This window comes from Microcebus murinus, chromosome 18 (genome assembly GCF_040939455.1).
Source record: "Microcebus murinus isolate Inina chromosome 18, M.murinus_Inina_mat1.0, whole genome shotgun sequence".
In the NCBI taxonomy this organism is placed as follows: Eukaryota; Metazoa; Chordata; class Mammalia; order Primates; family Cheirogaleidae; genus Microcebus; species Microcebus murinus.
In genome coordinates, this window is record NC_134121.1 from 36,773,016 (window position 1) to 37,926,448 (window position 1,153,433).

General features: G+C 42.1%; 9 protein-coding genes, 1 long non-coding RNA gene and 3 other non-coding genes across 26 annotated transcripts in view; 7 read left to right on the top strand and 6 right to left on the bottom strand.

Annotated features, from left to right (window-relative positions):
• Positions 1-28,231: 28,231 nt before the first annotated feature.
• Positions 28,232-492,916, top strand: CA10 (carbonic anhydrase 10). The gene is made up of 10 exons (XM_020280899.2): positions 28,232-28,612; positions 29,540-30,173; positions 104,613-104,687; positions 226,367-226,509; positions 392,741-392,926; positions 469,330-469,425; positions 473,596-473,668; positions 486,139-486,293; positions 488,154-488,328; positions 490,364-492,916. The coding sequence occupies exons 2-10, from the start codon at positions 30,113-30,115 to the stop codon at positions 490,384-490,386; spliced, it is 987 nt and encodes a 328-aa protein (XP_020136488.1). The 5' UTR covers positions 28,232-28,612; positions 29,540-30,112; the 3' UTR covers positions 490,387-492,916.
• A 242,093-nt stretch (positions 492,917-735,009) lies between these two features.
• LOC142862224 (U4 spliceosomal RNA) lies at positions 735,010-735,148 on the top strand. The gene has a single exon (XR_012913307.1). It is a non-coding gene; the product is annotated as a U4 spliceosomal RNA (small nuclear RNA).
• Positions 735,149-758,201: 23,053 nt separating this feature from the next.
• UTP18 (UTP18 small subunit processome component) lies at positions 758,202-797,726 on the bottom strand. The gene is made up of 14 exons (XM_075994455.1): positions 797,334-797,726; positions 795,150-795,262; positions 793,797-793,895; positions 788,771-788,838; positions 784,041-784,129; positions 782,396-782,521; positions 782,128-782,302; positions 777,557-777,657; positions 777,187-777,277; positions 772,053-772,176; positions 765,752-765,926; positions 760,383-760,525; positions 759,120-759,156; positions 758,202-758,354 (listed from the first exon to the last, which is right to left on the bottom strand). Exons 1-13 carry the CDS (start codon positions 797,724-797,726, stop codon positions 759,132-759,134), a joined length of 1,722 nt encoding a protein of 573 aa, XP_075850570.1. The 3' UTR covers positions 758,202-758,354; positions 759,120-759,131.
• Positions 796,115-796,226, top strand: LOC142862244 (U6 spliceosomal RNA). Its single transcript, XR_012913320.1, has one exon. It is a non-coding gene; the product is annotated as a U6 spliceosomal RNA (small nuclear RNA).
• Positions 797,727-797,795: 69 nt separating the features above from the next.
• On the top strand, positions 797,796-864,508 carry MBTD1 (mbt domain containing 1). Of its 6 annotated transcripts, XM_020280973.2 has the most exons (19): positions 798,195-798,423; positions 799,055-799,118; positions 802,896-802,989; positions 810,082-810,221; positions 821,539-821,740; positions 826,000-826,139; positions 827,460-827,574; positions 828,242-828,324; positions 838,550-838,667; positions 841,411-841,545; positions 841,776-841,864; positions 842,071-842,305; positions 842,929-842,984; positions 843,308-843,412; positions 847,617-847,764; positions 849,529-849,611; positions 850,140-850,374; positions 850,867-850,944; positions 861,268-864,508. In XM_020280973.2, exons 5-19 carry the CDS (start codon positions 821,587-821,589, stop codon positions 861,384-861,386), a joined length of 1,893 nt encoding a protein of 630 aa, XP_020136562.1. In that variant the 5' UTR covers positions 798,195-798,423; positions 799,055-799,118; positions 802,896-802,989; positions 810,082-810,221; positions 821,539-821,586; the 3' UTR covers positions 861,387-864,508. The 6 variants fall into 6 exon arrangements, with proteins under 6 accessions (XP_075850568.1, XP_020136562.1, XP_075850566.1 ...); XM_075994451.1 differs by lacking the exon at positions 810,082-810,221; XM_075994453.1 differs by lacking the exons at positions 798,195-798,423; positions 802,896-802,989; positions 810,082-810,221 and adding an exon at positions 797,796-798,138.
• A 4,669-nt stretch (positions 864,509-869,177) lies between these two features.
• Positions 869,178-874,077, bottom strand: LOC142861949 (nucleoside diphosphate kinase B). The gene is made up of 5 exons (XM_075994456.1): positions 873,933-874,077; positions 873,441-873,570; positions 871,571-871,672; positions 870,543-870,655; positions 869,178-869,433 (listed from the first exon to the last, which is right to left on the bottom strand). Exons 2-5 carry the CDS (start codon positions 873,564-873,566, stop codon positions 869,316-869,318), a joined length of 459 nt encoding a protein of 152 aa, XP_075850571.1. The 5' UTR covers positions 873,567-873,570; positions 873,933-874,077; the 3' UTR covers positions 869,178-869,315.
• Positions 874,078-877,313: 3,236 nt separating this feature from the next.
• LOC105885136 (nucleoside diphosphate kinase A) lies at positions 877,314-885,431 on the bottom strand. The gene is made up of 5 exons (XM_012789825.3): positions 885,297-885,431; positions 883,706-883,835; positions 880,580-880,681; positions 878,782-878,894; positions 877,314-878,290 (listed from the first exon to the last, which is right to left on the bottom strand). The coding sequence occupies exons 1-5, from the start codon at positions 885,350-885,352 to the stop codon at positions 878,173-878,175; spliced, it is 519 nt and encodes a 172-aa protein (XP_012645279.1). The 5' UTR covers positions 885,353-885,431; the 3' UTR covers positions 877,314-878,172.
• A 3,141-nt stretch (positions 885,432-888,572) lies between these two features.
• LOC142862226 (U4 spliceosomal RNA) lies at positions 888,573-888,713 on the top strand. Its single transcript, XR_012913309.1, has one exon. It is a non-coding gene; the product is annotated as a U4 spliceosomal RNA (small nuclear RNA).
• Positions 888,714-898,721: 10,008 nt separating this feature from the next.
• LOC105885076 (small ribosomal subunit protein uS2-like) lies at positions 898,722-899,686 on the bottom strand. The gene has a single exon (XM_075994457.1). The coding sequence runs from the start codon at positions 899,607-899,609 to the stop codon at positions 898,722-898,724; it is 888 nt and encodes a 295-aa protein (XP_075850572.1). The 5' UTR covers positions 899,610-899,686.
• A 6,352-nt stretch (positions 899,687-906,038) lies between these two features.
• SPAG9 (sperm associated antigen 9) lies at positions 906,039-1,046,844 on the top strand. Of its 9 annotated transcripts, XM_075994459.1 has the most exons (31): positions 906,039-906,517; positions 936,274-936,394; positions 953,718-953,788; positions 961,235-961,329; positions 967,610-967,760; positions 990,251-990,458; positions 991,440-991,539; positions 997,627-997,748; positions 1,005,879-1,005,893; positions 1,006,366-1,006,423; positions 1,007,499-1,007,651; positions 1,008,158-1,008,209; positions 1,011,125-1,011,255; positions 1,012,959-1,013,015; positions 1,014,031-1,014,204; positions 1,015,622-1,015,751; positions 1,016,445-1,016,534; positions 1,016,778-1,016,945; positions 1,017,398-1,017,569; positions 1,018,982-1,019,200; positions 1,019,474-1,019,669; positions 1,021,604-1,021,729; positions 1,023,117-1,023,197; positions 1,023,891-1,023,958; positions 1,027,413-1,027,561; positions 1,029,042-1,029,213; positions 1,031,755-1,031,868; positions 1,032,978-1,033,016; positions 1,033,933-1,034,109; positions 1,037,206-1,037,355; positions 1,042,797-1,046,844. In XM_075994459.1, the coding sequence occupies exons 1-31, from the start codon at positions 906,215-906,217 to the stop codon at positions 1,042,910-1,042,912; spliced, it is 3,978 nt and encodes a 1,325-aa protein (XP_075850574.1). In that variant the 5' UTR covers positions 906,039-906,214; the 3' UTR covers positions 1,042,913-1,046,844. The 9 variants fall into 9 exon arrangements, with proteins under 9 accessions (XP_075850574.1, XP_075850575.1, XP_012645255.1 ...); XM_075994460.1 differs by lacking the exon at positions 1,032,978-1,033,016 and having other exon boundaries at positions 906,040-906,517; XM_012789801.2 differs by lacking the exon at positions 1,005,879-1,005,893 and having other exon boundaries at positions 906,040-906,517.
• An 80,200-nt stretch (positions 1,046,845-1,127,044) lies between these two features.
• TOB1 (transducer of ERBB2, 1) lies at positions 1,127,045-1,130,646 on the top strand. Its single transcript, XM_012789798.3, has 2 exons — positions 1,127,045-1,127,352; positions 1,129,200-1,130,646. Exon 2 carries the CDS (start codon positions 1,129,355-1,129,357, stop codon positions 1,130,387-1,130,389), a length of 1,035 nt encoding a protein of 344 aa, XP_012645252.1. The 5' UTR covers positions 1,127,045-1,127,352; positions 1,129,200-1,129,354; the 3' UTR covers positions 1,130,390-1,130,646.
• A 12,622-nt stretch (positions 1,130,647-1,143,268) lies between these two features.
• LOC142861869 (uncharacterized) lies at positions 1,143,269-1,148,103 on the bottom strand. Its single transcript, XR_012912973.1, has 3 exons — positions 1,148,082-1,148,103; positions 1,143,824-1,144,000; positions 1,143,269-1,143,600 (listed from the first exon to the last, which is right to left on the bottom strand). It is a non-coding gene; the product is annotated as an uncharacterized LOC142861869 (long non-coding RNA).
• A 399-nt stretch (positions 1,148,104-1,148,502) lies between these two features.
• Positions 1,148,503-1,153,433, bottom strand: part of WFIKKN2 (WAP, follistatin/kazal, immunoglobulin, kunitz and netrin domain containing 2) — a 6,071-nt gene continuing 1,140 nt past the window's right edge. The window contains exon 2 of the mRNA XM_012789796.2: positions 1,148,503-1,151,264. Coding sequence (XP_012645250.1) covers positions 1,149,744-1,151,264 — 1,521 coding nt within the window. The 3' untranslated portion in view covers positions 1,148,503-1,149,743. The remainder of the gene's footprint in view (positions 1,151,265-1,153,433) is intronic.

Here is a 1,153,433-nt window from a genome sequence, read left to right on the forward strand (position 1 = left end):
AGTACACACACACACACACACACACACACACACACACACACACACACACTGAGGCTACCCAGAAAATCAGGGTGTAAAATAATCTGAAATTATACACAATTGTGTTTAAAATGAGTACCAATAAAAAGAAGAAATTAGGATATAAAAGTAATCTATGAAAAAAGAACAGATATATTTGAGACAGAGCCACTTAGCACTTCTAGAAATAAAACTTTATCATTTAAATTAAAACTCAACAAATGAGTTAAAGGGCAAGTTGGATACAAAGAGAGTTGAAAAATACCTAGGAGAAAATTACCCATTATAAATCATAGAGAAAATGAAAAACAAAAAAATATGAAAGGAAGGTTAAGAGGGTAAAGGAGAGGTTCACTATATACCTGGCAGGATTTCCAGAGAATAAGAAGACAGAAGAGAGAAAATGGAATGTTTGAAAAGATAATGGCTGAGAATTTTGTACAACTAATGAAAGATAAAAGTCATCAGATTTGCAAGACTCAGTCTTACTAATGATCTTAAAAGTTAATGACAATAATCCACATCTAGACACATTGTAGCAAAACTGTAGCACACTAACGACTATTAAAAGATCCAGAAAGCAACTGGTGGGAGGAAGGTTTCAGCAAGAGTAGCCAGAACACAATGTTATTTCTATATACTAGCAATGAAAAATCCAAAAAGGAAATTAAGAAAACAATTCCATTTGCAATAGCATTAAAATAGGAATGAAATTAAAAGAAGTGTAATATTTGCACATTGAAAAAAAGCAAAACACCCTTAAAATAAATTAAAGAAGAGCTAAATAAATGAAAACACATCTGTTTTTATAGACTGGAAAGCTTTCTATTGCTAAGATGGTAATGCTCTCCAAACTAATCTACAGATTCAAGGCAGTTTCTACCAAAATCACAGCTCACTTTGCTGCTGAAATTGACAAGCTGAACCTAAAATTCATATTAAAATGCAGCATTATTCATTGCGGAAATGCATATCAAAACTGCAGTGAAATACTGCTTTATACCCTCTAAGATAGTTACCATAAAAAATGGAAAATAACAAGTGTTGGTGAGGATGTAGAGAAATTGTAACTATTATATACTACTGGTGGAAATGTAAAATTGATTAGCCACTTTGGAAAAAAGTTTGGAAGTTTCTCAAAAAGTTAAACATAGAGTTAGCCTATTATGCAGCAATTCTACCTCTGGGTATACCCCCAAAGAATGAACACAGAATGCTCAGAGAAGCATTATTCATTCTAGCCAAAAAGTGGAAACAATCCAAATGTCTATCAATTGATGGATGGATAAACAAAATATAAACATATTCATATAATGAAATATTATTAATCCATAGAAAAGAATGAAGTACTTGTTCATACTGCAGTATGGATGAAACCTGGAAATATATTAAGTAAAAGAAACCAGAAAGAAAAAGTTACATATTGTGTCATTTATATGAAATGTCTACAATAGGAAAATCCATTGAGATAGGAAATAAATTTGTATTTTCCAGATGCTAGTGGAAGGGGGTACTGAAGAGTTACTGCTAATGAACATGGGGTTTCTATCAGGATGATAAGAATGTTCTGTAATTAAGTAGTGGTAATAATTGCACAAGTTTGTGAATGTATTAAAAACCACTGACTTGCATACTTTAAAAGGATAAATTTAATTGCAGCTGAATTACATCTCAATAACAAAAAGAAAATGAAAGGTAGGAGGAGTCCCTGAGAGCAAACTGCACTGCACAAACACATCAAGTCCCTGCTCATATCACATTTATGAATATGTTGTTGGCCAAAGCAAGCCCACATGGTCTAGCTTGGAGTCAAGAGACAGGGAAGAGCACTTCTCCACCCGCAGAGATGGAGATGCATGAACATTTATTGTGCAATAATTTAATATGTCATAAATCGTAATAATCTATAACCGAGTATATACAATTATGGAGGAATAAAAATACTGGACAGAATCAACATGTAGGGTAAGTGACTTAAAATATTTTAAGGTTATTGTATTGATTAGATGGCAGATAAAAATATTGCTTTTAGACTTAGTCAAGTATACTTCACATTTAAGAATAACATAAAAATGAGAAATTTTATACATAGAAACATATACATTTATATGTGTTTATACCTATACATAGATATCTTCTAAAACAATAGAAAAATAAAATGAGAATAAATACTACTTAATTGATCCAACAAGATGAAAAAGGAGGGGGAAAAAAGAGTTAGAAGCCTGGGGAATAGAAAACACAAAGTAAAATGACAGCAATAATCCCAAATATATGAGTAGTCACAATAAATGTAAAATTCTCCAAAGTAATCAAGTAAAAGACAGAAATTCTGAGTTTAGCATTTTAAAGTAATAAATACATTTATATGCCATACACAAATGAGAAGAAAGAAGATTTTTTCTTACCTTATTGCTAACAGAATACAAATATCCACTTTTCCCTCTTAAAGTCTGGTTCTAATGAAAACATATTCAATGAGTATTTTAAGATGTATATGAACAGTTCGCTTCAAATCAAGGACATTTAAGCTCTCTGTAGAATTATTTTACATTCATCTTCATATTCAGCCCATACTGTGGGTGACAAGTAGTAAGGGCCAAATTCTTCAAGCAGAAAAAATGGACAAGCCCACAGGAATTTGCAAGTGATCTCCCAAGTTTATGTTGGGGGAAGCTGGAACATACAACATATTGAACGTCCATGGGAGGGTAACGCTGAGATGTAGTCTGTGGCAATGAGCAGATCAAAGGTCTCTCCCAGTGCAGCCTAATGTTTTGAATTGCTCAAAAGCACAGTCCAATGTGGAAGCTATTGAAGTGAGGGCTAGAAAAGTAGACAGAAAACTGTCACAGGGAGTTGCTACAAACCACAATTCCCATATTGGGTTCTGGACTCAAACGTTATAGCTCACCAAGCTCTCTGATTTGAAAGAAGCAAATAGACAAATAGCCTACTAAGCATTTAAGATACCTGTATTTAAAAAATGAAACAAAACAAAACGTAAGCTTGTCTGTTGTCTGATTGCTTAACCCCTAAGGAGATCACAAGTCCCTGAAGCTCACACTGTGTTGTCCAGGATGCTAAGGAGGGGCAACCCACACACAGAAAGGGAACTCTAGCCAGTGTCCTTCTTAAATATGGTCACAGAAGCCAAGGTAGAAAGAAGAACCTGTTAGAGAATACCAGGGGCTAATAATACCAGACTAACTGACCAAGAAATTTCCTCTTCTATCAGAAATCAAAATTCCTACATTTCTGCAGGATATGATGACTACCATGGATATATGACCACTGTGTGTTATTCACCAATATTTACTTCTCCAAAGAGGAGTTTTACACCATATATACACCACAGTGCATTGGTGAACTAGGTGTGGATAAATTTGTAATTGAGACATATATTGAAAGACACAAAGGTGCTACATCTTGAAGTGAACAATACAGTTACACAGCAGTTTAAGAAGGGATCCTGGACTTGAGCTTTCTCTTATTGAGTTTTCTGTATGAAAAAGTAGGTATACAGGTATATGTTGAACAGCAATGGGTATACTTCCTTGAATATCTATTGTTTCAGCCCATCATCTATTTATCCTCTTTCTGGGGACAAGATCATGAATTCCCTTTGGAAAACTAAGCCACACCTATTCTCAGCCACATGGATTGGGGTAGATTAACCCCATATCTACTCAATGGACCCTGAATAGCTAAAAACCAATCAGTGAATCCTATCCCATCTAGATAAAATGAAATTAATTCTATCATGGGAGGAAGGGGAGAATAATTCCCTCTTTTCCTCCTAACTCTAAAAAATCAACAGAGCATGTATCTGTTTGTATGAAAATTACTTGTTTTCCTTGTGTTTATTTGTTTGATAGTGCTATAATTTGACAAAATTATTTTGGTCAATTTTTATTCAAAGATAAATACTGACATTAAGCTCAATCTGTGGTTTTATCTGAAATATAGATATCATCAAAGGAGACCTATCTGTGAAATGCATATTGGGTAGAAGAGCAGTTATTCTGTGGGAAATAAGGAAGGCATGTTGGTCTGAATAAATTCTCTTCTCTTTCTGAAAATCACTGAAAACTTGGAAATAAGGTTTTCTTCAAATAAGAGATGTATTAGTTTTCTATTCTGTCGTAACAAATACCCACAAACTTAATGATTTAAGACAATACAAATTTATCTTTCAGTTCCATAGGTCAGAAGTCTGACATTTGGTCTCATCAGGCTATAAGCAAGGTGTTGAAAGGGCTACATTCTTTCTGGAAGCTCTCAGAAAGATTCCAATTCCTTATTCATTCAAGTTGTTGGCAGAATTTGTTTCCTTGTGCTCAAAATACTAAGGTCCTGATTTCTTTACTGTCAACTGAGGGCCATTCCCAGCTTCTAGAGGCTGCCCCCATTCCTTGTTCATGGCCCCTTCCTCCATTATTAAAGCCATCAATAGGAGGTTGAGTCTCTCTCATACTTGCAATGTCCCCTCTTTCTTCTTCCATCATATCTCTTAGACTCACTTTTCTGCTTTCCTCTTCCACCTTTTTTGAAAGTGGAAGATTGGGCCCACCTGGGTAATCCAAGATAAACTCATCTCAAACTCCCTTTTACCGTGTAAGGTACCATCACAGATTCCAGAGATTAGGGTGTGGACATCTTTGGGGGAGCCACTATTCTGCCTACCACAGCATTGCTACTGTAATTTTTAGCAAGACTTCAATGGAATCACCACAGTGAATGTTAATAAGAAGCAACTCAGTTCACTATCTTAAAATCAACTAAGCATTTTATTTGTAACATTTGTGCAGAGTCCTCATTACCCAGATTTGCTGCTGTGTGAATGCACCACTTTATCTCTGAGTGCCATCTACAACGTAACTCATGTAGGAGAGAGGTCTAAGGTCCTTTCTTCCTGTAATGCAAGGGCAATAGTTTGGTAATAATGAAGTGCTTTCACACTTGGTCCCTGCAGAAGATAATCATAGATTATCCTCCTCTGCCTAACAGACCATCATTTCCCCATCTCTAACTTTTATTTATTTGTATGACAGGCTCAATGTAGCTTCTTAAGGTAGATATGAAAACCATCATCTTCATATTAAGGTTTGTCCTAATTTTGTTTATTTGGTCTGTATCAAAGCCACATGCATTATTGCTTGATTTATTAAAATTAACACCTACCTATAAAGTGAATAAGAAAAGACAAAAGCACCAGGGACCAAAGGAGCAGGGTTCTAGTCTCTACTTTGCCACAAGCAGCCAGTGTCCTTGCATATGCCACTTTACGCCTTGGGTTTTCTTATTTGCAAAATGGCAGGGGTAGGAGAAGTATTTTCTTAGGCTATTCCAGTTTTGTAAGTCTCTGTGATTAGCTATGTCAGGTATTGAACCCAAACAATCCTTTCAAAGTCTCTCATTTTTATTGAAATTTAAAATTTAATCAAGGCCCTATGGAATACCTATACTTTAATATTTGAAAACATATACTAATTTATTCTACTAGCTATTAGAAGTTGCATTTTGGCTTTTTATCAACTCATCTTTTGAGAGGTTATTTCTGTGACCCCCTACTGAAAAGATAATGCATATTTCTTCTGCATGGAAGAGGCAGTGTGGTATAGTTGTTAGACACACAGGATCTATCTGCAGCAGACTATCTGGGTTAGATGCCCCAACTCTTACAGAGAAGCTGTATAATTGTGAAAAGGTTACTTAACCTCCTCATGCTTCAGTTTCCTCATCTGTAAAATAAGAAGAATGGCAATAGCTGTCTCACAAGTAAAAGAGATGAGTAAATAAGTTCATACAAAGTTCTTACTATACAGCCTGACAGATAGCAAATGTTGAATAAATGTGACCTAATATTACAAGACTAATATTTTTCTTTTGTAACTGAAAGGTATACCTTGAAACAAGTCACAAGACTCATTCTCAGATTTGAATCTATTCCAATACACCTGGGTTTCTCCAGCCTGTGACAAATATTCACCTGAAATAATAGCAGAGAAGACAAGGAAAGGACTTACAAAGAGGTCCTCCTTGTAATAGTGGTGGTAAAACATAACTGAGCTCAAGTTGTTGTTGTTCGTATGCACTTTAAGCACATATGTGATTTTAAGCAAGACTTGGATCTGTCAAAACAAAATCCTCTAGTTCCCAAATCAAGGCCTGGGATTCTATACTCAAAAACTGAAAGCGGGATGTGAGGGTCATAGTTCAGCAGGCTCTGACATGTGCTGAGAGTCCTTAGACATTAGTATTGGTGATATTTAGGGCAGGGTAGCGCTTCTGATGTAAACTCTGGAGTTTAACTGCAGCTTCTGAAAAGGCACCATTTTTCCTTCTCTCCAAACATCCAACCTTCACCCCTATTTGTCAGCCTGCGGCATGGGCAAACTGAAAGTGCACCCTTTTCTTCAAGGTTGACTCTCAGCGGCTAGGCCTTCTCCGCCGAGACAGGACAGCACCAGATGTGACAATCAGTTCAAATTGCAGTTTCTTCTGGGTCTTCCCAAAGCGGAGAAAGGCACATAATAAGCAAAACTTGGTAATGAGAGATAAAGATGAAGAAGTTGATACAGATAAGAGGAAACATCTCTATGCTAAATATCAGCACTTTATCTAACTAGCACATTAGGTAGCTCAATCCCTATAATAAACCATTGAGATGGGAGGATTTTGGCCAGTCTGTGGTTCTGTGGGAGAAAAGCAAAGTGCATGGAGGATAAGAAACTGGCCCAAGGTCACAACGTTATTTAAACCTGTGTCTGTCTGAATGTAGAGACCCTGACATTGACCGCTGTACGCTATTGCCCCCTTAGAGACTGCGGGCAGGGCTCCCCTCCCCCCTCCTCCCCTCACCCCTGAAGATGTCTTCCCCTCATCTCATTTTTCTTTAGCATCCAGGCTCACATTCACTGTTTGTGTTTACTTACGAAGGGCTTTGCTCCAGTGATTAAGGACCTAAAGCGGATAATTACCCTGTGATTTGCAAGCAGTGCAGTGGCTGGTATTTCTCGAAGTAGTATTGCCGTATAAATATTACCTGTGTGCTGTGTCAGCTTATTGCCCACCTTGAGAGCAATCTTCCTGTTAGTTTTATGGCACATTAAGTCTCCTTTTTGGAATGAATTGGGTTTGTACGAGTCGGATTGGTTACATCAGAATAAAAGAGTAAACAGCAGGGATGACTGGAAAGCTATAAAACAGAAGCATTAGAGAAAGAGAAAGGAAATGGAAAGGGGAGGCATTTAAAGGAGATATTTAAAGTGATAAAGTAATAGAAATGGGGTGTCAGTCTGAGAGGGTCATACTAACTGCAGTCATACTAACTGCAGAGCGAGTGGCTGTTACAACAAAGGTGTCAGTCAGAGAATGAAATGACACTTAGTGCTACAGGAAGGAAATTATCTGGGAGGGGTTGGGGAGGAGAGAAACATTGATATTTATCAACTGTCTACCCTCCCATGTGTTTCTCCCTGTACCTTTAAGCCAGCTGCCAATACACACTTACTGATCTTTAGAGCCCAAACTGACACCCCTTGGAGTCCCCCGACTTGCCACCGTGCCCCCTGACCATCACCAGTGCAATTGAGGGGGCCAGCAAAGAGAGAGGGATGAAGAGAGGCTTCAGCAGCCTGTGCCAAACACTTACCAAATGCTACAAGGTGCTGGTTGGTATGTTTCCTCTGCTGACATTTTAACTACTTGAAGCCAGAAAGCATCTTGCGTATCTTGGTATGCCTGAAACTGACAGGAAGCTCTTGATACACATGTATTAATTCGAAAAATAAAGAAGATGTACTGAGCAGGAAAATCCATCCATGAAAGTGCCAACAGAACAGGATTTCTTGGTGTGAATTTGGGTACAAGACTTGAGCCTTTCAAATGCAATTTCATTTACTAATTACGAAATACTGGGGGCCTGGAATTTGGTCAGAGTCCCTATCTTTAAAAAAAATGTGTTGATTTTGAGATTGATTTGTTTTACAGGTAGGAATTCATAATATTCAATATGCAAAATACAGTATTTTCTCTATATATTTCTGTGATGGGGAGGAGGTTCTATGATGTATCATTAGAAAAAAGCAAGGTGAAGAAAACTGTTTTTAAAAAAGGATGCAAAGATGTGTGCGTTTGGGTTGCTCATTTCACAAAGTAACACATAAATTTTAAAAATCAAAATGGTAATCTATGGGAGAAAAAATGAAAAAGGGTATAGAGGACAGAGATAGAAGTTAGAAATTTTTAAAATATATCTTGTTTTATATATTTGTTCTTGGAGTTAAATAGTTAATGTAATAAGAAAATAAAAATAAAATGTAAAAAGCAGTTCCAAAAAATTGAAATCATAATGAAATAAATGAACCTGTGTATTGAGTTGGTGGTGTACCCATACATAGATGGATTATTTCAAGTGCTTTAAAACATGTTTATTATACTGACTATCTCTACTGAATAGCCCAAGAACAGTAGACTGTATTTTTAAAATCTTAGTAACAATACATTTGTGGCAGTCTTGTACTGTTATTCTGATACTGTTATAAATTTTGGAATTTTAAAAATTAGTACCTATGTTGATGACATTAGAAACCAAAATTTTTTATGAGAGAATGAAATATAGATCTATGATTGAAGAGATTAAGTTAAAACACAGTAGTCCTAAGCTTTAATTTGAAGTATCATGAAAAGTTATAATGTGTTTTATCTTTAAATATAAATATATTTGAATAAATATACATTTATTTGTGTGTGTATATATACATATATGCACATAAATACATACATATATGCACACATTTCCTCCTCTAATTCTGTCTACTGAAAAGACCTCAAAACTATGGCCAATCTAGGAGCAATGAACACCCCTACCATATAGATTCTGGTCTCAAATATCAGGGCTTTTTGAAAAATTGTTGATCTTAGGCAGGATTGTATAAGATAAGCTTATAACATCTCATCAGAATGGAAAGCAAGGAAGTTATCAAAGGCTATGTTGCTTTTTCACTTATCAACATATTCTGCAGGTAAATAAAAATGAATTTTTATTAATCATTGTTTAGTGTTTATACTAGTTTCTTCCTCCATTTAAGGTAGTGCGTATATACATACACACACACACAGGCTTTGTGAATTTATAGTGGATAAATACTAATATAAATAGGGTTACATTTGAAGGAAGGAAAAAGGCAAAACCTCTAAAAGCCCATTTAGACAATAAAAACTACTCTTTACATTTAGCATATAATCTGCTGAAAACTACTCTCCCTTAAAGTCACTGTTACATGCAAGACTTGAAGTCTTGGCTATTCATTGACTTTTCGTTTTTGCTTTTGTTTCAAATAAATATTATTTTCAGCTACTCTTTTGTTTTGCTCACATTCTATGCTCTGCTTTTCAATACTAAATTAACTAGGCATAGAGTAATTTTTATATTTTTACTAAAATCAATAAAAGATTTATGTTGCCTTTAATAGAATAAATATGGAGGAAAATGGATGAAACTAACTGCTAGAATATTTCAGTTATACAATTTATAAGATATACTAAAACTTCCCATTTTGTTTATTTTCTCTCATTTTAAAAGTTAGATTTTCAAAATGTATTTGATGATTTATTAATTGGTGCATAAATGTTCACAATTGTTACCTCTTTGTTGGAGACTATTCTTTTAGTAGTATGAAATGGCCACCTTTTTTTTTTTCCATTTAATGTTTCTTGCCCTGAATTCTACAGAGCTGGGATAAAAAATTTCACCTATGCCCTCATTTTCTTCATGCATTTCTCTAAAGTGGCATAGGATTGAACTTTGCATTCTGCCAAATCAGCAAGTTTGATGATACAGTTTCAGATATAGTTCCCTCTGTCTACGAAATTTCTGCAAGGATAAATGTCCCTAAACCATAAAAAGTGTCCTTTTCAGCTCAAGTACAGTATAATACAATAAAAGGGAAAGAACCAGATTACATACTCTGTTGCCTCTTAAAATATGGATAATTAACTGTGGTCTGTGGACCACCTGCATCAGAGTTACCGGGATGCTTGTGAAAAAGGTAAGGTGGAGGACCCCATCTAAGACATGCTAGGTCTGAATCTTTGGGGGATGGAGTCCTGGAACCTGCCTTTACAGCAAGCTCCACAGGTGATTCCTATGGTCATTGCAGCTTAAGAATCAGCTGACCAAATGAATAATTAAAAATGTATCACTGAAATAAATTCATTTTTTGTGTATTTGGATGATTTTAAATGGAAAGCTTCCAAATTAACATTTTCTCTGTGCAGAAAGAGTTAAAGAGTTAATAAAAGGCATTTGACAATATACATGGATTTTTTTTTTCTCTTCTGTCTCACTAGCTCATAATAGTGAAAGAACAAGAGGTGGCATCGTATTCAAATTTTCCCTCTCTCCTCTGGATTTTTCTTCTATTTTGTGCAAAATTTTTCCCATTTTCTACCTTCACTCTATCTTTAGCTATTGCTGCTTTCCTATTTATATTTCATAATCCTCACCCATAGGATCTTTTATATAAATAAACCAAGGCTCTTTTTCAGATTTTTTTTTTTTTGCAAAAGGGAGAAAACACACATTTGAAATGATAACAGTGTGTTAACATGCTCTGATTACACAATGAAGGTTTCCTCTTCGTTTTTTTTATTCCAATGCAACAGAGTTTCAATTTACCAGGCCAAATATCTCAGTACTTTTGCTGTCAGTCAATGAAGCTATAATATGTAATTCAATCATCATGCATTTCTTTCCCCACTGAACAAACATTTACTGACTTTCTAGATTAATCTTTTGGCTGAGGGAACTCAAAACATTGTCAAACACACAGAGGTGTATAATAACTAGATTGAGCCTCTTCTCTCTGCCCAGGCATTAGTGAGGCAAATTTTTGTTTATTCACTCTGTTTTATTAGGTCAGGTCATCAAAATGAGACTCTTGGTAAGCTGTAAGTGACATTTAAATTCACTGGGTACAATCCTAATGGAATTCTTTATACTTTTCCCCTGGGAAATATTTATCCTACAGGTCCCTATGAAGCAAAGTCTGCTCCAATGTCATTAATGAGTTCAAACTATTACCAAATAAAGGTTTTGTTTAGTCTTTAGAAACATGATACAAATGAAATGAATGGATCTTTAGAGAGAATCTAATTTATTTAGGTCATTAAATATGAAATGTCTAAGATCAAAAGTTTAGTTTATTATATCTCAAGCAAAAAGCAGTACAATGAATCAAAGTATGTGCTTAAACTATTGACACAGTTTTGCCATCTTCATAGTAGCTTGCTTATGCCAGCAGCCAAGAAGCCTGGAGAATGAGTGCCAATGAAATTGTGAAAGGTGTTTTTCACGGCTTGTTGAGAATTGAATATTTTTCCTTACAAGAAGGGATCCAAAGCCAGGAAGAAGTGGTAGTCAGTTGGTGCAAGGTCTGATGAATACAGTGGATGACAGAGAGCTTCCAATTCCAGCTTCTGTAGTTTGAGCAGCGTTGTTTGTGTGACATGTGGTCTTACAAGAGAATTGGCCTGTCTCTAGTGACCAATCTTGGCTGCTTAATCACAAGTATCCTCATCATTTCATCCAATGGGTGGCGGTAATGGATTGACCAGGTTTCATGAAGCTGTAGTGGATAATACGATTGCTAGACCACACAAAAGACACCGTTAGCTTTTTTTGATGACTATTTGGTTTTGAACTGTGTTTCAGCATTTCATTTTTATTCAACCATTGTGCCAAATGCTTGTGATTGTTGAAAAGAATCCATTTTTCATCACATGTAATAATATGGTATATTAATCGTTGGCCTTTATGTCATGACTGCAAAGAAAGGCAAGCTTCCAGATGAATTCTCTTTTGATGCTCATTTAATTCATGCAGTACCCACCTATCCAGCTTCTTTACCTTGCCTATTTGTTTCCAATCGTCCAATATTGTTGGAACAGTAATGTCAAACCTTGCTGCTAATTCATGCATGGGTTGAGATGGATTTGCTTCCACTACAGCTTTCAGCTCATCATTATCCACCTTGGTCTCAGGTTGCCTACCTGGCTCATTTTAAAGATTAAAATCACCAGAATGGAACTTCTCAAACCATTGATGTACTGTGTGTTCATTAGCCACATGCTTCTCAAACACTTGGTTGATATTTTGATCTCTCTGAAACGTCAGAGATAGCAACTGTCATATTTGGTACTTAAGGAAATCGGACATTCCATACTTAATAACCTATAACTCTTTCATTTTTATATGTAAGAAAACTTCGATGCCCAGAGATGGAAAATGTGTTACTGAAGGTCAAATTATAAGTGCAAAGCTCAGAAAAGTATCTGAGTTCTAGCCCAGTGCTACACTAGGTGCACCATGCTGTCAATGGGAAGTGTCAGGATATTATTTTTCACATCTCAATAAAAGTTGTCCTCGGACTGCTGATTTTCTGCCTGTTTGAAGACCATTGTGTGTGATGTGTGTTCCACAGTAAAATCCTAACTCTTCTCTTTTCTCCATCCCCTACCTTTATCCACAAGTCCAGTAGACACTACCCTTGAAATAGATCCCAAATGCAACCACTTTCTCTCCCCCAAGACCCCAACATTTCTTCCTAGTATGCAGCTGTTGCTTCTCCCTGGTGATCTCTCTGCTTCCACCTTTGTGGCCTCCCCTCCACTGTCACTTGGGTCAATTGTCTACACTGGAGTCAAAGCTAGTGACTTTCTCAAAATAACAAAGCCCTTGATCAAAACACACAAATGGATTCTGCATCCCTGTTAGAATAGAATCCAAACACATTACCATAGTCTACAAGGTTTGATAGCATCTGATTTGAGCCCATCTTTCTGATCTCATCTCCTGTTACCCTTCCTGTGTATTTAAGTAGAGCTGCACAGGTCTCTTGTGGTTTCTCTCATATAGCAAATTCATTTGTTTCTTGATATTTGCACATGCTACCAGCCCTGCCAGAAATGCTCTTCCTTCAGATCCTACTGGTTCACCCCTTGCTTTGGTCACAACCCTATTTAAATGTCACCCCCTTAGCCAAGCTTTTGAGATTACCCCCTCCTCACCGTCCTGTGACACTCTGTTATCTTATTTTCCTTTAATAGTTTCATTTATCTATCATATATAATTCTATAGTGGTACATTTATCGCTCCCCAGCTAGAATGTAAGCTTCATAAAAACAAACAAACAAAAAAAAGTGTCTATTGAGTTAATCTCCAGTGTCCTACTATCTATACCAGTACTTGTCACATAGCAAGGCCTTAATCAATATTTATTGAATAAATAAGCCTCATTGTTTCTTTCACTGTCTATAAAAAGCAAGAGCACATGTATACACACTCACACACACATGCACATCCACACCCAACCTGCTCTGATCAGACCACATATGAAGTATTGCACTTAATTCTGAGTATACTTTAATATTTTGAATAAACCAGGCTATTTATCCTTTTTAAAATGAGTGATTCCAGGGAGAGTATAATAAAAGAAATTCTTTGAAAACCTAAAAAAAAAAAAAAAACCCTGCTACTTGAGAAAGGAGTATGTAGAGCATGAATAGAGCCAAAATAGACAGAAATTTTGGAATAAAAGTTACAGAAAAATAGATTCTAGGTTCATTGTAATAAAAGACTTCAACAGTCATAAATAACCAAAGATAGAATGAGCTACAATGTGGAATAGTGAATCCCCCATCACTCAAGATGTGCAAGTACAGCCTGGACAAACATTGACAGGCATAGCTGTACAAAGTATTATAGCACTAAATAGATAGCCACAGGAAGTGGTCTGATTGGTCTGTTCCAGCCACAAGATACTCTAATACAGGAATTTTACCCATGTTATTGTGATGCAGAGCATTTATGACATATTTACTTAGAAGTTGTTTTCAAAGTCTGTGGTTCATTCCTTAGAATATAGTTATTACAGACAAATTCAAGTTCACTGAAGAAAGTGAATGATAAAGCTTGTTGATACATTTTCCATTTCTTGAAAAATGGTTGTGATGGTAATATAGCAGTTTTATTTTGGAGTAACATTTTTAAATCCCCACTTTTTCAAATAAGAATTCTTATATTATTTTGAGAAATATAGGACTTTTGAAAAACTCCTTTTATGAGGCTCTTCCTTAGAAGAACAAAATTATTTGACTTCTGATTTGTGTGAATAAAATCATAAACATACAAAAATCATCAAATTATAATCTTGCCTCTTGTATAACATTCATTAATTCCTTTAATATATGCAAAGTTACTTAACTGAACATTTACCTTTAACTCTCAGAACACATTTCTTAACAATGAATATCATGATATGTAATTGAAGATCAGAAATGTTAAGTTACTTGGTCCATACTTTAATAGCAAATTGAAAATTAAGCGTAAACCAAGTCTCAAATCCTGATTCCAGATTCATGGTCATATAATTCAGCTCACTCTATTCACCCTGGTCTAGAGTAAAGACTTTCACCAATCCTGCAGAATCCCAAGCCCTACCAAAGGTACATAGAAACAGTGATTCTGAAAGGTTTACTTTGCTGTTTTTTCTCAAGCCATGCTGTATAGGAAGCTTTCTATTCAACCCCCTTGTTGGAATGTTCCAGCTATAAAGCACAATAAAAATGTCAAAAATTATTCTCTCCTGTAATGTGGGCCTTTTCTTGCCAGCATGTAGAGAAGGCAATGATGGATTTTCAATACACTTTATAAATTGTCACACCCTTGTTATTTTGTTTTCCAAAATCTATTTACATTCCACGGCTTTATGTTAAGCTTGGGTTAATAACTCACACATTTATTCTAAACTTAATTGAATTTTTATTACTCATGATAAAATTGGTGTTTTGCATTTTGCACAGTATTTCTCTGCTGTGGACCTACATGGTAAAATTATATGAGAATCAGAGCCTGGATCAATTAATTAATAATGAATGGAATAAAGATATTAACGTTTATTTGTAATAAATGAGAGACTGCATTTGCTTCCCTCAATTGTCACAGCAGACCTTAGATTTTGATGCACTTTCTTTGCCTTAATCAGTAAATTCCAATCCCAGGATTACAATAGTTAGATTATCTAATATTAAGATACTGGCTGGGCACGGTGGCACATGCCTATAATCCTAGCACTCTGGGTGGCCAAGGCAGGAGGATCACTTGAACTCAGGAGTTCCAAGACCAGCCTGAGCAAGAGTGAAACCCCATCTCTACTAAAAATAAAAATGTTAGCTGAGTGTCATGGTGCATACCTGTCGTCCCAGCTACTAGGGAGGCTGAGGCAGGAGGATCACTTGAGCCCAGGAGTTTGAAGTTGCTGTGAGCTAGGCTGATTCCACGCACTCTACTCAGGGCAACAGAGTGAGACTCTGTCTAAAAAAAAAAGATACTATCTAAAATAAGGTCTGTGTTTATGCATGTGTCTACATATAGATACATGCACATACAGATATACATATACATATGACAATATACATATAAGTATAAATACACATGCACACATATACATACAAGCATACATATATACATTCATATATATGTATATACAAACACATATAAAGTATTTTGCACTGATTTTTTTCCATCAGATCCACTACCCAGTAACCCCATAAGGTAGGGAGACTCAGTATTACTGTCTGTGTTCTAAAGATGAAGAAATTAAGACCTGGAGATTTTAAGTGACTTACCCAATACCACACAGCTAGTAAGTAACAAAACCAGGATTCAAACCCTGAACCTTTGGAATCTTACTGATTCCAAATTCCATAAACACTGAGCACTCAGGAGCTAACAATAACGACCCCCAAGTTTTTAGGGTTTACTCTGTGCCAGGCACATTGTATGCATTATTTCATTTATGGCTCAAAACAGGGCAGTGGGGTAAATACTAGTCCGCCTATTATAGAGGCAAAACACAACACAACAGCAACAGAGACTCAGCTGGGAAAAGTTAAGTAACTTGCCCACCTAACTTTAAATGCCAGGACAGTTACTTCAATGCATGTCTTCTTATTTCTATTTCAGTTCTTCTTTGAATCTCATTTTCCTGGTATTTTTCCTCTCTGATAAGAATAAGGGGAAAAAGCTTAATAGTGAATGCCAAATAAATATTTGCTTAAAGTGTAAATATTGCTTGAAAAATTGTTTACTCCATTTTTCTTCACCTTCACTAATCCCCCTCCCCATCCAGATAATCAAAGATCATTGCATCCTATTGGCTATAATATAAGGGAAAGGATGTAGAACAGGATGCATGAGAACCACAACTTGGTATACGTAAGTGTCTGGCAAATCATGTGCTTTTTAAATTCCTGGTTGGCATGTTTCATGAACCACATAATGCATTCTCCAATTACAGTTCCGTATAGACTTAGATTAATTAATAATTATTGGGTATCTACGATGTATTAGATGTTTTTTATGTATACTATTCCATGTCATTGTCTCAAGAATCTATTGTATAGTTGTTTTTATTCTGCTTTTTCAAAAGAAATTGTAGCTCAAGCACTTAAAGTGCCTTTTGAAATCCCATAGCTGGTAAATGGTAAACTTCAAACGCCAGCCTTCTGATTCAGCATGCAGTGCCCCTTTATCCACTGTGTTTGCCATAGATCCTGAAGTTGACACATCTTTTAGTTCAAGGTGACTCACCTCTTTCATCAGCCTTTGCCCAACTGTTATGGTTGATGTTGGGCATTCCTTTTCTCGGTTTCTAAAAGGGTCTCTAAAATTGTAGGTGAGCAGCAGTATTGCTTCCTTAACTCAGATGAGCCCAGCGTCAATTCTCTGCACCAGAAAACCTGTCTCTTCTTTTAGCATTGACATGGTTATCTGGCAGGTTATAGAGACATGGAAGTGAGGCAACATCTGTGGTGCCATCAGCTGTTCGAGGGCTGGTCCCTGTTGTGATTATAAGGAGGGCTCAGCCATTGACTATGAAGGGACCAAGCCAAGGCTGTGAGATACCAAATTTGAAGGTAGGAAAGAGACTGTACAGTTAGCTGCTTAGTTGCACAGGGCAGCAAGAGCTTAACATGAAAGCAGATTTTGGAATGTCAAATACATATGACATAATGGATTAGATATCAGAACTGCTGGTGAATGAGAGAGAAAAGCACTGCTCCAGCATAAAGCCCTGTGAAAAGCATCTGAGGAGCAACACTTCATCCCTGAAACCTTGCATGATCACAGCTGCTATAACTCTACACCATTAGAGGCTATTTTTTCCTGTATCCAAGTCTTGTCATTGTTGGAGTGAATGGCTGTGATGCTTATAAACGTACCATCTTTTAATTCCCAGTTCTTCCATATTCTGTGATGATGTCCCTCGGTGTCTACCAAATACATTTCTCAGTTGTGAACTTGCTCTCTATCTGGCTTTTGCCAACAGAGGGTGCTAGAGAAAGATTAGAGCACTGGAGGTGGGGGAAAGGGTTTGATCCGTTCAGGTTTGCATCCAGTTTTTGCAAGTGTCTCCTAGCCACAGCTCTCCACTTGAGCAAGCAGCAGTTGCTTCCACTTTCCAGGTTCTTGCAGTAGTCTCAGAACCAGCCTGCAGCACGCATTGGCACCAGTGGAAAGGCATGCTGTCTTTAGAAGACGTTACAGCTCTTCCTCTGAGCTTCTAAGGTACCAGCACCAATGGGATGTGCCCTCTCTTGAGAGATGCAGGACCTAACTCACACAGAGGACCACTCCTCTAGGCTTCTAGGTTCTGACGATCCTAACATCTTTATGTTCTCTCCCCAGCCACTATAGTGGTAGCTGTTTCCTAGAGTTATTTTCTCTGTATTAATGCAGTGTTTCCTGGTGGCTTTTTAGTCCTTCAATGCCAGTTCAACCAATTCTCTACATTAAATTCTCTCTGAAAAATAGCTATGGGCCTTTGTGTTCCTTAACAGGACCCTGGTTGGTCCTTTGGGTCTGCATTAACTAGTTTGGCTTTCCACCAGCCTAACCAGAAATGTCTCCCCCTCCCTGTGAATAGTTAGGTTGAGGTTCTTAAGTTCCATTACCTCCAGGTACCTTCATTTTAAGTTTGGCCATTGCTTCTCCACATGGATAAGGCATAGCCAGGCTGGCTCAAGGTCGCACTCTGCTGGTTTAAAGCAAATAGCTGGAGACAGGTGGTGAGAAGAGGCTGTCCAAACAGGGTTCAGTTGCCAAACAGTTTGGACAAGAGTCGATCTCTGAATCATTATAGACCCTGCTTCCTTATATACCAATGAGTCTTATCCAAACTTTTTGTCATTTGATTTTTTGTGACACTTTCACCCTACACCTCCTTAAGAATCATTATAATTAGAGTATATTAAAATCAATTTTTCTTTGAAAATTTTATAAAACTTCTAAAGGTAAATAAGAAGTCTTTGTGAGTAGTGCCCACTTTCTACTTGATAAGAAGCCCTATTCCCTTTCTGAGAACTATTCCCTACTGAGAACTATTCAGCAAGCTAACTCAAGTAGTTACTGATTTAACTGAATCCAAGAATCCAAAAATTATTATGACAACATCTCCAAAATTACCACAACTTCCTTCTGAAATGTACTTCTACAAAAGGAGAAAATAGAGCTTAGTCTGCTTATTTTCTTTACAACAGAAAAATAACCAAAGTGAAAAGGGTAGGATGCCAGTCTGTTTCCCATTTCATGGGGAGGAAAGTGAGAAACAGCCATTATTTTTTATGGGAAAAAGTTGGGTGACCTCAAATGAAAAGAATACAATTTTTATTATAATAGTTGATCATTTAAAATATATTTAAGATTTCATCCACATTCATTTAAAATCTACTTTCCTAAAGAAATAATAATTTAAGAGATATTAAAATGAAATATATTTTCATAAGTAATATTTATGTATTTCTTCATCCCAAGAAGAAATTCAGCATCAGACATTATCAACTCATAAAAGTCTTAAAAGATTCATTAAGAGAAAGTATTTGAACTACTGAGATAAGAACGATCATTTAGTTATAAGTTTATGTGACATTTGCAACAACCTTGATATTTTGCAATATCTAAAAACGGCATGTTCATATTTTTGTAAGAAAAACTCTACTCTTACCACTTCCTTTGGTTTCAGCTGTTGTTAACTCTGTCATAGGGTTAAGGCTACTCATCTCTCCTGTCCTGCACGGCAGGAGGTTCTTTTTATTTTAATGAGTTTTCTCCTTGGTCTACTGGCAACCAGAGAACAGATTCAGAACTTTGAGGGCTTCCTGCTATGGTAACTCAGTTGTTGCTTTAAGTCCACAGAGTCGAATCAGGGGGGAAAAAAATCTGTTGCTGAAGCTTGATACAAATGTGGAAATCCATTTGCAGGAGAAGATAAGCGATATCTCTATAGCAGGGTCACATCCTCTGTGTTGATTCAGAAATGGAATTCCTTTTATTAAATAGAACCTCCCAGTTGCAGCATTCCTCTCTTATTGAACAGCTTCAATGCTTTAAATAAAAGGAATGTTATTTCACACAAACATTAGACATTTAATTCTGTTAGATGTGTGTGATGGGGAGATCTCTTTCCCCAAAAGTAGACTGCAATGCTAGTGACTACACACCTAGGAATGAAGGTGCGGCCAAAGAATAGCTGTTTAAGTAGATGTGTGTAGAAGCATGATGGTCTTCAGGCACTTGAGCTTGAGACATCTCATACAAGGGTGAAAGACCCCAGATGAGGCCCTTGGCAACCAGGATAGCCAGGAATGGGAAGCAAAGGGGGAAGGGCGATGGGCTTGGGGGAGGGGAGACTCTTGCCCCAGGCCTCCAAATGTTCACATTGGGTCTGTCTGCTATAATCATCATTTGTAGATTTTCCTAATAAATAAATGGGACACATGCCTCTGTAATCTAGCCTGTAAAAATTGCTGAGTAGATAACGGGAAGGTGTCTTTCAAGTGCAAAATGAAAAGTGCAACTTAATACTTGTAAATTTAATTCTAATCATTGAGGATATAATGTAAACATAAATCTTAGCAAATAATTTCAAACCATAATGCACTAGTTGCTAACTCCAAAATTATGTAAGTTGAGATGGGAGCAGACTGTTGTCCTAATTAAAGTCTTTAAAGCTGAGAACCATTATGAAACTAACATCCTCTATACTGATCTGTAACTGCTACCTGATGGTACTGCAGCTGACTCATGGAGAAGAAGTAAGTGTTCCTATGGGTGTAAAACTTCAGTGGAAAGTGTTTGATGTAAAAGAAACACATACCCCCCTCCCCCATACAGTTGGGTAGAGTTGAAAGTACACTGGGCAGAAAGAGAAAATCTTGGAAAAGCATCTTCCACTAAGATGCATGGTTTGGGATAAAACATTTAGCCTCTATGTTTCAGCTGTTGCACATGTCACTTGGTAACAAAAGAAAGGATAATGGGGATGGAAGGTTTAAGAAATGAATTAATCATTAGGAAGGCTGAATTCAAGTTCTACCTCTTCCTCTGTTTCTGCTTCTGTTTAAATTTGGACACATCATTTGACTTCACCTTAAGCCCCCATCTTTTCACCTAAAAATTAAAGAAGTTGGACTAGATTAGAAATTAAGGTGTATTAATGTGTACTTGCAATGCATTGGGAAACATCTGCCATCCAATCCATGACAAAAATACGGGAAAATGGATTTATTTGAATAAGCAAACAAACTTATTCCATTTTTCAGCAATCAGTTACAGAGTGCCTGCCATTTTTTATTGCAAATAAATCTTCCATCTGTATGATCTTGAGTTCAGGCAGCTGGATGTTTGAGAGAGATTAACTGTCTTAAAAAGAAGAAAGATGCAGCATGGGTTTCATTCACTTCCAAAATGGAGCCCAAAATATTGGCCATAATGCCTTGATCCTAGTGTGTCCCATTTATTTAATAGTCATCTGCCAAAATTTAAATGGAAAATAAGGCAGAGAATTTTAATTCCTCTATGTTGGTCACAGATTATAGTATGCATGAAAAGAAAGACTATTTTTAATGAATGAACACTGGTGGTAGCTAACCTATTATCCATTTTGATGTCAAAGAGAGGAAAATAATATTCTCCTGGTGGTATATGCCATTTCAGCATCCTGCCACTCTTTTTCCAGAGAAATGAATGGCATCCACTCAAATACCTTAACATCTCCTCTTGATAGACTCTTTTATAGAGAACAAGGTCTCATACCAGTGCTTCAAATAACCCACATGAACTCACTATTGAAAAATATAAGGTACATTACTGTACAGATTGAAAAGTGGCAAGCATTTCTCTTTTCAATGACTTCATGAGATGCTCCATTGATGTACACTTGGCATTTTTAATGTGACCTAAATCTACCTGCTTGTGGTAGGCAGAATAATCCCCCCCCCAAAGATGTTCACATCCTGTTTCCTGGAACATGGGAATATGACACTTTACATGGCAAAAGGCATTTTACAGGTGTGATTAAATTAAGGACCTTGAGATGGGGAGGCTATCCCAGATTATCCAGTTGGGCCAAATCACAAGGATCCTCATAAGGGGAAGATGGAGTCAGAGACTCAGAGAAGGAGATATAAGGATAGAGGTAGATGTTGGAGCAAAACCATTGCTGAAAGAGAGCCATGAACCAAGGAATATGAAAAGTCTCTGGAAGTTAGAGAAGATGAAGAACAAAGAAATTCTCCCCTAGAGCAACACCAAAGAATGTTGCTCTGCAGATCCACTTAAGATTTCTGACCTTTAGAAGTCTAAGATAATAAATTTGTGTTAAGTCACTAAGTTTGTAATAATTTATTACAGCAGAAATAGGAAACTAATAGGCAGCTTGACAGCCTCAAGCTGCATGTTGAATAGTAGATTTCTAATCCTGTTTTTGAGGTTCTTTCCTTCCTACTAACTCTTGCGCAGTCCCTGCTGGGTGGCTCATCTGTTCATAATCCGTGTTATTTCCAGCATCTTCACCATCTCCTATCTCTGTTCTGCCACAGGTCTGCTCCCTGTCCATCCCATGCTGCAGTTTGGGTTTGAGGTACCCCCAAGAGTTCACTCTTGCTTCTGCTACCATCTCCACATTGGTTTTGGAACTATGGCAATACTTTTTATTCTTTTAGCCCAAGGGTTGGCATGGAAATTTTCCCACAGTAGGATACAATGTTTATCCTGGTCATCTAAAGAGAAAGCAGAAAGGAATACCATTCAGAAATTAACTTTTAACTGGTTAGTAGATATGATTACTCTCAGATCACAGAATTACTTGCCAATTTTACTAGATCACTTCAGTATACCTGCCTGTCTTACTAAAGGCTTCCTCCTTGCCTAGCTCACAGCCCACAGCTCAATAGCAGAATTCAGCTTCCCCATCACCACTACACATACCCTCAAGTGTCCACAGACTCCACCTGCCATCCTTGCTCAATGTAAATGGAACATTCCTTGCTCATCCCCGGCTGAGGCTTGTCCTTCTAGTCTTCACTTCTGTCCCAAGATCTGCCTTTCTCCAAGATGGACTGACCTGGGTCATTTCCACTACTTTCCAGGGAAACATCCCCAGTTAGTAATAGGAGATCTTACCCTATGGTCCCAAGAGGATAATTACATTGTAACTTAATAATCCAATACCTGTAAAACAGATGAAGATACAAATATAGCATCAGAGCTACCTCTTTACACCAGACCCTGAAAATTATGGAAAAAACAAGCAGTTTAATTTTTTAATATTTCTAAAAGTCTGAGTAATTTAGTAGGTAGCAACATTTTACATAGAACAATGACAGTGTGGTAAGGTTGAGTTTCTCTAAGCCTAGTCCAGACACTCAGTTTATTAATATATGTATTTATAATTATAGTCTCTGCCTTACATTTTTAAAAACTAATTCTCTTATTTGGATGCATTTTCTTGAAGAATAATTGATATAAACTGCACATGTTTAAAGTGAATAATTTGATAATTTTTGATCTATGTATATATACATAAACCATTAACACAATTAAGATAATGAATATAGCCATTACTGGTAAAAGTTTCTTTTACCAGTAGTCTTTGCAATCTCTCTCTCTTGTCCCTACCCACTTCCTGGCAACCACTATTCTGTCTTCTGTCACTATAGATTAGCATATATTTTCTAGAATCTCATGTAAATGAAATCATAATATATATATATTAATAGTCCATTTTGCCTGACTCCTTTCACTCGTGTAATGATTTTGAGATTAATCCATGTTGTTCCATGTTCATCACTTTTTTATTGCTACAGAATTCTTCCACAATTCATTAATCTGTTGAGGGGCATCTGGGTTGTTTTTAGTTATAACTATTACAAATAAAAGACAATAAACATTTGAGTAGAAGTATTTATGTGAAAATAAGCTTTTATTTTTCTAGGGTAAATACCTAGGATTGGAATGGCTAGTTCCTATGGTTTATATATGTTTAATTTTTAAGAAACTGCCAAACTTTTTCTAAAGTGGTTGTACTATTTTCATTGGCAATATATGAGTTCTAATTTTCCCACATTCTTACCATCACTTGGTATCCTCATTCTTTTTAAAATCTTATCCAAACTAATATATGTTTGCTGGCATCCCATTGTAATTTTCATTTTCATTTCCCTAATGACTAATGATATTGATAACTTTTTTATATTCATATTTGCCCACAATATATCTTTTTGGTAAATTGTCTATTCAAATCATTTGCCCTTTATAAATTCTTTTGTAAATTGAGTTTTGAGAATTATTATTATTTTACTTTTTTTTTTCTTTTTTGAGACAGAGTCTTGCTCTGTTGCTTGGACTAGAGTGCTGTGACATCAGCCTTGCTCACAACAGCCTCAAACTCCCAGGCTCAAGCAATCCTTCTGCCTCAGCCTCCCAAGTAGCTGAGACTACAAGCGTGTACCACCATGCCCAGCTAATTTTTTCTATATATTTTTAGTTGTCCAGATAATTTCTTTCTATTTTTAATAGAGACAGAGATGGGGTCTCACTCTTGCTCAGGCTGGTCTTGAACTCCTGACCTTGAGCAATCCTCCCGCCTCGGTCTCCCAGAGTGGTAGGATTACAGTCGTGAACCACCACGCTTGGCTGAGTTTTGAGAATTATTTATATGTTTTGCTTACAAGTTATTTGTGACATATATAATTTTCCAATATTTTCCTCCCAGACTGTGACTTTTTTTATTCTCTTAATATTGTATGTGAAGAGCATAAGTTCTTAATTTTTATAATTTTTTTCAAACTTTTGGCCTCAAGCAATCCTCCCACCTTGGCCTCCCAAAGCATGTGATTACAGGTGTGAGCCACCACTCCTGGCCAAAATATTTTTTTAAAAAAAATGAATCATGCTGTTCATATCATAGGTAAGAAATCTTTGCATAACTGAAATGACTGTAAATTTACTCCCTTTTCAAAATAGTTTTAAAAGCTTATGTTTAGCCTGTAATCCATTTTGAGTTAATTTTTAATATAGTGCAAAATGTGAATTTTAGTTCATCTTTCTTTTTTCTTGAAAATGGATATCCAAATGTTGAGAAAGTAATTTGTTAAAAAGGCTATTCTTCCTGCAAGGAAATACCTTTAGACTTTTGTTGAAAATCAGCTTAATCAAACACATGTCAGTCTATTTCTATATTCTCTATTCTGTTCCATTGATTCATTTGTCTACCTTGTTGCTAGTACTACATTTTCTTGATTACTATAGTTTTATAAGTCTTGAAATCAGATAGTTTAAATTTTTCAACTTTGTTTTTCTTTTTCAAAAATGTGTTGGCTATTTTAGGTCCTTTGTATTTTTATATGGATTTTAGAAACAGCTTGTCAATCTTTAAGAAAAAGTTTTCTGGGATTTTCATTGGGATTATATTGAATCTATAGACAAGTTTGGGGAAAATTGGTAGTTTAACAATATTGAGATTTCTCATCCATAAACATGGTATATCTTTACATTTATTTGGGCAATTTCAGCTTTTTGATAGAGGTTAGGGGTAGTTGAATCACTAACTTATTTTTCCCTCTAGCATCAAAGCAATTAAAAATAGATACATTTCCTAAAATAGGGATGGAACATTCATTAAATTGGGCTTGATATGTTCCAAAATGCTCTACTATATAGTTATATGGGATAAAATGGTTTGGACATAAGTTATAATGGCATTTTCCAATTACTCTCCCCAAATCTAGAACTAGGAAATCACTTGTAATGATAGTTGGGTCTACAAAGTAGGCTCTCAATATGCTTTCCCAGCCACATGAATGATAGGATTACTGGCAATTACTGCAAGAAAGCAGAGACTTTACTGACGCTGTTCTTTGAGAGTTGTATAAAAAACAGATACACATAGATATGCATACTAAGCTCATTAATCCCGAATGCACGTTTACCAAGAGAGTAGAGGAATAGGGGAGAAAGATGGATCTTCTTTTTCTTCTAATACAGTTTGCTCAGCTTCTGAGAAATGTGTCCTAATGAATGTCAAGATCTTACAAAATTCACCATCAAATGAGTCACTATTTCTTCTATGGGGTTGAGTGAAAGAGAAGGTACAGAAAGAACTCAAAATATTTCAGTATTATCTTCTCCTGGGAATTGGAACTGTAATCCCATATGCCCTACAGGGCAGCTGGAGTTGTCTGTCATACTTAGGCTTGGTCAACACTCTCTGTTAAATGTATAAGACACTCGCACTGAATTTGTAGTGGAGAAATGTAGAGAAGTAGAAAAGAGACAAAAGTTGAAGGCAGGTATTGTGGAAAGAGATTTTTTATAGTTATTGAGGTATGGATATAAGCTCATTAAAATATGAAAAAAGACTAAGAATAAATATTTTCTAGCTTCATGGGTTTTTTTTCCATTTTTTGTTTGTTTTATTAAGAAAATACCTTAATAAGGGAAGACAGAATTTATTTCAGTTTGAATGTTTCTACTTAGTACATTCTTTACTGAGTTGCTTTCTGTACTAAGATGGAGGATTTCTCACAAAAACATATAGGTTAAGCCTAGAAATGACTTAAGAAAGTGTTATTCTTTCTTCTAGTAAATGCTAATACGTAATTAAAATGTTGGGGGATGGTTGTGTTCATTGCTGTATTCCAAGTGCCAAGAACAGCATGTGCTTCTAGGAGTCACTCAGATTATTCCTTAGAAAATGCTTTTGAGGCTGGCTCAGTGGCTCATGACTGTAATCCTAGCACTCTGGGAGGCCAAGTGGGGGGGATTGCTCAAGGTCAGGAGTTTGAAACCAGCCTGAGCAAGAGGGAGACCCCATCTCTACTATAAATAGAAAGAAATTAATTGGCCAACTAATATAGAGAGAAAATATTAGCCAGGCATGGTAGCACATGCCTGTAGTCCTCAGGAGGCTGAGGCAGTAGGATTGCCTGAGCCCAGGAGTTTGAGGTTGCTGTGAGCTAGGCTGACGCCATGGTACTCACTCTAGCCTGGGCAAAAAAGCAAGACTCTGTCTCAAAAAAAAAAAAAGAAAGAAAGAAAGAAAGAAAAGCAATGCTTTTGATTACTCCTAATCACTGGTGATCTTTTCTTTCTTCTCTTAATTCTAAGGTAGTTAAATTCTAATATGCATAATCTGCCATTACAATTTCATCCTGGTTTTGATTAACTTCTAGCTATGTTCTTCTGCTCTTACAGAGCATGTAGGGAGGTGGTTTGGCATGGCTTCTGAGTTTGGACTGCCCAGCTATGGTTTCTACACTACCAATTAGTAGCTAAGTGACCTTGGGCAAATAACCATTCTGAACTTGTTTTATCATAAGTAAAATGGGAATAAAAATGATATTTATTTCATAAAGATGTTATGATGATTAAATGAGATAATTCATATAAGGAATTTGGCAATTCCTGGCACATAGCAAACAATCAATACATTCAAGCCATAATTTTTACTAACAAATACTCTCATGTTCAATGATTTAAAAAAAAAATAAAACAACTTAGTATCAGAGAATGGATTAAATAATTTGGGGGAGTGCCAAAGGTGAGTATGCGGGCTGAAAAGATGGAAATGAAGTTAATTTTACTGACATTGGCTTTGAAAGCAAAATGTAGAGGGATATGTGGTCTGTAAGGTTTTTGAAAGCAAGGGTTATGCATTTTCAATTACAAAACTCTTCACGCAGTCTACTTTCATGGTACCGAAACAAACAAAACACCCCTGTATGTTTTTCAAACACCCCCTATATTTCTCAAGTGGGCTAATTCTCGGATTCTTTTAATGTTCTGAAGTTTCAATGCTTTCCCTGCTCAGCCTGGAAGCCCTGCATAAGAATCCTGGATTTATTTTATGTGGGCCTAGATTTTTAATGTGATGACCACCTGGAGTTCGTGGCCTTTATCTCAGAGAACGCTCAGCGACCTCGTCTCCTTACAGAGTAGGCAAGTCTGCCAGCGGTTCCTTTTTCGAATCCCTGGAGGCGGCGGGACCACGCAGCTCTGGCTCCGCGGTCGGCCCAGCCCAGACAGCCTGGAGAGCCGCTTCTCCTGTCTGCTCTCTCTCTTGTCCCTCCCTCTATTTCCGCCACTCAGCAAAAAGACTCCTGGGCAGCTGGAGTCCGTTCAAGAATCCTGGGAGCAGTGTAGTGTAACTCCTTTGGCTCCCTCCCCGCACCCTCCTATGTCACGCAGTCTGCGTGCTGGGATCTCTACGGGAAGACTCACTAGATGGACTCTGTGCTGAACGGCACTGTGCCCTTCGCTTCCTGCGTCTCCACTTATGCACCCTTTATACAGTTATTACACAGAGGCTTAAACTGAAATGACTTCTAAACATCAAAAATTTAAAAGTACAAAAAGAAAAAAAAAATCCCAACGGGTTATGGGTGTTTGTTTGGTGTGTGTGTCCATCCGCGCTTGTGCAAAACCTCCTAACGTCACAGTTCGCAATCGGGACAAGCGCATCGAGAAATCCGAGATCTTTCCAGGGATTCCCTGTACCCTGCCCTCCTCGTCTCCAGCACCCCCCAAAAGAGGTAGGTTTGGGCTTTTGCAAGCCACTACTGCAGCAATAGAAGGACACGAATCTGCCGCGATTTTTTTTTCTTTCCCCTTTCGTTCCCAGCCCTCTTGGGCGAACGGTCCCGAGCGCAGGGTTTCCTTCCAGGTGCCCCGCACCCGCACTGCAACCGAGCGCAGGTCCTTCCCCGGCTCCAGACAGCCTGCCTCTCCGCCAGCCCTTCCGCGGACCGCCTGGCTCCGGCCTCCGCCTGGGTGGTGGGTGGTGCTCGCGCCGCCCCTACCTTCCCCCGGGGCCCTTGGAGAGCCGGCGCTGGGCAGTGCGTGCGCGCGCGCGCCAGTTTGGTGGGGAAACCTCCTTCAGTGGAAGCTGCTGAGTGTCGTTGGCAGAGAGTATTCCGGAGCCCAGCAAAAGCCTCCAAAGCACCAGAGCTTCCCTAAAGAGAAACAGAGTAAAAGACAGACAAGAAGGGAAGCCTGTTCCCCTAAAGCCCAGGTTTCCAATACTCTTGGATCCTGCTGGAGCTGAGCAAAGGCGCAGTTAGCAGTAGCTGCTGCTATCACCCCGACTTGGGAAGAAGATTCCCGCCCCCCCCTTTTCGGGAGGAGGGAGGTCGGGATTTGCAGGCAAGAGTTGCACCTGGTCTAGAAACCTGCAGAGAAGAGAACTCTGGGGTAAGTAGTGTTCTGGCACTGGAGCAGAAAGGGAGAAGGAGGAGGGGGCATGAGAGGGACGAAAGGAAGAGGGCAGGGAATGCATTATGCAAAAAAAAAAAAAAAAAAAATCCCCAATATTTCGCAGCAGAGGGAAGCACTGCACAGCACTCCCAGGATGAGTCCCGCCGGGGTCTCCTGCGCCGGACTGGCAGGCGCGAAGTTCTTTTTAAGGAGAAGAAAAACTCAAAAATCTTGGAGGGTATCAGAGGCAGACGGAGCGGGGCGGAGCGGGGAGGCGGCTTCTGGGGACTGGGGCCGACGCAGCGGGCGAGGTGGCCTGAAGCTCTGTCGCCCAGCCTTCTCCGCCTCCTCATGGCCGCGTTCAGCCTCGGCTCCCCACCCTGGCCTCCTGCCTCCGCCCCGGGGCGCCGGGCTCCTGGGCTGACTTTGGGACACCCAGCGGCGGCGAGGACGCTCACCTGGCCGAGCCTCCTTCTCCTCCTCCTCCTCCCATCCTCCTCCTCCCGCCCCCACCTGCCCTCCTCTCCGAATCGGGAAGAGTCGGGATCCGTAGGCGAGGAAATAACGACCCCTGCAGTTGCATTGCGGAAAATCTCGGCGGCGGCGCTAGTTGCGGGCGATGGAAGCAAGGCACCTGGGGGTTCTGGGGAGTCCAGGAACATAGGAAAGGAGCAGAAAGCGCGCTCGCGACTTGGGGAGCCCGTGGGCCCCACCGCGCCCCAGTCCCCGGCGCCCAGACGTTCCACTTGGCGCCCTGGACGCGCGGCCCAAACCCGGCTCGGAGGCGGCAGGCTGCGCGCGGACTTGGGGAGCAGGGAGGGTCGGCGGAGGCTGCCGGCGGCTGGCGGTTTCGGGCAATAATCCCTGCCTCTCTTTCTCTGTCTGTCTGCTGTGTCTGCTCCTCCCCCCGCCCCCCGGAAGCAGGAGAAGAAAGGCCCCGGAGCGGAGCAGCCACCCTCTGACCATGCCCCGGTGAGGGGGGCGGACTTCGAGGGCAACTTGTCGCGGACTGCCGGGGCTTAGCCAGCGAGCTAGGAGCTGTCTGGAGCCCGGAACTGCACGGCGCGGCCCGGCGGGGGGCTATCGTCTATGTCTTCTTGGGGCGCCAGGCGGATCGGGGTCTGGTTTTTCCAGGAAGAGCCCAGCGCTGGTGGCTTCAGGTGGCTGCCGCCGCCGCCGCTGCTAGTGCTGTTTCCGCCACTGGTGCGAGGAGCAGAGACGCGCGAGCGGGGAGACCTCCGAGGCGGCGAGGCATCGGACATGTGTCAGCACATCTGGGGCGCACATCCGTCGAGCCCGAGGGGAGATTTGCAGGAACAATTCAAACTGCGATATTGATCTTGGGGGTGACTGTCCCCGGCCGGCTGTCGGGTGGGAGTGCGAGTGTGCGCTCGCTCGGGAGTGTGTGCGTGTGTGTATGTGTGTGCGCCGTGTCGGGCTCCCCCTTTCCCCCCCTGTTTTCCCGTCGAGTGATGCACTTGGAATGAGAATCAGAGGATGGAAATAGTCTGGGAGGTGCTTTTTCTTCTTCAAGCCAATTTCATCGTCTGCATATCAGGTATGGGGCGCGCTGGAGTCACGGGCGGGCTTGGGTTGTGTCGTGGTGTTTGGATTGTACAGGGTTTTATTGTGTGTAGACGTGCGGCGCGAGGGGAGGGGGTGGCGGAGACCCTTTCAGCTCTTAGGGTTTGCCGCTCTCAGAATCAAAACCCTTGTGGGTTGTGTGTCTTCGTGTGTTGTGCGTCTGTGTGTGTCTAGTGGGAATTAGGATTTGTGTAGAGTCTTGAAGGGTGGGGGGAGCGGTGAGAAAGAAGAAGCAGATGGGTGTTGATTTTCAACTGCTTTCCTGGCTGAGAACTCTGGCGCCCAAACCCGAGCCTTGGCAACCCCCGCCCCCATCCCCGGGCTTTCAAAGTTCCCAAACTCGGTGGTTCCTAGCTGGCAAAATGGATGCAGGGCTGTGCTCTGGTATCTAGGCACTTTAGAGAGACTGCAGGAGGATGCGGGACTGGAGAGTGCCAGCAGGGACCAGAGAGATGTCCTCCATGGCTTCCCCAAGCACATCAGGACTGACTGTGATGGCTTGAAACCTGCTGGCACACACCCCCTCTACCCCCAAATAAAAGGGGGGAAAACCTTTCTGAAACGACACAATGTCACAAATACCACTTTAGATTATGGTGTTTCTTAATTCCCAATGGCAAGGATATGCTGGCTCAGACTCACTGATTTCAAGCAACTTGTGCTGATCTGTGGTTTTAGGAACAAATGGGAACCCAGGATGTTGAGGTGAATGAGGCAGGGCTTGTGCATACCTGCGCCTGAGTGTGTATGGGGACAAATTCTGATTTTTGAGCCCTGTCTTTGTTGGTGCAGGGAATTGGGAACGCGAGGGCGCTGCGGGAGGGCCCTGCCAGGGAAAGCCCCAAGACCAGCCGTATTCCCCAGTTCAGTGGCTCCTCCCCTCAACAGCGCCCACCCACGTTTCCCTTCACACCTGCCACTTAAACACCCAAGGCAAAGCCCATTTGTAGTGCTCCTTTCTGCCTGCATTCCCTCTGCAGAATTGGGGACTCAGCCGACTTCCCAGCAAGTCACCAGAAGAGGAAAGCAGGGACCTTGCCCCTGTGAGCAAACACATTTGAGCAGCATTGGGGTAGGGGGGACTATGTGTCTTGTCTCTTCCTTCAGCCCTGTCAGTCCCCTCCCCCTAAGCCAGACCTGATTCTGGATATTAAAAACCCTTGTTCTGCCCTCAGCCTGGGCCCGGTTCCAAATACCACAATCCAGTTTCAATTTTCTCCCCATAGGGCAGGAATGGGAATCTGTTATCAGAAATCATTCTGTTTTGGACTCAGCCACCTTACTAAGAAATTTGCCTCTATAATATTTTAATGAGATACGTTGTATACCTGGGAGACAGGAAACAGTGCCCTGTGGTCACGCTAACTCCTCTAGTGGGACCTTTTTTACTCCATCCTGCATGGAGTAAAAATTCTAAGAGTAAAAATTCTCAGGTGACTCGTGAGTGTTTATATCACTCCTACGACCAGGGGTGGACTGGGCGGTATCTCACAAGGCCACATTTTACATCTTTCTCTTTTATGTGTCTATTTCAAACTCTCTCCTTTGTTCCAGGATATTTCGCCAGTTATAAAATAGCCTTTCTCTACTTGTCTCCAGCATCATAAATAATTTTCAAATCAGACAAGCCATCTGAGCGCCTTTAAGATTTGCAAAGGGTTAACATTGATTGAGACTCTGGACCCCCTCCAGCATCTTCTTAGTCCCCAGCCCTTACCCTGAATTTGGCCAGGAAATCACAGAGGGGAACAAGCTGAGAAAGGGTCTGTTCTCGGCCTCCAGAAGAGGCATTAGTGGGATACCTGTCACAGCTATATTTGATTTGGTATATCAGCAACTAAATTATTCAAATAGAAGCATTAGGAAGGGGTTATTTCCAACCTAGGCGGAGTGCTATGGAGTACATGGCCTTTCACATGTATTTACTAAATAATCATTATTGCTATGTAATGAGAGGATAAAAGTGTAAGCAAAATTGCTAGCTATTAGCTAAACAGAAAACTAGGTTAGCGTTCCAAATGCCTACTTAGTATCTGCATTAATTTGCACTTTATGAAGACATTTAGGCAGAGACGCAACGTTATATACTCTATATTTCACACACTCATAAACTTAACTTTAAAAGGCCATTCTTTCTCATGGCCAAGGTGGACTCCTCCTCCTATAAGCAGAACTACTCATTCAGTGATGCCCATGTATGTCAGGATTATTAGTAATATAATTATGGCTCACAATGGCTACAGTTTGGGAGACTCAGACTCCTTTCTTTCCCCCATCTAACAGCCTTGGGATGTGTAAGAATGCAATGCACTAAGACTGAATAATTGTGGCTCAGGGAGACTTTAGTGGGTCTTTCATTTCTGTTTCCATGATTTGCAGTTTTAATTTACTCAGGACTGAGTTCTACCGAAAGGAACATAACCCTGTGATCATAGAACCGACTAAATCTTACGTTTAAAAAAAATTAATAAACAAAGCGCCTCTTCACCATCGTGGGATGAATTGTCCTGACCTGTAAATGGGTGCTAATTCTTACAGAGTTACCAGGCACCAGTGATTGATGCATTGGTGGGGTTGGCTTTATCACTGAGGAATACCAGACTGGAGAAGGCCAGCAAAAGTCTGCAGTATAAACAGTTTGCAGAGGAAAATGTTGCTAGTAGCTTTGGCCTATGGAAGGTATACTGACTGAGTTTCATTTGGTGACATTTGCTTTCAGGAACACACTGGTGCTTTGTAGCTTAGTATATTGTTAACCAAAGGTTCCAACCCCCCTCCATCCCACCTGCAAAATTAAAAGTGTACCCATGGAGTTTTCTCCCCGGGTTTGTTTAAACGCATTGCTTAAAGTACAGACACCTGGGCTTACTATAGTTGATGATTCTACACTAATAATTTGGTTGTGATGCGGCTGTTGGTAAATGGGACTGAGGATCCATTTGGCCAGGCTTAGCTAGATGCTGGGTAAGTAGCATGCATGCCTTTTATTTGGGAGACCATATCTATTTTGGCTACTTAATGCAACATAGCTAGGCTGAAGGGAGAATGCCACGATCTGGGAGTACTTCTGGCTTTACATTAAACTCAGATCTCACTTTACTAGCAATGCAAGGTAGCCAGGGTCTGTGAAGAGAATAGAGAAAGAGAGAAAGGAAGAGAGAGAGAGAGAGAGAGAGAGAGAGAGAGAGAGAGAGAGAGAGAGAGAGAGAGAAAACAGGATGATTTTTCTCTGTGCTGCAAGAACACCATTCCCTTCCTACAAAAGCAGCTCAGATCAGCGAGAATGTATGCTTAGCAGCACGAGGAGAAAATTCCCTGGTCAAAAGAGAGCTGCCTGATTTAATTTATACAAGGCGTGCTACTTCCCTCTTATGTAACTTTACTTCTTTGCCAGTTTATTCATAATACTAACAATAATAATTTGAATTATGTGGTGCTTTCACATATTTTACATATATTGCATATATTTTAACTAATCTATTCATAGAATTTGTGGGTTAATTTCATAGATGAGGCAACCAAAGCCCCCAGAGGTTCAACTGGAGTAGTCACACTCAGGTCTAACTGAGTCAAAATTCAGTATATCATTTATGTTAAGGCTCAAGATTCCTTTCAAATGTTTTTACTCAATAATTTTTTTATTTTGATGTCTCCAACTGAAGTAATAAATTGGGTTAAATAGATGGAAATCTTAGAGAACTTGGAAGTGAAAGTTTAAGGTAATTACAGTTTAGAGCTAGAATTAAGGTAGCATTTGAGCTGCACCTAACTGGCAATCAAACAGATGAGACTATTACCCAAGTACTCCTCAGCATTTAATGATCAACAGTCACTACAAGCAAGGGATATTTAGTGCATTCTTTTCTTAATCTGAAAATTAAAATGGATTGACTTTAGTTTCTTTGTGTGTAGAAAGAGAATTATAGTGCGCATGTTTGTTATATGGATTAAATGAGATTGTATGTTCAATGATTTTCATTTAGTGTCTGACACATAGTAAGCACACAATAATATCATTACTTATTTCCTACAAATCTGACATTATATAGGTTTGGTTCATGGTAGAGTAGAGCTTTTACCTCCGTCCAAGTCAACTGATTTAAAAGCAAAAAGGAAATAATCTTCAGCAAGCACATTTTATAACATTGAGCATGATTTCCATTTTCAAGGAGGCCTCGGCTAAATAATTTTGAAATGTCTAATTTTTCTTCTCATATTGGTACGATACCGGTAGCAGTTAGCTTTGGTGCATAGTCATAAGTGTAACCCATTTTACCTCTGTGAGCTTGGAATATTGAGGTGAAGCTTGGAAAGTTTAATAAATTACCTGGGAACCATATAATGCTTATTACCCAGGGATCAACAGAATTTTTCTCCTTCTGCTGGCATGTTGGAATTCGGTATCAACCCAATTTTAAGGTGCTTCCAAGATGGCCAACTACATGGGCTTTCAATATGGTTTGATATAGGACACCCCATTAAATAAAAAAGAGCCCCAGCCAAACAAAGACTACTCATCTGATTATTTCATTAGCAATACAGTTTCTTTAAATCCAGTTTCTCACATGATGTCATATATCTCAATCAGTGCCACACAACTATCATCATAGATGAAACTCTTCAGATAGTCAAGAAAGTCTTTCTGAGTTATATAAAATCCCAAGGGGAAAAAGAAATGTCAATGTGGAGAAACTTTCCCTTGGGTGGGGAGAGGAGTTTGATTGCTATCCTAAGTCAGTAGCTAACATCTCAACTTATCACTTTAATTAAGCATTACATGTTTAGACCTAGGGTTTAGGTCCAAAAGAGGTCCAGGTACCCTAAATGTGTATGGTAGCGAGCCATTGTGTATAGAAAGAGTATGAAATCAGAAGACTCACATTGAAATAGAACCCTGTTTTAATTACCTCTGTGACTTTGGGCAATTCTCTTGACCTCTCAGAGTCTCAATTTCCTCATCTGTAAAATGAAAATTATGTTTGCTTTGCCTGTTTCAAAGAATTGTTGAGGGAAACATGATAGAGCAGTGATAGAGCAATCCTAACCATTTTTTATGTTATGCAAATGTAAAGTATCTGTGTCTTTACTATACTATGGAGTGATCTCTGCTTAAGATACAGTCATAAAAGCAAAATAGAGATACATGCACATAGTCTAGAGTGATATAAAATAATATGAATGATGCTTAATTTTAAAGATATAAAAACAAAGTTGTAATGCCAAAATGTATTATGGTATAAAACAATAAGAATAATTAATGCCTGTTTAATAAGAGACGTAAAGTCTATAGAAGGAAGCAGTCCAGACAGAAAATAAAAGGAGGATATTAGATTAATGTTGGAGTCCGGGATAAAAGACACAGAAGGGTCCACGTCATCAAAGGGGGAGGAATAGAAATGAGTGGCTGTACAGAGAAGACTGTCTCAACTGAAATAAAAGGTTCACTTTGGGAAATATTAGAAATTTGGGGTGAGGCCACTGAGAAAGCTATTAAATTAAGAGAATATGAAGTGTCCCAATATAGTTATTCTTTTTGTGATTTTGTTTTGTTTTTTATTATAAATCTTTGTATTGATTCAATATATTGAACTTGGTTAAAATTTGTTTGATATTCTAGTGTTTATTTGGATTTTAAATTTGTGGTGCATGTCTACAACTACTGCTGTACTTCATATACTTTGTAGCCTATTTGGGATTGTTGACAGTTGAGTTGGGTTTTTTTGTGGGGCAGGGGCAGGGAGAGCTGAGGAGAGGTTCCAGCTTTCTAATCTGTACAATGCTTGATGGGAATCTCTCAAGGTTGTTGATACTATGGGATAATTATAAAAATAACAAAATATTATTTTTTAAAATATCTAACATGTTATCTGGAATATAGTAACCACTGGCCAAATTGTACATATCATTGGAGAGCAAGTGTGGGCTTTGGAACCAAGACCTGCCTACATGTGAATTCTGACTTTGGCGTTTACTCTCTGTGTGGTCTTCGAGAAGGAATTTAAGTCCTCTGAGCCTCAGCTTCCTCATCTGTAAAATAAGCACTGGGGAAAATGTACATGAGATCCTGCCATAGTACCTGGCATGTAGTAGTCACTCAGTAAATGGAAGCTGTTCCCATAAAGTCATCATCATCACCAGTAACAAAATAATTGCTTTAACACTGTAGACCTGTTCTTGTAAATGCCAGATCATTATTTAGTAATTTAAGTCATAAGTTCAATGAAAAAGTATTGACAGTGTACTATAAGCCAGGCACTGGAATCACAGTGAACAATACTTGACCATTAGCATTTGCAAGATAGTACACGTTATATGACAGAATGTGTACAAAATGTAATGGGAATATAAAGCAGGAGCAATTAACTCTTGTTGGTAGATGAAAGTGGGAAAGGGGAATGATTTATTGAGGAGAAAACATATGAACTAGGTCTGAAGAATGCATGATATTTCAAAAGAATAGGGGAGAAAAAATATATTATGAAGCAAGAACAGTGTGTTCACAGAATAAAACAAAATATCAGAAATATGGTAAAATGGGCATATGGAGTAGATGGGCTGGAATAAGTGACAGGAGACAGGATTACAAAAATAACCAGGGGCCAATGTGAAAGAGCTTGCAAACTAAGATAAGTAGTTTAGATTTTCTCTTTAGTTATGAGTAGCTAACTGAGAGGAAGCTAAGAAAAATGACATAATCAGGTTCATATACTTTTGTACTTTGATTGTAATAAGAACTAACTCAGAAACCCAACTCTTTGTCTTCTTTTCTTGTCAGCCTTTATTTTTGATCACAAAACCCATTAAAAAATATCCTGGCTTAATAGCTCAATTAGGCCATTATGGGACATTCTGAGTGACAGATTTAAAAAAAAAAAAAAAAGAGTCCATTTTCCTATCTTTTGTGGCCCTGATTTACCCTGATCTTTGAGATTTGGTATTTTCATGTTAAGCAAATGCAAATGTCTGCAATTTTGTGCTTGAATAATAATAATGATGTCTTTAGCATTAGATGAAGACTAAGAGAAATGAATCATCCGTACATTTATCATGTCATGAAGATTAATTGTGAGCCAAGCAATAGATTCACTATTTGACATGAAACAGATGCTTGAAGCACTATGAAGGGTCTTGCAGAAGTTTTACCTCATAACACTCTGCACAACTCTTATTTCCAATAGACTACATGTTTACTTGGGAGAATATACACATGGTCAACTAAATGATATACCCATTTTATCTTCTCCATGATCTAGTTACTATGGAGCGAGTGTAGAGACCTAAAATGAAATGGTTTCCTTTGTCCACTTAATCAATCAACATTTATCGAGGGTGCAATTATACATCAGGAACTGGGATCCAACAAGAATAAGTAAGACACTGACCTTTCCCTCAAAAAACTCAGTCTAGTAAGAGATTTATTTTTAAAATATTAGTAGTTACAACAGAATGCGATAAATATTATAATAGAAAGAGATAGAGAAAGTGTTGGTAGTAAAAGGAGATACAGAGAAGGGACATCTATTCATCCTAGAGGTAAGAGGGGGAAAAGAAAGAGACTAAGTAGTGTTAGTTAGAGAATGCTTGGGCTGCATCTTGAAGGATGCTGAAGAGTTGGCATGGAAGATTTGGGCTTGTTAACCAGGAAAAGTGTGATGGGGGAGGGATGATGATAGGAAGTAGTTATTTACAAATGCATGTGATAAATTCAGGGGACTGTCAAGAAGTCAATATGGCAGCAACTAAAGAATGGTGTGGGATTGATGAGATTGAGATGGAAGGAGTGTTTCGAATATATGATTTCAATACCGGTAATGCCTTGCAAATAATAATGCCAGTAGTAAAAATCAGCCAGTGACCCTCTGTGCAGGAAAGCCATACTTTAAGACGCAAGAGGATACATGGTTTGCATCTTCTCTTTATGAGGAACAAACCAGTCAGGGTTAAAGCTGTTGGCTCTGGTCTCGCTGTGCTCCATGTGGTCGAAATCATTAGTCATTTTCCAGTGTGGTCTCTGGTTCCAGGTGGCTTCTCAAAAGCTTTTGAGGTAACCCAGACATGTATTACAGAGTTTATCTTCCTAGGAAGAAGATCCAGAACTCTATTGGCTGATCTTGGATTTTGCCATGTGTCAATTATCATCTTATTCTCTTTAATTAGTGAACCTTTTCTATAGCTGTTTTTCTTTTTGCACTTTTCATTCTATGTAACCTTAAACAGAACTTAAAAGAATTTTGAGCATTCAGGGGTTGGGGTAGGGGGCTTTGGATGATGAGAAATGATCTAGGATGGTGTTTATAGCAAAGCCATAATTGCTCTTTATTAGCACGATTGGGCTGGTAATGGGGATTGCCAGTGTTTAGATTTGATTACATTTGCATTAAGGTGCCATCGGGATGGCAGCGGGAACATTATCAGCCGTTAGGAAGGAGACAGCCTACAAATGCCTTTGCTTCCCGATCTGGGAGACGTGGTACTTTTGTCACAGCAAATGAAGAATTAATCTTTAACTTTGTCCAATATTTCATGCCCAGCGGCTGAAGGGGCTGGCAGTAGGAAATGAGGCCTGTGACTTTCAGGTGGGTTTTCCAGAGCCAAGTCTTGCTGGCTTTGCAGCACATTTGGCAGCAATGCCAGAGTTGGAATAAACACATTTACTGAAGGATATGAGTCAACATATTCCCTTTCCGCTCCCCCTCTCTCCGCTACACACACAGCTACCTTTTACCCTCAAGGAAAACAATTCTGGTAGCAGCGCTTATTGAATGAGCACAGACAGACCTTTCCTCCACTGAGAGGTTAGGATAATAATACATACCTCATAGGATTCTTGAAATGAACAAATAAGGTAACATATCGAGGAAAGGGTTGTTTTTCCCTCAGTGCTTAATGTGTTTGTTTATTCCTGAAATGCTAATGAATGCCTCCTATGAGATGGGTACTGGGCCAGGCACAAAATAAAATGTAGCAAACTAAACAGCCATGATCTCTGCCCTTACAGAATGTGTATGCAGTGATACACAAATATTGTGGGGTTTTAATTTCCCATTGCCCAACCCAGCGCCTGGCATTTAGAAGATACTCAATAATGAGTGACTGAATGAATACATAAGTGAATAATAAGGAATGACTTAAAATGGCTTTCCATCCCTCACAGGAGGCTTGGGGAGAAGATCTGAGGCCAGGAGGGGGGACAGATGAAGAAGATGTCTCTATCAGCTGCTCTCTTGCCTCTGCAGCTGGTAGGGGTTTGAAGGTGAAAAGAATCGAAGAGGAAGGGAACATATTTGATAGCTTTCTATTTCCTTTTCAGACTCAATGTGTATCTCCTTTTGAGGAACCATCCTTATTTGGGGCACTTAACAGTTCTTTAAGATGTAATTCAGCTTCTTTGTGTCCTATGACACCATACTCAAGACTTGAAGTGGGTAACTAAGGATTAGTGGGTGTGTTGCTGCTGTGTTCTCTGTGTCATCTCTGTTCCTATTAGAGGAGATTGCTTAGGGTATGGTGTTTTCTTACTGGGTTCCAGCTTGGGAGAAACCAACACTTTAGAAAGCTCACTGTTCTGTAGTTAATATTGAACTAGAGTGCTTTAGGAGAATAGCCTACACCACGTTTTAGCCTTGATGCAGAGCAATACAGGAGATGCCTCTGGTCTCTTTGGTGTTTTCAGCCCTGTGTCAGAAAACATTACTTCTCCTCTGGCATTTTGCAACAGAATTGTGATATAGCTGACTCTTTCTTGAGAAGAGTCAGGAGCCTAGGAATTGAGAGAAGAGAGTGGATTTGCTGTCTTTGGCTGTGAATTCTGCCTATACAGTTAATCTTTACACCTGTAAGGAAATGGTCAGTGGATAATTTGTGATTGTTTGTTTGCTAAAGGGATGTTCTAGAAAAAAAAAAGGCCCTACGCCAACTTCTCAGTAGATGTTTAGAGATCATAGAAAGCAAGGCATCTGTGGGTATTAAATTTCTATTGTATGGCCTGGGTGTGATTAGAAGTGTGTCACTTGCTGTCTAAATCTTCTTGTAATGCACTGTAATGATACCAGCTCTAAGTTGCAGTGACTCACATCTCTGTAGAATGGATTATAAAGTAGTGAAATCATTATTTTTTATATCTGTAACAACTTCCATTCCTGATTTTCCACCATGGTGAAGTTCTCTGTGGCCTTTTAGTTTGTTTTAGTGTTGTGTTGTAGTGGCTAAATGAGAGCTGAATACAATTTAAAGTTCGTGAGTTGGTGCAGCCTTTTTTTTTTTTCCTCCTGCATTTAGAACTGTAGAAATTAGAGCTTGACTAAGCCAGGTAAAGTCTTGTAATGTGCCACATCAAAAGGTAAGATGTATGGAACAAATTAATGAATGAGAGTTTTGTTTATGCATTGGCTGTTTAGGCTAATTATGTACTCGAGTAAGATGCTCCTTCTTGATCAGCGCTCCCTACAAGACAGGGACTTGTCTATGTAAAAGTAGTTTAATGTCACAAATATAAGTGATGCTGAGACTCAGAGTTTATTTTAGTGCAAAAAATAATACAAGAATATCGAAGAAAATTAAGGGAAAAATGATGCCTCATAGACCAAATTTTTATTTGCCAGATTTTGAAATTATGGCTTTCCAACTTGTACATTTTTTTAAAAACTTTACATTATATCTTTACATTATATCTTAAACTTTACATTATATCTTAAGTATTTCCCCATGTTGCTTCCTAGTTGGGTCAGTTCAGGATATCCTGGACTCTGTGACAGATAAATCCCATAATCTCAGTGACATGACATAATAGAAGCTTACTTCTTATTCACATTAATTGTCCAATTGGTCTCATGTGTATGTGTGTGTGTCTGTGTGTGTTTGTGTGTGCAGGTACTTGGTGAGGGGGAAGAAATAAAAGAGAGAAAATCTTGTCTTTTGTAGTGACTTGAGAGTCTCAAGGCTGATGTGAGATCTGCTATCTCTAAGACATGATTTCCAAAGTTGTCCTGGGCAACAGCATCAACAGATGGAGGAAAAAGTGTGGAGGAAGATCATGGGGGAGGCTTTTATGGGCCAAGAAGGAAAACTGTGTGCATGATTTCTGGTCGGCCACATGGTCACATTTTCTTGCAGAGGAGCTTGGGAGTTGTAGGCAAGCCTTGTGCCCGTGAGCAAAGGGAAAATGGTTTGGTGAACAATTAGCAGGTATCTGCCACTTTAATATTCATGATTTTCTTGTTATATTTCCATAATAGTTTATTCACCTAAAATAGCATTATTTATATTTATCTTTCCTTCTGTTTTCGAGCATCTATGTTGTTTCTAGTTTATGACATTTTTTGGCATTTGTTTTCATGACTGTAATTACTTATTTTTATTGAATTAGTTGTTTAAAATAATCCCAATATTGTGATTATTGGGTTAAACAGTATGAATTTTTTTATGCTTTTACCATATTATATCGATAATGGATATAATATATATCCAACATAATATAATGGTTATAATATATGCCTAAAATGTAGGCATACATAATGATATACTATAGTAATAATTATACATAATGTATAATCTGTTTATAAAGCTCCAGAAATACATTTGAATTCTTTGAGAGAGTAAGCAAGTTGTAGAATAGTGATTAAACTTTCAGCGATATTTTCAACAATGATCCACCCCAAAAACTATTATACAAAAGCTAAATAGCCATGTTGTGATGAAAGATGGTATTTTGCTTCACAAGTTAGATCAGAGATAGGAAACTGGTTGAGAATAAACAAATACCTTTTCTAGGTCTAGAATTTTGAGACTTCTTAAAAATATTTTTATAAATTATAGGAAAGAGAGAATTAGGTGGTTCACTGAAAAGATTATTAGGATGGAAGTTAGGACATGTTGTATTTGGTGTTATCTTGTTGCATGGAGGTATTAATTTGACTGCTCTGGGCTCCAGTTTCTCCTTGTAAACAGGGATATTGCACAAAGTAATTTCTAGGTCACGTTCCAACTTGGGAACTTTATGGTATTAAGAGACTTCCACAGAAAATTATCCAAGTTTCCTGTTGATGCTAAACTTTTCTAGGTTTTGAAATGTCAAGGCAACAAGATTGTTGTACAAGAACTTTCAAGAAAGACTGTGAGTGAACAGAAAAATGACAAATGACTTTCTAGATGAGCAAGCATAAGATAAGGCATTATGAGAATAATCCCAATATTTGTAGAATGATGACCTTGTTCTAGCCCTCTACTAAGACCCTGGGAAAGAGTGTAGAGGTCATCATTGACTGCTACATAAAAGCATTTATTGAAAACATTGTATATTACATCTTATTTAATCTCAACTCTGCTGTTATTCATTGGTGACCTCAGGAAGTTACTTCATATCCCTAACTAAGCTTCAGTATCTTTATTTGTAAACTGGAGGTATCTTTATTTGTAAACTGTATCTTTATTTGTAAACTGATAGGTGTTATACCTATCTTTGGATTGAAATTTTTAAAAAATGAGCCTGGTGCTTAGCACATGAAATACACATGAAACATGGTGGTTTTTGCTTTTGTTATTGCTGAAGCTAAAAGAACAAAAGACATGATGAGCAAAATTAGGAAGGAATTTGGCAATATCGTGTAAAACATGGGATTAAATGAGCCAATGCATGTGAAAGTGTTTAGCACAATGTCTGCACATAGAACATAATCAGTTAAGGTTGGTTGAATTTGATTCACTAGGAGAAAGTAGAGTGTTTGGGGAATATTTTAAAGGTAATAAGAAGGAAGACAATCATGCCTTTTCAGAGAATGATTTTCAGGGACAATTTATTGGGTCTGGCTCACATTTTCCTTTAATAATTTTTTAAAAAAAATTTAGTACCCCATATTTTCATTTTATAACTGTGGTTTAAAATTTTCTAGGCCTCTAATGTAGGTGTTAGGTCTCTAATAATCCAGTAAATATTAGGCCTTGACAGCAGTGGCATAAACAGAACCCTGATTTAGGAATTTGCTTGTTGTTTTTCCTGCCTAATGCATTAGTAAATGTTGGGTCATTGGCCAGAGCAATAAAGAAGCGAGGTATCATGGTTCAATCCATTTATAATAAAAGATACAATATTTACCCTGCATGTTTTGGAACTGGTCACTCATTTTTATTAGAATTTGGCTACTCTATTTCCTTTGCATTGTTCAGTCTTGCCAGCTTCCCCAAGCACTAATTTGTGCACATTGTAACCTTAATCATGTTTTTTTCAACCCATTTGCAACATGAAAACATGGCTTTGATTTATGTTTCGTATCCACTCTAGAGAAGGATTTTTTAAATGATAATTAAATGCTGAGCTATTCCTAGGATTGCAGCATGGTTCCTTTTCAAATATATCCGATCTGAGTATTTTACCAAAAGGCATAAAAGAAAAACCAGCAAGAAGTAGGAGAGATGATAAATGCTGTATTGATGTTAAGTAAAGATAAGCAAACTGTGACCTGAGTATGTCGGTCTCTAGGGAGCCTGCTTTAGAGATTTTTCGAGTGTTTGGGTTTTGTGTGGGATTGCCCCCCACCGCCAATCACGTTGGTAGAGGCTGGATTATAAGGGAGAATGCAGAGATTAATGGCCTGTTGTGACTAATCCACTAAACCCCTACTCCTGTTTCTCTTACGTTGATTGAACTGGGAGAAGCTGCAGATAGACCCACACCAGATAGCCTGATATTCTATCCCGGTGATTTAACGAGGACAAGTATCTTTATATACATGTGACCAAGAATCATGAAAATTTCATGGAACACAGTCACTTTTTGCATTTGGAGATTCTTTTATTAGTTGGTTATTAGATACCAAAGTATTATTTTATAAGCTCCCTTTTTCAAAGAGAATGTTTTTTGTATGATTGCATTTTAAAATTACAACACTAATATAACCCAATTTTAAATAATTTAGAAAAAAGAGAAAGGGAAACAAATCACCTCTAATCATATAACTGTAATACAGCTATTGTTAATATCCTGGCTTGTTTCCTTCTAGACTTTTGTTTATATGAGTATTTTTGCTTATTTGAAATTACATCACATTATTTGACCAAAATATTCATGAGATAAATATATGGTTTGTGTGTATTAAAGCAATGCACACCTAAAATGTAGGCAAAATAATGTGAACATAATTATATACATAGGTAGATATGACACTGATAAAAATTGCAATTTTATGCTAAATCAGTGAGCTCAAATTGGATAAAATTTGGACAAATTCTTATATCTTTTAAATTTATAATTCTTTCATTATTAATCCAGTGCTCTTAAAAAATAATTAGTAGGAAGATAAAAAGTTGAGAAATGTAATCATAACATTGGGTTTTTTTGAGTAGCAGAAACTCTGAGAGAGACAATTTAGAAATGAGGTTTTAAAAATGTTTTCTTTAACTATTAAAATGCAGAAATATGTGTAACTACACTGATAAGCACTATAGCTTGCATTGAGAATGATTAAGAGCCAGGTTTAAATCCATAGTTGCCTCTTGCATGCTGGTTGGCTTTAGGTAAGTTAACTACTTCTGTATCTCAGTATTCTAATCTGTAAAATAGGGATACATAACCCCTTCAGTGATTTTTGATGTGTTAAAATACATATGAAAATAAAGCACTTAGTATGTTAATATCAGGCAGATAATGATGGCTTAATAAATGTGACTCCTGAGTAGTATCACATTTATAGTACAGGAAATGCAGCCAGCCACAGCTTGTTATTATAAAGGAGGAGTATTCTTTGAGTAGCCTGCTTTGTAGGAAATATTTTACTAGAAGCTCAGAAACCCTCAGAACCTCCTACTGACTGTAAAAAAAAAAAAAAAAAAAAAAAAAGATTTCATACTGTTAAAAGTGATGTTTAAAAGTCTTCCATGATATGTTATAACCTGAGCTTCCAACTTTGCTACAATTTGCAAACTCACTGTCCTACAAAGACACCTTGCACACTCTTACCTGTGCCTTTGCTCCTGCTGTGTTTTTCCACCTTATTTTGACCCACCTGAACCCTGTGTGGCTCTCAGTCTCACGTTTAACAGAGATTAATGGCTTGTTGTGACCAATCCACTAACCTCCTACCCCTGTTTAGCCAGAAGCTCCTTCTCTGTGAATGCTGCTGTGATCAGTCTGTCAACAGAAAAAAAAAACAAAATCTGTAAAATAATTTTAGAGAGATTTATTCTGAGCCAAATTTGAGGACCATGACCCAGAGCCACTCCCAAGTAGCCTTGAGCAAGTGAACTCACTGTGGCAGGGTTCCAGGGGTTACAGGTAAAGTCATAAATCAATATGTGGGAGGCATATATTGGTTTGGCCCAAAAAGGTGGGCCATCTTGAAGCCGGGGCTTACAGGTTATATAGGTGGGTTTAAAGATTCTTTGGCTAGTAATTGGTTAAAGACAGGAAGCTTTGTCTAAAGGCTTGGAATGTTTCAATTTAAGGAGCTGTTATCAGAGATAAGCCAGGGTACATAGATTTGTTGTGTAAATTGAGGACCTGCAGCTTTGTCTTGCATACCCTTAGGCCTGTTAACGGATTACAAAGGATGTCCCCATGAAGAGAGGGGGGCATTATAAGGCATGTCTGACCTCCTTCCTCCAGGCAGGCAATTTAGTTTTAGGATATTCCTTTGGCCATGTGGGGGTCCAGTTAGTCAACTGGTGTGTGTGTGGGGTGAGCCTTAATAGTTCACAAGTCCAACCAGTAGGTCTCTCACCCCTGTATCCCGTTGGCTCTCACTGTCTCCAGTACTGCAGACCCACTAGCCTGTCTTTCTTTTGTGGTTATTTTTATTTTATTTTTTTCAGATTACTACAGGGGTACAAACATTTAGGTTACATGTATTTGCCTTTGCCCCAGAGCTACAAGTGTGCCCATCCCCCAGACAGTGAGCACTGCACCCATTTGCTGTGAATATACCCATCCCCCCCCACCTCTCTTTCTGCTTTGATCAAAAGGAAATTCACCATAGCCGGGGTCATCTAGTCACCTAGTGTATCACCTCTCTTAGTACAACATGCTCATAGGTTGGGTTTTACTCCCCAGTTTGTAATGGTAAGTTTTATCACATCCTCACAAGTAGTATCTGCTGATTCAAGTTTTATTTCCTCTTCCTTGATCCACCTAGTTCCTTCTAGATAGAACTAGCTCAGACCAGGTCTCAGCAAAAAACAGCCTGTGGGACAAATCCAACCCACTGCCTGATTTTGTTAACAAAGTTGTACTGGAACCCAGTCATGCTCATTCACTGATGTATGGTCTCGGGCTTCTTTTACACCACCACAGCAGTTTGGGGTAGTTATGGCAGAGACCATATTGCCTGCCTAAGTACTATTTATGTATTGTCTAATATCTAATGGCTACTTTTACACTCACTGGTTCTTTATAGAAAAACTTGGTAACAAACAATGGACTCAAATGCTCTCAATAGGTATAAGAATAAACTGGGTGTCTGGATATTTTTTTTAGTAAAGGATTGGTTCAATTTTAGCAGAAATATTCAAATTTTAAAGAGCCTTGAAGCTGTAGGAACCTCAGAACTATCTTGACTTTTATGGATACCTTCTTGGCAGTTTTTCCACCACCCCAAAGTGACTCCGTAAGCACCTTCCACCATCAAAAACCAAAAAGAGGAAATCTCGATTTGTGCTGGTTTGGATTTATGATGCTCCCTTTGCTTTCAGAGGAGCTTGGAGCTGGAGTAGCTCTGGCCCTTATGCAGCCAAACGTTCTAGGGGAAAGCCACCGCCCCCAGGGGTGGCTTCTGTTGGGAATGGCAGCTTGGCAGGGAAGGAGCAGGCTCTCTGAGAGTACTGTTCTGCTGCCAGCTCTTTGAGGAAATAACCCTCCTCTTTGGGGAATGAAGGTCAGACTGTATTCAGAAATAAGAACATCACCTGGAGAACAGGCAATTTTAGGAATGACAACCTGAAAAATCAAACCTTTCCCCCCTGATGATTGAGACGGGCCAGACTCATAACCCAGGCCATGATCAGCTTCTGTGCTTGGATAGAGCATTTTCTCTCAAATAACAAGCCGAATAAGCTTTCCAGGATTCTGAGAGATGATTGTTGTCCTCTCTGCACAGATGGGGAAATTGAAGTCAAGAAGCGGCGGCTTAGGCTGGCCGCAGAGGGAATGGGCTCTGGCAAGGACCCTGCAGGACTCAAAGGTGCTCGATCCCCAGCCCCTTAGACATGGCATTTGCACTAAGTCCCCAGAGCAGATTTTGTCATGCCACTCACCAAAGGCTCTTTCCAACTCTGGAGCCGTGGCTGACAAGCAAGGGTCTGCGGGCCAAATCCAGACTACTGCTTGTTTTTGTAAGGCCCAGATGATAAGAACAATTTTTACATTTTCAAATGGTTAGGGAAAAAAAATTAAAAGAAGAAATATATTTCCTGGCCCACAAAAAATTATAGGAAACCAAATTTGGGTCCATAAATAATGTATGATTAAAATGCAGCTGCACCCATTAATTTAGGTATTATCTATTATCTCTGGCTACTTTCACACTGCAATGGCAGAGTTGAGTACTTATCACAGAGCCTTTAACTGGCAAAGCATGAATTATTTATTATCGGGCCCTTTCAACAGAGAAAAGTTCGCTAACCCCTGCTGTAGAGTATGCATAATATAATCATTAAAATCAATTTTGTTGAAGTATAATATACAAATAATAAAATGCACCCATTTTCAGTCTACTGTTTGATGAGTTTTGGGGGAAAATTCCAGTCCTCTCACTGCCACAATGATCAAGATATAGAACATTTCCATCACTCCCCAAATTTCCCTATGTCCCTTCATAGTCAATCCCTCTCCCATCCTTGAATGCAGACAACCAGGAATCTGATCTCTGTCACTAGCAAAAGCTACTAAGTTTATTTAGAGAGCATTTCAGATCACTAAAGACCATGCTGATGGAAGATTAGGGAGGGGGTGTGGGAAAGCATGAAGTTGATTTTATTTTTTCATTTGATAATTCCTTAATTCATTCCAAACACCCCCTCAGACAGCCACTTGACTGTTCATAATATTAGAAACTAATAGGCACTGTGCAAAGGGCTTTCCATCTATTGTCTCATTTTATAGAAGAAGGAAGCTCAAAGAGGTAAAGTGACTAGTCCAAGTCACCTAGCTACTAACTGCCAAAGTTAGGGTTTGAACCAATCAGTCCAAACCACAAGCAGAATACACAGAATGGAAAGGGATTGAAATATATTATTTTTTTAAAAAAATAAATCACCCTGACTTACAAATGGTTGAACTAAGAGCCATGAGTGAGCAAGTTCTAGATAATGGCAGAGGTGAGTGTGGCAGTAGGCAAAAGGCAATCTTAAGCCATATGTACTTTTGCTTTCTAAACTAATGGATATTCTAAGACTATTTAATTAAATATAAACAACTAATGGCTGTAAAGTGCTTCAAAAATCACTGAGGTGTATGCTCATGCTGACCAGCATCAGTAATCAAAATCTCTCTTCCTGTCCCTTCAGAAAGGGCATTACTGTCTGCATTAGTTTGTTTAGATTGAGAAGGGGATGAAAATTAAAGTCTCACAGAATGCCCCACAGAATTTTCCGTTTCTCCCCTCCACCATTAGTAGGTGTAATAGCACCTACTATTACAAAGGGAGGAGCAGTTTACCAACCCCTAGTTTGAATGATTGCATTGCAATTCTTCAGAGCCTTTGAATATGTACTTGGCACCTAAATAGTGTCACAAATCATTGTTTATTATTCCAGTTTTCTGGGAGCATTCCAGCAGCCTCCCTGCAGGCCCTTCTTTCTTACAAGCCAGTGCAGGAGGCTTTGTCCATTGGAGCCCTTAGTTGGAAATAACAAGTCCTTTTCAAGCCAATATAAGTAGAAAAGAAATTCATTAAAGCATTTGAGGTGTTCACAGAATCCAAGGGTGGGCCAAAGAATAAGAATTAGAAACTCTACTTAAAGAATATGCCATGGTACTGCTCTAGGAAAGACTCCTGCTCCTGCCACTACTGGGCAGGAACAACCAGATCCCATCCCTGATGTGGACTGGACACTATACACCCCTGGTATACAGAAAGCGGGGCACTTCTCCTGCCAACTTCACCAGGAAATGGATTCCATATCAGACCTGCTTCCTTGCGTTATTCACTTCAGATCTAAAGTCTCAGGAATCTGAATGGCCAAATTGCGTCACTTGCTTGTGTCCTGTCAAAAGTAAAGTTCAGGATTCTACTTGGGTGGGAATTGAACATAAAAGGTGGTAAATACTCCAGACATAATGGGTTGGCTTAATAGTGGCCTCCCAAAGAGAGTCCACGTCCTGACCCCAGGAATCTGTGACTATGTTAATGCCACATGGTAAAAGGGATTTTGCAGACGTAAGTGAAGGATCTTGAGATGGGGAGATTATCCTAGATGATCCTGGTGGACCAAGGGTCCTTATAGGAGGGAAGCAGCATGATCAGCCAGAAAAAGATGTGAGGACAGAAGCTGAGGTTGGATTGGTGTGCTTTGAACATGAAGGAAGAGGGTTATGAGCTAAACAAAATAAAAGGTCACTAGTAGCTGGAAAAGGCAAGAAAACAGCCTCTTCCCTGGAGCCTTGAGGAAGAATACAGGACTGCTCACACCTTGGTTTTAGCTCCCTAAGACTCGTTTCAGACTTCTGAGCTCCAGAATTGTAAGATAATAAATTTGTGTTGTTTTAAGCCACTAAATTTGTAGTAATTTGTTACAGCAGCAAAAGGAAACCAATATATGTAGGACAGGTATTAAAATGTGATGGGAATCCAGAGAGCATGACGAATACCCAGCATGGCAGCAGTGAAGGAAAGCCGAAAAAATTGTTTCCCTCGTCTGGTTTATAGGGGTATATCTGTCCACCCTTTGAGAACGTTCTAACAGAGTCCTGCAGCTGAGGTGCGTGAACCAGCTAAGTAAAATCACTTGTGATTATTCAGTTTGTTCACCCACTTTATTCATCCCATGTTTTATTCAACCAATGCTCTATCATTAAATAAATATTTACTGGGGCTGGGTAACAAGCACTGTGAGAGATATCATAGTTGCAAAGGAGAGTAAGACTTAAAGCTAACAGTCAAGAACAGGTGTCCTCAAACTGCGGCCTGCAGGCCACATGCGGCCCGCTGAGGACATTTATCTGGCCCAACGGGTGTTTTTGCCGCCGCTGCCTGTCCTGCTTAGCAGCCGACTCGTCCCGGGCCCACAGTGTGCACGTGTGAAATGTGTGCCGCACTCTCCAACGGCCCTCCAACAGTCTGAGGGACAGTGAATTGGCCCCCTGTTTAAAAAGTTTGAGGACCCCTGGTCAAGACACCAGCTTTCGATGTAACTGATTTTCTGTTGTCTCTACATATCGAATTCCACCCAAAATTCTTATTACGTTTGTTTTCAAAAATGGAAGTTAGAATTTCCAGGTGATTCCAGGAAGAGGAACCTCAACAATTTATGAATAAAGGTATTACACCAGAATGAATGTTTGTAAAAAAATTGAATATCTATTGTAACAGTAGTCAATATTTCTTGAGTGCTTCCTGTGTGTTAAAGAGAATGACGAGTATTTTATGTGGTTTATTTCCTTTAGTTGGCATGTCAACCCTAGGAGGAATGCACAGTTATTCTCCCCATTTTAAAGATGAGGAAACTGATGCCTAGGAAATATAACCAAATGCTCACTGCTGGGTCAAATACACAGCTGGGATTTAAAGCTGAGGTTGTCTGGCTGCTGGGGCCACACTCTGTGCCACCCTACCTGCCTGTGTGCCAAGAAGTCCCAAAAGATTAGGGACTCATATGCCATTGAGAAAAAAAAGCCCCACATAAGTGAACTTCAAATTTTGGTAGATATGAGCTTTGGAAATACAAATGAAGAATTATATTACTTTCCAAGTTGAGTTACTTTTCAAAAGGGGAAAACCATCATTTGGATATTAATTTCCAGTTCATTTGGCAGAAGATCATCTTGTTTCACAACCAAGGTAGGAGCAACCCTTCTGTTGTTTTCAACAGTCTAGTTACCAAGTTCATTCTCCTAGGTTATTTCTATTTTAAAATCATATTTCATAAAGAATAGGTATGAATTACACTCCTTCCCTGCATCCATAACAGGGGGATTGCTTTGGCCAATGGTATTATTGACATTAATACTCCCTGCAGCCTCTTGCCAGAAATCAGAAGGATCAGAAAGAGGAACAGAGGCAGCCTCCAGGTCCCTATTCCTAGCTGGGTGCCTCCCCTCTGCAATCAAACATCCACGCAGAAAAAGCCCAAACTGGCTGAACCGTGAGCCAGACACAGATATCACTTCTCACTCCTAGCTTCAGTAGTTAGAGGATGTACAATTTCTTGACCACAGCGCCAGGGGCCCTGTCTTACACAAAAGGCACCCAAGCGTTCTGCTCCTCGGGTTCTGGGAGCTGCTGTTTGCTGAATTACCTCTCAGCAGTCCTGTTGACAGATGGTGTAACTTGCTCATTAAATCAGGATCCTCCCCATTCTGAGGGCCCCAGGCATGTTAGGAGACAGACTTGGTGTTTTCTAATGCTAATGGTCTGCAGCTCAAGAGCATGAAGATAAATATTCTGCTTCATCGTGCATCCACTAACTTAAGCCATGCTGGGTCTGTTCTCTTCCCGTTGACAGAATGCATTTAGAAAAGTGAAATGGAGTGCTTTTAGGTACCCAGCTCCTCCATCCGTCACTTTCCGTTGTACTCTGCCTGCCTGGCCCTTTTCTCTGAGACTTGTCTTCACAGTGTTTTATATCAGCAGCATGCAATATCCTGAACCCAAAAGAGACCTTCCAGCGCTTAATTTTGGTTTTGCTGCAGAACTGTGCAAGGCTTGTTTTTTGGGGAGCTGACTGGAGGGAAAGACAGAAGCCTATGCAAAGAGGGGGCTGATATAAGCCAGTGTTGCGCCAGCACAGTAACAAGCATGATTATAGAATAACCATGTTCAACAAGTTGCATTTTCGCTAAGGGCAATGATAAGGACCTCAGGCCAGGGGTTTCACATGATCACGTTTGCATTTTAAGAAGACCCCTCTGACTGCAGAGTGGAGAATTGACTGGGAGTGAGGGACACAGGTGACCTTGAGAGGGGCAGTCTGAGGGCTCTGGTGGCCGTCTGGGTTAGAAACGGAAGTCACCTGATGAAGGTGATGGCATATCTGGAGAGCAAGGGCCAGGATCAGGAGCTGTTCAGGTGTGGATAACAGAGCCTGATGAACTGTTTATGGTGGGGGTGAAGGAGGATCGTGGGTCAGAAAGAGGCCCAAGGCTCTGGCTCATGAACTGGGTGGATGGCAGTGGCGTTCACAGACAGGGGGCGCAGTGGAACAGGAAGCTGTCGTGCATAGCATGCACTCTGCATTGAATCACGCAGAGAATTATTAATACAAGACACCTTGAAGGGGAAAAGCAGAAGTGGCATTGGGAGAGGAAAGAGAAAAAGAAATAATAACAAAAGAAAGAGAAGACAGCCCTCTCTCCCAGATTATATGCCAGGGCATAAGCACAAACAAACCTGCCATTAATACCACTTTTAACTAATATTGGCAATGCTACTGTTACTAGCTGCTATTCATTGTTTAGTATATGTCTAAACCTTATAATAGCCTTCAATTCTTACAAAACCCAGGTAGATAGATATCATTTATCATGCTATGGAGCTAAACAGACTGAGTTAAATAATTTAGCTAATGTTAGAAAACTTAAGAGTAGATAAGCTAGGACTCAAACTCAAGTTTGTCTGGCTCTAAAGAATATATTCATATCTCCTATGGAAAATTATTACCCTCCAAGGGACAAATAAACCGGTATAAAGTTAGAATGATTTAATTTAAGAATAAAGTACTGAATAACAAAGAAGCTTATGGGAGGTTATTTTAGGAACGTTTCTTGGAGAAGTTGAGGTATGTTGGTTTTGAATGAGGCTATAAATGCCAAATATTTGAGTGTAAGCACATGAGTTTGAAGTAGGGAGCAAATAAATGAGATTAATAACATGTAGAGTGAAGAAAGCACTGGAGGGATGTCATTGGAGGTGGCTATTTGAAACATCATTGTTTTACAACCTTTAATTATGCTACTTTGCCAAAAGTAGCATACTTTAGACAAAGCTGAAGGAATTTCCCTCCTTCCCTCCCTTCCTCCCTTCTTTCCTTCTTCCTTTCCTTTCTTCCCTTAATCATTCTTTTGTCTGCTATTCATTCAGTGATCACAAATTGAGCATCTGTTATGTGCCAGGAACTATACTGTAAGTCCTGGAGATAGAAAGAAGAATCCTCAAGGAAATGGTGGGTGGCTATTGTACATGGACCCTGCAATTCATTGCATTATATTTTGAAATACACTATTATATTTGTATCTAATAAAAACTGAGGCCAGAATAGGGTGTGACTTTGTCTAAAGGAGGTGAACTTTGAGTTAGGGTTACAAACAAGTAGATATTTGTCAAATGGGTAGAAGAGTTAGAAGAATGGAAAATAGTGTTCTGTAAGTGTCCACTTGAGCAGTTTCTGATATGTGACAGGTTTTTTTCCCCCCTCATTACTATCTTTTGCTTTTCTCTTCCAAAATCCCGAAGCCTCTTCATGTATAGACTCCTATTTTCTGCTTCCTTCCACCTTTTTGCTGACTTTCTGGATTAAGCTCTTCATTATGGATCTCTGACAGTTTCTCTCCTGCTTTGCTAACCACTTTAAAAAACAGGCATTTAAAAGCCTTCTGTGGGTCTCCTGCTATGTTATGGCTCTCCTGCTGTGGGAATCTACTGCTCCCTGCCCAGAGGACGGTGCCCCACTGCTGGGCCCTGGAGGCTGCAAGGCTTGCTCTAGAGGTTTGCACCATGAGCTTTGCTGAATGACAGCTTGGCCTCAGTTTCGTGGGGTTAGTCACCTGCTGTGTGGCTGCCTTCAGCAAAGGGCAGGGCACCAGATTGCTTGCTCACCAACAGGGTGAGGCCCCAGCAGGGCAGGGCAGTGAGGCAGCCCTTTGCAACATGGATCAGGTCCAGCCTGACTCCCTGCTTTTCTTTTTCCTCCGTGTCACATGGTCCTTACCTGCATGCTCAGCTTGTTCATGGTGCTCTGGGCTACTCCTGAGCTGATTTAAGCCACCCCACCCCGTCCATATATTGGGCCCTGCCCCAAGGCAGCCTTACTGTTCTCTCACTGTGATCCTGTGTCTCAGTTGAGCCATGGGATTTCCCTGTGTCTGGAACCAAGTCCACAGTTGGTGCCCCAGTCCTAATGAGGGCCCTCTCTCTCAGTACCTAGTGTGTACATTTCTGGTGTAGTAAACCATACAGGGACCTTGGAATCTCTAGATTAGGGCCCAATGTCATTTTTCAATTTACTTCTGCAACCCATGGGCTATCCTCACTAAAACTGAGTGGACTCAGATAGCCAGAGCCCTAGAAAAAGATGGTGATTTCTGAATATCTGCTGTACCTTCATTTTCTGTTGCTGTGTTCCACGTCATGAATCCAGACATCAGATATTGTTTTTCATTCTAATTATTATGAACAATATAGCAGTTAACGCATATAGTGCACTTTCTCTGCTGGTTACTGTGCTAAACACTTTAGAAAAACTGGGTCACATAGCCTCATGAGATTTTCTTGAGAAATGCACTCCATGGCACTGGGATTCCAGTTCAGGCAACCTTCCATCCAAGTCCACTTCTTAGCCACCATGAACTTTACTGTCCACTTCATCTGGACCATGTCCTCTTGTTGTGATCCTCAGTGCCTTTCCAGCCTAATCAACTTTTCTGTAGCATCTTTCTCTGAGTCTGCCTCTCCATTGTTTCCATAGCTCTTATGCATATTTGTTGTGTGCAACAGGATGTTTTGATATATATATACACGATGGAATAGCTAAATCTAATTAACATATTCACTACCTCACATATTTATTTTTTTGTGGTGAGAACACTTAAAATCTACTTTCTTAGCAATTTTCAAGTATGCAGTATATTTTTATTAACTGTAGTCACCATGATGTGCAATAGATCTCTTGAACTTATTCCTCTGGTCTAACTAAAATTTTATGTCCTTTGACCAACATCTCCCCAAGCCCCCACCATTCAGTTTCTGTAACCACCATTCTATTCTCTGCTTCTATGAATTCAACTTTTTCAGGTTCTACAAACAAGTGAGATCATGTGATATTTGTTTTTCTGTGCCACTTATTTCACTTAACATAATATCCTTCAGGTTCATTAATATTATTACAAATGATGAATTTCCTTCTTTTTTAAGGCTAGATAGTATTCTATTATGTATACAAACCACATCTTCTTTATCCATTCATTTGTTGATGGGCACTTAGGTTGATTCCATATTTTAGCTACTGTGAAGAGTGCTTCAATGAACATGGGATTGCAGATATTTCTTCAATATACTGATTCTGTACACTATACTTTGGATATATACCCAAAAGTAGGATTGCTGGATCATATGATAATTCTATCTTTATTTTTTTGTGGAGCCCCCATACCATATTCCTTAGTGGCTATACTAATTTATAATCTCACCAACGGTGCACAAGGATTCCCTTTTCTCCACATTCTTGCTAACACTTGTTATCTTTTGTCTTTTTGATAATAAGCATTATAACAGATGTAAGGTGATATCTCATTTTGGTTTTAATTTCCATTTCTCTGATTATATCCTTACTGATATTCAGCATTTTTTTTCATATACCTGTTGGCCATTTGTATGCCTTCTTTAAAAAATATCTGTTCAGGTCCTTTGCCCATTTTTCAGTTGGGTTATTTGTTTTCTTACTATTGAGTTGTTTGAGTCCTTTATATATTTTGGATAGTAACCTCTTATAAAATGTGTAGCTTAAAAATATTTTCTCCCATTCCATTTTCTCCCATTCCATATGTTTTCTCTTCACTTTGTTGATTGTTTGCTTTGCTGTACAGAATTGTGGGCAAATCTTGTTCCATTCTAGCCCCTTCCCCATGCCAAAGCCTATGTTAAGTAACTGGAACATGTACAGTTGAGCCTTGAGATGATTGCAGAGTGGACTTAAGGACACTGAAAAGACCACTAGTGTCAAATTGTATATCAAACAGCCAATTAGCCCTTATTGTATAATAGTTATGTGCTCAGCTGTTTTCAGTACTATTAAGGGATCTCATGGAAAAAGAGGTGTTAGTGGTTAAGCTGATAGGTTCTAGAACCAGACTGCCCAGCTTTGAGTACCTATTTTACCACATAGTATCCATGTAAACTTGAGCAAGTTACCTAGTTTCTCTATGCCTCAGTTTTTCATCTGCAAAATGGGGATAATAAAAACATCTACATTGTAGGGTTCTTGTGAAGACCAAATGAATTAATTCAGATAAAGCATTCTGTATTCAGTAAGCTAAGCAAATATTTGCAGAAGTGATGATGATGATAATAATAAAGGAGAATATGGCAATATGTTCCCTGCTTCAATGAGCTTTTAGCCTAAAAAGGGAGACAATAAATCACATAAAGCAAAATGAAACCATATATATTTAATAATTAAATACTGCCTTGAGTAATGAATGTCAGAAGTTTAATAAGATTCCTAATAATCATTGGAGACAATTGAGGAAGGCAACATAGACTATGGCTTTCAGGATGAGTAAGCTGGAGAGAGGCAGAGGGGAAAGTGATGGCTTAATCTTCTTGACATAAGGGCTACTTCATTCGATAGAACACTCATGGTCCTTGTTACAGTGTTTATTATATGTTATCTAAATTGCCATCCAAATAAATAGAGCCCAAGTTTCTGGGCCTAAGCTGAAACATTGGGGGCTTGCACTAATTATGGGTAGGATGAGATTCATTCCCGAGAAGTAGAGCAGGGATTGGAAGGTGATTCAAGAGATGGTGTCCAGAGATAGAGCTGGTGTGGAAGCCAGACAATCAAGTCAGGCTTCCACTCAGCTGCTGAGTTGGAAGGCAGAATAAAGGCATACCCAAAAGACTGGAAACTGGGAGTAAATGCTAGAACAAGAGGACTTGGAATGAATGATAGAAAACAGCATAAAAGGAGTGAGCAGCAGGCTTCAAAGGGCTTCAATCGATAAATTAAGGCAAATTAATTCTAATTATGGTATCAGATAAATTAACTCACATTACAAATCAGGTCTTGCATCAGTGGAGTAGTATGGGAATGGGCCATAAGGCAAATGGTTCTTTATAGTAGAGATGGGATTAGAAACCATTCATGTCTGGAGGTTCTGTTATAAGAATTTTGTCCAGGAAAGATGACCCATGAAGGCCATTGTCAGATTCAGCATGCAGACACTTAGTGATCTTGGATTGTATTGGAGACATTTTTATGAGGTTGACTGGTGAGTATGTTTTTCTTTCAAAATTTATTTATCAAGTTCCTACTGAGTTTGAAGTACTGTATCTTTAGAAACAGTGGTGGAGACGGAGGGTACTCAGCCGTACATCTTTCAGTTGAGAAGTGAACAGTCTAAAAGATAAGATAAACCCTATTCACAAGTAACTAATAAGAAGTATAATAGAAAACAGTGCCAGATTCAAGGGAGGCAGAGATAAGGACTCTTTGGTGGGTGGAGGCGGGAGTGATTACTTACAGTGGAGCCTGGTGGCTCACAACTCCAGAACTGACGTTGGAACATTGGAATCACCCAGCCCAGGTTCATATTTCTGCTCTGACACTTAATAGTTGTTATGACCCTGGATAGATTCACATCTCTCTTTGAATATATCCTCATCTGCAAAGTATAGATCAAAAGAATGCTAACCTCACAGAGTTATTTTAAGGATTAACTGAAATAATGCATGCAAAGTGTTTGGTATTCAATATTAATTCCAATAGACTATGTTATTAGGGTCAAAGGAAATATAGGTCCAGAGGATATCTGTTATCAGAGATCTATGGCAGCTAAAACCTGAAACATGAAAGGGCAAAAACACATAAAAAAAAAATTAGCTCTAGAGAAATGAAAAGTGGAGAATTGTTGCCAGATGATCTCCTTCTATTCCTTTGGGATTTACATACTGACTGTATGTTCATAACCCCCAGAAAGCTAGAGCACACCAGCTTCTCCTTCCCTGCCCACTTTCTCCCTACAATAGCACAAAGATGTGCCTTAACTGGAATGGATCCTGTTGGTGAAAGTGTAAATTGGTACTCCATTCCTGGAGGGAAAGTCTGCAGTGTCTATTAAAATTTAAATGTGAAAAAAGAATTGAATGCCCCTGAAGCCACAATTATACCTCTCAGTGTATACCCAGGAGAAATATGTATACATGTGCACAAGGAAGCATATACAATATAATAGTATCAGAAACAGCCCACATGTCCATTCACCGGGAATGGAGTCAGTCAACTATGGTGGACTCATATCATACCATACTACGCAAAAGCAAAAAAGAATGTGGTAGAACTCTATGTCCCTGCATTGTGAGGTCTCCAGGACATACGTTAAGAAACAAAACTTATATATATTGTACTATTTTAAAAATGAATAATTTATGTCTGTGATTACCTAGTTAAAAGTATAGAAGAATACACACCAAATTGATATCAATAATTCATGGTTGGGATGAGGTTATGATGGTGACAGGGAATAGGCAAAAGGAACTCGAGCCTTTTAAGTTCTTACTTTCTGAATTACTGTGAACATGTGTTGGGATTTTATTGTATAATTACAAATACTAATACATAAATAAAATAAAGAGGCCTGTGCTCACTTCCATTCACTACATTTTCACCTCATTCCTGGATACCATTTTGATATCAAACTCTTCTTTAGCATGTGTAATATAGAAAAGGCATTGTTTATTCTCATCTACTAAGCCTTTATAAAGCTAGTAAAAAAAAAAGAGATGTTGCCATTTTTTAAAAAATTTTGCAAACAGTTGCAAAATTAAATTTAGTCCCTCAGTTTTGTGGGAAATGATTTAATGTTCTCCCACACATTGCTGGCATTCACATATGCCCCAAATAAAAATGAGCTACATAAAAATATAAATAACATTTATGTGAGATGGACAGTCCTGCCTAGCTTGCTTTCCAAAGTGGGCATGAAAATGTCCATTTAAAATTTACATTTAGACAGGAAAATTACCATTATCTCAATGGTATAAGAAAAAAATAATAATCCTAGAGATTGATGCTTTCAAGTGCACTGCAGTAAACTCATGACTTTTCCTACCACGCAAATAGGTTAACAAAACACTCAGATAAAAACTGAAGCCATCAGCTAGACATTTGCTTATTTTCAAATATCTAAGTGACTGATGGATTTTTAAAATTCAGGTGTTGGCTCTTGGAGAAGGTAAACAGAGATTGTGTTACATCAAAGTTAAAATAATAACCATAAAGACATACACTTGATATGTTTTCAAAAAATGCATTCATATTCCTTTATACCTGAGCTTCATAGCAACTCTGCCAGTTATTTAGAGCAGATATTAGTGCCATTTTACAATGTCAGCTTATGACATTGAGTTTGAGAGAGATTTAATAGGTTTGTCCAGGATAGTATGGGCAACATCATAGCCACGTTTATCCTCACAGCACTTATCACTAACGTACATTACACTGTATGTTTATCTTTTTTTATTCTGGTCCAACTCCCTCACTGGAATGAAAACTTTATGGGGCAAAGGCTTTGCCAGTTCTCTTCATTGCTTAGAATAGTACCTTACTAGAGCAGCTCCATGAATAGCTGTTGAAAGAATGAGTGAGTGAGTGAGTGAGTGAGTGAGTGAGTGAGTGAGTTAATGAATGGATAGGACTGAGCCTGAGCTAGCCTCTAGTCCTGCATCTTTCCACATCTGTCACCACAAAACCTTTTATAGAGGGGTGATTGAAAAGATACACAGAAATCTCCAATAGGGAAAATCAAGGAGAATCTGATCACAGACTCTCTTGTGGGACAGGCAGGGAATGTATCAAAGAAGAAATGAGGGTCACAGCGGGAGAGTCAGTCACTAAGTACTGATCAATGAGGCACCAGTGAAGAGGTGCACGATGGCAGAGGCACTGAGGCACCGAGGAAGACTGGCACCACCCCGGACTCAGGGGGACTTCCTGAAGAAAGTGACATCTCAGCTGAGACCTCATGGAAGACTGAGTTGGAGTTTTCCTAGCAAAGGGGATGAGGGAGGCAGAGGGAGCTGTGTGTGCAAAAGCTGAGAGGAGAGAGAGACTGCAATGTGTATAGGAAAACTGAAAGCCCTTCCGTATGCACAGAGAATAGTGCGGGAGGGCGTGGTAGGTACGGGAAAAGGTGAGACTGAAGATGTCAGTCTGAGCCAGATCATGAAGGGCTTTGACTGCCCCGTAGAAAGACCTGGATTTTATCCTGAGAGCTGTGGGAAGCTACAGAAGGAGCAGCATTGTGGGCACAGAGGAGAGCAAGCCTTGCTCAGAGAGAAAGTTTTATAAGTCATGCTTTAGCAGGTTCTATAAGTATGAGTAGGATTTTTCCAGGTGAACAGGGTGGGAGGGACATTGCCAAGGAAACTGCAGTTGCACAGGCTTAGAAGCACGAAGTTGGAGGGCAAGGGATCCCACCAGGTTGTGAATAAGGGGGAGTGGTAGGGAAGAAGCTGGAAAGTCAGACAAGCCCAATTATGAGGGTTATATATATATATATATATATATATATATATATATATCATGCTAAAAAATTATAATTTTATTCCATAGGCACAGAAAGATATGGCTCTCTAGTATAATCCAAACCTTTTTATATGACTCATGTCACTTCTTAGGTCGGGCTTTAAGCAACTGCATGCTATATACCAGGCTGAGGTCTCTGGTAATGTAACAGAATTCTGTACACAGACAAAGGTGTGGGAAAGTACTCATCTTGAAGGAAGGAGACCTGATTCTGAATACCAGATCTATAACTTGCTGAGACCTGGGGTCAACACATGTAAATTCTCCGACCCTTGGTTTCTCCATCCATAGAATGGGACCAATGTTAACTTTTGCTTTGCCTAACTTCATAAGATTATTGTGAGAACCAGTTGAAAAAAGTATGTGAGAAATTATCCACGCTGGACCAAATTGGGAGGTGGGAGGTGGGATGAAGGGGATAAAAGCAGAACTAGAGAGGGTAGATTAGGCAGGGTCCTCAAACTTTTTAAACAGGGGGCCAGTTCACTGTCCCTCAGACCGTTGGAGGGCCAGACTATAGTTTTTTAAAAAAAACTATGAACAAATTCCTATGCACACTGCACATACCTTATTTTGAAATAAAAAAACCAAATGGGCAAAAACACCTGCGTGTGGCCCACGGGCCGCAGTTTGAGGACGCCTGGACTAGAGTGTTGGAGGGGCAGGAAATACAGGATGGAGCACTGCAGGGAAAATGAAGAAAAAATGAGAGTGCGTTCAGGGCGGGATACTATCTCAAAGAAGAAATTGGAGTGTTCAAGTGGAACAAATGCAAGAGGAAGGATCTGTGAAACGTATTAACTGATTTGTTAGTCAATAGGCGTGAGTGAGTGACGATGTTTTATAATGTCTCCTAATCATTGTTCTTGACAAGATGCCTTTTTAAAGAAAGGACCCAAGGCTCTGCTCCTATTGAATGCCTATATCTGTCATAAAGGTACACTTCTCTCCTGATGCTGTTTAAAATTTATACTCATGTTAAAACAATAGTGATGAAATAAAGAATTCATTCATTCCTTTATTTGTTCAATAAATATTTATTGAGTCTGTCTTGGGAGGACAGCCTGCAGGATATGGGGACACAGAGCTGGCTCCTGCAACTCAGGGAGCTTACATTCTAGTAGGTAACCTTAAGAGCCATCTGTAAATGTTGTTTTCTTAATGAATTATGTCAAGCTTTGGTCAATGGCCTTTGGTCCCCTGGCCTACTTGTAATGTGTTTATAAGTCTTCTCTTCATGAGTACTTGCTCAGAAACTCATTGTGTTACCAGTTCTCTTTCAGTTTTTCCCCATAGCTGATTCATATGTGTGCGTGTGTGTGTGTGTGTGTGTATAGCAAAATATCAAACTATTTTTCATCAAACTATCTTTTTTATTTTAATACATCAAACTATTTTTCTTTTTACATAATACATACTTTTATATACATACCTATTTTTATATACCTATGTGAAAACCATTCTACCATTTCTTTTATGTCAGTCCCTTTAATTACTATCTCTGAGAACTTCTCAAAGTTTCAAAATATCTAACAAAACTGTGACAGTTTTGATGAAGCTGGGCAGGCTGACCCGAAGGCCAAGCATCTCTACCTTTGGTCATAATTGTATCTGCTCAGTCCAGCAATCACAGGTGATCTTCCACTGATCAGAAAATATAATTGGCAAATGCAGATATCTTGGCCTATTAAATGCAGACAAGATTTATTAATAAATATATGAATAAATATTTGGCAAAAAAAACCCCCACATTTCCAAAACTCATGGCCTGGTTAGAGGTAGGGGTAATAATTAGAGTCTTTGATCATACAAAGGCTGGGGATTACTCATTTAAAAGGACCTTGCTTGCAAAACAAGATGCAATACATAGCAAAAATGGAGAAATTAATGTTAAATTTGGGACCCTCCCATGAGAGTCTCTCCAGAATAAAAACTATGGCATTTGAACCTGAGAGGAATGTTCAACCTATGTAAGAATGATTAAGTAAGAACTGGCTTCCATTCCACTTGCACTAATTCTGGGGCCCCTGTGTTTTTTTTTTTTTTTTTTTAATTTATTTAATAAGATAGGTAGCAGTATTCTGGAAGGCTACATCAGAAGGCAATACCCTTGTTCTTTCTAGTGATATAAGGATTGTCAGTAATTTGGAGCAGGGGAGGAACAAGTGCGAGATAAGCAAGGTGCTTGCCTTGGGTGCAAATTTAAGGGGGTGCCAAAAAACTCAGAAATCAAGATAAGTAATATTTTAATGAAATGCTTTTTTTCAAAATTGAAATTCATGCCAAAAAATTCATAATGAATGAAACCTCCACATTTTTAATAAAAATAGGATCAGCATTACTGATTTTTCCTTTTGCCTTAGGCTTTGAAATGGCTCCTCATGGCACTGTTGAATTCTGTTGTTCAAAACACAGAATTCACAATGGATTTTATTTGTATTCACTTTTTAAAATATTGCATTACAATATTATTTATCTCAGTTATGGAGCTTTTTGATGCACCCTGAATTTCGCTTCACCTGCCTAACTCCCACGACCCGGTCCCCAGCATCGGTGGGTTCTTTATACAAATTTGACTTTGTAGCTCATTGATCTGGCTTTTGAAATCTTTCTGACTCTTCTTCCTCTGCAAACTGTGTAGTTCTGATGGAGGTGTGCATAAAAGGATATTTGCTACAGAATGAAAGACAGTAAGAAGTGTACTTTGGGTGAGATTTTGGTTTGCTGCTCCTGGTGCTAGGCTAAGAATTGTTTTACATTCTGAGAGCTGCTCCAGCAGTCGAGGAGGAGAGAATACGTCCAGTTTCCTGATGATCAGCTTCTTGCCTACAGATTTCTGGAAGCCACAGGAGGGGAGGGCAGCACGGGTGTGCAGCTGGGCAGGATCGTTGTCCAGGAGACGGGCTTTCTTTTCTAACACAACCTGCACTGCGTGTTCTGAGCTGCACATTGTTGTGATTGACCTAGTGCCTTCTTAACAGTGATTGGAAGTTAATGTTTCGCATTTTGCCCTTATGTGTTTTGTGTTTATTTGTGCACAGATATAGCCAAGGATTTCTTCCATTTTTTTTTTTTTTTTCCATTTTATGTGATTGCTGGAGGTGGTCTACTGAGAGGCTGCGATTCTCTTTACTTTTCAATGAAGGTCTCTTTCTAGTGAAAATTATGGGATGGGTTCATGGCTCCCCATACCTAGGCTTTATAGAGTGATTTATGGCAGAGCTATTCACAACTCAGTTCTGCAGTACATACTAAGCATCAGGCTGTAGTTTGTGTGCTAAGCAGCAGTTTGTTTTTTTTTTTAAAGCAGTGTCCACTTTCACTTAGGTCTTCTCCCTATTTTAATGCTAATGAGACAGTTTTGCCAATAATAGCAGAATCAAGGAGTTCTGAATGTCATCCTTGTCTTCTCCTTTTGTCAAACCAACTGACCAAGAGACAATGCAGAGAAGGTGAATCCTTTGAGAATGCCTGGAAGGAAGGCCTAGTGCATTCCCCACGCCACCTGTGGGAGAGGAGGTGATTCAGCCTTTTGAGCCTACCTGTCATATGGAAAACTCTGACAGCACTGAGTGGATTGAGATGCCAAACCACAAATGGCAAAGATGTGGAAACCAGTCACATTCTTGCAGGAATAGGATATGAAGAGAGAAAGTTTCAACAGACAATGGAAGGTATCCAGGGAGACATACAGTCATCGTTTGAGCAGGCCTGACACAGGCAAAATATCAGGAGGTGGCAGAGGATAGCATTAGAGGGACTCAGCAGGTAGAAGTGGTCTGGGATGCAGTGGTTGAGTTCTTAGAATGAGTGACATGCGTCAGCACTGAGGGATCCCTCCAGAAAAACACTGGGCTATTCTGAAACCAGGACCTGATACGTAGAAGGAGAAGTTTAGAATTAAGGTATTACAATTATGTCCTATTGGTGGAACCAGGGTTGGGTAAGAGACACACAAGGCCAGAAACCAAGACTACCACATAGATGAATACCGACATCCGGTATCTCCTTTTGTAGGGACAGTGTTGGTCCCAGAGAAGGATGCAGACTGCCCCTGGAGCTGGCATGTTAAGTAATTAGAAGAATGCAGTGAACAGGGTATGACAGCTTATATTTATTAGCTGCTTACGATATACCAAGATGGTTCTAAAAGCCTCACATGTATTAACTCATTGGGCCCTAGTGACAACGCTATGAATTTAGTAATAGTACCTGCCCTGTTGACAACTGGGCAAACAGGCTCAGTGGATGAATGAGCAATTTGTTCAACATCACAGTGGTGGGACTGGGATTTGAATCCAAGTGATTTATTTTTGGAGCCACATTCTTTACCACTATGCTACAGGGTTTTTGCAAGCAGATCACTGAAAATAACAACTCCAGTGGTCCAAAAGGAACAGAAATCTGGGTGTGAGCTTAAATTTGAATTTGGTGGCATATCTGGGAATAAGCCCCTTCCCCAAATATCTCAGAAGTAAGGATAGCAGCAGTGGATTAGTGAATAAGATAAAGAAGTGTCATTCAGGAGACTCACTTGCAGTTATTTCAGCTTGGTCTTTCTAGATAGAACATTGTACAATTCAGTCACCCCTGCCCATTCATCTGACTCTGGGGAGGCTATTCTTTGAGTTCGTCTGTGTTCTGTCAACTCTTGGGTTTTTCATGCAGTTTAGGACCCCTGCTTGTCTTGGCTATGGAAGCATATCTTATTCTCAAGACTTCACCATCCCAACTGTCCCGATTCCCATCTTACTAACCTACACATTTTGGTCTAACCTACACATTCCCTCCGAAAACATTACAACTGAAGTTGTTAGGAAACAAGGTTCATTGGCCAATTAGCACACATGGTTAGCCTGGTAATTTAGTTGATTAATGTTCATTTTAAACTAAAACACCTTAAATCACTCACTTGAAATGTAAATACATATTTAACTTTTGCGTTTTTATCTTCCTTCAGTAGGAGAAAAGTAGGAAGGCTATTTTCTTGTGTTTTAATTAATGAATTCTCATGACATGTGAATCTTATTCTCCCCTGAAATTTCTATCATGCTATCTGGAGAAAGCATTTAGCAACTAATTACTTACTACGTGGCAGTATCTTTTCCATTGTTGTCTTGTACTGTCATTGAACTCATTAATTGCTATTTAACTTTTCATGGGCTTGTCTTGTTTTTCCAAGTGGATTATTAACTCCCTAGGATGGGAATTTTACCTCATTGATTTTCTCCATGGTGCCCAGGGCAGTTCCTTTACATATGGGTATCAGCCTGACTTTTTTTTTTTACTCAGAACACTGACCTGTTATTATTGAACACTAGTCATAAAGAAAAGGGAAAACGAAAGAGAGACAGAGAGAGACAAAAAGAGAGAGAGAAAGAGAAAGAGAGAAACATAATCTATTCATCCATCTGTATTTCTTCTCAAGGAGGTGGGTTATTCACAGCTTCTACTAATTTCTCCCCCTACTTTATATTCCTACCCTCTGTGTATTTTGAGCCTCTAATCTGCATGAACTAATAAACTCTCTTAGTAATTCAAGGTTAATGTTCTAAGCCAGTCTCTGGATCACACAGACTCTTCAAAACACCTCCCTGATTTTAAAGGTGATAAAACACTATTAGTTGGGAAAATAAAACTGTTATTTTATTAGGGTTGTGAGGCTGACTATTGACTATTTTAGTAAGAGAAGAATGAGGTTGAAATCCTTGCATGAACTTTTTACTGAAGCTATCTTCTAGGAATAATGTGAGGAAAAGAAAAAAAGTGGTTTCCTCTCTGCATGGCTGCTGAAGAATAAGTAGAAAGTGATCTGTTGGCATTCACAGTAAGTCGGAAAGACATTCCAGACTTATGCATGGGAATGGGCAGAAGGGAGACTAGTCTGTTGGAACAAGGGCTGATGACATATATGGGCAGAGGGAGGAGACATGTTCCTGCTGTTTGTAATGGTCATGGCTAACAGCTAATGAATCATGAACACATGCTGGACTCTCATCTAGGCACTTTGAATATTTAAACTCATTCTATCTTCACATCAACCCTAAGTGGTAGGTAGTTTTAGTTTCCTTGTGATGATGATACTGAAAAACTTTCTCAAGGTAAAACAACTAATAACCCCAAGAAGTTTAACAGTAGAGTAGGAGTCAACAAAATATTTTCTGTAAAGGAACAAATAGTAAATACTTTTGGCTTTGTGTGCCAGCATAATCTTTGTCTCACCTACTGAACTCTACTGTTGTATCATAAAAGCAGCCATAGACAATATGTAAATGAATGGGCACGGGTGTGTTCCAAAAAAACTTTATTTATAAAAACAGGCAGAGGGAGAGATTTGGCCCATAGTTTGTTGGCCCCTACTCTAGAGCTCAACTATATATTCCTTTTGAAAATTAGAGTCTTTTATTTTTTTTTTTTGCCATTACTATGGATTTACATGTGAGAGCTTACTTTGTGGATTATCCATACCAAATAATGAGGTTTGTTTTTGACTTCCCTCTTCCCTTTCTCAAATACCTCGTGGTCCTGATAGAACTAAAATGAAATTTGGTGAATTGGGGCAATAGATCCACTTGTTTCACACACATGAATCTTCCCAAATTCAGCAACATTCATTTCCTTGAATGCATGATAGTGATGATTATGTGTAAGATCCCCATACCCTTTTTATATGCTATCTTTTGGCTGTTCACTATTAAGGCTCTCCTACCACCTGCTAAAAGTTGTTTTCTGGATTCAATTGAGTCCCTACCAGTAGAGAGAGTATCAGATAAAAGTACAAGAAAAGAACTGGTCCTGCAACCAGTTTAGGCACCTTTTTTTATCTGTCCCCAGTCATTAGAACAGATGTAAAATCTCCAGAAGGGGCTGATTAATTCAGAAGGTGATGTGAAACCAGGGGCATTGAACATAAAGTTGATGGTGAAGAATTAATATTAATACTAATAATTGACCTTTATAAAACACCTTATGATTTACATAATGCTTTCCCCCTTTCCTACCAATGACCAACCCAGCTCCCCCTTCCCCTCCCTGGGTGCCTGGGGATTTGTCCTAATGGTGTTTCAGAGTGTGAAGCTGCTGATACAATCTAATCTGAGCAGGTGCTAGGACCTCAGCACATGACTTATTCATGCGTTTGTGATGGAGATGGAAACGCAAGCATGACATCAGTAGATACAGAAGGCGATCCTTTACATCTTCTGTCTCTTTAAGTCTGGGTCCTTGCTTGTCAAGGAGAAGAAAAAGTACATCATTTAAAAATGCATCTGTCACTTACGTGCTTGGAAACATGTCACAGCAAGTGGTGAAACATTATTAATTTCTTTTGCCTTCGAAGAATAATTCATGCACTTACAAGTATAATCTGCATCACAATGAAATATTTGGATGTAAGCGTAGGTGTAATTAGTGCCAGAAAAAAATCTCTGAAACAAGAGAAGCGAGGAAATTTATAGTTAAGTCAGCCTGAGACATAATCAGTGTGCCAAGGAATTTAGGGACCTGCTACAACCTTGTGTAATCTTGGTAATTCTGAGGGCCAGCGAAGGGGAGAAATGAGAGAGCTGCCTCCAAAGCTTTTGGACCTGTGAATGAGCCATGAGCTACTTATTCTGGTTTTGCATACTCCCTGCAATTTGGATCTTCAATTTAGTCGATGTAGCAATGATGTATTGAGTTCCTATCATATCAAAAGCTCCTATCTGCATAGAATGATACAAATATAATAATAATAGAGTAGTGGGTGCTGTTGGTTCCCTGCCCAGATCTCCCCAGCATGATTGCTGTGAATATAGGCTTTTATCAGCTCACAGCTGCCCTGTTCTTTAGTGAATTGTCCTTGGCCAAACCAGAGCTGCTTGATCACGGAGGATATATCCTTCCCTGCCCACCAAGGGGGGCAGCTCATAGCCAGTGACTGACTGACATGGAGGGTTTGGATGAGTGTGGGGAGAATATAACAGACAGGACCCATTCCAAGGTGAACCAACTCTCTGGTGCAATTTATGCTCCAGACCTCCCCATGGGATCAGGATCCACTTAGCTTCCCCTCCTACTCTATCTTGCTTCCCTCATTCCCTTATTCCTGAGAACTCTCCTTCAGTTAAATCACAGATATCCAAATCTCCATCTGAGATATTGCCTCTGGAGAGCTCAACCCAAGACAGTGCTAAGACTTATTGCATCAATTGTTAGGGGCAAGGCATTGGCTGAGCAATTTACATATATTATCTCATTGGATAATTACACTAACTTTTGCTCTTGGAACTGAGGCCCAGAGACATTCTGTGCTCAAAGTCCTATAGTTAGTAGCACTGGCTTTCTGGGATAGGTCTGTCCAACTCCAGAGGTCTCGTTCTATCCTGCTGTCTGAGTTGAGTAAGAGACATAATCATACCTGACCCCTACCCATAGGAGCTTACAGTTTGATAGGCAGAAAAATTAAATGAAAAGCTATAATTGGAGAGATGCAAGAAAGGTTATGGGGATTCAAGGAGGGCAAGCAACACCCAGTTGAAAAACATGACTGTCTGTAGAAATTTTATCACATGCGTACACAGACACTGTGCTGATCTCTCAGTTTTTTCCAGCTGGACTCACACTGGTGTCTAGTGTGGGGGGTTTTATGCCTGGTATTTGCAGAGTAGTCATGTAGATGAGATTGAAGGGTTATGAGCACACACATTATATCATAAAGCTCTGCATACACCTCTTGCAGATAAAACTTCGGTGAGCATGATACCAAAGGAGGCATAGGGTGTGTTGCCTCTTGATTCCAGAGACAAAAGGAACAGGGTCTCAAATCCTTTAATAGTCAGAAGGGAAGAGGACTCTTCTTTGATGATGCCTTCTCTGTAACTGGCCACCTGAAAGTCATGAAGCACACCTTCACGGGTCCTCTTCCTACCTTTTGGGCCATTAATCTAGGATAGTAATAGTAGAGATGGAGAGAGTGATGGGATTTGGGACACATGTTTAAACTAGATCTGATAGATTTTTAAGAACTTGCTCATGGGATTGGATGTGCCCTGCATTAAACTACCTGGCGATTACTTTCCAACCCCTAGAAACTGTTGTAAGGGCTACTATCTTGTCCACAGTCGTTATAGAGAACACAGTGTAGTGTGCATTAACCTGCAATAGCTGGTTCCCCAACCAGGAAATGAACTGGGGATGGATTGTGGCCTCTGGTGATGTCTCCCACACAGTGCCTTCTTCTGGATAATCTTCACGTTGAATAGAACTCTTGCTTTGGAAAATGTAGTACACAATCAAACTCGAGCATTTCTTCTCCCAGCTCAATTGCTTTGGTTTTTTCCCCCCTGAGAATCCATGGATTATTTCATTTTTTGCTTTCCTTGGAAAAGAAGACACATGCACACATGCATACATATAACCCTAACATCCTTAGAATGACTCGCATGTTTGCTCAGAAAATCCTTTAGAGCAAGATTTTAAATCTCAGAAAATATTAATAATACTTAATATTCATATGTGTGCTTTGGTCTTTGAGGGCAAAGTATATAATCCCCTCGGTTTCATCTACAAAATGAGCCTCATCATTGCTCCTATCACCCCCTCCCCAGTGTGGTTTCAAGAAGCCAATAAAATGATGCCTTTGAAAGTGCCTGGTAGAACAAATGGCTAATTAAATATAAGGCAGTTGTTATACTCTTTTATTCTGGAAACTTGGTGAATTTTCACTGAGCCAGATCATGGCTAGGTCAATCAATTTTATGTTGATTTATGTGACATTTTCTGCTCTCCCTCATGGTAGAAATAGATGTTCTTGCAGCACTGCCTTGCTCGGACTTTCTTAAATGCTCTTAGCGTTTGTTTCAAGGATGGGGCATTACACTGTGCTCACCTCGCCAGAGCAAATGTCTCCTTTGAACCGGGACTGGGACCAGGGAATCCAGTGCAAACTGATGGAAGCAAAAGGTTGCCAACCACACTGTAGGTCTGCTTTGTAGAGGGAAGGAGTCCAGCTTTTTAAAAAATGTTTCTGCTTAGGTACTCAGAGGCAGCTGTTCTCCCTCGAGGGCCTCATCATTTTTCAAATTGTGAACCTGCAATAAGTCTAGAATCCCACGTTAGATTTTTCCCTCCCCTGCTTTCTACATAATAAAAAAACTTAAGAGTTTATTCAAACTCTTCACGTGGAGACAGTAGTTTCAGTTAACAAGTATGAAGGGCTATGTAAGGGATAAATCCTGTGTTTTCTAGGGATTGTCCTAAAACCAAAAAACAAAACAAACTAAAAACTAGAAGAGTTTTTGGGAATTATCCTTCTGAAAATTTCTCCGTGTGTGTGTGCTCGAGCTTAGTATGACTTAGTCATAACATGGCAGAATTCAGAGGAGGCTTGGAGATTCCATCTCCTTTGCTCACCTTACAGCAAGAGTAAAAGGAAATTAGGACTAGACCTCAGGGCACCCGGGATTCTAACCTGGGCGGATTCCCTATTTGCATCAGCTTGAGAGATTGAAAGGGGCTTTGTGTCTGCCTTGCCTCAACCTCCTTCATTCCCAGATGAGAAGACAGGTCCATACAAACTCTGGTCTCCTGGCTCCCAGCCATGTTTCTTCATAAATCACCAAACACATGAAATGGAACAATCTTTCAGGAAGCAAAATATTGAAAAATAAAGCAGAAAGTTTGGGGTTTAGTATAGATGGGTCTCTCTACCATACTCATAATTGACCTTGAGAAAGTGTGTTTGAGTTGAAAAGCCGAGTACTTTCCAAAAATAGCAGTCGTTTTTGTGAGACGTGGTCAAAAACAGGGATGTCCTCTAGCTTATGGCCAGTAGAGGGCGGTCAAGTTAATACAATCTTTTTACGCCTTTGGGCTCTCAATTAATGCAAGGATGTGAATAAATAAAACAAAGATCCAAGTTAGCCTAAATGTTTTAAAACAAACCCTTTAATCAATATCCACTAAATAGGGGAAACACATTGTTTTATCTACTGTAGTCATTCACCAAGGAGTGTCACAGAGTCATAGTATAGCCTGTAACAGTTCATTAATTAAGCTCCAGAAATCAAGGCAGCCTGCTATTCCATCACTGTTGGGGCTCTGGTGGCCGTCAGGCATGAGACTTGCCATTTGTATTTGTAACGTTTGTAGAATTTTCATATTAACATCAACAAAAAGCTGTACCCAGCCAAAGTGAAAGGACCTCATATCAAATGCGATGGGGAGTAGCTCTTAACTCATTTCTCACACCTCCTCCTTCCTCCCTATTCAATTTTCAAGGACTCAGCAATAAACAAATCAGCGGTGGAGGATCCCACCTCCCTGGCTCACTCCACAGGCAGCATAAATCAGTTCTGCTCTTGATTAGAGCCCTGGGCAGGCAGGTTTGCAGCATTTGGAAACAGAATGAATGGTCTCGTGGTCAGGGAGATTTTCACAATCTTGAGCCATGAGCAATATCAGTGTGGAGAGTGAAGGCAAATATAAATTTCCTGATCATCCATTCATTTGTGCCTTCGGGAAACACCCCTTAAACTTGGGAAACATCCCTTAAACTCCTCATGCGTACCAGCACTCAGCAACAAAAGCTGAGAAACAAGTACGAGTAAGACATTTGGCCTCACGTAAAGGGCCAAGTTGGACCATATTCTTGGATAAGAAGTGTATTAGAAATACTCAAAGATTATCAACCTTTACAGAAAAATCTACCATTATGTGTAGTTATTATAGTTGGCATTTATTGAGCATTTACTATGCACCAGACCTCTGCTAAACACTTAATATGCAATAGTGCTACTTTACATGTAACATTTCATTGAATCCTAATGGCATGCATCTTTTATGCTTTTTATACTCTGATGCACAAGGGGTTAAGTAAACAACCCAAGGTCACAGAACTGGAGATCAGACGCTATGCCTCATACACACACACAATGCTCACCCATAGTAAAAGGCTCAATAAATTCTTTAACATGCTAATAATAGTAATAATAGCTATCACTTAATGAGACTTGCTGTGTGTCACACATTGAGCTAAGTTGATTTCCACCTTATAATCCCCACACATACTTAGACTGCAGATAATGTTAATTTGTCATTTTATAGGTGAGGACCTGGTTCAATATTTTGCTTAAAGTCATATGGCAGCGAGTGCAAGAGTAAGGGTGTGAACACCTGAGCTCAGATCCGACTCCCGAGCTGAGAGTTTAATAGGAAGCCGGTGGATCTTTAAGCTTTAGTGTGGATAAGAATCATCTGGGAGCTTGAAGGCAGATTCCTTGATCCCACGCTAGTGATTGGACCTGAAACATCTATACAAATCATCTGGGAAGTTTTTTTTTAAGTATGGCCCCACCCCACCGCAGATCTTGAACCAGAATCCGTAGAGGTTGGTGTCTAGGCTTTGGATGAGTCTAAGGTACAGCTAGGTGGTAAACTTTCTACGGTCTTGGGGAGTGGGGGGGCCGACTCAGGAACCTGTAATTTTTCCAAGCACCTCACTGAGAAAAGTTGCTTAAGCTCTACTGATAATTAATCTGAACTATATCTAAACTACTGGGAGAAAGGAAATGGTGGTTACCAGCGCAGCAAACGATGTATTGACAGAATGCAATCCCCAGCAGGGCCAAGGCCATAGTGGGGTGCCCTGGGCATGCAATTTAAGGGGTTAGTGCTCTCTGGACTGTGGCAGTGAGTGAGCAGCTCCCTGGGGCTTCACCTGAGTCCCCCCACCCTACAGACATTCAGGGAAGGCACTGAGAGGGAGGTGAAGTTGGCGTTTGCGAAAAGGGGATTGAAGGGGAGAGGGGACATGGATGTTTTGACAAAGCTGCCCCAGTAGTTATTTGTGCCCTTGTTGGATTAAGAAAGATAAAAAGGAGGCTGGGGGGGTGATGTCAGACTCCACCCTCCTTTGCAAGGGGAGCCAAAGGAGGAATGAGCATGTACTGATTGCTTAACATATGTGCCTAATATCGTCTTGTTAAATTCCATTAGACTCTTGAGGCAGATTTTATTATTTTATTATTACCCTCATTTTATGGACAGCAAATGGAGTCTCAGTCAAGTGCAGTCCTTGGCCCAAGGCCACAGGACTTCAAGTGGCAGAGCTGGGATTTGAACCCAGATCAGTCTGGCTCCAAAGCCTCAGCTTTCGCCACCGCGTCAGGCTGGCCCCAGCACGCGTGGAAACCTCTAGGGTGGGGATGGTGTCGTTGTGTCGTCAGACTGACCATCCAAGTGCTGAGGGGACTGCCTTGTGCTGTAAGGAGGAACTTGGGCTGTGTACCTGGAAAGAATGAGACAGCCTTGGAAGATGAAATGAGATGAACTGTGTTTTTCATTGTGTGCATGTGAATCACTCACCAAACAGCAGTTCTCAGGTCTGTGGTTGAAGACAAACTTCAAAGCTGAAGTCACCATGGTTCATATGGGCAGCACCTCGCTTCCCAGCCACGGTGCGTTGTTCCACATTATTCCACTTAATTATCCAGGGGAGCTAGGAAAGGTTGAGTTCCTCTAAAGCAAGCGTCAGCAGTCTCGGGCACAGGTACAGGACCACTGAGTCGCTCTGAGTAGGAAGGGGCTTACCTGGTCCCACTCTGGAGCAAGCTTGACCAGCTCCCTCAGAGGGAGCAAGAAAGAGATCAGGGTGATATCCAAAGCTATAAAAACGGAACGTGCAGACAAGCACAAGCCTTAGAAGTCCCTGTGGATTATGCTGTGGACAATTTAAGCCTAAAGTCTGTACTTGACCACAGGAGTTGGTGTATTGGCACCCAAATAAAAAAAAAAAAATCATAAAGCTACCCTCCTGTGCTGAACAGCAAGGGAATCTCTCTCTGAGTTGGGTACAAAATTTACCAGGGGAGAAGCTTTTACAAAATGCAAATTCTTAGTGTTACCCCTCTGAGTCTGATTTAGAAGGTCTGGGGAGGTTTTTGGTAGTTTAAAAATCTGTTATTCTGATAATCGCCTTAGGCTGAGCCCTGCAATTCTAAAAGCTTAAAGTCAAGGACAACAAAAAGAAGTAAAAAGCACACGTAGATAACAGGGAAAAAATCTGATATGTGAACGTCCTTGAGTATTTATATTCATGGCAAGAGTAAATGATTTTCCATAGAATGTGGAGGGGAAATGAGTCTGTATCTGGGATTAGATGCATTTTGGATTTTGTGTGAGCTTTAATCATTAAAAATAATTCTCATTCTTAGATCTGTAATGAGATTGAGAAAATTTTCCTTACCAAGATTCTTGAGAAGAATACTGTTAAAAGATAAACTGAGGCACGATAAAATTTTCAGGAGTTTCTTTCAGCAAACAGTGACTCCTGAATCAAGCAGCAAGTGGTTTGGGGTTCCATTAAGGAAGCCCAAAGGGAAGGTTTTCACAGGACGAATGCAGAAGAAAGGCAAAGAAAATAATTTATGGTTATGTACTTGCCTTATTCTATCCTACTGCAAAGTCCCTAGTTACATAACTCTACGTTAGATGGCAGCTTTGGATTGGTTAAGCTTAAGTTTCATCTTTCTTTAATATAGGCATTTACAAGAAATAGCTCAAGTTATGTTTCGCTTACGTTTGCAATCAAACAAGGTTAAGGTCACTTTCGAGGCTTAACTGGCTATGTCTGCTTGGGATTTTTCATGCCTGGGCTCCATTTATTTTAACAACACTGAATTTGCTTGGGAGAAATGCTCAGCAAAGTTGCTTAGTAAGAGGGTGGGAAAAGGTAGAGACCTCAAGGACATGGTTAAGTCACCAAAGATGTTCCCCCAAAGAACCTTCCAGGGAAGTCAGTCTGTATTCCCTGGAGGAGCCTTTGTTTTCCTGAGAATTTGGGTGTTTGGGTTTACAAGTTAGGAGCTGAGAGGGTGCTATGTTTGGAGGCAGAATACCTAGGAAAGAAATTCTACAAGGAAGGGAACAGGATCCAGAAAAAGAGAGCTGCAGGTGTTAGAGTGGCTAAGGACGAATTTTTAGAGAACAGAATTGTCTGCGCATTTTAATTTTTAGTGGATCTGCTGTGCACTCCCACATATAATCCTTTCCCATGATTCCATCATTCTTCAGACTAATCAAAAAAAAGTGCAGAAAAGAGAGAAAAGGAGAAAAGAGAGGGAGAGAGGAAGGAATCTATTAATTTGTGGGTGCATTATTTTCCGTAGAATATTCCTATTTAAACACTATGCTATATATGTTTAAGTTAATTTTCCCTGTACCCTAAGAACAGCTAACATTTGAAATGCCCTTGAAAAGAATACACGCTCCAGAGGGGAGCATTTGAAAGACACTAATTAGTAGTCAACAGTTCAATGACAGCCAGCTGAAGCAGTCAATTCCCCATATCTAAATTTCCACCTAGAGACTTTGTTGGTGAGCACAAGAGATATTAGAAATAATTTTTATGGGTGAAATCAATGCTATGCAAGACGTGTGGATTGGTTAGAATTATCATACAGGCACCCCTGCCCTTGAATAAATGAGGTATGAGGATCTAGAAAGCCTGAAAGCTATATACCCCTTGCCAGTGGTGCCCCCAGCATAGGGCTCCATTTAACTCCTGTGTCCTGCCACTTAAAAGAGAATTTGTTTGTTTGATTCTGCTGGAAGATCAGCTGAATTCAGCTGCTGACATGATGTCACATTTGCCTTAAGTAACCTTTTCATACAAGGGTCCTTTTGAAAGTGCACACAGAGATGGTGCTTCGCCAGCTCATCAAAAAAGTATGGAATTTTGTGGACATGCTCATGATAAAAGTGTGCACGTGTTGTGGAAATCAGGCACCTTTTCATTGCAGCATTCCACCTAGGTTGTGGGGGAGGGAAACCTAGCTGTCACCTGGATCTTGTTATTGGAGGCCATCAATATGCAGCCAAAATACCCTGCTGATTGTAAACGGCAGCATCAGCTTACATTATTCTCAGGCTTGTTGAGACTAGACTTCTTGTGAGAATATGTTAAGAGTCCGAGTTTTGCAAACTGTATTGACTTAGAACCAAAAGAAGTAAGCCTGTATAGGCAAGGGATCAGCTGATATCTGGACAAGGATTCAGAATAGCAAAAAGAAACATTTAGAAGGCATCATAGGCAATCAAGATACCATTATTTCCTTCGAAGAGCCTACCAAAACTATAATACAGTACAAGAAAGACTTTTCTAGGTGATGTAATAAAGCTGTGAGAAATCAAAGGAGGGTAAGACAGGTGCCAATGGTGGGACACATTGGTGGATATCAGGAAAGGCTTTATCTAGGCAATATATTTGAGGTATCCCTTGAAGCATGAGTGGGATTCTCAACATACCAGTTTAAGAAGCAGAGTATTATCCTGGAGAGAAGACTGTCAGGAAGGCACCGCTTTAGGTGTCAGGAACAGTGGTGAAGAAGTGCAACAAAAGGGGACCTATTTCAAGAATTGTGAGGGATTTATATGCTATTGATGATATCACATTTCTTCTCTCTGATGTCTCTGTTTAGAAGTTGCTTACCTCTCGCCCACTTTCATGTAGAATATCATATATGTTTTTTCAGTTGTAGTTCTGGTGTTGGCTTGTCTGTTTTTCTTGAGAGTGCTGTTGCACTTGAGAATGGGTTATACCTTTTTAATCTGAAACATAAAGAAAAATAGAGGCAGACAAGAAACTCACGCATCATTTCACTGCCCTAACAACCTCTCTGTACCTTGTCTTTTGTTCACTCCTGTTTGTATGGAGATGATGTCTCTGCACCTATCAGAGACCAGCCTGAAGGCTTTTGGTCTGGATCCCAGTCTCTTTCACCTTCTCAAGGTCTTTACTCCTGCAATTTTATCTTCCTTTATTCCCGAATCATCACATTATCCCCCTCTACTGGTTCATTTCTATTACCATACAAATATGCTCTTGGATCTCCTATAAAAGAAATTGATCTCCTGTTTCCTTCCAGCTACCACTCTCCTCACTCCCTTCACATAAACTCTTGAGCTTGCTGTCTGCAGTCACTTTTCTCAGTTCTCACTGGCATTCTCTTCTCAGCCTGTCTGATCAGGCTTTCTTGCACACCATTTCACTAGTGTAGCTATAACCAAGGTCACCAGTGGTCTATTGCCAAATGTGGTGGGTATTGCTGTGTTCTTATCTGCCATAACCTTACAGAGGCACCAGGTGTAGCCACCACCTCCTAGAGCTCACAAGACTCCAAGTCTATATTCTTCCTCTTTCTTAACTGGCCCCTTCTCACATTCCTTAGCTGGCCTTTCCTCCCCTGATCAGTCTTTACATATCTGTACGGATATGGCTTAGGAACCATCTGCTGAATATGCCGGGTCTTCTGCTCTAGCCCTGACAGCTTGTGGATTCTCTAGGACTCTTATTTCCAACAGCCAACTTGGCATCAACGCGTGGATGTCTGTCTAGCAGCCATCTCAGACTTGCCATGGTCAGATGAAACTCTTGGGTTTTCCCCTCGGACATCACCCACACTACAACTCTCCCCAACCAAGTACACAGCCCCAACAGCCAACTAATTGCTAAAGCCAGAAACAAACAAGAAAACAAACAAAAATTAGATGTCCAGTAATTCTATCTGAAGCCTTATGGACTCTACCTCTGAGACAAATCCGAAAACCTCTATGATCTGTACAGCTGCACGTCATGTTTAGAAGAAAATCTAAACTCCTTGACCCTGACTAATGGAGGTCAACAGGGTCTAACCCCTTCCCACCTTTCCAATATCAATGTCCTCTACCCCAACACCTACAAATCATGCTTCAGGCAGCTTACTGGCTTTCTTGTCTGTGTATACATTAAGTTCTTTCCTGCTTCAAATTCTAGTACCATCTATTTTCCTTTCTGTAGTGTTTTTTCTTATATCTATACATGGTTTCTTCCTGCTAGTCATTCATATCTCAGCCTAAATGATGTCATCTCAGAGAGGCCTTTCCTGACCACTCAATCCATCGTAAGTACCTGCCACTCTCACTTCTTGCTGTTATGCTCGGCATAAGACTTAACACCAGATGAAATTCTTCTTGTTTGTTTATTCATATATTTTTGTAGCATATCTGACCCCAGTAGCATGTAAATTCTATGAGAAAAGGCACTTTGTCTCAGTACCTTAAACAGTGACCTCCAGGGATGAGTGCTCAAGCACTACTTGTTGAAGGAATGAATTAAAGATTGCAAAGAATGTGTCGCAGAGCCTTAGCTTGCTGGAAGATTGCTTTAATTTAGCAGTGGACTGTTACACAGACTAATGGAAGCACAGGTGCATCGTCAGATGTACATGAAGTATACTTCTCTATGAACTGACCTGGTTGAGTAAAAGTTAGGTTTTATAGCCACAAACCACCATCACTAGCCTCCAAAGTAGTGTGGCTGCAAATATGTGTGTTTGTACAAAGACATACTTTCACAAAGGAAAGATGAAGATGTGTTAAATTTAACCTTAGCCCTTCCTAAAAAGATCTAGAGGACTTAGAACAGTATGTGCCCATAGTGTGACCCTGTTGTCAAAGAACTGATATGACATTGGGCTGGGTTGTCAGCAGTGTTGGGCTGGGATTAGTGGGAGGTTAGTCCAACTATATTCTGAGCTGATGAAGCCCTTGCTACTCAAAATATGGTCCTCAGACCAGCGGCATCTGCAGGAAAGTTGTCAGAAACACAGAATCTCAGGCCCCAGCCCAGACCTTCTGAATCATAATTTGCAGTTTAACAAGATCTTTAGATGGTTCATGAACACATTAAAGTTTGATAAGCACTGTGCTTAGACTGTTTCCTCATAAACCTAAGTATTGTTTTGAGCACTGTAGTTTATGAGGGATAAAGACAGACCTGAAAGAGAAGAACTGGGATGGTGAGAATACCTGAGACCAGGTCTCAAGTGAAGTTAGCCCCTCCTGAAGGAGAGAGTCAAAATATATAACAGCAGTTCTGGGCACCTGCCAATCTGAACAGGGACCAGATGCAGCACAGGTGCGGGGTCCTTGGGCACCCCCACACTGTGCCACCCCTTTAATGTAGATATATTAGGGGCTCTCCCTACAAGAGTGTCTAGGTGATAAGGGGAGGAGATATACAAGATGTTTGTGACAATGGCTACTTATCACAGATAAATTTTATTATAGAATTGTCTAACCATTTTAATGGTGTGGCAAAATGGTAAATAGCTGTTAAAATCATCCTCATTCTGTCTTACCTTTGTTTCTTGTGCATATCATTACAATTGGGCTTATCATGTTGTGCTGTTTGTTGATTTGAGGTCTGCCTCCCCTACTAAACTGTATCTCATCAGTAACTTGAACTTTGTCTTACTGAAATTAATAAATGAATGAATGGATGAATAAAGGAATGAACAAATGGAGGTGTAAGGCAGTCATATGAAAGAAAGTTCAGACTTATTTTCTGTTATTCCAGAATGTAAAACCAGTATACTAGATGGAAATACCAACAAAGCAGATTTGGGTTCAATCTTAAAGAAACTTCTGAAAATTAGAGGTGTGAAAAAATAGATTGAGATTTGCTAGGAGGAGTGAAATTTCCTGGAACCAGAATTGCTCAAACAATCTAATAAACCATTTGACATTCGAACCATAAAAACAAGACTGTTTATAGATGAAGAAATTCCAACAGCCATAAATATATGAAAAATTTGCTCAGCCTTGCTGAGATTCAGGGGAAATTAAAACTGCAGTAGCATACCATTCCAAACTCATCATATCAACACACATTTAAAAATCTGATTATACCAACTGTGGGCAAAGGATATGGTGGTTTAAATTGTTATAACCACTTTAGAAAGAACTAATTTATTTCAAGATAGGCATAATCTACAATTGAGCAATTCTTCTCAGCATCCAGAGTTTTTTTTAAAATGGGATATCCTAGTGCATAAACAATGAGATCTATGCAAAGGATGTTCATTGCAACCCAACTTAAAATGGCTAAAAACAGAGGTGGGGGCATCCAACTATTTATTAGCAGAATGGACAAATCAATGGTCATTTATGCAATGGTGTACTACACAGCAGTGAAAGTGAATAAATTGAATCCGTATTATGATAAATGAGAAAGGCAAGTTACAAAGTACATAAACAAGGCTAGATGCATGTTATATAACGTTAATGAGGATTGAAGACAGAAAACCGAGAGCATGTATGCAGATTATTTACACCAACTTCAGAAGTACCTTACCTCCAGGGAAAGGAAAGATAAGGAAAAAGGATGGGGAGTGGAACATCAGCCCTACCCATCATATTATTTTTTTCAGGAAAGAGATCTTGGTATTTAGCAAAATGTCAACATCTCTTCCAGAAGGGTGTTGAAGACATCGGTGTCTATTATATTATTGCCTGAACTTTTTAGTATCTGACAATATGTAATAATTCTTAAAAATTAAGGGTAACCAGTTGTCATGGAAGTTGATGGGACTGGACACACAAGATTGCACACTCTGTCCTTGGAGCCAGTTCCTATCTCTTTCTTTCACAATCAGCTGTTCCAGGGTGGCCAGAAACTTTTTCTCTAAGGATGGAGAGAAGAAGGCAGACCAGAGGTTCTGAGTTTCCTGGTCATTATCCAACCAAGCCTTTTGAGACACTCTCACAGGTTTCTCGTTGAGTCCCCCTTCCTGACAGCAGAAGGCCTGTGTTCATTAGTGGGAACACCCATCAAGCTCCAGAAAGGAAATGTAGGTCAGAGAAAATGTGACAGATGGAGAGTAATGAGATCCCCAAGCTGTGGTGGGGACACTCAGCCTGCTTCCTCACTGACGTCAGCCCATGCACCCCCATACGGGCAGCCAGGTGAACCCTACTACCTTGCTTTCTGGCGCTCACTGTGCTATTCACCTGCATTATTATCTCTGAGATATTTACAACACCTGTGAGGTAAATAGGGCATCCTGATTTTTTTAAGAAGTGAAGGGGCAAAGGTTCAATAAATTTGAGTGGTTTACCCAGGATCACACAGATAATAAAAGGATGTCTAGACTCAAACTGAAGTTTTCTGATGCTGAATATTATGTTAATATATTATAGGCAATATTATATTACCTTTCAACTTCTGTCCTTAGAACCTTGTTCATTTACTACATTGTGTTATGCCCTTCCCTGCATCCAAACAACATGGCTTTGAGATCCTGAAAGGCATACATAAAAGATTTTCATCAGGATGGAAATGGGGCTGGAGTTTGGGAAGTGGGCAGCAAAAAGAGGGAATGGAGGTAAATATACCAAAACCCAGGCCAGAGTGATTAATTTAATATTGAATTAGTATGTGCTTCCAGGCACAGGAAGACATGGCAGGATATATGGTTTAATTGTCTGATAAAGGGAAGCTTGTCAGGGTGTCAGGAGAGACAAATGTTTTCCTTGGACCTTAATTTAAAAAGGAGAGATCACATAAATTCTTCTACAGAAAGCTGGTATAGTTATATTTCCACTCACCATGATCTCCTCATTGAGAGACAAAGTATTATGTGATTGATTGATTGCATTTTATTGAGATTAACATATAAAATGCACAAGTAAATGTGCACATTTGATTAATTTTACATATATGTATACCCATGTAACCATCAGCCAGGTCAAAATATAGAACACTTTTAGCACTCAAGGAGGTTTTCCCTAGCCAATTTCCTGGTCAATTACCAACCTACTACCCTCACCCAACAGAGGTAAAACCTATTCTGACTTTTATAATCAACCTTGTTTTGCCTGTTCTTAAACTAAATATACATATCGTCATGCAGGATGTGTTCTTTGTGTCTGGCTTTTTTTACTCAGCAACCTACCTGTGAGATTCACCTGCATTGTTGCGGGTAGCAATTGTTTATTCTTCATTGATGTGTGGTATGCCATTGTATGAAAATACAAAAATGTATTTACTCATTCTGCTGTCAGTAGGTGTGTGGCTTGTGTACAGTTTTTGGCTATAATGGATAAAGCTGATGAAAACATTCTTGTACATGTCTTTTCATAGACATATGCATGGATTTCTTTTGCACATATACCCAGGAGTGAAATTATTATCAGAGTATGTGGATTCTGTAGTTTTTATTAACTTTAGAACATAATGTCAAACAGGTTTCCAAAGTGACTGTATAAATTTATGAGAATTCCAGTTGTACCATATTCTTGCCAATACTTGGTATTGTCAGCTGTGTTAATTTTAGCCATTCTGGTGGTGAAAGTGGTATTTCGTTGTGGTTTTAATTTGTTTGATGAGTAATGACGTTGAGCAATTTTCATATGCTTACTGGCCATTTGGATATCCTCTTTTGTGCAGAATCTATTAAAGTCTCTTACCCATTTTAGAATATTGGGTTATTTGTCCTTTTTCTATTAATTTGTTGGAGTATTTCTGGTATAAGAGTATATTCTGGATACAATATATTCTAAATTCAAGTCTTCTGCCTGGATGTATCGTCTCTCAGGTCATGAGTTACCTTTTCACTCCTTTAATGATATCTTTGGGTAAACAGAGGTTCTTAACCATAATGAAGTTGAATTTATCAGTCTTTTCCCTTAGTGGTTAGTGCCATTTGTGTCCTATTATAGGAGCTTTTGCCTACCCGAGGTTTCTGAAGATATCTTCCTATGTATTCTTCTAGAAGCTTTATTGTTTAGTATAATAATTTTAAAGATATAAACTTAAGAGTTACATCTTGGTTTCAGGTTCCAACTTCTCTACTATCAGATGAATGACCCTGATCAAGTAATTTTGAGCTTTGGTTTCCTCCTGTGGAAATAAGATAAAATCTACCTAATAAATTTGTTATGAGAATTAAAGAATATATGCTTGTAAAGTATCTAGTGCAGAGCAGACGCTCAGAAAATTTAGTTATTATCCTTTCCCCCATTCTTTCACATAAAAGTTCACAACACTTAGGAGTATTTATCTCTTACACTCAAAATATTAATAAATTAAACATTTATTTAGCAAAATATTAATAAATTAAACATTTATTTAGCATCTACTCTTAGAGCGTCCCAGTGAAGAAACAAAACTGAGGTTCTCTCTGTTGAAGAGGCAGTGATGACAAGGGAAGAGTGAAATAACAATACAAAAGTTAATGATAAAAAAAACACCACTTAAAGAGTATTCACAGAAGAGTGCAAGATAAATTGCCAAATCGATGAAAACTGTCATAAACATTTTTTAAAGAGGAGCCTCTGTTCCAATCTGCAGTAGCAAAGGAGGCTTTCCATGGGTTGGCGATGGTTTCAGCCAGGGTGTAAATAGCATTTGTAAAGGCTGGGGAGATATCTCAGATGGAATCTACTAACGGAGCAAGAAAACAAGTTGCATTTATAGGTGGCATTTTTCTAGTTGGCTGGAGTGAAAGACTTGTTTATATAAGGATTGGGAGATTACTAGCAGTTGGTTAATTCATTAATATATTAAGCAACCACTGTTTGCCCATTTATGTGATGCTTAGTTTTCTAACTTAATTCCCTGATATGTGTGTACATATGTACATATACATATCTATGCACCTATATGTATGTATACATACACACATGGACAGTATGTCCTCACTTAATCTTATCCAGAGGTTCTTAGAAGCTGACTTTAAGAGGAACAATGTGTAATAAAACCATTTTCTCATCATCATTATAAAAAAACATTGAAGGAGATGACATTATTCTCCTTCTGTACTGTACATTGCTGTTTCCAAGAACCTATCGATGACATTAGTGAGGACTTATTCTGTGTATATATGTGTGTATATACATAATTATTTTACCTATTATTTTTTAATGAGAATAAATAAAAGTTGAATGCAGTATGTTACAGAAACTAAGGAAAAAGTAAATTGAGTTTCCATGGTGCTCAATCCTCAGAGAGAATAAGTACAGTAAGGACTGAGTAATGAGCATTGGGTCTAGGACATTTGAAGTCCCTTGAAAGGATAAGTTCACATTGTCTAGGGAATGAAAATCAGGTTGCAGGAAGTTAAAAAACAAGCTGGGAGAAGGGAGTGGAAGTGGGAAGGATGGAGGGCTTATTGCTCTGTGCTCTGCTGTCTTTATACCTGTGGGTTAAGTCAGCTCACCTCTTAGGCCATGGAATTCCCAGCCTGTAGATTGGGAAGAATAGTCCTTGTACTACAGAGAGAATGCTTTCTGCAAGCGTGTCCACACACCAAGAAAGGTGTTACTCCAGAGGATGACCACAGCAATTCACTACCAAACAGCCATCTTCTGTGAATAGACAGCCTTGGGACAAAATCATTCTGTGAGCATCAGTTTCCTGAATTCATAAGAAATGATTTTTTTCCTCCTCTTAGGGTTGTTAAATGGCTTGAATTAAATAATGTATGTAAAGTAACAAACATAGTGCCAGGAAAATTAAATGTTATATAAGTCATTTTCCCTTATTTTTTTTTAATTCCATGAACAAGAAAGAAGGGATGTTGTACAGAGAATTAGAGACAGACACCAAGAAAAAGACTAAAAGAAACACACAGAGGCAGACACACACACACACACACACACACACACACACACACAGACAGAGAGAGACAAAAAGAGGAGACAGAGATGTCAGCATGTGGAAGTTTATGTGTGATTTAGAAGCACAGGTGTAGAAACAGTATAGGCAGTGCTCACCTTTCACAGGTACCATTTATGGCATTCCACACCTGGCTCCCGAAACCCCATTAGCCGTGCAGAGAGCAGGTCTTCCCTGGGCACGCTTCATTGTGCAGCTGATGTCCTATTAGGAAGACGCAGTGTCACGGAATTGGTCTTGGGTTCCCTAACAGTATCTGAGATTTCCTGGTAAATTGGAAGTTGGCATATACAATGAGGCCTCCTGCAGTGTGATGTCCATTGTCATTTTCTGCAGCAAATCAAAATTGAATCTAAAGGATTATCCAGTTTCTTGAGCTTAGAGTAACACTCCAGGCTCCCTTCATTAATAATCACCCTTAAGGAGATTTCTCTGATTTGACATGTATCTTTTATGCATGAGTCAAAATGAGTAACGAAGAATGAGGGGACATTGTTTCGCCAGCAGCAGAGTGGCCAGTGTGTGAGTGAGAAATTATGCTCTGGAAACAGTCAGTGTCCTTTAGAGTTTCTGGCTCCCATCTATAGGACTGAAAATTAAATATTAATGTTGAGAAAACTCATTATTTTTACTACTAAGAAGAGAAATTGTTAGGGTCTTCACTGAAATCCAGGTTGCTGGTTCTGGGGAGCTCAAACACAGTGGAAGGTTTTACCTCTTTAAAATTTTTATAACATTTTTATCCTAATCATAAAAAATAAATACACATTTCAAAAAAAGTTGGAAAATATAGAAAAATAAAGGTTAGAAAGTTGGCTTCACAATCTAACCACCTGGAAATAATCTTGTTTAACATTTGGTTGCATTTCTTTTCATAATATTTTTTCCTTCTCAAAATTAGGGTCATATTTTATGTATATTTTTTATCTTAATTTTTTTCATGTAGTATTTTTTGGTGAGGATTTTTCTGTGTCTTTAAGTAATTTTTTAAAAACCATGATTTAATATTTCCTTATATGGATGCTCCATGATATATTTAGCTAATATTCTATTGCTCAATGTTCTGTTACCTATAAATTTATTAATAAGAGTATAGTCGTCAACCATTTATATAAGTCTGTCTTCCTAGGCTCACAGTAATTTCCCCTAAGGGGTGCTGTAGGGTATCCAAGATCATCAGACAATCTATGCAAACCTATAACCTAGTTTTACATTAGGTTCCAGCTCATCTCCCATAGGGATGTGGCCAGGATTTGTTTAAGTTTCTCTGAATGTTCTGTGAAAGGTAGGCTGCTGGTCTACCTAAAATACACAACCCCTAGGTTTAGGTTTTGCTTTATTTCTGACCCAGAACAAATGTTATATGTTATTTATTTATTTATTAAATTTATATTTAACTCAATCCATCTAGAATTTATATTGTGACAGATTTAATAATTTTTGTTACATTGAGTCAATTTTCTTAGTAATTGTTAAAGAGCCCACTTCTTTGCCATAGATTTTGATATTTTCATTATTATATCTTATTTTTAAAATGCTAGGAAATATTTCAGCATCAGTGCTATTTCATTGATCTGTCTGCCAATCACTTGTGAATAATTCATTATAATAGTTATTATAACTTTATGAAGTTTTGATATCTGCACATGTAATTCTCTACCAATATTCTTTTTTAAAGGTCTGATTGGTTTATTCTTCCATATAAACTTTGGAAAGAGTTTAAGTTTCTGAAGATTCTCTTGATGATATTGAAATAGAATTTCATTAAAACTATATTTAAGAATTGACATCTATTCAGTCTGTCATTTCTGAAACATGAATGATCTTACTGATCTCTATTGTACTGACTTGTCTATCTTACTCATCTCTTCTAATGTTGTTTTTCCCCAGTTAAATCACGTTTACGTTTATCTAATAACATGTTTATTTACAATCATACCTCTTTCTCTTTCTATTTCAAAATCATGATTTGTTTAAGCATACTGGAAAAACTACCAAAAACATGTCAATGGTACCCATCATTATGAAATAGCAAATAACATTTTGCCATATTCGCTTCAGATATTTTTAAACAAGAATTGTAGTAATTGGTATACCCCTTTCCAGTTCCATCCCCCACTCTCTCCACTGCTCTCACGATAGAGAACCAATTTCTTGAAGTTAATATGTATCCAAATTTTTATAAACTTACTGTACATGCATGCATAAAATTTATAGTTGTGAGTTTTAAAATATGCATATTATAATATATACATTTCATATTTTCATTGTCAATTCATGTTTTACTTAATTCTGTTTTATCCTTAGTTATTAATCTCTTATTATGCCCAATTTATAAATTAAATTTTTTCATATGTATGTATGTATAAGAAAAAAATAGTGTATATATAAGGTTTTGTACTACCCATGGTTTCGGGCATGCCCTGGGGGGTCTTAGAATGTAACCCCTGCAGATAAGGGGGGCTACTATAACACTGAAGAGGGTGGACGTGAGTTTAGTGAGTCAATGTATGTGAAGTGCTTCGAACAATCCCTACCTATCAAAGCTATTTAAATGTTAGCTATGATCATTTCTTCTCTTGGCTGGCTGTTGGCTGCTAAGAACATCTCTGAATGCAGCTCAAATCCAAAACCTGATGCCGGCTCACCCTGGGCCCCTCTGGTGTCACCTTCGCACATCGCATATTCACCAAGACCAGCATCTTCTCATTTAACACCATAGTACACTAGTGACGCAAAAACTCAATTAAGGTCAATTTGGTTTATTTCATGCAAACTTCTTCAATCTTCCTATTCTATCTTTTTGACCTTGAAAATTAGAGCACAGCATTTGCATCGGCAGCACACAGTATTTTCTGTGCGTGGTTTTGCCTACCTTTTGAAATTTATGATCGCATGATCCTGCATGTTCCAAATAAAGTGAACTTGTAGAATTGCAGAGCATTAACTTAATGATGAAAGAGCATTTACTTACTTTCTAAACAGAATATGGTCCAGGAAATCTGGCCAGGACGGTGAAAGCATTTTATTGACTGAGCTCTCTATATGATTCATGGTGTATTTTTCCATGTTTGTGCTTAGTGATTGTTTTTTTTGTTTTGTTTTTTTTCCTGAAAGTCGAGGGTGCTGTGGCTCCCAGGAATGGCATCTGCCTGGCCTCTGTCATTAGGCAGTATTTGTTTGTAAGAGTTTTTTTCTTTCTTTCTTATTTCTCGGTTTTGTAATCATATGCCCATGTACAATATTTATAGCAGAAATAGAATGCTCTTGGCATTCCCAGAAATTTGAGAAAACCTATTATTGGAGGGAAAAAAATGGTAATTTAAAAGTGCATTTACCTTTGTTCCTTTAGAAATTAACTTTTGGATGGGGACTCAAGGGAAGCAGGCTCCTATAGATTCTCTTTTCATTTGCAAGGATATTTGATTTATAAGTGGATAGACCTTGAGGGTACATGGGAGAGTTCTGTAGGTGGATGATGGAAGAACAAAAGGCACTTACTATAACATAACTCTGGAACTTGTCAAACTGTTCTTCTGCTCCATTTTCCCAGATGGAGAGGCACATCCTGTTCCCTCTGTATGTTCCTTTCCCAGGATCCTTTTTCCACATGCCTATGAGACTGAATCTAGTCATTACAATAGTTTCCTCTGGTGGATTAGTGCATGTGCTGTTAGAAAAGTTTAGACTTTGCTGTCTTACTGAACTAATTTTCTGAAATAGCTAAATTCAGATGTTCTGTTTAACCTGACAACTAATCTTTCCTTTTACAATTCTTACTTAAAATCCTCTTATATGTAGTCACAAGAGCAACGTGTTCAGTCCCCAGAAGCCCCGAGTCACAGTATTGCCTCTTGCTGTTAATACCTCTGAAGATTTTCACTCTTCCAGGTCTCGGTTTCCCCTTAATAAACAAGGGGGCAGAAAACAGTATTTCAAAGCTTCCTGCCACATCTATAATTCTATGTCATATTTTCCTTTTTCTGAACATGCTGGCCCATATTTAGCAAAAAATTTAAATACAACTGAATTTCTTTATAAAATAATTTTAAGTCATTATATTCAATAGCTTGTAGTTCAACTCATTCCAACAGCCATTCTTACTGTACAGAACAGGAGCTGAAGAAAGCATGTGGTCTGTGTTGAATCTTTGCTAAAGTCTCAGAGAAATGGGAGCTCCTTCATCCCACCTCCTACCACTGAGCCTTTATACCTTCAATAAGCTTACACTCTTGACATGTGCCTCTTCTCTTCTAACTTTAATATGCAACGAAAAGTACCTGCGTCATTACCTTTCTGATTGTAATTGTGTGTTTTCTGTAGTCAATTGAATTGGCTTTATTGATTTATTGGCTACAGGTGGTGATGAGGAAAGCAGGAGAAAGGGTATAGGAGGAGAGGGAGGAGGAGCACATTCTTTTTAAAAAAAAAATTGATACAAATATTTATACATATTCATAGGGTACGTGTGATCCTTTGTTACCTGCACAGACTGTGTAATGATCCAGTCAGGGTATTTGGGGTGTCCATCACCTTGAGTATTTTTCATTTCTATAGGTTGGGGACATTTCAAGTCTTCTCTTCTAGATATTTTGAAATATACAAGGCATTGTTATTAACTATAGTCACCCTATTGTGCTATCAAATATTAGAATGTATTCCTTCTATTTATATATTTATATCCATTAACTAACTCTCTTCATCTGCCTCCCTACCCACTCACACACCCTTCTCTACCTTTAGTATCTGTCATTCTATTCTTTACCTCAATGATATCAACTTTTTTAGCTCCTACATGTGAATGATAACATGTGATATTTGTCTTTCTATGCTTGACTAATTTCACTTAACATAATCTCTAGTTCCATCCATGTCACTGCAAATGATGTGATTTTATTCCTTTTTTAATGGTTGAATAGTATTCATTTGTATATGTATACACCACATTTTCTTTACACATTCTTGATGTAGGTTAGACAACACACATACAAAATAAAGTATGGAGGGAATGGGTATATACAAACATAATGAGTGAGATATGCAACATTTGGGGGATGGTCATGCTTAAAGCTCTGACTCAAGGGGGTCGGGGGGCATGGGCAATATATGTAACCTTAACACTTATACCCCCATAATATGCTGAAATAAAAATAATATACACAGGAAAAAAATATTATAGGGCACCTGCATACACTATTGGTACACATGGAAATCATTCCCTTCTCTCTGAAAAGAAGCATGACACAGCATATGAAAGACCTTTATTTTTTTTCCTTTTTTAAAAATTTTATTTTAGAATATTACAGTCTCATACAAATGTAAAAAAAAAAATGGGTTAATATGTGGAGGATCTGAAACAAATTTAAATGTCCTATGGACAGAGTCTTCAAAATGACTAAAGCTGCATGTGGCCAAAGACTGCTGTGTGTAGAGATGATCATGTAACTTATCTAAACTGGGACATCTCTGAGAGCAAAAGAGGACCCTATTTATAATGCTATCAGAACAAGTATAAACTTGGAATCTCCTAAGCAAATGAGAAGTTGTATTTATTCTGACTCTGTGTTCTCCAAAACATATTTCCCACTCCTCTATGTTCATCTCAAGGGAATGGAAAGCTTTCAACTACTTTTGTATCATCGTAGGGTGTGAGGGATTCTACAAGACTTACTTCAGTTCTATCCAGTCAGACACCACTGTGTAGTCCACAGCAAGACTGTGTTTTCCTAGCCTCCTTTACTTTTAGGTGTATTCATGAAACTAAGTTTTAGTCAGTGAAAGGTGGGAAGAAGTAGTGAGTATCATCTGTAGGTTTATGCCAGGAAATCAACTTATGAGAGACTTTTCCATGCTCTTTTCCCTTCTGGCTTAATGTACACAGCATGGTGGACTTATAAGTCAAATGTTGCAAGTAGCAGAGCTACAAGATGGAAGGAGTCTGGGCCCTCACTTGGAGAGTTGGACGCTTATCAAGAAAACCACATTGAGATTTTACCTGTGTAAGAAACAAACTTGTACTATGCCATTGAGATTTTAGAGTTTGTTTGTTTAGCAGGTAAACTAGCATTATCAGCATTAGCATTATCTTAATTTATATATTACATAAATATTAGCCTGCAACACATCCATTTAAACACATGGATATTAAACACATCCATTTCTTTCTCAGTGAACTATAAACCTCTCCAAAATAGAGACCCAGCATAGGTATTCAAATACAATGAGTATATTCTAAATATTTTCTGGATTGGATTGAATTGAATCATACTGAATTAGATTAAAATGAAATAAATTTTGTATAAAATGGTAAAAAAAAAACTTCAGAGATAATAAAGCTTTCTTTCCACTGGAGAGATCATGGAAGGTTTCAAGAAGGTGGTGTTTGAGCTGATACTTAAAGAATTGGTTACCTTTGGATATGCAGTGAAGAAAATGATATTCCAGGAAAAACCAATAACATAAGCATATGACAAACATAAACAAGAGCAGATAGTTCACTCTGAGTAGGACACGGAGTCAATAAGAAACAAATGTCGAAATCTACTTCAGTTTAAACATACTTATTGGGTACTTATTCTAGCAAGAGGACAAACCCATGAGTAGGTAATTTAAGAAAATAGTATGTGTGATCATGTAAAATATATGTTACGAGAACACAGAGAAAAGATACCCAAAGGAGACTAGAGTGAGTTTTGAAAAACAGGTAAATTAACCACACCATACAGATTATTAAAAGCCTCATTGGAGCACTTACACATTATTGCATAACCAACAGGAAGCCACTGGAAGGTTATTGTGGAGAGCCTTGAAAAATGGTCGGTGAGTTCGGATATTGCTTTGTAAATAATTGGTAAAAAAGACTCTGCTCATGTCATTCACTGTTCCTTCGAATGTGAATGATATGAGCAGAATGATGCTTTAGGCAGAGGAATCTTTTTTTTTTTAAGACAGAGTCTTGCTTTATTGCCCAGGCTAGAGTGAGTACCATGGCATCAGCCTAGTTCACAGCAACCTCAAATTCCTGGGCTCAAGCAATCCTCCTGCCTCAGCCTCCTGAGTAGCTGGAACTACAGGCATGCACTACCATGCCCAGCTAATTTTTTCTATATATATATATATTAATTGGCCAATTAAAAATTTCTTTCTATTTATAGTAGAGATGGGGTCTTGCTCTTGCTCAGGCTGGTTTCGAACTTCTGACCTCGAGCTATCCACCCGCCTCGGCCTCCCAGAGTGCTAGGATTACAGGTGTGAGCCACCGCGCCCGGCCAGAGGAATGTTATTAGTAGGGTAGGCATGGAGACAGCAACAGGCACATGGAGAAGACAAGGAGTACAGTTATTAGGGCCTGTGTCTAGGATCTGTGACTAGGCAGTGTAAATGTATTGGAAGGAATGAGAGCTATAACAGGAGTAGAATCAATGTTTTAACTCCATGCATGTTGGAGGTAAGTATATTATCAGTTAGGAGTAGTTTCAACTCTGAGTGACAGGCAATTCTAAATAAGATGGAGGTTTATTTCTCCCTTGTAAATGTATGACTCTAGGGATCCTAGCTCCTTCTGTTTTGTTGCTGGAAATAAGGCTTTTGCTTCCTGGTTCAAGATGGCAACTTGAGGTCTAGCCATCATGTCCACATTCCAGCTTGCTGGAAGGGATGAAGAGAGGCATAGCATCTCCCCTTAACACTTCCTGGAAGTCTACGCACTTCCCTGACATCTCATTCACTAGAACTTAGTCACACATCCACACTAAGCTACAAGGGAGGTAGGGAAATGTAGTCTTTATTCTGAGATGGCATGTCCCCACCTAAAAAACCAGGGCTTCTCTCTTTAAGCAAGAAGGGGGAAATAGATACATAGATACAAATAGATACTAATAGATGCATTAGTAGCATTGTTTTACCACAGGGGCAGAAGACACCTGTGACCACAAGGTCCTGGAAAATAGTGATAATTTATCTAGTGGGCTGCTGAAAATGTTGGAAGGAACTAGAGTTTTAAAAACCCAGTGAGGAATATAAGTTTGTGTTATCCTCATTGAAGTGGTAGCTGAGATAGAATAGAATGAGCACATCATCATCCCGGTTACAACTCTCCAGATAATTCAAGTTCCAAATTTTACTCTGGTCTTGATTATTTATATCATGGAACACTAGTCTGGCCTGTCTGGACAGCCTGGATATGCTCATAATTCACAGGCTCCACTTAGAAGTACGTGACAGCACCTGTCATGTCGTGCACGCTCAGCAAATACTGAGTAAATCAGAATCTGAATGAAGGACAAAAAGATGTTAAGCTATGGAATATGAAAAAATAAACGACTAAAACTTCCCTGGCCTTTTCCTAAGGTTTGCATGTGGCCTTAAGTCCCACCGTGGCCGATTGATTCCAGCTGGTTATTTTGTCCACTCTCCTGCTGGGCATTGGAGTCTTCCTGCGCTTTGTCCCAGCAAATAGATTCCTGCATGAGTTCCCTGAATCAGTTTTGCTCCTGCTTCAAGTCTCACGCTCTGTTCCCAAAGTTTCCTCAGCGACTGTGTTTGGACTCACAAATGTCCTGAGTGTCCTCAGAGATTCCTGAGCTCTCCCTCAGTCCAGTAGAGCTTTTTACTCTCACAAGTTGGCTCAGAATTTAGAGGATGGAGTGTGCATAGTGTTTCTTCAGGCCACGGTATAGGTGTGTGCATATATATTCAATTTTAACCAAATTCAAGTAAAATCATGCCACAGCTTCCAGTTTCTTTTTCTGAGCAATTGTTTACTCACTGTGCCCCCAGTACCACCGCCACTAACATCAAATCATGCAGGTAGCGAATGCCATTTATTGAGCCCAAACTATCGTCTCATGTACATTAACATATTTAGTCCTTTTGACAGTCCTTCAGGTATTTTAGCTCCCAATTGTCAGATAAGGACACTGAAGTGTTTTGGGGTTTTTGTTGTTGTTTTTGTTTTGCTTGTTTGTTTTAACCGAGCATTTAAAAGATGGAATAATTTGTTCAAATTGACACAATTGGGATTCAACTGTAGGCTGCTGTGTAGTTTCCATTATTTTACACTGTCTCTCAGTAGAGCAACAAGCTTAAAGAGATATATAAGGAGATTTTAGTCTCATTCAGAGATACTAGTTGTGGTGGAAAGTGTCCTATGACGTGATGTTAATTACAAAATTGACTGACCCATGGATTTTAGGAATCATCAGTAATTCTTTGCAATTATAGTTCCTTTTTAGTATTTTGAATACAGCACACACATATTCTCAGCATTGCTGTGATTTATGGGAGGGTGGGTGAACCTGAGAATGGGCTTGAACTCTTTGGGTCCCTAATTTCTTCCATCTACTTAAAACAGTGAATATACCCTCCTTCAAAATTGAGCTACAATATTTATGAGTAACACACCAATACTTCATTCTAAGATCATAAATAATAGCAAAAAAGATAAAATATGAACTATGTCCTGACTCCAAAATGTTTATCTCATGAATTTGTGACAAAAGAGAATTGCACATTAGACAGAATAGTAACATTTCTTGATTAGAAATAAAAAAAATGTTTAAATGGATAGCATTATTCCATTATTTGTCTTGAGGATACTCCAGTATTTTTTTTTTACAAAAATAATGACTTAAATCACTGTGGCAATGCAGATTATTATAGTATTTTTTACAAAGTAAGCTAACATATACAGTTATGCCTCTCCTCCCTGATTTTGGCATGCTGTGTTTACAGAGAAGTTCTAAAAGAGAAAAGCAAGGGAAGCCCCATCCTTGAAAGGGTTAACTGCAGCATCCAAACAACCAAAGGGTGACTAGGAAAGGAATCATTGTTACATTATGGCATGGCATATCTATGAAAAGGACTATTATCTGCACATTAAAAATAATGGGAAAACAACTCAAGTAACATTTGGTAAAAGACACAGAAAACAAAATTATAGCTATAGTTTATAATTGAGGTTAGAGATAATCTCTTTGTCCCTTTTATTTTGTGTTCCACTATTGTTATTTGAATTACACCATTCTTGGATTTTAAGGACCAGTTATCATTAAGTTTATTTCAAGGAAAACGTGGAGAGTAGTCTGAAGAGTGGCTATTCCTACAAAGCTTACGAATAACATTTGTAAATGGAGCTTTATGTGTTTCTCCCTTTCCTGTATTTATTAAACAAATATTTATTAGACACTAAGCCAGTGTATCTATAGCATATGCTGCATTATGGTAGACAGGGCACAACATTCTTTCCCCTTGAGATAGCTTTAATTTAGTCAGGGAGACAGGGATAATAGGAAAACATAAATTAAAAATATATGAAAAATCGATGTATCCCTGAGGATACACTGAAGACATGGCCATTCAGTGTAGTGTGGAAGGCTGCATGGGATCCTAGAAAAAAGACATTAGGTTAAAAATGTAGGAAATCTGAATAAGATGTGGACTTTAGTTAATAATCATCAACATGGACTCATTGTGACAGATGTACTATGCTTAACATAGGATGTTAATAACGGGAGCCCGAGTATGGAATATAGATGGAATTGTCCATACTATCATAATTTTTCTATAAACATTAAACTATTCTAAAATAAAAAGTCTCTCTCTCTCTCTCTCTATATATATATATATATATATACACACACACACACACACGCAGAGAGAGACAAATAAAGATACAAGAAATGGCACTGGACTGCTATTTTCTCTCCTGTTTCTTTTCTTTTCCCCAAATTAAGGACCTCTCACTCTAGTCTCATTTGGGATATTCATCCTTTATTTAATCTCTAAATATCAAGCGTCCTGGAACCTCTTCTGGGTACCTTTTCATCTCTTTCTACACATTTTCATATTCTTTTTAGGGACCTCTTCTAGACTCATGGCTTTTAAATACCATCTAAATGTCAAAGAGCCATAAACATACATCTCCTCTTGACCTCTCCTTACAGCACAACTCACTTTGCATTCATGGATATGATGAACATCTCCCCATAAATGCTCATTAGCCATCTCCAGTGAAACTCTGACTTCCCTCTACACTCCAGAGCTGCTCCTCCCTCAGCCTCCCCAGTCATCTCAGTAACTGTCAACATCTAGTCACTCAGGCCTAAAAAGGGGAGAGTTATCCTGGACTTAGGGCCTTCAATTTCCCTCATCTGATTCAGTAGCAAATCCTATCCACTCTTCCTCTAAAACATAGTGTTGGATCTTTGCCAACACTGCCCTAGTTGAAGCCACCATCATCTTCCTCCCGGACTCCTACCTACACCATCGGAGCCTCGTCTGGAACCTACCCCTGCATCTGCAGAGGTCACACATAATGGCCACTTTTGTATTTCTAGAAAAAGCCCAGCTGCTTCCCACCTACTTAGAGTCTTTGAGTCCCCCTGAAGTACTATCACTGTTGGTATTCCTGAGGCCAGATCTCTTTTGTTATTTAAATCTCTCATTCTGTGCCTTAATCTCAAAGACCATTCCTGCCAGAGGATCTAATGCTATCTTCCAGTCACTCTATTACCATCCTCTTTAATTATACTACAGAGTACTTTTCTCTATCTGACATTGTTCTTATATTTTAATTCATTTGTTTCCTTTATTCTGTCTCTCACCAGTAGAATGGAACTTCTTGGAAAAGAGGAACTTTGAATCCTCAATGCCTGACAATCATAGGTACCCAATAAATGTCTGTTGAGTTAATGAGAGTAGGGAATGAGGAGTAGACACTAATGTTTTGAAATTTGGGGATTACAGTAGACTTGAATGATCAGTAGAGATTTCTTGAAAGGAGTGGTATTTGGAGAGGCTTTGAGGATTGAATAAAGTAAGTGAAGAAATAAAGAGGGAATTCTGGGGGATAAAAGGGTAGAGAGAAGGTGTGGAAAAAGTAATAAACATGGTGTACTTGGATGTAGCAGGTAGAACAAATTGTGTAAAGGTTATGAGAAATGAGATCAGAATGTGTGGTCAATCCAAAGTGCAGAAATTCTAGAATACCAGGCTGAGAATCACCCATGTTGGGGACTTTTCTCTTGTTGATTTTTCAGTTCCAGTTACGTCTGAGCCTCTTAACCATGATCCATGCTAGGCTTATTAGGAGAAAGTAATGCAGGCTGCCCCACCTCCATTTTTTTCTTTTCTCATCTCCCAACAGAAATAGAATTTTGATGTCCACTTACTTAGATCTGGTGCCATGTACAAGGTGATTCTAGGTCATGTCCATCTTCTCTGCTTGGAACAGTCACTGTGTCACCCAGTTATTCAGCGCTGCTCTTGATGATCTGAGTGTTCTGTCTAGTTTCTATGGTCAGTGGGGGTGTCTCATAGGATGGACAGATAGAAATGAGTTTCATTCTGTCTCACAAATACAGGGAAAGTAAAGAATGGCAGAGATGTAAATAGTCTCAGGTACGGCGATTTTCCCCTTTGCTTTTAAATGAAACATATTGTGCTAAAGAAAAGTGGGTTTGCTATGACTTTGATTTCCCCAGGCAGGATGTCACCTCCTGGTGTTCTTCCATCTGTCAAGCAAGTATGGAGCTGTCAACCAACATGAAAACACTTTTGTCTACATTCCCACTGACCACAAATACAGGCGTCACTCCCACAAGTCCTTGAATATAGACTGAAACCTGCCAAGGATTAGTGTGAGCTGGACTGCAAGTTTGTATGATATACAGCTTCACTACAACATTTGCCATGCATTCACCCAATTTTTACTGGGTACCTATGTACTAAGCTTTGCATAAATGAAATTTTAAAGGAAGATATATTCTCTGACCTCAGGAAAGTTACAGTTTGGTGGGAAAGAATGGCATGGACACAGACAGTGTAGGGCACTCCCTAAATGTTAAAATGCGGGCTGGCACATACTATTGGGAATGCACAGAGAAGGGAAATACCTAACGGGTGGTGTCAAAGTCAAGTACTTGAGAATGGGTATTATCCCTCTCAGTCCACTGGGTGCCATGCAGTGCACTGGGGCGGTTATTTATATTTCCTCTGGTGATCCATGTTCTTTTCAACATTCCTGCTGCCCACTTGGGAGGCAGAATTAGCCAGTAAGAGGAAGACAGTGCCATACTGAGGATATGGTGCTTTCCTTGCATCATTCATCCAATGTTAGAAGACTTTTTTTTTTTTTTTTTTTTTTTTTTTGCCTTCCAACATCTGGTGTTCTCCTGGTTAACAGATTCAGTGCCTCCTTCCTTAAGTTACTTCCTCCAGCAAAGGAAAACAGTTTCTTAGAGAAACATTTCAGGGATTCTGCCATCGCATTGAAACCAGTAACCACAGCAGCATATGCACTCTGACTGCCTCTCCCACGTATTTGGCTCCATCTTTGCTAGTCAGAGACCACCCAGCACACGTATGGTTTGTGTGCTCTTGGAAGTACATTTTTGCAACATGCGTGCTTAAGATTTGGTGTGTAAGCAGATGTGGTGGAGTTGTGTTAAGCAAACTCCCTTCCTCTACTGGAACCCTGTGTAAAGGCTCTTCTGTTCCTGCTGCACCATTTACTTCCCCACCTCAACTGTGCACACTCAGGTGTTGCTCTCGAGTCTTGTTCCTGCCAGGTAAAGAGACCACTAGAATTTCTACATGGAGGTACTTTGCAGTTGTGTTTTCTCTGAACCTAAGTTAGTTCAGTTACTTAGATTGAATCAGTAAACTGTCTCCCAACTAATGATAGGGGTTGACGTGTATCCCTGCTCACACGATCCTTAAGAGGTTTTAATCTATATCTGAAGACTTGTGGGTGAGGTGCCTATGTTTCTGGTCAGTGGGGATGTGAACATAAGTGTTTTCAAGTTGGTGGACAGGCCCACACTTGCTTGACAGATGGAGAAGCATCCGATTTTATGAACTTGTGGGGAAAATAAAAGGAGGTTTGGGGAATCCTTCACATCTCTTTTGACTGGTTAGGAAAACTCAGCATGGGGTTGTGGGTTTTGTTTATATGAGGCTCCTCTAACTTCAGTGGTTTAACCCACAATGGAACTTGAATGAGAAGGGGGACGTATTCAATTTTATGTAGACTCTGGTGACCAACTTCAGAAAATCTGCAAAAGATTTTGTATTACAATACTTTCTGCAGTGCATATTGATCAAATGCCATATACATGGAATTAGAAACCTTTAGGTTTCAAAATTTTAATTTTGTCTTTAAAGTAGCTTGCTTCTAATCATTAAGTAAGAAGCAGAACTAGATAACAAAAATCCTTTCTAGCTCTAAGACAGGAGTCTTAGCTATGGCCTGCAGACCAAATCCAGTTCTCTATCTGTTTTTATAAATAAAATTTTATTAGCACACAGAGACATTCCTTCATATTGTGTATGGGTGTTTTTGAGCTACAATGGCAAAGTTGGGATTTGGCACAGAGACAGTATGGCCTTCAAAGCCTAAAATATTATGTGGCCATTTATAGAAAAAAAAAAATTGCTGACTCCTATTCTAATACCCTGTCCTTTAATAAATGTCATCCCTTCTCTGTGCCTACGTTTCCTCATCTGTACTAGAAGCAATTGGAGCAATGAACTTGGTGCCTCTTCCAAAATGCTGAGATTCTGAGTTCTCTTTTAAAACTCATAAGTTCTCCAACTGCCAGTGTGGGAAAAGGAGAATAAAATCGACAGAGATTTTTCCTTGCTATGTATATCTCCCGATCTGGCAGGGATGGCAGCTTTTATTGTCAACACAATTTTTTTTGATTAGACACCTGGATTTTTCCCAGGGGCTGGTTGCACGTTAAATAAAGAAATTCTGAACTATAGGCAAAGAGAAACAGAGAATGCTGCGGAAGCTAAGCGTGCTCTCTGCTCACCTGTTTGCTCTGAGGAATTCTCATCAGCTCTGCACTCACTTCAGGTCAGATGTAAACAACAACAAGGTGACAGCTGAGGATCTGGTGGGAGGGGTTAAAATCGCAATCCTGCATTTCTCTAGGTTCTCCATCTAAAATAACCTGCTTGTAGTACTGTAGCAGAACTTTAAATGGGGGAAATGAGGAACCTTTTAAATATGCCACCCTGTCTTTCTAAATTGCCAAACAGTACGAGGCCAGACTGAACATCCAAAGGCAATCGAAAATGTATTACAGAGAACACCTTCATTTTCTTCAATTCTAGCCTGCAGCTATCATACTTTGTAATTGATAGACATCGAATGGGCTCTACTCAGGCTGATTGATTTTTGCAGGGTGAATTGGGTTCTTCACAATGCATGTCAAAGAAAGCTCACAGGAACTCTGCAGCCCTCCCATTACAATAGGCTTTACTCAGATGGTCTGATTGTCTGATTGTCACCTACCTGTTGCCGAAATCTTACATCATTCTACTGCTGAATGGATGGGGTAGCTGAAGAAGCAGTGATTGGAGCTGAAGAGAGAGTAGAGTGTTTTGCAACTTCCTGGGTGGAACAGAGGCTTTCATGATAATTTTGTCCGTTGTAATGCTCTTACTTATCCAGAGACTTCTTTATCTTCTTCCTTTCAAATGATGCTTCTTAAATTGATGTTTCCCTCGGACTGATAGTCTTCCTTATAGGGGGATGTGTGTGAGGGGAGAGGGGTGCGTGCACGTGTGAGAAAAGAAAGGGGGAAACTATGAATAGATCTAAAAATCTGAAAACCTAGTCATCTTACTCAGGCTTTATTAGAGTTAGCTTTTCCTTTTTTGCCATCTTGATGACAAACATCTTTGCGTTCTCTCTTTTCCTCACTGCCTTAGCCTTTGTAGAAATAACAGTTTTTAAGGATATGGTCAAATGGCAGGGAAAAGTAGAAAAAAATACTTGAATGTGCGATGGGATGGCAAATGTGCTCAACGTGACACTACAATTCAGATATATAGGGGAAGATGTATATTTCACCTAGATAAAACACTATCCTCTGATTAGTGTTCAATGTAATGTTTTACTGTATCTCATTTAGCACATATAAATAGTACTGTAAATAAGTCCCATTAGGTCAGCAGCTGTCAACAGGGATGTTACTGTTTCTGGAGGAATATTTTGGAAATGGGTGAGGGCAGTTGAGATTGTTAGTAAAATGAAGAGGTTGCAATTAGCATCAACAGAGGGGAGGCAAAGATGCTATATGCTCAGCAATATATTACATAGTTCCAAACAGTGATAAATCATCCTGTGTCCCAGCAGACATTCAAGTGAGTGAAAAACTTTTTAATTTTTCTGAGCCTGCAGTCAAACTCCATTTTACATGTGGGCACAAAGTTTTATTATACCCTGTTCTTCAGCAGTGCAAATACCATGTAAATCAAGAGAAGGCTTACTTTATTTTGTTCTGAACTTCGCCACGAGTCGTTTGCTATTTCAGAAAATCAGACTGCTGAAACCAGTGACACTTTTGCATTCTGGAATCTCCAATACAACACAAGGGTATTACCTGTCCCTGTTTCAGTCAAGCATCCGGCTTCTCCATTTTATCTTTTAGTGCATAATGCTCAAGTGTTTACGTGGTGAAATACATATTTTATTATAAATTATGTTCCCTGTATTTCTCTTATATTACAATTAAATCACGACATTGATTATATTGATTGGTTTTCTTTGTGAAATTATGTATGTAAATTAGCAGTCAACAACCTTTTCCAATAAAGAGCCACAGAGGGAACATTTTAGGCTTTGCCGGCCAAATGGTATCTTTTACAATTATTCTGCTCTGCGACTGTAGTGAGAAAGTAGCAATAGACCATATGTGCATAAATGGGCATGGCTCTATTCCAATAAAACTTCATTTATGGACCCTGAAATTTAAATTTAATACAATTTTCACATGTCACAAGATATTATTCTTTTATTTTTTTCAACCATTTAAAAATGTAAAACCATTATTTTTAGCTCTTGGGCTAAACATGCAGTGGGCCATACTTACCTAGCAAAAACCAGTTTGCCAAGCTCTGTTCTGGTATATCACGCTCAAGCATTCACACATTGAAATATGTATTATTGTAAGTTATAATGTGTCTTTTATTTCTCCTTTATATTACGATTAAAACACTTTTGTTGAATTTTTAAAATATGTGTAAATACTGCAAAAAAATTATATAATTATTAAGTAAACATTTTAATGTAAAATAAAAACTTGAGTGCTGAGTGGATCCTTACTTGGAATAATGAAATATATGCAAGAGAATGCAGCTTCCACACTAAGCCTTGAGAGTAAAGGGAGGAGGTTGTATTTATGGTTTAAGTTGTTCAATGACTGGCATCAATCCTGACTGGATAAAACTTAGTTTTGATAAAACCCAGAAGTTTATGTCTGTGATAAGGAAAACCAGTCCTGGCTTATCTCTGATGCAAAGCTGTTTGATGGTGATTGCAGTTCATTGCTTTTGAGCTCTTAGAAATGTATATCTTTTCCAGGCTTAAGACATGTTCCATGTCTTTCTGAGATAGGCTGATGTTTAGTGAAATATCAGGGTTGGGAATTTGTTTATAGTAGGCTGTACTGTCTATGAATTTTATGTAATTAAGGGCCATTAAGCCTGAGTGCATTAGGTCATATCTGATTTTATGGATTCTAAGCCTTTGGGATTCCCCTCTCATTCCTATGATGACCCTCCAGTGAACCAGGGAGGGGGAGAATGGATCACGCAGTGCCAAGGCCCAAAGGAAGAATCGGAACCCTTGTGAACTCTAGAGAAATGTTCCTTGACTACTCACTTGGTGGATTTCTGCAGCCATGTAACTCTTGATCCTGTTTCTCAACTTGGTCAGACCCAAAGCCCTCCTGGTTGACCTCCAATCTCCGTCTTTCCCTGGTGTCACAAATTCCAGGAATTCCACAAATTCTTGATTGGATCTTCCTCTTGGCCCTATGGCTGGATTGAGCCTTTGCAGCCCCTGCTTTGATTCCACTTCCCCTTTGACCTGCTGCCCCAGAGCAGATCACTGGCTTTCAACCTAGCCACCTTCAGGATCTTTAAGGTCTGTGGAAACACTGGAACTCAATCCACACCATGTAGGAAGTCAGAATACCATGAAGTTCATGTACATTGATGCAGCCATACCCTAGATTTGTGCTGGGCTATGTGAAAGGTGTTATCTTCCTGGAGCCTTAAATAGGCTCTCTGTCCCTCCTATTTGTTTCTAACTCCCTCTAACCCCACCGTCAGTTTCAGAAGGAGTGGGCTTCACTTTTCCATACTGTATCATAAATTCTTCTTCAACCACAGAGCAACAAGCCTCAGGGGACTTAACATCACAGGCAGAAAAAGTATCTTCTCTATGCTTTGAGAAGACCACTTGGAGATAAGCAACACAATCCCATCTGGAAGCTACAGGAATTTGGCAAGTCCTTTCTCTACACAAAACCTTGCTTCCAAACCCATTGTTTTGTATGCATTTTTCCTAACCCAGAAGGATGTGTCTCATAACTAGGACTTTGAAGGCAGAGGCTGAAAAACAAAACAAAACAAAAACAAGATTTAAAGAAGGAAATTAAAGCAAAGGATTATCATTTGTTATATACTTAATCAAATTACAAATATGGTTGAATTTGCCCAACTTTCCTCCCATGTGACTGAGAACTGAAATATGAATGAAATTTAATTAGTAAAGGGATAGACACAAGTTTATATGTCACCTGTAGTTGGAAGTATACAAGGATGTGCCATGGAATTGCCCCAATTCACCTACCAACTGTCATAAATACAATGATTATTCTGAGATCATGTCAGTATGAGCTCATAGATTTCTGCGGTATTTCCCAAATCTTAAGTCCTCCACCATTTCTTGCTGTGATGTCAAAAGCCCCCACCATGGTTATTTATACTCTTGTTTTCATTTCCCTGGGACCTGAGGGAGGCTGGCTGGTTGCCCTTGAGACTTCTAGCCCAGCTCCTTTAGCAAATTCCCAACCTCTTCAAATACGATGGTTCCATGCATGTACCAAGTTCTTGCTGTGGATGGGCTCTGCCTCTTTGCTTCAACTCCAGCACAGGGGTATGTATGTGTGTGTGTGTGTGTGTGTGTGTGTGTGTGTGTGTGTGTGTGTATGTGTTTGTAGGGGACAGATGAGGACTTAAATACACAATTACTGTCTTTTACTTAAATCAAAATATTGGAGCATTTTTTATAAAAATCTATGACAGTATATTTACATGTTAATAATTTGGGAAAAAAAAGAGTAGAGGGGGTTGCTGTTTTACTATGACTTTTGGATAGAAAAGGGTTATTTTATGGATATTCACTCTTGTTTTGACAGCCAGGACACAGTAGTACTTCTCCACCGTCATCTTAGTCTCTCTTCCTTGCTTTTCCTTTAGCTCAACAGAATTCACCAAAAATCCATGAAGGCTGGTGGGCATACAAGGAGGTGGTCCAGGGAAGCTTTGTTCCAGGTAAGTACACATTCTTATCTTATTCTTATCTATTTTGTTAGAAAAAATTTATATTAAAGCTAATATTATTACCAGGATTTTACATTTGCTACATGGCATAGAATGTATTGCAAAAGGCACTGTTGTCTAACTGATGTGTCAGATGAATATTCCCTCAAGAGAAAGTTTAAGTGAGTGGCAAGTTAACTAGAAAACGTTTTTCTGAGCTGATAATCCCAAGGTCCTTCCACCTGTACGATGCCGTGTCAGGGAGAAAGGGGTGGATGACTGAGGGTCAAAGCTCTATTTGCTGACATTTGACTAAGTGAGGAAGAGCCATTTCTTGACATTAATGAAATAGAAAAAATGAAAAGGCTGACTATGGCAACAAAGCTTGCTGGAATGCATGTCACTGGTGTCACTTCAGTAGCGTCCATGGCCAAGACTTAGCAGATCAGGCCAAGCACTAGCTGAAAATAACAGGCAAAGTGGATGCTGTCAGCATGGGGGCAGAAGACAGAGAACTGAAGACAGGTTAGAGCCAGAAGCATGCCATGACTTTAGTTCAGAAGCAGGGTGGAGGGTCCTTGTCTTCTCCTCCTCCTCCTACCCTTCTTATGGTTCTCATCCTTCTGCTGCTTCAAGGCTTTAATCGGGGATGGGAGGAGGGAAAGAATAAGAATAGTAGAGGGAAGGGTGGAAGGGAAGGCAGGTGAGATACTACAAAATATTTTTAACTGCTTAGATGTAGAGAGTAAGAAAGAAAGCCCTCAACAGGAGCCAATGTGCATTTTCTTTCAGGGCACTGAATACAGAGTGTCAGAGGTGTCCATTGATGTCTCTGTAGTTGGTGGCCGGTAGAAAGGGCAGTGTCCCAGGTCACCTGGTTTATTCTTGGCTGCTATGTCATCTTTTCCTGTTCTTTTGTGGAGCCCATTATATCCGATGTGCAGAGCTAAGAAAGCTACCTAATTGCTCTGAGCATGTCTTTTCTCATTTTTATTATGGGGCAATAATAAGTACTCTTGGAGCTTTCCAATTGGAGTAAAGCAGGCATGGTGAGGAGAGTGGGTGACGCAGGCAAAAGCAAGCCTCCTGTTAAATACCCTCATAAATTTACATGAACTTGATGAATTTACTCTAGCACATCTCTTCTGTGGCCCAGGGAGCATAAAAACTGAACCTGATTAATTCATCTAGAAATGACCGAGGTTTCTATGGGTAATATAATAATTTAATTGACACAAGATGTGTTTGTATGTATAGATACATGGTATTTGATATTTAACATTAGGAGTGTCCCTTTACAAACAAATAGAATGTTGATATATTTGGGGGCAAGGAATCTGCTTCTCATATTCCAGATATCCCATAAATTACATCTATAATTGTATTCTTGTACTTTGTAAGTATGGAATTGGAGTAACACAGGGGGTTCCCTTCAGGTTATAATAAGTCTTGCTAAGTTGGTACTACCCTGCAAAGAACATCCTCTGTAGTGACAGAAACGCCCATCAAGAGCACGGGATGGTCACTGCAAAATTTTGCTTTTCTGCCCCACATCTTTTTCTTTGATCTTTTCTCCTCTTCTGTCACGTTCTTTCTCTGTGTGTGTTCAAGGCCCTGTTTTGGGTTGGCTGTTGCTTCTAACATAACCATGGGAAAGAATTTTTATCTTTTCTTTATATGTTGATTGAAAAGAATTTAACTTTTCCTCATTCCCAACTTTAAGACAATATGTGTCAACCCTACTACATGGGAAGCAGTAAGATGTGGTCTTTGATTGTGGACTTTGAAGTCAGACATGCGTGGGCTTGAGTCTGGGTTCTCTGGTTTCCTATTGGGAAGACTGTCAGCAAGTTACCCACCCACTCTCAGCCCCCTCCCTGGGTTGTTCATCCCTAAAATGGAGATAAGAACCAAATTGGTCCCATGAGGTTTTGTGAGGACTAAGTTACATAATGGAGGTAATGACTGGTGCGTGGTGGGAGTCAGTACATGACAGTGGTTGGTACCTGCTTCAGAAGAGGCAGGAGCTACACTGGGAGAGTATGATAATGTAAGAGAGGGTCTCTCAAAATGCCTGGCACACAGAGGATGCTTAGTAAATGTCCCTCAAATTCATAAGCTCAAGGGTCTCTACACAGGGGCCAACTGAGAGATTGACTTCATCATTCTCAGAATTTAACCATCCCAAAGCCTTCTGCAAAAAGGCTGGAATCTGTTCATTTTCTAAACTTTTGGGAACTCTAACTCTGTTAAAAAAAATAAATAAGAGTCATGAGAGTTTATGCATTAAGTAGTTGAACCTGGGGCTATACCGCTAGACAGACTCCATATGACCTTCTTTATCTGATTTGGTGCTTGGGGCAAACAGTGGACCCTCCCTCTTACCTTGACTTGACTAAAAGGTTAGACGAGGTCTTCAACTTGCTACAGAGAATTTTTTCAGGTCTTGGATGTGTGAAAGAGGAAACAAGTTGACATGACTGCTTGAACTAGTTTTACTGTTCCATGAATTTCTTACTTAAAGTGTCTGGAAATAATTGGCACTTAGCATGACAGTTGTGAATCTGTGACTACAACAAAGCTGTGGCAGATAAGAATATATGAGCTCTATAGTACCGGTGAATGCAGGTTAATTTAGCACCCAAATACCCTACTTTGGTCAGTTCAATAGCATTTATGTGGACTACCTACCTGGTGCTAGCGTCATGTTTGGAGCTGTTAATAAAGAGGTAACTGATCCATGATTCTTTTTCAAGGGTGAGCCCACAGTCAAAAGCCATAAACCCATGATTTAGGATAACAGTTGTCCCGAAAGGGTTTATATAACATATAAAGGAGGCTATTCAGCATTATGATTCTGTCTGCCTGGTAGTTAACAGACCTTGTAGTTTACCTGCTCAAATCTACACCTTCATCTGACCCCACCCACGGCCAGAGTGCAGCTTGCAGGCAGAGCCCTGTGTTCAGGGAAGGAGCCCCACCAACAACAACCAGGGTTACTTTTACCTAATATCTGCCCAGTCATGGTTACTTGTATCAGTGATACAAGTTACTTTCTTATCAGTGATTGGCTTTAGACATTGTGATAGCTAAGTTTTGGGTCCCTTTGGTGAGACATAGTACCTTGATATTTGGTCAAACACATCTGGATGTTGCTAGGAACGTACTTTTCAGATTAGATTAACATTGAAATCAGCAGACTTTGAGTAAAGCAGATCATCCTATGTAATGTGGGTAGGTCTCATTCGATTAGCTGAAGACCTTAAGAGAAAAAAATGGAGGTCCCCTGAGGAGGAAGAAATTCTGCCTCCAGAAGCTTTTGTCCTACAGCTGCGACATCAACATTTTCCTGGGCCTGCAGTCTATCTGACCTACCCTGTAGATACCATATTTGCCAACCCTTACCATCATGTGAGCCAATTTCTTAAGTCAATCTTCACCCTTCCAACCCCCCTACTTCTATTGGTTCTGTTTCTCAGGATAAACGTGACTCATACACTAATACAGACATGAACGCGTGAACGGTTCTATCCATGGCATGTGACGGGAAGGCTGCTGAGTAAGCTTGGGTACAGAAGCCACACTAAAATGGCAATGTGGAAAGTTGGGAAGAACTCATGTCTTTTAGGGCCCACTCGAAAGTGGAATTTGCCGAGGAATCACCTCACTGACTGCGCTGAATGAGATAACAGACTTCTTATTGTGGAGCCACTTTGAGTCAGGCTTTCTGTCATTTGCATCCCAAAGCATTCTTCCAGATCCAGGTGTCTGAGCACAAGGTAGGTGGAAGGAAGGAAGTTGGAAGTGGGTCTTGACGAAATTTATGATTGCTCAAAGTGGAGGAGGAGGGGAGGGTGGTACTGCTAAGTACCCACAAGGCAGAGTACAGGGTGGAGATGACACATTAGAAAGCCAGCAAGCTTGGAGGGTTCCAGTGATAAAAAACTCTTTGTATTCTGTGTGCAAGAGTGTGGACACAGTTCTTTAAAGATAGAGGAATTATAAGACATTTCTAAGCTCTGGAGAGACACAGTCAAATATATATTTTAGAAAGCCAGCTATGGCCACAGGAATGGAGATGCTCTGTATCCCAATGAGGGTATCAGAATCAGAAAGATCAATGAGGTATTTTGTTTGTTTTCTTTTAATATAGTCAAGGTGAGAGAGGATAAGCATGTAAACTAAGACTGTAAAACCAAAAATATAATGTTAATCGTGTTACTGAAGGCTGGGCATGGAGCTTGTTGGATAGCATTTAAAGTGTGTGTGTGTATATATATTTATGAAATATATAAATGAAGTATGTATATATGTAATATATATCACAAGTAAAAATATATTTATAATTTAGCATAGATATTCACATCTACATTTAACACATTTCAGGAAAATTTGTGCCAAATACTGTCTATTCAAACTCTATCTAATACAGTAGGGAAATTGGGCATTTTCATTAGAGGAGGCTCTATGCCAGGAACTGGGATTGCAAGAAGAGATGACCCCTAGCATTTTGGAGTTATGGTCTAGTGGGAGAAGCACACATTAAAAATAGTAAGCAACCCCTCACCCCTAGCACCTACTTCACATGGTAGTGTTTGAAAGGAATGTTTTGTCCTCCTTTTAAGATTGAGATGCCAGAATCTTGGGCCTGTTTTCCATTTTAAAGCATTAAGTCATGACCCTTAGGGTATGTATTTTTCCAACTTTATGGAATCTGGGAGGACTATACACATTCTGAAGGCTCTGAGGATAATCTCTTTCTTTGCCTTTTCTACCTCCTGGAGGCACCTTTATTGCTTAGCTCATGGTTTCTTCCTTGCATGACTCCAGCCTCTACCCTTGTGATCACATCTCATTCTCTGACCCTGACCTTTTCCTCTCACTTATAACAACCATTGTGATTGCATTTGGCACATCTGGATAATCCAGGATGATCTCCCCATCTCTCAAGACCCTTAAATCATATCTACAGAGTCTTTTGCCATGTAAGGTAACCTGCCATTCACAGGTTTTAAGGATTAGGAGTTGGACATTTGGGAAAGACCACTGATTCCAAAGCTTGTGGCAGCACAATAACTCATCACATGTGTATATTAATTTGTAGTTGTTAAAACATCTTCACTTATATTCATTCCACACTTCCTACATTTGCACTATTATTCCACTTTTTTTAAGATGAGAAAACAAAGCAAATGAGGTGACATCATTGTCTAAGTTTCCAATACAGCCAGATCAACATAGAAATCGCTCTGGAAATCAGTAAACTTTGCTTCTGATCGAGCGCTTTTCTCATTAGAGATATGTTCAAGTGTGATGAACAGAAGATACCACTTCTTGGATAGAATTTAGTTCTGTTCAGCTCACCTTCTAGTAAAAAGCAAACTAAGCAAGAGGCAAAAGTCAAAAAAAATGCCAGATTAACCACTCAAATCTCTTCAACACAAATTTATTTTCTCTCTAGACATGATCTAGCATTTGAATATAATTTGTTATATTTTAGAAAGCCTATCCAGTTATCTTTTAAAACTATTTATTTTGGAATGATTTTAGATTTATAGAAAAGCTGCAAAGATAATACAGGGAGTTCCTATATACTCTTTATCTAACTTCCCCTAATGTTAACATCTTACATGAGCATGAATATTTATTAAAACTAAGAAACCAACCTAGATACATTATTATTAGTTTTTTGGGGGGTATTCCAGTTTTTCCATGAAGGTCCTTTTTGTGTTCTATGATCTAAGTTATGATATCATATCACATTTAATCGTCGTGTCTCCTTAATTTCCTCTGGGCTGTGGCAGTTTCTCAATCTTTTTGCATTTATTATGACTTTGACAGTTTTGAGGAATAATGGTCAGCTGTTTTGTAGACCGACCCTCAATTTGTGTGCTGTTTGATGCTTTTCTCATGATTAAACTGAGATTGTGAATTGGGCCGTATTTGGTGTCATTTTCATTACATCGTATTAAGGAGTACAGTATTTCAAAATGTGTTATGTCTCGTTTGTGACAATTTATAGAGGAAAACTTATAGGTATTTCTGTCACCAATAAGTAGATGTGGAAGACTCATTAAGGCTATCGATTTATCCATGACGTAGAACTGACGAATGGTGGTGGTGGATCTTGAACCCAGAAATTTGCACTGACAGGCAGTATTTCTCAGACTAGACCATACCCCAAAACCCCTCCTAAAGTCACTTTATGACATCAATTTCTTTGTGGCAACAGTATATGCAAAGCTTTTTACTTAAAAGTAGAATTTTGTTTCAGTTTCTCTCAAGGATAAGACTTGCATCTTGAAGAGCCCTGTGGTATATTCTTTGGTCAAGGAAATAACCCTCTCTGTTGGAGGCAGTTGGTCCTTACTGTGTGAGTTCTTGTTTTCAACATTTTTTCTTGAGCAGGAAATTGCTCACTAGCTCTTCTGCTAACCAAACATGAAATCTTGGGCAAGTCACTGAGTATCTCAGGATCTTTATTTCTTCACATACAAAATCAAAGTATTGAGCTGTATTGTTTTTCAAAGACTCATTCCAGCTTCTATATTCTCTGGAAGTTTGCTAATGTGATAGAAGATTGGTTTGGAAGATCTATTTAGCAGCATTAAGAAATAGAATATTGATCTTTATTCACAGGATCATTTTATTATATTCTCAAGATCAGTGTTTGGAAGTAGAGTCAGTGATGTAAATATCTCTCTAGATTTCTGATCTCTCATCTCTAAGAGGAAGCAAGTAGAATTTAACGATAATCTCGATATGGGAGGGAGATGTTACACGGACTCATTTTCTGTTATAGATACTTGCAGCTATGTTTTATTTTCCCAGGAATTTGGATGCATAGTGTTTAAAATTTACCGTGAGCCTGATGTTCTAGACACCCTGCTAGACATTGGGGATACAAAGAGGAGTAAGCTACGGCTTCTGATCTTAGGAGCTCACTGTTGAGTTTAGAGACAGACATGCAAATCGGGGGTTATAGTTTAGCCTAATTAAGGATGTGAGACCTGTCTGGTGAGAGCCATTGGCTACACAAAAGAAAAAGCAACTAACCGTACCTTTTGGAATCAGAAGTCTTCACAGATTCTCTTGAGTTAAAACTAAAAAGGTACATAGGCATCCGCCAGGTAGACAAGATAAAAAAAGAACATCCCTGACGGATGAAACATAATGGAATCTGAACTACTGTTGCTAAATAACAGATTTTAAACTTCTTGAAAGTGTAAATCTCTCCTACTTATCATTACATCTATGACAGTCCTTATTATTACTGTACTTCAGGACTGTACTGTACTCCCACAAAACTTAACTACTTATAGCCTACTGTTGACCAGAAGCCATGCTGATAACATAAACAATTGATTAACACATATTTTGTATGTTATATATATTATATACTATATTCTTACAATAAAATAAAGAAAAGAAAAATGTTATTAAGAAAGTTATAAAGAAGAGAAAATATATTTACTATTCATTATGTGAGAGTTGATCATCATAAAGGTCTTCATCCTTATAGTCTATATATTGAGTAGACTGAAGAGGAGGGGGAAGAGGAAGAGTTGGTCTTGCTGTCTCAGGGTGGCAGAGGAGGAAGAGGCAGAAGAGGCAGGCACACTTGGTGTGATTTTTATAAAAAATAAATCTATGTGTAAGTGGACCCATGCAGTTCAAACCGATGTTCCTAAAGGGTCAACTGTGTGTGTATAATCTTCCCATTAGCACACATTTTTGTTACTGTTCCTTTAATAAACACTATGTTCTACACAGAAATTAATTGGGAGAACTCTGCATTATTCAGTTATGCTCCAACATAACTCAGCTACCAACAGGGCGTTTCTAAGTGTTCCAGATTGGTGGAGATCACTGTACACTGTACAGCAGTTTCTGTCTCCAATTCCTGTAGTACTACACATTCCTGAATTTAAATAGTTTATTTAAAATAAGCAACAGTAGCACTGTGATTATAAACACAAGAACAGACCTTGAATTAGTCCAATTATGTCATTCTGTGTGACTATCTGGAGTTTTCATTTGTACTTAAAATTTAAAACACCGAAGCAGAATGTGCGCTGTAAGGTGTAATACTTCTGTTTAGTAAGTGCAACTTTCACCTCAGACATGAAGCATTTTATTGAATTTGAGTAATACTTTGTTTACCCAAATAAGTGACTGAGGCAAAAATCTCAACCAATGGAGGTTTATTAAGCCAAAGTTGAGGATGTGTCTGGGAAAAACATGAACCACAGACAGAGCTGTGGTTGTTTTTCTGAAGCAAAACTTGGAAGCTCGAGCATTTAAAAGCTTACCAGAGGGAAGGGAAAGAGCAGGGGGCCAAAAGTAAAGCAAAAGGGCTACATTTTTGTGAGGCCCAGGAAATCTACATTTTATGTATGATAAAGCCAACTGTTAGAAGAAAAAAAAAAAGTGAAGGAAGCATCAATTGGGTAGATATCCCTGGGTAGGTGGAAGAATGTCTGATCCTGTCGTGTCTCCTGTTCTGCACCTGTCAAGATAAACTTGTAATTCATTATTAGTGTGGAATTGAACAAACATTAGTTTTAGGAACTAGACATAGTCTGTGGAACTAAAGTTACAGTTTGCATGTCCTTGCTTATGGGAGGTCAGCAAGGAATTTCCTTTATGAATGATCTGTGGGGCCAATAATGCACAGGTCCCCAAAGCCTTTACCTTCCCTTTTGCGTAAGGAGTTGGGGGCAGGAGTGGCCCTGAGATTTTGATTTTCTTTTGCCAACTTTTAACATTTAAATTTCTTTTTAAATTGTTGTTTGTTTTAAAACTAAAGAAACATCACTCAAAATGATCATTTTATTATGATTGATTATTATGTGATTATTACAGAAAATAATTGTGTTGTTTGGTGTGGACATTAAAAAATTTACTCCTTTCGGGTCAGACACTTTAGGTGTGTCATCATAAATAGCCCTAGTCTCAGTAACTGTCCATTCACTGAAGACCCATTCAAGGAACCAGGTAACCCAAAAGCAGAGCTCATGACTGTCTTCTGGAAACTGGGTTAACATCCACAATGTTGGTCTCATATCCCCCTGATTTCCTAGCTAGGTGAAAATTCACTTTTCCCTTCTCCTGGCAAAGCCTCTCTGAAAGACAAGCTTGGTTGCCTTCCTGAGCCACAGACACAGTTTTATTGAAGAGCAGCTTGGTTAGTTGTTGGTGATGCTTTGTAAGGGTCAACAGTGCTCACTGAGTTGTTGTGTGATACTGCAGTTGTTTACAGTATACACAACAGGATGCTTTAACCTCAGGTTATGCCTTTTGTCAGGTAGAATATAATCAAAGACAGGAAGGCTATCCCAACTAGGGATCCTACTACTTTTACCTTCAAAAGCATGACAGGGAAGTACCTGTGGACTCTGTTATAGAATATAGCATTCTATACCAGTCTCAAAAAGACACACTGTATCGCAAAAGCTTTTATGCAGCAAGTATCCAGCATGGGATTCTCTTACTTTGGAAATTTGACAATACTGAGCAAACTAATTCCCCTTCCCCAACCCAGCCCCAGTCACAAGATCCCAGCATGATGATAAGGGCTAGGATTGTGGGGCTCCTCTCTCCCCACCAACCCACTCTATGCCTTCTTATGAATAGACCGCATGGTGATTGTGATGCCTTTTGCATTCTAACTCCAAATTGTCCTGCAAGCTGTCTTCTCCCCTCCTTGAACAGAATCAGGTCATCAGTTCCTGCCAAGTGTCAATTGACTCTCTTTCAGCCCCCACTCCAATCATCAGTGACTCTCCTTTAGAACACTTCCTCTTCCTTTCTGAAGAGTGCACATTTCTAGATCTGAGGACTATTTTGCAGCCTTCTGTTCCTGCTCTTCATGTCAGTTCCTAAAAGATGGACTTCCAGAGCCTCTTCCTTTGCTCTTCCTTGCCTCTTCTCAGCTCTTCTCACAGGCTTAGTTGGTGATCACCTGCTTTATGTGAACAACTACCAAATCTCCAACACTAGTTCTGGTCTATTCCCAGTTACAACCTCATATTCCAAGTATTTGGTTAGCTCCGTCTCCCCACCCAAGCACTTGAACTTCACAGGGTGTAGTTGATGTCAATTATAAACTCGATTATGCATCATTGGAGGCTATCTGCCTTATGCCTGGAGATATGACTTTTTTTTTTTCACAGAATGATCTTTCTCACACTGCATCAATTATCCAGAATTATGCCTCATTTTAAAGTGTTTTATATTTAGACCATGCATTTCTTGCATTTATTTTTCCTGGGAAAAAAATCACTTTTTTGTATGGTTAATCAGGAGAAAATATGCCTTCATCTCAACAGTATGAAACTATATCAGTAATATATTATTATAATACTTGTTGAAATATGTCACACTATAATGTATCATTATCACAATAGATTTATACTCATGATTTTTAATCATGCATTTTGTAATGTGGCAGCCACTTTTTCTTAGACATTCTTTTTGGAGCCTCTAATATTCTGTTCTAATGTAGACTGATTGCTTTCTAAGCTTGTTGCTCAGCTATCACACTGCCTTTTTGTCTTTGTTTTACTACCTGGGTTATTTCTATTCCTTCTCATTTATGATGGTATACTTCTGGATTCACTTTCTGGTTTTCTAAAGTACAGAGTTAAGTTTTCCTTTTTTGTCTTTTTACAGGAAGGTGTATGGGAGAACAATTTTGGGGGTTCTCAGGTGTCCAATTAAAGGTCTTTCTTTTGCCCTCATACTTGAGTGATAGTTCATCTGGTAATAGAATTCTAGTTTTAAAATTACCTTCCTTCATATTTTTCTAGGCATTATTCTACTGTCATCTTGCAAACAGTGTCGCAGATGAGAAGTCTGATGTTTTTATAGATAAATGTTCCCCACCAGCCGAGGCCCTTACTAGCTTTTAAGACATTATCTTTATCCTTGAAGTTCAGAAATGTCATTGAGATGTACCTAAATGAATATGTCCTTTTTTGTTATTTGTGTGCAGCATGCTGAAATGCAAGTTCCAAAAGATTTTTCCCCCTTATTTGGTTCCCTCATCTATAAATGCTCAAAAAACAATGCCTGGCAAAAAGTAAGAGCTCATTAAATCTTACTGACTAAATGAACTAATTTTCTTATTTATTTATTTCAGGATATTTTGGCTAATTTTCAAGTCACTTCTTCTCCTTTCTTTTTTATTTATTTATTTTTTTGTAATGACATGATCTTGCTATATTTCTCAGGCTAATGTCGAACTCCTGACCTCAATCGATCTTCCCACCTCCGCCTCCCAAAGTGCTGGTATTACAGACATGAGTCCCCCATGCCTGGCACAAGTCATTGCTTAGAGAAATTTTCTTCTAGTATTCCTTTGATGATTTTCTACCATCTGTTCCCTCTGCTCTGTCATAGGAATATAAGACTTCTATTAACTTTTTAAATTTGACGATTTTAATTTTTTAGACTATTTTTTTATTTATCTTTTTATGAGCATTTTCTTGTTTTATAGACATATTATCCTATGTCCCTACAAGGGCTCCCCTTTACATCTTTGCCAGCATTCATTATGCCTGTCTTTTTGATAAAAGCCATTTTAACTGGAGTGACATGATATCTCACTGCAGTTTTGATTTGCATTTCTCTGAGGACTAATGACATTGAGCATTTTTTCATATACCTGTTGGCAATTTGTCATCTTTTGAGAAATGTCTATTCTAATCCTTTGCCTATTTTAAAATTGCATTGTTTGATTTTTTCCTATTGAATTGTTGGAGCTCCTTAAATATTCTGGTTACTAATCCCTTGTCAGATGGGTATTTTGCAAATATTTCCTCCCATTCTGTGGGGTGTCTCTTCACTTTTTTGTTTCCTTTGCTGTGCAGAAGCTTTTTAGTTTGATGGGATCCCATTTATCCAATTTTGCTGTGTTTCCCTGTGCTTTGGGAATGTTACTCAAGAAATCCTTGCCCAGACCAATGTCCTGAAGCATTTCTCCAATGTTTCTTTTAGTAGTTTTTGGATATTGGATTTAAGTCTTTAATACATTTTGATTTGATTTTTGTATATGGCAAGAGATAAGGTTTGGTTTCATTCTTCTGCATATGTATATCCAGTTTTCCCAGTGTCATTTATTGAAGAGACTACCCTTTCCCCACTGTATATTCTTGGCATCTTTGTCAAAGATAAGTTCACTATAGATATATGGATTTATTTCTAGGTTCTATTTTCTGTTCCATTGGTCTATGTATCTGTTTTTATGCCAGTACCATGCTGTTTTAGTTACTACAGCTCTGTAGTATAATTTTAAGTCAGGTAATGTAATTCTTCCAGTTTTGTTCTTTTGCTCAGGATGGGTTTGGCTTTTCTGAACCTTTTGCGGTTACATATAAATTTTAGGATTATTTTTCTATTTCCATGAAGAATGTCATTGATATTTTAATGGGGATTGCATTAAATCTGTAGATTGCTTTGGGCAGTATGGACATTTTAATAATGTTGATCTTCCAATCCATGGAATATCTTTCCATTTTTTGTGTGTCCTCTTCAATTTCTTTCATCCATGCTTTGTTTTCATTGTAGAGATCTTTCACTTCTTTAAGTTTATTTTTAGGTCTTTCATTTTATTTGAAGCTATTGTAAATGGGATTAATTCCTTGGTTTCTTTTTCAAACTGTTTGCTGTTGACATTAGAAATGCTACTGATTTTTGTATGTTGATTTTGTATCCTGAAATTGTACTGAATTTGTTTATTCTAATAGATTTTGGGGGAGTGTTTAGGTTTCTCTAGATATAAGATATTATCTGAAAACAAGGATAATTTGACTTCTTCCTTTCCAATTTGGATGTTCTTTATTTCTTCCTCTTGTCTGATTACTCTAGCTAGAACTTCCAGTACTATGTTGAATCATAGTTTTCTCATAGTTCTCTAGCTAGATCTTCCAGTTTGTTTTTTTTAATTCAGGTTTGTTTATGTTTTAAACAAAGAATTCAGTTGCTTGATATTGGAAGCTGGTCTGGTTTCCTCTGCAGTTATGTCTGTTCTATGATAAGCCTCTACCTTGAATGGGTGGGTTAAAAATGGAGGTGTTGCTGAATATAGATTGCTTTCCTTCAAGGTATATGAGAAGAGGATAAAAAGGGGCAAGATGGTAAATCCCAGTCTCTAAGGAAAACTTCAAGAGTGATTTGTGTGGTTACATTTCATTCCTCTGAAGAATTGTTCTTCTTATTTTTCATTTCTGTGTAAGCTATGTGGTTCTAAAGTTATTTTAGTTTGATCTGCATCTCTGGCTCTAAGCACATGCTAGTGAGCCACACACACACACACACACACACACACACACAGTTGATCTCTGCTTTATTGGAAGGACCTTTTCATGGTTTTAGCATGAGAGCAGATTCCATATCCAGCCTTAGCATTAATGTGCCAAGAGGAGAAGGAAAAGCAGCCAAGGCTCACCTTGGTTGTATGCTAATCATTGCCCTAGGCTTAGGCCTGCTTCTGCCCCATGTACCTTTGCCTGCAGGTTGGGCCTTTTTCTAGGGACCCAGTGAAAAGTTAGGAAGAAAAGCTATTACCACTGTAAGGGATTTATTCTCTTATTTATTTATTATCTTATTAAATCTGATCCTATTTACTTTCTTCTGGAAATTTCTCAACATTCCTGGCCTTGCAAATGGTACTTGTTTATATTTATTGGAGTTGTTATGTATGCATTCCTTTTATACTATCTGTTCTGTAATTATATTTAGGAAGTGTGAATGGGAGGGAGAGTAAATATATATGCCCTGAATGATGATGAGCCAAAACCAGAGGGATTCTTCTTATCCCACCAAACAATTTTTTTCTTCCCAACTCTCCACTGTTTTAACGCCCCACCAGGTCTCAGAGGCAAAAATTAATGGCTATTGATTAGGGTTGGTAAAGGCCTGTCTTTCCTTCTTTCCTTTCTCCCTTCCTCCCTTTGTTCCTTCCTTGTCAAAATATATATTTCAATCCAGGCACTGGGTGGACTAGGTGTATAGTGTTGAACAAAACAAATATGTTCTTGTCCTCTCAGAGCTTTAATGGGGGAGACAAATGTCAATCAAAATAAGCCCATAATTAAATACATATTTACAAAGTATGGTACATTCCAAGACAGAAATATGAGTGGAAAGGCCTTGCTGGGAAAATGTCATTCGAAGTGAGCTATGAAGGGTAAGTAGAATATAACCAGCAAACCAGCAATGTAGGAAGGTTGCAACAAGGTGGAGCACAAACATTGGAAGTCCTTGAGGTGGGAAGGAGCTTGACATGTTGGAGGATGGTAGAGAAAGCCAGGGAAGGGATTGAAGGACATGAAAAGAGAATGAGAAATTAGGAACAAGGAGTCTTGTAGGCCATGTTATGGTATTGAGGTTCAATTCTTTATCCAGTAGTAAGCAATTAAAGAGTGTTAACCAGTGGAGTGGCATGCATGACACACATTCTTAAATAATCAGTTCAGTCATTGTTGGGAGAATTGACTAGAAGAGGATCGGAGTGGAGCTGGGGAAATAAGTTAGAAGACTATTACAGAAGTGATGTGAGAAATAATGGTAGCTAGAGCTGAAGAGGGAAGAATAAAGATCAAGATAAGTGGACTGATACTGGAAATGTTTTGGAGGCAGTGCCTGTAGGACATGCTGATGTATTGAATGGGAAAGAGTAATGCAGGATGAATCTCAAGTTTGGGGTTTCGACAACTTGGTGAAGGATGATGCCATTATCTGAGTTGTAGAACTGTAGGAGATACAGGCTTGGAGTGAGGAGAGTCAAATATAGTCATGAATCACTTACAATCAGGGATATGTTCTGAGAAAAGTGTTGTTAGGCAGTTTCATCCTTGTGCAATCATAGAGTATACTTATACAAACCTAGATGGCATCGCCTACGGGATAACTAGGCTATTGTTCTGAGGCTGCAAACTTGTACAGCATGTTATTGTACTGAATACTGTAGGCAATTGTGACACAGTAGAAAGTATTTGTGTATCTAAACATATCTAAATGCAGAAAAGGCCCAGTAACAATAGTGTGTTATAATCTTACAGGATCACCATCATCTTTGCAGTCCATTGTTGGACTGAAATGCCATTATGTGGCATATAAGCTATATTCTACTTAAGTCATGTTAATTTTGACACACTTGTGAAATTTTCAAAAGGAGGCCTCATTTTGGGAAGAGAAGTCTGAGGGGACATACACATTTGCTTCCTGACAACATACAAATGGTATTTACATCCACTGAGTAAATGAGATTGCCTAAAGAGAAAATACAGCTCTAAAACAGATTAGGAACTAAAAAAAAAAGTCAATATTTTAGGAGATGGGCAAAGATGGGAAAAGTTTCACCAACTCTGACAACTCACATTCACATAGGGCTGCATGAACATAGTGAGGTTCTGTTTCTTTTAACAAACATTTATGCAACACTTTGCAAATGTTAAGTCATTTATTCCCTGTGACCATCCCATAAAGTATGGGATGATTATTGGCTGTGTTTCACAAACGGAGGCATGTGGAGTTTTAGTAACTTACTCAAGGTCACACAGCTAGTAAGTGGCAAAATTAGGACTCACACTCAGGCAGCCCAGCCTCAGAATTCACACTTTTAGGTACTCTGCCACCACTTAAAGTCAACATTGCCGAAACTCATTTTAACCACAAAATCAGTCTCATCTGTGTCATTCCATTATATTCCTTCTGCCACCATCCTAATTCTAGACTTTCAGAATATTGTGATAAACTCCTAGTTGGTTTTTATTTTCTCCATGTTCCAATTATCTTTTTTTTACCCATTGTAACCAGATTAATCAAAGCACAATAGCATCCTATTATATCCTTGATCAAAAACCTTCAGTGACCTCACATTTCTTACAGGGAAATGTCTACACTCCTCTCCTGATATCCAAAGCCATCTGTAATTTGGCCTTAACTTCCACACTCATCAGTCACAATTCCCCAGCATGTGGCTACTGCTGTCAACCTGGACTAATTAACCATTCCCTGGGTATGTCCTTGGGATTCTGAGCTCAGCAGCTTTGTCATGACTCGCAGGACATTTAGGTTCTTCTTCTACTCTGCCCCACCACAAGGGCTCCTACCCCTGCCTGTCGGAATCCAACTCATTCCTCGCAACCCAGCTTTTTAGGGTCCTCCCTTTCATGATTCCTTGATTTTTCAGCTGGAAATGATCAAATTCTATTCTGCAATCTTTAACTTTCTTTGTAGTCTCTGCAACAGTCATTGCATCACAGGAATTTGTGTGTGCAGATTGTCAAGTCCTAGAGGGCAAGTCGTCTGTGTCTTCCCACCCCCCTATCATGCCTGCACTGTGCCTGGCTAACAGTAGGTGCTCAAAGTATTTATGTGCCCCATAAACAGATGCAGGCATTCTCTCCCAGCTGCTGCTTCCTGCCTGATTAGTACCTGCAGAGTACTGGCCCCTTTGTCTTGCTTTCCAGTGGAATGAGTCTGCTTCCCAAATGCATTCACATCATAGAGTGATTTATTACATCTGTTCCAGAAACATAAACTAAAACCAAGGCTGCTAAGTGACTCCAAAGTTGAGCCTTTTGCAGATAAGATGAACTTACAAACAAGATGCTTTTTCCCCCCAGTTTGGCTGTCAGCAAACTGCTTCAGATGTTTCAGGAAAAGAAATAAAACAAACCAAAAAAAAAAAAAGTGTTTTTTGGGAGGTGGAATGGGAAGAGCTATCAGTTTATAGATGGGAAGCAAGTCCTGAAAACTCATTTGTGTTCATCTGAATAAGAACAAATGGAACTTTTTCAGGCTTTCATTTTACTAATATGATATTTCAATATAAAACATATTTCCTAATGGGAATTTATCTTTGAGTTGGAGAGTTATTTTGCAATGCTTATGAACTAGATATTTTGAGTATTTTGGCTAGAAAAATAAACCCCATATATTAAGTTTTAACTTTGTAGGTTTAGTAATAAAAGCAAGATATGAAATCAAATATACAGTATGATTCAATTTTGTTTTATATTCTCTCATAACTATGTAAGAATAACCCTGGAAGGAAAACTGAAAAATATAAAAAGTGTTTATCTCTAGGTGATAGGGTTTTTTTCTTTTTTATACATTTCTGCATTTTCTAATTTTTTTGGTAATTAGCATGTATTACCTTTATGTGAAAATTTTATTAAAATCTATCTTTCATTTAAAAAGAATTGTGAAAAACGGAGGTATTGTTGAGAGTCTTTATAGTCTATATAAAATCTAGGAATTGTGGAACTCTCAGTCTGTTTTAAAAATCTATTTTATTGAGATATACTTTACTTGCAGTAAAATTCTTTAATTTCAAGTTTATAATTCCATGAGTTTTTACAAGTATATACAGTACTGTGACTAACACCACAATAATGATAAAAACCATTTTTATCATCCCCCAAATTTCCCTTGGGCCCCATTGTGGTTGATCAACTCTCCCTACCCTTTGGCCTCTGCAATCGATGGTATGCTTTCTATCAGCATAATTCTCCATTTTCTAGCAGTTCATACCAACAGACTCCTATATATATAATGATCTGTGGCATTTCTTTCCCTAGCATGGTGCTTTTAAGGTTCATCCATGTTATGTTCTTGGCAGTATTAGTAGTTAATTCCTTTATATTTCTGAATAATGATTTATTCTATGTGTATATGACAAACACTTTTTTTATTTCAGAATATTACAGGGATACAAATGTTTTGGTTACATGAATTACTTTTGTACAATTTGCGTCAAAGTTATAAGTGTGTCCATCCCCCATATAGTGTGCATTGTACCCTTAGATGTGAATTGTCCAACACCCTCCTCCCCTCTCCCACCTGCTTGATTTCCATTGAATTTTACTATCATGTGCACATGAGTATTGATCTATCAGTTTCAAGTTAGTAGTGAGTACATATGGGTTTTTTTTTTGTTCTACTCTTGTGATACTTCATTTAAGAGGATGGTCTCCAGTTCCATCCAGGTTGTTGCAAAAGGTATTAGTTCACCTTTTTTAAATGGCTGAGCAATACTCCATGGTATACATATGACATTTTATTGATCCACTCATGTATTAATGGACATTTGAGTTGTTTCCAGAGTTTTCCTACCTGGATTAAAGCTTCTGTGAATATTCATCTGTAAAGTCCATGTGTGAACATATGTTTTCATTTCTTTCAATTAAATACCTAGGAGAGGGATTGCTGCATCTATTGAAATGATTGTGTGGTCTTTTACTTTTAGTTTGTTGATATGGTGAATTACACTGATTTATTTTTGGAGATTGCATCAACCCTATATTTCTGGGATAAACCATATCTGGTCAAGATATATTATCCTTTAATATATAGTTGGATTCCATTTGCTAATATTTTGTTAAGAATGTTCGCATTTGTGTTTAAGAGGTATATTGGTCTTTTTAAAATATATAATGTATTTTTCTGGTTTTGGTATGAAAGTAATTTTATGTCTGGTCTCATGGAATGAGATTAGAAGTATTCCATCTTCTCTTTTCTGAAAGGCTAAATATTTGATAAAATTCATCAGTGAAATCATCTAGGTCTAAGCAATTTCTATTGCAAGATTTTTAACTACTACTTTAATGTCTTGAATAGTTATATGACAATTCCGATTATATATTTCTCTTTAGAGCAAGTGGTGGTAGAAAATGTATGCAGGGAATTGGTCCTTTTTATCTAAGTTGTCAAATTTATTACTATAATGTCATTCATTATATTCCTTTATTATACTTCTGTTTCTGTAGTATCTTAGTGATGGTCTTTCTTCTATTGGTGCTATTGATAATTTGTGCCTTTCCTTTTTGTCTTTTCATTTTCCTTTTTTATTTCTTTCCTGACTGGAAGCTTATCAATTTTATTCATTTCTGAAAGAACCAGTTCTTCTTATCATTGATTGCTTTCTGTTTTCTATTACATTGGTTTCTCTTCCAATCTTTATTCTGCCCTTTCTTCTTTTTGAGTTCAGTTTCTCTCCTCTTTCTAGGTTTTTAAGGTTACAGCTAGACATCTTTCTTGCATTCTTTAATACAAGAATTGAATCCTAAAAATTCCCCTCCAGATACTTATGTTAACAGCATGCTGGAAGTTTTAATATGTTGTGATTTAACGTTTATTCAGTTCAAACTATTGTCTTTTTTGTAATTTTTTTTTCACCCATGGATTATTTAAAATATGCTGATTAAATTCCAAATATTTCAAAATTTTCTGAGATATTCATATATTCTTGTTGTTGATTTCCAGTTCATTTCTGATGTGACCAGAAATACTTCTTTGTGTATTTTTAAACTTCTTAAATTTATTAAGACTTGTTTTATGTCTTAGAATATGATCTAATTGGAAAGCAGACCATGAGCATTTGAAAAGAATGTGTAGTCTGCTGTTGTTTAGTAGAGTGTTTTATAAATGTTATTTAGGTTCCATTGTTTGAAAGTGGTGCTCAGGTCTTACTGATTTTTGTCATTAATTATGTCAATCATTGAAAGAGGTGTGTTGAAATCTCCAGTCATCTTTGTGGACTTGCATAGATCTTCTGTCAGTTCTACCCATTTTTTTTTCATGTATTTTGAAGCTCTCTTATTAGTATGTTGGAAACATATAACAGTATACATCTATTTCCTTCCTGGCTTCGTGGGATTAATATCATGTATTTTACTCCTGTTTATGTTATAAATCCTATTATGTTAAATACATTGCTATTTTCACTTTAAACCATGAATTATCTTTTACAAATTAAAAATGAGTAAAAATGTCTTACATATTTAACTTTTCTGATGTTCTTTATTCCCTTGTGTAGATCCAAATTTCCACCTACACAGCTATCATTTTCCGTTTGATGGAAGTAGTTCCTTTAATATTTCTTTTAGTGCAGATCTCTTGGCAGTCAGTAATTTCATATCTTGTTTTTCTGAAAAATATTTAACATTTATTTAGAAAATGTATTTGGGTAACAAAATCTAGGCTGGTAAATTTGTTTTTCTTTCGGTATTTGATGTTACTTTGACTCTAGCTTGCATAGTTTTAAATATGTTTACTGTCATTCTTATCTTTGTATCTCTCTATATAATGTATCATTTTTCTTTGATAGCTTCCAAGAGTTTTTTTTTCTGATTTTTTTTTTTTTATCAATTCAGTTATAATGCATCTTATAATGCATCGTTTTCTTTGTCCAATTGCTGTGGTTCATTGAGCTTCTTGGATTTGTAGGTCTTTATCAAATTCCAAAAGTTTTTGGCCATGACTTCTTCACAGTTTTTCACTACCACCCCCTCTCCCACCTCAACTCCTTCTGGGATTCTAGTTATATGTATCTTAGACTGTTTGATACTGTTTCTCAAGTAATTGGGGTTCTCGTTAGTTTTTAATTTTTTTTTTTTTTTGAGACAGAGTCTCGCTTTGTTGCCCAGGCTAGAGTGAGTGCCGTGGCGTCAGCCTAGCTCACAGCAACCTCAAACTCCTGGGCTCGAGTGATCCTTCTGCCTCAGCCTCCCGGGTAGCTGGGACTACAGGCATGTGCCACCATGCCCGGCTAATTTTTTATATATATATCAGTTGGCCAATTAATTTCTTTCTATTTATAGTAGAGACGGGGTCTCGCTCTTGCTCAGGCTGGTTTTGAACTCCTGACCTTGAGCAATCCGCCCGCCTCGGCCTCCCAAGAGCTAGGATTACAGGCGTGAGCCACAGCGCCCGGCCTTAATTTTTTTTTGTAATTAAAATTTGATGGTTTCTAGTGCTATTTCTTCAAGTTAATGGATCTTCTGCATTGTTTAATCTATTAATCTCATCAAGTATATTTTTCATATTGGATATTTTCCCTTTTTATGTCTAGAAGATCTTTGTGTATTTTTTTAAAGCTTCCATTTCTCTAAATAAATTCCCAGAAACATACACCCTACCAAGACTGGATCATAAAGAAATAGAAAATGTGAATAGACCAATAATGAGTAAGGAGATGGACCAGTAATGAAAAACCTCCCAACAAAGAAAACCTAGGACCAGGTGTATCATGAGTGAATTCTACAAAACATTTAAAGAGTTAACACCAATCCTTTCAAACTATTCTAAAAAATTAAAGAGGATGGAATTCTTCCAAGCTCATTTTACAAGGCCAGCATTACCCTCACACCAGAGCCAGATAAAGACACTAAAAGAAAAGACTATTGTAGATGAATATTTCTGATGAACATACATGCAAAAATCTTCAACAAAATACTAGTTAATGGAATTCAATAGCACATCAAAAATATCATACACCATGCTTAAGGATGTATCCATGAAAAGCAAGGATGGCTTAACATACACAAATTAATAAAAATGATACACCACATTAAGAGAATCATAAAAAATATATGATCATCTCAATAGATGCAGAAAAAACATAACAGTCAACTTTTCTTTCGTGATAAAACATCTCAAAAAATCAGGTATAGAAGAAATGTAACTCAACATAATAAAGGCCATACGTGACAAGCCCACAGCTAACATCATACTCTACAGTAAAAAGCTGAAAATGTTTCCTCTAAGATAGATCAGGAACATGATAGCAGTGCCTACTCTTGTAACTTCTATTCAGATAGTACTGGAAGTTCTAGCCAGAACAATTAGACAAGAGAAAGAAAAGGCATCCAAATCAGAAAGGAAGAAGTTAAATTGTCTCTGTTTGCAGATGACGTAATCTTATATAGAGAAAACGCTTAAAACACCAAAAAGCCTTAGGAACTAATAAATTCAGTAATATTGCAGGATATAAAATCAACGTAAAACAGTTTTGTTTCTATACACTAACAACAAACTATCCAAAAAAATGAAGGAAACATAATTTACAAAAGCATTAAAAAGAATAAAATACTTAGGAGTAAATGGAAGCAAGGAGATGAAAGATCTCTACACTGAAAACTATATAAGACATTGATGAAAGAAATTGAATAAGACACAAATAAATGGATATGCTGCATTCATGAATCGGAAGCATTAATATTGTCAAAATGTTCACACTACTGAAAGTGGCCTACAGATTCAATGCAATCCCTACCAAAATTCCAATGGCATTTTTCACAGAAATAGAAAAAAAAATCTTAAAATTCATATGGAACCACAAAAGACCTGAATAACCAATGCAATCTTGAGTAAAATGAACAAAACTGGAAACATCGCATTTCCAGATTTCAATCTGTATTACAAAGGCATATTAATCAAAATGGTATTAATCAAAAACAGACACATAGACCAATGGAACAAACTAGAGTGTCCAGAAATAAACTCATGTAATACAGTCAACTAATTGTTGACAAAAGGGCATCAATAATACACAATGGGAGAAGCATAGTCTCTTCAATAAATGGTGTTGGGAAAACTATATTCATATGCCAGAGAATGAAATTAGATTCTTACATCATATGCAAACATTAACTCAAAATAGATTAAGACTTAAATGTAAGACCTGGAACAGTAATATTCTTAGACAAAAACACAGGAGAAAATCTCCTTGACATTAGTCTTGCTAATGATGTTTTTGGATATTACACAAAAAAATGGGCAAAACAAAAAATAAACAAATTGGACTACATCAAACAAACTTCTGCACAGCAAAGAAAAACCAACATGATGAAAAGACAATCTACTACAAAATAAGGGAAAATGTTTACAAACTGTATATCTGATATAGTTAATATCCAAAATATGTAAGAAACTCATATAATTCAATTGCAAACAAAACCAAACAATAAATCAAATAACCTGATTTTAAAACATACAAATGATCTGAATATATATTTTTTCCAAAGAAGACATATAGTCGATCAGCAGGTAGATGGAAAGGTGCTTAAACATCATTAATCATCAGAGAATGCAAATTAAAATCATTATGAGATATTACTTCACACTTTTTGGGTTGCTATTATCAAAAAGACAAAGATAATGGATGTTGATAAGGATGTGGAGAAAAGAGGACCCTTATATACTGTTGATAAGGATGTAAATTGGTATAGCCATTGTGGAAACAGTAAAAAATTAAAAATAGAACTATATGATTCTGCCCTCTCACTTCTGGGTGTATATCCATAGGAAATGAGAGAGATTTGCACTGTCATGTTCATTGACATTATTCAACATGGAAACAATCTAAATGTCCATCAATGGATGAACGGATGAAGAAAATGTGATTCACACATATGCAATGTAATATTATTTAAACATGAAAAGGAGAAAATTCTACCATTTGCAACAACATGGATAAACCTGGAGGACATTATGCTAAGTGAAATAAGCCATACACCGAAAGACAAATACTGCACGATCTTACTTGCGTCTGAAATCTAAAAAGTTGAACTCATAGAAGTAGAGAGTATAATGGTGGTTGCCAGGGGCTGAGATCAGGGGGAAAGGGTCGGGCACAGGGAAAATGGGGAGATGTTGGTCAAAAAGTACAAACTTTCATTATAAGATGAGGAGTAAGTTCTCATATCTAACTTACAGCACGGTGACTATAATAAATAATGTATATGTGAAATTCACTAATAGTAGATCTTAAGTGTTCTCACCACACACACACAGAAAGTAATAATGTGAGGTGATGTGTTAATTAGCTTGATTGTGATAATCATTTCACAATGTACACATAAATCATGTTGTGTACCTTAAATATATACAATTTGGTCAATTATACCTTAATATAGCTGGGGGAAAACACTTCCGTTTATCACATTCATGCTTTCCTCTACCTCCTGAACATATGGTAAATAATGATAATAGCTGTTTTAATGTGTCTGTCTGTTAATTGCATCATTTATGTTATTTCTATGTTTTTTTCCATTGATTGATTTTTCTCCTGGGTACAGATTGTCTTTCCTTGCTTCTTTGTATGACTTGCCATTTTGAATTGATGGCAGATAGTGTGAATATTACTTTTTTGGTTGCTAGAGTTTGTTATATTTCCTTCTTGGAGTTGGATTTTATTCTAGTATGTACTTAAATTAACTGGAATGTTTTGGATTCTCTGAAGCCTTGCTTCATTAGGGTAGATGCAGAGACCATTCTAAGGCTAATTTAGTTCCTCTACCAAAACCATACCCTTCTATGGATTCTACCTGCTGCCATGTATGTTATACACCTATGTATTTAGACTTTGCTTACTGGAAACACAAACTACTACTAGCCTTTTGTGACCTTCAAAAATTTGATTATCTTTTTTGGTATTTTTCCCCTGGCCTTTGGGCATTCTTCTCTCAAGCATGCTAGCATTTGTACTCAGCCAAGAACTTTGAAGGATGCATCTGCACATCTCCGGAACTTCATCTTGATGTAGTTCCCTTCTCTTCAGTAACTTGTACCACAATTTCTTTTTTTTTTTTTAATTTCAGAATATTACAGGGGTACAAATGTTTTGGTTACATGGATTGCTTTTGTACTGCTGGAGACAAAGTTAGAACTATGCCCATCTCTCAGTGTACAATGTATCTGTTAGATGTGATTTCACCCATCCCTTCCTTCCCCCTCCCATGTGCCTGATTTTGATCGAGTTTTACTTTCATCTGTACTCATGAATGTTTTTGGGTTAGTTCCAATTTAATAGTGAGTACACATGGTATTTATTTTTCCATTCTTGTGATACTTCACTAAGGAGAATGGTCTCCAGTTCCATCCAGATTGTTCCAAAAGGAATTAATTCATTTTTTATGTCTGAGTAGAACTCCATGGTATGCATATACCACATCTTATTAATCTACTCATGAATTGATGTACACTTGTGTTGATTCCACATCTTTGCAATTGTGAATTATGCTGCAATAAACATTCGAGTTCAAATGTCTTTCTGATAAATGACTTTTTTTCCTTTGGGCAAATACCCAGTAGTGAAATTGCTGGATCAAATGGTAGGTATACTTCTAGTTCTTTGAGGACTCTCCATACTACTTTCCATAGAAGTTGTGCCAGTTTCCTGTCCCACCAACAGTGTATAAGTGTTCCTTTCTCTCTGCATCCACACCAGCATCTGTTGTTTTGGGAATTTTTTTTTTTTTTGAGACAGAGTCTCACTTTGTTGTCCAGGCTAGAGTGAGTGCCGTGGCATCAGCCTAGCTCACAGCAACCTCAAACTCCTGGGCTTGAGTGATCCTTCTGCCTCAGCCTCCCGAGTAGCTGGGACTACAGGCATGCGCCACCATGCCCGGCTAATTTTTTATATATATATCAGTTGGCCAATTAATTTCTTTCTATTTATAGTAGAGATGGGGTCTCGCTCTTGCTCAGGCTGGTTTTGAACTCCTGACTTTGAGCAATCCGCCCACCTCGGCCTCCCAAGAGCTAGGATTACAGGCGTGAGCCACAGCGCCCGGCCTGGGAATTTTTGATACAAGCCATTATCACTGGGGTTAGATGATATCTCAGTATGGTTTTTGATTTGCATTTCCTGATAATTAGTGACTTCTACTACAATTTTTAGTTGCCTTGGCCTCTCCAAACTCTGAATTCTGTCTTCTCAACTGAGTGAGATCATTGGATTCTCTTTCTCTACTTTGAAATGCTGGAAAAATTTTTCAGGTGGTGGTCTTGGTCACTCCTAGGGGTCATCATCTTGTTTATTTTACTGCTTTCCAATGTCTGAAAACCATTTTTCACATATCTATTCCAGCTATCTAATTGTTTAAGGCATAAAGGTGATCTTATCCATGTCATGTCCATGGTGGTCTGAAATGAAAATTTCTTCATCCATTCCCTATTGGAGATCTACAATAAACATCTGTAGAATGTAGATAGGCTTTTAAGGCAAAACAGGAAGCAAATTACTATCACAGAAGATGATCTGAGGGTCTGAGTACCAGTAATAGAAAAGATATCATTAGTGGAAAACAAACATAAACACTTTTATAAATAGAGCCAGTACTTGACATTGGTTTGCTATTAGAGTTCCATGTTTACAGGTGAGGAATGAAAGCCATTATCTTCCCTCCAGTGGTTTTTCTAAGTTACTGATTTTGAAGATGACTTGAGAATGACTCTAAGAAGAAGAAAAAGATAATTTTAATTCTACAAAGAACCTTTGTTATTTCCCAGCCATATCATCTCTGACAGATGGCCACTGTCCCTCTCTTTCCACACATTCTGTGTCCAGTTAGTGTCGCCTTCTGGGAAGACCTTTTCTAATGTAACAGGGCTTGATCATTTGGAATTTTCTCTGTACCATTCAACCAGATACCTCTTCCTCCTACTTATCTGTCTGTCCTCCTGAATAACATAGAATATATTGTGTTAAATAATTGATAACAATTATGAGGTCTCCCTTAAGTCTTTTTTATATTAATAATAAATACATTTAATTTTAATATTGATCAATTAATAACAATAATATTTAATATTAATTATTAATATTAAATAATTAATTCAATGTAATTAATAATAAATTAATATATATTTTTATATTAATTACAATCCTCTGTCTTATAGAGAACAGACTCTCTCACTGTACTAGCCATTATTCTTTGGACAAACTGTTACATTTAGCATGTGATTACAAGAAGTGAATACTCTAATTTAAATATAGAGTGAAAGGGTTGATTATTTCCCATGGCAAGGAAACTGGACTTTTAGTAACACAGCTTAAGGTGGTATTAACTTTTTTTCAAATATGTAGAGATTTAATTTCTAGGTATATCTGGAACCACAGGTAATTTAAAACACATTTATTTCCTACCCTATTGATATATGGGTAGCAGAGATGATCACAGGGAAGCCATTGGTTCATCCATCTGTCTGGGCTTTGGATGGAGATTCATGCTGGTTTCAGATCACTTTTTAAAAAACCAATGTAACTTTCATTCCCTGAATTAAAGCCGGTGCCTGCTGTTTAAGATGAGCACCTCTCCCCTGAAATTCTCTATCAGCTGCCAGCTGACAAAAGGTGCTGTGTAGAATGGAAGTATTTTTTTTTTAAATCCCTGTCAACGGTGAGAATGTGAACTCAATCTAATATTTAGAGGAGAAAGTTATTCATCCTGGATTTCAGTGCTATAATAAGAATACTCATAGACGCAGGAATTTGTCTAATATGTATTTTGTCCCCCAGAATCATCTCAGAAACAGGGAATAAAGACATCTCCAGATCCCTAAGAACCAAGTTGGAAAGGAGGGGGGTAATTAAACTGTGTTTCCCTTATTATAGGGATTTCAGAAGAGTCAATAATCATAAATACATGAGTTGGGAAAGATTTTAGAGATCATATAATTTCGCTCTCATTTTACAGGTAAAGAAAGTGAGGGAAGGCCAAGAGAAATAAAATTATTTCCATGTGGTCACACAGCTGGTTTGTGGCAGAACAGGCCTTCTGACTCCACTCCAGTCAAAACTTCTACTACACTATTTGACATGTTTCTTGAAAGAGACCATCTTTTCTACTAAATTAATTCTAAACAGTATTTAATTGCAATCACAGTATTATGGTCATGGCAAAAACAGGAAAGGTAAGCAAAAATTTTTTGAGAGAAATAGTTCGAAGAGTACAGGATGGGAGGAAGTCAGGGGGCCTACTTTATTCGTGTCTTAAGTACATATGGCTTGTTACAGTTTTTCAAAATGCTTGCAAAATGTATTATTTGCTTCTCATCACAACTCTATGAGGCAAGTAGACAGATCTGATTTCTCTATGAATGAGAAACCTCAAGGCTCAAAATAGGTGAGTGACTTGAACAAGGAAACTCAACTATAAGTAGCAGAGTCATTACCAAAGTCTAGGTTATTAAAGCTTGTTCAGGGTTGTTTTCAACACATAATACTATCCACACAATAATTAATTTTGATCCATCCTTTTAATTATACGCTTACCTGCTCTTGCATCAGCAGTATGGATGCCTTACTCTCTCCTTCTTTTCCCCAAACTTCAGTTCTCTTTATCTCACTCAACTCTCCAGTGTATGTGCATATTTCTTAACTTTCTTATATTTGTCCTAAATTATTTTAAAATGCATTTTAAGCATGATACCATGTTTTTTCCATCCTTTCAATAACGATCGAGTGACTTCGATATACCAGGCACATGGATACAATAATTGAATTGAATAGAATACAGGTTGACCAAGACAGGTATGTTTTGCCACTTTCACAAATGAAGTATAGGTTGTAAAAAAAAAAAAAAAAATGCTAAAAAGAGTGTAGGGACAGAGGGTGGTAGAAGGGGTGGGCAAAGTAAGAGGGTCTGATATGGCATAAGAATCAAGCTCTTTAAGTGTGAGTAGAATTTTTCCTCATTTTAGGAGAAGATTAGGGAATTCTACACTGAGGGAACAATGGCCAAGAGGGATGGAGGCTCAAAAAGTCATGGTGTGTGTGGGAAAAATACAGACTCTCCACGTGGCTAAGACAGTCTTCACAAAAGGATGTCCGGCAAGGTGAGGCTGGGCTAGTGTCATCTGGGGCAGGTCAGAGGGCCTGGAATGTCACACAGGCCCTTGGGCAGAGGAAGGAAGCAAAGCATTCAAATCTTTATTCTTCTTGAGGTTTTCAAAATGAGGGGTTTGTTTGTTTGTTCTGGAGAAAACTTTGCTCTTCAACCTAATTTATGTCTATTTTCTTTACCTTTACCTTCTTATATGCAAATCTGTGTTTATGAAATGTATATGATATATTCCATATAATATAAATCAGAATTTTAAATTGTATCTCCTGGTTCTAAGTCCACTGATCCTTATTTTGTTCAGTTTCTGGAGTACTCTGTGTTATTGACTGCATCTCTTTCTTAAAATTCTTCTTTTAGCTATTGGAATAATCTCATGAGCCTTCTCTTTCACTCCTCCATATACTGACTTTTTAAGCATTGGTGGGAATTCTCTTCTCTCTACACAATATCACTGAGTGATTTATTTCACTTCCATCTATTCTCTGCCAACTGAGGGATCCCATATTTGTTTAGCAAAGATCTTTCTTTTAAGTTTTAAACATTTCCATTTAGATAATCTACTTATTTCCAAAATTGACCTCAATCTCTCTTCTTGAAAATCTGTCCCTAGTTTCTGGATTATACATCACTCATCTTAATCATTCTCCCTTTCTTCAGTTATAAGGCAGACTTTTAGCATGCCACTCCTCTGCCTAAATTCCTCATTGGCTGTCCATTGCCTTCACATAAAAAGACACTGTATTAGACAGAGTCCTTCATTGACTGTCCTTGCCTGCCTCAGTCGCTCCACCTGCACCTCATACTCCAGCTCATTGATGACTATGAATGTATCATGCTCTGATACATCACTGGCTATGATAAAGTGCTAATAATAATTGGTTAATTGTGTCTTAGGCCTGTGCTAAAACACTGTACATTCATCATTTTACCTAATCCATACATCAACCCTATGTGGTAGGTTCTTTTAATGTCCTGATTTTTGGAAGAAGACACTAAGGTTTTGAGGTTAAGTAATGTACCCAGGCTTGTAGCTCGTAAGTGGCAGAGCCAGGATTCCTACTGTTAAGCATGATGCTATGTTGCTTCCCTCATGCCTTGCACAATCTGTTCCCCCTGCGTGGAATTTCCTCCTGTCACCTGCTTATTTTGACTGGTTGATTACTATTTATCTTTCAAGATACCCCAGGTGTCACCTCCTTCAATATGCCAAGTAATCCTCTGTGGTCCTGCTGTTTCCTGGGATCCCAGGAGTCTTGCATACTATGTCATCTATCATGCCATTCCTTCCACTAGACTGCAAGCCCCTGGAAATCAAGGACCATGCCACATTTATCTTCTCATCCCCAAAACCTAACACAGCACCCAGGATACAGCTGGAATTCACATGTATTTTTAGAATAAATAAGATTTTGGATGAATCCTCAAACCTCTCACTTGCTTGCTCACATGAGAAATTGAATTAGTGTTTCTGATCTTGTTCTCTTTATGTACAAAATAATAAAATTAGATCATGGCAGTGGTCCACCAAATGCGGTCCCTGGCCTAGCAGCACATCAGCATCACCTGAGAACTGGTTAGAAATGCAAATTCTCAGCATCCACCTCAGAGCTACTGAATCAAAAACTCTGGGAGCGGGACCCGGCAACCTGTGTTTAACAAGCTCTCCAGGTTAATTCTGGTTCATGGCAATAACTGAGACCCACTGGACGAGGGGTTGGCAAACTATAGCCTAAAGAGCCCATGAGCCAAATTCTACCCAAGGCCTGTTTTTGTATGGAAAAGTTTTGCCAGCTTTCCTCACTAAGTGACAGGATCACAGAGGAAACTTCCAGTTCTTGATTCCTTTGTTATGAGCCCCGTGTGATTTCTCTGACTGATAGTGGATTGCCAGTCATGAGACAGATATCTCTTGCTTTGTCCACTAAGGGATTTCAGACACTAACTTGTTCAGTCCTCATAGCACTGTTATGAGCCATGTTTTGCAAGTAAGGCATTGAGCCTTGGACAGGCAAGGTCATTCTCCCAAGGTCACGCACTGGTGAAGTGGTAGAACCAGGACTGGACCGGATTCAAGCAATCTGGCTTCAGACCCCACTACTCACCCCACTAACATATCGTGGACTCCCATGTACCCATCACCCAGCTCTCTCAGACCTGAAAATGCTGCCTTATTTGTTTCACATTTCTCTCTTTCATAGAAATAAAGGTGCCAATAAGTTACAGGTATCTGTGTACTTCTTAATCCTCTTCCTTTTCTTTCTTGCCTAGAACAAACCACTGTTCAAACTTTTGTATTCACGTTCCTGTGCAAGCTTTTAAAAAAACATTTTAGTAGGGTGCCGATGACATAGGAAAGACTATACATATTTGACATATACAACTCGATGAGTTCGGAGAGAAGAATGCACCCGTGAAACATCACCACAATCTATGTCATAAACCTATCCATCAGCCCCAGAAGTTTCTTTCTGATCTCTTTATGATTATTATTATTTTGTGTGTGTGATAAGAACACTTGACATAAGATCTACCCTCTTGGCAAATATTTAAGTATATAACACAGTATCATCAATTATAGGCTCTATGCAGTACAGTAGATTTCTGGGACTTATTCATGTTATATGTCTTAAAGTTCATATGCTTGGAATAATACCTCTCCATTTGCTCCTCCTCCAGCCCCGAGCAACCACCATTCCACTGTCTGTGTCTATGAGTTTGGCTCTTTTAGATTTCATATGTAAGTGAGATCCTACGATATTTCTCTTTCAGTGTCATACAGTGTTTGCGTTCCTGTACTTATTTCACTTAGCGTAATGTCCTCAAGGCTCATCTGTGTTGCGGCAAATGGTGGGCTTTCCTTCCTTTTTAAAGCTGAATAATTCACTGTATGTGTATGATCTAGAAGAGATATCTTCACTCCCATGTTCATGGCAGCATTATTTCCAATAGCCATGCAAGCTTTTTATCATGTAATTTTCCTATTCTCATATATACATATTCATTAAACAGTTTACAGTACTATTTTCATGTCATTAATCTTTATTGATATGGTGTCCTATAGCACATATCTTTCTGCAGCTTGTTTTTTTTTTCCTACTTAATATGTTTGTGAGATTTATTTGTTTTGATAGACACATTGGGTTTTAGTTCATTTAACTGCTGAATAGTAGTCCATTAAATAGATTTACTACATTTTATTTTTCTATTGTGCTGCTTATGAGCACTTAAGTTATTTCTAATTTTTCACTATGATAAACAATACATAATGAACATTCCTTCTGTATTAACTCTTGGATACACATGTGGGTTTATAGCAGGAATTTTGTTTCTAAATTATAAGGTATAAACTTATCCAATTTTATTAGATAGTTCTGTAGTACTCTCCCAACTAGCTGTACCCAAACATTGGGTATTAATCCATATCCTGATCAGGACTTGCTATTATCAGGCTTTTGTGTTTTTTCAGTGTGATGGAGCTTAAATTGAATCTTCTAGTTGTTTTCTCTGAGTTCCGCAATAAAGTAGTTTTGTCTGAGTTCATATTGGAGTAAGCTACACTGTGCAATTTTACAACTTCACATCTTTGTGCTTGCTGTTTCATTCTGCATGATATGTTCTTCTGTTTCTCCACTTAACACCTATATTTTTTTCATAATTCAAATCAAAACTTCCTCTGAACCCCCTGGGGGCCTGCCTTCCTCCAAATGCACAATGCTGCTTTCTGCTTTGTGTTCCAAATCACTTTGAACTAACCAGGGTAGTGTTTATGTGAGTTGTCCTTGCATAATTAACACTGTCCCTTTCATTCTGAAAGATAACCCTATTTGGATAATGAATCAGTGTTGACCCTGATGCTAACTCCATTATGGGCTTTTTTAGAGTTCATTGACATCCCATATTTGCCTATTTTTCCCCCCTTGCAAATCTGAGATCTCCTAGACCAACGATCTCTTCATCCAATGTGCCTGACTTCTAGTGGTTGCTCAACAAAGGTTTGTTTCAAGCCAGCCACTCTTTTGACATCCAGAATGAATGTTTTCAGTCATATTTTGTCTTCTTTTCATAAGTCCCGACTTGGCCCAAACTCCTGGCCAGGGAGAAGTGTAAAGAACCCTTTCTCTGCAGCGGCATATCCCAGGTCCTTAGGAGTACTCAGCCAAGAGGAAGACACCATGAAGTCAGTAACAGAAAGAAAATAAAGAGTGATCTTTCTGTTTTTACCTCAAGTTTTATTTAACAGTTGAGTTTCATGAGATAATTAGAATAAGTCAGTGTGTCCAGCATGCAAAAAGAGGTACAAAGCCTTATGGACTAGAATTATTCAGAAAGCTATCAGGTAGATCTATGCATAAAAGGAATTGCTCTTCAAAGAAGGTTCCTTGCAAAATGAAAATAATAAAAATAAAGTGATATTGGTAGCCTTTGGTTGCCATGGAAATACCAGTTCACTTGCTCCTATTAGATTGTGGTTCATTTCACTATATTAGGTTTAATAGAAAATCACATACCCAGCTATATGTTTTTAAAATGTCTGGGATTTAAAAACGTTCACTGGGCTGTAGTGGTAGTGAGTAAGCATAGAATCGTGCATTTTAGTTTGGGCCTTGATAGGGACCTCCCTGTTGGGTTTCAAAGGAAGAACAGTCAGTGCTTGTAACTTAATCCATGTTTATTTGTGTGTATAAAATTAGAAATGTTTACCATGTGCGTGGCAGCTCCTATATTTTTTTTAGAGTGCTTTCAATTTCAAATTCCTATTCCTCTGTTAAAAGTCTGCATTACACTGAAAATGTGGGCATGGTAAAACTAAATCTCAAAGATTGCAAGGGAGCTGGACATTCTCAATTTCTAATGTTTATCAACTTTATTAGTTTTCTTCCACATTTGTGGATTAAGCAAGTTAGTGCAAAGGGTGGGAAGGTTGAGGAATGGTGGGTGGGGGGAGAGAAGATACTAGCACTTATTTGAACACATGATAGGACCAAGGAACTGTGTGAAAAACTTCATAATTATGATCATCTTTAATCATTAAGATGTTAAAAATCCTTGATTTTTTTGATATTTTGGGAAACTCTAGAACTAGAGAATGGAGTAGGTTTGTATGAAATCCTTCTTATGATTAGTGACAGAATCCCCTGCCATTCCCAGTATATGATGATGGATTGATCAACATTACATATACTTTAAAAGTGTAGAAATTTACATTACCAGATGCAGGTAAGTGCATGTGTTTGTGCTTTACTTGTTCAAAAGTTGGAGTCATTGTCAGCCATTTAATAAGACAAATATGTTATTTCTCTTGACTCATGCCTTGATGTGTTCCCATATTAGTCAGGGTTCTCCAGAGAGACAGAATCAATAGGATGGATGGATGGATGGATGGATAGATAGATATATGAGATACCATTTATTAGGGCATTGGTACATGTGCTTATGGAGGCTGAGAAATCCCACAACAGGCCGTCTGCAAGCTGAAGACCTTGGGATGCTTGGAGTGTGGCTCAGTCCAAGTCTAAAGCCCTCAAAACCAGGGAAGCTGATGGTGAACCTCTGAGTCTTAAGCCAAAGTCCTGAAAACCTAGAAGGAGGAAGGGTCCTGTTGTAAGCCCTGGAGTCCAAAAGCTGTGGGGAACCTGGAGTTGTGTTGTCTAAGGACAGGAGAGGAAGAGTATACCCCAGTTCCAGTAGGCAGACCAACTCATTTGCCTTTACTCTGTGTTTTCTTCTCTCTAAACCTTCAGTAGGTTGTATGGTGTCTGTCCACATTAATGGTGTATCTTCCCCACCTAGTCCACTTGAACTCACATGCTAATTTCCTCTGGAAACACCCTTACAGACACACCTCAAAACAATGCTTTCCAGGCTTCTAGGTATTCCTTAATCCAGTCAAGTTAACACCTGAAATTAACAATCATAGGACCCAGGGACCACATATTTGGAGCAGAGATGGAAGTGGAATCTAGTTTGTACTGTCTTTGCTTCCATTTATGTGAGATTCCTCAATTCACATAGGAATAAGGCAAGTTTCCTTTGTCATCCTAAACATCCCTTTCCCACTCCGCCCCTACACAGGGGCTGCTGCTGTGTACACATTCTTTCACACTCCCTTCCATTAACGTTATCCCACTGTTTTGCAACTCACCATTAAGACAGAAAGGTCAACAGGCCCTACTGCATGATCTTTAAAAGGCTGATAATGTCAAGATAAATGCATCCTCTTAAATCTGTTTTTAAAGGCCAGAATCATTCATGCATTTCCAGGAGCAGATAATGACATAAAAATTATGACCAGGAGCCAGTCCCTGTGATTATCAGGGGCAGCCAGAATTTATTGCCCAGCTGGACAGAAGCCTTTGCTACTGAGAGCCTGTGTTTCATCCCTGGTGGACTCAATTTTAGGGTGTGAAGGAGCAAGTCATTCCTCTGCTCTCTGCAGCAAAGCAGTGTGTCCTCCATACAAATGAGCAGATATCCTCATTTGACATAAAAATTCTTAACTTATAAAAAAGTCTTTCTTCCTAGAAGTATAAATATATAGTTGAGAGATACATACACACATGTATTATGATACAATAAATTATAGAATAAACCCACATTTTAGTTCAGTTACATGGCTTTTTTGATACTTGGACTTGAAATGCAACATATGGCTGAGAAGTTATAAATTTCTTAGAATATTTGGGATCAGAATTCAATGGCTCATACTTCTCCATCCAGAAATTCAAGTTCAAGGTGACTGTGAGGTAGCACTGTTGGCCAGACACCAGGATAGGCACTTTGTATCTTGCTGATTTTCCATAATAATAGTGGGGGATGGGAATCTTTGGCATTTTACAGATGAGAAACAGTTGGGGCCTTGGGAGCTTGAGCACCTTACCCGAGGCTGCATGATTGGGGCTCATGACTTCAGTCCTGTGTCCTGTTAACTTCTCCTCTGCCACAATCTGCCACAGATATTGTTACATAGGATCTTTGTCAAGGTTAGGCAACGGGATGCTCTCGGTCAATGTTCATTCTGGAATCAGGAAGAGCACTCAGAAGTTGTGGGAATATAGTTAGATTTGTGGACCAAAGGATGTTTTGACATCTCAAGGTCTTGAATTTGAGATGATCTTAAATTTTGGGATATCTTGAGAACCTAACTTTGAAATTTAGTCATTGGTCATCTCTAATGTTGTTTAGGCATGAAGGGGGATCCAGGGTCTAACTGGGTCCTTTCTGTTTATTGGAACATTATAGAGAAATGAGAGAAGGGTAAGACCTGAGAGATAATCTAGCAACCAATAAGCATAAAATGGTTCAATTAAGTTATAGGATTAATTTTCAATCTAAAAGGGAAGATGTTCAATGTTTACTAATACAAAACCTTAGACCTTGACATAGTAGGGCTATAATAGCGCCCTCGGGAAGAATTATCCAGTCATTTTAAATAGGACTACTGAACAGGTTGGGGGGCAGGGAGTAAATAGGGTTTGGGGAAAATGTGATACCAGGAAAATAGTTCTCCAGGCCACAAGCTGGGAAGAGTTTTAGTGATAAACTCCGCAGAGAAAGGTAAAAATTGAGATGTAAAAAAGATAGTCTTACCCTCTTCATGACCCTAAAAGGCCGAGCATCAGATAGAAACTTTGTGGGCACCTAAAGAGCTGGCAATTCTGAGGATTCACATGAGAGATGTGGACAGTCTAATTCAGGATTCTGCTCCCACCTCTCTTGACAAGCACCTCCCCTTTGCAGCACGGTGGCTCTGAGCCAAGCGTGGTCCCCTCCTTATTTTATTCACACCCAGGTGGTATTCTTAGTTGCTTTACCAGGGCAACAGCCTCCAACATTTGCAAGTGATGCAGCTGGTTGGTAGAATCTTATCCTGGGTGGGCAGCACTGCCGAAGCCTCAAATGGTATCCTAGAAACTCCACTTGCACTTCCCTTCCTGCCAGAGCTGCGCCCTTGAAACCCTTTGAGCAAATCGCTGTTTCACAATTCCAATTTTGCTGAAACGCCACAAAGCCCCAAATATGCTGAAGAAGTCTTTTTTTCTTTTTTAAATAAAATCTATCTCTATGGAAAGTATGTATAAATATAGGTCCCTGATTGGTATACTTTTCCTATTAATTGGGTTTGCATATGACTAGTTTGTTTGAAAGCGAAAGCACACTCGTTGTCAGTTCCATTATTAGGAAGTACAGATTTCATATCTGTGTTTGCTTCCTAAGAAAATGAGATTATAAGAATTTGGCCAAAGGTAACCCTGCAGCCACTGCATGTTGTTACTAACATCGTAGTTACCCCATGGGGATTTTGGAGGTTCGTTTTGTTTTGTTTTGGTTTCAGAATATTACAGAGGGACAAATGTTTTGGTTACAATTATCGTTTTTGTACTGCTTGAGACAAAGTTATAAGTGTGCCCATCACCCAGATAAAGGACACTGTACCTGTTAGGTATGATTTCACCTATCCCCTATTCCCCCCTTCTACCTGCTTGATTTCCATTGAGTTTTACTTTGTTTTGTGCACATGAGTGCCATTCAGTTAGTTGCAATTTAATAGTATCACCCTGAACGTGCTCCATCTCATCTGATCTTGGAAGCTAAGCAGGGTCAGGCCTGGTTAGTACTTGGATGGGTTTTTCACACTATCATTAAGAGAAGCTCATCTGGCTCTCACCTTTATCATCTCATTTATCTTGCTATCCCTGGGAGGCATGGGCTCAGATATTGTTACTTGCATTTACAGAGGGGAAACTCTGAGAAGTCAGCCAATATTAAGAAATGGTCAGCTAGAAGGCTCCAGGGGAAACTCAAGTGGGCCAGAATAGTCCAGTCCATGAATGTTTATTGGAAGTAGGATCCCAGAAGCTCTTGGCACAGGGACCCAAGGAAAGTGAGATCCTATCAGATGATTGCTCTTATCTCCTACTTGTCCCTCTCTGCCACTTATTAGAGACACCATGTGACTTTGGGCAAACTACTCGACTTCTCTGACTCACAACTTTCTCATCTGCAAAGTGCAGAGAATATTATCTGTCTCACTTCTGGGAAGAGACTCTTTCCCAAGAGAGATCAGCACTGATTCTGAGTAGGGGTGAGGGAAAGAAAAAGGGATGTGGTGATCTGTGTTCTGCTTTTCCTGCTGAACTGGCTTCTGCAAGATGGGCAACAAGGTCACTGCTTCATACCCTGAGGCTCCGTCCTGCCTGCACTACATAGATTTTTAAAAGTTGCCTTGTATGTGCATGTCTCTTCTCCCCAATTTTATTGTGCTTTTCAACTTTCTCATCATCCCATCCTAGAACCTAGAACAATAGGATTCTGAAAATCTGTGCTGGTTTGAGAAGGTTGGGATCATTTTCAGTCCCTGTACTTACTGGGAAGAGCCAGAGGAAACACGGGATCATAGATTCCAAGATCTCCCAGTGTGGGGTAGAATTCAGAGAATTGCAGTTCAAACCCCTCCTGTTACAGATGAGAAAACTAAGATCCAATGAAAGGATTCCAAGAAGAAAGCTAGTCCATTGCGTTTTATTTTCCTAGGAGGTTTTCTCCTGTCACTTGACTTTCTTTTTGAAAACTTGAGGTCACCAGGGGGAGTTAGTTAGAGAAAAGGGACACTGGTAGGGTGCCTTTGAGTAGAGAACTATGGAAGTTGCGTGGGAGAGGAGAACATGACTCCCCACGTCTGGAAAGACAGTGGGGGCTCAGAGGAGACTCAGGAACTGATTTAATCATACTTAAGTGCACATTTATTGCACATGTCACTCTGTTAAGCAGGATGCTCACCTGCATGGGGCCCCTAACCTATGTCACTCTGCTCTACCTCGATAGGAGGCCTTCGGATTTCCGAGATTATTTTCTCTATGTTCATTCATTAATGGGAGCCCATATTTGCCAGAATATTAACCTCAGCTAGGTCAGAGAAAAACTGCTATTCTTCCCTCAATTTAAAAGATATTTTTCCTGTACTTTGTGTGTGTGTGTGTGTGTGTATAATATATATATTTATTCATGGTATATATTATGTATTTTTTCTTTCTACATGAAAAAAGAGCATAAAAGTGCACCCGGTTAAGTTAGTGGTTTTTCCTTTTATTGTTTGCCAGCCATCCCTGTGTGGTCTCACCCGCTCCTGTTATGATTATTTCCCTCCATATATCCACAGTTTGAAAAGCATTCATCAGATTCATTTGTATCAACAAAGTTGCCTATCCCATGCTGAAAAGGCTGGTATTTGATGCATGTCTACTTCTCTATAATCAAAAATATCTTAAGCTGAGAACAAGAAAGTATTCATGAATAGAAATGGCAATGTCTTGATTTTTATGTTCCTATCTACATGTCTTGCCCATTTGGTTTAAGTGGTAGTTAGATGTTTTGTGTTTTCTTTAAATTATCCCCTTTGAAAAATGTAGTGTATTCTAAGCAAAAATCCATCTAGTTCTAAGTGAATGAGCCTTAGGAAAATTGCTTTGTATTATCAATATTTTCCAGCAAAAGCCACAATGAGGAATGTGCCCCTTATGAAATATGTGCTGTTTCTCCTTGGAGACCTTGCTTGTTAATCATCCTGAAATTCCAAGCCATATAAACTAGTAGGGAGTGCTTCTCTGAGTCCTATGACAATGAGTGAGTCAGCTTCATTGGCTCTCTGGCACTACTGGCATGAGGGACATGGTGGTAGCATGTCTTGTGTCACAAAGAGGCTGTTTAGGGTGCTGGCTCACCAGATTTGGAACATCAATCAGATAGAAGCTCAGGAACATGATCACTTTAAAGTAGAACAAACAATTTAAACACATTAAATGCTAGACTTTCTCTTTTGCCTTAATGTGCAGTATATGTATACATACCTCCAGAAAGTCAGCTATGGTATGTCAGGACCATGCACTGATATCCTCTGTCTTCTTCCTGATGATAATGACAATTGTTTTCATTCCATGATTATCACCACAATCATCAGTATCTCCAGCACAGTCACCATCATGATCACCATCACCATTATCATAGCTCCAACTTATTAAGCAATTACTATGAACGAGACACTATTCTAAGCAATTTGCATATTTATTATTTGCAATCACTACAAGCCTGTAAGATAATGAATGATTCATGATTATCGTCATTTTAGGAAACCTGAAGCTTGGAGACAGGAAGTTGTCTGTTTTTAGAAGGATGCCTGAGCATCATCTGTGCATGAGGAAGTAGCTTGTACCCCATAGTGTTTTGGGGTATCTTCTAATATGCTACTCTGCCTCTCCCTCTACCTGCTTCCCTTCCTCTGCCTCTTTTTGGCTTGGATTTCTGGCAGTGGCTTTGCCTCACCTGACCCAAGCCTATGACTTGGCAGTCCTTCCTGGACCCATGGGTTTACAGTGAGGGTCACATTGCCCTGGCACTCCCACGTAGGGCACCTGGTGACTAGGACTGCAGAAGATCTAAATTTTACTTAATAGGCTTGAAATATTGCTTTCTTATCTACCTTAAAGTTGGCCCACATTACACATTTGCGACTGCGTGTAAGTAAAAATAAGTACATTGTGTGTTCAGTCTATGACTGTGATTATTATGGTATAAAAAGTATCACCTCACAAGGGAATGTTCTCCTTCTGGCTATGGAAGATTAGCTTATATCAGATTGATCCTTTTGCTAAGAACTAGATAATGTGCATAAAATATTTTTTGAATATCCCAGAAGGGATCATAGAGTACTAAGGTTGCCAAGCCATAAGCAGCCAAGAGCCCAGACAGCAGGGAAGTACAGAACAAGGTACAGGAGTCATGTTTGGTGAGATGAGACCTGAGAATTTTCTAAAACTGATAAACACACCAACCCACCAATTCAACAAACTGGACAAACCCCAAGCAGAATAAAATTAAATAAAAACACACCTAGGGATAACATAGTAAAATTGTTAATAAAGACAGTGAAAACTTTAAATGCAGACAGAAGGAAAAAGAGATAACTTTCAAAGAAGAAAAAATAAACAGATTTCTCCATCTCAAAAGAAGTTATGGGAGGAAGAATAAATGGAGGGACATTTTAAATTAAAGAAAAATCACAAAAATCCTGAAATTGTATACCAAGGGAAAATATCTTTTCAACACAAAGGCAAAATAAAGACATTTTAGGCAAAAACTGAATGATTTTGAGAAAAGTAAATACAAGAGAATTCTTCAGGCAGAAGAAAAATGATCCCAAATGGGAGCAAGAAAATTCAGACAGAAATGAAAAAAAAATCTGCAAATTAATTTTTACCCTATAAATCAATAATAAAAATAAAATATGCATAATACTGTTTTTAGTTCAGAATGCATGCAGAATTAAATGTCCCCAAAATAATGGCATCAAATGAGGTAAGGACATTATTGAAATTGAAACTTCAAAGAACCTTGAATTGTTCAAGAAATGGCAAAAAAATTTATATTAGACTTTAATAAGTGAAGTATTGATGTTATAATACCAACAACTAAAAGAACAGTAAGATTATATATCCAACAAGGGATATACCTTTCACATGAAGTGAAGATAACAAAGATTTAATATATTATAGAAGAATATAAAAAATATATACCTTCCGAATAGTTTAATACCGGAGTAATAAGACTTTAAGGCAAGAAATATTACTAGGGATAAAGAGGACATTTTGTAATAATAAAAGGGTCAATCCACTAGAAAGATATAATAATTCTAAATTTTCACTCACCTAAAACATAGCCTTAAACTCGATAAAGCAAATCCTGACAGAACTAAAGAGTAGAGGAACTTACAATTACAATGAGAGTCTTTAACAATAATTTTCAATAACCTATATAACAAACATCAAAACACAGGCAACATATAGAAGGTTAAATATGTATTCTTTTCACAGTGATATTACATTGTAAGTAAATAACATAAATGTAACTAGAAAATCCCCAAATACTGGAGAATTAAGTGACATGTTCTAAATAAATCTGTGGATCGAAGAAGAAATTACAATGAAAATTATAAAAGATTTCTTGCATATGCCTGCTTCCATTTGGAGCTTCTGGGATGCTAGAGGGTAGTCATATATTTCTTGGTGTAGGACCTAGATTTTAGGTGGCAAACACATACAGGAATTCACTCTGTGAGCATTAATCAGCCAATACATTCATCACTGGTGCACTTTTCTGCATGTATGGTATACATCAACTTAAAGTTAAAAAATTTTATAGTGTAGACTCCAATTCATTCTTGCAAAAAAAATAAATCCCCAGATTGCTTTTACTGCTGAAAGCTGCTTGTTGGGATAAAACTAAAGAAAAGTAACCCTTTTCTCCCAGTAATCAAAGTGGCTGAAACTATAAAAGATAACCTTTTTTGGCATGAGAGTCAATTCAGGAAAAAATTAAACCATTTATAAGCTACAACACTAAAACAAATGGCGATACTGAATTCCATTAAAAAATTCATAATTTCAAAACTAAGATTACATTCTTTATTAAAGAGAGTAACGGCAGTGAGAAAGCTGACTCTAATTTTAAAACTCTAAAATACCCGGATATTGTTGTTTGTGAAAAGAAGCTAGAATTAACTTTTTTCCAATCAATACAACACTTACTGAGGGGTGATTGAAATCCCAGGCCTCTGCTATGCACTGGGAATACAGAGTCAATAAAATGATGAAAGCGGGCCTTTTCCAAAATGGTTGTCCCTCTCCTTTTCTTTGTTTGCCCTAATTTCTTAGAACAAATTGCACAAGTCAGAGCAGAAAGAGTTACCTGGATTTGGGGAAGGGCAAGCTACAGGGTGCTCTGCGTGCTTTGCATGGAGATGCTCTGAGCTGCTTTGGACCCTGGTGTCTGAAAGCCCCAGCCTGCTATAGCTCTCCAGCTCAACCATGTCAGGACACCATGATGCCTCTCGCAAAGGATTCTCCTCCTTCATCCACCCCAACCCCAGGACGTCCACTCCAAGGCCATGCCCACCCACCTGGAATGTGCCTTCTCTGAGGAGCCCCTATTCTAAAAATTCCTCTCCACATCCCAAGTTGGTTGCTCTAAAAGGATCTCTGCTTTGTTTCAGTAAAGAGCAGCATTCAAAATGAGGTCACATGCCAGTGACGTGTGGCCCAGGATCGGTGTGGTTCGTTATCAGTCCACAACAGAAGTTCTTAATAATGGATTTCCTTGGATTAGGTTTCAGATCCTAGGCTTTAGAAATTGTAGGCATATTTTGCATATACGTGCCTATTTCTGGGAGTAAAGCTTTAAGCTTCCTTCAGACTCTCAAAGGTGTCTCTGACACAGGAATTTTAGGTAACACTGGCTTAGAAGAAATAGCTGTTGACCTGTGACTTTCAAAACCTTACATCTGAGGAGTCTTTTGGCCTCCGGAAATTACCTTCCTCAGTGAGACTTAGTTTTCACTTTGCATCACTTCCTCACAAGTTGTTTGATCTGTCCATTGACTTTCTTAGGATTTGTTCATGTCTTAAGTGTTCTCTCCGTCATGCTCCTTGTGGTCAACCCACATTTTATGAACATATCAGTGACTGAAAAATATTTGTTTTAATCTTGCTGAGTTGTTTGAGATCCTTATAGATTCTGGATATTAGCCCTTTGTCAGATGCATAGTTTGCAAATATTTTCTCCCATTCTGTAGATTGTATACTATGTTGATTATTTCTTTTGCTGTGTAGAAGCTTTTTAGTTTAAATGAATCCCATTTCTCCATTTTTGTTTTTTGTTGTGTTTGCTTTTGAGGACTTAGTCATAAATTCTTTGCTTAGGCAAATGGCCAGAAGAGGTTTTTGCTAGGTTTTCTTCTAGGATTTTTATAGTTTCAGGTCTTACATATAGGTCTTTAATACATCTTGAGTTAATTTTTGTGTATGTTAAGAGATAGGGATGCAGTTTCATTCTTCTGCATAGAAGTATTCACCATTTATTGAATAGAACGTCCTTTTCCCAGTGTATATTTTTGTTGACTTTGTTGAAGATCAGTTGGTTGTTAGTATGTGGTTTTATTTCTGGGCTCTCTATTCTGTTTTATTGATCTATGTGACTATTTTTGTACCCGTCCCATGTTGTTTTGGTTACTATAGCCTTGTAATTTGAAGTTGGGTAACATGATGCCTCCAGCTTTCTTCTTTTTGCTTAGGATTGCTTGGGCTATGTGCACTCTTTTTTGGTTCCATATGAATTTTTCAATTATTTTTCTAATTCTTTAAATAATAATAGAAATTATGTTGAATCTATAGATTGCTTTAGGCAATATGGTCATTTTAACAATATTGATTGTTCCAATCAATGAGAATGGGATGTTTTTCCATTTGTGTCATCTATGGCTTCTTTTGTCAGTGTTTTGTAGTTATCCTTGTAGAGATCTTTTACCTTCTTGGTTAAAAGTATCCCTAGGTATTTTTATTTATTTTTATAGCTATTATAAATAAGATTGAGTTCTTGATTTGGTTCTTAGCTTGATCATTATTGGTGTATAGACATGCAATTGATTTTTATATGTTGATTTTGTACCCTGAAACCTTACTGAAGTTATTCATCAAACCTAGGAGTCTTTTGCAGGAGTCTTTGGGGTTTTCTATGTATTAGATCACATCATCAGTGAACAGAGATAATTTGAGTTCCTCATTTTCCAATATGGATGCCTTTTATTTCTTTCTCTTCTCCGATTGCTCTAGGTAGGACTTTCAGTACTATACTGCATAGGAGTGGTGAAAGTAGTCATCTTTGTCTTGTTCTAGTCCTTAGGAGAAATGATTTCAACTTTTCCCTGTTCAGTATGATGTTGGTTGTGGGTTTGTCCTATATAGCTTTTATTATTTTGAGTTATATCCCTTTGATACCTAATTTGTTGAGGGCTTTTATCATGAAGGGGTGCTGAATTTTATCAAATGCTTTTTCTGCATCTATTGAGATCATATGGTTTTTGTTTTTTAATTCGGTTTATGTGTTGACTCAAAACACATGTGTTTGAACCATCCTTGTATTTGGAATAAAACCCACTTGACTGTGGTGTATTATCTTTTTGATGTGCTGTTGGATTTGATTTGCTATACTTTGTTGAGAATTTTTGCATCTATATTCATATGTAGTTTTCTTTTTGTGTGTCCTTGCCTATTTTGGTTAATTTTAAAATCTGTTTTTTTTTTTTTCTTTTTCCTACATGGAAAATTCTTTCATTATGGTTGCTATCTCTTCTTTTCTTTTATTATAAACATGTTATTGTCTTTATCCTGATTGCATATTATTTTTGGTTCTTACAGCACACATTCTCATTTTGATTTTAGAATTTGATTCTTCTGCATATTGACTTTATTTCCTTCTGTTTCTAATTTTAGTTAGGAATTTTTTTGTTCAATGGGTATTATTTTTTCTGCGGGAGTTTCTTGTGGGGATGGTTGTAAAAGTGTTTCTATAGAATGATTTTCTTTTTCCTTTTCCCAGTTCTCAGAGGTTTTTTACTTTTTGAGTGTAGGATTTTCTTATCATGTCCAGTGCAAGATTTAAGTTAAAATTCCTCACATAGCCCTGATGTCTATATATACTACTTGGCCAACAAGTAAGCTACATTTATCTTTTTCAGTAAATATGTATTGTTTCCCTAATTCTCTGTCTATAGAAGAAGAAGCCCTTTCAGGGTCAATCCTGGGCAGAAAAAGCACTAAGAGCTGCCTAACTTCAAAACAAGACACATTGAATGATTGACATATTTCCATTCTTTCTTTTGTGTTTAAACTTGCCATTCTCCAATCTTTCAGTTTTACAAAGAGAATTAATATAGTATAGAAGAATCATAGGCTATTAATCATTAATCAAAAAGCATTAATTTTGGTATCATAAAACTACACATGTAGGTAGGGTAAATTAGTCTTCTGTGTGTGTATGACTTTCATCCTTCATCTTAATAATTATTGAATATAATGAACACAGTTTAATTTTGAAGTATTTATTTCCCTTGGAGTATTTCCTCATGTATAAAATAAGCATATTGGAATAAAAGATATCTAAGGACCTTTCCATCTCTATAATTCTATACAGCTTTGGCCTTTGCACACGATACTCAGTAACCATTTGAGCTAGACATCCACTACTATCTACGATAGTAGGAAACAATGTGGTATCCCGAGTCCTAATGTATACATGTATGTGATTCTGCATTTTCTCACAGACCTATTATTCAAATTTTGATTCTTCTGTCAGCTATGTGACCATTGTTAAGTTACTCAAATTTTAGTTTCCTTGTATGAAAATAAGATTAATAATGCTAAACTAAGGTTGTTGTGAGAATTAGGGATTTTGAAAGAATCTGTGAAAGTTACTTAACCTCTTTGTTCCTCAATTTCCTCATCTGGTCATGAGTTTCCTCACCACAGAATCATTATAAGGATTATAAGAAAAATTGTAATAAATTGCTTAGTGTTATTCCTAATAAATGACATGCTACCATAACTAACTCAGTTCATGGCATATTGGGGCGGAAAGGTGAAAGGTCTCCCTGGCCAGGCTTCTTCCTCACCTCTGTACCCCACCCCCCCTTCAGCCTAGATATGGGCTCATCCTCACTCCTTTCTGACCTCACAGAAAGTTCTGCCTCCTTGTCCATGGATAACATTAAAACATAACTGTCTTCACAGCTATACCATTGGGGCTAGTTACCTGGGGAAACAATGCTCATTTCTTTTTGAGTTTTCACTGTTTTCTTTTATGATGCTGAAGTCATTTCTGCATCAGCATGTACTTCTGGTCTTTGCCTCCTTAACGATTCTCTCTTCTCCACAAATCTGTAGACCCTAGTCAATATCGTGATCTCTTACAGTTCTTCTCAGGTCATGTCACTTATAACACATGTAGTCTTTGTTGTGTTGCATGTGTATGTAGTTCACATACATATAAAGTGAGAAAACAGTTATCCCCTATTACAGCTCATTGATTTATAGTAAAGAAGAAGAAAAAAATATCCAAATATACTTTCATCAATTTAGACATTTTTTTTCCTCATTTGTTTTAATAAAGCATCTCATGTTTTATATATTGGTTAATATAACTGAATAAAATTATTTAGCATTATCTTCATTTTATGATAGACTGTTCCACTTTATTATGATCACCTATAAAAGATTAATGCTCAAGCCATTGAGAATGTAATTTTTAAAATTTCCCAAAGTATTTGCACCAGAATATACTGTCATACTCATGACCCTGAGGACAAACTACTTCTACCTCGTCAAAGCAGAGACTCAAGATCCGATTTATAGGGCTCAACCTAGGGCCTTTGCACCCAGGATGCATTGCTTGCTTTGTGGAAAATTTTCTTCATCATCGTCATCATGCTAAATGACCATAAATTATAAATGATAGTCTCCTAATATGGTATTAAATGCTTTCATACTTTTCAGTAGTCTTCACAAACATACTGCAAGGTCAGGATTATAATTCGCAGCTTTCAGGCACAGAAAGCAAGGCTTGGGGGAGGGCTAAGTGACTTTCCCAGGTTGGTAGCTGGCTGACTCAGGACAGGAACCTTGGTCTCTGTGACTCCACTGTTTATGCATCTGTAGCATTTCAGTCTGTACACTGCTGCTCAACATTCTCTACAGTAAACTACTGAAACTTCATTCTCTGATCTTAGAACTTACACCTCAATCACATACCTACAGGGCTTTGATGTGCTTACATCAGCTTTTCTAAGTCTAATTGAAACAGGGCTAACATGCATTTTTCTGAAACAAAAATATGTTAATACACCTTAAATAAAACATAAAAATCCTCCAGGTGTTTTAACATTTTGATTTGCAGTATGAGATTTGAATCATAAATTTTTCTTACCCCTCTAAAATTAAACATCTCACAATTATAAATTCAGAAGAGAAATGCTCTTACAGATTTACAGATTACAGTTGACCTTTGCTTTAGAGATCCTCTAAAAGCCTGGGAATTGTATGTAGCCTTGCAATGAAACCAGCGTTGAGGGGTTGATTCTTCTTTGAAGGGAAGGAAAACAACATGTAATGCCCATAGGACATCATCTCTCCAGATGACATGACATCACCATAGTTCAGGAATCTTCATAAAGGCCTGATGAACATAATGATTAAGGAGTGAACAAGTAAAAAAATCCAAAAATGTTCATTTATCTTTGTTATAAATTATTCAGCAAATATTTATAATTTGCTTTGCTATGTATAGAACCAAAATTAGACATATCCTACTCTAAGAAAGTTTATAGTCCTATAAAAAAAGAGAGTCTGTATCCATAAGTCACTAGCCTATATTATAGAAAATAATAAGTGGCATAAAAGAGATCTGTTAAAATATTTTTCAAATTAAAAAAGGAAATAAATTATTTCCAGTTAGGATTATAAAGAAAGGCTCTGTAACAGAGAGTAGCTGATTCTTGAAGGAGTATAATTTAGACTTGTAGTGTCTTCAAGGTCTAGTATTAGTATTCTTATTTGTAGAGATGAGCTAGAATGATATCAATGGCAGAAGAAAGCACTTATATCTGTCCAAGAAATAATTGTTGATCACTCTGTGCCAGGCACTGTACTAGGCAATAAGGTCAAACCTATAAAAAGTACTTTCCGTCTTCTAGGAGCTCATAGTCTAGTGCTCAAGGAAGGGACAGAGGAAAGGTGAAAGAGTGGACAAAGGTAGAAAGGCAGCAAAACAGCCAGACCTTCAACAGGGGCCCTGGTTATTCTGACTGGGATGAGGAAAGTGTTATGCAAAAGTAGGAACAAGAGATAAGCTCAGATAGGAAGCCCATTGCATATGTGTTTGAATTCAATTTTTTATATTTTAGCAAGTTCAAAGAGCTTTATGTATCTAAGGCCTGCATGACACTTGAGACTGAGGTTATCTTTCAAAATTTCCTGAAATGAGAGGGAGGTGCTGGAGTATCTGTAACTTCCCACAATGTCTGCCATTGACTTCTAACCCTTCCTAGGGAAAGGCAAAGATACACAATGTAACCCAAAGGTCAAAAAAAAGAAGGAAAAAAAAAAAACCCAAAAAAACTTTTATCGGGTGGTGGGCAGATGGGAGGGGGGAGGAGGAGAAGGATATATACTTACAAAATAGGTGCGATGTGCATCACCTGGGGGTAGGACTCGCTTGATGTTTTGGTAAGGTGGGGGATGGGGGCAAGAATGGCAGGGGCAATATATGTAACCCTAACAAGATTTGTACCCCCATAATATGATAAAATAAAAGTAAAAAAAAAGATAACATTGTAGGTTTGTATTTCAAGCCCCTCTTTTGCTCCAAACACAGAGCAGTGATAGAAAAAATCTTAAAAGAGACATTAGAAAGGCTTAGGCTGAGTACTCCGTGAAGTTATTAACATACTTAACCAATGTGTAAATTAGTTTCTCTACATGGTTTCTGCCAGAAAACAATTATGCATTAAATACTTTTTGTACTCCCAACTCCCTAGTAGGTATTGTCTAAAGCCTTATCTCTTCAATAAAAAGCAGTTCTTGTCATATTTTAATCTACTTGTAGATTTTGAATCTTCTCATTTTAAATTTACTTTGTTTCCTCTGTTTTCTTTCTATCTGGAGCATATTCCCATCTTAATTGTTGATTTTATTGGCTCTTTGCAATAGTTATCCTCAAGTATTTTAGAACTTTATTTGCAAAGGAATCTTCTGAAAAGAAGTAATGATGAAATAGGAAGCAAACAAGATGATCAACAAAACCAAAGTCGGCCCTTTGAAAAATAAACAAACATGATTGTATTAAAAAATAAATAAGATTGATTTAACAAAAAAAGAGTAACTGAATGAGTAAGGAAAAAATGTTATAATGAAGGGATAAAAGAAATGATAGTATTTTATTCTTTATTTACTTTATTGTATTTATTTTTGAGACAAGGTCTCACTCTGTTGCCTGGGCTAGAGTTCAGTGGTGTCATCATAGCTCACTGCAATCTCAAACTTTGGGGCCAAGCGATCCTTCTGCCTCACCCTCCCGAGTAGCTGGGACTACATGCCCATGCCACCAGGCCCGGGTAACATTTAAAAATTTTTTGTAGAGATAAGGTCTTGCTGTATTGCTTGGGCTGATCTTGAACTCTTGGCTTCAAGTGATCCTCCCACCTCGGCCTCCCAAAGTGCTAGGCTTATAGGCATGAGCCACCATGCCCAGGCAATGATACTATTTTAATCAGTTATTCTATTACGACAAATATTTAAAATTGTAAGGGATGAGTAATTTTCTAGAAAAACACAAATGATTAAGCTTGCTTGAAAAAAAGGTTTGAAAATTTAAATGAACCAGTAATCATTACAAAAACGTTCCTCTTAGGAAACTCTAGCTATAAATTCACTTATGGGTAACAGTCCATATTTAAAACAAACTATTTCATAGAATAGGAAAAGAGAAATGCTGCCCAATTAATTTTATGAGCCTCATATAATCTTGAACCAAAATCAGATAAAAACAGAAGAGAAAGTATAAGCTATTCTCATATGTGATCAGATATGCAAAATCTTAAAACATCAGCAAAGGAAATCCAACAAAGTATTAAAGATACAATGTATTATTTTTAAAAAGCCATTTTTTCCAGGAAATTTATAATGGACTACCATCATAAAATTCCCTCACTATAGGTTAGGTACAGTGGTACACATCTGTAACCCCAGCTACTGGGGAGGTTGAGGCAAGAGGACCACTTTAGCCCAGGAGCTCAAGGCTGCAGTGACCTATGTTCGTGCCACTTGCACTCCAGCCTGGACAACAGAGCGAGACCCCTGTTTCTAAGAAAAAAAATATCCTCAATGTAATTTGCTATGTTGATTAAAGAAAAAAATTCTATGATCATCTCATGAGAAGCTGAAAAATATTTCTAAATTTTAGCATTATTTATAACAATTGTTATCTATGTAAGGCTCAAATAAAGCTTCCTTAATCTATTGAAGGATATATACCAACATCCTCTCTCAGACCCTTACTTAAGGATGAAAGGTAGGAAGTATTCTCATTAAAGACAGGTATTTGGTAAGATATTTAGTGCCATTGCTAGCATGTAAATTTGTTACTGGAAGTCTCAGCCATGGAAAAACCAGAAAAAGAAATAAACTGTACAATGACTGGAAAAGAAGAAAAAAATAATGGTCACTATTTGAATATGATATGATTATCTATATAGAAATTTCAAAGGATTTACAGCCAAATTGTTAGAGTACGTAACGGGTTTGTTGCATATAAGATCAATGTGAAAAATTGAGAGTACTTTTATGCGTCAGCCATAACAAAATAGGGACTATAATAGTAAAAATGATTGTTCATAATCATGAATACAATGAACCTATAACTATGGATATGACATGAGTGAAAGGCCTTTAACAAGAACTAACAAACAAGAGATGATCGACAAAACCAAAACTGGCCCTTTGAAAAATACACAAAGGAGATTGCATTAAAAAATAAGCAAGATTGATTTTAAAAAGAGACTCAATGAGTAATAAAAGAAGGAATGTAAATATAATTATGCATAGAGAAGAGAAAGGAAAACTATGATACTATTTTAATCATATTTTCTGCACATCAAATTCTGGCATTTGAAAGATCTAAAAGATTGGATGAAAGGGAAAGAATCACAATGTACATGAATGGCAAGAGGTAATAAAGATGTTAATTTTTTCAGATTAATTTTTTTATTTCAGCATATTATGGAGGTACAAATGTTTAGGTGACATATATTGCCTTTGCCACACCGAAGTCAGAGCTTCAAGTGTGTCCATCCCCCAGATGGTGCGCACTGCACCCATTAGATGTGTATGTACCCAGATTAATTGATTCAGCAATATTTTAATTGAAAGCCCAAGAGGGTCCAAGAATCACAATGACATTTTTAAAAAACAGCTATTTATGCAGTAATACATTGATATATCTCAAGCAATCATGTGTGAAAAAGTATATGATTGCATTTATGCAAAACTGAAAAATTCAACAAACATGTTGTGTGGAGGTTCATGTATGTAGTAAAAATATATGAGCAATGGTCATAAAAGATAAGCAGCTTTAGGACATTGATTATCTCTAGTGATAGAGGGGGAAAGGGGCTTAAAAATGATGAAAATGACTCTTCTCCATTTTCATTTTTTTCACAAAGAGATATCTATTGAAAGAATGGCCAGTGTTAACATTTGGCAAATCTGAGTGGGGGGCACATGACATTTTCATATTTTCTGCATTTTGTGAAATATTTTTATCAAAATATTTCATAATTTTAGCCACATGTCTGCCCTATTTTATGTTTTGGTATAGCTGGTTGGAAACTGGAACAAAGAATAGGGTAAGTTGCACATCATGACTTCATCCTTTCCTCTGTAGCGATTTCTGGTCTAATGATGGATCATTCAGTAGAATTTATATGAGGTGCTGCTTCCTTCTATAGACAGAGACCAGAATCTTTGGTCATTTTGCTGTTGATCAGGGATTTTGAAGTATGTGCCTTCTGTACCACCTCCGCTCTGGCCCTCTCATTACTTCTTCATAGGCTACATCAGATGAAAGTTGCAGTCTAACATCATCTCTAAGAACCAAGGAAGCTCTGGATGGGATAAAAAGGTTTATACATAAAGGCAATGTTTTTCCATTCTCTTTTCTCCTTGAACCCTTAAACCATTTTACCCTCACCTGTCTCTTCATTTGTCACTCTACTCTTTGTATGTCCCGATGTTGAATGTTAATCTGGCTTATGGCCTACCACTGCAGCCCCTGGTTGCTTCTCATGCGACTAATTAGTATGAGTCAATGGAGCCAAAAGATCACTGTATTTTAGAGAAAGTTCTCTGAAACTGAAAATTTTTGAGGATATAAAAGGATCTTTTGGTGGGGTGGGTGGAGTTTATCATTACATCAACGTAGGGGACCACAATCCCAACAGTCTTCACTATAGCTCCCTGCGTCATGAAAGTCTGGTGGAGAATCATCTATCCATGAAATGGCTTTGACAACTGCTTTCCAGACCAATGAAATGGAGCAATCATGGTGCTTACTGTTGACAGGTGTCCTAAAGAGTCATAGTGTTCAATGAGTATCATGCCACTGAGCTGTAGACTGGAAGCACACAACCTGAGTTTGTGGTGGAGCAATCCCTTGGGTAGGGAGCAGCCCTTTAGCCTGTTTATCTCAATACACTTCAGAAATTATCTATTACTCATTGCTTGGAGAATTACTCTCAAGTGGTCAATATCTAATGGAGAAAAAAACTTTCTTTTAAGATTCCGATAGGTTTACAATTAATGTTACAACAGTAATGTGGAAGTATAATGGGGTGTAGTGTTTATTTTAGAAGTAGAATTTATTTTTGTGGTTTAAATGATTTTATTAGTACATTTATAGAATTATTAAGGTTCTGAAGTATTCACTGAATTACTATTTTGTACTTTACTACATTTTATGGAAGAAATGTGCTATAGATGTATTCATAACTTTGGGGATTTATGAAAATCCAGATTCTAATGTTTCTTAGTTACATACTTCACAAAAACTTGCTAATATACCACAGAAGTTCAAAAGCATTTTGGTATTTGAGAGTCTTAGTTGTTAAGTCTTTGTTTTGTTTTTTAAGATCTGAATAAGGAAAAATAAGAGTCTCGGTCTTGACCTGGCTTTGAGATGTCTGAGAACAATAACAATTAGCAAATTTCTTCAGAGGCTTAAACTAAATTGGGATTTTAACAATTTTATACTAAAAAAAAATAGAAAGTTTTTCATTATAGTAGGTGATTTACATGTTATAAAACAAGAAGTAGACTTGATGATAAACATTGTTTCATTCTCTCATTTTTTGAGGCATTCACTGAACTTTTGATGCCTCTCTAAAATATTGAAAAAACTTACTGAAACACCTAGATCTTTTTTATAGAAATTGTGTGAAAATAATTGGCGACATGTATATTAATGCAAAATTCATAAATATATTACAGGTTTTAAGATGTTGCATCATTTCACTAACTTACTAAACTATAAAATGACTGTGCTAAGAATTTCTACTGTCAACTTCTAAAAAAAATATAAAAAAATACAGGCCAGGCACAGTGGCTCACGACTATAATCCTAGCATTCTGAGAGGCTGAGGTGGGAGGATTGCTTGAGCTCAGGAGTTCAAGATCAGCCTGAGCAACAGAAAGACCCCCATCTCTACAAAAAATAGAAAAATTAGCTGGGCATAATGAGGCACACCTGTAGACCCAGCTTCTCAGGAGGCTAAGGCAAGCTGATCATTTGAGCCCAGGAGTCTGATGTTGCAGTGAGCTATGATGATGCTACTGCACTCTATCCAGGACAACAGAGCAAGACTCTGTTTCAAAAAAAAAAAAAAAAAACATATATACTTACATACATATACATATGTCTTTATCTGGGCAATTTTGTTCTTATTCCTAAATAAGTTAAATGCTTTTTTCTGTATCTTTTGGTTTGGGTTCCAGTTAAAAAATAAGGTGAAAGATTTGTTTCATTAACTCTTAAAATACTTGTCTGTATATAAGGCATTGTTTGTGATTGACTGCTAAAGGGTAACATAGGGAAATTATATACTTATCACGGGGATTTATTCTGGTGCTGAAAAACAAGATATTAAATTATACCATAAGAAGAAACATAATTCAATGAATTTTTATTATCTGTAGAGATGGGCAAATTGCATTGCAAATGACAAATGAGTTTGCAGCATCAAGATCTATAAATAAATCATCATAAGTAGATGTTTTGATTTATTAATATAACTAGGAAGTGTAGCACCCTTGGGATATGCATGTTATTTTCGGTGGTTGTCCTGGTAAGAGACAGCTAACTTATTTATGTGTTGTGTTTTTTTTAACTGCAAGTAACTACTCTGAATATTTTTAGGAAATGGTTTATTCCCTTAGAAATAAGCTTCCTTGTACTTGTAGGTGGGAATAGATGCTAATTCGATTAGCTTAGTACCAAAACACACTAAAAGCTGATAAAACTCAACAGAACAATTGGGAGGTCTCTTTCTCTGACTTTTTCTTTGAAAAGCCATTGCAACCAAGTGTACCAAATTCCCTTCTGAGTAAACTCTGCGTGTCTTCTTTTCTACCTAAGTTGCAAGTTCCATTATCAAATCCCTCTGTTAAGCTTCTCCTACTTCAGTATCATTGGAAAACTAAGAGAATAAGTGGCACTCTTGTATGTATTTCCTTCATCAGCTACTATCCAAAACTGTAGCCTAAAACTATTAAATAGAAGAAAAGAGGTTTTGTTTACTTATTCCTTTGGCAGATGCTAACTGACCATTTGTAGGTCAGTGACTATGCTGGAGCCTAGGGAAATAAGGTACGAACAAAATACAGCCCCTGCCTTCAAGGAGTTTACCTTAAAGCAAAAGAAATAAATGTGCAAACTGGCTACTACAACGTATTGTGGTACATGCTTGAGAGGGGGGAGAAGGTAAGGTACCATGAGAACCCAGAGGACAGGCATCTAAACTGGACCGACATCCTTGTGGGGCTAGGATGGTTGCCACAGTGAAAGGGTAGTGAGGGGAACCTTCCAGTAGGAACTGAGGCTTAAGCTCAACTTGAAAGATATGAAGATCAGGTAAGGATATCCCAGCAAGGGGAATGGCAGGTGCCATGATCCATGGGTTAAGGGGAATATATTCAGGAACCAACAAGAAGATCAGTCTCTTGGCAGGTCCAGAGTTGCAACCTGAGGAGCAAAGTGGAAGCAACATGGTTTCTAGAAAGAACAAGAGATTTGGAGACAGCAAACCTAGTTCAGGTGCAAACCTTGCTCTCCTTATTTCTGAAAGAAGGATAATCTTACATAGAGAAGGAAGGGTTGTATAATGGAAAGTGGCCAGGTTTATAGCCAGTCATAGAGTTCAAATTCCAGCTTTAGAACTTGCTGCTTATGAGTTCTTACCCAAACATCTCAGTCTTGACCTTCTCATGGGTTAAAAGACAACAATTGCAATAACTAAATACATGATAATAAGCATACCAGATTCTTGTGATGCTTGCATAAGGGAATGTGGAAGTATCTACAGAGTGCCTGAAATACCAAAGGGAATCAATGGATGTGTTTCATTTCCTTTTTTTCCCTCCTAATTTCAGAAATGGAGGACTTGATTCTTCCTCCATAGATGGATTTTATTTATTTATTTATTTAATTTGAGACAGAGTCTCTCTTTATTGCCCAGGCTAGAGTGAGTGCCGTGGCGTCAGCCTAGCTCACAGCAACCTCAAACTCGTGGGCTCAAGCAATCCTCCTGCCTCAGCCTCCCGAGTAGCTGGGACTACAGGCATGCGCCACCATGTCCGGCTAATTTTTTCTATATATATTAGTTGGCCAATTAATTTCTTCCTATTTTTAGTAGAGACGGGGTCTCGCTTTTGCTCAGGCTGGTTTCGAACTCCTGACCTCGAGCAATCCGGCTGCCTCGGCCTCCCAGAGTGCTAGGATTACAGGCGTGAGCCACCGTGCCCGGCCCATAGATGGATTTTAGTGATCAAATAAAATTATACATGGAAAATAACCAGTAAATGTACTTAGATATGTTATATATTCGTTATTTATTTGTGTGTGGGGATAAATTTAGAGACCTCCCCTGAAGCCTCACCATTTTTTAAAAATATTAGCTATTCTCTGTTTGAGTGAGTCCATATATGTCCATCTCTGTTCCATGACCTCAGACTGGTCACTTCTTTGCAGCAGCACCTGCAGTTTGTAGCCCCAGAGAGTTCAGTCTTTTTATGGCCCTGAGTGGATCTGTAGGCTCGTTTCACAAGCCCTCTAGCCTCCTCTTTCTCCCTAATGCAGATCCACTGCTTTTCTCTCACACACCTTACCTCTGCAGGAAACAAACCTAGAAAAATTTCCAGGAGATTCATGTTTTTAATTAAAGTTGCAAGGCAGCCTTGGAAGCACATACTTGTTTTAATATGTAGCCTTTTTACTCTCTTCCTAGCAGGTCTCTGGCAAAACCAGGGTAAAATCCCGACTGACTATCAAGTTGTCTGTCTCAAGTGCTTCTTACTCCTTCTGCTGCTCTTTTATCTAGAAACTGGGCCAGTAGCCTTGAACCTCAGGGTAGCTGTTGCTTTTGGGGTCACCCAACTGGAAGAGTGCCCAGTCTTCCAGCACAGTGACCCTTCTTCTGTTTTACTGTGTTTTTCACAAAGAAACATCTTCTAAACTCCCGTTTTCATCATAGAAAGGTGTTAATAATAGAACCTGAAAACCTGCTACAGACAGGATAGTTTTGAGAAGATGCATATGTAACCCTAATATAGTTGGGCCACCTCATGGCCGATTTCCGTACAGTGGGACATTCTAGAGAAAATACAAATCTTCCTTCCCAAAGTTATATGAATCTTTACTAGAGTGTATTAAAAAATGATAAGAGCTTATATGAGATGAGAAGTAGCAGTATCCTCCAAAAATAACCTACTGCCCTGTAGTTATTTAGCCTTCAATCGCTTATAGCAATGGAAGCAGCAGTGGCAGAGAGAAGATCTGGTATTTCATTCATTTTTATTCACTTTACTAAAAAATACCCAACACAGCTTTCTTCTACCTCTTTCACCCACTCCTTCTATCTTCTGAGAGCTATTCATTCTCTAGGTTGAGAGAGTAAATCTGTCTTTTTAGAGTAAATCAATGTAGCTGTTACGGCTCTTTCAGTTCCACACCTCAGGGTCAAAGAAGCTGCATGAATAGACCATGGGTTGCTGAACTCTTTCTGTTAAGGGCCAGATAGTAAATATTTTAGGGTTTTCAGGCCACATAGGCCTCTGTGTCATAGTTGTCTTTGTTTCCTGCAATTCTTTGAAAATGTGAAAACTATTCTTATAGGCCATTCAGAAACGAGCCTCAGGCTGGACTTGGGCCACAGACCACAGTGTCCCAACCCCTGGCATAAGCAGTAAAGGCACCAGCTCTTCTTAGACTGACTAGGCCCTAGCAGATGAGGCAGCTGACCAAAACAGGAGTGCTCAGTACATGTCAGGTATGGTATCAGCAGCTTGCTTCTATTACCTTGGTTAGTCCTCAGAACAGCAGTATAGGACAAGCGCTATACTGGTCCACTGATAATAAGAGGAGGCTTGGAACACTGTCCCCACCCCACCTACAGCCCCTTGATCATCTATAGTCTAGATTTTAATCCCCAGTTACCATTTACCTGCTAATGTAACATAAAGAGGTAATTTAACCTCGCTTAATCTTTGAACCTCAGTTTCCTAATCTGTAAAAGAGTGATACTGTTATTGCCCTCGTAGGTTTGTTGGCTGGCTGGCTGGTGAGGCTGAAATAAGCTGATGTGTGCAGGCAATGTCTGGCACAGGCGACACACTCCGTACATATCAGCTTGATCACCGTTATTTCAGTGGATCAGGTTATTGGTCCTTGTCGCACCACTTGTCAGCCACATGACCTTCAAACAGGTCATTTATATACTCTGTGATCATTTCCTCTTAAGTGGGTTTTAACAGTGTTTCGAGATTCCTTTGAGGATTCACTGAAGAATGCTGGCAAAAGTCAAAGAAACATATACATGTAAGAAATGTTAATTACAATTAATTCACTCCTGTGCACCTAGCTTCATCCTGAGGTCTCCGCATCTATTATCAATGTGTTTTTCACAGCAACTCTGTATAAAGCAGGCGTTTTGCCAAGTGCGGGCACTAGCTGTGAAAGCCCTTGAAGGAAGCAAGGTGTTAAACACATATGTGAATTTATTACTCTGATGGAACTACACTCGGCAACCGGAGATCTTGCTCTTAATCTTCGTCTTCATCACAGGCTTCTTCACATCGGTGGCTCGGGGTGTGGGGACTCCCTTGAAATGTTGCTCACATCATGAAGTCCAAGACCAGTGGTGACTCTTACCTTCACACCAGCCTCACCAGTTAACATAGCTCATGAATATTAATGTGCAAATTACCTATGTTGTGAACTATCTGTGAACAAAAAGAAAAACCCTGTGGCACAATTCTAGGCCACCCTTCACTTTCACTATAGAACCAGAGGGACTAATTCAGGGGTCCTCAAACTTTTTAAACGGGGGGCCAGTTCGCTGTCCCTCAGACCGTTGGAGGGCCGTTGGAGAGTGCAGTGCACATTCCACACGTGCGCACTGTGGGCCTGGGAGGAGTTGGCTGCTAAGCAGGACAGGCAGCCTGTGGCAAAAACACCCTGAATGTCCTTGGTGGGCCGCAGGTGGCCCTCGGGCTGTAGTTTGAGGATGCCTAGACTAATTACTGATTAAGAAATAATTATCTGCAGAGAAGAATGATTTCATAGGATTTTTCTCATTGTCAAAGTTTGATCAGAGAAGCAGATCTAATAGGAGCTATAAAGAAGAAAGGATTATTACAGGGCCCTCACCTTATGTAGTTATGGGCATTGGATAAACAGTCTATGCGAGGCTACTCTTTCTGGATCTTGGTGCTGGAGCCTGAATCCACAGGGAAGGCAGTGGAGTAGGAAAGATGAACACGAAGTTGGGGAGGCAAGGACAAAATGGGTGGTCTGGGACCCATGAGGACAGCCCAAACCCACATCAGTCTCCCACCACCCCCACGCCTTCAGCTTTCGTGATGGAATGATGTGCAGACAAGGCTGGCGCCTTCTGGGCAGAGCTGGACACCAGCAGGAACTGAAGGTGCTGCAGACGCAGCCGCTGCCCCACACTAGCAACACAGGCTGGCAGAACAGTGCCCACGAGTGTGTGCTACAGTGGCGCCCGATGCCCCCTGCTGGCGTGGCTGCTGCTTTACTTCCACCTTCTAAACCCACACAAAATGTTTCCCGTGGTCCACACACTAAGTCAAACACGGCAGCAAAACGAATTTCATAAACCAAAATTCCAACTTAGCTACCATGGCACAATATGTATCTTCCATTTTCTTTTCTTTCTTTTTTTTTTTTTTTTTGAGTCAGAGTCTCGCTTTGTTGCCCAGGCTAGAGTGAGTGCCGTGGCGTCAGCCTAGCTCACAGCAACCTCAAACTCCTGGGCTCAAGCAATCCTCCTGCCTCAGCCTCCCGAGTAGCTGGGACTACAGGCATGCGCCACCATGCCTGGCTGATTTTTTCTATATATATTAGTTGGCCAATTAATTTCTTTCTATTTAGAGTAGAGACGGGGTCTCGCTCTTGCTCAGGCTGGTTTCGAACTCCTGACCTTGAGCAATCCACCCACCTCGGCCTCCCAGAGTGCTAGGATTACAGGCGTGAGCCACCGCGCCTGGCCCGTATCTTCCATTTTCAGTACATGTGTGGTGATCCAGAACTTGAACTCTGTTTTCCCTAACTCTTAGCCCTGAGATTTTCCCACAATCCTCTGCTGCCTCTGAATTTCCTTCTCTGTAAACTGTGCCTTCCTCATAAAATGGTGGCATAAGGTAATGTTTACAAAGTACCCCAGACAATGCTTGACACTAAAAAGTACTGTTTTCTTTTTCTACTTTTCTACTTAGGGATCAAGAAAACATAATTAACAAGAAAGGCAAGTCTTTGTGAGGGTTGGGGTTAGGGATTAGGGTTAGGGGAAGGGGGCAAACACATATTGTATTCCTCAAGATGAGTATCATTGATTCAGAACCAGCCATTAGTTTAAATTATTCACTCCACTGATCCCCATTGCTAGTAGGGATAATGGAGAGTCAGTTATAATTCCACCAGACCAATTTGGAAGCTGGTGGAGTTCTTGCGGAGTGGAAGAAGTGTGCTATTCCATATGGAAGAAAGAGGACAGGGTTAGAGAGACTCGCTTGATTACTCTCAGTTTATGGCCTTTCTGACACCACTGGATGATTACTAAAAATTATTCTGTGAGCAAAATAAGTTGATTAAAACCAGAGTCCTACCGCTGAAGTGAAATTAAACTACATAGTATGCTTTTAATACCAGGCTCTTTCCCCATGGTGTGTTGCATAATAGAAACCAATTGAAAAAATATATATTAGGGCAAATAAATATAAATAAATGGATGTGCTGTGCAGAAAGTGTGCCCAGGGGATCCCACAGTGAAAGGAGGTTCTGTCAGAGTTGAGAGCAGTATCTTTTAATTAATAAAAGGGAAATGGGAAGGAAGAGAAATCTATCAGAAGATGATGGGATGGTAGTGTAATTTTATAAGGTTGGTGTTTTATGGAATAAGGAATTCCCAGGGACAGGCATTAAAAGAAAGTAAAGTTAAATTTATTCCTGGCTGACTACACTCAATGAAGAATCGCAGGGGAGCAAATACTTATATCCCATCCTTTTCTGGATGCTCTTTCTCTCGTCTCTAAATATCTATAGCACCTGTAGTCTGAACGTGTAATAGAGCACAAAATTATTACAATGTTTTTATTGTTCTTTCATTTTCTTACATGTCTCTTTTGTCCTTGTTCCCCAGGATGTAGCAGTCTAGGGTGGGTGAACAAAGGACACGGGCAGCCACAGCTTCTGTAAAGAACATAGGCTTTGACCTGGGCATCCAGCCTGGGGAAAAACTGAACCCCCAGCACCTCCTGTGTCTGTCTTCCCTGGGCTGGGTCCGGGCAGCCTATCTTTTACCTTGGCAGATATTACAGTTACTATTGTGCTCTCCAGTTAGTCACTTGGTGGCCTTAATACCCAGATACTCCCTGTGGTTCCTGCTAGGAAAGTGCCCTTGGTGTTGTCACTGGAGGCTGACATTTTTCGGGAAGTTTACGTTGACTTCCTTCTGTTACTCCGAATGCTTCTCTCACTGGGAACACGTGGTGATATGATTCCTCATGGGTGTCAATTTTGTCTGGTGATCCCCCAAAATATTGCCCTGCTCTTTTAGTTTCTCAGCACATGCTATTTTAACTATGGTAATTTTCCCAGGCTGAGTCAGATAATACTTAATTGTCCCCACATTATGTTACACCTAAAATTCTTTTTTTCCTCACCCCCACACACACAAATCAACATGTTTCATGGAAGGAGCTTGGACAGCCTGACTCTATTCTTCCTTAGGATGAATTTTCCATCCCCCAGAGAGTTTGGTGAGCATCATTGAAAATGTTTACAGTTTTTCTTTTGTTTATCTCAGGGCATCTGTGGGTTCTTCATATACATGAAACTCTTGGAAACCATTTAGCTACTCTGTTAGGAGTAGATCTTCATAATCGATTTATCCAGCAATCAAACTGTAACGCCTGAGGGCATGCTATCTACTACTATCTTATACTTCTATATCACCTAGCATGATGCAAAATTGAATTGTATTTATTCAACACGTATTTATTGAGACTTACTCTGTGCTAAGCTAGTTCTTGGGTATGCATGAAGTTTATGAAGTAGTGCAGAAAAGGACAGTAACCAATACATTTATAGTGGTAAATTAGGGTAAGTACTATAAAAGAAAAGAACCAGATTTTATAAGAAAGACAATAGCAGGGACCAATCTGAGTCCAACCTCTAGGAAGATCTCTTGAGGAGGCTGAATATAAGCCAAACTTTAGAGGATGAGAAAGGGACCAACCATACAGAGAGATTGGAAGTCAGGAAGTTTAAGGTACAATCCAGTCTCTATCACCCAGAGGCCTTGAAACCCTAGGCTGTACCTGTTGGCTGTGAGAAAATTGGATATTCCAATAAATGCGTCAGTATCTTTAAACCCCTGGAAAATAGTTGAGCATATTACAGAAGTGCTCGTTTTTACGGCATGGAATTGTTTTGTGCTAGCCTGGAGTGGGGTCTTCAGCTGTTATTTAAAAGTCAAGTTTTTGATGTCATCTGGAGCAGCCTTCAGTTGTCGGGTAAGTGGCTATCTGGTAGTCCTTTGCAAATTGGGTGCCAAAAAGGCCAAACGGGCAGGATTTTTGATCTACTGAATAAGAATTTTTATGAGGAAGATAGAATCAGGAAGAAAGTTACACCAGGCAGAGAAAAGGGCATGCTCTGAGTATAGATGATGTAAAGAACATGGCATGTTTAGGGAATCAAAAAAAAGTTTAGTGTGGCTTAGAGAATGAGATGGGAAATGAGGCTGAACAAGTGAAAGCCAGACTCTGAAGAGTTCTATAGACCACGTCAAGGAGATTCAACTTGTTCTTGTGGACAGTTCAGACCCAATGGCAATTTTTGAATCAGTGCTGCTTGAAAAATAACAATTTGGGGAGTGAAGACCCTAGTGGCAAAGAGGTTATGGTAGTTGTCCAGGCAGAGATGTTGAGGACCCAGTTCATTGGCAGTGAGAAGAGATATCAGAGATATTCCCAAAGGAGAAGTCACCATTTGATGTGAAAGAGGAGCGGGGTATGACTTCACAGTTTTGGGCGCAGGGTGGATGAGGACACCGTGAATTGGGGTGTCATCCCTATGACACTCTCGTTTGAAGGAGCTGTATCTTCATTTGCGTGCTTCCCCTGACGTGTCCATCTGCTTATATATTTGCTTTTCTTGGTTGTCTGGGAACTCCTTGAGGACAAAGATGCATTATTTATGACTGAGGTCCCCAACATAGCTAGCAAGGCACATTTAAGGAATTTAGCAAATAGTAACTACTATTCTTATTAGGCTTTCCATAGTCGTGTTTAGTGAATGCATGGAGGACATGCTTTTGACAGTGCAAGAGTGAGTTCTGAAGGCTCCAGAGAGAGTGATGAGAAGTTGATTGAAAGAAATTCTCTTTAGGTGAATTTATTTCAAGGAGAAGAAAAGTGACAGCTCCTAAGGGAAGAAGAAATGTAATATGTGAGGGGAGACAATAGCTGACCCAGTTTGGTTCCACTGCTAAAAGGCAGCCACGGGAAAGGTTTGAAAGCAAGAATAACACAGGAAATGAGTTCTGAAAATCCAGCCATCTCAGTTGAGTCATCCTTAGGCCTATAGACAGAATAGACAGGGGACCTTTGCACAAAGAACACGTGACTTTTTCAGATATTATAGAAATTTGGGAATTAATCTCAGCTACACTTCTCTCCATTTATATCCTTTTTTTGTTAGACCCAATTCCCTTTATTTAAGGAACATCATAGAATGTAAGGATTTAATATAACTTTCATCAAAATGTTAATTTGGCCTGCTGGGTTTTTTTGTTTAATTTTTGCAATGGTCGAATGATGTTTTATCCTAATGACCAAATTTCAATTATTTGGTTAAATCATTATTTGCTTAAGTTTTTTTTTTTTAAACAGAGCTAATAAACACATAAACAGAATTCTCAGTTGAAAATTCAGCATTTGTGTTTTGAGCATTTTATTGTCTGATTTTTTTTTACCTATTTGTAATAAATGAAGCACAACATAAAAGCAATTAACAATTTTAATTAAAGAATGACATGTTTCTAATAATCCAAATAATGGGTGTTAGGCTCTATATGCTTTTTTTGGTTGTTTTGTTTGTATTAAGTATTTTATGAACTTGAGATTTGACAAGTAAAACGTATTACATGGTTTTACTCCTCCATGATAACTTTGTGTGTCAGTCACGATCCTGACTTATTATAGCTTTATTTCCTTTCTTCTTATCTGACTATGCTTAGTTGTTGACTTCTGGGTTACCATCACATTCGGTTCTATTCAGGCATCTTCTGTAGTTCTAACATTTTGCAAGCCACGAGACAATAATTTATCATATGGCTTAGAATTCTGAAGTTGGAAGATGTAGGTGGGTCAGTATTAAGAAGGAACCTCTAAGAACTTAGCTTTAAGAAAAATAAGATTGCCCTCTCCAAGTCAAATTTTCAAACCAACTCAGGGACCATTTGGAATAAGCAGTCATCTTAAGAAGGAATTTCCCTTAAAGGACTCAAGACTTTCTTGAGGGAATCAATGGTTGTAAGCAATATATCTTTATCATAATAATTTTATAGGAAAGAAAAAAGATATACAGAAAAGGAAAATTGGTGAGTAATAAATGTTTAGAAGAAAAGTTAGTTTGGGAGGGGGACTATTTAATACTCTCGTTAGAAAAGAGTTCCTGGCCCATCTTATTAAAGGACCATCCCCCTGGATAGATAAAACTCTACCATGGAGACAGATATATTGAGGAAGGTGTTTTGGGGACCTGATGTCATAAAATATTTAAAACATTCACTTCCCTTTGCTTTGGGTCTATGCTTAAGTAACTTTTGACTAAAATACAACTTCCCCTATAGTTTCTCTGTAAGAAGAAAATTTCAGGGCAGGCTGACAGGAACATTAGTGATTAATTAAGAAGTTGATTTACATACTTCAATCTCTTAAAAATTCAGCCTGTGTAAATCAGGTGCTGAAGTTCAGATGTTTATAGCACTGACAAGAGGAAGTTTCCGGACTTGCAAAGTTAGAAGCCAGACCCTGAGCTATACACAGTAAATTCACTTAAAGTAGTCTTTCAGCCTACCTATCGTGAAGGCAGACCAGCCTCATTCCCTACTGTCCGCCAGAAACTCTGCAAACCTTCGGGAGGGTGTGTCCTGCCCCAACTCCTTACCTTAGAGTTGGAGAAATTAAAGCCTAGGAAAGGAACGTGACTTGACGAAGGTCACGTACAAATTTGGTGTCTTGGCAGATCTGTTGTTTCTTCCATTGTACCACATGGCTTCTCAATACACCATTATCTTTGGAAACCTAAGGAGACAATTCAAGAAATCTTATCCAAGTCACAGGGAGAAACAAAATTTCTGGATTATTTACCAGTCTAATCCCTACTCTTGTACTTCAGTGGGCAATGGGGTCGAAAATGCAATTCAATACACCCTGTGCTGTTTTTCTTCTTTCTAATGAGGTAAGTAAGTAATTTCTACTTACTTTTCAATATTCACCATTTGTGACTTCCAATTTCAAAGTGTTCCCAATTTCTCCAGGTAGGGTTAGTCACCCACTCCTCTGCCTGTTTGTATCTCTGTTATGAACTTGCTACATATTAATTATCTGTATACCTATTTTATCGCTTATTAAGATGTGAGCTCCTCTAAAAAAGTAGCTACAGGTTGTTTATCTCTGCATGGCAGCACCATGGCATCTGGCACTTGGCAATTGGCATCTGGCACTTGGCAATCTCTTAATAAAAGAAAAGAGAGAAGAAAGGGAGGCAGGGAGGGTAAGAGAGAATGCATCCTTCACTGGGAGAGACTTCTGTTTTCTCAACAGCAGACATTAGGATTGCATGAGAAGAGGCAGGTGCAAAAATGTAGGCAAAACCATATATGTGGCTCAAAACAATACTTTGCTTTTTAAGACTAATTTGGAAGACCCTGAGTTATTTTCTCTTCCTATTGCCTTAAGCAGAATATAATTATATATTATTAGAATTTTTCTTTGCATTCCACAGTGAATTTAAATAATAATACCCTTAGAATACTGGAGGCGCTGGGGAGGATTTTTGCTCACAGATACACAGATGCTAATAAATATATCAGTTCTCTGAAGTGACCTCATGTCAGAGCTGAAGGATAGTTGGTTTCGGTAGCAACTGAGATGTTGCATTGGTTGAACAGATGGGAAAGAATCAAAGTGTATGGTTGAGAAGAGGTCTTTATGACATTCAATTTCAGAGACAACAGTGGATGTTAATCCAGCAGAGCTAATTCTATAGTGGGGAGTGAAATATTATTTAATCAGCAGTGCTTCATACATAATTCAATTAACTGCCTTCACTCATCAGTATTAACGAGAACAGGAGGCTGGATTAATGGGCAAGAGCCTCATAAAGGAGCTCCCAGCCTACCTGAGTGCTGCCAAAACTTAATAAAGTCCTGCCAATCACATTCTGGTATCTGGACCCAATGCATCAGTGCACTGATACTACAAATTATTCCGAGCACTTCTCATTGTTTCTAATTCTTTAATTATGCTGATATCTGCACTAAAATGTTTAATTAGTGTATGGGGGAAAACAGGTAAGATTACCTGCCATTTCCTTGACTATCAGTATTTAGCATCAAGTAAACAAAATCAAATTTTATTGCAAATAATGTTAAATGGCAAGTTCAGCTTTTTTTATTCTGTAAATCTCAATAATTGAATAGGAGACAGCAAGTTGAGTTATAGCAATCTAAAAGGCTGCTTTTATCTTGAGAGGTTATTGAGGATGCAGAAAACTGGGTGCTTATCTGCCCATTATCTTTTAGTTTAGCCTCTGAACTTTAGGAGCCTTAATTTTGTCCTGTTTTCTGGAGTCAAATACTGGAGAAGAATAAGTGATAGCAGCAAACAGGGGATCAGGGCCACTTTAAGGAATGCAGAGATTGTCATTACTCTGGGTTTTTCAGGATGAATGACTATTAGCTTGCATGCTCTGGCCAAGTTCCTATCTTAGGGAACTGATACAGAACTATGCCTGATGTGTTTTAAGCCCTATGCCTGAAACCAGAGAATAGAAGATAGTCTAGCCTTTATATTCATAGCATTTATTAACCTTACAAGTTTTGTGTGCTACCTGTGTATCAGGAACTGAGCTAAGCTATAGGTGTACAGAAAATAAATACAGTTCCATATCTCAAGAAAAGCAAAAGCCTACCAGAGAAGACAGATAAATGTGCCAAGAAAAATAATAATGACAATGATGATGATGATGGTGATGATGAAGATGATAGATTCAACTATTGTTTTAACTCTTTGTCAGCCACATTATAAAATTTATTTTACTTAAGTCCTATAAACCTTTAAAGAATACACTTTAACTCCATTTTTTATAGAAAGCAAAAATGAAACTTACAGATATAACAGGACAGTAGTTTCCTGTGAGGAGAGACAAAGAGAATAGGATTGAAATGTTCACAACTATATCTGAAATATTTATAGATCTTTAGAAACCAGAATGTGAATAATAGGACAAAATGTCAACATGCATGAAATATGAGTAGTAGAGATATGGGATGTTTTAATTCTCTGTACTTTTGAAATGTTTTATAATAAAAATAAAAGAACAGCAGGAAGCAAGGGAAGGTCTATGATGGGCCCTGGGGTAATATGAGAGGAGAGGGACTCACAGAAAGTTTCCAAAGACTTTTGGGGTGCCTTCATCAACAAAAGGTATTTATTAAGCACATGTTTGTTCCTGGCATTGTATTAGATGTCTAAGAAGGAAAATGAAAATGACCCGGAACCTGTCGTTGGGAATGTCCATGATATAATTGTGAGGAAGTAAATATAGTACAGTATTGCATACAAATATTATTCAGTATGAAATTCATCTGAGAGATAAATATATTTTGGAGGGGATAGGCCTGGACACATTTGTGTTTGGCCACTAGAAGTTCTAAAATAGTGATAACATCAAATCAAGGCCTCAAAATTCCTGTGCTTCAGAAGAAAAAACTGCAGAAAAGTACTAATGGGATTTTGTTTTTCAAGTACCAGGCTCGGCACTATATTTTTTCATATCTTTTTTCCTCAATGCTATCAGAAACCCTAGGGGGGTAGGTAAAAATGGCACAGTATTACAGGTGGAACTTGAGGTTCATAGTGGTTAACTAGTCCAAGTTTCCCTCCTCCCAACTACCAGGAACATCTTAGCCACTTAAGTGCAGTCAAGTGCAAAACAGGAAGTTGGGAGTTCCAAAGGAAGAATGGGACCATTTCCAAAGAATAGGCATGTTCACTGAGAAAATGTAAATGGAATTAGACTGATTAGGTTAGAATAAAAGGCAAGAAAATTCAAAACAAGGATAACTAATAGATGTGCAATAAAAGTTATTGTTACCTGGATGTTAATAAGGTAGCTATTTGGATTTAGAATTAGCTCAGCTTCTTTCTTTCTCCCATCCTGCTTCTTTTGTGGCCCTCCCATTAGTTTAAACAACTTCCATTTGTAGAACTCAGACCTATTAGATTATCAGTTAGATAAAAATTATTTCTAAAAAATTTAGGAAGAAACATTTTTAGCAAACATTAGATTTGGCTATTATAAAATTTTATAAATATTTGCTTAATATTATTGTGAAATAATAGACAAAAGACTGGTACCTGGGAGGTGTTTTGACCACCACCTGCCACACAATAATAATGTGTCAACCAGCATCTGTAAAACAAGAGTTATGAGTGTTAGAAGCATACATTATACTACAGGCATTTGGTCCTGGAAGGGAAGTCCTCCTAGGAGAACAGATAGGAAGCTCCCCCTCCCTTTTTTCCAAAAGCATTTACTATGTTATATAGGTTTTATGGAGTGAAGTTGTATAAGATATATATCCTTGAAGGGCTGAATATATCTCAACTAGAATAGACAGATATATAGACAAATAATAGTTGGTTAAGACATAGGACTCTATAAGAAGGCTGGTATCAAATCCCAGCTCCAACAATTAATAGCTGGGTGATCATGGACAAATTGTATAATCTATCAGTGCCTCTGTTTCCTTTTTTGTAAAATGGGCTGATAGGATTTGTAAAACAGTAGCACACAGTGACCAGAACATAATAAGTGCAATTTGAAGGAATGATGGAGATAAACAGAGAGAAAATTGTGCCAGGAAATAGGTTAGGGAACTGCTGCAGAATTTCTAGAAGATTGGGTTGGATATATACAGTCTTGCTACTCAAAGTGTGGTCTGTGGACCCAACAGTGTTGGTATCATTTGCCCACTGGTTAGAAACAGAGATTCTGATTCAGTAGGTCCAGGGTAGGGCCTGAGATTCAGCATTTCTTAGGAGTGCCTGAGTAATGCCAATACTGCTGATCTGTGGACTAGATTTTGAGTAACAAGGGTCTAGAACTACACTGTCCATTATGGTAGCCACGGACCCCATGTGGCTACTGAGCCCTTGAAATGAGTATGAAATCAGATGTGCTATAAGTGTGAAATACAAACTAGATTGCAAAGATTTCATATAACCAATATAAAAATATTAATGAGCTATTTTTATATTGGGTTTTATGTTGAAATTATAATATTTTGAGTATATTAAGTTAAATAGAATGTGTTATTAAAACTAATTTTACCTCCTCTTAACATTTCCCAATGTGCCTACTAGGAAATTTTAAATTATATGTGCAGCTCCTATTGTATTTCTTTTAAACAGTGTTTCCCTAGGACATTTTTGCCAACAGATTTCCTAATAACATTGCATCTCCTGAAGTAATTTACGTAGGAGCTGAAACTAGTAGAAAGGTAGAAATAAAGAATGTATATTCTTGAATAACTATAAAGGACTCAATACTCTAAAATAATTTTCATTTCATATTACAACAATGTTGCATAGTTACTGCAAAGCAGTTTTGGAAGGTAGGAACAGAAAGAAAAAAAAAAAACCACACACAAAACCACTACATTGAAACAACCACTGTTTAAATTTTGTTTTATGTGTATTCAACATTTTAATACACTTTTAAATATACTTTTTAATCTCCTTATATGAGAATTTTTCTTCACTGGCATTCTAGAAACCATCCTCTCTTTTGTATCCTATCTCACTTCTACATTTTATTTTCTTACCTGATTTATCTTCATCCCCACCTACTGATTTGTGTGTTTAAAAGGTTTCTCAGAGTTAGTGGCTAAAACCCAACTCTTGATATCTGTTTGTTAACTAGACATTTTTTTTTTCTCCTTTTCTTAGTGGTTGCCATAGAGTTTGCAAAATACACTTGCAACTAACCCAAGTCCGTCTTCAAATAACACTATACCACTTCACAGGTAGTGCAAATACCTTAAAGTACTTGCACTTCCTCTCTCCCACCCCTTGTAACATTACTATTCACTTATCTGTGAATTGTAATTATTGAATACATTATTATGAACAAATTGTTATCCATCAAGGTACTTAAGAGTAAGAAAAAGAAGAGTTTATCTTACCTTCATTTATTCATTCTCTAGTGCTCTTCCTTTCCTTATGTGGATCTCAGTTTCTGACCACTTTTTTTTTTTTCTGAACTTATTTTAATATTTCTTACAAGGCAGGCCTGCTGACAACAAATTCCCCAGTTTTTGTTTTCCTGTTAAATTTCAATTTTTATGTATTTGTGCTTTACTACTTTCTTCCTTAATTGGCTTGGTGGATAGTTCATCTATTTTTGTGGCATTATTGTTGTTACTTTTTACTATAGAACAAAGTTATCAGTTTTAATATTCAAATCTGCAATTTTTCTTCTTTTTTATGTTCTCTTTTTATCTGGCAAATAGAAAATTCTAAATAAACATTTGTTGAATGGAGTTTTAAGTAAATCTTTCCATGTGCAATCTATTTTTTGTTCTATTTGGGGTTTTTTTTGTTCTTCTATTTTATTCAGTTATGATTTATTAATTTTCTGAACTTTTCTCCAAGTGGAGCTTAAATCATATTTCACAGGTCAAATAAGTGATATAGTAGTTATTTTATAGTCTTTAATTAATTAATTTCCTCTAGGATATAAGAGCTAGTAGAGGAAATCTAAGTCTGAGTAGCTTGTTTTCATTGTTTATATTTTATCCAGTTCTATATTTCTTAATTTATTGAAGGTATTTGTAGCCTAAAAACATACCGTTAAGTTTTGCAAATGTTCCATGAGTACTCAAATAGTTGGTATTCATAGGGTATAGAATGATATATATACGCAAACACATACAGTTATTAGATCAACTTCATTAATTCTGTTGTTTAGATGCTACATTTTCTTCCTTTGATTTGTCATTATATCAGTTAAAAACCAAGCAAGATTATGAAATCATCCTCTGCCACACTGTTTCCTTCACTTTCTCCCTAAGGTGTCCCTGTAGGTATTTAAATGCTATATGACTCAGTACATAAAAATTCAGAATAATTCCAATTTTAATTTTACCCATGAAATTATTTTCTCAATTCGTTTAATGTTTTTGTGGCTTGAATTTAACTTGTTTTGATTTTCATACTGTGACATTGACACTCTTTTTGTTTTCATTTGTTTTGTATGTTTTTGCCCATCATACTATTCCATGAAATTGTAGACAGAATTATAGGTGAGTAGGTGGGCATGTTTTTGGTGAAAGAGTACAGTGCCTTTCATTACATTAGTAGCCTAATAGAGCCAAAATTCATTAAATGTTGAAAAATACCAGAATAGGAATTATTTGGGAAGACTAATTGAAAGGCAACAGTTAGGATAGTCATACTATGCAAAATCAACTCTCACGTACAGATTTCACACTGGGAATATTTGCCCAAAAGAATAGATGTTAAGGCATTCTTATCAAAGCAGTTGAGGCAGTTCTTCCACCTTGCTTTGTAGCAAATTTCCCCTGCCACCCAAGCAGTGACACTGCCATTCTTGATTTGTTGTCATAACATTTTTGAAGTTATATCTTCAATTTTGAAAGTGTAACAAAGTCATTGACTTATTTTATTACCATTGTTCAGTAACTAGACCATCTTGTTGCTGGAGCTTTGCTGAAATTTTATCTAATTATGGTATTTTCATGCTTGGTGTACAGCCACAGGCAGTGTCTTACTTCGTTTTGCTTTTGCATAAGGCCTTAAATCAATAAAAAGTAAACAAATACAAGGTGAAATGCATGTGTAGTCATGTGGCAAAAAAAAAAAAAAAAAAAACTAGATTAACTGGGATCCATGAAAGCAAATAAGGCCTGCTATCCATTCTCAGAGTTATTTAAGTAGAGTGTATTATTGCATTCAAGACACAGAGAAGAGGCACTCTAGGTACAGGCAATTCATTGAGATTTCCATGGTACTTTTTACATTGCACAGTACACTGGAAGAAATCAATCAAACAATCCAGAAAGCCTGATGTGAGAGAGATTGTGTACGTTAATCCCCAATTTGTTTTTAGGAGAGAAAGAAAAGTTATTCATGATAGCAGAAAGCACTCTGTTATGAATGCCCTAGATAGAAACATAGCTTGAAAAGTGCTCAGGTTTACTGATGCCCAGAAAACTGACAGGGAACATTAAATGATGAGTAATCTTGACAGAGTTTGTTTCATGGTGGATAAAATATCATACTGTATTGAGGGTAACCAAATATAAAACACAAAAGAGTTTGGAATGAAGAAAATAGAAAAAAATATATCATTTCCTATAGCAAAATTGAAAGCAGACTCAAAGATGTGAGACCAGATTAGGCTGGAGATTAGCAGCAATGTTGTAGAGGAAGACTCAAGTGAAAAAAAAAAAATCCAAAACAAAACTGAGTATCTTGAGTTGAAATTATCCTCATGAAGTGTTGACACCTAATAAAATTATAGAGGTTATAGTGTTCCAAAATATCTCCTTCATATAGGTCATTTGCCCTTCATCAAGCAGTTATTTAGCACTTGCTATAGGATCGGCCACAGGGAAAGGAAAATTAATATTACAAAGTGCCTGTCCCCACTGAGCTCCCAGTCATCTTGAAAAGACAGAGATGCGAGCAAATATATTTAAAATACCTAAAGTTGGGGAAGTAATTTATGGGGCAAAGGTGGTGGTATTTGCACTGTCTTGAGTGAAGAGTAGATCTTGAACCAGCAGGGAAAAGGAGAGAGAACATTCCAAATAGAGAAACAGACATAAAGGAGCAAGAGGAGTCTTGAGCCCTTGACATAGTTTGGAATGGACTTTGCAGTTTAAGTCAGTTTAAGCAAAGTTTGAACATATGAAACTGGGAAACTAGGATATTCTTTATTATTTTCTCTACTTAATGTTTTATCCTTGAAGGTTAAAATGAATCAGACTTAAATTTCCTTCCCTTTAACTCATAGACACTAAAGGCTCCATAATGGATGACAGAATATAGCTGAGTATCTGGATAAATTGTGATTGCACAATTTAAGTCAACCAAGAAACTGAACACATTGTGATTATTGATAGTAGTGATGAGAATCTTCCCTACTTGGCTGCCTTCATTGCCACCCCAGCTAAATCCTCAGGGTAGGGGGTTGTATACAGTAGACACACTGGCAAATGTTAAATACCAGGGAAAACACTCTGTGAAAGACACAGTGACTGTATTATTCATGCAAGATTTTCCCCTTGCTGTGTACCTAGCCAGCTCACCTCTAAATGTTTGCAGTAACAGGGAGAAAAGATTCTAAGGAAATTTTATAGTCTGATAGTAAATTATAAGTTAAAATTCATGACTAGGAATCTACTTCCACATCTGGTATTTGTTTAATCTCCTGTGAGCCTGAATGGCAATTTTCCAAGTGTGCCTTAAGTTCTTAATACCTTTACCTATTTTGTTCTGCTTACCTGTGTAATATGTTAGGGAAAAAAGACAATAGATGAATTCAGCTGATTTTCTGATTTCAGCTCATTCCTTCTCAATATTTAAATGAGTTATTTTGTCTTAAGTGGTATCATCCTTAGTAGATCAATTTCAGTATTGTCAAAATCTTCTATTTTGCTTATTACTTGATGTACATATCAGAAACAAGGGGAAAAACTAAATGGCAGGCAGAAGCAAATATCAGCTCTTATTACTAATCATGTGGGCAGTCTTACAAAAATGAACATGTAATTTATGTACAGTGAAATGCATATAACTTAACTGTAAAATTCAGTGAATTTTGACAATTGCAAACACCGATTTAACCCACCTCTTTGAGAGAGAAAACATTTTCAAAGAGTTTCTTTGGGTCACTCCAATCAATCATTCCCTCAAGAGGGAATCAACGCTATGATTCTTTTCATCAGAGATCAGTTTTGTCTATTCTAGAACTTCATACAATGGGCTCATTTAATATACGCTCTTTTCTGTTTGACATTCTTGTTCAACATAATGTTTTAGAGATTCATCCATGTTGTGGCATGTGTCAGTAGTTCTTTCACTTTTACTCCTGGACAGTATTCTATTGTATGACTATCACAGATTATCTATCCTCCTGTGGATGGTTATTTGGTGGGTTTCAGTTTGGGGTCACTATGAATAGAGCTGTTATGAAAATTTATATACAAATCTTTATTTAGATGGGCACTTGGGTTGTTTCCACATCTTTACAATTGTGAATTGTGCTGCGATAAGTATTCTTGGAGATGGACACACTTGTAGCTCTGGCTTGGGCAGGGCAAAGGCAATATATGTAACCCAAACATTTGTACCCCCATAATATTCTGAAATTGTGTGTGTGTGTGTATATCTGAAGAAACTTGAAAAACAATGTTTATTTAGATATATACTTTCATTTTTCTTAAGTTAATACCTAAGAATAAAAAGGCTGGATCCTATGATGAGTATATTTTTAACCTTTTGAGAAACTGCCAATACTTCTTCCAAAATGGTTGTACCGTTTTATACTTGCAACAACAATGTATGGGTATTGGATGGAGTTGTTCAACTTTTTCACCAGTATTTGGTGTTGCCACTGTTTTTCATTTTTCCTAGTCCATTGAATGTGTAGTGATAAACCTTTTGTGTTTGTAATTTGCAGTTTTTCATTGATGATGAATGATGTTGAATCCTTTTCCATGTGCTTATTGTCCATTTGCATATCAGCTTTCGTGAAGTAACTGCTCAAGACTTTTGCTTATGTTTTTAAATTGGGATGTTTGCTTTCATAGTAAACATTAAGATACTTATTCTGGGTATAAATCCTTTGTCAGATATGACAAAAAAGAATTTTTACAAATTCTTTTAAGTCTGTCATTGCCCTATTTATTTTCTCAACAAGGCTATGTGTCATAAATAGAGGAGCAAGTCCCCCTTGCAGAGTTTTTAAGGATCACTCACTGCAACTTGGCTGTAGAAATTGTAGTAGGAGAGGCATATGAAATCAAAGGATTGATTATACCCACAGGTCCTGGAGAGAGAGGCACCATGTGCTCAGAGGTCCATGCAAAGTCACCCCAAAGCCAGAAGTTTGCTCTTGGATGACAGGAAACAGAGCAAGGACCAGTGAGCAAGTGGCTTTACTGAGAGTTACAGAGCAGTAGCTCTGGTATGTGGGAAGTTCTTGGGGGTGATTTAAATGTAGCTGAGTTAACTTGGAAAGGACGGAAGGCGTAAAATGGTGAAGACATCATGAGACATCACTTGAACACACATGCTGGGGATGAGTACCCAGAGATGGACATGAGTAGGTAAAATTTCAAAACAAACAATGTGGGTGCCAGTGCTCAGAGAGCCATTGAGGCAACAAATAGCTTTATATTGCAAAGGCCTTTTGATGAGCAGAAGAGTTTTCATTTAGATGAAATATAATATTTTTCTTTTAATAATTAATGCCTATTGTGTGCTAAGAAATATTTACCTTAGATCAAAAAGATATTCTTCTAGATTTTTATAATTTTTATAGTTTTAGGTCGTCTGATTCATCAGAAATTAGTATGGATATAAAGTAGAGGTTGAAGTTTGCTTATTTTTTCCCATATGGCTATCTAGTTGGGCTAGCACCATAGGTTGAAAAGAGATTCTTTTCTCCATTGTATTGCTTTGGTACCTTTGCAAAACAATAGAAACCAACTAAATATATGAGTGTGGGTCTATATCTGGGATCTCAATTCTGTTCCATTGATCTATTTGTTTATATTTATGTCAGTACCTCAGTATTTTCATTATTGCACTTTTGAACTAAGTTTTTAAATTCTCCAACTTTGTTCTTTTTCAAGATTGTTTTGGCTATTTTAGATTCTTAGGATTTTTATATAAGCTTTAGAATCAATTTGTTTCTATTAAAAATACAAGGCTGCTGGGACTTTAATTAGATTTTCATTGAATTTTTAGATCTATTTGGAGAGAAAAGACTTAATAATACTGAGCCTTCCAATCCTACAGTATGGTATATCTTTCCATTTAGGCCTTCAGTTTCTCTCAACAATGTTTCAGTAGTGTCAGTGCAGGGCTCTTGCTCAGCTCCCATTAATTTAACTCTAAATATGTTATGATGGGATGATATTTTTAATGGTGTTTTTGTTTTTATTTTTCAAATGATTATTGCCAGTATGAAGGAATCTAATTGTTTTTCTATATTGGCTTGTATCCTATAGTATTGGTGAGTTCACTTTTTAGTTTGGCAGGAATTTTTCTTTTGTATATTTCTTAGGATTTTATATGTATGCAATCATAATATCTACAAACAATGACAGCTTTACTTTTTTTTTTTTTTCTTAGCATCTTGAAGTCTGGAAACTTGTTTTACAATCTGTATGCCATTTATTTTTCTTACTTTATTGCAATATCCAATAGACTTCTAGTAAAATATTACATAGAAGTGATGTCAATGTACATCTATGCCTTTTTCTAGATCTTAGAGGAAGAGTTGAATATATCATAATTATTAATAAGTATGATATTAGCTATAGGTTTTTAGCAGATACATTTTATTAGGTTGAAGACTTATCCTCTATTCCTAGGTTGGTAAGAATTTTTCTGATTCAGTGTTGAATTTTGTAAAAATTTTTGTGTATATGGCAATCAAAATGATTATATGCTTTTACTCTTCAATCTTTTCATGTGGAAAATTATATACATTTAATTTTGTATATTTAACCATCTTTGAATTTCTGTACTAAACCTCACTTAGTCATTACATGTAACCTTTTTATAATATGTTACTGATTTTGTTTGCTAATATTTTAAGGACTTTTGTATTTAGGTCTATAAGAGGTATTAGTCTATATATTTTTTCTTATAATTTTCCTTTCTGGATTTGGTATCAAAGATATGCTAGCTTTGTAAAATGAATGCAAAGTATTCCATCTCCTTTATTTTCCAAAAATATATGTAAAATTGAGATATATTTCTTAACTATGTAGTAGTAGTAGATATTTCTTAAATATTGGGTAGTATTCCCATGGAAATACTCTATTTTATGGAAATTTTTAATTAAAATTAACTGTTTCTAATGTATACAACATTGGTCACACTTTCTATTTCTTGTATCAGTTTTGCTAAGTTTTGTTTCATGGAATCTGCCCATTTTATCTAAGTTGTAAAATTAATTGACATAAAGTTGTATGTAACCTTAATTTATTATCTTTATAATGCCTATAGAAAGGTCCCCTCATTCATTTCTGATACTGCTAATTTTATTTTTCTTAAATTGATCAGTTTTATTAATTTTATTAACCTTTTCAAAGAAGCAACTTTTGATCTTACTGATTTCCTGTATTATCTTTTCCACACTCTTATTTTTATCATTCCCTTTTATTTACTTTGAATTGAATTTGTTCTTTCTTCAATATTCTTAAGGTGAAAGGAAATCTTAGATCACTGATCTTTATCAATGATCTAATGTAGGTGTATAACACTATAAATTTCCCCATAAGAACTACTTTAACTGCATCTTACAAATTTTAATATACAGTGTTATTTTCCTCTGTTCAAGGATTTTTAAAAAATTTTCCTTGGGATTTCTTCTTTGACACATAGGCATTTTAGGACTGTGTTGTTTAATTTTGAAATATGTGTATCATTGTGGTCAGAAAACACAACCAATATGATTGTGATATTTTGAAGTTTATTAAGATTTGTTTTATAAGCCAGTATATGATCTATATTGAAAAGAATGTTTATCCTGCTGTTTGTTAGGTGTAATGTTTTATAAAAAAGCTAATTAGGTCAAGTTGATTTACAATGTTATTTAAATCTTCTGTGTCATACTGACTATTGTTCATTTGATCCAACAATTACTGAATGTGCCCTCTGGCAAAAATTCAGGATAAATATGGGGCTCACCTCCTGTGCTTTCTTGTCTCAAAGATGACAGCCTTGGTTTTTCCTTACTAATGCCTAAAAATAGTTAACTTCTAGTTGTATCATTGTTCATGGCAAAAAGGTTGGTCTGGTATTCATTACTCCATTGTATCAGAAACTAAAAATCCTCGTGCTTTATTAGGTTTAGACCCTGTAGAAAGCTGCCTCATCCATTGGCTCATATCCTGTAGGCCTATTTTGCGTTTCCTAACCTGTCTGACCAGGCAATGAAAGGCCACATCAGCCTGAAGTGATGTGAGAGTCTGTCCCTGAGCTTCTCCATAGAGATGCTTGTTTTTTGTCCTCATCTGTATTTAGGTAGTATTTGGATGGTCCCTTGATTTAAACAATCGCACGTTATAGACGATATTACACAAAAGAGGATAAGCTGGTCTTTTGACTCTTTTTTGGTACTACATACTACGATTTTGGTTTTTGTTTTCTAGTTTGGGTTTGTTTTTTTTTTTCCTTCTTCTTCATTACTTCTTACCTGTACTTCCTCATTTAATCTTTTCTGTTGTCTTTAGAAGTGAAAAGAATAGCACGCCATGCTAGATATTTGGGTTTTGGCTCCCTGTTTGAAGACATAGTTTACAGGAGTACATGGTATTTTCAAACAAGAGCCTTCTTTGGCTCCCCTATATTTGGTGCTCCTCATAGTATATTAAATTTATCTGTTCATGAATCTGTTTCCTTTAATGGCTGGATGTCCGCTAAGACAGAAGTCTTATCAATATCCATACCAATTGTTTTATCCTTCCCTAGAGCAATTATCTGATCAATCTCTACAACAGTAGTGAACAGTAGTGAAAAGTGAACTACTGTTCTTTAGATATCTTAGATGTTTAGAAAAGTGCATTATACACAACTTAGAATACCATTTATAATCTTGAATATTAAGAGTTATGAAATCTAAAATAAAGATTGAGGATTCATGAATATCAGTGAACATAAAAAGTAAAACATTGTTTTTCAGTTGGTCTCCAAAATGTTTTATAGTGTACAGTATGAGCCTTTTTAAGACTAGGAAAAAATGGAGGCATACTGAGTAATTTAGTGTTTCTTCTATAACTTGTTCCTTTACTTTACATATGAGGTCTGTCCAGAAAGTATCCAGCCATTGTTAACATAAAGAGAATGGTTTGTGCCACATCAATGTCACCTGGCAGCCAAGGAGAGTGGACTGTAATGCACATCCGTGATCAATAACAATGCCACTGTACTAGTCAGTGGGGCGCTAGATGCCATTGAATGAGTTGTGAACTGTGTGGCTGTCACATTCAAAATGACTGAGCTAATAGGGCCACGAATCTCCATCAAACTTTGCATTCAGCTTGAACATTCCTCCACGGGAACTACTAGGGTGATTCAGAAGGCTTTCAGGGATGATGCAATGAGTGCAGCGCAAATAAAAGTGGGGCACAAACGACTCAAAGATGGTTGAGAATCTTTCGAAAGTGATCCACGTTCTAGAAGGCCTGCAACAAGCAGAACACCTGAGAATGTTGAACATGTATGGGCTAGGTTAGGAGAAGCTGGGAGAACTGAATGAGGTCCCAAGGTGCCTACTTTCAAGGGAACTGAAGCATCATTGTCCCATGTACAATGTTTCTTTCACCTCGTATCGTCTTCAGTTAATGTCTCTATTTTTCATGTTACATGACTGGATAATTTCTAGACCTCATATAAGCAAATAATTCATATATTACATTTTTCATAATTTTCTGGTTCTGTTTGGTTTTATAATCACATATGCCTATATCTTTTTCGTCCTCCAAAATGACAAGGTATTTGAAAGAAACAAATTGTGCTTAGACTTTTTTTATTCATCCACCTCTAATTTGATCAAATACCTAGTCTGAGAAACCAATAGAAACTAAATCAGTGTTAGTTGGTAGAATCAGGGAATAAATCATATAAAGACTTCTCAAGACTGAGAAGTCTTAATTAATGGAATTTTCAATTATAAAGTAATTTTTTTTTTTTTTTTTTTTTGAGACAGAGTCTCACTTTGTTGCCCGGGCTAGAGTGAGTGCCGTGGCGTCAGCCTCGCTCACAGCAACCTCAAACTCCTGGGCTCGAATGATCCTTCTGCCTCAGTCTCCCGGGTAGCTGGGACTCCAGACATGCGCCACCATGCCCGGCTAATTTTTTATATATATATATCAGTTGGCCAATTAATTTCTTTCTATTTATAGTAGAGACGGGGTCTCGCTCAGGCTGGTTTTGAACTCCTGACCTTGAGCAATCCGCCCGCCTCGGCCTCCCAAGAGCTAGGATTACAGGCGTGAGCCACAGCGCCCGGCCTATAAAGTAATTTTTATAATTTCTCAGAAAAATATTTAGAATAACTTTTAACATCTGTACTATTAATGACAATTAGTAAATAAGATTAACTTTCACGCATCAGTGTTATCTGAAATAACACAAGTTCCTATAAGCAAATAATAATTTTTTGTAGTGGTTGCTGTCCAACTAGATTATCCAAAAAAAGTTGACTAAGCTTTCTCTTGCAACAGGAAAAGGCTCGCCTTTCTAAAGATTGCTTTTATAATAAGGGATCCATATCTTACACACAGATATATTTTTGATTCATCATGCCCAAGGACAGATTTAAACACAATCTTACTAAGTATTTTGTGCTGCTTAGGGAAAAAATTATTTGGTAGAAGTGTGATATGATTTTTTTGCTCCTAATCCTATGCAGATAATAAGCATGATGTTTCCCTTTGTGGATAAAAAGCTCACAGCCGCCTGTCAAAATGCACATGTCATATTCTAGGTTCATTTCTAGAGTCTATACTCTAAAATTATTGGTCTGAGGCTAATGAAAAGGTCCTTAGTTACTAGGTCCTTAGTTACTAAATCATGAACAGAAATTTTTCAACCAAGTTGAAGTCTGATTTAGAACTTCTTTTATGGTGTATTTTGAAATCCATATTTATTTATTTTTTTAATTATTATTATTATTTTTTTTTTGAGACTGAATCTCACTCTCTCACCTGGGCTAGAGTGCCGTGGCATCAGCCTAGCTCACAGCAACCTCAAACTCCTGGGCTCAAGTGATCCTCCTGCCTCAGCTTCCCGAGTAGCTGGAACTACAGGCATGCACCACCACACCTGGCTGATTTTTCTGTTTTTCATAAAGTTGTGTCTCACTCTTGCTCAGGCTGGTCTCAAACTCATGACCTCAAGTGATCCTCCCACCTCAGCCTCCCAGAGTGCTAGGATTACAGCTGTGAGCCACTGCGCCCAGATGAAATCCATATTTAGATCACATCCATTAACAGATCAACTCTGATTAGCATATATCTACTCAAATAGGGAATAATCCTAGGTAATATTTCCTATGCAGGTCCACGGTGTAGTCAAATAAACGTTCATCACTTCTTGCTCACTTTCTCTCTTGCTTCCCTCCCCAGTCTCTCTATTACTATTGCTGGTTACTTCTTGGCTCCTCTCTGCCTCTGTCTTATACCTGGAATACAGAGTATTTTACCTTTCAATGTAAATGTTACTTTATTTTTAAGAGGAAATAGTTAGGGGAGCAAATGAAACTTATCTGTGACTTGTATTAAGTAAATAAACAAAACAATGAATCCTTTCAGAATAAAATTTGAAAGACTCCTCAAAGAACTGGCCTTCCTAACGTTGGAAAGGCCGATGAATTAGATCACGAAAGGATTAATGCTTATCATGCTTATCCTATATGAGCTAATAGCTCAAGTAATTCTGAATAAGACAAATAGTCATTTTAGCATGAGATTAGCAACACATCTATGCCTTACTCTACAAAATGTATGTCGTGTGATAATAGAATCCGTTTTCCACTGTGAAAGCCAGGAAGGATAAAACTTAAAGTAAGCTGCAGTAGTCGCTTTTAATTCAGATTTTAGACTTCACATTTCCTATTTATTCCTCATGTATAAGAGGAAAACATAATAAAAACTAAAGTATTCCTTTTACTTTGAGGAGGACTTTTGTTTTTCTTTCCTGAAGGAAAAAATGCCTTTTGGGATACTTTCTTCTGTTTTTCATATGTATTTTTTTAATCCACACTCCCATAAAATTAAATTGAAGAATAAGACTTTCTAGATATCCTAAAAGAATACTTGAGAAGATTGTGCTTTAATAGGATTTAAATGAAGTAAAGACTTAGCCTGGGTAGCTTGGAATTGGACAAGCTCTCACCCAGCCTTGCATAGTATCTTTTTAATTAAACAGGCTATAAAAATTCTATTTGGGGTATGAAATCTGCATTGGCCTGAGGTGTGTGTTCTATCTCTTCCCTTTCCCCTCCTTGGGGCTAGCTACTCCGTGAACTTCTTTTACTCTAGAAATTCCATCTGCTTTGGCTGCTTCTCTGCAGTTAGTGCATTCAGTCCCTACTCTCAGAGACCTGTGAAAAGAAACAAAGAGTATTTAAGGGCCAGAAAAAAATAGTTTCCCAGAGCTTAATTGCTTCCCTCTGCCTGGAGTGGACTTTTCTGCTTATTTCTCAGTTATAAGATCCACATGAAAGTTCCTTAAGGTTTCTTTAATTTATAAAATTTTTGATCTGATCATCTTTGCTTAATACCTGGCAGACAGGGGTACTCAATAAATATTCATTAGGGTGGAAGAATAAACACATAGTTGAGTTCAAATAAGAGCTAGGCTGTTTCTTATGATTCACAGCGATTCTTTCATCTGTTCACAGCGGATTAGGGAAAGCGTTTTGGAGGGGACGCTGTTCTCTAAGACTGTAAGTTTGCTAGAAATGAGGAGAAAAGAGGCATAAAGTTTGAAGGAATATTATAAGGAAAATACAAAGGTATGAGTGTGGTGAGTAGAAAAGGCACAGTTTCCGGGGTTAGACACACTGAAATCCCAGCTCTGCCCACTCAATGGATACATGAACTTGAGCAAGTTGTTTAACCTAGATGAGTGTCAATTTTCTCATTGTGAATAGGAATAATATCTTCTGCGTGGAATATGATGGCATATGTAAATCACCTAGCAAAAGGGTCCATCATCACATAGAGGATGGCCAGTATTGGTAGCCATATTATTATTGTTAATTAGTTCATTGTGGCTGAAGTGTTGAGTGCAGAAGCAGGCAGAGAATGGCAGGAGAGGAAACTCAAAAGGCACACTTATTTAGATTTGGAAGGTCTTTTAAATGATATTTGAAACAGATTGTTGCCTTTTATCCAAACATATGCAACAACATGGATGGAACTGGAGAACATTATGTTAAGTGAAATAAGCCAAGCACAGAAAGACAAATCTCACATGTTCTCTCTCGTACGTGGGAGCTAAATATCTAAAACAATTGCTCTCATGGAGACAGAGAGTAGAATGACAGTTACCAGAGGTTGAGAAGGGTAGCAGGAGAAGGGGATAAAGTGGGCATGGATAATATAAAATACTATAAAAATATAGTTAGATAGTTACATGGTTATATAGAATGAACAACATATGATAGCACCACAAAGTGACTATAATCAATACTAAGTTAGGGTATACTTTAAAATAACTAAAAGAGTGAATTGAAATGTTTCTAACATAAAGAAATGATAAACACCCGAGGTGCTAGATACCTCAATTACCCTGATCTAGTTAATTCACATTGTGTGCCTATATCAAAACATTACAGGTATCCTATAAAGATATATAATTATTATATACCCATAATAATTTAAAAAAAATTTTTGAAAGTAAAGGAGGAGAAAGTATGCCCTAATAAATGTTGAATTTTCTCAAATAAGTACATGTAGGTTTTTGTTTTCTCTCTTAACAAAACTGGATGGAAAAGAAAAACAAAACAAAAAAAAACACATGCTTAGATGATCCTTTAAGACTTGAGCAATGTCTGTTAGATCAAAACAGCTTGGAAAAAAAGATATTCAATTTAGTCCAAGTTAAAAACAAAAGAAAACTAATATTTAAGAGGGTTTAAAGTGAGATTGTATTTGCCTTACGGATTTGTTTTCATGTTAAATATTTTGCTGGAGTAAATCATTTATGTTCTAAAACTATTTGATGAGTGTAACCAAGCCCTTCATTGCCACACAGATATCAATTTGCATTTAAATCATTAGATTACAACATAGATGCTACCTTATCAAAGCAGTTCATTTTTATTTTTCATTTACATTCAATAAAATTCACTTTTTTGTGGTGTATAGTTCTATAGATTTTGATAAGTGTATAGTTATGTAACCACTGCACATTCAAGATACAGTTCATTCACACGTCCCCCAAATTCCCCTGTGGCGTTCTTTTGTGGTCCATATTAACCCCCACTCCCTAACCTTTGGCAACTACCTATATGTCTCTATAGTGTTGCATTTTCCAAAAGCTCATGTAAATGGACCTACACAATATGCAACCTTTGAATCTGGCTTTTTGCATTCAGTGCAAAAATATATCTGAGATTTATCCTTGGTGTTACACGTGTCAACAGTTAATTTCTTCATAGTGCTGAAAAGTATTTTATTATAGAGATGTACTACAGTTTGGTTATCCATTCACCAGTTTGGAGGACATTTGGGGACCATGTAGAATGCTGCTTATAAGTATTTACATACAAGTTTTTGCATGAACATAGTGTTCATTTCTCTAGGGTAGATGCTGTGGAGTGGCCTAAGTGAGTTATAAAAGGTATGTGTTAACTTCATGACAAGCTATTAAATTGTTTTCTAGAGTGGCTATACCATTTTATGTTGACACTAGCAATGTGTTAGTGTTTCTGTTCCATATCCTCACCTTGCTTGGAATTTCCTGTCTGCTCCCAGCTGAGGAAAACTCTATGCTTTTAAAAGGCTCATGTGATGAGATTACACCCTCCTGGATAATCTCCCTTTGCAATATAGAGTAACATAAGGGCACAATATCTTGTCATAGTCACAGTCCCAAATACTATGGTTGAAACAAGAATTCTACTTCTACATTTCTTAAATGAGTTCGGGTAGTTTTTGTCTTTCAGGAAATTGATTCATTTCATCTGAGTTGTCAAATTTTGGGGAATGGAGTTGTCCATAATTTTTCCTTATTATGTTTTAATGTGCATGTGGTCTGAAAAGCTACAGCCTCTTTCATTCCTAATGTTTGTAATTTGTAACTTCTCTCTTTAGTCAGCCTTATTAGAAGTTTATTAATTTTATTTATTTTTCAAAGAAACCCCTTTTGGTTGCATTGACTCCCTCTATTATTTTTCTATTTTAAATTTCATTGATTTTCTTTTCTTGTCCTTAATTTTCTTCTTTCTGTTTGATTTTGGCTTAATTTGGGTTTTATTTTCTAGTACCTTAAATGTGGAAGCCAGGTTATTGATTTGAATTTTCTTTGTTTCTAATTAAGTGTTTGATTCTCTCTTTTCCTCTAAAGTTTTACTGCATTGCAGAAATTTTTATATACCATGGGTTCCACAAGAGAAATAGAATGTGGGTGTGTGTGTAGAAAGAGATTGCAAGAAATTGTCTATGCAATTCCCATCTACAAAATACCTCACAGCAACATGTAGACTCATGTTTGATTAAATAACAAGGACTATCACTTAACAAAGTGGACAACATAAAACTGACCATCACTTGTGATATTTTCATTTTTACTTAGTTCAAATTTTTTACTAATGTTTCTTAAGATTTCCTTTTTGACCTATGGATTTTTCAGAAGTGTGTTATTTAATTTTCAAATATTTAGAATTCTTTCTGTTAGTGATTTTTGTTTACCTCTATATTGGTCAGAGAACATACTTTGTATCATTCCAATCACTTAAAATTTGTTAGTTTTATAACCCATGATATGTATCTTAATGAATTTTTTATTTATACTTGAAAATAATGTATGTTATATTAAATGTTCTATATATGTCAAGTTGGCTGAGTGTTAAGACTTTTATATCCTTGCTGACTTTGTTTATTTTTTTATTAACACTAAGAGGAATATTTATAATCTAAGTATAATTTTTATTTGAATGTTTCTTCCAACTCTATCAGTTTGTGTTCTGTGCATTCCAAAGCTCTGTTGTTTGATGCATACACATATAAGGTTGTTATGTCTTCTTATTGAAATTACTCTTACAGCATCATGTAATGTCCTTCTTTATCCCTTATAATTTTCCTTGTTGTGAAATATTTGTCTAGTATTATTATAGCTCCTTTAGTTTTCTTTTGATTAGTGTTTGCATGGCATATTGTTTTCATTTTTTTCACTTTTAACCTACCTATATTATTATGTTTAAAGTGGTTTTCTTGTTGACAACACATAGTTTGATCTTAATTTTTTAATGCGAAAATCTTTCAATTTGCCTAGGACATTTACATTTAAAGTAATAATTGATATGGTTGGATTTAGGTCTATTACTTTATTGTCTTTGTTCACTCTATTTTTCATTCTGTTTACCCTATGCAGCCTTCTTTTGATGATTTTTAGTATACAATTTTAATTTACCTATTTGCTTTTTGACTATGTATGTCTTTATAGCTTTGTTAGTAGTTGCTCCAATAATTAAAATGTATATCTACATAGAGTTCAAATTTTACTACTTAAATAAAAATGTAGAAACATAACTATATAGGTACTTTTATGCTCCTTCCTTTATGCTATAGTTATCAAATGTATTACACACATAAAAAATTGAAAACCCCATTGGACAATGTTATAATTTTAGCCTTCATGAATCATAACATATTTTAAAGAACTTAAGAGGGGAAAAATACAACTTTATTTACTTGAGTAATTATCATTTCCATTTCATTCCTGAAGCTCCAAGTTTCCCTTTGATATCATTTCTCTTTTGCTGAAGAACTTCATATACCATTTCTTTTATAGCAGGTCTGCTACTATGAATTCCAGCTTTTATATTTTATGTAAATGTTTTTTTATTTCACCTTTTCTCTGAAGGATATTTTGAGTAACTGTGGAATTCTGAATTAGAAGTTGTTTACTTTTCAGCACTTTAAGTAGATTATTATATTGTCTTCTGGCTTCTGTGATTTCCACTGAAATACACTGTCATTTGAATCATTGTTCTCCTGTATGTGAAGTGTTGGTTTTACTTGCTGCTTTCAAGATTTTTTTCTTTATTTTTGGATTCCAACAGTTTTATTATGAGGCTCTACGTGAGTTTTTCCTTTTGGAGGTTTTCTCAGCCTCCTAAAGGTGTAAATTTTTGGCTTTCCTTAAATTTGAGAAGTTCTGTTATATTTTTTCTATTAAAAACTCTTTTCTCCTTCTGGGATTCTAGTAATACAAGTAAAAGACCTGAGGTTCTGCTTGGAATTTTTTCTTGGCTGTTTTATTTTTATTTTTTTATTTTAGAATTTTATGGAGTATACACATTTTGGTTACATAATTTTCTTTTGTACAGTTTGAGTCAAAGTTATAAATTTGCCCTTCAGCCAGTTAGTGTGCATTGTACCTGCTAGTGTGACTTTACCCATCACTTCCTCCCTATTCCACTTGATTTTCCTTGAGTTTACTTCCATATGTACACATAAGTGTTGATCAATTAGTTCCAATTTAGTATTGAATACATGTGATGTTTGTTTTTCCATTCTTATGATACTACACTAAAAAAAATGGCCTCCAGCTCCATCCATGTTGTTACAAAAGATACTAGACCACCTTTTTTTATCGCTGATAAATGCCCCATGGTATACATACACCACATTTTATTAATCCACTGATGTATTAATGGGCATTTGAGTTGATTCCACATCTTTGCAATTGTGAATTGTGCTGCTGTAAACATTCAAGTGCAAGTGTCTTTTTTCTAAAATGTCTTTTTTTTTTTCTTTTGGGTAAATAGTAATGGGATTGCTAGATCAAATGGTAGCTCTACTTTTAGTATTTTGAGGTATCTCCATACTACTTTCCTTAGAGGTTGTACTAGTTAGCAGTCCCACCAGCAGTGTATGAGTGTTCCTATCTCTCCACATCCTTACCAGCATCTGTTGTTTAGAGACTTTTTGATAAAAGCTATTCTCACTGGAGTTAGGTGGTATCTCATTGTGATTTTGATTTGCATTTCCTTGATGATTAGCTACGTTGAGCATTTTTCCATGTGTTTGTTGGCCATTAGTCTATTTTCATTTGAAAAGTTTCTGTTCGTGTCCTTTGCCTACTTTTTAATGGGGTCGTTTGAATTTTTTCTTGCTGATTTGCTTATTCGTAGATTCTGATTATCAGCCCTTATCGGATATGTAGCTTGCAAATATTTTCTCCCATTCTGTAGGCTGTCTATTTGCTTTGTTGATTGTGTTCTTGGCTATGCAGAAGCTTTTTAATTTGATCAGGTCCCATTTATTTATTTTTGTTGTTGCTCTGATTGTTTTTAGAGCCTTCTTGATAAATTCTTTGCCTAGGCTGATACCTATGAGTTTTACAACATTTTTTTCTAGAATTCTTATAGGTTCATGCCTTAGGTTTAAGTCTGTTATCCATTGTGAATTAATTTTTGTGAGAGGTGAAAGGTGTGGATCCTGTTTCAGCCTTCTACATGTGGCTACCCAATTTTCCCAGAACCATTTATCAAATAGGGATTATTTACCCCAGTGTATGTTTTTGTCAGCTTTGTCAAAGATCAAATGGCAATATGAGAATGGATTCATATCTGTGTTCTCTGTTCTGATCCATAGATCTATGTCTTTGTTTTTATGTTAATACCATGCTGTTTTGGTTACTATAGCCTTATAATATAGTTCTAAGTCTGGTAATGTGACGCGTCCTGATTTATTTTTATTATGTAGGATTGCATTAGCTATTCAGGGTCTTTTCTGGTTCCACATGAACCATAGAATTATTTTTTCAAGGTCTGCAAAAAATAATGTCAGTATTTTAATGGGGATTGCATTAAATATGTAAATCATTTTCTATAGTATAAACATTTTAACAATGCTGATTCTCCGAATCCATGAGCATGATATGTTTTTCCATCTGCTTACATCCTATGCAGTTTCTTTTCTCAGTGTTTCATAGTTCTCCCTTTTAAATAGATTTTTGTCTCTTATTTAGAAAGTATCATTTCTGTTGATGTATTTTATAGCTTAGTGACTTGTTTTTGTCATCTCCCTTCTGCTATTGTACTCATCCAGTACAATTTTTATAGCTATTATATTTTTATTTCTAAAATTTTTATTTAGTTCTTTCTATTTTCTATTTTTTTCTTAGAACATCTATATTTCCATTTATTTCAAAAGATATTTTTTTCTTATTCCATGAAGCCTAGTTATAATAACTACTTTAAAAGTTTTGTCCAATAGTTTCAACATACAGCTCACCTCAGGAGTTGATGTCAGTTGATTGTCTTTTCTCTTGTGAGCTGTTGAGATTTTCCTTGTAATTTTCATGTCTAGTAATTTTAGACTGGATTATGGACATTTGAGCATTATGTTTGAGCCCTGGTCCTTTAAAAATCCTCTAGAGAATGTTTTCATTTTGTTTCTGTTTTATGTTTGCCTTTAGCAGGTAATCAACCTGCTATGGTTCTAGCCACAAGTCCCAACCTGCCTTCTGTAGGCTTTGGTTCCTATATCAGTTTATTTTTCACACCCTTTGTAGTGCTGTTTTGTCTGCTCCACGTAGACACTATCAAGTGGCTAACCTCTGCTATGCTGCCTTGGGTGATTTGAATACATGTGTCACTCAGAGGTGAGCCTGGGACTTCATACACAAATTTAGGGGCTCTTTTTCTCTACCATCTTCCTCTCCATGGTTTATCTTCACTCTCCAGTCCCCAAGGGCTCCTTTCCCTGGTCTTCTATTGTGAAAGTCAGGGTTTTAGGTTTTCCATGCTATTTCACACTTCCCATGATGACTTGGTTCATTTTGAGGGCAAAGCAATGAGAGAAGGAAAGGAAAAATTAATGAGGATTCTCTCTCAAACACACACACACAGACACACACACACACACAGAGACCACAAGGACCCATTTTTCCAGTTTCTCTGCTCAGAAAAAGAAAAAAAAAGTTTTTCAGACTTTCAGTTGTATGCCAGGCTTTGCGAATGGGGCTTATCTAGAAGGAGCCAATTGAGCAAAACAAACAAATAATTTCCCTCTACAATCTCCATCCTACAGACTCTTTCTTTCTGGTCCTCTGGATAGAAAAGGAGGGAGTAATATACCCTTGAAGCATTTTCTGTCTGTGCCTGATGTGCAGTTCTGGGATTTGGGCTGTCTTGGAAGATTAGGAAGAAAGTGAAAATAGCAATAAACTCACTACCATATTGGTAATACTTTCAATTTTGATTTCTCTCCCCAATTCACCTGTTATTTACTTTTCTGAATTTTCAGATAGACTCTTTACATTTATTTCTTTGTAGTTGATAGGAGGTAGAGGGTGGCATGTGCTTACTTTATCATAGCCCAACTGGGATGGAACTAAGTTACAAATTACTTTTCCTTCTCTTGGTATTCTCATTTCTTTCTTCTTATTTTGTTTTTGCTTATCTATTTATTTGCTTTGCTTTGTTTTTGCATCATGAACATATCGGCCTGATTTGAGTTTTAAAATAATAATTTTTAGCTTGCCTTGCTAAGATATGTTTCTCTTTTCCTATAAATTATCTAGAAAAAAATAGGGAGAAAAAAGCAGACATTACCTAGAGGAATGCCATTCAAAACTGTTTCAAGAAATATAATGAACCATAAATCTAAGAGAAAAGTAATACTTCTAAATTCTGTGTCTAGCTTTTTTCTTCTTGTCTTCTAAGTTTTCTTTTCCAGGAGCAAATTTGAACTATTTATTTACGTTAGCAAAAACAAACATTTCACCATATGCTATCTAGGAAAGGTGAGGAATCTATTAGGAAATGGCCTACTTTGAACATAATTTGTAAAAGAGATTGAGGAGGATTACCTTCACACACACCCACTCAAATGTACATAATTTGGTTTTTTTGCCCAGGGAATTGAACCTAAGACCTCTTGGTAGAGCCAAGGAACTGATGCCAATTATCAAAAGAAAATAAAAACCCTCACAGTTATTTTAAATTTTCAATAGACTCTTACTTATATGGAGTTAGAGGCAATTACACCACCAGGATCTGTCGTCTACTACTAATTTTTTTTTCCAGCTATGCGCATTATTTAATGAACTTCACATTGAACACTTACTATATGTTGGCATTGTGCCAGGTACTGAGGTGACTACAAAGATGAATTACACGAGTCCCTGTCTTCTAAGAGTAGAGGACACGGAGGCACATACAATTTATGAGGCTGTTGGTCAGACTGTGCTGAGTGCTTTATTTTACAGAGGCAGAAACAGCCCTCTCTGGGAATGCACACGGGCATGATTCACCCCTCGAGGGGGGCGAGGAAGGTTTCCTGGAGAGACAATGCTTAGAATGAGCTTTAAGGATGTATTACGCCACAGAGCAGTGGAGAAAACAGGGAGTGTTACTCAAAGAAGGGGGTCTAAGCAAAAGCTTGGAGGCTCGCAAATGCATGGCACTCTTGGGGAATGGAAAATAGTTCGGCATAGCTGGTACATCGCATGTTCCAATTTGTTTTTATTCTCTTGAGCTGAGTGATATCACTTCTCTTCCATCATGATTTGAGCAGTGATGGAATTGAATTATGGAAACCAAGACTGGGGTTCCAAGTAGATGTGCTGTTGCAGGTGTTCCTGGGAGACTGTGATAGTTTGTTACTACTTGATGCCTTTGCTTGCCTTGCTCCCTAGATGGGGAACATATTTCTACTCAATCGCCAGCCTCCTGCAGTGAATTACGCCACCTCTCTCTCTTTTTTCAAAAAATTATATTTTCACATATTTGGGGAGTAGCAAGTAGATTCTTAAGAGCAGAAACCATCTTATTTATCCCTGTGTTCCACCACTGTCCCTGTGAGATTAGATACTCTCATAATAAACCGAAATAAAAAAGTGATAAATGCAAACGTCCCAGGGGAACCAAAGTAAATTGAGTCGGTACAACGCCTGTCTTGAATACCTTGTAATAACATTTCTTGCCTTCCTTTCAATTTGTAGAAAATCATTAAGAAATAAAATCCAAGTTCTACTTTAATTAGCTTACAAAATAGTTGGGCTGGTGGATGCACTTCTACTCTGTAAAATTATTTATAGGCATATCTAGAGAAAAAAAACAACCATATCTTGTGTAGCCTGGGTTTGTTTTTGAAAGGAGTTTATTATTTCAAGGGGAGATTAAAGCAATCTGGGCCAGTGCTGAATAGAGAAAACTAGGATTTAGAGAGATAAGACTCTGGGTACCCTTTGGACTTAATTCTACCCTTTTGGATAATAACATGAACAACATTTCCTACCTCCATTTTTGAGATTTGGAAGAGTTTGGCCGAGGCATAAGGGGCCCCGTGTAATGTGTAGTCCCCTGAAAAATGCTAGTTGATTCCCCTATGCTTTTAGTGTGGTCTTAAAAAAAAAAAAAAGCCTCTGCATTTTTGTAGATCTAAAGAATAAAAAGGTTTTTGCTGAACCAAAAGGAACAGGAAACCTCTCACCACTGCCAAATATATTATTTTGATGTTCTTATAATTTTTTTCCTACCCTGAAGGCTTAAATGATGTTTAAGGGTGGAAAAGCTTAAACAGTTTAGCAATCCAGATGCAATTCCTGTTTTTGCTAATATAAGCAGTGCTGAAATGTGCATTGTTGTATGTTTCTCTTCGTCCACATTTAAAAACAAAGTGAGAAGCTAAAATGTCTATGAATCTAAGAGAATAAATTTTTATGTTTTCACATGATAAAATACTATACGGAAGATTAAATGAATGAACTAGATTTATAAAATCACAAAGACAATGTTAAGTGAAAATCAAAATATGTACACCTGAATGATATATATATATATATATATACACACACACAGAATGATGCCATATGTATAAAATTTTGACAACATACAAAACAATCATATATAACTTCTGGGATACATACATGTGTAGTGAACATATAAAAATATGTCAATTAACCATAAATGCCAAATCAGGAGAGTTAGTAATTCTGAAGAGGAAGAGAGATTAGGCTCAATGAGATATAAACTGAGGACTTAAAAGATAACGGTAATGTTTTATATCTTTAAATAAATCTGAAGCAAAAATGACAAAATGTTGAGATTTGATAAAGATGGGAAGTGAGTATATAGTTGTTTGTAATATCATTCTTTATACCTTCCTGTAAGATATTTCTTGATTCTAGAGTTATTAGATGGGTACTTTCTTGTTTTTATAAATCTAAAGTTAATCCAAAATAAAACGTTTTCTCACTAAGTTATTAGATCTGACATTGGCCTACAAATGGCTTATCTTTTACATTTAATCAGAAGAAGCAGAGCTTAAAGTCAAAGGCTCTGAGTCCAGTAGCAAACTTCAGGTAAAGGAGCGAATCATTTTAACTGGAGATTTCTCACAGATGTGAGCTTCCGACCTGAGCCTTGATTCATGGGGAGAATGTTTCCGTGAAGGAAAGAGAAAAGGGCATGTCCGAGAGAGTGGGCAGCAAGTGGCGTGTTTGAGGAAGGCAAGTCCCAGGTGTGGCTAAGACATGAGTTACCTGGAGTAGTGGCGCAGGAGACCAAGCTGGGGTGGAGGCTGGGTTTCTTAGGGCTGGGACTGCCATGCTGTGGAATCACAATGTGCAGATAACAGAGGTCTCCGTGGGCAATGCTTAGCAGGACGGAGAATGGCCAGAGTGAGTTAAGACCCTCAAGAAAGCCACTCAGAGGTGATGAGGCTTTGAGGTCAAAGAGATGCCCAGTTTAAGATCCAGAAAGATCCAGGAGGAACAGCAGTAAGACCAATTTCTCTCTCCGCCTTTTTCGCCTCTTGCTTTCCTAGCTCTCTTTTTTCACTCTTTATTCCTTTCAAGACTTCTCCCGAAGCTTTCAGTTCTTTATGAAGGCCATCAAATACTCCACCCAGAAGCTAGGCTATTTTTAAAAATGAGATGCAGTGTGTTCTATGGGAAGGTCACCCGTAATAGAGCCTCAAACTCCCTATCTCTTTTGTGAATCTTGACAGCCTGAAAAGAAGCATACATTATCTTTTACACAGACTCCCTGGAACGAATTGATGTTCTTTCCTCGGGAGCTGTAATGGGGTCTCTATAGAAAGAAGCCTCATTCCGCGACACACGACCTCTTTTCATTCCTTTACGGAGGAGCTGCTTTGTGCCTGCAAAGGGCACCGGGGCTTCCAATTTAATAATTTTGAATATCACTGTTGCACAGTATTGCACTCTTTTGCAGTCCCTTCTCTGCATCTTTAACGACCTTTCTTGCCTTCAGAGAAAGTGGGATAAAAGCAATCTGATCAGGACTTTATTTCAGCCGGTCATTCTATGATTGAGTCAGTGCCAGATCCTACATGTGTCGGAACACTAGGTTGGGAGCCAGGATGTCTGGGTTCTTCACTTGCTAGGACTAGGGCCTTAGCTTTCTTATTTATAAAAGTGGTGAGAAATTGCTGAATCCTGCATCTGGGAGGAAACATTCTGTAAACACAATAACTTCTATGTGCATGAAGGCACTATTCAGAAATCCTCTAAGCCCATTCAAATCCTAAGCTTATGTGACTCTGTGACTCCCTGGGGTCTGAAGATGAACTGTCATCATTTGTTCATATTTTATGACCATCTGCTGAGTGCACAGCAATGCATGCCTCAAGTACCTGGAGAAGCTTAGAGAGAGATCGTTGGCCTGCGAGATATTCTCCCAAATTTACATTCCAGTGGAAGCATAGAAAATACATGGAAGGTAAATGAACTTTTTAAATATTTCATTTAGTTTTGCTCAGAACAATAAAAATGCAGGAAAAAGGAGCACTGGAATATGAATCCGAACTTGAGATTGAGATAGTATACAAGCTTCATCAAGCAAGGCTGTAACGCTTTAATTAAAAAATTACTTATGTTTGGACCTCAGTTTCCCTCTCTATCAAATCAAAATAATGCTTGTCTTTCAGAATTGACAGGGAACAAATGAGATTTAATGGATTTGGAAATATTTTGTATAATGGAAACTCTAAATACGTATGAGTAATTCCTTATCACTGTTAAAATTCAACTTATCAATGTAAACTTTCTTGGAGCACAGAGTAAGGGCCAGGTACCGTGTCTGGCACTCAGATTTTATTTTTCAGCACACAAACCTACTTTTCCCTTTCTTAATTCTCCTATTTTGGTAGACCTCCACAAAACAGGCAGGTGTAGCTGTGCCATATCAATCTTTGGGTGGCTTTTCCATATAGGACAGGCCACTGCTTCTACTCACCCCTCCACAAATACATGTGAGTCTCAGCTTCAGGAAGAATGAAATAAAGGTGGTGTATACTTAGGAAGGCACCAGGGCAGTGCTTAAGCCCTGTGTTCTGCATCTCTAACTGACAGGTAGCCCTAGATGAGTGAACTTACCTTTCTATTTCTCACTAAAAAACAAAAGAATTGGGCCAGGTGGTCTGTTAGCATCTTCTTAAGGCCTTTTTAATTTTTACCATTTGTTCTGGGTTAAATTGTGTCCCCCCTTCCCCAAATTTCCATGTTGAAATCCTAACTCCTGGTACCTCAGAATGTATGTGACCTTATTTGGAAATAGGGTGGTTGGCAGATGTAATTAGTTAAGTTAAATGAGGTCATACTGGAAAATGGTGTGCCCTTAATCCAATATGACCAGTGTCATAAATGTGTCATAATGTGTCATAAATGTGGACACAGACATGCACACAGTTGAAAGATATCATGGGAAGTTGATAGCAGAGACAAGGGTGATGCACAGAAATTATGAAACACCAAAGATGGCAAGCAAAGCACTAGAAGCCAGGAAAGAGACATGTAACAGATTTTTCTTCATAGTCCTCAGAAAGAACCAACTCGGTCAACACCTTGACCTTAGACTTCTAACCTCCAGAACTGTGAGACAGTAAATTCCTGTTGTTCAAGCCACCCAAGTGCAGTACTTGTTACAGCAGCTCTAGCAAACTAATACAGCATCGGAGAGTCATACGTACACTGCTACCAGTGGGAAAACATAAATGCTGTTCAAGTCAAAGAAAATTATATCTTATTTTTCATGTATCTATTTGTGCAAGAGATTCCATTCTGGCTGTAATAGAAAGCAGAGTTCCATTTTAATAACATCGGCAGTTAATTTCCTCCTCTTCCCAAAGACTGAACATCACAATGTTTTGACTTACAGCTCAAGAAACTTAAAACCACATGAGAAAACTCTTACTCATGCCACTATATTTAGCTAGAGATGAGCACAGCATTTAAAAAATGTAGTCACATGCACATAGAAGTTACTGTGTTTACAGAATGTTTCCTCCTGGATGCAGGATTCAGCAGTTTCTCGCCACTTAACGTTCTCCCTCCCAAGGCAACCTCAGCAGGTTCCATGAGGTTGTCTTGAAGATCAGATTTTGTTCAGTACAGTAGGAGCTCTTGGAATCCAGCTGCAGTTATTGATTAATGCAGAGAAAAGAAAACTCAGGCATGTGCAAAATGATCTGGTTTATCCAAAAGTAAAGTGCTGGGCATGTTTAATAGGCACAAAGTAATTAATCAAAAAGCAATCACCCGAATTGTCACAAGAAGGACAAAAAAGTATTTGTATGTGTCTCTGATTTTTTTTTAAATCATTTTTTTTGAATCAGCTCTTCTGTTCCAAGGGATGTTGTTACTAAAGACAATTGGTAAGTCTGATCTGGGCAACAAAGCCCTAGAAGTTATAAGTTAATTAAATAATGGAGCATTGTATGCTCCATTATGTATTAAATAGCTGAGCTGGGGAACAGGATTTTTGATTGATTTTTCTCCTGTTTCGGATAGGGACAAAGTGAACCAAGTCTTTACTTTCTTGAGCAGTTTTTATATTCCTTATTGGAAGAAAAGAAAAGCTCTTAGAACAGAAATCAGGAGGGAGAAGGACAATCTGTTCACTCAAAGATAGCTTGGAAAGGTGAACTAAAAAGGTCCTGCCCAGGATAGGAATCTTATGGGAGGCAAGTACAATGTTCCAGGAGGGTTTGATTCTAAATTACATTTCTTGTGATTTAAAAATAATCAGAGTGCTGTACTAGATGGGAATTGGGCTAAATTAGTTCAACATTTAGTAAAAGCTGGTGAAGAATGGTATATACGTGTCCTTTAAGCCGGTGATTTCCAAAACAATGCACAAGGCAATCCCTAAGGGCCCAGGAGGAAAATAATCTTGGTCACTTTATTTGGTGACTACAAGGGACTATCCTAGGAAACTTTTTCACCTGTTTCACAAACAGGTGGAAAAACTCTGCCCTCAGGGATTTTACATTCCAATGGGATGGAAAAGACTATATAAATATGTGGGATGTTTGATGTTGATAAGTGTTGTATCCATCAGAGAACTGGACAGAAGCAGATGATATGCTCAAGGTAAGTATCTGAGGAGAGTTTACGAAGAGCTATTTATATAATAGAAAGCTAGGCAGGGTTTAAGGAGAAGCCAACAAGGAGTGGTGAAGCACCCAGGGGCTCCCAGTAGTGAGGATCTATCTCCCCAGGGGGCAGTGACCCAAACTCAACTAGAAGCCAGAGTTCAAGAGAGTCCAGTTTCTCTCATCCATGCAAGTCACCCTCTCAGGGCACAGAAAAGGGCAGAGAAAGGGGTAAGAGGTATGTTCAGGACAGAGAAACCCAGCACAAGTGTTCGGGAGAAAGGAGGTGACAGAGGGCACCGGGAGGTCAGGAGAGGCCTTCCGAGAGTGACATTTGAGCAAAGTGGCTAGCTAATGGGGAAGCATCAAGTGCAGAGACAGAGAGGTGTGGGGCATTGGCAAGGTCAAGCATCAGTAAGAAGGTCATTGTGGCCGCAACTGAATGGGGAGAGGGTGCTGGCTGAGATTCAGTGTCAGAGGGTACCCAATACTAATTGTTAATAATTGTACTAATAACTAGCACAACAGCATCCAAACATATACAAGAGGGTTGCATACTAAACTTATTTTTCACCGATAGGGCTATACTATCCAAAATGTTTGCAACCACCGCCTTAGGCTGAGTTGCTTTAAGACACTGTAGTTGCTGGGCACGGTGGCTCATGCCTGTAGTCCTAGCACTCTGGGAGGCTGAGGCGGGCGGATTGCTTGAAGTCAGGAGTTTGAAACCAGCCTGAGCAAGATCGAGACCCCGTCTCTACTATAAATAGAAAGAAATTAATTGGCCAACTAATATATATAGAAAAAATTAGCCAGGCATGGCGGCGCATGCCTGTCATCCCAGCTACTCGGGAGGCTGAGGAAGGAGGATCGCTTGAGCCCAGGAGTCTGAGGTTGCTGTGAGCTAGGCTGACGCCAAGGCACTCATTCTAGCCTGGACAACAAAGCGAGACTCTGTCTCAAAAAAAAAAAAAAAAAAAGACGCTGCAGTTAAGTGACCTTATATGATGGCAGACTACGGAGGGGCAACGAAGCTCTGCTAGCCCAATGCCCATCTTCACGAATTAAGATTAGCCCATGGCCATGCTATAGAACATCGACCTGAACTCAGACCTCCTGGAGTTGCTGTTCAGTGCTCGCTTCCCTGCCTCATACTTCCCTCCAGCTTTTTAAAATCTGAAGGCCAACTGTCTTATTAAGGAGTTGTATTTTGTCTTACCTGCTAAATGAAGAGTCTCTGGCTGTGGAATCTTGGTCACAGTCAGAATGTAGCCTGACTGCCTTACGGCCCCACCCACACGGCTCTAAGTGTAAATTTTGACAAAGGAATCAAAGTGTGGAAATTTCAAACATATGTGTAGATATTCAAACACTGTCAATTTCTGACAGGTACTTATGGCTTGATTGAAGGTAGAGGCACAGAGTTAAAATTAATTCATGAATGGGCTTGAAAAGAGAAGTGTAAATGAGACCATAATTAAAGCGTTTGCTAATTTTTCTTCCCAGCTGTGGACTTTAATATGAGTTGGTTTTAGCTATATTTAGCTAAAAGTGTTAAATTTTAGATGCAGTAGCATGTGTGCCTTTGAATTACACATTTTATGACTGTTTTGGGTTTCAAATTATGACAAAAGAATCAAAAATTGCATCTTAATTGTTTGATAGTTATTGCAATCCCAGCTAAATATTGGGGGGAAAAAAAACCTTGCTGTTCTGATTACATATGTTAAAGATATTTGAAGAGTTGTTTTAACAGGGATAATAAAGTCCTGTCATAGAGATCATAATATCCTGACATTTTATATTCCTTAACAATTTTCTTTATTTTTCTCTCATTATAAAACAAATGTTTCCTGTTTATAAAAAGCACTGCTTTTATTCCTCAATACATTATGGACATCTTTCAGGACAGTAATATGGATCTATCATGCCTTTTTTAATAAATGCAGAGTGACCATACATTTTTAGTGCTTGAGTACCTCTTCCAAAATATAAACACACTAACAATGTAGTAAAAGTCTGTGTAACTCTATTACAAGTAATAAGTTATATCAATTAAGGCTCAGTCAAGAAAATAGAAACCATGCAATTATTTCAACTGAGATAATTTAATATAAAATAATTGTTTAATTGGATGTTAGAGGGCTGCTAGAAAGGCAAAAAAAAAAAAAAAAAAAAAGAGCCTGGTGTACCATAAGAGTCTTAATATAAAGGAACCAGCTACCACCCAGGGGCGGCAGAACAGGGAGAAAAGACTAGGATGAGAATTTGGAAGCTGAGCACTGGGGACCACAGACCTGGAGACTCAGACAGAACAGGGCTTCCCCTGCTGCTATTGAGGACTCTGGATCTTGGAGGAGGCCCTGGCAGAACTTGGCCCCAGCCCTCTAGGAAGTGTTGCCAGCTGGTGTGTGTTGGGTCTCCAAGGGGATGTCATGAGGCTGGTTCTGAGAGGATGGGAGGGAACATCGGCAAAGTGGAACCAAGTGCTACTGCCAGGTGACAGCCCCTCGCTGGAGTCCCGGACAGGAGCAGCAAACAGGAAGGAGCCAGTCCTTTACCTCAAGCCTGTCGGGGTCCCTCTAGGTCTCCCCATAGGCAGGGCCTGCAGGAATGAGCTGACGTTGCAGAGTTGTGGCTTGTGCAGGCCCAGGCCCAGTGTTGCAAGGTAGAGTGGAGAAGGGCGGATTGAAAGCTGAGAGAACCTCATAGGGGTGGGAATCTTGTTGCTAAGTCCCAGCAGTAAAAGAAATTCCACTGTGCTAAATTTGGGCCAAGCTCAGCTCCCTGGGCCTCCTTTACTTAAAGTCCTAAAGGACAATTATCCATTACAACATTGAGCATATTGATGATAGATCTATGCCCAAGCCCCTAAGAATGAATCTAGATATGTGGGTTTGGTCTAACCCCACCCACCTTTTTCTTTTTCCTTGAATTTCTAAATCCTTCCTAATATCCCTGAAATAGATATGTTTCATATTCTCCTAGGAGCAGAACCTCAAAATAGGACATAAGTCACTCCATGTTATTCTGTAGGGATTTGCCAGTAGAAGCATTTGAAGTTCTCAAAGAGACTGATAAATGTCATCACAGCCACCTTCTGCACCATCTCAGGATTGCCAAGGTGTGCGAAGTGCACCGTGGCCCCTGCAGGCGACATTGTGGAGAGGGGCTTGAAAGAAAACAGAGTTTTTAGTCAGAGGTAATGGCTTAATCTATGCTACAAAGTGCTACGTCGTTAAAACTTGGCATGCACAGTTTTACCCTCACTCCAAAAGGACCCCTGTCTCACATTAAGAATTCAGATTATAGTGTCATATTAGCTGAAGTTAAACATCTGTCTGTTTGCTGGGAGAATAATTTCCCCGAGTATAATGTGCCTTTACAATTGAGTAGAAATATTTGCACAGCACTGATACAGTCTGCAAAGAGACTGGCAAGGTCACGTCTACACCGAGGGGAACATATGCTCTGTTTACAAGCCTCAGGTAGGTGAACCTCAGTCAGATTTTATGAGGCCCACCCATTTACTATTCCACAGTGGTTTGGGCTGCTGCTTGCAGACTTTAACACCGCACAAATAGAGGTGGCTCAGAAAGTCTAGACAAAGTCTTTGCTTTTTTTTTTTTTTTCTTTCCACATGCAGATGCATCCTAACATCAAGACTTTGCATTATAAAAACTGCCTGGAGGTTTCTGCAAAATAAGGTAGATTCTACATACAGAAATAATTATATTCTAAAGGCCAAGTAGAAAAAGATCTGTCATTTTGGAGACAATAGAAGCATTAATTATTATTTTTGTTTTACTCCTATTTTCTGTCCACTTAACCATTTATTTTTCAACTGAGATAGTTGAATCGTCCTCACTGACAGTGTTGTGCAAGTATATGAGAGCAAGGGGGAGGAAGCAATAAGAGAAAAAACCATCAATGTGGTGTGGTGGTATTCACTCAGTTTGTGCTCAGGACACCTCAACAATTCATTCCTCATTCATTCATCATTTGAGATTTTGTTCTCATACTGTAAGCTATAAGGAAAATGAAGACATAAAAACATGGTCTGTGCTATTATTATAAGACATTTTATTAAAAGGGGCATAAGAGAGACATGGATACAACAGAATTTTAGAGGAAAGAGAGGGTGCCACTTAATGAAAGGAACACTGAGGAAAATTCTCAAAGGAAGCAATACTCAGTCCAGCCTTGGAGAATGAGTGGTGGTTTTTTATTTTTTGTTTTTGATTTTTTTTTTTATTTCAAGAAAATAGAGTACAAACATTTTGGTTGCATTTTATATCTTTGCCTCTCTAGTAAAGGTTAGAGGTTTGCCCTTCCCCTTCACAATGCTCACCACATCCCTCAGATGTGGGTCTACCCCCAACCCCCGAATCCCTGGTGAGCACTACCACCATTTGAGCCACCAGAGTGTTAGTCAGTACCAATTTGATGGCGAGTCCATGTGGAGCCCGTTCTTCTGATCTTGTGTCACCTCACTTTGGATAATGGGCTTAAGCTCAATCCAGGATAATATAAGCGGTGCTAGCTCACTGTCGTTTCTTAGAATTGAGTAATATTCCATTGTAAACATATATCAAATTTTAATAATCCACTCATGAATTGACGGGCACTTGGGTTGTTTCCACGTCCTTGCAATAGTGAATTGTGCTGCCATAAACATTCAGGTGCAGATGTCTTTATTATAGAATGTCTTGTGCTCTTTTGGGTAAATGCCTAATAATGCTATTGCTGGATTGAATGGTATTTCTATTTTTAGCTCTTTGAGGTATCTCCAAATTCTTTTCCACAAAGGTTGCACTAATTTGCAGTCCCACCAGCAGTGTAAGAGTGTTCCTGTCTCTCCACAACCTCGCCAGCATTTGTTGTTTTGGGATTTTTTGATAGAGGCCAATTTCACTGGGGTTAGGTGATATCTCATTGTGGTTTTGGTTTGCATTTCTCTAATGATTAGAGATGTTGAGCATTTTTTTTTTATGTTTGCTGGCTCTACACTTCCGATAAAGGTCTGATAACAAGAATCTATCTAGAAAGAATTAATAGAATTCTATCAAATAAAATTCTATCAAAAGAATTAATAAGAAAAAATCAACCCCATCAAGAAATGAGCAGTGGAAATGAAAAGAAACTTTTCCAAAGATGAGTGGTGTTTTAATGAATAGGTGTGTTTAGGGGAGGCTATAGTACAAAGAAGAAGGGAAAGCTGTGGGACACAGGGGAATGGCAGAGGTCCCAGTGAGATGGAGGCCAAGGTGCATGGTGACAAGCCCCAAGGGTAGATTGCTGCCAGGCAGGGGAGGGTCTGGAAGGCCAGCTTGAGGAGGCCCAGTACCAGCGGCAATGAGAAGCCACTGAATGTCCTTGATCCCCAGATGTTACAAGTATCTGATCAGCAGGTGGAAATAGATCCCATGCAGAGACGGGGAAGCAGGCAAAAACTGAAACTTGTCGTACCTCTGAGTACATTATTGTTTTAGATTAGAAGAGACATTAAAAAGGCATATACAAGGAATGGAAAGGGAAAGACATGGAAGAGACTTCATTCTTCATGTTTTGGTAAGTTATGGGTTCTGCCCCCTGCCTTCCTGAGAGCCCTTTCACTTGCTAAAATGGCAGATGTCCTGTGCCTGGGGACCTTTGTCAGCCAGTCTAGGGTCTGTGTTGGTGGCGTGTTGGCTCTTCTCGCTGTATGTTCTCTTTCCTTATTCCTGCCCACTTTGTCAATTTTGATTTCTTCATTTTTTACTTTTCCAGCCATTTAGTATTATTATTTTTAATTGAAAAATAAAATCATATATATTCATGATGTGCAACAATGTTTTAATATGTGTCTACATCATGGAATGGTTAGATCAAGCTAATTAATACAAGTGTTACCTCACATGCTTATATTTTGTGGTAAGGACACTTAAAATCTACTCAAAGCAATTTTCAAGTAGACAATATATTGTTTTTAACTATGATCATCACGTTGTACAATAGATCTCTGGGACTTATTCTTCCTATTGAAATAAAATTTTATATCCTTTGACAATATTTCCCCAATCCCACTCTCATGCCAGCCCCTAGTACCGCCATTCTACTCTCTGCCTCTGTGAGTTCAGCTATTGTAGATTCCACGTGTGAGATTATGTGGTATTTGCTTTCTGGGCCTGACTTACTACACTTAAAATAACGTCTTCTAGGTCCATCCATGTCACAAATGACAGGATTTCCTGCCATCTTGTTAGGATGGTTGGGGGTGGTCCTCATCTGGCCCGAATTTCTGATCTAGCACAAATTTCAAGCATTTTGCTTCCCTCACAACCTGCTACCAAGAGCATGTTTGCATATGTATGGTCCTAAGTACCAATTAGTGGTTCAGTCTGTGCTTGTGAGATGTGCAATCTTGTGTGGGGAGCAGAAGAGGAAGACTGAAAGGAGTAAGAAAGGGAAACACAGATCACCTGGTAAGGGAATCAAGGAGAAGGTGGTTTAAAAGGCAGGTAAAAAGGCACAGAAAACCAGTTTAGTGTACCTCAACATTCTGCAGAAGCCTACCTCCACTGAGTGGGTTTCTTCTGATTCTTTGATGACAGTCCCAGGAGATGAGATTGCTAATCCCTGTGTTAAATGGCAGAACTAGCTGGTGTGGGACAAGAAGGCACAAACTCAACTGAGATGGGCTTAACTGGCAACTTCAGAAGGCCCCAGTGCCCACATGGTGCAAGAGCCTCAGCCCCTCCAAGCTGAGTCTTCTGTCGCTAGCTCAGGACAACTCCATACTTGCTTAATCTGAAGTCAGTCTTAGATGGCAAAATCAAATGTGTGCCATCAGTTTCATTTTTTCCTCAAAGAGACAGGAAGGCCTGTGGTGTCCCAGCAGGGACACTCACCCCTCCATTGATGGAGCCCCTACACTCCAGGAAAGCTCGGACCTCTGAACCTTAGAACCTCAGACCTTCAGACACATTAAATGCAGTCTTTTCAAACATCAATCAGCAGATGAGCCCTCCTGTTACTTGTTTCCTCCTCTTCAGTTTTTCTTGAGATTGGAATAGATCCGTCAGGCAATTAGGATGAAAACCAGCCAATTAACTAAATCCCTATTAACTTCTCATGTCCAAGGGCAGGGATGAAAGGGAAGAATTCTTGCTCGATATATTGAAGTTTCCCATGTCTTCTCTTTGTCAATTGCCAAGTGTGACTACCATTTCTCCTTTCTTACAAGGGGAGGTCCTGTCACACCTGCATTTTATTCCTGGGTCCTCCCGGATCATCCAGTTGGCCCAGAAATTTGGAAAGTGGGTGCAGGGAAGTAGACAGTCTTTATCATTTCCCTGCTAATGAAAAGAAGTTGTGATAAGAAAATTAATCTCAGTTTAACAGAATATAATTCTCTAGAGGGTTAAAATTTGGCCCAAATAAGCAGTCTTTTTAAATATTTTTTAATTGTGAAAGTACTACCTGCTCAGTGTAAAAAAGCTTGGAATATATGAACACACTTGCATATACATTAATATTCACCTATAATTTTACTATCCAGAGATAACATCTACCTACATTTTGGTTTTTTTCTTCCAGTGTACACTGTTTTATATATTTGAGGCAATATCCTACATAAAAATTTGCTGTATAGTTAAAATTGATGTTAATAACTACACCAATGTTCTTTATGTGGGTGTACCCAATTTACTAAACCATTCTGCTGTTATCGTTGCACATTTAGATTGTTTTCAGTGCTTCATTATTATAAATTATGTTCTGGTTAATGTCTTGGTGCACAAATCATTTTTTGTTTTTCAATGCAGTTCATTGTTTCTAAAGTAATGATGAGGGCAGCCTAGCCTGTCTTTCAGTGAGGTGTGGAGTAGCCTATTGCAGAAGCAGGTCATTGAGAAGTGGGGTCTGACAGTGCCTGTTGGGGGCTGAATACTGGTTAAAACCCCATGGCCCTGCCTGTGTCTGATAGGCAGATTCTTAAATCCAGAGGCAGGATATTCTTGACATATCCACTGCTGGTCAGATGGTCCTCGGGGCTGATCGGTGCTCATTAAAATAGCACGCCATGAAGAATAAACCATCAGGACGATTCACTTAATAATGTGGACATCGGGAAATCCCCTCCCTTTAGCAGAACTATTCGTGCCTACTACCCAAGACAACTTTTTTCTTTCTTGGGATTAGAAACCTGGGAACCTTTATCTAAAGGTTGCTTAGTGAACAAGGAATTAGAACAAAAGGTGGGCAAAATTGAGGGCTAAGGTGAGTCCCAGTGAAATATTACCTCCCTCACCAAGAAATACCTTTCTGAGCCTCTCACATGGCAGGACAGGAAGCAAAATTTGGATGTTTGTTTCTCTTTCTCTTCTCCATAGTCTCTTATGGACCCTTTAGTCGATATGTTTTTCTCTTTAGATCTATCATTGTTAAGGTCACATTGCTGACCTTGTGATCCTGGGAGACCTGCTCTCTTCCCATAGATGTTAATTTCATCAGCTTGTTTTTCCCATTATTATGGTCTAGGAACAACCTGCATTAGAAGCACCTGGGCTGCTTGTTAACTAATGCAAATCCCTGGATCCCACCATAGACTTATTTAATCAGAATAATTTAATCAGGATCTTTAATATGACTCCCAGATAGTTCTTGTGACAAGTGCACCATTTGATTGTTGTGCGCCCTTAAAGATGAGGAATTGAAGCAATAATATAGGGTTACATGGTGCTTAAGGTGTGCAGGCTCTGGAGCCAGACTGCCTGGCTTCAAATCCTGCCTCAACTACTTACTAGCTGCAATACTTTGGGCATTGTGCTTCAGATCTCCCTGTGTCTCAGTTTCCACAACTGTAAAATGGACATAATAACTATACCTGCCCCATAGGATTGTTGTTAGGATTAGATGACTTAATACATATGTAAAACACTTAGAACAGGGCCTAGAATGGGTTTAGCGTTCAGTAAATGTTAACCATTCCACCATGGCATTAGACCAACTCTATTTATGGCATCCTACAAAGATGTTTGACTCTTTAATCATCTTTTGTTTTCCTTTCTTTTCAGGCAGTAATCTACCCACTTATTTCTTTACTGAACCAATGCTAATACGTCTATGCTTACAGCTTCTTGCTATATACTGAAATTAATGCTTTATTACTACACTGAGGCTCCACTGGATTATGTTTAGAGCTGTCAGAGATCCATCACCTCTGATTGCTTCTGCATTTGGAGTTTCGCTTCCTGCTTTCTAGATCAAAGAGAAATTTTTAAAGTTGCCTGCTTCTGAGAGAAGAAGGCATGCAGTCTCACTTTTGGTAACTTAGACTTTATACAAGGGTTTTTTGTTGAACTGCCAAATGAAATCATGTGCCACTGTATCAGGTCGTGGTGAAAACTGAATATTTTAAGAACATACTTTATAAAGTATTATGAAAATTAGGGATCTGCTGATTTAGCCAGATTTCCCAATGCAATAAAATGGAAAGAGGCAAAGGGCGGAACAGGGCAGCTTTGTGATGAACCAGGAGCTGAGACTGAGGCCACTTACAGAGGAAACTTTTCAGAATGTGTTCACTGCTGATTAAATTTCTGAGCAGTCCTTGACTCTCTTAGGCATCCCGGCCTTTAAAACTCAAATGCTCTTTTGATCTCTTGTCACCATGAACTGCCGTTTCCTCAGAGCAGTTTGAGTTCTTCTCAGTGAAGACCAGGCTACCATCTGACTAGAATGAGAAACTTCAGATTCTCACCATTTCAAAAAGGAGATGTTGGACTTTAATGTCTCGAGCCCTTGATTTGAGAGTCTTCTGAGCTTGATCAGTGTCTAAAAGGAAGCTCAGCTCAGATCAGCATGATTTTCTTTTGCTGGATTGTTGGGAATCTCCTAGGGAGGTTGAAAGTTAGAGTATTATGGTTTGTTAAGCACCTCACTGTTTTCCCTAGGAAGCAACACTAAAGGAAAAGGCCATCATCCATGTCTTCTGTTTGAGCAAGCATTACAACAAAGATGTATTCCTTGTGTTCACTACATGAACTTGAGTTGTTTTCCTGCCTGAGAGCAAAATTGTACTGAAATGCAAAGACCATAGTGACCAAGAGAGAGCTGGTCATTTATATGCATATTTCAACAAAAATATGAATAATTAAGAAACCAAGAATGTATAACAGTTTGCAAAGCACTTCTACATTCTTTTAGCATTGAATCTTTGTACAGTTCTGTGTGGAAATGAGAAGTATCTTTAAAAAATGGAAACCTGAGTAACCAGAACAGGTAGGCATTCTTTGTATCCTAAAGTCTGATCAACCAATGTCAGGGTCTCCTGAAGTGGTGCCATTTTACTTCTTCTTTTTCAATCTGATTGTCTGATGTCTTTCAGGATAGGTAAAAGGATGGATCAAATGTCTGCCACAGGGCTATACTTCTGAAAGCTCAGAGCACACCAGGCTTGTGGATATACAAGTGGATACAATACTTCTTTGCTTACAATCTAACTCATAAAATTCTTCTATTTCCTTTGCTACTGCCCATCACAAATCTCCTCACTCATTCACTTTCTTCCCTTGGTTTTGCATCTTGAATCACTTTTTTCTCTGTTCCATTTGGCATTGCAACTTTGGACTTTTGCCTTGCTAAGAATACCATTAGATCCCCACTGTGCCTGGTTTTCATACTTTACAACGTGGACAGATAACACCATGTCTCTGGGAGCAGGCTCATTTGCCACTTCATCTGGGAGGGTGATCAGGCATTAAATAGACATCCTGAGTAATGCCTAACACTGGGGCTATCACAAAACACATGCTCAGTAAAATAATAACCCTCCCCTTTCTCCACCCTTTGCCTCCTCTTTTACTAGTGTATATCAGGTTTTGAATAATGTCTATCCCTTTTTAAATTTAAACAACATTGCCTGTGGATCTGCTAATACTGGGCACTGTGCTTAAGAATGGTAATTTAGAAATGGAGCTTGCTGTTTTCAAGAAATGTCCATTCTAGTTGGGGAGACAGGCATGTACAAAATTACAGCACAGTGTGAGTATTAGAGTAAAGGAATCGCTGCAGCCTTGCCAGGTTCATTGCCTGCTGTTCAAGAGGAAGCCAATACACTGAGGCAGCAGGGGTTACAGCAGAGAAAGAATTCAATGTCACAGGCGCCATGTGAGGAGATGGGAGGAAGTTTCTCAAATCCATCTGCCTGAGAATTTGGGAGAAATTGTTTTTAAAGATAGTTTGGTGGGCAGAGGGCTATGCAGCTGGATACGCTGATCGGCTGAGTTCGGATGGAAACCACAAGGGTGTACAAATTGTCTTCTTTTCCTGAGTCAGTTCCATTGTCTGGGTGGGTCAGCCCTTCCACTAAAATGCAGAACCTGGAAGATGTCTCAAAAACTAGGCTTAGGGTTCACAAGGGTGATGTTATCTATGGGAGCAATGAAGAAAGCTAAGAATCTTTATGACCATCAGCTATGTGACTCATGAGTAGTAAGCAATTATAGGAAAGTGCGCTAGGAAACAATGACTGTTTACATGTATATTTCCCCTACCACCATTCCTACCTTGTGCCCCTCTACTAATTTTGTAAAGGGTGGTTTCAGAAAGCCCAAAGATGTCACTGGTGGGGTATGTGACTCCACTGGACAGAGTGGGGAGTAGAGGAAGTGGCAGATGGGGAAATCTTCCTAGAGGGCTTGCTTGCCCTGCATCTTGAAGGATGAGAATATACTCTCTGCATAGGCAGGTGGGGAACGGCGCTCCAGACAGTGGAACCAACGCAGACACAGGCATGTTTGCAGAACTGCAAGGAGCCCATAAGGCTGGACATACATTTGGGTACTGGGTGGTGAGGAGTGTCAAAAAACCACTAAATCCATTTCCCTGCTAGTGTCTTTTTAAATACAAAAACTTTTCTTTAAAAGCCCCTTAAAGAGATTTGGTCAACTAAATCACAAGTCATCTTTTACAGCCCCAGGCATAGTAATCAGGTCTTATACTAACTGGAGTTCCTGATCTTGAGGAGCTTGCTTCTACTTAGGAAATGATACTAAAGCATTTGCAAAACAATGAACAATATAGCCACATATAATTAAGTGCACATTGTCTAGCACCTAACCAGCTTCTCTAAAATTCAGAGGGATGACTTGAATAGTAAAGGATGACATAATGGAGGGGTTGGAATTTAAATTAGGGGTTGTAAGGTGTGTAGAAAGGGGTGTTGAAAGTGTAAAGAAGAATCAAAGCAAAAGCACAAAACTAGGCATGAGTGCATTATATTGTTGATGGTACTGAAATGAAGTAGAATGATGATCTTCCATTCATTTTGCAAGTTTCGAAGGACTGTAGTATGACAAGCACTGGGGAGAGACTGGCATGCAAAGCAGGCAGCATGGTCCTGCTCTCTCTCATCCATCCCATTCACTCATCATCTATTCAAAAAATAGTTGTTGAGCACTCACTTTGCTTCAAGCATTGGAGTGGGAACTGGCAACTTAATGGTGGTATCAAATCAGAGCTCTAGGGCTAGATTAAGTCTACAGTGACCTTATCCTGACATTTGCTGTGCTCTAAATTCTGCTGTGGACCATAGGTCTAGCCCGATTTACAGTCCTGGCTCTTTCTTGTCTGCCTACCTCTCCTGTCATTTGTGATTTGAAACTGCCCCTGGAGCTGAGGAATTTATCTAAGTAATTGTTGCAAAAACTAAGGGACATAGCAATGGGAACCTGAATTAGGCTAGTGGAAACTGGGTTAGACAAGGAGTGTGTCAAAGCAAAGCAATTACTCAGATTTGACCATTGATGAGTTTGGGGATGGTAGACATGTACAATAAATGCCTGCAAGTTTTCCACCTGGCTAATAGGAAGTATGATTATGCAAGTCAAAGTATGATTATGAAAAGTCGAAAAGGAAAGGTAAGGGGACAAGTTAAATGTACTGGTGAAGGCATTATATCATAGAATCTAAATCTGGCATCTTAACAAAAAACACATTGCAAGCTTATTGGATAATCCATTCTAGTGCAAAATTGGTAAAAGAGCAACAGATCATTTGTCTGTTTTTCTTCCCAGTTTAGTGACTGATTGTGTTGTGTTGGGCTCCAAGACTCAGTGAAGGCATAAAGATGATTTCTCCTGATCTCTCATGAAGATAACTAAGCCCCGTTATTTTTGTAAATGATAAAGAAAATGCCTTAAACATATGTCAATATCAAGACAGAATGGAACAGCTGGAGGTTTCTGTAGGATTACACAAATGTGAACACAGTGGGAAATTGCCAAAGGAAAAAAAGACTGAGGTATCTATTGCTGGAATGGGTTGTAAGGACAAGTTCAGCTGATCTCCACATACAATTCAGTAGTAGAGTGGTAGGGCTTGCATTACTATTTTACCCTTCCTTATTTGCCTACCTTTGCCATTTGTGGAAGGGTATAATTTCGTAAGCACATACAGAGAGTGACAGTTAAAAGGAGAGGGAAATGTTTACATATTAAAATAAAGGACCCTGTATTCCAAGATATCCAGATGTTTTGCAGGATTTAAAAAATGTTTTATCAGATGTTGGAATTTGTAGGAAATCATTGCTTAATACTGTCTTGGTGAACTTTCAGAATTTCTAAAGGCTGAAGAAGATCACTTACTTTCAGTGGCTATATTATTTTTACCTGGTGTTTAATTATCATATCCCAGCTGGCCTCAGCATTACTGGTACATGCTGCTTGAAGCCAAGAGGATTTGCTTTTGTAAACTTCAAGTAGGTCATGTGGTTACCCAGAGGCATCAGCCTGGTCATTTTCTTCAGAGATGAGTAGGTAGAAATAATTAATGGGCTGGTTTATTGACATGCACTGAGACATTCTTCTCTTTGTGGTTTCAATTCCCAGCTTCAATAAACTAATTTCAGATTTTATCTGAAGCACCAGTAATTACATGGGACAAGAAGAATTGCCACCCAAATGTAATCTGATAATGCTTAATCCCACTGTTAGGCCAAATCTTAAATCTGAGACAGGCATACAGAAGCTTAGTGCCTACATAAACCAGACTGTGTTTTATGCCTTCTTGTGGATTCTCAAGAACCAGCCATCAGACTCACCAGCCTTCATTCTCAGAAAGCAAAATATTGAGGAGAAAATAATAATGGCAGCTTAGTTTGGCTTTGTTCTGTGCTGGGTCTGAGGAATGAATGAGAACAGAATGGGATGGGAGTTAGACCCAGGTTCAAATCACCAGCTCAGCTGTGCACTAGCTGAATGTCCTTGGATAAGTTATTCAACTCCCTGAGCCTCAGTTCCTCATCTATAAAATGGGACAACTAGTACTCATCTTGAGGGACTACAGTTATGAATAATTCCATGTTAACCTACCCTCTATCCAATCTACCACCAGTGGCGTACTTCGTGGTGTATGGTGTACACCATGACTCAATCCGTAAATGGAACTGGCTGTGAGATGATTGTTGCTAATTTTGTTGTTTGGATTTTCACTATCACTTTGGTGGACACACGCGTTTAACCAACTGTATCTTCGCACAGTTCTCATTTTGCAAATTAGAGGACTGAGGCTTTATAGGCAATGTGTTTGGCTCAGTCAGGGCTCCAGGACAGGAAAGAAGTACAGAACAGTAGTTAAGAACAAGGGATCTTGAGCTGGACAAGCCTGAGCTTTGAATCCTCATTTTACTACTTGCTGGGTTGTTTCCTGTATCTTGAGTAAGTTGCTTAACATCTCTATGCCTCAGATTCCTAAAATGCCTGTAAGAATCAGGGAAAAAACAAAGTCTACCCCCTAGGCGATTAAATGAGGAAATGCATGGAAAGTACTTAGGATGGTGCCCAACACATGGTCATGCTCAGTAGATGTGACTGTTCACAAGAGAATCAGGGTCTGAACCCAAGTCTGCAGTCTGTTTGCATCACATTGCACTGCTTCCCGGTGAGTCACTCTCAGTTTCTCTGGGTGTGCTTTTTATACTACAAAGTCTTCAAGAGTAAAATTTCCCTTTGAGGGCTGTTCAAGGACAGGAGCAGACACTGTCCTCTCTATCAAATATGATTCAAGAACATAACTACCTGAAGGCAGGAGGGACCGGATAACTCTAATAGTCATGTGCCCCCAAGAAGGTGACAACTATATAGGGTTTCTAGAATCACTAATCCCAACAGATTTCCCTGGATCTCAGATTTCCTGGTCCCAGAGTGGTTGGCAGGGGAAGAGCGTGGGCTTTTTGATCAGGAGGTTTGATCTTGTAAATTACCATAAATGTTACTATACTCAAAACATCATGGCACTGACACTGGAATATATAAATAGGTGGAACAATCTAGAAAAATCAGGAGCAAATCCAATATATGGAGAAACTTAATGTGCAATAAAAGTGGCATTGGCATTCAGTTTAATGGGGAAATGTAGTTTTTTTAATGAATAATGCTGGCATTACTCACTTTTTATCTGGGAAAAAGCTCAGACCCCTATCTCATAGCATAGACAAATATTAATCCACAGTATATTTTTAAAATTATAAAAAGTATAACAAAAAATTTTTTAAACATTTAAGGAAAATATTTATATAACCTGTAGTTGGAAAGATCGTCTTAAATAAGAGAGAAGACACAGAAACCTTATGAAGAAAAAGATGAACAAAACCAACCATAAAATGTTGAAATCCCTATATAGCAAAATACCAAAAACAAGGCTAAGAGCTAGATAATAGGCTAAGAGAAAAATATTTACAGCACATGACACAAAGAGTTAAATATCTCTAAAATTCAAATGGCAGCTAAAATTGATACCAAAATAACATAACCCAGAGAAAAATACATGAATATGATCAGAAGAGAAATGCAAATAACCGATGAGCATATGAGAATATATTCAACCTCAGCCATGGTTAGGAAATGCAAATTAAATCAATGAGATACCATTTTTTTTCTGTTAGATTGCCAAAAGTAAATAAATAATAAATAACATCCAATGCTATGGAGATTGTGGGGAAATGGACACATCACACACAGCTGATAGGAGTGTAAATATTCATAGATACCACCAGTATCTTTTAAATGCATCTGACAGCATCTAATAAAATAAAGCATGTGCATACCTTGACAGAAAAATGCTACCTTTAGGAATCTTTCCTACTGAGATGAAAGCGCTGATACAAAAAAAAGACCATCTTTGGGACTCTTTACTACAGCATTGATTTTAATGGTAAAATAAGGTGAAAATAAACTTGTCTTTCATTTAGGGAATGGTTGGGAAAAGTAAGATACATTCAAAGTATAGAAGTTCCGTACTCTTACACAGGAATGAGTAGCTCTATTAGTATTGACATGGAGGGACCTCCATGGCATAATATTACTGAAACAAAAAGTAGTTTTATAAAAAGAACTCCTCAAAATGTGAGTCTGTATTTGGGTGTGTTTGTTTGAGCGTAACAAATGATACTGAATGATGCTTAATACACTGTCCACACTGGCTACTTCAAAGGTGTCACTGGAGGAAAGGAGAGATGATTACCTCTTGCTCTGTATACCTGTGTGTTGTTTGACATAGTCCAACACAGGCACTGCTTTGTTTTAAAGAAAAAAACTGATCTCAAATTCTAGTCCCTTTACTTACTGGCCAAATGACCTTGGAAAGTCATTGAACCTCTTTGAATCTTATTTTTCTCATCTATAGGAAAATGGTAATGTTATCTCCCAGAATTTTGAAGAAGATTAAGCAAGATATGTCAAGTTCCCAGCCCAGAGCTTATTAAATGATGAGTGATCAGAAAAAGAAAACCACCTTCCTTCCTTTCCCTTCACTCACAAGCAATGTGCTTTCAGGGATGCAAGCCAGGTACCACGTGGGAACCAAGCACAAACGAGGAGGAGGATGAAGCCGCTGCTATACAAGCAAATAACCTGACAACCTCCAAAAGCTAAATTAAAATCATCTTTCCTTGGAGTTCAAACCCTGGATGACCCACAGTATTGCTCACTACCCCCATTCATCCAGTCACTGAGAGCTATGGATCTAAGAAATAATTGCACGTGGCTCATTAAAAGTATGAAATTAAGCAGCTAACCCTATGACCTAGACTCTCTTCAGAGCTCCCTGCTCTGAAAGCAGGCTGGGTTGTGTGGGCATCTGAAAGCTGCCTCTCCTCACCTTCCTGCCTGGATCCTTCACCCTCTCTTCTCTCTGCCCTGAGGACACTGCAGTGACAGAATCACAGTGTGGCCCATGCTGTTCCCTGGTGTGGTGTCACCCCACTCAACCCCTTCTCCAACATCATTAAATATCTATTATAGAACCAATATTATGCTAGATCTTTGATAAATATGTTCTCACTTAATCTTCCCACTGACTCTGAAGTAGCTATCATCCCCATTTTACAGATAGAAAAACTAAGGCTATAGAAATTTAGCCACCTGCTCCTGGTTCTATGGTGAGGACGTGGTAGCTCACAATCTTCCTCCTATACTCTCCCAATTGGAGAAGTCAGAAGATGTAGTGGCTTAAATTTTCCCTGTGTGATAGTAATTCATATTCCAGGGATAATTCATCTCCGTTGTTAGAACTGCATGTCTCTTGGTATGAGGAAATGCTTCACTGTTTTAACAAGTTACAAGACTTTTATGCCTGGCAGCAATGCCCACCTCTGCCAGCAAGGCTTACCCTGGCACTTGAGAAAAAGGTCTGGGGCACCTTGCTCCTTTCTCTGCATTTAAGCTTTAATGTGCACATACCTTTATGAGAACACATATCATGTTTTGTTATAACTGTTTGTTAGCTTACTCATCTTCTCACCATACTGAGTGTCCTTAAGTGTGTGGGGCATTTCATTTATCTTTCTATCCCTGGTTCATTAGTGACAGTCTATTAATTTTTTAGATGAATGCACACATTAATGATGATGTGTTAAATAGGATATATACAACTCCTTAAAGGTCCCAAATGAAAGAATGGGAAGCACTCGTTGAGGACCCTCCCTGTACTGTGAATCAGGGTTCCCAGCAGCAAATTGAGGAAGAATCCAGCAACGAAAGGGTTAGTTTCAAGGCTGATTCCCTCTGTGAAATAAATCTGAAATCAGAAAGGGACCACAAGCCTGCAGCAGTGGGTATTTTAAACATGCTCATTAATAATGGCTCAAAGTGGAGATTTATTACAGTTGAGAATAGAGGAAGGGACAGTAAATCAGCATCAGTGAGGGAAAGAGCAGGGCAAAGATATGAGTTCTTATTTAAAATGTATTCATATGTTTTATAACCCCAAAGTAGAGATGGCTATATTGAAGTGGAAGGCTTTATTTGTAGGATTGAATTCACTTTAGGTATGTTTTATGCCAATATTCATTTTCCCAACTTTCATTTGCTTTCCTTTGACCAAAAAGTTGGGGGACTTAGTTTATGGCTTGAAGACGAGAGAAGATTGCCTTCTCTGAGTCTCTTCATGAAAATATTTCTTGCTTCACATGACTTGTAAAGCACTAGCTGGATCCTAGGATGGTGCTATTTTGTTGGCACATATGCTGAAGAGAATAGTTTTTAAAACATTCAATTAGTTCTGCTTTTGATATAAAATTCGAACACACCCAAAGCAATAGGATTAAATTCACATAAAAACCTGTGTCCCCAACTGTTGCTTGGAAACCAATTCTTTTCCCATTCAAACTACTCCGAGGGTAATCAAGCTCACTCTTGGCTGTTTTCCAGCCAAGACAGATACTTGCTTTTAATTCACAAATCAGACAAAACTCTCCGCAGGTTTCTATTACAGTGGAATAAAACACAAACCCCTTCTTGTGGTCTGCGGTGCCCTGAACCATCTGTTCCTGGTCTACCTGGCCGGCCCCATCTCATCTCACTTTTCTCATGTGGTCCATCAGGCTCAAGTCAACTGGCTTCCCTTCAGTTTCCTTGAATACACCAACGTCTTCTCCTCTGTTGTGGACACCTTTCCTCTGCTGCCATTCAGAAGCAACTTCTCCAAGTGCTTCTAAGGGTCTTTTAGGTGTTACTTCCAGAGAGATCATCCCTGACCATTCTACCTCGGCGCTGACTCCATCCGTGCCTTATGCTATATGCGTCCCTGTCTTAATCATCCCTGCAGCATGCTTACCCAAAGTTTTAATTACATAGGTAGGCATGTATAAACTTTTCATCTCCCATATTTCCCACTAGACAGCAAGATTCATGAGAACGGGAGCCGTATCTGTTTCATTCATTACCGACTACCCGGGAGTGAGGGCAGTGCCTTGGCACGTAGTAGGTCCTCAGCAGACATTGGCTGTATGGATTCCCAGTGCCAAGCCTAATGCCTGGCACATCCCAGGCTGTCAGGAAATGCTTTTGAATTGAATTTATCTTCTCATAGGATTTAGAAAATTCACATAAGGTGTATAAATTAATTCCTAACATCCTGCCCACAAAAGCAAATTCTGCTGGCTCAGGACAAATGGACAGGAGGATGCCTGAAAGCATGATGTGTGTCTTTGGAGCACCTTCGCTAGGACAAAAACGTCATCAAGGCAAATTTTAACTCTCACTCTTGGACTTGACTCCTCTGGTTCCTGGCTCTCCTGACCTGTTTCTTGTTTTGGTGGCAGCTTTTGTTGTTTTTGTCTGGGAGTTGCCAAGGTGTGTTAATAAACTAAACTGGAACTTTTTTTGTTTCACTGGTTGGAACAAGCAGCTGATAGATTTTGCTTTCAGTTTGCCAACGCTCACGATTTAAGCAGTTGAAATCACAGAGTCACTGAGCATCTTTTTTTCATAACTCGCTGGACCCAGAGCCAAGAGACTGTTTGGGATTTATTTGTAGTTGATGGTAAGAATGGCAGTACTGCTATGGGGAAATATTTTGGCAAGATAACACATAGCCGTGATGCAGCAGTTAAGTTCCATGGTTTAGGCTCTGTGAAAATTAACTTGCAAAAATATTCAGGTCTGTTGTGTGTTCTAGTTTATATGTAAATTAGAAGATTGTGTAAAAAGGATGCCAGGGATGATGAAATTCAAACATTTTCATACCAGTTGTCCATTAATTAGAGTAATTCTCCCTTAATTTTGCTCTATTTACATCTTTTCAACAATAAGTGGTATCGATCAAGCTAGAAAAAGACAACAGCCTTAGCTAATAAGCCATAATAACTGATGCTTTAAAAAATAAAAGCTTAAAAAAATCTGATTTATTGGGATAGCCATGGAAACTAAGAGGCAAAAGAATTTAACACTGATTCTCTGAATTTGGAAATAGAAGCAGTGCCACAGTATTTTATAACTTTACCTCTGTTCCCAGAGGTGACACTGGGTGTCTATAAACCTGGAGGACAACACTATGGAGGATGGTAAAGTACTAGAACCTTGGGGGTAACTGAGGGTTCTGCACAAGCCCAGAGGGTGAGTTTCTCACTCTAAATCTTGAAGCCTCAGTTCATACGTCCATCCTTGCACGGCATGGAAAGTCAGCCCACTCGATCCCATACCAGGATAAACATGGACACTTAATATGCTCCTATTTTCACAGCCTTTATCCTAAAGCTTTTTCATGGCGTCTAGATGACACCACATGGGCAGACCTATCTCTGGTCCGTTTGGCACTTGAGGTCCCTGGACTAGCTTCAGCTTTAAGTATTGCCCCCAACACCTAACACTGCTCCTAACAGCAGTGACGTCTCCTTTATCTAGACTAAAACCTGCCCCGTCCAGCTGGCCCCAGGACACTATCCCTGGAGCAGCTCTTCCAGAAGACCTATCCTAATCAGGTCTCTTTGGGACCCCACACATGGGACACACACACATCCTCCCTCTCCTGGACTGAAGGCCTTTCACCACCTAGACCATTGTGTCTACTTTACCCCATGGTTGTATGGCTCTTCTAAAATCCTCACTCTGCTTGGGACAGTTGACTTTCAAAGCAGTTTGATTTGAACCTTTGGACTTGAAATGTACTTTAACTGGAAAACAGGCACTAATGTTACTCTTGATTTTACCAAAAGAGAAAGGGTAGGAAAAGTCTTGCAAGGGCATGGCAGTAATTAATTCTGAAATTTCCTGGCTACAATAATCTGCTCATGCATGGAGCTGGGGAGGAAGGGGTTTAGAGCAGCGGAGGCTCCATCACACCAGAAACCTCAAGAACTGGAGTCCTGGACTTTCCTCTGTCCTTCCTTGCCTCTACCTGGCTGTGTGGCCTTGGGTTGAGAACTTTACCCTCTGCCTCTGTGGTCTTAATTTCATGTATGTGTTTAGATCAGGTGAGCTCCATGGTGGCTTCTCTTTCTGAAAGGCTATTAATTTATGGCTGACTTAAATCAGCAATCCAGCAGCAAATGTACTTAGACACCCCTTTAGGAGTAGAGCAAATGAGAGGCACAGCTGAACACGGGAGCCTGTTTTTCAGTTATTCCTCAATTGGCTGAGCATGCGGCTAGAATCAGAGACATAGGCCTTGATAGTGAAGTGGGACTATAAAACCCCCCAACTGTGTGTCATAAAGAATTCCATGTCCAATAAAAGGGAAGGCAGATGTTCGCATAAAGTTTTTGCTGTTTGTGTTTTTGTTGGAGGGGGGGACTTTTGGGGTATGACGTTTATTAGTCAGGCACGGCGGCAGCTGCCCACCCATCTTGCCACATAACAGCAGTCTTACAATCCAGTTACGGGCTTGGGATTAGTTTTGTTAGTGATTTTCATGGGAGTAGATGAAATGCAGCGTGCACCAGCTGTGTAACTACGTTTGTTACACAGCTGTCTTCCAGGGAAGGCACTGCCCCCGCCAGACATCATGGATGTCTTGATTGTCAAAGACATTATTGTCACACACAGTTTTAAGGGTAAAAGTCATTAGTTTCCTATTACTGCTGTAACAAATGATCTCAGATGAGTGGTTTAAAATAACATTTATTATTTACGTTTCTGGAGGTCAGTAGTCCAAAATGACTCTCATGGGGTTAAAATCATGGTATCAGAAGGCCAGTATTTCTTCTGGAGGCTCTAGGTGGGGAACCCGTTGTCTTAAGTCTTCCAGCTTGCAGAGACCACCTGCATTCCTTGGTTTGTGCCCCTTTCTCCATTTTCAGAGTTAGCAGTTATGTTCTCTGCTCTCTGACCTCTGTTTCCATGTTTGTCTTTTCTCTGTGTCTCTGACCCTCCTACCTTTTCTCGTATAAAGACTCTTATAATTACATCGGCCCACCCAGATAATCCTGGATAATCTCCCCATCTCAAGATGCTTCGCTTAATCACATCTGCAAAACACCTTTTCCCATGTAAAATAGGATATTCCCAGGTTCAGAGGATGAGGATGTGGACATCTTTGTCAGGGAGCCATTATTCAGCCTGCCACAGGGGCCATAGAGACCGACCAAGGTCCAGAGGGTATGTGACTTATTTAAGGTCACATGGCTCACTTGTGGCAGTGCCATGACCATAACCCTGGCACCCTCACATTTGCCACTTTTATGTGCATCACTGACAAAGAGCATTCCCCAAATCAGGCTTTATTTTTTATAATACATTTGACATGACTAAAGAATAAGTATATATATTAAGTCAGTGTTTTTTTTAAAAAAAAAGCAATTTAAAGAAGACAGAAGTTTATACTTTTTAATGTACATTCATTATGCAAAAACTTTCTTAAATATTATAGTTTTGCTAGGACAGGGTACCTTCTAAACATGTTAAATAACTTATAGAGATAACATATTCTGAGCAAGGATAAGAAATGAGTGTCAAAAGAGCACATGTACAAGTGTAAATGTTCTATATTTTTTCCTACTCATCATTGTCCTCTTCCTCCCTCTGTAACTCTGGCCATTGCTGCCACCTTGAAAATCATTAATGGCTAGAAAGCCAATTCAAACTTCTTAAAGGGAAGAGAGCCACCGAAGGTTTATGGCATAGATTAAACCAGATTAGGTATTTGTCATATTTTACAATGAGGCTCATCTTATTTTGATGTGGAAGTGTTTGTCTTGGAATTCAAGAAACTCGTTTTTAGTTCTCCTCCCACTTACGCTACAGTTGCCCGTGACAAATAAGAAGGTCATAGAATTTTCTATTTAGATGAGACTTGATGTACCATCTAGCCCAATTCTTCTCCTGAATTACGGGTGTCTTACAGTGTATCTTTGACAAGTATCTGCCAAACCCCTCTCTTGCCTCAGTTTTCTCCATCTATGTTATGGGCACAGGGATGATGGCTGCTGTAAATTAAAGGTTGCATTAAATTTGAGTTTAATTAAATTTGAATTCCAGAGAGGACATTTAAGAGAGCTGTGACTTGATCACTAGGCTTATCTTCTCCAGGAATGACTCCCTGACTCCACGCTACTAGAACAGAGTTGGGTGCCCCTCATGTCTCATGACATATATATAGTCTTCTAACATGCTCGACTTCATCTCACCTTCCTGGTGTGTGAGTTGTTCTTGTGCTTTTCTGCTTTCCTCGAGATCTAACCTAACCCAGGCCAGGACACAAGACAGGAGTCACTGCATGTACTGTGGGTGGATGAATGAATGAATGACCATATAGTCTCAAGGTCATATGAAAGACACATGGATTCAGGGCCTCAGTGAAAATACTGCAAAGGGCAGGAAGATTGAAGGTATAGTTTCTGGTCTTCACGGACATAAAATCTGGAGGTTGGTTCTCCCCCAGCTTGCCTTGATAACTTGCTTAAATAGAAGGAAATAGGACCGGAAATTGCCAGAGAAATTTCCTCTAATAGATGTTTTAATGTGACACTGAAAATGAGTAGACAGTTTCCTCTGGATGTTTGCACTCAGCACTCGATGTCATTTTTTCTGCCTATCCAGTGAGCACATTCCTCAGCTGCTGGTACATCAGGTTAACGACACAGTGCTGCACTAAACAAAGACAAATCAAGTTGCTAAGCTCCTGTCTGGCATTGATTGGTGGTCATAAAAATAATTCCCTCAGTTTGGTCTTGACAACCCACAGAAAAACACCTTGAATATGTTGAATGATACCGTATTTGAATAGCTTCGAGTCCCTTCTAAGTAGGACAAGGTTGGTTTTCACATCATTCTTGCCAGATAGGAGAGCAGCAGAACATCAACTCAGGAATTGCTAAATATGAGTATTTGGTGTATCTCAGACGTACTGCAAAGATGATGAGGCTTAAAAGATGATGTTAGCATTAAAGCAGTAATGCCGACAGCACTCAGCAAAGAGGCCACAGGGCCTGAAACAAGAAAATCTGACCATAGACGATCATGAATGCAGGACTTAGAGAAATTGACCAGGATGTAGGCCAGGAAAGCACCATAGCAACACACCCAAGGATCTCCACGGGTAGAAACGTGGTGGTTCTCTTTGATTTTACCACTTTTGTACGTGGCTCTTTTTACTTTGCTTCCCCAACTTCTACCCAGCCTAATTCTACAATTTTTTTTTTTTGTTTCTAGTTCCTTCTTTCTGGGGATTGGTGAACTCAGCCTGGAACCTTTGCTCTGTGGGGAAGCGGCAGTCGCCAGTCAACATAGAGACCAGCCACATGATCTTCGACCCCTTTCTGACGCCCCTTCGCATCAACACCGGGGGAAGGAAGGTAAGCCACTGTGTCGCGTCCATCCTGAGTTGGGGACCGGGCAGTGCTGCTTCTGAATCTTCAGCCTCAAGGCTGAAGCTCTGTGATGAGTTTGTCTTTCTACCTAGTATTCCCACAGACCTCAGACCTACTGGCAACAAATATATGTCTAAATTGTGCTTTTTCTCCCTAGCTCGTCAAATTCTCATGCTTCTTAATTACTCTGTACCCTCTGAGGGTTGCCTGGGTTCCTAAGCCTTGGTATCCCAGGAAGGATAATAGAAAACATAGCTGCCACCCCTGTATATCATGCTGGGAAAATCCTTCCTCCCAGACACTGTTTTGCTAGGCCTTCTTTTAACCTCAACAAAGTGAGAGAAAATAATTAACAAAAGTAAAATCAGACCTTTATCATCCTAGGAGGAAAAACAAACAAAAATCACCTTACATGATATATAACAAAATCAATAATTAATCTTCCTAGAGGTGTCTTGCTGGTTAAGAATCCTAGCTGCTGCCCAGAAATGCTGAGCTGTGCATTGGGATTTCCCCTCTAAATCCCTCCTTCCCTCTCCACCCCCCCCCCTCCAGGATGAGCTCCTCCTTAATTTGTGGAAGGGCATCATGCCCATAGGGTCTCCTCATCACTGGAATCTAGCAATTTCTTTTGCTGGTTCATGTCTATTTGGCTACATTTTACTGTTGAGTAGGTTGTCAAAGGGAGAAAAAAAATTGCACATGCAGAAAATTGTGTTTGAAGGTGATTTAGCTGTTGTGAACTCAAGAGAAATGGAAAATCATTTGTGTGCAAAAAATTGGGGTTAAAACTATAGCAACTTTTGTTACTGCTGGCAGCTGATTCTCCAGGGCTGGGCTCATTGGGCTTTGCTCTCTCTTTATGTGGTCTGTTCACCATACGTAGCACAAAGATTATAAGTTAATTTTTCCCCTTTTGATATATTAGAATATATTTTCTCCTACCATGTAACTGTCACAAATTAAAAACAACTAATGATCAACAAAAAATTGTTAGTGACTTTGACTCAGGTCCCAAGGTGGGATTCAAGAGGCATTGCATGTGATTGCAGTCATTTCGTTCTTATAGTATTTGTGTGCTATTTTAAATATGACTTAAGAAGCATTATTGTGGAAAGGTCCTATGTAGGTCATTTGTTTTATTGTTCTGGTTCTATAGAAAACTAAGCTGCCCTAATTACCATTTGTAGTTTTACTTTTATAAATCCTAAGAGGAACTTGCCGTGGCTTCCATGCACACCTCTCTCTAGAAAGGTGAATCATGTATTTAAAGGCATGAACACTTGTGAGTTCACTGGTCAGTATTTAAGAAGGAATCTTGGAGTTTTGACTTAGTATTCCATCATCCTTTCTTTCTTGGAGAGGGTACTGGAGGGGATAATTGCATTCTAAGCAAAGGAAAAAGCACTGGAGAAGAAAAAAAAAGGAAAAACCTAAAAGCCCAAGACAGAATGAGGTTTGGTACCTGAGTCCCAGAAATCACCTGAAAGGTGGCCAGCAGGGCTAAAGCACCGAGGCTGAAGATGGGGTGGCAGGGGCAGGAGGGTGGCAAGGACAGCAGAGGACAGATCCTGAGGCAGTGTTACGGAACTGGATCTTTCCCCAAGAATTAGAGCAAGCGTTTGAAGGGTCTTACAAGTGGAATGGAAAAGGTGGCAAACCACTAACACAACAGTGGATATATACATTTCACTTTCCATTCTTTAACCTTTTAATGGAAAATGTTGATGTGAAAGAAAAAAAAAAGTCAAAACAGCTTCTCCCTAAAAAGTTATTGAAAAAGAAGGGGCTACGAGATAGTCTGGTGTTAAAAGTCACTCATATGTTATGATTTTGGGTTTCTTGTTTGGGCTTTTTGATTTTTATTTTTTGGACAAGTGATCTTTCCAATTCAGTAAAATATACCTGATCCAAATCAATTTTCAGATGCATTGGAGTTTAGAATTTTAGAAACATTTACTTTTGATGATGTAAATATTTATATCTGGCTTGATTTCTGCTGTCAGCAGTTTGAAGAGCTAAAATCTGTCTGATGGTTCACTCTTTGTGTTTGTGAAAAATGGAAAATAAGATATGGATGGTAGTAAGATAAACTAACCTGTGATGAAATGCCCAAACTTGACAGATAATAGCTAAGTCATGTTTGCAGTCTTTTTGAAGGTGATGTTCAATGAGTTGGAGACTTGTTTTATAAGTGAAGATTCAAATCACTACTCTGGATTTAGTTTTACCTTAAAGAAATATCCTACAAAAGGTTTAAAAAAACTACCTTGTAAGACTAGGAGGTTTTGTAGAATTTGGGAAAGCTGCCACATTTTGAAGTCTGAGATCAGCTGGATATTAGTAAGTTAAATGCACCCAGTAACTATATGTTTTATGTCACATTTTTATCCATGAGCATTATTCCTTCTGGCATTTAAATGTGTCTTATACACAAAATGACGACACTCTGCTGCAGCTCCTGACTGGTGTTACTGCTTTTGTTTTAACATATTTGATCTGACATTGTGCTCAGATGATGGAACAAGGACTTTCCTTAGCACAAACTAGGGCTAAAATTCAACCTCAGCACAAGAATAACACGGGATACTAACAGTTAGATGAGAATCAAATGCATTGTGTCTTGGATATAATAGAGAATATTTATTTTTATTTAAAAATGACATTTATCTTCTAAATTGCTTGTTTTCAATGGTAGTTTTTAAAGTAATATTTGTTATTTGTTTTCTTGGCTAGAAAAACAAACAAATATTTACCTAACTATCCATTTGTGACATATAGGACTACCTGAGGACAAAATCCAAAATACATGTTGATTGCCCCTAATCCAAAAATCTGAAATCCAAAATGCTCCAAAATCTAAAACTTTTTAAGTACCAACATGATGCCACGACTAGAAAATTTCACACTCAAGTGACATGTGAAAGTTAAAATGCAGTCAAAACTTTGTTTCATGCACAGAAGTATTAAAAATATTATATAAAATTACCCTCAGGCTATGTATATAAGGTATATATGAAACAAATGAATGTTATGTTTAAACTTGGGTCTACTCTGCAAGATATTTTATTATATATATGCAAATATCAAAATATGATAAAATCCCAAATCTGAAATGCTTCTGGTCCCAAACATTTTGAATAAGGGATACTCAACCTGTGATACTCAACCTATAGTTGTGTTTTTACAGATTATACTTCCTTAAGGTTGGGTTGCATGTAGATATAAGAATACTAACTTGGAACCCATTTCCCACCCATGCCCCCATTAAACTTAACTTCCAATTGCTAAATAGTTTGGAGCTAATTAATCCATTCTAGGTAAAGCTACTAAATCAACTCAAGAATAAAAAGGGGGCAGGGAGATAATTCTTTCTTCATAGCTTCAGATTAAAGTCTCTCTATATATGGGAAGTTGAGTTATGATTTAAATGGAGTTTTACACCGAGTTAAATCTCACTCTTTTTAAAATTGAGATTCTTGTTAGTCATTGAACTTGCACAAATTCACAAACATTTTGACTTCCCTTGTCTTTTTACTGAGACCAAAGTGAGTATGTGCAATGTGTTTGTGTCTTAATTTGAATGTGCTGTTTACATAAGTAAGCTGCTTGGTAATTTGAAAATAAAAATATAAAGTGAGAAGGTTACCCTAGAATGAAATACAGGTAACCTCACTTGATCATTCTGGGGTATAGATATTTGGCTGGAACATTTGATACAGATTGGTGCTAGAAGACTGAGTTAAGAATGAGTTTAACTTTCACAGAGGAGATACAGCTCTCTAGAATCCCTAGAACCTGTAGATGTACTTTTTGACATGATCTTACATGTCAAAAAGTAACCTAAAGATGTGAATAAATATGGGATCTTAAAATGGGAAGGTTATCCTGGATTAGCCAGCTAGATCCACTGTTAATCATAAAGTCCTTAAAAGATGAAGACAGAAGCCAAAGAGTTAGAGTCAGAGAAAGGAGACACGAGGATGGAAACAGAAGTCAGAGACATGCCAGGCCATATGCCCACAAGGCAAAGAAACACATTCTACCCTATAGCCTCCAGAAGGAACGCAGCCCTGCTGAAATCTAGACTTTAGCCCAACAAAACTGATGTAGGATTTCTGACTTGCTAAATGTAAGATAATAAACTTGAGTTGACTTGAGCTACTAACTTGGTGGTCATTTGTTGCGGTAGCAAAAGGAAACTAATATAATAGATGTGAACTTAAATATGTCAGTGGCTTACTAACCACCCTCAACCAACAAATTATTGTTAACATTTTTTGGTGTCTTCATAAAATTATAGCCTAAAATATCCTTTTTCTTGTACAATGAGGGGAAAAATCAAAATGAATCTAACCACAAATTCATAGCAGCTTATATTTGTGACAATCCCTCTGACCTCAGCTCCCGGCACTTCCTGTCCTGTGCCTCAGTCTAAGTTCCTCCACCACTCCCTTGGTGTTCTCTCATTGTTTCTAGGAATTCTAAACTACTAATATTTCCTTTAGATGGGTCTTGTGTTTGGTCTCTGCTGCATAATATTTAACAGACTTTTTCTTTCTTTTACCATTTTAAAGTTTAGGATTCAGTGACATTAAGAACATTTACAATCTTGCACAACAACCACCACAATCCATTTTTGTAACTTTTTTATCATCCCCAAATAGAAATTTTATATCCATTAAACACTAACTCCCCATTTCCACTTAGCCTAGCCTCTGGTAACCTCTGTCCTGCATTCTTTATCAATTTGCTGTCTCCAGTAACTCATAGAAATGGAATCATATATTTGTCCTTTTTTGTCTGGCTTATTTTACTTAGCATAATGTTTTCAAGGTCCATTCATAGTGTAGCAGGTGTTAGAATTTCATTCTTTTTAAGGCTGAATGTACATACCACATTTTGGGTTGTTTCTACCTTTGGCTATTGTGTATAATGCCACTATGAACATTGATGTGCAATTATCTGTTTGAGTCCCTGCTTTTAATTCTTCTGAGTATATAGGAGTGGAATTGCTGGGTCCTGTGATAATTCTATGTTTAACTTTTTGAGGAACTGCCATACAGTTTTTCCACAGTGGCTACACCATGTTACATTCCCCCCAGCAATACCCAAAGATCCTAATTTCTCCACATCTTCACCAGCACTTGTTTTTTTATGTATTTTTATTTTTTTTTATAACAGCCATCCTAATGGTTTTGAAGTGGTATCTCATTATAGTTTGAATTTGCATTTCTCGAATGACTGGACAGACTTTTAAAGACATTCATTATAAGTTTTGGGGATACAGCCAGTCCCTGGCACAGAGAGGATGGAAGCTCTACAGGCGTCCTCAAACTACGTACAGCCCGCGGGCCACATGCGGGTGTTTTTGCCCGTTTGTGTTTTTACTTCAAAATAAGATATGTGCAGTGTGCATAGGAATTTGTTCATGGTTTTTTTTAAAACTATAGTCTGGCCCTCCAATGGTCTGAGGGACAGTGAACTGGCCCCCTGTTTATAAAGTTTGAGGACCCCTGATCTAGGATCTGAAACCTCCTAGGAGGTAGCAGGTGATAGAAATAGTTGACCTCAGGCTAGTGACTTAGTCAGGGATAGAAGAAGTAAAAATGAGAGAAGACTGAACTTCAGCAGACCATGGACTCACCTCAATTGTTTTAAAGAAGCAGTCTTTCTCCTATCTCTTCAGGTTTCTTTTTTGAAATTTTACTTAGTAGAGGGCAAGAGTACAGGTTCTCAGGAAAAGGCCCTGGTGTCCCTACCTACTGTGGTCCTCAGTTTCCTTTTGGCTTCTAAATACCTGGAGCTTGTTATCAGGGAGTCTCAGCAGGAGACATGGAACACTTGTGAGTTGTCAGGAATTTAATAGATAATTTGTAACCACCCCAGTCCTGAAGGGGGATGGGGGGCTGGGGTGGCTACCAGAGCCCAGAGCCGAAGAGCTGTGCAGAGGATCACCTCACCTCCAGTGAGGGAAGCAGCACATGCAGTGCACAGACAGGGGATGGAACAAAGAGCCCTCGCCCCCTTCTGCCAGGCTTCCGTTGGAAAGAAGTCAGTTACCAAGGGAGCCTGTTGATTCAGTCTACATAAGCCAGCCTCCCAGCCACTAAGCAAGGTAAAGATGGACCTGAAGGGACTAACGGAAGACATCCAACACAAAGGAATGGGTGTGTCTCCATGACCATTTCCACATTCCCCATGAATAAATACAAGGTAATAAAGCTCATCATGACCTACACAATCAAGCACCAACGCTTCAGCCTGGCATTCCCAACCCTTGCAATACAGCCCCAAACTCCTTGCCAGAGACTTATCCCTTTTATACTTTGTGTACACCTTTTGCTCTCAGTGAGATTATAAATTTTTTATACGACTTTTTCTTTTTTTAACTGAATGTATCTCATCTTTCCCTGTGGTCTGTGCTTTGGCCAGAATATACCTTTTACCCCATATGCCTTGGGACTCCCGATCCTCGCCTTTCTATTATTCAACGTCTGTGGCACCAATGCTATCTCTTCCATGAAACTAGTAGTGATCTCTTTAGCTGACTGTGAAATCTCTCCTTATTTGGCTTCTTAAGTACCTTACTTACATTTCTTTTAGGACCTGAAGTTTGGCCTATAATATTACTTTCTTTGTAAGGAGGAGTAAGACTACTATACCACAGATATTACCCCGTAGATTAAGAGCTCCTTATGCTAAATATGCATTCATATTCTCATTTTATATCGCTGTGGAGTTACCTCTGATAGTGCTGGTTGATTTGAATTGAACCAAGATTATCTTTGGTTACCAAGCAAAGGGTTTATGAGGAATTCATCAAAAGTTGCAATGACTCAAGGTGTGGGAAAAATGTGAGAAGCCCCATGGTGAAAAATAACTTTGCTATCAATAGAATCTGTCACGAAAACTAATCTTCCGCTATTGTACTTTTTCTGAGATATTAAAATAAGTTTAAAAAATAAGGAATATGAATTAGTTTGGTATTTAAAATCTTATCACGTCTCTATTTTTAGATTTTCCCCATAAACCTGATTGTGACATCTAATTGACCATAATTAATCATTCACAGTATGTCTACATTGCTGTGTTCTGAAACCTTTTATGTTGGAGGCATTTATGTTCCTTCAGAAAAATTTATGATATATTTGGGGAGAAAATATAGATACACAGAAGTTAAATGGTAGTAACTGATTTAAATAATAATTTGAGATAATAGTGGAATAGATATTAGGGAAGCAGTGAAATGATTAATTAGCAAATCGATCATTTTGGCATTAATTGTTAATAGGGGTAAGAAGTTGGGTTGGTCAAACCAGACTTTATGGAGGTGCTTGAATATGAACTAGCATGAAAAGGGTAGTAGAATGAAATATAGTTTGCAGAGTCTTTAAATGTCAGATGACTGGCTCCATGTGTGGAAGGTTGAAATAAAGGTAAGGATAGATCCATTTTGTCATCTAAATATGTTGCATGGTGCTGATTTTTATTGGATAACTGATGTTAAGTTTTCATAGATAAGTATTCTTACCCATTAAAAACTCATTAGCTGTCTTTAAGCACCATGAGTCTTTTTACACTGAAACTCTGATATGGAAATGGTATGTATAATTTTATGTATACTTGTGGGGTATAGTAGATCTTTAAGAGGTGCTTAAGAAGTAGTTGCAATTCTTACTCATCTGTATTTCGTAATTCGATAAATGTCTTGATGTGCCATATTGATAGTATCTTTCTCAAAAGAAAGCAATGGGGTCTGTTTATTTGGCTCTAATTCTAACCAACAAGGAACAGCTTAGTGATGTTGAATGGGCAGTAACTCTGGGAAAAAGTAGATGTGTTATCTTAAAAATTATGGTAGTCAAGGTAAAAAAATATATATATACTAGGCATTGTCAGGCATGGATATGAACATTTCAAAAGCAGCTCTTTACCCTAGTTAAAATAGGTATGATCTCATTGCCTCATTAAAGATGACTCCAGTGGATTGGGAAGCTCTTAAAAATGAAATTATGCTAATACAATTACAAATGATGAGACCAAAAAAGGAACTGGTTGGAGCTAAAGATCTGGATGTGGCTGCACTGGGAGTTTTGCGAAAAATAATGTTGTCAAATGCCAGGTAGAGAAAGGGCTCACAGCCAAGGAGGACAAAAGGAGAAATGACTTGTAAATGGTTTCAGAGAGAATTAGGTTCAGAACAAGTTGAGACTTCCAGAAAATGAGAAGGGCTTTTAAAAGTTATGGTTAGAGGGAGTAGAATGAGTAAGACAATGTAGACCTCTACTTAGGGAGGATAGATGTCCCCAAGTGACCTGGGGACATGGTAGAACTGGGGACAAGTAAGAACTGGGTTTGAACTTTAGATTCTCCACCTGCCAGCCATATCCGAGAGGCTTAACCTCTTTAAGCTCCGGTTGCCTCCTTTGTAAAGGGGACATCATCATACTACCTACCTTGTAGGGTGGTTGTGGAAGGAATGATATAAGAAAATGCACTTATTGGATAGATTATAAGTTATCAGGCCCATGACTGGCAGAGAAGCACACATTCAATAATTGTTAGATACCATTGCAGGTGTTGTTTTTGCTGTTGGCAAGAAAACACGACTTAACTCCCACTTGAATTTCTCTGTCAAAGAAACTAATGTTCACATTAGAATTGATAGCACATGTGCCTGTAGGTGAAGTTATTTCACTTCTTTGGATGACATAATCAGAGTTCAGAGCCACCCTGCAGTACCCCTAACCCAAGAGGTTGAAATTCAGTAGGCACAAAGTAAAGCTGTCCTCTCAAACATATATGTATACAAAATTTCACACATTCAGGTTGGGCAAGATGTGCTGTAAGAACACTATATGTCAGAAAGTAGAGGAAGTTAATGGATAATGTGCTCGGTATGAGTAAATAGCGCAGGGGAGATGCTGAGAGATGAATTCAGCCTAATTACATAGCACATAAGGTACTATATCCATGACAAGTGAGACCATTGGCGTGGAATATCCTTCACTGGGAAGACTGTGTCTGGCATAATGAGTCAGTTCCCTTAAGACTGACTGTAATATTAACTAATGGAAAGACATTAACAAAAATAAAGTACAGAAGAAGAAGGACAAAATAATGGCAAGAATATAAATGTCCTATATTCAATATCTATCTATATGAAAGGAAAATATTTTAAGGAGTCATTACAGCTGCCTTCTAACTGGACCTTTCCTGTGCAGCCTTAGACACAGAGAACTGGCCCTGGTGTTTGGAAGTGGCTTAGACCAGACTTCAATTCAGAATAGAAATTTGAACTATGTGAAAATTGAATGACCTTCCTCTGTTTCATCGAGACCGCCTGGCACAAAAAGAGCTCTGGTGAGCACTGAGGGCTATTTGTGATTTGATAACACACTCAGGTATCAGATGAGAGCTTTTTCTTAACCTGTGAACTCTCTTCCAACCTGGAAATCCTTTGATTCTGCACAAGCAATGGTCAGAGAGGACACGTGGAGTATACTTGCTTGAGGCTGACTCCAGGATGAGGATTTAAACCCTTCTGCAGGAAAACACCCTTGAAAGCACCAGTATTGGCTTGGGAGAAACTTGCATTGTCCTCTCCTCCACAACCTCTATCAAAATTAGTCCTTAAAGTTTTGGATCCAGCACTCTTTCTACTTTAGGATATTATATTTTGCTCTGAGTAGCTAGAGTAGAGGATTCAGGTGAAAATGAATGTTGTAAGAAAGGATTTTGATTAAAGATAAAGAAATGAGGCCAAGGTAATTGTATCCATACTCAGAGCAGATCTTTTTATAGGGGGTGGAAGGGTTCAGTGCATAGCGATAAAAAGTGATGAAAAAATAAAATGCAAAAGACTAAGATGCTGAATTCTAAGTCGGGCAATATTAATAGATTCAGCGCAAGTCATTCCGTTATGGGTATCAGGTTCTCACGCAGCCTTGGCCAGCTCAGATCTGGGCTGAGGGTTGCCCCCAACTGTCTTGGCAGTTCCTTGTAATGTTTTCTTCTTGACATCATCCAGAAGATCAATGTAGAGTCATTAGGCAAGTCTCCTAAGGAAACACCTGGTTGTTGGCTTTAGCATTAATATTTCGTGAATGTATCTAATTCATTCTCGTTCTGCACTCCTGTGGTATTAGAAAAGACTTTGCTTTCCTTTCCTGCTTCTTGTTCCTTTATTTCTCTATCCTTCTCCTCTTTTTCCTCCATTTCTCCATCTCTCTTACCTACTTTCTCAGCCTTTTCTCCCCTCCTCAGTCTTCCTCTGCAATCTCCTCCCTCCCTTTCATCTTTTCCCCACACCTCTTTCATCCCCTTTTCCTCCCGCCCTCCTTTCTCCCAGTCCTGTGTATGTAGGGCCAGGGAACTCTGTATCAGACTAGAACATTTTAACTAAACATAGAAAGATTGACAGTTGTGTCAACCTAGTGATAATACTTAAATGAGAGAAAATTCAAGTTATCCCAGAACCGAACATAATTTATATAAGAAAATATGGAAGGATTAACTTGAGATGCTTTAATAACTTTACAGGCAGATGAGCTCCTAAAAAGGAAGAATGTCCTCCAGGAATCTCCTGAGTTACAAATCCATCACATTGTACCACTTTAGTCTTCTGGCTACATGATCCCGCAGATAAAACTAATAGGCACTTTACAAATTAACTATCATCTTAAAAATTGACAACAAAATGGGTTATTCACACACACTGCTTCCAGCTCAGTTCTCTTACTGTCCATCTGGACATGAGGGAGAAGAGGAGAAGGAGAAAAGGAAAACCCATGACATAATTTTTATGGACTTCTTTCCAGCAAGCTTCATTTCTCATGCAGTCTAGGACAAGTGGTTACATCACAGTCAAGAAGATAAGATTGGTGGAGCAGCACCTAGGCAACACACAGTCACATTCCCAGGAGAAGTTTTTGATTGCTATATTAAAAAGCTGGTATCAGTTGTGTGTTCTCTCCAAGAAGGCTCTGAAATTGGCACTCTACTCGTTGTAAGCCTGATCATTTGACTGGATAAACCAGCCAAACTGCCATACATGAACTCTAGAGACTTTGAATCCTTAAAGAGATATTAGTGACATTATTCACAATATTCCCTAGAAACCAGGTATCTTTGGTCTGAAAATAAAAATAATAGTTTCTCTGCCACCTCAGAAAAAAAAAACAATGAGCTAGATTCTGTTTGAAGCAATTAAGAAAATGCTCACTCTCTTCTAAGCTCTCTTTCTGAAACAAAAGAATTAGCTTAAAACTGAAAAACTGGAATAAAAAATACATTTTGGGGAATATATACAGCATAAACAGTTGAACATCTGAGCATCTGTCAGACTTAATTTTTCCTATGAAAATTTAATGTCATATAGATACAACTCTATTAATGCTACATGAAAGTTAGATAACTAAACTAATCTATCCCTTTCTAGTATCTCATATTTTTAACATCTTAAAATATAGTTCTAATCCCTTGCTCTGTAATATGCTAGAGCCAAGATCCAAACTGCAAATAATGTTAAGATTAGCTGTTCAACCTAATACTGTTTCTCTTGTGCAGTAAACCCAGTGTCTATTTGTAAGGTAAAGGTTATTTTGTTAATGTTATCCTTGCCCACCTAATATTCTAAACAGATTCATTTCCTGTTTTTACTTAGATCTTTATTAGAGATACTTAATATGATGTTATTCCCCTCTGGCCCTTACTCCTGAAACTCACATGCTCTAGCCCATATACAAGATATTTACATATGATATCATATGATGAATCATGAGCTCATTTTCACCAACAGGTGAAAATATACATACCCAGTCAGTTTGGTGTGTCATATTCAATGGAAATCTATCAAACCAGCATCATCTCACTTGCCTGAAAATGTTTTCTGCCACTTTTCTATCAAAAGTAGTCTCCACCTCTAAGGAGCAGAAATTTTTCTTCATTTGCATTTCCCTCTGAAATGTTCTGAAAATATTTTTTTTTTTATTTGAGAAAAAGCCACTCTTCTTTCCTTTTTTAGCCAAGTAGCTATTTTCACTAATTTCTCAATATAAGCGAAATGCATCACTTGGGCTATGATGAAGAAAATGAATACACATTGTGTGTAGTATGTTGCTATTTCATGCTTAGTTACTAGTTAGCTTTGAATATAGAAGTCTTTGCTGACTCTTGAGTTATTTATTCTGAGTTTGGAAAATTCAGATAGGAGAAGATTTTGGCAAAATTATCAGTTCAAAATAAGTGTTACATCACCCTTCCATAGTCTGATGCTCTCTAAGAGCAGATTTAGAGTCTGAGATGGGAAGTCTTATATATACACAGTTTCCTGAAGAAGTATTCTCAGATAAAAGCTGCAAGAAAATTGGGAAGTAAACTAAGGAGAGAAGTTTGGCAAAGATGAGTTCACCCGGAGTCCAGCCATAGGGACCTCTTGAGCATGAGTCATCCCACAGTGCTGTCATCCTCCCCTGGTGACTAGGGAGCCAGCCTTTAGTACCTTCTAAAGGGGTATAACCTCCTCGGCATTCCCAGGCAAGGTGTCTCTTGTACAGTGGGGTCCTGAAGAAGTCCACTTACAGTGGTCTTCAAGAGTCTATCGTACATCTCTCTGCCCACCTCTGCATTGGGTGCCACAAGTTGGTGACTTGAAATTCACCGTGGTAAAAGTGTTTATACAGCAGAAATCTGCAAATGCTACACATCAGGGCATTCGTGCATCCCCACCCCCCAGAGAGCTGGATGATACAGATTTACCAGCACACCACTGCTCTTAGAGGTCAAGGGCAGTTCCCAGAAGAAGGGTGAGTTGATTGCAGCCAACACCCATAGAAGCTGGGGGACCTGTCCACTGGCCTAGAGGAGGGGATCCAGGCGGATTACCAACAACTATTGTAGCTGGTATTGAAAAGAAAGTTATAAATTTGTTACAAATATTCATATTGGGAATGACTCCAGTGACCACTGTTTAGCCTCCTAAAGAATGATCTGACTGAACTGCCCATGCCCTGTATTTTACCCTCCCCAAGCCCAGTTGCCACGACCTGCTTCCCAAAGTTGGGGCAGCATAATTATATGGAACTCTGACTTTTCTTACCTTAATCCTGATTCCTCTTTTAATACATCCTCTCTCCTTGCCTCCTACAACACTGTATTCCTTCTAATGACACCTTTGCGACAGCAAGATTGGCACCTAGGTATGGCTTTTGCCCAATGCCTTGGCAGTCACAAAGCAATGTCTTCAACTTTTTTATCCGTTTACGTTTCCACTACTCCAGAACCTGGGTGGTCCTGAACTTATTTCAAAACCTCAGTACCACCATTCATCCCCAGCTTCTTGTAAACAATACTACATTTCCAGCAGCATAGCATGAAACATTGTAAATACATGCTGTCAACATGTTCAAAAGTCCAAAGAGAGGAAATAGAGAAGAGCTTTTAGGTTTTTCCAAGTAAGTGATCCTGATTTTACACATTGCTTTTTCATTTTAAAAAATCTGAAAAGGAGAACAGTTTTGGAGTCAGCTTTTTTATTATTGCACAGTTTCTGAATCTAAAAGGTAAGACTTTTAAAAAAAACAATCTGAATAGGAGTGGGGATATAGCCCTGTGCCAGGCAGTTTTGAGTCCATGCTGTTTAATCAATTCGACGTATTACTAGCATATTCCTCAAGAGTGTAATATACGACAACTGCCAAGCTTTCCTTTTGCGATTACAAAAAGGACAGATACTGGAGTGAGCTGTATTTCTGCACTGCAGGGATATAAAAAATGAACTGCTGAAAACGGCCCAGGAGGAATGAATAGCAGTAAGACATCAATGTCATCTGTAAACTGATTTGTGATGAATTTCCAAAAGGCTTAATGGTATGATGCTATGATATATAGGGGCTTCCTGAAAGTTAATAACTGTACGTTATCCACTTGGAAGAATGTAATGGGGAAAAGTGAGTGGTCACAGATAATATATAAATAAGTGACTTTAATAATATTGTCAGACTGTTCTGTGTGTTCTGTGTCATTGCCCCCATGCTTAGAAATATAGAATTAAAAGGATTCTGAAGACATGAGAAATTCACATGTTACCTATTACACATTTAGGGAGGTCTTTTATTTGCTTTTCAATAGATTGGGACCAATATAACGGAAGGGGAGAGAATTAATATATATGCAAGTGTTGATCACCTTTCAGAGGTGAATTAATAACAGAGTTCTCTGATGGAGACATTTCAGTGGAAGCAACAAAATCCATTTGGACAAATTGTCCATGCCAGTTACCATGTGGTCTGATATTTCCTATGTGGATTGTGTTCCTGAAACACCAGCAGATATGAGGCATAGGATCTTGCATACGGATGTCCCCTTTCAATCTCCAGCCTGGGTTACTTTTGGCCACTAAGTTTTATGCCTGTGTCAGATAGCATCTGGTTAGGAGATGCATGATGTACAGAAAGCAGTCAATAAATGTTTCTTGGATAAAATAACAAACAGATGAATAAAAAACTGCCCCAAGATCTTAGAATTATAAATAGATGAGAAAAGAGAAAGGAACTAAATATACTGAGTACCTACTATATCCATTGGTACATACATATTTTATCTCATTTAACTCCCCAAACAACCTGAGATGTCAGTTTTACAGACCAGGAAACAGAAATGTACAGTTGTTAAATAATTTACCCAGAGTTGTAGAGATAACAAGAAAGAGAGCTGAAATTTAACCTTAGGTTGTCTGATTCCAAAACTGCTTTCCTTTCCAGAATCTTGCACAGAATTTTGAAGCCAAAGACAGGGGAGAGATATTTTCTGTCTATATCAAGGACTTAGGAAGAAGAAAGAGTGGGGTTAGAGGAATCTTGACCTTCAGCCAATTTCCTTCTCTCTGCCATGTTTTGAGAGAATGAGGGAAGGCGGACGCCCTGATCTCACCATGTTTCAACCTGTTAATTGCATCTCTGCAGCTTGTTTGTTTTGGCTCTAGCACCACACATATTTTATTCTTGTGGGTGGTGCTTTAGGTCTGCTTTGTTATCTGGCTGTCTCGCTTGTCCCTGGCAAGGTGGCGGAGCATGTACTAAATGTCATTTCTGAATGGGTAGTTAATTTTTTTATACCCTTCATCAAAAAAGTGCTACATAAAATGCCCAAGATAGTTACTATCATCACTGCACCAGTGCTGACAGCTACAGAGTCCAGGGAAAACACACAGTCTTAATTTCGAGGACACGGTAGGTAAGCTTTCTCTCCGTATGGAGGGTGGTGGTACTTTCTTTGTCCCCTCTGTGATCTCTGTTTTCTGCTCTGTCTCTCTTACTATGTGATGAGGATGGATCCTGGTGTTTTTTGCAGCTGGGATATTCCCCCAACCCCCAAGAACATGAACTGTACTTTGGAAACTCCAGTAGGCACATTTCCAATTTCTGCAGGACTCAGAGTGGATGAGGAATAATGTTTAAAGTCATGTGCCTCAAAGGACTGGCCCATGCAAATGGCCTATCCCTGTTTCTCCTAGGCAGTCATCCTTTAAGTCGTTTCATATTATGTGCATAATTTAACAGGGACAGAGCTGACACATCCCTGCCATTCATTTCTCAGTCTGCCTTCAGTTCTCTGTGGATAATCACGATAATGGATGGAAATTTTAGATTTGTTCTTCTCCTAGTCAAGTATTAAGACTGACAGAAATTCAAGGGTGACCCCCAGTTCCCAAGTCACAACAGGAATAGAACAAGTAGAATCAGAAGCTTGCAATAGCGATGGTATTTGGCTCAACATCCCCACCAAAGACCACTGCTGCCAGCTTGGTCCAGCCTCCCAGGCTCCTCCCTTCTGCACAGTCTTGGGTGGCACATGTTTCCTTGGAGGCTGGTACCTGGGGAAGTGGGTTACTCTGGCTTCTCTCACTCAGCAGCACTCGACTCTTGCAAGCAGGACCAAACATGACACTGTCACTCCCATCTCGGCAGTGGTATATCTCCAAAGCAGGTAAAGACCTTTATACCAAGCCTGAGAGGTCTGACCTTGAAGGTCCATCTGTCTTGAGTTTCTCAGAAGATAGCATGGCTTTCCCAATGTCATGGGAGCCTATGACACAAAGTTTACAACAAGATTCCTAGGGACTTTCTTGGAAGCCATTGAGCGACTGCACCGGTGGGACTCAGAAGTTCTCAGTTGCCAATAAAAGGATTCCTCATGCTGGGGATATGTCTGTAGACTTCTACATCACAAGTACTTCTCTCTGCCCCCAGTTCCTCTACTGGTGTGTTTCCTCTTCCTGCTTTTCTAGAGATTCTCACTGTCAGTTGGAAAGTTTCTTTTGCTGTTTTCTGAGAGTGCCCTGAAAACTGTATGTAAATGTGTTTCAGAGGCTAGAATCAATACTCTTGTGATTCTAGAGGATATGCAAATTAAGCTCATACATAACTCCCTGTGCATAGGAAAGAAATTCCACTCCCACTATCCTGCCTGTTGGGAGGAAGCCTTTGTAAATAGATGTCTACCACTGTGCCCCTTAGCTTGCACCTTTCCTCAGCTATAAAGAGTGAGCAAGGCCATTGGGTTGGGATTTTCCTCCCTCAACTGAGGGGCAGATTCCTAGCACAGATGGGTGAGCTGCCTACAGAAATTTTTTTTTCTAATGCCATTAACGTGAATGCAGCATTATTAGAATGGACTTTGAGTTTTAGATGGCTATTTTATCCTTTTGTTACCAAGGCTTTTCAAAAGATAAAATATACATTATACTGCATGGAGTATATGAAAGTTCAGTAAAATATGATAATGTTGCTTCACATGCTGTTCTCTTGGGTATGATATCAGGAAAATGTTTTCCTCCGACAGCTTCTTATAATGGATGAAAATATTCCCTTTCATTGCATACATAGTGCAAGGTTTGAGGCATATTATTGGAGTCAGGTAATCTGCCTCTGAAATACTGGTATTTGAAAAGCAAATTTAAGGCTTAGGACATTTTCACTTTATGATCATTGACACTGATGTTAGTAAACTCTTTCTCTAGCTATGAAGAAGAGAAATGGCAGGCAAGGTTGTTTTTGTTTTTTTTTACACTTGCCATTTGCTTTGTAGTGACTGCACCATATGGAGGAGAGTAAATAAACTATGAAGGTGGCAGGATGCATGGAATAAATGAATGCACTTGGACTCCATTGGTCCTTCAAGCTAGTTACTTCACCTCCTTGGGCCTGCTTCCTAATCCATTAATATAAACTTCAGTTAATATTTAAAAATTGTAATAAAGATCACAGCTTATTGGAATGCTCCCATTTCTGTGCCTAGCACATAGCGTTTCCACAATTTAATTTTAATTTAGTAAGGAAATAGCTGACCCTGGAAATTATGTCAACAGAGGCTGCCCAGGTAATAATATGCTTGTGATTTGAAGTTAATGTTATTTATGCCATCAGTATAACTGTGCTTTTTAGTCTACAAAAGAGGTAACTGTGCTATAATACATATAACATGGTGAAATACATGCTAGACTTAGAGGCTTTATAAGGTATATGCTTTGTAATATCTGTACTTCTTAGTCTCATGAACTACAGTAATTTATGTAAATTACTCATGTAATTTACTCCTGTGATTATAATCTGGCATATATTTAACCACATCTAATGGTATAGCTAGATTATCCCTGAAGCCACAGATTATTTGGCACATAGTAGGTACCCAATCAACATGCGCTGAAATTGTTGGTCAGTGTTTGATAAAAGTGTATTGTACATATTTGGACTAGGATGACCAAGTCCAAGGTTAACACATATCTACAAATGTGGGTATTTTGATTATAACTCCTATTGGTGTTCCCCAGAAACTGAGAAAGTGATAATTCAGAATTTTGCAGATTGAACAAAGGAATCATATCGGATGATTAGTGCCTAACTGCAGACCAGTCAGACTTCCACTCTGGTTTTCAAACTCCTGTTGGTAGCTCATTACTCTTTTGTCTTGGTCCTTAGAGCTTCCTTTTATATCATTCTAACCGCCAGTCTCAACTCAACCCTTCATCCCCGCACAATGGACCAAATGTACACAGTACCTATTGTAATACAGAGGACTCCACAAAACATGTCAATTAATGGGACTGGTAATGTTGTACAGAGCAAACCACTTATTCCAACTCTGCTCTGCTCTCAGTGTTTGTTTACAGTACTTCCCTGGGTCTCTCCTATTGCCCCAGGATCAGTTCATTTGCCAGCAAGAAGCAGGCAGGTCTACTATAAACTCTATAGGCCATATATTGGACTGAACATCAGAAAAATGAACAGTTATAAATCACTCATTAGATTTGGATATGCAGGTAACATCCATGATCATCCTCTCACTTAATCTGCACAACAACTTTGTGAAGTAGTCAAGGCAGGGTACTGGTAAATTATTGCCATAATAATGCTATTTAACAACCACAAAAAATCTCATTGGTATAAAACATAAGCATGTATTTCTTGCTTATGCATCTTCAGGTCTGCTGGGGCAGGTTTGATTCAAGCTTCAAGTCAAGGTCAGATGTATTCTGACCTTGACTTGTTAGCCAGAATGGGTAACAGCTACCCCTAGAGTATGTCCTCTTGGCTTAGGTCAAAGTCTTCCAGAGAGGCAAGTGGAAGCCACATAAAAGTCTTAGGTTCAAAATTGGCCCACTGTCACATCCACTCCTATTCCATTGGCTAAGGTGCATGGCCATGTGTGACTTCAACCCCCATTTTTCCCCTACCCAGATTGGCCTAGTATGAGGAAATTAATATAAAATAATTCAAAGTTAAATAAAGTGATAAATTGAAAAGTGATAACTTACAAAATTTGTCCCCTCCCCCCATGACAAACACCTTTTAGATTCATTTTGCTTTACAAAACTCAAATTTATGAGCAGTTTGGGGGAATTGCTGCTGACATTTTGTAAAGGACAATGTGTCATTGGGTCTTCCTGAAGGAAGCCCCAGGTAAGACATTTCTTTAAACCTTAAGTGCTAGGAAAAACCTTACTTGCTCCAAACAATGGACGTGCTTTTCCCCCTCCATAAGAACTGTATAACTGTGTTGTCTGTTTCCCTTTGAGTGTCAAGACCCTCAGGGCCAAATTTTCACTTGTAATAAAATTAGAGGGACTTTATAACCTGCTGAATTACTCTTCGGATCCCACCATTCCTATTTTGTCTTTCATCTGATTTGATTTGTTGTTGTAGTTGTTGTCTATAATGTTAGATACAATGTTTTCATTTTTATGTAAGACATAACAAGTCTTTTGTGGAATGAGGCAAGAAAGAAGGAAGAACAAAACAAATAATTAAGCAAACCTGTGCATTATCAGGAGCACCTGATTAAGAAGAGGGACATCAGCTCCACTGTTGCTCTTTAGTTTTATCAATTATAATTGGTAGAAGGATATTCTGTTTATAATCAAAATTAAACTAAATCTTTGGAGATTAAGTTTTCTGAAAGAGGTTAAGGGCAGGATCAAAGGGGTTTGTACACACAATCTGTAATGCACCCCTCTCACCATCCCTGTCTCTAAGCCTCTCCTTCCTCCCTCCGCTAATTAAAAGGACAAGAGCTTCCCCTTCTGCTATTCGTATCACTCTGCTGCTCATGATGGCTCTGGCTTCAAGAGCATCACTCACCAGGATTTTAAAAGAAAAGACAACAGATATAAACAGGAGCAGATAGATGAACGAGGCAGTACAAGGCAACAGCTTATTACATCCACAATTTGAAAAGTTAAAGTGGAAAATATTTCCAGTTGTAGACACAGTGGAAGAAGTTGCAGTGGTTTGAAAAAGTCTGTGCAGCAGAAAGGAAGGAGGGGCTGTAAGTCGGTCTGCAGGCTGTTGAGAAGGGTCTTTCTTGACATTCTTAATTCCTTCTGTGGTTAACATCGATGAGATGAGAACATTGCAGAAGAGTGAATCCCACAAATCTCAGAGGTACTGAATGAGCTAAGAGAATAGGATGCCTTTTCTGGGAAACCAAATTATAAAAAGCTGAACCTCTCGTTGACTATTAAATAAAAAGCTATCAAAAGAACATCTGTAGGAGATTCTCTGAAATGGGGTCTTTGTCCTCTGAATGGATGATTGGAAATTGACAGGTTCATTTTCATCTCAACACTGTAATTTTGCTCTTATGAAAAGGGGTTGCTTTTCATTTCTAATATTTGCCATGTTTCTTTAGTGCCTTCTCATGGCTCAAAATAATTCTCGATAGAAAGAGCAGAGAATGCCAAGTTTCCCTCTTTCAACCTGCAGCGTTCACCTCTGAATTTCACCTGACTTGTGCCATCCTCATTTCCTTGAAATCATGGTAGGAATCTTGTGTGCTTGGTCTTCAGATAAGTAGTGGCTAATTCTGCAAACCTGACCTCCAGTTCTGGAGAAGCCTGAACACCCCCTCAGTGTGATTGTGCAGACACAGAGATGGCATCCGGTCTTATTTGATACTGCCGTAGCTGGGAAAATGAGTTTTTTTTATCTTTAACAGAGGCCAGGAAAAAGATATCTCAGTACACCTTTTACCTTCCGTCTCACCTGTGATGAGGAAATGCCAGCACATTTATACTAACTATAGTAGACAGCATGGCTGCTGGGAACATCATGAGGACTGGTACATGTGTTCACCTGAGTGACAATCTTCCCTGAAATGCAAAGGCAGCTGTAGTTCTGGCTTTTACAGAAAAGCAGATGAAATCAAGTCAAGAAATTAGTTATGAAAGCCAAGGACATCTTATTCAGTGAGAGTGGCCTATTTTCCTAATGTCTTTGCGTTGATATCAGATTAGCGTAATCAGAGTTTGAGTCTCTCTGCATTTGGACAGATGTTACAGTACACAGATTTCCTAGTGATTTGGTAAAGTAGCGTTCTAAACACATCACTGAAATATAAGCTGTGACGCTGTGGGTTAATCCAGTGACTGCAACAGGAGTTATTTGGAAGATACAGCAGCATTCCTCCACTGAACTGGCTTTTTATTTAGTAACTGGATTTATGTTTCCCCAGTAGTCAAGAATGAAGGTGGTCAATATACTTAACTATTCCTATTGCCTGCCTCCCATTTTATTTTGGTGTGGAGCTAGCTAATACCAAAAGTGTCTAAGCTGCAATTCAAGAATAAGAAGATATGGAGTCGAATGCTCTCAGGGGAAAACTCTGCTTCCTAACAAAATCTAATCTAGCAGGCAGGAGCTGTCAACATGATAAATATTCTAGTTTTTAATACTGGTTTACATACCAGGGCAGAAGAAAAGGGGAAATTATTCATATGCTCAAAATTTGTTAAAATTACGTTGTTTGACTTGGAGTGACAGAGGGCCAAGGAAATTCAAAGTTAAGATGGAAACCTTGGGCTGAGCCTGGCTCTGGGCTCTCCAGGGGCCTTCTGATGTGTCAATGCCACCAAAGTAATTACACCACCATGCATGAGCTCTCTCAGGTTCACCATTTGTGGGAACGAGTTCTTTCAATTAATCTCTATGCCTTAGCTAACTTCAAGTTTCATCTGGTACCAGGTGCATGCAGAAGCAAGAGCAGAATTTCAAATAGCACTGGATCTCAAATTATAAGTTGGAATTTGCCTAGATGGTAGTGTTTGTTGGGCAGAAAGCACAGCAACCTTGAACTTGTACTACTTTGTTCATTTACCAGCTATTTACTGAACACTTACTATGTGCCAGGCACCATCCTAGGCTCTTGATAGATAGTTGAAAACCAGACAGATGAGGTCCCAGCACTGGTGGAGCTTACATTTTAATGAAGGTTTCACTTGGCAGGTTCCTCAGGAAGCAGTCTCTGAGATGGACATGTATATGCAGGAAGTTGATTGGAAAGGACCCTCGGGCTTAACTTCTGTAGGGGAAAGGAAGGAAGAAAGATTGGACTATGATGTCAGCAACCAATGTTAAATAGAAAATACACACACACACAAATATATACACACACACACATATATATGTAAAATATTTTTCAATGCAGTATTTAAAATAAAAAACACAGAAAATCAAGTGTCAGGGTTGCTATTTTAGATGGATACGGTATCTGGGAAGACCCCACTGAAGGAAAAGGTGACATTTGACCCAACCCAAGTGGAGTAGGGAAGTGTGAGCCACATGAAGACCAGGAAGTAGATTATTCAGCCAAAGGGAACAGCTGCAGGAAGACCATGAAGTGGTACTGACTTGACACATTTGAGAAACAGGAAAATGGTCACTATGAAGAGAGGGAAGTGAGCAGAGGGTGAATTTGAGTGACTAAAGAGTGACTGAGGCTCTGATGGTCCAGGGCCACATGGACCATGGAAAAAAGTTTGGTTTTAATGCTGATGTTATAGGAAGCCATTGGAGAGCTTTCAATACAAAAGTGGAAGGACATGGTTTAAGTTTGTAAAACATCACTCCAGGTGCTGTGTGTGAAGTTGACTATACAAAGTAAGAATGGAAATAGAAAGAACAATAGGAAGCCACCATGTGCTCTGGAAGAGACATGATAAGAGTTGATAGATGAAAGGTGTGAAGAAGTGGTTTAGGGTGGAGTCTGTTTCAAGGGTAGGGCAAGCAGGGTTTATGGATATATTGGACCTGGGTTATGAGACAGCAGTCAGTTGAGTGAATGAATGGTCCTTTAATAAACTGAGAAGACTGGGGGAGGAGTGGGTTTTGTTGGGGGTGGGGAGATGAGAAATTCTGATTTAGACTTATTGAGTTTGAGGTGCCTTTTAAACATGCAGACAGATGTCAAGTAGGGAAAGATACATAAGTCTGGAATCCATGAGAAAGAGTGGTACTGGAGATAGAAATTTTGGAGTCCTTGGCATATAACAGATCTGGAAAACATAATTCTATGCTTCATTTGGAACCAGAAAAGAACCTGAATAGTCAAAGCAATATTAAGCAAAAAGAACAAATCTGGAGGCATCACATTACCAGATTTCCAACTATACTACAAGGCTATAGTAACCAAAACAGCATGATATTGGCACATAGACCAGTGGAACAGAACTGAGAACCCAGATATAAAACCATCCACATACAGCCAACTGATCTTTTACAAAGCAGACAACAATATACACCGGGGAAAAGAAGCCCTGTTCAATAAATGGTGTTGGGAAAACTGGATAGCCACATGTAGAAGAATGAAACAGGAACACTATCTCTGACCACTCACAAAATTAATTCAAGATGGATGAAAGACTTAAATGTAAGGCATGAAACCATAAGAATTCTACAAGAAAATGTAGAAAAACTGTTCTATGACTAAGACTCCAGTGGCAATTACAGCAACAAAAATAAATAAATGAGACTTGATTAAATTAAAAGGCTCCTGCACAGTTAAGGAAATAATCAACAGTGCAAATACTAATAGACAAGCTACAGAATGGGAAAAAATATTCACAAGCTATACATTTGATAAGGAGCTAATACGTAGAATCTACAAAGAACTCAAGCAAATCAGAAAGAAAAGAACAAACAACCCCATTAAAAAGTGGACAAAAGACATGAATAGAAGCTTTTCAGAAGAAGAAAGACAAATAGCCAGTAAACATATGTAAAAATGCTCAGTGTTACTAATCTTCAGGGCAATGCAAATTAAAACCACAATGAGATAGCACCTTAACCCATTAAAATGTCTTTTATTAAAAAGTCAAAATATAATAGATGCCGGTGTGGATGCAGAGTGAAAGGAATGCTTCTACACTGTTAGTGGACTAAAAATTAGTAAAACCTCTAGGGAAAACAGTATGGAGATTTCTCAAAGAACTAAAAGTAGAACTACCATTCGATCCAGCAATCCCACTACTGGTCATTTACACAAAGGAAAAGACGTCATTTTACGAAAAAGACATTTGCACTGAAATGTTTATCACAGCAAAATTCACAATTGCAAAAATCTGAAATCAACCCAAGTGCCCATGAATTCATGAGTCGATTAACAAAATGTGGTATATGTGTACTATGGAGTACTACTCATCCACAAAAAAGTATGAATTGATGCCTTTTGCAACAATTTGGATGGAACAGGAGACCATTATCCTAAGTGAAGTATCCCAAGAATGGAAAAACAAACACCCACATGTACTCACTACTAATTTGGAAGTAACCAATGAGCACACATGTGCACAGAGGAAAGTAAGGCTTAGTGGAAATCAAGCAGGGGGAAGCGGGAAGGGAGAGGATGGGCAAAAACCTACCTAACTGGTACAGTGAACACTATCTGGGTGACAGACACACTTATAGGCCTGACTGCAGCATTACAAAAGCGATCCATGTTATCAAAATAAATTTGTACCCCCATAATACTTTGAAATTTTTTAAAAAGCCATAGACCTAGTTTAGACTATCTGAGGAGTGAGCATAGTTAGAGAAGATGGAAAAGGAGAGTGTGGTGTCCTGAAAACCAAATGAGCAGAGTTTTTTCTTGGAGCAATTCACTGATCATTGGGTTTAGCAAGACTGAAGTGATTGGTAAGAGCAGTTTTTAGTGGAAGAGGGAGGACGAAAACCTGCTTAGAATGGGGTGAGAAATGAGTGTAAAGTGAGATAGTGAAGACAGTGAGGATAGAAAGCTATTTAAAGGAATTTTGACATAGAAGGGAACAGAAAATGAAGGTAGGGTAACTAGAGAGAAATGGGGATCAAAAATATTTTTCCCATCCATACCAGATAAACAGGAACTGTACTTACTGTAAATATGCTAGCCCCTAGTCCCCCCACCCCCCAACACACACACCCTGCCATAGATTTCCCACATATACATCAGGTCATAGATTTCCCATTTTTGTATTGAAGATACGGCAACCCTAATGCATCCAGGGAACCAAGAAATTTTCTCACATTTCTGCTTATTCAAGAAAAAATTAAAGCCTTGGTAATATAAAATAGCTTACTACATTATTCTCATTCCTTTGTGTTGTAAGAATTCTTTGCCTGCCAGAATATTTTGAGCTATTTACTCTTGCTCTTGAAAGTGTAGTTTTCGACACAACGTGGATGGGATGCAAATATTGGCTAATTACATCTTGACACATCACCATATTCTATGAGGTGGCTATAGCATGCTTCATGTAGGAGAAAAAAATTAGAAAGAGGATAATCAGGTTTGCATTTCATCTAACATAGGAGTCCCAGTGCCATCTGTTACCCTCAGCAGAGGATGCTTTAGGTTGGAAGCTAATGCTTTTACTATGAATAATGTGGATATGATGGCAATTTTCTCTCCAGTAATGTATGCCTGGCTTGTTGGGAGAAGAGGAACAGTCAAACATTATACTTCATATATAAACCGAAAACAAGAAGATTAGCATATTTGATAAGCAAGGATGCCGAGGAAGATAGGAAGCAGCGGTATGGCAAGAAATGGTCTATCAGATTGTTTTAATAAGGGTTATAAGCATTACTGAGTAGGCCACTTCCAGTCAGCACCTGAAAGCTATCCTATGAATGGCCAAGCCTTGGAGGGAATACAAAGTTTCTCAGTTTCTGGTATAGGATTGCAAAGAAACTCTCCCTTCAATCAACAGGATGAATCGTATGCTTTTCCACCACTAGTTAGCCATTCTTTGCCACATTTATCACTTCTGATTTAATATAGGTCTCTACCATCATTTGGTTAATTCTGTATTCCCCACTATATGACAGTCCTTAAAGATCATGTGTTTTAATTCACTGCGGTTGCCCCCAGAATCCAACATAAAGTATGGCAACAAGAAGATCCTTGATTATTTGTTAAATGAATGAGTCAATGCATAAGGAACAGCATGTCCCTTTTCTGAGAGTCTGTGACACTTCATTAAGTCTTTTTCACATTCCTCGTCCCATCATATCATATTTCTAGATTTAATTGACTGCTTCCCCACTATAAGCTAACTGAAGGCACCCATCACTGAATCCTCAGCACTTTCATAGTTCTTGGCATGCAATCAATGAGTGTTGCACCAATGGCAAGGCAAAAGGTAGGTTGCCACTTATATTTCTTTGATTTTGCTGAGAGTTGCATTGAACTGAATTTACAGCAGGCATTGCACAGTACCTTCATCCATAAATATCTTAGATAGCTGATATCTCTAAAGGCTTATCTTTCCTACTAAGAGTAATCAGGACTTTGCATAGATAGCCATTGTCATTGAAGAGAACATAGTGAAGAGTTAAAATTGGGTTCCTTTCTCAAATTTTTATTAGCTCCTTGTATGGCCTTGGCAGGTAATTATTCTCACTGTCCCTCTGTAACGTGGGCATGGAAAATGTCTGATGTCCTGGTCTCATGGGGCTCTTGTGAGGACCAAATGGGTAAAAAAAAAAAAAGATGAAAATAAAGTTACTGAGAAAAGTAGAAATCACCATAGACACCTGAGGTGACTTATTTCCTTACCTTTGTGATTCATCAGAGGCTTCTTTCCATTTCTGAGAAGTCTATGACCATGTTCCTCTTTTGGTGCCTCCAAGAAAGAACAGCAGGAAATGCTTTTTTGCCTGATGAAGAGCAAAATCTAACCCAGCTTTCCTGGAGACCCCAAAAGATCCTTTGAGAGTAAATATTGCTTAGTCATCTCCAGAAAAGAAATTCCACATTATTTGTCTATTTCAAATAAATTTTCTTATATTTTTGCATTTCTTGTATTATGCATTTAACAAGGGCATGTGAGAGAAAAATAAGAAATAAAAGAAGAAAGGAAAAATTACATAGTTATACCTTTGAGAATCACCAGATATTGATATTATACTGTATTTCTTTCCAGTTTTTTTTCAATAAGTAGTTTTTCCCTTGCAAGTGATAAAATTTTATGTCTTTTTGTATTTCTCCATTTTATTGTAAAGTCTTAGTAACATTACCTCATACTAACTTTGTAATTCACCTTCGTAAGATTGCTGTAAAGATGACATGAGAAAGTGAATCTATTCCTAATGATTTCTATTGGGACTCAATAAATGTTAGCTGCTGCTATTATCAACAGCATCATCGTCATTAAGATTACCATAGTTTATTTAATGTTTTCTAATGTTAGACATGTAGAGTGTCTCTGAATATTGGATATTAGGAATGAGTTCTACACTGCTCTTCCTTAACAAACTTCTTTGGAATTTTTAAGGAATTGTCATTTGACTGTTGGTATGTCATGATTGTTTAAATCTTCCCTAGATGCAAGGAACATAGAAAATTTTAAAATTACATGTTGCTAATAATTCTTTTTCTCTTTAGTGTTTCTACACTGAACCCACAAGTAATGTATGTGGGTAGTATAGTTGGGATATCAGAAAGTCCATGAGACACATAGGTACTACAGTAATAGGGTATTGGGCAGGTGGGAGGGGGGAGGGGGGCGGGTATATACATACATAATGAGTGAGATGTGCACCATCTGGGGGATGGTCATGCTGGAGACTCAGACTTCTGGGGGGAGGGGGGGAAATGGGCATTTATTGAAACCTTAAAATCTGTACCCCCATAATATGCCGAAATAAAAAATAAATAAATAAATAAATAAATAAAAAGAAAGTCCATGAGAATTCAAGTTCTTTGTGTTCGTATTCACAACTGTGTTTGCTTACACTTGACACTTGTAGCTTAGAGCATTTCTACTTTTTTGTTTTATTTCAGCACATTATGGGGACAAAAATGTTTAGGTTACATATATTGCCTTTGCCCTACCCGAGTCAGAGCTTCAAGCATTTCCATCCCCCAGACGGAGTGCATTGCACCCATTAGGTGTGAATCTACCCCTCCCGTCCTCCCCGTCCCACTTACCCAATGCCAGATGTGTGTTACTACCATATGTGCACATAAGTGTTGATCAGTTAATACCAATTTGATAGTGAGTGCATGTGGTGGTTGTTTTTCTATTCTTGTGATTCTTCGTAGAATGGGCTCCAGCTCTATCCAGGATAATGCAAGAGGTGCTAGATCACCATTGTTTTTTGTGGCTGAGTAGAATGCCATAGTATATATATACCACATGTTATTAATCCACTCATGGATTGATGGACACTTGGGTTGTTTCCACATTGTTGCTTTTAGTGGACCTTTGCTGCCTCGTCATCATTACTTAACAGAAACAACACTAAATAGAAGCTGACTCTACGCTGGGCCCCCATTATACATATAGAACTGTATCTAGATGGTTTTGCCTCCTGGGTCCTGCAAGAGTAGAGTGGCCCCACAGGAGAGGATTTGGGGGCCCAGACTAATGCAGAAATGGTATTCACAGAGGGCATATACCAGTGGTTTAGCACATGGGCTCTGGGTTCAAATCTCATTCTGTTATTTTTTAGCTGTGTGGCCTTGAGTAAGCCGCTTAACCTTTTTAAGCTTCATTTGTTGGTGTCTGTGGTAGGGATAATACCAGCACTTCCCTCAGGGGATTGTGAGGCTTTGTAGCCGTAAGTGCCGTGGTGGGTGAAATGCCTGGGAAGGAGATGTGCTCAACAAGTGTTAGGCCCTGTTGTTGTCCAGAAATAGCGTGTTTTTCTTTCACGCATGATCCAGCCAGGTATAGCATATTCAGCATATAGGATAGGATATGTGTGAGCTGCCCAGGGGAGACATCTGATAGGAGAGACTTTGATCCAGATTGGCTGTGAAAAAGAGAGTAGTATGAAATGCTGAAAGAAAACCCACTAATAGTGTCTCATTTTTTTCTGGATGAGGAGCAGAAATTGTGTATTGTGTTTCTTTTTTGTATGTCAGAGAGAACCAAACTTCTCTCAACCATAAAGAAAGTCAATGTGAAGCTTGATTTTAACTGGAGCCACTTACAAGAAAAATTATATATAAAAAGTCACTCTGCATCCCATTATGTAAAGACTTTTTAAATACTTATTAAGCATGTTCAAAATTGATTAAGATTCAAATAGATGGATCAACTCCTGATCATAGTCAGAAGAAAGAAATCACATTTTGCTAAAAACACACTTTAGGCTTGATCTCATGGGAATGATTTGCCTTATGTGAAAGTCAATATTACCTCCTGTATGCCTCTAGAATCCATCCACTTCTCTATGTATTTCCAACTCTATCCTAATCCCGCCTATCCTCCCTTTCCAAGATAATTTAATATATGTTCTAATTGGTATACCCACCCCCCTCAGCTTCCAATTTATCCTCCATTTTCTCTATCCAAAGGTTTTGAAATTAGAATCTCCTCACGCCCAACATTAGCACTATTTAAACCCTTTCAGAAGTTTTCTGAAGTGTTGCGGATAAAGACATAATTCCTTACCATAAGGATAGTATAAATTCTTATTGAACCTCTTACCATTCCCTTGTAGCAACATTGACAGTGGAATTTTACCTTTATTTGTATCATTATTTAAATTTCACCTGCCTTCTCCACTATGTTATAAGCTCCATTGTGGCAGAGACTACACAATTTTACCCAACACACTACTTAGCAAATAGCAACTGCTAAAAAGAAAATGTATTGAATAAATGAGAGTTATTTTAGGGGCACCTTTCACCCTCAGTAGTCATTGGTTCTGGGCAAGGGCAATGGAAGGAAATACTTATAATCAGGGAATTGGGTTCCTAATTTTTGAGCTCTTGATTTCTCATCTATTATAAAAATCTATGGTCACAACTTGGTATTTTCTATGACTTTTTCCTCTAGGGTGGAAGAGGGGAAAAGGTGCGGACTATATACTCAGACCTTGGTTTAAATCTCAACTCTCCCATTTAATAATTCTGTGACCTTGGAGGAACTTCTTAACCTCTCTTGGTCCATTTAGGCTGCTATAACAAAGTGCTGTGGACCAGGTGGCTTATAAGCAACAAAAATTTATTTCCCACAGTTCTGGAGGCTGGAAGTCCAAGATCAAGGTGCCAGCATGGTCAGGTTCTGGTGAGAACCCTCTTTTGGGTCAAAGACTACAATCTTCTCACTGAATCTTCACATGGCAGAAAGAGGGCAAGAGAGCTCTCTGGGGTCCTTTTGTAAAGGCACTAATCCCATTCATAAGGGCTCTACACTCATGACATAATTATCTTCCAAAGTCTCCACCTCCTAATTCCATCACATTGGGGGTTAGGATTTCAACATATGAATTGTCATCTGTACCAACTAGGGTGGCTAGGAAGATTAAATAAAATAATACTAATAAAGCACTTCACCAAATTCCTGGCAAATAATAAGCACCCATTAAAGACTAGATATTATTTTTGTAATTAATATTACCATAATTACCATCATTACTTCTAGTATTTTCTATAATTATCATTCTGTCTAGAATTGTGTGATCTAATTGTAAGGGACTTATAACACTAAAAGCCTAAGCTCTTACTAGATAACAGCCACAAATCTCTCTGTTATATTTCTTTACAATATCTAATTCTTGCAGATGAATTTTTAAAGGTTTTTAAAAATAATAAAGGTGGGAGCACCATAAATTATTTCAATAGATTCAAGGATGCAGAAAGTGTCTAGTGGGGTTGGGATTCCAAATTTGGGGGATGTTCTTACATAGATTTGAAAATACTCATCACATCAGTTTCCTCCCTTCTGTGGCATAAGCAAAAAAAAGGCTATTCTTAGAAACTAGAAGGTGACAGAAACAGGAGTGGGGTTTGGGGGTGAGGGGATAGTATTCCTTATTTGGAAATAATAATTGCCCACAGTTTATTCAACATTATTATCGAATTAGTATTGAAAAGACAATTTCGTGCTTCATGAAGTGGCAAATTTGATTCATATGCTAGGAAGGCGAAAGAACAAATGTGACATTGACATTAATAATTATGTCCCACCCTAAAACAAGGCAAGGTAAACATTTCACATAACTTTGGCATGAAGTACCCTTTTCCTTACCACCTTCCTTTTGAGTAAGGACAGGACATCATAAGATAACAGAAGTCCTTCTCTTGGAATCTCCTGGCGTGATCTGTTTCTGTGTAATTACTGCATTTTGTTTGTTTTACTCAGGAACATATTTGTCCCTGCTAACATGAAACAAATGAATTACCCATATTACATATGAATAAGCTAGAAACATTCTCTGTATCCCCAAGTTATCGGTCATAGTCTTTATCCAGTTCCGGTCATGGCCTTGATTTGAAAAGAGCTTCAATCCTTGAGGAGGGGGGTTGTTGGGAGCACAGGCTTGCTTCGTCTCAAATTGCCCCCTGGCCATTCATTCCTTCATTCTTCACTTTGTATAAGTGGGTAGCGATTTTTTTAAAATGATGCTGCTGCTATGGTTGTTTCTGTCTGAAGTACTTAACTCTGACTCACTATTGTCTTCCCCAAAAAGAAGGACTTTGTTCTTCCTCGGGACAAATCTAATAAATGATCATGTGGTCAGTTTAAGAAACAGCCTTACAAATTAATTGTGGTATTTATTGTGGGTAAGATTGTTGAGGTCACTTGTATCAGTGCTTCATAGGAAGCTCCAGGAGAAATTTCTGTTAGAGTACCTAGAAAAATGGTACTTCTGGAGACTATGGCTACTGTTTCACAAGGTGATTATGTTTTCTGTAATCATTATACTGGTGGTTTTCCTTCTTGGTTTGATCACTGGGATGCTCATTACTGGACTTTTGACTCACCTACCCCCTAGCAAATGCCCTAGGTTTATGTGAACTTACCACCTACCCACAGGCACTGCTTTCTGTCCTAACCTTAACTTGCTTCCAGTTTGATTCATTCATTTATTAATATTTTTGTTTAAATTATAAAAATAATACGTGTTCAGGTTTAAAGACAGTAGTATAAAGTTAAGTCTTAAGGATCACTGTGTGGAGAAAGTCATTGTTAACAATTCAGCACTGTGTATCCTTTTAGACTTTTCTCTAAACATAGTCTATGTAACATACATACATATATACATACATGCATATGTATATTTATGGGGATGTGTGTGTGTGTGCATGTGCTTTTCCTTGCTCAGCAATATATGGACATTCTCCCATGGCAGCACATAAAAATTTACTACATTATTTTCAAGAGTTGCTTAGTATTCTATGGTATAGCAGGGCTATACTTTGTCTAGCCATTCTGTTGTCGGAATTGAAGTTATCTTCAGTTTTTCAGTCTTCAAATAATCGTACATTGAGTATCATTGCAATATACTTCATAGAAGTAGTCTTGCTATTTCAAAGGATCTATATTTCAGCATTTTTGGTAAGTACTGCTAGATTGCCCTCTGTAAGTCTGAACCAATTCAAACACGAGCCAAGAAGGTGTAAGAGTGCTTGCTTCTCCACACCCTAACCACACTGGTTATTAGCAGACTTTAAAAATGTTTTCCAATCTAATGGACAAAAATTGTATCTTGTTTCAATTTGCATTTCTCTCGTCACCAGCGTGAGCAACTGTTGCTATGTTTATTAGCCATTTCTGTTTCTTCCTGGATCAGCTGCCAGTTTATATAATTTGCCAATTTTTCTAGTGGATAAATTTTTCATTTCTTTTCCTTAATTTGTAGGTTTTCTTTGTAGGTTATTGGTGCTAAATCTTTATTAAACAGACTGTGAGTGTTTTTCTCCTTCATCTTTTAACCAGTGGCTTTTTCTACATAAAAGGTTTAATTTTTATTACCAAACCTGACCCTCTTTAGGACTTCTGTTTCTCGGGTTCTTATTCTGTTCTTATTTTCTCTCATTTCTAAGGAGTCTGGAAGGTCAGTTTTGATTTTCTCTTTGCCCAAAATGTTGTGTACATAAGTGCTTTAAAAATGTTCAAGGATTTTGATTTTCCTTTCACTTTTACTTTTTTTTGCTATGCTTTTGCTTTTAATATCCAACTTTATTGCACTGTATGTAGTCAGAGGATGTGATGTGTAGGATTTGAGCATTTGTACGTTTACTGAGATTATCTTTATAGCCTAATATATGACTGAGTTTTGTGAATGTTTTATAGGTATATAAAAGGAAGGTATATTCTCAGCATGTCTGGAATAAAATTCAGCTGTTCCCTTCCTTAATTCCTTTCTTTCTTCCCTCCCTTCTTTCATCTCTTCCTTCTTCCTTCCTTATCCTCTCCTTTCTTCTCCCTCTAATTCTTTCTAGATTGTTAATTATGTTGTTCAAACCTTCTATAGCCTCACTTTGGTGTCTGCAATATTTAAAAATCTCACATTATATTTTAACTAAAATTCTTCTATTATCCTTTTTTAATAGATTGTCCTGTGTATTAAGATTTGCCGCTATCATAACATACTAGAAAATATGTTTTTTAATCAATGTGAATTATGTTCTGTTTTGTATATGATATTTTTTGTCTTGAATTCTACTTTCTCTGTAACTCCTAAGTGGTTGTTGTACTGGCCCTGGCCTGATAAATCTTTGTCTATTCTTTTATTTTCAACTTCTTGGTTTTGTCTTAGGTATTTCTTCTTAAATAAATACAGTGATGTTGTTTTTTTTTTTGTTTTCTTCCCTCCAAACTGAGAGCCCTTAAAAACATTCAAGTAATGGCCATTCATGATAATGTCTTTTATGTTTGTTCTTATTTCATGTTTTCCATGCTTTATCATATTTTCTTATTTAATTTTTATTGACATGTTACCTTATAGTAGTTTAGAAGTTTCTATATTTGTTCTGCTAGTGGACATCCTTAAACTCTTCACAATTAGAAAATACTTGCCTGTCCCCATAGAAATATAGCGGTATCTGTAACCACTACACTGAAAGAAAATAAGAGTTGTATCACTAGGTATTTTATGACTTCCTTTTATTTCTTCCTTCCTACCTCCTCTGTACTATTAAAAATTATCTTGAATTTTGGTTACAGATTGTTAATTTTTTACTTGGTGCCTCTTCTGTTTTATGAATTCTACTTAACAATTCCATTAAATTTCACTGCCATGTTTTCAACAATTACTTAGTATTAGCCATAAGTTTTATTGATATCATTTCTCATTTTATTGGTATGCTATGTATTCCTATTTCTCTGCTTTAACTTGCTGAAATACAACCTGAAATTTTATCTTTTTTTTTTTTTTTTTGGTGTTTTGTTTTCAGAATGTGGGTCACAAACTTACTATGTTTTCGTATGTCTAAGAATCTTATTTTCCCCTTCCTCATACTTTAACAGTGAGACTTGGGAAGCCTCAAAACATTCTTCCTTAGCTCTTTATAGGCATTGGTCTTCACTGTTTTCCTATTTTCTGTGTTGTAGATGAGAAGTTTGTTGACAGCAGTGAAGGTCATAGGTTTCAGAAACTTGAGTTTTAATTCCATTTCTACCACTTACTGTGTAAGTGCCTAACTTCAGTGACCCTCTTCTTCTTCATCCGTTTATACATAAGTGTGGTTGGTATAGGGTGCTAGAGTGGTGAAGATTAAATATTTAACACAAATAAATCGCTGGACCCAGTGATGATAATAATAATTCCTTTATACCAACCTTACATTTTTCTTTCTGAAAGCTTGTAAGATTGTTCTTTATCCTTGGTGATTCCAATTTTTTAAAATAATTTTTCCATGAAGAACTCACTTGGCTTTTTCCTCTGTGACAACTCAAGTACCTTTTCAGCTCAGAGACATTCCTTCTGTGATTTATGTGATTGTATAACACCCTCTGTGGACATTTCTCCTTTCTGAATTCTCACTACACAGCTGTTGGGTCTCTTGAATCTCTTGTCCATGTGTATTAGTTTCCTATTGCTGCTGTGACAAATTACCACAAACCTAGTGGCTGAAAACACCACCACGTAATTATTTCACAGTTCTGAAGGTCAGAATCTGAAATGGATTTCACTGGGCTAGAATCAAGGTATCAACAGGGTGGTGTTCCTTTGGAGACTCCAGGGGAGAGGCCATTTCTGTACCTTCTTTAGATTTTGGGAGGCTGCCTGCATTCCTGGGCCCATGACATTGTCTTTTATCTTAAAGCTAGCAGCATGACATCTTTGGGTCTCTCTCTGACTCTGATACTTCTGCCTCCTTCTTTTACTTTTAAGGACCGTTTTGATTACATTGAGCCCAGCAGGATAATCCAGGATAATCTCCCCTCTCAAGATCTTTAACTTAGTCACATCTGCAAAGTCCCTTTTGCTGCGTAAGGAACCATACTCACAGTTTTCAGAGATTAGGACCTGTGGGCATCGTTGGAAGGGCCATCATTCTGGCTACCACACCAGTCCCTTTACTTTCTTCATAGAGTTTGTCTCTAGGGCTTTTTGCTCTGTTTTCTGAGAGTGTTCCTCCTCTTACTTTTCCAGATCTCTGATGTCTGTGTATATTTTATTTCCACAATAATATTTTTGATTTTCAAAAATGTGGATTCAGTTTTTTTTTAACTGGGAAGGAACTCACAATTACCCCTGGAAATACTAGTTTTACTTACCTTAAATTTTTTTCTGTTTTCTACATCAACTCTTTCTCCTAGGGAAATTATTGATTTATTCATCTTATGAATCACTTCCAGACTATTAATTTTCATTCAATAGTAGTGATTAGGTTACTTGCCCACACTTAAAAATCAGGATCTAAGTGAATAGAATTGGTACCTCAAGTTTATAGTATAATTTTGACTACATGCAGAAATCATTGTTTTCCAAATCATTGTTTTCCATTGTAGATTCTGATGACAAAAGCCTTTCAAGAGATGGAAGACTAGTGACTGGGAAGTCTTTTCTTTAGGAGGTATGGGAATCTAGCCTGTTGTGGATGATCGCATTAACCAAATTTACCTGGGAGCACAGCACTGCATCTTTTCTGACTTCAGCGCCCATCCGGGAACCCCTCATAGGTGATTCACCAGTCTACCTGGGGAGCCATCTTTCAGCCTTACTGAGGGAACAAATGCTGAGGGGACAGCTCTTTTAGGGCTCTATATTCAGTTACCCCTCACCCTTTCGCGGCACCCTGATCTTAGAATCCCTACAGAATTTTACTGGGAAAACATATTTTCTTGGCCCCTTTTTCCCCTCCATCTTGTGTTATGGGTTATTTAGCTTTTTAAGATTCTTAGTCAATATGTTACCATCTGTCTCACACCTTTCAGAAATTCCTCAATATTCTGGTCTGCCAAATACAAGCTGCCTATACTTTTCCAGTGATGTTATGGTTTTTGTCCTTAATTTGTATAGACCTTGTGTCATTTAGTGAGATGTGTGGTAGGAGACAGGCACAGTCCACTATCTTGAATTCCAAATTGTTTATTCTATCTATTGTTCATTCTGTAGCTATATATGTGTTTCTATAAACTGTAACAAATATTTTTGAAAATGTGTAAATAAATAAAAATTGTATAGATAATATATAGGTATATAAAAACGTTGGTATTGACATCATGAATATAGGATTTCTCATTTTATCTAAATAACACTATGTTATTTATTTGATCATTCACTTACTTAGCAAACATATCTAGCCTAGGGTATTAGAGTTACTTCGTATAAGAAAAGGAAAAGATAGATGTTTTATTCTTTATAGTGTCTATTGTTTGTAGGATTCAATTTTGCAGTTTAGGTTCATTTTGAGCATTTAACATACATTTTAGATTAACAGTTTATGTCATTCAGTAACTGGCTAGAGAATTCTGAAGGTCAGAGAATCCATTTCCATGGACCTTGGCTTCCCTGATTTCTCGATTCTTTACCAGAAACCAGTTTCTCTTTGCTAGTTTGATTTCTCTCTATCCCCATGAACACTAAATTTAAGTCAGAGCGACAGAATCCCTCTTCCAGAGTCTAAGCACTAATTTTGCAGTCATCACTCAGAATTCTCCAGTAGAAACGCTCCCCTCCCCCATGCCTGCCACGTGTGCTCTCTTTCTGCATCTGGACAGTGAGTTTTTTTTTTTACTGTAATCCCAGCTTTAGGCTTATAGCCTGGATTTTCCCAACATCTGTACAAACAGTTTTTCTACCCATGTAGCCCCAAAATGGTTTTATGTTACTCTCAATCCTTTGTGGTGACTTTGTTTTCATCTTTTCATGAGGACATCATATATTTGTTTATGTATTTTGATTATAGTCTTTTGCTCTGCAAGTTAACCTACAGCTTGATGTTGTATACCTCTTACAATAATAACAATAATATTGATTATGACAATAATAATAAGCATCATTTATTGAGTGTAAACTAGGTATGAAGTGTTTTTATTTACTATCTCAATTTTAAATGTTTTTAACTGAAAGTAATGGAAAATGAAACCAGAGTGGCTTAAACAAGTAATTTTTTTTCATCACATAATGAGAGATCTAAGGGTTGGCAACCGCTAGTGCTGGTCCAGTTCCATATTATGAAGCCTCTAGTATTCACATGGCCTTTTCCTCATTGTGCTAAGATGACTGTGTCAACTCCAGCCATCATGCCCACCAGCAGGAAGAAAAAAGTAGAAAAGGAAGGAACCCGTATCAGAGAAGTAAAAGCATTCCGGAGATTATGGCTGGCCCCACCTGTGTCTGATTGGCCAGAATAGGTAATATGCAATCACCCTGGCTGGAATCGGGTAAGGAGAAGAAATTTTGACAATGGAGTTTGGACCGACCAACCCTTATTGGCCATATGTTGGCCATGCCACATTATCTTATACATCTCTGCCATTGTTATTCACCTAGGGATATTGAAGGTCAAGAGAATTTGTGTGACTAACCCAAAATCACACCATTGGCAAGAAAAAAGTCTGAGGTTTGAACGTACCTCTGTCTTCGACCTCTCATTCTTTACATTTATTACACTCCCTCCCGGGATTGTTTACAACACATCAGCAGACATAATTAAAGCAGGATTAAAGAAATAAATGAATTATTAGCTTCCTAGCACTGATGTTTATGCACATGACTCTATATAAGAAAGTTCTATTAACAGTCCTATAAAGTCAGCTTTGAGAGATGGGTGGAAAGAGCTTGGGAGCCACCAGCTGGGTTAAAATCCCAATTCCACCACTTAATCATACGTGACTATGAATCTGTCACTTGATCTCTCTGCATCTTAGAGCTCTCATCTTTCTCTTTGCAACCATTCACTCCAACTCCATTATGTATTGCAGCCAAGTTAATTGTCCAGAAACATAGCTTTATTTCTGTCATTCTCCTGATCAGAAAACAGGGGAATGGTTCTACGGCAGTCATTGAACCACCACATGGTGGTCATAATAGTTCCACAGTGGACACTGTGGACTGCCTACTCAAAAGGAGACTCATAATTACCGTTTCCCTTAGCTTTCTTTACCACAGAGTCAGAAAATGTGAAATACTACATTTCTCAGCCTCCCGTGTGGCTAAGGATGGCGTGACATGCTCTTAGTGAGATGTAAGTGAAAGTCTTGGTAGGGGATTGTCCAGCTTATCCCTTTACCCTTAAGCCGCCTTCCTCCCTATAGCACAGACGTGGGGCTAGAAGTGGAGCAGGAGCATGAGGACAAAAGCCACATGTGGAGACTGACAGGGACGAGCAAATGGAAAGAGCCTGGGTCTCCTGTGGCATCTGGAGCCACCATACCAGCCCCGCACTACCTGCCTCCTGACTTCTGGTTGCATGAAATAAACCAATTCCTTTCTCACTTGGTCCACTGTCAGCTCTGTTTTCCCATCATCAGCAGCTAAATATGTTCTTATTTAATATTAATAATACTTTCCTATCAAGTAAAATGTAAATCTTTAGTTCAATATTGAAGATGCTCTAGTGTCTAGCCTCAACCTTCTTTCTAGACTTTTCTTCTACTTCCTCCATTCACAACTCTATGCTTCATTTAAACCAAATTGCTTACTGTTGCTGCCTCTATTTCAAGGCTAGGCTGAAGTCCGACCTCCCCCTGCGACAAGTGGTCCTCATTTTGCCTGACTGGTGCCATTTCTCATTCCTTAGAACTTTGGTCTTTTATAATATTTAGCACTTTCTCTCTTGAATTATAGTTACTTAGGTGTTAGGCTCATCTCCCCTTTTGTGAGTTTCTAAAGGCTTTGTTATTCACCACCAACAACTACACACACACACACAGCCCACCTCAACCCCCACCCTGTACCTGCGCACGTGGGTCCTCAGTACCTCTGTGGTAATGAATGGATGGGGCTATATGTGATTGTTCTGGGTCCTTCCCTTTTGTGTTAACTGTCAAAGGTAATCATTGTTATCTCTTACTTGTCCTTTCTGCTGTTTGCATCTTTGTCAATCAAAATAGTTTTCTTAGACATCTTTTCTGAACTTATTGTTGACCTACTTATGAAAACCTGGAAAGGACGAGAAATAGCCTTGTTTGGAGCGCTTGGTTTGTAGGACTCTTTCCGAGCCGTCTGCTGTGCACTGAGCAGAAGCAAGTTTTTAATTCTCTCCTTGACAGGCGGGCAGATTGGTCTGTTCTCCTGGCGTAACTGTCAACCGGCTCCAAATTCAGCCATCTCTGAATAAACAGAGGGAAAGCAGCTTTGAATACAGGGACCACATATGAATCTGGTCCTGTCTGCAAAGTCTAGCACATACGCTAGTGACCCAATAAATATTTTTGATTGCTTTGAAACAGTGGTTCAAGTCCAAATTTTCAAACAGGCTTGATTTGCTTTGAAATACTGCTTGCTCACTCATATCTTATTTATGTGTATTATTCACACCCTGACTACTTCTCAGAGAGATTTGTGGTAACTAAAAGCTACAGGTACACCATAACCACTAAGGCATTCAAGTGATGTTAAAAAGACAAAAACCAAATGACAAGAATGGCCCAGTGGTAGGAAGACCTAGGTATAGTGTCTTAAAGTTCAGCTCCTTTATTCTTCCCAACAAAACTGTGACTTTGGTATTATTTTACAAATGAGAAAACTGAAGATCAGAAAAATTGGGCAAATGGGACCAGATCTCACCCTCGTGAATTTCAGAGCCCAGGACTCAAACCCACTACCTGCTGAAGCCATGACTCTATGACCTTCACTCTGCTTCACACCATGACAGAAGTAGAATTCTACTCAGCCTCTCTACTCTATCCTCATGAGTGAATCAAAACACAGATGAAAGAGATTATTAAGTAAAATATGTTACAACAACTATAAATTAACCAAAATGTTCTATTCTGCCAAGTCCCCTATAAAAACCTAAGCCAGTGGCACTTCAATGGGATGTCAGGAGAGAAGCACCCCTAAAAATCATCCAGTTTGCTCCCTCCTTTTTTCCAGATGAAGCAACTAGGGCAATTGAGTTTCCCAAGATAATCAATGTAAGTGGTGCATCTGTGCCAGCCTACTTCCCCAGGACTTCTTAAAAGCTGGGAGACTACAACTGTCTTTCTATCTAGGAATTAGGGATCAGAGACTCACGATTGCATAATGTCTCCAGTGGGTTATCATCTGGTGAAAGAGTTTGCATAGACCTGTTAGCATGGAATGTTAGGTCGTGTGTTCTGTGACCTTTGATGTGACCCTTGTTTTCATCCATGCAGATGACTTCCATTTGAAATGTGTAGTTAAACGGTAAGTGCTCCCACTGTTGATCTTACAAAGATAGGAATACTCCTATGAGCAGGGAAGTTTAATTAGAAGGTTAGTAAGCACAGCAAAGTACCGCAACTAGTCTCCAAAGATGGGCTCCCAATAAACCATGCTTCCTGGTAGTCACCCCCTGTGTGCCCAACTACCTATATGTTTGCTTCTTGACCCTGTGTGATCAATAGAATGCAATAGAAGTGACACTGCATGACTTCCAAGCCTTGCAGTCTCCTCCTGGGTCTCCTGAAGTGCCCACTCTTGGGGCTTTTCCTTGCAGAATCCAGCCACCATGGCTAAGAAGGCGAAGTTCCCTGGAGAGGCCATGTGTGGGTATTCTGGTTGACAGTGCAGGCTAAGCTCCCAGCCTTCAGATAACTGTATCCCCATGACAGACTCCTAGTGACCGACACCCCGCTGATTGCACTCACTCCACAGAGCCACAAGTGGGAATAATCACTATTTTAAGCCACTGAGTTTTGAGGAGATTTGTTATATAGCCATAGATAATGAATAGCAGGACATACTAACAGATTATTTTTCTCTCCAATTTTCACAAAATATAGTGGCAAAACATAATATCTACCAAGATCTAGAAGATGGTAAACTTGAAATTTCCCACCTCTCTAAAGATTGTTCCATTTCCAGCTATTTCTTTCATTCCTAAGTGAGATGCAAGTGATAGAAGGATCTTGAAAGAGGAACTCAATTTAAAAATATCTATCGAGACAGGTGTTTTGACATTTGAAGGAAGAAAAAACAATTTAGGATGCTTTAAAAGCTTTCCAAGGTTTACTTTTGTATTATCTTACTCTGAGCTACAGAAAGGAGTCCTTATTCTGTTTAGTTATTTGGACCAATCTACAATGACATGATGTAATCTTTAAAGATCTTAATTTCAATGTTCAGTGAAACATTTTATTGCAGGTAGCTTATTATATCTGCCAAACTGGACCAAGCTAATTTGATTGTTTTCTTTTTGTGTCTTTTTCTTTTTCTTTTCTCTTTTGTCCCCTGCCTTCTTTTGTTACTTCCTTTTTCCCTTTCCCTTCCTTCCCTCTGTCCCTCCCTTCCTCTCTTTCTCCTTCCTTCCTCTCTTTCTCCTTCCTTCCTCTCTTTCTCCTTCCTTCCTCTCTTTCTCCTTCCTTCCTTCCTTCCTTCCTTCCTTCCTTCCTTCCTTCCTTCCTTCCTTCCTTCCTTCCTTCCTTCCTTCCTTCCTTATTATTTTTTATTCAATCAATGCCAACTTCTAATTATCCATTATTGGAGACAAGGGAAAGGAATCTGGAAGATGTCTTATTTCAGGGACCTCCCAAATGTGTCAAGTGCCATGCAACATGATCTCACACACTTTATGTCATTTAATCTTCACAGCAGGCAAGCCAAGTAGTAATATTGCCCCCATTGTGCCGGTGATAAAACTGAGGCTGAGATAAGTTAAATATCTTACCCAGATTCACTGAGCCAGAAATAACTGGTAGAGCAAGAACCCCAAACTGGTTCTTTCTTATTTCAAAGTCCTTGCCATTCCCATTATACAAGCCTCTATCTGAAATCTACATTTAGTTCAGTGTTGCTATAGAAGTATAAACATTGGCTGTGCAGAGTTTCTACTCATCTTGGAATCTCTGCCTGCCTTTGGGTTTGATTACTAACAAGCTCCCAAAAACTTCTGCTCTCCCCTCTTCTGTGTTTCAGCCCTTGGGTCTGCTTGCCTCAGCCTGCAGGTTTCTTTCTGGTTACCCACTTTCTAAGGATAGCTCTCTAGGGGGTGGGGGGAAACTATTTAGAAAGACCTCAACTTTCAAGGCAAATAAATCTATACAAAGACTTGCTTTATTTTCATTCCTTTTAATCCAGCTTTTTCAAGGATATGGTTGTATTAGTCATACTTCTCCACAGAAACAGAACCAATAGGAGATATATATATGTAGAGAGAGCGAGAGAGAGATCTATTATAGGAATTGGTTTATGTAATTATGGAGGTCAAGGTTCTCATGATCTGCAGTCTGCAAGCTGGAGACACTGGGATGCTGGTGGTATAATTCAATTCACATCCAAAGACTGGAGAATGGGAGAGGGGCCTCAGTGAGCAGATGGTGTGAGTTCAGGCCCTACTCTGAAGGCCACGGAACCAGGAGCACCAAAGTCCAAGGGCAGCAGAAGGTAGATGTTCCAGCTCAAAGAGAGAGAGAGTGAATTCCCCCTCCCTTTGCCTTTTTGTCCTATTTGGCCTTTCAACAGATTAGATAATGCTGGCTATTGGTGAGGATGATCTTCTTGGTCTCTGTGGTTCATATGGTAATCACTTCAGGAAACCTTCCCGGAAACACCCAGAAATAATGTTTCATCAGCTAACTGGGCATCCCTTAGCCCAGTCAAGTAGACACATAAAATTAACCATCACAGTGATTGGCCAAGATAAATCACATAGATGGATTTAAGAATGGATTCCCATAATGTAGAAATCCTTAACTGTTAATATGCATCACATTTTTTCTGGGAAATTATGGACAACGCAGATCCTAGGGTCCTACTGCAAAGACCTAGTCCAAGGTGATCTTAGATGGGACCCAGGAATTAGATTTTTAGAAAGCACTCACATTCTAACGGGGCTCTAAGACTTTGTGGAACACTGCTTGAAGATGAGATAAGATCAATTGCACTTTTCAGTTACGCTGAGGGAGGGAATCATTACTCCAGGAAGTTTTTATAGTTGGCAGCTGCAGTTTTCATAACCACTCGGTCTCGTCTATGTCTGAGACCACACTGCTAAATTCACCCACATGCACAAAATATCTCTAAAAATGGCTGTGGAATGGACCTTCCCAGGCGATGCAGCTGGCTGTGGGAGCCTCCTCTCCGCTAACTGGGCTGGGATTAGCTGTTAGGCAGCTCGGAGAGACAAAGTCTCTTTTTTGTCCTCCTGTCTATTTTGAGTGCTCCTATGCTAATCTCTGCACTGTCTAGCTATGACTGAGGACTTTCCTAGAAGACACTTGTTTATAATAACTTCAAAAAAAAAAACCTTGAAACCCTCATCATCTTTTCCACCCTACTCATTGGCTGACTCTGTAATATATGTTCTGGGAGTCCAGTGAACAAAGTTTTATTTGCTGTTACTTCAAAGCTTAAGAGGGCAAATCCACCTTCTTTTATTTTTTCACCATGTAGTTAGCATGTGGCTATTACAGCACAAGCACTGGATAGATGCTGGAGGTCAAGTGAAGGAGAGACAAGGAAGGTGTGGGCCCCTCTCTGAAAGATCTCCCAATTTAATGAGGAAGGTCAGGGTTGTCATGAGAACAAACCAACACATCCATTGGGATGGAAAAAACTTCCATTTTTAAGATATAAAATCTATAATTCTTTTCCTTTGTGGTTTCTGGATTTTGTCCTTGCTTGGTAAAGCTGTATTTAGTATAAGATTATTTTTTTAAATTATCCTGTAAATATGATCACGTGGGGTTTATTTTTTACATTTATGTCTATAATCATCTAAAAATTATTTGAGTCTATTATATGATAAAAATATCTATTGAACTTTTTTCCAGTTACCCAATTTATTGAATACATCACCTAATCCACCACTAATTTGAAATGCAATGAAGTTCCTACATGTACATGTAAAAACCTGTCCTATATTTTCTTTTAATTTCTCTCTTCATCTATTCCTGCACTATGAACATTATTCTTTTTTTCCATGCTTCTAACATAGATCTTTTATCTGTTTACCTATTTCTTGGTAATGAAACCTGTTGGATATACCCATAATCAGGGTTTCCTGTAGGAAGGAGGCTAGGCAAGGAGTTGATAGTTAAGTTGGAAACCCTGGGGGAGTAGCACAGTAAGGAAGACTTCTGTTCTAAAATATAGTGTAGTAATAAAAATGAAGTAAAATAAGGCCAACAGATCAGGAGATGGTTGCTATTGAAAGACAGTTTGTTACTCATAGTTCGCAAAGGAAGGAGCGTGCACAGGCCCCATGGGGAAGTGCAGGCTTGGTCGGGAAGCAGAGAGGAAAGGGAGGGAATTGTGAGCAAGAAACTTTATTGTGGTTTCTGCAGAAAGGGGCAAAGCTGGATAAACAGGCTTAGGATTGGGTAGTTTGGATAATTTCAGCAGTCTCTGGAGCATCGAGGCTGGTCCCTAGTTATCTAGTACCTTGCTCTGGAGTGATGAGGGCATGTGGACAGTGGCCTGAAGTATGAAAGCCCCATAAAGGAGGTGGTTGAGGTGTGGACTTGGGATTGCTTAGTTTGCATAGGAAAGGCCTGCTCAGAGGCAAGTCATTTATTATGTCCAGGCATCGGCTAACCCTGGGAAGGGCAGTCCCTCCTGGGTCAGCCAGGCCCTAGACGTCAACGCATCAGAATACAGAAAATAGAAGACATGGTCATTACACCTTCACTCAGGAGTGCCACCAGTCAGTGAATGTCACTCTGGGACATGTTTTACTGCATTTTTTTTTAATTCCCCTATCTGATATGGATTAGCAGAGTTTAATGGGAAGGTTTTTGCTTTGCATTCCTGCTCCTCACACTCACTGTTTCTCCAGGGTTCTGTAGGGAGCAATGGCTCTCCTTTGCAGTGAGCCTTTCTTCGGTCAGCTTTGGGATGCCCTGTTCCCTGGTCTTCACTTCCAGCCAAACCTATATCACATGTTCTCTTTATCATTCAGAAATTCCTCAATGTTTCTGTTTATTCTTGCTTTCTGTAGCTTCAATTGATTTAGTTCTTTATTCTATACCCTTTTGCTCATTTAAATAATATTGGGAAGTTGAGGAAAATTAAGTAAGTGTGCTCAGGTCTATCCTTTTGAACAGGAGGGGGGTCCCATCATTGATTTAATCAGGTGGGATGGGGGAATACAGTCTCTGGGTTAGAAAGATAACCTTGGCAGTAGTAAGGAAGATAAGTAGAGGAAGGAGAGAATGAAGATAGAACATTTTCAAGTCTCATGCGATGGTTCATAATATTTGACTCCCCAGTAACTTCAATTCTAGTAGTTTATCCTAAAGAAATAATCAGAGCTACACATAAAAATGTGTATTAAAAAAATCCACCATAACACAATATTCAGTGGAAAGTAATTGGAAACTATCTAAAATGTCTGACAGTAGAGAAATAGCCACATAAGTATAAAAACTAATAAAATACTTTGCAATTATTTGAGTTCCATTTTGAATAAATCGAATTGGGCAAAAATTTCTATGTTATCTTGGAAAATAAAAAGGAAGGTTATAGAGCTATATATTGTATATTTTGTTTTAAAAACATGAAGAAAATCTAAAATATTAGCAGTGGGTATTTTGGGAGGTTGGAATTATGAAATTTTATTGTTATATTTGCATTTGCTTTTCATCTTTTATATAATAATTATTATCTTTGGAGTGACAACAAATATTTTAAAAACAAAGAAAAGCTGAACTGATGAGACCCTTGGCAGAGCATTCTGTCAGTAAACGAATACTTATAAATTTGGAGAACATTTATTTGGCCCATAGCGTTAAAATCCTGGCAAAAGTAGAGTATTCCCTAACTCATGCAATAATCTAGTTGAGTAAAAAAAAATGCTTGGATTCTGGAAAATGATGGATCCAAGACTTCTATAGGGGGAACCCAACTCACATATTTGCAGGTATGGGCCCTGGTGCCCACAGAGCCAGGTTCTCTGCCTAAGTTCTCTCTGCTGGTTCAAGTGGAGCCAGGGATAAATTTCAGTCTTGGACAATAATATATGAAAAACAATTCTCTGGCAGGTTGTAACTTGGACAAGCAATTGGCACAAGCTATTGGTCTTCCTAACTAGCCGGGATGATCTCGGGAGTTTTTCTGAGTCTCATCAGAATTCACAGGGTTACGCTTTGCACCCTTCCATAACTAATGCAGGGGCTTCTGAACTTGTCTACTCATCTTACGTGGGGAACTTTTAAAAATATGCAAAGTCTTCAACTAATGGACGTGGTGAGCGTTGTAGGGGTGAGAAGGCACACCCCAAATCATGGTTTGGGTGTGGCAAAGTTATAACGTGTATCCAAATGTTTGTACCCCCATAATATCCTGAAATAAATAAATAAATAGATGGATCAATCGATAGACAGATAGGTGAAGTCCTAACCCTCGCTGTGGATCTGCTGTTTCAAAATCTCAGTGGAGTTACATGTTAGGATCTGAATCTTCAAACTTCTGCAGGTATTTCTCACATACCAGCAACTCTGAGAATCATCGTGTTTTTAGACCTCTTTACCTCTCTTTGTGTTCTTAGGAAAGGGACAAGGACACCCAAAATGTGAAAAGTTTGCTGACCAATGAAGGGCCTTCACAACATACAGTGCTCTATAGGAGACAGGTTTTTTTTTTTTTTTTTTTTTTTTTTTTTTTTTTGAGACAGAGTCTCACTTTGTTGCCCAGGCTAGAGTGAGTGCCATGGCGTCAGCCTAGCTCACAGCAACCTCAAACTCCTGGGCTCGAGTGATCCTTCTGCCTCAGCCTCCCGGGTAGCTGGGACTACAGGCATGCGCCACCATGCCCGGCTAATTTTTTATATATATATCAGTTGGCCAATTAATTTCTTTGTATTTATAGTAGAGACGGGGTCTCACTCTTGCTCAGGCTGGTTTTGAACTCCTGACCTTGAGCAATCCGCCCGCCTCGGCCTCCCAAGAGCTAGGATTACAGGCGTGAGCCACAGCGCCGGCCAGAGACAGGTTTTTTTAAATGACTTAATGTTAATTGTCATGCAAAAGAGTGTATTTGCACCTACATGGTGACACTGCCTCCTGGAAGCCTGGATGCTATATCGGCACACCTGAGGGCCAGGTGGCCAGTGAAATGTGTACTTCAGTCGTCTCTTTGAGACCAATCTATTCTCAGAGTGCATTAAAGAAGCACTCTGAGAGCACTCTGTTAATGCATTATAGAGAGTAAAAGCTGTGAGTTTATTAAAGATAGAACCACCATGGGGTTGAGATGTTCTGGGGAGAATAAATAGTTATAATGGTAGCAACCATTCGCTGAGAACTTATTTTAAGCCAAGAACTGTGTTAAATGCATTACCCACATATATCTTGTAAATGCTAACAATGAACCTATCACATAGGAATTTGGTTTAGTCAAGATAGGCTAGATATGATGAGGTAGCAAACAATCCCAAAAGATGGTGGCTTGTAACAACAAAGGTTTATTTCTCACTCATTCCTTGTGTCCGTTTGAGGTTTGGCAGGAGACTGTCCCACGTCCCTTCCACTCAGTGACATTGGCTGATGAAATCCCTGCCATCTGGAAGGTAGCTGGTTGCCAGAGCTTGGGGGAGGGAAGAATGAGCAGGTGTGCACCGGCTCTTACACATGTCCATTGGGAAGTGACCCACCTCGTCTTCATTCTGGCCAAGGCAATGCAGTCACATACAACTTAAAGGGAACAGGAAATAAAACTTTCCCAAGTGAGGAGAGTCGCAGAACTAGAAATATTAGTGAGCTGCACTAATACCTGCCATAGTATTGTTATCCCTGATTTTAAAATTAAGGAACTATTTAATATCTAATTATTAAAACTTGCTAACTACCAAGTGTGACATGCAGAGCAATTGGAACTCTCCGGCATTGCTGGTAGGAATGCAAAATATTAATAGTACAGATACCCTGAGAAATAGCTTGGCAGTTTCTTTCAAAGTTAAACATATGCTTACTACGTAGAGCAGAATCCTACCTCTAGGTTTTTTACCTGAGAGCATTGATTCTCCACTGAAGGCAATTTTGCCCCCCAGGGGACATTTGGCAACATGAGGAGACATTTTTGGTTGTCACAACTGGGTCAGAGGCTGTTTCTGATATCTAATGAGTAGATCCGAGGATGCTGCTGACCCCCCAGCAATGCACAGGACAGTGCCTCACAACAAAGAATTGTCCCACTTAAAAATCCAAGGTCAAGAAATTCTGCACTAAAGAAATGAAAACTTATGTTCAGGAAAAAAAATCTCTACATGAATGTGGATAGCTGCATTATCCATAATCACTGAAAACAGAAAGCAACTCTAATGTCGTTCCATAATTAAATAGGTAAACAAACCCCGGTACCCCATACAATGGAATACTACTCAGCAGAAAAAAGGAATGAACTATTGATAAATGCAACAACATAGACGAATCTCGAAGGCATTATGCTAAGTCAAGGAAACCAGTCTCAAAAAGTTACGTACTATATGATTCCATGTGTACAACATTCTGGAAAATACAATAGGAACGGAAAACAGCTCAATAGTTTCCAGGGGTAAAAAGCAGCAGAGGGTGATGCAGGGGAATTTGAATCAAAAGGAGCCGCACGAGGAGGGGGAATGTAGGGGGTGGTGGAACTGCTGTGTATCCTGATTTGGATGATGGCTACATGAATCCACATGTGGGTTAAAACTCATTGAACTATATATACATCTACCCTCCAAAAATATGAATTTTAGTGTAAATTTTTTTAAGTTGAAAAAATTAAAAATAAGTAAAAACATAAAGGAACAGGGGCTGAAAGACTTGTCTGTGAACACAGAGCCAGACCAAAATTAAAACCACCCTCTCTGCTCTGAGTACCTCTTCCTCCACCCCATACGGGATGCCCAAGGTCAAGTAAGCATGGGGACATGCCACCAAGGGGAGAGACCCAGTTCAAGATGCACTGTCCTTAAGTGAAGCAGAGGTTCTATAGGAGCAATAGAAGCAGACACTGAACTTGGTGTTGTAGTTATTTCAACTCATGTCTACATTTCATTTTTCCAGACCTTCATTTTGTAATAATCTTGCAGTGTTTAACACTAATAGTGAGCCGTTGCCTGGGGTGCCAGAAACAAAGCCAGGAAGAGCTGAGAATCAGTGTTTTCAGCACATTTTACATGTGGAACAATGTTACTATAATACACCATGTTAATAATGAGGTCACCTAGTGCTCTCTTTTATGGCTTTCTTGGTGCCTGTGGTCAGAGGCTATTCTAATCAGCTCTGCCCACCTCCTGACATTTTAATCACTGAAACAATTACTACTGCTTAGGAAACAACTTGAAAAGGGCTTGAATAAAAGAGCAGAGAAAGGAGTGCTGAGTTTTTGGGTTTTGTTTTTGTTCTTTTAATAATTACTCCAAGAGTAGATTCTCAGATGGCAATTTTTAAAAAAATGAAATTAATAAGATAATACCGGGGGTTGGATACTACCTCCACTAAGAATAGACATATATAGACAGAAACCTGATTCTTGGATCTCAGGGAAAATTTCTCCAAGCAATGCCCTCTCCTATCACATTTCCAAAAGGAATGATCTTACCTCCCAAGTTTGGCAACTACTTGTTGCCAAGTAGTTGGCAACAGTAGACTTGTCCATGAAGTCCATAGTATTATAATATTACTTAGCATCCTTTGAGTGTATAGATGTATAATAAAGGACTTAGAAAATACATCTGGATCTCCCAGGGAGCAAATATACAGTTCCCTTACACAGTACACAGAAAGGTCACAAGACAAATCATGCTGATTATAAGCCATGATGAACTAGGTCTTTTTCTTCCATATAGAAAGGAGGGCTGATGAGTATAGTAAGAAAAGGAAACTCACGTTTATTAAGAACCTGTTACATGGCAGGCACAATAATAGATGTTTTAGGTGCATTATCTTATATGCCTATGTGATCCTCCCAAACCCTGTTATCAATCAAGGTCTAATTGCAAAACATAAATACCTCTTTGATCATGCTAGGCATTGAACTGAGTATTTACAACATCATTGAGAGGGCTAAAGAGAAACTCTAGGATGAATGCTCAGAGGTGACTCCCAGAACAAAATTGTGGAAGCCAGGGGAGCTACTCCCACTGCCATAGTCAAAAGGCCCACCCCAGCCAGCACAATTGTCTCTCAGCACCCCCACAGCTAGTCATGGACACTGAAATTCTGCTGCAGAAAAGCCCAACATCTCCACACCATGCTTGCCAGTAAAGAATATGAAACTTGGCCTCAACCTTGCATTTGCATTGCAAACAAGTACATCTTATTGGTGGAACATAATTAGTTTATGATTGCTAGCTGCAGGGGAGCATGGGAAATGTAGTTTTTTGCTTTCCACATTCTGCAATAGAGAAATTGGAAAGAGGAAAAATAGATGCTGAGTACCAGCTACCTAATGCATTGCACCCTGTGACGGATTTCATGTTTTTCTAGTTCTTTATAGGAAGAAACTGAGACCCAGGGAATTTACAGAACTTTAACAAGATGATACAAGCCAGAAAGTGTCAGTACCAGCATTTGAACCTAGGTTGTCTGTCTTCAAAGTCATTATTTATTGGGTACTTACTCTGCTGTTTATATTTCTAAGTGTCTTCAAATATTACCTTATTTAATCATCATTGTAACTCTGTTACATAAGTACTATTATCCCCACTTTGCAGGTGGGAAAAACAAACTACAGAGACTTAAATAATTTGCTTAAAATCACACAGTCAATATGGACTAAAGCTAGCATGTGCAGAAACTCAACTCCAATGCTTCTCCTTTCCATGCAGCACGCCAAAGTCTTGACAGTGGGTGTTTGATCATTCTCATTGTTGATATACATCTCTCAACACTTCCTAGGACACCAACCTTCTATGTTTATGGTGTAAGGTGATAATCCTCTGAAAGCCACTTAGGTGCGCTTTGCTAACTGGTGTGGAATGGTTGAGGACTTTTATAGGCTAGATACTTAGTGTGGCACCAGTAACAATCGAATAGCAAGATCCCTAACATGTAGCCTTTGCTAGTTCCTACCATGGCCAATTTCAAGCAACCAATATGGTATCAACCAGCTTGCGAATTTTGCAAGTATTTCTTATTTGTTAAGGACCCAGGATAGCCTTACACGAAAACTTAAATCCTTTTCATGTTTGGAGTGCTGACATGTGCTGAGATGTCTGAACACCAGAGATCTTCTGACAAAATGAGACAACAGGGAGAGACAAAGGTTTCTCAGGTGGTGGGGGTGGGGGGCGGAATCATGTGTCCTAAGTGTGGCAGGATGGGCTTGATAATGTCTGAGGAAACAATGGTTTGGAGTGCTATTCTTGAACTTGCCTGGTCTCAGGCCCCATGAGCACTAGGAAGGAGAGAAAATTAAATTTTTAGGGGTTCAAGACACTTGGCTAGGGGAGTCCCCACCACACACACACGCAGAGGCAGGTGAATAATAAATATGAAAAAACCCTATGACTAAGGTTGCAAATCACTCTGTGGAATAGCCCCTATCCCTTTTACTATCACAAAGAGGGAAAGATATTTCCATTCTAGCCAGAGCCCCATGTAAGCATCAGCATTGCAGTGGTGCTTCATGGAGAAGACCAAATGTAACTGCTCCCTTTCTTTTCTCTAGGTCTTTAATATGCTGTTTTTGACACGGGAATGCTTTTTCCCATTTCTCTACTGATGAAAATCCTATTCCCCTGTCAAAGTTCAAAAGCCATCATGTATGGGACACTTTCCCAAAATCTTTACAGTTTGAATTATTCATTCTTCCCTTTGTTATGTTATCTTTAAGGCAGATGTTTCATTCTTATTGATGTTGTTATGGATTGCATACACGTGATTCTCTCGCAGTATAAGCTCTTTGAGAATGGGCGTGGTAGCACATTTGTGTCTGTGACTCTGCTGCTCTGGTACACAGCAAAGGGCCTGTCACAAGCAAATGCTTAATAAGTAACACTGGCATTGCTGACACCGTGTGCAGAGAAGCAACGGGCATTGGAGTGCATTTTACAAAAGGAAAAAGTGAGAGAAACGGTTAAAGGGGAAGGAAAGAAGAAAGTAAGAAGGGAAGGATATAGGGAAGGAAGAAGGAAAGAAATCTCTACCTCCTAACACATTCCTTATTTGGCCTTAAGGTTGGGGGCACATTTTTCCCCATGATCTGAGATTGAAAACATAAGAAGAAAGCAAAGGCTCCCTTTAGAACATCTTAGAGTTACCTGCCTAAGTCATGTCATAAGAGTAATCCCACCTGTATTTCCTATTTGTGATTCATTCTTTCTGGGGATACATGTGTTTCCCAAAAGAAGTGTTCGCCAGAGAGATTTTCCCTGGCAAATCCCCTGATCAGAGGCCAAAGCCTCATTTCAGTCTGTGTGCCAATGCTTCCTTGATAGCAAATGCTTCCATGATGCAAACACCTTAATCACTTTGTTTTTCTCCAAGCATGTCAATAAGTGCTCATATATAATAAATGTGTGCTAACAGCATATATAATATATATGGATGCGTGTGGCGTTTTGTATTCCATGCCTGAAAGAACAGCTGATTTATTTCATAGCTTTTATGGACTGTTTTATTATTCTCAACAACATCACATCCATTCTCTTTGCATGCATATTTTATATCACCTTGATGGACTTATTTGATTTGACCCTGTGTTTTGATGACAGCACAGCCATAGGAGGTGCACATTAACTTACACAAATCATTTGCTCAAATCACTGCAGAGTGTGATCCTGCCCCCAGGTGATTTGTGGACTGCCAGTTCTTTCATGATAGGCAAAATAGCATAACATGGCCCGTAAAGCCATGGCTTGAGAGAGGCTATTGGTGATTCTTGAATCAGTGGGACAATCTCCTAGGAGGAGCTGCCAACTGATAAGTGTAATCAGTCATTGCCAGAATTATATCATTGGCTTGGATTCTATGGGATTCTTTTCTTCAGGCTTCCACTTCCTTTTAGGGAGAAGGTAAGACAGTACTTCGTGATTATAAGTCAGATTCTTAAATTCCAAAAGGTTGTGCAGCAGTAGATTGGTCTTAATGAATCCTAATGAAAGAATAATTTGAGCAGGAAAGCCTAAGGCTTGGCTGTGATGACTCCTGACCTCTACCTCCCTCTCAGTCTTGGAGAACACAGACCTAAACTCTAAAAGTTTACATCCTCTTCTTTATGGTACTCTAGTTTTTACCTGGCTCAGGGGAATTATCTTGTACCCTATGGCAAAGATCACTTATTTGTAAGTGATCCTTCTCACTATGTTGGCACCCTACATGATCCCATCTGGCTTAGGTGGTGCTTCATTTAAAACCATCATTGGTGTAGTGATAATCTATGGGAATTTTTCTCATGTCCAGATGAACTTGTCCTAGAAAGGTCAGTGTTCCCACCAGATTGTAGGATTTGACACATTCTTTCATTTAGCACATGCAGTATATTAGCATGTGTTCTTGGCAGTCTAGTAGTTGCCAGGCACGCAATAAGACTCGACCCTGCCCTTAAAACCTCTCCAACACCAGATCATGTCAGAATCACCAGTGTAGGTGTGAAAAATACACATTCCTAGATATGGGGATCTCTAGATACGGAGCTCAGGTAAACAGTAAAACCCATGGCGCACTGCTTTAAGAAGCTTATAATCTTGCCAGGGATGTTAACATGATGTTCTAATAGACATCTTTATAAAGTGCTATATGAGCAAAAAGAGAATGCAGTGACAAACTCCATTTGGGATAATTGAGGCCAGTGTTAATGAAGATTTAACATGCCTTGATTTTTTTTTTTTCCACTCTGATAGACACCCTGCTTTCTGTTCTTGCCTTACCCTGTCAATATAGCTCTGTCCAGGGTCCTGAAACCTGCCTTCTACATGACCATCATATGAAATATTAATAATTTTAAGGATCTCAAAGAGAGTCTTCTGTTTAAGTTTCCTGGTGAGTTTTGACTTGTTTCATGGTGACCCCTTATATCAATCAGGAATTAGGGCCACATGAGTAAGTGTATGAGGAAACTGAGGACCAAAGAGGCCTAGTGATAGCGTGGATCACAAAGTGAGCTTACCGCAGGACCAAGACCAGATCTTAGGCTTCTGACCTTTAAGCAGCTACTCTTTCCATAACAGTGGGTTTGCTCTGATCTCCTCCTCTTGCCTTCAAATGTTCTCCCTGCACATCTGAAATGGCTTATAATTGGGTATGTGGCCATCGAAGAGGTATGCAAGAAAATTCAATACTCAAAGCTGAAATTTTTATAATTTAATTTCAATAGGGATGAACTTTATAGCCTTAAGATTATTTTCTTCTTTTGTATCTGGCCTTAATTGGCACACAATAGTCCTTTTCATTAGCATTTTTTTACTTGATTTCTATTTTTTTAAAACTATTATAAGCATTCAAATCATTCTATGTCACTACATTTTGAATGTCTTTTAAAGGTTCATAAATCTTTTGAAAAATAATGTTTCTATTAAAAATGATTAGCATAACTTAGACATCATCTTGATTTTTAATTCTTTTATGCATGTGTATGTATGTAACTTTTTATAATACCTGTTGTAAAAGCCCTGGGTTTCATGGCTAACTTGGAGTTCCTTCCTATCGGATTTATTTGAGAATGATCTTGAGTGTTCAACATCAACCGTCTTAGGCAAGAACTAAGGAGGGCAAGTGACTGTAAACACTGAGTGACGTCCAACAGATTTGCTCATGAATATTCTTTGTAAGGAACAATCATAAGGCCAAGCAGGAGATGTCAAAATACCAGGTGGTCAGTCTGAGCAGTGCTGGACTAGATGGGAAAAAGGAGGAATCAAATCTTTCAGTTGCAGAAACAGCTAACTCAAGGCCACAACTCTGTGGAATTTATTAACAGGGAGGCCAGAAGATCAGGGGACACATCAACAAAAGTCAGGCAGAGATTGGGCAGGGCTCATAGTGTAAAATTAGGTCAGTTCAGGGATAAATCTTGTGATCTTAGTCACTGAGTGCCTTTTACTGGAAATTTGACACCTTTACCTTGGGTAGGGCAGGAGACAGCATGCTGAGAGCAATAAGCAAGCACCTTCTGAATACTAGGTCAGTTTTTCCCAGAAGCAGTCCTACAATTATGCATTTCTAACCCATGGCAGTAAAAATAATTTGAGCATTATGAGAAAGAGTAGAAGAGACTCTGGTGCTTTGTGTAAAAACCTTTAAATTCCCATTTCATTAAAAATTCTTCTCTGCAGCTGGTAGCAGAGATTACCATGGTTCACCATCTGTGCGGATTAATGTTTACTAAAAGAGAGAGAGAGGGTGCAAGCACAGAAGATGAGATGAATGGTTTCCATATAGAAGAGAGAGCCAAAATGGAATATCTTTCCATGACTGTGTGTGTGGTGGGTGGGGTGGGGGAATATCTTATATCTGTTTTATTTGAATCTTGTGATAGAATTGTTTGAAGAAAACTCAGGCTTATTTATTTTTAAAGACTGAATAACATAAAAGCCATCAGTCACCATCAAGATGTTTAGATTTACATTTTATGCAAAATTTGCTTTGAGAGGGTTTTTTAAATCACTTAGAAATAATTAGGTACTTTTGGCACTCCCCTTTTACATTTCCCATTCTGGGAAGATTTTCTCTGATACTTTAGCTCAACTTCACAAGGCAGAACCCTAGATTCTGTCCTGGGCGACCATAGATTCCCAGTTGCCTGTAGGTCTGAATCTAATCAGTTAGAGAAGTGCACCTCATCTGTAGACTGACTTAGCTTTCAGCAGATCACTGATTAGTTGCATTTTGGTAACTGGAGTTGCTGGAGAACTAATAAAACAATATAGGTAGATTTTTGTCTTGATTTATTTTTTGTTAGCATTTAACTGTGTGACAAGCACAGTCTTTGCTTTACCTGTATTGTCTCTTTAATTCTCACAACTACCTAGAGAAGGTAAATACTGTTAGCATTCCCATTTCATTATAAAGGAGATTGAGACTTAGAACATTTAAAGAACTTGCTGCATTTCAAAAAACTAATGCATGTTAAAATTGATATTTGAATTCAGATCTGTCTCCCTCCAAAGCCTATGCTCTTAACCATTACACTCCTCCAGTCTCATTCAATAGTTAGGTTATTTCCAATTCTATTTGGGCACTTTTAGGCCCCATCTTAATATTGAGAATCTCATTTCCTTGAAAATCATGCTTTTTCCTCTCAATATGTCACAGGTCGTCATTACCATGAGCAGAGAGCATCTTATTTACTACAATTACACTTACTAATCAATTCTGCATCACTGCCCAGTGTTATAAATGTCTAGTTACCTATATTCTATTGACATGTGGCCTCATTTCTTACTGAAATGGGCAATAGTCTCAATTTAGAGACTTTTTTCTAATAGCACAGGGAAGCCAAGGAAATATGTCAATCTCATTGCCAACCAGACAGAAATAAACCATTGTAGTCATTCCTCATCCTGGGAATTCAACCGCTCAGTGCAATCCAGGTACTTCTAAGTTTTAACTTCTCAATTAAGGAGACTATTTCTGAGGAACTGTGCTTCCTACCATTATTTTCAAATTTCCCCTTCCATTTTTCTATTAATAATTATCTAACTTGCATTAAAAATATTTTCAGTATTTCTTCGTGGGGTTTAAAAGCCATTACACAGAGCTACATTTCTACTAAGCTTTAAAAAGTGAAACACCATAAACCATGTAACTGATTATGTTAGCAGACATCTGGGATTGATTCCATTGTTGTCCATGCCTTTAGGGTGGTATGATGGGGACTGAGGGAATCCCGTTGCCTCTAAAGGAGTGATCGCGAATCACAAAGTCCAGGGAGTATCTTGAGTTGACAGTGATGTCCAGAGTAAAGAAGGGGCAAGTGCTCTTAAGCAGAGATCTTATCATCAGCTAGTTGCTTAAGCTCTAGGTCCAGAGAAATCTATTGTCATAGCTGAGGAGTTGCCGGAAACATGATCAAGTGTTGAATAAAGACTTACAAGAGCCAGATGAAAACAACACAGGAAATAACTGGAGTAAAGTCTAGCTGCCAGGAGGAATAGCCTCAAAGTGGGTGGGGTCAGCGTGGTCCAGACAGGATGGTTACATGGAGAGGCTATTACGTGAACTCCTCCACCTTCAAGCAAGGCATGGAGACAGCATATTATTTTCAGGGCTCTCCTCCTGCTAGAGGGATAGAATGGTTCCTAATCTAGGTCTCTGTGAGGGCATTATTGGCTCAGACCTGGGTTCGGGGGTCTTTAACCAGAAGGAATCAGGTTAGGATTCAGGACAGTTGAAATGGACTTAGTGGAGCAGTCAAGAACTAAGAGGACATGATAGAAACTTTCATAACATTGCCTTTTGTTTATTTGGTAATAGCCTTTTCCTTTTGTCCTTTAATTTCTCTTAGAAGTAAGTCACCATGGGCATGGTCACCATGGAGATGAGGGGAGCCAATAGCTCATTCACTGAGTCATTTTTGGATCCACCCTGTCTAGCTTTTGGTGAATGGTTCAAAGGGATGAGTGGTCCCAACCTCATAGTCTTACAGACCTACATGGTTTCCTCTGTGCAGATTTGTCCATCACAGGCTATCAATGCTTCCAGTGGAGCAAATGCATCTTGCCCAAATTTTGTGTTCCCCAGGACTGCATATAGAGGCAGCATAACAACATAGATGGGAGCAGCATGGACCCCGGTGTCCCCCAGGCATGGGTTTAAATCTCCACTCTAGCACTGATGAACCACAGAACTATAGGCAAGCTAGTTTCATTCTCCTGCATTTCTTCATTTCTGAAATGAAGATAATGAATCCTATCTTGCAGGGATACAGTGAGAGTTAAATGAAACAACACATACAGAATGCATACTAAGTTGTCTGGCTTCGAATGCACATTGTGTCCCTCCTCTGGGGAACATGTCCAGCCTACTCTGGATGGATCATCTCACTATAAATACATTTTTAAAAATTTTTTCATTAGCAGAGAGGAGTGTTAGACAGTTGAGAGGAAAAGGCTCCTGTTTAATAGATTTATTCATTCAGCCATTTTTCTTGAGTACCTACTATGTTCCAGACACAGATTTAGGAAGTGGGGATACAGCCACAAATAAAACTAGACAAAAAGCCTTGGCTTCATGGTGCTTACATTCTAGTGGAAGGAGACAAGCAAATTGACAAATGGGCAAATTATACAGCATGTCAGATGTTGATAAGTACCATGGAGAAGAATTAAGCAGGGAAGTAAGACGAGGAGTGTCAAGGTGAGGTGGAATAATTGCAATCTGATATATACCAGTGATACCTGAGAAGGTGACACAGAGACTCGGGAGCATTTCTGTTAGTTAGAAGGAAACTCAAAGAGAAAGCCTATTCTGTCCCCATCCTCACTGCTCCTGAGACACCAGATTCCTCAGGAAGACATCGTCCCTTCTTAGTACCAGTATCCTCAGCCCCCAGCACAGCACCTCAAGCACTCAATAATTGTTTGTTGAACCAAATTGCACTCCTCAAACCTGTCTCTGGAGCCAGTGTGCCCTTTGACACCTGAAATATCCGTTTGCGTTAACATGCCGCCGTCTGACAGGCATTGAGTTCTGAGCCTGCAGGTTGCTTATTGATTTGACTAATAATAAGTAATGGAGCGACAACTCGAGTGACATTAATATAATGCGGAAATGAACACCAGGATTGAAGTGCTCTCATGCATTAAGGCACCTCTGCTACTGAGAGAGAAATTTGATTTTCTTGTACAGTGTTTTCTGTTTTACTTCCTCAGCTCTCAGAACTGTAAAATCCCATTGAAAAGGTGTGAAAGGCAAAGGCAGAGTTTTAAATAGGAACTCAAAGTCTGTTTTACAGTAGTTAGGAATGGTGACAGTGGGAAGAACGCAATGAAAATAGGAGAAAGTAGAAAAGGAAATAGAGCCAGGGATGTGAGAACTTCAAATGCCAGAAATAAATCTCTCCAAAAAAAAATAAAGACAATTGGCCAACTCTCTCTTTCCATGAGGTTGAGACAGTGGCTTTATCTTGACTTCTATTATTTATTCTGTTATTTTTCCAGCAAATATTTACTGACCACTCACCATATTTGGGGTCCTCTACTAAGCACTCAGGGTGCATGACCTCTGCCCCTATGTAATAAAAAATGGTGGCTGGCCTTTGTCCTGGGTTCCCAGGAGGTAACTACTAAATCTTTGGAATTTCCCAAGTGATAAGAGTGTCTTTGTTATTCATGGTGGACCCCTTGAAACATACCCCAGATGGTTTTTGCTAGTGAGATGACTCACTGTGGGCCCCCCAGGTAGTTTATGCTAATAAGATGACTCTGTGGTGACACCAGAAAGACCAACTGTGTAATTAGAGGGTTGGGTATTTTCAAGCCACCTAGTATCCCTTGAGGAGGGGAAAAGGACTAGAAATTGAGTTCAGCCACATGGTCAATGATTCATCCAATCATGTGGCCATGATGAGGCCTCAATAAAAACTCTGGATACCAAAGCTCAGGTGAGCTTTCCTGGTTGGCAGTACCCTGTGTATTGTCACATACTGTTGTGCCAAGAGGATAATATACCCAAGGGTGATGGAAAATTCACATTTGGAGTCTCAGACTTCACCCCATGCATCTCTTCCTTTGCTTATTTCTGATTTATATTCTAATCAAAAGTATAGCACTTTCCTGAGTTCTGAGAGTCATTCTAGTGAATTATCAAACATGAGAGAGTCCCCAGGAACCCTTGGATTTGTATTGAGCTGATCAGAGGGTGGCCCAGAAGATGCCCAAACTTGTGGCTAGTATCTGAAGTGAGGGCAGTCCTGCGGAGAACTATGCCCTCAACTGTGAAGCTTGGCTTAACTCCAGTAGTTCTTCAAGTAGCTCAGAGTCTAACCAGAGAGATGAAAGAAAAAGTCACACTCACAGTGCACTGAGAAGGCTCTTGGCACACAAAGAAATGTGTCTTGTGTGTCATGGAAGAGCAAGGTTGGTGCCATTGGGGATAATCAGAGGTGGCCTTCTAGACAAAGTGAAATGAGCTGAATTTAAGCACAGATAGTAATTTAAAAAACAAAGCAATGACTAGGTAATGGAGACAGAGACAGCAGCATATGCAATAACTTTCAGAGCCATCCTTGTCCCATCTGCACTGATGATAATAACAATAGCAGCAGCTAAAATTCCTTGGACTATTTTTATGTGGAATGTGCGTAATGTTCATTGATTCATGTAATTCCCAAAAACCCTTGTCAGGAAGGTATTGTTGTGGTTTCTATTTTCCAGTGAAGTATCTGAGATTTAGAGGGGTATATAAATTGTCTAAGTTATCCAACTAGTAGGTTGCAATACCTTTGCTTCACACTTTGGTTTATGTTATGGAGTAAATGTTTGTGTCCACCCCAAATTCACATGTTGAAGCCTTAATGCTCAATATATTGGAATTTAGAGATGGGGACTTTGGTAAGTAATGGGAGTTAGATGAGTTTGTGCTTGTGTTCTTTCTCTCTTTCCTCCCTTCCTCTCCCCCGTAACACACACACACACACACACACAAGAAAAGCCATGTGAGTTCAAGAAGAGAGCTCTCACCAGAATTCAACCATGATGATACCTTGATCTTGGACTTCCACCTCTATAACTGTGAGGAAATAAATTTCTGTTATTTAAACGACTCCACCTATGGTATTTTGCTATGGCAGCCCAAGCAGACTGAGATCGTTTCTGAACCCAGAACTGTTATACGTGATTACTACACTGCATTTCTTTTGGAAAGAGCACCTTTGCCTCTGACAAATATGGCCAATGTAGGGCATCCTGTCCTCTGTTGGGTATAATGGCACACCTGGGAGTAGGGTTTCTGAGGCCGAGACCAAAGAAACAGCCCCCAACCTTCTTGGCACCAGGGACCAGTTTCATGAAAGACAGTTTTCCCATGGACCAGGTCAGGGTGGGATAGTTTGGGGATGATTCAGGCACATTACATTTATTGCGCAGCCAAACCTCTCTGCTAATGATAACCTATATTTGCAGCTGCTCCCCAGCACTAGCATCACCACCTCAGCTCTGCCTCGGATCATCAGGCATTAGATTCTCATAAAGAGCACGCAACCTAGATGCCTCACATGCGCAGTTTACAGTAGGGTTTGCACTCCCATGAAAATCCAATACTACCACTGATCTGACAGGAGGTGGAGTTTATGCAGTGATGTGAGTGATGGGGAGCAGCTGTAAATACAGATGAAGCTTCCCTTGTTTGCCCACTGCTTACCTCCTGTGCAGCCTGGGTCCTAATAGGCCACGAATCGGTACTGGTCCATGTCCCAGGGGTTGGGGACCATTGTGTTAAGGGTTGTTTCTGTCTAAAATCTTTCTTATCTGAATGAATAAAGGCTGTACATATCTGTTGTAACACACTCTTACTCACTGAACAGGTCACCAAAGAATCCTAAGAATCTCAGAGCAAGAAGGAATCCCCCATCTGATTCTAGCTTCAAGCAATCCTTTAACAAGCTTGACTAATGCCAGTTGTAAGGAATTAACTACCTTTCTAGGTAGGTGATGCCTCTGTCATACAGATCAGATCATTAGAAAATTTTTTCATGGAGTTGAAATTTACCTCTCTATATTTTCCGCTCATTGATTCTGGCTCTGTCTGTGAGATAATTAAGGTAGGAATTAATAGCGATAGCAAGAGGGTAGCTGTTGTATATAACAGACCGTACGGGAAGTCTTACAGTTCTGTTGCAAATCATTTCTAGCCTTGCAGAGTCCATTACAGCTCATTTTAAGAAAGTCATGGTTTTGGAGTTCTTTTCAGATGTAGCCTTTGGTAATTCATCTTTCACTACAAGCCTTTGAAGTATCTAGTCATATACATAAGTAATCTTTTATTCAACTCTTATTTTCTGTGTATGCATTCATTGTTCACATTAGACTTCTTTTATGTAAATCAAGTCCCCCGATATGAGAGAAACAAAGCAAAGCCAGATTAATTGGCTAATTTTCAAAGACTCATTCTACATTGATTGCAGCTTTTTTTCCCATGAATTTTTTATTATGATCTCTCTCTGCTATGCCAAGTCGCCTTTGAAACAACAGTATGTAAAGTTGGTATATAGAAAGTTGACCCAAATCATCTCATTTAAAGAAAGAAAAGTCACACATCTGCAATCGTGACCTATTTCTCAGATTTCCAACTCAGCGGGTTTAAAATATAATAGCAAGGGGGAAAAGAGCGAGTTTTTCACAGGTGTAAGCTTTTCCTAATGCCTTTCTAATCTTACACTTTGTATATGTACATCTTTTTGTCTCTCTCTCTCCCACATCCTCATTTTTCTACCTTTGCAATTTTAACCCATGCATGTAGAAAACTTCTGCAGTGTTGGAGAAACTGCAAACTGGGTTAAATTGCCATGACAGGGACGAACTACTGCTACTGCCAGAGTGGAAAGGCGAGGCCAGCAACACATTGCCAGAAACACCAAGCAGATACTAAGGGCACAAAATCCCTCCTGGGTCCTCCAGCCTTTCAGTCTCCTCTAGCACCCCCTACTGGCAGAAACTGACAAGGATCCAGCCGGCAACGCAGAAATGTGCTTTGCATGGTGCTGGTCCCAGCACCACAGAACAAGATGTTTGGAAAGCTGGACTTAAAGCGGAGAAACGATAGCTTCATACATGGCATATTTATGTTAAAATTTCAAATAGTACAGTTTATGTCCTTGGTTTGTCCTGTCAGCTCAATTCAGCCCACAAGTCTCAGGGAGGAGGAATAAATCACTTAATGCAATATTGTCACCCTATTCTCAGTCTCTCTTTTTTGTTTTTCCCAAATCTCCGTCCATCAAGGTGGCTTCTATTGGGGCTTCTATTCTGAATACCCCCAAAGGCATTTTAATGAGGTAGAGAAATCAATAGGTTCTTTGCTGATTTATATATATATATATATATCACTTGTATATATATTTATAGTTATATTACCGGCATATATAAACACATCATTAAAATTCTATAGACTGTTTATGTTGCATGGAGAGGAGTCTAAGAGGAGCAGGAACCTACTTGTTGCCAATCCTCCAAAGTCAGGGACCCTGGGAACTATTTGGGTTAGCGAGCACCCTCTGGTCATTTCTTTCCTTCAATTATTCTTGGAGATCTGCAGCATGGAGTGGCAAGCCCACTTCCTCCCCCACAATGCAAATGCATAATCGCATATTTGGCCCATTCTCCTAACCGTCATTTGCAATCAGACTTCCAGCCACTCTGGCTGGTGTTTGAGAGACAGAAAACAAGAGAATGCTACAAATAAGGCCTTAGGACTCTGAGGCAAAGAGAATTGCAGACCTGGCTGTGCTTGACGCCTCTCCATCACTGGGTGATTCTAAATAGGAAGGGCTAATTTCACGGGGTCAGTACTGGGTCCCGTAAAAGCATCTACCATTTAAAAATGAATGTTTGATGAGTGATAAGTCCAAAGTGTCTCAAGAGGCCAGAGGAGAAATGGTTTCCAGGAACAGGATTTGGAAAGAATGTAAGAATGAAATGGGCTATGTCTGTAAGGAAGGACAAAAAAATGAAAAGAAGTTCAATTCTAATAAATCAGGAGTAAATGCACCTTGCTCTCTCCCTAGCACACTTTATTTTTTGTATCCCTGTCACCTGGTACAGCCCTGAATAGCCTCTTACTTCTCACTGTAGTATCCTATCTTCATCTAATCTCACCATGCAGACCTTTGAATGAGAAATGCAACATTTATTCTTATGCATCTTATGCCAATCTTCAGCCACATTGAAGATTCGGAATTCTTTTTTTTTTTTTTTCTTTTTTGAGACAGAGTCTCGCTCTGTTGCCTAGGCTAGAGTGAGTGCTGTGGTGTCAGCCTAGCTCACAGCAACCTCAAACTCCTGAGCTCAAGCAATCCTCCTGCCCAGCCTCCCAAGTAGCTGGGACTACAGGCATGCGCCACCATGCCCGGCTAATTTTTTCTATATATATTAGTTGGCCAATTAATTTATTTCTATTTATAGTAGAGACGGGGTCTCACTCTTGCTCAGGCTGGTTTCGAACTCCTGACCTCGAGCAATCCGCCCGCCTCGGCCTCCCAGAGAGCTAGGATTACAGGCGTGAGCCACCGCGCCCGGTCTCGGAATTCTTAATGTAAGCAATTGATCAGGCAATGATGGTCTTGCTTATCAGAAGTAATAATAACATTAATGTAGCTCTCTAGAGTTTACAATGCTCTTTTGTGTTACATCTTTTAGTCTTAACAAAAACCCTGTGAAATAAATAATATTATTTCCATTTTTTAGATGAGGAGACTGAGGCTCAGAGGGTTGATATAATGTACCCTAAATCACAGCATCAGTATGAGATGGATTCAGGACTTGAACTCAGCACTTTTGATGCCACTTATTTACAGCCCTTCAGTGGCCTATGTGAAATGTGGCACAAGAAATCATTTGCCTCCCTGGGAGGCTAGGTCTCCCAAGGTTATTTCCAAACCGAGCCAAGAGTACATTCCTGGCCACCCTTCCAGGCCAAATAATTTCTGTATGAGGGAAGAGGATAACAAACATGGGAACTGGGGAGTTACTCAAATACTAGTGCAGGGTGCTGACAGTTGTATTCCTGCCTTTACTCATTGACAGATAAGGCCAGGTAGGTGTACAAATCTTGCTAGAAGCTAGAACCCCTTGCTGAAGAAAGGACAAGGTAGACTTTGTCATTGTTCACCTTCAGTACTCAAACACTTTCTTGTTTGGATATGGTCATGAAATTTCATTCTGCCACAAATTCAAGAACCCTTCCCTGATGCAGAAGAGAACATTATATCAGTCCAACCACAATAATAATTGACTAACTTTTATTGGGTACTTTGTGCTTTGTATGACTTGTTTAATTCCCACAACATCCTATAGATGGAGGTACCATTATTGTTCCCATTTTGCAGATGGGAACACTGAGATTCCGAAAGGCTAAGTGACCTACTCACATAGGGGTTAAGAGGCAGCTCTAGAAGTCAAGCTTAATCCTACTCTGACTCCTCTCAATCACCACATCACATGGTCTAGATCTGAAGGCTGTCCTTGACTTCCCTTCACTAGCCACTGAAATCATTTCAGTATGACATTTCTTTCAGTGGATTTACACAAATGGGCTAGCCGTAACAATTTACAGTGCTCCAGCATGAGCAAGAACTGAGACACATAGAAACCAGGTGTTTTAATAACTTCCTGTGGTAGCAGTTATAAAAATGTAATTGTTGCTGCAGGTTCAAAGAATTAAAATATGGCAAGGTAGAAGGAGCTCTTAAAGCCAGCTTTCAGAACTATAGCTTTGCCCTTGTAAACAACTTTTATATACCCCTTTTGGAGCACGTATAATGAAATGACTAACATTTTCAGCTGTAACCAGAGCTATTACACAGCAGCTAAGTGTTTTGTAGCTTGAAATCTGTTCAGGAAAACAGTGAAAATTGGTGGAACGGGTAGGCTACAGGGACTCCTTGCGTGCGCATGGGTACATTTCCCCATCCTCCCGGTGGGAATAGCGAGTGAGTCACACCCACGGTCTCTTATCTGCCTGTCTTGCTTCCGCTGTTAATACTCATGTCCCTTCATTTTGATCACTAAAGTGGAACATATGGTTTCCTTTATTTTTAATCTTCTCCAAGGAAAACTGCAAGTTGAGGATTCCAGGTGCCCACCTAGAATCCAGAAACTCACATGCATTACATTTCTGATGGAGGTTGCCAGAGAGATATCTGATGAGTCATTTCTTTCCCCTTCTGTTTCTCAATTTACATGATAATATAGTCGCTGGTCACAGTTAGGAATATTCAGGAAAAAAGGCAATACACTATGCAGTCACTGAGCCCTCTTTCCTGTGAGTTTCAGAAGGCAAGCCACCAAAGATTGAGTGACAGGGGCTCAGGAAAAACCCCTGAGTTTCTCATCCAATCTCAGCCCTGACTGTGCTGGAAATGAGTATTTGCTAAGGGGAGACACTATCACAGAATCAGAAAGGTGGTTATTCTGCTTGCTCCTGCAGACTAGAAAAGAAATCATAAAATTATGAAAACAGCATATTGTACCTGTGTCGACCGCTGTCTCACGTCACTCAGATCATAAAGACAGACTCGGTTCTATTTCCAACCTTTTCCCTATGAGAATGGCTATGGGAACAGAACGTGCAAATGTTGCTCTTCCCCTAAAGCTAACGGTGGTTTGTCGCATGAAGCCGTGCGTGGCTCAGCCTCATCACAGCAGGTCAATTGGCCGGTATCATTACCTGAACCGGCTCACTGTACAAGGCTTCGTGGTGTGGTGCTTGGAATTCCTAAGAGCCAACCATAAAGAGCTAAGCTAATGATGGTGTTTTCACCCAAGCTCTCCCTGTTAAAATACAGGGGTCATGTTCTTGGCTGACAGAATCAGTAGCACACGGTAGAAGATGTATACGGCAGGCAGGAGAAAAGCAGCCTTTTGAGTCCGATACAGACTTTTCTCACTTTGCCACAATATACAGATTATATATGTCCCTTCCCAGAACGTCAGTGCCCTCATCTGTAAAATAGGGATAATAATGCATATTTGAGAGGGTTGTGGTGAAAAGGTCACAGTTGTAAAATGCCTAGCAATGGTAGACGCTCTGTAAATGGTGCTTATTAATAATATTGTCATGGAGCGTAGGGTTTTGCAAGGAAAAAGCAGTGGTTTCGATTTGTTTGGAGGGTATTTTTTAAATCCTTGATTTACCTAATTGTAAATCACATTGTATCACTTCTTTCCTCAAAACAAATGAATTGTTCTGCACTGCGTACAGACAAAATCAGTCTCTCCCTGTCTGTCTGTCTGTCCCTTGCAACAGACGTGCACACAAACACATGGGAAGTCCATACGCCAGCCACCACTCACTCTGGACCGTTGTCCCGAACCACGACTTTGCTTATGCTGTCTCAGTCACCTGGAGTGCCAGTTCCTTCCTTCTCTCCATGTTGAACCATCTTATCAACCTGTTCAACCCCGCTTAATCTTCCTCTTCATAGAACCTTCCATAAACCCAAATTCAGGTTGGAGTTCCTCAGATCTCCAGGGCACCTTTCACTGTAGCTGTATGCTGGCACTCTGCACGAGCAGCTTGTCTTAAAGCTTTCTCTCTGCCCCCTGAGAACGTGAGACCCACACCCAGTGGGAATCGGGGCACATTCAGCTTTGTATTCCTCCCAGTTGTGGACCAAGTCCATTTGAACAGAAGTACAGAGTTTATGCTGCTCCCATCACTGTTCTGAATTTTCTACTTGCTTATCTGTGATTTGTATGTCTTGTCATTATTTTCATGCTCCTTGGCGGCCACTTACTTTACAACTATCTGTCCTTTTATATTAAGTGTTTCTGGACTCGTTGTGCACTCATGTAAAGCATTCAGGGATTTGGGGAGTTGTTTCACTGAAATGTCTCTCTCACCTGTTTTCCTGTTTTCGTATGGGTGACCCCTTAAGTAACCAGAATTAACATTGCAAAACAAACTGCTGTGAGTTTGGAATGCAGATTTTCTGCCACTGCTACAGCGTGGAATGAAAGAAAAATCTAATACATTAGGATTGGATATGCTTTAGGAAGATGTTTTAATCTAGTATGTCAGTCCTTCTGCAGATAGAAAGCTCTGGCACCAAAAAGGCAGGATTGTGTGGGGGACAAGTTGGAAATGCTTAAAGCACTGGAAAGTCCGGTTTCCTACTATCCTCTTCAACCTAACCCTTGAGCCTTTGCCCTGGGCACAGGTGCTTGATTGCTCAGAGCCTGAAAAGCCTTGCTATTTTCTCCTTCAACCCTCATTAGTGGATAAGGTAAATTGGGTCCACAGGTGAATCCACCAGCCTAGATCATGTAGGCAATTAGGGAGGAAAGCAGGTTGGGAAAAAACTCTTCAGGCTGTAAGTCCACTGCTCTCTTTTCCCCTATACCCTGTGTTCTCTTCCTGTTCATTGATTACCTGTACAATTCAAATTTTGACATTTTAAGGATCCATTTAAGGAATTCATTGCAATTTTTGTCATTACCTTGTTTTACTTCAGGGTAGTGCAAAATTTCAACTTTATTAAACTCTGCAGCCCCATGAATGATAAAGAGACCAACCAGCACCTAACTGCCTCCATGCGCTACCTACCAGCAGAAAGCTGGCCCGGATGAACACCTGTGTGTAGGTGTTCCATTTCCTTACGGCCCAGGCTCTGGGCTCCTCATGAAACGGGCTCTGTTTGCTTGTTTGCATTTCTTTCCTTCTTTTCTAGGGTCAGAGTGGGAGGAGATCCCAAATGCTTTTGGGTTGTTTGCACATAGGTATACTACACTGTATTTCGCATTTAGCATCATTGAGAGTGAGATGTGTTTTACAGTCAAAGGTATGTGATAGTAGTTTACTTCTCAACTTTTTTTTTTTAAAAGCATGGTACATTTTACAATCTTGCCATTGTTAATTTTAAAAGTCTGTGTTCAAATTTTACAAAGTGCTTTTCCATACAATCAAAAGAGCTGACGTATATAGCAAGACCACTATGGATCAGGTGCTGTGGGCTTGGTGAGTTACACTAATTATCCCTTCCTCATAACTCATCAAGCTGGTATTATCCTCCACTGTATAGAAGGTAAAGCAATTTTGCCAAAGTCACAAAGCAGCAGGATGCTGAGCTATGTCCATACCCAGGGTGATTTTAATCTAAGGTTTTGCTCTTCGTCTGCCCCGGGGACTGAATGGGTGGGAAGAGGGACAGCATCGGAACACAGACTCTGGAGTCACCTGGGGTGACTGGTGACTCTTGGGGCCAGTCGCCCAACCTCTCTGTGCCTTGTTTCCTCATCTGTAAAATGGGGATGAAAAAGCCTAAGACGGTTGCAACAGTTCAGTTCACTGGGCTATGTAAAGCACTTAGAATGCTGACCCACATGCACCAAGGGTTAAGGACGTGTGAGAACCCCCTGTGGGCCCCATGGTAAGCTTCCAGTGGCCTGCAGCTCCTTCTATCACATCATAAACCACGTGCCCAGAAGCCTCTGGGGTGCCTTGTACCATAAACCCTCTTGTGCGAGAGCAGGATGGGAAGCACAGACTGGATGCCTCTGCCCTCCAGGGACCCTCCATAGTCCCCTGAACATGGCTTGAGCAGAGCTCGCCTTCCTCAGATGCTGCTGGCTTTAGGAAGTGACTCCCCAGCCCCCTCCTCTGTTCATCCAAGTCCCCCAGGCAAAAGGGGAGCTGCCCATGGGACTAAGCCCTGTAAACTACACAAGCCAGTAGTAATGAACTCAGATGGATTGCCTGCTGCCCGTTTTCAAGCCACATGGAAAGATGCATTCCACTCTTCCCTGGGGGAACATTTCCCAGCCATAACTCTGCACTTCTGCCCAATGCCTGGTACTCGTTGGTCCTGAGTGACCAAAGAGAGAGTCTGATCTCACTGAAAATTAACAGTGCCCGGCAGGGGTGGAGCTGCTGGCACCCCTGCTCTGTGAACTCATCTGCCTGGCCCCAGTTTCTTATTCTGGGCCACAGATTGGCCAGAGTAACCTCGTTAGGAGAGACGATGAAAGAAAATTCCTGTTGAGCAAGGCAACTGGCCGAACATTCCCTCAGATTCTGGGTGAGGAGAAGGGGCCTCTGACCCACAGTCACATGCAGGGGACCAGAGGCTAAACGTATGAAGTATGTCTAATGGCAGGGGCACAGACTGAGTCACAAAATGTGTCTGTATAATGGGTCACCAAAGCCGGGGAAGCCTGCACTGGACACAAAGAGCTAAGCATGGAAGACGTAGGGACCAAGAGAGGAGAGGGACACAGGTTGGAGTAAATGCACCAGGAGGGGACCTGGGCTAACTCCAGAACCATGGGCAAAGAGTCTCTGTTAGGGTTTTTTTTTTTTTTTGGGGGGGGGTGGTGGGGCGGGCTACCAGCATGGGACAGACTCTCCAAATAGCCAGAGCTCCCTGCACACAGAGCAGGGTCCCTGACCAGTGCAGGGACAGCAGCCAAGCTCCGAGTCGTGCCCCCTGAGCAGCCCTTGTCCAGCCGTGTGCAGAGCAGCCTGAGGAGGCGGGGTTCTGGGTGGCAGCATTATTAGCATACATGACATTTCATCTCCTACTCCCGATTAACCGTTTCTGTACATTTTATTATACAGTGGTATATCATCATCTGGGACCTTTTAAATATTCTCTTATTAAACAACTACTATAGTAGTCTTTAGGTTAATGTCTTGCGGCAAACTCAGCTCTGTTGCTACCCTCTTTCAGTTTTTCCAAGGACATATGCTAAGGCCCCCTTATTTCTAAAAGAATCCTGTTCATTTAAATAAAATGGATCAAACAGACTAGAGGTTCTAAATTATAAATCTATAAAACTATTGTTCTCTTAAGAATTAAGAGAATGGGAACTCTCTGAATTAAATAAGTAGCATGTCGTAGGAACCGTACATTTAAAAAGTAGTAATAAATAACTTGATGGAACATTTACTTTGGATCAGACATTGTGCTAAGTGAATCAGATGCCAAATCTCATTTAACCGTCACAATAATTCTAAAACAAGTAGAGTTATTATTCTTACTTTACTTGTGGCAGAATTGAGCTTTATGAAGTTTAAATAGGTTTGCTAATACAACACAGCTCTTTAGAGGCAGAACTAGAATTTAAATCTATTAATGGATCCTTCTGATTCCAGAGCCTCAGTATTTAACTCGGCACATGGCATTTAGATTCAGACTTGGATTTAAATTTTAGCTCTGTGACTTTGGGAAAATTACTTAACTTCTCTGAATCTATAATCTGAAGATTCATTATCTCTACTTTAATTGCCATGACTAAATTAAATAATAAGCAAGTGCCTAGTACTATAATAGTACTATAATTGACACATATTTACCACTTAAAAATTATTACCCAAATTTTAAGTAATTCAGAAAGTCAATGGAATTTTTTTTTTCTGTATTTCTCTGAAAATTGATCACCTCCATTTACCATTACACCGTGGAGAACACAGACAAACCCAATCTCCTCCCCTCTAACTCAGGGAACCTGCAGTCTTTTTGAGTGGGGCTAGTACCCACTCACCCCTACACTGTCTTGCAGACATGGACAAATGAATATTGCAGGTGACAGACACAGTGCTGTGTGACCCTGATTCTAGCTCTGGCACTGGAAGGTTTAAAGGCTGCATGAAACTGGGTCCTGGGTGGAGAATGTTGCCTTTACATTTCCTCTGCTTAATCGTAGGACCCAAAGAAGAGCAGCAGATTAAAAAAAAAAAAAAAAACTCACCTTTCAAATAGGCAGCTTTATTATGTGTGAATTTCTGGCTGACAGCCACATAGGAAGCTTTTCTTTAATTTCTCTCTGAAATAAGAGGATTTGGGATGGGACTAAGAGTAGGAAAGGAAAGTTGAGTGACATACGAAGTTTAGTGAAATCTAAACCTTTTAACTAAAACAAGTCAAGAGGTATTTGGCTTAAATTTCCTGATGTTTAAAACAGAAGAGGACAATTCACAATAAGACATGGTCAAACAGACTAAGGATTTTATTTACCCATAGCTAGTCCAGATTAGTCTGACAAATATTTATCAAGGACCCAGTATTTGCCCAGCACCAGCTGAAGGGTGATACATGGACAAGTAGACATAACCTTGACTTCTAGAAGCTTCCATTTTAGTCAACCCTAAAATAGGTTGTTTTAACACAGAATTAAAAAAATGGTAAAATTATATCATAAAATAAAATATTTCTTGAGCACTTACTACATGCCTTCTAACTGCTTTGCATGTATCCATTTCATCCTCACAACCACCCTGAAGGTACATATTTCTTTTATTTCCATTTAAAGGTGAGGAAATTGAGGCAAGATGGCACGGCCCGAGAGTGGTAGAGCTAAGATTTGAACTCGGGTTTGGCTGGCTCCATTTGTGGATCTTTCCCCTGTGCACCCCTTCCTCTCCTGCCCAGCAGCAGGGCTGCTGTGTTGCCCAACCCCAGAGGGCGCCATTCATATTGTAGGTTACAGGCTGTGGGGTCATGCACGATATTGGCTGTGAATCTGTGTCCACCTAGAAGATAGTAAGATGAGCATGAATGCACTGTTTCAGGAAGTTAGGGGACACTGCCAAGGCCATATAGCTAATAAGTGGCACTGCCAAGGCTTAGAACTAGGTCTGCTGCCTCTGCACTTCTGGCTCTTTCTAGACTCCACGCTGCCTCTACTTTGCTCCTCGGAGGCTACTGTGTGAGTACAGGAAGGGGAATTTAGTACAACCTAGTCTGGAGGCGTGGTCATAGCAGGTTCTGGGAAGAAGAGACAGCTTACTCCTTAAACTCTGGGGTTTCCCGAAGGATCTCTGTAACCGGCCCTTGCAGAGGCTACAGCTCTCCCTGCACCCCCATGAATCAATCCTGCCTTCTGCACAGAGGAGCTGCTTCATTCCTCTCATCACTGCAAAACTCCCAGGGGAAGAACACCAGAGAGTCAGCTGAACTCACTTCGAGTTTTCTGTCTTCATTCACTTTCTCAGTGAATATTTACTGAGCACTTACTACGTGAAAGGCACTGTTCTCGGAGCTGCGGATGCAATGGTGTGCAAGGCCCTTGCTTTCATGAGGCGTCTATGCCAGTGCAATAATCTGTTGCCTGTGTGTCCTTCCACATGTAACTCAACCTCTGAGTGTCAGTTCTCCCATCTGTGAGATGGGACAGTCGTACCTGCCGAGTTGTGGAGAGACTGGAGTGAGACAATAAATGCAATGTGCTTAGCGGAGACCTGGCGCATCGCAGGTGGTCAAGAACTCTTAGTCTGTTCTCCACCCACTGGCCACCCTATAAAATGAATGCAGCCAGACCTGCCTTTCCCTTGCCCGCCTCTAGGTGGTGATTGTACTTGCTTGAGGCTGTGTCAGTTCCATGGCTTATTCCAAGTCCGTTTGACCAGTGTGGGTTAAAGCAATGAACTGGCTCTCCGTGTTCCTCTACTTTATTTACATTATGACTCTGTATAGGAAACTATAAAACTCAGGACAGATTTATACATATGCTGTACTGCATATTTTCATAGAAATGTTTTGCCAGGCACCTGTAATACACTGATATATGTGAGCCGTTTTCTAAAGTTTATTTCTCATATATCTCTCTTAAGCTGCATGTGAAGTGACATTTTATGATTTAACTTTTCTTTTCATGACACAGCCCCAATTTGCATCTCTGCTGTAGCATTCAGGCTGCCCTGCTCACAGCGTGTGTTCCTCCTCTCCTTGCAGCGTTTCCTCAGGAAGCTGTTTCTTTTTTTCTCTTTTCTTTTCTTTCTTTCTTCCCTTTTCTTCTCTTCGTCCCCTTTTTCTTCCCTTTTCTTTCTTTCTTTCTTTCTTTTTTTTTTTTTGAGGCAAAGTCTCACTTCGTTGCCCAGGCTAGAGTGAGTGCCGTGACATCAGCCTAGTTCACAGCAACCTCAATCTCCTGGGCTCAAGCAATCCTTCTGCCTCAGCCTCCCGAGTAGCTGGGACTACAGGCATGCACCACCATGCCCGGCTAATTTTTTGTATATATATATTTTTAGTTGGTCAATTAATTTCTTTCTATTTTTGGTAGACACGAGGTCTCGCTCAGGCTGGTTTCGAACTCCTGACCTTGAGCAATCCGCCCGCCTCGGCCTCCCAAAGTGCTAGGATTACAGGCGTGAGCCACCGTGCCCAGCCTCTTTCTTTCTTTTTTTTTTATTTTGACAAGAATCTCACCCTGGTGCCCTGAGTAGAGTGTCATGGCATCAGCCTAGCTCACAGCAACCTCAAACTCCTGGGCTCAAGTGATCCTCCTGCCTCAGCCTCCCGAATAGCTGGGACTACAGGTGTATGTCACTACACCTGGCTAATTTTTCTATTTTATAGTAAAGACAGGATCTCACTCATGCTCAGGCTAGTCTTGAACTCTTGAGCTCAAGTGATCCTCCCACCTCAGCCTCCCTGAGTATTAGGAGTACAGGTGTGAGCCACTGTGCTCGACCCAGGGAGCTATTTCTAAAGACCCCAGTTTGACATCTTTCCTGGAGAAGCCAATCCATCGGTGACTATCTTGTGGAAATGGACTTGAATTATTCAAATCCCATATCCGACTTGCTCACGGGGTGTTGATGCAAAGACACAGAGTGGTCCCATTCTTTGTGTGGTCCGTCACAGCCCTTGACATGGCAGCAGCCATGAAAATCTCATTGCCCCTTTCCCAAATGGTTTCCTTTGCCAGGGGTTGACTCAGACTTTCTAACCTGTACTTCTATCAAGTCCTGAAACAAAATGGAAAGAAATGTAATGTTCACTCACTGAGTTACTTCTATGAGCCAGACTCTGTCTGAAGCACTTTGCAGATCCAAAATCTCACTAAAGACCTGTGCATTTGGTGGTATTGACCTTATTAAGGGAAATAGTTGCAGAAAGATTAGGTAAATTGACCATGTTCACACTGGTACTGAATGGTGAAACTACATTCCAAGTTCAGATCTGCTGACCACAAAGTCCTATTCTTCCCATTGCATCAGACCCACCCCCAGCACACAAAGGGGCTCCAGGTGGACACCATGTAATTTTGTCATTTCCATCTTACAGGAATTCATTTATTTGAACAGCCATTGCACAAACATTTATTTATTAAGTGTGTCTTATGTGTTAGCCAGGGGATGTGCTGGGGGATACATTTGAACAAGCCACAGCAATTTTTGAGTTCCAGAATTTCTCACTACTGTCCCTGGTGAGGCCACTGTAAATGAGTGTCTCATAAGGAGACACTGACTCACAAAGAAGTGACCTTTCTTTTCCTGCGGCCCTGGTTGTTTCTGGTGCATGTTGGGTACCGGACATACACACAAGGTGCTCCCCAAACATTTGGAATGATCCAATGAATGGATGCACTCAGGACACCCCTGAAGATTATATGCCATGTACTTGTTTGCAGATGTGAGTTCTCCATAGACCAGTGCTGTGTCTTGTCATCTGTGTGTCCCTCGTGCCTGGCACAGCACCTGGCACGGATTGGATACTCGCTGAATGAGTGTATAAGTGAAAAGATAGTTAACATTGGATCAATTTAGGCACAGATAGAAATGATCATTTTAGCATCAGAAATGTAACCAGAGTCAAGAGTAGGCACAAGCCTCAGGTACAAAAGTTAAAGGCGCACCAAAAACTTAGTAATCAAGATAAATAGTACTTTAATGTACTATTTTATTTTATTTTTTCTTCCTTTTATTTCACCATGTTATGGGGGTACAAATATTTAATGTAATATTTTAAATAATCAAGACAGGATCTAAGTACATCATCCAGGTCAAGAACTGGATCCTGTCTTTGTTTAAAATTTTGATTTTCTTCGCCTTTTTGTTTTTGCATTGATTTTGGCTTTTTAAAATATCACATGAAAATATTATCTCAATTACTGAGATTTTGATACCCCTTAAATTTTGTGCACAAGGCGAATGTCTCATTTCCCTTAGCCTAGCCCTGGCTCTGTAAAACTTACAGCAGTAACTAAAATTTTCTGAAATCGGATGGTATGAAAGGTACTTGGTATACCTAAACTCACAGAAGGTCCACAAAAACTCTCATCTGGAAAGTATGGTTATAATCTCTGTGTTACAGATTGGGTGGCTGAGACTTGAGGAGGCAAAGCTGCCCTCCTGGGGTGTCACAAATAAATCACAGATGTGCCTGCGAGATTGCATTTATCAGACCTCCAAGGGGTGCTGCCCAGAACCTTTGGCTTTAGATACCCCCGGGTGATGTACTTTCCCAGCATGCTGTGCATTGCCATATTCCACCGAATCCCGAGATTCTAGCCATTATAAAAAGCAGCATGATTTTATGTACTATGTCCCTGCGGCCAGCAAGATGACAGCAATGTAAGGTGCTAACAATTGTAAGATATATCCCAACTTAAAAGATTTTATAATTTAACAAAAAGGTACATTTTGCAATAGGATGAAATGCATTATTATCATATCCCATGTGGCCATGACATTGGAGAGAAAAAAACTGGAGAGACTCTACTCAAGGGTATTTGCAATGACAGTCATAAAAGGATTTTGGCATTCTCTCTCTCTCTCTCTCTCTCTCTCTCTCTCTCTCTCTCTCTCTCTCTCTCTCTCTCAATATCCAGAAGTCCATTCACCACCCCCAGCCTGTCAAAAGCTGATGTGATTCCTGCAATGAGACAAATTTTGACAGAAAGACAGAGGATGCTTTAAAGAGAGACTACTTCATTTACCTTCTGGGGAGATTTCCCTGAGAGAGGGAAGATTGCAGTATTAGTTGTCTGATTATATTATTCTTGGATGGGTTCAGAATTTTATCTACTTACAAAATTATCTGGAGCCACAGATTAAGGGCTGACACAGTACAGCTGACGTGAGCCGCAGAATCTCTTTTCCTACCAGCCTCTATTTAAAGTAAATCTGCGCTGAGCTCCAGAGACTCCCTAGCTGGCATCCAGAGTCCCACGGAATGGTCCCAGGTCTCTTGCATTACACTACACCGTCCATGTCGTCCCACAGTCAACGGATCTGCCTGCCCCACCAGGCAACAGTGAGCACACCTGATTAGTTTCATTTCAAAATATTACATTAAAGTTTACTTAGACTTGAAACATACACAGTGATGCAGATATCCAAGTTAGCCCTTGGCTTCCTAACCATTTTGAGGGCATGATTGCGAAACAGCTGAATCTGCGTCCCCATCATTTAATTTTTATAAAAACATACCTACCAAGCACAGACACAAATCGGCCCATGGTGGTAGAGCAAGCTCACTCACATTAGACCTGCATGATTTGCTTAAAAGGCTTAAAATTCTGTGCCATTTTTTTTATCAAAATTCCAAATCATCTGTGGTAAAGCATAAAACATCCTTTTTGCTGGCATCCAAGAATGTAGAGAGAGTAATACAGAGGGGAATGGCTTGAAGCCAGACTGTCTAGGTTTAAACTCAGCTTTGCCTCTTACCAGGCCTCAATTTCCTTATTTGTAAAATAGGGAGTGTTGTCCTACCGCCTAGGTTGTTAGGAGGATTTAACGAGCTGATATTTGTAAAGCACTTAGGACGTCGCATGGTATCTGCCATGTAAGATTAGCTGGCCTTTCTGACCACACGTGGTCCCAACTCAGGATTTCCAGAGTCAGAACAACCATCAGAGCTTGCCCACTCTCCCGAGAGGCATGAGGCTGTAGTTCTGGGCCTGCCATTTAAGCAGATTTGCTTGTCCTCTCCCCTGCTCTTCCTCTTCCTCCTTCAACATAGGATGGATGCAGTTATCGCCTTGATGGTTCTTCCCACACGAGTTCCAATGATGAACGAAACCAACGGGGCAAATAGATTCTAGAATTAAAAAGCATTTGGCAATTTATAACATCTCCTCTGGGTTCCCATTGAACTTGGTACGTATCTGTTATTGGCTTTACCATGTGGCATGTCATGATCTGTTCATGGGTTTGGATCCCCTGATGGATAATGATGGGCCCTTAACATTTTTTCTTCCTTGCACACTCAGGACCTAACATCCCGTGCCCAGAGCACAGCAGGTGCTTGATCAATTTGTCTTAAATCAGGCAATGATCATCGCCTGCCTCTGTAGACCTATGGCACGTCCATGTAGGGCTTCTTTCCTCTCTGCTCCGTTTCCAGGGCTCCTCTCCCTCCCTCGCACACCTACTGAGCAAGCTGCTCGAGCAGCAGACTGCCCTCATGGAGCAATCTGAGGAATGAGGGAGACTAGAGACCAGCTGTCCATATAGACGCACCCCTTGAATGTCCTCTAAGGCTTCCCAGGTAGAATTACCTTGGCATCCATATCCATGAGTGTTTTCCAAGGGGAGATGAGAATCTTCAGATCATTTTTGAAATATCTCGGGTAATAAAACTAATAAATCTCTTTCTTGAAAGGCAATCGCCCTTTATTGAGAATCTTCACCTCTCAGCGATGACGAGCCCGTGTGACAGAGTATTCGGTGGAAGAAAGAAGCCCACTTTTTATTCTGTCAGAAAAAGAGGCGGATAAGGAGTGGAAACAAAGTTATGAAAAGTTATCAGAGCCTTGGGAGGAGAAAGCTCTGTTCAATTAAAAGTGCATTTGGAATGTAGTTGGATTGTCAGGAACTTTGGAGTTGGGGAAATCAGATCTGAGGGACCTGTATTAGTTGTCTATGGCTGCAGAAAGCAAAATGTTTGAGAGATTTTATAATTGAAAAACTATAAAAAATAAGTATATTTTATTTATATTTGAAAAATATTTCAGTTGTAAACATAACTATCCACTAATTCCTTTTTTAAAAATTTTTTTATTTCAGCATATTATGGGTATACAAATATGAAGGTTACGTATATTGCCCATGCCCCACCTCCCCCCTCAAGTCAGAGCTTCAAGCGTGACCATCCCCCAAATGTTGCACATCTCACTCACTGTGTTTGAATTGTCATATTTTCTTTCCCCTTTGGATATAATTTTTCCAACAAAAATTATGTGATTTCAAAACATAACCTTCCCCTTAAGTTTGACTTTCACAACATAGTTATAAACAGGGTTATTTTGCAAAGTTTAAAGATTTTATCAATATTCCTTAATCCCTTTAGGATTCATGGAATTCTCTTCTATAATACCTAGACTGTCATTTTCCTTGAAAATTTCCTCTTCTTCAAATAATGTCTGGTAATGTTTCTGTCCCATCACCATTTATCAATAATTCTGCAGGTAATCCCAGCAGTTCTTCAGCATCACTTTTTTTTATAACTTCATAGAAGCTTCCATTTTGGTGGAGGGGGATTTGAAAATTTTCTTTATAATCAATTTATAAATCATTTGTAGAAGACTGTATTTTATAAGAGTTGATGAGAGATGGGTAATGATGTTGACTAAGATTCTGATGGTAAGTGGGGACTGATTTTGAATGGGGATTGATTTCATAAATGGTCAATTCAGGGATGACTATTTTCATGCTATTTTCAATTTACTTCTCTTTAAAACCTTACCACTGTGAAGACTCCCATCATGAAAATCCAAGTGACAAGGACTCCCTGACTTTTTTCTCTTTCTACAGCACCACCTCCATCATGCTAAAGAAATCATTCAAATCTTTCTATCTTCTCTGAAGCAATGCCATCAAAAAATACTAATATTAGACAAAGTTACTTCGAGGAAAAGTATATTGCTGTAGGGAAAGAATGGTATATATAATTAGAGACTTTTACTAGGATCTAATTGCATCATGAACTTCTTTGCTAAAGATGAGCCGACATTATTTCAGATAACCAGGGTGAAGGTCTAATAACTTGATTTCAAGAAAACCTTCATGTGGGGAAAAAAGCAACTAGAACCAGATGATCCCAGTTTCACCTGCCCTGTAGTAGTGGTCTGAAATTAGTTCTTCAAAAGTCCCATGAAGTCTTTTTATTTCTTCCAGATATTGTCTCTTTTTAATATATATTTCAGCATATTACAGGGGTACAAATGTTTAGGTTGTATACATTGCCTTTGTCCTGCCCAAGTCAGAGCTTCAAGTGTGTCCATCCCCCAGACGGTGCACACTGCACCCATTAGGTGTGAATATACCCATTCTCTCCTCTCCCCTCCCATCTACCTGACCCCCGATGAATGTTATTACTATATGTGCACTTAAGTGTTGATCAGTTAATATCAATTTGTTGGTGAGTACGTGTGGTGTTTGTTTTTCCATTCTTGTGATATTTCACTTAGTAGAATGCACTTCAGTTCTATCCAGGATAATACAAGAGGTGCTGTATCATCATTGTTTTTTGTGGCTGAGTAGAACTTCATGGTGTACATATACCACATTTTATTAATTCACTCATGTATTGATGGGCACTTGGGTTGTTTCCACATCTTTGCAATTGTGAATTGTGCTGCTATAAACATTAGAGTGCAGATGTCTTTCTTATACAGTGTCTTTTTTTCTTTTGGATAGATACCTAGTAATGGGATTGCTGGATCAAATGGTAGATCTACTTGTATCTTTTTAAGGTATCTCCATATTGCTTTCCACAGAGATCGCACTAGTTTGCAGTCCCACCAGCAGTGTATGAGTGTTCCTATCTCTTCTCATCCATACCAACATTTATTGTTTTGGGACTTTCTGATAAAAGCTATTCTCACTGGAGTTAAGTGATATCTTATTGTGGTTTTGATTTGGATATCCCTGATGATTAGAGATGTCGAGCATTTTTTCATATTTGTCTTGAATCAGTATGCAAGGCAAGAAGTAGTTTAAGAAAAATAAATGACAGGATGTCTTGTTTTACATATGCAATGGTTAATTCAAAGGCTGTGTGATTAGAGCATTGTCAACTAAAGAAATATTATGAGCCCGACATTATGGGCCCAGCCATCAGAAGCTGCCCACCTCTGTCAAGAGAATGATTCCTTCCCTCAGCAACCCACTCCAGTCCCAATATATACCCACTTGGAATGTTCTGGATGCTTGGAGTTCCTTCTGTCTTAAAAAAATGGACTGCCTCGGGTACTGCAGGTGTTTATTTCTTCTGCAGCTGTTTCCATACCTTCACTTTGACTTGCTTATGGGTGAATCTGGGCTGCTCTCTTCAGCATCCCCATCAATCCCAACTTCAGCACATGCATATAGATTTTTAGCAAGGGATGTAGTCGCTGTATTTGTCATTTGCAGGTAGCTCAACAAGGCTGCATATCAGCACTCCCCTTGTTCCACTTCTGGAAACAACTCATTTGCAGCCCTTGCTCTGCTCATTTTTCTGCAACAAAAATGAGATTTTGCTTGTCTTTCATAAGTTCATTTGTAAAAACTGAAAGCCAGCCGAAGATAAGGGGTCAGGTTGTATGGTTCCAAATACTGTTGCCTTCTCAGACTAAATGTTTCCATTTTAATTACTTATTGATTTATTGACATGACTTTTACTAAGAGCAAAAATTGTTTAATAAGTGTTAAAAAATAAATGATCATACATACATTTCTCTGTGTAAGAGCATATGCAGAAGAGAGTATCATGCCAGTGATATCTTCTATAGAGACATGTTTCTAACAAGTAAATGTAGTGACTGTGACTCTTTAAAACTGCACATAGTACAGTGATAGTGACTGTCAGCTCTAAAACTGCACATATCCCAATAGTGAGCACAGAGTTATCTGACCTGGCAGTGCTCAATCTCAGTAGCATTTAGTGGATACACAGGAGATGCATTTATAATGTATTTTTGTAGCTGCTGCTCCTGAGCAGGGAGTTCTATAGAACTCCAGATTTTCTTTATAATTGTATCATGCTGTCTGTAACCAGAGTCCTTTACCCCAGAATCAGTCTATGGTCTTGAGTTTGGTTCCATTCTGATAGCATGCTTTGTGGTTTTTTTGCTTTTTTTTTATTTTTTTTTTCTATTTTAAATATGAAAGGTATTATATGCAGAGAGTAGATGTAGGAGATCCTGTTGGCTATATACTGAAAATCTGGCCTCCCCTTCTTCCTTGTTGATGGAGTACTGATTTTGTTCAGGGGGACCCTCTCAGAAAACATGACCCTGTGCCACTTGGGGGACAAATTCCAAATAGTCTAAGACCATCACAGCCATCCCATACTACCTGTAAATTGCTAGTTTAGAGGCAGATACGCAATTTTCTTCAGCCCAGTGAGATGAGAAATTGTCAAGGTGCTTATGGAAACTGGTTTTTGTTTTTTGTTTTTTTGGGTTTTTTTGGTTTTAAAAAGAGATGCAAGGAAGAGACAGTCCCTTCTCTTCTTCTAGTCATTGCCATGCCTGAATGTGATGCCTAGAACTGCTAATGAAGCAAAACCTACAAAGGAGACAGGGTCACAGCAAAGTGGGGTCAGAGTCCTGGCATCCTCTGCCTGGTGACTTCACTACCTGTAGACAGCTTGCCCTAGGAGGCAGTGAATCTCCCTAAATTTAAGCCGGTTGAGTCCAGGTTTTCTGCTCCTTGTGCCAAAGCAGCTAAGTAGCCAAAGTAATGAATCAACCCTTGCTGTGTGCTAAGCTCAGAGGGAGCTTGTGCCCCTGTTTACTTGGTAATTTTGAAGACTAGCCAAGGTTTCTTCAGAGTGCAATGAACCACTCCCTAGTACAATTTCCCACGAAACCTTGTGCATACATCCTGCTATTAATATTTATCCTACTTACTGGAGCTTGTTTGTAGGTTTGTCTTTCCACACTCACGTGGGAAGTTCCCCTGTGGAAGAGTCAAACCCACACCAGAAAAAAAAAAAAAATGCCAGGAGTTCCATTAAGTAAAATGCCTACCAGCAAAGCAGATGTGTTCTTATGCTCACTGGTTTATTGGAAAAGATGCTGCCAGAGTTAGAGACGATACCAGTGTCATGGATATGCATGGAGGCCATGAAACCAGAAAGGGGGACTTCTAGAATCAACTCTCAGTACATACACGCAGATAAAGTCACATGGGATGGCAACTGTGAATGACACAGGGACTGAAGGCTCACTGTTGTTGTCAGAGGGTGAACCCCTGACTGCTGCAGGTAAAGGAGGGGAAGGAACCAAGTCTTTAAGGACAGGAAAGGGACTCTATGACATACCCCAACCTGGTCCTCTCCAGGAGAGCAGGACCCTGACTGTCAGGCTGATGAAGATGAAGGCCATTTTCCGTCTGCCCCTGCTCCCATCAGGTAGCCCTCCAGGATATTAATTCAACTCCATTTCCAAGCAGCCACATGGGTCTCATGAAATGAACTCAGCTCCATTTGTTTTCCTTTATTTTTTTAACTGATACACTATGAGTTTGTCCTCCCTGAGGTCTGCCTCTGCTGCTGCTTTGGTTTCAGTGGTGATCTGTTTTGTTTAGGATACCTGGAGTAATCGCCACACTTTGTTGACTGTGACTTTGATACTTTACTTCCATGCTCCAGACTTCCTGGCCTTCTCTCATGCAGTCGGTTTCCATGTGTGCTTTCCTCTGCGCTTGTGTAATCCATGGGAATCTCAGATCCAGTATATTCAAAGCTGAAATCATCAACCTTCCCATCCTCAGGCTAAGACCTATTCTCCAAAGTAAAAAACACAGGTAGCTTAACTTGATTTGTCTAAAGCCACACAGTTAAGCTATGGACCCAAGATTCCAAATCAGTTCTGCTAAACTTCAAAACTAGTATATTTAACCCCTATACTCTATTTACTGTATGTCCTTGATTCCAAGTTGGTGTCTTTTTTCTATAAAAGGAGTCAGGTATTTACTTTCCAGAGTTAAGTATAAAGAATAAATGTTACAATAGAAGTAAGACACCTACCCATACTATACTGTCTGACACTGAGTGACACTTTGTCTCAAAGTTAGGGACCTATTGCTCATTGACTGGCTGTGTGTTGTTCAGTCTGGAATTGATTTTCATGTGGATTCCTCTGACAGAGCTGTATTGATATCTCCTCTGAAGTTTTCTAATTCTTTTTATCTCAATCTTCTTTCCATTTAAGCCTTTGGTTTACTTTATTTTAGTTACCTGATTATAGGCTAACCTCTTCCTACCAAGTTATAAGCCCCTCCAAAGTCGTCCCTGTCAGTACTTTATATATCTAGTCAGCAGCTAGTGCCTGGACCAGAATGGGTACTTACCTAATATCTGATGAATCAATGAATTTTTATATCATTTACATTTTTAGTTACCGCTTCTACAAGGTACTACCTTTTCAACCACAACATTCTGCGTGCGGTAGGAAAACACTGTATATATTCAAAGCCTATTGCTGTTTTTGCTCAACAATAAAAGTGTAATCGTAATAACTAAGGACCGAAGCCAAGATTCTGTGCACTTGTGTATCTTCCAGCAAACATTTTTGAGCACCTTCTTTGTGCTCGGTACTGTATTAGACATCAGGACTACAAATGCGAATAAAACAAAATCTGTCACTGACTTTGGCAAGCTCACAGTTTTATAGGGGAAAAAATAAGAAATGAAAACAAAATAGCTTTATTATTCACAGAGGTCTATAAAGGGTACAACGGTGGGACATGGGGAGGAGTGAGCCAGTCTTTGAAGGGAGAAGAGAAGGGCAGGAACAGGGTCATGGGAGGTGCTGAGGAGCTCATCCACAGGCTCCCTTGAACAACAGTGTGGACCTTCCAGTCTTCTTCCTTGTGTCCAAGAAGTACAGAGTGCGTATGTGCAGATATTTGCTGTGTAAAGGGGAAGGGCACTTGCTCTGCTATGTCTCATTGAATCTCCGTGGAAGTTTCGATAACGCAGGAAGTCATTTCAGACAATAATTGCCAGTGTTCAAAGAAACTAAGAAACAAGGCTCTTTCCTTCTGAGTAATAACTACAATCAGCTCTCCCTGGCAATTAAGCACTCCCTTCCCTTATAATTGAGTTAACACACAAGCCACTCCGTGCCCTTTATTTCTCAGGATTTCTGAGGTTACAGCAATTCTAAGAGCCATGTTTCCATGGGGGTTTGGAGGAAAATGATTTAGAAGGCAGTGGTTGCATCAGGATCTTTCCTACAATAGAAATAAATCAGCTAAGACATCAAGAAAATATGTACAAAAGACATAGATTAGTACCGAGATTCAGGCAAGATGATTTGGTGAGAAATACCCTAAATTCAGAACCCAGGGCCAGGAGACCTGTTTCCATTCTGCCATTTGATGCTTACATTAAACTAGAGGTAAATCAACTATCTCTCCAGGGCCAAGATTTTTTAAATCTGCTAACATATATATTTGTAAAATGAATGGATTAATGGTTGAATGTAAGATGAAGATGATAATACCTGCACCACCTACTTCATAAGAGTTTTAAACAAGGTAATTAATTATACATTGGAAAGATAAAATGCTTCAAGACACTTGCCCTCCAATTTTTAAGTCAGTGGTGATAAATATCACTTTAAGGATTTCAGAGTCTGAGAATGTACGGATTTTTTTCATCATCCAAATTTGCCCTTGACCAGGAGAGAAGAAATGTTAACTTGAAGAGCAGGTGTTATATTGCATTTTTATTAGATAATGAGCTGGTTAGAAACTCCAAAAATCTAGCCTCCCATGGACCAGACTCAGAATTAAAATTTGAAGGTATAAAATAATGGAAATTTTTCAATAGCTCTGAAATAATAACAAATAATTACAATCCTCATATAGGTATAATACTTGACATATATAAAACATCTTACATTTTAACATTTGATCATGTACACATAAAAGGCACTATTTGATAAAATAATGGTGCCAGCTAATGCTTTCAGAGCAGAGATGTATATTGGGAAAGACATCTGCTCTGTGATAAAAGAGCCCTGGGTTCAAATCCTCACTTGTATCAGCCACGTGACCTTAGACCTTGTGAAACAATTGTTTCACAACTCGAAGTCACAATTTCCAGTCATCAGTGGAATGGATCTAGCCTTTCCTACCCAACGTTACAAGGTGGTCATGAGAATCCAACGAAACTATGTATTTATATCTGTATCTATCTACTAGATAGATGATAGTCCCTCAGAAATGTTACACCTCTTCCCCACTCTGATTGGTAGACAAAGGTTCTATTAAATACTTTTATATCAGGTACCATGATAATGCAAATAGAAGAGGTTCATATTTTATGGAAACTCAACTTGCAAGGAAAGCTCTGCAGAGGCTGCTAATCCTATTCTGCTTTGGGGGCCTCTTCCTCAGAGAATTTTCCTGAAGACTTGGAGCCTAAACAGCAGCACTGACCTGAATCTTTTCACTCACTTTCCCCCCAAGGAGTGTGTGTGTGTGTGTGTGTGTGTGTGTGTGTGTGTGGTCTGAACTCAAACCAGTGTATACATACTATCTCTATGGCATTGTAAATGTTCACAGAACATTCCACTCCCCAGTCCTTCTCCTCACCCTCACACCCCCTACCCTCCTTCATGGCTTTATGCTGGCCAAGTGCTTTAGTCCCTGGGTAAAACCTTCCAATGGGAGGAATAAGCATATATGAAAAGAATTAAAACCTAAGACAAGCTCTTCTCTCTCTCCCTCTCATCCTCAAGTATATTCAGCTTTGGGAAGTATTTTCTGTATCCACACACTCCCTTTCAAACCCCACCCGACCAATTGTCTCACTTCAGAGACACCACAGAGTTTCATAACATCCAGCATATGCTATATACAGTTATGTTTTTCATGTCTATTTTTTCATACACTGGGAGATCCTTGAACAAGTTGCCTGAAGCACTTGGCGTGATCATTCCACAAATGGTAAGCAGCGAGTAAATGCATGAACCCATGTCGTCTTCTCCGCTCGACTGTCTTACTGCCTGGCGGGGATGGGTGTGGGCAGGATGTTACAAGGGGCTCCCTGCAGGCTGGCGTGGAGAGACCTGGCTAACTAACCCCTGCGCCCTGTGCCTGCGCTGCCGGACCTCTGCCGCCAGCCTGCCTGGTCATGTTTGTCGTCGTCCTGGGAGCTCTGGCTGCACAGAAGGAGCCTGACTTCCTTATGGGAACAACTTTACCAGCACGTTGGGTCCTGCCACCTTTTTCAAAGTGCTTTTATGTAGGGCATCTCACTATATTTGCAAGGGAGTCATGGAATCTTGGGGTAGAAAGATCCCAAAAGCAGTGATAACAGTCTTCCTTGACAGTGTGTATATCTAGAATGGCAGGTGAGAAATAGAGAACCAACCGTCAGCCTACAGAAGGGATGTCTTGCTTTTTGGCCAAGTCACCAAAGGCTGTCGCAGTCCTATCCATGTTGGTTCTCGGGGCCCCTTCCAAGTCAACTGATGAAAAATTTGTGTTGAAACATAGGCCTGTGCCAAGAGGCGTGTTGATAGTAGCTAAGAGCGTAAATTCTTACATCCTATTTAATGGTTTTCCTTTCTCCACCTCCTCCCCTTTTCCCTCCACCCCATCATCATCATAATCATCATCAACACCATCATCGTGCTTTGTTCATGCTCTTCCTTCTATTCCTTTTCCACATGGCTAATTCTTACCCTGTTAGCTTAAACATCACCTCTCTGACCTTCCTCGAAGCCCTTCTCTGTGTTCCTGGCGTTGTCTCTTACACCCTGTGGCACTTAGCACCAGCACTGCCCACTCCGCTGGGGAAGTGGCTGACTCCCCACCTCATTCAAAGGCAGGTGTGTTACGTGTTGGGTATTTTTCACAAAACACATAACATACTTAGAGCACTGCCAGTAAGCCGCACATGGCACTGTCTGTTGTTGACCGTTAACTCTTCCAAAGGGAAGGTCTTAGAGTTGGAGCTGATATCAGCCCAGTAATAAATACTCCCCTGAGGAGCTGGTGTCCAGCTGCAAGATGTTTATCTACAACTTTTTTGAGCAGCTAAGGCACAAGATCAGATTGTTTTTGCCACTCTTCTGAGAATTCTCTCATACTCTTGCCATACAAAGCTAGAGTAGCAGGGGTGGGTTGGATGCCATTCGCAGAGCACAATCTCGCCCTGTGTGTCTGGCCAACTCAGCTACTTGGAAACCTCTTTAAGGCAGAGGAAAGAATGGGGAACTTGTACTGATCCTATGCTTATAAATTTGCCCCATAAAACCTGCTTTGGCATGACACATTACCTCCAGTCCCCATTAATAACCACTTATAATTCCCTTGACACCCATATGAAATGTTTCATCGACCCCTGTTAGCAGTTGAGGAATCTGGAGCTCAGCTAATTTAAGCAACTTGCTCAAGGACCCACAGCAAGTTGGAAACTTGAAGAAACAAGGATTCAAAGCCAAGCTTGTCTGACACCAAAGCCCTATTGCCTGTGCCACCTGCTACCAGCTCCCACTCCCCATGGACGTGGGAGATCATGTGCTGCTGGTGACAAAGATCCTTCTCACAGCCTCTCGCCAGCCCAGATGCGTAGATTCTGCTGGTCTCTCTGAACCTGCAGTTCAAGAGCAAGTGAACCCTCAGGGACTCGGCTTCATTGTGATCATTTGAACAGCAAGCGATTTCCCCTCTTCTAAGTAATTGCCATCGTGCAGATGAGGCTGTTCAGGGGCGTGCACAGAGAATCCAAGGAAGGAGGCAGCTCTACGAAGAGTCTCCATTCTCTTTCTGTTTTTCCATGAAAACCCAGTAAGTGCTACATGCAGTTTCACATTATGAATTAAAGTCTGGGTTAATCCCTAAATCATTCTCATGCATCGTATGCTACTTTTCAAAGAGAAAGAATGTGCATTGAAGAGATTTGCTCAATCTTAAACCTGCCTCTGAGCATCCAAGATCAATTTGGAGGCTGATTAAGTTGTGCTCTATAGATTTCTGTAGTCAAGTTCATCAAGGCACCCATTTCTCTTCCCCTAATGATGCTGAACCCCCAGTTCTCCTCTGAAGTGCTTTAATTTTCACTTGGTCATTGCAGGAAGACAGTGACTTAATGAGCTGCAAATAGGAGAAGAAAGTTACATAAATCATCTTCGTATCCTTGTCCGTGGTCTTACCGTGGTTGTTCTTCCCTCATTACTGTGCCTCCAGTGGCTTCTCTGTACTTGGCAGTGGAAATTAAATTACAAACCGCATTTTCAGCAATGTAACACACCAATAAAAACATGAAATCATCAGGATAAAAAACAAAGATAAATTAATGTCAGCACAGCACAATATTATTTCACCCCGTGTTACAATAACTTTCTCCCAGCTGATTCTTGTTAGATCTTCTAGAAGATGGTTGTGGTTGTCTTCTTTTTTATAAATACACACACACACACACACACACACACGTGCATTTCGGGACCACTGTCTATACATGCAAATTTTACAAAGCCAAAGAGACTACTACACGGCACTCTTTTTTTTTTTTTTAATCCTCTGGCAGACAGTCTTGCCTTTCAAAATGATAAGATAATGAGTTTGTGGTTTGAACACAGCTCTGTGTTTTAAGGGTGGCATTGAAAATTAAAGCGAAGTATTAATTAAAGATTAATCAAAAGTGCTAGACCTCTAGTAAGTTCAGTGCTTTTTTTTTTCTTTTCTTTTCTTGCTTAATTCTGAATGGCCCACTTTGAAAGAGTATTGCAACTTGACTGGAATTTTAATCAGCTGGCTAGAAGTTGGGAGAACAAGAGAAAGATAGAAAGAAAGAGAAGTAATCCTGAGGGTAAACACTTAAAAATGCATCAAAGGCTGTGCTGGAACATAAGCTCTTAATCTGTGTGATGTTGGAGGGGCAGGATGCCGACGAGAGAACAGGATGCGTCCGTTTCTCCAGCCTCCGGGGCCATGGCGGCATCGATGAGATCCGCCCGTGCCAGTGGTCAGTGGCTTTCCTTTCGGAGTAAGCTGCTGCTCCTGATGCTCAGGGCAGAACCTGGGTGCCTGAAAGACTTCAGAGCCATCTCCCAGCAGAGGCACTAAGGGAAGGGCAGAGGAATCTACATCTCTGTTTGGCTCCAGAGAACCTGTGTAAGTTCAGCACCTCTCCCTGCTAGAAGGGTCTGGAGACTGTCCATTCCAGAACCTCCTTTGATGCCCTGCCGCTCTTTGTCACAGAATCTTAGGGCTCGGAACCGAAAAGGTCCTCAGAGTCGTCCAGCCTTACTTCCCTGCCTCCACCTAAAGCATAAGCCACCTCTATAGGATACCAGTGCTGCTTGATTACCCCCAGTGACAGGAGGCTTACTTCTCACCAAGGCCACTCATTCCACTGCTGCCTAGCTCACACTGCACATCCTTCCTTCTGTGGCTCAGAATTTCTCTCCAGCAATACTATTCCTACCTTCAGTCTCAGGAGACTGTGTACATGTGAAATTGCTGTTACACAAGCCAGGCCTGCTAAGCTTGAAAGACAGCCAGAGAAATGCTCCCGGGTTCTCCCGGTACATACTCAATGGTCATCAGGCAATCTGCTACTGACCTTCCTGCTCAGTTCCCAGGTGCCGAGGTCAAATGGGAAGAGCCCAGGTAAGCCTGGGTGAGTAATTCTGCCTGGCACTTACCAGCCATGTTCCCTGACACCCACCGTGAGCGCCTCTAAGTCTCTGTGTCCTCACCTGTGAAAAAGTGTTATGTGAGATTAAATGAGATGATGCATGTTAACATTTTTTACGACACCCTTGCAAACACGTTTGATGAGTACCTCACTTTTGATGAGTACTTTCAAGCTGCCTCTATTCCCAAATCACCAGCTTGTATACGTGTATTGTCGAGTCACCCTCCCTGGGAGGATCGTGTGTCAGAACTCTCCATGCTAGTGCTCTTCCTCCTTCTACGGTAGAATAGTTACTGCTTATCACGTCCCAGGAATTGCGTGTTACTGGAGCGTTCAGTCTTCACCACAACCCATGAGGCAGCACTGTTGCCATCCCCAGTTTACATATGAAGAAGGAGAAGTGACAGATGCCTTGCCCAGGTCACACCAGGGCATGTGGCAGGGCCAGATCCAAACCCAGGTCTCGCTGACAATGGGTCCAGCTGAAGGTTGGAAGCACCTGGAAGTTGGCCGGTGGGGAATGGAAACACGAACGTGCTAGGAAAGCTCTTGCAGGAGTAGTTCCCATCCCGGGTCTGGGCAGGGGGAGAGCGAGCTTCAGGGTGTGGGTTTGGTGGACATCACTTGCCCACCCAGCGGCTGCCCTCCCTTCCTTAGTAACAGAACCTGAAGTTCCCGGCCCCTGAGAATAAAGCATGCTTGGTCTGAGTTCACCATGGCCATCATTTTCTGCTTTGCCAGACACTCCCTGTGCCACTAGGGGTGGCTTGTTAACCTAGTTCTGGACAACGAACAATAAGGGGGTGTATGGGGGAATGTCTTCAAAACATTTTACCTTTAATTGAAAAAAGGAAGCAAAGAAAGGAAGGAAGGAAAAAGAGAGAAAGGGAAAGAAGAAGGAGCACTTTTTCTGCCCATTCATTTCTTTTCTATAATACTTGGAACAACGAATTATGAAGGTCTGATACTTGCAGCCACTGACAGCTATCTTGGTCACTGACTGTTACCTTGGTCACTGACAGTGACCATTAGACAACCAACCTTAAGGAACAAAGTAAGCACACACAATGTGGGAGGATAGAGGCTGAATCCCTAATGATACTTTGAGCCACCCACTGACCCTGGAGTCACTTCTTCCTGCCCCTCTACTTCTTGTCAGTTGTCAGCGCCAGTCGGGAATCCGAGTTACAAACTACAGCATCCGCTGTGGCTGGTTCAAGTAAAAAATGATCATTTTAAAAGGATGTTGGCGGACTCACAGACTCTCCAGGGAGGCCAGAGAGCCAAGCTTTGTGAACCTACAGTGACAAGAACAACGTCCAACCATGCCATAAGAACTGTTCTGGTGAAAGCTTCGTGGTCACAGCCGTTGCCCCTCAGCCACGATGATATCAGGTGCCCAGATGCTAGAAGCTCTGCTCGGCTCCCTGGAGGAAGTAGAAGCATCTTGTAGCATAGCAAGTGCCCTGTGCATGGCCACTCTGTCACAGTGCTCAGTCTTGAATCCAAGTCTTACGTGGGTACCAGTATCAAGCCAGCAGTCTCTCTGCAAGGAAATCTATGAAGACCAGTTTTCTGGTCTCCCTATTTGAGCAGGGAGGACTTATAACAAGAGACAGAACAAAAAATACAGGGAGGGTGTGGGGCAACCACAAGTGGCAGATCTCCACTAGGGTGAGACAAACACGTGCCATCATTCCTTAAGCCAGTGTCAGTCCAGCGTTCTTGCCCCTTTCCTGTGTGCCAGGTGTGAGGCTGCATGCTGGCCTCTTCCCTGAAGCGGAGGTATCAGCTTTCTAGCCCTGGAACACTCAGGGCCCAACCCTGCAAGCTCAGAGTCCTGAAAAAGCCACCTAATAAGGTGAATTCCTGAAGTTATTCAAGAATTGCGACTTACTGGCATCAACTGGCCATAAACCCTTCATGAATAATAAAAATAATAGAAACTACAAAACATGGAAGCATAGAATTGTAAGGAATGGATCTCAGAAATGGTTTGTTAAAAGCGCAATACTTTCTCTAAATCAGGTGCATCAGAGAGAGAGGAAAGAAGACATAAGGCATCTCAGTTCTGTCATGCATGAATCCCATGATTCCTAAGTTCTGAGTCTGTTCTGTTCTGGAAACCCCAACCTTCTCCCCATGCTCAGTTAGCCAGGCGTAAATACTCTCTTGACGACTTTGTGTCTACACTGACCCTTTCTTTCTTTCTTTCTGTGGGTCCACTCCTGAATGTCATCATGGAGCCCCAATCATCACGTAGTCTAGGAAAGAGCAAAGGCTTAGAAATTAGCCCCGCCTGGCCTTTAATCCTGTCTGAGTGAGACCTTGAGCAAGCCACTTGCCTTTCTGAGCCAGAGTTTCCTGGTTTGTAACATTGGGATGATAATTCAAAGTGCCTCACAGGGTTGATAAGACAATTAAAATGTCGCCATGCTGTTGAAGGCATCTAGCGCAATGCCTGGCACATAGTAGGTACCTAAATACGTGCCAGTTTTCCTTCTTCCCTCCCTGTTTGTAGTCCTTCTGCTTAGAGGGCATGCACTGATTGTCAGTTGCATCCCTCCTTTATTACTCCTTTTCCCAAGTATTACCTGGAAACTTTTCACTGTAGCTCCTCACTGCCGCCTTTATTCACGTGGAGCTGTCTTTGCAAGATGTCAGAGGAGGAATCTTTTGAACCCCCATGGGACACAGCCTCGGCACCTCACTGCTCTGTTTTCTGTAACAGCTTGGACAATCCATATGTACAATGAATCTTTACATTCACCAAAGCTATAAACTTGCTAAAGATTTCAAGTGCTTTAAAAATTAAAGGAGGAAACTGCAGGGAAGCTTCAGTGAGCTGTTCATAGGAGTCCAAACACATCCATAGGGGGCAGTCTTGGAGCTGTTACCCTAAAGCAGAGATTGGCAAATGTTTTTTTGCAAACAGCCACATATTTTAGGCCCTGCAGGATGCATACGTCCTGTTACATATTCTTTTTTGTTGTTCTTTGTTTTCCTTTTAACCCTTAAAAATCTAACAGCCATTCTTAGCTTGCAGGGCCATACAAGTAGATCTTTGAAAGACTTAATTTATTTTGTGAACAAAATTCATTTAGCTATGAAACTGCTCTTTTGGAGAGTTTGAGGATAAAAGATATTTAGCTTTCAGTGTTTGTTTTTCTTGAAACTCTGATTCCTCTCATAGCATCTTAAGTTAGTTTTTTTTATATATATGTTTGTTTCAATGGTGGAATTTATTTGGAGGTAGTCTAAATGGGAAGTAAAGGTTCAGGATGCCTTACTTTGAGTATAAGAAATCCTAGGAACTCACTCATTCAATAAAAAAATGTTTTGATTGTCTACCCCATGCCAAGCCCCATGTGAAACATTAGGAGTAGGGGCATTAGCACAGTCAGGTCCCTGACCTCTATGAAACTCATGGTCAAAAGAAGAAGATCAACATGTACACAGAGAAATGAAATGCAAACTGTACAGGTGCTCTTGTAAAGCCATGTCCAAAGGAACAGGAAGATTGGGCAAGGGAACAGCACACTAGGTGGGACATGAGGGAGACTCCAGGCAAGAGAAGGCTGGGTGTGGAGGAAGTTCTGAGTTTAAAGAGGCCAAGGCTGGCCAGGTGTGGTGGCTCATTCCTGTGATCCCAGCACTTTGGAAGGCCAAGGCAGGCAGATGGCTTTAGGCCAGGAATTTGAGACCAGCATGGGCAACACAGCAAGACCCCATCTCTTTTTTTTTTATTTTTTTTATTTTCTTTTTTCTTTTTTTAGGATTGCATTTACATTGTGAGGACCCCATCTCTACAAAAAATAAAAAATAAAAAAAATGGCCAGGAAAGGTGACACATGCCTATAGTCCCAGCTACTTGGAAGTCTAAGGTGGGAGGATCACTTGATCCCAGGAGTGTGAGGTTGCCATGAGCTATCATGATGATGCCACTGCACTCTAGCCCAGGCAACAGAGCTAGACCTGTCTCAAAAAATCGAGGCCAAAGATCTGTGTAATACCCAGAGAAACCACTGGGTACTATGTTGAGCCATAGACCACACTCCTAAGTCTCCTAACTCCCAAGTCACAAGGGGCAGTGTACACTTATGCAACACCAAGACGCAGCAACAGTTGAATAGTAGGAATGTATTTCTTGCTCACTCAAAGTCCAAACAACAGTGATGAGAGTATGGGTGTAGGGGGAGTTCATGTGTTCAGAGATGTAGGTTGATGATGTTACTACCATTTTCAGTGCATGGCTTCTAAGTTTGCCCTGGGTGTTGATATCCTGCCAGCATATGGGAGAAGAGAACATAAAAGGGAGGGTTCAATGGGCCAGGCTTGCAAGGTGGTGTACATTACTTCTGACCATGTTCTATTAGCCAGAACTCACATGGCCACGCCTAAGTGTAAGGAAGGCTAGGAAATGCAGTGAGTTGTATGCACAGTAGGAAATAGAGCCAGGCTCGGTAAGCAGCTGACCAACCTCTCCCATGGAACCTGTTCAACCACCCAGTGATGGCACAGCCCAAACGACACATTAGCTGTATGTCTGAAGATGGGACTAGTAATGGTTACCTGCTGGCAAGAGAATAATCATGTATTTATAGCTAAACAGCAATGCAATAGTGAAAGAAATGCACAGGCATCGTGTATGTTGTTGGCTGGTAAAAGGTATAGGCCAGGGTTTACCAAAAATTTTCTACCCAAAGAGGGTTCCTTGAACAAGAAAATTTGGAATTTATACATGCTATCATATTTCGTCAATTTCTAAGACCAACATTTTTTTCATATTTTAACATTTTTGAAATAGTGACACATTTGTAGATAGCCACTTACAATTATATAGCTTGTGTATGTGTGTGTGTGTGTGTGTGTTTGTGTGTGTGTCACTGTCCTAGTGGTATATAATATGCCTAAGAGCAAATAAAATGCTCTGAAAAGTCCTGCATATTGAAAATAAAAAGGGGTGGTGGTGATAGAGTCTGTTTAACCTTGTGTCTCCCAAAGGTATTAAAGCATGAATTTCTTTAATGTCACTTTCTAATAGCCATTAGATTGAATGTTCCATGATATTCACTTTGACAAAACTGGTAAAAAAAAAAATAAAAATAAATAAAAATAACAGAGCTTTGAGTTCAGAGCCAGGTAGATTAGCTGTCTGCTGGGTTGAGGTTTGCTAGGGAGGTTTCAGGAACAGGTAAGACCTTGAAGAGGTGAATCAGTGAGCGTCCCTTAGGAAATGAGAACATAAATTAGGATAACTTGCAGAGGGATGGTAGAGGGACTGTCGGCAAAGGTGTGTGCAGAGTGTAGAGAAAGCACAGGGAGAGCGCAGTGCCCAGCACTGGCGGTCACTGTACTTAGACCTGGAGGAACACATGAAGGAGACAGCCAGGTAGAGAGGACTGCCTTGAGGGGAGCAATGACCTCAGTTGAGAGACACAGCCAGCCCAGTGAGACCCCGGGTGGAGAGAGAACAGGTGAGTGAGTGTCCTGGCTTCTAGCTCCTTCCTTGCTCCAGCCTCCCTCCAGGGCCCTCCCTGGGCAGACTCGACAGAGGCCGGAGAGTGAGGGGAGAACCAATGCTGGCCACAAAGGTCGGCTTCCCGGGGCAGACGCAGGTGGGGGAAGGTGGGGACGGAATCGAGGGGTAGCACTGGGTCTCTGCACGCTCAGGGCCCGGAAGGGCGTGTGAAATGGACGGAGCACGATTAAACCCACCCGGGCGAGATCTGATCACCTCCCGACTGCCCCACTGCTTCACAGCTTACGAGGCTCTTTCATACCATCTTTCATTTGCTGCCACGACAGCCGGGAGGTACGCAGAGCAGGAGTAATGACCCACATTTTACACAGGAAGCTGCCTTCGCACGTCAGAGCCGGAAAGGTCACGCTGGAACTTGAAGGCAGAATTTCCTGGAACCAATGGTGCAATTTCTACCATGTCAGTGACACACCTTGTTGACGGTGTCCCAGAAGGGTCATCTCTCATGAAAGGACGTCATCATTAGTCACTTGCTCCTTCACTTTTCAGGAGATAGTACACTTCACTTCCCCGTGTGTATGTTAACACTTTATACATCCCATCCACTGTATAGAAAGGTCATGGGCAATCCACAGAAACGTCAGATCTTCTAGGTGCTGAAAGGTCACATCTACTGGGTTGGACCCCATTCCTCTGATCCCTCTTCAGCAAGTACTTACTACTGTGCTGTCTTGCACAGTGCAAAGATGAAATCCACACAATTAAGAGAGATCATAAGAATGTAGAGTAAAAGAACAGTAAAGTAGGCTGGGCGTGGTGGCTCACACCTGTAATCCCAGCACTATGGGAGGCCGAGATGGGTGGATTGCTCTAGGTCAGGAGTTCGAAACCAGCCTGAGCAAGAGCGAGACCCTGTCTCTACTATAAATAGAAAGAAATTAATTGGTCAACTAATATATATAGAAAAAAAATTAGCCGGGCATGGTGGCACATGCCTGTAGTCCCAGCTGCTCGGGAGGCTGAGGCAGCAGGATGGCTTGAGCCCAGGAGTTTGAGGTTGCTGTGAGCTAGGCTGATGGCATGGCACTCACTCTAGCCTGGGCAACAAAGCGAGTCTCTGTCTCAAAAAAAAAAAAAGAACAGTAAAGTACTTTGAGAAATGAAGTGCCATAGGGCATTCTAGGAGTGATAGAGTTACTTCGTCTTGGAGTATCAAGGAAGGTGAGGCAGAAGAGGCTGCTTATCTGAGCAGCCAGAAAAGGCCAAGGCTAGGACAAGCAAAAATGGGAGAGTGACATGGGCAGGACACTACATCTCTATGTAATGCTTTACGCAATTGAGAACGAAATAAATTTGTGCAAAAATAAAAAAAAGGGAAGTCTAGTATACACACGTTATATGGGAGGTTTGGTAGCCTGGTTAAAAGTTGGGATTCTGGATTCATTTCCTCTGGGTTAAGTCCTGGCTCTGAGGCTCACTAGCTGTGTGGTCTTGGGCAAGTTGCTTCACCTCTCTGTGCCTCTGCTTCTTTATCTGTAATAGCTAATGTAGGTAAAATAGACAGTGTTTGCACATGCCTCCTACGGTTGTTATGAGGATTACATGAGTTCATATATGTGAGTACAGGGTGTGGCACAGAGGACATTTCTGGGTTAATAATTATAATATTATCAGGATGGTCCCAGAAGAGCTTTAAAAAAAGAAGAAACCATCAAAACCTTGTTAAACTTCATCTTTTGACACAAGCTTGGACAATATATCTTCATTTTTTATGCATTTCTTAATCCTGTTTTTCTCCCCCCCCCCCCAAATGTGGACGCACAGTCAATAGGCGAGTGCAGCCAGCCTCTGATTGAACTGACGAAGCTTTGCTTTCGGCATGCCTAATGGCTTCAATTTTCGTTTCAATTAGATTAGATTAGAAGACTTACGCTTCCTCTTGCTAGATTCAGCTCCTTCATTTTTCTGTTTTCCGCTCATGTTCACAAAATAATAAATGCAACAAAGCAGTCCAAAAGCTGAACACCAGGAAGCATTAGACAGTGGAGATGGCAAGCTGAACCACTCACTAGCTGGCGGGCAATGCAAATGGCCAGCGGTTAGGGAGGTGAGGAGGTTGGAATTTATGGAGTCGGGACTGAGCAACAGTGCATGAGAGATGTCGCGTGGTGGGATATGGTTAGCCACCGTGGTTTAGGAGTGTAGGTAAAACACACAAAAGTGCAAATGTTTCAAGAGGTCAGTATTCCAAAGTCCAGGAGCATTTGTGCAAAGGATTGGCGGGAAGAAATGCCTAAAGAATAAGAGATTCTTTCATATGTTTATTAGCCATTAGTCTATCTTCTTTTAAAAAGTTTCTGTTCATGTTCTTTGCCCACTTTTTTATAGGGTTGTTTGATTTTTTTTTTCTTGCTGATTTTCCTGAGTTCTATATAGATTCTAGTTATCAGCCCTTTATCAGATGTGTAGCATGCGAATATTTTCTCCCATTCTATAGGTTGTCTGTTTGCTCTCACGATAGTATTGACTGACTTAACTGACCAACACGTAAGTGCACATATGGTAGTAACATTCACTGGGTGTCAGGCAGGTGGGGGGCTGGAAGGAGGGAATGGGTATATTCACAGCTAGTGAGTGCGGTGCGTACCATCTGGAGAATGGACACACTTAAAACTCTGACTCGGGTGGGGCATATGTACCCTAAACATTTGTACCTCAATAATATGCTTAAATTAAAAAAAATAAAGAGATTCAACACAGAGCTAAGTGTGACTAGAGTGTGAGGTGGGGCAGGGTAATATCAACATTTTATATAAAGACGGGATTGGTGCTGGCCTGAGCCATATTGGGGCCTGAGGCAAAAGGAAAAATCAATAATACTGACCTTTATTTAAAATTTTGAAGTTTGGTTCATCCTGAGATTTTGGCATTAAAATTAATGATTTTTTTAAAAATGTATCAAAATACTATTTATTTAGATGATTGAATTTTTGGTACCCCTTTACATTTTGCATGGACATGAATGCCTCTCTTCTCTCACCCCATACCTGGCCCTGCTAATGTGTAGAGTACCGACAGGGACGTATTTAAAAAGATGTCTTTGCAGTCACCCAGCCTAAGCTCAAATCTTGGTCAGATCTGCTTTCAGCCACATCCCGGACACGTTACTATGGACAATTTACTTTCCCTCTAACACTTGGGTTCTTTCTCCGTATAAGAGTAATAAAACCTAACTCATTTGTTCGTTCATTACCAACAAATATTTATTGAACACTTATTATGTGCTTGAGGCATAGGGGATATAACAGTTAAAAAAAAAAAAAAGCAAAAAGTCTCTGCTCTTATGACATTTTCATTTTAGTTTAAAAGAACAATGACCAGTAAAAATAACATATGATAGTTAATACAGCATAGTTACAGTAAATGCTTAGAAGGAAAATAAAGCAGGGTACAGAGACGGAGCGATGGCAGCAGAGAGGGAAAAGAAGTGGGACTAGCTTAGAGAAAGGATATGGTGAAGCAACGAGATAATTTTCTCTAAAGTGTGCAGCACAATGCCTGAAGTATCATATGCCTTAATAAGCGGTTGCGGTTTATGTTGCTCTGAGTAGGGAAAGGTAAGTTTGGAAAGGCAGGCTGGGACTTATGGGCATGGCTATGCTGCCACCTATGAAGGTCAAACTCTGCAATTTTGGGCAAATCCACCTCTAAGTGCTCAGACACAGCATTAAAGTCTTAATAGCTGCCTCCTCCCCTCGGTCAGCTCTGGGAGCATGGAGATCGCTGGCCCTGAGGCCCAGAAAATGGAATAATCTGCAAAGTTCCACCCTATTCTCTTCCATCGCGAGCAAACTGGGGCTTCCGTCTAATCCTCAGAGACAGAGAGAGAGAGAGAGAGCAGGGGAGAAAGACCACATACGCAGAAGCGAATAAAAAGGGTGAGCAGAACTGGAAAGCAGCCCCTCGGTAATTGGTATCCCAAAGTGAACCTGATTCGTTTCCAGGGCAGCATCCAACTGTGGGCAGAAAACATCAGTGAAGCCGCTGCCCTTGGCCAGAACCGGAGGGGCTGACCCAGGCTCTGGACCGCGGCAGCCCCTGGTGCACGTCCACCCGCGGCTGCCTGTGGGCCGGCTGATCCCGCCTGGCCCGGCCCGCGTGGCGCTGTGCCAAGGCTCTGATGTGACCGTCTGGGCATTTCACCAGCTCATTTCATGGTGTTTGGATGCCAGCAAAGCAGCATGCAAAGAAAGAAAATCTTCCTCTTCTTCATCTGGACTTTTAATGCCTGTTAAAAACCCAGGAAAACAAAGCAAAACAAAAAGGAAAACAAAACTTACAGAAATAAAATGCTGCACAGGTTGGAAAGAGCAGGGCTTAGAAAAAGGTTTGAAAATCTCTCAAGGTTTATAAAACCTCCAGTGGATTATTAAGGAGCTAAAGAGTATGAGGGGACAATGGCTGAGTGTGGCTTTGTGTCCTCCTCAGACCATCGTGGGAGGATTCTGGCCGCCAGTCCATCTAGAACCACTTCAGGTTTTCCAAATGAATCAGTCTTTCATCCCTTTAGCTCTTTGCAGATGATATTTGGATCCTCCATCAAATGCAGTCTTCCCTCCTTTCTGCCTGCACTTTTCAGTTCTTCAAAACTCAGAGCAGGTCACACCTATTTCCAAGAAGGACTCATGATCAAGTCCTATTAGATTCCCCTTCTGTGGGTCGCTCGTGCACCACCTTTTGCTTCCATTCTACTTATATTTCTTGAGTACCTACTACGTGCCGGGCACTCTCTTAGATACTAGGAATACATCAGTGAACCAAACAAACCAGCTTTCATTCTATGGCATGGAAGTCAGTAAACACCTAAACAACTCGTATACACCCAGTGGCATTAAGTCTTTTGAAGAAAAGTTAAGAAAGTAGTGCTAATGGGAAAATATGAGTAGCAATAATAAGAGAGCACGGTCAAGGATGGAATTTTAATGTGAGATATATGCACAGAGGACTAAAGAAAGTGAGCGAGCGATCCATGTGAGTATCTGCAGGAGGGATATTGCAGGCCAGGACTGGTGCCACGCAGCTGTATGAACTCTGCAGTGGGCACGTGAGTGGTCGGGGCCAAGCTGGGAGGCCAGTGTGGGGGCTGAGCGAGGAAGAGAGTGACTATGGCTGAAAGCATAGATGACCTAGCGCCAGACTGTCCAGGACCTTATGAGGACTTCAGATTTACTCTGAGTGAGATGAGAAGCCACTGAGGGGTTCAGAGCAGAGGAGTGACATGTTCTGACTTATACTTTTATGGGTTCTTCCCAACCTCTAGGTGTAGACCAGACTGGATGGGATGAAGGTAAAAGCAAGAAAACCAGTTAGGAGGCTGTTCGAATAGTTCTGGGGAGAGATGGTAATGGTTTGGACTGAGGCAGTAGCTGGGGAGGGGAGAGGGATGAGCAGTGATCAGATTCATGATGTATTTGAGGGCAAAACCGACATCATTTGCTGATTGGCTGTGAGACGTAATAGAAATTGAGGGGTCAAGGATGATTCTAAGATTTAGCACATTTTCATTAGACACTGGCTCTCCCTCTATCCACCTGTTCATGGCCCTTGACCTACTGAATGGTGGTTGGGGATTCACCTGTCTCTATTTCCTATTTAACTATGGGCTTTGTAAGGGACAGGAGTTCTGTCTTGTTTGGTTTCATCTGTCCAGCATTTAGCACCTGAATATCCAGATGTTAGATGCACTTGGCATCTAGTACTTGGCTTACATTAAGTGCACAGTAAGTATTTGAAAGAGGAAGAGAGGGAGGGAAGGAGGAAAAAAGAAAGGAAGGGAAGAAAGGAAGTAGGGAGGGGAGATTTTAGAAGAAATTAATCAACCACGGTCTTTCTACTTAGGAGTTTGACCTAGGAAAACCATCCTCAAGGTTTCTGCTGGATTTGCTATCCAAAATGAATCACTTCTCAATTATTCTGCCAAAAGAAACATTTCTATCTCCAGTTTGTTGTCAGGAAGAATAATAATTGATATATACATTGTATACAATGTATTACCTAATTTAACCCTCACACTAACTCTGTGAGGTGGTCTGGGTGAGTAGGTACTACTATCCCCATTTTGCAGATGAGAAATTTGAGGCTGAAAAAAAGGTCACAGCTAATAGGCGACAGAACTGGGACTCAAATTTAGGTCTTCTGTCCCTGAACTCCATGATTTTTTTCCCTTACTAAAGTGGCTTGGTGTTAAGTAGACTTTTGAGTGTAGGGGGAAATTTTCAAATATGGTTCAGAATAAAGGAAATAAGTTTAAATTCCTGGGTCAGAGATTTCACCTAGATTTGAAAAAGAACTTTTCAAATAAGTTCTTTGAGAAAGAACTTTCCAAATAAGTTCTTTCCAAATAAGTCCAAGGTCAGAGATTTCACCTAGATTTGAGAAAGAACTTTCCAAATAAGTTCTTTGAGAAAGAACTTTCCATCTGATTTTCAGGATGAATGTAATAGGTTCAAACTACAAGCTCAGCTTTGTGCAAGGAACTTGGGGCTGGGGGAGAGGGGTCCCTAAGTGTCTAAAACAAGACCATTGCCCTCAAGATTATATCCCATGGAGTCATCCAACGAATGTTAACTGAATGCCCAGCACATGCCAATTGGGGAGGTCCATTGTACATACACAAGATAAATACACATTGAAGTGGGAAGTTATGTAGGTGCAAACAGAGATCATTCTAAGAACTCACAGTTGAAGGCAGTATGATGTGTGGGTTTCAGATTCAGGTCCTGAAGTCAGGCTTTCTGGGTTCAAATTCTAGTTCTGCCACTTGCAAGCTGTGGCACTTGGGACAAGTCACTTAACTTCTCTGTGCCTCACCTACACAAGTGGAACAAAGGCAGTAACCGCCTCCTAAGGTCTTTCTAATTATTAAATGAGAAGATGCGTATAAGAAGTCAGCACAGAGTAAATCCTCAAAACAAGGAAGGGTAAGGGACGAAGAGACAGATGGAGATAAACAAAAGGGACAGACAGAGAAACCAAGAACGAGAGGAGCTGAGAAAGGTAGAGACAGAGTATGCTTTCTGGTAGGGAGCAGGATTTGAACCAAGCTCCGGGGATGAGTCCAGAGGGAAGCTGAAGAGAGAGGAGAGAAGTCTGCTGGACGGGCCACCCAATATCAAAGAAAAGAAACCACAGAAGGGCGCCAGAAGCCCCTCCAGGTCCCAGGCTCCATCCTTGCTGGAGAGAAAACCACACCTGCACTACTTCCTCCTAGAAAAAGGGCTTTGGGGCCTTATGAAACTGCAGGAAAGTGCCTTTATTTTTAGGTTGCAAATCAGCTAAGTGACTTCGGAAGGTGACTACATTTCAGTTCCCTTAGCTCATCAGCAGTTTCTTAATGAGGCTAATTAGCCCCAAACAGCTCCCACCTCTGCAGGGCTCCGCTGAGAGCTTGGTCGTGCAAAAGGCAGCGAGCCTGTGACCTCCGTCCGTGGCCAAGAGGCCTGGCTCCTGGGCCTCAGCCTCATCAGCACGTAATGCTTAGAGACGCTTCATAGTTAGGAAGGGTTGGTGGTGGCAGCGGATCTCCAGAGCCACCAAGTGCCGAGAACCAGCTCTGTGGCCGGGAAGGTGCCCTGCATGAGGACTAAATCACGTGGCGGGTGCCAGCTCTTGGCTGGAAAGATGCAGTTAAACAGGAAGTTTAACTCAGGACGTTTAAGGTGTTTATGAGCGATTCCCTCAGTGCCCACATTCGCTGACGCCAGGACACAAAATAAATATATATTTAAACTCATGTTTATTGATACCAAGCAAGAGACCTAGACTAGCAGTGATTTTCTGGAATGCCATTTTTCTCAATTATAAAACTAGGCAGATAGCCAAGACTGCTAGTGCCTTATTTCGTCAGCATTCTGTTTTATGGACCTCAGAATGACATGTCACAGCCCCTTTCCTGCCCCACGAGTGGATTGTACGGGAGGTCCTTGGGGTAGGATCTTTACCTTGAATGGCTACAACGATAATCATAACAACACCTGGCATTTGTCACCAGGGAGTTTATCGTGTTCTTTATCTGCATCATCTCAGTTAACTTCTCAACACCCTGCGAGTAGTGAGCATTATTGTTCAATCCCTGGCTTGCAGGTGAGGACACTAGGGCTCTGTAGGGGGTAAGAAATGAATGGAAGGTCTCACAGTTTGTCAGTGGCAGGGCCACCATTGGAATCCAGGCCTTTCTGAAGCCAACGCTGGTGGGTTTCATGTTGCACACAAAGGAAAGGGACACATCGCTTGTCACTTCTGTGTCCAGAAAGCCATCATGGCAAGATCGAGTGCCCTGAGTGGGAACCAGTCCCTCCTTCAGGGGACAATGAAGAGTTCTAGTCTCAGCTCACTTCCCAAGTGACCCGCTGCAAATCACTCTGCCTCCCTGAGCCCTGTTTCTTCAACTGCTAAAAGAAGAGTTGGTTCAGAACGATTTCTTAACCTTCCTTCCAGCTCTCACATTACATCATTCTACGATGTGCTGAAATAATGAAAAGCAAATAAAATATATTTAACTAAAAGAAAAAGAGCCAGATGCTATTTTTGGCAGCTGTCAGTCTTTCAAAGAAAAACGATTTTTATTTTAGTGCTGAGACCTAAAAAGAAAAGTTCGTCTAATTTACTTCCTCCTTTGAATGAGCTTCTCAGTTCATGAGGGTAGGGTAAGGATTACAATTCTGTTTTGACAGGTGAATGAACTGAAGCTCAGAGAGGTTAAGTGACTTACCGAGGATCACATAGCAGTTCAACAGCGGAGGACTAACAAAAGCTGACACTGTATCACTTGCAGGACCATTCTGGACTAAGTTACAACAGAAGCCTGTCACAGTCACGCTTGGTAAACACGTACACGGCATAAAGTCTCTTGGGTGAGGATGCTAGTGGCAGTGAAAATGGGGGCAGAGGCAGTGCTGGGCGCTGGGCATGGAATCAAGTTGGGTTAAAATCCCAGCTCTGCCACTTACTAAATCCACCATCTTGGGCAAATCCCATGACTACATTTGTCTTTATACAGTAGTTCCCTTCCTACACTCCCTTGACTGCTCTCTGACTTGGTTTCCTCATCTGTAAACTGGGTGTGGGATAAATATTTTAGGCCTGTGATCTCCATCTCAACCACTCAAGCCTGCTGTGGAAGCAGCCACAGATACTATGTAAACCAGTGGGTGTGGCTGTGTTCAAATGGAACTTGATTTCAAAAACAGGTGGGTTACCATAGTTTGCTGACCTCTAGTTTAGGGAAAAGCAGCCCTACTTGGTAATTCCATGAAAACTCCCTCATCTGCGGTGCATTTCCATACATTCCTCCCATCCATCCTGTAAGCAGATAAGATTCTTTTCAAGAACAAGTTTGGAAGCCAAGGCTCAGAACAGTTAAAGAGCTTGGAAAGATTAATCAGTGTATCAGGATAAACTGGTGGCTGTAACATCTCCCGTATCTCAGTGGTTCAATACAGGAAAGATTTATTCCCTGCTCATACTGTAGCCCGATGTGGGGTGACAGAGGGAGGTTTCTGATCCATGCAGTCATTCAGGGACCAAGTTCCTTCCATCAAGAGTAGTGACTGGGTCTTTTTGTGCCATGAAACCCCCTTGACTGACAGTCTAGTGTGGCTTATGGACCTTTCTCTGAATAATGTATTTAAAGGAATAAAACAGAATACGTAGGATCACAAAGGAAACCAAATTTGAAATCATCAAAATATTAAAATACCATGAACACATTTGTAATACAATAATATGTGTGCTTTTTTGTTAGTGCATCATAAAACAAGATCTTCTAGCCACTCTGGTAGCAACCATAATTACAAAGTAGTGATGAGCAAAAATAATATTTTGAGAGAGTGATATAACAACTATAGGTGATGTGGAAACATCTCTGATTAGTCTTAGAAAAGAATTCACAGGTACCACTAAGACTACAGTAGTTGGTGCTTGCATTCGTAATTGAAAAAAAAAATGCTAACTTTCAGTTAGAACTTAGTGACAATAAAGAAGTCATTCCCCCCTCCCTCAAGTTCCAGCAGCCACAGACCTCTTGAGGATCCCAAGATCCTAAGACCTTGAACAGAACCCCTGCTGCATTATCTAGGCCCGGCCTCAGAACTCCCCACTGGATTCTCTAACAGTAGCAGGTGGTGATAGAAGCCCAGATGGAAGGTCTTGGGGGTGGCTTAGGGGCCCAACCTGGAAGAGGGTCACACGGCTTCACCTGCAGCCCACCCCCAGGTCCTAAGTCACAGGACTCTACCAATCCATGGTAAGGGGCAGGGAGGGGCCGCTGCATGAACTTTATCTGCATACCAGGAAGGAGAGGAGAACTACGTGACCATTAGCCCCAGAAGTCTTTCTCACACTGGTGGAGGCAGGATTTGAGCACTGACTTTCAGACAACTGATCAGTGCTTTTTTTTCACCAATCCAAGCTGTCTCAATAATTCGACACACAACCCAAACCATCTCATTTCCATTAGTCCAGGAGTTTACATCAGCACTTTTGACGCTTGGGCAGGATAATTCTTTGCCGTGGGGTGTTTTTCTTTGTACCATAAGATGTTCAGTAGCATCCCTGGCCGCTACTCACTAGATGCCAGTAGCCCCCACCAGTTACAACAGCCCAAAGTGTCTCCAGATACTGCCATTTGTCCCCAGGCAGGAGCCAGGGCTGGGATTGCCCCTCATGGAGAACCACTGGTTTAGTCTCTGGAATTCAGAGCAACTCAGAAAGAAGAGCCAACAAGATCTCAGAAGCTGTGTTTACAATACATGATCCTTTTAAAATGGAAAGACTAGGATGTTTCAATATATCTTTCCCTAAACTCCTACTCTTGTACCTTTGGCTGGATGTGTAAGAGAGTCATGAGAGAAGTGTGGGCCGGCCATGCAGTGATATGAAACTCACTCGGTCCAGGCAACTCAACATTTCATTAGCAACAAGTGGAAGTCAGTGGAGACTGGAGCGGTTTTCCAGCGCCGCTGTGCCAAAACAGACAAGAAACTGAACAATAAAGGTAGTTAAACTTACTATGAACAGAGGACTATAAGATATTTCTGCTATCACTGCAAGTCAACTGCATATTGACTCAGAAGACCCTAGTTCTTCCAGCCACATGACCTTCATTAAATTGCTTAGTCTAGATAATACTAAAGGTCAGTTCTGTCAAACATGAGAGCCAGAGAAACCTAGTTTCACAAAACATTACAAAGTGTTCAGAGAGAGGGGTTTCTCTTTGATGGTTATATGTTTTAGCAAACATACTTTAAACAAAAGCAAGCAGGGCTCCTTACTGCAGGACTTATCAGAGCCTTTAAGGTACCATATACTTTTTTCTAAGTAAGGGGCATAGCATGCAGCATTTCCCACCCTTCCCTTTCTTCATAGAGTATCTCTAGGGACTAATGTGCTCCCCAAATGCACTTTATATAAAATGCTACTAGAGTCTCTCTAGGCCTCAGTTTCTTCACTCTCACATTGGGGCAGTAATGTCTGCCTTGCAGACCTTCCCGAGCTATTGGGAGAAAAAATTAGACACTTGAGAAAGTGCTTTGTAAACTCTAAAGCATTATAAAAGTTTAAGAGGTCATTATTAATGCATACTTATTAATAATTTACCACTAATAAAATTTTCCCTGACTTACTTAGATGTTGAGTTGATGAATGTGATAATTGAAGTAACCGAGGTCCCGAGAGGTTAAGGTCTCGCCCAAGGTTGCACAGCTAGAAATGGAGTCACAGCACAGATTAATTAAGATGACAAATATGGAAGCACGCTGAGCTCCGAGAGAGCACTCCCTGCATTGTCAGCTGCTCTTGTCACTGGGATGGTTCTATTTCCGCTGCAGCAGGAAGCAAGGCAGTAGCAAGTCAAACGGTGGCACAAGCCACCCAAGAGCTCAGAAACATTGAGGAAAGAATGCTGGACTGAGGATCAGGGCTGGGCCTCAACACTTCTGCTAGCAGCTTGACCTCTGTACCTTTGTTCTCCTGCTTGCAAAATGGGGATTTTACGTCACACCTGTTTTCTAGAGTTGTTGGACAGATCGGCATATTCCATGGGATATGGGGATGACAGTGTGGGAGTGGAGGCCATTCGGAGGAGAAAGCAAGCATTCTCTGTCATTGTGCAATGGCACTCAGCTTTATGGAGAACCCGCTAAGCCTGCAACTCCCTGGTGGGCAAGTCCCTTTGCAGAGGGCGACAGAAGCAGGTGGAATGATCCCAGACCTCCAGGTGAAACATGCAAATCACTGTGCAAAATAACATTGACCTGACACTGCCTCAAAGGAGAGAGAGTTACTAGAGTTCTGAGTAGGGCCTGGTAACCTGGAAGGAGGAGGAGCATGCACTGACCCCCTCTCATTTCACATGTAAGTGTGGGCATGGCCCCTCACCTGCCTCTGACCCTCGCCACAGTAGCCTGGGCGAGTGTCTGGGTCTGGGCCAGGCCAGAGCCTGCTGGAAGCCAGTGGATTTATGCCAAGACTGCAGCACTAACATCTCCCATGTAAGAATGCCCACTGTGAGCGTGCAGCAACGGAGCTCCACGTTCTGATGTGATGGCACGATTAGGTCTCTGCATTGATGCGGTACTTTATGGTTTTGAAGTATTTTACGGCCATTAATGACCTGGACTGTGAATGTGCCAGACAGTGTCACTGGAGGAGGCAGCTTCCTTCAGAGCACGGTGCTCTGGTTCCTCTCCCAGTGGTGTCACTTTTAATCTGTGACTCTCTTCTATTACCCGATTTAGTTTAAGGGAAATATTAATGCTGATTGAATATTTTAAAATAAATAAACTATGCACGTTTGTTTCTAAATGGACCCCGAAGTGAATTTAAGGTGCACCTATTGTGATTGCTCTCTTAGTTGAGAATGGGGAGGTGGCTAAGCAGGGTCCCCAAGTCCCGACGGCCCTCACTGGTACTCTGAGAACACTGTCAGGAGGACTGCACTGAACCATCTTGCCCTGTACTCAAGCCACAGACAAGTGGTCAGTCTGGGAGCAGGTGGGACTCAGGACAGCACCAGGAAGGGGTATCCTGCCCAAAGACAGGCCTCTTTGGCAAAGGAGACCAGAGGCTTCTGACTCTTTATAGCAGAGGGCAGGCAAACAGTTCCGATGAGTAGTTCTCTTCTCTGTCAACTCTCTTACCACCTGAAAAACTCTTGAATCCAGCCATATCTCTGGCCTTGGTCTCAATGCCTTGTGCAAGACCTCAACATGTATGGATTAATGTAACCAATGCTGTGCTGGTAAGTGTTTACCAATCAACTGGAGGAAGAGGAGCAGAGGAAGCCTTGATTTGTAGTGTCTACCCATTTCGATAGTGTAAATATTCCCACTAGCCAATTTCGAGCTAGCAACATGACCACATCGAACCTGGAGTTGAGAAGAAATACACAGTAGTGTACCACTTTATACTATTTCCAGCTGTACAGATAAAACAGATGCTAATTATCTTTAAAGCAGAGATAATAGTAAAAGTAATAAAAGAATTAGAAAGTAATGAGTTTTGAGAACATATCATCATTGTTTTTAAGATCATTAAATTACTTCTATGTTTATATAATTTAATTTTTAGTGGTGGTGTGTCAAATAACCAGATTGCAAAATTCCTAAAAATGTAACAGTCAGCTCTCATGAGCTGGTACAAGTAGGCTCTCGTGTATTGGGGATTGCAGCCACCTTTTAGCAGGGCCAATGCCTTCCAGACAGAGACAGGAACATATCCGCAGTTGAAGAAGTGGAGTGTATTGTTCCTTCCGGTGTGGGAAAATGCATGCAGCAAGGTACTGTGAGGCGTTTCAGCATGAGTTGCTAGCAAGGACTTCTAGGACTGAGAGACATGTTAGATTTTGGAGGACAATTCGAGGAGCCAGGGCTTTGCTCTGGACTGCAAGCTGTCAGGAAACAGGGCTAGCTCTAAGATTGTGTATCCTAATAAATCTTTCTACATAGCTGGAAGAATGAAGCAGGCAGGGCTAAAACAATAATTGGTGAAGAAGCGACAGCCACTCCTAGCCAAGAAAGAGGAACATACAGTCACTTTTGGGATTCGGACAATTTTCATGCTTTTTGTTTGGGTTCAGAGATGATCATGAAATGATCTTGTTTTGACTTGACCCATCAGAATTGCAGCAGCTTTGTCTGGTGTGATTGGAGAAAGTGCTCGTGTTGCTCAGGAGAGCCCCAAGTCCCGGCTGCTTGTCCCAGCCCAGCTCCTGGGGGTCAGGGGCCACTTTTCTCTTTCTCAATAGGGTTCCTCACCCCCCAGTCTCACGTCACCCAAATGTGTCTTTCTGTACTACCAAACTTCTAAAATACAGATCTAATCATGTCATATCTCCACTTAAAATTCTCCAGTTGATGTCTTTTGTCCTTCAAATAAAGTGGAAGATTCCAGGCCTAGTGGGGTGTGGTCCTGCCCCATCTTGAGGCATGTCCTGCCTGACACTTCTCAGCTCTTCTGCATACCGCTGTCCACCACCACATCTCTGCGTGTGCTGCCCCCATGCCCTGGAGGCCCTTGCCCCTTCCTCCTACCCTTCCACTCCTACTCTGGCTCTGGAGAAACCTGCTCATCCTTTGAGGCCCATCTCAACTGCCGCCTCCTGCAGGAAGCCTTCCCTGACATCCACCCTTTTTTCTTGTCCAGGCTGGGAACCCTTCCTGATGCTCCCATAGAATCGATTAATTAATTCAACAAATATCCACCAAATGCTTTCTTTTCCAATCTCTTCTAGGGCTTTTAGAATTCAACTAGAAATAAAACAGACATCGTCTCCTCTCTCTTGGATTTTATATACTAATGAAAGGAAATAAGCAATATTTTTTTGTTCAAAAGCTACAAGATGAGAAACGAAACCAGTGTTGATAAATACTCTGTATAGATTTAAGATTGGGGTCTATGGACAGTGACCAGTTGACTACTTCAGACCAGGCCTCTCCGCAGAGGTAACAATTTGAGACTAAACTCTGAATGACGGGGGTGACCTTTCCTGTTCCATGGTGTGGCCCTGTTGTCTGATTCTGGACCCATTTCCCTTGTAAGATTCAGGGACGCTGGATGGTGCCTTGGCCGTGTCTTCATTCCTAGCCCCTATCTAGATATAGATGTTTAATATTTGAGGAATCAATGGCTAGCTCTTTATCATTCCTTATTGCAGCCACGCCATTCTACTTGCAGTAATTCACTGGACTAGATTGTAATGGCCTGAAAGAAATTAACTACCATCCTCAGCCCAGAGTCCCTCCGCTCTGCTGAACCCCAGCACTGTGATCACAGGGTCGTTCTCACCTCCTTGCCTTTCTGAGCTACTGAAATGTCTTCCCCATCATCTCTACATATCCAAATCTTATCCACTACAAGGCCTCCTGAAGTCCTCCCTTGTCTATGAAGGCTTTGCCAGCTATGGAAGAGTTGGTCAGTCCTGCGGCATCACGTCTGTATCCTGTGGTGGTCTTTGGTACAGGGTGTTGCAGAGAAGCAGTTGGTGCAAAGAGCATGTTAGTAAAGCCTAGAAGAGCTTAACATAGATCCTGACTCCAGCCCTGTCTCTCTGTGAGACATTGAACAACTCATTTAACCTTTCTGTTTTTCACATCTGTTTGGTAGGCAAACTTTCTTGAGATAAAGGACTAAAACTTTTATGGTTTTTTTAGGTATAATTTACATATAGCTATAAGGACTGTATCTTCTTCATTTTTGTAACTCCAGCATTGAACACAATGCCTGGAACACAATAGGTATTTAGAAATGTCTGTGGAATGAACAAATGGGAATGACCATATCCGCCTTCATCTGGAAATATTTATGAGAAAACTGATTTCAAGTATCTAATAGATAATGGGTCAAAACGAAATGCTAGCTTTTACTTTTAGATTAGCCTCTGTTTTTGCCCCATCTCTTTTGTCTCTTTTATTTGTATCATTACATTTTAATTTTATGCCACATACTACTATGAGAACTTCTAGAAACCAAGTTATGTTTAATGGTTTAAAAACATAATGTTGCTAGTAATAGAAGGGACTCGATAGCTCTGAAAAATGCAACACATTTAGAAAGGACGCCTTAAAAATACTGAAAACGAGTTTTGTCTTCAAAGATGTCATTTTTGAAATTATAAATATAGTGCACACTCATAAAGGAAAATTTAGAAAATATAGAAAAGTAGAAATAACAGCATCCCCCTAGTTCTCCTACCCAAACATAATCACTGTTGACATTTGAGTATATTTTATTTTTATATGTGTGTAATTTTGCTTAGTGGAGACACACTGTACATGCAATTCTGTTCACTTTTTCCACTTAACGTATCATAAGCACTTCCCAAGCCATTGTTTGATTTCAATGGCTGCATTATATTCCATCTAGCAGGTGCACCATAGTTCACTTAGGCAGTCCCTATCATTGACATTTGCTTCCTATTAGTTTCTATTATAAATAATGCTACAGTAAGCATTTGTATAGATAAAGGTTCTTCCCTCAAAGCAAAACCGAAAGTTCAAGAAACAGAGATGCAGATGTAAATCTGAAATCACTTCTAGAACTCTCAGCTGGTAAAGAAAGCTATACTTAGGGCTAAAAGAAAAAATAAAAATCCCTTAGATTCAAACTCCATTGGTATGGGTTGAAAAGTCAGAGAAAAAGGATTTCACAAGTTAATTAGGAAATAACAAGCAAGTTGAGTAAATTGCCTAATCTAAACCCATTAGATAAACGTTTATTGCAATACAAAATCTAGATGACTGTAATTAACACATTTATAAACTCTCTAAGAAACTTAAAACCTTCCTTCTATTGTCTGAAACCCAGCAGCTTTTTCAAGTGGAGCTTATGTCTGGGCTGACATGTCCCCGGGCTGGGGGGTGGGTCGGCAAATTCCCTGAGCCCAATATTCTTAAACCTGGTCTTACCTCTTACCTGTTGTGAGAAGAACAGAATATGACACATGGAAACTTTTCTTTTTCATTCACTAAATCTATTGAGATATAACTTGCATTCAGAAATATGCACAGATCTCAAGAGAATTGGGGAATTTTTAATACATGTTGATACCTCCACGTCACCTCCAGACAGAACATTCCCAGCACCCCAGAAGACGCTCTCAGCCAGCAGCTGCTGGCACTAGTAAGACCTCAATCACTATTTTCCTGGTTCTTAAACTTCACATAAGCAGTGAAGACCCATTCAGTATGGGTCTTTTTTTGCTCATCATTCTATCTATTAAGATTTCCCATGGCCAGATGTGGTGGCTCACGCTTGTAAGCCTAGCACTCTATGAGACCAAGGCGGGAGTATAGTTTGAGTTCAAGAGTTCGAGACCAGCCTGAGCAAGAGCAAGACCCTGTCTCTACTAAAAAAAAAAAAAAAAAAAAAAAATAGCAATTATCTGGACAACGATAGATAGATAGATAGATAGATAGATAGATAGATAGATAGATAGATAGATAGATAGATAGATTAGCCAGGCATACTGGCGCATGCCTTTAGTCCCAGCTACTCCGGAGGCTGAGGCAGAAGGATCACTGGAGCCCAGGAGTTTGAGGTTGCTGTGAGCTAGGCTGACGCCATGGCACTCTAGCCCAGGCAACAAAGTGAGACTCTGTCTCTAAATAAATAAGTAAATAAAACAATAAAATGAATGAGGATTTTTCACCCAACAAACAATGGCTTTCTGACTAAATACCTATATAACCTGAAAGAAAGTCATTTCATTTCTGTGGGTCTCAGTTTCCCTACCTAGAAAATGAAGCAGCTGAAGTCTCTTCCAGCTACAAATTCCAATATTTCCCAAAAGTTCAACAATGCATACATCCTAGAGACAGCTGTTTGTTTCCACAGAGAAAAGCCCAAGTGTCCCAGATGTGACAGTTCTTCCCAAGAGGCATTACCCAGCAAAAGAAGTCACAGGTGTGAACCTCAGCAGATACCTTAGACATGGACCTTAACATGCCTGGGTTTCCTCACCTGTAAAATGGGGATGATGCTATTTGACTTGCCCCCATCAAGCCTGTTATGCAACCTCCTTCTCCTTAGATTCCTCCAACAAGACCACAGCCCCTCTCAAGGAGAGTTTTACTATGTCTCCTTGAACCTGGTATCCACCAGCAACACCCAGCACCGTGCCTGGTATGTGATAGGTGCTCAGCAACTATTTCCTCAATGAACAAAAACTAGACATGGTTATACGAATATTAGCTTTCGTTTTTATCACACGTTATATCCCAGGTGCCAATGGAATCCAATCTCAAGGTAGATTCATGTATGCAACACAAAAGTATGCATTGCCTCTCTTGTGCATTAAGTTATGCTACTTCCTGAGAGGATTCAAAACATGAGGCATGGTCTCCATCCTTGAGGAAGTGCATTATTCAATCCAACACACATTTATTTCCTGAACACCTGTTACAGCACCAGGCACTGTGCCAGGTGCTAGGCATAGAAGGATAAATGACATATAATACTTTTTGCTTTCTCATTTGTATATTGTATTTTCCATTAACTGACTTGTCCAAGTGAGACTTTTTCCCCACCCCCATGCAATCCACCAAAGGAGTTGATAGCCTTCAGGGAAGACAGACACATAAATAGATTATTAACAGTCACGTATAATGGGTTGTTTTAATGGAAGCACGAATGACGCTGTATGGGAGCAAAAGCAGGGACACTGAGAAGGCCTCCCGAAGTAGGTCACATTTAATCAGGCCTTAAAGAATGAGTAGAATGAGCCACATAGAAGTAGCCTCCAAAGTGATCTTCCTGCTTCTCTTTTGTGTACTCGTCTAATCTAGTCTCTGCAAAGCTGCTGGGAAATCTTTTTAAAATGAGAATCAGAGCATGTCACACCACCACATAAACCCCTCAGTGATTTCTTATTGCTCCCAGAAGAAAACCCAAGCTCTTCCTCATGCCACAGAGCCTGAAGGTTCTGGATCCTACCTGCTGCTCAACTGTAACTCTTGCTCATCGTGCACAGTGGCTTCCTTTCTGCTCCTGGGCTATGCCGAGCTCTTTCCCTCCTCCAGGCTCTTGTCTTTGCTGTTGCCTCTGCCAGGAGGGCTCCTCTCTACACTGTGTGCGTGGCTGGCTTATTCTCATCCTTCACATCTAACTTAACCACTCCCTTCCTCAGTTACTCAGTCTTAGAGGTTCTCAATCTGGGCCGCACCATAAAACTCCCTGGGGAATGAAAGACCTAGAAAAGGCAAATCTACAGAAAGCAGATCAGTGGTTGCCCAGGGCTTGGGCAGAATGGGGAGTTACTATAAATGGGCAGGAGAAAAATCTTTCTGGGTGATAGAAATATTCTAAAACTGAACTGTGGCGATGGTTGCGCAACTCTATAATTTAGTAAAAATCATCGAATCATACACTTACAGTGGATGAATTTTATGATATGTGACCTATACATCAATAAAGCGATTTTAAAAAAATTCCTGGGGAGCTTTTACAAAACACTGAAACTTGGACCTCACTCCTAGAAATTCTGATTTAATTGATCTGAGGATGGGGCCCAGGCACGCATAAGTTTTAAATGTACAGCCACAACTAAGAACCAAGGCTTTATCTTCTCACCCTGTTTATTGCCTTCGTAGAGCTGTAATTATCTTATTTACTTGGCTGTTAGCTCGGTTATTGTCCTTCTCAGGAATTATAATAAAACTTCCCTTTAGGGAGAGACTTTTACTGGGTTGCCTTTGAATCTCTAGGATCTAGCACATAGTAGCTGCTTTTAATATGTGTTTATTAAGTACACAAATAGTGGGGGCTACCCTCTCAATCCCCCACTTTTCTAAGACCCAGAAACATGGAAGAATGTGGCTTGTTAACATAGCATGTTTGCCAAAGAGCTGCCCAGAGTGGTAAACATAGCTGAAACTAAGATGTTTCTATGAACATCGTTCAGGCAGTGGTGACAGCGACCACTGAGGCCACAGGTCCAGCAAGGTGATCGCACAACCCTGCAAAGCCATGTGGAAAGACTTCAGGCACAGGAAACACAGGTGTTCCGTAAAGGAGCCCAGCAAGGTGGAATGGAGAGTTGAGGGAAAGTACTGTGTCTCCCTTCACTACATCCCCACCCTCACCGTGGGAAAACTACTATTGAGGAACTTAAGACCTTATGGCAAAAAGATGGTTAAAGAAAGTGCTATAAATCTATGCAAGCTCTTATGTATGTTTTTGCATTCATGAAGATAAAACAACAAAGAAAAATTACTAAATAATAAACTCTAAATAGCATTGCATTCATATATTAGTAATTAGTAAAAATGGACTAGAAAGTTTTCAGGCTCTCCCTTCCCCATTTTTAATGAGATGTGTGGACCTTCAGTTCTCCTGGAAAAGCAAATATGTTTTTTCTCTTTGTTGCTCCATCCAAGCTGCAAGTGTGAAGATGGGAGCAAAAGCCAAGTCTGAGTGGAGACCAGGAGAATAAACAGAGGCTCATTTCAATAAGGAAAAAACAGAATCAGGGAGGGAATGCAGGGGTAAGTGTCAAAGGAGAGGACCCAGTAGGCAAAAATAAGAGTGTAGGGCTGGGAAAATCTCAGGGGGAAAGCACAGGGTAAACAAATGATGTGAAACTTGCCCAGAGCTCAGCGAGACATCAGCCGCCTTTCTTTCCTGCATGTGCGATTCCCACCGGGCATGTCTCACCGCAGTGCCCTGCCTTAAAGGGGTTGTTTGCGCTAGTTCATGCTACTGCAGACCACTTGGGCTGAAAGTTCAGGAGGAGGAATGCAAGAAGGGTAGCTAACAACAAACCAATCTTTTGAACAGAGTTCATGAATACAACTCAGTTATGTTTTGGAGAATGTAACGGCTATAACAGAAATTGTAACTTTTAGTATGGTTGATTGTTGAGAATCATCTGTGCTGAGTTATATAGCACAATCATTGGTCAGTTTTAGCAACTTCTAGTTTGTGATATCATGGAAGACAATTCTTTTATTCTCTGTGCCTGAGGAGTTAGCTTGCAGATTGTGGCAAAGCTATTTAAGACCATAAATAGGTCAGCTAAGAAGACGTTTCTGAGTATAGCCCTTTTTTATAATTATCTCAAAAGAGTATGCCCACTAACCCCAAGGATTCTAGTGGAATTGCAGTGTAGATTTTGTCTGATTGTCTGTAGCTAAGAATCTGCAGCTGCAACCCATACTGGGCCAAGTTAAAAACCAAGAAAAGGTCAATGAAAGCTGCAAAGATTTCACATGATTCTTGAAAAGTTGTTTACAAAGTGATAACAAGTGTAACAGCTGTCACTAGAAGGGGTAGCCTTGCCTAAATAAAGCCCATTTGCTCCTCAAGAAAGATATTAGCATAATAAATGCCAATCTGTGGTTTATTAAGAAGAAACTGACCAAGATTTTACATTTTATATATCCACGTTTTATGGTTATGTGATATCCAACCAAGTTGTTGTGGGAGTAAAAACACACCCTATTTGAAGCTGGGCAGATCATACATTGAACCTGTTCAAGTGTAATGATGGTATCATGGTTATTTATGAGGGTAAACAGTTTGGCAAGGGTCATGTTGGCCAATCAGAAAGAACTGGAACCTATTTGGGGGCCAGGGAGTCTTTATTAATTAGATAGTGATAAGTGAATTCCCAAGCAAGCCATATGCTCACATCGAATGCTGGAAGGATCCTTACCAGTGTCAAGACTACAGAAGGCAGCCAGGAATGTTGTGTGGTTCTGCTGAAGCCGCCTCCTCCCAGAGCAAGGTGGCCAAGGCTTTGGACCAACGGCATGTCCCCTGCCTCCCACCAACTTCACATCTCTCCGTATGTTGAACCATGTGAAAGAAACTGGTTCTGTTTTGGAAGTACCTCAAGCAGTTTAGATTTTAGTGTTTTGTCTTCTCCTGACCTCCGTAAGGCTTCCCAAGAAGGTACTGGCCTGACCCAAATCAAGAAATAAAGCAGCCACTCTGGGCGCTTGCAGAACTTCAGGTGTCAGAATGTGTGAAGGGGACAAAAGAGATGCATTGTAAGCAAAAAATGTAGACATCAGTAAGTTAAAACTTAAGAATGATTGGTTAAGTTTGTGTGGCAGATGTTATAGTCAATGACTTTAGGTTATTTTTCTCTTTTCTCTCTAGATCCATTTCTAGAAATTTGCATTGAAATTTGTTTGAATATGCTTGACATTGGAGGAGATAAGTTTAGAAAGCACAGGATTGTTTAAAAATCATCATAGATAAGACTAATTTAGCATTTAATGTGTGCCGGGCACCATTCTAAAAATTGTATAATAACTAATGCATTTATTCCTCTCAACAATTCTATGAGACATACACTAATTAATATGTATAAACTGGGGCACAGAGAGGTTTAGTCACTTGGTCAAGGTCACACAGCCAGTGACTATCCAAGTCAAGCTGTGAACCACACAGCCCAGCTGTTGGACCTATATACCTAACCAGTATATGATATATATAAAATACAATATGGGAGAAAGTCTCTTTTGTTATCATTGTTTTGCTTGCTTATTATTCTCTGACGAAAGGAAAGATGCTAGATTCCTTGCTGCTCAGCGACTCCCATGTCCATTTGTGCAAAAGTTGAAAACATTCAAAAGTAGATTTAATTAATTCACTGGTAATTATTGTTTGACCAAATTGTATTTTAAAATTTAATACACCAATCACAACTTAATTTGCAAACCGAGTTGTAGAGGCTGGCTGTACGCTCCTAAACTGACGACAACAGCAGGACCTGGAAATAAGCTTCGTGTAGCTTTCTACTTTTCCCAAAATGTGGTGGTTCTTCACTTGTTCCTTCACACCATCCTTCAACACAAACCAAAAAAAAAAAAAAAAAGTAGAAATAAACCAACAATTTTTCATGATTTCAGAATTGCGGGAAGTTTATTATTGCTCTATGAGACGGTAAAGCTGGTGGAGACGGAAACCAGGATGCGGGAGAGGAGGCCGTGGGGTCTGCAGCTGAGGCCTGGAGGACAGCAGCCCAGGGGAGGCAGGAACCACGGGGAGACCTGTCTGGTCCCAGCTGCCGTCTGGGGACGTGAAGGCCCAGGGAAGGGAAGCGCAGATCCGGAAGTGTGGAAGGCAGAGCCCTTTCCGCTGCAGGAGCCCTTGGGCACGGTTATCCCACCGTTCTCCATTCTTGGCCTCAAACCCCAAACCTAGCTTCCCAAACAGCCTTCCGGCCAGCCTCTCCTAGTTGCCTGCGAGTCAGAGAGCTGAACACCAGCCGTCTCCCGGGAGGGTTTCAAGTGATGTCAGGGAAAGTTAGGGTAAAAGTGGCTTGTACTGTGTTAGTCTAATTCCCCATTTAAACCGGGAGCAGCGTGTTAATCCCGGAGCCAGAGGGTGTCTGGGCACAGCTGGCAGCGTTCTGAGATTGTAGAACAGCAGTCTTGCTGTCTGTGCGCTGCACGTCATGTCAGGAAGGGGGCTGTCTTATTCCTATTGAACGGACGGGGCACTTAAATACGGGCAGACCCAGCAGCACCTGCGAGCAGACATAGCTTAGCTGCTTGCAAGGAGGCATAGGTTGCAGAGCTGAGTGTTGACTGTTCAGTATCATGTCCTAGTGAGCATGGAATGGACGTGGCAGGGTCCTCCCTCACCACAGCTGTCGGTGTCATCTGCACATGAGCTGGAGGTGGGGGACAGTGTGGGGACACCCCTAGCCATCTGCCCTGCAGGGTGAACCTAGACTCAGCATCCCTTCTACCGTTAGCATTAATCCCAGAGGCCCTTTGGCTCAGATGTAGGAAGTGTTTCTGTGTTTTTCAGATTTCAGGCACAAATCATCCAAGCAGGGCATGCAGAGAACATTAGACTTTTTCTGAAGGCAGTGGCCTGAGGAGAAAGAGTTTTCCCATGTGGGAAACTTCTACAAATTACAGGGATTGATTCTGGGGCATTTGCGAGGACCACATGACACAGAGTGAACTCTGTGTGAGAGATCACTTGTTATCATTATTCCTGTTTTGTAAATGAGAAAATGGAAGTTTAGGGAGATGAAACACATGGCCCCACTATCATGTGATGAAAGACAGAACCAAGATGGAAACCAGGAGTGCCTGATTCCAAATCTTTCCCCTCTAGGTTGAAATGACTGAGAGTATTATAACAAGCAGAACCCAACCCTGTCCCCAGCCCTAGCTAAAAGCGCAGACAGGTGTGATCAGTAAGTAATATTGCACTTTCCAACTGAAGTTCTGAAGCAGCCTTAGAATCCTTCTAGATGTGATAGGCCAAGCAGCCACTTCCCATCACTGGGATTCCAGATGAAGAATGAAACTGTTTATCATCTCTGAGTTGTGATACCCACCTGCGAGGCATCGAAACCCTGTGGGCCACACCTTCTCATGGAGCCCCATCAGTTGTGGTCTGTTGGGAACTGTGCATTGAGCAATGTCTCCACTAAGGCTGCGGTTGAGGCTCCAGAAAGAAAATCTTGCACATGTCAGATCCAAGCATTGCTTTGAGAACTGTACGCCTGATGCAGCATGATCAAAGCCTTCCTGGTCTCACCAGGTTAGATACCTCTCATAAAACATGGGTTGCCTTGTACTAGAATGCCTTCTTCTTACCTCACTGCAATTTTCACGAAGTTCTACTCTAAACCTGGAACCGTGCAGAAGAAAACACCAGCCCAGGAGAACTGCAGTGACGTAGACATGGCACGCACAGTGCTTCTTGCTTTAGGACACTGTTCTCGTCCTAAATTTGGTTTCTGAGAAAGATTGCTTCTGATCACTCTTTTTCCTCATTGCCTTTCCCCCCAAGAACAATTCCACAAAACACCTAAGGTTCACAAATATGGAAGATAGGACTCAAGAGCCTGTTTTCCTTTCCTTTTTTTTTTTCCTCTAGTGTGAAAATTAGAAAGCACATTCATGCTGTTAAGAAAGCACATGACAGCCTGCCAACAATGAAGCTATTCTCCTATCATTCCTAGATGAGACTGGTAAATTGCAAGAGGGAGAAAAGAATTCTCCTCTGTCCCTAAAGGGGACTAAAGATTTACTGACAACCAGAAGATGGATGGGTACTGCTTCTATTCATTCCATTGTCTGTCAGTCAGCAGCTCTGACTGCTCGTCACCCAAACAAAAGTGAACACGTGTGTGGTTTTTCAGTCTTTCCTCCGTGGAAGCTGCCACTGGGGACCAGACGTCTCTCGCCACAACAAAGCGCTCTCCTTGTTTATCCCAGTCACATCCCATCATGGGAGAGGAAAAAGATGCTTGAAGGGCTTGGGAGGCAGAAATGACCTCCAGCCCCCGAGGGAAAGACAGGCTCTTTCCACGCCGGGCGCTCTGTCCCTGTGAATAGACAAGAGACTCTCAGGCAGACCGGGGACTCCTAGGACAGGACTGGAGGGGGATGATGGGGCAGGTTGGGCTTGGGAGGGCAGGTACCTCACCTGTGCACACCTGCTGAACTTGATGGAGTGTGGGAGTGAAGAATGGAAAATCTAGGAAAAGTATGTGAGCCTAAAAATGGAATCTGAAGACAGAAAGATCCGCTCAGGTGAATAGATTTCACTATAGGTACTGCTCCCATTTCTTCAACATAAGCGATTTCATTGGCTCTAGAATACATTTTTCCACATTTTAATACCTTTGAATGTCTTATAATTAATGATATTTCATAGTTTACTCGGTAATTTTTTTTTCTTTCTTGGTGGTACAATCTACAGCATCGTGGATTTTATGAAGTATGGCTAACATAACCAAGGTTATAAGGTACTGTGCTGGGTACCTTCATAGAACTTATCACATTTAATTCTTTTTTTTTTTATTTTTTAAAAGGTTTTTTGAGATACTATAAAAATTCACCCATTTAAAGTATATAAAATTTAATTTTTTGTATATACACAGGGTTGTACAACCATCACCACTATCAATTTTAGTGCATTTTTATCTCCCCATAAAGAAATCCTACACCCATTAGAAGTTACTCCCACAACCTCTAAGCTACTTTCTAGCTCTGTAGATTTGTCTATTCTAGATATTTTATATGAATGGAATCATAGCATCTGTGGCCCTGTGTGTCTGGTTTCTTCCATTTAGCAAAATGTTTGCAAGGGTCATCCATGTGGTAGCATGTAGCAGTATTTCATTGCTTTCTATGGCTGAATAATATTCCATTGTATAGATATACTATTAATACAGTTTACTTATCTATTCATCATTTGATGGACATTTGAGTTGTTTTCACTCTTTGGCTATTATGAATAATTATGTTATGAACATTTATGTACAAGTTTTTGTGTGGACATGTGTTTTTTATTTCTCTTGGGTATATGTTAATACCTAGGAGTGGAATTTCTGGATCAAATGGTAACTATATATTTAACTTTTTTGAGGAACTGCCAGACTGTTTTCCAAAGTGGCTGCACCAGCATAGTTTTCTACAAGCAGTAGATGAGGGTTCCAATTTCTCCACATCCTCATCAGCGCTTGTAATTACCTGGCTTTATGTTGTTAGCCATCCGAGTGGGAATTAAATGGCACCTCATTGTGATTTTTGCTTTTCCCTGGTGACTATTGATGTTGACTGTCTTTTCATGTGCTTATGGGCCATTCGTATATATTCTTTGGAGAATATTCTTTTTATTGCAGCAAACTTATATTGAGCCTTTGCTATATCCTAGTCACGTGAGAGACTGATTGCATCAAAGGCCCCAACTCTTCACTCTTCTATTTATATTCTTTGCCAAGTAATCTGGTAGCACCTTCTCATTCTGACTCTGAACTTAGCCACATGATGATTTGCTTTGGCCAATGAGATGTCAGGAGGTCGTGTCCAAGGAGCCTGTAGGAGGATGAGATTCATGGTGCACGGCTAAGTTGCCCCCTCATCCCAATTAAGACCATCCTAGATCAGCCCACAGCTGTCAAACCCCCAGACAGGTGAGGGACCCTGGCAAGTGTGGCAGAGCTGTCTAGATGACATGCAGCTGACCACAGACACGTGAACAAACTCAGCTAAGATCGCCTGAACCGCGACGACTCATGAGCTAAATAAATGTTTATTGTTATCTGCCACTGAGAGTTTGTAGTTGTTCATTCTGCTGCATCATTATGGGACTAGAAAACTGACGCAAGACGGTATCTTAAGTACTGAGAACAGAAAGATGAAAGACACAGTTCCTGCCTTCAAAGGACCACTTTGGAGTGGGGATAGCAGAAAAGTATCAGAAAGTGGTACTTTGCTGTGAAAGACATTTGGCCACTCTTTTCACAAGGCAGCTAGGACTGACTGTCTTTTCAGAAGAAGGCAGCTTTGAGAGTTTGAGCGACAACCCTTCCTAGTTATGTCCCCCCAATTTCCTCACCTTGTGCATCTGACTGGCTCCCTTGATGTTCACTGCAGTGTGTCCCGTACCCACATCATGTTCTTCCTGGAACCATTAAAAATGTTTGGTGATGCATAGAGTTGGCATAAAATTTTAATTATGAATCTTGGTTGCCCAAATTAGTGTCCTAGCATAACTTTAATTAAAAGTTACTGCTTTATATTCCTCCCAAGTTTTGCCCTGATAAACTGGTTTATTATTCTTCCACGTCTGTGTCTTAAGCCTTCTCTGGCTTCTCTTGCATTTTCCTCGAGGCATTTTGGGTTGGCCAAACTTTTGCTTCACATTTGTGATGATGCAGCTTTAAGCCAATTAAAAAAAAATTCTCAGGCTGCACTGCTTGTACAATCATGTCTTCCATGCTGACATTTCATCAAACATTTTCACTATGCATGGCACAGCAAGATGTGCTAAAAAATTGTAACTTAAGCTGGGTCTCCCAAGTAGACTTATTTTCTCTTTCCTTTTTTCTAAGTGCTAAACTATCTCCTTCAAAATAATAGATGAGTAACCTCTTATCAGGGATATTATAAACCAGAGGTTTTAGCCATTTGGGGATAGAGATAAATGCCTTTGAGCATGTGATGAAAGCTATGAAACTTCTTGCCAAAAACAAGAATAGATGCATATGTACAACTGTATTCATACATTTTCAGAGGCTGATCTCTGAAGCCTTGGGTTGGCCTGGCTTTAACAACTTATGTTATAGAGGGAATTTGAGCTTCCAAAGGGGGAAGCAAGGTTAGATTAAATACTTTTGATCAAGAAATGTGCTTGCCTAGCCAAGTGTGCATGTGTGGTATCATGAACATAGAAAAATAGGAAAGAAGGTTTTGCCATCACTAAGGGACAGGGGGCGTGTCTTGTGGGAAGGAGCACCACTTAAGAAGCGAAGGGATTTACCTCCAGTCCCGTAGTCCCATCTGTGTCAGGGCTTTGCCATAGGCTCGAGGCAAGTCACTTCCTCTCCCAGGGCCATTGTGTCCTCTTCAATAAAAATTACAGGAAAAGGTGGGTATTTGAACTGTGATCAGTGGCCCCTAAATGCAAGTCTTTGCATGTGTGGTGAGCTAGCTACATCCCAATTATTTGGAAAGCTTGTCAAATATAGATTTCTTTCTTTTCTTTCTTTCTTGGGATTGGGAAGTTTTCCTAAAGATATTCTGATTCAGTGCAGTCCAGGAGTCTGAATTGTAAAAGCTCCCCAGGTGGGCAAGTTTAGGAACGACTAGATTAATGATCCTAAGGGGAGGTCACTTCATGGGTCAGTGATCACATGTGTGCACGCACACACGCACTGTGATTCAGGGGAGGATGGCATCTGAAGCTTGTGCCTGAGAAGTCCACAGAAACAGCAGCACTTTGCACAGTGTGGACAACTGCATAGCCATTTTCAAGCTGCCTGAATGCCCTCAGTATCTACTCCATGTCCAAGTTGGCTATGTTGGCCAACACTGTGACAAGCCTGCCTGCCTCTCTGATGCTGGGTATGTGCTCCGGAGCTGTGCAGAGCTCTCTGGGTTCATCTTCCTTCTGATGGGCAGCTGTTCTGGCAGAAACAGCTGGCAGGTGGCCTGTGGCTAGAAACCTCAGTGTGCCTAGCATGCTTCTGGGAGTCGGGGAGATATCTTTAAAGTTGAGGATAATGACTAAATAATTGCTAGTGAGGTCACCATCTGCATCTTTAAAAGCACCTATTCTATGGTTTACAGAGAAAAGTACCAACGTCTCTGACAGCTATAGGAGCTGGCATTGCAGGGACGTCCCCAGGCCTTGGTAGCTTTTGTGAAAGTAGCAGTACTCTTGGCGTGGATGCTAGGGGCCTTGGCAATGGATAAAACTTCCCTTTTTCCATTGGAGTTGGAGAGGAAAGGGATGAAATGACAGATGCTACACTGAAATTGGGAGAATAGCTTCCCTGATTTGAAGAGTTCCAGGTACCCCTACTGTAGGTAGGGAAAACACAGTTTTGTGACTATTGTGGTAAACAGCTTTAACCCCAAGCTAGAGTAGTCCAAGATTCTGAGTGTTACTGGTGTTACCTAAAAAAAAGATTATGACTAGGGAATAATAAGTCGTCTTGTCTATTTTGTTGACCCAGTCTCCTTCCAGTCTCCCTCATCCCATAGGATGTGGATTTCTCTGCATGAGGCCTTAGAATGGCCTCGGGACAGTGCAGGCACGGCACTTGAACTTGCAGTTCCTGGGAGTGAGGGGAGCATGTTAGTCTTCTTTTGAGTCTCTGCACGTTGCAGTGGAAATGGCATTGGGCCTGTGATGGGGAGTGAGCTGTGGTCAGCCTCTGTCACTAACTTCCGTGAGATCCTGGGCAAGACACTTTCCCTTTTCTGAATGTCAGAAAAGGGATTGTCCTCCTCTGTAAAAAAAACAGGATCGGAACAAGAAATCTGTTTGATGCCTTCCACCTGTAGCATCCGACTCCCTGTTCACAGTCCATGGATGGCCTTAGGAAAGAAAGCAAAGAGCCAGGTCATCAGGGAGATGTCAGCAAGAACACAGGATGAAAAATCGGCGCCCCCAGGTCTGGTCCCACTGCTGCCATTTGCCAGAAACTTCTGTCCTTTTCCAAACTGCTGGGAGGTCCCACTCTATAAAATAAAGCATCTAGGTAAATAACTCTGGCTTCTAGGACTTTTTTATGCCACAATTTTCTTGTGCTGTGAATTACCCCCAACTCCCATCATATCCCCAAAATCTGTTTTTGGAAAGCAGGGGGATTTGACACATTTGGAGGCATTAGTGCATGGATACACGTGTTCCTTCCTGTGGCTGCCAAGTGCTTGGCTGCCCAGCGATCCCCACGCATGGTGCTGAGAGCCAGCAGAAGTTACCTTGTACCTCCCCAGGGTCAGCCCTGAGCCCCATAAGCACCAGACAGATCCAGGAGAGACTATGTGTAGTAAGCACACTTGGCTCCTGTACCTCTTAGAAGAAGCTGATGCCAAAACACACAGACCTGCACCAAAGACACCTCAATTCTGTTAATACCAAACAAAACCTCAATCACCTACAATGTTCATAGTCACTGTGTTCTGGTTCATTAAATCTTCTGGTTGACTATGTGGGAAATGCTTTTCGTTTCTTTTTCTCCAGCTAAAAAGTCTTTCCGAAATGTTTAACTCCGTTGCTCTGCTTTGATAACTGGAAGATGCTGTTGAGAATGGAATCATTTTTAGGTGGCTATGGCTCTCCTGGGGCCCCACTGCCGTCATTTCCAATGTTGGTCCTCACTGTTTCATCTGATGATGTAAACGATGCCAGAAAAAGCTCTGAGTACGGCTCAAACCCAGAAAAGTCCTCAGGAAGTGCATTTTTAGAATACGAAAGTGAGCATTTACTGAGCAGGTGCTGTATGTCAGACTCTGGGCTGGGTACACTGCACATTTTCTAGCCTCCCACCCACATGATCAAGTCTCACATTGGCCTTTTTCAGGAAAGGAAACTGAGCCATAGAGAAGTTAAGACTTCTGGAAAATCTGGAGCTAAGCCCAGGCTTTCTCCAGATGCCATTCTGCCTGGATACCCCAGGTTCTTTGTGGTTCGTCTCTTTCTCCCAAAGCAGAACTAGCAAAACTACTTCTGATTAATTGAAGATCATTTCTTTCTAGTTAACTAAGATTTCACTAGAAACTCTATTTAAAGTGAGGATTTTTAGATGTTTATAAAAGTCTCAAGTATCTTACCTTGTAGATATGGAAATACCCTTGCTGAAGCTGCAATTAACTCATTTCCTGGGTTGCGCTCTCTCCTGTTTTCCTTCCATACTTTTTTCTCTATTTTTTCACTCAATTGTAAATTTCTTGTATTTATCTTTGAAATTCTGACAATCTCTATTCCAGTGCTTTGCACAAAGATCTTAAACAAATATTTGTTGAAAGAGTGAGGAAATTTATGACACTGCATGTTATATTTAGTTTGTGAGTGTATATATATATATATATATATGCAAATATATACATACACACACGAAAATACATGATACTTGTTTGGTTTTATTTCTTTGTAATTAATTATTAAACACCATACAATTGAATTTAAGATAAAGAATAGAAGAGGGTGTCTTAAAGCCCAATACACAGAAATTAAAATTAATGCAATATAGAGGGAGGACACTTGCCAACCCAGGAGTAAAATGACCTAGTCTCCACTTCCACCTCTGCCACCAATTAGCTATGTGACCTTGAGCCAAGCGCGTGACCTCTCTGACCTCTTTTTTCTACTGGTGGCATGAAGGGGCACTTCTAGCGCCTTTCCTTCCAGCTCCCACACCATGTCTGTACATGTGGAGCTCAGCCAGCACAACACCCTGTTTACAGGTTCATTTTTGTTGTTAACCATGGAAGTAGAAACAAACTAAAAACACACCTTTCCCTCTTGTGATATTCAAGAAACTCAAGGTGACTGGTGTAATTAACTTCTCTCCATGGGCTTTTCGAGGCTCAACAAAAACCCTGGCATTAAAGCAGTTGTTTTAATTTGCAAATATCTGTCCTGCCTAGTTCAATTCAGCCTTCTTTCACACAACTACCTGGCATCTGTTGACTTTGCAGAGGTTGGTCCCATGGTCACCATTTGTGGTTTGATGTATTGTGTACAAAGAGAAAAGGACTCTGAAAAGCAAATCCCTATCAGATTGCATCGGATGTCCGGAATCTGAGCGTGCTCAGGCACTCGCAGGCAGATGGAGGCACAGCAGGTAGATAAATGATAACCCTACAACGAATGAACAGTTGACAAAGAAAGGTCAGAAATGAGATGGTACGGAAAGAAAGCTCAAGGAACACCAAACATCTGTCTAAAAGACACAAGGGAAAAAGAAATTGTCTTTCCTCTACAGATACCATGTGGGTCTGTGTACTAATTTACCAATCAGCAGCTGTTCAGTATTTCCGCTGTCCATTGTATAGGAGACAAGTTTATTACCAAGCAACAATGAATCTCTCTATGCTCAGCCTCTAGCTAAACAAACCATTTGTTTGATCCTTCCATCATAGCCAATAGTTCCAACACAGGGAAAAACCTGATTTCTATGGGGTACCCAGCTTCCCAGGTGATAATGTTTAAGTTTTCAGTAAATTAAAGATTATAAAGGATCATGGTTCAAGCCTTGGTCCATTATACAATAATATTCATGATGCAACAGTTTCATTGCAATCCGTAGCCTTTCCTCCTCTTCAACCAACGATGACTTCCGAACTTTAATATATAGGTGTCATGTGGCCAACCTATAGGGGTGAGCAAAGAACCTTAGACCACTTCTATCACATGAAATCACAACCTCATGGTTTCCATTACAAGCACTTTGTTTTTGTTTCCTTGATTTTTTTTCCCAAATGGCCGCTGATCCAACAGAAGTTGTCAGGAAATTCAGGGACTGCAAGAGGTTCACGGTCCAGTATTCTCTCTACTCCCCTGCACCCCAAGTTTAGTTTAAACCATAAAGCAACAATTCCCACTGCTCCAAGTCAGATGCAAGGCATGCTGAGTCCTCAGCATTGGCGGTGGAGAAAGGAAAAATATGGAAGAGTGTAGGATAGGAGTAAAGTGGCTGGAGTCATCAGTACTCTCCATGGACCTCACTATAACCATCAAAATCCTTGGAAGAAAAGCAGTTCCTTAATCAAGAAGTGGGGACAGGAGAGGAGGGGAGGGACAAAAACCTACCTATCAGGTACAATGAACACTATTCAAGTGATGGGCACACTAATAGCTCTGACTTAAGCATCATAAAAGCTACCCATGTAACAAAAAGATTTGTATCCCCTTAGTATTTTGAAATTTAAAAAAAAAAAAAAGAAAGGCAGCTCCTTGAAGATCTGCATTCTTTTCTTTGCTTATCCATTAACTATGGGCAACCGTAGGCAAGTTGCTTGAACCCCTGAATCCCTGGCTTCCTTGCCGGTGAAATGGGGGCAATGATAATAGACCATAACTCATAACCATACTCATAACTCACAACTCAGACATACTCAAAACATTATGCTCTCAGGATTAAAATTCATGAGGATTTGAGATTGTGTCTAAACTACAAAGAGCTGTAGTTTAAACACGCAATATTGTTATAGTTGTAGTAATGGCAATTGGATGGGACATTGAGCAACTCTAAAGTTCACTCACACATGATTTATGACTCTAGCTCCATAATACAGACCAGCCTCTCCATGGGATCTGTTGGTATTGGTGTTTATTTTCCTGGTTTTCTTTTTCTTTTTCAGATGCATGAAAATATAATTAATAATCAAAAGTCAATTTACTTTTGATTTGATAATAATCAACAGAATGCTATGGTAATAGCTTTCCACAAATCCAGCAACTGAGGCTGGGCTTCTACATACACTAAGCTTATCTCATTAATTCAATCTCTGCTTCCTATCTAAAAGAACTGCCTTCTTATAACGTAGTTAGTCTGACAGATATATGTTGTCACTAATCTTCTGTTGCTCAAGTACTTTGAAGCTGTTAAATGATTTGATTATGCTTGGCTATGATCACTATACCTTCTCTTTCTTACTGGATTTATCAGATCTTGGTTTGACACTTACTAAGTCGCTAGTTTGTACAAAACATTGGGAGGAAGCAAGTAAAGCGAAAGAACAGATTTTTTAAACCAAATAGAACTGGGCTCTGTTTCCAGCTGTACCGTTAACGGTCTTCAATGCTTGCAGCAGAGCAAGTTGCTGAACCTCTCTGTAGCTGTTTGCTTTTTGGTAAAATTGAGAAGGTAACACCTGTCTCTCAGGTGAGAATTACCTGTGCTATCTATAGCGCACCTGGCGTAATACCTGAAATGAGAGTAGGTACCATGCAGCGTCTATTTCTCTTTCAGTTGCTTTCTCCTTCCTTCCCAGCCCCACCCGTCATGTATAATGTTTCTCTGTGTAGAGGTGAATAACTGTCTATTTTCAAGAGCTTGACATCTAGTAGAAAAGAGAGAAATGCACGTGAGTAATTTTCATACAAAACAGAATTAAATATAAAAGTTCAAACAAATTTCAATGACATCACAGAGATTAATCCCAAGAATGCAAATGGCTTTACAGGGTCTTCCAAGGCTTGCAGAATCCTAATAAGTGGAAAAAGAAGAATAGTCACTTTGTTAGTTAACCCAAAAGATCTGATTCCACCATAGCACCATGAGGAAATCGTTTGTGTCTGGACATCTGAGTTGGTAGAATCACAGTATTGATGATTTACCAGATATGGGGCTCCATCTCCTCATGAGCCACGGATGAGTTTCCTTAGGTTGATCCCAGACAGTTCCCCTAATGTGGGCCAGAAAGAATGGGCTTGGATCAGGCAATCCAAAATATGTCCATATGTTACAGCCAGTTAGAAACTCCAGTACCTTCAAGTAGGGGAGCGAAAAATCCATAGGGGACATTTCCTTTAACAAACATTAGTTGAACACCTACTGTGTGTCAGGCATGTGCATTTTAATCAAATGAATGTACAGATGGAATATTAATTGCCCCTTTGTAAATGAAAATAGAAATATGAGAATTCACTGTCATTGTCATTTGACCATATGAATTGGTTTTGAATAGGTATTTAAAATGGGAGACTAATAGACAACACTAGACTAACACAGGTAAGTCATGAAATTTGGAATGCCTAGATCTTAGTCTAGCTCCACCATTTGCTAGAGATGTGAGAAGAATAGTATTACCATTACCAGGCACAGAGAGAAAACTATAATCTGAGTAACATAATCTCACTTATCTTTTCAGAAGCTCTTTGAGGTACGTAACTTGGTTCTCATTTTATGAATGCAGGAACTAAGGCTAAAAGAAGTCAAATAACTTGCCCAAAGTCACACATCATGTAGCTGGGAAAGCCGGTCTGTTTAGCTCCAAATGTGTCCTCTTGACCAGTTTGCTAAGCTGCTTCTGTACAAGTTGTCCCCTGAATCAGTTTCCTTGCCCCCAAAGTGGAGATAATGTATTTGAAAGTGGAGATGTGTTGCAAAACACCATACAGATGTGAGTTATTGCTGTAAAGTGGCATTTAGTGTATTGCTAACAAACATTTCCGTGACTGAGATACACAGATAGTAGAACCTTTAAAATTGATCCGCCTACTCATCTTACCTTTTCACAGTAACAGTGATTTTGAGACCAAATTTATCTGGACGTACATTTAAGGCAACAAATACCTTTTGGTATTTTGAGCATTTACGTGTTCCCACAGTAAAGATGAATAGATGGAGCCTCTGCCCTCAAGATACTTTCAGCTTAATAGGGAAAACAGCTTACAAGCAAATAAACTGTAGTCCATTTTTGGTGAATTCAGGAGGAGAAACATGTTCAAGGTAGAGAAATAGCAGAGAAGAAAGAATGTTTCCCAGAACTAGGAAAGTGGCAGGTCAGGAGGGTGAATCGTTACGGGTTTGCCAAATGCAAGAGGTATAATCCCAACCACCTGTCACTTAAGCCAGAGATTTATGACTTGCAACTCAGAGGACAGTTGTTACAACAGGCACACCACCCTGCTCCGGACAGCTGCAGGCACGTTAGCCTGTCATGTCCTTGCTGAGCTCCCTTCTCTTCTTGTCCTTGAGGCACAGTTGTCCTGGGCCCAGCCCAGAGGGGGAAATCAGGGGCCAGGGCTAACAGCAGAGCAGCATGTTAAACCAGGGCCCCTGGCTCTGGCAAGTCTTGTTTTTGCAGATCTAGAAAGCCACCACCCAGAATGAGTCCTGGCTCCCCACCCCTCAGTCAGTCCAAGCATGGCTTCATAATGGCTCCTCAGCCCAGAAGGCCATGGAAGACAAGCCAGCCACTAGCCTGGCTCCACCCAGCAGAGCACAGCTGGGGCTGACTGTTGCTGGCACAGCCTGTGCATTGACAGGAGGGCCATTGAAGTGACAGGGGTGTGAGATACCTGGCTCATTCCCAGAAGAGTTGGGCCCAGGGGTGTCACTGATAATCCTGTAGTGAGCCATCTGCCCCCTATCTCCTAAGGCTAAGAACCAGAGTCATGGGCTAGGTGTCACTAGCCCATGGCAAGGGTAGAAGGTGAGGTCCACCTACTATCCTGGACATCTAAAATGGAAAATGGCAAACATGACTCTGTGTGTGAGTGTATGTGTGCCTGGCCGGGGACACTTGGCATGTCAAACAGGCTTGGGGAGCCATTCAAGGATGGGCATCAGAGAAGGCTTCCCTAAACAAGGAAAGGGACATTAGCCAGGTGGAATGGGGGCCAGGGTGGCCAGAGCAGCTGGTTTCCATGAGCACACACTCAGAGGCAGAGGGTGGCGAGCTCAGGGAGCCGTAAAACATACCACATACGTGTGCTGGAGTGTTGCGTGCAAGGGCAGAATCCTGGAGGTGGCCTCGGAGCGGAAGGTGCATGCCAGGCTTTGTCGATGGCAAATCGAGGAAACTAATGATCAATATACTGAACTTGTTTCTTTAAGCTGTAGGCTGTAATCTCTTAGTATAAAATGAATTACAAATAAATATAGCATCGTAGCAGTACCATAACGTAAATGTCTTTTATTAGAAAGCTATAATTGAGAACTAAATTGTATGACAAACGCTGAAAGTGTCCTTGAATTTCAGAGGAAAGGGGACCTAAAGGGGGTGTTATTTAGTTATTCTGCTGTTGTGTATTCTATCTAGGGGTAGAGTAAGTCAGGTAGGTTTTTAATCTCAATTTTTTAGAGGAGGAAACTGAGTCTGAGGGAGGTGAAATAAACGTGCCCAGAATCACACAGGTAATTAATAACAGAGCCAGGATTTGAACCTGGGTCTGTTCACTTCCAAAGCCACTGTTCTTGCCTCCAAGACCCGCTGAAGTAGTTGGTAGAAATCTCCCTGAAGGAGCAGAAATGGGGCTCCATGAAAATACGCCATAATAGTTTTTTGGGAGGGTTTGGTTTGTTTTTTTAATCATGAGTTTTACTGATGCAGAATAATTGTACACAGTTATGGGGTGCATGTGATATTTTGATACAAGCATACAATGTGCAGTGTAAACTAAGCCAGGCACAGAAAGATAAATATTGCATGTTCTCACTCGTATGTGTGAGCTAAAATAGTTGCTCTCCTGGAGTAGAACGGTGGTTACCAGAGTCTAGAAACCCTGCACCGGGCCTCCCTGGCCAGCCTTTCCTCTCTTGGGGGGCCCAGTGGACAGATGGGTTCTGGAGGCGGGGAGTGGGCCGGCTTCCCAGCCTCGCTCTGACACAGCTCCGAGAACGGCTGTGCTGTCAGCTCGGGGCCCTCCACACACGCTGTCTCTTGGGCAGCGGCAGCCCCAGGCTCCCGGCCACACTGCACAACCTCAGCACCAGCGGAGCCGCGCCCTGCCCGTCCATGCCCAGGGCGGGACAGCCTCAGCCTAGGGGAATCCTCAGTTATCCCAAGAAGGGGACCTGGCTTTAAACCAACCAGGCCATCGCCTCACCTCGCTGCCTTCTCTTTCCTTCTCTTCTCTTCTTTTCTCTTTCCTATTTCCTTCTTTTTTCAGTTCTTTTCTTCCTTTTCCTGTCTTTTCCCCCTTGCCTGCCTCAGCGTAGGGAATGGGAAAAGCATGCATTGGAGTTAGGTGGTCCTTACCGAGAATTTCAACTCCAGTACTAATCAGCTATGAGACCTTAGGAAAGGGACTTAACCTCACTGAATTTTGGTTTATCTGTATAACGACGATAATGGTAGCCAGTTTGTGTATTTCTTGTGAAGACTAAGTATGAAGATACCTGAGTGCTTATCTAGCCATTAATAGGTGCTATTTAATAATTCATTCATCAATCTTTGTACCCAGTGTGCACGAGGCACTGTTCCACATTTTGGGGGTACAGCAACAAGCCAAAGTCAACACAGGCGTTCATACTTGTCTAATGGGTCATCCCGTAAGTCTTCATTTCCAATTTAGTTCCTGATTTGGGGGCGTCTTCCTGCTTATCAGTCAGTGTCCCTGAAACATGGGGAAGGAAGAAAACAAGAGTTTCCCTTCAACCAGTGAAACAGCTCTGGGAAAAACAGGTTAAAATTTAGATAACGATTAGTTAGGAAATTACTGATAAGATCCTCTGTTCCATACTACGTCACTCAGGATTCTTAGATGAATGCAACACAAACCAACTCTAGCTTTCTTAGGCAAAAAGACTTCTTGGAAGGAGCTTGGAGGGAGGCTAGAGAGCTGGCTTGGAACAAGGGGTGCCAAGCGTCAGGGACAACCACGTGCTGGTCAGGAGGCCATCAGTGACACTGAGATGTCACTGCTGCCATCATCGCTTTCCTGATGCCAGGACGAGCTGACCTCGGCCAAGCTGCCACTTGCTATCACATACTCGAGATGCAATGCCCTGCCTCCTGGCTGTGCCAGGGAATGTTGGAACCCCAGGCTTCCAGAGTGGGAGGCAGGCGTTGGGAGCTGCTTTCCTGCCAAGACCATACACACCGGAGGAAGGAGATTTCCTCTTGGTCCATCACACTTTTGTTCATGTTTTCCTGTTTCCATGGAGAATGGAGAGATGAAGAGAGCAAGTTTGGTCTCTTCTTAACTGTAGGGAATAAACCAATGCTGGCTTCCACTTCTTGTTAAAAAGAAGATTCTAGTCCAATGGGCCTTGATTTTAATCTAAGAAAGTGTTTTCTACAGGAAGATCCCCAATATCAGGCCTGCTGTAAATAGAGACTACCTCGGATCCGGTTTGTCATCTGTGATTACAGCATCCAGGAGCCTGTGTGATGGATGGCAGGTCTATATTTCCAGGCAGCTATTATAATGCTGCTTAGCATATAAACAAAGAAAAACATTTCCATTTTTGCCATATGTCAAAAGAGCAGTAATTCCCAAAGGCCCGAACAAGTTAGTCATATATTCTATGGAATAATCCAGGTGACCATGGGACAAAGGTCTTTTCAAATTGTCTCCAAGCATTTAATAAATGCCAGCTTTTCCATATTAGATTGGTTATTGAGAGAAAAAAAAATATATATGTATTTTTTTTTTTCCAAAAGCACAGACCAGTTGGCAGAAGAGTCTAACTTAATATGGAATAACACGGAACATCAGAAGACTGTGCACAAATTCAGGCTGTAGAATCACACAAGCTTGGTTCAAATCCCAATCCTGGCACTAACTAGTTGTAAGATCTGGAGCAAGTCTTCTGAGCCTGGTTCATCTATAAAATAGGAGTAATGATAATTCCTATCTCATTATTATATATTAATTATACCTATCTCATTATGTAAGCTATGAAATGGTATACATAAATTGTTAAGGATAAAACCTAGCACATTATAAGCATTCCAAAACTGTTACATACCATGATTGTCATAAAAGTCTATGTGGCATAGTGATAAAAGTGGAATCTAAAGGGGAAAAGAGAAAGAAGGTGTCACACACAGAATGCCAGACACAAAGGCGTCTGCATCAGACATTCATTGAGTCCTATTGTTTCTGGTTCTGTGGATGCAGAGATGAATGGTCCACTTTCAAGCACCTCATGGCCCAGTGGAGGAAATGAACAAGTAGATTTCAATTAGGATTAATGTAAGTAAGGTCAGATCATAAGAGGCCTTTAGACCTAGAGCCTCCAAGAAGGTTTCCCATTAAAGATTTACCCTGTAGACTTACGGCCAAATAATGCCCTTCTATAACCTGCTGGAGGAAATGGGGCACCTTGCTTCTGGAGTCTACCTCTGAACTCATGATAATATCACATCCCCCATCTGTAAATGTGCTATCCGATGTATGGAGAAAGTGCCACCGATAGCAGCCAAGATTTTACAGTACTTACTAAATGTCAGGAATTGTGCTGGATTTATCTCAGATAATATCGACAACAGTCTTTCTGAAAAGTTACTTCTATTCCCATTTCACAGATGAGGAAATTGAGGCTCAGAGAAGAGAAGAAACTTGGCCAAGCATGTCTTTATATAAGTCCATTTTTTGGTCTGGTCTTTGCCAACCTGAGCAGATTCATCTTTTGCCACACCTTCGCTCCCAGCTCTTCCTCCTCCAGCTCTATGCTCCTACCATTCTGAACTACCTATGACAATATACTTTAGAGCAAGGGTCAACAAACTGCAGCCCACTGGCCGGATCAGGCTCACTGCCTGATTTTGTAAATAAAGTTTTATTAGCACACTGTCTTGCTCATTCGCTTACATATCGCCTGTGGCTGTTTTTATGCTACAACAGAGTTGAAACCATATGGCCCATGAAGCCTAAAATCTTTACTGCCTTACTCTTCACAGAAAATATTTGCTGACACCTGCTTTAAAGCTTCAAACCTCCAGGCTCTTGCTCATGCTGTTCTTTCTGCCAGTGTGCTGTTTCTTTCATCAGGATGTGAGGAGCTTTGACTTTTGACTCAAAACTCTCTGAAAAAAAAACTTCTCTAATTTTTTTTAGGAGGTAGTCACTTTCTCTTTTAAGTTGGCATTATTTCACACATACTCCTGCTTTTGCATTTGTCATATTACATCACAAGTGTTCATTTACATGCCTGTATGACCTAAAGGACAGGGACCTTATTGTATGTAATTTTATACCTCACCATGCCACTCAGTTCCTTGAACATACTGGGCTCTCACTTATACGTATTAAAACACATTGAAACACATCCTTACCGCCTTGCCTGCTTCTTAGCATAGTGTCGCTGTGTAGCGAGAGGATCTCAGAAACAGTGTAGTATATCGTATCAGAAAGAGGCACTGGGGCCTGGAAACCAGGATTCAGGAGATGTGGTGCCTCTCATGCCACTTTGGATCTGTCTTCTCGTCACCGAGTGGCCTTGGGCAAGTCCTTTCACCTGTCTGAGCATGCATGCCTTCATCTGAGCCGTGAAAGGGTTGGACTAGATTATCTCAAATGTCCCTTCCTGCCCTGAAAATTCTATGAGACTCTGACGTCTGAGACTGAGTTTCAGAAGTCAGAACAGTTAGCCAGGGAGATACCTACATCACACATTCTCCTCCCTTATCAAGGCAGGTTTTGCTATAAAGGATCCCAAGAATATTTCAGAAGTCCAGGTTGGGTGTCCATGATTACACACTCAAGGCTATTTAAATTAAAGTTTCTCTCTCTCTCTCTCTCTTTTGAGACAGGGTCTCGCTCTGTTGCCCAGGCTAGAGTGCAGTGGTGTGATCATAGCTCACAGCCACCTCAAACTCCTGGGCTCAAGCGATCCTCCTGCCTCAGCCTCCCAAGTAGCTGGGAGTATAGCCCCACACAAACATGCCAAGCTAATGTTTTTATTTGTCATGGAAATAGGGTCTTGCTATGTTGTCCAGGCTTGTCTGAAAAACTCCTGACCTCAAACAGTCCTCCATCCTTGGCCTCCCAAAGTGCTGGGATTATAGGCATGAGCCACTGTCAGCTGCACCTTCACCCCAAGCACATCCCCCAAACTTGTCTATGACAAGAGTCACATGAGTTACTTTCTGAGATACAGATTTCTGGATTCTTCCTTCATCACCTGAGTAGGGCCAAGGAATCTGTATGTTCCACAACTGCCCTAAGAGGTTCAACAGACAACTTTGGGAATCCTGACTTAGGAATCTGATTCCAAATATGAAGCTCTGCTGGCCCCTAAGCCAGAAAGGTTCATCACCACTGTTTGGTTGAAATGGCAAGTCCGTTTGTCACCCACACAAATGGTAATTGTAGGGAAGCATTCACTGGAGGGGAGGCATTTTTCAAGCCCTGCTACAGCACCTTCAGATTGGGCTCATTTGCACACCTGCATATTTTCTCCCAATTTTCCGGCGTAACCCTCTGTGAATAATTGCAGTTTTGCTAATTGAATCTGAGAGCACCTGTTTCTTAATCAATATTAATGTATCACATGGATGCAGAATTTGTAATGAATCATTCTAGGGGGAAAAATGATTAAATTAAAAAAATGAAAAGGAGAGTAAAGCATTCACGCTGCTCATCTGCAGCCTGATGCCTTGTGGCCGGAATCCTGTCTGGAAAGGTGTACAGTAGAATGGGGTTGTCAGGCCACGAGACACCAAGCCCCTCCCCAGGGCTGCCACTCAAGGTGCTTATCTCTGTCCCATTTTTGGAAAAGGTAAAACAGTGCCTGCAACCTACAAGCCCCCAGATACCCACCCCATTATGCCCCGGACTGCCCCTCCCTCGCTCTGAGCACCTGACTATTCGTTTTCTGTTTCCCCTCAATCCCCAGGCCCTGCACTTCCTGCCACAAACTCTCTCTTGATCTTTGCTGTAGATAAATAAGGTGCCAATTTAGTGGAGGGCAGGGCCTTTCGGGAGGAAGGAGCCTGGGTGCTATGACTCCCAGAAACCCCTGTCAATTTTTTGACCTGGGACCCTAAGACTTCAGTGTTCCTGTTCCCTCAACAGTTTCATCTCAGATTTGATTTCTTCTGGAAAACTTCCCGCTCTCCTCCTGCCCTTTGCACAGCCCAAACTACAGGTGTCATTTCTGTGATCCTGTCCATGCACGAACCCTCTGGCACACTCTGCTCTGATTGTCTCAGGAGCAGGAACGGTGCCCTACAAGTACCTGTGGGTCCCCATGCCTCACCCAAGGCCTAGGGAAACGTAGGTGCTTTCCAACTGTGAGTTGAGCAAATGACTGAGCACTGGATTATTTCCTCCGTGAAAAGGTATTAGATGTGATTTTACAGCTATCAGGACTATTACTATGAGGTCAAGGTGTGGTTTCTGCAATCCTGGCTAAACTGATGGAACAAAACCTCCTAACCAGTTGTGAAATCCTATAAGACCTCATCATCTGGGTCGCCTATCCGGTGGCCTTATCCTTAGAAAGCTGTCCTCGAAGTGCCCATGCGATGATTCGTACCCCTAAAGCAGCCCACAATCAAGGTCAGCTGGCCACGCTTGATGTCCACAAAGTGTGGGATCTGACGGGCTGTGGGCTGTGCCTTTGGCACTTCTCTGGTCCATCAGTAGAATCTGAAGGAGCCTCCTGTGTGCCTGACACCAGCCTCCTCCCACGACAGAACACTCAGAGTTGAGGGGTCCCAGAAAGACCAGCGAGGTGAGCAAGCACCCAGAGGAAGGCAGCACGAGTCTGGAGGCTGCTTTTATCACTTAGAACGGGGCTCCCTTTACAAAGGCTGTGTCCGTTACCCAAGACAGCTCTCCCTACCGTCACAACAGGTGGGCGAGGAGTCCAAGCTCAGAGCACGAGGGAGCATGTGTTCCTGAAGAGCTTTCCTATCAGCCACGGAGATGGGGAGCCTTCCCCTGCAACCACATTCTTTCTTTATAAGCGTTAATATCTACAACATGGCCACTGTTTCATGTCGTGCTTAGCCTGGAAACTATTCTATAATATTTAAGATGACTTTGCACATATCTGATCAGTCATTCATCACAGTCACCCCTCAGTCTGTGCAGAGGATACCCAACCTCATGCATATCCAAGCCCCTTTGCCCCAAAGAAACTGCGCTTAGGCAAAGTGGGCCCTCCGTATATGCGGGGTTTGCATCCCACACACGCTGTGATTTTGATCAACGTTTGGTTGAAAAAAAAATCCATGTGTAAGTGGACTTGTGCACTTAAAACCAGTGTCATTCGAAGGTCAACTGTATATGTTATTTTTATTACTCAAGCTCTACACTGTCCTGAAATCTTTCCTGATACCTCGGCCAATCGATCCCAAAGCCAACTCAACATCTCCCCTTGGAGATTTCACAGAAACTCCAAACTCAAAGGCGCGAAACCAAATTAATCCAAAACCAAGGCCTCCTTCCAGCTTCCCTATTTCAACAAATGCTGCTACTAGCCACACAATTTTAAGCCAGAAACCTACAAATCATACTGGATTTCTCTCTCTCTTTGTCTTTATTCCTCATTGCACACACATCCTATAAACCGTTTCCAACATGAATTCTCCCGCAGCAGGGTCAGCCCTGCCCTTTTCCTCTTGGGTTTCATCTGCGTTAGGTCCATGACCACCCCACTACAACTGCCCAGGGCCTCCTCTGTGGCCAGAGTCCACTCTGCCCAAGGCGGCAGGCCTGGAGCGCCAGCAGTGGTCCTCGTCCAGTGGCTGCAGTCGGTGTATAAATAACCCAACTCCCCTGCACCGCACACAGAGGGGACACCCTACGGCTAGGTTATCCAACACAGTAGGCGCCAGCCGCACGTGACTAGTGAGCACTTGATAATGGGGCTAGTGCAAATACCCAAACTTCTAATTTTATTTAACATTCATTAATTTCAATTTAAGATCTGATGCTAAATTCAGTCATTGGCAAACTTTTAAGTTTGTGAGTACAACTTAGGTATGTGACTACTTTTCTAACTATAAATGTTATGAAACCTAAACACGGAGCAAGTACATTTATGAGAAACTTCAGTGCTCAAGTTGAAATGTGCTGTACTAAACACACACTGGATTTGAGAGGCTTTGTATAAAAAAATGCATGTAAAATATCTCATTCATACTTTTGAGTTTGACTACCTGTTGAAATGCTCATCTTTGGGATATGTTGAGAGAAGCAATATATATTCTTAAAACTAATTTCACCTGTTTCCTTCTGCTCTTTTTAACGTGGCTACTATAATAAGTTAAATCGCCTATGTAGCCTGCGTTCTGTTTCTCCTGGTCGGTGTGCTGTAGGGCCTGCGCTCCAGCAAGATCAAGCTCCACTCGCCTGCCGTAGCTCAGTTGCCCAGGCTTTCACTGGCCTTGCTCTCTTTCCCATCTCACTCTCCCCTTCCCCCACTGGTATTTCCTGCTGTCACCTCCCAAGTGAATTACTGTACTGGAATCTCAGGGTTTGCTTTGGGCAGGGGGCAACCCAAAGTAAGACACCTAAACCCTCTGCATTGCAACAAGATGTGTTCCTACCACTGATGTCATATTTGCATTAGGGCAACAGCCTCCAGGCTAGGTGCCCAGCTTCTGTTTTTGCTCTACCCTGCTTCATTCTTCACACAACAGCTAGAGTAATCTCAGAGAAACCCAAATCTCAGCGTATCTCACCCTTGAGCTTTTCAAAAATCTGACCCACAGGGTCTTGCACAATTGGTCCACCTCACCAGCTCCATCTTGCAATAGGTCCCGTTCCTCTTCCATTTCTCTGTTTCAGCCGCAACTCCTCCTTTCAGGTTCCCAAGTGCTGGGATCATCCTTCACCCCTCTCCGCACTCATACTTTGCTCAGCCTCCTTCAGCTAATCCCTCAGGGCCCAGTTTAAATGTCACCTGCTCAGAGAAAACAACCTTCAACTTCCAGTCAAGACTATGTCAGGCCCCCTGTTACGCACTCTCCCAGCATCCTATATTTCTCTGCTTAGACCTTATTATTGTGTAATTGTGCGTTTAATTGTTGAATGCATTTCTCCATCATTAAAATACATGCTTGGTGAGGACCCTTTATTTAAAACCTATGCCCTGACACTTAGTAGATACCAAACAAATATGTGGAATAAATAAAAGAACAGCCTTGCTATTTACTATGTAATCTTGGATTTGATTCTTATTGGCATTGGAGAGGGCTAATAAATAACATTCCCTACCTGTCCTCTTGCACCCTGCATGGTTTAAATTAAGTAAGGGAGAGACCCAGGAGCCAGGCGGAAACTAACATGTCAGCTTTATTAATGATGAAAACTGTGTTGAAAGATGTGGCTAAGGTATACCGCAAAGTGAATTTGAGAATAAGGCCCACCCCATCACTTCAAATTGGACTTATCCTCCTGAATCATGGGCCTGACCTCAGAAGGGACAAGACTTTACCGCTGAAGTCCCAGCATGGCCAAGAAAACAAAAAAGAGTGTGCAGAGAGTATGGCACCGAGCTTCCTGGGCCCAGTTCTTCCTCTCAAAGTCACCAATCAGAGAAGTGAGCCCCGTCTTCCTTGGGGAGGAGTGAGACAAGAGCAAGGGGGCCAGAAGCATTTCTCTGGGAAGCGTCCCTCCTCATGAGCCAGGAGGCATGGGGGACAAGGGTCCCACCCGTCCCCAGGCCTGGGAACCTGCTTACTCATCTGTAAGACGATGGGAATAAATACCACTGTTGGGAGGGGCAAGTGATTTGGGTTACAGGTTAAGTGCTTGGAGAAGTACTGCAAAAATGTAAGGTGTATATACATTAAGAACCTTTACACCCACCTTGGCTGGCTGGCATCCTGCTTTCTTTCCTCATCTTTCTCTTTAGAAAAAAAAAATTATTCATCGTCTGAAAAAACTGGGCTCTGGCCCATGGCCTTGAGCCTAGAAGGTGGCCTTGAATGAAACAAGGTTTCCACCCACCCCTCCCACCAACCCAGCTTTATATTACCACCCCACTCTCGGAGTGGAAGAGCCAAACAGATTGGTTTGCAGGCTGGGGGAGGGGGGAAGACTCCAATTAAAAATGTGCTAAAGTCCTCTGCAAATTCATAAGTAACAGCGAAGGTTCTAGTTTCGTGCTTACATTCTGACAGCCTGACAGCTTCATTGGTTGAACTCTTTTGAAAAAGTAACTTTAAAACTTGCATAAATTGCACCTTTTGTATTTTCAGCCACACAGGCATGGCAACATGATTATTCATGACTTTGGAGAATGTTCCTGACAACGGGAGGACATTAATATCCCCAGCCCTGTACCAAATTAATAAGAAGCCCCGAGAATCAAAGACAGCAAACAAGGACAGCCCCTTCTCCATGGGAGAAGAGAAAAGTCCATGCTTTGAAATGTGCCGGAGCCTGGGGTGTCCCTTATTAGAAGGCAGGTGTGTGTTTCTGGCTAGTGGCTGATAAATATGCCCAGGCAGACGCTGCTGAAGAGACAGGTCTCTCTACCAGCAACGGAGCCAACTTTGATTTGCTTTGTGTTGCAAGTAGCAATTGGACCTCTGAGAGTTCTGAAATGAGGAAGGAAAAAGTGTCCAAGATGCCAGAAACATACAGATGGAAAACCCAGCAGAATCAAGTGGAGGCACAACCTTAAAATGATGATAGCTACGATTCTTTGAAGACTTTTTACACATCCAGCACTGTGCTGAAGTGCATGACATGGGGTCCTGAAGAAGGTACTATCATCTTCATTTTACATAGGGGGAAACTGAGGCATGGGCTGGGTAAACAATTTCCCCGTGTTCACATTGATTATAAGGAGAAACAAGATTTGGACCCAAGCAATCTTGCTCCGAAGACCCACTCAGTAGGCTCCTCCCATGATGTGCCACCTTGCAGAAATCTAGTGACTTCTCCACCAGGCTGTGAGGGTGTCTTATTTCTGAATGTGTGCTTCATCCTTCTCTCTGACAGCAGATGACCAGCCCACAGCTCCTACGTTTACATCCCTTGCACCTAAGAGACCAGCTAAGACTGAATCTCCTAGGCCTGGTCTCAGGACCAAATTAGATTTTCTGAGCAGCCCAGCTTCAGTAAGGGATGCATACTTGAGCAGATCACCTATGACCAGGGGTGGAAACATTTAGCTTATCTGGCTTCCAGAGGGTTCTACACACTGAGCAGCCTTTGCTTATTAAAAGTTCTTGCTTTCTCTCTGGTCTTGCACATTGCAGAATCTCTCCTGTCCACCAGGTCATCCAGTAGATACTCAACAGGTGCAAGGCAATAGGTTAGGCAGGTGGGAAATATAAAATCAACTAAGACACTGACCCTGCCTTCAAGGAACTTCTAGCCTGGTGGTAGGAATCACTCAGGTGTGCAAATAATGCAGTTACATGCTGTGTGCGTGAGTAGGTTACAGAGATGCTGAGTGCTCCAAGAGTTCAGACAGGTGAGAAATCGAAAGCTGCTCTCCCAAGGTAGAAAAAGCATAGGTCTTGGAGTAAAAGGTCAGTGTTAAAATTTCTTTCCATTCTGTGGACTTCAACAAGTTGCTTAAACTTGAGTCTCTATTTCCTCATTTGTAAAAATGGGGCTAACAGCACTTACTGCATGTGCCAGTTATGAGAATTAAATTACATGACTGTGTTAGCTGGCTCTCCTCCTCCTCCTGTCCCCATGGCAACTGCAGCCCCTGCCTCATTCTCACCTGACCACCTCCGTGTCTGTCTCTCCATCGTTCCCAGTTGGAAATTCCTTGAGGATTTAGTCCATATTCTAATTCCCCTGGTGGCCTTAACTACTAAGACATGAAATGTTAGGGATGTGTGTCAAAAATAGACAAGTTTGGGAAAAGTTGTTTTCTTTCACTTTCTGCCCCCTATCATTCAACACTTTTATTATAAAATAATAAGAAAATTCTTATGCTCATTTGCATATATTTGCATATTTTAATAATTGTTTTTATTTGCTGTGTAAGCATCATAGTAGTAGTAGTAACAGCAATGCCAGCAATTAACTATTGGTAGTAACCAACTGCTGGTATGTAATGTTTGTTAAGTAATTACTATGTGTCAAGTACTCTTCTAAGTATCTTTCCATGTATTAATTTATTTAATCTTCACGACAAAACAATAGCGCTATTATTCTCCCATCTTATAGATGGGGCGAGTGAGGCACAGAGAGGTTAAGTTGCATATGAGAATGAAATAGAGGGAAAAGAGCAGAAGGAGGGGTTGGACTAAAGCAGCGATGCCATGCTGGGTGCCCCCCAAGGCAGCCTGTGGGTGGTAATCAGGCCCTGATTCTGCAAGCCGTGTGACCATAGGCGAGGCGTTGAAACTTGGTGAGAGGCTTTGCCCTCATTTGTGAGATGGGATGCCTGTGCTCCTACTGCAGAGATTTCTGTCTGGGAACCTTAGGAGAAGGTGGGGGTGAATATGCTCTGTGAATGGTAAGCAGCCATCTTGGCACGAGCTACCTCAGTACTGATCAAATCTCAACTCACTGGCCACCTCCCCTTCTTGCCACACTCCACCACCCAGGACCTAGGAAAAGGTCGGTACACAGCACATGCTCCATCAGAGCTTGCTAAGTAAACCAGAGAAGTGCCAAGGCTGGGACCGTGGTGGGACAGCCACCCATGACAAAATGGGGAAACATGGAACTTCAGAGACTGCCACGTGTATGACTATTGAGTTTTATGAAACGTGAAGGGTCCCTAGATGCACCACATACATTACAGAGAGTGGGCTGCCAGGATGGCATGGGAAAACTCCCTTTTCTTACCTCTGGGAGGGCATAGGCTAGGGAGAAGGCTTTGCAGTGAGCAGGCCTGGGTTGGTGACCTACTTTCATCCCCTCCTAGTTCCATGATCTTGGTCAGGTCGGTCATCATCTCTGAGCCCCAGTGCTCACACCTGTAAAGTGCACGCAGCCTTAGTACCAGCTCGTGGGATTGCTGTGAGGATCCAGTGAGCTGTCGTGCTCAGTGCAGGGTCTGGCACACAGGAGGTGTTCCATACAGTTTAGCAAATATTAGTGTTAATGCTGGTGCTATTTTGTACCCCTCCAGGCTTGAGGGGAGGAGGGGGGCTTTGAGTATTCCTTGCTTTGATTGTTTTAGGATTCAGTGTTCCTCTGTAGTATGTGGAGAGAATCCAGGATGTTACAGCTGCACTTGGTAACTTGCTGCTCACCACAGATAACTATGATTTAGGGCATAACATGGAAGTCGTGCCTTGAAAGCTTTTTATTTCTAAGGGGAAAATGCATTTTACAATGTGCAGCTACTGTGCATTCTCATGCATTAAAAACAGACAGGTACTCCCAGATACTTGAAGGGGGAAATAAGCTACAAGGGCTATTCTATAAAGGTTTTAGGCTGAGTCCTGTAAGAAAACAATGGAGACTCTTAGATTTAGGAGGAAGCCTCCTAGATCTCCTGTCTAGACTTCCTGTGCCAGATCCCCTAGCAACTGGCCTAAAAAATGCCCAGAGTAGCAATTCATGGCCTCAGACTAACAGAGCTACATCTACTTCTTAAGTGCAAATGGACCCACATATTTTACACATTGCCATTTGGTCATTGCCTGTGGGTGAACTGCAGCTACCCTCCCATCATGGTACTTGTTGGCGTCTCTAATATCTCCATTTTACCTGGTTTGGGGCTGAGTGGTCAGTTCTTGTTGATCAACTGTTTTAGGATGCACCAGGGAATGCCCAGGAAGTAGTGGCACTGCCCCCTCCCCCCTTTTGCACATTGCTGATGTCTACAAATGCTGGTAAACTGAGGTCAGGTTCTATCTCCTTCCTGGAAATTTTCCTGAGCACCCCCTTCCCCCACCCCCATCACCCTCAAATACACACACGGGGGGGGGGGTCACAGACCTTATATATTGCACTAACATCCTTTGCAAAGTTGTCATAGCACTTAACACTTTGTATAGAAATACAGATTTACTGCTCAGTCCCTACCAGCCTATGGAAACGCTTTCATCTTGTTATTTCTGGTGCTAGCACACTGCCTAGCACATTGCGATTGCTTAGGAAACGTTAGGTGAATGACCCAATGTGCCTAGTGGTGGCGAAAACCCTTCCTTTAGCTCTCTCATCCCACTAGCTTGGCGTGGATCCTGGCGTGTTATCTCCAGGGAAGCTGTCCACCCATTTAAAAAAAAAAAAAAAAAACTATGAACAGGCTAAATATTAGTCATCCCAACACTGTTTTCTCATTGAGTTGCCTTAACAAATGGCAAGAACAGATGGCATTGAAGACATGTTGTCGTTATACAAGTATGAAAATGTTATTTGTTTTTAACATTTTTTAAAAAAGAACCTGCATATCACTGCAGACTATTTCAAGAGCAGCCCTGGAAAAACTGGTGTGGGGAAGAAATACTGTACTTTGACTTTTTCCTTTTCAGTCTTGCCGTGTCATCAGTTTTCATCATCGGCCCTTCCCTTTCTGGAAATGGGATGAACTCTCAAAATTGAGTTTTGAGACCATCATGAATTCTTTTTTTTTTTTTTTTTGTCCTAGCAGGAAAGAGAGCAGATTGCACAACCACTGCATGTCAAGTACTCATTTAAGTGACTTACGGTGTAGGCTCACTGGGTTCAATTCGTATTCCTTAATAAGGATAAACAAAATTTTGCTATAAAATTAAGTCATCAGTGATGGAGAGAAGGTAATTATCATCAGTTTGGATTTGATGTCGTGCCGGGAACTGAAATTTAGAGTCCGGGACCCTGGCCTCATAAATGTCTCTCCTTATGTAAGTACACAGCACCCTCCTTGCAGAAAAGCTCCAGCCAGCAATTCTGGCTGGCTTGCCTTATTGAAAGTTGAGCACTAAGATCAATAGAGCAATATTTTATGAAATTCAATTTATCAGAAGATTTGACGTCTTAAAGATGATGGAATGTCTTATTTATTGGCGATCGTGGAAACTTCAGGAATGTTTGGCGCAGTGAATGCGAAGGCCCAAAGTTGATTTGAAATTTCCTGTCCTTGAAAGAAGACAATGATAGAGAGTTGCTTCTGAAAGCAGAATCTCAATCCCAAACCTTTGCAGCCACTGTACAAGCAAGCCAAGATCCTGAGCTGAAATGAAAGTGTCATGAGCAATGAGTTTTAAAAAACTGCTTCTACCAGAAGCAAAATGAAAAACGAACAAACAAGCAAAAAAACTTGTACATCTTTACATGCGGCCAAGCTACAAAAAACTGTTAGCGTTAACCTCTACCCCAACCTTTTCCCAAATAAAGTTGCAGGAAAAAGAAAATCAGGTTAAAACTGAAAGTCACTAAATGCAATGTGGTCTCCCAGCCCGGATTCTGGGAGGACATAGGAAAATGACATAAGTTAGAAAAATAAAGTCATAAAGTCTATAATTTAGTTGATAGTGATGAAACAATGTTAATTTCTTAGCTGTGACAAATGTATGATGATTATGTAACATGTCAACATCAGGGGAAGCTGCCTGAGGGATATACAGAATTCTCTGCACTATCTTTGCAACTATTCTATAAACCTAAAATTATTCCAAAATATAAAGTTTATTTTAAAAAGTTAAAAGAATCAAATCCAGAAGTCACTGAGGATAAGACATGAAATACTAAAAAGAATGTGAAATACAGAATTCCCTCAAAGACCTGAGTGGGAAACTCCTCTTCTATTATTATTTGTCCCTATGATTAAGTTCTTAACCTCGCTGAGCCTCAGTTTTCTCATCTCTAAATTAAACAGGTGTAATGAAACCCTCTTCATACAATTATTAAAAAGATTAAATGATGCAACACATAAGATGAACTTGCAGTTTGTAAATATTCGGTGCACAATAGTTAGATTTAGTCAAAGGCCAAGACAAGGTAAACGCAAAAAGTCAAAGAAGGGATTTTTTAAAAAGTGGAAAATCCCTGCCAAGGTACCTCCTGCCGTTTCTGGACAACCAGGAGTTTATTTCAAGGACAGGGCAAGCTAATGAGCACTGCCAGTCATCGCCTTTCAGGGAGGTTGAACTGGCACAATCTATTTCTCACCTTAAGTAAACACTTCCTAATTAATGTATTATCATTTCGAGCCATATTATTCACAGAAAAAAAAAATGTTTTTTTCACCAGTTTATTTCCAAGTTACTCAAATTAACAGCAACGTTACTTACCTAGGTAAAGTCCATGATAGATAAGAATTGTTTCAAGGGAAAGAATCCTGATTCTGTTTGTAGCTTACTTTTTCTTACCTTTAGTGTTGGAGAAATAAATTTAAAAATAAGCAAACTGACATATTTATTGCCCCACCTCCCTGCAAATAAATTGCCCAGCAAATTAAATGTCAGTTAAGGGAACCACACAGCTCAGAGAAGGTAAGCAACCTGCCCAAAACCACACAGGTAGAACTCGAACCTGACTCCAAGGGTTGTCTTTCTCCTGCTATGTTGCCTGTCCACTCCACTGGAGTCAAGTTGAAAAATGCCCGTGGAACCATCTTTCCCACGTATCTCTTCCCTCCAGATCAGAGCTTCCCAGCATGGTTAGGTAACATGCTGGAGATTCAACTCCTGCATGGAGACGTGAAATTCATTTTCATCCGTTTGTTTCTTTAAAACCAAACAGGTACCTTATGACTTTTGGGCATAGATTATAGACTCAAGCAATTCTAGCAAGCCTGACTAGGGAGTCCTTGCTCTTAGGAACCCCTGCCTAGTTCTTCCTACACCACCTGGGCAACCCTGAAGCAGTATGAGTTCCCAGCACCATGCCTTGCCTCCGAGCCTGGGTCCTGAACCCTTTTGATGCCCAGAACTCCTATTTTTCTATTGCATCCTGTTTGCCTCACCTTAAGGACCACCTGCTTTTTCAGGCTGGATTTCACTCTTGGCACCGCTTAGCTAGTAGAGATCCCAGCTTCTCTTTTCAGCTGTAATTCACTCATGGCTCTCAGATTACCTTTTTCTGACTTTTCCAGATATCCGTCTGTCTATCTGCCCTGAGCCATCTTTACTCTCTGGACCCTACCCCTGTGCTCTTCCAGTTCCCGACATTCCTGCTGGATTGTCTGCACCCAAGCCACACACACACACACACACACACACACACACACACATACACACACACACACACACACACACACACACACACACACACAGCTGCCTGCCTTACCAACTCTCATTAGCATTAAATGCCAAGTTTCAGAAATAAGCAGCCTTCTTGGTTACAAGTAAATCAGAGATCACTGCATTAATGCAGTAAATGGAAATATAATGAAGGAATTTATTGTCCCTGAAAGACAATATCTGCCACACAAATCCCAAGGGGTATCTCCAGACAGTAAGTAAAGCTCCACGCCTCTAATTCCTCGGGCCCATAATTATCTCGGGAGGAGCGTGACCCTGCAGTTCTCCCTATTAAAAGTATACATCCTTACAAAATGAACTGTGCTTTATTGAATTGCATCATTTTGATCGCTGGAAATTGACATATTGGGCTCATTAGCCAGGAAGTTGGATAGTTAATTTATGAGGTTTCTCAGAGCCTGTCCCAGACCACTCGTTGAGAGAACTAGGCAGCCCACAATGAGGTGGAAGAAAGTGACTCCGGCAGAGGTGCTTTATTTTTCTCTCATTACAGAGATAATGAACAGAAAACTTCCCTGATGCAGATATTACTTTCCACCCCTCCCCCACACACACCCCAAAAAATGATTTTGCTTTAGTGCAACCAGATACCATTTGATCGGCAAACAGTCTTATTCTGCTCATTAGCACCATTTTTCGTTGAAAACGCTTCAACTGCTGAGATGAAAGATGATCCGAGCCTTTGCCTTTATCTTTAATATTTAAAACCGTTTCACGCAACCTTTTAAAAATCAAATATTGATGCTGCTACCTGTTGTTCTTCAAAGTGGAGCAATTATATTGCAGGCCCTTCCCAGCGAGCCTGCCTTTATTAGTAATGAGGATGGGGATGTTCAGGAGACACTTCTTTTCCTGTCTGTGGCCTCTGTCCCCTTTTGCCCAGGATGGAAAGATGGGAAGCGCTTTTGGCTCTTAATAAAGAAATGTGCTGAGGCAGCCACTCGAAAGCACCTAGTGGGCGGGCTGGCAAGAAATACAGAGATGCAGAGAGCTTTCTCAAAGTAGATTCTGCAGCGTGGTACTGGGCCCTTGGCGTCATATAGCCTCCTAGGCTCTCAGCCAGGCTGCCCACAGGAGGCCAGCTTCCTTCAGCGTCTCCAACCTGGACTCGCGGGAAACGGCGGCAGTTCTGGGCAATGGGACGGTTCCACACTGCCCTCTAGTGACCGTGCTCAGACACTACATGTACCGTGCAGCCCTTGACCACATGCAGCAATTCGCTGAGGACCTGCAGGCAGTGTGTCAGGGACAGGGGATATGGAGGTGAACAAGACATGCACAGAGCCTGTCCTCTACGGCTGCGGTCCCCAACCCCCATCCCCGCCATCTGCGGAAAAATGGTCTTCCATGAAGCTTAGGAGGGAGGTGGTGTGCACAGCAGGAGGTGAGCCGGGGCTAGTGAGCAAAGGCTTCATCTGTATTTACAGCCGTTCCCTCCCCATCGCTCGCATCACCGCCTGAGCTCCGCCTCCCGCACACACAACCCCAGTCCAGGGGAAAATTGTCTCCCATGAAACCGGTCCCTGGTGGCAAAACGGTTGGGGACCGCTGCTGTAAGGATGCCTCCTAGCCCACGGAGGGGAAAAACACCAAAGCAGATAATTACAAAGCAATGTTTATGTGCAGTTACACATGAGCAAGCTCAGAATGCCCTGAAACTCAGGAAAGCATCGTCACCAAGCCTGTGGGGTGTCGAGAACTTCTAGGCGGTGGTCTTGAAGGATGAGAAAAGTACAAGGAGATGCAGCTTGAGGCCTGACTGTGAAGGGTCTGTTGTTAACCACCACAAGACTGCAGGCGTGAGCACTTAGGAGACCATGATAAGAGTTTCGTTGAGATACTGTGTCCTGTCCGTTTTTAAGATGCACATTTTCTGTTCATGTTTGAGCATTCTTTGGGGGCACTTCCTACAAACGATGGTGTGTCATCATTTTATTTGTAGTGCTTTTCCTTTTCATGGTAGGACATAAAAATCAGGGTGCATTTTTATAACCTATGGCACCTGAGATTTGAGGAAATATGGTAAAAAAAAAAATAAGGGCTTAAATTGGGCTATGGCTGGGGGACAGAGAGGAGGGAACCGCATAAGATGAGGGGACAGAATAAGATAAGGTAGTGGCTGTGGAGACAGAACAGGGCAGGATATAGAGGGTTTTAGGTGGTAGAATTGTTTAAAATTATTGAATGATCATGTCAGAGGTGAAGGAGGAGGAGAGGTTTCCTCTTCAGATTGTGTGTGTGTATGTGTGTGTGTGTGTGTGTGTGTGTGTGTGTGTGTGTGTTGTAGCAACACTGGCATAAACTAGTAAAAACAGGTTTTGCTGTGAGCATTTGAAGTTCATTGTCAACAAAAGAGGTAGGGGAAATTGCATAATAGAAAGGCACCATGAAATCGCCTCATCAAATAGAAATCTGAGAGGTTTTTCAACGGACTAGAATGATGGACATGGGGCAGGAGGGGTGTTGAAATGGATTGGATGATTTCTTTTTGACCATTTGGGTTTATGACTGTCTTCTACGTATAAGACACAGGAGCACAGCGTTGCATTTGACTGGCTCTAATTCGTCTAGTGAACATGCTGTCCCGGTACCAGCTGGATCAATGGTGCAAAGAACTTCAGAGCCACTCAGTACTTTTATCATGGATGAGATGGAAGGCTACCATTTACTCTCCCACGCTGAATACCCAAAGAGCTGATTTGAGGATGGCTAGATAGTAACAAAGAACCCACACCCCTGCAGCGCCAGACCATTACCTTGCCTCCTAGGCATTCCACTGTATGAAAGGCACAGATTGGCTGATGTAACCATTACTTTGAAGCCATAAGATGGAATGTCAGCTACATAAAACTGTGCCACGTATTTCTGAGATGTTGGTTATTGAGGTATGTATTGTCTCACCCTTAAGGTAAAATTCTAGTTGGTGCTGTTAGCTACTTAATAGTGTCACTGGGCTTTTCTTGGTGGTTGAATTTTAGATTTTCTTCCTATTAACCAAACGCTGGAGAAGAGGGAGAAGAGGGTTGACAGGAGTGGGGTGGGGGCGAGCGTTACAGGGGAGGCACCCTTGATATAGAAATGTAGCAAATCTAGAGAATCAGTGTAGTGGGGCAGCGCATACCATCAGGACATTATTTCTTAGGAAAAATGCCCTTTTAAAACATGATTTATTTCACTTTGTAGTGGAAAGAGTACATTCAAAGCTATGCATTCAAATCCTCCCTCCCTTTCTTGCTGGCTGTTTATCGTAGGCAAGTTATTTAACGTCTCCAAGCCTGGTTTTCTTTATTTGTAGCACAAAGATAGAAGTATTTCCCACCTCACGGGTTTTGGTGGAAAGTAGACAAGATGACCTATGCGAAGCACTGGCAAAGATCTGTCATACACTGAGTGGGTGTCTGGTTACCTGCTGTCACAGATACTCCGTGCACACCTCCCCCAGGTTGCTTATGTTCCAGTCACTCCAGGAACACTGGACTCGCCCATGCTGCCATTTCCTTTGCATGCTTGTATTTTCCCATCCCCAGGCGTTACTCCCTGTTCTAGGTATCTCTGGATGCCCACATCCAACCCATTCTCCAAGGCCCATTTCAAATGCCTGCTCTTCTGGGAAATGCCCCTGGGGCTCCTGGACAGAAGTCATCTCTCCGCCTCAGTGCCATTATCACAGCTCAGCAGGCAGTCCGCGTGGGCTTTTCATGTATATTGTCTCCGACACTTACAGCTCTGTGACCTATTTGCCTTTGCTGAGCCTCAGTTTCTTCATCAAATGGTGATGATAAAAATATCCGCCTCCTGGGGTAGTGGCAAGGATCCAGTTGCTAATGCATGCACAGCGGCAGACATATAAAGCTTTATAGATGGTAGTGATATTGACGTCGTCGTAGTAGTAGTATATCTAGATGTGACCTCCAGCCAGAAAATGTAATTTCCTTGGTTGCTTGCTTCTAGAAAAGATGCATGCTGTTTCTAGAAATTGGTGCCTTTTCCCACGGTCACACCTCGCTTGTCAAGGGCTATGTAGTAAATGGCAGCAGTGGTGAATCCAATAACAAGTGCATCAGGGGTGGAGTCCTGTTTGGATTTTGGTTGTGGATGGTGTTTATTTATCAGCTTAAAACCCTAAGCCATGCTTCCAGGGCACAGGAAACATTCATTACACTTGCAGGGCCACTGAGAAATGCAAAGTACGTGCAAACGGGACAGCAAATGCACAATCAGTAACTGACAAGATTAAGTGCGTTGATGAATGTAGAATAAATGACTGACCTCCAGGATGGGAACAGGGGCTGGGTAGTCTTGGGAGGAGGAAGAAGCAGTGGGATTGGAGCGCCTGATAATTTCTCCATGATCTCCCAACATATACCTCTGTAAGCAAAGGTTTCCCATTTATATATGTCATCTATATTTTCACTTTCTTTAGTGATTTTCAGATTCCACCAGCTTCTTAGGAGGAATATTAAGAGGTTTGTCATTTAGATAATGAGATGCATTATGTATTCCTAGTAAATATCACCAGGCCATGCATTACTGAGTTTCAATGTCAGTAGATTCTGTTAACCAAGGTGACTGTCACTTGGCTGCTGCCATGCCTGGTTGCCACATAAGACTTGCCATATGAATCACACATGCACATACACACAAAAAAAATCCTTCAAGAGATAGAGGGCTTTCTGTCTACTTGGAGAGGAAAGACACGCAAGTTATTGGCACTCTATTTCTAATCTATTCCTAGAGGGTTTAAGACTCCTTGGAGTCTGCTATCCCTAGCAGCTGCATGACTGGTCACCCCTCAACATGCCCTCAGGAGGACAGATTGGAAAGGATGAGTGGCCGGGCCGCACTATCCAATATGGCAGCCACGAACCACACGTGACTATTGAGTCCTTCACGTGTGCTGAGTTCAAATTGGGATGTGCTTTGAGTGTAAAATACACATTGACTTTCCAAGACTTATTATAAAAAAGAATGTAATTTTTATATCGATTATATGTTAAAATAATATTTGGGATATATTGGGTTAAATGAAATATAGTCTCCATGTTTATTTCACTGTTTTGTTTTTCACGTGGCTACGAGAAGATTTGAAACTGCAGGTGTGGCTTGCCTTCTGTTTCTCCTGGACAAATGCCCTATCGGACAGGACTGCTGTGGTTCTGCCCAGGCTGCATAATCAGGTGTGATTGTCTACAGAGTCTCATTTTATTTTTAAAATCATTGCATTTACTTTTAAAATTTGAACAGCACAGAAGGGCACCAAATGGAAAGTGGGCGTGGCATCCTTGCGCCTCCTGTCAGTCTCTCTTGCGGGGCATCTCTTACTGCTCTGTATGCCGTTCCAGACATGGAGGTGAGAGATGGTGCTCCCCAGTGCCCCGACAGTGTCCTCCACTTCCTCGTGTCACCCACCTGGCCTGTCTCATTCATCTACGTCACCTGCTGACTACTGTGGGCGTCTAACTGTGTCCTAGAGCAAGGGAGCTCACGGTGAGCCAGGGTCCACGGGGCAGGGGCACCGTGGGAATAAAGGTTAACTAATTAACTTGCACACAACGAAGTGATGAACCAGCAAAGGGACTTGCTATCTAAATATCCCCCAAACATTTGTTAATTTCTAATTTCTTTGAAAAACTGTCATCAAGGATCCCAACACCTGACCGGTGGGCCCTGCGACACCCACGCGGGGAATGCCAAGAAGGTGGTCTGTGCACTCTGCCCGCACCTGCGCGCCGCTGTGTCCCACCGGCTCCCCTTAAAAGGCTTTTCCCTCTTTGGAGATGAAATAACTGGAGATGGGGAGTTATTTGCCTAAAGCCCTGAGAATCAGGGATTGAATTAAATGACATTAAACTAGAAATAACCTTCCTAAGTCGAGTTTTAGTATGTTAATTAAAGCAGGCTAACCTTGAGTTTGCATAGCTTAGGGAAAAATGGTGGCCGGTAGATGAATAAATGTATAGGCCACTGTGTGTATTTAGAAAGAGCTTTAGTACTCTATCTTTAAAACTATCAAAGCAATTCCTTAAGGCATGAAGGGAGGATGAAGAAAGGATAAAGAAAATTACTCTGTATTACTGTTCTCCCACAACCCTGCCCCTGCCCGCATCAAAGATCTGTCAACCTCGGTTCAAACAAACATCAAGGGAAGCTTAAAAGAGGAAGACGGCAGGTTCCAGAGTCCCACCTGAGACCTACTGAGTCAGACTGGGGCGGGTGCGGAGCTTGGGCCAGGCACCCAGATGATGCTCAAAGCAACATCTTGTTCATTTTCACTAAACAAATAAAAACAAGCATTGTTCAGGTGCTGGGGATACAGAAGGAATCAAAAAAGGTAAATCCAATCATGCCTGTATTATCCTTTAAAAAAAACTTTTTAGTATACGAAATATATATTATATATATTATATAGTATAAACATTAAATATCTTAAGGATATTTATATTTTAAATATTATATATAAAATAAATATATCATACAAATATATCATATAAATATATCATACAAATATATATACTACAATGATGTAGTATATATAAAATATAAATATATATTAAATATGTTATATATTTATATTTTATATGTTAAATATAAACACATAATATGTAAAAATATATACTGAATAAATATGTTTGCTATATTAAAAGATATTTTTAAAATACACACACACTGCAAAGGAGTGTTCTCAACCCAGGCTAGATTTGGGCCATCACAGGTGGGCCAAGGTGGGCTCCCAGCCCACAAAGGGAGCAGAGGAATACACATTCCCATTGCAGGAAATACTGTTGGTCAGTCACCTGGTACCATCTTGGTTCTGGTTGCTATATCCAATGGGCACAGGACTCTAGCTGCTCACTGGGGAGTCAAAAAAATTGAATCCAGGCAACCAACAATGAGGAGCTTGACAATAACTCTGTAGGCTTTCAACACACTTAGAGGGCTAAGGTTTTGGTCCAGGCAGGGCAATTGGAAAACTAAACCAGAAACCCAATCTGAACTGTGGCCATACAGACCAGGCCTGCTTGTTGAGGGTTAGGAGAAGCACAGTGAAACACGAGGAGACCCACTTTGTAATCAGACAGTCTTGTGTTCAATCTTTAGTTCTTGAACCCACCAGCCACATGGCCCTGGGAAAGTCACAGCACCCTCTCTGTGCCAGTTATTTCATCTGGAAAATGGGAATATCACACCTATTTTGTAGGCTTTGTGCAGAGATTTTAAATGTTCTTAATGCATCTAGGCAGACACAGAAGACAGACTTTCAAATTTAAATTTTACTTAAAATATTGAATGATTAAAATCAAAACATCAAACTAATAAAATCATTGGTTGGCAATGGTGGCTCAGTAGGAAAACAGTACGTGGGACTCACACCTAGAAACCCATATACCAGCACTGTAAGGGAAAAACTCATTCCAGATAATACTCTCTGAGGGCAGAGCCTGAGCAGGCTAAGGTATAGGGAAGAACTTTAGTGCCAACAACAACACGTGGCAAGAATACGTTCAACCTGATACCAACCACCAACCCGTGATCTCCTTGAAGAAAGATAGGGAACATTTTCCTCACTTGGCTCACACCATGGTGGGCCATGCAACATCTGTCACCCCTATTTCTGTTTTTCTTGTCATTACCACCAGCACCAGCCAAGTTCAAGAGAGACTTTGCTGTAATGGTACTACCAAGCATCCCTGTAGAGTCTCCAAACAATCGTCCACTATTTGCAGAATCAATATTACCATAAAAAGGTTCAATGTTTTTTAATAATAATGGGATTAATATAATAGTGAGCAGCACATGGGATCATTTCATATGGTTTTTCAATATTGATTCCAAAATCCTAGTCTTTTCACAGAGAAAAAGCAGACTGACTCTGGTGGGAAAGGGAAAGATTGGAGTAAACATAGCATTGCTAAGGAAGAAATCAGAATCCTCGATCTTTCCTACAGGGCTAAGAGCGGTGGGTTAGATCCTGGAAGCACGTCAACACTCTCCCACCCAACTCCATCAATGGCAACTCAAAGCAGATCACTCCAGTCTGGTTCTACTTTCTTCTAGATCCACAGCTCTGCCACTTACTTCCTGACAGCCCCAACCCACAAGCTCCAAATAGTTCTGTTCTGCTTTCTTCCAAAGCTGTGTTGAAAAAAGAAAAAAAATTTAAAAGCCTACTCCTAAAGCTCCACACCCTTTACCTCCATTCTCTCATCGAAACATCTAATCTTTTCCATTTCTAATCATTGCTATGAAATGTACGTAGCATAAGACATCCGGACAAACACTGAGAAGAGCTCACTCTCCAGAAGCATGGCATCACGTAAGTTGCAGGTCCAGATGTTATGTTGAATTTTTTTTTTCTATTTTTCTATAGGTTATAGCATTCATGTGTATACACACTAAGTATCCCCATATTTCTAACTCTGGGTCAGTATTCTTATGTACTCTCAGCATGAAATAATCTAAAGGAAGAACAAATGGATAAGAGGAAGGGGAGGTGTGCAAGGAACAGAGTCAGTGGGTTGATTTCTATTCTTGGGTCTGCTATTTACTTGTGCAATCTCGGACAGCTCACTCAACCTCTCTGTTCTCACTTTCCTGGTATATTGAATAATAGGTTGGGCTTGATTATCTTTGAAGTCCTTTAGCTCTAGAATCCGCACGACCCCAAGTTTGCCAATCCATGTGTATGCTGTGCTTCAGTGAAGCCAATGATTCAAAACCAGTTTTCTGTGCCACATTGTTTTTCCTTGTAATGATGAGCCCAGAGTACACACGTGAGCAAGTAGCACACTGGCTTCTTACATTCAGTCTTTACAAATCAGCCCTTTGATATCTCAAGCTGCTTTGTAGGAAACCAAACTAAGCAGTGTTCTCAAATCTCTTAGGCTCACTAATTACATTGCAAAGAAGACCTACTACATACCTCAGCAGAGTGGTCAAAGAAATATAGTAGGAAACCTCAGTTGCAAAGAAAGGACACCTAATTTATGATGTGACTAAGGAACTTTCTTCCCTAACACCTCCTGGCACTGAGCGGCCTTTCAACCATATGGGCTCAGCCACCCAGGTGCTCAGAAAACTCTACGAGAGTCAGATCTGACCCATTTCTCTACTCCCAGTAAGCAGGGACTACAATTGCCCCAGCTTTCCTGGGCTTAGAAACCCCCACTGTTACAGCAACGTGTACAGCTAGCGTTACAGCGCTTGACCTGGGAAAGAACCGGCACACGAAGAGTCGGAGAACAGCCTTTATTCAGCCAGCAAACTCAGCACAGCAAGTGTTACAGCTCTCTTCTCGTCTTGTGATCTTCTGACCCCCCCCTTGTTCTCCTCCTGCTTTTATACCTTTGGTAGGACTCAAAAAGCTGTCCAATCAGCAACAAGCTTCAACATCCAATCAGCAAGCTTTAATATCCAATCGGTAACAGTGGGATTTAAAAAGTACCCAATCAGGATTGCGCAGGCAGCTCCGTTGGAGGATGGGAGCAGGTAGCTGAGCATCGAGCGCAGGCCGGACACGGCGCCAGGCCCAGATGGCAAACGTCACCAGGCGGGCCGGTGCCAGCAGCATGCCCTCCAACTGGCCCCACACAGCGCTGGCCCACGGGGATGCAGAGCGGGGGCGGGGGAGGCAGCCAGCGGCTGTGTCCCAGCGCCTGACACTTTCTCATGTCACCACAGGTGTCCAGACCAGGTGTGGCCAAATGAAACCCAATCTGGCACATCCATGCAGGACACCATTTTTAAATTAAGACTTAATCCCTAACCCCAAAAGCTTTTTATAAACTACATGGTTTCCCCAACACTCTTCCTATCAGCTTCTGACTTCTCTTTCAAGAACTGTAGAATTTGGAGTCAAAGAAGCCTGGCTGGAATTCTGGCTCTGCCAATTTCTAATTGGGGAGCTTTAGGTGAAATCATTTAACCCCTTTAAGCCTCCGTTTCTTCGTGCATAGAATATAGATAACAATGCTTTCCTCAGCTGGGCAGTGTAAGGATTAAATGAGAAGATGTAAAGGTGCCAAGTACATGGCACAGAATACACCGTAGTCATGTCGCTGTTGTGGATGCCGTGGGACATCACCTGCCCCACGCGTTTATAGTTTTTACAGTTACAGCAAAAGACAATCTGCTGAATAAGACTATATCCTAAAGGCAAGAATGCCAGCACCCCTATGTCACCAGTGAACAGTGCCTGAGTGCCAGCTCCATGTAGAAAAATAAATAACACCATTATTCAGTTTCTGAAATCTAGAGGGTGGCTGTGAAATGGAGTGCAGCCTCATTGTGGTGGCTTAGAAGTTGCTCTCTGAAACCCTGGGAAGACCATGAGCTTGGGATCATAAAGTCTCCCTGCTCGTACCCCTTGAATCTTTGAGTAGAATTCGTAGTCTATCTTTAGCTGGTTTCCTAACCTAAAAAGGGGCACAACATCTGACACTCCATATTTGTAGATGTTCTCCCTTCCTTTCCTAACCACTGTGTTGGGAATGCAAGTAGCTTCTGTACACATCAGATGGCCATCACTTCCTTCTACGCAGTTGAAATTCTGTTTCCTCTCAGCTACTCCATTTGTAGTGCTACTACATTTCCATTTAAGCTGTAGGGAATTATTTTTCAGTATATTAGAGAAGATTTGGGTCAGGTAGTCTTCAGAGAGAATTAATGGAAACCTCACATAATCTCTGGGGTACATCAAACAAGTAACTACCTATTGAATCTTCTGGAATTTCTGAACATACGGTTTACTCTAGCTTAGCTCTCCGCGATAGACATGAGCCCTAATGAGTGCCATCTCCATTAAGCCAAAAGATCTTGGGCATATGTGTTTTGTGAACTGGGTCTTTTTAAAAAGACCCATCTGGAAATAGGAATTTATGCAACATCTAAGACTCAAGACAAGAAAGGATTTTATACCAAAACAGTCTCTGAGGGGCCATCAATACTCAAAGATAAACCTGCCTTGTTATACACATGGCTTTTGACAAGTTAATATGTTTCTTTACAATTGGTGTATCACTCAGATGTGCATTATTTCAAACCAGCTCTCCTTCCATATGTATGACCAAGGTGTGGAGAACAGTTTTTACATAGCTGACTTTTTAAATTAGATAGGAAATATAAAATACAGATTATATATTATATATGTATGTGTATATTATAATAGATGCAAGTGTATGTATATATTATATACATAATATATGTATACATATAGTTATATATACACATATATGTTTATATTTATATCACATATGTTACCCTGTTACATGTTGATAGGAGCACAACTAGTTGGATAAGAGCTATTTGAACAGATGTAATAAACAAACAAATGGGATTTGAAAGTAAGTGTGGTGGTTAATTTTATGTGTTAACTTGGCTGGGCAGTGGTGCCCAAATATTTGGTCAAACATTATTCTGGATGTTTCTGTGAGAGTGTTTTTGGATGAGGTCAACATTTAAATCAGTGGATTTTGAGTAAAGCAGTTTGACTGCATAACGTGGGTGGGCCTCCTCCGATCAGCTCAAGACCTGAAGAGAACAAAAAACTGACATCCAGTGAACAGGAAGGAGTTGTGCAGCAGACAGTCTTCAAACTCTACTCTGGGTCTCCAGCCCCCAGGCCAGCCCTGCAAATTTGAAGTTGCTAGCCTCCGTAATCACATGAGCCAATCCCTTAGAATAAATCTCTTTATGCTATATGTGTGTATATGCATATATAAATACAGACATCCTATTGGTTTTGTTTCTCTAGAGAACCCTGAATTACTATATATTAGAATTACTATATATAGAAATACTATATATAGAATATAGAATTACTATATGGTAATTCCAAACATCCTGAACTCCAAACTACTCTGAGGCCCCTAAACTATCAACCCACCTTTTGAAGAAAACGCTTTAATATTGTATTGTTAGGTAATCAGCTGTGTGATCTAATAATTTCCCGTGATTAAAAGCTCAGGTCAGAGATGGCTAAGGTCAAGTCCTGGCTCCCTGCTGGGGGCTGTTTGCCTCTGGGCATAGAATTCAGGTAAGGCAGGTTTGCCCTGTGAGCAGCCTTCACTCCACCTGTGGGGTTAGCCTAATGTATTATTGAGAAGAAGCAAATGGTAGGGCCCTAAGAACCACACTGTGTTTGTTGAAGGAGAAATGGTGAGGATTAACAGAGGAAGTTGAGGTTCAGGACTTAGCACCCCCTGACACGAAGTAAAGGTTCAAACCAAGATGCCATCTGTGATGAACAGGGTCATTGCTGACCTTCAAAGAATGAAAATTCTCCTTACCTGAAAAATGTACTGACCAAATTTATTTCCCTCTAATACAGTAGTGTCACCAGAATGAAAGAGAAGATGAGCCCATTCATAAGAGGCCCTGGTGCCTCTTAGACCACTGCAGTGCTCTGTGTTTGCTGACATCCATTTTTACAAAATGAATACACTGGGGATCATTGTTTTGCTCTGCAAAAGAATATATTGCTTTCAGACGGTCTCAAATTATCAAGAAACTGTTGATCGACATACAACCTTAACAGGCACATCTGTGCAGCACCTATTACCTGCGTCCCTCAATACATGTAGTTCCAGCCTGTCTCAAACCAGTATAAACATCTGCAAGTAAGGAAACTGAGGGACTTTCTTGACCTTCAGGTTTCTCCAGGCCGCCTTCTGCCATGAACTTCAGCAGCCTAATGTTCAATTCCAATCTTCTGTTTTCCTGAAAAAGAATCCTACTGCCTTTGGAGCTGCCTAAGACCTGCAACTACAGACTGAAGAAGAAATTAAAATCTCCAACCTATGTTTCATCTGAAATGAGCTAAGATACTTGCATTTGCTCACATCAAGATCTTTAGTCTCTTGGAATCAGAAAACCTGGGTTTGCCCCCTGCTGCCATGTGATTCTGGATAAGTTACTCAGCCATCACCAACCTACCCTCCTTACTTCCTTCATTGGCCAAGTGGGCATCACACACACACATCTCTAGCCTCATTTCATAGTGAATTAAGATAAAACAAAAAAAAGGAGAACTATGGGGACCCAGGGACAACCTGGATGTCCCCTGCAGCTTCAGCTTCTCCATTCAGCTCCATTTCCTGGTCTGCATAATACAACTTTTACCAACATGCCTTACACCAAAGTAGTTCCATGGAAACACAGTAATTAGCATTACAGATAAAATGACACTGCGGCAATGTTAATTACTATAGTGCAGATGTACCGTTAGATATCATACATAATGTTGTCAAGCCTTTATTTTTAAATTAAAGTGCAACAAACCATACCCTGGCGACACAGCTTTTTTTTTGATTAATACAAATTAATGTTATTTCGGTGTCTAGAAGGAGGAGGGTGGGGATCAGGGGTTGTTGCATCTAATTATAAGAACACACAGGAAAATGGTAGACGGTATGGATTCCCCATAACTTCGTGCCCCTACTCAGGTCTTCCCATGATGGAGTGTGAACTCCAAGAGGGCAGGGAGGGGCCTGGTTTTGCTCACCGTACCATCTGCAGCTCCTAGCCCACAGTCGAGGCATTGAATATTTTCTGAGTAAATGAATGAATGAATGAAGATGGAGCCATGTAAGCAGAAAGGCTCTGGAAGTAGAGGGAAGAACTGAAGGCACATTGTTTCATTCCTTTTTCTCCTAGTTTGGGATTTGCTTCATGGCCTTCAAAATGATCTTGGATGTTCCTCATGTCTAGGGCTTTAATATCCAAAATGAGAGGCCAGTGAATCCTCACAATACAGAAGTCAGCTCAAATTCGTCACTGTGATGTCTAGCAAACAACATTACATTCCACCAGGCTCTGGGAAGTGGGGAAGGAAGATCAATGAGAATCCTTCAACACCACCTAGGCACCCATGCAATACTAGCCAAAAGTAAGGGAAGGAAGAGAATGAAAATGTTAGACTATTACATATATTATTTAGTTAATTCTCACAACTACATCACGAGGAAATTTTTTTCCAATTTTTTTATTGTGGTAAAATACATATAACATGAAATTTATCTTAACCATTTTCAAGTGTACGGCTCTGTGGTATTAAGTACATGAACATTGTTGTACAAGCATTGCCATCATCCATTTCCAGAACTCTTTTCATCTTGTAAAACCGAAACTTCATACTCGGTAAACACTAACTTTCCATTCCTCCCTCCCCAGTCCCTGGCAATCACCATTCTACTCTGTGGATCTATGATTTTTGACTACTTTAGATACTGCGTACAAGTAGAGTCCGTTTACGTTTAAAGTAATTGCTGATGAGAAATTTACTTCTGTCATGTTGCTATTTGTTTTCAATATGCCATAGAGGTTTTTTTTCCCCTTCATTTTCACGGGGGGAATTTTCTTACCTCTATTTATAGTTAAGGAAACTGATGCTTCGGGAAATTAAGTAAACTACCCAAGGTCACACGGCTAACAGGAGGCAGACTGGGAATGTTTTGAACCCAGTGCCCTGGATTCTCCCTCCTGCCATGTGCCAGGGTGTTTTCCAAGTGCTGGGAAAATGCCGACAAGCATGTGACACGGTCCCTGCCTTGCTTCACTGAGCAGCGGTTTTCTTGTTGCCGTCAGACAAACACAGACGAAAGGATTTCTGAAAGTGCGGGGAAGCCCAAGATCCTCGCCCAACAATACAGGGCATGCGTGCTATGAGAATTCAGAGCGAGTCCTCGTGTGCTGCCTTGCATGCCACAGAGGTCCATGGACGTCACTGGATTGAATCCCTGGCCCTGTGTTTACTGTCATTTGCAAAGAATTATAGGGATCCGTCCCTTCTCTGTGAGATCTGCTCCCCATAGCACATGGTTGTGGCCACACATGGTAAATGCTGCAATGTGTACATAATTTGACTCAACATTTTGCCTAATGAAATATCCCTGTATTAGTAAAAAGTTTATCCATAAGGATGTTTATTACCGTTTTTTTAAACAATAGTGAAAAGAGTATAAAGATTAAACAATAAGGCCGGGTGAGGTGGCTCACACCTGTAATCCTAGCACTCTGGGAGGCCAGGCGGGCGGATTACTCAAGGTCAGGAGTTTGAAACCAGCCTGAGCAAGAGTGAGACCCCCCCCCGTCTCTACTATAAATAGAAAGAAATTAATTCTCCAACTAATGTATATATAAAAATTAGCCGGGCATGGTGGCACATGCCTGTAGTCCCAGCTACTCGGGAGGCTGAGGCAGAAGGATCGCTTGAGCCCAGGAGTTTGAGGTTGCTGTCAGCTAGGCTGACACCACCACACTCACTGTAGCCTGGGCAACAAAGCGAGACTCTGTCTCAAAAAAAAAAAAAAAAAATTAAACAATAAGGTATATATTTTTACAATGGAATATTATATAGCCATTTCAAAATGATATTGTAGAAGAGTAGTAAATGACAGAAATATTTATATGTTAGTGAAAATAACATATATAAAATCATATATAGGCATATGTCTATAAAAACATATTTATGCACACATATATATAAAATGATTTCATTAAAATATGGCTATACATATAGTTATAAGTGTGAAAACTATATATGCCAAAATATTAGTGGTGGTTACTGGTTTATTGTGGAATTGAGCTGCTCTGTGTCTTTTGAACAATATATAATGCCAGTATATTATCTTAACAATTATACATTTATACATTTGAGGCTGGAGAACAGGAATGGATTCTTTGACAGGGACCATTTGGTTGCAAGAAATACATACCAGGCACATGGTCTCCACCCTACAGTAAGGTTGCAGAAAAAAATGAGTCACTAGAATATTTGGTGAGCATTACTACCTCTGCCATGGTGAGAAATCCAAGAACCAAACTGACCGATCATTCTCAACTTCAGCGTCAGAAAGGTGGAGGATCCAGTAAAGGCCAGTGTTACGGGGGAAACATGTGAAAACCGGGTCTCATGAAAGTATCAGAAGTCACATGAAGCTTTTGAGGAATCCCCAGGGCAGAAGGCTGGGCACAAAGGAGGCAGAATAAGCAGGAAGAAAACCCAAGCAGCTCAGCAGGAAGTTTTTCATCCAGGCTCATTCAAAGTTTCCCTTAAGCTCCAGGTCCTACTCCCAGAACTTAGTCAACCCAGTAGAATAAGGAAGTAGAGTCCCAGGCGGGAACAAGTGCTCTAGATCAATTGTTGAGAAGTATAAGGCCATAATCAGGAAAATGAATCTGAGCATCCAATCCAAAAAGAAAAGAAATAAGGAAGAGGAGTGCCAAGCAGTCAGATTAGCAGTTTGGAGGGGCTGAAGCAAGATAGAATCAGGAATGAGCAGTAAGCCCAGAAACCCATGAAGTTGGAGCTTGCACAAATCTCCTTAGTTTAGCCCTGAGGCCACAAGCTGTAAAGAAGGCTCAGAGTTCTTATTCTTTGTGATGTCTGGTTACAGGGCCAGGAAAAGGACCTAACCAAGTCACACCAGACCGGATGCTTGACATGTCAGATGTGAGCCTTTAGTCTCCTTCTAGGGTCTGCTCCTAGTCACCTGTTTTGGCTTCCTTGTCTCATTTGGCCTTCTCAGCATCTCACCCCTGCTAACTGCTTTCTCCAGTTTCTCACACCCAATATGTTGAACTTTTTCAGTATTTCAACATTTCAAATACTTATGATAAGAGGGACAAGTTAACTTTGTGTAAGGTACAATGTACAAAACATTAGTCACAGTCTCTGAAAAGTCTCCTTTGAGGTCCTCCCTCAAATTCCTAAATGATAATGTGGTTTATACATCGCAGAAAGTACCACAGAAGCCAGGCAGGGATGGAATACCCTCTCGGGAGGCTGCTACTCCTGACTCCACCTGTGGACTTAGCCTAATATCTTCCCATCACGGGGAAGCAGAAGACATTGTATGCACCAACGTGGGTTTGGGGTGGAATGGAAGGAGAGCTTTGCTTGACCTGCTGCTATTGCCTTGCAGGTCAGTGGGACCATGTACAACACTGGAAGACACGTGTCCCTCCGCCTGGACAAGGAGCACTTGGTCAACATATCAGGCGGGCCCATGACATACAGCCACCGGCTGGAGGAGATCCGGCTACACTTTGGAAGTGAGGACAGCCAAGGGTCTGAGCACCTCCTCAATGGACAGGCCTTCTCTGGGGAGGTATGTGGCTTTGTCAAAGTTCTAAGGTTAAGTGTCAACTGATAAGATTTGGTGCCTGTTTATATCCAAAGATGGAGAGATTCTCTTGAATCTGTGAAACGGGAAGGTCCATGCCTACTGTCTCCATCTGTCTTTTATAGCTTGACATGGAAGTTGATAAGCTTCCAGTACCGACCAGGGAAGGCTGCAATGAAACTGGCTATTTCCTTCTGAGAGGTTGGCACAGGTCTCTTGGGACTCATGCCCTGTGAGCATTATTTCAACCTCAAACCCTCACCTTTCATGTACATCTTATATCTGTCTGGGTGATCAGACTCTCATGGGCCAGATATGATAGCATGGATTCCATCATTTTCCTTCTAGTAGAATGTGTCTTATTTGCACAAAAATATACTGTGAAGTAAAATGTCAGGCAGCCAAATAGTTTGCCTGAGTTTCCACAGAATGGAAATGTCATTGTGTGCCACCATTAATGGCGAGTGTCACTCTGTGCCACCATCAACCCAGACGAAGCTCAGGCCACAGTAGTGAGCCCAACTACAGTTTCAATTACAGGATGAGAGCTACAGTTTAAACAGTCGTCATCTGTGGTGTGACATTTGACAAGCAGGGTGCGGTTCATTTGACCTGTTTTACCTCCATTTCACTTGAGGGTGTTTATCAACTAGGGATCAGGGTCCTTATATGCTAAATACCCTGTAACCAGGTCTCTGCTTAAGAGTCCTAAATAATTGATGCCAGGGAGGCTTTGAAATTACCAAAGTATGTACCACATATGTTCTTTTTTATTTTTTTTAATCAAGATCACGTTTAAATCTGGCCTTGTTTTTAATATGGTAAGGCCATATGCTAAGAAATAGACCCACAACCTTAATGAGTCCAGTGGCCAGATTTTAATGTGTGTTCAAAATGCATCACTAAGAGCCTGCCTAGGCACTCAGCTAGTTACTAGGGATACAGAGATTAAAAAAAAAAAAAAAAACTACTACAGAGGAGTTCAAAGAATGCTATATTCAAATCATTAAAGTATAATGTCATGCTGTAATGGTGATGTACAAAGGCTCTGACAAACTCAAAGGAAGATGTGACAAATTTTGCTTAAAGGGGTCAAGAGAAGCTCCACAGAGGAGGTGGCCTTTGAACTGGGCTGTTAAGAGAAGCAATGGAGAACAATTTTAGGAGCATCAGCTTTGGAGTCAAAGGACCTGAGTTTGTAACTCTTGCTTTGATATATCGACTATATAAACTTGGAATGTTACAGTTTAGATACCTCACAAGGTTATTTTAAAAATTAAGTGGGATTCCAGTGTAAGCAACACTGGAGTACTCAATGATTAATAGATGATGAAGATAAAGCAGGAAATGGGAAATAGCATGAGCAAAGGTCCCGAGTACTGGGGAAGCTGCATGTAGATTTCATCTAGCATTTGATCTGTGATCTATTAGTAATGGCTGCATAGACAATGGGGTTGAGCAGTCCTATGAGTCTCCCTCCTAGATCCGTGGGGAAAAATGCTGGGATTGATTAGGGATGTCTGCCAAAGATGATGTAATGTAAAATTTCCAAGAGTTGCATATTCTGAACTAGAGTATAGCAAGAAATACAATGAATGCAGGGCAAAAACTTACAATTTAAAAGTAACTGGGTACTACCAGTCTGAATTAGAGAATATTCAAAATTGGATAAACTCTTCCTTTTAACAATATAGGTTATTTTAAAATTTGTAATTATTTTATCTGTTGACTTATTTGTTTGCTGTTATTTCTTTGCGACCCCCCCCAAATGGACTGTCATGTTCCAGTGTCTATCACAACACTACCTCAGAGTAGAAATATTTGTTAAATGAATGACTGAAAAAATATAGATGGTTACCAGGCAAAAATCTTTACATTGTAGATTTCTGTAGTGTCACTTGCTTCTTCGATATGTTTGATAAGGGTGCTTTGTAACTTGAACATGAACTACAACTTTGCAGTAAATGAGTTTTTCCAGAATCCTTATTGGAAACATAATAATTTGATCGCTTAATGTATTAATTTTCCTAGACCTCCCCCAGACCACAGGTATCAGGTGCTGCAAAGAATCTGCATTTTAAAAGTTGCTAGGGGAGTCTGATGATGAGGTTTGTGAAGTACTCCCCAACAGTACATTATTAAAGTGTTGTTAATGAAGAAAGCATTAAGTGAGGAAAGCATTTACACAGCGTGGCAAATCAGAATTAGCTGGGGAACACTGTCAAAACAGTTATACCCAAGTCCTTCCCCAAACCCACTGAACCCAAGTCTCGGGGAGTGCAGCCCAGGTATGTGCATTTGTACAACTTTCCCCAAGAGATTTTGTTTAGCAACCACTCTGCAACTTCAGGCCAAACTCTGACTGAAGTATCCCAGTTTTCTAAACAAAGAGGATTTAATCAACAAAACCACACTGCCCCCAAAATGGGGAGGGAGCACCCATTGGTAATTGTCCCCTGGAAATGGCAAGGCTGGGGTGCTATCTGGCGGTCTAGACTGATGGAACTTGGAGAACAGCTTTCCAAACAGGATATACACATACATACACACACACACACACACACCCCTACCTCTCCAACGCAGCCTTGAGCATTAGCCTCAGTATAAATACAATTATATCTTGCCCTGGGTAGACTGCATCAGTTGCATATCATTTCTTTCCAATCTCCTCAATATGAGTAGTTTATAGACAAACTGGTATGAGTGTAGGTGCAAGAGACCAGAGGCTCCAAACCAATGTTATATGGAAAGTAGTTGGATAAGCAGTTGGCCTCTGAGTTACTATTTAAAGGGCCATATTGGGCAAGAAGCATTTGGCATCTTCTATGTAGCACAAGGGAAGGGATAGAGGGCCAATGTGTGGAAGCTACAGAAAGACAGAATTCAGCTAAATATATGTTCTAACAATGAGAGATATCCATCGATGAAATGAGTTTGCCTCTGAAAATAGTGTATTCCCATAACTGGAATTATTAAGCATTGAACAGAATTTGGTGACTTCATAAAAATGACTCACATCCAAATGAGTGAGGTGTCAGGAGAGACTGTTAGCTTTAATGTACCTTCTGATACTGAAATTCTACACCATCCCATGATTTCCTTATAGAAATTTCCTCCAATTTGATTCCACTGAGGATTAGCCTCAGTAAAAGTAAATATATCTCCCCCCATAGGTTATTTAGATTTTGTGCTATCTTCAAAGCCACCTTTGGTCTCTATTTTTGGCTGTCCTTTGAGAGGACCCAAGTAGACACTTCTAGCAACAAAGCATGTGTTTATTTTGTTGACAGTGAATAATCACATTGCCATCTGCCCCATCTATCATTGCTGATCGCGATAAGTCAATTAATGCCAGGCATTTTCCTTGGCACAGTGCAACAGTCGTTATCTGAAGAGCTGTAGATTAATTGTAGTCTTGTCTAGTGAGGTTATTGTAATTGATGGTAATCATTTGCTTTGTTTTATAAAACTGCATGGATGTATGACACAGTCAGCAACTGCATTTTTATAAAAATTATTCATGTCCTACACAGAGAACTCCTGGATGCCTTGTTGGGGGTTGGTGATAAATGAGCATATTCAGGGACTCAAATGTTTCATTTTTTTTAAGAAGGGAAAATTAACTGTTTTTAATAAGACCCTTAGCTTGCTAATCATGTCGAAGTGGTTAGATTCACGTCCAGTAAAAAGTAGGGTATTTATGAAAAGAAACAAATACATTAGCCAGGCAGAAGATAATATGTGAAAAGAATCGTGCCTATGGATTGAGTTGCAGTAGTGCGGCTAGACAATTCTTATTTTAGAGAAATTGGACAAATTCACTTTTCAAATCCTTCCTTAAGTTCTTCTTTTCAAAGGGGGAAAGGGGTTGCACTGAGAATTGCAGCAGCCAGGCCATGAGCTATGTGTGGCCAGATCCTCCTCTTAATTTCATCCACTCTTCACATGCATATTAAGCGTCTGCTGTGTGCTGGGCTCTGAGCTAGACACCAGCCTGAGCCCAGCTTCTGCCCAGAGAAGCGTAAAGTCTGTTGAGGGATACGCACGTTGATAATACAGCGTAATGTGGATTAGATGGGAGGCTTATTCCGGAAGGGGATTATGAAATGGTTCTCTCTGGGTCGTATTAAGGAGAGAACGGGTGAACAGCTGTGCAGCCTGACGCGCTTGCTGCCCCCTCTGGAGGTGGTGTGGAAACACCTTGACCTTTCTAGATTTCAGCCTCGGGAGCCTCAGATCTGCTCAAAACACATCTGGGGGAGGGAAAAGCCCATGGCTGTTGCTATGGTAATGTAAAGAAGATTTGTTTAATTAAAAGGGGAGAAAAAAGTCATATGTAAAATACAGGGTTTTTTTTTTCTTTCTCTCTCTTTATTTATTTATTTTTTGATGGTTCTGAATCAAAAAAGAGAAAACAATTATCTCAGCACCAACAACTGAAACTAAACAACAGAAAATACAGGTCTCGTCCTCTTTCAGGAATCAATTATTTGCGTCCTTGAGAGACCAGTTTCGCTAAAGCAACACAAATTTGTAAGAATAAGCAACTAACGCCAAATTGTCCTGAAGTGTGCCAGGGTGTGAAAAGTGCTGAGGAGCACATCCCTGAGAACCAGGGCCCCATTAGGCACTGAATGGCTTGGGGGGAAATTCTCAGGCTCTCCAATTAGTGCTTTGCTGCTTGGCTGGGACCTCCTGGTGGTAGAGATGCTCCATTGGAGATTGAGAGGAAGTGAGGACTGAGATGTTTGAGAAGTGCGGGTACTCGGGCAATACATGTGGAAGTGCTACTCGTGTGCCATGATAAACTGTTGCCTGTCCTCTGAGTGCCAGTTCCATCTCCCTGACCCCCACCATAGCCCCCCCGTTATAGCTTCCCAAGCCCCTATCTCTCCTCCCAGCCAGAGAATCCTGTATATTCATTTATTATAGATGTCTGCAAACCATACTCTGTCAACCAAATCCAGCTAAGAATGGTTTACATTTTTAAATGAAAAAAAAAAAAAAAAGACCATATGTGATCTACAAAAGCCAAAATATTTACTGCCTGGCCTTTGGTGTTGACCTCAATTTATTATAATACCCATCACTGTGGCTTTTGTAACTGTTTACTCTCATTTCTGTCGTAACCTTAGTTCTTTATTGATGGGAATTTTATCTTGATCATCACTGCATTCGCAGTACCTCATACATTGTTTGGCACATGAGGGCAGTCACTAAATGCTTACTAAATGAAGGAATAAATGATCTCGGTAAACCTCTTAAGGACAAGAACTTACTCATCTTTGTACGCCAGGCACCTAGCGAAGTGCCGACACCCAGTAAGTGCTCAAGTGACGTTTGTGGACTGAGTTGTCCAGTCACTGAATCAACAACTCAGTCAGCCAGTAGTGTCCCGAGAACAAAAACCTTATAGGCTTCTTCCCTGGAATTCTGAAGTGTGTTGCATTCATTGATTATATAGGAAATATAGAGCCCCTTTTTAACTGAAGAGGGAATATTTCAGTAAAGGTTACTCAAAGCATCAAATTCCATTAGAAACTTAAAAAGAGGAAAAGTGGTTTTGTTCACAGTTACCATTAAGATATGTTCTGGGATTTCTCTGGGAAAGGAATATGCTTTGATAAATTCAAATGTATGTTTTATGAGGCATCAACCTTGCTTTATCCCAAATGTGGCAGAGGACACAAAAGGATTGAGCCATCAAGTGTTACCCTGCAGGGATTTCAGATCCATTGAAGGGACAAGGCACAGGCTTGAATCAATTACTGTGCAGCACAATCTGAGACTTGCTCAGTCACGCCCATGGGTGGCTGCAGAATCTTATCGCTAACCCCTAGCCACTGTTCACATGCTTTGTGATTTACCTCCATTCATTCATCCAGTTAACAAATATTGATTGCATGCCTTTCATGTGTTACAGTGAATAAAAAAGAGTTTTAAAATCCCCATTTGTAAGGTGCTTACAGCCTAGAGGGAGTAGACAGGTAATAAATAATAAACATAATAAATGAGTAAATGTATGGTAAGTCAGCATACGATCAATGCTTCTGGGACAGAAATAGAGCAGGGTAAGAGATATCAGAGCATGAGGAGCAGAAGGAGTGAGTTACAAGTTTAAATATTTGGCCCGTGCAGGCCTGGCTGAGAGGATGACATTTGTCAAGTTGCCAGTGGAATGTCTGGGGAAAGACATTCCAGGTAGAGGCAAAATAGCCAGTACTGAGGTTTTGAAGTGGGAGGGGGCTGTGAGCCTTCGAGGAAGAGTGGAAGTGCAAGTGATAGAGCATGAGGTCAGAGAGGTCAGAGCAAGGCCAACAGCTACCACCGACCATGCTCTCTGCATGGATTTCCTGTAGACTTTGGCTTTTACTCTGGATAAATTCCAAAGCACAATGACATAAATTCTTCCATTTATCACTAAACACTAGCTCGGTGAGGTTGTTCTTAATGTTATCTCTTACCTGGGGCCACTAAGGCCCAAGACCATCCAGACAACGAATGGCCAAGGTTGGACTTGGCTCAGGTCTTCTGATTCACAGCACTGCTTATTATAGGCCAAGGTTTACTCATGAGCACAATACTGATGATTATTCACCTAGTCTGGGACCCAGGCCAGTGGGGAAATTTGAAGTGTGTTAAAGCTCCAGGGCCTGCCTTTAAGGAGCCTATAGTCTGGCAGAGGATCCTGTCTTCCCAGAGTATTAATTCCCTGCAGTCACAGAGTAAGTTGTACTTTTTAGTACTCAAAAGTACAACTTACTCTTACCTCCCCCCCCCCCATATAGTGGGCACTGGGTAGATAGATACTGTTGAACAAAAAAAAAGGATTCAGTGAGTAAATTAAGATAATTTAAAAGACTGTACCTTCCAAAGTGCCGAAATTGCACCCATATATCCTGAATTAAATTCTGTAGTCATAATGGCAAACCTAATAAAGTTGAAGTCAATATTAACAGAAGTTCTAGGATTTTTCTTATGTTAAATTATTCACAAATACAAGGTAAGTGAATTCTTCAGGGTACCTGGGAGAAGTAATGGAACAATTTAGAGCCTGTGTGCTAGAAAAATTCATTTAGATTCTTCATTTCGGCCCTGAAATGACTCCCAGGATCAAACTAGAGAGAGCTTGTCTTTGCTAACGCTAGGAGCCAAAACTGGATTCCAGGATCCAGTCCCCATAGGGAGCAAACTGGCCTTTAAGAAGCAAGGCAAATGAAGATCAGGTGTGTGGTAGGACACATTATGATGATACCAGCAAACAGATGATGACTCTGACCTAAAGAAAGGAAGTTTTTTATAATTACTTCTTGTAAAGGACAGCCCAGTCATGTCAGCAGCTTTCTGAACTGCCAGTAATAGACAGACACAGCCACGCAGCCCAAGAGGGAAGACGTTGCATCTGAACCTGGTGAGGTCAACTCATCATCCTGCTGGCTCCGTCGTTAGGATGCTTCGTGTCTCTGGCCTGTTCCCACCAGGATGGCATTATGACAGCCACCAGCCTTCTCCACTTGACTCTCATCTCCCCCACCGATGTTTCATCTAAAGCAGGAAGTGGAGGTGTGACATTACAAGAGCAGTATTAATGATAGGCATATTATATTCCAAAGGCAATATTAAAGATGTGCATTAACTGGAACTTGATCAGGGTTCTGCCTCAGACCTAACTGTCACCATGGAGACAGTCACTGTTATCACTTTATAAGTATTAAATGAGGTCTTCCCATATTTAGTAACCGATGACACTGCAGTCGGAGGGATGAGTACTGCTCGCAACACTTCTGTAAGGTAGCTGTGTTTTTGAACTCATTTCCAAAGCCACAAGAATGGTCAAGTGAATAAGAAGGGGTTAAGTGAGAATGGGCTAGTCTCTGCTGCTCTGATCACTCTTAACAGTTCATGAAAATTACTAGAGGTTCCATGAAAAATCACATCTCCCACTCAAGACATTAACCTGGACTTGGAAAGAGCAAGTCTACTCAAAGCCATATAAAGTGATAGTGTTAGAGGTACTTTTGAGGTCATCTCTTCCAACGCACCTACTGTATATACAAAGGAAAAAAATCAACTGCCAGAAAGGGCAAGAGACCTGCCTGAGGTCACCGAGATTTAGTGGCAGAATTAGGACCAGAATGCAAAATGTCCTGCCTCTTCGTTTGGGATTTTACAATTTTTCGAATGAGATTTAAAATGCTATCAAATCCCAGGATTCAAAAGGCCTTTTTAGGTCATCTGGTTTAGTTGCCCAGTAGAGCAAGGATAGCCCAAGAATGGGATTTCCTGCACTCGTGAGCAAAGCCCCATCACAAAGGCCTTTGTAGAGTCAGCCTGAAAACAGCACACACGTCGGCAGATTACTTTACAAACATGAGCAACGATGAGTGACACTGAGGAAACAGATCTAAAAGTCACCAAGTCACCCCCCAAGAAAGACCATCAGTGTGAGAGCAAGCCATAATAGTGCCTGCTTGAGAGAAATGTGGACATTAAAGATTGGAACTATGGAAAGTGAAACAATGCTTTAAAGACCCTTCTTTGGTCTCAGTATGAAAAGGCAGCCATACTACTGCATCAAGAACCTAAGGACACAAACAATGCTTCTGTGTAATTGGAATCCTCCCCCACCCACATTCCCCAATAACCCTCCAGAATAGCTCAGTAATATTAAATACAAGTAATCTAGATAATAATATTGCAAAATTAAATCATTAGATGTCTAGCCGCTCCATGGATGTGCTGCTCTACAATTCAAAATAAAGCCGTTTAAAACCCCCGGATTCATTTGCTCTGACATATCGATAAACTTTTGCTGAAACAAAGCTAATCATCTCGATGGTGCCGACTTAATTGCTCACCAGTTGACAGATAATAAACAGACCTGAGGATTAAAATATGAACTAATTACTATACTCAATTCCATTTACTTGATTTCATGTTCCATTAAGTTTTTGCATCGTTTTGGGTAGAAGGCTTAGATTTATGGTCGCCCCAAGTGAATTATGCCACTTAGTTGCCTGTGGCATTCTCGTCTTCAGAATTGGTTGGAAAGGGCAGAATTCTGGGCAGTAAATATTTAGCTGAAGCAGCCTAGGATATAGTAAGTGGAGGTAATTATCAGCTCCCAAATACCAGCCAGAATCAGCCTCTATAAATCTATCCCCAACTCAGCAGTAAAAGGGCAACAGTAGGGCTACTCTTACAATTATTCATTGGATCTGCTTGTTAGAAGCAGTCTCCAAGAGAAGTGGTCGGCTTGGCCTGGAAGGGGGCAATAGGGAAACAGGGACAGGCACACCAAGGGGTAAGGGCACTGGCTTAAGAGTCAGACGCTTGGGCCACCAGACAGAGGGCAGCATTTTGCCCTAGGAGATCTCTGCCTCTCTGCTACTTACTGTAATAACTGTGTGATCTTGGTAAAGGCAGAAGTGGGTAAATCACTTAGCCTTTTTGAGCCTTTTTAATTGTGACATGAGCTAATAATGCTGGTTCTATATATGCTATAGGGTAATTGTGCAGTGCAAAAAGAAAAACTCAACTGTGATAGGGCTTTTTAAGCCATAAAGGGCTATACGAGTCAATTATTGGCCAGCCTAAGCCTTAGAACTCCTCTAGCTCAAACCCCTTGCACAGGGAGACATATTAGGTTAATGACAATGAACTAATAGGACTGCTCTACCAGCAGCTGTATGCCCCGGGCAATGTGCTTAGGGCCTCATCACACCTAATCCTCATGACAAACTTGTGAGCTAGCACTCATTAGCATCGTTTTATATAGGAGGAAAAGAAACTTGGAGACGGTAAAGAGCCTGCCTTCAGTCACATGGCAGGCACAGGGAAGAGAGCTCATGTCTGTGACTTCAGCTATGCGCTGGGTAACCTTAGACCAGTCACCTCACCTCTTTAGCTCAGCCACTAAGTAGCTGCTTGATCACAGGGAAGTCCGTTCTCTCTGATCATAAGTGTCGTCTTAGGTTGCCTGAGATGAGCTTTCGGCTCCTCCCTGTTCTACATCAGCTGTAAGAACAGTCTGCGCTTTTTCTGGCTGTAAAGTGAGACAAGAGTCTATTTCTCCAAGGGACAAAGTAGCAGCATGAAATACAACACAGCATCCTTCTGTGTGCCGGCCAAGAACCACAGCTTCGTTCACCTTCCCCTCCCAGACGGACAGCAACTGGGAAGGTCCATGCAGATATAGTTACATTTTTTTCTCTCTCCCCTCTTTCAAATATAATAAGCGAGGAATTATATATCTGTACATTTGTGTATAAACACATCTATTTGCCTCTGCAAAGCACGAAAAACCGTATTCCTTAGTCTCAGAGGTGGCTTGAGTAAATTCATTATCTTGCTTTGGATCTATTTGCTGAGCTAGAAATTTCTGGATTCAGCCTTGGAAATGAATCCTGCAGGAGCTATTTGGCAAAATAAGCTTAGCCAGGAGGTTTTAAATCACACTCCCCGCCAGGAGAAGGGGGGAGGCCCAGGGGCCACCAGATCTCTGCATCAGGACTCGGTGCCCCTGCACCAGTTTTTCAAAGCAAATAATTGTGTCTGCTTCGGGAAAGACTAATTGTGTGTGGACCCGAATGGCCACCCCGGAACAGCTGCCGTTTTTGTAAGGTCCTCTGTTGGGGTCAAGCTTTTCCTGCCTGTTGCACCTGCTTCGTTAGGGCTGATGTGGTCCCCTGACCGGGGTAAGGAGCCATGACCTACTTGCATGAGCAGCTGTTAATTGCAGAGGTGACAATTGGTGAAATTATTCACGCCTGTGTTGGAATCCTGGCTGCATCAGCTATGACCCTAGGCAAGTTGCTCACCTTCCTCCTGCCTCGGTTTCCTCATTAATGAGACAAATACAAGTGATGCCCTTGCTTACAGGGTGGTTCCCCTAGCATTATGGAGGTATGGTTTACATACAAAAAAAAAAAATTCAGCAATTTAAACTGTACAATTTGATGTGTTTTCACAAAAATACACACCATCACAATTATCTAGAACACTTCCGTCACCCCAAAACATTCCCATGTCCCTCTTCAATCAGAGGGCCCGTGGCAACTGCTGATCTGCTATTACTATAGTTTTGCATTTGTTGGATTTCAATCGATAGACTCATACAGTATATAGCATTTTTTTATTTTTATAGTTATCATACAGTAAAAATTAACTTTTTTTTTCTTTTGGCATATAATTCTCTGAAGTTTAACAGACATATAGATTTGTATAAACATCATTACAATCAGCATGCAGAACAGTTCCACCCTATATGGCTCCTTTAAGGATTAAGAGAATTAATATATGAAAAGTTCTTAAAATAGTGCCTTGCACAAAAGTGCTCAAAAAGTGGTAGTTTTTCTTAGCAATGACATTCTTCTTCGAGCTCCATCTTCCAGGGTCAGCATTTCTATCGTCCACGCACATCTAACAAGAATCCACATTGGCATCTGTACAGAAAGTACAATTCTTAAAAATTATATCAGCAGTTGTGTGTTGTCTCCAAATACCCTTATTCTAAGAAGGTGGGTCCAGGGCTACCTTCTGACTGCCATTTTCTTGTTGATGTCAATACTTCCTGCAGCAGAGGCTCCTCCTCCTTTGAAGGAGGTGCCATCCACTGGCTGGGGTGTCTGTCCTCCTCAAGACTGTACCTTTTCCTGGTATTTATTCACTGCTATGGTTTGGATGTGTTGCCTCCAAAATTCAGGTGTTGCCAAGGTGGGGCCTTTTAAGAGGTGATTAGGCCACGAGGGCCGTTCTCTCCTGAATGGGATTAAGGCCCTTACAGAAGGGGCTTTACATAGCCTTTGGCCATCTTGCCCTTCTGCCATCTACCATGTGAGGACACTACACCCCCTCCCAGCTGACACAGCCTTCACCAGACAACTGAACCTGCTGGTCCCTTGACCTTGGACTTGCTAGCCTCCAGAACTATGGAAAATGAATTTCTGTTCTTTATAGATACCCAGTCCCAAATATTCTGATATAGCAACACAAGAGGGCTAAGACACTCACTCAGGCCTGCACAAGACAGTCCAGCCCCTGCTAACCCCAGCTTAGAATTATGGGGAAAACTCATCAGCTTGAGGTCCTGCAAGGAAGTGCCCTCCTCATCCTGGCCTCCAGGTGGTACCCTTCCCAATCCCTAGATGACAGACCATTCTTGCAAAGACCACTAGCAAATTGAGTATTCCCCCATTCCCTGTGAGTTTGAGGCAAAGCCTCCAGCTGTCTAGATAGGATGGTCACCTGCCCTGGTTTGCCTGGACAGCCTAGGTTGGCACGTTAGTCCTTCAGTAATTGTAGTAGAACCTCCTTTCACTTTCAAAAGTGCCCTAGTTTGCGCAGTGAATCATATGATCTCCCTTGGTCTAGATGACCTTAGGCAAGCCACTAAATCTCTCTGGATCCTTTCCCTTATTCAGAAAATGAAAGGACTGGGGTAGTTCAGTCAGGGCCCTTGCAGCACCAAGAGGCCCATGGAAGTAAAATCTTCTTGCATAAATTTATCACATATAAAATCAATTGAGGGAACATGGTGCTATCTGGAGAGTCAGAAACACTGACATGTAATGAAATCTTTATGTGACATTGGAAAGGCTCCCCCAAGGGTTGAGTACACACTTTGTAAGTAGCCACTCTCATTCATACATCCTTTAAGGTGAAATCTTGGGAAATTAAGTCATTTGATGTGATATCAAAAATTCAAGCTGAGATTGTTCTCACTTGGGTATGTGATCTTTTCTTGTTATGGTACTTAAAATATTGAACCTCCTCCTCCTTCCCCTGCTGGCACCACCATGTCACACACAAAAACACACACACTATCATGCTTCAGTCATTCTGCCACCTCCCAGCTAAAACGCCCCTGTGGTTAATAAGGTATTTTACTAGAAGCTGTGGGTTCCCCTTGAACCATTTTTGCTTTGTATGTTTTAATTACAAGTTAAGTGATTTCTCTGCACTGAGCACCCCTAGGAAGAAACCCCAGGAATTATCATCATCATCCACTTAGGCTTTGTTTCAATTCTGGTCTTTAGAGAGCACAAACAGCAAGACGATTCTGTCACCTTCAGCTCCTCTGTGAGTCCCTATTGATGTCGGCATTTAGCCTCCTTTGCCATCAAACAAAAGGGAAAGAGTTTCTGCTCCAAAAAGCAGTTGCAGGCTTTGCTTTTAAAACCTCGAGGGCATCCAAACACTCCATCCCACAAAGCTCTAGTGCTGCTTCTAGAGTATTCGTTAAGCTTGATTTACATTACTTTAATTTTCTTAGGGGTGTCTTTACTAGCTAGAGGGCAATTTTTTCCCCCTTAATTAAAGAACAAGTTGATTCCAAAGCACTCACAACAAAACAAGCCCCTTTCATACTCTGTCTCACTTGTCACTTTTTCCTACTGTTCGCTTTCTTCTGAGTACACTTCAACTCATCACTGTACCTACTTTCTCAAACTGGAAATGAGATGCAAGGACAGCAAGGTGTGTCTTTCAGTGGAACCGACTAACCTTGGTTTCAATGTCTTTAATTTCCTGAAGCATATAGCAATTTGAGGAGGACCAGATAGTGTTATTTCTATCTGATAGGTAGAAAAGCTGTATCCACTCGGTGCAATTCGACAAAAATTCATGGAACTGGGCCCAGAATGGTGCTAGCCTAGGCAGGGCTGTCTGGATGAATGAACCCTGTCACTGTCCTCTGGAAGCTGAAGTTTCTGAGGACATCCTGGGTAAAGTGCTTTGGGGTGCAAATAATAGAAACCCACTCAAATGGGGTTAAGCTAGGAGGGAATTTACTGGCAGGTCTTCAGGTATGTTATGGGACTCAATGGTGACTGGGCCAGTGAAGGAACTGGAAACCAGAACTGAACTAGGTCACAAGCCCAGGAACTACTCCTACTCCATTTCTCATCTCTGTGTGGCTGCTTTTTCTCATGCTTTCCACGAGCTGTCATTTCTTGGATTCTCTGTACAGGTGGACAGAAATGGCCCCCCTTATTTAGCTCCCACATTTATGTCCCTTTAGATCAACACCTTCCTGGACATACTGGGTCTTCACCCAATTCCAACTTCTCCAAAGAAGAGATCTGACTTTCCCAGCCTAGATCCAATGTTCTGTCTGACCCATTCAGCTATACGTGTGAGATGAGGTCATGGAGGTGAGCAGGTCTTGCTTACCTGCCTGTATGATGGGAAGCACGGTTATCTGGAGAAGGCAGGCACTGTAAGCCTTGCAAACACCCCAAAAGACGTCCACCATGGTGGGGAAGGGAGACAGTCCTCTTGTGACCAGTTGGACAAAATCCACAAGCTCAAGTGCTATCAACACACCTGACTCAGATCTAGGGATCAGAGAAGGCTTTCTGACATCAGAATCATGAAAGAGAAGGATGAATGTGGCTGAAATAGAACAATAGCATCCCAGACAAATAGCAATATCACATATTAATAGAAATACTAACTGAAGAAAGACTAACTCAATACATAACATGCACTCGAAGAATTAATGTCTTGAAATTGAGTGTTACAATGATCTCACTAATCATAGGGACATCAGTGGCATGTCACAGCCTTGTCATTCAACATTGTTCTCCTTTTCCTCCTTTCTGCCAACCTATGCATAAATCACAGAGTGAGCTCAAAACAGTTTCCAAAGGATTAGCATTAAGTAAATGCACATTTGAATGCCAGCTCTTCCCACCTATTGTGTGCCCTTTAGTAAGTTATGTAGGATCTTCCCAAATGAGAAAAATGGTAATATCAACCTTAGAGGGCTATTGTTTGGATAAAATAAGATAGTGCAAGGTAAAGAACCTTAGCTCTGGGTCTAGCACAAATTTGGTTTCAAGAATGTTTTTCTCCAGCTTCTTCCCTCTCCATCTGTTTTCTTCTGCTGTAGTAGGCTGATGAGTTTTCGTGGATTAAAAAAATGCAGATAGACATGTGATAGAATGGTTAAAATTAGGACCTGCCCTCTCTGCCCCACCCCCACAAAAAAAAAAAAAAACAATGACTGACATAATCATTGCTCTCACCTCTTATCTCACTGTCAGTTTACAGAACTCAGGGGGGAAAAAAGAAAAGAATTACATTGTTCCCAATTACTCATTGACTAGGATCCATTTTCACTTTCTTAGTATTAAGTCTGTTAGGTGTGAGCCATCCTATGTAGCCAATATTCCTGGCTCCCTATTGTCCACCTTAGTCAGGGACCATCTGACGTAGGCCAGGTGATTAGTATCTAGTAATCTGTCCCTTCCATAGTACGAAAACACCCCAACGACTTATTTTGTCCCTTGTGTTGGCTTACCGTCTTAAGAGACCCAGATGTAAGACACTTTCCAAATACCTATTTAATATCTAAGTCCAAGATAGCCCCATTGGGATAGTTTTCCTATTATTAATGTTTTGAAAAATGTCAACAGGTTAGAAACACGCAGCTTTCTTGGGCAGAGGCTGAGCCCCATCAACATTGCAGGTTATGGTATTTCAGTTTTGTGCTCATTTTAATTAAAAGAAAAGTTCAGTTACAGTGGACCTTTAATGTTGAAGATGTATTTTTTTTAATACTGGCATGTATTTGATTTCTAAAGGGAAAAGAATTTGTGTTGTTTTTTTTTTAAGAGCTGGGGGTCAGGGTTAAATTTGCAAAAACCACTACCTCCTTAGCTATAGTATGAATAACTCACTTTATTGCAAACACACATTAATCCTTTTAATCTCCCTTAAGCTCCTGTTGATTGTCTGGCCAGATTTACAAGACATTTCTAACAGGGAAATCATGGGCAACAAGTTCGGAAAAATAATCCAACACAGGAAAATAGATTCCGATAACATAAGCTTTGACAAAGTCTGACTAGTGTCTCAAGGAAATAGAAGGACTAATCTAAAATAATAAATAGTACAAAAACTGCGTAATGAATTAAATGTGTCCTCATGGACACATATTTGAATTACTGCTGATGTTCCTAGCAACTGGGGTACCGACTCGCTCACTGGATCTGGGGTGTGTGTGTGTGCGTGTGTGCGCATGTGCGTGTGTGTGTGTGTGTGTGTGCGCGCGCACTGCAGGTTTAAGGTGATACAGAAAAAGAGAGCAAGTTAAGCAGCTTGGGGGTACCAGAGGTGAAGACATGCCACTATTTTTAATAAGAAGGTCAAAGAAGGCATCACTGAAAAGATGACATTTGAGTAAAACCTAAGGGAAGTGAGGGAGACGACCGTGAGATAGGGGGAAGAGCAGGCTCCCCACAGGGAGCAGCCATTGCCAAGGCCTCAGTGTGGAGTGTGCCTGGTCAGAGGTCAGATGAGGGGAGACTGCAGGTTGTGTGGATCAATGTCGGGACTGTGGTTTTCCCTCTGATGGGATGGAGTCCTTGGAAGGTTCTGAGCAGGGGAGGGGCATGGTCTTACAATGCCAAGCTCACTCCTGCATTGGAAGCTGTTCCCTCTCTCTAGAAAGTTCTACCCCTTCATCTTTTCATGGCAGACTCCTTGTTACTAAGATCTCAGCCAAAACTGTCCCTAACCACCCAGTCACTCACAATCACATCACCATGTTTTAATTCTCTGCTCAACACCCAACTGACAGTTTTTCTTTACCCATTTACTTGTGTTTTTTTCCTGTCTCCTGTCACCGAAAAGCAGGTTCCACTAATTCCAATCATCTTGAATGTGGGCAGGGCTCACTTCCAAAGAACAACAAATGGAAAGGGAAAATATAATAAAAACTTTACAGAGAGTCCGGGCGCTGTGGCTCACGCCTGTAATCCTAGCTCTTGGGAGGCCGAGGCGGGCGGATTGCTCAAGGTCAGGAGTTCAAAACCAGCCTGAGCAAGAGCGAGACCCCGTCTCTACTATAAATAGAAAGAAATTAATTGGCCAACTGATATATATAGAAAAAATTAGCCGGGCATGGTGGCGCATGCCTGTAGTCCCAGCTACCCGGGAGGCTGAGGCAGAAGGATCACTGGAGCCCAGGAGTTTGAGGTTGCTGTGAGCTAGGCTGACGCCACGGCACTCACTCTAGCCTGGACAACAAAGTGAGACTCTGTCTAAAAAAAAAAAAAAAACTTTACAGAGGAAGAACCTGGCAGATACCACCTGGGCCAAGTGATCAAAGTTAACATCACAAAGGGACATCATGTGGAGACCAGGTGTCCCGGATACTCTGTGATGAGAGAGGCACTTACCATTGTGATATGCATCCCAAAATCCATAAGCCCAATATAATCGTGAGAGAACGTCAAACATAAACTGAGGGACATTCTACAAAATATCTAATAAGTACCCTTCAAAAGTATTAAGGCCATGAAAAACAAGGAAAGAATGAGCAACTATCACAAATTGGAGGAAACTTAGGAGAGATGAAAATTAAATATATTTGAGATCCTGGAATGGATCCTGGAACAGAAAAAACAATAGTGAAAAAACTAGCAGAATCTGAACATAGTCTGTAGTTTCTTTCATAGTGTTGTGCCCATGTTTATTTCCTAGTTTCAGTAGAAGTACCACAGAGTTATGTAAGACGTTAACATTAAGGGAAGATGGGTGAAAGATACACACAGACTTCCTGTACAGTCTTAACAACTCTCTGTAAGTCTAGAGTTATTTCTTCAGTATTTTTTTTAAAAAAATAAGGCTGGGCGCGGTGGCTCACGCCTGTAATCCTAGCACTCTGGGAGGCCGACTTGGGCGGATTGCTTGAGGTCAGGAGTTCGAAACCAGCCTGAGCAAGAGTGAGACCCCCGTCTCTACTATAAATAGAAAGAAATTAATTGGCCAACTGATATATATATCGAAAAAATTAGCTGGGCATGGTGGCGCATGCCTGTAGTCCCAGCTACTGGGAAGGTTGAGGCACGAGTATCACTGGAGCCCAGGAGTTTGAGGTTGCTGTGAGCTAGGCTGACACCACGGCACTCACTCTAGCCTGGGCAACAAAGCGAGACTCTGCCTCAAAAAAAAAAAAAAAAAAAATCAAGTGGACATTTTCTGTCTTCTTTTTCACTACTGTGCTGCCCTCAATGTTTAGGATGATAATAGGTGCTCAGTAAATATTTCATAGATAAATGAAATGAACCCTCAGTAAACTCAATCACAACATCTTTAAAAAGTTAATGAAGCAATTAAGGTGCTTTGCCAAGTTCAAAGTACTTTGCAAGTAGCTATTCACAAATACAAGGAAATGTTATTATCCATATTGATGTTTAAAATAGGGAAAGACTGCCCACTTCCTAAGGCATAGCTGCAAAATGTGACAACTTAGCGGCACCAGTGTAAGCTGCTGCATATGATCATGCCACTTTTGGGTATCACGTGGCCATCTCTATTCATAAAGATGTTCTGAATCAAAAACTCGGAGGCAAGAAAAATTTCATTTACAAGTAAAAAAAATTATCTTGGTGACATTAATCTGGGTTCACTAAAAATGTGTGGGATACTGCTCCTACTCCATAGCTAATGATTACTCTGAAAACACTTGCCAAAGACAGGGAAGACCGTTAGTCCTGAATAATTGAAAATGAAAGCAAGAGAATCTCTGCTCTTCTCTTCCCCTCCCCTCTTCCCTCTAAATGCCAACTGCTCTGTGAAACCTGTCCTGAGAAGTCTCCGTAGGAGAAAGTCCATTGCTGAGGAGTCTCGGCTTCTAGGAATGCAAGCTCTCCTTCCCCAAGAAGGCGTGAAGGCACCAGGGAGAAGGGTGAAGGGGTTTAGCAAATGGCTGAAGAGTGAGTGGCATGGAGACAAGGCTGCGATTGACATGTGTCACACACCCATGACATCTGTCCATCCGCCCATCCATCTACCCATCTATTCAACTAATAGGGAGGCAGCTGATACAACAGGCAGATCACTACCTGAGAATCAGAAGACCCGGGTTCTGGTCCTACCTGTGCCACCAAGTGTTTCATCTAGTTCATTTCCCCTGTCTGAGCATCTCATCTATAAAATGAGGGTGGTTCTCTGGAAAATCTCTGTCTTTTTCTGGCTCTTTCTAGGTACATGTTGTATGTCTTTAAGTACTCTGTTCCATGCTTGTCATAGTTGGGGAACAGAATATATATATACACACACATAGGATATGGCCTGTGCTTTCCAAGGGCTACCAGTTTAGTCAGGGGAAAAAATAGATATACTTTGGCAAGTTAGGTAACAACACAAAGCACTGGATAATAATGTGCAAACAAATAATGCTACAGAATGATTTTAAAAGGAGACCAGAGTGTTTTCTAGAGTAGTCTAGGTCAACCTCTTAGAGAAAGTGGGACTTGTTCTGGACTTCAAGAATCCATCAGATTTACATACACAGAGAACTGAAGAGTTACTTCCCATCCTCCTCTCTGAAAACCGCATTTCCTTACACCTCCAGGCCTTTGCATAGGCAGTTCCTCTGCCCAGGTCACTTCTCCCTCCCGCCCTGCTTGTCTGCCTATCAAACCCCACTTCTCTTTCAAGATTCAGTGCAAATGTCCACCCCATCTATGAAGACTTCTCTGTGCTCCCTGACCCACCAGCACTGCCACTTCCACTCCCAGGCAGGGTTAATAGCTTTTGGGGGGCTCTCACAGAATGTGTACATGTGTTCTTACTGCACATCACATTTTTTTTACAGCCTAAAGGGTCTTCCCATCCCTGAGATTGTTTAGAGTTCCTGTCTTCCTTATCTCTCTGTCCCCAGCAAAGAGCACAATGTCTGGCAGAGAGTAGGCACTCTAGAAATAATAAATGAATGCACAAATGAACAAATAACATGCATAAGGACTGTGGTAACAAGCCCTGAATCAGCTATAGCTGGACATCAGCATCTGCCTTCTACTCAAGCCTGAGGGATAGGCATACAGGACGAATGGACAGCAAAGACAGAAATCTCAAGAGAAAAAGGCCTCTCAATGAGCAAACACACCCTTCTTGATGCTGTGAAAGGACAGTGAGGCCAAAAATGATCCTTCACCTAATATCCAGCAAGGAGCTATTGAGTACCTTCCATGTGCAAACTCCCATGTCCTAGGGATGTTTGGAGAAGGGCTGTACAACTGGCCCTGCCATGGAGGGGGCTGCTAGGAAAGCTGTCCCCAACCCTGGTGATATGCTAGGCAGTGGTGCACACTTCCCTCCCTGGGAATCATGGCTCATGCTGATGAAACCTTGGCATTTGCTGAAACTACAAAATAGGAAGATGTGCATTCTTTTAAAGTTTGAGCTGGAGCAATGGGAAACCCAACAAGCCAGGCTGACTAACTGGTCCTTTCTCACGTGGGTTATTCAAAGGCTATTTTCAAAGGGCCTCTGGCATGCTCGTGAATCTTTGGCCTGTCCAGGAGGGAATAAAGTGGAGCAGGGGCTTTGGGATCTAGGAATCCTGGAGTCAGTTCCCATCCTGCCACTTACTGTGTGGCCTTAGACGTCATCTCTTTGAGTCTCCGCCTGACCATTTGTAAGTTGGGATATAATTCCTTCCTTGCTGGTTCTTCATGAGGACTAGACATGACTGCAAAGCTGCTACTCCCAGAGCAGGAGCTGTTGGTAGACACTCCACAGTGAAAACTGTCATCACTGTTATTACTATCACTCTGTCCTTTATCTTCAGCAAGTATGAACTGAGTGACCAGTAAAATCGGACCAGTATGCGGGCCCTGAGGAGGCACAGAGATGTTTATGAGGGGAATTTCACGGAGGAGATGGAATATTCCCTGGGTCTTCAGGGACAGGCCTGGTTTACTTTCACTCTCAAGTCAGGAAGGGAAATATTCTATCTTACATTATATTTTCAATTGCAAACCTTCATTTCTTTAGAGAGTAGGTAATTGTTTTTCTGCACTGCACAGGCATCATAATAATCTGAGAAAACACAATCAAAGAAAGAAAAAAATATACACACAACTCTCTACCCCCCAAAAAAACCAAACTATTTTTTATTTCCCAAGTTCAGGGTGAATGTGGTTTCATTAGCAAAGACAGAAAGAAGAGATGGTGTTTTATTTAGAGGCCATTGGGCCTCTTTTACCACATCCAAAAAGTGGGAATGCTAGCTGATCCTATACTACAGAGAAAAACTCATTCCAAACATTCACATTATTTAAAAATGCATATCCCTACTGTACCCTCCTAAGCATATATATGGAAAAGAGTTTTCTTAAGTAGAAAATAGGCAGGCAGGCCCAAATAATCTCAACGTATCTCCCCTACTGCCCCCCAGGAATGTCATTTAGTATGACAATATTCTTTAATATATCAATTACAGGATTCATGAGAATGGGCATTCCTGTCCTCTGCAAGGACCGTATAAACCACACTTACTGGGAGGTTCTTTCTTTTGCTTAGAGTGACTGTTTACAAAATCTCTCACACTTTCAAATTCTATCCAAAACCTCATTCCTCTCCAGCCACCCTCACAATTCTAAACTCCCAAGCCGCCTCATGCTCCTGATTACGATTTGCCAGGCTTGTCCATCTGCCCCGCAGCACTGTTAGCAGCCAGGACTCAGGGCAGGGGATGGCGGAGCCGTTGCCTTCTGCAGGTGCCCAGGGCGATGCCGTGCCCCCCGTGGGCACCCAGGAAACCCGGGCTGGCTGGCTGCAGTGGTGCCAGCTAATGAGTGCCAGCCTTTTTATCTGTGCTCAGAAATGGGAGGACAGATGGGGAAGAGGGCAGAGGGGAAAACAGCCTCACACTGAGGCCCAGATAGCATTGCACCAGCACACGCGTCGGACATAAAGGATTCTGATTTCAGCAAAGATAAAAGCTCTGCAAACACTCTATATGAATGGCAAGTAGGTTAAAAAAGATTTCAGTCTGATTCTGCTTTTCTCACATCAAAGGAAAGATGAACTGACTGGGTTTCAAAAAACTTCCCCAGAGACCTAAAATATATATGTATGTAATTCTTTGAAATTATAAGATGTTACTTCCCTAAATTGTATGCTTTTCCCGTAGATGATACCCACAGGATCTTCAGTAGGTGACATGGTCCAGGACTGCATAGTACCACATCCCAGACACCCATCCCAGGCACCAGAGACACTTGCTCATACTGAATTTGTCCTAGTCTTGAACCTTTAGGCTTCAACTTCATGATTCATCCTCCAGTTTCATCCGTAGCCTCACCATTTGGACTTGGCATTCAGCCCTCATCATTTAGCTGCCAACCTTGGTCTTCCCTGTGACAGTTCATGTTCTCCCACCAGCCACATGTGCTAGACTAGCCTGAATAAGGACATGCCCAGGCTGGGCAGCACTCCCATTTGTCCCAGTCCCATGAGTGGGAACCAGGTGCCATCTTGAAAGGCTCATTAATTAAGCTGAGTATTGTTGATCTAGTTACATTTTCCCAATGATCTGGCCACTCTTTGTCCCAACAGGAGGGGAACTAACCTCATGGGGAGCTTATATTTCATAGATAGTGGGATTGGGATAGGGAGGGAGGGATGGAGGGAAGCCCTAGGTTTGTTATAAAGAAAATCTGCATTTGAGACCCAAAATGCAAAGGAGAAAGCACCAAATTATTAGAAAGTTAAAAAAAAAAAAAAAAAGACAGTTGGGTTTCAACCCCAGCTTCTGCCAATGGCCATGTGGCCTTGGGCAAGTCACTTTCTGATCCAGGCTTCATTTTTCATTCATAAAATGAAGAGGTTTAGCCACATGACCTCCAAAATGCCCTCCAGGTTTAATACACTTTGATTCTTTTGTTAGTAAGTCTGTCTTTCTGAGATTCCATATTCCCATTTGGAAAATAGTGATATTATAACCAGTCCAAACTTCCTCCCAGGGCTACTGTGAGTGTCAAATGTGTGCGAATCCATGAACGCTGTTAATTTTTGTAGGGTGCAGGAGGCAGGAAGCCCTGAGGCTATCACACTACAGTTCAGTAGAGTCACATATATGAGCTGTGACTGTGAAAATGCATGCCTCTTCTTCAGTTCTTCAATTTAAAAAAAAACTTTCAAAGCACATAAAATATACCTGGACAGTATACCCACATCTGTCCTGTTGAAAAGATGCTTATTGGGATAAAATGTCACACACACTCAAAATTGGAATGGACCTAGACGTTGGAGCAAAAAGCTGGACCATGGAATCAAAGATCATTGAAGGGGTTAGGGAGGCAGGAGTGAGAACAAACATTTGCACAGAATCTATTGCATTCTAGTTACTCTGGGTACATCATACAAGTTTAGCTATCTTTAAGCGATGCTGTAAAAGTGTAATTTATTATTGTATTATTATTGAGTGTTTTTCAACACCAACAAATTCTTCAGTTCTCCAGATGCCAGTTGGATGTCTTACAATTTAATTCAATTCTGGTACTGTCTACCTAAAGTTAGCATCAGATCCCATGAGTTGAAGGGTTCAGTCTTACAAGATTGCCCCTATTTCAGATGTCAATCACAAGTCTAGGCTTCCCATACTTCTGACTGAAGATCTATAGATCAAGGATTCCTACAACCCTCTCCTCATGTTCGATAATTTGCTAAAATGGCTCACAGAATGTAGGGAGATACTTTACTTACATTTACTGATTTATTATAAAGGATGCAACTCAGGCACAACCAGATGGAACAGATACATAGGACAAGGTTGCAGCAGGGCAGGGTGAGGGGAATATGCATGTAACTTCCATGTTTCTCTGGATACACCACTCTCCCAGCACCTGGATGGGTTCACCAATCCAGAAGCTCATCAAATCTCATTGTACACATTATGTACACATTATAGAAAGATCAAATCAAGCTAATTAACATATCCATCACCTCACTTATTTTTTGTGGTGAGAACATATAAAATCTATTCTTTTAGTCATTTTGAAATATATGATACATTAACTGAAACTTTGTACCCTTTGATTGACATCTTCCCTTTCTCCCTCCTCCTCCCCAGCAGCCTCATGTAACCACCTTTCTACTTGCTGTTTCTATGAGATTGACTTTTTTAGATTCTACATATAAGGCCGGTTATATGTCTGTCATTTGTCACTCTGTGTCTGGCTTATTTCACTTACCATAATGTCCTCTAGTTTCATCCATGTTGTTGCAAATGGCAGAATCTCCTTTTTAAAGGCTGTATAGTATTCCCTTGTGTATATATACAACCTTTTTCTTCATCCGTTCATCTGTTGATGGATGCCTAGATTGCTTCTTGTTGTTCATGCCTTTTTACAGAGCTTACGTCTCCAGCTCTGAGGTCAGTGTATGGGACTGAAAGTTTCAACCTTCTAATCAGCTCTTCTTTCTGGTGACCAGCCCCACCCTGAGACTATCTGGGGTCCCCACTCTGAGTCACCTCATTAGCATAAACTCAGATATGACCAAAAGGGTGTTATTGTGAATGGCAAAAGACACTCCTGTCACTCGGGAGCATTCATAGTTTCTAGTCTACAACACTGTGCTGTAAAGGGAAGTGCAGAAGACTTCCTTGCTGCGGCAGGTTTCCAAAGATGGCAGCAACCTCCTGCATAGATCACTCGAGTAACACTGTAATTCATTTCTCCACGTCTCATCCTGCCTAAGATCCCCTTGTCTACATATTCAAAGCTAGAAATTCCAAGGCTTTTAAGAGATCTATGCCAGGAACCAGAGAAAACCAAATATATTTCTTATCATCTCACAGTTATTATTACTCTTATTGTTATCATCTCAGTGGTGGAAAACCAGGGTTCAGAGATTGCGTGCCTATTATGTTCTGGGGCTGAGAACCAAACTCCAGCCTATCTGGTCTCAAAGCCCACTCCACTGCCTCCTGTAAAGGCTGGAAAACCAGGCTCCTCTCCATCTGCACATACTTAATCCCTTAAATCACCCAAATATAGGGCTAGGACATCACTAATGAAAGACATCTGATGGGTCTTAACTCCTCTTGGACAGAGGCAGCTCTCCTCTCCAAATGGAAACATACTGGAAACATTTCCTGAGACCTACTATATCCCAAGTCTATATTAGGTACTAGTATTGCAGGAGTCAATACACCATGGATCTTGCCTCCGATTCCCCAGTGACTCAACTTCCTAGTCTATTTTTCAGCAATAGGCTGAGTTCAAGTGTCACCAAAGTTCAGTGGTGAGTAATGTGGCTATTGCACAAGTTTTGTGAGGACACGTTGAAAAGAACAGAGGAGGAGCCATCTGGGAGTTTAAAATTTCATGTCTTCATGCTTCAATTTGCACGTGATGTCATGCAACATTTAATCTGGGGGTTTGGGTGGCATTTATTTTATTCAAAGCCCATTTATCCTGGACTTTTTCCACTGCTGTGTGAGATTTTATGAGTCATCATATCCCTCTTCTCTATAGTGTAGTTTTGCACACATGCTGATGGTGGTATGCTCAGATGAGCTCTCAGAAGGGAATACAGGACCAGAGTCAGGTCAGAGGAAAAGGTATGGCCATTTTTGGAAGTGCCCACTGCTTCCAGTCTACAATGCTGTGCTTTCAAAAGAGGTACGAGGACATCCTCACTGCATTCATATGAGCTAGAGAAAAGAAAAAGTGTTTTTTTCCTACTCTGTCACTCAACAACCTCTGTGACCTTTGATCACGAAAACATGTGGGGATTTCTTCCCACCATCGACCAAGCAGTCAATTCTGCAGCAGATACCAGCTGGGTTTCCTCTTATTTAATTTAATTCTGACACTGTCTACCCAGGGATAGCTTCAGATCCCACAGGTTGAGGACTCAGTCCCACATGAGTACCACCCCCCTGAGATGCCAGTTGCAAGCACAGGTTCTGACTTGTGTTTCTGACCAACTGGCTCTAAAGCAGGGTTTCCACGCCCCCTTCCTTGGGTTCAATTGATTTGCTAGAGCAGCTCACAGAAATCAATATAAAGGATTTTATAAAAGATAGAAATGAACAGCCAGATGGAAGAGATGCATAAGGCGAGGTATGGGGAAGGAGTTTCCATGCCCTCTCCAAGCACACCACCTTCCAGGAACCTCTATGTGTTCAGCTACCCAGAGGCTTCCTGAATTGAATCCTTTGGGGTTTTTATGGAGGCTCCACTACATAGGCATGATCAATTAAATCATCAGCCATTGGAGGTGGATTCAACCTTCAGCCCCTCTCCCCTCCCCAGAGCTTGGAGGGTGGGGCTGAAAGTTCCAACCCTCTAGTCACATGGTTGGTTCCCCTGGCAACCAGCCCCCATCCTGGTCTATCCAGGAGCCCACCAAGAGTTAGGTCATTAGAACAAAACATGCTCCTATTGCCCAGGAAACTCCAAGGGATTGAGGAGATCAGTGTCAGAAACTAGGTCAAAGACCAAATGTTAGAACAGAAAATTCTCCTAGCACCCCTATCTACAAGGGTATTAGGAGCTCTGTTTCAGGAACTGAGGCAGAGACCAAACATTAGAATGAAAGATTCTCGGCTGGGTGCGGTGGCTCATGCCTGTAATCCTAACACTCTGGGAGGCCAAGGCGGGAGGGTCGTTTGAGCTCAGGAGTTCAAGACCAGCCTGAGCAAAGTGAGACCCCCATCTCTACTAAAAAAAAAAATAGAAATTAGCTGGACAACATATATATACGTGTGTGTGTGTGTGTGTGTGTGTGTGTGTGTGTGTGTGTGTGTGTGTATACAATTAGCTGGGCATGGTGGTGCATGCCTGTAGTCCCAGCTACTCAGGAGGCTGAGGCAGGAGGATCCCTCGAGCCCAGGAGTTAAAGGTTGCTGTGAGCTAGGCTGACATCATGGCACTCTAGCCAGGGCAACAGAGTGAGACTCTATCTCAAAAAAAAAAAAAAAAAAATGAAAGATTCTCTTAATATCCCTATCACTTGGGAATTTAGATAACACCCATATCTACAAAGGTATTAGGAGCTCCGTTCCAGGAACTGGGGGCAGAGACCAAGATGTATATTTCTTATTATTTCACAAGTAGATTCCTAAAGATGGCAGCAACCTATTGCACAGCTTACTCAAGTAATACTATAATTCATTTCTCCATGTCCCGTCCTAGTTAAGATCCCCCTGCCTGCATTTTTAAAGCTAAAAAGGCCATAAACCTGATGAACCAATGTTAAACCTACCATGACCTTGGTGCACCTCATGCTTTCTTTTGAATGAAAAACCAATTCCCTATCATCGCAGGGCTTAAGGTTTGAAGGATGTATACGGGAAAGGATTGATACTTACTTGAACATTTATTAAGACCTATATTTCAGTGGGGTGGACAGCTACCCTACAAGATAATATAGAGGGAACTGTGGCTCAGTGAGGTCGCCAAGTTCATACATTAGTAAGTGGTGAGACGGTGTTTGAGCCATGCTGCTGATGTCACCTGAGGGGCAGCCCTGGTACCCACTCCAGCCGGAGTTCAAGCTGCTGGGTAGTGGGTGGAGAGACAAGAAAGGAGCCTAAGGATGGACTTCTTGGCATTTTTGTGTGTTTTCTTTTTTTTCTCTGAATAGATTTCACTTTTTGATGCAAAAGAGGGAACCATGAGCATTTCAGACATCCTTTCCTTTGAGCATAGTTTCTTGCCTCCTGATCCATTTCTTCTCCCACAAATACACTGATCCATTTCCCTAATCTAGTCTCTTCCAGGCCTGGGGCTCTCCCACTCCAACCAAGTTCCTGTGAAAATGCTTCTAGGACTATAACATGTCACTCAACCTCATTTGCTGGATCAAATCTGGAGGGAGAACCCTTCAGTGGGGTGGCCCAGGGGACCGTCCCCAGGTAGGGAGCAAGTGAGAGAAAACGATAGCCATCTTGACATTGTTTTGCATAGTATTTATTGATTCAGGAAAACAAACACAGAGTTCTGAATAAAATGACTTAAAAACTGCCCTTCCCCCAAAAATATTTTAACCTCCCATTGCTTTGTTCTTTTCACTACAATGAACATAGATTATGAGAATGTGAAGCTATAAGAACTATGATTCTTGAAAAGCTTGAATTCTTATAGTGATAATTTGATAATAGAGCTCTGTGCTGTCAGGCTCTGATGTTTTGGGCTTTTTTTTTTCTCTGAATAATGAGCACCTATTTACCCCAAATTGTAAATATGGAGAAGGACCCATGAGTTTTAATTCCGCCCTGCCCTCTCTCTTCCTAGGCTACTAATTGAAATAGTCCCATGTAAAAGAAGATAAAAATCTGCTTTCTGCAAACTTCTTCTGTCTGAAGACTCCTTCTCTCTCCATACGAGCACACTTGCTTACATCCAAACTGAGCTTTTCCCATCACTGTGTCTCATCGAGGGCACCCATCACCTTCTCAGTCATATCTCCCATGCTTGAAACCACAGAGCGTCTCTACTCATCCACCTGAATGTGGCCTCAGCACGTACCTAGAGAAGGTCCAACATTGTAAAATAACCATGACGATGAGGTTTCCAACCCACCTCTCAGGGCACTTGAAAGAACAGAGGGAAATTATTTTTCCTAGTGCAAGTCACAATACTTGGCCCTTTATATACATTGCCTTATTTAAATCTCACACACCCTTGTGAGAAGATAGTACTATTCCCATTTCACAGGAGAGGAAAGTAAAAGAATACATAACTTGCCCAAGGTCATGCAAATTACAAATGATAGAACTGGCAGTCAAACTCAGTTTTCTTTGATTGCAAAGTCTGTGCTTGTTCCATCTCTGCCTCTTTGAGACAGAGATGAATGGTAACTCATAGTAACATGCCTGCTTCTCAAACTGACAAGATGCCTAAGAAAATTTTGTGAAGGCCTCAGGGGCTAGTGTCAGTGCTTATACCAGCACAAGTGCACACATATGTGGAGTGGGGGAGAGAGAGCAATAGACTGGTCTTTCTCTCCTTAAATACATCATGGCCCCCTATACACAAGGACTCAGTGTTGGTTATAAGTTTGATTATAAGCAACAGAAAGCCACTCTAGCTAATGTAAGGATTAAATTAATTTTTTTGAGACAGCACTAGGTAAGTCAGAGTCAAGGGCCACAAGAAGATCAGGAACATCAGGTCAGCACCAGCAATCTCAGACTATCTCTGTCTTAAGCCATCTTCTATCCATGTTTCACTCCACTTATAATTCAGATTCCTGGGAGATCATAAGGTCATGGAGCCACCCTAGAGCAGCCACTGGAATTGACGGCTTCCCCAGGGCCATATTGAATGCAGCAGAAACAGTTCTTCAAAGGAGAGGGCTTGTGTTGCCACCAAGAGAAGAGGGAATAGATAGGTACTAGGTAAGATAACAACAGATACCCACTACTCTCTCTCTGCCCTTTGCTCTAGTAAGCAAGCCTAGTGGTCGGGACAGCTAACCTTTGGTCTTAGTTTTAAGTGACAGCTAGGGAGCCATAGTTAGCAAAAGATATAGAACTGAAATTTATGGGTTTTTTTTCAGACACTCTTAAATGACTTACCATCACTAATGTCCTCAGATGCTCTCCTTGACTCTTGACATTTTTGATGGGTTCAGTTAATACACATTTCTAATTATAACCTTATACCTGCCCTATACCTACTTCCATTCCCTTGCTGGGGTCATAACTAAGTCAAGAAATGACTAATCATAGGATCCTTTCTCTCTCTGACCATGTCTGAAGTCCAGCCATTAGTCTAATCCCATAATCAACGATGAGAAGAACAACATTGAAACCAATAAGTATAAGAGAAGGCTGTCTTGAGGAGTAGCTCCCAATTCTTCAGGAACTTTAAAATAGGAAAGCGCTTTCTTGAGAAAGTTACCCAGTTGGACAAGTGAAGTGTTCATGTTCCCAAACACTAAAAACCCAACCTCCAATTTATCGCTTGTCTCCGCAGTGACCTTCTGTTCTGAAACCAAGAACAGCTGCCCAGCAGGAGCAGGAAAGGTGAGTCTCTGCAAGGCAGGAAAGATCACCAGACAACCAGAACACAAAGGCAGAGAGCTGCTGGAGGCAAATCCATTCACTCTCCTTTTGCTTTTATAGCAAGTGGTGGGGAATGTTACTGTGTGTTTGGCAAACCCAAAAAATGGGGCAGTCTTCCCACGTTTGAGAGGGAGGGAGTATAGTAAGTGTTGTGCATGGAGACCTCATTAATGACCAACACATGTTTGTTTTATTTGCAACTGACAATTTCTCTAGTTAGGAGTTCAGAGCCTGACCTGCAAACTGTGTTGGGAGGTGACACAGTGCGATGATCACTCCGGGTGTGCCTTGCTTCTCACAGTAGCTTCATTCCTGAAAGCATGTTCTGCAAACCAGTATCAATCCATGGTGCCTGTTGGCTTTACAGTTCCGGTATTGCTTCATCTTTACAGAGTAAATTTTTATTATTGGGGTCTTTAGCTTTCATTGTCTCTATTCCTATACTTCAGCTTCTCTGCCAAAGAAAAGCATTTTATGAGACAAAGCTAAATTACTAAGCATTTTCATGTGCCGTTTCTTCTAATCCTCACAAGAGCCCTATGAGGTTGTCTTTTCCCTATGTTAAAGATTGTACAACTGAAGTACAAAGACTCCTTCCTATTGAGAAGCTGCACCAGGGCTCCAACCCATGTCTTCTGATGAGACTGAACCTCCAGTACCATGTTACTGTGTTATCTTCACTGGGTGTTTGTGAAATATTTAGAAAGGGCATGAAAACTGCTCCATGTCTGGAGGGCACTATAAGTCATCATCGATTTCATACACATTTGTTGACTGACTTGTTAGGATGTTCAGAGGTGAACAAGATAACGTCTGGAGACTGGAATAGCTTGCATTTCGAATAGGCTTTTTCATCAAAGGCGTTTTTCATCCTTGACCTTGACTGAGATTACCCAACCATCTCTATGGGGCACAGGTTCCTTGCTCCAGAAATGTGGACCTCCTGCCCAGACCCCATCTGGTTGCCACTGCAACCAGTACCTGCCCTGTGGCTGGGGAACACATTCCCAATAAATCACTTGAACTAGATGCCACATCTCAGGCTTTGTCCAAGGAAACCCAACTGAAGACATCTACTTTGACCTTATTTTGTAGCAGAAGAGTTATGTTATAAAATATAAGTCTTGGAAAAGAATCTGTCCGTCATGTTTTCACTCATTCAGATTGAACATTCTCCTAAAATTAAACAAAATCAGCAAGATCTGTTTGTATTCGCATGGTTTTGTTTGCATTGAGAGTAAGGAAACAGCGATCTCTTAAAATATTCAAGACTATTAAAACACCACATGGCGGTTGCCAATTTCCCAAAAGTGTATCTCTTAACCAGTTTTTTGTGAGAACATCACATCCATTGATAGGAGTCATGAATCTTTGCTTTTGAGTAATGGTGTTAACGTAAGTGTGAGTTGCATTGAAAATTAATGCACTGCCTGCATGATCATTTTCACAGAGCCTTTGGTGAAGTTGATGTTGAGCTTGGTGGATAATTATCTGTTTTTGAAAAATCTAAGCATCTTTTTATACATTGCCATTTCTGTTTGCAAGTTTAGCTTCAAGTTTACTGAACCATTTAATTAACTTAAGTGTTTAAACTTCTAGAGGTGTTGATTGATTCTAATCAGTATTTTCTGCTACTCTAATTGAAGGCTTCCTCTCTTGGACCATTGTCAGTGAAGCAAAAAATATTTTTTAAAAAATCAAAATGTTGTTTAGTCTTTGGCATAATCTAACACAAATTTAGTTGGGCCCATAATTGCATGAACTTCAGGAGGCCAGAAAGGAGCCAATTTCTTTGCCTTGAAGTTGCAGAGCCAGCCCCAGGAAAAGAGATTGTGCAGTGGGCACAAGGAACAGGCTCTTGCAACCTCTTGCCGGGACTTAGACTTCAAGCCAAACCACTTTCGGGTTTGGCAGTTTTCACTCTTCATAGAAACTCAGTGGTGGGGGGCAGGTGTTTTGCAGGGACATTTACCAGCCAGCCAAAGTGATCTTCTCTTTTAATATCTCTTCCTTTCTCAGAAAAAAAAAGTTACCCCCACCTCCCACCTCCTATGGTAATACCCCAGGCAAGTGCAAACCTAAACCCTAGAATAAGAGCTCCCCAACATTGAGCCGGTCTTCCGGCTGGTGATGAGGATGGAAGTGAGGCTTCTAAACTCCAGGTGTTCAGACACCCCAGGTGTGGTGTTTATCTGCCCTTTAGGATTCCATTGGAGAGAGAGAGGGGGGAGCCCATGTCAACACAGCCCAGGGAGCACCTCCACCCTGTAGGCACCGGTGACATGGCCCCAAGACTGCTCTCCAACTTCAGCTTTTGAAGACCAGATTTTCTGTTGCCTTCAAAAACATTTCCTGGCAAGCTGCCTTTGGTCTCTCCTGAGACACTTCTGTTCTAGTTGACTTCTGTTCGGCACAAAATAATGTATTATGGATATTGCATTTTTCTGCTAAGAAAATGTCGGCTGCTAAACTAGATCAAACTGCCTTCCAGTTCATCAGTGCTGACTCATTTTAATTATTGAACTTCTCTCCCTAGAAAGTACGCTCTGTGCTGTTTGTCGAGAAACTGGCAGTTTTAACACAATTTGGAAACTTTTCATAGATTGATCACCACAGGAAAACAGGCAGCTTTTCATCAGAGAAATTCTGCAGTTGAGATTAGTTTGCTATGGGATGACACCAAAGAAATGAAATGTGTGGGGTTTTCTCCCTACCTTTCACCCTGCCTCCCTGGCTGCCTGCAAAGACAATGCCATCTGCATGCAGCCTGGAGCCCTTGTTTTCTTTGTACTCCAGGGATCTGGTCCTAGACGCATGGCAAGTTTACCAGCTCACTTTGGAAATATAATCTCTGATTCCCTCTCCAAATCTGTCTGTTACCTCCCTCGAATTCAATCGCTTCCTTCTAGCCACACCGCTGTTCTTTACGCTTTGAGAATACTCCAAGCTTTTCCCTACCACAGGGACTTTGTGCATGCGATTCTATCTAGTAAGTTCTGCTTCTAGTCTAGGTAGTCTAATTCTGCTTCTGGTCTAGGTTGGTTTGTAATCCTGGCTACACTTTAGAACAGGGGTCCTCAAACTTTTTTTTTTCCGGCATATTATGGGGGTACAGATTTTAAGGTTTCAATAAATGCCCATTTCCCCCCCCCCAAAAGTCTGAGTCTCCATCATGACCATCCCCAAGATGGTGCACATCTCACTCATTATGTATGTATATACCCGCCCCCCTCCCCCCTCCCACCTGCCCAATACCCTATTATTGTAGCACCTATGTGTCCACTTAGGTGCTACTCAGTTAATACCAGTTTGCTGGAGAATATATCTGGTGCTTGTTTTTCCATTCTTGGGATATTTCACTTAGTAGTATGGGTTCCAGCTCTAACCAGGAAAATATAAGATGTGCTATATCACCATTGTTTCTTAGAGCTGAATAGTACTCCATGGTATACATATACCACATTTTATTAATCCATTCTTGGATTGATGGGCACTTGGGCTGTTTCCACAGCCTTGCAATTATGAATTGTGCTGCTATAAACATTCGAGTGCAGGTGTCTTTTTTGTAGAGTGTCATTGGATCATTTGGGTAGATGCCCAGCAATGGGATTGCTGGATCAAATGGTAGATTCACTTGTATCGCTTTAAGGTATCTCCATATTGCTTTCCACAGAGGTTGAACTAGTTTGCAGTCCCACCAGCAGTGTAGGAGTGTTCCTCTCTCTCCGCAACCACCCCAGCATTTATTGTTTGGAGATTTTTTGATAAAGGCCATTCTCACTGGGGTTAAGTGGTATCTCATTGTGGTTTTGATTTGCATTTCCTTGATGATTAGAGATGTTGAGCATTTTTTCATATGTTTGTTGGCCATTCTTCTGTCTTCTTTAGAAAAGTTTCTGTTCAAGTCCTTTGCCCACTTTTTAATGGGGTTATTTGATTTTTTTCTTCCTGATTTTCGTGAGTTCTAAGTATATTCTAGTTATCAGTCCCTTATCGGATGCATAGGATGCAAAAATTTTCTCCCATTCTGTAGATTGTCTGTTTACTTTCATGACTATTTCTTTGGCTGTGCAGAAGCTTTGTAGTTTGATCATGTCCCATTTATTTATTTTTGTTGCTGCTGTGATTGCCTTTGGGGACTTCTTCATAAACTCTTTGCCCAGGCCGATGTCTAGGAGAGTGTTTCCAAAATTTTCCTCTAGAGTTCTAATAGTTTCATACCTTAGGTTTAAGTCTGTTATCCAGCGTGAGTTGGTTTTTGTGAGAGGTGAAAGGTGTGGGTCCTGTTTTAGCCTTCTACAGGTGGCTATCCAGTTTTCCCAGCACCATTTATTGAAAAGGGATTCTTTTCCCCAGCGTATGTTTTTGTCTGCTTTGTCAAAGATTAGGTGGCTATATGAGGATGGTTTTATATCAGGATTCTCACATCTGTTCCACTGGTCAATATTCCTATTTTTGTGCCAATACCATATTGATTTAATTACTACAGCTTTGTAGTATAGTTTGATATCTGGCATATTAATGCCTCCCATTTTGTTTTTGTTGCCTAGAATTGCTCTTGATATTCGGGGCCTTCTTTGGTTCCATACGAAGCATAAAATTATTTTTTCTATATCTGTGAAGAATGCTGATGGGATTTTAATAGGTATTGCATTGAATCTGTAGATCAGTTTGGGTAGTATAGACATTTTGATGATATTGAGTCTGCCGATCCACGAGCATGGTATGGATTTCCATCTGTTTACATCCTCTGCTATTTCCTTCCTCAGTGTTTCATAGTTCTCCCGGTCCTCAAACTTTTTAAACAGGGGGCCAGTTCACTCTCCGTCAGACCATCAGAGGGCCCTTGGAGAGTGCAGTGCACATTCCACACGTGCGCACTGTGGGCCTAGGAGAAGTCAGCTGCTAAACAGGACAGACAGTGGCGGCAAAAACACCCTGCGGGCCCAATAAATCTCCTTGGCGGGCCACATGTGGCCTGCGGGCCATAGTTTGAGGACGCCTGCTTTAGAATAACCTCAAGCGTCATCTGGAGATCAATTAAATTACAACCTCTGGAGGTGAGGTCCACCATCAGTATTTTTTGGAAGCTTCCAGGATGGTTTTAATGTACTTCAAGGGTTGTGATTCGTCACTTTAAATCTTCATGTGGTTGGGTCCCCCCATCGTTCGGATCTGAGCGCCAACATCCCTGCCGGGACATGCATTCCCTGACCATCCTATCTGAAGTCACCTGAACTCTAACCCCCAGGACTCTGCGTCATTCGCTGATTTTTTTTCTTATCTCTATGATATTCATCACTCTCTAAAGTTATCTTTTCTATTTTTTGCTTATTCACTTTTTGCCTGTCTTCCCCACTATAATTCAAGTTTAAAGAGAGCAGAGATCTTGTTCATCTTGTTGACGTCTGTGTTAGGAGGTATGCCTGATACGTAGTAAGTGCTTAAACTGTATTTCCAAATAAATGAATGAATGGGTATATGAAGGATGGCTGGATGAGTAAATGAGTAAATGGATGAGCTTCTGTCCTTAGAGTCCCAGTTACTATTTTTGATGGCATGCTTCTCCTGATAGGCCACTCAGTATACCTGGGGAAAATATGTTTGCTTTATAGACATCATTTTCTACTTTGAGTTCCTCAACTTGAGGACGCAAAAATTTTTGATAAATTACAACAAATTTATTTAACCACAGCGTATCACAAGTTGCACATTGATAGTGAAGATTCTGTGAACCTCTAGGTGTCTGATGTCCTCTCCTTCCGAGTGTCGCATCAGCACGGCCATCAGAGCAGCAAGCCAGTGCACGACCAGCCTACACCTGTGCCCTCCCCACCTACTGCTAACCCATGGTGGAGGCATCAGAGCTCTTCTCTTTCCCTCTCTAGTCACTCTCCCTCCCTTCTGGGCTCCTCGGAGAAGCATTTAGACAATATCCTGGTCTTAAACAGAATCTCACTGGGAGAACTACCGGAGCGCACCTAGGATCAGCAACGCATATAGGACAGATCACGTCTCTCAGGATCCTCCACCACTGTTACTGCCACCTTCTGCTCCCCTTTACTCCAGGTCTTTCCTGGGCTGGGGTCCTGCTTTAAATGTTTCCATGAGTGTCTTATCCAGCAAGTGGCTTCGCCAGGAAGCCCCAGCAGCTCATCCTTTGACCTACATGTGTCCTGACAGGAAGAAGCCTGATGAGTTCTTCTGGCCGCCACCAACAGCCCCACTTCCCTTCTCAGAGCTGCCTCCAGTTTTTCTATAAAAACTAAACCACTAGTCTCCAAACCAGGAAAAAAAAAGGTACCGCCTCAAATTTGGCCATCCGGTCTTCCAGAAGGGATTCCATTTTTCTGCATAAGGAGGAGAACATGAGAAACATATATATATTTATCCACTTGCCTTCTCTGATCAGTAGGCATCATGCCTGGTATCCAAGATGGTAAGCGCCAGACTTCGCTGCTTCCTACCTGTCTTGGCTATTTATGCACATCAGCAAGTGTGCTCCTGCTTCAGGAAACTGAGAGATATTTCTAGTGACCTGCGAGAACTAATTCACCTTCAGGAGGTGAGTAGCTGAATATTTCTACCATATCAGAGTCTGACTCGGTATCAGGGATGTCCGAGGTCTAAGATTGACTCTGCAGCCCAGACAATTCAGATATTTGACCATAGAATCCCTCTATAAAGACAAGATTTCGGAAGCGTGGCTCACATCCACCTTATAATCCAGTTTCTGAATATACACAGAAAGCATCCATACCTCAAGAAGTGGGCTGACCACTCATTCATTCATGCATATTATGAATATTTATTAAGCACTTAGCACATTGTTTCTACAAGAACCCAGGCACTATAGTACAACAAGCAACAAAAACAAAAAGAACAAATGCTCCTTCCTAATGGAACTTAGCAAGGGGAGACAGACAATAGATAAGTAAAATATGTGTTAGATCAAATAGTGACAAGTGCTGCAGGGGAAAATAAAGTAAGAGATGGGTTATAGAAAAACGTGCCCAGTGTAAGATGGGGATTGAAGGTAAGACGTGCCCAGTGTAAGACGAGGCAGTCAGGGAAGGCCTCAGTTAGAATGTGACGTGTGAACAAAGACCTAAAAGAGACAGGAAGGCCGGCTTGCAGGTTTCTAGGTAGAGAGGCTTCCAGCCCTCAGGCAGGAATGTGCTAGAAGAGAGTGGATAAGATCAGAAAGGCTGGCCGGGGCGGATCCTGAAGGTTTTGGGGGACAGGATGTGGATTTGGGTTTCATTCTGAGCGTGCTGGGGACCGTCAGAGGTCTCCAAGCAAGGGAGTGGCATGATCCCAGGTTAGCTTTTAGCAGGCTTGTTCTGGCTGTTGTGCCAAGAGCAGACTGTCGGGGGCAAAGGCACAGGCAGGGAGGCCACTGCAGTCATCTGGGGAAGAGAGCTGGCAGCTTGGACCCGGGCAGTAGCAGTGGAAGGGGAGGGAAGTAATGGGATTCTGCATACACTTTGAAAGGAGGGCCAACTCGAGTTGCTATAATGGACCTGGTGTGCTGTGGAGAGAAACAGAACAGTCAAGGTTTGGGGCCAGGAAGAGGATTAGTGTCCATGAGAGCCCATTTCTGGCCAGTGGGTCCACTCAGGAAACAAATGCAGACCAGACAAACTGTTCAGTGAGCACAGCATTATGACAAAAAAAGGAATTCCTCTAACTGGTAACAGCTTTCATTTATGGAGCACCAGGTGCATGCCGGGCCCTGTGTCCATTTCCTCTTTTGACAGCCCAGTGGTAAACACACCACTGTCCTCATGAATGAGGAAACTGAGGCGTAGAGCAAAGCAACTTGCCCAGTGATGCGCAGCCCCTCGGGGCTGGAAGCACGGCTTCACAGGCCCTCACCCACTGCGCTGCCCAGACTCCTGCTCCAGATGCTCTTTAACCAAGCTCAGGAAAAATGATGACTTGTCCTTCCCCTGAGGCTTTTTAAAGTATTTAACCAATTTTCTAGATTGAGCTAGAACCCCCACTTTGCACAGTGGTAGAGACTCCTGGTCAAATGCTGACTCTCCAGCTTTCTTTCTGTTCACATCCTTTCCTGCCCATCACCTGAACCCTCCATCAGCACCTGCAGGCTTCTGAACCACCACTGTTGGGTTTTTGTTCATTTGTTTGTTTTTGAGACAGAGTCTCGCTCTGTCACCCAGGCTGGACTACAGCGGCACTATCATAGCTCACTGCAGCATTGAACTCCTGTGCTCAGGCGATCCTCCTGCCTCGGTCTCCCAAAGTGCTGTTGTTTTTATATCCTTTTTAGTTCAAAGGAGTCCCCCCACTTAAGATTTGAGAGACACCCTGGACCACTTGGTGGGAGTTAGAGAGCCCATTGTTCTTATTTTCAGCAAGTTTATAACATAGAGGTGTCTTTCTTTGGAGGCAATTCTATTTCAGGTGAATTAACCCAACAAGGATGCCATTTCCTGACCTCACCTCCAGGTATGAGGGAATTCGTATGTGTCAGCTTGTGGCCCTAGCCACATTCTCCACATTTGTTTAGAACAACGCTCGTGGAGCACCCCTGATACACCAGGCACTGTTTTCGAGAATGCAGCAGTGAGCAAACTAGACGCAGTTCCTGCTCTCAAGAGGTTCTGGGCTGGGGAGCAGCCAGACGTTAGACCACTGGACCTCCGAGTTAGGGTTTAGGGTTGGAGTTTGTGCTCTAAAGGGAAGAAACATGGATCTATGTGGGTATATAGCAAAGGAGCCAGGCCTCATCTGGGAGGTGAGAGAAAGGAGAGGGCGAGTAGGCTGCTGTCTGAAGGATAGTCATTGTCCCTGGGTAGAGCGCTGGGAAAGGCACAAGTGGTCCAGAGAGAGGCCTTGTGGTAGGTGGGATTTCAGCAAGTTTAAGGAGCAAAGACAGCAAGTCAAGGCTTAATGCAAAATGAGGCAGAGAGTTGGGAAGGGCCACAAAGAGCCCCTTAAGAATGTTGAGCTTTAGCCTGAGAGGAGTAAGAATCCACCATTACAGGGACAAAGGAAGAGAGAGAGGTGATGGATCCTTTGCTCTTGAAAGGATGACTCTGCTGGCACTGTAGAAGGTACAGAGGAGGGGCACCGTGGACAGAGGAGACCACTGACAAGATCGCTGCACCATCTGCTCTCACATCATGAGCTCACTTTACAGTGAATTTGCCTGCACATAGAGTCTTAGCATGTCTGACCTGGAAGAGATCTTAGCATTCCTCTAGTTCACCTGTAGTATTTTATGGATGAAAAACTTGGCCTAGAGACAAACTCACCCACGGGCCACTTAAATTTACAAAGTCAACATCCAAACTCAGGCCTTTTGACTTAAAGCCTTGTGCTTGCAACCATGTTTCATTTGTCTGCCTTTGCATGAAGATGGAGCTCTTTGAAAGTGTTAATTATGTCATATTTAGCGTTGTATCTCCAGCGTGTGGCGGGAATAGGCACTTAGTACACATTAGATGGATGGCTAGAGAGGGGTGGATGATGGGTAGATAGTGGATGATTGATAGATGGATGACGGGTGGATGATGGATGGATAGATGAAGGATGAACGGATGACGGATGGATGGATAGATCTGGAAGAATGTTTTTCTGTTTATGATCTACAACTTCCATAGCAACAGTTGAAAGAGAAATCACTTTTCCCTTACTGAGAATCATACTTCATGACCTTCCTTCCTAAAAAGCATGTCCTCTAGTCATGGCAATCACTCTTGGGCCACAACACCAGTGTGACCCCAGGGGACACCCTTCCTTTCCCAGGCCTGTGCCTAGGCAGCCTCAGGCCCTGAAAGAAGGTGATAAACCCGCTACCTTTGTTTGGGATGGCAAGCAGCCCAGGATCAGTTAGGTCACGCGCTGACTTCTTATTCCTCCTGGAAAGGAGCCTGGCTTGCTAACTGTCCAAATTGAATTTTAAAAACTTTAATTAGGTCACCATAAAGATTTGTCTCTTTTAATGGCAGAAAGCCCAGTTTGCTAAGTGTTTCCACAGGAGCTCCTTCCTTGCCCCCCCCACACTCCCATCCGCCCCACACCCCAATAAGGGAGGACCCTGAGTAAAATGCTGATGAAATACTGTCTCGAGTGACAGCCGTCATGGGGGCGCCTGGAAAATGGCCACAATGACCATTGCCAGTGTTCACCCTTGACAGATACCCTCTCACTTAATCCTCACCACGATATAGGGATGGGAGTGGGGAGGGAGGGAGGGAGTGGGGAGGAATGAGGACTTGTCTCGATTTTATAAACAAGGGGAGTAAGACCACAGAGTCTAAGGGGCCTGCCCACCACAGGGCTAATATTCAGACTCAGCTCTGCTAGGGACATTCCAATTTTTCTTTCATGTGATAATGATATTCCAAATGGAAAATGACTTCCTAGTTGTAGTCATTTAGAATGTAATCATTCTAATGAACAAAGAACTAATGAACAAAGAAAATGTGTTTGTCATACCCAACTTTTACCGTGTACAGGGTATATCTTACCAGAGGCTTATCTCAGGCCAATTGGACTTTCCTCTTTGCCCTTAGAACACTAAACTAGGGACCTCATTCAAGTCCCCACTCAGCCATTTTCTCCACTGTATCACCTGAAGAAAGACGCTTAACCTCCCTGAGCCTCAGTCTCCTCCTCTGCCAAATGGGCATAGTAATTTGTATACAACAAATTCTAAACAGGGCACACTCAAACTCAGATTATCCAAAGACAGTGTATTACAAAAGGACCACTGACAAAGGCATAGACATAAAGGAGCCACTGGAGATAATGCACTAATCCAGAGATGGCCTGGTGGTTACTACCGTGAGGTCCAGAGGGACAAAGGGAGGGAGAGGTTATGGAAACCGGAAGGAGAAAGATTCCTGTAGAACTGACATCGCTGAGAGGCAGTGACCTTTGGGACATAGCCAGCCTGAGACAACGTCACAGGGCAGGAACAGGGGCATAAGGGCTCTGATATCCCTGTCCTCCTCCCTCCGATTCCTTCTATAGTGGCCAGTGGCAGGACCCTGTGAGAGCCAGGGGCATGGGAGCCAGGCAGTGCAGTATGCACGGCTGGTCTCCCTAAGGCCCAGGCAGAGCAGGGATGGGAGGAGAGGGAGGCTGGGGTGCAGGTGGAAGCCACCGTCACACAGCTCCTGCTCTGCCTGCATGAGGTGACCTGATGAAGACGAAGTGAATCCATGGAGGTGGGACTGCACCGTTAAAGAAAGACTGTCAAGCTAGTGTGCAAAGCTATCTGCTAACCTGCGAGTGAGAATGACCTGTCATCGGCCCTCTGTTGGCTGTCCAGTGTGCACCAAGAAGGGGATGAGAGTGAACAAAAAAAACAAGAGGTTGATGAGTGGGCTCAGCTTTCCTCACCTTCAAGCTGAATGAGGAGGAGCTGGGGTCAAAGCAGGGTCCCTCAAAGGGCTCCTAACCCAAGCATGCCGCATCTGAATCCCGATCCACTGCCGGCTAGCTGCGTCATCACGTGAGGCAAGCGCCTCAACCTCTCTCTGACTCTGCGCCTCACCTGGAATGCAGGGACCATAATGCCCACCTCGCGCAGTGACGTGAGGTTGAAGCGGGACAGAAAGGGAAACTCGCAACGCCTGGCACATAATAGGTGCTCAAGAAGTACATTTTGGAATAAATGAATGATTTCTGGGATCCCTTCTGGCTCCCAGATGGTAGGGGTCTCACTCTCCAGTGGGACTGGCAGGTTCTGAGAAGGATCTGTGACACCTGGGCAGGGGACCAAGCCGAGGGCAAGATCCAGGGCAGCGTGGGTGGCCGGAGGGCGGCAGGGTGACTACACGGCCCACGGGAAGGAGAGGTTCTGAGTGGAGACGACGTATCTAAGAACTCTATCTCGAGTTATATAACCCCCTGCAGTCTGTGGCAGCCTCTTTGTAAATGGAATGTGAATACAAGCTAGAAACTTTGACAGAATGTCTAATTTGTCCAAATGGGATTTTTCTGGCAATACATTAGAAATGACTGTGAAATTACTTTCCTGGCCAGTTGCCACATATGGGTGAATAATTGAGAATTAACCATTGTGAGACTTTCGTTTTGGAATATAAATAATATTTAAAGGATTAAGAACTTGAGAGAAGGAAGCTGACATTTATTGAGTGTCTTAGGATTCAGCTGGCCCGTGTAACAAAGGTCCCAGCCTTCAAAGACATTATTCAGCAGAAGGAAACAAACAAGAAACAAGAAAAGTAAAAAAAAAAAAAAAAAAAAAAAAAAAAAAATCTAGTGTTGTGGGTTGAATTGTGTCTCCCAAAAAGACATGATCATGTCCTCACCCCCAATACCTGTGAACGTGACCTCGTTTGGAATCAGGGTCTTTGCAGATGTACTCAACCAAGTTAAGATGTAGTCACACTAAAGTAGGGTGGGCCCTAATCCAATTATTGGTGTCCTTTTAAGAAGAGGGGAAATTCGGACACAGACAGATGGAGGACAGCCATGGGAAGACAGAGATCAGAGGGCAGCCACCAGCCAAGGATCCCCAAGGGTTGCTGGCAACTGCCAGAGGCCAGGGGAGAGGCATGGAACAGTTTCTCTCTCAGAGCCTCCAGAAGGAAGCAACCCTACCGCCACCTTGATTTCAGACTTGTGGCCTCTGGAGCGGTGAGAGAATAAATTTCTATTGCTCTAAGCCACCCAGTTCGTGGTGTGGTCATTTGATATAGCCGTCCCGGGAACCTAATATTAGTACATGTCGAATGTCAGGAGACGGTAAGTGCTATACTGAAAAGAAATCCAAAGAGCAGGGGAGAAGGATCAGGAAGGAGGAGGCTGGGCAGACCAGGAGGCGTCGAGTCCCTGGGGCAGGCTCCGCGGAGAAGGTACCACGTGAACAGACTGGAGGCGGTGTGAGCTGAGCACGGGTGGGAAGAACGTGGCAGGCAGAAGAAGCAGGCGCGTGGAGGCCCTCGCAGAGGGATGTGCCATAAGCAAGGAGCACCAAGGAGACCAATGTGGCCGCAGTGTGAGTGAGGTGGGAGACGGGGCCAGGGCAATTCCAGGCCAGACCAGAGGGGCCTCGGCAGCCATTGCTAGGGTCCCACTCTCACGCTGTGCGGGGCAGGGGGCTTTGGGAGGGTTCTGAGCGGTGCAGCGACGTGATCTGAAAGGTGATTTAAAATGCTCTCTCTGGTTGCTGCAATGAGGGTAGATGGAAACAGGACAGGACAGAGCAGGGGGGCCTGTTAGGAGGCCACTATAGCAGCCCAGCGAGGAGTGCTTCATTGACAGGGATGTCCACCAGTTTTCCAAGGACACCGTGCTATTTGGGGGGCAGAGCTGGGACTCCCAGCCTGGTTTTCTCTGCAGCATCACACAGCTTGTGCAGGCCCACCACCCGAAGGCCAGGCTTCTATCCACAGCCATGGTGCAAACTTATTCCAAGACCTTGAAAAAGAGACAAGGGAAGTACCTTGCCTGCTTTCCTCGCTCTCAACTCTGATGTCTACCCCAGAGGGGTGTTGCAAGAATTATATGAAGGAACAGCTGTGGAAGTGTTTTCAAAAAGGCATAAAGCACTAGATAAATGCAAGGGATTGTAATTAATACTAATAACAGTCACCCCTCTCTTCACCCTGCAACTGTCTGCTTATAAATACCACCAAAACAATGTCTCATGAAGAAACTGATCCCCACGTGGGGATGAAACTGGTGTATACATCTGCTGGGGAGAATTTTTCATTTAAATAGATTTCATCGTGACAAGATCAACAATGCCCTGTGACCATGGGCCATCTGTCTGGATGCGCAAATAGCCTTGTCATACAGACCTGGGCCTTCGAAGGGAACAGCAGTCTACCAACATGCAATAAATGAAGCCATTGGATTCATCTATAATTCTTATTTTAAATGATGTCTGGTTTTGTTTTTCCATGCTCTAGAGGGATGTCTTGGCTGAAGCTAAGCAAATATGGGACATGGGGGACCAAGGACACCTGTTGGCAGACAGGCATGTGCATGAATTAGCAGGCCTCGGAGCTGTGTCTGTCTCTGGCTGAAAGAAGAGGAAGGAGGCTGGTTCATAAGAAGCTGGAAAATGTATGGAGATTCCTCAGAAAATTAAAAATAGACCCACCTTGTGGTCCAGCAAGCCCACTTCTGGATATTAATCCAAAGGAAATGAAATTCGTGTCTTTAACAGATATGTGCTCTCCCATGTTCATTGCAGGATCATTTACAATGGCCAAGATATGGAAACAATAAAACAGTGTTTCCCAAACTTTGGTCACGTATGTACCACCTTCAGTGCTTTTGCCATCTATGTTGCAATCTATGTTGTTATTTATTAAATATTATTTCTAACATCCACTTAAAAAAAGATAGGAAAACAACCTAAATGCCCATGGACAGATAAATACATGAAGAAAATATAGTGTGCATCTATACGTATTTAAATATATAATGGAATCGTATTCAGCTTTAAAAAATAAGGAAATCCTGCCATTTGTGACAACATAAATGAACCCAGAGAACATCTTGTGAAATAAGACAGGCACAGAAGACAAATACCACACGATCTCACTTGTATGTGGAATCTAAAATGGTCAAACTCATAGAAACAGAGAGTGAATTACAGAGTGGTCACCAGGGGTTGTGGGGATAGGAGGAAGTGAAGAGCTGTTGGTCAAAGGATATACAAAGTTTCATTATGCACCATGAATAAATTCTGGAAATGTAACATACAGCAACGTGACTACAGTTAACAGTACTGTGGTTGTGTATTTGAAATTTGTAATGGGGCAGCTCTTAAGTGTCCTCATTACAAAAAAGAAAAGAAAGAATGAAAAAAGAAAATGGTAACAACGTGAGGTGATAGATTGTTCGTTAGCTTAACAGTGACTATTTCACAACGCATACAAATGTCAAAACATCACACCGTACACTTAAATATATATAATTGCTATCTGTCAATTATATCTCGATAAAGCTGAATGGGAACAAAAACAAGGGAGACAGGAAAACAGAGGGCAGGATGGTGTCTGTCTGTCAGGTACTTGTCCTAAATAAAAAACGAAGAGGACTGTCCTGTCCAGCGACTTGAGAGGCTGGAGCAGTCGCTGCTTCACTTCAAGGTCCAGATGAGCCAGCCGGACGGAGGGTGGGGAGAGGAGCTGGGCCCTGGGGGCGCAGCGGCAGGCCCAGCAGGGCAGCAGGGAGACGGGAGAGCAGCACCCCACAGAGGGCAGCAGCCTCTGCGGCAGAGGGGGCCACTCCACATGACATCAAGTACCCGATGCCACTGCAAGTGCAGGTCCAGAGCTAAAGAACAGAAGCAGATGGGCTCCTGGGCCCCTGGCGAGTCTTATAAATGAGGAGGAAGACATGGTAGTAGTGGGGAAGGAGGGTGATGTCCTGCAGGTGCGTAGGTGTGGCAAGTAGTGAAATTGGGACATTGATATTATTCACAACCCCAAGATGAAGCAGCCTGGGGGTATCCAGGTTGCAGCAATAGTAGCTACATTCATTGGGCACCTACAGTATGCCAGGCACTGTACCGAGTGATTTCATTCATGCATTCATCCATTCTTTTCTTCATTCAGTAGACGTTTATGGGGTGCCTTCAGTGCGCCAGGCTTCATTCTGGTTGCTGAGGATACATCAGTGTGTAAAGCACGAAGATCCTGGCCCTCATGTGGCTTACATTCTAGCAGTAGGAGATAGATAATAAATAATCAATGAATATAATATCTCACTTGCAAGGTGGTGGTAATTGCTATGGAAGAAAGAAAAAGCAAAGGGTCTTGGGAGTGGCAGGAGTAGGTACAGAACTAATTAGGGGAGTCAGGACAAACCTCATGGAGGAGGGGATGGGGAGCAGGAGTTGAAGGGGTGAGCCATTGGGTACTGGAGGGGAGAATATCTGAAGCAAAGGGAAAAGCTGGTACAAAGGCCCCGTGGCGGGCACTTGCCTGGTGAATCTGCAGCATGTCTAGGAAACCACTGCAGCTGCAGAAGAGGGTGCAACATGGGGCGTATCATAGGATATAAGTGCAGAGAAGAATGAGAGGCCTGGGTCAGGTAGGATTTTAAGTACATTTAACACTCACAATGAAACTCAAATAGATGTTACTCTCCCTGGTTTACTGTTAAGACAAAGATGCTGAGAGTTTAAATAATTTGCCTACATGGATACAGCACTTAGTTGATGGGACACTCCAGCTCTGATGTGATGCTTTTTCCATTACATTGCATTATTACCTCTTAAGAGGCTCCTGTTAGACACCTAACCATGTGCATAGATTAAAATCAAGATCATGTGGTTTACTGAACTGTTTCCAGTGGCTGAAACACAGAGACAAGGACCTGTACACACACTGTTAGATCAGGTTTTGAGAGCCACATTTCACTTTTAAGCATTCCTGTTGGTTGGGATTTTTTTCCTGTCTTTTAGTGGTTAGACTAGTCAGTGGTGAAAAGCACAATTCAGAACAGATTAGAGTAATACAGAGGTCTTCAGACTCATGGATTTTTATGAATCGATGTTATTAGTTAGCTATTGCTGCATAATAAGTTATCCCAAAACTTTGTGGCTTAAAACATTAAGCATTTATTATTTCATACAGGTTCAGGAATCTGGGAGTGCCTGAGCTGGGTAATTCTGGGTAGGGGTCTTCTAAGAGGTTGCAGTCAGATGCCTGCTGGGCTGCAGTCATCTGAAGGCTTGACTGGGGTGGAGGACCCACTTCCTAGGTGGCTCACTCCTATGGATGGGGAGTTGGTGCTGGCTGATGGCTGGAAGCCTCAGGTCCTCACCACACACATGTCTCCATTGCTTGAGCATCCTCAGGACATTGCAGCTGTCTGTCCCCGGAGCGAGTGATCCAAGAGAGGATAAAGAGGAAGCAGCAATGTTTTATGACGTAGGCTTGGAAGTCGCACGCTGTCATTTACTCAATATCCAGTTGGTTTCGCAGTTCAGCTCTATTCACTATGAGAGGGAACTACACAGGAGCATGACTATCAAGAGGTGATGATCATTAAGGGTGTTCTTAGTGGCTGGATACCACAATCATAAAATTTTTTAAAAAATGAGAAACATTATTGTGTTGTCACAGTTCTATTTTTGTTGAGAAAGTTGAAATCCCCTGATAACTTGTCATATATTATCAACAGCATTTTATGAAGCAGGGACATTTTAACACCAAAAAAGCAAGAAGGGAATGATCTCAAAATATCAAATTGTTGCAAGTTGTTTATATTTTATAGAACCATAATGATCTGTTTGTTCTCATTTTACCTTGGATTGACAAAAACCTTGCTCTGGACAAGGCTCTAGAAACTACTGGTTTAAACCATAGAGGTTGGCCACCACAAACTATCAAATCTTAAGCCAGTTTCTCTGGGGCTTACTTTCTTCATTGATAGAATTCATTTGCTCATTCAACATATACTTATCGAGCACCTATTATGAGCTAAGCTCTATATTAGGCACTGGGAATTCAACGAATAAGACAGGCAAGGTCCCTGCTTCATGATATGTACATTCTAGTAGGGCTGATAGGTGACAAATAAATAAGAAAATACTACATAGTGATAAATGACAAATTGAAATTGTATAACTAAGGGCAAACTCTTTAAGAAAATGACATTTATGATGTGATCTATGTGTCAGGACCCAGTGAGCTCTGAGGTCACAGATGAAAAATGCAGAATTCCAAAGATTGGAATGAGCTTGATGAATTTGAGGCCAGGGTAGCTGTGCCTGTTGGAAAGAGAGAGAATGATATAAAATGAGGTCAGAAAGGAGAAGGTCATTGGAGGGCTTCAGAAATCAGGATAATGAGCTTAAATTTTATACAACATTGGATGGAAGCCATCAGAGGTTTTTAAGCAGGGATGTGATGTGAATAGGTTTTAATTTTAAGATCACTTTGGATACCAGAGGGAGAAGGGATTAGAGACAAGCTAAATGTACGCAAAGACTAATTAAGACTTGCAATGGTCCAGGTTGGAAATGATGACGGGATGAGGTCGGATGTTTTCAAGTTAGAGCTGAAGAATTTGCTGAGGGGTTGGATGTAGGCAGTGAGAGAAAGAAAAAATTCTAGAATCAAGCTTAAGAGTTGGGGCTTGACTGATCACTGGATAGGGAAGACTAGAGATGACCAGGTGTGGAGTAAGGGTCATAGTGAAGTTTGTTTGGCCATATTAAGTTTGAGACACTAATCATACATCCAAGGGGAGAAGTGAAGTAGGCAATTGGGTATAGAAGTCTAGAGCAATGGTTCTCAAACTTGGCTGCACCGTGGAATCATGGGAAGAGTTAAAACTGATGCCTGGGTCTCTACCCCAGAGAGTCTCAATTTGTCTAGGATATAGACAGTGAGATTTTTTAAAAAAATATTCTCCAGGTGATTCTTTAATGTAGAAAACTTTGAGACCCACTGCCTTAGAGATCTAGGAGAGGTCACCCAAAGATGTAATTTGGGGTATTATTCTGGTATAGATGTTACTTAAAGTCCAGGGACTGATTAAGATTCTCTGAAGAGAGAGTGAGGCTAGAGAAGGCTAAAGTCCAAGCCCTCGGGCACCTCAAATTTGGAGGTTGAGCAGTGGAGCGGGCAAGCAAGTCTGAGAAGCAATAGTCAATACTGAACTCAGAATAGACAACAGGCCATTTTCATTCTTCTGTGTGGAGCATCAGGCCCCTCTGAGGCAGGAGTTCGCCTGATCATTCTCCTCCCTCTGATTCTCTCTGTTTTTCTCCAACAATGGAGACTGGCCTCTTCAGCCTCCGCCACTATCAACTGTTTGGCTTCTGCTCAGAACCATTTCTGCTCCCCTGTCGGTAGAATGCAAACCGATTCATTCAGCAGCTGTTCCTCCTTCTGATTGTTTGTTCCAAGACATATTATTCCACATTTGTCCGCATTAAACTGCATTTTATCATCCATTATCCCAAGTCCTTCAATGATCCAGGCCCCTCTGCATTTGATTGCAAGGCTCAGTGATTTGAGGTGCCTGCAAAAGCCATCATTGGCAGGTTTGAAATCCTTCTTGCAGGGCCATTACCTGGGTCATTAGCATCAATAACACAGAGTGGCTGTACCTGGCAGCTTTGCAGAGGCAGGAAGGCATGCGAGGGACTGGACACGCATTGGTTTGTTTTCTTTACCAGGAGACACAGTGACACCCCAGCCCTCCCTTCTCCCCTATCACCCCCCCCCACCAGGGCTTCCCCTCCTGTCCCAACGATGACACTTTGAGGTTGTGTCTCAAATGATCTGCAGACTCCAAATCTGAGCCTTCACGCCATCTTCCCCAGCCTCTCTGTAGCCTTCAGAGATCTCTGTAATTTAATAGAGCGATCACACCAGCATGCCTCTAGCTGTCTCTAATCAAGCCGGGCGTGTTTCTCAACTATCTCTATCCTAACTGTAAGGGATGTTTCTGGAGATGAAATATACATTGCATTTTTAACACGAGAGTGCCCAAAAGGCCATATCGGACCCTTCGATTCGCCTCTGACCCACATGTGAGACCTAAGGGTGTGTGTAAGTGGCTGTTGCCTGCCTAACTTCTGCAGTCAGGAATTCAAGGCCAAGCTGGAGCTCAGATGCAAGAAAACCCCACCTTCACCTCCATCCCAGGTGCCTGGACATCTCCTTCTCCGTTCTTTTTAATGAGATTTTACTTCATTATTTTCAGCTTATACTTTTTTAATATTTAAAGGCATCATAACTTCTTCTTGGAAGCCTGGGAAGTAATTTGTCGAAGAATCAATTTATTTCCCTCACAAACACTTAGCACCTATTCCAGGCCAAGTGGTGGATCCTAACATACAGGGTTGTCATGTAGGCGTTTGTAGGAGTTTCTGGTCTCCTAGTAAGCAAATTAATACTAAAGAGGACTACTGAGCTGTACATGTGTGTTTTTAATTCTACTTTTCTGAAGCCCATTCCCACATGCTCTTTTACTCCCCAGATGTCCCAGCCATATAAGTTGTTCTTTTCCACCAAGGCAACATCAGCCCCCACGGGGCATTTGGGAATGCGTAGGCATGTTTGGGGTGGTCACAATGGCTTGGAGGGAGGCTGGCATTTAGTGCCTACAGGACATGCATGACCTGCAATGCCAGGGACGGGCCTCCACTCACAGGCCAACGGCACTCCACTGAGACACACCGACAGAGCAAGTGCACTGGTTTCCTGTGACTACTCTCACACATGACCACAAACTTAGTGGCTAAAAACAACACACCTTATCTTACAGTTCTAGAGGTCGGAAGTCCCAAATGGGTTTCACTGGGCTAAAATCAAGGTGATGGTAGGGGATCTAGGCAAGAATCCATCTTCAAAGCCAGCAGTGCCAGTTGAGACTTTCTCATGCTTAACACTCACTCCAACCTCCGCGGTGACATCACATCTTCTCTGTTTTCCTCTCTCCCCTCCCCCTTTCACTTATAAGGATCCTGTGATTCCATGGAGTTCACTCAGATAATCCACGATAATCTCCCCAACTCAAGATCCTTAACCACATCTGCAACATTCTTTTGTTCTTTTTTCCACGTAAGATAATATGATTACAGGGTGCAGGGGGATTAGAACATGAACATTTTTGAGGAGCTATTAGTCATCCTGAAGGCATTGACAGTCTCAGGCACTAGAGGGCGCCCTCACACACTATGCAGGAGACCCTCCATTACCCTTGCTAAAGTGGTGGCCTGGTTAATATTCAGTTATCCAGATTAATCCAGTGGATCATTTACTGTCACAGATCAGGAGAGTCACACGTGCAGATGCCTTTGGAGGGCGGCTTGTCCCTATTACATTGCTACAGTGAGTTGCAGCCTTTGATGGGAAGCACATTTCATACTTTATTTAATCCGTCAATAAATGTGAATTCCTTGTTCTCACGTTGTCCATGCGATGGGAAGTGATCCAAAGGTGAGAAGAAAAGTTGAGAGCTTTATGTATTGCACAAAAAAGAAACTGGTTACACAGATAATTGGGCATCGACCTCACTCGATAATATTAAGACCTCATAGGCCAGCTTTACCATTTGCAAACCGTTTTCACATCCGTTATCTCATTCGATCCACACAGTGAATCTGCAGACAGTCGGAGCAAGTATTATTCTTTATCACCATTTTACAGATGAAAAAACTGTGACCAGGAGAGCTTTGACTAAGTCACCCAAGGTCACAGAGCTGATAAATTGCACAGCTGTAACTCAAGTGCTTGGGCTCCGGTCACAGCTATTTGGTCGTCCTCACCACACTGACTCTGAAAGCTCCAAGGAGCTGATATGCAAAGCAGAGACACATTTTAAGCCCATCTTGTCTGAGCCTTAATTGGACCTGTCATTTCTAACAAGGCAGCATGAAGCCATGAAAAGGGTTTAGAATTAGGGGGTCAGGCAAAACCCAGTTTCCACATCTGTAAGTTGAGGAGGATGAATTACAGTTTAGGGAAGTGTTTTCCAAACTAGCCTGATCATTAGAAACCTCTGAAGTGATGGTTACAAATACATTTTTGTTTCCCCAGAGAATTGGATTGAGTAGGTCCAACGGTAGGACAAAGACCTCCGGATTTATAATAAGCATGCCTGGTGGTTCTTATAAGTTTGAGAAATAACCGTGCACAGGATTTTTGTGTGAGTTAAATGAGATGATGTATCTATCAAGCACCTGACACCATGCCTGCCACAGAACGGCCCTTCACGAACCTCCCCACCTTTATCAGCTGGGGTTTCTTTCCTTCCCCACCTTTGGTCAGTGCATGTTCTGTCTTTCCATTTTTTTGCATTTGATTATTAGTATTAAAAAGACAAGCTCTTGCCTGGAACATCCTAAGCATTTCATAAATAATTGTTCAATGTGCATGTGAATAAGTGCTGCAAAAAATGCATATACAAAGTTCCAGAACTTTCTCATAGAGAATACGGTTTGGGGAAGGATGGGATAGTGAGGGCAAAATGTTTCAGTGGTGGTAGTAAATGATCGTTTAGGAAAGAATCTGCTGTGTTTATTGAATTCCCTTCATTTTCTGCATTGAGTGACTATATGTCACCATCCCCTTTCACCTTTATCCAGGGAGCAGGAATATCTAGCCCAATGCATTTATTTTACTTATCTGCTGATTTATAAAACCCACCTTCTGCCTTGAGCTCTGAGTATATTACACTCATATAAACAATACACCCCATATAATCAGTCTTGTCAACCAGACCACATCCCTTGAGATAAATCCAGCCTCCTCGTGGTGGCAAGAGGAACTTTCATTTTGCCAGCGGGTTCAGCTTGTACCTTGGCCCAACTTTCAGAATAAACACCAGCATAAATCCACCCAGCCTCCCATCTTATCAGTTTGGCTGCCCAGCCGCATGTTTTCCAGAGGCCCGAGAACAGAGCCTGCCTGGAAAATGAATGGCTGCTGGACGGCCAGAGTTCTGAGGCAGGACTCGGCAAAAGAAGTTTGTCCCTGCCTGGAGAACAGGGGCCATGTCTTATTTCTATCTGTCCCCAGGACCCATTGCGGTACCTGGCATTAAGGGAAAACACGGTAGGTTGTAGTAGTTACAGGCCACAAAGTTTGGAGGTTTATGGTCAGAATTTTTGTTTAGACTAAAATCAAAGCCAGCCCACATTTCTCCTTTCATCCAAAACAGCCACAACTCTTGTTTCACTTTAAACCAATAGTTCTCAGTTGAGGACCATATTGCCCTACAGGGGACATTTGGTAATGTCTAGAGATGGTTTGAGTTGTCGTGACTTGGGGCCTGGGGGAATTGCTGCTAGCATCTCCAGTGGGTAGGGATATTAAACATCCTACAACGTACAGGACAGTCCCCACAACACAGAATTACCCAGCCCAAAATGTTAATAGTTAAGAAGCCGCCTTATACCAGTCAATGCTACACTTGGCTAAAACTAGTCCCCCTTTGATTTTCCCAGCTGGCCCATAACAGCAGCACTGTTGGCATCAGAAATCAATGAGTGCTCACTGAAGCAAAGAGAGAAAGAAACTCATTTACTGGGCACCACTATGTGCGCCAATGTTGTGCTAATCCTGTCCCATAGATTAACTCACTCAATCTACAACAAACCATCACCATACCCATTTTTCAGATCAGAAAACTAAAGCTCAGGAAATTTAAATAACTTGCCCAGGTTCCCCCAGCTAGGAAGAGAGAAGACTAAAGTCATACCCAGTTCTTCCTGATTCCAAAGCCAGCCATCTAGCTAATGGCTGATAAAGGTTGAAAGAGTGGTTGTGAATAAATGATAGTGATTGACCTTCACCGACCACACAAATCCTATCTTTCATAGGCACCATAAATAGACCCTAAAACATAGATGCTTTTTGGATCTGTGTATTACCCTGAAATTCTGGCTTTCCTTGAATTTGAGGGAAAAACTAGAAGTCTTTCAGTCTAACCACAAAGTATTAGCATCAATCGAAATGCCCTCTTGCTTGGTCTCCATTCATCAGTATCCAAGTGGGCTGCATTCCCTTCATCCAAGTCTTCTTATTCCTCAACTCATGGCCAGGCCTCACCACAGAAGAGTCCCCAGCCTGAGTTTGTTAGCGAGGATGCTGTTGGCATTTGGGACAGGCATTGGACCTTGCCCAGAACTGCAGTCTTCTGCATCTCACTGCAAATTCTTTAGCATCTCTGACCCCTGAGCAGTAAATGTCATGAGCTGTTCCCTAATTACTGTGACAACCCAAAACACCCTGACATAGTTCCAACCCCCACCCCCACCGGCCCCTGGGGGTGGGGGACAGTGTCACTCTGCAGCTTTGAGAAGTACTAGGTTCCAAACTCTCACGCAGAAAGCCGACGTTATGCCCGGGCTTCATTATTGTTCTCAGGGACACACATAGTCCACCGCACACTCGCCCAGTGGTTTCATGTTCCAGAGCTGGGGACAGGGATCCTTTGTGTCAGGCCTTTGCTCTTTTCCATTCAGAGAGAAGCTTTAAGGATGCTTCCAGGTTGGCAGCCTGGACAGCGCCTGACTTACTGATTGCGTTGACGCTGAGATCTCTAATCACATAACCTGCTTTCCCACCTCCACGTCTTTGTACCTCCTGGATTTCCTTCCTCCCCAAAGGCTGCCACTCGCATCCTACCCACTGGTCAAGACACTCAGACGCCTCTCCTCCTTGAAGGCTCCCCTGATTAATCCGGCCGGAAGTAGTCTCCCCCTCTCTCCTGAAATCCCTTACTATTCTTTACCAGGGATGACAAACTTTTTTCCTATAAAGGGTCAGACAGTAAATATTCTAGGCTTTGCAGTCCATACGGCTTCAGTTACAGCTACTCAACTGTGCCTTGGTGGTGAGAAAGCAGTCATAGATAACATGTACGTGAATGGGTGTGGCCATTCCAACAAAACATTGTTTACAGACGCCGAAATTTAAATTTTATATAATTTTCAGTTGTCATGAAATGGTAGTCTTTTGTTTTGTTTGGGATTTTTTTTTCCCCAACCATTTAAAAATGTCTAACCATGCTTGGTGCATGGGCCATATAAAAAGAGGATGCAGCCCCACAGGCTGTGTCATTTGCTGAACCTGTTTTATGTCATCACTTCTTTATTGTGGTTGTCACATTCTAGCTCTTCAGACCAGCAGCGTGGGCTTCACCTCATTATGTTTAGAAATACGGAATCTCAGGCCCTGCCCCAGACATCATGGATCAGAATCTACATTTTAACAAGGTTACCAAAGGATTTGTGTGCACAATGCCGTTTGACACACACTGCGCTAGTTTGTTTTATAATTGCTTGTGTCCATGTGTCCCCCTACCCAAGTCAAGTAAACTCTTTGAGGGCAGAGAACTGTGTTATATGTGTGTGTATGTGTGTGTACATACACATATATGCATACATATACATATGTATCTTTGATTTCTTACGCTATACAAATAAGAAATGCAATGGCATTTGAGAGTGAAGGAATTGGTGAATGAATGAATGAATGAATCAATGGAGAAAGCTTAATTCACCTGCCAACACATACCTCTTAGTCTATAGGAGGCCCTTTTCCCTCTACCTCTTCACCCTATTATTAGTCTCTCCCCAAAGGTTAGTTTCCTATTTTCCAGCTCATCCACTAGGGAAGGAAAGGGCTTTACTCTACCTAAGACTTTCTTTGCTAATTAAGATAAAGAGAGAGACAGGAACTTGGAGGAGACTTCAGATCATCCCAAATTGTTTAATGGAGAGGAACTGCCAATTTTATGCCCCTGAATCTGTCTCTCAGGAGGATGTGCCTGCATCCTTTTCCTTCACAGTTTTCTCCTGACTGCATTAAACCAGTCCTATGGCCCTGTCTTACATGTTCACCTGTCTTAGAAGCAGCTGAGTTATTAATAACCTTCATAGTTGCTGATTTTCTCTAAAAATCCCTGGACCAGCAAAGCCAAGTTTGCTGGAGGGCCCCTCATCCTTCACCTGAGTTCCCCACACAGACTTAGGGATTTTTGGTTATAGCAAGAAGCAATGGAAATGAAAGATCTTTTTAAATGGTTGTGCTTTTCAAGAATTCCTAAATCAGTCATTCAGGCTCAACCTTTAATCCTGTAGTGTTCTTTAACACATCAACTGCCACGTGAGTTTTATTTAACATAAAACTCAAGACACTCAGACACCTTTCCTCCTTGAAGGCTGCCCTGATTAATCCGGCCAGAAGTAGTCTCCCCCTCTCTCCTGAAATCACTTATTACTCTTTACCAGGGATGACAAACTTTTTTCCTATAAAGGGTCAGTAAATATTTTAGGCTTTGCAGGCCATACGGCTCATGCTAGTTTTGAGCCTGGGGCCTTGTGAAGCATACATAAATCACCCGTCTCTTCACCTTGGGAGCCCCAAGAACTATTTTGCAAGTTGCCTATAACTCATGCACAGAAAACAAAACAAAACAAATTTTTTATTAAGTTAGGAAGGATCGTTTTGTTTTTGAAGTTTTTATTCTATTTTCATAACAAAACACCATGGCCCCAAGGGAAAAAATTTTGTTTCTAGTGTGGCAGTCACTGTGTTAAACATATATGCATACATTTTTAATTACTTTAATTTTAATAACATCAAAGTGACCATTTTAAAGTGAATAATTCCGTGGCACTTAGTACATTCACAATGTTGTGCAAAGACCACCTTTATCTAGTAAAACCTTTCTTCACTCCAAAAGAAAACTTCATATCTCTTAAACAGTCACTCCCCATTTCTCCCTCCTCCCAGCCCCTGGCAACCACCAGTCTGCTTTCTGTCTCTGGAAATTGACCTATTCTGAATATTTCCCATAAATGGAATCATACACTATGTGAGGTTTTTTTGTCTGGCTTCTTTCACTTAGCATAATGTTTCCAAGGTTCATCCACATTGTAGCACGTATGGGTAATTGATTCCTTTTTATGGCTCAGTGATATTCCATTGTATGGGTATACCACCACTGATCTATTCACACATCCATCAATGGGCTCTTGGGTTGCTTCCACCCTTTAGCTATTGTGAATAACACTGCTATGAACATGGGTGTGCACGCTTTTGTTTGAGTACCGATTCTTAATTCTTTTGAGTATATTCCTAGGAGTAGAATTACTAGGTTATTTGGCAATTCTATGTTTAACTTTTTGAGGCACCACCAAATTACTCTCCTATATTTTTTAATTGAATACTAACCTATGCCAGGCTCTGAGTGGAAGAGTTAATGAGATAGTGCATTTGGATGACAAACATCTAGGGCTGAAGTAGTTCAAAAAGTCTTTAGGAATTTGTGACAGTTCTCCCTCTTTCTCTCTCTCCCCCCTCCCCACCTTAACTTTCTGCTTCCTTTCATGTACACACTTCCTTTTTTAATTGTTACAATGGGACAAGGGAAAGAGAGGAAGAAATACCATGAAGAGTTCCCCCACACATCATAACAATGATTAACAACAATAACCACTATTTATTGGACAGATACTATTCCTTTTAGTAGATATTAATCCATTTTTCAGGCAGAGTTCTAAAGACTTGGAGAATTAAGAAACTCAATATTCAGGTTCAAATGGCAGAACTAGCATTTGAACCCTGGTCTATTTGACAGCAAAATGCATGATCTTTCAACATACTATTACGTTGCCGCTTCTTGGCCAACAGAAACATGAAAGGCTTAAAACAAACACCAAACATCACCTACCAAGGCTGCCCTTGGCTCTCAAGGGGCCACTCCAGGGCAGTGGACTCTGCAGTAGACCAGTCATCACACTTGCAGGCTGGCAAGAGTGCTGAGGAAGAGCATGGTCTCAGGAATTACTAGGACAATCATGCATTACTTCTGCAGTGACAAGTTGAGAGCCCCTGACATGACCTGGAACCGAGCTGACTCTCCATGCAGTACTGCCTGGAAGGGTAGGGTATCGCTATTGCACGTGAAGCAGGGGGCACACAACTTGCTAAAAGTGGGGAGTGTTGCATATGATTCACTGTATTTAAATGAAACCAGATTCAAAGCTATCCTTAAAGCAGCATCTGTCTCTCACTTTGCAGCCAGATAAGTTTTCGATGCAAGAGGAAAGAGGGTGGCTGTGACACTGCACCTCCATCTATCTCAGAGCTCCTCGAACCCCAGTAATGATCAGAATCCCCTGGAGGGCTTCTTAAAAACAGATTCCTGGCCTCACCCAGGAGATGCTGATGCAGCAGGTCTGGGTGGGATCCTAGATCTGCATTTCGAATAAGCTCTCAGGTGATAGGCAAGCTTATGCTGTGGCTAATGGTTAAGGTGGGGCAGAGACAACTAGGACAGATTCCCAAGGACTTCTCGAACTACTTCAGCCCTCTGGTGTCCACCTGGCTTAGACGTTTACCATCCAAGTGCCTTATCTCAGGAACTCTCCAACTCAGCGCCTGGCAATTGGGTGAGTCCTCAAAAAGTTAAACCTAGAATTACCGTACAACCTGCCACTTCTACTCCTAGGTATCTACCTGAAAGAACTGAAGATGGGTACTCAGACAAAAACTTGTGCATGCATGTTCACAAGCTCCACTTTAAGTAGCACTGGCCGGTCTTATTTGTGCTGAAACCTCCCCAATAACCAGCCATTACTGACTTACCATAAATACCTAGGGCACTACAAATTATCGCAGCACTTTATGTCCCTATAAGATATTTGTGGGTCCTTCTCAAAAGCAGAGCGTCCCCACAGGAGTGTGTTTCTCATGTGGATGTCATGTGTGTGTCCAGGTCAGAGAAAATTTTAGAACTGCTGGTCCAGAGAACTGGGAGACTTAAAAAGTCACAGATCCCATTCACACGGCTCAGGCCACATAGAAATAATGACAATTATGCTAATTCCTCCTGCAAAGCCCGGGGCAGCTCAGGGGGCTTGTGCTGATAACACAGAAGTCAGCCAGGTATTCCCTCCTGCCAGCCCCCTCTGTGAGCAGCCTCTTCTCAAAGCTACCCTTTTTTTTTTTTTTTTTTTACCTCCTTGCCTCTTCAGAACTTATCTATTATGAAGGCACACACAGCCTGGTGGAGATGGTTCTCTGTGTATTTAAGGCAAACGGGGGCAACAGTCTGCGCGCCGAAGATGAAACGGGAGTCGTGTTAATTCCGTGTTAATGACAGCAGAGCAATTTTCTTACAGGAAATAACTAGTTACTTCAATCATTTTAAGTAGTTATTAGCAGCAGCCTAGAAAGGATGGCTGTGCTTATCACAATACATGCACAAAGGAAATGAAGACATGAATAACAGGACCTTAAACAGACTTCTGGCATCTTCCTTCTGGGTGGTATTAAATGGCATTAATCTTTTTAAGTGACTTCCATCGCGAGTTCGCAGCCCTGTGATAAAATGTTAAGTGAAGCGCTGGAAATAGAGGTGGTCCTGCCAGATTTACGGCGCCAATTTGCCCACGGCGGCGCCGCGCACCACTGCTGAGAGAGAGGCCGCAGAAAAGAAAGAATGACAAGTAGATGTATGGATTAATTAATAAAATGCAGATAATAGCAGCTTTCCCAATATTAATACTTCTTCAGAGGCTGCTCTAGATATGTCTCTGGGAAAGGAAAAAGCTGGAAAATGTCGTGTGTTGTTTGGTCCCATCCACCACCCGCCCCCAAGATAACGATCAGAGTTAGGAAATGAATAAAACTCGGGCAACTTTGCCCAGACCACAGCCACACGATAAAAAAGAAAAAGTAACCACACAAGAAGAATGCAGTGCTTGTTCAAGGGTTTTACAGTTTTAAGACATGTCAAGTAATTTTTTTCCTTAAGTAAGAGGACTATTTTTCTTTCCTGGGGTTGTTATGCTTTGTGAAAGGAATCGGCGTGATCAATTCGGGAAAATCATCTGTATCGACAGAGTATATTTAGTGCGTATGATGTGTCAGGAGCTGCGCTCAGTCCTGGGGAAATGATTTTTATAAGCCATAACCCAGCCCTCAAGCAGCTCTCATTCTCCTGGGGGGACGTTCCTACTCACAAATCGTTGTAGTATGGAGCAGTGGAGGCCCTAATAGAGTCATGTTGTAGGGATGATGTTGGCCCAGAAACACCCATGGGCCACTCTACATGGAAAGTGAAGCCTAAGCAGGGTTTTGAAGGATGAGTAAGAGTTTGCCAGATGAACATAGAGGGGAAGGACATTCTCGGTAGAGAGGAAGTCATGTTCAAAGACACAGATGTGCAAACAGCTGGATCTACCCAGAAGGCTGCAATAGCTCGTGTGTGCGATTAGGCAGGGAAGTGGGGCTGGAGGTCTTGGAAGGCCTTTCAGGCTGTGGACAAGAGCCTGGATGTTTCCCAGAGGTGCCCCCGCAGGGTTCCCTGAGCAGGGAAGGGAAATGTTTAGACTTAGAGCCATCACATTGGCTGTGGGGAGACTGGCCTGGGGGTACCCAAGGCTGGAAGCAGCAAGACCAGGTGGGAAGTGATGCAACGGTGCAGGTAAAATTAGTTGAAGCCCTGACCTGAAGCAGCAGCACAGGGAATAAAGAGGACAGGGATAGTTACAAGAACTGTTAAAAATATTACAGAAATCAACAGGACTTTGTGACTAATGGGCTCCCACGAATAAAGAAGACACGAGAGTCTCTGTGGGCGCCCAAGTCTATAAATGCCACACTGGGAGCACGATGGCTATATTAGAGGGGACGCAGGAGGAGCAGCAAATCCAGAGTGGAGTTCAGGGTGGCAGGATAATGAGGTTGACTTGGGACAGGCCAAGTATAAAATTCCCTCCGAGGGCTCATAAGTCTCCCTTCGCCTAGACACGGCGATTCGCCACAGCCACTTGACGCAGCTCAGTGGATGGCCCTGGGCTGGCCCTGCGTCTCTGCCACCTGGGGGCATCAGGGACCCTGCTTACCAAATGCCAGAGGACAGTGAACACGAGAGAGGCTCCAGGGCTGGGACTGGGCAGTCCATTTTCTCATCACTGCTCAACCCAGCTCTGAATTCAAGGACTAAGAAAGCAAAGAATGGTCTTTTCTTGCACCCGTCCACTTTGACAGGCCTTAAGGCCATGAGACTATTCAACTCAGAAAGCCCAACGAGAGAGGTGTGTGCTTTGTCTCAGCCCAAGACGGAGCTGAGAGTCTCTGTCAGTCCCCGGCGGGCCTTGAAATACCCTAAGTTGTTGTGGCATCCAGGTCTCCCCTTCTGCAAAGCTCACTGGAACTCCCCACCAGGAAGCAGCCAGACTCAGGGAACTCAGTGTGGCTGTTCAGGGAGAAGATGAGGAGGGTGAGGGGTCTGGCCTGGGGAATGCATTTCCATTCGATTCAGCTCCGCTGGGCAGAGCTGGGCAAACAGTCCTGGCACAGGAATCAAAAAAATAAATGAGCTTTTTCTGAATTTCTGCAGTCCTTCCTGGGACACTGGCAAGGACTCTGAAAATAATGCGGGATATCTGGGCTTCACTTTGATTTTGGCTTCTGGTTAAGAACCAGGCTCTGGCATCAGGCTCCCAGGATTCAAAGTCTAGCTCTTCAATGTATTGGAAAGATGAGATGCTGGGCAAACTACTTAGCCTCTTTAAGCCTTGGTTTCCCCCTCTGTAAAATAGGGATGATGAAGATGTTATTACCTAACCTCATATAGGGGATTGATTAGATCAAATAAGATAATTGCTTAGAAAACACCAACTACAATGCCCGACACATAGTAGGAACCCAGGAAGTGTTCGGTGACTTACTGCACTACCTTAGGGCAACAGATCCCTACCCAGGTGCTCATTACTCAATTGCAAAAACAGTGACTAAAACAATGGCTTGCTAATGAACCTTATAGCTCTCATAGGCTGTGATCCTTTGTACCCTTGGCATTGAGCCATCTCAGCAGCAGTGTTGGTGGCTGTAGTGATGGGGAGTGTGTGAGAGTCTGTGTGTATTTTGGGGAAGAGGTAATAAGACAAGTGGGGGAGAAGGGTAAATTAAGATTCTTGGGTGCCTGTTGCATGTCTGGTATATGCAGGGTGTTCTGCATGCATTAAACTTATATCATCCTGACAACTGGAAAAATAAAGAATATTATCCCCATCTTAAAGATGGAGAAACTCAAGTTCAGAGAGGTTAACTGAATGCCCTAAGTCACAGAGTTATTAAGTGGCAGGGCTGGGGTCAGATTTCTAACTGCTTTTACTAATCACAGGCTATGGGGGAATTGCTACAAACACACAAAGGTTATTTAAGGCAGAGTAAAGTTCACGTTTTAGTGTTACAAGAAGTCAAAAAGAGGAAGAGAGCACATTTGCACAGGGAAATCGAGAACAGCACAGAGAAGATGGCTATTTAGGAGGGGCTTTCAGTGGGCAGAAATCACAGCTAAAACGATGGCCATTCCAGGTAGAGACAGACAACCTGGGCAAAGGCCAGAATGTGGGAAACTGAGCCCCTTAAACTGTAGGTTGTATATTCTGGAGACGTAGGCATGAGAAGGCTGGGGAAGTCGGGCTCAGGCTGTGGAGGCCCCGGAGGGCCATCCCAGGCAGGCAGGATGGAGGTGGGAAGCGGGGACAGCCTTAGCAGTTGGGAAGAGGCAAGAGGCTGCCCCAAGGAGGACCCTGTAGGCACGTGGGAAACTCTCAGTGAACGGTAGCTACTGTTATTCTTTTAGAGTGAAGAGCAGGTAAGATAGTTTGGGTAGATAAAAGTAGGGAAGGTATACGCCACACAGAAGCAGCAGCTTGAATGAAAGTCAGATGGAAAATAGACTGCGGTTGGCAACAAGAGGCCTGGACTCAAGTCCAGGATCCCTGTCTTACCAGCTGCGTGACTTGGCTCCTCAGTTCCTCCTGTTTGAGAGATGGTTTCAAAGCTTCCTGTCCTAACTCGCTATTGTGTGGGTCCAAAGAGGAAAATCGATGTGAACTGCTTGAGGCCAAGACTGGGTCTCCATGTGAAATCCCCCATCCCTGGCACAGTGCCTGGCCCAGCTTGGGTGCCACCCCTCTGTGGATGTGAACCTCGCTGTCCCCTCCCACCCTTGGGACTGCCTCTGGTTCCGGCTGTACAAGGGAAGAAAACCTTCCCCGCTAGCTGACCCAGTTCTCTTGCAAACAACCTTTATGCTGGCAAATGGCGGAGGCCCCAGATGGAGCCGTGATATTTGGGGTAAACTCTTTGCTGAATGGCTGGGCCTGGGTTACAGGAATAGGAAGGAAAGAATGAAAAATGGCATCTGCTCCAGAAAGATTAGGCCCAGTGGTTTCCAAGTAAAGCCACGGTGCTCTCACACGCACACGGATACGCTTAGAATGGATGTCGAGATCTTAATATAGACTGCCCACACGCCTGTTCCCAAGTGCTGTCAGCAAAATGCAGTCTCTGTCTCCCTCCCAGAGTATATTTTGAAAGCCTGGGACAAGGGCACCATCTGGGCTCCCCTGCAGTACACTGAGGGTAATTTGGCTTTTCTTCCTTCTGTCTCCTTTCCCCACTGTCACCCTCAACTCACCTCTCAGTAACAGGATCCTTCTGTAAAACAAAATCCACTAGGAGAGGAAGGGACCTGCTACAGCCTGCAAGGGAATTGGCATTGAATGACCACACAGGGGTGCAACAGAAAGAATGTTGCAACCCAGGGTCATTCTTGTTGACCCCAGAGGCACTGCAGCCTGCATGAAGATGCATAGCCCAGACGTGCGGCATGAGAACCCTATTGTTCCTCCAATCTACAGAGGAGGAGACTGACTTTCCTAGCCCTCCATCTAGGCAGTACCACCAGGTTTCACTCACACACACACACAGCCCTTGGGGGCTGTTTTCAAATATATAGGAGGCCTTTAGGATTGTCATCAGGATGCAGGGGACTGCAACTAATTAGTTGGAGTGGTACAAAGGTTCTAAAGGCCCTACAAAGCGTGAGAGAGTCACACACAGTGAAGACGGGTCCAAACCCTACTGTCCACAGCTCCCTGGTTGGTAAGAACACCAGCTGGGGAGCAGAGGGAGGGCTGGATTCTGAAAGCACATTCATAATTCCTTCCTCCTCTAATGCGGTGTGTCTTTGTGGCTCTCCCCCTCCGATGTGGCATGGAAGAACCCTAAAGGCAGACCTCGTTGTCCTCTGGCATTTGGCTTCACTTTAAATTGCAGTAACAGGCCGGAATCCGTGTGGTTATCCCTGGATCGTTCAAATTAGTTCCTGAATTATTGCTTTTGTACTTTTCTACATAAGTCTGAGGCCTTTTCTTGGTATTTTCTGCCATTTATTTTCCAATAATTGGATGAAATAGATCTTATTTCTTGGAATAAGCTAATACTTTCCTGTTGTTGCCAAAAGTTGTTTTGGACTCATTACTCAACTTTCATAATCTTCTTTCTTTTCCCAATTTTTCAGAAGCCTGTTTGGGGGGTCTCCCATTCCCTTGAATCTGAATAGATACATAATTTTCTTGTTCGCTTTTTTATTAAGAAAAAAAAAATCACTAAATAATTTGTGGTGCCTTTTATGATTTAAATACTTAGGCAGATATTCAAATTACTTTTAACTTGTCAACGTGAGATATGTTATGAAATTTCGGTGATTTGATCACAGGATTAGGAATGCCTGGTTCACCAAGAACCTGGGCAGGGTCTGGAAGGGGAAAGTTGGCAGGCAGTCGGCAGTGAGGCTTCTCAAAGTCAAGACACCATGCAGAGAAGATGTGCTATTGTAAAGGGTCACTTTTCTCTATAGTTTTTGGTTGGGTGATCTGCGCCAAAAGCAACTGTGATGTCATCACCATCTCCTACCCCTCCACGAACACTCTCTTGTGTATCTTCAAACTTTTGATGACTTTCCATTCTTCTTAGGATAAAGGCAACATTATTACTAAGGTCTCCAAGACTGGGCGTGATCTGTTCCTACCTATTTCTTCCAGGTCAGTTTACCTTCAATCTCCTTACCTTCTGGGCTCCAGCCTTTTCCTCTTACACATGGGCTTCCAGATGTTGCAGGGCATCTGCTCATGTGCTTCCTTCTGCCTCCAAGATCTGCTCTCTTTTCATTCCTTCATGCCTGGCACATGGGAGGCACAAGTGTTTGTTGGAAGATTAAATGCATGAAGGTTTGGGTGACAATTTTTAGGTTTAGGATATTTTGTTTCGTTCAGGTTTGGTTTGATCTGGCCCAAACACTATCAAATGGAGAAAGCAGAGGTTACAAAGCGGCAGCTGGGAGGCCCCAGGACTGTTCTACCTGCACACTCATGTTCTTTGGCTGAGGCCCCCGCCCACCCTCCTTCTCTGCTGATACAACCAGCCTGGTCCCCTGGTCATCCATTCGCAGCCACAGGCATAAACATGCTGCCTACCGAATCTTTAGTTTAAATATTTGGTTTCGATTCAATGAACAATGATGCATTGCATAATGACATTTCAGCCAATGACAGACTGCATAAATGACAGTAGTCCCATAAGATTATAATGCCATATTTTTACTGCACCTTTTCTATGTTTAGATATGTCTAAATACACAAATACTTACCAGTGTGTTACAGCTGCCTACAGTATTCAGGACAGTCACATAGTCACATGCTGTGCAGGTTTATAGCCTGGGAGCCATAGGCCATACCATATATAAAGCCTGGGCGTGTAGTAAGCTATATTGTCTAGGTTTGTGTAAGTACAATCTATGGTGTTTGCACAATGACCGAAGAGCTTAATTATACATTTCTCCAAATGCATCCTAGTGGTTAAGTGACGCATGACAGCAACTGAATTGACTGATGGAAACTCAGGAGGCAACATTATTCTGTGCTTCCCCGCGGTGTTTTATTTTTTAAAAAGAATCACAAAACCCTGCTCTTAAAATCTTCATGTTTTCCAGACAAAGACCCCAAGGTCTAAAAGGGGCAGTGATTCACCGAGAACATCCAACTAGTGAGTGGCAGAACTGTCATTTAAAACCCAGCCCCCCCTGACTCCCTGCTCACCGCTCTTTCTACTCTTGCTGCCAGTCACGCCTCTGTGGGCGGTAGTCATGTATACCGAATGGCTTGTAACTTGTGCACTAGTGCGTACTTCTACTTATTAAGTATCCACTTTATGTAATTAACGTGTACAAAATCAAGCCTAGTTTTCTGAACGTTTTATCCAAATTGCTGTGCAGCTTGATTTACAAGAGAAATCACAGATGAAAACCCTCCTTTCTCATCTAATACATGTCTGTTTCTCTTTTCCATTAATATGGCAGTTGGGAGAGTAGTCACCTAAAGTGACTCTTCTAAATTAACACCAACTGAATAAGGGGCTTTGACAAGCAGTGTGTGAGGATTTGTGTGTGTGTGTGTGTTTTTAGCGTATTATGGGAGTACAAGTGTTAAGGTTACATATATTGCCCATGCCCCTCCTCCCCCCTCGAGTAAGAGCATCAAGTGTGTCCATCCCCCAAACGTTGCACATCTTACTCGTTGTGGTTGTGATACACCCATCCCCTCCTCCCCCCTCCTAACACCCGATAAATGTTACTCCTATATGTCCACTTGGGTGTTTATCTGTTAATACCAATATGCTGGTGAGTACATGTGGTGCTGGTTTTTCCATTCTTGAGATACTTCATTTAGTAGAAGTATGTTCCTGGATAGAGCTAGAACCTAAAGAGGTGCTATATCACTGTTGTTTCTTAAAGCTGAGTAGAATTTAATCATTCCATCCACGGTGGGGATGAACGGTGGAGTGTAGCTAGCAAGTCTTCTCAGGAAGGGCTTTGGTGTGCATCTGCTGCAGGGATTGATGGTCATCACCCTGGATGTGCGACACACCACGTTCCTCTTCAACTTAGCCATAAAGGCTTACGGTTTCACTAGTTTAGTTGTAACTAACTATAAGAGGCTAAAACCTTACATTGTGGTCCCCTGAAAAGTCATTCACATTTGCTCTGGGCCACGTTGCTGAGGCTTTCAGCACTCTTCTTGGCCTCCCAGGGACATGCTTTTGCTCAGATTGTCTTGTGGTCATGAGGAAACTGCCTGCCTTGTTCACTCCAGAGCTCGGTCCTGGGCAAAAGACATCCCAGGCATCAGGTTGAAGCATTGGAATTTTTTTTTTCAGTATAGTTCACCACTGAAGTCATTTTAACCTGAAAAACAAACAGATGTAACTTATTAATAGTTTCTACTGTGCCCAAGAGATGCAAGAACTACCTGTCACATCATTTAATTCAAAAGAGCGAACTATTAAAGCCAGGTTCTTCTAGTGATAAGAGAAATAATTCTACTAAAATGGGTGTTAATTTGGTAGTCCTATTGGGATGTTTTGTTTCCTTTTTTCTATGTCATTCAACTGATGTGCTAGATTACATTGGAAGATTTCTCTAATGCTCACTACACTTAATTGCTGAACCCTACTTGATTATAATAGATAGTTTTTAATATAATGTTTTCCATTAGCTAGTATTAATTTAGACTTTTTGCATATATGATTGTAGGAGACATTGGCCTATCTGCCCCTCAAAAATCTGCTGGAACATCCTTGTAAACCCATCAGGACTAAGGCTTTTTTGTGAGTAGAAGTTTTTGTGGATAGGAAAAGCAGAAAACTGATTCTTGGCTTAATTCAAAGGAATTACATAACATTACATCTCTATGATAATTAAAACAAAATGAGCCTTCATTAAAACTATGTGGGCTCTAGAATTACTTAGTCAATAAATATTTAACAAAAATGACCTGAACATACTGGTACAGTGGTTTTTATGAGACAAGGTCTTCCTCAGAGATGATAATGATTCCAAGAGAGGCAGTAAAAAGATAGTTTAAGACAATGTGCTCAATATATCTACTGTTTTCATGTTTTCATAATATAAACTACAGGAAGAAAAGACTGGCAAAATCTTCTTGGCAGTCAGATGACAATTAGATAAAGTAAGATATAAAAATGAATGATATGTGGACACTGCCCTCAAGAAATACAGTCCAAAAGTGTTAGTGACCTCACTCTATTGTTATCTATGGAACTTAACAAGTCACTCCATCATTCTGGACCTCTCACTTCCTTTATCTGAGCTCCAGTAGCCAGATATTTCTAATAATCATTGCAGCTCCCATTTAGTGAGTGCCTACTTTGAGCTTTTATCTCAGGCACACTGGAGCTCATTTACATAGTTTAGTTCACTTAATCAGCACAGTTCTTTCAGTGCTTATATTGTAATCACAATTTTGAATGTGAAGATGTTGAAGTTCAAAGAGACTAAATAACCCAGGAGTTGAACCCAGGATGTTTGACTTCAGAGCCAATGAACTCTCTTCATCCATGCCCTATGCTGGGATGAGTTTGAGGTCATGGAATATAGGGAGGAAATAGGTAAATGCAAAGAAAAAGAGGGCATGAGCAATGAAGTCTGGATTACAGGGTATCAGTGAGTTGGAGCTCTAAGGAAAATCAGCTCAGGTTCCAAAAGTACCCACAAACTCCATTTTCACATCCTGGATGGTGACAGCCACTTCCAAGAAGTCACTTCTGGGAGGATGTGGAGGGTGATCCTGCTCTGGCTTTCAGCAGCCCCTTTAATGAGAATTGGGAGGGATACGGATGCCTTGGGGAAAGGATTGTAGAAGTTGGTGTCCAGAGGCAGCTATTACAGAATGTCTCAGGGGAGGGAAAAGCATCAAGGAGCATGCTTAATTCTTTATATGTTTTATCTTAGCTATTTTTCTTGTTTGCTTATACCCTACCTAGTTCCTGAAAGACTGTGTAGTTGATTATCTTGTTTTATTCTCATGACAATTCTTAGATGCATCCCTATGTGTCAGATGAGGACACTAGGCACAGAGGAGCAAGTAAGTAGCCCAGAGTTATTTGGTCAGAAGAGGTACCTGCCTAGGCTCAAAGCCTTGCATTTCCCAGCATCATCCTGCACTCCAACACTCAACATTCGTGCAAACTGCCCTACGACTCAATGGAAAACACTGCACTTTAAAATCTAAGTTTTGTTATCTTCTAGTGGAAAAATAACATATTTCACTCTGGCTTTTTTAGGTTGCTATGATAGCCAGACCACATTTGGGGGTTTTCAGTCAATGAAAATTATGGGAAATTCTTTTCATTTTTAGCCACAAGTGCATTAAATGTCTTAAAATGCAGAAAATCATCACCACCAGGCAAACCAGTGATAATTGCCAAACCTTAGGGTGAGAATGTGGCGGTTGATAAATATCAGACCGTGTTCTTTTCTACAGACTATGTGTGCTTTTACACATAAAGACAAACTTGTTAATGACTGTCTATAAATAGACTCTAGCTTATAATTGTTGTTCCAGCAACAGCTGCTGGAATATGATCTCCCCTCACATATAAAGCATTTTTCTTTCTTTCTTTCTTGTGGAAAGAAAATGTTTGTACACTCAGAAGCAAAGCCAGACCAGGCTCACTGTCATTGTTAGGCTGTGTGACATCAGAATTGTTGCTTAACTTCTCTGTGCCTTTGTTTTTTCCTTTGCCTATTTTGGAAATGAATGGGGGGATATGGAATATATAGCATTCATCTCTGGACTCCTGGGCTCTGGCATAGGGTGGGTACTTGGGACTTAGGAGTTGACTGAACTTAAACTCATTTGAGTTGAATTTGTTTTGAAAAGCTAAAAGGACTACAGAATGGTGATCATTGTCATGAGAAGGGAAGGGTTAATGCTTAGATTTTGGGGGACATGTATTTTCTTCCTATCTATATAGAACACTTACTGGAAAATACATGCCCTGGAAGTTGTTTATTCACCTCTTAAATTTAAACCAGCAAGGCTCAGCAAACTGCAGCCACAACCAAATCTAGCTTGCAGCATGTTTTTATTAATAAAGTCTTATTGGAACCCAGCCACACCCATTTCCTTATATTTTGTCTATGGCTGCTTTCATACTATAAAAACAGAGTTAAATAGTTGTGACAAACTATATAGCCTCCATAGATAAAAAAATATTTACTATCTGACTCTTTACAGAAAAAGTCTGCTGACCTTTGAATTGTAGCATGAGCCACCGGGCATGCATTTCTCTTTAATATCTCTCACCTCCTGCAGTGTCTAGAACACAGTGGATAGATACTCTCCAATAAATAACATCATCCACAGACTCAAAGCCAGGATCTAGAAGAGGAGGCTGTACATACCTAACCCCTATTTCTGTGGGAGTCAAAGGCTCTTTAATCTATTGGTTATAGGATAAATATAGCATAACAACAATAGTAATAATAGCTGATTATGGAGTGCTTACTACATGCCACGCCCTGGGCTAAATGCTTCATATATTATTCTGTCTCATAAAATCATCACCACAGTTCTATGAGGTTGTCAGTATTATTATCCCTTTTTACAAATAAAAGGTTTGGCTTGCCCAAGGGTACCCAGTGGTGAGGCCAGGCTTTTCAATTCACATCGCCCAATGTGATATTGAATGTCTTGGTTCCCATTAGAGATACCCTTCAGGATTCCAGACTGTTCCTTAACCAGCTCAGCCAAGTACCTTGCTCTCCCTGTCCCTCAAGACATCCCATTTCACTGTATAATCACCAGCCTCTATTGCTCTTCATTCATTCATTTAACAGTTATTTCTGCCTTGCTACGTTAATATGTACCAGGTACAGTGCTGGGTATTAGGGATATCACAGGGACCAATGAGATACAGACCTTGCCCAGATGAAGCTTAAAGTCTAGCATAAGAAGTGGGCATCACTCAATCACAGGATAAATGTTGAAATAAAACCATGGTATGTGCTTCGAAAGGGAAAAGTACAGAGTGCCATGAGAGTGGGTGATGGGGATGTCTCTTAAGAGGTGCCCCCTGAGCTGAGATCAAAGGAGTTCATGCATGAGAGTCAGGCAGGGTGGAGGAAAAGGTATTGTAAGAAGACACAGAATGTGTTCAGGCTCTGGAAAAGGAAGCAGCACAGTGTGTAAGTGAGGCAGAAAGAGAGTCACTGTGGCCAGAGCACATAAAACAAGGAGACACGGTTGGCAAAGTCAGGGCCATGCAAGGACTGTGCCCAGAGGTGGGTCTTTATCTTACAGGCAGTAGGAAGCCACTGAGGCACTTAAGCAGGGATAAGGGGGTGGCACTATCACTCTGAATGCTGTGTGTGGTCTTCGGTTACAAGGCTGCTCTAAGGGCTTTCTGCTGATGGAGCATCACGGTGAGAAAGGTGAACCGAGATGTATACATCAGGTCTGAGCACACAGCTGGTGGCTCTCACCTCGCTACTGCAAAGGGAAAACTCCGTTTGAGACTGTGCAACCGAGGCTGATCCCAGCTTAACCAGTGACTAGGATGGCTCGCTATTGACTGGGAGCAGATCTGCTTATTTAGCAAAGATCGGTACTTGTGTTTTAGCTTGAAAGCTGAGTTACTTGTCACCAAAAAACCAATGATTTTCAGACTCCTCACTTCAATTATTGGGCAAAGTTTTACCTTTTGGTCTTAAGAGAATTCTTGGACATAAATGAAATTCTCCATTGTCCTTAGAATGGAATCCAGACCCCCTACTTGGGCCTGCCAGGCTCTCCTTGGTCTGTTCCTGCCTTCCACTCCACCTTCTCCTCTTACCACTCTCCCTCACTTAATAGCTCAGTGAACCCTTGTTGAGTGAATGGATAGATGCCTGAGCATATAATCATGGGCAAGACATAGACCTTCTCTGATCCTCAGTTTCATTATTTTTAAAAGAAGTGGGCTGGCCTCAGTTTTCTGTAAAGCCCCTTCCACGACTGACATTTCAGCAAATACTTGCCAATGTCTCCTCTGACCAGTTTCCATGACAGGCACCACCAGGATATGATGATGGAGATCCACATCTTTGAGATGTTTATGCAAAAGTAAAGACAGACACAAAGAGAACAGTTGCAGAGAGTAGCATGGTGCTTGATCGTGAGCTCTGAAGTCTTAGGAACTCGGCACAATCCCAGCTCTACCATTACCTTGAGCAAATAATCTCAGAGGCTTGGTGTCCCTGTGACTCCAATAAAGAAAATGGCCCTAACTCATGGGATGTTTTGAGAATTAAAACTCTCAAATGTTTCTTCTGCCATCATCTCTGGCACAAAAAAAGTGTTCAACCAACGTTGGTGATGATCATCAACAAGTGACGATGATGACTAACTTTGACAATGATATTCAGCACCCCTATGACTGTATCAGTTGTCTATTTGACATCTGTTCTGATCACCCAGTACCCATGCCGTTTTGGTTGTAAAATATTTTAGACTTTGATTAGTCAGGGTTCTCCAGGGAGACAGAGTCAATAATAGACATTGATACATAAGAGGAGATTTATTGTGGGAATTGGCTCACATGATTATAGAGGCCAAGAAGTCCCACAGTCTGCAAGCTGGAGAACAAGGGCAGCTGCTGGTATAATTCCAAGGCCAAAGGCCTGAGAACCATAAAGGTGGGAAAGTATTGTCTGGTATAAGTCCCAGAGTCCAAAGTCTGAAAGCAGGAAAAGACGGTTGTCCCAACTCAAGAAGAGAGGGAAAATTCCGCCTTCCTCCACCTGTCTGTGCTGTCCAGGCCCTCAGCAGGTTGGGTGGTGCCAGCCCACACTGCTAAGTCAAATGCTAATCTCTTCCCGAGGCACCCTCACTGACACGCCCAGAAATAACGTTTTACCAGCTAGCTTGGATCCCTTTGCCCAGTCAAGTTGACACATAAAATCAGCCATCACCAACTTGCCTCCTGGGTTAGAACAGATGAACTGCACCTGGCACTGAGAGTCAGTGGTTCATGGAACATGTCCTGGATAAGGTGAGGCCAGAGCTGAGCTGTGAGGTCAAGAAAGGTGGGAAAGGCCTCGTCTGTCTCTACTCTGCCCTCCTCAGCAGCCAGAGAGAGCTTCCAAACATGCAGATCAGATCAACTGATTTTTGCCCTTTAACACCAAGGGCTTCCTATTGCATTTGGAGTAAGATCTAAATTCCTTACCATGGTCCACAAAGCTCTGCATGAGCTATCCCATCTCGAGCCACCTGCATCCTTTTCCCAACCATTCTCAGCTGCTTGTCTCTCCCCACCTTGGGCTCTCTGCATGTGTCACGTAGGATTTTCGCATGCCTGGCCTGTCTTCGCCATTAGAACTCAGCTCAGATGTTTCCACTACTACCTTTCACTTTGAAAGCCAAAATCTTGTTGTGTTTCTTCAAAGCTCTCCTTGCCATATCCAAAACTATCTCTAGGAGAGCAAAAACTTTAATAGTTTTTAAACAAATGAATGCCAGCCCCATAGGACCATAAAGAATTGAAGTGAGGCAGGGTTTCTGGGATGAGAACACAAGGTTCAAGCTAGATGCCACACAAGGATAAGTCACCTCAGGTCCTGGAGAACTTAGAGAATGCTCTGGCATGTGGCACCTGCCGTGTTTGAGCATCATGAAAAGAACAACAAAATGTTTATTTATGAGACTGCCATTCGTCAGTCTTGCATTCAGAAAGCTTCTCTAGGAGACATTTGTCTAAAACTAATAAAAAGATTATAAAATAATTTTTAGTCATCCAGGTTTAGCTCTTTCACATGGTAATTCCAACTAACCTAGCAGAAGCCCTTGGGCATCTGCTTAATGAATAGTTAAACTTAGTGTTTAATTAACATGTCTTGATTAGCCTCCAAAGAGCTAGCTCTCATAAGCAGTTTCAACATTGTCCCTGTAGTTTTGGGCACACTTGGCTCAGACGGTTGAACGATCATGTATTGGTCACTGATTTCATGTCACACACTCTGATTACCCTGCATACGCCCCATAGTTGGGGCTCAGTTAAACTACAGCTTAGGGCCCATCCAAGTTATTCAAAGTTCTGACTTTATAGGTAACACTTTTAAACCAAAACCCCTACAAATGGCAAGAAGTAATCCATAGGCATCACTTTTGGAACCCACCTGCCAATCTGATACTCTCTCCCTAGCAGGATGCGATTTGCACATTGCAGCTCCCTGAGCCCAGATTCGTTGTAGGACAAGCAGTGAACCCCCTTCCCCCACCCCCACGCACGTGTGAGTGGTTAGCGGGTACTGGGTTGGCACCACTGAACCTGGCTGGGGAGAAACAAAGGCAACAGCTGCAGAAACTGTGATCACCATCAACAGGGACTTGGGGGGGATGGTGGCAGGGACGTGGCACTTTTTCATGGTTGAGCCGTGCTGTCAGTGCATGGACTAGTACAGACTCAGCCTGTCTTCCAACATGTGTGATGCACATGACCCTTAACCCAGCCAAACTGAAACAGAGAAGGGTGAACAGACAAAACAGGGCTCTGCTCACCAGCCCACAGTGTGTGCTAAAGCAGCGCTCCTCAAACTTTAATGTGCATTCAAATCACTGGGAAGTTGTTAGAATGCAGATCTCGAGTCAGGATGTCTGGGAAGGGACTCCATATTCTGCATGCCTAACGAGCGCCCAGGTGCTGTGGCTGCTGCTGGTCTCCAGACCACACATTGAGTAGGGAAGCATTGTTATCTCATTAGCATCTGACTGGGAGGGGGCCCAGGAAGACAATTCGGTCTTCAGAATAGCTTTATTTCAAGAATATATTAACAGTACAAAGTAACTATATTTGTGAGTCACAAGGTCAATTTCATATGGTTCAACCTAACACAACAGGCAGTTCATCAACCGGCATCAATAGGCAACTCCTAATAGAAACAAAAACTTGTGATATCAGAATCCTAGCCAATTCACCTTGGAACAAAGAGGAGGCAAGACTCTAGATCAAAATTCATTTATTGAAACCTTAAAATCTGTACCCCTATAATATGCCAAAATAAAAAAAAAAGAAAAGAAAGGAAAAAAATTCTAAATGTGATAATTTAAGCTTAAAGCAGAGCACAGGATCCCACCCTTGGGGGCAGCCCATGGCCCAAGAGGCTTCTTCCTGCCTCTTCCTGGCTTGCAAGGAAGGCTCCCACCCCCGGGTTGTGTTTCACACCCCTCCTCTGTTGTTCAGAACATGCTGCAACTTCAAGGCATGTCTTGAAGCACTGGCGTGTCCCCAGGTGGTTTTGTAGGTTACCTGGATCAGTGGGAAGATCTTGGCAGATGGCAGGATGTGTTTTGTTCTCATTGAGAAGCTTACTTGACAGTGGGAGGGAGGAGTATTGAATGCGTAAGGACTCCACAGCTCCTGGTTCTTCCACATGGCAACGCTTCTCCACTGCAAGAATTTCTGGCTGTGCGGAAGAACAAGGCAGAGGGGGTTGATAAGCAAAGGATTGATAGAGTCTTGCAGAGGCCCATGGTTGCCGCCCCACCCCCACCCCCCTGCCGACAGCACAGTCAATGATGGGTCCTCTCTCCCTGGGAAGCTCCCCTGACTCAGGATTCTCAGATCCAAGGTAGGGTCTGTCTGAGTGGCCCTGGTGGAATATTGATGCTCAGTGACTATTCCCAGGCCCAGCTTCCCTCTAGCTGCAGAGCTTTTATCAAATACCAGTGCCTGGTTCCCACCCCAAATGTATTAAATCAGAACTGGAGGGAGTATAGACAGGTATAGGTGGGCTTTAATAGCACCCAGGCAATTTGAAGGTTGCAAACCACTGTGTTAGAGATGGTTTTCTCAAAGTTCAGAGGAAAACACCTTTTTTAATCATTGCCTTTCTCAATTTCTAAAACCTCAACCTTCTTTTTTAAATGCAATCCAGGCTATTGGCAATAACGAATACTTTCACATACTTTCAGTCACAAATCACTTTTACATGTACTACATTATTAGATTCTCAAATCAGCTTGTGGAAAACACTAACACCATTCTAGAAAGACATATGATGCTTGCTGTGACATCGTTTATCAGAGACAAAAAAAAAATGGAAACAACTTGAAAGCCAGTGAGAGGATGGTTACATACGTTATAGGTGTTCGTGCAGCGGAGAATTCTATAGCTATTGATATTAAGACGACTTAGGGAGACTTATATGCGTTGACTTAGAAAGATAGAAACTATTCTTAAAAAAAACACATTTACAATATATCTTATATTCATCTTTTTTGTCTTATACACATTATAATGTTTAAGAAATGTTACACAGATTCTTATAACCCAATAATCTCATTTTAATATCAACAGCAAAAATATTTTTAAAGTCAAGATAGTTCTATGGAAAAAAATCAATTTCAGAATAATAATTAATGGTTCCTTTTCTATTTCCTAAACCGTATGTATGCATGTGTGATTTATAAGCATAAAAATATATATACTAAACTATTAATGGTTATACGCTTGGGCTAGAATTAGAAAAAGGTGGGGAAGGCTATCACTTTTTTTAACTTACCTATTTTTATTAGTATGGAAGTATAATTTTTTGTAACAAATTGAAGAAATCTATTTTAAAACCACAGTCCTGAGATAAATTCCAACGAGAGATCATCACACCCATTTTTCAGAAGAAGCAACTGATTCTCAGTGATGTGGGATAACTTGGTCATGTGGCTAAATACTGATGGAGCATTACTTGAATATGTGTGCTATGATTCACCATAAATAAAAAAAAGAAGTTTTAAAAATTAAGTAACAGAGGCAAAATCGAGCTCACTGGAGTCCAGGATGAGGGCTCAACAGATCTCTCACCGACCCTTGTAGAATGAGTAAGAAGTGAAGTCCTGTGCCACCAGATGCCCGGGGCAGGCTGGCACATGGGCGCCTGAGCCATCAGCTCCCTTTCCGTCAGAACTGCTGCATCTTGCAGGCTGGCCAGTCTGCTCTCAGAGTCACCGTGCTGACTCAGAACCTAAGAGCTCCCTGCTTGCCCCAAGGCTGCAGGGAAAATACGTCCACCCCTGCCGGGCAGTCCTGTTCCTAATAAGGAAAACTCACTATGCACACACTTTAGGGGAAACGTCCTGGGACGGAGCCAGAGCCAGATGGGCACTGAGCATGTTAGAAATATGCTTGTCACCAGAAAACATTTGCAAATATGTATGGGTATTTTTTATACATGTGTATAATCTATCTGTGCATGCGCATGCATTTTACACACACACACGCTTACATATCCCTTTGAAATCTCTTCCATGAAAAAATTGTCTTCCCAATCATTTTTCAACATACTTTGCAGTTCACCCTTAGGTAGGGGCTATGCTACGCCTCACAACTTTTACTGATGGATTGTTATTCTCATTCTTGTTTTTCCCTCCTGCCAGGTGCAGCTCATCCACTATAACCATGAGCTTTACACAAATGTCACAGAAGCTGCAAAGAGTCCAAATGGATTGGTGGTAGTTTCTATATTTATAAAAGTAAGTCTCTTGCATTCCTTCATTTTTCTCTTCCCACCATCCCCACCCCAATTAGAATATGAGTTTACAGTCTCTGTTATGGAAAGAGGTGATGTCAAATGCGTAAGAAAGGCTGCAGGATGGTGACTTTTATATAGATGAGAGTTATGGAAAATGAGGTCACCTGCAGTGAGATGCAAAAACAATGGGCTCCTCTTCAGAGCATCAGAGCCCGAGGGCTGGTGCAGCTTCTGTCCTGGAAAGAAAAAGGGACGCTGGATCCAGGTCCCACCTAATGCAATAGGACCGAAAGGATGTAGAAGGGGAAAGGTGGCCCACACATGCCCTGCAGAATTACAGTTCTGTTCATCACTCAGCTGCCCCATGGACAAAGGAAAGGTGAGATGTCCCTCCCCTCTAGGCACTAAAAATCTGCTTCCAGAGAGAAGGAGCTGTTCTGAGTAACTTCTCCCCTTGCTTCCTTGTAAGCATCCTGGGTAAAATAAGGCAGAGGTCACCCACACTGACTTTAAGAAGGTACAAGTGTTTTAGGTTACATGGATTGCTTCTGTAATGTTTGAGTCCCAGCTATAGGTGTGCCCACCCCCAAAATGGCAAACCCAATGGGTGCATTGGACCCATTATGTAGGTCTCTATGGAAAACAGTAGAGATTCCTCAAAGAACTAAAAGTAGACCTACCATTTGATCCAGCAATTCCACCATTAGGGATTTACCCAAAGGAAAAGACTACAGGGAGGCTGCACATCTCCTAACAGTCAACAGAGGTATAAAATCTCCAGCCAAACAAATTTCAATTTGTTAAAAAAATAATAATACTCATAATTGCCTTTGACATATATAGAGTGAAGAAGATATGTAATTATTTTTAAAAATAGAAAAAGAGAAGAAATTGCCTTTCCAATTGAGGGAGGGGAGGCAATGTGTGGCAGTTCCAAAAGTTGGCAGTCACTGTGCTAGCCCCAGGAGAAGTTTCAACCAAATCACTGGAGAAAGTGCCCCAACCAGAACCTGGAATCTGATGAAGGTTTCCAATAGAATCTGGCATTGGGCTCCAGGGAGTTCTAACAGAGCTCTCCTCATGGCATCATCCCTCAGGAGAATGTATCCGGGGTACCCCATGATCCTACTCCCTCTCCTTCCCTTGTGCAACAGGTGCTTGGCCCTGCCTGGACATCCTCTCCAGATCCCACGTCCCCTCCTAACTCTCATGTCGTCAGCTCAGGATAGAGGTGTCCATGACATGCTGCCCCAGGCCACCAACCCCAAACTCTTCTAATTTGTTATTGCCAGAGAAGCAGACTTTTAGGCTTTCATGCCTTCTTGGCACTTGGCATCCCAAAAGAAATTGGTCCTAGCACAGATCCTGCCATTCCCTACTCTGTATCTCTTGGCACCATAACAAACTCTGGAATAATAAACATTAGATTCCCGGATGCCAGGCACTGTGATATGTACTTGACATCTATTTTATCTTTTAGCCCTAATAGTAAATTCTGGGCTGGGGAGGAACATGGTCCAGAGGCGTTCCACCCAAGTGGATATGGCTCATCACAGCCCAGCCAGGAGAAGGATCCAGGTCCTGCCTGACATTAATATTCATGACCTTATTGCCCCTCTGTATGCCTCCCCACCAGAGCTGGGAGGAAGCAACTGAGAGCAAGAGGAGAGAAAACAGCATTTCAAAACTTCTTCCCACCCCAATGCTACCCACAAGCACAGGGCAAATTGGTGCCTTCAACCTGGCCCACCCTTATTGCTGTGAAGCGTGCAGATACGTCACAATGTTGTCACTAGTGTCCAGGAGTGCACCTCCCCCCTGCAACTTTCCCAGTGTGAATCCTTCCATGAGTAACTCCCACAGGCCAACTCAACAGTTCCTGACTTTGCTCCCGAGTCCGTGAATGCCATCCTGGGGGTGCAGGCACATTACAGCAGACAGAGTGGTGGATGCCCTGCTCCCTCAACAGCAAACTACCGGCATGTTTCCCAAGGTCTTGCAAAACATTCACTCCCACCACGATCACAACTAATAGCCAGAGTTAGGTCCTAGACCCTGAGGTCAGGCACAGGGATGACACCTAGCTCCTGCATCTTCTCGGGCCAGCTTGGCTCATAGGACTGCTTCTCTTCTTTCCGTGAGCAAACCTGAAGCTTCCTGGCTAGATTTCAAAATAAGCCACAGTATTTCTATCTTTGTTCCACAGATCACCTCCCAGATAATCAACTCTATAGTGTGTTGTCCAAGCTGTGACTTACCATTCCCCCACCTCGAAACGCTGAGCGTGGGATACAGGCCAGTCCTCTGCTGGGACTCAGAAGTGACATGAACACAGCCTCTTCGGCTGTCCTCCCCTCCTCTGATCTTCTGCCCCTTCCCAGCTTCCTGCAGGGACAACAAGCAGATGGAAAGTCCCACATCTAGGTGGCTTAGCCCGAAAGATAGCGCCCTGGCCAAAACTGAACCATAGAAAAGTTGGAGTTATTGGCTGAAAGAAGACACTTGATTATCTGTGGGTTTTATTTATCTCTGTCTTCCACTAATGCCCCTCCTTCCCATGACCACAGGGAACGAGGATTTGGCTGTAATCGCTGCTCAATCACACACCATTAACTTCCCACTTAAGCTCACTTATACCAAGTACATATTTTATCCTCTCACCCACGCAGCCAACACACTAGAGCCCACAAATCATCTGTGTGCACTTTGGAAATTTTTCAATTATTTTTAATCAGCTCAAAAGAGCCTGGTTCCAACGTTAGCGCTGCCCAGACTCACCAGGTACCAGGAGCCCAAGGCACCCAGCGATCAAGGCACACAGATTCCTTACCTGCCACGACAGTGTATTTTTGGCCATCCTTGTTTCATGGGGTGCATCGGCACAAACAGGAAGCTTCAAGCTGTCTTTTAAATGGCCAAAGAGGTTGTCAAGATAGAAGATGAATGAATTTTGCACTAAAGTTTCCAGAGAGCAACAGTGTTCAATTTGGAACTCTTGTCCATTTTGGGGTACACTCTTACCTCCGTGGGGCACTGTCAGTCCCCAAGCTCCCCTCTGTGTGTGTCTCACCACAGCACACCCAGGAAACTGTGCAAAAAGAGAGACAGATGGAGGGAAAATAAACAGTCTGTGCTTTCTCCAAGCTAAAATTACCTGTTGCTTATCTAATAATAATAATCATCTGCTGCAATTTTTCCAACCCTCAGAATAAATCAGATTTAAAATGTTGATGTGTCACAACATCCGATTAGCAGCTGAGGCATAAATTGCAGAGCAGAGCTAAGCAAGGTGGGAGAGAAATGACTAGAATAAAAATGGTACCTCGGAGAAGGCTGAGTTTTGAAAATAAGGGGGTTGTTAAGAAAATCCCCTTTCTTATGTGGGGCCAACATCACAATTTCATAAATGGTGGTTCCCCGGCCTAGGCCCCTTTTAAAGCTTGGCTGCTTCTCGTAAAGGGAGAATTTGGAGCTAGAAGGACATAGGCATGAAATGGGAACTGAGCCCTGAACATCTGGTACGGTTTTTGGCCTATAATGGGCACTCAGACAATATTTATTGGATGGATGGATGGTTGATCAAATGGTATGGCTCATGATATAGCCAACTCATGTAGTAATGGGCAGGGACATAAAAAGTTTCTATATGAATTGTTAGGCTTGCCCCTGCCTACCTCTCTCGGCTCACCTCCCTTCCCCATGCCCTGAGCTCCAACTAGGCTGAAATGTGTGTGTGAGCATGTGTACATCTCACTCCCTGTGTCTGTATGTACGGATCCTCTGCATGGAATGTTCTTCCTTGACCTTCCTCCACACTCTACCATCAAAATGCTTTGTTAACTTCTACCCAACCTCCCTGACCCAGCTCGTGCCTCAATTCCCAGATTCCCCAGGGGGTAGGTGGTCATCCTCTAATAGCATCACGCCCATGTATCTATTATGGCACTCTCCACACTATATTAGAACCATTTGTTTACTTACCTGTCTTCCTTCTCTATACTGGGGTTTCCTTGAGAGTTGCTGGGTCCGTGTCTTTGAATTTGCAGCCATCATGGTATCTGGCATGCGGTAGGCACTCAGTAAATACAAACACGTGAGCGAGTGCATGGGGATGATGTTTATCCTGGGAGAGGGATATGCCCAGTCATTAATATTTTCTTTTCTCCTCTAGGTTTCTGATTCATCAAACCCATTTCTTAATCGAATGCTCAACAGAGATACTATCACAAGAATAACATATAAAAGTAAGTTTGCTTCAATTTCTTGTACAGCAACTATTCTATCAAGGTTAGTCCTGCCTGAAGGCAGGAAGCCAAAACTGCTGATCTCGGTGGGCCCCTTTCGGCTTCATGATCCTGTAATTCTGTAGAAAGTCACTCTGGAGAGTCAGGGTTGGCTAAGAAGCAGCTCGTTTCAAACCAAAGTCCTGGGGGTGCCTTTGTCATCCCCGCCTGTCTAAGGTGATGGTGGTGGTGGTCGTCGTCCTTATCCCATGGATTGCTAATGAGCTGGGGGACTCTGGTGGCTGACAAACTCCATGTCAGCTGGGCACAGATGGGGCTTTGCCGATGATGTGATTGAAAAAGCACCCACCAGGTACTGTGGATCCGGCCTCAACTGGACCGGGTCTCTCTCTGTGTGTAGCCGAGTCTCCCTTCTAGGCGGAGACAGGATGGCATCTTTCTTCATCCACCTGTGTGGCCCACTGGTCTAGATGACCTCGTTACAGGGTGTCTTATCCCCAGACTCCTTCAGCAGAAAAGAGAGAACAGTGCGAAGTTGAAGGAAGAAGACTCTGCAATCCACGGCAATCCCAAAAGTTGTAAAAATTGTGAAAAGAGCGTGACGTGGCACAGCACACACCAAGAGAGGAAAGAAATCAGTGCAAGAAAGAAGTTTGTTTTTACCGAATTAGGATTGAGCAGGAAAGTGGGATTCAAGTGTTGACCTTGTCCTTCATCAGGCGCTTCCTCACCTTGACCCTGTGTTTCCTCCTCTGTAAAGTAACAAAGTTGAGCTTCAGGTTTCTAAAGGCCCTCTAGACCTAGGATTCTGAATGAGGCAATAGGTAAATAATGACGTTCACAAAGGTGAAGACCAGCGTGCGAACATTCCCACACTGCGCCCTTCATGGAGCTAGGAGCTCGCTATTTCTGCCACTTCTGTCTCCAGTGCTGCCGTGAAGACGACAGAGTGACTGGGGACAGGTCTTACCTTGGACTGCTAGAGGGAGAGTATGGACAGCCCTTCCCTCAATTATTCACTCAACAAACATTTCCTGCACACCTGCCCCAGGCAGGTACCAGGTGAGGCTCCAGCCCTACCCACAAGGTGCTCACAGCCAAGTCCCTCTCTTCTGAAGAGGTTTGGAGGCTGGAGGGGGTGAGGAACGAACCTGGAGCACCACACCCCACCCAGACAGGCATCTCCCAGAAGAATGAAGTCCGTGCCCTTCCTCGTCGATCAGGGTGCCGGCGGAGCGCTCTCTGCTCAGGCTGCTCCGCTAAGGGAGCTATTGCTTTCTTGTGTGTAAATAGCACATTTATAACTGCCCATAAAAGATTATTATTCTTTTAAGTTTTTTGATTAAAAAAGCGTGAAAATTAAATAAAATGTTTTCAAATAGTCTTAGATTTGCAGTTTAGAGACCATGAAAAGCCCTGAAATCATGTTAAGCCCCAACACGCAATCTAACAATCGCCAGGTGCAGAGTCAATCATCAGTGGGACTTTCTGCCCCCAGCGCTGGTCTGATTAATATTAAGTGATGTGGCCGCCACCCAGAGAAGAGGAGGGGAGGAAGGAAAACAAAGCATTCCAGGCAGGGGAAGCAGCATGCGCACAAGACAGTGAGGAGGCAAAGGGAGCAACTGTCTTCATGAGCTCTTCGTGCCAGTGCCTGGGAGCAAGCACACCCCATGAGCACTGGCTAGGGCCTGGGTGAATGGAGGGATAAATGACAGCCCGCAGGAGGAGTGGCAGAGCCAGATCTTGAGCCATGCCAAGGAGTGTTGCAGAAGGCAGGCACATTTGAAAAGACACCCTCACCACCTTTGCAGACACATTCCTGCAGATGGAAAGAGGAAGAACATCTCCCCTCTTCCTCTGACCCTCGCTCCCTCGGAGCCTGTCAGGGCCAAGAGAAAAGAACAGGGAACTAAGGAAAGATAAAGGGCCCCGGGCCTGCACGGGGAGAGGTAACTGCTTCAGGCCCCCTAATAACAGGAATTCTGTGCTCTTACAATTCAGTAAGGAATAATGGAGGTGTCCCCCGTGGTAACCTCTGTCACATACCTGAAGGGAGCAGCACCGCAGAGATAATGATGCCCCATCCGTGGGAATGGCCTCAGCACTGCTGTGCCCAGGACACTGTGTCAGAAAGGGACTGATTTGCTCCGCAGGAAGCCACAGCGCTCTTACAGCCAGCTAAACTGCGCTAAGGCAGTGAAGCTTGGCCAGGTAGCAAGGATAGGAGTCTCGTTCACTAGGACACAGCCAGTGGGTGAGGCAAACAAGCCTGGAAGTCCCTGCTGCAAGAGGCAGCAGGTTATGCTGGCATTAGTCCGTGAGTTCAAGTCCAGATGAAGACAATGCCACCTGCCCAGGGGCACCGATGAGGGTATGCTGCTTCCATGCTTCTAAGTGGAAAAGAGAGAAAACCCTCCTGCACCCACTGACACTTCAACCACACTACTCAGGGACACCTGACCTTCACCCCTACCCACTCCCCCAGCCAGCCCATGCTACTGCTGCCACCCAGAATGACACCCAAGCATAGCTTCAGTTTTCCCTGCTCACTTAGATGCAGTATCCACCCTGTGACACGCCGAGCATCAGGAATATGGAGGTGATGCAAACTAAGCATGTTCCATACTTTGTGCTCTTTTTGGGGTGCCTCACCTAGTGCAAACAAAATCCCTCAGAGCAGGGACAGTTGCTGTGTACAGATGAGAAAACCAAGGCTCCAAGAAGTGAAGTCATTTGACCAAGGACACACATCTAGTAAGCAGCTGTATAAGTCAGCAATTTCTGCATGATGAACAAGGATTCAACAATGAGCATTGGTTTCTCACTTCTGTATCTGTGGGTTGGTCGAAGTAGCTCTGCTTCCAGCTGCAGGTCTGGAAGATGACTCCAGCAGCTCGTCTTTCCATGGCTCTCATTTTTCTAGGATCAAGAGGATATTCAGGGCAACCACTTCTCATGGTGGAGGTCAGAAACATGTGACATGACTTAAGGCCTCGGTCATGCAACTCACACACACTCCTGTCCACTTTCCACTAGCCAAAGCAAGTCACATGGCCAACCCCATCATCAAAATCCTCCCAAGGGGAAAGTGTGGGTGGAGAGGGAATGGGCAGGTACTAAACAGTGGTCTGTTCATCCACTGTGGAAGAGCAAAGGATTCATACAGAGATCTTCCTGGGTCCTTTTCCCTATGTCTTTTCCTTCCTATCATGCTTTCTCCCTAAGGAGCAAGGAAAGCTTAGCTCTGAGGCCTTAAAACTAATTGTGACACTGATACTTTCACATGCCATGAAACCTGTCGGCATATTCTTCTCTAATTCCAACTTTGGTTCAGTTTGAAGAGCCATCTCTTTGCTTTTTGCATTTGCTTCCAATTGAGAGGGGAATATACTGACCACAGAACTTGTGGGAACATTGACAGTACAGGTTCATCCTGGCCTAAGCTCTCTGTGACTACTGCCTGGCTCTAGGTGTGGGACCTCCAGTAGATATCAGGGTCATCCAAAGGCACATAGTGATGTTGCCATGACTGGCAACATAGAGACCAGAGAAGGCACAGAAATTGGTTCTAGATGGAGTCAGTCTTCTCTAAGTCTTCCCCTTGGAGGACATGGTAATGAGAACCCAATCTAAGACTTTAAAGCAGAGTGACATGATCTGCTGATGAAGGAATCACTAGGTGCTGGCAGTTGTTGAGAATAGACTATAGAAGGGCAGAGCTGACGGTGGGAGAGGGTTGAAGCAATCCAAAGGATGAGATGACGGCATTGATCATGATGAGGCTGATGGGAAGAGGTGATAAATAATGACTGGGTATACTTTGATGGAAAAGCCAAGAGATTTCTTGATGGGTCTGATGTGCGACATGAGAGGAAGAGAGGAGTTAAGGATGACTGTAAGACATTTCCATCAGCTGAGATGGGGCAGACTGCGGATGAGGTGTGTTGGTGGTTGGAAAGGGGATCAGAAGTTTTGAACATGTTGAGCTTAAGATGTCTATCAGGCATCCAAAAAGAGGTGTGGAGTAGGCAGTTGGATGTATGAGTCTACATTTCAGGAGAGACAACTGAAGATATAAATGTGGAAGATACTGGCATCGAGATAGCATTTAAACTTGGGTGAAATCATGGAAATGAGAACAAATAGAGAGACGGGACACGTCCTCACTTTGGAAAGAGCAACTCAAATCTCCACAACTTAGGATTGAAAAGCACTTCTAACGATATCTTGAAAAGCCCACCCTGGAGGAAGCTCCTGCGTGGCTGTCTCATCTGCTAGCCAAGGCAGCGAGGGAGGACACTCCTGGAAGTGCAAGATGGCAGTACAAAATGGCAGCTGGGACAGACACAGTCCATTTGCCTGGCTTGTAAGACTGGGCCCAGAATGGATGATCAGGAAAAAAGGGAATTGTGCAAGATCATTCTTTTGAACCAGTTAAGAAAATCAATGCCAGAGAATCCATATAAGGAAGAAAGAAGGAGACTCTCACCAAGATGACTGGGAATTTTGGAAGCCAAACGCCCTGGTAGCGAAGGCCACCCTACTCACGAGAAGCAAGTGCATTCTAGCGAAGAGAGATGAAACAAAGCGGATCTACAAAGTAGAGCCGCTATCCCGGCCCTGCCACTCCTCTGTTGTGTGACTCCTGGCAAGCTTCTTCACAGCTCTAAGAGACAATCCCCTCGTCAGTAAGATGAGGATATTGAGACTGAGAGAGAGCTGTAGAGTGAATAAAGCAAGACAGTCTCCTGGACAATAACTGTTATAAATTAGGTGCCGAATAGACATGTGTATTCCTGAGTTGTCCTGAGGTGCATGGCTGTCAAATCCAGCATTCTGAAAGGCAGGAAGCAGGTCACCATGATGCCAAATAAAAATTATATCAAAGGTGAATACCATATAGAACACACAGACAACAGAATTTGCTTACTTAAGATGAAGCCCAGTCCTGTGCTTACATCCATGCAGTGGGTGATGATGACTTAATGAGATTCTGCTACTTTCCTTGGAAGCTTAGATATCACACGTCTGCAATCAGACTTACAGAACGCTCTCGCGAACCAGGACCAACAGTGGAAAAGACCAGCCTGAATTAATTTCAGGCTGAATTTAGAAAGTCTTCTAAAGAAAATCCATTTTATTAAATTCCCCTTCAACAGATTGAGGGTCAAGACTGCAATCACGACATTGAAGAATAGATTTTCTGAATGGATTTTCAGGAGGAGATATTGGTAGTTTACTTGCAGTGTTTTAATTTTTTAACACAGGATATTGGAATAATGCTAATACCTTTCTGTTTTCCTTGTGTTCATTAGTTCGCATTAATTAATTAACAAACCCCCGATTACATAAAAGGTAACAGTGTCATTTTAGTATCCATTTGATTTCATTGAGCTAGCATTATTTTTTAAAAAGAGATTTTATACTACTTTCAAGTGGCAAAACTAGTAACTAATGGAGTGCAAAGAGCACTTAAATGGGTAAGAGGGAGTAGTTATTAGGACATTGCATATAAATGAGCACTTTCTTCCAACATCCTGGGACAGCGCAGTATTTCAGTGGCTTCATTTCCCTTCCATTTCACATGCCCCATTCATGTCATGGACAGTAAATACGACAGGGAGCTACAGTCCAGTAAGAATCCAAAGGCTCACAAACTCCAAATTTAAAAAGGTGTGGCTGTTGTCTTCCTACATTTTTCTCCAAGCAAATAAAGGCCTTTGGGGGAGACCTTTTAAACATGGTGTTCTGACACATGGCCCAAGCCTCTGAAAGCACCTTTTTTCAGTCTCACCCGTTTATAACTTTGCTTTAGGCCCCTCCAACCTTTCCACTAAAAGATGAATGAGTAGGCAAAGACAGACCAACTTGGAACTGCCTGATACTTCTCAGTTCTTCGGGAAGTGTTTTCTGCGCCACTCCTCGGAGGGACATGGTGTTAAACGTGATGAAGTATCATCAAGGGGTTTAAGCACGTTGCTCCCGGTGCCTTTCTCTATGCTTAATTGAACTTGTGCTTTCACTTCAAAGGCACAGCTTTGGAAACGCAGCTCACTCCACGTCCCACGTGGCAATCTAAGCAGTTACTCACATCAGCGAGGAACGGAAAGGGAGCAGATTACCGCCACGAATCCCGTTCTCAGGGCCCCTTTATTCGTTTATTGTTTATGTAAAATGAAAAATCATATTACGCTATCCTTTAGCAATTGCCTTTTTTCATTTCGGTTGAATTTGCCTCAGATTACAAGTGGAAATGTCATTCTCTATGAGAAAATTGCCAAATAGTTCCATATCGATCAGGAACAAGTCCAGTATTGATCTCTGTAACTGCTGTGCCTTTTTCTCATTGGAATAGTTCTCTTCGAACCAAACTTTGTAAGCAAGAAGCAGGGCAATGTTCAGTCTCAGTGGTCTGCATGAGTAAGCATGATGCATTTAACAGAGCCTGCCATGGAAGCTCAGACTAAGGGAAAGATTCCCCATACCGTGCAGTCCTAGGCATTTCATCATAATGTGCTTCTCTTTAAAAAAAAGTCAACTTGGGAGTTGTAACCATGGCTAAGAACTCAGTATAAGATAAATCACAGCTTTGGCAAGAATACCTCATAAAATTAAAGGTACAGCTGTCAATTGCTGCAGTCATTTGAGAGAATAAAATTGGGCTATAAACTGTACACAAACATTCTACACTTATTGATTATCCAAGGGGTCTTCCTGTACTATAAAGATATAGCCAACACATAAAAATTACAACACTGTCATCTCAAAAAATTGCCCTAAGATAAATTTAGCTATATACGCTTGTTTTTATGGTGAAAGATGTTTTTGGATCTATAGGATTTTTTAATACCTGAAGATGTAAGAGGTTACAGGACTTATCCAGGAAAAAATAGTAAGTTACTGGCAAAGCCACAGCGAGGACTTAGACTGAATTAAGACTCTTAAATTGAAGACCAGGGCTTTGCCCTCCATAAGCTATTTTCTCATATGACAGGTAGATAGATGGGTGAGAAAGAGGGAGAGAACCTTCTTAGAAAAATATCCATGAAAATTTATTTGAACTTCTGCCATCACTTCCTCTTAATAAATATCCTTAAAGCAAGCAGAGACATGCATGATCACCCCATTGGCCTCTGAGCTGTACCCCAAATTTGTGTCTCTCTGTTCACAAATAACTATGAACTCCTCTAGATCTTTACCATTGTTACTAATGAATAAACTCACATGGCTGTAGAGAGGGGAATCTACCTCCCAGTGCATTTATTCTCAATTTCCTTTCTGTCTACAACACCCAGATGGTAGCACTGATATGCACACACACAAAAATGGTTATTTTGCTGGCCACTGCACGGACAAGATAGTTTGCGGGTAGTAATTAGTTTCAGGTTAACAATGGAAAACACCCCCATGTGCCTTGACACTGGAGCTGAAAATGTCTGGGTTTACCTGTATTCTTTTCTTGGGTTCCACTGCCCTCTGTCTTACCAAACATACCAACCAAGCTTCAATGGGGGAAAAAAGAAGATGCAAAAAAGTAGCCTGTGGTTCTCAAATCCCAATACCTAAAAAAAAAAACCTGACTTGATAGCCTTTGAAGCAACATGATGAACCACGAGGACAAATGTTACATGTTAAATGCACACTGACTTCAGCAATGTAAATATGAAGGTAGAGGTGTGTTTAGTGCAGAAGCATGCTAATGCCTCATGGTGATGGCAACAGGGCAAGCAGTCTCACCCTGATGTGTTGGGTGTGCTATGTATGGGGAAGATGGCAGGCAGCGTGTACTTAAGCTAATGGTACTGACTGGAGCGTCGGAGATGTTTCCACATCACCTCATAGATGATGTTGCCTCTTCCTCCCTGGGGGTCTGCCCATCACTGCCAACAGGTAGAGCTTCTGGGCAGACACCATTTCATTTATTCAACCAGTGTTTACTGAGTGCCCACTCTGTTGGGGCTTGGGGTTCAGAGATATAAGATGCAAAGCCTTACCGTGAACGCTCATAGCTTGGTGGCAACGGTCAAATAAGTAAATGATTATTGGCAAGCTAATTCAGTAAATGTAGTGAAAGCGGGGGACACTAACCCAGCTGGGAAAGCCAGGGAGTCCTCAGGAATAGCAGTGGCTCTCCCAGAAGGTGGGCAAGGACACCCCAAGTAGAGAGAAGGTGACCTCAAATACCACCCAGCACTGCGGAGTACTTACCTGGTCTGCACCTAGTGCTAGACACTTGAAAAGCATGATCCCATTTGTTCCTCAAACAACCCTGTGAGCCAAGTAGTCAGCCATCTGCATAGTACAGACGTGGAAACTGAGGCTCAGATGGGAACCTGTGGGTCCAAGGTCACGTGGACAGTGAGCCAAAGTCAGCACTCAAACCCAGGTCTAGTCCAAAGCTTGCACTCCTCACACTGGGTCTCTCCAAGTTCCATAGTGGAAGGTTACAAAAAGAGCAAAAGATAAAGTATGAGCACGAACAAGAACGGTGGGAAGAACACAGTGGGAAATGAGGAGCTCAGGAGGGCAAAAGGTGCTTGTGTCTTCAGGTGGCTGTACCATCATCCAGAGGAAGCAAAGAGGAATGTTCCGCGGGGCCACAGCGGATAGGGTCTGGGGTATCAGTGCTACAGCGTTTTGGAGACACCTTGTTATCCTGCTGTGCCGAATAAATCCATGAGCATACGCTTGCCCCTTTCCCCCGATCCTTTCCTCAAATGTGGCCACAACACAGAGGCTGGTTATAGTTTCAGAGCAACATAAATGTTCTTTTTCTTTACTCCAGTCATGCCTGGAAAGCCTCTCCTTCCACTGCCTCTTTCGTTCTCTCCTCCCCACCGCCCCAAATAAAATAAAGTACAATAATAACAGCACGCTAGAGTACCCACTGTGCTCTTCGTGCAAGCTTGGTTAAACAAATCACATTGACCTTTAATAAAAATGTGCCGAATGCTTCCTTCTCTCATTCCATATGTTAATCTTCAGGCCAAACCACCATCAGGGCAAGCCTCATTAAGTGCAAATCCGATCGTGCTACTCCCCGGCTTCAAACCCTTCAGTGGTTCCACATTGCCTCCAGGAGGAACCCCAAACTCCCAGCGATGCAGAGGAGGGCCTGCGGGCGTGGTCTGCGCTGACCCTGCCAGCCACATTCCTCACGATGTCCCTCCCCCTGCATCTCACACTCCCTCCCTCCCCAAGCACACGTTGGGCACCTGCCCTTTCTTCTGCTGTTTCCTTGACTCTTTCTCAAGCATGGCTCTGTCCACAGTGCCCTTGACGCCCCCTGCCAGCCACACATCCATCACCTCCTGTTGTTTAAGATGCAGTTCAGGGCCGCTCCTCCATTCCTCCTGCCCTGAGTCCTCCCCACCCCAAGCAGAACTGACAGTCTCTGTCTGGGCCCAGTGCAGATTTATGTCATTGTCTCTGTGACTCCTGTATTTTTTTAATTATGTCCTGTTCACCTATACCTGGCTTAGTACCTGAGAAATATGAGGGGCATAAGAAACAGTCAAATAGGAATACCTGATGTAAACATACTGTGTTGGCACCTGGTCCCCACGACAGTCTCCTTGGCATGCACTTGGGGCACTGTGGCTTTGTCATGGCAGCATCTGACCACACAGGCCATGTTCCAATTACTCCTCCTCGCTTGAGCTGAGTATGTCCTGGTTCCTTGGGGTTTTGATGGAAAGGAGAAACATTTCAATGGGAAGGGGAAGAAAGTCCTTCCTCTTAGGGTTGGTCTCCAAATCCAGTGCGACCAAGCTCTCTACCCCATTGGGCTTTGGAGGGACAGAGCCCTGGAGGGGAGAGGGAGGCCGGGAGGGTCAGTTTTGAATGGAGCAGGCAAAATAGTGGTTTTATTTACATCATTCCAAACCACTGGTCCAGTTGATTTGTTCATAATTTAATTGACAGGCAAAGGAATACTGAAGCTAAACCTCCCTTGACAAAGATAGCTCTTATGAGAGAAAGCTGAATGAGCAATTTCTAGAGGAAGAAACAGAGGGAGAGTGTCTTTGCCCAGGAAAATAGATTAGCAGCATTAATACATAAGTAAATACAGGCCAGTCAACGTGCACTTATCACCTGCCATCATAGCCTGCATGTATTTATTTTGCCATTTGCTCTCTCTCTCTCCCCAACTACACTGAAGGAAGGTACTGTACCCATCTTGTTTATTGCCCTATCCTCAGAGCTTAACCCTATGTCCAGCATAAAGGGGTGCTTAGTGAATATTTGTTGAACAAATGAATGACCTTGGTCTGGAGGTCAGGAGAGCTGAGTTCCCAGTTCCCACTCTGCAGTCACCAGCTAGCTCTGTGACCTTGGGCAGGTTACTTTGCCTCTCTGATCTCCAGTTTCTTGACAATGAGGATATTGCTATCTGCCTGACCCATCTCCCTGGGTCACTGTGAGATTGCACCTATATGAAAATGTCCTTCTTTACCATTACATATGTACAATGCTGACCTTGAGAGATCACATCAACCCCTGAAGAGTTAGTTGTTTCCCACTGGGAGTTAGACACAAGGATGAGAGAACATACGTGAATCTAGGGGCGCTGGGAAGCCAGTCTTATCACTCTGCCAGCCACGGGTTGGTTCCCTGCCATGCGTTCTCGAGGCCTCCTGGACTGGCTGTGGCGGTGGGTGCTCATGGCACACCAGGGGATGCAATACTTCTGGAGACATAGATCTGGACTCACTGGGGCACAGGGAGCGATCGAAGGCATGGATGTAGATGGGCTACCCTCGGATGAGCGCACGGAGTGAGAAAAGAAGAGACCTCTGGACTCATCCTTGGGGAACTGAATCACTGAAAGCAGCAGGTGGAAGATCAGGAGTCAACAACAGAACCTGGGAAGGAATGTGTAGAAAAATAGACATCCTAATTATGGTGTTTTGGAAGCCAGAAGCAGCAACTAGAAGAAAGGAAGAGAGATCATGGGGAGAGGAGGAGATTGAGAGATTCATGGCAATTTATCCAGTTTTTTAAAAAAAATTATTGAGATTTGAAAACTATTACTATTTTATAAAAATATAACCAATGTGTTGAATTAAACAAATTAAAAGGAAATATACCAAAATGCTAATAGTAATTATTTTAGATAATTCTAATTGTTATTTTTTCTCTTTTTTCCATAAAGTCTAATATATACTTTTGTCATTTTTATTATTGACAAACTCATATTTATATTTATATTTAAAATAAAAGATATGAGGCCAGGTGCAGTGGCTCATGCCTGTAATCCTAGCACTCTGGGAGGCTGAGGCAGGTGGATCGTCTGAGCTCAGGAGTTTGAGACCAGCCTGAGCAAGAGCAAGACCCCACCTCTACTAAAAATAGAAATTACTTGGACAGCTAAAAAATATTTAGAAAAAATTAGCCGGGCATGGTGGCGCATGCCTGCAGTCCCAGCTACTCAAGAGGCTGAGGCAGGAGGATCGCTTGAGCCCAGGAGTTTGAGGTTGCTGTGAGCTAGGCTGACGCCACAGCACTCTAGCCTGGGCAACACAGACAGACTCTGTCTCAAAAAAAAAAAAAAAAAAAACAAAGATGAGCATGAATACCTCAAACAGATGTAAGAGAAAAGGCTATACACATGGGTAGGAAATAGAAAAGATACACAAAAAATGAAATGAATTGTTAAACCAATCAATGTCATGGTAGGATTTGCCCCAACTTATATTTTGTTTTAGAAGTATTTTCTTAATGTTCTTTTAATAAAACAATGTTAACAAATGAGAACGGTGACCAGGTAACTTCAACAAGTCCTAAAGCCTTCAATTGCCCATTTCATCATACCCATAATGCCTAGGGGGGTCCAGGTCTCAGAGACCATACCAAGGACTCCCCAGACAGTCCCTATAGGAGACCATCACTCAGAGTTCCCCAATAGTCAGGGCCCCATCCTGCGGGAGGAAATCAGCCTTTACCACGTGCCTTCTTTGGCTACCAACATGTAAGCAGAAGTGACATGTGCCACGCCTGGGATGGAAGCTTGAAGAGCCAACATAGGTTTCACCATGCTTACTTTTCCTTTCTGTCACTGTGATTCACAAAGGCCCAGACAGTGGCTGCCTAAGAGCCTAGGTCCCCAAGTGTGGACAGCCAACTTGGAAGGGACACGGATGTGAGCAAGAAATAAACCTTTGTCATTTGACATGATTGATGAGATGCATGTGCTAATTGCCCAAATCTGATCACTAGACATTACATGTATCGAAACATCACTGTGTACCCACTGAATACGTACAATTGTTATTTGTCAATTAAAAATAAATAAAATGACTGATATCTGGGGGGATGGGAAGCTGTTTGTCACTGCAGCTTATCCTGACAGTACAATCTTCTAGGTACAGTCTTCTGGAATTAAAAAAGAAAAAATATATACATCAGCAATGCCAGCACTTTCTTAGGAAACCTAATTCTTAAGTCTTTCTTATTTTCTTCTCCAGATGATGCATATTTACTACAGGGACTTAATATAGAGGAACTATACCCAGAGACCTCTAGTTTCATTACTTACGATGGGTCGATGACTATCCCACCCTGCTATGAGACGGCAAGTTGGATAATAATGAACAAACCTGTCTATATAACCAGGATGCAGGTGAGTTGCTCTGTGGTCCTTTAGCTAATGGGGAGGAATGATGTGAAAAATCACTAGGTTATGGAGTGCATATTGTATAGGTTTCCCAGGACCACTCTAACAAAGTACCACAAACTGAATGGCTTAAACAACAGAAACTTACTGCCTCGTAGTTCCGGAGGCTAGAAGTCCAAAATCAAGGTGTCAGCAGGGTTGGTTCCTTCTGAGGGATGTGAGGAACACTCTGTTCCATTCATGCCTCTCTCCTAGCTTCTGCTGGCAATCTTTGGGGGTCCTTGGCTTGTAGAAGCATCATTCCAATCTCTACTTTTATCTTTATGTAGCATTCTCCCTGTGTCTGAGTCTCTGTGTCCAAATTTCCCCTTTTTATAAGGATACCAGATATATTGGATTAGAGCTCACCCCAGTATTCTTAACTTCACCAATCACATCTGCAATGACCCTGTTTCCAAATAAAGTCATATTCTCAAGTGAGGTGCTAGAGGTTACCAGTGCCTTCAGCTTATGAATTCGGGGGTCCACAATTCACCCCATACACCTGTGTTTAAAGAGCCAGCATCTGAAAGGCTTAGCATGAACTCATTAGAGAAACATCCCATCTGTCTGAGTGAGGGAAAACAGCCAGGTGAGTTCTCAGACTGTGCTCTACAGATATAGCATTCAAAAAGCAAATGAGCAAAGTGGAGAATGTGGTCAAACATGTTTGAAAAAGTTGGGTTTTAGAAAAGTTAAATAGATTTCAGTATTGAGGGATTTCTCGGGGTCTTTTTAAATGAGAATACACATGTCCATCTCCCAGAGGAGGTGATGTGATATGTAGTATTTCACGAATGTATTTGAACATGGAATTTTTTTGGTATCCTCTCCCAGGGTTAGTATTCCTCAGATCTTTCCTCCTGCACCAGCTTTGCGAAATGGCTCATTGTATGCGTTAGGACTGTCACCCCACTTCTGTGAAATGAATACCCCTCCTCTTTATAATGAGGGGATAGTTACATGAGTTTGTTCCAGCTCCGACACTCTATGGTTGTGCGAGTCTATACACACGAACAGGAAAAGATGAGTAGGAGCAGCAGAAGGCTACCTCCTTAACAGAGCACGTGTTCACAGCCCGACACAGTTTCAAGTCCCTGGTTCTCTCTGTATTGATTGGGACTCCTTGAGTGACAAGCAACAGTAACCCCCTGCTGATAGCTTAAGCTTAGAAGAAGGATTTATTCAAGAGCTATAAGAGTGTCTTGTGCAATTCAAAATCAGAATTAATGTCAGGAACTCACTGGAATCAGAATCCCAGAAGCCCTCCTTCTAACTGCACCTTTGCTTCATTCTTCCCTCTTAGTAGAGACCATCTGCTTTCTCTCCACAGCCCCATGGCAGGACGTGGTTACAGACATCATAGTCCAGCTACCTGGCTCTGATACTCACAGAAAAGGAACCAAACTGGTCCAGTTTCATTTAGCTCTGCCCCTGGAACACTCACTATGGTCTAGGCAATACCACGAGGGAGTCGGAATGCTGAACCACAGGTGTCAGAGAAAGGAGGACCCCTAGAGAACCTGTAGCCAGATTTCTTCCTTTAACAGATGGTGCATTTGAGGGTGAGAAAGAGTAAATGACTTATTTAGAGACATATATGGGCTAGAAGCAAGGCTCACTCCATGCGTGGAGGCATGAGTGGGCCTTCAGCTCAACTGAGCCCATGGGAAAAGGCGCTCTGGGGGGCTCATGCCCTTTCCCCAGACAGCTGGTACCGTCTGGGCTGGCCACGGCCTACTTGGTCTTACTTCTTCCCTACTGCAGTAAGAGGATGGTTGGATCTCACAGCTATTTCTCCCTCTCTCCCTCCCTCTCTCTTCTCAGATGCATTCCTTACGCCTGCTCAGCCAGAATCAGCCATCTCAGATCTTTCTGAGCATGAGCGACAACTTCAGGCCCGTCCAGCCACTCAACAACCGATGCATCCGCACCAACATCAACTTCAGTTTACAGGGGAAGGACTGTCCAAACAACCGAGCCCAGAAGCTTCAGTATAGAGGTGGGTGCCGTGCCTCTTCGAGCCGAGGGGCCAGGCCAGGGCTCAGTCTTCTGATTACACCTGTTCTTAAAGGCCTGGTGTTGGCTCCCGTTATAGGAATCGTGATGATAAACGACAATAAGAACACCATTTACGTGGTGCTTTTCTCTGTTGGTAAAGCCCATGTGTAATATATAGAAGATGATGAAGGTTTAAAGGTTTAATATATGTGATATAGATATCTATGTAAATGATGACATCTATATATACATATATGTAGATATCTATATATTAATGTACAAAGCTTTAAAAGTTGATATATGTGATATATTTACATGAATGAAGATATCTGTATATATACATATATAGATGTCTATATAAAGGTTTAAAGATTTGATATATGTGATATAGGTGTCTATGTGAAGTTACCTATATCTATACATAGATATTTATATCTATGAGGGTTTAAAATATGTGCTATAGGTATCTATCTCACATATACCAAACCTTTAAACCCCCTCTGATTCAGGCAAGACAGTCTTTTTTATTGTCATTTTCAGAAAAGCCCAGAAAGGCTGATTTTTCCCAAGGCTATCTGTTAGAACAAGACAGCAAGAAGCATTAGAGCTTTTAGTTATGTGCCAGATGGACCACCTTTCCCCTAGAAGGTGAAATACAAAATACTGTAAATGCCCGGCCATTAGGATCCAACGAGATAATGTGTGTGAACCTCTCTTTGTCCAGTGCTATGTCCCTAGAAATGATTATCATTCCCACTAAAAGGGACATTTAAGAGGACTTCTGCATCCTGTAACTCACCGGTCCACACCCAGCCCTCCCTCTTCCCTTCCTCACACTGAGTAAATATCTGTTGATCATCGTGGCAAACCCTCACCGTAGAAAGGAAGTTGGAGGCAGGACAGGGTCTGGAGATGCCCTGGACCGGGAATCAGGACACCGGAGTTCCCAGCCTGGTTCTAACAAGCCGTGCAAACTCAGCCAAATCACTTACCCCTCTAGACCTGGCTTCTTCATGACGGTCCCTATCCCACCCGCTCCTTGTTGCCTGAGGCAGTCGAGTGCCTGGGTGGAGAAGCCCTTTGCAGGGCTCCCCAAACGTGGGGGCTGTGCCTGTTACCACAGGGCTTTCAGAAGCAGCCTCCCCCACTGCCCGAGTCCCCCACTTCTCTCCTACTGCCTTCATGTCCTTGTCTTTTTTCTCTCTGAGACACACACACAGAGTACCCAAACTACACATTTTTTTTGCTCTCTTCCAGCCAAAACCACCAGAAAAATAAATGCCCATCTCATTCATCGATTCTACTTTGTATTCAACACTCATGTATTGTGCACCTACTATGTGCCAGGCGCTGAGCCGGGTGATGGGGAGACAGTGGTGATGAAGACAGATGTGACCCCCTAGCCATATGAGCTTACGGTCCACAGCAGGGTTGGCACACTTTCTGCAAAGGGCCTCAGCGTAGATATTTTCGGCTTTAAGGCCGTATAGTCTGTTTCACTCCGTTTCATTTACATATTGTCTATGGCTGTATCAGCCCTAGACAATATGTCAATGAAGGGGCATGACTGTGTTCCAATAAAACTTAATTTACAAAAGCAGGTAGCATGCTGCATTTGGCCTGGGGGCTGTTGTTTGCCCATCCCTGGCCTAAAGCAGTGTCATCCACCAGAACTTTCTGTGGTGATGGGGACGTTCTATATCTGCATTGTCCAACACAATAGCTACTTACCACAGATGGCTATTGAACATTTGAAATGTGACTCATATAATGAGGCACCTACCTTTTTAATTTTAATTAAGATTTATAGAGGCCGATGTGGCTAGTGGCCACCATGTTGGACAGCAGAGACCTAGAGGATCATGGAAAATTGGAAGGGGGTAGTTGGGATGCATATAAACAAACAGGCATTGACAAAACTGCCCCTCCCCCTTTAGAGGAATTCCCCCAAAATTTCGTGCAAATTAATTCAGTGTGGCTTGTTTTGTGTTATGTGTGTATGTGTGTGGTTTTTTTCTTTCTCTCTCTCTTTCCAGTAAATGAATGGCTCCTCAAGTAGGGAACAAAGCCAAGAAGAATGCCACCTCAGTGAAATGCTACAACTGTGAATTGACGTTACCTAGAATGTCCCCCTTCCTGCTTCTCTCTCCTTCCTCCCCCCAAGCCTCGTTCACTCTTTGGATTGGCCCTTTCTTCATTAAAAGTGTCCACAAAACCATGGCAGAGGAATACATCCCTTACACTCACAAACACTTGCACATACACACACACACGCAAACAAACCTACACACATACACATTCATACAACCTCTGTGATGGGAAGTCAAGTTTCAGAAACAAAAAGCTCATTCATAAAAGGTCTTAGAAGAAAATAACCTGTTAACCTGATTACAATTTTGATACTGTTTTCCTGAACTAATAAATCGACTCAATGAGACTTTTCAGCCTTTGTACATACACAATTCTTCCAAAAGAGAGAGAGGAGAAAACAGCTCTGACAGCATCAAACGGACTTTGCATCAAGTCATCTCAGATAGTGTCCTAAGACCCTCTGAGGGTGCTGGCAACAGGGGAGCCAGGACAAAGTTGACCAAGGACACTTATTTCTAGATTATGATTCTTCTGTTTACTCAACAATTTAAAAAGAAAAAAAAAAAAAGGACAGACATTGAAGAGCTACACATTGTGTATATATATCACCACAGACTATAAAGAAATGGAATTATTTCCCTCTTTGTCACATATCTGTAGTAGGATTTGCCAAGATCAGAATTGATCCATTTGCTGTTTCTTGTTTTCTGAAGGTCATACATTGTGTTTGGTTATTGTTAACAGCTCAATAAATGTGTTTAACGACTTAATTTCATTTTTCTGGCTTTGGTCTGTTCTCCTTCCTTACAGGCTAAGCCCTGGCTCCATGCAACTGCATTCTTTGATTTCACTTATTCCTTCATCTACATGTTTTGTTCATTTGCAGCCAGGTTGTTTGGTTTTGTTTTGTTTCTGTTCTTTAGCGAGTTTGTGGCAATCAGGAATGCATTTGCTAAGCAAGTATAACTTAAATTCCACTCCATGGCTCGATCATTCACAAGAGGTGAGCTTCAGCCTGCGATAACAGGCAACAGATCTCTTGCATTTCAAAACTGCCATCCCCCCCTGTGATGCTCCCCGTGAAGGAATGAACTTTGCCTTGTAAATTCCTGGGAAAAGGGGTGTCTTTTCTCTCCAGGTACAGCCAGATTTCACAAAGTACAAACGAATGCCTTTCTTTTCTTGTTTATAATGGTCACTCACTGTGTTTGGTTACTGTCAAGAAATCAATAAATGTGTTTAACAAGTTACCCAGTACCCATGTCTGAGTTTATTGAGAAGGAGGCGGCTCCCTGCTGAAGTCTCTGTGTCCTGCTGGGTCCAGGAGCAATTGCGTTCGGGGCTGGGAGAGCAGCCAGAGCTGCCAGAACAGCCTGCCTGGCCATGCCAGAGCCAGGTAATTAATACCCTGTCGAGAAAACATATAGGCTGAGCTGCTGGAAGGGAAGACCTGGATGTTTGTTCAGTGGTCAAATTAAAAATAACTTTCATCTCTCTTTTCCTTCACACTCGCTAGAAAGGAGGAAAGCACAGGTAGAGTTGTGCAAATGGAAGCATTCACAAGTTATCCAAAAATCCCACCTAGTGACTAGGTATATTGACAAGGAAAAATTCAAACACCCAGTTATTTCAGAAAGCCAAATACTTACAAAAGTTTAGGGTGGGCTGGTGGTAATCTTTGTGTGGCTTGCCGCTTCCTCTGAGTTAGATTGTTCCTTAGCCTGCAATGGCAGCCAGTGATACAGTGTAACAGGTGAAGAATGTGGATGGCAAATTAATTTCACTCTACCAATCGCCTGCTGTGTGACCCTAGGCAAATTGCATTACTTCTCTGATCTATGCATTGGGGATGCTAATAACTTCCTCCATGAGTTATGAGGCATAAATACTATGCAGCTACTTAAAGCAGCTAGCACAATACCTGCACCGACTGTTCTAGATATGGTACCTAAAAGCATTTGTGTGGCCTCCCTGTTAGAAGTTGATCTGAATCACACTACAACCTTCCTTTACAGAGACACCAGATGAATTTCAAGCAAAAGCAACAGGTACCCAGCAGACAGCACACAGATCAATGCCTAAGATGTATTAAGGAAGAGAGGACAGAGCACAGGTGAGGAAGGCAGGCAGGGGACTGGGTTCCTAGGTCTTGTTCTATTACCAGCATCCTCTGTGACTTTGGGCAAGTCAGCTCCCCTCCCTGGGACTGAGTCCTTATCTTATCTCCCAGGGCCTTTCCACTCTGTCATTCGGTTCTTTAGTCCAGTGAGAACAAAGGAAACCCCAGGCTCTTACCCCTGGAGTCCCTGGACATGGGAAGAGTTTCCCTTTGGCCAAACAGAACTTGAAATGGAGCCAAGTGGCCCCTGTCTCCCTCCTGGTCCAGTCCTAAATGACCCTTCTCCGCACTCACTGGGTTTCCCAAACTATAAAGTGGAACCATGGACACTTTGTCCTCAAATCACGTGGGAGTAATAATGATGAGATCGATTAGAATCTCTCTTTAAAAAAAAAAAAAAAGGAAGTAGTAGTAGTTTTCAATGTACCAAAAAGCTCCTGAGACTTGGTCTGGTGAAGACATCAAGAAACAAAATATATTGATATTTTCCACCCCGTGGGTGCTCGGGAAGGGGCAGGCGGCAGTGCCATTGTGCCCTGTAGTGGGACCAGCTGGCCAGGTTTGCCTGTCAGAGCCTCCCTGAGCCAACACGGGCCTCCCTTCCATCCTGGGAAGGAAATCGGGGACACACGCTGAGCCCCACTTCCCTCTTCAGCGAAATGAGGGAGGGAGGTAAACATACACACTGGAGAGTTCTGAGCAAACTGAATGAGAAAAAGAGAAAACATAGTATGGAAATCCACAGCCCCCTCTTGGGGACCCATTTTGAGGTTTCCAAGACCATTTTTAGGGTCCGGGTCCCTCTGTAGCAGTTTGGTTTCCATGGTAACGTCAGGACAACCACGACTCGCTGCCCTAAATGTGTCTAGAATGTAGCGCAGGACAGTGTGAGAATAACCTGGAATGTGGGCGGGAGAGCAGTCCTCAGACACAGCCCATCCCACCCACACGGTGCTGAAGCATACGATTGATGACGGCCAATCCACACATGCCAACCCTTCCAGGGTGGACCCTTCCTGCTGGACCACAGGACACCTGCAGTGCATCAGAGTATCCCAGTTTTCCTATTCCAGAAATCCTAGAAGTGGGAACTCCAAGAGCAGTAATCCACTTGACTATTATTCACCAACTGGCACGACTGAACATAAGATCTGCCAGGACCCCAGCCAAGGAAACACACTCATAAAATCCACCATGGGTGGCACATTTCCTGTGACCCAGGCCCTGTGCTAAGCAGCTTGCAAATATCATCTCATTTCACCCACACAGTGACCCATAGGAAGTAATCATCACTGCTGTCCCCACGTTATAAATGAAGAAACTGGGCTTCTTAAAGATGAGGTAGCGGACTCAGGGTCACATAGTTCATAAGTGGTAAAGCCAGACCCAACTCTTCTAAGCCAGTCAGTTGTTCTCGAAGTGTGGCCCCGACCAGCAGCATCGTTGGTTAGAATGCAAATCCTTGGACCCACTGTAGACTTACTGACACTCTGGAGGTGAGACTCAGCCATCTGTGTTTTAACAGCCCCCCAGGCAATTTCGATGCACACTCATAAGAACCACTGCAAATCAAATGCTCATCCCTACTACTTCCTAGTGAAGAAGTTCTGACTTTGCTACATATTAGAATCTTCTTAGCATAATGTCCTCTAAGTTCAGCCATGTTGTAGCAAATGGCAGAATTTCCTTCTTTTTTAAGGCTGAATAATATTCCATTTTATATCTATATTACATTTTCTTTATCCATTCACCTATCAGTGGACATTTAGGTTTTTTTCCATGTCATTGCTATTGAAAATAATATTACGACAAACACAGGAGTGCAGATCTCTCTTTGCAACCTTGGTTGCAATTCTTTTGGGTATATACCCAGAAGCGAGATTGCTGGATCATACCAATTTATATTTCCAACAGTAGTGTACACATCTTCACTAACATTTGTTATCTTTTGTTTCTCAGACAGGGTCTCACTCTGTTGCCTGGGCTAGAGTGCAGTGGTGTCATCATAGTTCATTGTAACCTCCAACTCTCAGGTTCAAGCAATCCTCCTACCTCAGCCTCCCGAGTAGCTGGGACTACAGGCATGCACCACTATGCCTGGCTAAAATTCTTCTATTTTTCATAGAGATGGGGTCTCGCTATGTTGCTCAGGCTGGTCTCAAACTCCTGGCCTTAAGCAGTCCTCTCACCTCAGCCTCCCTAAATGGTGGGACTACAGCCATAAGCCACTTCACTGGCCTATCTTGTGTTTTCTTGATAGTAGCCATCCTAACAAGTGTGAAGTGATACTTCATTGTGGGTTTGATTGGCATCTCCCTGATGATCAGTGATACTGAGCACCTTTCCATATGCCTGTTGGCCATTCATATGTTTCCTTCAGAGAAATGACTATTCATGCCTTTCGCCCAGTTTTTTCATTGGATTACTTGGGAGGTTTTTGCTACTGCCTTGTAGGGGTGCTAAATGAACTAAGCCAGACATAGAATAACAAATACTACACGATCCCACTCATATTAGAAATCTGAAACAGTCAAACTCTTAGAAGTAATAAGTAAAATGGCAGTTTCCAGGGGCTTGAGAGGAGAGGGAATCAAGGTGGTCTTGGTCAAAAGGTACACAGTTCCAGTTATGCAAGATGAGTAGTATGTGCTAGAGATCTACTGTACAGCGTAATGCCTGTAGTTAACGATACTATCTTTTATTTAAGTATATTTATTTTAAATATACTGAAAAATTGTATATTAAAAACTAAGAGCCTAGATCTTATGCTAAATGGTCTTATCATAAGAAAGAGGGAGGGGGAAACTTTTAGAGGTGATGGTTAAGTTTATGGCATTGTTAATGGTGACGGTTTCGAGGATGCATACTCATCTTCAAACTCATCAAGATGTATACATTAAATATGCACGACTAAATCATACCTCAATAAAAGTTACCAGAATAATAAATCTCCTAGGAAGTTTTAAAAATCCCAAAGCCCAGGTTGTATGTATTCTACTCGAGTCAGAATACCTGGGGGCAGCAGCCAGTCTTCATGGTTTTGTAAAGATCTGCAGATGATTTCAACATACAGCAAAATTTTCGTCTAAAATGACCTTCTTAGAGGAAGGCTCGCCTTGGAGGTGCCTCCGTGGGAGCCCAGGGGCCAGCGTTATCTAGAGGGTATTCCCTTTTCAGAATCACATCCCAACCCCTATGCATATTAACTATTTGGGATGGCCTCAGAATGTTCCCCAATACCCTTTTTCTCCTTCCCCAATTTTCAATAAATAGGTCCAGAGTTTGAATGACAAATCTCTCTCTTTTTAAGTAAAAGCAGCATTAGTGTTTGAAATAACAGCTTGGCACCAGCCTTCCAAAACCCAGCCCAGGTCATCACTCCTAATAACTCAGATTGCAAAGTTTCCAAAACTTTAGATCATTATGAACAAAAGAAAACAAACAGAGTCAGGATACCAGAAGTTCAGGAAGATAAGCTGGGTCCATAATTAAAAGTCATAGTCCAGTTATGGCCCCGTCAGTTCTAATTGCACAGTGTCTCTTCCATGCAGTGCTCCTTCCCTCCAGCCCTGAGCCCTGTCATCTCATGCCTGGGCTGTAGCAATGTCCACCACAACAGGCCCTCCTGCCTCCAGCTTCCAGCCAAGTGAAAGACCCTGGGCCAAGAGTGTAAAAATACCCAAACTCTGGTCTCAGATAAAGGGAACCTGAGTTCACCCAGAATAAAGGTTGTAGGAAATTTAGGCTGGGCTGCTGAATGGGAGGAGGACAATCTGAGACACTTTCCAGAGAGGAGACCAAAACACAAACTAAGCAGAAAATCCAAGGGGCAGCACTCCATGCTGATCTGGTGGAGAAACAGACTCCAGGTGCAATGCAAGATGACAGCACCTGGATGCCAGACCCAGAATGAAGGTAGGAATCAGGACCCAGGTAAGTTTCCTGAGCTCTCTTCATTAGGTGTCCAAGGTCTTGGCCATGGCCCAGAGTGGGAGGGAGGGATAGAGAGTCAGCTCCTGACCCAGATGTCACCATCCCGCTCCCAACTCGTCACTGGGATCAGTGATCCAAAACCTCCAACCAGAGCACATCTCCCAACACTCAAACTTTCAACAGTCTCCAGTTGTTTTCAGGTTAAATGGTCCATTCCTTAGCAAAGCAGGCAAAGTCTTCCTTAATGGATCCTCAGCAGAGGCCCATAGACTCATGTCTCAGCCCTCCTCACCCATATGAGGGGCCAGCCACCCTAGCCCCCTAGCTTTCCAGCCTCCTGCTCTCACTCCATGCCATCGCTCATCTCAGAATGTTCTTTTTTTTTTTTTTTTATTTCGGCATATTATGGGGGTACAGATTTTAAGGTTTCAATAAATGCCCATTTCCCCCCTCCCCCCAAAAGTCTGAGTCTCCATCATGACCATCCCCTAGATGGTGCACATCTCACTCATTATGTATGTATATACCCGCCCCCTCCCCCTACCACCTGCCCAATACCCTATTACTGTAGTACCTATGTGACCACTTAGGTGCTACTCAGTTAATACCAGTTTGCTGGAGAATATATCTGGTGCTTGTTTTTCCATTCTTGGGATACTTCACTTAGTATGGGTTCCAGCTCTAACCAGGAAAATATAAGATGTGCTATATCACCGTTGTTTCTTAGAGCTGAATAGTACTCCATGGTATACATATACCACATTTTATTAATCCCTTCTTGGATTGATGGGCACTTGTTCTTTTCGGTTCGTTCTCACCTGCGGAAACACTACACATTTCTAAATAGACCCAGCTCAAAGCCCAGGTTTCCTGGATCTCCTGAGGGAAAATGACGTCTTCCATCCTCTGAGTTCACACAACATATTGATCGTATCTTTAATTAAGGTATACTTCATTCAGCTCTATATTAGAAAGATATATAATATCTGCAGAGCTTAATGAGGCTGTATAGTCTCCTGATTGTACATGCCAATTTGGAGTTTCCTGAAGGCAGAGATGATCTCTTCATTTTTGTATCTCCCCCTCCTGTGCATAGGAAGAGAAAGAGAAAGAAATCGTAGCATAATGCTTTGCAAATAGTAGGTACTCAAAAAAATTGCTGATACATAGAATTTTCCTATGTGGGGGGTGGGGGGGATGGTATTTGATTCTTTTCCATGTACGGTGCTGGGTTCTTTTACATTTTTTTTAATATTATTTGGTGCTTCTAGCAAGTCTGCCAAGTAGTTCTTGGCCTTATTTTATAGATAAAGAAGCTAACAATCAGAGAACCAAATATACACACCCAAGATCATATAGCTGGTGAGTATTGGAACCTGAGAGTTACAGCAAAGGCCGATTGATGCTCAAGAAGTCTCATGTGCTCTTAGGTGGCGCCAGAATGGAGGGGTTCTTCCCTTTGGGGTTGTCATCATTTAGCCCTATTCTGTATACTGGACCTGTTATGTTCTGAATGTATTCACCCCCAAAATTCCTATGTTGAAATTCTGACCGCCAAGGTGATGGTATTAGAAAGTGTGGCCTTGGGAAGGTGATTTGGCCATGTGGGTGGAGCCCTCATGCATGAGATCAGTGTCCTTAAAAGAGAGGCCTGAGAGAGATGCCTTGCCCCTTCTATCACGTGAGGACACAGCAAGAAGGCACCATCTATAAGCTGTTATAAAAGGTAGGCCCTCACTGGACACTGAATCTGCCTTGATCTTGGACTACCCAAGCTCCAAAACTGTGAGAAATAAATGTCTGTGGTTTATAGAGCACCTAGTTTATGGTGTTTTGTTACAATAGCTCAAGTGGACTAAGACTGGACCCAAGGTATAGCAATCTGCCAATGGTTCCCAACTGCAGGCCAATTAGAAGAGACTCTCTGACTGTGAGTCCATGCCATCAAGATTTTTTAAATATATATATTTTTTTAAGCCACAAGTGGTTCTACCTACCATCTGCAAAGACACCAAAATATTTGCCAAACAGTTCCAAATACTTACAGGTTACCTGATGCTGGAAGGGAAACTCCAGCAGAATGGCAGAATGAAGAGACAATAAGAGAAAGAACAACTCCTTTAGGGGCCCAGGATGCTGGGTTCTGCCACAGGAATTCAGTGAGATGTATACAGGCTGATTATTCCTTATCTGAAATGCTAAAGTGTGTCAGGCTTCAGATTTTTGAATATTTGCAGAATACATATCAGTTGAGCATCCCAAATCTGGGAATCCAAAATACAAAATGCTCCAATGAGCATTTCCTCTGAACATCCTGTCACCGCTCAAAAAAGTTTCAGATCTTGGAGCATTTTGGATTTCGGATTTGGGGCGCTCAATGTGCAGTAGGATTTCTAGAGTTGTTGGGGATTCTCAACCCTCCCACCCACTCACATCAGTCTCTTGACCTGGCTCAGACTCGGTGGGAACTTCAAGGGTAACTAAAGCCAAACTGTCAGTGTGCCCAAGCGGTCACCCAAGTGAGTGGCAACCTCACCCCTGTCACCAGGCAGTAAGATATTTCTGCCTTCAGTGAAATGGAGATAATCATTTCTTTTCTCGTATCCTAACAGGCTGTGGAAACAAAATCAGGGAAGAAGTGAGAAAAAGCATGGGGAAAATGTTAAACAGATGTCCAGTAGTGCTAATGGAAGGGATGCAAATACCTCTGCTGCAGAGAATGAAGATGCATTGCTGGAAAACGTGCATATCTAGGGCCCCTGCTGGATGCTGATTCAGCAGACACAGAGTGACAGCCTACTGTGTGCCAGGCACATGTTCTGTCCTCAAAGAACTTGGAAGGGGCAATGTGGCCCCGACGTATTTCAGGAAATACACCTCCCTGGTACAGATTTTGGAGATGAAAATATGAGCTACATCTTAAGAAACACTTTTGAAAGTTGAGAATGGGGGATTGGAAGGGAAAGACAACCTAGGGAATTGTAGGAGGGAGAAATTGGTTCTAATAAAGATTTCCAGGAATGAAGCCTTCCCCAAACTATAGCATTTGAGCTAATAAAGCTCAAAGTGTGGTCGGGTGAACAGGGAAGGAACCAGCACTCCAGAAAGGAAGCAGCCTGAAGGAACAGGGATGATGGGTGTGTCCCAAAATAGGGAGATGGTCAGTGTGGCTCAGGTCACCTGTGGATGTCAGGCAGCTCTTACCTGTACAAGTTTTGGCTGGGTCCCTTCAGGGCCGAGGGCTGACACAACATGTTCTCTAAGTCACTGCATTCACTGGGCACTAAAGACTAAGCATCTGGCTCTGAACCAGGAACAGTAGGGAAAATTGAGGGATAAGTCATGGTTCCTGCCCTCAAAAGCTGAAAATCTAGTTTGGGGAGACAATGAATGAACATGGAACTCTTGCCATCTATGTGACTTAGGAATGTTTAACACTCAGAAAACAATTATTTTTGAAGTCGTCAGATGGGCAAGTCGGCCAAGTGTGTTTATACAATCTGCACACTGTACAAAAGTGCCCAGCTGAGATGAAGGCTGGGGACATCTCTTAGCAATTCATCAGCCTAGAAGGGATGAATGCCTTCTTGTAATCCACACAAGGATTCTGCTTGTGCTGGATGAGGCCCAGAGAACAGCAACTTTAAGAATGAGAGGAAATTCAGAAACAAAGAATAAGGTATTGATTGAAAAGCTCAGTGGGAAGTGTAGTGAAGAAAGAGGGATTTGAATTAGGGCTGCCAAGTGGCAGGATTGGCATAGGTGGGAGGCAGGATGGCATTCCAGATAAGCAGAGCAGCTGGGGCTAAGATCTGAGGCTAGAACACACCTGGCAGGTATTCCGGGCATGATGAGCATTCACTGGCTTAGTCCAGATCAGAGGAAAGTAGACTAAGGAAAAATCAGGGGGGTTGGTACCAGGAGGCTAGAGAGGGGCTGCAGTGTGCAAACCGGAAGGAACAGGTGCTCCTGGGTCTGCTAGTATTTTCCAATCTGAGCTCTACAATTCACGTGTTGATGACATTGGACAATTATCTTATGCCTCTGAGTCTAAGAGTCCTCATCCATAAAAAAAAAAAAAAACAGAGGAAACTCCCTCATCCCTTTGCAAGAAATGAAGTGTGGAGAGAGCTACCTACTTCATGAGGTTTTGGAGGAGTCGTCTTGGTATAACAGACAATAGGAAGCCATTGTAAGTCTTGAGCAGGAACATGATGACATAGCCATACAGGGTCTGGCCACATCTCTTGGACACAAATCCAGGCATTCTGGTGAGGAGGGGAATAAGGCAGCTTTAGGAGAGAATAAACTCAAAGGCCAGGCCTCTAAAGCTAGTTGTTATCTTCCTCCTATTTCAGAGAACCTGATCCTCCAGGTTCCCAAGACCCTGTGTGTGAAAGGGACAGCCCCGTAGCTCAGCCACCTTGCCCAGGAAGACACTTCAGCCACCAGATGCTCCAGGAAATATATGAGAGATCCTGAAACAAATGAGGGTTTAAAAGGAGATTCCAGGAAGGAAGAACTGAAAGGAGAGGGTCACAGTGACTGCTAATGTTCATCACACACAGAGTATGTGCTTCACAGATACCACTTCATTGCAATCCTCCCAGAAGGTAGGAACCATTTTGTTACGGACTCCATTTCACTGAGGGGAAAACAGAGGTACAAAGAGGTCAAGCCCTTGACCAATATGGTTCAACCAGGAAGGTACAAAGAAGAGAGCTGGCACCAGAGCCCTCACCACTCTGTCACAGTGCTGCTCAGAAAACATGGTAGAAAAAACACAACAGACATGAATTAAAAGCAGCAACCAGTATATACCCCAAAGAATTAAAAACAGGCACTCAAATAAGGACACATACAAGCACGTTCATAGCAGCACTATTTGCAACAACCAAAAAGTGGAAATAGCCCAAATGTCCCTAGATGGGTGAATGGATAAACAAAACATGCTACAGCCACACAACAGACTATTATTCATCCATGAAAAGAAATGAGGCACCTATACATGCTACAACAGGGATGAACCTAAACACGTTATGCTAAGTGAAAGAAGTTAGACACAAAAGGCCGCATATTGTATCCTTAACAGATATGGGGATTTCTTTGGGGTCATGAAAATATTTTGGAACTAGACAGAGGCAGTGGTTGTACCACATTAAGAATGTACTAAATACCACTGAATTGTTCACTTTAAGATGATTAACTTTCTGCTATGTGAATTTTACCTCAATTTAAAAAAAAAAATAAGTAACCAAAGCTAAGGATGGCAATGTCCATTAGTCACTGAAAACCTCCCATGTGTCAAACATTATGCTCATCAATTTACCTGCATTATTTTATCCAATCCTCCAAAAGTCTTCTGTGATTAAAAAATACTTCTTGTCCCCAAGCACAGTGAGCCAAACAGAGGTTCAGAGTGTTGACGTAACTTTCCCAGTAGCCTCCTCTCTTAGTAAGTGCCAGAACAGGTTTCAGACCCAGGTCTCTCAGATTGTTCAACACTACACGGTACTCATTCCCCTGTCCCTGAAACTTCAGAGTCCTCCTCACATGTGGGTCACTCTGGGACTGGGGAGACCAGTAAGAGTTTCACCCCAGCTTCTTACCGTCCTTTGGGCAGGAGAAGCGAGCTCCCCCTCCCAGCAGCGTGCACTGGAGCCCCCTGCCCGCGAGCAGTTTAAACTAAGAGTGGGCAGCTCCGCCAGGCCGCTTCTAGTTTTCTTTCCCAATCCGAGATAAACAGAGAATGAGAGCTCAGAGCAATTGTTTTGTTTCCAGTGAATTAAAACAACTGTCAAACCATTCAGGCTACCTTCTGGACTCTTGCTACAGAATTATTCAGAAGAGAAGTTTGCATGAGAAAGACCCAATCCAATTATAGTGAGAAGTGTAACTAAGCGAGAACCCAGCATCCACAGTGTGGAAATAGCTAAGGATCTGTCAAACACGCAAGTGAAGCAGAGAATGAAAAATGGATAATAAATCTTTTCAAGAGGAAACTGGGAAGCCACAAGAGAAAGCAGTAGAAATGGCCCGGTTCCAGGAACTCAGACAGCTTACCCCCCACTCAAGTGGCAAACAACCCAGGCTTCCCAGAAAAGCCAAAGTTGGGGAGAACTGATGACACCATAGAAAGCTTAGTAGGATGCAAAATTTAATGCAAATGAGAAATCTGGTGACCCTAGGAACCTCAAGAAATAACTAGTATCACGCCCCCAACGAGAAACTCCAACACTTCAGCCCACATTTGAGATCAAAGACTTAGCTAATTGGGCTCTCCTTAAACACATTCTATAAAATTAAAATTCTTTTTTGAAAAAAAGAATTAAACTAATAGGTTGATATCAATAGTTCTTAGAACTATGACAAAAAAGAAATATTAGCAGAAGCAAAGTGAAGGTAAGACCTTGATTTGAGCGGGGAGATTTGTCAACACTGGGAACTTTGTGTGCCAGCTGCTGCCCCTCCCAGACGTGCTGGCCCATCCCCCACACTTGGCTCCCTCATGTTGAAATGTGGCTACGTGGCGACTTATTTAGAAAATGGAGCAAGAGCGATCCTAGTAGTTCTGTTTAAAGACTGAACACTTTACATATCAATAGACGAAAACAAGAATGGGCATTGAACATGGACTCAAATCCCCGTGTTCCTCTCACTGGCCAGGTGACCTGGATGTGGCAGTTCGCCTCTGTGAGCCTCAGCTTCCTCATGTAAATGGGTAAGGTGTCACCTTATGTTCTCCTTTTAATCCCCCTCTCCCCGTGAGAACGCACGTATGTTCTGTAGGATACTTGGTGAAGCTTTCTGAACCCTGACAGCTTGTTGCTTCTGGGTCCCTTCCGTGTTGCAGGTAACGCCCCCTTCCTCACACCACCTTGCTCTTCCTCATATGCTGCTTTGAAAGTCTTTCTTGCATTGTTTCATCCGAGGGCCCCGCTTCCTTCCAGATTATTAGTAACTTGAAAGCTCCCCAGCTGTGCAATGACGAGGAAGTTAATTTCTTTGAGCCACAGTGTCCTCTTATGCAAAACAGGGATAACAAATAATAAATAATGTATTTCCCTTATGATCATTGAGAGGATAAAATGCATCAACATGTGTGACAATGCCTAGCATGTTTTTTAAAAAATGCCTAGCATAGCACTGGCCACAGCGTCAGAATTAGATAAGTGTCGTTTTTATCTTTCTCTAAGAGTAAAATGCCAAAATACAGGTGGTCTCTGCTCCCACACATGAGTAGAAATTTTCCCTGAGTACTTCCATGTAAGCACTCAGCACATAAAGCACACATTTGGGGTGTCACTGATAGAGTTTTAGGCAGCATCCAGCTACAGAGTAGGAGAAAGAGAGCGTGTTAATTACTGGGGTTAATGCTTGATGCTGTAACAATCAACCCCCAAATCTCAGTGGCTTAACATAGTAAAGATTCTCAGTTTGAAGCCAAAGGCCTGAGAACCCAGAGGGCTGCTGGTGTTAAGTGCTGGAGTCCCATGGGCACTGGGAGAGAGGGTCCAGCTCCAGGAAAGAAAGAAAAGAAAATTCTTTTCTCTCCTTTTTTGTTCTATCCGGGCCCCCAGCCAACTGGATGGTGCCCACTACATTCAGGGCAGATCTTCCCCACTCAGCCCACCAACTCACACACCAGCACCAAGCTCCTCTGCAAACACCAGACACTCCCGGAAGTAATGCTTTACCAGTTCTCTAGGGATTCCTTAACTCAGTCAAGCTGACACCTGAAATTAACCATCATAGTAGTCACTCCCATCTATTTTGAAGAAGAGAGTCCTTTGCTTCTAGCTGCATAAATGGGAAAACCAGAGAGCCTGTGGACAGGGACTCAAGAGGTTTCATGACCAGGCCTGGAAATGTCATTTGTCATTTCCAGCCACATCCTATTGGCCAGAATCCAGTCACATGGCCCCACTCTACCTGCAAAAGAAACTGGGAAATGTTGTCTCCCTGTGTGACCAGAAGGAAGATGAAAATAGTCTTGCGAGCATGTGGCGTTGCTTCCACCGAGATCTGGAAGGAGATGCAGGGGAGGTGCTAACCACTCTACCCACTGCCTTGAGAAGCATCAGCCACTGCATCTCCAGGGACATCAGCCCAGCCAGGGTCCACGAGAACCTTTGCTGCTCTTGGTCCGAGGGCTCTGTCCTGGAAGAAAGCTGCACCTCCTGGGCAGGAGGTGAGAATTTCACTCAGTACCAGGCTGACCTAGCCTTTTTGTACAAGCCCCAAAGAGCGAGACCTGACTCACCCGCCAGGGGACGGGCACCTGTGAAAGCACATGTCTCTGCAGGAACACAGACACTTGGCAGACACCTGCGTCCTGGATCCTGTCCATCCACAAGTCCCAGGACAGAGGTTCCTTACTTTCCCAGGGTGCTGAAGAGTCTCCTTCTGCCCCTCCAGACCCATTCTCCACCTTTCTCCACCCTGCTCTGTGCCCCAGGAGACGGACCTTGTGGACCCATCAGTAGGCTCCCTGACTCTCTCACTCCCACTTGGGCCCAGCAATAGGTCCTGGGACAAGCAAGAGACTAGAGGACAGGAAGAGAGAGAGGCAGAGGTATTTATTCCTCAGCTCTCTCCCCCAGGCAGCAGGCTGACAGTGTCTGGATTCTCTGTTGAAGGCCACAGCTCCAGGGACCAGCCCCTGCAGGCCTAGAGGGCAGCTGCTCCCTTCCCTGCCCTGTGAGTTTCAGTCCCCCAAGACGCGAGTCCCCACCAGGCTCTCCGGGCTAAGGCGTTCACGTTGAGTGTGTCTGGTACCTGGCGGCCTCCCCAAGAGAGCAGCTACGTCCCACATCAAAGCTTCAGAGGTGGAGCGAGGATCTGGATCCCAAGGCTGAAGGACCCAGTGCAGCCTCAGGCCCAGGAGCTTATGGGATGTGCTAGAAAGGGCCCTAAGTTCTAGACCCACCTGGGCCAATAATTTGTTTCACAAATGTGAGCGGGTTCCTTGTCCTCTCTGAGCCCCTTTTGTCCTTATTTATAAAGACAAGTTGATACTGTGCCTGTCATGAGACTAAATGAGCAATGTAGAAACAGTGGCAGGTGCAGGACAGCCTTCAGTATACATCAACCCCCTTCCCTCCCTCCCTCCCATCCTCCCTCCCTCCCTCCCATCCTCCCTCCTTTCCTTCTTTCTCTCTTGCTCCCTCCCTCTCTCTTAAATTCCTCACCCATACAATAAAAGAGGGATTTTCAACCAGATTTAAAATGGCACACCTTAATTAAGCATCTCCCACACGCAGGCAACTCTACATCATGCTTGGGGGACACAAGGCTGCGTGAGACACGGCGCCTGCTTCCAGGGAGCTTAGGACTCTGACAAGGGAGACGGATTCTCAGTCCCCGCATCTGAGACAGGTGGCGGTAAGCCGGGGCCTGAACACAACCCCGAGTGGCACGGTGCAGGAGCAGTGAAGTGGGGCTGGGAAATGCAGACAGGCGTCCTGAAGGAGATCAGTTCTGAAGTCGGGACTATTAATTGCCTGTTCACACCAAGTACCTCGTTTCGTACAGCAACCTGTCACTGTACAGCAGGTAGGGCCTGACGCCCAGCTCTGCCCTAGGCAAAACACTCTTCAGAGTGTAAATGACATTTTCTTATTGTTCTGTCCAAAAAAATAAGAAATAATGCAAAAAGGGAAAACAACAACAACAACAATGCTTCACACTCTGGGTTCCTGACTGCAGTGGCAACAGAGCTGATTTGCTGCGGAAGTCTCTAGAAAGCTCTCCTGCAGCCCCTCGTGGCAATCTATAACAAATAGTCCCTCATGAGCCTTACACACATCTCACCTGTCACTCCTGCCTGCATCTTTCAAGGTCCCCCATTGCCCTTGGAATAAAGATTAAATTCAAGCCACTTAGCATGGTCCATGGGGCCTTTCGTTATCTGACCCCACCTACCACCTACACCCCACTCTAGGATCCTGAACTCTCCCCCCTACATCCTATGTTCCCCTTTCCTTCCTTCCTTTCCTTCCTCCCTTCCACCCTTCCTCCTTTCCTTCTTTCTCTCTTGCTCCCTCCCCCTCCCCTTATGTTCCAGTCACACAAATCACTAGCAAGGGATGGAACAAATCACAGTGTTTTGAACCTTGGTATGGAACGTCCCTCCCCAATTTGTCTACCTCTCATCTACTTATTAAAAGCAAATTTTACATACCACTTCCTGCCAGACCCTCCCCTGACTTCATCCTCTGAGCCACCTGCCCCTCCTCCACATCTGTGTCTGTATCACAGACGCTTCTGCCCCGTATTTTGTTTGTTTGCTTGTCTATCGCCTGATACACGAGCAACCCCCTGGAGGCAGGCACCATGTCTTGTTTGTGATCTGAGCACCCAGTTTAATGCCCGGCATATAGTAGATGTCCAATTCATGTGGAATGAATGAACAAATGGATGAATAAATAAATGAAGGATGAACAAAAGAAACAACAACTGAGTGACTATTAAGAGGAGCTACTCAGAAATCCAACCATGCATTCATTCAACGCAATAGTCACATAAACTCCCTGGTAGAGGTAAGCGTTTGGGGTCATGTGCAAGCCAACTGGCACACACTCTGGAGGGAGAGGGAACAGAGCAGCCATCAGCCGTCACTGGACAACATGCTGCTTCCTAGATGGAGGAAACAGCCACAGTAAATCCTTGCTGCACTCTTGTGTAATAGGCACAATGACAGTCTCCATTTTAGGCATTAAGGGTCCCACAGCCAAGAGTGGTGAGCAATGTGACATCAGGGCCACATGTTCAACCCCTACACAACAGTCTCCCAACTTGGGGACACTGTAGTCAGTGCCTCATCGCTCCCCAGGTCCCAGACGACCTGGCTCCATTTTCTTATCTTTGCCTTGAATTACACAGTGTCACCTGAACCCTTACAGTCAATGCCCTGCACCTGACCTGCAAGTCTGTGCTTCCTGTGAGGCCAGGTTAGAGGTTCTCTGATGGAAGCCTCCAGAAGGAATGGGAGCAAAGGCCATGGCAATGCATGGAGAGGACTCAAGTGGGCCTCCCTAAGGCTCAGGGCAGGGAGGGGCCTGCAAGGGAAGAAGGGAGGCACAGACTTCCTGGAAAAACATGCTGGAGGGTGAGGGCCAGGCTGGCATTTTAAAAAGTAAATTTCCACCAGCTCGCTTAGAATGCTGTCCCCAAAGCTTCTCTTTATCTATCCCCATGGCATAAGTCTGGATAAGGAATCTGCTCAAATTGTTTATTGTTTCTTAGAGGAAATGTCACCTAGCAGCTGTCAGCCTATGTCTCAGGGAAGCCTGAGCTAAAAATACTAGCAGGATTGTTAGACTCATAGACTCCTTGAATAGTAGAACCAGAAGAATGAAAATAATAGTGAAAGCTGCAGTGACTACGTGTACCAGGCCCTAGGGTAAGTACTTGATATGTATTCATCCAATTCTCCCAACCCTCCCTGCAAAGTGAGCATTACCATCCTGGTTTTTATGGCTGAACAACCTTAGGATCAAAAAGATTAATTGACTTATTTAAGGTCAAACAGTTGGTGTCCAAGGTAGGGGTCAAATACATGTGGGTCTAATCTCATTTCTCAAGCCCGTTCACTTATACCAAACCCTTTCCCCGATACCAGCATCAGCCTGGTGCTTATCTTTATAAATAAAGTTTTATTGGAGTGCAGTTCTGTGCCTGAGATTGTGGTCCACCAGGAGAGTTGAGTAATCCCATGGAGAGAGACCATCTGGCGTAAACGCCTAAAGTATTTGCTCTGGGCCTCTACAGGAGAAGTTAGCCAACCCTTGACATATACTTTGCTGCTTTCGAGAGTTCTTACTCTTACCTTTATTTTAATATTATCAAAGTGATCTCCAGATAAGTGAAGCGACCTGTCTGAGGCCACACTAGCTCTCCTCTAGTATCTCACTGTTTTCTCTCAGTAAATATTTACTTTCTCACCATGCCATTTACTCAGAAGAACAGGAATTGGTTCTCCTCCCTGAGGAATGTAAAATATAGTCGCAAAGATAGACACATATCCTAGCACACGCTCCACACTGCCCCCCCTCTCACTCCAAGCTCACCTCCTGCCGCCCTCCCCATCTTTGGCTGCACTCTGGCCTGCCTTCTGTTCCCCAGCAGGTTGTTAAAGACTGACCACGGGGCAGAAAATAAGTCCTGGCATTAGAAGCCAGGAAATCAAAACAACTGGGCACAGATAAGAAAGCAAAGTGTGCACAGGTCAAGCCGAGTGGTTCAGATGGAGGCGGTGAGCTATGTGAGAGGGGACTGAGAACTTAGAAGCCAACGACTCATGTCAAGAATTTGCCAGGTGTGTGGCTCTCTTTATAAAGCTGATGTCTCAGCTTTACTTTGCAGAGGAAACTTGGGCTGCTTTTTCAGTAACACAGACGGGCGGAACTCAGGCAACAACATGTTCTTGGTTGCAATGTCCAAGTGCCTCATCTGATGTCAAAGGTCTGTCTGGGTTTCTCCCTGCAGAGAAAGCTAAGGAATTCATATGAAGACCAGTTGGATGACTGTGTTACCTGGCCAGGCCAAAAAACTACCTCCTGGGAATCAAAAGACATTTTGGCATGGTGAACTACAAAGACATCAGAGACAAAGGGGGACCTTGGCCCTCAGAGAGGGTCACAATCTAGTAGGGAAGAAAGGACATATACAAAGAAGCAATGTGACTGAACGTGCTGGGCTTTTGAAGACATAGGTTGCAGGTCTGTTCCTTCAGCTCAACCCTTCTCAGGCTAGGAGGCCTCATGTATAATAACTGAATTAACTTCTTGGACCCTCAGCATCCTCATTTCTAGCCTGGAGATCATCTTGCCTGTGACACAGGGCCACTGTGAGGATTCATGAAATTATCGTCAATATTAACAGTTAGTTAGTAGCCAGCATTTGCTCCACAGTTTACAATTAACAAGTCATGTTGCACTTAGTGTTTCAATAAATGGTAAAAGTGTTGTGAGAAGTAAATCTTTGTGGAGACACCTTGGTCATGCTCTTGTTTTTATAACTACAAGGGACTGTACAAAACCATCTTCCCATGAGCTGCTCCTGTTTGATCCTAAGGGTCTGTTGCCCAACCATTGGTTCATTTGGCCTTGGCAGGGAGGCCCGTTATTCTGGAGGGTAATTATAACCAGATGTACTGTCTCATATACAATCTTAAGCAAATTACTTCTTTTTGAATTCCACCTTTCTCATCCATAAAACAGGGTTATTGCCATTTAGTGTGCAACCAAGAAAGAGTTCCTGCAAAGTAGAGGAAAGATATAGGAGAGATGTAGGCTAATAATATTCAATAACCAAAGGCAAGCCATTCCATAAGTTAGACCAGAACTCATGATTTTTTAATTTTTTCTTTCACCTACAATGAAGTTCCAGGTCAAGGACCTATGCTGAGGCAACTCCTACCAGCTCACAGAGATGACTATAAAGTATTCTGCAGTTTGCAAGCTGGTTGTTCACCCATTGGTGGCTTGGAGTCAACCACAATGGGAGCACTTACACCATGGAAATTGGCAAGTGCTGCAAATTAGGGCTTTCTTGTTTTTTTCTGGAGAGCTGGTTTACCAGCACACTACTGACCAAGTGAACAGCTTATTAGGGTCAGTGGTTAGAAGTTCACCTGGGAAGAAGAAGAATGGCAGGGAAGCTAACAACATACTGGATGCTATGGTGTGTCAGATTTAAGGGAAGCCATTTTCCTTTCCTTAAGACAAGCATTCTTGAAATTTTCTCCCAGTACAGTCCACGTCACAGGTGAGGCACATTCCTCTGGATGTTCCAGACTCAGTCAGATTTCCCAGCACCCTGCCCGGAGCCCATCTCTTCCCCTCCGCTGAAGAAAGCATATCAGAATGCCATGAGTGCATGGTAATACTTTTGAAGACATAATCTGGAGGCTGCTTGCTCCTACATCATTTGTAAACCCTGCTACTTCATTACTACCAACAAATTGGTTGTGACAAACTTCACCAAGGAGCCAAGACCCAGCTATTAAGAATAATCATACTAAGCAGATGATTATGCCTCACGACTTAGATGCAATCCTATTTCCTCATTTTTCAAGCTGACTTTAAAGCTGCTTATATGTTCTCTGAACTGATTTGGAAAAAGGAGGAAAACTCATCTCAGAGGTAGCACTTGTGATTTCATACCCAGGCTTTTCCATAAGCAATCAGTTATTCCCCCATCTAGCCATAGTGACTCTGCCGTGTCCCCATCCTCTAGCTTCTCTCAGGGGAAGCCATCAGAAATGTGGGTCTAATCCCCTGCCTTTTATCTTAGACCTTTCAAGAGCTCTCCATTGTCTACAGCATGACACACAGGGCTCTCATCCCGGGCCCCAGCATACGTCTCCAACCTCATCCTCGTAGTTTCTAGAATTACACGTGCTCCCCCCACCTCTGACTTTTTCTTGGAAAAACAATTCAAGAACACATTCTCAGGCTTAAAATTGTAAATAATAAAAATATGTGGAGTAAAAAAAGAAGTTCCTCTTTATCCTCCACCTCTCACCCCCAATTTCATCCTCCTCCCCAGAAGTAACCATATAGCAATTTAGGTTCTATCTATACATGCTTTTTAAAAATGCATTTGCATATATGTATAGGGAGCACATGAAAGTATTGTTTGGATTTTTAAATTAACCAATGAGATCACAGATATTTTATATGTACTATATGTACAAGTTAAATGTCATATGCAAAACTAATTTTTTTTACTTTATAATATATCTTAGAGATTTTCCCATATCTGTATATGTCTATATCTATCTTATTCTTCTAAACAGTTAAGTCAGTTTCCATAGCACCAATATATTTAAATTATTTAATCAATTTCCACTTGATGGACATTTAGGTTAACAGTTTCTCACAGCTGAAAACAGTTCTGTAGTTTTCTTTGTACATATTTGTGCACATGAATAAGTATTTCTCTAGAACACAAATCTGGAATTGGAATTTCTGGGTGAAAGCATGCTCATTTAGAATTACAATAGGTACTGACAAAATGTCCTCTATAAAGACTCTCCTGATTTATTCTTCTGTCTACAGTGTAATTGTCCCTATTTCCTCACAATACCACCTAATCCTAGGCTTTATTACTTTTTAATTTTTGCTGATAGATTTAAAAATTAACATCTCATCCATTGTCACTTAAATTTTTATTTCCCTAATTATTAGAGAGAATATGCAATTTTTCAAATATTTGTTGGCAATCTTTACTTTTTTTTTCTTCTGTGAAGTATCTGTTTGTACTCTTTGCCTATTTTTCTATTGGGTTGTCTTTCTTATTGATTTGTAGTTCTTTATATATTAAGAAGAATAATCTTTTGTGTATTAGACATGTTAATTCATCAACCCCTTTGATTTTTAGGCAGAGAGCTTGAATGAGAAAGGCATTGCTAACGGATACAAGACTGTTTTTCATGATACATAAAGAACCCCTACAAACAATTCTTTTCTCCTACGTTACTCATCCTTTAATAAATGCAAGCATTGCCCCTTCCTGTGCCTGTAATAGACTCACTAAGCAATCATGTTCTTCATCCCACTAAGCCTGAACATAGCCCTTGAGTCTGTGTCTATGTAGTACTCCAGGTAGCTAATATGAATAAACCAAAGTTGGCCCAGTGGAATAAACCCATTTCCCACATCACCTATAAAACATACATGATGTATGATTAAAAATGGCCCTGTCCAAAGACACATCATGCCTCAACCCTTGATCTCTAGGTAAATATTCCAGAACCCTTCCTAGGTACAGATACCAAGGGAGTAATCCTAGTGCTAGTATCTGTTTTATGCAATATCAGAACAGTATAAGGCTTTGTTCAATTTTTACTCTTTAGATTAGGGTCAGGAGGTTCCTATGTAGGTACGACTCTTAGGGTATTAGGCTATGATGTTTAGCTTGTCCCCAACATCCCTCCCAAACCAGGTGGGTCAGTTCATCTTTTGTTGCCTTACAAAAGCAATAGCCTCTCTCTCCTTTTCAAATAGAAATGGGATTTATCAAATTGAATCTCTTCAATGCAAATACCAATGCTACATGTGTAACTGGCTATTCTAATTCTTCTCCAACAGTCCTACAAACATGTCCCCTAGGTACTGAAAACCATTTTTCTCAGGGCAAACAATAATTGTCTATGGGGCCTTCATTTCTAGATTTAGTTGCAGACCTCTTCCACTGGCTTAATGCCTCCCAAGGGCCACCCATGTAGCCCTGCTCTAATACCAGTTGAGCATCCTGAGTCTAAAAATTCAAAATCTAAAATGCTCCAAAATCCAAAATCTTTTTTTTTGGAGTAACCACATGACATCAAAAGTGCAAAATTCCACACCTGACTTCATGTGACATATCACAGTCAAAACACAGGTGCATAATACACCTGTGAGAGGCTATTGCTTTAGTAAGGCAACCAAAGATGAACTGACCCACCTGGTTTGGGAGGGATGTTGGGGACAAGCTAAACATCACAGCCTAATGCCCTAAGAGTCATACCTACATAGGAACCTCCTGACCCTAATCTAAAGAGTAAAAACTGAACAAAGAGCCTTATACTGTTCTGATTTTGCATAAAACAGATACTAGCACTAGGATTACTCCCTTGGTATCTGTACCTAGGAAAGGTTCTGGAATATAGTGTATTATGCACCTGTGAATAGTTTATTCAGTGTCTCCAAGAAAAAAAGACCTTCCCAGCCCTCATCAGTTATCTTTTCCTCTTACACTCAGATTCCCCCAAAAAAGTATGCCCATAAAAGGAAATCAAATGTCACATGTGCAGGCCAGATGTGCCAATGCCATGTTCCCTACAACACCCCACATGGGCCCAAAATCTACATGTATTACTGTGGGTTTGTAGAGTTTTTTGTTTGATTAGGGTTTTTTGTTGTTGTTGTTTTGCTTATTCTCTGCTTGCTGATATAAAGATATGGTTGAAAATCTCAAAGAGGTCTTCAGATTCTCCTATGGTAACAGCGACAACAAAAGGAGGAAGCATTTATGTTTATCTATAGCACAGAAATTCAAGCTGTTGAAGAAACTGGGCAATGGTGTAAGTCTGAAATGTCTTTACAGAAGAGTATGGTGTTGGAGTGACCACTACATATGACCTAAAGAAACAGAAGAATTAACTGCTGAAGTTATATGCTGAAAGTGATGAACAGAAGTTAATGAAATAAATAGAAAATAGAAAAACAATAAAAATAGAAATAGAAAAACACTGCATAAAGCTAAAAATGAAGATCCCAATTGTGTATTAAAAGAGTGGATCTATCAGCATTGTAGTGAACACATGCTACTTAATGGTACAAAATTGAAAGGAATGATGAATACTCAACAGGCTGGTTGCAGAAATTTAAGAAAAGACATGGTATTAAGTTTTTAAAGATCGGTAGTGATAAATTGTCTTCTGATCATGAAGCAGTGGGGAAATTCATTGACAAGTTTGCCAAGGTCATCACCGGTCAAAATCTGATGCCAGAAAAAATCTACAATGCTAATGAAGCGCCACTGTTTTCATGTTATTGCCCCAGAAAGACACTGACACTACAGCTGGTGAGACAGCCTCTACAGGAACTAAGGATGCCAAGGACAGAATAACTGTGCTGGGATAGTGCTAATGCAGCAGGCATGCATAAATGTAAACTTGCTGTGATAGGCAAAAGCTTGTGTCCTCATTGTGGTCAAGGAGTACATTTCTTACCAGTTCACTATTACACTAACAAAAAGGCATATATCACCAGAGACATCTTTTCTGGTTGGTTTCACAAACTTTTGGTACCAGCAGCTCATGCTCACTGCAGGGAAGCTGGACTGGATGATCACACCACAAGGTTTTGTTCTTTTTGACAACAATTATGCTCATTCTCCAGCTAAAATTCTTATCAAAAATAATATTTATGCCATGTATTTCCCCCCAGAATTTGACTTTATTCTTTCAGCCATATGACTAGAGATCCTTAGATCAATGAAGAGTAAATATATTATAAAAACATTTGTATAGGCCGGGCGCGGTGGCTCACGCCTGTAATCCTAGCACTCTGGGAGGCCAAGGCAGGAGGATCGCTCAAGGTCAGGAGTTCGAAACCAGCCTGTGCAAGAGTGAGACACCATCTCTACTAAAAATACAAAGAAATTAATTGGCAAACTAAAAATATATATAGAAACAATTAGCCACGCATGGTAGTGCATAGCTGTATTCCCAGCTACTTGGGAGGCTGAGGCAGGAGGATCGCTTGAGCCCAGGAGTTTGAGGTTGCTGTGAGCTAGGCTGACACCATGGCACTCTAGCCTGGGCAACCGAGTGAGACCCTGTCTCCAAAAAAAAAAAAAAAAAAATGATATGTCATTTCTTTACTGTTAAGTATTCATGTGAAAAAGTATAAGAAAATGATTGCTTATTGGTAGCATATAAATTCAGAGTCAGGAATGATAGTGATTCCAAACAACCACAGATTGTCCACATGGGTGGCTGAGATCATGACAAGTTTGGTTCAATATGCACAAGCTTTGTTTCAAGTACAAAATTTAAAATATTGTATAAAATTGCTTCCAGGCTATGTGTATAAGGTATTGTGAGACAAAGTAACAAACATAAGAAGCCATGTCTGCTCACTTCTGCTTGCAAGTATAATTTCACAAAGCCCCTGACCCTGTGATGATGTGCAGCTCTCTGGAAAGATGCTTGGAAGACAAAACAGCCTAGAGCACATGCATAGCGCCCCACGTGTCTTGCCTGAGTCACTGTATTTCTAAAAAGATAAATGACCGTAGAGTCCTTGCCTTTTCCTACACATAAGATAATGTCTGATGGGGTTAGTGATTATGCCTCTATAATCTATAACCAGATGTACACTTAAACCCAAACTTTGATGTGCTTTTGCATGTACTGAACCTCCACCACTTGCTATGTATAAGCACTGGACTGAAATGCTGTGCCGGAACAGTCTGATAGAACCTCTCTCTAAAGGGCTGCTCCCAGGCCAGGAGCCTCAGTCTATACTTCTCAGTAAGACTTGTGAATAAAAATAACTTTAATTCCTTAAACACTTGATTTTTTTTTCTTTAATCAATAGTATATATGAAACACAAATGAATTTCATGTATACATTTGGGACCCATTCCCAAGATACCTCATTATGTACATGCAAGTATTCCAAGATATGAAAAAAATCCAAAATCTGAAACATTTCCAGTCTGGAGCATTATAGATAAGGGGTATTCAACCTGCAGTTTCTATCCAGTGAGCACTCTTCTGCCAGGGCACTGCTGATACCATGGCCAGGTATCATAAGCCTGAATCTCTCTTGACCTTGAACAATGTCCCAGCAGAGGAAGAATTGAGGAAGGAGGAAGCGTGCTCCAAGTCACAGAGAAAGCACACAGAAGACATGATCCTGCTCATAAGGCTGACACGAGATCCTTACTTATGGTGCTAGAAGAAACTGATTCCTTCTGGAAAATCACTGTTTTTCCTCTAATTCACACAACACGTCAGACACCAAATGTATGCCAAGCAATTCTCCAACTCTCCAGAAACCAACTGGATGTCCAATGGTTCAATTAATTCTGATACCACCTGGAGTTAGCGTCAGACCCCACAAGCTAAAGGCTCAGTCCGTAGACTCTCCCCGCTTCAGATGCCAATTCTAAGTCCAGGCCTCCTATACCTCTGACCATCTGACTATAAGTTAGGGGTTCCTAAAACCTCTTCTTTGGGGTCAATCATTTGCTAGAATGGTTCGCAAAACTCAGAAGAACCTTTTACTCACATTTCCTGGTTTATTGTAAAGGATGCAACTCTGGAACACCCAGATGGAAGATGCACAGGGCAAGGTATGGGGACGGTGGGGAGGGGTGTTGTGGAGCTTCATGCCTTCTCTGGGCACCCCACCCTCCCAGCACCTTGATGTGTTCAGCAACCTGGAAGCTCCTCAAATCTTATTGCTCAGGAGTTTTTGTACAGCTCTATCTCCGGCTCCATCCTCCTTCCTGGAGGTCAGTGGGTGGAGCTGACAGTTCCCACCCTGTCATCACTTGGCCTTTCTGAAGGCCACCCCCATCCTGAAGCTACCAAAGGACCCCACTCTCAGTCATTCATTAGCACAAACTCAGGTGTAATAGAAGGGGCCTGTTATGAATAACAAAAGACACTCTTATCACTCAGGAAATTCCAAGGGTCTAGGAGCCCTGTTCCAGGAACCAAGGGCAAACACCAAATGTATTTCTTATGATATTCTATTCTTCTGTTGCCTGGGGAGAAGAGGAGGTAAATGCAAGCCTAAGAGTACATGACACTTGCACCCTTGAGGTGACACAGCCACCAAGAAGCCTAAACACCATCTCCCTTCCTGACCCCTTGGTCTCATGCTCATTCCTCAATATTGCAACACTTATCTCCTTGTTCTGTGACTGTGTTTTTACTTATCTGTGAGCTTCTGGAGGGTAGGGATAAGGCCATATTCTAATTTTTTCGCCTACACATTTGTCATAGTGACTGAAACTCTATAGCTATTCAGTAAATGTCATTGCACTAATAAATGAGTGGCCAAGGTACCAACCAGTGACTGCATAGCTATTCTGTGTTAGGCCCTATGCTAAGAACATTACATACTTTATTATATAATTTAATCCTCACAACAATGCTATGAAGATGGAGTTATTATACATATTTTACTGCTGGTGAAACTGGGGATTAGAAAAGTTAAGTGAATTTGCTAAAATCATATGGCTCATATGAAAGTCATCAGAATCAAAATGGAGTCATTTGTGTCAAAAGCCCTGACACATAGAGACAGACAGATGGAGAAGGCCATCAGGGAGGACTTTTGTGCAAAAAATCATCACAAAAGATTCTGCAAAAGCTGCAGCCTTGCACAAAGGCCATCACAACCTTACACACACACACACACAAAAACCCACTTCAGTGAGGACATCTGCCCAGCAACTGCCTGTCCAACCTCAAACGGATGTCACCCTTGTTATTGATCCTTCTAACCAAGGATAATTATCTCAAAATAATTATGTTATCCTCCTCATTTTTTCTTTAAAATCCTTTGTCTTCCTTTACCTCCCCAAATACACACATAGTTTACCACGGCAAGCGTATTCCCATTGCAACACCCTAGTCCCAAATAAATATCTTTTTATTTAGAGAGCCTCTCTCTTTTTGTTATGTAGGTCAACACTTATAAGTGGCTAATCCAGAGGTAAAGGTCTACCTGAATCCAAAGCCTGCAACTCTGAACCACTGCTCTGGAGTGCTTCTGACTGAAGTCAGGTCCACAGCTAGGCAGGATACCATCGTTGTCTTTATAGAACAAAAATCACTATTACACATTCAGTACATAAAATATTCTTCATATAACAATAGAATATTTGAGCTATTACAAATGATGCTGAGTATTCATTGATAAGTATTTATTTTAAGTGGAAAACAGCCATTTTCAAAACAATATGCCCCATTATATACTCTACATAATTATGCACAGAAAAATCTAGAAGAAAATATACACTAATTATCATGGATCTTGTGAATTTTCCTCTCTTTGAATTTATCTGTATTTTCTAACATAGCTGGCTATGAACCATCCTGCCAGTTTAGGGTGTAATCTATATTTGTACTTTTTTAGGCATCAGGGACTCACTCAAACATTCCCACGTTAGCAAGATGCCTATTTCTCATTCTTGAGCTTGTCCAGCCTTATGAATGGTCCCAGAATCCTAATGCTTGCTTTAGTTCTGTTTCCAACTATTAGGTAAAGAGAAAAGGAGAAACACTGCTGGGTCCACTGACAAGCACTGGTCTGTTTTCATTGCTCCTATTGCTGTTAAAAAAAATTGGGCCTGCTCAGCTTGATGTTTCCTTGTTGATCCTCTCACTGGCCCAAATCCTTGCTCAAGCCAAGGACATCCTTTTAGGAGGACAATCCCCTCCCTCCATAGTACCTCAGCACCTGTGGGTGCCCAGAGTTAGGGTCTTTAGTTCACATTCACAGGCCAGGCTCAGCCAAACCCCGTCTTCTCATAATGAGACCCTGTTAGAGGACTCCCTCTTCTTTCTAATCAGAGCCTCTCTCCCTGGAGCCCACCACAATCCATCTGGGAGTGTCTACTAACTTTGAACCTCAAAAGGGAAGCACCTGGAGTTTTCTTCCCAATGGCTCCTTGACCCTGGTACAAATGTACCCACCTTCTCCAAAGCACCAGCTGAGCATCCCAAAGGAATTCCCAGGGAGCAGTCTCTGCTGGGTGACAGTCCTCTTTCCCAAAGATGTGATGTACACACTAAACTTCCCATTTGTATAACCTTCTAGGCCACTGGAGTAACTCTTCCCTAAAGAAAGATATGCTCCAACTCCACTTGCCTGTCTACCCAAACCAGGGTGGCTACAACTTGTAAATAGCAATTTCTTAAAGATCTCACAAATAGGCACCCCATTCTAGTTTTTCTACAGTGGACATGCATTGCTTCTTTAATAAGAAAAAATGTTTACTTGTGTTAAGATATAATCTTTATTGTATCGGTCCCTCATAATTTATTCATAGGAAGTATCATGGCCAAAAAGGACAATCCAACAACCAAAAGTCATTAAAAAAATTTGCCTACAATTCTCTAAAAACATGAATGGGCTCCAAATACATAATCCAGAATGATTATTATAAAAAACTTTCTTGGAGAAGTAGGATCAAGATGGCCGACTAGACACAGGTAGTATGTGCCTCCACAGAGAGAAACCAGAATAGTGAGTAGATTTTCACATTTCAAGCAGATCTTCTAGCAGAAAACACCAGGATTTACCAGGGAAGTGACAACAAGCACCAAAAGTAGGAAAAGAGAGGGTTCAGGGCAACTTGCCTGGCCAGGGACTGGCTAGCAGCCAGGAGTAGCAGCTGGACTTGGGAAAACTACAAGAGAGAAGCCCCCTAGGGCCCCACACTCCAAGGTGAGCTTTTGCAATCTTGGCTACAAGAGAACTCCCCAACCCACACAGGTCTCTGGCTGAACACAGGAGGCCGCCTGGAGATTGCACAAAGACTTCACTCCAGAAAGGGAACCCACGCAGAATCCCACAGGCATCCAAGCCTAGAGAAGCTCAAGCTGGGTGCCATTCTGAGAGCCTAGGTACCAGGGAACCATGGGCACCGCTGCACAGCTCTGAGGAAGGATAGAGGAGCCCAGGTGTTCCCACGCACCACTAGGAAGATCCTCATCGTCCTGCCGTGGGTTGCTGTTGAGACTGAGACAAAAGCAGACAGCTTCTCTGGTTTTTCGTCCATGCTGCTTGCCTGGATGGAACACCTCACACTTTCCCGCCACAGGTCCAAGGCACCATTTTGAGAGTTGGACAACTGGGCTGCACCATGTCCTTGGACAGAGTTTGGGCTGACTCAGCTGCAGCCCACCTGGCTGGAGAGGGGCAGGGAAACCAGGCTTTCCAGCACTCATCCGGGAGAATGCCCACTATCCTGCAGCTGGCTGCTGTGGGACCAAGTCTCAAGCAAACTGCACTCCCCCCAGCATCTTGCCTATGCTGTTTGCCTGAGAAGGGCACCCCTCTCGGGTCATGGGCTCAAGGCACTATCTTGGAAGTTTAAAGCTGAGCAGCGCCCTGTCCTCTCACTGAGTTCAGGCTGACACAGCTGCAGCTTCCCTCCAGCTGAGAAGGGACAGGGGAGCTCAAGCTGACCTACACACAGCTAGGACAATTCCCACCAGCCTGCTACAGGCTGCTGTGACACTGAGACACGAGCAGAATGCACTCCCCACAGTTTCTTGCTCATGCTGCTTGCCTGAAAGGGACCTCCCTGCCCTCTTTAATTGCAAGCCCATAGCCAGAGCCATTTTGAAAGTTTCATGCTGGGCCATGCCCCACACTCAGGCACATTCAAGGTAATGTGGCTTCAGCCACCACCCAGCTAGGAAGGGACAGGAGAGACCAAGCTCTCCTAAGCACTCGTAGGACAATTCCCACTGCCCTGTAACAGGCAGCTGTGGGACTGGCTGCCCAATCCATTGCAGCTACCAGTAACACCAACACGAACCACTTGGGTCCTAGTGGGCAGCTCCACCTAGTGGGCACTGCCACCTCTCACATCATGCCACCTCCCAGCTGCTCAGGGGCCTGAGAACCTGCTCATACACCTGCCGTCTGCTCCAACTACTAGCTCTGAACAATCCATCTAAAAGGCCCAGCAACTGGCCCCCCTAGGATACACTAACACTGCTGCCAGCACAAGCTGCTCTGGGGCCTAAAGCCAGCATACTCAGTCCTCTGCTTCCACCACTGGGGCCCAAAGACTGGACCAGCTAGTATTGAAGTCCCCAGAAAAACTTCACCATAGCCTCAACTAATAATTATTCCCTAAACCGCCAAGGAAATCACAGATACCACTGACTCTGTATCTTGCCTAAGAAATCATACAAAGTCACACTACTGTAGACACCCAAAATCAAAGTCAAAGTGTCCTAGAAAACCAACAACATATGTGTGTTTATATATATGTACACACATACACACACACACACACACACGCACGGAAAAAAATTCTTCCCTTTAAAACCAATTTCAAAATATTGCAACAAGGCACAACTATGTCAGGTGCACATATACCAATGGAATAACACAGAAAATATGAAAAAGCAAGAAATATGACATCACCAAAGGACCTCAACAATTGTGCAGCAACAGATCCCCGTCAAAAAGAATGCCTTGTAATGCCAGATAAAGAATGTCAAATATTGATTCTATAGAAGCTCAGCAAGATGCAAGAAAAATCTTAAAGCCAATAAAAAGAAACCAGAAAATCATTTCAGGATAAGAATGACAAATTTATCAAGGACATAGATATCTTTAAAAAAAAAAAACACAGAAATACTAGAGGTGAAAAATTTATTGAAGAAAATACAAAACATTTGAAAACTTCAAAAACAGACTAGACCAAGCAGAAGAAAGAATCACAGAACTGGCCAGGCGAGGTGGCTCACGCCTGTAATCCTAGCACTCTGGGCGGCCGAGGCAGGTGGATTGCTCGAGGTCAGGAGTTTGAAACCAGCCTGAGCAAGAGTGAGTCCCTGTCTCTACCATAAATAGAAAGAAATTAATTGGCCAACTGATATATATAAAAAAATTAGCCAGGCATGGTGGTGCATGCCTGTAGTCCCAGCTACTCAGGAGGCTGAGGCAGGAGGATCACTTGAGCCCAGGAGTTTGAGGTTGCTGTGAGCTAGGTTGATGCCACGGCACTCACTCTAGCCTTGACAACAGAGTGAGACTCTGTCTCAAAAAAAAAAAAAAAAAAAAAAAATCACAGAACTTATTTCTTTAGAAATAATTCAGTCAGACAAAACTAAAGAAAAAAGAATTAAAAAGAATGAGCAAAGTCTTTGGGACGTCTAGGACTACATAATGTGACCAACCTTATGAATTATCGGTATTCCTGAGTGAGGAGATCAAAAAGTTTAAAAAATCTATTTAAGGAGATAATCAATGAAAACCTTCCAAGACTATCAAGAGTTAAGAGACACAGGACACCTAATGATCCCTAGGAAAATACATTGCAATAAGGACTTTACCACCCCATATTATAACCATAATGACAAAAGTTGAATTGAAAGAGAATTTTTAAATTATCAATAGAAAAGTATCTAGTCACAGCTGACCTCTAAGCAGAAACTTTACAGCCAAGAAGAGAATGGGATGGCATTTTCAAAGTGTTAAAAGAAAAAAACTGGGAGCCAAGAATTTTATATCTTGCCAGAATAAGCTTCATAAATGAAGGAGAAATAAAATCTTTCCCAAAAAATGCTGAGAGAATTCATCATCCCTACACTGGCCCTACAAGACATGCTCAAAGGAGACTTAAATATGGAAACAAAAGGTCAATATTCACCATCATGAAAATGCACAAAAATATAAAGCTCACAGGTCTTATAAAACAATCACACAAAGGAGGAAGAGAAAGGAATTAAATGGTAACATGACAGTTCAGGAAACCACAAAGACAAAAAGACAGAAAAAAAGAAACAAAGAATTTATAAAAATAATTAGAAATCAACTAACAATATGACAAAACAAAGCCTCACATACCAATATTAACTTTGAACATAAATGGATTGAATGCTCCACTTAAAAGATAACAGATTGGCAGAATGGATTAAAAAAACATAATCCACCTATATGTTGCTTACAAGAAACTTGCCCATAAAGAAGCATACAGACTGAAAGTAAAGGGGTGGAAAAAGCTACTCAATGTAAGCGGAAACCCAAAGTGAACAGGAGTAGCTATACTTATAACGACAGATAAAACAGAATTAAAAAAAAAAAAACAGGACAAATAAGGTCATGATAAAGGTATCAAAAGGCAAAAGGTTATAATGATCCTAATATATAATCCAGTACTAGAGCCACCACTGCTAGGAGAGTGAGTAGATTAATAATTAATCGTATGATAGGGGAATCTACTTTTAGCTCAGACCTCAATTGGCACTTATCTCTTCCCACTTAAGGCCATGGAAACTTTCTTCCCTTTGCACAGTGTGGGGACCATTGCCACCAACCTGAGCTCTCTGGTGAAACAGAGTCAGAGAAATATGAGGATTTCCCATTGATAGGACTATGGCAAATGATTCTATTTCAGAGTGATACTCCAATCGTTCTTTACAAACCCTTCCCATGCATTACTGTGTCACACCTTAGGGCAGCACCTAGTGTGACACACACCTGTATGCCTTCCCAGCTGACACCTGCTCTAATTGGTCAGGGCTGATGACAGACCCATTGTTAGGTTGTGGGTATTTTTGTTATAGTAGCCCTGGTATGGGTACTGGGATCAGACAAGATTCTGGTACTCATAGTAAGAAAAGCTAAGGGAAACAAGATCACTCACAGATCACCTTCTTAAGGAAAAGTATTATAATATGGTTGCACTACCCATTGTATAAATTCACTTAATTGTTGTAAAAAGTGTTCAAAGTGAAGATAGAAATATTGTGTCACGGGTGTGATTTGGGACATCTATCTACCTCTCACTATGGGCCATGAGATAAATCTGTATGTGGCAGAAACTTTGATTTGCCTTTTCTGATATTCATTCTACCCTTTTATGTGTTATTGAGAGCAGTAATGTGCCAAGCTACAACACTGCATTTACTGGAAAAAGGTGTGGCTAATGGTAGATAAAGGGAAATCATTGGGTGGAGTTTCCAGGAAAGTTATTTAAAAGACTTCCCTTTGGCCTTTGCCCCTTCCTCTCATTTGGTACTGGGAATGTAAATGTGATGGCTGGAGCTATAGTGGCCACCTTGAGGCTGTGAAGAGACTTTGAGGATAAAAACCATATACCGAGACTACTGGAACAGAAAAATAGCAAGATCTTGAGTCCCTATTGACATCATGAAGCTACCACATCAGCCCTGGACTGCTCAGAGAAAAGTAAACATGTACATCATAATTTCATAAGCTACTAATATTCAGATTCCCTGTTACATGCAGACTTCATTATAATTCACACACTATATTTCCTTGAGATGCTAGAAGATGACAATGCTATCAAGTTACAAATTCTTGTACCCGCTGGCAACTGATAATCAGAGATAGGAAATAACAGTACAAAATGTTAAATTTAATAATCTATATATTCTATAAATTAAATATTTAATAAAAATTAATAATAATGACCACATTTAACAGATAAGAGCAGTAAAGTCCAAAAACATGAAGTGATGTATCCAAGTTCACCCAGCTCCTGAGCAAAATATCCAGGCTCAAAGTCAAATTTTCCTTGGCCAACTTCTTCCAGTCAGCCTGCATGAGGGCCCCTCTGTCAATGCCAAAAACAGCACATGATATCTCCTTGCACTACAGTCCCTTTTCCCTGTGACTGTCACCCTCCCAAGGTGACCTCTAAGAGTATCCCCAGATGGAACACCAACTTATTTCTGAAGAAGCAAGTTTACGTAAACAGCAAATGCACAAATATACAAGAGAAGGTAAGAAGCTAGAAGATAAAAATCTGCTCTCAAACAGAGGTCAATAAACAGAGGTCACCGGGCCAAATCTGGCCCGCTGTCTGTTTTTGTGAATAAAGTTTTATTGGATCACAGTCATGCCCATTCCTTCCTGTGTTATCTTTGGCTGCTTTTGAGCTACAGCAGCAGAGCTGAGTAGCTGCAGCAGAAACTGCATGGCTCGAGATGCTGAAAAATCTTTACCATCTGACTCTTTGCAGAGAAAGTTGGCTGATCGATCCCTGATGTACCAGAGTAAGCGTACTTCCCCTTTCGGTGGCACTGACCGACAATGACCATCAGAGGCTTCGGAGGTGGCCACTGAAGGCCGTAAGTCCACACGGCCCCAACGGCCGGCTCCACGCAGCAGGGAACAGGTAACACACACCCAGAAGTGCTCTCAAACAACAGCTGCACGCTTGATGTTTGTAGTTTTCCTTTTTATTATTTTTTTTTATTTTTAATAAGAGAGAAACACACAGCACCAACATACAACTAAAGGTCAAGGAGACAGCTGAGAGAGAAGGGCGACAGGGCAAGACAGCAGAGCAGCGCAGTCAACGCAGCCTGCGAGCCCCCAGCCGGCCGAGCGGCGCCGATAAGGAATAATGGGCCGTCTCAAGAGCCGGAAAAGGTCAGGGGAGACTGGGTGGATGATATTAAAAAGGAAATAAGAAAAATTGGAAAAGGCAGAGTATTCATAAGTGGGGGCAGGAAAGACAGATGGACTGTCACGGAGGGTAAATTGCTCCAGGAGGAGATGAGAAATCTGCCAAGAGCGGAGAGGAAATCAGATCCCGGACCCACCGCACGAGGTGGGGAAAGGAATAATAAAGACAAGTCTGCGAGCGAAATGATGTACACATGGTATTTTTTTTTTCAAGAATAGACTAATAAAATGCAGATGAAACCCATCAAATTGAAAAATGCTTTTCATCACCTGAACCGCAGCAGCACAATGTGCTGAAAAGCGTATGGCCGTGGAAGCTGGTTAGAAAGGGGTTGGGATTCTGGCTCCACTGCTTAATAGTACACCTGTATCAAAATACATTTGACTGAGGAGAAATTCCCTAAGGGACCCCGCTTACCCAGCTTGGCTCGCCGTAAGCACCAGAGTCTCGGCTGGCCGTGATATGCTACCCACATGTCATGGGGAATATTCAAAATATCTGATGACAGCTATGGCATCAGCCCTGGCCAGTGAGAACAGACACCTACAGGTAAGCCACATCGATGACCGATGACAGGTGTGCACCAGCCGAGCATCAGCCCCGGTACCAGGTGTGGCAATGCCGGGGATGGATTTGTGGACAATGACTGGATCTGCAGTCTGGAATGAGAACTACTGAATGAGAGAGAGAGAGTGTGAGTGTGAGTTGCACTAGTCTCTGCTCCCTTCTCCGGAAGGGCTGATGGCAGCTGTCACTGCTGGCACGGGGTGAACCCTCCTTCCTTCAGACTTTGAGGGCCATCTTCATTTCCCACGTTGGCTTCTCACTACAGGCCCTAATGCCTAATCCCACCTGCTCAAAGAGAAATCTTTAAGGATTTAATCATTTTTCATTGATTTCCGGGCAAGTCGACATATTCCTCTAATGTGATCCTAGCAGGCACAAAATGTTGGCTGACTGTATTCCCATCGGTGGCAAATCCTCATGGTTCTCTGACTCTGCTTCACCAGAGTGCTCAGGTTGGTGGCAGCGGCCCTCATCACACTGTGACAAAGAAGAGGGTTTTCGTGGCCTCTAGTGAGGAAAGGCACTTGCTGATTGAGATCTGAGCTGAAAATGGATGGAAGGTATGTCACTTAACCTTTCTGAATCTCAGCTTCCTCACCTATTGAATGGTGGTAGCAAAATGAAGGAATTATTTTAGCAGTTGACCCCTGTCTGAGCCTGAACTTCCTGGATGAAAGAAAAAAAAAAATTCTGCTACCCACCCACCAGAGAATACCTGTATCTCTCCCCTTATCAGTGAGGGAAAAAAAAAAAAAATCAAACAAAACAAGAATTTGGTTTTAGGCCAAAGTATTTTAGTGAAAAGAACAGGCTGAGAGCCAGGCCTAGCAGCCCAGGTTCAAGTCTTCATCCTGGTGTTAACTGACCGTGTGTTCTCGTACTGACTATGTTCCCATCTGGACCTCAGTTTTCCCGTCTGTCAAATGGAAGCTCAACGCTAGAAGAACGGTTTCTCTTGGGCTCCAGTGAGATGGCTCAGAGAGCACAGAGAACAGGGCTGAACACCAGGGACTCTCTCTCCTCTCCCCACGGGCAATCCACTCCTACCTGACCAATTTCCCGTCATCTGTTTTATATACTACCTCGTAACATTTCAGTTGATAAAAAGGGACCATTTATTTAAGAAGATAAAAAGTTTAAAAACCTCCATAAACATTCTATGCATCTGTCACTCGATCTTTCTAAAATTGTTTTTAAATATTTTTGGAAGATAAAAATGTATTTATGTTAAAATATTAAAATCAAAAGAAAGCAGAGAAAATATGGAGGATTAACCAAGGCATCCAGTGGGAAATAATGAAAAGTAATAAGAAGTCATCTTCGCTTCATTTTAAAATGGGAGTGGATAGCTGGGCTGAGGATTGGATTGATATGACTTGTCATAAATTGCTTGTGTACCAAGTCTTTTTGGAAATGTCCTGAAATCCACATTCCCTTGTATTTTTGCCTTTAAATCTGGGCTGATCTGCCAGAAGGCACATGGTCTGCCTGAAAGGGCAGAGTATCAGTTTCCTATTGCTGTTCTAATAAATTACCATAAATAGTTGTTTGAAACAACAGAAATTTATCATCTTACTTTTCTCGAGGTCTGAAATAGGTGAGACCCATTCCGTTGGCAGAAGGTTTTTTTTCCTGGAGCTGTAGGGGAGAATCCTGCCTTTTCCGGCTTCTAGAGGCTGCCCACATTCCTTGGCCCACAGCCCCTTCCACCTTCAACGCCAGCAGTGGCCACTCGAGTCTCTCACATACGTCACTCTGACTCTGTCTCTTCTGATCCCCTCTTTCCCTTAAACAGACACCTGTGATTACCTTGTGCCCACTTAATAATCCAGGATAATCTCCCCATCCAAGGCCAGCTGATTGGCAACCTTAATTCCATTTGCAGCCTTAATTCCCCCTTGCCATGTAACATAACATATTCACAGTTTCTGGAAATTATAATAGAACATACACATCTTTTTGCGGGGAAAGAGTAGAAGGGAGGACATTATTCTGCCCACCATGGGAAGTGTAAGTACAAGGAAGGAGGTCTCGGGACCTGCCAGAGCAGGAGGTGGGTGGGATTCCATGGAAGGAGAAAGGGTCATTACCAGGGCACCTGCAAGCACTAATGTCGGGATAGAAGGATAAACCAAAACGGAAGTGTCAGGAGAGCAGCATAAATGGTAAGAGCTCTGGGCAAGCAAGTTCATGTCAGAATTGGAAGGATTTATGAGAAGGGACCGGGATCTGCATAAGGAGATGGTCAGAGTCGAGAAAGGTACAAGCAGGATGATGCAGGGCTGCTGCTAGGAAGCCCGAGCTTCAGAAGCACCCACCATGACAATGGTGACAGCCCTTTATTGAGTGCTTGTCACATGCCAAGTATAATACCGAGTACTTTACAGTATCTCTGATTCAATCCTTGTAATAACTCCATGAAACTGGTAGATCTGAGCCCATTTTAAAGAAAAAGAAACTAAAGCTTACAGAGATAAGATGACTTACCCGAGGACACTCAGGTTTTGAGACTGGAATTCTAAGTCAGGTGTGCCTGACTTCAAACACTGCTAACCCCCTGTAAGGGCGCAGGTCCTCACAATAGAATTGGCATGTTTTGCCAGACTTGGGGAAAGGGTCTTACAAAAATTTTGCAACTCAGTAAACTTCACATTTATTTTTATCTCAAATGAGTTTGTGGAATCAAAATTTAATTTAAAATAATATCTTTAAATTCTCAACTTGTAAATTTTTAAAAAATTTTTTTAACTACACTTTCTAATATCCAATAAGGAACAAGCACTGTGCGAGCCACCTTAGGCTATGTGTCTGGAAAATGTTTTCCCACTTGACAAGCAGTTTACAAATGTTGGTTACACTTCCATTTTGAAAGCATTGCCCGGGGAGTGTTGTGCTTGATGTTAGAATCCCGTCTGGGCATTGAGAAACTACAGATAAAACCTCTGCCTTGAAGTCTCCATCCCTGCTCTCTGTTCACTTCTCTTTCACCCAGAAGCTGTCCATTGTTCCCTCCAGGTGTCTGAACGTGAGGCAAAATATTTAATTCCCTTTAGCTGCTGGGGGAAAGAGGACCAGTAATTTAATTTTGCTTTCCAGAGTTTATTGGATGGATTCAAATTGGCATTGATTCACCCCCAGCAGAAAGTTTACCCACACAATGCCTTGACAATTGAGGCAAAGGCAGCCCTCCTCCTAATCTCAAGAGCAATGGAAAAAGTGTCTTTTGAGACTGAATTGTGGGGCCCTCCATCCACAGAGCCCCATCAGGCTCTGACGTTATCTGCCCTTGATGTTTCACTTTCCACACAGGCGCTGGGTGGCAGGGTGAGGTCCCTTGCCCGCCAAGCAGGTGGTGAGGTGTTGTCCTGAAGGGAGTTCTCATATAAACTGGCCAACAATAGCTAGTCAGGTCTTAAGAGTTAGAGACGATATGCACGAAGTGTAAGCTTTCTAAAATAAAGCCAGATCATCATACCACTCCTCTTCGTGTTCCTCCATCATCTACGGGACTCATTCCAAACTACGTAGCAAAGTACAAAAGATTCTTCATAACCTGGCCTCTGCTCACCTTTCCAGCCTCATTCCCAAGCCTTTCTCAAGCCTCCAGACAGATGCTACACTCTGGTCTTATCAAATTTCTCATAGTGTCCAAGTGCACCACTTCTTAAGGGATCCACACATGCCATTTGTTCTGCCTGGAAAGCAAATTCTTGAGCTCAATCTCCACCGTGTTAACTGAGCTAACCCTTTTGCAACCTGTAAGACCCTAAGTCAGGTGTGACCACATCCATCCATCTACCCACCCATCCGTTCTTTTACCTATTGTTGCCATGACAGTTGTCCCATATATGCATCTTCACATATATGTGTAACTCAGAAGCAGAGAAAGCAAAGAGCAGGCAATGTTTCTCTCAATGTCTGTTTCAGCTTTCCTTAGTCATCCCTAACTCAGGGCCAGGGTTGAATTTCTCTCCCTCTATGATTTGCACCCATAAGAGTACATAAATGGGCAGAGCCCAGCCTCAGAGTGTCTGATTTAGGGACCAGATAGACCAGGGTTCAAATCCTGGTCTTGCCATTATTGTTAATTTTATCTTGCATACTCTACTTAATTATTCTGGATCCTTGGTTGTTCTCTTCTGTAGAATGAGGGTGCTAAAATCTACTTTATAGAAATTTTATATAAATGAATTGATATAACTTAAGTAAGGAATCTAGCAGTGCCTGATGCATGGTAGGTGCTCAATTAATGGTATTATGTTATATGCTTCATGCATAACAACTGAAAAGTTCACACTTCAATGAAAAAGAAAATATGTATGTGCATCATGTTTCAAACGTAGCATCCCTAAGGAGTGCAGCTGAAAGTTGTGAAGACAGATACCCAGAAGAAGAAAAAGGGGTGAGTTATGACGCATCCCTGGATGCCTGGCCATTAGCTGCCTCTGCTTTGCGATGGGTGGTTCAAAATATCGCAACTACAAAGGAGCCCAGAGATCATCCGATCCAACCACCCAACAATGTACTTCCCAAAAAGGAATCAAAGACCCAGTGGCAACTGCGGAGGAACCTTACAGGGTCTAGAAGCTTCAAAGGACAAGGTTAGAAAGTAATTAAGAGACGTTAGCTGCCTCAAATTGGTTTTTGAAGCAGGTGGGGCATAAATAATACATAAAATAAAGAGAGAAGATTAATACTTTTTTTCTTCGCAGCAGCAGAGACTGCCCGAAGCTGATAAACCAGAAGCTAAGTGAGAAGACCCCGTAGACGGGAAGCAGACATTAGCCCACGTTCAATCACAACAGAAGGGTGACTACTCAGGAAGGACAGATCCTAGTAGAAGTCTCCAAAGGAAAAGTAGGAGTGACAAAATGCACCTTATTTATAAGCAGCAATTAGAAATTACTGTCTTCTTTCTTAATAAAGAAAGGCTCTTGTAGAAAAGTATGAGTGTGAACAAAGTCAATTTATTATAAATTACTACAAACGGAGAGTTCCCCAAAGTGCTCACATTATTTCTAAAAGGATCTGTGTTCCACCTAAGTCTAGCATTTCTCTCCTTAAAGGATATTACTGATGAAACATTTACAAACTATTCCCAACTTAAAAATTGAGTTAGACTTTTTTTTTGACATTACAATGGTGTGAAAGCAATATGCATTCAGTAAAAACCATACTTCAAGTACAGTTTTGTTTTTTCACTTACAGTACAGTATTCAGTACATTCCATGAGATATTTAGCGGTTTGTTATAAAATAAGCCTGTGTTAGTTGATTTTGCCCAACTCTAGGCTAATGTAAAGGTTCTGGGCGTTTTTAAGGCAGGCAAGGCTAAGCTGTGATGATCAGTAGGTTAAGTGTATTATGTGCATTTTCAACTTACAATATTTTTAACTTGCAATGAGCTCATCAAGATATAATCCCTTTGTAAGTGGAGAAGTACCTGTATTTATTCAATGAATATTTATTGAGCACCTATTAAGTATCAGGCACTGTTTGTCTAGGCAGTAGGAATATACTAGTAAATAAAACAAAAACAAGGTTCTGCTGGAGAAGGGAGACAAAGTAAACAATTAAATAAGCAAGATAGGCCGGGCGCTGTGGCTCACGCCTGTAATCCTAGCTCTTGGGAGGCCGAGGCGGGCGGATTGCTCAAGGTCAGGAGTTCAAAACCAGCCTGAGCAAGAGCGAGACCCCGTCTCTACTATAAATAGAAAGAAATTAATTGGCCAACTGATATATAGATAAAAAAAATTAGCCGGGCATGGTGGCGTATGCCTGTAGTCCCAGCTACTCGGGAGGCTGAGGCAGGAGGATCGCTTGAGCCCAGGAGTTTGAGGTTGCTGTGAGCTAGGCTGACGCCACGGCACTCACTCTAGTCTGGAAAACAAAGTGAGACTCTGTCTCAAAAAAAAAAAAAAAAAAAAAATAAGCAAGATAATTTTTAGGGAGTGACAAGTGCTCCATGAAAAAAATAAAGCAGGGTAGTGAGGAGTAGAGAACCTCGTTGGCAATAAAGATTCTCTCTGGCAAGGTAACGTTTGTACCTAATCAGAAAGCATTAAGCAAGTGAAAATCTGGGGCCAGTGTTCTAAGCAGAAGAAAATACAAGTTTAAAGACAATAAGGAAGGGCCAGGGTATTGTTCAAGGTACAGAAAGAAATCAGGTATGGGTGGAGGAGAAAGAGCAAAGGGAAGACTACAAGGAGAAATCAGAAAAGTAGGAAGATGGTAGATAGTGTCAGGCTCGGACAAAAGGAGTTTGGATTTTATTCCACAATTGGAAATTATTGGAGGCTTTAGGCACGGAAGTGAAATCATCTGATTTACATTTTCAATATCAAGTCTTAAAATCTTCAATATAATGGGAGTCAATCTCTGAGATATGTGTTCTTACAGAAAGAGCCCCGTGCTAATAAGCAGCAGAACTTCCCCTAGAGTGAAGCTAAAACAGCAGCTGAGAGAATATGTGCATGTAACCCAAATAAATCCCAGGGCCCACATGGCCCAGTGTCAGGATGAGTCATTCATTCATTTACTCACTTGTTCATTCAACAAACATGTATTGAAAATGCTAAGTTCTGGGCATAACAGCAGTACATAAAACAAAACGTATCTCCTGATGGACTTTACATTTTAAGGGAGAGACAACCAATAAACAAGCACATCAATATTTAAAGCTAATACTATGAAGAAATATAAAATGATGTAGAGACTAAAGAACACCTGGAAATAACATTCTTTATTCCTCCCTTTCTAGAGGGAGATTTCCTCTGAGGAACCGAGATTTGAGCAGAGAGCTGAACGAAGCCATGCAGCTGCCCAGGGAAGGAACATTCCAAGCAAGGACATAGCAACCACAGCAGCTGAGACAGGAGCACGCTTGCTGCACCCCATAAACAGCAGAGGACAGAAACAGAGTGGCAACGGGGAGCAGAGAAGGAGATGCAGTCAGAGATCAGCCCCAGGTATTGAAAAGACCATCTTCCTCACGGTGCTCTGCAGGGTCAACTTTGCATACATAGAGAGTCCACAATGGCACGGGGCCATTTGGAGGCCTCTCTAGTCTGTTCTATTGGTCCATTTATATGACCTTGTGCCAATACCACTGTAACAGTCAGGACATAGTCAAGCGACAGAAACCTCACCAGTCATTTGAACATGGAAATTTTTGATTTAAAGAATTATTAACTAGTAAAAGGTGGTTAACTGCTAAAAAGTATTTAAGTGGAGCTCTAAAAAAGACAGAAATAGCACATGTAGGAGTAGCTACTAGCCCTAGGGCTGGGTAGTACCCAAACTTGGAGAAAGGCCACCCCACTAAGGCCAAGATTAAAACACCATTGGAGAGCATGTGGCTGCAGCCAGCTGGGTAGTGGTGAGGTTCAGCAGGGCCCCTGTAGCCAGCAGGCCAGAGCTGGTGAGCTATGAGCTGCCTCCTATGGTCCCATGTCCAGGGCTGGCAAGCTAGAAGGTACCCAACAGGGTACTGGCAGCACAAGCTGGAGGGGGCACCACTGAGTTTCCCACAAGCTGCTGGAAGCCATAAGATCAGAGGAAGAAGCACCCCAGAACCAGGAGGACAGTCCCTCCCAGCTTCTGTTATGCCTTGCAGTGTCCCTCCAGTGCCCTCTACTGGCAAAGCCCAACACTCCACCACCCGGCAATAAAGAAATGCCTACAGGGCTCAGCTCCTGTATCACAAAGCAAAGCGAAGAAGGGTGGATTTGGAGCTAAAAGGTCAATAAATTGATAACTAGCACAATCCCATTATTTTTCTTTGTAATCGTTTTTGAAATCCTTTAAAATAAGTTTTGAACAAGTCCTCCACCTTCTTATTGGTCAGCAGTGTCTTGGCTATTTCTGGCCCTTTTGCATTTCCAAATAAATTTTGAAATCATCTTGTCAAATTAAAAAGAAAAAAATGTAATTTTTACTGAGGTTGCATTGAATATATAATCAGTTTGGAGAGTACTGACTCTTCACAATGTTGACTGCTTCCTTTTATAAACATATCATATCTAAGTGTGGTTTTCTTTTCCCCCCCTTAATATGTTTTTCATCTTCTAGGTAGAAGTTTGTCAAGGTTTTTTAAGATTTATTTCTAGGTGTTTGGTATTTTTGATTTGTGGTCATGAATTTCAAGTATGGCAGCCAACATAGTAATGATTTTTCTTCAGTTACATGCAGCTCCTTGGGTGCAGATAGAGTGGAGAGAGATTTAACTTGGAATGGTGTTTGTCCGATTGAGTAAGGCACAGGGAAAAGGGAGCAAGAGAGCTGTTCCATCATGCAGGGGTAATGATGGGCCATGAAATTTAAGTTGGGTAACAGGGAAAGTGAGGACGTGAGAAGGATAATGGGCAGTGAAAAGTGTTGAGGTCAGTAAATCGAAGGTCCTGGTAGAGCCAGGGTTATTAGAGTTAGGTACCTGAGGAGTGAGCTGTAAGGTGGCATTCTGGAAATACAACACTCAAAATCGCAATGACAAGGTCTTAGCACAGTGCTGTCCTGTAGACCTTTCTCCAATGATGGAAATGTTCTCTATCTGTGCTGTCCAGTATGGTAGCCACTGGCCACATATGGCTCCTGGGCACTTGAAATGTGGCTGGTGCTATTGAGGGACTAATTTTCATTTTATTTGATGAAATTCAAATTTATTTAATCTAATGAAATAGCTATATGTGACTACTGGCTATCATGTTAGACGGTGCAGGTGCAATGTATGACCGTGGTGATGTCAGGCTGAGTGCAGTGAAGGACAAAATCGTTGGTGGTGAGGTGGGCAAAGAACCAGGAAGCCAGGATATTGGATGGATCGTCCATGTGGGTTTTGAAAATGCCAAGAATGATGGCGGGACTAGGGATGGGAAGGAAGAAGCAAAACCAGTTGCTTTGCTTTTCAGTGAATGAGTTTAACGGTAAGAACTGAAGAGGACTGCAACAAGGAAGGGCAGTGGGCGGCGTGGCCTGAAGGAGCTGGGTTCTTCAGGGATGAGGAAGACACAATGATCTGCAAGTGTTAATGAGTAGCAGAAAAGACACAATCAGAGGCCCAGCAGTAAGCAGGAAGTGGGGGAGGAAACCGGCACCGCATGAGAGGCTATAGCGGAATCAGTGGCCTCGGGGGAGAGTCAGTTTTCAGACAGAGCAAGGAGAAGGAGGAATATTACAAAGAGTTTGAGAATCTGGGGGATTTGGCTAATGCCGACCCATGAGTTCCAGTGGGTAGAAAGGAAAGGGTCTGGGGCAGGAGGAGTGGTGGGATAGTGGGTCAGATTGGGGGTGTACACATCCATATGGGGGTGATGGTCCAGGTGATAATGAGAGGCTTGAAAGTCTGGTGGTAACTGGGGAAACACAGATAAGGGTATGACACATCGGTCCTTGTGGCCCTTGTGGCAGTGGCTCTCAACTGCCTTTGACTGAAACTCGCAATAAGAAATACCTCATAGAGATACCAATATAATTACAGACATTATGAAAAATAATGTGGAGGTTTCTCAAAAAATTCAAAATATAACTACCATATGAGCAAGCAATCCCCCTTCTGGGTACGTATGCAAAGGAAATGAAACCAGTATGTCAACAAGATAGCTGCATTCCCGTGTCCCTTGCAGCATTATTCACAATCGCCGAGATATGCAATCAATCTATGTGTGCATTGATGAATGAATGGATTTTTTTTAAAAAGTGGCATATACACACAATGGAACACTATTCTGCCTTTAAAACACATGAAATTCTCTCATTTGCAACAACATGGATGAGCTAAATGAAATAAGCCAACCACAGAAAGACAAATACTGCATGATCTCACTCAAAGGTGGAATCTAAAAAAGTCCCACTCATAGAATTAGAGGGTAGAATGGTGGTTACCAGGGGCTGGGGGGTAGGGAGGTTTGGGGAGATGTTCAAAGCACACAAAATTTCAGTTAGACAAAGAGGAATAAGTTCAGGAGAGCTAGTGTACAACCCAGTGACTATAGTTAACAACAATGTATACTTGAAAATTGCTACAATAGTAATTTCTAAATGTTCTCGCCACACAAAAAAAATGATAAATATGTGGGGTAATGAATGTTAATTAACTTGATTTGGCCATTTCACAATATATACATATATCAAAGCATCATGTTGTATACTACCTTAGTCTATTCCATCTATCACAACAAAATACTTTGGGCCGGGTAATTTATAAATAACATAAATTTATTGCTGATAGCTCTGGAGGCTAGGAAGTCCAAGATCAAGGCACAGATTTGGTGTCTGGTGAATGATCTCTGCTTCCTAGATGGAACCTTGTTGCTTCCTCAAACCTCTTCTATAAAGGGCACCAATCCCAAAGTTACCTCCCACAGGCCCCAGCTCTTAATATTAACACATTGGGAATTAGATTTCAACATATGAATTGTGAGACACACATTCAGATCATAGCATATACTGTAAATGTATACAATTTTTAAATACCTGCATAAAAAATACAAGAAATACGACATCCGTGTATGTAGTGAAACGAAGCCTTTAACAGATGATACCTGCCTTTACTATCTGCCACATTGTCTATGTTTTTATGTTTATTTCCCTGTTTATTTTGTTTTCATTAAAAACCCAATATGCTGGTCAAAAGACATCAAATCAATTCCATCAGTCTATAATTTGAAAAATACTGGCTCATAAAGAGGTGGATAATCGGGTCTGGTTATGTCCTTCTTAGAAATGGTCTTTTAGACAGGTTGGTGGGATGAGGAAGAAAGCTCACGTGCGGGCGTGTTGGGGGATGAAGGAGAACACAGTTGTATCAGCTGCATGGAGAGCTCTGCGGTTCCCCCCATCTTAAATCCTAGGAAGAGAGCTGGTGAATCCAGAAGAGGAAAAAAAGCCTTGCCCTGATGTCATGATGTCGTCCTCAAGGAAATACAGATCAGCAACCAAAAGCAATTTTAATCTCTACATACATCTTTTGGGAAAAATCATTTAAAGATTCAATTTATAATTCACAGCACTACCTCTTAACACTTCTTCAAATTCATTTTCTCCTCATCGTCTTGATGTCCAATCCTCTCACAAGCCACAGCCACCCTGGAACCCTTCTCCTCACTGAACCCTCACTCATTGAGACTCAACCTCAATGGCTCTCAACTCTGGTTGCTCAGTGGAATCACCAAGGCACTTTTATAAAAATGCCAATGCCCAGGCAAACCATGGGCTCATGCATTGGCACTTTCAAAACATTTCCAAGGAGGTTCTCACAAGCAGCCCTGCCTGCCTCAACACCAGTTGCTCTCTCCTTTTCCCTCCCTTCTCCTCTCCTTCTGCCATTGTTATTTTGTCTTCCAAGTAATCTTGGCTAGATGTGGGAAGAATGCTGATGAAAGAAAGGGAAAAAGTCAAACAGAAAACACAAAAGTTTACCAAGCGGAAGTGTAGGGTAGAAAAGATTCAGCAAAGGTACTAATAGAGTCACAATTTTTTTTTTGCCTTTTATATATGTAATAACAGGAGGAAAAAAACAGAGTTTAGATGTATAAATAAGCAAAAAATTTCTAATTAACCCCCATATTGGTCCAGTATAGAATATGGGAAGACTAATGTGGGACTTTGTGTCTACCCTCTATTTCCTGTGAGCTGATGTGTACATTACAGTCCCTGGAGAGAAACCTGTGCCTTTAAACACAGAGCTGGGACCAAGTGGCCAGAAAAACTGGACCAAACAGAAGAGCCATCTGGGAATATTCAAGTGCACACACACTTCCCAAGTAGACTTTTAGCAATGCTTAAATGTAGTATTAATAACAACAGATAATGAACTTGGGTTTTTATTGATACATAGTATTTGTACCTATTTATGGGGTAAATGTGATATTTTGTTACATGCATAGAATATGTAATGATCAAGTTGGGGTATTTAGGATATCCAAGATCCAAGTATTTATCATTACTTTGTGTTGAGAATACTTCAAATCCTCTCTTCTAGCTATTCTATAATATACAATATATCGTTAACTATAGTCACCCTACTGTGCCATCCAACACTAGAACTTACCCCTCTTAACTGTATGTTTGTACTCATTAAACAACCTCAGCCTCTGTAATCCAGCCTCTGCTTTCTGTCATTCTACTCTAACTCCTTGAGATCAACCTTTTTAGCTCCCACATATGAATGAAAACATGTGAGATTTGCCTTTCTGTGCCTGACTTTTTTCATTTAACATAATGACCTCCATGAATTCATATTTTAGAGGTCTGGGAAACTCTGCCATTTTTAGAAGAGCTACACAATGCACATGAATTGATCGATAGTTGAATAGTTTCCAAAGTACCTTGGAAAATAATTGCATCATTGTCATCAGATAGCTACATTTTTCTCTGGGCATTTTCTACCCTCAAAGGAGATAAGTGAAGAAAACAGGGTAGAAAGGACATGAATTCTGAAATTAAGCATGCATGAGGTATTTATAACACCCCTCCACAAAATGAAAATAAATGTTCAGAAAAGTAAGGAAAGCTGTTCTAAAACGTGCTCTTCTATCCAAAGCTCCAATATAGACATCTAATGATGAACACGGAATAAAGAAAATGACAAGAGAAAAATGTTTCAACACAATCTTTCTTTAAACTTCCCCAAAACAAAACTATTTCAACTTGAAATTATCACTGCTACTTGGAGACTGGTACCTTTTTGCCTGTTTCTGATAGATAGGTGCCTCCATTTTCTCTGATTTATATTTCCTTCCTAATTAAGGTAAAATCTTTTCCATGACTTTTAATGTGAGAAGCGAAGTGCAAAAGGACAGCAGTAGGGCCATGGCTGACTTAACCACACTTTGAGTCTTACAAGGAGATGCCAAGATTTACAAATCCATGCAAAATTCTAAGCCTTGTTCAGGGATTTTTTTCCCCATCAATGTCAGTTTGCTTTATGTTATCTGTCTTTCAGTTCAGTGGCTGTTTTAACCCCAGGGTGAAATTGGACAAGCACAGTAGTACTTCATTGTAACTTAAGTCCAAAGAACCTTTGGTTCCTGTGTCATGGGTCTATGGGACAAAAAAGGACTGAGTTTGGACCTAACTCAGAAAGTAATCTTGGCAGTGGCCAAGGCAGGGTCTTCAACATTCATGTTGGAGCCATCTTTGTTTTCCTGGATTGGCATCAAGAGGCCATGGCGAGAGAAACTCAAGACTAACAACCATGTATAGACATTTCCTTTTTTCTGCCTAGCAATTCTGCATGTTGGCCATTTGGTAGGACTCAGCTGGAATGCCTCATCTCTGTTCCACATGTTGTCAGCTGGGCTCACTTATGCATTTGTGGTCAGGTTTCAGATTGGCTGGTGGCTGGCTGGTCCAGATGGTCTCAGTCACATGTTTGGTAGTCGCCTGGGGCTTTCAGCCAGTGTGCCATGAAGCTCCTCTTCCTCCAGTAGTTATACTAGGCTTTTCCCATGATGACAGATGCATTCCATGAAAATGACAGTGGCAGCTGCAAGATCCCTTAAGGCTGAGCCTCAGAAGTCTCAAATGTCACTTCTGAAGCATTCTATTAGTGAGAGTAAGTCACAAAGCCAGCACAGATTTAAGAGAGTGGAAAATAGACTCTCTGGATCTCTGGATGAAGGAAGCAACAAAGTCACATTACAAAGGGAGAAGACAAGGAAGCATGATTCATTGGGGGCCGTTATTCTAACAAACTGCCACTGTCTTCCCTCCAGCCCCAGTGATTCATGTGAAATACATGAAATACACTCACTCTCTCCCAAGATTCCCAAGTTCTCATTTAATCACAATATCAGCCTCAAAGTTTATGATATCATGATCTGTATCAGGTCCCAAAGTGGTTGTGGCTGTTTGGGTACAGTGCCTCTTGATCCAGAGATATTCTGTGGATAGGTAATTTGGGCAGGGCTCAGCTGGGATGGCTCTTCTCTACCCCATGTGGTGTTAGCTTAGTTCATTCATGCTTTTGTGGATGAGTGGTAAGTTGGCTGGAGGTCAGGTGGCTCCAAATGGCTCCTCACATGTCTGGCATCTGGGGGTGGATTGCTACTATTGCCTGGGTACCTACATTCTCTTCCATGTGGCTTCTCATCCTCCAATAGGTTAGACTATGCTTCTTTACATAACAAAAGCATTCAAAGCTGGATTTTTTCATTTGATGAACATCTTAAACTACCATTACTATTGTAGAGGGTATTATTTAAAAACTGTCACAGTATCATACTTGTACAGTCTTACCTAAGGCCAGGTTCCCTCAGAAACAGACCCTGAGACAAAGATTTGAGTGTAAGTAATGTGTTTAAAATGTGGCCCCACTGGTTAGAAAAGTGAAAAAGAGAGAGAGAAAAGGGAAGGAAAGCCAACAAACAGTGTGTTATCAGCCTGAGCAACATAGTGGATGCCGTCTCTACAAAAAAAATTTTAAAAGTAGCCAGGCATCATGGTTCATGCCTGTAGTCCCAGCTACTTGGGAGACTGAGGTTGGAGGATTGCCTGAGCCAGGAGTTCAAGGTTATAGTAAGCCATAACCAGGCCACTGCACTCCAGTCTGAGCAACAGAGTGAAACTCTCTTAAAAAAAAAAAAAAGTGTGTTTTGTCAAACAGGTTTCTACTGTAGAATTTAAAGCTCAGTCCAGCTGGGGAACCCTGCAGACCTCAACTCAGAAATTTGTTGTAACCTAAAAGTTTATATGCACAGTGGAATCATTTGAACTCAGAATATATTTTTTCTTAAAAAATAAAAATGTTTTATTTATATATGTATACATACACACGTTTTTCTTTTAAAATATTTATTTGCATATGTATGCACATACACACACACACATATATACAGTTCTTAACTTTAGGTCCATCAGGGGGATCCCAGATGTCTATTTTTCCAAAAATCTCCCAAATTTTTACCAACAGGCAACAAATGGAATTCTGCTCTTAGGATGGTTGGCTCTGTGAAGCCCCATCATCTCCCATGAGTGGAGGAAACCGAGCAACCAGGATGGGGTTACTTTATTCCGAGAATTTTATTTTGCTTTTTTGGTTTTGAGTTTTACTTTTCACTTCATTACTCAAGTTCAAAGACATCTTCGGAGGTTGGTTTTTTTCCATAAGTATAAAATAAAAGTGAAAATATTGAAACTTTCTTTAATAATGCAAATAGAAATCAAAATTTGTCATACCTTCTGCCTACCTGTGATTGTAAAGAAGTACAGGTCTGAAATCATGTGAAATGCTGCTATCTGTATTTAGAATTGATTAAAAATATATATGACCAGAAAATTGGTTTCACTGATCAACACTTAAGTGGACATATAGGAATAACATTTATCGGGAGTTGGGCAGATGGGAGGGGGGAGGAGGGGATGGGTATATACATACGTAATGAGTGTGATGCGCACCACCTGGGGGATGGACATGCTTGAAGCTCTGACTGGGGGGGGGGGGTGAAGGCAACACACATAACCTAAACATTTGTACCTCCATAATATGCTGAAATATATATATATACATATATGGAAAAAATAGAAACTCAACAGTGCAGAAATCAAACAAACCCCTTGACTGGATGGTCAAAATTAACATCCTCAGGGAGGGGCAGGTGGATGTGAGTGCCTCTGATCTGAAACCTTGAGAGACACACAGAATCACTAATGTAGTGTTCAAGCAAGGATGCACAACTTCAATCTAACCATGAGGAAACATTAGCAAAATCCCAAAACAAGGAACTTTCTCTAAACACAAAAGCAGGATTGTACCTTCAAAAATGTCAATGTCATAAATGACAAAGAAAGGCTACAAAGTGTTCCAGATTAAAGGAAATAAAAGAGATGTGACAATTAATTTAAATACTTGACCCTACATTGGTTTCTCCACTGAAAGGGAAAAAAAAATATTTAAAGGACATTTTCTGCTCAGTGTTGTATAAAAACAAATAATAATAAAAATAAAGGACATTATTGAGTCAATTGACAAAATTGGAATATGCATGGTAGATTAGATAAAAATATGTTGATGTTAAATTATTGAAATTGACATATAAAAGAATATGTCTGTCCTTAGGAAATGCACATTGAAGTATTTAGGGGTAAAGGGACATGACATATGCAACCTAGTATCAAAAGTCTCAAAAAAAATTGTTTGTAGGATGGAGAGAGAAAGGGAAAGGGGGGGAGAGAGAGCAAGAGAAAATGCAAGAGCACAAATCATAAAGGAAATAGGATAAAGTATTGATAACAGATAATATGTATTAAGGGTATATTGGTGGTCTTTGAACTCTTCTATTCATCGTAGCTTTTCTGAAAGTTTATTTCCTAATAAAATGGGGTGTTTGGGGTGTTTTGGTTTGGGTTTTTATTCATGAGCATTTATAGTGTCACATGGCTTCATTCACCCTGAAATTCACATGCAAGAGTCTTAGAGATGTTCTTCTTTTAAGATGAACTAAAGCAACAATACCCCAGAAAATTCTAGCATTTGGGAAAATTAACACACACCAAAGAAGATAGCAAAACCTATGTTCTCTTCTGCCTCATTTGACAACCAAATGTCTTTATTAACATAAATAGTCAAGCTCATATATTAAACAAGACGTTGTCCAGACCTTAGAGATTTTCTTAATTGTCTCATTCCTCTATCCATGCCTGGTAAGATAGTCCAGTGGCTTTCCCAAGATACCTAAAATCCTGATTGTCCCCATCCCAGAATCACTTAGAGGGTGACCAACCATCCTGATTTGCCTGAGACCAAGGAGTTTCCTGGAACATGAACTTTCATTGCTAAAACTAGGAGAGTCCTCAATAGTCACCCTATGTCACAGTTCTGAGTTCTAGCTGTAGATGAAAATATGGTTTCACTCCCATCACCTACAACATCTTTTTGTCTCTGCCTTTCACTGACATAGATCAGGAACTCAGCCCCTCGCCCTTCCATGGTGACACTCACCATCTGCCCCAAAGTGGAATCTACTCTCTCCAGTCATCTGAGGAAGCAACAGATGTGTCTGAAGATCTGAGCAGCAAGGTTTACACGCCAAGTTGCTCAGCCTCTTCTCTCCCTTGGTTTCCCTCTCTGGCTCCTTCTGAAACCCAACACCTCTCACTTTATCATTATGCCAACAGTTTACCTCTGGAACCTGTGCTCCCGAGTCTCCTTTTGCATAATCTAAAATATCTTAATATGGTTCACTAAATCAGGGTCCAACTCTGTGTTTTTCACGTTAGAGGTCAGAACCCTGGACAGTGGCTTTGAAAGTTCTATGTTTACTTTTTTCTTTCTATTTCCTTCCATGATCTTGGAAAATGTTCTATATCAAGAATAAAATCTATTCTGTATAGTTTGGACCTTATGTGTACTTTATCTTAATTCTTTGAAAATAGCAATTCATGGCTGGTATATGTGATATTATAATATCTTCTATAGGTATTTATATTTCAATATATTACGCTTAAAACACTTGTACATACACCACCTCGTTTGATTCTGGCATAATCACTGACAGACAAGACAGGTATATGACATCCAGTTAGTAGATTCAAAACCTGAAGTTTGGGTAATTGATGTGATTCACTAGAAAGCAATAGAGATATACCTTTGACTCTAAGCCCAGGACTCTTGCCACCATTCTGCAGCCTCATGTTAATTCTCTATCAACTAAAATGTCCAATTAACCAAAAATTCCTGAGCCATGCAGTGTATCAGAAAATGTCCTTAAGAAGATGATAGATGGCCGGGCGCTGTGGCTCACGCCTGTAATCCTAGCTCTTGGGAGGCCGAGGCGGGCGGATTGCTCAAGGTCAGGAGTTCAAAACCAGCCTGAGCAAGAGCGAGACCCCGTCTCTACTATAAATAGAAAGAAATTAATTGGCCAACTGATATATATATGTAAAAAATTAGCCGGGCATGGTGGTGCATGCCTGTAGTCCCAGCTACTCGGGAGGCTGAGGCAGAAGGATCACTCAAGCCCAGGAGTTTGAGGTTGCTGTGAGCTAGGCTGACGCCACGGCACTCACTCTAGCCTGGACAACAAAGTGAGACTCTGTCTCAAAAAAAAAAAAAAGAAGATGATAGAGCAGACATGGGTGGGTGAGAAGAAATTCCTTTCACCCTTGTCAAGAACTGCTGGCCTTGCAGGTACAGCCAGGTGCTACCAACGGGAACCTTTACGTACAAACCAGAGGCTAATTAAGCCCTGAACAGCCAGTGATTTTTTTCTGCTAGCCTAGAAGAGTGTGGGAGGCTGTCTGGGTCAGGCATTGTCCCCACTTCAAAGTCCTCTAGAGCCTCGGTGAGACCATCTGCCACCTCTACTCCCACGGTCTCCTTGGGTGCTCCCCTGTGCCCTGCTTTACAATTTCTGTGCAATTTTGTATCTTGAGCAATGTCAGTTTAATTTAGCTTCCTATAAATCCACCCTACCTTATGTCTCTGCATGCTACTTTGTATCAATTGCCCTTCCTGTTCAGCTGCAGCAGCCACTCACCTACCTCCAATTCTTTCATGTCATGGGCCTCCTATCTTACCTGACACAGACAAGATCCCATTTCACCTCTACCACTCAGACAAGGCTACCATGCACTTTATCTTAATAGCTTCTGTCTTAGCCTCTTTTTCCCCAGACTTGCTTAGAAAACAAGACAATGCTGCTCTGGCACACCCCACTCCTATCTGAGTCTCTTTTTCATAGATTGAGGTCAGGCCCAGCATGGAGGTCATGACCAAGCACAGTAGAGTTCTGAGGACAGAGTTGTATTCAGTAGGATTCCTTGGAACCAAAAGTTATTGTGTCCAGAAGTTGAGTGTAAGCTAAGAAATAGCCAATGCTTTAAACCAAAATGATGCAATTGATCGATAGGTCTAAAACAAAGCTTCTCAACTGAGCACTAGTGATACATTGGGTTGGATAATTATTGTTATGGGAGGCTGTCATGTGTAGTGGAGAATGTTTAGTAGACACTCGGCCCTCTACTCACTAGACATCAGTAGCATCCTCTCCAAGTTGTGACAACCAAACATGTCTCTTGACATTGCTAAATGTCCCCTGGATGGGGAGAGGAAACATCACCTCTCCCCATTGAGAACTGCTGACCTAAAATGTAACCACAGGGTAGGAAAGGAGAGACAAAGTCACAAGGTTAAGGCGAGGTAAATGAGGAACAGAGAAGAAAGCAAGTTGCCAAAATGGGTCAAGTAAGACTAAGAACTTTTACCACCATTAAGAGAGGGATGCTCCAAGCTCGTCGTAACTGGGAGCTGGGCATGAGTTATATGGTTAAGGGAACAGAGTCTAGGTGAGTCCATCATATTTGCCTCAGACTATTTTCCCTGTTAGCCCAGAGTAACCAATCTGCAGCACGTTAGGAATCAGCTCAGCTCTGCAGCCTACTCCCTGATCACAATCATGAGCTCTGCCCTAAAACTCTGAGCAAAGCAGCCTAGTTTACCCCCCAAAAGATTACCTTGGGTGAGTAGCACAGATCTGTCCACCCTAGGTCAATTCAGTGTGTAGCCTTTATTATTAGCCAGGACCCTGTATCAGTTGGGAATGATTCAGGCTGCAGTAATAATAATAATTAATAATAATAATAATAATAATACAGAACTGTTAGTTCTGTTTAAACTAATTTAAACAAATAAAGGATCTTTAAATAAGGATTTTTTCACATAATAATAAATCTGATGGCAAACAACCAATAAGTAGTTCAATGACTGCAGGGCCAATTCCTTGGTAATCTTCTTAGCCTTTCCCATGTGGTTGCAAGTTGGCTACTTCAGCTCTAGGTATTTGACCCATATGTCCCAGGAAGGGAAAAAAGTAGAGATGATGTCAGGTGTGCTCATCCTTTTATGAGGAGATCCATTTCTAGGAGCAAGGAAGACTTAGTAATGTATATTTAGCTTTTCTAGCCTCTATAGAGCAGATGAGTCAAGGAGTTGATATTGGATTAGCCAAACAATAATGTCTTACATAGCCTCCACATTTGAATGTTCCCAAATTATCACCCTACTATTCCCTAACCTAGAGAAGAGGCTTGGTGGAATGGTAAAACTACTGGTCTACTAAGCCTGAACTGATAATGAAAATCCTTCTGGAATATTCAAGACAATGAAGGTATAGCTTCAACAGTCAGCCCCCTAAAGTGGATATTTTAATAAAATGATTTACCCTAACAAGGAAGCCAGAAGTCAAGCAAAAGATATTACTGGAAGATGAGTCATACTAGTGCAGGACCGATCTTCCTCTCATCTACAGTCTCCATACGTGGGACAGGAGGATGAAGACCACCATCATTTCCTAGAAAGGCATCAATGACAAAGCCAGAAAGGTAACTCGACACAGGGGGCCAAGCCAGGTGACTCCAGACAAGTCAGGTTACAAGCCAAAGTCCATTAGGGAGAACCATGCATTCAAAGCCAAGGAGACCAACACAAATACAAAAATTAACATTGTGGGGGCAGAGCCAAGGGTTCCAATGTGGGCAGGGACAGCATCTAAGCAGGAACACGGAGAGAGAATGCAAGTCAACTGCAACACACATTCCCGAAGCAATCCCGGCTCACCTTCCTCAACTGGTAGATATCTAGGAACCATGCGTAAGACTGGCCTAAGGTTCAAAACAGGCCAACACCAGCAATGCATAAGTGTTCTCCTGGAGAGCCAGGCAGAGTGAATAAGCTAGGATCTAGTCTGGACTTAAAGGGAGTAGTAAATTCTGTGACTCAGAAGCAGCCCAGACTCGTCTCTGGACCTCAACATAGAAAATGTAATTCCATGTTCTACCAAGCAATGGCGCTGCAGTCAGTAATACACCTGCTCTTGCCCTCACTGACGGGAAAGAGGGGGGACTTGAGCTTTGGGTTTGATCAGTCAAGCTAGCAATAAAGAACTGAGTTCAAGAATTCAAAAAATAACCAGAAGCAGATTTTGCCTCGATTTCAAAGGCATCAAGGCATATCCTGTCTGCTCTGGCTGACACAACATTTTTAAAGTAAACTTGTTGAAGTATAATACATATACAGAAAAGCTCACTAATCAAAGGTATGCAGCCAGATACATTTTCGCAACATAGATACACTGTGTAATCAGCACACAGGTCAAGAGACAGAACAACACCTGCTCCCCAGGAGCTCCTATCATGTCCCTTCCAGTTTCTGCCTTTCTTTCCACGTGACATTTTTACACTTAAAAAAAAATATTTTTAGATTCATAAAGAGTTGCAAAGAAAGTATAGAGAGCTCACATATATCCATCACCCAGTTTCCCCTAATGTTAACATCTTACACAGTCTAAGAGATTAACATTGGCACAATATAGACAAAAACACAAAGACCCCCATTCTCCCAAAGGAAAACAACAGGAGTTTCCTGTGCTTGCTTTAAGTTATAGAGATTATACATCCCAAAAGATACTGGATGACTTCTCTTTGAGCTGGACAATAGTAGCAGCAACATCATTTGCTCTGAGCACCCAAAGAAACGGACCCCAGTGAAACCTCCTAAAAATGCAGAGGAACCTCTGAAATTAACCGTGTTTTGTATGAAAGAATGTTGATTGCTCTGCTCAAGGCATATTGAGTGCCAAGGAATAAACCCATTTTAAATAGCTCCAGTAAAGAGGACTATATCCTACATGTATAAACAATTGAGAGAGGAACCATAACTCTATTTCCCATCTATCAGGAGTTATGTGGGTCTATCTTAACTTCTCTTGGCTGCCAGCAATTTGGCCCTTGGTAATTTTTCCATTTCCTTCACCAAGACCTTGGCCCTCAACAAATGTGACATGACATAGGCAGGACAAGTATGTTTGCATGAGAGTTAAAGGGACAAGTCCAGATGGCAGGAGGAGTGTTGACTGGGGTGTGCCCTGAAAGAATGGGAACATAATAAGGCCATGGATGGATTACAGTGGGAAAGAATGTAGAAAGAGAGAAAGGAGGAGTTTGGGGAAGGTACAGCAAAGCCGATGTGGGCAATTCCAGGTTATCGGTTGGGTGTCACCAGGTCTTAAGAATAAAAGAGACATACATATATATATTTTCAAGTGCTTCTATATAGACAGGCACTGTACCAGGCATCCAGGTCCCAAGTGGAAAACTGCACAGTGTCTGACCTTAAATGTCTCACCACCAAGCTTGTCAGAATCCTGAACCTAATTTGTGCCTACTACTGGGATTCAGATAAGCCCAAGCAAGCTAAATGAACTGGCAGGAAAACCCCACCTGAAGCCTTTTTAAATCAGGACCTGAAAAACCACCTGAGAAAGAATTCATTCTGCAGAAATAGAGCCAGTAAGAAAAGCCAGTGCTATACCGGATCCTTAGATTATTGCAAAAGAGAGACAATTTAGAAGTCAGCATGATCTGTTTGAAAATCTAACTCAAGCTCCAACACCCTCCATAACCAAATCATGTTGCTTATAATCATGTTGCTTATTTTTTTTATTTTAACAATTACCATGTATTTCTTTTATAGTAAAAAGAAACTAATAAAATTTTCTTAAAGAAAAATAGTTTTTGGTGGTTGTGGGCTACCAAAGTGAGGGAGGGAGTCTTTCTAAAGTTTTTCTTGGGACCTAGAATCTCTTCTCACCTGTCACTATCTTGTACTCTTTGGAGACACCACGCTGAAGCTTGGAAACAGATGTTCTCATTCCACCGCCCGAGTTCTCCTCCTCCAGCGACACCCTCCACACTGATAACGGCAGATGGCCATTCCCATCTCGACGTCCGTCTCCTGCAGCAATTTGTGAGCCTCAGAAGCTGGTATTTTCGGTGCATTTGTGCTTGGTTTATGGCAAATCACAACCCACGCAAAGCAAAACGCCAAGACAGCAACAGCAGTGGCGCAAGGCCAAGCGAGTGGCTCACTCAATAATCACGTACAAGTCACTTCAATGGGAGCCTAGTGCAGCTGCCACGAGTGGCTGAGAGGGAATGACACCCTGTCCAAGGCGGGTTGCATGTGGAAGCAGGTTGTGGGTACAGAACCAAGCAGCAGTGGATGAGTCTAGAATCCAGGTAAGGTAAAGGTGGGTGAGGCTAATTCAGAAGAGCGGATAGTGACCCAGGACCAATGGTCAGGACAGAGCAAAGGATCCAAACTCAGGAGAATATGGTCTCAAGGAGGGGTCAGCAAACTTTCTGACCAAATAGTAAACGTCTCGGGCTTTGTGGGCCATAGCTCTTTGTCATGACTACCAACTCTGCCACCATGGCATGCGAGTTGCCATGCGCAATACCTAAATGAATGATCACACTGTGTCACCATAAAGCTGTTTAGAGACATTGAAATTCAAATTTTATGTAATTCTCATGAAATATTATTCTTCTCTTGATATTTTTTTCAATCATTTAAAAATGGAAAGCCCATCCTTGGCTCATGGGTCATACAAGAAACAGACAGAGGACCAGAGCTGGCCCAGGAGCTTACTTGCCAACCTCTGGTCTAGAACAGCACCATCCAATAGAAATATAACATGAGCCACAAATGCAAGTCACATGCATAATTTTAAATTTTCTAGTAGCCACACTTTAAAAAGTAAAAAGAAATGGGTGATTGAGAAATTATCCCAAACATCTTGCAGATGAGGACCAGCCCTGTGCAGAGAACGAACCCCCTTGGATTGTGTTGCCTTTCTATCTCAGCCACATGCTAAACAAGGGGAGGAATATTCATGGAAGGAGCCGTGTTTCTCCACCAGCTTGGTTCTGACTGGTTGGAACTTGCCCTGCTTCCGTCTTGTTTTGATCAGCGCAATTTATTAATAAAACTTTGTTTGGAGGCTTCCTGACTCAGTTAAGCGTACCCAACACAGTATCTGCCAGTTCCCTGTCCTGGTTACCCAGGATTTGCCAAGGGACTGAGAGCCCGTGACATTGAGAGGCGCAGCCGTCCCCTAATTGCAGTGTTGTTGCTTGTTCTTCCCAGATATTTCTGCTTTGGTTCCCTGTTCATCTCTATTTTCACAGTCTGGGGCTAGAGTCTGGTTCTGAATCCCTTTAACAAGGGGTCCCTGACCCCCTTCCAGATCTTGCCAACCTTCCCCCTGGAAGTCAGATTCTAACCATCAGATGGGTTCCGTTGCTAAGGGACTCATTGCTTGGTTCTGGGTCCTGCTGATGCCCGGTCCCTCCTATGGCCACGTCCCATACTCTGGCTTGCGGTCCCTTGTGTTGCAGTCTGAAACTACCACACCCTGCGAGATGGTAGGTTTTGGATTGGTCGTTTCCCCTTTAGGGACCAGCTCTAATGCTGAGTCCCCTTTCTTAGTGCCAGCTCTTTTTGTCCTGCTGCTCCCTTTGCTCACACATCCATGGAGCTAAAGGCCCAGAACTCTCCTGCCTCTGCTCCTGACTAAGCTCATAAACACATCCTACTGACAGTAGTGATGTATGACTTACATCCATTCCCTTTCACGCTTACTTTCCAAGGTCTTTCATGCAGCTTTCAATCAACAATACTTAAAGTTTGTCTATACAAACACACACACAGAAAGACTGAATCACTAAATAGAGGAGGGGGTTGGAAGGGCATCAGAAGTCTAGGTTAAGGACGTTCTTATCCTTGAACAACACATTTTCAATTGAGTTTTCTAACAGCTGAACGAAAACATAGGCTGTGTGGTTCTCTTTTCTAGTTAATGGTGGCATGCCGAGATCCTGCCGAACATTACTTAATTTCATATCTTTAGGTTGATATAGTACATTGTTTCAGCTAAAATTTCTTAAACACTCTTAAGGAACAAATTGCATGGAAAACATTTTTAAGCATCATGATAGATCAATTCAACTCAACCAATATTGATTTATTTTTTAACTAAACAGGCCTACCAAGTCCCTCGTCTGTTAATGTGAAACATGGTACACACTATGAGGGAGAAAGATACAGAACCTTTCCCTGAGGAACTCACGGTGCGGAAGGGGAGATGAGACACACACCACATACTTATGAAGCAAAGTAGAAAGTGGTAGGAGCAATACAAGGGGCGTAGAGGAATCAGGGATCCAAAGACTCACACAGGCATGTGATTGAGACAATTAGGGTCTATGCCAGTAGAGATGGTAGGAGGGATAAGTAGAAGGAAAGGTCATTTGAAGGTGAAGGAACAGTGTGACCCAAGGCACATATGTAAAAATCATAGGTTGTGTTTGGGGAAAAGTCAGTGTCAGGGAGTCCACAGCTGATTGACTGGGTTCTAGAACATCTGCTTAAAATTATAGAAGCAGAAGCCAAAGACTATGAAGGTAGCATGGTGGATGGGTCACAGAGGGTCTAGAATGCCATGCTTAGAAGTCAGAGAGAACTAAGTAGGTAAGGTAGCCTAGGATCCATGCCTAGTGTCTTTATTCTGTAACCAAAAGAAGCCAGTGGAGGGTTTTGAGCCAGAAGGGGCTATGTTTAGAATTGGGCTTTAAGCAAATTATTTTGTCGGTTGCAGGCTGGAAAAAAATGAAGCTGGGGAGCCCGGGGACCACAGTGGATGCTGCTGCATCAGTTCAGGTAAGAGGTGAAGAAGAATGAACTGGAGCCAGGGCAGTGAAGGTGGAGAGGAGAGGATGGATGCAGGAGACAACACTGCTCAGTGCTTTTCCCTGGGTCCTGAGCTTTTATATACCCTCACTGCCTTGGCTATGAATGAGCACAGTGCAGTGAAATGAGGAGGCTGATTGGGCACTGGAGCTGGTAGACACAGGTTCAAATCCTACCCTAACACTCACCAGCTGTGTGATTTCGAACAAATTGCCTCACTTTCTTTAGAGATTCACTCCTATCATGAGGGTAAGAATATTTGATTCACAAGGCCATTGTGAAGATCAAACGTGAGAAAGAATGTGGGCCTGGCCCAGAAGGTCTCTACTGCCCCTCAGATGTTCTCCTGAATCCTGGACCACGGTCTACTATGGTGCTTTTCCAGATGCCTAAAACTGACCTGCCTCCTTGACTTCAAACCTTGAACTTTGCCTTTTCTGCTTGATATTGTCTACCTCTTCCTGGATCTGTTCTACTGCTTGACTTTGACCTTTGAAACATGGATGTATCTTTGCTCTAGATCTGTGCTGTCCTAAATGGTAGCCACTAGCTACTGGGGCTACCGAACACTTGGAATGTAAGACACAGGTGTAAAATATACACTGGATTTCAAAGATTCAGCATAAAAACATAAAATATCTCATTAATAATTTTCTTATATTGACTAATTATTGAAATATTTTAGTTGTATTGAGTTAAATGTTAATTGATTTTGCCTGCTCTTTTTTTTTTGAAAGGATGACAATGAAGCTAAGTTTACTGAGGACTTACTATATGACAGGCACTATTGTAGGCACTTCACATGCTTTGAGTTACTTAATAATCACAATAATCCTATGAGTTACTACTATTAGCTTTAATTTACAGGAAACTTGGACTTCAAGCGGCTCCCAGCATTTGGAGTCACTGTCCTGCATCGTAGCGATCGGTGGAGCTCAGAGCCACTCACAAGCCAATAGAGTCTTTCATAGATGTCACCCATCTGTTAGCCTAAAGATTGAAGGCCGCACTCTCTACAGGAAAATGTAATAGGATGAGACGTGGGACCACAATTTCCTGTTTTGACCAAGGGCCTGAGAGAATGCAGGATATGATGGGGCAGCTTTGGTGGGGCTTAGTGGACAGGAAAACTCCAGAGAAGAGGCCAAGGGCCAGAGAAGCAGAAAACCACGTACAATACAGAACACGTGTCATCAAGGAGGCAGAGGCCTGCCATGAGAGCAACCTCACCATTTGGTGAATCAGGAAAACATGTAAGATGGGCAAAGGAACAGCATTTCCTCCCTGCCCACTATAACTCTTTCCTTTCTAAACTTTACGGCAGACATTGCCGTCCCCATTTGACAGGTGAGAAATGGAATCTGCAAGTCAGCCAGCCATCACAAGGCAAAATCCAAGTCCACGTCCCCCTGGCTCTTGAGCTGGTGCTCTTGCCACAGGCTGGGCTGCCATCCAATAAGAGGTGATACAGAGTAAATAAAACTATTGGAGCTCACCAAAGACCCCTGTTGGTGCTGGGCTGGGGTGCAGAGTCCCCCCAGTGAGGCCAGTGCTCTCCTGCCTGCACTGCAGCTGTGGATGGTCTCAGGAGGGAAAGCACATGTCGCAAGGAGAGCTGCACTCACGCCCGGGAGACAGAAATCCCAGTGCCCACAGGTGCCCGCCACTGCTTCAGTTCACGGAGCAGAGTGTGTCTGCCAGCTCCTGGGGCCAAGGGCTGTGCTGCAGAACTGAAAGGTCAAGAGCACTGCTCGTCACCACCTGATGGCTGGGCCAGGCTGGTGGCCGAGGGCTCCGATGCACGCAATTACACCTGCTAAGAGCATGGGATGCCTCGGGCCTGCCCTGCCCGGCTTGACATTTCCTCTTTAATTGCCAAGCCTTGCTTTTTACCTCTTCAGGAGCTGACTCATCTTTTCAAGCCATATAGCTGGCATTTTGGAGTCCCCTGAATTCTCAAATGCCAAGAGTTTTCTCAAGTAGCATTTAATGGGGAAAAACTCAGGCCTAAATCAATTGTATTTAATATGTATTAGTTTGGTGTTTTCCTGTGCACAAGCAATTTTGCAAACATTGTGGTAGACCCATAGTTCTCCATCCAAAGGGAAGTCAGAAACATACTTTACTAACTACAATGCAAAATTTGCCTAAGAAATCTGTAGAAACTATGGTTAAGGAACAAAACACACTGCACTCCAGCCTGGGCAACAGAGTGAGACCCTGTCTCCAAAAATTAAAAAAAAAAAAATCAACAAACAAAAGAAAAAAGGAGCAATCCAGTAGCGCTTAAGCCCTCACCTTGTACAGTCTCTGGTATCCTTTCATCTAGTAGGTTCTGAGAGGACAGCATCCCCTCCTGGCCAATGAAATGTTCCGCCTTGTGCCATGGGGGCCCCGTCTCGGTTCTATTAAAAGCATTTTAATTAACTGCCACCGATGATACTTACACCAGGACATTCCTTGACTCCCTAAGTTGTTGACCCTACACACCTATGTTCCCAAGGCGATGGGGTGGGGAGCGACAGCCTTCTCTCCACCAGGATTAAGACAATGCTTCTATTAATATATTCCCAAGAAGGGGGCCTCATTATGTCTGCTCTTCACTAAGGACCGAAAGACATGTTGCCCTCTGAAGCTGGTTTGGAAGACACTTGACACACCCAAAGTCACCCTCCTTGTTAATAATTGATTTGTGTCTCAAGACAGGAGGAGACTCCAGGGGGATAGTCTAGTAGACACCACAGTCCCCAACTCCTGGGCCACTTCACTGCCTGAGCTTCACCTCCCCCTGCAACACACACTGGGGAACAATTATCTTCCAAGAAACTTAGGAACTGGGCTCTACAGCAAGAGGTGAGCAGTGGGCGAGCGATCAAAGCTTCATCTGTATTTATAGCTGCTCCCCATCACTCACATCATTGCCTAAACTCCACCACCTCCCCACCCCATGGAAAAATTATCTTCCATGAAAGCAGTCCCTGGTGCAAAAAGGTTGGGGACCACTGTTGTAACCTATACCCAAACCCCCAGGGGTGGGTGATGTAGTTTGTCCTCCTCTTTTAGCTAGAGACACCTGATTTTGGTTTCCCAACATTCAATCATCAGGTTCAAAATACTCTTCTCTAATATCCCAAGAGGTCCAGGAAATCCCCAGGTAAATATTGGCAGTACTCCTGGCGACAGGCTCCACTGAGCCAAAGTTCTTACTGAAGCAAATAGATTCAGCTTTGCCCTCAAAACCACACAGCACTCATATAGTTGCACACACACGTATATAAATCTATTTATAGCACTTTATTAATGATTTTGCAGGGGGAAATCTAGAAGCATTAGGTCTCAAAAGCAGTGAGGGGCGATTTCTGAGTCCAGTCTAAAAATGTGGCGATGTTCAAGTCAGAAGGCAGGAGGACCTGCAGCAAGGTGTTCCATGATGTTTTGCCACAGGTGGTTCCAAATCAAAGCTGTGAATGGTGAAAAGGTGCTTGAGGTGCACTCCCGCATGCTGTTGACCGTGTAACCTGGGACAGGCCCGAGCTACTAGGGTCAGATAAAGTGGCCAGGATCGGCTGGTCCTCCAACAGCCATGCATGGGGTGGGTCAGGGCTCCTAGCTCCACGCTGAAATGACAGCATTTCCTTCTCGTGCCTGTGCTTATGAGCTGTGTGCAGAAGAGCTGCCCTGAGAGAGGGAAAAGTTGGGAGGGAGTCGGGGCAGGGGCACTTGGGATGAATTGGCTGCCCTGGAGTTCTCCGTGATTGATGCTAATTGAATTCTAATTGAAACCATCCATCCAGGCCCCAAGCGCACCTGAAGGAAACTTCAATATCCGGAAGCCACACCCCAGGGAGTATGCGAGACTCTCTCTCATTGCACAATTCTACCAAGTACATTATATGTCTATTAAACCTTAATACACCTTTGGAGACTCCTCGGACTGCCCCGCTAAAGACAAAAAGAGCACAGCCTCTATTTTGGGCTGCCCTACAAAGCTGGGTTTTGACCTGGTAAGACTATTACAGTTCATTTAGCATCATTGCCATGCACCATGCTAATTAGAACTCGGGGACTCTTAAAAATCACTGGATTGTGCAGCGTTTCCTCCTAAGCCTATTTGTGTTGTGGTCCAAATCCTTATGAAATTTGTGTTCAACAAATAAAGTGGGGGTAGGAGGGCATGGGGAGTGAAAGGGTGGGTGGAGGTGAATGGGAATTTTATATTGCATTATAGTGTAAAAAAGCTCATCAAACACCCTTTTTCATTCTGCAAACATTTACTGAGCCCCTACTATGTGCAAGGCATTAACTGTTCCAGAATCCAGGGGTACAACCTCTTAAAAGTTCATATTGTAGTGCAGGGAGGCTGAGCAAGTAGAAATGAATAGATGGAACACTTTCAGGTGCTAAGGACAATCAGGAAAACAAAATAGGGTAATAAGGCAAGAAGTAGATTGGAGAAAGAGGGAGTTAGCCTGGGTTGATGGAAAAGGCCTCTCTCTAAGGAGATGACATTTGAGTTAAGAGCTGACCGATGAGAAGGAGATGTGTGAGAAGATCTGAGGGACGAGTATTCCAGAGGCGGCACAGCCAGGATAAACAGACAGAGGCAGGGAAGAACTTGGCATGTTTGAGGGTTAGAAAGAAAGCCAGTGGAGCCAAATAAGGAAAAAATAGAGACAAGTGAGATTAGAGAGGTAAGCAGGGGCTCGCAGGCCATGGAACAGAACCGGGATGTATGTGTGCAAGAGTGTGTGTGCTCCTAAATGACATGGAAACCATTCCTTAAGCAGGAAAGTGTCCTGATCTGATCTAGAAAGATCACTTTAGAAAGATCATTCTAGCTGCTCTATGGAAAATGGATTGGGGAAGAGGAGAGTAGAGGCAGAAATAGAGACAGAGAGACCTGATAGGAAGCTGTTGCAAAAGTTGAGCAAGAGATAATGATGGCTTGTACTAGATAGGAGCAGTGAAGATGGAGAAACATGGAAACAGCATCCACCGGGTGTACTGATGAACTGCATTTGGGAGTGTGTAGAGAGAGAGGAAATAAGGAAGCTCAGGGTCTCGCCTGGGCGATGAGCTGGATGGGGACACTCTTTCCTAAGGTGGAGACAGCAGGCTGAGGGACGGACTCAGAAGAAGAAAATCAACCTATGTTGTATTTGGGCTGTGCTTTGACACGACGGTCGAACACCCGGTGTGGATGTGGAGGAAGAAGCTCTTAGACAAGCCTCGTACTTGGGGAAGGGGGTTGTGACAATGTCTCGGCACGCAGAGGATGAGAAGGGATGAGACCCGCTGGAGACAGAGTGTGAATGAAGGGGACGGCCACTGGGGTCAGAGTCCAGGGCAGTGAGAGTCTGGCTGGGGACAGGTCACACAGAGGCCCAGCGCGAGGGGTCAGGCCTGCCAAATGCTACAGGGAGGTCTAATAAAGTTGCCTTTGGGGATTGGCCCAAAGATTGACTGGTTTCAGCTAGATGTGGTCACTGTTGACCTTATTACAGGGAGTTTCCATGAAGAGGTGGGGGACCACCCGACTGGGAAGCAATGAGAAGAAAATGGTAGGGGAGGAACAAGAGACACGGAGCATGGACAATTCTGTCTTCTCATGAAGGGAGGCAGTGGAATGGGGAGATAGCTGGGCTGGAGACGGGGGGCCAAGGCAGGATGTGCACTTCCTTCTGTGTGTGTGTTGGTGGATAGAAGCCCACAGACAGAGAGCAACCAGTCATGCAGGAAACAGGCAGTAACTGCTGGAGCAGAGCCCCGAGGAAGCACGAGAGGACGGGAGGCAGGGACCAGGGAGTGGCATCTGCCCTGAGTAAGGTCAGGACACCCAGCAAAACTGACAAGGTTGCACCTAAAGGCTAATTTGCAGAGAGTTGCAGACAATAAAGGAAGATACAAGTCTCTAAACAAGAAAATCCCTAAGAGTATTAAGTGTGAAGAGAAAACAGTGATGGGACAAAGAGTGACGGGGCAGTAAATAGGCTACTTCCAGCCCAAAGGCCTCTGTCACCAGTGTCCAGCGGCCCCTGTCCTGTTCATGGTGCTCTGTGATGTGAGCCCTCTGCTCCAGACAAGCTGGGAAATAGTTTGGAAACCAATATGCCTCAAGCGCCTTCTATCTGCTAGATGCTTTACAAGTATTCCCGTATTAAATTCTAGTGTAATGCTCGTAAGAACCCCATTTTACTGGTGACAATACTAAGATTCAAAGAACCTAAATGCCTTCCCCAGGGCCAAACAGCCAGTGAGTATCAGAGCTGGTACCTGACACCACATATGCCCAATTCCAGGTATCAGATACTTTCCAGTATCCCACATTGCATTGGGAAGAATTGGGTGAGAGGCATGGGAGAAGGCGAATGGAAACTTCCCGAAATTCTTCCTACTACAAAATTTCCTCTCCATGTTGCCTCTACTGAACCAAGTCTCTCACTGCCTTTCTATTCCTGTATTTACAATTAATCCTCCAGGAAATCTTCCCTGGATTCCCTTCCCAATCCTGCTTCTCAGTATACACCTTCTAGGACATCTGGTGGGGAGAGAGGGATACTAATTACCTGGTAGGAGAGTCACTGAGATTCAAGATGAAACATAAAGGTGGTTGGAACCTAGTAGGTGCCCATTATCACTATATTAATATTGTCATTATTACTCTGGCCTTAATTATTATTATTAACACAGCATCAACTGCTAAAAGCTTTCTCAGACGTGGTCCTATTTGTCCTGCCTCTCTTCATCCTAAGGTACACGGACCACAACAAAAAAGAAAACAGTGCAGATGATGCTCATTTGTACACAAGTAACCAAATCCTTGCTGTCACCTGCAATCTTGTAAAGCTCATTCATAATGCAAAGGTACAATGAATTCCATCCACATCACAGCGCTCCATTTTCCCCAGCTCATTGCTCGAAGTCACACATTATAAATTGCCTTTTATGTTATCTCTCTATTCCAGTAAACTCTTCCCCTAATCCTTTTACCCTGCCCAGGGCCCATGCTCCAGGGCTGCCTGCAGCAACTTACCAGCCACTGCATGGGCTACTCTTTGGAAAGCTATCGATTTCTATAAACTACTTTATTAGTGGTCATTATTATTCTGCTTCTAATCACCACTTTAATTAAAGTTTTATCATCCACATTAAAGAGGGGATATGACTTTTAATAGGCTGAATGGCTTTCTCTCAGCCATGAAGCATCCCCGTGAAATCAGCCAACAGACTCAGTTTCAAGGACTTTCTGAAGTTCCTCTCTTTCCAGGATGCAGGTGTGTGTGTGTGTGAGTGATAATGGGGGCAGGATGCACTGAGCTCACTCCCCCCGGCAGCCCCTCCGTCTCCCCATCTCGGGAACCCCCAGACAGGGAGTGCCAACCTTAGTGGCCATGACATTAGAATGATCTAGTCACAGTACTGGAAGTACCCACCGAATTTAAATGATCTGTAAATGCAGAAGGGGATATTGATTGAGACTCCAAAATCTCCTTCAGCTCCCCATTTCTTATAGCACTCACTTGAGTAAAATCTTCTCTTACTGGAGTTCCTCTCTTGCTCAAGGGCTAGAATAATAAATAGAAGCAATTGCTTCTCTGACCAAACTTACATCCGCACAGACTCATTTGCTGATGCACCTGCCCACAGAGGCTTCCTGAGTCCCCTCCCTGCAACGCTAAACTGAGTTCTTCGAGGGGAAGGGCAAGTCTCCCTTGATTTTGTATCTGCAACACCAAACCCAGTCCCAGGAACACACCGTTTCTTCGAAGGATGTGGAGTGAAGTCGCTGACTCCACGCAGGGAGCCAAGACCACAACAGAGAATAAAATAGAATCAACATAGGCACCACCTGCAGGGCCCTCTTTCCTTTTTATTTCCCCAGGAGTGAGAGGTGGGAGAGGATGTTCACAGCAACATTATTCACAACAGGCAAAAGATGGTTGCAACCCAGCGTCCACCAACAGATAAATGGATAAACAAAGTGTGGTCACGTACGCACAATGGAACATTGAAAAGGAAGGAACCTTGAAGCCATTATGCTAAGTACCGCAAGCCATTCGCAAAAGGATACGTTTTGTATGATTCCACTCATATGCAATATCTACAGCAAATTCATGAGACAGACAGTAGAAAAGTGGTTGCCAGGGGCTGAGGGGAGAGCAGAATGGGGAGTTTTTGTTTAATGAGTTTGTTTGTGACAATGAAAACTTTCCTGAAGTGAATGATGGTGATGGCTGCACAACAGTGTGAATGCACTTAGTGCTACTGAACACTTAAAAATGGTTAAGGTGATTAATTTTACACTATGTATGTTTTATCACAAGTAGGGGAGTATTCTTTCTTCTTTCGGGGCTGGGAGATATAATGATTTTGCAATTAGATCTTTTCAAAAATCTCCTCCTGGGGTTCCAGGACGTCTAACCACATCACACACAGCACATATCACAACCCGCACTCAGCCTTCCACTCGGTGGACACTGAGCACGCACCATGCGCCAAGAAGGAGAACTGCAATGTAAACTGCCCACGGTGTGCAAGGGGTGAGCTCCAAGGAAGCTACACTCCAGTCACCCAGCCTCCAGGGGCCCCACAATGTCACGCTCCCTTCAGTTCCTCCCACAGACTCACCCTGAGTTTCTCCAGATATGGGAAGAATGCCCCTTGCCCAAGGCTCTGTCACACTTTGTCACTGGGCCTGAAGCTGCTGCTTCCCAAATCCCGTGAGACCCCAGGACGAATGGTCCCTACACCTTGAACTGACAGCTGTCATTCCAGAGGCCTCAGAACGGGCCCATGGGGCCACCCTGGGGACAAATACTGTCCCTCACAGGGCTAGGACTCGCCTTGGACACAGGTTTTAACGGGGATGCCGGAAAAACTCGGTCATCAAGATAAATAATAGTTTAAGGCAATATTTTTTAAAAATTAAAATTAATGCAAAGAATACTAAGATAAACAAAATGTTAAAATTTCAAAGACAGGATCAGTATTAGTGATTTGTCCTTTTGCCTCAGGCTTTGAGATGGCTCGGCATGACAATGATACTGACATTGTCTTTATTTGAAATTTTGATGTTTTGCTTCTCATGATTTTTTTCATTCTGTTTTTCAAGTATTGCATTACAATATAATTTATCTGGATTCCTGCTGAGTTCTTTGCCACCTCTTTAAATGTTGTGCCTGATGCGAGTGCCTCCCTTGCCTCACCTTGATCCCGGCCTTACTTCTCCATTCCATTCTCTCTCCCCTCTGCAGGCAGGACCCCAGACCTCTTCCTCTCAAAAACCTTCAGCAACTCCACCCAACAGATAACAAAGGGACCACCAGTCCATCACAGGGAACATGGCCTGAATCATTCCAGGATCATCCCTTTGGGAGGTGGGGACATCTGTCATGGACTGAATGTTGTGTCTCTTCAAAATTCATGTGCGGAAATCCTAACCAACCATATAAGGGTATAGGAGATGGTGGCTTTAGGAGGTGATTAGGTCACGAGGGTGGGGCCCTCATGAACGGGATTAGTGCCCTTATAAGAAGAGCTCCCCTCCTCTCTCTGCTCCCCACCCATGTGAGGACACAAGAAGGGAGCTATTTGAAACCCAGAGGAGTGTCCTCACCAGAATGAGACCATGCTAGCACCCCGATCTTGGACTTTCAGCCTCCAGAACTGTGAGCAATACATCTCTGTTGTTAAGCCACCTTTTCTACTGGACTAGGTTACAGTAGCCCAACCTGACGAAGACAGTATCTCTCCGCATGCTCCTGCCCACTCCCCCACAAGCCTGCAGCACTTACAGACAGGCTCTGGGCTTTCTTCCTTCAAGTCTGTATCCCAAGCATAGCATCTAGAACAGGGCAGGGTCTTGAACCATCTCTCTGTGAAAACATACGAACAAATACATTCACTTCCACATTTTGCCTCTCATTTGCCTCAAGTTTCACAGCTTTATGGGTTTTTTATTCTTTTCTTGCCTCCCAATTCAGGCTTCTTGGAGAGGTTAAGCTGCTTTTTAATCAAATGCATTTCCCTTGCAACCTGTTCCGTACATCTTCTCTATTGAGCAGGTCACAGACGCTTGCCTGTAATTACCCCCTATTTTCAGCTTTACCTTCTAAGCCTTCACTGTGGAGATCATCCCCTGTGGATAATTTTCAGCAGTTTTGTGAGCTCAAACCAATCCCCAACCCCCACCCCCAACAACCTCTCATAGACACTTCACCATTCGCTACTTTATTTCCTTAATTGGATTTTAATTTGTCTCACTAAACCCAGATCTACTTGAAAATTCCTCATCCCATGTTGAAACTGCAAATTGGAATGACACACTCCTTGCAGAAGGAAGAAGAAATAGGATGTAGGCCAGAAAAATTACAAAGGGCAGAAACAGAGCCAAAAGAAAAAGGATCAGAGAGGACCCCTAGTTCAATTCTGGAATATTCTTACACTAGAAAAACGTTCCAGGCCGGCACGGTGGCTCATGTCTATAACCCTAACACTCCGGGAGGCCAAGATGGGAGGATCACTTGAGTTCAGGAGTTCCAGATCAGCCTAAGAGCAAGAGCAAGACCCGGTCTCTACTAAAAATAGAAAAATTAGTCAGGCATGGTGGTGCGCACCTGTAATCCCAGCTACTTGGGAGGCTGAGGCTGGAAGATCACTCCAGCCCAGGAGCTTGAGGTTGCTGTGAGCTAGCCTGATGTCACTGCATTCTAGCCAGGGTGACAGAGCAAGACTCTGTCTCAAAAAAAAAAAAAAAAAAAAAAATCCAGAAAGTCCGCTTTGCCCACTGATAACCAAGAATCAAATACCCCCACTGAACATCGTCATGATAAGAAAATACCTTCCCTTACAAAATAGCCTTGATCACCAGAAACTGCCACCTCCACCCTGGGAAGTGAACGTCAACCAGGATCAGCTTTCTCCGAAGGCACATCCTCCTGCAGCAACACGGTCCCCACGGCACATTATGGGGTTGGGGGGGGACACTCACCAGGAGCAGACATTGAGATGTCATTTGGGATGAAAGTTGTTTATTAGGGACCAGCACCTGAAAAGGGAGGGGAGAGGAAGCAGGATTGGGCAGAGGAAGTAATCAAACTGCATTGCAGGTGGGGAGCAAGCAGTCTCGGAATGTCCACGTCAGGCCAAAATGTCCAGGCACCTGTCTCAGTCACCAGATGGTAAGTGCCCTAGACAAGATGACTCTTCTGCAGGGGCAGACCCTGAGGGAGCTGACAGCAGACAAATCTTTCCTTAAAGGGGCATCTGGGTGGTACATCTCCATGTCTACCAACACAGTGGAATTAACAGACATCCGTTTTAACAGTGAATGGGTTGGGTTTGGTATGGTTCAGGGTCAAATAGAAGTGACTAGGGCTTTAAACTCCCAGGGCATCTGTTCCTTTTGCAGAGGTCTATTACAGGGTCTTTTATGGAGGTCATAGAGTCAGAGACTATGAAAGTGGGAGATGAGCTTCTGAGAGTATAGGTGATCAGGATGAAGGATAGGGAACAATTTGAGAAAGCCAATTCCTGGAGCAGGATTGAACTGTCTTGCCCAGACAGATCTGGCCAGAAACTCATCATCTGGACCTCAGAAAACTAGGTTTTCAAGATTGCTGCTGTCAGGGTCAGATCATGATTTCCCCACAGCTCAGTCAAGTCCAGATCCAAAACATGCTTGAGGATGTCCTCAAGATAAAGAGTGGGTCCCAGTGCCCAAAGGTCACTGTGGTTCCTGTCCATCAGCTACGGAAAAGCCAGGGACATGTTCCAAATGGCATCACGGGGTATTAGAAGGTAAAATCACCTTAACACTGTCTTTTATTAATGTCCCTCTCCAAACCAGATTACACTGTAGAAGCCCTAACAGTACTACTCCAGTGTGGACATCAGGGAACGACTAGAGTGAAAGCTCTCTAGAATGGCAACAATGTTAAGGTGTCAGGAGTCGTAGCACGGACTGTGCCCTCTTGTTTTCTCCTTTCTATCAAGGGCCAATACCTCCAGGTATTCCAGATTCTGATGCATAGCAGCAGTAGCTGGAGTATGATGTGGTAGGATAGGTAATCATCGCTGGCAACCCTAGTCTTCAAATGTATAAAAGGGCTTCTCAGAGATGGAAAGGACACGGGCCTTAAACTAGGAACGGCTCACAACCAGAGGAAGCAAGCATGTAAACCTGTAGTGGCGTCTCCGCCACCCACTCTGAGACCTCTTCCCCAAATTACCAAGTTATCTCTTGGTAACACTCCCCTTCCTCAACCAGCACAACCATCACCCATGTAAAAGGCCGTATAGTGAGTCGCTGGGCCTCCTGGATTCCGAAGTTCAGTCCGTCGTCCACCTGCACGGGAGGTTTGAGCCAAGAGGACACTGGTTCTGTTGGACCAGGATTGAGTTCATAAAACCATCCAACTTGTGGGTATAACAGAACCACCTCATGGCCATTGTGCAATGTTACATTTCAAAAAACTTCCAAACTGTAATCCAAAAAATACACACACTGAAAAATAACTTAAGTGTTTGCTTTGCTCATTAGTATCCTCTCACTCCCATCCTCTCTCAGTAAATCAGTAACTTCTCTTTAGCCTCCTCTGATCCTCCCAATCCTTTATCCTACTCAGCACAACAGAGACTAGGAGCTCAGCAGGTGATTTGGGGAACCTTTCAGAAAGCCCTGGGGAGATCAAGAATGTGAACACCTAGAGTCTGTATTATTTTTGTCTCTGTCATGTACTTGATGCTTCTGAATCCATTTCGGGATGCCTCTGTGCCACGTACCTTAGCTCAAGTGGACAAAATAATAGCCCCTCCCTTCCTGAGACACACACAGACATGTACCATATTGGAGCCTGGGATGGAGCTGGTACACGGCACGAAGTCCTGCTGCCCAGAGGGGAGCAGTGTGTGCAGGGGTTCCCCCCTCCATCCTGGCTCATGAAAACATACAGCCAGGTGCCACGTCCTATCTCTATCCTGACTCAATCTAGCACATCTTTAAGAACAGATTTCCTCAATTAACTTATATATCCTGGCATGTGCACCCTCCCTGTCCCTGGGTGAGTGCTTGCAAACTTCCTTGATAAGCATCACTTGAATGCTTGTAATAACTATGAATCCAGCCCCATCCCAAAGCCACCAGTCCAGAATCACCCGTGCAAGGGCCTGGGGAGCTACACAGTCAACAACTACACAGCGGGGTCCTAACATCAGGAAAACTGAGAAATGTGATGTCTGGACCCTAGCTTCAGAAATTCTGGGTAGAGTTTCTCAGAGTTGGTATTATCAACATTTTGGACTGGATAACTTCTTTGTGAGGGGCTGTCCTGAGCACTGGAGGAAGTTTGCCAGCAACCCTGGCCTCAGCCCACTAGATGCCAGTGGCACCTACAACCCACTTGTGACAAGCACAGCTGTTTCCAGACGTTGGCAAATGCCGAGCAAGTGTGGGGGGAAAAAATCAACATAGTTGAAATCCACTGGTCTAGGGTATAGTCTGAGCACTTAAAGGTTTTTTTTTTAAAGCTCTCCAAACAATTTAGTATGCAGCCAAGGTGCTTTAGACCAGCACTTCTCAAACCTTACTGTGCATGAAAATCACCTTTGGATTTTGTTAAAATGCACATTCTGATTCTCAAGGTCTGGGCGGGGCCTAAGGGTCTGCATTCCCCACAAGCTTCAGAAAATACAAGTGTGAAACGTCTAAAATCTTATAATAAAACCAAGCTCCAAAAACCAGAAAGAGTTAAAAATTCTTAGTAAACTAGCACCAAAAACAGATGCTTCCTTAACATAATAAACCAAGAGCAGCCAACATCATTCTTATCAATGAAATACTATTGGTATTCCCACTGAAGTGAGGAATGAAACAAGAATGTCCAATATTACCACTATTATTTGTCTTTATTATTTATTGTTATTATTTGGGTAATCCTAGCCAGTGATTGGGAAAATCAGAAGGAAAAAAACAGTATAAATATTAGAGGAAAACAAAAACATGATTATCTACCTGGAAATCCCAAAAGAATTAACTGAAAACTTTTACTCTAGTAAGAGTTCAGTAAGCTGGCTAATTACACTATACAAACACAGAAATCAATAGCCAATAGCGTTTTATGCATGCCAAGTCTGAAAAAATAGCCTAATAATTTATATTCTTTCCCAATCCACTATAAAAAAGAATTTTTGATGGCTTGAAAGCTATGTCCACATTTCGTTAATATTTCCCTCAAGAAGTGAAGTTTAATTCTATTCCCCCTGTCTCCTGGCTCTGGCTCTGACTCTGGCGCTCTGGCTCATTACTTGCTCTGAGGAAAGCTATTAATAGCTACCATATCATGAAGACACTTAGCCTATGTAGATGCCCACATAGCAAGTGTCTAAGTCTATTTTGTGCTGCTACAACAGAACACCACAAATTGATCAATAAAGAACAGAAATTTATTTCTCATGGTTCTGGAGGCTGGGAGGCGTAAGGTCCAGGGGCCGGTAGATTAGGCCTTAGTCTGCTTCCAAGATAGTGCCTTGAATGCTGCATCTTCTGGAGGGGAACATGTGTCTTCACACAGCAGAAGAGAAAAGGAAAGCAACCCTATCCCCCGAAGCCCTGTCTGCAGGGCACTAATGCATTCATGAGGGCAAAGCCCTCATAACCTAAACACCAGCCATTATGCCCCACCTCTCAATGCTGTTGCATTGGCCATTAAGCCTCCAACACATGCATGTGGAGGGAACAAAACATTGAAACCATACCAGCGAGGACCTGAGTCCTGCCAGCAGCCATGTGGGAGAGCTTGGAAGCAGCTCCTTTCCACCAATCGAGTCTTGCTATGACTGTAGCCCTGGTCAGCAGCCTGACTGCAGCCTCATGAGAGTCTGCACCAGAACCACGCAGCAAAGCTGCTCCCAGATCACTGTCTCAGAGAAACTGTGAGATAATAACCTATGTTTTAAGGCACTGAGGTTGGGGTCATTTGTCATGCGGCAGTAGATAACTAATAGAGGATGGTTTTTTGTTCCTATGACCAAGGGTCTCAGCTTGGGTGGTGCTTATCAGAGCAACGGACAGACAGGCAGAGTTGAAATAAAACTAGAAATACTTTGGGTGACATGCAAAAGAGCATGGAGCTACCCAAGGAAGAGCAGAACAGCTCTGGAAGAGGAGACTGGGGGTGGGGGGATGCACAGCTGGCAGGATAGGTGACCAAAGAAGAGGCATTTAGCCTGCTCTGCTGCAAGCCGTGCAATGTAATGGTCCCCTTCCATCATTCCGTGAGCCTCCAGGAAGGATTTTCATTGTTTTTCAATGCTTTTGAATATCAGCCTTGTGTTCTACTAAACGCAATGCTACTGAAATCTGCTCTGTGGCAGTTCAGCTTTGTTTGTGTATCAACCATATCGATAATAACCAGTTGGAAATGTAATGGGATAATGGAATAAAACATTCCGTTTATAATATTAACCAAAAATTACAAAATGTCTGGCAATACAGCAAACATGCAGGATTTATATGACAAAAGCGATAAAATTGTTACTATGGTACAGGACATACAAACAGATCTAAGCAAAAGACAGTCCATTATTCATTTAGTCAACAAACCCTTCATTGAAAAATCTAGGTCTCAGGGAAAATAAAAAGGAAGCAATTTAAAGTGTACATATGGTTTAAATATGAATATGTGTTGTAAAACATAAAGAGCAAACATTGTAGGAGCTATCTCCTTCCAAAACAAGCCACTCACGTGGGCATTAGAACTCTTCTTTGGGAGGAAACTTTTTCTTGAAAAACTTTTTTGAAGAAACACTGCTGCAGCATCACAGTGTTCTGGGGCAGATGATGGTGAGATGTTATGTTATGGACACAACAGTTAACATTTTGAATGCGTTTTTTTCTGAATTTAAAGGTAATACCTTTTATTCCACTCTCTCATTTCACAAAACCAGCAAAAAAAAAAATCCCTTTGTAGAAATTGTCACAATACTAAAGGTAAATTTTTGAGGACCTCCTATCTGTATGTTGAGAATTAGAGTATAACCTTTCTTGCTCTGAACCACCCCACTGATCGGTTCATGTGGCCTACTGAGAGAAGCAATGATTATTAGCATATTTAAGTCTTTTTTGAAAATTATTAATTTTAAATTTTATGTTATACAAATATGAAATTAAGTAACTCAAAACTGAGGTAGGCAAAATCATTGTAATCATGCACAGATGCCCATAGAGCTCTCCTATGGCAGTAGATACTATTATTACTCCCATTTTACAAACAAGGAAACCAAGGCCAAGGGCACTGTTGAATACATTGCTAATACCTGGCAGAGCTGAGACTCAAAGCCCAGCAGGCTGGCTCCTACCTTCTTAGCCACTTCACAATCTCAATGTCCAACAGAATTGCAGCCATTAAAAATAATATCTAAGAGCAATTTGAAAAATGGCTTTCAGAAGCAACAAGAAGGTGATCTAGTATGGCTTACTCCACCCAAAAAACCTTTATTCAGAGAAGGTCTGTTTTCCATTTTGTATATTGAGATTCCACGAAAAAGTTCATTTTTAAGAATGATTAGCATGATTATATTGAAGAGGGAGAGTTCAAAACCTGAGTTATAGAAGAATATCTAATGATACAAGAAAATGTGGAAGAAAAGAATCATTTTCTGAACAGTATATATAGCAAGAGCCCAATGTGTAAAAAAGACACACATATATGCCTGAAAAAACATATCAGACAGTAACAGTGATTATATCAAGATTGTGGAGATATAAGGGATTTTTTTTCTTTGACTTAGTATACTTTCAATTTTCTACAATGGCTATCTTTAATTTTAAAAAATTCAAAGCACATAAAAATGCTTACATTATTAGTCATTAGGGAAATGCAAATTAAAACCACAATGAGATACCATTTTATACCCACTAATGACTATAATAAAAAAGACAGGCAATAATAGATGTTGGTGAGGATGTGGATAACCAGAAACCCTCATGCATTGCTGGTGGGAATATGAGAAGACACATCTACTATGGAAAACAGTTTGGCAATTTCTTAAAGTGAAACATGGGGGCCAGGCGCAGTGGCTCACACCTGTAATCCTACCACTCTGGGAGGCCCAGGTGGGAGGATCGCTTGAGCTCAGGATTCAGAGACCAGCCTGAGCAAGAGCAAAACCCCTTTTCTACAAAAAAAAAAAAAAATAGAAAAAAATCAGACAGGCATGATGGTATGAGCCTGCAGTCCCAGCTACTCACTGGGGAGGCTGAGACAGAAGGATCACTTGAGCCCAGGAGTTTGAGGTTGCTGTGAGATATGATGATGCCACTGCACTCTACCCAAGGCAACAGAGCAAAACTGTCACCAAAAAAAAAAAAAAAAAAAAAAAAAAAAGCAAAACATGAATTGTCCATATGATACAACAATTCCACTTTTGGGTATCTACCCAAGAAAAATGAAAACACATGCACACAGCCCACAGACACATGAATTTTCTTAGCAACATCATTCATAATTTCAAAAAATTGGAAACAACCTAAATGTCCACCAACTGGTGAATGAATAAACTGTAGTCTATATATATAGTGCAAAATATTGAGCAATAAAAAGGAATGTGCTACCTATACATGTCACAGCAGGGAAAAACCTCAAAAACTTTGTGTTCATTAAAAGAAGCCAGGGACAAGAGACCACATATTGTATGATTCCATGTATATGAAATAACAAGAAACAGCAAGGTCATAGAGACAGAGAGATTACTGCTTATGTGGAGCAAGGATAGAGAACAGAGAAAGGAATATTCACAGTAAATATGCATGAGGAATCTTATTGAGATGATGAAAATATTCTAATTTGATTTATGGTGATAGATGGACAATCTGGTAAATTTAATAAAAAGTCATTGAATTGTACACTTCAAAAGAGTGACATATGATATGCAAAACATGCTTCAATAAAGTCATTTTTAAATAATTAAAACAAAACATTTGGAGGACATCCAGAGGGCCTCAAAACCACAGGAGCCAAAGACAGTTTGCAAACCCCCAAATTAAGAGGGACAGACATCAAAATGAGTGTCCATGAGTCAGAGGAAAATGAAAGAAGGGATTATTCTAAATCGTGGTTTTTAAAATTTTCCCAGAAAGAGTTCCACTGATGGGAATATGAAGCCAGGTATCCCCTCTGCAAGGTAATTTGTCAATGAACATGTTGTATGTTTAAAGTGTTGATAGCTAGTTTAACTCCCCATTCCACGATTAGCAATGTATGCTATGGTGTATGTTGGACAAATGCTCAGAAATGCACAGACAGGGATGTTCATCACAGCATTGTTTAGAAGAGCAAAATATTGGCAATGCTTAGGAAGTGTGGATTGGTTTTAAAAATTATGGTGCATTTATACAATGGAACACTATACAGTCATTTTTAAAAGTTCATTATTTGGAATGGTATTTATTGATATGGAAAGATGCCCATAAAACATTATGGAAGAAAAATGCAAAAATAATTTTAAACATAAACTATCTGGAAGGTTATATGCCAAAATAACCATTAACAGTAATTTTCTTTGGTGGATGGGATTGTGAATGCTTTGATTTCTTTCTTCTTTATAGCAGCCTATATTTCTATATACAGAAAAGGCATTAAGGTATTTTGATGCAAATAGGGCCTTTGAAGTAAAGTCTCACTTTCATCCCCTATAATACTAGCTCATGTGTTGGGCATTATCTAACTTCTGTAAGCCACACTTTACTCATCTGTGAAATGAGCATAATAACAATTTCTCCCTTCTAGCATTGCTTATGCATTTCACATGTTTGGCCCAGTGGCATAGAGTTAGAGTTTAAATCATTATCAATTCTGATTATTTTTCAATAATAACTTTCAGAATACATAATTTTTAGAAAAAACAATGAAGTTTTTTTTCCCCTAATTTTTTTTTTTAATAGCAGTAACTTGGCATGGCCAACAAACATATGAAAAAACACTCAAACGTCTCTAATCATCAGGGAAATGCAAATCAAAACCACAATGAGGTATCACTTAACTCCAGTGAGAATGGCTTTTATCCAAAAGTCCCAAAACAACAAATGCTGTGTGTATGCAGAGAGATAGGAACACTCATACTCAGTTGGTGGGACCTCAAACTAGTACAACCTCTACGGAAAGCAGAATAGAGATAACTCAAAGAACTAAAAGTAGAACTATTACTACCATTTGATCTAATAATCTCACTACTGCATATTTATCCAAAGGAAAAAAAGACATTTGCACTTGAATGTTTATAGCAGCACAATTCACAATTGCAAAGATGTGGAAACAACTCGAGTGTCCATCAATACATGAGTGGATTAATAAAATGTGGTTTATGTATAACATGGAGTTATACTCAGCCATAAAAAATGGTAAACTCATACCTCTTGTATTAACCTGGATAGAACTGGAGACCATTCTTCTAAGCGAAGTATCATAAGAATGTCAGGGAAATCCAAGGCAGGGCACCAAAGATGTCAGGGTAGCCCTTGCTTCTTGGTGTGCTCTTGGCCAAAAAGTGACCAGACACACCAAAGTGATGAGTCCAGACTATTATCCTGGTCCTGTGACTCCTTGCTTAGAAAAAATCACCAGCACGGCCATTACGACAGAGTAATCCCAGGCAGGAAGCAGTTTCTCATCAAGCAGCTCTTTATTGTAGAACAAAACGGGTCTGTCTCTGTGAAAGGAAAGAGACAGACCAACTCACTCACCCACTCTCTCTTCTCTGATTGTTTCCTTTTATTAGCCCAGTCCCGGGCAGCGTTCTCGGGAGGGGTGGGATGTTATCAAATGATCAACAGGTGCCCTCAAAATTCCACCTGTGTATATTAAGCTCCCCTCTGAAAGCTCGTGGGGCAGAGTTGGGGGGGGGGGGAGAGAACCAAAATGTAATTCAAGCTAATGGCATAATAATTAGCCTTAGGTTACTCTAAGTCACTTTCTAAATCCTATCATGCCTGAGCTGGGGGATTCCCAGATTGATAAAGCATTCCCTCCTTCCCCAGGTGTAGCAGTTACTTGGGATAGGATTAGGGTAGGGGCAACACCAACATGGAGTGCCCACCCTTAGCCTTCTTCCCAGGTGGAGCAATTGCTTGAAGCAACACAAAAGCCAGGCACCCTTGTCCTGAGACAAGATCCGGAGATCCCAACTATCTCCCTAACACAAGCACTACATGTACTCACCATTAATTGGCACTAATCAATCAACACTTATGTGCACATATAGAAATAACATTCATCAGAAATCAAGCAGGAGGGAGGGGGTGGAGGGGTGGGTAAATTCACACCTAAAGGGGTACAATGCACACTATCTCTAGGGGATGGGTATACTTATAACTTTGACTCAAACGGTACAAAAGCAATTTATGTAATCAAAACCTTTGTAGTCCATAATATTCTGAAATAAAATGATTAAAAAATACCAGGAAAAAAATAGCTAAAATTTGAAAAGAAAATTGGGCAATGCCAATTGCTGGGTGTGAAGGAACAGGAACTCCCATTCATTGCTGGTGGGTAGAGAAAATGGTGCAGTCACTTTGGAAGACAGTTTGGCAGTTTCTTACAAAGTTAAACATGGTCTTACTACACAATCCAGCAATCACACTCCTTGGTATTTACTTAACTGATCTGAAAACTTACATCCATACAAAAAAAACTGACCAAGAATGGCCTGAACATTCCCTTCCACTTGACCAAACTTTAGACAGGCTTATTCCTGACTGTAAGCCCCTAACCTTCCTTTTCTTAGATCATTTATAAATACTTTAGAAAACTTGCTATTGTAAATTCTTTCTCTATCCCTTTGAGATGTAAAGATTCTCCAAACCTCTTGCTAGTTTTATAATCCAAAAAGATCTCAAGTCATCCCAAACAGTGCCCGTTTCCCAGTCGCTGAGGAAGGACAGGAGTCTGACTTCTACGATGCTAATTAGCAAATGCAGATGCCCTAATCCCATTGGCCAACCTTCACCCTAACTTCCTTCAGTACTCTTTTACTAGCTCACCCCAGCAATTAAAACCTCCCCCACCCTTTGTTTCAGCACAACTGATTTCAATCTGTCTCCCCTATTCCAACAGTCTTCAACAAAGTCCCACTTGCTTGTACAACTTGCCCAGTGCCGTTATTCTTCGACAAAACCTACAGAGAAATATTTATAGCAGCTTTATTCATAATCATCAATAACTGGAAGCAACCAAGATTGTTGTCTTGCAACAGGGGATGCATAAACAAACTGCGGTACATCCATGCAATGGAATAATATTCAGTGATAAAAAGGAATGGCCTATCAAGTTATTCAAAGTGATAAATGAATCTTTAATGAATGTTGCCAAGTGAAAGATGCCCGCCTGAAAAGATTTCATTCATATGACATTCTCAAAAAGCAGAACTATTAAGTTGGTGAACAAATCAGGGGTTAGGAGAGGAGAGGGTTGTTATTTTTTTCTTTTTTGGGTGGTGAAACTATTCTATATGATAATGTAATGGTGGATACACACAGTGTGCATTTGTCAAAATCTCTAGAGCTTTACAACACAGAGTACATCTTAATATACACACATTTTTTTAAAAAAATTCATTTAAGTGGTCATGAGATCCCAGGATGGAATGCAGACTGCGACAAAAGAATCTGAGTGTATCATAAGTATATAAAATAACCTTTCTGAAGGGGGTCAGGATGGGAGACAATGTGCTGACCTATGTAACTTTGGTGATATGGTTTGAACGTCACCTCCAAAATGCATGTTGAAATTTAATTGCCATTGCGATGGTAGTAAGAGGTGGGAACTTTAAGAGGTTATTAGGATATAAGGGCTTCACCCTCATGAACAGATGAATGCCATTATCATGGGAATGGGTTAGTTATCGCAGCAGTTCAGCCCCCTTTTTGTCTCTGTGTCTGGAGTGCTCTCACCCTTTCTGGCCCTGCTCACCATGTGACACCAGCCACCATGTTATGATGCAACGAGAAGGCCCTCACCAGATGTGGTCCCTCAATCTTGGACTTCCCAGCCTCCAGAACTGTGAACCAAATAAACTTTTCTTTTTAAAATACCCAGTCTATGGTATTTTGTTATAGCAGCAAAAAATAGACTAAGACATTTGGAAATGAGTGTTATCAGCAAGACTAAAGGCAAAAGAATTGTATATAAGCATCGTACTCTAATAAAAGTGTGTCCCACAGAAGCACAAGTTAACAATTCTGAAACCACCATATGCAAATACAGGAATTGAACAATTAAGAGAACACATGGCAGGTGGTGGAAGCTGGGTTCTCACTGTTATAGTGGGAGGTTTCAGATAAGCAAGAGAGGCAGCTAGAATGATCCATGTGATACTACATGAAGGTCAGAAATCAGTATGAACCCATATTTTGTATTGTGTAATTCCCTTTATATGAAATATTCAGAATAGGCAAATTCATGGAGATAGAAAGCAGACTGCTGGTTGCCAGGGGCTGGAGGGAGAAGGGAATAGAGAGTGAGTGCTGATGGGTGTGGGGTTTCATCTTGGGGTGATGAAATTTTCTGGAACTAGCTAGTGAGGATGATCACAGAACATTGTGAATACACTAAATGCTGCTAGATTATATACTTTAAAGTGGTTTAAATGATAAATTTTATGCTATGTATATTTTACCACAATAAAAAAAATAAGGAAACTTGTTCTTGGGGACTAGAGGGTATGTAGACCTAGTTAGTTTTACCTATATTCTACCATTTACCAGCTATGTGGCCTTGAGCAAGTCACTGAGACTCTTACGAACTCATACTTGGTTTAATAAACATACAGATGGATTCAACAATATTTACAGATACATGCATATACAGATTAGTATACACACATATATGTCCTTACTCTGTCAGATGAGAGGGTCTAGAAGCAAGAATATTCCAGGATCAATGACCATATCTAGCACGCGAATCTTAGTTTTTAATATATTCTCTAATAAAAGGAACCAGGGCTCCTTGAAGAAATGGCTGACTCTAGGAGTGGGGCAGAGAATTTACAAGATGAGCCTGGAGTATCCTATAGTGCAAGAAAGCAAGGAAGTGCTAAAAATAATCTTTTAAAACCGCAAAGATGAGGATATGTCAAAGGGACACAGGAGCCAGATGAAAGAGTTCCCAGTGGCCAAAGGTGGAACAATTTGTACAACAAAGTAGTATTAGATTATATAACCCAAAGTGTAAAATAATTATCCATGAGTCCATATGGATATAAATAAAAGATTGAATACATGAATTAATTAGGAAGAATAGACAAATATCCTGTATAGAAGAATTCCAAATAATTTATGTACCAAATACTCCACCCTAAAGAAAATCAAGCATAACTCTCTACTCCTTAAGTGCAGGCTGCATATAGTGACTTTCTTGCAAAAAGTACAATATAGAAATAGGAGGGAGTAAATTTACAGTGGAAAAATCTGATAAACACTACCTCAAGGGAGGAGATCAAGGTCAACACCAACAACTGAGAAGTCAAGTTGATAGCGTGTCCCCTTGATATGACATGATGAGAGTGGCACTTGACTTTTGTAGGTTTCCTCTCAAAAACTCATAACCCCAGTCTAATCATGAGAAAAACATCAGATAAATCCCAACTGAGAAACTTTCTACAAAATGCCTGACCTCAGGCCTCTCATCCTAGCACTCTGGAGGCTGAGGCAGGAGGATTGCTTTAGGCTAGAAGTTCAAGACCAGACTGAGCAATCTAACAAGATCATGTCTCTACAAAAAATAGAAAAATTAGCCAGCCGTGGTAGTACACACCTATAGTCCTAGCTACTGGGGAGGCAGGAGGATCATTTGAGCCCAGGAGTTCAAGCTTGCAGTGAGCTATGATGACACCACTGCACTCTAGCCCGGGTGACAGAGCGAGACCCTGTTTCAGAAGAAAAGAAAACCCGAGAAACTACAGCCAAGAGGAGCCTAAAGAGATATGACAATTAAAGGTAATGTGATATCCTGGATGGGCTCTTGGAATAGAAAAAGGAAAATAAGTAAAAACTAAGGAAATCCGAATAAAGTACATACTTTAGTTAATTTTAAACAATGAATACCTACATACCTGCTACATGCTTTTTTCCCCTTTGCCTCAAAGTTGCCTCTAATCTCCCCACCAGAGCACAAGTTCCCTGGGGGCAAGAACAGTGTCTGCCTTGTTCACCACTGCACCGGCACCTGGCACAATGATGCCCAGCACATAGTAGGGGCTCAATAAACACTTAGCGAATACAAATGAATTCTAAAAATCATTCATTTATTCTTTGCCCCTCCAGCTAATATCCAGCCTCTCCTCTCTCGCTCATCCAAACTTCTCAAAAGAGTAATTTGCAGTTGCTCTTTATACTTTCCCTCTTTCCGTTCCCTTTTCAAGCCACTAACTTTGGGCTTTTACCTCCTATCACCACTCTTTTGAAATTGCCCCTCCTGGATCACCAAGGACCTCGAGCCTGCCAAAAATCAATGGACTTTGGGAAGGTCCACCCGATCTGTGGTCCTGGGCCCTCAACTGTCTCTTGATAATAGTAATATGTTAATATTAATAATTATCCCTTTACATGTCTATCTGTTCCACCAGACTGAGATTACTTTAAGGACGGGAATTGTGTCAAATTTTATTCATCTTTGTCTCCTCAGCACCTGGAATATTTCTCAGAACTTGGTAGGTGCTCAATAAAAGGTGTCTTGCTTTTTGTTGAAGTTGGTAAGGCTGGCAGCAAAATGGAAGTATGTGTGAGGAACAGCTATAAGAATGTGTTTCCAAAACACGAAGGAAAAAGGCACATTTGGGTGGAAGCTTCCTTTCTAAAGGGTGTTGCTTCACATGTGACATTTTAAAGGAGGTTTGCTCAGCCCTCACCCCGGGCAAAAACATGGAAGATATAATCCTCCTGGGCCTCTCACTCATGACGCTTCAGCAGGTCTGAAACATCACCACAAACTCACAAGCCCACTCTGAGCGGATAAATCCTGTTGTTCTCTGAACACAAGCCCACCCAAGTACAACATGTCCCAGTCATTGTCTTGGGATTCTACTAGTCAGAAAAACAACCTGTCCCCTTTGTGGGTGTGGCCGGGGGCGAGAAGCATTTGCCTCCCAGTTGAAAGCCACAGGAGAAAGTGCGAGCTCTTTTCCAACTTCAGCCCTCCTCAGGGAGGGGCTGGTCGGTGGCAGTGAACGGCCAGGTGTGTCCTGTGCCCTGGGAGGAAGCAGAAGAGATCGTGACCATGGGAGAGGGCTGGAGTTCAAATCCTGGCTCCGTGTACCTTGAGATGATTATCGAAATTTTTAAGCCTCTGTCTCCTCTCCTCTAAAAGGAGATAGTAATAACAACTTCACAGCATTGCTAGGAGGACTGCACAGCATACTGTATGTGAATTTGGTATAATACAGTACCTGCTGAGGGCCAGACGTGCACTCACAGGTACAAGCACATCTGCTCACCCCCATCCCTAAGTGGGGGCTTCCCAACCACCAGTGGTGTAGACAGCAGCCTCTGCGTTGTGACTTCAGGGACACTGGGATTGTCTTCCTGCTTCCTTTACCTACTGGCTAATCCCTGACCTCAGGCAATAGTTCACTCACCCAGCCTAAGGTTTTCAGCTTTTTTTATTATTATTATTTTTGATCTTTTGAAAAAAACATATTCAGCAGAAAGCAGCAATGCTGTCAGCAGTGGCCTAGCCTTTGTCCCTGTGCAGATGAGGTCCAGCTCCTTCCCTGAAAGAAGGCATTGACGGAGCAGAACAGTAGAGTGTCTGCAGGAAGGAGGGAGAGGAGCCCACCCGGTGTGACAAGGCTGGAGGAGGCCGAAGGTGCCACCAGAAACGTCCACTTCACAGGTTCGCCTGGAGTCGGCTTTGCAAGGAGCTCTGCTTTGCAAGGGCTCATTCACTTCTTGAATTGTTGCAGAAAAAACAGGGGCAAGATAGAGGCTGAGAGATGAAAGAGAATTTTCAAGTAGGGAAAAGTAGACACTCTGCATGAAAAATACTAGCTTTAGTCTTGCCTACAGTTGCACAGCAAATAGGTTAAAAACCCACATAGAACATAGGCGTGCATGCCTCCCTGGGCCACCAAACTATAGATGTGACCCATGCATACGTTTTTCTAATGGCTGTAAAGTTTCTTCAGTACAGAATTCAGACTCGTTAGCATAGCACTCCAGACCCCAATATACATTTCTACTCATGTGACATTTCCCAAATGTTCACTGTGTCCTTCAGTCACAAGCCTTCCTGTTGAACCCGGGGCCCTGTAAGGATTTTTGCATTTTCACACTTTCTCCCTATGATATTATGACTTAAGATATATATATTTGGTTTTCATCCCTGTCTCCTAGCACAGAGGTTCTAAAACCTTTGTAGATGGGAGTGCAAGAAGAATCTCTTTCTTTGACTCTAGTTCCTAACACAGAGCTCCTAAATCCCTTTGAATTTCCTGGGTAATGAGAATGTCTTTTGTTCTAATGAGGTGACTCTGTGCGGGCTCCTGGTGAGCCTCAGGATGGGGGCTGGTTGCCAAGGGAACCAGCCACGTGACTAGAGGGTTGGCACTTTCAGCCCACACCTGACCTTCATGGAGGAAAGAGTGGTAGAAAGTTGAGTTGATCACCAGTGAGCCAATGATTCAATCAATTTTGTCTGTGTAATGAAGCTTCTGTAAAAACCCAAAACAGAATAGGAAACTTCTGGAAGTTCCTGGAGGGGGGCACACCCAGAGAGGGCATGGAAGCTCCCCTACCCTGTCCACCTGCTTTGCCCTGTGTGTCTCTGCCAGCTGGCTGTGCATCTGTATCCTCTGTAATATCCTTTGTAATAGATGAGTAAGCATAAGTGAGGTGTCTCCCTGAGGTTTGTGAGCTGCCCTAGCAAATTAATCGAACCCAATGAGGGTTCATGGTTCATGGTGACCATGGTTTATAGCCTGTGCTGGCATCTGAAGGTGGCGGGGAGGTTGGGCTGGGGGAGCTAGTGGTAGTCACATGGGACTGAGACCTTAACCTGTGGGATCTGACTCTGTCCCCAGGTAGATAGTGTCAGCACTGAATTAAATCAGAGGACACCAGCTGTTGTCTACTGAAGAATGACTTACTTGGTGTGCGGGGAAAATTCCCCCGTGAAGTGGTGTCAGAAGGGTTGTGCTAAATACATGAGAGAGAGGGGGGAAAAACACTCCGTTTTTCTTATCTCTATTGCCCTCTGTGTGAAGTATCCCCCCTCCTTTACCTTCAGGGCCTAGTAGGCTCATATGCTCCATGCAGAGCCCAGTGTGGTGAATCCTTCCTTTGCTTCCCCTTGCCGAGCTCTCCCTATAGATGAGACTCAGAATCTAATCGGCCTCACTGATGATGAAAGTAGGTAGGAGAACCCATTAGAATGAGTTCCCGAATGTGCTTTCTGCTCCCTGCCTTGCAACTGAGGACATCCAGCCCCTGGGAAAGGGCTGACCTGGTCCCCACTGCCCCACTCACAGGCTAAGAAGCTGGAAAAGAAAGAGCCAAGGCCTGGATGGGGGAGCAAGAGGCGGGTCCTACCTGTATGTGCCCCACCGCCCAAAGACTGGGAGTCCAAAGACCCTGATGGAATCACTCCATGGCTTCTCAGCCATCGCTACACATTAAAATCACCCGAGGGCTTTTAAAAGGCACTGTTGCCCAGGCCTTTCCCAAGACAAGACCATTTAAGTCTGAATTTAAGTCTGGAGGTGGGCCCTAGGCAGCAATGGGTTTTAAAAGTTCCCCAGGTGATTCTAATGTGCAGTTGGGGTTGGAAACCCCAAGTTAGTCCAAGAGGCCAGAAGGACACAGGCAGCCGCCGACAGGTAAACCAGGCCAGTGAAGGTCAATGGCTGCACCGGCTTTACCAATCAGGCTAGCTATGCACCCGCCCCCACCCCAACACACACGTTGGAAAGGGGTGAGGATGGGAGGAAGGAGAAGGAGAAGGAGACGGCTCTTCCCTGCTGCCCAGGCAGCAGTGCTCTCTGTTCTCTTATGGGCTGAGGAAGGAATATGGGAAACCGACAAATGTTTTTATACATTATTTCATTTGACCTTCACACTTCCTGTGTGGTATACAGGTACGCAGAATAGTATCCATGTCACAGGAGAGGAAATTATCTATGTACTGTCATCCTTATCTTCCTATTTGAATTTTACTTCTTTATTATTTTTCCTGATTATAAAAATAATATATGTTCACAATGGAAAACTTATCAAAAACAGAGATATAAAACAGAAAATAAAAATAAATGATTCTAGTCCCTACCACTGCTACCATTTTGTTGTATTTCCTTCCAATTTTGTTTATATTCTGCCCTTCTCGTTCAATGATATATCCTTTTATATAAATATTTTTAACGACAACATAATCTTCCATTATATGGCTGTGCCACAACTTATTTAGCCATTTCTCCTAACCTTAGCTGTTTAGGATATTTTCAAATTTATACCCTAGTAAAGAAAGCTGCAGGAAATAAGCATATAGGTTTTTGCATTTCAGATTATTTCCTTAGAATAAATTATTATAAATGGAACTACTGTGTCAAAGAGTATGAGTATTTTTTAAGGATCCTGATACATTTTTTCCAAATTGTTTTTTTGGAACAGTTTTTAACAGTAGAAGCCATAATTATTTATGAAAGCAGCCAAAACACTGGAATCTTCCTTACTAGTGACGACTCAGAGTATTGTCTGACAATGTTTTATAAGTAAAAGGGATTTCTGCTGCTCGCTCTTCCTGAAGGGATACCTTTTGTTCTTCTGTAAGAAATGACAGAGATATTTCTAAAGTCGGTCATCTCCGTAGCAATAGTCATTTGCTCACTTTTCCTGATTCAACAACCAAGTGATTCCGCCAGCTCCTGGGTAAAAGATAAATGAGGCGAGAGAAGCTAATCAGTTTACCAATCATGCTTTCCAAGTAATAAAGAGCTTTCATGTACTCTCTCTGGTTCCACGGAGCTCTATAAAGCAGTCATGACAAGGTTTACTATCCTTTCGCTGCCGGAGAAAACTGAATGCTTAGAGAGATTGCCATCCAAGGTCACAGACCGGTGAGTGTTCAATCAAAGGCGGTGGCCAGGTCTTCTGGGCCTAGACCTCAGTGCTTTGCCCTTACACCTCAACTGCCTTTTTGTCATGCTCTGTGTAAGATGGGATGGAGACATCATTTCTTCTTTAAAAGACCCAGGTGTCAGCTGAGATCTGCCTGCCTCTTGATATCTAGGTGAGACCACCTAATCCCTTGTATTAATTTGCTAGGGCTGCCATACAAACTACCATAGACCAGGTGGCTTCACCAACAGAAATTTACTTCTCACAGTTCTGGAGACTGGAAGTCCAAGATCAAGGTGCCAGCAGGGTTGGTTTCTCCTGAGGCCTCTCTCCTACACCTGTGGACATCCCTCCCGCTGTGTCCCTATGCACAGCCTTTTCTCTGTGCATGGCCTTCCCTGGTGTCTCTTCCTCCTCTTCTTGTAAAGACACCAGGCCTACTGGATCAGACACCCACCATGACCTCATTTAACTTTATTTACTTCCCTAAAGGCTTTGTCTAAAGTTGTGGCTATTAGAACTCAAACATATGAATTTTTTAAGGAACAGAATTCAGCCCCTAACACCTCTCATCCCACCCCCCCATGGGAATATAAAGCTCTTCCCTCGAGATGGGTTCTTGGTGGGGAGAAGTGGTGGGAAGCAAAGAGGGGGGTGGTCCCCCTCTGGATCCAAGCTCCTGCTTTCACCAAATTAAATCCCATAATTCATCTTGTCTGCTACTAATATCTACTGTTTCTCCCCTCCCTGCTTCTTGTTGACATCGAAATGAGAACCAGCTCTTGTGCTTTCCAGGGTGAAATCATTCTCAAAAGTCATTTAAGTGGGTATTAGATGTTATTACAAGGACAGAAGGAATATAAAAGGATTCTATGCACAGTTTCAAACTGAACACCAGATAGCCTTTTTCTTCGGAGAACAACCTTGCCACATTGGACTCCCAGTATCTATTCTCAACCAGTTAGAGCCAGAGGTCAGGAGGGTGGTGAATTGATAGTTTATACCTCCAACACCATAATAAAGTATGACTACTATATGGCAGGGAAAGTAGTGAAAATCCACTCCCAGGAACTTTTCACGGGCCACCTCCCCCCACGCAGTTCCAAGCACAGTGCCCTATCTTAGGTTTTCCTCTCTTGCCTGCCCTTCCTTTGTTCCTCCTGACTCTCACCCTCTAGGATTGCCCCTTGGGAACTCCAAATTCTTCTCTATCTCCATTAGATAGAGTTTTTCAGCTCTCCCCAGCTCCTGGTGACAAACTCTGCTCCAAACTGCCTGTGTGCGGCCAGACCGAACCCCTGAAGGCCCAACGGAATGGAAGGTCTTCAATTTAACCAGTTCCACGTCCTCAAACTCCAGTGGTGGTTTTTTTTTTTTTTTTTTTTTTATTATTTTTTTTTTTTATTTTGGCATATTATGGGGGTACAGATTTTAAGGTTTCAATAAATGCCCATTTCCCCCCCTCCCCCCAAAAGTCTGAGTCTCCATCATGACCATCCCCTAGATGGTGCACATCTCACTCACTATGTATGTATATACCCGCCCCCCTCCCCCCTCCCACCTGCCCAATACCCTATTACTGTAGCACCTATGTGTCTACTTAGGTGCTACTCAGTTAATACCAGTTTGCTGGAGAATATATCTGGTGCTTGTTTTTTCCATTCTTGGGATACTTCACTTAGTAGTATGGGTTCCAGCTCTAACCAGGAAAATATAAGGTGTGCTATATCACCATTGTTTCTTAGAGCTGAATAGTACTCCATGGTGTACATATACCACATTTTATTAATCCATTCTTTGATTGATGGGCACTTGGGCTGTTTCCACAGCCTTGCAATTATGAATTGTGCTGCTATAAACATTCGAGTGCAGGTGTCTTTTTTGTAGAGTGTCACTGGATCATTTGGGTAGATGCCCAGCAATGGGATTGCTGGATCAAATGGTAGATTCACTTGGATCGCTTTAAGGTATCTCCATATTGCTTTCCACAGAGGTTGAACTAGTTTGCAGTCCCACCAGCAGTGTAGGAGTGTTCCTCTCTCTCCGCAACCACGCCAGCATTTATTGTTTGGAGATTTTTTGATAAAGGCCATTCTCACTGGGGTTAAGTGATATCTCATTGTGGTTTTGATTTGCATTTCCCTGATGATTAGAGATGTTGAGCATTTCTTCATATGTTTGTTGGCCATTCTTCTGTCTTCTTTAGAAAAATTTCTGTTCAAGTCCTTTGCCCACTTTTTAATGGGGTTATTTGATTTTTTCTTCCTAATTTTCGTGAGTTCTAAGTATATTCTAGTTATCAGTCCCTTATCGGATGCATAGGATGCAAAAATTTTCTCCCATTCTGTAGGCTGTCTGTTTACTTTCATGACTATTTCTTTGGCTGTGCAGAAGCTTTGTAGTTTGATCATGTCCCATTTATTTATTTTTGTTGCTGCTGTGATTGCCTTTGGGGACTTCTTCATAAACTCTTTGCCCAGGCCGATGTCTAGGAGAGTGTTTCCAACTTTTTCCTCTAGAGTTCTAATAGTTTCATATCTTAAGTTTAAGTCTGTTATCCAGCGTGAGTTGGTTTTTGTGAGAGGTGAAAGGTGTGGGTCCTGTTTTAGCCTTCTACAGGTGGCTATCCAGTTTTCCCAGGACCATTTATTGAAGAGGGATTCTTTTCCCCAGCGTATGTTTTTGTCTGCTTTGTCAAAGATGAGATGGCTATATGAGGATGGTTTTATATTAGGATTCTCACATCTGTTCCACTGGTCAATATTCCTGTTTTTGTGCCAATACCATATTGTTTTAATTACTACAGCTTTGTAGTATAGTTTGATATCTGGCATATTAATGCCTCCCATTTTGTTTTTGTTGCCTAGAATTGCTCTTGATATTCGGGGTCTTCTTTGGTTCCATACGAAGCGTAAAATTATTTTTTCTATATCTGTGAAGAATGCTGATGGGATTTTAATAGGTATTGCATTGAATCTGTAGATCAGTTTGGGTAGTATAGACATTTTGATGATATTGAGTCTGCCGATCCACGAGCATGGTATGGATTTCCATCTGTTTACATCCTCTGCTATTTCCTTCCTCAGTGTTTCATAGTTCTCCCTGTAGAGGTCTTTTACCTCTTTGGTTAAATATATTCCTAGGTACTTTAATTTCTTTGTTGCTATTGTGAAGGGAATTGAGTCTTTGATTTGGTTCTCAATTAGATTGTTGTTGGCGTATATGAATGCCTCTGATTTCTGTGTATTAATTTTGTATCCTGAGACTTTACTAAATTCATTGATCAGTTCCAGGAGTTTCTTGGTTGAATCCTTGGGGTTTTCTAGATACAATATCATATCATCAGCAAACAGTGAAAGTTTGATCTCTTCTGCCCCTATTTGAATACCTTTGATTCCATTTTCTTGTCTGATTGCTGTAGCCAAGACTTCCAGCACTATGTTGAACAGAAGTGGAGATAGTGGGCAGCCTTGTCTGGTTCCAGTTCTAAGTGGGAATGATTTCAATCTTTCCCCATTCAGTATGATGTTGGCTATGGGTCTGTCATATATGGCTTGTATCATTTTTAGGTATGTCCCTTCTATGCCTATTTTCTTAAGTGTTCGTATCATGAAAGGGTGTTGAATTTTGTCAAAAGCTTTTTCTGCATCTATTGAAAGGATCATGTGGTCTTTGTTTTTGCTTCTGTTTATGTGGTGAATTGCATTTATAGATTTACGTATGTTGAACCATCCCTGCATCCCTGGGATGAAGCCCACTTGGTCGTGGTGGATTATTTTTTTGATAAGTGTCTGTATTCGGTTAGCTAAGATTTTGTTGAAAATTTTTGCATCTATATTCATTAGGGATATTGGTCTGTAGTTTTCTTTTTTTGTTGCATCCTTTCCTGGTTTTGGTATCAGAGTAATATTCGCTTCATAAAAGGTATCGGGGAGGTTTCCGTTCTTCTCGATGTTGTGGAATAGTTTCTGCAAGATAGGTACTAGTTCTTCTTTGTAAGTATGGTAAAATTCAGGTGTGAAGCCATCTGGACCGGGACTTTTCTTTTTAGGGAGATTTTTAATTGCTGTTTCTATTTCAGCTGTTGAGATTGGTCTGTTCAGGGAATCTATTTCTTCCTGGTTGAGCCTAGGGAGGCTGTGTGTTTCTAGAAATTTGTCCATTTCCTCCACATTTTCTAGTTTGTGTGCATAAAGATTTTTGTAGTATTCATAAATTGTATCTTGTATCTCTTTGGGATCAGTTGTGATATCTCCTTTTTTATTCCTGATGGAGCTTATTAGAGATTTCTCTTTTCTGCTTTTCGTTAGCTTAGCCAACGGCGTGTCAATCTTGTTTATTTTTTCAAAGAACCAACTTTTTGTTTTATTAATCTCCTGAATAGCTTTCCTGTTTTCAATTTCGTTTAGTTCTGATTTGATCTTGTTGATTTCACTTCTTCTGCTGGGTTTGGGGTTGGTCTGTTCTTCTTTTTCCAGCTCTTTGAGTCGTTTCATTAGATTGTCTATTTGTGATCTTCTTGCCTTTTGGTTATAGGCATTTATGGAGATAAACTTTCCTCTCAGAACTGCTTTAGCTGTGTCCCAGAGGAGTTGATAACTTGTCTCTCCATTGTCGTTTTCTTCATAGAAGTTTTTTATTTCCGTCTTGATTTCTTCATTTACGAAGTAATCATTTAGTAGGAGGTTGTTTAATTTCCACGTTTTTGTGTAGAAATGTGAGTTTCTGTTAGGGTTGATTTCTAGTTTTATTCCACTGTGATCTGAGAAGGTACATGGTATGATTTCTATTTTTTTAAATTTCTTGAGATTTTCTTTGTGTCCTAGGATATGGTCAATCTTAGAGAATGTCCCGTGAGCTGATGAGAAGAACGTATATTCAGTAGATTTTGGGTAGAATGTTCTGTAGATGTCTGTCAGACCCAATTGTTCTAGAGTTTTGTTTAAGTCCATTATTTCTTTATTAATTTTCTGTTTGGAGGATCTGTCTCGTGCCGTCAGTGGGGTGTTGAAATCCCCGGCGATTATGGAGTTGCTATTAATCCATTTGCTTAGCTCCAGTAAGGTTTGCTTTATGAATCTGGGTGCACCTAAGTTGGGTGCATATATATTTAAAATTGTTATCTCTTCTTGTTGGACTGTGCCCTTCACCATTATATAATGACCCTCTTTGTCTTTTACTACTTTTGTTGGTTTAAAAACTAAATCGTCTGAAATTAGAACTGCCACACCAGCCTTCTTTTGGCTTCTATTTGCTTGGAATATTGATCTCCACCCTTTTATTTTTAGTCTATGTGCATCCTTGCAGGTTAAATGTGTTTCCTGAAGACAGCATATACTTGGCCTGTATTTTCTTATCCATTCAGCCAGCCTATGTCTCTTGAGTGGAGAGTTTAAGCCATTCACATTTATTGAGAGAACTGATAGGTAAGGTAGATTACTGATCATTCTGTTGGGTTGGATGTTGTTCCTATGATTTCTGTCTTGAGCCATTGTAATATCTGGCCTTTAATATCTTTGGGTTTTGGTTGTTTTTATATCCGTGGATTATTATTATGATGTTCCGTGCATAACGCTGTTTTAAGTACTTCTTGTAGGGCTGGTCTTGTCTTGGTGAATTCTCTGAGCCTTTGCTTGTCTGAGAATGTTTTTATTTCTCCTTCATATATGAAGCTTAGTTTTGCAGGGAATAATATTCTAGGCTGGGCATTGTTTTGTTTCAAAAGAGTGAGAATGGGGCCCCAGTCTCTCCTTGCTTGTAAAGTCTCATTAGAGAAGTCTGATGTTATTCGAATTGGCTTTCCCTTGTATGTCACTTGCTTCTTTTGTCTTACAGCTCTTAGAAGGGCCTCTTTAGTTGATACTTTGGTCAGTCTGATGACTGCATGACGTGACGTCTTCCTGTTTGCATTGAATCTCCCAGGGGTCCTCTGGGCTTCTTGAACTTGTATATCGAGATTTTGAGCAAGGCCTGGGAAATTTTCCTCTATTATATCTTCAAAAAGCTTGTCCAGCCCTTGAGTGTTGTCTTCCTCCCCTTCGGCTAAACCTATGACCCTCACGTTAGGTTTTTTCACATAATCCCACAGCTCTTGTAGACTTTGGTCTTTTCTCTTGTTTCTCTGCTGTATTTCTGTGACTGATTTATTTAATTGGAAGGTGTTATCTTCAAGCTCTGAGATTCTTTCTTCTGCTTGATCTACCCTGTTCTTGAGACTTTCCACAGTATTTTGTAGTTCTCTGAGTTGATTCTTCATCTCCAGGACTTCGGTTAAAGTTTTCTTCACTGTGTCATTCTCTTTGTTGAACCTTTGTTCCATTTCTTGGAGGTTTTTTGTGTTTTCTTGGTGTTGGTTATTGAGTTGTTGTTGCAGCTGGGTGAGTGTTCTTATGATCCACATACGAAATTCCTTTTCTGTCATATTGGTTGCCTGATTTTGGTCGGTGTCCGTTTCTAGGGGGCTGGTGCTCCTCCTTGGGGGTGTGTTTTCCGTTTGGTTCTTCATATTTCCTGAGTTCTTTCGCTGATTTCTTCCCATGTCGATCGGTTGTTGTTTCTTTCCTTAGGTTATTGTTTGGGTATTCACACACCTTGTTTAGTTTCTGAGGCGTTAGGTGGTGCCTGTGGGTGAAATTGGACCACTCCCTGTATATTGAGTCAGTGGGTGCCGTGGAAAGGCTGTGCAAGATGCCGTCCCTGTCAGTAGGTGGCGTTTGCTTGGAGGAACAGGCTATGGTGTTGATTTTGAGTCCTGTTATCAGCTCTCGTTCTGGGCGGAGCTGGGTTGGGTAAGCCTGCCCTCAGGCCGTTAGCAGGGGTCAAAGTTCTGTTCTCTGCTGTCAGGGCGGGGCTGGAATGGTCCCGCTCAGCCAGAAAGTCTGGGTGTGGGGGTGGGGCTGTCTGAGACCCACAGTCTGCAGCAGGCCTCGCTTCTTTCCACCCTCCCCAACTCCGCAGCTACTCCTGGGCCTCTGCCAGCAGGCCAGACCACAAGCCACCAGGCCTCCCCGGACTGTGATGCCGGCGGGGAGGTTCCCTGCACAGGAACGCCACCTGGGTTGGGCGCACGGCCTCCTCCTGGGAGGAGGGTTGCCCTCTAGGACGCCGATCCGCCCCTGGAGGCACACAGACCTCAGTAGGCTGTTCACGTATAATCCTTCTGTGCCCCGGGCAATGCTAGCCCTCGGTGCAGGGGATCTGGTCTGCAGGTCCGACCTCTGGGTCCCAGAGTTCAAACTGTATTCCCACCAGGGAGAGGATTTCCGGTCCTAATTCACCCACAGGGAGCCCAAGCTGGGTCTATGTCTCTCAGCCTCTGAGTCGGCACCGTTTTCCTGGGAACACGGTGCCAGCAGCACCTGGGAGGGCGGGCGGGGTCCCAAACGGGAAGGTCCCGTTCCCTGGAGGTGCCTCCGGCTGGTGGCTGTATTGTCTCTCTGGGCAGCCGCGGGTAGGGTCGGCGGAGGGGAGGAGGAGGCAATATGGCGCCTGCCGCGCGGCTCTCCGTGCACACGGAGGTGCCCGGAGGAAGTTGGGAACCTGGTGCCACGTCTGCTACAGGCTCACCGTTGGCAGGCGGCGGCAGTCTCTGGGCTGATGTCCGCAGGTCTCTCCACCCGCTGGGGAGCCCACCAGCAGTCCCGAATGCAGGGGAGGGGGAACGGCAAATCCACCTACCCTTGCCGCTGGTCTCCGGGCTGCTCCGGTGGTCTCAGCCTCCAGTTTTCCTCTGCAGCCTCCTCCCGTGGAGTCTCCCGGGGTCTCAGGTACCCCTCCTTCCGGCCCTTGTCCGCTGTATGCTCGTCTTCTTGCTTCTTTCCTCTAGTTTCTGCTAGAATCGGTCTTTTCTGCAGAGACCCTCTGTCTGGCGGTGTTATTCGTCCCCTGACTCTGCTTCTTTGTGTCCAGTGGTGGTTTTAAATAGCATCTGTGTCTTCATTACTCAAACAAACCCTAATAATGTTGATATTAGTGAAGATGAATGCTTAACAGCTTGGGACTGAAATAATGAAGTTGCTAAATAAAGAAGGATGTCAGAGTTGCTAAAATGCCCGAGAAGTGTCAGGTGGGGAGGATAGAAGGCACATGTTGATGAGTGGCTTAATATAAAGTAGAAGCATCTGGGAGGGAAAGTGAGGCGATGCAAGCTACGGTCCTAGGTGTGCGTGTAGCTACAGTCAATGGTAGAGTTTAGTCCAGAAGCCATTGCTTGTGACTGGAGCGGGGCCGGGGAGGGGGGTGGAATCTGACCTTGGGGAGGGACACTTAGCGAAAACTGGCAAAGAAAAGACGCAGTCAGATGGCTGCCTCCCCTCACTGGCCACTGGGGCCCAAAGGAAATGAATTTTGACTCAGTGCATTCCGTGACTTATAAGCAGGAAAATAATTGTAGTAAAAAACCAAAGTGCAGGATTCAAAAAGGAAAAAAAAACATATAATAACCCCATCAAGTGCACCGAAATGCGGGCTCCTGTCTCAGCCTCCGTAATGTTAACAGCAGCTCCCATTTATTGATCACCCCCAACTATGTGCCAGGTATTGTTCTAAACTGGAAACAGCTCAAAATTCTTTTAACAGGAGAGTGGACAAGCAAACCGTGGGCTTCCATACACTGGAGGAGTCCTCAGCAAGGCAAGGAACCAACTACTGATACACACAACGTGGATGGGTCATAAAGGCTTTATACTGAATGGAAGAAGCCAGTCCCAAAAGGCCGAATGATTCCACGTATTTGACGTTCTCAGAAAGACAAAATTATGGTGATGGAGAACAGACCCGCGGTTGCCAGAGGTTAGGAGTGGGGAAGGTGTGATGATGAAAGGGTAACTGATGAAACTGTTCTGTCTTTCCATAGTAGAGGCGGTTAGATAAATCTATACGTATGTTAAAACTCACAGAACCGTACACTCTCCAAAAGGTCACTCTTACTGTATATTAATTTTTTAAATAATTTTAATTATTAAAATTATTATAAAATAATAAAAATTAATCACATTCACCATGATTGATAATTCATTAATCATTAATTTATTGATAATTAATTCATTGATAATTGATAATAATTCAACATAAACATTCAAAAGTAGACATGCACGATATGTGTGTGATATGTGATTCCACCTTGTGTCCCTCCAATCCCTAGGCTTCCTCGGAGATGCCCCAGAGGCCCTGCAGACAGGGCTGCCTGCTCCCCTTCTGCTAGAAAGCGCCACTCTCATCTGTTCTGTATATTAGGTTTAAAGATTTCATTTGAAAAAGTAAAGTTTGAACCACTGATGTAATAAAACCTAGTATGAATTAGCCTTCCAGAGCTCACTATGTGCCAAGCACTGCATGACATGCTTTTTTTCTATGCATCATCTCATTCATTCCTACCTACAACCCCATGGGATAGGAATTCTTATTTTACCCCCTTAATATTCTGAAATAAAAAAAGAAAGGAAAAGGTTAAAAAAAAAATAGATAAATTATCTTAAAGATGAGGAAAGTAAAACTGAGAGAAACTATTTAACTTGTCCACTGTCACTTAAATAGAGGGTGGCAGAACAGGGACCGGGACTGCGAGGTGCTTCTCAGCCCCACCAGGGCGGTGGCGGGGGGTGGGGGGGGGTGGGGGGGGCATTGGCCCACAGCCCTGATGCCACCACCCTCTCCAGCCCCCGTCTCCTGGCCCACTTTCCCCCACTGGGAAATTCATTTCCCCCGACGAATTCTTGCACATCTCACTCATCTTGGTGTCTGCTTCACCACTGAAGGGGTGTCACCCCTGGATGTCCCTCACCTGGCTTGTGGTATATACTCAATGGTGATTGGATGAATGGCATGAAATGAAGTTTGTACAACCACTCGCTAGGAGGCACTTAATGAAGGCTTGTTCTCTGGCAGTTACGGAGAACAGAGGAGGGAAGGGCACGCAGCGTCCCTCCAGGCATCTGGCAGTCCCCACGTGGGTGTCTGCAGGACCACGCCACCACCAGCCTCTTCCTCCCTCCAAGCGCAGCCAGACACAGGCGGGCCTGGCTGCCTCTTCCCACTCCCACCCGCTTCTCGTACAAAGAAGAGTTTTCATGCTGACAGCCAAGCTGGCCCCCATAGCTCGTGAAAGTCACTTCGTGGGCTGAAAAATCTCTCTCTGAAAGAATTACTCTCATAAAGTGCTGTGAATTGGACGCTGACCTGGAGTTGACCAGAGGAATTTTTCAATACCCACTTTTATATATAAAATGTGTAACCTTTCTCTTCTCATTGAAACGCGGTAGTATTGATAGAGTGGAAATTTCAGCAAAGTGTGTTTGGGGCTTAATAGGAGTGAGCCCGTGGTAATCGCGGCTACCAGCAGTTCCATTAAGAGTCCTAACCAAAAAGAGAAAATAAAATCAGAATCAATACTTCCACAGGCACACAGTTTAAGGATTTCGTGGTGATTGGAGCAGAGCCTCCTTCAGCCACAACCAGCTCCCATTCCTGCTGTGAGCCTGTTTTCCCGTCGTTTGTCAATCAGGAGACAAAGAGAAAAGAATTTAAGGGAGAATAAGTGGAAGGCGATTGCCGCAGAGGGACAAGAAATCCATCCCTAGGGAAAGATGACCAGACCTAAGAACCAACCAGAGAGGAAAATACAGGACCCTACGTAATGACCCGGCACCGGCTCTTTCCAGTCAGTAGTGGGCAAGTTCTCGACTCCAGAACTCGTGGAAAAATTAGAACATGTCAGATCTAGAAGGGACCAGAAGATTCTTGTTTTGCAAATATAACTGAGGCTTAGGAAGACCAAGCGACTTGCTCAAGATCATGAAGAAACAGACCCGGAAGGGACTAGAATCTAGGCTGACAGATCTCACTACTTGGAAGTTTCCCCCTTCCCTCCTCTTAGTTATCTAGACTGCGGCCCCCACCCCTGGGTGGTACACCCATACCGGTACCAGTCTGTGGCCTGTTAGGGACCAGGCCATGGAACTCCACTGTAGCCTGCCCTTTCCCCATCCAGAACCGTGGAAAAAATATTTTCCATGAAACTTAGGAACCTGAGGGCCACACAGCAGGAGGTGAGTGGCAGGCAGGTGAGCAAGAGAAGAAGCTTCATCTGTATTTACAGCCCCTCCCCAGGCTCCCATCACCGCCTGAGCTCGGCCTACCCACCCGCACCCTGCCACCCACCCACCCCGTCTGTGGAAAAATTGTCTTCCATTAAACCATTCCTTGGTGCCCAAAAGGTTGGGGACCACTGATCTAAAGGGCTCTACTTTCAGTTTTCTTTAAATCTTCCAAGACTCGGGCATCCGACAGTTTATCCAGTTTCACTTCCACTGAGGTGGGGTGGGGCTCATGGCTTGGTGTATGAAACAGCCCAGGACTCAGAGAATTCCACGGGCAATGCCTGACATCCAGACGTGGACTCATGCTGCAGCAGAAAGATGGGGGTGGCACTTGGTGCTTAAGGGACCCTGCTCCATAGCTTGACCCAAGAAGTTGGCCTAGGTCCAGTGAGAGCCTCCACATTGTACCCTGGGTCTTCCTTCCCAGTGCTCCCGTTGTCCCCTCTTCAGGATTGAAGCATGACTGAAAATCCTGAAGCACTGAGATCCCCTCCCTCCTGTCCTGCTCAGAGTATGCACAGCCTTGTGTAGAGGCGGGGGGCCTGATGAGTATTTTGCTAATCAAAAGAAGCCAACTTTTCAGACATCATCTTCTCCCACCCATGAGATCCTTCTCCACGATCCCATCTCTGGAGTGTTGGGGGTATCTAGCATCCAGTGCACAGCTGGCAATTTGGAATCAATGGAAAACAAGGGAATATGTAAACAATAATCACAAAGAAAAGCACTCTCTGTTCCACTTGGCTGCGTATGTCCAGCAAATGAGAGCACACAATAGTTTACCCATGAATTTCTAGTAACACAACATTTTTTAAAAGGCTACTTTGAAACCCAGGTGGCTCTCAAATAGCTGAGCTAAAGCCTGGTGTCTAGCCTTTTGCAGTAGCTGCTTGGAGTCAAGCAAAATGCTTAGCTAAAGGCAGAGAATGAAAGACATGAAAAACAGAAACACTCATTTCTTTGAGTGATAGCTTGTGCAATCTTCTGTAAGTCCTACAGCTGTTCTCATGAGACAGAAATTACACAAATCACATGTTGACCCAAAGCCCAGGGGTGCACTGCTTGGTGGCTGTGGCTTATGAGGAACCCCTGCAGCTCTGTCTAGTGTGAGGACGTCCCCACACAACCTTCTGTACCCTTAGATGTCAGTAGTGACCGCCAGCTCCCCTCTGGAGAAAGAACTGAGGGAGGGTCTCTCAGCAGCTCCCCTGCCCTTCCCCTTTCACCACCCCCACCACCAACAAACAACTCTAAGCTTCCAGCTGATTAGGGAAACGGTCAAAAAGATAGAGATTTTCTTTCCCTGTCCATGTGAACAGGACAGTGTAGTATTGCTCTGAAGGTCTCCAGGCTGACATCTCCCTTCTCATAGCCCCATCGTCTTCACATTCCTCTCATCTATTCTACAAATATTTACTGATTATGCACATTCTGAGTGCCAGGCACTATGCTAGAAGCTAGGAACCCAATGCAATAAAAAAATTAAAAAAAACAGACACTATCCCTCCTGTTATAGAACTTAATGGAGAGTAAAAGACTTTGTGATGAGGAAGAGCCCCATTAAGCTGTGAATGGGGATCCATTCTATCAGTCTCACCAATGCTGGTAAAACAACTCATCGGCACAAAGTTATCCACCACCTGGCACATGGGACTTTCCACGTAAGACCACTACTTTGGACCTTCTGGGCATGTTCTATTCTCACTCCCCTGGAAGGTAGCTGTAGGATAAGAACCTCTCCTCCTTCATGGAAGTCAGGCTCCTGTGTACAGGCAGTGCCAACATTTCATAAGGAAAGGATACCCTTTCTCAATGCCCACTGTGTACCAGGCACAGAAATGGGTACGCACACATATGTCTTCATTGCATCCCCACAATAGCACTTGCAAGATACAAATTCAACACACAAAAGTCACTTGCATTTCTATACTCTTAACAATGAATAATCTGAAAAGTAAGAAAACTTTGAAAAGATAACCTTGAAAAGAACAAAACACTCAGGAATAAATTTAATCAAAGAGCCAAAAAACTTGAGCACTGAAAACTATAAAACACTGCTAAAAGAAATTAAAGAAGACATAAATGAAAAGACATCCCATGTTCATGTACTTCAAGACATTGGATTTAGCGATGATTTCTTAGATATCATACCAACAGTATAGGAAATGAAAGAATAGATAAATTGGACTATCTCAAAATGTAAAACTTCACTGCACAAAAAATACTATTACGAGAGTGAAAAGGCATAGAGCAGGAGAAAATATTTGCAAATTATACATCTGATAAGAGATTAATACCCAAAATATATAAAGAATCCATAAAATTCAACAGTAAAAATTCAAAAATGGGCAAAGGACATGAACAGACATTTCTCCAAAGAAGACACACAGATGGCCAATAGGCTCCAGAAAAGCTGGTCAACATCACTAGTCATTAGGAAAATACAAACAAAACCACAATGAGCTACCACCTCACACCCATTAGGATGGCCATTATTTAAATAAATAAATATGCACAGAGAAAAAATAACTAGCGTTGGTGAAGATGTAGAGAAATTGAAATCCTTGCTGACAGGAATATAAAATGGTGCAATGCTGTGGAAAACAGGATACAGTTCCTCAGAAAGTTCAGCATAGAATTATCACATTCAGCAATTCTATTCCTGACCCAGAAATTCTACTGCTAGATATATACCCAAAAGAACTGAAAGCAAAGATTTAAACAGATATGTATATAACAATGCTCACAGAAGGATTACTCACAATAGCCAAAAAGTGGAAACAACTAAACGTCCATAAGATGAATGGATAAACAAAATGTGGTATGTACTAACACATACAATAGAATATCATTCAGCATTAACAAAGAATTAAATTCTGATACATACTACAACATAGATGAACCTTCAAAACATTATGCTAAAGAAAAATAAGCCAGAAACAAAAGGACAAATATTGTATGATTCCACATATTTGAGATACCTTAAACAGCCAAATTCATGCAGACAGAACGTAGAATAGAGGTTACCAAGGTCAGGACAAGGGAGAGGGAAATGAGGAGTTACCATTTAATGGGCTCAGAGTTTGTCTGGGATGCTGAAATAGTTCTGGAAATGGATGTTGCTGAGGTTACACATTGTGAATGTTGTTAATGCCACTGAATTGTATAAAGGAGGTTAAATGATAAATTTCATGTTATATGTACTTTACCATAATAAAAAAATATGAGACAGACATTTACTAAAGGTATAAATGGCACAGATTTTTGTATTTCTTACCCTGATTAATGGGCTATTCATACTTTCTACTTGAGTCAATTATGATAATTTATATTTGCTCAGAAAATCATCTATTTCATTGATATTTTCAAATTAGTTACCATATAGAATTTTATACTTCCCTTTAATATCCATTGTTATATCCTTTTTCTAATTCCTCATTTTGTGTGCTTGTGTGTTCTCCTAATTCTTGATTTGCTAACAGCTTGTCTATTATTAATATATTGCTTTTCTCTTGTTATTTTTAAGCTCTGTTATAATCTTTATTTGCTTTACATTAAGCATATTCATTTTTCTAATTATTAAGTTTTATATGCAGTTTATTTCTTGTTTAAAAATAAAAGTATTTAAAGTTACATTTTCTCTGAGTATAATTTTGGTCATATCCTATAACTTCTGATAACTAGCATCCTCAATGTCATTATTGTCTAATTAGACTCTAATTATACTTCTTCGTTTGTCCTTGACCTAAGAACTGTCGAGTTGAATGTTTTGCATTTGTTCTGTTTTTACTTTTCAAGTGGCTGCAGTTTTATTTCAGCTTTTGTTTATTAGTAGCATTGTAGTTAAAGAATGTGACCTGTGTAATTTTGACGAAGTGGAAAGAAGAGTTTAGATTTACTGGAGAATTCCAGAGCCCCAGCAGCCTGAGGCAGGACGCTGAAGCAATATGACACCACAGCAGAGGTTTAATCTCTGTTCACAAATTTCTTTGCCATGCTGGAACGGCAGCCCAGAGTTGGCTACGGAGTGCCCCCACGTGTCGCTTGGCAGGGACATCTGTGCCAAGTGCAATCTGTGAGCAGGCACCACGCTGGCACACGACACTTGATGGGCTCCTTCTTGCAGGATCCATCCATTTCCCTCTGGCCGCCTGCAGCCCACACTTGCTTCAGTCGGCAGCCCTCAGAACGAAAGACTGTCACTGGGTTCTGGTGAAGTCTCTCCTGCTCATCTCCCAGGCAAGCTGATTCTAAGAGTAAAAGTAGAGTCATGAATCTAATCAGTCCTTTCCTTGGATCCGCATTTAACAGAAATGCTATAGTTTCTGGCATATATGGCTATAGGAATTCCTAGTGTCTGATGTAGGTTTCTCATTCCTTTTATAACCTTGGCCATTCCCACGAGATTCTCCGATGGTAGGAACTAGATCCAGGTGCTAAAGTCACTAGCCTGCTTACAAGTCCTCCTTGCCTTTTTCCCTTTTCTTTTCTTTCTTTCTTTTTTTTTTTTCTGCGACTCAGAGCAATAGTCTATTGGCAAAGTACTCACTAGAGGATAGGTTAATATTTCCTCTTCAGACACATACCCATAATCTAAGGATGTGAAACTAAACGCACTAAAAACAACACCGTTACAGAATGTGCTCTGCCTAAGAGCCTGGTTTTAGCTGAGCACCAGGACCACAGTCTACTCTTACAAGAACAGCAGATGTCCCTGAGTCGCCAGAGCTCACTGTCAGTAATATCTTAGGTCTGAAAATAAATCCAGCATTAGGCAGCTGACCACATATGTGCCTCTGAAACTATGGCAACAGAAAGTCCTTTTACCTCTGTGTCCCAATTAAAAGTATTCTGTTGGCTGTAATTGGGATGTTTGGTCTCCAAAACTAATAGATCAAAGCAATCACATAAGCCTCAAATGTCACCATGATACAAATTGATATTTCCCATGCAAGCAGCTAATGAGTGGTCAGACCAAAGAGCATGCAGGATTGAGGTTATGGGGAACAACGGCATAAATCCACTTTGGGATCCTAGTCTCCATGTTCTGACCCACCTGAGGTTTGAAAACTGATTGAAGGTTGGAGAGGGGAGAAGAAAGGATGATGGAAATATCAGGTTGGGCATCCAGGAGGATAGAGGAGCTTTTAATAGAAATGGGAAGAAAATACAGGGAGTAAATTGCATGGAAAGAATAAGAAATGGTGAGAAATAAATGCATTCAAGTCTACTCTCCTAGGGAAGCCACGTGTCTGGCCTTGAAGCAGGCACACAATGGTTGAGTTTTCTATCTGGATAACAACAACAATTAACTAGTAATATAAATGTCTTTTGATCATTATACTTTCAGATTTGTTTCATTGTTATTTCTGATTGATTCTTAATCAGCAATAGCATGGAACAACTCTGCTTTTAGTTTCTACTCTATTAAGTATGAAATGATCTATAAACAAACACTTAATTCCTGAATCATGTCACGGAAAAAAAAAAAAACACTTAAAAAGATGCGACTGAAAGGGATCCTGTGATCTTTTTGTAATATGAAAAGTCCTCTGGTAATGCAAATAATCTCACCCTCTAATAATCTGCTAACATAAGTAGTACTGTTTAATAACGTAAAGGGCTATTTTTTAGGAAAATAAGGTACACATATACAGGCTATATCAGAGGAATATGTTTCCTTGCAAACAACAGAAACCTCTACTTATAGTGGCTTAATCAAGTCAGAAAGTAGGCAGTTGCCAATATTAGTTCAGCAGCTCAAACATGTCAAAGCCAAAGCCCGTGCGTTCTCTTGGCTTAATGGTGACTGGAAGACTATTCTGCTTCTAACGTGACACCCAAAATTCTAAGCAAAAGAGGAGGGGGAAGGGGGAAATGGCTTCTTAGCTGGGTCTTCCCTGCTGTAAGGGAAGGTTAACCTCTTGGAGGTTCCACACAGTGACGTCACATCATCTCATTAGCCAGAACCATGTCACATGACCATCCCCCCCTGCAAAAACCACCTGGGAAATGTAGTTGCTTAGTGGACACATCACCATCTTGCAGCTGGAGTTCTGTTAAAGATGAAGAAGGGAAAATGGATATTGGGCAAATAGCTATCCTCTCCCCTCTCTGTCCAACCCACCAAGAAGTTCTGCCATTCTTGTGGCAGCCATCAGGCAGCCTTCAATGTAGGATTTCAAGAGGCAATGCATGCACGATCTATCCTAAGAACTGAGAAATTCAAGTCAAAAGACCTGGGATCGGGTTCTGGCTCTGCTACTAGCTCTGCGACCTTGGGCGCCTGAGTCATTTACTTCTGTTTCTTTCTTTCTTTTTTTTTTTTAACTCAAGCCAGTCAAATTTAGCATTTGGGGGTTGTATACCAACTTTAACAACACTAATATTAGTAAGTTCTGATAACCCACTACCATCAGACCAGCCATACTTCCATTTCTAATCCACAAAATGAGAGAGCTTGCAATCACTGTAAAGATCCTGCCATCCTGTGCTTCCATTCTAAAGCCTTACCTGGCAGATAGCCAAGTTGTATTATGCTCCTCTCCTGGCCCCTGTGCCCCACCCTCTGTTCTTGGTAGACAAGGGAGCATGGCTGCAGTGGTCTGCCCAGGACCTAAGAGCAGCATCACTTCAGGAATCCTGTTGCCTTAGAGAAATAAAAAGAGATCCTTCTATCCCCTAAAAAGAGAAGGTTAGAGGGCAATGGTGGTTCTAAGGTAATGTATATGATCCACTTCAGCATGGCCCCTGGGTTGTGCATGACCAGCACACCTGTGTCCAAGGCAAGTCAAAGTCACCCACGGAAGTCAAAGGTGAGATGATCTGTCAAAGGTGAGACATCCAACAGATGTCCCCAGACAGCAACAACATCCTACCACCATTGCCAGGAAAACTGCTGGAAGTGAGATGGGAAAAGGAGGAAGTAAAGAGAAAGGAGGGATAAGAAAAGTTTAGGGTAACATGGGTAGTCTCGTTCAGACCTACAACACTGTGAGGTCCATGGTGTTTTCTTTGGTAGATTTACACCACAAAAGAGGAAAAATTCACTTTCATCCTCCTCCTTCCATCCAGAAACCTCATCCTTACTTAGCTAAAGTCACTATCCAGTTAGCTGGGAAAAGGAGGAGTATTCTATTTGTTGCATACAAGAGGGACCAATTACACTTTGCATCAGGGACCTGTTTTACCACTTACAGCATCGTGAGTGAACACTGTTTCATCCAAAGAAATTCCACCCTCTATGTCTCTCTTTCAGCTCTGCCTACCACCTTCTCACTGCATCAAATTTACTGGTGAATAGAGACTTTCAGTAGCTGCCTGTGGTTAGTTGATAAATTGGGCTTTGAAATGCATCTATGACTTTATATCACCCACTAAATTCTTTAGATATTTCATAATAGAAAAACTTGGCCTCTGTTGGAAGTAATTTGCAAAGGAGCACAGCAAATACAAGAATAAAAAGTGCCCCTTTCCCATGTAAATTGAACAGGCTAAAACAAGATCTACCAAAGAGTCTGAGAGATTGCTGAGGTTTCTAAGAGACATCTCCCACACCTGTAGGGAGATCATTAGAGAAGGAAACTTATTCTGGATCCAAAAAGCTCCACTCATGTTGGACCCATATTTCACAACTCACACCAAAATAAACCCACAAAAGTTTCAGAAGAATACATATGAGAAAATAAGAATTGCACAAAGCGTGGGAGTTTTAACTCCTAGTATTAACTGCGTTTTTTTATAAAAGTCTCTATATCTTTGAAATATTAACCAAGGTAAAAGACAAATTACAAAATGGGTGGGGGGATTGCACCATATCACAGGTAAAGGCATACTTCCTTCAATATATAAAGAGAATCTGCAAAATCAATAAGAAAAAGACCAAAAATCCAACAGCAAAAAAGCCAGCAAAGGATACATATTGATCAAATGACTATTCACTGACTATTCACTAACTAGGCAATACAAATAGAAAAACAAGCATATGAAAATGCCCAAATATGAGCATCTCAGTTGTGCTGGGGAGAAACAAAGACCCAGATACTTTGCTTCCCTAAGCCCAACTTTGCCTTCAGAGAATAAATTTCAGTATGCGGAGTCAATTATTAAAAATTTCCCATACCACATTACCCTGCCCCAAATCACTTGTGAAAAATGTAAGCTAAAAATTGAAGAGGGACAGAAATTGGTGTGATTTCAGATTTATTAAGAAGACTCAGTAAAATGCTTCCCACACTGGCTACCAATACCTAAACTCCCAACATTCGAGATCTATTCATTCAGCTTATAGACTTCCCCCTTAAAAGCTAATGGGAGAAATAGCCTTCTAATTATTTATTTAATATTACTTAGGATGAGCAATAATGGCAACTTTGTGACCTTGTGTTGTGTTTTGCCATTTGCAATAAACTGTAACAACTGGATCTATTTGATCTTGAAGATAAGTCTGTAGAGTAAGAAAAAGGAGTATGATTCCAACTTTATACATACTTCTTCAACAATAGAACTACTCAAGTCCAGGTTGTCTGATTCCAAATCCTAAACATTTTCCAGGATTCCATGCTGTATGTAGGTGGGTCTGTAAAGTCCTTTCTGAGATGGCATTCTGTCAGGGCAGTGAAGTGAGTGTAATGAGGCCACGAACTCTTGGTGTGACTAGAGTAAAAGGGAGGGGAAAGAGAAAGCACCACCATAGAAAAACAGTACCCTAGGAGTGGTCAGGCCGACAGAATATAAACTAGAACTCCAAACTTGTGCAAAGAGTTTGTTATGGATGAATATTGTTACGCATGCTCAAGGGGAAATTTACCCACCACTCAGAAGTCAGGTAGAGACCCATACATTTCACTACAGCATCTCTGCAAATGGGTGGACTTCTTCCTATCTAACCATTTCTCCAAAGGTGTGGCCTTTTGGGTGCCCCAGATTTTTTCAGTTCTCTTAGTTCCAACTCCCTGGCACACAAGGGCCCAAGATCTCATCTCCTATCTTTACATGAGCTTTAAAATCCAAGCCTCTAGGCCGGGCGTGGTGGCTCACGCCTGTAATCCTAGCTCTCTGGGAGGCCGAGGCGGGCGGATTGCTCGAGGTCAGGAGTTCGAAACCAGCCTGAGCAAGAGCAAGACCCCGTCTCTACTATAAATAGAAAGAAATTAATTGGCCAACTAATATATATATACAAAAAATTAGCCGGGCATGGTGGTGCATGCCTGTAGTCCCAGCTACTTGGGAGGCTGAGGCAGGAGGATTGCTTGAGCCAGGAGTTTGAGGTTGCTGTGAGCTAGGCTGACGCCACGGCACTCACTCTAGCCTGGGCAACAAAGCGAGACTCTGTCTCAAAAAAAAAAAAAAAAAAATCCAAGCCTCTTATTCACCAGTGACAATAAACTCTGGCTTCCCCTGGACTGCTGCACCATCAGCTCTGTTGTTCACTTCCCAGTGGTTTGGGCTCCCGGGGATTCCCTTTAATTTCTAGGCATTTGAATGGATGTTTGCTCAGGTTCAATTTTGTTATTGCTCATGATGATGTGTAATGTTTATAAATAAAAATTAGAGGGCTAATCCTTTCTGAAAGTTGCTAGAGAACCTACATTGTTATAAAATAACTAAGCATCGGATGCTGTGGTTGCTCAATCTGTTATAACGTACCTTTAAATTTACCTATAACATGTGGCTATTGAACAGTCTCTTTTTTTTCCCAGACCAATGTGAGAATAGATTAAAAAAAAAAATAAAGAATAAAATCTCTTGGTGGAAAAAAATAAAATAAAAGGGTGTTGGTAATACTCTATTCAGCATTTCTGGGTATTTTCTAGTAGAAAGGTTTTCAGACTACTTAGACTACTCTATTACTGAAAATGGTGGAAATGGAACCACCGGTCATATGAGATGCATTATTCCATTTAATCCCCATCCCAACCCTGCAAGAGAGATAATCATATTCCCATTTCACAAATGAGGAAATTGAGACTCTTTGAAGTTAAATAATTTCCCCAAGGTCACCCAACTAATGCTGCCTGACCTCCAAGACCACGTTCTTTCCCTTATCTCCTATTACCTCTCTGAAGAACTAGCCTATTTCCTGTACTGTGTCCGAAAGAAGAGAAACCAGAGCTGGGAAGAGTTTCCACTGAATACACCTTTCAATGTTCTCCTTGAAGAACATTCTAAAAAAAAAGAAAAAGAAAAGTTTCTGGCACAGTTCCATTACTAATTATAAGGGTGAATGGTAAGCCAAAGAATTATGAGGACTGGATGTGGCTCGACATCACCTTTGGGGAAACTGTCGGTCCTGAGTAGGCTCCTGTCTGAGCACGCAGAGAGGGAGAGGGAGACCTTCCCTCCCCAGGCAGCCGGCCGCATTTTATCCAGGGGCGGGTCAGCGGAAGGCCTGGAGGATTGGTTCTGCCTGAGACCTGGAGGAGAAAGTGGATACAGGAGAGGTTAATGTCCATGCTGAGGACATCATGAAACCAAAGAAAACCTGGATCGTTGGGTTAGAAACTGGCCAAAGGCCAAACACAAAATATAGCCATAATTGGAGCCATCCCAAGTAGAAAAAGGTTATTAGTGGAATCACATTAATCACAATGATTAATGCTGAAATCCAAGCTTTTTATTATGTAAAAGGCTCAAAAGAGTGTATGAAGAGGGGGGAGTGTTTCTAATTTTGCAGAAAATAGTGAAACAAAGAGGGACAGTAAATATTTAGGATGTGATTTGAAAATCAGAAACCTGGATAAGTCACGCAAATCACGGACGCTTAAAAGCTGCTTACACAAAGAAGTTTGCCAGAAAGCAAATGTGCCTGCAGATGGCCCATCAGGAGGCAGTTGGGTAGTCCCTGAGAGCTGCAAGGGCAGCCAGGCCAAAGGACAGGATGAGGACGGAGGGAGGCGGAGGGTAGGGCAGGAGTGTGAGCACAAGCTGAGGACAGAGATCTGGCGGTTCACAGTTCTAGAGTTCACAGCCTGCCAAGGGCAATGCCCAGGGGAAGTCATCTTGGAACTCCAGGGCCTTTAACATCTCCTACCCCAGACAAGTCAGGGCACAAGAACAGTGCCAAACAAAGGCAAGTTGTGAGTCTGAAGAGAAACTGCAAAAAAATAGAAGAGCACTGAATCAAAATGAAAGCACATAAATCAGAGCCTCACCTCTGAATCCAAACCAAGCTAGATAAGAGGTTGGTCAATGATGAAGAGGATGCAGAACAATGAGGCCATTTGGAAAGAACGAAGAAAATCTAACCTGGAGAAAATCTCTAAGCTAGAATCAGGTGCTTAGGAGGCTTTTGCGGTCTGACCATTACCAATGGTGCGGACCCGAGCTATGGCCAAGGAAGAACCAAGGACGTCCTTGCATATTCCTGAGCTTCCCAAAATGAGAACAGACCATAATATAATGGTTCTCTAATTTATATTTCAAAGAAAAAAATTCTGGAAGAAGAGAGGTCTTTTTAAATTAATTTCTTAACATGGCTGTTTCCAAAAGGATCTAATAAGTTACTAATATAATATTAAAGCACATGCACATGGCAGTTAAATGAAGATGCTTGGCAAAGACTGGCTCACTCTTCACCAAACCCATTTCCCCTTTCCTGGGCATAAGCTAGACCACAGTTCTCTGCCTCCTTTGCAATTATGACCTCCCTTGCAAACAGGAATGACTGAGTTCTAGCCAAATAATATGTGAGCAGAAGTACTGATGCCACTTCCAGGGCTGGCCCCGATACACATCGCAGGCATGACCATCCGCACTCCTTCTTCATGTTCTGGCCAAGTGCAGAGAACTCTGAGGCCAGTGAGTGGAATGACTCCTGGTCTCTGAATCTCTGTGTGTGGGAGAACTGCCTGATGACCAGGAACACCCACTTGCACTTCACATGAGAAAGCAATTCCCATTGTGATAAGCCACTGGGATTTGGGAGACTATTTGTCACAGCAGCTAGCATGACTCTACTTAATACAAAAATTGGTAACTTGAAGAGGAATATTGACATGATTAACACCTAAACGCAGAGTTGGCTTAGCAATCAAGTGGCAGGCAGAAAGGAAACTGTCATCAGAAAGTGGAAAGGTGGAGAACCATGACATTCCATGGCAAAATGTTAAAACTGTTGCCTGCCATAACTTGGAAGCCAGATCATGTGCCCACTGAGCCTGTAGCGCTAGACAAGTCATTGGGAAAAGGCCCGGGTTTTTTCTTCTTTTAATAAGGAGAAAGAAAAAGGGATAGAGAGAAACAGAGATTAAATTGGGGGCCTCTAAGGACTGGATGAGCCTACTATTTCAAGGTCCCAAACAATAATAGATAAGTCTGAAGGCAGCATTAAAGGAAAAAGACCCACAGCTTACAATGTGGCCCCGGCCAGTGTCTGCAGTTATGGCAGCCTTTCTGTCCCAACGTCAGGCCTCTTCTGCCCCTCACTTTTTCTAGCACTTGCACACATCCCACCGAAGCACTCGGGAGCCTCTGACTCCCTGGATATCATGCGTGGACCCCGGAGAACAGGAGAACTGTCTCAGACCCAGCTGCATGGACATTTCCCTCAGCCCTGTCTAATCTACAACCCCGCTCAGCCAGCACTATGTTCCCAGGCACCTTGCTGAAAGTGGGGCATCTCCAAAGGTCTTGCAACTTTCTCAGGCTATAGCTTAAGACATGTGAAGTAAAGTAGTTCCCTGCCACTTGATTTTTCCCCAAACCTCTCTGGGTGCTTCACCATACTTTGATTCTCCCCTCTATCCCCAACTCTTTCTTCCATACCAGAAGGGATTCCTTCCTCTTCTTCCCATCTGAAAGGGATCGCCTCCAAGGAAGGTCTCTTAAAAACATTGACCCTCTTATATCTAGGCCCATCTAGACTGTAAGATCCCTAAGGATGTCCTGTCTTCAGTACCTACCCAGTGTCTGACATGCAGTAGGCATCAATGAATTTTTGTTGAAATAAACTAACCTATAGTAAAGTAAGGGATGGAGAAAAGGTCTTGGAAGCAAGAAATGGAAGAAAAGCACCAAGGTCTCAAGATAAAGACCAGGAGAGATAGGCAGTAGAGTTGCAGCTTATATCTCCTGCCAGGTACAAACTTCCTCCCAAGAGCACCTCTGGATTCAACTTGTTGCAATCCCCCCTTTTTTTTCCTACAAACACCAAGATGTGACTGCATTCACTCAGAGAGGTCCAGGCTCGAAAGCCTAAGCTGTATTCATTATGATTCACACGCATCTGGGCACAGATGGGAGGCTGGTGGGGCAGGGCTTCCAAGGGTCAGTTGGCATGAGGCACAAAGGAGTCCCCTGGGACATAATTCATCCCAAGGCAAGAAAGAGTTAAAGGGGAAAAGTTTGGGTCAAACAAAAATAAAAGGTCTGGAAGGGAGGGGCAATTTTGAGTACAGCATAATGTCAGTCTTTCAGCTCATCATCTACTCTAATCCCTGTGGATTTTTGCCAGAATCCAAGATGAGTAGCACTGCACACTACATTAAAGAATAATTTTAAAAGACCAAGCTTTTTCTTTTTAAAGACAATTATGTATTATGCCGTTGGTACTGTAGGATTGAAAGAAAGTTTGAGTTCTATGTAGGGTGATCACATGTCCTGGTTTTCCCAGGACAGTCCCACTTTGCACCTGTTGTCTTAGCAGGTAACCCCCTCCCTCTTCCAGCTTACTTTTGAAGTATCTTAGTTCAGGTAATAAATTATATGGTCACCCTAGTTCTGGGAGACCTTGTTGGTATAAATCTTGGTAACTTACTCCTTTTCTAACATATAATGTCCTGGTGTTCATAAAAGGAGCCTCCTATTGCAAAACCAAGAGAACAAGACAAAAGATGACAAAATCCATTTCTCATGACACTAAGAGACATCTGAAACCCAGAACCACAATAGATGAATCCAGAGAGCAAATATACAAATAGTAAATGACTTAGAGCAGAGTGAACTAAAACTAAAGTATCTTTAGAGAGACATAACAGTGAGAAAACAGCTAACTTACCCCGAGAACCCAAGAAATAGTAAAGAAATGGAGTGAACAGGGACCTAGAAGGCAAGAGCAGAACCACCACTGCATGCCCTATCCCCTCAGGAGATGGGGTGTAGATCCTCTGGATGTGTTGAACCAAACTGGCTCCATCTCAGGGACACCAAGCACAGGGGAGGGCATGCATGAGAAATCAAACTCAAACCAGGAGGAATCAACTGAACTCTGTACTCTGAAGGTGAGATCTCCAAATCTTTTCCCAATTCCAACTTTAGAACAGTATCAGTTAGCCTTATATTCTCCAAGAAGATTTAAGAAAATAAAATACCTCTGAGATGGAGGATTGGAGGGACACGTACAAATAATGATATTTGGGGCAATCTATCTGGCCAAGAAATTTCCCTCTTTGGAAGCCCTATAAGTCAACAAGACCAGTCCCGTTCAATCAGCCTATTAGTGCCTTGCTCTCAAATATGAGGGGGCACCAGGCTTTGGGGGCAGCTGACAACTTGAAAGACAGAGGCTAAAACAAACAGAAGAAAGGAATTGGGAAAAAAACAAAGACAAAGCAAGAAGCAAGAGAAAACTTTGAGAAAATTATAATTACTGATAGTTAATGACTTTAGATGATGAAGAAAGATAGACTGTTACGTTCCTAAAGAGAACAGAGAATGAGAAAAAGCTCTTAAAAATTTAAATAATATTTAAATTTATTTTAATTTAAAATAAATGCAAATTTTTTTTAAATTATTGAACAAAAAGATGAAGAGATGGACAATGCACACTAGGCTAGGAAAGGTAAGAAAAGCAGAGTATCAATCCAAGTGGCCAATATCTGCCTAACCCCAAAAACAGAGAACCAAAACAAATGGTGAAAGTCAGGCACAGTGGCATGTGCCTGTAGTCCCAGCTGCTCAGGAGGCTGAGGTGGGAGGATTGATTGAGCCCAGGTGTTCAAGTGCAGCCTGGACAACATAGCAAGACCCCATATCTAACAAAAAAATGGTGGACATATAGGAGTAACATTTATCGGGTATCAGGAGGATGGGAGGGGGCAGGAGGGGATGGGTATATACACACACAATGAGGGAGATGTTCAATGTTTGGGGGATGGACACGCTTGAAGCTCTTACTCGAGGGGGGAGGGGGGATATGGGCAATATATGTAACCTTAACACTTGTACCTCTGTAATACACTAAAAAAAAAAAATGGTGAGGAAGAAACTATCAAAAAAATACTATAAGAAAATTTTCCAGGACAGAAGGACACAACTGTTCAAATTGAAAGAGACCACCAAGTGTGCAGCACACTGATTGAAAGTACCTCATTTGCGTAATTTCAGAACACTAGGGGTAAAGAGAAAATCTCAAAAGATCTTAAAAACTTCCAGAAAAAGAAAACAAATCACACACACACACACACAAAAAAAAAAAAAAAAAAAAAAAAAAATGAGGGAAGGAGAATGGCATCAGATTTTTAAACAGTAATACTGGAAGCTGGAAGAAAGTAGAGTAATATCTTACAAACTCTGAGAAAAAATGGTTTCCAATATAAAATTCTATACCCATTGAAACTATCAATCCATTTTGAAAGTAGAATAAAAGGAGCAGAATCTTATAAAATATATCCCTTATATTTCCTTTGTTCAGAAAACTATGGAAGAATGGGCTCCACAAAAATGATGGAATTAACCAAGAAATAAAAAGAGTATGTGGGGCCCAGATAATAGGAGAAAGGCAGAGGGAAGTGTCCAGGGTGTCACCTGGGCAGCCATCAACAGAACTAGTCATGACTGAAGCATGAGAAGAAGAACTCTAGGAGAGCTAAACCTCCAAGAAAGGTTAAAATGTTAAATGACAGATTGACAGGTGCATGCAGAAAATCGAATTGAGTAGAATCTTATAGAACTGTGGCAAGATATGGGAAGATTTAGCCAGAGATTCCAAGAAGTAAAAGAAGTGAAAATAAATGAGATAATTATTAATTTTAGAAAAAAAGGTATTCCAGAAGGAAATAAAATAGTGCACTCTTAACTCAGGAATGAGCAGTATTAAACTGTATACTAAAAACAGTGAATATGGATTTTACTCCAGTCATGTAGTGCTCTAATTTCATCAGGAGGGTGAGGAGATAGCAATCGGGAATAGAAATGTAAAATTCTCATCTCCCCATAATAAACACTTTCTAAAAGCGACTAATCAAGAGAGAGCAGTGTACCTATGTTGTTTAGAAATATGGAGGTAAATATCACAAGAAAAAAGATTAGAAGCTAAAAGTGACTGCTTCTGGAGAGAAAGAGAATGTCGTTGAGCAGGAGGAAGGTGGGTTTTTTATTAAATAAGTCTTTTGGCACTACTTGACTTTGTAAAATAAAAGTATTCTTCTAAAAAGTAGGACTCCTTTGTAGGCTCTTGTTCTTCCCTCTAGTAATTTCTTAAATTATACTAATAAATCTGTGTAAGACGGTAGGAGGCAAAGGCATTAATGATGAAAGACATTACGTCCATTTCAAAGTCATTGTTGAAGCACACAACAGCCCCAGCAGCCTGACCAGCGAGTTCCAAGGATGTTTTTCATGATTTCTGGCATCCAGAGCTGTTTGAATAGCCTTGCTGAGTTTAGGAACGTTTCCACCAGAAGGCCACTGGTCCCCTTGGTCAGAACCTTGCTTGCCTAGTCTTTGCAGCCAGGGCGTGAGTGTAAGGATCGAGTACAGAGCACAGTGATGTAAAGAAGAAAGCACAATGTGGAGATATTCTGGCAGAATGGGGAGCCACAGCGGGGTTACAGCCAGCCCTCCAAGGCAGCACCAGCAAAAGGTCTTAGCCGGCATCATGCAAGGCCCAGCGTCAGCTGTACGAGCCACATTGCCCGTCCATACACCGTGGGGAAAGCGAACAGTCAGCCCACGTCACTGGACTTTGTCTCTAGCTGTGTTGCTCAAAGCTGGATTCTCTGACCGCTTTTCATGATTCTTTAAGCTACCTGATATCTTTTAATAAGTTCCCCTTCTGCTTAAATTAGCTAGAGTGCATTTCATTATTTGCAACTAACAACCTTGACCGATACAGGGAGCTAGAGCAGCATAGCCCGAGATAGAGATTTATGAGAGTATAAGAGAACATCAGAGAATATCGCAATGTCAAGATCCAGAGGAAACTTCCTAGCAGCAGCCAGAGCAGGAGGAAAGGAAAACGGCGGATGTATGTGGTAGCTTGGAGGGCTGAATTCATGAACGCTTGAAGACGCCACATTCAGTCTTCCTGAATTCATTGTGATAAATTTTAGGACAGGCTGGAATTCTGACAAAGCAGATACGGGTGGCGCCAGAGCATATATAGCTGTATAACTGCTACTGTGGGCCTAGGATGCACAGTCTACAGAAGTCAAAAACCTGGAAGCAAATCTATGCATCACATTCAGATTGTCCTCTGCTCAAACCCTGCTCAAACCCATCTCACTTGCTGCTACCCCCCACCATTAACTCTCTGACCTTATATCCTCCCCCCTTTGCTCCTATGACCCAGCTGCTATCCTCGCTGTTCCCCAAATATACCAGACCTGGTCCCACCTTGGGGTTTTTGCAGTACCCACTCTCTGGAGCATCTTTCCCCAGATATTCACATAGCTCAATGTTCCCTGTCTCTAAGAGCTTAAATGCAGGTGGAATTTAAAATTCCACCTTTCCCGAATGCTCCCCGAACCCCTGCTTAATTTTTTCCATAGCACTCAATACTGTCTAATTCACCATACAATTTACTTATTTATTCGGTTTATTAACTGTCTCCCCCAACTAGATTGAGGATGTTGGATCTCAAATGAAGTGATTTGTTCCTTTTTAGTTTCCTTATCAACTGATCTTACAAGAAAACAAGGTAATTTTTGCAGCTCCATATCCCTAAACATAGCTGAATTTAAAACAGCAGAAAGCCACTGGCCTGAGACGGCGTGGCTCACCTTTCACCTGGACTGAAGTCTGCATGGTCACGAGCATGGCTGGCTGACACGTATCTAATTGACAATCTCCTGTGGCCATTTACAAACAACTTAAATGACACCAATCTTGGTTCTCAGGAGCCATCCAAAGCCACCTCACTGTCAAGAAGATCAGATTCCATTGTGTTCTTCAGATCTGAAATAGCTGACATAGGAAAGAAAACTCCAAAATACACATGAACATACATACACACAAACATACACACACACACACCCTCTGTACCATAGGGAGTAATTTCCCTTTCCCCCAAATTTCATGAGCTGACGTCATACTACACCTTAATTATAACTGATATCCAAATATGTGAATGAAATGAGAATGGACATTCCTCCCAGCACAGAATTCTACTCACATTAACATTTCAGACAGTGTCCACATTTGGAAATGAGAGTGAAGTGCATGCTGCCAGGGGGCCAGTCAGTGCTCCCAAGGAGAGAGAATTAAGGGCTGCATCACCCCCCTCAACTGCATGCTCAGGCGTGGTTCTTGTCCCAACCTAGGGAGTGCCACATTACTGAAAACCTCAAAGATCTGGAGGGCCACGTGGGGTCTCTAAGCTCCGTCCCAGACAAGGGGGCCCTACCCAGACAGGACTGCAGGAGCACCCTGAGGGCACGCAAAGGCAAGGCAGATCCAGCAGTGGGGTGCAAAGCAAAAGGAAATGAGAAACTGTGCTAACTTAGTGTGTTCAGGCTGCTATAACAAAATACCAAGACTGAGTGGCTTATCAACAACAGAAATTTCTTTCTCACAGATGCGGAGGCTGAGAAGTCTAAGATCAAGGCAAATTCAGTGTTTGGTGAGGGCCTGCTTACTGGTTCCTGGACAGCCATCTTCCTGCTGTGTCCTCAGGTGGCAGAAGGGGCGAGGAAGTCTCTGGCACCGCTTTTATAAGGGCACTGACCCTCATGACCTTATCACTTCCCAAAGACCCCTACCTCCAAGTCCCACCTTATTGGGGGCTAGGTTTCAATATATGAATTTAGGGAGGTCAGAAACATTCAGACCATAGCATGTGCCGAGGACAAAGAGCACTTGGAAGCAAGGAACCTTCCAAATCATCAGGTCTAAGGGAGCAGACAGAGAAGCCAGAACAAAACCAAGGCTAGAGGCTCTACCCCAAGCCATGACAGATGCAGCAGGCAGGCTCAGAAAGCAGTGCCGAGAGAGGACCCCTGCCCACCAGTGCACAGAAGAACCAGTGTTCATGGAGCCCCGAGTTCTCATTCTTGAACAAGAAGGGGGCCACTGAGGATCCTGGACCACACCAGACTGTGGGGGAAAGAGTCGCTGAAGAGGCAGCTGGCATCATTGTCCTCAGGGCCAATTGAAGGCTTAAGTCCATTGGGACCACCAGGTGGAGGGAGAGCCCAGCCCACGCCGCAGGGCAAGATAAGGATGTTGAGTGAACATGTGCTGGACCTGACATGCAAGGTTTGCCACTAGACAGATGTTCAAAAATTGATTTTGATATGCAAAATTTTAAGTACACTGATTTTAGATTTTTAAAGGAAACTCTTGTGATATAAATGATCTTTGAGCTGTGGTATAAACTTAGATCTCCATATATTTTAATTTCTTAAAGCAAGTCAAACAAGTACCTAAATAGAAAGAACGACTTCTAGCATTCATACCCTGCCTGCCGCTGGGAGGGTGTAGGGAACAGGTAGGCCTCCCAGACAGGAGAGGAAAAACCAAATTCTCCCAGAAGCAGAACTCTGCAAGGGAAGGGGAAACCTCTTATTTGGTCCTGATGTGAATCAGAATCTTGACCGTACCAATTATTTCAGATTTACTCAGTTTGGTTATCTGCATAAAATACATTAAGAGATTCTTTTCTTAATATGGTTTGGTTTTAATTGACAAATAATAATTGTATATATTTATGGGGCGCGATGTGATGTTTTGATATATATGCACATTGTGGAATAATTAAATCAAGCTAATTAACACATTTATCACCTCATCTGCTTGTCTTTTTTCTCTCTCTTCTTGATTGTGTCATGCAAACATTTTAAAATCTCTTTTAGCGATTTTGAAATATACAATACATTACTATTAACTTGGTGATTAACTTGATTATATAATGGTCACCAAGCTGTGTGATTGATCATCAGAACTTATTCCTCCTCTCTAACTGAAACTTTGTACCCTTTCACTAGCACTCTTTAACTTGAAACCTTGTGAAGGCAACAAAATAATTTCTTGAGAGCGCCAAAATTCCTTCTGTGCAGTGGAGACACCATCTGGATTCTCTGCTTGTCAATATACAACAAACGTATGGGGGATTCTCACCCTGAGTGCCCCATTCTCTGCACAGTTCAAAGCTCTTGGTGACTGTCAGCTAGCAGCCTCAAGGGTTATCTTATCTGTCTCGAATCCTTTTGTTTATATTTCAGCCTGAGCTTGGCAAACCCTGTTTCTTACTTACCCTCTGCTTTGCAGCCACTTGATATATAATTTTTAAGTACAGAAGACTTTTGTCATTTACAAGGCTTTCTGGATGTAGCATTCATGGTTTTGACCATGCTTGGAGGGCACCAGAGGTCCATGGCTTGGCCTATTTTGCAGTTTCTTTGACACACCAATTTCAAGCCTATATCCTGCAGGATCAGTGGTCTGAGCTAAGTCATCAACTTAGCTAGTGAATACAATCCCCCGGCTTCCCGACTCTGCATTTCAACACGATTCAGTCACTCTCTCCTTGTTGTCATGTACTCCGTAACTTTCATGGGATGACTAAAGTTTTGTTTCTGTGTGTTAGTGGGACCCAGAAAAAAAAGTCAGCTGCTGGTGTAGAGGGTAAATATGAAGAAAAAGCAAAGATGCCTGAGAGAGTGATGGTTCCTATCAGACAATCAAAATGCAGGCCACAGTGAGGTGCAATGTCACATTTGGCAGCATCTACAATCCGAAGGACTCCACCATGCATCCCATGTAATAACAATAAAGGCAATTTGTAAAACTGCTTCAGGACATTTTATAGCCAGTGTAAAATAAAAATTGCTCATTGAGTGAGCAATAAGTAATTTTCGTAAGAGTCACTTAAATTGTTTGGTTACACTTACAGAGAAAAGTATATGCCGTCATGGCGCGGATTCTTGTTGCGCTTGAGACATACCTTGACTAGCTCAACCATCCATGGATTAGGTCTTTATTAACCGGCAGCTGCAAAAGGCTTTGCTTTTCCCAGCCCACTCTGCCACATGGCGACTGCGTCCGTGATGTTGCAGTTCTCTGTTTCTCTAACTCGAGGACTCTGTGTGGACGTCGCCCTTGCCCAAGATTGCCCTCCATGCACTCAGATGATGAGGGAGGATGGTCTGAGTGGACAGAGTCTCTCCCTAATTGGACTTAACTCTGAAAATAGCTCCCTCTTGCAGCAGAAAAATCCCTAAGGTGACAATCTCTGGGTAACAACACTGAAAAGTCCCCAGGATTAATTACTTCATCCATTCACTTATTCATTTTCCTTTTTGTGTTAAGTTCTTAAAAACAAACAGCATAGGCTGGGTGTGGTGGCTCACACCTGTAATCCTAGCACTTCAGGAGGCCCCAGGTGGAAGGACTGCTTGAAGTCAGCAGTCTGAGCCCAGCCTGGGCGAGTACGAGACCTGGTCTCTACCAAAACCAGAAGAAATTAGCAGAGCATCATGGCGCTCACCTGTAGTCCCATCGCAGCTACTCAGGAGGCTGGGGCAGAAGGATCGCTTGAGCCCATGAGTTTGAGGTTGCTGTAAGGTAGGCTGACACCATGGTACTCTAGCCTGGGTGATAGAACAAGACCCTATCTCAAAAACTAAAATAAAAGGCATAATTCTTTATCATCTTGGAAACCGCACCTCTTTGTAATACCAGCTATCAGCCATCTGCATACACACACACACACACACACACATTGTTACCAGGGGAAGGTAAAATCTTTAGACTTCCTGGGCTTAACCTTAATTCCCTGATATCCACCAAACTGCATAGGTTCTCATCTCTCCTCAGAAGAAAATTTTTCACCATTTTCTCACAAGCTGGACAGAAGTTCCATGGCCTCCGAGGCAGTGTGCTTAGCATATTTCACACTTGGGGCAGATTATTTATAATACCCCCTCCTCTATACAGCAAAATTATTTTTAGTAATAATCATAAATAAAACAAATAACAATAATGGTGATGGGAATGCAGATAGTATTAATACTACATTTCTTCTATTAAATTTCATAGGTACAAAATCATATCAGTAAAATTAAAATAATAATGAATAAAATAATATTTCATAACAAAAAAAGGAAAAAAAGGAATAGCTTTTTAAACACCTGCACTCCCCTCCCCAATTTGCATGCCCCCAGGGCTGAGGACATCCATAAAGGGACAATGAAGCAAGCAGCTGCCTTGTCAAGATCACAGCGTAACTCTCTCTGGCCATATCCTCCTTGGTTTAGTTTTAGGAAGGAATTTAGGCCTTCATGGATTTATCCCACTTAGGCTTTTGGATTCATCCAAAGCATCTAATATGTTTGAAACTGTTTTAAGCAAACCTGTGGCCAAAATTTCTCCTAGGATAACACAGTGTCCTTCTGGATCTTGCCTGCTTTTTGGCCAAATTGGTGCAGATTCATGTCTGGTTCTCTAACTACCATAGATAATTTCCTAGAAACATATAATGGCTTATAAAATGTCCCCATAATGTGCTAGTCATTATCTTGGCTGTTTTATCTTTTGAGAAATATGTCTATGCATAGAATTAGGTCCTCAAGTCAGAAAATCCATGCACAATCATCTCCATGCACAATAATTCTTATGGGGCACATAAGCCTCTTAGTCCATTCCTTTAAATGCTCTCTCAGTCTGGGCCTTTCACTTTATGTTTTACAAAACTGTTGCTAACTCTATTTCATATGCATTGCTATTCCTGGACAGTAACATTAGCCTCTTGCCAATTCACTTATTCAGTAAATATTTACTGAGTCCCTGGCTCTATGCCAAGCACAGGTAGTATAAGAATGACCCAAACAGTCCCTGCCTTGAAGAAACTTAAGGTCTAGTAAGGATCCGGACAATATATAGTTAATTACAACAGAGGAGCCTTGATGAAGAGTTGGATCTTTGCCATATGGCAGTACTTCTTCCCTCTGTGAACTTGGTACAGATTCTCTAGAAGATCAAAAAACTAGTTAATTTATACAAACCACAACAGGGAAGTGAAGGGATGCCTGTGAGTTCTATAATCTTTCTATAGTGAACTTACTAATCTGTAAAGCCTCTATTAGAGAATTTATTCTCCGAACCCAATGGAGAACAAAAAATTTGTAATTGGATGACATCATTGCCAATCTCCCTGGGTATAAAACAGGCAGGTTGCATGAAGAAACAGCAGCAGTGACTTGCTCAGGTGTGTCTGCAGACCTTGATGGTGGACTATCCTCCCTCTGTACAATGGTCTGGGGCTGCTCTCCAGCCCTAGGAGGGTCTTCCAAACAGTGCAGGGAGAGAGATCTCACCCCCCAAAGAGTTGAGAGGGCACTGTGGTCAAATTCTAATTCTTACTTAATGTTACCTTAAATAGAAAATGAAGGAAGTTGTTGCAAAACACTTATGATGAATATCTGTCTCCTAGAGTTCTAAACCATTTACTCACTGCTTCATTTCAAGAATCTATTCATTAATTTGAGGCCTATAAGGGAAAAGAGAGTGTCCACTCACCTTTGGCCAAAATTTTTCCCAGTACGGATGAGTAGGATGTAGAAAGTTGCAAGGGACCATTGATTTTACCATAACAATGAGAAAATAGTCTTTAGAGCCATCAAAAAGCTGTGGATGCAAAGAAAATGAAATGAGTTACATTCCAGAGAAGGACCAGCCCTTAGTAGGCTAGTGAAGCCTGGCAATCGTCTTTGTCCCTAGAGGCATCTACCAACTCAAGGCAGAGCAGGAGAGGATCAGTGTTGCCAGAGGCAGGGGACTTTGTGGGGAGAAGGGAAAAATAGCCAAATGACCACAGGTGGGCTGACAGAGCATACTGGAACCTGGGGAAACTCCAAAGGCTGAGCCACTTTGCCGTGCCGGCCAATTCTCCACCATGGGGATTTTGCTTAGGAAGTCATGGTGCTAGGGCTGGGTGGGGAAGCCAGGAAAGACCTTTCACAAACTCTCAGTACAGGTGCATCGCATTGTATCATGCTTGGCCTTACTGTGCTTCACAGATATTGTGTTTCTTTAAAAATTGAAGTTTGTGGCAACTCTGTGCTGAGCAAGTCTATGAGTGCCATTTTTCCAACAGCATGGGCTCACTTCTTGTCTCTGTATCAGCATGGTTTAGAAATAAAGTATTTTTTAACTAACGTGTGTACATTTTTTAGACATAATGCCATTGTATACTGAATAGACTAAAATACAGTATAGACTGGGCACAGTGGCTCACACCTGTAATCCTAGCACTCTAGGAGGCCGAGGTGGGCAGATTGCTCAAGGTCAGGAGTTCGAAACCAGCCTGAGCAAGGGCGAGACCCTGTCTCTACTATAAACAGAAAGAAATTAATTGGCAAACTAATATATATAGAGAAAAAATTAGCTGGGCATGGTGGAGCATACCTGTAGTCCCAGCTACTCGGGAGGCTGAGGTAGGAGGATTGCTTGAGCCCAGGAGTTTGAGGTTGCTGTAAGCTAGGCTGATGCCATGGCACTCTAGCCTGGGCAATAGAGTGAGACTCTGTCTCAAAATAAATAAATAAATAAGTAAAATACAGGATAAACATAACTTTTATACACACTGGGAAACCAAAACATTTGTGTGACCCATTTTACTGTGATATCTGCTTTATTGCAGTGGTCTAAAACCAAGCCCACAATATCTCTGAGTTGTGCCTGGATTAAGATTCTGAAGCTCTGCTATAGGCAGGGACTTGATCCCACTATCAGGACATCTGAAACCAGAGGTGACCTGAAGCTAATTAAGCAATAAATGAGCCCTAATCTAGCTCAATTTCTAAGTAGAAAAAAAGAGACCAATCCTTGCCTTAGTTTCCTGATGGAAACAATCCCATGGGGGGGGGGGAAACATTATCAATTTGAGACTCTTCTATTATATATAATGTGGCTCAAAACCAGGAGAAAAAGTAGTTAACACAAACAGACCTATAGATGACCAAGATAATACAGAGACAACATCTTTGAAGTAACTAGTATACATATAATAAATAAACTAAAGGACAATATCAACAAATTGGGTGAAAAGATGGGGAATTTCCATAGATAAAGCAAAACCAAAATATTGTCAAACTGAACAATAAAATATCTGAATTGAAGAATTCACTGGATGGCCTTAATAACAGACTAGGCATATCAGTAGAAATGATTAATGAAATAAAAGATAGGTTAGTAGAAATTATCTAAACTGAAGTATAGAGAGAAAAAATATAGTACAGGAAAGGAACAAAGAAAAGTGCATAAGAGACCTCTGGTACATTATTCAGTGTGTAATTGGAGTCCTAGAAAAAAAGAAAAGAGAGAGAATGTCTTAATGTTTGAAATGTTTGAAGAGATAATAGCCTTGATTAAAGTTATCAACCTGCAGATCCAAGAAGATCTACAAACTCTATGCAGGATAAGGGCAAAGAAACCCACACCTATCTATGCTGAAAAGCAGATAAAAAGAAAAATTTTAAAGCACCAAAAAGGAAAAAAAGATATATTGCATTCAAGGAAATAATAAGAATAATGAATGACTTCTCATTATAAACAATGGAAGCCAGGAAACAATGGAATTACATGTTTTAAATGCTTAAAAGAAAAAACAAACTGTCAACATTGAATTCTATACAAAATGAAGCAAAGAAAATGCTTCAAAAATGAAAAAAAATAAAACTTCTACCTTCAGGAAGATAAGAGTAGACACGCATTTCTCTATTTCTATTACACATACAACTAAAAACGCTGCATATAATATTACATATAAAATAAATATAAAGGCCAGGCGTGGTGGCTCACGCCTGTAATCCTAGCACTCTGGGAGGCCAAGGAGGGCGGATTGCTCGAGGTCAGGAGTTCAAAACCAGCCTGAGCGAGACCCCGTCTCTACTAAAAATAGAAATAAATTAACTGACCAACTAAAAATATACATACAAAAAATTAGCCAGGCATGGTGGCGCATGCCTGTAGTCCCAGCTACTTGGGAGGCTGAGGCAGAAGGATCGCTTGAGCCCAGGAGATTGAGGTTGCTGTGAACTAGGCTGATGCCATGGTACTCACTCTAGCCTTGGCAACATAGTGAGTCTCTGTCTCAAAAAAAAAAAAAAAAAAAAAAACCAAAACAAAAAAAAATAATAAAATAAATATAAAAAGACTCTGGAAGACATAAAAAAAGCAGACTGGCTAAGGACCCCAGGACCCAGGGCGGTGACATGGTGTTGAGTTCCCTGGGTTGTTTTCTTGCCTTATATATCCCAGATTGGAGCCCCAAAAAGCTGGAAACCTAGAAATACCAATAGACAGAAACAACAATAGCCCTAACAAAAGCTTGACCTCTCTAGCCAAAGGAGGAGAGGGGCATCCTAGCAGACAGAAACGTGTAGACAATAACCACTCTACTGCAACCAAACACCACAGTAGAAAACCCACCCCACTCACATCAGTAAAGCCCACATGGAGACCTTAAACTTCCACTCTCACAAAATTGTAACAAAACATTCCCATGCCCCTGCCAGTGCAGGTAGGGTCAGAGATGACTACGCAGGGAGCCTGGATCTTCACCTCTACTGAGAAGTAACAAGCAATCCTCCCTTCCCACACTGGAAGTCAACAGTGGTTAAGTAGGGATCCTGGAATTATACCTGCACCTGTCAGTATGAGGAGGCACCTTCCCTTCCCCTGCCACATCCATGCCAAAGAAAGCCAACTAAAACAGAAGGTTTAAATGAGATCCAGAGTGTTAGAACATAGTATGAAAATGTCTAGGTCTCAATAGAAAATCACTGGCCATGCCAAGAACCAGGAATATCCCAAACTGAATGGGGGGAAAATGACAATAGATCCCAATGCCAAAATGACAGAGATGTTAAAATAATCTAACAAAGATCTATGCAACCGTGATAAAAATGCTTCAACAAGCAATGACACCCACTCTTGAAACAAATGAAAAAAGTTGAAAGCCTTAGCAGATAAATAGAAAGCCTCAGCAAAGAAATAGAAGATATAAAAAAAGACTCAAATGGAAATTACAAAACTAAAAAATACAACAAAAATAAAGAGCTCAGTCAATAGGCTCAGCAGTAGAATGAAGGGAACACAGAAAAGAATCAGTGAACAAGAAGATAGAAATTACACAATCTGAACAAGAGAAAGAAAACAAGAAAAAGAAAATGAACAGGACCTCTGGGACCTGCAGGACTAAGACAAAAGATCGCACCTTCATATAATGAAAGTCCTAAAAGGAGAGGGAAAAGAAACCAAGGCTGAAAAAGTACTTGAAAAAAATAACGGCTGGAAACTTCCCAGATTTTGCAAGAGACGTGAACTCCAGATACAGAAAGCTGAGAAAATCCCAAACGGGATAAACCCAAAGAAATCTGCACCAAGACCCACCATAATTAAATTTGTGAAAACAAAAGAGAAAGAAAGAACCTTGAAGCAGCCAGAGAAAACAAGACCTTGTGTATGAAAACTAATTTGAATGACAGCATATTTCTCATCAGAAGAGTGGTTACTCTGGACACGTTATCAACTGGGGAAGGACACAAGGGAACTGCCACTGTAACTAAATCTTGATCTGGCGGCAGTCACGTGATAAAAACTCATCTTATCTGCGCACTCAAGATGTGTGCATTTGGGGCATGTAAATTTTTTCTCAATAAAGTCCTGTGAAAATACAGTCCCAAGATTAAACGTCAGTTTGGAACAAAAAGGAGAGACATAGGAATAAATCAGCCATGTTATAGCAAACTGCTCAGTGGTGTAGGCTAGGATGGCTTCGCTACACACAACCTCTTCTCCCTCTCCCACATTGGTGGGAAAACAAGTAAAGCTGTCCTTTCTAAAAAGTCTGGCTGGTTTTAAACGGATCCCTTAGCATATGAGGGTAGTCAGACTGTAGGGGCCAAAGCCCACTTTTAACATTTTCTTTCTGTCGTTTGATTAACTTCAGCCTTTGTCAGAAGTAACCACTGTTTTCAGAGCCTTGCAACTAACCCAGAGATTCTCACCGAGACTCTCAACCCTGATGCACATTAGACTAATATGGGACACTTAAAAAAAAAAATAAAAATACTAATGCCCAGGCCCCATTACAGACCAATTAAATCAAAATCCTTGGGGTAGGTCCAGGTGTAGGGATTTTTTGAAGTTCCTTGGGCGATTCTAACATGCAGTCAGGATTGAGATTCTCTGCATTTAGCAAATGAGCACAGCAGCACTTGAAACCCGATCTGATGCAAATCTGATCACAAACAGAGCCAAGGCAGGCAGCACAAAATTGGCTGCAAAAAAGGGAAGAGTCCTATTCCCAATCCAGGCACGGGGGCGGTGGTAAGTAGCAATGATTATGAAAGAGCATGTCAGGCTACTTAGGTTTTCTGGACAGCCCCATCTCCAGCATGAGACTTTTAATAGAGCTCGGTCGCCAGAGCTCATCAAGGGACAGCTGGGAAAAGAAAACCTCCATCAAGACTTCTTAGTGGACTCAATCTCCAGATCCAATTCAATCAAAAAAATTTTCCCATAGGCTTTATAAGTGTTATGTGTTCTCAGTCTCCAGCTCTGAAATAGCTTGTAGAAGACACCTGTGCCCCAACTTCCAAACACTTTTATTAAGTCCGACTCTGAGACAGCAGACACAGTGCAGGGTGTGTTTGCAGGTCTGGTAGATCTTCGGTTATATGTGCACACACTCCAGGCACATGAGTGCTGTACAATCAAAACACTTGCCAAGGGGCTGGGCATGGTGGCTCACACCTGTAATCCTAGCACTCTGGGAGCCTGAGGCCGGCGAATCGCTCAAGGTCAGGAGTTCGAAACCAGCCTGAGCCAGAGCGAGACCCCCCGTCTCTACTAAAAATAGAAAGAAATTAATTGGCCAACTATAAATATATACAAAAAAAAATTAGCCGGGCATGGGGGCACATGCCTGTAGTCCCAGCTACTCAGGAGGCTGAGGCAGAAGGATTGCTTGAGCCCAGGAGTTTGAGGTTGCTGTGAGCTAGGCTGACACCATGGCACTCTAGCCTAGACAACAGAGTGAGACTCTGTCTCAAAAAAAAAAAAAAAAAAAAAAAAAACACTTGCCAAGGTTGGTGACAGCCCTAGCTTTCTCCAGACTCTCCCTTTGGAGTCTAACAGCAGGTGTAAATAACACATCTGCCCTGGACCTGGTATTGAGTTTGGGGGTCGGGGGTGCGGTGGGGGGAAGCACTGAGTTGCTGCATTCACCCATAAGTGCAGCTTTTTTTCGCTACCCCCTCATCTCAACTCCAGCCCTCACTCAAGCCCACCCTCTTGGCTGGGGCTCAGACACCTGCCTTGCATCTGCAAGCCCGTCCCCACTCAGCCCCGAGCACTGCTCTCTATGTCCCTGTGCATGAGCTGAGAATTGCCATGCATGGACTTGGAAATGGGCACTTCCCCCTCTTGAATAGCCACCATCCTCTGCTTGTGTGCCCATTTTCTTGCCCCAAACTGGACACCTTAAATTCCAACTCCTATCAAAACAAGCTCAAATATTAATATTTCACAGACATTTCAACATTGCATATTGGATCACTAAGCCACCCTTATTGAATCTGCTCACTATAGCTGGCTTAGCATCCCCTCCCCTCTGTCTTATGGAGCCCTGACTTCCTGCACCTGCTGATTTCCTGAACCTCCAAGTTCCCAAGGTTCCAGCACAGCCCATGAAGAACCCATCAAAGTTCTGACTTTAGCAAATCCAGAGTTCTTTGGATAGAAACAAATAGGTATTATTCTATTACTTCATCATTTTCCCAAGAGAGAAAATTGTACAAAATACAACAATAGAATTTGGGACAGAAAAGAATTGCTTTTCCCTGGAGTGGCAAGTAGTTTTCACCTCTAATAACTCTAATCAATGAGCAGGGGCTGCCTGGAGAGCTACTTTGAGAAGAATTCTGAGGCTGTCTCTGGGCTTGGTTAGAAAGCTTATGTTCATCGATTAGCAATGACAAGGCTCAGGAGCATTAGGACTATGTCAAATGTCAGCCGACACTGATTCTATTCCACAGCAGCAGCAAAGTCAGGCCTAAAACCCAGGTGTCCTGACACCCAGTTGTTCCCACGTGCCATTAAAGAACATCCAAGAGACCACGACACATACATCTGAGTTCACAAACTAGAAACTAGGTATGATCCATTGCATTACAGGACTCTTCTTTGCCTTGAAATGTTTTAAACGGAAAATATCATGCCTTTAGTAAATTAAAGGGCTGGTTTGCAGACCATTAACCACTTGACAGTGAAGCCTGGGAGCAGGTCACTGGGAGCTCTCGCTAAAATGACCATCAGAGAGAAACTAAGCTCAGAGATTATCAGGTAAACTAGTGGTAAAATAAGACGTAGTTTGTAAGAACTCCATTTACCCTGAGCTTTTCAGAATCATGACTCCTGAGGGGATAAGTATGTACTCCAATTGCAAAGGAAAAACAGAAACACAGTATTTTATCTTTGGTGGTCTCCATACGGTGTGAAAATGATTCTCTTTGGTACACATGATTTGTGAAGTTAAACATTCATTTGGGAGAGGGAAAAAAGCAGTTTTAAATGTGAATATCCTTGGAGCCAGCAATTTTGCTTGAGTTCATGGATTAGCCAGAAATCCCATGAAGAGACTTAATACTCCTCCTCCTAGGAGAAGAAAACTCTAAGCAACTGCTCTCATTGTAACAGGTGTAATGAGACGTGATGAAACAAATAGTCAGCTGAGGGAGGATATCCAAGGACTGGGAGCTGAGAGACATGAGTTTCCCAGGAAAAAGTTAGAGCAGCAGTCCCCAACCTTTTTGGCACCAGGGACTGGTTTCATGGAAGACAATTTTTCCATGGACTGTGGGGGGGGGTGGAGCTCAGGCGGTGATGCGAGTGATGGGGAGCAGCTGTGAATACAGATGAGGCTTCGCTCACTCACCTCCTGCTGTGCAGCCCAGTTCCTAACAGACCACAGACCAGTACTGGTCCGCAGCCTGGGGCTCGGGGACTGCAGAATTAAAGGAAAGAATGAAGGAGGGAACTCCAGGCCTGAGGACCCAGTGAACCTGACTCCCCACTGGTCATGGAGGTCTGCCGGGTTGCCCTGGCTGGGGACCCCTGGCTGGTGAGGTGAGGGTTCTTAGGAGGGAATAAGGTGCAAGGAGCTCTTCCTCCATTAATGAAGAATGGCCAGCTGCCTGTGGGCTTGCGGATTAACTGTCTTTCTGGTCAGTTCAATGGCATGCTAGTGATCTGGGACCTGCAGCACTGTGCCACTTGACTCAGACTTTCATTCAGGCCAGGGTATAGGTAACAGGGTCCCCACCCCTGGCCCTGGTGATGACTCAGAACCAGCTGCCTGCCCATGGGCAAGTCTGTGTCTCACCATCACCTTTTGAATCCACAACACTGTCTACGGCTGCAGCATCCTGGAAGAATGATGATTCCCCGACAATAAATGAACAGGGGGTTCACTTTCCATTATAGCCGGAGTGACTTGCTGCCTGCCAAATTAACCTTTTTTTTAAGTTCCAAGATACATCCTATGTTATACCCATAAACTTCAGGCACTGAAACTGTGTTGGAATGTCCGTGCACACAAATGAAGAAGCTCACTGATTTTTTAAAAAATCTTTTTACTTTTAATAAAAGGAGGCAAAACAAAATTATATCAATAATTCTTGTGGACTGGAACTATATATCTATGTCAAGTGACTGCCTTTGGCAATTTTTTTTTTCATTTTTTAACTGCATAATTACAAGCCTGCAAGAGGCGTGGTGTATAATGAAGTCACTGGTGCAACCTTAACTGGCTCCATGCTAATAAGTGTCTCTCTCATTTTGCAAATTATAACCTGCAAAATGATGACATGCCTGAACAGCAGTGATGGGGACTCATGAAGCTTAGCACCAAGAGTTAGAAAATGCCCATGAGAAGCTACTGCAGGCAGATTTATTATGACATTAGACAATACACTCGTGGCATTAATTATGCCCTCAGAGCTGTGCTAGATTGCAGCCCCAGACAGTGTGTCAGACAGGAACACCCCATCCACAGTGTCTCTTAGCCACATACCAGTGACATCTTTGTCACAGGCAACCTGCTGTCCTAGAAGCCCCAGACCTGGAGGACAAAGACTCCAAACATTCCATCCTGCCTCAGTCTGATGGGCAGCCGGTGAAGCCGAGCTAATGATGAGAAAGCAGTACTGTCTCCAAGAAAGGACATCTCAAGATTGAAGAGAAGAACTGAGCGGCTGGAAACAAGACTACAGAAGAAGGGAGACAAGACTTGGAACTTTTTAGCTAGGGCAACCGAGGGCCAGAGATGGAAGCAAATCAGAGACAGGGGAGAGGATGGGAATGCCTGTCTTTATGTCTTTGATTTATTCATTCTCACGACTAGAAGAGACCTAACCTTCCCGCCAATACTTTGATCTTTAAATCCTGATACAATATCCCACCAAATGGGCAACCAAACCCCCCAGCCACGAAACTTTCCACTCCCAAGGCAGGTTGTTTTGCCTTGGACAGCTCTAATGACTAGCAAGTTCATCTTCCCATTGAGCCAAAAATCTGTCTCCCTGTTACTGACAGCTGCTAGAGGAAACATGGAATGACTGCCCCCTCCTTCAAGTGACAGCCCCTCAAATATTATGTAAAAGCCACTGTGTCCCACAGACTACCCTTCTTCAATATGGCATAGATCTATCTCTGACCCATTGTGATATTGTTATCAAAAACAGAAAAGAGAAACTTTTTAAATAAAGGAGTATATAAAATAAGCACATGGAAGAACTAATTGCTAATAAGAAACTGATAAGGGATAATTTTTCCCCAAAAAAATGAAAAATCATGACTCTCATAGAGACATAAATTAGACATGTGTTAAAGACTTAATTCATTACCAAATGAGGGAACAGTAAGATGTTACAACCAGCTCAAAGGACAAACCAAAGAACAGATGCATTCTTACAGATGAAGAATATTGAAATCAATGTGCAGATAAAAACAAAACTGGCTCCTTTCACAGTGGGGGAAGGAAGCCAATTAAACCTCTATGTGAACAGGACAAAATTTTCATGAATTATTTTGTATTGCTATCAGTAATCTACAACTTCCAGAATTTAAAATAGTTCAAAAGCAATGTATGCGTTTGCTGGGTCCTTATGAGTGTTATATTGCTGATGAGCACTGAATTTCTTTAATGTTGATACTGCAGTATCACAAAGCAAGCAAATCATCTTATCTTTAGCAGAAACAAGATAATATTGTAATTCCCAAACCTCATTTAATAATGTTTCCTTCCTTCAGCATTCTCTTGCTCTTCTTTGACATGATGGGATGTTAAGCAGACAGAATTAAAAAATACTCTTGAGCTGTGCAACTATTCACAAATTCCACTTCAAACAGAAACACAGTGCACCACTGTCAAAAGCTGATAACAGGCTGGCGTACTCGACCCCCACAAACTCTCGCCAACCAGCCTCGTGCAGCAGTGGCACCAGTCGGGTGGGAGAAGTTAGAACTAAGTCTTAAGCATAGCAGCCATCAATTTAGCCCTTATGGCTTACTAATGTTCTCATCATGCCCGTTAATTTGGAAGGATTATTTTGTTGAAATTATTTTATTCTTTGGCATTTTAAATATGTTCATTTTAAAAATAACAATATAAAAGACAAACAAAAATGTATTAATATAGGCCGGGCGCGGTGGCTCACGCCTGTAATCCTAGCACTCTGGGAGACCGAGGCAGGTGGATCCTTTGAGCTCAGGAGTTCAAGACCAGCCTGAGCAAGAGTGAGACACCGTCTCTACCAAAAATAGAAAAACTTAGCCGGGCATGGCATGCCTGTAGTCCCAGCTACCTGGGAGGCTGAGGCAGGAGGATCACTTGAGCCCAGGAGTTTGAGGTTGCTGTGAGCTAGGCTGACACCATGGTACTCTAGCCGAGGCAACAGAGTGAGACTGTCTCAAAAAAAATTAAAAAATAAAAAAAGTATTAATATAAATATAAAAGGATTTGTTCTATAAAATTTGGATGTAGGCAAAAGGCTGCACTTAAGGCCCTAGACAGCCACATGTGGCCTTAAGGCCCCAGGTTCCCCACCCCTGCATTAGACTGGGGTGGCTCTGACACCCTACATAGGCAAACCAAAACCTAACTCAGAATTTAAAGGAAAACAAAACTTAATCGTGGCCAATTTATAAGCAGCAAACCCGGCAACAGTTACATCATCTTGAACATCCCACCAGGATAGTCCAGATAAGGAAACTGCTCAAACTTGAACCAATCAATTTCTTTGCTCCTGTTCTGCCTTCACCCTAGAAAAGCCTTGCCCTCCTGCCCCGTGGGCAGAGCCCCTAAGCCCTTCTGATTTAGAATTTCCCATTTCATGGATCACTGTCTGCTCATATAAACTCTTTAAAATTTTAATGTGCCAAAAGTTCCTAGCCTGTAAATGGGGACACTGAGGCTGGGAGGGTGTCAATGATCTCTCCGGAGTCAGAACACTGTGTGGAGGATGTAGGGCAAGCAACCTCACCCAGTGTTAGCGTGTTATTGTCCTGCCTTTTTTCCCCCTTGGACCAAATTTCCTTTCTATTCTTTAAACTATTGGTTAGTATTTGTCTCTCAAACTATATCCACATGCACTGTTGAAATGGAGCAAGAAATAAAAAAGTTTAAAAGCCACACAGCCAGGATGTGAATATGGACAGTGCTTCTGCCTACACAGCTACCGGACAGTGAGTCCCACCCTCCGCCTGTCCCTCGCCCAGCCCGCCCCAGGCTCCTTTCTGCGGGTGGGTGAGCAGGACTGGTGGGCAAGGCTGGCACTCAGAGCCCTGGAAAAAACAGTTAAATGCCTATCACGTGTGTGGGCAGGGCTTAGCAAAAACACACACCTGGAGCATTGCACCCTCCTGGAGCATCTTCACGTGAATAAGGAATACAAAAATAATGGCCGGGTGCGGTGGCTCACGCCTGTAATCCTAGCACTCTGGAAGGCCAAGGCGGGCGGATTGCTCGAGGTCAGGAGTTCGAAACCAGCCTGAGCCTGAGTAAGAGGGAGACCCCGTCTCTACTATAAATAGAAGGAAATTAATTGGCCAACTAATATATATAGAAATAATTAGCCAGGCATAGTGGTGCATGCCTGTAGTCCCAGCTACTCAGGAGGCTGAGGCAGGAGGATTGCTTGAGCCCAGGAGTTTGAGGTTGCTGTGAGCTAGGCTGACGCCAGGGCACTCACTCTAGCCTGGGCAACAAAGTGAGAGCCTGTCTCAAAAAAAAAAAAAAAAGGAATACAAAAACAAGAAGTGTGGGGTCTCACAACTGCAGAGGACTGTGTGACAGGGGCTGGCCCCTAGTAACTGTTCAATTCAACAAATATTAATTTAGTTAATTGTCTCTTTTCCATCCCTTGGGTAAAACCAGCCCCACACACCATGCAGACTTAACTCATCCCTTTCAGAACATATTTATCTTGCTTTTTTTTTTTTTAGAGTTTAAAAGTTGAAGGGAGGTATAAAGTTGTTTTGCAAGATGAAAAAGTTCTGAAGACCTATTGCATGACAATGTGGAAATACTGGGCACTACTGAACTATACACTTAAAAATGGTTAAGATGGCCGGGCGCAGTGGCTCACGCCTGTAATCCTAGCTCTTGGGAGGCCGAGGCGGGCGGATTGCTCAAGGTCAGGAGTTCAAAACCAGCCTGAGCAAGAGCGAGACCCCGTCTCTACTATAAATAGAAAGAAATTGGCCAACTGATATATATATAAAAAAATTAGCCGGGCATGGTGGCTCATGCCTGTAGTCCCAGCTACTCGGGAGGCTGAGGCAGAAGGATCGCTCGAGCCCAGGAGTTTGAGGTTGCTGTGAGCTAGGCTGATGCCACGGCACTCACTCTAGCCTGGACAACAAAGCGAGACTCTGTCTCAAAAAAAAAAAAAAAAAAAATGGTTAAGATGATAAGCTTTATGGTACATGTTTTTTTAAAACCACAATTTAAAAAAAAAAATAAAAAGTGAAGGGAGACCTGGAAGCTTCCTAATCAGTTATGGTTATTCTTCATGTGTTACTGATTCAAATGATTTTTTTTCCATAGGAGATTGAGGGTTTTTCTCCGCATAATCATAAATGGCAGGTGGTTTGGTGACGAGGCACTGCCAACACTGCTCAGTGTTGGTCATACCTATACATATGACACTTTATCAGAGGGAACGTGTTAACTGCAAAAGGAGGGGAGAAAAATCAGGAAAGCCATTTTAAATGGGACTGCTTGCTCTAGCTGCCTTTGGGGAGTAGGCTGCTTTTCAAAAGGGATTCTCGTGATATCCATCCCCCTTTCTCAGACTGCGGGTAATTTAGATTCCAAGAAAACCTGTGTATGAATCCTGCCCCCAACTCTCTACACCCACTCCAAACATACTTATTTTCTCTAACCCTCCTGTGTGCGTGGAAAGCAGCAGCAAGCAGGGAAGCGTATTACTCGAATATAAATTGCACGGTGCCAGCAGAGGGGACAGCTACTTTCTCTCCCCAGGCTGAAGAAGGACAGCCCTCAAAGCAACTCTAAATAATCCTTTTGTCATCCGATAGTCATTGAGCCCGACGCTGTGCTGGTTTCTGCAGACTATAATTCTAGGACATGGCGCACATGCCTATGGAGAGCTACCTGCTGTGGATGGGCAGTTCCGATTCCTGCGAGACAATCACTACCTGTCCCCCTGCACTACAGAGGCGGGAACCCGCGCTGCAAGTCCCTCTCTTCCAGGCTTAGCACTGTGTTTGTATTTCCTACAGCTCCAAACTTGCAAAGAATCCATGCACATCAGAGGCTTTACCTTGCTTCATAGGCCTTTCACAAATAAAATTAATCTAGCAAGAAGGAGACATCCCTCCCCTGGGTGATATTCATGTTAAGAAATGAGTGCTGGCTCAAATTCTTTCATGCGGGCTTCCGCTTAGATCTGAGAAACACTGACAGCAACAGCTGGAGAGAAGAATCTCAGGAACTTTCCAGCCCCAACTCCTCTTGTTATAAAGGGGGAAACTGAGACCCAGAGAAGTTAAGCAACTTGCCCAAAGTCACACGACTGGAGTCAGCACCCAGATTTCCCAAGCCAGGGTCTTTTCCAACACATCCTAAATGGCTTGGTTTGATATTAAAATATCCACACCTACTCCTCCTAGTGGTCTGTCATGCCTGACAAGTTATGATGTGTTTGCTTGTTGAAAGTTTTGTATTGTTGAGACTTTTTAGAGTCAAATACATGAAATCTTGATGTGAGGACTTCTCTTGAAATTTCATGAGAGTTCTTAAGACCACTGGAGAATCTCAGGCAGTAGTTTTTAACCACATGGAAGTTGAAAAAAAAAATGCCTGAGCTCCTCCCCAAACCTACTGACTCTGAATCTTAAAGATGAGGTCCAGCACCTGTTATTTTTTATTTATTTATTTTTTTTTTTTTGAGACAGAGTCTCGCTTTGTTGTCCAGGCTAGAGTGAGTGCCGTGGCGTCAGCCTAGCTCACAGCAACCTCAAACTCCTGGCTCAAGCAATCCTCCTGCCTCAGCCTCCCAAGTAGCTGGGACTACAGGCATGCGCCACCATGCCCGGCTAATTTTTTGTATATATATTAGTTGGCCAATTAATTTCTTTCTATTTATAGTAGAGAGGGGGTCTCGCTCTTGCTCAGGCTGGTTTCGAACTCCTGACCTCGAGCAATCCGCCCGCCTCGGCCTCCCAGAGAGCTAGGATTACAGGCGTGAGCCACCGCGCCCGGCCAGCACCTGTTATTTTTAAGCCCCACAGGGGATTCAGAAGGTCAGAAACCATGGCTCCAGGTTATTCCAGAACCAGTCTGGGAATGGTCCTTTCACAGGGCACATTCGTTCAGCACAATCATTCCACAAAGAAAGAAACTACTGCCTCTAAGCGCTAAGAAAGTCAGGGCAGCGTGCACCCATGTAATTCCCACCTTCTACTACAAAAACATAGAAATGTTAGACACGATTATGAGGCAAGTTCGCTGTGCACTGGGCACCACTTCAGCCCGCTATATCTTGGGCTGCACTTTTACTACTTGCCTGAGCTCAGTGAGACAGAACACTCATACACACACACTCACACACGTTATGTGAAACAGGTTGACTAGTTGCAGAGAACAGCAAGGGACAGTAGAAGCCTAGGATTCGTGACAAGCTGGCTCCCCCAAAGCTCAGGAAAGCAGCCCAGGGTGGAAGCAGTCTTGTCTTCTCATGCTCCACTTACACCACAGCTGAGGGACCCTGGAAAGCAGCCCACCCTCAGTTTTACACCCCCGAGGCCACAGGATCACTGGGCTAACATGTTAAAGGACATCCTGTTTCTGGGAGAGTTAGAACAGGGCCTGGGCTATTTGGCCCAGTCCCTTTTCATTTCAGGATATTGTATTCCCAGCCTATTCTACAGTAATTCTCGAGGACTACAAGCAAAAAGAGAGAGGGAAACTGAGCTAATCCAAGGCCACACAGGAAACTGTTCTATAATGATACTTTAAAAAATATATATATATATATATAATACATAGTTATGGGATAAACAAATTGTCCTATATTCATATAATGGAATAGCATCCAACAATAAAAAGAATAAATTACTGAGACAAGCATCAATATGGATGAATCTTACAATCATGATGTTGAACAAAAGCAGCCAGACGCAAAAGACTACATCTCGTAAGATTGCATTTATATCAAGTTCAAGAACAGGTGAAACTAATGTGTTGCAATAAAAATCAGGCTAACTCTTAGGGGAGATGGTACTGTCTAGAAACAGGCCCGAGGGAAATTTCTGGGATGAGAGATATGTTTTGTCTGGATGTCAGAGATACAGCTTAAGTACACTTTAGATTTTGCTGTTTGCTGTATATAAATTGTACCTCAATAAAGTTCTGTTAACAGGAAAATGCGAAAAGACAAAATACAAAGCTGTGCTCAAAAACAAGAGGAGGAAAAAAAGGACACGAAGGATATCAAATTCAAGACAGCAATTGCCTGCAGGGAGAGGAGGCAGGGTCAGTGCCCGGGAGCGAGAGGGGCTCACCTCTATCTGTAATGCTTTCCATCTCCTGTGCAAAGCAAACAGGACAAAACCGGTTTTAATTCTGGACTGTTAGACTACGAGTGTTTGTTAAATTACCCACTCTACTTTTCCGGTTGGTTTTGTTTTTGTTTTAAGAAGGAGGAGCAATCAATGTGAGCCAGAGCCCCAGGCCACGGAGCAATAAGCAGAGACCACATCTTGCGTCACCAGACTCAGCGAGCTTTCCACTCTCCAAAGCTGCCATGAAGGGAGCGCTTCCTCAAACAGGTGAGATCACCACAAAGGATGTGACCAACCCAAAGCCAGGGAGCTGGTTAGAACCAAAACCAAAGCAAAAACCTGGTCTACCTGGCTCTAGACCTCACTGAGGCTGGTGGCCTTTCCGGAGGACAGTAGGATGAGCATATGTAGGCAGAGCATATATAAATGCCAAGTTGATGGCACAATTGATAATAGCTATAGGAGCCAAGAGAGCAGGAAGACACAGCTTCTGACTAGGGTAACATGAGAAGCTTAATGCAGTGGTCCCCAACCTTTTTGTCAGGGACCATTTTCATGGAAGACAATTTTTCCATGGACCGGGGAAAGGGGAAATGGTTTGGGGATGATTCAAGCACATTACATTTATTATGTACTTTTTTTCTATTATAATTACATTATAATATATAATAAAATAATTATACAACTCACCGTAGGTTGGGGGCCCCTGGCTTAAAGGACAGCCACCATTTGAGGCAGCTGAGAAAAGCAAGAGGACACACCAAGCAGGAAGAAGAGGAGACTCCCAGAGGCAAGAAAATGTGCACAGTGTCCAAGAACAGTGAGGAAACCAACCTGGCTTGAGCAGAGAATTCAGGAAGAAAGTGGACATCATACTGGGGAATGATTACTATCCGTCAATTATTCTGCTAGATTTGGATGTTCGTGGATCTGGTGTTGTGACAAGAACACTGGGAATAATTCAAAAACTCAATCCTTTACTCAAAAAAACGGAGTCAGCATCTCCTGCTAAGTTCTAGCCTCCACAGTAGCCACTGGTGATCGGCCTTGGCTACACGTTAGAATCATGTGGGGAGTATATTTTTAATAATCAGCTCATGTGCATATCCAAATATTATAGACCAAGTGGCTTAAACGACAGAAATCAGAGCAGTCCGAGGTCAAAGTGTTGGAAGGGTTGCTGTTTTCTGAGGCCTTCCTCCTTGACCCGCAGACGCCATCTTGTTCCAGTGTGTTCACGTGGTCTCCCCGCCATGCCCATCCATGGCCTAATCTCTTCTTGCAAGCACACCAGTCATATTGGATTAGGGCCCACCCATATAACTTCATTTTACCTTAATCACCTCTTTAAAAGCCCTATCTTTAAATACAGCCACATTCTAAAGTCCTGGGGGTTAGAACTCTAACATATGAATTTGGGAAGGGACACAATTCAGCTGGTAACAGAGAGCTTTGGGGACCAAAAAAAAAAAAAAGCATTTCTGGGGTCCCAGAATTGGGCTGGATGGACCTGGCATTCAGTATTTTTGTAAAGCTCCCAGATGATTCTAATGAGTGTCCCCAGCAGTAGGAAGTGCTAGGTAGCCCCTCAGAGCAGATTCTAGCCTCAGTTCAAGCTAAAACAACGTGCTCCATAGTTATAAAATGAACCAGCCAGACAAAATAATTTTAAAGTCCCTCCCAGCATGGAAATTTCATGGAGCTGAGGGAAGAAAATAGTCCCTAGCCTAATTCTTCTTTTCTTCCTAACACTGCTACCTTTCGTGGCATCTTGCTAACAAGTGGCACATTTGGGGTTCAGGAGTAAATGTAGAGAAACTCAGAAAAGTTACAGGAGGATCAACTTCTAGCCAATCAGGTGTTGCCCGATAATACAGTTGGGCAGGATGCTCGTGGCACTCTGCCTAAGTGCCGTGCAGCTGAAAGCTCTCGGGAAAACATCAAGGGGCCCTGCCATTAGCGTCTCCATGCAGCTGCGGTGGGACTCCTCTGAAAGCAAATTTGCACAAAGAGTGCGGCATGCTAATTAAAATGGAATTCTATGTGGGCATCTCACTTGTGGAATAGTTAAATGCAATTAGCATCTGGGGCAGAAAAGGGGTCTGTGGGAAAGAGGCTGAGCTGGGTACATTTTTTGGGTGGAATAGAAGAGTTAGGCTTCGGCTATGGTGCTTAAGGGAGCCGACTCTGCAATCTCCATGGGGCCCGCGTCACAGTGAGAAGAAATCCACAAAGCAGGCTGGCTCAATCCCAAGCACCGGGCCACGTGACAGATTTACTGGGGTCTTGAGCTTAGGCCTCTCTCTTTCTACTTCCTGTCTTGCTCACCAGCATTAGGAACATAATAGAATGAAAGCAGATTGATACATGGTGTGTTCATTTGTAGCTAATTGGAAATTTGAGACATCAAATTGCATGTTTCTAGAAAACCGTACAATGAAACTTGTGGGGGGTACTGGGTGGGGGGGTTCCAAACTGCTAGGTCAGTAGACAGTGGGCCACGAGAGACACGTCATTGGAGGACATGGGTGAACTAGAAGTGTTTTTTTTTTCCCCCTCTGCCCAGAGGCAGAATAAAAAGGTCTGGCAATGGGAGAAAAGAGTTGGTGGAAGACAAAGCAAGTTAGGGAGACTGTAGTGGCTGAGGGTCACCCTTCCACTGTGGGGAAAGCAGGGCAAAGGAAAGGGACATAGGAGAGGACCCCCCAGCAGTGTGAGTGGATCTGTAAACGGGTGGGCGAATGTGCTCGGTTTTGACTAACATTAGCAAGTGAGAGTCCCACCGATGCCATGCAGAGCACAAGGCACAGGCAGGACAACCAATAGATAGCAGCAAGTATTTCCCTTCCCCACCCCCCACCCCAGTTCCTTACAGCTGTTACCTGGCACTGAGAAGACCCGGAAGGTCCCTGTGCTGGCCACAAAGGAGGCGCAGAAGCTGAGAGTCTTGGTTGTCACACTTGACCAGGGATTTCCATGGCAAGAGCCAAAGCGACCTTGGAGTAGGAAGGCTGGAAGGACAGCCTGCCCTAGCCCGAGGAGATCCCCAACTCCAGCCAAGCCTGAGGGTCCCCTTAAGGGGACAGAAACCACACCAGTTATTTGTACAAGAGAGAATTTACTACCAAGAGCTGTTAACTAGGAAACTGGAAATGCCAAAAGAAAATTCTAAGGTATTATGGAAGCAGCAACTGAGCCCCCAACCCCCTAAGGCTGAGGGAACAGAGGAAAGGGGGGGTTCCACGGTGGTGAAACTCAGATCCGTGAGGACAGGGTGCCAGCCAGCTGGTGCTGGTGTCTCTGGGTGATGTTGGAGAAACTGCTAAGCAGACTCGGCTGCTGCTACAGGGAGGCGCTGCTACTGCCAGGATGAAGGAACACCATTGCCAGAGTGATGCTCAGAGACACGGGAAGCAGCGAGGAAGGAGTGCACCCCCTCTGCCTGCCCAGCCTCCCAGTCTCCTTCTAGCACCCCCGATGGGTGCCTAACAGAGAGCCAATCGGCAAACAAGAAAATCGTTCACAGTCCCAGCTCCAAGATCACAAGTATAAAGTATAGATGTGGGGTTTGGATACAAGAGGCAATAGTTTAGTGGTAGCTATTATGCAATAATTACACAAGAACAATTGAGCAAATTACACAGGAACAATAGCCAACGATAGTTGGCACAACTAGTCATGATCCGCAGGAGGGACCACACTGTCTGATGCAAAGAGCAGTGAACAACTGCCAGCCTTGCTCTGCAATATCAGGAGAAAAGGGAATTCACTTCTTTGTGTGCCCTGCCCCTCCCTGATTGCAGAGTTTCTAACCCTTGGGGCCTCTTACTTTGCCATTGGTCACCACCTAGAACTCTAGACGTGCAATGCTGCTGCCACTACTACCAGACTTCAAGAAGAGGGTGATGTAAGTCACTTTAAGTCCATCCCAAATGGTGTCCATGCCTTAACTTTGATTCCTTATAGTACCCTCAATACAACTTTATTGAAGGTTTAGTGATTACCAGAGAAAATACTCCACAGAACAGAAAACAACTTACAGTTGAATATTAGATATTATTGTTGCTAAAGTTTATCAGATGCTCTCTTTTCAGAAAAATTCTGTCCTTAAGGCCTGGTCTGCTATCATGTGCCTGTGGGCTATTTTCCTATCGTCTCACTTTCTTGAGTTCCTGGCCCCCAATCCATGGAGGAAAACTGTAAAGATCTGCTAATTTGTTACCCACAGCAAATTCAATCCCATTGTCTCAACTTCTCAAGTCAGAATTAGCCTCAAGTCTCACTTTTCATTAGCAAGCACCCATTGTCAGGCTTTCCTATACACAAGAATATTTTTTCCCTTAAGGAAAATTATACTACTCCCCTAAAATACAGAAGCAACTGATGTCCAATTTATTTTTTATGATTCTTCTTTCTTCTTTCCCAATAGTTGTCCTGGGGTAGACCCTCCTAACACATTGTGTATCAGAGAGTCACCTGAATCCTCTGGATTAGGCATATTAGACAGATCATAGCTATTATTTCTGCCTGCTGAGCTTCCATTTCCTCCTTAGCAAAATAAAGAAGTTGGTTGGATCAGATCCAATTCCAAGAGCTTGTCCAGCAATATGATACCATGAATATTAATATGAATTATGAAACTGATTGGTTTGTCTTCAGCTTTGGCTTTCTAATAGCTAACACAATACTTGATACATAGGAGATGTTCAATAAATGTGCACTGAATGAATAAATGAATAAAAGAATCATAGTAGCAATTTTTGTAGTTTTTTAAACGTCTGCAAGGGCAGGTGAATCCAGCTGTGAACCCCATGTACTTATGGTGATTTGCAATTGACCAATCAGCAAAAAGACACACTAATGATTTTTTTAAAAAACTATATGATTATGTCAATAGATATGTCAAAAAGTAAACTATTTTATAAACTTCAACGAATCTATTCATTTGTTCATTCAAAAAAAATTTTATTCATGGCCTACAGGCACTATTATACCCACTGGGAACAAAAGAGATAAAAATCTATGTCCTCATGGAGTTTATTACAATCAAAATTAAAACTTTTTAAAAACTAGAAATAGAAGAAAACTTTGATGACCTGATAATATTTTTTACCAAAAATCTACAACAAATATTATAATTACTAATAAAACCTTTTAAGTATTCATATTGAAGTCAAGAATTAGTTGCTCAGTATCACCTTTTATATATAACATTGTAAAGCTGGCCCTGATAAATGAATGTAAACAAGAAAAAAATAAAATACATAAGAATTGGAAAGAAATACTTGTTGACTACATAAAAAATTCAAGAAATCTATAAATTAAAATAATTAATAAGAGAATTCCTCAGTATTGCCAATTGTAAAATCAAAGTTTTAAAATCAGTGGAGTCTACTTGGAGACTTCCTGTTTTAAAGCAAAAAAAAAAAAAAAAAAAAAAATCAGTGGAGTCCCTTCATACCAACAATAACCAGTAAGAAATTCTAATGGAAAAAAGTACCACTCATAGTAGCAACATTCTATATACCTGTCAATAAATAGGGTATTTAACAACTTGAGAAAGAAATTACAGAACATTATTAGAAACTCTAAAAGAAAACCTTGATAAAGAGATATACCATGTTCATAGATACGAAGACTCAATTCCATGTAGAGTATTTTTTTCCAAAGCAATCCATAAATTCATAACAGTGATTGCCTCTCTGAAAAGAGAATGGGAAAGACAGAGAGGGAAGGAAATAAAATTGAGTAGGGGAACAAAGGTGACTTCAGATTTATCTGTAAGCATCTATTTCTTTTATAGTTTTTAAATGAAGGAAAAATGGGACAGGAAGCTTTCCCGGACCTAACTTTTCTTTCTAACTAAACTTACCCCACCCATAGCCTCCTTCTCTCCAAGAAAACCACCATCTGTTCTTAGTAAGCAACAGGGTAAGGTAGCCGCTGAATGGCTCAAAAGCGAACCTCCTGACCTAAGCACAACCAATTCGTGGAGCTTCCAGCAGTCTATGATGTGGCTTGAAAGAAAAAGGTGAGCTGGGCTGATCAGATTTCTTCCCCCATGACATTAACTGGAGGCACGGAGCGGGGTGGGGGGGAGTTACCAGCTGCCATGGCTGGAGCTGGCAAAAGAGCAACTGAATCTTGTTAATGGGTGCTCTGGAGTGAAAATCTGCAGCCCAGCATTGCTAGGGCCCTGCTCTTCCTGAGCCTGGCCCCATTCAACGTTTCCTGGGTTTCCATGCATGCAGCAAACTGTCAATAAACTCCTTTACTTGAGGCAACTTGGGTAGATTGCAACCACAACATCCTGCTAGCAAATATTTCCACCTGTGAATTGGATGCCATCTCCTTCCACCCCATTATCATCACTCTCTTATGAACCTAAAATCAATCAATCAATCAATCAATCTCTCTCTTCCCCTCCTCCCCTCACCCCTTCATATCCACATTTAAATATGCCCAAGTCTCTTTCATCTTTGAAACCCCTCTCTTAGTCGGTTTGAGCTTCTTCTATAACAAGATGCCATAGACTGGGTGGCATAAACAATGGAAATGTATTCCTCACGGTTCTGGAGGACGAGAAGTCCTAGCTCAGGTGCTGGCAGATTCAGCGTCTGGCGATAGGGCCCATTTCCTGGTTTGCAGATGGCCGTCTTCTGACTATATCCTTACATGACAAAGAACAGAGAGCGAGAGGAAGCAAGCCTTCTTCTGTCATTTTATAAGGGCACTAATCCCATTCATGAGGGCTCCACCCTCATGACCTAGTCACCTCCCAAAGGCCCCACCTCCTAACACCATTACTTGGAGGTTAGGATTTCAAAACATGAAATCTAGGGGGACACAAATATTCAATTCATAGCACCCTCCCTCCTCCTTGTATGTACCTCCAAATTCCCACTTACCTCTTTCTTCTGGTCTCCCTCAAACCTCTGTTAGAGTTGTCTATGGATTTCACCTCACATCCTCTGCACACTCAAGAGTCCCACCTCTCATGTAACATGCCTTTTGCAAAGTCTCTTCTCAGAGGAGACCTTCCCTCCTCTTGCCGATCACAGCGTCTTGAACCTCTCACAGAACTGGATTTATTGACTGTTTTCCTCCACTAAACTATAAGCTTCCCGAAGGCAGGGACATTCTATCTTGTTGACGTTAGAATCTCTAGTTCCTGGCACAGTGCATGACCTGTACATGATGCTCAGTGATTTGTTGTTGGAAAAAAATGTCTAGAGATTTTTAAAATCATGAATCTCATCACTTAGTAAAAAGTCATTAGTGTGCACATCATTCCCTTAAAGTTTTATTCCCATTCATATTTTTACCATTGTCTATATCTGATCAATTTTAATATATGCTATGGTCTGAATGTTTATGATCTGCCCCCAAAATTCATATGTTGAAATCCTAACCCCCAGGGTGATGGTGTGAGGAGATGAGGCCTTTGGGGGTGATTAAGTCATGAATGGGATCGGTGCTCCCACAAAATAGGCCTGAGGGGGTTCTTGTTCCCCTTCCTATGAGGACACAGCAAGGAGGTGCTGTTCATGAGGAATAGGACTTTACCAGACACCAAATCTGTTGGCACCTTGATCTTGGACTTCCCAGCCTCCAGAACTGTGAGAAATAAATGTTTTTTATAAGCCACCAACATAAGGTATTTTGTTAAAGCAGCCCCAAACGAAGACAACATATAAACATTTTTTACCATCCTAATGTTGAATATCTCAGATGTTAGCCCTGAATAATTTTACTGATAGTAAATTTAATTTAAAAAAAAAAAAAAAAACAGTCTGCAAATTGGTGAGGCCCACTTACAAGTGGAATATAAAATTGCATATTTGGTCACTAATTATGTCTTAAATTGATATAGCTACTGCATTCAAATAAAGCATTCTCAACTCCCAGACTTTTAAGGAACCTCAATTACACCTGCGTATGAGCCGGTTGCCCCAAGCGGCCTCAGGGCTGGAGCAGAGAGTGGAGACCGGGTTGTTAATGCAAAGGCATCTTTCTCAGTAAAGAATGGACACCAGGGACCAGATATTAAAAGGACCAAAGCAAACCCAGTTCCCTCTGAGACCACACTCTTGTTGACCACATAAGACAAGGAGTTAAACCTGTCTTTCCCTCTGTGAACCTCATGCAAATATAAATGGGAAGTAGAGAAGTTAAGGTAGCAGCTTGGGATTTTGTTCATAAACCACAGGCGTGAGCAGCGGCCTTTCTTCTGGCAATTTTAGGGTTTATCATATTCTGACTCAGGTAGTCCGGAATGACATCAGCACAGTCTCAGTTGTGATACAGAAGGTGATGACGACCCTGATTCATGCCCACTTTTAGCTTCCCATTTCTAAAAGCCAAAATGTGCCCTATCGCCCTCCAGATACAGTAAATTCACATTGGCTTAGGACAGTGGTCCCCAACCTTTTGGCACCAGGGATCAGTTTCATGGAAGACAGTCTTTCCACTGGGGGAGGGAGGAGGTGGAGCTCAGGCAGCGATGTGAACAAACAATGGGGGGTCAGCTGTAGTGGCTGTAAACACGGTTAAAGCTTCTCTCCACTGGCCCCCAGCTCACCTCCTGCTGTATGGCCCAATTCCTACGTTTCATGGACGGTTTTTCTGGGGGTTGGGGGGTTAGGGCGGAGCTCAGGCAGTGATGTGCGGCAGCCCAGTTCCTAATAGGCCACAGACCAGTACCAGGCCATGGCCCCAGGGTTGGGGATCACAGACTTAGGAGACACCTTTCCAAATAAGATAGCAAACTTTAAATGTAGCATTTCTTTTTAGGGCAGCGGCTACTATCACTGGCCCAGCTGGCCACTCTGCCCTTGCAGAATTCTTCAGAGTGTTACTGAGGCTGGGATCCCTTCTCAGTGGCTGTGGCTCTTATTCTAGGGCAGTTTAAAAGTAGACAGAAACCAATCCGGCGGCCATTCACTAGAGAGATTGTGTCATCTTCCTAAAGACAAAGAGTCTGAAAGCAAAGCTAACAGCTCCCAGGCCTCTCTCAAAAGTGCCCATGATCAAGACTGCAGTTGCTTAACTTGGAGATGGCCACCATCAATTATTTCCTCCTTGTAGATACTTGTTATTCTTCTATCAAGAGGTGGAGCCTCTTGTTTTCTGAGTACAACAATAAATACGCAATGTTTCCCTGGGCATTAGCTAACAGGCAAAGCTTTCCTTGAGTCCTTCAGACTATTATGAGCTTTCTCCTCCAGGACATTGTGCCTTCTTCCATCACAGCACTTACCTTATTATTAGTAACCTTTCTGTACCCATCAGATTGCACGCCCCTGGGGAGTTCCAAGCAAAAGGTGTGGCCAGTGTAGTTCTGAGTTAATGAACTCTAAGGGTTTTGAAGACATTCAATACCAGGTTCAAATCCTGACTCCCCACTTAATTTTAGACGTGTGACTTCTGGCAAGTTATTGGACTTCTCCGATGCTTAGTTTCTCCATCTGAAAAAGGGAGCAAGACCATCTCAGGGTGGTGTCTGAGCGTTAGATAAGGCAGTGTCTATAAATTGGGCAACACAGGGCGTGACACAGCAAAGCATTCCATAAGTGGTAGCTATTATTTATCAGGCACTCAGCGAATGTTACAGAACAAATGAAAACACTTCTATCCTCTCTGCTGCTCCACTGAGATGGCTTCTTCTGGTATTTCTCTTCTGTCCTCCCCTTTAGTCAATTGCTCTTCACCTTAGCTGCACAGTATTATTGCCTGGGGAGCTTTAAAAATTCAGATACCAAAAATAAATATGTACATACATACATCATTTTTTTTAAAAGCATTTACAAAAAAAAAAAAAAAAATGCTGATACCCAGGCTGCCTTCCAAGCCAATAAATCAGAATATCTAGAGGCGGGACCCAGTCTGGAGGAGCTTTCCTGGTCTCTAGGTGATCCCACTGTATAGCCGAACCCGCGCATCTCTCCCTTGAATGGGCATTTCTCAAGGCCCAGCCCTTGGCCCTCCGCTCGTCCAGGTCTGCACGTCCTCCCTGTGGGATCCCATCCCCGCTCATGACCTCACTGCCTTCCCCTAGGCTGGTGGCATTTCCTTCTGCAGCTTGGCCCTCTCATCTGGACAGCGCACAAAGCCCTGAATCAACAAATCCAAACCAGAAGACTCTGCCATTCATACCCACCCTCAACCCACCCTGCTGCTGGGTTTCCCATCTCAGTCGAGAGAAGGAGCAGATTCCCAAATGCTCATGCTGAGAATCACAAAATCATCTTTTACTCCGTCCTGGCTCTCCCACCAGCCCCACAAAAACCAACATCCAGACCTATCGGTCTCCTCTCCACATTGCCCTTCTACCACCCCCATCTTGGTGCTCAGATTGTCTCTGCCCTAAATCAAACCCCAAATTCCTCCAGTTCAGACCATGGCAGTGGTCTCCCATCCCTGTACGCCTGTAAATCTTTCCATGCTTCCCACAAGATGTTCCTAAAACACAGCTCTGGCCAGGCCACGTGTCTGCTTTAAAATGTAATGGCTTCCCGAGGTCTGAGGTCCAACTCTGCCTGGGCTCAGAGCTTTCCAAGGTTGGAAATCGGCAACCTTTCCCTATCTCCCACCTAACTCCATCGCAGCTTACTCTCCAGCCATACGGTTTGCCAGTCCTTGCCAGGGCACACAGGCACCCTGCACTCTGCCTTTCCACCTTGGACCAGGCTGAGTTTCCTTCTCAGCCTCTCTCCTCTCTCCTTCCTTCAGCCTCTGTTCAAGCTGGAGTTCTCATCCCTCCCCCTTCTCCCCATCTCTCCCCCACCCTCTCTCCCTCTCTCCTCTTTCTTCACTCTTAAGCTGTCCTCCTTCTTCAGAATCAGTGCATCACTCAAACCTCCAAATAAGCTCCATCTTCTTGCGTCAGCCACGAAGCCTCAGCCAGTTTATCCGTCCCTGGGGCACCTCCAATGACAGCCTTGTCATGGAAAATTCCAGGGAACATTCCATGATCCTCAATCTTCTATTCTATCCTCAGCTGCCCAGACTAGGGCAGTCGAGCCCCTTGCAGCCCTAAAAGGATGGGCTTGGGCGACTGGAAGCCCATCTCCCTATTAGCTTCCACCATCGAACGTGGGATTCCCAAGCCACTGGGTTTATCATCTCAGCACTAAGAGGCGTTTTACCTGTTGTTCCAAGAGGAACCACAGCACAGGACTAAAAACACAGATCTTGGAGCCTGGGTGCCTTTTATTTGACATGGGCTCTACCACTTACCATTTGCATGAACTTGAGCAAGTTTCTTAACTTCTTTGCTGCAGGTTCTTCATTGGTAAAATGAGAGTAATAATAGTAGCAACTTATAGGGCTGTCATGAGGATTGAACGACTTAATATTTAAGCTCCCTAGAATAGTATCTGGCACATGGTACTAAGCATTATGTAAGTGCTTGTTAAATAAATAGGGAATCTTAGTATGTGTTAACAAGCCACCTAACAGCATGTAAACCCCCTCAGGGCAAAAATAATATCTTATTTGTTTGGAACACAGTAAGTTCTCAAAAAATAACGTGAGTGATGATAGCTGGTGGAAGTGGAAATTGGTACGTTTCTGGAGGACTGTTAGATAATATGTATCAAAAATTTTAACATGACTATTCTTTGATACAATAATTCCACCAACTCTTAGAATGTTTTCTGTGGACGTAACTAAAAAATGTAAAAAGATGCATCTATAAGGATATTCACTGCAGGGCTGTTTATAGTAACAAAAAAAAATGGAAACAGCCTTAATGTCTTTTAATAGAGAATCAGTTACATAAACCATGAGACACATTTATAATGGAATATCATGCAGCTATTAAAAGATGATGGTGCCTGTCTGTATTTTGATGACATAAAAAGATGTCTAAGATATATCATTAGGTTTTAAAATCAAGCTACACAACATGGTATGATATCAATCTTTTTACACATACATGTATATCTATTTACATATGAATAGAAAAACATGAGAAAGAAATTTTTAATTGCCAATTAAAAATAAATTAGAGAAAAAATAAAGAATAATATGTATCAAATGTTAAAAAGTTATTACACCTGGGCATTGAGATTATGGGTATTTGTTCCTTTTTCAGATCTTAAATTACAAAATGGTACATTTTTAAATTAATGTGTTTTTAATTGAAATAATACTAACGTACATCTATAGAAAAAATTGAAAATCCCTTCAGCCTCTCAATCACTCACACCAAGTAGTATGCCCAGGTGCAGCTAAACAGTTTGAGGTGTGAGATTCCTGATCTTTATTTTTTCCTTTTTTCCTTCCTTTCCTTTTTTTATTTTTTTTTATTTTGCCACCAAACATACTTGAATATTAAATGAGATTTCTCTTTTTATTGTTTTAGGCTAATTTTTTTTCTATTTTTTAGTAGAGATAAGGTCTTGCTCTTGCTCAGGCTGGTCTGGAACTCCTGAGCTCAAATGATCCTCCCACCTCGGCCTCCCAGCGTGCTAGGATTACAGGCATGAGCCACCAAGGCTGGACTTAAATGAGGTTTTTCTAAGCTTTAGGATTGAAATAAAATTGACACCAGTTCCCTCCACAACCTTCTAGAAGTCCGAGGCCCTCGCCACAATTTCTATGAATCCCCAAAGAGGTACATTCTCATGACCTCTGCTGGCTTTGAGTCCCTGCTCTTACCAAATTCTCTATTTTGTTCATCAGTTCCCTTCCCCACCTCTTCTTGCCTCTACCCTCATCAATTCTAATGTGCAACAGAGTTCCTTTTTTTCTAACTTTGCCCCAAATCACTCCTATATATCTAAAAGAGTTTACTGAGGGTTTGGGGCAGGGCATGGAGACTCTCCTCAGCAAAACAACCTGTAATTTGATATGAAAAAATCCCCATTCTTGAAAATCCTCCTGTACCACCCCCACACACACACACACCCCAGCCCCAGCCCCAGCTATGGGGATTTTTCCTCACCACCTTTCTCAACAGGCTCAAGACTCCAGCCGGGTTTCTTGAACTTTCTATATTCCCCAAGACGCTTCTCACATTTACTCACATTGGAGAACTTATAAACTGTTCAACAAAAAGGTCACGTTGTCTAGGCATCATCCTTAAGGTGACATATTGGAGACCCCGAAACACATCGTGCCGCTGAAGCCTCCAGATACTCCGGCAGAAGGTGCCCGCGTGGTGGGCGTGGAGGCTCGCTCAGTCCCACAGAGCACGGCCCGCGTGGGTGAGGTCTTCATCTCTCACTCCAGGTTATACGAATAATTCTAGATAAAGGGTGGATTTCTAACTCTGCTTACAAGACGCCCCTCCTGTCTCGTGGCTCAACCAGCGGATTCCAGGGCCCCCTGTTTAGCTTGCGATCACGGGAGGACTGGGAGGTGCGATTGTATCTTCAAAGGCTTCATCCGTCCCACGCTCATCCTCAGACTCGCCGTCCACGCCACCTCCCTTTTTCCCTAACAGTTGGCAGAATCCCCTTAGGAATTTTTTCTGAACATCAGAAGGAAGTTACAAAACTCCGCTGACATCAGCCTCACTACTGGGGGGAGAGGGGGTGCAGGTATGCTGTCAGAGGGCCAAGTACTCGTGGCATGAGGTCTAGAAATCTCCCTCAGGTGAAAGCAGGCAAAGGAGGCCCCTGGAAATGGTTCATAAAAATCAGCATCTATAGATGCAGGATTTCTTTAAAAGCGGAGGTGTTTGTTGGAAGACACGCATGGACTGATCGGAAATCCCTACCCAGCCCCGCCGGCGAGGCAGAAGCCTGATGCAGCGCAGGAAGAAATCAGGCTAGGACAGACGCCCCTGCAGAAGCTGTGCGCTGTCAGGGGCAGGGGAGATTCTCGGGAAATGCAGCGTGGGGCTGGAGAGGGTGATCGCAGCGTGCGGCTAGACACGCTCCGGAGATGTTATTCCAACACTGGCAGGGCCCCGAGGCAGAGGAGCTGGGACTGAGTGTCTCCAAGTCCCTGCTTCAGAAGCTGTCTCGAAGCTTCAAGTGCCTCCGTCCCCGTGGCTGACTGCCTAACAACACTGAAACACGTAGCTGGAAACGCAGAGGGAAGCGGGGACTCAGACGCTAACACCGTGACTGTGCGTCACCAGACAGGAGGCGCGATCTCGTCACCTGTGTGCACAGAACAGTCGCTGGAGACAGCGCGGGAACTGCCAGCCGGATCCAGAGAGAGGCCCTCCCCACGGCGGCGTGAACAGGCCCCTGGGGTTCTGCTCCTGACACTCCAGGTTCAGGGCGGTGGGACAGGTCCCCACCTCTGACAGAGGGTTCCCAGCACAGATCTCACCGGGAACAGCAATCCCACCAATGGAGACAGCTAGAAAGTAATCGCCTCTTAGTGTTCAGCAAAGAGAGCAGTGGCAGGTCCAGGCAAGAGCAAAGCACGTTAGCAATCCAAACTTTGGTGACTCAGGGTCCCTAAGCTGGCTGCGGGCACCCTCAGACACGGACATCGGGCACGCTGGAGCCTAGAATTGGGCAGAAACCTGAAAGCCTGGATAACCAGAGCAAGCAAAGAGCTCGATGTTGTCACTTCTGCTACTAGACAAAAGCCTGTGTTCCTTAGCTCTTCCCCATCACCTGTAAGTAACGAAATGTCCTCTGGTCACAAAACAGTATTGTAATTGTTCGTTAAAACATTCAAAGGAAGCAGTGAACGTGCGGGGACGTGGTGACAGGTAAGTTTTAAGGGGCTCAGGTGAGAGGCAGGCGAGCCAGGAAGAAGCAAGCTTGGGAAGTGAATGCAAGACGGGCCCCATGTCCCTGTGACCGCAACACACCCACCTCTGTCTTGCTGCAGGACCAGTTTGTACTCTGCTTTTTGGATCGTTAATGGCACTTAGCATGTCCACAAGCGACCTCGGTTCCAACTGTAAAGCCTTCTGTGGGATAAACAATGAAACCCACCCCCTTACAACACTGACACCTAAACCATTCAAATCAAACCGCTATTGGAATGGAAAGAGTGCTGGCGCACATGACGGACGGTCCGGGGCATCGTCACCCTCAATATACTGATGTAATCGTTAATATGGTAGCTAAGTCAGTTGATGGCTTCCTCTGTGTCACACACAGTACTGAACGCTTTGCACGGACAATCTCCATTCATCTTCACAGCAACCCCATGACGTAGCCCTTGTTTGGATCCCCATTTCCCAAGAGAGGAACCTGAAGCTCAGAGAGATTAATCAATTTTCCCAAAGTCTCACAGCAAGTATGTTAAGGAACTGACACTCCGAAAGCCGTGCTCTTAGCCACTCCTCTACAAGGGCCTGACGGGGAACAGAAACAGGCACTTATTGGGCAACTACTATGTGCCAAGCGCTCTTCTCGGGGCTGAAGGGACAGAAGTGGAAAGAAATGCTCTCTGATCTGAAGCATCAGAAGGTCCAGGAGAGAGAGTCTCGCAGCGCAAGTGATAAAGCAATAACGTGAGGTCAGTGGTTTCCCCGAGGCTGCCGGGGCCCTTCCAGGCCTGGGCAGGGTGCTTACTCTTCAGGCATTGCCTTTCCCGCCTCTGTCTCCCCTGCTGGGCTCTAAGCACGTAAAGAGAGGGCGATGGCCTGGTCAATACCGTGTCCATGCTAGGTGGCATCATGGCTCACCATGCTAACACCACCTTGGAAGGTTTGTTTACCGAAATGAAACTGACATACTGGACACATGTGTTAACTGGAGTGTAAACACTGAGGTAGTCACACTCTAGAGAAACAGAGCACACAGCAGGGGTGCTTAGAAGCAGGACAGCAGGAGAGGCAAGGCCCGGCACCAGGCTCAAACCAAGAAGGCTCCCCCCATGCGGAAGCCATTAAACAGCAGTCAAAAGAATGCCAGGGGCGAGTCAGAAGGCAGGGCCTCTGTGTGGCCAGCTGGTCACCCTCCTGAGCACACTTCCGCGGTCTCTAAAATAGGAATAATCAACCTGCACTGCTCAATTCATTCAGTTGTAGCAAGGCTCATGCAATTGACGAAAAGACAGAATATTAAAAAGTGCCTTGGACGCTATCAAGTGCCACTCAGGAATCAGGGGCTATGATGGTTCCCATGTTTCCCACTGGATAGGCATGAAGGTCATGGCAGGCCCAGCAGGGGAAGTGGCAGCCCAGGGTCAGAAGAGAGGAGCTGACCAAGGTCTCCTGCCAGCCTCTCTCAGCAGCTCTTGCTGGCTCCAAGGAGTCCCCATGGTGCACCTCCTCCCCTGGGTCTTGGGCCCCAAGGATACATCGGCAGACTAGAAGCACCTCTTCCGCAAGGAGAGAGACCTGGGCAGGCCCTTGCCCAACCTGGGCAATACGAGCTGAGTGGCCAATCCCTTCTCTCAGAAAATTCATTCCTGCATTACTTGGTGTGGTGCAAATATCACTCACCTGGTGCTAGGGTTTGAATATCTGCTCCCTCCAAAACTCATGTTGAAATTTACTTATTCATTCATTTATTCATTCATTTTTTAGAGACAGGGTCTCACTCTGTTGCCCAGGCTGGAGTGCAGTGGCACGACTGTAGCCTCAAACTCCTAGGCTCAAGCAATCCTCTTGCCTCAGCCTCCTAAGTAGCTGGGACTACAGGCATGCGCCACCACGTGTAGCTCTTGTTGGAATTTAATCCCCAGCGTGACAGTGCTGAGAAGCGAGGCCTTTAAGAAGTGATTGGGTCATATGGGCTCTCGTCTCATGAATGGATTAATCCATTCTTGGATTAATGTATATTAATGGGTTAATGGATTAATAGATTATCATGGGAGTGGGACTGGTGGCTTTATAAGAAGAGGAAGAGAGACCCGAGCTAGCACCCCGTAGTCATGTAATGCCCTGCTCTGCGAAGAGAGTCCATACCAGCAAGAAGGCCCCCACCATATTCCGGAACTTGACCTTGGACTTCTCAGCCTAAAGAACGGCACTAAATAAATTCCTTTTCCTTATAAGTTACCCAGTTTCAGGTATTTTGTTACAACCAACAGAAAGCAGACTGAGATACCTAGGGGGCAGCAAACCTGTGCTCTGTGGGCGGGGAGCCATCTCTCGGGAACCCTGCTTCCATACCTGTAAATAAGGGGTTTCTAAGATCAGATTTTCTCTATCTGAGTGCTATTGACATTTTGGGTCAGATGACTCCGTATCGTGGGGAGTTGTACAGAATGTTTAGAGTCTGACCTCCACCCACTAGAGGCTAGCAACACCCCCACCTCCATCGTAACAACCAGCAACGTTCCCTGACATTATCCAAACCGCCCCCAGTTGAGAACCACTAAACTAGATGATGCCTAAGGACCTGCTTGGGCTTCTCCAGCCCAGGTGCCAAGTGTCCAGTGCAGGCCACCCCTCGCCCGAGACAAACACCCCTGACCCTCAACTGTCCCGTCCCTCCTCTTCAACAGCCACAGTGACGACAAAGGCATTCGCCTCTATCCGTGAGTGTCATCAATTATCTACATTCTCGTGTGTTATTCAAATAATTGTCAGAGATGGAGATCTTAGCAGAAAGGACCCAGCTGCCACGTCCCAGGGCCTAAAGGAAAGGGAGATTTCTGGATTGGCCCTGGAGTCAAGTTGATCTAAATTGGAATCCTGGCTCTCCTATGTGTCCGTCACCAATTCACACAGTCTGTCCAAGTTTCAATTTCCTGTCCACAAAGCAAGGTAATAGAATAACTCCATGGGGTTGCCGTGAGGATTAAATGAGATGCGCGTTGCCAGGGCCGGTGGCCGTGTCTGCGGCACAGCGGGCCGGGTGTGCGCACTCCGCGGCTCTCTCGGTGTGCTGACGGTGAGGCGCTGGGTGAAGGGGGCCCTCCAGCCTGTGACCTGACCCTTTGTTCAAACCTAAGTTTTCACTCCGTGGCTTTGCGCCACCTCCCTTGGCCGTGGCGGCGTGTGGCCAGAGCCACCAGCCAGTTTTCCATCCTGCTTCAGCCACAGATGCCGGGTCCACCGGCCAGCCCCCCAAGGGGAGAGCCAGTCCTCACCTTCAGAGCTGCCCCCACGGCGGCGCCATTAAGCCCGTCTTCCTGTCCTATCGGTGCATCCGGACTAAGTGGGTAAAGCTGCCGGGGAATTCATTACTTGCTGAAGACAGAGTCCGCTTTTAACCCTGCTTCAATTCCCTTCCTGCCCGCCCTCCCCGCGTCCTCACAGTTCAGTGATTTAATGGGAAGGAAGTCCAAGCAACAGGAAGCAGAGCTGCCTGTCTATTTGCAATAAACACAGTGAAATCTCACTTCCAGAACAAATCCAGGAGCACAAGCCCGGCTATGAGTCCTGCCTACTGATGAAGCACCTCCCTCCCTCCACCGCAGCACCCGGGCCTTCCCTGAGAGCGGGAGAGGCGTGCGGGGAAAGCACACGGGTTCTGCAGGGGGCTGGTGACACTGGCTTGTCTGCCCCGCCTCGTCTCTGCCAGATAGAAACCATCAGAGCAGGCCCAGCTCTTCCGGAGGCCTTGAGCAAGTGACTCCACTGCTCTGTGCCCCAATTCCTTATTTGTGATGTGGTGGTGATGAGCGCGCTACTGTAGAAGGTGGCCGTGCGGATTAAGTGAGTTAGTATATGAAGCACATAGGACAGTCCCTGGGATATGATGAGCACTGTGTAAGTGCACCCTGTTGTTGCTGCTATTGTTATCCTCAGTCTCTGTTCCTAATTATAGGGGGGGAGGGGTGCACCCAGAGACAGATGAGATCTAACACAGCACCGTCATCCAAGCTTTCCTGATTGTAATCACAATCAAAGCTAATGCTGATTGAGAATTTACTATGCATATGTCTCTTTAGTCTTTGCAACCACTGTATGTGGCTGGCATTATTGTTATTATCCCCATTTTATAGGCAAGAAACTGAGGCTTAGGGAGTTTGGGAGACTTATCCCAGGACACCAACAAGCAGAGGAGCCACCAGACGTCACAACCAATTTGGCTTAGGTCTGTCCACTCCGGACACTGAATATCACTGGGAGGCCTGGCCTGCACTTCCCAGCACTTCTGGAAATATCTGAATTGCAGAGTAAATATTCTCACCACAAGTTCACATGTAAGAAGTTTAGCAGAAAATTCTTCCTTAGGTCTGTGGTTGCAAACAATAGAAACTGATTTTGCCTAATTTGAGCAAAAGGAGATAGCACGGAAGGAGATGAGGAACACTCAGAATCCACTAGAAGGCTGGGCCCCAGGCCTGGACACAGGTGGGGAGCACAGGCAGCTCCTGGAAGCAGGAAGTACAGGAACGGTCGCCTGCAGGAGTGGCCAGGTCCAGACACCACCAGTGGACTGGGCAACACCAGACATGTGCAGCCTTTTCTGATTTGCTTAAGCTTCAAACTCTAGGCCAGGTGCGGTGGCTCACGCCTGTAATCCTAGCTCTCTGGGAGGCCGAGGCGGGCAGATTGCTGAAGGTCAGGAGTTCAAAACCACCCTGAGCAAGAGCGAGACCCTGTCTCTACTATAAGTAGAAAGAAATTAATTGGCCAACTAATATATACAGAAAAAATTAGCCAGGCATAGTGGTGCATGCCTGTAGTCCCAGCTACTCGGGAGGCTGAGGCAGGAGGATTGAGCTTGGACCCAAGAGTTTGAGGTTGCTGTGAGCTAGGCTGATGCCACGGCACTCATTCTAGCCTGGGCAACAAAGTGAGACTCTGTCTCAAAAAAAAAAAAATTCTAGGAAAGAGCATCTGTTCAGCTGGGTTTGGGTCACATGTTTATATTAGGTCAAGGCCCCACCAGACTAAAACCCCTGGGGCAAGAGGTAACTTCCCCAAGGGGTATCAGGGTGCTGGTGGGAATGAGAAATAGATACTGGGTGGCCCAAATGCACATTCACCACTACCACAAGGCTTCCCAGACTTTGCACGTAACGGAACACAAGGAAAAGGTGTCCCCTAATGAGGGGTGAGTCAAGCTGTCTTGGACATGGCAGAGCTAGGTAAGAATTCCAATTTGCTAGACTTTGAAGGAACCTCAGAATTATCAAATCCACCTTTCCCCTCCCCCCATCACCTTTTTTAAATGAAATCTCACCACTGGTTAGTGACAGAGCCAGGACTAAAACAAAGAACTCTCCAGGCCATCGAGTGCTTCTTCCACTAAAAACTAAAGCTCTCTCACTATCCCATGGCTGCCACCCACTCCAAGCCCCAAGTCAGGCCCCCATGCAGTCCCAGAGATCTTTCTGAGGTCAAGAAAATCAGTCAATCATCTACTCTAGACTTTGTAGGGCCTTCCTCTCCAGCCAGCGATGTCTGCAGGGGAGACAGAGAACCACAGAGAAAGGGGAACCCCGCCAGCCACCAGACACCCTTCCGCACATGCTGCACCTGCTGCTTGTTCCTTTCCCCCTCTCCACACCCCTCCCCGGCTCTTGTGAATCCTTCTGAGCTGTATCTTCCCATCCCTTCCCCTTCAGGGGTTCCTCGATATTCACTGTAACCAAATCTCCCAGTATCCTGATGTAGGAAGTCTGGGGGTTCCTGCGGTACCCCGAGATGCCCCCTGGTACCACAATCAGATAAAGATGGCCCTGTTGGTTCTTGGACTTTTAGGGTGTAACATCTGAGCTGCCATTGCTTGTTGCTCTAATTTAGACTCTGCACCCCCACAGAGGGAGAAGTACGGGGACACAGAACGGGATACGTGTCCTCAGGTACCAGTGGGTGGCCCCTGCCAAAAATGCTAGTTTTTGAAAATTCTAGCCCAGTTATGTAGCCTATAGGAAGAGTGGGCACGGCCATATATGACATTACCCAGGGACATCATTCATCTGTCCACTCCATGCACTCCCTCTTCATACACTGTCAGAGTCATGCAGATAAAAAATTAAATGCCACCCAATCAAATTTCCACCTGGGGAAGAAAATTCATTGCCCCAACTGCTTTTGAAATAAGCTTCTGAGAATGTCAATGTCACTGCCAGAGGAATGGCTTAGACAAGAGTAGATAGCCACTGAGAAGGCAGAAAATAATATATTGTTCTTCCTCCAAATGCAGGAAAGCTTGCGTTCCTCTAAATTAAATTGGGGGGGTACTCTTCAAAACATTCAAGATTGTGGAAAGCAACAACAGATTTAGAAACCGTCACAAACAGGAGGAGGCTAAGGGTCTACGGCGACTCAGCACAGTGTGGGATTCCCAGATTGGATCATGGAACACAAGAACGACATTAGCAGAAAAGCAGGTGAATTCTGAAGTCTGTAGTTTAGTTAGTATTGTATTTGGCACTATCAGCATTGTACCAAAAGATGTTAATAGCAAGGGAAGCTGGACCACAGGTATTTGGGAAATTCTGTGCCATAATGTCTTTGCAACTTTTCTGAAAATCCAAAATACAAAGTGAATTAAAGCTGGGGAGGGATCTCAGGTGGAGCAAAGGCTGGACTGCCCCCTGGCACCAAGCCCAGCATGGGCAGGGGAGCCTTGGATGCGGCACAGTGAAGAGCAAGCCCAGCTCAACCTCACCTGGGCCCCGAGAGCGTGTTCAGAAACGCTTTGGCAGAAATGCCAGAGGGAGGAAGCAGAGAGAATGCCCAGCGACACTGGCGCTAACGAGCAGTGCAGCAGAAAAGCCAGGGGAGGTCTCGGGGACTCCTCTCATCCTTGTGAAACAAAGACGGGAAGTAAACACCAAGCTGGGCCTGCCAGGCTGTGAAGCTCCCAGATTTTTTTTTTTAAAAAGAAGAAGAAAGAAAATACCGTGTTTTTTAATAAAGGAAAACCTTAAAATTTTAAAGTAGCATTAAAAAGGGAGTCAAGAGGTCAGGCAGACAAAGGGTGGGAGGGAAAGATGTGCACAAAGTCTCCTCTGGTCACAGTCACGGGGAACAGAAATCAACCCGACTGTGCAAGCACACTCCCTGGAAACCGAGCCCGCCCTTGACAAGCCCCAGGTCACCCTTCCCACGTTCCCTGCCTCCCTGCCGGGCTGACTGCTGGTAGCAAGCCGGACAGCACAGGCTGTCGCCCCACGTGGTGGGCAGCTGGGTCTCCCACAGGGGCCCTCCCGGCTGTACTTCCAGAGCTTGGGAAGCCACAAAACCCCACACTCTGCCCAGCGCCTCCACTTCCGATCTGCAGCCACCTCTTGGCTGAGCTCACCCCGACTACTTTCAGCTGAAAAGCGAAGGCAGAGAAATCTCCAGGGAGTGGTCTTACAGCCGGGACACATCTCAGAGTCTGTAGGCTTTGACCCTCGTTTTCCTTCCCTTTCCACCCAGCCATTTGTTCGCCCAGCAGCTGTGCATGCTGGTTCTCAGAACTCTCGCAGATTTGATCCTCTTAGCCATATTAACTGCCCTGCCAAGTTAGTCCCATCTCAGGGCTGAGGAAGCCGATGGTCAGCATCGTTAGCCAAGCTTGTGTAACTAACAAGTGGCAAAGCTGGGACAGACACCGCTCAAACTTCAGGGCCAATGAGACGTCCCCTACAGCATACTAGTGCATTTCCTACCGTGGGTAAGGCTCCGGGGGAATATAAGAAACTAGTTTTTTAAAATGCTTTGTCCCCAAGCAGATGAACAAAGAGGCCAAAACTGCCCTCATGTAATTCAATTGCATAAACACTTATTAATAATTAAATCCAAGTAAATGACAAAAATGTGACTTGAATGAAAGAGGCATACTCTAAGAAAAAACATTAATAACAAAACTAAAATTCCAAATTGTTTTGGCAAAACTAGAGGAACATAATCATTTTCTTTTTTGTAATTGTTAGGGAGATATATTTAAACATGTATATTAAATATAAACTCTAATTGGATATAAATTCATATTAGAACTTTCAATTCACCAGAGAGGAAAAAAAAAGAATAAGCTTTATCAATTTTACAAATATAAGGAGAAATGAGAAAACTAATAGAAAGTATAAACAACAGAAAGCATAAAATTAAATGTCAGGAATGAGAACAAACCTCCTGGGTGCCAAAAACATGTGAGAGGGTTAAATTCCACTGTGAAAAGACAAAGGTCCTTAGAATAGATTTGAAAAACAAAAATCCAATTATGTGCAATTTATAAAAGAGGAACCTAAAACAAAAATGACACAGAGAAGGTGAAAACCATTGGATAAGCCAACATGTATCAGACAAAAGCAAACAAAAAGAAGCAGGGCTAGAGATATTAATGGCTAAGAATAGGTTGGGCCAAAAATTTGAACAGTTTAAAGAAGAATATTCTAAATGATAAAAGGACACTCCATGGAGAAGTTATAATCATCATGAATTTATGCACTGAACCATATACAAGGCAAAGGCTTTTGGAAATGCAAGGCAAATTCAATTTTTAAAAAAGCACAGAGAGAGTCTAAAACATCACTATTCCAATTTAGTAGATTAAAGAGACTAAAAAAGGAATAAGTATACGAATAATTTGGGCAATATAATTATCAATTCTGATTTAATAGATATGTAGAAAGAGAACCATGTACACTAAAAAAGAAAATATATTCTTTTTTTTTTTTTTTTGAGACAGAGTCTCACTTTGTTGCCCAGGCTAGAGTGAGTGCCGTGGCGTCAGCCTAGCTCACAGCAACCTCAAACTCCTGGGCTCAAGGGATCCTCCTGCCTCAGCCTCCCGAGTAGCTGGGACTACAGGCATGCGCCACCATGCCCGGCTAGTTTTTTCTATATATATTATTTGGCCAATTAATTTCTTTCTATTTATAGTAGAGACGGGGTCTCACTCTTGCTCAGGCTGGTCTCGAACTCCTGACGTCGAGCAATCCGCCCGCCTCGGCCTCCCAGAGTGCTAGGATTACAGGCGTGAGCCACTGCGCCCGGCCTGAAAATATATTCTTTATGCCCATCGAGAATTTAAAAATACGGATCATATACTTGCCTACAAATGTATGTTTTTTCTAAAACATTAATATTTTATAGTTCATGTTCTTTGACTATAATCACATAAATTTGGAAGCTAATGATTAAGACATAAGCATACAAAAAATTTTTAGCCACTGGGGAAACCTGACAATAATCCTTTAAATAACTTAGAGATTTAAAAAATTATTAGAAATAAAATGACAAAATTATTTAGGGCTAACAAAATTTAGAGTACTTCTTTTCAAACTCCTTGGGACATGGCTAAACTCATACTCAGAGGAAAATTCATAGTCTTAAATTATTTAACAGTAAGAAAAGTTTTAAGACTATACACAAATAATCAATAAGCACATGAAAAAATGCTCAACATCATTTGTCTTCAGGGAAATTAAAACCATGATGAAATACCACTGTATACTTGTTAAAATTGATAAAATGAAAAGGATAGATACCACCTAATGTTGGAGAGAATGCTGAGTAACCAGAACTCTTATACTTTGTTGGTGAGAAAGTAAAATGGCATAACCAAATCTGTAACACTATCTGGCAGTTTCTGAAAAAATTAAATATATATTAACCCTATAATCCAGAACTTCTACTATGTATTTGTCTATGATTTAATTAATTTGTAAAAAGAGTTTAGGATGGTGCCTGGCCTATAATATATTCTCAATAAATGTTAGCTATTATTATTTCAAAAGAAAGCAGTCGGTGGCTGAGAGGCCAAATGGTTTGGTAAAGTCATGCCCTATTAGAAGATCCAGTAGTTTAATGATGGGACCATTTATCAAGTAATGTGATCATCCCATCCTCACTAAGAGATTTCTTTTCTATGAACAATAGCAGAAAATATCTTGACAGGGATAATACCTACTGGGTCATTTGAGCTAGAAAACAAGTGTAAAACCTAAACACCCTACTGCCATTTCCTCCAATCTCCTGTCCCAAAAAGCAGGGACCCACTGAGGGCAGAAGATCAACACTGAGCAGCACTGGCATGTCCCCTGCTCACCTGTGCTCAAATTAGCATCTCGCCCTTGTCCCTGTCTGCAAACATCCATTGACAGAGAGCAGCACAATGTGGGTGGGGTCTGCCGGGGTCTGAACCCCAGCACTGCGGAAGCTGGGGCAGTCCCTGCACACCCGAGCCCCACGTTCCACACTGGTAAAGCCGAGAGGAAGACAGGCAGCTCCCAGGCTGCCGGGAACTCACCTGAGATTCCACCTAGAGCAGCCTCCAGGACGAGGCGTGCAGAGTGTGGTACATGTTAATTCTCTCACTCAGTCAAGGTCTTTCTTGGTCGTGAGCACCTCTTTTGAAATTTTAATTGCCTGTATTGTTTGAATTGTGTTTACAATGAGCATGCATCACTATATAATCAGAAGAAACAACCAAGATATTCCCTCTGCAATGTAGGGGGGGGAGGGGAAGCAATTACTCTAGACAAATAACCCTTTGTGCATTGATCAGTTAGTCCCTTAAGAATGCAGAGGGAGTGGGCGGGCAACGAAACTGTCAACAATAATAATAACAAACCTTACAGTTGCATAACAAGGCGCTTTCACACGTGCCATTTTGATTCGGTCTTACGACAAAGCAGCACAGGCTCTTCCAGATACCTGCGCTACCCTCCCTTGAGGAAGAACTCTTGGCCCCATCAGAGATGCTGTCGGTGGCTGCATCAACAGACAGACCTTGCTCTCCATTTTGCCATCCCCTGTCCTGCTCCGCAGCCCTTCAGAGTGATCGCTACCTGACCCTAAATATGTAAAGAGTCCATATCTGTATATTATCTAGATATAGATATATATGCAGATATAGACAGAGATATTTCTCTATACATATCTAGCTGTAGATATATATAGCCTATCTCCCCTGCTAGAATACAAGGACTAGAAGGTACAGAATTTTGTCTGTCTCATTTGTTGATATATCACCAGGGGCTCATAGTAGCCACTCAATAAACTTTTCTTGTCCAAATGAATGCCTGTGAGCGGCAGCCTCTGGGGTGGCCCCAGTGATCCCTCTTCCTGGAGCTCATACCCGGATGTGACGTCCCCTCCTTGAGCATGGGCTGGACTGAATGACTCAGTTCTAACAAATAGGACAGGGCACAAGTGATGGAAGTTCACTTCCAAGATTAAGTTATAAAAGGACTGTGGTAGGGAAGCGCTTTCTGGCTCTCTCTGGGATCGCCAGCTACCGTGTCACGGGGACACTCACTCAGGCAGTTTATGCAGAGGCCCGTGGGGTAAAGAAGTGGCTAGGGACTGAATTGTGTGTTCCCCAAAATGTATAGGTTGAATCTCTAAGCCCCAGTGTGATCCCCACTGCCCTGAGGGTGGCATTTGGAGATGGGCCTTTAGAGGGGTAATTAAAGTTAAATGAGGACATGAGGTTGGGGCCCTGATCCAGTAGAATTCATAAGAACTGGTGTCATAAGAAGAGGAAGAGATACTGACCCTGCAGGTACTCTGATCTTGGACTTCCAGGCTCCAGACCTAGGAGAAAATAAATCCCAGTTGATTTAGCCGTCCTGTCTGTGATATTTGTTATGGCAACCCTAGCAGACTAACACGGGAATCACGGGCATGTGAGTGAGCTTGAACTTGAGCCTTGAGATAACTGCCCTGGCTCAACCACTACCTCATGAGACACCCAGAGCCAGAAGTCCCTGCTAAGCCGTGCCCAGATTCCTGGCCAACAGCAACTGGGAGATGATAAAATGTTTGTTTTAAGCCACTGCATTTTGGTGTAATAACACAGCCATCGGCAACTAATACAAAGGACAAACAAGTCCTTGAGTTAGATAAAGACAATATTATCATTTTCTCCTGTTTTTTTTTTGGTGAGACAGCGAAGCCTCCAATTGGCAGAGTGACTTGCCTAAGGTCAAACGGCCTGGCAGACCCTCCCCAGGGAGAGGAGAGGAAACCAGAGACAAAGCTTGGCCTCTGCACTGGCTTTGCCATGGGCTACCCTGCCAGGCCTGCTCAGCTGGGGACACCAGAATACAGAGAACGTTCCTGAAACACCCTAGAGCGTCACCTTAATGGCCTCCTTGGAGTCTCTGCTGACAAAGTTAAACAAGAACTGGAACTTTACCAAGGTCCACCCAGGCGACCTTACGAACTCACGGCATGAAGTGATGAGGCCCCTTGGAGACAGCCGGGCAGTGTGCTACTGGGGGCCGTGTTAGAGAAAACTCTCGTGTTTGGGATCTTCTCAGAAATCACAATAGCAAGGCTTACAGAACACTTACTGTATTCTAGGCGGTGTTCTAAGCATTTTATTATATTCATTTAATTCTCTGAGGTAATTCTATTATTATACCCATTTTATAAATGAGGAAACTAAGGTACCTAAAAGGGTCGAGAAGTCGGCCCAAGGTCACACAGCGAGCACGTGCTGACACCAAGATCTGAAGCTGGTCGTTTAGCTGCAGAGTTACTGCTTTGACACATTTTTCTGTAGATCTTCACGTTATTTAATATCTACAGTATAATAGCAATTTGGTGGCAAGCTCCTATATCCCATAGCCCCTCTAGTTTTAAAATATGAAAGTGAAAAATAATCACAGCACATGAAGGACATCTTGCCACAGCCCAGGGAAAACCTTTTAGGGGTTCCCACTGCCCTCGGGGTGGCTGATGAGGACCTCCAGGCTCCGACTCCTGCTTTGGCTGGAGCCTGAGCTCACCACGCCCTCCTCCACCCAAACAGCCAAATTCCCTCTTTGCCCAGATCCGTGTCTCCCCGAGCTTGCACAGGCTCTTCCTGGGAAAGCACCTTCACTCATCCCACTCCCTGCTAACCACCACCCACCCTTTACCTCTTCTGAAAGTTCCAGCGCCACCTTAGCACCAGTCAGGCGCCTTGGCCCCGCCCCCACCATCCCAGAATCCCCTGGGCCAGCACTGGTGTGTTGCCTTCTCTGCCTCCCTCGCCCACTGGACTCTTATTTCTGCAAAGGCAGATACAGCTGATTTGTCTTTATATCCCCAGCAATTAGCACAGCACCTGGTACCTATTAAGCACCAGTTTGTTGAATGAACGCAAGCCCTCCAAGGAACTTAGCGACATTGTTTAGTTACCCACTCCAACTAGCTGCACTAGCAGGTCTCAGAGCGCAGAGACATATGAATGTTAGGCTGGCAGGGGCACAACAGAGCTGTCACTTTGGTCCAATACCTTCAGTAAACAGGCAGGAAAATGTTGCCTTAGCTGGCCAAGGGCATCATGGGAGCAGAGAGGGGTCAAGTTTCCAGGACTCTGAGACCCACCCCTGCCAACTCTCAAAGTCACCTGTATTAGTTCCCTGTTGCTGTTGTGACAGATCATCACAAATTTAGTAGCTTCAGAACAACACACATTTAGTAGCTTACAGTTCTAGTGGTCAGAAATCCAAAACGGACGTCACTGGGCTAAAATCAAGGTGTTGGCAGGGCTGCATTCCTTCCTGCAGGCTCCAAGGGAACATTGGTTCCCTCTCCTTTGCCAGCTTCCAGAGGCCACCTGCATTGCATGACTTGTGACCCATTCCTTGCTCAGAGCCAGCAGCACTGAAACTGCAAATCTCTGTCCTCTCTGATCTCTGCTTCTATCATCTCTTCCGCCTCTGCCACCCCTCTCTGTTTCCCTGAGAAGGACCCGTGATAATCCAGGACAATCTCCTCATCTCTGGATCCTCAATGTCATCAAAGCTGCAAAATCCCTTTGTAACGTAACATATTTCCAGGTTCTAGAGATTAGGACATGAACATCTTTGAGGAGCCACTATTCTGTCTACCACAGCATCCTGATGTTCCTGATGTAGAAGCAGACTCATGATCTGATACCTCTCCCATGGGCAAGATGGGGGGAAAAATCTTCTCCAATGTTCAGACATAAATGTCTAGTTTTGAAGAACTGGAAGGAGAAGTGGTTCCCAATATATTTATATAAAATTTAGTATTGTGTATTAATAACTATAGTCACTCTTCTATAATGTTTATGTTTTAGGCATGCATTTTCTAATATATTAATCCTTCTGCTTGATTCCACACAGAGTCAGTAACATCTAATTTGCAAAGAGAGGGGTGGAAGGAAGCAATGTTTAGTGAGTATCACTATATGCCAGGCACACTGGGTCTTCTTTAATTCAAACCTCACAATAGCCTTCTGAGTTTGGCTCTATTGCGTCCCATTTCGCAGATGAGGAAGCTGACTTTTAGATGTGGTAACTTATCTAACTCGCAGAGCCAGTAAGTGGCAGAATGGATGTGAAACCCAGATTTACTGGCTCCAGAACTCATTCCCTTTCCAGTACCTGTGGCTTCCCTAAAAAGTTCAACTTTCTTTTAGCTGCCTGGTCTATTGATCAATGCAAAGAAAGAAGGAAAGAGGGGTAGAAGACAAAGAGAGAGAAAGAGAGAGACAACAGAAAAAGAGAGAGAGCATCAGGATGGATAAGTTTGGGGGGAAATTTCCATAAGCAAAGCAACTTCGGGGAAATCCTTCTTGAGGCAGGAGGGATGCCATCCACCAAAATCTGCAGTGAAGTCCAGGAGACAGCTGGTTGCTAGGCAACTCCTCTCCGACCACACTCCACATCAATCTAATTAGCAGATTTCACCTGAGTTCCGACAGTTGCTAGGTAACTCTCCGACTGGGGTCTTCTCCCCTCCCCTCCAAGCCATTTCTGATCCCAAAGGAAGAAGAAAGGGGTGTTTGTAAAAATTCCACTGAAGCTATATCTATATATAAAGTTCCCCTGGTGATATCACTATATTCACCAAGAGTAAGCGAATCCAGGAAATATAATTCAGTGCCGCCATCATTGCAAAAATGGAGTTCCATGAGCCAGAGAATTGATTCTCTAGGAGCAAAAGCCTTCTGGGTTGAAAAAAGGCCAGAGACCAGGCTGAAAAGTGTTTGCAAACCACTTCAAACAAGAACTCTTGGAGACTCTGAAGGGACTGATCTTTGAGCGCCCAGAGAAGGGGCAAAAGGGACTAATATTTATGAAGCACCTGTCATGTACCTGGCAAGGGGTTCAATAGTTTCACAAACACCTCATTTAATCTTCCCCAAATTTCGGTGAGATAGCTAGCTGTTACCATCTACATTTGACCAATGAGAAACTGCAGTTCAGAAATAGTAAACAATCTGATCATCATCACTTGCCCAGAGGAACTGGAAGTTAAAGACATGACCTTCTGAGTAAATTCCATGTGTGATCTTTCCACTACACCCTGCAGATTCTCCTGTCTCCTTGGGGCTATCTCCATGGGATGACAAGTATTATCATTCATTCAGTACAACCTCAGTATTAAGACAGACTACTGGGAACAAAGATGCAAGCAGCAAATTGTGAATTTCCTTCCCCTGTTCATTGCCAAGGATTTAACACTTTCAAACTGGTCCCAGGACCCCTTTACACACTTCAAAATTAAGGAAGATCCCTAAGAGCTTTTGTTTATGTAGGTTATATCTGTTAAAACTTACCATACTAGAAATTAAAACTGAGAAATCTCTTAAAAAATGTGTATATAAATTAATCATTAAGGTAACAATAATTAGCCCATTGCATGTTAACATAAATTATCTATTTTTATGTAAAGCAACTATTTTCAAAATGAAATAGCGAGCAGAGTGGCACTGTTTTCCATCTTTGCAGACCACTTTGATGGCTGGCTGCACAGCTGAGCTGGGTCCTCGCTCCTGCTGCTGCATTCAGTCTGTAGCATAATCACATGCCAGGTGGCCCCTGGAACATTTCATTCTCCTCCACTTTACACTCGTGAGACAATGAGAGTGACATAAGCAAATAATGTCATACATTATTATGAAAATAGTTTTGACTCTGAGGACCCTCTGCAAAAGTCTCAGAATCCCCCAGCAGTTCCTAAACCACACTTTGAGAATCACTGCCTTAAGGTATAATATCTTGAATGCCCGAAATGCATTCAGAGTTTGACTGTGCTCTTTCTGTTTTTTTAGTCAATTGTTTAAGAATATATCCCACATCTTTCTTGCCTGTAGCATTTTATGGTCTTTTGGAACCCCCAACTATCCCTCTGGTATGCGATCTTTGGGAAAAACAAGATACAAGATAGTGGCTTCAGACTGACTGAAATAGTTAGAAATATCAGAATACATCAATTTTGCCTTCCCAGCAGCCTTTCTGCCACCTCTTCTGGTTAACTGGTGCAGAGAGAAGCATGAGACCTTCTGGCCTCTGTGATTGGTAGAAGGAAAGGGCCTTAGACTCAGCCAGGCCAATCAGAAACCTCCCCTGAATTTTTTCACCCTGATTTGCAATTATTTTCCCCCTGAGGTAGTAGCATGTTATACTGGACCATCAACTTTATGTTGTTTCTTTAGTGTCGTCATCTCGCCCTTCCACTCCAATCCCATACTTATGATTTCACTTGTGGGGAATTAAGATGATTTCTAATGGTGCTTTTTAACATTGAGGTCTGGCCCCAGGTTGTCTTGCTAAGCACATGCCTCACTGCCCCTGGGAAAACTCACCTTGGCTGTCGGAACACTTATGGGCTTCTTTGTCTCTGCTCCCTTCCATCCTCCCACACACTTGCCCAAATTCCTTTTCCAGGGTCTCAAGCCTTCTCTGCTTTCACGACAGGGATGAAGCAGCTCAGGGTGTCCCACCACCTTGCAACCAAGTGCCATGGTGGAGCAAGGCTTTTGTCTTTGTGTGAACCATTTCCTCTGCCTGGAAGTCAGATCAATGCACTCCAGCAAGCATGTATTGAGCACCTACTATGTGCCAGACACTATACTGAGAATACAGAAAGATAAAAGACAGTCCCAATTCTCAAAGAGCTCCCATCTAATAGGGAAGATGAGACATAACCAAGAACTATAATAAGAACTAGCTAGTAAGATTTACATATCACATGGGACTCTTGCAGTACAAATGATGAAACAGCCACCTCAAACTGACTTAACACAAAAAGAAGGGTTACTGGCTCTCCTAATTGACAAATCTAATAGACATCAAGAGCAGCTTTCTGCTGGCTTTTTCCATTTACCTTCCCTATGCCAGATCTGTTCTCTGCCCTCTCTACCCTGCTCTGCATCCAGGAGGCTGACCTTGATCTCTGGTTTCAATTGCATCCAGCTGGTGCAGGTACTAGCAGAAAATGGGAAGGCTCGAAGAGGGTAAGGCCAGAGGATTTGCTCCCCCAGCCCACCCCCACTTCCTCCCTGCCTCATCATAGTCTGACAGTGGCTTTGTCCCTCTGTGACCACTACCCTTCTTCCATGGCTCAGCTCTTGTCAGGCTCTGGTAACACTGTTTCCCCCCACTCCCCTCCAGGACTAAGGTACTAATGGCTCCCTGCTGTGGCCAGGCCCTGGGTGCTCCAGCATGCTTTCAAATTTCCCCAATCCTCCCCTACACCTCTGTACACAATCCTGACACTACCCTCTCTTCAATTATGCCCTTTTGAGTCTTCTGTTTCCTGCTGAGACTTTGAAATACGCTTGATACAGGGACTCCACTGATGACAGCAAGAACTGGTTTCTTTGTCTAGGTCCTGCAATACACTTGTCAGCTCAATTCTCTGACAATTCACCCCTCATGGTGACAAGGTGACTGCTGCTGGCTAGAGCCTCCCATCCTCAATTGTCAAGATCCAAGGCAGTAGAAAGAAAGTGCCTCTCTTTCCTGTAGCACCCTCTAAACCCTAGTCAGGTGCCCACCCCTGAACTAATCACTCTGGCTGGAGGAATTCAGTGGTCTGGGGTGCTAGGTATGGTCACATGGTCCACCCCCAAAGCCAGAAATGGAGCTTTCTTCCTCTAAAGCTCATGGCCTAAGCATGAAGGAGTAGCAGCAGCCCAAAGGAAATTCTAGGCTTGCTTCCAAAAGAAGGAGGAATGGGCCTGGGTGGCCTCAAAGCAAGGAATTTCCATTTCAACATGTCCCAAAAGAGAGAATCAGGTGAAAGGCTAGTGGAGTTAGAGATAAGATAGGCCACCAGCAACAGAGCTTGTCCCTCTGTTGACTGCCTGTGCTGGGAGGTTCCTGTCCCCCTTTTACTCCAGAGGTGACTCTTTGCTCTGTCATGCTCACTGTCTCTCACCAAGAGGGGGCCCAGCCTCTGCACGTTCCGCCGTTAGACTTCTCCCAGTACAGTCACAGGAACATGATTGCCATTCTGCTTCAAGTTAATAAGCTAACCCAAAAGTTGACTTTGAGATGTATTCCAAACCTCACCAGAATCAGTGACTTCTTCCCAAATTATCATACTATGCACGGACACATGTGAATTTCCAAGTAATAAGTTGTAACAAAGAATCCCCCCTTGATTCAGTTTAATGCAGCAAATGTATTGTGTGCTGAGATTAAAGCATTTTGTATATTGAAAAGCACCCTACAAATAACAGGCATAATTAATGCCATGTTTAAGGCACATGCTGGGCCCTGTCCAACCGGCTCAGCCCCTTAATAGCACAGTCTCATCCCCCATGCCACGCAGCTGGTACTATCAGCAACAAATCCTTCACATCTACTGTCCATTCACAACCTCCAAACTGCCTGCTCCAAATCCCAAAGCCTGTGACCACAGGACTCTGCCTTCCCTCTGCTGACTTGAGCCTCCCCAGATGGTCTTGTCTCCACTCCTGCATGGTGAAGTCTCCCCGCCAGCTGCCCTGTCTCAGCCCACAGGATAGAGGCCTCTCTCTGCCCCAGGATGGCCAAATACCCCCTTCCAAAATGCTGTTAGCCCTGGTGTCCTCCTGACCCTTAAGAAAGAAAATGGACAACTCCGAAGGATCCCCAGCCGTGACCTCTGAGAACAATACGTCGATTATTTTCCAGGGAGTTCATGATATCAGGTGGCAGGAGAGTGAGACCCTGCAAAGCCCCAGAAAGAACTCGTTGATGGTGAGACTTTGGCACACCTGTCCATCGGGGCACCCAGAGTCCAAAACAATGGCTGATGATCTTGCAATCGATTAAATCGGATTCCTTTCTGGCCAATTTGTTGCCTTTCTGCAATTTCTCCTCCCTCAATTTGGATATCAGAATCTGTGGGCATACAGCTTAGACATTAAAAGCAAAAGTTACAGGATCACATGACCCATTTTCAAATTTGGCCACTGTGTGACCTCAGGCAATTCACTTAAACTCTCTGAGCCTCAATAGTAAAACAGGGAGAAGGATTCTGCTCTAGTCGCCTCATAGATGCCCGAGGGTTAAGTGAGACAGTGAATAGAACATAGTAGGTGCTCAAAAAGAACCATGACTGTAAGCCATTATGATTTAATCATAGCATTACTATTAATAAAACTCGAAGGGCCATACATTCCTTTTTCCTCCCCTTCCTATAACCACATAACGCCCCTCAAATTGCCCCTCAAATGCAGTCACCTACTCTGCCCAAGTCCCTCCCTGACCGCCAGGGAAATGTTTTCTCATATATCCCTCTTTGAAAAGATCGCCACTCAGAACTCATCTCTCCATAGAAACCCGGAGAATAAATAGAAGCACTTGTTTTTCAGCAGCTTCCACTCTGACTGCTTCAATTAAATAAACCGCACACAACTCTTCCATTAGCACATGGGTGGAGAAGCCGGCAGCGTCTCGGCGACCCTTGTTCCATGGTTCACTTAGACCTTCCCATTATTTTCAGCCCGCATCTTCTCCTTGGCTGGTGTTGCTACAAATAACCTGTACCAGCGTCTGCACGAAGACATGCGGTTGGGACAAATCTGCTTGGAAACTTCACGTCTCTTTCAAGTGCTGAAATTATAAATATGTTCTTCCAGATCATAAAATCCTTTATGGAGTGCTTTTCTTTTTTTTTTTTTCTTTTTCTTCCAGTGGGCTCTCCCTCCAATGTCCTCTGTTAGCAGACTCTTAGACTTATAGAAAGGGGAGTGATAAAGAAATGGAAACAGGGACGCTCAGCTTAGATGAGAAGACACCGAATATAATCTGTATATTCAGAGCGCCCTGGCTGTGAGGGCACAGGTCAGTGTGCCTGGGATAGGGTGCCCAAGTCTTTCCCCATGAAGGCTTTCTCTAAGAACAGGGGTGCGGACAGCAAGAGCAAGCTCTCTCGTTCCCACCAGACGTAGCCAGGCGGCACCTCGCAGATGCCGGAGGAAGAGGGCTAACCACAGCCAGAGGAAGATGCTGCAGAACAAGAAGAGAACCCCTGACGTTGGTGGCAGTAGGAGATGTGGGGAGGAAGGATGAGATGCAGCAGGGGAGATGTCCCCTGCTGTAAGAGAAACGGTTCTGCATTTGATTTAGAAATCTTGAGTAAGAAATAGAAAAACAGGACTATCACACCAAAGACAGCAATGCAGCAGTTTAAAAGAATGAATGGTATCTATACAAACTAACATGGAAGATTCTCCAAAACAGATCCCTAAAAGAAAAAAGCCAGTTGCCACTTATGTATAGTATTTGATGCATGTTAAAAACACACACACAGGCACACACCAAAAAAAAAACTACATGTTTCCATAGAAATATATGTACTATGTGTAATGTGTGGGGAAAAGATCTGGAAGGTTAAACACCTGACTATTAACAGCAGAGTCTTGGGAGGGAGGAAATGGGGTTTGGAGTAGGGGAAGGAGAACTCAGATCCCACCACTTGGGATTTTGGCATTAACCTCATTCTGATTTTCCACATTCCGCATGTGAGAAATTTGAGATCTCAAAAACTTACCGAGCAACCCAGAGAAGTCTCTGGACTTTTTCATAAACATTGAGCATCTTTCCTTTTATAATGGAAGATGATGTCCTCTGCTCCCTGTGTGCACATGTCTGTAAGTGCCTTGTGTGCACGTGCACCCTGCTAGCCGATGGTTCTCAGACACTGCAACTGTTTATGCACATGCTTTGCTCCTGGGGCCACATCAGCGCGTCTCTGCATCCGGCTACACCTACCGCGATAGGATGGTACTCAGCTCCCCCAGGCTTATTTCAATAAACTCCTAAGTAGTCTCCCTGCCTTTATCTAATCCACCCTACACTCCACTCCAGGGCAAGTTATCTAGACCACAGATTCAGCAACATCACCACTTGAAACTCTTCAATGACTCTTGTCTCCTTCCACAATAGTTCTCAACTTCAAGCTGCACCAGAATCACCTGGGAGCTTTTCTCAAATACAGATTTCTGGGTCCCTCCTCCAAAGGCTCTGATTCTGCAAACCCTGAATTTTTCATAAGCACCTCAGATGGTTCGAATGGAAAGACTATGGGGATCGAACTCTGCAAAACACTAACATTAGGCTAAAGACAGCCCTAGTTCCTTGGATCACTCAGAACCTAGTGCTTATTCATCTCTCCAGCCTCACCCTGCACCTCTCCCCACCTCATATATTTCCTTCCAGCAACACAGACTGGCTCCATGTCCCCCACTCACTGTTTCACCCCCAGTGCTGTTGTTCTCAGCTGTCCCGTCAGACCCTCCTTGCTCATCCACCACCATCTTCATCTGGCCGATGCCTGTGCATCCTTTAAAACTCGGCTCAGGCATCACCTCCCCCAAGAAACCTTCTCCATCACTCCCTGGTTGCATTACATGCCCTCATCTCATCGTTCTAAGAGGCAAGGTACATGTCAGGCAAAACTCTTGCTCCAGTCCCTGGAGTTTCTAGATCTCCTGCATGCTGAGGTCCTTGCAACAAGGCTGTGTCTCCCTCATCACTCAACTGCCCCAGGAGCCAGCGCAGAGCCTGGGACTCTGTAAGCAGTCACACTGGTGTCCTGTAGGCAGTTTGCTGGTGGTTGGATGAGGCTTCAGCAAGGGAAGAATGATACCTCCTTTCAGGGAATGATACCTCCTCGAATCCCTAAGAGCAAAGTGGCCAAGTGATAATGTACATGTTTCCAACCCCTCCTCAACCAAAGGATGTTGCTGCTCAACCTAAAGTTTGGCATTTTTCCAACCCCACCAGGAAAAAAAAAAAAAAAAGGATGGCAATGACTTGATGCTTTTAATAGCAGTTTGGCTCCAAAATATTCAATAACCACTGCTACTGAGAAAAAGGATTTTGTCTGACCCCTCATAGAGCAGACTGCCTTATGCTGGCCGAGGTCCTTATTCATCCTACAGTTTGCCACCATTTCATCTCCCGACCCCAGCCTCACTACCAAATGATTTCTAATTTCTGGCAAATACAAAGACTTTATTCTCTAGAAAGCAATGCCTACCCTTAGGGCCAAAAGTAAAGAATGAACCCTTCCCTGTCTCCTTGCCTTCCACATGGGTCTGGAGGTCCTTTATGAGTGAATGCGTGAATCTTCACCTCATTCCTGGAGAATTTGTGCTAATAATCAATTATAACCCTGTTTGGATCCAGGCCCCAAGTTTCTGACTTGCTGCTGCTGTATCCTAGGCATCACTAAAAGGATACATTTCAAAACTTACTTGACAGACTGTCTCACAAAACTAGGGTTCCCTGAAATACATTTTGGTAAATGCTGTTTAAGAAACTACTCAGTCTTGGCCGGGCGCGGTGGCTCACGCCTGTAATCCTAGCGCTCTGGGAGGCCGAGGCGGGTGGATTGCTCCAGGTCAGGAGTTTGAAACCAGCCTGAGCAAGAGTGAGACCTCATCTCTACTATAAATAGAAAGAAATTAATTGGCCAACTAATACATATATAGAAAAAATTAGCCAGGCATGGTGGCACATGCCTTTAGTCCCAGCTACTTGGGAGGCTGAGGCAGGAAGATTGCTTGAGCCCAGGAGATTGAGGTTGCTGTGAGCTAGGCTGACGCCACGGCACTCACTCTAGCCTGGGCAACAAAGTGAGACTCTGTCTCAAAAAAAAAAAAAGAAAGAAAAGAAAAGAAACTACTCAGTCTTGAGATGTGTACAACAAATCTCACAGTTACGTGAACACATTGTGTCAGGGTCCAATGCTTCATTCCATTTCAAGGGCATGCTGTGGAGTTGGGATAGGGGAAAGAACTGACTTCATTGAATTGAGTTGATCTCATTTCTCTGAGGCTTAGGAGGGGATGCAGTAGCCCCTCAGAGAAGGCAAAAACTAGGAGGAATCCTACAGGTTGTATCTAGTGTTCGTGTTTCCTGGCAAAGGATTGTGAGTGCCGGGAAGCTGAAGGGATCTACATTTACAGCCACTCCATCATGGAACTGAGATCCAGCACAAAGTTTTAATTCAAACCTAGAAATCTTTCCACTGTACCATGCTTCTTTCAAATCATTTATTATACCTGTAGGTATACTTTCACCTCTACAGTAGAATAATAGCCTGCAGTGATGCCATTGGATGGCTAAAGCACCATGAGTGGATAATGTATTGCTGCAAGATTTTCCTAGGTCTGTCTTCTCTGTTCCAAAGATCATTTCATAACCATACCTCCCTTCCATCTCAAACTCACTACCAAGTGATTTTTAAATTCTAGAAATTATGCACTAAGATACTGCTCTTTTGGAAGGTAATGCCTACCCTTCAGGTCAAAGTCAAAGAATAAAGCCTTCCCCTCACTCCTTACCCAGGGCATGACTTTGGAAGCACCTGATATTCAAATCTATCTAGTTCTAAAAGTGTTGCCCTCAAAGCTCTTTCTGACCCATGAAGCTACCCTGTCTCAATCCTTCCATGCACAGCCAAATTTTCTAAAATATGGTATACCGTCACCACTTTGCTCACATACCATTATTCATTATTTTTCTTTTTCCAGTCTGAACAACTATCAGTTAGCTGGTGAGTTTAATCCATTCACATTTATTGTGATTGTCAATATATACGGGTTTCTGCCATCTTACTTTGTGCTTTCTACTTATCTTTTTTTTTGTTTTTGTTTTTGTTTTTTTTTTTTTTTTTGAGACAGAGTCTCGCTTTGTTGTCCAGGCTAGAGTGAGTGCCGTGGCGTCAGCCTAGCTCACAGCAACCTCAAACTCCTGGGCTCAAGCAATCCTCCTGCCTCAGCCTCCCCAAGTAGCTGGGACTACAGGCATGTGCCACCATGCCCAGCTAATTTTTTCTATATATATTAGTTGGCCAATTAATTTCTTTCTATTTATACTAGAGACGGGGGTCTTGCTCTTGCTCAGGCTGGTTTCGAACTCCTGACCTGGAGCAATCCGCCCGCCTCGGCCTCCCAGAGTGCTAGGATTACAGGCGTGAGCCACCGCGCCCGGCCTACTTATCTTGATTTACTTCTTCTTTGCTTCCTCTTTCTCTTGGACTATATTGTCAAGAGCTGGAGGAGATTGTGTTTTTGTTACTAGAAAAATAGGGAATTGAATACTGAGTAGGAAAAAGATGGGAATTTTACTCCATGCTGTTCAAATAATTGAAAACTAACTTCCAGGAGCACCATTCACTGACAATTACATTAGTTGCAAATCTTTCTTGTATATTCATTATGGCAAAGCTAGAAGACCCCTAAAGTTTCTTACCAACCTTTCATAGTATGTTCCATTTCTCCTCTATTTGTTTAAAAGTTAAACACTCTTTTTTATTACTAATATTTTAGCATCCACCCTTAAAATTTTACCATGGATACTTAGCTTAACAAAGTCTAAAGTTATTTAGTATCTTAAATTCATCCACCCTGGAAAAACACAAGAGCCTTAGAACACTTTATTTTCAATCACTCCCTCCCAACCTATATGTTTATTGTCCAGCATTTTAGTTCTGTCTTTGTCATTATCTCACAAATCTCACATTTTTATCATCTTCCTCACCATCATTCATCATAACCAGACAATATTTGTTTACATTTACCTACATGTAAACTGATTTATTCACTTACTATTTCTTCTTGCAACTCAGGCCTTTTTTCTGGATCATTTTCCTTCTGAAGTACATCGTTTAGGAGCTTCCTTAGGGAAAGTCGGCTGGTGATAAATGCTTGGCTTTTTTTAATCTGAAGTTTTCTTTTTTTATACCCATTCTCATTGTGTAGACAATGCTAGATTATTAGTAATTTTCTTTCAGCACTTCGAAGAAATTATTCCATTGTCTTCCATCTTTCACTGTTGTTAGAAAGTCTATTAGTCTAATAGTTGCTCTGTCCTTTCTCTCTAGCTGCTTTCAAAATCATATTTGAATTTTGGAGTTCTGCAACTTTACTATAATGGGTCTAGGAATAGATTTATTTTCATTTATCCTAAATGAAATTTGTTTTACTTTCCAAATATGAGTAACTTTCATCAGTTCCAGAAATTATTTCTTCAAATATCTGCTTTCCTCTATTTTCTCTATTTTTTTCTGTGATCCTGATAAGACATATATTACATATTCTCATTTGATACTCACTATCTCTTATCTCTCTTTAGTATTTCTCAATTCTTTACCTCTTCATGCTTCATTCTATGTCATTTCTTTAGATCTATCTTCCAGTTCACTAATTCTCTCTTCATCTCCCTCTTGTCTGCTGTTTAACACATCTACTGAGTTTTTAATTTCAACAATTACATTTTTTATTTCTAAAATGAAATTACATTTTTCATTTCTAAAATGTCTGTTTGCTACTTTTTAAAATCTGCATGGCCATTTTTATGATTTCTTGTTTCTTGCTCATAGCTTATTTCATCTTTTATATATTTAGACATTTCATTCATAGTTACCTTATATTCTATATCTGATAATTCCAATATTTGAAGTCCTTAGAGATCTAAATATCTTGTTTCTGTTCTACTAACTCTCCTTCATAGTGGCTTATTTCTTTGTATGTTTGCTAATTTTTTTACTATAGGCTTATATTTTATAGAACTTAATCTTGGGAATTCTGAGGTCCTAAAATGGAAATATTTTCATGTAGGCCAGACTCGTTTACTTCTGCCATATCTAAGAAACCCTACTGAATGGGAACCACTCTTGACACTTTCAGCTCCTCTACTTTGCCTGGGTTCCAAGACCTAATCTCTCTCTCTGCAGAGCTGATATCATATTTGCCCCCAGAGAAATCTCCCTTTTTGAATTTGTTTATTGCTCACAGCTCCCTGATCTATTTTTTAACTCCCTGGATTTTTGTCTGGTTTTGTTCTTGCTTTTTGTGATTTCTCTTATTTTCTAAAGATGTTAATTATTAAAATTATAGTTGGTGTGTAATTTGCCAACATCTGGTTCTACTTAGCATGAAGGCCTTTTAGAGTATTTTGTTCACTGTATCATCAGCCCATTGATGCTTCAGCCAGTGTAGTCTGGGTCTAACCTCATCACTCTTTTAAAACTAGTCCCACAAAAGTCACTGGTAACTGTATATCACACTCAATGGCTTTCTCATTTCAGCTTTTATCTGATTTGACCTCTCTGTAGTATTTGTTAATTTTAGCCAGAAACCTCTGTTAAAGTTCTGTGCTCCTTTGGTTTCTGTAATAGCACTGTCTACCTCCTCTACCTCTGGTTCTCCTGCTATTTTTCTGGCTATTTCTTCTCAGTCTTTTTACTGACTCCATTTCCTCTACCTAACCCTTAAATAGAGGCATTCCTCAGAGTCCAGTCCTTTAGTTCCTGTCACGCTCTCTTCCCACCCTCTCACAATCACTTCTTGGTATCAATACTCATTCAAACTTATCCATCCAAATATCCATGATGCCTAAACCCATGTCTGCAGCCCAGACTGTCACCCAAATGCCATCCACAGACCCACCTGAGTCTCACTGGCACCTAAAACTAATCACACCTAAAACAAAATTTACTCTACCTACCCACAGTTTTTAAAAATTTGCTCTTTCTCCTTTATCCTCCATCTGTGATAATATCATCTCAATTTCCAAAGTCACTTAAACTAGAATTCCCATTACCCTTGACTTCTCCTTCCCCTCACCCCATGAGAGGTCCTTGTCAATTCTTCCTGTCTCTCACAACTGTCTCTCCTTTGATCTCGATCTTCATTTTATCTTGCCTGGAGTATGTCAATAGCTGCCTAACTCATCTTCCCCACCTTTCTCACCCCCTCTTCATGGTGATATTACCACACTCTGATCACATCATTTTTCTTCTCCAGCTGAAGAATTACATTTATGATGACTATAAATACTACTTTAAATTTTGAAAGTTGGATGATACAAAAAGTAAAAGGTATAGAAGATGTATATAGATATACTAAAAATATACAAAAGAATAGATATGTGTAAAAAAAATAGACATAAAAATACACTACCTAGTAGTTGGATTGAGGTGATAGAATTAACTGTGGATTTTCCCTTCTATCTATTTTTCATAATGAGGTCATATTACCTTTTCAACTAAAGAATAAACTTATTTGTTAAAATTAAATCTGGTGAGCTCCCATCACCTACAGCAGAATTTTCTGAAGTGTGTTGAGATGTTAACAGGTCTTATGTAAAAAGAAGGGGGAGGGGGACTTGATGATCAAATAAATGTAGGACATACTTAATTAAACAGAGTTAAACAGGTCTCTTTGCTGCAGGACTTCTTGCAGCCTTTGAATTATTAATGCTCATTATGAATCTTTGAATGGCAACTAGAGTATTCAGTAGTACTCAGAGTGATTTCGTCTTTAAACCTTACTTCTGCAGAATATATCTCAGGACAGAACACTTTTTTGGAATCTCTGTCATATAGGAAAAGGGAATGTAACCTGGGAAGCTATTCATACCCTGGCACTGCCCTCTTGTCCCTCAACCTCTCTTCCCAATCTGTGTTAGTTTTCTACCACTGCTGTAAGAAATTGCCACAACCTCAGCAGCTGTATCTTCTGGAGGTTAGAAGTCCAACCTGGGTCTCACTGAACTAAAGTCAAGGTGTCAACAGGATTCTGTTCCTTTCTGAAGGGTCTAGGGGAGAATCTATTTCCTTGCCTCTTACTATTTCTAGAGGTCACCCAGATTCCCTGGCTCCCGGCTCTTTTCTCCATTTTAAAAGCCAGTTGAGTTCAACATGAGTCATGGCCTTCTCACCTGGCATTGCTTTGACTCCCTCTTCTGCCTCTGTCTCCACTATAAAGGCCACTTGTGATTACATTGAGGCTATCTGGACAATCGCAGGTAAACTGCCTATTTTAAGATCAGCTGATTGGCAACCTTAATTCCATCTACAACTTTAATTCTTCTTTGCGTGTAAGGTAACATACTCACAGGTACCAGAGATTAGGATGTGGACGTTCAGGGGACAGGAAGCATACACTGCCTACCACACCACCTTTTCCACTTTCCCCCCTTTCTCCTGTAGTACTGTCTACACTTCTTACCAAAGCTACCTGTTATTCTCAGAGAATAAAATTTATTTTTCATACCCCTAATTTCTTCCACCTCTAATACCCATTCCCACTTTCACCGTTGTCTTACCTATTCAGAGCATTCCTACTCACCCATCAGAGTCTTGTTCAAATCTCACCTCCTCTGTGAATACCTCCCTAAATTTCCCAGGCACAATTGGACCCTCTGGGATACTATAATATTTTGCCATGTCACCACAGCACCACTCTTCACACTGGATTGTGTTTATAATGATATAAAAGCTAACACTAACTATTCATGCTGAGCACTTGGTAATGTGCCCACCACCATGCTATGTGCAACCCCATCAGGTAGGCATGACCGATGGCTCATCTCCTCCTCCAGCCCCACGTGATGGGGACTTACAATGCATGGACCCTGCACACCTTATTCATCTCCACATCATCAACACCTCACCCAAGGCTTAGCACATAATTCGGGTTCAGCTCATTCGGATCAGCTTAACTGCTGGTTCTCTGAGCCAAAAACGTGCCACACAATTAAATGATGGAGCCAAAGTTTTCCCAAGGGTCAAACTAAACACATGTGACATCTGATCTGTCTCAAGTCTCGGGGTCAGGAGCAAACATGTCAGACCTTGATGCGGGACAGATCACAATGCAGCCCGATTGTTTGAAGGCCACCACGCAAAGCCCATGATGACCAGGAAGGAACAGCTGGCAAGGCGAGTGCTGTGTCGGATGCAGATTTCTGCTGCAGCATCTGCAAACACTGGAATGTTCGGCTAGTTGTGTGTTCCTTCTAAAAGAATGAGCCGTCCATCACTAGCTGATGACTTGGTTCTTAAACCAACTGTGGAAAAAATATTTATTGACTATACCCCATTATGGATTAGTATAAAATAAATTCCCTGATCAATAAATACATTAACACATTGAATGTCAACATTTCTTCATATAATAAATAATTCCTGAGGATATTTCTGCCACTGAAGATGGATAAAACCAGGTCCCTGCTGTGATGAACTTGTGGTTCCACAGGAGTGACAGCCGGGAAAACAGATCAGTACAAGGGCCTGTGATATAATAACGAAGCCCTTGGACACCTGATTTATCTGATAAGCCCCAGGTTCCTCCTCTTTGAATTGGGGATAATAATAGTACCTACCTCATAGGGTTTGCGTGAGAATCATAAGAGTTAATGCATATAAAGAGCTTAGAACCAGGTCTGGCACCTAGAAAAATCTGATCCACACTGGGCAAAGAGCTGCAGAAGCAAAGAGGGGCACTGGTGCTCGCATGGAGCTAGGAAAGGCTTCCAGGATTGGTGATGTCCAGGCTGAGCCTGGAAGGATAAGGGAATGTTTACACGCCCAGAGAAGGATGGGAAGGAGAGTCTAGGCAGAGAAAACAGCAAGGACAAAGGTGTAAAGATCTGAGTTACATGGACAATGCTATTCGTCCATCAAACCCATTTCTTCGTTCTCTTGAGCATGCAGCTAAACTACATTCTCAGACTCCCCTGCAGTTAATGGGGCCACATGATAGAGTTCTAGCCAATAAAATGGGACCAGAGTGGTATAAGGTCTGACTCTTAAAACTTCCTGAGTATCCCTCCATGCACTTTTATCCTCTTATCTGCAGACTGGATGACTCCAGGATGAACTTAAAGTCACTTTTAGAGATGGAAGGAGCCTGGATCCCTGAGTCACTGCTTGGAGAAGAGCTGCCCAGGAAAGCTGTCCAACCAGGAAATTCACATGAGACTGAGTAAAAGCAATATATAAAATTTTATTGTATTAAGGTATGAGATTTCAGAGTTTATTTGTTACCATAGAAGAGCCTAGCATTATTTACCCTAATACAGCATGAACCTCATGCTGACCTTGAACAATAACTAGTTGTTCATTAAAATTTGGATTTGTGGGAGAAAAGGCCGGAAAGGTACGTGGGAATCCATTTGCAAAGGAGCCTAAATGCCTTACTAAGGACAATGGACCTTGTCCTATAGACATTGGGAAGTTATTAAAGAGTTTTAAGCAGGGGAATAGCAGAATCAAATGTGTGCTTTCAAAAGATCACCCTGAAAACAGGGAGGAAGGAGAACTTGAGTAGAGGTGAAGCTGAAAGTGGAAATTCAGGTATCAAAGACCATTAGCAAGTGAGCCCTTGAAGGAAAGACTGTATGGTGCTCAGTATTGTGTCCCAGGGCTTAGCTTAATACATGGCACATGGCACATGGCAGGCACTTGGTACAACTGGATAAATGGATGGATGGATGGATGGATGGATGGATGGATGGATGGATGGATGGATGGATGGATGGATAGATGGGTGGATGGATGGATGGATGGATGGATGGATGGATGGATGGATGGATGGATGGATGGATGGATGGATAGATGGGTGGATGGATGGAGGAACAGATGGATGGATGGGTGGATGGGTGAATGGATGGAAGGATGGATAGATGAATGGATGGATGGGTGGATCAGTGGATGGGCAGATGTTATTACAGTAATCCTGGATGATAAGGCATGAACTAGGATCATGGCAGTGGGGATGGAGAAGAAGAGACAGATTGTAGGTATATTTAAGGAGTCAGAGTAGACAGGCTTGTGGACCAGTTGGCTATAGAGGATGATGGATTTCCAAGAAACATCAAGTTCTGGGTCTTGACATCAGAGCCCAGAGGCAGAGAAGACAAATAGTAGATGAGAGCTCTGTCGCCAGCCAGGCTTCCAGAAGGACCATCTTGAGACCTGGCCTTTTGCCAGACATTCAACACATATTTTCTCATAATCTCTGCAAACGGCTTTGCATTCCCCACAGAGACAGAGGAATTAAAAGAAGCAGATTTATCAATTTCCTAATATTTCCTGGCTAGTCTTTTGGGGCTATTATCAGTCTGTGGAAGATCTATATTCTCCCTTCATTCCCCTCCCTCTTTTCTCTGGAAAGTTGTGTGTTCTCCCAAATCCTGCTCTTCTTTAACCTTTTGAGAGGTTTCTCACTTTTCTGATTCTGTGATTCCCCACTCTGACATTTCTCCCACCTAAAAAGGCAATGTCATATTACACCAGGAATCAGTAAACTTTTTCTGGAAAGGGACAGATAGTAGATATTTTAGGCTTTGTGGGCCAAGCAGAATGTCACAACTACTCGACTCTGTTGTTGAGCCATAGACACTATGTAAATGAATGAGCTTGGCTGTTTTCCTACAAAACTTTGCTTACAAAAACAAGCAGTGGGCCATAGTTTGCCAACCCCTGCTCTAGAAAGACCCAAAGTCATATTGGAGTGGAAGCCACAACAAGCAAGAAGAACTGACCCTGGTGGTTTTATTGTGTCACCATGAGCAAAGAACGTCATCTCCCTGGATCTGAGTTCAGAGATAATAGGGACATTGCTGTCTGTTGCTCCTGCCCTCCCTGATGTTGCAGACAAACAAGGAGAAAGGAACTGACTGCTGTTCCATGCCAGCCATGTGCCAGGAACTTTATATTCCATATTTTATCTAATCATGGGGTTCCCCAGAGGAACCCCATGGGGACACAATAGTATATCATGGGTTCCTGGGGAACCCATGATATACTATTGTGTCCCCTTTCAGATGAGAAAGGCAAGTTTCAGAGAGATTAAGCAGGCAGCTCAGTGTCACATTGCTAAGAAATGACAGAGCTAGGATTCGACTGTGGGTCTACCCAGTTCTAAGTTCAAGGCCTTTCTGGCACATTGCACTCCCTCCTAAGTGTGATGTGAGAGCTGCTGCCAGGGAAAAGCCAGCTGACCAGCTCTGGCCAGAGAGGCCCTCATCCTCACCACCACATCCCAGGGGCTGGTCCTCAGCTTGTAAGCCCAAGAGTTAATTGACCAGTCACTTTTGGACAGATTCCCATTAACCAAGCTCATAAGGGACTTATTATAAATCAGAACGTCAAAGTGTCTGTTTCTCATGGGGGATACAGTCCCTCTTTTTTGTAACTAGAATATTTCAGTCCCTAAACTAGCACACACCCCTTCCCGATATCAGGGCATACAAAAATCAAGTGGCTCACGCCTATAATCCTAGCACTCTGGGAGGCCGAGGTGGGAGGATTGCTTGAGCTCAGGAGTTCAAGACCAGCCTGAGCAAGAGCAAGATCCTGTCTCTACTATAAATAGAAAGAAATTAGCCAAACAACTAAAAATAGAAAAAATTAGCTGAGCACAGTGGCGTGTGCCTGTAGTCCCAGCTACCAGGGAGACTGAGGCAGGAGGATCGCTTGAGCCCAGGAGTTTGAGGTTGCTGTGAGCTGGGCTGATGCCACAGCACTCTAGCCTAGGCAAGAGAGTGAGACTGTCTCAAAAAAAAAAAAAAAGTCAAATTAAAATTCCAGTGAGTATGGAATCAGAACCAGGGGAAATGGGGAGCCAAAGTGAGGCCCAGCCTATGATCGATCTCCGGACATAACAGGGCCTGGAATTCTCATGACTCCAAATTCAGGTCTCGATGATCAGGACATTGCTGTGCATTGCACCTTTCTGGTCTCGCTCCAGCTCCTCCTTTTCCTGGGCTTGATGCTAAACACCTCCCTTTTAATGGTTTATTCTTTCTTTAACAAACATTTATGTTATTCCAAATACAAATTCATTACAGGAAACTAACTTAAAATATGTAGTAAAGAGGCCAGGGACAGTGGCTCATACATACCTGTAATCCCAGCACTTTGGAAGACCGAGGTGGGACGATCACTTGAGGCAAGGAGTTTGTGGCTAGACTGGGCAACATAGTGAGATCCCATCTCTACAAAAAATTACAAATTAGCTGGGACAGTTGTGCACACCTATAGTCCCAGCTACTCTGGAGGCTGAGCCAGGAGGATGCTTAAGCCCAGGAGTTTGAGGCTGCAGTGAGCTGTGATCACACCACTATACTCTAGCTTAGGGGACAGAGAGAGTTAGTATCTCAAAATAAATAAATAAATAAATAAGGTAAAGAAAAAATTTCTAAATCATTCACAGTCCCACCACCCCAGGATACCCACAGTCAATATTTTGGAATATAAACATTCAGCCTTTTCAGGCGGAAGGGGGGAGGAGGAAAGGGGTGTGTGCTCCATAACGTGTGTGGTGCACACCACCGGGGCACTGGACACATGGGGGGAGGGGGGGAGGGGGCAATATTTGTAACCCTAACAATATTTGTACCTCCATAATATGATGAAATAAATAAATATTAAAATAAATAAATAAATAAAATAAAATTTATATTGAAAGAAAAAAATTCAGCCTTTTTTAATACATGGTGATGCCTATACATATAAATATATACACATATGTATGTTTATAAGACTGGGATCATGTCATGTGTACTTTGTGGTCCCTTTTTTCTTCACTACATAATTTATAGTGACCAACTTCTCAAGTTGCCATTTTCTTGATCATTTTCTTAATCACTAATTTCATAATTGCATGGTAGCCCATTGTAAGTACGTGCAAGAGAATTCATTCAACCAGTCCCCCTGCCGTTGGACTGATTCTTCCTTTAGCTCTATTAATATCCACCAATTTGACAATAGCTTGGCCTGGGAGCCATTCAGTCTCTTAATCCCTTGGCTTATATTTATTAGTCATGCTCCCTGCCTCCCCTATCTGAGTCCATTCTTCCCTCACGGCACGCTCTGAGGTCTAAATGAGGTGTGCGCGTGAAAGTCCCCCGTGTGCCACAGAGCACGGTCCCCAAGGAAGGGCTGATCAAGCCTGCATTCATGTATTGAACCTGGCAGGAGGCTGGGATCAGCACCTGCGACAAAGGTGCCACGGAGTGGGGTGGGGAATGACCTTGAGAGTTCTAGCCCTGGCCTCCCCCTCCAAAGGAGCTCCGGAAACACACGCTAGAGAACAAGGAAGTGCAGCTGGGCAGGCAAAGGGCAAGGTGCATCAGTGCCCAGCACTCCCAACCACGACCGCGCGCAATGCTCCCGTACAGACTGCGGCTGCCCTGCAAACACGCACGCTCACGCACACACTCACACGCGCGTGCACGTCAGAGTCTGCCAAGAACAAAAAGTCCCTCAGTGTCAATGTCAAGGTGGAGTGTCCCCTTCTTCCTGTGGCTGCTGGGAGAGTAGTGAGAATTCAGGCTCTGGATTCAGACTGTCTGGGTTTGAATTCCCAGTTCAAATCCTCCCAACCGTGCAGCCTTGGGGCCAACTGCTCAACTTCAACATAAAATAATGTCTACCTTACAGGATTATGAGAAGTATGAACTAACGTCCACTAAGTGTTAACATATGTGCCAGGCACACAGTAAAAGCTTAGCAGGCATGAGCGATTGGACTATCATTATTATTATTATTATTGTTATTGTTATTATTGCTGTTGTTAACAGAGGTTAAGTAATGTCTCAGAGCCAGCTACAGAGAAGAACCTGAGTCTTGATAAATTCCAGCTCACTGGGGCCCGTAACAGCTCCATTATCACAGCCATAAACCACTGGGGGCACCTTCAGCACGCTGGCTGATATAATGCCGTGCTCTGGACGGCAGAGGCCGGCCCATAAATAAATCAGACCGAGCTTCAAAGCCAGGGCACTCAGACTCCTAAAACTTAGCAGCGTGCTTGTCATTGCAGCTGACACCACTTTCCCATCAGCAGGGGCCAGGGGCCTGGTTTCCACTCCCCATGGACACCTTCTTGGACTCGCTGGTCTAATGAAGAAGGGAGGTGGCCTGTCGTAGTGGAAGCGGAGGAGGTGGAGGTGTCTGGAGATGGACAGACCATGAGACAACCACTACTGCAGCCTTCAGAAGGTTCACACCTGCTGCTGCTCCTCTCCACCCAGATCTGAACTAATAGCAGTAGGCCCAGAGTACAGCATGAGGGCTCCAAGTCAGACCTGGGGTAGAACTTAATGGCTAAAGCAACAGTGAAAACGGTAAGCTAAGGGGTCAAAGTTACTTTAGCATACCTTTCCCCAGTATGGCATTAGAAAGAAAAACAGATTGGGTCTCCCTGGTTCAGGCCAGACTTCCCTGGGGGAGGAAGAAGGGGAAGGTGAGATGGGGACAAAGAGGCAGTGAAGAAAACGTGTGGTGTACAACCTGCACCTGTTGGTCCCATGCTCACTGTACTCGGAGATCAATTGCATAACGAGTTTCTATGCTCCAAAGTCAATCATGACATTAATTCCAAAATGCGATTTATTTCCTCGCCTGAGTTGAAAGTCCAGTATTGACACGCGTCTGCTACTTGGCGCCCTTCTTGTAAATTAGTGCTTCTTTCCATCGAGGTCTGCATGCTGATGAGAACAAGTGGTTTTTAGCAGCAGAGTTAGGCTCCGGCCGCGTGGTTTGAAATTATACTCCAGGGTGCAGCTGGATCCCAAGCGACTCACTCACGCCAGGCTGATGACACGACCCCCCCCAGCCCACCCCCGGGGAGAAGGAGCTGCTTCTTGTGCTCTCTGAGACAGAGGGGTTCCCTTCCCTGCTCCCTCATTCTCTTCTTTCCAGACTCACTCCCTCCCGAGTCATGGTCTTTGGGAAGACAGAAAAAAGAGTCACTTGTTAGGATCGCAGCACCCCCAGGCCTCTTGTAAGAGGCTGTGGGTGATACCAAAGCAAAGATTTTGGGCCTTATGGAGGTTTCATTCGAAAGACTCAGCAAGACCTGCACTGCCCAGGGTTGGGCCTACTGTGAGGCCCTTCAGGATGGAGCCAAGGGGAAGAAGCAAGAAGCTGAGAAGACCCACGAGAGCATCCCACGTGGCAGGGGAGAAGAAGGTGTCGGTCAGAGAGAGAAGAGTCTCCCAGGCAACCAGCAAGGAGAATTCAACATGGACAGAGAGGCGGCCGGATGGAGCAGGGCAGAAACTGCGCACACTCTCTGGGATTCCTTGTTTTGCTGGTCGACTGAGGCCAAGACTTTCTTTCTGGCAATAGTTCACAAACCGCACCACGGCAGATGTCATGGGCACTGCCGAGGGTTCCGTCCTACACTGAGCCTCTGTCGCCTTTCTCTGATGGCCCACTGAGAGCCAAAAAAAAAAAAAAAAGAGCGTATCATCATCATCATCATAGCAAAGGATTTAGAGCCGATTGCATGTTGGGTGTCGGTCCAAGCACTTTATACAATATGAACTCATCTGATTTTCTCAGCAGCCCTCTTAAAAGCACAGCTTTTATCCACATTTTACAGATGAGGAAACCGAGGAGCAGAGAGGTTAAGGAATTTGCCCATGACCACACAGCACAGCAGAGGGTGAAGCTGGGATTCAAATCCAGGCATGCTGACTCCAAGACCATGGGCCAGGATCAAAGCTGAAGAAAAGAGTTTGTGGCCATGTCAAGGAGCTGGGAACAAGGAGACAAGAGAAAAGGGAGAGGAGGTCAGGGACAAACATGAGTGATAAGAGAGGGCTTGAGTGAATGCCTAGAATATCCTCTAGCATTTGGGACTTATTTGGGGGTGCAAAGAAGCATGGGGCATGGTTGTACCTGGCTTAATGGGCCAGGAGTAGTAGACAAACCAGTCAAGCAGCACAGCTTCACCTACTGCTCCTGCACGTGACCTTCCTCCCCTCTCCAACCCTTTCACTATATTGGATAGGAGGAGCCCATCAGCGAATCAACAAATATTAACTGAGAACCTCCATGAGTTAGGCACTGTCCCAGGTGCCAGGGGCACAGGGCAGTGAACAAGACACAGTCCGGCTCTTAAGGAGCTTGCATTCCGATGGTCCCAGAGGAATAAATTTTGAGCCAGAAAAGGAGGGAGTGATGGGATGAACCCATCCAAAGGGATGCATTGCAAATAAAAATCCAAATACAATCTGGAAACAAAGCAATGTTTTTACATCCCTTCTGTGCCAATCTGCAAGGAATGTCAGTGTTAAGCAAACCAATTATTTTAGGGAATTTGCTTGCATGTGGTACAATAAGTCTTTTAAGGTTTAGCTAAACACCAATAAATTGTTCCAATAAACTCATCATAGTCAGTCACTTGTGTCACCCTTCACGAGTTTCATATTTTTTAAAGTGATATTTGAATGCACTTTGCAAATTATGGTGCCTTCCCCAAATGGTATCTAAAGTTCATGACAATTTTCAGTGACAGTATTTGTGTGAGTGGGTACACCATCCATTCATTTCTACAGTCAACAAGCAAACACTGAGCGCCTGCTCTATGCTGGGCACTCAACGCACAGTGTCTGCCCTCAAGGATCTATGGCATGGTGGGACAGAGAAAAGAGCTGACAGTTACAACACGGCCCGAAACGTGGCAGTTAGTGCTGGGATAGTGACATGGCCTGGATGTTTGGCCCCTCCAAGTCTCATGTTGAAATCAGACCCCCAGTGTTGGAGGTGGGGCCTGGGGAGGTGTTTGGGTCATGGGGGCGGATCCCTCATGAATGGCTTGGTGCCCTCCCCGAGTTAATGAGTGCGTTCTCCCTTTATTAATTCTCACAAGCGTTGGTTGTTTAAAGGAGCCAGGCACCACCTCCTCCCTCTCTTATCCTTCTCCCGTCATGCGACACACCTGCTCCCCCGTCCCCCTCTGCCTTGATTGGAGGCTCCCTGAAACTCGCACCAGATGCTGGTGCCATGCTTCCTGTACAGCCTGCGGGACTGTGAGCCGAATAAACCTCTTCTCTTTATAAATTTCCCAGCCTCGGGTATTCTATCATAGCAGCGCAAGATGACTAAGCCAGGTGAACACCCAGTACTACGGAGGACCTAGACTTGAGGGGTAAAGGAAAGCTACACGAGGGAAACAGCATCTTAGCTGAAACCTGCAGGATGTATAGAGAGGCCAATAAAATACCCAAATCAAAAACATGCTACGCCTTCTGGAGGGAAGTAAAGCTCCAGATGCAGAAAACCCTAAGTTGAATCCTAGCTTACCAGTTAGGCGTTGCCAGGCTAATTCCTTCATTTATCTGGGCCTCTGTTACCCAACGTGTGAGATGAGCATGATAAATTTGACGCTGAAGGCTCAGTTTGAGGGCTACTTGTGAATTGCCTAGCACAGTTCCTGGCACACAGGACATGCTTAATAAATGGGAACCACTGTTTGCATGACAGTAGGAAGTCAGTAAACATTGGTTCCTCTCAAACGAGCAGGAGTTACCCTGAGCTGACGGGCACAGGCAACCAGGGAAAATAAAGTAAAAACATCGCCATATTTCCTCATTAAAACCCGACTTCGCTTTGGAAACGGGAAGATTTTTCCTCCCCTCTTCTCCCATACGTTGTGATTAACTAACCTGCTCCAAAGTGGGAGAAATGCCACTTTCCCCTCCAATAAATAATAAGATGGAATTCTCCTACATGCTCCAGGCCACCCCTGGTCTCATCTTTGTGAGGCAGCAGGAAGCCTCTCCTGAGTGCAGAGGGTGACTGTAATTGAATCATTTGGCATGAAATTGGGGAATGCACCATAATAAATCAGGCCCGCTGCTGCAAATGAAAGAAGCAGGCACCTAAGAGACCCTGATGCCAGATCTAGCCGGGAGGGCCCAGCTGCTGAGGTCTCATGCCTTTCTGCACAGTTGTTGAAAGGAAGGATGTTGACAGGTCATATCACCCATCCTTCTGGCCCCAGACAGCCCTGCATTCACCTGGTGGACACAGACAGAACCTTTGATGGGTTCAGAGACAGGCTCAGGGAAGCAGATTCCTCAGGCGGCAAAGTCAGATAGTGGGAGGGACAGAGGCTCTGGGTCTGTCTTGCTCGGGACCAAACCTTTCTTTCATCTCTCGCTAGCTGTGTGTCCTCGGGCAAGTTGGTCAACGCTGGCTCACTGAGGATTGTAAGAAGGCTACTGTACTAGTCTCCCATTGCTGCTGTAACAAATACTGCAAAGACACAAATGTATTCTCTTCCAGTTCTGGAGCTCAGAAGTCTGAACTCAGATTCACTGGGCTAAAGGGCTGGTTCCTTCTGGAGGTTCTGAGGGGAGAAGCCACTTCCTTGCTCTTTTCAGCTGCTAGTGGCCGTCTATACTCCTTGGTTACGACCCCTTCCTCCATCTTTAAAGCACATTACTCCAACTTCTGCTTCATCGTACTGCCTTCTCTGGCTCTGACCCTCCAAATGCCTCTTACAGGGGCCTTTGTGACGATATCGTGCCCACCTAAATAATCCCAGGGAGTCCCTGTCTTAAAATTGTCACCTTAATCACACCTGCACAGCCCCTGTTGCTGTAGAAAGTAACAGTCACAGATTCTGGGGATTGGGATGTGGACATACTTGTGAGGCCATTATTCAACCTACGGCAACTCCCAAAGGACAAAATGAGACATGCATTAGGTAAAGCACCTAACCCAGTGCCTGACACCCAGCAGGCCCCCCGTGACTTTCCATCCTTTCCTCCTCTCCCTGCCCTCCCAGGACACTTGTGCCCAGAAGGAACATCTCACAGCAGGCCCTGTCCAGCTTAAAGGGCGTCCTCCGGCTCCAAGGCAGACCCACTCAGCCTCGCCTGGAAGCTGCGTATCTTCCAGGAGACTCCGACAGCTTCTGGCTCCGAGGTGAGTCACCTCTAGTCATCAGAAGCCATTCTTCTGGTCAGGGGTGGTTGGCATGCAAGGAAAAGAAACCCTCTCAGGCTAGATTGAGTCACTACAGGACTACAACAAGCAATTGAACACACAGGGACAGGAAACGTGGTCGCAGTGGACTGAGGATGCCCTCACCACTCTCCCTCTGGACCACGTGCTCCTCCTTTCTGCTTCTGTCTGCTCGTCCTCTCCCAAGACCAGCCCTGGGGTCTGTCCTCACACCCCAGCTTGCCATGGGTCTGGTGGGCCTTGCACCAACTCTGGTGCCAACATTGCGTCACTGTCCCTTGCCCAACCCCATCGCATCTGGCCAGTCGCTATATCCTTTCATTCAGTTTATCGAGAGAGATCGTGGATTGGCCCAGTGCATTGCAGATTCCCCCTGGGTTAGGTGTCTACCCCTGGCTCAATCAGCTGTGTCGTTCAGGGGCTGAGATAACAGCCTTAGGCTCTTAGGTCCACATCTGAGGGAGAGAGCCATCTCCAAAAAAGTCACTCTGGGCTAGACACTCACTCTAAAGCATACGTATGTGCATCTCTGAAAGGGACACAGAACTCTGCTCATATGCAGAAGTAATCATTAGTTTTATTAGCATGTGGAATACCCAAGCATCATTATAACAAACTGCCTAATCATTAAGAATGAGAACTCTATAAATTGCTAATCAAAATCCCTCACTTCCTTGCCCTACTGCTAGCAGCCTAGCATAGTAAAAGACACCAAATGGGCCCAGAATCTCCTGCCTCCAGCTGCTCTGCTCCTATAAGTAAGGATGTCCATTTCCTCCAAGGGTTCAGGACAAAACATATATGAGAGTGCTTTATTTGGGGATGTAAGAAACATCTTTCTATGTTGTTAGACCTAAGATAATTGTTCAGCAAAACAAGTAACCTAAGCCCTGCTGTCTGAATTTTCAATTATTAGTGCAAAATTTGCCTATTTATGGAAATATATTGCTAAATCTTGATTTCAAAATGCCAAGATTCAGAAGGCAGACAGAGAAAGAGATAGAATCGGACCCATGGATCAGACCATTCTCGAACCACACCCCAGAATCATGGGAGATGGGGTCATGGTGTCCTGGAGGTATCAGTGGCGTCACTTGTAACTAAGATCTTGTGGGCCTCATGACCTCATGGCTATTCTCCCAAAAGGATGTGGAGACATCCCATGTAGAGAAGCCTCCCCGCACACACAGCCCCGCCCATGGAAAGGCAACCAAATGAACACGAGCTTGCGCCCATCTGCACCACCCTGGACCTGTGTTTCAAACACACTGGAGAAGTGAGGTCATTCAGAAGACTCTTCATTGCACAGTGGTGCCTGTGCCCATAGAGGGGAGGGCGGGCTCCCTCTAGACCAGAGTTGACAGGGCCGAGCCCGGCGTAACGGAACACGCGGGGAATGGGAGCGGGATTCGTGCTGCGTGTGTTTATCAGCCCGTTTCCAATTTCGTGTCTGAAATCAAACAACCAAGGATCTGCATGCTCTGAATTTTAATCTGTCCCTTTAGGGCAGTCACAGGTTATGAATACAGAGAGCGAGTTCCCGGCGTGGGGAGCCAGCCGCGTACATGCATCCGTCCCTGCGCTCCCTGCACCAGGGCCTCAGCCCAGAGGCCCTGCTGGTCTTATTTTAGCCAAAATTCTTGTGCCAGGAAAAAAAAAAAAGAAGGCATTTTTATTCCCATCCAATAAAGACCATCTGACCATGCTCTGGAGGCAACAGGGTAGCTGATGAAATCTCATTTCCTCTCTCGAACAGTTATCCATTCTGACATCTCAGTCCCCAGGTGCCCGTGTTAGGAAAGGGCTTCGTTTATCACTGATGTTTGGCCTCCACAAAAACGGATTCTTCATTTTCAAAAAATCTTCTCCATGATGGCAAAGAGAAACCAAATACTCATTCTACGGGGTCTCAAAATTGAAATGGAAGTTAAAGTGAACATCAAAAACATAAAACATTAGAACGTTGTGAGTAGCCATTGATTTTTTTTTTAGATGTTTTGAATTTATGGATTCCTTTTATGTTGCCTAATGTTATGCATTCCAATATCTTTGGGCATGCTCTGCATTCTCCAAAGCTATGTGTTGTCTATAGATGTGAGGGACTAAGTTGTAAATTATGAAAAAAGAGAAGAAGAAACATTTTATGAGAAGTAAAAGATGATACTACAAGCAGCTCCAGAAGTTTTCTGTAAATCAAAGCACCTGACATTCAACTTGGACTTAAGGAGCTTTGACTCTCAGCCAAGTCTAACTCCACAAATTTAGCAAGTGTATAATGAATGGCTGATTGGGATTTAATCCTTTTTAACTTGCGAATATGAAGAAAGAAAGAAATCGAGATAAGTTTTTTCAAGGCAAATTGGTTTTATTTTTGCAGAATCAAAGGGCAGCGCTGCTTTCTTTTCCCATTTCAGGCTCTATTCAAGGTGTCCATTTAAATCTAATCAAAGGCTCCTTCCCTTGCATACCACATCAGTGTTTCTGAAAATTACGGGCGATCAACCACCAAAAAGCTGAGAAAATGTGAAATCGTGTTTTGGTTTGTTTTTAATTTAAGATCTACTTTTGGTAAATGGATTAAATTATTAAGTGAGCCTACAAATTTCATGTCAATTATACTTCCTTTGGGATTGGTAAAGAACAAAAAAAAAAAAAAAAAGAATCAACCTCTGTGAGGGGAAGTCTTTGGCCATGAGCCATTTATGCAAACAAAATTGTGGGGGGGAAAAAACCCAATTTGCACACAGACATTTATCTTTGTACCTTTCCTCCTTTAAATCAGTCTCAATGCTAAATGGACCCCTGCAGTTCATTGATTTCTTTCTCTGTTGCCTTCAAGGACAAGATTTCCTAGAAACAGGGTTACTAGGAGAATTAACTCTACAAAGTGGCTTGAGAAAGCTGAGAACAGCGGATTCTCCTAGGGCACAGGCAATAGGGCAGTGTTCTAGAGACAGGAGGGGAATCTCACCGGAAACAAACAGGGAAACCGAAAGCTGTGCCCAGCAGCCCACAATGCGAAGGATCTATCTGAGCTGCCCTGTGCTATGCCCCTAATGCCCTTCTTTGTCCTCTCCCCTCATCTCTTGAAGCTGGAAGAACTGCCCATCCTTTTTGACCCCTCCTCTCTCAAGTCTGTTGGATGACGACAACCCCAGAGGAGAAAGGGCTTCTCATGACATGAGGACGGATCAGGAATGGGCTGAGAGCAGCCATGGAAGCAAGATGGAAGCCAACGCTTGCTCTGCACCCCATTGAACAAAACCACTAGACTTTGCCACACACCACCCCATTTTATGAAGCCGTGACTTACTAAGGTGTCTTCCCAGCTGATTCTACCTCATCCCACCCACCCAACCTGTAACCATGTGTCCCCAAGGTCCAGGGCTGTCTTCCCAGCATCTCACACACAACGGGGCCTGGGACATCATCAGCTCTCAGGAGACTGTTGAGCAGACGGATGACGGAGGTCACCTGTGCGTAGACACAGGGACAGACAGGCATCGGTGTTCTCTAAACTAGGGACTACTGAGTATAACAGGGCCCAGGGGTTTTATAAGGCAAGAACCCCTAAGAAAGAAAATGCCGATGGCCACACTGAGCTGACCATTACATAAAAGAACACAGGACAAATCCTGACTGATATGAGACAGACGCTGGAAGACACTTCTCCTTCCCTCCAGTCTCGCTGCAGTGACAGACATTTTCTGTCTTCTCACTCCATACTCTTCATTCCCTTTTCCAAAGTATACCCCACCTGAGGCCCATAACAGAACCAAATACCCCTCAGCAAATGTGGCCCCGGCTGGGGCCATGAGAGTCCTCTTATACTGGAGCTGACAAGGAATACCCTTACCTTGGGGGCCGTTGGGAAAGCCCTCCATGGGAAAAGGGAATGAAACTAAACAAAGCCCAGCAGAGAGAGGCGGAGGTGCCAGAGAAACTGAGACACAGAGACAGAGCCTGAGTTCCATCGCACACTCCTGATTTCACCATGACATTATTCATACCCCTCTGGGGACATGGGTGCAGGTCCATGCCTCTTCACAGCCGTGGCCTTTTGTTTTGTTTCCATAGAGCACCATTTCCCAAAGACTCTTCCCTGAAACACAAATTCCTCAATACTGCAAAGGATTCCACCATCCACTAAGTCGGGGAAAAGCTGCTGTGGGTGGGCTGAATTGCACCCTCCAAAATTCATCTGAGCTCCCAGTACCCCAGCGTGTGACTGTATTTGGAAACAAGGCCTTTAAGAGGTGATGAAGTTAAAATGAGTCCTTTAGGAATCTGACTTGTGTCCTTAGAATAAGAGAAAATATGGCCAGATGCAGTGGCTCACATTGTAATTCCAGCACTTTGGGAGGCCAAGGCAGGAGGATGGAGAGCAAGGAGTTCAAGACCAGCCTGGGCAACACAGCAAGACCCCATCTCTACAAAACATAAAAAAAAATTTTTTAATTGCCGGGAAATTGTGCGGAGGAAAGATCACAGGAGGACATAGCAACAAGGCAGCCCTCTGTAAGCCCAGGAGAGAGGACTCTGGAGAAACCAAACCTGCCAACACCTTGAACTCAGAATTCTGGCCTCCAGAATTGTGAGAAAATTAATACCTGTTCCAACCATTCCGTCCATGTCAGCATGTTATACAACCGATCTGACTAATATCCTGACCCTAATATCTCCATGAAAAGTCACAGTCTCCACTAACAAGGTAAAGGCTCTGTGAAGTCTTGCTGTAAAGGCAACTGCTTACCCTTTAAACCATGTTTCCCAAACGTCTTTATCTATTCCCTGCACAGAACTGCCATTACCAAGACGGATCGCAGCGAGAAGGCCATCTGGATATCAGTAAAAATTATGTTCTTGCTCTTCAGAAATAAGGAGGAGGATAGATAATTGTCAAAAACATTTACCAAATTGTAAAAAAAAGAGAGATATCATAAAAATGTAGACAGCTTCATGGTGTGATGAAAAAAAGCACCAAAGTTAAAACCGAAGTTTAGATTCCATCTCTGTATTAACTGGCTGGGCGACCTTGGTCAAGTCCCTTCTGTTCTCTGCCCTCGGTTTCCCCATTTGTAAAGTGAGTGGTCTGGCTGACAGTCTCTTTAAATAGGCTTTCCCTGAGTCATCAGGTTTGCTGGCATGCCAAAATGTCTCAGAGAACCCTAGGGAGACCACCAGGGACTCTTTCTGGTTTCCAGCATTCAGGTTGGAGTTTTCTTGTTGCCATTTTAAGTTTGAAAGCATGCCTCATAACTTGGTTCTCAACTCCTCTCTGAGGCTTCCAGTGTGCCTGATCTTTAATTTTTTTAATCTTTAACTTTTGTAGCAAAAGAAGATTTTGATAGATTACCAGGATGGCCCATCTACACACATTTCCTCTGTCCTTTGTCTTTTCTTATCCATGAATCTAAGTATTCGTTCTTTAATCACCATCTCAGGGAAGAAATCATATAGCAAAATACAAGGAAAAAGTGGGTCAGTTCTTGGCTTTTGCAATGTGAATCCCAAATTCTGAGTAGGTTTAGGGCATAGAAGGTCAGAGGAAAGATCACAGGGGGACACAGCAAGAAGGCAGCCCTCTGTAAGCCAAGGAGAGAGGCCCTGGGAGAAACCAAACCTGCCAGCACCTTGGTCTCAGAATTCTGGCCTCCAGAACTGTGAGAAAATAAATACTTGCTGTTCAAACTACTCAGTCTGTGTCTGCATGTCATACAACCGATCTGACTAATATCCTGACCCTAACATCTTCCTGAAGAGTCACAATCTCTTGCATAAAGAAGAGCAAAGATGGACTAGCTGGAGATTTCCTGGAAAGACTTCTGGGTCCAAAATGGTGACATAAAACCCTTTCCACCCCCTTCCTTTCTCAGAACTCATCCCAAAATAACAAGGAGAGCAGATACTGAAGCTCCAAATCAACAAGGCTACAAGTCATCTATAAACTCAAACCATGACATATAGAAAGAGAAGGATGAAGGGACCAAAACAGCATGGCAGAGACAAGTCAGAGCTGAGAGCCCAGAGGAAGAAACCATCAATGAGAAGAAAACCAGGTCACCCCTCTGACCCTCAGAGAGACAAAAAGGATCAGAGGCAACAGATTCCTTGAAGGGGGGGCACTGAAAATGGGGGACTTCTGGAAAGTCTGTATAAACAATAGACCCTGCCATGGCCAGCCTCTAAGATGACTCCCAAAGATGCCCATCTCCTGGTAGTCACACATTTGGCATTGTTTCCTCCCTGTTGTACCGGGGTTGTTCTGTGTGACTCACAGAACTCAGAGAGACAATGGTAAGTTGCTTCCAAGTTTAGGTTATAAAGACACACTGGGTTCTAGTGTGTCTCTCTGTCTCTCTCTCTCTCTGTCTGTCTCTCTCTCTCTCTCTCTCTCTCTCTCTCTCCTCTCTCTCATCACTAGCTCTATGGACTAGCATCGGACTTCTTAACGGCAACCCTAGAAGCTAGAAGATAATGAAGCAACACCTTAAAATTATAAATGAAAATTATTTGCAGCCTAAAATTCTTGCCCTGGCCAAACTATCAATCAAGTGTGACACTAGAAAAAAAAGATACATTCAGATCCTCACGGACTCAAAAAAATTTACCTCCATGTATCCCCATCTCAGGAAACTGCCAGAAGCTGAACTCCACCAATGTGAAAGACTAAATCATGAAAATAGAGCTGTGGAATTGAGGAAGCCGAGTTTCCAACATGGGAGAGAAGTAAGGGGCACCCCAGGATGATGTAGCAGGGCAGGGCACTGGGGACAGGCTGGGGCAGAGGGACAGAGAGCTCCAAGACACATGTCTCCTGGGTGCGGGGAGAAAGTTTTGACCACGTGGAAATTTGTATCAAAAACCATTTCACAGAATCATTGGAAGATATGAGGAGGCTTAGCCAGAAGTGCAAAGAAAACTAGAAAGCAAATAAAATGTCATAATTATTAACATTTTAAAAGAGTTGTTCAAGAAAGGACATAGGATCATAGTGCATTCAACAGTGAGCAATAAGAGTATAGCTATAGCAATGAGACGCTTCATGTTGGCAAAAACCTGTAACACTACTAGATTGGAAGGAAGAGAGAGTTGAAGGGGGTGAACAAAAGCAAATTATTCTCATAATAGGAATTAAGCAGAGAATGTCTAAAGTGGACAAATCAAGAGAGAGCCATATACACATATTATTTATGAACCTGGAGAAATAGCTTTTAAAAAAATGGAGAGGGTCGCCTCCGGGTAATGAGACAGAGTTGGGGAGGAGGAAAGGGAGGCTGGGGTTGCTCTTTTTTATTATGAGACATTTAGCACCATTTGTCCTTCATGGACTGATGCCAAAATGAGGAGGAGGGTGCCTGGGGAATGACAGTGGGATGGTCCCAAGTCCCCCATCCTCAAGGTACCTGAGACCTTGGCACTACATAAGGCTCCTAGGATTCATCCTGCCACGGGCAAAAGGAGAAGGACCCCCAAAAGACCATTAAGTGTCCCTCACCCAGCACAATAAGGGCTGGAAATCAATATTAAATTCAGTCAGAGAAAAATGAAACTACATTTCTTAACCACCTGAGAGAATGGACTGATATTCATGCCTGCTAGCAGCACAGCCCAACAGAACTTTCTGGAAGGGTGGAAATGTTCTGCACTGTCCAGTGTAGTAGCCATCAACCTCATGTGGCTATTGAGCACTTGAAATGTGGCCAGTGTGTCTGAATTCTTAACTTTATTTAATTTTAATTAATTTTAATTTGAACAGCCACACAGGGCTAGTGGCTACCATAATGGACGGGCAGTAGAGTGTCTCATTACATCGGTCTGTCATTCAACAAACATTGGTGTCTACTGGGTGCCAGGCCATGTTCAAGGTTATGTCACAAAGCATTCCTCCTCCCTTTCCTCACAGTTACAAAGGTGAAGAATGGGTGAGGCAGACACTCGGGCTCCAATTAATACATTATTGCAAACTATGTTCCATTCAGTGAAGGACAGGCTGGTATGAGAGGGCATGATGTGGCCCCTAATTCAGATTGAAGAGACCTCTTGGGAAAGAGAGGCAGGAGAAAAGCCAGGAAATAACAGGCCAACTGAAGGCCAGGGTATCTGCAGCCCCAGGCTCTAGAGAAGGCAGGAGCAGAAGTTGAGACTAGGGAGTTGAGACTAGAGGGTCGAGAAAAAGCCACCGTGTTAGGGCCCCACAGGCCAGGCCGGGGAGTTTGCATTTTATCCTGAGTGGCGTGAGCAGATTCCCACTCTGTTCCAGGAGCTGCCTGGAGACTGGCACAGAGAGGGCAGAGGGAAGGGGTGAAGGCCTGTAGTGATGTCACCGGGTCTAGAGGTGGGGAACGGTGACAGGACTCAAGCCAAGCTGGAGGCAGCTGAGAGGGAGAATGTAAATGGGTTCGGCTGTTGGGGGAGAAGAGTGGATATAGTGGCAGATTGGATGTGGGAGGGGACAGGGAGGAACTGGTGGGAGTGGGGGAGGTTCCCGGAAGGATCCCTGAGTGGGCACTCAGTCCCGGGGACCCATTCCCCACCCAATCTTGGAAGGCACTAGGGAAACCAGTTGTTCCATTCTTTTTTCTTTGTTTTATTGATACATAATATTTTATACATTAATGGGGTGCATGTGATATTTTGTTGCACGTGATATTTGGTTTGCATGCAACAAAAGATCATAACATGTATCCCATTGAAAGCACAGACAGCAAAAATCGAAAATAGACAAATCAAACTATGTTACACTGTAAAGCCTCTGCACAGCAAAGTGGTTGTTCTTTAGTTCTGGGTGGCTCCTCTTTGGGTACACACTCCTGCTCCTGTCCAAGCCCGTTCATTCTTCGACAGGTGCACCCTCTGGTGGCCCAGCCCCCTCTCCCCACCCCACATACTGTTCTCACTCCAATCGGGGTTTTCACTCAGGGTCCTTACTTCCAAACAGACCTTAACTTGTGCTTTTCAGAACAAAGACCCCATGCTCAGGACAGAGCTGGGGGCTCAGGATGAGGGGCTGGGCATGGGAATAGGCTGGATTCTAAGCCGGGGGTCAGTTTCTAGGGTGAGAATATGATTGGAAATCCAGGAATGGGTAAAAATCCTGGAGTTGGCAATAGAGCGAGAACAGAATCCAAGCAGACAGGAGGGGATGGGGCCACAGGCAGAGCAGCCCCTTTGTGCGGGGCCTTGGGAAGACTGCCTTTCACAGGCTGCCTGCAAGGGAGCTCTGGGCTGAAGCAGATCCCCTAAAACTGTCCCAAGGAAAACATTTAACTCTGGTGAAAGGCGAACTCTGAAAAGCTGGGCCACTCTCCTTTAAAAGGCGCTGCAGCCCAAACTCAGCAAAAGCCTCACTGCTGTCCTCCACCTGGTCCGAGCTTCTGTGCCCTGAACAGGCTCAGCCTGCTGGCGCCCTGAGGCCAAGTGGCCCTGGCCACATCTCTCAGTTCTAGCCAATCCATGGTACAGTTGTGACCCCCAAAACTGCCTGAAACTCCACTCGGGGTCAACCTAGACCCCTGGTGAGCTTGTGCTGGGTTTTCCTCCTTCCCATAACCTGACTGTTGAATCCGTCTGAGCTCTCAGGTGTGTATCCTCTCTCCAGCTTGGATGGGTTCACTATCTGAGTGGCTAAACTGAGGGACCCCTAGTATTTAGACACATCTGAGAAATCTGAAAAGTCAGTGAGACACCCCCCTCCCACCCAGTGATCCATGTGCAAAGACAAAACAGGGGCCTCCTTGGACAAAGGGACCCCAGCCTAAGGAAGGGGAAAATGCAATATATAAATTTTTAGAAAGAGAATGTTTTGGAAAGGTCAGTGAGGGTGGCGGTGATTCTGATCATAGCCCTGGGAAGAGGACTTGGCTGGAATAGGAGCTTTATGACAACCTCTGCAAGGTGGTGTCAGCAGAAGCCAGTGCCAGGGACTCAGCATTAATGCCACCTCCTCCAAATGGCCTCCCAGCCCCCAAGCTAGGTATCTTCCCCAACCATGTGTTCCCACAGGGTCCTGCGCTTCCCTCTCCCAGCATTTATCATCTTTATAGCACGCACCTATTGACTTACCCACCTCTCCCGCTGGATGTAACCTCTATGAGCCTACAGGCTACGTCTGTCTTGTTCACTGTTGTGAGCCTGCAATAGTGCCTGGCATGAGAGCTGGGAAGTCACAGTGCACTTGTAGGTGCTTTCCCCTCTCCAATAAGAAACCAAATTCCTTCCTCAGGGAAGGCACCTTCACCATCTACTGCCCTCCCATGCCAGAGACCTCCTTAAGGAGCTGGTAAGAACCCAGAAGAAGCCACAGTTGTCACAATTCTGCAGGCAGGGATAATGTCACAATGCAGAGGAATGCTGCATGCACGTGCCTGCCACCCTGAAATTGGCCTAGATAGCAAACATGTACTACATGCACTTGAACATCCTAAGCAAAGGATTCCAAGGTCAAGGCCACATCTCTCCCACCAGAGGTTAAAAATGTGTGGGCTTCGTTGTTGCAGATCGATGTATATAAAAGTAAAGGTTCCAACAGAAGCAACAACATTTCTTCAGCTTTTCAGATGCTGTCAAATGCCACGACAATATTCATTGTCTTTTCTCCTGACTTAAATCATTTCCTCAGCTACAGGACCATTAGTTTGGACTCTGATGTACAGCTATCAAAGAGAATAACAGACACTTGCTGCTCCAACCTTGACTCCCAAAATAAGATAATAATTCTTTTGACACCTCGGAGAATATTCCATCAGTTGGTCAAAAATGGATGCAGTGATCTAAATATATTTCCAGGACTCAGCAGGAGTTGATTTAAGCACATTTGTTTTAAAGAATTGGAGAAGGGGCAAAAAAAAAAAAAAAAAAAAAAGAGATTGCTGTTCTTAAACCCAGAAAAGTCATGGATTTACTACTTGGCTGCAGGCTAAAACCATATTAATTTTATTTCAAATGTATATATCCAAGCTAAGAGAGGTTGTCTTGAAAGGTTTAAATCTTAAATCAAATGTTCTTTCCAATAAGGTCATTAGTGACAGGCTAAAACGTTGCGAGGGATGTATTACATGATGGATGTTTGTCATTTATTCAAAGAAAAATGCTACAGTGAGCCTAAAGGGTCATTTCTCCAACCACAAGGTATTCTCAAGGGGCAAAGCTGCCAAGCGATGAAATCTAAATTGCCCTCCTCCCCCACCCTCCATGTTAATTACTCCTGAACTTTGCAAGGACAAGCGTTCTGCTCTCCATCAGCTGTCTCCCACGTTGCCTCAGGACGTTAGAGCCACACGCTTGAACGTGCGCTCTTCAGGACATCACCAAACCCCAAAAAGAGGAGAAGGAAGAGGAACCTTACACAATCAGAAAAGTCTAGAGGCTTTTCTTGAGCATGATGTTTAGGGACATTTCCGGATGTTTATTGTATATTTGGGATTAACCAAAGTAACCGAGGATAACACTGGCCAGAGGCGGGTGTGGATTCAAATTCTACCAGTTGGTACAAGACCTGTCACGGGCCCATTACGTCATCATATCACTGCTGTATCTCCCGCATCCACGACAGTGATAATCAGATATTTGCATCATCCCTGAAATCCCTGTGAACAATCTAGGGTTGCACAGAACAGAGTTCAAAAATCACTAGGGAATTTGAGATTGCATGGGGGTAGACAAGGTTAAAGCCTGTCCCCACCGCTGCTAGGTGGGTGGCCATGTATAAAATGTACAGCACACTAAACAGCCTTCCCTTAGTGCCCCCAACTCCTCCTAGAACCCCCTCCTCCCACTCCAAAAACCTGCCGATACCTTCACTGATGACTAACTATAATAATCAAGTAGCAACAGTGGTTGCAATAAGCAGAATACCTGTCATATGCATAGTGCTTTACAGTTTACAAAGCCTTTTCAACATACGTTATCTCATGTCCTCCTCCTGACAACCTTACATGGAGAGAGAGGGGGTCCCCACAGGGCTACTTCTCTATGTTATAAGCCAAGAAGCTGAAGTTCAGAGAGATGAAACAATTGGCCCAAAACCAGGACTGTGCAAGACAGCGACCATGCCAGGACTAATGCTGGGAGCTTCCATCTCCAGCCCAAATGTTCTCTCACCTAAACTGTGCTGCCTCCTCACCCAGCACCCAGCAGTACCCACCAGTCACCCAGCACACACGTGGGTGCATAACCATGCCCCACGGTCTACTCTGAGAGGCCTGCAGTAAGCCTGTGGTCCCGGGAGAAATGAGTGACTGTGTCGCATGACTGCCCTGGGCTGGGCTTTATGAAGGATGTCATCTACAATGAAATAAAGCCAAGGCTCCCTCTGGAGCAAATAAATTGGCTCTTGCACAACACGCAGATCTTTTCTTGAGTATTGCAAAGCAAGAGTTCATGGGCATCCATAGAAATGGCCATATTATGGTGATACTGCTGCTCTGGGCTCTTCTGGTCAACTATCTCCCACAAGATTGGGTTTTTCTGTTTGGAAACTGCATGGAAAAATCATTCTAGGAGGATAATTCTCTACACTCGTTGTGAATTGCTGATATGGACAAGTACTCTTTGATAGCATGTTCAAGTGGCATTTGGTGTTGAAAACTATTTGTAATTCACAACTCTTCTTGGACTGGCAACTTCCAGATCCATTAGCAAAGCACAACATCTGGAAAGTTAAGGTAGGCAGCTCCTGTCCTTCACCAGCATTGGGAAAGCAGCTCTTCAGGCCCACTCCCTCCCTGCCTCGGTCTTTCCAGACTGCAAGAGTCAGAGTCAGGCACCCTCCGTTTATAGCAGTCCTACAAGTGGTCCGCTGGGACTGGGCTTTGGGGGACGCATGTTCCTGTGCCAGAGGACTCCAGGTAGCTGGGCTCTTCTTCCAGGAGGGACCTTAGAGATGATGTTTTCTTACAGATGTTTCTTTCTTCCCATTTTACAGATGAAAAAAACTGAGGCCAAAAGAGTTGAAGGCTCTTGCCCAGAGATAATCAGCAATTTCAGATATGAGCTAGGACGCTGATGGAGACACTAGATGAAGCAAAGCAGCAGGTATTGTTGCTAACTGTGCCATAATATATTCAATCATTTTTCATTCTTTAGAGTCAGCTTAACTCCTTTGTGTCACCGGGCTAAGTTCTGGGCCTTCTATGATTCTTACGTCAATAAAACAAAAGAGCTGGGCACGGTGACTGACACCTGTAATCCCAGCTCTTTGAGAGGCCGAAGCAGGAGGATCACTCGAGGCCCAGGAGTTGTTTGAGGCCAACCTGAGCAACAAAGCAAGACTCCATCTCTACAAAAAAATTTTTAAAAATTAGCCAGGCATGGTGGCACATGCCCATAGTCCCAGCTATTTGGGAGGTTGAGGCAGGATGATCACTTGAGTCCAGGAGCTTGAAATTACAGTGAGCTACAGTCACACCACTGCACTATAGTTTGGGTGATAGAGTGAGACCCTATCTCTAATAAACAAATAAATAAAACAAAAGATATATATGAGGAGGAAGCTGAGCTTGAATTGCCCAAGACCACACAACTAATAAGAAGCAGGAGCAGACTCCAAAGACAGTTTGACCTGGCTCTAAGTGGATGTTCATTGTCCTTACTCAACCTGTGGCGTGGACACAGATGCTCAGTTGAGTTAGTGTGGAGGCTGGAGCTCCCCTGGATTTTGGAAGTCTGGTTCCAGGTAGGCTGCTGAGCACCTGGTCCTTGCTCTCCCAGAAAAGAACCTTTCCGCTTAGCTGTCGGTAGAGCCTGCAGCAGCCAGATGCTTATGGTCCACCTGAATATGCCGAAGCCATTCTCCTGACCACTGCCCAGAAGGTGCCTTTTGTGAATGGAGTAGCTGAGAGTCCCCATCTTTAACCTGTCACCGCCAGGCCTTAGCCCCTTTCTTCTGGCACTAAGAAGCCAGCCAGCTTCAAAGACATACGTCAGGAGAGTAGAAAACCTCCTGAGCCAAGAAATGGGGCAAAGGTCTAAGACAGACATGAGACTCAGACCCTACCTGAAACCTGCCTCCCACTGGCGCAGGTGCCCTCCTGGCCAGGCAGCCTGCCTCCCCTGGGCCCCAGCCGCCACGCTTCAGGGCTCTGCTCACTCAGAGGAATGACAGACTGCTTCTGCATGCTGGTGTGCAGAGGAAAGCAGCTGATTTTGTTTGGGGGAATTTTATGTTAGTCCTTTTTATTATCTCAAGAGGGGTCGTGAAACCCTCTAAAGCTAAATCAAGTACAGTCATTGGGGGAGGACAGAGCTTTGGCCAACAGGCAGGTCTCCAGATGAGGAGCCCCCAGCCTTTGAGTTGCTTCTGGTGGTCCCTCTGCTGGCTTGGATCCATGTCACCCTCTCCTCTCCATAAAGCTCCTTTGTCACCTTACCCAGTGGCCCTGCCCTGAGACCCACAGTATGGGGCAGGGGTGGACTCCTGGTTCCAGTTGAACCAATTGATTCCCACTCCCAGGGATGGAGAAGTGGGATCCAGAGCCAGGTAGCCTCTGAGCGCGACAAGAACAGAAGGGGCATTAACCTGGTCACTGGGGAGAGGACATCTTCTGCCACGTTCTGAAAAGCAGAGAAAACCCATCTGAGCAAGGACAGAAGCAACTGGTAGATAAAAACAGAAAAGAAAGAGAGCAGAGTCCAGGCAAGTCTCCAGGCCCTGGCCCCAGAGCCTCTGACTGGTGTGGCCTCTGCAAGGAACTCAGGTGAGTCGATAATCCCCTTCTTCTCGATTAAGCTGGCTCAAGCTCCCGTGTGTTCTTTGCAACCAAATAGTAGACATATTTTTTTCTTCAGTTTGTTTGGTAAATGTAAGAAAAATACCCTACAAATTTGTTTAGTCGTTTTCATTAAGAAACAGTATGTTACATGAAATATCCAGAATAGGTAAGTCCATAGAGACAGAAAGCAGATTGTTGGTTGCCACAGTGCTGGGGGAGGAGGAGACGGGGAGTGACTGCTTAATAGGTATGGGGTTTTCTTTCAGGGTGATGAAATATTTTGGAACTTGATATAAGTGCTGGTTGCACAATATTGTGAATATATAAACACCACTGAATTATACAGTTATAGACAGTTGATTTTATGTTGCATGAATTTCACCTCAATTTAAAAAAAAAAAAAAGGATGCTGACTTGCATATCTCCAAAATAAATAAATAACAGTATATTATACCTATGACTGCCAGGAAGCCCCATTAAAAATGCAGAATTTGCCAACTAACTTGCTGAAATATCTAATTTATTTGTCCATTTATTCACTAATGAGAACATATATACATAGCATTGATCATGTGCCAACCATCGTGCTGAAGATACTATCGTGAGCAAGAGAGACATAAGTCCTTGCCTTAGAGAGCTGAGAGTGGACAATTAACAAGCTGCGTGACATTAAAATACTTGTTTTTGTCCTCCAGCACCCACTCCCTTTCTTCTAGCAACAGAACTCCCCTTTCCAACAAGCAATGTGATATAGAAAGGAGGCCGATTCTACCCACTTCTTCTAAGAGGTCAATCAGAATATTCCCATCCTCCTGGCTACAGTGATTGGTTCAGAAATATGCACATGATCAAAGGTGAGCCAATCAGAATCTCTCCAGAACTTTTCTACATTATTATTCTGAAGGACCCTGTCCTTCCTCTAGTGTTGCTAAGCAACAAGATGTAAGTATGGGATGTTGGTGGCCATCTTGCCCATCATGTGTAGAAAACTGACTCAAGAATTCGAAAGAAATAGGGAGACCTAGAGCCCAAAAATTAGCTGCTCACTGATATTACCAGTGATCGAACCAAGAAATTATCTTCCTTTTGTGGTAAGCTAGTTTGAGCGGTGTTCCATCATTTGTATTTAAGATTCTTGCATTGCAAGGAGGACGAGGGAAGTACCAGGTACCATGGAGCCTCCTAGCAGGCACATCTACTAGAAGATCACAGGCTATTGAGGTATTTTGTCCTATAATTTACTTGTATAATAGGGTTTCAATGTTGATGGGCTATTGAAGATTTATACACAAACTCCTTTTGCTGTACAACATAACATTATGATTTCTACAATTTTCATGGTCACTGATGCTTAGGAAACAATACACCACAACATACCGTCTCTAAGCCCTTGGAGAACAGTCTGTCAGGGTGCTATTCCTGGGGCCTCTGTGTTTCCAGAGCCCTGAGGGAAGAGCAGGCTGAAGCCGCACAATGGTAGTGGCAGTGCGGGGGTAACCCTCGGTCTCTGGCAGCTCAGAAGAGCCTGAATTGATCATGTACATTTCGCATCCCTCATCACATCCTTCCTCTCAGCAGGACTGAGGTTGGTTTCCTAGCAACCCTGCTCCCTTCCTGTCCACCCACCCAGAATTGCAGTCCCTTCTTCCTCCCTAGGCTACTAGGATCACTCCCTGATGGCTGGATTCTCAAAGTCTACTGCCTCCCTCCTCCCTTAACTGCCCTCAGTTCTCACACGTGACATTTGCATACAGCCCTACCATTTATAACACATTCCACTTCCCTTTCTTTATCAGATACTCGCTGCCACCCTATGAGGTAGGAATTATTCTCTCCATTTTGTAGATGGGGAAATTGAGGCTCACAGAGGCTGAGTAGCTTGCCTGAGTTCACACAGCTAGCAAATTAAGGAGGCAGTTAAAGAAGATACCACCCCATTCCGGCCGGGCGCTGTGGCTCACGCCTGTAATCCTAGCTCTTGGGAGGCCGAGGCGGGCGGATTGCTCAAGGTCAGGAGTTCAAAACCAGCCTGAGCAAGAGCGAGACCCCGTCTCTACTATAAATAGAAAGAAATTAATTGGCCAACTGATATATATATAAAAAATTAGCCGGGCATGGTGGCGCATGCCTGTAGTCCCAGCTACTCGGGAGGCTGAGGCAGAAGGATCACTCAAGCCCAGGAGTTTGAGGTTGCTGTGAGCTAGGCTGATGCCACGGCACTCACTCTAGCCTGGACAACAAAGTGAGACTCTGTCTCAAAAAAAAAAAAAAAAAAAAAAGAAGATATCACCCCATTCCAACAGACTGCTATCCACATGCATACTCAGGCTGATCACTCTCCTACCCTGGTTTCCGGGCTTTCATTCATCATCAGTCTCCTTGAAACTTTGTGCCGCCTGCTGTTTTAACTGGCAAGTGCCCTGATCCTGCTTTACCCGCCAGGATGCAGTTTCCACATCCTATTCACATTCTTGGACATCTCTCTTACTGTTTGACTTCTCACCCACCATGGACATGCCAGGAGGTCACAGGGTCATGGCATAGGACAACGGTTCAAAAGCTCCAAATCCGGGAGGCCTTTTGACAACCAGAAGGTTGAGGTGCTCCCGGGACAGTTATGGCTAATAAATAAGTTGGCAATAGTGACACACAAAATAATTCAGGGTGTGGCTCTTTCCAAAATGGTGAAATACCACTGAAAATAATGCTTTTTATAACACTGGTGCTAACTACTCCCCAAAAAACCCAGGTGACTGTGCCCAGGCACAGATTTGTCTGCCAGCACCGTTTCCCCTTCTGAGCTGAGCCATCAAACCAGTCTGAAGACGACAGCGAAAAGTGCGGATCCTGCTTCAGTCTTTAGACTTTTCACCTGTCTTGCGCATGCGCACTTCTAATCTCTCAGGATAACCAGCTAGAGGGAAGGACTGACCCAGGACCCGCACTTCCCACCTCTCACAAAGGCCAGCTCCAAAAAATTATTCGTGAAAGGATGGCGAAAGGGGCTACGGTTCTTGAAGTAATGGTGATCTTTACAGATCTTTACAGTTCTTGAAGTAATGGTGATCTTTACAGGTGGATCTTTACAGAAAGAGAACTGGACCCCAGCAGGACTCTTCCCTGGCCCTCTGGGGTGGCGAGGGGCTCATTTCACCAAGGCTGGGGCATCTTTTCAAGAAACCAGAAACAAAGCAGTTTTACAGAAGAAGGTACTAAGTAAGCAGGAGAGATTGTGCAAACTTATTCAATTCAATTTAAAACTCTGGGGAAAAAACTCCCAGAGACCTTGCATCACAATGTTGGCCACAGCAGCTGTCTGTCACAGGCTGGCCATTCTGAGCCAGGTCGCCAAGCCCTGGTAAGAAAAGTCTACCTGTACATGACAGTGTGTGTTTACATGCATGTGTGTGTCTGTGCGTGTATAGTTTTATGACCATGGCATATAAAATTGCTGTTTTTATAAGTCCAAAGCAGCAAAGTATTGGCAATTTCATTTGGTTCGATCTGATGTTTTGAAAAATGGAAAATTCCACATTCATGGATGATTTATTCACAGCCCTCTTCTAAAAGTTTGCTTTTCAAAACCAACAAGCAACACGAAGAAACTGTTTGGTTTTCAGTTGACCAGCTGAGCGAGCGAGCGAGCCTCGGTCCCAACCACATCCAGCTCCTGGTGGCTCCGGTGGGAGGGTGCAGCCCACCCATCAAAGCATCATCTGCTGGAATCCAGTCAGACCCTCCGTGTTCTGCTCTGAACCCCTGTTTGCTTGATTTGCTGGCCAGATTATCCTGTTCTCTGCTTCTGTTTCGTCTTCATGGATTCTAGTGCTTTCTCCACTTCCCAGTGAGCATGGAGGCTTCCAGTACTTTGAGCACCGCCTGCAACCCCACCCCAGCTGTAGGCTGCCAGACTGGAAGTGCCTTCCCCTTGCTGCACCCCTTGCTCTCCACGGCCTCTGCTTCCTGTCTAGCTCTCGTGCTGCACCCCATCCAGTGCCAGCGCACCACCAGACGGCTTTGGGGAATGTTTTTAAATGTTTCAGAAATGTATTACAATGGAAATGCTTGCCATTTTTATCCAGATCTGTTCCCCTAAAAATGTGGGCAGTCTTGAGAAAATGTCAAAAAGGCAGCATATTGCCTTCAGAGAGAAGAGGCTCGGGGAGAAGCTGGGAGCCTTGCAACTTTGTTTGCAGACCTAAGGAAAGAGAGTCCTGGAAGATGGCAATCCAGCAAGGGGCAGGGCTGGCCACAAACAAAGTAGCTGCCCAGTAGGGGTGTAGCCCTAAAAAGCCACGTGTAGGAGTTTTCAGGGTCTGATTTGCCCCAGGAAGGCTTCTCCAGGAAAAGATACTAAAGTAACATACCCTGGGACAGGCAATGCAGCCTTAGGTTCAGGCATGGCTGCTGGCAGTCCAGTGGAAGGAAGGCAGAGAAGAGGCAAGGAGGAGAGCAGAGGCAAGAAGGCTGACATTACTAGGCCTTGGGGCGCCGACTACAATAGGGGCTTCCACGGCCCCCCAACTTGTTACACAGCAGGCCGTTTCACCAAAACAAGGTCTTTTAGCCTAGTGTTACATGAAGGGTACAGAATTTGGGACATATTTATAATAAAAAATTGTTCATCGTTTATCTAAAATTCAAATTTAACCCGTGCCCCATGTTTTATTGGCAACCCTAGGAAAGTGGGGAAGCTACAGAACCAACTACCCAGCCCATGATGACAGCCCAGTCACACACTACGCTTGGCACAGGCCAGGGGTGCTCACACTTCGGAGGGAAAGTCAGGAGAGCACAGGGTGAAGACCCGAGAGAGAAGTGCACCCCAGCTCCCCACATCCAGCCTGGCTCTGGCCCAGTTCCCAAACTAAGGGACTGAGCAGAAATGATTTAAGTAGTCCCCATACCTGCCCATCACCTCCAAGAGGTGTTGGGTCCCTCGCCCTGTGACACCTTCCCCAAGGCACATTTCGTGGTCCCCACGGCAGCATTTTTCAAGAATAACTTTTCTTTTAATCTTGACTATGCAAATGATAGCTGTAAATGATTATGCAAATGGTTCACTGTAAAAGAAATGGAAAATAGAGGCAACTCCAAGTAAAAGAATGTGACCCGATCCCATTGTGCCGAATATGTTCTCTTGCAGTCTTTTCATATGCATATATGAACTTCTGTTTACATAGTTGGTATCAGACTGTATGTTCATCTTTTTCTTGCTGTTTTCACTCCAGTAGTTTTTTCATTTGGCATCACCCCATTCAATTCGACTTTAGTCAATAAATATTTACCAAATGCCTACTCTCAGCCCCTAACTGTGTGTCGAGCAGTAAACAAGCCTGACACAGTCTCTGCCCCTATGATGCTCTGGTTCAGGGTGGGAGTCAGACATTGAACCAGAGAGATAAAAAGTGAATTAAATAGCCTCCCACAAAGTCTGCAGTATAATTCAATCGTACATTTTGCTTTTGAGGAAATATGTTCCTAGAAACAGAGAGAATACTTTAAAGGGTTATATTTAAAGTAAATATTTTGTATATGACTCCAAGTGGCAGAATATTTAAATGAAAATGATAATGCCTATTGGTATTTATTCTCCACTCACATGAGCCCTGAGCCTTCCAGGGATTACTGCTTAACAAAGCACTGTGATATCTGCAGGGCCAACACATTCTTCTGCGACAGAATTTTGGGGACTGCATAGTACACCTTTGTGTAAATTGACGGTAAATTCTTTAATCCCTTATTGCTAAATGTTGAAGTTGATTCTAACCATTCACTTTTATAATAACAAAGCAATGAACATCTTTATGCATGAATATCTGTGTGTGTGAATCTGATTATTTCTTTGGGATAAATTCTATAGTCTATTTAAATAATGAGACTGGGGCAGAGATTGGCTAGTTAAACACAAAACCTATTTCCTCATCCTCCTGGGCATGCACAGACTACATTTCCCAGCCTCCTTTGTGTTTAGGCGTGGCCACCTGACTTATTTCTGGCCAATGGAATGGAGGTGGAGTGATGCCTCTTGCCCCATTGGGCCAGCCCGTAACACCTCCCATGCATGCCCCTCCACGTCCTTTCCACTTCTTCTAAGAGTCCTTAGAAGCCACATGTTGAAAATGGAAGGGTCACAAGATAGAAGAAGGCTGGGTCCTTGAATCGCCATTTGAAGAAGGACTGCCCATTTGCTGGTCAGGAACCTCTGTTTTGAATATTACACAAGCAGGAAATGAACTTCTACTGTGTTAAGTCACTGAGATTTGAAGTTTTAGCTGTTATAGCGGCTAGTGTTGACTGATACAGGACTCCTGCCCTCACTTCCCATACCTGAGTTCACTCTCTATGGGGCATCTCAGGTAGTAGAAATGCAGTGGCCCCACTCCAAGTTTCCCTCCCTAGTCACTGTGCACTTTCCCAGTTTCATCACAGGGACCAGGGGCCAGTCTTGTTCTCGACAGCCTTCCCCCCTGGGGATTGGCTGGGCCCCAGTTGAAGCTGCCCTTCCCATTCACCTGAAAAGCCCCCAGGAAAGGCTGCCCGCTGCCTGTCCTGACTTGCCTTGTGGCCTCTGCACCTGGAAGGCTAGCACCCATGTCTTACTATGGAGCAAAAAGAATCTACACAAGTCACAGGATAAATAACCCCACAGATTATAAATAACCTATTCTCCAGGCTCACTGGCACTCATTCTGTGCTTGGAGAGCTCTACGTCATTTTGTCTGTATGTCTCTTTTATCAGAAAGCAAAATGGACAATGGTGGCCGTGTTCTGGGAAGGGCTATGGGTTGCTGAAAATGGAAGCATCTGAATATGACTGCCCGGGGTTCGGGACAGCAGGGCATGTCGGCTTTTCAGTCCCTCTCAAAAGCCGGGTCCCCCTGCTGTGCACTGGGGAGCCTGCTCTGTAGTTGGGAGACAGACGCTCCGTGTTCCTTCGGGGAGGCTGCCGGCTGCTCCATCACTGTGCCGTGATTGCCATCTCGTGGCAGAGAGGGAGCGAGGCAGCAGGGCTTCCCTCGTAGACACCAAGGGAACCCGACCAAAGATCAGCCTCCCAAGAGCACCATAAGACGATGGTCAAAACCAAAGTTGCTTCCTCTTACTGCCTCTCAAAGCCCTTCCCTTTGCCTGCCCCCCCGCCCAAAAAAATCCCCGATTTCTGTTTAGCATTCTTCAAATCATCTATGCTTTAGGGATTATCTGCAACTGGCTTTTTTCCCCAATATTATAAAAATGATACATGCACATCATTTAAAAATTAAAACATGACTGAAGACGTTAAGAAAGGAAGTCACAAGTCACCCCAAATCCAGCCACTCTGAACGAGCCAGCATTAGCACTGGGGACAAGTCCCCGCAGACGTCTCTCTCCCTGTCACCCATAAGCGGAGAAGCAGCGTGGCCCATGGCGGTTCAGAGCTTGGGCTCTGGCGCCAGCCTCTTGGGGTTCCTGGCTGGCTCTGCCGCTTCCTAAGACCCTGGGCAGGTTACTTAACCTCTGAGTATCTTGTTTTCTTATCTTATAAATCGGGATGATAGTGGCATCTCTCTCACAGTGTTACTATGAGGACTTCCTCCATAAAAGACTCGGGGCAGTACCCAGCATGTGGTAAACCTTCTTGTGTCAGCCATTGCTATGGTGGATGGATGAGCAGGCAGATCCTGAGATACGCTTTTACAAGAAGGATATTTAACGATGCACATGACTTTTTACTTAAAAAAAAAAAAAAGAGAGAGAGAGAGACTGTGAAAAAAGAACAGGGATAGAGCATCCATAATTGGAGAGACTAGGAACTGAGTGCTTGAATTCTCCCAGGTCCACAGGTGATTAGCCACATGTCTCCCGGCTGGCTTTTAATCCCCGTCTGGTTTCCCTGTGCCATCCCCAGGGAAGCTGCCCCTAGCCATAGCAGTTCCCACTGAAGCAGTCCCGCTCAGGAGGAACAAGGAGTGCTAATAACCAACCAGGGAGAAACAGAATTAGGAGAGGAAGCCTATCCTGCTGCTGGCGAAAATCTATGCGCTCCAGGGACAGGTGCTAGCTCCCACACTGTATCGTCCCAGCCCCTCCTCCCCCACCTGGCATGTCATGGATGCTTGATCACATATACCAAAGGAGTAAGTGAATACCATGTGGGCCTCGAAGGCCAGGCCTAGAGAGCCACTGCCCAGAGATGCCCACACGGAGAAGCCACTCTGACAGGATTCCTGCTTGCTATCAACAGACGTGGTCCACAATGGAGCACTTCTACCCTGTGCCCACAGAAAGTACCTTAGACATACCCATCACTTTGTTCTCTGGGTTAGATATTATTATTTTCATTTTGCAGTTGGGTAGACCGAGGCTCAGAAGACAAATTTACCTAGGGATACAGAGCTGGTAGGTAGCAGAGCTGGGTCAGCATCCAAGCTGTCTGACCCCAAACTCTTTCAAGTTATTATAGCAAAAGGAAAGCAATAACCAACCCATTTGCCTATTATACCCAAAGAACTTCAGGAAGTTTCCACAGCTGGCCTCAATCCACATTCAGTCTACTCAAGGAGTCCCAGAGACAATCTGCAATTTGCTTTTTAATCTTTGCTTCCTTTGGTAAGTACCAAGTAGAATAAAATCTTGGCCTTCTAGAATCCTCATAAAACTGGGGTGGATGGGTGGGTGAACTGCTGGGTTGGTTAGTTTGGTGGTTCATTCCAAAGAGGTAACCCTAACTTCTTCAAAGAGTCACATTAAAAGTAATCACCACAGATCATCCAGGAAATGTGATGGATGCAGGGGTGACTCCCTCCCTCTGATCTCTTCTCTACAACCTATTGCCAACACAGCAACTAACGTGTTAAATAAGCAGGAGGCCATTAGCCTCAAGCTGTCTAGTACTTTGAGTTCCTAAGTAACAAACTGCAACCTAACTTAATACCTAAACAAACTGAAACCTAATTAGGAGTATATATTTTGTCACAAATAGCCAGAGATCAACCTATCACGGCCAAGCTTCAGCCAATCACAGGTAGCCAATTGATCAGACCATGCTCAAATAAGGCAAATGTCTACCTGTAGCCAGTCATATCATTTCTCTACTTTGCTTCCACTTCAACCTATAAAAGCTTGCTGTTCATGTTGCCGGGTGGGGCACTCTGACTCCCTGAACCTCTCCTGGGTCTAAGTGCTGCCTGATTCATGAATTGTTCTTTGCTCAAAAAAGTGAAATTTACTTTGTGTAAAGTTTTTCTTTTAACAAAAGGGACTGACCTTTCTCAAAATCAGAGCCACCCTTGTTGCTCTCTCACTCAACACACTTCCCTGCTCCCTATCACCAAAGAATAAAGCCTAAGGCTCGTTGCATGGCACATAAGAACCTACACTGCCTGGCTTTAGCCACTCCCATCTGCACTGCCTTCTCTGAATAAGCCCATGCCTCTAGTCAAGTTGTTCCCTTTACCTGGAAGTCCTTTCCTACCTTTCACATCAAGAATTCCTTAATATACATGAAAGCCCAGCAAAAAAAGAAAACAAAATAGTCACCCCTGGAAAGCTCTCTCTCTGAAATCCCTCAGACAAAATCACTCCCTTCCTCCTTTGTGTTCAGATAAAACAACTGACACTGCCTGGGTCTCTTTCATGGGCACATAGTAGGTGTTCAGCAGGTTTGTTGATTGTGTAGAACAGGTGCAGAATAACCCAAATGATCTGAGACAACCCTTAAAGGAAACAAGCCTCTGGTAGAAAGCCTATCAGAGCCCATACATCGCTCTGTCCAGGGTCTCAAAGCCACTGACAAGGATGAAATAAATCAAGGGCCATCTCTGCAGCTGCAAATGGCATTGTGCAGACTTCGCCTCCTTGGTGCCCTCATCTACTGCCCCATAACCATGTGTGATGCAGCCTCCTCCCAGCCCCTCATGGAACATGGATCTGCTCTACATCTGCCCACCCAGAACCCAGAGGCAGGTGGTTGGACACATTTTCACTCTGAACTGCAGGTGAGATGGCCAAGTGATGTAGACCTGACCACCAGGGCCAGCCTGTTTTCCAGTCCCCCAGCTTCCTCATGTAGGATTTGAAGAGTGGACCCAGAGTCACCCAAAGCAGGAAAAGGAGCCCTGAGAACAGTCACAGGAATACAAGGAAAGCTCCCAGTGGGATCTTTCCTCCCTTATTTTCGGGATCTGCCATGGAGGAATTGGGCATAAAAGGCCATGTCCAATTCCCCTTAGGAATCCCACAGCCCTGTAGGACAAACAGAGGCTGGCAGGCTAGAAATGTGCTCAGAACAACGGCCAGCCTTTGGTCAGAATGACAAGGGCCAAGAGCACAGACATTCCCTCTTGCCCAGGATAGGGGCACATACCCTGGGGCTGACACTCCCCTTTTCTTCCTCAGTGAGTGGAGGCATGGGCAGGTAGGGACGCCCCACAGAAGGGCATGTCCATGGCGAGGCCCTGGGAGGGGGAGCACAGCAGTCTCAGAAGTGTGTCCCAGGACTCCGCTAGCCCACAGATTTGGCTAGTTCTGAGAAAGCCTCTAGGTCTCCTCATGTACTAGTTGCCTTTGTAGGCAGACATGGGATTTGGATTCTGGAAACCTGAGTTCAAGTCCCAATCCACGAGCCATGTGACCTATGTAAGGCACTCTCCTGCTCTGGGCCTCAGTTTGCTCAGGAGCATGACAGGGTGAACGGAGAGCTATCTGCATGGCATCTTCCCACTGTGACTGTACAGGCCTCAGTGTTGGCCGTGGTGTGGGGAAGGAGAGGAGGAATCATGTGTGAGGCTCCTGCTTGGCTCCGCTCAATCCCCAGAGGTAGCAGATGAATGACTGGCTGTGTTTCCACTCTTACCCTGTCCACCCGAAACATGCCTGCCCCTTGTTTAAGGAAGGAGACTTCTGGCCTCCATCTTGACTCCACGTAAGAAAGACATAAGCAGAATGACCCATAGAAGGTCAGGAGAGACGTGGAGACCAGCTGGGCAAGCCCCACACTTTACAGACAAGGAAAGTACAGCCCCGGGAGTTAGAGGCAGTGCTGGGGGTTAACCCAGGACTCCGGGTCCACCTCCACAGGGGGCTGCAGGCCTTCTGCAGGCTCATCCTATCCTTCTGACAGATTGCCCAGAACCGCTGGGGCCAAAATGGCACTAGAGGAACTAGTGTGGTGTGCACAGAGTGTGGATGTGGAAATTATTAATTCTAGGAAGTCAGATGCATTACAGCCCAATTATTTGCATGATCTCAGCAATGGCAGTTTCCTACATTTGGAGCTAATTAAATAATTTTTCTAACTTACAAGAAAGTTGGGATAATGCAATGGTTCATTCTGTGGATTTAAAGAAAGCAACCAACCAATGGACCCTGTCCCCAAAACACAAACTCTTGGTTCTGAAAAAAATTTCAAATGGCCCCCAAGCCCAATGAAACCCACAAATAATCTATTAGGTGTTCTTAGATCCCAGGTTAAGAACCCCCAGAGAAGAAAGACCTCAGGCATTTTAGCTGAGGTTCAAATCTTGCCTCTATCACCTACTAATTGTGTAATCTTGGTCCAGTTCCCAAGCCTCTGAGCCTCCATTTTCTCATCTGTGAAATGGAGATAATACCTCCTCCCTTGTAGGGTAGCTGTGGGATTAAAGGAGATGTAGGCCGGGCGCGGTGGCTCACGCTTATAATCCTAGCACTCTGGGAGGCCGAGGCGGGCGGATTGCTCAAGGTCAGGAGTTCAAAACCAGCCTGAGCGAGACCCCGTCTCTACTATAAAAATAGAAAGAAATCAATTGGCCAACTAATATATATATATAAAAAATTAGCCGGGCATGGTGGCTTGTGCCTGTAGTCCCAGCAACTCGGGAGGCTGAGGCAGTAGGATTGCTTGAGCCCAGGAGTTTGAGGTTGCTGTGAGCTAGGCTGACGCCACGGCACTCACACTAGCCTAGGCAAGAAAGCGAGACTCTGTCTCAAAAAAAAAAAAAAAAAAAAAAGGAGATGTAAAACCTTATAACATAGGGGTGCCATAAAGCTCACAGTCAGTAATAATAACTAGTAGATACTGAGTACTTTCTAAGTGCCAGGTTCTGTCTTGTGCCCTTTATCTGTACCATCTCAACAACCCTAGGAGGCAGGTACTATAGTGATCCCTGGTTTACTAATGAGGAAGCTGAGACAGAGAGGTTAGGGTTTGCCCACGACGGCACAGCCAGATGGTGGACTGCAGCGTCCATGTTCCTAACCACCGCCCCATATTGTTTCATTGCACAACAATTTAATCTACTGCACAAGTGTGGCTTTTACAGAAGAAACTAAACTCAGGAAGGAAGAAGACTAGAAAAAAATAGATGGATCTGGATGAGAAATGAGTTGACCCCAAGGCCCCTTTGCAAATCTGCCCATTTTGCCCTTTGCTAGGAACAAAGGCAGAAAAGCAGCATCCTGAGCCCTGGGCAGTAGACACCCCGAAGGTCAGTCTCCCCCATTTCCGGTGGGCTAGTGCTTTGAAGACGCGCGTTTCACGTGCAGGCACTGCCTGAAGACGCTTTATAGAATCGCCCCAGTCGATGCTCACTGTAGTGCTGGGAGGTAGATGCTGCCACTGGCCCCATTTTACACACAAGGAAACTAAAACACAGGCTTTAAATGTCCCCCAAGACCACTGCTGCTCTAAATTACCTTCCACCATAGGGTCCCATGAACAGTTTTAGTATGACATACATGATGGTTACGATCAGAAGCTTTGGGGTCAAATCCAGTGAAAGTGGGGGGCGGTAGGGAGGGAGGCTACATAAGCACAATCCATATAGTGCACATGGGAACTGATTCTACCCAGCAGGAACTGCTTCAGTGTGTCGGGCCCAGGAGATAGGCCACCCCAGGGCTGGAGTGGAGACGTACAGGAAGTGAGTTGGCAGATGTGAGTCAGAGAGTTGGTGGGCGAGGCAGGTGGCGCTTTAAAAGAGGAAATCTAGGACCTGAACCGGAGCTAGAAAGCAGCAACCCATTCTGATTCCCAGAGCCCCTGGGAAAACTCAGTATGCACCAGCCTGCAACTCCGTACTCAGTGCTCTGGCGTGAGCAGCAGCAGGGCACAGCAACAGCCCTTGCCCCTGCCCCTCCAGCCAGGCCAACCGTACCTCCTCCCTTAGCTCTGAATTCGGCCTAAAGATAAGCAGTGGCGAGTCAGTGGGGTAGGACAGAGACTTTCCAAAGGAAGAAGTGCAGGGCAGTGAAAAAGCTGACACCCCCTTTTGCCAATGGGTCCTGATGTCCCTCGCCTCCTTTTAAATTAGTGGTTCCTAATCGTGGCCACACAGTGGATTACCTGAAGAGCTTTTTAAAAATACCAACATTCTCTAGGGATGGGACCTGGACACTGGCATGTCAGAAAGTCACCAGGTGGAACCCATTCTACTAAGTGAAGTATCCCAAGAATGGAAAAACAAGCACCACATGTACTCACTGGCAAATTGGTATTAACAGATCAACACCTAAGTGGACACATAGGAGTAACATTTATCGGGTGTCGGGCAGATGGGAGGGTGATGTGCATCATCTGGGGGATGGACATGCTTGAAACTCTGACTCGGGGCGGGGGAGGGAGGAAGGCAACACACATAACCTAAACATTTGTACCCCCATAATGTGCTGAAAGAAAAAAAAAAGAAAGAAAAAGAAAAGAAAAAAAAAAAGAAACTCACCAGGTGGTCCTAATGTGCAGCCAGAATTGAAGATCCATCCTTGATCTGTCGCCCACTGTGCCTTATCTGGGACAGCCTCTCAGACCCCTCCTACTCAAAGTGTGGTCCCCAGAGCGTGTGCACCAGCATCACCTAGGAGCTTGTTGGGAACACAGAGTCACGACTCCCACCCCAGTGCTCTGGAATCTGGGTCTGCATTTTAGCAAGATCCCCAGATGATTCATGTGCACAATAAAGTTTGAGAGGCACCAGCTCAGATTCTGGGTCTTACTACCCACTCACCAGCCCTTCCCATCTGGACAGCCGGTGGCTGTTCAACCCTGCACGTCCCTCAGCCTGAGACAGGAACCGAGGTGCACACAGTGCCGGAGCCCCAGATTTAGCACGTCTAAGCAGCAGCTGGGCAGCTCGCTTAAAAAATACAGATGCCCGCGCCCAGGTGTGTGTAACACGCCCTCCTCGCCCCAGGTGCTTCTAACCCAGGCGGCCCAGAGGCCGTGAGTGGAAAAGCTGTTATGGCGGAGGGCACCCAGGCACCGGAATCAGGTACACTACACCCTAAAGCCTGACTCTGCCACTTGCCATCTACGCGAACTATGAGAGTCACAAACTTCTCTGAGCCGGTTTTCTCATCTCCGAAAATCAAGATAAAGACATCTCATTTACAGTGATATTATGGGTTGTATTGTATCCTCCAAAAAGATATATGTGGAAGTCCTAACCCCCAGCACCAGAAAATGTGACCTTATTGGGAAGCAGGATCATTGCAGATAAATTAGTTAAAATGAGGTCACATTGGAGTAGGGTGGGCCCTTAATCTGACATAAGTGGTCTCGTAAGAAAACACACATACACGCAAGGGGAGAATGCCCTGTGACAACGGAGGCAGGGATTGAAATGCTACAGCTGCAAGCCAAGGAGCACCACGGGTTGCCACAAACCACCGGGAGCCAGGAAGAAGGAAGGAAGGGCTCTTCCCCCACAGGTTTCAGAGGGAGTGTGGCCCTGCCAACCCCTTGATCTCAGACTTCTAACCTCCGGGACTGTAAGAAACAGTACATTTCTGTTGTTTTAAGCTACCAGTTTGTGGCGATTTGTTATGGCAGCCCTGGGAAACAAATACCAGTGGGGTTCAAGAATTAGGGAGCGAACATACGGGAGTTCCTACAAATAGGAGGTATCAGTACAGGAGGGTTCCCGTCGCCTGTATCCCATTTCCCGGCTTTCCAGGCCTTGTTGGCACTCAGACAGCACTGCTGCCGCCCACTCCTTCAAGGAGCTTTGGGTCCAGAGTGAAATGTCAGGGAAATTTCTTTGCAGGGTGATACACAAAGAAACTCAGTCCTGGCACCACAAGCAGCCAGACAACTGCTCTCAGACCAGAGCAGTGTGATCAAAACCTAGCTCTGCCTGTGCCCAGACTGCAGGAGCGGTAACGCCCCCGCGTGGCCCCAGCAGCTGTCAGGAGCCCAGAAGGAAGCCTTCACCCTGGGTGACCCGCTCCCGCTCCTACCCACACCCCCAAAGCAAAAACACAAAGGCTGGATCAAAGAACTAGTCAGACTTGGAAAATAATTTCAGAAAAGTCATAAAATCTTAAAAGGTACTTCGAGTGATGCCAACTGGATGGGGTAAAAGAGAAAAGAGATGCAAGGACAAGGCGATTTGAATAGAAAAAGCAAAGAATTGCTCTTAGAATGAGAGAGGAATCATAAGACATTCCTGCCACCGAAAGGAGGATTAGAAACCATCTTCCATCCCCACTGCTGAGCGGGTGACGAGCTTGTCCTGAATCATTTTACAGACAGGGAACTGAGCCCAAAGACGGGAAGGATTGCCCAGGGGTACACAGGTAAAAAAAGTAACAGAGCTGAGACATCTGACTCCCAGCCTGGTTCCCTTTCCACACTGGAATTCCTGGGAGAATGCTTCATTCATTTGTCTGCATAAGATTGTCACGTCCAAGCTGGGTTGATTGTAAGTGGTTCTCTCATGTGAAAGAAACCCCACAAGAGTGTAGTAGCTGGGATCTTGCCATTGGAGTCAATCCAAAGAGAAAAATTTTGTTTTGCCATAAAAAAAAAAAAAAAATCAGACCCAGAAACTCTGCCAGGCAGCAACTGTGGATAGTGCTCCCCTGAGCTCACCTGTAGACTTCACCTTGACATCCGTGCTGCACAGAGAACCTGCCGGGCTCCCATCACCCTAGATTGTGTTCTGACCCTTTGCTATGAGTGTGTCCCCCAACCCCAGCCCCAAAACTCATATGTTAAAGCCCTAACCCATACTGTCATGGTATGAGGAGGTGGGGCTTTGGGAGGTGATCAGGTTTAGAGGAGTCATGAGGGTGGAGGCCCCATGATGGGATTAGTGTCCTTATGAGAAGAAGAGACCAAAGCCCTCTGTCTGCCATGTGAGGACACAGTGAGACAGAGGCCCTCACCAGAACTCGACCATGCTAGCACAGTGATCTTGGAATTCCAGCCTCCAGAGCTGTGAAAAATAAGTGTCTGTTGCTTAAGCCACCCAGTCTATGGTGTTTTGTTATAGCAGCTTGAGCAGAGTAAGACACCCTTAAACTCCTAGACTGGCCCAGCCGGAAGGGCCTTGGGAGGGTTCTGGTCAAACCTTCCAGGGGAGCAGTTGCCCAAGGGCAGTGCTGAGTCAGAGAAAGAGCCACCTTGAACTCAGCCCTTCTGGCTTTAATTCCATGTCCCCACAATTCTAGGATGTTTTGGTTATAAGTACTATGGACTGAATTATATTCCCCCAAAATTCATAGGCTGAAGCCATCATCCCGATGTTACTGTGTTTGGAGATAGGGCCTGTGAAAAGGTAGCAAAGGTTAAATGAGGTCCTGAGGGTGGAGACCTGGTCCAGTAGGACTGGTGGGCCTGTAAGAAGAGGAAGAGACACCAGGCAAGTGTAAGGACAGAGGACAGAGGAAAGGCCATGTGAGGATACCACGGGAAGGTGGAGACAACAAGGAAAGAGGCCTCAGGAGAAACCAACCTTGTCAACACTTTGATCTTGGACTTCAGCCTCCAGAACTGGCAAATGTTGTTGAAGGCACCCAGTCTGTGCTATTTTGTTATGACAGCCCTGGCAAATTAATACAATAAGAAAGAATCCTCCTCAAGCCTCCCTCAAGTATTGGGCATTTAGTATAAGCACATACCAATGCAAGAGAAGAGGGATTATCAGAAAAACTCAGGAAACTGGCCAGTGACTGGCTCACACCTATAATCCCAGCACTTTGGGAGGCTAAGGCAGGAGGATTTCTTGAGACTAGGAGTTCGAGGCCAGCCTGGGTAGCATAGCAAGACCCCATCCCTACAAAAAATTTTAAAACTAGCCGGGTGTGGTGGCGCGCACCTGTAGTCCCGGCTACCTCAGAAGCTGGGCCAGGAGGATCACTTGAGCCCAGGAGTTTGAGGTCACTATGAGCTATGATCACCCCACTGCACTCCAGCCTGGGTGACAGAGAGAGACCCTGTCAAAAAAAAAAAAAGAAAAAGAAAGAGAGAGAGAGAGAGAGGAAGGGAGGGAGGGAGGAAGGGAGGGAGGGAGGGAGGGAGGGAGGAAGGAAGGAAGGAAGGAAGGAAGGAAGGAAGGAAGGAAGGAAGGAAGGAAGGAAGGAAGGAAAGAAAGAAAAAAAAATCCAGGAGACTTGAGTGTGGTTCAGAAAGTGGCATGACCCAGCACAGCAATGGGAGCCAGGGAACAGGAATTCATGGATCTTCACCCTGCACCCTGCCATTCTGTTGACACACCTTGTTGACACATCAAAGTCTCCTAGTCTACCGCCCCTCCTCTCCCAGGGCCCGCTAACTCCTCTTTAGCCCCTGGATTTTCTAATTCAACCTTAAGAGGGAGGACCTGGCCCCTACAAGTAACCAGAGCCAGCACTTCCCTCGCTGTCTCTCACTTCCCTCAGCCCCTTGCAGGCTGGCGAGGCAGCTTTGCCTCAGCGGGGCCAACTGTGGTCACCTGACCAAGGGCAGCCCCTCCGCGGTGGCTGTGGAGAGGCAGGACGTGGTGGAGCCTCTTTGCCCAACGTGGTCCAGGACCAGCAGTGACCGCCTGCCTCCTCGGGGGCTTGTCCAAATGCAGAGCCTGGCTCCACTCGGGCCCCTGAATCCAGCGAGCTGTCTGCACTGTAGGCAAGAGAAGTGCTGGCTCAGAACGTGACTCCCTCAGCAGAGGTCTGCGGTGGGGACAGTTTCCTGGGACAAACTTATTAATTTACACTCATTCCTATGGAAGAGTTCTCAAACTGTAAAAAAAATAATAAACTTGAGGCCGGGCGCGGTGGCTCACGCCTGTAATCCTAGCACTTTGACAAGCTGAGGCCAGCAGATTGCTCAAGGTCAGGAGTTCAAAACCAGCCTGGGCAAGAGCGAGACCCCGTCTCTACTAAAAATAGAAAGAAATTAATTGGCCAACTAAAATATATAGAAAAAAATTAGCCGGGCATGGTGGCGAATGCCTGTAGTCCCAGCTACCCGGGAGGCTGAGGCAGGAGGATCACTTGAGCCCAGGAGTTTGAGGTTGCTGTGAGCTAGGCTGACGCCACAGCACTCTAGCCCGGGCAACATAGTGAGACTCTGTCTCAAAATAAATAAAAAATAAATAAACTTGGGACCCCCCAAGGAAGCTCATGAAGAATGCAGATTTCTTGGCCCTATCCATAGAGGTTCCTAAATCTGGGTAGAGGCTCAAGAACCTGCCTCTACACAAGCCCCCACACTCATCCATCCACCCGCCCCAGGCAATTTGACAGAAGATGGTTCATGGGCCTCACCCGGAGAAACACCACCCACACTAAGGACTAGGGTACCTCAATCCAAACCTGCGCCTCTGCATCACGCCAGTCCTGCCCGGAATCCCTCTCTAAGGCAAAGCTTAGTGGGTCATCCCCTTGCTTAAAACCCTTCCCCAGCCCCCCATGCCCCTCCCCAGGCACCAAATCCTAGCCCCGAGCCTGGCAGGAGGGACCTTCATGACCTGGCCCATTGCTGCCTCTGCTGCTGTCCCCCCACATTGTGTCCCACAGTTTGCCTCTGTGCCTTTGCTAATGCTGCTCCCCCAGCCAGGCATGCCCTTCCCCTCCTTCTCCCCTTGGCAAATGCCCATTCTCTCTTTAAGACTGCAGCTTTGCTCAATCTGGAAAGAGAGTCAACTCTCCCCACATCCTGCCTTCCCTGTCATTGCTGCCCTGTAACTGTTGCCTTTTCAGACTCAGCTGTGAGCTCCCAGAAGACAGGACTGGCTCCTGCCCATCTCGGATTCCCTAGCCCCCAACACAACAGATGTGAAAAGTTGGTTGCAGCAACGGCAGCTGATTCCAGCGCTGCCCACCAGGCTGCATGGCATAGGAGCGGGGCAGGAGGGCACTCCAGAACCCAGAGGCTCCTGCTGAAGCAAGATGGAAATATTCAGACAGACTCTAGGCAAAACTACTCTTCTCTCTACGGTGGAAATACATGAAAGGTGCTGGCAATAATCATTGTTTAAACAATAATAGCAAGATGTTTCTGAGTGCCTGGGGGGGGGGGCGCACAGAGGACAGGCTGTCTTTCCCAAGCATGGCACACACTGAGCCCTGTCACTCTCAGCAAGTCAGAATGAGCCAAGTTCCTTGGCAGGTGCCAGGAGCACAGCCTCAGTGACCCTGGAGAGAAGAGGGGAAGAAGGAAGCCCTGCAAACTCATTGGGTCATCAGAACTTCACCCAGCCATGCCTTCACCTCCAAGGGCAGAAAAGGAAATAAAAGAAGACTAAACACCAAGTGGCTGACGTTGCTGCTTCTATCAGAGGAATGGGACTACCCGAGCAATGAATTCGAGCAGGATTAGCATATCTGTAGCTAATCATCATACCACTGGGTCCTGCAGGAAGCAATTATTAAGGCTGGGGATGGGAAGCAGGGGATCAAAGGGCATTTTGAAAATATAGTGGACCCAATTACACCCCAGACCAATTAAATCATGACCTCTGGAGGTGAAGCCTGGGCATCAGAATTTTTTTAAAGCTCCTAGATGATTCTGGTGCCCAGACACAGTTGGAAAACAGTGGCCTAGATGCAGAGCTGGGAAGACAGTGTCAGGCAGGGCACCCAGGCGTTTGTTCATCCATCCTACTTCCCTGAGACCCACTCCTGCCAAGTCGCTGGGCTAAGTGCGGGTAATGACAGAAGGAGTTTCGCTCTCTGGGCTCGCTGGGTTCCCGAAGCTCATGGTCTACTCCCAGAGCCCTGCAGCCCTGGCCTCTGAGCACAAGGGTACAATGATGCCATTTATGAGCCAGAGATGCCACCTATGACAGGGGTTCCCATGCTTTTGGAACTCACAGATGGGGGAAAAAAACTTTTTTAACAAGGACATTGATGATGTTGGTTGGCTAGCTTTTCATTAAAAAAAAAAAATAGGGCATTTTTTAAAAAGGAACTACCACTGATCATTAAAATCAATTCACAAAATGAATCACATTTTTTTAAGTCGTTTGGACAGTAAGAACCTTTGTAGGAGGAGAAAGCCTACCTATTTTTTCAGCTGCATGCCCAGGCCCAGGAAGGACACACATTTGGAATGGAAAAATGATAATAGCAATGGTTGGTGATAGTAACAGGTGCTTATTAAACACTGACCGTGCCAACCATGTGCCGGGCACAGCTGTGTAGTACTTTTGTGACCTCCTTGAATTCTCACAACAATCCTGGGAGGTACTTGTATCAGTTGGCATTTTGTATAAGAAACTGGAAAAACTTTGGGATTTTAAGGATAAAGGGATTTAATAAAGGAAATTAAGTGCTACGAAATCACTGGAAGGGCTGGAGGAGAAGGATCTGGTTGAGGTGCCCAGGATTGATTTCCAGAACAATAAGAAGTAGTCGATTTGGGGAGATGCTACCCCTAAGGCTGACGCTAGAACTGCTGAGTCCATGATGCAGCCCCAGTGCTGTGAGCCAGAGATGAGGAACCAGAATCAGAAATCTTCCACCCCCCACTAGTGTCTCCATAACCACTGCTCACCCCAGGAGGCTGGGGACAGGAACTTTCACTTCCACTCCTTTGCTTGCCAGCAGAAGGATCAGGAAGAAGGTCTGTGCCTCTGCCTCACTTGGCCTTCCAAATCCCGGGCAAGCATCTCTAATTAGCAGATCCACCATTGCATCCTGAACCTAGTTGCGAAGCAGCTAGAAAATGTAGATTTTTATCTTTCCAGGCTCTATAGTCCAGGAAGGCAGCCCAGAAGGAGGGTGGAATGGAGACTGAGCAAGCCAATCCACAGCATTGCTAGCCAAGTCATAGTAATTACTCGTGCATTTCTATATCTTACAGATAGGGAAAATGAGGCATGAAAAGGTTAAGTAATGTGTCCAAGGCAACAGCAAATTAGTGATGGAGCCAGGATTTGAACCCGAGGGGTCTGACTTCAGAGTCTTCACTCTTAAAATGATCCCTTTCAAGAAAAGACAATTTATAACCTTAGACAGCAAGTTATAAAAGAGATATACTTTTTCTTTTCATTGCAGAAAATTACAACATAAAACTTTATTTTTTGATATTACACTATCAAAAAAATTGTCGATATGGGGCTCTAAATTCATCAGAACTGCCTGAAATGGACTTCAAATATTTAAGAACTTTTTAAAATAACCATTGTATAAAACCCAGTTTCACATGTTGGTGGAAATAGAAGGATGAAGCAACACTATTTTATTTAACACAGAATATCCTGGGAAAACAAAGAGAAGCAGAGAAGCCATAGCCCCTAGAGTACTAGCAGCTTGTCCTGCTGCTTCTTGCAGGGCCATGAAAAAAGGCGAATGGGAAACTGTAAAACTACTAGAAGAAAACCTAAGGGGAAAGCTCTATGACATTGATCTGGGCAATGATTTCTTGGATATGATCCCAAAAGCACAGGCAACAAATCAAAAATAGACAAATGGGATTGCATCAAACTAAAAGGCTTCTGCACAGCAAAGAAAATAATTAACAGAGTGAAGAGACAACCCACAGATTAGGAGAAAATATTGCAAATTATACATCAGATAAGAGGCTAATATCCACAATATATAAAGAACTCAAACAATCAATAATAAGAAAACAAATAACCCATTTAAAAATGGGCAAAATACCTAAATAGACATTTCTCAAATGGCCCACAGATATATGAAAAAATACTCAATATCACTAATCCTTAGGGAAATGCAAATGAAAACCACCATGAGAGCTCATCTCACCCCAGTTAGAATGGCTACTATCAAAAAGATGAGAGGTCAGTAGTTCAAAACCAGCCTGAGCAAGAGCGAGACCCCGTCTCTACTATAAATAGAAAGAAATTTATTGGCCAACTAATATATACAAAAAATTAGCCGGGCATGGTGGCGAATGCCTGTAGTCCCAGCTACTTGGGAGGCTGAGGCAGGAGGATTGCTTGAGCCAGGAGTTTGAGGCTGCTGTGAGCTAGGCTGACGCCACGGCACTCACTCTAGCCTGGGCAACAAAGCCAGACTCTGTCTCAAAAAAAAAAAAAAAGATGAAAAATAAAAAATGCAAACAAGGATATAGAGAAAGTGGTACTCTTACACACTGTTAGTGAGAATATAAATTAGTACAGCAATCAGGGAAAACAGTATGGAGCTTTCTCAATAAAACTGAAAACGGAATTAGCATATTATCCAGCAATCCCAGTTCGGGGTATATATCCAAAGGAATTGAAATCAGTATGTCAAAGAGATGTCTGCACTCCATGTTCATTGTGGCATTATTCACAATAGCCAAGATGTGGAAACAACCTAAGTGCCTATAAATGGATGAATGGATTTTTTAAATGTGGTATATATACACAATAGAATACTCTTCAGCCTTAAAAAAGAAGAAAAATCTGTCATTTGCAACAACATGGATGAATCTAGAAGACATTATGCTAAGTGATATAAGCCAGGCACAGAAAGACAAATACCATATGATCTCATATGTGGAATCCAAAAAAGTTGAAATCATAGAAATAGTAGAATTGTGGTTACCAGAGGCTGGGGGAGTGGGGGGGGGATGGGAAAGGAGAAATGTTGGTCAAAGAGTACAAAGCTTCAGTTAAATAAGAGAAATAAGTTCTGGTAATCTATTGCATAGCATGATAACTATCATTAATATTAATGTATTATATATTTCAAAATTACTAAAAGAGTAGATGTTAAATGTTCTCGCCACAATGAAAAGGATAAGTATGTGAGGTGATAGATACATTAATTCCACAATGTCTACATGTATCAAAACATCATATTGTATCCCACAAATATATATATGGTTATTTTTTGTCAACTAAAAGTTTAAAAAATAAAGGAGATTAATTCTGAAAAAGAAAAAGGAAAGCAGATAGGCACCTGGAGAGGGTTCCAGAAACTTCCCATTCCAAGGCTACTTATCACAGAGTCAGGAATGCCGTAGATGAGGGGAAAGCTGATCAAGTTCCAGCAATGATTCCCAAACCCTCCTGTGAGTTCCAGGGCACGAGACCCAGGGGCCTGCCCTCTGGGCACTCAGGAGAGATCAATGGGCAGCGGTGCTCAGCCTTGGGTGGCCACCCTCCTCTCTCCAACCTTACAAATCGGACCTCTAGATATGAGATCTAAAACCCCCATCAGCATGAGTCAGATTTTCCTTCTGCTCAGTCTTCCAACACAGATAAGAAGAGGAAATTTTAGGGGAAGAAAGAAAAGGTTTGAGATTAACTGCATTTTTTCATTTTTTTTTATCTAACTCCCTTTGCTTTTCTGTGACTATGGGAAAGCATGCAGGATCCACAAGGGTCACCCCTTAGCCAAGCATGATAATCTTTGCTAATTCAGAGCCATGGCATGCATGGAGGAATAAAGGGATAGTTAGGTAGAAAAATGAATTAATTGGTGGGTGGATGACTTGGTAGATAAATAATGCTGTCAGGAGAGGGACAGAGGCATAAACTTTAAACACTCAACCAGCAAGGCCAGAGCTAGAACAGACACTGTCCCTCTAGGATCCCTGGAAGAAGAATGTGGCTCCTGGGAGCCTCCTGCAAGTGGACATCAAAGAACATTCAAACTGTCAAAAGAAACAACAACAAAAACAAACAAACAAAAAAGTAGTCATCCAACTATGAAAGGGTGAACAGAATAATTATGAACCTCAGCAATCAGAATAGGAAACAAAATGGAAAGAGAGACCTGCGAAAAACCTTAACACCTCTATCTACTGCCAGGTACAAAGTGATGTTCAAACCAATCCGCAAAACTCCTAGGAGGAGCCGGCAGCCGTAAGAAATCATGCTGAAGTCACCGAGTCCCGGCCTTACGAAGTGTTTACTAAGCACCTGCTGACTCAGGTCCCTTCTGGAACAGACACCTGGCCTGGCCCCTGCCTCGCTCTGGCTGTCTCTCTCCCAGAGGCTGGAGCCCCACTCTGAGCCCCAGTTTGGTAACAAATGGTCTGTTATTCAAAGAGAGACCCCCATGCTAACAGAACCCTAAGCATCTCCTACACCAGGGCCGCTGTTGCTGGACTCTGCCCACGTCAACCCCCACCGCTTCATTCCTGCCCCACTCCTGTTGCAGGCTGCCTGCCAGAAGTTGCCAGACACCTCCTGCCTTCCTGCCAAATCTTTTGTCCTCTGCAGTGTGTGGTTTAGTGCAATAGACACAGACTATACAGTCAGACTGCCCTGAACCTCTACTGTGTGACCTTTGGCAAGTTTCTTCACCTCCCTGAACCTCATCTATAAAACAAGGATACTATCAGCCACGGAAGAAATTCCAGGGGTGATGTGCGTCGTGAGCCTAACACGGTGCCTTGCACATAGGCAGTGCTCCCTAAAGGCCCACTCCCTCCTGCCTCCTCCCACCCTAGATGGCCTGTAACTAGTCATGCCCAGCTGAATCCAGAGATATAACAATGGTCATTAAAACAAATTTGTCACTTGGCTCTATAACCAGGTGGCACATGACAGCCATTAATTTTTCACATGAAAAATGGCTCTGCTAATTGAAAAGCATCAAAAAGATTGAGGTTTACACAAACGTTCAGCTCTGTTTATTTTTTCTAATTTACTTTTCAGCAGTCAGTAAGAACTTAATGAGCTCTCATTTATGGCTTCCTCCCTATTTATAGATATTAGCGCCTGTGGTGTTCTAGACGTATACACTGAGAGCAGGCAGCCTGGGCTGCAGGGCCGGTAGGGAACAGTTACAATAGCCAGGTGAATTCCAGACTGGAGTTCCCACTCCCCCAAATCCCCAAAACCTTAGCCGATGGTTAGGAAAACATCTCAGCTGGTACTTGCTGTCAATTGGCTTCTGTTTTCCCCTTCTCGGGACAGATCTTTCTGGCTGCAAGTTCTTTTTATTGTTTCATTTGGTGTGGCATGAAAATAGATGACATGTATGGAGCAACAACTCTGTGTCAGGCACCATGCTGTGCACTTCGCATGGATTATCACATTTCATGCCTGTCGTAATATGACGAGGAAAGTGCCACCGTTAACCCTGTTTCCGATGAGAGAATAGAGATGCCGGGGGAGATTAAAAATTTGGAGACCCAATTCTTTCTGAGTCCAGAGTCCAAATTTTTACCATTGTGTCTGCTCAGCCATACCCTCTTTTCAACAAGCAGAGCGCCAATGGATGAATTCGGCCTATTTGAGGAGAGAGAGAGACATGGAGAAAGATCGCTGAGCAGAGAATCAGGAGACCTGAATTCAAGTCCCACATCTGTCAAGAGTTCTCATGACCTTGAGCAAGCCCCTTACCCTCTCTGCCGCAAAGCTTCGAGGTCTGGGGTAGGGTTGGAGCCAAAATATTAGCACAGACCCTTCTTCCCCTCCAGCTGACCAGCCAATAAACCCAACAAGGGGAATTAGAGTATCGGGTATGGCCAGTTTTATACCCAATAACCCCTAAAAGACAGAGCCCTCTCACTAAGCTGGAATGGCGAACACAGATTGGACAGAAGCCAAAGTGGAGGCCCCCCCTCCCCAAATCTAGATCTTGTAGCCCACACCACATGAGGACAGCCCACCTGGGCAGGCATGGGGTAAGGACAGAGCTCCTTGAGTCTTGGGAAAACAGGTCAAAAAGATAGAGGGAGCGTCTTTCCCACTGCTGAGGCACCAGGAACCCTGTCCACCTGTAAAATACAACTCAACTTGTTTCTACTGAAGAGAAACGAGTCAGAGGCCGGAGGGAGGGACAGAGCTCATACAGCAGCACTTCCCTGAGCAGAGAGTCGTGACACCAAAAGTTCCCTCCTCTGTGGGCCAATGTGGGGGCCTGCGGAGAGGAGAAGAAAGAGCTCCCTAAAATTCTTGACCTGTAAACCAACAGGACCACTAAGGCAAGAGGTGACACTGATGCACAAGAGGAACGGCTGCAGTGACGCAAAGTGAATGGATTCAAGTGGTTTGCCTGTACCTGGCTGCAGATTGGCTGCTCAGTGGGGAAAGGTCAGTACTCCTGGCTTGGAGAAATGGAGGGTGATCCCTGTGGGTCAAGGACCCTGTCTTATTCATTTCCATGTCCCCTGCACCATGCACAGATGGAGCCTGGCTCAGGGTTAGGCTCAATCACTGCTGAACTAAGGAGAGACTGAATAGAAGGGCTGTGGTGTAGCATCCTTCTGAGACAACAGGTTCACAGCGCTGCTCTGAGACTTGATCGTAAGCCTCGCGGTGCTGCAGGGGTGTCACTCATGTTACAACTGTTCATTTTGACTCCCAGTCACATAATTAAAAGCCAAGGCAGCAGCAGTTTCTCTACAGCAGTGTTTGTGGGGAGATAGAGAAACGGAAACAATTTACTCAAGAGATGAGCATGTTACAGCTCAATCACTGGTGTAACCACAGACCTCAGGCCTTGGGAATATATTTGAAACAGCCTGGAATCCCGGGCTCCTGACCTATAATCTGGTAATTGTTCCCAACACTACAGGGCAGGGCAGGGACTGCTGTGGAGGTAGCGCTACGCACAGCATGGGACTCCACGCGGTCCCTGTCCACAGCCCGGCGTGAGATCTCTTCTTATGCACTGGGTTTGTCACCAATCCTAGCCTTGCTGTCATGCTAGAAGCATCAAAGAATAACCATCCTCTTCTTGGACTTCAAATACAAATGCCCAGAGACACACAGAAATATATGCATGAGCTCTCTCTCCATAGTATGTTGATGAGTGAACCAATGACTTCATGCAAAATTAGTAGGTGACTGGACTAGGATGTGGTCCCACATACCTCCTGGGCCAAGGTTCAGGAGAAGGTTTGCCAAGGATGTGATGTTCGAGCTGAGCACTGGAAGATGAGTACTCAGGAGTCAGCTTGGGGAAGGGGATGGGGTGGAACTCCTGCTGGGAGGGAGGGCAGCACTTCCAAAGTCCTTGAGGTGAGAGAGCCTACGGTTATCCCACCAGAGCACGCTACCTCACGAAACCCCATTTTATGCATGCAAACAGGACTTCTCCAGTACAACAACTTTGAACCATACTAACGGAAGGAAAGGGAAGGAAGAAGAGGTCTTCCCCTTTCCATTATTCCAAAATCCTTTTCAGCAGATCACTAATCCTGGGAGATGCTCCATAAAAATAGAGTTCTGAGATCAAATAAATTTGGGAAATAACCACATGCTATATCCTCCTCCTGACAGATCACACAGTTGATTAACCATTTAAAGACCTTGAGAAGTCCTGCAGCAAACAACATGAGTTCTCCAACTCATTTGACTACTTTTTCAATCAATACCTATTTAACATTCCATGGAATACACTTCAGGGAAAGACTTCCATAAATTAATTTCAACAGGCACGTGGAAAGTGCTCACTCTGACATCGTCCCCAAGGCCCAAAAGCCCTTTAATAAAACAATCTATCGCACCAAGCTTCCTGCACGGTCCCAGAGCATGGCAGGTGCCTTGGTCAAGCCCCAGGCTTAAGGCGCCCATCCCCACGACAAGGGGCTTGTGGAATGAAGCACACATGCCCCGTTTGATCCCTGGGGGAGAGGAGGAGGAGGCATGACTCGAGCTGGCTTAACAGAGATTTACTTCCCCGGCATCCTTTGGAATGGATATCCTGCATGATTGAGCCGGGCTTTGTTCAATTCTCAAAGCAATTTGCCGGGAGTGAAAAAGGAGCACTTAGAAAAGCAAGTTGGTCAGTCCTGGATGATTACTTCTTATTCCAAAACAATTACTGTAAAGGTAAAATGGGTTATGTTGCTGTGAAAAATATGACTCTCTCCAAACAGTAACACGTGGATTCCCAACCAGAGCCACCAAGGCCACGGCCGAAAGCAGGCCAGGCACAGGAACTATGGGGAAGACGCTTCCCGGTTTGAAACAGAGTTAACACAGAGGAAAGAAGGCTAGATAAGGTGGGTGCCCTGGAGACAAGTACCTCCTAAGGAGTATCCTGAAGGTGTGGAAAAGACAAACACCCCATTGCCGTCTTCTTCCACCTGGAGCCCCAGACCCACTGAGCCTCCTCCAAGAACAGGGCTAGCAGGATTTCTCAGTCTCGGCACTAGTAACATTCCGGTTGGGTGATTCTTTGTTGTGGGTGGCAGTCCTGTGCGTTGTAGGAAGTTCAGCAACAGCCGTGGCCTCTACGCACTAAATGCCAGTGTCAGTCCCTCCTCCCTGCCAAGTTGTGGCAGCCCAAACCATCTCCAGATATTGCCAAATGTTCCCAGGAGGTAGCAAGTGGGGGCAAAATCACCCCTTGAGAACCAAGGGACAAAAGCACTATGGACATGGGGGAAGGGTCCCTCCAGGTCGCTGGGTCCAACACATCTCCAAAGAAAACTGTGCTCAATACAGGCCTATCCAGGGGTTGTTGCTGAGGGAGCAGGAATGGTCTGAGTCCCTGGATATGCTGCCCAGGGGCTGGCATCACAGCCCTGCGCCCAGCCTGCCCTGTGCAGGACAGCCAGCATAAAGGGACAGAAACCAACACATGTCAGTCAGAGCCTTCCTGACAAGCCCAGGAAGCCATTCCAGGCAGCCCCCGCCCCATTCCCTCGCCTGGCTTCCAATCATTCCTTTGCTGTTTGACGGAAAGCAACTTAAAATATGAGGGTGTCTTACCTGGTAGGGTGTGTGTGTGTGTGTGTGTGTATGTGGGTGTGTGTGTATGTGTGTGTGTGTGTGTGTATGTGGGTGGGTGTGGGTGTGTGTGTGTGGGTGTGTGTGTGTGGGTGTGTGTGTGTGGGTGTGTGTGTGTGTGTAGGTGTGTGTAGGGGTGTGTGTGTGTAGGTGTGTGTGTAGGGGTGTGTGTGTGTGTAGGGGTGTGTGTGTGTGTAGGTGTGCGTGTAGGGGTGTGTGTGTGTGTGTAGGTGTGTGTGTGTGTGTGTGTGTGTGTAGGTGTGTGTGTGTGTGTGTGTGTGTGTGTGTGTGTGTAGGTGTCTTGTAAGACTCAGAGAGGTTCAGCAGGAAGAGTCTGAGAACTCTTCCTCAAAACTAAAGATGTTCACTGTTCCCCGACTGGCAAAACTAACAGATGACGTTGCTATATGACAGCCTGAGTCCATTTCCCGTAATTTAGGAATGAGCTCCCATTAACATCAACTTCCTATGGAAGGTAGAGCAGGAGCAATGCTTGGCCTGGAGTTAGATGCTGAGAAACATGTCCTGACATCTATTCAAGATCGCCTCACTTCAGCCTCCCCTGGTTTTCTCTCCACCATATAATGGAAAAATAGCAATACCCACCTCACTGGGTTGTTGCGAATTTCCAGTGCGATCTGTGTGAAAGCACTTTGCAAATGTAGAGCACCTGGCACATGTCAGCTGTTTTTACCAACTCACGAGGTACCCTGAAAGTCAAAAGGCAAGGCCTTTTAATTCACTTAATAGTATACACCAGGCAACAATTTGCAGAGGAGAAGACCGAAAAGGAATATCTGCTTTGAAGAGAGTGATTAAGAGGAGCTAAGATAGAAGAAAAAATGTGAGACAGAGTTTATAAGATTTTAAGAGTAATTATTAAAACATCTCAAAACTCTTAGGTACACAGAGAAAAAATAACATTGCTCCTCAAAGTGGTCCTTTCTGTGTCTTTTTTTCCACATCTTTAGACCTTTATTCTCTTTTCCCCCATTCACCTCATTTCCACTGCTGCCCAGGCCCCTGAAGTGCACTTAATTGTCACTGCCAGCCTCATCCAGAGCCACTGTGAAGCATGTAACTGCTGATGGCACCATACCAGGCACTGTACCAAGAAAATTATTGGCGTAGGAGGGAAGGAAGGAGGCGGGGGAAGAGACAGAGAAAGAGAGGGAGAGAAGAAGGCGGTAAACAGAGGGGGAAGCTGGACCTGGCCTCTCTGGGGTTTTAAGTCTCAGCCTAGACATCCAAACTGGGAAGCAGGAGGGGGACTGGGGACCTAGCACATGCCAGGGACTGTGCCAGGTGCTTCACGTAGCTTAGTGCATCTAATCCTTGCAGCATTGCTAAGTAGGGCAGCCTTTCCCAACGAGTGTTTCTTGTAGGTCCCTGATGCATTCATTCAACCCATGTTTACTGCCAGATGCAGGTCTAGGTAATGATGAAAGCAAATATTTATATAGGGCCCATTATTTTCCAGACACTGTTTTATACATGTTAATTTAATCACAACAACTTTATAGAGAAGATATTATTATCATCATCCCAGTGTTACAGATGAGAAGAGCTTGGTTATTGCCCAAAGTCACATCACTAGTGGGCAAGCAGACTCTCAGGTGGTCCCTCATAACTGCATCCCCCCCCCCCCCGTGTGGTCTCTCTCCTTGAGTGTGGGCTGGCCTAGTGACTGCTTCTAACCAACAGAGAATGAATACGGTGACAATCTGTCACTTCTGTGATTAGGCCGCATAAGGTTGTGACTTCCACCTTGCTAGCAGACTCTCTTTCTTGCTGGCTTTGTTGAAGCAGGCTGCTATGTTGGGAAGGCCTGCATAGCAAGAGACTAAGAGCTGCCTCCAGCCAACAGTCCACAGGCAACTGAGTCCTGCCAACAATCCCATGGTCACAGAAGCAGATCCTTCCCCAGCAGAGATTTCAGATGAGACCTCAACCCTGGTCAACACCTTCATTGAAGCCTCATGAGAGACACGGAAGCAATGACTCAGCTCAGCTCTCCTGGCTTCCAGACCCACAGCAAATGGAAGATAACAAATGTGCACTGTTTTCAGCCACTACCTTTGTGGTCATTTGTTACACCGCAGTAAATAGCTAATACAAGTAGTAATAGACAAAGGTAGGGCTTGTGCTCAATCTGGCTCCCAAGTCTGTGTCCTTAACCACTATGCTACATCATCTGTCATGTCTGAGTGGATATTCTATTGGCTACAATAAAAAAAGTAACATAAGTTTGGAAATATTGAATCTTATACCTCCGTCTTGAAGATTTGCGTTGAAAGAAGTCCTGCAGTGAGGTGTCTTCATCTTTGCCTGCCCCCATGTTGCGTTCCTGTACCTTCCTGATTGTGTCACTCTCTGTTCATGTCACACCTGTGGCATCCCACCAAACAGGACGCCATAGAAGGAATTTTAGAAATGCTGAGGCAGGCACAATCTCTTTTTTTTTACAGATGAGGAAACTGAGACTCAAAGAGGTTAAAAAGTTGTCCAAAGTCACACATGAAGATGGTGAGCCTGAATTTGTGGTCTAATTGAAAGACCTATGCTTTTCCCACTAATCTACCCAGAAAAGGGAAGGGCGGACAAAATGACCGGGTGGGTAGGGTGAGGCCATGTGGTGGGAGGGGAGATGAAATCACCTGAAGCAAGCATCAGTCGACTGATACAGGCACTGTTTAAACCTCAGCCAGCCTCACACCTGGAAGCCCTCAGTGCCCAGGTGAGGTCACCTGCACACTGAGAAAGAAGGAAGTCTCATCTGCTGGGACCGCAACTGCAAAATGGGGTGAGAAAGGATAAGTGGAGAGGTGCAGCCTAGTGAGCAAAGGGAAAGAACATTCTGGGGCCTGTGTCAAGGGCATAGGCAATGCTAACTTTCCTACACGCCTGGCGTTGCTTGGACAAGCAGGTCCCTGAAAGTGCTGCCCATGTGTAACCTAGAGACCTGCTGTCCCCTTAAGGTATTGTGCTTCCCTGAAAATAAGACCAACCCATAAAATAAGCCCTAGCAGGATTTCTAAGCATTTGCACAATATAAGCCCTACCCCGAAAATAAGACCTAGTGATGGGCGTGGCTACACAGCGTATCTGCACAACCCATGCATTTCGTCACGGAGCGGTAAAGACAACAAGCAGCCCTTCTCATCTGCCCCATCGTGACAGCTACTATCCCAGAGGTGACTGGAAAGGTGCGGGCAGCCCCACCAACAAGGTTGGCTCCCCCTGTCAGGTCCTGGCCATCCTGTGCGTGCTGCAAGCTGAGGCTTTGAGGGGAAAATTAACACATCCCCTGAAAATAAGCCCTAGGGTGTCTTCTTAAAGAAAAATGAATATAAGACCCTGTCTTGTTTTCGGGGAAACACGGTAGGTGGCCATCTCGAATCATCCCCTGTTTGAGGGAGACTTAGCATTATCACACCTAATTTGCTGACCTTTTGAACAGAACTCTGAAAAAATGATGAGAAGGAGGGAGGAACCTTGCCAAGCAGCTACACTGTTCCATGCTAGATACTGGACAAACACTATAGCGTTTAATCCTCACAACCTTCTGAAGTGGTGACTCTCCTCCCTCTCCCATTTTACAGATGAGAAAACTGACATTCAAAAAGATTAATGCATCTGCTCAAGGTAAGTAAGTGGCAGAGCCAGGATCTAAACACAAGTGAGTCTGACTCCGCAGCCCAGGATTCATTCAAATGCATCATGAAACTAGCAGTAGTTTAGTAGAAACCCTTTCCCCTCTCTCCACCTTTCACATAAAGGTGATGAAAAATGGGTGCATTGGGAGCTTCCAGAGAACTAGCAGTGTTAGAGGAAGGCACCCCTCTTGTCAGCACATGAAATAGCCCTGTCGATGTCTCAAAAAAAAACCAAAAAAAAACCTTGATGCTAAGAACCACTCTAGAAGGGAATGTTTTTACCCCGTCTGTGGACACATGTAGAAAAACACTCTCGGGGGTAGCTTGGGACGTGAGGTTTTGGTTTTCTTTTAATGGCCATTTTATAAATGAAGGGGACACATCCAGCAATAACAGAGGGGGAGTTTTGGCATCCAGGATGCCTTGGAAGCTGCGTGGCTCAGACAGAGCCAGAGCCGGCCAGCGGCAGAGGTTCCGCCTCGTACAAAGCCGTGGTTCGGGTACACCATCGGCATACCAACACGAGCGGGATCCACAAACAGCCCTTTGTGCAGACGGCCTGTGAAAGCAGATGTCTTAGTTAATATTCTGCGGGGCTACTCCTGGACTCACATTTCCTTCTCTGTGTGTGTGTGTATATGTGTGTGTTGTTTTCAAGACTCAATCACCCCTAGGTGGGCAAATAACTATGAATCACTCCATCAACCCATAAAGGAACATGGAAGAGGAAATTTGCATGTAATGAATTCACCCTCGACTCTGCGCCAGACACGGAGCATACTTTCTCTTGTGTAATGCTCAATTTGCAAGGTGGACCCTCCCCACTGCTACCCGCCATTTACAGACAAGAAAAGCAGAGCTCTGAGAGGTTAAGCTACCCGTACAAGACCACACGGCCAGCCCATGGCCAAGCCAGCATCTCACCCAGCTCAGTCTGGCTACAAAACGCATGGCCCATCCTCTGCATCATGCTGCTTCTTAAAGGAGAGACAAGGAAAAGGAAAATGAGCAACACCAAGGGGCTCCAACTGTATGCAAACTGTCTGTGCTGGCCACCTTACACATTCAGTCCTTACCGCAGTCCTGCAAGGTGGCTCCTACTATGCTCGTTTCACAGATGAGAAACTGGCAGCTCAGAAAGAGTTAGTTAATTGCTACAGGATCAGCTGTGATCTGAACCTAGATATGTCTGAATTCAAAGCCTGGAATCTCTCCACCACACCATCAACACCGACACAAAACTCCAGCTGTCTCCTCCAGGGTCTCTACCCACCCTGCCCCACCCCTCCCCCACCCTCTCCCAAAGCACTGACTCAGGGAGGTAAAAGCAGGGACTGGGAGCTAGGCCAGTGGTTTGGGCAGCAACACATAGAGTGGATTTGGGGGATGCGGGTTGGAATCCGCCTGCTACAGTGAGTACGGGTGAATTCGGGCAACAGTAGAATAGTTTTCATGTATGGAGTGGTGCGCATGCACTGGTTTGGGGAAAGGAGAAAACATGTATTTGTTGTCTCTGTTGTTACTGTGCTTGCTTAGCTTCAGAAGGCCCATCTGTCAAGTGGGGTCAACTCCACGGGGCCTGAAGGCACAACCCCCTGGAGGTGCACACGTGGAGGCAGAGCTGGCCGGTGCCTCTGGTCCAAAGCCGAAATCATCCAAGCACCAAGTGGCCAAAAGAAGTCCACGTTAGACTGTACGAACCCGTCTGACATACTCACCTTCCTACTCCACCCTCCCCTCCTCTTCGTTCTAAAAGATCTGCAAATGTTGCTTTATACTTTCTGGTTTGTTTATTTTTGCCTAGATAAGAGACAAATTGCTTTTTGGTTTGAGATTTGATTTTTTTTTTGTTTTTTCTTTTTTGGTCAGATTGTATTATGTGATTCCTAGTTTTAGTTCCCTACAGCTACATTCTGAGAAGCGTCTTAGAATAATGAAACATATTTTTAGTTAAGTGTTTCACAAGGGAGTCTCCAAGTCCTTGCAGGAGGCAGGGGGTCTCAGCCTGGGGCATCATCCATCCATCCATCCATTAATTCCGTCATCACCGGAATTTATTTATTCATTTAACACCTACCAACTTATAGTCTGTGTTGGTCGCTTGGGAAACACAGTCATGAATGAGCCAAAAATAGACACCACCCTTCTCCTTGTGGGATTTAGTGCCTAGTAGAGAAGAAAGAAATTAACCTACTAGTCACATGTAAAAGAAAATGTATAATTAAAAACCATGATAAGGGCTTGGGTGGAACAGTACATGATACTTTGAGGACAAATAACAGAAGGACCTGAAGAAATGGCATTTGAGGTGAGAGCTAAGAAAAGGGGTGGAGTGGGGTGCAGGGGCATGATCAGATTTGCATTTTGGAAAGATCCCTGGATGCAGTGCAGGGGACGGTTGGGGCGTGGTGGCCGTGGGAGAAGACACATCAGAGCACGTGTGGAGAGCAGGTGGGAGGCTGCTGCAGAATGCCAGGAAAAGTGTGGTGCTACCTTGGACTGGGGTGGTGGCTACAGGGTGGAGAGCAGTGGACGGAGATCAGAGCCATGCCGGCAATATCACTGACGGACTCGGTGATGGGGGGTAGACGCATGAGGCACCAAGATTGACGATTGACTCTTCGTCCAGCTTTGCGCCGTGGCAGTGTCATAGCCAATGAGGTTTATCCGAGCTGCGATTATTGCTAATTGAAAACTTTTCCCAATACCCCACCATGGTGAGTTGAAATATACTTGGCATTGGCAATTTTGGACAATCTATGGAGAGTAAAAAAAAAAAAAAAAAAAAAAAAAAAAAAAAAAAAAAGATTGACTGTTGGCTTTGGGGCTGGGGAACTGGATGGCTGGTGGGACCATTTGTTGAACTTACCACCCAGCACAGAGCCACGCCATGAGCACACAAAGGCAGTGCTGGTGCCAGACCTTCCGCTGCGGCCACACCAGATGATGGCTACGTTCTGCAGTCTCTCGTACAAACCCCACTCAAGCCATCGGGTCCAAAGTGAAGGCTAGCATGGCTCCCCTGGCTGTGCTATGCACCCTGGCCACAGTGACTCCCACATTCTCTCCATTCTAGAAAATGCCAGGCCCCATTCTAGATTCAATGGTTGAAAAATAAAACCAAGACAGGCGTGGCTGCTGCGCTGGTGGGGAGGGGGACCTCCCCTCCCACATGCCCAGATGTCCGCTGACCCACGGCCCCACGTGCAGCCACTGTCTCAGGCCCTCTGGTGGGGCCGTGACCTGGCTCTTGGTGTTCCCTCGGTCCCAGCTTCCAGCAGCTTTGCACATGCGGCCCAGAGCCCCCGTCTCAGCCGAGCACCTCGTCCCTGCGTCTGGTGACTGAATTTGGCTCTCCCGCTTTAAATCCTGTGAGCTCTAAGGTCAGGATTCTGTCCACTTTCTAGCGCCTTCCACCACCCTGCAGGGCAGGCTTCTGGGACTGAAACTATCACAAGAGAGCAACTAAAAGTCCTGGGGCAGAGAGCATGAGTGCATCCTTTCGGGGTTGTTTTCTTTTGTTTATTGGGAGAACAGTGAATGTGTGAGAAGGTGATAACTACCTAGTTGGCTCAAGATTACCAGAAAGCAGGCATGAAAAGTGTGTGGATTTTTCTCTGACATCACTACCGTAAAGAGAGGTAGATTTTCGCCTGAAGGAGCATTTACCAGGTTCTAAAAAAACCCCAGCTGGAGTCGCCACTTGTTTATTTAAGCAGACGATGTCAGAAAGGTTAGAGCATCAGAGTTTGGCTCCTTTCCCCTGTGAAATAGAAAATAACATCCATCTGACAGGGTCATGATGAGGTCTAAATGGGGTTGTGGCAACCATGAGGTGCTGCACACAGTGGCTCTTGTCACTGTCAGCAGGTCTACAGGCTCGTTTTAAAGCCTCCATCCTAACGTTCACCTTCGCTAGACCTGTTTCCTCTGCCCCCTGTTCAAAGGGGTGCTTTGGCATCAGAAGACTTCCCCTAGGGCTTGACGGGCACCGTTCCTTTCCTCTCTCATTGGGAGGAGAAGGAAGTGATGCATTCAGACCCCAGAACTTCATCCCTGCAGGCACCCTCCCCCAACCATATTCATTTATTCATGCAGTAAATATCTAGTGAGGGGCAACTTTGTGTTGGGCACTGTTTGGGGTGCTGCAGGTATAGTAGTGAAGAGATAGACGGGGCCCCTTAAGAAGCCATGGTCACGGGGAAATAGCTAAGATAACAGACAAGCATCCCAGGATAAGACAAGTACCTTAAGATAAGGCAGGTGCTGGCGTAAGTCATAATGGCACCAGCAAGGAGGAAGAGTTAGCTGGGAGTCCAGGAGGTTCACGGAAAGAGGAAAGCTTGAAGGGGGCAGGGGACAAATGCAGTCAACCTGCTACCTTCCTGGGGCCATGAGCAGGACAGAGGTGTTTAGGAGAGGAGGCCTTTCCTGAATTGAAGGGAGCCATATGGCAAAATAGAAAGAGAGAAAGAATCTCCCATGCCTGCCCCTCTTGGGGTGTTTTCCTGAGAGGTCAGAGAATCTTTCATCGCAGAAGAATCAAACATTCTTGGATGGGAAAGCGAGACAGGTCTCTCATGCATGTTCTTTTAAAAGCATGTTGCAATAAAACCAGTGACCTGGTTAATGGCCTGCATGGGTTGTCTTCTTTTCTTCTCCCTTCCTTCACTTCCTTTTTCCCTGAAATGGACAAATGTTATATATACCACTGCCACTGATAAACTGGACAGCCACAATCCATGAGTTTGAGTGACTTTGGGAAAGGAAACATTTTTTTTTTTTGCAGTAATCACATGTACACGATAATCAAGGGACAAAAAAAAAATTAATACTCTTCCAGTTACATTCAAAACTCTATTCCTGGCATTTACTTGAAAATCTTAAGTACCTTCAAGGCAAATCATGGAAGTGGCTGAGCAATCTCTACTGCAATATTTAATGATGCTTGTAAATCCTAAAACCCTTATGGGGCCCTTCCTGGCTGGTGACAGAGCAGTGTTTGATGTTTCTGAAATTGTGAGTGCTTAATTATGTCGAACAAAGTCAGTTATCAATAAGTATGCGTCCGTGAATTTAATCCATCTCTTCCTGTCATTCAGGATGACTGGGAATCAGTTTGAATGGAGCTGATGAGCTTCTTCTGTAAAAGGTCCAGTGAGCAAATATTTCAGGTCTTGCTGGCCACGGTGTCTCTGTGGTGACTACACAGTTCTGTCATGATTGGGCAAAAGCAGCCTCATAGATTAATCTGTAAGTGGATGAGCAGGACTGTGTTCCAATAAAACTTAATTTAAGGACACCAAAATCGGAATTTCGTATAATTTTCATGTGTCATGAAATGCTATTATTCTTTTGATTTTTTTTTTTAACCATTAAAAAATGTAAAAGCCATTCTTAGATCACAGACCACACAGAAACAGGCAGCGGGGTGGACTCAGCCCAGGGGCAGTAGCCGACCCTGATTTTGAATGTTTCGGCCGTGTTGGGAGAGCATGAAGAACATAAACTCCGCCTTTCCACAGTCCTTACACCTGGGCAGCCAAGCAGCACCCTGAAGCTCCCGGGGTCTCCATTTCTTCTCTCTAAAATGAACAAGGAGAGGCCCTTGGTGAGGATTAAATGAGGTGATGTATGTAGAGCAGACAGAAGTTCTGGAAGAATCCAGAACAGTTGAGCTCAGGAGGGATTTGAGTACTCCATAAATGCCAGCTCTCTTTCTTTCCCCTACTTTCTAATTGTCTTACTACCGGTGTCTTTGTTTATTTCTCTTTCTTTGTATTTAGTCTACCCTTGTAGCAATGGATTAAGTCATGGAGCACAAGAACTGGATTTGCTTCCTACAGGAGGAAACCCGCCCCCTCCCCTGTTGACTTGAGCCCTCAGAGCCAGAGCTGACCCTATTCCTAGTTCCTCTCCGTGTGGGTGGCCTACACTGGCTCCTGGAGGGCTAGGTTTTAGCTGGTATTAAATATCAGGGAAAGTGGTATGTGTACACGATGGAGTACTCTTCAGCTTTAAGAAACAATGGTGATATAGCACCTCTTGTATTTTCCTGGATACAGCTGGAACCCCTTCTACTAAGTGAAGTATCTCAAGAATGGAAAAACAAGCACCACATGTACTCACCAGCAAATTGGTATCAACGGATCAACACCTAAGTGGACATATAGGAACATTTATCGGATGTCGGGCAAGTGGCAGGGGGAGGAGGGGATGGATATATACAAACGCAATGAGTGAGATGTGCAACATTTGGGGGATGGTCATGCTTGAAGCTCTGACTCGAGGGGGCGGGAGGGCATGGGCAATATACGTAACCTTAACATTTGTACCCCCATAATATGCTGAAATTTTTAAAAAGGGCATAAAACATAAATAAACATCAGGGAAAGACTAGTGAAGCCACAATTGACTCATCGAGCTGGATGCTGTCTCCCTGTGAAGGCGTCCCCTTAGAGATGTGGGGTCTCTTCGAGATCTACAGCAGCACGAAATGTCAGTGGTCATCGTATGCATCTCATCTTTCTCAGCAGAACCTACTTCTCCCCTTCCCCGAGATGCGCCACGGTTTCCAATCACAAGCACTGCAGGTCAAGAGCACGCTCCACCGGGCTCGCTGTGTCCTGCAGGCTGCTGGGAGGAGTAGCCTTTCTCCCCATCATGGAAGGAAAAAGTGAGTAATGAGACCCAGAAGGAAATCAGGAGACCTGAGCTTCCTGAGAGCTAGAGACTAGAATAAAGTGAGGTCTTCAGAATCCACTACAACGGATTCTTTCCAACTGTGAAGTTGTTATAAAGAGGCACGCTCTGAGCTGCTGCTTCTCGAGGAAGGGAATGAGAAACCCTCCCACACCAAGTGCTGTATGTCTGTATCAGTCAGGGTTCTCCAGAAAGATGGAACCAATAGGACACATGAAAGGTAATTTATTAAGGGGCATTGGTTCATGATCTCTGAGGCAGAGAGGTCCCATGCTAGGTGTTGTTGAGCAGGAGAACCAGAGTAGCTGATGGCAGGGTTCAATCCAAGTCTCAGAACCAGGGGGCGATGGCGCAGGCCCCAGTTCAAGGTCAAAGGCCAGAGAGCCCCTGGGAGGCTGCTGGTGCAAGTCCCAGAGTCCAAAAGCTGAAGAACTGGGAGTCTGATGTTCAAGGAGAAAAGGTGTCCTGCTCCAGAAGGGGGAGAGAGAGAGAGTCCACCTTCCTCTGCCTGTCTGTCCTACCCAGGACCCCAGTGGTTGCACGGCATCCACCCTCACTGAGGACGGGTCTTCCTCTCTCAGTCCACAGGCTCACCCGTCAGTCTCCTCTGGAAACACCCCTGTAGACACATCCAGAAATGACGCCTCACCAGCCATCTAGGCGTGTAGGCAGCCCTGGATCCAGTCAGGTTAACACCTAAAATTAACCATCACAAAATCATATCTTAAGAATGCCCAAGGCTGGGCGAGGTGGCTCACGCCGGTAATCCTAGTACTCTGGGAGGCCGAGGTGGGCGCATTGCTCAAGATCAGGAGTTCAAAACCAGCCTGAGCCAGAGCAAGACCCCGCCTCTACTACAAATAGAAAGAAATTAATTAGCCAACTAATATATATAGAAAAAATTAGCCGGGCATGTGGTGCATGCCTGTAGTCCCAGCTACTCCCTGGGAGGCTGAGGCAGGAGGATTGCTTGAGCCCAGGAGATTGAGGTTGCTGTGAGCTAGGCTGATGCCACGGCACTCGCTCTAGCCTGGGCAACAAAGCGAGACTCTGTCTCAAAAAAAAAAAAAAAAAGAATGCCCAAGCAAGGCTATTGCCGCTGGCCGGTGTGCCAAAGTTGATTGGCGCCACCAGGAAGAGTTGATGAGATGCACCAGAGCCGCTCCAGCCGTAGAACCAGGACTCAGCATCCAGATTTCTGCCACTCACTGCCTTGCGACCCCACACTCACCTCTTTGCTCCTCAGTGTCTGAATCTCTAAAGCTACGGGAAGGTGGAGTTAGTAACTCCTAATGTTGCGGGGATCAAATGAGGTAACCCAGGCGACAGCCCCTGTTAAAGCCGCTGGGTTTTCCTGTGCGTGTCTCTTCCAGGAAAGTCCTTCTGATCACAATTCCTCTACAAAGCTTTATCTGTCCGGTGAGCGCCTTAGGGGCAGCCAGTGCCTCGTGTCTCTCACAGTCTGCAGCAGCCCCCGGTGCCTGGACCTAGCCAGGGTCCAGTGAGTACTTGTGGAACAATCCCAGCGCGCCTGGGATACACTTGGAGAAGGAATTGAATGGCCAGTGTACACAGCTGGCTGGGGCTGCCATAACAAAGCACCACAAACCGGGTGGCTTAAGCGACAAAACTTTATTTTCTCGCAGGTCTGGAGGCTGGAAGTCTGAGATCAAAGTGTTGGCAAGGAGTTGACAGAGTTGGTTTCTTTGGAGGCCTCTGTGCTTGGCTGGCAGACATCCACTTTCTTGCTATGTGTCCATATGATCATCTCTGGGCCTGTGTTTTCTGTATCCTAATCTCTTCTTCTTATAAGTGCACCGGTCGGATTGGATTAGGACCTACCCATATGACCTCTTTTTACCCTAATTACCTTTTTAAAGGCCCCATCTCCAAATACACTCCCATTGGAGGTAGTAGGCGTTCGGATTTCAACATAGCAATCTGGAGGGTGGAGGGACACAGTCACTCCTTACATCGCCATCCTCCCCTCTGCCCTTGCAGCTTCACTTGCTCAGATCCCCATGCAAGGCCCAGTTGGAGACACCACACCTGACCATGACCCACAGTTCAGAGAGCCTTCCATGACTGACCAGCCCTGCCTCTGGCTGGGTTTCAGCTTTGGGTCCCTGCCAGTCATTCTCTTTGCCTCTGACCACTTGCCCTTGTTCCTAGACACAAGCATGCAGTTGCCGGTAGAACCTCTTGTAGCTGCCGCTCTGTCCCCCTCCATAGGCAAACTCCTCACGCTCTTGCGGGCCTGTGCTCTCAACATCCCCCCCCCCCCCCGCCACCAGCCCTCCTCGGTCCACATCTGCAGGGCCAGGCCCTCCTGGCCCTAACGCCAGCCTGAGATCCACAGGCACCAGCCGACACAGCCCTGAGGGGTCACGTCCCCACCACCCTGACCACTGGCTTCTTCTCAACCTCCAAGACGCATGTGCTCTTTGCGTCTCCGGCCCACCCACCCACACTCCTCCGTGCTGGGATGACATGTTGAAGAGTGCATGGGTGTGTCTTCCTGACTGTTCATCTTTCCCCGGCCGTCCCTCATGGCCACGGCCTCTCCTCCCTCGTCCATCTCCCAGCTCACCACATCTTCATCCACCCCAGAGGGAGGGGAGGAGAAACACTGCTTTCTTCCCAAATCTTTCTATTTCTCGGCTGCTCCTGTGGAACTCAGTGGGTAATACTCCGCCACCCCTCTTCTCTGTTCTGTCCACTGCTGGCCTCCTCCCTCTTGGGGAGGATCTCGGGGGCAGAGAGTCCAGGAGGATAATCGGGGAGCGTGGGGAAACCACACAGGTTAGTCCCGCACCCCACCATCCCGCCACTCGCATCTGAGGGCCTCTGTTTCAGACCCCACCTCACTCTCTTGGCCCCTGTCATGAACTGAAGGTTTATATGCCCCCAAAATTCATCTGTTGAAGCCCTAACACGCAAGGTAATGATATTAGGAGATGGGGTCTTTGGGAGTAATCAGGCCGTGAGGTGGAGCTGTCACGAGTGGAATGAGTGCCCTTATAAGAGACCCCAGAGAGCTCCCTGGCTTCCACCATGCAAGGATACAAGAAGTCAGCAGTCTGCAATCCCGATGAGGACCGTCACCAGGAGGCTGTTCTGACACCCTGCTCTCAGACTCCCAGCCTCCAGCACTGTGAGAAATAATTGTCTGTTGTTTATAAGCCACCTCATCTATGGTATTTTTGTTCTAGCAGCCCAAACTGACTAAGACAAGCCCACCCAGAGAAACCTAAAAAGACTTAGTTTCTCTTCCGGGCCTGGAATGCCCTTCTCCCCCTTCCCCAGTGAAGCCCGGTCACCTCTAGGGAGGCAACAACATTTTGGCTTCTCCCACCTGGCTTCAGTGCCCCATGTCCATCCTCTCGTGGAATCCTATGCGCACCTCTGTCTCAGCACCCATAAGCTGTGCTCACTAGAGGATGTGTTCATCATCCCCATGTCCACTGTAGGCTTCACTGTGTACTCGCCCAAGCACCTGGCACAAAATCTGCAACACTGAATGAATGAATGAATGAATGAATAAGTAAATGAATAAACTAAGTTTTCCTGGAGTGGGGACATAGAATTGTTCCTTAAATTTTTTTATAGATTTTCTCCTTCCTCCATCTTCTATACCCCAACTCAGGATTATTCTAAAAGTCTGTTCCAGCTCCCGAGTTCCCTGGGGGCTGGTAGTGGCTTTTACTGGGACTTCCTCAGCACTCAACTTCTTCCTCTGCCCCATCCTGCTCCTGACTCGTTCCTTCTATGGGTGTTGATCCCAAGAACATTCCCTCCTAAATCTCCTGCTCACAAATATCCATCTCAGAGCCTCCTTCTGGGAGCCCTAATGATACAAGGTGTTAGAAACACAGATTTGGGACACTCCTAACATCCCTGGGTTTAAGTGTTGGCTCTTCTGCTTACTCACACTGTGACCTTGAGAAAAGTTGCCTAACTTCTCAGAGGCTTCATGTGCAATAAAAGTGAACTCACTGGGTTGTGGGAATTAAATGAAATGTTGTTTGACGCACACTAACCACAGCACCTGGCACAATGATAAGGACTCGCCAAAGGATTATTTGTGTCATCCTCAGCATAGCATGGTCCAGAGAACGTGGCGAGGCTACGGAGCATACTGAGGCCTCTAAAGCCAACTGGATGGACTACAAGGCTGGCCCCAACAGGGGCAGGTTCACAATTGCTTTCAAGGGGACCCACCACCCAGGTCATGGTTGGGCTTGAAGTCATCTGGCAGAGGTACTTGAAGTGGGCTTGCATCAGGGGCTGTGTGGTGGGTGCTTTGGGAGTTGGTGGAACTTCAGGAGGAAGTCTAGAGTCTAGGTACTCCTCCAGCCCTCAAGCAAGTTCCAGCACCATGGGGAACTAGAATTTAATCCGCTGCTAGAGAAAGCAAGAATTCCTTTCTCCAATGATGCAAGTGATGTTGCTCTAGGGGTATGCAACTCTGAAATCTGTCTCAGACTAGGGAGGGGAGGTCCTATTGTTCAGACGGGGATGTTGTGGAAAGAGCTGAACACATGCACCGAAATAGTTATATTTTGAGTAAATGCAGCTTTGTGCAATCTCTTCTCTTAGCCTTATAAGCCACAGTTGTGAAATTACTTTTGTCTCTTAAAGATCAGGAAACACAAAAAGCATGGTTCCTTGTTAAAGGCTTTCTGATATTCTCTTCTCACCTATCACGCAAGAGGGTTGCAAAAAAACAAATAGGACCAGATGCCTGCCCTTGAGACATTGACATTCTTATAGGAAGAAACAAATATGTAAACAAATATTACAGATTATTAATATAAACCTTATCATATAAGTAGGCATTTGTTTATTCACTGCCTCTGTGCTGGGCACTGTGCTCAGCGTGGCAGATGCAAAGATGAACTAGATGTTGCTCCTGACCACATGATACTTGAAGATAGGGGATATGGGGTAAAGGAGGGGCATTAAAGGATCAAAGGAGGGAAACCTGGAAACTTGAAACTGGGATTCTGAGCCAGGGCCTGGCTCTAGTCATGACAAGCAAATCAATCCTGATGTTCCAAAGAATCCCAGACACCTTAAGTCCTAGCTTTGTCACTAACCTAGAAATATCGAGGTAATAAGGCAAACATAAAGTGCACGCAAATACAGGAAATCTATTTCGTTGGGCTCATTGCAGTCTGTAGCAGAATGTAAATCAGATTTCTGCTTAATGCAATTCTCTAGCACCTATTCCATTAAAAATAACTCAACTAAACAAATGTAATCTCTTTTTTTGGTTAGTATGTTCCCATTGCCATACATGAAATATATTTTTATATATGCCCAAAGGAGACAATTAGAAATAGCTCTCTACCCAGTCCTCCAGCAAATAATTCATGATATAAAGTAATTCAAATGGAATACCAGATGTGTCTAGCTGAAGATGGTAGAGCAAACACAAATATTTATCTCCTCTCTCTTTTTAGATTTCACTAATTTTTTTTTTTTTTTGAGACAGGGTCTCGCTATATTGCCCAGGCTGGTCTCAAACTCCTGGCCTCAAGCAATCCTCCCACCTCAGCCTCTCAAAGAGCTGGGTTTACAGTCATGAGCCACTGTGCCTGACCAGATTTCACTAAGTAAAGGAGTAGAACACAACACATGCCCACAAAAAAAAAAAAAAAAAAAAAGAAATAAAAGAAAAGAAAAAGAAAACACAAGTAAAGAAAATAAGGGATTTCAGCAAAATTCTAGCTGTCAGGCAGCCAGGGGAAGAGTGATAATTGATGTGGCATTGGCAAGCGAGCCCTGGCAGGGTGCACTCCTCAGGGGGCAATAGACAAGAAGAGAACCAATTTGCCCCCAGAGAACCCAACGAGGATCAGAGACTACAGGTTTAGAGAAGGACAGAAGTGAAATGCAGGGTTGAAAACAGATTAAACTGAAAGGTCTTTTTTTAGGAAGAGTGTACCCCTGACCTGTCCCTTTGCCACCACCCAACCCCCTCCCCCAGCCTTACAGAGCACTGAGGAGTAGGGAGGCATTCCCCCACGCCCAGTATGGCAAAGACTGGAAATTTCTCCTCTGAGAAAATGTCAAGCCATCCCAGGAAAAAAGACCACCTGCTTGTGGCATTATCCTCCAGTGCAGCAATGGTATCTTCCCCACTCACCGGAAGCAAAGCCTGCCAATCACAGTGCCTCCTTCCCACCTGCACACAAAGCTCCAGCCAACTCTACTGCACCTCTCTCTTATAATCAGCCAAGAATCACCAGACTATTTGAAGAACATGAAAAAAAAATCTCCAACATAAAAAAGGATAAGAAAACATGACATTTTAACCTAAAAATCTATAATTATTATCTTAAAGAGAGTAGATATTGAAACCATAAAATAAAAAGAACAAGGCTTTATGAAAATGGAGCAAACATAAAGCTGAAAAAAGGAGGCTTCAAGGAAATTAAAAATATGCTATTAAAATATGAAAATTTAACAGCTGGGTCAGAAAAGAAAGCAGAACAAAAACAGAGAGACAGAGGATATAGGAGGAAAAAAATGAGAGACATTGCAATTCAAGAGGTCCAAAATCTAATTATTGACTTAGGAGCTCTGGAAGGAAAGAACAGAGAAACCAGAAGGGATGAAGTTTATCAATGAAATAGTTTGAGATAATTCCCAGAGTAGATGTTTCCAGACAGATAGTTCCACCGAGAGCCTAGAACAAGGGATGCAAAAAAAAAAAAAAAAAAAAATACATTCCTAGCACTTTGGGAGGCCGAGGCGGGCGGATTGCTCAAGGTCAGGAGTTCAAAACCAGCCTGAGCGAGACCCCGTCTCTACCAAAAATAGAAAGAAATTAATTGACCAACTAAAAATATATATACAAAAAATTAGCCGGGCATGGTGGCGCATGCCTGTAGTCCCAGCTACTCGGGAGGCTGAGGCAGTAGGATCGCTGAGCCCCGGAGAATGAGGTTGCTGTGAGCCAGGCTGACACCACGGCACTCACTCTAGCCTGGGCAACAAAGTGAGACTCTGTCTCAAAAAAAAAAAAAAAAAAAAAAATACACACCAATGCACATCATCCTAAAATCCTACAGTACCAAGGATAAAACTGGATTCTAAAAGCTTCCAAAAGAAAAGGCAAAAAATTTTTAAAATTGCCTGAAAGTAAATTGAATCAGAATATTATCAGATTTCTCAACAGTAATATGGAATGCCAAAGAATAATACCTCAAAAATCAAAAGGATTTAATTTTCAGATTTGAGTAGATATTTTCATACACACAAGTTCTAAGAAACTTTGCCTCCATCATACTCCATTTTAGAACGTTATTTGAGAAGGTGCTAGAAAAAAAGCAAGGAATGAACCAAGAAAATGGAGGATGTGGGAGCAGGAAAGAGAGGCTAACAACCAAGAGAAAAGCCCAGGAGAATCTCAGAGTCCAGATGGGAGCAGAAGGAAGGTTCTAGAAAACAGACACCAGATCTAATGGACCAGCTGGAGGAAAACCCAAAAACAAAAGGAAGATATTATTAAAAAAAAAAAAAAAAGGCAATATAAGAAATTGAGCGTAATCAAAATATACTAATAATTCTTCCTTTTCTAGTTAATATTCACTTAGTCATAATAATAGAAACAAATATAATAAAAATACTTTATTGGAAGGATTGAATAGGGGAGGGGAGACGGGTGCAATACACATAAATCCTCATTTAAATGTTATAGAAGGAAGTAAACAGAAAATGTCTAAAGATGACAGACCATGAAATAGAAGTATGAGCATATTATTTAGAGATATGGAAGCAACTAGCAAAAGATAGAGCTAAAGGGATTCCAAATGGCTGTCTCTAAGCAGCAGGACTGAGGGCTTAGTTCTAGGATTGGGCACGGCACCTAGGAGAAATTGCACACCAGAAAGACGTGTCCATAAAACAAAATAAAACTGTAACTGTTTCCACTCAAGCTCAAACACATTTTTAAAACTACAAGACATAAAAGAATATTATAAATCAGAATTAGAAAAACTCAGATGTGAGGCAACAGAACTCAAGAAAGAATTGGAAATAAAAGAAAGCAGTTCATAAATGAAGACTAAACTAGAAGGAATGCAAGATCAAATAAACACAACATGTTTTTTAAGAGAAACAGAAGGTGAAAACCAAGGGGGAAAAATTCAACAAAAACATGAAGAAAGAGATAAAAAGGATTCAAGAGAAACTGACAAATCTTGAAGGCAGGCAAAGGAAATCATACACACAGATAATAAAGTCCCTGAAGAAAACCAAAACAAGGGAACGGAACAGATACTCAAAACTATAATTCAGGAAAACTTTCCTGAAATAAAAAAGATTTGAAACTTCACATTAAAAGAGCAGACCTCATACCTGAGGACATTTACCTAGACTGATCAGTATCAAGACATTCTAATAAAATTACTTTAAAGGAAAAAAAAACAAAAAACCTTTAGCTATCTAGAAAATGAGAGTATATGATTTAATAAGGGAAAGAAATTCAGCTTATTATCAGACTTTTCAACAGCCATATTTTATGATAAAAGGAAATGGAGTTAACATATTTAAGATGCTCAAGGAAAGAAAGGGCGAACCCCAGGTTTTATATCTAGTAAAACTGACCTTCAGTTACAAAATGCACAGACACACATCAACATGCAATAAATTCCTTACCCCATCTATACTCAGTTTTGTCTGTTGAAAAGAAATAATGACCAACCTCAATAGCAATGATGACCACTAGCAGCCAGAGTGTTGTGGCTGGACGTACAATTTCTCATCCAAATAAACCAGCGATTCTCAGAGAAATGGCTCATTCCAGGTCTGGAAGAGGAAATATGAAGACGATCCTGGAACATTTTGTCATGCCAAATAACAAGGAAGCTATAAAAAAAAAAACCCACTAGGGTCACATCAAAAGAACTCAGGACTCAACCTGAAAAAGTTCCTGCTGACCAAAGATGGGACAGCTTGAGCGTCGGTGATGATAATAATTGCAATAGACTAAAACCCATCAAATATATTTTAATCCATGGATTCATAGTGATATTTTTTAAATGATTGGTCACCCTCAGAGGATGATAGGGAATTCATTCATCCTCTTGAAAACTGGTAATTAAAGGTAAACAATCTAGCATTTATCCTGCCTTTCCTGTATGAACTATACCATGGGTAAACAATAAATGAGGGGAAATAACCCTTTATAAAAAATACCCCGGCCGGGCACTGTGGCTCACGCCTGTAATCCTAGCTCTCTGGGAGGCCGAGGTGGGTGGATCGTTGGAGCTCAGAAGTTCAAGACCAGCCTGAGCAAGAGCCGAGACCCCGTCTCTACTAAAAATAAAAAAAATTAAAAAAAAAAACACGTTAATTGGCCAACTGAAAATGGAAAAAAAATATATATATCCCAACTAATAAATGAAAAAGAAATGGTAGAATTAGAATGTCACCATTCTATAACCCTCAATAAACTAAATACCAATGGTTATTAACATCGTAGAGAGACCATCAGATATTAGGCACTAACTATAGTCATGCCTACCACCACCAATACTCCTGCCAAAGAAACTGAACCTGAGTTCTAATCCAGTCTCAGAACTACCTGCCAATTTGTAGGAAATACAGAGGATTCAGGAATATCCTTAGCTGCACCATGAGTATGCAATCAGCAAACCCACGCTGCGGGAAACCCTACAGGTCAAATGGCTTGAATTCTTCAAACAGATACATTGTAATGAAAAAAAGGGGTGGAGGAGGAATTTACAGAGTAAGACAGACTTTTTACAAAAATATCACATTATTTAAATGGTCAAGAGTAAACTATCTTGTCTAGGAATGCACATTTGGATTTTAAAAAACTAAAAAAATCAAGGAAGTGATTACTGTAAATATCAGAAGAGTGGTTACATATAGAGAAAGAGGATATGCAATTGGAACAGGTTCTGGGTTGGGGAGCAAAATGCTGCTACATTTTTATTTTTATTTATTTATTTATTTTTGAGACAAGATCTCTTTCTGTTGCCTGGACAAGAGTGCAGTAGCATCATAATAGCTCACTGCAAACTCAAACTCCCGTGATCAAGTGATCCTCCCACCTCAGCCTCCTGAATAACTGGGACTACAGGCATGCACCACCACGCCCAGCTAATTTTTCTATTTTTGTAGAGATGGGGTCTCGCTCTTGCTCAGACTGGACTCAAACTCCTGAACTCAAGTGATCCTCCTGCCTCAGCCACCCAGCGTGCTAGGATTACTTACAGGTGTGAGCCACCGTGCCCAGCCAAAGTTCTGCTTCTTGACCTGGGTGGTGTTCACCTTATAATAATTAATTAAGTTGCAAGTTTGTTATATGTGTGGGATTTTCTATGTGTTTTATTTTTCAATAAAACAATTTAATGCATAAGTAGAGATATAGTAAATTGGGAACTTTCACACAGAGTTGATGGGAGCATAAACTGATAAAGTTTTTTATAAGGCAATTTAACCATATCTATCTATATTTCAAATTAATACTGGACCCATGTGCCACACAGGTTTAGAGCAAATGAAGTAATGAATGTGACCATGGGTGGGCAAATGTGAAGGACTATAGACACATAAGATAAACTTGAGCTGACCAAGCCCCTACTAAATGTCAGGGACAGTGCTATGAAAGGCTCTTTGCATATATCATCTCGTGGTACCCTTTACATATGGCTGTGAGATAATTACAATGATTTCAGATGCGGCAGCTGAGGCTTAGGGAGGCTCAGTAACTCACCCAGAGTTGTCCAGTCAACAAGTGAAAGAGCCCTTCATTTCAGAAATCAATACTCCAGAGGTAAGAACATTAGCAACTACCCTGCCAACCCATCAGACAGCAAAAAAGGATAAAACTCAAAGCTTTTATTGAACAAAATGGAATGTTCTTGATAATATATAAAAGCAATGAGCCCAGATGTCTTGCATGGGAAGTTATCCTTTGTATAAAATGCAAGTGTAAAAACTCATTAGTATCTTTTCAGTATTATCATGTATATTACAATACCTGTTATAAAATTAAATCATTCTGCAATTTTTAAATGTACAAACATGTGATAGATTTTTTGTTTTTGTTTTTGCTTTTTTGAATCACAGTCTCACTCTGTTCCCTAGGCTACAATGCTGTAGAAAAAAAACAAAAGTAAAAACCAAAAAGTAAAAGAGAAGTAAAAACAAAAACCTATCATATATTTGTGCATTTAAAAATTGCAGAATGATGTAATTACGTAACAGGTATTGTAATATATATGATAATACCAAAAAGATACTAATGAGTTTTTTTTTTTTTTTTTTTTTTAGACAGAGTCTCACTTTGTTGTCCAGGCTAGAGTGAGTGCCGTGGCGTCAGCCTAGCTCACAGCAACCTCAAACTCCTGGGCTTGAGTGATCCTTCTGCCTCAGCCTCCCGAGTAGCTGGGATTACAGGCATGCGCCACCATGCCCAGCTAATTTTTTATATATATATCAGTTGGCCAATTAATTTCTTTCTATTTATAGTAGAGACGGGGTCTCGCTCTTGCTCAGGCTGGTTTTGAACTCCTGACCTTGAGCAATCCGCCCGCCTCGGCCTCCCAAGAGCTAGGATTACAGGCGTGAGCCACAGCGCCCGGCCACTAATGAGTTTTTATACTTGCATTTTATACAAAGAATAACTCACTCTGTTGCCTGGGCTAGAGTGCCGTGGTATCAGTCTAGCTCACAGCAACCTCAAATTCCTGGGCTCGAGTGATCCTCCTGCCTCAGCCTCCCAAGTAGCTTGGACTACAGGCATGCGCCACCATGCCAAGCTAATTTTTTTTTTCTATTTTTAGTAGAGATGGCTAATTTTTTCTATTTTCAGTAGAGACGGGGTCTCACTCTTGCTCAGGTTGGTCTCCAACTCCTGAGCTCAAGCGATCCTCCCACCTCGGCCTCCCAGAGTGCTAGGATAACAGGTATGAGCCACCTTGCCCAGCCTGATAGGTTTTATTTCAAGTTGAAGGGATTTGATGTAATTCCACCCAATAAACAATGAAGTTCCTTCCCAACTGAAGGCACTCACTGCATAGGCAAGAACCCACCGGCTTCCAGCAGCCGAGTAGCCCTCCTGAATCCTCCTGAGAGGCCTGAGTCCTGGCCTCACAGCAACAGATGGAGGTTTGGCCCTTGGATTGCTGGAGACTAACATCAGGCAGAATTCTGACAAGAGGAGGAGAAGGCAGAAAGAGAGAGAATTCACGGACATGAATGTCAGTAAACAGGTCCCCAAGGGAAAGACCATTCATTTCAGAGGCCACTCAGAGGGAGAAGGAGCACTGAACTCAGAGTCAGGCCACCTGGAGTCCTGACTGCCAATTTTACTGGCTTTGTGACCTCAGATCAAGTCATTTAACATTTCTGAAACTCAGCCTTCCCAGGGGTATAAAAGGGTTAATAATACCTGCCCTGCCTACCTTCCAAGGCTGCAGCAAGGCTCAGATGAGAAAATAATAACAGCTGACATTTATTGAGTGCTTGCTATGTGCCAGGCAGTGGGCCACATGCTTTACACACTGTAGCAGCTCCTAGTTCTCCATCAACCCTCTGATGTAGCCTCGACTGTTATCCGTCTTTTCCAGGTGAAGAAACTGAGACTTGGAGAGTCTACATAATTTGCCCAAGTTAGGGCTGACATTAAACCAGAATAGACTGACTCCAGCTTCTGTGTTCTTGCCTCCTGAGCACGTCTCTAGAAGGACCCTGGGTACTTGAAACTACACAACTACCAGCTGGCACCTGCAAGGCCATCCCTCCATAAGCAAAGCAGAGGGGTGTTTCAAGAACACTTCCAACCAAAGATTGAGGGATTTCGGGAGATTCCAGGATATATAGGTGCTCCAAACCCTCAAGACAAGATAGACTCTGGGCACCAGCAGGAGGAGGCATTGTATCCTCCCTCACCCCGACCCCATCCCCAAGAGACACACAGAAATGCTCTCTGGAGAGGATAGAGCTTCTGGGAGTTTCTGGGATTGCATAAAACAATCCACTCTTTGCAGAGGAGACAAAAAGAGCCATCTTGGAGTACAGACTCAAGACTTTTGCCACCTTCCAGTGATAAAAGACAAGGACCCCACAAAGAGACTGGAAAGCATGGGGTACTGAGGTAGAGAGAGCATTAAAGTGCAAGTCAGGACAGCTGGGTCCGACTATTAGGACCTGGATCCCAAGTCTAGCTCTGACATTAACAAGTTGTGTAACCCGCGACAAAGCACTCCCACTGTCAGGACCCGATGACCTCTAAGGTCCTTACCAAACGTGATTCCCACAGCCCTATCTTCTCTGCCCTGCCTGGCCCACAGGCACTGGGCTGGAGGGAGGAGACTCAGCATTTATGTAGAGCCTGTTACATGCAGTGAGCTGGCAGAGTCTTTTTAAAATAACAGTAGCAATAGTAAATATGAAAAGCTTACTCTGTGCTGGACCCAGTGCTAAATGCCTCATAAATGTGGGCAATATTAGAAAAGTTATCCAAGACTTGGGAGTAAGACAAAATGAGTACACTATGCCCTTTAAAGGTTGTATTAGAGCATTGTGTAAGACAAAAGAGTCTCAGTAGCGTTCTCTGTGACCAAACTAAGATGGGGGTGGCAGGTGGTTGGGCAGAGCCATCAAAGAGGAAAGAGAGACCCACTGGAGACCCAGGAGCTTCAGGGAGGTCCCAGGGCTCCAAATAAAGAGAAGCAGTATGGAAATGCACAGGGACTTTTCACAATAGGATGGGGAATTGCACAGAGCACAATGGAAAGCAGGCCTGGGGAGAATTTGGAGGACAGATGGAGATTCTCCTGCTCCTGGCCAACTCCTACTCACTCTTCAGAGCTCAGTTTAAATAGGGCTTCCTCGGGAAGACTTCCAGGACCCTTCAGACCAGGTCCCATTTCCTTGCCCTATTTCCCAAAGCACCCTGCCCTTTCCCTTTGGCCACACTTGTGCAATGTGGAATACCTAATGCAGGACTTTGCTGGGAACCCAGTGTGAGCCACAGAGTACCCGACACACACAAGCGCTCAGCTGATACTCACTGGGTGGACGGACCATCTGCAAATCCAGATGAGGGCAACAGGAGGAAGGCGCGTGTGAGGAAGCAAGGGTTTGAGGAAGAACAGCAGGCACATAAACATAACAGCACATAACCTTGCTGGAACTTTGGGGAATTTGATTCCATTTTGCTATGCCAAACCCATATACACTTTCTGAAGGGGAGGCAGGACCTACAATGAGGGAATTTTGTCACTGCTTAGCTGTCGAGGAGAAAATGCATTTGCCAGCTGCTGGCTAATTCAAAGTTTCACGGTTTATTTTCAACTCATCATCTATTTTAAAAACTGACTTGAGTTTTGCCTCTGGCTATCTACAATTCGTCTCTCCTTATGCCTCAACTTTCCCACTTAAGCTCTTCTTTGCCATTTAACCCCTGAAATAGTCCCAATTCCAAATATTCTGACTTGCTGTCCATATAAACCATCAAAACACCTCAGAAGTTTCATCATTTCTACATTCCTACTATGCCTGCAAGACAATTTCTCACATCTCACATCTCAAAGTGGCACAAAAATCCCTAGTTAGCCCATGTATTTCAATTTGGGATTCAGAAAATGTGCCTTTAGCTATTACCCTATGTTTACTCTTTGTTGTATCTGTAATCAAGTCAGATTTTTTTAAGCACATAAAATTATGCATCTAATATATGGAGCAAGCACTAGATGCTGAAGATACAAAGATGAATAAAATACTAGCAGGAAAGCAATGTTAAAAAATGTATATCAAGCCGGGCGCGGTGGCTCACGTCTGTAATCCTAGCACTCTGGGAGTCTGAGGCTGGTGGATCACTCAAGGTCAGAAGTTCGAAACCAGCCTGAGCAAGAGTGAGACCCTGTCTCTACTGAAAATAGAAAGAAATTAATTGGCCAACTAAAAATATATAGAAAAAATTAGCCGGGCATGGTGGTACATGGCTGTAGTCCCAGCTACTCGGGAGGCTGAGGCAGACAGACCACTTGAGTCCAGGAGTTTGAGGTTGCTGTGAGCCAGGCTGACGCCACGGTACTCTAGCCCAGGCAACAAAGTGAGATTCTGTCTCAAAAAAAATGTATGTCAAGAATGGAGGAGGGGATGCTGCTTCCCTGAGGAACTAGTATGAACTTCTTATGAACAGTGACTTTTGTTACCTGTTTTTCAGTGGAAGGAATCAAAACCACAGCTAGAGAAAACTAAAATGATAATACGTGTCAATTATCAGTTCTCACTCATTAGATTATAAAAAGTAGCTAGTGGTGAACAAACAAAAAAAACAAAGGGTATAGGCAATATAGTATTAGTCCATCCAGTTTACCACTGTAACAAATCAAAACATAGACCAGGAATTCCAACTGAGTCCTGCTCAGCTAGGGAACATCAGCAAGAACAAAGGAATGGGGAACAAAAACAGCTTGTCTTACCCAGGGAAATCACAAGTACTTGTGGAGCAAGTAAGCTGGAGAGATGAGAAGAGGGCAAAATAATGGGCCTTTCTACAACACGAAGGGAGCTTGAACATCTTGCACCTGACTGCCCATGGTCATGATGGTAACAATGGCAGCTAACATTCACTGAGAGCTTGTTTTGGGCCAGATGCTGTCCTAACAAATCCTACTAGGCAGGTCTATTTTTTATGGCCTTTCTATAAGTGGAGAAATTAAAAAGAGCTTGTGAAGCCGGGCGCGGTGGCTCACGCCTGTAATCCTAGCACTCTGGGAGGCTGAGGCGGGCGGATTGCTCAAGGTCAGGAGTTCGAAACCAGCCTGAGCAAGAGCGAGACCCCGTCTCTACTATAAATAGAAAGAAATTAATTGGCCAACTAATATATATATAAAACTAGCCGGGCATGGTGGCACATGCCTGTAGTCCCAGCTACTCGGGAGGCTGAGGCAGCAGGATTGCTTGAGCCCAGGAGTTTGAGGTTGCTGTGAGCTAGGCTGACGCCACGGCACTCACTCTAGCCTGGGCAACAAGCGAGACTCTGTCTCAAAAAAAAAAAAAAAAAAAAAGAGCTTGTGAGAGATGAGCTATTGAAGGATTTTCAGCAAGAGTAGCATGTTGAGATTTATATTTTTAAAACACATCTCTGTACAAACTCAGTATTTACAGATGAAATGATACATCTTACCTTTGCTTCAAAATAACCAGAGAGTTTACAGGTGAAGATATAAAGATTTCCACAAGCTGATAATTGTTGGAGCTAGGTGATATGTACTATTATACTAGTGTTTCATCTTTTATATGTTTAAAGTTTTCCATAATAAACTTAAAAAAAAATCTCTGGCTGCTATACAGAGATCTGATTAAAATGCGGGAAACAGGAAGGAATTAGACCAGTTAGGGGATTATTTAACAAGTGAGAGCTGATGAGAGCTGGGAAGTGGCAGTAGGATAGAACATCTTGAGAGGACAAAAAATTGCTTGATAACTAGCAGTTGCGGGGTAGAGGTAGAGAAAAATCTCAGGTTTAAATTCAATCTTATGTACCTGGCTTATGGGATGGTTAATGGAAGAGCTGTTAGCCTTATAGGAAACACAAAAAGAGTTTGGGAACAGTAGAGGGAAGGGTGTGGAAATGTGGCAAGTTTGGCATGGCAGTAGATTGAGCATTTAGGTCAGTGGTCCTTAGTAACGGAGGTGTATGATTGTACCCCCAATGTAAACCTATTTGTTTATACATTACACAGATCTACAATATAAATGAGAAACAAAATTATTTTTTGCACAGCATAGAAGTTACAGTATTTCCTTCCTACATTCTAATGGGCTACATATCTCATAAAGTATGCACACCCTACTTTGAGGATCACTGATCTATGTAAAGATTATGGCTTTAGGATTGGGATGTGCAATCTCTTGAAACATCAATTTACTTCCCTTTAAAATGCCAGTATTACTCTCCGTACAGAGGAACAATGAGACTTACACGAGATTCTATGTACATACTGATGTCAGCACAAGTAGAGCTACAGGGTGTCAGAAATGCTCTCCCCACCCCACCCCTTTCCTCCAGCTTAGAATAAAAGAATGGACAATACTTTTGTTTCTTGCATAATGAATTTGTAGATGCATTTAAGTATGATCCCAAGTAGCTTAAGAACTCTTAGAAGGTGTGAGCAAGCACCTGACTTCATGGGCATTGGATTGCTGCCATCATCCCCAAGCTGAAATGCAGATATGCTGGTCACAAACCCTGCAGCTGGTCACTACATTCTGTGCAGGTTGGAAAGTGTGTGTGGAAAGAAACACACACACACTTAACACCTGGTAAGACAAATGACCTTTCACCTGTAATTTGTTCAAACAGAGGAAATTTCTTCAAAAGACTAATAATTCTTCAGTTCATTGAATTATTAGTGGGGATGGGGAGAGAGATGAAATGCAGTGTATCAAAGATTTCAACTTGTCAACTCATCAATCCAAGGGTACCTGAGTACATCCTATGGCCCTGGATGGCAAAACATCACCTCACAGCTCAGGATGATTCCCTCAAAACGGGGACATGAGCCATAGTCACACTATCATAGCAACTGCCAATAGAGAATTGTGTGAAGTTCACGGTGTAGTTCTCATCTCCCTGAAGAATTAGTTTGGCACTGGTTATAAGGAGAAGCAATGAGAACCTGACCCAAATCCCTCACTCCCACTGAGGGAGAAAAAAACATTAAAAACAAGACACAGAATTGGTAGCATCTGTTTGTAGAACAAATAGCACATCCGTCTACCTTAGAAATTAGAACTGGAAATTCTTTGCTCTGTTCCTAGCAGAGTATGATGATATTCTATGTATGATCATAAAAATGATCTAGAGATTTTAACCTAGTTAAAATTTAAACTCTTGCTTCCATCATTTTCTCTAGAATGACAAATTCCTGGGAACTGAGAGCCATATGCAAAATGAACACATACAAGCCTTGGTGTGCATTTCTGAAACAAACAATGATTTATTTAGCTGAAGCTAAAGACAAGGTAATGCTAAAAGCTAAAGAAAGCCTTGCCTCCAATTATTCACATGATCCGATGCTGCCCTCTAGCAGCTGGAGAGAGAAATAGCATTAACAAGCCAATTGGTTTCAGGAATGTAAAGTTTCAGCATTAATATTATTACGGAGGATGTTGCTGAAAAAAGAGGGGACAGGGGAAGCATCTCCACAATTAGATAGCAATAGTCTACTTAATAGAAAATGTGCTTTCTAGAAAGATGCTCGAATAAGTTAACACAACCCACACCTATTAGAATGCTCTAGGTAATCTCCAGTAGACCTGGGAGAGCCTTGAAGACATTGAAGAGACCCTCCACTGACCTGTTTGTTTGAATACACTCAAGTGGGACCTCTTACTTCACTAGGCAGAGCCATATTGTGTCACTGGAAAAATTCCTTCCTCCACCCTTTCTCTTCCACGTTTTAGCAAGTAGGTGGTTGATAGCTATTAGACTTACTTGGTACTTCTCACAGCCCACCCCCCTCAACCCCTTTAATACCTCTTAAATACCCGATATAATGTCAGTGTTTCCTAAGAAATGTAGAGACTAGTTTAAAGCAAGGTTACATTATGGTTAGAGAATTATGGAATCAATTGTCAACCTTGGAACCCAAGTTAAATGAAACATTTAAGTTGGAATGATGAACATTTCCAGGAAGGGGAGTGGCTAATAATTAGTAAGACAAGACCACCAGGTTCTTATATGCTCCCTCAGGTAACAATGACAATGATTGGAAATAATAAGCCAAAAAAAAAAGCCTTTTCATTTCCATAGTCACCTTCCTGGGAAGACTTGGATGTTCAAAACCCACTCCATGAGATTTCACTGCTCTTACGTCAAGGCAACTGACCGCCACAGCTCATCAGAGTATCTATTAGCTGACATTCTGAAATGAGAGATCTATACAGGAAGAGGAGGAAGTATGAGAAACTGTGAAGTATGAGAAATCTGCCTATATTATTATATTTTTGGCTACAGACAGGTGTTTCCAATTTCTCATGTTTAGTCTTAAAACAAATGCATCCGAGTGTGTGTGTGCACGATGCACTGCAGGTAGGGAGAAAGAACCACATACACTCATTTTCAAACAAAAGCTGCCATATGTTTATTAAGACACTACTGTTAACTTAAGCATAGCTGGCTCTATAAATCATTAGTCATATATTATCACACATTCAGGAAAGTTTCTGAGAAGATATATCAGGACGGGTTTCTCTTGTGGCTCAATTGGATCTGAGGAAAGAACAAAAGAAATTACATACCTGATTTACAGCTGCTGCTCATCAACAAACAACATGTACTGGCATCTAATTTTGAGAGGCAAGACAGCTGAACTGCCTTACCCTCTTGGCTAAAGCTTTGCTTAAAATTCCTCTCCCTTTAAAAGTCTCTCCTCAATATTCATTAATCTCAGAAAAGACCAAAAACTCAATTGTGATGAACAGGCCAATTGCAAATCTCAACCACAGAACCACCACCATATCTCAGATCAAAGATGAAGCTATGAGAAGGGAAGCAGGTCCTACATTTTAAATATTGGGCAGCAACACTAACAGCCACCCATTCATTATCTAGCTCTGTGAAACAGGGCAAGCCAGTTATAATCTCTCAAGAAACATATGCACTAAGAAGGTTTAAGTTCACACAAGCTATAGCTATATGTGAAGATATCTATTTCTCTGTTAAGTCTATTTTCTTTTGTGGATTAAGCATGTTCAGTAATTATGACTTAGTTGACAATTACTGTACACGATATTAGAGCTCTGACCTCAGAACAACAGAGCCATAATGCTGTGATTTGGGATAACAAATTCCCAAGGAAGGTTCAACTCCAGCTAGACAGTTCCCGACCTACTTCATCTCACTCCCCTAACTGAAGATGCAACAACTTAGAGGCAGAGAAACAAAGCCCAGCTAATGTGGTACACCTCTGCCAACTGACAGCAATGGGTATAATCTTAAAACCTGAAGAATTTATTAAAAAAAAGACTTTCTTACTTCAAATAATCTTCAGAAGTCTGAGTAATGGTGCAATCTGAAAAGTGAAAAATAAGTCATCTAAACAAAGCATCAAATTGGAGTCTTTGAAATACCTGATCAACCATTCCCAATAGAAATGTCTGTCCAACCCATTTACTGGTATATAGCTAGAAACGGTCTCACTCTAGAAAGCAATGCTCTGGTGAAAAATCTAATGGCCTTTGGGGCTTACTTAGAGAAAAGAAAATTTTAGTTATAAAAAAATCAAAGCTTTGGAAGAGAGTTTCTAAGTGTATTAAGAATCAGCATCTTTTTATAAAATATGAACTGAAACAGAACCACCCCAAATCTGATCTAAAATGAGACTGATGAGATTATCCAGGTATAACCCATTTTCCTTTCAAAGTAAGTAGAACTATAACACCATATTATTGTTTGCTATATTCTCTTTTCACAACTCTCTCCTTAAAATCAATTTACATTCTTCCTTTTCTTCACTCCCAATTTCAGTTTATTTTCAAAACTGGCATTCCCTAAAGCATACAAACATAAACACGGAGTTCTATGCAGCACTCACTACCCACACAAGGAGAAAGGAAAAAGGACTGTGATTTAAGTCACAGGTTTTCTACTGAAAGCTCTTTAGTTCTCCCTGAAGAGCTACCTTGTCACCTATATCTTCTAGCAATGATGCAATTAGATTTTGTTTGTTCCTGTTTTATAGCCAAGCATGTTGGATGCAGAAAAGAACCTGGACAGAGTATATAACTTTTGGTTATTTTTATAGTTAACATCTTTATTTACAGCTTACAGCTGCAGGGAAAGAAAGACCTTTTTTAAAAAAAAAAAATCACTTAAATCTAGTGGAGTAAACTGTGAATTGTCAAATCAGCAAAAATTAATCGAGGGAGTTGCTCTGAACCTATTCAGGTTTGGGGGGGGCTGCCCGATTGGCAAACAAACAAATTAAGTAAATCTAAACATAAGGCATCAAGAAAGTGGCTATCATTAAAGTGGCTACTTTTCCTCAATTGGACATCTCAAAATACAGCTTACCAAAAAATAAAATATTCCCCAGATGAACTTTTCTGCTAGTGACATTTTATGGTAGAAAAATGCACAAAGTAAGATAATGAAGATGAGCGTCAAGCTGAAAATGCTACAATTTATTAACTGTAGAATAAATTGGATATAATTGTAGAAGTGGGAGTACATACTATCTCTTCACGTTGTCAAAAAGATTATAGGTATCTCTGACTTTTAAACATACATAATACCTACCTATACATTAGAGCCTTGCCCTTCTCATTCCCCAAGGCAAAGTAACCACTTCTGGGAGAAAAATCCATGGTATGAACATAAGAAATATTCTTCTTTTTAATGACAGGGAAGTTTGAAAATACTGTACAGGAAGGGAGATGAACCTGTAGGAGATAATAAAAAGCTTTAAAGTACAACTGGGAACTTATCTTTCTTAAATTTTAATCTTCATTCCATCTTTTTGCTGAAACAAAAAGTTCATTTTGAGTATAGCATGCCAGAAGTACAGTCTCTTAAGGTAGCAAAGTGTTTCAAAATTAAAATTTGATCTCTAATGTGTTGTTAACTAATCAGAAAGGGAGCGAAGAGAAGAAAGTGTTAATGCAGCATCTAGCATGATGCCTGGGAGATTCAAATGTTTGCTGAACGAATAAATGAATAAACTAAAGCAAAAAGTCAATGGCAGTGCTCACTAATGCCCTAGCTTAATGATCACAGTAAAGAATACTAAAATCTGATTACCAAGAACAGATATTTTAAACATTAAGAAGAGTCTGATTTTATATAACTGAAGCCTAGACAAAGTCATACCAGATCTTCCAATATCATATTTCCTTTTTACACTTTTATTTTTCACCTATGTGATATACTCCGTGCTTTTTGCAATTTCTCCTCAAAGAAAGCTGAATCATGAAAACCTGACTCCAACTGAAGTGTGTCCTGATTTAGAGAGAGCTAAAAGCTTACCTCAAAACTAGGCCTAAGCATGACAAGGGCACAGTCTCTTTCTCCAGAGTCTACTCCTGGGAAAAATGGACCTGAGTCCAAGACAGGTAAAACAAGTCCTCATCCAATCTATGGATGAGTAAAATCTAGGCATAGAAGCAGTTACCTTCAGACTATGACAGTAACAACTCTCACTTTCAAATGTTCTCCAGCTGTTCCAAGACATACAGCACCTTCATGTTCAAATATATACAGTGAACATTTGGCTATTTATCTTAGCAGTCTGTCATCCTCCATACATTTAGATGAGACTGTACCAGCCATTCAAAGTGATTTTCATAGACAAGTACTGGGTAAAACTTACTGATATATACATCTTTTATTAAACAGGTTTCAGTCAGTCATTCATGTATTAGGACCAACTCCCTCTGATACATATATACCAATCATTTTGTGAAGAAAATAAAATTTACACTGAATCTCTAAGCCATGTTCAACTATTCAAATTCTGCCAGAAGGCAGGTTCTGCTGCCTATACACATGGCATCGGTATGCTGATAAGAAGTGGTCTTGGCCCATTAAAGCTAAGACACTGACAGTACCCCCGGTTTGATCTTAACTTTTAAAGTTCTTAAACACTGCTCTCTATACAGATTCCTTGAGAAATTACTTTAAGTATGTGTGTGCGCGCACACACACACACACACACATATCTAATTTAAAGCAATTAATAAAGTAGACTCCTGTTTTATGAAGAGAAGCTATAATAAATATATTTCAAAATGTATACTCAGCTTGGGAATGCAGAAATTATATGAATTTTTGATAACTGCCTTGGCTTCTTGTGTTTTGCTTAGGTTATTATAAGTTTGCATCCTCCAAGCATCCATCAACTATGAACAGGTAATCCAAAACATCAGGGAAACAGAACATGAGGAAAAAAAATCTGCTATTCTATGCCTGACTTTTGTTCCTACTTTATTCACCTGATGATCTGAAACAATTCCTCAGATACTAACTCAAGAACTTTCTGGCATGACTTTGGAAGTTTGGGGAGCTGGTTTTCTAACTCTTCCAAATCAAAACACACTAAAACCAACCTCTGTATTTGAATGATTTCTTAAAGATAATTATATTAAACCACCTACCTTTCTATTTCCAACCAAAGTTGGGGGTAAAAGGTCTCCTAATTTGGATTCATGTAACTTTAAATTAATAATTAAATCAATTACTTATTAGGTCAAAAACTGGAGCACAAGACACACAGCAATTTTTTAAGACCATTTTCACCAGAAGGTAGCTGCTTATTTTTGTAGCTAAATAAAAATCAGCACACAGTACCAGAAATATTGTGGTAAATACACACATTTACAAAGTCTTTGACATAAATGGTGTCCCCCTAGACAAGAGACCCTCATGCAACAAATAACTTACAAAACCATACACAGTGGCCATGCAGTCACACAAGCCAGTGTGTTCCTTCTGGTGGAAGATAAATGTCAACTTATTGACAACTTATTTTTATTTTTAAACTTGCTCTCTTCTATTGACTTGGAATATCAGAGGCAGGGGAGTCGACTTTTACAATGTCCTCCTAACAGAGTCAATAGTATCTATCTGCAAAGCTCCCCAGTTTAATCTCTACTGATTAGCGCATCCTCCCTCAGATCAATGATCCCACCTGGTTAGACCTATGCTGTACTCTGACCTCTCTTTATGGCCTCTGTATTGAAAGCTAGAGTTCAAATTAATTGAACTCTTAATTTTTAAAAAGCCCCATAAAGACCCAACTTATTTAACTCAGAAAGTTCCTTTTATATCTGACACCATTTCTGTCATGATAGTTAAGGGTCCAGATAGCAAAATTCAACAAGTAAAAAAGCTCACTCATCCTTGATCTAATGGATAAGAAGTTCTATGACTTTCTACTACATCCAAAATTATAAATATAATAACAATTTGACTTCTGGGTCTGTTACAGGTGCAACAGCTTAGATTTATATTCACTGCTTTGTACTGGGATAACAAAACTGTTTGGATCATTATAAGCGATTGCGTTTCACTGAGGCATTCTGAAGCTGCTATGCCTGGCTTCTTTCCATTAGAGATGATGGTTGACTAGCATTTAAAAATTGTGATTTGGCTGTTACTAATGAATTCCTTGTGTGATTTTGCCACAATAAAAAAGCATAAATGCTGTCATGATCACTGAAGCAAACTATGCAGAACTATTATACACCTTGTGGAATATATTATTGTTAAGAGGAGACAGATCCCATAGTTTTCTAAAACAATTTACTACCATTAAAATGATAAAAGGGCCGGGCGTGGTGGCTCACGTCTGTAATCCTAGCACTTTGGGAGGCCGAGGCGGGCGGATTGCTCAAAGGTCAGGAGTTCGAAACCAGCCTGAGTGAGACCCCGTCTCTACCAAAAATAGAAATAAATTAATTGACCAACTAAAAATATATATACAAAAAATTAGCCGGGCATGGTGGCACATGCCTGTAGTCCCAGCTACTCGGGAGGCTGAGGCAGTAGGATCGCTGAGCCCCGGAGATTGAGGTTGCTGTGAGCCAGGCTGACGCCACGGCACTCACTCTAGCCTGGGCAACAAAGTGAGACTCTGTCTCAAAAAAAAAAAAAAAAAAAAAAATGATAAAAGGTTAATATTACTAGTACACCACTCCCTTTAGAGGAGAAGGGATTTTAAAGCTGACCTGAATTAGAACCTTCTCATTTATCAAATGATTCATTCAACAGAGAGGCCATAAAATGCAATGCTTAATTTTTCAAACATTTTCCAGCAGAACCCCTTCTTAAGAAAAATCATATAATCTCAACATATACCACAGATAACAGTGATGCTGCTCTATATGATACAGGTAGAAGCTTGACCTCCTCCTTGCCCTGTTTGCCATATAAAGTCCTATGCAGATTCCAGGGCTCTGCACAATTCTGTTAGAAAACCACTGAACTGCTAGAAAGAATATGGAATCTAGAATCATAATTCTGCCCTTTATTAACTATATACTTTGGGTAAATTAATACTCTGCAGAACTGTTATATGGCTCAAATCTTTTTGTAAAATTTTTTGTCCATCTTCACAAACTATACACAGCAATACAATGTTGATGGAGTATGCAAGGCTTTTTGCCGAGTGAGCGAGATAAAAATAAAAGACTTTGTAAAGTGGGTACAATATGGTAGTATACACATAACAACAACACAATGCAATACTGCTATTCAAAGTTCTATGTCATCTGTATACCTGGTACCTAGAGCAAATATCTGTTAAATGAATGAAAAAACTGGTTCTGCCTTCACAGAGATGGCGTGGGATTTAATCTGAGCTCTGAGGTTGGGCAGAAAATAGTTAACACAGGCCTGAGGCCGTTATCCTTAGAAAGGCCTGCTTGCAAGGGTATCTGAGGAACTTGACTAGGAAATAGTTCCTTACAATGGCATGAAACTTTCCCCAAATGATAAGGATGACTCGTGGTGCCTAATCCACTTGTACAAACAATGCAGTTTATGCTTAACACCTGGCTTTACTTCTGGGACTCTACAATTTTGGAACATGTTAGGCAGAGGGTGCCTATAGTAACAACTTTGGGCACTGAGTCTCTAATGAGCCTCCCAGGTAGAAAACACTTAACGCATCTTGTCACAACCTATTGCTAGAAGAATTAAACATGTCCTGTGTGACTCTACTGGGAGAGGACTCTTAGAGCTTATGCTTGCTTTCCTTCAGACTTTGCCCCATGTACCTTTGCCCATTACTGATTTTGCTTTGTGTCCTTTTGCTGTAATAAATCTTATCCATCAGTATGACCATATGTAGACTCCTGTAAGTCCTTCTAGTAAGTCACTAAACCTGGAGGCAGTCCTGGGGACTCCTCACACAGAGGTATATTCTCAAGTACTATCTAGTTTTTTAATTTGCAATACTTTTATACAATTTGTTTTCAAAATCTAATAATTGCCTCCCTTCCATTAAGACAACAGGCCTTAAAAAAGTAGATGAGGCCAGGTGCAGTAGCTCACACCTGTAATCTAATCTGGGCACTCTGAGAGGCCAAGGTAGGAGGATAGCCTGAGGTCAGAAGTTCGAGACAAGCCTGAGTAAGAGCAAGATCCTGTTTCTACTACAAATGGAAAAATCAGCCAGGTGTGGTGGCACACGCCTGTAGTCCCAGCTACTAGGGAGGCTGAGGCAGGAGGCTTGCTTGAACCCAGGAGGAGTTTGGGGTTGCCATGAGCTATGATAACACCACTGCACTCTAGCCAGGGTGACAGAGTAAGACTCTGTCTCAAAACAAACAAAAAAAGGTAGATGAGGAAAGAAAACTGTAGAGGAATAAAGTATTTGCCTTACATATATACCTTACTATATATATGGTGGAAAAAACCTCTGAAAATGAGAACCACCGTTTAAGAAATGCTAAGTATGGACAGCACAGCTCTCCCAAAAGAGCTGACATAATACAAACTTGGTGGCTACTGTGGATCACTTCAACAATTATATCTAAAAGCTATAATACTAATAATTTCTACATCAAAAGCCACTCTTTTAGAAATAATCCAACACTCTCCTGTTATCTTTCCATGTTTTCAACTTAAAATTTAAACTTATCAATGATAAAAGGGTAAAGAAATATTACCAATCTGACTGCTTCTTTCATTTTTCCTGAAGCAATTGCCAAGATTTCTGTAGTAGGATTGAAGGTCAGAGAAGTAACACCTGTAACCAAGTTCATTATAGCTTTTATTGGCTTTGGGTTTGTTTCTTTGAGACAAGAATCTTGATTATATATGTTTACCACTCCACAATTAGAGCTGCAAAGAGAAAAGGCAATAAAATAGATTTAAAAACAAGTAAAAGGGCTTTCACAACCCTAAGTGAATATAGATTTAACCCCACAGACTGGTATTTGCAGGAATCATATGTTACAAAGAGACTAGCAGCTGGAGAGTTCATCCCAAGGCTAGACATGTTCTATCAGTTCTACTTCAGCCTTGCTGAACTCTTGTTAACTCTGGCAGCTTTTCACTTTCAGGTCTAGCTAGAAAATCCAAAAAAACATAGAATCTCCATTATTCATTCCTTCAATAAATATTTATTCCATGTCAACTCTATGACAGGCACTATTTAAGTACTTAGGATGCAAAAGTGAACAAAAGAAACCAAGACTTCCACTGTCGTGGTGCTTGAAGTCTTCATGTGTGAATGCTATCTGCCCAGCCCCCATTTATATTATTATAAGAGGTATTTATAGTATCTCTTTTTTTATTCTATGACATTTGTGAGAACTTCCAAAACCAGTGAGAAGCAGCAGTAATAGTAGGCATCTTACTTTGGCTTTACTAAGAATACTTATAGTCATGGTTATGGAAGTGATCATTCACTCCCAAGTTATCTAAATATGTATCAGCAATAAATTGTACCAAATACTCTCACAAAAAGTAAATCCTAATGACCTTATGTTGTAAGCACATCACTAACAGAACCATTCATAGACAAGAACTTTAAGTAAACATTTTGATCTCAACTTTCAGATCCTTAATTATTGGCATCATATACAGTATGAGGTACAGCATTAGGGTACTTGCAATTCACAGATAATTAGTAACTACAATATAAATATGAGAAGATGCAAGAAATTAAGCCTCAATCTCACAAGAGTGACAAACGCATATTCCACCAAGTACACTCTCATTCCTACCACTCAAACATACCCATTTATTCACTTAACACTGACAGACTGCCAACAAGTCAGATAAAATGCATAAAGATGACAATTTCAGTTCACGTGAAAGATTCTGTAGCTTGAAATGACAGCCAACACACAAACGGCATGTTAGAATTGTTTAGTCTTCAAACTACTGACATGCACATCTTCTCATTTAATTCTAAATAACCCGTTAATTTAAGCAGAGCTAACTGTATGTAGTCCATACTAACCACTCAGGAGAAACAGTATATATCCTTGGCTTACAGAATTCTGTTATGAATTAAATGTGTCTCTCCAAAATTTGTATGTTGAAATCTTAACCCCCGATGTGATACAATTAGGAGGTGGGGCCTTTGGAAGGTGATTAGGTCATAAGAGTAAAGCCCTCATGAAGGGGATTCCTGTCCCTATAAGAGAGACCCAAGAGAACTCTCTCGCCCTCTTCCTGCTCTGTGAGAGTACAGTAAGAAATGAGCTATCTGTAGCTGGGAAGAGGACCCTCACCAGAATTCAACTATGCTGGCACCCCAACCTTATACTTCCATGCTTCAGAACTGTCAGAAATTTTCTTTGTTTATAAGGCACCCAGTGTGTGGTATTTGTTACAGCAGCTTGACAAATCTCATCTTTTCCTTGTTCATATTTTTGTTGAGGACCAAAATATTTATTCATTGTACTTATTCTGTACTAAATCTCTTTTCTTGCTGAAAACTGATTTATGCCTAAATCTATGTTAATTAAGAACAAAAAGTTATTATCCTTATGGCTCTAAATAGCAATTTTAGATCAAATCTTACCATCGTGAACATCAGTGGCTCCTTAAATAATGCCTATTAATTCTTATTTGACTACTGCTTAAATTTGTGGAACAAAAATGGTACAGGTTAATTATTTTGATATATAGAACTTATTCTTAGTATTTGTGGTAAAAGAATATTACTTATTCTAATATTCCACACCAAGAGTGCTTAGTAAATATTTGTTGAATGATCTCCATGTCCAGTAGTATGCAAAGTGTGACAGGAATACAGAATATCAGAAGGAATTTATCCCAGAAAAGAATGCACCTGCATAAAGCAGCCAGCAATACAAGAGAAGATAATACAGCATTAAGCTCTATCTGTGATCTAGAACCTCAAAGAAGGGAAACAGAATGAGATGAAGAAGCTCCAGATGAGCTCTGTGGAAGGTAGAGGGAGAACATGAGCTGGGGATGGCAGACATTAGGTGGGAAAAACAGGGTGTTACAAGTGAAGGGAAGAGCAGGAACTAAGGGAGAAATAAGCATGCCTCCTAGCTCACCTCTCAATCCCTAAATAAAGGAATGGCATGACTGTTATCTTCCCACCCCAACCACAGATGACTGGACTAAAGTGGGCTCCTGAATCCAGGATAGTCAGCCCATTAGCAGATCAGCAACTACCGAGTGTCCTGGTACACAAAGTTCTTCCCAAACAGAAATGATGCCCATTAGCCAGATCAATGTCTCATTCATGAATCTGGACTGGGAACCACCACATGGTGGTGCTGGTGGAAGGTGATGCTGAAATGACATACAGAAAGAACACATGGGGACCACTGATAAATTAATATTATGACCAAGAAGAAACTATACAGGACAGTGGTTATCAACCAGAGGCAATTTTGCCCGACATGGGTCATTTGGCAATGCCTAGAGACTTTCTGACAGTCACAACTGGGCAGTGAGGGAGTGAAGGTACACTACTGGCATCCAGTGGGGAAGGGCGAGGGATGCTGCTAAACAACCCACAGTGCACAGAACAGCCCTCACCACAAAGAATTATCCAGCCTAAATTATATCAATAGTGCTGAGGTTAAAAAACACTGCAGTAGAGGGAAAAAATGCAAACACATGACAGATTCCCACACTTTATAATGCATAAGAACTGCCTAGGGATTAAATAGCAGATTCCTGGGCTTCCTGTGCCAATCACAGAGCTGGAGTGGAGCCCAGGAATCTTGGGTTTTAACCACTACTCCGGGTATTCTGATGCTGGAGGGGCTGAAGCACCGTACTTGAGTGTGAGACACGAGTGGTATGTACAGGTAGAGGACGAGAGAAGCTGTAGGAACAGGAAACCACCTGCCACCGAGGAACTCCCAAACAGTCCACTCCCTAGGGCTGCCTGAATCCTTCCAACACCTAAGCACCACTCCAGGCCTGCATGGCTTACAGGTGGCTATTTCTTCTCCTTCACTGCCATGTGAAGGTGGCCTGAGGAAGGGCAATCCTCAAATTAAGAGTTTAAGACACAACCACAGCTGCAGATGTCCTACAGAACCTCCAACAGTTCAAATTCTCCCCTGTTGACACCTTGAGGGCTGAACGCTCCTGACTCTTCTGGAATCCTCAGTCTCCCTCACCGTCACCTCTCTCCGCTGACCCTCGTCCCCAAGGTTCTCTTTCTGACCTCTAGTGCCTCACTCATCTTGTGTACTCCCACAGACTACCTATCACCCACCATGTCCAAATCCGTATCTTCTGTCTTGATTCCACACCGCATTTCTAACTGCTCGTGGGCACAGCCACATGCACTTATCTCTTCCAACACCACCACTCCTCCTCTACCCGCTCCCCACTCAATGACAAGTCCACTCTTCCGGCTGCTCAGGCCTGGAGCCTGAGAATGTGACTGCTTCTCTCCCACTCCCCATTTTCTAGGCAGTTATCAAGTGCGTTACAAACACCTCTGCCTGTCTCCCCTATCCCCATCCCCACTGCCCTGTCACTACATTACCTGATGCCTATTGTCACAGTGACCTCAAGGTTCATCCTCCTGCCCCTTTCTTCCTTCTACAGGCTTAAAACTTTGCTTAAGATTCTTGAAGAATAACTTGAAGATTCTGAAGGCTTAAATAGTCTTTGGCCAAGCACATCAGAATTCAATTATGCTGAAGGGCAATCAAAATAAAATCAGTTTTAGATTCTTTCCTGTTTAGGCCCTTCAAAGGGGACTAATAAAATGTGATACAGAAAAGAGAGGGCAAGGACCAGAAAAAAACGAACTATACTGACTTCACAAATGTACATAAAGGTCATTTTTGTGCAGTTATTCTTGCCCCAAATAGAGGCAAAAGCAGTTCTGCTTAAAATTACTTATAATTAGTTTAAACACTAGTCTTCACTTTAAAGGAGTTTTATTCCCAGAAGATCTGCTAATTATGAACTGCTGCCACAGTGCACACTACCCTGGCTCATGCTAAAATGTCCCTCCCTGTAGGTTTGGCACAGGTATGGTAACTTGGGGTAACAAAGAAAAGGAAGGGGCCTTCATCAGGGCACTCCCACACCAAGTTATCTGTCTCTGTTCCACTGCCTAAGGCAGGTGACCTGTTCTCCAAGTGCCATAGCCTAGTTCTACTTGCCTTTCCTCCCAGGCCCCAGTTTCCAAATGGTGGCGGGAATATTTACAACCAGTTTCCCCAGTTTTAACCTTGAAGAAGTGAATGGACACAGAGTGCAGAGTATGCTGTTTCTGGACAGCAAGCCCCCCTTGACTTCCTACCCGAGGGAGGATCTGACTGAAATCTTTTTATGACCCAACTGTGTTTGGTCTATGAAAAGTCATAAAAGCCTACTTCTTGTTGCTATAGAATTACAGGAATTAAGCCAGGTGTGGTGGCTCACAGTTATAATCCTAGCACTTTGCGAGTACGAGGTGGGAAGATCACTTGAGGTCAGGAATTTGAGACCAACTGGAGCAAGAGTAAGACCCCATCTTTACAAAAATAGAGAAATTAGCCAGGCATGGTGGCACATGCCTGTAGTCCCAGTTAATCAGGAGGCTGAGACAGGAGGATCACTAGAGCCCAGGAGTTTGAGGCTGCAGTGAGCTATGATTATACCACTGCACTCTAGCCAAGGTGACAGAGCAAGACCCTGTCTCAAAAAAAAAAAAAAAAAAAAACTAAACAAGAAAGAATTACAGGTGCTTATTAGTGATTTGGTAAGATACTTTAGAATTACTGGTAAGTATCCAATGTCACCTCCTCTCACCCTGCATCTTAAAAAATCAAGTAAGAAAACAGCCATCTTCTCCCTAGTCTTTTAACCATTTTTTTTTCCAGTTAATAACACAGTAACATGAATTCTAGATAATATTTTTAAGGTTTCTAGAATACTAACAAATGGTATTTCCAAAGAACACATTTTTGCTTTCTACCACCCTAGCTAAAGGAAAAATGCTGTAAATATTCTTAAAACTTAAACCCAGTTTACTTATTCTACCATCTCATCAATGACAAGAAGCTGAAAATAATTCTAAGAAAACTTGATGTGACCAGATATTCAAATAAAGAAAAAAATACAATGATATAAGGTAGTCTAGTATTTTCTTTGCTAAAAAGCTGATAAGCTGCCTTTATAGTAGTCCTCCCTCATCCGCAGGGGATACATTCCAAGACTTCCAGTGCATGCCTAAAACCAAACCCTAAATATACTATGTTTTCTCGTATATATACATACCCATGATAAAGTTTAACTTATAAACTAGGTACAGTAAGAGATTAACAGCAACTAAGAGTAAGATAGAACAATAATAACACACTATAAGAAAAGTTACATAAATGTGGTCTCTTTCTCAAACTATCTTATTGTATGTAATATTTTCAGATTGCAGTTGATCACATGTAACTGAAACCGCAGAAAGTGAAACTGCAGTTAAGGGGGGGATACTGTAATATCACTATTAACCACTGCACTAGGCAATAAAATCAAAAGGCACACCTGGGCCGTGCACGGTGGCTCACGCCTGTAATCCTAGCACTCTGGGAGGGCAAGGCGGGCGGATTGCTCGAGGTCAGGAGTTCGAAACCAGCCTGAGCGAGACCCTGTCTCTACTATAAATAGAAAGAAATTAATTGACCAACTAAAAAGATATATATACAAAAAATTAGCCAGGCATGGTGGTGCATGCCTGTAATCCCAGCTACTTGGGAGGCTGAGGGAGAAGGATTGCTTGAGCCCATGAGTTTGAGGTTGCTGTGAGCTAGGCTAACGCCACGGCACTCGCTCTAGCCTGGGCAACAAAGTGAGACTCTGTCTCAAAAAAAAAACAAAAAAATAAAAAAGGCACCTGGGTTGACCAACTTCATATTATTGAGTAGCTTGTTAACAGAAATACTAATGCATCACCTAGTATATTCAATTCCCTATTATTTTCTCATTAGTACAATGTGACTGAAGTTACAAGAACCTCTCTCTACTTACCCACAAGCCACATACTGTCCATTTCTAGATGTGGCAATGCTTAATCCATATAAACTGCCTTCATCAACAAATCTGTTAAGGCACTTCCGAGAGTTCACATCCCAAACGTAAACTTCCCCATCCCCTGAATGAAATAGCAAAAAAAAAAAAAAAAAAAAAAAGAGGGGGGTTGGTTAATTTTGCTTTAAACATGAAAAGGCAAGAACTTTAATAGTACAGGGACTATAAATATAAATCTATAATAATCTTCCTAGTTTCAGAAAGCTGGACTAAAAATATTTCTTATAGATACATACATAGAAAACTATATCAGCTGGTCATTAATATCTTTAGGTTTAGAGTAAAAAAAAAAATCACAAAAATGTTGGTTTAAATTGAGCTTTTAGAAAAGCTGTTTCAAGGCTGGGCGCAGTGGCTCACGTCTGTAATCCTAGCACTCTGGGAGGCTGAGGCAGGAGGATCACTCAAGGTCAGGAGTTCAAGACCAGCCTAAGAGCAAGACTCCATCTCTACTAAAAATATATAGAAAAAAAAAATTAGCCAGGCATGGTGGCTCATGACTGTAGTATCAGCTACTCGGGAGGTTGAGGCAGAAAGACTGCTTGAGCCCAAGAGCCTGAGGTTGCTCTGAGCTAGGCTGACACCACGGCACTCTAGCCGGGGCAACAGAGTAAGACTCTGTCTCAAAAAAAAAAAAAGAAAAGAAAAGAAAAGCTATGTTCCACTCAGATAAATTACTGGAGCAAAAATATAAAACAAAACACAACACAATACTACCCAAAAGCACAGTTCTTCCAATACCTATCAACAGGTATTAGAGTACCTAATATGTAAGGCTAGGTGATTTACATATTTAATACAAAACTGTTAATGATGATGATGGAGAACAACATAAAGAATGAACTGATCCAGACCACAAGGAAGTTATAATTAAGAAGATAAACACAAGGCTGGGCACGGTGGCTCACACCTGTAATCCTAGCACTCTGGGAAGCTGAGTCAGGTGGATCGCTCAAGGTCAGGAGTTTGAAAGCAGCCCGAACAAGAGCAAGACCCCATCTCTACTAAAAATAGAAAGAAACTAATTGGCCAACTAAAAATACACAGAAAAAAAATTTAGCCAGGCATGGTGGTGCATGCCTGTAGTCCCAGCTACTCTGGAGGCTGAGGCAAAAGGATTGCTTGAGCCCAGGAATTTGAGGTTGCTGTGAGCTAGGCTGACGCCACGGCACGCTAGCCCGAGCAACAGAGTGAGATTCTGTCTCAAAAAAGAAAAAAAAATAAAGAAGATAAACACATTTTATCTATTACCAAGTTATTTAAAAATAATAAATTCTACACATAAGCTTATTAATAAGCACAAATAGTTCAGAGAAGGAAGAATTATGTGTGTAAGACAATAAAAGAGAACATTATATCTACAGAGACCACAAGTATCCTCATGATGGAAATGGCTAATGGCCAAAATCAGCCTTTATTCTCCTTTCTCTCCTACAGCACTTGATACTGACCACCACCATCTTCCCCACACCCAGGGTTGACTTCTATAATGACCCTACATCCATCTCAACCATGGCTCCTCACTCCCTATCCTACCTCTTCCTCTTCTGTGGACGTTGCTCTAAGGTTCACCCTCTATATGTGCTCTCATTGTCCAATGAGAATGCAGCGACTCTCACTGTTTCAACTATTCCTTGACAAAATGTTCCAGGCTAGAGTAACATTACAAGTTAAATAGTAGTAAAATATATTTGGGAAAATTGAATAGGGTCAAATGACAAAACCTCTGCCTTGTATGTTTGTCTGTTAATGTTATAATAAAGGAAGATGTTTAAAGATTAGTTCAACAATAGACTAAAATGGGAAGAGATCAAGGAAAAGAAGATTATCTAGAATGCAAGTGTATGAATGGTATGGAGAAGACTGCAAGTAAAAGTGGCAAAAATGACCACACAAGGAAACAAAAAGCTACCATGTTTCCCTGAAAATAAGACCTACCCATAAAATAAGCCCTAGCAGGATTTCTAAGCATTTGCACAATATAAGCCCTACCCCAAAAATAAGACTTAGTAATGGGCATGGCTACGCAGCATATCTGCACAATCCATGCATTTCGTCGAGGAGCAGTAAAGAAGACAAGCAGCCCTTCTCATCTGCCCCATGAGAGCTCTATTGCTCGACATGAGAGATGTGGGCCAATGGTTCTAAAGGAAATACAGTCACAAGAAATTCAGGATGGAATTTGGGGTTTGGAGAGTTATGATGATGTTCCAGAAGAAGACAACTTAACCATATTTTAATAAATGTAGATTGTTGTACCATACTTAAAAAAAATAACACATCCCTGAAAATAAGCCTTAGGGTGTCTTCTTGAGGAAAAATAAATATAAGACCCTGTCTTATTTTCGGAGAAACATGGTAGTAAAGGGGAAAAGATAAAAGGTAAATTCTTTCTTCAACTCTACTTTTTATTCTCAAAATATTTTATGTACGTAGTAATGTAATATGAACAGCATGACGCCAATCACATAAAGTCCTCCATACAAAATAAGAAAAGGAAGAGGAAGGGGAACAAGGGGAGAACAATCAAAATTTAAGCAACCCAGATGGAGCACAGCAGCTATAACTGCTATAGCCTATACAATCCCCAGCATTGTGGGAGACCAAGGTAGGAAGGAGAACAGCTTGAGGCCAGGAGTTTGAGATCAGCCTGGACCACATATTGAGACCCCATGTCTACAAAAAATTTAAAAATTAGCCAGGCATAGTGGTGTGTGCCTGTAGTCCTAGCTACTTAGGAAGTTGAGGCAGGAAGATCACTTGAGCTCAGAAGTTTGTGGCTACAGTGAACTATGATCATGCCACTGCACTACAGTCTGGATGACAAAGCAAAATCTGCACTCAAGCAAAAAACAATGTAGGCAACCCCTAACTTACAAAGACTTAACTTTTGATTACTCCTTCCCTACTTTTTATGACTTTTCTTATGATAGATTGGACCTTCATCACAGTTATAACCATATTTGTAAACATTTTATTATCTGTATCCCATTCATATGCCAAATTTCAGTACCTTTGCTGACCAATCCTCCCCACCTCTTCTCCCCCATGGTCAAGGACCATTTCATCAGGAATATTACTCTGAACCAATATTTATTCCCTATTTCTCACAAAACCTAGCACAATATAGAGAATATAGATGCTGCTGACCTTAGTTAATTAAAACATACAAACATAAACAACTTCGTGAAAATCTGAGTCTAGGATAAAAACAGGCCAGATGTGCTGCCTCACGCCTGTAATCCTAATACTTTGGGAGAGTCACTTGAGGCCAGGAGTTCAATACTAGCCTGGGCAACACAGCAAGACCTCATTCTCTAACAAAAAAAATTTTTTTGAAAAAAAAAGAAAAACAAAAACTAAATGAAAGTTAATGCTAAAGTTAATCCTTTTTTAAAAAAAAGTTTTTAAGCTAAGTGTAGTGGTTCCTGCCTGTAATCCCAACTATTCGAGAGTAGGAGAATCACTTGAGGCCAAGAGTTCAAGGCTGGAGTGAGCTACGATTGGTGCCACTGTGCTCCAACCTGGGCAACAGAGCAAGACCACACATCTCTTTAAAAAAGAAAAAATTTAAAACTTTGTTTAAAATTTAAAAAATTAGTGCTATATTACCAAACGCTCCTGAGGTAAAATAAAAACTATGCTAAAATGCCTTGACTTACATACATAGATTACAGAATGCTACTCACAGCAGAACCACTCTAACGCCTCCCACTACCAAACAGAACATGATCTATGCTGAGATTATGTAACTGTCCGAAGGGTGGCCCCCAAGGTCCTTAGGGATAAAAGATTAAGTAGTCAAAGACTTGAGACAGTCAAGGAAGTGAAGGTTAGAACCCTTCTGGGATGAGTTGGTCAGAACGACCGAAATGTCAGAAAAGATGCGTCAGTAAATGAAAATTCAACATACCATCCAAGTCAAAAGGGTACTACTACCAAGAGAGCCGTGAGACTTGCCATCTTCCTCAAGAAAGCCTGGGCCAAGGAGCCAGTGCTGGTCATGTCCTTAACCATCAGAAGCCTCGCTGTAATTCTGCCCCCACTCAGTCCCTACTCCAAGTACTCTATCATGATGAGCAAGGCCACGCCCTACAACTGCCCAGTGCCCCTCCAAGATGATGGGAACATGCCCAACGTGCACAACCACTCCCAGGAACCCCAGGGGCCCAAGACTGTAGTGGCTGAAGAAACTGTGAGCACCTCCATTGACAGGGAGAAGGCTCCCCCTCCCCCATGACCAATAAAAATGTGAAAACCAAAAAAAAAAGGGTACTGTTACAAAGAAAGGGGTGATTCTAAGTAACTTTCAAAAAGAAAACAAGCCTTAAAATGAATTTTTTATGTCTGCCTTATTTTTATGATAAGTGTGACTACTTAGTTTAAATGATGCCTTTTGAGATAATTGCAGATTCACATACACCATTAAGAAATACAGAAAACACAGTATACTCTTTACCCAGTTCCCCCCAAATGTTAACATTTTGCAAAACTATAGTACAATATTACAACCAGGATATTGGTATTGATACAGTTAAGATGTAAAACTTTCCATCATTACAAGGATTCCTCATGCTGCTCTAATATAGTCACCTCCAGTTGTCTCCTGCCCCTAAGTCCTCCTTAAATCCTGACAATTGCTTATCTGTTCTCTATTTCTATAGTTATCTCTATTTCAAGATTGTTAATATAAATGAAACTGTAGTGGAAGTTTTCCCTTTGTCCTCTGAAGATTCACTGCAAATTAACTGACAGAAAACAGAATAATAAGAGAAAATGTACAAATTTTTAACATTCTTAGCATGGGGAAATCACAGGAGAATGACTACCCCTGAATCATCATTTACATAAACATTTCCTTCCCATTCTTCCCCCAAACATGTTAACAATGTATGTTAAATGTTTATTTAGCCCTTCATTATGACTAGTTAGTAAAGCAGAAAGCAAATAGCAACAAAAATGCATTCTAAAAATAAATCTAATTTTCTAATTTAAAAAAGGAAGTTTAAAATCACAGTGTTTGGTTAAATTTGAAATGTAAAAACATCCAAAGTGTCTCTCATCATTAACTTACCTGAAGAGGCATATATTTTCTTACTATCTGAAGAGAATGTGGATGCCGCAACCATTCCATTAATTTTCATGCTACCAATCAGTTCTTTGGTCTAAAACAATAAATGTTACTTATCAAATTGTTAGGAGGTACAATCACACTGTGTAGAATAAAAACAATCTAGTTCTCTATTTTCTAGCACCTATTCAACTTTGGTTTTCCCTACATTCAAAGGTTCTCCTCCCCCAACTGCCCACAACTTCTCCCAAAGTCCCACCTGTGTGCCCCTACTCAAGATGCATATTTAAGGACTCACTGAGTTATGGTTCAAGATTATCCCTACACGAATGTCTTATCTGAGAAGAACAAGCAACAACTAATAATGCTTCACCTTCACTGATAGCAAATGAAGATACCCAGCGACGCCATTTATGAGCAAGAAAGACCCATCTGGGGAGACTTCGAAGCTCCTCACTATCTTCTCTTTCAAACCTAAGAAAGGAGATGAGATTAAATACGGTTTAATGTGGTTTTCAATAAAGCTATCTTCTACTAACAATTGAGTTTCTTACCTTTTAAAATATGTAAGTGCCTCAAATTAAACAGTATTTGAGGCACTTGGCTCAGAACATGAATAAGTCTGACTTCATGCATCAGTGAGTTTGACCCAAACATAAGATAAGTACAAAGTGCTTAGCAAACCTTTCCGGTCTTGGTTAGCATTCCCCATTTTAATTGCAGGCCAGAGATTCAGCTCTCCATACAGTAAACATATTAACCAATTTTCCAAATGTAAGCATTAATATAATTAACTAAAAGGATAAATTATACTTTTTTGTTACAAAGTTCATCACTAGAAGAGAAATACACTAACATTAGAGACAGCCAAAAATAGAATAATACATATAAACTAGTTCCTGGCCACCTACTAAGCACCCCATGATGAACAGGAGTCTAACCTTTAACTTTATGAGTCCAAAAAAAATTTCACAACTTATCAGTATATTTAAGAGTTGATCAGCTTTTCAGAGATAGGTAAAGAAACCAGAGTCAACTTATTTATTTACAAAGGGACATGTTTCTTTTTCCATGCCTGAAAGGTTCATATTGACTATACAGGAGACTCCTTCTGATATCAAAATGCTTAGAGAGTCAAATTACTCATTAAGAAGTTGCCTAATTGAAAGGATACAAAAGAATGGGTACAACAGGCTACCTTAAGGAAAGGGAAGTAGGTGGCCAGGGAGATGGAGCATAAGAGACTTTTCACTCTATACCCATTTGTACATATTAGATTCTTGCACCATGTGAATGTATTGCCTAGTCAAAAAATATATATTAACACATATATTTCAAAAATTTTAAGTTGCTAAATTAAAATATTAATTAGAGAAAAAAGATTTAGAAACATCTGGTGAAGTACCCTTGTTCCCCTAAAAGGAAAATGCTAGCTGAGGCTCCTACTTCACATGACTACAAACCAGACATCTCACTCTAGTCCTGCCTCCCAGGGGCCACACCCTAGTTTCCTTGGTTGGACTCATGTTTCCCATTATCAGTTCAGACACATATTCCCAATTACTGGGGTTACTTTTGCTGATGACCAGTCTCCCTCTATGAAGGGTACTTTGCTATTCCTATTAAGTGTTTTTGTTTTGTTTTGTTTTTCTGAGACAGATCTCACTCTGTTGCCTGGGCTAGAATGCCATGGCGTCAGCCTAGCTCACAGCAACCTCAAATTCCTGGGCTTAAGCAATCCTTCTTCCTTAGCCTCCCAAGTAGCTGGGACTACAGGCATGTGGCACCATGCCCAGCTAATTTTATACATATATATATATATATATATGTATATTAATTGGCTAATTAATCTTTCTATTTTTAGTAGAGATGGGGTCTCGCTCTTGCTCAGGTTGGTTTCAAACTCCTGACCTTGAGTGATGTGCCCGCCTCAGCCTCCCAGACTGCTAGGACTACAGGCATGAGCCACCACACCTGGCCTCCTATTAAGTGTTTTAATCCCAAATTCTGGATAAACCTTATGTACTGACTATATACAGAAGAAGTTCCAAACATAAGGAAAATATCATTACATAACAAGGCAGGAATGGGCAGCTAGTTCCAGCATAGTACAAAGCTACAGCTGGAAACTCCTCCAGACCTAACCCTAATGTGGCACAGTGTCAGGCAGTGGGAATGTGAAAATGAAACTAAGTGTTCACCTTGGAGCCCACTGCTGGGCACCACTACAGTCCTGTAGGAACACAGACGGCATGGGCATCATCAGTGTAACAGTGAACAAGGTCCCAACATATTGCACAGGACCTGTATGAACACAGACCCAACTTGCACCAAGAGGCAATATGCCAGAGGACTCACTACATGGCCCTCTGCTCTCTCTGCCTGCAGGTGACAAAAAGACCTTACTCTTTCGGCCTACATAAGCCTGCTATTTTCGGACAATTGGGGGGGGGAGGTGTTTGTCCTAAAGAAGGAAGTAATAAGACTTCCAAAAAGAACAGGTAGCTGCTTTAGCAATTAATTGGAAAAATAAGAAAAATATAACTGTATTTTCACCCAAAGTTTGTAACGCATTATACTATTTATATGTAGCATTTTGCTTTTAGCTGCACAAAAAATAGTGACAATAAATGCTAATATCAGTATTACAGTTGTTCTTTACAAATGTTGGACCTTTCGAAATAGGAGCCAGGTAAAATGTATAATATAACCTAGGAAAATAAATTACAATGCTTTAAAGATGTCAGATGTACATCTTTTTACATTGATAGATGAGATTTTCAGGTCAAATGCTGAGCAACTGGTAAAGGAAGGAATGAGCAATAGCCAAATTCCACTGGATGGCAAGTGGCCTGATTGCAATCAGATGGATTGCATGCTGTTCCTAACACTGACAGGGGTTACCATTTATTAAGCATTTACCCATATAGCACGTGATAAGTTACAAGCTTTAAAAAAAAAATCATCTTTTAACATATATGACCCCCTGAGTTTCCAGAAACAGAAAACGGAGGCTCAGACATTACCATATCATATCATAATGCCTAACATCAAAATGGCTACCTGACCAACCACTGATTTCTGAGTGGTCAAATTCCTTTTTTTTGTTTATTGAGAACTGTCCTCAATAATAAACAAAAACTACTGTATGGTTCTTAATTTTTCTTGCACCATGGACCCTTTGGCAGTCTGACAAAGCATACAGTCCCCTTCTCAAAATGATGGTTCTTCAAAACATTCGTAACTAAAGGAAATGCTAAGGGTTAACAAACATAAAGATGTAATGTTTTTCCCGTGCAACTTCATAGACCCCTGAAATCTATCCAGAATTTTTTAAGAGTCTGTAGCCCCCACATCATGAACCCTAGGTTATGAACCCTGATAGGTTAATGAATGCACCATGTGCATCAATCTTGTATTCTTCAGTTTTCAAACTAGCATTTATGATCACCAAGAGTTTGCACACACATAAGGTTTATATGTCCTAAAGAGTCAGCAATTTTCCCCCTTAATGTCCTTAATTAATTTTTTGAGTTATTTATGGTTCTATAATGATGAAAGACTGAGAACAGTGCTCAATAACATACCACCACAAAAAGAAATACATTTACCATAACTATAATTATTACCAACTTATGCTTATTGAGGAAAGAAGAAAAGGGAAAATACTAGGAAGGAAAGATGAATGCTAGCCTCAAAAGCAGCTAGTGACTAGATACACATCCTGCACACCTAGCAGAGATTCAGGGTAAAGATCACCGACTATATCTTGGCCACCCCTTGGTATGCTTGTTCCCAAGAAGATACAAAAGCCTAGTAAGGGCTAAAATTCATTCCTTTTGATTAGTGAAATGCATCTAAAAAGAATTAATACATATTGCTTTATATTCCAACATGAGAAGATGGTTTAATGCTTTTCAACAAAGTGAGCTCCACAGACCATCAGCATCAGCTGAAAGCTTGTGAGAAATGCAAAACCAAGACCACCTAAGACCTACAGAATCAGAATCTTCAGCTTACAAGATCCCCAGGTGATTTATGTGTATATTAACTTCCGATGATGCCCTAACTTAAAGCATGATTAGATAAACCAAGAATCTATTTGGAAAAAATCATTAAAGGCATCAGGGAACACAGGAAAGATAAGATTGGAAATGCTGAAAATAAACATCATAAATGTTTTTAAAGTTGGCCTTATTCACTTTCAATCACTAGTAAAAAAATGGTTGCACAGAGCTCCTCTTGTCCCTTCCAGGCGCACACACGTGCAGTTTAATAGGGAGACCACCAGTGAGTTGTGGCGTATGCCAACACTACCTCCCAAGATCTTGAGCCAGCCAACTCCATTACAAGGGCTCTGGTTCCCAAAGGATTCATGAAGGTGGCAGTACATTTTAGAGTAACAGGGGTTGGGAAACAGAGGGGAAGAATGGGTAAGGGAGAGGATAAATTTTCACCTGCTAAAAAGTGTGTTGGTTTTTTTTAAGTAGTTCAATCTTTAAAATACATTAAGTAGCCCCCCCCCCCGCAAAGCAGTGCTTTATTCCCTTTAAACATAAACGAAAATTCTATTATAACAAATACTAAAACCAGAGGATATCCAAATTTCCTGATGATCGGACAGGTGGAAACAGTTTATCCAAAGAAGTAGACCTGAGGTCCTCTAGCTCCCTGGCTCATGCTCTTTCTGCTGCAGCAACTGCTAACTTTACAGACAAGCATTTGCAATTCTCTCCTGGTCTAGGGGATATATATTTCCATAAGTGCTCAATAAAAAAGTCAGTTTACTGGTTTCATTCAAACATACTATATCTCAATTAACACAATGACATTTTCCAAATACTATATTAAGAATCTTGTGGGGTGAAATAAGTGGTTGTAAACAATGTTAAATAAACTCAGCTTAAGGGCTATGATGGACTCCATGTTCAACAGAAATCTTACCTCTCACTTGATGCACAGGAATTAACTTTCCTGCTAGCATGTCGTAGACATAAAGAACCTTGCTGTGGGTACTCGTGGCTAAAACCTCTTCTCCATTAGCACTAAAACAAGCCTTAAAGATTGGAAACCTTTCCAAATATATGCTCTGGATTTTAGGATTTGTTTTTCCATCAACCTATAAGGAAGTACAAAACATTTCTTTTGGTTATTTCCATGGACTCTGGTAGCATACATTTTTCACTACAAGTCTTCATTTCAAAATGCATACCTGAAACAGTGATACAGCATTATCTAATCCAGCAACCATCACAACTTGTGCACAAGGATGAAACTGCACAGATGAGATTCGAGCAGTAGTAGGACGTTCAGCATTAGCATGTTGGCAGTTCTTCATCTATGGAAAAATAAAGCTGGAATTTTATCAATTCAAATGGTTAACATTTTTTTAGAGCGTGAAGACAAGACATCATAGTTTACAAATGCAGAAGAAAGTGCACTGGAATGGTAATGAAAAGATCACAGCTCTGGCACCAACTGGCAAGTCACTTTACAAGAATCTTCCTTACCACCTTTCAAATGACGGAATTATATCATTAAAGTCCTTTCCATATCTAGAAGTCTAAATTTAAGTATTCTTGGAGCACTAGTATAGTCATTTCCCCAAGATACATCCATTTGGGTTAAGAGATTTTTCACTTCTGGGGAAATTTTACTCAAAACTCTACTTTGGCATCTTCACATTTCATGGCACAAACACAACAGGCACTGTGGCTGTTCCCATAGTCCTACTGTTGGTACAGATTGCTTACTTTCTTCTCTCAGGGTACTAGTTTAATGGTTGCTTGTTTAATGGTTATCTCATGCATCACTTAAATTATTTTCAGTTATATTTTCTGTTTTTACAGGTTAAATAAAGTATTATATGCATTTTTTTGTAACCACTGAAGTTTTTATGGTAACTACATTTTCGATGGAAGTGAATTCACCCTGTGAGGAGCTGAATAAAGTGTCCTCCTAAGGTGGGAGGAGACAGAATCACTCTGTATCCTAGTTATTTACCATGACAGGTTCCCTTGCCCCATCTAAATACACATACCACTGTGTAACTGAAAAAAATATCTATGTCACAGAGAGATCGATTAACATGACAAACATTTAACTAAAGCACCACACCGGTTAGGGACTTGGTTAGCACAATGAACAAGCTGGACACAGTGATGAGTCAGGAAGTAACTAACGTAGGCTGCTTTAGAGAAGGTCCTAGGTTGCCGTTGGAGCAGAAAGGTACAAATGAGCTAGCCATTAGCAGTGCTTGAAGGACAGGCAGAAAGGAAAAGCAAGAGTAAAGGTTCAGAGGTAAGAAAGGACCCAGCACATTCAAAACACAGAAAAAGGAAGTAGAAAATAAGGGGAAAGAGGTCTGAGACAAGGCCAAGGATGTAGGCAAAAGCCAGATCATGAAGGGTAGTGTAGACTATGATAGGAAATTCAGTAGTTTTGAAAAAGCAACAAAAAGGGGCATGACCTGATGTTTTATTTTTAAAAGATCCCTCTAGCTGCTACGTTAAGAATGGTTTAGGAAGAGATAAAGTGGAAGTAGAGACCAGTCACAAACTACTGCAATATGCTGGGTAAGAGATGACAGCAGGCTGGACTAAGCTGATGCCAACGAAAATGAGAAATGCAAAAGGAGAAATCAAATAGGATTTCTAGAATTCCTGGGAACATAATTTAGTACCTTTTGATCATTTCTGCAAAAGAAAAAGAACTCTAACATAAATATTTACCAAAGCAAAATGACAGCAAATATATTTAACCCCACAGATGATAGGAACCCATGCATCTGTAACTAGGAAGCAGACTGAATTTCAGAGGTAAATAGGTGGATAGGTCCCAACTTCACTGACTCTCACCTTCAAGATTCCTCTTGGAAGAGAAGCTGATGTGGATATGAAATTCCCAGTCCTTTGCAACAAATCATCTTCATCCTCTTCACTTTCATCTAAGTCAAACAAACCCACAAGGCTGATCTTTAAAATCAATGAGATGGTCCTTTAACCTACCCCAAACTTCTGTATTTCCAAATTCAACTCCCCTCCCAGCCTCCCAATTGCAATCACTTTTTTAAAGCTGCAATTGGTAAAAGCAAAAACAGCAAACACGCTTAAAGGAGAGGAAAAAGATGAACACAACTTAACATCTACAGTTAAAATCAAAGTTTGACTCTGGAATGAAAGACTAACACATACACAGATGGTTACTAAAACAAGATGAAGTAAAATAAAAGTTTAAAACCAGCATTTCATTTAAAAAGAGCCAACTTGTATAATTACGGCAAAAGTGGCAATAGGGTGGACAACAGATCTAGCTTAACGACTCACACAAAAAAGAACTAGAACTTTCAGCTGAATGAAAGATTAATGTCAAATTGTGTATCAGAACTTCAAAAAGATCTAATAGGGCTGCTTTTCCAGTGGAGATGATTGGTGATTCTAGTAGAGACAGCTGAGAAGCTAAGCAGTCTTTTTAAAACACTTGGCTAACAAGGCAAAACTAGCACCAAAAGGCCCCCTCAGCATCTTGAAGGGGTCCAGTAAATCAACAGGCTTTTTGTACTGGGGCCACAAAAAGCTACACTTAGGATGAAGGGCAAAATCAAAGAATTATAAGAAAATCTTCCAAAAACTGAAACCTAGCGTTGAACTCTCACAATTCCTCATTTGAATAAAAATGTTCTTGGATTGTTAGTGCCCTCTGCCAAACTATCTACCTAGAAACAAACATACAAGTCATCATCCTAGATCTAATTAATCTACATTATTTTCCATATACAATGTCCAGCACTCAATAAAATGTAACCAGGCAAATACTGACGAGATAAAATAACTTGACTAAAAACCAAAAGGAAAAATGAGACAATCCTCAAAGGAACTAGACAATGGAGTTATCAGATACAAACTTTAAAAATACTATGTTTGATATGTTAAAAGAGTAAATGAAACAAGTTTCATGGCCAGGCACGGTGGCTCACACCTATAATCCTAGCACTCTGTCAAGGCGGGCGATTGTTTGAGCTCAGGAGTTCCAGACCAGCCTGAGTAAGAGCGAGTCTCCGTCTCTACTAAAAATAGAAAGAAATTAATTGGCCACCTAAAAATATATAGAAAAAATTAGCCGGGCATGGTGGCACATGCCTGTAGTCCCAGCTACTTGGGAGGCTGAGGCAGAAGAATTGCTTAAGCCCAGGAGTTTGAGGTTGCTGTGAGCTAGGCTGACACCACGGCACTCTAGCCTGGGCAACAGAGTGAGACTCTGTCTCAAAAAAAAAAAAAAAAAAGAATAATGAAACACAAGATTCAAAATTGAGCCAGAGAATTAGAATATTAAAAAAAGAACCAATGGAAACTCTAGAACTGAAAAATACAGTAATTAAAATTAAGCCCCCAGTAGATGTTTTGATAGTATTTCAAAATTAGCTGTAGGCTTTGGGCATGGTGGCTCATGCCTGTTATCCTAGCACTCTGGGAGGATCACATGAAATCAGAAGTTCCAAGATCAGCCTGAGCAAAAGCGATACCCAGTCTCTACAAAAAGTAGAAAAATTAGCCGGACATGGTAGCGTACACCTGTAATCTCAGCTACTCAGGTGGCTGAGGCAGGAAGATCGCTTGAGCCCAGGAGTTTGAGGTTGCAGTGAGCTATGATGATGCCACTGCACTATAGGCGGGGCAACAAAGCAAGACTCTGTCTCAAAAAAAAAAAAAAAAAAAAGAAAGACAGACACAATATTTGAAGAATTAATAGGTGAGAATTTCCAAAATTTACAAAAGGCATCAAACCAGTTCAAAAGCACAATGAGGGCCGGGCGCTGTGGCTCACGCCTGTAATCCTAGCTCTTGGGAGGCCGAGGCGGGCGGATTGCTCAAGATCAGGAGTTCAAAACCAGCCTGAGCAAGAGCGAGACCCCGTCTCTACTATAAATAGAAACAAATTAATTGGCCAACTGATATATATATAAAAAAATTAGCCGGGCATGGTGGCGCATGCCTGTAGTCCCAGCTACCCGGGAGGCTGAGGCAGAAGGATCACTTGAGCCCAGGAGTTTGAGGTTGCTGTGAGCTAGGCTGACGCCACGGCACTCACTCTAGCCTGGGCAACAAAGCGAGACTCTGTCTCAAAAAAAAAAAAAAAGCACAATGAGGTCTAAGCAGAATACTAAGCAAGTTAAAATGACTGGGAGGGTAGACATAAATAAAACAGCAACAACAAAACAATCCACATTAATGAATTGCTGTTGAATTTCAGAGGTGTGTGATGTTAGTCTTGTGGTTATGTATAAAAGGGAGTACTTTTCTTTTAAAAAAAAATCAATGAAGTATTTACAGATAAAAATAACACATTGGAGAAAACTGTGAAGCTGAGTTCTAGTCACCATTCTGCCAACAGTAAATATACCTTGACAAGTCATTTTATCTCTTTGAACCTCCCTCATCTGTAAAATGAAGGTACTAAATTAGGATAGGATATCCCAGATGATGGCAGGCTGGATAACTGTTGACTTAATTCATTATCTTTTTCTCCTAGGCACAAAGCCAAAGTACACTTCCAGGCATCCTCTACAGTTAATATGGCCTTGTGATTGAGTTCTGGCCAATAAAATGTAGGCAACAGTATCATGTACCACTTCCAGCAAAGGCCAACAGAAATCTCCTTTGGATGAGCCTTCCTCTCCTCCCCATTAAGCCAAGTGGATGTCAACTTCTTGTGCAACTTTGTAAGATCTGACCTAAAGATGGCTGAACCTCTATAAACTTGGTCTCTAAAGTAGAGCATCACTTTCTCACCACCCCAATTTTATGTACATGGAAAAAACAACTTCAACTGGATTAAGCCACTGGAATCTGGGAGGTTTTATTTCAACAGCTAGCATAATATCTACAATTACATGAATCTAAATTGCTGCATTTCTCTCTAAAATGGATGATAAAATTGCATTTCATCCAGGAGGGCAAACTGGTGACCTAGAGCCTAGAAATATGTTATAGAAAAAATGGTCAAAGGAACAAGGAATGTTTAACATGTTAAAAAACAAATGTGGAAAGAGATTTCCCAAATAACAGAAAGAATGTTAAGATAATCTGTATATATTCAAAAGGTAGGACTAGAGATTTCAAAACAGCAAAAAGTTTCTAACAGCTCCTAAAGAAAAGCTGAGAAGGGGAAGAAATAGTCTAGTAAAGACTACGACACTATTTGATATATTAAGCAGGATAACAATGTGGAAAAGATTCTTGCAATAGACAAAAGCCGGGCTTCATCACTGAGATTCCTTCAACTTCTAAAAGCATCTGGCTGAAAACCAGAAGGTCAATTTCTACTTAATAACAGATTGAATTTTCTAACAGAATTATATAAACCACTGGCTCCTGGTATGGGCTCCCTGTATTAAACACCATGAAGACTGTCAGGGGTGGGGAGAAAGGAAGGAGAGGTGATAGTGGAGGCAATCAAACAGGTCATCAGAGATTAAGGATGCTAAGGAAGGTGGGGCCTACATTATGTGAGAGGATACACTCCAAACTACCTAAGGATTTCAAAGGTTAATTCTAAGTCTAAAATTCATAACTCCAAGCACACAGATCAGATCTTGGCTAAGCCACTCATATTTACAATATCTAAACTCAAAAAGATCTAAAAAACATAAAAGTGTTATAGTATGAGCCCAACTTAAAACCTTAAGTTGAAAAACAGATTTTTATGGCTGAGCACAGTGGCTCACGCCGGTAATCCTAGCACTCTGGGAGGCTGAGGCGGGAGGATTGTTTGATCTCAGGAGCTCAAGACCAGCCTGAGAAAGAGCGAGACTCCATCTCTACTAAAAATAGAAAGAAATTAATTGGCCAACTAAAAATATACAGGAAAAATTAAGCTTGGTATGGTGGCACATGCCTGTAGTCCCAGCTACAGGCTGACACAGAAGGATCACTTGGGCCCAGGAGTTTGCGGTTGCTGTGAGCTAGGCTAATGCCACGGCACTCTAGTCTGGGCATCAGAGTGAGACTCTTGTTTCAAAAAAAAAAAAAACAGATTTTATAATGTGACTAATCATTTGGGCTTGATCTGTTATGTGCTCCTTATAAAGAACTCCCATTTCCAAATGGACAGCCAGATTAGCTGCCAATGTCTTCAACAAGAGCTCTGAATCAAAAAGTAACAATACTCACTTTTCCTTAATACTATGCCATAATGCAACTATGGTTCTGTTGAGAAGAAACATAAAATTAATCTACCCTTTATTTCCATTACAGTAGAAAATGCTATTAAGCTGTATACTATTAAAAAAGAGCTTCCTGCAGAGAAATGGCAGACTTTAAAACCAGACATTAAAAAAAAAAAAAAAAGGCAGGCACAATAGTGCACCTGTAGTCCCACCTACTCAGGAGGCTAAGGCAGGAGGAGCCCAGAGCCCAGCAGTTTGAGACCAGCCTGGGCAACATAATGAGAGCCCATCTCAAAAAAAAAAAAGACATATTTGAAATGCCAGGTTTTAATAAGTCTCATAAAAACACTCAAATAATAATAAAACAGGAACAGAGACTAACTAACTTAAACAGAGATACCAATACTCAGTATCAATACTCACCATCTGAAGAGGTTTTCTGCTTTTTTGTATCTGCCCAGGCAGGTACTCCCCCCATGGCATGCTGAAATCTAAGCAAAAATATAAAAAAAAATTTTGTAACCATTACATGTTCATAAAGCTTGATACATTTAAAGAATATAAATAGATATCACTTCAGAGTATGTAAAGACTCTCTTCCAAAGAAGTTACTATCTTTAAGAATAGAAGTTATTATCTTTACTCACACAGAATAGTTCCAACCTCTTGATATTAGAAACTTTTGAGAACCTCTGTCCACCTATACTAGTCCTGGATACCAGACACCTGAGTATACATTTGTTAATTATTTACATCTAGTTACATGGTTGTCTTATTTGCTCATATCAACACATTCCAGATGTGAGGACTAAGCCGAGAAGTCTCTTTTGAGGTTATAACCAATGCCATAGTACATAGAGCACACAACAGAACATGACTAAAAGAAAATGACCAGATTGGTAAAAATATACAAAGCTTCATCATATATCATTTGAACAATATGGGAGCATTTCACTCTGGAAAAAGTAAGCTTTTAGAGAAGCATGATAGTTGTGTTCTAAAGGATTGGAAGAGGGCAAAGAGTTGTTTTCATTTTTAACGCAAAGGACATACTAGCTCACCAAACTAAGCCCACTAGCCATAAACTAGAAAACTGGACAAAATAAATGAAACTGTTTTCAGAAATTGGACAATAAGCAGCATACCTTGAGATGTGAAATAACAAAGATGAGCCCTATCACCACCTGAAATCTTCCCCTGAAGGCATTTATAAGACCGTGGCATAGAGCCGAGAAAACATCAGACTTGAAAGAGACTGATATGCAATTGGAATTTGAGGAGTATACTGTAGAGCAGGTGTCCTCAAACTACGACCACATGCGGGTGTTTTTGCCTGTTTTTTTACTTCAAAATAAGATATGTGCAGTGTGCATAGGAATTTGCTCATATTTTTTTTTTAAACTATAGTCCAGTCCTCCAACAGTCTGAGGGACAGTGAACTGGCCCCCTGTTTAAAAAGTTTGAGGACCCCTGCTATAGAGAAGGGAGAAAAAGAACTCCAGAAATCCGCATAGGAGTTTGATGACAATTCTGCTGAATACAAAGCTGCACACTCAAGGATGACACTCCATGAGGTCGGCAAAGAACTACTAGGGAGCTATAAGTTGCACAATACCAAAGCTCAGACATTTGAGTTCCAACCAATCAGAGTGAAGGTCCTTACTGAACACTTGTGGCATTCCGCAGAGATTCAGAAAGGTCATACCTCAGCAGTGCGGCTAAACCAGTCCAGAGTAAATGGTACTTTAGACCTGCCCTAACAAAATTTTTTTAAAAGCCTTGAGAGGATCAAATTGATGTGCAAGACATTTAACTGCCTTGCCAAACCAAAAAGCAAAAGGTAACATTCACCCAACATTCTACATTGCCCAGAATACAATCAAAATTAGTAGACATACAAAGCAGCAGAAAAACATGAACTATAACCAGAAGAAAAATCACTCAACAGAAACAGAAACGACAGGTATGACAGAATTAGCGCACAAGACTTTAAAATAGCTAACAAATACATTCAAGTATTTAAAGGAAATATAATAAACATAATAAAAGGGCAAATAGAAATAAGCAAAATGGTTTTGAGCTGAAAAGATTTTCTAAAGCTGAAAAAAATGTCTGAAATAATAAATTCAAGTAAATTCAGATTCAACAACCTATAAAATGGGCCAGGCACACAGCGGCTCACACCTGTGATTCCAGTACTGAGGCTGAGGCAGGAGGATCCTTTGAGCCCCGAAGTTGGAAGCTGCAGTGAGCAATGATTACACCACCACACTCCAACCTGGGCAACAGAAAAAGACCCTGCCTCTAAAAAATAAATAAAAAATATTATACATTATATTATTTCATTTATATGACATTCTATAAAATGCAAATCTTAAATGACAGAAAACAGACCAGTAGTTGTCAGGGGTTATAAGTTTAAGAGAAAGGGTTGACTATGAAGGCGTATACTACTTTAGAGGGTGATGGCAATGTTCTAATTTCACTATGGGCAAATTATACCACAATAAATCTACTTTTAACCTCTAGAAATGTTAAAAAATGTTATCAATAAAAACAAAAATAAATATATATATATATATATTTTTTTTTTTTTGAGACAGAGTCTCGCTTGTTGCCCAGGCTAGAGTGAGTGCTGTGGCGTCAGCCTAGCTCACAGCAACCTCAAACTCCTGGGCTCAAGCAATCCTGCTGCCTCAGCCTCCCGAGTAGCTGGGACTACAGGCATGCGCCACCATGCCTGGCTAATTTTATATATATATTAGTTGGCCAATTAATTTCTTTCTATTTATAGTAGAGACGGGGTCTCGCTCTTGCTCAGGCTGGTTTCGAACTCCTGACCTCGAGCAATCCGCCCGCCTCGGCCTCCCAGAGTGCTAGGATTACAGGCGTGAGCCACCGCGCCCGGCTAAAAATAAATATATTTTTAAATATTTTAAAACATCTGGAAGTTTCAGTTGGAGGTGTCAATATAAAACCATTATTTTAAAATATACATACTTCCCCAGCTCTGTTCAACTAAAAGCCTAGAAGCAGTAAGATCTTTATAATACGGCCAGGCACAACGGCTCACACCTGTAATCTCAGCAGTTTGAGAGGCCAAGATGGGAGAATCACTTGAGGCCAGGAGTTCAATATCAGCCTGGTAGATTTCAGTTTCTTGAGGATAAACTTGTAAAATAAAAATTAAATATAAAGAGTAAAAAAATGAAATAAAAAAAATAAAAAACCAGCCTGAGCAAGAAAGCAAAACACCATCTCTAAAAAAATTTAAGAATTAGCCAGGCATGGTATATAGTCCCAGCTATTTGGGAGACTGAGACAGGATGGTTGTTTGAGCCCAGGAATTCGACATTACAGTGAGATGTGGTCTCATAACATTAACCACATCCAGTGTCCTGTTCTTGAACATCATTTCCCAATAAAAGAAACCAGGATTCCTGGAAAAACATGCTGGTTCTGGGGCAGGAAAAGGCCCAAGTGAGCTTGGGACATCTCTGTGAGACCAAAAAGCTAAGAAACAAGAACACAGGAGACAGGTTGGAAGGGCTCCTATGGGCCGAATCTGGACAATTTGAGCAAAGACTTACAATTATAACAAACTGAATAAAACCCAGGAATCCCAAAGAATACTGATGAAATCCAGTGTTCACCAATACATGTAGAATGAAAAGTAAAACAATGTGCACAGAAACCATACCATGACTTGCAAAATAGAACAAAACATGGCATGCAACATAACCTATGTAAGCTCAAATTGTTTAAAGCCAGCTCATGCAGACCACACATTCCAAACCACAGCAGCAATAACTGCACAAACTTCTATTCCAAAGACAATGGTTCCAACAACTTGCCTAATTTAAAAATTCTGACCAATCCCTGCCCAAGACCATAACTACTAACTTCCACCCTGAATCTACCTATATACGTACTTAACCCCAACCCCAAAATCCATAAATATTTTCCCCTAACTCCTCCATAGAAACCGAGACTCTACCAAATTGGTGTTCTATTAAGATAGTCCTTTCTCTTGTTCAGTAAATTTAATAAAAACAACCTTTTACAATCAGCAGGCTTCTGTGATCATCTATGTATGGGGACTTCAACAGATCATCTATGTATGGGGACAATGACAGAATCAGAAAAAACACCATTCTGCAACCCCTAATGTAATGCTAAATGTAACATAAATCTGAAATGCTCCAAAATCCAAAACTTTCTGAGCACCAATAAGATGCTCCAAGGAAATGCTCATTGGAGCATATCAGGTTTTCAGATTTGGGACGCTACATCACTAAGTATAATGCAAATATTCCAAATTACAAACTCCGAAAGACTTCTGGTCCCAAGAATTTCGGATAAGGCAGCAGTCCTCAACTTTTCTGGTACCAGAGAGCAGTTTCATGGAAGACAATTTTTCCACAGACTTGGGAGTGGGGGGTGAATACAATGGTTTCAGAATGATTCAAGCGCATTGCATTTATTGTGCACTTTATTTCTATTATTATTACATTGTCACTTGCCACTCACTGATAAGGTTTTGATATGAGTCTGCAAGCAACTGATTTATTACGGTCTCTGTGTAGTCAAACCTCTCTGCTAATGATAATCTATATTTGCAACTACTCCCAAGCACTAGTTGAATTACCACCTCAGATCATCAGGCATTAGATTCTCGGAAGAAGCATGCAACCTAGATCCCTCACATTCACATGTTGTTTACAATGGGGTTCATGCTCCTATAAGAATTTAATGCTGCTGCTAATCTGATAGGAGGCAGAACTTATGCAGTGATGCAAGTGATGGGGAACAGTTGTAAATACAGATGAAGCTTTACTCGCTGCTCACCTCCTGCTGTGTGGCCTGGTTCCTAACATGCTATGGACCAATATGAGCTATTAAGCTATTAATTTCTTAGGTATGACAATGGTATTGTAAATATGAAGGGAAATAAATAAATAAATATGAAGGGAAAATGTCTTAATCTTAGGCAATTCACCTTGAAGAAATTAGGGGTAAAGTGTTGTGTTACCTGCACTTTACTCCCAATAGACTGAGAAAACATACTCACACCTCAAATATATAAAGCAAGTACGGCAAACTATTAAAAAAACAAACAAACAAAAACATTCAACCCAGATGGCAGCTATTTAAACTTCTGAAATTTTTCATATTATAGAATTATGGAAAAGAGATGGTTTACCATATACAAATGAATATGCAAGTAATATTACTGTCTAAAATTTTTCCAAATTTTCTTTCCATTTTTCCAAATTTTTTATCCCTCTGCCCCACAAAATATCGATACGTAGTTGTTGTCTCCAAAAGCAATGCTGTTTCAAAATGGAAATTTGACTATCCAAGATGTTACAGCTAAAGACTAAACAAACCGGAAGAAACCATTGGTTATATACATCTCTTGGTAAATCACATGAAAAAGGACACTTACTCTTCTTTAAGTCTCTTCCGAAGGTTGTCTTTTGAAAGTTTACCTTCACTGGCATTTTTCATCATATCTTTCCGAAACCGATTATTCATCATGTCAACCCTATATAAAAACAGAACAGCATATTTTAAATGACTTAAAAAGTCAGCATAAATAGCTGCTACCTTTAGTAGCATGAGAAAACATCTCATGGAACAATACATGTCAAGCAAGATTTGTTACATGTGAACTCCTCATATGTATAGTATCTGTTTTTCCTGAAACAAAAAGGAATCTCTCTTCAGATCATCTAGTTTAGCAGTCCCCAACCTTTTTGGCAACCTTTTTGGCACCAGGGACCGTCTTCATGGAAGACAATTTTTCCGTGGACAGGGGGTCTCAGGATGATTCAAGTGCATTGCACTTATTGTGTAGTCAAACCTCTCTAACGATAATATGTGTTTGCAGCTGATCTCCAGCACTAGTATCACCACCTCAGCTCATCAGGCATTAGATTCTCAGAAGGAGCAACCTAGATTCCTTACACGTGCAGTTTACAGTAGGGTTCTCCTGTGCTGCTGATCTGACAGGAGGCGGGGCTTAAGCAGTGACCTGAGCTCCCTGAGCTATGGAGAGCTTTGGGAGCACTAGGTAGGCTGTAAAATGGGCTGGGTGTGGTGTCTCACTCCTGTAATCCTAGCACTCTGAGAGGCAGGAAGATTGTTTGAGCTCAGGAGTTCAACACCAACCTGAGGAAGAGCAAGACCCATCTCTATTAAAAACAAAAAAATTAGCTGGGCATGGTGGTACTCCTGTAGTCCCAGCTACTCGGGAGGCTGAGGCAGAATTGTTTGAGGTTGCTGTGAGCTAGGCTGATGCCATGGCACTCTAGTAAAATGTTGAGTATACAGTACATCCTCATCCATGAAAGTATATATAGTGCTAATTAGTTCTTTAGTCTTTACTCAATTTCAGGTATTGTACTAAAAGTTCTGCATGTACTATTTCATTTAATCCCAATAGCTTCCTGATATAGTTACTACCATTATGCTCATTTTACAAATAAAAAAAGGTAGGCTCCAAACTTGCCCATGGTCAAGTAGGAACTGGCCAAATTAGAAGGCAAACTCAAGTCTGACTCCAAACGTTGTGTTCTCTTACCTATTCTATACAGCACAGAAGAGAAAACACAGGAGACATAAGTATGCCAACATGCTAACTAACAATCATTTCTCCTTGGTGGTGGGATTATGAATGATGAATGACCTTTTCTATGCTTTCAAATATTTCTCAAATATTCACATAATCACAAATTTGTAAAGAAAATAATTTCTAACGTGTCCAGAGGGATTCTGGAAGAAAAGTTAGGTAACTTACATTTCTTCATCTTCATCTTCTTCATCCACCCAAACTGGCTTCTTTTGAGTTGGAAAATTATCTTTTGCTTCATTCTCCACTTCTGAGTCACCTGAGTCTTCATGTCCTTTAACCTACAGTAGACAAAATGTCCTCAAGCACTGAGTTTTTCCTATCACATGGTGCCACACACACATGCCTTCCAGTAAAATGAGTTGTAGAATGCTTTTTTATGGCCCTCTGATGGAATAACAGGATGGAATGCTACCACAGCCAAAGCTGGAGGCAGAAGCAGAAAATGAGACCAGAGAATGACACCACTGGTTGGAAAGGCAAAGCAGGATGAAACACTCGAGCAGAGAAAACCAACATGCTGAAAGGTAAAGACCAAGTAAGAACAAAAGGTATTGACAGACAAAAAAAGCAACAGGAGAAATGCCAGAACTACAACAATTACAGGACCAGAGGCAGACCAGAGTCCAAGCTATCTCCACTTTTTTTAGGAGACCTTGACTACCTACTTCCTTAAGAAACTTTATGCAGTACTCACAAATCTAAATTTACACCACAGAATACCCCTCAAAGCCAATTTGAGCTTTCCCAAAACGACGACAGAAATGTCTAAGTGATTTCTACTTGCCTACTGCCAATGGAAGATCAACAAATTGTTTGAAATTCCAACAAACCCCTCCTCCGTAGACTGCTCCCTTTCCTGACTATAAAACCGTCACACGGTTCATCATTTTTCCAGTAGCAGTTCTCTATCTCCTGACTAGATTACTGCTGCACCTTCTCCCACAAGCACCCAAATGGAGGTTCTGGCAATCAGCTGACATTCTAGGTCAGCATTCATTCAACAAACATTGACTGAGTACTTCTCAGTGATGCTTTCCTGGGCCTCTAAAACTTCAGTCCTTCTCTACACACGCTGATCTCTCTTTCCCGAATTTCTTTTTCTCTTCAGCACTTATCAATATACTTGAATCGTGCTCGCTTCGGCAGCACATATACTAAAAAAAAATTGGAACGATACAGAGAAGATTAGCATGGCCCCTGCGCAAGGATGACACGCAAATTCGTGAAGCGTTCCATATTTTTTAATAAAAAAAAATTAAAAAAAAAAAAAAAATATATACTTGAATTTTACTTTCCTCCTTTACCTTGTCTCTGTCACTACTACACAAGATCCAAGAGGGCAGGGATTTTTGTCAGTTTTGTCCAGTGCCCAGTCTTCTCCAGTGCCTAGAATAATGCCTAGGCCTCTGTATCTTGGAAGAAAAGCAAAGTATAAAATAAAGGAGTGATAAAAGTGTGCAAAAAGTATAATCAATCACTTAGTGATTGCCATTGCCAGGAAGAGTACCTGGCATCCAACAGGCTCGAAAACATTTGTTTTTGTTTTTTTTGTTGTTGCCCGGGCTTGAGTGCCTGGCATCAGCCTAGCTCACAGCAACCTCAAACTCCTGGGCTCAAGCAATCCTTCTGCCTCAACCCCCCTAGTAGTTGGGACTACAAGCATGAGCCACCATGCCCGGCTAATTTTTTCTATTTTTAGTTGGCCAATTAATTTCTTCCTATTTTTAGTAAAGACGGGGGTCTCGCTCTTGCTCAGGCTGGCTGGTTTCGAACTCCTGACCTTGAGCGATCCTCCTGCCTCAGCTTCCCAGAGTGGTAAGATTACAGGCGTGAGCCACTGCGCCCAGCCTCGAAAATATTTGTTGAATAGACGAACACGCGACCATTCCCAAAAGTGTGTCCCGTAATCGCGTGGGGAGACTGTTAAAACGCAGACTCCCAGGCCCGTGCACACGAACTAATGCCATCAACGAAAGTGAACTCCTGAATCACGGCAAGAAATTAATCACGGGAGGTAATTAAAACACCACGCTGAGTTTGGGGAGAGAATAGGGGAGCCTAGTTTTGAAGGACGCTCACGACTACAGTGCGCAAAACAAAGGGACACCAAATGCAGCGGCTCCTTCGGGGGCGGAGAAAGGCGCGGTCTCCGCCCTCCAGAGACTTTCAGTCTAGCGCCGAGAGGGGAGGGACGCGCAGCCGCGCCCCTCGGCGCCCGTGTTCTCGGGCTCCCTCCCACCTGAGCGTTTCTCGCCGCCGCAGGTCGCCCAGGCTCCGCCCTCGGAGCCTCGCCGCCCACCGCGCGCTCCACCCGAGCGCGCCCAGCCCGCGCGCCGCGGCCTCCCTCACCCGCGGGCCCCGCAGACGCCGCAGCAGCGCGTCCTCATCGTCCTCGACGTCGCCGAAGACCAGCTCCTCCAGGCACCGCTCCACGGCGGGTTTGTCCTCCTCCAGCGCCAGGCGGTTCCGCTGCCGGAGTCGTCTCTCTTCCTCCGCCGCCGCGACCGCCAGTGCAGCGGCCGCCGCGCCTAGCCGGGCCGGCGGTTTCCGGGGGGATGAAGAGGCAGCCTTTCGGGGCGGCCCGCCCGGCCCCGCTCGGGCTCTGCAATTCGGCCTCTTTTGGGTCTTCCGGTTCGGCCTTGCTGCGGCCCTCCGGTCGGGTTTCATTCGTTTCCTCCGTTCCGGCGGCATCGTTAGGTTTGAGAAGAAACGCAGGCGCTCACGTGGAACCTCACTGTGCATGCGCCGGGGCGCCTCGCTTTCCGCAGCCGCCGAGGCCCCGGGGGGCCGGAAGGAGCCTGCGCAGCCTCTCGCCACGTGACCAACACTCCCTCCCTACGTAACTCCCACTCCCTCTCCAGCCCCTCCCCGTGGGGGAGTTCCTCTGGGAGGGCCGATCTTCCGGGTGTAGGGGGAGGCGGCGTGACTGGAGTGGAAAATTTTCCCAGCACAACTTCGCAGCTGCAACAAACTGAAAGGACCGCAAACAAGCCAGAGTAGAAACTGGAATGACTGAATGAAACTTCTACTCTTCCTTCAGACTTTAACGGCTCGACTTAACACAAGCCCCAAAACCTTTCCCACCCTTCGTCTTGGTACAGTCCTTAGAGTACGGAGCCTGCCGAGGGTCCCACGCTGGAAGAGAGAGAGGAGGGTATGTAGGGAAGTGGGCCAATCGGGGCGCGGGTCACGGCGCAGGCGCGCTGGGGAGGGAGGGCTATGCTAATGTTGTTGATATCCTGGGGCCACCCGAGTTAAAGGGGGGAAATCCGGGGGCTGCCGCAGCCGCCACCGGTCTGGGCCCAGCCGGGGGCCCCCTGTAGTCGCCGCAGTCCCTGGGAGAGGCACCTGCCCCCAGCTCGGGGAGGGGGCGCCGCGGGCTTGGGGAGCACGGACAACCCCTACCCATGAGGCCCTGATGGAAAACACAAAGGATCTGGTGAGAGCCGAGCGCGGCAGCCGCTTTGTGTGCCAGGTGGGGGGGACTCCTGCAGCTCCCCGACCCCAGGAACCTTGCAGCTGCCTGACCCCGCTCCCAGGCCTGCTTCTCCATCCCACGCCCCCTCAACCTCCGGAGCCCCCCTCCCCCTACCAGCCGTTAAACGATTCAGGGGTTCCCCTCCCCCCACCCCCTCTGCCCAGGACTCGTTGGGGTTCTCTCTATTCCCTCTACTCTCTGGAAGAAAAATGTAACAAGAAAGTTTTTCTCTGCGTCCCGCCCCTGCCCCCTGCTCTGGCTGGGGGAGAAAGACTGGATCTGAGACTTTTCCTTTTTTAGCCTCTCAGGGTGGGAGAGTGGAGTTCTCACTCACCGGAGGGGTGAGGGGGAAATAGTTTTGCTGCTTTTCTGGGAAAATGTGCCTATCCGACTTGGGGCCAGTGCCGCGAGGCATTTTGCACGTGGAGGTGGAAATATTGAAAGGGGGCGGGGTGGGCACGTGCGGGAGGGAGAGGTGGGAGTGATGTTTGGGAAGCAGCCGCCAAGGCAGCTAATTTAAAAGCGTTCCAAGTCGATGGGCTTCTGTGACCATTGCGTTCTCTTTTGTAAAATAAGAATCCTAACGTTTCAGAGTCGGAAGAGACATTAGAGGTCACCCAAAACAGCCGTCCCCTCTGCAGCCTCTGTGATAAGTGGTAGGTAATCTAGCCTCTGCTTAAACTCCTACAAACACTGAGCGCTCACTATTGCCCAGGAAAGCCCGTTCTGTTTTTCAGTAGTTCTAAATTGTTGTTTGCTTGCCCTTATTAAACCCTTCAGTCTCATTCATGTCCCGGTTAAGTTGCTCCTTTTTTTTACTTCTCAAATTTTCTCTCACATCCTCCTCACCCACCCACTGCTCATTGGCCTATATTTTGTGTGCCAGGAAAGAACAGCAGGGAAGTGGAGGAAGGAGGGTTTGAGAGATAGTGAGGGCCAGCTGAAAACTTTGCTGGGTCAGTTTCAAGTGTGCCGGCTTACATGTCTGAAGATGATTGATATTTTCACTAGAGAATTACAATCTGAAGATTTCATGGCTATATTCTCTCACTGGTGCATCTTTTGGAAGTCAAAAATTTCATCATCATCTTTGTAGTTCTCCTATCACAAGACACATTTGCTTGTTACCTAAATCACTTTTTCAAAAGATGCCTAAAATTGCCTCCTGGGGATAGTACTGAAGCTGTTAGAAGCATCATCTGGTAGAGGGATGATTTAAAGAACCGCTTCCCCTCCACCAATTTGACCTGCGTTCCTTGTAAGCTGGTCTTTTCTTCAAGTGCCTCTTCCGAATGTTTTATTTCCTTTTTTTTAAAACAACTCTTTCATGATATTTGAAATTTATATTTGCCTGGTGTTTACAATATTTTTAGTGTTCCTTACATTAATATGCACCAGTATTTATCACTTGGTTGCTGGGATAGTTCAGTTGAAACTATTGTCACTCAGTGTTTTTTTTTTAGTTCTTCATTTGGTGAGGTATGCTGGCCCCAAAAGTAGTTTTGTTGGCATAAGAATCTTGGGAGCACATGTTTTCCTAATATAGTGGAGTGGGAGTCAAGACATAACAGATACAATGTAGAAATAATACATCTGGTCTAAAAGCCAGCAAATAAATTTTATCTTAAGCCCCCCCCCCAGTCTCCTGTTTGAAAGGTTAGACATTTTTTTCTCTCTCCCTTTTATGACTTAGAGACTGTTTCTTTGCTCTTGTCTGGTTAGACTGTTATTTTATTTTTTGTTTGTTTACCTCAACACCAGAGTGTTTAGAAAGAAAATAGCTGTCTCTTTTTGCACCACCTCCTTCTCTGAATAACAAGTAGCTTCTATTTATATAGCACCCCATACTCAAGGCTTGTCAGTACCTTGCAAATTACGGCAACATCTGTCTTGAATAAGTATCTGTTCTTAGTGTCTTATGTTGAGCCATATTTTTTAATCATCCAGTTTTTAACTTTATGTAAACTTTGACATAAAATATTTCTCCTAAATTTTTACTAGAATTTAACATAGAATTAAATATTAGATGGTGGAAAAAAATTAAGAGAGCTGAAGAATTGTGTCTTTAAAGTTTTTAATTAATATGGAGTTCCAAGTTGTTTTCCTGCTTACTTTAAACATGAACTATCATGACTATAGTTAACTGCCTTTGGAGACATTTGCATTCTAAACATACTAGACAGGAACAACTGGTTTTATTTTTGAAGAAGACATTGATGTATTTTTTATGGCTAGTTATATGTTGACCTTATCATCTAAATCTTTCTAGATGTTCAGATGCTAGTCTAACTATGTTGAAAATTAAAATGAAACAGTTTATTTTAAATTGTTTTAAAACATAGTGGTCAAAAGATAGTAAAACTATACTTTAGAAGTATAAACAACATATTAATATCATAAATACTAAACCAGTGTATTATTAAAAGCCAAGAGTGCTCAGTGGTCTGAGTGACCACATTCTAAAATTAGACAAGTCACATTCTTTGGGTTGCTCCTTCTTTCTTAATTTTTCATCTTTAAAATGTTTGCTGTATAAAATTTAACCTTTCACACTTAGAATTTCAAGGTAAGTCAGTTAATATGTATCATTAGTCTCGGGGTTTCAAATCTAAGAAAGAAAACATCAAGACAATGGAAAGAGGAAGGACTGAAAATAGTTAAAATAAGCTGTGTTTCCTAACAGGGTATTCTCCACTATCCAAGATGACTTTTGATTTTATACAAAAATTGCAAATTAGTTTAGATTTAATTATTCTTTTTTAATAAGAATATCCTTTAATCCTTTGTTTTAAGGATTTCCCACACCCACACAAATTTAGAATTTTTCTTGCTTTGCTGGAACCCACAACAAAAAGTGAAAAGGAAATAACTCCCATTTGAACAAACCCTGAATATGAAGTAGAATGATGTAATACGATAGGAAGGGCACTGACAGATGAGGTTATAGTGCTGTTCTGCCACTTACTAGCTCCATGGCCTTTGTTGCTGAAGATCCTGTACCTCAGTTTTCTCATCACAGTTGAAGGCTTGGTCTGGAATCATCACTGTCCAATGGAACTTTCTTCCATGATGGAAATGTCTTACACCTATACTGTCCAGTGTGGTAGTCACTAGCTACATATGGCTATCGAATACTTAAAATATAGCTAATGGGACTGAAGAACTCAGTTTTTTGTTAGTGTTTTAGTCAATGTAAATTTAAGTAGCCAAACATCTGCCATACTGGATATGCAGCTATAGAACAGTATTTTCCAAGCTTAATCAATCACTAGAATCACCTCTTTGGGGCTCCTATTAAAAAAGAACCTGTCTACTGGAGGTTATTCAGTAGGTCTGCATTGGGGCCTAGGAATCTATTTTTAATATATGCCCCAGAAAATTTTTTTATCAGATTGGTTAAGGAAACACTCCATTAGGAGGTTTTCAATCTCACTTCTAGTTTTCCCTTTAGTATTGATAATTTAAGATTTAGTGTAGTAGAAGTAAGCTCTGGACAAAGTCAGCAGACTGGCTGGTTTCTAGCTCTGACTCTGCCAAGTCCTGACCTGTGATCTTAGGCAAATTGCCTAATCTCTTTGAGCTTCATTTTTCTCATCTGAAATATGGGGTGAGCATCAGCCCTGCCTCCCTTCCAAAGTTTCCATAAACCACCACTCAGATGTGATGACCACTGCATGGGAAAATGCAGGCTGCTAGAAAGGATAGTTAAAATGCTAACATATCTTCCCAGAATCCCCTTCTTTTATCCTTTTCATTATATTATCTAATTCCTACTCCTATTCTTATAAAACTGGTTGTATATAGTACTCATTAGTTTATTTAAATCATTGTGGCTCAATTATTTGGCCATATCTTACAGCCTAGTTATAGAGCAGGCAAATTAAGTCTAATACTTCTTTGTTTTTCTGGTGTTTAGCATAATGATTTGTATATATTGCTCAATAAATATTGGTTGTTGTAATCTGTTACTGTACTTTTAGACTTTAAAACTTTAATTTGATAGTTACAGATTATTTTATATACCAGAGAAGTATCCCCCTGTGTACATAAATGTGTTTTACCCAATTTGAATTGTTTCATTAACACCCTATAGTTATTATTGTTCAGTGATTATATATCTTTTGAGCAACCAGCTCCAAATATATTTTTAAAAGATAAACACCAAGAGAATGTCATCATTTTATATCAAACATTTTTAGGTTGTATCAAATCAACATGACACTGAATAACCTGTATAACTTATTTCCTCTAAATTATCATATTAATGAATGATCGTGTTTGATTGCTCAAACCACATTTGTACTACAGACCCAGACTTAGCATGAATTCTGTTATTTGGGGTAAAATTGATAGCCGGTAATTATCTCATAGACCCTCTAAGCCACTGTGTGATTCAGACTTAATTTTGATATGGTCATCTTATTTTTAATTAGCTTTTCAGGTGCATACTTAAGGATTCATAGCTTTCTTCTGAAGAACTGAAAGTCCATTCATGTGAATTATTTTATCATACATCCTTCCCGTGTGGTAAGTGATGTTTTCCTTATTTAGAAGAGAGGGAAACTAAGGTCCAAGTAATTGTTACACTCAAAGTCATAACAGTGATAGAACCAGAAGTTGAACCCAAAGTGGTAGAAATTTGTATTTCTTATAAATCAAAGAATAACTTCCTTTTGTTCACTGTTGCTTTAAATCTTAGAAGATTGTTATATAAAATATTGTTCTCTCCTGTCATTCTCCTGGGTACTTTTCAGTTTGTTTAGGTGAGTTATTCAGAATATTACTGCTTTCAGTTTCCTCTTGATTGTATCATTGACACGAATTTATTCTTTAACACTGAACTTGTGGGAAACAAAAACCCAATAAGCCCCAAATCCTTACCATTTCTTGTCCTTATAATAGTAAACTTAGAAAGAATGAAGGCATTTCTGTTTACACTAATGAGTTTTATCGTTATGCCAGACCCTGCTTTCCATTATGATAGTGGAATGAGGAAGAGTCCTGCAGATCTAAATAGCTCTCTAGCTCCTACTAAGTTTAGTCATCATAGAATATCTATTAATTTCTGTATTTCTATTTTGAACTTTGTGATCTCATGCATACAACATTCAAATTTAAGGTTTCAGAAAACATACATTCCATGGCTAAACATAAAACTTTGAAAATCATGTGGGTCACTGCTCTCAATTGGTTTGGATGATGAAGAGTTGATTAACTTTTGATGAATTTATTAATATTGAAATTATACTGTTACCTGGTTGTATATTTATTGGCACCTCTATTTAGAATCTCAAATATTTTCTGTGAGTTCTGCTAGGGAAATTTACAATTTCATTGGAACTTGTGGTTGATTATACCATATGTTAATGGGTATACCTTTTAATTCTTCTGTAGATTTCATAGAGAGGAAGGTTTATCTAGGTGACAATTACAGCAGGAAAATGAAATTCTGTGATTTATGGTCCCTTATGTTTTGTCACTATAAGAACCTTTTATTTTTCATTATAGATGTACATTTGCTGTTTAGAAAAAGAAAATAAATACAGAAAAGGTAGATTCATCTTCTCATCCCACTTTCACCCTGTTAGGAGTTTAGCTGTGCCTTCTAAGATGTTTCTGAATGCACGTATAAATGAGCATAGATATATCTATCTATGCCTGTGCCAGTGCATAGTTTTCTTTTAATAAAATGTGAGTCATACTATATCTTATACTATATTTTGTGATTTATTATGCTATGTTTGTGTTATATTTTAAACAATGCTAAAAGTATTCCCCAAAAGAGTCTTTTGCAGTAGTCTTTTTCTCACCCCAATTCAGCTCTGATGAGACAACTACTTTCATTCTGTCAGCTTTTTCATCTAGTATCTATCTCCATAATTCTAAATATTAGGCTTATTTTTTTATTGCATGAATTTTAGACATTATCTATTGGCTTCCTTTGTGGTGAATAAGGAGTTATCATATACACCCAAATATAAAGCATGATTTCTGTACCTGCAATCATCCCATCACCTTATATTTGAGATATTAAGTAGTCATCTGATGTGATTTTCAGTTTTATTTTGAAAAGCAAAAATTTTCAAGAGGGTACATTACCTGAAACAACCTTATATAATGCTTGTTTTCTATGCTTACAGAGGTTAGCTGACAGAACCAATATTAAGGAAAAAACAGAAGGGAAATTAAAATTTAAGTTTTCAGATTATTCCTGTGACTCGTGTTATTAGTGTTCATTGTATCTGTATGGTCTTGAGAAAGTCCCTAAGCCTATTTGGGCTACTGCTTCCTCATCTGTAAAATGGGAGTAATATACCTTGTCAAGAGTAAATGCATTATTACATATTAAGTGCTTAGAATGTGCCTGATACATGCTAAGCATGCTATAGATATTAGTTGTAATAATAATCATAACAAATCTTTCACAGATCACTAACAAAAATGGTCCAAGGTTATTACTGAGTTTACAAATAGACTCCTATAGGACAAAATGTGTTTCTGAAGCAAATTATATAAAAACGAAGACAACTTACTCTGGAAAACTGTGTTCAATGACAGAAAATATGAATCTGATGACAGGTGAAATGTTTCAGAAAATGGCAAAAGCAATATATTTAAGATAATTTTTAATATACTACTTAATGAGTATGTGTAAACTTCTATATCTGGAGAATAATGCCAGCAGCCACTCCAGCTTTCCCACCCACCTTCCTATAAACCTGTAAAACCAAGTAGCACGTATAAATCACATACCACCCATGCCTTCAGCATTACCAGGAAACAGATCACCACAATCTTCAAATTACCTAAAAGTAGAGAAATAATAAGAGTTCAATTGATAAATTTGGTTTATTTCTCTACCTATACGTAAAAATTTATAAGTACTTACAGGTAAAGAAATTAAATAAGTACAGAAAACCACTCCCAGAAAGAGAAAATACACAAGAAGTTCCAAAACATTGAACAGAGATCTGGAGTTTAAATAGTTCATAGCTCTAGCGATAGAGAAGAGCTTGAAGGTAAGCAGTACCAGAATTGATAGTCTTAATTTATAAACATTGCTTGATAGGGAGAGGGTGAAGACATGGTGTTTTAGAGATACAGCAATGAAGAAAAAGAAGGAAGAGGAAAAATTCTTCAGGAAAAGAAAGAAAAACTGAATTCAGAAAAGAGAGTGTTCTTGAACTAGGAACTCTCAACATGAAATAACAGAAATAGAAAAGAATGGATTATATCCATATAGAACTATAAAAATAAGCAGAAATATATGAGTAAAAGCATTTCAACTAAGGAAAATCTAGCCATCCAAAACACACACACAGGCCGGGCGCTGTGGCTCACGCCTGTAATCCTAGCTCTTGGGAGGCCGAGGCGGGCGGATTGCTCAAGGTCAGGAGTTCAAAACCAGCCTGAGCGAGACCCCGTCTCTACTATAAATAGAAAGAAATTAATTGGCCAACTGATATATATATAAAAAATTAGCCGGGCATGGTGGCGCATGCCTGTAGTCCCAGCTACCCAGGAGGCTGAGGCAGAAGGATCACTCGAGCCCAGGAGTTTGAGGTTGCTGTGAGCTAGGCTGACGCCACGGCACTCACTCTAGCCTGGGCAACAAAGCGAGACTCTGTCTCAAAAAAAAAAAATAAAATAAAATAAAATAAAAAACAAAACACACACACACTCAAAGCAGGAGAACACTAACATAACTCAAAGTGAAATTAAACACCCTAAAACTAATGTTTGGAGATATGAAAAGTAACATTAATAAATATTTTGAAACAAGAAATTCAGAACAGAAAGGAACAAAAAGCCTGGAGAAAATGACCTCAAAATAGATTAAACTCAAGAGGAAAAACAAAATTGTATCAGTAATGAAAACTCCTACGAGACAGATTCAAATGCATGTTTAATAAAAGGTGTTCAAAAGCAGGAAAACAAGAGCATGAAAATAAGATTTTTTTGATAGATAGAAAGTTGAAATGGAAGATAGATCACAAGTCTAATATATATAATTGATGTTCTTTAAGAAGAAAAAATAATAAAAACACTTAAAACTATAATCCAAGAAAATTTTGTGAAAGTGAAAGGAGACCTGAATCCATACATCAAAAGTTCGTATCAGGCGGGGCGTGGTGTCTCACACCTGTAATCTTAGCACTCTGGGAGGCCGAGGAGGGCCGATCGCTCGAGGTCAGGAGTTCATAACCAGCCTGAGCGAGACCCCCATCTCTACTAAAAATAGAAATTAATTGACCAACTAAAAAGATATATATACAAAAAGTTAGCCAGGCATGGTGCCGCATGCCTGTAGTCCCAGCTACTCGGGAGGCTGAGGCAGGAGGATCACTTGAGCCCAGGAGATTGAGGTTGCTGTGAGCTAGACTGATGCCATGGCACTCACTCTAGCCTGGGCAACAAAGTGAGACTGTGTCTCAAAAGAAAAAAAAAAGTTCATATCAGAAGATACATTCTAGGATATATTCTAGTAAAGTTATATAACTGTAAAGATACAGCAAAATTCTGAGGATCTTCAGGCAAAAAGATGAAGTGACTTTCAGGGCAAGAGAATTAGACTAGCATCAAATTTCTGTTAAAATTTTGAAAAAAGCAACATACAAAGCAAAACAGTGGGGCAGCATAAGAAAAGTAACTGTTAACCAAGGATTTTTGTCTAGCCAGTTGTCCTTCGGGTATCAAGACTATAGAAAAACCATTTGGAAAGTGCAGGAACTCGGGATACTATACTCACTCTTTCTAAGGAAACTCTTAAAAGAGCTTCATCTAAAAAATGTTTGGGAAATGTTCTGCAAAAAGACTGGCAATAAGTATTTTATATATGTTTTTGAGCTAAGATTAAAATCAAGAGTAGAGACAGAATAATACGTTAAAATTCTATGTTCTGAAAAAGTAAAAAGAATGCAACTAAAAATCAAGAGGGAAAAGGGAAAGAAAAAGGAAAACTAGAATGAGATTAATAACTGTAGTTTATTATAAGGGAGACAAAGGATACCATCTAAAATGGAAAGACCAAATAGAAAAGATTAGGTAAGAAAAAGATTCTAGATACTATAAAAGATGTTAACACAAAGATAAGTACTAGGGGAAAAAATACAAACCTTCTAAAACACTGAGAAATTTTTAAAGGGACAGAGAAAACCATCCTCGAATGGAAAAAAATGGTAGTGCATAATATACACAGTAATTATAAAATAGTGTGACAGAATTGAGATTAAACATATCAATGAGATCTCTCTCCCCAATCTAAAGAGAAGGATTTTAAAATTGGCTCAAAAATTAAAAACCAACTTTATAACAACAGACCCTCACAAAGGCTAAAATTAAAGGAATGGACAAAGATAAACCAGGCAAATAGAAGCCAGAAGAATGCAGGATTAACACTGCTGATACCAAAGTAGAAGTCAAACCAAAGCAGCATTAAATGAGACAAAGGAGGAAAATTTATAATGCTAAAAATCATGATTCACAACAAAGAGATACCATTTGTAAATAAACATGCACCAAAAAACACAGCAACAATCTGTATAAAGCAAAAACTCCAGGAAATGCAATGAGAAATAAAAAGAAACACTAAAAATAGGAGACTGACACTTACCACAAGATAGGTATAATGGATAAGTAAGATCTAAACACCATAATAAAGCAGATCTATATTATGAATATATGATTCATATGAATATTTATATATGAATAAATTTGATCTAAGCACCATAATAAAGCAGATCTTCACGTATGTTCTTAAGAATAGAGAATATACTCTCTCACAGAAGATTCACAAAAATTGTCCGTATATCAGGAAAACTTTAGAACGTCCCATACCAAAAAAATTGGAAAAAGCAAAAGGGCCCTGAACTTTGACCTTGAAATTAAGGAACACCGTATCATACGTTTGCAGTAAAGAAGAGGAAATAAGAAAACATTTGTATACCTGTACGTATACCTGTTTACTTTTTCAAAACTTACCAAAGAATGGGGAACCAAAAGGCTATAAAGTTGGTTACCCACCTACAAGAGTGGGTGGTGAGGCAGAGAAGGAAATGACATTTGTTTGAGTTAGGCCTTTCTGTGTAGTTCTTTATTTTTGCAAGCATGATGATTTTCCACATAGTCCCCTAAAAATCAAATTAATTCAATAAGGATGATGATGGGAGAGACTAAAAACCAAAAGCAAACCAAACCCAACTTATTTAAAATCAGTAACATAACCACACTGAAGAAGGGGGAAATAAATAATCCAAATAACTCTTAAATACTGTGTCCCTCAGTCTGGGGAAAAGTGACTCCAAAGAAATAAGTGATTTGGTTTTTTGTAGTGGTACAGTGTGAAATAGACACAAATATGACGTGGGAAATCAAGAAAAAAGCCCTGTGGGAATGATTGGAATTGGAGGTTTAAGAATGAATTCATAATTTTCTAAAATATATGTGTGTATACATATGTCACATACATGGTGTGTACATATTCTTACTGTGTCCACTAAAAAGGCCCAGAAGCAAAGACCTCCCCCAATAGCAATGAACACATGGAACACCCAGATCTTTATTTCTAAAGTCATTCCCCACTTAAAGAAACCAAAGCTCTCTGAAGAAATGTTTGATTCCAGGGCCAGGACAGAGAAATGATTATAAGATAAGCCTGGAATATCTTGTGCCAGAAAGTAAGGAATTGCTCAAAAAGTGGTAAGACATGTCAGAATGGCGCAGTAGTCTCAGGCGGCTTGAAGAGCCTCCTGCTGGCCCAATCTGGGACAGTTTGAGCCCCCAGATAATTAAGGAGAATAATGAATTAAAAACATTGAAAAGTATAAATCCATGGGTTGATACCTATAATAAATAAATACATAAATAAGAGAAAAAAGAGGGCTATTCCTTACAGAAAAATGCTGAGTAATGAATATAGAGGGAATGCTGGGGTTGGAAAATCATCACAGTTAATTAAAGATTGAGCTAAATCTCCAGTCAGATTTTGATGAGCAGAATATTTGCATGGTCTTTAAGTGTCTCCCCACAGATTGCTTATTGAAAGAAGAAAAATAGTGAAAATATAGTGGAGAGACCATACCACACCTAGACAAGGTGATCAAGTAAGGTAACCAACAAGGGGGCAGATGAGCATCATGCCTCTTGGATTTGATAGCCTGAGAAAGACGGCATCAGTTAGGTAGTACAACTTGAAACTAATCATGAGAAAATCTCAAATCAAAAATGAAGACATTCTAATTTTTTCAGAAAAGGGAGGAAATCTGTGCAGAAGTATACCAAATAATACCAAATAAATACTGTGCTCTCAAGGAGGGAAGCATAACTCCCTGCTCCTTAAGTGTGGGCTGCACATAGTCACTTTGTTCCAAAGAGTACAGTATGGCCCAGGGTCAAGGGTAACTTTCCAGTAGAGAAACATGATAAGCACTACCTCAATCAGATGTCCAGGTCAGCATCAACAGTGATAAGTCATGTTGGTAGTATGTATCCTTGGTATTATCTCTGCGATGTACCTCCCAAAAAACGGTAACCCCAGCTCCCTCATGAGGAAACTGTCAGACAAATCGCAATAAAAGAAGTCAACGAAATACCTGACCAATATTCCTCAAAACTGTTCAGGTCATCAAAGAACAGGAAAACCTGAGGAATTATCACTACCCAGAGGAGTCTTGTGATGACTTATGTAATGAAGACTTACATGTGAAGATTCATGATGACTAAATGTAATGTAGGATCTTGGAACAGAAAAAGAACATTAGGTAAAAATAAAAGAAATCTGAATAGAGTATAGACTTTAGTTAATGACAGTGTATTTGTATCAGTATTGTTTCATTGTAATAAATGTACAATAATGTAAGATGTTAAAGGGGAAATTGGTACATGGGAACTCTGTACTATGTTTTCAGTTTTTGTATATAACTGGCCTTAAAAAGAAGTTTTTTTAAAAGAAGAGACTGCATTCCTAAAAGACATCAAATGTTTTATTTGGGGCGGGGGTTTTATAGTTTCATGTTTTGGTTTCTTAGGGTTTTGGTTGTTTGAGACATGGTTCTCTCTCTGTCACCCCAGGTAGAATGCAGTGGTGTCATCATAGCTTACTGCAGACTCCAACTCCTGGGCTCAAGCCATCCTTCTGCCTCAGCTACCTGAATAGCTGGGACTACAGACACATGCCATGAATGCCTGACTAATTTTTCTAGAGACAGGGGTCTTACTCTTAGGCTGGTCTTGAACTCATGTGCTCAGGTGGTCCTCCAGCTTTGGTCCCTCAGAGTGCTAGGATTACAGGCATGAGCCACCATTCCCAGCCAAGGCAATGCACATTAAGAAAGACAAAGTCTCCTTCCAGATTTAAAGACTGTGACATGACAAAAAAATGTGATCCTGAACTGGAGGAAAAGTCTCACAAATGATGTTATTTAGTCAATTGACAAAACTGGAATATGGATGGTAACATGAATATGGATGAAAGTATTGATGTTAAATTTCTTTTTTTTTCTTTCTTTCTTTCTTTCTTTTTTTTTTTTTTTTTTTTGAGATAGACTCTTGCCCTATTGCCTGGGCTAGAGTGCCATGGTGTCAGCCTAGCTCACAGCAACCTCAAACTCCTGGGCTCAAGCAATTATTCTGCCTCAGCCTCCCAAGTAGCTGAGACTATAGGCATGCACTACCATGCCTAGCTAATTTTTTCGATATATTTTTAGTTGTCCAGCTAATTTCTTTCTATTTTTAGTAGAGATGGGGTCTTGCTCTTAATCGGGCTGGTTTTTCAAACTCCTGACCTTGAGGATCTGCCTGCCTCAGCCTCCCAGAGTGCTAGGATTAGAGGTGTGAGCCCCCACACCCAGCCTAATGTTAAATTTCTTGAAGATAATAGCTGACCTGTGATTATATAAAAGAATGTCTTTATTATTAGGAGAGACATAGTTCTCAACTGGGGTGATTTTGTCTCCCAGGGGATATTTAGTAATGCCTGGAGGCATTTTTGGTTGTGACAAGGGAGTAAAGGGGAGTGTTACCTGCCACAAATGATTCTAGCCATCTTGTATTACACAGGCTAGCCCCCCACAGCAAGTCATTATCTGGCTCAAAATGTCAGTGTTGCCAAGGTTGACTTCTAGCCCTGATTTAGAGGTAAAAGGGCTTGAAGCATGTCAAATATTCACAAACGGTTGAGGTGGGAAAAAATAGAGGAGTAAATGGGGCAAAATGTTAATAATTGGTCAGTCGTGGTGAAGGGTATCCAGATGTTCTTTGCATTATCAGAACTTCTGTAAGAATTTGTAAGTAAAAAGTTAAATATTTTATAGTAAAAGCCCATTACTATCCTTAAAGAAGATAGAAAGGACATGATCTTATAATAGAGGACAGTAATTTAAATTTAATAAATTAAACTTTAGGAAAAATAAAAAATGTATTACTCAGTTTATATAAGTAGACATTTGCTCTTTTTAGCTCCATCCCCAAACTGTTTTTATTCAAGTTGATCAAAAAATTTGCTTCTGTTTTTTAACCTCATTGGAAAATGAGAAATCACCTTGTTTTCACATTTACCCACTTCATCGTCTTATATCACAAATTTTGGTTAAATCATTGTTTATATAATATATAGATGGTATTTGCTGTTCAGCCAGTTACTGTACTTTTTCCTTTCTGATACAACTTTTTTCCTGCAATTAATAATTGTCTTTTTTTTTTCATTTGGTCAGTTTTAGATGTGTTTATTGCTTTTTTTTCTCATGCTCCAATAAACTGTCAAACACAAAGATTCATTTTTTTCCTAGAGCCCTTCCAGAGCCTTCATCCATCCTCCTCTAATACAGTCTGATTGCTTTCTAGACCTGCTATATAGCTGTAATCCTGAGATATCCCTTTATTATTGCCTTAGATATTCCCTTTACCTCTGTCCTGTGTTGGATCATATAGTTCCTAGATCAGTCATCTTCCTCCTTCTTGGTTACTTTGATGTTATAATGAAGCATATCTTCTAATAATGATTTTCTGAGAAAAAGTGTACATGAGCTAAATTTTTTGAGGGAGCTTCAGGGGCAATATCTGAAAATGTCTTTCTTCTACCATTAGAATTGGTTGATAATTTGTCTGGATATGGGTTTTTTTTTTTTTTTTTTGAGACAGAGTCAGAGTCACTCTAGCCTGTTGCCCAGGCTAGAGTGCGTGCCGTGGTGTCAGCCTAGCTCACAGCACCCGCAAACTCTTAGGCTCAAGCAATCCTCCTACCTCAGCCTGCTGAGTGGCTGGGACTACAGGCATGCGCCACCATGCCTGGCTAACTTTTTATATATATATATGCCAATTAATTTCTTTCTATTTATAGTAGAGGTGGGAGTCTCGCTCTTGCTCAGGCTGGTTTCGAACTCCTGACCTCAAGCAATCCACCTGCCTTGGCCTCCCAGAGTGCTGGATTACAGGTGTGAGCCACCGCGCCCAGCCTGGATATAGATTTTTTTAAATAGCTTTATTGAAGTAAAATTTTACAAAATTAAACTACACATATTTTAAAATGTACAATTTGGTAAGTTTTGACATAGGTATACATTCATGAAACCATCATCACAATCTAGACAATAAACCTATCTTATCTCCAAAACTTTCCTCATTCTCCTTTTAACTCCTTCCCACCCTGGCCCCCACCTCATCCCCAGGTAATTACTTTTCTTCTTTCTGTATTTATACACTAGTTTGCATTTTTTAGAATTCTGTGTAAAAGGAGTCATATTAAGACTTTCTGCTTGACTTTTACTCATCATAATTATTTTGAGATTTATCCATGTTGTATGTATTAATAATTCATTCCTTTTTATTGCTGATAGCAAAATGAAATCATTGTATGGATATACCACAATTTGTTTATATGGTCACTTGTTGATGGATATTTAGGTTGTTTCCTGTTTGGGGTTAGAACCATTTATGTATGTGTGTGTGTGGGTGTGTCTGTCTGTCTGTCTCTTTGAGTATACATACGCTTTCATTTCTCTTAATTACATACCTAGGAGTTGAATGCGTGGTAGGTGGTATATGTTTAGCTTTTTAAGAAACTGCCTGTTTTCCAAAGCACTTGTACCACTTCACATTCCCGTCTACGGTGTATGAGAGTTCCATTTGCCACACTGATGATAGAGTTTTTTGTAATTTTAGCCATTCCAATAGATGTGTAATGACAGTATCTCATGATTTTAATTTGCATTTGACCAATGAAGTTGAGCATCTTTTCATATCTTTATTTGCCATCTGTATGTCTTCTTTGAATTATCTGTTTAGATCTTTTGTGTACTTTTTAAATTGTTGTTTAAACAATTAAAATGTTTAATTGTTGAAACAAAGTTTCAGTCATCTAGGGTTTTTGGTTTGTTTGTTTGTTTGTTTGTTTTTTGAGAGAGAGAGCCTCGCTCTGTAGCCCTACCTAGAGTACAGTGGCGTCATTGAGTTTCGATACTTCTTTTTGTATTCTACTTACAAATCCTTTATCAAGTAGACAATTTGCAAGTATTTTCTCCCAGTCTGTGCTTGTCTTACTCTCTTAATATTGTATTTCAAAAAGCAGAAGTTCTTATTTTGATGATGTCTAGTTTATCAGGTTTCTTTCTTTTATGGATCATACTTTTGATAGTATAGCTGAAAACTTTTTGCTTAACCCAAGGGCATGAGTTTTTTTGAGAAGTTTTATAATTGTAACTCTTAGATTTATGTCTTTCTAGTTAAATTTTGTATATGATGTGAGGTATGGATCAAAGGGTTGTTTTGTTCTTGGCGTATGCTTATTAGCTCATTGTTTCAACACCATTTGTTCAAAGACTTTTTTTTTTTTTTTTTTTTTGAGACAGATTCAGCCTCCCGAGTAGCTGGGACTACAGGCATGTGCCACCATGCTGGGCCAATTTTTTGTATATATATTTTTAGTTGGTCAATTAATTTCTTTCTATTTTTGGTAGAGACGAGGTCTCGCTCAGGCTGGTTTCGAACTCCTGACCTTGAGCAATCCGCCTGCCTCGGCCTCCCAAAGTGCTAGGATTACAGGCGTGAGCCACCGCACCCGGACCAAAGACTATTTTTTTCTCCACTAAATTGTCTTTTCACTCATGTCAAAAGTCAGTTGACTGCCTGGTGTAGTGGCTCACACCTCTAATCCTAGCCCTCTGGGTGACTAAGGTGGGAGGATTACTTGAGCTTAGGAGACCAGCCTGAGAAAGAATAAGACCCCCATCTCTGCTAAAAAGAAAAATTAGCCAGGCATCACAGCGTGTGCCTATAGTCTCAGCTGCTCAGGAGGCTGAGACAGGATGTTTGCTTGAGCCCTGGAGTCTGAGGTTGCAGTGAGCTATGATGACGTCACTGCGCTCTATCAGGGCAGAGAGAGAGGAAGACTCTGTCTCAAAAAAATAGTCAGTTGACTGTATACATATGGAACTGTTTCTGTTTTGTTGGTCAGTTTGTATTCATTCCAAAATCCTCCTGTCTTGGTTACTGTAGCTTTGTAATGTATCTTGGAGTCAGGAAGCCTAAGTCTTTGAACTTTGTTCTTTTGAAATCTGTTCTGGTTATTCTAGGTCCCTTGAAGTTTCATGTGAAATTTTAGAATCAGCTTATCAATTTTTACCAAAAAATCTGTGATTTTCATTGGATTGTGTTAAATCTGTAAATCAATTTGGAAAGGATTGGCATTTTAACAATATTAATGTTCCTAATCCATGAACATGATACATTTCTCTATTTGTTTATTTCTTTAATTCTTTTTTTTTTTTTTTTTTTTTTTTTTTTTGAGACAGAGTCTCGCTTTGTTGCCCGGGCTAGAGTGAGTGCCGTGGCGTCAGCCTAGCTCGGCTAGAGTGAGTGCCGTGGCGTCAGCCTAGCTCACAGCAACCTCAAACTCCTGGGCTCGAGTGATCCTTCTGCCTCAGCCTCCCGGGTAGCTGGGACTACAGGCATGCGCCACCATGCCCGGCTAATTTTATATATATATATCAGTTGGCCAATTAATTTGTTTCTATTTATAGTAGAGACGGGGTCTCGCTCAGGCTGGTTTTGAACTCCTGACCTTGAGCAATCCGCCCGCCTCGGCCTCCCAAGAGCTAGGATTACAGGCGTGAGCCACAGCGCCCGGCCTCTATTTCTTTAATTCTTTAAACAACATTTTGATATTGTAAATAGTGTTTTTAAATTTCAGTTTCTGGTTGTTTGTTGCTAGTATATAGAAACACAGCTGATTTTGTATATTAATAATCTGTACCCCAACCTTGCTAAACTCACTTATTAACCGACATAGCTTTTCATAGATACCATCAGATTTTCTGCATAGACAGTTATGTAGAATATCTGGGAATAAAGACGTATTTACTCCTTCCTTTCCAATTTGAAGTCCTTTATTTCTTTTTCTTGCCTTATTACAAGCGTTAGCACCTTCAGTACAGTGTTGAACAGAAGTGCCCAAAGCAGACATACTTACCTTGTTCCCAGACTTAGGAAGAAAGTATATAGCCTTGCACCATTAAGTATCATGCTAGCTTTAGGATTTTCCTAAATGCTCTGTATCAGGGGAGCAAGTTTACTGTTCCTAGTTTACTGAGGGTTTTATCAGGAATCAATGTTGAATTTTGTTAAATTCATTTTCTCCATCTCTTGAGGTGATCATGTGGCTTTCTTTCTTTAGTTAATATGGTGAGTTTATTGATTTTCAAATATTAGTTTTGCATTCCTGGAAGAAACCTACTTAGTCATGCTACATTATTTTTTTATATATATTGTTAGGTTCGATTTGCTAAAATTTTCTTAAAAATGTTTGCATCCTGTACTCATAAGGGATATTTTTCTGTAGTTTTCTTGTAATGGCTTTGTCTGGTTTGGGGATCAAAGTAATGCTGGGTATAACAGAAGGAGCTGGAAACTGTTACATCCTCTTTAGTTTTTTGGAAGAGTCAGTGTAGAATCAGTAGTATTTCCAAAGTAGAATTCCACAATGAAGCTCTCTGGGCTTGGAGTTTTCTTTGTGGGAAGATTTATAACTACAGATTTAGTTTCTTGAATAGATGCAGTATTATGCAGGTATCTCTTTCTTTATGAATGACATTTGAGTTTGTATCTCTCAAAGAATGTGTCCATTTCATCCAAGTTGTCAAATTTATTGGCATAAGGTGCTTGGTAATATTCTTATTGTCCTTTTAATGTCTGTAGAATATATAGTGATATCACTTCTCTCATTGATGATATTGGAAAATTTGTGTCTTCTTTTTTTTCCTATCCCTAGTTTGAAGTTTATTGGTTTTATTGATCTTCTCAAAGAAGCAGCTTTTGCTTTCATTTTTTTTTCTTTTTTCCTTTTTTTAATTTCATTAATTTTCATTTGGAGCTTTGAGTATAAATCTTCTGATAAGAGCTTTTTTCCTTTAGAAGTTTGAAAGTATTACTTTTATCAGTCTTGCTGTTGAGAAGCCCACTGATATTCCAATTCCCTTCTCTTTTTTATGGACATACTATTGAAGCTTTTAGTATCTTTACTGGCAGAGTTCTAAAATTGTTATAATGATGCACCTTGATATAGATTTTTTTTTAAATCATTCAGCTGGGCTTCTATGGTCTCTTTAAATATAGAAACTATATTTTGGTCCTGGGATTTTCTTATATATATATATTTTTTTGAGACAGAGTCTCACTCTGTTGCCCCAGCTAGAGTGCCATGGCGTCATCCGAGGTCACGGCGACCTCAAACTCCTGGGCTCAAGCGATCCTTCTGCCTCAGCCTCCCAAGTAGCTGGGACTACAGGCATGCACCACCATGCCTGGCTAATTTTTTCTACGTATATTTAGTTGGCCAATTAATTTCTTTCTATTTTTGGTAGAGACGGGGGTCTCACCCTTGCTCAGGCTGGTTTCGAACTCCTGACCTTGAGTGATCTGCCCGCCTCAGCCCCTCAGAGTGCTAGGATTACAGGCGTGAGCCCCCGCACCTGGACTATGTTTTTCTTTTATAACTTTTTTTCCATTTGTTTTCTCTTTCTTAACTGTCTTTATTAATTGGATTTTGGATATTTTAAATTATTGTTTTCCTCTTGTACCGTTTTTTGTCTCATGTATACATACATGCTTTTTGAAAGATTTCTTTGACTTTGTCATTCATTTATTGAAGTTATTGTTTACTTCTTTTGTTTTTAAATTCCAAAATCTATCTTGTTCTCTGATAGTATCCTATCCTTACATCCCTGAAGAATTAGTTATATCTTTTGAAGTTTTCTTTTTTTCCCTGCATTGCTTATGTTTCTTACAGAGTCTTTTTTCCTGGAGATTTCTTTCAGTCTTTCACATTCTTAGAGACATTTCTCAAATAAGCAGTGATCCTTGCCTCTCTACTCATATTAAATGATTAGGTGCTAAGCAACTGATGGGACCAAGTGTCCCTTAGTTGGGTTTGTTGACTACTGAGCTTCTCTGAGCTGATTGATTACTTTTTAAATCTTCTGTTTGGTGTTCTGTGGTTTTACTGTGGTCTGTTTAGATGTGGATATCTTTTTTTGTACTTAATTTACATTATAGTTCTATCTATGAATTCATGTTCTCATTTCTACAAAATGGAAAATAAGAGGTTCAAATAAGAGGATAAAATGTAAAGATCTAATAAATGTCTAATAAGAATTTAGGATTGTTTCTGCTAGGTATGAAAGGGAACTAGTAGTCTACAAACACTTTAATTTCTTGGCCTGGGGATTTCCTGACTGTAGAGGGGAGGGAAAATTACAACCTCACGCTTACTTAAGAGGGCAGGCCTGTGATTACAAAATCCCAGAGAAACCTCTCCACCCAGAGCATAGACAGGAAAGGCTCCCTTGTAGGGTCCTCTTTGCTTATACTCAGGATTTTTTCCCAACCAGACCGTCATTTAAGTTGCAGCCTCTTTCTGGGGTTTTGGTCTAATGCAGGAGTTTCCAGTTAAGCTCCCCCATGGTAAATAAATGGTAACTTGTACACAGGGTGAATCAATTACAGTTAACATATGTGGTTCACTAATATTCTATATAAACATAACAAAAAATGCTTAGAGAACTGCACTTGAACAGCACTCCCTAAGTAGAATCTCAGCCTCCCAACTAGTATGCCCTGAATTATGCGTATGTCAAGATATTCTTCCCTGCAATACTTGGGACAGTCAGTGGCCTCAGGCTGGGTGCATCCAGGGGCTTATTCCCCTTGTGTTGTACAGATGATTATTTTCTTTGTGTGCTAGACCATGGAGAAAATCAGAGAATGTTTCCCTAAAACATTAGTCCTTTAAGATGTTTTGGAAAAGGTGGCATACTATATCCCTCCTTAAACATCCTAATGGGCGGGGCGTGGTAGCTCACACCTGTAATCCTAGCACTCTGGGAGGCCAAATCGGGCGGATTGCTCGAGGTCAGGAGTTCGAAACCAGCCTGAGCGAGACCCCGTCTCTACTAAAAATAGAAAGAAATTAATTGACCAACTGAAAATATATATATGCAAAAAAAAATTAGCCAGGTATGGTGGCACATGCCTGTAGTCCCAGCTACTCGGGAGGCTGAGGCAGCAGGATTGCTTGAGCCCAGGAGATTGAGGTTGCTGTGAGCTAGGCTGATGTCACGGCACTCACTCTAGCCTGGGCAACAAAGTGAGACTCTGTCTCAAAAAAAAAAAAAAAGAAAATCATCATAATGTTTGTAAGCATATTAAAGGTTCCAAAAGATCTTGAAGTAAGGCAAATTTCCCAAATATACTTGATCATGGTACTTTTAAAAAAAATGTTAACAGCCTAAAATTATTGAATCCAAGGTGTCTATAATCATTGACCCCCTGAAATTTTAAGATCATATTCTCTGAAAGTAGAGTCAGAATAAGATACTCTGGATTGACATTTAAGATCAATAAACATGTGCATGTCTACTAACTGAGGTGGCTATATAGTAGACAAGCCTATATGAAAACTATGGGTATAAAAGGTAACCTCTACATGGAGGTGAACTATATGAGTCTAGTGTTTATTAAGTGTGTAGGCCAGGCACTGTGATAAATAGTTCATAGTATCTTCCCATTGCCTCTAGGAAAAAAATCAAAATTTTTTTTTTTGAGGCAGAGTCTCACTCTGTTGCCCTGGCTAGAGGTGCCGTGGCATCAGCCTAGCTCACAGCAACCTCAAATTCCTGGGCTCAAGCAATCCTCCTGCCTCAGCCTCCTGAGTAGCTGGGACTACAGGCATGTGCCACCATGCCTGGCTAATTTTTTCTATATATTTTTAGTTGGCCAATTAATTTCTTTCTATTTTTAGTAGAGACAGGGTCTCACTCTTGCTCAGGCTGGTTTTGAACTCCTGACCTTGAGCAATCCACCTGCCTCAGCACTCTCAGAATGCTAGGATTATAGGCATGAGCCACAGCGCCCAGCCAAAAAATCAGTTTCTTACCCTGGCCTACAAGGGCCCTCATGATCTGCCACCTCATCTTCCTGAAACTTCATCTCCCACACCCCTCACACTGGGCACTAGCCACACTGGCCTTTCAGTGCACCAAATTTATTCTAGCCTCAAAGCCTCTGTCTTGTTCTCCTTTGCCTAGAATTTTCCATCACTAGATTTTCAAGTGACTGCCCTTTTTTGTCCTCATGGTCTTATCTCACTGAGGCCTTTCATTACCACTGAATCTCAGCTGACTGCCCCTGCCTGAGTTCCTCTGTCATCGTATGGCCTTGCTTGGTTTACTCCTGCCAGTAGCCTACAACCTTTTTGAGAACCGTGAGTCTTGTCTGCTCTGTGTACCACGTTATCTTTGGCCTCAGCTACGGTGAAACACACAATGCTTGATAAATAGTTCTTTTTAAAACTAAGTCTAAAAAAGAGTTCTACGTTGGGGGCAGTGGCCGAAGCCTGTAATCCTATCACTTTGGGTGGTCTAGACAGGAGGATTGCTTGAGGCCGGGAGTTTGAGACCAGCCTGAACAAGAGCAATACCCTGTCTCTACAAAACAATAGAAAAATTAGCCAGGCACGCTCTACTACCAGCTACAAGGGAGGCTGAGGCAGGAAGATTACTGGAGCCCAGGAGTTTGAGGTTGCGGTGAGCTATGACTATAGCATTGGAACTATAGCTTTCAGATTCGTTATTGTTGGTCATGGAATACCAGAAAGAAGGTGGACTAGCCAGAAAAGAAATTGAGTACAAGGTATAAGATTTTAAAAATTTATATTAACTGAAGCAAAAGAATGAGGATAGGTGTCAAACCCTAAAGATTCTTTGGTTTATAGTTTGCATCTATCTAATTATAACTCACTACATGTTTAGTAATGGTTGGGTTTTTGTTTTTTGGGTTTTTTAAATGTTAGATACCATTCAGTTGTTTTTCGTTTTCTTTTAACTTTATTCTCACCAAACCTGAAGTTCTGGGATTTATTTTGGGAAGGGTTGCAGTAGAAGTATTAGTTTTTTCTTTGTTTTTTTGTAGCTTAATGAGGGAGCATCTTTTGGAGGAGATATATGAGCAGCATTCACTAAAGAGGATATAGTGTGTATCTCCTACAATTTTTGAAATAGTTAATGTCTAAAAATTGGGTGTAGAATTTTTAATTCTCCATTAATCCTTCCAGAACTCTTAGGCATGATTTTTTAAATCATTTCTATTTCTGGATACTCTAAACTGGTATAGAAATTTAGTTTTAGAGATGAAAGGCAAATTAAGAACTCATCTGTTACGTGTATTTCACCACAATTTTTTTTTTAAAGAAGTCTGATCTAATTTTTTTATAGAAGAGAAATGACACATCTACTTTTAAGGCAAATCTTGAGTTACATGACGGTCTTCTGATTAACATTCAGTGTTCTTTTCATCATTATTATTATTATTAATCTTATTAGATAACATGATAGCTAATAGATTTGTTCCTCATGGAAGTAGAGGGCTTCATTTTGACACAAATATTTAACTTTTCATTATAAAATAAAATGATCATTTCTCAGGGATAGATTGACATTTGTCAAATATCATTTACCAGAATTTGTGCTGAGATCTTTTAGGTGATGTATATGAGCACTGTGTCATGTGTTACTGGTTTCTTCTGCTTCAAAGACTGAACGTTCTTCACAACCCAAAAGGAAGAGCAGAGACTAGTTCGGGATGTTCGACGGTTATGATAGCTGCAGTGAGGACACAAGTAGCAGCTCCAGCTCTGAGGAGAGTGAGGAGGAAGTTGCTCCTTTACCCTCTAGTCTCCCAATTATCAAAAACAATGGACAAGTCTACACATATCCAGATGGTAAATCAGGAATGGGTGAGTATTTTAGCCTTCATATTGAGGGTGTGTTTTCATGTGATTTCTTCTGTCACTTTCCTCCTTAGAATTTTTGTTTGTTTGTTTGGGGGTTTTTTGTTTTTGTTTCTATTTTTATTTTGAGACAGAGTCTTGCTTTGTCCCCCCAGATAGAGTACAGAGGCGTCCTTGTAGCTCCCTGTAGCTTCCACCTCCTGGGCTCAAGCGATCATCCTGCCTCAGCCTCTCCTGAGTAGCTGGGACTACCTGTTCACACCACGGCACCCAGCTTAGTTTTCTATTTTTTTTTAATATGGACAGGGCCTCCTCTTTCTTGCTCAGGCTGGTCTCAAATTCCTAACCTCAAGCAGTCCTCCCGCCTTGGCCTTCCAGAGTGCTGGGATTACAGGCGTGAGCCCCCATGCCCAGCCTATAACAACTGCTTATAAGAAGTTTTCTATTTTAAAACTTACAGTGATAGAGTATTCTCAGACTCCGAAAGCAGTTTCATTTTTTAGTATCTCTAATTACTAGAATATTCTTTATATTGAACCAAAACTACCCTTGCTCCAACTTTTATCTTTTGGTTTTATTTTTGTTTTTTAAAGCCACACAGACTAATTATAATCCTTGTTCTAGTGATATCTCTTTTCTCCACGCTCGAACACACTAGTTCTAAGAACAGCGCTGTGGTCAGAAGTGGCTGGGTAGTGGGGGGAGGTGGCACTTAGTTCTAGTGTGTTTTTCAAGGCACACCCAAGGAACCGTAGTTGCTCACCCATTTCTCATGTTATCACAGTGTTTTAATTCATTGATATCGTGATCACTTTTTCTGATACTTCAGTTATGTGGTAGTAGGATGACAGCTTGTCCTGATTGATTGCCTGGGACTGTTCTGGTTTTGCCATCGAAAGTCCCACATCCTGGAAAACACCTCAAGCAAATGATCATTTACCTGATGTGAGCACAGAAGAAAGTTCAACCTTTATCTCCCTTTTTCAGAACACTGTATTTCCATTCATGCCACCAAAATTGCTTTAGCTTTTTTGAAAATACTGAACTTGCAAATAACTGAAATCCTTTGATCTTTATCACATAAACTAAACTAATTTAAACCAGTCTTTTGCTTTTGCAGTTAATTTTTTAATCCCAAGGTGCAGGACTTTGAGTCTCTCCATGTAACCTTTTTCTTAATTAACTTTTGGTCTTAGAAATTTCTGATTGCTAATTCTGTCTTCTGATGTTAAATGCTTTGTCATCTACTAGTTTTATATCATTTTCAGTTTTGATAATTTTGCCCTGTTGGTCCTATTCTAGTCTTTTTTTTTTTTTTTTTTTTTTTTTTTGAGACAGAGTCTCACTTTGTTGTCCAGGCTAGAGTGAGTGCCGTGGCGTCAGCCTAGCTCACAGCAACCTCAATCTCCTGGGCTTGAGTGATCCTTCTGCCTCAGCCTCCCGAGTAGCTGGGACTACAGGCATGCGCCACCATGCCCGGCTAATTTTTTTATATATATATCAGTTGGCCAATTAATTTCTTTCTATTTATAGTAGAGATGGGGTCTCGCTCTTGCTCAGGCTGGTTTTGAACTCCTGACCTTGAGCAATCCGCCCGCCTCGGCCTCCCAAGAGCTAGGATTACAGGCGTGAGCCACAGCGCCCGGCCTAGTCTTTTGATTAAAAAGTTGAACAGCACAGAGTCTGTTACAGATTCTTACAGACCATATCAAAAAACTTCTTCACGTTATTTATCAGAACCCACTAGGTGTGGTCCATTCTACCAGTTAAAATCTACCTGGGTGTCTTCTACTCCACCTGAAATTTCTCAATCCTAATTGACAGAGCTGCATGACAGAGTTTATCAAATGTGTTAACTCCTATTACTATGTATTCTTGCCATGGTTTAGTTATATCAGTCTGGTAATCTCATCATAAAAGGAAATTAGATTTATTGAAGCTTTATCTATACTCACATCTGTTTTAAATACTAGAGATACAGAGATGAACACAGAATAAGGTCCCTGTCCTGATGGAGCTTGCATCCTATTCATGGGAATTCTCGTTTGCTATGTGTCTTCTTGGGAAAGATTCACTGTCCCCTTGGGATCACAACTTTTTTATCTGAGTGGTCAGGGACTTTCTAGAATTTTACAACAGGAAACCATTCCTTTTTTTCTCCCATGAGACATCTTTTCTTCATCTCTAATCTTTTGACACTTTATCTTTTTTCCATGATTTCTCATAGATTTATAAGTACAGGTGTCCCTCGGTATCCATGGGGGATTGATTCCAAGACCTTCTGCAGATAGAAAAATTCACAGATGGTCAGGTCCTTTATATAAAACGGTGTAGTATTTGTATATAACCTATGCATATCCTACCATATACTTTAAATTATCTCTAGATTACTTATAATACCTAATACAATGTAAATGCTACGCAAATAGTTGTTATACTATATTGTTTAGGGAATAATGACAGGAACAAAAAGTCTGTACGTGTTCAATATGGACACAATATTTTTTCCCAAATCTTTTCAATCCACAGTTACTTGAATCCACAGATACAGAACCCACAGATACAGAGGGCCAACTGCACTGGTTACATGAGCAATCCCTCCAATTTACCTGTTTGGATAGAGACTTTGACCCACAAAGGCAATTATTTGCTGTGTGACTTCCTGTTTATCTTTTTTGAACTTAAGTTCTTGTGAACCTTGTTCTGATTCTACCTTTCTAATTATTGTCCATTATCCAATCATAGTTAAGAGTTCTACTGTTTTCTGCTATCACTGGTTAATAATACAGTGCCTACCTAAAGATTTGAACCTGTTTCTTTCTTTTTGTCCCTTAAGCATAACTTTTTTTTTTTTTTTTTTTTTTTGAGACAGAGTCTCATTTTGTTGCCCAGGCTAGAATGAGTTCCGTAGCATCAGCCTAGCTCACAGCAACCTCAAACTCCTGGGCTCAAGCAATCCTTCTGCCTCAGCCTCCCGAGTAGCTGGGACTACAGGCATGCACCACCATGCCCGGCTAATTTTTTCTATATATATTAGTTGGCCAATTAATTTCTTCCTATTTATAATAGAGACAGGGTCTCTCTCTTGCTCAGGCTGGTTTCGAGCTCCTTACCTCAATCTTAAGCATAGCTTAAAAGAATCCTTGTATCGCCCTTAGCATTTTTTCCAAGTGTTAGTTCTTTTTAGGTTTCAACTTTTGTGGGTGTTTTTGTTTGTTTTTTGAGACAGGGTCTCTGTCACCCTGGATAGATTGCTGTGGCATCATCATAGCTCACTGTAACCGCAAACTCCTGGGCTCAAGCTGTTCTCTTGCCTCAGCTCCCTAATAGCTGGAACTGCAGGCTCAAGCCACCATGCCTGGCTAATTTTTCTATTTTTTGTAGAGATGGAGTCTCACTCTTGCCCAGGCTGGTCTCAAGCTCCTGGCCTCAAGTATTCCTCACCTCGGTCTCCCAAACTGCTAGGATTATGGGTGTGAGCCACCACACCCGGCCTCTTTGCAGTATTTTAAAGTCTTACGCTATACTTTGTCTTAATCCTCCATTGTGTTGAACTTCATTTCATCTTTTGTTTATAATCCTTTCAAAAGCTGGAGTTCATAATGTATATGGAAATGCGTGGCACGTGATAAGCGCTAAGGAAATACTAGTTAAAGTGATATATTTGATATCTATGTGTCTTTTGACCCTCTTTAAAGCCTTTTCAGAGTTCAAGCTCTATTAACAGACCTTCTAGAGCCCCTCACCATGGAATTATACCAGTGCTCTAACTTTTGTGTAGGTGTCTCTATCATTTGTATGGGAGATAGAAGAAATTTTTAAATATAAACCTCTAGATAGTTGGAAAAACCTTTATTAAACTATTAGATACAGATTGGTTTTATTGGCCAGACGTGGTGGCTCACACCTGTAATCCTAGCACTCTGGGAGGCTGAGGTGGGAAGATTGTTTGAGCTCAGGAGCTTGAGACCAGCCTGAGCAAGAGCAAGACCGTCTCTACTAAAAATAGAAAGAAATTAATTGACCAACTAAAAATATACATAGAAAAAATTAGCCGGGTGTGGTGGCACATGCCTGTAGTCCCAGCTACTTTGGAGGCTAAGGCAGGAGGATTGCTTGAACCCAGGAGTTTGAGGTTGCTGTGAGCTAAGCTGACGCCACAGCACTCTAGCCCAGGCAACAGAGTGAGACTCTGTCTCAAAAAAAAAAAAAAGATTGGTTTTATTATATGATCATAACAGCAGTGTTTTTATTTTATTGATTAGCTACCTGTGAGATGTGTGGGATGGTTGGCGTGCGAGATGCTTTTTACTCTAAAACAAAGCGTTTCTGCAGCGTTTCATGTTCAAGAAGTTATTCGTCAAATTCCAAGAAGGCAAGCATTTTGGCCAGACTTCAGGTAACGGTACAGAAACCTTCTTATTCTTTATATGTGTTATTTCTATGGCTTTCACTGTTTTTATCTGTCATTTGATTGTGATTCACTGCACTCCACCTCTGCCCGATTGGCCAGTTTTTATTTTATACTCTCCATTTTTAGGAAATGTGTAAGCCCCAAAGTTCTGTATATAAAATTGAACGACTATTTTAGATGGACATGGCATACTATCCAGAATAAACTGAATTTTTTATGTAAGTGAATTAAAAATACCTATTCTTTTTGCAAATAAGTATAAATACAGTGAACACCTTTTTATATACAGAAACTGAAGCTGTTTTCCTTTCTCCCCTTGCTTCCTTTTGAGTTAACATCAGGATAAAATATTTAACATTTGGGGGGAAGTAATTTAATCTCTGGTTGTATGTTAACCATCATCCTTGCTTTGTACTTTTGAGTACAACCCATTTGATACTTTGTATTTGGTTACTCCAACTAATCTTTTTGAAAACATTTGTGGTATGGAAAGAAAGTCATCTTGCTTTAAATGTACATCATGCCCTATTTTAGTCTATGCCTACAAAATAACTGGATACTTGGTCATTTGACTAAGTTGTTACCATTATAGCATATAAACAACTTTTTAAAGGCATTACATAACTGATTTCTGCAACATCTTTTATTGGATGATCACATTCTTCTTATTCTCATTTAATTTATTATTGTGATCATTATATAGTACTGAAAGGGTTATTTAAATCCTCCAAATAAAGGAAATACATCACTTAGATGTATTTCTATATTTCAGATAGACAGTACCTAAAGATCCTGAGCAGTGGTCTGTACCCAAATGGATGGCAGTTTGTCACACTGTGAATTTGGCCCATGACCATTTTGTCATTGATCTTTTGCGTTAGCACTAAAGGTATAAACCTCAGTCACTTGCTCTTTGAACATTAAATTATCTTCTCTTACCATATAAATAGCAATGCTTGGCAGCCTGCATGAGTGAATAACCACTGGTTCTATCTACTATAAGAAGGAATCGAGTATCCACCACAGCCTATATTTTAACATCTTATGGGATATAATTTTTTATTAACATATTAATTTGCATATTGCTATTTTAGTCTATGCCAGCTCTGCTACTCATATTAGATATGTACATTGTAGCAGAACTCCAGAAAAAATTTCTCATGTTAAAATTTCTTGTATGTTTCTTCTGCTTTAATAATTTTCTAAACCCTCAATGTTTACTTAAGCAGAATGAGTAGTGTGCGATCAAGTTAAATTTCAATGGCGGGGGGGTAAAAAAGAATCCTATTTACTTAACTCTTCTTGTTTTAGGGTAAGCCTCCAACCAAGAAAGCAAAAGTTCTTCAGAAACAGCCTTTAGTTGCTAAACTTGCCGCGTATGCTCAGTATCAAGCTACCTTGCAAAATCAAGCAAAGACAAAAGCAGGTAACAGAGGTGAAATATTTGATATTGATTCATTTAGTTTTAATTAATTTTTTACTTGGTTTATTATTTATTTTTTATGTATTGATACTCTATGCTGTGGATGGTAGGCAGCATAGTGGAGATGCTAGGACATTTAATAGGCTTTGAAGGGATTGAGGAGAGGAAAGTAATAGAAATTGAGGAAAGGACTATTTCTAATGGAAGAGTCTTAATAGGAGAACAAAGGTAAGGAGGGAAGTAGGAAGTAAGGCAATTAAAAACCCTAGTGGAGGTATTACATGGTAGATATTGGGTAGATAACTTCCTGAGGTGTACATAGTAAGAGCTGAGTGGGAGTAAAACACAGAAGCAGCCACAGCAGTATTCGTTATTCTGGACACTTCTCTCAACTGTTCTTTGCTCTTCCTAACTGGAGAGCTTGTACTTTGATTCCCAAGGAGTGTGTGTTATATATAGAATATTTAAAGAAATTTCTGTTTGTTTGCCAATATGATATAAACTAAAGCTTATGATATTTAGAGAAGTTCTTTGATTCTTACAGAAAAAAAGAAAACTTTCTTTAAAGGAACTGAATTAATTTTATATCCTTCCACATTTTAACAATAATAGCCTTCTTATAAATAGAAGATTTGAGAGTTGTAATGTATCTAAATTTGTTTTGTTTCAGCAGTCTCCATGGAAGGTTTCAGCTGGGGTAACTACATAAATAGCAATAGCTTTATAGCAGCTCCAGTCACCTGTTTTAAACATGTAAGTATGGAATTTCTCACCTTCTTATTTTGAAATGCTTAGTCATTGTTTAAATCTCAAAGTACAATAACACCTAACCATCTTATCTTTTAAAAATGTTTGTTTTATACATTGTCATTGAAATGCTTCTCTTATTATCTTACTAATTGCTAAAAATAACTTCTGTAAGTTTTGTAAGTGAAAGCTCCCTATAAAGAAATTACAATTTGAAATTATTTTTAAACAAGGGAAAAAAGTGCTAGTCTCATCCAATTTTCATGTTAAGTTAAATCATATAAAATTGCTAGCTTTGAATATCAAAAATAGTTACATATTGACAGTGTTATTTGGTTCAACCTAATAGAAACCATCCATCATGTATGTTACCTAAATCTGTGGTTTGACCTGAAAAAATGAAGGATCTTTCTTCCAGTGTTGTTTTTTTGTCTGCAAATGTAAAAATCACAAAAACAAATAAGGAACTATTAATATGGTAGTATTGTGAGCCGAAATGCGTGATATAAATCATGAGAAACCCTTTAAAAAGGTGTTCTTCACTGGATACTAGTGCAGCAGTGAATAGATGAGTAGATAGTATGACAGGGAGACACTAGTTTTGCCAGAAAGTGTCATAACAAAGAATGTAAACTGAAGCTTAAAGAGCAAATAGGAAAATAAAAACCCAAAAGGAATAAATAGAAACTACTAGGTATAGCCTAGATGGGATGCTCTTCAAGGATAAGGAAACCATGTAAGCAGAACGGAGGCAATGAACTTTGAGAACCTCCTAGGAGAAGCTCCACTCAGCCGCATACAGGGCAGTGTCTGGGCCATTTTGCAAACCTGATGATCCCCAAAAACCACTCCCTCTCTGAAATCAGAAAATCATAAAAAGTGAGAAATCCACTGTGCCCCTTCTAATTCCTTTACCCTCCTCCCTCATGTAGCCTTTGAGCTCATTAAAATGCTTCTGCAAGAAATTGTCAGCCCCCCTTTCCAGCACTTACCCCCATCCCTCTTTTCCTTCCAGGCTTCTTTTCTTGCTAGAGTCCCATCTCCTCTGCCATAGTCTTTTAACTCTCAGCCCTCTTCCTCATCTCAGCAGGCCTGGTCCACCTCCCTAGTGCCAAAGAGGGGTCCAGAAGGCGCAGGCAGCTCCATCATCTCTCTGGCTTGCTTGCCCACTTTCTGAACTCCTCCCACTGCCTTCCATCCCCTGCAATGACAAATGCTCTGTCCCTAACCTAAGCTGATGACCCCCCAGTAGGTGAGTTTGAATATAAGATGAGCTGTAAACACCAAAGTATTGGTGGGTTTGAACACCTTGAAAAGGGGTTTATTAATTCAAGGTGAGATTTTGTTATTGCAGAGAACACATAGTCATTAAGAACACTTTATTTCCTCCTCATTTTTGACAAGCCAAGGTACTACTTGGTATAAAATAAAAGATGGTGATAGATATTAATATGCAGACATGAATTATTCACCCAGGTTCGGCTTGTAATTGATTCACTTAAAATCATTTAAGAGAAATAACCCCCCTCCAAAGTTAAACATCAGTATTAGAGCTGATCCATTCAAACATAAATGACGTCAGAACCCTTTCCTTGAGGTCAGGTAACCCCATCATTGTGCTGCCTGAAGTTTCATTTTACTCACCCGCCTTCGGAATATTCCTGGTAATCATGCCGTATAGGTATCTTGTCTGTTCTGCACAATGTACCAACTTGTTTAATTATTACTTAAATATCATAATGGAGTGGTTTCAATGAAGAATATAGTGTTTACCACTCTTCAGAATAACTTTTCGGTGTTTCAGGTCTGTCAGATGTAAGCCCTGGACATGACGATGCAGTATTGAGTGGTGGCCGTGGGTGCTTTCTCCCACGTGGCTACAGGGGCCTTTCTGCTGTCTCTCACAGTAGGGATGACAGAGTGGCATCTACAGAGGCATTCTCTCCAACTATCAGAACAACTTCCAGTATTTGTGTTAAATATTCAAAGTTTCTCCCTATGGCCCTTTGGTGTGGCAAACTCAAGGCATAGGACTGAGAAGTCCAAGTTATGGGACCTTAAAGGGATATCTTAAGGTGCTGTCAAGTTGCTTTAATGGAACTACCTCATCCTCAAGGACTGATCTTGTGGTATTAGTAGAATACTGCAGACATAGAAATCTGAAGCACTAGCTTCCCCTTTAAGGATCCTTTAATTTGGGTAAAACATTTTATTGGGGGAAACCATTAATTTATACAGTGTTATTTCCCAGAAATGCTGTACAGACCATTGGTCTCAGAGTTGTGTGTATCATGTCTTCTGTGAATCCTGAACACATGTTCATTATGTAAATGCCTAACCAACGGGCCAAGCAGGAAGTCCTCACCAGTGAAATATTTTATTACATAAAATAGAGAGTGATATCCCTACAAAGTCTTGGTTTTGAGCTTTTCCCACAAAACTGTAAAAATTAGAACTCGAATTACAAAGACCTTCAGAACCCCTGTGGTCTTGCTGTCAATTAAAATATTTTCTGTGTGTAGACTCAACAGTCTGAATTTGGTCTCGTCTAATAGTTTTGTCAGTCAGCTGCCCAACCATCCTTCTGATCCAACCATCAGAAGGATCTCCTTCTGATCCTCTTTCTTTCCCCCTGGCCAATAAGTGTATGCCCTTTACTGTTTTGTCTGAATTGACAGTAGTGTGATGTTCCTTTGAGATGACATGAGGGTGTGAGCCTTGCTCCCTCCCTCCTGCCCATCGCTCTGATTACAGGGAGTCTCCTGCTCCCCACCCCTGTCTGCTCCGGAGTCTGTCTCCTTTTCACGTCACTTTTTCCTTCCTTCTCTTTCTTTCTGTGCATCACTTAAATTGCTAATTAAATGTATCTTCTATATGAAGTCAGAAGAGCAAAGTTCAATAAGTGTTTTAATCGACTCTACTAGTTTGCTAAAATTTTTCTCAATCTTTTAAAAAAAAAAAGTATCTAAAATAATTTAGGACCTAATACAGAAAAAAGGAATTTAGGAAAAGGAGGGTTCTATTTAAAGTATATTTTCAAAAACTGAAAAAAATAGGAGAAAAAATTTTTTGGCAAGTACATTGTTACGGTGTCTGAAGTAATTCAGAACTGTGTTTAAAATGTATCTGATGACAAATTCTTTCCTTTTGATTCCATTCCTTTTGTTTTGATTACCTACGATTAATTCTCTCCAATATTTTTTTTAACCTGGCTACAAGTTTAACATTTAAAGATTCTTATCTGCTATTTCTCATGTATAAGAGAATTCAGAAAATTAATGAAATTTTATTTACACTTAAGCATTTTGTTGATTTGGGTCTTTATTTTTAAATAATCAACATATGGCCAAAACTAAGCTTGGTTACTTGCTGTGGAAATCGAAATGAATTTTTACTCATTCATGGTCAGTAAAGGATTTTGGTAATAGTCAAGCCTATTCATCTGAAATGAAAGTTAAAGCTCTGTTCATTAAATTGCTAGTTTTCTTTCTTAAAAGTATAGATGCCCTTAGTCAGTGGCAGACTATCTCCAACCTGAGTAGAATCTTATCTCAACATAAAATAGGTGATTTATTTTGCTAGAATGCTGATAGTAGCATCACGTTTGTGAGATATATTCCATACACAGCAACAGCAGCTTGAAAGATAACTAAAAAGCAAGTCTTTAACTCTCCTCTATTGGGATAGTGCTTTCCGGGTGCTAAGAAGCTCAGAATTAAATGAAGTTCTCAGTTACAATAACTCTTTCATCTCACATTCCTGGGACATCTGTCTGTTGTCTCCTTCTGAATAGCCTTGATCTCTCTTCATATCTGTTTTTATATCATAAACCATGTCAAGCCATTTTATAAGTTGTCAGGGTATTAAAGAGAGTAGCATTTCAAAGTCCCAAAAGCATAATGTATTATTTCATGTCCAAATCTTTTGGGGGTTTTGGCGTTTGTTTTGTTTTGAAACAGGGTCTCATTGGCATCATCATAGCTCACTATAACCTTAAACTCCTGGGCTCAAGTGATCCTCCTGCCTCAGCCTCCCAAGTACCTGGGACTATAGGTAGGCACACATCGATGACCAAGCATGGCTAGATTTTTTTTTTTTTTTAGAACCAGAGTCTTCTCTTTTTTTCTTTTTTTTTCCTTTTATGATAAACAAGGTCTTGCTATGTTGCTATATAGGAGTAAGGATCCCAGATAAACATTTTCTATTTTCCATCACTTAGATATTATTGTGATTAGTTCTAAAGTCATAGGATTTCAGAAGTAGAGTTTTCTTTCCATGGTCTGTCTTCAGACTTGTGAAGTTGTCCTCAGAGTAGATTATAGACTATAACCTTTTTGATAATTACTGCAACTTTTTTTTTTCTTTTTTTGAGACAGAGTCTCGCTTTGTTGCCCAGGCTTATATTAGTTGGCCAGTTAATTTCTTTCTATTTATAGTAGAGACAGGGTCTCGCTCTTGCTCAGGCTGGTTTTGAACTCCTGACCTCGAGCAATCCGCCCACCTCGGCCTCCCAGAATCCTAGGATTACAGGCGTGAGCCACTGCACCCGGCCTACTGTAACTTTTTAATCAGCAATGGAAATCAAGCTATAGTTGGCATTTAGTATATCTACTTCCTCAAAATCTGTATATTATGATTGCCATATATCTGATATATTTCAATATATCTGGGTGGTCATTTTCAGACCTTTTATTTAACTATCAGAATTCCCGTTTTCCCTAATAAAATCTTCTCAGACCTTAGAACATAGTTGGGATTAGAAGAAGCTGTGCTGATTGGTCTGGCAGGAACAGGGTGGTACTGCCAGAGCCTTGACCTCTGATACTTGGCCACCCCTTCCTTGGCATTCCCTGAGGTTGGAAACTGAATTAGGTAATAGCACTTTTATTTAATCCTAAATCATATGGTCACAAAACTGGAGGCACCCTTAAAATTCTCTAATTCTTCTAGTCCATCTCTCTCTTTAAAGAGACAGGATTTCCCTTTGTTGCCCAGACTGTAGTACCATGGCCTGATCATGGCTCACTGCAGCCTTAAATTCCTGGGCTCAGGTGATCATCATTCTTCTTCAGCCTTCCAAGTAGCTGGGACTGCAGGCACTCACCGCTGCACCCAGCTACTGTTTTATTTTTTGTAGAGATGGGGGTCTCACTTTTTTGCCCAGGCTGGTCTCCCATTCCCAGCCTCAAGCAATCCTCCCACATTGGCCCCCCCAAAGTGCTGGGATAACAGGTATAAGCGACGGTACCTGACCCAGTTAATCTCTTATAAATGGAGAAACTGTTGCTACTTTTTTGAGTAATTGGATATAATTTTTAACTTTAGGCTTTAACCTACTTTTCATAATGCAAAGTCTTTTTTTTAAATGTATTTTTAAATTAAGACCATAAAAGGCAGTATTCATATCCTAACTGGAAAAATCTCCAAAATATTAATACGATACCACATGCCAGTTAGGTGTACTGTATACATTTATAAAATTCAGACTGTTTTCTTATATTAGTTGTTTATTTTTGACCCAAGGGAGCCTCCAGTTTTATGTGTATTTAGAACATTTAACTTAGAGCACTCAATTTTTAAAAGAAAAAAATTTAAGACTATAGTCTTCTAAATTGAAGCACACCTTTTTCCCATTATTTGCCTTATGAAATCAAGTAAAATATTTATTTCCAAAGATCACAGCATGGGACCGGGCGCTGTCTCTCAGGGCTATAATCCTAGCACTCTGGGAGGCCGAGGTGGGTGGATTGCTCAAGGTCAGGAGTTCGAAACCAGCTTGAGCAAGAGCAAGACCCCGTCTCTACTATAAATAGAAAGAAATTAATTGGCCAACTAATATATATAGAAGAAATTAGCCGGGCATGGTGGCACATGCATGTAGTCCCAGCTACTCGGGAGGCTGAAGCAATAGGATTGCTTAAGTCCAGGAAATTGAGGTTGCTGTGAGCTAGGCTGACGCCACGGCACTCACTCTAGCCTGGGCAACAAAGTGAGACTCTGTCTCAAAAAAAAAAGATCATAGCATGGGCCAAAAGATGCTAATATCAAATGTACATGAAACCAGGTAAAAGCTAAATTTATATCGCTTTAGTTATGTATTTACAGACTTCAGATTTCTTTTGTTTGGTACCTGAATAATACTTTTGAGTCTTAACAAGGACATTGATACTATCCTAGAAATACTATAATCATCCCTTTTTCTTCCTTGAAAATAGGTGCAGTTTTGTACCCCTCCCCCAGAAAAAGGTTTTTGTACACATATGTACTAGAACTTTAAAGCTGAATTTATCATACTTTTTCATTCTGCCACCACAGACATACCTATTACTTGCATGATATATTCTAATACTCTTTTTTTGTGCCGGGCCTATATGTATGCCAGCTTTTTTGAAGGGATAATGTTATCCATATTTCTTTGCAATATGTATCACACATATATTTTTAGGTTTTAAGGACAGAAAAAGCCCTTTTGTTTGTGTATGTACAGTGGCGATAGTTTATAGTAAAACTCATCTGTTTCTCATATATGTGCTTATCAGTAAAATAATCTTTTTTCAGTAAAGTTTTCTTCTTGTTTTTTTTTCCCCTAGCCTTGACCCCACACACAGGACTCTATTAAAAGTTGGAAATAAATAATATGACTTTGTCTCCATTTTGACTGTAGTTAAAATCTTTAGTAGATCCTAGATTGCAAAGGTTCTTTCTAATGGAAATAAAACTTAAATTAGTTTGTGGCACTTATTAGTGCTATTATGAGGGTTGCCATGTAATAAATTCTCTGCAGGAGAGTAGTGGACTCTTCTGTAATAAAAATCATCTTTCTCTTATGTTTTAAAGAAAGCTAATAAAATTTTAATCAACAAAAAGAAAGCCTAAATAAATTGTGATTATTTTCTTAATTTTTTCTGTTTCCTAAAGTGCTTTTTGTTTTTCTATTGGGATCTCCCAATTCTTAACCCAATATTGGTTTAATACGGTTTTTTAAAAAAATTAATGGACTGTTTTATGCCTTCCAAATTACTAACCACTGCTTCTGTGTTTTTACATATGCATAGCATTCTCTCATTCTTAATCTTACTTCCTTTCCAAGCACCCCATTCTCCTTTTGTATTCTTCTTGTATTCCCCATCTCCCCACTACCACCATCCCAAAAAGTAGATTCTAGTATCAAATCTAAAGGTGAGTAGACTTTGTGGAGAAGGTGGGAACAATTTTTCTTTTCTCTATTTCTACTTCCTACCAATTCCAGTGAGTAGTGTTTAAAAATTATAATCTCTTTCTACTTAACTTTATGTAATGTTTTCTCCCCCTTTTGGCCAAATAATATTTCCTCTTTCTCTGCTAGATGTACTTTAGCAATCTTTTGCCTATTTGTTTGAGGGTATTTCAATGGTGGCTTTTTTGTACATCTCATTAGAATAGATTCTTTCTTGGTTACCTGTGTGTGCCCAGGTCTTGCCTCTGCCCACTTATACTCTTTTTTGTTAAGAAAAAAGATTGAGTGTTATCAAAAGTTACAGGTTGGCAACTCTGCAGAGGGAAATCTGTATTTCTGCCATAAAGCATCATGTGCGCGGTGTATCAGCCCTCTAAGAATCTGAATACTAGCCATCTGAGCTGTTGGACTATCTGGGAATGATCTTGAAGTACAGAAAGTAAGACTTCCCACTCAATTATTTCCTTACAGTCAGGTGGAGGTTATCATACATTTGTATTGGGGACCCCTCAGCATTTGGATTTGGCCATGTCCTGCAGGACCTGATGACAGCTTACCTTGCAGGGAAGGACAGTCGCTCCCAGATAGCCCCCACGAGTGGCCCTGGAGCAGGAAGTGGTGGAGCAGATCTTCCTTGTTTGGGAGGAGCCTGAGGTGGACCTCGCGTCCTGAGTCTGGAAGGTAAATTTGTTGTTACCTGTAAATCATGGTTCTGCTAGTTCATGCTATGCCAATCCAGACTTTCAGAGGTATCCCTCCTGCCAGCAAGAGAAGACAGATGACTTGGATGAAGATGGCTGTCAAGCCCTGGGTCATTAGTCTTCCACACTTAAGAATATTAATTTTAAACAAAAGGGCAGATATATCTATGAAATTACCTTATTATTTCAACACATTGAGCACATACTATGCTATGATTATGGTGCTCTTTCTTGTTGATGTTTTTGTTTCTTCATTTTTTTTCTTAGAGTGAACCATATGGATTGGTTTAAGAGGGCCTAGCAGAACCACAACCTTACAGGCAAGAACAAATGTCACTTTCTGCTACTTTCTCCTATACCAATCCAGACTGTAGGGACCAAAACATAATGTCCCCCACCAAAGTAAACATTACCTTTATTTTTTAATATTCACATTTTGTTTTCTTTAATAAAATATGAGTAAAAGTTACTTTCTCCAAACAAATGTTAAGGTTTAAAAAAAAAATGTCAGTATGACAGGTTGTCACAGCTACCTCAAAAGGGAGTCCTGTACACCAAACTCATTTAGCAGTGTGCCAACCTAACCCCCAGCTTGTCAGCATAACCAAGCCTCTTTCTTCTCAATTACAAATAAACCCAATTCACAGATTTGGCAACCAAACTAAGAGGGATGGATACCATACCATACCTTAATTTAATGCATGCATTTGACTGCATCTGTCTGCTCTAATTGGTTCATCCTCACAGAAATGAATACATGATCTTTGTGTTAATATATGTTAGCTTAATCTCTGTTACATCTTCCTTCCAGCCTCTCCTTTTCTGATCATATCTGCTGGCAATAGGGATGGCCCCACAGTCTAGAATGATATAGGGGGAGATAGCAGAACCTAAAGAGTCCAGCCTTTCAATTTAAACAAAAAGAAGGAAGTGGTCATAATGAATTTTTTTTTTCCACAACTCAGGGATATTATCATGTGTACCCTTACAAAATCACAAATAGTTGATGTTGGCCACATCTCCAAGTTATTGAGGTGTACTCATTGCTTACTACTTAAAGCAATAGCCATTAATTGATTCTGTCTTTGGTTTCTAGACTTATCCTAGTTCAGTATTTGACATTCTCTTTCTCTCCTTCAGAAATTCCACAAACTATTGAGAAGGATAGGCTTTAAATATTGTCTTAGGCTAATCCACCAAAAAAAAAAAAGTATTAGGAGCCTTGCATGGAAGACATTTGCCTGATGTTCAAATTGGCTAGTTCATGTAACTCATAGATGTCTTTGCTCATCCTTGAGCTTTGAAGCTATTTTGTGTTTTCCTGATTAGTTCACATTATCAGGTCTTTATAATCTCACATAATCCTCTTCTTTATGATCAAGGTTCTAAATTATATCTAATGAGGAGCTTATCATCCAGGGTAACAGATTATTTAGTATTACCAGCATTTATATTTCTGAATTAACTTACTTGATTTAATTCAACATTGCATAAATTTCAAATAATTGTGAATTGCCTTGAATTTTGAGGATTAAAATGTAATGGAAATTGTAATTTGGGAACATCTGATAGATTTCGGAAAGTCACTTCATGATACTCACTTAATTGGTTTTCTGAGTCCCCATCTTAACCATTGAGTGTGGAGGCTGGTGATTTCCAGTTCTGACATTGGAAGTTTTCTCTTTAGAGTAATCTCTGCATGAGAAATTTGAAATATTAAGTTATTTTATAATTTACCGTGATACTCATCTCCAAAAACTCTTCAACTTCACCTTCTTAACTTTATCCAATGCTTTTCCTTTGTATCCATCTAATAGACTATATTTATATTCTATGAATTTAACTTAAATTGAAAATACAGATAAGTTTTGTTTCTTTCGTTCATATTGTTGGAAACCACAGTGCTGATTAGAATTTTCTTTCTGTTCTTTAACTAGATCTTTTAAAATTAAAATACATTCAATACATATTAAAAATATTTTCTTAAAACAGTTTTATTCTGTGAAATTTGCTATCAAGTCTGTAATTCAGCTTTTAGAAAAATTGCTGCTTAAATCTTGTATTAGGACAATATTGAATTTTGAAGTCAATATGGATCTATTATAAATATGTGAATTCTCTCTTCTTGAGTTTGACCCTGACACTGGCTTTTTCCAGTAAAATTCTGTGAAAGGGGCAATAAGTTACATTTTTAGAGAAAAATGAATGGATTACATTTTTAGCTTAATAGTCCCATTATTGATGATAATGCTTAATTTTGAATATGTTTTAGGCTTTATGTTAAGACAATAATTTAATAATTTTTATGTGACAGGCACCTATGGGGACCTGCTGGGGTGATATCTCAGAGAATGTGAGAGTAGAAGTTCCCAATACAGACTGCAGCCTACCTACCAAAGTCTTCTGGATTGCTGGAATTGTAAAATTAGCAGGTGAAAAGCATGAATAAGAATTTACTAGAAAATGCCAATGATACTTGTAATCTTTTGTAAAAAAGTATGTTTATAAATTTTGCAAGTATTACCAAATAAATGATATGATAAAGGACAGGGGTTGGCAAATTTTTTTTCTATGAAAAGCCAGACAATAAATATTTTCAACTTCTGCAAGGCAATATGATCTCCATCACAACTACTAATCTCTACCACTGTAACATGAAAGCAGCCACAGCGATACATAAATGGATGGGTGTGACTGTGTTTCAGTAGAACTTTATTTATGGGAAATTTGAATTTCATATAATTGTTATGTATCATAAAATAGTCTTCCTTTGATTTTTCTTTTCTTTTTTTTTTTTGAGACAGAGTCTCACCGTGTTGCTGGGCTAGAGTGCCATGGCGTCAGCCTAGCTCACAGCAACCTCAAACTCCTGGGCTCAGGCAATCCTCTTGCCTTAGCCTCCAGAGTAGCTGGGACTACAAGCATGTGCCACCATGCCTGGCTAATTTTTTTTTGTATGTATTTTTAGTTGGCCAATTAATTTCTTTCGGTTTTTAGTAGAGATGGGGTCTCGCTCTTGCTCAGGCTGACCTTGAACTCCTGACCTTGAGCGATCCACCTGCCTCGGCCTCCTAGAGTGCTAGGATTACAGGCGTGAGCCATTGATTTTTCTTTTCAACCCTCTGAAAACGTAAAACCATTTTTAGATTGCAGATTGCCCCCCAAAAAAGAAAAGAAATCAGGCAGTAGACCACATCAAGGGGCCATAATATAGTTTGCCAACCCCTGATATAAGGAAATACTGTGAAAAGTAACAAAAGTTGAAGTACTAAAGAAAAGTGATTAAGATCCATAATACCAAAAGTGAATAGGTGTTGATAATTTCATATACCTTGGGCTCTTCCTTTCTCTTCATTCCCATTGCCTCTATCCTACCCCAGCCCTTTTCGCCCTTTTCGTGAAATAAATGTGTTAGGTATCAACTATATTAGATAGTGTGGACATGTATGTACAGAAGTGTAAGACTTGTTTTTTTCGGCAGGCTCACATCAGCCAGATGTTGAATACTACCAGGCATTATATGGCAAGGGACTCAGTGAGTGGCGTAGGGTACTGTGGTACTTTAGAGGAGGGGCAGAAAGCCACTCAGATAAGAAAAGTTATCCTTAGATTACTGTGTAAGAGGTATCTAACTCAGCCTAATCTCCAGCATTCTCCCCAAAGCACTTTGCATACTGCTGTACTGTGTACTGCTGATAGACTTACTTACCTAAAATCATCTTTATTGGCTACTTTGTACTTAAAGGATCAAGATGGTCAGCATTTACAGCTATTGATGAGTTTTACCGTATACCACTTGCCAAAATTTTTACTGCTCCCCAACATAAATGATCCGTTCCAATGAGGCTAGTCTCCCTCTCTTTCATACAGCATGTTTTTTGTCACCATTGTGCCTTTGACCACTCTTGTAAGAGTGTTCCATTCCTGTACTTAACCTATGTAATGCAGTCCAATCCCCTATCTTTTCCTTGAAACATTTCCCTAGCTATAGAAGCATTCTCCAAATTCTCTACACTATAATTTAAAACAACATGTTGTTTCTGTCCTAGGTGTTTATGTCAGTTACATTTAAATAGCTGTAAAATCAATGCATTTAATATCCAAGAGTTATTTCTACCTTCCATCTCTGATTTTACATTTTTGTTTTATCTAATTATATCATTTATCTTCTTCTAAGCCACTTTAATGCCTTTGTACAAGTGAGCCTAATGTTAATCATAATCTAGAGTTCAGCAATAATTAGCAGACGCAGAAATTGTTCTGTGAAATATTGAATTTTAAAACTAAAGGTTTAATGCTATAGATTTTCATCATAGATATTAACACATAAAAATGTTGGCTGAACTTGGCTCCTAGTGCAAAATATAAGTTTATTGGCTCTATTTTATTCTATTACAGGCCTTAAATTAAACCTTAATTTATTATCAATGTAAGGCTTATTAAATTATAAACAGTATATATTATATATTTTTTATTCTTTCCAGGAAACAAGACATCCAGTTTGCCTAAGACATACAGTTTTAAGTGATTTCACATACTTTGTGTTTATTGAACTTTTTACATAGCATGTTCAAATCTTATTTCCAAATAAATAGGACAGAAAAATGTAGCTGCTTGAATAAACTATATTCAAATTATCCAAGAATAATAAACCACCTAAGCAGCTGGATAAAGCAATTTTTTAAAAATATACTTGAACTGGATTTTGCGTGACTTTATAGGGTTTTATTAGCTTATCACAACCTTCTCTTTTGTATTCAAAACAATGCATTTTAGTAGAACTGTCTTGCCCTTGTTCTCACTGAGACTTTTTTCCAGAAAAAAAAAATTTTCTAGAGAAATTATGGGTAAAATTGAAATATATTCAAAGGAGGAAACCATGCTCTAAAAACAGATAAACTAATGACATTAAACAAATAGTTCTCAAAGTTTGGTCCATAGACAAGCAGCAGCAGTATCACTCAGGGACTTGTTAAAAATGTAAATTCTCAGATCCACCCATGATCTACTAAATCAGAATCTCTGAAGTGGAGGTGCCCAGCCATCAGTCTTAACAAACCCTGCAGGTGAACCTGTTGCAGATACACACTAAAGTTTAACAACAGTCATCAGATGCTGTGTTGTTTGATTTACTTTTGTTGTCTTAATATGTAGTGCATGATTTGTTGGTTTCAGGTTACAATGCCCTTTTAAGATATGAAGGATTTGAAAATGACTCTGGGCTGGACTTCTGGTGCAATATATGTGGTTCTGACATCCATCCAGTTGGTTGGTGTGCAGCCAGTGGAAAACCTCTTGTTCCTCCTAGAAGTAAGTAGCTTATTTACCCATACTGTAATTTTATATATGTTTTTATTTTGTATTTGATGTCAAGTAACTTTTTTGCCAGAGAGATACATACTTGTTTTCTCTATTTTGGTCACTTTTCAGAATCTAAATTAATAATCTGACTTACAAAGAAATTTGTTACTATTTTTAAAAAATAATTTATGAAATAATTCTTTTTATTAAAATGTAACTGGTTATGTCTTTTGTTTTAGCTATTCAACATAAATATACAAACTGGAAAGCTTTTCTAGTGAAACGACTTACTGGTGCCAAAACACTTCCTCCTGATTTCTCACAAAAGGTAAAAATAGGATCTTAGGAAGACTGAAGAGCTCTAACAAAAGGAGTAACTTAGAAGATTTTTAAGGAATTGTTTTAATTTCATGAACTAAATGATCTATGTTATAAATTTCAAGGGCATTCAGTATTCTTAAGAGTACAATATTAAAATTACTTGTAGATCTTTGTCATGATTTTCAAATAAGTTCTATCTGCTTTTGCTTTAAGGTTTCAGAGAGTATGCAGTATCCTTTCAAACCTTGCATGAGAGTAGAAGTGGTTGACAAGAGGCATTTGTGTCGGACACGAGTGGCAGTTGTGGAAAGTGTAATTGGAGGAAGATTAAGACTAGTGTATGAAGAGAGTGAAGATAGAACAGATGACTTCTGGTGCCATATGCACAGTCCATTAATCCATCACATTGGTTGGTCTCGAAGCATAGGCCATCGATTCAAAAGATCTGGTAAGCAAGCTATGGCAAGAACTCCTCCTTCAAGTATCATTGAGGCTATGAATTTTACTACTTGGTTAATTTTCTCTACAGAATTGCATAGATGAAAAATAGCATTATAGTTGTTTGGGCTGCTTATTCTACTTTAATTAATAAAAGCTCACACCGTATTAGTGTCCTAATTAATTCCTTTATATTCCTTCTACTTTTTCTCAATTAAAAAATAATGCACTTTTGGTCACAACTACAAATTGTTTTGTTACTCTTTTTTATTCAGCCCATTTGAAAGATCTAAAGATAGCCTTTCCCTTTCCATTCAATTTAACCAAAATAGCGAGATTAAATGTGGTTAGAATTGATACTAAACACATTAAAACATGCTTCTAAAGTTGTGAATCCCTAATTAGGGAATTACGAGCATTCTGATTAGCTGAATGTATTTAATAGCGTATGCACATGTACTCCGAAAAGAGAAAAGACTAGTAAAGAATATTATTCACCATAAATGTAGAAGGCATGTCTTTTTGCCATGTATTATAGTATTACATACCTTGTGAGTTTGAAGCCTTCAAAGAAACGTGGTTTTTGGTCTTCTCACAAATGCTGACAGATTAGTATGTAACTTTTCCTTGTAGATATTACAAAGAAACAGGATGGACATTTTGATACACCACCACATTTATTTGCTAAGGTAAGAAGTTTTTATAAGAACCCTCATTTGTAAATTAGATTTGAAAGAGGGTTGTGGGTTTTTTCCTAAAATTATGGACATCACAATTACATATGTTCACTTAAAAGAATTAAGACCATGTAATCCATAGGTGTCACAACTCTTTATTATAATTATTCTTAAATTCTGTTTGTCTGATTTCTCTCTAAACATTAATGGAAGTTTGAGTTACAATATTAGGTAGGTAGGAGAAGGCACCTAATACATCTTTTCACATTGGTAATATTTTAATTATTAAAATGACAACATTTATACAGTAGATGTGCTTTCATATAATTCTTTAGGTAAAAGAAGTAGACCAGAGTGGGGAATGGTTCAAGGAAGGAATGAAATTGGAAGCTATAGACCCATTAAATCTTTCTACAATATGTGTCGCAACCATTAGAAAGGTAAGAGAATAGATTTTAAAATATGGAAGTGCAGCTATAAGGAACCGCGTTTAAGCTAATAGGAAAAGGAGGGCCTTGACATATTCATTTTCATATAAAATGTGGGTGTATCTGGATCTTCCCTGGGTTACTAGGAATTTCAAATAAATTTGAATTCTCTTACTAGATCTCTTTTTTTTTTTTTTTTTTTTTTTGTTTTTTTTTTTGTTTTTTTTTTTTGTTTTTGAGACAGAGTCTCGCTTTGTTGCCCAGGCTAGAGTGAGTGCCGTGGCGTCAGCCTAGCTCACAGCAACCTCAAACTCCTGGGCTCCAGTGATCCTTCTGCCTCAGCCTCCCGGGTAGCTGGGACTACAGGCATGCGCCACCATGCCCGGCTAATTTTTTTTATATATATATCAGTTGGCCAATTAATTTCTTTCTATTTATAGTAGAGACGGGGTCTCACTCTTGCTCAGGCTGGTTTTGAACTCCTGACCTTGAGCAATCCGCCCGCCTCGGCCTCCCAAGAGCTAGGATTACAGGCGTGAGCCACAGCGCCCGGCCTAGATCTCTTTTTATATAGCTTGTTGTCAAGGTTGTTATTTTGAATCTGCTACCCTTATTTGAGCAACTATATCCTAAGTTAGAGGAAAAATATTTAAGGCTGGGCAAGATGGCTTATGCCTGTAATCCTAAGGCAGCAGGACTGCTTGAGCCCAGGAGTTCAAGACCAACTTGGACAACATATCGAGACCCCATCTCTACAAAAAAATTAAAATTTTTTTTTAAGTTACACAAAATGTTGCCTAGAAATCTGTACTTGTTTAAGAAAAGGAAAAGAAAAAAGTACTGTAGGTGATTCTGAATATTAGCCAGTTTTGGGAATCGGTGCCATCATACCATCTCTGCTCCATGAAATGAAAACAAGGTGTCCTAGGAGTAGAATATCAAGAATTGTTAGAAAATAGGGCGACTTCCGGGGCCCCGCTCTTGGGGCCCCAGAACCTCGTCCACGAGTGTATAAAAATATAAAAATAAAAATAAATAAAAAAAAAAGAATTGTTAGAAAATAATCATTTCTGCAATAGATTTGGTTTGGACTCTAAAAAGCTTACAGTCTTATGTATAGAACAACGGTAAGATATAGAAAAATAAGTTCAATACAAGTTAGACTATAGTTTAAGAGAGATACACAGTACTATTGGAATGTAAAGAAAGGTGAGATTACATCTTAGAGGAATTAAGGAAAACTTTGTAGAAGAGAGGGCATTTGGAAACTACATCTTGAAGGATAGGAAAACTGGGCCCAGCAGAGATGCAGGAGGAAATTAAGCCTATGGAAAGAATGTGCACAAAAGCGTAAAGATAGGAAAGTACAGGACATGTTTAGTATATGGCAAGTATTTCAAATACAAGACATACCCAGAAAGTTGCATTGGATATTCTGGGCAAGGTTTTTGTTTATAAGGAATAGAAACCCATTAAAGTCAGCTCCAGGAGAGTTACTGTGAGGACATAGCAGGCAGTCCCACAGACATCCAAGAATGGGGGTGAGAACTGGAAAGGCACAGCCCCAGGATTATCTTCTCCACCTCTCACGAGCCTCTTTGTCCCATCTCTGCTCCACCCTGAGTCTGTACCACTCTTCTTTCACTCTTTCTTTCGATTGGTTTCCTGCTTGCTCAGTCTACACATGGCAGACTCCAGCCCCGTTTTGTACCATAGCCTTTCAGTTCTAGCTCCCACTGGTGACTTGACAACAGCCTCTGTGTCTGTTAACTCTAATTACTGAGAGGGAATCTCAGTAGCAGAGCCCAGCCTTTGGCTTGGTTCTCTGCATGATATATACAAGCCCCTGGTCCAGTCAGCTGTATTTTTTTATTTGAAACGTACCCAGACCCTTTGTGGCACAATTAGCTATATTTAGAAGAATGAAGAAAGAAATCCCATGTAAGCAGGTAGTTCTGTCCAGAGTCTTAGCCAAACTGTTAAGCTTGAAGAGAAAGTTATTGTACCTGTCTAGTGTTTAGAGATAACTTAGAAAAAGGACCTTGAGGGCAGAGACTACAAGATAATGTGGAACCAGGTAGTATAGGGTTAAAATGCTTGGTCAGGCAGTCTGAAAGTTCTTCAGTAGTCAAGACAAGTTGGTAAAGGTTTCTGGAATGGACAGAGGTAATACTGAAGGAAAGATTAACTGTGTTTAAGATGGGAAATGTCTGTAGAGGATGGCTGAAAACAGTAATATCAAACAAAAAAGTCAAGGCCAGGCATGGCGACTCACGCCTGTAATCCTAGCACTCTGGGAGGCCAAAGTGGGCTGATTGTTCGAGGTCAGGAGTTCAAAACCAGCCTGAGCAAGAGCAAGACCCCGTCTCTACTATAAATAGAAACAAATTAATTGGCCAACAAATATATATAGAAAAAAAAATTAGGCAGGCATGGTGGCGCATGCCTGTAGTCCCAGCTACTCAGGAGGCTGAGGCAGTAGGATCGCTTGAGCCCAGGAGTTTGAGGTTGCTGTGAGCTAGGCTGACGCCAAGGCACTCACTCTAGCCTGGGCAACAAAGTGAGACTCTGTCTCAGGAAAAAAAAACAAAAAACCAAGAAAGTCAAGAGAGAGACAAATGGCACAGATAAGAAAAGAAGGGATAGGTTGGTCCGAATGCACTGGTGTTTACAACTAATTGATCATAGCCAGTTACAGATTCCTTTGTTCCTTCTCCACTCCCACTGCTTCACTTCTAACCAGCCTTAAAAAGGGGGAGGGGGGGACTGAATGTTTGAGGTGAAGTTGTGGTTTAATTACTGAAAATTAATTACCTCAAAAGGAGTTGTTGGTTTTATGGCCTATACTAACTCTCAGAGAATGTGTTCAGCATGCAGGTAAAATGCAGGACTGAGACGCTGGAAGGCAAGCAGACTATGATAAAAACTTTAGGAATCATTGGCATAGAAGTTAATCATTGTAGCAGTGGATGTGGACAATGTCATCAGAACAGAAAGAAAAAAGCTGAAATCAGAAATTTTAAGGGTTGGAGGTGAAAGGGCAGCCACCAAAAGAAATGCAGAAGGAATGATCAGAGAGGAGAAGATTGATCAATAGACCATTATGTGATGACAGTCTGGGAGAAGAAGTTTCAGAAAGTTAAGAGTAGTCAACAAGTATCAGATGCTGCTGTGAGGCTAAAGTTTGAAGAGGGGTAAGTGTTGAGGGGAAAAACTAAAGGATTGGGCAAACTAGAAGTTTACTGGTGAATTTAGCAATTTAGATAAGGACAGAAATCAGACTGCAAGGAGTTACATAGTATGGACTTGAATTGAGTCTCTGGTGAATAGAGTTTATTGTACTATTCTTGAACCTTTTCTGTAACTTTGAACCTATTTCAAAATAAAGTATTTTTAACTTAATGGAAATTGGGAAACAATATAAGAGGCAAATATTAATATAAGAGATGGTGTATTTGGAGAAAGGTCTCAGTGGTAATAGGACAAGATGGAGAAGTTTTCTTAGTTTTTAAGAAAGGGCTACTTGTTACAATAGTGTGAAGGCATAAAGAAGGAAGTAAGAGGACCTTTAGGTGGGCCAGCCTTAGTATCTATCACAGAGGAGCATAAAAGAGGTCAAGATAGAGCTTGAAAAAGATGGAGAAGGTTGGAAAAACTCTATGTGATAAGAAAGAAAGAAGGAAAGGCATTACCAAATAGGATTTAGAGCCTACCAATGCTATGGCATGTGCCTGTGGTCCCAACTGCTTGAGGCAGGAGAATCACTTGAGCCCAATCAAGGTTGTAGTGCTCTATGATCACACCTGTGAATAGCCACTGTACTCCAGCCTACACAACATAGCAAGACCCCCATCTCTACAACAAAAAAAGAAATAGAGCCTAGCTCTGAGACTAGATAAATTGCAGAAGAGCACTCAGTCCAATTTCATGATATCACAACAGCAGGCAGCTTTAGCCATTGGCAAAGGCACTGCTTTTCCCTGACCTCCGAAATCACTTCTGTATAATCCTGCATTTGTTTCTGGTACAAACTAGAATTTACCCAGGTTTTTAATTATAGTTCCTGTTATTTAACATAATGAAATAGAGAAGATTTTTCACTTTTAAGAGACTTTTGTATAATAGATTTGCCTTTCTTTTAGAATGTCACTTAAAGTATTTTATAATAGTGGTATCTAATCTAATCCAAATACTTGGGATTGTCTTAATTTAAAAGGTGCTGGCTGACGGATTCCTGATGATTGGGATCGATGGCTCAGAAGCAGCAGATGGATCTGACTGGTTCTGTTATCATGCAACCTCTCCTTCAATTTTCCCTGTCGGTTTCTGTGAAATTAACATGATTGAACTTACTCCACCCAGAGGTACTTCATCCTAATATGAACACTGGACTTTAATCCTTGCTTTCTTTTTACGTGGTATCTGCTAACAATATTTAACACAGCCCTAAATTTTCTTGCTGTGTGAATACATATATTTGTGCGTGTGTGTATGTGTATAGATAAACATACACATACATAAAAGAGCTGTGGGGCGCTCTAAAAACACTGGGGGGGCGGGTATATACATATATAATGAGTGAGATGTGCACCATCTGGGGGATGGTCATGATGGAGACTCAAACTTGTGGGGGGAGGGGGAAATGGGCATTTATTGAAACCTTAAAATCTGTACCCCCATAATATGCCGAAATAAAAAACAAACAAACAAAAAATAAATAAATAAAAACACTGTATTCTAGCTAGGTTCAATAAATTAAGTATAGAATTTTTCCTGAGCATCTGTACATTTTGTAATACAAATTGGTGTTCTCAAACCCTGTTGAGACAGTAATATAGGCTCAACGAGCTATTGCATAGATAAACTTTTTAAAAAACATATTAATAGATACTTTAGCCTTTGAGGGAAAGAAGTTTCTATCTTTGGATTACCAAATGGCCTTTTGTTTTTTTGAGTTTTTTTTTTTGTTGTTGTTGTTGTTTTGAGACAGAGTCTCGCTTTGTTGCACAGGCTAGAGTGAGTGCCGTAGCATCAGCCTAGCTCACAGCAACCTCAAACTCCTGGGCTCAAGCAATCCTCCTGCCTCAGCCTCCCAAGTAGCTGGGACTACAGGCATGCGCCGCCATGCCCGGCTAATTTTTTTCTATATATATTAGTTGGCCAATTAATTTGTTTCTATTTATAGTAGAGACGGGGTCTCACTCTTGCTCAGGCTGTTTTGGAACTCCTGACCTCAAGCAATCCGCCCACCTCGGCCTCCCAGAGTGCTAGGATTACAGGCGTGAGCCACCGGACCCAGCCCAAATGGCCTTTTAAAAGAAGGAGTCCTATCTTACTTTAACTCTAATGGCTTAATCAGTGATTTTCCTAATTTCAGTATTTTGAGCATTGGGGTTTTCTTTAAGAAAGGGAGGAAAGCTAAAACTAAGGTCTATAAAAATAATATTTGCTCTTAACTTTCTTACAAAGAAAGAAAGTTATCACTCCAAAGTATTAAATGCTAGGCTGTTCTAAAGCCTAGAATTGATAAAAACAAAAGTCTATCCTTGTAGTAAATAGAGAAGAGTCGCTTTTGTATTGAGATAAGTAGGCATACCAGTGTGTCTCGAAGGGGGAAATTTTTTTATAACATGGAATTGTTGCATTTAACAGTATTAGCATGTGTTAAAAGTTTATCATATAGCCCAGGCACGGTGGCTCACGCCTGTAATCTTAGCACTCTGGGAGGCCGAGGTGGGCAGATTGCTCAAGGTCAAGAGTTTGAAACCACCTGGAGCAAGAGTGAGACCCCGTCTCCACTATAAATAGAAAGAAATTAATTGGCCAACTAATATATATAGAGAGAGAAAAAATTAGCCGGGCATGATGGTACATGCCTATAGTCCCAGCTCCTTGGGAGGCTGAGACAGAAGGATCGCTTGAGCCCAGGAGTTTGAGGTTGCTGTGAGATAGGCTGATGTCACGGCACTCTAGCCTGGGCAACACAGTGAGTCTCTGTCTTAAAAAAAAAAAAAAGTTGATCATATAACCTAAAATATGAGATTTGTGTACTGAGTTACTTTTTGTCTACATTTTAAGGTTATGTTAATTTTAAATGAACTGCTACTTAAACCAGTTGTGTTTTTTAGGTTACACAAAACTTCCTTTTAAATGGTTTGACTACCTCAGGGAAACTGGCTCCATTGCAGCACCAGTAAAACTATTTAATAAGGTAAATTTAAATGACAGCATAATAATTATGTGAGGTTTTGTCATACCTCATAAGTGCAAATCATTGTTGATGAAAATGCCTTTGACTTATGTTAGAATTTCTTAGTAAGCATTACTGTATGCAAACATACAGTAATAAAACAATATAGCTGGTCTGAGTGCAGTGATGTTTACAACTAATTGATCACAGCCAGTTACAGTTCTTTTGTTCTTTCTCCATTCCCACTGCTTCATTTGACTAGCCTAAAAAATAAATAAGACAATATATTAGTAAATATTTTCTGAGGAATCAAAGCTTATTTCCAGATTATGTTTCATAATCTGAGTGAAATAGAAATGAATACTTTTCCTGACTAGTTCTTAAATGCTTCACCTTTGTACTATGCTTAGTTAAAGAATTATTTGGGATTTGTGGTTTAAATTATGTTATTTGACTCTGCTGCTTCTGTTTTTTTGATTTCTTGGTAATAGTGGAGTTGTGCGTTTTTCTTCTTTACAATAATGTTGATGTTTTGCTTCTCCATGTCAGGATGTTCCAAATCACGGCTTTCGTGTAGGAATGAAATTAGAAGCAGTAGATCTCATGGAGCCACGTTTAATATGTGTAGCCACAGTAACTCGAATTATTCATCGTCTCTTGAGGATACATTTTGATGGATGGGAAGAAGAATATGATCAGTGGGTAGACTGTGAGTCCCCTGACCTCTATCCTGTAGGGTGGTGTCAATTAACTGGATATCAGCTACAGCCTCCAGCATCACAGTGTAAGTTGGTATACAGAAAAGGTGTCCTTTTATAAAAATCAGCAATTCTCCAGAGGACTATCTCACATAAATCATCTTGTGAGCTCACAGGACAAGAATATACCTAAGTCTGATTGGTTGCCAGGTAAGATATTAAGACTCAACAACAATATCACAGAATCAGACCATGTGTACCATGGCAGTGTGAACTCAGTAATCAGTTACATGATAACTGTAGAAACACAACAGTCACCGAATTAAACTAGACTTACTATTTCAGTAAGCTTAAAATTACAGACTAATAATTTATTGGCATATAATAAGTGCTATTGAGTAAATAGTGGAATCCATCTGTTATTGAGGTCCGTGGTTTTGTAGGAATAAGTACGCTTACTTTCAAAGCATCATGTACTTTCTGTAAGGATAATAGTCTCGGTAAAAGATAGTTCATCTAAGTTGTATCTAAAATTCTAAGCAATTATCTGGTATCAATTTTCCCTTTTTATTTTTCAGCATCAAGAGAAAGCCAGTCAGCATCTTCAAAACAGAAGAAAAAGGCTAAGTCCCAGCAATACAAAGGACATAAGAAAAGTGGGTCACCACATGGCGTTTGCATATATTTTCTGATTGTTAACCAGTTGGGTTACAGTATTCTTGCACAGAAAATAATATCTCTTGTGAGAACTGATGACTTTGCATTATGTATTATGCTTAAAGGTGCAGTATGCTATAAAAGGCAAACCTTTTCAATAATGAGAAATACTTATATTTTAATAGACAGGAGAAATGATTACCATGATATTTAAAGCATACATGGTAAAGAATAGAGCCTATGAATGATTCTTGAAATAATATGTAAACCTACTAAAAGTTAATCCTTTTTTAAAAACTTTATTTTACTTATTTAAAAAAGCAGATGTTTGATACTTACAATAGCCTTGGAGCCTAATAAACCCATCCTTTTTGTAAAGCAAAACTCTCTTTCTAGAATAGTACCTGTAAGAAATCCAGGTTGAGGCTAACAGATTTTTCTAAATATGCTTTCTTTGTTATACTTCTTTTTACAGTGAATGATTGTTGGCATTAATAACCAAAGCAAAAGAAATATAAAATTTCATTCTAAGATAAAGTTTTTTGTTTTGTGAGCTTTCTTGAGACAGGGTCTTGTTCTCTTGCTTTGTCACTCAGGCTGGAGTGCAGTGGCTTGATCATGGCTCATTGCAGCCTCTAATTCCTGGGCTTAATAGATCCTCTTACCTCAGCCTCCTGAGTAGCTGGGAGTACAGGCATGCACCACCACACTCAGCTAAATTTTTATTTTTTGTGGAGATGGGATCTTGTAATGTTGCCCCGGCTTGTCTCAAACTCATGGCCTCAGGCGATCCTCCTGCCTTGGCCTCCCAAAGTGCTGGGATTACAGGCATGAGCCACTGCACCTAGCCTATTATTGTTTAAAGGTATCTTTAAACTTAAAAGGTACACTGGAGGATTAAAGCTGAAACAGATTTTTCCAGCTGACTTGCCAAATATGTGCAATGACTATGTTCAAATAGTGTTGATCTAACAACCAAGAGACTGAAGCAGCATGAAGAATCAAATCTACCCTGTTTTTACCTTTTTTTTTTTTTTATTTCGTGGATGAGGTTCTGGGGCCCCAAGAGAGGGGGGCCCCAGAAGTCACCCTACCTTTTTAATTATAGTTGTTTGTTTATAATTTTTTAAGTGAGGAACTTAAAAATGTCTGCTAGCCACTGTAGTGGTGCTTTGAAAAGCAAGTTTGCCCCAGGCTGAAACCCAGGATAGCCTCATACAAGTAACATCCCCCACAAGCCTTTATTTTGTAGGCATAAAATAGGCATACGCCCAGAATTATTCTGTCCACCAGCTGTTTGTCAAGTCTGATATTCACCTGAAAGAAAGCAGTGCCAGACCAGGCAGACCAAAATAAATGCCTGTTTATCTGGAAATGATTGGAAGAGTTTACATGGGAACTTTATGTCAGTAGACTAACCATAGCAGGTGTGATTGCTAGGCTTTCTGTAAAGCAAATAACACAGCCTGCTTTAGCCTGTGTTTTCACTTTCTGTTGGACAAGACTTTTGATATTTCAGAATTTTCTTTCCAAGACATCAAATTAAGAACTATTTTTTCCTCATGTCCATACAATCAGTGATGATCAGAAAAAGAACAAAAAAAAAAAGAAAAAAATATGTAAAAGAAAAAAAAGAACTATTTTTATTACTCGGTAGCTTTTTAGAACCAATTTATGAGCATCGTGTGCACAATTCACATGCCTCCCTCAGTGTGACCCTTACAGGGTTTGTTTGTGACTTAGGGAGTTTAAATTGTTTTGAATTAATGGGCTGGGGACATAGGAAGAAATATGTAATTAATGAAGTAGTAATATCAGTACCCCGGTTTTATAATTACCAGACTTCTGGATTAGTAGGAAAATGAATTTAGCTGTGCATGTAGCATGTTCCTTAAACGTGACACTTTAACAGCTCTTAATAGTATGACATTATCCCTAATGTCCTTAAATTGTCCCTTGGACATAGAAAAGATCTACAGACCCATAATTCCTCATTAAAAACCCTTGAGGCCAAGTATGTTTTAGAATTCATAATTTTTTGGATTTTAGAAAAGATGCATAACTTATATTATGTAACACCCCTTGCAGACTCTGGGGCATTTTCTGAAGCAAAATAAGTATTTACATTAAATGGGCCAAATAAAAATTATAAATAGTATCAGCAGGTGAGGTATGGTTTTGTTGTCAAAGTTTTGCTAAGAAACTTTTTGAATGTTGGAACTGAGGATAAGGAATTGAAGTGCTGTATTAAGAAGAAGCAGTTTTCGTTGGAAGGGTACTCCTTTTATTTTTCTATTTTACTCAGCAAACAGTTTGCTAGAAATTTTTCTCACAGAACTTCAGTTAACCAAATAAGAAAGAATTTGGATCTTAGAAACCTGCCATCCATAGCAGGCAGACTTATATCAATAGGAAATGGGCTGTAAAACCTTTGGTTTGTTTTTAAGTTTACCTGTAGATATCATATGCTGGCTCTGTTGTTTCATCTTACTGTTCTTTGGTCTTTTTGTAGTTAAAATCATCCCTCAGTGTGTTCTTTGGTTGTGCTTGTTTTTTACAGAAATACACAGTTGATTGGCTTCATTGTTCCAGCTTGCTTTGTAATAAGCTCTGTTCATGTTATAAAGAGATAGCTATTAATTAGCCCTTTTGAAAATAAAGTCCTGCCAAGAGTATCACATATAGATAGATGGTCTGATCTCAAAAGCTTCCTTTTTGTAAGGTGTAGTAATTCTAGAGCAGGAAAAACCAGTACTAATTTCTGCTCTAAATTTTACCATTTTTGGGGACTATTGTAAGTTGTAAGAGTTGGAGATTTCTCTTTGCATTTTTACCTCTAAGTACATAGATAGTATAGTAGAAAAAGTCTAAGAGGTTGCTACTGGCGGTTTTGGTTTGTCAGTTGAAAATTGATTCTATGCTCCCAGGTAGCTTAGTTTCCAGATCATTTTACGTAGGAATACTGTCTGACTTAGATTTATCTTTTAGCATTGACTTTGTAAAGCATAATTTCTGATTGCTCTTACCTGGGTCGTTGTATGCTCTGGTGGAAAATAAACATAACTTACAATCACAAAGATATGTAAGTGTCCTTCAGCTTTCAACCTGATTAATGCGCTGTGCTTGCTTGTTCGGCATTGGCAAAATTCAGAGTATTTTTTGGTTGGCGAAAGCATTGTACAAGTTTTAGGAGGCTTATGTTTGCTTATGAAACCATGGCCAAATGGTGTGATAAATTTGTTTCAAAAGAAATTAGATTGCTCAAGAACTTGCAAGCAATAATCTTTGAATTTTAGAAACACTTTTAAGAATATGAATTATAAGGGCTTTCTTAAAAAGTGGATTGTAAACTATAAGTTTAGGGGAACACATTTTATATCAATAAAATCCTGCCACCCATATAATACATTTAAACTGTTATTACCTTGATTTCTCCATGAAGGCCAGTGTTTGTGTATATATGGGCAGTGAAGTGCTACCCTAAAAGGAGAGTTTAAAGACCCTTTCTCTCTTCCATTGAGTTTTCGCCCTACCTCAAGCAGAGATTTTCTTTCTTTTTTTTTTTTTTTTTTGTTTTGGAGACAGAGTCTCACTTTGTTGCCCAGGCTAGACTGAGTGCCATGGCATCAGCCTAGCTCACAGCAACCTCAAACTCCTGGGTTTAAGCAATCCTACTGCCTCAGCCTCTCGAGTAGCTGGGACTGCAGGCATGTACAACCATGCCTGGCTAATTTTTTATATATATATATTAGTTGGCCAATTAATTTCTTTCTATTTATAGTAGAGATGGGGTCTTGCTCTTGCTCAGGCTGGTTTTGAACTCCTGACCTCGAGCAATCCACCCACCTCAGCCTCCCAGAGTGCTAGGATTACAGGCGTGAGCCACCGCGCCCAGCCCAGAGATTTTCTTGAAAGAAATTAGCCAGCTCTTCCCCACATTTAAAGTTCTTTATAGCTCATTTTGCTTCATTTTGTTTTAAATTTGAGAGTCCGAACTAGGATTATCAGACTCTAAGAGAATAGAAACAATCTCTCCCAACACAAACACAGACTCCCCTTCTCCCCACCTTGTTTTCAGAAATACACACCTTGCATAGTTGGTTCTCTTTTCAGAGTGTCCTATGCAACACAGCTTTCCTAGATATATAATGCACTTTTCTTACCACGCGTGTAAGTAAAAGCTTACTTTAGTCTGACTTGATATTTAGAGAGGAAGATGCCAGTTGGGAAGAAGCCTGTCAGTTTGTCGAGCCTGCCCATGACAGGTGGGGTGCGGAGGAGCTTCTCTGGTGACGAAGAGTTGACTCCTCCTCCATATCGAACCCTTCCAGCACAGACAGCCCTGGAGGCCTTCCCACCTCCCAGCACTAGCCGAGAGTTCAGTCCCAGCCTCAAACCAGGTAACTAGTCACACCAGCACCGCAGGTACTACAGAGGGGAAAAGGTACTGGGTAGGGTGGTGGGAGACTGAGCATGGTCTGGCATAACAGGTGCTGACTCATTAAATTTTTCATTTTCTTTCAACTAAAAAATTCATTTCATTAGTCTTTGATAGACACTTCACTAAGACAAATCACCAGGGAAGGATTTTTATTTTGTTATGAAACATTTCCAAGCTTCAAATCAGGGTGGTTATAATTTCAGTGTATGGAATTGTGAGACAACTTGTAATATTTTGTGGTTTCATTAAAATGATTGAACATTTTGCATTAGAGATTCTATGACTTAGCCTGGGGGAGAAATGTGTTGTTAGGGGTAGATCTGATTAATCAGATCCAAAAAGGAGGCTTTGTTCATAGCATTATATAGTGTCTCATTCATGGAAAGGATGTTTGAATTCCACTGTAATTTTAGTTTTGGTAGTAACATTTACCACAATCTTAGTTGAATAACATAGATTTAGAAATATGGTGCCTATACAATTTTGGCATTGAATTTGAGTGAAATTTCATAATTTCATGTGTATGTATATGTAGTGATTCATTAAGGAAGTGACATTTGATTTGAGTTTAATTGATGAGGCCAAGGCAGTAGATTGTAAGGAAGACAGCAGAAGGTTTTGCCCTTTGTAATTGCTAAGAACAAATGTGGTATCAGAAAGGCTTCACTTGCATATGAAGAACTTCAGGCATGAGTACAGATTATATAGCTTCAAAGCCAATGTTGTATCTGCCTTGGCATATATTCTGCCATATCTTAACTATTGCTTTTAAACTAAATTGTTTCATCTAATCAGCATTCTTTATTGTATGTTGAATGCCTAGATGGGACTTAGTAACTACTTGTTTTCTTCTCATTCTTCTTCTGTTTGCTAATATTTTTGTGCCTGTAATTCTCAGCCTTTTTCGAGGGCACATTTTACGGTATGTTCATTAACTTTTGCTTCCCTCAAAGTGTATTAAGTCATCTTGCTCCTTCCCAGTCTGTTTCTCAGACGATCACTCTGATGTTCTTACATCCAAAAGAAATTACAATACATACTGTCTTTGCATGAAAAACAGACTAGGTTTGCAAATTCAAAGTTACCTGCCCTTTAATGGAAAAACCTTCAGAGTCTATCTAAAGAGCATTCCAGTTTCTTTTCTTCTGTAACTTTTTTCTTTTTGTACTTGTTTATGAAATAGTCTTCTTTTGCCTGGTTAAGTATGGATGTTGTGAGTTCTGAATACATTCGAATTTTTATTGTATTTTGGATGTTTTCTTCAAACGCCAGACTGATTTTGGAGGTATGTGTCACGTTTTGAGAGGTTCCTGATTCATGTAAACCAGAACTTGATTTCTGGGATGGACAGAACTCAAGAACTGAAAGTAGACGTACTAAATGGAAACAACTTCTTCCACCAGTATCTGTAGTGTCTTCTGAGCCAGGGCCACATCTTGTGGGATTTAGTGTGATTTTACTCTGGTGTATGTAGGGATTCATTGCCACCTTCACTATCTGAAAGTTACAGTTTGATTAGCTGTTGAGATTATTATTTATGGGCTTTGTAGCTGAGAAAATGCGTGATTTTGTTTAGTTTATCTCCTGAAATGTTAGTGATTAGTGTCAACAGAGTGACTTCATTTCAAAAACAAGGCTAAGAAAATGCATTTGTGTAGAAAGTAACCTTCAATCACAGGATCTGTTTTATTCCATCCATCATCCATTGAGAATAGTCTGGAAAGGAGAAGTGATTAGTGTGAAAATACCAGACAGGCTTTATTTTAGATTCCATGAAAACAATGAAACTACATTAAAGCATTCCACATGTGAATGAATGTTTTTGCCTTTATCTTGAGTGACATTTAAGCACATCATTTCCATATGACTAGAAGCATAATCCAGAAATTTGTTGTTAGCAGTAGATGCAGATATAGCTTCAGGATGTGCTTTTGAATCTCAACTTACGTTTCTTACATTAAAAAAAATATGTTTGAATGGAACATGTTTGATGTTGGAGCACGATAATTCTTTTCTCATTCATTTAGCCATCTAATCATCATATAACAAGATACCGTTTTAATCAACCTTTTATTGTGGGTACTGCACCTTTAATGAAATTCAGGTTTTGTTTCCTTTTCCATGTGTTTATTTTCATAGTATTGTTCAAATGTCCCTCACACTTAATGCATGTTGGTTAGATTTGAAGGATAATGATTATATGCTTGATACTGTTCTTCGTAAAAGCATTTTTATAATACTATAATTTTTTTTAAAGAAAGGAAGAACTATACAGTCTCATATGCTTTACCTTTCAGTAGTCTGATTGGTGTTTGTTTTGCTATTACACAGTATATTCACTTTTCTGTTTTGGGGCTATTAAGTTTTTGACCACCAATACCAAAATAAGTACCAAAGTAAAATAAAATAAATTGTCATCTCTCAAAAGATTATTCTTTAAATTAGTAAATAAGATGTCAGAGGCCATTATTTTTTAAACCAATCATTTGTAACAAAAATCAAAATGTCAAGGATTTTTCTGTAACCGCACTATTTGACTTTAAAAGTTGTAACCATTTTAATATTATTCTGCCTGGTGATACTGCTTCATGAAAGACTTCAATGGCTTACTATCCATCCAAATACTCTTGAGTCCTAATTCTCTTCATAAACTGACCTTTTTTCCCAGTATGAGCAGTTCCCAATTTACATTCCATATATATGTATCCTTTACTCCAGTTACTAATAAAAAGATACTTAATAGAGAAAAACGAAGAACTTTTCCCTTTCATTTCGAACCAGATACCTGCAGGGGCAGGCAGTTTCCTGCCTGCGTCATGAGCCGCCTGAGTGTGTTGAGCTTTGTGGCAGACAGAGATCTCAGGCTGCCCAAATACAGAGGTAGCAGCCAGTCAGTTCCCACTCATCATAGCTCTGTAAGGATGCTAGGCTCATGTTTTGAGATTCTTATGTGAAATCTCTTGCTTCAAAATATACAGTAAAATTGGCCGGGCGTGTTGGCTCATGCCTATAATCCTAGCACTCTGAGAGACTAAGGCAGGGAGGATCGCTCAAGATCAGGAGTTTGAGACCAGCCTGAGCAAGAGCGAGACCCCGCCTCTACTAAAAATAGAAAGAAATTGGCTGGACAACTAAAATATAGAAAAAATTAGCCAGGCATGGTGGCCCATGCCTATAGTTCCAGCTTCTTGGGAGGCTGGGGCAGGAGGATAGTTTGAGCCCAGGAGTTTGAGGTTGCTGTGAGCTAGGCTGATGCCACGGCACTCTAGCCCAGGCAACAGAGTGAGACTCTATCTCCAAAATATATATATATGTGTGTGTGTATATGTATATATAGTAAAATTTATAAAGAACCCCAGGGCCCACGTGAGGGGGGGGGGTGGAAAGCACAGTTTATGACTTCTGATTTAGCAGATGTGTGTGTGCTGAAGAAGTTGGGGAAGAAAGTTAGCTTTGCTCACTGTGTGATTAGATTCCTTCAGGTGTATTAGCGTAAGTGGCCACCTCGCCTATTCTTTAAATTATTTGAAACTTTAAAAACTCAATTTGGTTAGAAAGTAACTTTTTAAGAAACCTGAACACATCTCTTGGAGGTTGGTAGTTATTGAACGAGGGTTGTTGTTTTTGTTTTGGGGGGGGGGGTTTGTTTTTTTTTTTTTTTTGAGACAGGGTCTTGCTCTGTTACCCAAGCTGGAGTGCAGGGATGCAATCAAAGCTCACTGCAGCCTCAAACTCTTGAGCTCAAGCAATCCTCCTGCCTTAGCCTCCCAAGTAGCTAGGTCTACAGGCATGTACTACCCTACCTGGTTAATTTTTTTTGTAGAGATGAGGTCTCACTATATTGCCCAAGCTAGTCTCAAACTCCTGGCCTCATGCAGTCCTCCCACCTCGGCATCCCAAGTGCTAGGATTACAGTTTTGAGCCATCATAACTGGGCCAAAACTAGTTTGTTTGTTTGTTTGCTTGCTTGCTTGCTTGCTTGCTTGCTTGCTTGCTTGCTTGCTTGCTTGCTTGCTTGCTTGCTTTCTTTCTTTCTTTCTTTCTTTCTTTCTTTCTTTCTTTCTTTCTTTTTTTCTTTTCTTTTCTTTTCTTTTCTTTTCTTTTCTTTTCTTTTCTTTTCTTTTCTTTTCTTTTCCTTACTTTCTTTTCTTTCTTTTCTTTCTTTTTTTTTTTTTTTTTGAGACAAAGTCTCACTCTTTGCTTGCCCGGGGTAGAATGCCATGGTGTCAGCCTAGCTCACAGAAACCTCAGACTCCCAGATAACTGGGACTATAGGCATACACCACCATGCCCAGCTCATTTTTTCTATATATGAAACTAGTTTCTAACACCTAGTTGAGATCATTATGATTAGAAGAAAAAAGTAGTGAAGTAATTTTTTGAAGGCAGAAAGTTCTGTAGGAGGTAGAATAGACTTCAGGGAAAGGATGGAATCTGATGGTTTTGGGTAATTGTGTTGAGGAGGAATAACCAGAGAGGTTTATAAAGGAGGTAGGAAAATCTCAGTTAACTTGGCTTAAAATTTTTGCCTAACACCAGTTTGGGGTCTAGCAAAAATGAAATTCTCCTTCTCTTCATGCTTGCTTGTGGCATTAGAAAGAGACCTCCTGCCACAAAGAATTCTGCCTAGCATGACTTCTGTGGCTACCAAGAAACCTAAGCCCCACATAAAATACTACAAACTGAAAAACAGTTTCCCATAGAAATAAATACCTATTGAAACATGACCTATACATAAATTGAGGACTGCCCATACTGTCGGTTTATTTTCATTAACAAGCGATTTGGCCTGGCGCGGTGGCTCACGCCTATAATCCTAGCACTCTGAGAGGCCAAGACGGGAGGATTACTTGAGCTCAGGACCAGCCTGAGCAAGAGTGAGACCCCATCTCTACTATAAATACAAAGAAATTAGCCAAACAACTAAAAATAGAAAAATATTAGCTGGGCATGGTGGCACATGCCTGTAGTCCCAGCTACTCGGGAGGCTGAGACAGGAGGATTGTTAAGCCCAAGAGTTTAAGGTTGCTGTGAGCTAGGCTGATGCCATGGCACTCACTCTAGCCTGGGCAACACAGTGAGACCCTGTCTCAAAAACAAACAAACAAATAAAAAACGATCATCAGATAAGAACTCAGGCAGTAAATACTACTATTAAGTATCCAATTTGGAAATATTAGTAGATTTGCATCAGTGATTGTCACATTGGTGTCAATAAATTTTTATTTTAGTTAAAATGATTGTTTGATTTTTCCATGATTTTAGTTTTAATATAGGAGTTGTTTTGGTTTTTAGTTTGTTTTTTTTTGTTTGTTTGTTTGTTTGTTTTTTTAGAGTACTTAATATCTGATACCTTTTCCTTCAAGGAGTCTTTTTAATAAAAATATTCCTTGGGAATAATAAGGTTATATTGAAGTTGTGTTTGTTGTGTTGGTACTTACTAAATATTATACTTCAGCACCATGCAGAAAATACATCATTGTTTGTATGAACATTGACATAAAAGTGAATACTTAATCATAAGCAAAATTCTGATTATTTTAGTTAAATTAGTGAGCACTATTACCTTGAACATTTTATCGAAGTTGTCGGTTGTTTAGTGTCCAATATGCCATATTCCTTTTCAGAACATTGCTTAACTGCTGTACACTTTGAAAATTAAAATTGAGTGCTCATACTTCAGGAGTTTAATTTTTAAAAGTTATTGAAGAAAGTCTTATTAACTGTAAAGCTGATTTAACTTATGAACTGTAAAGCTAATTTTAAGAATTATTGAAGAAGTCTTATTAACTGTAAAGCTGATGGAACATAAAGATTAAAGACAATATGAATATTCCAGAAAGGCTTAATAACATTTCATATATATTTCTTTTTCCTGCAGTGACTACATTGCAGCTGAAGGAGGAGTTGCTGGATGGGGAGGATTATAATTTCCTCCAAGGAGCATCTGATCAGGAAAGCAATGGCTCTGCCAACTTCTACATCAAACAAGAGCCATGAATTGGCTCAGAAACTGAGGGTGGGGAAAGGATTTTACACAGGACTGATTTATAATCAATCCAGCTGTACAGTGGGGCTATTCTACTGGGACATTTTGCTAAACATAGAAAATTTCAGTTCCAGATTTTTCAGGTGGGTGGGGAAACTATTTTAGTGGGGGGGGGGAAATTTTTCAATTTATAAAGATGGACAATTTTTGTGTTGTATTTGAAGCTTTTGAAAGAATTTTGTAATATTTTCCAAGTTTGGATTTATGTGCATTGTTAACAAGAACTGAAATTCTAACTTTTTTGGTAAGATTAAAGTTTAGGTAGCAGGATTGAAGGAAATGATTTCAGAAGGATATAGCTGTAAATGCAAATGAACTGTCATTACAAATGAACCTTTTTGGTACCTGTTGGGAGATTTGGGGATTTTAGAAGTTAGGCCAGTCACATCTCCAGCTTCCTTTGCTGCAGAAATATGCAACTGAACCCCTCATGGAGGGTTCATCACCACATAGATCATGGAAGGGGTAATTAATTCTGCTTGTTGGCATTTTATTGCAGCCCATTTTAAATGTGTGTACAGAAATGTTTTTCATTCTGTGAAAATTTATTTGGAGTTCTGTATGAAACTGGAAGAACTCTGGATACTTTTATATGTTCTCTTTTAATTAAAAAATGATTAAAATTATCCTAACACTAAAGTGTTAAACTGGAATGGTTGACAAGATATACAGGATCTCGGTCTACACGTTGAGGGGTTGGAGAAAATGCAATATTGTCTTTATTTTATTTTCCTTACTAAAAAATAAATGCCCCCACAAAAGGGATTCTGATCAGTTCTTTGCCATTTCCCTCCATCTGTGAGATGATAACTTGGTATAACCACACCCAAAAACAGATGTACTGTATTACCAAGCAAATCAAATTGAAAGTTGTCCAAAGGCAAAATAAGTTTAGATTTCAAAAATCATTCCAGCTCTGCTTTTAACTATCCTGGATTTGTGAGAAAACTAATTTGAAGGCGAATTTCATTTTCTTAAAATTCCATATATATATTATGAATTGTCTTTAATTGTATTCAGAATTTATTTTAACAGTAACCAATTTGGACCATTTCAAACATTCCCTGTTTTAAAATTAACATGGCTTCCTTTTAAAAAAGGATACAAGGGTAAATTGGTGAAGTTTGCTCTCTGCATTTTCTAACTTTCTACTGAGTTGTGACTGAATGAGAGAGCTCTAGCGTTTACCAGTGAGGTTCATAAACTAAACTCTCAGGAATTAATTGCATCTGTTCTAGAAGTGCTTCTGGGTCTTAGCCTGGCCTCTTCAGAGTGGTAATTTTGACCATCTCCTCTGGAATATAGGCAGGGCTAATTAGAAATTAATCAAAATGATTAACCTCTACAGTCCTTCAGCCTATGGAATGCTTTAAAAAATGTTAAGGGAAAGCCCCAGGAGACCATTTTAGTAAGATTTTTGTTTGAATTTTAAAATACATAGAACGTTAAAAACCAGCAATTTATTTTCTAAAATATTGCTCTACTTTTGGGAATAATAGCATTGGTAATACGCACAGGTTTACCTCATTCTATGCAAGAGGGGTTAATAACATAAGGTTTTGTAGTAGCTACTGGAAGTAAAATTTATTACTTTATAGTGTAAGAATGTATGGAATCGCATGTCACCATTTCTTAATACTGACTCTTTGGGGGCATAAATGCAGATCACATCAACTCAAGTTGATTCTTATGTGTCAAATGTATGTGAATTCAGCTGTTAAATTACTGGATATTTATCTTAAACAACATTGCTGAGAGGGACCTACTGTAAATGTGACATCCTCACACTTCCCAGATCTTTAACTTTGAAGAATCTTCCCATAAACTTAAAGCCTAGAAGCGTTCCAAAGCAAAGGTTATAGCAGTCGTTATTCTCAGGCTCAGTGAATTAAACCCAGGACTCTGATTCTATAATATGGGCACAAGAAACCTATCGTATGGTATACTCTGCCAGCCCCTTGGGTTTAGGGGTTCTCTATGGGGAATTGAGTAAGCCAGGAGAGAAACGATTTGGAGCCAGTCAGTCCTGGTAATTAATTCTGTGAAATGCTCATTTGTAGCCAGGTTTTATAAGCTTCCAATTCTACAACAAAACCAGGCTCTGAGTGTCCCACCTAGTAATGAAGTGTTTCTTGTCTTGATCCCGTGACCAACAGTTAAAGTTGGTCTGCCTACAGTCTAAACACAGTCTGGGACTGCCTACAGTCTAAACACAGTCTGAAGCCCTCTTCATTGTTCATATTCTGACTCCTACTGCTGATGAACAGAAAATAAGTTAACGCAGGGGAGACTTATGTCTTAGCCATAACTCCAATTGTACAACTCAATAGCCCCATTCTCTTTTATGGTTCAAAATGTACTGCTGACCTTGGGTTTGTTTTTGGTTTTTTTTTTTCCCTGTTAGGATTATTTGGGGACTTTTGGTAGTTTAAACTCTTTAACCTTTTCCTTGCTGTGTATGAGGAAAGCTAAAGCTGTTATCAACTTATTCTACGGATACTAACACGGGTTTTCAGTGTTTGTTTGTTTTTATTATTATTATTAATTTTGCGTGATGTGAATACCCTCTCCCATCAATATTTGTATTATGGTGCTATATATTAGTAATGATCCTTTAATATTGGGAAGGGATTTTAAAAATACTGTGATTAAACTGGGTTTCTTCCTTTGATTTTCATATTTTAAATAAAGCCACAGTCATTTATACAAAAGAAAAGTATCTGTCCCTGGGCAAATCTTTTGAGGACAGAGGTCAAAGTAAACTGCATAAGGTTTTTACATCATTTCTGTATGTATTTGATATATAGATCAATATCTGTACAAATTTAATCTTTTATTTTCTTGGTAACTCGTGATCATTGAGAAAGTGTTTGAAACTTTCTCATGAAGTGTATATATAATGGCGTGAAAAATTCCTTCGGAGAAATTTATGTTCCTTTCATTTTTACCAAATCGCAAATTTTCAGCATGGATGTGAAAAGCATTAAAATTATAACTTTGTGTACAAGATGAAAATAATTCACTAAATTTGCCCTTTTTTACACAAAATAAAATGTTAAAGTTAAGCTGTATTTGAGTGATTCTTTAATATGCTTTGATTTGGGTGGGGGGGAGTATATTGCTTGCCTTCTAGAAGCATACGGAGGCCCCTGTGAAAGCTGGGTCAGTTCCTTCCTCAAGGAACCTGTAATAAGGTAGAGCAAAGCACGTGAGTGCTGTGAGGAGGAATTTACTAGTAGCTGGTGAGGGAGAAAGAATATGGACAAGCGGACATGGTTGTATTGGAGCTGGGATTTCACAGGCAGGGAAAGGGCAAAAACTACAGCAAGAGCAAGCACAGGTGAATGGGTACAGGGACAGTTTACAGGGAAATTAAGTCACTTAAAATATTATGTTTTGGGGGTGGCATGCTTTAGTTACTAGGAGACATTTTTGTTTGTGTTTTTAACTCCATTAACTTCAGCATCAAACTTAGAGTGTAAGTAAAACATCCCAGCTAACTCTTGCCCTTTACATTAAAAGAGAATGCAAAAAAGCTCTCCTTTATCAACAGCTGGCTCTTTGGAAAATTATTCAACTTGTTCTGCAAAAGCAGTTTGTAGCAAATTTTATGAATTGGGAGAGGATATGTAAGATAGTGATGAAATGGATTGGGTCCCTTCAGGGGTTAATTTCACACTTTAGAAAAATATAACAAATTCCAAGAAAAACAAAAGAACCTCATTTCTGTTCTGCTTTCTACCTTAAATGGCTTGAACAGTTGCCCTAGTAAGCTGGAATTCCCAGTTTGGCGCTCATTTAATATCCCATGAGCTTTTTGTAAACCATTATATGCCTCTTGGGAAACTAGTTCCCTGGTATACAGTATGCCCAGAATTAAGAGTAACAAGTGTTTCCCCAAAACAAGTAACTTTTTAACGTTGTGTTATTTATCCAGGCTTGTGAGGTAGGGAGAACAGTTAAACTATTTCCTTTCTACCAACTACTACTAAAGCTAGGATAATCATTTTTTGGCCTGTTAGGAATTCCAAGTCCCACAGGCTGAAATAGGGTTTGCCTCTTGACAAGGAATAGATAATGGAAAAAAGGTAATGCATTTTATTTTATTTATTTATTTTTTTTTTTTTTTTGAGACAGAGTCTCGCTTTGTTGCCCAGGCTAGAGTGAGTGCCGTGGCGTCAGCCTAGCTCACAGCAACCTCAAACTCCTGGGCTCAAGTGATCCTTCTGCCTCAGCCTCCCAGGTAGCTGGGACTACAGGCATGCACCACCATGCCCGGCTAATTTTTTTTATATATGTATCAGTTGGCCAATTAATTTCTTTCTATTTATAGTAGAGACGGGGTCTCGCTCTTGCTCAGGCTGGTTTTGAACTCCTGACCTTGAGCAATCCGCCCGCCTCGGCCTCCCAAGAGCTAGGATTACAGGCGTGAGCCACAGCGCCCGGCCGGTAATGCATTTTAAATAATGCATTTGCTATGTGGTTTTTTCTAAAAGGTTCATTGAAAGCATGGAAGGTTCTGAATGAGTTGTCACTTTCACACCCCAAGCTGATACAGGATTAGATCCTCAACCCACCCTTACCCCAGAGGCAGTTCTTTTAATCTCACCGTACTCTTTCTCATTCAGCTCCACCAAATTAAGTCCTAACGTCCAAAGCCGCCTTCTCAGCTTGCACCACTCTGAATCAACTTCATTGACCCTCCAAACTCATTTCTCATGTCACTGGAAAACTACTTATACGAAGGCAGTAAAGCCTAGTGGCCACAAGCATGGAGTGTGAAACCAGCCCCTTGAGTTGGAACCTGGTTCCTCCTTCACTGGCTGGCTATGTAACTTCTTGGCTAGTTTGCTCAGTCGTAAAATGGGGGTACTAGTGCCAGCCTCCCAAGAGTTGTAAAGGTGCAATGAATTCATTTATGTAAAGTTCTTCAAACAACCCTGTCAGAGTTAAGTCAGTGCTTAACTGCTACACTAGCTCAGCATGTGTAAGGATCACCAGGGAGCACATTTAAATGCAGGTTCTTGAGCCCTGTCCCAGAATCTATCATTTTAACCACTTCAGTACCGGCGTTGACTATAGTCAACAGCCACAGATGAACCCGCACAGTGACTTTAGCTGATAGCCGTGATACAACTTTTCTAATTTTTCATTTATCAAAATAAAATTGTGAACATTTAAAAATAATGTAATGAAAACATTTATGTATATGTTACCTATTCTGATTTACATTATAAGTAAAGCTGCCTGTAAAGTAAAACAAGCTTTCAGTGCTTTAAAGCTTTCCTCATGGCCGGGCGTGGTGGCTCACGCCTGTAATCCTAGCACTCTGGGAGGCCGAGGTGGGTGGATTGCTCCAGGTCAGGAGTTCAAAACCAGCCTGAGCAAGAGCAAGACCCCATCTCTACTATAAATAGAAATTAATTGGCCAACTAATATATATAGAAAAAATTAGCTGGGCATGGTGGCCCATGCCTGTAGTCTTGGGAGGCTAAGGCAGGAGGATTGCTTGAGTCCAGGAGATTGAGGTTGCTGTGAACTAGGCTGACGCCACAGCACTCACTCTAGCTTGGGCAACAAAGCAAGACTCTTGTCTCAAAATAAATAAATAAATAAAATAAAGCTTTCCTCATCACACGAGCAAAACGGATTCATCATCAATGCACAGCACAAACTATCAGGCGGACTATGAGTGAATTACATTTGAAATTGAAAAATAATTTTTAAAATATTAAATTTCCAAAATATATAAATTTTCTATTCATTATTGCCTCGAAACTAGAATCCTGATGTGACTTTTGTACCAACCCATTAAGGCATTTATGTCATTCTGAAGGAAAAAAATGAATTGTTTCTTTTCTACTCTAAAGTCACTGACCTCAACACTTCTGGGCACTCTTGCAAACAGAACATGGGGAATATCTTCAACAACTTTCAAGATAAATGCCATTAAGTGGGACTGAATTTGATACATTCAGGGAGTGTATGTACAGACAGTGCACCTTTCATAACAGGAAAACATGAAATTTTTATTGCACAGATAAAAAAGTATTAACAGAACCAGATGCTCTCATTTCATTGCATCTTGCATCAGCAAAATCTCTGTGCTAAAGCTATTTTAAGTGACGCTTTGCAACAAGTTATAAGTATTGTTAACTATGTTCCTGCAAATGCAACGTGGCATCATCAGTATCATAACATACTAAAGTTGAATGATGAGGTATTCAGTGTGGATTTGCCTTATCATTCTAAAGTGCATTGGTTATCACAGGGACAGGTGTGAGCCAAAATTTTATTTCTGCAAGAACGGATAGTTAAATTCTACAAAGAACAGAATTAGCCATGCAAATTATTAAACGATTTCTACAGGAATGCAGCATTTCTGTGTGACATCAGGTCAAATAAAAATTACTTGAATATTTCTGTGCAAGGTAAAAACTAAGTCCACATATGGTATGTGGCCAAAAATCCAAGCATTTTGGAAAACGCTAAACTTTTTCAAAACACTTTTTCTTCAAAAGGAAATTTTTGATGAACATTTTCTGCAGTTAGCAAAGGTCACTGATGAGCAGGATGATTTATGCGAATCATTTGAGGAATACACAAATGTTATAGACCCATTTATTGGAGAATAAAATGAAAGGGTCGCTGACTTTGAGAATCGTGACATCACACTCAAATTAGCACTTCAGCCTCACCAAGTTGGTGTCACCAAGGCATCTGAAGAACTACAGATGGAACTGTTTGTGCTCTCAGTAACATTTTAAGTCATTGTTTGATAAGGTCTAAATATGGAAAAATGCAGAATACAACTTCCAGCAACATACCCCAAAAACGCTTTCTTGCTTTTCAACCACTTATTGCTGTGAATCTGCATTCTCCTAACACGAATCAAGACACCCTTAAGGTCACAAATGACTGATACTTATCTAGAGCAGCAGTCCTCAACCTTTTGGGAACCAGGGATGTTTCATGAAGACAATTTTTCCATGGGCTTTGGGGGGTGGGTTTGGAATGATTCAAGAGCACATTACATTTATTGTGCAGTCAAACCTCTCTGCTAGTGATAATCTCAGCTCCACCTCAGATCAGGCATGAGATTCTCGTAAAGAGTGCAACCCAGATCCCTCGCGTGCAGTTTACAGGAGGGTTCACGTTCCTGTGACAATCTAATGCCACCACTGATCCGACAACGAGGCAGAGCTGATGCAGTGACACAAGTGATGGAGTGGCTATAAATGCTGCAAATACAGATGAAGCTTTGGTTGGCTTGCTCACATCCTGCTGTGTGGCCTGATTCCTAACAAGCCAGGGACCGGTACTAGTCCATGGACTAGGTTTTGGGGACTTCAGATCTAGAGAATCAACTTAAACTACAGACCTCCATTATGTAAACAAGTATTCAAATATTTTCCAACAAAAAGCAGATATAACAAAGTCATTCAAAGGTTAACTTCAAAATTAACAAATAGTTTTCATTTTTTGAAATTATTAAGTACATAATAGGTAGATTTTTACAAAATAATATACATTTTTAAATATATCTAATTGAAGTTTCCTAAATGTGGCCTTATCTGATTACAGCTAAAGTAACGGGGCCTTCCAACATGTAAAGGTTCCCTACCCCTAGATAAGATCGTTCTTCAATCATCAGCAGGACTGAGTTCTGGACAACGCTGCTGTAGCCAAGGAACCAAGTCACTTCTTTTAGCTTAGTATGAAAAAAGTACAAGGAGACTGCCCAGTTTCCAGAGGCTTTATTGGTAAATATGCTTTAGAAAAGAATGATCAATACTATTGCTTCCAAGTCAGTGGAATGAAGAGCTGTGTCCAGGGACATACTAAGCGGTGCTGAAAGGGACTACAACCTTGTCCACCTCTTATTCATAGATCCAGTCATGAGCACAAGACTTGTAGTCAACCAATTCTTCAGGCTTAAACCATAGGCTGATTTCTTTTTCGGCACTTTTTACTGAGTCGCTGCCATGAATGATATTCCTAAAGAAAGAGAATCATTACCAGTTGCCATGTCTGTTTCATGGGCCAGCAAAGGGTAGCCACTGCCGACCTTTTCTGCCAAATTGCCCCTTGAAGCAGCAGAACCAATTACACCCCAAACTATTTTCTTCTAAAAAGCAATTATAAAGATGCTTGATTAAAAAGATCCCTTGGGGCCGGGCGCTGTGGCTCACGCCTGTAATCCTAGCTCTTGGGAGGCCGAGGCGGGCGGATTGCTCAAGGTCAGGAGTTCAAAACCAGCCTGAGCAAGAGCGAGACCCCGTCTCTACTATAAATAGAAAGAAATTAATTGGCCAACTGATATATATAAAAAAAAAAAAAAATTAGCTGGGCATGGTGGCGCATGCCTGTAGTCCCAGCTACTCGGGAGGCTGAGGCAGCAGGATCACTCGAGCCCAGGAGTTTGAGGTTGCTGTGAGCTAGGCTGACGCCACGGCACTCACTCTAGCCTGGGCAACAAAGCGAGACTCTGTCTCAAAAAAAAAAAAAAAAAAAGATCCCTTGGTTCAACTGTATTATGCTTCCCAAGATTTCCCTTTCAAAATAGTACTTGGTAGATTTCAGTTTCTTGAGGAAAAAAAAAAGAAAAAAAGGAGATAGGTATAATGTGATGTATTCTTTACCGAGGGCCATTTCTGCTGCATTTTCTTGTAACATGGATTTGCAAAGCATGACCACAACGTAACATGCTTATTAATAACAATCCCTTTATCCCTCTGAATCTCTTGTAATTCTGTGGAGTTTTGTACAGATTTTGTACAAGTGAGGGAACCAAAAGATTAATAAGTAACAAATCCACGGACATAATGCCAAAAGGGCACAGGCAAGGCTAGAACCCTTGCTTTCCCCACCCTTACTTTTCTGCTGTGGGACACAGGAACCGCCCCATGCAGCTCCCTCGTGGAGTGTCTTGGTTCAAAGTAAACTACGGAAGCAGCTAAATTTATAAAAGCTTTTATCCAGTGGTAATCATCACCTAATATATAAGTTCCTATTTTTCTGAAATTAGGCTATGCCCCCAAAATGCTTGCTTTCTACTCCATTTAAATGGTGTGGAGTAGAAGTCACCAACACCCCACAGGACTTACCTGCCAACTTGAATGCAGAAGTCCCCACGAATGGTGCCTGGCTTAGAATCCGCTGGATTGGTCTCCCCAAGCATCACTCGGCCTGTCTTCACCACATTCAGCCCCTCCCAGACCTTGGCAGTAAGGAAAAGGAATCCCATCAGATGTGCCACTCAGGACCAGCAGGGACAAACATCTACTCCTCCCTAACAGCACACGTCAATGAAACCAATCAGTGCCGTGATTATCAGCTAATCCCAGAAGACAGCAGGGGCCTATATACAAAAAAATTCTATTCCAAACGTATTGCCAAGATACAGAGAAAAGCCTACCCAACTTGGGGGTTTCCCAGTCCAAGACAGAGATAAACAGACTGAAGAAATTTTAATAAAGCCACAAACACTGACAAGAAACAGTGAAGAGAGTGTAGGGAAAAGCAGTCAGACAGGAAAAGGATCAGTGGGAAGACTGACGCACACGGGGAAAGTAACCCAGGAAAGAGCAGAAGGAAGAAAAAGCCACATTTGGGGAACAGGAAACAGGTCTACTTTCCCAGCAATTTCAGTGCCTCCCTGTTACCCTCTCTCCTTCCATTCTCTTCAATCGCAGTTGGACATTAACACCATCCAGAAGAAAATGCTTCATTTCTAGCACAGCATTAGAGAGTGTCTGCTTCACTTAATATATAATTGGGTGTGAATTTTTCATGAGAAAATTTCTTAAAGTGTTCTTTTAAATCTAGGAAACATTAATGACTAAAACATCTGTCAAACAGAAGAAAGGGAGCATTTTTTTGTACCCACTGAGACTCTATTTAACCCTGGGGAGATTCATGTGAAAGTGTCGTTTTTTGTTTTGTTTTGTTTTGTTTTGTTTTTCTAAGGTCTGATTCCCTTTCTTTTATCCTCCCCAGCTCCTAGTTGCTCAGTTAACTAAACAACTCCAGCAGGCTCCATTTGTGAAACAAAGAATTTAGAGTAGCTGGGGAAGACAAAAAGAACATTGAGCCATCTTCCCTGGTTCCCCCAGTCAGCCCCACAAGCACTCACCATGGCCACAATGGGGCCTGAGTTCATGTACTTCACCAGCCCAGGGAAGAATGGGCGGTCTTTCAGGTCAATGTAGTGCTGCTTCAGGTGTTCCTCAGAGGCCTGGCATTCAAAAGGAGGTACCAGTCAGGAAATTAGTTGGGAAGACTCAAATAAGGCTCCATCCCATCCTCTGAACCCCCCAATTAACATGGTAAGTTCTCTAAAGTAATGTTTGGCTGAGTTTGGTGGTTCATGCCTGTCATCTCAGTACTTTGGGAGGCCAAGGCAGGATGTCAGGAGTACAAGATCAGACTAGGCAACATAGCCAGATCCCATCTCTAAAAAAATAGAAAAATTAGCCAGGCATGGTAGCCCATGCCTGTAGTCCCAGCTACTCAGGAGGCTGAGGCAGGAGGATAGCTTGAGCCCAGGAGTCTGAGGTTGCAGTGAGCTGATGACACCACTGCACTCTAGCCTGGGCAACAGAGTGAGACTTTCTTAAAAAATAAAATAAAAAAATAAATAAAAGCCAGGTTTGATATTTTAGCCCACACTTATAAGTGTGTGTATATATATTAAAAAAAAACCCTCCAAAACATATAATCAATAACCATTTTAGCAGAAAGATTGTTCAAATCATAAAAACACTCTCATAATATCAATGTTACGGATTTTGTAATCCTAAGAAGTAATGGCCGAGGCAGGTGGATCATTTGAGCTCAGGAGTTCGAGACCAGCCTGAGCAAGAGCGAGACCCCGTCTCTACTATAAATAAAAAGAAATTAATTGGCCAACTAATATACATAGAAAAAATTAGCCGGGCATGGTGGCGCATGCCTGTAGTCCCAGCTACTCGGGAGGCTGAGGCAGGAGGATTGCTTGAGCCCAGGAGTTTGAGGTTGCTGTAAACCAGGCTGATGCACGGCACTCTCTAGTCTGGGCAACAGAGCAAGACTCTGTCTCAAAAAAAAAAAAAAAAGAAAGAAATTAGCTGGACAACTAAAAGTATATAGAAAAAATTAGCCAGGCATGGTTGCATATGCCTGTGGTCCCAGCTACTCGGGAGGGCTGAGGCAGGAGGATCCTTTGAGCCCAGGAGTTTGAGGCTGCTGTGAGCTGGGCTAATGCCACAGCACTCTGGCCAGGGTAACAGAGTCTGTCTCAAAAAAAAAAAAAAAAAAAAGCAGAGGGTTTGAGGATCTAGATTTAGAGAGTTATATACCGGCTGCAATTGAAGTATAATAAATATGTCAGGTAATATGCCAGGCAGAGGTCATATTAAACTCCTTTGGCCTACTCACAATGCCCTTTTAAATATTTCAGATGGGAACTGAGAACATCCTCTTCACTCATCAGTTAGGTTGAATTTCAGACACCTGTCCCTTAAATAAGTGTATGGAATCAGATCTATGCCCCAATTTTAATGTGGAAAATACAGTTATTAATCTATGCAAAAGGAAGGGACACGTCACCTAAAACCTCAACCAACTCTAAGTTTCAGGCCAAAGCACAAAAGATTCCAAGCCTCCATTCTGTGCAAATGTAGAGCCGCGTGGGCAGGAGTAGGGGGTCTCCTGCCTCGCGGCGGCGGGGACAAGTCGATGGCCCGGGCAAGTCGGTGGCCGAGGACGGGGCCGGAAGGAATCCAATTCCGGAGGAGTCACGTCACCTCCGCTTAACCTTCCCAAGGTCGGCAGCCCTCCCGAGCCCGGGGCAGGGGTGGCGGCCGGCGCAGCCCCGGGCGGGGCACAGGGCGAGGGGGCTCCCGCGGGCGTGCGACTGGCCCAGGCGGACTGCGGCTCGGGACGAAGACGCGCACCGGCCGCTGCGGGGCGGGGGGACCCCGATATCCGGCTGGGGAGCGGGCGGGGAGACGGGGGCGCGTTACCCGAAGTAACTTCAAGGCCACGAGGCGGAACCCCTTCTGCTCGAAGCGCTTGATGATCTCGCCCACCAGGCCGCGCTGCACGCCGTCCGGCTTGACGGCGATGAAGGTGCGCTCGAGGTTGGCCATGGTCCTGCGTGGTGAGAGGCGCGGTCAGGGCCCGGGTCCCCCGCCAGCAGGGCCACGTGGGCGCCCGCCCGGCCCGCCTCCCCCATCACGCGCGGCCGCGGGGACACGTGGCTTCCCGGACCTTCCGCCCCGCCCCGGGCCGGCGCCCCTCCGCAGCGCCCCGAGCCACGGGGCCGGCGCTGCCGGGGCCCCGCTCCCCCAGGCGCGGAGGGGCCGGGGGGCTGGGGTGGGGCCAGGGGCTGGGGTGGGGCCGGGGGCGCCCGCGCGAGGCCGGAATGGGGGAGGGTGGAGGCCGGGGGCCGGGGGCGCCGGAGCTCGGGCACAGCCTGCGCGGCGCAAGCGGGCGAGGGGTCCCCACCGCCTTACCGGGAGGCTGGCGGGCCGGGCGGCGCTGGCGCTGGGCTGAGTCGCGGAGGCCGAGAGTCGAGAGACCTGCAGCCCCGGGAGCCGCCGGCGGAGGAGGGGCGCGGGGCGGGGCGCCCGGCGGCCACACCCCGGAGGGCCCCGCCATCCAACCCGCGGGGACGCTCACGCGCCGGCCGGCCGCGGCCGCAGGACTCTGTCCCCGCCCAGCGGCCTGCCGGGTGCCGCCCTGGCTGGGGACGGCGCCAGCGAGGGAGCCAGAGGCAGGAAGTGATTTGTGCCCCACCTGGACGTCCCACGAGTAAGACTACGCACGTCCCAAGTGCAGGTCCGCACCTCTCCCGTGGCCCTCACGTACCCCTCCCTGCACACACGCACACGGGCGCAGACACACGAGACCCTGCTCCTGGCCTTGCGTTCACGTGGTCAGTGCCGTCCGCTTCCACCATCCGCCCGAGCACCCTCCCCCTCGTGCACCCGCGGTCCTAATGCTCCCTACCTCTGATCCAGCCTCCCCTTTCCCTTCTCTCTGCTGGAGCCCTGGTTAAGCCCTCAGCTATCCTCATACAAACTTACTGGCAGCCTCCCAAGCGCCGCGACCTCCCCTCTCCCAGCACGCACCGAGCCTTGCTCAGCACCGTCCGCAAACGGCCATCGGATCCTGCCTCTGCTCTGCTGCGATGACTACCCCCCACCCCTACCGCTTACACAGTGATACTCAAACCCCTTAGCTAGATGCCCTTTTTGCAGTACGCCCTGCTCCCTGGGTGCCTGTCTCCCCACCCACATTTCCAGCCCCAACCAGCAGCCCCGTTCCCACTCTGAGTTGGGGCTCCCTGCCCCGCCGGCACTGTTGTGCGGTCAGGTCATCCAGTTCAACCCAGATTCTGTCACAGAGAGCAGGCCTGTCATGGACTTCCTCCTGGGTGCCTGGCGAACGGCCCCCTTTGGTGGTGGGCGGCTTCCCTGGGGGAATCAAGGAGTCCCTTTTCTCAGCGCACCAGCACTTACTGACACCGGCACAGCAGTGCGTGCTGCCCTGGGCTGGGGGAGCCGGTATGCTCTGAGCTGGCCACCTCAATCATGCCATCACGCCTGTAGTCCTGGTGCTGCACTGATCACCTGCCACTGGCCAGATGGATGACAGTCCAGGCCTCTATTCCACCTCGTCTGCTTTCCAAAATTCTGGTTAGAGCATTAATCCACAATAGATTGGCAATGACTGTCACTTGCCCCCATTCTGCAGCAGTGTGTCCTTTGGCCTCAATCTGAAGCACACTCTTATTTGGGTTTCCTTTTCAGAGTTACCAAGTGTCATTTGTGGGAAAGGGTCTGGGAATTTCATGAGCATTTCCCTGTCCAGTGAAGAGCTGTCTACCCCTTGGCAGGATGACCGACACCTACTTAAGGCACAGTCAGTACCAGCCATCTGCCTTTTCCTCTCCTTTCCTTCCTGGAAAGACTGTCCTTAACTGGGAAGGCGCTAACCCTCCAGCCTCACCACATCCACATTCATTCCCCAAAGTCCTGGTACTCTCATCTCACCCCGCAAAACAAACAGGCCATGCACTTAGCCATCAGCTGCCCCTAAAGAAGGTAGCCCAGCCCAATTGGCCTCCTGACAAGTCCCTTCCCTCTATGGCCTCTATCAAAGCCAGGTGAACAGGGAGGATACCAAGAAAAAAACCGGCTAAAGTTTGTGGCAAAATTCATAGTTGTTCCCCAGTAGCCAATCTCACTTCCTCCCTTCTCATAGTATAACTCCTGAGTTTTACCTGGGCTCAAGGTTGCCCGAAGGTTCAGCTTCAGGTAGAAAGAAAAAAAAAAAAAAAAGGTTGCCCAAAGAGAGATAACATTTCCCAGTTTCTCTTGCAGCTTGATGCAGCCATGTGACTGCGTTCTGGCCAATGGAATGTGAGAGGAAGGGAAGTTTGATAAATTCAGAGTTGTCCCTTTATCAGTGAGGGATACTTCCCTTCCCAACTTGCTAGAAGGCAGACGTGGGGTGGCGGTCCATCTTAGGTTGATTAGAAGGAACTGGGTCCAAGGACAATCTCAAGGATCAGAGCCTTACCACCATCACCACCCCTACTGACCAGCTTGGGCTTTTAATCTTTTAGACAGAGAGGGTCTCGCTATATTGCCCAGGCTAGATTCGAACTGCTGGGCTCAAGTGATGCTCCTGCTTCAGCCTCCTGAGTAGGAGTAGCTGGGATTACAGGTGCACCCCACCACGTCCAGCAAGTTTGGACTTTTAAATAAAAGAGAAGTAAACTTCGATCTTGTCTCTGTTAAAGTAACCAAATTAATATCCTAATGAGGCTACTTAAAAAATTTCTCCCACTTTGTTTTAAGGCCATCCCAGGGAACCAGGCCTACTGCCCACATAGCTTTTCTGATTTTTGAAGTAGTTACAACTTCTCACACTCCCCATCCCCTTATTCCCTAAGAGTTTTTCAAGAACAGAATGGGTATCTTTTATTGCTGATTAATCCTCTGTGCCCAGTACAGTCTTAGATACCTAGCAGATGCTCCCTAGATGCTTGTTTATTGGCTCAGGGCCAAGGGTGGATGGGACGATGCAGGGGACAAGGAGAGAGGTAGGCAGAGAATGTATTTGTGTGAGATCTCTCAGGCCAACAGAAATACAGGCAGTCCCCAGGTTATGGGTCACACGACTTACAGAATTCCATACTAAGAATGGGTTTGAAAGACTGCCCATAAAGATAATTTATAATTAAATAATTAAACTAATAATTCAGGGACTAGTTTCTTCCACGCATGTAAACAAACCTGCATGGCATAAGCAGGTTGTTGGTACAGCATTTTTACTCTAACGGCTCATCTCATATAGAGAAGCAGCTGATAGGCACACAAGGACAGGAAGAATCAGTAGATCCAGAGCCAGGAAAGTTTATGACACCAGAATTAGCTGAATCCTTTCGTCTCACTGAAGCAGGATTTGCTAAGCTTGAGGAGAAGGATCCTAACATTGAGCAGTTTACAAACGTTTACCGTGCAGTTAGAACATCAGCTGCCACAAGGCCGTTTATGATGAGAAAAAGAAAACGGCTGTGCAAACAACCCTAGATATCTTTTCCAAGAAACCAACTTCAGTGAGTTCCCTCCTCCAGCAACAGAATCAAACCCTGACTCTCCAGCACCCACTCCATCCTCTCCAGCGCCATCTCCATCGTCACCTTCCAATTAATGTCAACTGCCTTCTTGCCTCAAAAATGCCCCTTCCAGTAAACAAGACATTGCTGCCACATTAGGTGAGTGTTAACCTTTAATATTCTTTTTTGAAGTTTCTTCTATCTCCTAAATAAACTTTTTATATGAGTTTGTTTTTATGTTCTGTTTGTTTGAATTAAAAGAGCACAATCGTTTCTATAATTTATTATTATAGTACAGGGATATTATTATTATTCCAGTATTACAATGTGTATTTATCACATATGAGCCGTTATAGTATTGTTGTTATTATTATTATTATTACCATATATGTGCTGTTAATCAGGGACCCAAGTTACATACAAATCTGACCTAAAGATGGTTCTGTTCTCAGGAATGTATCTGGTCTATAACCCAGGGACCACCGGTAATTTACATGGCATTTACACTCTCTATTAACTCAGGTTACCCAGAGTACATGAAAAGGGGAAAAAATACAAGGCAAAACAGCAATACAAAGTAACAACTCAACAAATCTTACATTTTTTTTTTTCTTTTGAGACAGAGTCTCACTTTGTTGCCCAGGCTAGACTGAGTGCCATGGCGTCAGCCTAGCTCACAGCAACCTCAAACTCCTGGGCTCAAGCAATCCTGCTGCCTCAGCCTCCCAAGTAGCTGGGACTACAGGCATGCGCCACCATGCCCAGCTAATTTTTTCTATATATATTAGTTGGCCAATTAATTTCTTTCTATTTTTAGTAGAGACGGGGTCTCGCTCTTGCTCAGGCTGGTTTCAAACTCCTGACCTTGAGCAATCCACTCGCCTCGGCCTCCCAGAGTGCTAGGATTACAGGTGTGAGCCACCGCGCCCGGCCAACAAATCATACATTGAGATAAAACATTTTAATCTGCTGGTAGCACATAATACTGTACAGGGAGCACTCACAGCTCCAAGAGTTTCTCTCCAAATTATAAGGAAGTTTCCATAAATAACTGGGTTTGCTACAGCCTGGGCAGTGCCCATGGGAAGGAGGGGAGATGGATGGGAGAAGCACTGTGGTCTGCCCTGTCATTCATAGATCCAGTTCTGAGCACAGCTCTTGTAATCCACCAGTTCCTCAGGGCGAAACCACAAGCGGATCTCTTTCTCGGCACTCTCCACAGAATCACTGCCATGAATAATGTTCCTGGGTGGGGAAAGAGACAGCCACGTTACCAAGACCAGAAAGATTAAACTGCCCGGAAGCCCACTTGCACTGCTGATTGCCAAAATCCTACACCCATTACAGCAAAAAGGCCAAAGCTCCATGTACAGTAGACCATGTCAAAAGGAAAAAACTATGGCTGCCATTAATTGAAGCATGAAAAATGCCCTCCCTACATCCAGCCCTCCCAGCAACATGGATGAAGCATTGATAGCTGGCTTGGGGAAGACTCCGGCCAGCAAAGTGTTGTACCAGGTTCTGTGCTTTGTTACAGAGGCACAAGCACAGTGATATTGATGACCAGAGGCAAAGAGCCCTCAAAGCCAAATGCCAACTTAAGAGGGAAGAAAACAATAAACTCTGGTGAAATCAACCCACCTGTGGCATCATGTCCATCTCCATCATCAGAAACCCAAATTCTTGTGGCAACTAGCTCAGATTTTGGAAAAGGGTAAAAAAACCTAAAATCCCACCTGCCAACTTGGATGCAAAAGTCCCCACGGATGGTCCCAGGCTTGGAGTCCGCAGGGTTGGTCTCTCCGAGCATAACTCTGCCTGTCTTCACCACATTCAGCCCCTCCCAGACCTCCAAGGACAGAAGAAGATATGGTCAAGGAAAACCAATCTCAGCAGAAAATCTGGCAACTATTAATCCAAAAAAAAAAGAAAAAGGCCTCTTAAGATGACATTTATTCACTGAACAATTATTTATAGAGTTATCTACTTATTCCTGTACTGGGGATACTGGTTTCCCTGCCCTCACGCTTGCCTTTCTGCAATCCATTCTTGATATGGCAGCCAGAATGGCCTTTTCAAATGCCAAGATCAAAACCTCCCAGAGCTTTCCAACACTCAGGAGGCACATGGCCAACACAGCCCTGCGCAATGTGGCCCCTGCCCAAGCCTCTGAACTCTTCTCTTCCTAACTTCTCCATCACCTATCAGGCTTCAGGTATTTGGACTTTCCTTCTGTACTTCAAAAAGCAAGCTCGTCCCCACTCCGGGTACTTTGCACAGGCTGTTTTCTTGACTGGAAACATTCTTCACTGATTTTGTACATGGCTGGCTCCTCCTTGTCATTCAGATCTTAGTTTGAAAAATGCAGCCCCACAGCTGGGCGCAGTGGCCCACGCCTGTAATCCTAGCACTCTGGGAGGCCGAGGCAGGCGGATTGCTCAATGTAAGGAGTTCGAAACCAGCCTGAGCAAGAGCGAGACCCCATCTCTACTATAAATAGAAAGAAACTAATTGACCATCTAAAAATATATAGAAAAATTAGCCGGGCATGGCGGCACATGCCTGTAGTCCCAGCTACTCGGGAGGCTGAGGCAGTAGGATCGCTTGAGCCCAGGAGTTTGAGGTTGCTGTGAGCTAGGCTGATGCCACAGCATTCACTCTAGCCTGAGCAACAAAGTGAGACTTTGTCTCAAAAAAAAGAGAGAGGAAAAAAAAGAAAAATGCAGCCCTTGACCATCCAATCTAAAATGGTCACTTGCTATCATATTATCCCATTTCCTTTCTGTGTATATCACTAAGGATTAGCTGATACATGTATTTTTTAGTTTCTTTATTGTCTGCCCACATACGGTGGCTCACGCCCATAATCCTAGCACTCTGGGACGCCGAGGCAAGAGGATTGCTTGAGATCAGGAGTTCAAGACCAGCCTGAGTAAGAGTGACACCCCCATCTCTACTAAAAATAGAACAATTATCCAGGCATGGTGGCATACACCTATAGTCCGTGCTACTCGGGAGGCTGAGGCAGGAGGATTGCTTGAGCCCAGGACTTTAAGGTTGCTGTGAGCCAGGCTGATGCCACGGCACTCTAGCCCAGGTGACAGAAAGAAACTCTGTCTCAAAAAACAAAATGTGTAGGCAAAGAAAGCTATGAAAATAGATACCTATGTTGTCTCATTCAGGACCATATACCCAGTGTCTAGAAGAGAGTCTGGCACAAAGATGACAAGTAATACATACGTGGAGAAGTAGCACTGTGATAAACGAGGCAGTCTCCCTGCCCCCCAGGAGCTTACAATCAGGCAGGCCTCTCCTGATCTCTCCTAGCCAGGGGTGCTCAGCTCAGCAAGCAAATGTATCTTGTGTTTGGTGGGTCAGAGAGCCAACTCCTACCCTACCTGTCCAATCCTCCTAGCCCATTTCCTCTGCATCAGTGAGGACCTGGCACTAGAAGCAAGAGCCACAACACTCGCTCTTCCCCATTGCGTTGCGCACTGAGTCATACACATCAACGTCCCACACAGGCACACTCACCATGGCAACCACTGGCCCTGAGCGCATATACTTCACCAGGCCAGCGAAGAACGGACGGTCCTTCAGGTCAACGTAGTGTTCCTTGAGCAGGTCTTCGGAAGCCTATTCCACAGAATAGAGAATGAGACTGGCCTCAAAACTATCTAAAAACTAGCAGTCTAGATAATCCCCCCTCACCCATCTGCTATTCAAAAGCTCACTGATTCTATTGTAACCCAATTCATTCTCCATACTACCAGAAGGGAGCGGTGACAGGGAATAAAAGTGCTTCTACAGTTTTGTGCCAACTGTCCCCCTATTGGCCTTGACTGATTAGAATAAAACCACAAACCATTAGAATTAAATCCAGCCATCTCAGTTTAGACAGGAAAATAAAGAATACAGTGAATTTCTATTCCCAAAGCAAATCCCAAATAAAATGTTGGAGGGCAGTGAGGTGATAATCTGAGCATTAGGTGAGCAGCAGACTGAACCAGGCCATTTCCCATGGTTACTGCACATTTATTCAGAGAATAAAGCATGGTGACTGTGTGATTCCCACAGGTATTTACAAACCACCCAAAATACATGACATCTAGCAATAAGAATTTTGCTGAAAAATTAATTAGAATCTCTTATACTGCAAGGCTGGTATGTGGGAACAAGTCAAGTTAGCTAGAGAACAAACCATCTGCTTAGCAGTTTCAACTCAACTTGGCTGTGTTCTCTCTTTGCCACTGCATATGTGCTTGTGAAGGGTCTAACAGGGTCCCATAGTTTTCCTAGTTATGTGGTACTGCATCGTACGAAGCATATTGCATACTTTAACGATATGCACAAATGTGGAGATGAGCTGCTGAAAAGTACACCCAGAACATCCTATCATTCAACTGCTGGTTGATTACCACTTGCCAAAATAAAATTACATGGCCACATGATCACTCCATGATAGGAATTCACCCCTCACCCTGTCCCTTCCTCTCTGGATGGGAGAATTTTGTAGTGGTACTCTCCCAATACACACTGACTTCACCTTCCCTTACCCAGATACTCCTACTAATTGGAACTTCTATTAATCAATCCTATTAATTGGTTCTGATTATCTTCAGTCTGCAAAACAGATCATAGGATTTTTCGGGGAATGGGGGGCAGAGGAAGCTCAAGTTTTCCTTTGTTTCTCACTTCCACACCAGATTTATATAACCCTTTAGAGTCACAGAAGCTATCCTTCCTTCCATTCCTCTCCAAACCCATATCCTTGACAGGAAATTCAATGTAAAGGAGAAAATGTCTGCACTCAGGGATCAGAAAGACCCTAGTGAAAATTCAGCTGCATCACCATGTGATACTACGATCATTAATGATTCTAAGCCTCAGGTTCCTCATCACTAACAACCATGAGAATAAGAATAAGTAGGGCGACTTCCGGGGCCCCCTGCTCTTGGGGCCCCAGAACCTCGTCCACAAAAAAAAAAAAGAATAAGAATAAGTAATTCTCCAGGCTGACATGAGGGCTAGATGAGAAAACATATGTGCCCAGCACATGGTAAATGTGTTCATTTCATTTTACCTTCTGCTATGGTTTGAATGTGTCCATATGTTGGAAACTTAATCCCCAATGCAACTGTGTTTGGAGGTGGGGACTACTGGGAGGTGTTTGGGTCATGAGGGCTTTACCCTCATGAATGAATGAATGTCTTATCTCAGCAATGGGTTTGTTATAAAAGCAAGGTTCAGTCCCTCTTGCTCTTCCCCCCCCCCACACACACACAGGCACTCTCTTGTGCTTCAGCTCCACCATGGGATGACACAGCAAGAAGGAAGCCAGCCCCTTGACCTTGGACACCATGCTGTCTCCTCAGCATGAACATCAGTCTACCCCCTTTTACATAAAAGCAATTTTCTAGAACATCATCCAGAAACTAAATTGCTAATCAAACTACATTTAAAATCCATTAAGAGGGTCCAAAATTGATTCCCTTAATGGGAAAAAAATACTACCCTCTAATTTGTTTGATTTCAGAATTTGAATTCTCATCTCTTGAATTTGTTTGAAAAAGAGTACTTGGCCGGCTGGCCTGGCGTGGTGGCTCACGCCTGTAATCCTAACACTCTGGGAGGCCAAGGCGGGCGGATTGCTCAAGGTCAGGAGTTCAAAACCAGCCTGAGCAAGATGGAGACCCCATCTCTACTATAAATAGAAAGAAATTAATTGGTCAACTAATATATATAGAAAAAATGAGCCGGGTATGGTGGCGCATGCCTGTAGTCCCAGCTACTCGGGAGGCTGAGGCAGCAGGATTGCTTGAGCCCAGGAGTTTGAGGTTGCTGTGAGCTAGGCTGACGCCACGGCACTCACCCTGGCCTGGGCAACAAAGTGAGACTCTGTCTTAAAAAAAAAAAAAAAAGAAAAAAAAAGAGTTCTTGGCCAATCAATCCTTTGCATTTATTGAAAGATTGCTTTGTAAGTGTCTTGCAACTGTGTCCTCTCTCTGCTGTTTTAGGAGAGCCTCTCCAAAGGCAAAACTATAGTTTTCGCCTATAAACTCCTATGGTGCCTAATACATGCTAGACACTAAGCGGGTAGTAAAATTATGAAAAGATTTTCTTGTTGAAAAACAACCTGCCTCAAAGGGGAAAACAAGCACTCTAAAATTATCTGATCAAGAAGCTCAAGACCAGCAGCTTAAACATGCCCAGAGCTCTGAGTCAGAAATTACGGTGGTGCGGTAATATGTAGAACTCTGCATTGCTAAGGGAAAGGAGAGACTGTTTTCGAAAGTCCCAACTTGGTTTGTTCCAAGATTTAGCCCAGATGCTAGGTCACTGAAGAGTTTCCAGGTTTCAAGACATCTGTGTTCACCCTATGAAGGAGAAGTCTAAAAAAGAGGGGAGGCCAGGTGCAGTAGCACACTCCTATGGTCCCAGCTACTAGAAAGGCTGAGGCAGAAGGATTACTTGAGCCCAAGAGTTCCAGGCTGTAGTGCACAATGATTGCACCTGGGAATAGCCACTGCACTGCAGACTGAGCAACATATCAAGACCCCATTTCTTAAAAAAAGGGGGAGGGAGGGGAGAAAAAGGTTAATCGGCAGGGTCCCCTTATACTACAGAGAAGTCAAAATAGTAAGAATGAAGTCTGCTTACCTGCATAAATTTCAAACTAACAAGGCGGAATCCCTTCCGCTCAAAACGTTTGATAATCTCTCCCACGAGACCCCGCTGGACCCCATCAGGCTTGATGGCAATGAAGGTGCGCTCACTGTTGGCCATGGTCCTGGGGATAGGCAGGTGGGGGAATGGAATGGCACTGAATCTCCTGCTACATCTTTATCCTTCTCAAGCAGATTACCCCATAAAGCTGGTTTAATCTCTAATGTCAACTCCATGTCTCCGTCTGGTAAAAAACCATTACTTCCCAGCCCTCTCATCTATTAACTAATATCCCAAAGAAGAGAAAGGTCCAAAAGGAGGGGCTGTAATTTCTATTCCATTTGATTTAATAAACTTCTATGAAGCATCTACTGTGTGTGTACCCAATACTGTGGTGGAATCAAGATAGGGATATAAAAATAAGACACTGTCTTTCTCAATAGTCCAGGTTGGGGAAAACCACACCGATGTGTAGTTTTACTAATGTCAAAGTGACATACGGTACCAGGCAGTATGAAATACAGTTTGATTGACTGTCACAGCCATGGTATTAGAACTGGAAGGGGTTTTAGAGAATATATCATTATGTTTCTTCATTGTATCCCTCTTGATTATACAAATGAGGAAAACAGGACCAGAGCAGCAGGAAGAGGACCAAAATCCAGATTTCCCAACCCTATGCAATTTATGCTACACCTTAATATAATATGTAACAATTCTGACCAGCCCATAAACAGTGGATTATGGGAGAACTAAAGTCATTACTAATATCTGATATGGGACATCATGTTGGAAGGAAGCCTAGAGAGCATAACCCCTGATTTCACGAAAAAGACTGGATTCATAACCTGCCCCGTCTCACAGTATGAGAAAGGAGGAGCCCCATTCACCTTGAAAGACAATCCCTAGAGTGGACAGCCACACTACCTCTTGGCTGTACCTTCCTGTACTTTAATTAACCATTTATCACAGCCCCTTAACATTGTAGTCCAATTATCCGTTTGTGTGTCCACCTCCCTACTGGTCTGCGGCCTGCATACAGGGCTGGTTTACTCCCGTGTCTGTCTGCAGTACCTAGTGACAGAGCCTAGCAGTCACTAAGAGCAAAGACAGTGCATCACCCTGCTCTTCCAAGAAAAAGAGACAAAGCTTAAAGACTGGCTCGAGAACCCCCGATGGAGCGCGGGGCAAGCATGATTCTCCAGGAGAAAATAGAGATAAAGCGCTAGAAATAGCCCCTATAAATGCCCCTACACAGCGATCCCTGACACACCCGTCATTCATTCAGCAAGCACTTTCTGAGACTAACTCCGTGCCCCGCACTCTACTCGACAGAAACAAATAAGGCACAGCCCTGTTGTCGCGGCCTCATGGGAAAGGCAGGCACGGACAAAGGCGAGTCCACGTGGCGTGGGACGTGTGCTGACAGGTATGCACCTGCCGACAGGCACACCCCAGCCCTTCCATCGGATCCCCCTCGCCATCTCTTAGAGCGGAACTCACCTCTTCACTAAACCTCCCGACCTCTCCCTCTCACCCTACCCCATTCTTTTCCCTTTCCTCTCAGGACATGAACCCCTCTCACCCCTTCTGTTGCTTGGGCTTCAACTCGTGCTGCTGCCGGTCAAACCGAAAAAGCATCCGCGCCCCACGTGGTTGCAGGCACCCGCATGCACGGAACGCTTCTGCGCAGAATCGCTGCCGGAGAGCCCATTTTGTGCAACACCGCTAGGCCACGCTTCCTTCTTGTGGGTAGGGAGTCATTCTATGGAGCAACCTTCTAATGTTTAGCTTCCGGTATTAGTTTTTTCAGGCTTTTCCGGCTAGATGCTGTCTTTCTTTTTTGTTTTTTCCCCCCACTAAGATTCTGTGACTCACTTCCTTCGTCCGCAAACGAATAAGCTTCCCGAGAGGTGGCGCTCACACGTTGCATGAAATCCAAACAAGCGCCTGATCTAGAAGTAGATTTGTTGCTCCCGTTCTGTTTATTCAGTCCTTCTAGCTTGTCATGCAATCTTTTATTTATTGAGTACCGCCTATGTGCCAGGTACTATTCTAGGCCCCGGGGTTATAACAGTATGCTCTTCTGGAGCTTCTGGTAGGGTTGGGAGTAGAGGCAAACAATAAACAAATTAGTATGTAATATATCGCATTTTGTAAGTGCTGTGAACAAAAAGCAGGGTGGGAGGAAAATAAGGTTGGTCGAGGAAATCCCAAGTGAGAATAGACTTACGTGAAGTGAGGAAGCAAACCGGGTAATTATCTGAGAGCCACGTATTATAGTGGGCATCAAGTGGTAAAAAATATGGTTGGAATGGGACCAGATTATATTATGATGGGATGCCAATAGAGATTTTTAACGAGGCATAACATCATCTGATATACGTTTTTGTTGTTGTTTTTTTGTTTTTGTTTTTTTGGTTTTTTTTTTTTTGAGACAAGAGTCTAACTTTGTTGCCCAGGCTAGAGTGAGTGCCATGGCATCAGCACTTTGTTGCCCAGGCTAGAGTGAGTGCCATGGCATCAGCCTAGCTCACAGCAACCTCAAACTCCTGGGCTCAAGCAATCCTCCTGCCTCAGCCTCCTGAGTAGTTGGGACTACAGGCATGCACCACCATGCCTGGCTAATTTTTTGTATATATATCTTAGTTAGCCAATTAATTTCTTTCTATTTATAGTAGAGATGGGGTCTTGCTCTTGCTCAGGCTGGTTTCGAACTACTGACCTTGAGCAATCCTCCGACCTCGGCCTCCCAGAGTGCTAGGATTACAGGCGTGAGCCACCGCGCCCGGCCCTGATATACGTTTTTTAAAAAATCATTCTGACTACTGTACGGGAATGGATGGGAGAAAGGTACAAAAGTGGAGTCAGGGGCCTTTTTCCACAAATAATGCTGGAGAAGTTGAACAAATATAGACCAAAAATGAACCTCACACCAAAACCTCACACTTTGTACAAAATTCACTCAAAATGACTCATAGATTTAAATGTAAAATGTAAAACTATCAAGAGTTTAGGGAGGAAATAATATAAATATCCTCAGGCAATAATTTTTACACTTAACACCAAAAGCACAATCTATAAAAGGAAAAAGTTGATATATTGAACCTTATTGAAATTAAAAATTTTTGCTCTGTGAAAGACCTTTTGAAGAGGATGGAAAAACAAGCTAGGGTGGAAGAAAATGTTTGCTAACTACATACCCAACAAAGGCCTTACATTTAAAATATATGCATACTCGTTCCCCCTTCCTACTACTGCACTTGACTAGTCGTAAAAATATATATTTTTAATAAATAATAAAATATATGAAGAACTCTCAAAACTCAACAGTTAAAAAAATCCAATTAATAATGGGCAAAACAGGCATGGTGGTGCATGCCTGTAGTCCCAGCTACTCGGGAAGCTGAGGCAGCAGGATTGCTTGAGCCCAGGAGTTTGAGGTTGCTGTGAGCTAGGCTGACGCCACAGCACTCACTCTAGCCTGGGCAACAAAGTGAGACCCTGTTTCAAAAAAAAAAATGGGCAAAAGACAAGAACAGACATATCACTGAAGAGGATATACACATGACAAGAAAGCACATGAAAAGATATTTGACATCATTAGTCATTGGGGAAATGCAAATTAAAACCAAAATGAGATATTATTACACATCTATCCAAATGTTAAAATGAAAAATAGTGATATATCAAATGCTGTCGAGGAGGCAAAGAAACTGGATCCATGTTACCAGAGGGAATATAAGATTGTATAGCCACTCTGGACAAGTTTGACAGTTTCTTATAAAACTAAAACATGTGCTTCTCCTATCAGCCAGCAATTGTACTCTTGGGCATTTATCCAACAGAAATGATGACTTATGTTCTGTTCACACAAGAACCTATGCACAAATATTCATAGCAGCTTTATTTGTAATGACTAAAACAGGAAACAACCCAAATGTCTTTCATCAAGCAAATGGTTAAACAAACTATGGTACAGCCATACCATGGAACACTATTCAACATAAAAAAAAGAATAAACAATTAATACATGCAACAACTTGGATAGATTTTAAGGGAATTGTGCTAACTAGAAAAAGCCAATTGCAAAAAGTTACATCCTGTATTATTGCATTTATATAACATTCTTGAAAGAATAGAATTAGAGATAGAGAATAAACTAATGGTTTCCAGGAGATGGGGAGAGGCATGTGTATGTTCATAAAGGGGTAGCATAAGGGAATCTTGTGATAATCCAACAGTTTTGTATCTTGATTGTGATGTCAATTACCGAAATGTACACATGACAAAGTTGCATAGAACTATCCATACATGAACACAAATGAGTGCATGTAAAACTAGTGAAATCTGAATAAATTCTGTGAATTATACCAATTTCAATCTACTGGTTTAATTTAATTTAATTTATTATTTATTTTTGAGACAGAGTCTTGCTCTGTCGCCCAGGCTACAGTACTGTGGTGTCAGCCTAGCTCACAGCAACCTCAACCTCCTGGGCTCAATCCTTCTGCCTCAGACTCCCAAGTAGCTGGGACTACAAGCATGTGCCACCACAAGCATGTGCCACCAGCTAATTTTTCTATTTTTAGTAGAGATGGGATCTCACTCTTGTTCAGGCTGGTCTCCAATTCCTGAGCTCAAGCGATCCTCCTGCCTGGTTCTCCCTGAGTGCTAAGATTGTAGGAATGAGCCACTGCACCCAGCCAATTTCCTGGTTTTAAATTGGAATATAGTTATGTATGATGTTACCATTAAGGGACACTGGGTGAATGATATACGCGACTTCCTTATTCATAGATATATTTTTTGCAACTACCTGTGGATCTATAATTATTCATTTTTTAAACAATTTAAGCAGAGCTTTAGGCAGTGGCAATATCGTAGCCAATGAGATTTATCTGAGGTGCAGTTATTGATAATTGAAAACTTTTTCCAATACCCCACTGTAAGGACTTGCAATATAGTCGGCATTGGCAATTTTTGACAGTCTCTACAGAGACTGAATAAAAGAAAATTTAAGGCTGGTCTGAAGGTAGTGAGTTATCTCACTTGATTTTTCACAGTCAGTTACAGATTGAACTCCTTGTGCTACTACTTTCCCCCTTCTGCACTTGACTAGTCTAAGAAAAAAAAATTTAAGCAGAATCGGAAAAACTGGTTGAGACTACAGTAGTAGTACACATGAGAGATGGTGGTTTGGAATAGGTGGTGACAAAAGAGATGGAGAAAACTGGTTAGTTACAGGATATATATTTAAGGTTGAACCCACAGTTTCCTAATGGATAGGATGTGGAGCATGAGAGAGAGAAGAAAATGACTCCCAGTTTTCTTTTTCTTCTCATTTTCTTCTTCTTTTTCTTCTTCTTCTTCTTCTTCTTCTTCTTCTTCTTCTTCTTCTTCTTCTTCTTCTTCTTCTTCTTCTTCTTCTTCTTCTTCTTCTTCTTCTTCTATTTTTTTTGAAGGAGTGCATTAAATGTCAGTTTGATAGAGTTATTCACAAAGTGCTTTTTTATAGAGCTTGGGGTCCACTGTATCAGTGCTTCTCAAACCTCTATGTGCAAACGAATTACTTGGAGATTTGTTAAAATGCAGGTTTTGATTCAGTAGGTCTGCAATGGAGCCTGAGAATTTTCTGATTCTGATACTGTTGAATGGTAGATTCTGTAAGACTATTTCGAGAGCCAGGTTCTTTTTTTTTTTTTTTTAGTGTATTATGGGGGTACAAGTGTTAAGGTTACATATATTGCCCATGCCCCCCTCCCCCCTTGAGTAAGAGCGTCAAGCATGTCCATCCCCCAAACGTTGCACATCTTACTCGTTGTGGTTGTATATACCCATCCCCTCCTCCCCCACTCCCACCTCCCAACACCCGATAAATGTTACTCCTATGTGTCCACTTAGGTGTTGATCCATTAATACCCATTTGCTGGTGAGTACATGTGATGCTGGTTTTTCCATTCTTGAGATACTTCACTTAGTAGAATGGGTTCCAGCTGTATCCAGGAATATACAAGAGGTGCTGTATCACCATTGTTTCTTAAAGCTGAATAGTATTCCATGGTATACATATACCACATTTTATTAATCCACTGATGAATTGATGGGCACTTGGGTTGTTTCCATAGCTTTGAGAGCCAGGTTCTTTTAAACGGATTATTTAAGCTTTACTGGGGGGGAGAGTTTTGTCCAGGCAGATGCTGGTGAGGGGGATGAGCACTAGAAAACAGGAAGGTCTTGTCTCTTCCCGGAAGCCATCCTAACTATATCATTCCACCCTAACCCTACACACAACCCTTGAAACTTCCACAGGTAAATGTTTCTGCAGACCAAATCAGAAAGCTATACGAATTTAAAGCTAAAAGTAATTTTTATGGGTATATGGGCCAATTCTCTCTCCAGAAACCCTAGTAATGGGTTTTACCCTCTGCTTGAAACCTCCAAGAATGGGAACTCACTACCTCAGATGGCAAATCACTGGCTTTTCCCCCTCCCCTTGCTAAATATTTAAAAGTGTTAATCAAATATATTCACCACCCAAAATAACATCAGAAGTAAGGGTTAGTGAACTGCACTAATGATGTCGACAATTATCTAGAAAGGGTGGTCACTGAGCTCCCTTGTAATAAGGGGGAAATTTTATAGAGGAGGTAGGATTTAGATGCAAAAAAAGAAAATGGCACATAGATGAGCCTGTAGGTACTGAAGGATCATGAAAATAGCCAAGGGCAAAGGATGTAAGCAGGAAAAAGTAGGAAATGTTTGAAAAACTGATTAGCCACTCATAATAGGAAGAGTGGGAGAGAGATAAGACCACCAGATGAGTGACAAGCCTTGAATACTAGTCTAAGAAGTTTAAACCTTAAGCCATAGGTAGTTAATGGGACAGCCACCGAAGTCTTGGGAATAGGACAGTGACATGAGAAACACCTTAACATTCTAGAACTCAAAAAAACAGTTCTTTTTTCACTCACTTTACAAATAAATAAACAGATCAAAAGAGATGACCCAATTCATTCAAGATTACAGTAGGTACATGGGGAGAGCTATGTTTTAGATCGTGAAAAATCTAGCTACAGTATGGAGCATAGATTGGACAGGGAGAGGCCAGAAGCAAAGAGACTTAATAGGGAGCTGCTGACATCATCAATAATTAAGGTATAAGGGTATCAGTTCCTCTGGATTAAAATGGCCAAAGGGCAGAGTGCTGTGGTGACTCACACCTGTAATCCTAGCATTCTAGCAGTCAAGGATCCCTTGAGCAAGAGTGAGACCCCTATCTCTACTAAAAATATAAATATTAGTCTCTACTAAAATTAGAAAAATTAGCCAGGCATCATGGTGCATGCCTGTAGTCCCAGCTATTTGGGAGGCTGAGGCAGGAGGACAGCTTGAGCCCAGGAGTTTGAGGTTGCAGTGAGTTATGATGACACTACTGCACTCCACCAAGGGCAACAGAGAGAGAGTCTGTCTCAAAAGTAAAATAAAATAAAATAGAGTGGTCAAGGGAATATGTTTATCACAGAATTCCTAAGATAAATTGACAACATTTGAGATAGAGAGGCACTACATCATAGCAATGCTAGTGCTTAAGAGCATGGGTCTGTTTTCAAAACATGTGGTGGCTGGCTCACTCCTGTAATCCTAGCACTCTGGGAGGCCAAGGCGGCCGGATCGTTCAAGGTCAGGAGTTCGAAAACAGCCTGAGCAAGAGCGAGACCCTGTCTCTACTGAAAAGAAATTAATTGGCCAACTTCTATATATAGAAAAAATTAGCCAGGCACGGTGGCGCATGCCTGTAGTCCCAGCTACTCGGGAGGCTGAGGCAGGAGGATCGCTTGAGCCCAGGAGTTTGAGGTTGCTGTGAGCTAGGCCAACGCCACGGCACTCACTCTAGCCTGGGCAACAAAGCGAGACTGTCTCAAAAAAATAAATAAATAAATAAACAAACAGAAATTAATTGGCCAACTAAAAATATATATATTTAAAAAAAACATGTGGGCGTGATTCTTGGCTCAGCCACTTGTTGGTTGTATGACCTTGGACACGTTATTCAACCATCTCTAAGCACCAGTTTCTAGAGTTGTTAAATGGGGGTAATGATAGCCCCTACATCATAAAATTGTTGTGAAGATTATATATAAGTAATCCAATAAAAATTTAACACAGTATCTGGTGCATAGTAAATGATAAATGTCAGTTGTTGTTTTTTTATAGCTTTGGGTGACAAAATTTTACACCTAAGAAACTGTGACAATAATAATATTAATAGAAATAAGGAAGGCCAGGGGGAGCCAGCCAAAGGACTATGCGTTTGATGTCATGTGAATGATGGAGGATGATACAGACAGTGTGCAGTAATCAATTAAAGACATTTATCTGGGGTTCAGAAGACAGGCTAGGCCTGAGGAAAGATATGTGGGAAGTATCTGCATTAAGGGGATTTGTAGATCTAAAAAGTATTAAAAAGAAATGATAATTACCATTCATTTGTTACACAAAAATGAATAATAGCCAACATGTATTGAAAGCTTGCTCTCTGCCAGGCACAGAGTATCTTACTTGTATAAACTTGTTTAATCTGCAAAACTACTTTATGAGTAAATACTACTTTTATCCTCATATTTCAGGTGAGAAGCAGACTCATGGAGGGAGAATAACTTGCCCAAGTTCAGACAGCTAGCAGAGGTAGAACCAGAATTTAAACCAGTCTCCAGCTCGAGGCCTGGGCCCTTTATCCCCGTGTATGCTGCATCATAACTTGCAAGGTTTATTCCCAGGTCTCCTTTCCACGAGAGGATCACTGCAGGGTAGAAAGAAATCATAATGAGCGACAAGGAAATGACATAATTGTTTTTTTTTTTTTTTTTTTTGGGACAATGCAATGAGTGCAGACATAATTGTTTTTAAATGCAACTTGAGACCAACAAGACAGCTAGCTCTACTACTGAGCAAAGAATGGAATTGATTCTGGATGTGACTGTCCTGTTATTAATGATTTAAGGAATCAGAGCAACGAATGCATTATGCCTGTGTGCGGAAAACAGAAAGGCATCTTGGGAAGCAGGGCAAAGAGAGAACATTCATAACACTAATTGAGAATGAGCCCCCAGGGAATCTTCATTGCCCATAATCAAGAATGAAGTATGAACCCTCCCACCTTTGACTCCAGAGTCAAACAACAAATCAAACAGCAGGATCATCTGGTGAAGGTAATTGCCTGTGGGTCACAAAACCCACACACAGGTTATCAGTCTGCTTCTGGCTGTAGAATATGCATAGGGGAACTGCCTCCACAATGCTTCTGCAGCTCTGATTCCTGAGGAAGGGAGGAGGAGAGTTTGTTGGGAAATGTGCATTACTTGCTGACTGGGGAAGGAAGTCCTGAGCGAGTGCTCACATAGACTGGTGCAACAACCATATGAGGTGGGCACTGCTCTTATACCTATTTTACAGATGGGAAAACTGAGGCACAGGAAGGTTAAGTAACATGCCCAAGGCCACAAAACTAATCAGTGGCAGAGTCTGGCTGTGACTCCATCTTATTCTTGCTCCAGAGCTCCCATTCTTAACCACCATACTGTGCACCATAGGCTATGATTTTCCCAGAAATCATAGACTTTCCTGGCAGAATGAGACCTTAACTATTGCAATTCAACCCAAATTATATCAGTCATCTTTTTTCTTTCTATTCAAGTACGTTGCCTTCCTTTGACACCTATGCATTTTCTGCTCTTACCGATGAACAATGATTCTAATATCATTGATCTTTTCTCCCTAAGCTCCTCCACCATCTCCCCATTTATTTTCACATTCCCTTACAACCTTCTTGTTGTTACCACTTTCTCTCTTTTTTTTTGACACAGAGTCTCACTCTGTTCCCCAGGCTAGAGTGCTGTGGCATCAGCCTAGCTCACAGCAACCTCAAACTCCTGGGCTCAAGCGATCCTCCTGCTTCAGGCTCCCAACTAGCTGGGACTACAGGCATGCGCCACCATGCCCGGCTAATTTTTTCTATATATTTTTAGTTGGCCAATTAATTTCTTTCTAATTTTAGTAGAGACAGGGTTTTGCTCTTGCTCAGGCTGGTCTTGAACTCCTGACCTTAAGCGATCCGCCCGCCTCAGCCTCCCAGAGTGCTAGGATTACAGGCATGAGCCACTGTGCCTGCCCATTTCCACTTTCTGAGTTCAGGTACAATAAAGCCTTTAGCAAAACTACGGGCTCTTTGCCTATAACAGTCTCTACACTTACCTTGACCCTGGTATAGTCTTTTAGAATAAACCTCTCTGGAGGAATGAATTAGGTAGATGAAGAGGCTCAACATTCAGAGTAGTGATTTAGCATTAATCTGTTCTTGCTTTGATGTGGTTTGATCCTCCAGCACTCCTGCTGGGAGTCTTTGACACAGGCCTCTTATCCATTGTCTTTACCAAGGGCTATTCTGGTAAAGACAATGGTTCAGCACTTCTTCCTTCTTTCAACCTCTCCAGCTTAGAGCTGAACATCATGTAATCTATAATTTCTAGAACAGTATTGTTGTAGTGCCTTTTGTATTAGTCAGGATAGGCTAGGTTATGCTGCTGCAAAAAAGAAATCTCAAGTTTCAATGGTTTTAACAAAACCAAACATTCTCATTCACCCAAAGTCTGCTGCAAGACCAGCACCTCTCCAGTTAGCTGCCCGCTGCAATGAATTCCAAGAGCCTGGCTCTTTCCAACAGGTGGCTCTGCCATCTCAGTACAAGGCCGAAGTGCACCACAGCAGTGCAGAGAGAGCTGGAGGGCTGCACAGTAGTTCTTAAATGGTTGGTTTGGCCTGGGGGTGACACCTAACTCTTCTCCTTCCAGCCCATTGACCAGAACCAGTCAAATGGCTCTGCCTAACTCTAAAGGAGTTAGGAAATATGGGGAAACACATTCTGTGAGCTGGAGATGTCTTTGTCTTTTTCTCATTAATATATCACACCCTGCAATCCTGTCTCTTCCTTTCCCGGTTTAGTCAAAGCTCATCCACTTGTACTTTGTACTTTTAACCTTCTATCTCTAAACCAACTAATTATTGCTCAATCCAATTCTTGTTCTTTGCAGCGTTTTAACCTCCTGCCAGATGACCCTGCCTCTGTTCTTTCACTTGCATGTCTCGAGGTTGGAATGTTTTCTCCCTCTTCTCCAGGCCCACTTTCGAATCTTGTCATTTTCCAGGAGCTATCCAGCTGAAAATGGTATGGAAAAATCCCCTAAACTTTCTGAAATTGGCATTATTAAGAGCGAGAAACACTCTTTCTTTGGAGTGTGGTGAAGAAACGAAGACAGGAGAAACACTAAAGGAATAAAAGCAGGTTGAACAAATCTTCTGGGGAAGCCAGGTCAAGGAGCAATTCCTGGTCCACTGTCTTCCTAAGACAGTTTAATAGAGGTCAGATGCAAAGACCTCTAAGAAAGGGCCCCATCACTCTCCGGCAGAAGTAGGTCTTCCTCTCCCACAGTTTACACATGTCTTGGTCAGAATGAGCATGAATGTCATGCTTTTGTTTTTAATTAAACACACTATAAAATCAGTATGTAAGGAAACATAAAAGAAAGGAAAATTCATCCTCCCAACCTAAGAACTATCATTGATTACAACTTCTTTCCAGCCTTTATTTTTTTCCATGTTTGTGATTATACCAAACATACAACTAGCAAATAAGTAATTCCTTCTAAAGGTATGTATGCCTGAGAAGATAATACATAAAGTTAATGACTTAGTCATTTACATCTTAGTAAGAAATAGCTTAGGAAGCTCTTTTCTTTTTTCTTTAATAACTGGTCGGGATCGGTACGCTAAAGGTTGGGTACAGAAAGAGGAGCAGGGGAGGAGGAGAGGGTGAGCCAGTGGGAAATACTGCATATGAGACTATGGGTAGCTTATAGTAGTGATGGCCATTAGGTCTTTGGGAATGGAGGGCAAATGGGGGCAGAATATCAGAATTAGGAAAAGTAGCAAAAAGGGGAAATGGTTGGCTTCAAAAGCAAATTTTGCCAGCCTAAAAATTTTAAGATCACAGATCTAGCAAACAGAACCTTTAAACTCACCTATTCTGACTCCCACCTTGTGTTTACCTTGAGTACATCCCTGCCATGTGCTGCCTAAGCTAAACTTGAAAATGCCAGTGCTGGAGACTCTACTTCCACTATTTCCCAAGATTCCCCTAACCATTTTTAGAAAAAGCCATTGATTTAGAGAAAAAAGTTCTCGGGCAGGAACAGAGGCTCATGAATGTAATCCCAACACTCTGGGAGGCTGAGGCAGGAGGATCAGTTGAGCACAGGAGTTCAAGACCAGGCTGGGCACATAGCAGGACCCCATCTCTACTAAATAAATAAATATAAATATATATACAGAGCGAGCGAGTGAGTGAGAGAGAGAGAGAGAGAGAAAATTTAGAGCTAAGGTTCAGTGCTTAAGGGAGGAGGTTGTGGCATCTACAGGTTCAAGGTGATTTGAGCTCCAGCCAGGATGATCAAGCTTGTTTGCAATGACCATCTGGGGAAGAGGGTCTGCATTAAATGCAACGAGGCAGATGACACCATTGAAGACCTTAAGAAGCGATTGCAGGCTGGTCGCAGTGGCTCCGCCTGTAATCCTAGCACTCTGGGAGGCCAAGGCAGGCGGATTGCTCAAGGTCAGAAGTTCGAAAACAGCCTGAGCAAGAGGGAGACCCTGTCTCTACTAAAAATAGAAAGAAATTAGCTGGACAACTAAAAATATATAGAAAAAATTAGCCAGGCATGGTGGCACATGCGTGTAGTCCCAGCTACTCGGGAGGCTGAAGCAGAAGGATCGCTTGAGTTCAGGAGTTTGAGATTGCTATGAGCTAGCCTGAAGCCATGGCATTCTAGCCTGGACAACAGAGTGAGACCCTATCTCAAAAAAAAAGAAAAAAGAAAAAGAATCTTAGCTTACATTTATTAAATACATATGCCAGGCACTATTCTAAGTGCTCTGTGTGTATTACCTCATTTAACCTTCACAAAAATGCTATGAGATAGGTACCCTTGTTCTCAACTTCATCTTACAGAGGAGGAAACTGAGGCATAGAAAGTAACCTGCCTAAGACTTTACAGCTAGTAAGTGGCAGAAGCAAAGGTCACATCCTAGTAACTAACACTGTAACCCTTGCACTCTTTCAATCACTCTTGTTTGTATGCTTGGCTAACATTTTGAACTTTAACATTCATACAAAGCAGTGAAGAATACATCTCTTTGAGTCGTGCTTTCTACTAGTTTGATAGTGAACAGCAGACTGGTATCTCCTTATGTGCAACATTTGCATTACATTAGAATGGGCCTTGGGGAATGAGAAGCATGATGGGGAAAGATAGACTGATCTAAGATGAGCCCTGTAGCCTCGCTCAGGGCCCAGGACCCTCTCCTGGCTCTTAGTGGATCTAATAAAGTATCTGCTTTATTGGTAAAAAAAAAAAAAAAAAAAAAAAAAGAATGGGCCATTAGCGGAGGATATATGCTTTCTAGGTCCTTCCAGACCTAGGGACTCATGTCAAACACATGATATTATTGGGCTTCCACTCAGGAATTTGGAACACTGGAGGTGCAACGGGGCACTGAGCTGAGAGTCCAACAAACTTACACCTGACTGTGGATGATTTCTCAATTGTAAAATGAGAGAATTGGACTCCACTCAGATAGAGCCGGCTAAGGGACCTCTTAATGCTGAAATCTCATGTCCAAAGGAGTAACTCTGTCCCTGGGAGTTTCCAGCACTGTGGCAGATGGAGAGAGCAAATATATAACTTGAAAGAAGCAGACTCTCTGGTGCCCCTTGAGTCACATATTACGTTGAAATGAATCAATGAGTACTTGTTCCTTCCTTTTGATGTCTGAGGCTGTTGATTGGCAATGGTTACTATGCTTAGGTTTTCAACTGGCTCTGTTGCCCCTGCTAAAAATAAGCCACCAGCATTAGGGCTGAGTCATTTTCATACATGAATATGTGGAGGAAAAAAGTGACAAAGGTCATACAGGCTCTGTGGATTATTTCCCTTCTGACCAGACACCACCCCTTGTTCTCAACCAGCCCCTCTTTTTCTGTTTTATTTCAGATAAGCCATACACCTTAAATAGAAAACATACTCAACAGCATGTTATTGTGCTTCGGTTTGTTCATATCCTGTTCTCTGCTTGTGGATGGGACTTGTCCTTAGATCTGGCTTTTTACTTTTCTCAGGAATAGAGGTTGATGTTAACAACATTTGTAACTGGATTTTACAGTTTGCAAAGTGATTCCATATACACCATTTATTTATTTATTATTTGAGACAGAGTCTCCCTTTGTTGTCCAGGCTAGAGTGAGTGCCATGGCGTCAGCCTAGCTTGCAGCAACCTCAAACTCCTGGGCTCAAGCAATCCTTCTGCCTCAGCCTCCTGAGTAGCTGGGACTACAGACATGCGCCACCATGCCCGGCTAATTTTTTCTATATATGTTAGTTGGCCAATTAATTTCTTTCTATTTATAGTAGAGTCGGGGTCTCGCTCTTGCTCAGGTTGGTTTCAAACTTCGGACCTCGAGCAATCCGCCCGCCTTAGCCTCCCAGAGTGCTAGGATTACAGAGTCTTACTTTGTTGCCCAGGCTAGAGTGAGTGCCATGGCGTCAGCCTAACTCACAGCAACCTCAAACTCCTGGGCTGAAGCAATCCTCCTGCCTCAGCCTCCCAAGTAGCTGGGACTACAGGCATGTGCCACCATGCCCGGCTAATTTTTTCTATATACGTATTAGTTGGCCAATTTATTTCTTTGTATTTATAGTAGAGATGGGGTCTCACTCTTGCTCAGGCTGGTTTCAAACTCCTGACCTCGAGCACTCCGCCCGCCTCGGCCTCCCAGAGTGCTAGGATTACAGGCGTGAGCCACCGCGCCCAGCCCAAAATTAATTTCTTTTTTTTTTTTTTAGAAACTCATTGTTTATTTTCCATCAGCCTTATTTCCATTTTTAAGAATTTGTGGAACTTAAGACCACTCAGTGGTTGTTCCCACCCATTCAGTGGCCTGAGCAGTGGGAGCTGCAGACCAGTCTTCCGTGGCAGGCTGGGCGCTCCAGTCTTCAGTGGGGAACTGCTGAATAGGCACAGAGGGCACCTGCACGCCTTCAGACCAGTCTGCAACCTCGGGCTGAGTAGCAGTAAACTCAGGAGCTGGAGCTGTCCATTCACCCTGAAACTCCTCTTTGGTCACAGCTTTCTCGGCGGCAGCTTGCTCTTCCTTTTCAATCTCTTCGGGATCTCTGTAGAAGTAGAGATCAGGCATGACTTCCCACGGGTGTTCACGGGAGATGGTGCCACGCATGCGGAGAACTTCTCGGGCCAGCATCCACCACATCAGACCCACAGAGTGAGCCCCCTTGTTGTTGCACGGGATGGCAATGTCCACGTAACGCAGAGGAGAATCTGTGTTACACAGAGCAATGGTAGGCAGGTTAACACAAGACGCCTCTGTGAGAGGCTGGCGGTCAGCCCTGGGGTCAGTAACCACCAGAAGACGCGGCTCCCGGAACGCTGCCTGGATCTGGCTAGTGAAGGTTCCAGGAGTGAAGCGGCCAGCAATAGGAGTGGCTCCAGTGGCAGCAGCAAACTTCAGCACAGCTCGCTGGCCAGTATTTCTGGAGGATGTGACACTGACATCAGCAGGGTTTTCAATGGCAACAATGGCACGAGCTGCCAACAGAAGCTTCTCCCAGGTCCTCTTCAGATTTATGATGTAGATGCCATCAGTTTTCCTTTTGTAGATGTATTGTTCCATTTGGAAGTCAAGGTTGGTGCCACCTAAGTGGGTTCCTGCTGCAAGGAATTTGAGGACATCCTCCTCCTTCATTTGCAGGACATCAAGGGCTCCGGACATCGTGAAAGTTTCCCTTTAAGTTACGACGGGAATCCAGAACAACGCCATATGGGCCCCTTCCTCGGGTAGCATGGAAAAGCCAAAATTAATTTCTTAACTGTGATGGATTTGCAATGTCATCCCTAGTGAACTCTATCTAAAGACTCTTTTGGATGGGCTCTGGGTTCGTGTGATCTTTCCTAAAATTCTTTCTTTCTTTCTTTCTTTTTTTTTTTTTTTCAGACATAGTTTCACTCTGTTGCCTTGAGTAGAGTGCCGTGGCATTAGCCTAGCTCATTGCAACCTCAAACTCTTGGGCTCAGGTGATCCTCCTGCCTCAGCCTCCCTAGTAGCTGGGACTATAGGGGTGCCAACATGTTCAGCTGGCTAATTTTTCTATTTTTAGTAGAAACAGGTTCTCATTCTTGCTCACGTTGGTCTTAAACTCCTGAGCTCAAGCGATCCTCCCGCCTCAGCCTCCCAGAATGTTAGGATTACAGGCGTGAGCCACAGCACCCAGCCCAAAATTCTAATCTATACCTTTCACATCTATTTACTTAAGAGATTCAAGTGAGGGGGCAAAATTCAGGTTTCCTGGTGGCAAGTCTCACTGGATGCTCACTGGAAGTCTCCTTGCACTTGACTACTCTCCCACAAGGACAATGGAGACTTCCTTGATGACCTTATGAGACTGTTAGATGTTAACCATCTGGGAGATGGAATTATCCAGGCAATTTTAATTTTCTTGTCTGTGCTTTTCTGCATTTAGCAAATTTTCTATAGTGAGTATGTGTTTCTACCATAATTGGGAGGAAAAAACCCAAGCAACCCAACATTTTGAAGACATATCTTTTTTTTTTTTTTTTCAGACAGAGCCTTGCTCTGTCACTCAGGCTAGAGTGTAGTGTTGCCATCATAGCTCATTGCAATCTCAAACTCCTGGCCTCAAGCAATCCTCCTGCCTCCGCCTCTCAGAATGCTAAAATTACAGCTATGAGCCACCTTGTCTGGCCTGAAAACATGTCTTTTATTCTTGGTATGAACTTCAGCTTTATGTGTAAAAACCATGGTGAGAGGTGATGATGGGCTTCCTCTCCATCCACTGAACCCAAGTCAGAAGGAAGTGGAGACAGAAAATAGACCTGAACAAAATATGACCAATAGCCTTGGCTCCATCAAAAATAGCCTTAGGCAAGTACAATAGCTCAGGCCTGTAACCCCAGCACTTTGGGAGTCCAACAAGTTCAAGAGCAGCCTGGGCAACATATCGAGACCTGTGTCTACACAAAAAATTTAAAAATTAGCTAGATGTGGTGGTGTGCACCTGTAGACCCAGCTACTAGGGAAGCTGAGGGTCGCTTGAGCCTAGGATTTCAGGTTACAGTGATCAGGCCTCTGCACTCCGGCCTAGGTGACAGAGGGAGACTTTGTCTTTAAAAAACAAAGGCAAAAACAAAACAGCCTCAGATACCAGAATTCCTGCGGCAGCCATATGTTCAGCCTTCTCTTCTTAGATGCAATTTCTGCTAGTCCAAAGCTCTTGGTGGGGGTAGGTGTGGAGCAAAATGGAATAGTTCTTGTCCAGAAGCCTTCTAATTTCAACTTGAATACCTTTACCCATCTTGTCTTGGCACATCAAAATGGCTTACAAAGGAAAAACTGAGGACTCAGAAAAATACTCTGGCACTTTTCAAAAGTCTGGAATCCCATCTCTAGACTGCCTCACCAAGCATGTTCTAGTTTGTGTGGAGTAATGAATCACTTATCATTTCATACTGCCATGACCAGTGCCTTGCACCCTGGGAGCCCTCTCTTTCTCTTCTTTTTCGGTGACTCTCTCTCTCCAGGTGGGAAAATGTAGTTTGTGAAACCAGAAGAATTGATTCATGTAGAAATAAATGTAAAAGTTCCAGAAGGCTGGACAAACAACAAGACTAGTAATTTCAGCCTTCTGATGATTATAGTTATTGTGCTGAGGAAGAAACTCCTCCCTTCCTACTCTCATTAATTTCTCTCCCACTGCCCCCATGACTGTCTTCACTATTTTTGCAAGGCCAAGGAATCTCTTGACATGGAATTTCCTTCCCTTTAGAAATCAAAAGTAAACACTTAACTCTAAAGTCCATAAAGTACCTAGTTTTTCCTTACCAACTCTTAGTCTTATGGTCTGGTGCATTGGCTCACACCTATAATCTCAACACTTTGGGAGGCTGAGGTGGAAGGATCCTTAGAGGCCAGGAGTTCAAGACCAGCCTGATCAACATAGTGTGACCCTGTCTCTACAAAAATTAGAAAAACTAGCTGGGTGTGGCAGCATGCACTTGTGGTCTCAGCTACTCAGGAGGTTGAAGCAGGAGGATTGATTAAGCCCAGGAGTTTGAATTGCAGTGAGCAGTGAAGATGCCACTGCACTCTAGCCCAGGAAACGGCAACAGAGGGAGACCCTGTCTCATAAAAACAAAAAAACAACAAAACCCTCTTAGTCTTTAATGATAAGCTCAGCCCTTGGAGGTTAGAGGTGAGTCTTGGGAATCTATCCAGCCAGTTGAGTATAGGAGGTAGTATAACTGGCTACATAATTAGGAGTTCACTAACGGGTCTTGTTAGAGGCAAGGACCCTCAAAGACCCTCAACTCCCCTATGACTCGTCCTACGCACGGGCTTCGCCCTGGAAAATTCCAGCTATAGCTCCGAGAAGAATGCATTCCATGACGTGCTGACCACGGGATGCTCCAGGGAGTGCTAACTGCAATTGTTCCCGACCACCTGCCAGGTTGGAGATGAGTAACCAGTCACAAACAGCTTCGATACCGATAAGACGCTGATTGGGGCTGATTAGCCCAAACCCAAGACTCATCGTCACCCCACTCTATTTTTCTGTTTCTACTTCCTTGTTTCTGTATGCTTATAAAACCTACAAAGAATCTAAGTAAAGTAGACCTTGACAACCCTTTGCTTGGTCTCGTTCCTTTCTCTCGCCCATCTCTTTCAGGCACGGTCCCCCTTGACCCCACGAGTAACAGAAGGTCCCGAGGGCCAGGACAGGGTCTAAAATTTCAAGGCCCTGTCTCCTGTCATTCCTACTTACAAGAGAATCTTAGGATTTTAGAATTGTAAGAAACCTTTACAAAATCTCTAATAAACACCTTCATTGTACAGATGAAGAAGCTGAGGCTCACAGTCCCTATAGCAGTGACTGTCAACCTGTAGGTACTTAGCAACTATTAATATTTGCTTAGTAACTATAATATTTGCTCTCTTTTTCCTTGCCTAAGTTATTCAAAATGACCAGTCCATATTACGATAAAAATTTCCCAATTTCAACACCATTTTCTTCCCACTGTATCACATTGAATTTTGTGTTTCCATTGGGTCTACTATAAAGTCATTATAGCCATAAATTTTATTTCACTTATTTTTAAAATGCCTATTGAGATATAATTCACATACCATACAATTCACCCATTTAATGTGTAAAATTAAATGCCTTTTAGTATATTTATTTGTTTATTTTTTGAGACAGGGTCTCATTCTGTTGCCCAGACTGATGTAATGGCAGGATCATAGTTCATGATAGCCTCAAACTCTTGGGCTCAAGTGATCCTCCCACCTAAGCCTCCTGAGTGGCTGGACCCACAGGCACATACCATCACACTCAGGTCATTTTAAAAATTTTTTGCAGAGATGTGGTCTTAACTATGTTGCCCAGGCTGGTCTCAAACACCTGGGTTGATCCTCCCACCTTGGCCTCCCAAAGTCTTGGGATTACAGGTGTGAGTCACCGTACCAGGCCTTCTTTTAGTATATTTAGTGTGTACTCATCACTACAATCAATTTTATTTATTTATTTATTTAGAGACAGAGTCTCACTCTGTTGCCCTGAGTAGAGTACCATGGTGTCAGCCTAGCTCACAGCAACCTGAAACTCCTGGGCTCAAGGGATCCTCCTGCCTCAGTCTCCTGAGTAGCTGGGACTACAGGTGCACACCACTACACCCAGCTAATTTTTCTACTTTTAGTAGAGACTGGGTCTCCCTCTTGCTCAGGCTTGTCTTGAACTCCTGAGCTCAAGCAATCCTCCCAGAGTGCTAGGATTACAGGTGTGAGCCACCGTGCCCAGCCTTGGCACATTTTATTTATCCATTCATCAGTTTATGGATATTTAACTTAATTTTATTTATTTATTGAGACAGAATGTTGCTCTGTTGCCTGGGCTAGAGTGCCGTGGTGTCAGCCTAGCTCACTGCAACCTCAAACTCCTAGGCTCAAGCAACCCTACTGCCTGAGCCTCCTGAGTAGCTGGGACTACAGGCATGCGCACCATGCCTGGCTAATTTTTTCTATATATTAGTTGGCCAAATAATTTCTTTCTATTTTATAGTAGAGACGGGGGTCTCGCTCTTGCTCAGGCTGGTTTCGAACTCCTGACCTCCAGCATCCACCCACCTCAGCCTCCCAGAGTGCTAGGATTACAGGTGTGAGCCACTGCGCCCGGCCTAATTTTTTCTATATATGTTAGTTAGCCAATTGATTTGTTTGTATTTTTAATAGAGACAGGGTCTCGCTCTTGCTCAGGCTGGTTTCAAACTCCTGACCTTGAGCAATCCACCTGCCTCAGCCTCCCAGAGTGCTAGGATTACAGGCATGAGCCACCACGCCTAGCCTGAATTTTATTTTAAACAAGTAAATGTGATCCATGATCACTACCAGAGACTTAAAATCAAGACATAAATATATCTCATAGCTTTCAATGTTGAACTTATAACTGAAGAAGCATACTTATGAAGAACACTTAATTATAATCTCATACTCGAGAATCAACATTTTTTCCGCTGAATTCTATGTGTATGATAATATTGCAGAAAGACAAAGTAAAGCCTTGCCCTAAATTTTCCTCCTCTTCTGACTCCCAAGAAAATAGACGCACACTTATAGATTGCCTGAGTGACAGCCCTCAGGAAGAGAAAAGAAAACAGAAACTCAGATCAAGACTTTTTCTTGTTTTCAAATGTGAGGTTAAGAAGAGAAAGGGCACTTGGGGCTCACACCTAACCAGCTGGTCCGCATTCCTATAACCCAGACATACACACAAACAATGTAAGGGTGGATGTGAAGTGCAGGTGAGAAAAGGAGACAGCACAGGCCACAAATTCAGTCCTGACACTTAGCAGTATTTTCATCTTTGTCCTTTTGCGTTTATATATTTGCTCTCGCTCAACCTCCATACTGTTTTTGTGGGTCTCTAGGCGGGTCATTCGTGGGAGACTTGTTCATGCGTGGTGGGAAGAACTTGAACTTGTAAACACCAAGTTGGGGGTATTTATCATCTGGGGAGGTGGTCGATTCCACCATTAAACCCTTGTTTATACAAGTCCTGACTTCCCTCTCTGAGTCGGGATGGAGAACTCCTGAGTCACCCGAGGCAGAGAGAAGGGACTTTTCAGAGTGTCTTCCTCCTTATATGCAGCAGCTAGATGAGCACACCGGGAAGCGATCCTTGCCTCAGCCTGCCCTAGGCTTGGGTGTGTCACTCCCCACCCGTGATGCTCTTCCCAGCCCGGCGGCGACCTCAATTATCATGGGACTTGCTCACTCCAGTGACTCCACTTCTTTCCTCCTCCACTCCTCAACCTCCCACTTACCCTCTCCGCCTGTCTTCAAGACAAGGGAGAAGAGGGTGGCTGGAACCTAGAAGTGCCACTTTCCCAAATTGGTCAGGAGTAGCAAACTCAGTATCTGGAAAAGTGCAAGATGTGGCATTACAGTTTTGCCTTTCTCCAGAATGCGTTGCACTTGCTGTTTTAGGCTATCCTTACTTTTCCCTATAGCAAGACAATTCTATCTTATTTGAGACCACCTTAAGCAGAACCTCTCGTGGTTACAGTTGCTTCCCCTTCCCCTCTGTTTCTAATTTTTCTTTAATCCGGAATTCTCAGTCAGAACTAGTTTGAGTCCCGGCTCAGCCTCTTTCCCGTTCTAGCTGCGTGACCTTGAGTGAACCACAACTTTTCTGGGCCTAGTTTCTTTGTCTGTGAAACAGGGTCCAAACGTCTACCGCGCCACGCCTGTTGTGAGGCTGAAGTGAGAAAGCTCTTTGTGAGCTGTAAAAAGCAATAGAAATGTTAGCTATGCTAATTATGGACGGCTAGTCACTCTTCCAGAACCCCTCCCTTTCCTTAGGGACCAGCCCTACAAACCCGCCTCGGTCTAACACTTCTCCCCCCTCTCTTCCCGCTGTCTCCCCCACACGCGTCCGCACCGACCGCGCGGCGCCGGATGTCGACGCCACGGCTTCCCTCCGTCGGCGCACGGTGACGCAAGCCCCGCCCCCGGCCGCGCCCGGCCTCCCGCGGCGCCCCGCCCCTTCGGGCCGACGCGGCGCCGGGCCCGCCCCGCGGATGACGTGCGGCGCGCGCGGCCGGGCCGCCCCGGCAGTTGGTGCAGCGGCGGTTGGGGTGAGGGCGCACACCCCACCCCTCCCCTTCTCCGGCCCCGGCCCCGGCCCCGGCCCCGGCCCCGGCCCCCGCCCCGCCGGGCCCAGCCCCAGCGCCAGCCCGGCCCGTCCCGAGCGGGCCCGTGCCGCCCCTCAGCCGGCGACGCCCCGGGCCGCCCGCCTGCCTGCCACCATGGAGCTGGAGGACGGTGTGGTGTACCAGGAGGAGCCCGGCGGCTCCGGGGCCGTGATGTCGGAGCGGGTGTCCGGCCTGGCCGGCTCTATCTACCGCGAGTTCGAGCGGCTCATCGGGCGCTATGACGAGGAGGTGGTCAAGGAGCTGATGCCACTGGTGGTGGCCGTGCTGGAGAACCTGGACTCGGTGTTCGCGCAGGACCAGGAGCACCAGGTGGAGCTGGAGCTGCTGCGGGACGACAACGAGCAGCTCATCACCCAGTACGAGCGGGAGAAGGCGCTGCGCAAGCACGCCGAGGAGGTGAGGGCCGGCGGGCAGGGCGGGGGCCGCGGGATCCGGCCCGAGGGCGGCGGGCGGCCGGGGCCGGGGGTCGCGGCCCGGCTGGGGACTGGAGGCGCACCGGGCCTCCTGGAGGGCGGGCCTGAGGCCGAGGCCCCCCGAGACCGAGCCCGACGGCCTCGAGGTATCCCGGGACCCAGGCCGGCGTTGGGAGCCAAGGCAGGCCAGTGAGTGTCCGGGAGAGGGAGCGAGATGGGGAGGCAAGGCCCAGGCAGGAAGCGACAGCCTGGCATGAGGGCACCTGGGGTTGGCCAAGGGCGGAGATTTTAGGGTGTCTGGTTGCTTGTTGTTCAGGGAAGTTTCCGACCACCGTAGGATAGTCAGATGGCGGCTCAAACTTTTATCCTTGGGGAGGGGGACACTTCTGTCCTGGATATGTAACTTCCGCTGGTTCCAGTACCTTTCCTGGGGGTTGCTGCTGCTTTGGGAAGTTAGAGATCTCCCTCTTTCGGTCAGTTTTTTCTTGACGTTTTAATCCTGTCGAGAAAGAGGTCTTATTTTCTGTTCTATGTGCCTTGGTTGACACTTTGTCAACACTTAGAGGTTGTATAGCAGTGCTCAATAAATACATAGAGTATACAGTTTTATTTTATTGGTATCCCACGCCAAAGCATACCTCCGTATCAGGTGGTAACCTTGGACAGTTCCCTTCAAAAGCCCTTTATTTATGAAATGTGCTGGGAGGGGCGGGGTTGAGGCGGTATAGGTAGGTGACTGTTGGCAACACTTTTCCCCTCTTGAGTTTTCTTCTCAGACTGCATTTGACAGGTGTACTTGCCGGGCTGTTAACTCTAACACCTGAGCAGTGACCTGGGTGTGTGCTCACCTAGAGTCTGTGACCCTTTTGGAGTTCTGAGGTACAAGTGACAGGTCTTTGGCTTCTTGAGAACGTCAAGGATTTTAACTTTCAGCCTGCATTGGCGTTATTTCTGTGGAACTTGTCTAAGGCGGGAGAAGTGTTGTTTGTTTTTGTTTCCTGAGCACCTACCACACCTGGCTAAATACATGGTGATTGAAGCAGGCTAAATAACTAATTATTGAAGGAATTACATGTTATTTTTCAAAAATACTTGGAAAATTTTAGGATGTGAGATTTGTTTAGTAGTTTGTTTCCTAACACTAAATAGTAACACTATTTAAACTATGTTTTGTTTTGTCACATGTACCTTTGCACCTGGTTAAACAGTTTTTTCTTTTTTTTTAAAGCTTGAGTATAGTGATGATTTTTAGTTCTGATTTTGTGATCCAGTTTTCTCAAAGAAATGCCATTGAATATGCCAAACAGAATTGACTTTATTTCAAGAGTATTTCCTTTCATATAGGGAAGGAAGAGTTGAAAAATAAAGTAATGATGGGATCACAATTTCCACTAGTTTATTAGTGCTGTTTATAGAACACAGGTCCAGTGCTATTTCTGAGGTGGCTTGCTGCTTCTTGGTGTGCATACGGGCCCTTGGCAGTGTGTCGATATATATGGAAGAGACTGGGGAATTAACCCCATATACACACAGGTGAAGAGCAGGCACAGCACAACCTCAGGTAAAAGAAATGCTCCCTCCTGTCAGTCCTTGTAGACACAGGCAAAATGCCAAGGTCACACGTGTCGAGAAAACCATCTGCTACAGGTTGCAGAGTCAGAAAATAAAACTGACCAAGTGCTCGACTCTGGGTTTTATATTAGTTTAAATAAATGACTTTTAAAAAATAGGTTATCCAGTGAATTTCTTTGTAGTTTATACTTTTCAGTCCCATGTATAACTTCTCCATAGTGAAACCTTTGGGCAAAGGGCCGTGACCTGAGCACAGAGAACACTAGTGAAATGCTAGATGAGCCAGCTCCCAGGCCACAAACATAAAACCACCTCATTATCAGTCTTCAAGTAAGATCGTAAATCAAGTTTTGCCTAGTACCCAGAAATTCAGTCTCTCTTGGGCCAGTATGTGGAATGAATTCTGTGTTTAATTTTCTGTGAGTGCTTCGTGCCTTTAATATAGAGTCTAACAGTCTGTTATTACAGCAGAAGTGCCTCAGGATGGGAGTTGCTCTGAACCTACTCTTGTTCGGGTGGGGAGAACTGACTGATTTAAAAAAAAAAAAAAAAAAGTGCCTTCAGTATTTACAGCAAAAGTAGTTTGAAAGCATGGAAATTATCCATCACCAGAGAGTGTAAAGTACCTGCTGAGCACCTTTGTGGAAATTTAGGAGGCTATATAAATGGTGAGAATGTTTTAGGAACAGTGTGAGGTGTGATAATTTCTGGCTTGCAGGAATTCTCAGCAAGGAGTTAGAAATTTAATCTTTTTTATAATGATAGGACTTAATTTGAATATCTTTGTCTTTTTCTTTGCTTTTATTTGCATTTCTTTTGTGGAGTTAGTTTTTTGCTGTTTTGGTGATTACTTAACAGCCTTTAAGCAGGGCTGATTATTGATAGATTTGAATCAGTTTCAAATAATAATCAAGAATCTGTCATCTTATCCCCTTTGGGCTCTCTGTGACATTTTTCCATTTCTTAACCAAGACCTGTCCTTCTCCTCACCCATACTGCTCTTTTTTTTTCTTTTTCTTTTTTTTTTTTGAGGCAGAATGTCACTCTGTCGCCTGGGCTAGAGTGCTGTGGCATCAGCCTAGCTCACAGCAACCTCAAACTCCTGGGCTCAGGTGATCCTCCTGCCTCAGCCTCCCAGGTAGCTGGGACTACAGGCGTGCACCACCATGCCCAGCTAATTTTTTCTGTATATATATATTTTTTTTTTGAGACAGAGTCTCACTTTGTTGCCCAGGCTAGAGTGAGTGCCGTGGCGTCAGCCTGGCTCACAGCAACCTCAATCTCCTGGGCTCAGCGATCCTACTGCCTCAGCCTCCTGAGTAGCTGGGACTACAGGCATGCGCCACCATGCCCGGCTAATTTTTTGTATATATATTTTTAGTTGGTCAATTAGTTTCTTTCTATTTTTTTTTGGTAGAGACGGGGTCTCGCTCAGGCTGGTTTTGAACTCCTGACCTTGAGCGATCCACCCGCCTCGGCCTCCCAAAGTGCTAGGATTACAGGCGTGAGCCACCGCGCCCGGCCTGTATATATTTTTAGTTTGCCAATTAATTGCTTTCTATTTTTAGTAGAGACAGGGTCTCGCTCTTGCTCAGGCTGGTTTTGAACTCCTGACCTCGAGCAATCCGCCTGCCTGGGCCTCCCAGAGTGCTAGGATTACAGGCATGAGCCACCTTGCCTGGCCTCTTTCTATTTTTAGTAGAGATGTGGTCTCATTCTTGCTCAGGCTAGTTTCGAACTCCTGACCTTGAGTGATCCGTCTGCCTTGGCCTCCCAAAGTGCTAGGATTACAGGCGTGAGCCACCGCTCCTGGCCTTCAGACTCATTTTATTAATGAATCCCCTCTGTGGTAAGTGTTCAGTGGTTTTTGAAAACCAGTGTCTTGTGGTTTCTTCAGTGGAACTAACAGTTTTTGGCCCAAGCATTGACTCAGGTGCTGACTTAATTTCTCTATTGGTTCAGTTAGAGAAAGGGTCATTGGAATAAAGATCTTAATTTATTCATTCAAATCTAAGTTTTAGAATGCTCAGAAGATATTCTAGTGCTTCATTGATCTCTGTATTACCTACATTATTTTGTACATGAAACCAATTCATCTAAAAATATACTTTAGTCTAGGCGCAGCACCCCATGCCTATAATCCTAACACTTTGGGAGGCCAAGGCGGGGAGGATTGCTTGAGGCCAGGAGTTTGAGACCAGCCTGGGTAACATAGTGAGAACCCTGTCTCTTAAAAAAAAAAAACAAACAAACTCACAAGAGACAATACAATACTGGTTATAGTACCTAACTGGATCTGGTTCGTCTAATCAAAGGGTAGATGAAAGACTACTTGATAGATTGCTGGAGTATGTGCAGTAGGTTACACATCTAATTCTGTGTTGAAGAGACTAGAAGATTCCCGCTTTGGAATTCTTAGTTACCCTTTAACTGCATGTTGCATACTTAAATCATACCAAAGCTTTGGTTCCCAGGAGAACTGGTGTTAGAGCCTAGCCAAGTGTGTTCTGTTGACTAATGGCTGAGTTATTTTAAAACACCTTTTTTGCTCTGCTCAGCACTAATAATGAATACAGCTGTTACCTGAATAAATTATTAGGTTGAAATCAGAAAATTCAACAAAGACCCAGTTTGATAATTTATGTAATGTGTGTATTCAAAAAGCTGATATTTAGCAAGTTATGTATATAAATTCTATTTTACATTTTGAAATCTTGGCCAGTGATATTTAGTTATTGATTTAAATACAGTACTACATTTTATTTATGTATGTATGAATGAATGACTGAATGAGGCAGTCTCACTCTGTTGCCCAGGCTAGAGTGCCATGGTGTCAGCCTACCTCACAGCAACCTCAAACTCCTGGGCTCAAGCAATCCTCCTGTCTCAGCCTCCTGAGTAGCTGGGACTACAGGCATGCGCCACCATGCCCGGCTTATTTTTTCTATTTTTTAGTAGAGACAGGTCTCTTGCTCAGGCCAGGCTGATCTCAAACTCCTGAGCTCAAGTGATCTCCCTGCCTTGGCCTCCCAGAATGCTAAGATTACAGGCATGTGCCACCGTGCTGGCCTTCATTTTATTTTCTTAGGAATTCCAGTGTTTAATAGTTGGCATAATGAGCAGATCCAAAAATGTTTGAACTGAGCCATGGGAATTTACATATCAATCAATGCAATGAAGAAATGCTGAAGTTGATGGCGTTAGGAACTTTAAAATACTAATTTTTTAAGGTTAGTAAACTTTTTCAGCAAATCCTCCCCCACCCGCAGCCCAGCTCCAAGAAATTACGTTAGGAAAATTTTCAAACATACAGAAAAATTAAATGAACATTTGTTATCTGTATGCACATGTTTAGATTCAATAGTTTTATTTATTTATCTGTATAGATACATGTGTGGATGTGAGTATACACACAGGCACATATACATACATACACATTTTTAATTGCTAAACCATTTGAAAGTGAATTGCAGACATCATGACACTTCACCTCTCAGTACTTAATACACTTATTTCCTAAAAAATGAGAATATTCTCCAATATATGCACAATATTATTTATATTCAAGAACTTTTTCTTTTTTATTAATATTTTTTTCTTCTAGATTTGAGAACATTTTCTAATATTACATTCAGTTTATTTATTAATTTATTGATTGAGATAGAGTCTTCCCATGTTCCCCGGCCTGGATTGGACCTACGGGTGCATGCCACTGTGTCCAGCTTCCATTTGAATTAATTTTTAAGTGCATAGTATGTGTCAATTATTGTAGAAATAAATAGGTTGTTAATATTTTTATAATGAATTAATGTAACTCATCTGGAAAGGAGAAAATGATTGGTTGCACTTTAGTTACTTTTCTGTAAGAAATTTCTTCTCTTTTTTTGAGACAGACTCTCACTCTGTTGCCCTGGGGTAGAGTGTCATGGCATTAGCCTACCTCAGAGTAGCCTCAAATTCCTGGACTCAAAAGATCCTCCTGCCTCAGTCTCCCAAGTAGCTGGGACTACAGGCATGCACCACCACGCCTGGCTAATTTTTTCTGTGTTTAGTTGTTGGGCTAATTTCTTTCTATTTTTAGTAGAGACGGAGTCTCACTCTTGCTCAGGCTGGTCTCGAACTCTTGAGCTCAAGCCATCCTCCCTAGCATCCTTCCAGAATGCTAGGATTATAGGTGTGAACCCCCACGACCGGCCCAAGAAATTTCAATTTAATTCCATGAGCAAGGTGTTAGTTTAAAAAAAATTTTAATTGGAGATCTACAAAACTGAATTAAAATCGGTTAGTTTTGTTTTAAAATTATAGCATAAAAAATATCAAGGATTTTTTCCTCCCCTTTGAAACTTTGAGATGCAGAAATTGAGAAACTGACTCTACATTTAACTTTTTTTTTTTTTTTTACTTTACTATTATCATGTATTTCCAAGATACCTTGTTCCTTTTTTTTGAGACAGAGTCTCACTCTGTCGCCTGGGCTAGAATGCTATGGCATCAGGCTTGCTCACAGCAACCTCAAACTCCTGGCCTCAGCGATGCTACTGCCTCTGCCTCCTGAGTAGCTGGGACTACAGGAATGTGCCACTACGCCTGGCCAATTTTTTATGTATATATTTTTAGTTGTCCAGCTAATTTCTTTCTATATTTTTAATAGAAACGGGGTCGCTCTTGCTCAGGCTGGTCTCGAACTCCTGAGATCAAAGGATCCGCCTGCCTTGGCCTTCCAGAGTGCTAGGATTACAGGTGTGAGCCACCATGCCTGGTGGATATCTTGTTTATGACTGCTTGCTTCTGTAGTAGGGTAATAGAGCCTGATAATTTTTTTTTTTTTACTTCTAATTTGAAGGGCTGTTGATAAGTTCCCTCCAGGGAATAGGCCTAGAATTTTTGTGATTCTGGATTCTATTATTGCCCTTTAAAATGTATTTTCGCTTATTTTTCCTGCAGTTTTTTTTAAGGGCTAAAAAGAGAATTCCATCATCTTTTAGTTCTATCTTATCCTATTCCTATAGGTAGATAGAAAAATAAATAGACACATAGATGCTCAGAAAGAACAGATATTTATTGAAATAGGCACAGTTCTTGGTTCTTGGGATATAGCCACAGACAAAAGACAGGGAAGATAGATAGCCTTCGACTTTTTGGAGTTTGTATTGTAATAAAGAGTAAACAAATCAGTTAATTACTGATTGTGATAGATGCCATGCAGGAAATCAGCAGGGTGATGGGACAAAGAGTAAAGAGGCAAGCACTTTAGATGGAACAAACAAGTTTATAAAAGGTTTAATCTGCCCATGCAGCAAATAATCTTTTACGATAATTATTTAGATTTGAAACTTTAGGTGTATAAATTCAGAGTATCTCCTACTCATTATTCTTGAAAATTCAAAAAAGTAAGTTTTCATAAATGTATTTCTTCTGTTTTCCATCATATTTCTTCTCATACTTCTCAGCAACATTTGACTCTTTTGGCCACTCCTTCCTTTGAGAAACATTATACTTAGGTTGTGCAACTTTGAAATCTCTTGATTTTCCTCTTATCTATCTGACCATTGTGTGGATTCCTGTTATTCATGTTAGTGTTGGTGTTCCTTGGTATTCCTTCTAAGATCCTCTTTAGTTTTCACTCTACATACTGCCTTGCTGGTATTATCCATTCCCATGGGTTCAGTTACCATTTGTTGATTATTTCAAAATGTATATCTCATTCATTTAACATATTTATACTGAGTGCAAACTATGTGCCTGGTTCTGTGCCCATTGGGGAAACTGGTGAATAAAATAGACAAGATCCTTCTTTTATGGAACTTACAACCTATTAAGAATTTTTTTTTTGAGACAGAGTCTCACTCTGTTGCCCAGGCTAGAGTGAGTGCCGTAGCGTCAGCCTAGCTCACAGCAATCTCAGACTCCTGGGCTCAAGCGATCTTTCTGCGTCAGCCTGTAGCTGGGACTACAGGCATGTGCCACCATGCCCAGCTAATTTTTTCTGTATATTTTTAGTTGTCCAGCAAATTTCTTTTTTTTTTTAGTAGAGATGGGATCTCGCTCTTGCTCAGGCAGGCTGGTTTTGAACTCCTGAGCTCAAATGATCCACCGGCCTTGGCCTCCCAGAGTGCTAGGATTACAGGCTTGAGCCACTGCACCCACCCCCTATTAAGCATTTTAAGGCTGGCTCGCTGGCGCGCGCTCTCTCTCTCTCTCTCTCTCTCTCTCTCTCTCTCTCTCTCTCTCTCTCTCTCTCTCTCTCTCTCTCTCTCTCCCTCTCTCTCCCTCCCTCCCTCCCTCTCTCCCTCTCTCTCTCTCTCTCTCTCTCTCTCTCTCTCTCTCTCTCTCTCTCTCTCTCTCTCTCTCTCCCTCCCTCCCTCCCTCCCTCCCTCCCTCCCTCCCTCCCTCTCTCTCTCTCTCTCTCTCTCTCTCTCTCTCTCTCTCTCTCTCTCTCTCTCTCCATCCATATTATCATTGTGTTACCTATCCTCGTAAAGGATATCACCATCTACCTCCCTGGAAATCTAGTTACCATCCCTAACTCTTCTCTCTCCCACACCTCCATTGCTACCTTCTTTTGTTTTTAACTTTTAGATATCTCTGAAATCTCTTTACTTCTTTCCAAATCCATTTCTACTACTCTTGTACAGACCACCATCGTCTCTCACTGTGAACACAAACTCCAAAGGGCTGGAACTTTGTCTCATTCACCACCGTATCCCAGTAGCTGGCACATAAGAAGTGCCAAGTGACTATTTCTGAATCCATGAATGGACAACTAAAACTGTCCCATAATTGATCTTTATTCATCTCTCAGGTTTCAATTCTGGAATGCCTTTTGTAATCACCCAAGTATGGATTATACACATCTTATATCTACCTGCAGTGTATTGTCTTCCTCTCATAGCACTTCCAAACTAACCTACTGCTTTTATTCCCTCACCATACTACTAGGATGCCGTAGGTAATTAATAGATTTTTCTTGGTTGGGTGGATGAATATGCTAAAGGTCAAATTACTAAGCCTAGCCATTTAAAGTTCTCTTTGTGAATTCAAATTATTGTTCTTCTGTTGATGCCAAGTTATGCTAAAACTTCCAAAAAGTTTTCAATAAGTCCTTTGACTTGCATATACAGAAAAAACATGACTTATACGGGGTATAATTATTTCAGATACTTTACCTACATTGTCTTATACATAGTATTCTACAAATATTTATGCATTTTAAAAACAGTATATTAAGATTATTGGAATTACTGTCAGTATTGTAGGAATTCTGCATTTGCAAAGGTTGGGCTATGTGATCAAGTCCTTTGTGTACCATGGTTCTCTGATTATTTTGAACTTAGTAGTGGTTCTCTGTTGTATTTTTATTCAACTTAGCCACAAATATTTATTTCTGAGTTACTGGCTGAGAAATAAGTTGGTCTGTGTGAATAAATTTTCTACGCAAATGAAGATTAAGAGCCAAAACTTAATTTTAACTATTTGCATAAAATCTTACATTAGACATTTCTAATTAGAATTTATCAGTTCCCTACAAAATCAAGTAAAATAATTAGTAAAACAACATTTATTTCTGAAGAAAACATTTGTTCTGAAGAAGAATAAACATTTATTTGAGGGGCATTAAAATCTATTAATATATTGGCTGAAAACTTCTGCTAGGTTTTTATGGTATACATCTATTTCTAATTTTAATTATCAGATTTTCAGTTTGAATTTTCTTTTAGTTACCTGTTGTTTTAGCCTTTTTTTTTTTTTTATGGCTATCTATTCAAAAACAAACACCTTTTAAAAAGTTAAACAAGTGTAGAATCAAACCAGTCTTTTGTAAAACCAGAAGAGTTAAGTTTTTAAAAAGATAATTGTCTATGGTGCTACTATGGAAATAGTCTACTTAAACTTGTTTGATGTGATTTGGGAAACATTTGACAGAAATTACCCACTCATTTGTGACTCTGTTTAGTTGTAACTCTCTAAAGAATGCTTTTATTTTGGGATAGGAATTCAGTCAGTAATTTGCTCAGTTTTCATTAAACTAGCTGAGAGCCAGGAATTGAACCAGGATTTCTGAACAGCTGAAATAAATGTTCTAAGCTCCGTGCATTAAAGTTCATGATCTTGACTTACTGAAGAAACATTTAAAGGCAAAATACTTATTTACCCTTATTTTAGATAAAATAGTTTCTTAGCCCTTAATAGGTTATAAATAGCAAATTAAGGAGGGATAAGTACTTATCTCTATTGATAAATATTAGACATAAAGACACATATAAGTACTTATCTCTAATAGTTGACAGCTGTCTCTGAAAAAGGATATCGAAAGTTACAGAAAGTAGTATATATAGTGCAGTGGCCAAGGACAATGTATTCAGCTGGCCTTAGTTCAAAATCCTGGCTCTTTTACTCTTTGACTATGTAATCGAGTTTCTTCATCTGTAAATAGGGAATAATACTATAATACAGGTTTGGTATCCCATATCTGAAATACTTGGGATCAGAAGTGTTTCGGATTTTGAATTTTTTAGATTTTGGAATATTTGCATACATAATGAGATATCTTGGGGATGGACCCATGTCTAAACTTGAAAATTATTTATGTTTTGTTTCATATACACATTATGCACATAGCTTGAAGGTAATTATATATATATATATATATATTTTTTTTTTTTTTTTTTTTTTTTTTTGAGACAGAATCTCACTTTGTTGCCCCAGCTAGAGTGCTGTGGCATCAGACTAGCTCACAGCAACCTCAAACTCCTGGGCTCAAGTGATCCTTCTGCCTCAGCCTCCCAAGTAGCTGGGACTACAGGCATGCGCCACCATGCCCGGCTAATTTTTTCTATATAATTTTAGTTGGCCAATTGATTTGTTTGTATTTTTAGTAGAGACAGGGTCTCGCTCTTGCTCACACTGGTTTTGAACTCCTGACCTTGAGCGATCCACCTGCCTCAGCCTCCCAGAGTGCTGGGATTACAGGTGTGAGCCACCGTGCCTGGCCTTAATATTTTTAATAATTTTTTGCATAAAACAAAGTTTGTGTACGTGAGGTTAGTTAGATGTGGAGTTTTCCACTTGTGATACCATGTCCATGCTCAAAAAGTTTTAGATTTTGGAGCATTTTGGATTTCAAATTTTTGGATTAGGGATCTTCAATCTGTAGTGATAATCTCATAGGGTTATTGTAAGGATTAAACAAGAAAAATCAGTTTTTAAAAGCTCCAGGCATTTAGTTAATAGTTACTAAATGTTTCTTATATATCTGATATCTATCTACCTACTTATCTGTCCCATTTATTCACTTATAAAGCAGATGTTGATTAAATGTTTTGTGCCCAGAGTGTGGGGTCAAGAATGAATAGTCTAGGGTACTGCCTTTGAGTTTATGGTCTACTGGGGTGGCTGATATAAATAATAATTAGGGCCAGGCTCAGTGGCTCACCTCTGTAATCTCAGCACTTTGGGATGCTGAGGTGGGAGGATTGCTTGAGGCCAGGAGTTTGAGACCAGCCTGAACAACATAATAAGACCCCATTTACACACACACACACACACACACACACACACACGAAAAATTAGCCTGATGTGGTTGTGTGCACCTGTAGTCCCAGCTACTTGTGAGGTTGAGGCAAGAGTATTGCTTGAACCCAGGAATTTGAGGTTGCAGCGATCTATGATGATGCTGCTACACTCTAGCCAGGGAAATAGCGTGAGACCCTGTCTCAAGACAAACAAACAAACAAAACAACCACAACAATCTTATGTAATTGTTCTAAACAAGTACTGTATGTTTTGCAAGGTGCTAAGTGGCTAACTCGACCTGAGGGATGGCTTCTAAGAGAAGGGGTGACATTTAACTGGGTCATGTGTCACAGGCAAAGTATGAGAGATTTGAAAATGTGTGTTGTATTCAGAGAATTACAAAAACATGACATTTAATTTTTCAATATATTTAAGTAGCAAGTATTGGTTTTCCATATGTTCTTTCTTTATTTTTTTAAGACAGAGTCTCACTCTGTTGCCCTGGCTAAAGTGCTGTGGCTGTCAGCCTAGCTTACAGCAACCTCATACTCCTGGGTTCAAGCAATCCTACTGCCTCAGCCTCCCGAGTAGCTGGGATTACAGGCATGCGCCACCATGCCCAGCTAATTTTTTCTATATATTTTTAGTTGTCCAGCTAATTTCTTTCTATTTTTAGTAGAGATGGGGTCTTGCTCTTCCTCAGGCTGTTTGTGAACTCCTGACCTTGAGCGATCCTCCCGCCTCAACCTCCTAGAGTGTTAGGATTACAGGCGTGAGCCACTGCGCCCGACCATTAATCCATATGTTCTTTAAAAAAATATGGTAGTTCTGTGACATGCGGGAGTGGCAAGATTTGAGGTTGAATCCATAATCAGGGGCCAGAGAGTAAAGGTCTGTGTTGTCAAGTTTGGATTTTTATCTTGAAGGCATCACAGACTACATAATGCAATATGGTTTATAAGTGTGATTCAGTGATTCAGAGTGATGATTCTTTTTTTTTTTTCTTTTTAGTGCTTTCAGTGTGAGTTGCTGTTTTAAGAATGATGAGTCTTAATTAGTATTAGGTTATTAAGTATGAAATGTCTGATTTCCTTAAGTACTAAGTTTGACAGTTGATATCTCTGACATTTCAGTTTGACACTTACAGTTTTATTATTATTTTATCATTATTTTATAGTACTATTTTTAGTGACAATCTTGCTCTGTCACTCAAGCTTGAATGCATTGGTGCGATCATAGCTCATTGCAGCCTCAAACTCCCAGGCTCAGGTGATCCTCTTGCCTCAGCCTCCCACATAGCTAGGACTGCTGGCACTCATCACCATGCCTGGCTAATTTTTTAAAGACAAGATTTCTCTGTGTTGCCTAGACTGGTCTTGAACTTCTGGCCTCAAGTGATCCTCCCACGTTGGCTTCCCAAAGTGCTGGGATTATAGGTGTGAGCCACTGTGCCTGCCCTCTAAAAATTTTTCTTTTTTTTTTTTTGAGACAGAGTCTCACTCTGTTGCCCCTGTTAGAGTTTTGTGGCATCAGCCTAGCTCACAGCAGCCTCAAACTTCTGGGCTTAAGCAATGCTTTTGCCTCAGCCTCCCAAGTAGCTGGGACTACAGGCATGCGCCACCATGCCCGGCTAATTTTTTCTGTATTTTTTTAGTTGTCCAGCTAATTTCTTTCTATTTTTGGTAGCGATGGGGTCTCGCTCTTGCTCAGGCTGATCTCAAACTCTTGACCTCGAGCTATCCTCCCGCCTCAGCCTCCCAGAGTGATAGGATTACAGGTGTGAGCCACCACGCCCAGCCCTCTAAAATTTTTTAAATTGTAAATTATACAAAACATAAAGTTTACTATTTTAATCACTTTAAAAAAAATTTCAAAGTATTACTGGGTACAAAAAATTTTGGTTAAACTCTCTTTTTTTTATTTGGAAGTATTATGGGGTACAATTTTGTTTAAACTTACCTTTTTTTATTTCAAAGTTTAGTCACTTTTAAGTATATAATTCAATGGTATTAAGTACCACATTTTCATGTAACCATCACTACAGTCCATCTCCAGAATTTTTCATCATCCCAAACTGGAACAATTTATCAATTAAACAATAACTCTAATTCCCCCCTCGTCTTAGCCCTTTGTAACCTCTATTCCACTTTTGGTCCCTATGAATCTGACTATTCTAGGTACCTCATATAAGTGGAATCATAGGATATTTGTCCTTTGTGTGTGGGAGTATGGGGAGGTAAAATTTACCATACCATCATACTGTATTTTGTCCTTTTGTGTCTGACTTACTTCACTTAGCATAATGTTTTCAAGATTCATCCACATTTTAGCATATATCATTATTTCATTCCTATTTATTTATTTTGAGTCTTGCTTCATTGCCTGGGCTAGAGTGCCATGGCATCAGCCTCGCATATAGCAGCCTCAAACTCCTGGGCTCAAGTTATCCTCCTGCCTCAGCCTCCTGAGTCACTGGGACTACTACAGGTGTGTGCCACTGCCCGGCTAATTTTTTCTGTGTTTAGTTGTCCAGCTAATTTCTTTCTATTTTTAGTAGAGATGGGTCTCTCTCTTGCTCAGGCTGGTCTCGAACTCCTGACCTCAAGCCATCCTTCTGCCTTGGCACTCCCTAGGATTGCAGGAGTGAGCCACCACATCCAACATCATTCCTTTTTAAGGCTGAATAATATCCCACTGTATGTATATGTAAGTCAAGTTTTTAATTTTGATGAAGTCCTTGGTGTATATATAAAAAACATTGCCTAGTCTGAGGTTAGCAGGATTTATACCTGTGATTTCTTCTATGACTTTTTATAGTTTTTGCTCTCACATTTTGGTCTTTGACCCATTTTCAGTTAACTTTAATATATAGTATGAAGGTAGGAATCCAGATTAATTTCTTTGCCTGTGGATATCCAGTTGTCTCACAGCATTTGTTGAAGAGACTGTTCTTTCCCCCATTGACTTGTTTTGGTGCCTTTGTTGAAAATCAGCTGACTATTTCTGAACTCTCAATTCTATTCCATTGATCTATATGTCTGTCCCTATACCAGTACCACCCTGTCTTGATTAATGTAGCTTTGTAATAAGTTTTTTTTTTTTTTTTTTTTTTTGAGACAGAGTCTTACTGTGTTGCCCTGGCTAGAGTGCTGTGGCATCAGCCTAGCTCATAGCAACCTCAAACTCTTGGGCTCAAGCGATCCTCCTGCCTCAGCCTCCTGAGTAGCCAGGACTACAGGCATGTGCCACCATGCCCAGCTAATTTTTTCTATATATTTTTAGTTGGCCAATTAATTTTCTATTTTTAGTAGAGACGGGGTCTCGCTCTTACTCAGGCTGGTTTCAAACTCCTGATCTTGAACAATCCTCCCACCTCGGCCTCCCAGAGTGCTAGGATTACAGGCGTGAGCCACCTGGTCCGGCCTGTAATAAGTTTTGAAATTGAGAAGTGTGGGTCCTCCAACTTTGTTCGTTTTCAAGATTATTTTGGTTAGTCTGGGTCCTATGACTTTCTTGATCAACTTGTCAATTTCTGCAGAGAAGCTACCTGAGATTTTCATAGGGATTTTGTTGAATCTGTAGACTAATTTGGGGAATATTACCTTCTTAACAATATTAAGTCTTACAATCCATGAACATTAGATGTCTTTCCATTTAATTAAGTCTTCCTTAATTTCTTTCAACATTGTTTTGTAGTTTTCAGGGTATAAATTTTACACTTCTTTTGTTAAATTTATTTCCATGCATTTTATTCTTTCTAATGTAATTGTAAATTGAATCTTTTCCTTAATTTCATTGTCTGATTGTTCATTGCAAGTGTTTAGAACTACTCTTGGAGGCCGGGCGCGGTGGCTCATACCTATAATCCTAGCACTCTGGGAGGCCGAGGCAGGCGGCTTGCTCGACGTCAGGAGTGCTAAACCAGCCTGGGCAAGAGTGAGACCCCCTCTCTACTATAAATAAAAAGAAATTAATTGGCCAACTAATATATATAGAAAAAATTAGCCAAGCATGGTGGCGCATGCCTGTAGTCCCAGCTACTTGGGAGGCTGAGGCAGGAATATCGCTTGAGCCCAGGAGTTTGAGGTTGCTGTGAGCTAGGCTGACGCCACGGCACTCACTCTAGCCTGGGCAACAAAGTGAGACTGTCTCAAAAAAACACAGAACTACACTTGAACGTTGGTCTTGTATCCTGGTACCTCGATGAACTCATTTATAGTTCTAATACTTTTTTGTGGATTCCTTAAGATTTTTATTCATAGTATACAATGTCATGTCATCTGCACATAGAGATGGCTTTACTTCTTCTTTCTTTCCAATTTAGATGCCTTTTATTTCATTTTCTTGCCTAATTGCTCTTTTTTATTTTTATTTATTTTTTTTTTTTTGAGACAGAGTCTCACTTTGTTGTCCAGGCTAGAGTGAGTGCCATGGCGTCAGCCTAGCTCACAGCAACCTCAAACTCCTGGGCTCAAGCGATCCTCCTGCCTCAGCCTCCCGAGTAGCTGGGACTACAGGCATGCGCCACCATGCCCGGCTAATTTTTTATATATATATCAGTTGGCCAATTAATTTCTTTCTATTTATAGTAGAGACGGGGTCTCGCTCTTGCTCAGGCTGGTTTTGAACTCCTGACCTTGAGCAATCCGCCCGCCTCGGCCTCCCAAGAGCTAGGATTACAGGCGTGAGCCACAGCGCCCGGCCTGAGCCACAGCGCCCGGCCTGAGCCACAGCGCCCGGCCTCCTAATTGCTCTTAATAGAACCTCCAGTACACTATTGAAAACAGCAGTGACAAGAGTGGAATTCTTACCTTCTTGTCCCTGAACTTAGGGGGAAAGCATTTAGTCTTTCACCATTAAGTATGATGTTAATTGGCCAGGTGCAATGGCTGATGCCTGTAATCCTAGCACTTTGCAATGCTGAAGCAGGAGGATTGCTTAAGACCAGGAATTTGAGACCACCTGGGCAACAAAGTGATACCCTGTCTCTACAAAAATAAAAACAAAATCAGCTAGGTGTGGTGGCATGTACCTGTAGTCTGTACAGGTCCTAGCTACTTGGGAGGCTGAGGTGGGATGATGGATTGCTTGCTTGAGTTCAGGAGTTGAAGGTTACAGTGAGCTGTAATTGTGCCACTGTCCTCCAGCCTGGGCGGCAGATAAGAGCCTGTCTCTTAAAAAAAAAATCGGCCGGGTGCGGTGGCTCACGCCTGTAATCCTAGCTCTCTGGGAGGCCGAGGCGGGCGGATCGTTTGAGTTCAGGAGTTCTAAACCAACCTGAGCAAGAGCGAGACCCTGTCTCTACTATAACTAGAAAGAAATTAATTGGCCAACTAATATATATATAGAAAAGATTAGCCAGGCATGGTGGCACGTGCCTGTAGTCCCAGCTCCTCGGGAGGCTGAGGCAGGAGGATCACTTGAACCCAGGAGTTTGAGGTTGCTGTGAGCTAGGCTGATGCTACGGCACTCTCTCTAGCCAGGGCAACAAAGTGAGACTCTGTCTCAAAAAAAAAAAAAAAAAAAGAAAAGAAAAGAAAAGAAAAACAAAAGAACTAAAAAAAAAATGTTTGAGGAAAGCAATCTTGATGTTGCTGCTGATGTTGGTAATATCCAGAGTATGTTATAAATCAGCAAACTTGTGTGATATTAATAAAATTATTGGCTATTTAAGTTTCCAAAAAAATTTAAAAAGTATGATGGATGTTAGTTGTAGATTTTTGTAAATGTTCTTTATCAGGTTGAGGGAGTTCTCTTCTATTCCTAGTTTACAGAATGTTTTTTTTTTTTTTTTGAGACAGAGTCTCACTTTGTTGCCTAGGCTAGAGTGAGTGCCGTGGCGTCAGCCTAGCTCACAGCAACCTCAAACTCCTGGGCTCAAGCGATCCTTCTGTCTCAGCCTCCCGAGTAGCTGGGACTACAGGCATGCACCACCATGCCTGGCTAATTTTTTCTATATATATTAGTTGGCCAATTAATTTCTTTCTATTTATAGTAGAGACGGGGGTCTTGCTTTTGCTCAGGCTGGTTTTGAACTCCCGACCTCAAGCAATCCGCCCACCTCGGCCTCCCAGAGAGCCACAGAATGTTTTTTATCATGAAGCAATATTGAATTTTGTCAAATACCTTTTCTGTATCTATTGAGATGATTCAGTGCTATTCAGACACATTTTTAGGTATGGGTGTGATTGTTTTTCTAACATCTGGAAATATTTTGCTTTTGACAAGAAGGAAGTCTAATTTCATAATTAAAGTTAAATTTGAGTAGTATAAAATTAATCTCCCAAAAAAGGCATATGTATGTACCTGAAACTTAAAATTATATGTTTTAGTTTCTGTTTCCAGTCTCACATATGAAACCACCTCTTATTTTAATTTGCTTTTCTGAGATCACTAGGGAGGTTGAACATGTTTTCTTACATTTATTGATGATTCTACTTTTTTGTGAATTGCCTAATCAGTTTCATTCACTCAACTGACAACGTAGGCCTGGAAGTACATAGATAGATTTCAATTATCCTATTTAATGGATTTATACTATTCTATTATATAATTTTCACTTGGGTGAAAAGGACTGGGGAATCTATAGTTTAAAAGAGACTTGTTCCCAATGGTTATTGGAAGAAAGAAAAAATAAACGAAAAAAAATTATTAATTAATTTATTTTTTAAAATATATTAAAAAAAAGAGAGAGACTTAAGAGATATATTATCCAAAGGCAATGTATGGACCTTGTTTGGATCCTGATTGTAAAAGCATTTATGAGACAACCTGGAAAATCTGAATAGTGACTGGATATTCCCTATTATATCATTAAGGGTTTGGAAATGGTGCTATTCTAACTCAATTGTTCCTTTAGCATTTATTATCTAGATTTTCTTATAAAGGAAAACGTCCCCTCATCAACTTTGTAGTTACCCTAAGGTGTAGTTTGTATAAGAAAGAAAAAGTGCTTGATTTTTCAACTCATACTTTAATAATTTCCAAGAGCTCTTTCTTGTTTTTGCTTCCCTCCCCACTCCTTTTTTAAAAATAGCATACTATTCTGGTTTTATGGGAGCAATGACTTTTCTTTGGTTTCTGAGTATATTAATTATAGTTTATATTTGTTCCCTGCTTTGTCTGTTTCTTCAGAGTCCCATTTTTTCCCCCTAATAGTTTTAGTTTCTCTCTTTCAGATTGGAGCTTCAAATGCCTTATAACCCTTAATTATTCCTTCACATTTTAAAAGTGAGGTACTAAAAAAAGAGGGCCAGAAGCTTTGTGTGCCTTGATGTAGTTTACTGCCTATTGGGAACCCAGATTTCAGTATCCCTTGCTCCATTCTCAGACATTTGAGTTTTTCCGGAGAAGTATAATCTCTTTGGGGGATGACTAGTAAAGTGGTAGATAAACCCTAGTAATTTACATTATGGCAGCCTGGGTGAGCGCAGGAACAGAAAGGGGGCTGTCAGTATTATTGTTCGGTATGTAGACTTTCACTTAATTCCTCTTTTCATTTGTGCCTAGAAGGTCTTTAGTCTCAAATCTCTGTGGTTGAGTTTATTCAGAAAACAAACTTCCTAATTCCTCTGTGGATGAGCAAGGAGGGCCATTTGGCCACTTTGAGATGGGACTGGTGATGTACTAGGGATATTACTTTAACTACTAATTTTAGACTTCCACTCAAGCCCCCTGTTTTCAACCCTACCTTTACCTCCATACCAGTTCTCTGTATATAGTTTCCATAATATAAATCTATCTAAATTTTCTTATCTACTATATATAGATGGACATTTATCTTCCAGTTTTGAACTGTTGTAAGTAGCATTTCATCTTTTTTTTTTCTTTTTTGAGACAGAGTCTCACTCTTGCCCAGGCTAGAGTGAGTGCCATGGTGTCAGCGTAGCTCACAGCAACCTCAATCTCCTGGGCTCAAGAGATCCTCCTGCCTCAGCCTCCCAAGTAGCTGGGACCACAGGCGTGTGCCACCATGCCTGGCTAATTTTTTCTATATATATTAGTTGGCCAATTGATTTCTTTCTATTTATAGTAGAGATGGGGTCTCGCTCTTGCTCAGGCTGGTTTCGAACTCCTGACGTCGAGCAATCCGCCCACCTCGGCCTCCCAGAGTGCTAGGATTACAAGCGTGAACCACTGTGCCCAGCCTATAAGTAGCATTTCAATGAGTGTCCTTGTACATGCTCCTTTTTGCACATATATTTGGTCTTTAATGACAGCATGTTTTTTATTATAAAATTTTTTTCGTATAGATATTGCTAATATTCTGTTCCAAATTTTTTCTTTTTTAACTTTTTATTGTAGAACTATCCAAACATTAAAGATTAAAGAGAATAGTATAATGAACTCCCATATACCTATCGTTCAACTTTAGCAGTTATCAACATGAAGCAGCCAGGCATGGTGGCACACGCCTGTAATCCTAGCACTTCTGAGAGGCTGACTCGGGAGGATGGCTCAAGGTCAGGAGTTGGAAACCAGCCTGAGCAAGAGTGAGACCCCATCTCTACTAAAAATAGAAAGAAATTAACTGGCCAACTAAAAATATATAGAAAGACTTAGGAGTTTGAGGTTGCCGTGAGCTAGGCTGATGATGCCACAGCACTCTAACCCAGGCAATAGAGCGAGACTCTGTTTCAAAAAAACCCAAAAAACCCTGAAGCTAATATTTTTTCATGTGTACCTCCCAATTTCCCTTCAGCATTTCCACCACAATTTTAAAGCAAACCAAAGACTATATATCTATATCAGTGTATCTCTAAGAGAGAGGGCTTTTTAAAAACATAACCACAATACTATTATATTATTATACCTAAAAGTTATAAATGATTATTCTTTAATATTATTTAATAATTAACCAATGTTTATATTTCCTAATTGTTTTTATAAATGTAGCTTTATAGTTGGTTATTTTTAATCGGGATCCAAACAAGATGGTCTGTACATTTATACTTTGGTTTAACATGTCCCTTAAGTTTCTCTTAATGTGTAGTAGTTCGTTTTCCTTTTCTTTTTTTCCTCCTTGACATTATTTTTTTATTTTTTTTTTTTTGAGACAGAGTCTCACTTTGTTGCCCAGGCTAGAGTGAGTGCCGTGGCGTCAGCCTAGCTCACAGCAACCTCAAACTCCTGGGCTCGAGTGATCCTTCTGCCTCAGCCTCCCGGGTAGCTGGGACTACAGGCATGCGCCACCATGCCCGGCTAATTTTTTATATATATATCAGTTGGCCAATTAATTTCTTTCTATTTATAGTAGAGACGGGGTTTCGCTCTTGCTCAGGCTGGTTTTGAACTCTTGACCTTGAGCAATCTGCCCGCCTCGGCCTCCCAAGAGCTAGGATTACAGGCGTGAGCCACAGTGCCCGGCCAACATTATTTTTGAAGAAAGCAAATCATTTGTGTTAGAATTTTTTCCACATTTTGGATTTGGAGGGGATCATATCACTTGAGCATTAGTTAATATTGTTTTCTATCCTCTCTTATTTTTTTTTTTTTTTTTTGAGACAGAGTCTCGCTTTGTTGTCCAGGCTAGAGTGAGTGCCATGGCGTCAGCCTAGCTCACAGCAACCTCAAACTCCTGGGCTTGAGCGATCCTTCTGCCTCAGCCTCCCGAGTAGCTGGGACTACAGGCATGCGCCACCATGCCCGGCTAATTTTATATATATATATCAGTTGGCCAATTAATTTCTTTCTATTTATAGTAGAGACGGGGTCTCGCTCTTGCTCAGGCTGGTTTTGAACTCCTGACCTTGAGCAATCCGCCCGCCTCGGCCTCCCAAGAGCTAGGATTACAGACGTGAGCCACAGCGCCCGGCCTTCCTCTCTTATTTTTTAAGAGATACTACATTGAAAAACAATTACATTTGACTGAATTTAATAATAATTATTTAATTTTTGACAGAAATATTTCTCTCATTACTCTGAGAAGTGAGTGGGGGGGAGGATAATATCATGATGGACATTTAGCAGTGTCAGCCTTTTATTTGGTGGTTTTATTTATTTCATTTGTTTATTTAGAGACAGGGGTTCACTATGTTGCCCAGGCTGGTCTTGAACTCCTGGGTTCAAGTGATCCTCCCTCTCATCTCAGCCTCCCAAAAGTTGCTGGGATTATAGGCTCATGCCACTGTGCCTGGCTACAGTATTATTTTTTAGACAAATACTGTAGTCAAAGTAACTATTTAAATGGCTTTTTTTCCTTTTCTTTTCTTTGTTTTGGTCTTCTGCACCTTTATTCCAACAAACAACAATCTCTAAGGATTTTTTTTTTTTTTTTTTTTTTTTTTAATTTTGGGAGCTCATCTTTTCAAAGTATTCATTTATTTTTCTCCAGAACAGTAGGGCAAAACAGTCCCTATAAGCCATCTGGACTTGAAGCGTGCTTCATCACAAAGCTTATTCTTTTTAAATCCTGACGTGAGTCCGTATTGTCCACTAATTTTTTTCCTTCTAAACAGTGTCCAGTTGCTCCCAGGAGAGTTCTGTCTGAAGTTATATCTATGTTATTGATGGCCTGTTAGTTATTAAAAGAGGGGAAATGGGTATTTAATGAAGATGTGTTTATTATATGTGCTGAAAAATCTCATTCATGGGCTCTTCTCCCCTCCCCCTTTAAAAAAAGTGTGTGGGTCTGAGAGAGGGAAACAGGGAGAGAAGGGGAAAAGGATGTGTACTGTATATCAATATACCTCAGGGATCTGACAAACTCTCCTAATCTGTGGGAGTTAGCCAGAATTTTCAGTGGTAACATGGTTTTGTAATTTGAAAAGCTGCCCCCTCCTCTCATGATTTTGCTGTTACTCTAAGCTGTCATGATTATTCTGATGTTTCCCAAGTGTGGTGGAGGGTGACAAACTTTATAAAGTCATGCTACTGACAAGAAGTTAAATCATATTAAGTCAGTTATGAATGTGCATAGACAACCTAAGAACATTCATTTACTTTTCTTTTCCTCCTTCTGAATGTCTCTTGCTAGGGTAAAACCTTTGAAATTCTATTTACTTTGCATAAAAATACCATTATATGCAAATTATAGTAATAAAAGGAAACCACCTAGTCTTACTGGGAACTTTGTTGTAAATACCTTTAAAATATAAGAAAAAATGTAGCCTATACAATGAATCTGTTTTGTACAGTATTTTTTACAGGCTTTTTGGAATGCATCCACATTTCTTTATTCTTAGACCTGAGGTACATCATTCTTGTGTTTTAGCTTTTGACTTCAACAGATCTAATACACTATCATGGCATAAAACATGAATTACATATAATTAAAATGGGATTATCCCTTCACATTGATTTCGGGCTGGTCTTGAATTCCAGACCTCAAACAATCCTCCCACCTTGGGCTCCCACAGGCTAGGATTTCAGGTGTGAGCCACTGCGTCTGGCCCTCAAATGGTATTGTTAATGCTTGATATACTAACCTTTTCAAAGCTGAATTGCCAGTGAATTTGACTGTATATTTAGCTCTTTCACCACCATTTGCATTTCCCTCATTTCCTTTAGTTTTTAAGATATGTAAATCTGTGCTTACTATAAAAGAAAAAAAATCCTTTAGACTATTTAAGGATAAGGCTATAGAAAAAAGATAAAATCACACTAAATTCTACTACTGATAAATAGCTATTACAATAACAATAGAAATAATACATTACATAGCAGTATTTTTTGTTTTGTTTTATTTTTAGAGAGGGTGGGATCTTGCTATGTTGCCCAGGCTGGAGTGCAGTGACTAATCACAGGCTCAATCATAGCACACTATAGCCTTGAATTCTTGGGCGCAAGCAATCCTCCTGCCTCAGCCTCCTGAGTGGCTGGGACCACAGGTGTAGGCTACTCTGCCCAGCTATATGGTGTTTTATTGTATGCCTCCATACCTTTTCCATGGCTTATGCATTCTTCCAGTTTATAAAAGGATCATACTACATATAACATTTTGTATCAAAACCCTTTTAAAAGATTATTTTTAATACATTCTTTAAGGGTTTTTGAGATCTATTGCTAACTTCCAGGTGAGTTATACCAGTGTTACTCCCAGAGATACCTTATTTATAACTAACTATTCCCTATATGCACTTGAATACCTTACAGGTAGCTCTCCTTAATACTGAAAATCAGTTTTATTACCCATACCACCACTCTGATCTGTTTATTATATAACCCATACCTTCTCCCCCCATTAAATAAGTATAGCACTATCCACGCCATTGGTCGTGGATATCTAGAAATCTAGACTTTTTTCCTTACCTTTCTTTCTCTCTCCCTTACATGCAGTTAGTCATCAATCCTGTTTATTTTACCTCCTAAATATCTTAAATTCATCCTCATTGCTCTATCCTCACTGTTACTGTTCTTAATCATTTTTCATTTGGACTTCAGTCTCCCTTGAAATACTCCCTTCTCCCCTTTAACCTCTTGCTGTCCCCCACTGCATTCCCCATATCCTCATTAGATCCAGCTTGTCAGAGTATGAATAGTGTTCAGTATCCTCAGTATGCCAGTGTCCTTTAAGGCCATTAATGATTTGGTCCTTCTCTCTTTTCTAGCCTCATCTCAGTCCATTCTCTCTCCCATGTCTCTAAGGTTGGCCATTCTGGACTTTTGGTTTCTTTTGGCTTCTCTTTACTTGATGAACTTATTAATAATAATTATCTTTCATGTCTCTGTTTAAATGTTTTGGGGATGTCTTCCCTGAATCTTTATATAAAGTTATACACTTTTTACACTTTCTGGGGTTTTTTTTGTTTTTTTTTTAATATTTTTAGTAACTGCTTTTTTTTTTTTTTTTGAGACAGTCTCACTCTGTTGCCCGGGCTAGAGTGCCGTGGCGTCAGCCTAGCTCACAGCGACCTCAAACTCCTGGCCTCAAGAGATCCTCCTGCCTTAGCCTCCCGGGTAGCTGGGACTACAGGCACCACCATGCCTGGCTAATTTTTCTATATATTTTTAGTTGTCCAGCTAATTTCTTTCTATTTTTTTAGTAGAGACGGGGGTCTCGCTCTTGCTCAGGCTGGCCTCGAACTCCTGAGCTCAAACAATCCGCTTGTCTTGGCCTCACAGAGTGCTAGGATTACAGGCATGGGCCATCATACCCGGCCTCTTACTAATTCTTAGTCTTTGCTTGTATACCTAGACAAAATATTTAAATAACTTACTCAGACTTCATAGTTGCTAGGTTTCTATTTAATGTAACTTTATATTATCTGCTTACATTCAGCTGTAGGAAAAGAAAGCTTGGAAGGAGGGAGTAGTGGGGTTCTCACAATCATGTTCCCTTTGCCTGGCACATAGCAGTCAGTAGATGTTTCTTTTTTCTTTTTTTTTTTTTTGGAAACAGAGTCTCGCTTTGTTGCCCAGGCTAGAGTGAGTGCCATGGCGTCAGCCTAGCTCACAGCAACCTCAAACTCCTGGGCTCAAGCAATCCTGCTGTCTCAGTCTCCCGAGTAGCTGGGACTACAGGCATGCGCCACCATGCCCGGCTAAATTTTTCTATATATTTTTAGTTGGCCAATTAATTTCTTTCTATTTATAGTAGAGACGGGGTCTCGCTCTTGCTCAGGCTGGTTTTGAACTCCTGACCTCGAGCAATCCACCCGCCTCGGCCTCCCAGAGTGCTAGGATTACAGGCGTGAGCCACCACGCCCAGCCGGTAGATGTTTCTTGAATGAATGAATAATTTGTCAGTTTGCTCATTCATTTATTTGAGACAGGGTCTTACTCTTTTACCTAGGCAAGAGTGCAGTAGTGTGATCACAAGCTATATGTATCCTCCAACTTCTGAGCTCAAGCAACACTCCAGGCTGAGCCTCCGGAGTAGCTGGAATTATAGGAACATGCCACTACACCTGGCTAACTTAAAGATGAAGTTAACGTAGAGATGAAGTCTCACTATGTTGCTCAGGCCAGTCTTGAACTCCTGGCCTCAAGTGATCCTCCTGCCTTGGCCTCCAAAGTGCTAGGATCATTGCGCCAGGCTGCCTCCTATGTGTATTGAGAGAATCTTTTTTTTTGGGGGGGGGGGGAGACAGAGTCTCACTCTGTCACCCTAGCTAGAGAGCAGTGGTATCATTATAGCTCACTGCAACTTCAAACTCCCCGGCTCAAGTGATCCTCCTGCCTCAGCCTCGTGAATAACTGGGACTATAGGCATGCGCCACTGCGCCTGGCTGATTTTTCTACTTTTGGTAGAGACGGGGTCTCGCCCTTTCTCAGGTTGGTCTCGAACTCCTGAGCTGAAGTGATCCTCCTGCCTTGGCCTCTCAGAGTGCTAGGATTATAGGTGTGAGCCACCATGCCCAGCCTATGGTCATCCTTAGATTAATATTTGGAAAAAAATAAACAACAACAGTTTGGATTTCCCCAGAAGCCTCACAAATATGAAATATTTTTACAGAAAAGTATAGAGCAAGGGTGCCAAACTTGGGGTTGGACTTAAGGAGTCTCTGAGCTCCCTGAGAAAAATAGACAGAATTTGATATCTATGGGGACAGTTTTTCCTGGGGAAACATGGTTCATAGATGTGTCAAATTTCCAAATGGGTTTGTGGACCACTAAATTATTAAGAATCAATGTTTTAGAGGTTGTAGGTTTCAAGCTTCAAAGACCAGGAAAACACTGAATCAAGTGGCTCTTGACAGAAAATAGGCGACTGACTATATTGGGATATTTTCAGTTTTTGATAATAGAAACCACCTCAAACAAGCTTATGTAAAAGAGGAGTTCAAGTGATCTCCTCTTAATGGTATTTAAAGGCATTGGTTTATGTAACTTTAAAAAAGAAAATTCAAAAAACACTGGGAAGATTCTGGCTCCAGGAACTACTGAACCAGGTACTTAAATAGTGTCTTTATGGTTTTTCTTGCCCTTGCTCTTTGGTTTTCTCTATGTTGGCTTTAGTCTCAGGCCTGCTCTTCTATGATGGAAAAAGATGTCAGTCTACAGCGTAAGCCATTAGCTTTTTATTTTTATTTTTTAAAATATGTAATATTTTAAATTTTTTTCCTTTGGTTCTTTTTTCTTTTCCTAGGCATTACAAGGACAGCCATTAGCTTTTTAGAGTTTCAGATTCCCAAGGAAGAGAAGGTAGTATTCTTCCTGATAACTGGCAGGTGTCCCAGAGAGGACTCTGACAAGTCTGGTTCAAGTCATGTGCCCATGCGTAGGGTGATGGAGTCATCACCAATCAAATTACATGGGCTGGATATAATTAGCATGAAACTGGGGAGAGGAAATTCCCCCAAAAAAGGCAATGTATAAGACCAGAAACAATGTCTTCTACAGTGATTGAAAAGTTTGAGAACAGATAAAATAGATAATGGACTGAAAATTTCACGTTAGATACTATCACACTTAAGTTAAAATTACCACACTTAGATACAAGTGGTATCTAAGTTTTTTGCAAATTGTACATTTTTCTATATGAGTTTCAGTTCTTTTACTCTGAAAGTTTTATTCATTTATTTAACGACATTTGAGAACCTACTATATTCTTTCATCATTCTTTGCACTAGGACTACAGCAGTGAATGAAACAAAAATCCCTGCCTTGATGGAACCTACATTCTAGTAAGGATAGGCAGATAATACAGAAGGTAAATTAATAAAATATATAGCATGTTAGGTGGGGATAAATGCTCTGGAGAAAATAAGCAGGGAGGGGAAATAGGAAGTAGCTATTGCAGTTTTAAATAGGATAGCTAAGGATAGTCTCACTAAGAATTGACATTTGAACACAGCATGAAGGAGGTGAGGAGGGAGCAAGCCATTTGGATATCTGGAGGAAGAGGATTTCAGGCAGTAGGAAGCAAGTGCAAAGGCTTGGAGTGTTGGAGGAACTGTGCAAAGAGGCTTGAATCAAAGTGGGACGGAGAGGGGAGGAAGAGAAATAGAGGATGATGTTAAGTAAGACATTGGTTAGGAGCAGATTGTGTAGACCCTGGGTGGGTACGGTAAGGGCTATGGTAAAGAATATAAACCATCAGAGGAATTTTTTTTTTTTTGAGACAGAGTCTTGCTTTGTTGCCCAGGCTAGAGTGAGTGCCATGGCATCAGCCTAGCTCAGAGGGACCTCAAACTCCTGGGCTCAAGCAATCCTAATGCCTCAGCCTCCCAAGTATCTGGGACTACAGGCATGCGCCACCATGCCCAGCTAATTTTTCTATATATATATTAGTTGGCCAATTAATTTCTTTCTATTTATAGTAGAGACTGGGTCTTGCTCTTACTCAGGCTGGTTTTGAACTACTGACCTCGAGCAATCCGCCCGCCTTGGCCTCCCAAAGTGCTAGGATTACAGGCGTGGGCCACCTGGCCCGGCAATCAGAGGATTTTGAGCAGAGGAGCAAATTGATCTGACTGACTTTTTTTTTTTTTTTTTTTGAGACAGAGTCTCCCTTTGTTGCCCAGGCTAGAGTGAGTGCCATGGCGTCAGCCTAGCTCACAGCAACCTCAAACTCCTGGGCTCAAGCGATCCTACTGCCTCAGCCTCCCAAGTAGCTGGGACTACAGGCATGCGCCACCATGCCCGGCTAATTTTTTCTATATGTATTAGTTGGCCAATTAATTTCTTTCTATTCATAGTAGAGAGGGGGTCTCGCTCTTGCTCAGGCTGGTTTAGAACTCCTGACGTCGGGCAATCCGCCCGCCTTGGCCTCCCAGAGTGCTAGGATTACAGGCATGAGCCACCACACCCAGCCTGACTTACTTTTTAAAGGCTCCCCTAACTACTGTATTGAGAATGCATTGTAGAGGCGGAAGGGTGGAAGTAAGGAGACCAATTAGGAGGTGATTGCTGTTGAGGTAATTCAGGCAATAAATAATGGTGGCACAGACCATTGTGGTGGTGGAAATGATGAAAAGTGGTCAGAACTGAAGATAGATGTGCTGTTGGGTTAGATATATAAGGTAACAGAGAAACAGAAGAGTCAAAACTAACTCCAGAGTTTTCAGCCTGAGCAGTTGACCACAGTAATTTAATGAGCTAGAGAAGACTAGGAGAGAAGCAGGTTTCCACATGCTAAATTTAAGCTACTGGAGTTCAGGTCTGGGCTAGAGATAGAAATTTGGAAGTTGTCAGCACATAGTTAGTATTTAAAGCCAAGAAACTGGATGAAATCACCAGGCAATAAGCATAAACACATAAGAGAAAATGTGTCTAAGGACTGAACATGCCGACGTTAAGAAGTTAGGGAGCAGAGGGGGTATCATCAAAGAAGGAAGACCAGGAAAGAGCTGGTAAAGTAGAAGGAAAACAAGGAAAAGTCCTGGAAGCCAAATGGAAAAAAAAGTTTTAAGGAGGGTTGAATGATCATTTGTCAGGTGTTACTGATAGAACAATTAGATAAAAACCGAGATTTGCTGATTGTACTTAACATAATCCACTTGACAACAGTTTTAATAAATTAGATTTGATTAGAGGAGATATTCATTAGCACATGCCCATTTCTTAAGGAATTTAAATTCCAGATCAGATCATCATTTAACAGATATTTATTGATTATTCCATCATTCTTTTGCTCTCTGTTGTACATGTTATGGATTAAAAAATTTGTGTCTTGAACTTAAGATAAATATGCAAGTATACTGGTTAAAGAATTTATGTATTTGTAGTAAGGAATATTTATGATCTTTGAAATGAAGTGGAAACACCTTAATAAATGAATTATTTTGTCATATTTTTCCTTCTATATTTGGAGTTTTTTATTTATTTATTTATTTATTTATTTATTTATTTTTTAAGACTAGTCAAGTGCAGTAGTGAGGAGGGGGGAAAGTAGTAGAACAAGGAGTTCAATCTGTAACTGACTGTGAACAATCACGTGAGATAACTCACTACCTTCGGACCAGCCCATTTGGAGTTTTTTAAACTTAATTTTTACAGAAAAACTAAAAGTCAACTCAAAGATGGAGTCTCGCTCTGTCACCTGGGCAAGAGTGCTGTGGCATCAGGCTAGTTCACAGCAACCTTAAACTCTTGGGCTCAGGTGATTCTCCTGCCTCAGTCTCTCATGTACCTGGGATTACAGGTGCTGGCCACCATGCCCAGCTAATTTTTCTGTTTTTAGTAGAGACAGGGTCATTTTTGCTCAGGCTGGTCTCAAACTCCTGAGCTCAAGCGATCCTCCCGCCTTGGCCTCCCAGAGTGCTAAGATTGCAGGTGTGAGCAAACGTGCCCAACCCTGAGATCTTTTTAAGTAAATACTATCTGTGATTATTATTATTATTATTTTTTTTTGAGACAGAGTCTCGCTTTGTTGCCCAGGCTAGAGTGAGTGCCATGGCGTCAGCCTAGCTCACAGCAACCTCAAACTCCTGGGCTCAAGCAATCCTACTGCTTCATCCTCCCCAGTAGCTGGGACTACAGCATGCTCTACCATGCCTGGCTAATTTTTTCTATATATATTAGTAATATTAGTTGTCCAATTAATTTCTTTCTATTTATAGTAGAGACGGGGTCTCGCTCTTGCTCAGGGTAGTTTCGAACTCCTGACCTTGAGCAATCCACCCGCCTCAGCCTCCCAGAGTGCTAGGATTACAGGCGTGAGCCACCGCGCCCGGCCTTATCTGTGATTATTGATACTGAGAAACACAGGAGTTGAAAATGTAAAAAGGGTTTCATTTCTCTGATGAAATATATATTGTTCTTCTTTATTAGAAATTCATTGAATTTGAAGACTCTCAAGAACAGGAAAAGAAGGACTTACAGACCCGAGTGGAGTCTTTAGAATCTCAAACAAGACAACTTGAACTCAAAGCAAAAAACTATGCTGACCAGAGTAAGTAAAAATACCTCTCCTCATAAAGTTCACATTAAAGAGTAGACTCTAATAGCGCAATGACTCATCCTGACCATCTGACTAGAGTTCCAAATATGTACTTGAGATTTTCATCCCAGACTCAAGAGTGAGACCTGGAGCTAGGGTTAGTTCTTTTTCATTCACATTTTCACGTGGTACCCATGTATACAGAAGTAACTAAAGTTACCCGTACGACTCACTACTTCAATTTAGTTCTCAGCCTTTGTTTATAGTTAACATTATGCTCTATTTATGCAGGTTGTGTGCCTGTGGATCATTTCTTCCAATTTTGATCAAGTACACAAAGTTCCCTTTTTTCTGTATTGCTTTGAAATGTAAAAGTGCAAGAAAAACTCTAGCTTTGAAGTTTGTATAAAAATACTGAAATCTCTTTTATTTCTTTCTAATGGAAAAGTGAGGGCATTTAGGGGAACAGAACATTTTGTGGAATCATTTTATTTTAAATATTTCATTCTTGATTTTTAAAATAATTATTGTTTCAAAACTCAAGGATGATTTTCCCTTTCTGGCTAATGAAAATAGACCTAATTAAGTCAAAATTAGAACAGAAATGGTGAGAAACTTTGGCCTATTTTCATATCTGATACAGGTAGGTAGAGAGTTCTCTGCTTCTTCCCACCAGAGTAAACTTTCAGAATCATGGGGAGCAAAAGATGGCCAGCTCTTTCCGCATTACTCATTAAGGCTACATACATAGTGATACCTGCTGTTAAGTTGCTGTCCTTTGTGATGGATAACCTTCACTGTCAGGTGTGTGTGAGAACTGACTGCTCCCTCTGAAACCATGGAAGGACCTAATAAAGCTAAATCAAAATCACTGGAAATCTGGAGTTTCAGCAATCTAGAATTCAAGGAGAACTCCTATAGCTATTAAGCAGATGTCATAGAAGAGAACCATTGGTGGTTTGGTAACAGATGTTAACCTAAGTAAAACAAAATGAGCCATGTCTCATGTCTGTATTTTTTGGCTTGTAGATACCTAGAGTTTTGTACCCTTCCTTTCTTAAATACATAGAGTGACTTCTATGATTCTACTATAGAAATTTAAGGTCTTTGCTGCATGATGGGACTCCACAATGCATACACTGACAAATACATTATTGGAGTCACATTACTATAAGTACCACTTATGTGGAAAAATGCCAGTTGCAAGCTTTTAGTGTGTTTCAAGAGTTAAGTGTTCTTCATTCCAAAAAAAAGAAAATTTAGCTTTTAGTGATGATATTTTAATCCTAACCTGATTGTGATTTTATATCAGGAATTATATAGTATTTTAGAACCAAACAATAAAGGCACAGTTGGCAGAACTAGCCTAACTTTCATTGTTATACATATTAAATTTTCTTCTTGATTTCTGAAGAGTATCAAGTTTTTGATAAGAAAATTTTCTTTTGACTTAGGAAGGAATTCCTTATCTAACATCCTTTTATGTATTAAAGATAATGCTTCTGTGATAAGGGAGATATTAGAGGAAGAATTACCTTATACTTGAAATTGCAGTTTTGATATTGAAATGTCTTAAAATGTCTCTCACATTCAAAGGAGATACTGCTTCTTTTTTTATAAATGTAACTAACTGGAATAAATTACTGATTCTTTCACAAATGTGTTGCCCCTTTTATTACTAAAATTTTAAAAATCTGTTTCCTGTTCCTTTCTAGTAAACAAAATACAGTAGTTTTTAATTAAGGAAGGTGATCAATTTAGGAGAATATTTTGAGTGTTTCAGATATGTCTTTTTTGGTGTCTCTGATTTGTTATCCAGTCCAAGTGAGTCATATCCAACTTTTTTGGAATTGTCATATTCTGTGGGACCCATCCTCTCGTTCCTCTCTCCAAAAGTATTAATTATAACATTTTCCATTTTATTTTATTTATTTTTTTTTATTTTTTATTTTTTTAATTATTTTTTTTATTTTGGCATATTATGGGGGTAACATTTTCCATTTTAATGCAAAGATATTAAAAACAATTAGGTATCATTAAAAAATAGTTGCTAGTACACTAGAGGAGGGAGGAAGAAATTCTTTACCAAGTATTGGATATGGTATTGAGCTTAATTTGATCTGAAAGCTTTATTTTTGCTATTAATATATTATCTTCCAAAGAATTTCTCTCCTGGAAGTCTGCTATCCCATTCTGAAATAAATCTTGGTGTCTAAATCATTAGAGAACTTAAAACTGTGGTTAGTCAAAATTGACCATTCAGATGCACAAAGTTGATAACATTAAAGTGCTTTTTCCATGAACTGAGGTTATGAAGAGCCATCTTTTATTAAGGCTTTGGAGCTTACTCCCTACTCCTGTCTTTGAGACTTTGGAGTCTTTTCTCTTTTCTATCTAATTGTTTTTCTCTTTCTTCCTTCTGTTTTTTCCTAAGGCTGAACTGGGTTTAATATGAAATCTATGTGTATCTTCAAAATTCTTTCCCAGTCCTTATTTTACCATATTAAAAACATTCCCTCAACATTTTGGGGGGGGGGAAATATTTGACTGTTTTTTCACTTTACTCCCTTAGCTTTTCTTTCCCCAAATCTCCAATATGAATCAAAGCCCTTTAGTTTTTAAAATGGTGCTGATAGGAGGTAATCTTTAAGTGTCATCATTGCCATATAGTATTGGAAAGCCAGGACTGGGAATATGTGCTTTTCAAAAGATGAAAACAAATTTAAATAAATATGTGTCAGAAAATACTCTTTTTTGTATTATACTCTATTTTTGTATTTGTAATAATCTTTTGATTATTTGGGCTAAGTATCTTAAATCTACAATTATTTTTTGTTTTTTAAAGAAAATATATACTGATTTTTGTGAAAGTAACTGTAACTCAACATCTAATTTAAAATAAGCATTTATTTAGGACCACTGTAATTACTGTTGGTGGTACTTGTAGTTGGAAAGGCGTGGGTGCAGTTTTTCCTGTTCATTGCCATTTTTTGGAGTGCTGTATAATTATACCTTGTCCAATTTTCATGATTATGTTTGTGGAATCTGTTAGAGTCTTTAATATTAAAAGACTGAGTATGTCAATTTTGATTGTATGTTTTAGGGCCTAATATCCCTTTTAAAAAGTAGCCACAATATGGGGAATGAGCACGCTTGTCAGGTGGTGCAAAGGCAATTTATGTAACAAAAGTGCTTGCACCCCCGTAATACTCTGGGGAAGAAAAAGGTAGCCACAATAAAAATCCAAGTTCTGCTCTAAAGACTACCTCCTATGTTAAAAGGGGAAATTTTGGTCGCAGTTTTTTGCTATTTGAGAAGCAAGAAAAAGTAAAGAAATAGGAACTGAATTAAAAGACATACTTTGTGGTATGATTTAACAGTGAGAAGTCGAATCTATTAAAAATTTGTTACAATTTTTGTGGTCATGTTTGATTTTGGAGATTTCTGGTTGCTGTCTTTTTAAAATTTGAACTAGCATAAGAAATATTTTTTATTTTCCAATATGAATGAAGCATTTTTTAAAATGCTGTGTTTTACTTATCTGGGAGTTATAACACTTCTCAGTAATTAACATCTTGTTGTGAACCTTAAGGAAGAATAAATATGAAATACATGTGGTGTGGAATAAGGAAGTTGTGAATTGAGAAAGGCCTGTTGGAGTCTCTAATCGACTTTGCCATTCATAGAGTGCCATTCATAGGTTCTTTGTCAAAAAACACTTTTTGTATTTATTTCTCTGTCATATGTTATTTCTGTCTTGTAAGCCAAATATTACCTTAAATGAGTGAAGTAAATATAGACATTTTGATACAGTTAAAAATATTAAACTACTACTACAGTGTGACTAGCATTCTGTTTAGGTATGGTTGGGGTACAGAAGAACATGATATCGTCCTTTTGGTCAAGGAAATCATAGTTTTGGGGAGAAGTGAGGGAAGATTATGTGTATTGCCTTCTAGTCTTTTTTCCACATGTATCATGTTTTTATGTCACAGCAGTTAGAGTATACATATAATTTTGTCTTTTCCTTAACATTATCATAAGTTTTTTCCTTGTTATATATTTAATTATTTTCTAAATGTCTGCATACTTCCCAAATCCAGAAACTATGTTATCTATTAACAATTCTTTTTTTTTTTTTTTTTTTTTTGAGACTGAGTCTCATTCTGTTCCCCTGGGTTGAGTGCAGTGGCGTCATCACAGCTAACCGCAGCCTCAAACTCTTGGGCTCAGACGATCTTCCTACGTCAGTCTCCTGAGTAGGTGGGATGACAGGCTTGTGCCACTAAGCCTGGCTAATTTTTTCTGTTTTTGATGGAGACAGGGTTCATGCTCTTGCTCAGGCTGGTCTTGAACTCTTGGCTTCAAGTGAACTGCCTGCCTCCCAGACTGCTAGGATTACAGGCGTAAACCACTGGGCCTGGCCAGTAATTCTTGCTTTTCCTGAGGAACTATGCTTTCTTCTTTCCTCTAATGAGAATTATTTAGTGGCCACTTAATTTTATATCTTGGTTACCTAGAAACTAAGAATAAACTTTGAAGTGCAGCCATAACAACCAGGTTTGAACCTTATCTGGATGGCATACTTTTTTCCTTGATCTAAATTTTATGCATATATAATGAATATTTTATGTGTTCTTTTAAGCTATTTGAAATCTTTGTGGAATGAAGGAATGAATTGGGGTTAAATTAATGTAAGTAAATGAAAACCAAACAAAAAATTTCCCCTGTTGGTTGGTTGGATGTTTTTTCTAGCGTAGTGAGTCATATTTACAGTAAATATTTTTTACACCTATAGGTTTTCCCCTCTTGATAATTTTCTTAGAATATATTTAAGGAAGTAGCTTAAGGAATATGAACATTTTTGTGGTTCTTGGTATTTAGGGTTTGGCTGTTTCAGTGTGAATAGAATTGGAGAAGTATTAGTAACAAGTTCTAGTATGTTTATGATAACTTATGAATTTGAACCATTATTTACAATATATTATTACCCAGAACCGATATAGAACCGTTTGTTATTTGATTCTCTCTTAGGAAGTTTCTATGGCCCTCAAGCTCTCTGAGTTTATAATAGTTTACATTTTGCTTGAGTATAGAGCCATTGCCTTTTGGTGAGAAGTTGGAATGATTTAGATAGCAGTGATTTTAAGCTACCTAAAGACTCTTCTCTGGTTCTGCCCTTTGTTCCTTTGAATGAATTTTTATTTAAATGGAAAAATGTTGACAACTGAAGACAAATGTGTTAGAGCCTTGTACTCTAACCTTTTATGCTTTCCAATCCCCATGTAACATTCATTTGCTTTTTAAATTTGGTATCAAATACCTTAAAGCCTTCTCCTTGAAATATGATTATTGGAGAGAAAACACTTCTTATTTCTTGGTCATAAGAATAAGCGCTACACTAGATGAAAAGTATTGAGAGGTAGTATAATCATTAACATAAGTTTTATTTTAAAGAAATAAATGACTTAAAACAGACCTTCAAAGCAAGATCTGTATATTAATGATATGATTGACAAATTGAGAATTTTCTTAGCACATAAACTGTTTAAAGTTACCAAGTATAGTTTCGTATCAAAGTTAATATTTGACAGAGCCTAAATATTTTCTGTCACTCAGAAAAAGTTGAATAATACCATAATAGGTCGCTTCTTCTGTTTTAGTTTTATCTTGTCAATAGACAATTTCTTCTACATAACTTTTAGAATGATAAAGTAGATTACTGACTTGTATTTTTGTTGAAAGGATTTTTTTAATAAGGCAACTTTAGTAGTATCAGATTTTTATCTCTTGATTAAAAAAAAAGGCAAGGAAGTTATATAGTTACTCTTAGTGCATATATCCAGAATCTAGTTCTTTGTAAGATTTAGTATATCTGTATGTTGAGTAAACTTTATTTAAGAGCTATTTCTTTTTTAAGAGCCTATATAGGATAGAGAAAGTAGAAAATTAGGCACAAGATAATTTATGCAAATGCTGACATTTTATTCTGCTTTATTAGGTAATACTGTGTGGTTTTCAGTTCTGTTTTATGTTTTATTATCTGTATTTGGGCTCTTTTATTTTTATAGTGTAGTGTCATCTATTGAGAACCTTACAGTTATAGTGTATAATTAACATCTAGAACTAAAGATATCATAGAAAATTAATTTTATGAGTAAGAGTTGAAGGATTTATGGTGATTTAGCTTAGAGAACAGGAAGAAAATGAAGGATTTGATTACTCCTTCAACCATATAAAGGGATGGATAAGGAAGATACCATGCTGTTTTTCTGTAATTTTGGAAGATTAGAGGACGTGAATTTGTTGGCTTTGGTTGGTCATGAGGAAGTATTTGTTGACCATGAGGAAGATACACAGGAATATGTGCTGAGATAGAGCATGGACTCTCCCTACATGGAGACTTAGAAGGATAGTCAGTTTTCTGTTGTGAATGCCTTAGGTAACCTCTTTGAGACAGTGACTGTGTCAGAGTGCTAGAAATTTCTGCTACTGGAATTCTTTGATGTTATCCTACTCGGTTTTAAGGATATGATGATTGATTCGTGACAGCTTTAAAATATTTATAATTTCACATTGTGTCTTTGATTAATAACATACAGTATTTATCTGAATATCTTTTGAAGATTAGAGACTTAGTGAAGGAGTTAGTTGGTAGAGGAGTCGATTTTATTATTGTTTTGATGTGGTCGTCTGAGTGAGATTTGTTTGCTCTTAAGTCATTCTTTGATTTTTGCTTACCTTTTGGGACTTTGATGCTAAATTGTTCAAGGAGAAGTTTCTGAAAGACTAATGTCAATCTTCTGAGGCCTGGTAACAGTTGGATTGTCTGCCTTCCGTGAACCGTAAGAACTGATGATTCCTTTTGAGAAGGCAAATAATGAGTTGGATATGGCATTCTAGCAGGTCTGTTTCTCTTTCTTCCCCCCATAGGCCTATCAGCAGTCTGATGGGGCAGAAGACAACAGAGATGGAAGGTGTTCCAAACTTGGCAAAGGCCATCAATCTAAGGAGGTAAGCTCTGATTTTGAGCCGGCAGAGCAGGTGGCTCTTCCTGCCTTAATCATATCCTCTTGCTCTTTGGAAAGATGGATAGAAAGAGCATTCAAAACAAGGCTGAAGTATTTCTATTAGTTATTATAAGGGGGAGATTTTGGATGAGTCTTTTGATTGTTCTTTTTTCTTGTTCCTCCTCACCTTTTTTCTTTTTAGATGCCATGATTTGATATTTTTCCTCTCCAGAAAATTAGCAGTTAAAAAAATGGCAGTTTAGTTATCTGTTGTTTTGGGCAGGATGACTAGAATCTTGTTTTTTTCCAGTTAGGCTCAGGTTGTAGCTAGTAAAATGATAAGGTTTTAGGATTTTTTTTCTGAGATCATTTTGAAGTTTGGGGTCACATGGGAGCTACTATTAAACAAGAAATGATCATTTAATATACTTCAAATGTAACGCAACAATATAGGCACAAGATAACTTTATAGTACTTGAGGAGGTTTCAGGGTTGTCTACAGTCCTTGCCCAGATGGGCTTTTCTTTCCTGCTTTCCCCTTTCTTTCTACTTCCCTTTTCTTTTCCCTTTAACTAATTCCTTAGTGGCATTCAGGACTTTCAAGAGGTAGCTCTTCCCTATGTTGAAAGGTACTTCTCAAAAGTATTTATGCCATTTCATATGACTTAGACCTTGAGCAAACTAGCTTCATTGGATATGTTGTTGTACTGAGTTATTGTACCTATTTACAGAAAAGAGTGAGAGGTTCTGAATTTGTGTTATATAATCTCAATTAGTGTATGTGTATATAATATATATTCTATGTATTATATCTGTGGTTGCCAACCCCTGGACCATGAACCAGTACCAGTCTGTGGCCTGTTAGGAACCAGGCCACACAGCAGGAGGTAAGCAGCGGGCAAGCTAGTGAAGCTTCGTCTGTATGTATAGCCACTCCCCATCACTCGCATCACTGCATAAGTTCCACCTCCTGTTAGATCAGTGGCAGCATTAGATTCTCCTAGGAGCATGAACCCTACTGTAAACTGTGTATGTCAGGGATGTAGGTTGCATGCTTCTTATGTGAATCTAATGTCTGATGATCTTAGGTGTAGCTGAGGCGGTGATGCTAGCACTGGGGAGTGGCTGCAAATACAGATTATCATTAACAGAGAGGTTTGACTGCACAATAAATGTAATGTTTCTGAATCATCCCACAACCATCCCCACCCCCAGTTGATGGAAACATTTTCTTCCATGAAACTGGTCCCTGGTGCCAAAAAGATTGGGGACTGCTGCATTATATGATCAATTATATGATCATATGATACGATCTTTGTATTATATGTATCTAAAAAGATAATGCTATAATAAAATTTAGAATCACAGTATGGGGTAAAGAAAACATGAATTACAGAAAGTCTTAGATAGTTTCTGTCCAGGTTCTTGCTGTGTGTTTTATAGAGGAGAGATTAAATTGCCAGAATAGCATTCTGAAAATCATCCAGACTAACAAAGACATAAACTATTCTTAAAGCATGATGGGGTGACATACCTTTGATGATTTAGAATACTAACTTTTTTTTTTTTTTTTGTTTTTTTTTGTTTTTTTTTGAGACAGAGTCTCGCTTTGTTGCCCAGGCTAGAATGAGTGCCGTGGCGTCAGCCTAGCTCACAGCAACCTCAAACTCCTGGCTCAAGCAATCCTCCTGCCTCAGCCTCCCAAGTAGCTGGGACTACAGGCATTCGCCACCATGCCCGGCTAATTTTTTGTATATATTAGTTGGCCAATTAATTTCTTTCTATTTATAGTAGAGACGGGGTCTCGCTCTTGCTCAGGCTGGTTTCGAACTCCTGACCTCAAGCAATCCGCCCGCCTCGGCCTCCCAGAGAGCTAGGATTACAGGCTTGAGCCACCGCGCCCGGCCCTAGAATACTAACTTTTAAGAGGACTTTAATATGTGTTTATAAACTGATATAGGTTAGGCTAACTCTAGTTGCTGTAGCCAACAAGTCACAGAAATTATATATAGTGACTCAAGTGTTATATGCTATTTCTTGCTCATGTAAAGTTTAAAAAGTGGATGTTTGGAGTACGTGGGTGGCTTCTTTGGAAACACAGGCACTTTCCAATTTATAGCTTCCAAGTTTGTTATATTCACCTACATTAAGTCAGAGGAAGGGGAAAAGGAGTGGAGGATTACATGTGGAAAGTTTTTATTGGACCAGGCCTAACAGTGGTGCGCATCACTTCTACTTCGATTTCACTGGCTATATAGTTCAGTCAGAGGCTAACATCAGGGGCTGGGATATTTAGTCTACATGTCCAAGAAAAAGAAGAAACTGCTTTGGTTGACATCTGGCCGGTCTCTGCCTCAGCTTAACAACCTTAATAGGTGGTACGTGGCTTTGCTCAGTGTTTTTTTAAAATTTTTAGTTGTATATATTCATGGGGTACAAGTGCAATTTTGCTACACTGATATATTGCACTGTGGTGAAGTCAGGGCCTTCAGTGCATCCATCACTGGAGAAATTCACATTATACCCACCAAGCACCTCCTGTCCTCCTTTACCCCTCGGAGTCTCCACTGTCCACCATTCCACACTCTGCTTCCATGTGTTGATTTTCCTCAAGTGTTGAGGCAAGGGAGTGAATGTACCTAAGGCTTAACAACCATCTCCCTGTTCTTTCGCTGTGAATTATCTGAGGAAGAGAAGAGGGGGACATTTTAATGAAAATATAGCATTTATGATTTGTGCTTATATAATCTGCTTTTTAAAAATATAACTTCAGGGTTCCTCTGGCTTGATTTTATCATTGTTTTAAAAGTCTTTGCTGTACGTTTATTAATTTATTCATCATTTACTAAATGTTGAGATTTTTTTGTTCCCTCACCATTTGACTTTCTTTTTCTTTATTATTAAGAAGTAATTTCTTCATACTGTATAAAGGGATAGGTTTTTTGTGTGTGTGTGACAGGATCTCTCTCTTTTGCCTGGGCTAGAGTGCAGTGACATCATAGCTCACTGCAACCTCAGACTCCTGGACTCAAGTGATCCTCCTGCCTCAGTCTCCTGTAGCTGGAATTACAGGCACACGCCACCATGCCTGGCTATTTAGGCTATTTGAATAACCTTTTAAAAAACTGAAATCTAATACACATACCACAAACTCACCACTTTATTTTATTTATTTATTTATTTCTGAGACAGGGTCTAGCTCTTCACTCAGTATAGAGTACAGTGTTGTCATCATAGCTCACTGTAACCTCAAACTCCTGGGCTGAAGTGATCCTTCTCCCTCAGCCTCCCCAGTAGTTGGGACTACAGGCACACACCACCAAACCCCACTAAAAATCCACCACTTCAGATTGAACAATTCAGTGGTGTGTTTTAGTGTATTTACAAGGTTGTACAACCATTGCCACTATCTAATTCCAGAACATTTCATCACCTGAAAAAAGACCCCCCTATACCTGTTAGCACTTACTCCTTATTCCTTGCTTCCCCCTGCATAAAGTTTATTCATGTTATAGCATTCATGTTATAGCATCTGTACTTCATTCCTTTTCAGAACTGAATAATTTTCCTTTATATAGATATACTACATTTTGTGACACCCCTTTACTTCCAGTTCTAATTGCCTGTATATCCCCCTAGAGCTAGAAACAACTAAAACTCTAACTTAGCTGTCTGAAAATCTATAGTATGTAGTTTTGCAGTTAACTATAATGAACTACCACTGTGGGATGCTATTCCTTGAATTTCCCCTTGGCATCCTGACTTGTTTATTTCTTAGTCCATAAATGGGGAACTTCGTGTTTAAACCATCTTTATAACCCTGTGGTTGCCTGCCAGTAGTAGGTAATATATTATTAATCTTGTTTTGATTTGTATAACTAGTTATCAATGACACATCTGAATATAAGTATACACAATGATAAACCTTCTGTTTAATTTTAATGGGAAAGAAAAATAAATTAGTTGAGGTCCACAGGTTAAGTAGACTGAGATGACTAGGCTATAATTTACTCTTGTACTGGAGTGGAGAGGCGGATGGAAGTGGATAATACTTATGCTAAAGGAGCTGATTATGATTTCTGCGGATTCCAATCTAATTTATGTAGACATTTTAACAATGAGATAACTTGTTTGCTTTTATTTTATTAAATTTTGCGTATTATTAAGCAGGTTAGAACACATATTTATATAAAAATCTGAGGCAGCTTAGTTTAAGTGTGATTATGATTTATTTTGCTTTGAAAACATGGTGAAAAGGTGGACATCATCTGTCAGCATACAAGTTTCTAAAATGCAGCTATACTAGTTGAAAACATCTTTAGGGGGGAGGGGGGAAGCAAAATATATTTAGCCTCAACATTTGTACCCCCATAATATGCTGGAAAAAATAAAAAATAAATAGAAATAAAAAAAATAATTAAAATTTTAAAAAAAGAAAATATCTTTAAATACCACTTTTTGTGGGTTAAGAAAATTAACTTGTGCCGAGAATAGATGTGAGTGTTTAAGACTTGTAATTTTGGCTGGGCGCGGTGGCTCACGCCTGTAATCCTAGCACTCTGGGAGGCCGAGGCGGTGGATTGCTCAAGGTCAGGAGTTGGAAACCAGCCTGAGCAAGAGTGAGACCCCTGTCCTTACTAAAAATAGAAAGAAATTAATTGGCCAACTAAAAATATATAAAAAAACTTAGCTGGGCATGGTGGCGCATGCCTGTAGTCCCAGCTACTCGGGAGGCTGAGGCAGAAGGATCTCTTGAACCCAGGAGTTTGAGGTTGCTGTGAGCTAGGCTGATGCCACGGCACTCTAGCCCGGGCAACAGAGTGAGACTTTGTCTCAAAAAAAAAAAAGAGGACTATGGGAAAGGGGAAAGGTCAGCTTTGGGGGAAACAGTCCAGTTTTGGCTTTGTAGACATCTTAGTGGCATCATATTGTTTGTATTTTTTATTTTTATCAATATATATTCAGTATCCTTCCATTTAGTTCATTCCATGTCAGTACATTTAGATATATATAGCATTTTAAAAACAGTTATCTTTAATTGTTGTATTTTATTTAAAAAACACATGTGTTCCAGGTACTGTTCTATGTTCTTTACAAATATTAACTCTGATAGACTGTTATTATTCCTCATGTGCAAGTAAGGACACTGAAGCCCAGAGAGGTTAATTTACCCAAGGTTGCATAGCAAGAAAGTAACAAGGCCACTGCATTATATTTTCTCATATGACTATCATAATTCACTTAATCAACTTCTTAATGACAAATTTGGAGGTGGTTCCAATTTGGAGGCTATTACAGGATGTGTTGCACAGGACATCCACTTTCATATCTTTGGGCATTGGTACAAGTGTCTGTAGGATAACGAAGAAAGATTATACTGTGTCAAAGGATATACATGTTGCTTACTTAATAGATACCACCAACATGACTTTTTTTTTTTTTTTTTTTTTTGAGACAGAGTCTCACTTTGTTGCCTAGGCTAGAGTGAGTGCCGTGGCGTCAGCCTAGCTCACAGCAACCTCAGACTCCTGGGCTCAAGCGATCCTTCTGTCTCAGCCTCCCAAGTAGCTGGGACTACAGGCATGCGCCACCATGCCCGGCTAATTTTTTCTATATATATTAGTTGGCCAATTAGTTTCTTTCTATTTATAGTAGAGACGGGGTCTCGCTCTTGCTCAGGCTGGTTTTGAACTCCCGACCTCGAGCAATCCGCCCGCCTCGGCCTCCCAGAGAGCTAGGATTACAGGCGTGAGCCACTGCACCCGGCCACCAACATGACTTTTGAAAGAGTAATTCTAGTTTATCTCCCATGGTGCCCATCTTTCTTTCTTTTTATAATTCTACAATTTGACAGAATTTTTACTATTTTCCCTGTAAATTCTAAAGTAAGAGCAGCACAACTTGTTTGTAATGGTTCGGAATAGTCTGTTTAAATCTGTGCCACATGTTGAACTCATAGCAATTGGAATGAGTATTCAGAAGAATGAGTATTCAAGCCAAAGAAAGTGCCTATGTGAATGGATGCACATTGTATTTGGACTTAGGTGGCGAGAAACTGCAGTCAGAAATTTATCAGGTCACTAACTCCTCCCCAACGGTACCACTATCCTGACTTTTTTTTTTTTTTTTTTTTTTTTGAGACAGAGTCTCGCTTTGTTGCCCAGGCTAGAGTGAGTGCCGTGGCGTCAGCCTAGCTCACAGCAACCTCAAACTCCTGGGCTCGAGAGATCCTTCTGCCTCAGCCTCCCGAGTAGCTGGGACTACAGGCATGCGCCACCATGCCCGGCTAATTTTTTCTATATATATTAGTTGGCCAATTAATTTCTTTCTATTTATAGTAGAGACGGGGTCTCGCTCTTGCTCAGGCTGGTTTTGAACTCCTGACCTTGAGCAATCCGCCCGCCTCGGCCTCCCAGAGTGCTAGGATTACAGGCGTGAGCCACCGCGCCCGGCCTATCCTGACTTTTAATACTTCCAGTTAGTTCTACATGTCTTTGAACTTTATATTCTTTTGTTTCTGCTTCTTTCTCTCAGCATCATGTCTGTGAGGTTAGTCCATGAGGTATGTGGCAATAATTTATTCATTCACATTGTGTAGTATTCCAGTACATCAGTATTTATCCATTCTGCTGTTGCTGGATGAGTTGAGTTTTTAGGTTTGGATGATTACAGATAGCACTTCTTTGAACATTGTTTTAAATGCTTTTAGGTGGACACATATATGTACTAACAAGCAATGAAATTATTTTGTCATAGGGCTGGCAAGCATTCAACTTTATTAAATCTTACCAAACAGTTTTCAAAATGGGCATACCAGGACCAGTAGTGTATGAAAGTTACGGTTGTTCCACATCCATGCTAGCACTTGATGTATGGTATTTTTCATGGTAGCTATTCTGATGGGTGGTAGTGTTGCGTTTCGGTTTTAATGTGAATCTCCCTGATGATTAATAAAGTTGGGTACATGTTTTGCTTGATAGTTTGATGTCTTTGTGTCAAAGTATCATGACTGGGTTATTTCCAAAAGAAAATAGGAGTTTTTTGTTTGAAACATACTCCTCCCCACCAAAGTGAAATTGTAAATAAACTCTAATATGAAAAACAGATTATAAGGAATAATTCTTTTTCTTTCTTTCTTCCTTTTTTTCTTTTTTGCCTGGGCCCTCTTGCCTGGGCTAGAGTACTATGGCATCAGCCTAGCCCACTGCAACCTCAAACTCCTAGGCTCAAGCAATCCTTCTGCCTCAGCCTCCCGAGTAGCTAGGACTACTAGTGCTACCATGCCTGGCTAATTTTTTATAATTTTTACTAGAGATGGGGTCTTGCTCTTGCTCAGGCTGGTCTCGAACTCCTGAGCTCAAGTGATCCTTCTATCCTGGCCTCCCAGACTGCTAGGATTACAGGTGTGACCCACAACACCAGGCCTTTTTTTTTTTTTTAAGAGACAAGGTCTTACTCTGTCATCCAGGCTAGAATGTAGTGGTGCAATCATAGCTCACTGTAGCCTCCATATTTTGGGTCAGGCAATATTCCTACTGCAGTCTTCCGAGTAGCTAGGACTACAGACACAAGCCACTGCATCTGGCTAATTTTTTGTAGAGACAGGGTCTCACTGTGTTGCTTAGGCTGGTCTTGAACTCCTTGCCTCAAGTGAAAAAGGAGTATTTCTTGAGAAGCACTATAGCATGGTAATTAAGAACATAGATTCTCTGCCGAGCCTGTAATCCTAGTACTCTGGGAGGCCGTGGCGGGCGGATTGCTCAAGGTCAGGAGTTGGAAACCAGCCTGAGCAAGAGTGAAACCCCATCTCTACTATAAATACAAAGAAATTAATTGGACAACTAAAAATATATAGAAAAAATTAGCTGGGCATGGTGGCACATGCCTGTAGTCCCAGCTACTCAGGAGGCTGAGGCAGCAGGATTGCTTGAGCCCAGGAGTTTGAGGTTGCTGTGAGCTAGGCTGATGCCACAGCACTGTAGCCCGGGCAACGGAGTGAGACTCTGTCTCAAAAAAAAAACCCACAAAAAAAAACCATAGATTCTGAAGCCAGACTCTGTTATAAATCCTTGTTTTGCCATTTACTACCTGTATGACTTTGGGCAAGTTACTGAACCCCAATTTGCCTACGTTTCCTCATCTCTAAAATGAATGTAATAATATTTTCATCATAAGGTTAATGTCAGGTGCAGATAAGTTAATTTATATACAGTTCTTAGATAATAAGCACTATATAATGTTATAATGTTAGTGATGGTGATACAAATTTATTTTGAATTTATTTTTTTTTTTTTTTTGAGACAGAGTCTCACTTTGTTGCCCAGGCTAGAGTGAGTGCCATGGCGTCAGCCTAGCTCACAGCAACCTCAAACTCTTGGGCTCAGGCCATCCTCCTGTCTCAGCCTCCCAAATAGCTGGGACTACAGGCATGTGCTACCATGCCCGGCTAATTTTTTATATATATATTTTTTAGTTGTCCAATTAATTTATTTCTATTTTTAGTAGAGACGGGGTCTTGCTCAGGCTGGTTTTGAACTCCTGACCTCGAGCAATCCGCCCGCCTCGGCCTCTCAGAGTGCTAGGATTACAGGCGTGAGCCACCGCACCTGGCCTATTTTGAATTTATATCCAATTAGCTGGCAAAAATAATGAGGCTCAGCTATTGACTATAAATTTGAAATTGAGGGCTATGAATGGTAGTTGGATTTTATTTTAGCCTCAGCATTCAATTTTTTGTTTTGGTTGTACTTTATCAAAAAAAGATTAATTCACAAAGATGAACCATTGAAAATAGATATGGTTTGTCCAGTAGTCTCAAGATTCCCTTAAGCTTTTGGGATAAGTTAATTGTCAGGAAGTTGATTGACAGGAAGTAATAGAAAATGCTTATTTTGATATTATTACTAATATCTATGATTTGCTTGGATTTCCTGTTTTTAAATGAAAAGCATTATGATGTTTTTAGCATCTTTTGTATTATCTCAGCACATCTGCATAACAAATTTGCTTCTTATCACCTTCAGTCACAGGATAAGATGAGCAGCAGATATACTTGATGCTTGCCTGGCACGATAAGGTGTGCTACTGTGGTACTATAGTATGTGTTTATTCACTGGTGTAAACTTAATGAGCCAGTGACATACAGGCTTGAATTAGAAACAAATCAAAACAAAAAAGAACTACAATTTTCCTCGTTAATCTTTTATTTTCAAGATATTCAAACAAATGACAGATAAAGGGATACAAACCCCAAATGAGTTTACTGGGAGCAGTGCAAGTTGTGTTTTGTTTGGTATCTGGTGTGTTCACATGAAGCATATAAAACATTTATGTGTATTGTTAGAGTATCAGTCACAGGCTATAGATTACAAACAGCCTTACATGTTTGTAACTAGCTCACCCTTACACCAAGAGAACATTTCCAACAAACTGAGGCTTTCAAACGGACTTAAATGAGTATTTTGACAAGCTCCCCTAGCGCCAGTTTTATTTCTCCCTACCAGACTGTCTCCCACTGCTCCTTAGCCAGCATGGGCTCCTCCAGGCTGGTCAGTCTTCCCTCTGCCTCTCCACCGGCATGATTTTGGTTCCCTTCTCTGTGGTAACAGTGTCTGGAACACTCTTATTAACATCTGTCTTGACTACTGTAATTTTTCTGTGGTCTTGCTTGGACTCCACCTCCTCTTTGAATCATCCCTCGTTGCTATTAGTTATTTTTTCCTGAGAAATCCTATGTTGATATTTTGTCTCTTGGGGTTTAAAACTTTCTAAAAAATACCTGAAAGTTGTACTCTTAAAGCTCTACCCCAAGTCAGTGCCATTCACAAAATCTATCAGCAGGGGGAGCTAAATAAAAGAAGACGAGTCCCTGAAATTGAGAAGACCTGAAGCAGGAAATGGTACTTGTAAATAATGACACTTTCACAAACTGCTAGTACTGAAAAAGACTTGGAATAGTGTTAGAAATCAATGATTTGGGCCTTACTCCCAGGTTAAAATTTTTATGAGATGATTTGTAAATGTTTTTGAAAGACGTAGTTCTATAGCATGTTAAAAATCTATTTAGGGGGATGACATGATAAACATAGGCATATTAGAGAACCAATCTGATGTTTGCCCCATTCCCCCCACCCCACACACACATAATGTTTTATTTATTAAGGATGATGAAATGAGGTCACTGCTTTGTAAAGACTTCTTTATGGAGCACTGAGTCCTAAAGTTGCTAATGATTATAGATAAGCCATTCCAAGTTTTAAAGATGGACTTTTTCAAGTAAATTTCTTATATTTTGTTTTGATTAAGTGTATGTATCTTAATTTCAGTTAGCAGACTTGAAGAAAGAGAAGCAGAACTGAAGAAAGAATATAATGCATTACATCAAAGACACACTGAGGTGGGTTCCTGGGTTATTCTTATCATGCTACTCTTGAGACAAATGAACCTTGGAAAGTATGTCTTATTTTTCTTTGAAAATCAGAATAATTCTTGGTGATTATTTCCAGAAAACATTCAATTTCATGAGGCATTTACCTGGTTACCAAATGTCAACTTTTCTTGTTTTTCATTTGGAATTAACCTTTCACATAGTGAATTAATATGCCACAGAATAATAATTCCTTGGCTAGCAAAGCAAAAACTCATGAGCACATAGTGAAAAGTTTGCATGATGCTAAGATAAGAGGAATGAATTTTGTTACCAGTTTGGAAATGATAGATTAGTAAATTATTGGTAAGAATCTATGCATTTATAATCCAGTATAAGGGCTTATTTGCATTAAGCTGATAACAAATAAAACATAAACACAAATTACAATATGTTAAATCAGAATGACTTTAAAGCAGGTTTTCTTCGTGAATTTTAAATTAACAATTCCAGCACATAACCTCTCCAAATAAAATTAGAAAATGTACTTTGAGGTTTTTTTTTAACCTTCTTTTTATGATTCTCTGTCAGCCTTTCATATGTTGCATTTGTTTTTATCTCCTTAATGTGAAACTTGTTTTTGTGTATCACTGTCAGTCTAGGGTTCACATACCCAAATAAAAATAATTATTTCCTTTTTTTCCTTTTCTAGTTCTATCTCCCATGATACAGATGGTTCTAGTCTTAGTTCTCATTTTTATTTCCACTAGTTTATGTGATTTCTTATCCTGCCTCTGGTAGAGACCTACATTGTTGTTTTTAAGGAACAGAAAACCCCACCACACTAAGTTTCATTTGCTTTGGAATAATGTGGTTAATGCTTTCTTGGGGAGGAGTTAGAATTCCTACCTGTTAGCCCTGAGGTTTGATTATTATAATCATAGCTTAATAGTTACATCCAAAGCATGAAGTGTCACAGAATTGACATCTAGTGGTAGAGTGAAAAGATTGGCCGTGAAGGACTGGAACCATTGCGCTCGGGGAAGACAGGAGCAGGTTACACAGAATTTTTTCTGTATGTAAAAAAATACCACATTTTAATAAGATGACAGTTGGTGGATATAAAGTCTATTAAAAAACAATTGGTTTTTAGTAATCCTAGCTCTCTGGGAGGCCGAGGCGGGCGGATTGCTCAAGGTCAGGAGTTCAAAACCAGCCTGAGCAAGAGCGGGACCCCGTCTCTACTATAAATGGAAAGAAATTAATTGGCCAACTGATATATATATGTAAAAAATTAGCCGGGCATGGTGGCACATGCCTGTGGTCCCAGCTACTTGGGAGGCTGAGGCAGGAGGATCGCTTGAGTCCAGGAGTTTGAGGTTGCTGTGAGCTAGGCTGACGCCATGGCACTCACTCTAGCCTGGGCAACAAAGTGAGACTCTGTCTCAAAAAAAAAAAAAAAACAATTGGTTTTTAAAAACCTATTGTTGGGCCGGGCGCTGTGGCTCACGCCTGTAATCCTAGCTCTTGGGAGGCTGAGGCGGGCGGATTGCTCAAGGTCAGGAGTTCAAAACCAGCCTGAGCAAGAGCGAGACCCCGTCTCTACTATAAATAGAAAGAAATTAATTGGCCAACTGATATATATATAAAAAATTAGCCGGGCATGGTGGCGCATGCCTGTAGTCCCAGCTACTCGGGAGGCTGAGGCAGGAGGATCGCTTGAGCCCAGGAGTTTGAGGTTGCTGTGAGCTAGGCTGACGCCACGGCACTCACTCTAGCCTGGACAACAAAGTGAGACTGTCTCAAAAAAAAAAAAAAAAAAAACCTATTGTTGATTCTTTTTCTATCTTTCATTTCAGTGCCTAAACAATGTCTTATACATAGTGTTTACTCAAGTATTGCTTGTCAATGCTTATAATTGCAAATATATTTGGAGAATGTATTTTACTTACTATTATAAGTAAGTGATAGTGATGAGTAATGAAGTAATGAATAATGCTTTTTGTTTTTTCAATCACATTCTAACCTTTGTAATAATTGAGGATTATTAAATTATATGTTAAATTGAAGTATTTATAAAACATATACATTCTTAAGAAATCAACTGTCAAGTGAAATTTCTTATTTTTCCCATGTATTTATTTAATAAAAGTGAAGATAGGTTCCTATAGGAAAAAAACTGACATTAATTTCAAATGAAAAGATATAATAATTTTTCTGTCTAGTCAGGAAGAAAAAAAAAAATCTCAGGAAAATTTTAATTACCAAGTCAGCAAGCTGGGCCTATCCAGTAACCAAGGCAGATTTCCCACGCTGCAGCTGTTTTCATAGGATCCCCTCCCTCAGTCACAAGCAACTTCTACCCTCTGCACCTAACAGGCTCCTTTTATTTCGTTTTGCCTCAGGAAGGTTTATGTAACACAGATATGGCTGCTTTGAAATATGTGTATGCTCTACTCTAGTCCACAATTTTTTCTACTTAAACATCTGGTCTAGAGATGTCATTCAATTAGCAATTATAAATAGCTGTTTAAAGCCAAAGAGCTAGGTACCCTTTAAGGGGAAACTGTGGAAACCTTTGGGGAAAGGAGGTCTGGAAGGGTTTAACCTTAACCATTTCACTATTACTTCCAAAGAAGATAATATCTTTTATAGGCACAAAATAGTTGTTTAAATAGCACTTTTAGGCTGGGCATGGTGGCTCACGCCTGTAATCCTAGCACTCTGGGAGGCCCAGGTGGGCGGATTGCTCAACATCAGGAGTTCTAAACCAGCCTGAGCAAGAGCAAGACCCCGTCTCTACTAAAAATAGAAACAAATTAATTGGCCAACTAATATATATAGAAAAAATTAGCCAGGCATGGTGGCACATGCCTGTAGTCCCAGCTACTAGGGAGGCTGAGGCAGAAGGATTGCTTGAGCCCAGGAGTTTGAATTTGCTGTGAGCTAGGCTGAGCTGTGGCACTCATTCTAGCCTGGGCAACAAAGGGAGACTCTGTCTCTAAATAAATAAATAAATAGCACTTTTATCAAACACATTGTTTGCTGCTTGAGGAAGACCTACTATGGCTCTTTTTGTAACATGAATAACTGTTCTCTAATCAAATCCAAAATTTTGTATACATAACTGAATTTGCTTAAAAGAAGACATGTAAAGAAGGGAGTGGAGGAAACATAAAGGTCAGGTGATTGTGAACCACTCAGGCCACATGTGTGTGTTCCCTTACAACCAGAAAAGGTGAACCCCTTGAAATCCTGGGAATCCTGGGGTGGTCTCACATCAGGGAGTATTTAAATGCATTCTCCTTTCATACTCTGACCAAACTCTATCATCCGTTCCTGTTTTACAGATTGAGGTTTAGAAAGAAACTATGAAATGATTTGCCCCAAATCCCAAACTAGTTAGTGACTGGATTTGAAGCCAGGTTTGTCTCATTTCGTTGCCTGAACTTTTAATAACATTTTGAGGTTCCATGTGCTAAATGCATGAGACATTTTTCTGTGCCTCTTTGCTTTATGGCAGCTCAACAGCTTTCAGATTAGTGGTTTTGTCAGTATATAGGTATGTGATTTGGGGGCTGCATATGGAAAGATTCAAGGCCAAAGTGATTAAAAGGATCCATGCCATTTGTCTCTAAATCTTCATTCACCGTTGTCTTAGTTAATGCTGACTGACAGTCAATGTCTACAGTGAAGATATCTCCAGGGAGGGAAGTTGGGGTTTTACCCAGATCAGGATTTTCCAGGTAGTATGCTTGAGATCTTTCTCAATGACTCCAATTGTTAATTGCAGAATTGAATCCTGAATATGTGTGAACTAATGTGCATACCTGAGAAAATTGAGAATTGCAGTTCTGAGACCAGGAGGGATGGGCCTGGTGGACCCAATAGCAGAGTATCTTAAACCAGAGTTATACTGTGAAACCCTATTATTAAAACTTAAACTTTTATATATAATTTATTTTTTTTACATTTTTGTGCATTTATAAAATATAGTACATATTAATTCTGACATCAGGAAATGCTTTAGGGTGTGGGGTTTTCTTGTGGGTGTGAGGAAGAAAGGACAATGAGCTCATTGCTTGCTTAGAGAATTAACTAAAAGGGCAGATACAGCCTGAGTCCTGCAACGCTTCACTGCTCATATGACCGAGTCAGCTGGACCGGAGTTCTGGCCTCAAAGCCAATGATAGTTTGAAAAGTTAATCACTAACTAGCCAGTTAACTTGGATAAGTGATATTGTGAGGATTAAATGGGGAAAAAAGGCTATAAATGCACTGGCTGACATGTAGCTGGTGCACAAGTGATAGCTGCACTTTTGTTGTTACTGTTCTCTCATATTAAGTGCTAGTTTGGTTGGGTTAGGACCAATTTCATTATATAGACCATTTTGGAATGTCAGAATACTCTATCTGTGATTACTTGATATTACCCATTTGAAGAAGGCTTAGAATTCAGCATTTAAAATTTTTAATCTTAAAGTATTTAAGACAATAGAGAATCGATCTATAGAATGAGCTATTTGGGGGAGAACTAATTGTATCTTTGTGTTTTGTTTTTCATTTTTCTATTTGAATGCATAGATTAATTACTATAAAAGTAATCTGGGTGGAAGTTCCCCCCCTCCCCTCCCCTCCCCTCCCCTCCCTCCCTCCCTCCCTTCCTTCCTTCCTTTCTCCTTCCTTTTTTGAGACAGTCCCACTCTGTTGCCTGGGCTAGAGTACCATGGCATCAGTCTTTCTCACAGCAACCTCAAAATCCTGAGCCAAAGGGAAACTGCCTCAGCCTCCCGAGTAGCTGGGACTGCTGGTGTGCACCAACACACCCGGCTAATTTTTGTATTTTAAGTAGAGATGGGGTCTTGCTTTTGCTCTTGGCTCAGGCTGGTGTCGAACTCCTGAGCTCAAGGGATCCTCTCACCTCAGCCTCCCAAAGTGTTAGGATTACAGGCCTGGGGGAAGTTTCTGTTTTCTTTATTTGAATGCTTAAAAGAAACATAGATTCTTCATTTGAACAAATCAATCCCATATGATTACTATCTTGTATATAAGAATTCAATTTAGGCTTTCTGAAACCTTTTCAAAATTTAAATTGAATCGATTAGGCCCAACAATCAAATCAGTTTGATTAAACAAATGTTTTAATATTTTTTTCTGAAAGTTTTTCCTGGTACAAGAAGAAAATAGCTCATTATTTCTAACTTGCTAACACAAAGGCAAAAGCTCTGTTTTTGTAAAACTATTCTTTAAATGGTGGTAAAATCTATAAATTTAAGATAGAAAGGATATAAATTAAAAAAATTTTAAATACCATATCTTTGTGAATCTATATTCATTTTTCTTTGTTAATAGCATTTCTTTTTTGGACTAGTCTTGGGAACAGTCTGATTAATTCATTTTATTTCATACATCATCAGAGTTCAGCTTTTTGTTTATTTGTCAATAAATAACCCCTTAAGGCCAGAGCGAGGTGGCTCATGCCTGTAATCCCAGCACTCTGGGAGGCCGAGGGGGCGGATAGCTCAAGGTCAGGAGTTCAAAACTAGCCTGAGCAAGAGCAAGACCCCTTCTCTACTATAAAAAAATAGAAAGAAATTAATTGGCCAACTAAAATATATATAAAAAATTAGCCGGGCATGGTGGCGAATGCCTTTAGTCCCAGCTACTTGGGAGGCTGAGGCAGGAGGATTGCTTGAGCCCAGGAGTTTGAGGTTGCTGTGAGCTAGGCTGATACCACGGCACTCACTCTAGCCTGGGCAACAAAGGGAGACTCTGTCTCAAAAAAAATAATAAAATAAAATAACTCCTTAAAATTAACTTATTTCTTAATTTTTGTACATGCCCAGTAAAATTTTCATAGCAAATGCATGTTTTTTTAAAGTAAAGTTTTTTTTTTTGTTTACAAAACTAAAGTTTTAAAAATGTATTTAAGATTTTATTTCAGTAGTTATTAAATATGCTACAATGCCTATTTTAAGTTATATTGAAATTGAAATCCTTCTTATTATAGCTAAAGGTTAGTAACTTCCAAAGTTAGTCCACGCTACAGTGTTAAGAATTTAAATAATTTCCCCATGACTTCCTTCAGTCTTTTCTTCTTAATATTTATACTCTTTAAAATACTAACATATCATTTCTTGTTTTTTAAAATTCATATCATGTTAGTATCTCTCATAAAGGTTTTTTGATTTTATGATTGAAATTTGTCATTTTACATATCTTAATTCCAGATTTAGGCAGCTTTAAAGTGAAACTATAGATTGTCAAGAATCAAATAGGGAGCTGGGCCAAGTTGCACACCTGTAGTGCCAGCTACTTGGATTGCTTGAGTCCAGGAGTTCAAATTCATCCTGGGCAATGTAGTGATATCCTGTCTCTTTGAAATAAACAAATAAAAAAAAAATCAAATAAGACACTAGAATTTCTTGATAATTTACATACTTTATATTCTTTTTTTTTTTGAGACAGAGTCTCCCTTTGTTGCCCAGGCTAGACTGGGTGCTATGGCGTCAGCCTAGCTCACAGCAACCTCAATCTCCTGGTCTCAAGCAATCCTGCTGCCTCACCCTCCTGAGTACCTGGGACTACAGGCATGCGCCACCATGCCCAGCTAATTTTTTCTATATATATTAGTTGGCCAATTAATTTGTTTCTATTTTTAGTAGAGACGGGGTCTTGCTCTTGCTCAGGCTGGTTTTGAACTCGAGCAGTCCACCTGCCTCAGCCTCCCAGAGTGCTAGGATTACAGGCGTGAGCCACTGCGCCTGGCCTACTTTATATTCTTGAAGTTTTACTTCCACATTCAGTTTGTCTATTATATGATTCCTTTTCTAAAACTCAGTGCTGTGATTTTTTTTCTTAATTTGCTGTGATTATAGATGATTATATTAAGTAATGATACCAATAAATTAACCTCAAGCAAAGGAGAAAATATTTTAGGATTCTTTCAACTAAATCTACAGCAACAAATAAACATCATGCTATTTAATTAAATTAAGTTGAAAATTATCTTTACTCTGTTAATCCCCTTTAAAAAAGAAAAAAGATCAACACATAAGGGTATGGTTTCTTCTCGTTTCACATTAATTTTTTTGTTGTTTCCCATTTTAGTCAATGAGTTTCTCAAGTGCTATCCATTATTTTTAACCAGTGGTTTCTTATTACCTCCTCACCACTGTCTATATACTAATTTGTTATGTTGATATTATTTCATTTAATAGCATGACATGGTGTTAAAAGGTTTTTGCTATGCTAAGTAAGATATTGGCTACTTTTATGGACACCAGTATCCTTAAATGTAAGCATCTGCATGTTGCTTTGCCATTAAAAACATTTTATTCCTTAATATTCTTTTATGTGGAATTGAGTATTTCTGATAAATATGAAAATTGTACAGATGTGTTTCTCTTGTTATAACACTGTGTTTTTATTCCAGGTATTAGTCTTAAATTTTGTGTATTTTTTTCTTTAAAATAGATGATTCATAATTATATGGAACACTTAGAAAGAACAAAACTTCATCAGCTCTCAGGGAGTGATCAACTAGAATCCACAGCTCATAGTAGAATTAGGTAAGCTTTATTATACATTTTGCCTTGAGAAAAAGTAAAATAAATAATCTGTTTGTTTCTGTTTTTCTCTGTTCTTTAATCCTGGAACAATAGTTAGGCTGATTCAAAAAGCTCTCCACTGTGGTAGAATGCCACAGGAGAGAATAGCATGGGAAAATAGAAACAGCATTCACTATTAAAAAGGCACGTTGTGAGCCATGCCATATAAGCAGCATATTGAGGTATTTTGATTGTTTTCTGATACTTAGTGGAGACTACGCAAGGTTTAAAACATTCTAATTTGTGTGAATCCTGTATAATTTGGTTAAAAGTCCGTTTTGTTACAGAGAGGCTTGTTTGAAAGGGTTAGCTGGCCATCTGTTTGATGTAGGAGTGTGAATAAATTATGTAGATCTCCAGACAATGTAGCCAATAAGCTAAGCCAGGACTCTTAGTGGAGGGGAAAATAGTTAATAGGCTGGCTGTCGCTCTGGCTCTGCGTTGCTGCATAAATGCTAGGAGCAGCAGCTCTATGGTTATGAGGTGGGGAGAGGGGAATGACGTCATCGCTTGGGAGCTGCTGCAGGATGGAGTGGAAAGCTGCTGCTGATGGCATTGTTTTTGTGGCAGCAGCTGAATGACAGATCCTCACTACAAAGATATCCCTTTGGCCCCCGTGTAGGCCTCCTGGTTCGGGTGTTTCACCATGCCAGCACAGCGCCATGAGTCCCGGATGCATGCTGCTGTTTGTGTTTGGCTTTGTTGGCGGGGCGGTGGTCATTAATTCTGCTATCTTAGTATCTCTCTCTGTTTTGCTGCTTGTGCACTTTTCTATTTCTACCGGTGTGCCAGCTCTGACGCAGAATCTACCAAGGATACTCAGGTACTCCAGTCTCTCTTGGAAGCCCTGGTTTAGCTGGGTTTTCTTAAATTTTTAGCTTCATGGGTCGGCTTTGTAACCATTTCTGTCGCAGGTTGAAACAATGGAAAATGGCCTGAAGCTAGTGTTTCAATTTTTATTTATAGTAATTTATATGCCATCACTTAGGAATACGGCTTTGTGCTCGGAAACTACTGATCAAAGAAGATGATTTTCGTATTGTTCTTACACACAAGTACAAGGTCAGTGTGGTCTTGTTTTAAGCAGAATGTTCAAAGAGTAAAAGGAGAGCAAGAGTAGAGCACTGGGTCCAAGTTTCTACAGCCTTTGCGTTTACCTTCCGAGCATTTAGGGGCAAGTATCTTTTATGCTGGGACTTGCAGTTGATTAGACACAGGCCATAGGTTTATTTTGTTTTACTCATCCTTTGACAGATTGAGGTTCAGGCACCACTTTTACAATTTTTGATAACGGCTCATGGGAACTGGCAATTTATATGTTTTCCTTTTGAAACAAAATATATTTTAAAGTGAAAGGATTTAAAACCTTTTAGGGTAAGGAATGCATTTCCCCCATTATTTACACATCAAAGTCGTGAAAGCTTTACAAAGCCTATTCACTATTGTTTTGCTGGATGTCTCCCTTTCTTTTCTTTGTAGTCTTGGGTGACAAATATCCGTGCCTGCTTGTGGGGGTAGTTATTAATCTCTGTAGCTTTACTGCTGTTCACTCCACTTACACCCTATAAGAGCCATCTTTTACATCTTAGACATTTAAGATTTTGGTTTCTTTTGTTTTATAACTCATCAAACTAAAACTATCTGATTTGTTCAGATTTCTGCTTTGTGCATGGTTTTAAATGAAAGTTATAGTATATAGTTTTTATTTATTAAATGTTTATAAGAATATTCAAATCCTTATTTTTGGCCCTCCTCCCCAATATTCAAATCCTAATTGTGGATTTAGATAAATTAAGAAGAATTAAGGTAGTAAATTTCCTCAGTGTGTTCCTTATTCATAGGTCAGTTCATGTTTGATATTAGTTTAAGACCCAGAAGTTAGATTTCATCTGTGGTTTAAAACTAGAGACTTGTTTTCATTTATTTTTTCCTGATTTACAAAAATCAGGAACAATCTTATTTGTATATATTTTGATACATAAAAGATTTGTATATGTATTTATGTATATTTAAGATTCGAAGGAGTTAAAAACTTCTGACCTCAAGAATATGTAGAATGTTAAAATAAGACTAATGTTAAGGGGCTGTTTTAGGTTTAGGTTCCCTTTGAGAGGCCAGTGCCATGCCATGCTGTGTGGTGCGGTGCTGTGCAAGTGGGTACGAGGCTTTGGAGTTGAACTGCCTGGTTGCAAGTGCTCTGCCACATGTGGCTGTGGGACCTTTGGCAAGTTGCTTAATTTCTGCCTTAGTTTCCTCCTCTGAAGGGCCGTACCCCATAGGGTGGTTTTAAAAATCAAGTGAGATTATTATTTTGTATTTAATTATAGTTGTAAGATATATGGTAAATTACACAAGTAACTAATTTTCATAGTCACTTATGCCCCATTTTTAGCAGAACTGTTTTAGCTCCAACTGTTTTATTAATAAAATCTTATGATTAAATTTTAAAAAGTTCCTTGACACCAAAGTTGCTGCTCATCTGATTGAATAAAGATATCAGAGTCTTCAATATTAAGATTAAATTATCAAAAAACTGGTAGTTCCAAGTGGGAAGTCTCAGGGAAAGCACATGGGCCTTGGAGTTGAACAGTCCTGGCTTAGAATGGCAACTCTGCCAATTACTAGTGCCTGAAGTCTCTGAACATCACTTTTTCTACTCTGAATGCTGGGAAAATAATCCCTATTTCCTGATGAGGATTAAATGAAAAAATATAAATAAATCATGTTGCTCAATACCTGCCACATGGTGAATGTTCAACAAATGTAATTTTTTTTACTGCCCTTTATATATAAAGTAGATTTTACTAATTAGTTGTATTATATTAAATGTGAATATAGCCAAAAAGCTGTTTTAAAAATATATTTGCAAAATTAAACACATCAGCTAATATTTAAATACCCAACTAAAAAATGGATATATGGAATGAAGTCAGTTAAATAAAATATTATAACAAGGATTTCGATGGTTGATGATAGGTTTGTTTTCTAGACAGTAATAGTAGATGTTTCAATCTGGGGGTTTAAATCTGCCACTTGATATTTTTCCATATATTTGTTTTTTTTCCTTCTCTAAGTTTTACTGAAGCATTTAATACATAGAGTACCAAATATACATACCAACATAGTACAGGACTAATGTTTACCTTTCAGGGTTTCTTTTCCAAAGTTGGATTCTAATGAACTTGTCTAATTACATGTCCTTCTCCTCACTGCTCCCCAACTCTTAATGTAATTTATCAGTCAAATAAGGAGAGAAGAAGAGTATGAAGTGATATTATTTTTCTAGAGTTGGAACAATGTAACCCAGAGCATCACTGACCCACTTGACAGATAGTTGTCAGTTTCTGAATAGAAGCACCCTCCCTATAGAGTAGTTTCTGAATGATTGGTACAAGCAGGATGAAAAGATGGGAATTCTATTTGTATTTTTGATTATAGATTTAGTTGACTGAAGTAGGAAAGTAAAATTTGGAGTCATAGAAGGAGTCATAGAAAACTCTTTCTTCCAATAGTTTTCAACTTTTCAGTATTTGGTATGTGTGAAAATGAATGTGTTATCATGTATGTTAACTCTAATGACGGGCTTGTATTTTGATTTCTGTTGGCAGTGTGATGGATTCACACGAAGTCTATATTATCTTCCTGGGTGTCTTTGCATTTTTGGGTTAGGGAACTTTTTGTCAGACTCAATCTGATTGAATTCCCAGTCACTTTTAGCTTAAGTCATTAAGGTATGTTAGAATATAAATAAAAGTCAACTAGTAGCTCTTAGACCTCTTGAATTTTCAGATCCTAAAATACCCCCTCCCCCAACTGGAGGATAAATATCAGGTTAACATGTTTTTATTTTATCTAGTACAGACATGAAAAAAAAATCCAGCTACCACTAACTGTCACCATCATTTGATGAAAGAAAGGACATTTTAAGTCAAAAAAGCAGGAAAGTTGTAGTTTAAAATAAGAGTCAATAATTCTCAAGAAAGAACAGGTTCTATGTTGTATGGAAATTTGTATGTGTGCAATGTGTACTATGTTGTCCTCTAAGGAAATAAATAATAATGCCTCTTTTTGCCATGGAATTTAAAAAGTATGTTGCTAACCGGCACTTAGGAATAACTGGTGTAAACAGAATAGTTGACTAGTTGCTTTAATTTTTGTCATTTGGTTGTGCTGGCAGCTTATAATCACAAGATTTGGAGGTGGGAAACCTGCTGCCTTAAGGCAACTTGTGGCATTCTAGGCCCTTAAAGGTGGCCTTTGTACTGAATCCAAATTTTACACAACAAATCCCTTTTTTAAAAGGGGTGCAGCAGAGAAAAATGAAGCTTTTTCCCTCTCCTTTGGTGCTTAAAAAAGAACAATTGTGAAATCAGAAGTCTACAGCTTCCCCATCCCTATTAGTGAAAAGTCCTGCTTTTAAATTTTATTTCCTTGTGCATATAACTTTAATGAAATACAATCTCTCAACCCTTTTGCTTCACCTAATCTATAAAATGTTCTGACAGTTTTACTAATCCCTTTTGATTGTTAGGAATGGAAGAACATACCCTTTGTGTTAAGGGTGAGAGCAGATTACAAAATTGGCTTAAGTTTCTTGGTATAAAAATGAATTTAAAGAATAAAAGACTTATTTAGCAAAACTTAATATTTTCCTTCTTTGATTTACAACTTGACTGTTTCTATTTTAACTTACATTCTTACCAGTAGAGGTATGAATTCTGGGAGGCACCAAACCTTTTAGTGTCTTATTTCTTTCCAATTTCTGCACTTCTGGGTTAGTGACCCATTATGACCTGTTAGTAGGCTTGTTTCTACCCTCTAAAAGCACTCTGATTTGGAATCTTATGTGCATCAACAGAGCATGTATTTCTTGTTGAAATTCTATTATTATTAAAATTGCAACTCTTGTTCATTGAAATTTCCCACAAAGCATTGGAAATTCAGCAGTCTTTTATAGAATTTTTTGGCCTCTGTTTGTGGAAAAAACTGGCGATGGTTTTCTTTTATGTACTGTGCTTGAAAGGAACTCATATAGTGGTTCTGTAGAAAAATAGAGTTTCCTACTTTAGGAAGGATAAAGATCTTTTGAGTTCTTTTTTCCATTTAATCAGGAGCCCTGATTTAGATAATATATTGATTTTCCTCTAGGCAGAAAGGGCATATCCTGAAGAGGCTTCAGTAAACATCCAGGGATTAGTGATTTCAAAAGTCTATAAACAGGGGTTGGGCTCACTTCCAAAGGAAGGGGTTGCAGGTCCTCTTAGGTCTAATCTAAATATGATTAAAAACTCAGCAGGTCTTTTCTAGATCAGACCAAACCATTGACTTCTTCCTGGCCAAGGAACTCATCAGTAACTTATAAGATTTCCTAAACTATTTCTTACTACTTTTCTTAGTTGGTTTCTTGAGGCTAATTTAAGTCTATGAGGCCTGGCAAGGTGGCTCACACCTATAAACCTAGCAGTTTGAAAGTCCAAGGTGGAAGGATCGTTTGAGCCCAGGAGTTCAAAACTAGCCTGTGCAACATAGCCAGACCCTGCCTCTACAAAAATTTAAAAAATTAAAAAAAAAAGAAATTAGCTGGGCATAGTGGCATTCCACTGTAGTCCCAGCTACTTGGGAAGCTGAGGTAGGAGGATCACTTGAGCCCAGGAGTCAGGAGTTCAAGGCTGCAGTGAGCTATGATGATGCCACTGCAGTCCAACATGGATGACAAAGTAAGACCCTGACTCTAAAATAAATAAATATTTTTAAAAATAGGAAATTCTGGCTGAGTATGATGGCCCATGCCTATAATCCTAACACTTTGGGAGGCCAAGGTAGGAGGATTGTTTGAAGCCAGTTCAAGACCAGTTTGAGCAACATAGTGAGACTGCCATCTCTGCTAAATATAAAAATAAAAATTAGCCAGGTGTGGTAGCACTCCTATAGTCCCAGCTACTCTCAGGAGGCTGAGGCAGGAAGATCGCTTGAGGCCAGGAGTTTGAGGTTTCAGCGAGCTATGATGATCCTTGCTGCACTTTAGCCCAGACAACAGAGCAAAACCGTATCTGAAAAAATAAAATAAACCAAAAAATCTTATGAGACTGTGTTCTTTCTTTTTGATAAGTCTACTTGTTCATATGGGCAGACAGTATTATTTAAGGTGATGATTCTAAAGCAGTGACAGTCCAGGCTTGTTATTTATAGTCATGAAAAATAAAAAATAAATGTTTGATTTTTTTCTCCCCTCTCGAAATAGAAAAGAACGCCCTATATCATTAGGGATTTTTCCATTACCTGCTGGAGATGGATTGCTTACACCTGACGCTCAGAAAGGAGGCGAGACCCCTGGATCAGAGCAGTGGAAATTTCAGGAATTAAGTCAACCACGTTCCCATACCAGCCTGAAGGTAATTTATTCTGCTGAAATTGTCAATTTACATTTTATTATAAATTTTTTTATTCTAATCGAAGTACTAGACAACCAAAGCATAATACAATGTAATAGTTTATATACATTTTAGTTTGTAAAATTAGTGTCTTTTAAAATTGGAAATGAGCTCTTCCCAAAGAGTATTATTTTTTACTGTTCTATTTCAAGTTATATGGGAAAACAAAGTGAAGCATTATTACATCTTGATTAGCATACTAGTGACAAAAATTAGTTTCTATTTGATTAAGGCTATATATTATGAATTTAGAGTGGGGTGACTAGTGAGCCTAATTATGTTTTTCAGAACTGAAAAAATCACTATTACCTGAAATCCTTGGTTCACTGTCTAAAGCTTCACAATTTAGTACAGTTTCACTTAAACACTGTTCCTTCCTGAAAACAACTTCCTTCCTTCATAAAACAACTTCATCTCATGTAATGTACAAAAATACATTGTGTTTAGCTAAAAAGATATGATGTTAATTCATTATAGGTTATATTCTTTTTTTTTTTTTTTTTTTTTTTTTTTTGAGACAGAGTCTCGCTTTGTTGCCCAGGCTAGAGTGAGTGCCGTGGCGTCAGCCTAGCTCACAGCAACCTCAAACTCCTGGGCTCGAGCGATCCTTCTGTCTCAGCCTCCCGATTAGCTGGGACTACAGGCATGCGCCACCATGCCCGGCTAATTTTTTATATATGTATCAGTTGGCCAATTAGTTTCTTTCTATTTATAGTAGAGACGGGGTCTCGCTCTTGCTCAGGCTGGTTTTGAACTCCTGACCTTGAGCAATCCGCCCGCCTCGGCCTCCCAGAGAGCTAGGATTACAGGCGTGAGCCACCGCGCCCGGCCTATAGGTTATATTCTTGACAAAGAACTTGTCATCAATGTATAATAGGTATAATCAATAATATACTCTAAGCATGGAGATAAACTAATAATTAAATTTAAATAATATTTATTGCCTGGTAATCTGAAAAAATATTAAAAAGTTATGTTCTGTAATACATATCTTATAAAATGGAATACTTACTTCTAAAGGAAATATTGATATAAAAGATCCTTTGTTACGTTATAAAATCTACCATGAAACAAATAGGCCACCTACAATGAACACAAATGAATTACTTATATCTTATCTCCTTTTTCAGCTTTATTTTTCTCAGTAATACTTATCATGGTCTAAGTATTTTAAAATAGCTCTTACAGTGCTTCTAAGATACTAAGTCATTTACTGTATATATTTGCCTCATGTGTTTCTCTTCACTAAGAACATAAATTCTGAGAGATTGATTTTTTGTTGTATCCCTCACACTTAGAAAAATGTCTAGCATATGGTAGGCACTCAGAACATGTTTGTTGAATGAATTATTTGTTTTACATATTAGAATCTTTTGGAATAATATAAATGGTCTTTCAGCTCTAGAAAATAGAGGCATTCAGAATCATTCTGTTGACTTTGGAAATGTGCTCAAAACAACAAGCAGTGGCCAGGCACGGTGGCTCACACCTGTAATCCTAGCACTCTGGGAGGCCGAGGCGGACGGATCGCTCAAGGTCAGGAGTTTGAAACCAGCCTGAGCAAGAGTGAGACCCCATCTCTACTAAAAATAGAAACAAATTAATTGACCAACTAAAAATATATAGGAAAAATTAGCTGGGCATGGTAGCGCATGCCCGTAGTCCCAGCTACTCAGGAGTCTGAGGGAGGATTGCTTGAGCCCAGGAGTTTGAGGTTGCTATGAGCTAGGCTGACACCATGGCACTCTAGCAGGGGAAAAGAATGAGACTCTGTCTCAACAAAACAGAACAAAACAACAACAAGCAGTCAGTAAATATTTGATAGCTTTTCTCTTTTTTTTTTTTTTGAGACATAGTCTCACTTTGTTGCCCAGGCTAGAGAGTGAGTGCTGTGGCATCAGCCTAGCTCACAGTAACCTCAAACTCCTGGGCTCAAGTGATCCTACTGCCTCAGCCTCCCAAGTAGCTGGGACTACAGGCATGCACCACCATGCCCAGCTAAGTTTTTCTATATATATTAGTTGGCCAATTAATTTCTATTTATAGTAGAGACGAGGTCTCACTCTTGCTCAGGCTGGTTTCGAACTCCTGACCTTGAGCAATCCACCCATCTCGGCCTCCCAGAATGCTAAGATTACAGGCGTGAGCCACCACGCCCGGCCAATAGCCTTTCTCTTAATAAAAACTATTTCTCACAGTAAGGTTTACCTCACCTTTTCCTCCTTCTTGCTCAATTTGTTAGAAGCTAATAGTGCTCAGTATTAGTGCACAGTGATACCACTGGGAAACTCTCTCATTCTTTCCTCCTATGGCCACAATGGCTTTTTTAACCTGCCTGTAGGTTTAATAGATCTTCCAAAACATCTCATCTCTCCATCGCCTACTTGCTGTGCCACCTTTCCCAAAACAAAATTAAGTAGGAGGGATAATTTTAATACATCAAAAATGTATTCCATATGGTAACTATATTTTAATTGCTATTCAAAAGTACACCTTAAGAAAAGATTATTATAATTCTCTTGTTATTTAATCCAGTGACGTGCTGTGGCAGAACTTTACTGGCAAGTTATAAACCGATTAGCAGATTATTAATATAAATTTAAGCAGGGAGTTTTTTGTGTCTTCTCTAGAGATACTAAGGGAAGTATTCCCCAGAGTTTCTAAAACAGAATACTCTCTATCTCTACTTGATCTGGACATGGAACCACTAAATGAGTTAGGCAACAGGTGAGGATTTCCAGGAATGAGGTGGTACGTTACAAAATGGCAAAAGTCCAGTGTTAAGTATGTCTACTGATTAGAACATATGCAGTATTTTATTATTCACCTAAGCTCTTGTCATTAACCACTATCTTTCTTTAACCTTACAAAGGCTGGAAGTCAGGTTTAGGGTTTACTCATGGGCCACATGATATAACAGGAATTGGACTAGACTCTCTCTAATTTAAAATATCCTACAACTCTCGTTTCTCTTGAGGACTTTGGGATGAACTAGCTGTATTTAGAACATGTTTTGACTTCATTATGAAAAAAACAAAAAATGTGAATTATAATTACAATTAATCTTACTAGCACAATTTTTCTGTGAAGTAAGGTTAAGGTAAAAATGTTCTGTGAGAAAGTCACATGATGGGTTATATAACCAAGGAAACAGAGAACAATAGAAAACTTTGTGGCAGAATAGCAGATGAGGAGATTTGCCAGTGATCATAAAGTTAAGGCCCTGCTTTGTTGGTACATTGCAAATTTCTCACTGTGAGAGACCTGTAGTCAGTGAGGTTATAAATAATCCAGTGGATTTTCTAGGAATCATGCACCTAAGAAAGTGTACAAGTTCTCTCTCTCTTTTTTTCCCCAAAGCTCTGTTACCAGGGCTAGAGTGCAGTGGTGTCATCACAGCTTCCTCCAACCTCCAACTCCTGGGCTCAAGTGATCCTCTCATCTCAGCCTCCTGAGTGGCTGGGCCACGGGTTTGCACTACCATGCCTGGCTGACTTTTACATTTTTTGTAGGGTCACGCTATGTTTCTCAGGCTGGTCCCCAACTACTGGGTTCAAGCAGTCCTCCCACCTCGGCCTCCCAAAGCCCTAGGATTACAGGTGTGAACCACCTTGCTTGCCCTCAAGTTCTTAGAAAGGAGTATTTATTTGTCCATATTGTTTCTTCTTTTTTTGGTACATATAATTTTTTTTTTTTTTTGAGACAGAATCTTGCTTTGTTCTCAGGCTAGAGTGAGTGTTGTGGTTTCAGCCTAGCTCATAGCAACCTCAAACTCCTGAGCTCAAGCAATCCTGATGCCTCAGCCTCCCAAGTAGCTGGGACTACAGGCATGCGCCACCATGCCCGGCTAATTTTTTCTATATATATTAGCTGGCCAATTAATTTCTTTCTATTTATAGTAGAGACGGGGTCTCGCTCTTGCTCAGGCTGGTCTCGAACTCCTGACCTAGAGCAATCCGCCCGCCTTGGCCTCCCAGAGTGCTAGGATTACAGGCATGAGCCACCGCGCCCAGCTCATATTATTTCTTTATATCACACTTATGTAGATTGACAAACAAGTACATGAATAAATAAAATAATAGAATTTCAAGTATTGTTATGTGCTATTAAGAAAGCAAGGTAAGCTAGAGAGTAATTAGTAGGAGTGGGTGCTTATTTTAGGGTGGTGAGGGAAGGCCTTGGAGAAGGTGACTTGCACCTGACATGGGGACATACATGTGCATGAAAAGGTCTGGAGGAGTTAAGTGTTTGAGGAAGATAAGATATTAATAGCAATTGTAAAGGCCCTGGGGTAGGGGTATACCGGCATGTTTGAAGAATGATGGTTTTCTCTTCATCCCACTCTTCAGGCTTTCAGTCCTACTTACTGCACCAACATGCCTTTTGTCAAGGTTGTCCAAAGCACCCGTTTTTCCAAATCTAATGGAACATTCTCAGTCCTCATCTTTCTTTTGGCAGCATTTGATGTATTTGAATATATTCAGCTTTTGAAGTGCATCTTCCTTTAGTTTGCTACTACCGCCTGCCCCCGACTAGTTTTCTTCACTGCTCCTTCTCTATTGCTGGATTCTCTTCTACTTTTGGACCTGTCAATGTTGGGGTACCCCAGGGCTTAAACCTCAGCCCCACTCTTAATCTGGGTAGATCAAATTCCATTTCTGTAAATGCCATTCACACATCGAGGTTCACAAATTTAGATCTCTAACCTCGATCCCTTCCCTGAACTCCAGGCCTCTGCATCCAATTGCTTTTCTTTGTAGTTTCCCCAAATATATATGTTTTACCTTGCTTAGGTACCACCAATAGAAACATTCTCTTTCAAGGCGTATCCAAATGTCATAGTTCACATAAAGCCTTGCCTGATACCCTATTGATAGTCCTTGAATTGAGCTTAGAGATCAGTTCAAGACAGAAAGCAGAGGATTTTTTTTTATTTGTTTTAAACTTTTGCTGGCATTAAATTGACCAGCTTTATTTATTTATTTTACTTTTTTTTTTTTTTTTTTAAAGAGAGGAGGCACCACTGTGTTGCCCAGACTGGACTAGAACTCCTAGGCTCAAGTGATCCACCTCAGCCTCCCAATAAGCACATCCCACTGCACCTGGCTGGAGGAGTTTTATATTGCATCATTAAAAGAAATTTTTTTTCTGGGGGATGTCTAGTGAAATTGATAAAAAGAAACTCGTTATGTTAAATGACCGAAACTGTTCTGTTAAAAAAAAAAAGTGCTAAGGCTGGGAATGGGCAAAATGTTAAGGTGGGACTATTCAGTTAACTGAATTATATTCATAAACAAGCTGCAAATAAAGAAGGAATTGGTGAACAAAAGGGCAAGTATAACCAAGACAATCCTGAAGAACAACAAAAAGTACAAGAACTTGCCTTACCAGATATTAAGACTATAAAGTTTTAATTATTAAGATTGTATAGTATTGCTTCATCTTCCCTTCCTCTTTCCTTTCTGCACAATTCAGTCCTGAGGCCACAGGTAGGGCAAAGCAAGGTTAGGCTCTGCAGGGCGAGGCAGGAGTGGGATTGGTATCACAACCAAGCAAGATTAGGAGGGTATCCATGATGGTGTGGCCCGGTGTGAAGGACATCCCTACAGAGGGGCAGCCTGGCTTGAGGGGTATCATATTCTAAACAGGGTGATGGGACCCTCCCCAAGGAGAGGTGCCAGGCATAGGGTATGAGCCTGAGCAGGTGAGGAAGGCAGCATCTGTGTGTATGTGGAGGGTGGAAGTGGGGAGGCTGGAATGGAGGAGAAAGAAGATGCATAGGAAGAGAAGGGCATTGGTAGGGAGTTGTAGTGGCAGAGAGAAGAGACCATTAGATACTTCAGGCCTGGAAGTCAAGGGCCAAGAGGGTTCTATAATGGAAGGAGTTATCAGCAGGGTTAGATGATAGTGGAGGAAAGAGTAGAATGAGGAATAAATTTGTACATTTGTAAGTGTAGGTTTGAGTCGTTAGAGTTGTAGGACCAATAACGGGAGTGAAGATGCATTATAAAAGGAGGAAGTAGCAAGTATGGACTACTTAAGAAAGATGGTGGTGGGAGGAGAGAAAAAGGATAATTAAGGTAAAAGTTGGCAGGGTAGATGTACTTTTAGAATGGGAGAGACTAGGTTGTTTGTGTGCTCAAAAGAGAATTGAATAAAAGGAAAGAGAGTGAAGAAAGATAATTGATACATCAATTAAAAGATGGGCAGGGGGAAAGGAATCATGTATTCCAGCTGCAATTCACGTCTTCTTCGTTGATGGGACACCATCATTTTTCCTAGTCTTTTGCTATTACAAATAATAATGTGGTGAACAATCAACCAAGGCCTAGCAAACAGTGTGAAATTATATGGATGGGATAATGCAAGCACACACACATGTACAATACGTATACATACTCCAAAAAAATTTTTTTTTTTTTTTTTTGTGACAGAGTCTCGCTTTGTTGCCTAGGCTAGAGTGAGTGCCATGGCGTCAGCCTAGCTCACAGCAACCTCAAACTCCTGGGCTCAAGCGATCCTTCTGTCTCAGCCTCCCAAGTAGCTGGGACTACAGGCATGAGCCACCATGCCCAGCTAATTTTTTCTATATATATTAGTTGGCCAATTAGTTTCTTTCTATTTATAGTAGAGACGGGGTCTCACTCTTGCTCAGGCTGGTTTCGAACTCCTGACCTCGAGCAATCCACCCGCCTCGGCCTCCCAAAGTGCTAGGATTACAGGCGTGAGCCACCACGCCCGGCAAAATTTTTTTTTATTTGAAGAGCATCCTGGTTGTTGATTATTAGTAGAATGTGACTTTTATTTATTTTTTATTTTTTGAGACAGAGTCTCATTCTGTTGCTCTGACCTAGAGTGCCATGGCATCAGCCTAGCTCACAGCAACCTCAAACTCCTGGGCTCAAGCTATCCTACTGCCTCAGCCTCCCAAGTAGCTGGGACTACAGGCATGCACTACCAATGCCTGGCTAATTTTTTTAGAGATGGGGTCTCGCTCTTGTTCTGGCTGGTTTGGAACTCCTGAGCTCAAACGATCTGCTCGCCTCAGCCTCCCAGAGTGCTAGTATTACAGGTGTGAGCCACCGCACCACCCTGGATGTGATTTTTAGAACTAAGAAAAAAAAATTTTTAACTAACTAGAAAGCAGTTAGGTAGGTACCTACTTATGAAAATTTTAAAGAGTTCTTTGAAAACCATATGACTTGAAATATTTTAGTAGAACTATGGTGAGAAGTTCTTGTTAGCATAGTTTGGTATGTAAAGCCAGTGGTCAGTGTGTGCTGCATTCTTCAGGGGATGTGCTTAGCATACACAGTAGGAAATGTCCAAACAGAGCCAGCATTCTTATTGAGAAGAATTTTCCATCCTCCTCCCTTTGTGGTTAAATTCTAAAATTGTTCCTGAGTTTTCCCAAGCTTGAATTCTCTTGAATTCCCAAGTTTGAATTTTTATAGTAGTTGAATTGTATTTCTGTATTGTCTGTTATTAAAGATTTCTATTATAAAATGCTTTAAATTTTATTTTAAAAACTATTATAAAAAACTTTAAATTTTAAAACAGTTAAAGCTCTCAGTTTTTAAAAACTAACTTCCTTCCTTCCTTCCTTCCTTCCTTCCTTCCTTCCTTCCTTCCTTCCTTCCTTCCTTCCTTCCTTCCTTCCCTTCCTTCCCTTCCTTCCCTTCCTTCCCTTCCTTCCCTTCCTTCCCTTCCTTCCCTTCCTTCCCTTCCTTCCCTTCCTTCCCTTCCTTTTCTTCCTTTCTCTCTCTCTCTCTCTCTCTCTCTCTCTCTCTCTCTCTCTCTCTCTCTCTCTCTCTCTCTCTCTCTCTGTCTCTGTCTCACTTAGTCGCCCTGGCCTAGAATGCAGTAATGTCATAGCTCACAGCAACCTCAAACTCCTGGGCTCAAGTGATCCTCCTGTCTCAGCCTCCTGAGTAGCTGGGGCTACAGGTGCACATCACCACGCCTGACTGAATTTTCTATTTTTTTATTTTTTTCTATTTTTTTGTAGAGATAGGGTCTTGTTCTTGCTCACGCTTGTTTCAAACTCATGACCTCAAGGGATCCTCTCACCTCTGCCTCCGAAAGTGCTAGGATTATAGGCAAGAGTCACTGTGCCTGGCCTAAAAACTTTTTGAAGTAATTTTAGACTTATAGAAAAGTTGTAAAAATAGTACAGAATTCTCATATACTTTTTACCCAGCATCCCCTAATGTTAGCTAACCATAGTATAATTATCTTAGTAAAATTAAGAAATTAACATTGGTACAATACTGTTAGCTAAACTGCAGACTTGTATTCAGGTTTCACCAGTTTTTCCACTAATGTTCTGGGTTTTTTTTGTTTTTTTTTTTTTGAGACAGAGTCTCACTTTGTTGTCCAGGTTAGAGTGAGTGCCGTGGTGTCAGCCTAGCTCACAGCAACCTCAAACTCCTGGGCTCAAGCAATCCTCCTGCCTCAGCTTCCCGAGTAGCTAGGACTACAGGCATGTGCCACCATGGCAGGCTGATTTTTTCTATATATTTTTAGTTGGCTAATTAATTTCTTTCTGTTTTTAGTAGAGACGGGGTCTCGCTCTTCCTCAGACTGGTCTCAAACTCCTGAGCTCAAATGATCCGCCCGCCTCAGCCTCCTAGAGTGCTAGGATTACTTGTGTGAGCCACCACACCCGGCCTCCACTAATGTTCTTTTTCTGTTCTGAGATCCAATCCAGGATCCTACATTGCATTTAGTCATTATGTCTCAGTCTTTTCCATTGTGTGACAATTCCTTGATCTTTTCTTGTCTTTCATGACTATAAAACTTTTTAATATTAAAGAGTACTGGTTAGTTATTTTGTAGAATGTCTCTCCATTTGGGCTTCTCTGATGATTTCTATTGATTAGACTGAGGTTATACATTTTTGGTAAAAATACCACAGAAGCCTACATCTTTTCTTATTTACACTTATGTCAAAGAGTAAATGATGTTTGTAAGTCTTACTAGTAGTAATGTTAACTTTGGTCGCTTAGTTCAGCTTGTTATGTGTCAGATTTCTCCATTGTAAAGTTACTTTTTTTTCTTTTATAATTAAGAAATATCTTGGTGGATATACTTTGAGACTATGTAAAATCCTGTTTCTCCTCAAACTTTGATCCACTGACTTTAGCATCCATCAGTGGATCTTGCCTACAAGAATTATAAATAAAATATTACTAATGGTTATTTTCTATTTTTTTTCATCCATGTACATTAATTGGATTTCTTCTGTAAGAGAGAGCTGTCTTCTTCCCTCCCTTCCTCCATTCCAGTTTGGACTCAGTGGATATATATTTTATTTTGTGGGTTATCCAAACCCATTATTTTTTTTGTTTCTTGAATTGTTCAATTGTTCCAGCTTTGGCCATTGGGAGCTCTTTCAGGTTGTCTCCTGTACTCTTTCGACATGCTCATCCTTTTTTGAGGATTTCCTTCTTTACTGGCACTGTAAGAAGCGCCAAGCTCTTATATTTTCCCTGCCCCAGCCCTAAAAAGTCTACTACTTCTTCAAGGAGCCCTGGCTCGTTTTTTTGAGAGAATGTATTCAGGAACAAACCCTAGCACTTTGGGAGGCTGAGATGGGAGTATTGTTTGAGACCAGTCTAAGCAACATGGCGACCTTGTCTCCGTAATTTTTTTTTTTTTTAAATTAGCTGGGTATGCTGGCGCACACCTGTAGTCCCAGCTACTCAGGAGGTTGAGGCAGGAGGATCACTTGAACCAAGGAGCTTGAGGTTGCAGTGAGCTATGATGATGCCACTGTACTCTAGGCCAGGCAACAGAGTAAGAACCTGTCTCTAAAAAAAACTTTTCTTGGAGAAGAGAGAGTGTAATTAGTTCTCTGTTAGTGGACTTTTTTTTCCTTTTTGCTATATTTATTGTATTATATATTGATCAAGATGCTTACATATGAAAATTGGTAAAAGTCTAAATAACACTGAAAATGATGGTGTTGGAAGCTTATATTTTGAATGTGGCTTCTACAGATGTTCAATCTTTAAGCAAGTTTGTAGAATAGGAAAAGTTGTTTTAAATATTTCCTGTTGAAGAAAATGACCTTGCCTTTTCACTTTCAAAAATATTTATTGATACTCCCTATGTTAGGCACAATGCCATATATTAGAATGTTGTTAGAGGTCTAGATGTTTTATAAAACAGGCTTAATACTTTCTTTTATTTATTTTTTATGTTTTGAGACAGAGTCTCACTCTGTTGCCCAGCTAGAGTGCCGTGGCATCAGCTTAGCTCACAGCAACCTCAAACTCCTGGCTCAAGTGATCCTCCTGCCTCAGCCTCCCAAGTAGCTGGGACTACAGGCATGCACCACCATGCCTGGCTAATTTTTTCTATATATTTTTAGTTGGCTGATTAATTTCTTTCTATTTTTAGTAGAGACCGGGTCTCGCTCTTCCTCAGGCTGGTTTCGAACTCCTGACCTCGAGCAATCCTCCTGCCTGGGCCTCCCAGAGTGCTAGGATTACAGGCATGACCCACCACGCCCAGCCAAAAGTTGTTTTTGAAAGGTTATATTTGTACTCGGGAGACTGAGGTGGGAGGATTGCTTGAAGCCAGGCGTTTTAAGCTACAGTGCAATATAATCGTGCCTGTGAGTAGCCACTGCACTCCACCTGGCCGACATAGTGATGCCCCATCTCTTAAAAAAAGTTATATTCAGTTTCATGATTTTTTTTTTTTTTTTTTTTTTTTTTTTTGAGACAGAGTCTCACTTTCTTGCCCAGGCTAGAGTGAGTGCCGTGGCATCAGCCTGGCTCACAGCAACCTCAATCTCCTGGGCTCAGCGATCCTACTGCCTCAGCCTCCCTAGTAGCTGGGACTACAGGCATGCGCCACCATGCCCGGCTAATATTTTTTGTATATATATTTTTAGTTAGTCAATTAATTTCTTTCTATATTTTGGTAGAGACGGGGTCTTGCTCAGGCTGGTTTTGAACTCCTGACCTCGAGCAATCCGCCCGCCTCGGCCTCCCAGAGTGCTAGGATTACAGGCGTGAGCCACCGCGCCTGGCCTAGTTTCATGATTTTTAATAACTTTGAAGAATATAGATTAAAAATGGAAAGTTTCTCCAACTCTAAATTTCACTCTTTCCCCCCATCGTTGTAATAGTTGATGTATCCTTTGGACTATTTCCTTTACATATGTACATAGAAAGCACATACTTACATAATGTCTTTTAAATGTAAATGGGTTTATATTATAATTGTCTTTCTACAGCTAGCTTTTTTTTTTTCATTTTATAATATATCTTGACAGTCTTTCTACTTTTTACATAGGGAGAACTACCCAATCTTTTACCTAGTTTTTGATTAAATGAATAGTTTAGAATGGTTAAAGATGTTGAGAATCCAGAATCAAAGATCATATAAACAAGCAGTAAGTGCTTTCATCACCGAAAAAAGAGAGGGGGAAAAAAAGTAATTATGTGAGGTGCTGGGTATGTTAATTTGTTTGATTGTAGTAATTATTTCATAGTGTATATCAAAACATCAAGTTGTACACCGTAACTATGTACCATTTTTATTTGTCAATTATATTAATAAAGCTAAAAGAAAATCTAGGCCGGGCGCTGTGGCTCACGCCTGTAATCCTAGCTCTTGGGAGGCCGAGGCGGGCGGATTGCTCAAGGTCAGGAGTTCGAAACCAGCCTGAGCAAGAGCGAGACCCCGTCTCTACTATAAATAGAAAGAAATTAATTGGCCAACTGATATATATATAAAAAATTAGCCGGGCATGGTGGCGCATGCCTGTAGTCCCAGCTACCCGGGAGGCTGAGGCAGAAGGATCGCTTGAGCCCAGGAGTCTGAGGTTGCTGTGAGCTAGGCTGACGCCACGGCACTCACACTAGCCTGGGCAACAAAGCGAGACTCTGTCTCAAAAAAAAAAAAAAAAAAAAAAAAAAAAAGAAAATCTAATAAAGAAGAGGCAGTCTGGCTTCTCTAAAGTCATCATGCCTTGCTAATCTGTTTGGTTTTTTTTGAGAGAATTAACTGAGAGTCAGCAGCTGTGTTAACTGAGAACTAGCAGCCTCAAAAAAGACTTTGATGAATTTCCAGACCAAGAATGTTTAAAATTTGAGTTTGCTTTGTGTTTAAGAGAATTCTGTCTCATAGAGGGAAAATGTATAGATAGAAATAAAGAATATGAATAAATAGATGTTTTTATGAAAAAAAATTTTTAAATTTGTTTTAATATTTTAGTACCTTAATTTTAGAAAAAAGATTTGAATCTTGGTGACCCTTCAATCATTTGTGTTATCTAACAGTTTCAGAAATGATAGGAGGAGAAAGAGGGGTTTAGTAAACTTTTCTAAGTATGCCATACTAATATATAACATATTAATATGTTAAACAGAGTGACTAGAATAAATGTCAGGAAGATACATAGAGTAGAAAAAAGGGTTAAGTGATGAGCTGCTTATCAATAAGTATAAGGGTTGACACTAATCCACACAGTGGCTTCTGAACCATGATATCACTTAAATAAGCTGGAGTTTTTTTTTTTCTCTTAAGACTTTATAAGCAAACAGAGAGTCTTAAAGGAGGTAATCTTAAATAAAAACAAAACAAAACCTTCACATCTTCATTTTAAACATAGTAGTAACATAACAAAAATGAATTTTGTATCCTGGGAGATAGTACAAGCCAAAAATACAAATATGTTAAAACCTAGTAAGTACATAATTTTTTTCTCTTTTGTAATCTTTCCCTCTTCCCAGGTCAGCAATAGTCCTGACCCTCTGAAGGCTATAGAACAGGAGGTGAGAATGGTGTTTCAAAACATATTACATAAAGTAAACAAAAGTGATTAACTATTGGCTACTTCTTCAACTGCAATTCTCAAGACATCTGTTGCTCAGTTTATTGATCTTACTCGCTGAAATAGAAAAGAAAACTATTTCCTTTACAATGATTGCCAGGGCTTTACTGTAGTCTGTAATTTACTCCTCCTCCAAAGTAAGCATTTTAAAATGAAGGATAGAAAATACACGTAAATCCTGTGGAAATTTAGACTATTTCCATTTATCTAGCTCTAGGTAAGAAAACTAGTATACTTTGTACAAATTCCTTCTGCAGGGCTGACTGTATGTAACCTGTACGTATCTGGAGACAGTCCAGTGTGTCATTTTACTGTGGTCTGCTTCCCTAGTTTAATAGATTCTTAGGCTCCAATCGGGCTTTATTCAGCACACACCTGTGAATAGCCTGCTACATGTCAGGCTTGTTGTGCTGGGCTCTGTTAGGTCCAGGGTTGACCCTGGGTCCATGGAAGCTCTCCAGCAATGACAGTGAGACAGTGTCTTCTTGCTTCAGAAATATCCTCAGTGTTAGGACATTGATACCCTTTCCTTTAATAATCTGAATTCTCCTGAACCTACAATACTATTTATATCTAGATGTATTTTACCTAAACGTCAGTGTTTAGAGTTATGGTTTTCATTGTTTTCTTTCGGTCACAGACTTCTTTAGGAATCAAATTATTCGAAACTCTCTAGAAAAACACGTGTATACACAGAATTTGTGACTTTTTATGCCGTAGAATTGTAAATCAGAAGAGTTTAAGAACTGCTTTAGAAACTTATGGAGAAAAAATGTAAATATCAAATTATAAGGTGATGCGTGTTATATAGTAGGGAATTCTATATTGGCCTAGTTATTTGTTTGTATAAAAATTTTCTTTATCTTCATTGGCTTAAAATCTAAGAGATGGATACATTTATGTAACAGAGTTGTTTGCCCCTTTACTTAGCTTATTTTGGATGAAGTTAGGCAAGCTACTTAGGAAAACACTACATTGGAATATGTAGTGTTTGTAAGTTGTCCTTAATGGGATAACTTATTTTCTATGGTTGTATATGTAGTTTATAGTCTGTTAGAAAATAAATAGTTATAGTGCAATGCCAGATAACACATGACATTTATATTCTATATAGCACTAAGTGCATGATACATTCGATGAATGAAATAGTTGAAAATATTTTGAACGGCTTATAGGCTTTTAGCTTGATATCTAAACCAGTAATAAAATAGCACAAAGACCATATTGCTTTTATCACAGTGTCTCAAGTGAAACTAAAAGTAATGACACTTTCTTGTGTGTGTGTGGTAAAACATATACTTACTGTCTTAACCATTTTTAAGTACATAGTTTAGTAGTGTTATCTATGCTCATATTATTATAAAACGTATCACCCAAACATTTTCATCTTGTAAATCTAAAACTCTATATCTATTAAACAATAATTTCCCTTTCCACCCCAACCCTAACCCCTTAGTAACCACCATTCTCCGTTGTGTTTCTATGAATCTGACCTTACACATTATTAATAGATACCTCGTATAAATAGAGCCATTGTAGTATTTATCTTTTTGAGATTGGCTTATTTCACTTAGCATAATATCTTCAAGGTTCATCCATATTATACCATGTGACAGTATTTCCTTCCTTTTTAAGGCTGAATAATACTCCTTGTATGTATACATCATATTTTGTTTATTCATTTATCTGTTGATGGACATTTGGGTTTTTTCCACCTCATGGCTATTGTGCATAATGCTTTTATGAAAATGAGTGTAAAAATATATTTTTGAAACCCTACTTTCACTTTTGGATATATACCCAGAAGTTAGATTGCTGGATAATATCATAGTTCTTTTTTTTAAGACTGAGTCTCACTCTGTTGTCCGGGCTAGAGTCCAGCTCACTGCAACCTCTAACTCTTGGGCTCAAGTGATCCTCTTGCCTCAGCCTACCAAGTAGCTGGGATTACAGGTGTGTGCCACCAGGCCTGGCTAATATTTCCTAATATTTCTATTTTTTGTAGAAATGGGTGTCCCTCTTGCTTAAGCTGCTCTTGAACTCCTGACCTGGAGCATTCCTCCCACCTCAATCTCCCAGAGTGCTAGAATTATAAGCACCAGACCAGTAGTTCTATTTTTAAGTTTTTGAGGACCCTCTATACTGTTTTCCAGAGCAGTTGCATCATTTTACAGTCCTACCAACAGTACACAAGGGTACTGGTTTCTTTACATTCTCACCAATACTGTTATTTTCTATTTTGAGAGTTGTTTTTTTTAATAGTAGCCATACTAATGTGAGTGAGGTGATATTTCATTGTGGTTTTGATTTGCATCTCTCTGATGATTAGTGTTCATCATCTTTTCATATGCTTGTTGGCCATTTGCTTATTATCTTTAAGTTACATCTATTGTTTTAAAACACAATTTAAACATGCACAGGTGTGCACCATTCTTTTATATAGTGCTACAGTTCCAAATCAGATCCTTGCTTTTTTGTGGACATTCTCTAATGACATGCACAGACAATAATGTGACTGTTCCTTAAAGACTTTGAAGAGAAGTGAAATGGGGTTACAAAATAAATAAGTTTGTCAGAAAGAAACTTGACAACTGTGTAAATCCCCATGTTTTTTGTACCACTCATACCATTGAAGAAGATATCTTGATGATGTCAGATATTAGGGTTTGATAGGCTAGTCAGTCTTCAAATAACTGAAGTGGCATTTGCAGTCAAGACTGTTAGCCAAACCAGTACAGCCTGTCATATGATCTATAAAGTCTAATATAATATAAAACAGAAATTTACAGTCTCAAGAAGCCACAGATTGAATGTGAAATAATGGTATACATCTCCCTTGAAACTTGATGTTGAATAATTCATAATAAATGCTTCCAGTTTTCATTTAGGTACTAGTAAGAATTTTCCCTAGTTTTGTGTGTGTAATCATTTGTCGCTTAACAACAGAGACATGTTCTGAGAAATGCTCAGAACAGTCGTTCTTAATCAATAATCAATTAATCAAATAATCAATCGTTAGTTGATTTTGTCATTGTGCAAACATCATAGAGTATACTTATACAAACCAGGATGGTATAACCCTTACACACACTAGTCTATATGGTATGAGCTATTGTTCTAGGCTACACATCTGTACAACATGTTACTCTAATGAATACTGTGGGCATTGGAACACCATGGTAAGTATTTGTGTATGTGAACATATGTAAACATAAAAATGGTATAGTAAAAATATGGTATGGAAAGAATGGATTAATAAAATGTGGTATATGTATACCATGGAGTACTATTCAGCTCTAAGAAACAATGGTGATATAGCACATCTTATATTTTCCTGGTTAGAGCTGGAACCCATACTACTAAGTGAAGTATCCCAAGAATGGAAAAACAAGCACCAGATATATTCTCCAGCAAACTGGTATTAACTGAGTAGCACCTAAGTGGACACATAGGTACTACAGTAATAGGGTATTGGGCAGGTGGGAGGGGGGCGGGGGGCGGGTATATACATACATAATGAGTGAGATATCCACCATCTGGGAGATGGTCATGATGGAGACTCAGACTTTTGGGGGGAGGGGGGGAAATGGGCATTTATTGAAACCTTAAAATCTGTACCCCCATAATATGCCGAAATAAAAAAAAAATATATGGTATGGAAGATTTTTTAAAAAAATGATACACCTATATGGGGCACTTATAATCAATGGAGCTTGCAAGACTGAAAGTTGCTCTGGATGAGTCAGTGAGTGAGTAGTAATTGAATATGAAGTCCTAGGGCATTGCTGTACTTTACTATAGTTTTATAAACGCTGTACATTTAGGCAACATTAAATTTATAAAAGCATTTTTTCTTTCTTTAATAATAAATTAACCTTAGCTTACTATAGCCTTTTACTCTATAAACTTTTTAAATTTCTTAAACTTTTTGACTCTTTTATAATAACTCTTAACTTAAAACACAAACACATTGCACAGCTACACAAAAATATTTTCTTTATGAGCTTTTTTCTATTAAAATTTATTTAATTTTTTTACTTTTTAAACTTTTCTGTTGAAAACTGAGACAAGCACACGTACTAGCCTAGGCCTACATAGGGTCAGGATCATCGATATCATTATCTTCTACCTCCACATCATCTCCTGCTGGAAGGTCTACAGGGTCAATAATCTATATGGAGTTGTCCTCTCCTGTGATGACAGTGACATCTTCTAGAATATCTCCTGAAGAACCTGCCTAAGGCTGTTTTACTGTTAACTTTTTTTTTTTTTAAATAAGTAGAAGCAGGACATTCTAAAATAATGATAGAAAGTATAGTAAGTACATAAACCAGTAACATAGTCATTTATTATCAAGTATTATGCGTTGCACATAATTGTATGTGCTCTACTTTTACATACCTGGCAGATTTGTTTACAGCAGCAGCATCACAAACATGAGTAATGTATTGTGCTGTGACATTACGATGGCTACATCATTAGGCAATAGGAATTTTTCAACTCCATTGTAATGTTAGGGGACCATCATCGTATATGAGGTCCATTGTTGACCAAAACTTTGTTTTGTGGCATATGACTGTATTATCTTATGAGTGTACAGTTGACCAAAAGTAATATATTTTATCTTTTGACAGGTTGATATTTAAACTTGTCTCTCTTCATTCTGTCTTTATTTGGAGGCAGTTAGTGAGGCATAGTATAAGAATATTGTGCCCCTAGCCAAATGCTGTGGCAGACTTCCCATTTAAATTCCTTCTTGCTAATCTTGGGAGCTTTATGTCACTACTGCCTGGGAGACCAAGGAGAAATACTTTTTGAAAACTATTCCCCTAAAATTCAGAACTTTCCCCTCCTCAGCTCTCAAGTACAGCCCACACAGTGAGCTATTTTAAAGAGTGTAAAATATTTTTATGTGGTAGGTATAAAAGGGAAGTAAGTTATACATAAATATAATAAATCTCATGTTATTTGGATAGACCAGGACAAATTTAAAACATCATTTTCTTCTAAGTAGATCCTGATTTACCACTTCCTTGTAGCCTGAAACCTTGGGATCCTTGAGATATTATAGTCCTTTTCCTGTTAGATATTTAGCTCTCCCCTGGTTATTTTATTTCATGCTCCTAGATCTACAAATGAATTTGGGAGGTGGGCTTTTGCCAAACTGTATATTATTGTGGACACTTTAATTACTAAGTACAAATTTTTTTTTTTTTTTTTTTTTTTTTTTTTTTTGAGACAGAGTCTCACTCTGTTGCCTGGGTTAGAGTGAGTGCTGTGGCATCAGCCTATCTCACAGCAACCTCCAACTCTTGGGCTCAAGTGATCCTCCTGCCTCAGCCTCCCAAGTACTGGGACTACAGGCATGTGCCACCATGCCCAGCTAATTTTTTCTATATATTTTCAGTTGGCCAATTAATTTCTTTCTGTTTTTAGCAGAGACGGGGTTTTGCTCTTGCTCAGGCTGGTCTGGAACTCTTGAGCTCAAATGATCTTCCCGCCTTGGCCTCCCAGAGTGCTAGGATTACAGGTGTGAGCCACCATGCCGGGCCCCAAATTTTTTAAAGTGACAATAACCAGAGTTTTTGGGAGGTGGGGGACTGGAATGATAAGAAAAGAAATAATTGTTCTACTTTTAAGAGGCAAATGACAAAAGTCCAAGATGGATCTCAAATTATTTATTTTTTAAGTGGCTTCAAAGGCATATATCATTTTCTCAGTATAGATGAACTTGTTATTCTCTAGGGCTTTCTGAATCTAGTCTTGATGGGCTTAAGCTTTCATCAACACTTTTTGTCAGGAAGATAGACTTTTTAATTAATTAATTAACTTATGAAACAGAGTCTTGTTCCATTTCCCAGGCTAGAGTGCAGTGGCCCGATCATAGCTCAGTGTAACCTTGAATTCTGGGCTCAAGCAATCCTCCCACATCAGCCTCTTGAGTAGCTGTGACTACAGGTATGCAGTAGTCCACCATGCCCAGCCAAGTCTTTAAATTTTTTGTAGAGACAGGGTCTTGCTGTGTTGCCCAGGCTGGTCTGAAACTCCTGGCCTCAAGCAATCCTTCTACCTCAGCCTCCCAAAGTGCTGGAATTGGAGGTGTGAGCCACTGCACCTGGCCTATTTTGTATTTTTAAATGTGTATTAAATTCTAAACCTTTAAAGAAATATTTTTATTTTTTGTAGAGACAGGCCTCTCACTATATTGCCAACACTATTCTTGAACCCCTAGCCTCAAGGATCCATGTATCTGACAACATAAATATGAGTTAGCTAGGCTGTTAAATTAATCAAGATAGTACCACTTTTATTTTTTAATAGAGTACACATCAAAGCAAAGACAAAGAGAGTGGTGCTCAGAGGGACTGGTGGCTGTCTTCACTATAGGCCTCTTTGGCTCCAGAAATATTACTGTCAGTCTTTCTGACTTAAATCCAAACAAGCTAACTTGCTGGACTTAGCAGATTTTTGTCAGATACTTATATATTAGGTGCCAGTTATCAGCTTGAAAAAATAGTTAGCAATTTTATCTTTTAACTTTAAGGGAGGAGGAGGTGATGAAGAATTAAGCTATTCATTTCTTTGATTTGTCTTCCTTCTCACTGAAAATAAGCCCATTAAGAGTTGGGATCTGGCTCTGTCACCCAGGCTGGAGTGCAGTGGTGTGATCATAGCTCACGGCAAGCTCAAGTTCTTGGGCTCAAGGGATGCTCCCAAGTAGCTGGAACTACAGGCATGTGCCACCATGCCCAGCTAATATTTTTATTTTTTGTAGAGACAGGCCTCTCACTATATTGCCAACACTAGTCTTGAACCCCTAGCCTCAAGAGATCCTTATACCTTGGCCTCCTGAAGTGCAAGGATTATAGACGTAAACCACCGTGCCCAGCCAGTCAAAGTCATCTTAAACACAAGGCAATAACGATAGCCCCCAATTCATAACTAGTACGAATGGACTTTTTTTCCTCAAAGCTTTCTCTCATCAGGGTGAGAATCCTATGGCCTTGGGGCCACGTGGCCTTCTGGATGTGGTCTGAATGTGGCCTTTTGACTGAATCCAAATTTTACAGAACAAATCCTTTTAATAAAGGATTTAACTCCCTTTTAATAAAGGGATTTGTTTTGTGAGGTTTGGATTCGGTTGAGGGGCTGTACTTGGAAAGAATAAAAAATATTATAGGCAGGGGAAAAATTTATTTACTACCCATAGTTACTTTATATACTTTTTTAACAACTTTGGGAGCATACTTCATAAATCATTTTATATTCTGATATGTATTTATATTTAATTGATCATACTGTATAAAACTGTTTTAATCCCCACTGTCTTTGCAAAATATTGTGAATATTTTCCATCTCAGTAAATATTCTTCTGCAACACAGTTTTTAGTTGCTGTATAATATTCTGTGTACCACAGTTTACTTACTCTCCTATTTTGGGGCATTCAAGTTTGCAATGTTTTATTTTTTTGTTTTATTGTGATAAGGACCACTTAACATGAGACCTACCCTCCTAAAATTTCAAGTATATAACACATTATTGTTTACTATAGGTATACTGTGATACAGCAAATCTCTAGAGCTTACTTTTTTTTTTCTTTTTTTCTTTCTTAAGGAGTAAGACTGAAGAAGTGCTTATGTATCTTGCTAGGCTAACACTGTATGCCTGTTGATTAATAACTTCCATTTCCCCCTCCTCGTAGCCCTGATAACTGCCATTTCACTGTTTGCTTCTGTGAATTTGTTTGCAATTTTTCACTGTTATAAATGGCAGTGTGTATAGATCTAAAAAATTTTTTTATTTTTAAAGATGAGGTCTCACTATATTGCCCAGTTTGGTCTAGAACACTTGGGCTCAAGCAATCTTCCTGCCGTAACCTCCTGACTAGCACTACTGTTCCTGGCTAGCTTTGATTATTTCTTTGAAAGTATACATATTTTTTCCAATTTAACATGTATTTAAGTAAGTCTTGTACTCTAGCATGGACATACTGGGTTTTTTTTTTGTTTTATTTTATTTTCCTTTTGATGGATTCAGAATCTCAGAGAAGATTCAGTTTTGGTAAATGGGTCATTGTCTGTCATGGATATATATATTTCTTAAAATGATGATGAGTAATAAGATAATCAGTAGCTGACCAATTATTGTACAAGTGCAAGTACAGTATAACCTGTCAGAAGTTGAGAATAGCAAGGATTTACTGGATTGAAGGTCTTCAGTTTGGGGTTTTATCCATTTGCTAGAGCCCAAGCCCACCAATATAGCTAAGGTATTCCAACACTGTGTGTGCCACTCACATTCATTGACTTTCTACATTTCTCATCAATTATTTTTATTTTTTTTATTATTTTTTTTGAGACTGAGTCTCACTCTGTTGCCCGGGTTAGAGTGCCATGGTGTCAGCCTAGTTCATAGCAACCTCAAACTCCTGGGCTCAAGTGATCCTCCTGCCTCAGCCTCCCAAGTAGCTGGAACTATAGGTGCACACCACCACACCTGACTGGTTTGTCTATTTATGGTAGAGATGGAGTCTTGCTCTTGCTCAGGCTGGTCTTGAACTCCTGACCTCAAGCAATCTTCCTGCCTTGGCCTTCCAGAGTGTTAGGATTATAGGCATGAGCCACCTTGCCCAGCCAGTTGTTCTTTCCTTAAGACCTAAGTACTCCAAAAGAACTGCCTCATTCTTGGTTGCCATTGGACATTTGTTTTTAATTATTTTGGAGCTACAAACTCCTTTGAAAATCTGATAAAAGCCATACATTCTTTTCCTAGAAAAATACACAAACATTTTTGCGTGTAATTTCAATGTGTATGTACTTGTCGAAGCATATCTGTAGACCCTAAAATGGTAATCAAATTTTAATGAGTATATAAATCACCTGGGTTGCTTGTTAAAATGCAGATTACCTGATCTCATGGCCCAAAGTTTTGTGCATTAAGTCTAGAGTTGGACTTAGAATATATCCCCCCTACCCCTTGTAAGAGACAGAGATCTTGCTATGTTGCCCAGGCTAGCCTTGAACTCCTTGGCTCAGGCTATCCTCCTGTCTCAGCTTCCAGTCCCTGGGACTACAGGTGCACAACACTGCATGGCTAGGAGGTGCCCTTGTAGCAAGCACTTCTAATAACTTACACATGGGATGTTTTAAGACCAAACTTTATGAAACTATCCCAAGATTAAGAATTTGGTTATCCTATTGCTGTTTTAGAGCAGGTTTTGCCAACATCAAGATAATGGCAGGTTCTAAGTGTTTAAAGTAGGTCTTCATTATCAAGTGATTATACAACATTACAACTGCCATTAAAAATTGATGTTGGCTTTAATGTATAATTTTATTGCTAATACCTCCAGTTTACCTTTACTTTCAAATTTTCTGTTGAGAAAAACCTCATATGTCTGGAAAAATACAATTTACTTAAATATTTCTCAATTATTTGCAAATAATCTAGAGAGGTTATTTATTGGTAATCAGTAACTCTTTATTGCCTTTTTTTAAAATAGAACTTTCTCTGGGCAAGTTTATTTCTTAACCCATTTTAAAAGTGATTTAGAATAAATTACTCAGCTAAAATTTTCTTCTTAATTATTTTTATTTGTAGGATGAACTTTCTGATGTTAGCCAAGGTGGATCTAAAGCTACCACTCCAGCATCAACAGCTAATTCAGATGTGGCAACAATTCCTACTGATACTCCCTTAAAGGAAGATAATGAAGGATTTGTGAAGATTACAGATACAACAAATAAATCAGAGATAAGCAAGCACATTGAAGTACAGGTAGCCCAAGAAACTAGAAATGTATCTACAGGTAAATGACCCTAGCTCTTTACTTAGTAGCAAAGTATTTAGTAAACTCAGATGATTCAAGTATGAGAAAATATGTTTTTGTGTGGTGTTACCTGCTTTATATTTATTTATTTATTTATTTATTTATTTATTTATTTATTTTGCATTAATTTCCAAGAAAGCAACCTGCTTTATATTTATAAAATAGTTAGATACAGTCAACCTTCCATAACCATGGGTTCTGCATTCATGGATTCAACCAACCATGGATTGAAAATACTCGAAAAAATAAAATTGTTTCATCTGTATTGAACATGTACATACTTTTTTGGGGTCACAGTCTCTGAACAATACCGTATAACAACTACTTACATAGCATTTTCATCATATTAGGTTTTAAAGTAATCTGGAGATGATTTAAAGTCTACGGAAGGTTTTACATAGGTTATATGCAAATAATGTACCATTTTATATAAGGGACCCATGCATCAAGGATTTTGGTACAGTGGGGCATCCTAGAACCAGTCCCCACAGATTGCAAAGGGATGACTGTAATTCATTTATTCAGTTGTAAATAAGCTTAAAATAGGCAGTGATTAAATCAAGTCTTGGAGATTAAAGTGTTAGGAGCTAGGAGATCAGAGAGCCTAAAAGGCAGGAGGAAAATTCTTTTCTGTCCCCTACCTTGGTTTATTAGTCTTTATCTTTAGGTCCCCCCCCCCTTGAAATAGGAATGAAAAGAAGGCCTTGAATAGACTGTACTGTGTATCCAAAAAAACACAAATGAAAATTTTTATTCATTGCTTATTAGCTTATGATATTGACTGTTAACTGAATACATGACATACCGTGTAATGCTTTGTTTCCTGGAACCCACTTTTTTCCTTTTTTTTAAATGTTCAAATGCTGTTGTCACAACCATAAAAGCAACCATAAAAGGATTTTCATGTTAGGAGCACTATGTAATACACGTATTATTTATTTCATCATGTCCTTTCCTTAGGTAATGCTGAAAATGAAGAGAAGTCAGAAGTTCAAGCAATCATTGAATCCACCCCTGAGTTGGACATGGACAAAGATCTCAGTGGATATAAAGGTTCAAGGTACCATAAATATCAGATTAAGACATCTTATTTTTCTTTTCCCCACTCTCATAAACACTATTCTCTGGTCTCTGACTGGACAAAATGAATTCAGATGTTTTGTTGAAGAAATATAGGTATTATATTCCAGTTTTTATTCTTGAAACTGGACATTGTACATGGTTTAAATTTTTTGTCAAATGATACCTTTGCAGCCTCATGAATCAGTAGCATGAGTTGGAAGGATATGTTTTAGTCAGTTTTGTGTTGCTATCAAAATACCTGAGACTGGGTAATTTATAAAGAACAGAAATTTATTTTCTCACAGTTATGGAGGCTAAGAAATCCAACATCAAGATAATGGCAGGTTCGATTATCTAATGAGGACTGCACTTTATTTTCAAGCTGGTGCCTTGTTGCTATATCCTTAGGAGGCAAGGAACTCTGCGTCCTCACATGGCAGGAGAGTAAGTGAGCCCTAACACTGGGGGAGCTTCTTTGGAAGGGCCCCAGTCCCTACAAGGAGGAGCCCTTATGGTCTAATCACCTCTTAAAGACCCGACGTCTTAATACTATCACATTGGCAATACCTGAATTTTAGAGGAGACACATTCAAAACTATAGCAGATGGAGGAAAAAAGACAGCCAAGAGATATCTCAGGGCAGGCGTCTTGGCCCACACCTTTAATCCTAGCACTCTGGGAAGCCAATGTGGGCGGATTGCTCGAGGTCAGGAGTTTGAGACCAGCCTGAGGAAGAGTGAGACCCCATCTCTACTGAAAATATAAAGAAATTAGCTGGACTGAAAATATATGTAGAAAAAATCAGCCAGGCATGGTGGCTCATGCCTGTAGTCCCAGCTACTCGGGAGGCTGAGACAGAATTGCTGGAGCTCAGGAGTTTGAGGTTGCTGTGAGCTACGCTGATGCCATAGCACTCAAGCCCTAGTAACAAGAGCGAGACTCTGTCTCAAAAAAAAGAAGAGAGATAAGAGATATCTCATACTTTCTATAACTTGAAACAAAGAAGCAGGAGTGAAGGAAGTAACAATTTGAAAAAACTTGGTTCCTTCCCCCAAGATCAGGAAGAAGAGAATATGCTTCTTCCTTCAGAGCTGTAATGATCTCACTATTGGAAAAATTAGTTTCATTTTAGAATCATTTTCCATGGGCAGGCTGTTTAATGGTAGGTAAAAATGTTTAGGCCGGCACGGTGGCTCACGCCTGTAATCCTAGCACTCTGGGAGGCCGAGGTGGGCGGATCGCTCGATGTCAGGAGTTGGAAACCAGCCTGAGCAAGAGCGAGACCCCATCTCTACTATAAATAGAAATTAATTGGCCAACTAATACATATAGAAAAAATGAGCCGGGCATGGTAGCGCATGCCTATAGTCCCAGCTACTCGGGAGGCTGAGGCAGCAGGATTGCTTGAGCCCAGGAGATTGAGGTTGCTGTGAGCTAGGCTGACGCCACGGCACTCACTCTAGCCTGGGCAACAAAGCGAGACTCTGTCTCAAAAAAAAAGGAAAAAAAAAAAAAGGTTTAAATATCATCTTAATTAGGGTTATCTGAAATATATATATATATATTTTTTTTTTAACAATAAATCTTGGTGAGAATATCTGAAATATATTGATGCTCAAGAATGTCAGGAGCTACTGACATTCTTTGAATTCCTTCCATAAATTTTATCCTTTAACTAGTAATGACCATAAAAATACATGGCATTTATAGATCTCTGCTAAGTATTGTGCAGTATGCTACAGTGGTTAAAAGCATGGACCATAGGAGTAAGAAAGACTATGTGGGTTCAAATCCTCCCTCGGATTTGAATCTTAGGTATGTTTTCTTACTTATAAAAGAGAATTATGTTCATATCTCAGATGGTTGTCAGTATTAAATGAATTGCTATGTGAAATCATCGCCAAAGTGCCCCATTCAATAAATGTTAACTAATATTATTGTTTTTATCATCATCATTTTATATAATTTGATCTTAATTACAACCTTAGGAGATAGATGTCTTCATCCCCATTTTATAGATAAGGAGACTTAGAATTTGTGCAAGTAATTTGTCTGAGATTACCAAACTAGCAAGAGGAGGAGCTGGGATTCAAATCTAGGACTCTTTGATTTCAAAGGCTTAGTCTTATTAAAATATTTTTTCCTTCATATTTTTGTTTGTTTGTTTTTTGTTTTTGAGACAGGATTTTACTCTGTTGCCCCAGCTAGAGTGCAGTGGCGTCATCATAGCTCCCTGTAACCTCAAACTCCTGGGCTCATGCCATCCTTCCCCCTCAGACTCCTGAGTAGCTGGGACTACAGGCATGCACCACCACACTTGGCTAATTTTTCTATTTTTTGTAGAGACAGATCTTGCTCTTGCTCAGGCTGGTCTTGAGCTCCTATCCTCAAGCAATCATACTGCGTTGGCCTCCCAGAGTGCTAGGATTATATGTGTGAGCCACTGCACCCAGACCTTTTATTGCTTATTTAAAATTTTAAACAATGCAAAGTGTAAAAAGTGAAAATTTGTTTTTTATTCATCCTTTCCTAAGCCTAGGAGATGGAGCTACTTATTAATAGGTTGTGTAGTTTTATCATTCTGAACCTCTTTTTAAAAGTTTAAATTTTATTCTTATTAGATTAATGCATGTCTGCAGTTTTAAAGTCAGGTGGTAATACAAAACAGGAAGGGTAATAGTCCCTTACCCCTACCAACCCCTCTTCCTACTCCAAAGAGGTTACTTCTTAGCTTTGTCTTACACTGTTTGTCTTCAGGTATCTAAATAACTTGCTTGTGGAGCCTCTTCCTTTATCCTTCCCTTTCTCAGCTGGGGTTCTGTGAGAGAGAGAACTAAGTCCTAGTGCCCTAAGGCTGCGGTCCCCAACTCCTGGCCACAACTGGTACTGGTCCATGGCCTATTAGCAACAGGGCGTGTCACTGCCTGAGCTCGGCCTCCCCTCTCCCACCCCCATCTGTGGAAAAATTATCTTCCATGAAACGTAGATACTGAGTTATACAGCAGGAGGTGAGTGGTGGGTAAACTCTGGGTGAGCAGCGGTAGGTGGGGGTGCCTGGGGGGTCAGGGTGAGCTGTGGGTGAGTGGAGGGTGAGTTATGGGACATTGAGCAAAGCTTCATCTGTATTTACAGCTGGTTTCCATTGCTCACATTGCTGCCTGAGCTCCGCTTCCCCCCCACCCCCGCAACTGTCCCCCCAACCCCATTGGGGGAAAAATAGTATTCCAAACCAGTCCCTGGTGCCAAAAAGGTTGGGGACCTCTGCCCTAAGGAAACCTTGTATATAATGGATTAGCTATATTCCTGTACATCTAGACTAGTCCTGGGTCTGTACTTTCCTTGGGAGAATTGAGAAAGTAGTCACTCAAATCATTTTCTGTGTACTATGGATCAAATGAGGAACCCTGGTTAAAAAAGGCTAAGACATTAGCTCTTGACTTTCTATAGTACAAGGTGAAAAGGACATAACTTCTTCAACTACCATCCTTTCTTTCATCCTCCCAATATCATTACATCTTAATTTTTGTTAAACTAATATTCATTGTCTATATCATTGTGACTCTATAATATTAATCACAGCTTAACCACAGAATATACTGTACTGTATTTCCTTTCTTTTATAGCATTGTGTTCTCTTTTGGAATTAGTAAACATCGTCAGTATGACCAAACGTGAAACCTGTCTGTTTCCTAGGGCTCTCTGTCCTGTGGCCTTCTATTCCCATGCTCCAATCTAAACTGTTGTCATATTTACTCTGATCCTGGAATGTGCCCTCACTATCACCCCGGGTATTCTCTTCACCTCTGTCCTCTGTCGGATCACCTGCTTCCTGGATCCCACATCTTCCTGCTTCTTGATTTATGCCTTTGTTTTAACAGAGCACATCTTTACTAGCTTTTTGAGCAAAAGGTGTATGACAAGTAAATTTTTTTGAGAACTATGAACTTGAGTGTGACAAATGTCATTTGAAGACATGTTTGATAGTTTGGCTAGATATAGAATTATATAGGTTTGAAAACTTCAGAATTGTGGAGACATTGCTTCATTTGTCATGTTGAGTTCAGTTTGGTGCCATTTGGGTTCTCACTTGTTTATACAACCTCTGGAAGCTTTTAAGATCTTCACTTTATCTCCCCTCCCTCTTCCCCTCCCTCTTTTTTTCTTTTTAGAAAATTCATGATGCTATGTAGGAGTCTCCTTTAGTATCTTCTTACACGTAGTAAGTCTTTTCATCTGAAAATCAGTATCTCCCAGTTCTAAGAAATTCTCTTTCTCCCTATTTTTGTTTCTTCCACTCTCATTCTAGAACACCTGTTAGGTATATATTGAAAATCCTGCACTAATCCTGATAATTTCTTTTTCCCTCTCTTTTCTGTCTCTTCTACTTTTGTTCTGATTTCTGACAGATTCCCTTAAGTCATCATGGATTTGTTTTTCTAAGTTTTTCTTTTACTTGGTTGGTTATCTTTTATATCACCCTGTTCTTTTATGGAAACATTACTTATTCTGAAAAAAATTAAGGTTTGTGTTTGATTTTTGCTGCTGCTGCCTTCATTATTGCCTTTTGTTCTTAGTGCTTCTGTCACACATGTTCTCTTTTGTTTTGAGCTCTTTCTTTTGTAATAGAGGGTTGGATAGAGTTCTGTGGCTGTTTTCCTCCTACTTAAGTAGGTAACACTGATTCTCCAGTTTCCTGCCTGTAACATTTAGACATGGTTTCTATTGTTCAGGGAGCTGTGCTGAGAGGAGGGAGGTCTCCCTCTCCTGGAGGCTTGCATCTAGGTCTCGTCCTGCCTCTCATGCAGTCTTTTATCCCATCCTGTGGTTCATGTTCCGCCTGGCATGCTGTCTCCGAAGTTGCTAATGCTTTGAAGTCTGAGGCCTTTCAGGGATCTGGCAGCATACTGACCTCTTCCCTAACCCCTGACGGCTTAGATTTCAGCTTTCTCTGGTCTCTTAAATCAGTTTCTACTGTTTGTCCATCTGTTTTCCATCTTACAGAATTTTGTTCACATTTCATCTGCTGTAATTTCTTTTTCTATTCCCTTTTAGATGTAAGCCTTTTTAATTTCTTAACTGTCATTTTAGTTAGGTTTCAGAATTATTTATTAGGTGATAAATGACTATGTTCAGTTTACAGTGTTTAACTGGAAATCTTGTACAGAGTTTTTATATTACTGTAGCATTGAGGCACAAACATACACACTTCCCCATTCCCTTCCATGCTCCTATGAAAAAGGGCTTACGATATACAGCTTTACAACTTTGTTTTTTTAAACAAAAACTTTAGAGTAATAAGTGTCTTAGTTTATAAAGTTTTATTTTCATGTTTTTAACCATAAAGTTAAAAACTTTGACTTTATATCTGTAACTTATTTCATTTGTTCCCTATTAATGATGGTGTTGGTCATTTCAATTTTTTGCCAGTATTAAAATGTTACTCTGACCATCCTTTACATACATAATTGCCTTCTTGTGACAAGGCTTTTGTAGGACTTTCTTGGCATAAAATTCTTGGGTCAGTAGGTATTTGCATTTACAATTTTAATACTGTCAAATCCTCAATAAAATTGTTTTTCCAAGAAAAATTAAAAAGCCATGCTAAATTATACCAGACAACATATAACATGGTAGTTAAGATCAAAGATTCTGAAACCAAATGGCCTGGGTTTGAATCCTGCCCTTTTCACTCATTTGATCTTGGCAAGCATATTTTTTAACTAAAGTTTCCTCATCTGTAAAATTGGAGTAATAGCAGCACCTTCTTTGTATAGTAGTTGTGATATTAATAGGTAATCTATGAAAAACACTTAGAGTAGCACCTAGTACAGAGCAAAGTAGCTGCCCTTATTGTGTTTGCTGGGGTCTCACAACAGAAACATTCTATAATTTATCAGTTATCTCTGTGGAGCTTATTGGGAATTCCTTAGGAAACCTTTGAGAAGTCTTTTAAAATTTTATTTTATAGTAAATATAAATTATATAGGTAGGAAATTCCTTTGTAGCTTAGCCCACTGTATTCATTTTGAACTGTCAAAAAATCCTTATAATTTGTTGATTTGGTTTTGTTGTTTTTGTTGCATAGCACTCCCACCAAAGGCATAGAGAACAAAGCTTTCGATCGCAATACAGAATCTCTCTTTGAAGAACTGTCTTCAGCGGGCTCAGGCCTAATTGGAGATGTGGATGAAGGAGCAGATTTACTAGGTATGGCAGCTCATCTGAAGAAGTATCATGCTGTTTTAAAAATAGATCTTAAAAATTATTTAATTGAAAATTCCTTTAAAATGTCTTCAGCTGCTCAGTGGTCCAGAGTTATTGCCCTTTTAGGTAATTACTGGGAACATACTCTTTTGAGATCATGAAAGTTTTAAATGGAAGCATCTTCACATATGGATATGCCTAAAATTGAATTGCATTTAAGTTCGTGTTTTGAATTCATATAACACAATTTATTGAACTTCTGCAGTATTCCAAGACAAATATAATACATAGGAACACAGTGCTGTATGTGTGTGTGTGTGTGTGTGTGTGTGTGTGTGTGTGTGTGTGTGTGTGTGTGTTTGGATTGATGGATAGTTAGTTCTTGGCTTAAATAAATTTCATTAAATTCTGTTGACTTTAATTAAAAAATTATAACATTTTATTTTTCTGAGCTTTCACTAAGTATTATGTTTTAGCTCTATGGAAAATATAATCATTTTAAAGTTTGTGTTGTTGAAGAACACATGGTTTGAAAAGAATACTGCATTTGACTCTTTTGCTGTTTGGCTGGTGACCTTTGCCAAATAGCTTACCCTTTCTGGACCTTCGTTTCTTCCTTGTAAAATGAAGGAACTGGACTCTGGTTCAGGCGTCTGGCAAACTGTGCTTCATGGGCCAAATCTAGCTGACCTGTGTATGTGTAAATAAACTTTTTTTCGAACACAGCTACCCTCTTTTGTTTACCTATTGTCTATGGATGTTTTTGCCCAAAAACAGCAGAGTTGAATAGTTTGTAGCAAAGATCAATTGGCCCCAAAGGCTAAAATAGTTACCATCTGGCCCTTTACAGAAAAAATTTGCCAATGCCTGTTCTAGGTGATCTCTAAAGTTCTTTTCATTAGTAATTACATGATTCTTACTCAGGTGAATTAGCTTTGGTATACCTTTCTTAAAAACTTAAGATCCGGCCGGGCGCGGTGGCTCACGCTTGTAATCCTAGCACTCTGGGAGGCTGAGGCGGGCGGATTGCTCAAGGTCAGGAGTTCAAAACCAGCCTGAGTGAGACCCCCGTCTCTACTATAAAAAATAGAAAGAAATTAATTGGCCAACTAATATATATATATATATATATAAAATTAGCCAGGCATGGTGGCACGTGCCTGTAGTCCCAGCTACTCGGGAGGCTGAGGCAGTAGGACTGCTTAAGCCCAGGAGTTTGAGGTTGCTGTGAGCTAGGCTGACGCCACAGCACTCACCCTAGCCTGGGCAACAAAGTGAGACTCTGTCTCAAAAAAAAAACCAAAAAACAAAAAACTTAAGATCCTATAGAAATTAAAACTATAAAGAATTAAAAATTTATGCCTTCAGAATAGATAATAGGCTACAAAGGAATTTTGCACTTATTAGTGTAATTATAGCACAGCCTACACTTTTCTCAAAAGGTACTGTTTCTCAGTTCTTCTGAATAGAGAGTAGAGTGACATTGCTTCCATTAATGTATGTTAAATGTATTGATTGCCAATTATGATGTTGTTAAATATTTTTAGAAGGAAACACATGTTGTGTCTCAAAAGTGTATCTAGTAGAAGAGATTGAAACTATGTATATATAGTGATTTCTAATTAGACATAAAGAGACTGCCACTATTAAAGTCTAAGTAGGCCTGGCGCAGTGGCTCACTCCTGTAATCCTAGCACTCTGGGAGGCCGAGGCGGGCGGATTGCTCAAGGTCAGGAGTTCGAAACCAGCCTGAGCAAGAGTGAGACTCCGTTGCTACTAAAAATAGAAAGAAATTAATTGGCCAACTAGTAGCCATGGGGCATGGTGGCGCATGCCTGTAGTCCCAGCTACTCGGGAGGCTGAGGCAGGAGGATTGCTTGAGCCCAGGAGTTTGAGGTTGCTGTGAGCTAGGCTGACGCCACAGCACTCACCCTAGCCTGGGCAACAAAGTGAGACTCTGTCTCAGAAAAAAAAAAAAAAAAAGTCTAAGTAAAACTTTGGAAGAAATCGAGTAAATTACATTTCTTAAGGAGGGGTAGGAAAGATTAATTCTTAAGGAATACTCCATTTTTACATTTAAATTTACACTTTAATTAACATCAAATTGTACATGAAAAGTTTCTTTTAAGATTTAATTGGTTTAAGAAACTGGCTCCCTGGCAAAATTCAGGGACAGGTACAAATGTTAGAATAATTTAAAAATTTGTATTCAGAATAGTAAAAATCACTCTTTTTGCTGTACAACTTCTTGAGTTTTGACAAATGCATAGAATTGTGTAACCACCACCAGAATCAACATACAGTATCTCCCAACATTCCTTTATGCTGCCTCTTTATTTTAATAAGAATATGTCTGGTCCAAGTGCAGTGGTGTTTACAACTAATTGATCACAACCAGTTACAGATTCCTTTGTTCCTTCTCCACTCCCACTGCTTCACTTGACTAGCCTAAAAATAATAATAATAACAAATTAAAAATTTTTTTAAAAGAATGAAGTACATTTGAATATAATCTGTACACTATGTTGCCTCATAATTCAGTAGTGAGGAGAATTAGGAAAGGTCTTATAACCATGATTCAGCATCATAAAAGCAATCCATGCAACAAAAATTATTTGTACTCTGTAATACTTACAAATACTTTAAAAAAAATAAGGAATTAGGAAGGGCCCAGTGTGGTGGCTCATGCCTAAAATCCCAGCACCTTGGGAGGCTGAGGTAGGAGGATCACTTGAGGCTAAGAGTTTGAGACCAGCCTGGACAACATAGTGAGACCCCATGTCTACAAAAAAATTAATTAGCTGAGCATGTGTACCTGTAGTCCTGATTTCTCTGGGGCTGAGGCAGGAGTATCACTTGAGCCCAGAAGTTCAAGTTTACAATGAGCCATAATATGATAGCACCACTGCACTCCACCCTGGGTGACAGAGTGAGACCCTGTCTCTTTAGGGGGGAAAAATGTGATCTCTTAAATCAAGTATTTTCTGAAAGTCAGAAAATATTAAGCATAATACATTAAAAGCAAAATCCTGATGCTTTAGTTTTCCAGTTTGAAGACAAGAAATAGACTCTAAACTATCTTTTCCATTTTATAGATACTGACATATTTATGCTAGCATATTCCAGATTAGAGTATCTTATTACCTTAAGTTTAGTGACTTACATCTACATGAAGACCTTTAGTCAAAGATTTTTTTTTTTTTTTTTTTTGACTTTGGGTGGGGAGGGCAGAGTCTTGTTCTATCATCTAGGCTATAGTGCCATGGCATCAGCCTAGCTCACAGAAACCTCAAACTCCTGAGATCAGGTAATCCTCCTGCCTCAGCCTGCTATGATGACAGGTGGGAGCCACCTTGACCAGCTTGTCAAAGATGTTAAATGAAGTTTTCAAAGAATGTATTTGTTCCTTGGCTTCTCTTCTGTGCAATTAATTCAGTGATAGCAATTGAGGTAATACTCATGAAATGGAATATAGTTAAGTCAACAAAATTGTTCCCCAAGATTCTTTAATTGCTTCCTTGGGTTGATAAATAAATACACAGTCCATTTCTATGATTCATTCATTTTTCTAACTACCATATTATTATAAAACCTTTCTCTTGTTGCAGGATATTACTTTCTTTTAATCATTTTACATGGATTCAGTACTTAGATTACTTTTTTCTGATTTTAATTTTTTTTTTTTTTTTTTTTGAGACAGAGTCTCACTTTGTTGTCCAGGCTAGAGTGAGTGCCGTGGCGTCAGCCTAGCTCACAGCAACCTCAAACTCCTGGGCTCGAGTGATCCTTCTGCCTCAGCCTCCCGAGTAGCTGGGACTACAGGCATGCGCCACCATGCCCGGCTAATTTTTTTTTTTTATATATATATCAGTTGGCCAATTAATTTCTTTCTATTTATAGTAGAGACGGGGTCTCACTCTTGCTCAGGCTGGTTTTGAACTCCTGACCTTGAGCAATCCGCCCGCCTCGGCCTCCCAAGAGCTAGGATTACAGGCGTGAGCCACAGCGCCCGGCCTGATTTTAATTATTTAAAAGAGATAATCCCAACATTTGTCCTTTATCTTGATTGTTGTCTCACGCCCTGACTTTCTTATTTTCAGTGACCCTTTTCTCCATTTAGTCACTCATTCCACATGGCCACATTCTATAACTTGGAAACCATACATTTAAACATCCTACTCTTGAGATTTTCTTTCCTTTAATTATCTCATGTATTTTTTTTTTTTTTTTTGAGACAGAGTCTCGCTTTGTTGCCCAGGCTAGAGTGAGTGCCGTGGCGTCAGCCTAGCTCACAGCAACCTCAAACTCCTGGGCTCCAGTGATCCTCCTGCCTCAGCCTCCAGAGTAGCTGGGACTACAGGCATGCGCCACCATGCCTGGCTAATTTTTTCTATATATATTAGTTGGCCAATCAATTTCTTTCTATTTATAGTAGAGATGGGGTCTCGCTTTTGCTCAGGCTGGTTTCAAACTCCTGACCTTGAGCAATCCGCCCGCCTCAGCCTCCCAGAGAGCTAGGATTACAGGTGTGAGCCACCGCGCCCAGCTTATCTCATGTATTTTTAATTTCAGTGTCTCTATTGACTTCTTTTTATTATCATTTAAACATGTTTAGGTTTTTCCATTTAAAAATAAAAATACTGCCTACTACCCATCACTCACACACCTCCCATTTCTAGTCAGGCCTTTCCACAACAATATTATTTTGTGTGTGTTTGACAGGGTCTTGCTATGTTGTGCAGGTTAGTGACAAACTCCTGCCCTCAAGTGATCCTCCTGCCTCAGCCTTTGGAGTACCTGGGACTACAGTTAAGCAACAATGGTTAGGTGTCTGTTATGAGCCAGGCACTGATATAGATACTTGTGATAAGTCAGTGAACAAAAAAGACTTCTTGGCCGGGTGTGGTGGCTCACGCCTGTAATCCTAGCACTCTGGGAGGCCAAGGCGGGCGGATTGCTCGAGGTCAGGAGTTTGAAACCAGTCTGAGCAAGAGTGAGACCCCGTCTGTACTATAAATAGAAAGAAATCAATTGGCTAACTAATATATATATATAGAAAAAATTAGCCGGGCATGGTGGCACATACCTGTAGTCCCAGCTACTTGGGAGGCTGAGGCAGGAGGATTGCTTGAGCCCAGGAGTTTGAGGTTGCTGTGAGCTAGGCTGACGCCATGGCACTCACTCTAGCCTGGGCAACAAAGTGAGACTCTGTCTTAAAAAAAAACAAAAAACGAAAAAAGACTTCTTGAAAGTGTGGCTACCTTAACTGGCAGAACTTTACCAGTCCTACTTGCTCTTCATCCTACTATAATCTGGCATTCTCCCCCGTACTCACCTTGCCTGAAACAACCTTCTTGTTTGCTATAGTCAGTAGTTCCTTCTCAGTTATTTCACATGACTTCTCAATAGCATTTGTCTTTAAAACTCTCTTTGCTGGGTTTCTGTGATACTACGCTTGCCTGCATCCTTTCTTACCTCTGACTATTCCTTTTCAGTCAACTTAACAGGATCCACAGCCTCTGTTTCTATCCTAGGCTGCCTTCTTTGGTTTTGGATAACATATTTGCTCTCATTGTTTCTTGGTTTTCATGGGAAACTACTTCCAAGTTTTTATCTCTACCCTAGATCTTTTTCTAGGATCCCAGACTTGTTTCCAAACTGCCTACTAGACACTCCTAAGATGATTTGTAGGGCTTTGCATTTGACATGCCTGAAACTCAGTTTGTCATCTTTACTGTCCTGTCCCCTAAGGCTGCTCTTGCACCAACATGTACTCTGAGTGAATGAGTAGCCTTGCCATACACTCATCTCTCCATCCTAGACCTCTCACTCTTCCCTCACAGCCAGTCACCAAAGCTTGTTTGTTCCCTCTCCTAAATATATGTATATATCTATTTTTCTTGCCTCTGCTTAAATGATACATCCTCCAGGGATTCTGCCTTGATCGTGTAATTAAAGCTCAATTGTCCCTGAAAGTATTCTTATGGTAGTACTGCATTTTATTATGTTGCTCTTTATACTTGACTGTCATTTTTTATGTACCTATCTCACTGGGTAGACAATAAGCTCAATGTGGCCAAGGCAACCATGTCTTTTGCTTTTACTGTTTAGCATGTAGCAGCTAAGTGAATGGGGTTACTAAATAGTTCTGACAGTTTTGTTTCACCTCTAAGTCTGTGATTCTTTACCTTTTGGGATTAAAAGTTCTTTATAAGAGAATTTGTAAGAGAGCAATGTACCATTGGAAAAACACATGTACAGAACTAGATAAAGTGGTACATACATTCTCAAGCAAGTACCAGGTAACTCTGAAGCCCATCTATGGAACTTGCTCGAGAATTGATATTAAAATCCCAATGAGACTGATACAATTTTAGGAACTGCCAGGCAGGGGTTTTTTTGCTTGTTTTTAGTAGGTAACTTTCCCAAATATATTAGATCTAAGTTTATGTTGAGCTTAAGTCTTGAATAGAAATGAGGCCATTTCAAATTGTTTTTCTTATAGTTGTAATGAGTTTGTTTTTATTGGTACTTTTCAAAATGAACATTTTGGATAATCTTATTGATTGGATATTAAATTTATAAACCTAGAGAGAGATTTTTAGAGAACTCTTCATTGGGAATTTGTAAATTGAATATAAACTTTAGAAACTATGCTATAGGATATGTTTCTCATATAGTACAGATTTTAGTCTTTTCCTATTAATATTTACACTTTATTGTATTGAGTTAATGGTTTCTCTACATCTTTTCAATTTCTTTGTCTCCTCTCTCTCATTTTAAGATAAATGAGTTTTGTTCTTGCTTTCTGAAAATAATCTAATTGAGATTCTCATTCATTTTTCTCTTGGGCTGCTTACCTAGGGGAATATTCTGGTGTGTATGCTTTTGAATAATGTTACTGCTTTTTAAGCTAGGTGTTCTTGGCTGCTGTTCTCATTTAGTGCTTTCTCATCATTTTTTTCTGCTCAACTATTTTTTTTTTTTGCCCTACATATATTTTTAGCTTTTATGCTCATCTAAATGCTTGAGTATATTGCAGTTATAATATAAACTTTTTCAGCCAGTCTAAACTCTATTTCTTCTGTCTCTATAACTTTATTAAAAAGTCAACATTAGTGTTTAACGCAAATATCTTGCTAGAAATCATTTTGGAGTTGGAATTTGGAAACTTTTTTAGTTTTGTTTTATTCATTTTTTTTCTTTCTTTTTTTTTTTTAGTTTGTAGAGAATACATAGATGATTAAATAAGCTACTATTTCTGATATTTAATTCTTCCTGGTAGATTCTCCCTGGTCTTTGAGAACATTTGAGAAAATTATAATATAAAACATATGTCCATATGTGAACACTAAATAAAGTTTTAGCATTCTTGGGTTGGTTTTGTTTGCTTTAAATAATTTTTAAATCAATTGGAATATTACATTTTTTTAAATAAAGGAGCATGTTAACTCTTTTGCCTTATGTAGTTTTCTTTAGAAATATTTCCTTCCTGTTTTTATCTGGGTTATGAATATTACTTCTCCCATTGTATGTGATTTTCCAACATTAGCTCACAATTTCTTGGGATGAGGGAGTGGTGGGATTTTTGTTTTGTTTTTGCTTTTTTGTTTGTTTGTTTTCTGAGTGATATGCCCTAGTGTATTATTTCATTTCTTTAGTTTTTTATGAGAAGCAAATTAAATAGCTTTCTTCTCTCTAGGGACACTTCCATTAGATCTTGCATTGAATGCTCTCTATGCCTATCTTACAGTACTCATTAAAATATTAAACACATTTCTATAAAGTAACAACTATTCAGTTGTTGAATGAATAATATTCATTATTTCATAAGTGACACTTTGAAGGAAAGTTGGTATTGATTTTGGGTTTTCAGTCTGATTATATCAATTTTGTTAGAAAGCATTGGCGAAATATTTTTTAGGTATATTAGAGAGCATCCTTACAATGAAGGAAATCATCTTTGTTTCTGTCTTTTGCACATCATTATGCATTAAATCATAATGTGATTCCAGATGTTTTTCATATCATGCATAAAACTTTATAGATTAATAACCTGTTTTCATGCTGTTTCTTACATAAAACATTTCTTGTTCTTTGTTTTTGCTTTACATGGAATGCATGGGCTTTAAGACCATAATTTCTTTGGTAAGGTTTCATCTGCCTTGGGGTTCTGTCTTTCTCTGGCCTTGTTTCTGCCTGTTCTCTATTAGTAAGATCTAATTTTTAGGCAAAAGCCTACAATGTCAACTGTGATTTGGGAACAATTTCTAATCCATATTAATGCTGTTCTTTTTTCCCTAAGTAATGCTAGAATATTGTTAGAATATTTGGCAGAAAAGTCTTGATACTTTTGAAATATTATCTATGAGAAATAAAATATAGACTAACAGATATAAATAATTAGCCAACAAAGTCTTTAGCTTTGTTTTGCGATGCATAATTATTTATAATTTTATAATCCATACAAGTTGATATGTCAAATAAAATTATAGACAAAATAAGATTACTAAAGGACAGATAAAATTTCTAAAATAAAATATATGACTGTAGCTTATTATAAATGTATCTAATTTTGATAAATTTGTTTTCAAAGTCTTTATCCTTTTTCTTTTGATAGGAATGGGTCGTGAAGTTGAGAATCTTATATTAGAAAATACACAACTGTTGGAAACCAAGTAAGTTGTATACGAAATTTTGAAAAGGAACAAAAGATACAGAATTTTCTTCTTGTCCAAGTCAATGGCAGTTCATCAGTTTAACACAGCACTCATGCAGTCTTTCCCCCCTTTTCTGCATGTGTTTACGCATATGCACTCACCCACACAGATAGGTAATGGGACCTACATTGCCCTGATACGGGTATGTTTCATTGCTCTGTTTTTTGCAGACACTCAGATCTTCACCTTATTTCTACTCCACAGGTATTCGTGCCTTTCTCTTAATCTTCTGGATGTGTCCTACACTTATTTTGCTCCCTCTCCTGAAATGTTTCTATTTTCTTACCTCTTTTGCTGGGTTTTCTTGTATTTCTGTACAAATGTTTTGATACATACCTGGCCCACTTCTTCAGAGCTGTCCTCTGTAGTTACAAGCTCTTGGGTGCAATCTGAGGAGTCTTAGGCCTTCAAGCACATTTAGTGGAACAGGTCCTCAGTAATGTGGAAAAGTGACCATGTCCCTTTGCAAGTTTGTTGCGTCACAGCAACTTTGGAACATTTGTGTATATCCAAGATAGAATGTAGCTTTAATGAGGTCCTATGCCCACTGTACTCAGAGGAACTGGATCTTAGATTTTTTTCCTTCACTGTAGACTTTCCAGTTTGGGTTGTTTTCTCATTAATTATTAAAGGTAACATCAAGGAATAACTTTATTGATTGGGCAATATCTTTTCAGAACTTAGTGATAATAGTAGCCTTACGAATGCTATATTTTTTTCTATTTTCCACTCCTGAGATAATGAATGCTATTTTTTAAGGTTAATCTTATTTAATTCTGACTTTTTATTAATTGGTGGTCTGTCTCGCTTTATCCATTTTATTCTTTGTTTGATAAGTGGGAAGAATAACTTAGACCTTAGTTGCTTTATGTTCTTTTTGCCTTTATCTATAAGCATCATCAGGTAGAATGTCTTGAAGTATTCAGTCATTCAGCTTTATGATTGTACAGTGTCTTTAGTCCACAAAGGAATAAGTTGAAAGGTGAAAAGAATATGTATTTGTAATGACACACTTGAAATATGTGTTTCTTAGAAATGCTTTGAATGTAGTGAAGAATGATTTGATAGCAAAAGTGGATGAACTGACCTGTGAGAAAGATGTGCTGCAAGGGGAGCTGGAGGCCGTGAAACAAGCCAAACTGAAGCTAGAGGAAAAGAACAGAGAATTGGAGGAAGAGCTTAGGAAGTAAGTTGTGACTGTTGTTCTAACCAAACTCTTTGTCAGTTGTACCACAGAAGGTTGTAGGTGTAACTCTGAGACAACAGACTTCAGCCCACGCAAGGCTGGAAGTGCCCTGGCTGATTGCCTGTGTTGTGTGTGAGCAGGCCCCTCCAGTTACTAGCCTGTCATCTCGATATTGTCATGTTTTTATGACTGTCATGATATGAAAAGAGTTAGAGAACTGTTGAAACGTCTTTGTTTTGATAATAAGGAAATTTAAAACATTCATATTTTCCTTCACTAAGCTTTCTCTAATACCTGGGTTTTTTTGTTTGGTTTGGTTTTTTTGGTGTTTTTTTTTTCTGAAAACAGTGCTATGATAGCATTCCATTAAATGAAGGCAGCTAAATACCCTGTTTGGAAAAAGAAAAATAATCCTTTAGTGGTAGTTAAAATTGTTGACCTACTCTTTCATTTTTTTGAAAATAGGAACTCAATTCAAATAATATGTTTTGTTTTTTCCCCTCTAGAGCTCGTGCAGAAGCTGAAGATGCAAGGCAAAAAGCGAAAGATGATGATGATGTAGGTTTACAGTTTTGGATTTTTTTTCTTACTTTACCATGTTTTGGTATTTTGGGAAAATCTTGCTAGATAAGCTTTGGATATAGCATTATAAAGATTTTAAAAAGTCAGAAGATATGTTTACGGTCATGAGTGGAATAGCTCATGCTTCTACATGGTATCCACAAGCTTACTTTCTAGCTATATAGGAACCATGCTGATTTTCCCTCTGTGTCTCTGTGCTCTGACCTGTAAGAACCAACTGGGATATTTGGGGTTTTTTCCATTGCTATTGTTTTGTTTAAAATTTTGATTTAGAAATATGAAAGCTGGCCAGGCACGGTGGCTCACGCCTATAATCCTAGCACTCTGGGAGGCCGAGACGGGTGGATCGCTCAAGGTCAGGAGTTCAAAACCAGCCTGAGCAAGAGTGAGACCCCATCTCTACTAAAAATAGAAAGAAATTAATTGGCCAACTAAAAATATATAGAAAAAAAAATTAGCCAGGCATGGATGGGGTGGCGCATGCCTGTAGTCCCAGCTACTCGGGAGGCTAAGGCAGCAGGATTGCTTGAACCCAGGAGTTTGAGGTTGCTGTGAGCTAAGCTGATGTCACAGCACTCTAGCTCGGGCAGCAGAGTAAGGCTCTGCCTCAAAAAAAAAAAAAAAAAAAGAAATATGAAAGCTTAATAATAAAAATTGTGTAATAGTATTAAACATAAAAAGATCAAGTCCAAAACTTTAGCACTAGCCAATTAGCCCATATTATTGTCAATATACATAAACACAAAAGAAATACAAAAGAATAAATACATACTTCTTGCCAATATTGTTAGCATTCTGTCAATTCTGTTGATGGCTAGATTATCATTTTTATATAAGGTGTTTGCAGGTCAAAGGTCAGGCTTGAGATTTTTTTTAATGGATGTTTTAAATACAATAATTGATACGTATAAAAATATAGGTAACATATGTGAGTTATAGACCATAATAAGTTAATATTATGACCCTACCATCCAATCTAAGAACTGGAAAATTACCAAACATTGAAACTACTCTGTGTTCCTCCCCTCCAGAAGAAACCACTATCCTATACTTATCATTTGTTTAACTTTAAAAAAAATAGTTTTATTATATCAAATATATGTATCTCTATAAAGTATGGCTTAGTTTTCATTGTTTTTGTGTTTCATACTATAGGCGTATTTAGTCTTGAAGACTTCTTTTACTCAGTTGTATGTTTTTGAAACTCACTGATGTTGTAGTATATAGTGCTGTAGTTCATTCGTGGTCACTGCTTTATGATATCCCATTATATAAATATTCTATAATTTATGTATCTTTTTTCCTGTTAATATATTAGTATATTTAGTCTTCAGCTTTTTATTATCACAATGCTGTTGTTACAGACATTATAGTACAAGTGACCAGATGTATAGAAGCAATAGCTTTCCCAGAGTATATACCTAGCAGTGGGATAGCTGTGTTGCAAATTGAAGATCCTTTATCATTTTATTTAAAGGAGAGACCAAGTTCTGTGGCAGGAGAACAAAGGAGGAAAACTGCTGAAGGCTAAGCTTAGCCTCTTTCTTTCTGTCCCAGCCCTTTCAGCTTTGATCCCAAATGTACATATTCCATTTAGCAAAATAAAAGTTAGACCCACCTTCTTCCCCAGAAAAGACTTCAGAAATCAGTGTCATAACAAAGTAGACTTGAGCATGTCCCTTTGGGGTCTTACCCCTGTGCTTACCTCATATTCACATCCTTTATTCTAAGAATAATTCTGGTTAATATAGTTTTCTCCATCTTGTTTTATTTCTGTTGGTGTTTTATTGACTCGTATAGTTAGGTACCTTGGTAAGTAGGCAATAAGTTTACCCTTTATGCTGGCCTTGGGTGTGTATATGGATTGGTAGTTTGAGATGAATGAACCTCTTTTGGAACTAACTTGTAACTATTTTCTGAATGACAGTTGTTATAGAATGTGAATTTAAAATAATGTTAGAGCAGTATTTCTAGGTGGAACTTATAAAGAACATATTGATAGGTAACAGTCAAATTTTTTGGTTTTATTTGAAATTTTTATATTCTTTATTTTTTATAATTCCTTTATAATATGTTCAAATATCTGTGTTTACATTCAGAAATTAAATTCCCTACCTTTTATCTTTTCAGTCATAAGTAATTATTTAAATCTCTTTGTCAATTTTATTTTTTTTTTATTTTTATTTTTTTTTTGAGACAGAGTCTCACTTTGTTGTCCAGGCTAGAGTGAGTGCCGTGGCGTCAGCCTAGCTCACAGCAACCTCAAACTCCTGGGCTTGAGTGATCCTTCTGCCTCAGCCTCCCGAGTAGCTGGGACTACAGGCATGTGCCACCATGCCCGGCTAATTTTTTATATATATATCAGTTGGCCAATTAATTTCTTTCTATTTATAGTAGAGACGGGGTCTCGCTCTTGCTCAGGCTGGTTTTGAACTCCTGACCTTGAGCAATCCGCCCGCCTCGGCCTCCCAAGAGCTAGGATTACAGGCGTGAGCCACAGCGCCCGGCCTCAATTTTATTTTTATAAGGCCATTTTTCTTTTCTCTTTTTCTTATTTATAGTAGCATTTATATTTTAATTTTTTAATTTCAAAATGTTAAGGGGGTACAAATGTTTTTGTTACATGGGTAGCTTTTGTAATGCTTAAGTAAGAGATATTAGTGTTCCCATAACCCAATTAGTATTCATTATACCTGTTAGGCAGGTTTTTTACCCCTCTTCTTCTCCCCTCCCCACTTCTTGATTTCCTATAAGGCTGTTTTTCTTTAAGTGATTTATTAGATTAGTAACTGAGGAATATTTAAAAGCCTAAAGATTTTGCTTAAGCCTGAGATTAACACCAAAACATACATAGGCTCCCAGAGTGATCTGTCATCTTCTCATCATTATAGAGTGATATTCCCACAGCCCAGAGGAAGCGATTTACTAGAGTAGAAATGGCCCGTGTTCTCATGGAGAGAAACCAGTATAAAGAGAGATTGATGGAGCTTCAAGAAGCTGTTCGATGGACGGAGATGATTCGGTATGAGAAGTTCTAGAGTATTTTCCTACTATTGGTTTGTAGGTTTGAATATTCACTCAGGACTGGAGTTGTGCCTTGGGGAGTCCAAATCCCTTTCTTTGTTTACTAGGAGACACTTTCTAAAGTAACAGTTGGAATTAGTAACAGTATGATCAAAGTAGGTGCCTTTTAGGCCAGTAAGGGATCTTGGAGGACATTCCCACAACCCCTAAAAGGCAATTGTAATTATTTAGGACTGATGGTCATTTTTCAAAAGAATAGAAATCGATGCTTCCTTTGCAGCAATGTCAGGGAAAAAAATCAAAATTTTATATGCAACACAAGAAAATAAATTATTTTTACTCAGTGTCTTACTATGAAATACTATTGCTTCAATTTTTTCCCTATTTTCAAGCTATTCATTGCAAAGTATACCTTCCATTGACATCTTGCAGTCAATTGGATCTTAAATCTCACCTAATGCTGCCATCTAATGGTCATATTCTTAAAACAGTATTCCTTACTTTAATTTAGAAAGAGCTCATAAAAAGTTTACAAATTAGTTGCCCCCTAATTTACCCATATTTTTGAGTTTGGATTGTCACATCAGATTTACCAATAAGATTGGTAAATATACATTGATAAATATATATAACAATATACATTTTTTAAGTTTATGAGCATATTTTCTAACCTCCAACTTTTACTTTCTTAAGATTACATTATCCATTAGTTTATGGATTCTTTACCAGTGCCATACTAGAACGAAATATTTTGTGTAACACACTTTGCAATTTTCTATAATTATAATTGTTTATAGCTGCTGAGAAGGAAGGAGATCAAATTGGATAAGGAAACTAATAAACTAAGAAGTGTCTTCTTAAATGCATTATTTAATGGATATTAAATACATAATGAATAAATATTTTAAAAACTGAAAGCATATATGCGTACTCCACTTTTCATTGCTATTTTTAACTCGTAGCAGCCAAGTGGTAGTCAACAAGTGAAAGGAAATAGTAGCTTACTTTTAACTTGTTCATTGAATTGAAAGATGTTTTAAATTTAGTTCTTAAAAAAAGTGAAAAGGGAGCTCTGAGCATGATGCAGAATTCTTACCACCTTATTAAATCAGTTTGGAATGTCTTACTATCTGAAATTTTGTGGCATTACCTGTCAATCCAGTTTATCCTCTTCCCTTCCCTGGCCATCTTTTCAGTGATAGAGACGTTTTAGTCCTGTGAAAAATGACCCATCAGAATGGTAAGGTTACAGGCTATTTTGTGAGAGCTGAGAGTACAGATGATATGACTTTTAGATATTTTAATAAACAGAAGAGTTAGAGGATATATTTTTAATAAATGTTTAAATATTATCATTCAGGCACAGTGGCTATCTGTCTAGCACAGATAACAACTTTCAATCATTAGACTGAGCTCTAGAGGGAAGTATGGTATTTTACATATTTTAGTAGCAGTAGCTTTAGCAGATTGACTGACACATGGTAGGTCAAAGTAACTATATTATTTACTGAATTTAATTGTTGACTCTCCTCTGTGTATCCCATGAACTTCTTGGGTCCTTTGTTCTTCAGGTACAAAGCTAGAACACCTCAATGATAACATCTTTCTTTCTTTCTTTCTTCCTTTCTTTTTTTTTTATTTTTTTTCCTTTCTTTCCTTTCCTTTCTTTTTTTTTTTCTTTGTTTTTTTTTTTTGATGTAGGGCATCACGAGAAAATCCAGCCATGCAGGAAAAAAAACGGTCAAGCATTTGGCAGTTGTAAGTATCAAAAAACAAAAAAAAAACCCATTAAACAGCACTTTGAGATAAGATTATAGTCATAATTTATTTTCATTAATGATTTTTGTGTCCATTTTTCTTTAATTTTTTTAAAAATTGGGGGTAAATAGCTAAACTCAATTTTTTCTTTTTGATGTGTAGCGTGCCAACTCGGTAAGGCTGTTCTTGAGGACAAAAGATAAGCTGTCGTAAGCTGCATCATGTTGGTTATGCATTTGGTGCATTCCTCTGCCAAATTTAAATAAAATGATGGGGGAATTATTTATAGATTTGATAATTACCTGAATCCCCATTAAATAAGTTACTGATTCACTGATTATGTGATTGTAAGGAACTTCATAAAGTGAAGATAAGACATTTAGCATTTGTGGGGTTGAAGTAGTATTTGTACATGTTGGACTCGAATTATGTCTGTGTGTGTTTACTATGGTTAAAACTTACCTCTCCCTTTTTGGTGAATCTGCTAATTAATAGAAGTGGCAGTTTTTTAAAAAGTGGACATGAAAGTAGTTATTTAAATTGAGCTTAAGCAGAAAATGTATGAGATGTGTATTAATATCTGTTCTAGTACTTTATCATAATAGACTATTTTCAGAACTGGCATACTAAGCTTCTATTCAAATCATGCAGCTATAACTTCGTTGTTTAACAACCATATTTATATTGCACCTAGTAGGAGCTAGCTAAAGGAATTTTATTTATTAAGTAGAAGTTCCCTGTACTCAGGAGCTTCTTCCTTTCATTATGGAAATTGCTAATTAGAGAACTGCCACCTGCCATTCTAAGCAGTGGTTTCTCTTCCTTGAATGTCTGAGTTTGGCTGTGAATTACTGTTAAGCCTGTAGCATGCAACTACAAAAACTGTTTTTGCCATTTTCTAACTCACTGCCTTGTAAAAGTGCTTTGGAATTTTCTTGAGCATAAAAGTTTGTGGAAAATCATGGATTGTTCTTCACAGTGCATGTCACACGCACACATGCTTTTTTCTGTTTAGTTTCAGCCGACTTTTCAGCTCCTCAAGTAATACAACTAAGAAGCCTGAACCACCTGTTAATCTGAAGTACAATGCACCCACCTCTCATGTTACTCCTTCCGTCAAGAAAAGAAGCAGCACCTTATCTCAGCTCCCAGGGGATAAGTCCAAAGCCTTTGATTTCCTTAGTGAAGAGTAAGTATTTTCCAGACTAATGGTTATGCCCTAAATAACTTAATGGGTCAAAATACTCTTGTCCCTTATCACATCAGCTATAAGGATTCGGATCTATTTAAAAAAAAAAACAAACTATTTCTGTAACTTGACTACCTTTAAGTAAATTTCTTATCAGTATTTTTTTATGAAAATTGCATTTCAGTTTTCATAAAGAGAAGGACATTTTTTAAATACCTCATTTTTTCTGGTATTACAACATTGATAAATATTAATAGAAATGTTAAAGGCTTATATGAGCCTTTATCCTAAAAGTTTGAACATTTCCTTTGACGTCAAAAGGACTTGGTTTTCATCCTAACTCTGCTACTCGTTATGTACATACACTTGGACAAATCAACCTCTCAGAGCCCCAGTTTTTCTGCTTGTGGAAGGAGTCTGACAATTTATCTCAAAGATATTAGGATTAAATTATACAGTATCTGTAAAGTATCTGACATATGGGTAAATTTGTTAGCTGCAGCATACATAGCAAGTCACCTCATCAAAATTTAAATGGCCAAAATAAAGGCAAATTATTTTCAGAATCGTTTTCATAATATTTTATTCTATAGCTCCAAAGGTTACCAAATCATATTTCATTTTTGTCTTTTTTTTTTTTTTTTTTTGAGACAGAGTCTCACTCTGTTGCCCAGGCTAGAGTGAGTGCTGTAGCGTCACCCTCGCTCACAGCAACCTCAAACTCCTGGGCTCAAGCGATCCTCCTGCCTCAGCCTCCCTAGTAGCTGGGACTACAGGCATGCGCCACCACACCCGGCTAATTTTTTCTATATATATTAGTTGACCAATTAATTTATTTCTATTTATAGTAGAGACGGGGTCTCACTCTTGCTCAGGCTGGTTTCCAACTCCTGAACTCGAGCAATCCGCCCGCCTCGGCCACCTAGAGTGCTAGGATTACAGGTGTGAGCCACCACGCCCAGCCCATTTTTGTCTTCTGAAATAAGTTAGTGGGGTCTAAAATTTGACCAATATTATATTCCTAAGCAGTTACTGTTTTATTGATCTTTTAGTCACTTCTGGCACTTTGGCATTAGAAAATTCTCAGTAAATATTTCTTGAATGAATAAAAAAGTAGGAGCCAAAAATACTTAAGAATTTTTCCCTTTCATATGGCCAACATCTAAAACCTAATAGGAATTTGATGGCTGATGATTCAATTGAACATAATAGGCTGCTTGCTAACCTGTTAAAGCTCAGGCACTGCACAAACTTAAAAAGACCAGCTTTAGTGTAACACTTTTTAAAGCTATTTTAGTGTGAATAAATTAATTTGAAAATCATGTAATTTTTTGTGACTTTTGCTATTATGATGAGAGAGGGGAGATAAAGCTGTTGTATTCACTTAATTTGAAAAGGAAATCTTTTTTCCTTTTAGAACTGAAGCCAGTTTAGCCTCACGCAGAGAACAAAAGAGAGAACAGTATCGTCAGGTAAAGGCACATGTTCAGAAGGAAGATGGTAGAGTGCAGGCTTTTGGCTGGAGTCTGCCTCAGAAGTACAAACAGGTAACATGTGAATGTGGTAAGAGCATCCAGCGAGAAATAGCAGGGTGAGGGGAGTGTCTTGGGTGTGAAGGAGTTGCAGTACATGGCCCAGCGCTGCTCTGGCTGCATGGACTTAGCACATGTCTGGAGAAGTGCAGAAGGTGGTGGTTTTCAGCCTGTTTTCTAGCAACATGGAGCTCACATGAAATGCCTCTGAGTCTGTGAGGAGGAGAGAGGTCAACAGGGTGGCCAAGTACGTGGAGCTTGAGGTTCCTGGCTTCGCTTTAACCAGAGCAGCTGTGTTTTAATATTTGAAGATTTCATTTTTTTAAAAAATAGCATCATTGTTTAAAAGTGTTTAAAAACTTTGGCATGGATGGAGCCTTTCAAATTGTTCACTTAAAACTCAGTTCACCTCTTCAGGAATTTTACCTGTCTACTACATATGCCCTACCCCTAAAATATTCACACATCTGTGTACAAACACACATGTGTACCTCTCTTCTGGCCTCCTATAGTATCCTGTTTATTTTATCTAATTGCTACTTGATTTTTCTGTTTATTTTTCAAATAAGAATGACAAAATCAACTTAAAGTTAATTTCAAGGAGTAAATCTGTAATAGCAATGCTTGCCCATGTCTCAGTGGTTCTGTAAGAAATCCACTTTTAGTGAAGTTTACCAATGTGTCTTTTTCTCTCCCCCCCACCATTAGGTAACCAATGGGCAAGGCGAAAATAAGATGAAAAATTTACCTGTGCCTGTGTATCTCAGACCTCTAGATGAAAAAGATACATCAATGAAGGTAAGTTCATTGTGAAGTTAAAGGAGATACTTCCTAAACTGTAGCTAAATTTTTTTTTCCTAAAACCAAAAACATTTAAATACAAAAACATTTAAATTCTATTGGTCATTTTATAGTTTTAGACTATATTAAATACCTATGTGTACAACCATTCATTATTTTAAGTAAAGTAAGAAAACGTGAAAAGTGTTTTCTTCACATTTCTAGATTTAATACCCTTTTCTTTTTCCCCCATCTGAGAAGCTGTGGTGTGCTGTTGGAGTCAATTTATCAGGTGGGAAGACCAGAGACGGTGGCTCTGTTGTTGGAGCAAGTGTATTTTACAAGGATGTTGCTGCTTTGGACACAGAAGGCAGTAAACAGCGAAGTGCATCTCAGAGTAGCTTAGATAAGTTAGATCAGGAACTTAAGGTAAGTGTACATTAACATTTGACCTGGTTTATGAGACTACTAGTCTATAGCTCTTTGGTCCAGAATTTACTTCTGATCCAGCTTCTAATTGGGATTACTATGCCTTTACTTACTCTCCCCCACTACCCTTTTAAGTCAGTTTTATTGTGGTATAATTTACATACAATAAAGTATACACTTGAAATGGGTACAGGTCAGAGTTTTGATAGATGTATACACCTATGTAATCACTACCACAATCACAATGATAGAGTATTTTTTATCACTGACCTGCTCTAATTGCTAGGTTTTTAAGCTACTAATTAATATTGATAGTTGTATTTTTACTCTTCCAAATAATCTGGAAATAAATTTTGAAATAGTATTGCCCTTTACTGTAGCAGCACAGCCGTATGAGTATTTGTACACACATATCATTTTAAACATTCATTTTCCTTACTTTGTCTACTCAGGAACAGCAGAAGGAGTTAAAAAATCAAGAAGAATTATCCAGTCTAGTCTGGATCTGTACCAGTACTCATTCAGCTACAAAAGTTATCATCATTGATGCTATTCAACCAGGCAACATCCTCGATAGTTTCTCTGTTTGCAACTCTCATATTCTGTGCATTGCAAGTGTACCAGGTAAGGGTGAGGCATGCCTCTCTCTGGCCCTTCCTTCTCTTCCCTCCATGCACACCTCCTTCCAGATGGGAACTGATTTGGCTACTGGAGGTGTAGTTATGCACCTTGTTGTCATGGAGTTTATGTTCTAGTTGGGGAAGATTGGAAATAAACTGAAACCATTGAAAAAATAAGATATTTTCAGAGAGTGAAAAATGCCATGAAGAAAATAAAACAATGGTAATGTGAGAAGGTAACTAGGAGGCAGGGGCTAGGGGCTGTTTAGATTGATTAATAAAGGAAGGTTTTCTAAAGTTCTGGATTCAGTATATGATATTAAAACATTAATTTAAAAATTAAAGAGGTTTGTGATACAACCATACAATGGAATATTATTTAGTCATAAAAAGGATTGAAGGGGTTTTTTTTTTATTGTGGTAAGAACACTTAATATGAGGTCTACCCTCTTAACAAATTTTTACATGGACAATACATTATTATTTACTATAGGTAGATGTTCTGGTACACGCTGAAACATGGATGAGCCCTGGGAACATTGTGCTAAAGGAAATAAGCCAGATACAAATGGACAAATATTGTATGATTCCACTTATATACAATACCTAGAATAGGCAAATTCATAGAGACAGAAATAGATTAGTGGTTACTAGGGACTGGGGTGAGGGAGGCAGATAGGAGGAGTTATTATTTAATGGGTACAGAGTTTCTATGTGGGGCAATGGAGAAGTTTTAGAAATAGCAGTGATGGCTACAAAACATTGTGAATGTAATTAATGCTATTTAATTGTATACTTTAAAATAGTTTAAATGGAAAATTTTATGTTATATATATTTTACTATATATATACTTTTACTATATATATACTTTTACTATATATATTTACTTATATATATTTTACTACAATAAAAATTTTTAATGTGATGAATAAAAATTTTCTAAATAAAAAACTGAGGAGGTTTATCTTTATATCATAAATGGTTTTGTTTTTAAATGTTTTACTCATACCTAAGTCACTGTATACACTTAGGATATTTAATTTTTAACAGTAGTGGATAAAAGCCTATATTTCAAATAGTAATCTTGATAGCTAAACATTTTTTCTGCTGACTCCTCAGATATATACAATTAGATTGTTTTTAACCTTTTGGCTGCTGAGGAGCTCACTAAGAACAGAAGTCATTTTTGACATTTTCATGGTGTTTATTTGCGCTTGTATTACTAGAAGAATTATATTTTTAAAGTACCTTTCCATTTTGTGAAGATAAGTTTAAATAAATTTAATACTACCTATATTCAAGTAGCTGTTATCTTACCTGCACACTCTCATTTCAAACCTGTAGTTGCTTTAGTGGAAAAAATGCTTAGCTATTAGGAGTTTACTTAGCTATTAAAGGGTTATCTTCCCTTTTAGGTGCCCGAGAAACAGACTACCCTGCAGGAGAAGACCTTTCAGAATCTGGTCAGGTAGACAAAGCATCTTTATGTGGAAGCGTGACAAGCAACAGCTCGGCAGAGACAGACAGCCTTTTGGGAGGCATCACAGTGGTTGGTTGTTCTGCAGAAGGTGTGACAGGAGCTGCCACTTCGCCTAGTACCAACGGTGCTTCCCCGGTGATAGAAAAACCACCAGGTAAATCTATTCCTCTTACATGCCATCTGTATAGAGACTAAGGCTACCCCAGATGCCTCATTGTGGGCTGAATTTAGATCTTGAGGTAACAAGGATAAAAGAGCTTGAAAGAAGTTGTAATGACTGCTAAATGGCATCAGGAATTCTCAATTATACAGCATAGAGGAGTGGGCAGGCGGAAAGGGATTCTGTAGCAGAGGTCTGTACCCAGAAATTATTGGAGGAGAAAAACTCAAACTAGGAATAGTTAAGAGTGTTTTATTTACTTTGTAGAAATGGAACCAGAAAACAGTGAGGTCGATGAAAATGTTCCAACAGCAGAAGAAGCAACTGAAGCCACAGAAGGCAATGCAGGGTCAGCTGAAGACACTGTGGACATTTCCCAAACTGGCGTGTACACAGAGCATGTCTTTACAGATCCTTTGGGAGTTCAAATCCCAGAAGACCTCTCCCCGGTGTACCAGTCAAGGTATGAGAATGGGTCAACAACTTAGGAAACTGGGTAAAGTGCACAAATAAAAGAAACCAAAATAATCTCAAACAGCTAAAATAGTCCCACTAGTTTGCATTATTGTGGTGGACTGGAAAGGGTTATTTCCTATTCCTGCTTTGTTTTCATTCTCTTCCCTTCATTCTCTCTGGATTATTTTTCCCCATTTCTTCTCTTCCTTTCAACTTAAAAAATCTTGTCCATAAAAGTATAATCATGTGTTGCTTTCTGATAGGGATATGTTCTGAGAAAGACACCATTAGGTGATTTCATTGCTGTGTGAACATCACAGTGTACACTTACACAAACCTAGATGGTGTAGCCTATTGCTCCTATGCTACAAACCTGTACAGCATGTTACTGTGCTGAATACTGTAGGCACTTGTAACACAATGATAAGAATTTGTGTATCTAAACATATCTAAACATAGAAAACGTTCAGCAAAAATGTGGTATTAATATAATCTTACAGAACCACCATTGTGTATGCAGTACATCATTGACCACAGTGTTGTTTCACAACCTATGATTGTATATAAGTCAAAATGTTCTTGGTCATTTTCTCCTCTGTTATGATTTTTTAAAAAAATTTTTGTACTTGTTGGCTTCCATTCTATTAGTAACTTTGCCACTTTGATCTGCACCCCTATTCTCACTTCCACTCCAGTTATCAGCAAAATTGGCCATTGTTTATTAAAGTGGCCATGAAGTTTGAGTTTCTCACATGGGCTTGAATGAACTTATTGAATTTAATTTTCATGCAAATATGTTACTAGAAAACAATTTGTTTTAGGCTCTTCCTTTAAAGGGTTGGTTAACCTAAGCCCATTTTGTGAATTCTTTTATTTTCTTCCCCACCTTTACTAGATTTCTTCTAGATGGGAGTGGAAGAGTCTCTTTAAATTGGATCCTTTAAACTATAAAGTTTCATATTCTTACTGCTATTGTATAAAGCAGCCAAGAGTCAATTAACATTTATTAATTTAAGAATAAAGGTCATATATTGAAGTTTATAGTCCAGTTATGTATCATTTACTAATTGTGCCCTGACAATTCCAAAGAAAGGTTTTGTGACAGAATATTAAGCATATTTCAGTTTATTAATTTAATGAAATTCTTTTGTTTTTTGGAGACAGATTCTGTCTGTTGCCCAGGCTGGAGTGCAGTGGCATAATCATAGCTCACTGTAACTTCAAACTCCTGGGCTCAAGGATCCTCGTGCCTCAGTCTCCTGAGTAGCTGGGACTACAGGTGCATGCCACCACACCTAGCTAATATTTCTATTTTTAGTAGAGACAGGGTCTCTCTCTTCCTCAGTCTGGTCTCGAACTCCTGAACTCAAGCAATCATCTCTCCTCAGCCTCCCAGAGTGCTAAGATTAAAGATGTGAGCCATCATGCTGGCTAGGAAATTCTTTATATATCACCCTCATATGTGTTTGTTGGGGGGGCTTTAAAACAAACCATCCCTCCCTCCTCTCTCACCCCAAGAAGAAAGAAACTATGATACAATTCACAGTAACTAAGGGAGAGCTGTAATGATAGTCTTAGTATTAACTGCTATATTTCATTACCATGTCTTACTGCCTTATTTGTACCTTGGGCCTTCTAGTTAATATTTCTGGTACATTTATTGAAATATATTTGAGGTAAGCATTTAACTTTGGCTTTTCTGGAATTTTAATGTTTGATTTTTTTTTTTTTGAGGCAGAGTCTCATTCTGTTGCCTTGGGTAGAGTGCCGTGGCGTCAGCCTAGCTCACAGCAACCTCAAACTCCTGGGCTCAAGCAATCCTTCTGCCTCAGCCTCCCATGATTTTTTTTTAAACTATAAACTTAAATGTAGAAATGTTCAGTCCCTGAAAACTATAGCTAAGCGTACTCACAATTTTTTCCTTTTGCCTCACCTTCCCAGTAATGACTCAGAGGCATATAAAGATCAAATACCAGTATTGCCAAGTGAACAAGACCTGGTGAGAGAAGAAGCCCAGAAAATGAGTAGTCTGTTACCAACTATGTGGCTAGGAGCACAAAATGGTTGGTAAGTGCCAACACTTTTATTAAAGTATCTTTACTTTTTTACTTTTGATTTTGGAATAAGAAGATAAGTAAAATGTGGTCAACATGAGTACAAACAAAAAGTGAGTATTAACGCAGAGAATTTTATATACCCACAAAATCTAGAATTGTGTTGCAACTACCTCATAAACTGGGCTTGTATTGGTTCTGAATGGTAAAACCATTTTTTTTTTTTTTTGGTCACAGAATGTTCCCTTTACATAATATTCTTGGAAGAAGAGGTAAATAAGATTTTTAAATCTGGGTTATCCAGAAATAGAAGATCCTGAACAGCACAGAGAATGTTTGCTGTATAAGGCTACAGTGTGGGCAGGGAAAGTGGGATTAAACTAATGTGTTTTGCTGCAGGAAGGCCCAATCCCAAACGTAACTATTTAATAGAGTTACTAGGAAAGGCAGAACAAATCACAGTGTGAAAGCTCAGAGGATAATAACATTATATGATTTGTTCACTTTCTAGTAGGACGGGGAGTTTTACAAAATTGTGCGTTTCCAAAGGTTAAACAAGGTTACTACAGATTGAGCTTCCCTAATCCCCAAATCCAAAATCTGAAACTGTTTTGAGTGCTGACGCTCACAGGTCATGCTCAAAGGAAATACTCATTAGAGCATTTTAGATTTTGGTTTTTCAGATTAAGGATACTCAACTGTTATATATAATGCAGATATCCCATAATCTGAAAAAATCAGAAATCCAAAACACTTCTGGTCCCAAGCATTTTGGTTGGGATACTCAACCTGTACTATGTGTTTTCTATATGGATCCAATACTATAAAATGAGGGGTTGGCAAACTTAATGTTGACTGTGTTCCAATATAACTTCATTTATGGGCCCTAAAATTCGAATTCCATATAAATCTCCCCTGTAGTGAAATACTCTTGATTTTTTCCCCAATCATTTAAAAATGTAAAAATTATTCTTAATTTTCAGACTGTGTGAAAACAGGTGGCAGGCTGGATTTGACCTGCAGGCCATAGTTTCCTACTCCTTATGTGGACTACTTTGTCTTCCAAAAGTTATAGTGTAGTGGAGAAGTAAGATAATTCTGAAAGAGGATTTTAGCCAAGGACCCTAAAGCGTGGGGTAGCCTGAAGCTAACTAACTATGCATTTTGCTAGTTCTTGCTTTTCAGTCTTCCTATGTTTCTGTTTTCCTTATGCAACCTATTTCTCTGCCTCGGGCCTACCTTTACTTTCATTTTTATTTTCTGATTATTGTACCAAAGCAGCAGCAAAATCTGTACATTTAACTCTTCTTTCCTCCTGAATGAACTTTGTGGTTATTATGGGGTTTAAGCAGTGTCTTGATGTTCTCTATGCCTTACCAGTCTTGACTTTGTTCTTGCAGTTTGTATGTCCATTCATCTGTAGCCCAGTGGAGGAAATGTCTCCATTCCATTAAACTTAAAGATTCGATTCTCAGTATTGTGTAAGTTTTATTTTTGAAATTCTTCCTGTTAAAACTATATATTTTGGTATAAACTAGATTTTATGACTTTTAAAGCTAAGATGCATTTCATGACAAGTCAGTATCCAGGTTGTTTGTTTTTTTTAAACCCTTTTTATGGCACTAGAGAAGGTGAGTGAGAATGAAATTCTATAACAGAAAGTAAAACAGGCAACTAAGTAGAAGAGAAAACTTGCCAGGTTGGTTCTTTAACCATACTAGTTCTTTAGTACTTCAGAGAGAGAACCAATACCTATTAATTTATATTTGTTGTAAAATATTGATAGTTGTGAATATGTTGATCTAATTGATCTAGTCTTTTTCTATATGGTGACTAGCAAAAATCAGACAGTCCACAGGGCTGACTCTGTTAGTTCCACTCAGTTGTGTGTCTCTGGTCTGCAGAGTTTGTTGACTGTCTATAATGAGAGCAGGAGCTCCGGCCAGAAAATGAAACAGCTGAGATTCCACAATGCTACTTAACTTAGTTCAGCTGACATTTTTTCAAGCAGGATATTCACAATGAAGAAAGCAGCGTATTCATTTATGTTCTGTTGTAAGCTCCTCATCTCGTCACAGATTGCTTCTTTACAAGACTCTGAACTAGTTCAGTGGCATGTAGTCCCTTCTGTATTCCTGAATGGAGAGTTTTGAAATCCCTTTTCCTGTTTGCAGACATGTGAAAGGAATTGTTTTAGTGGCCCTGGCTGATGGCACCCTTGCAATCTTTCACAGAGGAGTTGGTGAGTGGTTATAAATAACTTGTTGCTTTGCAAAGCATTTTCAGCAGATTGACTTTATGGTTTGAAGAAATGATACTTAGTAGAAGAAAGAATAAAGGTTTAATCTGAGTACTAACAATGTATAAGGCCTGGCATAGTGGCTCAAACCTGTAATCATAGCACTTTGGGAAGCCAAGGGGGAGAATCACTTGAGGCCAGGAGTTTGAGACCAGCCTGGGCAACAAAGTGAGACCTTGTCTCTACAAAGAATACACATTGTGCAGGCATAACAGCACCTGTAGTCCTAGGTATGAGAGGCTGAGCCAGGAGGATTGCTTGAGCCCAGGAGTTTGAGGTTGCTGTGAGCTGCAAATGCACCACTGTACTCTAGCTCAGGTGATAGAGCCAAGTCCCTGGCTCAAAACAAACAAACAAAAAAACCACCCAAAAGACCCCAAATAATATGTGACATCAGTAAGTGTATTAGTGCCTATCTGGAGGTATACATTAACAGTATACCTTAGAAAAAGGCTGGGTGAGGTGGCTCAGGCCTGTAATCCCAGCACTTTGGGAAGCCAAGGGAAGAGGATCGCTTGAGGCTGGGAGTTCAAGGCTGCAGTGATCTATGATGACACCACTGCACTCCAGCCTGGGTTTCAAAGTGAGACCCTGTCTTAAAAAAATAAAACAAACAATATACCTCAGGGAAAATATATTTATCACAATGAACAAGCAGTTTAGTATGTTCTGGTATTCTTATATAATGTGCTATAGAAGCATTTGTTTTTCATTTGTACATTTATTCAATTAGGAGAAATTTGGTGTGGATATTTTTTTCTGGTCCTTTGTTTTTGGTTTTTTGGGTTGTTTTTTTTTTCTTGAAACATAGTCTTACTCTGTTACCCTGGCTAGAGTGCAGTGGCATCATCATAGCTCACAACAATCTCAAACTCCTGAGCTTAAGCAATTCTCCTGCCTCAGCCTCCCGAGTAGCTGGGACTACAGGTACAAATGACCATGCTTGGCTAATTTTTCTGTTGTTTGTAGAGATGGGGTCTTGCTCTTGCTCAGGATGGTCTCTAACTCCTGACCTCAAGGGTCAGATCCTCCTGCCTAGGCCCCCAGAGTGCTAGGATTATAGGCGTGAGCCACCGGGGCCCTGCCATAGTCCCATGTTTTAAAAATAGTCTGCATCCACTTACATTTGGAGAGTTTTTTAAAATAATTTTTAATTGCATAAGATTTAATCATTTTCATATCACCTTACTTATATTCTTCCCCTTTAACCATTATTTTATCTATAGATGGTGGGGTGGTGGTATCAGAAAACATACCTTGAATAATTAAGGACATTTAGTACTAACCTTCTAAACTTCTTTGTATATGTTGTCAACCAAAAATGATACTTCATTTCCTACCCACTAGATTCGTAGATCAGGGAAATATGAAATATAAATGATATACTGAATTTGGATTTTAGGAAGACTCTTCCCAGTGTCTCATATCCTTTTGGGCTTGGAGAAATGTGGGGTAGATGATAGTTAGGTGCCTTTATAATTGATTAGTACCTAGATTGCTGGTTAATGACACCATATCATCAAAGGGTAAGAGGGCTCTATTTTACCTTGTTCAGGTAAAATGTTTTACCTTCACAGACTTTATCTGTATCTAATCCTCACAACAACTTATGAATAAGGTTCTATTGTCATCCTCATTTTATAGATGAGGAAACTGTGGCACAGAGCATTTCAGACACTTGTTCGTGGTCACTCAGCTAGTAAGTAGAAGAGCCTAGAAAAAATGGAATAATAAATGTTAAGTAAACTGAATCCAAAATTATATTAACAGAACAAGAAAAACATTCTTGTTTACATTTAATAAGAATCAGTGCAAAGCCCTTTATTTGGGTTCAGAAGAGCAAGATGGGGGAGATAAGACTGAGAATTATCTAAAGGTTGACTCCAAACTCAATATGAGTTAGTTAATACCTTAAGCCTCATGGAAATAAAGTGTCCAAAACAGGCATGGTAGATAAGAGCATATTCAATGGACTTAAACAATATAGATTAGGATGCAGTTTCTATAAACTGTGATAGGTACAAAGCACATGCCAGAGATGCTTGGTTTTGAAAGGAGAAGACATGGGACTGTAACAAAGTAGTTTGGACTGAATTTATTCTTGGGTTTCCCCTGGACAAAACTGCAGACCAATGGGTGATTACCTACAAGGAGGTAGGCTTTAGCTAGGTATGGGGAATATTTTTCAGACATTTATAGCTGTCTGAAAATAGAACAGCTGCTTTGCGAGGTAGCTCTTTCACTGAAATTGTTCAAGCAAAGCTAACAAAACAAAGCAAGCTTCTGGTGGTTGGTTCCCATTCGTATTTCTGTTATCACTAAAAATGTAGTATGCACAATCCCTGAAGTGTTAGTAATGAGTTGCCTCAAAAACATCAAAATGTGAGTGAGATGATGTCCCCCAAATAAACTTAAGTCCATTCTAATTCTAAAAAAATTATTATAAACAGATAACTTATAACTGATATATCACTGCTTTTGAGTGCATTTTTTTTTTGAGACACAGTATCACTCTGTTGCCCAGGCCAGAGTGCCGTGGCATCAGACTAGCCCACAGAAACCTCAAACTCCTGGGCTCAAGTGATCTTCCTGCCTCAGCCTCCCGAGTAACTGAGACTATAGGTGCACACCACCATGCCCAGCTAGTTTTTTCCGTTTTTAGTTGCCTGGGTAATTTCTTTCTATTTTTAGTAGAGATGGGGTCTCACTCTTGTTCAGGCTGGTGTCAAACTCCTGACCTCAAACAATCCTCCCACCTTGGCCTCCCAGAGTGCTAGGATTACAGGCGTGAGCCACCACACCTGGCCTTAAGAGCATTTTTTTTTTTTTTTTTTTTGAGTCAGTCTCACTCTGTTGCCTTGGGTAGAGTGCCGTGGCGTCAGCCTAGCCCACAGCAACCTTAAACTCCTGGGCTCAAGCAATCCTTCTGCCTCAACCTCCCTAGTAGCTGGGACTACAGGCATGTGCCACCATGCCTGGCTAATTTTTTCTATGTATTTTTAGTTGGCCAATTAATTTCTTTCTATTTATAGTAGAGACGGGGTCTCGATCTTCCCCAGGCTGGTTTCGAACTCCTGACCTTGAGCGATCCTCCTTCCTCGGCCTCCCAGAGTGCTAGGATTACAGGCGTGAGCCACTACACCCGCATGAGAGCATTTTGAAAGGAGGTCCAGATACTGGGTTCTGGGTTGGATCCAATGACCTTTGAGGTCTCATCCAACTTTGCAGATTGTAGACTAAGAGAACCCAGTCTCTACAACTAAAAAGTTTACCTAATACATGATATTTTGGATGGTTCATCAATAAATTTAATTATAGAACCAAATAGAATATTTCTTGTGTTGAAATTGAGTAAAAAGTGGTATGCATTAACCATAATCTATTTCTTATTTTAAAGATGGGCAGTGGGATTTGTCAAACTATCACCTCTTAGACCTTGGACGGCCTCATCATTCTATCCGATGCATGACTGTGGTACATGACAAAGTCTGGTGTGGCTATAGGAACAAAATCTATGTGGTTCAGCCAAAGGCCATGAAAATAGAGGCAAGTTAGCTTATGTTTTCTGTACTTACTCAATTTGTATTACTTAAAGACTATACGACTATAACTATTTTCAGCTTCTTTAGAAATTGTTTTCTGAATCTTTCTGTTTTAGGACACTTCAGCAATATATTTGGATATCTTAGCTTTCTGTATTACTTTCAGCTCTTGCCACCTTTGATTGTAAGAGTAGGACTTTTTTTAAAGGAAGGAGGATTCACATATGAATATTTAAATGTGTGTCTGTGTATATATCCATAGATTAATACATGTTTTATTTGAAGACATGGCTCTTGATATGTTTAATTACGTAAGGATTGGTTGAGAAAAAGATTCCCAAGTCCCTACCCCGACCATGTGTATCCAGCCACATTCCACATATGTGTCTCAGACCAAAACATGACACTGCAGTGGGAATTGGTTATAAAAACAAAAATCTCTTAGCATTGTTTTCTTGTAATTTTTTTGCCACAATACACAAATTCATTCTAATTATTTAAAAGATTTATAACAGGTAAAATTCTCCTTCTTGCCTGCCCCAAATGGGATTCCCTTTCTTGGAAGGCCCAAAGTTAACCATATGGTGTTTATTTTTCATATCTATTCATTATATCTAGATATATGATATAGGTTGAGTATTCCTTATTTGAAATTGTTGAGACCAGAATATTTTAAGATTTTAGATTTTTTAGGATTTTGAAATATTTGCATATACATAATAAGATATCTTGGGGATGGGACCCACGCCTAAACATGAAAGTTATCTGTGCTTCATTTATACCTTATACACATAGCTTGAAGGTAATTTTATATAATATTCTTAATAATTTTGTTAATGAAGCAAAGTTAGTATACATTAAACCATCAGAAAGCGAATATATCACTATCTCAGCCACACATATGGATAATCTCTAGTTGTTTGGCATCACTGTCATTCCTGACCCTGAATTTATATGCTACCAGTAAGCAATGATTTTTTTATACTTTTTCACACATAAAAACTTAATGGTAAAAAATAAGGCATACCATTAATACAGTGAAAAAATAATGTGTTCTAGATAATTTATGGTGTCATGTTGGCACTCAAAAAGTTTCTGATTTTGGAGCATTTTGGATTTCAGATTACAAGTAGGATCTTACATCATGTATTGCTCTACATCAACACAAAATCTAGAGAGCAAAATCTTTCTGTTGAACACTGTTACATAGTGCAGATATGCCAGTATTGTGCCAATATTGCTTTTATAAATTGATATTCTGTATAGTGCTGAGGTCCAACATCCTGTAGTTCATTTTGTTTTGCATTCTAGGATGAAAGCAATTGTGTGTGTGTGTGTGTGTGTGTATGTAATCACATGTTTAGTATATAATATTTAAGCTTCTCTTTTAATAAATAAGTCTGCTAAATTGTGCAAATTAACAGTTTGAAAATATGAACTCCTGTGTAACAAAAGTAACTTTGTGATTGGACAATCTCTCCTAGAAATCATTTGATGCACACCCCAGGAAGGAGAGCCAAGTGCGACAGCTCGCATGGGTGGGTGATGGTGTATGGGTCTCCATTCGTTTGGATTCCACACTCCGTCTCTATCATGCTCACACTTATCAACATCTGCAGGATGTGGACATTGAGCCTTATGTAAGCAAAATGTTAGGTAAGCTTCCAAAAAATTTTATCTTTGCCAATCAAAGAGAATGTTTTATTTATTTGCTTATATATTTTTAGAGATGCATTCTCACTATGTTGCCCATGTTGGACTCGGACTCCTGGGTTCAAGGGTTCCTCCTGCCTCAGCCTCCAGAGTAGCTGGGACTACGGTGCACAGCACCACATTCAGCTTTTATTTTATCTTTTTTATTTTGTTATTTATTATATTACATTTTTATTTTTGAGACAGGGTCTTACTCTGTCACCCAGGCTGGAGTGCACTGGCATGGTCATAGCTCACTGTTACCTCAAACACCTCCTGTCTCAGCTCCCAGGTAGCTGGCACTATAGGTGTGCACCACCACACCCAGCTAACTTTTTTGTTTTTTAAAATTTTTGTAGAGACAGGGTCTCATTATGTTGCCCAGGCTGGTCTTAAACTCTTGGCTTCAAGTGATCCTGCCACTTCAGTCTCCCAAAGTGCTAGGATTATAGGCGTGAGCCACTGCACCCGGCTTTTGTTTTATTTTTAAATGGTCTAAAATGCTGTGTATAACCAATGAGTAAGTTGCCTGAGGAATAGTGTACTTTTGTCTCTGAAAGTGTCAAACAGATGCTCCAGTCAATCCTGTGGTTCTTGATATAAACTAGAATCATTTTTGACTCCTCTTATTCCCCACATCCGATCCATCACTGGAAACTGTCAAGTCTGCCTCCAAAAATATCTTAAATCAATTACGTCTCTATCTTGACCACTCTCCCCCTGTGCCAAGCAACCATTCCCCCCACCCCCAGAAAAACCATGAGCCTCCTAACTGGGCTGCATGTTTCCACTCCAGTCTGTTCTCTGCCTAGTAACAAATGTGCAAATATTACCTTGACATACTTCTACTCTTGCTTTTAGGTAAGATGATATTTTGTCCCATGATTAGGAGAACTGACATGGACTGGACCACTCTCCTTGCTCACTCTCTTCTACCCATACTGACCCACAACTCAACAGGCTCCTTCACATTTCAGGATTCTTGCATATGCCGTATCCTCTGCATGGGAAGCTCTTAGTGTCTTTTTACTTAGTTTTCAGATCATAGGCTATGTATCCTTCCAGGAGAGACCTTCACTTAGGTCCTCTCATGCTTTTTCTTTGTGGGCTTGTCATTACTGTGATTGTACTAGTATTATGTGATTCATGTTCACTGTCTTCCCCACAGACCCATGAGGGGTAGAGATCATCTCTGTATTATTTTCTGCTGTATCCTTAGAACCTAACCCAGTGCTGTAGACTATTAGGGATGTCATAAATTATTCACTTAATGATGAAAGGTTGAACTGGATCAGTAGTTTTTAACTTTTTTAGGGTTCCTGCCCTCAGAGAACCTATGACTCTCTCCCTAGACTCAGGCATGTATATACACACAAACACAAACTAATTTCAGGGTTATACTTTGACTGTAGGTTAAAGGTTAGAAACCTTTAAACTGAATGGTATTAAAGGCTCCTTCTAACTCATGGTTCTTTGATCATGCTCTCAGTTGTTGTAAGTAGAGCTTAGGAATGACTAATACTGCCTGTCTTAAATGTATTGTCTGTTTAATAATTTGCCTCTCATGTCACTGAAAATAAGATCAGTTGTAAAAATTCACTTGTAATATTATACAAAAATGCATCCATTTTTCCTAAATTATTTATACCCTAATATTTCTAAATTGCTTTAGAACCTAAATATATAAACAAGGGAAAAAGTATAGGTTTTATTAGCAAAGGTTTTTTGTTTTTTGGGTTTTTTTTTGAGACAGAGTCTCGCTCTGTTTCCTGGGCTGGAGTACCGTGGCGTCAGCATAGCTCACAGCAACCTCAAACTCCTGGGCTCAGGCAATCCAATCCTTCTGCCTCAGCCTCCGGAGTAGCTGGGACTACAGGCATGAGCCACCACGCCCAGCTAATTTTTTCTATATATTTGTAGTTGTCCGGCTAATTTTTAGTAGAGAGGAGGTGTTGCTCTTGCTCAGGCTGGTCTCGCACTCCTGACCTCGCGCAATCCTCCCACTTCGGCCTCCCAGAGTGCTAGGATAGACTGTGAGCACACCGCACCCGGCCTGCAAAGGTTGTTTTTATCTGTGCAAATAAATTTACAGCAAACTAGAACTTTTTCAGCTTTTAAAATCAAAGGACATTTGATTTCCCAATCTAGTAAACTCTGTTGTTGGGATTTTTTGTTTTGTTTTGTTTTGTGTTTTGGTTTGGTTTTCCAGCTCCCAAATTAAATCCTGTGTCATATTTCTTGATATACCTTATTTTCTATGTACTTTTCTTCTAATAATGTAATGCTACCCACTTTTAGAATTTTTTTTCCCCATTAACTCTGAATTGTCAGATAGATGATACAGCCAAATAAGAGTTTGCTTTGATGTACACCTTCAGAAAACATTCATCTAGCTCTGGTCACATTTTTTCTCTGTTATATTAATCCTGCTACTGTAAGGGGCTTGGAATCTAAAACACTGTCTGCTCTAGTTTCTCAATAAAATGTTCCCTCCCTCCCTTACAGGTACAGGAAAACTGGGCTTCTCTTTTGTGAGGATCACAGCTCTTATGGTGTCTTGCAATCGTTTGTGGGTGGGGACAGGAAACGGTGTCATTATTTCCATCCCATTGACAGAAAGTAAGTATATTTTTAGATAACGCCACAGGACAAATGGAGAGTTGCAGGAAATAGTTATGTCTAGAATTTAGGTAGAGGGAATTGTTTATATATTGGCAAATCTGTGATAACTCAGAAATCAAACTGATGGCAAGGATCTAACTGTTGTTACTCTTCTTCATTGTTCATAATTGAAAGTGTTTCATTGTGAGAAGGTATTTTTCTCAATTCAGGAATCACAGTCCTATTTTATCTTCGAAATAAAAATTGAAGTCCATTTTTCTTAAACTTTATTACACCAGTGTCCAGAAACACTACCAAGCATTCATCCTACTTTTACCTGTCTCCTTGGCAGATAGTTTAGGATATTCCATGTGCCTTATTTGAGGTTTAAAAAAAGGTGAAGTTCCTCAGGAGATCAGCAAGCCTTTCCTTATACAGACAAAACATTCTCTGTTTTAAAAGAATGTTTATTTTTTTGTGAACAAAATATACATTGTTTCTCATGTGATGTTCCATTACATTGATCATCCATTAAGTAAGTGTTTTTGTGTTGCAGAATTCATGGAAAGGGAATAGTTTGAAAACAAACGCCATTAAGTCCATAAAATAAGTCAATAAACCCATACCTCAGAATCACCCTACCTTTTTTTAGGGGAAAGGCAGGGAGAAGGACTAGAAGGTGTATCTGGAGCCTTTAAAGAAAGCCACATTCTTTACTCCAGCCGTTTAAGAGTTTCATTTTATGCACTTACCAGAACAGAATTTCTTTAAAAAAAACAACCACACACACAGAAAAATAAAGGAGAAATTTTAGGATTTAGGAAATGCTCTTCATTGTGTTCTCAGTGTTTTGATTCAGATTCACTAAAATTGCTTTATAATTTAAAAAAAAAAACCCAAATCACAGTAAATCAAATTGTCTTTTTTGAACAGAGATATTCTATGGAGGCATTAGTTAAGAGCTATATGTGTTACTTGGTATTATGCCAAGTGGGATCCTGTTAATTTCACTAGGAGCTTTGAGCGCAGGTTACCAGATAGAAGACGCTGAGAGTGGTGGCTCACAATAATTCTCTCCTCCCTGTCGTGCACCTCTCCATGTCCCCTTTCCTCCTTTCTCACTTTAGCCGTAATCCTCCACCAGGGACGTTTACTGGGGCTGAGGGGTAAGTGCAGATCCTGAACCAAACTCTTCTTCCTGGCTTCTATAGCCACTGGGAGGCTGTTCCCACCTCTCTAGAATACCCTCTTGACTGTTCCTAAATGTCATCCACTTGCAGTCACTGCATTGCAGCAGGTGTTGTTGTTTTTTTTTTTTTTTAAATGTTTGTTACATGGCCACCAAACTGCTCAGCAGCTTAGTCTATTTATCATCTTTTGTTGCAGCTGAACTTTCTTTCAGACTTTATTTTCTTTCCAATATAAACATGGAACATTTCTTAAACTGTCATTAATTTACATTGTTTACTCGTATTACTGATCCCGTTTCTTTCATTCACTTACTTGCCCGTGGAATGGGGATGTTTTGTGAGTCTGGTCATTCTACAATAACCCAGCAAACCATCAGTCTCATGTAAATAAGAGCTACTCTATTATAGTGGCTGGATTCTTAAAAGCACAACTTTTTACCACCCCCTCAAGGGAAATATTCTTACTACAGGGGATCAAAATAAGATAAACTATAAAAAAGATTTTATTTAAAAATACATCTATTTACTTTATATAATGGGTAGTTTTCTAAAATGAGGATTAAAAACAAAACAAAACAGACACACCTAAGAGTCAAATCTGTTTTCTTTTGTTAACTAAAATGATTTTTAAAAAATTAATAGATGTATTTAAAAAGCAAGCTTAGTTATTGCTAGACTGGCAAAATCCCCTACTCCATTTACTGGGGTACTTAAAAATAACTAGCATGCTGTATCTTTTTTTCCCCAGCTTTGTCTTGAATTGGCAATGCTGCCCTTGTTTATCTCAACTGGCTGTAGCTTTTAGATAATATCATAAGGATTAACCAGTAACCTTTTGCACCATTACTGTTTTCTAGGGGAAAATATTTGGTATTTGGTTTTTCTGTTGCAGCAAATAAAACCTCAGGAGCACCAGGAAATCGTCCTGGAAGTGTAATCCGCGTATATGGTGATGAAAACAGCGATAAAGTGACTCCAGGAACATTTATACCCTATTGTTCAATGGCACATGCACAGCTTTGTTTCCATGGGCACCGGGATGCTGTGAAATTCTTTGTGGCAGTGCCAGGTGCGTTACATTATTCTGCTGAGGTGTGTAATTGTCTCCTTTCTGTCATCCCTTGGTTCCACTACCTGGTCTAATGCTAAGGACTAGAATTGCATTTAATTTCCATATACTATATGAAGGAAGTCTTGTAACAGAGGTATGAATACAGTGCTGTGTGGATACTTAAATGAAGTTATTTTGGAATATCTCCCCCACCTCCAAAAACAAATATCTTGATTTTTATTTAAGAGACTGGCTTACTTTTGAAAAACAATGGTGTTATTTTGTCACAGCAGAATGCCAAAAATGATCATGACCTAATGAAGGAAGTCACTAGAAAGAAGCCTGTATCACCAATACTGTGTGCAGGAAGAGATGGGAAATATACTCTGGTACCTTTAGCAGTGTATGGACTAGGAGCCCTGGGGTCTGGGCCCCCTGTCTCTGCCACTGACCTTGAGCAAGTCTCTTAACCTCAGAGACTCATTTTCTCATTCCTAAGTGGATGTGATTAATGTCTGCTCTGCCTACCTCATTTGTTGTGAAAATGCTATTGGGAATTATAAAGCACCATGCAGATGAAAGGTGGTAGTGGTAATGTCCAGTGAAAAATGTTCTATCCTTTAATAATACTAAAGTGATATTACCATCTAGAATCAGGACCCATCTTTTTAATTTTTTTTTTCCCATCAGAGGCAAATTTAGGAGTTAGGCAAAGTTCAGATTTGACTTTGCCACACCAACTGTGTGACCTAGAAATGGTGGTGTTTCCCTGTATTAGTCAGAGTTCTCCAGAGAAACAGAGTCAACAGAGTGTGTGTGTGTGTTTGTGTTTCTGTTTGTGTGGAGAGAGAGAGATTTTAAGGAATTGGCTCACATGATTGTGAGGGCTGGCAAATCTAAAATCTGCAGGGCAGGGGGGCAGGCTGGAGACCTGGGGAGAGTTACTGTTGCAGTTTGAGGCTGAAAGCAATCTGGAGGCAACATTTTTATTCATCAGGGATCCTCAGCCTTTTTCTCTTAAGGCTTTCAAGTGATTAGATGTGGTCCACCCACATTAAGGAGAGTAATCAATCTGCTTTATTCAAAGACCCCTCATTTAAATGTTGATCACATTTAAAAAATACTTTCACAGCAATATCTAGACTGGTGTTTGACCAAATATCTGGGCACCATAGCCAAGCCAAGCTGACACACTTAACCAACACATTCATTTTCCCAAAGGTATTCCAAAGATTAAATGATTAAGTGTAGTAGAACAAGGTTATTTATATATTTGTATAGTTACTTCCTTAGGATAAATTCCTAGAAAGGAGATTTATGGTGATAGCAGGTTTGTTTTTGGAGGGGAGACAGAGTCTCGCTTTGTTGCCCAGGCTAGAGTGAGTGCTGTGGCGTCAGCCTAGCTCACAGCAACCTCAATCTCCTAGGCTCAAGCGATCCTTCTGCCTCGCCTCCCAGGTAGCTAGGACTACAGGCATGCGCTACCATGCCCAGCTAATTTTTTGTATATATATATTTTAGTTGGTCAATTAATTTCTTTCTACTTTTACTAGAGACGGGGTCTTGCTCAGGTTGGTTTCGAACTCCTGACCCGGAGCAATCCGCCTGCCTCAGCCTCCCAGAGTGCTAGGATTACAGGCATGAGCCACCACGCCCAGCCTTTTTTTGCTTTTTTAAATAAAGAAATAAAATGTCACAGAGTCCCCCTTGAGTCTCAATTATATCATTGTCTAATCCCATTCTCTCTCCCTTTCTTCTCCATCTGTAACCACTATGTGGAAGTTTACAGGTATCCTCCTGCGTATGTTTTTGTGTTTTTACTATGCTAATATATTTATAAACAAAATATAGTATTTTTTGTGGTTTTCAACTTTACTTAAATGTTGTGTTTTATATGTATTCTTCAACTTTTCACTTTTGTAGATAATATAATGTTCATACACAGAAATCTGGTTTTCTCATATATGAATAAATGTACTATGTTTTATTCATTTTCCTATTGATAGGTCTCTAGGTTTCTTACCCCCCTTTTTTTCTTCCACTATTAAAAACAATATTGCAGTGGACTTTGTGCATATGTGCAAAACTTTTCTGTTGGGAATAAACCTAAAAGTGGGATTGGCAGCGTTGTTTGTTGTGAAGCCAGGTGACCCTAAGGGTTAAACCATTCTAGTTGGCCTTATTTTCATACCCTTGTGCTCTTGCTTCCCTGGCAGAAATAACTAGTCTACTGACAGAAGTTATCTCTAGCAGACTTGATTTCTTCCAAAGTATAATTGAGTAATGTATGAATGAAGCCCTATGGGGATACATCAAACTATCCTATCCACTTTGAATATAAATTAATTTTTTATGGTGTATCGCATCATATGACTGTCCTGCTAGCTCGTGGAGGCATGGTCTGTGTAATTTGATCAAAAGACAGATTCTGGCAAGGAAAAAAATATCCCACAGTCAAAGCTTTCTAAGATGAATGCCTTAAAGATTGTTCATTTGTTCATAGTGTGAATAATATTTAAAGATTTCCCTTTTTCTACCATTTCATGCTCAAGATACCTTAGAACTTAAGCTTTAGAACAAATGGCACATTTTCTGGTAATTTTATTTGCATAATCTAAATTTAAGATAAGATATACTTTCCTTAAATATGAGAGGAAAGCCATGGATTTGGAATAAATGTAAATGTTAATTATAAATATATAAACTCATAAGACTTCAGTTGAAGACTTTTCTTAGTCTCTTAACACAAATAAGCACACTTCTTTTCAGGGAATAGACCTTCCACTATCTCAGATCAAAAGATGTAGTATTAATAGTTTGAAGCAGGTAGCTGAGACCCACCTTGTTATACATATATCTCATACTGGATTTTGGACCTCTTCCTGCTTTGGTACAAAATTGCTTTACTTAGTTAGATGTTCAAATTGGGCTCTTTTAACCTTGATATAGATGTTTTCTGATCATGCAGAGCCTTCTAGCTTACCCAGTACTAAATTTGTACTTGAGAATATTCTTACTTTTTTATTTAACTCTGAAAATATTTAGGAAAAACAATAATTTCCCCTACCTCTATCTGTGATAAGTAATATTCACTTCTGTTCCTGTATAAAATAGGTCAAGTCATCAGCCCACAAAGTGGCAACAGTGGCACAGATCTAACAGCTGACAAAGCAGGGCCATCTTCACAGGAGTCTGGCAGCCAGACGCCCTCGAAGTCTATGCTTGTCATCAGTGGAGGAGAGGGCTACATTGACTTCCGAATGGGTGAGTTGTCTTTGGTTCTGGGAGCTCAGTTTCCATTGTGTTCTGTGACTTGTGTTTTTACCCACAATAAATAAATAATTTAAAAACTCTGATTTCTAGAAGTTCTCTTTGAATTCTATTTTTTTTTTAATTTTTTTTTTTATTTTGAGACAGAGTCTCGCTTTGTTGCCCAGGCTAGAGTGAGTGCCGTGGCATCAGCCTAGCTCACAGCAACCTCAAACTCCTGGGCTCAAGCAATCCTGCTGCCTCAGTCTCCTGAGTAGCTGGAACTATATTTATAGTAGAGATGGGGTCTTGCTCATGCTCAGGCTGGTTTCAAACTCCTGACCTCATGCAATCCTCCTGCCTTGGCCTCCCAGAGTGCTAGGATTACAGGCATGAGCCACCACGCCCAGCCTGAATTCTTTACTTGGGAAAAGATTTTGTATTTCTTTTTTTTCTCTTTTTCATTTCTTTCCTTTTTTTTTTTTTTTGGTATTTTTCATACTAAAGTATATTTGTTTCAAAGAATATTAGAAATAGCAAAGTGTGGTCATATGTTAAGTTTTATGTGAAGAACATAAGATTTGCAGTCAGAAGGCCTTGGGCAAATCATTTATTCTCTAAGAGCTTAGTTTCCTCACCTGCAAAATGGAGAAGTAAAAATATTTCATAAAGGGTAGTTTATATCAAAACTGATTTCATTTGTTCTTTTTCTCATAAATATTTGTTGAGGATCTGCTATGTGTCTGTGAGCCTTAAACTTGAGATAGGGAAACAAATCAAAACCTTCATCCAATAGATTATAGAATAGTGCAGAGATAGAGATGTATTAATAATATTATTATTATTTTTTTGAGACAGCCTCGCTTTGTTGCCCAGGCTAGAGTGAGTGCCGTGGTGTCAGCCTAGCTCACAGCAACCTCGAACTCCTGCGCTCAATCAATCCTGCTGTCTCAGCCTCCCGAGTAGCTGGGACTACAGGCAAGGGCCACCATGCCCGGCTAATTTTTTCTATATATATTAGTTGGCCAATTAATTTCTTTCTATTTATAGTAGAGACAGGGTCTCACTCTTGCTCAGGCTGGTTTCGAACTCCTGACCTGAAGCAATCTGCCCGCCTCGGCCTCCCAGAGTGCTAGGATTACAGGCGTGAGCCACCGCACCCGGCAGAGATGTATTAATATTAATAAATCAAAATGTTATAGATATGCTGTTGATGAGTAGTTCTTTCCAGGGTTGGAGGAGAGAAGAAAGTCAAGAAATGACACTTGAGGTGACTCAGCACTGAATAGTATTAGTCTAAATGATTGAATTAGGAAGGAGCTGGGGAGGGCTGGGGATTGGCATTCCAAGGTGAGAGAATAGCTTGACCAAAGGTGTAAAGATGTGAAACCATCTTAATTGAAGAAAAACTGTTTTAAGATGTTGAGCGCATGGAGTAGAAGAAAGTACGAATTTCTGGTCTAGAAATGGAGGGAGGGGCTGGAGTATGGGAGGTCTTTATATACCAAATTAAAGAATTTGTACTTTATCTTTCAAGCAAAGGAAGACTCTGGGAGCAGTGTGATTAGATTTGTGTGGAAAAATGGGTTGGAGGTTCAAGGCTGGAGATAGGGAAACAAGTTAGGGAAAAATGAATACCTAAGTAAGGTGGTAACAGTGAGAATAGAAAAGAAGCATGATGGGGAATTGGTAACCACCAGGATGTGGGGAAAGAGGGAGAGATCTGTTCTCTTAGAGCTCCTGTAGAACAGCAGAAGCAGATATGTAGGGAGGAGTCCAGTGTTAGACATGTTGACCTTGAAGAACACAGTGGTGTAGGTGGGACATTCCCACTGGGCTTCTAGATATACAGGTCTTATATCTTAGGTAAGAGGGACTGGGGGGCTTTTGGCATGCAGTGGTACTAAAAGCCATGAGGCTTGGTGAGTTCGTCCAAGAAAAGTATGTAGAGGCTAAAAGAAGAGTAGAACCCTGAATTAATACTCCATTTAAAGATCATCAGAGCTTTTTGAGGAATCTAAGAATGAAGGGCCAGAGAGGTACAAAGAAAAGAGAAATTGAAAAGAGAATTGATGATGCTTATGAAAGAGTAGTGCGTTGTAAACTGTAAAGCACTGTGCAAATATAAATTTATTTATTTGCTATAAATAAACAGATCCCGGCCGGGCGCTGTGGCTCACGCCTGTAATCCTAGCTCTTGGGAGGCCGAGGCGGGCGGATTGCTCAAGGTCAGGAGTTCAAAACCAGCCTGAGCAAGAGCGAGACCCCGTCTCTACTATAAAATAGAAAGAAATTAATTGGCCAACTGATATATATATATAAAAAATTAGCCGGGCATGGTGGCGCATGCCTGTAGTCCCAGCTACTCGGGAGGCTGAGGCAGAAGGATCACTCGAGCCCAGGAGTTTGAGGTTGCTGTGAGCTAGGCTGACGCCACGGCACTCACTCTAGCCTGGACAACAAAGCGAGACTCTGTCTCAAAAAAAAAAAAATAAAAATAAACAGATCCCTTGTACTAACCCAAAATCTCAGTGATTCAAAAAGTTCCCAAATATAAGACACTAAATGGTTTTAGGGAATGTAACAATGCTATAAATCAGTGACAAATACTTGCTTTAGATATGAATTCTGTAATAATAAAGTTAAAAATTTAGGGTCATATAAATGACAGTGTACCATATGTGATTAGTGTAAGTCAGAATATCTGATGGAAAAGACTTATTGACACTTTTAAAGGGAGGAGGGTTATTATGTTTAGAAATTAATTTCATCCAGTAATGCAGCAGGAATGGAGTCATTTCGATTGTTTTTAAATAAATTGACTATTGGTGTAGAATTCCTTTATAAAAGAAGAATTAAGGCCAAGGCAGGAGGATCGTTTGAGCTCAGGAGTTCAAGACCAGCCTGAGTAAGAGTGAAACCCCATCTCTACTAAAAATACAAAGAAATTAGCTGTACAACAAAAAATATATGGGAAAAAAAATTAGGCAGGCATGATGGCACATGCCTGTAGTCCCACCTACTCGAGAGGCTGAGGCAGAAGGATTGCTTGAGCCCAGGAGTTTGAGGTTGCTGTGAGCTAGGTTGGTGCCATGGCACTCTAGCCTAGGCAACAGAGTGAGACTCTGTCTCAAAAAAAGAATTATAGGGGCTCCATTTAGCTGGGGTGATTTTTGTAGCTTTTTCTTAGAGTGCAATATGGCAGTTGGAACCATACTAAGGGAGTATGTTAATAAAATCTCTGTGGTTTTTCCATTTCCACTAAAAATTCCTTCCATTGTGAATCCTTAAAATAGCATAAAAATTGCTTAACCAGTTTTGGCATTATCTCTAGTCAATCCAGCCTAAAAAATAGAGTTGTCTTTAGCATAGGCTAATTTTAATATTGAATACACTTTTTTTAAAAATGGAATTTAATCTTTTTTTATTTCATTTTCATTTTTTGTAATATTTTAACAATAAGAAATGGATTCCAACAGTCCCATATTTTTAATGATGTAACTTAAATCTTAGGATGTAGAGACCCTAGGTGACAGGGATTTTTTGTTTTGTTTTGGTTTGGTTGTTTTTGTTTTGTTTTGGTGAGACAGGATCTTGCTCTGCACCCAGTCTACCGGAATGGCATGCAGTGGGGTAATCACAGTTCATTGCAATCTCCAACTCCCAGGCTCACCTGAGTAGCTAGCACTATAGGTGCAAGCCACTATGGTTGGCTAATTTTTAATTTTTTTTATAGAGACAGGGTCTTGTCTTGTTGCCCAAGCTGGTCTTGAACCCCTGGCCTCAAGCATTCCTCCCACCTCTGCCTCCCAAAGTGCTGAGATTACAGGCATGAGCTACCCCTTGTGGCCGATAATTTTTCTTTATAAATAAAAATCTTCAAAACAAAACAACTCAAAAAACAAATGCCACAGCCTTTGCCTCAGCCAATTAATTTGTCATTATCATTGCAAGTTTTTAAAAATTTAAGAGCTTAAATTTTATTTTTTATTTATTTGTTTGTTTGTTTATTTTGAGACAAGCTCTCGCTCTGTAGCCCAGGCTGGAGTGCAGTGGCATGATCATAGCTCATTGTAACCTCAAACTCCTGGGCTCAAGTAATCCTCCCACCTCAGCCTCCTAAGTAGCTGGGACTACAGGCGTGTGCCACCATGCCTGACTAATTTTTTTTTTTTTTTTTAGAGACAAGGGCTCATTGTGTTGCTCAGGCTGGTCTTGAACTCCTAGTCTCAAGCAGTCCTTCTGCCTCAGTCTCCCAAAACTCTGGGATTACAGGCGTGAGCCACCATGCCCAGCCTAAACTTAATTTTTTTCACATTCTAGCCACCTGGTTATATTTCAGTTCAGAAATTAGATTTTGTCCTGAGTGTGCTCTTCTCTATAGTTTGACGTTGCTTTTAAAAGGCCACTAGGGGTTAGGATAAGAGGGTTTAGCCTGCAGAGAAAAATGTTGATGTTTAGGATTTTTTCTCTCCCACTGTTTCTAATCAATGGTGTTAAATTTTTCTTTGTCAGCTGAAATTCACGTAAGGCACATTACAAAATTCTACTAAATCAGTGGACTGTCTCTGTCGCTTGGTATACATGTTTCTAAGATTCTGCTGAAGAATCCACCCCAGTAGACAAGTTGTCACTGAATTGTGCCAAAGTAACCTTGCTCTGTAATAACAAATGTCATTGATGCAAGCTTGTGCAAAGCAGTGCAGTATGCTTCCACTGGGCCTTGGAAGCCAGTGCCTTTGATCAGGACCTCAGTTGTCACACTCAGCTGCCTTGCAGAAGAACCTGTAGCCCAGCTGCTACTCTAGCCTCTCAGTTTCTTCATTTCTACCATATACTGTTAATTTATAACCTATCCTAAACGTGAAAATCATTGAAAGAAAAACCCAGTAATATAGTAGGTGATGAATCTGCCATCTTGTAGTGCTGTAGGGAGACGATTTTAATTTCCACGTGCTTGTGTCAGTTATCTACAATTGGAGAATGTTACACCTGTCACTGATAATCATGAATTATTTGGGTTGAGTTTGTGTGCTCTATACCCATGCTTACACATTTCAGAGCACTATTTAATCTAAATTCTTAGATTTAAATAAATGAGAGTAGGCTGCTCTGTTTATTTTGGATGAACACAGAATTGGACAGCTTTGCCTTCTTAGCTTCCCATTTTTGTTAACATCAATATGCAGACATAGCAGGATGACTTTCCAATGTGGTATAGTGAACTTGATTTTATAAATGTAGTCTGCAAATGAATTAATGTTTCTGAAAGTCATGCAGTGGCTTGGGTGAATATTAGTGAAGATTCTGACTCATGGTATTTCTTTTACTATTTTCTCTGCAATGGAAGTCAGACAAACTTTGTGCATCTTATTCATGGAACCATGAGCACTATGTCTGATTCACATCCTTCTGTATTTTCTGTGTTTAACCTGAGTCTTTTTATCATCCACTAGGTGATGAAGGTGGAGAATCAGAACTTCTTGGAGAAGATCTTCCACTTGAGCCTTCTGTCACCAAAGCAGAGAGGAGCCACTTGATAGTGTGGCAAGTGATGTATGGCAGTGAGTGAGCTCATAGAAAACAGGTGGAGATGGGGAAGCCATCTCTTCTGCATGGTTTATTTTCCCTTTTCCCCTTTATTTAATGCTCTTTTTGTGAAATGAGTTTCACCACATAATGTGTGAGCATTTTTTTCCTGTTAACCTTATATTACAAAATCTGTTCTACCATAACAATACAGAGGAGCTAGCCGTTTTCCTGCACCAGTGTTATAGGCAATTTCAGTATATTATGAACAAATCAAAGAATGTTTACTTTCTATGAACTGGTAAATTATAGAAAGCAATCTAGATGTGGTTTACTCTGCCACAGTCTAATGTCACTCACTTCATTTGAAGGGATCACTTTTTAGCTGTCACTAATAATGGAATTAATGGAAAACACTTAATGATTGAAACTGTACCATTAAGTACAATAGCAAAGTTTTCCCCAATGGATCATAAAATTGACACACACTAATATCAAGTGGATTATCAGGATTTATCTAAATGTCCCGAGAGGGCTAAAAACTAACTGTAAATTACTTTAACTTTCACTTTCAAATCTGACAAATCTTGTTTATATGGTATATAAAACTTTGTTTTCATCAGATTTTGGGGGGGTTTTATATTAAAGAAATTAAGACTATACTATTTAAATAAATGTTTCCTGTTTCTGACTTATTAGAGCTCTAAAGTTTATGAGGCCTGCTTTTCTGAATATTTTGATTTTTTTCTTTTTGAGACTAGTCTCACTCATTTTCATTCTGACGTATCTGAAAGGCTTATTATTTATAAAGCTTAGAAAATACTCTGGGAAGCTTAAAAGATACTTCAGCACTGGGAGGATTTTTTTAAAAAGGAAATTGTGTTTTGTATTCCTTGTTCCAGAGGATGGTGGTGGTTGGTTGAGTTTTGTCCATGTAAAAAATTCACCTGTTGGCCAAATGTGACTGCTCTTACCTGTTACTGGACTGCTCTTACCTGTAAAAGCTGTAGCGGTGATGGACGCTGTCCTAACCTACTGAATGAGGGATATAATTAGAAAACTTATTTTCTTTTGTTCTGTATAAAACTACAGAATAGCTATACACTTGGTATTTTGTATGTAAATAACATAAGGTTTTGCACCCTTTTGAGCTTAAAATGCCATCTTTAAAAGGGGAAAACTAGGAAGGAAAAGAAAACAAAGCCAAGATACCATAAAGCAAAGGGTTGACATTATGTTTTTTTCACTCACAATGCCCATTTAAAAAAACAGTCTGGGTTTAACTGATTTTGTTGTTTAATACGTTTTTAAAAAACCATGATGCTGCAATTTTTTCCCTCTCAAGCTTCTTGAAAATGTGTGATTTACCCTTTCTTATCCATTACTCCTAAGCAAAGCTAAATATAATTTTATGTACTATTTTAACAATATAAACCTATATATTAAAGGCCCCCAATCATTGGAAGGACTACTTTAAAGAAAAGAGGGCAAACACAGGTCTGAAACTGCCTAAGCATTCTTAACACATTGCCACACTAGAAAAAAAATTTTTTTTCCCTTGAGGCCGCAGTGTTTTATTTACAAAAATAGAATAAATTTAATGAAAAAATTGTTATTTTTATTGTTTTCTGTGTTTTTCAATAAAAAAGTAACATAAAAACTCAAAAATTAATAATGTAAAAACTAATGTGAAAACTTGAAAAATAGTCCATAAGGGTAAAGTGTTTTTCTGGACTTGTCAGGCTTAAGTGTAATTTGAAGGTAAACATGAATAGAAAAATGAAATTTTTTGACTTCTATTCATTTAATCCATGTTTTTAGAATTAAATTGTCAATATTAATTGTAACAGTAAGAACATCAAGTTCTTACTGTTAACAAGGAACAAGTGAGATTTTCACAAACCAACTGCAGGCTTTGCCCAGGTTTTGCTTCATGAGGCCCCGGGTTCAAAACTAGCTTGAGTTAAATACAACTCACGTGGCAGTTAATGTATTAAGTACCAGGAATTTTTTTTCTGAACCATTATGCAAAGATGTCTGTGAACAGTACACCAGTGATTTTTATGCATATACATGATTAGGCACTAGATTATAAAGTACAAGGGATTTAATGAGCCAGAGGAGGGCTTTAGATCCATTTGATCACATGTGTCTGTAAGTACATTGTGTACACAAGAAAATTGTGGCCACCGTATGTATTAAAAGAAAAGAACTGTTTTGGTAAAAGCTGTATTAAAAGGATAACTTTTGCTTGAGCTACTTAGTCACTTTTCTTCAAGGCACCAAAACTTAGCCCACTTTTCCATAGCTTGTTTGCTATGTTTTTACCTTATTTTATATCTGAGCCATTTTGGCAGTACCTTAAAAAACATTATTAAACATTTATTAGATATGTATAAATTCACAAGAAAGAGACAGCAGAGTGGGAAATTTAATCCCAAGAAGTAAACATCCCAGAGTCAAACCTTATTTGCTGTTGTTCAGCCATGTTGGTGTGGCTGAAAGTAATTTGGGAAATCAGGAGTTAAAGATGAAAAATGCAAACATGTCACAATGGTTATAATTGCTGTTTTTGAACTTACTGGCTTTAACTAAAGGAATATAGATATATAGTTATTTTATCTAAAAATGTCAGATTATCTGTGGCCCTGTTAATTAACTTCAGGGACAAAAATGCCTGTATAATTTGTTTTAAAGGCTTGTTCTTATGTTTGTAATTTCAATTAAATATTTTCTACAGATTGCCTCACTTCCCCTTCCCCCATGTTCACTTTGGTCAAAGTGGTAACTTTCGGAAGAAAATGCCAAAACGTAAGCTGCTTGCAGGCAGCAAGGGGGTGTGAACTGCCTGTAGCTGCCATGTCAAGGGCAGAGAAGGGGCTTGAGTACCTCAGGTTGATCTCTCCATGTTAAAAAAAAAAAAATACCCCTATTGGAAGAAATGAGTATCTGAGAATTTTCATTTTGTTACACTTGGGTTATGTATGAGGTCAAACCTTAAGAAATAGCCAGTGTTCAACCATTGCTGGTCTACAAAAATGCCTCAACCTAATACTTACAATTAAATGCAAGTTAAAATCTTCTGTGAGGCAAAGGGAGAACATTCCTCAGGAACTCAGTTTTGAGAGTGTTCTTCTCTAACATGTATGGATTTAAATTTTTAAAATAGGAATGAATCTCTTAAGAGCTACAGCTTGTTGAGAGTGTAAAACATTTTGAGCACAAAATATGCAGCACATAACTTTTCAGATTAAATGTGTTTGCATAGAAAAGGTTAAAATACACTTTTCTCAATTGCTGTATTGTTCATTTCTTGTAAAGGTCTTCCTACATTTGAGACTAGACCCTTTAACAAAGGCTGCCTTAGTAAAAGAATAAAGCAAACAAAATGTTTCACAATATTAACTGTCCTAAAGAACATGTGTCTTGCAAATGCTATGGAACTGAATATTTATTCCCTTAAGAGTTTTATCACCGTTACCAAAGGACTTGACCAGGTTTAGGGCTCACTCTTCTTAATTGATCATGTTGAGAAAGGGACTCATTTGATCTCACTTTGTAACATGGGGAAGAATAGGAGACAAAATTAAATGTGGAAATCATAAATGCTTTTCTAACAGGGTTATGCTGTTCTGTAACATTAAATGTCTTTTTTTTCCTTTCTCTTAAAAATTGTTTTATCGTTAATTTTGTCATACATTTCTCAATATTTGAATATATTTTAACCATTTTATGTTCTAAATTTGTTTTTTGTCCAAGACATTTTATCAGAATTTTACTTGCCTCTATAATCTGAAAAATGGGTTCTAGAATGTCCCACTTGCTATCTCTTAGAGGCTGAGGCTTCATTTCTATGAGCAAAAAGCTCATTTAGCAATGTAGTTATTTCAGTATTTATTTCTATTATGGAATCTCTGGGGTTCAGAATGTAACTTTGTACATGAAATATATATAAATATGTATATGAAACATGTATGAAGTCCAGTGTGTTTTTTTTTATTTTGTTTTTTCCCTTTCTTGGGGATCTGAACTTTGTTTTTATTTGAAAGTCCAATAATTTCCCCCATCAAACATGTCATTCTTAGGGTCAGAACTGTTGCCCTTTGGTATGGTCTGGGTGAAGTGGGAAATACTCATTCTGGTCTGCTTGGCTCACGTGTTCAGATGAGCTATGAGTAATAGGCAAGAGGGATTTCTAGAAATGTGGGGAGCACTGAGTAACAGCCCACACATGATACTCAGGCATACCATTTGCCAGATTGCTCAGTAATAAGGGGCAGGTTGTAATGTAGATTTTAATAATACAGTGTGCTTACATGTGACCCACTTGCTTGGGAGAGCCTCTACAAGGAAGGATGATTATAAAACCGATCATGTGTCTGCACAATGTGAATCCACATTCAGCGCAGTGGTATTTAGTGTAATCCAGTGTGTTTTGTTTATGTCTTCAAGAAATGCGGGGTTCTAATGTGATAGTAAAAGTCACCCAGATTGAAATGTTAATAGAACAGTTCACTAGCTGAAGGCCAAGTCATCTGTTCAGTAAGACTGATGCTCTAGAATATAATTAATTAATAGCCTGGTTCGTTCCTAAATTTTATAGGACCTTATCCCACCTGGCCCATAGTCCTCTAGGGCCTGCCAAGTCACATTGTTTTGGAAACTGATTATTTTGAGCCTCATTCAGTTATCTTCCTGATCCTGCCAGACCCTAGTGAGAGGCTAGAGCAGCAGCAGGGTACAGAGAACATTCATTTTAATTTTGTTTAGGGGATAGGCAAGAGCACTGGCCTCATAACTGGAACTGTAGCCTGCAGTCCCAGCCCACCTCCAAGTGTAAGCACTGTCTTTCAGACCCACGTGGACAGATGCTGCTTATGCTTGCAGGCCTCTCAAGTTCAGTATAGGCAGGAAAGCCCTGAGGTCACAGGAGGCATGGACGGAAATCTTCAATAGCAGCCAATTTATTAGGGAAGGTTTTGTAGTTAGGGGACTTCTCAGAATGCCTTAAATATTGGGCAATTAATACAATTTCATTTTAAACTCATTTTCTTTAGAGACATAGTGGTAGACTGGGAAAGAAGGCTGTAGACCTGGGTGCTGTCCAGGCTCTGCCCCTACAGTGACCCTAGGCAAGTCACTTTATTTAACATGGCACCCCAGAATTACCCACAAAGGCATAAATCTCTAACCAAGGCTATTGAATCAGACTCTCTGTTGGGGTCTGGACCCAGCCATCTATAAAGTGTCATAGGTAAGTGTGATGTGTAGCTTAGGTTCAGGGATACTGCTCTTTGGACCTTAGTTCTGTCATGTGTTAAAAGAGAGGATGGTTTAGCTAAGTAATCTAGAAACAAACAAAAAACACCTAGTCTAATGTTCTCTGCTTCTGTGACCTTCACTCTAATTTGCCTGAGTGTGTTGTCTATACACATAAAAACCACACCTGCTTGCAGGTCCAGGGTTGCCTAATCCCCCATGAAACCCAGAGAGCTGGTGGGTGGGATTTGATATCTTAGAATTTCCAATTTATCAGAACAGCATACAAAAGAAGCCAAATAGTTTATCTCCTTGCTTTTAGCCTTGTACAAGCAGAACATTGGCTCCCGCCCATAGACGGGAATTAGGATTTGAGTTGAGGCCCCAAAGGAGAGATGGACAAATGAGCCCCAGCTCAGTGGAGACAGCAATCTCCCTTACAAGCTGTGGTTCTCAGCCAGGCCAGGAAAGTATGGCCAGAATCACCCCGAAATTACTTACTGAATAAATTTTTTTCCTTCCTCCTCTCATCTCAGGAATATCAGACTCTACTGGTATACTCAGAAAAACAGGTACCCGGTGAATCCTGATCCCTTCATTGGGAACATGTTTTCCAGGAGTGCAAAGCTTCATTTATTTCATTCATTCTCAGCCAGTTAGAACCTGTACGTGGTAAACCTACAGACAGGCTCACCCCAATGGTCTTTCCATTTTGATTCATGGACAATTGAAGTTTAGAGTACTTTGAACTTACTGCTACATTAAAAGCTTACAGGGAATATTTCATGTCCTATTAGTCTGTGTATCCACTTGGCAAGGCAGTTTTTCGAAGGCTTTTTATAGAAAAAAGCTATAACCTTTTAGTTGTCACGCCTAGCTTGCATTTACATAACATCTAATAGTTTTTTCAAAGCGTTTAGCCCATAAGTTCATGAGTGATCTGCATAGAAACCCTTTGGAGAGGACTATTGTCCTCAGGTGATCCAGAAGCCCGACCACAGGAGGCCTTGCCCATTGGTAAACAGGTCCAACCGAAACAAAGGCTCACGTGCCTCACTGGGTGGTGTAACCGGATCAGCCATACACTAGAGACTACTGCAGGTGTGTTGGGGAAAGTACTAGATCTCAAACCAGGAGACTGGGTTTGAATCCTGGGTCTACTACTCTAACATGACCCTTCACTAGTCAGTTTCCTTACCGTAAAAAGAGAGTAACACCCCAACGGCTTCTTGGCCAAATGAAACAGTGCATGTCATGGTAGCCAGCACACCACCTGGCCCTACTAGGCACTCAGCAGCAGGGTTTTAAAGTTCCTAGACGTCAGGTGTGTGACAATGAGTAAGATACCCTCAAGGAGACTGGGCCAGTAGGGGGAAGCAGATGTGAGAATGGGGGCATGTGATCAAGCATGGTGGCTGTATGCTAGAAGCAGTAGTGGAACAAATGATATTGATATGGTATCTACTTCTAATATGATTAAAACAAGAGAAAAGCTGCCTACAATACCTATTTAGTGCAGAATATTCTTTCCTCCACTCTATTTATCAGTGTTCTGGGCTGTGTCTGTCCTAACAGAACAGTGTTAGGAAGCAGAGGTACCTCGGGCCACTGGACCTTTCTGGAAATACCTTTCTCTGGCCCTGTCCTGCCCAGTTTCAGGAAAAGGGGCATTCCATGAAAATTAAACACAGGAGAACCCATATTCTCTTTTGCATCTAAGAGTTAATTTCACTCCTCTGCAGGCACATTGAGGAGCGTGTTGAAGCATGAAAGCGTGGTAAAGGTGACATTTTTAGATGTCATGAAAACATACAGTATCTTGCTCATAATGCTTTATGACAAGAATTAACGCCACAGTCGCTGTATATAAATGGGTAGAGAGCAGATATAAAGAACCAAATAAAATGTTAACATCAGATGTACAACAGGGTGTGGAATGGTGGCAGGGACGGTTGTATGCTTTTTTACATGATTACAAAGCTTAGCATTACTCCTCCCAAGCAAGGATGCAAAATTCCATCTGTTAAGGTTTTTGTAGGACTTCTCAGGTGCAAAGACACCTAAAGAGAGTGGAGTGGTCTTTCAAAAACTTAAATTTCTTCATCAGTAGTATTGTAATGATGGTGTGTTATTGACAGGATTGTTAGAAAGAACAAATAGATCATATAAAGAAATATTATGCAACAGTTAACAAATCTTTCTATCCTTCCTCCACTGAGGCCTTGGTTGCTTTCCCTATTGTTATTTCTCATCCAGCTTATTACTTTCCCCTGCCTATGGCTAGCCCCAGACAAGTGACAGTGTTTTTTGAGTTCCAAATCCAGGAGTGAATTTTCAGCTGTTTGCCTTTTGCTGCATTTTGGCCTGGTGTGCTGCTGTACGCGCAGGCTTTTTTATAGTGTAGGCCAGTGGTCCCTTTTGGCACCAGGAACTGGTGTCACGGGAGACAATTTTTCCACGGACTGGGGGTGGGAGGATGGTTTCAGGATGATTCAAGTGCATTACAAATATTGTGCAGTCAAACCTCTCTGCTGATGATAATCTGCATTTGCAGCCGCTCCCCAGCGTAGCATCACCCCTCAGCTCCACCTCGGATCATCAGGCTTCTCGTAAGGAGCACGCAACCTACATCCCTCGCATGCGCAGTTTACAGCAGGGTTCGTGCTCCCATGAGGATCTAGTGCCACTGCTGATCTGACAGGCGGTGGAGCTTATGCAGTGATGCGAGTGACGAGGAGTGGCTGTAAATACAGGCGAAGCTCGCCTCCGCTCACCTCCTGCTGTGTGGCCCAGTTCCTAACAGGCCGAGGACCAGTACCAGTCTGTGGCCAGGGCTTGGGGACTCCAGGCATAGGTCATCTATATTTTTATCTTGGAGCGTTACCTGAGGCTGTTAATAGGTACTAGGAGCAGAAGTGTGTCCTGTTCTTTACCAAAAGAGAGTCCCATGTTGATTCTTAGAGATATCTCAAGCACTTGTCCTTCCCAAAGGGGCCTGGCTGGAGATGAGCAGAAATCCAGGTGCCCGAGGCCAACTCTGGCTGATTTAGAGACTCAGTCCTGGGCTTTACCACTTGAGGGTTTATCAGACCATCCCACTGGCTGTTAAAGCCATGTTCTAGGGGCACTAAGGTGACAGCCCTGTCTTTCAAAGACCCCTCTGGTGTTGTATGATGTGAGCCAGTAGTCAGGGTCTCAACAACCAAGTCATGATAAAGAAATGTAGGTTGCCCCCCCCCCACCCCTCACTGATTCATTAAGAGTCAGCTGTTCTCTCTGGGCCCTCAGTTTTCCTTATCTGCTAAAGCAGGGGCCTGGCTCGATGAGCTCTGGGTCCTGCACTTGCCTTGGCTCATTTCCTTCTTGAACCTGGGAAGGGGTCTCCAAAAGTCAGAGAGCTCCTCCCTAAGGCCCCTTTGGCAACTGAGGTGAATGTCTGAGAGGGGAAGCTTAATTAGGGGGGACCTCTGGCTTCTCAATAGCACCCCTCCCAGGGCAGGAAAGGAGTGGGCGACCGGAGAGCTGCCTTGCGAGAGGCCCAGGCTCTGCTCCCTTTTGGACACAAGGTGGCGCCATGTGGGTATCAGCCGTCCTCGTGCTGGCGCCCAGAGCCTGCCAGCCGCTCGTCCCTCCCCCTCGTCCCCACTGGGCAGCCAACCCCAGCGTGGCAGGCCGGGCCAGACCAGGGAGGCTGCCGCACTAGGAGGCTCGAATTGTGTAGATAAGTAACTAGCTCACGTTGCTAACAAGCAAGCGGAGGCCGACGGTGGCAGCGGAAGCTGGACTAGCATCTTGACTCTCAGCTCAGTGCTTTTTTCCACTAGGCTGCTCCAGATTCCCGCCGTCCTTCCCCCAGGGCAGGGGAAACAGCCTTTCCGCCCCTGTCAGACAGCCTATGGGCTGGGCAGCCGAAGGGCGCCGAGCCTGGGACCATGGCCGAGGGGAACAGGTGATGCGGATGAGAGGAACATTGGCCCTCGGATTAAAGGAGGAAATTTTTGAAACCATCCACACCACCAATTTCTGGTTTTTGAAGTTGCAAAGGAATTTCTGCTGCCGCTGCCTCTGAACAGGCTAAAGGAAATGTCACGGAATCAGCTTAGTGAGTTGCTTCAATGGAAACTTCATCCAAGGCCGATAATAAATAGCAGTTACATAACTCAGCAGGTCACAGCTAACTAAGCCCTTTATAGGCCATCAATCTGCATTTATTTCCTGGATTTTATAACTGCTGCTGAAAAGGAGACGAGGAAGGGCTGAGGACTAGAGGGAGAACAAGTGTGTGCCTGGTCTACACCTCCAGCCTCCCGGCCCACACCCTTCTGCAGCTAACGCAGAGGCGCTGGCCAGTTACAGCCCCCGCCCCCATCCACAGCGGGGCTCCCCGCGGGAAACCCAGACCCCATCCCAAGCTGAGTAGCCCTGAGTAGCCCCGAGCTCTCAGCTGGTCATTTGCTCTCTGGGTCTCGGTGTTCTACTCCGTACAATGACAGGGTTTTTAGGGTCCCTTTCTGCCCCCAGATTCTAAATATTGGAAGCAGAAGAGTGGGGATTAGGTTTGTTGCCCTCACTCCCACCCCCAAAGTTAGTTTTGCAGGAAGCTGTCGGAGCCTCTTGGTGGGAGAGGGGAAGAGTGTGGCATCACCACGTGGATGGGGATTGGTGGCCCCACTCCTAGCCACCTGACACTGGCATGATGCAGGGAGGAGGCAGAGGGTGGAGGCTGCCCTGGCTGGGTGGGGAGCTGGGGAAAGTGCAGGGTAAAAGGCCCTTGCTGCCTCCCTGAGGCCTCCCTGTGGGCAGGACACACAGAGGGGCCAGAGCCAGGTGGGCTGCATGGCGGAAGAGGCACAGGGGAGGGGCACAGGCTGGGAGGGAGGGCGCCTCGCAGTGCGGTCACCACTCTCTAGCCTGGGGAGGTGGATGCCTCATAGGCTTCAGGGCTGCTCCAGACACTCAGGTGGGTATGAATGCCCAAAACTCCAGCCAGCAGGTCCCAGACACAGCTTCTGTCCCTTGTCCCCCTGGGGTTGGGGAGACAGCTCCCCCCAGGCTTCTCCACCCTTGCCTGGCCTCCTGGGCAGAGCCACAGGCCAGATCCCAGCCCCTGGGGTGTCCAGGCTAAAGCTGGTTGAGGAAGGGAAGGGCCTGGGGAAGAGGCTTCGTGGGGAAGTAGAGGATGTCAAGTGTGTGGCATCCGGAAATGACAGCAAAGCTGGGTGAGAGATGGGGCGGCCAGAGAGATGAGAGTCCTTGGTAGGAACCTTTGGGGAGCAGTGGCCGGGCTCCCTGGCCCCTTTCCTTAGGGTCCTGGCCTAAAACTTGCACGAGGCCCAGGCTGTCCCTAACCAGCTTTGGAGCCCCTGCAGAAGACTGACAGGAGGCAAGGGTGGCCCGCAGCTTCTGCGAGTCCCTGAGAAGAGCCGGGGTGTGGAGCGCTGGTGCTGGGGGCGAGGGGTGGTCACAGTGTCCCGGCCCACTGAGATTGGCAGCAGAGCTGCTGTGGAAGAAGAGATAAAGGTCTGATGTCACAAATCAGGAAGAAATTTCCAAAAAAGACAAAACTGGGCTGGGTGTGATGACTCAGATCTGTAATTCCAGCTCTTTGGGAGGCTGAGGCAGGAGGATCACTTGAAGCCAGAAGTTTGAGACCAGCCTGAGCTGTTAACATAGCAAGACCTTGTCTTTACAAATAATAAAATAAAATAATTAGCCAGGCGAGATGGCACATGCCTGTAATCCCAGCTACTTGAGAGGCTGAGGCAGAAGGATCACTTGAGCCCAGGAGTTGGAAGCTGCAGTAAGCTGTGATTGTGCAACTGTACCCCAGCCTGGGCAACAGGGCTGGACCCTGTCTCAAAAAAATAAAAAATAAAAATAAAGACAGAAATGTTCCCAGGGCAGAGACTCCTGTGGCAGGTGGTAGCTCCTACCTGGATACTGGGGCTCAGTGCTGAGAGCCTTCTCATTGTCCTCAATCATCCTGGTGTCCTTTGGTCCCTTCTCCCCCCCACCCCCCCAGTGCTCAGCGCTCCGCCCTTCCCCCCTTGCTGCTGCTTCCTTTGCAGAAACAGCTGCATGTCTGGGCTTGTCAGGAGTCAGCTGGGTCCCCTCCCCCCACAGCCTGACACGGTCCATCACCGAAAGGTTTGGAAGGCAGTGGAGTCGCTGTATTAAACTGAGACCCCGGGGGCGGGGGAGGGGAGGAGAGGGGGGAGTGCGTTTTAATCTCTGAGACCCAACAAGTGAGCAGTGCCAGAAAGGGATCTCAGGGTCCCATCTGAGATGGGGAGGGCAGGGTAACCACGCTCTGTTAGATGTCACACTGGCGCTGGGTAAGCCAGCTAGGCAAAGCTCAAGGGCCCGGCGGGGATTCCAAATTAGGTACACCAGCCAGTCCTGGGGAGAAGGCGGTGACTTATTTGGGAACCATCTTTGTGGAGGAGGCACTTGACCCCACACTGCTCTGAAGGGACCCAAGAGACCGTGGAGCTGAGTGGCAGGGAGGGCTCGAGGCTCCTGGGCTCAGCTTCACGCCACCCCCAGAGGTTTTCTGGGCCACCCCTGGCCCTGTGCAGGGCAGCTCCTGAACAAATCCTCCCTCCCCCCTGGGGTCTCAAGGCTGCGTCTGAGGGGATCACGGAGGAGGCGTTTTGCCTCCCGTCCTCTCCCTCTCTACTGTCCCTTCGCAAGTGCCAGTGGGGCGGGTCACAAGGAGCCCAGGTGGAGGGCCGGGAGCGCCCAGAGGGGGAGCGGCTCCTCCCAGGGCCTGGTTTCGCCTTGTGGGAAGGGTTGCTAAGTGGGCATGAGATTGTTCTGGAAACTCTGCCCAAGGCCGGGTGGGGCAGGAACAGCAGGATCATTTCAGAAAATCCTCACATGAAGGTGGGAGTCTATGCAGCCCCACCTCTGCCCACCAGCTGCCATGTCCCTGCCCAAGCGACCTTAGCAAAGGAAGGTGCGGTGCAGGCCCGGGGCGTGTGCGGGGCCCAGCCCTGGGTTCTGCACAGACGCGGCCGCCCTTGGGCTGCAGGGCACTGTGGGCGGGGTGTTGCCCGCCACGGACGGCTCGGGGACCAGGGCTCTCGACCTCAGCCTCCGCACTACCGAGGTCGGGCTGCATGTCCCTGGTCGTGCGGTCTGCTCTGTGCACTGCGGGTATTTAGCCCCGGCCTCGGCCTGCTAATGCCAGTGGGACACGCCCCTCCCCAGTCCAGACAACTGAACTGTCTCCAGCCATTGCTAAATGTTCCCTGGGGTCAAAATCGTCCCCATTTGAGAACAATGGTCTTAGACAATAGGTGCCCAAGGACTCTAGGGTGGGCCCACGTTTAACCTGGATCATCTGATTCTAAAGCCTGTCCACCTGCTTTTCTCGCTGCCCTTTATTTGGGGATAAAATCCCCTCTGCAAATCTAATGGCGGCTGTGACCCTCTTCCAGGAACAGGGCTCCGCCTTCCATTTCAAGGAGCGCGGACGCCGTGCGCCTGTCCCAGAGTGCTTGGGACGCCGTGCGCCTGTCCCAGCGCGTGCAGCAAGCTGAGTCGCCGGCCCTCCTCCCTCCGGCGAGTGGGCAGTGGGGACCGGGGTGCGGTGCGTGCGGGGAGAGGGATGGGAGGGCAGGGCTGCCTGCCGTGTGGACACGCCCCTTCGTGCCCTCGGCAGCCACCTGTGCCAGCCTACTGCTGTGCCCAGCTTCACTCTTCACCTTGCAGGTGGGGCGCCCTGACTCAGCCAGCTGGACACAACCTGCAGCTGTCCCGTCCCAGAAAATACTTCCTGTGGCTGAGCCACCCCACACTTACCCAGGCGTACCTGCCCCTGAAGGCAGGGGCATGAGCCTAGCGAACTCAGCTGTGGCCTTTTGTTCTGGGTTCTAGAATGCGAAGATGGGTGCAGGGGGAGTGGAGGAACTTCAAGTCCCTGGCTCTGTCGCATGGAACTCAACACCAGATGTGAGCTTTCCTTCCAGCTCTCTGGGCCTCAGTTTCCCTGTTTGTAAAATGGAGGAGTTGGATTGGACCATCCCTAATAATCCACACCAGTTGGGTATTTCCTATGTGTTACAGTTTCCATTTTGTACATCCTGCCATTTGATTCATGCAGTACCTTATGAGAAAGGGACTGTGATGATTATCCTCACAGCTGAGGAGCTGAGGAAGATGAGACTCAGAGAGGTTAAGCAACTTGCCCGAGGTCACACAGCCAGCAGGTGGTAGAGGCAGGTCACATGCTCAGGTCTGACCAGGTGGCATTGCTGAGGATGGCAGCAGCTCAGGTGAGAGGCTGGCTGACTGAGCAGTGGCAGTGAGCTCAGGAGAGGGTGGAACGGTGACCTGCAGCATGAGGAAGGGCAGAGCCAGGCACCCTGCCCGCTGTGGGGAAGGCTGGAAGATGACTCAGAGGTTTGGAGCCCGGGGGGACCAGGAGGGTGGCAGTGCTATTAATAGCAATGGGGAAGTCAGGAGGAGGAGCAGGTTTAGGGCTCCAACATGATGAGTTCATTCTCAGACATGTTGACGCTGATTTGCTGATAGTGAGACCTTTCGGCCGAGATCCAGCCGCAGTTCAATTAGGGAAAATTGGCACCTACAAAATCAGCCCTTTTACCAAACTCAAGTCCCCAAACCACTCGCACCTCAGGGTCCCCAAGTCACTGGCCCTGGGCTCAGGCTGCCGTGACAGATGAGCAGCGGCAGTGCCCGGGGCTCAAGTTCAAGTCCCGCCGTGACCACTGGGTGTCACCGCTGGTGCGCAGACCTGGCACAGCCGCCCAGGGTGCGCCTGTGGCAGGGCCGACCTTGGGGAAGGGGCACAGCGGTTCTGGGAGCCGGGCGCCCCCTGGCAGGGAGGCAGAGCTCCTTCCTCCTCGTGCAGGGGTGGGGGAAGGCGGCTGTCTCTCCCAGGCTTCTGGCAACACTGCTGAGGGGGGGGGGTCTCGCATGAACCTCAAATCCAGTTCTGAGATTCAAGACCTTAGAGCCAGGAGAGGGCCAGGGAGTGGAGCCCCCTTCCCTGCGTGCTCGTTGGGAACAGCGTCTCTGAGGGCCGGGCCAGGGGGACGTCGTGTCCGGGGCAACTGGGGCCCGAGACCTCGGGCCGTGGAGCCCGGAGCCGGATCCCAGCTGTTCCAAACCGCATGTCTCCCCTGACATTTGCGTCAGCAGCTCTGCCCTTTGACTTTTAATTCCCAGGAGAGGAGGGTGGAGGCAGCCTTGGCCATCAGGACTAATTATTTGCAATTCCATTCAACCAGCAGTTTATTGGGGTTTGGCCTGGCTTCCTGCCGTCCTCTCAGCCTCCCACACCCCGACTTTATGGCCGTGGTCTCCTTCGGAAGCCAGGAAGAACAGAGAGCAGGAGTGGCTCTGCCGGAGACACCCGGTCCCTCTGGGGCTCCTGATCTCTGTGGGAAGACACGCTTATAAAAGTGCTTTGTGCTCCCCAGAGAGAGGTGTCCCCACGCTCATGCCCAGCCCAGGCTCTCCTGGGCCAGCCTCCCAGTCCGCCTGGGCTTGCTGGGACATGTCCCCAGGTGAGCCAGGCCAGGTGAGGGGCGCCAGCCTCCTGGGTACAGGCCTAGAAGTGAGGGGGTGGGGCAGGCAGCCTACCTGCGGGGCTCCCCAGGGCCCAGGTCTCCAGTGGTGTCCGGTGTCCCTCTATATTTGGCCGATGCATTGCTGCCGTGCCCTGGAGGGGCAGGCAGCCAGCCAGACCCATGATGTCTCCTCCAAGGGACTGGCCTATTTTGGAACCAGCCCTGGGGGCTCTGGGGGAGGCAGAGGTGGGGTTTAAGGGAACATTTCCTCCTGGCTCCAGGTCAGAGAGGAGCTGAGGGTGTGTGGCCCGGAGGATTGGCCCTGAGGCCATTCTCAGAATTCCCAGTACAAGTTACTGGGTTACTCGAATGTTCCTTCTGTTCAGGTTTCCTGGGGATGTCTAGTCTGGGCCATGGGGGCTGAGTCTGGACACAAACGCCAACCCCTTCTCCCGCTGGGGTTTTCTAGCTCTTCAGACATCATCCCTCGGAAAACAACTCCCTCCAGGCCAGGTTTCACGGAGAGCCATCGTAGGAGCTCTCGGTGGTCCCCAGTCTTTTGGATCTCTCTAGGTCACTAACATTTCCAAAACCACAACTGAGGATCCGACACAGTCACTGTTTTTTTTTATTTTGCTGAGTTAAGGACACTAAATGGAAATGTCAAAGGAAAGGTCGTTTTGAACATACACACACACGCACACACACATGCATGCATGATCTAACATACATAGCTCCATTGAAAGGGTGATCTTTTGGATTGAGTAGGTCCAGCTGTAGGAAAACCTCACCTCATTGACAACCTCATTGTCCTTATTTTTCTCATTTTGCCGCGGACAGGTGAGAACAGGCAGCGGCTGGCACTAGGAGCCCCACTCCTCTGCCGGGGCCAACGCCAAGGGCAGCGGCTCTGCTCTGGGGGCCGCCTGGCACTGCAGCCCGACCTGACTTCCACTCCTCCACGTGTCCCCCCCGTCATGCGCCTGCCCCAGTGTCTGCAGGAGGGGCGTGGGGAGTGGGCTCCCCACAGCTCCCGGGCTCAAGAGAGCAGAGGCCGGGATCCACTGGGGGAAGTCGCGGCCGCCCACTGCGGTGCAAGGTGCCGGCTCCGGACGGGGCGCAGGGACAGCGGGGCGGCTGCCACTTCCCGGCTGTGGGATCTGACACTGGCCCCAGAGCCTCCCCCCTTGAACTTCAGCCCCTTGTTCTATAAAATGGATATATTAAGCCCTCATCACAGGGCCAGTGTGAAGATGAAGTGGGAGAATATCTGTGAAAGTGCTTTGCGGGCTATAAAGCCCGGGCCGGGGTGGTTATTAGTATTATGGGAAACTAGTAAACGGCTGAAGAAAGAGCAGCCCCAGAGCTGACCTCAGCTTCTGGGTACACAGACAGTCTCACGCCCTCCCCGGGGCTGTGATCCAAGGTCCCTCAAACCCCACCAAGGAGCGACACCTGCCTTCTGCTCAGGAGCCGGGGCGTGGGCCGGACCTCGGCTGTCTGGGGTAAACGGGAGCCGGCCGCCAGGGCTGGCGTGGAGAGAGGGCCGGCATTTGCCGGAAAGGCTTCTGCTTCCCGCGGTGGCCCTGCCCGTGGTCGCCGTGCTGGCCGCCCCCGAGTGGTGGAGGCCAGGGTGCAGGGCCTCCCCGGAAAGAGCCCTTCTGGGTGCCCGGAGGCATCAGGTTGGAGGATTCAGGGAAGGCCGACGCCTGAACTTGGACGTGGTCGCAGAGGAGCACGGCGTGGGGCAGAGTGCGAAACGCGCGGCGTGCCCAGCCCAGCTCCGCCACGCACCCGGCGCGCCTCAGCTTCCTCACCTGCCCAACAGGGACCAGAGCCTTTACCCCGAGGGCGGCTGGATCCCGACAGAAAGCCCCACAAAGGGAACCGAGGGGTCCCTCGGAAGCACGAGCCTGTGGCCTGGGTGCCTCCCCCGCCCGGAGTGGATCCCCGGCCCGCCCTGGACGTGGGCCAGGGGCCAGGGGCCAGGCCTCTTGCCAGCCGGCTCTGTTCCCTGCCCGCCCCCCGCAGCTGCTCGGCAGCCAGTTGTCACGAAGTCATCGCCACCTTCCCCAGCCCGCACCCCGACCCGCCCCCATGCTGACATCCCATTTGGCAAAGAGGTTGGAAAAGCCGCTGACTCTTCCAGACTCTGAGTTCATTGACTGGTCAGGGCCCGCCAGCCGTAGCTGACCGTGTGGGCAGAGGGGTTTGCAGAGTGGGGGGCCTCCAGGCCTTCCTCCCTGCCTCAAGCCCCCACCACTGAGACGCTGCTCCAACACCCACCCACACCCCTACAGGTGCACGCCCACCCCACCCCGGCTGCACGCCCCTCCTTTCCCTCCACATGGAGGGTCCCGCACACCCGAGACACACACTCCCACGTGCAGCCCCCACCCAGCACGGCACACTGGACATATGTATGTGCACACGCTGTTCCCTCACACACAGGTGCAAGTTGTTGGCCACACTAGTGACCCAGGGCCATGGCTACTCCTGACTCCACCTGGCCCGTCCCCTTGGCTGCGCCAGACTCGGGTCCTCTGGAGGGTCCAGAACCACCGGCAGCCGAGGTCGAAAGGGCTTATCTCAGCCAACCCACTCCCTGCTCATGTGGGAAACTGAGGCCCAGAAAAGGCATGGTCAAGTCACGCAGTCAAAAGTCCCCCGAGTGCCTGAGAGCGTGGTGGAAAGGGAGGCTTCCAGCAGGGCGCGGTGGCTCACGCTTGTAATCCTAGCACTCTGGGAGGCTGAGGCAGGAGGATTGCTCGAGACCAGCCTGAGCAAGAGCGAGACCCGTCTCTACTATAAATAGAAAGAAATTGCCAAAACAACTAAAAATAGAAAAAATTAGCTAGGCATGGTGCCCATGCCTATATAGTCCCAGCTACTTGGGAGGCTGAGGCAGGAGGATCACTTGAAACCTCCCCCCCCAAAAAAGGAGGCTTCCAAGCTTCCACAATCACCACCCTCCCAGACCTCCCAGCTCAGCTGGTGCCTACCGCCCACCCCCGCCGGTCTTCCTCCAGGACGACCTTGCAGACTGGTGCTCTGTGAGAGGCTCGCCACCTGCCCCGGGGGGAAGGCCACTTGCAGCTGTGCAGGGAGGGCACCTGCCATCAAGCCTGAGCCCTCGCGTGCTTGGGATGGTAACTCCCTTGGTGTTGGCCTTCCTAGCCGATACTCAGCCCAGGCCGCAGTCCCCATGTGTCCTCAGCCTGGCCCTCTCACTCCCTGACTCAGTCTCCCTCCCTGGGTCTCACATCAAAACCCTCGGCAACCACCTTGAATGTGTGTGGCTCTATCAGGGGACGCCCGGCCCCAGGGATGGACTCTTTCCCTGGGACTGTTGGCGTCACAAGGGTAAGGGCTTTAGCTGTGCCTGGCACCTAGTGGGTACCCAACAAATATGTGCTGAATGAAGAATGGGCCAGTCTCCCCACCCTGGCATCCTTTGGCAAGGCTTCTCCCAGACCCCAATCTGGAGTCCTGGGAGCCAGCAGGAAAAGCCATCAGCCAGAGCCAGGGGTCTGCCATGGATGGCCTTGGGACCTTGATGTGGTCACTGCCCCTCCAGGGTTCAGCTGCCATCCAGGAAGGGAGAACGCAGTTTGCAATGTGCCATTCCAGGGACCACGCTGGGCAGGTGCTCCGGTGGCCAGGGCTGCCTCCTTGCCCCTGGCTCGGGAGAGGGCACCCCTTCGAGCAGCCCCAGGCTGGGGAGCCCTCGTTTATAAATAAAACTGCCACCCAGAATAGACCAGAACATTTGCAACCCGGGAAAGAAGAAAACAAGAGTAGTTCTTGCACCTTCCCCCACCCTCGCTCCACCTCCCACAGCTCACACGTGGCCGGGCTGCCTGCAGGAGCCGCAGGGAGCAGACTCCGGTCAACACCCTGCTTCCCGCAGGGCCTCCCGTGAGGCTGGGCCAGGGAGGGCACACAGAGGGGTGTTTGTTCGCAGTGGGCGGTCAGGAGGAGATGCTAATCGCTGGGGATCGCGGGCCCTGCTGAAGGTCAGGAGGTTATAAATAACCACTCCGCTGGGCTGAGGGCAGCGCTGGACCCGCGCCCCTCGCCGTTGCTGGGCACGGATTGATTGCCGCCCTCCCCGGCCCAACTGCGGGAACCTGAACCCTGAGAGCCGGAGCATGGTGACCTTTGGGGCTGGCGCGCAAAGTCAGACCAGGCCCTGGGCGTCCCGTGTCTCACCAGTGTGTGGCTCCCGGCCCTCTGCTGGGAGTTGGGGGCTGGGCTTGGGGGGCCCTGAGGTGCAGACAGCCCCACCTGCACTGTCACCAGCCCCCCAGGGGCCAGAAGGCAGAGGGAGGCCACAGGACACAAGCCAGGGACCCAGGCAGCCTGCGTCCCTGCCCCCTCCCCTGCACACCAAGCCTGGCAGATGGCAGGGAGGCCCCCCAGCCAGGGAGGCCGGCCTGCAGCTCCACCCCGCCCTGTTTCTGGGCCCTACACGGAGTCCTGACCTGCAATGGCGGGATCTACCCCAGAGCTCGATGCGAACAGAATCCTCGAGTCCGGGGCTTCAGGAGTCTCAGAGGCTGGAGAGGGACTCTGGTGACACAGGCGAGGGGGCACCTGGCTGTGCACCAGCAAGGCCAGGCATCAGCTCTCCCCCACCCCTTGGACAGGAAAGGGAGGGGACTTGACCTGCTCCAGGAAGCATGCCTTTTGTTTCAAGATGTTTTCACTGGCGTTAAGCACACACAGAGGACGTTGCGCACGTCAAGGTGTGCAGCCGGATGAATCTGCACGAGCTGCGCTTACCCATGTAACCGGCTCCCGAGCCAAGACACGGAGCTCTCCAGCACCCAGAAGCACCTTCCCACCTCCTGCCCCCACGGACCTCTGCCCCACTCCTAAGCCCGTGGGCTGCGCTGCCTGCCTCAAACCGCGTGTCAGCCGAGCCGCTCAGTGCTGCTCTTTTGTGCTGTCTGGTGCTCAGCACCGTGTCTGCGAGGCTCGCCGCCCTGTCACCTGCCGGCAGCCAGAGGCCGTGCGTCCCCATTGCCGGTGGGTGGCTTCTTTCTCCCATGTTACTGATGGACAGTCAGGTAGGTTCTAGTTCCTGCGTGTCGTGAACAGCGCCACTGTGAACTTTACAGTTCCCGTGTACTGTGAACACAGGGACGCGTTTCTGCGGGGTGCAGACCTAGGGCGCGGGGCGCGGGGCCCCGGTATGGGTCTGCTCAGCTTTGGGAGCTACAGAAAGTGTCACTTGCTAGTCAGCATTTCAATAGGAATGATTTTTCAAGGTAAGTTTTTTGTATTCTAAAAAACGACCGCTAGGCTGGAAGCGGTGGCTCACGCCTGTAATCCTAGCAGTCTGGGAGGCTGAAGCAGGCGGATTGCTCCAGGTCTGGAGTTCGAAACCAGCCTGAGCAAGAGCGAGACCCCGTCTCTACTATAAATAGAAAGAAATTAATTGGCCAACTAATATATATAAGAAAAAAATATCCGGGCATGGTGGCGCATGCCTGTAGTCCCAGCTACTCGGGAGGCTGAGGCAGGAGGATCGCTTGAGCCCAGGAGTTTGAGGTTGCTGTGAGCTAGGCTGACGCCACGGCACTCTAGCCTGGGCAGCAAAGCAAGACACTGTCTCAAAAAAATAAATAAATAAAACAAAATAAATAAAAAATGACAGGTATACATTATTTTTTTTACAAAAGGGAAATAAACAAATGAAGAAAGAAAAATATCACCCAAAGCTACTATTTAGAGTCAACCATTCAACCAAGCAGTGCACAGATATTTCCTAAGAGCCTCTTCCGCGTCAGGCCCTGGCGGGAGGGAGCCGTGTCCTCCCTTGTGGACTCTGGGGTCTGGGGCCGCGTGGGCAGTGGCGTCCCTGAGGGACGGGTGGGGGCCCTGTCGAGCTCCGAGGTCGCCATCTCCTGCCCCACGCCCACCGTGGCTGCCCCCCAGGAACTGAGGCCAGCAGGCTTGCTGGGCGACTGAGACCCAAGACAGAGGCCCAGGCCTCCGCCCAGCCCGGCTGCACCCCCGGAACTTGAAGGGGGAGTCGGGGATGGCAATGACACAGTGGCAATCAGGCCCGTGAGAGGAGGAGCAGGGGCCGGAGCCCACAGACACACGCGGCAGGGGAAGAGGGCGCTGGAGGTGAGCCAGAGCCGCCGCATCCGCACTCCGCACTTTCTCCTGGGGGTCCCGAAGGGAGTTAAGCCCGGGAGCGAGCAGTGCGGACATAGTTTTAGCAAGATCATTCTGGATCCTTGTGGACACTGGCTCGTGGAGACCAGAGCGAAGTCCATACACCTCTGGAGGCCCTGAGCTGCCGGGGGGCATGGGCCAGGGAGAAAAGGAAGGACAAAGGAGAAGTTTAGGCAAGGACCTGGGGCGAGGCTGGCTCCTGGGGTTGCGGAGGCGAGGAGACTCCCGTGGGACTGCAAATCTGAGAGGAGGTGTTTCCTTCCCATCTTTAGCGCAATAGGCTCCACTTTGGCCTGAGGCCCTGAGCTAGTCCGGGGAACTCCAGCAGGTGGGACAGCGTCATTCATTCACTCCACACTCGGCAAGTATTAATGGAGGGCCGTTCCAGGTGCCGAGGGTACTCTGGGGGACAAAAGAAAGGCCTGGTCCTCACGGAGCTTATATTCCAGTGGGGAGAACTTACATGAATAAAGCAGTGATAAGTCTTAAAAGGAAGCTGGGTAAGGGGGTGGTGAGCGACGGTGAGGAAGGGAGTCTATTTCAGACAGGGCGGACAGGGGTGGCCTCTGAGGAGGGGACTGCAGAGCTGAGACAGAAGGAGGGTCAGGAAGGAGGCACTAGGCTGGGGAGAGCAAGCCAGGGAGAGGGCATGGCAAGTGCAAAGGTCCTGGGGCAGGTGCATGCTTGCTGTGCTGGGGAGGAGCAGCAGGGAGGACCGAAGTGAGGACTAGAGAGTGGAGGGAAGATTCAGCAGCCCAAGGAGAGGACTTTTGCTCTGGGAGGTGAGGGTTCACGGAGGGATGGGCCGATCTTGTTTTTGTTTAAGCAGGGTCATGTGGCTGCCCTGACGACAGACTGTAGAGGCAACATGGGAGGAGGCTCTTACAGAGGCTCAAGTCAGACAACATGGCAGCTTGGATCAGGAGGGGGCTGTCAGCGTGATCAGCCCCGGTCTGATTCCATGCAGATGTAAAGGTTGAGCCCCTGGCACTGGCGGATGGATGAGATGTGGCCTGGGAGAGAAAGGGAGGCAGCAGGAAGGGCCCCCGATGGCGGCTGGCCCTTCTGCCAAGCCATGGGACCAGAAGACGGCCCTGGGACACGCGGCCTCCTCTCCCCTGCCATCATCACTGGGACCCGCCCCTCCCTGCTCTTCTCTCCCTTCCGCCCTCCTCACCCCACCCCTCCTTCTCCATTCCTTTTGCTTCAGGAGCCAGTGACCTCGTCCCCCAAGCCCCACCCTGGGAGCACGTCGGGTGGAGCGACAGCCCGGTCCTCACGCGGGGGCCTGTCCATGCCCCGGGCCCGGATGTCTGCGGTGCATCCCAGCGCAAAGCAAAGCCAGGGCTCTTCGGAAGCTGACCGAGCGCCGCGTGGGCCTCGGGCCAGGCTTTCTCGGAGCTGCCTCCCTCCCCTCGTGGTCTCGTGCCGGCCGCCGGTCCTGCGGTACATTCTGGCCAAGCCCCGGCAGCCTAAGCCCACGGCCTGCGCCCAGGGACAGGGCAGGGCTGGGAGGCGGCTGTCACCGGTCACCTCCAGCCCACCCTCTCCCTGGGCTCCAGGTGGACGCACACAGCTACCTCCCCAACGACTCCGCCGCGTGGACATTGGGCGTCTCAGGTGTAATGTGTCCAGGATGTGACGTTCCTCTCGTCTCCTCCCAGTGCGGCTGACACTGTCCCCTTCCAAGTGACCAGGTGAAGCCTTAGTGTCATCCCTCCTTCTCTCGCCTGACATCCAGGTGAGAGACGTCGGAAAATGCTGTCGGCTGTGCCTTTAGGACACATTCAGGACCTGAGCCCCTCGCGCCCCCCCCCACCACTGGTCCAGGCCAGCATCGGTGCTCGTGGGATTCTCACAGCAGCACCTGCCCTCGCCCCTTCCTTCTGTTCCCAGCACAGCAGCCAGAGTGATTTTATTAAAAAGCGAGTCAGATGGTCTCACTTGTCTGCTTCCTCGGTCAGTCTGAGCAAAAGCCAGTCCTTTATGGTGGACCCCTACACCACCTCTCTGACATCATCTCCATCTCCTCCCACTGCTCATTGGGCTCCAGCCACACTGGCCTCCTTGCTCCTTGATTATGCAATGCACATGCCTGCCTCAGGGCCTTTGCACTTGCCATTCCCTCCTTCTGGAATCCTCTTTCCCCCGCATCCCTAGCCTTTGCTCCCCACCTTCTTCAGTTCTCACTCACATTCCACCTTCTCAGGGAAGCCTTCATTAACCACCAAAATAAGCAATTAAAGGTCACACCCAGCATCCAGGTCTTGGTTTCTAACACCATTCTCCAGCGAAAGGATCCAGGGCTCCTCGGGCAAATAGCTGAATCCGGGACTGGAGCAGGAAACATACAAGATGAGCCGGAGCATCTTGCAGTCCCAGAAAGTGAGGCTGGGCTTAGCAAAAAGAACCACATTGAGGGAGAGGCGTCAAAGGGACAGAGGAGACTGCGGAAAGAGCTCCCAACAGCCAAAAGCTAGAACACTTGAGCCACAAGAGGAAATGTTATTGGATTATAATGCATATGTAAAATAAATATCTGTGAGTCCATTATAAAGAAGTGATTGAATAAATTAATAAGTAGGAGGCCGGGCGCGGTGGCACTCTGGGAGGCTGAGGCGGGCGGATTGCTCGAGGTCAGGAGTTCGAAACCAGCCTGAGCAAGAGCGAGACCCCGTCTCTACTTTAAATAAAAAGAAATTAATTGGCCAACTAATATATATAGAAAAAATTAGCTGGGCATGGTGGCACATGCCTGTAGTCTCAGCTACTCGGGAGGCTGAGGCAGGAGGATCGCTTGAGCCCAGGAGATTGAGGTTGCTGTGAGCCAGGCTGACGCCACGGCACTCACTCTAGCCTGGGCAACAAAGCGAGACTCTGTCTCAAAAAAAAAAAAAACAAAATTAATAAATGGGGGAGACAACACAAATATCCTATGCAGAAGAATTTCAGATAGTTTACGTGGATACTTCACCCTAAATGTGTGAAGTGACTCCCACCCCTTAAGTGTGGGCTGCACACAGCACCTCCCGGCCAAGAGGACGGTGTGGGGAGGGGCGAGAGACCAGCTCTGCAGTGGAGAAACACGGCCAATGCCACATCCACAGGTGACCAAGGTAGACATCAGTATAAGTTACGTTGATGATATGGACTTGTGACACGTGACATATTAATAATAAAAATGTGATCCAGTTCCCCAGAACACATGACCCCAGTGTAATCATGAGAAAAACATGGGGCAGATTCCAGCACAGCAGCACCCTACAATGTGCCTACTGGGCTCTCAAGCTCATCAAAAACAAAGAAAGCCTGAGAAATTGTCACAGCCACGAGGAGCCTCAGGAGACAAGACGATGAAGTAGAACATGGGATGCTGGAAAAGAATGAGGACATTAGGCAAACTAAGGAGATCTGCATCAACTGTAGACTTTAAATAATAATAAAGGGCCAGGCACGGTGGCTCACGCCTGTAATCCTAGCACTCTAGGAGGCTACTCTGGGAGGCTGAGGCGGGCGGATTGCTCGAGGTCAGGAGTTCGAAACCAGCCTGAGCAAGAGCGAGACCCCGTCTCTACTATAAATAGAAAGAAATTAATTGGCCAACTAATATATATAAGAAAAAATTAGCCGGGCATGGTGGCGCATGCCTGTAGTCCCAGCTACTCGGGAGGCTGAGGCAGGAGGATTGCTTGAGCCCAGGAGTTTGAGGTTGCTGTGGGCGAGGCTGACGCCACGGCACTCACTGTAGCCTGGGCAACAAAGTGAGACTCTGTCTCAAGGGAAAAAAAAATTAATAATAATGGATATAGGTTCATTCATTGCAAAAATGTATTAATACCACACTAATGTAAGATGGCAAAGACAGGAGAAACCAGGAGCAGGGGGAGAAGTTTGGGGGAAATCTTTGTGCTGCAGATTTGATTTTTCTGTAAATACAGAACTGCTCTAAAAAAATAAAATCTATTAAAAATTACAACCCCCCTCCCAACCCACCCTATCCCTCTCCTGGCCTTTTCCAATGGCAGCTGTCACCATGTCACCACAAAACTTATTACATGTGGAACATTTTTATGTTTTACTACCTGTGAGTCCTGTAGGACATGAGCTCCCTAAAGGTGCTGTGTCTTCACTGCGCTGTGCCCAGCACCTGGAACAGTCTGACAGTGGGTGCTCAGTAAATATTTGTTGGATGATAAATTTCTAAAGATAGGCCCTGTTAGCTTTTCCAGTTTCTTTTCCCTCTGCCTAAATACATTATTGTTTTAAAATAAACATGGGATTCTAATGTTTTGCTTATCTGCTCTTTGCACGTAACAGCTCCTGATTATTTTTCCTTGTTATTCTCTTACACCATCATTTTCTGGGCCGTGCTGACGTTTGCAGGCTGGGTGAATGGTTGTGATTCAAGAGGCGAAGGCTCCGGGGCGCCTCTTTCTCTCTGCCGGCTCCGCCACGCTGCCATGCCGGCAGGAGGCAGGGAGTGGTGCCAGGAGCTGGCCAAGGCCGCTCCCGCCCTCTGACATCAGATCCGTGGGCACTAGGATCCTGCTTGGTGGTGAACTGGGTGCGTCAGAACCCAGGGATTAAATAGCTTTGGAAATGCACCAGCTTGTCCTTGACCAGACAGAGGGCCAGGGCATGCGCCCAGACCTCCTGCCAGCTCCGGGGCGGTGGAAAACACCATCCGTGCACACATCTGGGGCAGCTGCATTGGGCCACAATGGGCCACAGCCCAGGCCGGAGACACATGGTCGTGGCCCAAAGTGCTCTGGAGAGCTGAGCCCCTGGGGGGCATGGGGTGGGGAGTGGGGGCTGTCAGACCCTCTCTCCAGGCACCTGAGTAGGAACTGGGGAATCCACCCTGCCAGCTGTTTTCCTGGTGGGAAGTGGGTGGCCTGGGCAGGCCCCTGGGGGACCCAAGATGTTGGGGAGGGAACACCGTGGTGGCGGGGGGAACCGGGGTCTCCTTCTTCTGCACCCAGAGGCCATCTGCTTTAAAATCCAGCCACCTGTCCTCCTTCCTGGTAGCAATACGGAGCCATCCAGACTCTGCTAGACATCTGAGTGCTAAAGATAAAAATACTCGCAGGACATATGCCTTCTGTGAACTGCTTTGGACTCCTTCGGCTTCCCTCTAGAACGCGGCGTCACTCCCACCCCCACCGGGCCCACTTCCACGGAGAGGCAGGGAGGCCGTCATGGCCTCAGACACGCGGCGTGAGGACGCAGGTGCGTACCCCGGGCACGGAGGGGCACCTGCGCTCACCCGTGTGCGCTCGCCTGCGCGTGTCCGTCAGTGCGTGGTGGCGTGTGGCGTGCATGTACGTGTCTGCGCTAGCTCAGGCTCATGTGTGTGGACATGTGGGCCTCCATCTGTGCTTCGGCGTGTTTTGTGTGCTTGCCTTCTTGTCAGCGAGCTCCAAGGCTTTGCGTGGGTGTGCGCGGATGTGTGCTCCCCTGCACGGGACTGCTGCCGGGGGTGATGTGTGCGTGCTCTTACGCTGTGCCTGTGTGTGTTCCGTGTCCGCACGTGCTTGTGTGTCCTCGGGTATGGGCTAAGTGTGTGCACGCTCATGCACGTGTGTCCAGGAGTCACGCTCTGAGAAAAGGGATTCACGTCGGCCCCACAGCTGCTCTGGACGACACGCCCCGCCACCCGCCCCAGCAGCCCACAGGCATCTCTTGACAGCAGTGGCTTTTAAAAAATCACTTTCTTATACAGTCACGTGCCACATATCGACGTTTCATCATGGACCACATATATGACAGCGGCATCACAATTATGTGGCGTAGACATGCATTGTTATAATAATGTATAAAACTGTATTTTTACTGTGCCTTTTCTGTGTTTGGCTATGCTTAGCTATGCAAGTATCGCGCTGGCGTTGCCAGCGCCGGAGTGTCCCGCGCAGCGGCGTGCCGGGCAGGCGCGTAGCCTGGAGCCGCCGGCCTGCCACGTGGCCTGGGTGCGCAGCAGGCGGGGCCGCCGAGGTTTGCGTGAGCGCACGCTGACGTGCGCACGCGGACGTCCGCACGACGCCGCAGTCACCCAACCACGCTTTTCTCAGAATGTGTCCCAGCCGTTAGGAGATGTGTGGCGGTGAGACCGTCTGCAGTCGTCCCCGCGGTGCCTGTGAGGGCCCCCCGCCCTGGTGCCCGTCTCCCTCCTTCACTCCTCACCGTTCCGCGGCTCCCTGGCCCGAGAGACGCTCTGGTCGAGGAGGGCTCCTGAGTCAGCACATCTGTGGTGAAAGCTGCACTCCGTCCACCTGCACGTGGCGTCGCCGTGTGGCGCGGCGTGCGAAAGGTCACGGCAAGTGTTGACGTAAAGAAACACAGGGTTTCCTGCAACCAGGAGAGGCCAGAGCCTGTGTGACGCGGCAGCACCTTGACGGAATCAGTGCTCCTCCGCGGGGACGCGCTCGGGCCCTGCGGCGCTGTGGGAGGCGGCTCCGCGGTGCCGGCAGCCTCCGCGCCGCTTCTCCGGCGACCGTGTGGCCGCTTCCAGTGTCCGGTGGATCGGTGCCGCGGGGACAGGCGGGCCGGTCTCGGGAGTGGGGCTCCCCCGTGGCTTGGGAAACACGTCCTGGCCGTCTGCATCTGGGGCCCCTGGGGAGCCCTGGCCTTGAGATGGGAAGCCGAGTCAGGGCCACTTCTCCACATCTGGCTGCGATGAGGCTTCACGCTCAGCTGCAGGCCCCGGGCAGCCCCGGTGGCCTTGGCACCTCCTCCCACCAGCCCTGGCCCCGCAGTCAGGGCAGAGGACCCCACAGGGCTCAAGGACGGGGTATCTTTGGCTCCCCCTCCAAGACCCAGAGCAGCAGCAGGTATAAGGGAGACTCAGCTGTCTGAGCCTCCAGGGACTAGAAGCCAAGGTTCTGACCCCAGGCCAGTGCTCTGCCTTCAGTATTTGCCCTGCCAGGCCAGGTGCCCACCCCTGCCTCAGCCCCCAGCCTTGCAGTAGCCTCCTGATGGTCAGAAGGCCTCAAAACCCAGTGGCCTGACAGCTTGAAGCCTCAGCCTGAGGTGGGGGAGAGGGCAGATGCCTTCTAGCCAGTTCCACTCCTGATCTGACCACTGTTTCCAGAGAATAAGATAGAGTCAGGGAGGCTCCCTGCTGCCCCTCCTCTATCACATTAAAAGCAAATATTTAAAATTATGCAAGTAATAAATGAATAGAGTCTTTTTGTACAATTCAAATAATGCAGAAGTAGAGTTAAAAAGCAAATCTTAGGCTGGGCGCGGTGGCTCATGCCTATAATCCCAGCACTCTGGGAGGCGGAGGCGGGAGGGTTGCTTGAGGTCAGGCATTTGAGACCACCCTGAGCAAGAGTGAGACCCTGTCTCTACTAAAAATAGAAAAATTAGGCAGGGTGTGGTGGCAATCTCTGTAGTCCCAGCTACTCGGGAGGCTGAGGCAGGAGGATCACTTGAGCCCAGGAGTCTTGAGGTTGCTGTGAGCTAGGCTGACACCACGGCACTCTAGCCCAGGTGACGGAGTGAGACCCTGTCTCAAAATAAAATAAAATAAAATGCAAGTCTCTTCAGCCTCGGTTCCCATGCCAGAGGTGAAAGTGTTAACAGTTCCATGTGTCCTTCCACTTCCGTGTTCATGGATTTTTAAAACCACAAGTGGAACCATACTCAGTATTTTTCTGTGACTTGCTTTTTTAAAAAAGAAATTTAGTAATCTGATACATACTAATACATCTTGATCTGCCTCATTCTTTTTTTAATCAGCTACACAGTATGCCAGAGTGTTGATGTTCTCTCATTTTTTCCATCATTTACCCCCTCTTGGCAGACAATTTTTCAGGATTTCAGAATACACAACAGTGCAATAAACATCTTTCAACAGATCTCGGGGCCGGTGGGGCACATGCAAGAAAGATAGATTCCTGCACCTGCTACGCAGGAGTCAGAGTCGGAGAAGAAAAGACGGAGGAGGGGACTGAGGTTCTGACAGGACACCCAGGCTGCTGCGACCAGAATGTGCCCAGCATCTCCCGGTGCCCCCGCTGGCCCCTTGCTCCCCTCCTGCCTCCGGGCTCTGAGGCCTGTGCTCCCCGGGGCCATCCCAGGCCCGCCGGGACCCTCAGCGACTGCAGCCCGCGCCTTATGCCCGCCTGCGGCCCCCGTGGCTGCAGAGCTGCCCGCGCCTCGCAGGAACCAAAAAAAGCCGGCGCGTGGTGCACGCGCGAACGGCGCCGGGCCCTAGCACTGCCGTTTTTAGTGTGCCTGGCGCCCAGAATATAGACTTCATCACCCCCAGGAAACGCGGCCATATATTTTTGGTTGCATAAGCAAACGAAATTAGAAATCTGGAACGCGTTCAAGACCTTTAGATGCGAGCGCAGCAACGAGGGGAGGGGACCAGGGGAGAGACAGATGGGGATTAGGCGAGTTGAGCATCAGGAGAATAATTTCCTCTTTTAATTTGGGTTCCATCGACAAGTAAAACAGCATTAGCGGCCCATTATGTAACCGGCGCCAGAGCCCGGCTCTGATAAGCAGCAAGCCGGCCTGGCCCTTCTCCCGCGCACCCCCTGCCCCGCCAGCCGTCAGCAGCCCCAGGCTGTCGGGCAGGGCTATTGTTAGCTCGGCTCAGCTCAGCAGGTCTCAGAGAGGCGGTGCGCTGGCCCAGGACACACAGCTGGCAACGTGCAGGCAGCAGGACTTGAACTTGGCTTGCTTGAGACAGGCTCTCCACTCCATTGCGCAGGGATGGGGTATTCCTCAGCCCTGCAACTCCGTGGAGTGCTGCAAACCGCCTGAAGATGTCCCTTGCAATATTGCATGAAATAATAAAAATTGGAAGCTACCAAAATGTTTGACCATGGGGAGCATGGTCAAATAAATTATGGCTCATTCATCCTATAGCATATTATAGAGTAGGGTTTTATTTTTTTTTTGAAAGGGACTTAGGTGATGGACAGATGTCCTAGACATAGAATGAAGCCAAAAAGAGCAAGCTGCAGACACATGAACAGTATGATCTTAATGTCAAAAGGAAAAGACAAACCACATAGCACCAGCAAAGCTTTCTTTTTCTTGGAAATCTACAAGGTTCGGGAAAGTAGATGCAGGGCAGTCCTGAACCAATGGAGGCCTTCGCTTTTGGAGGGCGGCAGGGTGTAAAGGAAGGTGGTGGGGGATTTCCCATTTTGTTGTGCATACTTCTGTAGTATTAGAGTTCCTCACACCAGAATGTGCTCTGTGTGCTTGAGTCGTTAAGAAGCAAACCCCCAAAGACTTTGAAGGTTGGGGCAGCCTTGCAGACTGGGGCCGGCCTGGACATCAGCTGCCTTTTCAGAAAGCAAGTAGGAATTATGAAGGTACCTAAACTTAGAGCTGAAAGTGGGAGGCAGGGAGGATCTTAGAGAACATCTGGCCCAGGACGGACAGAGACTTGTCCCAGCATCTCATGCCAGCGGGCATGAGGCAGGTGGAGGCAGAAGCTGTGGGCTGCTAGCCTGTGGTTCCCCCCACCACCACACCAGGCCGCTCTGCCCTGCCCATCCCCAAATGCGCTGGGGTCACAGTGGGGGTCACGGTGGTGCAAGAGAAAGAGGAAGGAAAGGAAAAAGAGGCAGGAAGGAAAGAACTAGCTATTCATGTGGCAGGATAGGTGGGGAGCAATCTGGCATCTCTCTCTTCAACCATCCAGCCAACGAAAAAGGGTTGAGGGTTCTGGTGGTTTTAAAGCATGTCTGCAAATTCTCTGACTCTTTTCCCAGTGAAAGGTGGGGACTCTGCCCCCTCTCCCTGAGTCTGAGTTGATCTTAGTGGCTCACTTGTCATACACAGGGTAAAGGAAAATAAAAATCTCAGGACCACCCCCCAACTCTTTATGCAAAAGAGAAGGTCAAGCCTGGAGGCTGCGTGGGCAACACTGCTGTCCACGTGAACAGCTATTACTAACATTTCATTTGCCAGATCCCCAAGAAGGTGAAGGCCTCAGGCATTTCAAAGGGCTGCCCCACAGGTCATTCATAAGGGAATTCCTTGCTGCTTCCCATAAGCAAGCACATGCAAATGGCAACTCTATAAGTCCAGCTCCTAGAACTGATTTACAAGTTTATCTTTCCAGGTGCAGAACAAAGAGGACAAGACCAATCATTCTTCCACCTACCTGGGGACATCTACATAATTGATTCTTTCTTCACTCCTTTTTTCTCTTCAAACATTCACCTTATCTTATGTAAAAGGTAGCTGTCCTGGGCCACACAAGAATGTAGCCATTGGTCTCACTGCTGACTCCTCCCCTCCACTTTCTTTCCGTGTGCCCTCTCCCCTTAAATACTGAAGTCCCCAAATCCCTCTTGGGAGGGAAGAAACAATCACAGGTGCATCTATGGCTTGTGTTTCCCAGATGAGTCCTCAAGCTGTGGTTTGCCATCTTTGCCTCAGCCACTTGCTTTGAGTGGTCAACAGAATGCAGTGGAAGTGATGCTGCCTGACTGCCAAGGCCAGATCAGACCAGGCTGTGCAGCTTCCTCCTGGCGCTCTCGGGATACTGGCTCTGGGGGAGTCTGACCACCCTGAGATTGCCATGCTGGAGAAGCCACCTGTGGCACTTGGGTGGCAAGCGCAGCTGACTCCTAGCCAGTGGCCCGCGTCGGCTGCAGCTGTGCGTGTGCGCCATCTTGTGCATCCAGCCCCTGGCAGATCCCAAGTGAGAACCGCCTGGCTCAGACGGTCTCCAATTGCAGACCCACAAAACCATGAGCAAAATAAAATAAGCCACTAAATTATGGGGTGACTTGTTACAACGTAATAGAATCTGAAAAGCAGGTTACTCTGTGCCAGGCGCTGGGCACAGAGGGGTAGGACAATGAATAAGCCCGGAGAAGCCAGACACACACGCAGATAATTATAAAATAACGTGGTGCGTGCGCGGGATAGAGTCATGTGTGGGTAATAGGGGAGCAGGGCTGAAGAGTCTGTGATCTAGGCTGGGCGGGGTCTGAAAGGTTTTCCTGGAGCAGGTGACATTGAACTGGCTTGGAAGGGTGAGTAAGGGCTGACCAGGTAAAGAGGTGAGGTTAGGAAGGAAAGGTATTCCAGGCAGAAGGAGCTGAGCCCTGGAGCTGAGCTACAGAAAGATGTCAGGCAGGGGACTCTTTATGAAGTGCGGGACAGAGAGAGCAGGAGATGAGGCTGAGCAGGTAGCAGGGACCCCAGGCTGTGGGAGCCTTGGGAACAGGCCAAGAGCTTGGACTGAGAGCAATTAGGAGGCATCGAAGGTGGGGGCAGGAGACACAGCCTCCTGGGATCAGCACTGGGAGGACAGGTAGGACGGAGAAAAGGAGGCGGATAGAGCAGTAAGGAGGGAGAAACCCAGGGAAGAGAACTTGGGGATCCCAGAGCTCCTGGGGCAGAAAAGGCCGGAAGGAATGAGAGGTGAGAAGAACTTAGGAAATAAATTGTCAGGCCTGGGCGCCCACCTGGGGGTGTCACGGGCAGCTCTTGGGTGACTGGGCCGACAGTGGCACCGTCAGCTTAGAGAGCCCTGGAGGAAAAGTGGGTGTGAGAAAGGGAGGGTCAGATTTGGCCTTTTGCAGCACCCAGGCAGGTCCAGGTGGGGACATTCAGTAGCCCATTAGATGTAGGAATCTCCCATCCAAGTACTAACCAGGTCTGACCCTGCTTAGCTTCTGAGATCAGGCACGGTCAGGGTGGTATGGCCACAGACAAACGCAAGAATCTAAAGCTTGGGGAGGAGTCCGGGGCGGACGTGTGGCGACAGTAGACATCCTTACGATGTGTTGGATGAATGAAGGATGACTGAGTGAAGGTACACATAGGTGGCCGTTGAGCTCATTAAGATAGATGAGGTGGCCTGGGGATGTGGGACAGGCCCTGGGGGCTGGCTCTGCTGCTGAGATTGGGAGGTGTGGGTGGAAGCCAAGTGTGATGACCAAGAGCCTGGTGATCCACGGTCAAAGCTCCTGGGATGTGTGCCAGCAAGTAGGCCACAAGAAAACACAAAGAGGAAATGACAGAAATCTAGGGAGTCAGTTCAGATCCAAGAAACATTCATTTAGTGGCAACTGTATGCTTGGCACTGTGCAACACATTTATTATTTAATCCTTAGGCCAATCCATCCATTAATTCAACAAATATTTTTTAAGCACCTACTATGTGCCAGGCACTGGACTAGATGCTGGGTATCCACTGGTGGATAAAGCAAACACCATCCCTGCCCTTGTGGAGCTTAGGCTCTAGCGGGGGTTATTATTCCCATATTGCAAAAGCTCAGAGAGGTTAAGTAACCTGCCCAAGGTCACATAGCTGGGGAGGGCTGTGCTGTCTGACTCCACGTCCAAGATGCTTCAGGGCATGTGTGCATGGCAGCTGGCAGAGAACAGCAGGGCTGGGGCAGGGGACAACCCGATTCTAGAAGGTCAGGTCTGTAGGGAGTCCGAGAACCATCCAGTGGACTTAGGCTGGGCCAGACCCCCATTTCAGGGAACCTGGGCTCAATCAGAGGAACTTAAAAGGGCAGCCCAATCCCTATCATCAAGAGACACATCTTGGGGCTGGGGCTGAGATTTTAGGGAAATGGACAAAGCCCAGGGTACAGCCTGAATATCTCCTCTTAATAATGATGATGACGGCGACCCCAAGCCTCTACTGCACACAAGGCTCATGGGAAGTGTGTTCCAGGCACTGTCTCATTTGACCCTCAGAGCAACCCATTGCTAGTTGATTTTACACCCCAGGATACTGGGACTGCCAGGGCTACCAACACCCTGCCTGAGACTACATGGCCAGGAAAGTGGCAAAGCCACAGGCCTGGGACCATCGGGCTCCAGAGCTCAGGGTACAGCCACTACCCACTCGCATCAGAGTTGGTACAGGACCTGGGCTGGGCCTGACCCACAGGTGGGGGCTCAGAGCCCAGCTTTGGGGAAGTGGGGGTGGCACAGGCCTGTGGTTCCACCAGGCACAGCCATGCCTCTCTCCCGGCCCACATCCTGGCGCCCAGCTCTCTTCTTCCTCAGGCTTCAAGGGTCTCCTCCTCCCAACTTTTTTTTTTTTGAGACAGAGTCTCACTCTATTGCCCAGGCTAGAGTGAGTGCCATGGCGTCAGCCTAGCTCACAGCAACCTCAAACTCCTGGCCTCAAGCGATCCTCCTGCCTCAGCCTCCCAAGTAGTTAGGACTACAGGCATGTGCCACCATGCCAGGCTAATTTTTTCTATGTATTTTTAGTTGGCCAATTAATTTCTTTCTATTTTTAGTAGAGACGGGGGTGGGGGGTTGGGGGGAGTCTCACTCTTGCTCAGGTTGGTTTTGAACTCCTGACCTTGAGCGATCCACCCGTCTCAGCCTCCCAGAGTGCTAGGATTACAGGCGTGAGCCACTCTCCCAACTCTTAGTGACAGGATGTGGACCCTTTTCTCTCCAATCCCTAGAATAGGAAGGACTCAAGAGATCAGCGTGTCTTACCCTCTCTCACCTTGCAGATTAGGAAACTGAGGCATAGAAAGACAGTATTAGTTACCTGAAGTCACCCTGCAAATTAGTAACAGCTGGGATTCAATTACAGGTCTTGTGAGTTTCAGTCTAATATCCTCCGCCCCCTCTAGGCTCAGGGCAGGGCCTGAGCTCATCACCTGACCCTCCGCACCTGCCCACTGCCAGGGGCTGGGCAGTGTATGGCACCAGCAGCTAAAATCCGTGAGTCTCAGGACAGGTGATCGTAACACACTAGGAAGGGGGGGACTCAAGCTGGCAGGTGTGTCCCCTTCTAAGGGGGTGGCTCCAGCCGACCGCAGCCAAATGATCCAGAAGCTTGTTCAGGGAAACCTTGGTAACAGGTTTACGCAGTCTTCCCCTGACATTAGCAAACAATGTGCTTGGTTTCAAAGACGCAGGTGTGGCAGGACGGCTTGTCCAGGACAGCTTCACTCCATCCCTCGGGGACTCACTGCCTGGCAGGCCCTGATCTGGGAAGAGGAGGAGGACGGATGTTTCCACGAAACCCGAGGAATCCTAATCACGTCTGTTGGCTTTTCCATAAATCCAGGTGTTTGTCAAGCTGGGCAGCGACCATCAGGGGAGCTTTGCCCATCCTGACGCCCAGGCTGCGCCCAGGCCAATTAAGTCAGAATCCTGCAGGGGGAGGGGGGGAGCCCAGCCTTGCTAACACAGCTCCTCGGGGAATCCTACAGCGCACCTGTACAGTCAGCAACCTCAGGTAGCTTGTTAGAAATGCAAATTTTCCAGCCCCACCCTAGACTGGCTGAATCAGAATCTCCGGGGTGGGGCCCAGCAGTCTGTAGTTCAACAAGCCCCCCAGGAGATTCCGATTCTGAAAAAGTGTGAGGGGCACCCTGTCAGACTGGGGGGGTGAGGCACAGGGGGTGCCCACCAGGAACTGGACGCATCTGCAAATACCCAGCTTAAGAAAAGACTTTCAATTGAAAGACACTTTTTGGGAAAAGAAAAAAAAAAACTGACTCTAATTAATTAATTACCAAGGGCCAGGGAACTCTTCAAGTTGGGTTAGTCTCCCTTATTCAAATTGGAAATATTCAGAACTGTGAAAGGTCCTCTTTCTCACATGCTGGAGTGAGAGTCCCTTACCATGCCTCTCATTCCACTGCACGAGGCTGGCGCATAGTAGGTGCTCACTAAACATCAGTTTCTCTCCTTCCCATTTCCCCTGGGAATTTCTAGAGCAGTGGCTTACATACATCCTACTGCTGTTCTGATTTATACTAAAGTTAGCCGCAGTGCCCAAGTGCATCGTGTGGGGGTGGCCGGGTGGCCAGCTGGCCGGGGATTAGGACACACTGGGTCTCGTCCAGCTGGAGCTGGTTGTCCTTAACATTAAAACCTTTGCCAACACCAAGGGATATAAAGGGAAGTAAGTGAAGCAGGAAGCACATTGCATTGATGATTTTATGACATCTCCACAAAATGACCTGTCCTATTTCCTTGATTCTATGACACATCATTGATTCCCCAAGAGATTTTTCTTTTTCTTTTTTTTTTTGGCGGGGAAAAAAATGCAGGCACAATATGGATATACATCAACTATAAAATGCATTTGTGTTTTAGAAACATGAAAAATGTGTATCTCAGAGGCAAGGAAATAGGATTTTCCCTATGAACGACGATTGGAAGCAAGCAGGTGAAAATACAATAAATGATGTGCATGGGTTTTGGGTTACCTTTTGGTCTTTTGAGGTTCTTGTCATGGGTATTGACACGGAGTTTGTGTGATGATTGAAAAATAAAATTTACTAAGGGCAAGAAATTCCATTCTCCACAAGAGCCGGAAAGTCTCCTGGGGGAGAATATCACAACATGTGGCCTTTGGGACATCTGCTAGAAAGTGGTCCTAGTTTTGGCCGGGCGCGGTGGCTCACGCCTGTAATCCTAGCACTCTAGGAGGCCGAGGCGGGAGGATACCCTTGAGCTTAGGAGTTCGAGACCAGCCTGAGCAAGAGCGAGACCCCATCTCTATTAAAAATATAAAAAATTATAAAGGAAGTGGTCCTAGTTTTTAGGGGTTGGATTTATTCCCTGAGCCAGCTTGGGTAAGTCACTTGCTGAGCCTGTTTCTTCATTTGCAAAATGGAAGCCATGTTCCTCTCTACCTGGCCTGGCTCCTGCGTGGTTAGAGAGTCCAATGCAGGGATTACTGAAGGGAAGAGCAGGTGGAAACTAATCTGCTTAGCCCGGGGAGGGGGTGTTTCTGGGACTCCACCCCGTCCCAGAATCCCAAGCGCACAGCCCTGTGGCAGATCCCTTCTCTGCGAAGGCAGGTCGCAGCTGACGCCCTCTGCTTCCAGAGAGGCCCCCCCCCCCACCTTATTTGCAGGGCAAAAACTCAAAGCCTTAGACTGTTGCCCAAATTTCCAATCCACTGGTGCCTGAGGATGCACTGTGGGGGGCAGGCCCGTGTCAGCCAGCACATACAGGTGCCTGGTGCGCCCTGGGGGTGGACAAACGGCCTGAGGTTCCCCCACTGTGGTCTCCCTCTTTGGGGAAAATCATTCCACAGGAAGGTCCTGATAAAAATGCACAGGTGTTATTTTAGCAAGATCAACGCTAAAATTTAGAACAGAGATTACAGCCTACACAGATGGACTTCTTTTGGCCTTCATGGGATTTCTTTTTTTTTAATGTTTGAATTTCCCACAAAGCCATAATCCTTTTCATTCCTGTGGCCGCTGCCTGGGCTGTCTGTGGTAGGACTGGACGTGGCAGTTCCAACCAGGGCCGCCTGGGCCCCAGAGCTGCAAGAGAACTTCCAGGGTGCCAGACCTGCTCTGGAAGAAGAGCCTCGGGCAGCCTCAGCCGGGGCTTCCTGCTGCAGCCGCGTGTGCCTGTGGAAATCCGGGGGGCGAGAGGGCTTCTGCAAAGGGGAGGATATTCTACAACACCACGGTCAGCTTGGAGAGCATTTCCAAGCCAATAAGGAAGAACAGTCACTTGAGAGCATTCATCCACGTGCTCACCCACGTTTCCTGAGTGCCTCCCTGTGCCAGGCACTGTCCTCTAGGGGTGGACATTTAATTCCCCCAACAGCCTTTGCAAGAGGTATTATTGGCCCCACTTACAGATGACTAAACTGAGGCTTGGAGAGACCGGGTCACAGTGGTATCTCTCCCCTTCAGACAACCCGTACCCTAATTGTTCCCCTCTGCTTCCCAGACTAGTGGGGCTGAGGAGGAGGTTATCGGGCCTGTGCCACTCGTTGCCCTTTGGTCCTCTGATTGTTCTAGATGCTCTGGCTGGGGTCAAAATCTCCAGGGGCTCCCTTGGCCCAGGCTCTCTGCCCAGGCAGCCTCACCCAGCCTGCCGAGGTGGGGCTGGCCAACCTTATCGACTGGCCTGGGTGTGCCCCTGCTGGGAGAAGATGGGCCCAGTGGGGGCACACCCACGTGGACCAGCCGACCTCTGCCTTGTCCCCCACACCCGGAGGCTGTGAACAGACCTGCCTTCTTAAGGGCTTCTTAAGAAACGCTCAGGTTTACTGGGGCTCCTCTGCTTACAAAAAAATTATCTGACAGTATTGAAACTTTGGAAAGTAAAGCAAAGTTATGTAAAAGTCACCTGCAATGGCGTCAGCTAGAGATGACCATTGCTGGTATTTGGGAGTGTATTTCTTGTTCATCTCAAAGTTAAACATGAACTACCACCAGATTGTAGTCTTCCATGGGGACAGGGGTCACAGTTGTTTAGTTCTTTGGCTTTTATTAATTCCCTTCCATCATTTTTTATCTGTTTGGGGACTTTTTTTTAATGCTTTCTTTTTTTTTTTTTTCTTTCGGCATATTATGGGGGTACAAATTTTAAGGTTTCAATAAATGCCGTTTCTCCCCCTCCCCCCACAAGTCTGAGTTTCCAGCATGACCATCTTTAATGCTTTCTAGTACGCAGTGCACAGACTTCAGGAAATGCTTATTCGATGAAAGGCTCTGCAGGGCCTGGTGATGGCCGGGGCAGAACGCTGGTGGCTGTAGGCGTGCCCGGCACAGGCTGAGAAGTCTCATCCCTATTCGCCATCCAGGCGTCCCCAGCGACCCTGGCATGCGTGCAGCCCTCGTCCCAACATCACTGGTGTTTGTCCACCTTGAATAAGGGGGAAGTGGGTGGGGAGGAGCCCCGATCCTGGGGCTGTGGAGTCCGACAGGGTCGCAGCCTCTGAGTTAGCAGCCGGAGGAACCAGAGTCAGAGAAAGCAGGAGGGGCGAGGGGGCCGCAGGAAAGCCGCAGGTTCTAAGCGTAGAGGCTCCTCAGCGTGGCCAGCGAGAGGGCACTGGGTTTTTCTTGCCGGAGACTTCCCAGAAAGGTGCTGGGGGAGCACCTCTGTGGACTGGGTCAGGGGCCACCTAGAGGGAAGCCAGAGACTTCAGGAGCCCATGAAGTGAGTGAGGAGGCCCGGGAAGCCTGCAGGGCAGCGGAGGGCGAGGTCACACAGCCAAGCTGGGGCAAGGACGGCAGAGACTTCAGCCAGGGCACGGGTTTCCTTTCCGAGGCTGGGCTGGGCAGGCTCTCTGAGCCTCTGCGGGCAGCCCGTGCGGGGAGGGGCCGGCTCTGGGATTCTTGGTTGGCTCAATCCCCTCTTAGACCCGGGAGCTAGTGGGAGGCTTCCAGTGGGAGGCTTTGGAAGGAGCCGGCCCACTCTACAAAGGTACTTGAGGATTCTTCTTGGAAAACCAGCAGGAGGAGGAAGCAAAGGATGCCAGGCCACCGGCCCAGCCTGGGTGATGGGGGGAGGGGCCGCCGTTGGAATCCAAACTCTGCCACGTCCAAGCAGGGTGACCATGGGCAAGCAGATTTAACTTCCCTTGAGTTTCAGTGTTTTCCACTGTGAAATGAAGATTCACACACACACACTGTCTTCTGGCCCCTTCCCCTACTCAGGGTTGTGGGGAGGGTTATGCAAGATGAAATAGGCAAAAGGGCCTGACATATCTAGGTGCTCAGTAAAGGTCATTCTCCCCTGAACTGCGTTCTCAGAATTGATTGCACACCCGAATTGCCTTGGGGATTTGTTTAAACCGCCAGCTCCTCCCCACCCCCTGCCGGGCAGGCCTGCCTTTTCCACAAGACTCAGGCCGGGGGATTCTGAGGCTGCAGGACCCCAGTTCAGCACTAAAGATGACACAAGGGGGGGGGGCTGAGCAGAGGTGCAGCCTGTCCCCACCCTCACAGCCTTGGCCGCTGCCTTGGCCCCAGCCGGCAGCCCCTCCCCCCGCGGGCGCCGTGGGCCGTGTTGTGAGCTGCCGGTTGCCGGGATGCAGTGTGGGTTTTTGTCTGCCTTCCCCACCCCGTGCCAACCCGCCCAGCAGGCCCCACTGCCTTGGCAACGCATTGCAAAGTCCACACAAAGGGAAACTGCGCCAGGGAGGCTGGTCCTGCCTGACGCCAGGGAAGGGTTTCCATGGCAACGCTGACATCACCAGCTCAGTAGGCTGCAGAGTCAGGCCCTGAATGGAGGCGCCTGGGTGTTGGTGCTGTGGCGACATGGAGGAGGGCGACCCAGGGCTCTGCAACAATGCTGGGTCTGGGGGCTGTGGGGGGTGAGGGGCCCCCTGGGTTCAAAACCCACCCTGTCCCTGACTTGCTAGGTAGACTCAGTCTCCTCACCTATAAAACAGAACCAACAATCTACCTTGCAGTGAGGATTAGACGAAGTCATGGCTAATGTACGGGTATGGGGCAAATTGTAGAGACCTAATGCAGTGCTGGCAACTTCGGGTGGTTTCCAGGGAAAGGTGGGGAGCAGCCTGAGCCCCCCGACTGCTGGGCCCCTTGATATGGGATCCAGGAGGAGAGCCTGGGATTGGGGGAGGAGAAGGCACAGCTGCCTGTCAGCCCCCTGCCCCCGCCAGGTTGCGCCTCCTCTCGGTGGGGAGGACAAGGGTACTTGGTGAGGAAAGTCATGGGCTGGGGAGACTTTAGGGGCCGGATGGGGGCTCAGGGGTTTTGTGAATTCACACCCAGGAAGCAGGTGTGACAGGCCCAAGTTTATACCCTGCACGGTGATGGAGTCAGGATGAGAACAGGGGTTCCCCTCGCCTGGGTGGGCCCTGTGGGTGGAGCCATCTCTGCCCCCTGCACGGTGGCAGTAACCCTGACTCCTCTGCAGGAAATAAACAGTCAGAACCCCGGGCGAGACAGGGTGGGACCTTCTGAGGTCAGCGAAGCTGTAGGTTGGAGTCCACCCACTGTGTGCTGGGCGGAAGCAAAGCCAGGCAGCAGGGAGCTGGGGACGGCCACATGGGCTTGCTCTTGGCTGCCGTCCCCCTGGGAGGCTCTCTGCAGGGACAGGGCGGTATGCACAGAGGGTTCCCTCAGCTACATGCTTTCCCAAGCTCTGCCTAGGGTCACCAACCCGCCCCAGCACACATGGTGAGGGTCTCCCCAGGCCTCAGCCACACGGCGGGGGACAGTTCCAGGAGAAGGCCTCAGGCATCCAGGGAGCCACCACCAGCCTGTCCCCTGGCAGGGCCTGGGACCCGCCCTAGGCTCTCCATCTCCAAGGGAATTGCTGGGGTCTGTCCCCACCCAGTGTCTCAGCCACACAGCGTCTCAGTGTGTCCTGGTGCCCCATCCGGCCAGACTTTGCTCAACTTCCACCCAGTCGCCTACACCCAGCCCTCCCCTGGCCCAACGGACCTCTCTGGGCTCTCAGCTTCCTTTGGGGGAGGGCAGATGCCCCTCCACACCAGCGGGCACGTCACTGGGCAATCGCTCTGGAGGCTGCCGTGCATCGCAGACAGCCCTTCTGGCCTCAGACGCTCCTCCCTGGCCTTAGGAAGGCTGCAGATCTGAGTTCTGTTTCCTCCCGCTCCCGGGGGGAGACACCCTCCTTCACCTCCAGGACCTCCCGGGCCGGGGAAGGCCCTGCCGGCTTGGGTGGAGAGGTCGTGTGCTGCCCTTGAAGCTGCAAAGCTGCAGTTGGGTCACTTAGCTGCCCCTGAGTCCCTGTGGACCCTTTGCTCCTCTTGGCCATGAACCCACTCCTGCTCACGCCGCTGAGGCCTCCTGCTCAGCTGGACTGTGACGTGCCATTGTTTGGCTTCAAACCGGTTCTGTGAGTGTGGCTCCGGTCCAATCTCGGGCGTTGGGGGAAGTCACCCTTGGGGTGCCCTGGAGGAGGCAGGCATCTGGGGACAGGAGCTCTGGAAGGTGGAGGGACAAGGAACGCCCCTTCCTAGGTAGAGGTCCAAGGAGCTCCCCTACCCAGTAGGTGAATTTTGTGCCCACCTGAGACACGCTCTCTTCCTCTCAGCAGAACAGAGCCGCGTTTACCTCCCAAAGCTGCCTGACCCCATGGAAGGTTGGTGGCCAGCCTTGGAACACCAGCCACACCCTTTCCCTTTGCCTCAGAGAGGGAGGATTTGGGTCAAAGTTTGGAAGCACCTGGCAGGAGGCGCCCTCCCCACCCCCAGGTCATGGGCTTCCCCAGGCTGCATCTTTCTGTCCCCTCCCCGCAGCTCAGTGGCCCCCAGTGTCCAAGGCCTAGTGGCCCTCTCACATTTGGGGAAGAGCCCAGCTTGCTGGACACCCGCTCTGGCCTTAGCAAGGTGCCCAGAGCTGGCTAGGTGACCATCATGCTGGGCCAGGCCTTCAGACGCCCAGATGGGGGCGGGGGGTGGTCAATTCTGGACTGTTTCCCTTAAGTGTGCTCAACCCAGCACTGATTTCCATAACACAATAACACGCTTTTGCAGGAACAGCAAGTCTGCCGGTGGTGTGGGGAGAGCCCCGCCTGTGGCCTGCTGTGGGCAGCTGTCCCTGCCCTGCCCTCCCGAGGGCCTGGCTCCCGCCTCCCGTGACCCCTGAAGGCTCCTCAGTAAAGGCCGTCCCCCAGCATGGCATCCAGTGGCCCTGGTGGTGACGGTGCAGGCTGCCTCCTGGGGAAGTCCTGGGGCCTCCCACTCCTGGGAGGCTGGAATCGAGACGCAGGGGCCCAGGGAGCCGTGGGGGGAACTGCTGAGCACCCCTGTGCCCCTGGCCACGCACGAGGTCCTTGCACGCACATGGTGTCACTGCACCTTCACAAGACCTGCCAAGGAAGGGGGTGTAGTTTTCAGGGTACCAAGAAGGAAAGTGAGTCACAGCTAGGACGGGGGGGCAGGGCAGAAGTGGCCCAGGCTTGTCTGACGGCACCTCTCTTGCGTCACATGTCATCTCTGGCTAGGGAGCATCAGGCACCCTGGCACCTTAGGGCTCACACACTGTCTGGGAGGGGGAGGGGAGGCTCCTTCCTCCCCATGTTCTCCAAAAGCTGCAGCGAACTCCCTCTGCCCACCTGGGACTGTGGGCCGGGGTGGGGGTCCTCTTTCTCCCCTGCCTTCCTCTAGAATGTTAGCAACGAGAGGGCAGGGGCAGGGGGCGTGCACAGTGACAGGCTGGCACCACGTCCCGGAGTGGGCAGACAGTCTAAGGGCCAGGACGGGCCAAACCAGCCCTGAACGAAATGAAGAAAGGGCAGGTGGGAAGCCTCGCTCTCCAAGTGGCTGTTGATTTCAAAAGTCTTTTCTTGGGTCCAGCACCCAGACCGGACACGCGGCGTCCTGGGGGTCTCTCGCAGAAGCAGGGGCAGGCCTGGGGCAGCCCTGGGAGCTGCACACGCGCCTGTGTCTTGAGCCGGTGGGAGGCCCGGCGTCCCTGGGCCTGGGCTGCTGCTACACTTTGAATGAGGCTCCTAATCTCACTGACTCTGTTTCCTGGTCTGTGACCCGGGCTGGTAGAACCTGCCCTGCCTTTGTAAGAAGGGCGTTGCGGAGCAGGCGAGATCCCTGCCTGGACCTCTGATCACGCAGGTGCTGAACAAAGGGAGGGCGTGGGCCCCCACCCCGGCACACAAGCCACACAATCGAGGGGATCTAAGGCCCACAAGGGCATTCAAGTCTGTTTGGAGAAACAGGGCTTCCCCGCGGAGACCGCGAGGCGGCCCCACCCCTCCCCCAGCCAGCTCCACCTCTGTGGTGCAGCCACGGCGCACCAAGAAGGCCCGTGACTCATGGTGACTTCGCTCCTCTCTGCTTCAGTTGCTTGTCCTGTAAAATGGGCTGAGCGGCTCTCAGTTACGCAACCTCCCAAGGAAAGGCCCTTGGTGGCTGTGGCGCTCTGTGGTTATGCGCATGGCTGGGAGGACACGGGAAAGGGGCCTCACGTGGCTCCTCCAAAGGAGCTGTCATTTCCACGAACAACCAAAGACAAGTTACCATTTAACCAGCTTGTGGGGACGGGGCCAAACTCTCTCTCTGAATGGCAAACCAGCAGGACCTGTTTGCCCAGGTGCAATAGCTCCACAGGAGCGGGGCATGGCTGCCCCCCTGCGACCTGCCTCCTCCCACAGGGCCCAGGCCTGCTCAGTGACCTTGGCGAGTCTCCTAAGCTCTGGGCCTCATCTGGGGGTGCGGGGGCAGGGTGGCTGGGAGAGATGGGGCCTAGAGGAGGGCACACATTTAAAGGGGTGAGCTGGGTAGCACCCCCACACTCGGCCAGATGCACTGGAGGGTCAGGCTGGGACCGGAAGGGAACAGCAGAGAGAAGCGAAGAGGAGGCAGCTGGCTCCATGCAGAGACCCCAGGCTGGTGGGCCAGGGAGGGGGGAGGGGCACATCTCGCCTCCTCCCCTGCCCCCCACAGCCAGCACAGGGCCCAGGTTAGCCATGGGAAGGTCTCCCCTCTCAGGCTCTTTTCAAAGCAGGGCCAGGTCTTAATCCCCTGGGGTCCCCCACATATCTGATACCCCAACAATGTACAATCACTCCTGATTGGCTGTTTGGTCCTCCTCCCCAGGTCCCCTGACCCTCAGTTTAGCCCCCAGATTCCTGGACTGTCAGAGCAGGGTGGGAGGAGAGTGCTCAGGGCTTCGAGACCATATGGGGGCAGGGGTAAGGGAAGTTACATTTTACTTCACTATTTTAAAAAAATAATTCTATGCCTCAGGCGAGATCAGAGTCTATTTGTTTGCCCTTCTTAACGTTTTAAATAAATCTAAATTATAAAATATTTCAAACATGCAGGAGAGTACGGAGTAATATCTCAGATAGCCACATACCCATCACTAAGCTTGAGCAAATGTTAACATTTCACTATATTCTCATTAGGTCTCTTTCGGTCAAAAATAAAATGGTGGCGGTAGAGCTGAAGTGTCACCCCTGACCCGCCTCCTTCCTCCCTCTGCAGAGGAGGTTGCTAACTTAAAGTCAGCGATGTTTTCAATCTTTTACTACAGATATGGCTCCACAAGCACCCCGCAGTGTAGTTTTGCATGTTTAGAAAACTGGGTGTGAAAATGCGAGTTGCAGGCTGATTTGGGGTGCAGGGTTCTCACCCTCTGTGCCCAGGGCCCTGGCCGAGGAGTGGCCTCCAGGCCGAGAGCGGGAGGAGGCAGGGCTCAGGCCCGTGGCCCTCCCGAAACAGAGCAGCCCCTCTCCCCTGTGATTCATGTGCTGGGGTTCTGCACGAGCTTGCCTTTGACAAACAGGTTCCAGGGTTTGGAAGTTGCAAGTCTAGTGGAAACCCCTCACCTGGCAGAGAACGAGACTGGTGCCCACAGAAGGGAGGTGACTTGCTTTAGGTCACACGGCATGCTGAGTGGCAGAGCCTTCTGATGCCCAGTTCAGGGCTCCCGACTTCCCTCCCTGCCGCCGGCCTGTAAGGAAAGAGAGATGGGTACCCCCGACCCAAAGCACGACTTGCTCTTGGGTCAAGGGGCTCTGGACTGGGGGCCTCCGAGGAAGCCAAATGACGTCCCCTTTGGGGAGTGACAGGGCACAAAGAAAGCTCTAGACCTGCGCTATCCAATGTGATAGTCATGAGCCATGTGGCCGCTGACACTGGAGTGTCTAGAGCAGGTCTAGAGCTTTCTTTGTGCCCTGTCACTCCCCAAAGGGGAGGTCATTTGGCTTCCTCGAAGGCCCCCAGTCCAGAGCCCCTTGACCCAAGAGCAAGTCGTGCTTTGGGTCGGGGTACCCATCTCTCTTTCCTTAGTCCAAACCAAAGAGTGCCACAAGAATAAACTACACACCAGATTTTGAACACTTACTATAAAAAAAAAACATAAAACATACTTACTATACTTACATAAAACATACTTACTATACTTACATAAAACATACTTACTATAAAAAAACTATAAAAAAACATTAAAAAGATGTCATAAATGTTTATATTTGATTGTAAGTTGAAAGGATAATATTCTGGGCGTATTGGGTTAAGCAAAATATATCCCTAAAATTAATTTCACCTGTCTCTTTTTAAAATATGAATGAATATTAAATATTTATTAGTAATGTGTTCATGTCATCAACTGACCATTGTGTTTTGACTTCATAGAGGATTAGATGCACAACATTAAATAGTGACAAGATTTAAGAATAAAATTTAGAAACTGTACAATTTGGCATCCTGCTTCTTTTCTATTTTAAAAGAATGTGACTACTAGAAAATGTTCTCCATACAGCTGGCATTATATTTCTACTGGACGGCCAGGCCTAGACCTTACGCCCAGCAGCCAGGACAAGGCAGCCAGGCCATGCGAACAGGGGCTGGAGGAGAAGGACAGCCTCCAGGAGCCCTAAGCTGGGGCCGTTCCCACAGGCCACCTGTGGGTCCTGATCGGGAGGGAACGGAACAAGCCAGCGCCTCCTCCTCCCACTTCGTGGCCAGGGGTTCCTCTCTCTGGTCCTCAACGACCCAGGCTTGCTCATGTCCTGGCCCCAGAGAGCTGAGTCTGAACCAGAGTTGGCCATCTGCACCTGGTACTTCCACCTGCAGGCCCTCGGCCGCACAGAGGCGGGGAGTCAGGACAGCGGGAGCCCCCTGTCCCAGACATCTCTGGCCTCCCTTTCCTGTCACGATGACAGGGATCTCTGTTGCCAGCCCCTTTCTTCCCCTCCACATCCAAGTTGAGTGCTGGGGCTGGGCTCTTCCTCCTGAACACCCCACAGCATTTGCTCTCAGGGCGAGGGTCCTCCTGGGGCTCAGTATAGGTGCACGGGCTCCCCTACAGGGCAGCTGGCACCCACTAGGGCTCCTGATGGCAAGAAGGGGCCACTGCAGGGCCTGAAGACAGAGAGTCCCTGGCCTGGCATCGGGGAGATGCCCTGCCCACAGCCCTGCCTTCCTCTGGCCTCACTGCCCAGGTCTGCGGTCCCGGCCACTTCTTCTGTCTTCCCCAGAGTTGGCGAAGCGTGACGCTTCCCTGTTGGAAATGCTCCCTATCTCCCTGGGCAGCTGGAAGCTGTCTGTTGGCAGCTTTTCTCTTTTAAGGTAGGGGTGAGAGGGGGAGCGCTCCACCATCTATCAGAAAATGAGAAAAATGTCAGGAGCGTAAGTGCATGTTACAGATAGCAGCCTTTTCTCCCCGTGGGGGAAACAGAACCAGGATTTAAAAACTGTGGAGGTTTTCAGTGTGTTTAGGAAAAAAGATAAAAAGCAATATACACAGTATCCCCCCCCATTAGACATCTATGTACATGTGACAAAAAGAATGCAAATGTGTGCAGTAAAATACTTGAATAACACAAAAGCCACAAAGCCTTTTAAAAGATTGACACACAATTCATCTTTCATCACTGGCCTTTGCAAATCCAAAGGTGAGAGCTGACAGGGAGCTCTGAGACTCCCTCCTGCCTGGTCCACCTTGCTTTGGCATTCAAGATAACTGAATGTCACCAAACACTACCCTAGAAATATGCTTTCTAATTGAGAAAACGTTGCCGATAGAGGCCTCTGCCCCAGGAACCACAGACCATGAAGAATGAGCATACGTGTTGCAAGTTCGCTGCTTTAATCAAATAAAACCTACAACAAAGTTAATCTGACACATAGTTAATGAGATAATCATTGTTGCGCTTCGTGGGAATTAGACATTAATGCAAGCAGTTTTTATAAATGATGGTAATTATATTGTTGCCTTTACTCAGCCAAAATTTAGAAGTTTTTTTTTTTTCTTCTCGTTGTGTTACTTCCCTTGAATATGCCATCAGTTTGGGTGATGAAGTTTCCTGTGGGTTTCTGTGTCATTTCTTCACCGGCTCCACCCCACCCCACCCCCACCCAGACCGCAGGCAGACAACGAAGTCCTCGAGCTCCTACCATGTGCCACTGTATGCAGCACCTGGCTCGGATGATCTCATGTAATGCTCACTAGGGTCTCCAGGAACAGGCATTTTTGGCACACAGATCAAAAAAGAGGAAACTTGGGTTCAGGCTGGTTATGCTGCCCACAAGGACAGAACCGGGCACGGGCCACCCTGGGCGGTGACCTCACTGCCGGAGCAGAACCACCTCCGGAGTGACAGTCTTCTCGCCCCATCTCTGGCTGGCCTTCGTGCCTGGTCCCACTCTCTCCCCGCTCTCGGGGGGACACCCCAGTGCCGGGCGGTCGAGGGCAGCAGGAACGTCACTTGTGCGGAGGGACGCAGGCTGCAGCAGGTGGAAAGGGAGGATCAGGGCAGCACAGGCTTTGCGGCGACAGGGACAAAGTTCAGATCCCGGCAATTCACGCTCTGGCCGTGTGATCTTGAGTATTCAGGAACCCCTCTGAGCCTCGGTGTCCTCATCCATGAAATGGGGAGAAAAGGTCAGGGTTTTCGTAACGATCAAGGGAGCTGATGCTGGCGCAGGCCTAGCGCAGGGCCGGGTGAGCTCCCCAGTCCCCAGACCCGTTGCCAGGAGGGCACAGGAGCAGGGGCAGGGACGGAAGGCTTTGCAGCCACAGTGTCTGGGAGGCCTGGGTGTAGGGACCTGGATCGGGCAGGGAAGGGGGCACAAAGCATGGTTTCCCACTGAGCTTTGATTAGGGGGGCACCCTAGGGGCAAAACCGGCACGAGTTCTCTTTGGGACTAACTGCAGGGTGCTCCGGGTTTTATGAGCAAGGAGCACCTCCACCTTCATCCTAAAAACGAATCCACTATAGAGTCTGAAGTTTCCCCCTTTCGCGTTCCTCTGGGTGATAGAAGGGTTAAGCCATATAGCCCAGCCCGCCCCACGGGAAGGGGGCAGCCAGCAGGAAGCCCCCGCTGGAAAGGGAACAGGACAGAGAGGCTGGAACATAGTCCAAGACAAACTGCTGCCACCTGCCACCTTACCACATTGCCCCGGGCCTGCCCTACCTGTCGTCACCAGCGGGACACAGAGAGAGGTTATGTGTAAAGGGACTTTGTGTTCCTGTGGCCGGGGCCAGTGGGGAACTCTTGTCACCTGGCTGGGATTCTGGGGCAGCTTCTGCGTGTGTGGCAGGGGCCATCCACAGAGTGGGCCCGGGTGGAGCCTGCTGGGGGACCTGGCGGGGTCTCCATCCTCTGGCCCTAGGCCACAGGGGGTCCCCGAGGCTAGAAGGGCCATGGGGGGCAGGCAGAGTGCGGGGATCCTGAGCAGCTGCTCAGCCTGCCTCCAGGTGTGCAGCTGTCCCGGCTGCAGAGAGGGCACAGAGACCGAGAGACACAGCTTTAGAATCAGCTGCACTCTAGGAGTTCCAACTCTGCCTCCTTCCAGCAGCGAGACCCAGAGCAGCAACTGATTTTCTCCGAGCCCCAGTTTTCTCATCTGTGAAATGGGACTGATCGTGGGGCCTGTTGAGAAGACGCCTGTGCTCTGACTCGCGTGCTGAGCACAGTGGCTGACTCAACTGTCAACACCAGCCATTTATAATGACACTGTGAATATAACGATACTTCCTTCCAGAAAGACCTGTCAAGCACCTGCGACAGGCCAGGCACTGTGCAAGGTGCTCTTGGGGATGTGAAGGTGACACAAGTCCCGCCCCTCCTGGGGGACATGCACAGGAGTGATTCTGATCTCAGCCTGAGAGTGCTGAGTGACGTGGAGGGTGGCCTGTAGGCAAGGTCAGCACAGGCATTCAGGTAAGGCTTCCTGGGGGAGGCGGCATTTGAGCTGGGCCTGGGCAGGTGGCTGAGGAAGGGGAGGAGAGGAGCTGCATGTCTCTATGAAGAAGGAAGCAGAGGCGTGAAAGGGCGTGTCAGTTTAGGGCACACGGAGGCTCCATGTGGCTGGAATGCAGTGTCCAGTGGGGACGTTGGGAGCGGACAGCGTGCCAGGTGACGGACAGCATCACTGTCCCCTGAACATGCTGTCTGCCTCTGCCTCGCTGGGTGACCTTAAGCTGGGCACCCCTGTCTCTGAGCCTCAGACTTCTCATCTGTAACATTAAGGGTTTGGGCTGATGAATGTTCCCCGCCTTCCCCAAGGATTTCGGCTAACCCCTTCCCCCCGCCCCACGCTCTCTGCCACACAGGCTGTGTCTCTGTGTGCAGTCACTGAGGGTTTTGACCAAGGCTGCGAATGATCAATCACTGGTGACGTGAAAATCCCCCCGGGCTCCAGTGGGTATGAGGGTGGAAGGGCCCCACATGGTCCAAGGGGTCTGGAGAGGCCGGGGCTGAGGAAGGTGCGAGAAGGTGGAGCAGGCTGCAGGGAGGGGAGGAGAAAACACTCCTAGGACCCAGAGCCCCGGCCTAGAGAATCAGCCAGGGGCCCGAGGGGTCAGAAGGCAGAGCTGGGTGACTGGCGGCCTCGTGCGAAGCCGGGGAGCCAGCCAGAGGGCCATCTCCCCAGGTCCAGCGGGAGGATACATAATGGGTTGGTTTGAGCAGGTGGAATCTGAGGCTCCTCCCAGACATTGGGTGGAGTGTCCTGTCGGGAATGGAGTTAGGAGCAGGAGCTACAGGTCTAGAAGTTACTAGATGGGGCCAAGACTACAAACCCCAGTTGCCCCGTCCAGCTCACGGCTTTGACCTTTTCTGTGGGGATCTGGGGTGCAGAGGTAGGTGGGGGACAGAGAGGAAAAGAGAATGGCAGGGAAGTGACACTCCTGGGCCTCAGTTTCCCCATCTGGGTAATGCAAGGAGGGCTTGGCCAGGGGGCCGAAGGGACCAGCTCTCCTCTGCACCTTGGCTTTAAACCCTGAGAGCTGGTCTGGGGAACAGCCTCTGTTCCCAAGAGCTCACCTCCTTGCCAAGGCACCTGGACTTGGAATCACTTTTTCCCACCCTTTAGGGAACTCCTAAGGCGCCCCTTCCTGCTCCCACTGCCAGTAGCTCTGAATTCTGGTGTTAATTGCGGGCTAGGCCAGCAGCCCAAGAGCAGAGGGGTATTGGCTGGAGTCGGATCCAGTCCCTTGGTGGGCCTGGCGTTGGTAGGAGGGACTGATGATGATGATGTAGGGGCCAAATGATTGACAGATGTGTCAGCCAATGGGACATACGTGGGTGGGCCTACTAACCCAGCAAGACAGGGGGCTGGACAATTACCTGTTCCTGGCTCCCTACTCCCTGCCCTAGACCAGAAAAGAGCAAGAAAGAGACTTGGAGTGGCTTTTTTATCTTTCTAAAAGCCTAACAGAAATAGAACATTTATCTGTGTGAAGGCTACACAGGCTTAACTAAAATGTCAAGATTCTTTGCTGGAATTTTAACAAGGAACACGATACATCTACATTTCTTCAGTAATTACGAATTCAGGATTCTGTTTCATATGAAACAAAATCAGGACATGTCGCTCAGATGCTCTGATTGGTTCTGTTTTGCACGAAATCAGCTCTTGAATTAATAATTATTGGAGGCATTATTATTTGATAGCCTCAAATTTTAAAACAGTGTGTGTGTGGAGGGTTGTTGGGAAGAGCTACAAAGCTGGGACAATAAAAAGGTAGAATGCTCTCATTTTACAGATGAGAAAACTGAGGTAGGCCAGGTGTGGTGGCTCACGCCTGTAATCCTAGCACTCTGGGAGGCCGAGGCGGGTGGATTGCTCAAGGTCCAAGAGTTTGAAACCAGCCTGAGCAAGAGTGAGACCCTGTCTCTACTATAAATAGAAACAAATTAATTGGCCAACTAAAAAAATATAGAGAAAAAAATTAGCGGGGCATGGTGGCACATGCCTGTAGTCCCAGCTACTTGGGAGGCTGAGGCAGGAGGATCGCTTGAGCCCAGGAGTTTGAGGTTGCTGTGAGCTAGGCTGACACCATGGCACTCTAGCCAGGGCAAGAGAATGAGACTGTCTCAAAAAAACAACCAAAAACTGAGGTGTAGGGGTAAGTGACCAGCTCAAGGTCGCATGATGAGGCAGGGGTCACACAGCTGGAGGGCCGGACCCTAGACTTCCTCAGCCCCAGCCCTGGGCTCTCCCTGGTGGACTTGGCAGCAGGTGGGGAGCGGAAGAGTTAACTAGCTATACCTGCAGGCCATGGAAAAAGATAAGGGGAGGGGACCCCTGGGAACAAACAGCCTGTGGACTGGAGAGATTGAGCAAGGCAGGAAAAACAGGTGCAGGTGACAACAGGGAAGGGGGGAGGGGAGCCCGAGACTGAGACAGAGACAAGGAGAGGCAGAGGGGGCCAGACAGCAGAGGAGATGGGGCTCCTGAGACTGGGGGGGGGATGATCCCTGGGCCAGGTCCCAAAGGTCCCAAGCTCCACCCCTGCAGGCTTCTCTATGGTCCCACAGAGAGTTCACTGGGGCCCTGAACTGCAGAACCAGGGGGGTCTGCAGGGAGCACTTGGGCCTCAGCCGGCTCTGGCCGGAGTCGCACACCTGAGGGCCAGGTTGCCCTGGGACAAACCAGCAGCAGCTCTTGGTCCTGCTGCCCTTTCCCCTCCTGGCAGGCTGCCCAGCCCCTGTGGCACACAGTCCCTTTGTCACACAGGCCTGGCCTGGAGAGCTCTTCTTCAGAACCAGACCCACTACAACTCCCTCCCCCAGCAAAGCACTGGGGTGGGGGAAAGCACATAGGGCTAAGAGTTCAAAGTCCAGGCCCCAGCCCTGGCCTGTCACCGACTGCCTGACCCTCTCTGGGGGCTGTTAACACCATCGCCATTCAGAGTAAAGGTCTTGGTGACTCTCTGGGCTGTGGGAGCCTCACGGGTGCTTGGGCTTTGTGGACGGCCTGGCCACGGGGCAGTGGGGACCTGCCCAGGCCCTTTGGTCCTGTGCTCGGGCAGCAAGCCAGCGGCGAGTGCGGGGTGGCTGGGCGTCTTGCCCAGAGCTGGGGAGAAGCTGCCCCCTGGGGACTGGGCCCAGGCCTTCTTGTTCAGCCAGAAATTCCAGCCTTTTAAGGATCAAGGGCCAGAGAGGGGCCCTCTCCACGCTGCCAGGGAGCTGTTTTTCCAGCTTGGCAGTGTCACCGGGGTCTTGCGGGAGGTTTCTCTGATCTTTGATTGGGCTTTCTGGAAAGCCTGTGCCTTGTAGGAGGAGCCAGCAGGCCTGTGGCCACCTCTGACAAGGTGGAGGCTCCGGCCCCTCATCCAGGCTCTTGGGAAGGAATTATTGTTTAAGTCAACTCTATCAACGTCTAACTTACATACAATAAAATGTGCCCATTTTAGATGTACTGTTCAATGAGATGATAAATGTGTATGCTTGTGCACCTGCCACAATAATCAAGTTACAGAACATTTCCACCACCACGAAAGGCTCCCTGTGTCCCTGTTTCCATCAGTCACTCCCCTCCCCTGGCCCCAGGCAGCCACTGATCTCCTTTCTGTCACTAAAGATTAGATTTGCTTGTTTCATATACATTACCAACAGTTTGCATTCTTGCATCTGATTTTTGCTCTCAGCATATTAATTTCAAGATGCATTTGTATTGTTGAATCTGCTGGTAGTTCTTTCCTTTTTATTGCAGAGTAGTCTATTTTATTATATGGATATATCATAGTTTGTTTATCCACTCACCTGTGTCTGGACATTTGAGTTGTTTCCAATAGGAGGTTATGAATATTTGTATATAAATCTTCACGTGGATGTATGTTTTCATTTCTCTTGCATTAGTAACTATTAATAGAAGTCGGATTGCTGGGTTGTATGCTAAGTGTATGTCTCACTTTTTAAGAAACCGCCCAGTTGTTTCCCAAAGTAGTTGTACCATTTTACAGTGGATGAGTAGGAAGGGGTTTTGAATGTAGCCCTTCCCTGTTCTACATCCTGGCATTTTCTCTCCCCCAGGGACTCAGCAGGGTTTTTTTTTTTTTTTTTTTTTTGTAAGGTTGTATGTGCCTCGGGTTAGGAGGGTGGTTCTTTGCCTCACCAGAAAACATTCCTCTGCCTCTTCAAAGACACTGTTCATGGGTGAGGTTAAACATGCTCTGCTAGCCATGCCGAGAGGGCTTAAGAATCTATTTATACCTGAGTTTAAGCAGATACAGGGTTGGCTAAAATGCTACACTTAACTTTCCTTTTGGTAGTTCTTACCATCCCAGGAGAGTGTTTTTAAACACAGCTACTGCCAAACTGGCAGCCTAATCCTATCCCCCTGCCTGCCACCTCCCTGCATTAAAACCATTTCTTCCGAAGGCCAGGGCAGCGGAGTGCTTCTTTCCTAGTCCCCTTGTCATCAGCACAAGCTGATCACTGGGGTAAGCAGTGTAGCTGGAGAACTCTGCTTTTTTGCTGTCCCTGTCCCAGCCCAGCTCTCACCTCCCTGACTGACCCACTGTTCTATCTTGCCATCAAAAACCAGACAGCAGCCAGGTGCGGTGGCTCACGCCTGTGATCCTAGCACTCTGGAGGCCGAGGTGGGTGGATCGCTCAAGGTCAGGAGTTCGAAACCAGCCTGAGCAAGAGCGAGACCCAGTCTCTACTAAAAATAGAAAGAAATTAACTGGCCAACTAAAAATATATAGAAAAAAAATTAGCCGGGCACGGTGGCACATGCTGTGGTCCCAGCTACTTGGAAGGCTGAGGCAGGAGGATTGCTTGAGCCCAGGAGTTTGAGGTTGCTGTGAGCTAGGCTGACGCCATGGCACTTGCTCTAGCCTGGGCAACAGAGTAAGACTCTGTCTCAACAAAAACCAGAGAGTTTTGGGAATCCCTAACTCAAAAGGGTACAGCTGCCCAGAGAGAAAGCACGAAGCTTTCTTCTCATGTTCAGACACCTTGCTCATTGCCGAGAGGTGAGAGAGTACAAGCAGAAGAAAGGGTCTACCATTGGAGCAAGAGTTAAGGGAACCTAACAGCTCCGCACTGAACATCTGCTGAGATAGTCTGATTCCTTCCTCTTTTTTTTTTTTTTTTTTTTTTTTTTTTTGAGACAGAGTCTCGCTTTGTTACCCAGGCTAGAGTGAGTGCCGTGGGGTCAGCTTAGCTCACAGCAACCTCAATCTCCTGGGCTCAAGTGATCCTCCTGCCTCAGCCTCCCGAGTAGCTGGGACTACAGGCATGCGCCACCATGCCCGGCTAATTTTTTGTATATATTTTTAGTTGGCCAATTTATTTCTTTCCACTTATAGTAGAGACGGGGTCTCGCTCTTGCTCAGGCTGGTTTTGAACTCCTGACCTCGAGCAATCCGCCCGCCTCGGCCTCCCAGAGGATTACAGTCGTGAGCCACCACGCCTGGCCTGATTCCTTCCTCTTATTTTAAAGTTTTCATGGCTGGGCCAACAAATGGCCCTTTAGGATAAATTTACTTTATTTTGTTTTACTTATTTTAATTTTTTTAGAGGGTCTTGCCCTGTCACCTAGGCTAGAGTGTAGTGGCACTATCATAGCTCATTGTAACCTTGAATTCCTGGGCTCAAGCGATCCTCCTTCCTCAGCTTCCCGAGTAGCTGGGACTACAGGCATATGCCACCACACCCAGCTAATTTTAAAAAAAATATTTTTTGTAGAGACGGCATCTTATTGTATTGCCCTGGCTGGTCTTGAACTCCTGGCCTCAAGGGATCCTTCTGCCTCAGCCTCCCAAAGTGCTGGAATTACAGGCACGAGCCAACACACTCTACCACCTTTAGGATACATTTAGATTTTTCACTGTAAGATTCTTGGGATATAATCTCTCTCAGATGTCAGGATACCTAAGAAGTCATTCTCCTGTGCTTGGGAAAATACCACTACTCGTGCCTGGAATAGCGCACTTAGCTCTTTCATGCTCTGCCCTCTTTATGACCAGACGGCATCATGTGTGTTCAGGGTGGCATGGCCATAGCTCTGCCTTCTTTAGAAGGCACTTGCTGGCACCCTCCCACTCGGCCCAGCACGTTTTAAACAGATGAAGCAGCCTTGGACTGTCAAAAGTTTGACTGGGATGATAAGCCTGTGATATCATCCTGGTTTGAGCTACCACGACAACATTTAATCCTTCATTGTTACTGCTGCCATTGATTGTATTCAAAGATGGCAAAATAGCTGTGAGGTGCTGAATTTGATACAGGTAGGCTGTCTTGTTAGCTAAACTTTACACCAAGTTGGCGTAATCTAAACCTGTGCTGCCCTGTGTGGTAGCCACTGCCCACATGTGGCTATTTAAATTTAAATTACTTAATTTAAAATGAAATAAACCTAATTTTTTGGTTCCTTTGTTGTAATAGTCACATTTCAAGTGCTCAATAGCCACACGTGGTTAGTGGCTACCATGTGGCTACCATGTTGGACGTGGCGGACCCAGGACATTTCCATCATCACAGGAAGTTCTATTGGGCAGTGCAGGGTTAAACACTTACCATGGATGCCACAGCAGCTCTGTTCCCTGCAACATTTTAGGCACCATCTACAAATGAGCTTTACCTGGGATGGGCCTTAAAGAAAAAAAAAAATCTCAAAGATACGATCTCTGCCCAAAATGTATCTGCAAATCCAGAATGGCACAACGGTGCACAGGATTTAAGAGAGTAGAGGACAAGCATCAGACCGAGGAATGAAGGACGTGTAAGCACGCAAGAGAGGCAGGTACAACTGTGCGAGCAATGGGAGGAGTGAGTGCAGGCTCCCATGGGAGCCGGAAGAGGGGTGGCCGTCACAGGAGTCACTGGGGAAGGAGGTATTCGGACTGCACCTTGGAGCTGGAGAGGAGTTTTCCGTATGAAGACGGCAGAAGGGCATTCAAAGAAAAGGGTATTGCATGTGCAAAGGCCCAGAGATGTGGGTGCCTGGCTGTGTCTGGGATTGTCTGGGAATGTCTGGGAATGTCTGGGATTGCTACAACAGGCGATGTTTGCACTGCAGGAGGATCACTTTGGAGACAGGAGATGGATAACAGGGGGAGACCAGCAGGGAGGATCACGGAATAATCGAGGTGGAAGCTGAGGGGTCCTGAGCTTAAGCCTGGATGGAGCAGGGAGAGAGGAAGGGGCAGGTCTAAGGGACTTCGGGCCCAGCCTGGGCAAGGCGCGCATATCCTATGCCTCAGAACGTTTCTTGCAGGACATGGGACTTCTGGAATCGATTGAATGCTATGGGCTCTAAATTCAGATGAGATAGATCGGGGGCTTCCAGGCTGGTATGGCCGTAGACAGTGGGCTCTAAATGCAAAAGGCTCCTATAATAAACGCCCAAGCTGATGGCTTTCTAGAAGATTAAGGTTGCCAGACTCGGTTCCTTCCGAGTGAAGTGTGAGGGTTCTCTGAGCTTTCTGTTAGAGTCAACGAGGCAACAAACCTATTGTTGGAAAATGGCATCCTCCGGGGAGGGGGGGCCTGGGCTGCTTATAGCACAGAACGCGCAGCCGTGGGTGGTCCACACTCTCCACTGGCTTTATTTATAATCCTAATTACACCCTCTAGGAAGAACAATTGCTGATCAGCCCAGTTACAAATTAAAGTTAATAAAATGAAGAGACAGCAAGGAATGATCAATGCAAATGCGGCCAAATGCCGTGATGAGCCCCAGAGGAGCCTGTGGTGATGATCGGTGATGCTGGGCCCCAGTTTCCTTGTCTCCTCTCTGGGACGCTGGCGGCCCTCTCCCCTCCCCACCAGCATCACCTCCTTCCCTCACTGGCTCAGTCAACCTGTTGTCATCTCCCATCAGGAGCCAGTGGGCTTCAAGTTCCCAGGTTCAGAAACTCATGCCACCTCCCTCGGCGCCCGCCAGCCTCTCCCTCTGCCTTCCCAAGGGGCCACCTCCGCTGTGGGTGCCACCAAACGAGGCTGCTGTGAGCAGAGCTGTGACAATCCAGGGACTGGGAACAGGGCCTTCCCTTCTTCCTGACCTCCTCTGGTTCTCCCTTTCACGTAAGGTGTCTCTCCCTCCCCTTCACCTTTCTCTCCACCCACCTCCCTCGCCCCACTGCTGACCCTGGATGTTCCCAGAGGGGCCCTGAGTCCCGTGGGTGTCCCAAATGGCCCAGCAGGCCCTGCCTGCTTTGCTCAGCAGCTCGGGCAGTTTCAATACGGCCTCCAGATTTTGCTGACCTTGTTCATTCCTTTTTCTTTTTAAAGAGAGGAAACTGCAGAGGGAAAGTGGGGAACATCCTCTCCTCTCAGGCCCTGTCCTCTGGACACTTGGCTCTTCTCTCCACCTCCCTCTGTCTCCTGCAACTGCCTCCTGCGACAACAATTACAGATAGTCAACTTTCCTTGCCAGCAATCCACGGCACACCGGATGAGTTGCAGTGGGTTACCTGGGAGGCCGCAGGGAGGATGTGGGGACTGGGCCACTTCTCTGCAGCTGTAGAAAAGGTGCACTGGTTGGAGTCCTATCTCTGACCCCTTTTGCCAGCCCCCAGAACCCACCTATCTCGTGTACACCAGCCCATCAAGGAAAACAGAAACCGGCCCTGCCAGGGGTCAGGTGGGGGCAGTCACCCCTGAGGGTTCTGGCTTGTTTTTGCCTATTTCTCCCCAACTCTAAACTCTTGGCTTTGCTTCCCCAGCCCTGGCTCTCTGGACTAGCAGTTTCTATCCAGTTCTACTGGCGTTGGTCTCCTGGGTTTCCCAGATGGGCAGTGATGTGGCCCATCCAACTGGGATGCCCATTTTCTGCAGTGCCTTCCAAAGCCATGTCCTGGCTCTTGGCCTGTGCCCTGGGGAGGCCAGGCTGGACCACCCCAGTGAGGGGGTGGCAGAGCGACCAACCAGAGCAAACCAGCGCTGCCTCCAGAGCTGGTCATGCCAGCGAGGGTGGGTGTCAAGACATCACCATCAGACTCCCAGGCTCTGACTCTGTGGGCGGCCCACCCACCACCCACACCTCTGCGTGTCTGCTTACTCGTGGGCCTCGCCCAGTAGACTGTGGGCTCTCGAGGGCAGGCCTGTGTCTGAGTCACCACTGTGTCCCCAGTGCCTGCTGAGGCTTCTGCTTCTCCGACCAAGTGTCCACTCAACAAAGAAACAGATGGACGGATGACTCTTCCTCCCTTATTCCCTGCCGCGGTTCACGTCCGCCCCATTCACACAGGCTCGGATGAGAAGCCTTAGAGTCCTCCAGCCTTGTTGATTCTACCTCTTAAAATAGCTCTCCGACCAATTCCAGCTGTGTGTTTCTTTCCTGGTTAATGACAACTGTCTTTTGATGATTTTCTGGCTTCCTTTATAAACTCTTCCACCTGTCCATCTTCCCCATTGCCTGCAGATATAACACAAATGTAATCATGCTGCTCTTCTGTTTAAACATCTCCATTTCTCACAAAATAATGCACAATTCCATTAGAACCCTTTGCGATTTGGCCCAACCTACTAATCCAGCCTATTGCTTGCTGCTGTCCTCTGCCGACCCTGTGAGCCAACCCTCTCAAGCCAACCCTTGAAAGGTCCCTTGGGACCTCCCACTGTTCTTCTAGCAAGTTGTTCTGGTTCCACCTCCACAGTTGGCTTGTTCTATGCAAAGGTCGCATTCCACAACGAACCCAACGCTTGTCAATCTACTGAACTCCTACTTGTACTTTAAGACCCAGCTAACATGTCCCCTTCTCTACGACTCCTGAGAAGTCATCAGCTAGCCATCAAGCATTCATTTCTTATGCTTCTTGTCGCCTTGCATGTGTCCCTAGCACAGAGTCCTGGTGTTCTCTGCACCGTGTCTCTCTTGCATGAGCACATAAGCTCCTTGGCGACAGGGCCTGGGTCACATTCAGCTCCACATACCCAAAGCTGGTGGAGAGCCTTGTGTATGGTGGAAGAGGCAGTGTACTACCGGCTCTGTGGCCTTGGGCAAGTCACTTACCCTCTCTGTCCCTCAGCCGGCTGCTCATCTATAAAACTGCTCATCATAACAACAGTTCCTGCCTGAGGATTGTTGAGGATTAAATGAGTTACCACTTGTAAAGCAGGCAGAGTGGTGCCTCTCACATATTAAGCTCTCAATAAATGTTAGCTACTATTATTAACTGTGATTATGAGGTCCTCTGTAAATGTTTTTTGGATGAACAAGCGAATGAGAGCCTACGGAGTCCGACAAGGCACTTTTCCACCCGTAGAGAACATTCGACACCAGACCCCCTGCCAGGGGTCAGGTGGGGGCAGTCACCCCTGAGGGTTCTGGCTTGTTTTTGCCTATTTCTCCCCAACTCTAAACTCTTGGCTTTGCTTCCCCAGCCCTGGCTCTCTGGACTAGCAGTTTCTATCCAGTTCTACTGGCGTTGGTCTCCTGGGTTTCCCAGATGGGCAGTGATGTGGCCCATCCAACTGGGATGCCCATTTTCTGCAGTGCCTTCCAAAGCCATGTCCTGGCTCTTGGCCTGTGCCCTGGGGAGGCCAGGCTGGACCACCCCAGTGAGGGGGTGGCAGAGCGACCAACCAGAGCAAACCAGCGCTGCCTCCAGAGCTGGTCATGCCAGCGAGGGTGGGTGTCAAGACACCCCCTCTGTTAAGCTCATCAAAACAAGACAATGCACCAAGTATGTTACCTGGCTCAGCAGTACCTTGTTCGTGGGTAACGATCTACCACTTCTTCAAGTTGGGCAAGAAACGTTCGGTTGAGGAAAGATGGCTGGGAAAGTGCATCATACTTGCGACGTGAAGGAAGGGAAACAACTTATTCATAACCTCCCCCGGGTTACTTTTGGAAAGGATGTGAACCCATGATTATTCGGCTGCTGAATTATGAGGAACCAGATGGCCAAAGGACCCAGTTTGGGGATATCTCTTAAATGGAAAGAAATTTCTGCATCCAAAACACTTTAAAGACAATTGAATCTCAATCATTTTTTAGAGAGCAATCATTATTTTGACCTTGGTCCAAACTGTGGTCCTGTTGTTTATTATTTGTAAGATCCTGATATGTCTCTGACTCCCACTGATCTGTAACGTGGAAATCTCACGTGGTTGTTGTGAGGTTGAAATATTAAATTAAATAATTTACATGTGATCATATGTAAATCAAATGTATCACATTTACATGTGATAATTTACATGTAAATAATTTACATAATGTAAATGATCACAGCTGTGTACATACTTAGTATCTGAATCAATTTTGAAATTTATGTTGTATCTGAATCTAATAAAAATGCTCACCTTCTAAGTAAGGGGAACAGTTAGCTTTTGTAGGTATATTTCTTATTCTTACATTCTAGCCAGCAAAAAAAAAAAAAAAAAACAATTTTTTTTTAACTGAATATGTATTGTGGGCCAGACTTTTTGTTAATGGCTGGAAAAAACACAGTCATTGCCCTTAAGTAGCTTATAGTCTAGTGAGGAAGATGGATAAGATGACAGACTATTAATGAATCAAATTCTAACGATAGCATGCTGTGTCCCCACCGAGGAGAAGTGCTTAAGTGAAATGGGATGGGGGTGGGGGTGGGGTGGTCAGGAAAGGCCTCTGGAGTAGCAGAAACTTGAACTAACCCTTGAAGGAAGAGTAGGAATATCAGTCAGACACGGGAGCGGGGAGGGAAGCTCATTCCAGGGAGAGGGAGCAGCACGTGCAAAGGTCCTGGGGCACAAAAAGCAGTCTCATTCTAGAAAGAGCAAACTCACCGGTACAGAGTGAATACCCTTAGTGGGAAGGCAAGTGAAGAAACTAGAAAAGCAAGCCAGCCTTCAGTCCTGAAGCAACACTGACGGTCCACAGGGGTCCTGAGTCCATCCCAAGTCAGGATGGAAGCTGCTGGAGTTGCAAGCGGAAGAGTGGCCCGATGGTGTTCATGTCTCTGTCTGCTCACTCTGGCAGATGTGTGGAAGATGGGCTGGGGGCCTAGAGACCCAGAGGAGGCCATTCCAAGAATGCAGGTGTGATGTTCTCACCCGGAGCCTTGCAGAGGCGATAAGGAAGGTGATTCCACAGTCCAGATCCACATGCAAGCTGACAAGTATTCCTTAGCCTGTAGGAGACGCTCATTAAGAAGTGGCATCTGCATACTTCCAGTACCCCAGCCTGGGGGACATATCAGAGGAGCCCCAGCAGGGAAGGGCACCCAGGCAAACTTCGGAATATGGGGAGGCAGGTCCAAGAGACGGTACCCCAAAAATGTTAACAGAGATTATTTCTAGGTGGCAAGATTATGGGTGGTTTGTCTTCTTTTTTGTATAATAAATGTGAGTTATTTATAGATATTTTAAAAAGTGAAAAAATTTCTTTTTTTTTTCTTGGAAGAAAAAGAAAATTTCTTTTTCTTTTCTTTTTTTTCTTCTTTTGAGACAGAGTCTTGCTCAGTCACCCAGGCTAGAGTGCTGTGGCATCAGCCTAGCTCACAGCAGCCTCAAACTCCTGGCCTCAAGCGATCCTCCTGCCTCAGCCTCCTGAGTAGCTGGGACTACAGGCATGGGCCACCATGCCCGGCTAATTTTCTATTTAGACCTCGTCTAGAGACAGGGTCCCATTCTTACTCAGGCTAGTCTCGAACTTCTGACCTCAAGCAATCCTCCTGCCTGGGCCTCCCGGAGTGCTAGGATTACAGGTGCAAGCCACTGCAACAATTTCTTTTTTTTACAAAGAATCAACCCAAGAACTTTGGATCAAAGGGGAATTGGAAGAGCCAGGATGGGGATGAAAAGATGGATAATTCAGAGGTCTAGATCCAGTTTGGGGTCAGTGAGGGTGTGAAGATTTGGGGGAGGGGGGTGAAAGAACAAAATGGGCCCACAGGAGAGCTCGGGCAGGAGAACAAGTCCCTCCATTTCGGGGGAAGCCAGCGCTAGTGGAGTGAGTGCGCCCATCAAGGACGGGGGTGACCGCCAGCCAGGCGTTTGGTAGAGCCCGTGCTCGCACACAGACAGCTTTTCAGTAGGCGGCTGGAAGACACGCGGGGAGAGATTGTGTAACCGAGTTGCGGGGAAGAATAGTGGCCTATTGTTGGAGACCCGATAAACAAATTGAAAGCATTCATCTTGGGGGCGTGGGCCTGAAACGAGTTCCGAGACAGCTTAATGATCCGTCACAGGTCTTCTCGGGGAGTGAGTCACGGGCACATTGCACGAACCCAGTGCCGCCTGCGTGGCCCCAGCGCCCGCAACACGGCACCCGAGACGCGCCCGCGGCAAAGCCTCTGGCCTGCACCGTGGGGAAGAGACACCCAGCCAGCCTCATCAATCATCCTCGGGCAGGCCACAGTCTCCCCTTCGTTCCCATGTTCGGGGGTTTGCATAATTAGGCGCCTTACGGAGGTAAATGTCTCCCCCACCCAAGGTCGTCATCCCCCCGCGCTCCGTCTAGGAGCCGTGGGTGGACAGCTGCCCACGCAGAACAGCAGCAATGCCAGTTAGGAGGAGCCTGACTTTTGCAGAAATGCATTAATGAGGTTGGAAACCGGTGGCCTGGGGATGGGAGCCAATGGCAGTCATGTCAGAAATGGAAATAAGTAACGACTGGAAGAAATGGAGGAGCGGGCAAGCCTCTAACCCGAGGCTCTGAATTTCAGTGTGGGGTCCACTTCTGCAAAAGCCGTGTGATGTTGAGCAAATCCTTCAACTCCTTGGAGCCTGTGTTTCCTTGACTGCAAAGTGGTGGTTACATAGCAGTGCCCCTTGCCCCGGAGACTGACAACAGTTCACGCTTTGAAGAGCTTGCTGTATGTTCTAGGCACTGCTCTAAGGGCGTACGTGTGTGTGAACTCTATAATCGGTAACATCCCTACACAAGGTAGGTGCTATGACTATTTCCCCCACCCCCTCTTAAAATTGAGATAACAGAGGCATGGGGAAGTCAAGAAGCTTGCCTAAAGTCACACAGTATTGCGAGCCTGGCCTTCGCGCTGGGCAGTCAGGCTCTGGCGGCCACGTGCCTGCCTCCAAATGCGGCGGTTCACCCCTCCATCAGCAGAAAAGTGCTTTCCAGCTCGAACTGGGTCTATTCTTTCCAGTTGTTTCTGACATCCCCAGAGTGCTCCTGGCACGTCTGTGGTTGCTAGGGCTCTCATGCAGGACAGGATGGGGGTGACGATTGTGCCTGCCGTGTACTGAGTGCCCGATGCCAATTCTTACACCGCCATGCAAGATAAGGGAGCTGAGACTTGCACAACGAAAGCGACTCCCCACGCCATGGGGCTTATAAGCTCGAGAGCTGGGATGTGAATTGGAGACTCATCTGATTCAAAACTTTCCAGGGCAGGGCTTCTCAGATTTTAAGGAGAAAAGCCAAGTAAATGGATAGTTCAGAGTTTTGCTCTAGAAACTGGGATCAAAGCCCATTTCTGCAACTTCCTCACTGTGTGACCTTGGGCAAGTAACTTTGCCTCTCTGGGCTTTGATTTGCTGATCTGTAAAATGCAGATGACAATAATATCCACCTTGTCAGGTCATGGTGAGATGCATATGGGTTAACACAAGTAAAGCACAGTACGGGGCACATGGTACACTCTCCGTGGTTATCACAGCAATGGCTCCAGGCCTAGGATGAAAGCACAGTATTTGATTCAAGTGTTGCATTGCCTGGGGGGAGGCATGATACCCAGAAGTCAGAAAGACTCGCACGGTGGTGGGGCATTTGTTCAGGGAAGATCTTAGCAGGAAGCGGGCAGGATGGGGCCCAGGAGAGTCAGACGCAGATAAATGGGAGAGTCCAGTTGGACCAGCGAGTTAGTGTCGGGAGCCCAGAGTGGGCAGCGGGTGGCTCTCCTTCCTAGGGTCATCACAGAATTCGGAGGGTCTGACAGTGTCAGCAGGAGGCCCAACCAGGCCGCTATAAGGGTCCGGTAAGGCTTGGGCAGCAGGGAGTAGAGACATAGCCATTGGCTAGGGATTTTGAGGCAGGGTTTTACTTTCTGGGTGGACGGGGTCAGGAAAGAGATTATGTTAGCTGATGGGGCCAGTATCAAGCAGCTAATCTAATGAGCTGGCCGGTTTGTTAGAGTAGGAGCTTGGTAACAGGTAAATCTTATTAAGTCTTTGTGGCTATAATTGGGCCAAGACTATGAGGAGAGTGAGGCACTCACCTCAGGCACAAAATTTAAGGGAGTGCCATAAAACTGAATAATCAAGATAAATAACATTTTAATGCAATTTTTTTTGAGACAGGGTTTTGCTCTGCTACCTAGACTGGAGTGCAGTGGTGCAATCATAGCTCACTGTAGCCTCAAACTCCTAAGCTTAGGTGATCCTCCTATCTCAGCCTCCCAAATGACTGGGACTATAGGTGCATGCCCCCATGCCCAGCTAATTTGTCTATTTTTCATAGAAATGGGATCTTGCTATGTTGCCCAGCTTGGTCTTAAACTCCTGGCATCAAGTGATCCTCCAGCCTTGGCATCCCAAAGTGGTGGGATTACAGGCATAAACCCTGTAATATTTTTTTTAATTTTTTTTTTTTTTTGAGACTGAGTCTCACTCTGTCACCCTGGCAATAGTGCAGTGGCGTCCTCATAGCTCACAGCCGCCTCCAACTCCTGGACTCAAGCAATCCAGGGAGCATATTTTTGCTAAAATCAATGGGTCAGTCTCCCAGCAGTAGTTGAAGGGGATATTTCACAGCAAGGACAAAGAGGGTTGGAAACCGAGGCTCCTTCTACCTTAGTGAGGGAGCCTTTTCATGCACCTCCATAGGAGATGGCAGCTAATCTCATGATATGACTTGCAGCAAGGGAGCCATCGGAACTGGCACTCAGTTGACAGTGGGATAGGTCAGAGCAGGAAGGGCCAGATCAGGATATTTGGCAGAAGTAAGTGGGCAGGAGGCCAAAGCTGGGGAGGCGATAATTAGCATATTTAAAGGTTTAGGATCCGGTTGGCGCAAAGTGCACGCCGCCCTGTTGCTGAGGGTGAGGATGATGATATTGTGTTGGCAGCCAGGATCTGAGTTTCAGGGACAGCATTTCAGTTTCTTAGAACAGACGTGACTAGACTGAGGCTTGATGACCCCATATTTTCCCTCATAAATATGGGAACCAATAATGACAATTTTTAAATTTAGCCAGTGGAGCAATTCTAATAACTAAAACAAAACTAACCTGTCACTTAGCATCACCATGATTTCGTAAAAGGAAAAGCCATCTTATCACCAAAAGTAAAACCATCGTGATCTCAGAATAGTAGCCATTTAAATTGGAAATAAAAATTACAAAAAGCTCATTGACATTCTTTTTCTCAGTTTGCAGCTGATGGACAAACGCTTTGTCACGGAGCAGGGCAGAGTTTAGGTCGTTCCTCTTCCTGGGCAGGGACTCCCATGGGGGCTTGGTTGTCAGAGACATGGCAGAGGCTTGGTAGCCAGGGACAAGGTGTCTGTCCTGTCCCAAGCATTTGTGCTGACCTGGCACATTCATGCCTTACAGCTGGCACCTCTGACGTCCTGTGCGGGTATGCCAGGTCACTCACCCAGGCGAGGGCCTTCTCACTTCCGGCCCCACCTGCTCCCACTCCATTCCAGGGCCACCTGGGCCCTCTCCCACGTTCAGCCCTCCCCTTGCCTTTGGGACCTGACGCCCGAACTTGCTTTCTCCCACTTGCCCCCTGGCACTCTTCAAGGACTTTGGCTGGATCCTGCCTTCCGGCTCCTGCTCCTGCCACCTTTGAGAGGATACCCTGCCCCATCCCCACCCTGGCTCCAGCTTTGGTCCTTGTCCTCAATGGGCCAGAAGCTGCCCGGAGTGTCAGAGTTTAGACCAGCCTTCGCAGCCACTGTGGATACGGACCCATCGCTTCTTCCACTCACATCCTGCCATTGTGCCGTTGGGCTGGAGTGGCCCTACAGGGGTGAGGGAGAGAAGGAGAGGCCTGATCCTCAAGTTGGGACACAACCTGTAGAAAATAACAGGCCCTGGGGCAAGGAGCTAAATGGGCAATTAACCCAGATCTGCGTTGAAGTCTGCCTCTTGGACTTGTCTATAAGCCAAGGCAGGGACATATCCTGATCATATTTTAATCTTTTCTTTCCTACCCACCCCTTAAACCTCCATGCTTACCCCTCCCCTAAAAAACCAACTAGTAAAGCCCACGTGCGACATTTTTGTTGCTTTTGATTGGATTCCTTCATTCAACACACATTTTCTTGATCACTTGCCAAGAATGAGCAACTATGATAAGCACTTTGAGAGATACCACAGCCACTGAGATATGCATGCCGCCCTCACGGGGACTTCAGCCTAACAAGGAAGAGGACACACAGAAATAAAATAGAAAATACGGAATGTTGCAAAAAACGTATGAAGACTGGGCTGAACTGGTTTCACCTCCCAGTGCTTGGGTGCTGTGGCCCTGTGTGTCAGCCCCCCTCAAAGAAATCTCCCCTCTGGGCCTCTAGCTAGTCCCTTCAGCCTTGAACATAGCTCTGAGCTAAGGGAATTGTCAGCACCTCAAGCACTTTTTGTTTTCAGGGGTTTTTTTTCCCTTCAGTTTCCCATTTGTCTTGGTCTCCTGGTCCTAGCCTCCGTGACCCTCCTCCCACATTTATCCCAAACAAGACAAGATCTTTCCTTAAAAACAAGTGCCTTCTCCTCCCATTGCAAGATAAGGCTGCCCTTTGTGTGTTATTTTCATTGATTTATTGATGCTTGTTTTCGTGCTGCCTTTGATTGGCCTTGTACTTACTTTGCCGAAGCCCGAAGGTTGTTTAAGCAGCAGGGCACAAGGAAGAGGGAAAACAATCAAAGAAACACTAAACTCTGCGGAAAAGACTTTTTAATGAATTGATTCAGTATCAGTGATGATGTTTCCCAAGAAGAGAGTCCAGAAATAAATTGGTGGGCAGTCGGGTGTGGTGGCTCACGCCTGTAATCCTAGCACTCTGAGATCTGGGAGGCCAAGGTGGGAGGATCCCTTGAGCTCAGGAGTTCGAGACCAGCCTGAGCAAGAGTGAGACCCCTGTCTCTACTTTAAAAAAAAAAAGAGAGAGAAAGAAGTTGGTGGAGAGGATGTTTCAGGCCAACCAACGATACAGATCTGAGATTTCAGTCACCTGCTTTACTTCAGGCTAAATGACACCAGCAGTGGTCAGACTTCCTCTGGGGCCAGGGGTATGTCCCCAAGGGGTTCTGGGTTGCTGCCCTTTGGTGGCCAGCCAAGCCCGTGCAACTCCTGTGAGGCACCCTTCTGACCTGTGCCCAGACTCCCAAGGTGAGGTTTTCCAAACTTCCACAAGCTTTTGGTGGTAGAACCAACACTTTCTTCCTGCTTTGATTTGAGATGGGGCAGCCTGGAAGCTGGGAGAAGGAATTCTGAATCGGAAGTCCAGAGACATGAGTCCTAGTGTTGATTGCACTCCTGACCGGTACAAATTCCCCAATTTATCTGGAATTATGTTTTCCTGAGTCAGATAGTCTGTAAAGCTCAATGAGGCTATGTATGTTTATTCGGTTTTAATTGTTTAATTATAAATCTAATATATATTCACTATTTAAAAAAAGTGAACATGGTATGGAAATGTATCAAAAAAAAGGTCTCTCATTTCCACCTACCATCTTCAGGAATAACCACCATAAGTTAAGTGAACACCCTTCCGGAAAATTATCTGTGCCCACACAAACACATCACTAGGTGTGTTTAGCAGTTCCCACCTAGTTTCCAAGTCTGTCTAATAGCTGTGGAATTCCCAGCCTTCCGAGATAAGACTCTTGTCTTCTTAACCCATTTTATTCTCTTGGCACCAAGAAAGGTTTATGCTTTTACGAAAATGTAGTCCTTTTTACTACAAAATTCCAGAGATAAGGAAAAGGTGTGAAGTCATCTTGTAGAAATAAACCCAAGAACCAATTATGCATAAGTATTTGGAGCTCCTTATTCAGGGATGTTCCATTTGTAGTTTGGAATCGACTGTGGTAGGAGTATTTACACCATAGACATTGGCAAATGCTACTAACCAGGGTCTCCCCGGCCTGCCCCACCCAGTTTGCCAGCCCACCACTGAGCCTGGGGCAGAACGTGCTTGAACCAGTCAGAAAGGCCAACGAAACAGCAGCTCTGTGTTTCGATGGGCTCTGTGGAGGAGAATTATTTGTAGGCTGTGTCCTTGCTGGGAAAAGCTAACAGATGCCTGGCGAGACCATGGAAACAGATGCCGGCAAAATAATAGGGGGCTTACAGCTGCTCTCCTCTGCTGTCCGGAAGCTAACACTTCATACGTTACATCTCTTCACCCCTATGGCAGATTGTTAAAGGAATGGCTCCGGCGCGTCATGCCTCCTTGTGTCCCACGCCTTTGCAGTACTATGTTGTTGCTCCCCCATCTAGAGGTTGAGGCTATTTTGTTACCTCCTTGAATCTGGACTGGCCTCGTGACGGTTTTTGACCAACAGAATGTGGTGGAAATAGTAATAACAATGCAAATTCTGGGGCTTAGGCCTAAAGGGGTCTTCCAATCACCCTCTCATAACCTTGAAACCACCATATGCTGATGAAGGTCGGTCTACTGGACGAGAGGCCACCTAGAGAGCTGGTGACCAGCACCGGCTGCCAGACACGTGGATGAGGCTGTGTTAGACGCCCCCAGCCCAAGTCAAATGGCTGCAGCTGTCTGAGTGATCCCAGGTGAGCCCAGCAGAACGGCCCAAATAGCCAACACACAGCACTGTGGGAAAAAAATAAACCATTGTTTTAACCCCCGACATTGGGCTGTGGTTTGTTACACAGTAGGTAACTGAAACCACCTCCAAACCTGGAGGAAAGTCAGGGCCTGCCAGGAAAGCTGGCCGTGCCTCCCTGCTCTTCCTGGGCCCATCCTGGGACCCCCTTGGCTATAAACAAATCTCTGCTAGAGTTGATAAGTGGTCAGGATTTAAGGTGTCACTTCTTATGCAGCTTCAAAGGAATAAAGTTCTACCGGAGGGATTTCAGGCCCTTATCAAGGACATATTTATGGTCAGGGCCCCTCCAGCCTGCTCTTGAGAAGTGACAATGTGGCTGCTTCCTTTGGCAGCTTGCAGCTCACCTGCTACAGGTCTGCCTGGCCCAGGCGAGCAGGGCGTGGGGCAGATTGGATTCAGAAGAGACTGAGCCGATTGATAATGTAGAGGAAATATTTAAGAGACTGAGGCACATCCTCCCTTCTTTGTAGCCAAACAAAATAAGCCCAACCCTCAAAATATTACTAGGGAAAAAAAATAAACAAGGATTCCAAAGATGACAGAATATGTCTTATAGGTCATGCATTGTATATGGCATTACATATACTAAAAAGTCAGATGGATTCCACTAGAATTTGACCTCTTCTGAGGTCTTTACATTGCTCTGAAAGTTTCTATTTGTATCTGTTTGTCTCACTAGACTGTAAGTCTCTTGAGAGCAGGGATCCTAAGTTATTCCCCTTTATGATTCAAGAGCCTAGCACAGGGCTTTGCACAGAGCCAGCGCCAATGAGTGACGTTGAGTTGAAGCACAAATTCAAGCCCAAAGAGCAGGGTGGGAAACTTAGAAGTCAATTGGTCCTATGGTTCTGAAACTTGGAAAGGTTTGAAATACCAGTGGAGGAGCCAGGACAGCAGGTGTCTAAGCCCATGGAAACTGCTGGCCGGGCCTGGCGGGCACTTGTCTCCTTTAACCCCACCTCCAGCCAAGAGCTAGTGCCTTCACCTGGGACACCGGTAACTTCAAGGTGAGGCTTCGAATCCTCAGAGTGCGGTGCCACCTTGAGCTTCCACTACCCACCAACCTCTGTTCAGACAGGCGACTTTGCCTGGCTTTGGGCAAAGTGGAACCTGTTGATGCCCCACACCTGGCTCTGGAGGCTGAGGACTTCCAACCCCTCAATTGTTCAAGGCAAAGTAAACACTACAGAAGAAACCCTGGCAGGTGGCACACCCCTAGATGCTTGTCAGCCGCTCTGTCAACTTGTCCTTCTCGCTGACGGGCGCCTGTCCCCTCAACTCCTCCCTCTAGCAGCCACCCTTGAGGCTAAGGTCCCAGGTGCTTTGGGGCCTCCCAGGCACCTCTCTGGAGTGCGGTGGCTCTGGGTAGTGTCACCCTCTTTCTACTACTGTAGCTCTGCTTTACACATCTGGGGACAGGGCCAAGAAAAGGGGTCCACTGAGGCAAATGACCCAATAACCTCTTGTCACTCCCTTTCCAAGCAAAAGGACACTGTCCGGCGCTATCTCCAGAAGGAAGAAAGCAGAGAAGGAGAGATGGAAAAAGGAAGAGAGTAGGACAGGTTGCCTAACACCTTGCCAGGTTCCCCCACAAAGCACAGAATAAAGTTCAATCTGTTTTCGGTATGCACAGCCCTTCCCAGGCTGGGCCCACCCACAGTGGCAGCCTTATCTCTGCCTCTCCCCACGCTGACCCAGGCGGCAACCACGGGAGTCTGCCTCACATGCGAGCAGGTTCTGAGTCTGGAATGTCTTTTTCCCTTCCCTGCCCACAAAGGGACACCCTCCCTTTGGCCCTGCCTGCCTTCCCCCAATCCCAGGCAAAGGCAGCCTGGCCACACCCCACTGCAACTTTTGCCCCCATCACAATCTGTCTGGTAATACAGCTGGATCCTTCATTCGTCCATTCATTCATTCATTGAACCATATGGCCAAGGCTCAGTGCTTGGTTCCCGGGATCCCAGGGCATGCAGCAGACCCAGGCCCTGCCCTTACGGACTTTACAGCCCAGGGGTAGAGACAGCCATTGAGTAGACACCTGGGCAGGAGTGATGGCAGCAAATGGCAGGGGGTTTGCTCTCACAGTGAGGGTGGGGCAGCTTCCCCAGAAGAAGTGGGATGTGGGATGGTAGCAGAAAGCTAAGTAAGGCTTGATGAGATGAGGGCTGGGGCGAGAGGCTGCGGCAGAAGGACAAGTGAAAGGCGGGAAGTGGGAGGGAACAGGGCGCATTGAGGAAGTGAAAGGGCTGAGGGAGTTGTGCAAGCTCTGGGCTGCGGCTAAATGGGCAGGCAGGGACCAGGTCCTCCAGGGTCTGTAGACCACAGTGAGGACCTTTGTCCTTGCCCTAAGAGTAATGGAGGCACCCTAGTGAGGGCAGGGGGATGGGCACATGTCTGATTTGCATTTTTCAGAAGATGCATCCTCAGCCATGGAGTGGGGAATGGGTTAGCAAAGGGGGCAGGAATGAAGGCAGGAAGGCCAGAGGGTGGCTGGTGCGCTGGTCCGGGGAGGAGGTGCTCACAGCCTGGACAGGGGTGGGCACACTGGAACAGCAGGCAGGAGGCCAGGCTGACGGGCCCTGTGGCAGGTTGGAATTAGGGACAGAAGGAGCACAAAGGGGTGTCCCAGAGGATTCCTGGGTCTCTGGCTTGGAAAGTGTCTGTTTCTGCCACTAGACTGAGGCTTTCTTAGTCTCCTGTCCCCACCCCCACCCCACCCTGCGGAGCATCTTAAGAGGAGCCCTCCTGAGAACAATGCTTGTGGGAGGGAAATCCAGACCCACAAAGGGACAAACTCTGTTGAGGATCATGTTAGCGTTGAGCTAAAGCCATTTAAACCAAACCATTTACAGAATTCTTGTAACAAATGTGTATTTCAAAATGCACAAAAATCAGCTCTCTCTCAAAGTGGTAAAGTAATGGTTTGGGAATGTAGACAGATAGGTGGGGTGTGAGAATTCTGTTCTCATTTTTGTAAGAGATAATAGTTTGGACTAAAGGAAGCTTTTGGAAACAAATACTACATAAACAAAGAAGCCCCAAATACGAAGATATCTGTATATGTAAATTATATAAAAATTATATATATTATTTATGTATAACAAAATGTTAGAATATATTTAATATTTTATTTTTAATTGCAAAAGTAGCTGTTCACTGTGAAAAATTCAAGCAATATATAAAGAATAGAGCCAAAAGCAAAGTGCCTTTTCACTCAATCCCAAAGCGACCCCTTGTCAAACATAACCACTTTTTTCCTATGCACCAGAACATGTTTTCCACTTTTAATAAAGACGAGATTATTCTATCTTTTTCTGTGGCTTTCTTATCTTCACAGGACATCATAGTCATATGCAAACATGATTTAAGGTGATAGGTAAAGCCACAGGCCCTAGAGCAAAACGACTAGGGTTCAAATCCCAGCTCTGCCACTCACAAAGCTGTGTACTCTTTTTTTTTTGGAGACAGAGTCTCACTTTATTGCCCAGGCTAGAGTGAGTGCCGTGGCGTCAGTCTAGCTCACAGCAACCTCAAACTCCTGGCTCAAGCAATCCTCCTGCCTCAGCCTCCCAAGTAGCTGGGACTACAGGCATTCGCCACCATGCCCGGCTAATTTTTTGTATATATATATTAGTTGGCCAATTAATTTCTTTCTATTTATAGTAGAGATGGGGTCTCGCTCTTGCTCAGGCTAGTTTTGAACTCCTGACCTCGAGCAATCCGCCCGCCTCGGCCTCCCAGAGAGCTAGGATTACAGGCGTGAGCCACCGCGCCCGGCCAACTGTGCACTCTTGAATGAATGACCTACTCCTACCCTCAGTTCCGTCATCTATAAAATAGCACTAGTTGCGATGGTATCTTCCTTACAGGGTTTTTGTGAGAGTTAAACAGATGCAAATCAGGAAGAACAATGCCTGATACATAGTATTGTCCTCTATCAGTAAGGATCCATCTGATCAACACCTACAGAGTATAAAATGTATACAAATTATTCAACTATCCTTTTTTGATGAACACTTAAGTCGCTTCCATTCCCTTTGCAATTCTAAATGGTTCTGAAGTAAGTGTCTTCAAAGATATTCCTTTCTGCACGGATGTGGACATTTTTGTTCTCACCACAAACGGATATCAATTTCCACTCCCACCCTCATTCTAAATCAGTTTGAATTCCTGTTATAGACCCTTTTCCTCCACTCTTTTGTCAACACTAGTTTAATCCAGTTATATATAATATGCTCTTAATTATTTAATAACCCAAGTTCCTATAATTATTTTCCTATTTCTAAAATTGTCCATTTGCGTCCATTTTCCTTTGATCAGACTTGTAAAAATTTTTATCTACCTTATTGGACAATTAATCAGCTTTTGATTTTAGGCATCTGATCTTTGTTTTTTATTTCATCCATTTCTGCTTTATGTTTATTGATTTGTGTATTCGATTTATTTAGGTCTATTTTCCTTCTCTTTTTCTAGCATCCTGAGTCAAAAGCTTAGATATCTTAGTTTCAGATTTTCTCATTTTCTAATAAATGTGTTTAAGAAATAAATTTTCCTCTGATTATCACTTTATCTGCATTCTATAGAATTTAGTTTATAGTAATCACATTGTCGTTGTTCTAAAACAATCTGTTGCTTTAGTTTTGATTTCCTAACTATAAATTATGTGTAATTTCAGTTTTGATTTCCTCTTTAATGTAAGAGCTATTTGAAAAAGTTCTTTCAAATTGTAAGTAAGTAGATTTTTGCTAAATTTGTTGTTAATTTCTAGTGTTAATGTTCTGTGGGCAGTTTGGGTCATAATTCTTTCATTTTGGAGAATTCATGGAAATTTTCTGACATATTACATGTGCAATTTTAAAACCAGCCCATGGATAGTCAAAAAGAATGTCTACTCTTGGAAAGTCCTATAAGAACACAGATATTTACTAAGTCAAACTTATTAATTATATTAGTCAAATCTTTAATTTTTAAGTAATCGGTATATTAATTTTCTCTCTCTGATCTCTTTTGTTATTTCCTTCCCCTTGTTCTCTCCATTCGTAATTTCTGGAATTCCTATGCTGGTCAATATCAAATCTCTTAGAGCTATTCTACATGCTGTTTAACATTTTTTTTTTTTGAGACAGAGTCTCACTTTGTTGCCCAGGCTAGAGTGAGTGCCATAGTATCAGCCTGGCTCACAGCAACCTCAATCTCCGGGGCTCAGCGATCCTTCTGCCTCAGCCTCCCGAGTAGCTGGGACTCCAGGCATGCGCCACCATGCCTGGCTAATTTTTTGTATATATATTTTTAGTTGGTCAATTAATTTCTTTCTATTTTTGGTAGAGACGGGGTCTCGCTCAGGCTGGTTTTGAACTCCTGACCTTGAGCAATCCGCCCGCCTCGGCCTCCCAAAGTGCTAGGATTACAGGTGTGAGCCACCGCGCCCGGCCTAACATTTTTTCATATTAACCATATTGAGAATAGAAGAACAATGACTTGGTATTAGAATCCAAATGCCACTGAGCATGTGAAATCATCTGGTGATTGTGTAAGTACTGAACAAATAATAAAACCTAACAGGTTAATAAAACAGCACATATTGGGGAAAGCACATTGCGAGGCAAATGACCAAACAGCAGAATGCTGAATTTTATGAAACTTGAAAAGTCAGTTCAGCCAAATATTTATTAAGCATTCTGTGGAGGGCACAGGCACAAGGCAGTAGAAGGAAGCTACTGGCCTGCTCTCATGACGAATCAGGTCTCTTGGAGAAATAGGACATATACCTGTGCAGTATAGTTATCGAACAGGGCATGAATCCTTTGATCAATGGGAGATGTAAGCCAGTGAATAAATTCTTTTCTTCTTCTTTTTCCTCTTCATCTTCCTCTTCTTCTTCTTCTTTTTTTTTTTTTAAGAGACAAGTTCTAGCTCTGTCATCCAGGCTAGAGTGCAGTGGTGTGATCACAGTTCACCATAACATTGAATTCCTGGACTCAAGTGATCCTCCCACTTCAGCCTCTTGAGTAGATTGGACTACAGGCATGCACCGCCATGCCCGGCTAATTTTTTTGTAGAGACGGGGTCTTGCTATGTTGCCCAGGCTGGTCTCAAACTTCTGGCCTTAAGCAATCCTCCTGCCTCAGCCTCCCAAAGTGCTAGGGTTACAAGTATAAGCCACCATGCCAGGCCATCTTCTCTTCTATTAAAGGCAAAATTCTAAATTTCCTAATACAAGGTCCTCGATAACCTGGCTTCTGTCTACCATGTAGCCTCCTCTCTAGATTATCTCTTCTGACCCCTACACACCAGCCACTCTGAACCACTTACCCTTCCTCAGATATTCTGTGTTCTTTCACTGGATTAAGCAGTCACTGGATTAGCAAAGTCATCAATCAATCAATATTGATGGACTGCAAAGCATTATAAAGTTCATATGCAAGGGTACAAAATAGTATAAGATATGGTCCTTGCTCTAAAAAAACTTGGAATCCAACAGAGGACATAAATGCATGGAAAGTTATTATAAATAAACTAAGAATTAAATAACAACATAAAACATCAAGGTGTGAGATTCTGGGAGGCATTTGGAAGATGGAAAGGATAGAGTTGGGGACACTGTTTATGATAGAAGAGAGTGTTAATAATACTGACTTATAGTTTAAAAGCAATATTGAATATACTTGAATTTCTGCCAGATATAAGCAAATAAGGAAGAGAAAAAGAAAGAGGGGAAGAGAGAAGGAGGGAAGGAGGGAAGGAGGAAGGACGTGAGGAAGAAAGGAAGAAAATATTACTATCTATATAGGGCTTGATAGCTCCCAAAGCATTTTCACAGGCATCACCTCATTTGATTCTCACACAACTCTGAGGATAATTATTGCTTCTATTTATTACACAAGGGCTGACACTCAGAGCAGCCATACCCAACTCATATCTGGCAGAGCAAGATGCAAACACAATCCTCTAATATCAAATCCATAATTTTTCTACTATGTTCCACTGAAGCTGAGATACGAAGTGGGAGCCATGCTCGGTCAACCTATGCCAATACAAGAACATGCAAAGTCTTCAAAGTCAGAAGGAAGTATTTCAAGCAGTTACCACTAAACAATGTGAAATGTGGCAGAACAGTCAAGAAGAGGCCTGAGTAAAGATCACTGGAACTGTTTAGTTTTGCCTTTTCGTTTGTAAGCATCCATTGGTAACTTTTGAGTTGGTCAGAATCTTATAAAGTTAAACAGTAGACCAGAAATCAAGGTCCTAGGCATCTAAATCACATGTCTAAAATGTCTGGGTAAGTCTTAGAGTGAGGTTTATGATCAGGATCATGTTCAGCCACGTATTTGATACACAATATGCAATATGTTCATACAAATTGAAGATAAACACAAAGACCTTCGATAGAAACATGGCTAAGGCTGGGCGTGGTGGCTCACGCCTGTAATCCTAGCACTCTGGGAAGCCAAGGCAGGCGGATTGCTCAAGGTCAGGAGTTCGAAACCAGCCTGAGCAACAGCAAGACCCCGTCTCTACCAGAAATAGAAAGAAATTAATTGGCCAACTAATATATATAGAAAAAATTAGCCGGGCATGGTGGCGCATGCCTGTAGTCCCAGCTACTCAGGAGGCTGAGGCAGCAGGATTGCTTGAGCCCAGGAGTTTGAGGTTGCTGTGAGCTAGGCTGACGCCATGGCACTCACTCTAGCCTGGGCAACAAAGCAAGACTGTCTCAAACAAACAAAAAAAAAAGAAAAAGAAAAGAAACATGGCTAAAAGGCACAGAAAAAAATTCACAGAAACAGTAATTCAAGGAGCTGATAAATATGTCAAAACATGTTCATACTACATGTAATCAAAGAAATACAAATTAAAATAGCAGATATCTGGGCTGGGCATTGTGGCTAATGCCTGTAATCCTAGCACTCTGGGAAGCTGAGGCAGGAGGATAACTTGAGCTCAGGAGTTAGAAACCAGTCTGAGCAAGAGTGAGACCCCATCTCTACTAAAATTTAAAAAATTAGCTGGGCATTATGGTGCAAGCTTGTAGTCAGTCCCAGCTACTCAGGAGGCTGAGAGAGGAGGATTGCTTGATTCTAGGAGTCTGAGGTTGCTGTGAGCTAGGCTGATGCCACAGCACTCTAGCCCAGGGAACCGATAGAGACTTCATCTCAAGAAAAAAAAAATATTAGATATCATTTTACCTATCAAATTAGCCAAGAATATTTTATAATTTAATAGGCAACGATGGCTACAAATGTAGTAAGAGTGCAATCAGTATACTCTGGAAGGGTACAATAGTACAATCTCTTTGGCAAGTGGATTGTCATTATGTATTAAGAACCTTAAAAAATGTCACTTCTCTTGGACCTGGTAAGTTCACTCATAGAATCTAGCCCAAGGAAATAATCAGAGACGTGAGTAAAGACTTATAATATAAAAATATTGATCAAATATGTTTGTTTTTAATACAGAGAAATTTTCAGCAATTTACCCACCCAGCAATGGTTAATCATTCTAAATCTGTAGAATGGATTACACTATGCCATCATTAAAAATTATGATTATGACAAATGCTTAATGTCAGGGGAAAATAGGAACAATGTAATATTAAGTAAACTGCAGGATACAAAATTGTATTCACAACAGTAACTCATTCAGAAAGAAATGGAACAAGATGGTTAGCACTGCGTGGTGAGATTATAGATGATTGCTATTTTCGTCTTTATTTCTGTGTGTTCCAAATTTTCTATAATAAGCATTTCTAGGTTTTATAATGACACAGAAGCCCTGATATTTTAGATTAGAAAAAAATTATTTTGATTTTTTTTTTTTGAGAAGTTCAAGATGTAATGTTGGTGTTTTTGCTGGGGATACTTGAGCTGCAAGTCATGGAACACTTAATGTGGTTTAAAAAATGGACCAGACCTAGGCAGTTACTAGCATTGGTGAGTGCCCCCATCTCTATGATGAACTGACATTTCCCTCACTGTTATAAGAAGGCTGCTGCAGCTCCTGCCATCAGATTCATGTTCAAGGCAAGAGGAAGGTAGAAATGCCCCAGTGGTGATTTTAAAAAATGGCCACAAATTATTTGGCATGGGGTGGAGGTTATGTCCCCTTTCCTTGAATATGGCTTGTGATTACTTACAATAGCGCATGGTGGGGCCAGGTACAGTGGCTCATGTCTATAATCCTAGCACTTTGGGAGGTTGAGGTGGAAGGATTGCTTGAGGCCAGGAGTTCAAGACAAGCCTGAGCAAAAGTGAGACCCCATCTCTACACAAAATAAAAAGAAATTAGCCAGGCATGGTGGTGCACACCTGTTAGTCCCAGCAACTTGGGAGGCTGAGGCAGGAGGATTGCTTGAACCCAGGAGTTTGAGGTTACCACAAGGCCATCATACTCCAGCCTGGGGGACAAAGCGAGACTCTGTCTCACCACAAAAAAAGAGAGTATGGTGGAAGTGGTGCTTTGTGAATTCCAAAGCTGGGTCACAAAAGGCGACGCAGCTTTTACAGCGTCTATGTGGCTCTCTTAGAGTGTCCACTTTCCGGAAAATCCCTCTGCTTCCTCTCAGAAGCAGGTGGCATGCTGTGAGAAGCTGCCAGGGGAGTTGAGAGGCCACGTGTCTGGTCAACAGTGCCAACTGAGCCCAGCCTTTTGGTAACCCCAGCCCAGGTGCGGGACATATGCGTGAAGAAGTCTCCAGATCTATGCTGTCCGATTCAGGAGCCGCTGTCCACATGTGGTTATTTCAATTTCAATTTAATTAGAGTTAAATTAAGGTTTAAAAAATTCAGTTCCTCATTCACACTGGCCACATTTCAAGTGCTCAGTAGCCACATGTGGCTATCACAGCACAGATATAGCACATTTCCATCATCGGAGGAAGTTCTGTTAAACACATCTGCTCCAGATAATTCTTGACTGCTGAGTCTCTTCCCAGCTGCGGTTCCAGACATCGTGGAGCAGACACGAGCCATGCATCCCCCGTGCCCTGACTGATTTCCTGACCAAGAGCATAATAAAATGGGCATTTTCATGCCATAATAAACAGGAGTTTTGGATAGTTTGTTATGCAGCCAGTAGTAACTGGAACAAACTCCTTTGATAAGAAAAGCAAAGTGCTCTCAGAAACTATCCCAGCTGACTTCTGTTTATATCTTATTTGGCAGAAGAGTGTCACCATGCCACCCCTACTGCCATGAAGCCTGGGAAAACACACATTGGGCTCTTATAGCCGCTTTAGTCAGGAAGAAAGGGGATGAGAACGGGGCATGGGAAACGAGTGAGTTGGCGACAGTATCTGCCACAACTGGTGAGATATATATATATATATATATATATATATATATATAAAACTACATTCTATTTTAGTAAGCAGAGCTGCATAATAACATATGCAGCCCATGCTTTAAATGTATTTAAAGTACTCTAATAACATTTGCTCACAGAGAACTTTAAATAAATGTTCTTTGTACTCAGAATGTCATGAACACTGTATCACTCCTAGAATCTGCATGATAATCTCTTGCTGAAATCAATATCCTCATCCTTAGTGAATGGAGAGAAATTTCAAGATTTAATTAGGATTTTTGTTCATCAGGATGATAGGGAGAAAGCAAGTTATAAGGAGACATTCTCTTACCAGACCAAGTTGCTTCGGTGGAATTGCCTGCTCCAAAGATAAACGGGCTTGCTCAACATTACCTAGTTATCTTTTAATTACAAATATCTGTGTGCCAGGCTCTTCTGGAGAATGTATGGCCCTCTTTTACAAACCCATATGAAAAGCCACAGGAAACCACACTGAGGTCTCCTCCGATGTCATGTATTGCCTTCCTTTGAGAAAGGTTTATGAAAGGACTGGTTTACTTGTTTTTTTAATAATTCCATGGTTAGTTTATCATTTTAAAAATTAGTATACTATGGTTTTAGTTGCATGACTGTCTATAAAGAAATGAATAACAATAATGGTAAGAACAATATTATATTTGTATGTTGCCTTCTTTTCAAATAAAGGTCAACAGTGGATTCCCTAGAAGCGAAATGAGCCTTAGTAATACACACTATGTGATAGCCATTCTCCTGCAATCCTGCCTCAATTTGCAAGGAAACATAATAAGAATTAGAAAGTTTAGGACACATCTCTCTCGGAGATCAAGGTGGTATGTGTATGTGTGTGTGGATGAGGGAATAATTCAGGGCACTTTTAAGAACTGTATTTTATAATGATATTGGAAGTTGTTGTTGTTGTTGTTTTTAATCAATTATTACCTTTACTGTAAGACCCAGCTAGGAATTGTGTGGAAGGTAAGATGTGAAAGGCAAAGGCTATGGTTTCTAGTGAGTGTCATTTGCTCAGAGAGAGGTATACCTCTTGATTGTGATACCGCCTGGAGCCTAATATCAAATTCTTCATTTTTTCCCCTCCATAAATCGAAATAATCATTTAGCAGTCTACTCCCTTGCACAATTCCAAATTCAATGTTAAATGTAATCAGCTCTACGAGGGGTTTTTTAAAGTGCAAAAATTGGATAAATGCCATTTTATACCTTGTGACTGGCAATGTTCAAAGATATAAATTGGCTTTCCCTTCTATTGGCAATCCATATTTGAAAAAGAACTGCGTTATTTATGTTAGGGACATTGAGTTTTTAAATGTGACATTTTTTAATTGGAAGAGATGTTAGAGATTATCTAATCCAACCCTTTCTGTAGGTGAGAAAACTAAAAGTTGATAAAAACTGGGGTGAGGCTGGGCGGGGTGGCTCACGCCTGTAATCCTAGCTCTCTGGGAGGCCGAGACGGGCGGATTGCTCAAGGTCAGGAGTTCGAAACCAGCCTGAGCAAGAGCGAGACCCCGTCTCTACTATAAATAGAAAGAAATTAATTGGCCAACTAATATATATAGAAAAAATTAGCCGGGCATGGTGGCGCATGCCTGTAGTCCCAGCTACTCGGGAGGCTGAGGCAGGAGGATTGCTTGAGCCCAGGAGTTTGAGGTTGCTGTGAGCTAGGCTGACGCCATGGCACTCACTCTAGCCTGGGCAACAAGTGAGACTCTGTCTCAAAAAAAAAAAAAAAAAAAAAACTGGGGTGAAACTCAGATCTTCCAATACCTACCCTTCAGTGCCTTTTCCAGCATGTGATAGGGCCTCACTGTACATCTGTGTGCAAGTGTGTGTATGTGTGTGTGTGTGTGTGTTATTTGATTTGAAACCCTTTCAAACCCCTGGGCTGAGCACCAATAACTCATAAATTTTTGACATCTAAATTTCTGTATTAAAATGTTTTTTACTGCTATTGATATTTAATCAGCAACTATCAGATGACTGCTCTCATATTTTAAACAAACGTTATGGATTGGGGACATTCAGAAAATAGAATTTGTACCTTCCTTTCAGAGAATTCATGAAGAGTATAGATAGGCTTGACAAAATTACGATTCATCTATCTTTAGTTAGACATTTTAATCTCAGTCAAGCTTAATATGCTCCCCTAATTATAGTGATATATTTTCCGAATTACAAATCAAGACACATGGTCCTGAAATTCTAGATGTTTGATACAGTAACATTATTTGCCTAATGGTAAGAGAAATTATGCTCTGGAGCACATGAAAAATTAAGTAGTTCTCTTGGTAAGCCATTCCCAAAATATCCTACCTAGTTTCTTGCAATTTCTGTTCTTAACTAATTATAAAATTAAAAATAATTCATTTTTATTACAAATGGAATTAATAGTCATTATTTTTTAAAAACCCAAAACAGGCCGGGCGCGGTGGCTCACGCCTGTAATCCTAGCTCTCTGGGAGGCCGAGGCGGGCGGATTGCTCGAGGTCGGGAGTTCAAAACCAGCCTGAGCAAGAGCGAGACCCCGTCTCTACTATAATAGAAAGAAACTAATTGGCCAACTAATATATATAGAAAAAATTAGCCGGGCATGGTGGCGCATGCCTGTAGTCCCAGCTACTTAGGAGGCTGAGGCAGGAGGATCGCTTGAGCCCAGGAGTCTGAGGTTGCTGTGAGCTAGGCTGACGCCACGGCACTCACTCTAGCCTAGGCAACAAAGTGAGACTCTGTCTCAAAAAAAAAAAAAAAAAAAAAAAAAACCCAAAACATACGAATGAGCAAAACAAACAAAAAAAGAAAACAGAACGAATAGTTTATATTTGATGTTTTGATGGAAAGGAAGGGGCATTTGAATTTAAAATGCTTGCCATATTTTCACAATTTAATTCCACTTTTGTTTGCAACTATTAATAGAAAACCTAAACTCTAAAAAAAAAAAAAATCCGAACTTAAAAGAGTCACTGAGTAAACTATGTTTTAGGAATCTACACAATAAACACGAAATCGGTCACCTGACCACTCCCCACCCTCGGCCCCTTCCACAAACCCATCTTTCCCTCATTGAGAAATGTCCTTTCTCAATGCGGTTCCTTCTAAAAGGGAGAGGCGGGAGAGTCAGGGTGGAGAAGAAGGCTACTTCCAGATCTCGAGTCCATAAAGCGAAAAACTTCTAGGCCCGACACGTGGAGCGGGTTTGTGCCCGAGGAGCACAGCTGGTCTACACAGGCCCGCCCCGCGGACCCCCCGCGCCCGGGTGAGCTGCGGTTTAACTTCTTTGCTGCAGGTTGAGGGCAGGCCCCGCAGTTGTGAGGGCAAGGCGGCGCCCCAACTGGTATTTTTCCAGGAAGTGCTCCAAGAACGCATCGGAAAGGGGAAAGGGGAAGGCCCGGCGACGGGCGTCTCATTCATTGCTTCTCTCCCCCCCTCCCCTCTCTAGCTCCCCCCAGACTTTCTCTCCCCTTTTCCCAGTCGGAGTTTGACGTCGGTCTCCTGGATACCAGACGGCCAATCGCCTGGTTGCTAAGGGACCAGCGCGGCCAATCAGGCGTCGTTGCTACCTGTGAGTAATATTTTTAGCAGAGAGGGACGCTCCATTCCACTCCCAATGTAACTTCGTGTGTTTTCTCTGGGGCAGGCTGTGAGAAGAGGCGCTTACCCGGTCGCACCCCTTGGGTCCCTCTCTTTCCCCACTCCTGCACGTACTTCAATCGGAAATTATCGTCAATGCGCACTACAGGAAGGCATCGCGTCTACTCCGTGCACCGATGCTAAAGCAAGCCCTTGAACTGCACCGTGCATGTGTGTATACGTGTACGTACACGCATACGCTCAGAGACACACGCAGTCTGGCATCGCGTCGCCACGCCCTGGGCCGTGGAGGCCTGGGCTGGGACCTTTGCAATAAAATGTGTCCTTCTCAAGCCACCCCCAAGTCCGAGCTGCGGCCGGCTCGCACCAGGAGGTCTGAGGTGGCACTGTGGAGGCAGTTAAACTGTCACCTGGGCGGGAGGCGTGACGAGGTGGCCCTTCCCCACCCCCAGCCCGGCACCACAGCTTTGGGTTCTGCAGTTGCCACTCTCTGGGTGGCAGTTGGCCTAGGCCCGGAGGTGATTAATATGCAATTAATCGGCTGCACGAGTCCCGGTCACAGTTCGCCCTTTCTCTGAACTCCCCTGGGGTGGGCTGGGGTACGACTTGGTAGCTAGCCCGCGAGTGCGATTTTCCTCGGCCACAGCCCCGCTCGGGTAGGGCATTTTCTGAATCCTCTCCCCTCCCTCTCAGGGCCTGGGGCTCTCCGCGTTCTCCGCCGCCACAGCTCCACCGGCTCCACTCCCCTCCCCCCTCTCCCGGGCGCTCTCCGCCTGGACCTAGCGCAGCCGCCCTTCCCCACCCCTCGCCCTCACTGGCACGTCTCTCCCCCAATCCCTTTCCAAAGTTTCTCTTAATCCCGCCCACAGTCACTCCAGATCGTCGGTTCATTGGTCCTCCTGGAGCCCGAGGGGTGTGACTTTCCGCACTCCGGCCGTCCGCCGCCCGTCAGGACATGGGCAGGCGGGACTTGGCCAATGGCGTCGGGGGGCAGGGCAGGGGCGGAGCCAGCGGGAGAGGGTGTGGGGCGCCGGGCGCGGAGGGAGGGGAATGGTTACACCGCCCAGAGCTGTGTGACGCGGGGCGGGCGCGCGCGCCCCACGGAGGGGAATGGGGGCAGGGAGGAGAATATAAAACGAGAGGCGGGGCGCGCGCCGCGGCAGAAGGAGCGAAGCTCTGGCCCGGCGCGGAGAGGGCCACTACGGGGACGCTGGGCCGGGGCACTGGGCTGTGTGAAGTGAGCGCGCTCGCCAGACCCCCGTCCCCACCACCCGAGCCAGACGCAGCAAGCTCCTGAGGCCCGCCCGCGGCCGCAGTCCTCCGCCCGGCGGCGGCCACGTCTTGCACTCGGCCAGCTCGGCGCTCCGACCCTCCCGAGTCCCCGCCCTGCCGCCCCTCTCCCCCGCCCAGCCGCCGGCCTACGGTGGAAGCAGCCCCGAAGCAGCCCGTAAGTATCGCGGGGCGGCGGGCGGGCGGGGGCGGCGAGGAGACGGGAGCCCGGGCCGTGCAGCGGAGGAGGGGCTGCAGCGTCGTCCAGCCCCGGCCCTCGGGGCCGGTAGCGTCGCGGCCCGGGGCGCGGAGGGGCAGCCGCCGGGACCCGAGGGGAGCGGCTCCCGAGGCCCGGCGGGAGGCGGCTCCGAGGGGCGGCGGCGCGTCGGGCTTGGCCCGGGCGGGTGACCTGGGAGGGCGGCCCGGGGCGAGCTGTCGGGGGTTGGGGCGCTCGGGAGGAGCAGCGAGCTCGCGGGGGACGCTGCAGTCCGGCCGAAAATGGTGCCGGGGAACCGGTGCTCCCCTGGGCTCTGGCCGGGTCCCAGGAGCCTCGGGCGGGGGGCGGGGGGCGGGGAGCGGCGGGTCAGGTTACGGCGGGGGAGGGGAGCGGCTGACCCGGCTGCGGCCGGCGCCCCGACCTGCTCGGGGCCGGGTGCTCGGCCTCGGGAGATTGCTTTTCCATTCCCGCGGCCTCCCTCCTCCCCCTGCTGCTCCTGCGAGGAGGCTCGTACTCTCTTCCTCCTCCACCTCCACCTCCTCTTGCTTTTGCTGCTGCTGTGGCGCTTGGGCTCCGAGGGCTGTGAGCAGAAATCTAATGAGACTCAACTGGCTGTTTATGTAATTTCTTCACACTCCCGTCTGTCTTAAGGCGTTGCTTTAAAACTACCTTCCACCGCGCCTGATTTGGCTCGGCTGCACCTTCAAGCAATTGGGCTTAATCGGCTGCCTGTGCCGTCGCCCAGGCTTTTGACTTAGAAAGTGTTTGTAGTTTAGGGGCAGCCAGGGATTCTTTTCCCTTTGTCACCACGGGTATGGAAAATGGAACAGACGAATTCGTACCAACTTGAGGTTTAAATGTCCTTTTAAATCAACCTCAGTGTACAAATAGATACCCTTCGCAAATATCTTCTGTTTGCCCTTGATCTTTTCTTATCCCCACCCAGTGCTGATCCAGCAAACGTTTAAAGGTCGACCTTATCATACATGCCTCTCCGGCTGCTCTCCGGTGAGAGGGAGGGAGGTGGTTTTTAAAATCAGAATAAAACTCAGATACCCTGGCCTTTAAACAGAATACTCAATGGAGCTTTAAAATTCATTGTTACTTTTGCTACACTTGGGCCGAAGAGGTTTTTTTCAGATTTAGAAAAATACACATTGAAAAAAAGCACAGAGAAGCTCCATATTGTGTGCCCTTAGTATATTTAAGGCTTGCAACTATAGGACAATTTGGTTCCCAATCATCATTGAGTAGGATGACAATTCGTTTAGTACTTAGTACTTTAATTTTAGCATCATGTACTTTGGAAATTAAAATAATTTTCCTAACTCTTCAAATTTCTAAATGTTAGCAATAGAGCAGATTTAGACAGTATATGTCCAAAATAAACTAAAATACAGTATCTACTTCTAAATTGATGAATAACAATAAAAATTAATAACCACCTTCTAAAAGTGGCATATGTATGTGGGGCATATGCTGAGTACAATTTCCAGTAAATATTCTTGTGAGAATTGGAGGAAGAAGAATGCACATTGTGGAGATATTTTTCTTAGAACTTCATTCAAAAATAGAGTTTTAAAAGATATTATTTTATCTATAAGCCTTCAGTTTCCCATGAGATTCTGAATTTTACTACACAGTTTTTTATTGTATGTTACTTTATTTTGTACTAATTATGTTTTTCAGGCTTTCTAGCCTATTAGAGATTTTCAAAAGTAAAATTACTCAAAGAGTAAACAAAAAGGTCACGGGACTTATATTACATTTATCTTATTTGGACATGTTTGCTTTTGTTTTGTTTTAAGGAACAAGATCACTCAAGGTGAAGGATAATCTACCAATACCAGCACTTTGAATGAAAATTTGTTTCCCTGCCACAAACTGAACGCTTTCTTTTTTTTTTTTTTTCTTTTTTTTGGTGGGAGAGTTGAAACAAACCTAACTTTGTGGCATAGCAGCTATGCAGCTTGAAATCCAAGTAGCACTAAATTTTATTATTTCATATTTATACAATAAGCTTCCCAGGAGACGTGTCAACATTTTTGGTGAAGAGCTTGAAAGACTTCTTAAGAAGAAATATGAAGGGCACTGGTATCCTGAAAAGCCATACAAAGGATCAGGGTTTAGATGTATACATGTAGGGGAGAAAGTGGACCCAGTGATTGAACAAGCATCCAAAGAGAGTGGTTTGGACATTGATGATGTTCGTGGCAATCTGCCACAGGATCTTAGTGTTTGGATCGACCCATTTGAGGTTTCCTACCAAATTGGTGAAAAGGGACCAGTGAAGGTGCTTTATGTGGATGATAATAATGAAAATGGATGTGAGTTGGATAAGGAGATCAAAAACAGCTTTAACCCAGAGGCCCAGGTTTTTATGCCCATAAGTGACCCAGCGTCATCAGTGTCCAGCTCTCCATCGCCTCCCTTTGGTCACTCTGCTGCTGTAAGCCCTACTTTCATGCCCCGGTCCACTCAGCCTTTAACCTTTACCACTGCCACTTTTGCTGCCACCAAGTTTGGCTCTACCAAAATGAAGAATAGTGGCCGCAGCAACAAGGTTGCACGTACTTCTCCTATCAACCTCGGCTTGAATGTGAATGACCTCTTGAAGCAGAAAGCCATCTCGTCCTCAATGCACTCTCTGTATGGGCTTGGCCTGGGTAGCCAGCAGCAGCCACAGCAACAGCAGCCATCCCAGCCACCGCCGCCGCCACCGCCACCGCAGCAGCAACAGCAGCAGAAAACCTCTGCTCTTTCTCCTAATGCCAAGGAATTCATTTTTCCTAATATGCAGGGTCAAGGTAGTAGTACCAATGGAATGTTCCCAGGTGACAGCCCCCTTAACCTCAGTCCTCTCCAGTACAGTAATGCCTTTGATGTGTTTGCGGCCTATGGAGGCCTCAACGAGAAGTCTTTTGTAGATGGCTTGAATTTTAGCTTAAATAACATGCAGTATTCTAACCAGCAATTCCAGCCTGTTATGGCTAACTAAAAAAAGAAAAAACGTACAAGTTAAAATGCACGGGCCCAAGGGGGATTTTTTCTTTCTTTGAACCTCCTTGAGATTTTTTTTTAAGCTTATAGTAAGGATACATTCAGGCTTGGTTACAAAAATAAAACATGCATCATTTTTCATTTGCCAACCAAGCACAAAGTTATTTTATACTGACTGTATATTTTAAAGTATACTCTCAGATATGGCCTCTTACAGTATTTAAGATATAGCAAGGACATGGCTGATTTTTTTTTTATAAAAAATTGGCACTAATAAGTGGGTTTATTGGTCTTTTCTAATTGTATAATTTAATTTAGTACAAAGTTTGTAAAATATCAGAGGATATATATATTGTTTCTACGACATGGTATTGCATTTATATCTTTTTACTACAGTGATCTGTGACAGCAGCAGCTTCATGTTGTATTTTTTTTACTGAAATTGTAAAATATCCATCTTAAAGACATCAACTATTCTAAAAATTGTGTACAGGATATTCCTTTAGTGGTGGAATTAAAATGTACGAATATTTGCTTTTTAAAAAAATGTATTTTCTGTTAAAGGTTTAAAGATTTTTGCTATATATTATGGAAGAAAATGTAATCGTAAATATTAATTTTGTACCTATATTGTGCAATACTTGAAAAAATGGTATAAAAGTATTTTGAGTCAGTGTCTTACATGTTAAGAGGGACTGAAATAGTTTATATTAAGTTTGTATTAAAATTCTTTAAAATTAAAAATGCCTATTGTCTTTATTTTTAAGCATTTTCTGAAAATCTACCTCTGGAGTTCTGTTGTACATGCTAAATAAGAATGGGAAAAGATCTGACTCATTAAATCATGAAGGAGTAATGGAAAGCAATTGCTCAATTGGTGCACAGACAGTGTTTTGCCACATAAGAAGTTGTCCTATCAAAACTGTAAACTGCATTCTGACCAATGCTCGGGGCAGCTTTTTTTTTTTTTTTAACAACCCTCTTCAGTCCATGTTTGTCTCATGGTGGAAATGGTATGTTAAAATTAGTCAACTCTATAGCAAATTTTAAAATATGGTGTCAGCATGCTGACATCTAAGAGAGTCAGGTGATACAAGATGGAATTCACTCGTGTAATCTGAGAGGATTTATTTGAAATTTATATGGAGAGAGAGAGACCATTGGGTCAGTTTTCTGTTTTTGCATGGGAGATGAAGAGCTCAGGAAACTCTCTTAGACAAAGCAGCTGACCTAACTTTAATGTGATCTGTTTAGTAATCTTTAGAGTTTAGTCCTTGTATGTATTTAACTAGAGAATTTATGATCAGAGTCTGTTCAGTTGGACAGGTTGCTAATGTTTGTGTTCACCAGAAACATTCACATAAGTATTTTTTTGCAAGTGGATGTCCAGCCTGGTTTGTGGGGTTTAAAGATTAGTTACTGATAGTGTGTCAGATTGTAGTGGCTTGGTGAGGATGCAGTTTTTCAAAAACATAAGGAGTTAGAAGGAATAATATTTTTAAAGTAAAATGAGTCATTTCACTGTATAAGTGTCCATTGATATAGTGTTGATACAGTATTGGTGAGAAGGTTGTCTTGAACTAGAAGAAAAAAAATAACTTTGTACTTTTATAGTAAGAAACCAGCACACTGTTGAGTTACTAGTGAAATTTGGTCTCAAATGAGTGTTTTGGACACCAGTCCACAAAAGCCTTTTGTCGTTTACCCATGCAGTTTGGAGCAATAAAAAGTTTTAAAGAAACAAGCACTGCGAATAACAGAGCTAAACTGTTCTGTCAGCTCCATGGTGAGGCCTTTGTCCTTTAGTGGACAGAATGAGGCTATGAAGAAGTATTGGAAAAGTGAGTGGGACCCGCAGAGATCTGGTCTGCCAACACTTACCAATTATGTGCTTTTGTGATCACAAAGTTTGAATAGCTGTAAGAAAATAATCAGGGTAATGATCATAAGGGCTAGTTTCTGCAAGAGACTTGGTGAAGTTACAGGTTTGGAAGAAAACTGCCTATTTAAAAATGAGCTCAACATTTTCTAAAAATCAGAATAAGGTAGCTGGACAGTACATAAACAATAGAATTTGTAACAGTCTGGAACACATTCAGATTTTAAATATTGAGCTTAATGCAAACATGAATATCTGTTTCAGGTCTTGATATATATATGTACTGACAAAAATCTCAGGGAAATTTCATCTTGGCACCTATGTTTGACACTTAAGAAGGATTAACTCGAAATTTTATCTTGATAGTCCTCATGAAAACTATTAGTTTGATTTGATCTTGGTGTCCTTGAGAACTTCATTTTTTTTTTCTTTGAGACAGGGTCTCACTCTTGCCCAGGCTGGAGTGCAGTGACCTGATCATAGCTCACTATAACCTCAAACTCCTGGGCTCAAGCAACCCCCCTCTACATCAGCCTCCTGAGTAGCTGGGACTATGGGCACATGCCACCACACCCAGCTAATTTAGTTATTTTGTAAAGTCTCACTATGTTGCCCAGGCTGGTCTTGAACCCCTGGCCTCCCAAAGTGCCGCCTTGGCCTCCGAAAGTGCTGGAATTATAGGCGTTAGCCACTGTGCCTGGCCTATAATTTTTTTCTTAAATGAACAAAAGTCTTGTTTTCATGCCCTTTTTGCTCATTAGGAATGGAAAGTTTTTAAAAGCTGCTTTTGTCTAGCACATCTTAGAAAAATTTACATCTTAGTCCCAAATCTTTTCCTCCCCACTGTGCCATTGTGCTTTTGGCCCTCTGTGTGGAGACTGTTTTGGTTGAGGGTTTGATGAATTCATTATCTTCATAGGTCTTTCCCATCTTTTTGACTCCTATAAGTATAGATTCTGTAGCAGCCTCTGAATACTCTATCTGGTACCCAAAATGCTGCCTTAGATATCAACATGGCTCATGAATGAGTGAGGAAAATGATACCCAAAGGTAGTTTTCTGAATTTAGTGTATTTCTTTACTGTTCTGCCTTATCTTTCCTAAAATCAGGTACATTGTGAAATTTCCTTTAAATAGCTTTCACCTATAATAGATGGCAAATGTAGGCCTTCTTCAAAATGCCTCTTTGAAGCTGACAATCTTTATTTGCTGTGATTTGTTAACGTAGCTTTTGAAGGTGAAACTAAAGGTGCTGCTAAGTTTAAATGTTTTTCTAACGTGTGTTGGTGTAAATTTCATGCACATATAGATGTCTTAGTACTGGCATATTAATTGAGAGATGTAATCTAACAAACCTTCAGGACTTAAGTTATTTTAAAACAAGCCACTGTAGTATATAAAGAAAATAATGTAGGTCTCTTTGGACATATTTAAACTAATGAAAATGCTGATTGGAGACCTTCCTCAACATCCTTTTCCTACACAAACAGAAAATAGTACAGACATGGTATGTCAAATGTATATCCTTGCTTGACTGGAACGCATGCTTTTGTCAGAAGCTTAGGTAACAGCTGTAGTACAAGAACAGATAAGAGGAAAACAGCCTTATTAGAAGACAAGTATGTACAATGGTCGTTGCTGAATAAAACACATAATGTTGTTTAGTATGCCAATTAGTTGATGCTTAATCAGTTTGGTCCAGGAGGTCACCTGAGATAGAGGTCTTTAGTTTTTGTGGTATATGAGGAAGATATTTTTAAAAGACACAGGGTCAATATCTATGTGCATACGACTGTAAAATTAGTATAGTTGTTTTTTGAACCTGCCTTTTGATCTTTTAAATCTTTCAGTTAACAAATACTCATATAGCACTTACTATGTGCCAAGTGCAGTTCTAACCCAGTGTAAAGATTGGGGGGACGGGGCAGAGGGGAACAGGACTGAGGCACAGAAAGCTTAACTCACCCAAGATGGCATGGCTGGTAAGTGGCAGACTTGGTATTCAAACTCAGGTAGTGGTTCCAGAGTTCATGCTCTTAAACACTATGCTTTGTTCCCTCAGCTTAGTTGCTATTCTGATTTGAAATCAGGAATAAAACCATTTTTGTATTAGCCACATGACTTACAGAATCTCTACAAAAGTGTTAATGAGAAGGGTCTATCTAGCCTGAAACATGCACAGACGTCATAATGATGTTCTGAGAGATTTTATATTTCCATTGGCCGTAAACTGCAATCATAGGCTATCTGGAAATGTTTTTAGAAATTAAGTTATATCAATACTCGTGCTGGTTTTCTTAATTCAATCATGTAAATTGATTCTCTCGTTTTAGAACCACCGGATGATTCACTGATAGACTAGATTTAGTGGCCCCACTATGTCTAAGTAAAATTATAACCATTGGCCCCCTGTGGCTGTTTTCACACACATTTCTTATCTGTGTGGATTGATAATCTAAAGAAAGGCTGGATGACTTAACAAAGTAGTCTTCATTCAGTGATGTGTACCTATAATTGATTGATTTTTTTTTTTTGAGACAGTCTCAATCTGCTGCCCAAGCTAGAGTGCTATGGCGTCGGCCTAGCTCACAGCAACCTCAAACTCCTGGGCTCAAGCAACCCTACTGCCTCAGCCTTCCGAGTAGCTGGGACTACAGGCATGCGCCACCATACCTGGCTAATTTTTTCTATATTTTTAATTGGTCAATTAATTTCTTTCTATTTTTTAGTAGAGACAGGGTCTCACTCTTGCTCAGGCTGGTCTCGAACTCCTGAGCTCAAACGATCCGCCTGCCTCGGCCTCCCAGAGTGTTAGGATTACAGGCATGAGCGACCGCGCCTGGCCTATAATTTATTTTTAAATTACTTTGAAAAGCTACCTAAGGCAAACCTTTGTAATATAGGATTTCTGTATGTATAGATGTTGTGATAAATGGTCTTTTTACTTTTATTTTAAAACATTAAGGAAACTAAGGCCAGCTGAGTTGCTTGATGCCTATAATCCTAGCACATTAGGAGACCAAGGCAGGAGGATTACTTGAGGCCAGGAGTTCAAGACCAGATTGAGCAACAGCGAGACTCTGGTCTCTACAAAAAATAGAAAAATTAGCTGGGCTTGGTGGTATGTGTCTGCAGTCCCAGCTACTCAGGAGGCTGAGGCAGGAGGATCACTTAAGCCCAGGAGTTGGAGGTTGCAGTGAGCTATGATAAGAGTAGGGCACTCCAGCCTGGGTGACAGAGTGAGACTGTCTAAAAAAAAAAGGAAAGAAAAAGGAAAGAAAAAAACCAAATGACTTCTTATTTCAAACTTATTCTGAAAGACGTTCTTGAAAAAAATCAAAATATATTTTGGTTTAAAATAAAAAGTAGTTACATTTAAGAAGCATAAGCTCTTATGGGTAAGCTTATATGCCCTTTATTATTGTTTAATGGTTTTGAACATGTTTAAACTGCACAGTAAACAGAAGAGCCCATTTAAAAAATGGCTCAGGAGAATTTCTGTAGTTTCTGTATGGATTAAATCCTGTTAAACTACATTGCCTACTATTCAGATTTTTGAGTTAGTTAGAATTTGGACCAAATACTGCTAAACTCTTAGATGAACTTTAGGACGTTTACATTGGGCTAAAAGTCTTATTAATGGAATTTGACTGGTAAGTAGTAAACCTCTATTACCTATTGCTCAACATGTGAGTTTTAAGATTTTATATTTTTAAAAACTTGCTTTGTATATATAGTAATTAGTGAGAACTTTGAGATCATCTCATAATTTGACAAACCTTAGAAGAAAACATTTAAGCAGGAAGCAGTTCATGTCTGGAGGCTATTTGAAATTATGGGTGTAATTCCTTGCTTAATCATATTAAGTCATCTGATTCAGCTGACTCAGTTTATTCATCTGCAAAATGGGTACAGTGATACCACTATACTTCCTTGGGGAACTATGAGAACCGATCACTTTGCTATTAAGAATTATCTATGAACCAATAGAACATGAGTCCATAGGTGCTTTCAGTATTTGGAAGCTATGAAGTCCAGAATTTTAGCCACATTTGCTGCCCTTTGAAATCAGAAAAGTAAATGAAGACCATAACTGTCTTATATCAACATTTTGTCATCTAGTCGGTTATTTGCATCAAGAGAGAATTAAAATTCTACTATAATATCCTAAAAGGTCTTCTACTCATACTTCAGAACTATCACTGAGTTTGTATTTCTAGTTCTGAGGCACTGAACAAAACCAATGTTTCAGCATTCTTTTTCATATAATCGGCAAGCTGATTTAAGCCCAGTATACCAGTTGACATTCCTTTTGGGAACAGCCAAAAATGTTTGCTAAATTAAAGTGTCCATGCTGTTGTGAAAAATATTGGAGTAGTTCTTGTTTAGACAATATTGGTTCAGGAATAGTAGTTAAAATGTAGGTCTGGTGGTGGATATGTCATATGGATAATGGTGCTAGCCTTATTTTAGTGCAGGTATAAAAGAAGAGGAGGTTTGCTTTGCAGAAGGGAAAAACATTGAAGACTTGGAAGGAAAAACACATTCCGTCTGGCATTATGAGTACTTACTTCACTGATAAAATATGACCAGTGTGCAGAACAGAACAGGTGTAAAATATTTTTAGACAAACCTTGGCATATACTGTAGGTCGCATCCCTTCTGTCTATACACTCCTCAAGTGTTTCAAAAATAATTTGTGAAAAAAAAACCACATTGACAAAAATGAGCTAGACATTGCTTTTATGTGTGGGTTTTTTCTTTTTTTCTTTTTTTGCAGTGAATGTTAAAGTCAAGCATAAACTTCCTTACCAGCCATCAGGTTGCAGCTATTTTCAAATGCTGGGTCTCCATATGACTTTCTACAGCTCTTGAGGTCTCTCTTGCTCTTCCTTCTTTAGTGCTGTTCAGAGAGCTAGAAAAATATGATGCTGTAGACTCTTGGAGCGTGAAGGTTGGGTTGTGTGCCCTCCTAAAAGCAGATTCTGACTTCAATTTTGTACTTCCTTTATGCCAGAAATAGTGACAAGCATGGATATGACATCAGTCTAGCTTGGTTCCTAGCAAATGGGTATAAGTTGACAACTTCTGGATACTGATGGAAAGGAATACTGTTGGTATCATCTCAGCATGATTTATAGAAATGGCATTATCGGGCCCTGCAAATTCTGGCCATTTTAGTACAAGTTTCCTACACATAGTCCCTTTTTCCATTTTGCAATAAGTGCAGGTCCTCCTTTCAGCTGGCTTTTCCTTGACACCACGCCACCACCCATCAATCCATTTCTAGCAAGAATGAAGGTTGGATTTTGGTTTGTTTTGTAAGGACCATGCCTGTTCTTTTTTCCCTCTGAGTATCCAGCTCTGCCTACTGCTCTCAGAGCTCTTTTCCCAAAACGCCGCTCCTTGTTTTGTAAGCTACCCGTCGTTCTAAAGTTCTGTGGATTCCTGGTGCCTGACTTTCTTCTAACTCCTTTCTATTTCCAGTATACATGTTGGGGATCTCTAAACCATTTCACTACAGTGCTTAAGATAGCTGCAATCCCTGGGCAACTTTTCTAGAAACTAAGGTGTCACTGGAGGCTCTTTAACTAAAGACTTGGAGAACAACTCAGTTTTCACACAGCAATAAAGGATTTTACCTGGGGAAATGCATCTTTCTGAATCTTGCAAAAGATTGGAAGAAGGAAAACTTTTTCTTTTTTTTTTTGTAACCTAGGATGAAATGTTTTTGGGAAGGAGATTCTTGTTTATTTTCTGAACCACTAAAGTTCAAAGAACTTTTGGGGTTCTGTGTAAAAGGAATAGAGCAACGGAAGTAAGATCTTATCTCCCCAGGAGCATCTGCTAGAGGAGAAGCAGGCAAGCATGGGGCCGGGGTGTGTGCCCTCTGTCTGCCTTTGCTTCAGGGTCTGGAAAGGTTAACAGAGCAGCAAAGGAGAGAGCTTCTGTATCCTCCACGCTGGGACTTGCTCTGGAGATCAGTTTCCCCAACGGAGGCTTTGCAGAAGTCCTAAGATCCAGGACAAGTACCCCTAGTCCAGGAATCCCAGTTTCCTGATGACTGTATGTTTTCTTCCAGAGTTTGAAGGAGGGTAGGAAGCTGCTATCATGTAAAACGTTGCCTACTTAAAGGATGGAGATTTTGGCACCATCACAAAGTCTTAGGGAGTCGAGAGGGAATGACCAACCCCAGAAACTCAGTAACAGGAAGAGGCAACACTCATGTAGCATTTACTCTGTGCTAGATATCACCCCATTTTACCTCACTTCAACTTCATAACATTTCTCCACAGGTTATACTATTTCTTCCATTTACAGAAAAAGAAACTGAGGCAGTGAGCTTGTGACAGAGTCTCAGCCGGTGGAGCTAGGACATGAACTGTGGGTGTCAGTTTCCAAAGTCCAAGATGGGGAACCATTATGCCATACTGCTCCTTTGCTTGACCTCAACAAGTAGACTATAAAAGAGCCACACTTGATTATTCAGAAGTCATCTAAAATGCACTTTGTGCCGAGTGTCCCTGTCCTGCTTACCCAGCATGGCCCTGTAAGTGGCTGTATGCTCAGCAACCCCAAACCCGTTTTATTTTATTTTATTTTGAGACAGAGTCTCGCTTTGTTGCCCAGGCTAGAGTGAGTGCCATGGCATCAGCCTCGCTCACAGCAACCTCAAACTCCTGGGCTCAAGCAATCCTTCTGCCTCAGCCTCCCAAGTAGCTGGGACTACAGGCATGCACCACCATGCCCAGCTAATTTTTTCTATATATATTAGTTGGCCAATTAATTTCTTTCTATTTATAGTAGAGACAGGGTCTTGCTCTTGCTCAGGCTGGTTTCGAACTCCTAACCTCGAGCAATCCGCCCGCCTCAGCCTTCCAGAGTGCTAGGATTACAGGCGTGAGCCACTGCCAAACGCGTTTTAATATCAGCCTTCGTCAGGCACAGTTAGGAAAGGGAAATCTGTTGCTGAAAAGCCAGTGGACTAAGAAATAAGAGTTCGAGGGCTGTGTGCTGGTTTTACTCATTCATGCTACTAGTGCTCTCTGGATAGCTAGATTCTTTGAGACATAGCTGTAGGCACTTCACACACTGAAGATTTTGGTCCTGAACTTTATTAGTACTTGTGATAGCAAAAGGGTGATGTTGACTCAAGTGGCTGCTCTGGGCTCAGATTCCATTCTTGTCCCTGAATTCTTTCCCAAACAAGGTGAGGTATGATTAAGAACAGCCCCTGTATTCATCCATTCAGCACATTTATTGAGCACCTACTGGGTTAGGAACTGGTGGTGATATATAAAACCTTTGAACCTCTAAAGAAGCTTACAGTCTAGCAAAAGATAACACACAGGCCCAAATAATCATAATACATAGGAAAATGTAGAGGTATGAACCAAAAAAAGAAAAAAGGAGAGACCATCTGGGGGATTCTAGATCTAGGAGGAGCCATCAAGCTATCAAGAATGGGGAAATGTTCATTGGAAGTACCCAGGAGAGCCTGGCCTCCCTCAAATTCCCAGCTTCAGTGCAGGAACAGCCAGAGGAGAGGAAAGACTTGCTCCTGGTTTTTTTTCTTCGTCTGATGTGTCCACAGCAGGAAGAATGTGTGCTGCTAACCCTCGAGGGAAAAAAGGCAGAGGAAATCAGAAATAGAAGCTCTGCTGCCAGCCCCTCTCTCCTGGGAGAAGCCGCCTTTGAATTTGGACATTGTAATTTATTTTTTCACTGTTTCAAGCTTTGTACAGAAGCATTATGAAAGCAAGGTGGTTCGGAATTTCTTTATTCATCAAACCCAGGGGTAGGAAGGGGGGAGACAGGTAAGAAGAGCGAGGGGAGAGAGGGGGAAGTGAGCCGGCAGAAGGCTGTGTAGGAGGGTGGCTCTAATCCCTACTCTTCAAGACGGGTTTTCAGCTTAATGATTGTGTGAGAAGCTGCCTCAGGCTAGAAGCTCCCTCTAGGGGTCATCTCATTTGTTCTCCTACCTTGGTGACAAAAGCTCTTGTGGTTCTGTGATGTCAGGGTTCAGGGCAAGTACCAGCGCTGGTGGAAAGTGTGGGTTCACAGACTCAGATACCCCCAGGTCACTCCCGCTCCCTGCCCCCATCCCCTCACCTACCCATGGCCAAGATACAGTCTTTGCGGAGCTCAGCTGTTCCTGCTCCAGTCTGGCTTTTTGGATGCTCGCAATGTCTTCTGGTTTGAGCCTAAATCAAAGAACGAGGCTCTGCAGGGAAAGCTTTGTGCAAATGGCAGCCAGAAATTCACAGCCCCAAATCGCTTTCCCCCTGGGTCACTTCGCCCCAGCAATGCCCTTCCCCAGACTCCACTAAGTTTGCTTTGTGGCTGAGCACTCTGTCACCTACGGAAAATACCACCCCGAGCTGGCCAAGCTCCTTCACGTGACCTGCTCAGAGGGCATCACTGCCCTGTGCAAAACACGATCCTGCTTTGGCGCGGAACACGCCAGCGTATCCCCAGCAGGCCTCACAGTTCTCCCTCTAGACTCCTTGGTCACTCCTAAGAAGTAAGAATGCTCTAGAACAGTGTAGGCTTCATTAAGCCTCCAAATAACAGCACTCCCAGTGACCCTGTATGAGAAAGAATATGGGCTTTGGGGTCAGGCTTTGAATTGAAGCCCAAACTCACCCTTACATAGCTGTGCCCTGTGAGTTCAACCTATTCAGCCTCTGCTTTCCTATCTGTGAAAGACGGTTGAAAAATTCTGCTTGTCAGGGTTGGTGTGGTGAGTATGTAAGATATAGAAAGCATTAAGCGTAGCCTTCTTCCCCACATTGAATGACTTGAGCTCCCCCTTCAGTGAGGGAGGGCTTGAATCCCCCCCCCTGGCTTAGCCTCAAGGGCATGCTTGGCCTATTTAGGGGAGGTCAGCTGGCCTTAAACCTGGCTTTTCATGAGAATCCTAGGAAGTAAAACCTGGTAGATTAGCAGGGAGAAGGGAGGAAGCAAAAGTGAGAGAAAACCGTATTTGAGTATTCTCGAGTCTGTGGTGGAAGGTATTATACACTTGGTTAGCTGCGCGGGCTTTGGTGTCACAGAGACACACCTAGGTTTGGATCCCTGCTTGGCCAGGGACCTCAGGCAAATTATTCAATCTCCGTGAGCCTCAGTTTCATCATCTCTGAAATGAAGAGAACATTAAGTGGGGGTGAATAATATACATATCACAGGGTTGCAAATATTTAATGAGATAGTGCATGTTGAACACACATTAAATGCTGTTAGCTGTTAGTAATGGAAATTATTAACCCTGCCAACAGGGCATCTAATAGGTAAAGGGGACCCACCCTCTACGAGGCCTGGGACAGGATGGGTTGCCGCCTGTGTAAGTCTCACAAACGCTGCATTCTGCTCTCCTGTAAATGCCAGCTGCTCTTATTAGGGTCACAGGGTGATATTGTTGATCGTAATGATTGGGAATATTGCTGTGAGTCTGCTATTGATTGTACCAGGGCCCTAAGGCTGGTACTCCTTTTATTCTGTTGCCCCTGGTAGCCCACTGACAAGGTGAGCGGCACTCGAAATAAGGGAACCGTGAGAGCTGAGGTCTGCGGACTGAGGTATTAGAGCCGGGAATGACGGTTGGAGAAATGTTCTCAAGGCCTCCATGGAAGTCCTAGAGGTTCCGTATCTCTACCCAAATGACTACACTTTATCTCCGCTTCCTGGGCCACCTCCTTCACAACTCACAGTGTGTGTATGTCTTCTTGTCCCTCGCTCTCTCTCTTACTCTCTCTCTGTCTTCTCCAGCCATCTTCATCCTGGACTCTTCCCTCGTCAGCAAAGGAGGTGGTGTCTGTTCTCACCTTGCTCTTCAAGGCCAGCTACAGGCAGATGGGCCTGTTCTCCCCTTCTGGTTCCTGCCATGGGCAGGGACATACAATTATCCCCAACCAAGGACGCATCCAGGCCCAGGGCTGACTGCTCCTGGAGGGGCACTGTGGGTATTATTATAGTATCATTATAATAATATTATTATTATAGTCCATTTTATAGACAAAGATACTGCGGCACAGAGAGATTCACTTACCTGGAGTTACATAGCCAGTATTTGAGCCTATGCTCTTCCATGACTTTTACCTTTCCTCACTGCCACCCACCTGACATCAAGGAGATTTGGGGACCCTGAGGCCTAAACTATCTGATCTCTCTTTTTTAAAGGCTTCTGCAATGCACTTATAGTAGCAACAGCCACTAACAAAATAATTCTTAGACCTTTATTCAGTAATTCCACACAAGGAACGAGATTATGGCTACAGCTTAGGTGTCCCCGAAGAGCTGTTGAGTAACCTGCACGTTGTCAGGCCGACTCCTGGGCGGCAGCAGCTGTCACGGGCACTGTGCCGGGCCACGGGAGGTCGCAGCCTCTGCTCCTACTGTCTCCTTCCTAGCAGCAGCCCCTCTCTATCGTACTTAGCTAAAAGTTTGGTGACCCTGTCTTCACCTGAGCAGCATGACTGTTGGTGCTGGGGGTGTGTGTACTAATTTGCATACCTCTTTAGGAACTCTGGGATGCTGATGGAGACCATCAAGAACCTTATTTGCATGAAGGCCTGGGAGCCTTCTGGGAGAAAGGATGAGGGAATGTTGAGGCGGAGACCAGGGTCCAGAGACAATGGGGGTAAATAAAGAGCCCTTGTAAAAAGCCCACTGTTGGCAGCGGGACCAATGAGACCACATACCAGCAAGTGGCCAAAAGAGGGAATCCTTGGAGTCCTTGGCAGGGCAGGAGCTTGGAGTTAAAGACCATCACTGATAGCCCCCTGCCCCTTATACAAGCCCTCTGCCAAATAACGCAAGAATTATGTGCTAGTCCTTTATAACAAGGGATGTGCAATAGAATTTTCTATGATGATGGAAATATTCTGTCTGTGTTGTCCAATATGGTAGCCACTAGCCACATAACATATGGCACTTGAGACATGACTAGTGCAAGTGAGGAAATGAATCTTAAAATTTTATTTAATTTGAATACATTCACGTGAATTCAATACTAACTGTGTTGGAGAGTGCAGCTTTATAGACTTGCTGTAAAGCCTGGGTACTCCCACAGGCCAGGCATCGCTTAGAGATGGTGGTCGTGGATGTTCAGGAGGAGAACTGCCATTGGGGTCGTCCTCAGCCTTTAGCTGTGATGGTTAAAATATATATCGCCCTCTTAGCCGGGTGTGGTGGTGCACGTCTGAAGTCCCAGCTACTCCAGAGGCTGAGGCAAGAAGATCACTTGAGGCCAGGAGTTCAAGTTTGCAGTGAGCTATGATGTATGATGATGTCACTGCTATCCAGTCTGAGTGACAGAGAGAGACCCCATCTCTAAAAAAAAGGAAAAGAAAAGAAAAAGAGAAAAGAAAAGAAAAAGAGAAAAGAAAAAAATATATATATATCACCCTAGAAAGAGGTTAGGCACTAAAGTCAGACAGACAGACTTGACTTTGAGTCTTGGCTCTTCCATTTATTGATCTTATGACCTTGGGCACGTGTCCTTTAAACATTTAAAGTCTCAGATTCATCATCTGTAAAATAGGGGAAATAATACCTATGAGGGTGTGTCTTCCTCCAAGGTCTGTAGGACTTGCTTCATTCATTCATTCAAGAAACATTTGTTGAGCCGGGCGCGGTGGCTCACGCCTGTAATCCTAGCACTCTGGGAGGCTGAGGCGGGCGGATTGCTCAAGGTCAGGAGTTCAAAACCAGCCTGAGCGAGACCCCATCTCTACCATAAAAATAGAAAGAAATTAATTGGCCAACTAATATATATAATATAAAAAAAAAAATCAGCCGGGCATGGTGGCGCATGCCTGTAGTCCCAGCTACTCGGGAGGCTGAGGCAGAAGGATCACTCGAGCCCAGGAGTTTGAGGTTGCTGTGAGCTAGGCTGACACCACGGCACTCACTCTAGCCTAGGCAAGAAAGCGAGACTCTGTCTCAAAAAAAAAAAAAAGAAACATTTGTTGAATATCCTCCATGGCCAGGCTTGTGTTGGCATATAGAGGTAAGCAAGGACAGCCAGTCTTTTTCCCCCTGAAGGCTGTAACTAGGGTGGCATCTGCCAAATGGGGAAACAGTAAAATTATATCGAGCTTTGGGAGGGTTGTGAGGATGAAACTGGGCAGTACAGTGAAGTGCCGGATCTGAGCTCTTAGTACGCAAACGTCCACTCCCCCTGTTCTGGCACCGTGCGTCTCTCCTGCCGAGGGTCCTTGGCAATACCCCAGGCCCCCTCCTTGCTTCCTGGCTGCCCACATTGAAAGAAGACAAAGCGGTCACCATCCTCTGTCCCCCCTTAGATTATGGACAGAATTGGATGTGTCCCTCATACCAAAACAGAAAGCAACTTCTCAAGATGGGTACGCCCTCCTCCTGCCATGTCCCTGGCAGCATCCCTGAGATATGAAAGGGGCAGAAAACAGCCCGTGCCCCTGCGACAGACATGCTGGGAAGGGGCCCCACCTCCGGGAGAGGCCAGTCTGGGAAGCGTTGGAGCTGAGTCCTGTTTTCGCTGGTGGGTTGAGGGTGGCCAGAGTGTTGCTGGAGACCTGGGTGCCAGAGTTCCGTGTCCCAGGATAATCTGGGATGTGGACACAGTCACTAACCTGCCCCTGGAAGAGCAGCGTGGAGGGGCCGGGAGCCTGAAAGGTGGGAAGGAGAGGGTGGGAGCTTTCCCCACCGCCTGCCCGCCCCCCCACCCCCAAGAATTCCAGCTGGAAGTTTATTCTTCCTCCTGACACAGCCTGAGAGAGGAGTGTCACCTGACCTCAGGGCACATTCCAGAATGAGGCCACAGCCAAGAATAGGACCCAGGAACCCTGCCACCCATCCTGCCTGCATTAATCACACATTCCCCAGAGTCGGAGGGAGGCTGCAGACTGGTGGGTGGGGGAGGAGGAGGAGGAGGAGGAGCAGGTGTCAGGAGGTGGAGCCGTGAAGGAGGGAAGACTCCAGAGAGGCCCCTTCCCAGCCTCATGGGTGTCCAGTGCGATAGCACCGTGTGGCCCTCGGTCCCAGGGTCCTTTGCTCATCCAGCAAAACCCCGTGAGCTGTGCGAGCTGGGCCCACTGCCCTCCTGGAGCCCTAGGCAATTGCTCTGATCTGGATCAGTGCAAGTACAGATACAGACGGGGACAGACTCAGAGAGGAGTGCTCTCGAGGCCCGGGGGACAGCAGAGGCTTCCCCAAGGAGCCGAGTCTTGAAGGATGAGTGGGCGGAAGGCTGATGTCTCGCTAAGGAATCTAGGCCGTGACGGCTCATGTGTGTGATAGAAATACATGTCACACGGCGAGGTCGAGGTCGTAAACCGCCCGGGCGGTGTGTGTGCACGGCTCGGAGGCAGGCTCTTTGGAGATATTCGGGTCCTGGTGGGACTTCCCACTGCCTGGCCCGGAGCAGGGCATGTGTGTGTGTGTGTGTGTGTGTGTGTGTGTGTGTCGCACACAAGGAGAAACAGCATAACGTGGGCATCACAAGCCCTGAAGTCAGACGGGCAGGACTCAGGTCCTGGCTCTGCCACTTGGTCACCGGCTGTGTGATCTTCGGCAAGTTTCTCATCCCCTCCAGCCTTAGTTTTCCCACCTACAAAACAGCATTCCGTCTCACGCAGTTGCCGTGGAGACGACAAGCCCTGGTGTCCAGCGCCTGTCACATAGTAAGCACTCACTCATGCTGATGTTGCTCTAACAAGACGATGGGACACAGGGAGTCCTCCACGGCCTGGGGACATCGCCATGACGCTGCGTATTTATTCTCGCCCGTCCCTAGCCAGATTCCAGCCCGAGCCCCTCTCTCCAGCCCCCCTGGCCAGGGGGTGACATCAGACTACAGGGCAGCTGGCGAGATAATGGGCCAGAGTGTCCTAGGAGGCCGGAGGTGGAGAAAGCCAAGCTGTCCCCCCCAGAGGCCCCGGGGCTGGCCCGGAGACAGGCTGCGCAGGGTGGTCTGTGAAGACGCGCACAGACGCATGCACTGGGCGGACGAGAGCCGCAAGGACAAGGACGCGAGGAGGGGAGGAGCGAGTGTCCAGTGCGGAGGGAAGCAGGCGAGGCTGGCTTTGGTGAAGGAGGCTCAATCTCCCTGTGTCCTGGGGCCCAGGCTGGGGCCAAATCTCCCGGGTCTGACTGAGTGAGGTGACCTCCCCACGTTGCCTGGCAACCGGGAACCCAGCCCCCCCTTTACTGAGCACCTACTAGACGTCAGGCATTGTATAAGGCAGAGGGTAACAGAGGTGAGGGACTCGGGCTTGGTTTCCAGGATAGAAAAATATATGCTGCCCAGGTGCAGTGGCCCATGCCTATAACCCTAGCACTTTGGGAAGCTGAGGCAGAAGGATGACTTGAGGCCAGGAGTTTGAGACTGACCTCAGTAACAGAGAGAAATCTTGTCTCTAAAACAAAAAAAGAAAGGAAAAAAAAATGCCATGTAGTAAGTCAGAAGTTAGAGTCTAAGCCACTCATTCCCTAAGTGCCCATATTTTCTGAAGCCCAAGTCAGCCTACGAGGGCACTCAGTTTGGCCTCACGCTGTGAGCAACAGAATAAAGCATCTGAAGCTGTGTGTTTGCTGACGCTGGGAAGCCGGGCACCGAGCATGAGGGCAGGGCTACAGGTCCTGGCCTCCCCCGGCCAAGGGGCTGCTGAGGCTCAGACGGTGCGGCAGCCACCCCGTGCCAGGCTGTTTCCCAGCCTGTCCAGTTTTACAAGGCTAATGGGGTCGAGCTCCCCAAGTCTCTGTAAAGTGCTCTTACTACCTTCTGTTTTACAGATAAGGGAAACTGAGGCTCAGAGAGACAGCAGATAAGTGGCAGGGCCCAGGCAGACCTGGGCGAGTCTGACCCCACAGGCTGGGTTTTCTCACTCTGCCAAGCTGGGGCTGGAGTGCGACAGGGACGCCAGGGTCTGGGGCTGAGGGTGGGCAGTGATCTGGGGAGAGGGACCCCTCAGATGGGATTTTCCTGCACCTCACACCACCACCAGGGGGGCAGAGGTGCGACCTGGCCCCTGCTGTCCTGGCCCTGCCACAGGGCTCAGGGCCTGTCTTTGTGCATGTGGGGTGAACGGGGAGGCCTGCGCTCGTGTGTGGACACTTGCTCCCTCAGGCTCTACAGCAATGTGCTGGACCTCGGGCTAGCAGCAGGTGCAGCCGAACGTCCCCAGGCCTCTAGGGAGGCTGAGGAGACAGTCCTTGCCCTCTGGCTACCTGATCTGAGCAGGGATCACACCATCTTTTTAAAATTTATATATGTTTTATTAGAGACAGGGTCTGGCTGTGTTGACCAGGCTGGAGAGCAGTGGTGTCATCATAGCAGATCACACCATCTTGGTGGCTAAGTTTTGGGCTCAGTGTTCTCCTATTGGCTGCCTGAGAAGCTGCCACTCCTCTGGCCTCTCCTCTCTCAGGGAGCAGCTTGTCTTCCCTCTCCTGGCCCCGTCCTCGTGCCCTCATTGTGGTTGAGATGGGCTGGGCTGGGCCCGGCCTGAATTCTTCCACTGGGCTGGAGCCCAGGAAAACCCAGGCAAGTGTGCAGGGGAACAATGTCTCTTGTAGGGGAAGACAAGCCGTGGGATGTGCCACAGCTGCAGGGCTCCTGAACATGTCTCCAGGGGTGAGGAGCAGGCCCGGGCCACCCTGAGGCCAAAGACGCCGCTGTCCCCATTCACAGAATCAAACGCCATGGCCTGGGCACACCTGGGGCTTTGCTGCAGAGTCCTGCAGGGACCAGGCCCCACCTGGAGGCCCCCAGGGAGTCACAGCCGGCAGCACAGCCCCTGCCTGCCCCACTCCCGTCTCCTCCACCTTCTCACCTCTGAACTCCATGCCATCAGTGGCGGGGTCTGGCCTCTGCACCTGACCCACCGCGCTGTCATAATGGGGTTTGAGCACCCAGATTACAAGCCAGAACTGGTGGGCCTGCGCCCCACCCGGCCTGCCTCTCTGGCCTCTGCTTTCTCGTGCTTAGCTCACACAGCAGCACCGTTCAGGGGCCTCGGAGCTGCAAAATGGGCCTGAATATGAGCAGTGTCCCTCCAGCACCCAAATCTGGTCCCATTGGCCAGACTTCCTTCCCATAGGGAAGGTCACCAAACAAATGACCACTGTCACTACCCCTCCCCGTTCCCTCCCCCACACGAGCCCACAGGAATCACACAGGAAGGGCTGTTGATACTATGAGCTTTTAATCGGTACCTTCCTGCCTATATTTGAGGAAGAAATGAGGATGCCCCGCAATGACCTTCTCTAGCTTTGGAGGGGCAGGGACAGACGCAGGGCTGAGGGGGCGTGGGGGCAGATGCAGGGCTGACAGTGGGGCTCCCAGATCCTCTATCTCGAGGGGGAGTGGCCAGGCCCACCTGGGAAGTCTGGAAACATGAGAAAATCACCAAGGAGCTGCCACATCCCCAAAGCCTCCCTCCCGGGCCGCACCTAGGCCTCGCTGCAGCTCCCAAGGCCACCACCAGATGGGAGCAGCGAGCAGTGTTCCTCTCCCTCCGCAAGCCTGCCTCCCCTCTCCTGTTCCTCCACCGCCCCTTCCCGCCTGCTTTTCCTCTTCCTTTATTTCTCTTGCCACCAAACCAGGTCCCGGGGCTTCCATCCGCTTTACACGCAGTGGCCTATGAAAGCACACCGCCCATCGAATGGACACGTGGAGCTGGGGGGCCAGCCACGGGGCTGCTTCTGGGGGACCCCGGGATCAGGGCGTTTGTGCTCGGGTGCCCAAAGCCAGGCAGCGACTGACAGGAGTCTGTGGTCCTAGCACCTGGCACCCAGTAGGTGCTCAGAGAATGTCCACTGGGTTGAACTGAACACCATGGAATCAACAAACCAATGCAGCCAAGAGGAAGGGTGTGTTCTGCCAGTGCTGCCCTGGCCTGAGACACAGGCTGAGCACCCAGAGCCACCTGACCCAGCAGCCTCCACTCAGGGCAGTTGATTGGCGGGTTGGACTATGGCTCTGGCTTCCCACCGCCCCCACCTCTGACACCAAGTGGTCTCTGCTCACAGTGATCTAGGGGGCTGTGAGGAATTTGTGCCGAGAGTCCCTGGGCCCCATCTCCTCCCACCTGCCCCTTTGCAAGCCCTTTCATTCACCTGCTCCTGTAAGCGGCACCCAGCGGCCGCCTCCTGAACCCTGGCTGGGGCCTGGCTGTGGGCAGGTGGCTGGGAGAGCCAGGGCTTGGAGGTGGCAAAGGGAGGAGGATGCCTGAGCACACTGGTCATCAGGAACAACCTACATGTGTCTACTAACTTCCCCTTTTGTCCCCTTCAGCTGAAAAAGTGGACCCTTTATAGAACCCAAAGACTAGAAGCTGATCTGAGACCCGCCGGTGGCTTTTTTCCGACCTGCTGATGGGTGCTTCCCTGCCGGCCCACGACTGTCTGAGCTGCCCTGGCCCAGGTTGCTGACTGGGGGCATGGGGGGGGTAGGTGGGAGAGGGCCAGGAAGGGGCCAGGGAGGGGTGGGGGCTTCAGTGCAAGCCCAGGAACTCCTTGAGGACGTCGCAGGTCTTCTTGTGCATGACCTCGCGGAGCTTCCTGACCCGCCGTGCGCTGGACGCGCCCACGAAGCTGTCGGGCCGCAGCATGGCCATGCCGCCGTCCACCTCGCCCATGATGATGAGCGGCGTCTCGCCCACCGTCACGTTGGGGCAGGGGCAGGCCCAGTCCACGTGGAGCAGCGTGACCTCCAGCGGCTCCCGGCCCAGGAACTTGAGGCCCATCTTCTCGTCCTTCAGGACCTCGTCCACCGTCACCAGGGCACGGCCCGAGTCGGGCTCCTCGGTCAGCTCAGACACCCGGCCCAGGATGACGAAGTCGCTCCGACAGAAGCTGGTCACGAGCTTCTGCCGCGGCTTGCAGGCCCGACAGCGCTGGTTGCCCCGAGGGAAGGGGCACGACTCCTCGCAGGCCTCTCGGCTCTCAAAGTTGTTGCCGTTGCCCTCGCAGCCGCCGTAGACGAAGGACTGGCACTGGCCCGTCTGGCTGTTGTAGGCCCAGCGGGGCGCATAGGCCTTGCAGGGCCCCTGCAGGGCGGGCAGGCTGCAGGCGGCCAGCGGCCCGCTCATGCAGGCCAGCACGCAGGCCTCGTAGGTCTCGAAGTGGTTGAGGTTGCGGTGGCAGTGGCCAAAGGTGAAGGTGAGGCAGTCGTTGGCCTGGGCGTCGAAGTGCCAGCGCGTCTGCTCCTCGCCGCAGTCCTCGCTGTCAGGCGGCTGCAGGCACTCGGCGGCCGGAAAGGCCGTGCCGTTGGGGCTGCTCTCCGAGGTGGCCGCGGCCTGACCCCCCCTGACCACCGACAGCGGGAAGTCGGCCCTCAGGACCCCGGCGGCATTCCGGGCCATGCAGGTGTAGATGCCAGCGTCCTGGGGCTGCGCGTTATAGATGACCAGCTGGGCGATGTTGGTGACCACCACGTTGCCGCGCACGTGGTTGGGCCGCAGGACCACGTTCTCCCGGTCCTCCAGCTGCTTCTCCCAGGTGATCTCGGGCCGGGGCCGGCCCACCACCTCGCAGAGGAAGCTCACTGTCTCGCCCACCGTGACTGACTGGTGCACGGGGTGGCTGAGCAGGGCTGGGGCCACCATGTCCAGCCCGGGGGTCTCCGGGGAGGCCGTGGTGGGGTGCACGGTGGTCTCAGGTGGCAGGGGGCTGGTGTTGGGCCAGGTGAAGTGGTAGCGGCAGGTGACAACGGCCAGCGTGATGCCCTTGGAGCAGGCCTCGGCGTCCATGTAGCAGCGGTTATAGTAGGTGAGGCCGTCCGAGGCGCAGGTAAAGCTGGGCTCCTTCTCGCAGCGGTCTTTGCACTTGCACACGGGCTGGCCGTCCCAGATGTCGCACTCGGAGCCCTGCTGCAGGCACATGAAGTGGTCGCACGTGGCCTCCTTGGGCATGCCCACGGGGCCCTTCTTCCCTTTCACGTCCATGTAGCGGGCCGCCACGCAGCTCTTGGTCCCGCACACATTGGGGCAGCACTTCTCATAGGTCTCACACTCCTGCAAGAGCCAGAGAGAGGCCTGAACAGGGAGGACGGGGGAGAGGGGACGGGGCTCTCTGCGCGACGGTTTGTGGGGAGGGACACTAACGTGCTCGCCATCCAGCGTGGGCAGTGACACTTGATGCTGATCCCGGCTGATGCCTGCATGGCATCGACTGTGTTCTGGGCCCTCGTCTAAGAACTTGGACATCTGTCAACTTACTATGCTCATCACCAGCCTGGTGGGTACAGCTACTAGCCTTACTTTACAGATGGTGAGGACTGAGGCACAGAGAGGTTCAGGAACTTGCCCAAGGTCACATAGCTAGCAGTGTGGGAAGAGGCGGGCCACAGATCTCTAACAGGGGAAGTTTTCCTATGATCCTTTCACCAAGGCGAATGCAGAGGTGACCCCCCAAAGACAGGGGCCCCGAGCTCCCAGTGGATGGGATGCTGCAGTAGCATGCTTTTCCTCCACATCTGAAAGTGAGGCCTAGTTGAACAAGTGAGGCTGCCCTTTTTGTCGTTTCTCCAATGGGGTGAGGATGCCCTGCTGACTTGAAGGGTTCACAGCAGATGCCAAGAAGGAAACACCCCGGGACAGATGTTCCGGGCTGTCCTCCCTCTCCCCACTGGAGGAGACCAGCACACGCATGAGGACCAGAGGCTGTGACAAGGGCCCAGGTTTGCCCAAAGCCAAGAGTGAAGGCAGGTGAGACGGGCCCCGGGACGCCAGGTCTGCACCAGACCCGGGCGCTCAGCTCCATGTGGGACATTTCAGGGGGAAACAAGAAGAAAAGTCCTCTTGTGTGGCAAAGGTCAGCGGGGACTTGCCAGGCCGTAATCCCCTCTGATTTTCTGTGGAGCCACGTAAGGCATTAGTTTAATTCCTCGAAATTAGCACCATGCTTGTGGAGCCGACACAAACAAGGATCTCACGTGGTGTTTTCGACAAAAACACATCGTACCCACGGGGCAGGCAGGCAGAGCTCCTAATCCTCCTCCAGGTAGTAACTCTGTGAGTTACTCCCCACCAGGGCTGGCCTCTCGTCATTCCAACTTTTATTTCAGCCTCTTTGACATTCCACATCAGCTAAGAGGGGGAAATGCCCCCGCCCCGGCCGTGTGCCTGCCTAGCTTGTTTACTGCATTACCCCTTTTGGCTCAGAATGGGGACTTTGTTTTGCAGCCCTTGTTTGGCATAGGCTTCCAGGCCACACCAGGGGAGGCTGGGGACAGGGATGGGCAGCTCGCAGAGCGGGCGTCCAAGGGAGAGGGCCTGCAGGGAGGTGAGGGCAGGAGGGAAAGTGGGAGCAGGAGAACCCGCCCTCGGCCTGCCCAGCATCTGGTTCCTAAGACACTGGCCCAGACAGCTCCTTCAGGACCTGGAGGTCCATGAGAGGCTGGGTTCTCCGGGCACAGGAAACCTGGACTGATCCTTAGAACACTTCTGCTCCAGGGCCAGAGTGTCCCCACAGGCTGGCTGCATCCTCAGCCCACACAGGTGCCTCCACCCGAGACACAGGACCAGCCAGAGTCCACTGTGCCCAGGCCCCACCTGGCTTAGTAGGCCAGCCCGCGCCAGTGAGACAGGCTTCCCTGTGACCACAGCCAGGTAATGGCACGATCCTAGCTGGGCGGGAACAGCCGCCACCCCTCCCCAGTACTTAGCCCCCTTTCCCTCGGCACCCATGTCCGCTGGCAGCATCTGGCCTGAGAGGCCTGAGCACGGTCCCCTCTGAACTGTCTCCGGGGCAGCCCTGTGCTCTCCTGCGGGTGACCAGCACCTACAGGAGCACTAGGGTCTCACGTTCCCTGGGGATGGCAGCCCAGACCTGGAGCCCCGAGAGACTGTGTGCTGTCCTCAGAGCTGGCCAGGTCGGGCAGGAAGCGGCCCTGCCCGGAGCAGGTGCAGGTACCGTGGCCCATTGCCCCTGGAGGGGGGCGGGGGTGGGCAGGAATGACCACTGGGAATGACTGGGAATGACTGGGAACTGGGAGGGGACTGCCCTGGAGCCGGCCCAGCCCTGCTGCAGTGTCCTCTGATGGGGAGCAGACAGCTGCATGGAGGAACCTGGGAGGCTGACACTTAGTCCCATTCCTTCCCAGGGCACCTGAGGGACTACGGAGAACAGTTCATGCCCGGCCTACCATCAGCCTGGTCTGCTCTCAGGGTAGGGTCCAAGCC

Bases quoted from the DNA above. Each gene is read 5' to 3' on its own strand.
- CA10 (XM_020280899.2), top strand. From the start codon at position 30,113: ATGGAAATAGTCTGGGAGGTGCTTTTTCTTCTTCAAGCCAATTTCATC. The intron at 392,927-469,329 runs GTATGTGGCTTT...CCCTCCTGCCAG, and splicing joins GACAGGCCTTCTCTGGGGAG to GTGCAGCTCATCCACTATAA. The intron at 488,329-490,363 runs GTGGGTGCCGTG...CTCTCTTTCCAG, and splicing joins CCAGAAGCTTCAGTATAGAG to TAAATGAATGGCTCCTCAAG.
- UTP18 (XM_075994455.1), bottom strand. From the start codon at position 797,726: ATGCACAGTGAGGTTCCACGTGAGCGCCTGCGTTTCTTCTCAAACCTA. The intron at 782,522-784,040 runs GTGAGAGTCAGT...ATTTTTCCATAG, and splicing joins TTCCAAGAGGAATCTTGAAG to ATGAAGAACTGCCAACATGC. The intron at 782,303-782,395 runs GTATGCATTTTG...ACTTCCTTATAG, and splicing joins ATGCTGTATCACTGTTTCAG to GTTGATGGAAAAACAAATCC.
- MBTD1 (XM_075994453.1), top strand. From the start codon at position 821,587: ATGTTCGACGGTTATGATAGCTGCAGTGAGGACACAAGTAGCAGCTCC. The intron at 827,575-828,241 runs GTAACAGAGGTG...GTTTTGTTTCAG, and splicing joins TCAAGCAAAGACAAAAGCAG to CAGTCTCCATGGAAGGTTTC. The intron at 838,668-841,410 runs GTGAAAAGCATG...TGTTGGTTTCAG, and splicing joins TGGAATTGTAAAATTAGCAG to GTTACAATGCCCTTTTAAGA.
- LOC142861949 (XM_075994456.1), bottom strand. From the start codon at position 873,566: ATGGCCAACCTCGAGCGCACCTTCATCGCCGTCAAGCCGGACGGCGTG. The intron at 871,673-873,440 runs GTAACGCGCCCC...TTTGAATGCCAG, and splicing joins TGGCCTTGAAGTTACTTCGG to GCCTCTGAGGAACACCTGAA. The intron at 870,656-871,570 runs GTGAGTGCTTGT...CTTACTGCCAAG, and splicing joins CAGGCCCCATTGTGGCCATG to GTCTGGGAGGGGCTGAATGT.
- LOC105885136 (XM_012789825.3), bottom strand. From the start codon at position 885,352: ATGCTTTTTCGGTTTGACCGGCAGCAGCACGAGTTGAAGCCCAAGCAA. The intron at 883,836-885,296 runs GTGAGAGGGGTT...GCCTATCCCCAG, and splicing joins AAGCCCAAGCAACAGAAGGG to GACCATGGCCAACAGTGAGC. The intron at 878,895-880,579 runs GTGAGTGTGCCT...CTGTCCTTGGAG, and splicing joins CAGGGCCAGTGGTTGCCATG to GTCTGGGAGGGGCTGAATGT.
- LOC105885076 (XM_075994457.1), bottom strand. From the start codon at position 899,609: ATGTCCGGAGCCCTTGATGTCCTGCAAATGAAGGAGGAGGATGTCCTC.
- SPAG9 (XM_075994459.1), top strand. From the start codon at position 906,215: ATGGAGCTGGAGGACGGTGTGGTGTACCAGGAGGAGCCCGGCGGCTCC. The intron at 967,761-990,250 runs GTAATTTATTCT...TTTTATTTGTAG, and splicing joins GTTCCCATACCAGCCTGAAG to GATGAACTTTCTGATGTTAG. The intron at 1,016,946-1,017,397 runs GTAAGTGTACAT...TTGTCTACTCAG, and splicing joins AGTTAGATCAGGAACTTAAG to GAACAGCAGAAGGAGTTAAA.
- TOB1 (XM_012789798.3), top strand. From the start codon at position 1,129,355: ATGCAGCTTGAAATCCAAGTAGCACTAAATTTTATTATTTCATATTTA.